The sequence below is a fragment of the Penicillium mononematosum genome, assembly GCF_028829835.1.
Source record: "Penicillium mononematosum strain IBT 11891 chromosome Unknown utg000003l:1.0-8172316.0:1.0-8177699.0, whole genome shotgun sequence".
NCBI lineage: Eukaryota > Fungi > Ascomycota > Eurotiomycetes > Eurotiales > Aspergillaceae > Penicillium > Penicillium mononematosum.
The window spans coordinates 3,923,662-4,987,712 of NW_026643273.1; the positions used below are offsets into that span (position 1 = coordinate 3,923,662).

The following is a 1,064,051-nucleotide window of genomic DNA, read 5'->3' on the forward strand; positions in this document are numbered from 1 at the left end:
CCTTAACTAATACTCTAAAGGGTGTATTTTTAACCTAGTAAGGACACTAAGAAGCGAAGCCGGAAGTGAAGTAAGAGAAGCTCCTATTTAAGAAGAGACGTTATCTATATAGTAGTATATACCTAAGGTATAAGGTTGCTACTTACTATATTATAAATAAAGTAATTCGACCGGAGGGATATACCTTTAATAAGTATATACTAGAGAAAGCGAAGAAGAAGTTAGTAAAGGACCTTATTTAGAAGTAATAGGTTAATAAGGTAGTTGCTAAAGCTTAGCTAAAGGCTAAATATACTAACTAGGTTAGCTTTACTACTATCTATTAAAAATATAAAGCCGTATAGATTAGTAAGTATATACTATCTATAGTAAAAAGTGATAAGCCCTCCCTATATAATCGATAGATCCTTAATACTAGATCGAGTGCGTATATTTGTAATAATAGGAGCTTATTTATTAACTTTATCTCGGATGATATAGAAGTCTTAACTAGAGATAGTACTATAAAGATGCTTAGTAGGGGTATAGCTCGCTTAGTAGGAAGATATCTAGTAAAAGGAAGGATAGAGATTATATTAAGTGATACTCTATATTTACCTAGATTCTATATAAATCTAGTATTATACGCGATACTAAAGAAGAAAGGTAGCCTCTAGTGTTAAAAGACGAATTATATATAGGATCCTAATAATAGGCCTATTATTAGTATATATTTCTAGGATCACTTTAACCTCTAGCTTTTTAATAAGCCTAGTAAAACTCCTCTATAATAGGTATATACTACCTAGGTAGGCGTATGGAACTCGGTAAAGCTATAGGAATTAAAGGCTTCTTCCGAACTATAGTATCGGCGCTTAGTTTATATTAAATTACGTACTATAGCGAAGCTTTCTAGTATAGTAGAGGGCGTCGTTTTTAAAGATAAGAAGTCGACGGAGGAGTAATCTCTATATTAAATCTATAAAATAGGAAGTGCTCCGAGGTAGATATTATAACGGCTAGTCGGAAGATCCTTTAGACGATTTAGAAGGGTATACTTTAATCTAATTTAACTACTACCGGCGTATAATAGATATTATTAGATATCTTATTTCTATCTAGAAGGACCGAGGTTCTATTAGATTATAATATATAAAGTTAAACCGGAATATTAGCTTACGATAAAGGAGTTTATATAGCTAGTAAGGAATTAGTAGAAGCTACCGATTAAGGCTTTCTACTATAATAATAAAGTTGTAGTAGGTAGAGTAGCGGAGTATAGCCTAACGGCTAATAGTATTTTAGTATATTATACTCTATCTAGATATTTAGAAATAAATAGGTATACCGAGAGATCTAGTAGGATAATTATTACCTATATATATATACTTACTTTTAAAGGGAAGCTCTCTAAAGATCTATAGCCGGAATTCGTAAACGCTACTATATAATTATTAAATTATATACTATTATATATCGCTACCGAGAACTGTTAGGTGGTTCTATAGGAAGAAGTTAGGAAGGAATTCTTACCGGTAATACTAAAGACTAATCTATTAAATATTAGGCTATATAGAAGTATAGTATACTATAGAATTGAGAATTAAGTATAGTCTAATAAGATATATCTTTAAGTAGAGATTAGCTTTTTAGTAGGATACTATACCTCGAATATCTAGAAGATCTAGTTTCTATATAGTGGAAAGGTAAAGTATATTAGGGATATAGTTATTAATAAAACCTAGAAATATATACCTAAGTACGATTAGTATCGGCCGATTCTATTACCTTTAGTAAGATAACTATAAGAATTTACTACTAAAGAGATCGCTTAGGTGATTAATTATAAAATCACTAGTTAATAGACTAGTACGATAGAGGAAAGTTAGGGTATATAGGATTGGGATAATCTTTAGTAGTATAATCCCTAGTACTATAATCTTTAGTAGGAAAGTCCTTAGTAAGTATAGGAGAATCCTTAATAAGCGTAAGATATTTCTTAGGAAGTGATTTAAAAAGTAACTAGTAAAGTAAGTGTTTAATAAGAAACTACCCTAAGTTAGGGGGGTAAGAGAAGAAGTATACTAGCTAATATCTAGCTATCTACTAGCGCGTATAGCACTACTAGGTATATTTCCGGAGGATTAGGATCTACTACCACTACTAATCACTCCGCTATAGGAAGAAGAAGCGAGTACTAGCTTTAGTTAGGGGGTAGATATATAGGCTAATTAAGAAGATCTAGCGTATTAAGACTAGACCTAATATAAAGACTAGGCTTAGTATAAAGATTAGACTTAGTACGAACCTACTCCTAATTCTATAGAAGACGAGCTAGAAAGGTAGCTATAGTCTAAGCTACTAGCACTAAGTAGAGAGATAGTTAGTAATATTAATACCGGTAATATACTAAGTGGAAGACGAATATATAGAGTAAGAAGAGATAATAATTTTATATATATAATAACTACTATAGTATAGGATAAAGAGCCCCCGGCTCTACTCTATACCTTTACCGCTAGTTTATATATAGAGAAACCGGATAGTTATTATTATCGAGATAATCTTCCTCTACCGCCGAAGTATTAGAAAGATATTATAAATTACCTATACTAGGAAGGCTTCCTTATAGTAATAAGGAAAGAGATTAATTCGCTATCTAAAAAGGAGACATTTAAAATCATTAATAGACTAAGGGATAGAGGGGAAGTAGATCCTCCCTCTACTATAGGTTTTCTTATATAAATTTAACTAAAACAGTTACCTATTAAAACTAAAGGCTCATATCTACGTACGAGGAGATCTTAAAACTATTTCTTATAAAGAGAAAAGGGCTACTATACTAGTAGTAAGGATAGTAAAGATAATCTTTATATTAGTAGCTACTTTTAATATAGATCTACAATAGCGGGATACTATCACTATATTCTTAAATAGTAAGCTAGATAAAAAGGAGACGTATACCTATATACTAGAAGGGTTCTAGATCCCGGGTAAGTGCTAGAAGCTACACTATACTTTATATAGACTACGTATCTTACTAAGATTATAGTAACGAGAAGTAGTAAGTGTACTATATAAGCTAGGGTTATAATAAATACCGGAAGACCCTTATATCTTTATAGGATAGGGCTTACTAGTCTTCTTCTATATAGACGATATCCTAATCGCTAGCTATAGTACTACTAAAGTATAAATATAGTAGCTAGAGCGAGATTTAGAAGTATATTAGGAGCTAATAGATTATAGAGAAGCGGTATAGTTTCTTAATATCCGGATCGTCCGAGATAGATAGTAGAAAAAGCTTTAGCTCTATTAGGATAGTTATATAATAAGTATTACTACTCAGTATAAGCTAATAGACCGTCTACCTATCTATATACTACTACTAGTTAACGAATTAATACCCTACTAGGGTACGGCTACACTAAAAGAGATCTATTTATACTAGTAGAAGGTTAGATCTATAGGATATACTACTATAATTACTAGACCGGACGCTATAAAAGCTACCGCTCGGCTTACGTAGTTCCTTATAAATCTAGGTCCCTAGTACTAGTAGGTAGCTAATCGAGTTATTACCTATCTCTATACTACCTAAAACCTAACTATTAAATATAGTGCCGGAGTAGTTAGTATAGGAATAGACTCGGTATAATTTATAAGCGATACCTTATATAGGGACTACCCCGATAGAAAGAGCTTAGCTAGATATATCTACTAGGTATATAGCGGTCTAGTTAATTAGAAAGCTAATAAGTAGCTTATAGTAATAACCTTAACTATAGAGGTAGAGCTACTAAGCCTATTAGAAATAGGAAAGTAGCTCTAATAGTGGTAGCGATTATTTAATAACCTTATATTTACCCTATTTTACTACCTAACCATTAACTATAATAATAAACGGACGATCAGCCTTTTAATAGGCGAGGATATAGCCTTCGAAACGAAGCTACGGTATATAGATATATATCACCACTAGCTAAGGTAGGAAGTTAGAGTAGGACATATTATAGTACGCTAGGTAGCGATAGCGAGTATAGTTGCCGATAGCCTTACAAAGCTACTATCTAGATAGAAGTATAAGAACTTTATACGACTACTTCGGATGGTTAATATAGGCTACCTTATAGCCTAGGAATTGAGGAAGAGAATGGATCATATAGCATGCTAATATATGAAGTGCAGCGATCTCAGTATACATACTGTGACCGCTAAGGGGGTGTGTCGGAATAGATGTATTAGCATACCGGCATACCGGAGGATCCATTGATCCTATGCATTTTGTAATTTTAGATTAGTAATCGACGGCCCATATAAATTGTTAGGAAAGTCGATACAGCAATACAGAGAGTTGAACACCATTGATTGGACCCTACATTTTTACAATACGGCCCACGCCGACAATATCTAAATTCCAGGCTTCACTATCGTAACACGTCTGTCTGTCTCTCCCTCCCTCTCTCTCTCTCTCTCTTTGTCTCCGTCTCTTCCTCTTTCCCTCTTCATCCCCACAATTCATTCTCCTTTCCCATCTTCACTTCAACCATGGATTGAAGCCCATGAAATGATTAATAATCAAGTGGATTTTCGTGGGAGGATTTGGCCGAAACAGGCAGCTGATAACTAAAATCCCCCCCCACATATTCAGATGCAACGTCTCATTTGCTTTCAATTTGGCCTTCGGACTTTTCGGCTTTAACTTTATACCATCGGGATTGGGATCGCCTCTTCATGGGAAAATACCTCCAAGATCGACAGGGTTCGACTGGTCCGAAGTACTTTTTCCCACAGTTGAAATGAAAAACCGAATATCTCACATTGTTAATTGATCCACAACCTTGGAAACCAGGGTTTGTCGAGTCAGTACTCCGTACAACATACGGAGATTCCCGGTACAATGGGGAAAATAATTATGTCCCTGTGAAAGATCTATGTAGCCACTGGCTTAAAGGGGCTCTCTTTCTACCCGGGTGCCTGAACCACGCCCGGTGAGACCCCTCAGCAAATGAAAATTTGGACTCGAATAACTTCAACGCTAATTTCGTTCCTAATTTCTTTCGAAGCTTGTTGAACGCCTTGCACGTCCTTTTTTAACGTTGCGACAAAACACGGACTTATACCGATTTATGCCAATTCTCCCGGTTTGGATGGAGACCATCCCCTTTTCCAGTTTCATGTTATTGGTTGACATCCCCATCCGAGCCAGAAGCCTACCCTTAAAATATACCTCCTTTTACGCCGTACATTGCAAAAGATAATTGAAGATGGAGTATGTCAAAATAGGAAAAAGGAGGTCTCGGCCATGACAGCAATAAACTCACTTGGCGCACATTTCGGCCAAGTCGCATGCCGAGAACCCGATACAAACCGGAATCGGAACACCCATGGACGTGACATGCCCCCAAGATCTTTTTGGTTCGGTAAACGATCAGAACCTTTCGATCAAACTTAGTCTGATACGTGGGGGAGCCGCCCACCCAACCAGAACCAGCAGAGGTCTGCCTAGACTCTGGCACGGTGGAAATTGTTGGACCTTTTTCCACCTGGCGTGAGGAGCTAGGGCACTGAACGTTTTCCAATTCGGGTTATCCTTATGAGATTTGAGCCAATTTCCAGTACATTTGAAACCCGCTATTTCAACATTTCAACCACTGTTAGCTCGGCTCTTCTCAAACTAAACTCCAACTAAACCCACGTACGGAGGTAGCCGCTGAAAATACCCCAAAAAAGAATACGCAATTCATTAGTGATCTGCCAATTATTCTGTACCCACCCTATCTCGACTTCTGTACGTTGATCCAATGGACATTGTCATGAATGAGTTTGATAGTCGGACTGGGCGACTTACCCTATTTACTTATCTCAATACCCTCGGGCCTGGCATTCCGGATATGATTTCTGGAAGGTTTCCTTGTTTGTGATTGTACTTTTTGACTGCGTAATGAGGGGATGGTCAGTTCTTTTTTGATTCGCTACACATATTCGACCTCGACTAACCCGCCTTTGTCAGCCTCACATGTCGTCTGCGCCATCTCAAATGTATGTCGAGGCTTCTACAATCTCTTCCTTCGGCGACTAACAGAAATAGGTGACAAATCCGGTTCGAAATGTCTCCGCTGTCAACGCTCTGGCCGCGAATGTGTCCCGGCCCCCGGCAAATCTGAAGAGGTCTCTTTCCGACACGGCCAGAATCCTTCCCTGCGAGGAAAGGGGCCTCCAAGATATGGCGAGAGCGATCTTGCTTTCCCGGACGACCAGGTCTGGGTAGATACGTCTTCCGACTGTACGTGGAATAGTCTTCGGGGTTATTGTCGGTATACTGATTTCATGCAGTCGACTTCAAGGATGAAACAGATCAGACGGCAGCTGAATACTATGTTGTACCTGTGACAGTGCAGGCATCATCTTCAAGGTCGTCGTCTGAACATTCGACACCACCATCTACAATGGATTCTGCTTTGGCAACTCCGAACCTCGTCATCCCTCCTTACGCCGCAGGATCTCAATTGGGCTCCAGATCGAATTCAGTGAATTCCCCTCGTGCGCCTACCACGCCCACGCCCATTGGTCAGCCGAGGCTATCCAATCTCACTGAGGCCTTTCTGTTACGGCATTTCCAAAAGTACCTAGCGCCGTGGGTAAGTCAGCCCTTTGATCTAATTCCCCACCGTTAAACTAACAACCCAGCTCGACGCATTCAACCCCGAACGACACTTCTCAACAGATGTCATCGAGCGCGCGACTCAATCCCCATTACTACTGTACGCATGTCTAGCAGTGTCAGCATGTCACCTATCCCGAACAACAAACTCCATCGCCGGCGAGGTCGCACACGCATACCATGAGCGCTGTATCTCAATCATGTTACCAGTCCTCGACAAGCCCGAGTTCATGATCGGCATCGATATCCTCCTCTCATCAACAGTCATTCTACGATTTTTCGAATCAATCTCCTGTGCGTGGACAACATCTTCAACGCAAAATAGTTACCCGGCTAATGCATCACACCCAACAGCCCACAGTCCCCCAAACGACCAACAACACCATCTCCTGGCCGGTTCAGTGTATGTTAGTTCCCACGTGGACTCGGCTATCTCCGGCGGACTCGCATCGGCTTCCTTCTGGGCGTATGTGATTCAAGACATCCAATTCGCGCTCACGTACCAGAAATGCCTTCGGCTCACATTCGCCCCGTTCGATGACCGCCTGCGACGATGGTGGGCCGCTAAACCGGCCCTCAGCGACGGGGACTGGACAAATCGCGCCATATGGCTATTGGCTGAGACCATCGATTTTTGTTATAATATTCCGGGTCGGAGCCATGAGGGTAGAATCGGCAGTGTGGGGGAGACTGCGCTCAAACATCGCATTCTTGAGTGGGAGCTCGGTCGACCTGATACGTTTGTGCCGTTGCATGTTTCGCCGCCGGATCCTGGGAGTGGGAAGCCTTTTCCTGTTGCTTGGTATACGAGCTTGTGGCATGGTATGCGATATACCCCCAATTTGTGCGCGCGATATGCTAATTTCTGTCTAGCTACTGCGATTCAACACATCTGTCTCACTAAATCGCTGATGCTCATTCGCGAACTGGAGTTTTATGATCGGAGCATGTTGCATTTAGACCAACCGGTCAAATTAAGGGTTCGTTTCCTCTTTCGAGTTACTCGGTTCTATGCTCACCTTCACAGAATGACCTGGCTGAAACGCTTAATTTCATGTTTGGCATCGCCGTATCTGCCGACGACGATCCTACACTGCGTATTACAGCTTGCCACGCTCTTTTTGTTTGTAGGTCTTGTTCGAACCTGATTGAGAACAGTACTAATATGATCCCAGGCACCTCATGGGTTGAAGACCCTGTTGTCCAGAATTTGCTGATTGATCTTCTTCGCCGATCAGAACGGGAAGACGGCTGGCCGTGGGGATATATGCACAATCAAGTTGTGCAAGCGTGGAGGCCGATATAGTTATATACCCCTGTTTGTTTGCATATACCATGATATAGACCAATTAGAATTTCCCTTGGGCGTCGATCGTGCGAGGCTCAGGCACCTCCACACATCACCTAATGACCATTTGGGGGAGCCGACAGCCCTCTTGGGAAACTTGAAATCGAGCTTGGTCCCCTTTCTGCGGGTCGTGTCTTGTGTCTTTTCATGAATACCTTTTGCTCCTGGGGCATTTTGCCGTTGGCGTCAGCAGCATCTTGGTTGCATGTGTCGACGTCCACGGCCATCTTTCCCAGGCACCAAGCAACAACCTTCTTTCGTTCTTTGTTTTGTACGTGTGCCCCGTCATCTGCTGTGTCCAGTGGGACATCAGAAATATTGGGCTAAACCTTTGTACCCGGAGATACTCCTCTTCAAATTCTGCCTGTTCTGCCAGTGTAAAACTCATAATATAGTTAGCGTGTAGGTACGTGATTCAGCACTAACGGTGAGTAGTCAAAGGTATGTACCTGAGGAGACTACCAAAAAAGACCACTAAAAAGACATTTAGAAAGACTGCCGGAGAAGACTACATGAGAAAGTTCTCGAAATGGGCCCTTTGGGTACACTGCATGATTTTTGCTGAATGTTCCCTGGTATTTGGCCCGGGCCGCGGATTGTCCACTACAGACCAAACCTCCACGTCCACCGTCCAAATTGGCTTATGGCGGGCATGGATTAGGACAACAAGCTTAGTCCCTCCGCCTGTGTTTGAGTGCCACCACCTGGCGTCTTCCTGGAGCTGTCCGGACGGCTCAGACAAGCCCACTTCGAGGACCAGGGAGGCGTCGCCATCCCCACCGCCATCGATTAGGATGTTGTTGCCTGGGGGGTGTTAGCAAAGTAAATGTTACTGCTTAGATAGATATGATGCAGAGCCATCGACTCACTAACCCTATTTAGGGCACTGTAGCTGTCCTTGTGATGTGATTGGTGCCCAGAGAAAATCGGTAGTCCTAAATAGGACTAGACGCCTACCCAGGTGTTGCATCGTGAGCACCTGAGCAAACCTTGGAAGTTCTCAGTGGGCGGATCAGGGTGCTCAGGGGCGTGTGCTCAGTTCAACTCAATGAGTAAAAAGCGGCAAGGCCTGGGCACGGTAACAGAAGGGGAACGCCCAGAAGTGGCAGAGGAAATCCGATACGTAGATAATCATATATGTAAAGAAAATGCAAATGACTTCTCGCGAATAAAGAGCAAAGAATGCAAAGCAAACTAGCAAATGATTTAGCATGTGATCTGGCATGCGATCACTCGATTGTGGCGGATATCCCTCATCATCACCCATCAAATTCTCTGATTCTCCAACTTGTCTCAACACCTGTCAACCCCACGAAATATGCATAATTTTACTTCTCGTGCGCCGCAGGTCGCCGCAGCTCATCAGGAACGTCGCAATAACGCAGTCTCTGGCCTCAACGAAGTATCGAGGCGCATTGAAAGCCACCCGTTCGTGCAAATCCAGACCAGAGAACATGAAGCAATAGGCATCAGATGCGAGCAGCTCCATCTAGACGATGATGGGAATCATCTCCAAGCAGATTCAGACTCGCCTGATGCCACATATTTCCGCCCAAGAGGCCGGCCGCACATGGATTCCGAACGTTTATTGCCCGGACCGCAAATCGCAAGTAGAGCTCAACTACACCAAATTGCGCTGGGACGATTATAAGAACGGTCCACAATCCGACGATCCTGTTGGACAGGTTCACGAATTGCGGTATTGTTTGGAATCAGCGTCTGCATCGTAGTCTCAACAAAGGCTTACAGACACTTTGTGAAGCGAGGTGCCTCGACACCTCGTGGGACCAAGACGCATGGCGGGACCGGAAGTTGGTAGATGATAAGTAGGAGATGCGGGAGTGAAGCAAGATGACGGATAGAGGCTAGGTCGATGTCACTAGGCCGGGTAAAGAGGAATGGCCGATTCCACCATTCCTGGGGAGTATCAAAGAGGTTAGCATCGGTGACGTGGAGGCTATCAGTTATAGGCGGGTCGGCATCCGTTAGGACGGCAGGTCCTCGCCCTTTTCAAGCTCCACGGAATCTCCCGTGCAAGCAGCACCGTTCCGAGGGATATTTAAGACTTGGCGCTGGCCTAACATGGGAGGGGCAGGGACATTCTCTAGGAAGCTGTTACTCCATAACGTCTTTGCATGATTTTCTTATAGAGGATAGCAATCCTACATTCGACTGCGTATATTCTGAAACAGCCAATCCCTCCACCCCTGATCATTCAAGATTGATCTTACACGGGCCTCGAGCCACTCTGTATTTCCCCAAAAGCCCCACGAAGCCTGGAATCTACACCAGTCAACCAAAGCCGTCTCCCAGTGTCGTTTAAACGCTTCCCATTCGTAGAGCTCTGATTCCTCCGATTCCTCATCCTGGAGGAGACTCATACGATACCGCTCTAACAGTACCTTCTCACCATCACACATCGACAGCTGCTCGGGCAAACCCCCATTGTCATCAACCAGCATGTGCAGTGGAACCGAGCAGGTCAACAATTTGGCAAGATCACAGACTCCGAGACCGAGACCGACATACTGGAAATCAAAGAATGCCACCCTGTCGCCGGACGTTGTCGTGAAGAGATTATCTGACTTGACATCGCCGTGAATATACGACTCAATCGCCCTTCCACAGGGCGTTAAGAACAACGCAACCATCTCCGCAACGGATAGCGAGCACCCTTCCGAAGCCGTACACAGGGCATCTGACCACTCTGAGCCTGTGTCCTGCGCAAGAGATGCGTACTCTTTACGCCGGGTCGCGAGGTACGTATATCCCCCATTCAGCCAAAGCCCCTTGCCAACGCCCTTGTCTGAACTCTCTCTTCTACTGCATTCTTCAATTGGCGGCAGAACATATTCATCAAGACTAGCCAGCAGCAGACCCCGTGAGCGGCTGTGGAAACCGGCAAGCCAGTCCAGCGCGGCGCGCACCTGTGTGCGATTGAGCGCACCTCTCTTCCCGCCCGCAACGGGGAATTCGGGACGCAGATCGACCATAATCGTAGCCATAAGACCTTTGAGTTCGGACGAGTCCGCCGCGTCCATGTCGCGCGTCGAGGCAACGCATTTGGCTATGCCTATGTCGGAGCCTAGTCGCGGAACGACCTCGCTATAGAAGTACTGCTCTACCTCGTAGCTCAGCATTTTTCGTAGGTGGCCTTCATCGGCAGTGCTGCCGCTTTTTCGGGGCGGTGAGATCAGCTTCAGGATGAGCGGGTATGTCGTTCCCGCGTCGCCTGGTTCTACCCCGCACAGCTGGCTGAGATGTTCGGCTGCTTTGGAGGTTTTGGCTCGCGCTGTGATGGCGCATATTTGTCCGTACCCGGCCCATAGGGTCTGGAGGTTGGTGCATGAGACGAGGTCGAGTGAGTGCCATGAGAGCATTATGCTCGCGACGCGGTTTGGGTCATGAGGGGTCATTTTGAGTGGAGGCAGGTCAACTTAATGACTGCGGCCAGTAGATGGTATATTGCGAGTATTATTGGTTTTGGAGGTGAGATGTATAGTAGATCTGCATCGAGAAGTTGTGCGAGTGTAGCTACGGAGCTACGGAGAATAGAATTCTCCGAGATGATATGGATGTCAAGATGTTGAGAGTGTCAAAAGTATTGTATCTGCCATTCACTTTTTCAAAAGGAAAACCCCGGGGGGTCCACGGGTGCCCAGGTGGTGTTGATATAGGGAAAGTGCAAGGATGTCCATTTTAGGAAGGCCCGGATTGGGATATAAAAGGCTTCCCACCCCTCCCTCCTCTTCCTATTCTCTTCTTCCTCTCCCCAACCCTCTGCACTACCATCTCCCGTAGCCCACGAGACAGTGTAGGGAGAGATTACCGTAGCAAATTGGTGCTTGACCTGCGCAAAGATATCAACAGTGTCGAGGTCTAGCAGGTTCGCAACCAAATCAAACGGGGCTTTCTCGTGTGAGTTCCTGAAGTTGCCTGAGCCACTTGGCAATCGATCCACGGAATACATTGGGGGTGTTCAATCACGTCCTCTTTTCACCTCCCTAGTTCACAACAGGAAAATAATTGATTGCATTATAACGTTAACTAAACTACCCCCAAACATCCTCCTGCCACTTATTCTTCTTCTTAATCGTCTTACTCCAACCATTCACCTCGTCATCACTCCAACCCTTCGCCTCCTTCATCGTCCGTCCAACAACCTTCTCCACTTCACGGGCCATACCAGCCCTTCCACAAACATAGATATTCCCACCCTCCTCAACAACTTCAATCACATCCTTCCCGAACTCATCAACCCGGTCCTGCACATACTGACGAGGCGTCCCCTCCAATCGCGAAAAGGCAGTGACAATACGCAACCGATCACCCAGCACAGCTTGCATTTCTTCCAATTCCTCGCGGTAGATGTAATCTTCATTCGGGTTCCGACATCCAAAGAAGAGAATCATCGGTCCAACTTCCTTACCGATCTTGAGCAATTGACAGCGCTCAGATAAGAATGCCCGGAAGGGCGCGATACCCGTTCCTGCTGCGACCATAACCAACGGCGTCTTGCCCAGAGCCGGGAGTTTGAATTTGCTTCGGCGGATATGGGCAAAGACTTTCCCGCCTTGGAGTGCGTCACCGGGGCCGTTGAGGTGGTAGGTGATTCCACTGGGGTGGGACTGGGAGCGCGCTTGTTGGGAGATGGCGAGGAGGTAATTGGATGTCACACCGTGGATGAGCTCGTTGGGGTTGTCGGGGAGAGGGGTTGTTGATACGATTGCTGTGATGGATGGTTTGCGAGGCGAGACTATGCTGCTTGATGAGATGGAATAGAACCGTGGTCGGATGTGGGGTAGTGTTTCAACGAGGTATGAGAGTGGGAGGTTATTCCAAGGCCGGTCAGGGCATGCTAGCTGCAACAGCCGGCCGAGGTTGATGTGTGTGCGACCGATAAAGCTGGCGTATGCGTCCTTGTCTTTGCCCAGCGCGAGAAGATAGGACTTTGCTTCTGGGGTGGGTGCGAATTGTGCCAGGTCGCGAACGTTATCGCGGTTGACGGGTGCACAGATCTCGAGGTAGTAACGGAAAATGGCGATGGAGCTGGTCGGGGTTGGGATCGGGACTTTGGTTGCTGAGTCGAGTGCCGTGATACTAAGTGGAATATCGCGGCGTGAGGAGATTCCGAGGACATCGAGTAAACGTTCGACTTCAACATCGGGGTTTCCGGGCCAGATCGCAAGGTGGTCTCCGGTCTTGTAGCTCAGCTCTGGCTGACTGGTCAGGTCCACGTCCATGTGAAGGCAGTGGCGGGTAGAGGAGGTGAAAAGCTCCCTGGAGTCTGAAATGCTCAAAGTACGGACAGCGGAGGATTGAGCCGCTGCCTTTGGGGCTTCAGCCCGGTTGTTGGGTTCACCATGATGCAGGTCGATTGGCTCAAGGGATTCGTCTTCTTCAACCTTCAGGCTCGGGATATATCTGGCTTCGGCCTCTTGGAATCCCAAATTGTCTTTAAAGACCGCGAAAAGATCCTCTTTCCATGCCATGAAGTCTTCCTCGGTTGCCCCCTCTGCATCATTTGCCTTTCCAACAGGCATAAGAGCCTGGGCACCGAACTTGTCCAGCCCTTCAACAATAACATCGACAACTCGGTTGTAGAACTTGTAGTTGGTGTTTCCCAAACCGAAGGCAGCATATCGCAAGTTGGAGAGCGACACATCACTGGCTTTGGAGATCCAGCTCCAAAATTCCGCTGTATTATCGCTGGGGTCTCCTTCACCGTAGGTGGAAACAACGAAGATAGCCAACTTGGCGTTAGGGATTTCACTAATTGTGATCGGGTCATAGTCCGAGAGATCGGCAGTCATGGCTTCCTGACCCCAGCGGATGGAGATCTCCCTAGCAAGACGGTGGGCGAAACCCTCTGCCGTGCCGGACTGCGATCCCCAGAACACCACGATATTCTTGCCCGTCTCTTCCAGCTTTTGCGCGATGCTGCGTGTTTCCTTGTTGGCTGAGCCAGCCTGTCCACCATTCTTTAACTGGGGCCGTTCGAACCAGAGATGGTGCAATGGGTCTGGTTTGTCCCAAAGTCGTCCTCTGGAAAGGAGTGTGCCGCCGATACCTCCTATCAGGGCTAGGGCGGCATAATCGGCCACTCCTGTTGGTGTGGTGTATTTTGAGAGCTCTTGCAATAGTTCTGGTGGGATATTGAGTGGGAAGGTCGCCATGGTTGAAAAGGAAAAGCTTTTGAATATTGTGAAATCACAAGTACCACAATCGATGCAGGGAACACCCGGATTTTATATACATCCAGGGTATAGGAGAGGTAGTAAGCAAGTTGAGTAGCACTCGGGGAATCATGGCCATGAAATAAGTTTCTGTTTGAGATCCACGACTACATTGTATTGAGTGGCAATGATAGTGTCCATGCGGAACTATCGTGAAGATCTATTGAATGAATCGGGCTATATTCACCGCTGCTGATACGGTCCACGTGGATAGGTCAGAACAAATAAGAAATAAGAATCCACCAGATAAAGAGTCCCCGCATATCGCGGGGTATACTCCGTAGTTATCCATGGATTCCCCGGTGCTAACGTTAAAACATATAAATTGCGGGGTACGAACATCACCCTAATAATGACTGTCTGAAAGTGGAAGTGTTCCCCGTCTTCGCTTGGCGGAGCGGAGGTTGGGGGGAACAACTCCACTTTATTTCTAACTTGAACCCTTCCAACCACATTCTTAGCTTTCCCTTTTCAATTTAGTCCTTTAGTGCTTGCCGAAAGCGCTTATGCCGATGTCACTGCCTGACCTCTCCACATCTATTTTGCTCCAGCGACGGGACTATGATGCTCAGACGAAGCATTGGCTCATTTCCGATACCGGCATTTGTTAGCGCTAGATATGCATGTTATTATAGTTTCTCCTAGCTTTTATAGTCCATTGATAGAAACCCTAATAGATGACAATTGCTCCAATTTACACAGCCAGTCACTGCACACCATACACCTATAAATATGGCCCGAAAGCAAATTGTGGCTCATTGTAGCCATTTGTCCGTAAAATACCCCGTCACAAAAGCATATACTCCTTTATGCAGAATATCGATGATCTGCTCATTGACTGGCCATGACCTTTACGGTATCTAAGTCAGCCTGATCCCGCTGGCCATTGATGTAGGATAACCACTTACCAGGGTGGTGCGCCGACCTGGGTCCAGTTTTCCAATGATTGATCTATCAAGAGGCGCACAGAAATGAACATGAAATCGGCGAACGGGCCTCTTATGCCATTTGCGCTCATCATCGCCCGGATGATGCCCGCCACAGCACCTTGTCCATAATGCATGGCCATGTTCAGCCCGAACCTCTCCTCGTCAGGTCGTGTAGGGAAAGACAGTAGCCTCTCTAAAGTATGGGCTGGTACGTATGAATTGGGCCGTGAAGTAAAGAACTGTTCGATCTTCTCGCCCACGGTCATTCTAATAGAGTAGTCAGTATTGATGAACGGGTCTTGATTGGTAGTAGATACTCAAACAGAAACTTACGCTGCAACCCCCAACAACCCGGCGCCGCATCCATACAAAACACAAGTGCCCAAGGAAAAGGGCCGGTCGGGCCGATCATACGCAGTGGTCCGACGTGACATACTGCAGAATTGGACGTGTCTCAAGGATCCTTGGCACAATTCAATCTGTACACAGGATATTGGAGCAACTTTAGCTCGGATGCGGAGAATTTCAGTAAATTATGCCACAGCAGTAGATAAGACGCCGTTAGCATGGGTCGAGAGTGCTACGGGCTGTTCGGTGGAGAGCTATATAACATATCTCGCCCTGACATCACAATGATGCGAAATTCAAAGTCGAACACATGCATTGATGTTCCAAGGTTGATAATACAGAATCGTCAAGCAACGGATTTTAATTTTGCCACTATACTCAATTGTAAAGGGTAAGAACCTAAATCAAACAAGTGGGCTATTGCGCATTATCAACTCTGAATACTCGATTTAGAAAAGAAGATTGCCAGCTTTAACCTTCGAATGCCAAGAATGCCAACACAGTCCTTCTGTCCCGGCCCGTAGGATGTTCCCCACTTTGTCATCCTTCTCTTTCACCTTATGGAGGAATTTAAGACACAGTTACCATCCCCCAAATCCCCCAAATCCTTTGAACCTTTGAACCTTCGAACCTTCAGGTTCAGTCTTCCATTCAAGTCGATATCTGTGATTTTTCTACCCCGAGTGTTGCGCTTCCAATACTGGCGTTGGGAGGTGTGTCAAGATGACGACGCAAACGTACAAGACCGTTGCTGGCCACGAAGTCACGGATACTATGTTGGAAGCAGCTGCGAAACTCTTCAGCGAGAATTACGGAATCTGGGAAATCATTCAGGTAAAGCAGGTAAGTAGAGATGATTCCTCTTGTTTTCAGCTTGTAACATGTAGTAGGAGAGCCCGTTAAGCTTAGTGCACGCCGACTACGACAGCAGTACCTTCCTAGTGCCTCTGATACTGTCATGAGCTATTATGTTATGGTTACCGTCGACGGATATATTGCTGGAAATGCGATGGCATGACGGTCTGCTGGGTCACCCAATTGGTAGTGGACAAAGACTACCGTGATAACGGACTAGCAGCTGGCCTCCTGAGGTCACTTAGGAAGACCACGGACGACATTTACGGTATCATGAGTTCTCACCCGGCTGCATGCTTGGCCGCTGCGAAATCCCTTGGGAGTAAGTACAATCCTAACCTGTAAAACTTGTTCAATGTTCTCATTTTAAGCAGCGACTATCGAAAAAATATCCCTTGGACTTTATTAGGAGAAAGGCCTACGGAATCATGAGGTCCTCCCAATTCCTTATATACAGGACGCAAAGCTACGGGGTACCATATTCCAGCCTGAAGACACAAGCGCAATGGTTTCGGGAGTGAACACCGGTTTCTTTGTTGATCATGAGGAGCCACAGAAAGTGTTGCAAGCGGTCCGGGAAAATTGGCAGTGGCCACTTGGAGATTTACCCGATGGCCACGAATATCTCCTTGTGATGCCGGCTAAACACCGTCGACCTACATCTAGATCTCTACCACCAGGCGAGGTTGGCCGACCGGATTGAATTATGTTGAGATCAAATCCCTAGACCTGAGCCTCGTGTTCATCTGCGTGAGGAAGCAAGCAAAGCGACCCTATTTGCCTAGGTGAATGACTCAGTTAATTGTTACATTCACGTACGAGTCCATATCAACTGCCATGGGCCTCGGGCTTAGCTCTACCCGTTTCCAGCGGAGATAGTATCTATCGACCGCGCTCTGCGTTGGACACGGAGTTAGCTAAAGCCCGAAGCGAGACGGAGACAACCATCTCACCTCCCGCTTATAAAAGCAGCCAACGTCCAAAGTAAAATAACATCATTCATTTCACCAAGGAGATTGGCATTTAATTGTGAATCTACAATATGTCGACCGTGATTGTATTTGGGCCGACCGGCAACATCGGTTCCGTCGCAGCGCGCACTGCCCAAGAGCATGGAGCTAAGGTTGTCCTAGCCATGCGCGATCCGAAGAAGCCCATTCCGGGTCTGAGCTCGGAGCAAGAGCAAGCCGGGGGTTTCAAAAGGATCCAAGCCGACCTCACAGACCCCGATTCCGTCGCTGCGGCCGTCAAGGAATCCGGAGCCAAACGCGCCTTCATCTATCTCGCCTTCGGCTCTCCAGACCACATGAAGACCACTCTTGAAGCTTTGAAATCCGCTGGCATCGAGTTTGTCGTATTCCTGAGCAGCTACACCGTCTCGGGCGAGGCCAGAGATGTTGAACCGAGTGACATCATCCCTTACATCCACGCACAGGTGGAAATCAACCTTGACGAAATCTTCGGGCCTGAGAACTACGTCGCCGTGCGTCCTGGTGGCTTCGCCACAAACATGTTGCGTAACAAGAGTGAGATTGCGGCTGGGGAGGTCAAGCTTTATACCCCGAACTTCACGCTCGATTGCGTCACACCTATTGACATGGGTCGTGTCAGCGGAACCATCCTTGCCCAGGGACCGAAGAATGGACAACAAAAGGTCTATGTCTACGGTCCTCAGGTCATCTCGATGTCAGATGCCATTTGTACAATTGCGAAGGTTCTGGGCAAGAATGTTAAGATTTCTATTATTAACGCGGAAGAGGCTTTGGAGCAGCATCTCAGCTATGGTCTGCCTAAGCCGATGGCGGAGTATATGATTCGGAGATTCGGAAGCGATGATAATGGGAATGTCCCGCGTGCTCATTATGAAGAGGGTGTTCAGAATGTGCAGCTATACACTGGAGGACCTTCTACTGGCTTTGAGAAGTGGGTGGCTACGAACAAGGATCTGTTCACTGCGTGATGATAATCGAGGTGTCACCTAGAGCTCTTAGGAACGAGAATATTGGGTAATTATTTGTTTACCTAGAACAACAATTAAAAGTGATCTGAAGAATGAGTAACGTATTCAATTACCGAACCGTAGTAAATGGGATATATATTCTACACCTGTATCCTAACAAGCACATTTTGTTGAAAATCCCAATTAATTCTCATTAATACTGGCCTTTTTCATGATGCAACGCTAACCCTAACTCGGCATCAATGATGCAGATCCCATACACGAAGGATCTGCACTCAGGCTCCTGCCAGAAGAAGCCTGGCTCCCTTAGCTATATGCAGTTTGATCATGACATTGCTGTCCTCAGTATACAGGTCGTTACCTACTGCATCGGCGCTTCGGTATTTCAATTGAGCCTGCTTTCAGTCAGTCTTTGCTTCTTCTTGTTGTTGTTGTTTCTCACCGAGTCCTGTTTTCTCACCGAGTCTTTTCTATTCTACCATAATGGGGGTATACGAAAAAGGAGCATAAATAGATGCTCCTTTCCATGTATGAAGAAGATAGACAAATCAATTATTACTTTTCACAGTATATTGGAATTTTCATATTCATAGTGTTTTTCATACATTATCTTTGATCTCAATTACATACATGCTATACAGATTGTGTTTCTGTATTCCACAACATTGTTACTCGATTTTCATAGTCATCGATAGCTATCGATCAAGCATTTAGCACTATCAGTATCCCATCGCATTAGGGCCCAATACAAGAAGTGAAACAGCACATAGCCATATGTTGGCTTTGCCAAGGCTCAACACTTATACAACTGTAGTTCATTCCGAGAGATTCCCACTTAAGCATATTTGGAGTTCAGCCAAATCCACCCACATACAAGGAGTTAGGGCGTCTTGGCATGTAAGCAGGTTGCATTAGCCGCATATCGTTTAATTTCAAGTGGAGAAGATGTAAATGACTGGAACGGCGACTCATCGGAACATGTACATGTCGATAGTCCAGTGGCTATACATGCTTCTGATATTACTATTTCGATTAAACTGTAGACCATGATACATGCGTATTCACCTGAATCAATACATAATGTGATGTATAGGTAGTAAAAGATACATTCAAAGCCCTTCACGCAGGAATGTGGTGAGTAGACCCACAGTATAAGCAGGATGCATACATCCATAAATATGTATGCTAAGATCGGCCAACACAGCCCTGGAGAGGCATTCTATGTACTTATAAGGGAAAATACAGCTTCGAAGGAATCCATCTAGATTCAGAGCACTGCCTGTCCTTGCAATGTCCGTCCTCACAATGCCCGGCCATTTCTTGATCTTCGTCCTCATTTTCTTGTTCGCAGCTACCGGCAACGCCTCCCGTCACAACCCTCTTTTGCGCCTGGTCTACCAATTTCCGAATGCAACTTGGGTTGAAAATATTGCCGTTCGACCGAACGGCAATTTGCTCGTGACTCTGGTGAACACACCTGAGCTCTGGGAGATCAAACCTTCCCGGTCACTTGAAGATCCTGAGCCTCAGGCACGGATGATCCACCACTTCAGTGATGCTGAGATGGCGACTGGGATTACCGAGCTCACACCTGACGTTTACGCTGTCATAGCCTCCAACCACGTTTGGAAAGTTCAACTGGATAATACAGACGGGGAGGCTATGGTAACACCGATAAACACCATTCCAATTGGAAGCTTGAACGGTATCGCAGTCCTGAACCGAGCGGCGGGGTTGGTCGCGATCGCCGACTCCCAACTTGGGCTTGTGTGGCGTCTTGACACCAATTCGGGCAATTACTCCGCCATATTGAAGGATGAGACCATGGCGCCGAATACCGATATTGGGCCATTGCTAGGAGTCAATGGGGTGAAGGTGCTGGGTGATTATGTTTACTATGTTAATACACCCCGTCGGCTTTACGGCCGTGTTCGTGTCAATACGATTACTGGTCAGGCCGTTGGCCCATATGAAGTGATCAGTAAAGGAGTTCCCGCAGATGACTTTGCGATTACTCCACGCGGTGTGGCATATCTTGCTGGTCTTACGGACAATGTTGTCGTCAGGGCTTTTCTCAATGGCACACAGGAAGTCGTTGCCGGGAGCCTGAATTCATCTGCGGTCAAGACGGCTACCTCGGCGGCGCTGGGGCGAAACCAACATGCAAATATTCTTTACATCACGACCGGGGGGGAGACAGGAGATGTGACCACTTATAGTGGAAAGGGAAAAGTCATGGCACTTACTCTCGATGCATGAGGTGGAGAATGGAATCTTGCCGCTGTATGTAAAAGGACGAATTATTTCTCGAATTTCTTCAATTATCATACGGCCCCATATGCGTGATACAATGTTGGAAATACACCACCATGAGAGACTCCCTGTGTGCAAATAAATGGCTGCCGGGCCAAGATCATCCGCTAGGGGGAAATGCGGGCTCATCACCGGACCATTATTCGTCCGGCTTAGTATTCTCCATAGTATGCAGAGGACATCACACAGTAAGCATCTTGCAGGACCTCGGGAGACAGCGGCAGGAAGCCCACAGTAAGCATCTTGCAGAAGATAGGAGTGATCAACCAGGGGGTGAATGAGTGGAGATCTCTGGAACTGATAAAGGAATCTTCTCGCACACCTTGAACTCCATAATCATTCCTTTTATCAACCTCAGCTCAGCAATGAAACCAATTATTACAGCCTTGTTCTTCCTATTGCCAGTCTTCTCCCGGTCGAAGCACAGCAAGAAGAAGTGCCCTCGTCGGGATGTATGGAAGCAGTATGTCGAATGTTTTCCAGAATTTTCCGTCTTACTAACATTTAGCTAGTGTTCGCAGCTGGCCAGTGGCTTCGGCTCCTTTGCATACTTTCCAGGCAACAGTAACCTCACTGTCTGGGACGAAAAACAACAGGAAGCTCAATCTGCTTGTCGAGTCCAGCCGACAACGACTGAGGATGTGTCAAATATTCTTCATATACTCCTAGACGCATCGTGTCGCTTTGCGGTCAGAGGAGGTGGCCATGCTCGGGACCCTGATGATTCTGTCTCTGTCGGTGGTGTGACTATCGATATGCAAAAGATGAGGTCTCTCGAGGTTTCCGCAGACCGATCGACCGTGAAATTGGGTAGCGGCCATGTCTTGCATAGTATGTATGTCAGCCTTGAGAATTACAACCTTACTACGCTGGGGGGAAGAGTCGCAGACGTGGGCCTGGGTGGGTTTGCTCTTGGAGGAGGATTCTCCGCACTATCTCCCATGTACGGATTGGCGATGGATAACATCTTTGAATATGAGGTACGTATAATTTCCCAGATTCTCAGCCTGGACAAGGAGTGTGCTAACACTTTCACGAAAGCTTGTCCTACCTAACGCTACCGTCAGAACAATCAATGACCAAACACACCCGGATCTTTACTTCGCCCTACGAGGGGGCATGAACAATTTCGGTATTGTCACTCATTTCACGATGAGGGCTGTTCCTCAAGGCCAAATGCATGGAGGAAGTCGAATTTATTCTGTGGATAAGAGGGAGGATATCCTAGAGCAGGCATACCAACTGACGACAACATGGAAGAATGATACAGCAATGGCATTTTACTACCGATTTGAATATGACCAAAAGGCAGACGATTTCATCCTCGGGATGAACCAAGAATACGCACATCCGATATCCAGCCCTCCGCCATTTCGAGAGGTGAATGAGATTCCGTTCGAATCAAGTACTCTCCGGATAGATTGGCCCAGCAACTTCAGCGTCGAGGGTATCTTGCCATCTGGTGGCCGGTATGCCCTATGTATATTACTTTAAATCCAATTAACAAGACTAACCAGTATTAGAAACCTGTATGCGACAGTGACCTACTATCCGTCCGCAGATCTCGACCGAAAGATGCAGGATATATTGATGGAAGAAATACAACCCATCAAGAACATCCCTGGTTTTACACCGGGCCTTGTCATTCAACCTTTGTACGGGGCCGCTATCCGCGCTAATAGCGAAAGAGGAGGGAGTGCTGCCGGTATAGAAGCTGATGGACCACTCACCGGTACGTTGATTCCCACTGTCTATTAAGATAGTCATGGTGGATATTAAAATGGAAGAAAGAAAGGGACAAGATTTAGAGATAGTTACTGACGATTTTAGTTGTTCTGTTCAACACACGATGGAATAACGGCGCGGATGACAGCGCCATCAATGCGCTCGCAGGCAGATGGGTGCAAAGGGCAATTGATGCGACCCAAAAAGCCGGAAAGCATCATCCTTGGCTATATATAAACTACGCAAGCAAAGATCAGGAGCCGTTTTCCGGTTATGGCGAAGCGAATCTTCGGAGATTGAGGGACATTCAGAAAAGTATAGATCCTCAGGGCATATTTACGTCAACAGGGCTATGCAGAGGGTATTTCAAGCTGATCTGAACAATGTATGCAGTATGGGGTCTCTGAGGACACTTGTGTGAAAAGCGAGTATTCTTATAGAAATTGAGATATTGTAGAAATTGACCATGTAGAAGTTGATATTGTAGGAATTAATTACTACTGTTGTAGATTGTGCATGGAGTAAGGAGACAATAGTAAATTGGAAGGCGGTCAATGTTGTAATATGACGGCTATACCGTAGATCGGGCCGATGTCAATCGCCACCATTCTCACCGCCTGCCCCACGATAGCAGCCGTATCTGGGCCAAACATACACTACTCTTCACCACTTCCTCTCTTTTCTCTGTGAGTCAAGTGTTACTCTACTTGTTTTGTTCTTTTCATCATTTCCATCTGCTGCTGGCATCGCTAATCTATGCTAGCATTTGAGAGCATAGTCACGCGACTCTCAGCCTCATCCATCTCCTAAATCCGATCCAATCAGCCTTGGCTCCATGATAAGCATCATCCTCTCTCTCCTTGATGCAATCTTCGGCAAAAAGCGTCAACGTCATTGAGGCTGAGCCCAGGATTGCACAAAAGGACTCTCCATCCTCTACATCGATATTTTCGACTTCCCTGCCATCCATTTCCCTCACCATCGCCACCTAGTTCATGAAGACTGTCACCCCAACGGCCGAGATCGATCTCGTTGCCTGAGTTGAACAGTGTTTTCCAGAGGGCCCATATCCGTCTACCTAGCTATAATAATGCCTGGATCAAGCACGGCGTCGTCCAGCCCGATTCAGTCCAGCCCCCCATCGAGGATGCGAGCAAGTGCAAGGCCAGTGGAAAGACCAGAGGGACATGGCACAATTCAATCTGGAAGCTACAACGGCTACGAAGGAGGCAGCTCCAGGGTGAGAGCCTTTCCTATTCGCCCCGGGTCAGACCGTAAGAGACGATTGACCAGTACCGGTGAGGATGCGAGGTCTCAATGGGGACGATCTGGAGGCACGGCTGGACCGGCCCGAGACAATGGGGGTTCCTCCAGGAGTATCTTGCCACATAGATCTGTTTCAATGGTACTGCCTTCGTCCCGCACTAGAACTTCTATTTCTGCGGCACCTGGGTCGTCATTTGCAACAGCAATTGATATCTCTTCCCTCCCCCAAGAGCGTCTCATTCTCCTACTTCTGGCGAACAACCACCGGGTCTTTCTCAACGGGAGAATCAAAGACACTGGCTTAACCAAGCTCACTCCAATACATCTGTTCACAATGATCCACACTCACCATTTATGGATATCGCTCTCCCCAAATGGCAGGCAGATTCGGATGTGTCAGAATGTCCGATCTGTGGGATAGTCTTCAGCTTCTGGCACAGAAAGCACCACTGTCGCAAGTGCGGAAGAGTCGTATGTGCATCGTGTTCCCCACATCGGATCACAATTCCCAGACAGTATATTGTCCGTCCTCCTGAGTTTGTTGACCTTGTCCCCGATTCTCCGCAAATGCCCTCCTGCCACCCTCCACCGGTCGTCGATCTCACGGACGATGACCCTGTTCTATCATCATCAACGTCGACAGCAGCAGCAACGACACGAACAACGGCACTCAATCCTGCTCTTGGCGGAGGTGAAGAAGTACGACTTTGCAATCCATGTGTGCCCGATCCAAACCCGAATCCCCTTGGCTACAATACCGTGCGGGCACACGGACATCGACCCGCCCATTCTCTTTCATCCACTATAGCTAACGCATACCACGCGTTACCAGTTAGTTCTCCCCTATCACTTTGCCTAATAAAATATGGACTGACATGAAAACGCGCAGGGGCCGAGTCATAACCACGAAGCTCGCCAAGAACGACGAACCGTGGGTGCAAATGACCGACCACAGTTCTTGAACGAACTGAACTCGCAACCCCGCCAAGTTCCCTCGGCCACTGGCATAGCCCGACCACGTCGTTCATTTTCTAGTCGCGACGGTAACCCGCGCCGCGGGCCTCCATTGGATGAGGGTGATTTCTGCCCCGTATGCAGACGTCAATTCCTCCCACTGAGTCCCGAGCAGCCTCTCGAGGCGCGCCAAGCTCACACCCGGGCATGCATTGAGGGCTATTTGAGCCCGGCTGCCCCACCCCGGACATCATCCGCGCAGCAGAGTCCTCCGCTGCCCCGTCCTCCGCCGGCAGTCCGCATGCTTCCATTTGTGGCCACGGAGAAGGACTGCCTCGGTGAGGATGGCCAGGCAGCGGAGTGCACGATATGTATGGAGGACTACGAGGTTGGGCAGACCCTGGCCCGTCTTGAGTGCCTGTGCAAGTTCCACAAGCACTGCATTGTGGATTGGTTTGAGAGGAAGATGGAGTGCCCAGTCCACAAGCTTTCGGAATAAGTTGCACATCCATCTAGTGTGAATTTGAAATCTTTTTGCTAGCTTAGCTTTTTGCTTTTCCTACTTTTTGGTTCATGGCGTTTGGGGATTTTTGTTCTGATATCCCTGCTCGGCGTATAGGTCTCAGTTGAGATCTAATGATCAATGAAATCTCATCTCAATCCGAAAAAGTAAGTCAGATGTAGACGCAGATACCGAGGTGTATGTCACGTGCCCCTAAGATGTTAGTTGAAACTCAAAAATCAAAAGCACTCTCACATCACTTTCACAAAGTGACGAGAGTGTCAAACAGGACTAAGTGGTATTATAAGAGAAAGGTAAGCTTTGTTTGATGGATTCCCCTTGCTTGACAGAACCCACTCTGCTGAGGCGTTGATCCTCCACATCGGTGGTCGGTGCTTGTGATCACCGTTCTCCGTGCATTTCTACCCAAAACCACAGCTGTCATCGATAACGACACTGGCAAACCCAACAATTACCTCCCCTAATGGGGAATTTGAATTGATGTTAATGTGTAACAGTGATCTGGTCTTCGAACCGGTATTATAACCTCGCACTGCATGGAAATCGATCCGCAGCTGGAACACGGCCGACACGGGAACCCTCAACGGTCTTTTTACACGCCGACCCGACCGACAATGAGCACAGGCCCGGATTACCCTGAGCCTCCCTCCCACGCACCCCTAAACCCCTACCAAAGCCGGGATACACATGGTGATGGACACGGGCACGGGCATGGCCATGGACACGGGGAGACGCACCCATCTTTCTCGATCGGTCCAGACAGCAATCAATCTCCAGATCCGCACGACACAGCAGGCGACACCAAACGATCGCGGGCATGCGAGCCCTGCCGACAGCTGAAAGTGCGCTGTGACCCAGATCCGACGCACCCGGATGGGTCATGCAAGCGCTGCGCGAAAGCGCGGCGGACGTGCGTTGTGACTGCGCCGACGCGCAAGCGACAGAAAAAGACAGACAGCCGGGTAGCGGAGCTGGAGAGGAAGATTGATGCGCTCACAGCGACGCTGCAGGCATCGCATTCGACGGGTGCGCTATTCTCTGGTGGAGCGGGGCAATCACCGTCTGGGCGGGATGAGCAGCTGGCTGGTCGGAGGTGGATGGGTGGAGAGCCGAAGATGGCTGGAATGAAACGGCAGCATACCGGCGAAGTCAAGGATTCGTCTGGTGGGCTGCTGGCGCCACGATACTCGCGACCGGGTAGTCCGTCTGCGGAGCAGATTCCCAGCCATGCGTCCACGCATTGGCGCAGACCTGTTGGTGGTGATCCTGCGCCGTCGCTACCGAAGCATGAGGCTGCGAATGAGTTTGCTGATATGATCGACCGCGGGATTATAGATTACAAGACTGCCAACGCGGCATTTGACCGGTATATCCATCAAATGGCACCGGAGCTGCCTTTCGTTGTTTTCCCTTCGGGGACTACGATGGGCGAGGTTCGGCGCAATAAACCCTACTTGTTCCTTGCCATTATCGCCGCTGCCGTTGCCGTCTTCAATTCCGATGCACAGCCGATCCTCGTGAATGAGTTTTATCGTCTGATCGCCGAGCATGTTGTGGTCAAAGGCCAAAAGTCGCTTGAGCTGGTCCAGGCTATACTGGTCTGTTCTATCTGGTACCTGCCACCGGATAACTTCGACGAGATCAAGTTCTTTACTTTGACGCACATGGCTGCGGTCATGGCAATGGAACTTGGATTGAACCGTCGCATCTCCGATAATAGACGGAGCTTCAATATGATCCGCGAGCTAATCATTAAAAAGCCATCGGGTCCGGCGTTTGATCCAGATGGACCGGAGGCAAGGCGGACTTGGGTTGGCTGTTATTTCTTATCTGTCCAGTGAGTTTCAAACCGGGTTGTTCTGCTGTGGGAATCACCCGCTAACATTTCGCAGGATGTCGGCGGCTATGAGGAGAGTACACCTGATCACCTGGCAGCCGTACATGGACCAGTGCCTTGAGATTCTAGAAACTCACCCGGATGCCCTGCCCTCCGATCGGAATTTGAAATGGTGGATAAAGCTGGGATCCATCATGGAGGATTCTTCACATCACTTTTCTGACGAGGATCCTGGGTCCATCACCTCCTTCGCGGACAGTAAGGTGTGGTATAATATAAAAGTATTTGAGGATAGATTGGCACAGTGGAGAGAAGGGGTTCCGCGGGATGTTTACACTGGTATGCGCTGGTCTTGATAATGGCTTTTAATCTTCTGCTGACAATCTTCTAGAGCCAATGATTCACATAGAACATGTTCTGAATCTCTTCATCCATGGATCTGCAATGTGCGTGGACTACAATACCGGCATCAACTCTCCATCTCAGGATGAGTTGCACAACCCATCAATTGCGGCAGCCGTCAGTACGTTGACCACGGCTATACGCTGCATCCACGAGAGTCTGGACATCATTTGCGCCGTTGAGATCGACCGACTTATATGTTTGCCCACCACGTCAATAGCGCGGACAACGTATCCCGTGGTCAGTTTGATAAAAATATACTCACTGTTCATATCCCCGGACAGTCGAATCAGGCAGATTCTCGACGTGCAAAGTCTCAAACTCGATTATTATCTGGATAAAGTGATCGCTCATTACCGTGCCGCCGCGGCGCGTGATGGTGGCCGTGTAGCAGCGAAATTTGGAAACATAATGGTCTTGTTGCGCAATTGGTTTATCAAAAAGCGCGACCAGGGAGATCATGGCCGGGAATTGAAAGAGGTCTTTTCCAATGATCAGAAACCCTCGGATCGCCGACAGACACAGAACCGTGATACCCCGAACGCTGCATCTGCCAATCCAAGAACGCAGATGGCAGCGGGAATGACACCCCTCCATTTCCTGAGCGAAGTAGCCATGGGCGACCCAGCGCACCGGGCGAACGATCCCAACTCCCAACGCCCAATAGCTGCACAATCCTATTCCTCTAACCAGAGTCCAAGCTCAACAGTGCCGGGCTCGTCCAGTTTTGGGCCAGAACCGCCCCAAACCGCCTGGTCACCTGGCACATCATACCCAACCACACTCCCGACCCCAGACTCGACCCAGATGGAGACGAGGGGTTACTACCAACCCTATCCATCCACCGAACTCACACCGAATTACCCAGATCTACCGTCGAGTGCGCAGAGTCAGGGATACCCGGATATGTCCACCGTTGCTGGGATGCAGCTTGCTCCTCCGATGGGAATGGCCCCCGAGGTCGGCATGGACCCGAATTTCGGAGACCCTTGGTTTATGTTAGGGAATATTATGGATGAGGGTCTGTCTACATTGCCGCTTACTTTTGATGGGAATTTCGGATTGTTTTAGTATTGTGGTTTACGAAGGTGTTATGGATTCTCCTCTATTGCTCTATTATACCCGTTGCTGTTTCGAATGTATATCAATTTCATTTACGACGCATCATGCAAAATGTATTATCGAAAAGAGCCTCCAAATGAAGCCAAGTCTTTTCGAATTTAGCCACTCTTATAGGAGATGCTAAACCTAAGTAGGATGGATAAGGAACAAGGCCACTTCGCGGAGTATCAGCCTGGAGAGGCCATGAATTATGTCAAGCTTTCAATAACAATAACCATCTGTATCTTGCCAGATGTTGTATCATCGTTGATCATCTTCGATCATTGACGTTACCCCACCTCCCTACGGGGGAATGTTCCCCGGTTTCGAGATATTCCAAGAGGGAAACATTCCCCGTCCCCGCATCCGCTGCACGGGCAACTCATCTGGCACCAACCCACAAGACAGAAATGGTTATTGGATGCTTGGATTTGCCGATCTGCACTTTGAACCTTGTGGCCAATATGGGGAACCAGATGAAGATATCCATTGTGCTGAATGATGGCACGAAGACATGTGGGAGAATGATACTTAAACCAGCGCCATCCTGCCCTACCAACAGCCCAAGCATTCTTACTTTCCCAAATCTCTTTCACTCAAGACGAACCGACTTGGAGAAGGACTTGTTGCTTCTAGACGTGGCGTTTCACTGCCTTGCACAGTCTATAATTCCAGTTCAACCTATTACCTTCCACACAACATGATCACTGTATTATCAGCCTTGTCGGCTGCGCCCTATGCAGCTGGGCTAGGCCTGTTCCTTCTGGGTTATTTCCTCGTGATTCCATACATTGAATATCTTCGGGATCCAAAAGGTATTTCCTAACAAACCAGTTCGATCCTCTGGTTGAACATCATTAGGGCAACTGCTGACCCGTTCATTCAGGCTTAAGGAGATACCCAAATCTCACACCCTTCTCCGGATTTTCAGCAGTTCCATTCATGATCATGGCTTCGCGGGGCTTCCGTTCAATGGAATTGACCGAATTACACAAAAAGAACCCCGTCATTCGAACAGGCCCCAACCAGCTGTCTTATGGCGATGTCAGGGCTATCAAGGACATCTATGGCCACAACACCAAGTGTATCAAGGATCCCTCATATGTGGTCACCTCTGGAACCCACTACAATCTGGCCGATGTTGTAGATAAGCCTGACCATGCCCGAAAGCGCAAGATCCTCTCTGCCGCCTATGCGCTCAAGAACCTGGAGACGTGGGAATACAAAGTGACCGACAAGGTCCAAAGAATGTTCAAGCATTTTGACAAAGTCTGCACCGCGCCCGCCTCTGCGGAAGTGGCGTCTGGGAAAACCGCACCCGACCAGAAAGACCTCACGCTTGACCTCCGAGCCTGGACCAACTTCTTCACCCTTGATGCAATCGCCGACATTGGTCTCTCAGAGAAGCTGGGCTTCTTGGATTCCGGGACTGATCTTTGCATTGCCGAAAGGAAAGATGGCTCTACCTATGAGACCAACTTGCGCGAGGCCCTCTACCCGACTGCTCGGAAGCAGTCCCTCATCGTTTGGAACTATGAGTGGTATCCAATTGTCAACAAGCTAGTCAACGTTATTCCATTTTTCGGTCGAATGCAAACATCTGCCGACAACTGGGAGAACATTATGTGGCGACGGGGCAGTGAAAGGCTACGACGTTATGAAGCCGGTGAGAAACTCGAGGACTTCTTCCAGGCCCTCATGGAAGATAAGAATGGAAACGCCAAGAACCTCGAATGGGGTGAGGTCGTTGCCGAGTGCAACATCATGATGAACGCTGGTAGTGTGACTACGGCTGTTGCCATCGCCAACGTCATGTACCAACTCATCCGCAACCCCCAAACCTTAGCCAAGCTCCGCGAGGAGCTTGACGCGGTTCTGGACGAAGACGAGGTTGTGGCTGATTACGATAAAGTTAAGCATCTTCCCTACCTCCGAGCATGCTTGGATGAGTCCCTACGAATCTTCCCGCCGACTTCCCACGGTCTTCCGCGTGAGACTCCAGCCGAAGGCACGAACATTCTCGGGGAATGGGTTGCTGGTAATACCACCGTGAGCATGTCTGCTCTCGTAGCACACCGCGACGAGAGTGTGTTCCCCAACGCAGACCAGTATATTCCTGAGAGATGGCTTGGGGAAGAAGGCAAGGCGTTGCAGCCGTACTTGATTGCCTTCTCTGCTGGTGCTCGGTCTTGTATTGGTCGGAATATCTCATACCTGGAGCAGACTAAGGCAGTTGCTTCTATGGTACATCGTTATGACTTTGCTCTGCCTTACCCGGGTTGGGAATTGAAGCGGTTGGAGACGATGAATTTGATTTTGGGTGAAATGCCGGTGAAAATTTGGCGTCGTGATTTGGGTGCCGTTGAAGCTTAGAGATATCAATTAGACGATGATTTATGTTAATGCCCTTCCGCATCCTTTAAGTAGCCCTTCTGAGGTTGGCTCTTCCACAATTGTAGTCTTATCTTTCACATTGGTCTCACTCACCCCCTGGTACATCGCATTATATGACTGCCTTCCACCTGGTTTAAGCAGCCCTTCTGCCGTCTCTCCAATATCTATAGCCTTCTCATCCTTTATATTACTCTCACCCTACTCTCACCCTACTCTCGCCCTACTCTCACCCTACTCTCACCCGTCCCTCACTTTACTCCGACTTTGCTCCCATTCACCTATACCCTAGTACGTCGACCCCTTTAAATTCCAACATCCCCCCCTACTTTGAGCAACTCTACTGACAACTACTCTTCGACAACCCTAGTCTGCTTATCTTTCACGCTGCTCTCAGTTCGCTGGCTACCACTATTCCTGGTACGGAGAATGGCACATTAACGCATGTTGTCTCCAACCCACTCACTGGGAAAGCATCAATGGATGAACTGAACGGCCTCGAGGGTGCTAAATGCTAGCACACGAAGAAGTCCAAGACCTAGTGGAGAAAATCCTAGGTATGCTGCTAGCGATGTCTCTTGTGCTCCAAGGAGAGCCACGTCGAAGGGGGTCGGGAAAGGCAACTTGTCGAGCCTCGTGCAGATTCTTCTGCAGGCTATCTGGTATGGTTTGAAGCCTCAGTGTTCTGACCTGGGTCTCCATGATATTAGCACTAGTTAGACGGCGAGCCATGCGTGGTGATGCAACGAGACATATTTTGCTCATCTAAGTGAACTATTTACTTTTACTGATCTTTCTAGACAAATAGACACTACTATCGCGGCTAAGAAACTGCAATGAACAACCCTTATTAATTATGATCTTGGTACTAGTGTGTCCTAAGATTGATACAAGAAGATCGAAGAGAGACAGGTACAGAAAAAAGCAGAACCTCCAAAAAGAAAACAGCATGTGGCCTGGGTTCAGCGACAGCCAGAAAGATAACAAGAAGCCAATGAGATCATTCCCCATTAGATGTACCTCGGGATCAGAGATAAAACGCCGTCGCAGCGATTTTGGGTAAGCACACAAAGCAAGAGATAGACAGAAATCAAGGAAATTCGTGATAGTGGCATCAATTCGCCAGTATTTCCGGGAGGAGAGGTGGTACGATATCAATAGAGGTAAATGGGAAATAAGTTGGGGGGAGATCCATCGATGGGAACAGAGACAGAGATAAGAGGTAGATATCGAAGAAGAAGAGGAATATACTGGTTCAAAATACATGTGGCTGCCTTTTGTCATGTTTTTAGCGTTCGTGCCCGCCCAGCGCAGATTCGTCGACAAGTTCTGCTGAGCTGCCTGTGAATGACGGCTCATCCGGGCTCGCCTCGTGGATGTGGTCGTGTGCGCGATGTTGTGGTACATAGCCCATACTCGAGGGCCTTTCCGCTCGAGGGCCCGTCTGCTGGCTCGAGGCGTTGGACCTTGACCTTGAAGTAGAGGTCATAGACAGACCTCGTTCGCGAGATGGTGAGCTACTCCCGCTAAAGGGCAGGCGGGCAGTGGCGGAGCCTTCTGGTTGGAGATGGTGCTCAGAGTGCACATAGTGCTGGCCTGCCTCAGAGTTGCGCGACAAGGTCTCGGTCACAACTGGAAGGCCAGCGGCTGTTTCACCCGCACCTTGTTCGCCAGGCGCCTGTGTGTGACGAGAGCCCGTTCGACTGGGCAACTCAATGCCACCGCCAACTGTCGTATTAAGTTGTGGCAGCACTGGTGGCCGGGAATCACTTGGCCGTTCCGGGTCGTGGTCGTTATCTGAATCCCGATAAGGAACATTGCTAGTAGACACATTTCGAGAATGGCTCGCGGATGGCGTGCCTGTATCATCCTGATAATTATCATTATAGTCACCTCCACGCGGGAATAGACCAGGAGGAGGAGCACGAGCACTTCGGACCACCTCAAATCCTTTGGCGTTGTCTTTGGTCTTCCCTTGGAGCAAGCTTCGGAACCACCCTGTCGCAGACGAGACTGGGCCTGTGGGATCTGCTGGGCCAGTTTTCAACTTACGGGTGCCGCTGTGGGAGAGCGGTGGGCCTCGGACACCGTAGTAGAAATCAACCTCGCGAACAGCATAATCCTTCGGCTTGCGTGGGGCATCGAGCTCCATGTCATCCTTCGGCGCTGCTAGATATGCCGGAACGGGTGTGGCCCGGCCAGACATGGTACCATCTGCCAGGTCGTCTTCGGTATTCACTGCCCGGCGGCTTGGTTTTGACCTCAAGAAGCCGCGTGACGGGCTCTTCCCTTTCTCGAGAGCAGCACTCCCCGGTGGTGTTCTTCGCCCGGGACGGGGTGGTCGATAATAGGGATCACGAGGGTTCATTCCCATCATCGTACCACTGGTGGGCGAGCTAGGGAAGCCGGCTCCTTGATAGGCGGTTGAGGTAGGTGTGGGGAATCCTCCACTAGCGGCACGACTGTGCGTGCCACCTTGCGAACTAGGATAGTCATAGACAGCACTGGCCCTGCCATCACTAGCCGCAGCACGATTGAGAAGCAGACCAGAGCTCCCAGAGAGGCTGCGGGGACGCGATCCATCAAACTGAGAAGACATACGGTCGTCAACATGGCCGAGCATAGCAGCCTCCGAGCCCATACTCTGGCGAGTAAGATCACGCCGCGGAGTGCGCCTAGAGAGCTGGCGCATACCAAGCACCTTGGTCAAGCCACCACGAGTGGCACCGCCCGCACCAGCCAGTCTTGCCAGGACCTCGATCAATGTTTGCATCGCATTGAGGAAGAACCCGAAGACGAAAACCATGGCGTGTAACACGAGGATCAGATATCCGATCCAGCCTCGTGCCGCGTCCGAAACTGTCAATGACGGCACAAAGATTACGCTCAAGATAACTGTCAAGAAGCGCACGATAGAGAAGATGCAATGGTACAAGTTCATGTGAGTCGGTCCCGAGAAAGGTCGGAAAGCCAGCAGGGTTAGTACGGAGACAACTTCGCAAATGGCCAGCATTACCACCTGAGCGATGCCAGATGGCTGCAAAGCACCAATAGCTATCCCGCGAGCGATGTTCAAGACAATTGGAACGATACCGAAGGCCGCTGCATCGTCACAGTATGTATTATATAGCGGCCCATACAATAGCACCGTAGGAAGATCATCGAAAAAGGTGAGCCTTGGGTCTAGTGGTAAGAATCACTCGGATGACCCATATGGAAAAGCAAGCGATAAGAACAAGCACCACAGCTGCCAAAGCGACACAGTAAGCGGTTGATTGGCGAGCAAGAACCAGCTGAAAGAAGGAAAGGGAAACGATTGGCAGGAGAAGGAAATTGAAGACAATGCGAATGAGGTTGCCCATGGTAAACGGCATGTTTCTGGCACGCAGATCCTGGTCGGTGTTGTTTGCCAACTCACGATATAGCCATCGAAGCGCGAATGCGACCTGGAACAGCACCGTCACACAGGCCAGGATCACGAGCACCCATATCATCATACCGGGCCAGATATCCTGGGACGAGGACATGCCAACCAATTGGTTCAATCGGTCGAGGCCATAAGTTCCATTGACGGCGTATATACCATCGACAACGGGATCACGGCCCTTTTCAGTGCTCACGAAACTCTGGTTGAACATGAGAGTTGACCATGCACCTTGGCTCACTGCAGGCTGGAAGAACCCTGGGTAATCCAAAGAAAGCGAACCCGTCAAGACCACGAATTGAAGGTATTGCAGGCAATCTGCAAATCCAGGAGTGACCAGCCGGAGAACATCCTCATCGCGGCCGTAGTTGCTTGTCCACCGAAACAGATCAGTTGTGCCCCAAGGGCTATACATGGCGGCAGCGATGGTCGCAATCCCCACGAGAACCAAAATGACAAGAGGCACGTAGGCGATAGCATTTTTAAGTGATGTTCCGAAGTCCGGTGTGGCCCTCACTGAAACACAGGCAAGCTGAACTGCGGATGCATCTCCAGAGCGGAGCGTCAATAACGGTGTGATCGTTCCGAAACGGTAGGTTGAAAGCATATCATGTTGAATAGAGAACGCTCGTAATGTCGCCAAATCACTCCTGCATAAAAGAAAAGGATCAGTTAAAATCAGAGAGAGCTTTCAATTCGGGGAATAGCTCACAGGTTGTAATCAAAGACCGGACCCAACGGGAGGGTACCTTGCGTGAGTGCGTCACGAAAACGAGAGGCATTGTGGAAAGGCGTGAAGCTGAGCACATTGAGATCCGTCAACAGCGTGCTGTACAGGTTGTTGGTACTGCTCACATCCTCAATCTTCCCATCGGTCCAATTGGGATTTGTCCAGACGGAGGAATCCGGTGTCGGGTAGTCAGCAGTCCGTGACACGGTTCCCGACACATTTCCGTATACCGTGACGGCGAGCGGGTGTAGAGGGTTGGTAAGGTTGAATTTGACGGACACGTTGGTGGGAACGAATTGAAGTTGTAGAGGATCGGACTCGAGGATGGTTTTCGATAGACAATTTTCAAAGTCCAGTAGAACAGCAGCGGCTGGCGATGCAAAGCTCACTAAGCAAAGTAGTGCAATCCACCACACGGGGCTCCATGGTTGTGCTCGGCGTTTCGAAGTGTCACGCCATGGCCGACATTGTAAAATATGTAATCCACTGCGTCGCGACCACCTGGTTTCTTTCCGTCGAGAGGATGAATATTCATCCAGCTCGATCTCCCCCGAGTCGTACATGTCCGCTTCGGGCATCCGGGATGACCTCCTCGGGGAGGTCAACCCCCGGCGTAGATGATCGAATCCACGTTGTGTTGACAATGGGTCGGTGTTGGGGTCTCGTCCACCGCGCGCACCCCTTCCCAGAATTGATAGTCACTTGAGATTGATTAAAAAAAGGCTCGCAGGGAATAGATCAGGAATGAAATCTCGCGTGATGGGGTTGGGGGGGGGTTTCGACGTTAGGCCGGTGCCTGGAGGTACGTAAATCTGCGTGTGCTGTAAGTTGCTAAGTCGCTAAGTTGTCAAACGCGGCATATCCCGGGAGGAGGATCGGGAGGTCGAAGTCAGAGCAGAACACGAAGAAGAGTTAATTTTTGCAGTGGGCTGGTCTGTTGTTGTTGCTGCGCCTTGTTTGGTCTGGCCCTGCCACAGGTGGAGTTTGACGGCTGACTACTCGACTATGCCTGCCAGGTGGGCAGGTGCTAATAATAGGCTAACTACCTAACTACCTAGGTAACTAGTTATACGCAGAACTATTTTCTTCTTTTCAAGTCACATCAAATACATATCATAAAATAAAAATTTCCTCTTCTTTTTTTCTAACTATTTCCAATCCCACCGTAATTGCATCCACTCTGTCGGCTGGAGCCGAACCTCCCCGGAAATAAATAGACACAGTTGACACCAATATACTGTTGTGTTATCATATTGATAAACAGAATATCGTCTTCAGTTAGGAGGAAAAGGACCTGTCTTTATGTCTTTATCTTATAAATCGTTATTTTGTATGTGTTTCCGAGCCATTCACCATCTCATGTGTTCACCGACTACCGACTCTAAATAGTCGCTCAAGGTGGATTATTGTCTCACTTGATGCTCGGTGACCCCGTCATGCCCGAAGCTCAACGCTTTATTGCCGATCAGATTCCCGCAAGACCTTGCGTCGGCTATGCCGTGGAACTTTGGCTTTGGAAGCTTCCTTGTGATATTGTCTCGGGTGGTGAGGAGGTTGGGATGTGCCGCATTACCACAAAACCGGGTGAACCTTCAGGGCTGGCCGATATCTCATCTAACCAATCGGGGGATCAGTTGGGTGACAACAAAGGTGCGGATAATGCCCAAACTTTCAGGATCCAGTACCCTGCATGAGTTGTCTAACTCCACTGGGGGTTCAGAAATGGAGGTTTTCTGGTGAGACAAGTACGGTGGCGTCAGGCTCTGCTCGTATATAGGTCCCCGGGATGGATACTTCTTGTTCAAATCCCGGGTGTCTCCGTAGTTGTGTGTATCACCTTATTCACCTCGGGGTTGTTAAGACATACATACTCTTCTAGAAACTTGGAATTTAAGTCGTGGAATACCATATGTATTCGGTAGGGCTATCTTGGATAGCCCAATGTCTCACTTTCTTAGCGACGTAAACATACTAACGAAAAGGTTAACGCCACATTGAGTTCCTTGTTTAACTCTCATTTCATCCAAGTCTAATCCTGAACCAACCTAGCTCCATCAAGCAAAAGCCGCAAAGTCATCGCCGAATCCCGTACACTCAACTGCCTCTCTGTCCTCAACGAATTGTTCTGGTTCAAAACGAGATTCCCTCATTGCTGTCTTAGATCTTCAACAGTGCTGCCGTTTAACATATCAGCATCATGTCCAATTATCAGGTCCGAATCTAACGTTGTTCCTAGCTAGTAAATGCTAGTAGTTGTTTGTTTCAGCGTCTAATCAGGCTGCTGTGCGCCTGCCCATGGCTTTCCAGGATGTAACTTTTCCTGTCGCTGTGGGTCTTTGGCTGTAACAACTCAGCAGGTCTTACCGCTACTGCAAGATGAGAATGCTGCTGCTATTAGAGCTCACAGGATAGACGAAGAATCGAATTTTCTTCCAGGCACTACCTAAGTAAATAGTAGGCTTAGTATAGACAGGCCTACGGCGAATCTGAACTAGATAGCTCTAAACGATCTACTACCCTTCCTGATGTTTGAATACATCTATGGATTTCTCCAAGGTCACCTGATGTCTCACTATAATAGGACTTACAGTTTTCCTTTTCTCCTCCTTTCCATAGTTCTCGTGCAATTCTACAATACTGTATTATATCATGCTCCATGATATTAATTAATACTACCTGGTAGCACTCAGACACCCGAGTTGAAAATTTTTGGAAGACCCAGTTGATGTTATGATAATATATCGCTGCATAGATTGTCAAACGGGGATGTTCCGTGTTTACTATCGGCTCGTCACAAAAGTTATATGTAGAAAGGTTGTGTAGAAGTAATTTATTCCCCCAAAATTGTATCGACCAATGTAGACCTAAGTGCGGTGCATGGCTGGGACTTGATGCCTTCTGTGGTTTACTGCAAGGGCCCCTTCTATGAGCTCAACATTATAGACCTTTTTGGAATGCCAAGCCACTACCTACAGCAGTGTATAGCCGCCAGTGCGCCATATCGTATTCTGCTAGAAGAACCTTTCATAAAACTAGTATTCGCGTGTGTTATTGACTATAGAAATAAAAAATGATAAAAATGGCACTATAGGAGTTTGAGATATTGTAGAAGTTGAGATATCCAAGGTCATATATAGGGAAGGACTCTTTATAAATTAAGCCTTTTTTAGCCCTTTTCTGCTATCTACCTAATAAATTGAGAAGGGTGGGAATTATCTATATCACTAGAAACTAAAAAGTCTACCTAAGAAGTCTACTAAAAAGGACCACTAAAACGACATGTAAAAAGACCACCTAAGAAGATCATAAAGACTAGGGCTGTATAAGCGGCCGGCTATTCTTGTTATAGGGACTGAGATATTATAGAAATTCACCCTATAGAAGTTGCTATTGTATGTTGTAGGAATTAATCGCTAAAATTTGTAGGTAATAGTAAATTGGCGGTATGACGGTCGAAATCTAATATAGAAAAACACGATATGGCGCACTGGCAGCTATACACTGCCGTATACTACCTGTTCATTAAATTTTAATACGTTTGTACAACGTAGAAATGAGATTTTGACGTACTTTATGCCTTGGGAGCTCCACTAACCTACCAAGGGTTACCTAGGTAAGATTGCACACTCCGTACGGGGTAGTAAGCAGTTATGTGACCTCCCGAGGTCCCAGCGGGATGATCTACTTCAGGGTGTATGTACGGAGCACTTAGGTAGCTACTCCGTACGAACGCTGGGTCTCACGGATATGAATTATCTAGATGCGGGGTGGTTCGCGCTACTGTTCTTGGATTTCTTTTGTTCTTTGTTCTATGTATATGTGGGCTTCTGTTGAATGATGTCCAGAGTCAGCATAAGCGCTCTGAAGATTTAGTCAAGGAAGGGGATACTATTCGATAAAGCAAGACATATAGCGGTAACAAGCAAAGGAATACCCGCAGGTTGTAGGGATTTGCAGCCATTTGAAGATCATATGTATAGATATATGTAGGGAGTAGTAAATTAGAGACTCGAGAAAAAGAGGGACCTTGCATGCCACAACGGGATGACGAAACGGGCAAGCCGATAACGGGCATTTGATCAAATGCCAAATTGAGGAAGACACATTTCAGCCACGCCTCCAACCTGGAGAGAAGCCACGAGGGTTAGGCAATATTAACGAACCAATAAATCCAGGGTTTCATTAACTAGATTAGTCTCAAATTTGCGCTAAGAGGCCCCTAGACGAAATTATGTGAGATGGGTTAGGAATGACTTTTTACTAGCAATATTTACTATGTTGTAGAAGTACAAGACAGTAGATCATACATGCCCAATATCAAATCATATAGAAATATCTGTAACAATGGTGTGATTTACCCCGTAGGAATATCTTTGATCTTCTCGATACTCGTCAGCGGCGGGGTCCTTCATTCCGATTGGGCTTAGTGGAGTTTCAGTTTGAGACGAGCGGGTTGTCAATGCTGATTGGATATATATAGCCCTTGGTGGCTTGAAAAGGCGTTGGGTGTTTGAGGTATGTGGGATGGGTATAAGACTTATAGATATGGAATTGTAGCACATGTCCTTATTAAATACTTGGTAAATGTCTCTTAATAGACCTATTTATACACCTATTAACGTCCCTATTAATATTCACTATATACAAAAAGCTCCACAGAACAAGCCCCCCCCACTGCGGCAATTGGTACCTGCGGAGTATCTCCAGGGTTTCCCCCCCTGATAATGTCTGTGTTCTTTCACTTCTTCCCATCTGTCTCAGGCTGCTGGTCCAGCTACTTTACCAATTTAATCTCTGTACTCCCGTACGGAGTACTCCGTAAGTATTTGCTTTTTATTTGCTTTTTATTTGGATTTTTGAAGGCGCTAATCTTGGGATAGTTGGAGCACGGGCGCTTCGATTCCACCCCTCCTTCCTCTCCGACACTTGACACTTGACACTTGGGACTATTTTGAGACAATCCGACACTTGACCTTAAACACTTCACTTCCACTTCTCTTATACCCTTATACCCCTCTTGATCTCCCTTCTCCCCTTCCCCCCGCTATTCGATCCCAATTCTTATCAGGCCTAAAGCCCCTGTCGATCCTTAAACACCTAGGGGGAGGGGATATTTCACTGCTATTCTTGGTGTGTGCGATTTGAGTGCGATGTGGACTGCGTCTACTCGCAACCCTTTCCTGTCATGTCTACCGATGACCCGTTCTCCTTTCTGCCCGAGCAGGCCAAACCCGCGAAAAAACCCCACTGGAAAAGTAAACTATTCTCCAAGGATAAGAACAAATCTGCGTCGCATCAACATCAAGAAATCGCGGACTTCTTGAGCTCTCGTGCCCCAGAGTCAGCTCCAACTCCCCCGGCTATCGATTCAAGACACATTCCTCCGCAAACCGTTGCTGCCCACCGCTTTCCTTCCTCACAAGACATCTCCGGATACACTCCCTCCAAGCCAGAATCAGCGCCAGCGCCAGTCTTGCCTAACGAGGACTATGTCCCTTTCAACTTCTCAGACCAATCTCATACCGCACCTGCCCCTCCTGCCTCTGCCAAGCCTAGTGGGCGCAAAGGCAAAGGGCTGCGGGTGGGTTTCAGCCCTCGAACCCCGGAAGTGATTGGCGAAGGAGGTGATGAGACGGAATCGCCAACAATTGAGATTTCGCGGGCTCGTGAAAGGTCGGGCAGCAGGGGAACCGAGTCTGCCAATATCCCTACGCCTCTCTCGGACCCTTCGCGATCGCATCTGCCAAATCTCCGACTGGACACATCGCTGGGCGATGGCGATGCGCGATCGGGACAGGCGGCTTATTCGCCTCTGCGTGATAGATCGGACTGGAAACCCCCGCTGATGCAAAATCCACAGGACGTGGACTTCCTGAGCGCGTTGCCTTCGAGTGACAGCGGTTCTCGATTGTCATTCCGTGGCGATACCGAGGCGAATTCATTCGCACAACGCGTCCGCGACAAGATGGAAGCGGAAGAAGGGCGCGCATTGCATCATCGTTATGAGGAAGATGCCTTGTCTCCTGGCGCTGAAGACGATGATGCCTCAACTCCCCCCAGCCCTCCCAGCCCGGAATCGCCCATAAAAGCTTACAATCCTGGATTGGTTAAAGAAACAGGCTCAACGGCGGGACTTCCGCATGCGCCGTCAATTTCTCTGTCAATGCGGTCGATTGTCGATTCGATTCGGAACCCCCCCAAGCCCTTCAACGCAACGCGCACCTGCGAATCTCAGTCCTATTGACCCACGAATGCCCACAAATCTCATCCCAGGTAGCCCCGGCAAGGCTTCACCAACACAGGCGAAACCGCCACCCCAGGACCTGCCTGCATCAAACTTGGCGTCACCTCGAAGTCGCGAAGGTCAAGAGCCACCACGCGGCACCCAACCCCCCTAAATTCTCTCTTCGAAATATTGCCAACCAAGTTGGCGATACCGCATTTTCTGAATTCAAAGATTACAATGCACGATATGAGAGTTCTATTAAACTCGCAGCAGAGGATGTTAAGCCATTGGTAGAAACATCACTAGCAGAATGGATTCGGGCTGCGGTCTGGTGGTTTTTGCGAGGGAAGACGCGATTAGAAGCATATGCTCGTTCCCGTTCGACACTGCCACCTGCCTACGCCAAGCAAGCTGTGATCGATCTTGGAAAGGCATTATGGATAATTGAAAATATTGTGCCCAGTCATCATGAACTCTCTCGATACGGCGCCATGGGCGTTGACGCCCTACTGGCCGTTGCGAGTACTACCGGCGACAGGGAGTTGGCTGAGCTTCTGGGAATACATCAAACTCTCATCAATCACCTCCGGTCGCTGTCCATGTCCATGAAACGTAACAACATCCTCGCCGTGGTTGTCTCGGACGAAGGCTCTCCCACCCAGCTGGATACTAGCATCTGGCTGCGTTACCCTTTCTATGCGCCCGACGTCTCAGCAGTCTTATCTGGCGCGGCAACGAGATCAATGTTGGCAGATAACGCGGGCAAGACACCAAGTTTGGTGCACATGATGCCTTTGGGTGACACAAATCGATATTTCAGCTATGGTAGCATGTTCGTGCAGGTCTGCGTCAGCTCCAGTGATGATGATGGGCAGCAGCAATATGCCATGCCCTGTGCATTGACCATCGTCCGCGAACGGGCAGATTGGTATGTCTTTGCGGCAATCACTAGCCAAAGTCAACTTGTCAACATCTTGATTCAGTCCGATCGCAAGCAGGGTCCGACTTGGGAGGATGTGGATTGGCAAGTCCGGTCCCATTCTATGCGAGTCAAGCTCCCCCGAGGATTCGAGTTGGACGTCATGTTCAAGGAAGAGGATTTCAAGACCCTTTGGAATATCGTGAAATATACTCAGAAGTCGGAGAACAGTCTCCATCCGGAGGCAGGCGAGACTGTGGTATTTGAGAATACTCTCAAGGTTTTCCAATATATGGATCCGGGCACACCCAAGGCATTCCCTCCAGACCCTACAGAAAGATGTCGTATTCGTTTGTTCGAGCGATCTGTCACCGTGACAGAAGGCACTGGTACTCGCAATTCGCATCGGGGATTCCGACTAGCTGTTCTGACCAGCCCGAAGGTCAAGACTTTGAGCAGCATTCGCCATACTTTGGGCAACGGCTCGCCGATAGTGTTCGGTCTCTTGCGAGGAGAGGACGGTGCTCCCGCTCTTCTCCTCAAGGTGACCGAGGACGGCCGTACAAGATCCATGTTGATGACTTTCCATGAGGTGGCCGAGCGTACGAAAATGCACTCCGTGCTGCTAGGCATGATTCCACGGGAAGGAGAGGTCAAGTCGCCCGAATTCGCCATCCAGTCTTATTGCATTGAACAGCCCGAAGATCCATTTACCGGCCAGCCGGCAGTCAAACACCTCCAGTTCCCCGCCGGAAGCGTGTCCGTTATTGACCAAAAGCATGCTTACGTTGACCATGGTTATGGACCGACTATTCTATCGGAGCATTTGAGGGCCTTTATCGCCACTGAATGGGGCTCTGTCACGGATCGCATCAACTTAGGTGGGTTTCTCTATCGTCTTCTCGCCTCGAAATGAGTTGCTAATTTTTGTTCAGGGCCTGGTGAATTGAAAATCGGCTTGGACGTCCAGAGCAAGACGAGCATGAGCTTGTTCCGCTCCGCGCAGCAAGATCTGACCCTTTCGCTTGCGGATAACCTCGTCCGCCCTGAACTGCCTGGACAGTTAACCGGCTTCCTTGAGAAGATTACGACGAAGCCTATGATCCGCCGGCTGGATTTCCCCACCATGGAGGGTATGTCGTCTTCTGACATTTTGTTTTCTTCGCTAATTGCATCCTAGATCTTCATGCCTTCGAAGCAGCTGTTACTGGCTTCCAGGTGCTTTACGATGGGTGAGTCTATCATATCCATCTAGCCTTTTGGTCAAGACCTTGCTAACCGAACTAGTATGGCTACATCGTTCACTATCTCCCGCCGACGGAGTATGGTTCCCATTTACAAGAAATGGGAAGCTGCAGTGGCACGGGTTCAGATCGTACGACAAGAGAAAGTTGTTCAAATGCTTGCTTTCTTCGGAGACTTCCAGCATGGGACATGTATGAACTTTGTTCTTAAGGGTACTGATATCATGGAATCCTTTGGGCGGTCCGGCAAGTTCGGCATTCGTATGGTAGATGCCAAGTTCGCACTGCCTAAGAAGGACGATAATCCAGCTTCCAACTTTGTGTGTCTCGACATGCCCGAGTATCCCATTGAACACGACGATCTCACCATTACGTTCGATACAGAGGCTTGTGAGTTATATATCTGCCTTGTATTTTCGTTTGCTAACTTTTGTTCGATAGCACGCGCAAGCTTCAAGGCAGCTCTTCCTGGGTCAGTGCGAGAGCCATCTCGCATGGGCTCCATCCGTCGATAATGCGGATGTTCTCCCTCTTCCCCGTGATGTCCCCACACGTGATCCATTACGTGATTTCCCCTCCTTCCCCCCTCCCCGAGATCGGATCCCGCATTCTCTGGTGTATTATAACTTTTGCTTGACGGGCCCCTTTTCTGTGCATACAATTCAAGAACCAAACATAGCATCTTTTATCATGTCGCATTCTAGCGAAGCCATTGGCGCATCCACGCGCTCCCTGCATGCCGATGATGCCCTGAACCTTGTTACTGATGTTGCTCCTCCTATGCATGTCTCTACTACGTTTCGTTATTCCAAGGATCCAACCCAGCTAGTACCGGCTGCCGATGCCACCCCTGTATGCATCTTGACCCGCAGTTCTATGCCTCATAGCCTAACATATGTACCAATTGTAGTCCGACTTTGATCCAACCTCCCACATCTACTCGCGCATGTCCGCACCCAATCCTACCCGCTTCGAAGCAATCCTCTCCTCCCTCCTCCACGGCCAAGTTATAAGCTACTCCTCCGGGCTATCAGCGTTGCATGGCGCCCTGACCCTCCTCAACCCCCGCCGCATCTCCGTCGGCGATGGCTACCACGGCTGTCACGGCGTCATCGCCCTCTTCACCCGCCTAACAGGCCTCCAAAAGCTGCCCCTCGACTGCCCACCGGACCAACTTGAAAAAGGCGACGTAATCCTCCTCGAAACACCCGTCAACCCCCAAGGCACCGCCTTCGACATTGCGTCCTACGCCGCTAAAGCCCACGCTCGCGGCGCATACCTCATCGTCGACAGCACCTTCGCCCCACCAGGCCTCCAAGAGCCATTCCAGTTCGGCGCAGATATCGTCATGCACTCAGGCACCAAGTACTTCGGTGGCCACAGCGATATGCTGTGTGGTGTCCTCGCCACGAACCGCGACGACTGGGCCGCACAGCTCAAATCCGACCGTCTCTTTATCGGAACCGTCATGGGTAGCATGGAGGGTTGGCTGGGCGTCCGCAGTCTGCGCACATTGGAGATTCGTGTCCAGCGTCAGAGCGAGAATGCCGCCCGTCTCATCTCCTGGCTTGATGCTGCTCTCCATGCGCCTAACCCCACGCCTGACAGCGATGAGGCGGCTGTGCAGGCTGTTCTCGGGGAGGTCCTCCATGCTAGTCTGCAGAAGGTCGAGGGTGACTGGTTGAAGAAGCAGATGCCTAATGGGTTCGGACCTGTTTTCTCTATTGTTATGAAGGAGATGCGGTTCGCTCGGGAGTTGCCGAGTAAATTGCATTTCTTCCAGCATGCTACTAGTCTGGGGGGGTGTTGAGACGCTTATTGAATGGAGGACTATGACGGATGCGACAGTTGATCGGAGGTTGTTGAGGATTAGTATTGGGTTGGAGAATTGGGAGGATTTGAAGGCTGATATGGCGAGGGCATTCCGTGAGCTTGCCAAGTAGATTTGGAGATTATGAGCTACATAGAATGCATACCTTTTTATTATAGCGAAGTATACAATTCATACAATTCATACGATTCATACAATTCATTATACTAACCGTGAACAACTTGGACTCCAGGTCTTATTTACCCCGCATTGAACAATTCTATTGGTCATCTAATCTGCTATCTTCCTACGGAGGACTCCGTATACTCCTTCACCTTTCAATCATCTCTTCCACTGTCATTTCAGACATTCAATCATTCAATCATTCAGTCAATTCTCTCCCTTGATTACACCCAATACCCATCATGCCGGAAACCTTCACAATCCACTACTTCGCCACAGCATCCCAATACACCTCCAAAAACACAGAATCACTCCCCGCGCCACTCAAACTATCCACTCTGTTTGGCGAACTCGAGCAGCGATACCCTGGCATTGTTCAAAAAGTCCTGTCCACTTGTGGTGTTAGTCTGAATGGGGAGTATGTTGATGTCGAGGAGGATGGGGAGCTCGTTATCCAGGCTGGGGGTGAGGTCGCTGTTATTCCGCCTGTGAGTTCGGGGTAGAGATAAGAGGTTTTCCATTTGACTTCTGTGTTGGAAGTACTTTATACGTCTTTATCTTGATTTATTCTCTTGGATTATCGATTACTTCACTTGATTCGATTTCGTCTGAAATGGGTTATTAATGCACGCATTATAAGAATAATCATAAAGACAGAAACAATCCAACTCGTCCAAACTCATAACCTTCCCAGATCCCTATATATCCCATATAATCCCATCAACCTGGTCCATTACTCCATACTCTTCACAGCAAGAGCCTTCTTCTTCTGCAGCCACAAACAGACATTGCAAATAACAGAGAAGAAAAGAGAATACTACCAAATCGAAGTTAGTAAAATCCCAAGAAAAGAAGGCAAATGCAAAACCCAAGGAAAAGAAAAAAACTCACCAAAGTCCAATACTCAACCCCCAAATAGCCTTCGTCTCGACACAAATCGCCTTGGAAGCCCCAATCCACGAAACATAATCAATCTTCCCACTAACGCTGGCGATGTAACTCGAAAGTCGAGACGCAAACGCATACGACGTCGCGTCCTTATCTCCCAGCTCGGCCAGCGCCGTGCACTTCAAGTACGAGAGCGGCTTGCCGACGATGACGGCGACGACGATCAGTGCGATTAGAAGTAGTGTGTCGAGGACTGCGCAGGCGAGGAATGGGAGAATGTCGTCTATGTAGAGGATTGCGGTGATTATGCAGTAGATTGCTGCGATGCAAGTCTGTGGGATTGTTAGTGGGTTTGATTAGGTAGGAGGCGGCTTGGACTTACCACGCTGATTGTTCCGATTAGGATGTTTGGGGGCGTGGCGTTGTTGTTTATTATTACGCTGATGAATTTGGCTGTCATGCCGATTATGGCGATTAGGGAGCAGGCTTGGAAGAGGCGGGATAGTTGGAAGGTTGCGCCGAGGGCGCCGTAGCGGGGAGACATTTTGGGGATCGAATTGGTTTGAATGACTGAATTGAAGTAATGGTCTTGGAGGGTCAAGTGGTCAGGCTGGTCGTGTATATGCCGATGGATCGAGAGTGGATTGGGTGAGTCGAGGATAGTATTCAAGCAACGATGGGATAGATATATGTCGAATGAAAGGCTTTGAAAGACTAGAAGAAAGACTAGAAGACAACAGAAAAGACCCAAGAACAAAGGGAGTGTCTGAAAGAAAGTGAAAAGTGAAGCTGATTGTTAGGTTGAAGACCTGGTTCCGGCTCTTTATATAGACATCAATAAAGACTCTCAAAGACATCAATTGTCCGAAGTCTAGACAGTCTAGACCAGATTAAATTAGCATCAAATCTAGACTCTCCAGACTTCCCCCGGGCTATGTCTTTGTGTGTTACAGGTTGGAGCGCCGTACTCATTGGATCGGCTTTCATTGAGCTCGATACAGCGATCGGCATGAATGGTAGCTTAAGATAGTATGCGATCTCATAGCTCCTTACTAAAGAGAATATACTATTGGAAGAATACTACAATAACATAATAATATATAAAATATAGGTCCGATTGACGAATCCACCCTGGCGCTTGGAAGAAAACCCTAACTCGCCGCGGGTCGCTCTCAGCCACTCGTTCCTTGAGCGTATGCGAATCTGAAGCAGGCGCCTATTTTTGATCTAATTATTGACTAGGATGGGAAATGCCGAGTAGATCAAGTTTCAGGATATTGCATCTAGCCTCAATTTCAGCAAGGGTCTTTATTTATTGATTTTATATTTTTTTGAGCCGCGTGGCAGGGATCTGAGCAAGAGGAAGTCATACTACACAATATATATCATGGGCGGATCGCCGACGCACCTACTCCCAACACTTTTCTCTCGAGCCATATAATTAAAACCAATTGATTAAGTCTTGGTAAGTCCAATTATAGACGAGATAAATATATCCAATGCATCTAGACCGGGCCCTTTAGTCCTTCAGCCTCCATCCTCCACTGGTCCGCGTCTGGAAGAACCCTTCGGGATCATACGCCTTTCTCGTCTTCAGAGCAAGCGCCTTGGACTCAGGGCTAATACGGCCCCAGTAATCCTGACGGTAGTACGCGTCGTTCATAAACAATGGTCGATACACGTCGGGAAGAAGACCCTTGTCGATGTTCTTCTGGACTAGGTTGCCCATTCCCTGGTAGAGTTCGACGGTCGCAGCGTCAACCTTGCTGTCGTCGACTGATAGGCCGTAGGAGAAGTCCAGCTCAATGACAATGTATGGTTGATCGGAGGGAATGTCGAGGAGATCCTGGGGGTTCGTTAGTAATATGATCTCCGGTTTTCTTTCATTCGGAATGGAATTCTTACTCCACCACGGTCCTTGGCCTTCTGAGAGAACGTCTTGGGCAAAGGCTGGAAGGCAATCGAGCCTAGTATCCCGGCCACTTCTAGTACCGACCCGGTCACGTCGCGGAAATGCTCATAGTACTCCTCGAGCGGGGCGGTTCCCACGGTTTTGTTGGGAAGCGGCGTAGTCTCGGTGGCGATGTTGTAACGTTGTCCCCTAGTAGCCAGTTAGCAAGTGGTCCAGGACTAGGAATTGCTCGTCTTACTTAAGAATGAAGAAGTTGTTATGGTTGAGCAGGTCGTAGTATGTGTCCCAGGTCTTGGTGGTAGAGGTGTGTTCAATAGCAGTGAACTCGTCAAAGACTCCGGAGGGGGGCTCGGGGCCATCGTAGAAGAGGAACAAGATACAGAGGTCAAGCACGAGACTGCGCTCGAATGTCACGATGATTGCCGCCTTGTCGTCGGGATACTCGTCGGTGAAGTTGCGCACTGCCGTGAGAATCTCGGGGGCCTTGTCGGCTGTGTAAACGTAGTTGCCACCCCAGACCTTGTGATCTTGAGGATGAGTCTGCATGGTGTATGCAGTAACAACTCCAAAATTGTTGCCACCTCCCTTCAAGCTCATGAAGAGGTCTGTCGAGTGTTAGTTTCGACAACTCGAAGGTTGGTATAGTATCACTCACCTGGGTTTTCGGTTTCGGTTGCGTGGACAATACTGCCATTGGCCAGGACAACTTCGAAGTCCTTGATATTGTTCGCAGCCCAGCCGTACTGCGTGCTAAGGAAACTCATACCACCTATAAATTGTTAGAGATAAACTCGGTGTTGATATCTGAACCACATACCTCCGAGCATATATCCACCGACTCCAACACCTCCCATTCGACCTCCAACAATAGTCCGACCAGTTCCTGCAAGGCCCTGTTGGGCCTCTTCCCATGAAAGTCCAGGACCGATAACAGCAGTATGATCCTCGGGGTTATAGTCAACCTGGTCCAGGTTCTTAGTCGAAACCAGCAATCCGTCCTGGATACTAGCAAATCCATTATTGGGGTTATGTCCTCCGCTCTTGATGGCACTGTTGAGGGTTAGCCGACGTCATTGATGCTGGTGTAACAAAAGAACGAACAAGAGAGTCTCCACGTCGTGCAGGTTCTTGATAACCTGCGCCATCTCTGCTGCACTAGATGGAGCTGCAATGCATGTTGGCTTGAGATCACCGCATGCCGTGGACCAGTACTCAGTCAGATCGCTCTGGTAGGCTAATGAAATACGGTTCTCGATTTCAATGCCGCCGGCTTCGAGTGTTGCGCAGATATCTGCCATTGTCTGGGGGACAAGAGTCAGGGACAGCGCCAGAGCGCGCCATCCGTTGCTTGAGAGCATGTTGTCAAAGGAAAGTAGACAATATAATAGATATAATATTGCAAAAATATACAAAAGAAAGGAATAGGTGATGATCCAGGGTCAGAATAAATACTCCCGACAGATATACGCATTCGAAACAGTTCCACGGTGCGGCCCTTGGCTTTAGTTTATATAACCCTTCCATAGCCTCGGCTTGGAAGAACTCCATAGTGGAAGGACATTCTTCAAGACACTCAGGGTACTCCTTTTGAATGGTGGGCCCAAAAGGAAAAGGAACGGGGACCAAGCCACAGGAGCAAAGAGAAGAATCTGCAGAAGCACTGTTCAGCGACTCCATTCCATCCAGGCCGGGGCCAACCATGCGGTTCTCCACTGGGTAAGACCTGCTTATCCACTCCGGAGAAATTCAGGGTCTGAACATTAATTCGTGACGAGTTCGTCACCGTGCTCGGTGGATGAATTTGGTAAGGAGTTTGCTGCTGCACACTCCACACCCCATAGACGTAGCGGAGACATATGGCAGCGTGGAATGGCCAAACACAAAACCTCGGATGCTCTGTACTTGTGAGTGTTGGACAGGTCGTCCGAGTCAATTGTTCTGAGCTCAGATCGAACTTGGCAGAGCCGAATGCCTATCTTGTGCCGATCTCGACATATATAGACATCGGATATTTGGTCACATTATTCCTATGGCCAGATAGGGCCAGGACGTTCAGCAGCGGGTCCCAATCGAGAAATCTCCTTGTTAATCGGCTAAACTTGTGCAATATACTCCGTATATGGAGTACATAGTACGAATTGAGTGGGGCAATAACCTTTTCCAATTATCAGCCCCAGTGATCGACAGGTCAACTCTGAGAGACGTTGACGTGCCACTACTCTGTACTCCGTAGAGTCGTTTCTGGACAGCGAAGAAGGATTCGCTATTTGAAAGTTAGTGGCACTAAATCAGTTGGTCACAATAATAGGGGCAAAATACAAAGTACCTGATTGGTGTTATTCCAATCGAGAAAACAAGTCAGGTTGGAATCCTCAAATCAAGTGAGACAAAAAAGATCGGCAAGTAGAACTTCCCTAAAACTCCACAAAGTACCTCGGTCCGTTTTTATATAGATAGCCATGGGTTATCACGACCAAAGAAGCGGAAAACGGCAAATTATCGGGGTAATTTACATGTAAACGTACAATATAGGTTCTAGAAAGTCCGAAGATGAAAGAATGTTTCATATTAATATAGAATATTTAAAACATATAGATACGTAGGTTATTTAAACTATTGTTCTCCTTATTATCTCTTAATATAACTTTCTTCCATTCTTTCCCCACTATTTCTTTCTTCTATATTTGTTTTCTTTTCGTCTCTATGCTCGCCCTATACCCTTCAAAGCTTTAACGGCCAAATTTTGCGGGGGATTGCCCCTGACATGCTGAAGATCCGTCAGGCCTCGCTTAAACCAATTAGGAAATGATACTCGTGACATGTCAAGTTTTGTGGACTTTCCCTAGATCGACAAGCCTCTCAATAGTCCTAGATTCATATGAAGTATGCCTTCGCTTTGAACCGGGGTCCGAGGTGAGCCCATTACATTCTATGTACTCCGTAAACGATAACGAATACGTTTTTCCCCGCCAATTCGCAGTGATCTTCGCCAATCATTTCGGTTAGAGAAAAATTTACTGGAGATCGCGGGGAATTTGGATCAACGCTGTCATGTTGAAAGTCGTCTGTTCACGAGGTTGGAGAGGTCGTGCGTTGGTACTTTCGGAGAAAGAGAGCAAGGTGCGGAGATATAGCGCAATAATTATGGATATATGCATGAATCATGCGCAGAACAACCAGCCCAATAGGCTAAAGAGCATAGGTCATCACACGAGTCAAATCACCGACGTCTTCCCACACCCCTGTCTTGAAGAGTGCCGACGCAGCTTTGGGAGTTCACCGGGATTCGAATAGCTCAGAGCTTGGGTGCCGGGGACTAGTGGATCTTGGCAGTCTGCACACAATGTTGTTTCTACAACATGCAATACGGGGGAAATAAGACCGTTGATCCCTCGGCTATCGGATTAAATTAGTCTGGATGTTGGATTTTATGCTGTTATGCGGAGAATCACATCCTACACACGTAAGTACGCAGATCGAGACCGCGATTATGAACGCTTTTTATAGAAACGCTTAATGACGACACATCCCTTATACAAACTCTGAGTCGCCTTTTTGCTGATCTGATAGGTGGCGGCTTCTCACGGAAAATGACCACGAGAATCAACAGGGTCTCCAACAGGTGTTCCAGTGCTATGTGTCTCAACCGCAACGCATAGTTGCCAATTATCTTGGTCTGGCGTATCCCTTCCTTGAAAAGGCCCGACAGGGACGGCGAGTTCGCACGAATAAGGGGTGCCGGCCGAGTCCTGCTAGACGGGAATGCTAGCGATGGTGGCGAGAACGAGGCTACTTCCCCCACTAAATCCGACGGCTCCTTAACGAACAACAAAGCAGAGACTTCAGCACGCCGATATTTGTTTACACTGTAGTTAGCTGGCTTACACCAGCCATACGCAGGCCGGCACAAAGTGGTGCCATACTCGACCGTGGTGAAGCTTTGACGGCCCCCATCGCCGCCTTAGGGTCGTGACAAGTGATGCTACTGTGGTTGGGGTCGCTGCACATACTTGTATGGACGTGGGTCTGTTCTTAACACGTCTATCTGGCCTGCAAGCAGTGATGCTTTCTGCAAAGTCGCCCGACTGCTCGATGGTGTGGCATGTTGTCTGGAGAACAGTACGGTTCTAGAGACTCATAGCGGCCGACTCGCGATGACCATGCTTGAAGAACGTGTGGTGAAGGACGTCTTCGTCTAGGAAGAAGCTGCAGTGCAGCTTGTACTCGTGGTTGCTGCTAGCAACCTCACAGGAATAGCATGACGTGCGCGACCATCTGGTCGCAGCTGAGGCTGCCAGAAATGATCTCTATGATCCCAAGTCTCCGCATAATAGTGGGACAACATACAGCAAATCTTTTGGGAATTCGATATCATTTTGATAAAATGAGAAATGAGGCCTTTGACCCAGATGGAGTTGCATCCGACCCGGGGACCGGAATCTGTCCCTACAGAGTTTGCGGGGTTAACTAGAGACCCTAGCCTAACCAGAACAGACAGATGAGGCAGATAAAACTAGGATTTAGGAAACAGAATCCGTTCTGCTATACAGGAATAAATGTGGTCAGAGCCAGATTATAAGCGGGATTTCTAAGGATGGCCTATTCGGACTTCGGGGTCAGACTCCGTCCTACTTTATACTCCGAGTATAAATGCAGGATGTTCGCTATTATATATCTTCCAATGATATTATGGTCAGGTAGTCAACGAAGCATTATATTACAAGCACCACACACCCTTTAGCGACAGCATATTGGGCAACTTTTACATCTTGCAATGGCCCACAGCTTGGACATGCCTCCTACAAACTCATTTGATTCTAAGCGGGACCACTCGGTGGAGAAGCAAGATGGCTCTGAGAAAAGTGCCTCTAGTGATGATGAACCCAAATACAACTACCCTACGGGGCTTCCACTCACCCTTATCCTTACATCGGTTACCCTGTCCTATTTCCTATTCTTCCTTGACCTTGCCGTCATATCCACGGCCACCCCAGCCATTACCTCCCAGTTCGACTCGCTGATAGACGTCGGTTGGTAAGTCTACATGGGCTCATCTCCAGCCCCGGTATCGTTTCCTTATACTGATCCATCCTTCCCAGGTATGGCGGTGCCTACCAACTTGGAAGTGCAGCGTTCCAACCTTTGAGCGGCAAAATCTACAGCCAGTTCTCTATAAAGGTACACCACGTTTCCCAGGCCTACGCAGAAAATAAACTCTGATGAAACGCAGTGGAGCTTCCTTGTCTTCTTTTTTATCTTCGAGGTTGGTTCTGCTATTTGCGGAGCGGCCCAGTCGTCGCCCATGTTCATCATAGGCCGTGTGATCGCCGGCGCAGGGTCTGCTGGAGTCGCCAACGGTGCTGTGACTACAATTTCCGCAGTCCTCCCAACGAAGAAACAGGCGCTTTTCATGGGGCTCAATATGGGCATGGGGCAGCTGGGCCTTGCGACAGGGCCCATAATCGGAGGGGCTTTTACCACGAAAGTCTCCTGGCGGTGGTGTGCGTTTTTCCATCTGTTATTTTATAAAATCCCGTGATGCTGACTTGTCACTCGTGTCAGGCTTTTACATCAATCTACCTCTAGGCGTTATTGTCGGCGGGTTCCTTCTCTTCAACACTATCCCCGAAAAGAAACCCAAGACTCCACCCCTAGAGATTCTCGGCACCGCTATCAAATCTCTGGATCTTGTAGGATTCATGCTCATTTGCCCTGCAGTCGTCATGTTCCTCCTAGGGCTCCAGTTTGGCGGAAATCAACACCCCTGGGACAGTTCAGCTGTGATCGGTTTGTTGGTTGGCTCCGCCGTTGTCTTTAGCCTCTTTCTAGCTTGGGAGTATCGCCAGGGAGACGAGGCCATGGTGCCGTTTGCTATGCTCAAACACCGAGTCATCTGGTCAGCTGCAATGACGATGTTTTTCAGCCTGTCTAGTGTTCTCGTGGCTGATTTCTACATTGCAATTTACTTCCAATCGATACTTAACGACTCACCTTTGATGAGCGGCGTGCACATGCTGCCAATCACGCTTGGCTTGGTCATATTTACTATAGTCTCGGGAGTTCTGAGTAAGTGACTACGGTGGTTATTTTTAATCTTTGTCCATCTTATGGTCCCTTTTAACTGACCGTCATCGATGCTACCTAGTCTCCCTTTTGGGTTACTATCTTCCATTCCTTCTTGCAGGAGGTGCGATATCAGCTATTGGTTACGGACTCCTGTCGACACTAAGTTCTACAACCTCGGCACCACGTTGGATCGGATACCAGATTCTCTACGGTGTCGCAAGTGGTTGCACGGGCGCAGCTGTAAGTTCAATCGTTAGCAAAAAGAGGATCCCATCCGCTAATCTGTGGCTCTACCTTAGCCTTACATCGCTATACAAAACCTCGTGCCTTCCGAGCAGATCCCTCTCGCCATGGCTATTATTATATTTTGGCAAAACATAGGAGCTTCAACCTCGCTGATCGCCGCAAACGCCATTTTCAGCAACACCCTTCGTCACGAGCTTCAGAAGCGTGCTACACAAATTGGTCACACTCCCGAAGCCATCGTCGCTGCAGGAGTCCGCTCTATCCGTGACCTCGTATCGGGACCTCAGCTAACTGCTGTGCTCGCAGCCTACGCTAACAGCATCGACAGCGTGATGTACCTTGGTATCGCTGTCAGTGTCGCCATCTTGGTATTCTCTCCCGGACTTGGATGGAAAGATATTCGCAAGGTCAAGGATCTTCAGGCCATCACCAGCTATTCCCCCAACGGCGGTGACAAATCGGCAAGAGACGAAGTAGTGACGGGTGGCGAGTAGGTCACTCGTTAATACTGGACTGGAGATCGCTGTAGTCTTCTTCGCATTGATATCCTACCGATATGGTAGTCCTTTCGGATATCATCGACTCTTTCCAACACACAAGAGAGTTGTCTAACTTGTCTTCATTCAAGAATTGCTCTGTTCCGGATAGACTCGTGTGTATAGTCTTATAGACCATTTAACATTACACTGCTCGTTTACTGCCTTGTCTAGTTATTGTCACCCATCGTAAGTTAGGTGCGAAAACAATGAGTAGTTTCCCCAGTGCTCTCCTATAATCGTCTCACGGGGCAAGTCTTGATGTACTCGTATATAGGACGTAGTAGACCTGGTTAAGGACACCGCGAAAACTGTGAAACACGGGGTAAGTATTTGATATTGCGGATTCAACAACCAAGAACACGACCGTTTTGAGAATTCCTTAATAAGTCCTTTACTATACGGAGTCCTTTACTATACGGAGTACAAGATCAAAAGTACAGGTGCGGACTTAGGGGCCAAATCCGTCTGAGACGGACATAACTCCGGAGTTACCGGCGGAGTTCCCTTCGAACAACAACGTATCTTGGAAGCTCGTCCACTACCTCTCTTTTAGAATAGTTTATCCAGGCAATATGGAGAGATCAAAGCCAGCCGGCCAGTCTAGCACCTATGGCCAAGCTTGCACGCATTGCTACAAGGCAAAGAGCCGATGTGTGCGTACCCCAAATTGTGATAAGTGTGAAAGGTCAAAATGACCACCAGCCTTTTAATCAGATGACATTCGGCTGATTATTTTTTCAGATGTCTCCGTCTCAAGAAAAGATGTCAGCCATCAGAGTCGGTTCGCAAGCGCAATACTCAGATGGCCGAGGAGTCCAATACGCGCATCGCTCGGCTGGAAGACAAGATGGAGATCTTACTATCTGAAATGCAGTCATTTGTTTCCCAAAGGGCATCCGAGGCTTCCGCCAATGTTCTTCAGCCGCTTCAACCAGTTCATATCCTCGATGGAAACAGCATTTCATCATCCACGTCTTACTCGAGTGGCACCCTGGTTAACACCAACTCAGGGCTGGGTATCAGTGGGGAGCCGACATTTGCGATGGACTCAATTGCCACATCATCGCCGAATCCAGGCCAAGCAGACGAACGGCTCGATTTCTTCCGGTCCCGAATGCTGCCGTACTTCCCTTTCATCGATCTTACTCCAGACATGACAAGCTCGTATCTGCGCCAAAACAGGCCTTTCCTATTTCAAGCCATCCAAACTATTGCCATATTTTCGACGCAGGAAAGAGTGACTCAAGTCGAGGAGCTAAAGCGTGTACTATTCACGTCTGCTTTGCTCGAAGTCCAGTCAAATATCGACTTGCTGCTCGGCTTATTAACTTATCTTGCATGGAGTACCGACGCTTTCCTTGGCAGAGCAGACCTTATCTCTCGTCTGATGATGCTCGCCGTTTCACTAGTATATGATCTGCGGCTGTTTAAACCTACCACACCAGATGTGCAGGCCATGATGTCTATTACCCAGGGGCAGGCCGACGAAACTACTGAGAGCCCTAACGATCAAATGCCGGACGGCTTTTTGGAAAGGCAGAGGGCTCTACTAGCTTGTTTTATTTTGAGCTCCAAGTGTGCATAACCTTGGTTATTCTCCTACGACCGGTACATACTAACACACTATGACTATTCCTAGTGTTTCGTCACACCTTGGACGTCAAGACGCTATACGATGGACACCCCAGATGGAAGAGGCGCTTCGAGTCATCACACTAAGCAAGTCATGCCCTACGGACGAGGTATTTGTCTTTCAAGTACGCTTGCAGCTGTTAAAGCAAAGAGCGGATTATGTTCGACAACAGGACGAGATAGATTGTGCTCGTACAGGAACAGCTCATGTGGCGGCCTCAACTCCTCGCTTCTTGTATCTCAAGTCTTTGCGAACGCAGCTGCATGAACTAAGATCTTCATTTTTCCCAAATCTCCACCAGATAGGTAAGTGATTTCTTGGGTGAACAACTTGGCAGATTATCTCGGCTGCGGTTGCTGACATCTTCACCTGGGAGAAAACCCAGGGTTATCATACAGACATACTCAATACACAAGCTCAATACGTCGGCTTATACATAAATCAGCTCGGTTATTCTATAAGTCGAGACTGTCTTGCCCTCGATCAATCTGGACGAATTGGTGACGGTGGGATGGTACTGGATTTTCAACGCCTGGAGTGTTTGTGGCAGTCGGTTGAGAATATCAAGTCGTGGCTGGGCGAGTTCTACAGAATCCCCTGCCCGAAACTCGTTGGACAGCCCTTTCACTTTTGGTCACAGATGATTCTGAGTATCACACTTTTGAAATATCTATCAACACTCAAAGACCCAGAATGGGATTGCCAGGCGGTGCGGAACACAGTCGACCTAACATCGGCAATGGACTGTATGCTTCAGAAGCTCGATCTAAGCAGCAAGGAACTGCAATGCGATGACCATCTGCTCAAGCTTTTATCTAAGCTTTTGACCAAATGTCGGCGGTGGGCTGAAGCTCGATTGACCATGGTTTCTGAGTTACAAGACATGGGTACTACGCCGTGCCAGAGTGGTAACCCTGACGCAACCGGTCACGACCATCATATTCCAAATCTAGATCAGATCGCCTGGATGCAGTCAATGGATTTGGGGAATGACCAGTGGTTTGAAGATGTACTGGGTATACCCACAACATTTTACTAGTTGGCATTGTGTTCGGGAATATTGTACTGTGATAGGAAGCAAGCACGGCTTTTTGCCACACAATCGAATGCCGTTGATTGTCCTCGGAGGATATGGGCTATGCTATGGGTGGATCTATACGTTTGTATTTTATGACCTAAATGGACTGCGTGACACCCGTGGACCGATTAATATGGATTTGTTATTACTTCATGACCTCTGATGACGGATATTGCAATAGAGAAATACCAACTAAGATTCAATCTAAATCTGGTGACTACTCTTCTAGTATTCGCAAAATAAATGAGGTTCTCACCCAGTAAACCGGATTATATACTTCTGTTCTGTGATATGATTGGTCAAAACAGGCTCCAAAATCACGGGACAATTTTTATACCGCCAAGGGCGGTATGGGTACTGCTGGCAGAATATACTTGGTTTTCGAGCCACCGGCGCATTTATTCTGCGCAAGCTCTGACAATGGCACTTATAAGAATAAGGGCTTTGCAGAAGCTATCTGGTGCAAATTTGTCACCTGTGCTCTGCACATGGCGACAGAACCGAGCAGAATGTACGTCGACCGCGTCTGCCACTCGCCTTCCAGTGTTATCTGGGGGGCGACGCTTTTTGTCTTCTACGAGGACATTGGGAGCTGAAGCCGTTCCAGCCGATAGTGAGGTATGTCACTAAGGAAGAGGCTGATATCCACCGCTAACTTTTGTTCTACCCCAACCAGAAAACAGCTGAGCTCGACGAGCCGCCAAGAATTCCCATCGATAGCAATATTTTCCTTCGGTCCCAATTGGAATTGCATGGAGACATTCGAGAGTACCTAAAGAAATGGCAGGATACCAACCCCAATGATTTGGACCCGGTGCGCCGATCTGACTCCAAGCATCGACCATTGGAATTACCGGGTAAATCGATTGGCACAATGCCTAACGGCCGCGACTCAATCGATTCTTGGGGTGACCCGAACAGGCTGAACCAGGAGGCTATGGATAAAGATGAATTCGAAGGTGAACACCTCGAGCAGGGCGACTTAATCGCCCGCTTAAACGCTGACGGAGTGTTTAATTATGGAATCTACGTGCGGTCTGTTCACAAACAAAAACAGTTCTATAATGGCAACGGGAACTGGCGCATTTGCTCCAACTCGGAGCTCGACTATGTTATCAAGGGATTTGCGCCTACTGAACTTGTCGAGCCTCTCACTCCATGGTTCCCCGATGGCGAGGCTATCGCAAGCCAAGATATTCAGCTGGCCCCCGAGGGAGGTCTTCCGAGGCCACTGGGCGCTCCTCTTCTGAGAATGATGGGCAACTTCACGACTCACGTCTTGAAATTCTATAGAGAAAACTCCCAGATATTGGATAATCTCCATAATAAGGTGGCAGACGATACCGAAGTTCGCTGCATGAGCCTTGAAGAATTGACAACAACTGCTCTTGGCATTGAGGAATCTGAGCTGACTAGCGTCAACATGTTTGCTGTTCATCAAGCTGTTCGCCGGCATCCTTTCCTCATCAAAAAAGATGGCAGCTCCTTGTTCAGCCGGATGTATATCGTGCAGCCGAAACGGATCGCCATGGTTGTTAAACAGGTCGTGGACTGGACTCATGAACACCAAGAACACTGTGTTCGTGCCACAATGCGCAAAGACACCCCAGGGTCCAAAGATCACCCTATGCACCGATTTATCAGCAAAGCACAGCGGTTGATCCGCTCTAGCAGAAGACTCCGCTCTCCAACTATTATGTCCAGCGTGGGACCATCCTCTAACAGGTATTCGCCTGGTCAGGATGGAAACCCGCTAGTGTTCCGCGAGCTCCCCACCGAACAATTCACTGCAGAGGACCAAATGATCATTGAATATCTACAGCTGTACTCGGTCCCTGCCATTGTCATGCCGTCGGGTACTTTAAGATCAACAGCAACACATATCATGCGTGCCACGGGGATGTACAATACTCTTGGTCTTAGTGAGGCTTCAACACGTCTTTTGTTGCAGGAGATTGGCATCATAGCGCCTTGGGAGAACCTTCTACCCCTTGACCAGTATCTAATGCTTCCTGGGCATGGGATCTCTCTCGCAAAGGACATGGAATTGGAAGAGATTGAGGACTCTTGCAGTAAGCTCACTGCCGATCAGTTGCAGGACTCCATGCAACACCTGAGGAAGGACTGGGGAGATATGCCAGTCTACTGTGTGGATGATGTGACGGCGCAAGAAATTGATGACGGTATATCGCTGGAGCCCATCCCAGGATCTCACAATACATTCTGGGTTCATGTCCACGTTGCCAATCCAACAGCCTTTATTAAGCATGACAACCCTATCATCCAGTATGCAGCCTCACGACTCTTCACCACCTATATTCCGGAACGCACTTATCCTATGCTCCCCAAATCTCTCACTGAGCCCCATTTCAGTCTGGCGGCTGGTCGGCCGGTACTGACATTCAGTGCGAAGATGAATCTTCGAGGAGAGATATTGGATAGTGAGATCAAGAACGGGACTATTCACAATGTCATCAATCTCACCCACAAAACACTACGCGACTTCTTCGACCCAGATTCCGAAGACCAGTTGGAACCCCTCACCTTAGGGGGCAAGTTCACCGAGCCACAAGTCCCACAGGGTAAAACAATTCAAGAAGACCTGCGGCCCGAGGACAAAGATAGATTCCACATCATGCGTCAACTCATGCTTGCATTCCGCCAGACACGCAGAAAGAACGGCGCCATGGACCTCACTCCTCTTAGCCCAAATCTTTCTGTCTCAGTGCAGTCAGGCGACGCCCCGATGCCAGCGTACGATTTACAATCCACAACCGGACGTCACTATCTCGGTGATCCAGTTATCCGGCTGAACATGCAGTCCTATGATCCATACGACGTTCGTGACCAATCCCGGGACAATTTGGTCTCCCTGATCATGAATCTGGCCGGGCACGTCTCCGGCCAATTTTGCGCCGCACGCAATATACCTGTTGTCTACGACGGCACCTGGTATGACCCGGAGTACGGACGCGTCACCAACAAAAACTTGGCCAATTTCGGCGGTGAGGGTTTCTATGAGCTCAGCGTGCCGCTGGCCTACTCTTCCACGGTTCCAACTAAGCACCACACCCTGGGCTTGGATACGTACGTCAAGAGCACCAGTCCGCTGCGCCGATACACGGACGTTATTGCGCATTACCAGATCGAGGCAGCATTGCGTTTCGAGCATGAACACGGCCGTCAGTTTGATGCTCTTGTTGATAGTCCGGATCCTGCAGAGATCGATCTGGTGGAGACAGATCCAGCAGAGACAGATCCAGCAGAGACAGCTACTGAACTCACCAATGACACAAACACCACACCCACCTCCCTCCTCCCCTTCTCCAAATCCGAAATCGACGCCCACCTCATCTACTCCCAGCCCCTGCGCACACGTCTCAGAAATCTCGACAGATATTCATCACAGCATTGGGCTTGTATGCTCCTCTTCCGCGCATTCTACTTCTCCGAATGCAATCTCCCCGTCACATTCCCATGTCTGCTACGCACGCCGCGCACCAAGCCTAGACATCTGGACGAGGAATATTCCGGCGTCATCACCAATCTTGGCGTGAACTGCTCGGTCACCATCCCACAGGATTTCCCAGATAAAGATAAGCTGGATATCTTCTGCATGGTCGAAGCTCATATCACTGCCATTGATATGGCGACTCTACAGGTTACTATGGAGGCCACTGGATTTGTAAAGCCATTTGAGAGGAAGGGCGAATGGGCTTGAGTTTTGGTGACTACTTGTACAATACTGTATTATATGCATCTCCAATAGGCATTGCCAATCGTTATATAATTGGAGGATTTTACGCCTTGGAGGACGTTCTACGAAGTATTTGCAGGCAATTTCTTTTCAAGGGGTCATCACCCCAGCACCTCGGAGATTATGCTCTAAGCTCGAAACCCCGTTTTCCTTCTCCTGCATTGAGGTATCTTTCATCGGCACGTAAGTATACAAAACTTCGAATCCCATGGCCCCGACTGTAGTAAAGCTGTCATGCAGTCAGCTGATGGATCCTCGTATTCAAAAGGATGTCACTCACAATGCAATGAAGCTGAATGACTCAACCGCATACTTCCGGCTACACACCGTCTCATTGTTCCAGAGGTGGACGGTGCAGCTGACCTGGTTGAAATTCAGAGCCAGGAAGATGAATGCAGTGAGCCAGCTAGATGGGAAGTGAGCATTCACTATTATAAACATGAGGATGCTTCACATTGTCTTGCTTACAGGTAAGAAATTACTGCGTCGGTCAGAAGCAGAGGGAGAACATGCCATCTATGGCCTCTGGAAATGCAGCTGGTGCTTAGTGTTATGGCGTAGACAATTGGGGTGAGGACCGCCTGTAAGGATTTTAGGAATTTCTACAGATTAAGATATTAAGATCTGGGAAGATGTACCACCACCAAGGGGAAGATCACTGTAAGGGTCTTGGTGTCGCGGACTGCCCAGGCTGTGATCCCGAGAACGATCAATGAACTGACGCATTGAATGATATGGGCGATGGTTGACATTGTGCCACAGGGATGTTTGAAGAAACCCATGTTGATCATCAGGGATTTATTGATTTGCTTGAAATTAGTGAAATTGTTCAATGTTCTTTTCCGAAGGTTCGGGGTTTTCTTCCTTTTTCCCCAGAATGGATGATATCACCACATGTGGCCAATGTCCAAGACGGGTCTCTTATTGGCAAATATCTATGCTAACCTCCACGGGTATCTACCTATAAATACGAATTAATTGCATAAATCAAACTGTACTCTGGACCTAAAAGTCAACTGGAACATCCTCCACACGTGGCCGAGTATACTTTTCACCCTGAGGAACGTGTCGCTTCGTACGGACGGATGGCAGGAGATCAATGATAAAGGAAAAGACAAAGAATGCGAATATGAGAGCGGCAACTGCTCAAGTTAGCTTCTTTCTGCACAATCAATAATCAGGGTTGAAACTTACCCCACTCCAGAACAGCCGATGCGTTCTTCTTATTTCCGACTTTCATGCATACGCCAAATGCAATCGCAACGGCGAGTTCACAGACGACGAAAAGCGCTTTGATGCCGAAGCTGACGAGTAAGATCCGGGCTTGTGGGTGGTAGAATCGGCCGATTTGGATGTATTCCAGACACACCAGGATGGCGCAGACGACATAGCTCGCGATGAACATAGCCAAGAACCCGTGGTGGAGGCTGTGGTGGTTTTTCGTGTCGAAGATGGACAGAAGAATGAGACCTAAAGCCCCGGCAATCGAGAAAAAGATCGATCCAACAGCACAGGTCTTGTCGAACCTTCCTTTGTTTCGGGCAAGTTGGCCGGCATGGCGAAGCCAACGCTCGGAGAGGAGACCGAGATCCATGAATACGACTGTTACGACACTGCCTGCAATGAAGAGCGGTTTGAGGCCTTCGGCTCCGATGTGGGAAATATAACTGGTTGTTCAATTTGACTCAGTCTATGTTGGCGGAGAGCAGGTTCATTGGTTTTACTTACGGAATGGTGGCCTCAACGCTCATAGTGGTGTAATGTGGCTTTCCATCCACCGCCCATCTTGACAGCAAGGCTACTAGTGTAGCTACAAGGCTGTTAGTAAGGCAAGCTCAATTCTTCGTGTGTTTCCATCCTTACCTATCCACATACACCCGGATATCACGGGGAAAATCCAGAACGAGAGAATCCACATGGTTCGTATATGACCTGTGGGGTGCCGGAATCTTCAGATCGAAAAAGAGTGTGGTGGCTGGGAAGAGCCTGTATTTTATGATTGGATGCAAGGGAGATGCCTTTCAACAATTTCAACTGTACGGAGTAAATGTCGCGCCAAACCATGAATGAGAACAGTCAGTGTTCTCAAGCAAGGGGAGAAATGCCGGGTCCACCAAGCCTGGCAGCAGAGTTCCCTCAGAGCCTAGGAATGCAACCCCACAAGATCTGAATTACCGAATTCAGACTGTCCATGTAACTTCAAAGGGCATCTCTTTTGGACGCGTGCACTCGAACCGGATCGAGCGGATGCTGACATCAGCAAGTTTTGGTGCCTGGGCAGGTGGAGTCTTTTTCAACCTCATCTTCGCTCGATCGGGATAGGATCAGGAACAACTTACAAAACCTGTACTTGTCCAGATCATTTCCAACTGGGAAGCCTTGGATATATTTGGTGGATGTTCATCATCGTCCCTCATAGCTGGTCTAGGAAATTCCAAGGCGAAGGAGGCGATCTCATTCATATTGAGTGCAAGTGCACCCTTGAATTGGAGGGTGGTACGATGGTTTGGATGGTTTGGTCGGGAAACAGGACTCTTGAGAGAATATGGATCTGGAGGTTTCCATCAAGTCTAGGATATTTAAGCAAGCATCGTAAAGAGATGTGACTGGATGAGATCTTCGAGCTTGGCATCGGAATATGGTGCTTCCCCAAAGACTCTGTAGAGGGAAAATCGGAGAATGCATCCAATCAAGGAATACCACTGTGAACTAATTCTATCTGAGTTAGCAAGAGATATTTGGGCGGGGTTAGGTGGCAGATATCGAAACCATTCTCGATCAATATAGACTTCAGTGGTGGTGTGGCCTGAGAGGTGATCCCGCCAAGCAAGGCCTCGTATATCTTAGCTTTGCGCTTCAACGACTGGAGCTTCCTGTGCTAATGGTTTCTTTCAGGGAGCTCATGAGTCGTAGGCCTGCTTTTGCTCTCACTAGATAGGGCTCCATGATTTAGCTGTTGCACCTGGCATTAAGGCATCAAGAGATTCAAGAGACTCCTGCCACATGCTCCATGTCAAATGTCTGTCACAGATGAAGGAAATATGGACTTTCATATTTTCCAGGTATCATGGTCAATGTCAGTTGGATGGAGAAGAGAGTAAACCATATAACCTAGCCATGTCATGTGACTGGGAACTATATAGATTTCGATGACGTAGCCACGCAACTACAACACAGCACATTGTATGAGATGATTATTTGAGAAAGGAGTAGGATGTACCTAGGTATGTTCTTATATCTCTCGAGCTATTGGTTACTAACTCCACTAATAAACATATAAAGTAACCAGTCTTCTTTCCATTCGCCCTGTCACAAGTCTTGAGGACAGGGTAACGTACAACAAGGCTGAGAGTATAGGGCTACCTACAGTGTAAGAACAAGTTGGAAACATTAGTCACAGTGATCTCATTTCAGTTTATGCTGGTTGGCTATGAAATTGACTAGGATGTTAATAGGTACAACCTCATATAGTAGTTGGCATATATTTCTTGGCAGGGAACCATGACGCAATTGTTTTGAATCTTGATATAGACATAATATACATCCTCCAAGGTTGATCTGATCAAGGATGACGGCCAAGTTTAGCCTTTTTTATGACAATACTCTGATTTAAGTGGCTGACTATTGTAGCTAACAGGAAAGCCAGCCACCTGGATATGTACATCATTATAGCAGATCCGTGGCACCTGAAGGCGTTTGTGTCTGTACACCATCACATTCAAAACACGAACGTCATGGGTTAGAATGTTTGCCTGAGTCTGTCGATTTACAAAGGGGGTATAAATACTCTCTTCTTCCCTCAGGGGCAATCAACTCTACTTCTCCATCAACCATCTCCTACATCCACTTAGTATCAACTTTCATCAACATCAACCAACTTCCATCAATATCAATACCATCATGGATTTTGTACGCAAGGCCGAAGAGGCTATTACTGGCAAGAAGGGCGAGTCGCACGAGTCCACCAAGTCCTCCAACCATGGACCTCACAAGTCCAACTTGGCCAACAAGCTTGACCCCCGCGTCGACAGTGACAAAGGTTTGTCATTTCACCTCACTTCACATCGCACGTCCCTCTGGATATTAAATGATACTGACCCTGTCGCCTTAGACAACCGCGCTGCTCACACCGATGTGACTGCCGCTGGCCCTGGAACAACCCACGGCACAACCTCCGCTACAGGCACGGGCAGCTCTACTCTGGGCTATGGCGCCACCCACGGTCCCTCAGGTGCTACAGGCACTGGCACCGGCACCGGTCTCGGGTCTACCCACGGCACCACTGCTGGCCCCCACAGCTCCAACATTGCCAACAAGGCTGATCCCCGTGTCGACTCTGACCGAGACAACCGTGCTCGCCATGAAGCAGGTATCGCTGGTGCTGGAACTGGTACCGGTCTTGGATCTACCCCACCTACCACCGCTACAGGTCCGAGCTATGGCACTGCCCAGGGCACCACTGGCAGCACCACTGCTGGCCCCCACAGCTCCAACGTCGCCAACAAGCTCGACCCCCGTGTCGACTCTGACCGTGACAACCGCGCTCGCCATGAAGCAGGTATCGCTGGCGCTGGAACTAGTACCGGTGTCGGATCTACTCACCCCACCACCGCTACAGGCACTCATGGCTCGGCCCTGAGCTCTGGAACTACCCACGGCACCAGCAGCACTGCCGGTCCCCACGGCTCCAACATCGCGAACAAGGCCGATCCCCGCGTTGACTCTGACCGCGACAACCGCGCTCGCCACGGAGGTCTCACTGGTTCTGGCACTGCTGCCGGCACCGCTGCCGGTGTTGGATCTACTCTCCCCACCACCGCTCCAGGAACTCACGGCTCGACTCTGAGCTCTGGAACTGGCGCTACCCATGGCACTACCCACGGCGCTCCTATTGCTACCCCTGGTAGCAGCAGCACAAGTGCTGGACCTCACAGCTCTAACATCGCGAACAAGCTCGACCCCCGCGTTGACTCGGACCGCGATAACCGTGCTCGCCACGAGGCTCTCGCTGGTACTGGCACTGCTGCCGGTGCTGGATCTACCCACGGCACTACCCATGGTACCTCACGTGTGACTGACAGTGCTGGCATTGGATCTACCCATGGCACCACTGCTACAGGCACTCGCGGCTCAACCCTGGGCTCTGGCACTACCCACGACACCAGCAGCACTGCCGGTCCCCACGGCTCCAACATCGCCAACAAGCTCGACCCCCGCGTTGACTCGGACCGTGACAACCGTGCTCAGCACCAGTCCACTGTCGCTGGTACGGCCCCTGGTACTGCTACCCACGGTACACACACTCGTGGTGCTACTGCTCCCACTGGCTTGGCGATTGGTGACCCCAGTCTTGATACTGGTGCTCTGGCTGGTAGTAGCTACAATACTCCTGCCAATACTCCCGCCGCTGGAACTACTACTGGTGCTACTGGTACTGCCGGTCCTCATGGTTCGAGCATCGCCAATAAGCTTGATCCCCGTGTCGACTCGGATGCTACCCGTGCTCAGAATGAGGGTCTGCAGCGTAAGATCTAGGTGGACGTTTGGGACTAGGCTTTGGTTTCCGTCGAGAATCAGAAAGGCCTTGACATGATGCTACGAATTTGAACTTAAGAGCCAGCAATTTCGCTTTTTCGATACAAATGATTTAATTTTTCAATCTTCTTTGCTGTACAGTTTTGTACATTTATTCTGAGTAGAGAGTAATTAGTCCACATATCTCCACTCCCTCACTCTAGGTCTAGGTATATTTGCAATATTGTACAGTGTGGTTATTTCGATCTTCAAACTCCAAAGACTTCCTTCGCCAGTGCCTTCTTATTAACCTTCCCCATCGCATTCCTAGGAATAGCCTCCAAAACCTTCATCTCCTGCGGAATCTTAAAAGAAGCAAGGGAACCCTTCAACGCGCGCCGCATATCCATCGGACCCCAAGACTGCCCATTACGACCCGAAGCAGCCGCATCAGGGGCGAGAACGACCACAGCAGCGATCTTCTGACCCCATTGTTCAGACGGCAGACCAACGACCGCAGCTTCGGTAATTTGGGGACTAAGATCCATAGTCAGTATAGATAGTTCAAGTGAATATCCGAAAGAAAAGAAACAACATACAGAGAAAGTAACTCCCTCTCCACCTCCAACGCGCTAACCTTCTCGCCCCCAGTCTTGATGATATCAACGCTCTTCCGACCCTGTATGAAATACATCGGTCCCTGAGCCCATGCTCCGCTCGCTCCACTACCGGCTCCATCAACTACCCGACGGGTAGCGACATCACCTGTGCAGAACCACGGTCTGCCTCCATCATCGCTCTGCACGAAGCTCTCGTGCGTGGCTTTCTCGTTGCCCCAGTAATGGTCGAAGATTGTTTCGCCGCGGAGCTGGATCTCGCCTTGGCGTTCTCGGCCACTGGGGTCCTTTTCTTCAACTGAGATAACAGCACCTGTCTCGATATCGGCGAGTCGGGCTTCGACGCCTGGGAGAGGCCAGCCGACGCTGCCGTCCACCCGGTCTGCGGCGTCGAGACCGCAGCTAATCGCCATGCCGACTTCGGTCATGCCGAAGCGCTCGAGGAGGACGTTGCCGTTGCTGAGGTTTGTCCAGGCGGTTTTTGTTGGGGTCGGGAGGGCGGCGGAGCCGGAGATGTTCAAGCGGAGGTTTTGCGGGGAAATTCCTTCTTTTGCGGCGTTTTGGAGCTCTGGGGTTAGTTTGGGGAAGGTGGCCATGAGGCGGTTGTAGATTGTTGGGACGGCAGTGAGGAATGTAATGGCTGGTTTTGAGGCGTTGGATGGGAGGAAGGGTGCTGCTAGTCGTTTCCAGACTTTGTCCGGGTTGAAGGGGTACATGAACTCGACTGAGGAGCCGGCTACTATTGGTGCGACGATTGCGTTTACCACGCCGTGGATGTGGTGGAGGGGGAGCAGGTGAAGAAGTCGATCATCTGGTGAGTACTTCCATGCTTCTAGTAGTGAAGATGCTTGCGCGGCCAGTGCCGATTGGGGGATGAGAACGCCTTTCTGCTTGTAGTTAGTAATAGTTCCTTCGGTGCAGGGAGGGAACTAAGCCTACTGGTCGATTCGTGGTCCCAGATGTATACAACATCATCCCACCGGACGAAGGCTGCTTCAGATCGTGCAGGGTTACGCTCTCGCCGCTCGATGCGCCTTCCATGGGCTTATTGCGGATAGCAAATAGAGGCTCATGCTCCAATCCCTCTCGCAATAGTTCCATGCCTTTATCGGCATATTTCTCAGTCGTCAGCAGCATCTTGGCCTGTGAATTATCCAGAATATACTTCAGCTCCCCAGTCGGGAATGACGGCGAGAGCGGGAGCGCAATGGCATCACTAGCAAATATCGCCAGCAGTGTCACTATAAATCTATTAGTATTCTAGATATATTCTCCAATGGGGTCCAAGACAACAGTACCTACGTAGTCATAGCTGTTCTCCGCGAGGAAGGCAACCCGCTCGCCAGCCAATTGGCCCTGCGCTTTCGCAGCCTTTTGTTCCAGGTCATCCTTAGCGCGGACGATGTCGGCAATTAAACTACCGTAGGTGAATGATCGAGAAGAGACGCTATGCACAACAGCCACTCTTTCAGGGTCATGGTTCTGGAGTGCGCGAAAGATAGGCGTGTTCGGGAGAGTCGACAACAGTCTTGCGCTGAGGGGCGTTCGCCGCGGAGTAAAGCAGACGCGCGCATTCGAACGCGAAAGCAGGGAGAGTAAACTGCTAGACATTTTGAATTTCGGATGTTTAATATTAGGGATTCATCTCACGACATACACCCCATTGAAAAAGAGGAGCAATTGAGATGCCGAGCGAAAGACAAGTTGATGTCATGAGAGTGAAGTTCCGAAATTCAAAACATCCGATTGGCTTCGATTGCGGACGTTTCTCTCCTCCTCCTCCCTTTGATCGCTTCTTTTCTTTTCTTCTAAATGCTTCCTCGCAGCCTTCCGGGTCTGCTCCCTCGCCGTCTCTTCTCTGTTTCTGCTAGGATGGCCTCCAATACGCCGTTGGAGGATGTCATGCGCGACAAGGTGAGCCACGGCTCTGCGTTGTTGGCTGCATTGCTAACATCTCCTCTCTTTTTATAGATCGTCCATGCATTCACACCTTCGAGACTCGAGATCCGGAATGACTCTCATCTCCATGCGCACCACGCTGCAATGGAAGGGTCAACGTCGAAGGAGACGCATTTCCAGTCCGTTCCCCCACATCCGAACTGCACGAGTGAATTTCTAATCTCTCGTAGTGTGACAATTGTCTCCGATTCCTTTGAGTCGAAGATGCAGCCCGCTCGGCACCGTATGGTTTACGCATTGTTCAAGGAAGAGATGGCTCGCGAAGGCGGACTGCATGCACTGCAGTTGAAGACCAAGACACCGGCTGAGGAGCAGCGCGAGAAGGAAAGGAAGGAAAAGGCATAGATAGCCGATTGATTGGGCGTTCAGCTGCTCGTTATTATGGAAGATTCTTGTCGAGTCGCATACCCCCAGACGATGACTCGAAATGCATAACATTATACTGCACAAATCACCTACGACTCCAGGACTCAGCTACGGCGGTATATAACAAAATACACAAAGGAATCGATTATTAGACGGTATTACATAAGTTCTAGCGCCAAACAGGGGGCCGAAGAAAGCAACAATCTAGTATATACATCCATGCGCCGCGACATCACGAGCCCCGAAGCAGTGACAATCATCAAGGGCTATCGCGTGTTAGGCGCGGAGCGCTGTACACGAACATGCAAGTACAGCTAGGAGGCAAAGAAACAAAGAAGAGAGGGATTGGAGGGCATTGCTTTTACACAAGGAAATGCGAAGGGGTGGTATAACGAGGGGACAAAGACAAATGGGAAGATGCGGGGCTACGTCGATCCCCGGGAAAGGTCGTACATGGAGGTAAAGGGAGGTAGTGGAAGAGAAAGGTCACTACTTTGCCTTGTTGGCGTTGCTGACACCGACGGCCACACCGACGACGATACCAATAATAATGACTAGAAAGTAGGTTAGCGGGTCGGCCAGATCTGCGCAGACAAGTAAATACTCACGGATAATGATCAGCGCGTACCACTTCCAGCGCCGAGCGTTCTTTGCGCTCTGAATAGCGGTGTCAAGCTTGCCAACTCCCTGCTTGACGTTGCTGTGCGTGTCCGCGGCTGTTGTTGCAATCTGCTGAACTGCAGGCTCCTGCTGGTGCACCAGCTCTGCAACCTCATTGTACAGGTGGCTAAGCTCGATCAAATCCTGCTCGATCTTGCGGATGGCGGCGGAACGCTGCAGAGTGGCTTGACGGGCATCGTTGGCCTGGCGAGTGCGAGTACCGGGAACCTATTCCTCGAATATTAGTAACTGGCCCCTAAAGAGACAACTGGGGCAAAACATACAACAAAGCTCTGCTCCTGTCCCATCAAGACATTCTGCACACCCTGCTCCAACTCCTCGGGGGTAGCCTCGGGGTTGGCAATCTCGTATCGGCGGCGCACTTGCTCCTCTAGACGCTTCTGGAAGTCACTCTGTGTGCGCTGGTACTGCTCAATCTCACGGCGCAGGTTGCGGCTGACGTTCTCGACCTGGCCCTGCACGCGCGGGTCGCCGGATCCCGGCGTCTCCTTGATGCGCTTGAACTGATCGCGCAGGTAGCGCAGCGCAGTGTTGATCTCATCCTCAATGTAGTCGAGTGTTTGGCGCGAGGCCTGGTCTTCCTTGCCGGTGCTCGAATCCAAAAGGGACTTTTGGGCAGCGACCAATTGGTTCTCGCGCTTCTTGGTCAACTCGTTGATGCCCTCGTTCAAATCCTTGCACTTGTTGAGAATCGCAGTTGGGCCTCCAGATGAGGATTGGTTGATGTTGGACATCTCTGTCGAGGAATTAGAGTCGTCGCAATGTGCTCGATTATAGGTCAGCATACCATAGCCACCATTTCCTTGCTCTGCGGCACCAGCCTGGTTGTAACCAGCACCATATCCATAGCTCTGCTGTTGTTCCTGGCCCGCATAGGGATTGCTCTGCTGCTGACTTCCGTACGGGTTGTACTGGCCGTAGCCGCCTGTGTTGTTATCCCCTAAGCTCTGGTACTAGGGAAAGTCACGTCAGAAAACAAACTCAGGTAATCAAGGAGGTTCACATTGGTTCACTCACACTCATGATGTGCAGATACTCAGGTTCTGAAATGCGTGAAACAAGACAATAATAGTAGGGGGGGAGATGAAGGAGGGAAGGGTGAGACGGGAGAAGTGGAGGTGACGGCAGAAGCGCTGGCGGTGTCAGGACAACGAAGCCAATAAGGTCCGGGTGTTAGTCGCGCTGAATAGAATTAAGTATTAATTTGGGAGATTAAATGGGATTGATGAGTTTTAATGTTGTTTCATAAGTTTCATAGGAGTCGAATTTAATCGAATTTACGATGATTTTTTTTTTTTTCAAGGGTCCCCTATTTTTAACAATTATTTCCTACGCAGTGGACAGTGCACCGTTGTTCCTACATTAATAGGGATACGGCTTATTTTGGAGTGGAGTTTGTGAGATTGGCCATTCACCCTGTGTGGCTGAGCTTCTATTTAAGACAGTCAGATCGGCGTTGATTCGACAACCAAGAAGGGATCGGCGGGATATATTTTCCAAGGTACTAAATACTTGGCTTTGCCAGTCGTACCCACTATAGTGACAAGTACCCTATACCTGTCTAACGGTCCGCTGTGGCAACGTGAGTCTGCACGTCATGATTATGATGTATGAATTTGATGAAAGACATATGTATGTAACTGTGGACTATTCCAATAGGAATGCAATCCAGTCAGATCATCAAATGCTGCTACCTGTCAGGCAACGAGTCGGAAATAGCATGCGTATGGTCTCCGTAGGGAACCTGACATAAGAAATGGAGGTGAAACTGGTGAAACCTGGCCAATCAGGGCATTTGGAAGGTTCCATGAGCCTCATCTCAGGCATCGACATTGTAGATATCTGTTTAGTAGGATGTATATAACTACATACATGCATGTCTGTAGGACGTCAGATCTATAATATTGATGCCTTGTCTTTAAGAATGTCAAAACGGCTGCCTGATCTAGTCAAATGATGCAATACTACAAAGAATAGTATAGCATTGCCAACTGCCTTGTCAAGTTCAATAGAGGATAATCCTAGGGAGGCCTATGCGCTAACCTACCTTGGTATGTAGCTTAAAGTTAATGTGGCCCAAAGCGGTTACGTTCGTTCCTTCCAAATTCCTTCCCATTCCTGCCTCAGAAAGTGTTCACATAAATATCCCTCCAATGTCCACGGGTTTTCTTGGACTTCCGATTCGGGTAAGCTACTCTGTTGGTATGCCACCAGAGGTTCAACTTAGAATTCCTCGGCCAATTTCGTGCCATTGCACCATCGATTCTATTTTTGCCTTATATAACATGGAACGAGTTCGGCGTACCGTAGCTGTGTAGTATATATAAACCCTCGCTCCGTTTATACCCTATTTCCGCTTTGGGCCGTATATGTATTTACTGGATGTCTCTGTTGTAGAATCCCCAGACATGGGGAAAATCTTGTCTTTCCCTTTCTAAAGAAGGGACAGCGTTCATACCACCTAGTCCATTCAATTCGCACCATTTCTTGATACATGTATCTTTGGAGTCCCTGATACCGTATTGTACTGTACATGGTCTTCATAGACGCTAATCTCAACATTTGAACCTACAGGGGTTGTTGCCGCGTTGTCACCTTACGCAGTCTCAACTTCAAACTTCTATCACGACCTTGACAGCTCGGCTGGATTAGAGTTTCAAAAAGGCTCCAAGTAACCTCCCAGGTGTGATTTTGTCCCTTACAATGAGCACCCAAGACAGCTATCTTCCTCCAGCCCTAAGCCCCGACACTATACACTATCAGTCAACTTATCGTGTCCCCGGATCTCCCCACTCCTACCTCACTTGAACCTTTCCAAGTCACAGCGGCATTTCATTCTATCTACTTGATCCATTTGGCACCCACTAGGCCGATTCATACATCGGATGGCTCAGTGCTTCCAGTGAACGCAGACGGCTCAGTATCTCTGATCCTACGCGTCTCAGGCCGTCAGCTGCCCACCATCAAGACTCGAAATGAAGTCGGAGTCATGACATGGGTCCGTCAGAATACCACCATTCCCATCCCCGCCATCATTCGCTACGATTCAACCGACGATAATATCATCGGTCATAAATTCACTCTCCTTAACAAGGTTCCCGGGAAGAGTATCGATCAGATTTACCATACTCTGTCAATCGAACTCCGGTCCAAGATCGTCCACCAACTGACCGACTATCTGATCGAGCTTCATGCGCACCCCTGGGACGGTTATGTCGGGGGATTGACTCTCACCAATGGAGAAATCACACCGGGTCCTCCAATTGATGAGAATTTCTGGCAAGTGCCCGATCTAGAGAACTATTGGGCGGGGTCTGAGTCCCTGGAATCGTTGAATCCGATTCCTTCACAAGGTTTTTCTAGTTTTGCGGCCTTTACCGTCGCCTGTCTCAATCCCTACATCTACGCTATTGAAAAACATCCGTCGCTGGAATCCTATAGAGATCTAATTCCGAGGATTCACGCCTTCGCTACTGCTATTCAGGACAATGTCGAACAGCTTAATCAGGTCGTCTATGTCCTCGCACATAAGGATCTCCATTTTGCAAATATAATGTGTGACCCCGACCATCCCGACTATCCCATTACCGCTATTCTGGACTGGGAGTTCAGCGGTGTATTGCCCGCACCTCGCTGGAACCCACCTCGAGCCTTTTTATGGAATATGAAATGGTCCCCCGAGGATAAAGAGGAGCAGACCCGGATGGAAGAGCTCTTTGAATCCATCTGTCGTGAAAATGGGACAGGGAAGACCCTACAAGATATGGAGTTGAATCCACTTCAAAACTCCATGCAAACTGCTGTGAATCATATTCGTGCTATTGAGGAAGTCTGTCCCCGCGGCCAGGCCCAAGACCGAGTTTCCCACTGGCGTGGGGTGGCTGAGGCCGCGATGGAGGTGTTTGGAGTTTAGCAGCACATCACAAGGAAATGGAATGGTGATAATACATATAGTAGTGGATATAGTACATTGAAATAAGATGTGGACTAGATTTCTTTCATATATTGATTATTTTCATTTAAATTTATAAGTTATATACTAGATTAAAGCATCATATCATACCACGTCTCACGATCTGCACAGCAGTTATAGAACACACAGAGGGTCCCGCTCCGATGATGCAAAGATGAAAAAGCACGATCCCAGCGTAAGAGATAAGATACTTGCAATGCAAATGCCAATGCCAAAAGAACAGGAGAAACAAATTATTACAAAAACACCAGCGTAATGCTTACTCCTTGGACTGGCGTCGTGACGCGTCAACCGGAGCCTCGGGCATCTCGTCGTCGGCATCGAGGGCGTTCATGTCATCTTCCTGCGCGTTCAGGTGACGGAAGATCAGGTAGAAGATGATACCGCAGAGGAAGGATGCACAGGCAAGACCGGTAAACATCCACATGATGGCGGGATCAAAGGCGGCGGGAGTGAGGGCTTCGGCGATGGCGGATCCAAACGCGTTGGTGAGCAGGTACATCGACTGCACGAAGGACTTCATGCTGGGCGGCGCCTTGGTGTAGGCGTACTCGAGACCAGAGACGGAGGCGAAAATCTCAGACAAACCGATGAAGACGTAGGCCGGGGTTTGGATGGCGATGTGCACGTTGTTGCCGTAGGCAGTGCCGTCGACCTTCGAGGCATCGCACAGAGGATTGCCGTAGCAAGGTCCGGCGGAGTAGATCAGGTGCTGAACAATAGCGGCGTACATCATGGCGAGCGAGGCGACGGCGAAACCAAGGGAGATACGGGTGATTGGGCGGAATTGGATCTTCATGCGGCGCATCACGGGGTAGATGCAGGTCTCGAGAATGGGAATGAAAACGATGATGGAGATGGGGTCAAAGTTCTGCATCAGATCGTTGGGGATACCGTGGCCATTCATTTGGCCGGCTTGGGTGACGAAGTTGCTGGAGAACTGTCCGTAGACCACCCAGTAGATCGGGTAGAAGGCAAACACGCGGCAGGCGACCAGAGCGCGCTTCAGCTCGTCGATGAAGTGGTCGTCCCAGGTGACAGCGGACGCGCCATTGTGCTCGTTCTGCCATGAGGGCTTGGGGGCATCCATGTTGCGGTTCTTGATCATGATCCAGAGGGCGCGGAAAGCATCCGTGATAATGGAACCCTGAGGAGGGCGGACGACGTAGTACTTGCGGCCGAGAATGATCACCAAAGTACCGACCATGAACATGCAGAGACAGAGAAGGAAGGCGGGCCAGAAGTCGATGTACAGCTCCATGTAGGGAGTGGCGAGAAGGGACAGCGAACCGATGTTGATGCATCCGTAGAAGATCATGTAGATACGCTGAATGGTCAGGGAGGGGTCGATGACGACGCGCTCGCCCTTCTTGGTGGTGGAAATGGCCATCTTCTTGCGCTTGTACTGATCGGCAATCAGAGGAGCCACGTTACTCTTGATACCACCGGTACCCAGACCGATGATCAAGATGGCGACAATGAAACCACCAAGACCTGAGCCGTGTTCCAAGGCAGTAGGAATGGAGGTACAGACCAGGACGAGCAAACCGACCATATAGACCATACAGAACACCACAATGGTCTTGTACTTTCCGAGATACTGATCGGCGATAATGGCACCGATGATGGGGGTAACATAACACCAGAACTGGAAGAAGGTAGTGAGACCGGTGGCACCCTGGTGATCCATACCGAGCGCACCACGTCCCTGGCTACCATCGCGAGGTCGCTGGATGTAGTTCTGGAACAGACCGGACATGCCGTAGTAGGTGAAACGCTCACACAGCTCAACGACGGCCACCAACCAGGCGGAGATGGGGAGGTTCTCTGCGACATGGCGCAAGGAAGTCTTCTCCGCGAGAGTAGGTTCGCCGCCATCCGGGGTGACCTGGTTCTCCTTGTCGAATTCGGCGTCCATAGCCTTTTCGTTTAGGACGGCATGCTGAGTGGCCTCCTCGTTATCGTAGGACGGAGCTCTGCAGATAGGGTTAATTCCACTCATGGACTTCCCAGACAGAAAGATACATACGCAGCAGGAGTCTCCATCTCACGGTCTGTGGACGACATAGCTACGAGACCAGATGGTGCCTTCTTTTTCAAGCCTGGGAAAAATCAAAACCACAATCGGAGTAGGGAAAAAGACCAGAAAAAGGACGTGATTAATATTATATATGCGATTTTTCATTTACCCAACAACCGAGGTGAAGTGGGACCGGAGTAGTTTCTTATCTTGAGTGAAAAAAGAATAATAAAAAAAAAGAATAAAAGAGGGAAATTGCCATGCGCCATATCCCCATGCCGCTAAGACTCATCTGAGAAGGTCGGATATCCATTGTTCGCAGCTCGACCGTGGGTGCGATCGGCAGTGTTTATCGTCCAACGGCGAATGGCTGAACTCGAGAAAGTTGGCCCAATGTAACCACACACACGGAAGCGAACAGTCAAGCAATAAAGCATTGAGTGTACTGAGTGGACTGACTCAGGTTTTGGGTCAATCAGAGCGACGAATAAGCTGGTCTTGCATTTTGGCATCTGGGGATTTCTGGAAAGGCCCGAGTCCACTTCCTGGTTTTTTTCATCGAATCACGTCGAGATTGCCAATCGGAGATTGCCGGTGAGGTGGGAAAATTTCCCAGTTGAGAACGTTCCCGGAATTCGCCACGAGGGCAAATTATCGTGCTTTTTTTTTTCCCCTTCCAAAATGTCGGAGTCAAGTCCATGCTCCGCGACTTTGTAACCGTCGGGATATATTCGGCAAAGTGATCAATTATCGTATAGTAATGTATATTGGCGAGGCGTCGACAACCTTTGGACTTGGCTTTCGGCTGAGGCGGCATTGGGGGAAACATATCCGTTTTCGGATATTCGCATATTCGCATATTCACAATCCCTGCGTCGATAATCATTATACTCCGGACTCCGTAATCGCCATATGATTGATCTTCCTTCCGAATGCAACGTTGGGGCCATTTCCCCCTCCTTATCCGTTGAGTCGCATGTCTCAGAAGCTTCATACCCGCTTACCCCGGCAATTTGCCCCGTAATAAGACGGGAATAGCCAATGCTATCCAATGCCGTCCAATGCCATCTGATGACCTGGGAGAAACCATTTCCATTCCTATCATGGTCTGGTCTCTCTGGGTTCCGGGGTAATTATTCTCTCGTAACAGAGAAATCGAAGCGACAGTGGATCTGATTTGTGCGGCCAAGCCCGAAGATAAGAGGGTTTCTGTTAGTGTTGGTCATTCGTATGTGTAGCTCTGGACATCAAAAGTCAACTCATAATAATAAGTTTCGGTTTTTTAGTGTGTGAAAGGGGAAGAGAGAAAAGAAAAGAGAGAGAAGATCAAAGATTGAAGATCACAGGGACACCGCCCATAATATAATCCCAACCAAGAGAACACCAAGGCTCCAAGACTCCTGGCACACGCCCTTTGGGCTCCGACTTCGCTTGTGGAGGTTGAACTTCAGGTCCACCAACAGGAGAGCTTATCACCAACATTCACTGTCAAATAGCGTAAGCTCCCAAGCCTTGGGGCCTCTATCTGTCAGCCGCCAAGTGACCAATTCCTTAAGAGAGTTTGACCAAGACTTCTCCAAGACATTGGCAATCCCGACACCGGCACTTGAAAGATATCAGATCCACGTTCAAGTCATTGGCTTCCTGGGTGAGTCTATAGAGTCTGTTAACGCCAACCTGAGAAGACCCTATGGGGTTGCTTGGGTTTATATCGTATTAGCACGGCCACTCAACCGTGTCGACTTGCGTGCCCTCCCCATTGGCTCAGGCTCACTTGCCAAGTCGATTCATTAGAGATTCATCAGAGTGGCCTCTTCATCCCAATCATCCAAGTCCTGTGTGATAGCGTTGCAACTTGACTTTTGAACTAGCTACTGCTGCCTATGGAGGCCAATATGAGAACCTCGTTCCTGCGATGTCGGCCCCCAACCAAAATTATGGAGGGCTCTACTCCGCCCTACAGAGTAGGGACTTGTATATTGCGACACCAGCAGCCACTCAGATTAGCTCGGTGGATCTCCATGGGTGACTCATTGCGTGGGTTGTATCCATACAGTGCTGATCACGATCGATGCTGTCGATATTTAGGTTGAGAATGTATACATGAACCGTCTCGAAATACGATTGTCATATCTCGCACCTTGAGGTGTTGTTCTGGGTGTTCTTACTATGGGACTCCAACTGAGACTCGGAAGGAAAGGCATCAATAAAGAATACCGTGCTGATCAGGATTCTTTGGAAGTAGCTTACTTACCTCTATAAAGGGCTACATCCTATTGGCTAGTCTATGATATCGCCTTCTACTGTAAGGCAATTGGACGCCTTTGCCCTATTAGTGTTCGACTACACTCTGAGTTCGGGTGAGTAGTTCATTTGGAGAGAACCAGGCAACCTACAAGCATGTTTATGACTTCTTTGTTATATGAAAAGTAAAGCAACCTAGTTGGATTCCCATATGTGTTATCACAATAAAAGGGTTCAGGGGCAAGTCTTGCATGTGTATTGGACAGGATCATTTCACGGCTGTTAAATTCGGAAATTTGGGAGGATGGAATTCACTGCTGTCCCTAAAAGGCGGATAATACGAGTCATAGTGTTAGTGAACAGATCATCGTGGGCATGAGGTCAACACCTTATATTTTGATTAGCTGGATCTACAGCCGTAAACATGATTATATATACAAGCATAACCTAAGAATGATTGTTCTACTCCCTTCCAATCTTGGTGGCTTTGAAACATTTTCTCTCTCTCTTCTTTAGCCCCGAGGTCTTTAAGATACTGAGCCAGGACAGGCACGTTCAAAGGAGTCCAGCTGCTCCGGTGTTTCATGTTGTCATTTCCCATACTCCAGAATCAACCGTCGGGCCATTCTATTTGTAATCTCCACTATTTATTGTCTTTGCAGAGGCACCGGTACTAGTCAAGCCTATTAGTATGTATGGTAATTCATCTACTCCACACACCTCGTATAGCTCTATTCGCTCGGTTACCATCTCAAGAAGGCCCTCAATCGTCTATCTGGTTCCGTCTTCTCTTTATCACTGTTGTGACTCCTTTAAAACTATAGTTTCATAAGGAATTAGCGTGGAGAGGATCCTTGGTCAATGCTCGTCTAAAAAGTCGGGCGTGTGCTTCTTTTCAGAAACATGTATTTCATTTTATTCCTTAATAACATCTTATCTTCACATATTTCCATCCGTTTTGACAGATTACTAGAGGATTTTAGCCATTGGGTATCTTCTCGGGCAAATTAAATTGCGCTGAGCTTCCCAGCATTGAATATATATCCGAGACCTCGTAACATATATATACCCAAAAAATCCCTTTGAACCAACAATTAGCCCTGGTAAGACCCGTCAATATCAAAGGGTTTAGTAGTTGTGGGTTCTGAGTCAAAATATCAGAATATATTGGCAAGTACATAGGCAAGGATTTCCTCTACTATCTGCGATCTCCGAGGCATGCCAAAAAGGGTTGGATCCGAATGCGACCCTCTAGCCATAATATGATAAGGGAGTGACACCTGGTCTAAACCGACCGAGCTTTTGAAGTTCAGAGAGCAGGGTTGTAGAGTAATCTGCGAGCGATAGACAGGGCGAGAGAGGAATATATCTAACAAAGAATATCACATCCTCTTTCGGAGCTGTAGAGTCTAGTAAGAGCCCGTCATCACCGAGTGTGATTGCACAGACTTCCAACCAGATCTAATCAGCGATTTTCGTATGTAAAGGCTTTCAACTTCGATGAATCGTAGCGGATCCCGGTCTCAGATGTTGTAGCGAGCTTCAGTTCTAGGGGGTCTCCTGGTCTAAAACAGCCCTAACGTACTTACTAGGCCCTCTCTTGATCACGAAAATATTACCAGACTGATTTGATAGTTGCGTGCTGGTGATACAATCCCTGTCCCGCGAAGGGGTTTTAAATCTCCAAGAGTTCATGTGAACGCAGTGTGTAAGCGCCACATCCCTGAGTGCTTACTTTTATCCTGCTAAAGTGGGTGTGGCTACATTCCAGGAAGTGCCATTAGAAGTCTTAAAAACAACTCGTGACCCTGATCAGATGAGACAAGACAAAGACCTATGAAACAGGGCTTAGGCATTTAGGCTGCTGAGCTACACCTACTGATATACTGAGACTCGCACCATAAGCGCCATACAAAACCAGCAGCTCCGAGCATAACACCAAAAAATTGAAGCATCCATGAACAGGTCATATTTGTATAGAATAATGTAAGGAAAATACCCTCATACCGGCAAGACCTCGACCCCAACCACGGCATAAGCCTCGTAAAAAATGTGTTTGGTAGAGTAAGATACAAGTCGCAAGCAATCAAGTCGTCCCTGCAGAACTATGCAGCGGGGCGGGCATAAAGGGAGGACCTCGGTCCCTATGTGAATCACCCCCAGTTTCCAGCACTGCACGTCGAGTCGAGTCAATTCCCCTCGATTCGTGTCGTCCGTAATCGTGAAATCTGCGCATCGCCACCCGTCCCCTGTTTTTCAATCTTCATCCTCATGTGCATATCACCGTCTCAGCCAATCCCCTTAAACGGTGTACTTGGCCTTCGCGCGCGTGCTGCCGCTGTGTGCACTATCGGTGTGGCCGGAGAACTCCACCACATCCGCCAGGTTGAGCCGCAGCACGTCCTTGAAGCGCTGGCCAATTGCCTCGAGGATCTCCTTGCCCTGAGCCTGTGTGCGGGTCTGCTTATCGCCTTGGATGCTCTTGCCGACTGTGCGTGTCCATAGACCAACACGGTAGAAGCCCTTGCGCACATTCACAACCACTCCCATCACTTCGTTGTCGTCGTCGTTCTCGAGGGTCTCGCCGATCGCGGCCAGCTGCGCGTGCAGCCAAAGTTCGTCGATAGGAACGGAGCGCTTGTCCTTGAATTGGTATGACCACTTTCCACCGTGCTTGTTTTGGGGGTCCTCCCACTCGGGCCGTACGCCCTTCTTGAAGAGGTGGTAGTCGGCCTTGAGGCCAAGTTCGGAGGTCGGCGTGATGTTGTTCTAATAGCGATCGGGGTTAGTCTGATCGTTGATCGGGGGAGACTTCGGATTGCACATACATAGATGCCCCAGAATTCTTCAACAGAGCTGAAGGTAACCACCTCCTTGAGCAGATCATTCCAGTTGTCGCCCTAAGTTTCCTTGGTAAGCATGATATCGACCTATCTAACCGGGTGTCTCCTACCTTGCCACTGGGGGGGCTTGGTGAACCACAGAGTCCATTCGTGCATAAGAGGGTGCTTCACGTTGAAGTCATCGGGGTTGTGGAAGACAGTAACGGCATCACCAGTCTGAGTCTCGGTGACAGGAGCGGAGTTCTCGTCGGCCACAGCCGGGGTACCATTTTCTGCGACGGCAGCCATAGTGAATGGATGTGGAGGGGAAGACGATCGAGTTCGGAAAGTCGGAGTGGCGAGAATTTCAGGAAAGCGCAAATCGGGGCTTTTCACACAAAGAAGGTAAGAGAAATCCGAGCCTGAATTCGAGTTTAGCAGTAATAGTCTGCTCCAGGCAGTGTGAGATGAGAGTGGAGGTGGGCGACAATTGACTGCAAAGAGTGGAAGTTTTGAAGTTCGAGCCACAAAAACTTGCCTTGCCTCTTTGGGTTCTTCCGTAACATAATCAATATCACATCCGATCTTCGCTTTACTCTTATTTCTACTTCATATATCATTTGATTTATTGATTTATCTGTTATTCAGTTTGAAATATTTTGATTCAGATATATACTACAATTCTATATGACCGAAAAATGCAGAATAAAAATCTTTCCGAACCTGATGCCTGAGGACCAAATAACACAACAACCCAAAAAAAATCTATATACTGGAGCGCCAATGTGAAAAACTATAGAACAGCTGAAAATGAAAGTCTTAAGGGTATCTCAAACCATGACTCGGAATTATAATTCCTCGCCGCTGTTCATCAAGCTGAGGAAGCAGTTCCACCCTACTTGATTGTTAGTGACTGAACGAGTATAGCCAGCAACACTCGGAAGCAAAGTACTCACCCAAACTGACAACGTTGACGAATAGCAAGCGCAGGTCTAGGGGGGACAAATGTAAAGTTCACACCCTGTACAAACGGCCAGACCATCAGGTTGGCCTTATAGGCGGGAACAAAGGCAGTCTTCCACCTTTCCACAGGATCAACGCCTTCCATGATAGCCATCGAGGATAGGAAACAGGTGAGCTGGACTGGGGCAAAGAAGACTTGATCGGCGGCAACACGAGCGGCGGTGGTGGACGCGGTGCCCTTGAGAACGACATGGCGCTGGAGTATGCCAAACCAGGTAGTGGCAGCTGGACCGAAGACAGCTGAAAGGAGACGATATAGATCAGCAATGTGCAAGAGAATTGAGACTTATAAACATACCTCCGCCGTATAGAGCCATTCGCCCAGTGCGGGCAAAGTCGTGCTTTTGGAGACCTTTCCGGTCGACAGCTTGTTGTGCTAGAACATCACCGCTGCCAAATAGGAACTGTTGTAACAAGGATCAGAAGCTGGTCCATGAGAAGGGAAAATGAGGGGATCGTACGGCACTGGTGATGCTTGCGGTGAGGATGGGCCTCTTTGCCAACTTGGACTGGTACCTGGTTGACTGTTTTGAGCTTCGATTCAAAGATGAGTAATAACAAGAGAGACTTACCAGCGCAACATAACTGCAATTGGGTAAGTATGAACGATCAAACAAGTAGAGAAGAATGCAAAGAATGAATAAAAAGATAGAGGAGAGACGCTGAAATACTATTGAACTGGGGGCAACTCGGGGAACAATCTTGAAATTGCGGAGTCGAGATTGCCCTGTCGGATTGCCCAAATAGGAATTGCATCCGCCTTCCATTAAATTTTTGAAGTGACGTAGGAGGGGAAATAACAACATCACAAAAACTTGACTTCGTATAAAAACATGGTATATTGCTAGAACAGCTATAGCAAGTGACCTCAGCATCACCATAAAATAAATTTAACCCCTTCTTCCACAGCGCCAATACCCCTCTAAACAACGACGATCAATCGATATACTTCTGGACCCCGTCAGGTGACACCGCCCCTGGAAACCTTAAGTGCACGTGCCATCATCCCAATCAGGAATTTAGGGCATAGGGTCTCCACTAGGGCTGCCCGCTCGCTTAGCCCACCCGCGCAAATTTCGGGCAAACAGTGCTCAGTGCAGTGAATCTCGACGACCAACTCAATCCCGACAACCCTCCCCGTCGCTTCCCATAACAACATCAAGATGGCTGACGCTGCTCCCCGTGGACGTGGTGGTTTCGGTTCGCGCGGCGACCGTGGTGGTGAGCGTGGACGTGGCCGTGGTGGCCGTCGCGGCCGTCGTGGCCCCAAGCAGGAGGAGAAGGAGTGGCAGCCCGTCACCAAGCTCGGCCGTCTCGTCAAGGCCGGCAAGATCACTTCCATGGAGCAGATCTACCTTCACTCTCTGCCCGTCAAGGAGTACCAGATCGTTGACTTCTTCCTGCCCAAGCTCAAGGATGAGGTTATGAAGGTACGGATCGACACACTTTTTTGAAATTGGAGGATTGAGCGGGACTCGACTGGAATGCGACAATTGCACGCAATTGCGCAGTGGAAGCTCAGGCGGAAAACGAATACATCGAAATCAGACCAGGAACTAACGGCAATTTCAACCTACAGATCAAGCCCGTCCAGAAGCAGACCCGTGCCGGTCAGCGTACCCGTTTCAAGGCCATTGTCCTCATCGGTGACTCCGAGGGCCACATCGGTCTCGGAATCAAGACCTCCAAGGAAGTCGCCACCGCCATCCGTGCCGCTATCACCATCGCCAAGCTCGCTGTCCTCCCCGTCCGTCGCGGTTACTGGGGTACCAACCTTGGTGAGCCTCACTCTCTGCCCGTCAAGCAGAGTGGAAAGTGTGGTTCCGTCTCCGTCCGTGTAAGTTTTATGCAGTGGTTCATATCTGATCTTGGCCCTTTTTCTGGGGACCAGTGATCTGAAAAGATGGTTTCTAATTGACTATAGCTCATTCCCGCTCCCCGCGGTACCGGCCTTGTCGCTTCCCCCGCTGTCAAGCGTCTGCTTCAGCTCGCCGGTGTCCAGGACGCTTACACCTCCTCTTCCGGCTCCACCAAGACCCTTGAGAACACCCTCAAGGCCACCTTCGTCGCTGTCGTCAACACCTACGGTTTCCTTACCCCCAACCTGTGGGCCGAGAACAAGCTCATCCGCAGCCCTCTGGAGGAGTTCGGTGATGTCCTCCGCCAGGGCAAGAAGTACTAGGTTATGGATGATGCATGATTTTTGTTCGACAATTCCAATGGGTTTCTTTTAAAACTTTTCCCTCTGTGCTTGGCGATTAAAAGATGGTTCGTGTGCGAGAGACATCTCCGCACCGCTCTGGATGTATTTATCACGGGGAGGGACACAAAATAGCGAAGTCCACCGGCCATTTGCCAGCCAGATTGTTCTTTGAGCAGTAGATGTATGCAGTAGTGCAGTAGGCTTTTCCACTTGATACACATTGGGTTTGGAATGTGCCAGTCTGTGGTTCAAGCTTGCATCTTCGACATGCAGCCCAGCAACATTGCTATGGCAAACACCTCTGGGTAGGTCGGCCAGGCAGCTTAAAGTGGAATAAGCACTAGTCCGGATCTACCTAGGTAGGCTGTCATGTCTGACACCAGGCTAAGGGAGACCATCATACTTGTCCCTGATGAACCCTTCGTACACATACACCGTAGACAGGCTCTTAGCCCAGATATATCGGGAGTCCAATATGGGTGTTTGATGTATTCACACAGGACCACAGGAACCATCAAAGTCATGTACTAATAATATGTAGTATGTTGTCCACGTGTAACCGGCCCTTACATTCTTTACAAAAATTACAGACCCTCCTAACGGAGGGTCCGCCACCCATATGAAAGGGATCACGCATATGCAATTGTACCTTTTACTAGGCGGACCATACAAAAGGTACATATAGAAATGCTCGTTTTCCTCGACTAAATTATATGATAACCTTTTATTTTAAGGGTAGCACTAATATTCTAATACTCTCCTAGTACTTCTATTAAATTTTAAGAGCAAGTTTCCGGGACGTCTTAGAAGTCTAATATCTTATGTTAGGCGCGATAGTAGGTCAAATTTCAAATTGTAATACTTTAAGAGGCATCCCTAAAACCTAGGCTAAAACCTGACTATAGTATTTAAATAAAGTAGATCTTTAAATACGATATGTTATAATAAGTTTTTAAAGACTTTTGTAGTACTAAAAATCAGCATTTATGTATGTACCTTTTGTATGGCCCGTCTAGTAAAAGGTACAATTGCAGATGGGTGATCCCTTTCATATGGGTGGCGGACCTTGCGAGGGTCCGTATTTTTTGAAAAAGAATTACAGGGGCCGGTTATATCTTACTGAACGTCTCCATATCTTGAGCTGAATATCCACACCAATAGTGTCGACATAATCCTACATCTAAAAAGACATCCCGGAAGACATCTCGGAAGACGTTTAGAAAGACGTTTAGAAAGACGTATCGAAAGACGTATCGAAAGACATATAAGAAGAGATTAGGAGAAGATCATAGTATCTCATATATATATCTCTGTTCTCTCTTATATATCTCTCCCTCCCCTCGATATACTCCCCAGATGAGCGTGGCACTGAATTGGTTTAGCTCCTTATGCGACTTCCTTCACCTTCATCTCAACTCATTTCCATTTCACCTCAGGAGTTCAGTCATATCATCCTGACCTTATTTCCAAATCTCGATTGCAAGGGCAGCATTCCAACGTGCACCTGAGCAACCCCCCACCCATTCTGCTCTGGAGTGCTTGACCACCTCCATGATCTCCAGTGACTTTTGCGTGAGGGAATTCCCAGCAAGGTTGCCACGGATGAAGAATTTCTCACACGGCTAGAAGCTCCGAACGCGAGCTTCCCCAGAAAAAAAAAGAAGACCGAGCCAAATTATCACCTATAAAAATGCACGAAGCGGGACATGCTACGCCCGCTATACAGAAGTTCTCAACGACCCAAGCTGGCACCCGAGGCAAAAAACCTGAGAATGGATGGGCCCGAGGAGGCCGCGTGGTTATCCATGGATGACCGCAGGGTGACCGTTGTTCTTGAAGTTGAGTCGGAATCGCGGTACGAGAGCGGCAAGCAATAATCGCGAGGATGGCCATATCCTTATCATCACGAATATTGGGGCTACCAATCCAACTCAGTGAAAGGCTATGAGAGTTCAGGCCTTTGAAATTTGATGGTGGTTCAACCGAAACATCATCTTATTTCCATCGAACCAAACAATTCATACAGCAGGCAAGCCTGACCCAGAAGATTTCCCAAAGTATCTCTCTTTCCATGTGCTAATGTCATATAGAAACAAAATTCCTCATCACCCCCTACGACCGTATCAGCGATGCAAAAGAATCTGCACGAGGCTCAACAAGTTAGTCTTTCCCGGAAAGAGACAACCCTAGCAGCATACCTAGGACTTTCTCGTCCTAGGGAGCTACGGAAAGCTCTGATCCAATTTCCAACATTGCCCGCATGGCGGGACTTCCAAGCCCCGGCAAAGAACCTGTCAAAGCGCAACGCGTTCGCGCTATTAGACAACAATAGCGAACGGGGCCGAATCGCTGATACTGAGGACCCGTCCCAGGCCTGCCCTGTCGGTGGAGACAACGGGACCAACCTGACGCTCTCAGGCCAGAGTAAGGATCTCCCGGAAGCGAATAAGCTCTAGGATGAATTCCTCGCTGTGAGAGCTGTACCTTCTCCATGCAAGAAGTGGCAAAATCATATCATTAATCTTTGATTTGAACGGCGGGAGGAAATCAAACGTGAGGTTCCGCGGCTTCTTGATCAGTCCCCTAGGACTGCAGTGGGAAACTTATAGCTGCTGGAAGGAGATAATCACATATCAGATGCTCGACGAGAAGCGCCCTAAGGGATATTCCTTGTTACTTTCCCCCATGCAGCAGGTGTGATCTGCTGTTCGTCATTAGCCCGACACGGCTACTATCAAAGTGGAGGAAGAGCCGTTGCAAGAAAGGTGGATGCACCTGCCCAAAAGAGAGGGTTCATTCGCAAGCAGGCCTCGGCTGCTGTAAATGTTCTTAGAGATGTGGAATGGTTTGGACTGACATTGGTACACACAATACTGTGTACAATGAGGGTGACAACGAGCCTTTGGTGTCTGCGGTGACTTCGAATGCATCGAATTACGCAACGGGGAAGAATTGACACACCAACCCGAGATGACGGTCATCTTTGGCCGTCGAATTGGCAACTCCTTTATCCGTTCAACGTTGGCCATGGGTATGCATTCGTCTTCTTAAAGATAAACAACGATTCCAAGGTGAGCCTGTTCGGCACATTTAACCCAAGTAACTTGGTTTGACCTCTACTAGTGGTGTGACTATTCAATGATCACGCGAGAAGGAAACTACGACGAGGTCCCGCACACACCTGGGGACAATCAGAGGTTATGACCCTGCGAGACCTGCAAGCCAATTCGCACGGGTGACGTCTTTGGACTCACCACCCATGACCCGGTGACCCCCTTCCGTCATTTGAACTTCTCTAGCTCCGCTAGAACCTCTGCGTATCATGGCTATACATGGTGGAGCAGAGGATAGAGATGACAGCGACGACACCGACGACGAGTCTGTCTGGCTGCTTTTGCTTTTGTTGAACCGTCAACGAAATCATATTGGGTTCGAATCGGTGCTGAGACCGGACATCAGGTCTCGTCCCACATGTCCCCTGCCCTTGCTAAAATTGAATTCCTACTGGCGGCAGATCTTGCTGTCTCATGCAGGGACCGAACCAATGTATGGGGGATCTTGAGATGGGCCATTCAAATCGGGATTCGCGGAGAAGAAACCGGGGACATTAGTGACTTATATAATCTTGTATCTTAGTAGCTAACCTATTGTTGCCCTACTCTCTGTTTCCTGCACGATTAACTTCACTTAAAGGATAGAATGGTGCTGTGCTCCGAGACTTGGAAAACCTCCAAGAGACTCTTTTACCTTTCTAATTGTAAATCTACGTTTCTGGAATTACCTTTTTTCCCTAGTTATATACAGTCTTCCACACGGCAAGCCGAAACTCCCATTGTATGCTCTGCTGCCCCTGTCTCCATCCCATTGCCTCTTCGGGTTTGGCGTCCTCACCCGAGCTCCGTGCCGCCTCTAGCCACTTTTACCCTCACCTTTGCCGATAGAACTGAAGAATTTAAAAGGACATGGATACTATAAATCGGGAAATAGTCGGATAAACTGACAATCCAGACTTTGAAGAGATCAAGTGTAATCGAACGTGCCTTTAAGAGTTTTGAGCACACATACCATTCACTGATGGATTACCTTCGACAACGCTGGACCTTATCTTTGCACGACTTAAAGAGCTACTTGCTCAACGATTATAACCCCCGGTGATGAAGAGCTGAGATCATGAAACTATTGAAGACATCCAAACATTCAAACGAAGCGTGGGGGGGTACCCCGTGAGGCCCCACAATTACGGACATTTGCCGGAGGACCAGAAAGTGTGTCTCTGCAGTGGAGTTGACCGCATCATTTCTCGGGCTTTTACCGGAGCAGTCGGCAAATGCGAAGGACGGAAGATCGCATCATTTGAACGAACCTACACCGGACCACTCGGCAGATGGGACGGGCGATCATCGCCGGCTTGTAGCTTGAGCGGGGTTTATTCTCTTTTGTTTTGATCGGCGGGTGAAACCCATGTATATACTGCATACTGCGAATGCCGGGCAAATTAATCCTACGAAGATCTCGATGAAAACGATGGCACATTGACTTCAAGAATGACAGAAACAATGAAGGTCTTCGACTTTAGAGCTGGATGGTTGAAATACCAGATCGTATTCCGGTGTGGGGATGGCGGCGTTGGGGAATGCTAAAGTCCCCGCACTGACAACAGGGTCCATCTTGGCAAATCTTGGAAGGGGACCGAGGGAATCCGGAGAAGTATATAAGGGCCGTATGCGTACGTGAAATTGCTCGCTATCCAAGGCCTCAGCATGTATTTCAAGAAGCTGCTCACTTCGGCTGCAGCCCTGAGTGGCTGTGCCTGGGCCCAGAGTCAGGCTGGTATCGAGGATCTCGATGGCCCCGGCAATGACCTCTACGAAAAGGACCTGTCCGAATGCCCAGGATACAAGGCGACAAAGCAGTGGGAGACTCGGTCAGGCTTTTACGCGGAACTCTCTCTCGCAGGGCCGGCATGCAATGTTTTTGGGACTGACCTTCCAGACTTGAAGCTGGAGGTGGAGTACCAGACTAGCGATCGACTCCACGTCAAGATCTTGGACACCAACAACACCGTATACCAGGTTCCAGACAGTGTCTTCCCACGCCCCGGTTTCGGCCAATGGTGTTCCCCAAAGGATTCCAAGCTCAAGTTCGAATTCAACGCCGACCCTTTCTCGTTCACCGTATCTCGGACTGATACCGGTGAGGTGCTCTTCGATACCACGGGCAACAAGCTGGTGTTCGAGAGTCAATATGTCTATCTCAAGACACACCTGCCACAGAACCCGCACCTGTACGGACTGGGCGAGCACAGTGACTCGTTCATGCTGAACACGACCAACTACACTCGGACGATTTACACCCGCGATGCCTACGGGACGCCTCAGGGCGAGAACCTATACGGCGCTCACCCAATCTACTTTGACCACAGAAAGGATGGCACCCACGGAGTCTTCCTACTCAACTCCAACGGCATGGATATCTTCATCGACAACAAGGGTGGTCAGTACCTCGAGTACAACATCATCGGCGGTGTTCTTGATTTCTACTTCATTGCTGGCCCGTCCCCGCGTGATGTGGCCATTCAGTACGCGGAGATTGCTCAGCTTCCATTGATGACTCCTTATTGGGGACTTGGTTTCCACCAGTGCAAATACGGCTACCAAGATGTCTACGAGGTCGCCGCCGTCACCGCCAACTACTCTTCCAGCAACATTCCTCTGGAAACCATCTGGACGGATATCGATTATATGGACCGTCGGCGCGTCTTCACCATTGATCCAGAAAGGTTCCCGGCCAATTTGTACAAAGACCTGGTGGACACAATCCATTCGAGGGATCAACATTACATTGTCATGGTCGATCCCGCCGTATTCTACAAGGAGCCCAACCCGGCGCTCGATGCAGGTCTCAAATATGATACTTTCATGAAGGGAAAGAATGGCTCCGAATACCAGGGAGTCGTCTGGGCCGGACCGAGCTACTTCCCTGACTGGTTCCACCCCGACTCGCAGCAGTACTGGACTGAGCAGTTTTTGGAGTTCTTCGACGGAACGAATGGACCGGACATTGACGCGCTGTGGATCGACATGAACGAGCCCGCAAACTTCTACAACCGCCCCTACCCCGGCAACAACACCACCCCAGAGGATTTCGCGGAGGTGGATGGTGATCCTCCGGCGCCGCCACCAGTCCGAGATGGACCGGATGCTCCTATCCCTGGGTTCCCGGACAGTCTCCAGCCAAACTTTGCTTCCGGCAACACAAACGAGAAGCGTGCAACTGCTGTTGTCGAACCCCGTCAACTTCGATCTCGTTCCCGCCGCAACCTCGGTGCTGGTCACTGGCGCTCCGCCAGAGCCCACTGGGCTCCCTCGACTGACAGCTGGCAGCACGGCAGAAAGACTGGCTCTGGTTGCGGACCTGACGAGTGCAAGGGCCTTCCGAATCGCGAGTTGATCAGACCGCCGTTCATGATCCAGAACGGTGCAGGACCCACGCTTGCTGACAGCACTGCCGACACCGATCTGGTGCAGAGTGGCGGATACGTTCAATATGATACGCACAACCTTTATGGCGCTATGATGTCTTCGCATTCCCACAATGCTATGCGTGCCCGTCGCCCGGATGACCGCGCTCTGGTAATTACGAGAAGCACATTTGCTGGCTCCGGCAAGGATGTGTCCCACTGGCTTGGTGGTATGAATGCTCCATTCACTATTAACAACGGTCCCATGCTAAATACTCTGCAGATAATGTTTCCGGGTGGAACTGGTACCGCCTCTCCATCAGCCAGATCCTGCAGTTCGCATCGTTGTACCAAGTTCCCGTCGTGGGTCCCGATGTTTGCGGCTTCGGTGGTAATGTAACGGAGACGCTTTGTGCTAGGTAAGGGCTGAATCTTCCTTCATATACGCGGCTCTAGCTAATATGGATCGAACAGATGGGCAGCTCTTGGCTCCTTCTACACCTTCTTCCGCAACCACGCCGAAATCTTCGCCAATCCCCAGGAGTTCTACCGCTGGCCGACCGTCGCTGAGGCCGCGCGCAAGGGAATCTCCATCAGATACCAGCTCCGTAAGTGAAACACGCAGTCTCTCCGAGACCGAACCTTAGGACTAATAGTGATTCAGTCGACTACATGTACACCGCCATCTACAAACAGAACCAGACCGGCACCCCGGCCCTCAATCCTCTGTTCTTCAACTACCCGAACGACCCCAACACCTACCCCATCGACCTGCAGTTCTTCTACGGCGACGGCATCCTCGTCAGCCCCGTCACAGAGGAGAACAGCACAAGCGTCAACTACTACCTCCCCGACGACGTCTTCTACGAATGGGGCACCGGCAAGCCCGTCCGCGGACGCGGTGAGTACGTCTCCGCCGAGGTCGACTTCACGGACATCACCGTTCACTACAAGGGCGGCATTGTCTACCCACAGCGCATCGAGAGCGCGAACACCACCACCGCGCTGCGCAAGAAGGGCTTCAACATTGTCATTGCGCCCGGTCTCGATGGCTCCGCTGAGGGATCGCTGTACCTCGACGATGGCGAGTCGGTTGTGCAGGACGCCGTGTCGGAGATTGACTTCGAGTACGCGCATGGCAAGCTCAGCATGACGGGCTCGTTTGAGTACGATGCTGGTGTCACTATTGAGGCTATCACTCTTCTTGGCGTGGAGCGCGAGCCGAAGGGACACCGTGATGCCGAGTACGATGCCGAGAATAAGAAGCTGGTGCTTCATGTTGATGTGCCTTTGACGGGTCGGTCTCATATCAAGGTTTTGTGAATGTGATCCTGCTGGGATGGATATTTATTACCTATAATGGTTCTTATATTGGGAGTAACCTGCTAGATATTCCTCTTGACTAGTAGCTTCAATATACCGCAATCAGCATCACCAATCTACCTTAGACTTCCCCAACTCGTACGCGTCGTCTGGATCGGCGGTTGGCGCTGGCAAAGCAGCCAAGGTTAAATCCACATCCTTTCCATTCCGGGCGAGTTCATCCAGAGCCCGAACTAGGTTTAGAGTGTTTGGGATGGGCCCATCTTTTAGATTGACAAGTAACGAAAGGGGTCTCAGGAGTGGTCACAGACCGTTCTTCTTCCAAGCACAGGCGCGACTGGGGTAAGATGAGACGGTCCGAGGATTCAGAAACTCCATTGCCATAACCGCCAACTGAAGTGTCGATGACTCTATAAACCACCCTCATTCTGAGACCGAAAGGCAACTCCTCTTGGCAGACAGCTTCGTCAGTTGCGGCAGTTATGATTGCTTTTCCCTTTGTGGCAGACCCAATGCCAATGTTAAAAATCGTGGAGGTGGGGCTGGCGCTTTCATCCACTTTCGTCACCAGGGGCCAAAAGAGGTGTGCGAGCGCGGTGTGGTTATGCATGAATGAGAGGATGTCCACCTGAGAGAGCACATCCGGGAGAGGGTAATAAGGTTTCTTGGCTGTCTGGGTCGAGTAAAGGACTGTCTTGTTGCTAGCCACACTAAATTGGGCGATCTGCTCCTAAGCAGGCAAAGATTTGAGAGGGAATATGCAGGGTTGGATCTAACAGGAAGTCATACCGACATCAAACTTGCCGAACTGGAGACGGTGGAACGTGGCTTGAAGATATTGCTGCGTGCTATACAATGGTAGAGGGATGGTTTCGGAGGTTTTGCGATCATTAGCAGAGTTAGCGAACAGAGGAAGATGTGACCCAGTTAATTTGGGTATTTGAGAGAAGTCCGACAAGCATGAATAACAACCCGCTTAAATAATAATAGCGAGTGTGTTAAATCTACAATCCGTGGCAACCCGTGCCTCAAATGGCGTGTTGGAGGGAGTTATTTCACTGTTTTGTAGAATATTCTGCATCTCTGGTGAAAGCCATTCCCACATGAAACCACCGGTTCCGCTAACATCGATGAGGACGGCGTCTTTATTGACATCCAAAACAATATTCGACGGCTTGATGTCAAGATGAGTTCGCCCTCTCTTGTGCAATGATTCTATTGCTGTCCCAATCTGCAAGGCCCATTGTATTGGCAAAGCATCAAATTGAAACCCGTCCTTCAAAATTTGCTCAAGCGAGCCTCCGGGATAGTACTCAAGAAGGAACCCTGTGATCACTGTTGCCATATCGGTTGACGGACAAGTCTTATACGGGTTCTCCGATACAACTAGGCCAACTAGTTGCGCTATGTTCGGAAGACCGCGGAGTTGTGTAAGAACTTCGATTTCGTTTAGAATATGTTCCGTGTCTCCTGGCTCATAGATAGGGCGGTCAATTTTTTTGTAAACAAACTTCTGTTGCTTGAACAAAGCCGTGGAGACTGTCGGAGGAATAACCTCGATATTCTGCAAACAATGTGCCTCAAACGTTGGTAGACAACGTTCTCGCTCTAGAGTCGGATATACGACTCTCTGCGGATCTTCTGCGATCTCGTAGCACATTTGATGGGCAACGGCAATATAGGAGTTCGCTAGGTCTTGGTACCCATCCCGTATTGTGATCGAGTTGTGGCTTTGCTCGGTCAAGCTTAAAGTAATATTGGTCACAGTATCGTCCAACAGTTGGAATTGACCGAAATCAATCGCTTCAACGAATTTTTGAAAGATGGACCGATGCTGGAGATAGCCCAGCGGTACTGCTTGTGGAACTGAGCCATACAAGGCAAATTTAATCCACCATGAAGAGCCATTGTTGTGGAGTATCAAGACCTGTGATGGACGTTCACCGTTCCAGTCTCGGTACGATTTGAATTCCAGCCTGTATGAGAGGAGGTCCTTTCCCGGCATGGCGATTGACTGAAGTAAACGTGCTCTCCTTTCGTCAAAGAAAAACAGAGAAAGGAGAACCTCTCAAGGTAAACGATTGGAAACGGGGGAAAGGGAGGAAAGGGGGCAAGTTATTCTTGGATCACATGTTGTTCACGATTCTGAACCGACCAGTTTCAACAAGGCAATGGGGGCAATGGAGGCAATGAATGCATTAAGGATGAAACTCGAACCCAGAGACAGGCCCACCGCACAGCTCTTGGACGAAGGGTTTCATCTAAACTGACCCCAATTCCGTCGGAATTTAGTCTACGGCTATTTCATCTCCGCGTAATAAGATATACTACTTGATTTTTCTTTTCCCGTAGTATTGACGAGGTGATGTGAAAGATCCGACTGATAGAAAGCGGGTAATACAGTTAAGCAAAAAGATCGAGAGAACACACTGTGATCTAAGGGGGTCTGATTCTGAAAACGTCTATCCAGAATGTTGGTAGGGATGGAACTATACTGTGTGTATGTTCTGGACTAGGATCTCTTGCAAAGTTGATACTCTAAGGCAGTGAATTGTAAATCTGCTAATCTCTCAGTTACCGGGACATGAGCCTATATTTATGAACCTCGTTCCCATACAGAATAAGCTTAATTTGTTGTTTACTGAGCACTGAGACTTAACTGGGACTTCAACAGAGAAATGCCGTATTTACTATTTATACCTAGGTAGTGAACATTGTGGCATAAATAGGTACTTTTTATATCAAACTTCATCTTAGGGTAGAGAAACACAAAAGCAATTTCTCGTATAGCTACAATGGCTAGCTACCATACTAGTATAGCAATGCATTCAGTTTATAAGCATTCAATGTCATATCTGACAACTATAAAGGTGTCTGTATGTCTCGCAAAGCACTCGGCTTCGAGTCCGCATTATGGAACTATAAGACCAAGGCCGATCTTCAACACCCTCTTGCCCCTTTGAAATCCATAGACAAGACCATCACACAATTTGCACTATTGGGGTTTAAATCAAGTATGTATTAGACTTGGGGATCATGGTATTCTCCTATCGAAGGCGCAATTGATGATATTCCCGTCTGCCTTGGTGAGGGGCTGGCATCGAAAGACAGGACCAGTAAAGCTGAGGGCTATATTGCTTCTGTTTATCATGATCTGCTTCACCCGGGGATTGGAGATATTAAACGGTAGTAAAGCATGACACGCCAGTCCGTTTAGTGTACGATCTTATAATTCTACGGCGCCGGGAAAAGAAATTGTAAGAGCCAGCGCGCAGATTGAACCGGAACCCTCGACGTTGGTCTCGGCGGATCTTTTACTTGCGTGGATAGTACCTACCTGAGATATCATTAAGGCGACGAACACACGCTTGAAGTGTTCCTCTTCGTTGTACCTGATCCTCTTCTTCTTGCTTCTCGTCTCTCTCATCCTCCATCCCTCCCCATCCTTCCGATACTTACTTTCATCTATTTTCTATTGCTTCCGATCTGAAATCAACATGGATAACGTGAACGAGCGTCAAATGCGCGAACACTGGGACACCAGCCTCCTGGGGGCCCAGTTCTGGCAAGATGCGACGAGACACGCTGATGAGCTTGCGAGAAATGAGACACAAGGTATGTTCTTTACTATGCTGCATTATTGATAATTGCTCTATTGAGTGCCCTAAAGCCCTGTCAGCAGGCGTGCCCGTTGTATACTTCGTGCTAATGCTCTTATCACCTAGCCCTAACTGCCCCGAGCCACACTCAGTCGCCTTCTAGGGAACCTGTTCAGACTGCAGTCACAAGCTCTCCTGAACAGAGTCCAAACAAGAAGAAAAGCCGCTTTCAACTGTCTCGGCTTGCTTCTTTGAATAATCTGCGACTCCGGAATACCGCTCAACCCTCCCCCACAGGGACTGAGACCACGAACTCTCCCGGAAAGAGTCCCGGGAAGAGTGAGAAGAGCTCAAAGAAAAGCAGTCTACGCCTTCCAAAGCTGCCATCATTCAAATCTCTCAGTCTCAAGCGCCGAGGCGCTATCCTTGCATCAACTGAAGGGATTGTTGAGGTCCAAAAGCCCACCCGTCCTTCAATCCTGTCTCCGTCCACTTTCCTTCCCCCCGATTCCCCTCTTCCTCCCATCCCCCCCACCTCCCCGTCCTGCCTTTCGCTCTCTCTACAAAGGACCTTCTGCTCCCAACTTTGACATTGCTCCCCCGACACCTCGGAGGACTCTCGCCCCTTTCCCAGAGCTCCTAACCAGCTCAGCGTTATCAGTTTCCAAGAGTGGCTTGAGCAGGAAAGTGAACGTCGCCCTGAAACTGTGCCCACTCCTCACCCAGATCGTAGTTCTCGGATCAGCTTATTGGTCCACCTCAATAATGGCGGCAATTGGGATGATATCCCCCGCACCAAGTCGGTCCTGGAACTGAACATGTTTTTCGATGTTCGCAAGGTCTCCCCCGAGAGCCTTGTTGATCCCAATGATGACCAGAATATCGAGAAAAGTGCCGTGACTGAAGGGGTCATGGTCGACAAAGCTATGATGACTGGCTGCAACCTCAAGTCCTCCGTCAAAAACAAAATTGCCATGGTCGACAAGGCCACCATGACTGACTTCGACATTGAGAGCTCTGCTACCAACAAAGCCACCACGGCTGAACTTGACATCGAGGGTTCTGCCACCTACAATCTGCCCACCGACAAGGGCACTGCTGAGACTGACGTTAACATGGAGAGTGCCACCAAGGAGCTGACCATCAGCGGCCATCTGGCGACTGCGAAGGCCACCGCTAAGAATGATGGTATTACCAAGTCTGTTGAAGCCACCATGGCTGAGCTTGATATCAAGGGTTCTGCCACCGACAACCTGCCCACCGACAAGGGCACTACTAAGACCGACGTTAACATGGAGAGTGCTACCAAGGAGCTGACCATCGGCGGCCATCTGGCGACTGACAAGACCACCGCCAAGAATGATGATACTACCAAGTCTGTTGGTACCGATAAAACCATCTCGAAGAAATCTGCTGCCGAGCAAGCCACCATTGAGCAGGCTGGCATCAACACCAAGTGTGCTACCGAGAATGAGACATCCAACGACAACCCTGCGACTGACGGATTCATGATGGATCTCGACAGCGAGGGCTCTGTCACCATAAGTTTGGGCACCGACACCAAGAACGCGAAAGGCAAGGCCGCTGTCCACGACTGGGACCTGGATGGTCCCAGTGCGGTCAGCGAGGAAGATGCCGCGGAGCTAGAGGATGAGATCCAAATCACCCTTCTTACCCTGGAACAGATGCGGCCCTTGACCCAGTTCCGCAACCTGCGCGTGCTAAAGCTGGTTGGCATGATGAAGTCCTACCAGCCTGTGATCTGGCAGGTGGTGTGGTTGAACCCCCGGCTCGTCACTCTCGAGCTGGAAATGGCCGTGGGTCTTGACATTGAGAATCCTGTGGGACCAAGTGGCTGGAAACCCATCACGAACGGATGGGTGATGAACGTTAAGTCATGGGCCCCGCCCGTTTACTAGTAAGTTGCACCGAACTGAGAGTAATCTGAAAAAAAGAGATGTGACATATGCTAACCTGACTCACCTGTAGTGGCCAAGGCGACGGAGAGATCAGCACCAAGATCGGGTACGGCGAGTACCTCGACAAGTACTGCATCGAGAAGGCAAAGGTGCTTGCCCGCAGCACCGGGTTCCCCGTTCCCCCCTACCTGCCGGTCAAGCATCTCACCTTGACCGGCTTCGCCGTGGACGGGGATGCCTTCGCGATGTGGTTCCGGAACCTCGAGGGGGTTCACTTCAAGAAGGACTGCGTCGACTGCGGTTTCTGGCTGTCTCGCGCCCAGCGAGACGTCCGAGTTCGTCACTCGGACCAGTTCGGAGTGGCCCGCGGCGAGGCCGGGCCCTCCGGGGCCACCTCCATCGAGCTCGGCGAGGAGACACTTGCCGAGCTCACCGCGGCGGTGGAAGGCCTGCGGGCCTAGAGGGATGTGAACGGACGGGGTCCGTGTCCATCGGCGGCGGCACGCTCATCAGAGCCTTCCCCAGGGGCTCTGGTGAGCGTGTCGCCAGGGAAATATCATTCGGTTTTGTATGATTAGGAAAAAAAAAAAGGAAAAACACCAATTGTTCAAGTCATTCTTGCTTCTTATGTAGAGTACGGAATAAATAAAATGTAAAATAGTTGGGCCAAGTCAAAGTCTCAATATCACCATGCTCCCCTCATATCTCACATCAAACCAAACCTCAAATGAAACTGAGAACTGAGAGAAAGATGAAGAAAATCAGATAGTCAACTGAAAGAAAAGAGAGAAGATATATCCCATCGCCTCAATTCCAATCTGAATGTAAGCGAAAAGTCACTTACGCACCCTCTTCATCGGAGATACGGATAGCTCCCTCATTGCCGACACCGTGGGACCAGAATCCCTCCATATATAGCGCACTACAGCAATTAGCATGACATCCATACAGAGGTTAGATTGAAACTCACATTTCAGGAGTGTTCTCATGAGCGAACAGAAGCCAATATCCAAGGATACCTTGCGTAAAGATATCCTGGATAGCGAAGAGGATAGTTTCCGTATCAACGCTCAATCTAAGCGCAAGAGCTCCAGCCGCGAGAGAACTACTCAACATTAGCATCCGCAAACCGACTCAGCAATGCCGTTCTGGATATAACTCACATAGGGAATAGCGCTAGCATAGCAATCCCAGACCCAGAGATAGACCCGAAGAGCCGTCTTGCCTGGACATCCTTGCTCTTCGCCGCTCGCTGGGCGTGGAATCCTACATGGTGGATCACGACCAGGTAGGAGATACACGTGAGGGTTAGCCAGACCCAGCGCACGCGCCCGTGGCCTGAAAATATGCCTAATAGAGCTGTTGCAAGCATGATGAAGTGGGCGACAATCGCGATGAGTAAGTTTGCGCCTGGGAGGCCCGACAGAAGAGCGAAGTTGATGAAAAGAAGGGGTGTTGTAAGTGCCCAGTTTACAAAGCGCAGCCATAGGACCTGGCGGATGTACTCTGTGTCGGTGTCTGGGACATGCTTGTGGCGTTCGTGTATTGTGGCATGTTTGGTTGTTATGCCCTGACCTGTTGACAGGGCTAGATAAATTATGAAGGAGATGGTGGTTATCAGGGAAGTTAGAATGTGGAAGATCCGCTTAGGCTGGGTAGATGTTAGATATATGCAAAGTATAGAAGAGATGATGTATCAACTCACTAGAGGAGCTCGAGCGGCCAGAGTATAGAACACCAGCGAGGAGACGCCCATCAACACAGTGACAACCCTATAAAAGTTAGAATAATTAGGCAGTTTTAAATATATATTATACACATATACACATACCATAGAGTCCGTTTTCCCACATCATGAAGTTCCTGGTAGACCTCAGATCCCGGAATAACAGTGGGAATAGGCGCCACTGAGGATGTGGTGGCGGGCGCCGTTGGAGTAGTAAACTTATCAAAAGGATCAATCATGATGAATTGAAGTTGTTGTAGAAGAAGAAGAGCAAAACAGCAAAAGAGCAAAAGAGAAAAAGCAATATATGAATGGTATGACGATGCAATGCATCAAAGCAGGATTTTGGGGATGATCGGGGACGACCGTCATTGACTGGGTACTGTCGTCATAGCCAACTATACCACTACATACATGTACATGGGAGTTAATACATGTAGATTTAGTAAATTAGTAGATTTATTGGATTAATTGTATTACAGGATTATTCCTTTTCAGCTTGGTATTTAATTTGTTTGATATGTTGTACATTATTGGTTGTACTGCAGTTGTTAAATTGGCTGCTATGTCCAATCACTGCTCTGGAGATGATCGATATAATACATAAAAATAAGTATACAGACTTGTACAGCGCTCTAGGCGTTTGCCTCATGCATCACTGTCTCACACCGGTCGCAGATCGTATTTTCGATCGCCACCGGTTCCGGAATGGCGTACCGCCAGCACCGTGGGCACTTGGAGGCCTGTGGCGCGTACACATGCACTTTGCCTGGTTGGCCACCCAGCTCAAATGTCTCCTCATATTGCCATTCAGCATCCTTGATCTCGGTCGGGAGAGCTTCACCATGGGATGAGAGGGTGATGGATGACACCACAAAGAGATCAGGGAGCTCTGACAAATACTGCTGGAATAATCCAGTGCTAGGGAGCACAATGTGTACAAAGGATTGCAAGGAGGAGCCAAGCTGCTTTTTACTACGGGCCTGCTCCTGCAAGTTCTTGATGGCGGAGTGGACCACAGTCAGCTCCTGGTAGCTGGTATCCAGGGCTGAATCCTGCCACTCCGGAGCCGGGGCAGAAATAACACGCTGCAGGGGATGCCGAGATTGGGTGCGGATAGACCCGGGAGTATATTCCCATGTCTCTTCCACAAGCACTGGTGTGATAGGAGCCAGCGCCTCTTGAAGATGGTTGTAGATGTAGAATAAGGTCGTTTGTGCAGCCCGCCGACTAGTACTGTCCTCACCAAGGGTGTAAAGTCGGTCCTTGATCGCTTCCATGTAGAATGCAGAAAACTCAAGGTTGGCCCACCGGTTCATCGTACTCACGCCCTTGTAGAACTCGAAGTTGTCACATGCCTTCTGCGATGTGAGTACCATGTCCGAAAGGTGCTTGAGTGCAATGCGATCGACCAGCTGCAGCTGCCCGTATGGGACAACGTTTTCCGGATGGAAATCGGCAAGGGCACCCAGCAGCAACTTGAAGGTGACACGGAACTTGTGCAGACTGGTGTTGACGGTCTGGAGCACCTGTTTTCCAATCACCACGTCGCGCGTGTAGTCGCTGCTCGCCGCCCACATGCGAAGTGCATCTGGGCCAAGAGCGTCGTACACAGGTTCCGGGTTCTCAGGTCGCTTCTTTCCTTTGCCTTTGCGGGGTTTGAGAGGAGGCAGCAGAGTTCCATCCATGATCGTCTGTGGGTGGATCACATTGCCAATGGACTTGCTCATTTTCCGTCCATATTCATCCAGGGTGAAACCGTGGGTGATAAGATTCTTGAATGGCGCACGAGGGGTGGATTGACCCGACCCGAGCTGGTGTGAGATATACGTGAGAAGACCGGACTGGAACCAACCACGGTGCTGATCGGTACCTTCAAGATACACGTCGGCTGGATGACTCCGTCCCTCCATGGGAACATCGATCTCGGCCCAGCTGGTACCACTGTCAAACCAAACGTCCATTGTGTCCGTTCCACGTCGATACCCCGCTCCAGGTTCGTTCCTCAAGAACGGAGGAATCCATGCAGCATCATCCGCACTGTCGGTCCACCAAGCATCGACCCCCCGCTCTTCAATTGTGGCCATGATATGTGAAACACTATCCTTGGTCAAGACAGCCTCTCCAGTGGTCCGGTGATAGATTGCAGGAATTGGAACACCCCACGCGCGCTGTCGCGAGATACACCATTCACTCCGGTTTTTGACAAAGTTCTCGAGCCGTTGCTTTCCAGTCTCGGGAACGAACCGGACATCTTCCAACGCTCGAAGAGCACTGCTGCGGATATCGGCCACGTCGGCAAACCACTGTTCGGTTGCCCGAACAATGACCGGAAGCTTGGAACGCCAGTCGTAAGGGTATTTGTGCTCGTACTTGTGTTGGGCAAGCAACTGATCACACGATTCCACCCATTCCAACACTGCAGTGTTACCTTCTCCCAAGACAGGCTTTCCGGTTAAACGCGTAGGATCGAGGGGCATAGCTTTATCTGTAAATTTGCCCTCATCGTTGACGGGAGCGAACACAGGAATGCCACGGGCAAGACATGCTTCGTAATCGTCCATTCCGTGACCAGGCGCGCAGTGAACCATACCAGAGCCAGAATCAGCAGTAACAAAGTCCGCGGCGAATATGGGCTGCGGCTGAGCTTCCGGTCGTTTGAATAGAGGTCGATATGTAGTTTTCTCCGCCAGCTCGGACCCCAGGATAGACGGCACAATGACAGAGAGATCTTCTTTCAGCATATTCTGGAGGTACTCGAACCGCGATTGGGCGATAAGAAGATGACCATGTTTTTCCGATAAGACAATAGTGTATTCCAAAGACTCGCTGACTGCAATAGCAGCATTGGCAGGCAGCGTCCAGGGTGTAGTGGTCCAAATCACTGCACTCAGGTCCTTTCCACGGAGAAGAGGGTTTTCCATGAGATACTTGGGGATATCGACAAGAGGGAACTTGACGAGGGCGGCGGTCGAGATATGATCCTCCTTGTATTCCAATTCTGCTTCCGCAAGAGCGGTACCCGATGAAGGCGACCAGTACACCGGCTTGAACTTTCGGTAGATGAGGCCTCGGTCCACCATTTCACGGAAGATACTCAATTGTCGCATCTCGAATTGTTTGTCCATGGTCTTCCAGTGGTTCTCCCAGTCGGCCATGACTGCGAATCCACGGAATCCTTTCATCTGCTCCTTCACAGTTTGTCTTGCCAATTTTCTTGCGGATGCGCGAATAACGGCGGGACTGACCGATTCGCTTGAGATGTCCGCGTCACGCAGGCCTTGGAGGGCTTTGAGCTCGATCGGCAGTCCATGGCAGTCCCAGCCTGGTACGTACCGCACCCTCTTCCCGCGAGCCAATTGTACGCGACAGATGATATCCTTCAAGATCTTGTTAAGCGCATGTCCGACATGGAGGTCGCCGTTCGCATATGGTGGACCATCGTGCAGGACGAATGGTTGGTCGGCGGGCCTTTCGCAGCGTTGCCAGGCATAAAGATCATCGGTGCATCGTTTTAGGTATTTCGTCCGATCGACAGGTGATACGCGGGGAGGGAATGAGGATTTAGGAAGTTTCAATGTCGAGGTCCATGAGCGGGGGATTGACCGCGCCAGTTCCGGCATTGTCCAGCATATCCCTAGAAAGTGATAAGGTGGAAGGTCAGGAAGAGAAGAGTCTTGGCATTTTACAAAACATGGCTTTCCAGAAAGGGTTTAGACTCCGCTGATATTTTTAATATGCTAATAACACTAGTGCTATTTCATTAATCCATCATTCCTCCCGTGCAAATGCGCTAAAGAAAAGAGTGCACTTCATTACATATGTAAATATACTAAGTAAAGAAAGGGGAATGGGAAGAAGAAGAGAGGATTGGACAAGAGGAGAGCCTTTGTCTCCTCCGATACATGCGAATAGTGCAAACAATGCAAACAGTCGGTGTGGAATGACAGAACCCTTGTCTTTGAGCCTGCCATTACCCTTATGTCGATGCGTCTGATGTGTCTGCGCCTGCTTTTTCAGCGTCCGGAATATCCCCCTTCTTTGCCTCGTCCTTTTCCACCATTCCATAATCTGTATCAAGCTCCTTACGCAAAGGTACCTCTTTTTCAAAGAACACCAATATACAAGCAAGACCACAGAAAGCAATCGATACCAACCAGACAAGTTTAAGGGAGTCAGAAAATACCCCGATAACCTCGCTCTTCACAGGATCATCCAGGCTGTCAATAAACGTATCGGACGCGTGCTGGTAGGCGTGGCCATTCGAGAGTAGTTGTCGCACGCTAGCATCTGAAATGCGACAGGCATACTTGTTGAACTGATTGTTGAAGATGCTAGCGGGAATAGCCACCCCCCATATATTGCCGAAGCTCCGCATGAATGCCCAGCTTGCCGTGGCTGCCGCCTGATCCGATTCTGCAAGCGGGGCTTGGAAGGCCGGGAGCAAGGTGTTCAGGACCATACCAGATCCAAGCGCGGCAATGATTTGGAAAATGATCCACTCCGCAGCGGAGGAGTAGCGGTCGAGGTAGGCAAACAGGCCCATACCCAATGTGAGGATGACAAACCCTACCATGTGAAGGGCTTTGTACTTTCCAAACTTTGAGAGGATGATAACTGCAATCACAGCGCCAGGGATCGCAACGAGTGTAATAGGCAGCATTTGAACACCCGCTCGGGCTGGCGAAGACCCCAAGATGGCCTGGAAGTAAACCGGGATGAAGAACAGCACCCAGTAGAGGAGAACCGTGAACAAGTATGTGTTGATGAAGACCACGAGGGAGGTTCGGTTTTTGAATAGGCGCGGTGGCACCACAGGCTCCCGACAGAACCGGGATTGTTCAAAGATCATAAATATAACCAGCCCAACAAGTCCTAGTACCAACGGCACGATAATCCGCCACGAGCTCCATGCATAGCGTGAGCCCCCGTATGTCAATGCGCAGAGCACCGCTGCGGTAGCTCCCATGATGAGAATATTGCCGATGTAGTCGATACGCTTGACCTTTTCGGAAAATGTTGTATCGCGCTGATAGTTAGTGTGCAGAAATAGGAACAAAAGCACAAGCGAAAACCCGCCAACAGGTAGGTTGATATAGAAGACCCATCTCCAAGTTGTTCGCTGGACAATGATTCCACCTACGAACGGGCCCATCGAGCTGCCAATCGAGTACACGGTGAGCACGATGGCGATGAAATTCCCGCGCTCACGCAATGGAACGAGATCCGAAACGATCACGTCGACGATCATATTGATACCACCACTTCCAATTCCTTGAACGGCGCGTCCAATGATGAGCATGTTCGCGCCATTTGCGCCACCACAGATGCCGCTTCCCAGGGTGAAGACAGCGACGATAAATATCGTCAACCATCGACGACCGAAGACATTCGCTAGCTGCCCAAATAGGGGCTGAACCGCTGCACTAGAGGATTTCAAGAAACTGTCAGTTTCAAACTCACCTCACTAGGGCTGACGGTAAAGGATAAAGTACCTAGTGAGGAAGAAGGCATTCGTGATCCAGATATAGTTATCGCCAATATTCAGGTCCTCCACAATTGTTGGCATTGAAGTCGAAACCACCGTATTCTCGAGTGCCCCTAGGAGACCGGTCACACAGAGTGTAAAGATTATAGTCCAGAACTGGAACCCTCTTTTCATTGGCACAGATTTGGCAATCACTTCCTCGCTGCCCTCCTCCCCTCGCAGCCCATTTTCCTCTCGCGGCTCGGACTCTGATTCCACTACCATGGTTGTGAAAAGTTGGCAAATCACGGGGATGCTATCTGTAAAGAGAAGGAAGGGGACAAAAGCATTAGCACTAGTATCTCTGCATAGAGCTTGAGCTACTCACCACTTCATCCGGCTGCTTGTGTACCTCGGACGATTTCGGTACCTTTCTGTCAGCTCATACGAGGCTCGTATGCAGAATGCCGGACAAGAGTGGAGGGTGAAGTGACAAACATTTCTATGAAAATTGATCCTTCCGGCGACGGAGAGACAGTCTGGCCGACATTTTCGGAGCTTTATAGTCCTCCTTTGTTTGGCCCCGACTCGGATTTTTCCATATCCCGGATCCGATTAACGACTCCCATGGACGGCATTTCGTTACCGGATAGTGTACTCTGCTGATTGCATTAGTCCGCGCCTATGAGTTAATGCTTCTGGTAGTAAATCTGGTAGTAAAATCAGGTAGGTCAAATACGGTCCACCTTGGATCTTAAGGTTCGGAAAGTTCCGAAAGTCAATCGGGAAGTTTATTGGCCCGAGACCCGTTTTGGAACCTCTTCAATGGCCTTACCTAGGTAGACATATACCATTGGGGTTTTGAGGATTTATAGAAGAGTAATATAATAATTGTATTTTCCTTCCAGCATTCAAACTTCTATATCCTATTTAAACAGTCTAGCGTCTCATCTCTCTGGCTTATATGTTTATATGTATACTCTCGTATTGCCACATCTGAGATTATACCAAAATAGGAAATCGGGGACAGGCAAGCCACATCCTCGTGTCTGTTTCCCCTCCTTTCACAGACTGACACCTACATGCAACCTTGGGAGTGTTAGTTCGATTGAAATAAATCCACAACATGTTCTTTACAAGGTAAGAAACAGTTCTAATATTTCAGGTGCTCCATTTCGTAAATATCCTGCTTCAACGTTTAGCAGAGAAAGGCGACAATTGAGCCGATTGAAGCTAGCCGCATCTCTAATACACCTTTCCCCAAGTGACAGCTACATGGACTGAACCGTTCGAATCTGTTGACCAAAAGTGAAGAAAGCTGAGGAGCGCTAGGGTAGTTTCCCGTATTACATGCAGCCTTAGTCTATTTAAAGAGCCAATCAGACCGCCTTTGCTTGACGCTCGGTGCCATCCTACAATGGTGGGGGGCGCCGGCCCCCTCAAGAACCGCAATCCATCTCCAAGTGGCAACATCTAGGTGCTAGACGTGTCGTAGTAACGTGGTACCCACCCGTGGACCAGATATCTAATGCAGCTGATATTTTGGCTTCAAATCTGTCTCTCTAACCTTTTCACGGTCCATGTCACCCTAGCCACCCCGCACAATGTCCATGCTATCACAAGAAGCTCACGCGCAATCCCCCCAAAAGATTCGCCTGTGATAGATGCAGAGAACACAAGCTGCGATGTCCCCGTGAGGACCAGACAGGCCAGACTTGTGCGCGGTGCCTGCGCGCCGGTGCCCCGTGTGTTACAAGCAATTTGCGGCCTCTCGGGCGGCCTGCACGGAAAATTACCCCGGGAAACAGCCATGGACGGAAAAGACGCCCACAAAAGGCTGTGAGAGGCCAAAGCGGTGCCGCTGACGATGAAACCGATATGCTATATGATATAGATCCAGCCCGAACTCCTATCAATCCATTCGAGACCGAGAAACATCCTAGGGCCGGGAGCCATAATGTCCCTTCAGATGGGCCAGGATCCTTCGATGCAAATAGCCCCGGCCTTTTTGGCCTTGATCCGGCCATCCTGTTGGGTCTATCAGGTTTGAGCGATAATTTCCCGGGGTTCGAGATGTCGGATGGCCAGAGCCCCTTCGGGATTCCCTCGCTAAATGGCACGCATTCCCCAAGCCCAGGCGATGCGGAGAGCGCGTATGCCGATGTCAGCCATAGATCTAGTAGCCAAAGCCAGTATTCTAGGGACAAATTCAGCCGACTGGATTCTGACTCCTTGAGAGCTGTGGATCCTTCCGAGCAGCTGGGGAAGACAATGAGCAGCGCTGATGCCGTTCAGAAGCTGTCTGTCCTGATTACATCGCTGAGCAAACAACTGGACCGGCTCCAGACCACACCTTGGAGTGTCACCCTGGTCAATATTGTGTGTGCCAAGCAAGAACAGGAGGCAGGAAAGAACCCCCTCGGGGAGGTCCTTCAAAGCACCGCCGAGTTTGTGCATGTCCTCCAAACCATCGCTCTGAAGCCCCCGTCTACACACCAGCCGGACTCCGGGTTCCAGTCGCTAAATTCGGATCCCAACACTCTATCGTCACCGGCGGCTGGCATGTACTGCTCTGGCATAGCATCAAACCTGAACAATGTCCTGCAGCCACTTCGGATCAACTCATGGCCCCTTGGCCCAATCCACACACCTGAATCAATGACCCCTCCGCCCTCGGATCATTTCAAACCGGATATCTCTGACGCTCTGGTGATCTTGACCTGCTACATTCACATTATCCGGATCTATAATATTCTCTGTTCGCGTGTTTGTGAGTCTCTGTCTGAAATGTCGCACCAGTCCATTTCATCGCTCCAAGCCATACCAGGCCTCGAGGTCGGGGGATTTCCCGTGCAGTACGGGAATCTGCAGATCAAGATTCTCATCCAGGTGATTATGCATCTTCTAGCTCACATGGAGCACTTGCTGGGAACATCTGCGGAGTTCCGTCTTGACCCGGCAAGGGGCTCCAATGATGGTCTTCTCAGTAGTTCGGAGCTTACCGCGCTGTTGCGGATGGTCATGAATCAGAAGGATGACAAGGAGGGTGATGGGATGGATGTTGGGTGTATTTCGTCCCTCAGAGAGAATATGACAAAGATCCAGCAGATGTTAGAACAGAATCCTTTTTTATAGATCTGCAGAGCTATTGCCATGTTGTTGATGATATTTCGCCGTGTTTGGCTTTGACTGAGCCACGAGTTGCGAATGACTGTTATGGATGAAACGCTATATGAACAGACTTTGATATTTTGTGATATTTAGGGCAGCATAACATTTGAAATGAAATTCAAAGATTTTGGGTATCAACCCCGATTTTATTATACCCGCTCGGGCACTCTTCCGATACAAACGTCCTCACGGCCAGCCACGTAACATACCTAAGACATATGTACGTAGATAACAGGGTCATGCAACAGGCTACGTAATGTAATATATCTATGGATGGGTAAATTCTATGGGTAAATCCTGGAGCCTGTTGCATGAGTCGCGTGGTCTATAGTACGTTGGTCTATTGGCATGGACACCTGGTGATCGGAGTGGAATATCTACAGGGCCAATTATTACCAAAATAGCATCAGTCACTTGTTAAGCTTCAGGCTTCCTTTGTTTCCATCAGTACACCGTGTCCATCCGCCGGGTAAAAGTGTCACAGAATTCGCCGTCGGTTCAACAAACTATCCGACACCCGCCGAACCGGGAAGCTCGTACTAAATACGTGAATATATAGCACCATAACTCGGTTTATTTATTTTTGTTGTTTGATGTTTTGCATTGCACCAATCAAAATAGCTATCCCAGACCTCGTGTATTTGGCAATGACCTACGTCTTCCCATTCGCAGGACTGACCCGGACAAAAAGATCCGGCCGAATCCAGATCGCAAACATCTTGATGTCCTTCTCCCAATCAATCACATCTTTATTGGTCAGTTCCAGGTCGAAGGACCATAGTAGCTTAGCCAGGATAATTCGGCCCTGGAGGTACCCAGCGTTCAAGCCAGGGCATCCCCGAGGTCCCTGTGCGAAGGGAGTAAATGCTCGTCTGTCATCGGACTCATATCTCGCATTGTAGAGCGGATGCGAAGATGGCAGCCATCGCTCGGGGTGGAAGGAGCGGGCATCTTTGAAATACCGTTCAGAATGTGTGGTCGCGAAGAAACAAGTCTGGACCGTCACCTGCTTTCTCGTCAGATCCAGTATTCAAGCCCAAGGCAGAAGCAATTATTGGAAATACATACCCCAGGAGGGACATAATGGCCATCCACTTCGTACCCGGGACTCACACGGGGGAGTCCGAATGCTGCGTTGGTGTGGATGCGCAGAGACTCGTCGATGACTGCTTGAAGGTACTTCATTGTCTGGAGGCGCTCGCCAGTGATGTCACCATACTCGGAAAATTCATCTCTGATCTCCTTCCGAGCATGACCATACTTATCTGTATCTGCTAGAAGGTAGTACAGTGCGGATGAGATCAAATTCGTCATGGGGTCAAATCCAGCCACGATAAATACATTGGCCTGGGCGAGGATCCAGTCCTCTGTAGGGTCTGGCTTGCCATCCTTGGGAAGCAGCTGCTCAACGTAATCGGGATGTTTTATTTCGTCTCGCTGCGACATCCGGCGGCGGATCTCTTGTCTGTTCAGGCGGAGGAGTGTGGGTACAGTGAGGACGACAGAAGGGGGAATCAGCATCCAAATGAAGGGTCGAAGCATGCGAAACCGTCGAGTGACTTGGTTGGTGGTGCCCCAAAGCCCAACCTTTCCAAACGTGGATAGGAAAGTCGATGATTTTCCTAAAGGGAATGAGTTAATAAGAGACTGCATATTCGCATGATTTCTGGGGTTCAATTTTGGCATACTGGTTTTGACCTGCTCAAACTGTCGACCATACGCCATATCACCCGCGATATCAAAGATGAGCCAGTCGAGCCACTGGGAATGTGTCAGTCCTTGTCCAGTATTGCACGAACCTAGGGAGTCACACCTGCTTCATCTCAATTTCACCAGTCATTCCGTATTTGCGAAGCTGAGCCACAAAACCATCGATATGTTGATGAATCACATCTTCTTGTTTTCTCAGGGCTTTGGTGCTAAATGCAGGAACAAGTTTCTTGGCGATCTGTCGGTGAACTTCTGGGTCTTTCTCAGCAGTAATACCTGGTTCATTTTCACCAATCTCCTGGAAATCGCTCTTTCGAAAAATCTCCCGGTTCTTGATAGCGCTTCCGTATATGGCTACACGCGGAGACCCTATCAGCCAACCCTGAATGTAAGAATTGGGGAATATTTACCCTTTGCTGCATTTGGGGTCATAAAAGCCAGTTCGTTTGGGGCTACTCGCACAACATCTCCTATTTGAAATCAGATAATCTCCTTGGCCTATTGGTGGTCTTCTATTCACCGTATTTCTCAAACGCGGCCTCAAGGGCCCACGGGTATCTGCCGGTAAACCTGGTATATTCTGTCAATACCCTAGACTCTTCTTATCTCGATTTCTCTGTGTATTTTGAGTCCGCTATGGCTATTTTGACCTGGGCTCCAATTTAAATTGGTGAACATACCAATGATACGCATACCACACATTTGAAACGGCGGCAAGCTTTGGCCCGGGGAATCTAGCCAAGGGGTGCAAGAATGACAGATAAATGCCTCGTCCGATGGCATAGATAAATATCTGGGATACCCGAACATTAGCGCATGGCTTGTGAAGACTCAATGTTTGATTCTAAGATGAATATCACCAACAAGTGCCAAGATATATCTGAGGAGCAAGCTAGCATCAATAACGGATAAGATCCGGTTCGTGGCGATCGACTGGAACCTGGAATCCGCAAATTTCTCCATGGTTGGAATCGTTCGAACTATACACCTTTAGGGGCTTTATATTAAAATTCCAGCAAAGCAGTAAGCTGTGTTCAATGGCAGGCATGAAGGATATAACGGGAATGGGGTTCATGCACACTACCTAACTCCGCTAAGATGATACGTAGCAAGTCAAATCCAACGTTTATCCAATCACTTGATAGGCGAATACGGGGATTCCTTAGGTGGTTTTAGTAATTCTCCGAAACATTTCAAGGTTAGAAGTAGGCTGTGATTATGCCGAATGCTTATGGTGCGAGCTACGCCGAACAATGTTCCGATGTATATATCACCGAAGCAAGCTCTCTAACTACTTCGGGGCACTATGACATTCTTGGGGACCCTTTAGATAGAATGGCCCCGGGGCTCGATTAGAACAAAATGTAAATCTGGACGATCATAGGCTCGTCCACAGGAACCGCCCCGCAGGCGAGCCCATGCACGTCGCATACATCTCAAAAAGGGCAATCTCTCTCGACAGGCCCGCAAATGATCGCATTTGGTAATTGAACCAGTAACACTGACACAAATACGTGGATGATGATGTTATTCTCTGCAGCCTTCGTAAAAGCCTTGTATACAGGATGGGCAGTCCCTTTGGAAATCAGGCCCCAAACGCAGCACGTACAGTAACCTAATGCATGTATGCGGCCCTTTATACAACATAATCCGAACCTCATGTCTACCTGTTCGTCAATCTTTGATGTAGTAGCTTCAACTCTGGTGCCAATTGTCTTGGGAATCTGATTTCGAGGACATAATAGGAGAACGAAGAAGCAAAGTCCCTAATTGATAGTGTAACTGCTGAATAACTATTCAAATACAATCTTGGAATATGGAATTACATCCAAGCCCACCTAAGCTACTGACCGAGTGGTGCAACCAATTTCCGGGCGTTCACCTGTCCACTCTTCAAAAGAGTGAACCCTTCCAAAATCCCCTTCCATCCATTAGGAAGGACATATACAGGATGTGCTCTAATTTTGTTTTCCTCCAGTAGCTTCTCCGCAACCCGAAAGAATTGTACACCGAGGTCTTTAGCAGCCTGAGAGCCAGGTCTCCCATATTCAAGGCCCAGAGCAATTTCTTTCCCATGAAGTTCGTGAGCCATGACGAATTCTGCACTCACTGCCTTGCGTGTGAGAAGCTCCTGCTGTGGAAGCTCCAGACAGGCATACTTCCCCCCGGCCCGACCAATCGCAGCGTGGCAGATTTGAGTCGAGTCAGCATCTGTAATACAATCCAGTGCATACTTCAATGAATTATTTGTAAATGACTTTATGTCGGCCGCGCAGGTAGGTGAGGCATAGTCGAATACTTGCTTTGCCCCGAAAGACTTGACCAGGTCGAAGTTCTTGGGTGAGCTGGTCGCAATTGGAGTGAGGCCGCTCCTGCAAAACACTGTTAATCTCTGGAATAAACAATGGGCCCAAAATATAAAGCTTACAACTTCAAGATCTGCACCGCCATAGTACCCATTGCAGTTGAACCTCCGTACACCAAGACAGGGTAAGGGGTTGCAGCAGGCTCATTTGGTGATGCTGACAATCCAAGCGCTTTCCAGAATGAGATGCAAGTGGTACCTAGAGCAACACCCAGCGTCGCCGCATCTTCCCAAGCCATAGATGCAGGAACCTTCATTACAAGGCTTGCGTCAGCTTTGACATACTGAGCAAATGCACCGCTGTGAGGGTCGGCCGGGTTACAGCCGTGGACGGCACCACAGACAGGATCACCTATCGCTAGCGGGCGCGAGAGCTGCGCTACCCCCGAGCCAATCTTCACAACAGTTCCAGCAAAGTCTGAGCCAATGATTGCCCCTGCTGAGGGAAACTTTTGCGACATCTTATGATCTGATGGGTTGATCGCAACAGCCTTCGTTTCAACCAAGACCTCGTTTGGGCCGAGCGTTGGAATAGGAACATCGTGAGAGAGGATAGGCTCTCCTCCTGTCCCTTCAACTATGGCTGTCTGCAAGGAAGTTCCAGTGACGGTCATTTTCTAGGCCTGGATGGTTCAGTTGAGATTGGGGTTCGATGAATGACAAATCTTTCTCCGCCAGCACAACGATATATTCCAGTCCCTCCTTATTCTCTGAAGAGTAAATCATCATTTATGGATCGGTGTCGTATTGTCGGACTCGGAGCATTCATGCAGCTAGGATATCTCGTATTCGTCAGATCCTGCATGTTCTTCGTTTAGCGGGTTCTGGCTCTCTTAGTCTGTGAAGTCAGCTCGTATCTCCTCCCACCTCCGAGAAGATTACCGACCCCCTCCTGCTCCCTCCTTACCCTCTCCCATAAATTGATCGGAAACTTCCGATTAATACTGTCTTGAAACTTGATTCAAAGTGGCATCAAGTCGGAATTCCCCGGTGATAAGGCCGATGGCGGATGGGGTTAATGAAAGGTCCCGGTGGGTATGCTGCAATGAGACCAGAAAGACCCTCTGTATGTGCAAATAAACCTCGAAAATCCTCCGACACTAGTTGCGAGACCACCAGCATGATAGGCCAGAAAGTCCACGCAGCCGACAATTCGGGGGACCGGGGGCCGTTTGTACAATGGATTGTTTGAAACCATCGGGATGAGGAAAATCGCAGGCGTTCGGCCTTTTGCCTCTCTCTGGTCGTAAAATTAGAAGCAGGCGTAATTGGACCCATTTCGTCGGTAAGCAATGCCAGGGGCTATTGCACCATATAATAACACTGTGCAGACATACAAAGCGGACGTAGCCTGGCTAATAACTGTGATCAAATCTTGACTTTCTTTTTCTTTTTCCAATCGCCGATTATTGCTTCATTAGTAGCTCCCGAGATGCCAAGTTTCACGCCCTCCGAGCCCATTGCAGTTGTTGGCAGTGGGTGTCGCTTTCCAGGAGGAGTCAATGGAGCTTCAAAGCTCTGGGAGTTACTTGTCGAACCCCAAGACCTGCTACAGGAAGTGCCCAAAGAGCGCTTTGATAGCGGAAACTTCTACCACCCCGACGGATCACATCATGGGAGCAGCAGTACCCAAAGTTCCTACTTCTTGTCCGAAGATATTACCAAGTTCGATGCTCGGTTCTTTAGCATCAAGCCCATCGAAGCAGACGCCATGGATCCGCAGCAGCGGCTCCTCCTCGAAACCGTGTATGAGTCCCTGGAACATGCAGGCATCTCCATCAGCCACCTGCGAGGTTCCAACACCGCTGTCTATGTTGGACTGATGTGCGGGGACTACGAAACGCTTCTTTTGCGAGATCTGGACCAAATTCCGCAATACCATGCTACGGGTATTGCTCGCAGTCTGATCTCTAACCGGATCTCATACTTTTTCGACTGGCACGGACCATCCATGACCATCGACACGGCGTGCTCGTCAAGCCTTGTGGCTGTTCATCAGGCGGTGCAGGTATTGCGAAGCGGTTCTTCTCGTGTGGCCGTTGCAGCAGGTTCGAACTTGATTTTGGGCCCGGAGAATTATATCAGCGAGAGCAAACTGAATATGCTGTCACCTGATGGACGATCCCGGATGTGGGATGCAAAGGCAAATGGCTACGCGCGCGGAGAAGGTATCGCATCTGTTGTGTTAAAAACCCTCAGCGCAGCGTTAGAGGATGGCGACGAGATCGAATGTATCATTCGCGAAACTGGCGTGAACCAGGATGGCCAGACCAACGGTATCACTCTGCCCAGTGCCACGGCGCAGGTCGACCTCATTCGTGACACTTACGAGAGGGCTGGGCTGGATCCGTTGGACCCCGCAGGCCGCTGTCAATTCTTCGAAGCTCACGGCACAGGGACTCCGGCTGGTGATCCCCTTGAGGCCCGGGCGATCAGTACCGCTTTCTTCCCAAAGACACAAACTGGAGAGAATGAGCAGGAACTTCTTGTTGGATCCATCAAAACAGTGATCGGTCACACCGAAGGCACAGCGGGCCTTGCTGGATTGTTGAAGGCGTCCTTGGCAGTCCAGCACGGGATTGTCCCTGCCAATTTGCTCTTTGACGAACTCAGCTCCACCGTGGAACCGTTTTATGAAAATCTGCGCATTCCAACTCAGGGAACTCCCTGGCCTACCCTGCCAAAGAATGTACCTCGTCGAGTTAGTGTCAACAGCTTCGGGTTTGGCGGTACCAATGCCCATGCAATCATCGAGAATCATGTACCTGCCCATTCAGTCAAGAAAGCCGATCCCGCCTCCACTGTTATTCCATTTGTTTTCTCTGGAAGTTCCAATGCGTCTCTCGTGTCTCTTTTGAATTTGTACGCATCGTTTCTTCAGAATACTCCAACCATCAACCCGCAAGACTTGGCCTGGTCTCTCCACGCGCGAAGAACCCAGCTTCCCTTCAAGCTTGCAATTTCAGCCAGAGACACCGACAGTCTGCAAAGAAAGCTCCAAGAAACGATCAAGGCTAGTGGTACAAGTTCGGAAGCGACGGTCGGCGTTCGCACAGCTGGATTATCCTCTCATGGGCGGCGTATTTTGGGAGTATTCACAGGCCAGGGCGCTCAATGGCCCGGTATGGGTAAACATCTCATCGAACTGTCAGGCTTCTGCAGAGATTTTCTTTCCACACTGGAGGGAAGTCTGAATGATCTCCCTGAATTTGAACGGCCTAGTTGGTCGCTGGTTGGCGAAATGTTGGCCCCCGATGAAACTAGCCGAGTCCGCGAAGCATCTATCTCACAGCCCTTATGCACGGCAGTGCAGCTACTTTTGGTAGAACTGCTCCGCAGCGCTGGCATTTGGTTCACAGCTGTTGTCGGACACTCATCTGGTGAGATCACCGCAGCCTATGCTGCAGGATTCATCTCAGCGACAGACGCCATTCGTATTGCCTATTTCCGTGGGTTTCATGCGTCCAAGGCGCAAGGTGAAAACGGGGAGAAAGGTGGCATGCTCGCCGTCGGTACCTCGATGGAAGACGCTTATGAGCTATGTGACCTCCCGGACTTCCAAGGCCTGATCAAGATCGCTGCTTGCAACTCCTCCTCGAGTGTCACACTGTCCGGTAACGAAGAGACGCTGGCTCAGGTGCAAGTAGTGCTAGAGGATGAGCAGAAATTTGTCCGGCGTCTGTTGGTAGACAAGGCCTACCACTCGCACCACATGGTCCCTTGTTCGGCAGGGTATCTTGAATCTATTGAACGCTGCAAGATCACTGTTCACGATCAAGTGGACAATTCTTGCTCATGGTATTCCAGTGTGTATTCTGGCCAATTAATGCAGCCTAGCCATGAGCTGGGTAGCCGTTACTGGGTTGAGAATATGGTACGACCTGTTCTATTTTCGCAGGCCATCGAATCCGCCGTCTCAGCCATGGAAACATTCGACATCGCAGTGGAGGTAGGACCTCATCCTGCTCTTAAAGGACCTGCATCCCAGACTCTTGTAGAGTCCGGGTTGCAGATTCCCTACACCGGGACACTGCGCCGTGGGCAAAACGACATCGAGGGCATGGCAGATGCACTCGGTCAATTGTGGATCTCTGTCCCTGGGGCTACAGCGCTACAATCTTACGAAGAGTGCCTACAAGGCAAATTAACTCATCAGTTCGTCAAAGGATTGCCAAGTTACCCTTGGATGCATGATCGTTCTTACTGGCACGAGTCCCGGATCTCCAGGGCTCTACGAACACGGAAGCGGGTCGAACACGAACTACTTGGCCGCCAGAGTGTCCATGGAACCACACGCCAAGTCCAATGGTGCAATATATTGCGGGCCCTGGATATTCCGTGGGTCAGTGAACATCAGCTTCAGGGCCAATCCGTCTTTCCTGCGGCTGGATACATTGTCCTTGCAGTTGAGGCGGCTCGAACCATCACCGAGGGAAAACCCATACGGTTGATCGAAGTGCAGGATTTCATAATTCGGCAAGCCCTGACCTTTGCCACTGATAGCACCGAAGTCGAGACTATGTTCTCCTTGGCCGACGTTCAACGGAATGAACACCAAATCGACGCCTCGTGGGAATATCACGCCGCCTGGGGTAATAATCGCGAGGATATGGTGCTGTTGGCTGAGGGTCGGGTTACCGTCACTCTTGGAGAGAGCCAAGATGCAATACTTCCTACAAAGCCAGGTGATGTTCCCAACCTCAACTCTCTCGATTCGGACCGTTTCTACTCCACCATGGCGGATATTGGATATGGCTACTCTGGACCTTTCCGAGCTCTGTCCTCGCTGCGACGCAGTTTAGGAGCTGCTCGTGGACATGTAGCAAATGCCCAGACCGGGGAGCACAAGGGCCCGTACTTGGTGCATCCCGCTTCCCTTGACGCTGCGTTCCAATCTATCATCCTGGCCTTCTGTCTCCCCGATGATGGGCGCCTTTGGTCCCTTCATGTGCCCCTTCGCATGAAAAGAATGCGGATTAATCCGCATCTGTTTGCCACACAATCGCCAAATAACACACAAATGGAGTTCGCCTCAGCTCTCACCGATAACGAGGATTCTACCATTATCGGTGATGTTGATCTCTCGTTTCCTGGGATTGAAAACGTTGCGCTCCAGGTTGAAGGACTGCAGTGTGTGCCATTTTTCCCCGTCACCCCAGCAGACGACACTCCGATGTTTACTACCGTTGAGTGGGTAGAGGCGGCTCCTAATGCAGAAATTGTTACCTTTGACGGACAGCATACAGAGGAGGAACTAGACATCGCCATCATTGCGGAGCGGCTGTCTCTCTACTATATCCGTCTCTGGAATAAGGAGATCCCTGCCAGCCACCTCGCTCGAACAGAGGGCCCATACAAGGGTATGTTCAATTTTGGAGACACTGTTTTGTCTCGCGTCCGCGCAGGAGAGCACCCTTACGCAAAGAAGGAGTGGCTGAATGACACACCGGAAATCATCTCGAAAGTCAGTGCAAAATATCCAGACAGTCTGGATCTACAGATGATTCATGCTACTGGGCAAAACTTTGCCGCAGCGATTCGTTCTGAAACCACGATCCTTAACCATTTGAAGAAAGACAATTTATTGGATCGATACTACGAGGACGGGCTTGCCTTTCCAACTTACACCAAGTACCTCGCTCGAGTCGTGTCTCAGGTAGCCCATGCGTATCCACACTTGGATATTCTTGAGATTGGTGAGCCGCTTTTTCCCTTTCAATGATTCCAATGATGGCGGCAACTGACCTACTCCCAGGTGCTGGTACTGGCGGTGCAACCAAAGGCATCCTCAAGCAGATCTCTGGTAAATTCGATTCATATACCTTCACCGACATTTCCTCTGGATTCTTCGATACGGCTAAAGAACGATTCACTAGCCATGCGGATAAGATGGTCTTCAAGGTCCTGGATATCGCAAACGACCCAATTCAGCAGGGATACAAGCCGCAAACTTATGACTTGGTTATTGCATCCTTTGTCCTTCATGCGACAGTCAACCTCGAAAAGACAATGAACAATGCTCGTCGTCTGCTGAAACCCGGAGGATATCTGCTGCTTCTGGAAATGACCAATAATGACCCCATCCGCACCGGTGCCATTTTTGGTACCCTTCCTGGTTGGTGGCTTGGGATGGACGACGGTCGTGTTCTGTCTCCTTGCATTACTGCTGCTGAATGGGATTCGCTGTTGTGGCAAACAGGATTTGCTGGAATCGACACTTTAACACCTGACCTTAATCCTCTCCCATTCCCTTGTTCGCTCATTGCCGCCCAGGCCGTCGACGATCGGGTGAGCTTCCTTCGTCAACCACTGGCTACGCCAGCCGCTCTGCTCCCTACTGGTCTCCCAATGGCAGAGCTTGTTATTGTCGGTGGCCAGTCGACCAAGGCATCTCGTCTTGTTGGCGAGCTTCGGATGCTACTACGTTACTACTGTGACAAAGTGACATGGGTTAAGGATGTCTCAAAAATCAACAATAATACTATCTCGTCTTCCAGCGTGGTCCTGTCTCTGACCGACTTTGACGGCCCGGTGTTTAAGTCACTCACACCAGACGGGTTCGAAGGTCTAAAGACGCTGTTTGGTGAGGCTGGCAGGGTGCTTTGGATTACACACAACTCACGACTTGAGCCGTGGACGAATATGCTTGTTGGGTTTGGACGGACCCAGCTCTGGGAGAATCCGCGGCTGACGCTGCAGTTGATTGATATCCCCACCCTAAATGAGTGCAATGGTCAATTCCTAGTTGAGAATCTCCTTCGGTTTGCTGTCGTCAGTCTCTGGTCTGAGAATGAAAGCAACACCGATGTCTTCTGGCCCTTGGAGCCTGAATTGGTCTTTGAGAGTGGGAAGAGACTAGTACCGCGCATGGTCTTGGACCAGAGCCGCAATGACCGGTATAATGCATCCAGAAGAGATATTCATAATATTGTTGACTTGCAGGAGCAGCCAGTTGTCATTGGGAAATCAGGAATTGACTCCTCGAACGTTCTTCGAGAAGCACACCTGCCCACCGTCCGTGGGACAAGCCAGGGGATCACGGTCAGCGTTACGCATTCAACATTACTTCCCTTCAGGATTAACTACATGACTTATTACCTCGTACTGGGTAGCATCTATGGCACTGCTCGCTCGGTTGTCGGGCTGGCGATGGCGAACGGTTCCGCGTCAAGAGTTGACGAAGGCCTTTACCTTCCTTGTGATGTCCCTAGAGGAAACGAAAGCTCCCTGCTCTCAGTTTTGGAAAGCCACCTAATCGCTATAAGTATCTTGTCAAGCCACGATCCAGGGGAAAATCTCGTGGTGCATGAGCCAACCCCGATGCTGGCAGCAGTGCTCTCTCGCTACGCAACCGCTGGTGGAAAGTCGGTGGTATACACATCACGGAGTCGACAGGAAGATACATCCATCCGATACATCCACAATCTTTTGTCTACCCGCGAAATCACGGAGCGCCTTCCAAAGGGCCCTTCCCTTTTGATCAACTTGACAGAAAATTCCTCAGTATTCCCTTCCATTCCACATGATTACCGGCACGAGGGCCTTTACTCGATTCTCCAGAAGGGCATATTGTTGCCAAACCCACTACTAAGCCAGGTGTCTAGCGTACCGGATATACTGTCTGCTGCCGTAACGGAATCAAAAGACGGGGCATACACTACAGAGGGACTGGAAGTCATTTCCCCTGCGGACGTGTGGTCGCGCGACCCTAACCGCCTTCGGGCGGTCGTTGACTGGACTTGCACAAACATCGTATCCGTGACTGTCGATCCTATAGACACCCTCATAAAGTTTGATACCGACAAGACCTATTGGCTTTGCGGACTTTCTGGATCTCTCGGTGTCTCTCTGTGCCAGTGGATGATCCGACGCGGCGCAAGGTACATCGTCCTGTCGAGCAGACGGCCCCAGGTTAGCGATGAGTGGCTTCGGAGTATGAAAGAACTGGGAGCAACAGTCAGAGTGATTCCTTGGTAAGTTATACTTTTCGCGACCTGATCCCTACAAATGCACTCCACTGGGGCCAGTGACATAATTAACAATCGGTCAGTGATGTTACGAGCCGGATTGACGTTGAAGAGGTTTACAATACGGTTAAGAACAGCCTCCCTTCAATTGCTGGGGTGGCTCAAGGAGCCATGGTTTTGGAAGATACGACCACCAGGGAGATGACCTTTGAAACATTCATGAAGGTCGTTCGACCAAAAGTGGAGGGCGCGATCAACCTGCAGGCTGTGCTCTCAAACGTGGACCTCGATTTCTTTGTCTTCTTCTCTTCAACTACTGGAGTCATCGGCAACTTTGGTCAATCCAATTATACCGCAGCCAACGAATTCCTGGCTAGTCTGGCTGCTCAGCGCCACTCAGCTGGCCTGGCCGCCTCCGTTATTAACATTGGTCCAGTTCTGGGCGTGGGATACGTCGCCCGGGAGGCAAGCCAGGCCGTACAGGATGATCTCCGTCGCAGCGGTTTTATGTTTGTCTCAGAGAGAGATGTCCATCAGCAATTTGCAGAGGGTATTTTGTCTGGTCGCCCCGGCTGGGGCAATGCATCGAGGTTACTACAGGACTTCGGCCGGTCAACGGAGAAGCAACACATAAGCCTATTTGGTTTGAGAATCCCAAGTTCGGTCATCTAGTGAACCGAGAGTCCTCGTCAACCGTAGCCACGGATGGTGCTAAGTCCGAATTGTCTGTCAAAGGACGCCTGGCGAAGGCTAGCGGAACTGAAGAGGCACGGTCGATTATTCTGGGTACGTACTGAGAAATTCGTTACTTGCAAATATTGCCACTGACAACATGCAGAAAGCTTGGTCCAGAAACTTGAGACTTTGCTCCAGCTGGAAGTGACCGAGTCTGGGGGTCTCGAAGCAGTTGCTTCACTGCGCACCGATGAAATCGGTGTTGATTCTCTCGTTGCCGTCGAAATTCGCTCATGGCTGCTAAAGAACCTACAAGTCAATGTGCCAGTTTTACAGATCCTCAGTGGAATCACCATTGGAGATATCGTGAGCCATACACTTCAAGATCTCCCCGAGGAGCTGATCGCGAACGTGTCGAACCCCTCCCCGGCAGAAGGCACGCCCAGTGAAACTTCTGAAGGACAAAGCCATTCCATGCCAGAGTCCATTCCCGCGCTGGAGACTGCGTCTGCACATGCTGAGTCCTCGTCCGGTGCCTCCGCTATAACATCCCCCGAGCCAGAACCGGCGGCAATAATGATCAAGAAGCGTCAAATCGTAAGGGAAGAACCTCTTTCCTTTTCCCAGTCCATGTTTTGGTTCGTGAAAAATTATATCCATGATCCGACCACTTTGAACCATACCGGGGTCTTTCATCTGACCGGCGACTTACGAGTTCATGATGTAGAACGAGCCGTTGCGATAGTCACTCAACGCCATGAATCTCTGAGATCGGGCTTTTACATGAATTCGAGCCAGGATATTGTCCAGGGAGTCATGGAGACCTCAATCATTGGGCTGGAGAAGAAGAGCATTAATCAGGTCTCCGACTTGTGGGAGGAGTTTAAACGCCTGAAGGCACACGTCTATCGAATTGAGGACGGCGAAACCATGCGTGTCCTGTTGCTTTTTAATATCTTGACCAGGGAAAACTACTTGATGATTGGATGTCATCATATCAGTTTCGATGGTGTCAGCCAACAAGTCTTGATGTGTGATTTAGAGAAAGCATACAATGGTCAGCAACTTGGGCCAGAGCCTCTTCAATTCCCAGACTATGCAAAGAGTCAACGACACGACCAAATGTCCAACAAATGGGCTGCCCAGATTACATTCTGGAAGCAGATATTCCCGGAAAGCCCTCCGGCTCTGCCATTACTTCCCCTGACTGAGCTCACAACGAGACCGCCAATAGACAATTACAACGTCCATGCAGTCTCGGTACGTCTCGAGCTCCCCTTTTGTAAGACCATCCGATCTGTGTGCCGCAAATATAGCTCGACTCCATTCCAATTTTACATGGCTGCATTCACGGCCCTTCTCCATCGCTACACGGGGTCGGACACCATTTGCCTTGGGATTGCAGATGCAAATAGAAACGATGATGGTGCGATGGAGAGCATCGGTCCGTTCCTCAATTTGCTTCCATTGATTTTCCACATCAGTCCTCAGCAGAAATTCTATGAGCTACTGAGAGAGACACGCAGCAAAGCATACTTGGCATTGGCTAACGGAGCTGTGCCATTCGAGGTCCTACTTCAAGAACTTGGTGTTTCAAGAGATGCAACTTACAGCCCACTATTCCAAGCTTTCATTGACTATCGCCAGGGGGCCCGTGAAAGACAGGCCTTCGGAAATTGTCAGATGGAGTTGTTGCGCTTTGAGCCCGGGAAAGCTGCATACGATATAAGCTTGGATATAATTGACAATCCCGGCGGCGACTGCCTGATAACGCTCTACGTCCGAGAGAGTCTGTACAGCCGTCACGCGGCCGAGGTCTTGACTAACAGCTATGTCGAGATTCTTACGGCCTTTTCCAGCCAGCCAGATAGCACTTTAAACCAGCCCAGGCTCTTCAAGAAAGTGGACATTGAAAGAGCCATTGGAATTGGAACTGGTGAGTGTATTTGACTATCTCCTAACGATTGTTCTGTCCGTGCAGCCTAATTATCTTGACTCTAGGGCCGATTATCCCTTCCAGTTGGAGCTCAACCCTGGCGCATCGTGTATGGGAGATTGTTGGGAAATTTTCCGGGGACCTTGCTGTGAAGGATGGCAGAGGCACAGTTCTTACATATGACGATATGGGACAACGTGTGATGTCGATCGTTTCTGCACTTCTGGATGCTGGAATTGACAAAGGACAGCGGGTCGCTGTATATCACGAGCCCACTGCTGATATTGTGTGTTGCTTGCTCGCCGTGCTACACATCGGAACTATTTATGTTCCCCTCGATCGCAGTATGCCCACGTCTCGACTGGCTGCCATCGTCTCTAATCTGGATCTGAAAGCCATTTTGGTAGACAAGGAATCTGTCGAAGATGTCTCCAGTTTTAATACTCGTGATGTACCACTGGTCATCGACACATCGCAGATTACTTCAACCAACAACACTTGGCATCCCATTGCTGCATCTCGCGATTGCGTGGCGGCGATTCTACATACGAGTGGCTCAACAGGAGTACCCAAGGGGATCATGCTGACGCATCGCAATCTTTTGAATGAAGTCGAGTGCTCCTCACGGGTGTATGAATTTGAACGAGAGACCGTTTTACTACACAGCGCACTAGGATTCGACATGTCGCTGACGCAAGTTTTCACGGCCGTTGCCTACGGGGGTACGTTAGTTATAGCGCCACGCCAGTACCGAGGTGACGCGCTCGCTTTAACGCAGCTTGTTATCGACGAGAATATTTCTTTCACTGGCGCCACACCCTCTGAATATCTGAATTGGCTCACCCACGGAGACATCTCTCGCCTGCGAACTTGTAAGTGGAACATCGCCCTCGCGGGTGGCGAACAAGTTACGGAATCCCTGTTGAAGCGCTTTAATTTCCTGAATCGACCGAGCCTGCGATTATTTAATGCCTACGGGCCAACTGAAGTTACTTGTTCATCCAACAAGACGCAAGTGTCGTATTCACCATCCGATATCATGGCGCTGAGTGGAAATCGAATTGCCGCTGGTCCGCCTAAGCCGAACACCACAGTGTATATTCTTGACGATAATCTTCAGCCACTTCCCGTGGGGATGTCAGGCCAAATTGCAGTCAGCGGAGCCGGCGTCTCGGCCGGATACATCAATGACGATAAATTGACACGCGAGAAGTTTGTAGTCGATCCAATCAATTCAGACGGCAACTCCCCAACTCGCATGTATCTTACTGGCGATGTCGGAAGATGGCGACAGGACGGAACTCTGGTTGTTGAAGGCCGGATTGCTGGGGACACCCAAATCAAACTGCGAGGTCTCCGGATTGATCTCCAGGATATCGAACGAGCAATTATGGATGTGTCAAGCGATGCTTTGACGAATGCGGCCGTTTCTTTGCGCAGCGCCAATGACTCCGAGGTGGACTTTCTGGTTGCCTATGTCGTATTCTCAAATTCATACCCAGACGAGAAACGTGACGAATATTTGAGTAAGGTCCCGTCAATGCTTCCACTGCCCCAATATATGTGGCCGGCAGCGGTGGTCGCTATTGAGGAGCTACCCATGAATTTGTCGATGAAGATGGACAGGGGATATCTCAATGCTCTCCCCTTGTCCGCGGGCAACTGGCCCCATCATCCAGTGGGCCAAGGAAATCTTACTGCAACAGAGCAGAAGTTGCACAACACCTGGAAAAAGGTGATCCCAAGAGATATTGCTCGGCAGAGTATCTCAAGTGACACAGATTTCTTTCTAGTTGGAGGCTCTTCCCTACTGCTCTTGCACCTGCAGGCAAGAATTCGCGATGATTTTGGGACTACTCTGCCATTGATCCAATTGTTCCAAGCCAGCACATTGCGCCTTATGGCGGGAAAAATTGAATTCAATCACTCTTCCACGGTACTTGAGCATATCGACTGGGAGCGTGAATCTTACCCAAGTCCGGATATCCAGATTCAAGCCTCTTCTGTGGCTCGCTCAGTGACATATCCCGCTAGAGTAGTGGTGCTAACCGGCGCCACTGGGTACGTTGGAACCGGCTTGCTGCGGGCCTTGCAAGATGACACTAACATCACCACCATCCATTGCATCGCTGTCAGAGGCGGCAAAGACCGGGATCTGCCCAAGGGCTCTTCCAGCAAGGTCCTCATTTTCGACGGAGATCTCACTCAGCCGAAGTTGGGACTTTCCGACGCGGAAGCTGATAGAATTTTCAACACAGCAGACGCAATCATACACAATGGGGCCGATGTTTCTCATCTCAAGTCCTACCGCAGTCTGAAGGCTGCAAATTTTGAGGCTACTTCAGAGCTCATCCATTTGGCCCTGGGCCGTCACATACCCTTCCACTTTGTCTCCACTGCGGGCGTGACCTTCTTTACCCAGCGAGCCGTCTTTGGAGAGGAGTCCGTGTCGTCTTACCCGCCGCCTGCAGATGGGCTTGACGGGTACACATCTTCCAAATGGGCGAGTGAACGTTATCTTGAGAAGATTCATGACCGGTTCGGACTCCCAATTACGATTTATCGGCCAAGCAGTATCTCCCATGAGGATGACACGGAAACTCTCGAGCTGATGCCGAACCTTCTCCGCCTCTCCCGAACACTGAAGGCAGTACCGGTCTCACCTCAACTCTGCGGTAGTTTGAACGTCGTTGCACTAGAAACAGTTGTTGGCGGGATCATGAATGAACTTCGCTTGTCCCCGTCGGGTTCGAACCCAAAATTCAAATATGCCAATCTGATTGGGAGTTCTGACATTCCTTTCTCGGAGTTAAAGGAATATATTGAGAGGGAGACGGGAGTTGAAGCCCAGGTTCTCCCCCCTGCCGAATGGGCGAAGAGAGCAGAGAGACTGGGTCTTCCAGCTGTGGTCGCGGCGTTTTTTGCAAATCTTGAGAAAAGCGACGCCGTGGTTTTTCCTAGGCTTACACATGGGCTCTGACTTGCGCATGTATCTAGTTGAGGAATGGACCTAGAGCATGCGAGATGAGTTGCTCGTTTAGAAATCCATGTTATAATATTCCAAGAACTACCTATAGGGGAAATTTTTGACCCTAATCGGTCTATTCTGGCTACAGGTAATAATTCTAATAATCCATATTTATCGTACAAATAAGGAATACTAATTTCTAGCCCGTCATTCCCTCGCGTATTATCCGACGTTACGACTCACTACAACTACTGGGTATGTTGATGGAATAAAATACGCCAAAATTCCACTAAAATTCCACTAGGCCACAAAAACCATGGTTCTTGTTGAGGGCCTACAATACAGGGAAGCCCGTATCCCAGTTTGACATATGTAAATACGTTAGGGATCGGACCCCGCGGACCCCGAGAGGATTTTCAGCCTGGCCAAGACACCAAAACCATCAGCAGTGCAGCCCGCGGACCCCGGGGTAGCCGCATGACCACCCGTGGACTCCAACTCTAAAACAGCCGCATATCTCGATGGTTAGGAATTATCTTCGTTCCCTCCCCAACACAGTGTATGGATCGTACACAATCAAATTAGAGCAAAGTTGACTCTATGCTCGCCTAAGGGGGTTCGCCTGAATATCTACAATGGAGAAAGAATCCGTGAAAGATAGATCAGATGAACAGGGAGTTGAGGAACAAACAAATGCATTTGGTGGTTACCTGGTAGGAGCACCCCCTCCCATCGCAGGCTCAAAGGCTAACACCAAGAAGAGGATCTTTCAGTATGGCTCGTCCAAGGTGTATACCATGCAGGGCATTGCCACTGCCTGCGCACTGGGGTCCGGGGTCGGCATGGCTCTTGTCAATCTAGTGTTTGGCCAGTTCATCACACTCATCACTGACTACACGTCGGGTCGTTCAGATCCTGCGAGGTTCCGAAGCGAAGCAGGGAGACTCAGGTATGTGCCCTGCGTTCAATCCAGATCAGCAGAAGAAACTAACATAAAGATAGTCTCTACTTTTTTGTCATTGGCCTTTGCCGATTCTTTCTCACTTATGGATACAGCTCACTGTTTACATTTGCCGCATACCGGATCACGCGAAATATTCGCCGCCTGTACCTGAAAGCAGGTCTGAGCCAGGAAATTGCCTTCTTTGATTCTGGCACTAGTGGATCGATTGCCGTGCAAGCTACCTCTAACGGACGATTGATTCAGAGTGGAATATCGGAAAAGCTGGGCCTTGTTGTCCAGGGCCTGTCCACTTTTATATCCGCCTTCGTGCTGGCATTTGTCACTCAATGGAAGTTGACTCTCATTTGCTGTTGTATTGCCCCAGCAATGCTTCTCGCCCTAGGAATCAGCTCCGCCATTGAAGCTTCTATTGAAACAAAAGTTCTCAAAGTTCACGCGCAGGCTGGAGCTTTCGCAGAGAGTATTTTGTCAAGCTCTCGGACGGTACAGGCGTTCGGACTTCGGAAACAACTGCTACGCGACTTTGACAAATTCTTGCAAGCTTCGAGGAACCTCGGAAACAAGAAAAGCCCTCTTTTTGGCTGTCTATTTGCCACGGAGTACAGCATCATCTTTGCAGGGTTTGGCTTGTGCTTTTGGCAGGGTATAAAAATGGTATCGACTGGGGAAGTGGCGCAATCCGGAGATATTTTCATGTTTGTTCAATCTTAATCATTTCACAGCTGATAATGCTAATCATGGTAATTTCAGTGTGCTCATGTCTGTCATTGTGGCAGCTACAAGCTTGACAGCTATATTGCCTTATGTGATTGATTTTGTCCGCGCTGCCTCTGCAGCGACAGAGCTATTCCAGCTCATGGACCGGACGTCGAGAATTGATCCGTTCGACGAGTCCGGAGAAAGACCGACAGATGTTACGGGATATCTCGATTTTGATGGCATTTCGTTTGCTTACCCTACGCGCCCTGACGTCAAGGTGTTGAATGATTTCTCATTGCATATCCCTGCCGGAAAGACAACCGCGCTCGTCGGAGCAAGCGGGTCTGGTAAAAGCACCATCGTCGGGCTGATCGAACGTTGGTACGATCCTTTGTCGGGAACGATCAAGCTTGACGGCCAGACTATCGAGACGTTCAACCTCAAATGGCTACGCCAGCAGGTTAGACTTGTTCAACAGGAGCCCGTTTTGTTCGCTGGAACAGTTGCCGAAAATATCGCCAATGGCCTTGTGGGCACACCGTGGGAGAATGAATCCGCAGCCGAGAAGCTGGCCCGGATACAGGACGCTGCTAAAATTGCTTTCGCCCATGATTTCATCACGGAGCTTCCCAATGGGTATGATACTGTCATTGGGGAGAGAGGTGGGCTATTATCCGGTGGTCAAAAACAGCGGGTTGCAATTGCTCGCAGTATTGTTTCCCAGCCACGAATTCTTCTTCTGGATGAAGCAACGAGCGCACTTGATCCTCATGCCGAGGAAGTCGTGCAACGGGCACTAAACAACGTTTCGAAGGGACGCACAACGATTACCATTGCACACAAACTAGCCACCATAAGAGATGCTGATAATATTGTCGTCATGGAAAATGGCCGTATTCTCGAACAGGGCACGCATAAATCGCTTTTGGAATTGAATGGCGCCTACGCACGCCTAGTGCAAGCCCAGGATTTGTCTGTGGCCGCGCAGGACCCCGAAGATGTGTTGAATAGCTCGGATGAAACAGACAAAGAAGACCATGTTGCACTGACTGGTGAATTGACCCGGTACTCGACTAAGACGAGATCCGCTTTGGAGAAGCAGTTGAGTCGGGATGATTTTGACAATTGGAAAAGATTGGGGCTTCTTCACACAGTCTGGAGATTGGTGAAATCGGCCCCTGAGCTGAATTGGACTTTCGCGATTCTGATTCTGTCTTGTCTCGCTGGAGGTGAGGCTAGCATTTTTAAGCCCAATTCCCGCGAACTGAGACTGACCGAATTGTAGCTGCGTCTTTCCCTGGCCAGGCTATTTTGATGTCGAGGTTTATCGAAGTATTTCAGTTCACAGGTGCAGCTATGCGGACGAAAGGGAACTTTTTCGCTCTCATGTTCTTGGTTCTGGGACTTGGAGCTTTCGTCGTCTACTTCGTTGTTGGGTGGACATCAAATGTTGTGGCACAGGTAAATCTCTTCCAGTGGTATATGAGTATATCTTGGCTTGACTAACTCATCCAGACAATGAACCACAAATACCGGAAGCAAGTCGTTAACGACATGATGAGGCAAGACCTGCAATTCTTTGATCGAGCCGAGAACACCACAGGGGCACTGACCAGCCGTGCCGACTCTTATCCACAGGCGGTGTTTGAGCTTATGGGGTTTAATGTCGCTCTGATACTGGTTGCAACGGTCGGTGTATTGTCATGCTCCATCCTAGCACTGGCATACGCATGGAAGCTCGGTCTTGTTATTATCTTAGCAGGACTTCCACCCATGCTCCTTTCTGGTTACGCTCGCATCAGAATGGAGGGTGCAATGGACCACAAAATTTCAAAGATGTTTTCCGGAAGTGCATCCATTGCCTCAGAAGCCGTGACGGCTATCCGGACGGTATCTTCCCTGGCGATTGAGACGTCAGTTTTGGAGCGATACACCAAGGAGCTTGACCGGGCGAATGTGACATCTACGAAGCCAGTGCTTCTCATCATGCTCCCCTTCGCATTCACTCAGACTGTTGAATACTCTTTCCTGGCTCTCGGTTTCTGGTATGTTTGACGTATATGTCCCATATGCTCGAAGTGGCTTGTTCTCTGTTTGATGACAGGATGCTAACCACCGGATCGTCCCTAGGTATGGATGCCGTCTTGTCTCATTTGGAGATGTGAGCATGGTGAACTTTTTTATCAGTTTCCTAAGTGTGTTCTTTTCTGGCCAGCAAGCTACAATCCTTTTTGGCTTTTCGAGCAGTAAGATGCATTCCAAACCTGTGTGGGAGGCGAAAGTGAGTTGCTCACAGAGATACAGGCATGACAAAGGCAACAAATGCTGCCAATTACATATTTTGGCTGGAGGAGCTCCATCCTACCATTCGAGAGACCGACGAAAACCGTGACGTTGGCCCTGGCGACCTCAAGTCTCTGCATTTAGAAAACCTGCAATTCTCTTACCCAATGAGACCTCACGCTCGAGTACTGCGTGGCATTGACCTTCACGTATGTCAGCCCAACTTGTCCTCTTTTTAATCCTGTCCTCTGCTCTACCAACTTGACGTCATATAACTGTCCTTGTTCGCTGCTAATATATTGTATAGATCGAAAAAGGTCAATTTGTCGCATTCGTCGGCGCATCTGGCTGTGGAAAAAGTACGATGATTAGCATGCTTGAACGCTTTTACGATCCAGTAGCCGGTCACATCAAAATCGACGCCCTTACATTGGATAGCTTGAATCCGTGGCTGTACCGAGGTCAAGTGGCACTTGTGCAGCAGGAGCCCACCCTCTATCCCGGCACCATTCGGGAAAACGTCGCCATGGGGACCCCGACTGATGACGGATCAACGGTTCCTGACAGCGATATTGAAGCTGCGTGTCGGGCTGCCAACGCGTGGGAATTTATCTCTTCTCTGCCTGACGGCCTTATGACTCTCTGTGGGGCGAATGGGACACAGCTGTCTGGTGGACAACGTCAGCGCATCGCCATTGCCAGGGCACTACTCAGAAATCCACGTTTACTCCTACTTGATGAAGCAACAAGTGCTTTGGATACTCAGTCGGAGAGAATTGTCCAAGATGCGCTGAATGAGGCCGCTTCCCATGGGGATAGAATTACGATCGCGGTTGCCCATCGCTTGTCTACTATTCGCCATGCCGATATGATATGCGTTTTTGATGGGGGCAGGATCGCTGAGTCTGGAACTCATGAGGAATTACTGATGAAGGGCCGACTTTATCCGAAAATGTGCGAGGCTCAGAACCTCGGCACTTGATGAAGCATCCCATCTTCTGCTCCTTCTAAAGCCACGAGTTTGAATTTGCTATATATGTAAGTACTTGGAATAATCGAAGGCGATGATGGGCTGATTAGTGGACAAGCGCAGATAGATAATGTAATTTAATTGAAGCGAATATATACTCAAAGCCGTTCGAATATTTGCCCATATACGTACAATGTCCAAAAGCCCCATATATCTTAGTCTCAGCGACCTGTGCCCTGGCCATGAGCATCCTTTCTATTCTCTCCAAGGTTGTAGATTCTTCACATGTCGTACAATTCACTCTCCGAAGAACCAATGCTTCTTATTCCGTTGAGATTGATGTCCTCACATTCCCGCTGAGGGGAACGTGGGCAGACATGACATTACTCCAAGATAAAGGGCCCGAGTCAAACTCACCAAGGCTAGCTAATTCGAGTTTCTCGATATAAAATGACGTCCTCCCCCCGCGTTCGCTGCCGTCTTTCGGGTCAGCGAGCCACCTCAGCGGCAATTGCATACAACCATTGCAGGGGCAAATCCTTGATCTGATAAAGCTCGGGATGGATTCCGTTTCTTGTCCAACTATCAATTGTATGAGCCAGTCTGATTAGACACATCAGGTATGGGGGGGCCTCGGACAACCCCAAGATTCCGCGTCAGATCGGGTGGTAGCTACAAAACGTCGCCGAACGAAATGCCAGAGATTAAAAAGCTACGAGGGCATCTACAAGCCGTCAGGTGGCCTTAATATAGTAATCGATAAGGTTGTTGAAGGATATAGTAAGTATATGAGGGTAGGGTAGTAAGTCTGGACAAAAGCCCTCGAAACCTTCATCTCGCCTGTTGTCGTTTCCCAAAAAGCCGATAATTTGATTTTGTTGAGACAAGCTATCTTCCGATTCCTGGATTGTGAGGTTTAGCAGCCAGCAGATCACTTCTAGAGTGTAGTTCGGTTGCTTCTGCTGGTACTCAGATTGCTATGTAGCAACTTCCTTTACTGGGGTCAGGCACTGTGTAGGGCCCAAAATATTGTCTCTTTTCCTCATTGACCGACTTCAGTATAGGTGGGACGGGTGTTGAAGGTCGATTTGGATCTCTAATATCTCTGGATTTGCTCATCAGGTAGGCAGCATCGCCCAAGTTACCACAGTTATCGAAAGCAGATTCCTCCGGTTTCCATGAAAAGGAAACGTCTTCGAGATCCAAGATCACCACACTCCCGTTGTCGCAAATCATAAAATTATCCGGTCTTAGGTCTGAATACTCCGCCCCGTATTGATTCAAAACAGAGAGAGCTTCTTTAAGATGACTTTGCAACATGTCCTCTCGGACTTCGACCCCGTTGCGAGGAAGCTCAGATACTGTGGATCCAGCAACCTCTGACAAAATAAGCGCAGGAATTCCGTTGAGCGAGCCTTCACCAAAAAGTTGGGGAATGACTGTTCCTTGAAGGTACTCCAGTGTCCTGTAGGCTTCTTTCTCGCGCTGAAATTCGGCGGCCCATCCGTCCTTCTGTCGCTTAACAATGATCGACTTGACATTGTGAGGTAGAGCATTGTGACATGAGGATGGCTCAGTCTCAAGGCGGAGTACAGTGGGACGTCGTTGGTCTAGAGCCTTGAGCGTTCGCGCGGCGATGATGTAAATAAACAATCTAATCCCTACGTAAGCTTGATAACTTGTCAGGTCTAGAAGACCTAGCTTACATTCGAAATATATGATTCAGGCATAGGCGCGTTGAGGATGGAAGCTAGGAGAAGAGAAACAAACAAGGGGAGGACATAAGAAACCTGAGGAGTTCCCAGACCTCCAAGGCTCCGTCTCCCCGTGGACTGCCTAGGGGGGTAGGCGGCTGATTACTAAGACAGGAATAGTCAGGTGCTGGCCAGCTGGGCAGCCCTGGAGGATTATCATGATTCATAATGCATTGAAATATGGTTAAAAAGTGCTGGCAATAGTCTCAAATCAGTACACTGTCAAACAACTCACGGCGCCATTCTTGAGAACTTCAAATAAAAGCCCCGGGAACCCAAAGAGCTCGGTGTTGCCCAACCCCCCCATCCTGCCCATCTGGACCACCCCGAGGACCTTTGGCCGTGGTCTCCTCCCAGCCACCGAGAAACTCAACGCTACTCTCAGGGCTTTCTCCCCAGCCACGGTTCAGCACCATTGGCCGTTGCAGAGCACGCTCCTCGGCGGGGCTGGCATAAGATCCTTTCCAAGTAGTACGCAGCCGTTCTGAGATTTCATCATAGGGCGATTCCGAAGTCAGACAGTCGCCAGATTCATCCAAGGAAATTAGCCAGCGACTTCGCCGGTGACGATTAAATGGATAAGAACCCGGCACGTTCCCATGGAGAATAATCTTGGTCACTGTCAGCTGGGAAGACGGTGGCTGGGGCGATGGATCTGGACGGCCTGAGTCGGGGAAGGCAGGTCCAGGTGTTGTTGGATACGAGATGAAGGCATCGAACCCATGGTGGAAGTAGTTGAAAAAGCATTCTGCGGGCAGTGAGGTGGGGTCTCCGATATTCAAGGTAGTCATCTCTTCGTCAGAATCATCAGTTACGCTGTTAGTGGACGAGTGGTCGCCGTCCGGAATCTCGATTCCTCTGCCTGGAGAGGGACTCAAGTGCAGGTCCCCACCCCCAGCTGCACGATGAATCGAGATTCGGCGGTCATTCTTACGGTAGATTGCGTCGGGTGGGCCAAAGTCTGCAATCAAGTCCTGCGGAGTCGTCTCTCCCAGTGTTATGTACAATGGAGAGCCCGTCCTGCGAACCACTTCAAGTTTCCCAGCACCAAGGACATGCCACTCCTCGATTTCATCCGCCAGCGATTCTCGGGATTTACCAATCAAAGCCGACGAGCGTGGGTACTGTGCTTGTTGCGTGAACAACTTGGCTCGGACCTCGGGCCATGACGACCCTTGGAAGATTGACATGGATGTGGCCGGAAGGGCGGCCGAGGAGGATAGCAACGCTACAAAATCACACTGGTCGGACCAGGCGGAGTGCTGAAGGGGAAACGAGAATGCAACCCCGGGATACGAGAGTACGTAGGTGCCATATGGCGACTGTGGATCTGCTGGTGGTACATATTCCCCTGGGTATGATGGACCAAACAAGCGATTGTAGACGTGCCGGAAGCTAGGCCCATGCGAAGACAAGGGTTGTTCTGCTGACTTCCCACCTTTGAGCACCTCCTGGTTTTTGTATACCAAGTTTACTCGAGAGAAGTCAAGAACTTCGATCAAACGGAGCCTCTGGTCAGGACCGTCAAATCGAAAGCGCAGGCCATTTGACGGTAACTGCAATACCACCGGTTTGCGAAGGGGATCTGCGGGGGAGTAGGCTAGGTCGATAGCGGGATAGGTTTGGGGATAGGACTTGACGCGGGTGAGGACATTATGGAGCGAAGCTCCCAGGGCTTCCAGAGTATTAGCGAGAGTCGCCGAAAAGGCCGTAAGGCTTGACAAAGAGACATACTGATAAACCCGAGTCCTTTCCCAGGGAAGATTTGCGCCTGCGTTGGGGAAGTAGAAGTAGTCATAGTGAGCTGTCCGTTTTCATGGCCGGGTGACTATGGGTGGACGAAAGTCCATGAGAAAGTCGAGCTATGCTTGTTAGCTAACAAAAGGAGGCTCCGGAGGTGTAAGGAAGTCAACATGATATGAGGGGGGATAGCGATAAGATGATGACGATAGCGCAGCCGACCGAGTCATGTGAGAGGGGGAAATGACGATATTATGTAAGCTTTGTTTATGTTTTCCCGTTTGAGACAAAGCTCCACTGATATACACAACGCTGAAAGACTCCGACACAGCTGGTGAAAAGATCAAATCAACTTTCAAAATAACCCTGAGATATTACTGCTAAAGAATACTACGATCACGCTCCGATTGTCGCGTTGTCAACATGGCTGGCCCACCACGGCCACCATCCACCCTCCCCACCACGAGGAGATCGGGTTTGCGCCAACCAGTTCGACGAGCGGGTTCGGCAGCCCCAGAACGCCATGCAACGCCTGGAGTATCTACGCCGTCAGTGAGGCCATCTGCGATTAGCGCAGCGCGTGCGCCGAGGAGCCCTGAAAAAACGGGCGCTGCGAGTAGGAGGAAGGAGAAAGATTTTGACCGAGAAGTCAGCGAGGACACAAGCATTCATGTGGTGGTCCGCTGTCGCGGCCGCAGCGATCGGGAAGTGAAAGAGAACAATGGCGTAGTCTTGTCGACACCAGAAGGCGTGAAGGGCAAGACCCTCGATCTATCGATGGGACCGAACGCGGTTTCAAACAAGACATATGCTTTCGACAAGGTCTTCTCCCCGGCCGCCGATCAAACCACTGTCTACGAGGATGTGGTTGTGCCGGTCCTCGACGAGGTTAGTATAATCGCTGCATACGAAATCAAAGGCCCGCGCTAATTCCTTGCAGATGTTGGCCGGTTACAATTGCACAATCTTCGCATACGGACAGACTGGGACGGGAAAGACATACACCATGTCAGGAGACATGACCGACACATTGGGCATACTTTCTGATGATGCTGGAATTATTCCACGTACCCTTTACGCCCTGTTTCACAAACTCGAGGACACGGAAAGCACAGTGAAATGCTCTTTCATCGAACTTTATAACGAGGAACTCCGTGACCTTCTATCATACGACGATAGCACCAAGCTCAAGATTTTCGAAAATGAGAAGAAGGGAGGACACAGCACAATGGTTCAGGGCATGGAGGAGACTTACATTGACTCTGCGTCCACCGGAATCAGATTACTTCAAGCGGGCAGCCACAAACGTCAAGTGGCAGCGACGAAATGCAATGACCTGAGTTCCCGAAGTCATACAGTCTTCACCATCACCGTTCTCACGAATCGCAAGACCGAATCTGGCGAGGATTATGTTAGCTCGGGAAAGTTGAACTTGGTTGATCTCGCGGGTAGCGAAAACATTGGACGGAGCGGAGCGGAAAATAAACGGGCAGCAGAGGCAGGCCTCATCAACAAGAGTCTACTGACTCTTGGGAGAGTGATCAACGCTCTGGTGGATAAGAGCTCGCACATTCCTTACCGAGAGTCGAAACTCACAAGACTGCTACAAGATTCACTTGGAGGACGAACAAAAACATGTATCATCGCCACTGTTTCGCCTGCCCGAAATAACCTAGAGGAGACCATTTCTACCCTTGACTATGCCTTCCGAGCCAAGAACATCCGCAACAAACCACAGATTAATTCCACCATCTCCAAAAGCAAGCTTCTGCAAGATATCGGCATGGAAATTCAGAAGCTCAAGAGCGAGCTCATTGCCACCCGGCATCGCAATGGTGTCTATATGACGCCTGATGCGTTCGAAGAGATGACGATGGAAAGTGAGTCACGACGAATTGTCAACGAAGAACAGCGTGCCAAGATTGAGTCGATGGAGGCAAGCCTCCGCCACAAGGTCCAAGAGCTACTTGCAATCACGGGCAACTTCAACTCATTAAAGCACGACAATGAGGAGACTCAGTCCAAACTCAAAGAAACGCGCGACGTTCTCAACGAAACAGAAAAGTTTTGGAAGGATACCCAGGAGAAACTGGACGAGGAGAAGATTGTGCGGAAGGCCCATCAAAATACGGAAAAGCAACTTCGTCACATTGGGGCTGGCCTAGTGACCACTTTAAATGGCACCATTCAAGACGTGAATGGACTGCACGCGAAATTGGATCGCAAAGATAACTTGGAGATGGATAACCGGCAAACTTGGCAGACCTCAACCGGTGAGGTATCGCATGTCACAGAGCGCGTCGAGGCTCGCATGCAGATTTTCCAGACGCAGCACGCGAAGCTGCTAGAGGAGATGTCTGGCAAAATCCACCAATTTGTGGGCCATGAATTGGACACCGTGCAGTCCACCCGCTCCCACCTTAAGGATCTTGATGCCTCATTTGACAAGGCCGAGGCCGAGGCTAAGAATAACACATCCACTGCCCGCAACGAGATGAATGAAGTTCTCGAGGAGATTAAGGTCCTTCGAGAAGAAGTTAAATCCAAAGTTGGCGAAGGCCTGAATGGCTTGTCAGCTGCTGCTGCTCGGATCTCCGAAGAGGTTATTGGGGAGTTCTCGGAGTTCCACTCCCAACTTCACTCATCATACAGCACACTCGGCAAAGATTTCAAGACCATGTTTGATGGCATGGCAAAGCACCTTGATGAACAGAAATCCGAGGTTCACAAACTACGTCTCGAGCTGCAGGCAGCTAATCGCCAGACGGTAGAGGCCAATAGAAAGGCTTCATCCAATCTAGCACAGGTTCTAGAAGAGGAACACGCGAGTGCACAAGCCGAGCGCGAAACTCTTATGTCTCACATCCGGGGACTCCTCGAGGACTCAAGTCATAGACAAAACAACCGCCTTAAGGGCAAATTTGATACCCTCCGCACCGACATCTCAGCATCAGGCGACTCTCTTGAGCAAGCGACTGCGCGGCACGACAGACACATTGATGAATGGATTTTCAAGGAGGAACAGTTTGCCAAGGACATCACTGCATCCAAGGATGAAATCAAGACCAGGATGCAGAATGATTGGGAGGTAAGACCAGCTGATATTTTGGAGTTGCGAAACGGAACTAACGATAGTAGACTTTTGACCAGCGCAATGCCTCAATTCATCGGGCAACGGAGGCTGTGCACCAAGAGACTGTGCGGATTGTTGATGCTCAAATGAGCGATATGGGGACCCAAATGGAGGCTTTGGATGACTTCGTTGCCAAAGCACGGTCTCAGAATGGCCGCTTCCATGAATCACATCTAGGCAGCTTGGATTCCATGGCTAAGAATGTCCGAGAGTCCCGCTCAAACGTCTATGGGCAACTTGACGGGTTCACTGGGCGTGTCGAGCAACTCCAGGAGGATGTCGACATACATACCGAGAACCTGCAACAAACTACTGCACCTCTACATGCTGAAGTCCGCCAACCACTGTTAGAAATGCGGTCCAACATCCAGAGCCACCCCTTGAAAGAGTATGTCCCAACAGGTATAACCCCTCAGAAACGACGATACGAATACCCTTCGGAAATGCCCCAAACGGAAGCTCACGACGGTCTTCGCACTCGACACCGGACATCCAAACAGTTTACTGCTCTGCCATTCAGTGAGGTGGAACAACAGGATTCCCCTGCTCCCACTTCACCACAAAATTCACCGTCCAAGAAATTCGTGTATAATGATACCCCGGAAGAGGTAGGCCACTCTCTTCCATCATCCGCAGCCCCACCTTCCAACACTGGCCTTAGAGAAGTCGACATAAACGTCGCCAGACCGGTCGTGTCTGATGGTGACGGCGAACTACCTCCCACTAAGCCGGAAACCCCCCTTTGCCCACGTCCATGGAGCTGGACGAGACGCCAGAAAAGGAAGAGCCAGAACCTTCCCGCAAACGGCGTCGCTCGAACTCAAACAACAATCCCGAGACTAAACTCCCCAAGACCATGCTCTCAAAAAGGATGGTGGGCATGAAGGAGGGTCGGGAAAACATGCCCCCCACAGCCATCGCCGGTGGTCGAAGGTTCAGAAACCGCACCTCTGATTAGGTGGATTCCATGTTATTTGCTTGCATTTTGCATTTCTTTTTTTCTGGAAATTTTCGATACCCGATAGTCGCTGGGCTTTTTACTCTGGGTTGGAGTTTTTGGCTGAGAAAACAGTGTTGGGTTGGACATTCTCTTGTATCTCTTCTTTTGTCTGAGTGTTAGAAAGGCGATTGTACTTGGCGTTTCTGGTTTGGCTACATTGACGTTCCTATGGGAACGTCAGATCCGATCTTAATACCATACTTGATCTCCCAGTTTGTCCTGGTTTGTCTTCTAAAGTATGTTCATGGGGCTCGGCACTAGCCTATTAGTAGACTAGATAGACTAAATACAAACGCCGATGCTTCCCCGCGATGCGCCAAACAGCAATAACAAATCATCAAGAATGTTCCCCTTCAGCATATGCCGCACTATCCCTCTTGGTCTGAGTGGTCTCTTCGGCTATGTCGGGGGAGAAGGGATGCTGCACGAGTTTCTCCTCATCATGTTCTCCCTTGGAGTCCGCTGCCTCTGCTGCGTCGATAACAACCTGCAACTCGCTCATCCGCTTCGCAAACTGGTCCATCATCTCCTCAAGTGTGCCCTCCTTATCTTTTCCACCCACCTTAATCGGCAGTCCACCTGTGCCACGGATCTTCAACATCAAGCCATGTCCTGGTGACTCGCCAGGATTACCGTTCTCAAAAGTTGGCGCCGGCACCACTTCTGTGTTGAGAACCTGCCATGTTGATGAGAAACTCTGCGCCTCTGTAACGCGATATTGCGGGTGTAGCTGTCCGTGGTCCTGTGCCAACGCGGAAGGGTTCGCCGGTGACGAAGATATGGACCTGGTGCCACCTCCTTTGCCTGGCCCTACTTGTTCGGTTACCGGGCTGGTTTGTGCTGCCTCAGGTGTGTGTGGTGAGGGCTCTATGTCAAGGATGACATAATTTTCTCGAACGCCTGGAACGGGTGGTGGGAGTAGGGTGCTCTTGGCTAGGTCAGGGTTGGAGGAGTCTTTGGTCTCGTCCTGGAGATTCGATGCTTGGATTTGCGCGATCCGGTCTTTCTTAGAATCGGAAAGAGCTTCTTGCTGCGCGGCCAAGCTACGTATGGCTGCCTCTGTCACGATGTCGGTATCATCGTCAGAGAATATGTAGTGAACCGTTGGGTGATAGTAGTCTGAGGTATGGGCGTCTTCGATCAAGGTGAAGAACGGCTGGAATGCGGGGTGAGATAGAGGTTGCTTTTGGCCCTCCTCGGGGTGGTCTTTGGTTTCATCCATAACTCCATCTTGGCAGGCCGATGTAACTGTTCCTGGGGGTTGGTGAGTTTCGTCTGTTGATGGGCGGCCCTCAGGCAGTTGCCCTCTCGAGTGATCATGCGGGCGCGAAGAGGCGGTGCCTGGCCGAGAGGGTGTTTCTTTGTGCAGGGACTGCCGAGATGAGGATGAGGATAGAGGGGGGTGATAGGGAGAGTTGTTCAGAGACATCTCCATAAGCTGAAGCTACATCATTCCGGAGAAGCGCTTGGGATAGGATGAGGTTCTGTATCGCGTGCGGAGAGCTTCTTATCGATATCGCCACGTGATCAGATGAAACGTGATAGCTAGGGAGCGGTGTTGTTGATCTTGTATCGAATGACTTTGATATTGGTACATATATGAATTAATATTTTAGACGGCGTTGTCATTCCTTGTGTTTTAAGATGACAGGATTCTAGTTGGTAGGTTGCTTCCAAGGTTATGATATAATGATAACCAATCTATGGCTCGATCTGGAATATATACATTGACATGCCGAAGATCGAACACTATAAATGATATGCACTGGCAGTTTTAACCACTAAAGCGTACGTCGAGAAAATCCAAATACGCATGAATAACAGTCGTCCCAATAGAAATAGCCTCGATTTGTAAAATGAAGTATAAACTGGGATCCGATCTTGTGTCGATTGATCAAAATCGCTCCAACCACGGCATTAGTTTGATGAGTTGAGACTGGCGTCCCACCAACTCTTCCAATCCAAGTTTGTATGCCCAGTAAAAACACAAAGGGGTATCTAGTATTCGTCCGACAACGCCTTGATAATCATTGATGAGAAGAAAAAAAACACAAATTAGACCGTTATTCCTTGTCCTTCCATTCGAATTCTGGAGACAGTTAGCTCGATACCCCACAGAGAATGCAGAGAATGCATACTTTGTCGGCACATTGGACATAGTCCCTTGGAAGATTCCAGGTCAATCCAGGTCATTAAGCAATGCTGTTCCAAAAAAGAAGTTGATCAGTCCAGTCCTAGCTTAAGACGCTCAATCCGCAGTCTTACCATATGAAACGCGTGGTTACATCTTCCTTGCACTGTGATATACCCAACAGTCAGTATTTAGCATCTAGTCGGGAGTAGAAAGGCCACTCACCAAGGGCGCAGTCGTCGCCGGGGAATTTGCAGGTTGGACAAGTGCCGTCGAACTGAACACGACAGATGCCACACACTTCATCCTCAGGAATATCCCAATGCCAAGTAGCAACGGCATTCCATTCTTTAATGGTGACCTTCATTGTGGAGTGGGATAGTGGAGAGCCAAGCTGAAGAGGTGAAGAGAAGGGAAAATCAACACCCGACGCTTATCTCTTATCGATATCACATGTCCACAGGTTCTCCGCACCTCCACATATGCCGCCATAACACGCAATAGTGCTTCTCGTATTGCTCTTGCTCTTCCGCTTCGTCTTACTCGTTGGCTCTGCCTTGCATTTTGATAAGGCTTCGCTACCTCGTTATGTAAATTGGTCTTTAAAAAGGCTCCCTTTCCTCTCCACCATGGCTTTTGCAGCCAGATCCTTTTCTCCTGCTCGTCTCTTCCGCCCCAACATGTCCATCTCTACAGGGCTCCATAGTCAGCGCAATGTCTCTTTTTCTTCGTATCTAGTGACACCAAAGCAGCTGAATGAAGCACTCAAGAAGAACCCCCCCAACAAAAATCTCAACTTCCCCGCGCGTGATTCCCCTCTGTGCAGCATGGTTCATGCCGAACGACCCAGAGGGTCGCAAGGGAATTGACTCGTTCCGCAACTCGCGCATCCCCCAGGCCCGGTTCTTTGACCTTGACGCTGTCAAGGATCAGGATTCACCTTATCCACACATGCTTCCCACTTGCGAGACCTTTGCCGAGGCTATGAGCGAGTTGGGGATCCGTCGCGACGACTCGGTGGTGGTCTACGATACTGCCGACCTGGGCATATTCAGCGCGCCCCGTGTAGGCTGGACGCTGCGCGTCTTCGGTCATTCCAATGTGCACATCCTCAACAACTATCGTCTCTGGATCAAAGAAGGTTTTCCGACCGAGAGCGGTGAGGCAGCGGTGATGGAGAAGTCCAAGTACCCTGTTCCGACATACGACTCGCGACTAGTGATCTCTTTCCGGGAGATGAAGGAGTTGGCATTGGACTATGGCAAAGAAGGTGCGGAGGAAATAGAGATCCTCGATGCACGTTCTTATGGTCGCTGGGCTGGAACCGACCCGGAGCCGCGCCCTGGCCTGTCATCGGGCCATATTCCTGGCTCCAAGAGCATGCCCTTCCAAGAACTGTTGGACCCTGAAACCAAAACCTATCTCCCTGCTGAAGACCTGCGAAAGGTCTTCGAGGACCACAAGGTGGATCCAAACCAAACAATTATCAGCTCGTGCGGCACTGGCGTGACTGCCTCCATCATTGAGACAGCCCTGAATGAGGCGGAATATGGCGACCCAAACCTGCGCCGCGTATATGACGGCAGCTGGACGTAAGTATACAAAGTTTCCCCTGTAATTCAGATGTCGCTACTAGTACTAATATGGACATGGAAACCAGTGAGTGGGCGCAACGAGTCAAGGAATCGGATGGTCTCATCAAGAAGGTGAAGTCATAAGCCGGCATGAAGGCTTTGGAACACTTTTTTTTCTTCATGAACATGATCTTTCTTTTTTCTACTTCTCTCTACTCTTAGACTGTATCCCTTTCTCGATATATAGAAACCTTCACTTCTCTCTTTAAATTCGGGCTTGTTCCTGAAGCCAGCTTAGTCAGCATATTTCCAACTCTGCCCATCGCATCATTTCTCAAGGTGCGTTCCTTTGGCCCCTAGCAGACTGTATTGTTACAAAGATGCTGCAGATGGAAATATCCTGTCAACTGGATTCTCATCGTGAGTAAAAATCCGGCTCCCATCAACCAACATCCCACTACTCCCTCCCACCCCCCACATTCCCGGGTCCTTCCATCATCAAACCTCCTTCCTCAGCTCTAGGCCCGTGCTGACCGGCCCCGATTTAGTCGCGGTTGTCTACAATTCTAGTCTTCCGATATAGGGTGGTCTTTACCCTGTATCTCTCACTCACTACGATCGCAGCGAGCACACTCGTTCAATATTCGCCATGTCGACCGGACGCAAGGTCTTCCGCTGTGCCGTGGACGAGACGGCCCTGTCCACCAATATTAGCGAAATCAAGAAATGGACAACAAATGGCGCTATTGATCTTGTGGTTCCTCTTTACAGTGAGTATCCGCATACTGAAGAGACTTTGATTGCCTCACTGTAGCGCTTGCCGGTCTAACCATTATCCTCCGATTAGCACTTGAACGACTCCATGCGCTGAAGCGAGCAGGATCGCAGGTCGCCATCAACGCCCGCGAAGCTGTCCGCTTTCTTGATCGGGTCACTTCCGGCAAAGATCACATCGCCGCCGACCGAGTTGTCCTCCAAGGTCCCATGGAGCAATACGAGCGCTGGGAGGATGCCGAGAAATTCTTCCTGCCGGAATTCGAAGAGGAGCCCGAGGTAATCGACGAGGCAGTTACCAATGACGAGCCTGCGATCCAACCCACCGCCGATGACACTGTGATCAAGAATGAGTCGGACGATCTGTCGCAGATGCTTTTGTCCAAGCTGAACTTCAAGAAGGACCCGGAGGCTGTGTCGATCACCTCCGTCGGCACCCCCAGTGGACCTGGATCGCGCACGTCCTCTCGCAGCTCCCGTACCAGCCCTGAGTGTGCCCAACACGAGTCTAGCAATGGAACAAAGAATCAGAAGACCAAGAGCAAGTCTACCAGCCATCAGCGCACCATCTCCGGATCCGTTATCCCGACCGCGCCGCCCGCTCTGCGCCCATTGCTGAGCGCCCTGCTCTGGCGGTTGCATGCTGGCCCCGATGCCGAGAATTCTGCGAAGACCTGTATTCTGATCTCCAATGACCGTGCGACCCAGGTGTGGGCTCAGAAATTTGGTATTGGTGTTAAGAACATTCTGCAGCTACGTACCGCTATCCAGTATGAGGAGCGCGAGTACAAAAACCGCTGCAAATACGTCGAGAAGACTCAGACGCAACCCGAGCCGAAGAGCTTATTGTCCTACGAAGAAGAGAGCGACGAGGATGAGCTAGTGTTCGTCCCTCGCGGCCGTGGAAAAGGAACTCCCCGAGGTGCTTCGCGTGGTGGTCAGCGCAAGGCTGCCCCCAAGGCCGCGCCACTCCTGCCGAGCCTACTGCTACCATGGAAGTTCCTACGAAGCCCATCGACCCGGATTCTTTCAGTCGGTCTCTGGGCGGTGCAACCAAGGCGGCCACTGTGGACTTGAGCACCCAGCAGGGTGCCGCCGGTGCCACCCGCGGTAATGCTGGAGCCTCTCGCCGCTCATCCAATGGTCGCCGTGGTGGATCTTCGCGCGGTGCACGAGGCAATGGTCGTGGCCGTGGTAAGCTCTGGGTTCCTTGATTAGCACGAGCAGAACGGTCTACTCCAAATCATCTCTTGATGATTGTAGACTGGAGTGTTTTGTGAACCAATGCATCCAGAACCGGACAGGGGTGCCTCTTTTTCTCTTTGCTGGACTGCAATAATCCTTCCCAATGCGGGGATCTGGATCTGGATCTGTCTTGCTGTGATTGCCTGCAGAGTGTGCTTTTCCCTCTTCCCCCGGCATAAACGATCCCAGAATCCCGGCATGATTCGGATCTCAGACACGAAAGGACATGAATCCCATGGTGGATTCGACCCGCGGCTGTGATGCGCTGCTTGGATATGTCTACTTCGGAAAACCTGTGCCCCACCTTTTTTTCCCCTTTCACCCTTTCCTTAGGAGACGGAGATGGGAGATCGTCAAATTGCGGAGACGTTGAGACGGTTGCTCTTTTTTTTTTCGCTTTTTTATTGCGCTGGGAGATGGTATGATAATGGATTGTATTTTTTTTGTCTTATGATCTACTAGCATCCCAATTATCCTAGATTATCCCAAAAAATTCCATGATGTTTTCTATTGTATAGTATGAGGTGTATAGACCGCCGCTTCCCCGCGTGATTGTGCCACGGGACAATCACTTGACTTTCGCCTTCTCCAGGGCTTCCAGGGCTTTTTGACTACTTCATTCTTCTACTGCTTACACCTAACACACTTTTGAGTATCATTACTTACTACAATGTCCTCCATCGAACAGTCCCTTCCCCGACCAGCGAGCGTCGCAACTCGCTGGAGAAACACCTCCAAACCCGCCCGGATATGCAGGACCTCAAGAACCGCCACATCCTGCTAGACACCAATGTAGCTCCGTGAGTGTTCCCGGGGATATTCCCCAGCTTTTCTTTTCCTCATGAGATATGGTAGTTAACAACGAATAGAGCCCTTCAATCTGCCCGCCAGGAGCTCGACCGCCAGCGTGCTACAGATAGTCTGAAGAAGAACCTGGAGAAGAGGCCTGACAAGGACGAGTTGGTTGAGCGTTCGTTTCCCTTTCTTTTCCCTTTTCGTTCTGCTTTTATATGCATTTCTTATTGCCTACTTTCGTTTTGTAGAGATTGGTACCTGGGATTCTTCTCGATATACTAACAACCCGCCAAGGTAATATCCTCCCGCAACTTCCGCCGCCCCAGCGTTGCAGGCCCACGCTCAAGAACTCAAGCGACACATGCTGGCCGATAACCTCGAGCATAAGATTCAGAACCGGCCACAGCCTGAAGAGTTGATTTCCCAGGGTATTCTCTCCGAGGATGAGAACCCACGCTCGCCCGTTTAATATTGGCCCTATCGATGCAACATTGCCACAGCTTTGGTGCAATGAGATATGGGTGATACGATCGTTTTATGAGGGCGTTTTTCTTCTTTTTTCTTCTTATTTTGATTTTTACAATTGGAAATGCTCTTTTTCCTTATGCCTTTCGACTGTTTCTGTAGTTTTCTCCTGTCTCTACCGTTTCGAACTTGTGATGTCACCATGACGCACGCGTTGTATAGCATCAAATACGGAAGATGCGCATTTCTATAAAAATACACGTATATATGTACATATGTAGAAATAAGGCACTAATGGGGGGATATTGGGCCATAAATATGAAAAGAGACATTAATTGTGAAATTAGGTATAATTCTGGCATACATGTATGGAAATGTAGGCCCGAACTATAACAGACTACATCGATGTACAGCTGGTCATTCAAAACTATGCCATTGATCATTCCTGGATACCTCATGATAAGTAGTTTTTCTTCTAGTTGTTTTTAGTAGGATCCCACCTCCACCGCAGCTGATAGATCAGGTGTCCAGCCACTCGGCCTCTCACTCCCACGAACGACAATCCCATATGCCGCCCGCTCGACCTTCTCCACACTGTTCTGCATCACATCCAGCTTCTTTGCCATATCCCGGAACATATAATGCCGCTGTGGTACACTGAGGGCCTCAAATCCTGCACGTATAGCACGTAGATCACCCACAATGCCACCCTGCGAGGACGCGACCGTCGATTTCTCCCTTTCGCTGGCTGTGTTCTCGGTCAACTGGGCAGCACTTGCGTTCCCGGAGCTCAGTGATAAAACCGCGAAGCGCATCATCTCTCCTGTGAGATCGTACAGGCCCATTAGGTAGTCTTCTTCTGAAACGAGGATCTGTGGTGGGACCCGGGCGGAGCACTCGGCGTGGGTGATGAGCGTTTGCGTGCGTAGGTAGTGGTCGAAGGAGAGGGCTTCGATGAATTCTTGGATTCCTCCACTGATTTGGCGCTGGTATCGCCAGCCATTGATGCCGAGCTGTTCGGGGACGACTTCTTCGAACAGCGCGTGGATTTGGTCGAAGCGGGTTTGGTTTTCTTGGGCGATTTTAGGTGGGAGGGGTTGGTTTGTTGCGCGGACTCGTTGGAGAGCGAAGATACTAGAGGGATCTCAGTTAGTGATGCTCTTCTTTACAGTAGGAGGTGCAGGCATACATCTTTTTGCTCAGGGCGGTAATGTCGCGGCTTTTCTTGATGATACGCTCGCGGCGGTCATGGTGCTCGTCCAGCTCGTCGCGGAAGTTCTCGAAGATTGACAGGATCGGACGAGCTGGCTCTATTTCTGCTTCTGCCATGATTGTGTCTTTAGAATTGAGGTCGAGGGGCTGGCCTTCCCAGTCGCGTTTAGTACCCATTGGCAAAAAGTTGGAGGTTGTTAAGTTCAGATCACCCCGATAAGATGTGAGATAATCTTCTCTTACATCTTACAACTAGTAGGAATGGAAACCAACGCCATGAAACAGCTATAAATTCCTCACAACTTCTTTTTATTCCTTTATTTGCTATCGCTAGCCACCAAACCCTAGGAATACGCATATCCTTTCCCCTTGAATTTCTAGGATTCTTAGGAATACACATGCTATTACGCCACAGCATGATCCCACCAAAGTCAATCGCCCGATAAGATTGCCCATAGATGGTAGAAAGCAGATACATAGACAAGAGACCACGCTAGCCAAGCTTGCTATACCAACATCGGACCATATTTGAACTTGACAATTGGCCAAGAGGCTACCCGGCAATAAAGTTAGCCTTTTAATGTTATTATAGTTGAAGGGAGGGAGAGGGGAAGCCAACGTACAAACATATCGCTGAAAATAATGCCGCGAATTTGACTCCGAGAGATGTTGATATTGTCCGATGACCTGCAGAACTGTCTGGCTGTGTATCGACAATCGAAATTATGCTATGACAGGCACAAGCATAAAAAAAAGACAAAGGCGCCGTTAATATCACCAGTCTGGTGTTGCAAAGCTTTATCGCCCCTAGGACAATACCCACTTGCCCAGAAAAGCCAGAGAATTGCTCCATTAGACATTGAGTCTATAATTGGTATCTCCTTAAGCCGTAGCGGTGGTGAGGAGTATGCCCAGGTGAGAAAAAGAAATGACAAAGTGCAAAGTAATAACCGAGGACTTTCAACTGATGCAGGTATGGAGCATAAGGCAATGAAAGCTGTAGCAGCTTTGGCAGCGAGTAGCACAAATTCATGATTTTCTCGAGATAATACTCCACCCTCTGACAAGTAGTTTGTCTTTCGAGGATTCTGTATATCGGAATCATAGTCGTAAGCATCGTTAACACCGAAAGTCACTTTGCCCAAGTTCGTTAAAATCAGGATCATTATAATTTTGTTTTTATATCACCTACCTAAGCATAAAGGGAAAGATAGAGCAAGGGCATATAGTATTGCTGGCTTTGTCGACGGAAAATCGTCGGTATGAATGATACCCAAAAAATAGAGAGAAGGGGCAACCAGCCACCAAAGTGGGCGGCTGACCATGAATAATATTCGCATCTTCTTTAATGACGTCGATGTCTTAAACATTTCCGAAGAATGATCAAGGAGTCTTAGGCTGTATGCTGTTAAGAAAAAGTTCTGCTATACAAAAATCATATTGCGGATAGAGCCAGCTCTTATAGATTCCAATTTCAGTTGCCAAACTCTGTGTGACAGTTTGTCGGGTTGTACATTAATACATATGTATCCATGGATGTAGTCTGGGTGTCTCATTGATGATACATACAACACGCCCTACTTAACATCTTTGGTTTATTTCACATGATTTGCTCCTACTATGTTGCTATGAATATGCTAGTCGCCAATTGATGGCGACCCGCAGTTACACCAATGGGCCATCGAGAGCCAACCAAATCAGGAGATGGGTTTTCAGTGGTGCCCAGTGAGCGAGTTTGGTGACTATGTACCACTCAGGGGCGTGCTCAGTCTTACTTGGTGAGCAAAAAGCGACAAGGGGTGAGCACTAATTCGGGAAGGGAAAGCCAGCGCGGACTAAAATCCGGTGTATATGCAAATCAATTGGTGGGAAAGACGAATTCGACCCTACGGACGGCCGAGAATATGGTATATAGATCATCGTAGCGGAAGTACATATATGTTCTTACGACTCCTACAGGGTTGAAGTTTGGCTCGCCTTCTTGATCTAAGAATTCAGGGAGGTCTAGATCAATGCCAGATAATATCTGATCCCAGATTCCATGCCCCCAGTCACGCTATTAATTGCTCCCAGAAGTAGTAACCAACGCTCCCAGGGTATCACCTCTCATTCCCCGGAGCTATACAGTCCACCCCGGGAGCTATATAGGATCAAATATGACCCCAGAAATGTGAGGGTCTCACTCGCGAGAGAAAAAAAAAGCGGGATCTGTTCTAGGTAATTAACATATGGTATGCAAATTGCTGTAAAATGCGGGCAAAGCGCAAAGACACTGTTTGAAGAGACATGACGTTGATGAATTATAACATGCAACCAACAGTTATTTGGGAGCTGACCGAAAGCACAATCAATATCAACGATATTTTCCACGACAATCAATAGAATAAACGAGAATAGACACATAGTCTGTAAGACATCGTCGACGAGTAGTACAAGGCCCATAGTGGTGAAAGATGAGGGATCGACGGCAAGCAAACTTGCAGTTGTTTAAACAATTGGTTGTCTGAGAAATGCGAGGGTTTAGAAAAATTATAATTATAATTAATTTGTGTCTTTAAAAAAGCAGGGTGTTTACATTGTATTGAATAATAATAATTATTGAGTAGACAGCAGTCTCCACTCCAAAATCACGCGCATTTTCCTAGACAACCCCCAAGCCTCCAGCTATACAACATCATTTATTTTCACCCGTGCCAAGCTTATTTAATGCCATATTTTGCAGAGGAGCAGCGAAGACGGGTCTTTTATGTCGGCGGCATTGAAGGTAGGTTACTAAAAAGGGCAAAACTAACCGCATATCTTACATATCCGGGGACATACTCCTTGGTTACTACATCATCTATGCATTGATATTTAAAACAAAGAGTCTTGGCTTGTATTTAACTGCTTCTGCTCATTGAAATCATATTGTCCACGGCTATATGGTAGTAGCTACTCATTCAACAACTTGGCACGATGCTTGTCCCAGGTACCGGTATCTCAGACGCTCACTTCCAAGGCCAGTAACTGTGACTGTCTGCTCATCACCAGGGACAATGTCAATAGCGTTGTCCTCAAGCTGTACACCCTCTTGCTCCTCAAAGACAAGACACTTGACTGGCTTGCGCGCATTGATCACCAACACCGTCTCACCAGACTTCCCTGTCTGCCTCTTAACCTCTACCTGTCGTTCGGACAGATTGAGATACTTCAACGGCTGTGGCCAGTCGACATCCCGTGCTACAACCTTGTTGTCCACCCACAATCGGGCGGCGAGGACATGCGGTTCTGGTTCGGCGATGTGGTCCAGAACACCATCAGCGATGATATCCGTGGTGCCATTGGCAGCAATGGTGATGTTTTCGCGCACGATCGGTGCCCGGATATCGCGGCCCGTGTTGACAGAGAGGAACCGCAGCTCGACACTGCCTTGGACGGTCTTTGGTTGATTGCTGGCGATCCAAAGTTCGTACTTGCTGGTCTTGGGTGGCTGGGCGTGTGCCACGCTCCAGTCGTGGTGCTCACGTCGGACCCCGACGGCGATCGGGTTCATGACCCGCTTGACGGCGTAGTATGCTGGCTTGGGTTTGAGGAAGTAGTCCACGATGGCCCAGGAGATTGTCGGCCAGCAGTCGTTCAGCTGCCAGAGCAGTGCGCCACCGCAGTGTCGCTCGTCACCCCATTGCCGGCGCCAGCCTCGGTAGCCAAACATCATGGTCTCTGCTTGTACAACTTTGAGTGAGATAGATATAGGTCTGGTCATGTTAGCCTGCATCGATGGCCATCGTGATGGTAGTCATACCTCAAGGTCTGTGGCGGTCCGTAGATTCTCTACAAGGTACGTCGCCAGTCTTCGTTCGTGACCGTCGGCCTTGTTGTGGAAGTCGATCACATGGGATTGAGGGAATTTGTCCTCCGGGTTCTCAACAAAGTAGTCAATGGTAGAGAGGTGGGGGAATGCCTCCATTCCGAACTCGCTGTTGAACCGGCCGCCCAGAGTATCGAAGATTTGGTACTTCTCCTGCGTTCCATGCCACACTATTCTGATGATTAGCGTAAGAACTCGAAGTTTGCTGGGGAAAGCTAACCGTTCCACTGGTGCATATCACCAACAGTGGGGTCTGACGATATCTTGCCATCTCCCCATGGACTGCCAGGGTGGTAGAATGTGCCAGGTGAGTATTCAGCCACCACATCTGGGAGCAACTTTTCATAAATGTATCGTGCGGGGAAATCCGTCTTCAACCAGTTCTCCGGGTCTTTGTCCTCGTAGTTATAGGTCAAGCCTTCTGACTCTGCAACTTGATAATCCTCATTGTTGCCCGCGTAGAGCACAATTGAAGGATGGTGGCGCATACGCTCCAAATTATAGATGGTCTCTTGACGGACAGACTCGAGCATCTCGGGCCATGTGGGATAATTACCGCATCCGAACATAAAGTCTTGCCAGACTAGCACTCCCAATTCGTCACAGGCCTCATAGAAGGAGTCATCTTCATATATACCACCACCCCAGACACTTACTCAAAGTTAGCTAAGCGCGTATAAGTTATAGACCATAGAGGAATCAAAACGTACCGAATCATCACTTGTCTGCCAGCGACCATAAGTTCAATCCACTTGCGGTATCGCTCAGCACTAATAGCAGGGAGCAGACTGTCTGCCGGAATCCAACACGAACCGCCGCAGAAAATGTCCATACCATTAATTCGGAAGAAAAAGGATTTGCCATGCTTGTCCGCTTGTTGAACGACCTCGGCGGTCCGGATACCAAACTTCTTGGATGTCTGGTCAACCTGTTCACCATTGCGAAGCAGCGACACCGATACGTCGTATAGAGTCTGCTCGCCATATCCATGGGGCCACCACAGAGCCGGCTTGTCGACTGAGAATGTTACTTGAGCGGCCTTTCCGGACACTGGGATAGCCTGGCTTGAAATCTCCTCCCCTTTCAAGCCTAAGCTAACCTGGGCCGTGTAATCGCCATCACCGAAACTCTCCACATCAATAGCGGCCGTCACCTCAGCCGTCTGGTAGTCTGCAGATAGCTTGGTTTTGGGCCACACATTGGCTACGCGGGCCTGATACACCTCGAACCGTACGGCACGCCAGATGCCCGCGGTCATCAACACTGGACCCCAGTCCCAGCCCCAGTGGTACTGGGCTTTCCGCACAGCCATGCGCGATGGATCGCCGTTGAATCCGACCCATTTGTGCGTGGTGTCTTTGACTCGGAGCTCGCGGGCCTTGATGAGTGCACAGTCGAACTCAATCTCGAGTGTGTGTTCGCCCTCTGCTTCTAATGCTTTGGTTACATCCACCCGGTGGCCCAGGAACATGTTGTCACTCTCCAGGATCACTTGTCCGTCCAGCTTGACCTTGGCAAAGGTATCAAGACCATCGAAGACCAGCACAATTGAAGAGCCAGCGGGGGCGGAGGGCTTCTGTACGACATTTCGGTAGACCCATGACTTCTCGTTGACCCAGCGGGCATCCAATTCTTTGAATCCGACATAGGGATCATCAAGCCTATTAGAAGCATACTGTTAGATCTTGAAACGTTTGGTTTGAGAAAACCAGCTCACTTCTTGTTGGCGATGAGATCCTGTTGTACCACAGATGGGACCGAAGCTACTGGCAGCCATTCGTCGGTGTCCCGGTCCTTGAAGGACCAGCCAGAAGACAGAGAGTGCACAATCTTAGCCATTTTGAAAAGCAATTGGCAATATGAAGGAGGTAGCTTTGTCTGCCCCGGATTTATACATAGTTGGAGACGACTGATGCTTATCGATAAGCCCCGAGACTCCCTTTCCCCTTTGGGAGAACTAAAACGTGCCGTGTTAAAAGGGGACTAGTGTGACCACATGACCTGTATATTTGCAGTTTGTGCTCTTCAAATACAGTGAAACAATGGGAATTTGCAAATCCCCAGAATTTCACCCGTGTCTCCCCACATGCGCACCAACTTGGGAATTCATTCGAACCCTCTGGGGTTGTTATATCCACCCAAGAGCTTTGTTGGCCACGGAATTGGTCCCGTCAAGCTCAAAATGTCATTGTTGATGTTCGGGTTTCTTTTCATGAGTCTCTGCTATCATAAACCGGGAGACTCCCTGGACTGATGAACCTGTATATCATCCGCTTCCCCCTCGTGTACAGGCAGCTTCCAAGGTTCTTTCAGTCCCGAGGTCGGCCTCTACAATTAATATATTATTATCCCACCAATTACCTTTAGCATGTATGATGGTTCGTCACAAGTCTGCAACCGAACCAATCACCGTTGAATATCGCCAGGCAGCGGGCATCTTTTATCCTTCGGCTCCCTTTTCATCCCACAGGCTTGGCATGCCCGAGAACTTCCCTGGAGGTCAATGATCAGACCGTGGAGTTTTGCAGATTGCTGGCTTCGAATTTACTTCGAATTTAGTGGAGTCTGACTCTCTTCGTCTCTTTTGTCTCCTTGAGGAGAAGAGGCAATACGGCGAAGACTCTTAGCTAAAGAGACATGGCGCGAAGGTATCTCGGCACCAGACCCCAAGTGGCAAAGCGCCCCGAAGCGCGCCATAGGCACATTGCCCCTCCTGATACACGGGGTAAGCATAAGTGGGGATGAGCACCAGCCCCTTGATTTGTGAAAATCCCTCATTCAAGGTGTCAGGGGGTCGAGCTCCAAGCCATTATGGTATACTCCGTACGGAGCACACGGAGTAAAGCGCCAAGACTTGCGATGAAATGGAGATGAAACGAGAAGGTTTGACACATCCACATTCATTGGCAAAACATGTTGAAATTTCCGGCGAAAGGGAAATTTGCTGGTACTGGACCATCGGACCTAGTATCCCCATGCAAGAACGGACATGCACTGCTAGTGCTCTTCCCCATACGATCCAGTCCCATCTTGCAGGGCTCACAAGGCGAGTCTGGGGAAATTGCCCCTCACTTTGAGGAATCTATGCCACACTATGTAGTACCGAGCACCATGCAATGCAGGTTCTGTGGCGTGTGAGCACTGGAAGCGAGATTGGATATTTCCCGTGAATGGCACATCTGCCACCCCTGTCCATGCTGGCGTGGCAATTCCCGGCTGGAATATTAGGCAGCTCGGGACTTGAACCCCCAGTGACCGCATGAAGTCCCCTGTTGGTCTTATATATGCCGGGAGTTGATGATACGGACATGTCCACGTCAAACCGAAGGTTAAAGGGCCTTTTCCCCTCTGTTTCCCTAACAAGATCCGTGAGAGAGAGAGTTCGTCTTGCCACGCCTTGCAAGAAATAGTCCGGAGTCACGGACGTCACTAGCCTATAGTCGTCCAATATGCCCGACCAATCACTCTGACCCGAGTGAGACCGGCCAGGGAAAAAAGACTTGCATAGTTCAAATCCATCACGAAAATGCGGGGAGATTAAGCGGATCAGCCTATTTTCTTCGTTCTGCTTAGGTCTTTTCGGCTTTAGTCTGCTTTTCCCCTTTTTATCTTCTTTTTCTTCTATCTCCTTTAGACCTATGACTTTCCACCTTTGCGCGATGTGAAGAATCAACTGTCACAACCCAACAGAAACATTATATGACACTATTATTCTACCCATCCATGACGCCACCTCAGTGACCACACGGTGGTCGTGAACTTATAACTATCATCAAGAATGTTCCATACCTTCGAGGGGTTTGAGAACCCCACGGCTGCAACTCCTGCCCGCAACCGGTCTACCAGTGAAAGACGTGAATCTATTAGTCGCCGCGTGACAACCTTGCGCGCTTGTACATCTTGTCGCCATCGCAAGATCAAGTGTGATGGCGAGAAGCCATGTGAGGCATGTCGGTGGTATAAGAAGTCGGACCAGTGTCACTATTCAGACCCGCGGCCCTCGCGGAGGTGAGCCACTCGCCCATTTCCCCTACCCCCAACCATCTAACCAGTTTGATATATATATAGGCACGTGGAAAAACTATCTACAACTCTGGAAGAGTATCGAAGTATCTTGGGAAAGTTATTCCCAAACTTCTCTCCAGAGTCTTTGGTAAATTTGCCACGTGAGAAACTCCTCGAGCTCACAACCGCCCCGTCGGGCTGTCACATGCAAACACAGTCACATCATGCTGATTCACCATCGACGTCGGTTTCCATGGAAGCCCACGTCTCGCCTTTGTCAAATGAGGATGACAACCTCGAGGCTCTGCAAACCATGCCCGAGGAACTACCGGATAGCCGTAATACTAGCTCCTCGGATCTAGTAGAGGGCGTCTCGGATGATGTTAATGGCTTGTCGCTGTCGGCTCGCCAGCCTTCATCTTACCTGGGTGTATCATCTATCCAGGCTGTGATCAAGGTCATTGTCTGGTTGGATCCAGGCTGTGCCTCGTACTTTTCGCGAACTCCCGTCAACGAACAGGAGGATGCGATCGGATGGCCGCATCGTGCGCCTGTCACACCCCCACAACCCCTTATTCCACCCTCAGAGATGCAAATGCTCGATGCATATTTCCTCTATTTCCAAGCCTTTGCCCCCATGATCGATGAGCGCTCCTTCCGCGAGGCTTACTGCGCTGGTCGTCGGAGAGATGATCATTGGCTTGCTCTACTGAACATTGTTCTTGCTCTCGGTTGCATTGCGGCTACAGGACCCGATGATACGACACACCAGACATACTTCCTGCGATGCAAGAGTCACCTAACTCTGACTTCCTTGGGAAGCTCCCATATCGAGACTATCCAGGCGCTGGGGCTGATGGGCGGCTGGTACTGCCACTATATCAGCCAGCCGAATCTGGCATACTCCGTTTTGGGTGCTGCGTTGCGTATGTCTGTTGCTCTGGGACTGCATAAGGAGTTTGCAGAGACCCGCCAAATACCGAGTCCAGCGAAGCTAGCGTCTATGGATCTTAAGCGCCGCGTCTGGTGGTCTTTGTTCTGCATGGATACCTGGGCCGGCATGACACTAGGCCGGCCTAGTATGGGTCGGATAGGTTCAAACATTACAGTTAAACCTCCCCTCTGCCGAGACAAGGTAAGTCTTATTCTCTTATTCCCTTCCAGAGAACAATAATCGTTTGACTAATGCAATCCTAATAGGGAAACGTTCTCGAAATCCTCCCTTTAGTGGAAAACATCCGCTTCGCCAAGATCGCTACCCAAGTCCAAGAGTCCCTCGCCGCAGCACCGCTAGTCAAGCACCAAGAAATGGCCCACGCAGATGCGCAGCTTCTAGAGTGGTGGGACAACCTCCCCTCCGTTCTGAAAGACCACGAGCCCTGCTCAGAGTCAATAAACACTGTCCGGACAGTCATGCGTTGGCGCTACTACAACCAACGGATCCTCCTGTACCGACCAACACTACTCAGCTACGCCATGCGCCGCGTGCCTTATATCGCACTGCGATCGGAAGAGCGCACCGCGATTGAAAAATGTCGCGAGGTCGCAGATGAATCTATTCGGAATATTGCTGCTACGGCGCAGCTTAACCAGCTCTGCGGATGGAATGCTGTCTGGTGGACTTTCCAGGCTTCTCTGGTTCCCTTGGTGGGATTGTTCCTCAACGATCCAACGGCAAATGACCCCCGCGCTTCTATTGAGTCCTGTCAGGCGCAGGTGGAAATGGCCATGATGACCCTGGCCCGTATGCAGTCCTTTGGCCATACTGCGAAGCGGTCGCTGGATGCTATCTCGCGTATCTACGAGGCTAGCAAGCGGGGACAGGATCTTGGCGATCCTGATTCTTCCGCTAGTGTTCTTAGTAGCACTAACTCTTATCCCGCTGGTCGGGATATGTCAGTCATGTTTTCGGCACCTGAACAGGGTCGTGGTAACGTGGCTATGGGCGAGAATGGGTTCCTTGACCCCCTCGCTACTACCCCGTTCGCGGACGATTCAGGAGGCCAGTATCTCTGGGAGTATCTGAGTTGGAGTGACAACAACTTGTGGCCGGGAATTGTCACCGATGTCGATGGGAGGAACGACATGATGACTTTGTTGACTCCGGATCATGAGAAAGGCCCAAAATTCGGAGAACAACCTGCATATTTTGATCCCATGCCGGATCCTGGGTACTTTGCGAACGGCGGATTTTATTACTGAACAGTCGTTCTCTTCTCTGTTATTCTCCTTTCTATTCTATTCTACTATTTTTTGTTCCTTGATTCTTCGATTCAGCATGTTAGCATAGGGCATATGTGGGAAACGAATGTATGATTGACTTAACTTTTCTTTTCAAAGCTTCGAATATATCATGTACTGTAGGGTTTCTCATATTTATATATTCTCATGATACGATTGACACAGAAATGGGGGTTTACTCCCGACCAGAAGTCAATATTCAATTCAAGTCAAATCATACATTCATAGGGAGGCATAATATCGAGCCAGCGCATCTATCATTACGTCTCGTCGTTCCGGATCTTCATCCTCAAAGATCTTTTGAACGTGTCCATTGTGTTTCAGACCTGCGATCTGATTATACGCGTCACCGTATCCAACTGGGCCGTCCAACTGCACCGGGCCTCTCTTGCGTTTGTCATCGGAGTCCGACAATAGTCCACTCGAGCCTATGTGAGCGAGGGAGTTTCTGAGAATATCCCCAATGCTCACGTTTGCCACCAGGGGGAGAGACCCGAGGACCTTTGTATAGTACGGGATTAGAGTGCCGTTGGATACAATTGACCTGGTCACGGCTGTCAGGCTCAGTGAGCCTCTCCTAATGGCGGAGCCCTGTGAGCTGACAACTTCGGCGAGGTTACTGACTATCGTGCGGATGTCAACCACACCTCTCAACGGGAATGTGTTGTTGCCCGGTTTCAGAGTGACGTCTTTAACTGTTGCGTTGCCGATGACTAGGTCTGTGTTGCCACTTTTGAGGTCAAGTGTGATAGTGCCGACTTCGAAGCTGAGTGCCGAGGGGTTTGGAAGTGTAAGGTTGGCAACGAGGTTGGACCCGTCATCCTCTGCTGGTAAGAGCAATGTGCTATCAGCGATGGAGAAGCCTTCGAACTTGTTTAAAGCTATTTCGGAGATTAGCAATGGAAGACCACTATAGTGAAGTACTCACTTGGGATCACCACATCTTTATCCAATACAATGTGGTTTTTCAGGACCCCAAGATATCCAGTGGTCACTCCATATAGGGATAGTGCTGTTTCCTTTTGGAAGACAGTCTGGCTCACAAAGGTTTCCCAGGAAGTCATATTGAGGATTGGTGTCAACTGGTCGGTGACTCCGAGTGAATAATTGCCCTTGATAGTCTGCCCGGGGATCTCAATTCCTGCATACGCATTCTCATGGCCAGCGGAGCGCACAAATGTGTAGAAGACGACCGGATCGAGTCGAACACCGAGTGCAAGCTTCAAGTTTACTTTGGCTTCTAGTGTCATTCGTACTGTATCTGTTGTTGGGTGCATCACTTCGGCATTGACGATTCGTAGGTCCGATTTATTGACAACAAGTTGGGCGATGGCAGGAATTGCGACCAGAAAACTTTGTTTGGCGTTAGTATCAAATTTGATAATAAACATGAGACGAAGCAAAAGTGCATTGTGACTTACAAAACGGGTAGGAAAATAGCCAAGAAGATCACATTGGCGATAAGGTAGATGCACCAGAATCGCCTGCAATGCCGGCGGAATTTATCCTTCTTCGAGGTCGAGCTCAGTGAGGATCCGACCTTTTCGAGTTTGCCAGACTCATCGGATTCTGGGTCGAGAAGCCCTCGATTGCCCCCGATGATATACTTTCCCATGCCCAGCGCCATGATAAAGTGCCTTTGGAGAGAATATACAGTCTATTTATATGAACACCAAACCCTCATGGAATTATCATATGTCTATAGAAAGATACCGAGGACTGGGGAGATTAAGTTTGTAATATACATCTTCCAGGGCTTGTTTCTTTTGCGGGGATCGCCATCTTCTGCTATTACGCGGTATATAGAGTACACAGATAACGTGGACAAATCTGCGGCACGTCTCTGCCTAAAGAACTGGGTTTATCTCTGTCAATACTAGCCAGGTGTGAAGTACATTCATAACTAGTCTGTCATATTGCTTGTATTATGGAAGTAGACCACATACTCTTACGGCATCTTACCTATCAGACCGAATTGTCCCGATTTGGCCGGCCAGATTCCAAAAGCAGACTATGGTTTCTTACACAAGCGGTTTAAGTGATACAGGTCCGAGCTGTAATAATGTATGTGCCTTGGTGTGGAGTGTGCTGAACCTCTTGATTGCGCTGCACATGCCCTTCGTTGATGATCTTATTCCGAGTGCCTTGGTGTGGGTTCACGGTCAGCTTACATGTAACCGAACTTGATCCTGAACTATTTTAGAATTTAGAAGCTCCGATCTACCCTCCCCTATCACAAATGCGGGGATATCAACACAACCAGTGGCCCAAAGTATCATCAACTTGAGCGTTTATATCTTTATATCCAGATTTTCTCAGACTTCTCATTTCTGCCGTTAAAAATGGCAAGATGAATAGTTACCATTAGGAAGTGTCAATTTGAGACCTTTAGACGATGTCTGATAGTTGAAACATCAAGACATGGACATAGGTATAAACGTATAACTCCGTACTAGAAGCATGAAAATCCCTCGGGCTCTCTACTTTTCACATGTACCCTTTTGTCGGCATTTCTGTCAACCATTTTAAAGGAGCTGGGACCTGAAGATGTCTCCGGGGTTTGCTGATTATCCAGTAACCCCTCTTAGTGGCGTACCAGCTACATGTACATGAGCCAAGACATCAGAACATCCGATATGACTGGCCAGGATTATTCTTAAGTCCCTGAATGGTCATACAGTGTGACATCACAGTATTTCGTGTTGGACGTATATCGTATAGAGTGCGAAGTAGTGCCGGGACGTTGGAATCCCCGCAATGCCATGGCCACTTTCCCCGCATTCTGCAGTTCCAATGTGGATCTGTGGATATTCCTTGTTCTTGTGGGGTGAAGACCTCGGGCAGAGTAGTGATTTTGTTTGACTACATAGTATATATACGATACATATACGCCCTATACCTGCCTGAATACCTGCTTTCAACTATGTAGGGATATAAGGCCCGGTGTATAACTGTGGGATACACTATAAATCCAACAAGAGATGGACTTTACTTAACCTCCAAGCCCGGAAAAAAAATAATATGAATAACCAGTTTATATCGGCCTTTCAGTGTTAACGATGCTTCAATACCTAGTGGAGGTATACTGGTACACTTCTCGTCCCAACTAGGCAATCTGGGGTCCACAGGACACGGACCATGCTGAGTCAGCGAGGCATCAGGTCCTGGGCTGGGCAGGCCTGGAGGTGGCATCAACATCCAAACATCCACCAATTTACGAAATTTACCACCAATTTCATGGAATGGAATTGGAGTGAATTATAGTTCACATTTACAGTGACTACAGACCTTGAGGCTAAAAAGTTGGATGTCCAGCTCCTTACTTCCCCCACAACATCCGCCAAGGGGTTCATCAAGCCGCCCAATTATGCGAGCTAGCCGCAACAGACAATCTAGCAACCATTAACCTCTTCAATTGGTTGTTATCGGAAAGACAAATAAGAAAAGAAAAAAAGTGTCCGAGAGTCGGAGATAAGAGAATGGCTCTCTTTGACTCTCCAGCGCGAGTCTTCCTCGCCGCAACAACCCTCCGCCTCGTCCTGCTCGTCTATGGAGGCTGGCAGGACGCGCATTCCGCCGTGAAATACACCGACATTGACTACATGGTGTTCACTGATGCTGCTCGTTACGTTGCAAAGGGGGAGTCACCCTATGCTCGCGATACTTACCGCTACACGCCGCTCTTGGCATGGATACTTGTCCCGACTGCGTGGGAGGGTGCCGCGCCTTGGTCAACACTGAGTTTCGCCTTTGGAAAGGTGCTTTTTGCATTGTCTGATGTTCTTGCCGGATGGCTCGTTGTCCAGCTGCTTGTCCGATGCTATCGCTTTCCTGTCGAGCGCGCGCTGCGGTATGTTGCTGCTGTTTGGCTGTGGAATCCCATGGTTGCCAATATCAGTACCCGTGGTAGTTCAGAAGGACTACTGGGCGTGCTTGTTGCGGCGCTTTTGTGGGCAACTTTGACGAAGAAGCCTATCCTTGCTGGGCTTATCCTGGGTCTTGCTGTGCATTTCAAGATTTATCCGTTCATCTATGGTGTCTCCATCCTCTGGTGGTGGGATGCTGAGCGCGATGGGTCTGCAACGGCCGGCTCTGGGCTGCTGTCACAAGCTTTGGGATTTATTACCCCATCCCGAGTGAAGTTTACTGTCGCCGCACTGGCCAGTTTCGTGGCCCTGAATCTCGTCATGTACCTGCAGTACGGCCAGCCATTCCTCCATCACACATTCTTCCACCATCTTACTCGCATTGATCACCGTCACAATTTTTCTCCGTATAGTACACTGCTATATCTGTCTGCTGCCGGTGGGGCTGAAACTCGCTTCGAGGCGCTGGCCTTCCTTCCGCAGCTAATCCTTGTGGTTGTTGCTTTGCCTCTAGTTCTGGCAAAGAAGAGCTTGACTACCGCGATGCTCGCGCAGACTTTTACTTTTGTCACTTTCAACAAAGTTTGTACCAGCCAGGTATGTGATTTCACCCGAGAATGGTCATACGTACAGCTAACAAGTCTAGTATTTCCTCTGGTATCTCATCCTGCTTCCGTTTTACCTACCATCTTCCTCGCTCATCCGCAAACCGACTCTGGGAATATCAGCAGCTATACTATGGATTGCTGGACAGGTATGTATTGTCTACTGATCCTCCGCTGCCACAGCTTTCACTTGGGACTTCATCTCTGACAAACTATATAGGCCCTCTGGCTGCACCAAGGTTACAACCTCGAGTTCCTGGGCCGGTCATCCTTCTTACCTGGACTGTTCCTCGCAGGGCTCTTCTTCTTCGCTGTGAACGTCTGGATTCTAGGTATCATCGTTCGGGATGGAGGGGACGGTGGCGAGATCACGGTTGCAGAAAAATGATAGGGGAAATACCTGTATTTAATAGAGATGTATACAGAGTTACGGGTCTTAGAGAAAAGTAACAATAATTGGTCAGGATGACATTGAAATACATACAATACATACGAGCAAACCCATCAGACATGTCCGATGGGCTGATATGGCCATGATTCTCTGATTTCGCTTGTACCCAGATATCGACTTGCCCTCTTAGAGACAGTAAGCCGAAAAACAGAGAAGCAGGGTGACAAGATGTGGACACTGAGGATAGTTTCTGTTTCACTCTGCTCAGGCGATGGCGTACTCCGACACCTTAACAGAAAAAAATAAAGAAAAAGAGACAAAGAAGCATTAACGTGATCATGCCCGAACACCACATAGCAGCCCAGATATGTCCTAAAATGGCATCCACGGTGTGATATCACAAAGAAAAGGACAAGATTTGAATAGCGAACAAGAAATTCGCTGGGAAGACGGAATCGACGACGGGGTATTATGCTGAACGACAAGAGGAAAAGGCAAAAATTAGGTGGAAACGCTCATAAAATATCAAGGCAAACAGCCTAGTAAGGGTTGGAGCTGTCGGCAAGAAGACTGTAAGTGTTCACTTGGATACCCAGGGGGCGAACTCGAGGTACCAAAGCGCCCACAATCTGCTGGTCATTGTACTCCGCGGTTATTCCATCTGCAAGTGAGATGAATGAGGCAGATGGTCGGTTAACGCGCAAAGCTTCCAGGATGTCTTCACTCCATAGGCCTGTGCACTCGTTATTGACAAGTTGGAAATAAGGGTTCAGAGGCGGACAGGTCGAGTCAAGATCGATGAAACGGATCCGCAAGTACTCCAGGGTAGGGAGCACGGATAGACACTCGATTGCCTTGACCACCATTGCCTCGAAGGCACGAATGAACGCAATGCTGGTAATTCCTCCTACCCCTGCACCCATCTGGGACCAGTGATGCGGTTTGTCTACCTGCTTATTGTGACAGCACGCCTTGACTACAAGATCTAGTGACCTGAGCCGAGAATGAGAACGCATTGCTGTTGCTCCTTGCTTTAATGTCTCGAAAAAGAACCAACACACACGACCAGTGTAGGTAAATGACTCTAAACGCGGGACTGCCTCGCCGAGCAGACTGCACATTGGGGGAAGCGAGTTTCGAGGCCCAGAAGGGCCAACTAGCAAACTACCACTCTTGTTGTAGAATCCCTCCAGGCTAAGGTTTATATGGCGGATTGTCAATGGAGGGTGGATCAAGATGTGTATCATGATGAAGTAGGCATTCAGATGGGGTTGCGCCCAGGCACAATGCCACTCGCTCAAGGATGGCAACGCCTGTGAAATGTTGTGCCAGTCTTCAAGTTGTCGCATCAGATTCCAGGCACCACGCATGATAAATGTCTGTATGCGTTCAAGAACAGGTAGGCGCCGCTGGATGAGAGCCTGCAGACTGTACATGACATGACTATGGCGGAAATGCTGAATCATAGGCGAGTTCTTGCTGTGGCCACCCTCCAGTGTGAGAACTCGGCAACGGGGAAAAAGCACTGAACAAGACCGAAGATTTCCTCCAATGAAGCGTTGTTGGATGGACGTTGATAATGGAAAACATTATCTCCATGATTATGGTGCCGGTAAGGACGATTCCCCTGCGTGTGTCCTGCACGTCGTGCGGCTGGCTGAGCGGCATGCAGCTCCACATTCGACCGGGAAATGTTAGGCGAAAGAGCCCTATCTCCCCAGATAGGCATCCAAATCTCAACGTGACAGACGTAAGGAGTCAAATGGGGGTTTCTCGTGAACCACCGGGCACAGTTGGCCAGTTCATCTCTGCTGCCCTTGATTCTGACTATGTAAAAATTCAGTTGTCAGTACAATTTGTAATTGGGACTACACAGTTAGATGAAACTCACTATGGCGGTAAATTCGGCATTGAACAAGTCCAGTCCACACGCGGCAAGTCAAGGCCAGGTTGGCGAGGGCCTTCCGCCGCGGATGATGAAGAGCCTTGCTCCAGTTCTGAGCAGAAGATTCACCATATGCTGTATGGTTACCAGCCGACGCTCTTCTGCCAAAGATATAATCTAGAATAATCTCATGGATCTCAACCGGAAGGCTGACGAATTGGATTCCCGACTGGACCGGGGCTGAGATAGTCGATGCGGGGACTTGTGCGGGGAGATGAGATTGGTCCTCACCGGCAGGGATAGTGCTGGATACGCGGTTTTCACAGGTATCACGGCAAATAATGTTTGAAGTGATGCTGTAGTTTGATTTTCCTGCGCTTGCAGGACCTGGGATGGGTGCACTGGCTATCGAATTGACCAACTCCGACGGGGCAGGAGGAATTGCGGAGATCATGAGGGATGGTAGGGATGACGATGAGAGAGGATTGGGAGCGTTAGAGGCCATTTTGTGCGACTTGCCCTTGTTTAGAAGACAACCTGTAGGCTGATAGCTTGAATTCGGCGTACGTCAGACAGCAAACAGGTCATGCCGGGGCGATGCATATACCACCTCACAGCTATGACCACTGTCGCACCGGCCCGATGTTCACTCCTGCTACAGACAGGAGATCTCAGTGGAGGAAAGAAATAAATTACAGGAAGAGAGGGGTTCGCCGATCAGGCTGTTGGGCAGCCTGAAGAGGCGGATTGTAACGGGATTGGTGGAGGGAAAGATGAGCCCGGTCAAAAGTAAGAGATGAGAAGAAGATAAAAAGAACAGAGAACTTACGAAGCAAAGGAATGCAAAGCACATAGGTAGAAGAAGAAAGTGACGATATATGGAGGAGGTTAGAAAGCAAAGAGGAGAGACGTTGCGCGACACAGGCTTTGACTGTCGGAATACTTGATATTGGGACTTGAAAGAACAAAAATGATCACTGTGGTTAGTAAAATAACATGGACGTAATCAGATTAGATGGGAGCTTACATTAGAGCTTACATTAAAGATCCATGGATGTTTTTATTGATTTACTATATCAATCACCCGAGCAGTTATAGATCGTGTACGTCAGCCGTGATAATCTCCAGGGCTCCTTAGCCCCATTAACTATGTAGGGATACAGTCTTCCAGGCAATGGGGAATATAGAGATGATCTGTAGCTATTGTGATTCAACTCGGGCATTATTTGCTTACAGACATACATAACACACAGAACAGCAGAAGAATGGGTATCGATGCAGAATAGACGCTACAAAACCATTGCAAAGAAAAAAGGAAAAAAAAAGGCTAACGCTTACGCCTGAAACGGAAACGAAGTCCATCATCGCTATCCGAATCGCGCTCCTCGCGAGCCCTCTTCGGGCGCCGAGCTGGAGTTGGGTCTGGAGTCGGTTCAGGCGAGGTGCGGGCAGTCGCTGATAGCTCGGGCCGTGATGGGGCAACTTCATCACGATGATCCTCAGAATCCGGACCTTCAGGTTCGATTCGAGAGTCCGTCTCAGCGGAATTGCTGCCCCAATAGTGATCGCCGATACCATAGTCTTTGCGGGTCACTTCTTCTAGAGGAACGATTACCGTCTGAATACGAGCTCGAGTACGCGACTCGCCTTTACGCCGAAATTTCTTGAAGTTCTTGCGCCCATTCCATTGATCGTTCCAACGCCCCGAGCTTTCCTCCTCGCGCGCTGGTGCATTCCGGACGGGAATCTCCATTTCTTCCACGATGGCCAGGTTCTTCAATTGGTCCACATCCACATCACCAAAGTCGGCTGGATGTGAGTCTTCCTCGGCCTTGCGTTGCTGCTCTTCATCTTCTCGGTGCTTCCGGGCGGCTTCGAGCACGTCGAGTTTAGGTCGCTTGCGTTTGGGGGCCTCGGGTTCAGGGGCTATGGCCTCTCCCTCTGTTTGATGGCGAGCCATCTCTGCACGACGGCGCTTCATTGCACGGGCGCCCGGAAGAAGATCAGTGACGGGATCCTCTAGCTCCTCCTTTACTGTATCCAGGGGCTGGGTTGCTTGGGACGGCGCTTGAGTTTCGACATCCACGGTCTGAGTGGAGTTGATTATGGTGGTGTCCTCTTCTTCTTCAGGCGCATACACTGGGACAGATTCCATGTCGAATCCGTCATCGAAGGTTTTCATTTTACTGACGTATGCACGCACACGGTGTGTCTTCGCCCGAGCTGTCGAGGGCTGGCTAGGCTCAGGATCAGGGGGCGCTACCGATACCGGTCCGGACACGACGGAGATTCCTGGTTGGCTGGTTTGTGCAGGCTCGATCGCTGGTGTAGATGCGGAGATCTGACTAGAGCCCTCCTCCGTGGGCAAGGGACGGCAGAGGGGTGACGCATCATTTCCAAGGATAGCGTCAAGGAACTCTCGTTGCTCTATCACGCGCTGGTCGGTCATCAGAGCAACTTCATTACCGACGTCAATGGACCATTGTTCGAGGTCTCCTTTTGATCGAAAGCGAACAAGAACGACACCACCGGAAGCATGCCGCTCGCTGCCCACGCCTTTCCGTCCTGCGGCTTTTTTCATGAACCGAACGATATCTGCGGCAGTTGTGACCCCATCTTCAATTTCGTATAAAAGCGCTTTTCCTTGGCCATTGTTGATTGGACCTTGCAGATTTTCAAACTGGGCTGGATCACCGAAGATGAACGTATATCCCTCGAAGACATTAAGACGTGCAGAATTTGGAGCGAAAGCAGCGGGGGGGACGCTGAGTTGGCTCTTTCCCGGGAGGCGGGAGGTGTTGATTTGGATCGGGCCAGGCCGATTCGAAGTCGGTTTCGAGAGGACAGAGTGATTCATCATTCTCAAGATCACCGGGGGTAGCCGCGTAGACGAGTGCATCGATATATGAATCATCTACTATGTACTTCCCGTTGACGAGTGCCTGAAGACCCTTGGCTGTATTCCGTTTGCGCTGTACCACATGTGTTGTGTGATCGACAATATAATCCATGACGGTCTTAATGTCGAGGTCTTCTAGACGCGAGCGAACATGGGCTAGAGGATCTTCACCTCGCACCTGCTTGGAGGAGGCTGACAAGGTTAGAACCACAGGCTCCCATTTGATCCTATCAAGATCATCAGCTGGGATTCAAGCCTATCATAAGCGGACATACGCACCGGAGCGCATGCTGGTATTTCGCGAGCTGGATGACATGCTCATCGCCCTTCTCCAATTTGTATTCTCCCTGGATTCTCTTTTCATCAACGACTGTTCCTTTCTTCGAGTCTAAATCGGTTATAGTGATGTTGGATCGCGCTAGTGGTGATAACTAGACTGGAATTAGCCAGAGAATGCATATCATCGCGGGGTCAACCGTACCCCATCTTTCGGAGTGACCGGTGAGATTTCAATGGTCATATGCTTGCGGGATATCGAGTTGTGGTTGACAGCATGGCGGACTATTCAATAAGTGGTCAGTCGAATTGTGTGGTCCTCTCCGACTGAAGGAGGCCATACCTCCGTCTCGATAGAATCGACCGAATAGATACTTCTTTCCAGGCCGCAGCCACACGCGCTTCCCTATGAGGTTTTAGCAACTGATCGATCCTTTTCAATCAGATGTCCCACCTTCCAGAAAATCACCGGTCGAATCAAGAATCCACATGACGACGAATCCGCCGAGGATTTGCTCAACGTCAGGCTACGTAGTTGAGGCTCGCGCAAATTGAAACGCGTGTCCACGTGACTCCGCGTCAAATCGGCTCCGCGCTCTCACCTCTTCATCATCTCATCAGCCATCGATGGGACGCTGGAAATCATGGAGTGCTCAGGTGAGAATCCTGCCAGTGATCCACAGCCTGATGCAACTCCTGGTGAAGAATTTGGCACTCTGAAATATCAGCTACTCGGTCCCTCTTTAACCAAAGCGGGCCAAGACTCAGTCGATCAGCAAAAGGTGCGCTTGATGATTGTATCTATATTGAGCTATAGCTGAACTCGAGTTCTCAGGTATCCGAGATTATCTACAATGCCTCCAAGGGCTCTAAGTTCTTTAATCACGAACAACAGCGGGATCGAAACCTCACGTTAAAAATCGAGCGAATCGTAAAAGAAAAGGCACGGCTAGAACGTCTAGACTTGAACAGTGAGCTACGACGTGCCGATGAATACCTCGCTGAACTAGAATTGAGCCGTGATATTTCTCAGCATGTCGTCCATGTGGATTGTGACGCGTTCTTTGCCGCTGTCGAGGAGCTTGACCGGCCCGAGTTGAAGAAAGTGCCTATGGCGGTCGGTAAAGGAGTCTTGACAACCTGCAACTATCTGGCAAGGAAGTTTGGCGTTAGAAGTGGTATGGCTTCGTTTGTCGCGAAAAAGCTTTGCCCGCAGCTGGTCCTTTTGCCGCAGAACTACGAGAAATACACCGCAAAGGCCAAAGAAATCCGCGCTATCATGGCCGAATATGACCCTCTTTTCGAGAGTGCGAGTATAGACGAAGCCTATTTGAATATCACAGCATATTGCAACGAAAACCACTTGGAGCCTGACGAAGTTGTTCGGCGGATGCGTGCTGAGATATTGGAAACGACCAAGGTGTCTGTTTCAGCCGGAATTGCTGCTAATGCGAAGATCGCAAAGATTGCCTCCAACATCAACAAGCCCAATGGGCAATTTCAAGTCCCCAATGACCGTGATGCAATCATGGAATTCATGCACGACCTCTCGGTCCGCAAAGTCAATGGAATTGGCCGAGTATTCGAGCGAGAGCTGGAATCAATAGGCGTCAAGAAGTGTGGTGATATCTTCCCACATCGTGCATTGTTGACCAATCTATTTGGGGAGAAGGCTTTCCAATTCCTGGCCCAGTGCTACCTCGGTCTTGGGAGGACCAAAATTGAGCCTGTCGAGACCCATGAGCGTAAAAGTGTCAGTACAGAGACTACGTTTCATGAGATTGGAGACAAGGAGGAACTGCGAGCGAAGCTCTGGTGGGCTGCGCAGGAGCTTGAAAAGGATCTGGCACGGACTCAATTCAAAGGCCGCACGCTTGTTCTGAAAGTCAAACTGCATACCTTCGAAGTGCTCACGCGCCAGACGGCTCCATCTCGTGCCGTCTCCCTGGCAAAAGATTTGTATTCCTTTGCTCTGCCCATGCTCGCCAAGCTTGAGAAGGATATCCCGGGCATGAAGCTCCGGCTTCTCGGTCTTCGCTGCTCGAATCTGGTCAGCACTCAGAAAGTTGGGATTAACTTTTTTGGCGTAGCAGCACAACCAAAACCTGCCACTGAGCCCACTCCTGTGCCGGCCTCTGGTGTGGATACACATCACGAGATTTGTGCCGAGGAGGCTTTCGAGGCGGCGGCTCGGCAGGAAATCCAGGACGAGATGAATGATCTAGAGCAGCTGAGTCAAGAAACGCCTGATGTTTCTGTCACTCGCAGGTCAGAGGCCTCTGCAGTCCAAGAGGTGGTTGAAGAACCCCCGATGTGGGATTGCCCGATATGTACACGACCACAGGTCGCGGATGATCGCACTTTTAACGAGCATGTGGACTTCTGTCTCTCTAGACAGACGATCCGAGAAGTGGTGCAGGACACATCAGAAGAAACAACCTTGATACCCAACAATTCTAGGAAAAGGAAGATGCCGTCACAGACTGATATTCCTGAAACGGACCCAAAACAGAAGCGGCTTTTTTTCCAATGACTTTTTTTCCCCCGTGGAAGCGTCTTCGTCGGGCCTGCGTGAAGCTTGAATGGCATGCAATGCCAGTCATCCAGACGAAACAGCACCGAGCTCCTGCTCTCCACAGCCCCAGGCTTAATGCGGAATGCAGCAATTATCGTTTTATTGCAGGCTCACCGTTCTTCAGTCCCCACTTGACAACCGCCAGATTCGGGAGAGAAGCGGGATATCTAGGGGCAAGAAGGATAAAGGGGGCTTTTTCTCTCTGGTCGTATTGGCAATGACATGCCAATTTAGGGCGTTGTACGGAGTAGAGCCAATTCCCACAGACAATAGAGGTCTCACAAGTACCCCCAAGATCACCAAATATCAATAGTTCGACCTTCGAAGTAAGGAATTCCACGTTGCGGTGAAGCGCCGCCCTAAACCCAATCGGGTGGCATTGTTTTCGTCACTCGACTTTCTCTTCGACTTTCTTGATTCTCCCTTCCGTCAGGCCACAAATTCCCTGTTAAGACGGAAAAAAACAGCTGATTCTTTGTATTGGCCGGTGCCATCATGCTCATGTCCTGTGGCACCTGGCAATGCCATAACCTGCACCCCCCGCAACTATGACCTACGATAAACAAAACAATGGCAGTCTCGCCAAACCATTTACGCCCACCCTCAGCGCTGCATTTCATAGGAGTAACAAGTCTCCCCTGACACCAAAACTTGCAAGCCCAAGTCCAGGTGCAGGTCCAGGATTTCCACGCCGCCTTGCACAACCCGACCACCCCTATTCCACCCCCTCCAAGGACGACTCCCCCGCGGTCCCGACCTTTCTAAGCGCCAACGTCACTCCACGATCTGGTCCTCGAACCACCCGGCGAGATGGCGCTCTCTACTCCCCCACAAACACATCACCTGCCCCCTCTCCCTCTCCACATACACCTTACTCCCAGTCAACAATCGGCTATGGCCGTCGAGACCGCAGCCCGGCTCGCGGGGTCAAGCCGGAACAATCACGAAGTTTGAGGGCAAAGACCTTGACGGCAGAGAATCAGCCTACGTCACGTCCGAATTCTTTCTCAGATATGACATCGGGAACTCCGCTGTTCTTTCATGCGTCCGATGCACGATCGTCACATTCTGCTGAGCCGCCAGATGCCCCTCGCCCGAGGCCACAGGGGAAGACATCTCCAGCCTCGAGTTTCATATATGCGAACGGAGACCAAGAGCGCAAATCGCCGGGGGAACAACCGAATGTTGCGTCCACTTCTGCCAAACGCCGATCGGGTGGTCTCCCCCGCCCCCTGCCCGCCAGCAAACCAACACCTGCCTCCTCGCGTTTGAGTTCTCCCGGTCTTCCAGATGTGGCTCCAAACCCCCCGGAAGATGCGAGGCTACCGTACATCGCCAGCGCTGAGAATGGACTAGGGCTTATTCCGCGTCTTGGCTCGCCGTCGTCCAGTACAAACGGCGAGAAACCACGACCGCAACAGATCCGACATACCAAGTCCTCAAGTGTCGACTCGGGCCGCCATGATAACCATGCACAAGATGGCTTGCGCGAAAGCCCAGTCATCGTATCCGGGAGCTATTTTGGTGAAGGGACAGCGCCCGTGATGTCGGAACAGATACCCACCCTCCGCCCTCGCATCTTCAGCAATGGATCCACTGCCTCAACTGATACATACCCTCCTGCACCGCTCAGCCCCGGGAAATCCGACGGTCCGAGCGAAGCAGCTCTCAATGCGCGTACCGAGCGCAAGATCATGGATCTGGAAATTAGCAACTCTTCACTACTAGCCATCAACCGTACCCTAGAGCGCGAAATGCGGCAACAGAAGGCGGAGCTTCGGCGATTCCGGCGACTGAGCCGCTCGGGGCGGATATCAATGGCACCGTCCACTCGCTCATTCTCCGGAGCGGCACTCTCAGTAACTGGTGAGCTGGATGAAGGCGAAAGTGAGATTTCCAACCGGTCACAAGATGATATGTCCGACATCAGCGACGAGGATTCAATCGCTGATGAAAGCGTCCTGAGTCCGGGCTCGCTGGCTGAGCATGATGCCAAGCACCGTGTCAATGATGAGAAACGCGTCATGCTTGACTTGGCGCGACATCAGGAGGTGCTCGTGGACAGCCAGAGGATGAATCAAAGCCTCAAGCGCTGCCTAGGATGGACCGAAGAACTCATCAAAGAAGGACAGCGGGCCCTTGAGTACAATGTCCACGTTCAAGACGTTGAGCTGGGTGGCCGAGTCCTAGCACCTGAAGAGTTGGGGGAAATCGGTGAGAGCGGCCGTGGTCTTTTGAGCCCTTCAACTGAATATAACGCCATCTTTTCTCCTGTGGATGCCTCCGAGTCGTCATTTGCTGAATCGCCATCTATTGGAACACTATCTCCTAGGCCATCTATTTCTGCTGATCCGAGTACATGATGCTATTTCTTGCCCTCGTCTCCTGGCGGGACGATTCGTTTTTTTTTTTTTTTTTTTCCCCTCTCTTTCTTGCTCATACATTTGCACAATACCCTTTTTCGATGCCTTTCATTCTGATTCATCCCTTCATTTCTTCGATTGATACAGGCCATTATTTCACTCTTTGGGGCTTAACGATTTGTACTATGAGATTCTCAGCTTCATGCCTTTCTTCCATTGCGTTCACAATTTCCATCAGACAGGATGGTCAGTGATAGACCTTTCTATACCGGATCATTTCATCCATCTCGAACGCTTTTTCTTGGCTATTTTGAAAGATACCCGATGTGCAACTATTGTCTTGTGTTTATTTGTTTCCACACTAATTGACATGAACGCTTGAGAATGCTAGACTGTCGATTATGTTGTTTTAATGTTGTGTTCTGTCATTATCTCATGTCTTGATTGTTCTAGAAACGAAAGGCCAGAATTCACTATGGTTACTCTCTGCAACTTGCAAAACACAAATATCATTATATTCATGGTCGACATCATCAACAGGGTTCACTTCAGTCCCACATCATGGAAATGGACACCGTCCCATCCGCTGGTGACGAAGAGTCTCCTTGAAATCCTCCAATTCCTTATACCCCTTACCCTCGAAATACTTCGGTCCGAGATCATGGGTGTGATAGCCCTGTGGGTAATATTTGTCGCCGTCATCACCAGGCAAAGGTTGCCCAAGCGCCCACTTAAACCACGCCATCGGCCCCCAGCGGTTCCAGAGCGTGGGCTGCACATAGAACGGAGCTCCTTCGTATATCAACACCCAGTTGCGGCCGTGTTCGTTCGGTTTCTCAGTGAACACATCCAAACGCATGAAGTTCGGGCGTGGGAGTGATAGATATCGCAGGTATAGTTGGCGAAGCTTGAATGTCGAGGCGAGTACGCCGCTGAAGAATGCAGGTGGTTCTTCCATCCTAGAAACCCCATTAGATACTTTGTGCGTGGTGCTCGATGAGTTAGGATACATACATCATTGCGGTCCGCAGTCTATCGCCCATCAGATATGACACGAAGTACCCACCGAACGGCTTCAAGAAGGTTGGCACGTTATATAGCAGCACGTCAATGGTCTTTTCCGCAATCTCTTTATTGCGAGGGTGTGGCTTCATGTGCTGGACTTCGTACTCCTCGCTCCATGCACCAATCTCCTCCAACCAATGAATCCCATCTTGGAAGCCAGTCTTTCCAGAGGGCAAAGTGTCGTAGCTGATCCCTAACGCATCGCCAAGACTCTTCCAGTATGTCCCGATAGCGCAACGTTCCATTTCAGTCATCTCGCGCCATTCGAATACTTTCACAAACCGGATTGGCTCGAGGGCGAACAGGCTTAAGGTGTATAACATGTCAGCTTCGAGGATCTTTCCGGTAGCTCGGTAGCCCTTGTGCAGGAACTTGGTTCGGGCTATTGCTGTGTGCGCTCGCTCGGAGCGTGGTTCGAAGGCCATGAATTCGCCGATCAGCGTGCCTGTGTCGGCATATCGTTTGAATGATGTCGTGGAGTCTGATAACTGCGATGTCTTCAGAAGTAGGGTGGATATCGTTGGAATGCCATATGTCTGCCTCTATTAACTTCGAGTCATGTACTGGGATGGGATTCACATACACGGAAGAGGGCAAACTGCAGTGACTTGAGCACAATAAAGGGAAACTCGGTCTGCATGATTGTCTTTTGAATTGCCCAGGCATCTTGATCGGTCATGCTGCGCATGGATTGCCTCGTTCCATAGTCGCTATATTTCTTGTGAAGTATCTGCCGTCGTTGGAAACGCAATGAAGATACCAACGCTAGATATGTTGCTAGCCCTAGCAGCACACATAGTATCTGCTGATGCGGTGAGGCTTGTAACAAGGAGTTCAATAGCGGAACATCCTTAATACTGGACATGGAGAATGATGCCATCTCTATAATCAAGGGATTAGAATAACTCTTTAAATGTATATTTGGAGGATCTTGAGATGTGATCCTCTCTACCAAGACCAAGTCACTGCACTTTTTATATACATTCATTCTTCTATCAAAATATATTGCCTATGACGATGAATGTCTGTCAAGTCGTGAAGTACAATATTGTAGATCTCATGCTAAAACGAACGGACCGAGGAATATAGCCTCGCGCGGGGAAACTTCACCTTGCCAATGCACAACACAAGTCTGTGTATATGTGTGTATACACATATGAGATATTACGCTAAATAAAACACTTATGAAATGTCTTCAACCGTCCAAGAGAGTCGTGTGGCCCAGTCTACCGAGGTTTGCAATCAACTCCGAATCATTCGACCAAGCCCTGTGCCAACTTTCAATGAAATTTATCCAATTAGATCTTCATGAATCAGCCTGATCGACAAAGTACTCGGTATCTCGGTCGGAGGGATTAGAACCGACATCGTACGATATATACAATTCCTTGCTGCCTCCCCTCTACCGAATCCCACTCACCATCCTCCCCTCTACCGAATCCCACTCACCATCCTCGCCCATCCTAGAGAAACCGGGGAGCGCGGCGTCCACAGTACATCCTTCGATGAGATCGTAACCGTTATCAATGAGGTCCTCCGGCTCACACTCCTCTAATACTTCTGGGTCGTAGTATTCCAAGTGACCCTGGTCTCTACCACCCGTTTAGCATATTGAAACACATTTTTGTTATTGTATTCGTCAACGAGAGCTCGAATAACGCTTGCACCGACTATTATTAACAAAAGGACAGAGTCGGTAACACGCCGCTTCAACGTTGGAGAACCTGAGCACATGAGGCGAAACGTCTTAGCCTGAATGGCAGTCGTTGCCCATTGCTGGAAATGTTCCCGGATTGTAGTTGTGCTCGAACCTTCGAATAGTGCTTGCTTCCCAATGACAGTGGCCTTAAAACTGTCAAGGATATCTACAACATAGACCGTTCCAAGGATGCTGTACTGCAGCAAGTCAGCGATATGCCATCGGTAGCGACGCAAGAATTCCGTCCAGTCAGAATCACTCTGATATGTAAATCAACACATAGGAAAGCCCCAAGTTGGGAAAAAGAGCCTCGTTTAGAGCTTTCTTTGCCCCTGGACAAGATTAATGACCCCCAAAATGTCAATAGCCAAGGCCGTGTGGGGAAATGCTTGGCCTGGTCAAGTTCATCAACAGCCCTGTAAGCCAGGTCAGTGCACGGGCACAACACGAAAGTCGAAGAAATACGAGATGTCCAAAGTCAACTGGGAGGGACAAATCCAGCAGGCTGTGAGTATCAAATAGGCTTTCTCTGCATTCGTATAAACCTGGTGATGCATCAAAGGAAAAGCGAAAGAAGGCTTGGAGGGACACATCACATCTCGGCACATGACATCTCTCAGCCCTCTGCCAACACCCCCGTTTTGAGATCACGGAACTTCAACTCCACATGATACCCCTGAAGCACCCATTCGCTTACCTTATACCAATTAGGATCAGCATGGACGCCATCTCTATGCGGCTGCTCGTATCGGACACGAGTCACTGGAGTCAACACTGCTTGGTGGCGTTAAGCTCCTAAAATAAGGCTCATCCTGAGCTGTTTCCGATTACGAGCTCCATTGCGTGCCCGTGGGAGAAACCATAAAGCCCAAAGGATCCTGCCCTTTGGTGCCTTTTCGAGCAGTCCTGTTTCTTTGATACTCTTGCGCTTGCAGCGCCCTCCAAAGTAGCTATACCCTAGCTATACATTGACTTCACTATGCTGGCTCTCAGTATTATCTTGTGTGTCCTATTGGGCACGTCCTTGGCCTTTGCCATAGTCGAGCTGGGCCTCTCAGCTTTCGTTGCCGCCGCATATTCTGGCACACAAAGAGTCACCACCTGGAGCGCATATTCGGGCTATTCCTATCGTCAAGTCGACGTGGATCCTCCGGCTATCCTGGTCTTCCTTGTTTTCTCTTCAGTTTGGACTATCCTTGTGACAGTCGCCGCCCTAGTACTGCCCTGGTACTATAATCGCAAGGGTTTCGTGAGCGCAAAACTCAACACTGTCCTCGCCGCTATCTTCGTGGCCACTTATTTCGTCACTATGGTATTTTGGTTGGCATGCTTCGCTGACCTCGCCAGTCTGCTTGGTGGTGCTACTAGTGTAAACCCCTACTACAATGCCGTGCTTGCTTTTGGCGTGCTCCTTTGGTAGGTTCCCTAGACAGTTTCTAGTCAATACACATGCAGCACAAGGAACTGACCTGACGCTCAACTCATATCTAGGCTGATTTTTCTTGCCCTTGTCGTATTCACCATTCTTGCCATGTGTGGCGTTTTGGTGTCTGACTGGGCTGGATACCAGTCTGTCAAGAAGGAGAACGGGGGTGGTGTGTCCCAGACTAGCGCTGACCCTGCCCACCCAGTGCCGATGAGTGCGAATCCTATAGTCCCACTGAAGCTGTGATATTGCGATGCTAATGGTCTTCTTCATGAACAGCGGAGCAGTCGACGGTTTAGCCATTACTCGCCCGCCGAGCACCACATAATCCAGAATGATCGCCTCACCATGGTGTCGTGGCCGCTGCAAGGAATAGTAATTGGTTTCATGGGGACTGGTTACATGTTCTGCGTATTTTCAACATTCGTATACCACCTACAGTACCAATAATAACTAATGTCATGCCAATGGTTTTCCAATGTTATTATTAAGAGCATCTATGTCCATACAATCATCAAACCGTTGCCGTGCTGTTGCGACTAGTTAGAGAAAGGGAGGTATATAGTCCAATCTATCGCTTGAACAAACTGGCCGTCGCAACCGGTAAGCGTCCAGTCGCTGTAAAAAGCAGAATCGTCCTGGGAAACAGGCGAGAAGGTAAAAAGCAAACCCAACATGTATGTCCAGGATATAATGAACCGGCTATCAAGAAAGAACAGGTACGAGATGAAACTCAACCAGAAACAAAAAAATGAGATGGATAATGAAGCAATCAGACAGTGGTCTCTTCCACAGGCTCTTTCCCGTGGGTCTCCTCATGGTCGTGCTTGGACTTCTTCTTCTTTTTGTCCTTCTCCTTCTCATCCTTGCCCTTTTTGCTCATGGCCTCGGCCATAAGCTGCTCGAAGGCCATGTAATCGCCTTCTTCCTCGGGGTCGCGTGCGGCCTAAAAGTGATTAGCGTGGTACTCCTGCAGAGAACGGACGTCAATATACCTTCGCGTAGATATTGCCGGCAATCACCAGCGCATGCGCACGCTCAACACGTTTCTCAAGCCGGGTCCGCTTGTCGCTCAGAATCTGGTCACAGACATCACGCAGGACACTCTGGATTTCGAACTTGCTGCCACGCCACGCCGCAGCGAGGATCTTGCCAGTAACTTTCTTCTCGTATTCGGCCTTCTTCTCGTCAGTCCAATCTTCACCGCCGCGTTCCTCCATCTTGGCCATCTCCTCCATAGTCATCTGTGCATCGATGGCTGTGGAGATGGTGGTCCAGGTCTCCTTCGCGAGGGTGCCCTTGTCCTTCAACCGGGAGAAGAAGCCAGAGATACCCAGGAACTTCTGTGACTTGAGGAAGGAAGTACCCTTCTGAACATAGGTTTGGCCGACAGCGTGGAGAATTTCCAGGCCGAAAGATTCCATCTTCAAGTTCTCGACCTCGAGTCGGATCTTCTCCTCGAAAGCATGGGACACATCCTTGCCCTTGTCCGTCTCAGTCCAAACGCTCAAACGATCAATCAGCTTATTCGCTAGTGTGTTGACACGATCCTCTCGAGCCTTTCTGCGCTCATCCTCAAAGGCAGTAAGGCGTTCTTGCTGCTCCTTGGACAGACCCTTCTTCTTCTCCTTTTTGCGCAGCTCCTTCTCCTCCTGGGACAGACCGGCTGCCTCCATGCGAGCTTCTTCTTCGGATTTGTCCATGAGGGCCTGTTGGCCGAAGTTGCGCCGGGGGGGTGCTGGTGCCAGAGCTCTGGTCGGTGGTTGGCTTCTCGGATGGGCCGGCAGCTGCAGCTGCAGCTGCAGGTGCGGCCCCTGCCGCCGTATCGTGGGTTTCGTAAGCAGGGGTCGGGGCTCCAGCTGCAGCCTTCACCTCCTCGTCGTGGATGTTCAGCTTCTCTTCCGCGGACTGGGCCAGCTCTTCCTCCTCCATTTCCTGCATCGTGATGTCCATAGTTGCGGTGAGGTCCTTCATGAGGGAAATCTCGCCGATAAGATCAACAAATGCCTCACCACCGAAGATCATGCTGAAAAATTCGGACGGGTCCTCTGTACACGACAAATCAGAAACGTTGCCCTGGTCATTAGTACGCATGTAATGGACATACCGAAGCCACCACCAGGCACCGACTCCTCCTTGCCAAATTTATCATATCGCTTTCGGAGATCTTCATTGCTCAGGACTTGGTACGCCTCACCGATCTATAGTAGCAGGATATCAGCCTCGTGTAAATGCATCATTGTTGTTGCGCAATCATACCGCCTGGAAGCGTTCGTGTGCGGTTTCATCTCCCGGGTTCTTATCTGCAACAATGGATTAGAAAAATTGGCAAGGTAATTCAAAGACAGGCATACCTGGGTGAGTGACAATAGCAAGTTTCCGGTAGGCCTTCTTAATTTCCAGCTCGGTGGCCGTAGGTGGCACACCTAGGGCATCATAGTAGGCAGTATCGGCAACCATCGCAGCGACCGAGCCTAATTTGAGAACAGGCAGGTTGGGGAAAAATAAAATTCAAAGGTCTGAAGAAAGGAAAATCAGTAGACCTGTTGTTGTTTAGGCAGAACCTCAAGATATTTTTCGGGAGTTGGCGCTGATATCATGTGGGGTTGTATGCATGGTTTGCTCCAGTCACGTGTAAGCTAACTCTGCTTTTAATCTGTCTGGCCTTTTCCCCTTTTCCCTCCCCATCCGCCGTTCCCCCAGGTTCTGTTGTTTGTTTGTGTTTTTGATTAATTCTCGGCTTCAATTCCCTTCTTTTTCCTGGATCCGGTTTACACTATTAGGCTACTTCGCCTTCTAACAATTCCTTGAACTTCCAGCTTACGCGCCTCTCCCCCGCCCATCATGGGTCTCATCGGCAATGCTCTCTACTACTCCTTTCACCCCATGGAGCTGAGGTCAATTATCCAGTGGTATGTTCTGGAAATTCGTTGGAGATGACGTGCCAAGCTAATCATCCCCGCCGCATAGGAAAGTCTGGCACAACCCGCCCCATGAGCGTAACGAGCAGAACGAGACCGAGAATCAGAAGATCTGTTTCAAGTTTTTGGACAAAACCAGCCGCAGCTTCAGCGCTGTTATCAAGGAGTTACACCCCGAACTGTTGATTCCTATCTGCATTTTCTACTTGGTCCTCCGTGGGCTGGATACCATCGAGGATGACACTTCCATTCCCTTGGCCACGAAGGAACCTCTCCTCCGAGACTTTAAGGATATCCTGACACAGGATGGCTGGACTTTCACTGGGAATAGGCCGGAGGAGAAGGACCGTGAGCTGCTGGTTCAGTTCAACCACGTCATCACCGAGTTCATGAACATGAAGCCCGAGTATCAGGCTATCATCAAGGACATCACCGAAAAGATGGGCAATGGCATGGCTGACTATGCCATCAAGGCAGAGAATGACGATGCCAGTGTCAAGACCAAGGAGGAGTACGATCTGTACTGTTTCTATGTCGCTGGACTGGTTGGCGAGGGCCTTACTCGCCTCTTTGTCGAGGCCGGGTTTGGTAACCCAGCTTTGTTGAAACGCCCCAACTTGCATAAGTCAATGGGTCTTTTCCTCCAGAAGACCAATATCATCCGTGACGTCCGGGAGGATTTCGACGATAACCGACGATTCTGGCCTCAGGAAATTTGGTCCAAGCATGTCGACAACTTTGAGGATCTCTTCAAGCCCGAGCACCTCGACGCAGCCCTTAACTGCAGTTCGGAGATGGTTCTGAACGCGCTGGAGCATGCCGAGGAGTGTCTGTTCTACCTGGCCGGTATGCGAGAGCAGAGTGTTTTCAACTTCTGTGCGATCCCGCAGTCCATGGCCATCGCCACCATGGAGTTGTGTTTCCGCAATCCCGATATTTTCAAGCGCAACATCAAGATCACCAAGGGAGATGCATGTGACCTCATGCACAAGTCCACGCAGAACTTGTCGGTTCTATGCGACACCTTCCGCCAGTACACGCGCAAGATCCACAAGAAGAATACCCCCAAGGACCCCAACTTCCTGAAGATCAGCATTGTCTGCGGACAGATTGAGAAGTTTATCGAGACCATCTTCCCAACGCAATCCGCCGAGACCGCCAACCGCAAGGTCACTGGTGAAGCCACTGCGGCTGAGCTGAAGAGGAAGCAAGAAGAGGACGAGAACAAGAAAGATGTGTACTTCATGATGGCTCTCATGGGAGTTATCGTTGTCGTTATCGCTAGTATCATGATCTTCGCTGCCTGGATGATGGGCGCCCGGTTCGACCTTGCCTTCAAGGAAATCACGTCCGGCCACTTCCGGCCTCCGGTGAAGAACCAGCTTGAACACCCCGAGCTTTGAAACCCCTAAGAAATTATTCTCACACGGCGTTACGACCTTTTACTGTCTAATATTTTCGATTCCCCCTCCTGGCGGCATATTGTGTTACTATTTTCTCGTCCCCGGTGGCCCCAACGTGTATTGATAATATCATAACCTTTTCTTTTCTTTCGTGCACCCACGCATACTAACCTTCCCATTTCCAACCCAAATTCCTAGCACGGATGTCAAATTGCGATCCGGCCCTTTTATAGCCGAGATTGTGCCGAAGAAGTGCTTATATCGAAATGGAGATTTATCTCGCCAGTGAGTACTAGATTTTTGTCCTACGGTTGGCAAACATCCATTGAAGATCTGGAATATCCCGTATATGTAAATTTGTATATGTCTATTGGAAATGGAATCAATCTTTTGGAAGTTGAACTCTTCTATAACTAAAAAATAGATCTGGGGAATTCCTAATCAAAAGCCTCGGCTTTCAAATCAACCCCAGATTGTTTATCGTTCTATATCTCTCAACAAATTACTTCCCGTCCACTTATGCATTTTCGCTTTCCATTTCTCTTGTCTTCTATCCCTCGGCAAGGTTTTCATCGAAGCCTCAATCCAATGGGTTCCAAAAAGATGACCTCTTCTGGTGACTCAAGCGACTCTCCATTGTCCGCGAGTGATTTCCGGGCGTATAATCGCATGGCAGAGCGAATGGAAGGATTTGTAAGCTTATCACCTTGCCCAGGTGGCACATTTTTCACGACTTGAGTATTTTCATTTTACAATCCACTAACTCTCATTCAGCATGGCCATTTCCGTTTAATATGGAACCAGCTTTGGGAGGCATGTGAAAGCTCTGGGAAACGGGCACTCTCAGCCCGTCAGATGATTACGCTGGGCCTTCAATTCTGCTCGCAATTGGATTTCCATCACTCCATCGAGGAGCAACACATATTCCCCGTATTGGCGAAAAGGATGCCTGAGTTTCGAAAGGAGCTCGAGTTATTGAGTCAGCACAGACAAATCCATGCGGGACTTGAGAAACTTGAGAAGTATTTTGAGCAGTGTCGGTCCGGCGAGGAAGATATGCGCCGCGAAGAGGTGAAACGGTTGATGGAAGGGTTTGGCGAAGTTCTGTGGACACACTTGGACCAAGAGGTTCAAACTCTTGGAGCTGCCAATATGCGCAAGTTCTGGTCTCTTGCCGAGATGCGTCAGCTCCCTATGTGATATTAAAGTATGGAGTGAAGGCAAGTTTTGACGATTTTACTTCAGAAACATATCATCCCTTTTCCCTGAACACTATAAATATATGTTTGTCTTAATTCGAACCTTCTTATTTCTTATTTCTTCTTTGCTCCTGAGGAGACAATCGCGTTTGCCATTTCGAGGGATCTGATTCTGCCTCATCAATATCCATCCCACGCGAGGCACTGCACGAAGATAGTTGCTTCAAGTCAAGCGACCAGTGCTAACGGTACTGTTCCCGGAGGCTCGACCATGGCGGACTCAGGAATGTGAACACGTTGTCATCCCTTGCTTGGTATGTGCACTCACCGCACCCAGGTGACATTGCAAGCACGCTCGCACGAGCTTTTCTGTTTCGAAGACCTTTCTATCACTCGGCCTAGTTTTGGTGATTTCTCGTTCTATTGGTGGTGTCTCCCCAAGCAACCACTCTCAGTTTCGCCGATGTATCAGTCGATGTAGTAAGAATGCAGGGTCAACGGTACGAAGCAGTCACATAAAAATGAAAAGTGTGGAACAGCCGCAAGCCCGGGAATATCGATACTGCATACAATATGCATAATATGCATTGTTAATCTTCATTGAAATGCGTGTCACTTCAAGTTGTGTGAATCTCATGGCAGATCGCGGGATCGCCGATCTTCGTCTGATCCGTCGGGGCTCCGCTGTCAGATGTTTCTGTCTCCAGGAATGTGCCTATTACAGAGACGCGCAAGCTCGGCTGAGCTGCTCATATGCTCTAGGTCTCACATCGTGACGATAACGGAAAGGCAGCCTTGGCCTTCACCATGGGCAATCAGCAGGAAAGAGAGAAGATCAGCACAACTGCAGCAATTGCAGGTCATGAACCTGTTAATCGATGCTACTCAGATGTCCGGGAAGATCGTGCATTTCTTTTCTCCTCTTTCCAAATCTCCACTCTAGCGGGTCCATCAATGTCTCTCATCTTGTGCCCGGGGTCATCAGTACCACGCCACGAGCTCCGTTTCCCCATGCGGATTGGGCACGATGTGGTGCCGCATGCAACTTCCATGAGTTGCAGGATATAAGTACCATGAGACTAAACCTAAGAGGTATTAGGCTAGTCAAATCATAGCTTCATGTCCTTGCTATCTATACATGTACACATCCCAGTGCTCAAACTCCCGTCGCTGCCAATATGAAGTTCACATCCACCACGATCCTAGCCACCGCTATACTAGCAGGCACATCTTTCGCTGCCCCTCGCAGCGGCCTGATTGACCGACTGCAGTCCCGTGGCACTCTGTCACGTCAGTCACTACCCGCCGAGAAGAAGGGCGTTCTGCTCAAAGAAGCAGCCGCGGGAGCCAATGTTCAATACAGCAAAAACTGGGCTGGGGTGGTACGCGAGCAGCCACCCGCCAGCGGTACCTACAGCGCTGTGTCTGCAACGTTCACTGTCCCCGAGCCAACGGCCACCAACGACTCCGGGGAGATGCAGGCCGTGTCCGCCTGGGTCGGTATTGATGGTGACACTTACACCAAGGCCATTCTGCAAACTGGCATCGATACCTATATCCAGGATGGCAAGAAGACATTTGATGCCTGGTACGAGTGGTATCCATTGAGTGCGGAGAACTTTGACCTTGCATTGTCGGCGGGCGACGTTATCGTCGCGAAGGTCGAGACATATTCGCCCAGCAAGGGTGCTGCCATCATCGAGAATAAGTCCAGCGGCCAGACTGTTACCAAGACTCTGTCTGCACCCTCGGCCGACGCCACCCTTGCTGGCCAAAACGCCGAATGGATAGTTGAGGACTTCAACACCGGTAACAGCATGGTTCCCTTGGTCAACTTCAACAGAGTAGACTTTACCGGTGCGCAGGCCGAGGCCGGTGGTGCGAAACATGGTGTCAACAATGCTGCCGTTCTGGATATCCAGCAGAATGGTGATGTGAAGGCTCATGTGGAAATCCAGAGTGACACCGAGTTCTTTGTTACCTACCAGTAACTTGATATGCATATCCATGGGAGGCTGTTTGGTGTTAGGAGTTGATGAGTTTGGCGTTTTGTACAATGGGTGATATTCATATATTTCGTTCAATTTCGTGAAATCTATCAAAAGAAAGCAATGGTTGAATACAGTGTATAACTCTGAGGTGTAGTGTCTCGCTTTATGGGTAGTTGAATGTTGAAGCGAACACGAGAGACGCACTTCTTCTCAAAGTATGAGTCATCGCAGTTTACTGTCAACCTTGGAAAGATCAACATCTTTGGCTTTTGACTTTTGAACGTCTCAACTTCATCTTCCTCCGCCATGAAAATTCAAATAGAACCAGCGCAATTCCCCGAAGACGCTGATTCTATCCTCTCGCTGTTTTCTGGTTACGCCACATCCCTCGGCATCGACCTCACCTTTCAATCGTTTCAAGAGGAACTTGATTCTCTCCCTGGGAAATATGCTCCATCTCAAGGGGGAGCTCTTTTGATCGCACGGGTAGACACGGGTGTTCAAGAACATAATACAGATGGACTAGTCGACCCAATCATACCCCCGCAGTTCCCTTCTGCTCTCGGATGTGTGGCACTCCGGCGCAGCTCAGATGGCTGGTGCGAAATGAAGCGTCTATATGTTCTCGAGGAAGCTCGCGGAGAACGTCTGGGTGAAAAACTCGTCCAGGCGATCCTCGCCCAAGCCAGAGCTCTGGGATACCGCGGAATGCGCCTGGACACTCTACCTGAAATGACAGCGGCACAACGATTATATCGGAAATATGGATTTGTGGATATTGCACCGTATTATGATACTCCGATACAAAGGACTGTTTTCATGGGTTGTGAACTTTTGTGATCATGGTACCTTGGTCTATAGTTTTCGACCTGGCCAGGATATATTCGAAAGGAACACGGAAATTATGCCATCAGTGCAGTGTCGATCACTTCAACCCAACAATATTCAACACTTTTGTGCATCCGGTGGCTTCCGTTTCAGCCCAAAAGTACCGCAATTCAAGACTTGCAGAGACGATCTAGCAGCATTTAAGCATCCACTTCCCCTTGGCGACTCGGAGATAGGTGTCGGGGATTTCCAAATTAGGAACCCGGATGAGAGAGCATACCGCTATAAATACTGCGTCGGAGATTCGTGACAGGAAGCCAATATATCTAAAACCGCACGAGGCTCTTTACCATGACAGCCTCAGATCAGCTTGACGTTCTCGTCATCGGCGCCGGGATTGCTGGTCTCTCGGCAGCCATTGCCCTCGGGAAACAAGGGCATCGCGTTGTGGTATGCCCCTAGAAGGAACCACCAAGGTTGTTATAAAGCCAGTCTCTCACCCAGCTTAGATTCTGGAAAAGTCGGCTTTTTTAAGGGAGACAGGTGCCGCAATTCATCTGCCGCCGAATTGCACTGCCTTGCTACGCTGGATGGGCATTAATCCGGTTGATTTCGGGGGTACATTGCTTCATGAGGTCAGATTTCTGATTTGCCTCTTGGCGAGAGTGGCTTAAATTGATGTTTTGCTTTCTCCAGATGCACCGATATGGATTCGACGGGGAGTTGACGTACAAGAGAGAGTTCGCCGACACTCGTCATCATTGGCAAGCAGTAGGTGAATGAAAGAGGACCCAGCCAGGACGATGTTCTAATTTTAGCACAGGAGTGGTACCTCGTGCATCGAGTTGAACTGCACAATCACCTCAAGGAACGTGCCCTTGAAACCGCAACGCTGCACACACGGTGTAGAATCACCCAGGTCAATCTGGAAGGGACTTGCCCATCCGTCACTCTCGATGATGGTCGCACTTTCAGAGCGGATTTGCTCCTTGGTGCAGATGGACTGCATGTACGAATATCAGATGATACGGCGTAGCCCCGTTCTGACTTTTTTATAGTCCCAGATCCGCCAGAGTATCGCCCCGGGATCTCCCTCTCCATACCCCGTCGGCAAGTCATGCTTTCGTTGGCTTCTCCCCACAGATCAATTAAGACAACATACAAGCACGGTGGGTTTCGTGCGAGACACGGGCGTGTTTATTGAGTGGGCATCTGATGACCGGCGTCTCGTGGCTTACCCTTGCTCTGATGGCAAAATCCTCAACCTTTGTGCTTTTGTCCCTTCGAGTGAAATTCAGGCAGATAACCAAAGTGACTGTAAGAGCTTTCCTTGTTTGATATAGGAAGGCACTGACAACTTGGCATTAATAGGCTGGCAGGCAGCTGGAGACAAGACCACAATGGTCAAGGCCTTTTCTGAGTTTTCACCCGGTGTTCAGCAAATCATCGCAAGCGCGGACAAGAACCCCAAAGTATGGGACTTGTACGATATGGAGTCACTGCCTACCTGGACTCGAGGCCGCGCTGCTCTTCTGGGAGACGCAGCACATCCGTTCCAGCCATGTAAGGAACTGAACAGCTTCAACCCGACAGACTGAATGAGTGACATACACTGATAACTCGTTAGACATGGGACAGGGAGCAGCTATGGCAATTGAAGATGCCGTCAGCATTGCCACCTTGCTTCCTTGTGGTAGCACACCGCACGACATCCCCATGCGACTTGAACTGTATCAAACAGGTCGTCGGCCACGGGTCGACCTTGTCCTCCATTACACTCGAATGAATGGACGGGATGAAAATGATGCAGCCGGCGATAGAATATCAGGTAGGTTTGTTTCCACAGCCTTGGAATATACTCGGGCTGACAGTGGTAGGTGCGGAAATGGCGAAAATCATGAATATTTGTTTCGAGCACAATGAGATCGAGCACTCTAAAAACTTGCTGCACGGTACATCAGCAAATCAATAATGGAGGCAATTGCGAGTAAACTGTGGACAATCGGGAGATAGTCAAAGATAGGGCAGTGTTGACATTGAAACGGTCAAATGGGGGATTTTAATTGCCCATTGAAATCTGTCATTATGAGGGTATATATAAAAAACCCTGAAGGGTTGCAATAAATATTATACATAGGATGTTTTACATATTAGAGTCCGTTATGCATCTGCAAAAGACATACGAGCTTATTGACAAGGCTTAGCGGACAATGTAAAACCCATTTACGGCAACTTGGCTCTCTCTGAGCTCATCGGTGACCGAGCGAACTCCAACCAGGTGTAATGGAACTTGCTCTACCAACTTCTGCCCACGGCTGATGATATTGGTATACCCCTCAACCGTGCGGTCAATCCAATTCGAGCTTTGCTGAAGGTCTGACATAGCCGGGTGTTCTGCGGCCCACGCGGGGTGAGTCAGAGTATCCTGTACAACAGATGCGTCGTATACATCAGCAAGCAGAGCTGCTTCTGCAGCTGCCACTTGCGCCTCAGCGAGTTCTTTGTCCGTGGTGCCGGTGGGTGGTGGGATATCAGCGCGTAGGTATCCCAAAACACGAATCTCGATTTTGCTTGTTCGGAGAGGAACATCCTCGAGGAGTCGAATTGCGACCACGCGTTTCGATATTTGAGCCAGATTAACTCTGGTTGCTTGGAGAGGATCCAATGCCCGCACAGACAAGATAGCTGGACACCATTCATTAGTCGAGGGACCTTTGCTCGACCCGGTTTCGAATCGAGCCCAGCCGAAGAAGTAACCCCTTAACTGCTCCGTCACCCAGTCGGGCATTCTAATTAAGCTTAACTTCGGTATATCTTCAGGGTTGTCGGAGTACGGGATTTGATCAGTCTGGCAGCGAGCTTTGAATGTCATAGGAAACGGTGGCTGAGGGCCGACATCGATAGGAACAGGATCGCTCCCAGCTATTTCTGGCGCTGCTCGATTTATCTGAGGCCGCCCAATAGGGCCTTTAGGGCCATTAATAATACCGCCCACGCGGTTCTCGATACCACTAGTCGTGTAAGCCTTTTGGACGGCAGACTTTGTCACCCATGATGGACGAAACGGAGCCGCTTTAGCCTGAAACGGAGCAGCTTTGGCTTGAATAGCTATGGCAGCCGGACCTGCTGCGGTTCGCGCTGCAGTTTGCGCATAAAGGCTCACAACCATAGCCCCAACCTCCAAAGGCAGCGTGCTCAAGCTCGCGCCGCGGATAGAGCTAGGGGCGGTGGACGTAGAGAGCACCCGGAACACGGGACTATTGCCAAGCACCTTCTTCTTGACACCTTGGCAAAGGACTAGCTGGAAGTAGCCATCGCCTGCTTCGGCTGGAATCCGCACAACGGCAGTTTCACGTAGCTGATGTGTGTCGCGCGGACGGGCTGGAGCCTTCTTTCGAAATTTCTTGATGTCGCGTTGCCAAGCTCGTTCATCATCCGGAGTCACCTGGTCGGCCCTCAACGGCATACCCGGGGTCACATCCAGCCAGCTATCTCGGAGACGGAGGAACGACTTGAATTGCATCCCGGTCTTCCCGCTCCAACCTTTGCTCTGCAGCCACAAGGTGTGTTCAGGTGGTAAGGGGGAATCAGCGAAGATTGATATAGCGACCGATGTAGTGGGTCCACGGTAAAAGACCAATCCATGGGAATGTCGCAAAATGGTGACATGCTTGTTTGATTCCGTTGGCCGACTGATTAGACCAGTGAGGAAATGCCGAGCTTCACTGTATGCCTTTTGAACAGGCGTCGGCGGCGGAGCCGGAGATGAAGTTGGTCCTGCTGTCCTTGGTCGCGGCAATGAGCCTGGACTTACAGGCCTAGGAGGTGGCGGTCCATAAAGGTCTGTATATGATGGGGGCTGTGATGGGGCCACAAGAGACGGGGTACTGGCAGCATAAGCTGTTGCTTCCCGTTGATCGGCATGCGCCGTAGCTCGTAAGTTCGGGTTCGACACGGGCTTCCGCCTGATATGAAATGAACCTGGTGGATGACCTGGGTTTAAATATCCAGATGACATTTTCTACATGATCCTCGAGAAGCACCCAACTCAACTGTTTTGTTTTCAGGGGCACAGCCAAGAATGTTGATTGGTCCAAGCTTGGTTGTAGCCTGAGGCAGAAAATGGATGCCTGAGACTGCGTACATCAACCACCTGAGTACTCCGTAGTTCTCAAGAATATGGAGAATACGCAGTAATCTAAGCTGTTTCGACATACCTTCCTTAGATTTATTAACTATGTAGGAAGAAATGCAAGAAGAAGGTATGTAAACAAGCCGGCTCAAGGAAGGACATCCTGGAACTACCTACCCACCTAGGCACCTACTAGTAGGCAGGTAATACGATGAATCAGGTAATCCATGGATACCTCCAGGGCTAGTTAACACCTGGGCATCCTTGGCTCACAGTCTAACAGTTCTAGAGCAGCTGATTGGCGGATGTTGAAGGTTGGTGAATGCGATGAACAATGAAAACAATGAAAAAGGAGCCTTGGGAGGTAACTATAACTAGGTATACATATGACTTAGGCGTTAGGGAAGGACTTTGAAGTCTAGAAAAGCTTAAATATACATAGTCGGTGGCCCCTTTAAATTGAGTCTATTTCTATACTTGCGGCCTGTCGAAACATAATCTTCGAAGCAAAATCAAAAGCACTCACGCTCCAACCGGGGGCTCCGAAGCCGCCAAGTTACATTGACGGAACAATCGCACCTCGTCGGGTTTGAAAGCACCAACCACAGAATGCAGCACACCGCGGTTGTTGAATAACACCAAGTCGTTATCCTCCCAGTCATGCGGATACACATACTGAGGGCTGATGGCCGGCCGCTGCAACTTATAGACAATATCCCGCACACGGGCCAAGTCGTCGATCGTGGTTCTATCGGCACAGTGGATACGGCGCACGGCTGAGGGATGGATCTGCAGAGCCAATTTGCCCGTCACTGGGTTTTTCCAGGTCATCGGGAAGACCATGATCTTACCAGGATCGATAGGTGGCAGTTCTGAGTCGGGCAACTCAAGGCCTTCTGAATGCATACCAAGTCCCGTGGATCGGGAATGTGCTTGGCTCATCCAAATGTACCTGTCGTGGCGGTTAGTTGGGTTGGTCATACGTATGAGCATATCATAGGAGGTCTTACGGATGGGGGGGCATATTCGATTTTGCTCGTCTTCACAAATTCTTTATCCTCGGACGAAAGAAGCTCAAACATCCGCTCGCCACTGACAAAAGCCGTTGTTCCAAGCGGTACATCCATTGTTTCTCCGGTTCCATCATCATATAATAATGTCTGTCGACGGCCTTTAGGCACACTCACAGCCATAAGCGTGGTCACCTGGGGCGGGTATAGGTCATAAAGCGCAGCATCGATATGCCAACGATAAAACCTAGTGAACTCATAATCCTTCTCCTCTGGGAGGTGATCTTGATGGAATGTCCGGTGGTGAGGGTGGCGTAGGGTGATATCTTTAAGACCCTCGTATGAATCAATGTGCCCGTTTCCAATCACCTGCACTTGTGGCTGGTGAGGCACAGTCTTCAGATCAGGGTGGAGGATGCTTCGCTTTGCATCAATGGTCTTGCCATGTCCATAGTTGTCGGATACTGGGTCGAAGCGCTTGGTCAGCTCATACTGGGCTTTAGGTGATAGCCCTTTCTGGTGTTTGAACACCACGACGTGGTGCTCGTAGAGGGCCTTCCGAATCGTCCCAAACTGCTCCTCTGTATGACCATTAGTTTGTGCTCTTGCAGTTGATAGGAATCCACGAACCAGTTAAGTTTTCCAAGTCAACACCTTGAATCTCAGCACCAAAGTCAATGCTTGAGCCCGGAGGAGGTTGGAGGGGACGGACGGTAAGTGGCAGCACGGCCATAGTTTCGCTTTCTTCAAATCTCCAAGTTCACAGATCGAAATATGATGTTCATATGGTGTTTTAACACGGCATTCTTTATAGTTCTTGGCCTATACTAAGGGATTCAGTTCTCAAGACCAGGTTGTTAACGGTCAACGGCGTATACCGAATCTCTACCGAATGTGAGAGGGATGATGGGGCTGATAAAGAGGTTGGCGCTGGATATTTCACTAAGGGAGTCTTTTGATAAGCTAAACTCGGAATTACGGGGCAATATTGAGCTATTAGTTGTTACTGGATGTTACAGGATATCAGTATGGCGATAAGGTGGAAGGTGGGTGAGTGGTGGCAACACACCCGCTCGGATATTTGATGTCATAAAATTGCCAAGCAGCGCAAACAGATCAAATTACAAACATTTATAGGCCAACAAACATGACAAACATGACAAACAAAAAGTTCTCCAGTGCGACGAGTGGGAAGGACCTCGGGAAATCAAGAGTCCGCTACTCACGAGGCCTCCTCACGTTACTATGTATATCACCAAAACTTCCACCAAGGGCCCCGCGGTTTTGGCGGTTGCTCAGCAGCAATAATCTCATCCAAACCAGTGTGCATATCAACTTCCTCCGGGCGCCACGCCCATGGATCACTCCAATACAGTGCCCGGTGTCCAAAGTACAAAATCAAGAAAGCGGGAATGCCGATATATGCGGTGAAAAAGTTACTCACAGACCATTCCGACGGGAAGAAGACTGTGAACCCATTTATGAGTACCATGAGTGTAGCACCTGCGAGGCCAAAATAAACCCCATACGGCTGCAGCTTTGATTTGTACGGTTGCTCAATACCCTGTGCTTTGACGGCTTTGCGGAAACGGAAGAACACCACAGAACAGCAGATCCATGAAATGAAGCCAGAAGTGTTTGTGAAGTTGATGAACCAGTTGAACACAATCGAACTGGAGTTGCCAACAGCAAGATAAGCCAATGCCGAGAAGCATGCTGAAGCCGACACAGCCCAGTATGGGACACCCCATCGATTACATGTCTTGAACACATGCGGCGCGTTGCCTGACATAGCCAAAGAATAGAGCGACCGAGAAGACATGTACAGGAAGGAATTTCCTGCGGACCAGGCGGACGTCAAGACGGCAGCATTCACGATGTGGTCCAAAACGGGAATGCCGGCGTTCTGGATGCCGATCACGAATGGAGATGAGCTTACCGTGCCATCGCCCTTGGTCAGACGACTAGCATCGGATGGGCAAATAACACCAATGGCTAGCACACCAAAGATGTAAAAGAAGACCAACCGGTAAATGTATCTCCGGGCTGCCCGGGGTACATTGCGCCGAGGGGACTCCATTTCACCACCACTGATCACAATCAGCTCTGGGGCGAAGATGAACGCAATGGCGCTGGATACTGTGCATTTCAACAAGGCCACGAAGCGGCCCGAATCTCCCGCCGTGAGATACGCATTGAATGGGCGCGGGTTATTCCAATAATGAAAGCCCAGTCGCTGACGATTAGGTCCACCGCCCCAGAAGAGGATGAAGGACACCATCAACAAGCCGATCAGAGTGACGATCTTTATCCCGGCGAACCAGAACTCCGACTCGCCGTATATTCGTACGGGCATAAAGTTAAGCGCGATAATGACGACCATCATGATTGTGATCCACACAGCGATGTTGATCGATCCACTCTGGTCCCAGTATCCAATAACCAGTCCAGCAGCTGTGATCTCGTACGGCACTAAGATTCCGAGAGAGTACCAGTATAGATATCCCATGGCAAAACCCATACTCCGCGACACATAGCGGAATCCATGATAACTCATCGTTCCACCGTGTACTGGAAGGTAGGCGCCAACCTCAGCGATGGCTGTGACCAAGCCGTAAACCATGGCCGAGATGAAGATATAACCTAAAAGAAGCGATGCGGGGCCTCCAATGGCCAGGGCTTGGCCGGAACCCACGAAAAGTCCTGGCTTGCGTGAGTAATCTTGGTTTTCTCAGGTCGTAAACCTGCAGACCTACCAGTTCCGATGGTACCTTCCAGGGCCATTAGCTGAACATGGCGGTTCTTCAAACCACGTTTGGTAGTGGTTGCATAGCGATCGTCGAGCAGATCGGCTTCGACCAAATTTCTAAGTGCTTTGCCCTTCTCGCTGATCGGATGTTGATCACTCCCAAAGTTTTGGGGTTCATTCTCTATTGTCGCCATCTTGTACGACAACGAAAGGGGAAAATGCTGGATAAAAATGAAAACGATCGGCAGGAATATGTGCTATATTTAAATGGTTTTTCCACAGGGCAATTTCATCCCGTCGTACAGACACTCTCAGCCACGCGATATTAAACCGCTATATCTCTGATCAATGACTGGTCAGTAGAGGGGTCCGTGGCCACCTAGTCATAGTTACACCCGGACAAAGGTACAATCCTGGGGTAAGCCACTAGGCTTCCAGCTGAAGATAAGACTGCAAAATTATGCGACCATGTAGGCGCTGATTCTGGTGATATCCATCATCGCGGCGCCTTATATTCCGAACTTTTTCGAGTCCATACCTAGCACATAACCAACATGGAAGACAGTTCAGAGTGTAGATGAATCAGATAAAAGCAAAGCTTGCAAACCTACGATTATTTTGTTCATCAAATTGCATGATAGGTGGCACTTGGGTGCATGACAAGTACCACAGTAGAATGGGAAAATACCCTCCCAAATAGGTTGATAGAGAATCTAAAAGATGGCCACTACACGACAACAGCACCGGTCCGGTGACCGGTCCGGGAGACATTATCTGCACCAAACCAGAGGACAGAGAAGAGAAAACGCTGGGCAGAGAGACTGGGCAAGGAGACTACCTAGGTAGATAAAGTGAGATAAAGAGGAATAATGGAACTCGTATCAGAAATGGATGGGGAAACCTTCGGATGTTGATACTAAACTAGAATAGGAAATATAGTTAAGATTCAACCAATGAATAGCCAGCGTGTGGGGTTAAAGGATTGTACTAAGCTCAAACAAGCTTGGAACCCCACGGGAAGACATTTGGATCACATGCCACCTTCCAAGGTTTGGTATATTGTATTTTTGACACAGCTCAACCTTGAACAATGCAATTATCATAGGTGCACAAGAAAGAAGAAAAAAAGAAAACCTCGAGAATCCAAGCACCAGAACTCCCAAATTATGCAGGCAAGAGAATCCCCCCTACCCGTCCCTGTAAGCCACACCCCGCAAGGGAAAAAGGCCCTCTTATACGCTTGTTGACCAACCGCCCATTTAGGTTATCTGTTGGGCTTTTTATTGACTACCAAAATTGAGGAATAGTACCCGCGGTGGCGGGTGCAACATCCACAACTTCCTGTGCAGTGCATATATCGAACCTTGCCAGAAGGGTGCCGAATGGTCTGCCAAGGTCGTTCGCAGCAACCACACTCACGAGAGCAGCAGCCCCCACGAAGTTGGCAGTAGGTCCGTTCGATATTCCAGAGCTGTTTGGGTTTGTGCCGCAGGCTTTTTGTATACCGATGTACGAGGCGCCCTAGTGGCTTGCGTTCCATGAGTTCTGCCATCCGTTCCAGGTGCTGGAAGTATTCAATATTAAGTAGCCTTAGCTCGAGATTGCACTCCTGAAGCTTCTTCAGAGTGGAAGGTTCTGGCGGGCTTTCATGCTGAACTTGGATTTCATAGTGGCGAGATATCGCACCGACATGCATTTCTCTTTGGATGATATTGTTAACCCGTCTTGTCTCCTGGCGATGATCAGATATCCAGTCGAGTTGGATCCTCGTATGTTCTGCTTCTTGGAGCTCTCGTAAGAGCAGTTTGAACCCGTTAGCTTGGACACGGGCTTGATACTTGGCTTTGAGCTGTTTGGCAGTAATTGTGATAGAGGAAAATATGTTATCAATTGCCAAGGTGAGGTATGCAAGTATATGTTGATGAAACAATTTTGGTGGTTGAATAGCCATCCTGTATGAGGGTGTGATGGAAGAGAACAAGCAGAGGGATCACTTTGAATACCCCCTGGCGTACTGGTACTTGTGCTCGTACGACCTTTAATGATTCAACTTGTGAGCTTTTAAGGCCGACGCTCAATTAGGCAACCGACGTCATTTTGATATATAGGAATATAGCAGGTGTGGTTGATGTTATAGCTAGACAGTCATACAAGGTTCTTTTAACCTACATTTTGTAAATCTCAATATTAGACTCCAGATGTAGAAAGTCAACATATAGTGACCTATAGAGGATAACATGGCATCTTCCTTTAGGAGACGACACAAGCTCATCTACATATTGTACATCAGCTTCTGACTTGCTCGTAGTTTGGTTGGAATTCAGGTTGTAAAGGTAAATGAAATAAACGTTCTATATTCTATAAACGCAATAGGTATATGGTTGATCCTCTATATGTACAAAGAAAATGTGCACAATAATGCAACTCAGTACTCCAGGCCCAAGATGATATCGTGCAAGTTCATGCATCATGACAAATGCGAATCCAGAACGCAACACCAGTAAAAAAGAAGAAATTGTTGTGTATTCCGAAGAGCCCTTTGCACTCACGCGGTCTCCGCGTGGATGGTTCCCTGGGACTTGCGACCGTACGGGTTCTCATCCGCAATCCAGTCCTGGTGGCGTTCAGGAATCTCGAAGTTGCTGCTCTTCCAGGGGACAACCTTGTTGACATACATCCAGTCAAGCTCCTCGAGCGTGCGACCCTTTCCTTCAATGACGAAGAAGTAGACAACGCCGATAGCTACGAAAAGGCAACCAGCAAAGACGTATCCGTAGGCAAAGTCGATCTCCTTGGTGATGAAAGTCGTGAAGAAGCTGATGAGGAAGTTCCACAGCCAGTTGGTTGCGGTAGCCAGCGCCATACCCTTGGCACGGTACTTTGAGGGGAAGAGCTCGGCGACAATAGCCCAGACCATGGGACCCCAGGTCATAGCATATGCCGCAATAAACAGGCAGGCGACGACAATCATACCCTTACCGGCATTAGGGGTGTTGGTAGGTGTCTCCACATCCAGAACGAAATGGCCGATGGAGGCGAAAATCATGAACATGACGAACATCCAGATTGCTCCAAATATCAGGGACTTGCGACGACCGTAGTTTTCTACGACATACAAGCCTCCAAAGGTGGTGGCGAAGTTCACAGCGCCGAGGATGCACTGGGTGACGAAGCTGTCCGAGAGACCAGCGCCTGCAAAGATAGTGGTGCCCTATATTTCAGTTAGCACCAAGAAAATAAAGAAGAAAAAGAAGAAGAAGACTTACATAGTAGAAGAAGTAGTTGGCACCGCTGAGCTGTTGCAGTGACTGCAGGACCATGCCAAGGGCAATACGGTAGAACATGCAAGGGGCTGTAAGGAATTCATGCCACTTCTGGCCATCAGACTCCGCTTCGAACTGCTCGCGAATCTCGCCCATTTCTTCCAAGATGCGGACATGGTTCTCCGGGATGCCGTAGAGCTTGGCCAGTGTGCGTTGGGCACTCTCGGCCTTTCCATGGCGGAACTCATAACGTGGGCTTTCCGGGAAGAACACCATACCGCCGCCGAGGACTAGAGCGAAGAGGAAGGTGAGACCAAGAGTGATACGCCACTGAGCAGTGCCATCCATAGTGTGAGTACCCAGGTTGATACAGTAAGCCAAGAAGATACCGAGGGTGACGAACAACTGGTAGCAACTGATCATGGCACCACGGATGTGACGGGGGGCACTTTCACCCTGATACATAGGCACGAGCAGCGAGCAGCCACCAACACCGAGACCAGTGACCCAACGGCCAATGACCACCTGGTACCAGTGACCATCGGGGGCGGCAATTTGGACAATCAACCCGACGTTGAGGATCATACACCAGAGGGATATGGACCACTTCCGGCCCAACATGTCAGCAACGGGGGCTCCGACCAGGGCACCAATCATAGTACCGACGGACAGCAAGCCGACAATAAGACCGGAGCGCACGGTGCTGAATTTGTAGGAACCATCTGCGTCGAGCTCACCGTACCGCTCCAAGTAGTTGCTCATCTCTTGGAAGCCAGAAATCTGACCCGTGTCATATCCGAACAGCAGACCACCCATCGAAACAAAGAGGGCCATCACCAAGGACCGCATGGTTATCCGAGGGATTGGGGTATCGATACCCGAGGGTCGCATGGTTTTCTCAGTGGGACTGTTTTGGAAGGACGACTCGACCGGCTGTTGGGGAGTGATGGACTCCCCATGATGGGAAGACGCTTCAATACCCATGATGTAGGTTGAGTAAATATATTTCTGTCTGATATTTTTATTTTAGGGTTTAAGGGAGTAGAGGACCAGCTCAGGAGAAAGATGAAAATAAAAGAAGAATGGAGGGAAATAAGCCCATGGGGAAGAGGAAACCTCGGGGAAGATGGGGGAATAGGGGGCTTTTTGTAATCTAGCAACGAAACAGGAAAAAATAATAAAAACTCATAGAAGTGGAGAGAGAATTGTGGAGAGGCGAGTTGGGCGAGATGACGATGCTCATGGCTATTGTACAAAGTAGGATGACAACAGCCAACAACCCGGTGGCAGCCGGCTTACACAGCCACCCCACCAGGGGGAAAGACCATACAGGGCAGGTACCAAGTGATCATTGGCTCTGGTTCGCCGTTTTCAAGTGGATAGCCGATTCGTTCGGCGTAAGGGTCGGAATGTGGCGAATACAAGCTCATAGGCCAAGCCCGTGCCGAACTAATTCGGGATCAGATGTTTTCGCCGGAGCCGAGAAAAGAGATTTCACTTGTTCTGTTTTCACCATGTTGATTTTATGTGGGATATCAAGGGATACGGGGATAGATTCTGAATCCGGAGAAAGCGTGGGAAAAAGGAAACCCCCGGAATTCCCCAGGCCTTTCGGATTGTCTCCGGGTTGTCTCCGGATCTAAGAGAAATTCATTTCCCGATCGGTATCCCGGTGAAAACATCCCCGAGAATTATCATCTCCAGACATGGAAGGAGGGTTCTGGAGGGGAAATGCGGAGTCTGGGGGGATATGCTAAGAACTACTCCGTACTAACTCGGGATATCACTACTATTTCCCTGAACATTGCTTTTACAAATGACTATCTACTCCATGTAAGATTTATATGAATCTTAATCTTAATATGAATCCCGTAAAATATCGGCATCCTGTTGATATAATATCCCGATCCCGGCTTCCGAGGTCGTCGGTCCTGAGGCGCCACACCCGCCGCCCTACGTCATTGAAGAATTTTCAATTTGTTTTGTTTTTTATGTGTAATTTGCTATCCCATGTAATTTTAATTTTTAATTTGCAGTTACAAATTCACAGTTCTCCAGATCTATCACATGATTCCAACCTTTTTAGAAGATCCCATGGTCCATTTATACAACTTGGAGTTTTACTATATTGTATCAATCCTGAAAATTTGAACAATGTTCCCTTTTAGCCAGCACCCAAACATTGATGTAGGCAACAGTGGGTACATACGTAATCTCGCGTAGTCTGTTAAATGCGTAATTCTCCCCGTAGTTCCCCGTAGTTTCCCCGATCACAGAAACCCGCGACTCCATCCGGAGGATGCCGGTTGATCCGCCAAAATCCGGCATGCCTTCTGAGATACTCACCGTGCCAAGTCGGGGCCATTCTCGGCCAACATTCCAAGCCCTTCGTTCCGCTGAGTCATTCAACAGCCCTGGAGAGATATCGTGACGATACGTAGGTAGATATGGATACAGAAGGTCGCAGGTCTGTCGACTTGAGACATCCCTCACACTGCGATCCTTCGGAAAAGCCCGTGAGAAACGAAATAGAAGGGCCCATATAAAATGGATATATAAGTTGCGACTTGGAGCAGTAATTATTATTATCGGCCCTGCTAGCCGCTTCTCCATGTTTCATCGCTGATTGTCAATGACTTTTCTTCATCTCCCAAGCACAGCGGCTGAAACGCCTTGACTAATTCAGACAAGCGTGCCAAATCCTTTTCTCCGCATTCCATTTTCGCAGCTTCCCCCGCAATTACAGTGGAATTTCTTATATACCCCGCGTACTAATGCAAGTGGTTTGGCTAATAGACTTCAGTCCATCAAAAGCCGAATCATTCTAGTATTGTGAGCGGACTGCCGCCTCGATTGTTCCATAAACAACACGGGAGGCTTGCGATATAAGCACAATGGACACATTCCATGGCCTAATATATCCTTTGGTTGATGGAATAATTTGGATTTCCTAATTCAGGGCGGAAGTTGTTCCCGTCTGTATTCCCCTCTCGCGAGAGAGAGAGATATATATATATATGTGTGTGTGTACATCCACGCATCTGGAGCCAAATAAGTGCATTACGAAATCTAACATTATGAAAACGCTAGCAATCTTGACTCTGACCGGTCTGGTCTCTGCCCAAGCTGCTCCGTACGCTCAGTGTGGTGGAAGCGGTTATTCTGGCCCTACAACGTGTGGCTCGGGCTGGACTTGTCAATATCAGAATGACTGGTTTAGCCAGTGTCTCGAATGTACGTGTTCTCAGATACTATGCTGCAAAGCTATGAACTCAACTAACACGGAAAACCCTAGCGACTAATGGCGGTACCACCCTATCGACAAAGGTCTTGACAACCACAAGTAAAACGACCACTACAGCAAAGGCAACAGCCAGTGCGACAGGGTTCCCCACTACAAATGGACTGGAATTTGTAATCGACGGGAAGACAAACTACTTTGCCGGTTCCAATTCCTACTGGATTGGGTTCCTCACTAACAATGACGACGTGGATCTTGTGTTCGACCACATGGCGGAATCTGGGCTCCGAATCCTCCGAGTTTGGGGATTCAACGATGTCAACACCGTTCCATCTTCGGGGACCGTTTATTACCAACTACTCAAAGATGGAACTGCCACTATCAACACCGGTGCAGATGGCCTACAGCGCCTGGACTATGTGGTTGCGTCCGCCGAGGCACGGAATGTGAAACTTATCATTAACTTTGTCAACAACTGGTCGGATTATGGGGGTATGGCGGCCTATGTCACTGCTTTTGGTGGCAGCCAGACAAGCTGGTACACAAATACCGCAGCTCAAACGGCCTACCGGGCTTACGTCAAAGCTGTTGTCTCCCGTTATATTGACTCGCCTGCTGTGTTTGCATGGGAGTTGGCCAATGAGCCCCGCTGCAAAGGCTGCGACACCTCGGTTCTTTACAACTGGATCAAGTCCACCAGTGCCTATATCAAGTCTCTAGACTCAAAGCATATGGTGGCCATTGGCGATGGTACTTGTGCCCTTCTGATCTCTCCCACGTGGTTAATCGTCTAACTCATCTTCTAGAGGGCTTTGGACTGGACACTGGGTCTGATGGCAGCTATCCCTATGGCTACAGCGAGGGTCTGAACTTCACGATGAATCTAGGGATTGATACCATCGACTTTGCTACGTTCCATCTCTACCCCACGAGTTGTATGTATACCCTTTCACTTTTAGTCTGGACATTGCTAATACATTCACGCAAGGGGGGACCAGCTTTGATTGGGGCAACGGATGGGTCAAGTCCCACGGAGCCGCCTGTGTAGCAGCTGGCAAGCCCTGTCTCTTCGAAGAGTACGGTGCCACTTCTGATCACTGTAACATCGAGGCGCCATGGCAGAAGACGGCGCTGGACACCACTGGCGTTGCAGCTGATCTCTACTGGCAGTATGGAGACACGCTGAGCTCGGGAAAATCGGCCGATGATGGAAACACTATCTACTATGGAACTAGCGAATTCACCTGTCTGGTGACGGACCATGTCGCAGCCATTGATTCATAGTCATCAGGACTGGTGGGGTTGGATGGCAGCAAAGGTACAGGTCCATGTCATCAGGAAATGAATAGGATGCGACTGTATCCAAGCAAGTGAGCATGAATTGTATGCTCTTCGTCATGACCTTTGAATCAGGTACGCAGGTTATGATATGCAAGTCACGAAAAAATAACTATTTTGATGGGGTATTCATACTATGTACATGCAACTCGGTGCTCTCTAGACTAGAATTACTTAGATCGGGCTAGCCTCAAAAGGGCATAAAGGGTCCGGTGTCGCGATGGCAGGGGAAGTTGTTGCAATGGCGAGAGAAGTTGTTGCAATGGCGAGAGAAATTGTTGCGATGGCGAGAGGAGTTATTACCACGGCGAGAGGAGTTATTGCGATGGCGAGAGAAGTTATCACAATGGCGAGGAGTGGTCGCGATGGCGAGTGAAGTGGGCGCGATGGTGAGGGAAGTTGTCGCAATGGTGAGGGAAGCTGTCGCAATGGTGAGAAAGGTTGTCGCAATGGGAAGAAAAGTTCAAAGTTCAGTGGCTCGGTGTCTTCTTAGGGACTTCAGCGTAGGCTGAAGGCTCAGAGGAGGTTTCATCCCGCTCCACGGCGTCGGTTGGCGGTCCGCGGTAATTGTTGTAGCCCCAGACACCATACCAGACGGCGGCGATAACAATAAAGCCAGCGAACACCACAGACGCATAGTTCATGCTCTCCCTGGTGACAGACTTAAGTGTCGGCATGCAGAACAGGGGAATCGCAAGAAGACTCCAGCCTGGAATGGTTAGAACGGTTAGATGAAACCCAAGCATGCAATAAAGTTTCGAGAGGCGACTCACAAAGAGCAATAACGTTAGCGATCAGACCCAAGACTCCAAAGTTGAAGCTGCCGTTCTTGATATCCTCCCGACCACGGAAGATCAGGGAAACAGCGATCGGGCAGGCATAGCTCGTGGTCAAGAAAATGACACCAACGCCCGAGAAGGCATTGTACGCAGCAGTAGATCCGAAGTAGATCACACCAAGAATGATTTCCACAGCCATACCCAATAGCAAAGAGTTGAAAGGAATGTTGAGGGTCTTGTTGACGGTGCTCCACCAGCCCGAGCCGGGAATGCCGCCGTCACGGGCAAAGGCCCAAGTACAACGAGAGGTGGCGGTAACACAACCGACTCCACAAATGATACCAAGCACGAGCAAAGGAATCAGCAGACAGAATGCACCCGCCGAGTTGCCGATGGCGGCCTTGAAGATGGCAGGGGTGGGCTGACCCGAAGCCAGATTGACCAGGTATGTGAGATCGGGAAGCACGAAACAGACGGGGACCAAGAAGAGGAGACCGGCAACACAGTTGATAATGACGGTTCCGACCATGGCCTTTGGGACCATGATCGCGGGTTCGCGGACCTCCTCGCAGAGTCTAATTTATATGTTAGCAAATGAGGGACGGCTTGATAGTGATCAGACTCACGAGATAATCATGCCGGTCGCCGATGTGGCGTAGGCAGCCTGCAAGAGACCAATGAAGAACGACCACCCCGCGGGCCACCCAGCCTGAGTTTCAAAGTGGCCAAAGACCCAGGCGGCATCGTGACGACCTTGCTTGGCGATAGCCAGCAGGCAGACGACAATGGCGAGGAGACCGGCCATGGTCCAGAAGATTGCGAATGTCTAAAATGATCAGTTCTATTTTAGGCAAAGGGGCACGTGCGACACTTACCTCCAACCACGGCAACCATTTGTTGCCAAACGCCGAGATGGAGTGTGTCAGCAGGGTGATAGCCAAGAAGATAAGGAAGGTATGGTAGGCCTGGAAATCATCGGTGATTCCCACCCCGGCGATTTTTCGAAAATATTGAGACAAGCTACGAAGAGCAAGGCCGTTCCGAAATTGACAGCGAGGGTAATGGTGATGTTTCCTGCGACGTAGGACCAGCCACAGATCCATGATGCAACGCGGCGACACCACAAGGGCGACAAGACGAATGTTTGATAGTAGACACCACCTGCGGTCGGGTAGACCGAAGTAATCTCCGCCAATGAGATAGCCACACAGAGAATCAGGAAAGAGATGATCACCCAACCCCAGACGACATTGGCTGGCCCACCGGCGGCGAGTGGGTAGTACAGAGTGGTCGACAAGCCGTAGGGAACTGAAGAGAGAATGAAGCACATGAAAGTGACTTGCCAGATCGATCGGTTGCGAGACAATTCAGGCTTGTATCCCATATCCTCCAGGGTGCGATCCGCATTCGAGGTGCTCACGCCCTGTTCGACCGTCAGCCCGGAGGGGCGACGGAATCCATCATCAGCAGCCATAAGGAATGAAGCTATTGCGTGATGATTCTGATCTGCATACGGTGCAAATTGTTATATGCACCAGGAATAGTAGAGAGTGTGAAAAAGATAGAAAAAAGAAATACAAAAACAAAAGATAGCATAGGGAAAAAGAAAAAGAAAAAAAGAAAAAGAAAAACGCCACTTCTCGGAAAAAACGATGGGAAAAATGACCAGCAGATTAAAATGCTGGCGAATGAGATCCACAAAAACCCACTAGGGCCCACCCGGACCCACCCCATCCACAGAACACGAGTGCAACTAACTTTAAGCCAATCAAAGTACGTGGAGAAACAGGGAGTTTGTTGGGACAGCCAATGATAACTTTCCTACTGTCCGAAACCTGACTAGTGTGGTTCTTGTTTCGAAGCTTTCGAGAAGAAACAATTTGTTATCTTTGAGCTTTAAGGTACAACATACATACATACTTGTAGGGAGTAAATATACGGACTACGCTGGGGTTAAATGTTTATCAGAGTATTCTGTAAACCTGACAATACTTAACCTTAAGGTACAACATATTGTCGGTTTACCTTTTAACTCTATACCTATGCTGCACGAATGCATACTATGGAACCACCGTTTGAGATGATGTCGGAGGCGTTGGGGGCGCCAGTCTTGGGACTCCTGCCGAGGCCGAAATCCAACTCTCAGGAAATGGTCCCCGGGCAAATGAACACCTTACGATTTAGACATTACATGTTTCGTATTCTACAATTCACATTATAGAACCAAGTAGCAACCAAAAATGACGTCCTCAATACCAACGCAGTTAAGAGATCCCCCTGACTCTGCTAGGCTCCGACATTAACCGTGTTTCGATAGGCCATCCCGCAAGTATACAACATAGGAATAGCCTCAATTTAAAGGGGGCTCGGCGCAAATGTTTCATTGGTCACAACTAGCTTGACTCCAATTTTTTTTAGTCAATTCTCTACTCCGTGCGTTGAATGTTGGACTCCGTACAGAGTACGGAGTACGGAGTACATAGAACATACGTAGTAGTCAATTTTCAAATGCCAAAAATCAAAAATCAGATGGCCACTTTGAGTCTCTTGTGCTGAGAGATTACCTCAGAGTCTAGGTGGAAATGAAAGTGGGCGTTCTCTAACCCCTACGCATGCATAGTTCCAACAAGCGGGAGCCACACGTGATGCCTGAGGTGTCGGGCCTTGTTCGGGCGGCAGTACTCCGTATACCCGTGGAGCTGTGTGTATCAACACAATATTCGCGATCCAAAATTTCCAAAATTTCCCCACCACCTTACGACACAACGTGAATGTCTCTGCAATTCCATCCACTCCAATGATCGAGTTAAACTCTCGGTGCCAGTTAGGCCCATAGGTTGCTTCTCAAGGTAACGTGCACCCCAAGCTTACTTCTGCTAGGTGTGTCTGATCTACGTCCACCATCACGATCAAAGCGAGGGTGTATAGGCGCGCCATAAGAGAGCCTGCGGGTTGGACACATGCACGGATGAACAAAGCACATGAGGCGTGGTAGTTAAAGGTTTGCCCAGATTTATAGTAGAGTCCAAGTCCTCGACGACTCCCACTCCTTCCTAATTGGGACTCTCGCTAAAAACAGGCAAACGACCATGTCAAGCTATCCGGACGGTCGGCTTTAGGCGGCTTTGTGCGCTCCAAGTCTCGGGTCTACAACATAGTGAGATGAGTGTGTCCATTCTCGTGACCTTAGATAGGCGATCAAGTGCAGATAGAAGACATATATGACATAGACTAGGCTGCGAATTCCGGATAGGACCTTCATATACAACAATAGTGAATCCGGATTATTATTGGAAATAGGATATCCACGGAATGCCGAAGGTTTCTTCTCGGTCCGCCGTGGGGCGTGGGGTTTTCGGGAGCGCGAGGAGCCTTTCCGGGATTGGAGATAGATCTCAAGTTTGCAAGTATGCCATATGATATATTATCTACTTGGCCGAAGGGAAATATCTACCATCTCTAGTTGCCGAGTACTTGTCGCCAGATGCAATAAGTATCGAAGTGAGCACCCAACACATGTGCGATAGGAAGTCGAGGCTCAGAACTTATGCGCGTGTGAGACATGAGCAGATCTAAAGAGTAGTGAAGTTGGAGACTTGTCACGAAAAGCGCCAATCACCTACATTGAGCAACGCCCGGAAAGAACCTTTGACTCATTGAGCAAGTTTTTCATGGTTCATATACATTCTCATTGGCACTACAAAGGTAGGGACCAAAGTGTAGGACGGAAAGGGTTGTATAATTGTATTAAGAAGAGGCAAACTGCCGAACTCTTTAACTCTGGGGTTTTTCGTCTGAGGCATTCAACTGATGGACCGCTCCAATATCTTGCAAGAACCCTAGTGCCTCCATCACTTCCTTGACTATTCTTTTAGCCAACATCTGCTCCGAGGGATCCACACTATGGATGAAAGCATCACATTTCTTTTTCACCGCAGCTCGACGATCGTCTATGCTCTGATCGATATCTGAAATATCTCTCAACAGTTCCTGCATCTTCTCGAAAACTCGCATTGGAGGAAGCAGTCCCATTTTGACCCAATCCAGGTCCCTGAGACGGCATTCCGTGGAAATTTCCAATGTTGCGCGGATAATTGCTTTGGTTCGGGTGTCGTTATTCAAGACTTTGGCCGCATAAATACGGCCATGAGCTTTGGTTTGCAGTTGACGCGCAATTCTGGTTGCAACGATCTCAGCCAGTGATGAGTATACCAAAACCCCCAAAAACGCCAATTGTAGAGTGCCCTTCATGTTTACCATACATGCAACCGAAGATATACCAGAGAATGTCCCTGACAGGGTCCAGAACCAGTGTAGAAGATCCTTTCCCCAATTCCGGTCATATTCCCAAGTGGAACGGGCCCACTCCTCAAGCTCCCTTTGTGGTCCCTTGAATATCACAGTCCCTCCCTCATCGCGTTCATAGACCGCATATCTATCCCGCATGTCGTTTTTGATGTGACCTGGTTTGTGGATCTTGACCATAGAAGTGAACGAAATCAGCACCGACGCAAGCCAATGACTGCTGTATAGAAGAAACAAGGTGAATGCCCAAAGGTCGGCTGACAAAATCCCGCACACCATACCGGTCATCAGCATGGCTCCGTTGACCAGACAAATTGAGTCCAGTGTCCATTTCCTGAGAAGCCATCCTAAGGTTCCTATTGCTGACGGCTGACGCAGATTTTTCCGGCGTTCGTCGCTTGATGGGTACATGGAACCCACACAAACGACAGCGAAGTCGTTTCCAGGTTGTCCGGATGTTTGAAAGGATATTATGCCAGTCAGCCATGCGTTGCTCAAGTTGAGTGGCAGTTGGCGAAATACATTCCCCGACACGTCGGATCGTACGGGGAGCATAGTCGTATCTTGTGCGCATAATTTGATAGATGGATGGATCCACTTCATCGTGGCATTGAGGCGTTCAACAAGCATTTGCATGGGTGGTAGAGTCCCTCCGATCATTGTCAGGTGTGGCCATATGAATAACCCTCGATCAAACTGAGTATAAAGTCTTGCTGCACTTTTGTCCACGCGAGGGTTGTAGAGGACGGCCGCAACACCAAGCGGGTCAAATGTAACTCCGCCATCACTCTTCAGCTGAGCGCGCAAGTCTGTTAGTGATTGTGGAAATTTTTCGGCTTGTGCTAGCCCAACTATAGAGAGCAGACTTGAAAAATACAACGATAATGATGGCATTTTAAGGCACAACGGGGGAGGGCCAAGGCTCGCGACCCATGGTTCCTTAGGAAAAAGGTCATATAGGTCAGGTAAACAGGAAATAAGCCACTCAAAACCTCACTGGAAATTCGCTAATCCTCCTTTATTGGGGTTAGTGCTTACTAGCTGAAGTCACTCTGCACCCGACGATCTTCAGCGATCCACCTAGACCAATAACACCCAGCAAAAGCAAAACTGCGCAAGCAGCTGACAGGTCGCAAAGCGGGAAAACACAATTCGAGTTGTGGAACTTTCCCGTAGAGAATGGAGCACGAATTTGCAATTAGTTCTCAAAATGCAGTAGCTATTCATATCTCTAATTCGTATATTATTGAAAATATATATAGCAACCAAGGGGAAGACAGGCAAGAGGAAGAGGGGAAGACCTACTACTTCTATTCGTGAAGGAAGTCTTGAGTCGAGGTAATTCTAGGGAGAACTCTCTTATAACACGTGACCCACCACATAGGATACCCCCGTGGACTCATCCAACGCCACACACTCCTACCCCGAGCATGTACGTGGCAGCATCTTCGGTGTGAGGACTTCCCACACTTCCGAGGAATTTATGGATGAGGCTGCGAATTACGACCCGAAAGGTCTCTCTCAACTTTGTGCTTCATTCGACGAAGGTGGAGGGGTTGCACTAGGAGACGCGTTCGCTATCTACTCGATTGTCGCGTCTCCTCCAGATTGGAACACCACAGAGTTAAAATCTGGACTTCGGGCGGAACTCATATCAGCCGCTTCTGCTGTTAGGAATGTGATCCCCGTGCTAGTCACTACAGAAAATGTATTCGCGGTGAACGTTGTCTCGCTGCCATGCCCAAAGGACCCACCTATCAATTCTGTGCGTGATATCTCACCTCGCGATAGCCTTCCTTGGTTCCTTATCAATGCTTCAAAATTTTCTAAGCATCAGATTGTCGGGCGCAGGGACATTGTTGAGTCCTTACTTATGATCCTCCAGCGACCGTGGTGTGTCCTTGAACTATGTTGCTGTGACAATCCGGCCATATCGGCGATACACCGGTTCGCCATCGTTGCGTCTAAGCTCAACCCTGAACTGTACAATTATGCTTTAATATTGTTACATCAAGAACTGAAGAGAAGAACAATACCCTGTTTTGGTGGTATAAAACGCACCGGGTTATCCTTTACTAAACTCTGGATACCCTTTGCCGAACTTGACACAACATGGTTTGCTATCAAGGAAGTGTATGCCGACTTGTCTTCTAGTCGACTTCGCTCGCACAACTCCTTCTGGCTACGATTGATTTCTACCTGCGCCCCATACCTTGGTATAAGCTGTTCAACCTTGGTCCGCGTTTTATCGGACATGGCTCCTAGGGGCTTTGATTACTTGGGGCAAAAGAATGCAATGAATCATGAATATTATTCGAGTATTGAACGGATGTCGCTTCACCCTCACAGTTCAGTAGCAATATCCACATGCAAATCGGTGCTGCCAAACAGGAGGAGTACTTTGAGTCTCAAGCATCATGGCAAATATTTGGCCCTACGTGATTTGGAGATTCTGAACAGCGATGTGCAATTCCTACTTGTAATATATCGACAGGTTTTGCGAATTATTTCTGAATCCTTGCCTTGACACCGAGCTAGGGATGATCGGAGTATCGAGTGTACATTTGTTTCTTTCGCATTTTCCTTTCATTGCCCCTTAAACGAAAAGAGTAGTCTGGCATTACGCGAAAACTTCAACCTACACAAAAAGTATCCATCCTCAAAGATCTACTTCTTTGCCATATAATCACCCTAGATGCATGTCACTATACTCAGAAGTGCAAAGGTCTGCATACTACTGTCATCCAAAATGTACTCCTACTCCATACTACATGTGTCGCTCCATTATCATGTTTTCTAACTAGGACTTGTGCGACCTCTCTTACGGCTCTTGCACGTTCCAATTGTGTCTCGATATGGCCTACGATTCAACTATGGATAAAGAACGATAGTGTGATGAATCACTCAATTGTTTCTATTGGTATCTCCTATTTTCTTTCCTTTTTTTTCCATCTGCATAACTGCCAGGTAAGAGAATCTTTTAGATTATCCGGCGGATCTGATGCACATGAGAAGTGTGACCTGATAGGAGGCTACCCCTGGCTTACTATAAAACATTCAGCACCCTGCCGCCAGATTTTGCTTTGATACGCCTGTTTTGGATCCAGAATATTGAGATTTGCAGGGAAACAAGAACCAGTCCCAAAATCACCAACCCGATCATGATCAACACCCCTCTCGGATAACTACCGGGTTGATAGATTTATCATTAGTGGTGTGACGTGGTAAGATCCGCTTATATAGGACTTACAACATAGCTGACTCGTCCGCCCGAAATATCTGGGTTCCTGCCATAAGCCCCCCCTGTAGCTGCCATGACGACTTAATTTAGTTAGTAAAAAAGCACTGTCCGCTATAAGGCTAATAGTCTTACACATTCTTCGAAGCAAGATTATTAGCTCAGCTCATCTGTTCAAAGAACGACACGCAGGAAAGATTTTACTCACGCAACGCTTATATTCCTCTCTTCAGAGCTCTGGCAGTTGATCTGGATCCAAGAATTGTGGATTGGATGATAGCCCACAGCGACAGCATTAACTGCTGTCCAGAGGCCCAGCTTGCCCCATTTATCCACACGGTGCATCATGATTCTTAGAATTACCAACGCGATCAAGTACACGAAGATAGCACCCATGACGGTAAGGCCCCTTTTGCTCGATCTGTCGCTTATCCACGCAAAAACCAAAATCACAGGGAGAGTGAGCAAACTTCCAATTGCGCAAAATGCATTTGCCTGACTTCGAGCAAACCCCAGTTCCACAAAAATGCTCGGGGTGTAGGTTGTGAGAGGGCTCCACGTAGCGAAGACGCAGCCTGTGGCAATGAAATGTGGCCATTTCCGTATGTCTGTCAATGTATTCCAAACCAATCTGAACGGGATATGCGTTTTGCCAGGGTGAGACAATGGCTCCTTCATTGAGCGAGTCCCCCCAGAGTCCGAAATATCCACTTGATTTGATGTCACGGGGACTTCCCTGTGTTCAGGAAGGAAGCAAAAGAGCAAAATAGAGACCGTAATGGAGAATAGACCTTCGACTACAAATTTATTAGCATAGTTTAACAGTTGAGGGACCAGCCTCAATCGTACTGAGGAAGATCCATTGCCAGCCGAAGAGACCGCATTTTCCGTCTAGTTTCAACAGAGCAGCTCCAAGCAGTGGAGAGATGGCCGTTCCACCAAACATGCCGAAGAAAAATATGGCAATTCGTTTTGTCAACTCTTGCTTCGTATACCAGGTAGACAGTGTGTACATAGCACCGGGAATATACCCTGCTTCCGCAAGTCCCAAAAACGTTCTGGTGAGCAGGAAGCCTAACTTATTGCGCACGAATACTTGTAGACATGCTACTACTCCGAATACGCATACTTGTGCACTGATCCATTGGCGAGGGCCAACCTGATTCGACTTGTTAATACGCGTATCATCCGGGAATGGATGTGACATACCTTATGTAAAATAACATTTGATGGTATCTCAAGTAAAATGACACCTAGGAACATCAGTTGATTCCCGAGATTGATAATGTTCTGATCGACGGATATGACAGCGGCAAAATTCCCCGTGAGTGCGCTAGCAATGTTGGTCCTGTCCAGCTGATATGTAGCAAATCCGAACACTAGCAGGGGTAAAACTCGAAAGTCCGCTCTGTTGACTTGTCAACTAAATCATCCACCGGGACCTTGTAGCGAGCAGATTAAGCAGGGGTGAGGACATACATTCTCCGGCTGCAGCCGGAATACTCAGTGTCAACCATAGCATGGAGCTGAGAACCCCCACTTTGCAGATTCTATAAACATCAACTTTCGGGGCACACTTCTTGATTTTCAGACCCAGAAGATGTCTAAAAAATCAGAGAGGTATATTTTCATCTTTGGGGGACCTTGCGAGCCATTGTAGATGTTGAAAACCTTGGGGGTGATAAGATAATGTTATTGGGGAGATAACCAAAACAAGAAGAATTACAAAACTAGTAGGGCAGTAGCATTTATCAAAAGCGAGGACCGTGGAGTTAATGAAAGCGAGCAACTATAGGTGCTACAATGTGTTACCTAGCACCAAGACGTGTCAAGATATATCAGAAGTCCCATGTCCAACAACTTGAATACCTAAGTATTTATCGACAGGTACTGACCACAACAAGACATTTGCACACAAATAACACAGACACAATGAACCACAATCTCATAATCGATCTCAGTCCAGCTTCAGCACATCCTGTCACTCAACAGATCAGAGTTGTGCCATCTGCGAGGAGCCAGGTATTCAAGCACGGCAGCGAATCTCAGCATTGTCCAGGTTGATTGGAATTGCGGTGTGGGGGCTTCCGTCAAGATCCAGGTAAGTCTTCTGGGCAGTGAGGGTACCAATGTTTGCGTCGTTGTTCTTGATGACACAATTGATAGATTGCGCAAAGTTGGTGAGCTGGGCAGCGGTTGCCTTGACAGTACCACCTGCACCAACAGAGGTACCACTGAAGAGGGAGAAGATGCTCTTATCAGTGTCGTCGGCTTGGAATGTCGCGCTAGCATATGCTCCAGATTGGTCATTCGATAGAGCAAAGGTGACTTGGTTGGACTGGCGGACCTCAAGAGGCGTGGCAGAGACAGTGACTGCCATAAGAGGGATGATAGCAGCAATGGTAAACTTCATCTTGAAATATTTGGAGGAAGTGATGAGTGCTTGGACTGTTTGAAAATGCGGTTGAAGTCTGATGTTGTTCGGAGTTAGAGGCATCACATCTCGCAGGAAGGAGGTGGGCTTTATACCTTTCTCTCTGAAACGCTGAGCCTTAACCTGGAGCTGAAGTCATCATAATCTTGCCATCCATACTATTCTTAGATTTTCGAATAGTAGACATCTAGCGGATGACACGTCCTGCCGCAACCGATCTGGGTGGCCTGAGGGCAGAAGATGGTAGCTGGTCTGCACAGCCCTTCGTATACCAATTAGGCGAGCCTCCCGAGTAAGGCCACCCGTTTCCATTTCATATATATCTACGTACATTAGTGGAATAGCTTTCTTACCCAAATGAAGCCGTCCGTGCTTTCTACCTTGGACGATGCGTTTTACCAATCAAGATTGCATTTCAGAGATTCAAGTAATAAAGAGAAGCTACAAGTCTCCCTGTTTAAAGTGGAAATGCCATGATAGATAGAGATGGTATTCGCACGCACGACAAACATAGCTTCCCCGCAGAAGTGTGCCTAAAAACTCGAGTGACGTATTTATGGATATAGTCTCTGAGACATTAGGCAATCCATGGCTTCCATTCAACTATCGTCTTGGGTATCAGCGATTGCGCCGAGGCTTAGCTCGTGTCTCTTGCCGAGAATTACAAATAAGCTCGAACCCTCGATCATGTTCAATGACATTCTAGCCACGGGGGCAATGTCTCATTCTTCAACGCCAACCCCAGAGAAGAGAGAAATCATACATATTTATTACTGGAGCCTTTCGGCGTGATGAGCTGTCTCGTGTCCGCAAATACGAAGAGGCGCGATTCTAGGTTATATGTCTAACAATTCAATTACGCATAGCTGATATCCAACCTCGTATTTCACCCCGCCGTGTCTTACCACCCCAAAGATATGCGGGTTCATCCGAAACGAGGAGCCGGGTTTCACCAAGCCATTTTCATGCTTGAACGTTCGCGTGGCGTGTTATACCCCGCTATGTAACTTTAGACCTAGTTTCATTTTTCGTATTTTGGACGTGCTTCAAACGTGGGACGTGATACCAAATACGCGCATGTGAGGCTAGAAAGGTAAGGTCAGAGAATGACAGAAGATGGAAATCGTCAATTCTATGTGTTGAGACCATGCCATCCTCCATGGATGCCTGTTTTTGGTGGCCCACTAGGCACTTGTTTGTCATACGGCCTCTATAGAAAGAGAATGTAAATCGTCGTAGGGTCGTAGGGTAAAATATATCTAGGAGGGATAAGATTAATAGTAATAATAAATAAGCTTATTAAAATCTAGAAGTTCTAGCATCGTGTTTTTTAGATACCGTTTATTTACCTATTAAATTTACCCTATAAGCTCCCTACTAATGATATCTCTTACTTACCTAATCCTACTATTATATGTAGGTATACTATATTAGCTATGATTCTTAACTAGTATAGCTAGTTATCACTAGAGGCTAGTATATAATAAACTAGTATATCTAGGGATCCCTAAAGAAACCTAGTTGTAACCGATAAGACTAGAAGTGACTATAATATAAAGTAAAATATATTAAGAAGGGATAAGTACCTTGCAAAAGACTAAAGATATATTTATCGCGATTATCAAGTCATACATATTTTCCAAACTCCTTAGAGAGGCTGGATATCACCCAAAAAGCATTTATCGTAGAAGCAAAAGCCCCATTAGGCCACCGTTGTTGAGATACCAAGTTGTAATTTACCGCATTTACTATGTGTTCCGGACTGCCCAGCTAGCCCGGGAAATACGTTACAGAGCTTTATCTTCTTTAGTATAACTAGTACTTTTAGAGTGAAGTGAGAGCTCGCCAGATTCTCAAGGCGCTCTCCAGCTCTGGTGCTGTGTTTGATTCGTTTGCATTCCCATGGAAAATTCTAATACAGTTCTGAGACTTGGACCTACAGTGACAGCGCATAAGTTTGAGCACATTAAAAGTAAACCGTGGTACTGAGTTTGTTACAGGAAAATTGGTATGCTGAGACTATCTCTAACATGATCTAGCGTATCTTGGCAGTAGGACTAGAGAGTCACTCGTAGCGTGTGTCGATACACTGTGGAAGGGTGGCGGCGAGACCTGCCAAGCCACTAGTATTAGCTTGAGGTTTGAAGCCGAAAACCTGTAAATATTACCGCTAATTACCTTAGAATATTACATGGTCCTCAATTATGTTGTACTTGGCCGCGGCTACATAATATGGTATGTTGTACGGAGTACATTCCCCTTAGTCATCAAAATCATGTCATTTACACAACTTCCCCTAGAGATACTCATTCAAATTGCGTCTGCGATTGACAGCGAACCCGATCTTGCTTCTTTCGTCTAAGTTAATCGTGGTGTATACCAAACACTCATTTCACAACTCTACGTACGTAATGCAAAGGATTCTGGCGGATCAGCTATCCACAGTGTAGTATATTCGGGAAATTGTTTTACCTTAAGAGCCCTCTAAGCTTGGACAGATACTAAGAGCCCCGCCGAATTACTACCTAAATCGGGCCGCTACTCGCCTTTGCTTATAGTAGCGATCAAAGACAACTTAGCTATAGTAAAGATGCTCTTAGACTATGGAGTCGATCCGAATGCTCGGGACCTGTCAAAGTACACGCCTGCTTACTAGGCCCGTAAACATGGACATACAGCGGTGGTTGCGACACTCCTCGCACATCCGAAAGTCAAAGTGAACGCCTAGTCCATAGGCCGAATAACTCTAATAAACGCCGCTGCACGAAACGGCTATGCTGAAATTGTGAATATGTTACTATCCTCTGGTGCCCATGTAGGCTTTGCGCGAAAAGGTGGACTGGTGGGTCTGCTTACTAGACACGGCTAGTGCTTACAACATACCTGGAAACAAAGTTCGAGTGGTCGTCCCATGGAGGCCCCTATACTAGCTATTTGGGTCTCGCCACATCAACACGGCGCAAGAGAGATCGATCAAATAGACTACGTATTCCACGGTATATATAGTGTGCAATCTCCTGTCTAGCCCCGGACTATTCACCGCGTTCACCATATACCTCCTTGCCAATGCCGGAGCGCAAGCCCTCCTCGCAGAATCAGGAGCGGATGATCCGCCGACGCCTTCGCAAGTGTCTCGCCTGCGACTCTTGTTTCAGGAAGAAGGTGAGGATACTCTCTGTTTGGTATGGGATTCCTTAACATCAAGGATCCTCATACTCCGTCTAAAATCTGACATGTGAAGATTCAATGTGACCGAGCAACGCCAAAGTGTAACTGGTGCTATCACCACAATCTTCCTTGCGAATACACACGCAATCAAGATCAGCACAAGGACCGAAAACCCAGCACTGCGACGTGAGTCAATTGGTGGTGAAAATGATTGAAGCCTATCTTAACATAGTTACCAGCCCTGTCCCCTCACCACTGCCTCCACCAGCAGAAAGCTCGGATGAAAAGCTTCACTTGCCCGGACTGGCACTGGGCAATATCTGCGTGTTCAATGGACTGCCATTCTTCTCTCCGGGCGGTAGAGAGTGGATCAGAAAGCAAACGGGCGAGGATGTGAGCTTGAATCAGTATAATCCTCCTCGGTCAAGCTGGTGGCTCCGCCCAGCGACTGCCCCCGCTGTCGCCTTGCCCAGCGAAGAACATCTTAAGGAGCTTCTAGAAGCATATGAATCATCCCCCCTTGCCCACATTTTCCCTTTCATATACCCGCCTCTGTTTCGTGATACTGTTCGCAAGGCGTACCGTGAACAACGCTCTGGGAATTACAGTAATGCTGATGCGATGGCCTGCATTTTTGCGTTCATTGCGGTCTCTTCTATATGCTTTTTCGCAAGGGATCCAAGTGATAATATGATCAACTACGCATCCGCAAGTTACGACATGCTACCAAGCCTCTGCAGGGGCTCGATAACAGTGGACGGACTGCAAGCATTGCTATTACTGGTAAGTCTTCGCTTGCCCAAAAGACGATGAGGATGCCTGATCGGTTCAAAATAGAGCTTTTATTCCCAAGCTGTGGTTGGGGATATACTGAGCACGGAGCTACTGGTATCGACTGCACAACGATTCGTATTTCACCTTGGTGGCCACATATCTCCCGGAAGCCGCGATAACGCATCTAAGGGACCTCCAGGTGTGCGCTTGCACGTCAGAAATCTTTTCTGGATCTGCTACGTTTTCAATCAAGAGCTCAGCCTTCGTACCGGCCTGCCTCCTAACTTGACCGATGTGAATTGTGACTTGACCCTTCCCGAAGCGCCTAGGTCGGAGCCTCAGGGTCTGACCTCGTCTGAAAATTCTGGGTGTTCACCAATACTCTTCCAATTTGCCCAATTAGCGACCATTCAATCACAGATATATCGCAGACTCTATTCTGTCACAGCGCTCAGTCAAACCGATGCTGAACTTCTCTGCACTATCCGTGATCTTGATGAGCTTCTAGACGACTGGAAGCATTCCATTCCTTCTCAGAGCAGGCCGTCCTTCAAACACCGACGGCCCGAAGTGGAAGATATTACATCATCGATACTACAAGTACAGTATCATTATTGTATGGTGACAATCCATCAAGCAAGCGGGCGATGCATTTCGTGGACCCAGAATACACGCGGCCCCGGATCCAGCTTGGCTATCAATGTACAGGCGAGTCGGTCTCTGTTGCAGAAGTTCTCGCATTTCGAACTAAGAATCAATCGCTATAACCTTTTGTGAGTTCTGTTGAAATTACGTGGCTACTTTCTCGTTTACCCATACTTATTCTCCTCTGCCAGATTCTGTCTTCCGTATCTAGCCGCTGCAATGATCCACTTGTTCTGTGACATTCTGCTCCATCCACTTGACCCGGTCTGTCACAGTGACTTGGCACTCATGGATACCGTTCGGGATCATATGATGGCGCAGCTATGGTCACAGGCCCCCACTGCCTTCCGCATGCAAGTTCACTTCGTGAAAGATCTAAGCTGTGAGATACAACGACTTGCACGGAGTGCAATCTACAGGGCTGGAGGATAAGCTGGACTACACTTTTGGACTCTGGCATTGTCGCTGGGCGACTACAGAGTTATACTACACAGCAACTACGCCAGGCGTCCATATATTCTCTGACTATTTGCAACATTCCAATACTATAAACATCAATATATCCTCAGTCTACTCAACACCATTTACATACACATGATCAATTATCATACATCTACCACCTTGAAGAATAGCCCATCTCGAAATATTTCGAACGACTATAACATCTCAATGTACAACGGTCATTCAGTCTTTCTTCACCCGATCTGAATCGGCCAAGGAATCCGCAGCGTTTGCGATGACGTCCTCCCGCCAGGTCCACAGCGCAGCCCACGTCGCACCTGGGCCGACGAGAAACTGGCCAGCCAGGACGGAAAGGGCAGCTTTGACCGCACTTCTTGTTTTGATGTACCCGTGACGACGGAGCTCCCATATGGAGTACAAATTTCCTCCTAGATACGCCGGGAAGGCTGTGGCGGCATCCCACCGGATGAACGTGGCCGCATGCTCCGTGACAGTTCTGAGATTCCAATCTTCCCTGAAGGGATTTGGCAAGCCGAAGAACATCTTGGTTACAGATATACCGGGATGGGACCATGCGTATGCCAGAGATGCGATGTGGACGGCCGACTGCACTGCAAACGCATACATGTAGACGCTCTTCAAAATTGGGACATCGTCTTGTTCATATCGTTCAAATGAGTCGTCTTCTACTTGGCAGGGTTGGTGGCTGCGTTGCAAGCGTCTGATACCTGCCGAAAAGACTATTGTCAGGGCGTTGAAGAGCGGTGGTGCGATTTGCCAGACGGCAGACCAGTGCTGCCAGGCTGCTGTGTTTGGCGTCGGCAAGAACATCATAACTGTTGGAATGACAAAGCCCATGGTGATGGCTGGGACCAGGGACATAGCCACTGCTTTGGGAACGGCGCGGCCGGGTGTCTCTTCGTGCGTGTAAAGTGCACTCAGTATAGCATGGAGGGGCGCAATGCGGCCGATACCCTGGACCTGCATGCCGGCCGTGAAGAGGGTCGGGAGAGCGAGAGGAGAACCTTGGTTCCCTAGACGGTATCCCTCAATGGTGTAGATCAGGAGAGGCGAAATGAGCTGGGGGAGGAATCCGAGGAGATGCACCCGTGAAGTTGGCTCTTTGTCGAGGATAAGGTACGATGTCACGGATACCAACATGTTCATGAACTTGGAGGCAGACGTTTCCCCAAACCATCGGATTACGATGGGTCCTGACTCTCCCCAGTTCCCGACGAGACTCAAAAAGTCCATTCGGAATGCTTTGAAGGTGACTAAGATAATGACACCCATGCCTCCTACGAAGGCACGCCGGACGTACTTCGAGACGGTCTTGCTAAGGGGCCTGGCTGGTCGCTCATCGCTGAAGGGTATGGCTCGCAGTCGATAGGGGATGGGGAGCTTCTCGACAGCGGAGGAGCCGATGAACACATCACCTATGCGTCCATAGACGAACTCGTCTCCTATCAACGGCTGGACAAGACTGTTCACTATGGTGGAGATGACTCGGTTCTCATAGGCATTTAGTGCCTGCGTCTCATGCGCGATACGAATAATGTCTTCGGCACGGCCATGTCTAGCAGCTTGTGTTTCGGTGAAGATATCCTCGATATCTTGGTCGGTCAGGTTCGCCAGGCTGCCATTACGACTTTCTCTCTTCCGGAGGATGGCATTGACAAGCTCGGCGCATGATTCCATGGCGCCGTTGGCACCTTGGCCACCGATGGGGTTTGGCTGTGAGCGTCTCATCAGCTGGATGAACAGGAGAGCAACAAATTTACAGACTAAACACGACTCTCACCTTATGAGCCGAATCACCAAGCGTGATAATCCGCCCGAAGAACCATATCTTAAACACGACTTCGTGTAGAGGCGTCAAAGTCGAGGAAAGCCGCTTGTCGAAGACCTGGCCGAAGGTCACCTCTTTTGTGATGGGCAGGTTATAATTCTGCCTCACAAACTCCGCCTCTTCCTCTTTGCTATATTTCGGGATATCTTTTCCGTATTTGATCTCGGGCAGGCGATCAAACAGGAACCAATACACGCGCTCTTCGGGTCCCGACACGACAAGCTGGGACTGGCCGTTTCCATTCACGATGTTTTGGTCTCCTGACACCCATCCGGGGACATGCTGGGCGATTCCAAAGCTGCATCGGTAGTAGCAGGGAACGCGGACTTCCTCGTTGGGAGGGAAGTACCCTGGTTGGAGCTTATTTCCAAGGGATTTCATCACAGCGCGGGTTCTGCTGTGGATGCCATCTGCGCCGACGACTAGGGTGCCGATATACGTCGAGCCATCCGCAGTCGTAACAGTGACACCTCCATCAATGGGTTCGACACCGGCAACTTTCTTGTTAAGCAGGACCTTGTCTTTGTGCTTGATATGATCATACAGAATTTGCAACAACTTCTGCCGATCGAAGAACAGCAGGCCGTATCCATGACTGAATAGCCTTCCGCGTTAGAGATCCGTACACCATTTTAGGCGGGGGTTGACTTACCGCCGCTCCAGGTGCTGGAAGAACGAAGGCAACGCGGCAATGACATTCGCATCCTTGTCTCGTGTATATGCCATCTTAGTGCGGTGCATAGACTGGTGCATGACATCCTCGTACACGCCCAGCTGATCCAGAATGCGAAGGCCATTGGGGAAGAGACCAATACTCGCGCCGACGGGGGGTGCAATATCCGAGTGGCCTTCGAGAATGACATAGTCGATATCAAATTGCTGCAACACATTCGCCAGTGTGAGGCCGGCGATGCCTCCACCGGCGATGATTATTTTGAAGTCGCCGGATGCCATTGGTGACGCGTAGGATTTCGGTTGGAAGAAGTAGGTAAGTGCACTTCAGCAGCCATGGCTGTGTATTCGTTTATATACGTTGTCTAGCTGGTAGATAAAACAACCGCCGGTACAATTCACTGATCTAAGCGGTCTTAAGCACCTTGGCCAGGTCATTGCTTCGTTTGTCTGCAGCCAATGAAGCGATCTGGACGCCTTATATCCGCTGAGTAATCGGTGTTGATCACGTTTGTTCTCCAGCCCTGATTCGGATCTACGAGTTAGCATTCCACTTTGCTTCATCTTGTTTAGCTTTACACTTGAGAAAAAGACTCATTTCGCATCCTGCGACAAATAAGACCCACTGCCATAACCGGAGATCCGAGATTGGAACTTCCGAGGAGCTATTATGCCTCCTTTACGTCTATTTTGGGTAACATTATACAATAGTGGGTATAGTGGGCGATAGGTACGGAGTATGCCTGTGGGCGGTAGGCGGTATAGATGGGCACTCGAAAATCCAAATTGCCCCCGGCCGTGGACGGGCGATGGGCACCTCCTAGGTGCCGATGGACGGGTAATGGCAATGTAATGGTAAACTAATGGTAATCCGAAAACCAACAGTAAATGACTAATATTCGACCAATATTAGATTAAACTAATAGTAAAACCCTGGTTAAATAACTACATTTTAAATAAAATAATTATATAAATATGTTTATATACAGATACATCTATATGATATTACAATTCTACGTATACTTTTTAGAAATAATTGTAGAGTTGAAAAAGTATTGGAATCTGCTAGTATCTGGAATTTACTAGATATGTTGAATTTACAATAGTCAACGCACTATGTGCAGCATTTGTCCACTGTTGGAAGAAATCAATGGCCATATAGGAGCAAAGATTGAAACCATAAAACTCCCCTACTGTAGTTAGTACGTACGGTTGACGAACACCTCGAGACAAACAAAGTACACCAAGAACCTACTCACCCAATTCCGCGTCTAGGCCTCGGCTCGCCTCGTAAATGATGACAACCGCCCTCTTCCTATTACTAAACCTTCAAGAAATCTCTGTAAAATCCTTGGTTTTCAATCTCAAATATGACGACTACAATGCGCGAATTGATACATACACCCCTTCATGATCCGCTAGGTAGTATCATTCCAAGTGTGTGGCTCCTCCCCACCTGTTTACTGCACGCCTTTATAGATGATATCTCCGCAAGCTAAAACACTATGTAATTGTATGCAAATATGGGTCATTTCTACTAAGAGAAGCCAATAATATTTAACAGAAGGTTGCTTGATTCTAAGAAAGGTCTAGAACGTGAATAAAGAGCAGGCATGTTGAATACCTAGCTGTCCTTTCCGATGGCCTGGTAAAAAGAGCCCGATTGTGCTGAAATACCGGGAGTAAACTGGTCCCAGTTGCTGCACAAGCCCAACTTTATATACAACGACATAGGAAAATAAGCGGCGAGGGAACAACCAACAAGAGGAGGCTGCAAATAATCCAGTGATTGGAATTCCCGCCAGAGAATTCATTTCACAGGCCTTCCACCAGTCGTGGGATAACAGAGTCCGAAAAAGCCCATGTGGGAGTGTGTAACTGCGCGCACCAAGCTGCACCCGTATACCACGTGGATAGATGACCTTGCAGAGAATACAGTTCCTGAATAAAGCCAGCTTTCAAGTCCTCGACGGAGGCCCGGATGTTAACAGATCCATGGTAATCAAAGTGGAGCCATTCAAGGCCCTTGCCACTTGCTTCCGGCAGACTGCCTGCACCGACCAACTGGCGGTAACTCTGCTCGACCAGCGCCTTTGAACCATCGCTATCCAAGGTCTCATTTCCAAACATCATGACCTTATGATAGCGGTCAGGTGAATCCACGTTTTTATACCATTGCAAGAGCGACAGATCCGGGAAATCCAGCCAGTTTCCAGAATTGGTGTTAATGATGGTCGTGTTCAATGGCAGGTTCGAAGAAACAACACCACCAGCATAAGCTTGCGTGTATGTTGTCTTGGACAAGACACCAAGTTCCTTTCTGTCGAGCTTGAACGGCGTGAGGTTGGGTATAGTTGGTGGGATAGCGATGAGCAAGCGCTTTGCGCGAATCTCAGTTTGATGCCCGTCCGCGCCTTTGGCAATAATGCTAACACCATCGGGTGTTCTTGTTGCATTGACGACAGTGCTTGAATAGAGGACATCATCACCCAGAGTATCCGACACCCTATCGTATATCTCCTGGTTCCTGTGGGACGCCACATATAGAGTTCGGGCCTTGCCAATGTAGACTCGCGCAAGCGGCGCTGGGAACGACTGCATAACATAAAAGGTCGGCTGAGTCTCCAGCTGCCCTAAGCCAACAGCCGATATGTCCCAGATCGTAGGCACAGCAGCCTCAATGTGGTATTTCCTCGCGAAATCACCAAAGTTTAAAAGCAGATCTTCGGGTATATTGTCGGCGGTGGGGAAGTTCCACAATCCAGGCAACATCATGTCCTCGTATTTCTCGCACAGTTCCACATACTTTTGAAATGCAGCAAGTTGTTCAGCTGCTGTGGGTGACGTGTAGTTCACGAAATTTCCAGTGCTGAAATCTGCATACCTGGTGTTCACTAATTCTTGCTCAGACGCATGTACCGATACGTTGAACCGCGCAAAGAATTGTGTCGCATTGCCATAATCCAGGAAGGCCTCAACACCCAACTCATGAGGCATGCCGGTTTTCGGATCAATCCAGGTATCAACCGCACCACCCTTTCGAACGAGCACATCAGTTAGGCCTTGATCGAAGGAATTATTTCCGGGTTACTCACCAAACGTGCCCTTCTCTCAACCAATGCAATGCTCTTCCCATAATCCTCACGGAGCCTAACAGCAGCATAGGCGCCAGCAGCACCACCGCCAACAACTACCACATCTTTCGAGATGGTCTGGGCAATAGGGCTTGCAGAAGACATAGCAAGAATGCTTGCTGCTGTCAGCAAGCTAGCTGCGTTTGGTAACATGATATGCAAAAATGTCAAACAAATGTAAACGTAAAATCGACGAAAGATGATTTTGAACTATTAACAAGAGAGGGCATGCCATTATTTATATACAATACAACGGCCGCTAGCTGTTGTTAAAGCACAAGCCCGGCTCTCATGGCTTCCGTTGACTAATAGCGGGAATTTCCCGTAGCATCCTTCGGACCATACAACAAAATGAAGATGTCAGTTTATTGCCGCGTGTGTGGGCTTGGATTCGGGATCGGAGCTAAAAAGAGGTTCTACTCTCCACACATGGAGATAGGGTCTGTGAAATTATCTCCGTCGGAACGAAATGTAGCCAGTATTACACCATCAGTTTCATTGACTGGGTCCGCTGGAAGCCGACGACTGTGTTTTCACTAATTTATGAGACGAACTCGCGATGTTATACTACGAGTAACCTTCCGCTGAGTAAGCAAGAGGGTTTGCCAGAGAGCGGAAAGTGATCCTCGTATTCCATACGCTAAGGTTCGTGGGGGGCAAGGCACCGTCTGCAAGAGTACTGGCATACTAAATCCCAGTGCTTGATATTCTTCCGATTCTTATCGGAGCGGTGGGTGTCAAATAATACATTGCATTGAGGAGGGGGTCTTTGTTGTATGTCTAGGAAATCATATCGGAAAGTTACGAAGACGGAAAATCGAATGTGTAACATTGGTCGATGAGTTGGATATATCTCATCGTCACATGATTTAGATCTCCATAGGTAGAAGCCATCTAGCCTTCTTCCATCACATACAATACACACTACTGTAACACTACTGTACACCATGATCTCATTTATCATCTGGATTCTAACAGCATTCAGAGAGAAGCCCATGGAGAGGGGGAAGTAAGAACATGGAATGAAGGGGAGAGATCACTGTAACTACAGTGACGCAGCATATGCTTTAACACCCTTTGACAGACCGCTTTCAAGACCGCCTATTGGAAACTGAAGAGCAAGTTTTATGGTATCTTGCTTTTTCAACATTCTTGTTTTTATTAGGAATTTTGATAGAAGATATGTATGTTTCAATTCAATATATAAAATGAAACTCAAAATTTTGGCTGGCAGAACCTCAAAAAAAAAAAAATCCGGAAGGGTGTTGAAACATTTGCTGCTTGACAGTCAGTAGTTATGACTGATTAGTTCAAAGCAATGAGCACCTGGACACCAGGGCACCCTATGTGGGTTAGTCAGCGGAACCATCCACCTGCCGCCCTAATCCTTGGCGCGACGATCCAAGGCGGGTATCCTGCAGTGGGTCCGGATGAGCCTCAAATTCTCCGCATTTCCATTCCAAGGTTATTCCTTGGGCTTAATACAGCGGACTTACACCTACCAACTTACTAGCCCTCGGTCTACGCTCTTAACTCCGTTCTTAAACAAACTTTGGAAGCGGTGTGGCTGGGGCTGCCCGCGTGGGCGCTAACATCACATAGCTTATGAAGTGGAGAAATGCGCGTTGCAAATATCTATATGTTGTAGTAAAGCCTATTTATAACGGAGTTTGTCTCAGAGAAAATTTTAAATAAATAAAATCCATAGTAAGGGCGTATTACCGAATATCGCGTGGCGGTTGAAGTCAAGCGCCGGTTTCCGTTATATCCGAGATGGTTTTGGTGTATATAACTACGACAGCCTGAAATCCTCTCCTGCGAAGGCCAGTCACACTAATATTCATCATGAGCGCGATTTATTCCCAAGTATTTGTTACACCAGCATACCCAACAAAAACTTATGATGGCAAAACTGTGATCGTCACCGGTTCGAATGTCGGAATCGGATTTGAAGCAGCGAAACATTTTGTCCGACTTAATGCTGCTAGAGTGATACTTGCAGTGCGAAATCTGTCGGCAGGGGAAACAGCAAAGCGGTCAATCGAGGAATCAACAAACAGAGCTGATGTGTGCGAGGTCTGGGAGCTTGACCTCGCATCTTTTGACTCTGTCAAAGCTTTTGCAGATCGTGCATCGAAACTCCCTCGACTGGATATCCTCGTTGAGAATGCTGGAATTGCGACGTACACATTTGATACATCCGAAGGTCATGAACGTACTATTACGGTCAACGTTATTAGCACCTTTCTGCTGGGCCTTCTACTACTCCCTAAGTTGAAAGCAACTGCCAAAGCATTCCCGACATCCAGCCCGCATCTCTCCATCGTGACAAGCGACGTTCACGCCTGGACAAGTTTCCCGGAGCAAACTGCAGATAACACGTTTGTCGCGCTGGACAGGATGGAAACGGCAGATATGCAAGAGCGCTATTCTACCTCGAAGCTCCTGGAAGTGCTAGTGGTGAGGGAGCTTGCCACTAGACTTGGAGATTCTGGAGTCATTCTCAACATGTTGACTCCGGGACTTTGCAAATCGCAGCTGTCACGCGAGGCAGGTTTTGCGCTCCGACTGATGATCTTTTTCTTCGGACGTCAGACAGAAGTTGGTAGTCGGACCATACTCGCGGCTGCAGAGGCAGGCTGGGATAGCCATGGTGCCTACATGCTAGATGGAAAGGTCAACAATGGAGTACTGTCAACATTCGTCCAAAGCGAAGCTGGATTGAAGGCACAACAAAAAGTGTGGAAGGAATTGGCAGAAATCTTGGAGGAGATTCAGCCAGGAATTACAAAGTCCATCTAATATGTGGATTGGCCCGCTCCTTCTCTTCTCCATACTTTTGTACCTGTTTGTGGCCTGTCAAATTGAATTTACGCCAAGCTTCTATTGTATTGCCTATATGCCTGAAGGCACCACATGTCGAGATATTACCTAGATTAGTAGTTAGCTCTCTCCCTCTCCTCTCCCTATCCAGCTTTGATTTATTGATCTCAATTTATAAGTTTTCCTCACTGATTTAACTATGTTGTATTATGATCCTAAGCGCTTCCTATTCGAAGCCAGATACAGCCACAAACAAACTATATCCAATGATCACGGGCGATATAGATGTTACTACACGTAAGACAGGAAGAAAACCACGTGTGGAGACGGTAATGGCTGCGCTAAACCTGCAAGGCACTTGAGTAACTAACTGGCCCCTGCAATTTTTTTTTTTTCAAAAAATACGGACCCTCGCTTGCGAGGGTCCGCCACCCATATAACGGCCTCATTAAGCACTTTAAAGAATCAATCGTATAACTCACTCTAAAAACTGTGCTTTAAAAGAAGGCTATACTATAAGCGTTTAATACTAGGATAGTAAAGGTTATATCTTATTATATAAAGATTAAAGAGATTTCTAGTAGTCTCTACGCGATTAGAACAATTCTAGTGTTACGCACTACTAACTGGTCACAGTTAGGTTAGAAGGGTCCCGGGTATACTTGTCTTCTACTCCTTAGGGCTCTAGCATGAACGATCTGCGCTCTTAACCGTACTGTTACCTAACAAACCTTACTATAGACTAGGTCCTCTTAAGATATCGAGGAACGGTGCTAGGTAGAGCGCCGAATAGATATCTATTTATAAGTGTTATTAAGTTATAATCAAGTAAGAGAGTCAGTATAATACTAGTGTATACTAGTAGAGGACTATACCTAATCTAGTAAAGACGGGTAAGCATAGGTCAGAAAAAGGTATCGTTACTAGAGAGCTTACAGGGTCTACCTCGACGAGCGGGAGATCGACGGGTACAGTGCGCACTACACGCCCTTCCACCCAACAGTTGATGTCTCAGGAGCCAGCGACTCGACCGGGTCCTTTCCAATCATCTGCATGGTCTACATCGGCCAGCCGACTAACCCGCAGTTCCTGCGTGACGCAGCTCATCGCGAGCCGCAGCATGTGGCGCAGGTTATTAGTGCTGGGCATGGGTTGACTGGGAAGGGTTCTGAGTATTTGTTCATGCTGGAGAAAGGTCTTGAGGGTCTTGGGCTTGGGACGGCGGATGTTCATGCCACGGACTTGGTTAAGAGGGTTAAGGCTAAATTTAATAGGTAAATAAACGGTATCTAAAAAACACGGTACTAGAAGTTCTAGATTTTATTAAAGCCTACCTATTATTACTAGTAATACTATCCCTCCTAGATATATTTTACCCTATAACTTATAAGGTTGTAGGGGCTCGAAAACTAGTAAGAAGTAAATCTATAACAACTGGTAATATACTAGTAATTACGGCTTAAACTCTAGTAAATATTAGAACCAAAAACCCTACGAGCTTTACCCTGCCACCCTACGAGCGCGGCCACCATAGAAAGGGAATGGCCCTCATTTTCTAGTGTGATAACAGCAGTTTGTCCCTTCTTGATCTTCCAGTCCCTGTAAGGTCGTAGCCTCCAATAGTATGGCAAAAGCAAAATAACGAAGTGGAGTTTATCTGATATTCTATATGGAAGATGGGAAATTGAAAAGGACACGAATCATGGGAAACAGCTAAGTCAAGGGGATTGTAGGTTATGGTAGTCCGGCGAGGTCTCTGCTAGTTCACGATGGTCTGCATGGGCCAGCTTTTCAAACGGTTCTCATTGTTTTCTGTGGGGTCCAACAGTATAGTACAGCTCAGCACTCCATTGTCTGGTTCTCAATACAGAATTACACGACGTAGCGCGAGGTCAAGTGGTACTAGCAAAGAACCATACAACAAGGTAACATTGTCGTAGCGATATCATATCAAGCCACGCCTCCTTGGGTGCGCATAAACAGGTTGGGTGGTTTCGGGCGAGAACCAAATTCGTCGTCCACAACATATTCGATTTCAGATCCGTCGGCTTGGAATCCCATCTGTCCATATACATGTCGACCCATACTGGACGCCTCGGTTATGGCTTCCAGGTTCCCACGTCGATGTGCTTCATCGATGCCCCACTGTACAAGTTCTCGTGCGATGCCTTTGAGTTGGTGCGCTGGATCGACAGCGCACATGTCTAGGATCAGAACGGCTGGTGGCACTGCAGTGGCTTTCTGTTTGATTACCTCGGTGCGTCTTCTATGCAGAGAGGAAACAACTTGACAGAGGTAACGTCGTTCACGCTCGTTGTCGGGGTACAGTGCATTGAGGTCCATCGAATTGGCTAGATCTTCCACTGGAGGATCACCATGGCCCTCTACGCTCGAGGCTTGCACCCAAATACCAAAGCCCACGATAATACGCCTGTCTTCAAACCGCGGACACGGTAGGGTAGCCTTGAGAAATATGGTGTTTGGGAGACCGTCTTTGTCGTTGGTCCTGTGGCGCCAGCGGGCTACCATTCTCTCGGCTCCATATGACCTTCCCTGAGGTGTGTCCCATCCCGGATTCATGGCTATCCAGATCCCATCTTGCACTTGACGACCAAAGGCCTCGCACACGCAGTCAAAAGCCTGGATGATATCCTCGGGTTGATGTATGATATCGACACGTAATCCAATATCTGGTCTCTGCCTTTGAGAAGCCATAATTTCCAGCTTTGACTGCTCCCGTCGGCGTGTGATAGGAGCCAAACGGTATTTGAAGTTGGATACGTGTGAAGAAAGAAAAGAATGTCACCACGCCAAGGCTCTAATGGAGTGGGTAAGTCGTTGATTGGCTCTATGTACTCATGTTGACTGGATGACACCATACACTGACAAATATCGATGGGCGACGCTTTACCTGGACATGTTTAAGTATGATAGAGAGGCTAGTATGGAATGTAGGATACTCTGGAAAAATGCGATAGATGCGGGGAGGAGGGAACTATCTACATGGGAGACTACCTAGGTAGCTAATGTGTGTAGGAGCAAACGAGGTCACATGACCACTAACAAAGTACCTTTTGTATGGAGTTGCTATACAAAAGATACCTAATTTGCAATTCTGGGGGTCCTGGGGAAAGTTTTCCACAGATGGGGCGGGGCCTTCCAAGGTTCCAAGGTTGCCACGTGGCGATAACTTTGCTAAAAATAAAACCTTCCAACCTTTACGAGGTTGGAAAAGCGTTCATGTTTCGATATCCTTGTTCTTATGTCTGCCGTAGTCCAATCGCTCCCGTCTCATCAACAACCCGCAGACGAGACAGATCACACCACCGGCCACCACTAAATAAAACTCCTGCCCAATCACCGTGGCCACAGCATTAACCCCACGAGAACGAACATCGGGATTGCCGGACTGCCACACTGCCGATGATACTCCGGCCAGCGCCTCACGCAGGTCTTCTTCCGAGTACCCACTATCCCCAATGGCGTCCGTCAGCATGTTGTACCCCGCATTTTGAAAAATCGAGCCTGCAACCGCCAGAGCAATTGCAATGCCGCCCATCTGTGCCATGTTGAACATAACCGCGCTGTCGACGCGGTCGCGTGGGTTCTTGTTTATTACACTCGAGACACCGACCCCGTGTTGGAACGAACAGCCAAGGCCAACGCCAATGAGTGCTTCCAGACCTAACACCTGGGATTCGGAGACACCCGGACTCAGTGTGCCGGCCATAGCGCCGGCTCCCGCGGCGGTTGCAATGCCCGCAACGATGTAGATCAGGTTGTAGCGGCCAAAGACCGGGAGCAACCCGCCGACGAGGATGACCACGGCGATGAAGACCATAACAAACGGAAGAAGACGGACAGTTTGCTCCATGGCGCTATGTCCGCCAGCGAACGCGAAGAAGAGCGGCGTGTAGTAGAGTGTGATGGCATACGATGCGCCCGCACAGCCAGACGCGATCCAAAGTGGAAGCAGGTCAACCCGGCTAAGCAAGTGAAGGGGAACGGCGCGTTGCTCAGAAGTCGTGCCAATACACCAGTATTGTTGGACGATCCATCCAATCAGGACCACACCGAAAGCCACCCAGGCTGCGATAGACGCCCCGGAGCCCCAGTTCCACACAGGACCGGAGAACTCCAATGCGAGGGCAAATAGTACTGGGGCCGCCATGTTGAACGCAACGCCGATAGGGTCGATCATCATCAATCGGGAGACCAACGGACGGTCTGGCCCTAGGTATTTGCGAGGAAGGCACAGAATGGCGACCGCAAGACTGACACTCACCCAGGGTAGGTTGATGTAGAAAGCCCACCGCCAAGTGGTGTGCCTGTTCGAGGCGAAAGCGGACCCGATAGGACCACCAATGACGAGACCCACGGCCCATATTGCGCTCAGAAGACCGAATAGGCGAGGTGTCTCCTCGGGTGTGGCGAACACGGCGACAAATGTCAAGTTGCTATGTCACTGTGAGCTCGATTATCCCAACGACATCAGAGATACATCGCAACATACCTTTGGTAAACAACAGCACCACCGACACCCATAACGACCCGTCCAACAATGACCACAGGGAGATTGGGAGCAGCACCGGCCACAGCAGCACCGGCCATAAAGATCACAACATTAGCGATATAGATCCATTTCATGTCGACGCAATACAAGATCTTCCGGGACAAGGATAGGACTGCAAACACGGCAAGGCTGAAGGACAGGCTGATCCATGGCAGAAGCGTAATGTTGCCGAAGGCCTCGTAAAGGGCGGGCTGGATATTGGCCACGTTGCTTACATCATAGCCTTAAACAATGACTTTGTCAGAATGATGATTTGGGATAGTGTTATGATACATGGCATTAACCAACCATTGATGAGGGTTGTCAAGATCAGAACTGCAAGTGTTCCCTTCCATTTCCAGTCGGGGATGTGGCTACGCGGATGAGTAGTTGGCGACAATGAGCTCTCGTCTCTCCCTGAAGATGGCATGTTGAGGTTGATGCTGAAAGGTGGGTCTTGACGACTAAGGAGTCAATAGACGCCAGCAAAGGACATTGGGTTTATCTGTAGGGAGATTCTTTGAGATACGTATGACCTTTATGGTGCCCAAGAGATGTGGGACATGAACCATGGAAGTGAAGTACCCTATGCTCGTTTAAGGAAGAGTCGCCCAATATATCCCATGTATGACCTCCCGGTGGCAGTGCTAATGCAAGACAGACCAGCATACTGAATATCTTCGGTATCTATTCTACATCTGAACCCACTCATTGCCATTCCAACATGCTCGGACCCGCTCATAAAGACATCTAAGCCAGTCGTAAAAGAAATACGATTCCTATAACATCAGCGCAATTGCCTATCCATCAAGTGTATCCTGTCTGCCAAGCGAAGGACACCTGGCACCGTAGAGGCACTGTTCAGCCTCAAGCAATCATAATCAGCTTTCTGGGAGAAAAGTTGGATATGCTAATTAGGAAGCAAGATGGCTAGCAAATACCAGCTTAGGCAAAATGCAGCGCTCAGGTGTACGTGGGGACATAAGAGTGGCTGTGGCAAGGCATTTAGGCGTTCCATCATCTTATCTTACATCATGGGGCCGTTGCATGCATCTACGCTAAATATAGAGTCAGATATAGTTGATTCACTATGGAAATATATTGTCTTAGCATTTCTGAATAAACCCAAGGGTTAGGTGATATGTCAATATTGCGATAGCATCTCATGCTGAATTCATTGACCAGGGGCCTTTCCACTTTTGCCAGCCTTCTTGGGTCCTTCATATGCTCGAGAATCTCCATATAAGACAATAACCATCCTTTACTCCTTCTACTTGATCTCTATCCCTATTCTCCTTAACCTCCCACGCCATGTCCGAGTCACAAGCGTATCTCAACGCCTCGCCTACTGGTATCACAACGCTTGACAACCTCATCATGAAAAGCTGCTTAGTCCCAACCCTTGTGGTACTCGCCATTGTAGGGTGCCTGGTTCCCTCTGTCTATTCCACCTGGCGACATGCCCAGAAAGCTCGAAAGATAAGTTGTGGAGAACCCCCTCTCTACCCCAGCCAGCACCCTTTCGGTATTTCCACCCTCTTCGAAACACTTGACGCAGCGAGAGAGAAGAGACTCCCACAGCTTGCAGAGAGGCGGATTTCTTTCCTATCCCGTCGGCATAACAGATACGTCTCTACCTTTCGTATGTATCAGGCTGGTCGGGAGAACCTGTTCACGGCAGATCCCAAGAATATCCAGTCTATGCTGGCGACTCAGTTCAAGGATTTCGGCTTGGGTGAGATGCGTCGTAATGTAGCTGAACCTCTTATTGGACATGGAATTGTGAGTCTTTTTCCCCACGTCGGAAGTATAATTCTTTCTTTTCTCTTGCGGGGGGGGAAGGTCGGCTGACTGGACCTAGTTTACTAGTGATGGCGAGAGTTGGTCGCGTTCCCGATCACTGCTACGGCCTCAGTTTACGCGAGATCGGATGAACAATCTTGACAGGGAAGAACGTCATGTTCACAACGCGTTGCGTGCCATTCCGATGCGATCTGACGGCTGGTCCTCTGCAGTGGATATTCAAGCCATCTTCTTTCGTCTTACCCTCGACTCGGCCACAGAGTTCCTCTTCGGTAAAAGCTGTGATAGTCAGATTTCTGCTATGCAAAAGGAAGCAAGCCAGGCCTCCGATGACACTTTTCTGTATGGGTTTGACCGGTGCATGTGGTATCTCGCGGAGCGACTCCGGTTCGAGCGGCTCTACTGGGTTATCTACAACCAGGAGTTTCGGAAGTGTATCGACATTGTGCACGCCTTCGTGGACCAGTATGTTCACTCTGCTTTGATGCAGGCGAAGCAGAAGGAAGAGAAAGCCCAGGGCATCGAGAAGGTGTCATCGCAGTATATCTTCCTGGAAGCCCTGACTAGTACTATAAAAGACCCCGTCAGGTTGCGCGATGAATCTCTCAACGTCCTCCTAGCAGGCCGTGACACAACGGCTTCTCTACTGAGCTGGACGATCCTCCTTCTTGCGCGGCACCCACACATCTTCGCAAGGATCCGAAGCGATATCCTCGATCAATTCGGCACTTACGATCAGCCACGCAGCATGGACTTTGCGTCTTTGAAATCATGCCAGTACCTCCAGCATTTCCTCAACGAAACCCTTCGTCTCTACCCGGTCGTACCCTTCAACCGCCGTTGCGCGACGAAGGACACTACCCTCCCCCGCGGCGGCGGGAAAGACGGTACCTCGCCGATCTACATCCGCAAGGGCCGTACAGTCATGTACAGCACCTACGTCTTGCACCGTCGAAAGGATATCTGGGGCGAGGATGCTGAAATCTTTAATCCGGACCGGTGGGTCGGCCGAAAGGTCACCTGGGAGTATATTCCGTTCAATGGGGGACCCAGGACATGCATTGGTCAACAGTTTGCTTTGATGAGGTCCAGTTATGTGCTAGTAAGATTATTGCAGAGGTTTGATAAGATTGAGGATGTGCACTCTGAGAGGGAGATTCGTTACGGTGTTTCACTTACTTCTTGTCCGGCTGATCCCGTGACTGTGAGATTGCATCAGGCGGAGACCGGGGTTTAAACGGGTTGGGCGGGATTTACTCTTTTCATGATTGGGATATTGTTTGGATGGATTATTTGGCGACAATGTTGTCATTTCGGGGATTCCCGAGGTCGCTTGGCGTATTTAAGTAACCGGAGTAATGATAACCTGGAAATGATTATCTTGGTTATATGTCTCGGTTTCCCTTCCTACATATCAGTTTCAGGGGGGAGATAGAACAGATATGGTTGTTTTGCGGGCCGAGACAGGCGAGGAAGTCGCCAGGACGGAGCTGGAGAGTGTTAGGGAGGGAACCGTGATCGCCCTGCATCCCGATCGGAGGGATATCCTACTGAGTATGGGTGAAGGCCAGGACGGTGGAAATTGTACCGAGCGCCAACGACATCGACTTACACTCTTACCGGTGGGAGAGAGGGGAATCGCGCACCCGATGGGCGGTGGTTCATGACAGGCGACCTCGACTTCGCGTTTCATGGCTTTCCCGGTGGCGAGGTGTACTGCGGACCCGTTGAGGCTTTCGGCTATGAGTATGGGCGAGGCGAGTATGAGGATGATGATGATGCATGTACCCACTGGAACAGCAGTTTCCTTAATGCGGACATCGCGGTCGTTACGATCGCGGGCGAGAACAGCGATAAGGAATGGTGCCGCTATAGCATCGATCTGCGTACAGGTACACCGCTCGCGCATTTCGAGGGACATTCCTGTGGTAGAGACGATTTCGAGCCCCTAGGGGACGACACCTGGATTGTCTCTGGCACTGATGGCAGCACCATCCGTCGGTGTCCATGACTGTTCGATGGTCACAACTCAACTGTGGACCGTGAAAGTGTTGCACAAACAAGGCACCTGAGACAGTGCAAACCTTCCAAGGTTGGAACATCCTCTGGTTCCATGGATTTCTCCCGTGGGCTACCCGTGGACGGGCATATCACCTACCTACTTCATCGAAACTGTCCGTGCCAACCAATATACAAAGTACCCTGGCAATAATATTGCAATTTCCACGCAATCATTGTCTCACAGTCCCGTCAATAGACAAATTTTATCAAGCATTGTGCTGTCGGCGAATTTCGTGATTGGCCAATGTTCGAATCCTTCTAAAAGTGGGTTCGCAAGTGGGGTATGTCTCTTGTTTGGCTTCCGTGCTGGCGCGCGCACTTCTCCAGCTACAACGTACATACTCCGTGAACATGTACCTATCTGTAAGTAATCCGTGACACGTGGGACAACTGTAGGCGTCCATAGTGTGGGCTAGCCAAGGGACCATTGACGCTAATTGCTAGGCCTTGTATGACGGACGTACACCCAATCGGCATGCTGAAGCCGTAAATTCTAAGCTTCCCTATCATCATTATAAAGAACAAAAACGGCCACATTATCCCCGTTGTAGTATGAAAACACACTCTTATCTAAGATTAACATGATGAAGAGCTCGGTATTGTGTACCTTGGTAGGTATAGCCACGTTAGGTATTTGCCAGCCACTGGCCCCGCCAAACGACATCGTGTTCCCATCATCAAAGACCTCTTCAACACCTCTTCAATATTCAGGGGCTAATACCCCATATTTTGCAGGCATGAGTCTCGTTATCATGGTTCCACATGTCTCCTAGTACTGATATACGACATAGGTCCAAATGCGAATGGCATTGACAGCAGGATCCCAGACCAATGCACTGTTCGCCAGGCTGCTTATGTTGTTAGGCATGGGAGTAGGTATGTAGGCTATCACAATATATCATGGGCGCAATCATGTTAACTTGAAACCGTTAGATTCCCCGATACTGGCTCATATGAGGCCTGGGTTGCAATTTACCACAAGGTGCTTTATATACCCTTTGTATTTGTTCTTCCAAATGCTTACTGTTCATCTTTTGGGGTCAGATCCAAGCTGCCGCGCAACAAGATGGGTTTGAGGCTCGAGGATCGCTCAGCTTTATTCCTCAATGGAAGCCAGTATTGACAAACCCTGCCTTGCAATTAGGACAAGAGTCGATGACAGGCTGGAAAGAGGTACGTACCCAAGCACCCAAAACGACAATTAATTTGCTGACAAACTCCACTTGGGCAGGCAAGTGACCTTGGCTACCAACTGCGGTCTAGATGTGAGGCATTGCTCGTTTTGCAAGTCGGAAGTCCTTGAACTAATAAGTCTCAACAGATCCCGGGTTTTATCAGGATGGCAACCCATTCTATGTGTGGGCCAATCAATACAAGTCTCCAATCAATGAATCACGAGTGGTTCAAACCGCCAGAGCATTCCTCAATGGCTACCTCTATGAGTATGCCGACAGCTACGGTACCGTAGTAAGCGTGAACTCTACGGGTTCTCCTGCTGCTATTGGTAACTCACTCGGGCCGTCGGATTCCTGTCCTGCATTTGAATCTATCTCTAGTGGAGGCGACAACGTGACAAATTGTAAGTGCCACCAAGCAAATAATGCCTTCTATTCTTAACATAAAGAGCCCCCTTCCCTGGTTTCCATTACCGTGCCCCTAAGAACACCAGCTTACATATCTATAGGGGATGCTACGTGGCTACCCGAAGTTGTACATCGTATCAACTCCGAAATCAAAGGGAATCTTACTTTTGACGAAACTGAAGTACTATTTTTTCCTTACATGTGTGCATACGAGAGTCAGATTGAAGGCCGTCTTAGCCCATGGTGTGATGTTTTTACAGAGGAGGAGCTGCGTAACTACGCCTACTCGCAGGACCTGAGCTATTTTTACGGCGTGGGGCCCGGTTCAATTGGCCCTGCTAAGGTACTTTTCCTTCCATTCCTGAAAAGTCTCCTCTCTCTTCTAGAGACAGGTCCTGGGCAGGTCGGCGTTGGACCCAACGGCACGAGCTTCGAAATTCCGAGCCTTATCATGGCTTTTCTGAACGACAAGCAAATTGTGGAGATGACCGCTGCCATGGGAATTTTCGATTTCGAGGGACTTCTTCCCGATGATCACATACCGGTCGACCATTTGTATAACGTGGCGCACTTCATCACTATGCGAGGCACTGTTGCTTTCGAAGTGATGGATTGCAATTTCGATAACGCCACGAATGGGCCTTACATCCGTGTACTGTTCAATGACGCTGTTTATCCTATAGTCAGCTGTCAAAATGGCCCTGGGAGGAGCTGCCCTTTGTCGGATTACCTTGCTTTGATTGACAAGAGAATTGATGAGGCGGGTGACTTTTTCGATTACTGCAACGTCACAGAGACAGCCCGTCCCGAAGCCGCTACTGGAGCTACTTTCTTCCAGGATCTTTCCTTGGACTTCTTAACTTTTGTCAAGCCCTGATTTTTGGAACTTGCGGTGATCACTTAAGGCATCAGGCACGCATTGTTAGATCCTGCTTCACCTCTCTTTTCATTTCTCCTCTTGTCCATCCAATACTGTACATGGGAATGTGAATAGTTCCTTCTTCCGCCCATTATGTAGTCATGCGCAAATAGTAACGGGTCTCCAAACTTACTCCTTTTACCTACTAAATACTCTTACATCTCAAATATGAGGTCAAAGTTCCAGCCAGGCGAAACTGATTCAACGACTAATGTACAACTAGTAATTATTTGGCTAGAAATTGATTGACAAGGTTAACTACCCTATCGAACAGCAAGCTTGTAGACATGATGATATGTTCGTTCCATTTTGTAGTGAGCCCATTCGTCCGCCCGAGCCTCATCGAAGCGGCGATTCAAATAGGAAATTCCCTGGAAAAATATATGTGCAGTTTGTTGCCGGATCTTCAGAAAGAAGAAAAAGAGAAAGACAAGATTGGCGGAGACAGGATTCTTTGTGGGGTGCTAGATGCAAACACTGTAAATACTGCAAATACTGCAAACATCGGAGCTTTCACAAACAGTTTGCACTCTCCCTCACCGCCCTCGGCAGGATTCCTGACCGCCCAGTCCAAGTCATCAGCCGCCCAATGCGAAAGTCACCCCCGCCGTAGCTCCAGCTTTGGAATTCGCCAATCTCCTCCGTCTGTTATCGTTGCTCAAGTAGTTCTCTAACTTCTTTTCGTACCGGGCATAGTCTCGCTGGTACTTCTCCTCGTCTTTGTATTTTTCTCGACGAGGTGGATTCGGCTTTATCCCATCAAAGAAGCCAGAGCCGAAACACATTTTGATTCAGGTGTGTTTGTGGAAGGGTTGGTGATAGTGGGTTTGATCTTTGCGCGGTACGGACGGAAGGAGATAAAGGAAATGATATTTGTGTATATCTTTAATTGTACTGGGGTGACTGATTTATATGAAATTGACTAGCATAGCCTGCTTTTGCCTGAGACTTCGCTTCGTCATAGGGGGCCAAAAAAGGTGGCTGTGAGACTTCAGGGTCTATCGGGCACCGTCATGACGTGGGCGATGATCGTTCAGCCCTGCAGGGAGATCTCAGGGCTGAGATCTCCTATAGTCGCCTGACTTTCCTGTATTAGAAGACTCTTACAGTCTTACTCCGTTTCCCGTCTTCACAGCTTTCACGCTGTCCACATCACGCTGTCCACAATACAACGTATTGTGTCTCTTCTCCTTGATGATCTCGTCTTGCTTGTAGATCTTAACAAGTTTTCCTAATCAAGAGAAATAAATGAAATTAGAACCTAGCTCGGAACACTTTCCTCCAATTCCTAATATATAAGCATTACAAAAAAAGTTCTTTTTCTACTCCTACGTACATTCTTTGACACCTGTGCCAGCAGTAGCCTACATAGTCAAGAGTCGGAAAGTCTGTTATGACCGTGAACTTGTAGTTACCTAGCTACTTATAAACCATCTCCGCAAACTTAAAATGAGAGTATGCGAAGCCAGATAATCAAACAAGCGTTAAATATGCACAAACATGGCTTAGTACCAAAGCTCGCCCAAGAACATATACATAGGCTACTCACGGCGCCATACCGTAATCATCCGCCACACGATGAGGACATTCATTAGGCGTTGATACCGTTAAACAGAAGCTTGCTAGTAGTGCCGGACGGAGCGCTGGAGATAGACGAGATAGCAAGCTCGACAATACGGGCGCAAGCTTTATCAGAGGCCACGCCCTCGAGAGCCATCAGGTAGGCGGCAGCCCCAGCAACATGTGGAGCAGCCATAGAGGTTCCAGACAGGGACTTTGAGCCACCACCAGGGTATGCGGCCGTGATGTCCTCCCCAGGAGCATAAAGGTCGACTGTAGTAATACCGTTAGTACGCTTCCCGGACCACCAAGCACACTTCGCACTATGGGAAGGGGGAGTTCTCACCAACGGAACCGAAGTTGGTGAAGGAAGCACTTCCATCTGAGCTGGTAGAAGCGGCGATAGTGCATACATTCGGGGCGGAAGCAGGCGAGCTGTTCTTCGCATCCTCGCCTTCATTGCCGGCAGCAACAGAGAGGAAGACACCGGACTTAACGACATTGGCAGCGGCGTCATTCATAGCCTGAGAAAAGGTACCACCCAGAGACATGTTCATAACAGACTTGCCAGTGACGCCGCGGGACTTTGCGTCTTTAACGGCCCAATCCATGCCGGAGATGACTTGCGAATTGGTTCCAGAACCATCGGCACCAAGGACCTTAACAGCAACGACAGTGGCCTTCTTTGCAACACCGAACTTGCTGCCCACCGCAGTAGATGCAGTGTGGGTGCCATGGCCATTGCCGTCAGTGTCATCACTATCAGCAGTGTTGGTGCCCCACTCAGCGCGGCCGTCAAAGTCGGCATGCTTAATGTCAATGCCGGTGTCGACGCCATAGACCACGATGCCCTCACCAGCAGTAGAGTCATACACATAGTCGGTAGCACCGGGCTTCTTGCTAGAGATGCGAGGAAGGCCCCATGAAGGAGCATTGGGCTGAACCACGTTGTCGGTCGCGTTCACAACCATGTCCGGTTCAATGTACTTGACCTATATTTCCACTGTTAGATTGCAACGCGCTCTTGAGGAATCAACGTGCGTAATGGAACGCCATACTGCTGGGTCACTGGCAATGTTTTTGACGGTACTATCATCGAATGTAGCGCTGTAGCCTTTCATGCCATTGATGTCGAAATGCTTCCCTGGTCCAGACTCGCCAATCTTGAGACTCGTGCTACGAGCATGGATATTTGCAGCCCAGCCACGGTGCTTTTCGAACTCCGCGTTGCTAACGCCATCATTCATGACAACAATGTAGGAGCTAGGAATGACCGCGTCGGCGTCACTGGCGGTAAGGAGCTTACCGGCATTGACGACTGCCAGAGTCGCAAGGGACGTAGAGAGGAGCTTGAGGAAACCCATGTTTGTGGTTAGAAATGTTATAAAGCCGAAGAAGATGATGATGAAACTCAGGAAGATGCTAATGAGAATCCTCAACTTGGGAGCAAAGAGTCCCTTTTATAACATACTGAGAGATGGAGAAGAGGCCCATCGCCGCCGGTCTTCCGGGCTCAACTACATCTCCATCTTCAGATCCTGGTGATGGGACATGCCGGACCTGGACGGAGAATGAGTATGTTAAACGGAGCAAACCATCGCTTTAGGCAACGATCTTTCTTCGCTTAGTTTACCAGACACAATGCCAAGATACCCGGCAATCTACGATTGTAACACTCTGATAACCAGGGGTGGACGGATGACGAAACAAACCTATGGTTCACATAGCAGGCCCAGCCCCAGGTGATCAACACATGGGGTAAGTCCGGGGGGTTGCATTGCTTTAGGTTCATCTAGCCGTTTAGAGACTCTTAATATGCGCACAGGGAAATTTAATGGAGAAGCTGTGAGTGTGAAACTTGATAACCAACTTTTAGATTAATTGCGACTCTTTGCCCGTCGGGAGTCCGATGGATGGTTTAGGCCTATCTCGGAAGACTCTGCAAGAAGTTAAGTGTTCCATGCAGGATATTCGGTAATTCGGGGCTTTGAGAACATAGTAGGCGTGGCAAAGGATGGGGAAGTATCTAGTCCCTTGTAGTGGCAGATCTTTGCGAAAACAACAACGGAGCAGGTCTCGGAGACCGAGAGACAGGGTTGGGTTTTTGGACGTTGCAGCTAACGATGATAACCACGACTGTTTAAGTCTCTTCTTGGCTGCGTAGGTTCTCCATGATGTGTTCCAATGGTGGAAATTGACTCGATGAAAGGGATATGACCCGTTTGCATTTTCAGGCTGATTCGATCACGCGACACGCGCCCTGAATATGAGCCCAAAATTGTTGATTTTGGGTTGGCGACGCGGCTCAAGAGTAATACAGAAGCAAAAGAGGGGACGACAGGAAGTAGAATTCATCCCATACAGTCGGATCACTATCGTGGTCCGGAGGTCATTGTTGGTGGTTAGGGTTTTAGCGCTGATATATGGTATTTGATAATGAATTCATTTGCCCGCTTTAGCTCGCTCTAAATATATGCTGCTATACGGGAGTGCTATCCTGCCGACAGCTTTAGAGTGGGCTGACGAAAATCTGTTGGTACGACAATGTATGGTCTACCTCAGAGGTATTGAACTCTCAAAGATAAAACATAAAACATACATGAGGCCCAGAAAAACCATCCTCCGGAAGGAATTCACGTAAATCGACCGCATACCTAGGTAGCCAGTCATACGTGACATGTGCCTGACATGTGCCTGCACGGTTTTCCCCCCAATGCGTCAGCTGAACATTCCCTGAACCTTCCTGAACCTTCCAAGGTTTGTACTGGCTCAGATCTTTTATTGCTGCATGGTTCGTCACGTCGTCACGTCAATGATTTATTTTCATCTCCTCTCTAGGGGAAATCGAAGCTACTTGGGACATTTGGGGCAGTTGGCTGTCTCGCTAATAGACTCAGTTAAAGACGGTTGTGGCTTTTCGGTCTCCGACACCACGGGAATAGAACGAATGAATTTGGAGGCCAAAATTATCTCGGCGCTTGGCTAAAAACGGGACATCGCGTTGTCCCCTCGGTAGCCCACAATCTTAAGGGTCGCGCGACCGCACTGATCCCCTCAGCTGACACGGAGGGAGATATCATTAGATTGGAAGTTGAACTTTACAAGGTTAGTTCACCAAGTGAGATGTATATTGACAAGAATCAGCGTCGCTACATTATCACCTCCGTGTTATTCCCCGTTTTGCCGGATCCTAGGCCGCGGTCGTACGGATTGAAATTCTGGCAGTTTTTGATGCCTCTACTACCTCTACACTGAAATCTACTTAAAGCACTCGGTCTCTCGACATCTGCACACGGCCATGTGATACCCCATGCGGGAGATTCGGGTAGTCCAAATACGGTCGAAAAAATGGATCCCCGCTTTTCATTTGCCTTCGGGTTATGCAGGAAATCTGTGCAAATTTGGGCAGCTTTCGACAGTTTTATAAATTTTCAGTAGTCCATCTATTATGGACAATGCCTTCGAATGATATATACATTGTATATATCTAGAGTGACAGAAGAGAGCAACCCCTCAGTCACTGTCAGTGGGTAAGCCAGGAATGCGGCCATTGCGGAACAGATCGATGAAGATCTGGTGGTCTCGGCGAGTCTGCGCGCTGTACTCATGGGCAAACTTGATGAGGAAGTCTGCAAAGCGGGACTCATCAGCTGAGATACAAGCATCAATGGCTTGCTCGGGTGAGAAAGGCACGAGCCCCGAGTGAAGTTCATCATCATCCCCAGCGGCGTGCATCATAGCGGTGGCCCGCCCAAGATCAGCAGCCACTGCGGCCATCTTCTCCACGTCGTTGATTTCGGACCAGTCCAGGTCCACGGCGTAAGGAGAGACCTCCGCAACCAGGTGGCCCACACCATCGATCTCGGTCCAGCCGAGCCGAGAGTCGGCGTGCGCCTGCAGAGCACGCTGCGAGATGACAGTCCGGTGGCCCTCATGGTGGAAATAGGCGGCGGCGGCGGCATTTTCGACGTGTCGCGAGACCGCGGCCGCAGCGGACTGTTTCATGTAGATCACCACGTCGTTCTCGAGCGCCTGGCTCGTGCCTTCAAGCAGAAGGTTGTAGGACGGGAGACCTGCAGAGCCAATACCTACACCACGACGGCCCACGATATCCTTGATGCGGTACTGGCCAGGACAGATGTGCCACGACTTGGGAAGTGTCTCGAGATAGCGGTGGTACGCCTTCACGACCTTGTCGCGTGTGGCAGAGTCCAGCTGGATTGCGCCACCACCGGGAGTGAACCGCCGCTCCGAATCGTGGATTTCCGTCATCCCGTTAAGCAATCCAATCCGTGTTTGTGCGCGAGCAGTGTGCAGGACCTCTAGCAATGGGCCTTGAGCGGTATCCAGGGTGAAGCGCGGTGCCGCATCGTCTTGGCCTTTGTGGGCAGCTAGGGTATGGATGCGTTCACGGTACGCTTCGGCGTATGCCGTCACGAGCTTCGTAATCTGCTGGTCGCTGAGAGCTTTGGCGTATCCAATAAGAGCGATAGAGGCGGAGAAGCGCATTATGTCCCAGGTGAAGGGGCCAACATAGGCCTCGTCGAAATCATTGACGTTAAAGATTAAACTGCCCTGGGAGTCCATATAGCTGCCGAAGTTCTCTGCATGTAAATCACCGTGAATCCAAATTTTCTTGGTTTTGTCGTCCAAGAAAGGTCCATTCTGCTCCCCGAGCTCGACATCGTGGTAGAAGAGACAAGCAGATCCACGATAGAAAGCAAAGGCTGAGGCTGCCATCTTGCGGAACTTGCCCTGGAAAGCAGCAGGGTCGTTGGCGAGGAGGTCTCCAAAGGCCGTGTTGAAGATGTTGAGGATTTCCTCGCCACGCTTCTCGATGCTTGTCTGATTGACGGTCATTGTGAGGTAGGTATGTAGTAATAGTTGATAGTTTCCTTTGCTTTTACAAAAGAAGAGGGGGGGTATTTGACCTTTGGGGTTCAGGAGCCAAGAGAATGTTTTGAGGCAGTGCAAATCTCCGAGATTGTCTCGTTTCGCTAGTTAACCGTGCCAAGCATCTCCTGTCCGGTGTTTCTGGGCTTGGCTCAGAGTATACGTAGGTCCAAATCCGAGCCTGTCTGTCTCTCCCGTCGCCAAGAGTGCTTGAATGAATGTTTGTATGAGAAATTACATTGTAGTTCTTATCGATATTTACTATCGCTGCTCACTGAAGCTAAAGAATCCAAATCCTATTCCTATGCTTTGTGAGGTCATCCTTGGCATTGGGATCCTATAGTGGATCACTCGAATGCTATGGGTGTGGATTTTTCGTTGCTTTTGGAGCTCATTATCATGAATATTATACATATATAAATATAAACAAAGCTAGAAACCCGCTGAAAATGTCAGACTATGAAATAAATAACTATAAAGTTTCTAGGGTCAAGGATTATTGGCACTTACTATGTTAAAGGATACTTGAGCATTGTATGTACAGATGTCTGTTGTACGGAGTACCCAGGTCGGTACCTGTCAAATTGTGGGCCCGACCCACATAAATCCCCACACGCCAACTGTATTTTGCAGGGGTAAACGTTATTGCCACACAGAGCTAACCCCTTTACCCTTGGCGTTCCCGAAGAGTCTCCAAGGTCTCTACCTACTACCCCGTAGTATCACTGAGGAAAAAGCACAGCCCTTGAATGCCCCGACTATGGTATTTCCATGGTCGACACTTATAAGGAGCCCTGGAGACACCTGACTCGCTACTACTAGTTAGAACGCTATCCAACAATTGACAGATCAGGCGATTTTTGAAGTAATCGATGGTGGAAGTATCATGTGGCTGAGGTGGATCGAAGGCTGTGTCATTTATTGTGGGAATACCATAGAAAATCGCAGCTCCAGGGTCGCATTGAAGACTGACTGCCAAGAGACCTTACCTAACTGGGCTAGCCGTCCAGTCTGTGCCAACAGCGAATCCGGCTGTGCTAACCGGGTTTACTTTTGCAGGTGCATAAAAATACTTAAGACACCAGTCCATGAATAATAGGTACAACTATAACTAGGTAGTCTATGTGGCTAGAAACAAATATTTGAACTCGGTACCATGTGCGACCCTATTCATGGTCAAAGGAGATGTTCCCCAGGCTTGTAGTGCTGGAACTGTTTCTACCTTGGAAGAATATGTGCTCTGCGCCCGGGCGGGGTCATTTTCTGACATAAGCTCAGAATCCCGGGCGAGCCGCCTGATCATATCTCACCCATCAAGCAGCCCTGGAGAAATGGAGTTGTGACATCCTTGTCTCCTTCCAACGGAAGGTTGGTAGGCTCCTTTGTTGAGATCTCCCATAGTCACCTGACCTTACTGTATTAGAAGACTCTTACAGTCTTACTTCCTTTCTCCTCTTCACAGCTTTCACGCTGTCCACAATACAACGTATTGTGTCTCTCTCCTCTATGACCTCATCTTGCATATAGATCTTAACAGGTTATAAGCCCGGGGACTCAGTATTGATCTGGTCTAACAGTCAGTCAATATCCTCGGATTTATACTCACGCACAGTGTGAATTTTCAACGAATAGGGGGTAGTGCTAAGCCCAGCACCCCTCTACATCAAAAAGCTATTTCGGGACCTTAGTCCAGCGAAGCTTACAAGTCACCTCCGCCTAGCCCGGACAATTACCTGTTTAGGCAGTGGGAATAGCTTCAGATCTAGCTAGTTGCTAGATCTGTAAGGGGCGACAGGCGGCCTCTGTATTGCAGAGATTTCTACCGGGTGATTGTCATCTCAGCGTGGCCAAGAAAGATCAGACCGCCATAGTCTGAACCTTGATGGCTTGTTTGCCTTCCGCCTTACTTGTTTGTTGTCTGCCCCTCCAGCAGAGCTTTTCATCATACAACTCTCTCATCTCTCTGCATGCGCAAATTTCTACAGATCCTCTACATCTAGATATCTCATCTAGCTTGCATCTTTACACCTTCGAATTCATCGTTTTTATCGCTGTTTTCATCATCTTCACCGTCTCGTCTTTACGAGACAGCCTTTCCTTCCGACCTTTGGGATGTGGGAACCACGGTCCCATTAAGATCCGCTTCTCATAGAGATCAACGTCTTCTTACGACCAATATTTCATCTTCTAAGACTTCCAACGTCTCATCGAACCCTACGTTCATCCCGAGATCCGCACTTTATCGGTCAGCATCTCATCGAGACTATCAACGTCTTATCGAACCCCGCGTTCATCGGAGACCAGCATTGTCTCTATCCTTATAATTAGTCTGAGGACTACCTCCGTCGATATTAACTTGATCAAATTCCTCGACCTCTTATATATACCGTCGACGTCCTCGATATTTCACTTTCTCGGGAGGAATATAAGGTTTATAGGTGGTATTTGTTATTACAATCATAGTGCCTATGATCGTAGGGGTGTTGAGATCTCCCATAGCCATCTAACCTTCCTATATTAGAAGACTCTTACAGTCTTACTTCTTTTCTCCTCTTCACAGCTTTCACGCTGTCCACAATACAACGTATTATGTCTCTCTCCTCTATTATCTCATCTTGCATGTAGATCTGAACATTCTTTGCGCTTCTGCGGAGAACATCTATTCTGTTGGCATAACATCCTCTATCTAGGAGGAGATGCGACACATTCTGGACCGCCACGAATACAGTTAGTGTAAAGTCTTGGGCGACCACGTCTTACTTTGTGCGATTGACAAACGCCACCACCACGGATGCGTAAGGGTGGCTGTCTGATGACATTTTGAACATGTTACGCCTGCTCCGCCTAAGCAGGATGAAGAACCTTGGAAGTGTGGCTAACGGATGCGATGCAAGGCAAAGGAGAACCTTTGGTGGTTTGGTAAGGGATGCCCACACAGATTGCCGTCGTAAGATAAACTTGCACCATAGTTCTAGCTGCACACTATGCTATCCCTTTAAACCGAGCGTTAGCTGTCAGCTTTACAGGGGTTTTATCTATGTACAAATGCAACCTATGTAAGTAGGGTAAGTTCTGTTATGGGAATTACCACACGGACAGACTTACGAAAAGAAAATGTCATATTATAACCATCAATGTGACTATTGCTTCAGTACGGAGTAAGGACCAATGACTTTACCTTCATAAACAACACAGCCACGATGGGTCGTCCAATTGACCCATATCTAGTGGATCGCAAGAAACGCTCCATATCCACATAATGGTAAAAGTCTCCAATGAGGAGTCCTCGGGCGTGAGGTGAAGTCAATGCCTACTTCGCAAGATTAGCAGATTGTTACCTCAAAACGAACGAAGCACAGAATCCGCTACACCTGGAAAGTAGCATGCGGGCAATAGAAATATGAAGGAAGCTAGGCAATATTACATGGATGAATTGTTGTTCTTACTATGATTGTCGTTAAATTGTGCAGACCTTTCTTGGGCGGGTGCGGCTTTGTGAGAGTGATATACAGATAGTGAAGTCGAATGCGGGCCTTCAGAATCCAGATCTTCTACGAAGTTGCCGCATGATCTAATTAGTATCATACCTGTTGAAAGACGATCGATAGGAAGGCCAACAAGTTACGAACAAATTGAACAAGAAGACGGCCTGGACAAGCATGTTTTTAATATAGTGGTGAAGTCATAGACCGTCAATAAATACCGGGTCCCATCGCTGTGTTCGTTCCAACGTCGTTAATTCCCACCAGCCCACCTATCCGAAAGTGCACCAATAAATTGAGGGTTTCCCCACAAGTCGATAATCGCACTGTTTTTCATCAACTGGTGTTCTTATCTTTTTATATGTCGTTATATATCCTGCACAAGAACTTCAAGTCGTTGTATTTACAACATGTATATTCCCGCCTGCCTGGATATTTGCCTTATAGAAAGCCAAGCCTTGTCTACTGGGCCAAAAGAAAATGCCGCCACTCTTTCCTAGCACAGCCCGGCGAGTGCTATTGTCTGAACTATTCATCGTATCTTGGCATTTATAGAGTCTACGTAAGTCGAGTCTATTATCAAGGCAGCAAGATTTAAGAGATCGGTGTCGATGCAAGTTGCTGACAGGCCAAGAGACCCACCCGTTGACCGTGGGCTATTCCCATCACATTATCGAGTCAGAATCACCTTGATGCTTTTTCATCGGAGCGGCCATCAAGTATTTTGGCCCATGGATCCGTTTAATGGTTGGTGGATTGATGGTTAAGTTCCTATGTCGCCGGCGTTTTCTAGTGTACTCGTATGCATACACTTGGCAACGTCTTATCTCCGGTGGCTTAGCCATTGTCGCTGACAATTATTGTTCTCGATCGTGGTTGTATGTCGCCTATTTTTATTAATGTTCATAATTTGGGCGCAGCGAGACGATGAGCCGGACTTGAGGTTTGGCACATATATGTAGAATAATTACACATATAAGACTGCAGTAACGCGCTCATGTCTTACAGTAACCGTCAACACGTGAAGAGAAGATATACCGCCTGGAATGAAGAAATCAACTCTGTTCACCATCTTCACTGTGTTAATCATACCACTAATCCCTGCGTTAGCTACACCATGTGAGCATGGAATAGGGTTCCGAACATTGCTATGTGGATGGTATACTAACTGTTTCGTTCAGTTGAAGCAAGCATATTTCGCTTCGTCAATCCTTCCATTCTCCCTCGACTAGATGGCGGCCTCCGGCCATCTACCTTTGATATCACCACAGATATTGACAAATCTGAGCTGGCATTAAGATTTGTTCTCGAAACCAACGACGACCTCATACCAGAACACGCTTATATCCACAATTTAGATGCCAATGGACAAAGCGCGGGTGAGGGAGCCATCAGCTCTGGGCTATATTTGACCAAAGGATCAGTATGGATGCAAGAAGCACCTGGCCGACAATGGGAAAATGTTGGATGGGCCAGGCTTGCTGTAACTCAAGAGAAAGAGGCTCTTTCATTGGACGGTACGTTCACAGTTTTGTCCTCGCAGTATGGGATTCGGCAGGAGCCACAGGAGAATGGACCCGCGGAAATTATAGCCCGCAAACGCGAGTCAGATTTTCCAACTGGAAACCGGATGGCACCGAATTGGACCTGTGCAACCGCACCGGGAGATGTTCTGAACAAGCGGCAGTTCGAATGGAATGCATGGGGCGACAACCTAGCAGATAACATCGGGAATACCTATGGATGTCCACAAACGAGACGAACTGCGTACATCGGTATTGCGACTGATTGCACTTACACCGCAAGCTTCAATTCTTCAGACTCTGCCCAACGATATATCCTGAATATGGTCAATACCGCATCCGTTGTCTTTGAGAATAGCTTCAATGTCTCACTCAGCATCCAGAATTTGACCATGAGCAATGCTGAGTGCCCGACCAGCGTCTCGGCTTTGACAGACTGGAATACCCCGTGTTCGGTGGGAGATTTGAACACCCGCCTTGAAACCTTCTCTTCGTGGAGGAGCTCAATCAATGACAACAATGCATATTGGACTCTTTTGACTGGATGCTCGGTGGAAGCAGGGCAGGTTGGCGTTTCCTGGATCGGGGCACTATGCAATTCTGGCTCTAGCTATAGCGCATCGAGTGCCAATGTGGTAGCTCGAACACAATCCGAATGGCAGGTATTTGCGTACGTTTTCCACCCTACGAATTCCACGCCCTATATCACACACGAGGCTGACACACAAAGTCATGAGTCAGCTCATACATTCGGCGCCGTCCACGATTGTAACTCCCAGTCATGTGGAACAGAGTCATCGTCATCTCAGTGTTGCCCAATGTCTTCTAACACATGTGATGCTGGCGAACAGTATATTATGAACCCAGTATCCGGGCCGGGCATGACCCGTTTCTCTCCCTGCACTATCGGAAATGTCTGCTCACGGATAGGTTCTGGCCAAGTTGACGCGCGCTGCTTGGTGGAGTCTCGCAATGGAAATGGCACAGGTCGTGTTGGCCAGTGTGGCAATGGTATTCTCGAGACTGGGGAGGCATGTGACTGTGGGAATGGGTCTTGTGACGAGCAGGATACGGAATGTTGCGACTCTGTGACGTGTCAATGGAGGGGAGGAGACGGGTGCAGTAGGTCGGATACCGGAACAGGCACTGGACGAGGGCGAGGAAGCAATGGAAATAGCCGATCAGACGGTGAATCGGCGGCAGCATGGATAGATGATCATTTGCCACTGGTTATTGGACTTGCTGCTGGGATTGGGGGAGGTTTGCTACTGTTGGTGTTTGGGTGCATAATCTGTTCTTGCAGACGTCATCGTCCAACGAAAATTGCAGCTTCCAAGTCAATAGTAGCCAATTAAAGGAAATCTACACTGCTTATGATTATGTTTCTTCTAAGCTACCTAGGTAGCAGTTGTATTGGGAGAGAAAGAAGAAAGCTCCCAACAACTACTGAGGTGTTATGCCTAAGGCACCAGGGCATCCAGAACAATTACTGATCCATCTACAACATACCTACCTAGGTAGGTATGAAGAACTTCTGCGATGGCAAATGTCACTCTTCCATTTATTCAGCAATGTTAGGCTTTACATCATATGCTTAGCGCAGTACGGGCTGTTTTCAAACCGATGAATATCAGCCCAGGTAAACTACTTCTTCAAACAGAAGTAAACTGTTTGACACAAGCGCGTGCGGTTGGTACACCTCTTGGCGTTGCCACAGCGCAGACTTCCGCCCTCGCCCGGGAGGGCACTGGCTGTTGTCGGGGATCACGGAATCCATCCCGAAATCCATCCCGAATGCGGGTTCCAATCCGAACCTCGGTCCCGGAACGTAGAATCGGCAGTCTCACTAGCGTGCTTTATCTAAACCGTATAAATGCCAAGTGTGGGTAGTGTGTGTGGATAGAGATATGGGATCAATATTTCTGGATAGAGTAAGAGATTGCTGGTGTTTGCAGCTTGGCACGGAATTATTCCCGTCGTAAACTATTCCCCATGGGGCCCCGCAAGCCTTAGAAAGGGCCACTTTCAAAGGGCCTCTTCCATGTGCTTTTCGAGGTATCGAACATATTTGCGCAATTCGTCTTGATCCTTCGTATAAGGTCAATTGGGTTTGGTTCTTCAATCATCACTTCTGCGTCACTAGGGCCCCATTTACCCTGAATTATCAAGCAATCATCCGTTTCGTTTGCAGCTTCTGTGCCACAGATTCTCAATTTCCTGCAAAGGATGAGCGAGGACCTTTCCCCGGCAGTTGCTGTTCGATCGGACAGTATGGCCCATGATAGCATAAGGAAGGATCAATTGGAAGCCTCAGCACACCAGGAGGACGTTTCCATTGCAACTTCGGACACGCAAGCACCGGAGGCACCAATTAACTGGCCCGCATGGAAACGAAATGCCCAAATCCTAATGGTAGCCATCCACTCGATGGTATGCGTGTTCATGGCCGCCGGGATCATTCCTGGATATGAATCAATGGCTGAGGAGTACAAAATCACGGTTCCTCAGGCCAGCTATTTAACGTCTGTCCAGGTACGTATTTTTCTATCACTTGACCCGGCCATAAGCTAACAAGGCATCTTTATCCTTCTTAGATCCTCATCTTGGGAATTGCCCCATTCTTTTGGATTCCCATTACGATGCGCTATGGCCGTTACCACATCTTCATGTTCTCGGTGCTCGGCACCATGGTGTGTAACATCGGAGGCGTGTTCTGCAAGACATTTGGCACGCAGATGGCTACTCGTGCTATTGCAGCCTGGCTCATCTCTCCTCCCCTCGGCATTGGCAGCGGTGTAGTGACGGAACTGTGTTACCCAGAAGAGCGTGCCCGGAAGCTGGGATGGTGGACCTTGCTGATCACTATCGGAATCCCGGGTGGTGCATTCATAAATGGCTTTGTGGTGCAACACCTAGGAGTAGCCTGGATATTTGGGATATTTGCAATTATGAACGGCGTTCAATTCATTGCATACGTCCTTTTCGGTGATGAGACCCTATACGTGAAGGATGCTTCCGTCTCTCCAAAACCCAGCAATGGCTGGAGTCGATTCATTCCCTGTCGGCTCGACCCTCGCCCCTTCGAACTGCAAAACTTTATCGCTCCTCTGTTCCTCGGGCGTTTCCCTCGCATTCTGATTCCAGGAATTGCGTATGGCGTCGAATTCGCCTACGCCAACATCGCTATCATCGTGGAGACGCCACTAATCTTCGGCGAGAAATTCCACTTCAATGCCCAGCAAGTGGGCTACCAGTTCGTCTCCATCATCATCGGCTCGGTTATTGGCGAACAAGTTAGTGGACCAATGTCAGATTGGTTCCTGAGGTTCCTACAGCGCCGAAATGGCCATACTATCCCTGCGGATCGTTTGTGGCTTTCATATATTGGGTATGGCACTGTCTTCACCGGCTTGCTAGTCTGGGGCTTCCAGTTAGAAAAGGCAACCACTTGGAACGTTACACCTTGTATCGGCATGGCTATCGCTGCTTTTGGGAACCAGGTGCTCACTACCATCCTCATATCCTTCGCAGTCGATAGCCACAAGGAACATTCCGCCAGCATCGGTGTTTTCATCAACCTCTGTCGCCAGATCTATGGATTTGTGAGTATCCGACAAAAGTTCCAACTTTGGTTCAAGGTGCATGCTGACTGGGATACCTCTTTAGTGCGGTCCATTTTACTTCCCTGATATGTATGCCAACCTCGGGCTAAGCGGGGCTGCTGGTGTTATGTGCGGTATCATTGCAGTGGTGTCTCTGACTCCAGTTCTTTTGATTCAGCTAATCGACACAAAGAGACAGCCCCAGCAGGATTGATCAAACCCGACTTCCGTGCATCATGGATTGGATGAACTATATTGTCATTTATCGCCAGATTTCCAGATTGTCCGGAGTGCATACGCTGTCACACTTGGTCTTTGCCGAGGGACCCTCCACGGTTTGCAACGCCTTTTGAGCGAGGTTGTACTTTAGGCCAGTGTAGAATAGCCCGATCGGTTCGGCTGCGAAAACCGACCGAGCCGTCCCATCAAAATGCAGACGCGCACCGAAGACTTCCTTCCTAAACCATCTTCAGTGCTGAAGTGGCAGCGCCCAGATGATGCCTCATTACTCAACCTTGATCTTTCCTTTTCAGTTCGCGGACAGCTGTAATCTCTAGCGATGCTTTGCTTTTGTTCAAAATACTTGCCGTCGTATTTAACTTTTAGTAATGACAGCAACTGTGCGATTGTGGGCTTAGCAAAGGCGGTTAATTGTCAAATCTAGCGAATGCACGTTGTTTACAACTTTGAAGGTGCTTATATTGCGACCTATTCTCCAATCTTCCACCTATTCATTCCACTACATGTACTTGACTTTCAGCAAGTATCAAGCATCTCAACAAGAGCAGCCTTCTCATCCGAAGTGATGGTAAGATCGTAGACCGATTTCACCTTCACCCACATTTTGGCATAGGTGCAGTAATATGAAGCTAGTTGGATGTCAGCAATCTGTAGACTAGACAATACACACACTTTATGACGTACCCAGGGGAGGCTTCCAGTCTTCTGGGCCTTTGTCGCCCTTTGAGGCGTTCACATTGTCGGTGACTGCGAGAAGTTGGGGATTCTCGAGGTCATTGGCGAACGCTTGCCGCTCTGCTTTGGTCCAACTGGACGCGCCGGACTGCCAATATTTGTTAATAACTCCAGCCGTCAATCCTGCCAGATGATGCAAGCTCACCTTCCATGCATTTGATAACGGGACGAGGTGATCAATGTCGACATCACTTGCATCTGTCCAAGTCTCGCCATCATACGGAGAAAGCCAGGATCCACTAGTAGCACTGCAGCTAGAGCTTTGCTCCACGTCGGTTCCATCCCGCTTGAGGACTGTTTCGCGTGTGTTGCAATCTCTGTCACAATGTGAGCCGCCAATACTTCAGAGTCATGAACACATCTACTCACCCGCTGACTGTAATCCAGTGCGGAAATTCCTCACGGCTATATCCATCCTGCGATCCTTGTGCAGCGACGGTCAAACGTTCTAGCTCACTCGTTGCAGTAGGGGCCGACGGGACCCCAGGTGGTGCTGGGGCAGGCAACGCTCCACCTAGGAAAGGCTGGATGGCGAAGGCCAGAAGCAAGGCCGCGCGAGAGATGCCCATTGTAGTTCTCTTTTGGTAAATGTCGAAATTTTTCCGATTGACCTGTGAATTCCAGCTGGAATGCGTTGAGTAATCAAGGCTCCAGTGAGGAATGTAGTTATCCTCATCTCCGGGTTGGAACTGTAGATTTTATATTTCAGCCTTATCCGACTCGAGCCAAAAAGTCCCGGCATAAACAATGCTGGACAATGCTCAGCACTAATTCATCTCCAAATGCATTGTAACGTCGGCTCCCGAGTCTTGGCCCGGTGCTTGGCGTTGCACGTTGATGAATTATTGGCTTGTAAACTGGACGGCGCGGGGAGGGCGGGAGTCGTGGTTGATAACAAGTTCACCATTCGCCCATTGCGTATACGACAAGTCACCTGGGCGAACAAGGCTCGGACGATGGCCCTCGTTTAGAAGGTTGAAACGCAAGTCTGCATGAAAGCTGACAGGAAATTCCAGTATGGAAATGATCTTCGAAGATCTTCCCCTTTTCTCAGTCTTGGGCGTCTATACCTAGGTAGCTACGTTGTACAGAGTACTACAGTCGGCACTGATACTCGGATAAATTCAAGGAGGTTGCAATCATGCAAGGAACATTAATTTATGAATGATTTGTGTGTCCACTTTACAGTAAACCCCGAGTAAACTGCCACGGGAGAGATACCTTCACATCCAGTTTCTTGGCCGCCGCTAGCACCCATTCCGGCTCACGCAGAAATTGACGGGCCATTAATACAGCATCAGCCCGAGGCTTTGGACCGGACAGAATTGCTTCGGTCGCCCGTGCCTCTTCTTCTGCGCCCTGAACAATATCGCGCGCGGAGTGGGCCTCGGTAATAAAGCCAACAGCTCCAACCAGTGTCGTGTGGTTGGCGGCATGAATTTCTTGACGGATTTGGCCAGCGAGGTCAATCTGATAGTTCGTATGAGGCTCAATACGTTGGCCTTTGTGATTACCGCCTGAGCTAACATCCAGAAAGTCAATCCCCAGGTCTGGTAACAATTTGGCAAGTTGAATTGAGGATGACACGTCCCAGCTTCCGGTTTCTGCTGCGACCGTTTGATTCTCGAGCCAGTCCGTTGCGCTGATACGAAGAAACAAGGGCATTCCACTGGGCACGACGGCACGAATTGCAGCAGCCACCTCGCACAAGAACCGAGTGCGGTTCTCAAAGCTGCCCCCATATTTGTCGGTTCGTCGATTGGTAACGGGGCTGAGGAATTGATGAAGCAAGTATCCGTGGGCACCATGGATCTCAATTACATCCACTCCAGCCTGTGCAGCAAGCGCTGCGCTTCGTGCAAATGCCCGAACAATTTCTTCAACCTCGCCCGTTTCGAGCTCGCGCGGCGGCCAGAATTGATCACCAGGTGCCCAGATTTGCTCTTCCCCACCAGAGGGGCCAACCACATCCGATGGCCAGCCACCAACACTTTCATCAGCTTTGATGCCGCGTTGCTTTGCTTGGGATGCGAGCCAGGGTGCCACTGTGCTAGCCTTCCGGCCGGCGTGAGCAAGCTGAATGCCGATTTTGGCCCCTTGACTATGAGCGAAATTCACCACGCGGCGGAGTCCTTTGAACTGTTCGGAGTCGGTTCCGTCCTGCCAAAGGCCGGAATCATTGGGCGAAATGCGTCCATTGGGCAGAACTGCTGTGGCTTCGATGAAAACCAGACCGACACCCTTTGTGGCCAAATGACCGAGGTGCGCGATGTGAAAATCTGTGAGCGCACCTACGGCCGGAGAGGTTGGGTCTGATTCGGTGGAGTACGTACACATAGGTGCCACGATTACCCGATTCTTGAGTGTGACATCTCGAATTCGTAAAGGCCGGAACAGTGTCGGGGTGCTGGGATCCTGTGGGTTTACAGCTGCTCCGGCATTGTTGGCGGGGGTAAAATAGGGCAGACCCTCGGCCTGGTGAATTGGCGGGGAACGAAACGAAGTAGATCTCATTGTCTATTGTCTAAAGATTAATGATAGATCTATTCCGAAATTCATAGATTCAGAGACACAGAAATGCATTTATATATATATTGGGGGGGTCCACGAGTAATCCACCGGCTGACAAATTGACGTATCCAACCTTGGAACGCCATCGGAGACAATGCCGAACGCCGACCTCGGGAATTCCTATAACTGGGGAGGTTTAACAATGACAACACCAGCCTAATCCACTAGTATATTTCTACTATACGAGAGATGAGCGTATATTGGTTCAATAAGGACCTTGCCAACCACTGTTTCCATCTTGACATCCTTTGCAAGGACCTGGAATCCTAGCATACCCTGGTCGAAAGTAATTGACATATTTCCGCCATTCTTTGGAATGAGGAGTAATGCTTTTCTTCAATGGATGAATGCAACCAGAAAATTCTCCGAGACTCTGAGCAGTGAAACATCTGTTGAGGTCAAGAATCCAAAAATGGCCACAGCCATAGGGACCTGTATGATCAAGGACTTCTAATAGACACATTTATATACCACCAGAAAATATGAGTATATCTTGTCAGGAAGAATTGATGGAATCTGTAATAGAAAGTATACAGATCTACAGTAGAAGAAATATAATGTGTGATCTGAATAAGTGTAATTGATGATGGTAAAACTATCTAACTGCCATGAAGCTGCGTCTATATAGCTTCATAGGACAAAGAGAACAAAGGCATAAAGGCTAGTAAGGAAGGCTCCATGGTCAAAGGAATATCTGTCAAAAGAAACAAAGGCATACACTGAATAAAAGCACTGCTATTAATGCATCAAGAATTTCAGTTACCTTCAAGCTTTTTTTCCTTTCGTTGTTGAGTCCATGAACACCTCCTAATTTAGACAGGGGATACTCTAATACCAGGACCTGGCTGTCATAACGGTATTATTGCGCGAATAGATGTACTACTTGTTCGACATTCGTGCTAGAAAGCGAAGTTTCAGGATGAATATGGAGATTTGTATATATAGTGGCTTCATTTACCGGGTTTTGGACCTCTTCCTCGAAGGTAGGCATTTGTGTAGTTCGTGTGCGGAAATATTTATATCTTTTAGGGTATTTTCTTTCTGGGATACCTTGTCTAAAATAAGTCAGTTCAATAATTCAGGCAAATATGCGAAATCAGGCATTCGCAGGTTATACATCTTCGCGGCTGATCTCATGTACGTTTGCCCACATCAGCTGCCCCTCTGGTGCAACTTCAACTTTTAACACCTCACCTCCAAGAAGCCCTTACCTTTCCTTCACTCCCCACAATCATACCATGGTTACAACAATCTTTACTAATGGCCGCATTCTCTATCCCGGTCTATGGGGTGCCTTTGCCTCTACGCTGGTAGTTGAGGATGACCATATCGCGCATGTCGGCTGGGACAATGACAAAAGCGTTATTCAGATAAAAGCCACAGCATCGACAGTGGACTTGCAGAATCGAATTGTCCTCCCAGGGTTCATTGATGGCCATGTGCACATCCTCAATTTCGGTATGTCCCTGCAGAAACTCGACCTTCTGTCTTGTAAGAATCTCGCAGATATCCGAAATTCCATCACTTCCTATGCAGCAATTCATCCATCGGATCCACGCATTCTATGTCGAGGCTGGGTCCAGTCGGTTACGGATGGCAACGCTTTTGCTACTGTCTTAGACGACCTAGATCCGCGACCTATCTACATCGAGGCATTGGACCTCCACTCAACGTGGTGCAACAACGCAGCTCTCCAAGAGCTAGAGGCTGACTCGAAACCCGATCCTCCTGGCGGAAAGATTCATCGCTACGACAGTGGTACCCCGTCTGGTCTACTTGAAGAGGCAGCGCAGTTCGACATCGTCTGGCCATTTTTGGACCGGGTCACCCCGATGGAGAAGAAGGTGGCCGCAATTGATGCTGCAATCCGTGCGCATCAACGTGCTGGGTATACTGGAATCGTTGACATGGCCATGGGAGAGAGTGAGTGGGCGGCGTTGAATATCTACAGAAGCCAACGTGGGAAGCTTCCGATGCATGTTGCAGCACACTGGTTAGTGCCCTACTCAAAATGCGATGCCGATATCTGCCGTCATATTGATCGCGCCATCGAGATTCATCAAACTTTCAACCGCAACACCTCCCCGGAGTTTTGTATCAATGGCATCAAGTTACTCTGTGACGGTACAGTGGATGGGTGTACAGCGGGACTACACCAACCATATGGCGGACTTCCCAACCTCGTCGATCCCATCTGGCCTGATGATGCCCTTGCAGCAGCTATTCGCCGTGCTACTGATGCCGGCCTGCAGTGCGCCATTCACGCAATTGGGGATCGAACAGTGCAGCAGGCTATAGACTGTTTATCCCAAATCAAGCACCTGCCATCCTGTCGTCACCGCATTGAACATTTAGAGATAACGACCCCCGAAGACGCGAGAAGGCTGGGCCAGCTCGGAATAGTGGCCTCGGTCCAGCCTGTTCATCTAGACCCAGCAACCTTTGGGGCGTGGCCAGACATGCTTGGCCTTCAGCGTTGCAAGCGGGCTTTCGCTTACCAAGATTTTGTTGATGCCGGTGTCCATTTGGCCTTTGGCACCGACGCCCCGACTGCCGAACATCAGGCACTGCTCAATCTTTATGTTGCTACTACTCGCCGATCAGCTATCCATCCCTCTATGCAAGAGACTGTCAACCCCGAATTCGCTGTCTCCCTCGCGACCGCTGTCTCAGCAGCTACTGCGGGGGCTGCATATGCATCCTTCTCAGATTCGTGGACCGGGAGACTGCGTCCAGGATTGAGCGCCAATTTCGTTGTCCTGGATATGATCTGGGCCCCAGAATCCCTGTTAGAGGCTCGGGTGTGCCAAACCTGGTACAAGGGAAAGAAGGTGTTTGATGAAGAGACGGGTGATCTGTGATTTGAGGGCTCTCCTTTCGAACCATACTATAGCAGCGCTGAGAAAACATGAAACACGTTCCATTCACCCAATCCGAGCAATTCCTGTGCACTCAAACAATCCTGGAAAAAGAAAAATGCCATCACTCAACATGGCTGTTGCCCACAGCCGATTAGCCCGGGATTTCCTCGTAGGGTCACAGGAGAATAGACCTGAGAAGTACGATCAGGTTGATAATCTCAGAATGTGCATTCATGTTGACTTCCTTTTCTGCTAAATGATTCCAGGCTTGAGTTTCTGCAAATCTTCTGCTGTCCAATCTGTGACTAGCATGTGGCCGGGCTCATGGGCAAAGACCAGGCCTTCAATTTTATTACTCGCTGCTTCGACGGCAATTTGAGGTGTGACTCCACAGGCCTGGGATGAAGTCAGATCAAAGCATCGCGATTACCTACGTGTGTAGAACTGACCCAAAACACAGGAACTTCGCCCTCCTCGAATATTTGCGCTTCTCCAAAGTCCGGCTTTGCCACATCAAGAATTCCCAGTTGTTTTGCTCCATCCCAGCCCCAAGCGACAGGCTCTCCATGCGTCGACAGATAGGCCCGAGTGATCTCTCCTCACTCTCTCGATATGCTCCGGACGATACGGTCGCATGGATACAATACAGTGGCCACCAGTGAATATCCCAGCGGGTAGTAATGGAATGTTCGATCGGTACATTGCAACTACCGTGCCAGTCTTTTGGTGACGCGGGGGCAACCCTGCCGCCGTTAAGGCATCCTCAAATGAGAACGAGCATCCGATCAAAAAGCCCACATGATCCTTATTCCATACATCGGACAAGTCACGACGACTTTCAATACACTTCCCGGCTGAATATACTCGATACGTGGGGAAGTCCGTCCGAATATCAAAATCTTCGGAGCGAATACACTCTGCCGGTCGAACGGCACTTGGGTCCCCAGGGACGGTAATTCCTAGTAGAGGACAAGGAACTGGATTGCGCAAACACAAATCATGGAAATCTGCAGCATATTTTGAAGGAAGTACCAAAAGATTCGCTTGTAAATATCCCGGTGCAATCCCCGCGGTATTGGTGAGTTGATTATAGCGACAACGGAGTCGGGCCTCCTGAGCGATGATATTGTCCATGTTTGACCTTACTTTTAGAATACCAGATGACCTTGATATTGATATATCATATTGATACAACATATCTCCAATGAGAATACCCTCGGTTATCAACTTTCGGGATCCACATACCGATGGTCTGGGGAAAAAGCTTGGGGAAACCCCCAGAGATCAGCTAATAGGCCATAAACATGGTCTATCGACTTGCCTGTTCGAGTTAGGATCTGTTTGAATCGTCGGATTGGCTTGTAGTGGTGGATATCTCCTTTATTCCCCCATATTATTGGCCCATGTTGACCCTTTCCCCCCTCTTCAACTTCTCGCCTTTGTCTCTCTTATCACCGTCATCGGCCCGATAGACCCCCACACACCACTTGGCTTGTATCGTGTGGAAGATAGGAGACCATAGGAATCGATTTCACGATGATCTGTGTTATCGTCGCATTCATTTAAAATAAATCAATTGGTCCCCTTCAATCCAATCTCCATTTTGCTGCAACCGCATAGCAGCCATGTCGCACGATGCCGTTCACAATAACCCCTTGGAGCTCAAGGATTCCCTGAAAAAAGAGGATACCGAAGAAGCAAACTATGCCATGGCCGGCGAGTCTTTGGATGTGGTGTTGGATCCGAAGAAAGAGGCAAAACTACTCGTCAAGCTGGATGCTGCCTTTGTGCCCATCATCATGTTGACCTATCTTACATGTTTCCTGGACAGATCGAGTATCGGTGAGTTCTGTTGAATCTCCTTCGAAAGAGCATAAGCTCACAAAATATCAGGCAATGTCAAGGTTGCAAACATGCCTGAAGATATCAACGCTTCACCAGATGAGTTTTCGACCGCTGTCTCCATCTTCTATGTCACATATGTTCTTTTCGAAGCACCGTGGGCGGTCATGATGAAGAAGTTGACCCCTCGCAACATCCTGACGGGGCTCTGTATCATTTGGTCCCTGACCACCATCTTCACTGGATTTATCGAGTCGGTAGGCTCTCTCTACGCGACTCGTCTTATCTTGGGTGCTTGCGAAGCTGGCTTGTTCCCTTGTCTCAATCTCTACCTGACCATGGTCTATCGACGAGAGGAGCAAGCAAAGCGTGTCTCCTACTTGATGAGTTGCGCTGCCATCTCAGGTGCTGTGGGTGGTCTTTTGGCCTACGGGCTCTTGCAGATGGACGGGATTGGTGGCAAAGCCGGATGGAGGTACGCATGTCTCTATCCCACTGAAGTAAATTCATCGTTACTTACAACGTTTCAGATGGGTCTACATCATCGAAGGCCTGTTCAGCATCCTCTGTGCCGTTCTCATCTGGTTCGGGTTGCCAAACAACCCGGCCGAGGCCTACTTCCTCACTGAAGAGGAGAAATGGATGATGCGGGTACGCAACGAGCAGCGTCGCAAGTACATGGGAAGTGAAGAGTTCAGCTGGGACGAAATGCTCATTGCAATCAGAGATCCCAAGTTGATGTTCAGCAGTGTCATCCAGTTCTGTCAGGACATTCTCTTGTATGGGTTCAGCACTTTCTTGCCCACTATCTTGGGTGGAATGGGCTATGACTCTCTGATGAGCAACGTCTTGACTGTCCCCGTCTATGTCTGGGCTGCCACGGTCTTCATCGCAATTGCGTGGTGCTCAGACCGATACTCCAAATTTGCATCGGTGGGTTTAGCCCTTACAGTCTCCCATCCTTCCACGCTAACCTTTCACAGTACATCTTCACAGCCAATATCTTCGGTATTGTCGGTTACATCATACTGCTCACAGTCGAGAATACCGCTGTCCTCTACTTTGCCACTTTCCTCATCGGTATCACTACCTATACGTCTGTTGGTCTCAACGTCGCCTGGTTGAACGTGAATATCGCCCCACAATACCGCCGTGCTCTCGCAATTGGCCTCCAGCAGACAATCGGCAACTGTGCTGGTATTGTTGCCGGCCAGGTCTATCGCACATCGCCTTATGTGTTGGGTAACTCCTTCTCCTTAGGGTCCCTTGCGGTGGCGCAGATCACGGTAACTGCATATGGTCTCTACTTGCGCCGGGAGAACAAGGTGAAGGAGCAAATTATCAGCGGTGAAAAGGAAGAGACTCGACGAGTCCAGACGGGTGATGGAGAACTGGAATTCAAATATATCTACTAGATCAATGTCGACGTTGGCAAGGTATAAAACACAGGAATAAATTCACACCTTGTATAATCCATCTTTCTTGTTTTTCCTCTCAGAAGACTGGCACATCCTCAATATACCAACACAATTCACGTGGCATCGTGATACCGGAAACAGAACATCACCGGAGACAGCCGCAGGTGGTGTCATACTGTACATAATCAGAAGAAGTCCTTCATCACACTGGACAATTCTTCACCGTAATCAAATACAAAGCCCCTGTCGGGCATCTGCTGATAAGGTCCCTCATCTGGTGCAGGGCCCGTTCCCATTCCCATGATTTGATCCTCCAGATTTCCCACGGCTTCGAACCATTCCATCAACTCCTGTGTCATTTGTTCCCCGTCTTGTGGTGTTTGACTGTCGACGGTGGCAGGTTGGGGCAACGCGGGAGAATCGTGGACATTCAAATGCTCACTTTCAGCGACACATTTTTTCTGAACCCCCAGGCCCAATTGAGGACCCAGCTTACGGAGACTTCGAATAGACTTCCATAGTCGACGGGAGATATAAGACTGGGCTGAGACTCCTTTGACCAATTCCAAGGCCCAGTAAAATTCCTCCTTACACGACCCGCTGAACTGTGATGGAGCCTGTGCTACTGCCAGGAATAAAGCTGCAAGGGCCGAGACAAGGAACCAATTGAATGCCACCTGCTGCAATTGGTAGATATCGGATGTATCGTTCAAGCGGGTAATGAAGCGAATTGTATCTTTCGCAATTTCCACCGCTGTCTCTGACTCGGCCGGATACCGCATAACATTTGCTGAAGTATGAAGGACGGGACGGTGAATGAGCATGCGTAACTGATTAGCACGAAGATAAAGTAGGGCACGCAGTCTGCGCAGGCTCCGTGAGCCTTCGGTGGCATTCTCAGACTCCGCAGAACTCGGATGATCGAGCCGCAACGGGTCTGGAATAGCATGCGCCCAACGCAACACCTGCCAATCCAAATAGTTCATTTCCTCTTTCTTGATTTCGTTCGTGTTGTTAAATGCTGATATAAACTTCCATACCTTCGCTGCGATTCGGCTGTACCGGATCATTACACGTAGATATGGCGTTTTCTCGGCGGGCTCAGGCAGCCAAGGGTCAATATCTGTATCTTCCAGGGCAAACGGCATGCCAGTCCCAAAGCTCCACCGCATATCCAAAATATAAATAGACCAGAAGAGCCGCAGAACGCGATCCTTACCCGCGGCGATGATGGCCGGTTGATTCAGAGTTTCCCGTCGATGAAGACCTTTCTCGAGGCACATGCGCTCCACAATACCAACGGTGCGCCACGCCAGAATTTCCTCGTCCATTTGAAAATAGAATATTGACTACCGGTACAATTAGCATGTGCGAGCGTCCATGGTTGATTGGGGCATGACAAACCACGAGAGTCAAAAATATGATGTTCTTGATTTCAGGCGGACCCCAGACACAATTGTCTTGAACTTCTCGTACGCTGTCAAAGAGCGCAATGGCCTGTTCACTCCGGCCACTGGCTTCGGCGGTCAACGCACAGGCAAACACTACACGTAGAATATGGACATCTTCGCGAGACAGTCCATTGTGTCCATCGGGCTGACCAGTCGGTTCAATCACGCGGTCATTCTGGCCGTAGAGAAGGTCAACCTGGTCCAAAAGCTCCGAAAGCTCCAGAACCGGGTACATGACGCCCATTTCCTCCTCGTAGACTTGGCAAAGGCGAAGCGCCTCGGCTTTGGGGAGAATCCAAAGGGGATCGAGGGTCTGACGGGTCTCAAGTCCCTCATTTGCAGCCGATGGCGATGCCAGCGGTGATGGTTCTTGAGTCATATCGCCCTCGTCGCCAGCCTCGGCACGTTCCACGATCCCGCGCTGCTGCAGGCTGGACTTCGCAAGGTCGAAACTAAAGGCCGATGTCGTCGGACCTTGGAATGACGTCTCTCTAGCTGTTGACAGGCGCCTGATTGGACGTTGGGTAGGAAACTGCCCGTAGGTGCCGGTGGCGGAAACCCCTCCAGGAGAATGTTCGCTGCTGGCTATTGACCGGATACTAGCAGACAACTGAGTAATCTGGTCCTGCATGGCCCTCATTTGGTCAAAAAGCAGCTTGAAGTTGCTTTAAATAGTAAGGTTAGTCGTGTTCAAACGTACCGAGCTGGGGTGGGCATTACTCTTGCTCGTGGGGACTGTCTCGAGAATCCTCAACGTAAATGCACTCAATATGCTGGCGTCCGCAACGCTGACAAGGTGACTGGCCATTGCATTTTATTTTGCGACGTTTACATCCATTGCTTCATGATTTCGTTAGCCCTCAATCTCGAATAAAATATGAACTTTCCAAACTGACCAGGCTTTGGCGATGTATTTGCGGCGTTTCTTTCGGGGGCGATCATTCGTATTGTCCACCGAGGGTGGGTTATCCCATGTCTCGAGAACAGGGTACATCTGTGGATTATTCATCATCCAAAATGACTTCGGGATGCAATTGATTGCGATCAAAGGTTCATTTCAAGTGGATGGGGAGAGGGTGAAGAGGAAGAAAAGGGTGAGGTCGAGGAAAATGCGGGGAGATTCCGTCGGTGTGACAAGGCCGGGAGTCATAGAGGAGAGAGACAACTGGGGAAATTGGCAATAATTCAGGGAAAGGAGTCTAAGAATTAGCAGATCTTAGTAGATCTATGTTCTCTGCAATATTCTCTTATCACTCATCACTCAAATTTCTATTCGGTTCCTAAAGATGTGCCGGGAGACGTCGATTACATACATGTAGGTCTCAGGTCTATATCTATACTTCATTGCCTTTATTTCACATATATTCAAGTAGATACATAAATGGCCTCGGAAACATAGGGGAATCGTATCAGATAAAGCTTCCTCTTATAGATCTTTGGTGCGTTCATCGCTCTCAGCAATCCACTGCTCAAGCTTCTTAGGGTCGCGTGCACTAAAGCCAACCTTGAATGGCTTCGGCTCGGTTGTCAAGGCTGTCGGAATCAAATTGCACTCAATTGCATTCAGAATTGGTCGGTCGGCCGTCTCCTTCGCCGTGTGCATGTTGAAAGCAGTGATGAGGCGGATAAAAGCAGTGAACAGCTCGCGATTGGCGAGATGTGAGCCTGCACACATACGTGATCCCGCTCCATATGCATAGTGTGGAGTGCCTGCACCCTCACTGGCCTCCAAATAACGCTCCGGGATGAATTTATCGGCATCCTTAAAGTGATCTTCATCGTAATCGGCAGCCCAAGCATTCTATCAGACCCTGTTAGCAAAGTCCCGAAAGGGACAGAAGCAAGGCGCAACATACCATGAAGAAGGTCGTCCCGGCAGGGATTGTAGCTCCATTCCACTGGATATCCTTGGTGCTCTCGCGTGGCAGACAAATAGGAATGACCGTCCAGAACCGCAAGACCTCCTTGACCAATGCCGTCACATAAGGGACCTTCTCCTCCACCAAACATTTCTCCCAAGCATCGCCATCCGGGTATACCTCCATGATTGCATCATAGGCCTTTTTCTGAATTCTTTGGCCGTCTTCGGATGCCAGGTAGGCAATTCCCATAATCAAGTTCCCCGGAACGGTGTCAAGACCAGCCGACACCATAGTCAAACAGATCGATTTCACCTCGGCTAGACGATAGATGAGTACTCAACACCGACATTCACAAAGATTTTTAACAAGATTTTGTAACTCACCATCATTCAGCTTAGCCTCGGGATCCTTCAAGATATTACCAGTGATGCAAGGCTTATCGGTTCCCTTGGCGATTCGATCCTTGAGCATATCGAGCAAGTAGGTCAGATATTTATCACGGCGACCCCGGAAGTCGGCGGCCTCGTTGTTCATCTTTGGGGAAAATGCGTAATAGGGGAATGTAGTCCTGCCAGTTGTTCGAAGTACTGCGGAAGTTGGACACACCACGCTCCACATCCACAATCTCATGCAGCAGCGTATCATCCACATTGCCCTCGATGCGGAATCCATAGTTCAGAGTCAAACTGGTGTTGAGAGCGTATCGCTGGAAGTATGCAGTGGGATTCACGTCACGTTTGCCGTTCTGGCTGTCCCGGTACAGTTCTTTGATGCTGGAATTGGATTCAAGATCGATGATGGGCATATACGATTGCACGGCCGGTCGATTCAGCGCAGTGGCAGCTGCCTTGCGGCGTTTCTTACAGGAATCATCCCACGGGGAAGTTCCGATCGTGAAGCCCTGTGAACTGGAGACGACGCTGTGGAAAGTGTGGAAAGTTGGGCGGGAGATCAAAGCCGACGAGTCCTTAATCCACAATTGACGGACGGCGTCAAAGCTGTTGGCGAACACGATGCGCTAAAAGGGCATTAGATTATCAATGTCCGATTCAAAAGATATTTACCTAGTTAATTATTTACCTTGTTTCCCATGCGCACTTGGAAAACTGGGCCAAATTTCTTTGCCCATTTCCCCGTGACTGTGGCATGTTGATCTCCCAGCTGCAATAGATTGCCAATATGGGTATACCAGGAATCTCCGGGAGGCCTTTAATCTTAGGGATATCAGTGCGATTGAAGTATCGAATGATGAAATAAACCACCGTGATCACGGCGACTGCGAGTGTTTGGATGGCCATGATATAGGGTAAAACAAGGAATTGCAGACATTCGGTGGGAGAATGCATCTCTTATAGCCTTGCATCACCTGCATTTCGGCTACGGCATATTTCCGAGTTTAGAGACTCGCATAAAGAAAGCTGTTACATCCATGACATGTTCATTGGCCACCGGTCCCAGAATCAGTAAAGGCAGCTCTCTCATAGGTCCCAAGTCCACAAGTCCCCAGTTCGAAGATCTTTCTCCACCGCGCATAAGCGGAATGTTCATTCCGCACTTTCTCTTGTTCCCCGCGGAATGAAACTTCAATTCTTCCGCTGTATATCCATTTTTCATTTTTCATATTATATACTTCGCAACATCTTATGGACTCGTGTCAACAGACCCTGTCGAGCGGGAGTTGTCATACATCGATTGATCGTCTCCTCTCCGATAATCTCATCCTCTGCGATTCCCCGACGTCGCTTCCAATTGCGCTCCGTATTCGTGACATATCCGTCGCGCCACATGTCGCCATAAAATGCCTTTGCCTCCTTCTTTGTACGTACCCGTAGAATATCGTACGTACTGGCACTGGTTAGAGCCGCGTCTCGATCACGACTCATTTGGCCTTCCACCACCTGCACGTTGACTCCGAACGAGCGGAAGTGCGCCCCCCATATCCCGTTCTCGGTTTGGGTCATAAAGATGGTGACTCGGCTAGGTGACACGGGATATGCCAAGAGATAGGTGAGCGCATCTGCGTCCACGCCAGTTGGGATCGGACCAATAACAAAGCGGTGATTGTGCTCGATTGCATGGTTGATTCGGGATACATAGTGAGTGTGAAAATAGGATTCATCAGGTCCAGTATCGATCGGACCTGAAATGAAGGCAATTTCGTTTCTACTGGTAGGTTCCATGAGATCTTGAAGTTATTCGCGAGGGAGAATCAGAGAAAGATGAAGAAGAGGAAGAGAGATGAAGGCTCAGCCTTGGGCTCAGCCCCCGGGGCCATGCTACTTTAGGCAAGTCCGACTTGAGCCTCATATGCCTTGAACACGCACTTAGGTATCTGATGAGGGCTAGTTTTCACTTAACATTGTAGATACTAAGTTAATACTACAAACTTGTACAGATTCATTACATGTACGGTTTGACACATAAAATCATTCATCTAGTTATACATATAAACCATGATTAAATGAATATCCTCACTGGCAAAGGCGCCAGGACGCTAAACAAGAGAAAAAGAAAAAGAAAGACACATTAATGTACAACCAAACCCAGTACGGTCTTACACTCCACATGAAGTTCATTTAAATCAAACGTGCGACCCTAGCGAGGAGGTTGCGAAGGCGGCGGTAGCCCGCCTTGAGCCGACCCATGGCTGTAGACACGGTGATGTGTCGGGGTGGAGACACTGTCACCAAGCGATCCTGGAGGTCGTTGGTGAAGCGGCGGTATCGATCCAGGCGCGGATGACTGAGGGGGACCATAGCTTCCCATGGTGCCTCCGCTCATAGAGGGATGTAGAGCCGACGGGGGGGGTGTATGAACGACCGAGGCTCGCCAGCGATGCCATTGACCGGCCAGCCTGGGACTGGGGAGGAGGGGTGTTATGCCCGTACTGCGAAGAACCACCGGCCAAGTTGACAGGTGTCGAGCGGTGGGATTGCGGCTGATGCGACCCACTGACCATGGTTTGCACATGTTGTTGATAGCTGTGTGGCTGGACTGGATTCGGGGTTGCTGACTGGCGCGAATGCATGCCATACAGGCTGGCCGAAGACTGCGCTGGCGTTGGTGGATCCTGTCGCGATGCATACGGCATACCAGACCGTGGGCCAGGTGACCCGGGTCGATAGGAAGCCGGTTGCGAGGCCATATCTCGGGAGCCAGAGGCCATGGGCGGTTGAGCAGAGGAACCCTGGGAGAAAACGTTGGGATAAGCCGATCGTTGAGAGGCATTTGTTGGCGGGGGAGTCGGCGCTGGGGATGGCGCAGGAAGATTCGTCAAGGAAGATTGGCTCGGGGGCGCCGCGTAAGATGAATAGGAACCCTGACGGCCGCTTTGCTGCTGCTGTGGTGGCAGCGATTGGGCTGGAGGCTGTGGTGGAGTTTGTTGCGCCCGTGGATCGAACCGTGCCATCCAGTCATTATTCGCCGATGTGGCCGAGCCACTATAGCCAGGATACTCCGAGTAGCCGCGCGACGGTGGCTGATATTGGCTTTGCTGGGTGTAACCAGAAGGCTTTTGCGGCATACCTGACATAATACTGTCTTCATGGCGAGAGGGCCCGCTGGCCTGGTATGCGGGCCTTGGGTTTATGCCTGGGGTTACACCAGGGGCAGATGAAGCCTGCTCGCTGGCGAATCGTTTGCGCGGCTGAGGCTCTTCAGGTTCATCATTGAGGATGCTCATGATGTTAGACCGTTTGGCAGGCACCTGGCGAGTTGCATCGGGAGCCGGAGTAGCACTCGGACGAGGAACATCCTTCACTGGCGACAACCCAGGGCGAGGTGACTGGGCTAGACCCATGGGTTGACCTGCGAGCGAGTAATAGGGTCTTTGAGCAAAGGGATCGCGGTGAACAGACGAGATGTCCAGTTCTGGTCTAAGCTGCTGGATTGGCGAGCCGGGGGGTTGTGTCAAGCTGGCGTGACGCGAATGGGTCGATGAAAGGAGAGAAGTTGGCTGCTGAGCAGGCATATAGGCCTGTGCAGATAAAGGTTCCATCCGTGCCATATCCAGCGGCATAGAGCCAGGATGGCGCGAGGATATCGGGAGTTCTTGCGCACGAGAAGTGGCATGGGGCAATACCGAAGAGTCTCGTCTATCCTCTGTAAAATACCCAAGGCGTGGGCCCTGAATGCGGTGGGATGGTCCTCCTTGCGCGCGAATTGCCCGAGTCGACTCTTCAATTAGAGTTGCGGTAGAAGGCACTGGTGAAGCAGCAGAAGCTTGTGCGAGTGGCTGGTAGCGACCGACATTCCGGTCCTTGTCGGACGGAGGTCGTCCATGTAGGGACATGGGCTGCGGGGAGAGGCCAACAGGCTTGCCTTTAGGGAATCGTATTTCATCAGCCTCGACCATAGGATCCCCATGAGGGGCAAGTGGGCGAGGGATAATAGAAGACGGAGTTGCCTCGTATCGTCTCTTTGGCGCAGCACTTGGAATAGGAAGCGGCCCTGTGGCCTCACCGCGAGCCTTCTTCTCCTCGGCATCTGTTAGAATCAACTCAAAGTCTTTCTGGCCCGAGTCAAGGCGGCGTTGATAGAAGTTTTTGACCTGCACCATACACGTTAGCCGGCTAGTTGACAAACAGAAACATAGGAAACTGAGAAAGAAAAAACGAAAAGGAAACTTGGGATGAAAGGACTCAATACGAAAAGGAAAGTTGGGATGAAAGGACCCAATACGTACCATCACCGTTGTCTTGGTCTTCATCCAGGCCGAGATACCCTCGAAATCACGACCAAAGTGTCCCAGCAGGGCCGGGAAATCGCGCTGCTCCGGTACAGACCAGTAACTCGTTGGCTGCAAGGAGCCATACCCCGTCTCAAGCTGTTTGGTTGCCAGAGGCTGTTCAACCTCAGTAGACTCGAAGACATAAACTCCTTCTTTCGGCCGCCCTCGTCCCACCCTGCCTCGCGGAATTGGTGGCACGGATTCTTTTTCGGAACGCTCTCGTTCCCGGGCCTCATACCCTTCCAAGACGTGATCTGAGACCAACTCCATCTCGCTTCCAGGATGAAGTGGTGCTGGCGGTACAATCGGAGGCAGATTTTCCTGTGGAACTGTCGCCTGTGCCTTTGAATCCGGTTGAGTAGTGGTCTTCACGCGCCGTCCACCGCGAGTACCTCCGCCCCGTCCGCCACGCCGAGTCGACGATCTTTCCACCGGCTCGCCGTCCTTGCCAAGTTGGCCCCGACGGCCAACTGGCGCGCTCTCTGCCTCGGTGGAATCGCCAAAGGTGGGTGCCGCCGCACGCCGTGGACGACCGGTGTCTGTGACAGCGGGTGGCTCGTCCTCGCCAACAAAGTCAGGTTTCACGACACCCAAGTCTGCGATGAGGGCGTTGGACTTCGGTCGTGGACCCTTTCGAGTTCCCTTGCCCCGCTTACTCCAGCGTTTGTTGAGCTTGGCCTTGTACTTAATCTCTTCCTTGGTGAGATAGTAGTGTACGATACACTGCTGGAAATTCCGACCGGGCAAATATTCGGCAATCTTGCCCCACCGTTTCGGATGGGCCATGAAGGCGTCTGTAAAGATTACATGCTCCTCCGGGGTGAAGTCATTAGGGGGCGGAACGAAGCCGAAAACGTCCAGAGCCCTATTGCACTCAATGGTGTTGTTCACATCTTTGTAGATGCGAGCCTTTACCTCCCGCGGTTCGAGCATATTGGGAATGACCGCTTCACGGCCCAAATCTGGCCGAGCAGTAGCCATCTTGATTCGTCGACGTTCAAGCTCTTCTTGGGCGGAGATTTCGGAGGCTTTCAAAGCATTGAGAAAATCGAGCTCGCTATTTCCTTTGTACCGACGGCCTTCGCGGCCTTCCGGCATGGGCGCCGGGGTAGTTGCAACCGTTGACACTGGGGGAGAGGCTGGACCAGGGGTCACGGACTTCTTCTCCTTCATACGATCAAGCTCCCAAATGGCCATGCGCCAGAGCTTGTAGTGAGACACATACTCATCCCTAAGGACTGCGTTCTTCCTGAAATCTTCTGCTTGCACCTTTGAAAGTTCTGTGCTGAACGTGTCTCTGAGACGATTTTGGGTCGCAATGTTCTCGTGATATACATCCATTTCTGAAATGGGGGTTGGAGGGCCTGAGCGCAAGAATGGAAGGTTTTGGACAGTAACCTCACCAGGAGGTACCAACGGGGGATGATGGTTTCTGAAATCGGCTCTGGCTCGCGCTCGGGTAGTGTCGAAGCAAAGGAGACCACTCGTTCAGTGCTGGGATGATCGGCTGGCTCTTCATCCTCTACTGAAGGCAAAGGATCCACTGGTCGTTCTAACACTCGTTCGGCGAGTGGTTCGGGGGGGTGTTCAAGAGTCTGTTCGTTGGCTACCATTCCAAGTAACTGAATTTTAATCAAAAGAGCGACAATGGCGGGATCTTCCAAAGGCGACGGTGGCAGTTCTGCTCGGAGGGACTCCATATCCTTTTCAAAGATTCGCTTTCTTTCATCAAGATACTCCTGGGTGAAAACAATGTTTTCCCCGTCTTCCTCGTCACTTGAACCTTCAAAGTCTGGTATCAAGGCGGGTTTATCCGTGCCGCCCTGCTCAGAGGGTTCATTGACATCGCTCGTTTGAACGTCGACGGCCGATAAACTACGACGGGGTAGGAGGTGCAATGACGGGGAAACTGGCGAGGGTTCTCTCGCAGGTTCATGGGGGAGAATCTCGCCACTCTCAGGCTCGTCTGTCTCATGGTGTAAGAGGGGCTGCGTGGTTTCATTGGCAGGGGAAACACCTTCGCCCTCATCAACAGGCTCTTGTTTCGGCAGTGCATTAGGAATTGAAGGTGTTCGGCCGTAGCCAGGTCGCACCCATTGCTTGCTGCCTTTGCGGCCACGCGGGGAGGAAGCCTTCCATTGCAAAGCTCGAGGGCCGGTTGGAATGCCGGACGGTTGCATTCGAGGCGATATAGAGGGCTCACGGGATAATGCGCGCGGGGCAGGCGGCGGAACCCGTGCAAAAGTGGGGGAAGAGGTGAGTGAGTTCGACCTCCCGCCCCCAAATCCTTCGTTGGGCCCTACTCCCGAATCTGGCCGGGTCATGGCAGCTGGAGCGGTGGGCGGTGATACATCAGGGAAATGGATAGATGGTTTAGAGAGCCGATGAGGCGCAACTTGCTGCTTGCCAGCCTCCCGGGGTCCATCGGGACGGCTGCGAGGCTCAAAAGGTTGCGTGATCTCGGTCCTTTCTGCCTTGGGCCCTGTAGGAGGTTGGGCCGGTTGTCGTTGTAGGACTTCATAGCGGTCTCCCTCTGCGGGGAAAGTAGAATTTCGCGCCGTGCGTTGGTCTGAAGTATCTTTACTTGTGGAGACGTTCGTAATTGGGGCAGTCACCGAGCCAAAGGCGGGCACCTGGGGGGCCGCTGGAGGTGGTGAGTTCCGAATAATAGGTCCAGCGTTCTTCATAGCATCAGGGCGAACAGCATCTAGTCGAGGAGCATCCGGTCGAGCATCGGGGCGAACAGCATCGGGGCGAACAGCATCGGGGCGAACAGCATCGGGGCGAACAGCATCGGGGCGAACAGCATCGGGGCGAACAGCATCGGGGCGAACAGCATCGGGGCGAACAGCATCGGGGCGAACAGCATCGGGGCGAACAGCATCGGGGCGAACAGCATCAGGACGAGCAGCATCAGGGCGAGCAGCATCAGGGCGAGCAGCATCAGGGCGAGCAGCATCAGGGCGAGCAGCATCAGGCCGGGCAGCATCAGGCCGGGCAGCATCAGGGCGAGCAGCATCCGGCCGGGCAGCATCATGCCGGGGAGCACCCAGTCGGGGAGCATCCGGCCGAGCAGCATCAGGGCGCACGACATCGGGGCGAACAGAATCAGGTCGAGTACCGCTAGGTCGAACAGCAACAGGGTCGCTTCGCTCGGAATCTCGCGTAGGTTCCTGAACCGCAGTGCTGGGGATAATTGAAGGTTTCCGACCATGATCCACTTGGGGATGATCAGACAGGCGATCTGCTAGGGCTGGTCCAGCTCCAGGGCCGGGTGCTGTAGGAGGATGTGAGGAAGTGGTTGAGCCACTGGCTGCGCGGCTATCTGCACGGCTTGGGGGGCGGTCCCGTTTCCAAAAGTCCACTGGGCGATCACGGTCCTCGCGATCAGGTCGTCGGTTATCCCAATCATCGCGACGGTCAAAGCGATCTCGACGATCCAAGTCGCGATCTAATTCTCGATCTCGATCTCTCGGACGTGGAAGGTCACGGTCACGATCTCGATCCATCATCCGATCGCGATCTAATGCACGATCCCGGTCCATGTCTCGATCTCTATCGCGATCCACCATCCGGTCACGTCCACGCCACGGTTCGCGGGAGCGACTGCGGCGACGGAAAAGATCGCGATCATCGAGGAAAGGTGGACGACCACGACCGCGGCCTCCTTCCCAATCTCCGCGACCACGCCCTCGCATGCCTCCTCGGTGCATATGGCCACCATTTGGAGGTGGACCTTCCGGGCCGCCCGAAGATGCGGATATGATACTATCTCTCGAGTTGCGCCGCATCCGAACCAGGTCAAAATCGCGGCCCGGGGGCTCCCTTATGTCTCGAAAGTCGCGCGTCGGTGATCTTGAGCGGCCTCGGCCAAAGCCAATCCGGTTGTCTCGGGGGTCAAAATCGCGGTCGCGGCGAACCCAGTCCCTGTCCATATCGCGGCGAAACGGCGGGCCATCGCGGTTATCTCGAAAGTCGCGATCTCGATCACGGTCTCGTGGGTCACGGTCACGGTCACGGAAGTCGCCACGGCCATAACCCCTACCACGACCACCAAAATGGCCACCACGAGGGGAATCAACAAGGGCCCGAGGACCACGCGGTGGATCTCTCCCAAATGGTGCAGGTCCGTCGTCAGGACCACGAGGACCGACCGGGGGCGACGGTCTCCAAATCGATGCGGAGAACGGTCACGGGAATTGAACCCGGACGATGGGGGAAATCGGGAGGACATTATCGCGTCATGCTATCACGAAGCTACAGACTGGTTAGCGCTCCAGCACGTTCAATGTACAGTGCAATTCAGCCCAAGGCGGTTGGAATGCAGAATCCGTCACATACCCAAAGATGGAGAACGGGCACTCGGGAGGGTCTGCACGTGACAAGCAATGCACGGACCGAAGAATTGAAGAGCACGGATACCCGATCGGGTAAGGCGCAGTCTGTTTCAAGTTGGGAGGGAAAGATCCAAGATCCAAGATCACCTGAGTATGTTCGTTTCCTTTTTCTGCTCTGCGATTGCTAGATTTGATCTGGTTAGACCATAGCAAATGGACAGTTCAGGTTGACAAGACTGACAGATTCGTCGAGATAAAAGGATTTAACGTGGAAAACAAGAAACACTAGCACGTTACAAGATCGGCGAAATCATGCGAGCTCCTTGCGCCGGATGTTATGCAACACAAGAGTACCAAAGAGGAACGAATAAAGGAAGAGGAATATATCGGGAATACTGGAATATGTTAGGAATTTGTTCAGAATATGAGTTCGTGAGACTTCAAGGGGCTCGGCACTAACCCGGTTGAATGCTAGTGTGGTGGGGATGTGCCTCCTAAACTCTATTCACATTGAATGTTCTTGGTATAGAAGGACCTGGGCAAGTACTATAGTACCTTATTGCAGTATAGACAAAATCAGTAGAGTTATAGAAACGGTAGATATAAAATATAAATGTTATAAGAGATTCTTCATTCAAACATATCTTGGAGAGTCTCCAAGTGTGAAATGGTAGCACTATGAAGGGATTTATGCCTGAGGCAATATGGTGTCAAGGCACTCAGGCATTCAGGCATCAAGGCCCAGACTGATGCAGTTCCCCCGCCAAAAAGAAAATAAAAAAAATAAAAAAAAGATCAACTTGCCCCTCCCGAGGTCTCTTCTACTCCAAACTGACCTTCTTTTTTGGCTCGACTTGTTTCTTGTCTCAGCTCTATAAATCACTTTGTACGGATTTATTTACTCTCTCTACAACTATCTACCTTTTTCTCTTTTCTTTTCTTTCCTTAATCTCATCACAAATATGAGCGCTCAGCAGCCTTCAGTAATCCCCTCCTCGGTGACCGAGTCCGTCCTCCAGAGCTCGCAACCGGTCCCAGAGGGATCTCACGTGGTGAGCGGAGTGGATTTCGATAAGTTTCAAGGACGAGATATCACTGTCGCAGAGATGGTGGACAACTTGGCCCATACCGGTTTTCAAGGCAGTGCAGTCGCTGAGGCTGCTCAAATCATCAATGAAATGGTACGTCTGAACATTATTGCAATCTATGAATCCTTCGAGTCTGACAATTTCTTAGCGTGCCTTCCGTGATCCCGAGACAGGGAACAAAACCACCATCTTCCTCGGCTATACATCGAACTTGATTTCATCCGGTCTTCGGGACACCCTACGTTATTTGGTGAAACACAAGCATGTTTCCGCCATCGTGACCACTGCTGGAGGTGTGGAGGAGGATTTGATCAAATGCTTGGCCCCTACATATCTTGGATCGTTCTCGACTCCCGGTGCTGGACTTCGTGCAAAGGGTCTCAACCGCATTGGCAACCTTCTGGTGCCCAACAATAACTACTGTTCTTTCGAGGACTGGGTGGTGCCCATTTTGGACAAGATGCTGGAGGAGCAGGAGGCTGCAAAAATTAAGGCTCGGGAGACTGGAAACGAGGAAGATGAGCTTCACTGGACGCCAAGCCGCATCACCGAACGATTGGGTCGTGAGATCGACCACGAGGATTCAGTTCTGTACTGGGCGGCCCGGAATGGAATCCCCGTATTCTGTCCCGCCCTGACGGATGGATCACTGGGTGATATGCTTTACTTCCATACCTTCAAGTCTTCTCCGCAACGGCTCCGGGTGGATATTGTGGATGATGTGCGCCGTATCAACACCATGGCTGTTCGGGCGACACGCGCCGGTATGATCATCTTGGGAGGTGGGGTGGTCAAGCACCACATCGCTAATGCATGTCTGATGCGGAACGGAGCCGAGCACGCCGTGTATGTGAATACCGCGCAGGAGTTCGATGGCAGTGATGCGGGTGCGCGGCCGGATGAAGCGGTGAGCTGGGGAAAGATCAAGGCGGATGCCAAGTCTGTCAAGGTGAGTTTGATCTATTGTTCTATTTCTTTAGGGCCGAGCTAACTTTCATATTTCTGCTTTTAGGTCTATGCTGAGGCCACGGCAGTATTCCCTATGATTGTGGCTGCTTCATTTGCCCGTGCCCAACCAAAAAATTGATTTCACTTTTTCTCTCTCGAGTCTGCGGGACTTATTGCCAAGCAATGCGGGAACCCGCGGTCTAGAAATGGTTTCTTTTTCAAAGAGCCAATCAGTGTCACTCCCCGTTAAAAGTGGTCCGTTCTGGGCAACCAAGGGTCTTTGATCTGGAATTGTTTCAACATTGATTAGGATTGGCCTACATTTTACAATCCGGTGTACTTCTGTGCAGGTATAGCCCTGGAGGTACGTTGATCCGATATGGCTATATGCCCCTGAGGACAAAAGAGTTTTCCGAGGTGGCGTGCCCCAACCCATTGGGAGGCCCAGTGGCGAAAGGGGGGAAATTCGATGGAAATTCGATAAGAGTCGCCACCGAATGTTCCAAAAATCGGCCTTTTAAGGATATTCTCCCCTGAGTGGGGATCGGCACACCGACTTTGTCATGTATAATATAGGAATATGTACAATATGGACCTCTGTATATGTTGAGACTACATAAGTAGGTATATATGCATACATATATACTAATCTATACCATACCTACCTACATTAGGTATGTAGGTATATAAATACATAATACACCTGGGCATAATGTAAAGGCCGAGTCTATACAAAATGGACCCACTCGGCAACTTCCCCCGGACTCTTCCTTTTTTTTTTTATCTTCTTTTTTGGGTTTTCCTTTCTTTTTCTGTTTTCCTCTTTTCCTTTTTACTTTCGGACTTTTTCTTCTGTTCTTCTTCCCTTCTTTTCCTCCTTTCTTCCCTTGTTCTCTATTTTCTAATCTGTTCATTCGTTTCTCTCGTTCCTCTATCGCTTCTCCCCACAGGGTATCTCCACAACCTTCTTATCCGATAAGCTCTTATCAGTCTTTATACAGTATACGCTTTATATATTTGCTCAAACACATTCGTTGGAACTATTCGTTTTCGAAGGCAATGGACCCTTTACCCAATTTGTCAGTCCCAGAGACTGAAGTGGAGGATACGGTGAGAACGAATACAGAGACCGAGTCAGCAACCCAATCCCCCGAATCATCACGTTCAACTCCTCAAGCTGCGCCAACACCGCCCTCGGAAGAGCTGGAACATGCCTATTGGGCAGAGTACGAGGAGGACACAACCGTCCCAGATGAGGACGAGATAAAAGAGATTGTCAGCGGTGATTCGGATTATAGTGCCAGTGATCGTGCGTGCCCACCTTGCAAGACCATACAGTGTTTACTGACCCCGTGACAGACAAATATTGGGAATCCAACTTCTTTCGGGATTTGGGAGATCCAGAATACATCCCTACCGAAAAGGCCCGCCTCACGTGGACGTTCAAAGGTGTTCGGGGCACTCCCGAAAACCCGAACCGTGATAAAATCATTCGCTCTCCACCGGCATTTGTTGGGGGTTATTGGTGGCGAATCAAGTTCTATCCTCGGGGGAACAATGTCAATGCATTGAGCGTCTACCTCGAGTGCTCTACCACAATGCCCGCTCCAGAGGGGAAGCTCCCTGAAACGGAATTTACGGTCCGTCGAGGCCCAGCCGATGCCTCACTGGATGATAGCGCCCCGGAGATTCAAATAAAGACTACAGCCATGGACGACGCGTCGGCCTGGTTTGAGAACTACAAGTCTCAATATGCTGCGGCCACGGACACCCAATCTGATAATGGAACCTCGGACTCTTGGCGTGTGTCTGCACAGGTTGGTGTCATTGTATACAACCCACAAGAGCCACGCACTGGGTGGATGCAGTCTTCGTGCCATCAATTTAACGCTCACAACCTGGACTGGGGGTGGACATATTTCCACGGCCCATGGGACCAAATTCATTCGCGCCGGCGGGGTCAACATCGTGCTCTCCTGAATGACGATACGCTCTCGTTTGACGCGTACATTCGTGTAGTGAACGACCCCACCAAGTCCCTCTGGTGGCATCCCAGTGATTCCGAGCCGACTTGGGACAGCATGGCGCTGACCGGTTACCGACCTCTGGGCGACTCGATCATCAATCATAGCCCAGAGGTAGCCGGGCTTGCCTCGTGGCTGCACATTGCTCCGTTTTGCAAGATCATCCAAAGTGTTGACGTACTTGAACATCTCACCAATGCCGATGCTAGGCCGAAGCCTCTATGTGATGCTCTTCAAAGGCTTCTGTGGCAGCTTCGCCGCCAGACACTCTCCGCGAGCTTTGTCGATACGGACGGCGTGACCAGTACTTTGCGCAATCTCCACGAGTTTTCGAGCGATGTTTCCGAATTTTGGGAGCGCCTACGTCGCAGTTTGGAGCTAGAGCTGAAGGGAACGGAGGCTGGCAAACAATTCGCTCAGCTATTTGACAGTCCGGTTGTAAATCGTCCATCTTCTGATGGCGAAGTCGCCGTGAACATGCTGCCGACTGACTTCAACTCGCATATCTACGTGCCAGTTGATCAAGCCAAGTCTACCTACGAAGCCGTTAGTGGATATTTGAGTGCTAAGCCCGGTCGATGGTCGCTTCCACCGCTTCTGCATTTGGAGTTTGGCCGCCATACTCTGGATAAAGGCAAACGTTGGCAGCTGCGGTATGATAAAGTGGAGTTGGATGAGGAATTAGACCTAGCTCCGTGGGTGGTTGATGGCCAGGGTAACAAGTATGTCCTTTATGGTTATATTGTCCATCGTGGCCGCCGCACCTCGGGCAAGTTCTTTAGCATCCTTCGCCCTGCGGGTCCGGGCACCACCTGGCTAGCTTTTGACGATGGCAGCGACAACCGCGTGGAGTGCTTGACCCAGAAAACAGCCCTGGGGCCACACCTCGGTCTTGATCCTTCCCAGACTGTGGATCATAAGAAGGGTCATGACGTACCTGTTGTGGCAATGTATATCCGTGGAGACATGATATCGGAGCTTTTGCCTGGTCCCCAAGGGCCTTGGGAAGTTCCCGAGGCCTTGAAACAATATTATGAAACAGGCGTATATCACTCTGGTGATAAGCCTACGCATCATGTCCAAGTTGAGGTTTATGCGCTTCCACAATATGACCAGTTGACCAGCCTGTTTGACTCCTATGATCTCATGGCACAGGCCAAAGCAGCAAACAGTGTCATGTACATGACTTTGCCCCGCTCATCACGCTTAGCAGAACTACGCAAAAGAATTGCTATGTGGAAGTCCTCAGGCTCTGACCACATTGCTCCCGAGCGGGTTCGTTTCTGGCAGATTGGTGACTCCTTTGCTCAATCTGGATCATCGCTGGCGTTTGATCGCACTACGGATTTGAATGTTCCCCTGGATCCATCATTGAGTGTCATTCGGTTCTGGATGGAAATCATATCGGAAGGTACGTGATTTCATTCGCTTTTGTTTTTACCACCACCCCGCTAATCCCTAGCAGAAGATGCTCAATTCTTCGCTATCCCTGATCCTCCTGCGATGACCACTTCAGAGGATAAGCCGGATGACATGGTCGTCGAGAACTTGATACACGAAGCTTCTGAAAATGTGTCATTTGTGGCCGAAGGAGATGCCGTGGCTAGCTCATCGGGGAGTGCTCCCCATGAGGGTCCTGCTGCGTCAGATGCAGATACCGTGAACTCTGTAGTCGATGATGGATCACTACCTCCATTAGCCACATTGTCTCCAGAGAATGGTTCTTTTGCTACTGAAAGGGCAGAAGAGGAAGTGGTGTTAGCTGCTGCTGCCCGTGATCAACAATCCGCGGTTCCTGTTACGGCAGATCCGTCAACAGAAGCCACAAGTTCCGCTCCTGTATCACCTCCCGAAGTTGTGTCTTCTGTGTCAGAAGTCGCGCCTCAAGCACGGACCCAATCAGAGGTCAAGTTACCTGTTGGTCATACTTACTACTTCATTCAAATGTTCGACGCAGACAATCAAGTACTTCGTACCGTGGGGTCATTCTTCTCCAAGCTTGATTCCAACGTCAAAGCGTCCATCAGGCGCCACTTACAGCGGCCTCTTCGCCAAGACTTCCTCGTGTGGAAACGAGTCGATGGTGCTGCCGTTACCACAGTGTCGCCTGCTGACAGCTTCGATGATGTGGTTGCTCCGCACGGGGCTTGTTTCATTGTGGGGGATAAGCTGACCAAGGATAAGTAAGTACACATATATCCGGTTTCCGAGGTTATCTTTGCTTCTAACACAGACACAGGCGTACTCAACTTGCTTTATCGGGATTGTTCACCAGTCCTGACCGTCTGGTTCAGTACCTGTGGGCCGAGTCTCGCGGTCATCCAATCCAAGGTTTCACCGGCGTTAAGACCATCGAAGCCAACTTCACCAGCGACTACTACAGCGGTCACTTCCTCAAGGGGTATCACCATGGAAGAGGCAAGCACATCTCTAGCACAGGCATGACATACGAAGGCGACTTCGTATTTGGCCGACGTCACGGCCAGGGCAAGCTAAATTACCCCACTGGCGACTCATACGACGGTGATTGGGTCGAAGATGTATGCCATGGACAAGGTACTTACATTGAGAAGTCGACAGGCAACAAGTATATCGGCGGCTTCAAAGATGGCAAACGCCATGGCAAGGGCATCAGCTACTGGGAAGTGGCTGACGCAGAGTTGGATCTGTGCCAAATCTGTTACACCGAGGAAATGGATGCCGTCTTTGCTGAGTGTGGTCACCTTTGTTCCTGTGTGACTTGCGCGAACCTCGTGAACCTGTGTCCGATGTGCCGCAAAGAGGTTAAGAAGGTGATCAAGATTTATCGAGCATAGAGTGGTACCTGGTATCTCTGCTGGAGTATATAGACGGGATGTTCCCGACCGGTTTTTTGAATTTCTGGGCACTTACATTCATTGATTTTTAGCGAACGGTGATTTAGGATGGGAGTGATTCGATTGGTTTTATATCCTCCTGATTTTGGTTATATACACATACCACCACTGGTAGATTTAGATTGTTGGATACACAGCAGTTCTTATACCCTCTATATCTGATGCCTTGGACTTGCATAATTTGATTTAGCATTTTACATTGGATTTTCTATACACTTTTTTATTCATTTTATTTTCCTTTTTTTTTTTTGAAACACAGTTTGATCTTGATTGAACAAAAGGTATATCCAGTGCGCCGGGTCCCGGACCTAATACATGATGCTTTTGACTTGCCCGAAGAATGAAAAACGAAGAATTATACACAAAAAGATGAATGATCAGGTCATTGATCATTTGCTGGCCTTCTTGGCTGACTTCTTATCCTTCTTCTCGGCCTTGCCCTTGGCCGCAGCCTTCTTCTCTTCCTTTTCCGTAGTCACCGGCTTCTTATCTTCCTTGACCACGGTCTTCTTCTCGCTCTTTGGCTCATTGGTAGTCTTTTTCGAGGCAACGGCATTGGTCTCTTCTTCCTGGCTTGGTGCGGCCGTTTCGTTTGTCTTCTCTGACACCTCGACCTTGCTCTTCTTGGGCTTGTTCAGAACACCCTTAGGGTTGAGACCCTTGCGACGGAGACGGTTGCGCTCAGCGCGAGCAATGCGCTCAGCGTCCTCTGGGTCCTCGAATGAGCTGAAGGCACCACCCTCGAAATCAGCGGCGTGTCCATTCTCATCAACAATGGGAGTCTTATCAATGGACTCATCGTCCGTGGAGGCGGCCGAGGAAGTACTGCGAGCCTTCTTGGGACCCTTGGAGCGGGGTTCGGTGTCGTCCGATTTGACCACGGGGGTCACGGCCGTCTTCTTGAGCTTGCAGACATAGAAGCCGTCGACGTTCTCGCGGTGAGGGAAGTAACGGCGGGTGAGCGCCATCTTAGGATCGAAAGTCTTGCCCATATAGCTGAGGAACCCAGGGCTACCGAAACCACCGAGACCGGTGTCCACGATCTTGACATTGGGACGCTTGCGAAGAACGTACTGCACGACGGCCTCGTTCTCTTCGACTGTCACACTGCAAGTAGAGTAGACAATGTATCCACCGGTCTTGGAGGAGTGATCGACGGAATCAATCGCGGCCAGAAGAAGCTGGCGCTGCATGTGGGGAATGGCGAGGAAATCACGCTCGTTCTTGGACGTCTTGACACCGGGATCCTTCGAGATAACACCGGTACCGGTGCAGGGAGCATCGAGCAAGACACGGTCGAAGCCACCCATGGCCTTGGGGAAAGCAGTGCGGGCATCCATATTCGTCACAATGGTGTTCTTGCAGCCAAGACGGTGAATGTTACCAATCAAACCTTTAGCACGGGGTTTGCTGGCATCGTTTGCGACGACACAGCCAGTGTTGCGCATCAGAGCGGACATGTATGTTGTCTTACCACCGGGGGCAGAGGCCATATCGAGAACACGCTCGTTAGGCTGGGGAGCGAGAGCCATGACGGGAAGGAAAGAAGAGGCAGCCTGGAGAATATAGTGACCGGCCAGGTACTCGGGGGTGGCACCCAAGGGGACCGGAGACTCGAAAACTTGAAGGCCAACCTTGGACCATTTGCCAACGGGCTCGAGGACAACACCACGGTTGATGAGGGCCTGGGCGAGTGATCGGCGGTTGGTTCGCAGAGTGTTGGTACGAATAACGACAGGGCGAGGAGTCTCGTTAGCTTCGAAGAAGGCAAAGGCCTCTCTGGGGGTGAACAGGTTGAATAGCTTCTCGGCCAGGAATCGAGTGTAGCCGTAGTATGTGCAGATATCGTCGAGCAGGAGATCGATGTAGTCGGTACGCGACTTACCGGGCAGGCCGAGGGTCTTCAGGTCACCCAGGATTCGGATGGTGTCTGTGATGCGCTGGCGAAGCAGCTGCAGATCGGGGGCGAGTCCCTGCTGGGTTTGGTCGGCGAACACATCGGGTGCAGCGATGTTGGTCTGCAGGGCGGCTTCTTGCATTTCCTGCTCGGCGGCCTCTTCCTCCTCTTGTTGTTCAGCATCCAACTTCCGCGACAGACCCTCGATGTTTGCGGCGGTCAATCTCTCTTCGGCATCGGAGTCCTCGTCGTCAGAGAACATGGCTCCACGGGTGTGGCCCTCCTCGTCAGAATCGACAACCGAGTCATCATCCTCTAGGTCCGACAGTCCTTCAACCTCGTCGTCGCTATCCATTGAGCCTTCACTAATCCCATCGAGATCACCGAACTCATCATCATCCTCCATATCCTCATCATCATCAGACATAGGCACCGGCACGGCCTTCTTTGTGACCGACGGCTGCTTCTTAGGTTCCTTGGACTCGGCCTTGGAGGCAGCACCATTGACCTTCTTTTTCTTGGGGGCTTCCTTCTTCGAGACAGCCTCATCTGCATCAGATCTGCGACGCTTTGCTGGTGCAGGCTTCGGAGGCGCCTCAGCCCCGCCAGCCTTGCGTTTCTTGAGCATTGTGATTTTCGACTCGTCGAGCGGGGCCGGAGGGCCCTGCTTCTTCATACGGCGACCGACACCCATTGTGAAAAATTGGTGTGTATGGGGACGTTAATGGGTGTTTGCTTTCTGGGGGAGCTTGTAATTTCTTTCCATCTTTTTTTTTCTTCGGGCGGTGACTGCCAGCAGTACGGAAGGAATGAAAGGCGGTGTGCTTGTTTATATTAATGCCTTATAGTTAAGGTGTCTCTTGTCCCATCGGCATCAAGTGAACTTCCCCCAAGTCCAGACTTCTTCTACTCCAACTTCTATCGCCTTTGATTTGCTTTCTCGCTCTCTTTGTCTTGAGAAAATCTACCAATTTAAATTGCTCACCATGTCAGAGCTTACTTTTACCAAATCATTCCTGTCCACGCTGGACTCGCGGCCTATCAAGCTTCGCGCTGATCATGTCTTCGACCCAGAGCAGATTGGACTACGAGTTCCCGTGAGTCTTGATGCGAAAATTCCCTAACTTGGCTCACTGAGGAAGATCATTCTGACATGCTTTCCGATAAACGACAGTACACCCTCCCCCGCCTTTCAGCCCCGCACCCTCCGATGCCCAAAAAGGTGAAGTCAACACAGGCACCAGGCTCATCCAAATCAATCACTGTCCGCGTCAAGTCTGCTCGCAACCCTGCTCTGGAATTCTTGATCTCCAATGCCCCTCTCTCGACCACTTCTGTCCAGGACATCCGGGATGCTGTGCAAGTGCGTGTCACCGATGCGCAGGGAGGCCAAGTTCCGCTAGACAAGATCAAGATCTTATACAAGCGCAAGCCAGTAACTGGAACTGGGAAGACATTGGCCGAGGTATTGGCAGATGAACCCGCTATTATGGCGGGAGGCAAAGAAGTCGAGATCGGGGTGATGATCATTGGGGGTGCCCAGGTGGTTGAATCTGCTGTGGCTCAACCGGAGATTACCGAGAAGCGGGATGAATCACCGCCCAAGGCTGCTATAGGTCCGAGTGGTGAGGAAGTGTTGCATACAGAGGCCTTCTGGGATGACCTGCAAGGCTATCTCGAGCAGCGATTGAAGGACGAGGAAGAAGCAAAACGGTTGAGATTGGTGTTCAAAAAGGCGTGGAGCTCAGCCAAGTAGAATTATTCCCACGACCTCAACAGCGCAGCGAAATAATGTCAATATCGAATGATACCTGTATTTGTTCCAGTCGTTTCACATATGCCTCGTGTCCATGATAGTCTGACAAGGCCGAGTTTGCTCGATGAACGGTATGGATTCAAATATTATACACACAATGAGCTATTAATGTCTAAGGCACGCTACATGGGCGCATCGAGGAGAAAAAGGGGGAAATTTCCCCCGTCCACCTGTGGACACCAAGCAACTAATACGTCAAATATCAAGATATCAGGATCATTGAACCCAATCAAGACCCTATCACAAGAGCAAATGGAACAGTATTCGAACAAGGCATGTTCTAGTTCCCATAGAAAGTAGAGCATGTACCGAAACAGTTGAAAGAAAATATCCACGCACGCCAGGGAATCTTTGTCGAACATGTTATCAGCGAAGTAAAAAGTACACAAGTTGAAAAGAAAAAAATGAAATAGAAAAAAAGCGCAAAATCACGTATGAAAGTATCATAAACCACACAGCGTCGGTGAACACCATTGCAAATGCTCGAAAGAAAACTGGTCCGGCTAATCGCTCATCCAGTTCATGGGATCATACAGAAAACGAGCAGACGCGAAGAGATACACACACAGGTATAACGCAAGAAGAATCATACACGGGTTTTCATTCCGTCGTTTCAATCATCGGGAGCAGACCTTGACCAGGCCATCTCCACCACCGCCAACGACCCAGTGGCCATCACGGCTCCATACTACAGCACAGACTCCTTCGCCACGCATCAGCCGGTGACCGGTCAGCTCCTGAGTACAGCTGCGCTTCTCGAGGTTCCAGAATCGCAAGCTTGCATCGTGGCCAGCTGAAACGAGCTCACGTCCATCTGGAGACAATGACAGTGAGGCTATCGCAGCAGGATGAGCAAGCATTGTGTATGTACATTGACCTGTATCAAATGTTAGCGTATTGTCGGAAATAGCAAGGTCATTTAAATGCTGCTTACCACTATTGGCATCAAAGAAGCGGATGTATCGGTCCTCATAACCACTGATGATTACACCCTCAACGTTGCTTGATCCAGTGGCTCCGTGGACCACTTCTTCTTCTTCGGCCATCGCGCGGTTGGGATCAAGATTAACGGTTCCATCAAAGCCGACAGTGGTGGCGACGACGGAGTTCACCCCAGTAGCTGGCGTGCCGTCATATGTCTCGAGACTAGCCATACCCGCAATTTCTTCGCCGGTCCGCGTGTCGTAAACAATAATAGAGGCATCCGAGTAGGAGACGACAAAGTTGACGCCTGCAAGAGACAATGGGCTGATGCATGTTCGGGGAAGGAGAATTGAGGCGGGGGATGCGATGAACAATGGTGTAATTGAAAGCTGGAGTGGTAGCAACACTGGGCGGAGGCAAGGTTGGGAAGTTGGAACCGGAGGGCATTGAGTTTGAGTTCGCCCGTTGGCTTCTAACTTGACGGCGATTTCCAGGCGGGGATGCGGCGCTGATAGCCCAAATCAAGACGTAGCCATCTGCTGCGCCAGAGGCCAGAAGGATGCGATCCGAGCCACCATATTGGCTGCTTGAGTCGCCAAAGACAGAACCCATGGTCCCGGGAAGAACGCAAAGTCCCCAGACTGCATCTTTGTGCTCGTTGAAGGTGGCCTTGGGATCAATCCGCCCACGTTCCCATAAACGCACGCTAGCATCTTGGCCGCCTGAAAACACCAACCCATCAACCAAAACACGGCCGCCATTGGAGATGTTCTGAGACGGTGAACAGGCGGCAAGAGAAGTCACGGCGCCTTCATGGCCGCGATGAGTGAAGTAGCTCGTAATGTCCGAGTCATGGCTGGAACCAGCCCCAGAGCCACCAGAAGTACCTGGGATGATCCATCTCTTGATCGTTCCATCATCACTGCAAGTGCAGATCTCGGGCTCTTCTGGACTACCACCACCGGTGAAGATGACAGATCGAATCACATCCAAGTGGCCACGCAGCACAAACCGGACTTGGAAGATAGAATCTTGCTTTTGTCCGAAGGTCGCACCCGCCTCCCGGGCATCAATTGCACCATCGCTCTTGCGCATTGATCCCGAACTCGTCCTTCGATGGGGAGAGACCCGTCCTTGCTCGGCTCAGAGGTCATAAAGTTGGCATTTGGGAAAGCATCGGTATCCGGGCGATGAGGCGGAATGGGTCCGGTGACCACGAGTTCCTGCTCTGCCGGTTCGTCAAAGTTCCACCCATCCACATCCTCTGTTCTTTTCTCGGTCAAGTTTTTCAGATTCACATCCTCCTTGACGACCACTCGAGGGCCCTGGGCCTCGTATGCCTGGTTTGGGCGTTCGCCCACTGTGCCCTGTTCGTATACTTGGGTTCGATTTTCAAGTGCTGCGACGGGGGCTTGTTGCGGGTCCAGTGACCGTCGATCCATGGCATCCCGAGGGAGATACTGGTTTTGACCACAAGCCATGGCATTGTCAGAGTAGTGATTGGACATCGGTTGGTGGTTTTGCAGTGCCATTTCACGTGCCATGACGTGATTCGCTTTCTGACGTTGCTGCTGAAGATAGGCCTCCTCCAGGTTCTGTTGCGACAGCTGTGAATTGCCATAAAGCTGGCCTGACATGTCGGAGTCATTGATGTCGGGTGGCGGGTGGGAAGCGGGTATAACATGGTACGCAATCTCGTTGGAAGCTTTGGACAGGTATCCTCGGACTTTGTCTATGTCCTCACTTTGACCCTCATGCTGGTTTTCGTTGTCGGCTGCTTCGTCATTCTCATGGTCCGTGCTCGGCTTGGGGCGATGCGCTGGAGAATAACTCAGTCAATATTCCCACGTCGCGTGCTAGCATACAATTGTGAGGCACATACCTTTCAGGAAGCTGACACTCTCACGTGCAGCATCTTTAGGATCCTTAGAGTCTTCGGGCTTTTCGTTGTTTGATAGCTTCTTGACCTTCTCCCTCTCCCTCTTTAGAGCGGTCTCCATCAGGCGAACATGTTTCCCAAGGGACTCATGCAAGCGCTTGCTTGTGCGCAGATCGCCTTCCAATCGACCAATGCGAGATTTCATCTCTGCCCGTTCAATCTCCCATGCATTGCGGTCGCGCTCGTGTCGGTGCCATTCTGTCTGTAGGAAGCGCATTACACCTGGACACGGATATCAGTCAATGGAATTCAAGCAACCAGGTAGATTCATGCTCACCCTGTAATGTGTATTCCGTCCCCTGTGGGCCATTCGAACCATCCATGGCGCCAGCCATTCCTCCGATCCCAGCCATGGCTGATGGAGATTGCCAGGACATGAACAAATGAACAAACACAGGACGGGTCGAGGCTCTGAAGGGTCAAAGCACTGCAGGAGGTACCGGGAACGGAATCAGGCCGGTAGTAAATCAAGTGACGTGTAAGGTGCGAGCTTCGGTTTCTCCTGACCCCGGTAAATCGTATCCGCGGTAAGCGACTCAAGTCCTAATGGCGACGGCAAGGAACCACTTCCACGCCGAGTCAGCCTGTGGATGAGGTATCCTAAGGAGGAAGATCCAAAGGAGAGGAGCAAGGTCGGACAATGATAGGAAAGTTATGAGGATGAGAGTGTGCCTTTACTGACCTTTTGTTATGGTGAAGATGGCTTGGCCTCGGGGGGTGTCTGACCGCCTTCTAAATGCAGAAGACTGGCCTGCCCTTTACTATGCAGGTAGGTAGCCCTGGGGGTATATGATAGTTGGGTAAGTATTGGATGAGTTGTAGGGATTTTGAATGTAAATGAGAGAAATTCTGTATGTGATAGTAAATTCAACAGGTTAGGAACGATCACAGGCCGAGTTCTTCAGATTCTTCAGATAACTACCTAGGTACAAGCAGCTAGGGCCGACCCTCCGGGCCGGCCTCGCAAGAATGACAGCCAGGCACTCATTTAGAGCACCTACGAGAAGTTATTATCTCATACAAAAATATTAAAAATGAATATATAGTACCGGTACACCCCCTCTACTAAGTATAGTAATAATACTAATATAGTAATAACTCTCTTAAGTAGGGTTAGAGATAGGATAATACGATTAAACCGCGTTGTTTAAAATGCCAATAATAGCTATATAGAAATACGAAATACATAACACCTTCGACACGTCATTATCGTTATATTGATTAACATCGTGGCAACCAAGACACTATAACAATACGGTATCTAACCACACGCTTAGTCGTAAGCCCGTGAGACATCCTAAAGGTGTCGATCCAGAGAGTAGCTTAGATAAACGACGCCGGCCGATAGCCTTTCCGAACGGTTTTCTCGGTACCATAATACCGTAAAATCCTGATCGCCAGGCCCCTTCCTAACTATTTTCGTTGCGATGTTAACGTCAAGCGCACTGAAGAAGTCCAGAACTGTTGTGATATGAGGCTGGTGCGGATCAGGAACCTAGCCGAACCATCGGAATTAATCCCGAGGTATCTATACAAAGAACCAAGTTGATTTCAAATCAACTTGTTCTTCTTGTTATTTATATAGTCTCATGTTTCCCTTGAATGAATAACTTAATTCGTATCTCTGAACTACAATAAGAACCCCTTCTTACTTTGTGATGTTCCTGCCTTTGGCGGTGGTACCGATTTTGTTCTGGCAGATCACAGCTTCAAGTATAGACAGAGAAGGGATTTCTCTTTTGTACTTCACACCATTATTTCTGGGTTCTTATATTTAACCCAATAAATACAATACATTACTGCGCCTGCAAGCATATGTCAATAGCCTATATGTCTATCTCTTTCGGCGTCACATTCCAACAATAAACTCATAGGCCAAGACGGGTACTACGGTTGGCAGTTGTGACCAAGTTGGCACAAATTTCCTCCAGGGTTAAAAAGGAAACCCTGCTGGGGGCTAAGATTGACTTTTGTTTTTAAATGGGCATCAATTGTCTACCAACATACAGTATATTTTTCTTCTCATCCTGCTTATCACGTCATGAATCCACATAAAAATATACCACTACCATCCATATTCCCACCATCCATACCCCAACAGTCAACTGGGCTGCAGCGACAACCTCAGCCAGCAGGAATATTCGCCCTTGATGAGGATTGGACGGGTATAACAGATCCCAAAAAACGGAGAAAGCTGCAGAACCGACTTAGTCAACGATCTTTACGTAAGAAGCAGATTTCCTTCCCTTACCTTCCTTTTTCTGTTGTATGGAAGAATAATTTGGTATAAACTAACATAGAGAGAATTCATACAGGTGTGAAAAAGAAGATCGCAGAGGACAGAACGCGCGGCATTGCTCAAAATGTCTCCAAGTCCGAAGCCAATGCATTTGGTGGTCAGAGATATATCTCAATCTTGCCCAAGCAGGAAAATCAAATTATTAAATCAACATGCTCAAAGCAAGCCGTCCAAAACGCACTCACCATGCTAAGAGAATTTGAATATGTTGCCTATGAGAGCTATTCGGCTGGAACCCCGTGCTTAGGACACTTACTAAGCCTCTCGAAGTTTAACGTAATTCGAGCATTTGCGGCCAATTTAGAGATGATTGGGGTTTCAGTTCAATCTCTCAACCAAGATACTCCGTCACCATTTTGTGCATGCCCACCCTTCCGAGATCTATCACAGGGCAGCATGTCTGTTCATTACTCTCCTACCATGACTCAATGCTCTATACCTCATCATCCATGGCTCGATTGTTTCCCCTTTCCTCAAGTGCGAGATAACGTCATTAATGCACAGCAGTCTTTCGATGTATGCAAGCTTGCTGTTGTTATTATGGAACCAGCCAATGTGAATCTCAGTTTACTTGTCTGGGGTGAGCCATGGGACCCCTGGAACTGGGAAGTTTCAGAATGGTTTTTGCAAAATTTGGGGTGGGTGATTCGTGGTTGTCCGGAGATTTTGAGGTCCAGCAACTACTGGAGATCTAAGCGTGGTTTAAAACCACTGGCCACTTGAAACATTTTCTTGTTATCATAGACTCGTTGTTAGATTTAGAAGCTACTCTCTAGTGATAGAGATGCGATACAGAGAGAGAATCGATGGAGAAAACACTGTGTGTATTGACTGTCTCGCACGGGGAGAGAAGGAAGAGAAGGAAGGAGAGAGAGAGCTATCAACCTATGTAGGTTCCATCACATTGCGATGCCTCAGGCATCCAACATCTAGTAATTGAACTCTTGACCGACAAGTCTCTCACTTAAAGTCCACAGTCTCTCTGCATCAATCTCGCTTGTTGCCCAAGAGTAAACTTCTTCCTGGTCCTGATTCGCAATGTGGCAGTCACTCAAGAAAGCACCGTTATGTTCTTTGATGCTGGTATCGAATGCAGCAAAGACATGTGTCGCGGCTCCTTGATCAATATCCTTGATGTGCATCTCATCCATGCCCCACAGCCACTTATTCCCATACATATTGTCCATTTCCGTAAGATCCGCAGCGAAAGAGGCCTGATCATTCATCCCATGTGCTGCGAGGTTTGTATAACTCACACCTGGGCAGATTGAGAAGGCAAGTACACCCTGCGAACCAAGTCTCTTCGCGAGGGAAAGTGCCATCAAGGCATTGGCCGTTTTTGACTGGCCGTAAGCCAGCCACCTCTGGTAGTGTTTACCCTCGTTGAAGTTGTAGTCCGACCAGCGAATGTGGCCAATGCGGTGCACGCCGCTAGAGACGATCACAACCCGTGGGGATTTTGAAGCCAAGACCTTCCTCATGAGAAGATTGGTAAAGAGAAAGTGGCTGAGATGGTTCGTCTGGAGCTGACTTTCGAGGCCATCCTCAGTCAATTTGTATGGCACGGCCATAATACCGGCATTGTTGACCAAGATGTCAATACGAGGCACATCGGCCCACGAATTGACTGTTTCTGCGGCCTTGCGTACGTCGGCAAAAGAGAGAAGATTCAGGGCAAGCGGCCTGACCACAATTTCCGGATATGTGGTGTGAAGTTGGTCGATAAGACCCTGCATCTTCGGAATCGACCGACCCGCCAGAATAAAGACAGCAGGCTTTGCAACAGCCACTTGCTTGACAAAGCTTTCGCCTAGGCTACCTGGCGAAGCGCCGGTAATGAGGATAATCTTTCCAGTGATTTGAGCGGCATGGAACGAAACAAGCTCACTAGCTCGAGTATCGCGATTGTAGGTTGGTGCCATGGCTGGAATAATGTGGACTTGATATTTGCAGTTATGGTAGTATTAGAATGACTTGCAAATCAACCTATAGTAGGATATTTTATTTCTTTATGTACTCGGGTCTTCGGGAATTTATTTATGAGTACATACCATGGTGCACGCAATGAAATTACTTCGAAGGACGGGAAGAGCTGCATCCGAACGTTGAATCGCCGGATAAGGAACGACGCTAAAGCCGCTAATTTCTGATTGGATATAGTTTTCGACTACCAGCGGGCGGTCGATGCATTAATCTAATTTGGGTATAGTTAGTAGGAGCTAATGCACATAGCTGACATGCTGGAGCCAATCAACGTTGGCGACTAATTAGCTTGAGATCATGAGGTCATCATTGGTCTAGGATATCATTCGCGACAAATCCCATTTGTTACGTGGACTTCGAGCAGTATCTCTCCGACCATCCGAGCTGTATACACACTCACAAAACTCTGCTCACTTACCGCAAGATGGTACATTTACAGGCTGTGCGAGTTAATAACGCTAGGCTCAAAGATTACGGCTCGAACTTGGTGGGGGTTTTTGGTAATTCATTCCTCGTACTTTCCCCCTCATAAGGGTACCAACTGACGTCGATGCATCTATCCAGTTGGTGGAACCAGTGGAATCGGAGAAGCAACTGCCCGGGCGTTCGCGTCTAACACACTCGCATCTCGAATTTATCTAATCGGTCGCAACGAGGCCCAGGCGTCCAAGATTATTGAGGAGCTGCGCCAAGTCAACCCTGATGGGCAAGTGAACTTCATCAAATGCGATGCATCTCGTCTACGTAATGTAGACGAAGCATGTAGGACCATCCAAGAGAAGGAGGAAAAGGTGAATTTGCTATTCTTGAGCTCTGGTATCCTCACCACAAAGGGTCGAGATGGTACGTGCAATTCTATTGTATTTTTCGAATATGTGCAGTGCAGAGAAGACGTGCTCACTGCCACCAGAAACGGAGGAAGGGCTAGACATGAAACTCAGCCTACATTACTACTCCCGTATGCGATTCATAAATGACTTGCTTCCACTATTAACCCGAGCTGGAAATGATACGGACAATTTGAGTCCCCCACAGCCGGGCCTTCGTCGCAACCTATCAAGCGTTGTCTCTGTTCTACATGGCGGTGCGGAAGGGCCACTGATCTTGGATGACCTATCTTTAAAGACGCATTTTTCGATGAGCAACTGTGCCAGACATGCCATCACTATGACCAGCCTGTCTATGCAGGAACTCGCCTTTTCACATCCGGAAACGTCATTCGTTCATGCTTTCCCTGGAATTGTGAAGACGGGCGCGACTCGTGATTTTGGGATTGTTACTCGAACAGTGATAAACGCAGTCTCCTTTCTAGCGAGACCTTGGATGGTACCATTGAATGAAAGTGGCGATAGACATCTCTATGCCGCAACGAGCCCGCGGTTCATACCACGAGCATCTAAGGACATTGGCGATACTGCTCCTGGCGTCGATGGGTCTATCGGCAGCGGTGCATATTTATTGCACTGGGATGGATCAACTGCTGGAGACCAGAAGGTTCTGCAGGATTTTTGCCAAAATGAGACTGGCAAATCTGTGTGGGAGCACACGATGAGTATATTCGAGTCAATATGTGGCAAGAGAAGTACCTAGAGAACCAGGATCTTATAACTGTAACTTAAGGTTAGATCTGAAGATAGACTTCAAAACCATGAATTGTTTCCGATTTCCACCACATCCCAATCTCCTTTTGACAATACCCGCTACGTTGATTCCCATCTATGGTTGATCCATGGATATATAGTTAGTTACATGTATATACTCCAACAGCACAAGAATAATGAAATAATCATTATTCAAATATTTCTCACTAAGATTCAATCCCAGAGCCTAATGTCTAACAGGTCCAAATACTAAATTTGCTCGTGGTCTCATACAATAATCGATCATGCTATGGTACATTATGGTCGTCTAGAACTCGAGCTCTTCCACCTCCATCCCACATTCTACACACGTCTTGACACCAATTCCAGTTTCTGGATTCTCAATGGATCGCCCCCATTGATGAACATGCTTCCGCCCAGAACCGAGATCGTCGCCAAACTCTCCGCCTGAAGGACCTTGACGATTGCGTCGGTAGGCCTCCACACGTGTGCGTTTCTTCAGGTCCTGCAGCTTCGTTTTGAATTTGGCCTCCCGTCGCCGTTTCTTCTCACCTTCTCGTCGTTCAAACTCAGCATCCAGCGCCTCTGCCGAGCCCCATTTCTTCTCGGAAAATGCATATTCTTCCACTTGGTATCGTAAATACAACATCATGCTGTTCCATGTAGATTTGTGTGGATTCGGACGCTCGAGGCGTGGAAGAAGCTCTTCGTCTCGGAGTTCAGCTATAAGTAGGCTGATTAGCACGTCTCTCTTTTCATAGGCGACAATTAGGTACTCACGATCTGTCAAGAGATAATCTTCTTTGGCTTCCGTCTTGGTCAACAAACTGTATTTCTCTGGGTGCTTCTCCTTGCAAGCATGACAGATGCAGCACTTAAGTTCCTCTTCCCATTTCCAGTCAAGTTCGAGACTGCCACATTCACGGCATGTCTTCTGCTTGCTTTTATCATCTAGGACACTTAGACCTGGTTCAAAGGGTCCCTCCCGGTTTCGCTTTAGTGATTGGAGTAGCTGATGGCGTTCCCATTCCTTCTGCGTCATATGTGCCGGTTTTTGTACTTCTTTCCCATCCGGCACGTGGAGTTGCTTATTGAACGGGTCATCTTCCTGTGTCAAAAATCCACCCTTCGTGTCGGTCATCTTGCTAAAGTCATAGTCGACATAGCTCGTGAAGTTTCGGGCTGGCCTGATGGAGTCCAATGGGCGATTTGAAGAAGATGCATCACGCATATTAGCAGGCTGATTGGATGTCGCCATCGAAGTGAACGAGCGCTTGACGCCTGTTGCGGGCTGAGAGGTATTTGGAGCGGCTTGAGATAGTTCGGCTTCACGCTTCTCCCGAAGAGCTTTAGCTTTCATGCGACTAATTTCCTATCAGAGAGACTAGTTAGTTTTGGCTGACCATGTCGCAAGCTTGGAAGGAACTTACCATCCTCCGTTGTTGTTCAGGAGTGATGGGGGCGCGGGGAAGCTGTCCTGTCCCCGACTCCTTGGGCTGTGAAGGCGGGGTTGAAGGTCGTTCTGCTGACATTGTGAGATTATTCCCTCGACAGTAATGGCCGTTTTTGTTGTCGATAGTTTGGGATGATATGAGCAACAAGGCGGAAGGCGGAAGGCGGCCAGACCGATCTGCCAACCACGTGATGTTCGGGGTTATACTCGCGACGTCATTGGCCCGTCCCCGGAGTAAACAGGAACACTGAAATCAATATTTTGGAGAATATTAGTTTGAATTGACGAGGAAATCGACTTAATCGAGAAGCTATGAGTCTGCAGCCAGATAATCGAAGTCTTCCTCTCGGTCCTGGCCATACAAAACCTCACACACGCCCCCTACCGGTACATCCATGACGGCGTCGGTTCCCTCACTCCAAATTTCGCGCCAATTGACTTTGCGGTTTTGGGGGCCCATGATCTGATATGAGGTGGCACCGGGCTTCATCTTGGTAGCACCACCGGGACGTCTCCGCGCCTTTCCATCAATCACCGATACGTTCGCAACCTCATCGACAATGTTCTCGATGCTGTGCATGGGCAAAGTAAGGTAGCCTGTATTATATGTGGCGAGTGCAGCGTAAATGTAGATGAGTAGCATCACCAACCATGCGGGGATCGCCAGCGACCACCAACGGTTGGGATAATAGTAGATACCAAGCTGATGGAGGAACGGTGATGGGAGATATGACCATAGGAGATAAAACACTGGGTTGGCCCGGTTAGTATGCGGGAGACTATGAGAGACTGCGCCGGAAATTCCCCATGAGACTTACAAAAAGCCAATGATGAAGCTAGGTATAACACGAAGCCATAATATTCATACGTAGGAACCTTGGGACTGGCGCGCGGAACAGTGGTTGCGCGACGAGCTGACTTGGCGACTGCCGCCTCGGTATCGTTGGGAGTTTCTACATCGGAACTGTCCGGAGTAGTTGGACGTGACGTAGTAGTCGAAAAGGGTGGTCGAAGAAGAGAAGTAAGTGAGGGAGAGGGCGGTAGAGGGGTGGGTGGACGATTGTAGAACGGAGGCGCAAATGCATTGGGGCCATGGAGAGAGCTGGAGGACTGGCGAAATGGATGATTCCGGTCGATATTAGAAGAATCATCAGAGTCTGTATCGGAGAACGATTGATGCTCTAGCGAGTAGTGCGACTGGAAATCCGCATCGTCCTCCACCTCAATCTCCTCATAGCCGGGAGAGGTGACACTCTCGGCTTCGTAGCTCTCTTGCTGTTCTTCCGGGGATATAGGGTCTTCGGCCAACAGGGGCGGAAAGGGCTGCTTGGCCTCTAAGGACGAATTGAACGTCCTTGCCGAGTTCTCCATTTTGCGAAATAACGAAGAGTTGGTGTTGTTGGTAGCTCCCCTTTTTCTGCAATCATCACCAGCTTCACCGCCCATATCCACCTTATCTACCGTAACCCTTTGTACCCAGCCAGATATACCGCCCTGTATACCGCCTCCATTTGGAACATACTGTCACAAGAATACATAGTCGCTTATATGTACGGCCGTAGTCTTCTAGGTAATGATCTTCTCAGATAGCTTTTGCGATAGTCTTTTCATATGTCCTTTTAGTAGCCTTTTGTGGCAGTCTATGAGTTACCTGAAATATAATTGGTTTTTTATATAGGCGATTATGTAGGAGTCCACAGATCGATGTCTTGACTCTTCTAGTTAATCACACACACTGAAGGTCAAAACAATATAACTACACCAGGATGTATAGCAAGATACCTAGGTACATATGTATGTTTAGATATACATCCCCGACTTATGTTCCCCAGTGCCCTTTCAGATCGACTCCGCTGCAGAGGCGGCACATCCCGCTCTCGGCCTCTCCGACTCGGACTTCAACGAGAAAATTCCAAATCCCTCTTCCCCTGCATTTTCAATGCGCTATTCTCCATATCCTCATTCTCCCAACTTTCTTTCCCTAAAGTGATCACCCACTATGAATATCACCGAATTGGAGCATGTGCGCGGGGTTTGGGAGCGAACCAAAAATGACAGCCCTATCTATCGCCTTCTTCTACCCGATGTCGATATCATTAGTGCAACACGCGGCCACATGCAAGCCCGACTTAAGCTCACGGCGGAACATGTCAATTCCAGGGGCACCATTCACGGGGCTGTCTCTGCAGCTATCATTGATTGGGCCGGGGGCATGTCGATAGCCACACATGGATATGAGAGAACAGGCGCAAGCATTGATATCCACGTTTCATACCTGTCAACTGCCACTATCGGAGATACCCTGGATATCTCTGCGGTTGCTGATCGGGTGGGGAAGTCAATGGCCTTCACGACTGTCAAAATTTCCCGAGTCATCGACGATCAAGTGGGCCCCTTGGTTTCGAAGGGTTCACACACAAAGTTCCTACCTGTCTCCAAGGAGAATCGTGAACCTAAGAGTTAAGACCTTATTCCAAGGATGTTGTACATAGATATAAATATTCTTTCAATTCTTCAACATCCGCGCCATCCTACCAGTTCCACCCAGAAACCTTTGAGTTCAAATCATGTCCTCCCCGTCGAAGATGTTATGCCACCATCCACGATCAATTCCTGTCCAGTGATATACCGCGCCTCGTCACTAACCAGGAAGAGCGTAGCATTGGCAACATCCCAAGCGTCGCCCATTTTCCCCATCGGAACTTGCGCATGGCGCATTTCCATGTATCTTTCCGCTTGATCATCCGCATATCTGGATACCATACATTTTGTGTACGGAGTGTCCATGAGCCCAGGAACAACTGTGTTCAGACGCACACCTTTGGGTGCATAGATGACAGCCGTTGTTTTCATCAATTGAATGATGGCAGCCTTCGTCGCGGAATACCCAACCTGAGGCTTTCCAATGTACCTCAAGCCGGCAATGCTGGCTACACTCACCACTGCGCCACCGCCTTGCTGCTCCATTATCGGTAGAACGTGTTGACACATCAAAAACACGCTCTTGAGATTGAGGTCCACCTGGGAATCCCAAACTTCCTCCAACATTGTAGCCGGGCAACCGGGCTCTGACCTCCCAACGTTGTTTATCAGAATGTCAATCCGTCCGTGTTTAGCCATACAGGCTTCCACAAGGGTTTTTGTTGATGTAGCTGACGTCACGTCTGTTTCCACGACGTCGCAAACTCCACCCTCAGTCTCAATGGCCTCTTTAGTGGAAACAGTGGAAGCGAGCGTGCGATTGCCACCGAAGATCTTTGCACCTTGTCGGGCTAGGAGAACAGCGATGGCAGCACCAATTCCCCAACCTTCAGATTGGCTTTGACCGAGGCCAGTGATGAGGGCAACTTTCCCGTGGAGAGACAACATAAGGGAAACAATGTATAGTCAAGAAGATAGAAGAATATTGTCAGAAATTGATCCATAGATACAGACCTTAAATATATTCACTTATGTAAGAAACCAGAAACGGGATTGTCCCGACGACGGGGGTTTCCCGCTCCCCAGCGGCATAGCTCCCGATACAAGATCCATACACTAACTAGTTATGCGCCATTACCTATCTTTGCCGACGGCGTTAGCTAGCATTCCCCCTTCATGGTTATCCAGAGCACAAGGTGTTTTAAAGTCACATGGGTTGACAGTTGCGAATACAGGATGTAGTGCAACGTCTCCAGTCTCAAGTAAGGGCTTTAAAGAGCGAAAAACTCGAAAGGACAGGTGAGAAGTAGTCGGTAGAGGGGGTTATTACATATACATTCCTATCTAGGTAGTACATGCATATGTGTGCCAAGACCTGCACGTTCACATTTCTATACATTTGGTTGTATGCTGTACTCCCTACAGTCTGTAGTCTATATAGTACAACATACACGTATGTACGTAATAGTCTACATGTACTACACGTAAGTCTCACCTGCTGGTCGACTCTTCAAATGTTGTCATCTAGCATCCGTCTATCATCTACTCCGTGCTATCTACTCCATACCATCAATCCATTTACTATCTAAAACACAATTTCCACCAGATGAGACACGTCAGATATTCTCGAACGATTCCACGTGTGCACGGATATTAGTTCCTCATGATATGTCTTGACATTTCAAGCTCCCGTGTCAACATTCTCCATAGGTGTAACCGCAAGTTTCCACCGCCAGACCCCCTTACATTCCTGAAAATCATTGGGGGAAAAAGTATCCATTTACTACCTAGGTACCTAATCCATGGATCCCTTCCAAGGTTCTATAAAATCCATGGATGAGATCCTTACTGAGTAGATGGGTTGACATTACATTGATATTATTGGTCCTTTCAAATGAAAGTTCTCACATTTCAGGGGGTTGATCGATTAGCGCCAAATCTTCCCAAGGTTTGTTTTTCCTCTAAGGTTCCTCGGTTCCTTTGGGAGACCCGCATTGGCCAATGAGATTCTTTTCCCTCTCTCTATCTGTATTTTTCGATTCATTTTCATTTTACACAGCAATTGAGATGAATTTTCAATGAATTTTCAATGTGTTTTTTCTGATTTTCAATTTTAATTTTTTTTCCCTACCCCCACAGGTTCTGCATGTTTTGGACTTTCCTCTGGACATATTGATAGTACACATAGATACTGCCAAGGCAAAGACCCGCAAACTATCGGATCGGCAAGAGAGCACTTTGGATTAATCTTCAAGCCGGGCCTATCAGCTCTTCCATGCACGAACTTGTCAATCTCCATTGTGGGTGACAGGTCGTAAGCGGGGACCATGCAAAGAGTATTGCTTTTTTCTTTGCTTCTTTTTTAACCCGGGGAACTTGCTCCGTACAGCCCCCTCTTTCCTGTCATTTCCTTGGCTTTTATATCTCCTTGTTTCCAAGACTATACTCACCATGGAGAGTATAACGGTATATTCAACTCCCCATTAACTATGTAGAAATATTGCTAATCTGATCAAGGGTAACGACGCAAATATTGGATCGGCACGAGGCGACGCGTCGACCACCTCCGGTGATGTCGCCAGCAGTCTTACCGGGGGAGGGGGCTCATCCGGCTCCGCCCTGGTGATGACTCTATTGCCTGCACTTGTCTACGCCGCGTTTTGGATTGGCCTTTTTCTGATATTTCGGCGCACACAGCGCAGATGGTACGCTCCGAGATCCTACTTGCCCGACATACATGAGCATCAACGGAGTCCCGAGTTGCCTTCTGGCTGGGTTAACTGGCTCGGCACATTTCTAAGGATTGAAGACAATCATGTGCTCCACCACTCATCGCTAGACGGTTATCTTTTTCTGCGATTTTTGCGCGTCCTGGCTGCGACATGTCTGACAGGCTGTGTGATTACATGGCCAATTCTGCTGCCACTTCATGCCACTGGGGGCAACGGCAATACAGAGCTCGACAAGCTAAGTTTCAGTAACGTCAAGAACCCCAGCAGATACTATGCCAATGTTATAGTGGCATGTGTCTACTTCAGTGAGTTCTCAGTTGTTCACTTGCAAAACAGCCCTACTGACCATGTATAGCGTTCGTATTTTATGTCGTGGTCAGAGAAAGCCTGTATTATGCAAACCTCCGTCAGGCCTACCTCAACTCGCCAGCCTATGCATCTCGAATGTCGTCCCGTACAGTCCTCTTTATGTCAGTTCCGGATGCCTACAAGAACGAGAAGAAACTACGACAAGTATTTGGAGACTCGATCTGCCGAACGTGGATTACCTCCGACTGCTCCAAGTTGGAAAAGATGGTCACTCAACGGGATCGACTAGCTGAGAAGTTAGAAACCGCAGAGACGAAGCTCATTCGGCGAGCAAATAAAGTCCGCACTCAAGCAATCAAAACGGGTGAATGGAATATCGATATGTGCCTGGATTGCGAGTCAAGCAACCCGGCATGGTCTCACAAGGTCAAACGTCCCATGCATCGACTGAAATTCTTTGGCGAAAAAGTCGACTCTATCCACTGGTATCGGGCTGAGCTCGCAAAGAAAATCGAAAAGGTCTCGAATCTACAAGCCAAACACCAAAATGGCGAAGCAAAACAGCTCAGTGCAATCTTTGTCGAATTCAACAGCCAGGCCGATGCACAAGTCGCCCTACAAACGCTGTCGCATCACCAGCCGTTTCACATGACGCCTCGCTTTATTGGAGTTTCGCCTAGTGAGGTTGTATGGTCGGCACTGAATCTTAGCTGGTGGCAAAGAATTGTTAGGAGATTCGCAATCCAGGGATTCCTGGCGGCGATGGTCATTTTCTGGTCGTTTCCTGCGGCAATCGTGGGTGCAATTTCGAACATCACATACATCTGCACGCTGATTCCCTTCCTCGGCTTCATTCTTGACTTGCCCGATTTCATCAAAGGAGCAATTGAGGGTCTTCTTCCTGCCGCGGCCCTAGCGGCGTTGATGTCATTAGTGCCGATCATATGTCGCAGTATGTTCCCCTGGTCTGCTTTGTTCGTTGAACCCTTGCTGACTTCTAAATAGTATGCGCTAGGCGAGCTGGAGTTCCATCCAAGGCACGAGTTGAGTTGTTCACACAAAGCGCTCACTTTGTCTTTCAAGTGGTACAAGTGTTCTTGGTCACGACCTTGACATCGGCTGCGTCGGCTGCTACTGCACAAATCGTCAAGGATCCTCTCTCGGTCAAAGATCTGCTGGCGCAGAACCTGCCCAAGGCGACCAATTTCTATATTTCGTACTTCATTCTGCAGGGATTGAGCATGAGTTCTCTGGCCCTTGTTCAAATTGTCAGTGCCTTGGTGTTCAAATTTGTCACCACATTCTTTGCCTATTCCCCTCGTCGTCTGTTTCAAGGATGGGCCGAACTTGCCTCTCTCAGTTGGGGCAATGTCTTCCCCGTCTTCACCAACATGGCTGTAATTGGTAAGCGGTACCCTACTGGATTTTAACGAGGATTAACTGACTCAATCCGTTAGCGTTGACCTATTCATGCATTGCACCTCTGATTCTGGGATTTGCCTTCCTCGGGCTTTATCTTGTATACCAAGCCTACCGATACAACTTCCTCTTCGTATATGATATCGAAGTCGACACAAAGGGACTAGTCTACCCACGAGCCCTGCAACACTTGCTAACCGGTCTCTACCTGGCTGAGATTTGCATGATAGGACTTTGCGCCATCAGGGGCGCTATCGGCCCAGTCATCATCATGGTTCTATTCCTGATCGGCAACATCCTGGCACACATGTCGCTCAACGATGCACTCGCCCCTCTGAATACTTTCCTACCACGATCCCTTGACGCGGAAGAGGAAATGCTTCAAGAGAGAGAAGATGCGGTGGCAGCGATCAACGAAGAGCGCCGCCCACGCGCGATGGCCTTCTGGAGATGGTTCCACCCGAACGTATACAAAGATTATGCTGCTTTGCGTCAAAAGGTTCGACGCAATGTGGAGGGGGTTACCTACACGCCCGAAGAGATGCGTACAGCATATTTCGAGCCATGTGTAGCATCACCACCACCGACTTTGTGGATCCCACGCGACAAGTGGGGTTTCAGTAACCATGAGGTTATGGAGACAGATTCGATAATCAGCATCACGGATGAGGGTGCGCACCTGGATGACAAGAACAAGATCGTGTGGGATAAATATGACCCTCATCTTCCTTTACGGGAATTGAAAACCCTGTATTGATCATGGCTATCCGCCATGGAATTTAATGACTTGATGACCGATTGGGAGGATGCTTTTGTACATAAATTCTGTTTATTAGATACCGAGGCTGCTAAGCGAAGCCCGATCAAGCGCACTCAAATAATGTTAATGATATAATTGGTCCATTTCCTTGGTAAATCCCATTGAGATAGAATTCCCATCAGACAGTCAAGGTAAAGTTGACAGCATTCGCAACACCATTATCCCGCGGGAAAAACTCGAAGGTGAATACAGTCGATTGGCCAGCAGAGATGACAGAGCTAATAGCAGATGAAGTGAGGATTACATGGGAGTCGTCCCACTTATACTGGCTACTATAGGTCTATATCGATGGATTAGTATTGGCCAAAAGGCACACGAGGAGTAGGGCTCAGCTTACAGCTCTGGCTTGTTGGATAGGACCCAGCGATACTGTCCAGTCATCGACCAGGTATTTTCCACTCTTGGTCAAAGCCTTTACTGCAGCGACAGTTGGTAGTCCACCCCAGGTGATTGGGATCGATAGGTCAGAGCCGGAGACAGACGAGGCCACTGCCGACGTAGATGACAGAGTTGGAGCCTTCCATTGCACAATTTGGATAACAGGGGACGAGTCACCCCCCGAGAACTTCAGAGTTAGAGTGGCGACGACACCCGGTGCTGTCGTGGACGAAAGATGCTTGGATAAATACGAGGCTGTGAAGATTATATTCGCACCCGAAACAGAATAGTCTGTTTCGGACAAGGTAGAGCCAGTAGAGTCACTGATTGACGAGAGCTTGTTACCGTTGAAGATAAATGGAAGAGTCTGTTCAGTCACGTCTGTTCCATACTGATGGAAAATATAAGCCGACGATGACTGAGTGGTCGCAGAAGCGTCCTCTGTACTGTCTGGCAGACTATTTGCAGTGGACTCGGTGGATTTTGTGATGATCGAGAGTGAGTTAGTGTCACGCCAGACCCCGGTGGTTCGATCCAAGTGGTCTAGTCCATTATCCCACAGCACGCAGGAGATGTCAAGACTGGCTGCAGTCTTGGTCAAGAAGTCAACGTACTTCCATCGAGCAGCGGGCTCGGTGTTGGTGGGTGAAGCATCATATTCACCCAAAAGGAGAGGTACATCAGGGAAAGTGTTGCGCAGCCGCTGGAAGTCAGACTGTAAAGCAGACTTGTCACTGTCAGAGCCCCAAATGGTCTTTCCCCTGTTTGGAGAGTCAGTAAAATAATAGCTAATATGCTGGGCCTATACTCTTACCAAGCGCTGAAAATGAAGTCGTCTAGAAATCAGGCAGTTCAGTCAGCTCAACTCAGTTCAACTCAACACATAATACCGGTAGGTATAAATTGATATATAACTCACAGGGACTGTAGTAGTGGAACTGAATAGCATATGGGTTTGAAAACCCAGAAGGTGCAACAAACCAGTCTGCAGTCTTGATGCTATCCTGACCACCTCCAACTAGAGTAACGACTCTTTGCGAGTTGAACCCACCGGCATCGTTAATCGCCTGGAGGAAGATCTTGTTCAGCTTGTTGATCTCGGTACCGTCGGCCGCAGTATTGCACGGAGGCTCATTGATGGGTTCAAAGGCAACGAGGTTCGATTTACAGGCCAACTTGGTCCCAATTTGATACCAGAGACTGTAGAATTTCTCTTCAATCATGGTAAGATTGGCTCCGGATTGGGTAACATCAGCCCAAACCCATGAATCTGTTTGCTGTCAGTCAAAGTCAACTTGGTTTATACAAGGTATATCATACCATGATGCACATCAACGATAGCGTACAGTCCACGGGCCACAATCATATCGACCACATCGGAGACTCGTTCCAACCATGTTGGGTCAACAGTCCAATCAGGTGAACTTCCGGTAAAGTGATCAGCCCAGGTAACTGGGAGTCGAACACTCTTGAAGCCGGCATCCTTCACGGTATCGAATGTCGATGCCACAACGGGTACATTATTCCAAGATCCCTCGTCGGGAATAGCGTCAAGTGTATTTCCTAGATTCCAACCGGGATGTAGATTAGACACAAAATCGGCGGCTGAGATTGCGCTAAATGTTCCAGTGCACACAGCCCCTGTTGGGGCAGCAGTAGCTGTCTGGGCTATCCCGAGGGTCACGATGGCAGAAAGGAGAATCTGCATGGCAAGATCTATTGTTGGAGGATATCTACAGATGATGATTTCGCAAAGGACAAAAGCAACGGTACCTCAAGGACATTTATAGGTAACCAATTTTTATATTAAGCCCTAATCCTTGCGGCCCGGCGGACCCGGATATTCTTCAGGAAGACGCATTAGAGTGTGCCAAAACGCCCTTTGGCTTTGAAGAGTAGATGAGTTGCATGTACATAGTAGACTTGGCATAGCTTCCAAGGTTGCATCTATGCACTTTTGAGTCTTTCTACGGGGAAAAGACTGTCTGGGGAAAAGGCGCCATAATAACTCCTCCAATGAGAAGCCTTTTCCCCCACAGATACAATGCGAGAATCCTTTAATTTCCCCAAACTGAGGACAAATTAGTTGTAATTCATGCGGACAAGTCCCGAAAAAGGTAGCCATTTCCTATGTCACCTGGTTAGATGTCTTTAATACCCCCGCTCCTGTAGAAGGCGCGGACAAGGTCCGTGTTGGTTTTATAGATCCGTGGAGAATTGGGAGAATGAGGAGGAAAATGAGAAACTGATTTGTTTCATATGGAACCATAGTAATCAAAGACATTCGTTTCTCTACAATATATATCGTTCGTAGGCGTCATATTCATTCCAGTGCATTGGCGTAAAGTATCAGGGCCACTCATCATTTCCAGGTCTAGCATTGGTCACATCACTATGCATTCTCTGTTCCGTTCTGTCTCCGCTACGTTATGATCCCCTGTACGTACAGATGGGCGTTGTCGGTGAGAATACTGTGACGTTCGATTCCGCGAATTCCGGTTGCCGGGGTAATGATTTCCTGCGGCACCGTATGGCCTTCTATCAGGGGGAGAATAGCGCGGCCCGCTAGCAGCTTGTTCATAGGGAGGAGGAGGTGCGTTTGGGTCCTCAGGGTCGGGCCCATGTTGTGACTGAGGTCTAGGCTGAGAAGTAATCACATTGGCAACGCTCGAAGATCGATTAGGTACATTGCTCAACCGAGGCGAAGGCGATGGTCGATTGGAAGAATTATTCGGAGCAGGCGTGCGACGATCACGAGCCTGTTCGTTCCTAGCATTCTCGCGTCGCTCCTCTTCTTGGAACTGAAGTGAGAGCGCATATGCATAGTCTGCATCACTCTGTTCTTGTGTCGGCTCAGGGGATTTCGATGCTTCGTCTGCATTTGGAGAATGCGTGTCTGGCTCATTCGATGTTTGGGGGCCCGCGAGACCACCAGATGGGGCCGAAGGACCAGCGCCCACGGGGCGAAAGTCGCCAGAGTAATATTCTGTGTTGAACCCTGTCACATCGACTAGAGATTCCCAAACTACCTCGGCATGGCCCGCATATCCAGCATCGGTGACCAAAGTATACAGTTGGTGGGATTGCGGGTGTTTATATAGAGTCGAGAAATGGTCGTTGCGGAAAAGAATGGAGACGGATCCGGGCGCAAGTTTAGTCGAGAGCTGTGTCAAACCAAATGGGCTTAATTGTGTCGCATTCTCAATTTCCACAAACCGCTGGATCGTTTGGATATCCGCCATGGTATTCTCTTCCTCAGGCTCAAGTGCCTCACCTCGAGTCACCCGTTCCTCGAATTCTTGTCTGCGAAAAGGCAGCATTTGAATATCCTCGTAATACTGAGCAGTGCGTGACATTGCATCATGAGTAGGACTGGACCAAGAGGCTAGCCAGCCATGGATCAATGGTATATCAAACGTGCTGTACAGTCGAAGATCACTGGTTTCGAGGAAAGTGCCAAATCCTTCAGGAGAATCCTAACTGTAGGTTAGTATAGGTGACCCTTGAGAGACACATCGCATGTACTCACCATTGTCAAACGTGGATTGACATTCATGCCCGTATGCAGCATTGTCAGGAATTGGGTGAGGGCCTCGATGTCTGGGAACTCCTCATCAGGACCCAGACATGTTGTCAACTCTTCAAACATCGCCTCGATTAGCAGACCCAGAGAAATGTGCTCGCGGGGCGCCAGAGCTCTAACGATTGGGGGGGTGAGCGTTGGGGTTCGCGCGCAGCACCAATGCATTTATAAGCGCCAGCAGTGGACAGGGTCCGTTTTGATTTTGGACCAAAATCGGGGACTCCAGCAGTTGACCACTTTGATCGGTCCATCGGATTTGTCGAATGGTATAGGTTTCTGACCTTTGTTCATTTTGTCGTGCAGCTTCTGTCGCAGATAGTATGGGGCTTGCTTTAGGTTGTTGTAGGTGTCCAATCACGGAAGGTGTAAGCTCCTGTTTTTCTGACAATGGTTTTGCTCCGTTCGCGGCTGGCTCTGAGTACACTGAAGACGCAGCATGAGACCCAGCCTCGGCCCTTGAATTGCCAGCGACGCCCAATGGATCCAAATCGATTAGTTCGTGAGACGTGGCAGAGGTTCGACTCGAGAGAGTAACAGATGGAGTGTTGATGTCAACATCTGATCCAAGTCTCCCTGGATTGGATGAATGTTTATATTGTGCATAGGCATGGTTTTCTCCATCAGAGGGCTCAGACGGCTGCACAGAAACCGCAGGGGCATATGGATTAGACTGCACTCCTTGCAGGTAGACCTCTTGGGGGGCCGAGACCTTAATTGACTGTTGAGACCCCCACGGTGAGTTATCATCAATGTGGTGGCCGCCCAACACGGGGCGTTGCTCGGAACGAGAATGAGGACGACGATCCTCGGCCCATGGGGATTCTTGTTCCGGTCCGTCTAAAAGAGAAAGCCGTGCAGTCATCGGAATATATCCCTCGGCTGTAAATTGTTAGCAACCAATATTAGTTTGAGAGAGCTTTCAGAAGCAAATAATGTCATACACTGGCTCAATGCGTCACTGTTTGAAGTCGCATGTGAATCACGCCCCCACTCATTGCGATCCAAGAGATCTTGAGTACGCTCTGCCGGCCTGGGCTTTAAGAATGGATTATTCGACTGCAACTGTACCGGGAGCTCTCCACGCGAGCCCTGATCGGCGTCGGATGCTGGCCGCCACACATTTTCAGCTGCTCCTGGTGGTGGACCTACCATAAATGTAGGCGAATCCCATTGCCGGTCGGTATTTGCATGTTCCTTGTATGATCCCTCATATTGATCATATGGACGGGAGTGGCCATCATCCAGCCTTCTGGTATTGTCTGGCCAGGAGTTCGGCGGCTGGCTGGTGGGAGACCCCACCGGCGACCGCTGTGCTTCTTCAAGCGGCATCAGGTCAAACGCAGGTGATGTGTTGAGGTCGGGGGAATAGATCGAGTCCTCAGAAGGAAATCGGTTCAAACGAGTCGGGCGGGAGAATGCAGAGTTGGGTGATTTGGGCGAACGAGCGTCCGGTCGAGCATTTGACTTGTTAATATTCTCCAGACGTGGTGGGGGCTGTTTGCGCAGGCCCATGAAGACGTCCGTTGACCTTTTGGGTGGCGGAGGGAAGGTTTGAGTTCGTGTATAGTTTCTAGGCGAAGGCTAACAAAGCACTTAACGTCAAGAATACCCTCAATAAGAGTTTGTATTTCCGATCAAAGAGTGGATTCAGGATGTAAGCTCAAAGATTGAAATAATAACAATAAGCCATTAGATACTCCGTATAGGAAAAACGCCTTGCGCTGGGGCGGCAGGGGCTGAAATGCCCGTATACGTAATTGATGGGCAACACCTGCGACACCTGGGCAGCCTAACGTTTAGCTTGAGGAAAAATCATGCTCCAAATGAAGAGAAAGCGATGTTCAAAGCAATGACGAAGGTGGATGATGATCTCAGGAGTCTCCGAGGTCTCTCTCTCTCTCCCTCTCTCGCAAGGCACCCGGATTCCGCAGATCCACCATTTGCTGGCTAACCTGGGGGAAGCTTCCACGCCAGTATTTGTATTTACCGTATTATTCACATGGAAGTGAGGTCCCAGGTAGCGTGGCGGTGCAAGTATGGTATGGGGCGGTATGCAGCAGACTTATGACGAAATGGACGAGAGCCAGTAATTTAAGGCATTAAATGCAGGCATCAACAAACTTTAACGTATTTCACAAGCGAGCTGCGCACACAAGCGAGCTGCGCACCCCACCCAAAACGCGTCCGTAAATTAGCACTTAGTTAATTCAACCACCCACTATGCCACCAATTCGCTCTCAATCCTCTAAAGATTCAATAGAGAGGGAGGGTAGGATCTTATTAGCTATCCAGGCTTTTAAGAATAAAGAAATCAGCGCTATTCGCGAAGCAGCGCGCCGTTTTAAAGTGCCCGAATCAACCCTCCGGACACGTCTTTATGGGACCACTTCTCGCGCGAATTCTCGCGCCAATTCACATAAACTGACAGAAATTGAAGAGGAATCTCTTAAAAAATGGATTCTCTCTATGGATTCTCGAGGATCAGCTCCCCGGCCGTCTATGGTACGAGAAATAGCGAATCTTCTTCTTAAAAAGCGCGGAACTACCCCGGTTCTTTCGGTCGGCGAAAATTGGGTGACGAACTATATGAAACGACATCCTCTTCTATCCTCTCGGTTTTCGAAACGGTATAACTATGAGCGTACGAAATACGAAGACCCGAAGGTTATTACAGAGTGGTTTAATCTTATTTAAAAAACCATCTTACAATTCGGGATCGACCCGGACGACGTTTATAACTTTAATAAGACCGGTTTTGCGATAGGATTAACGGCGACTACGAGGGTGATTACGAGAAGTGAATACTACGGTCGGCGAGCACTTTTATAACCTGGAAATTGTGAATAGGTAACTGTTATCGAGTGTACGAATGCTACTAGCTAGGCTCTTCCGCTATATGTGATTTTTAAAGGCAAAGTCTTTATTAAATCCTGGTTCGATAGCCTTCCTTCTGACTAGCGTTTTAAAGTTAGTCCTAACGGCTAGACTACTAATGAAATTGGGATTCGTTAGCTTGAAAAGCTCTTTATTCCTACTACTTCTTTATATACGAAGGGGATATATCAGCTTTTAATACTTAACGGCTATAGAAGTCATTTAACCCCGAGATTTAATAAAATTTGTGAAGAGAATAAGATTATACCAATCTATATACCTCCGCATTCCTCTTACCTTTTACAGCCTCTAGATATAGGCTATTTTACAGTGTTAAAACGAGCCTATAGCCGGCTAGTTAAATTTCGAATACGGTGCGGATCGAATCATATTAACAAACTGGATTTTCTTAAAGCATACCCTACTACACGAATGGAAGCCTTTAAATCTAAGACTATTAAAAATAGCTTTCAATCTACTAGTTTAATCCCTTTTACACCAGAGAGAGTGATTTCGAAGCTTAATATCCGGCTTACTACCCCTCCCCCCCTTTTAGCCGGAGTAGTGATTGGGATCCGAAAACGCCCTCGAACTATATACAATTGCAAAAACAAGCTTTGTCAATCAAAGCATTACTTCGTACAAGATCAAGAAGCCCCCCGAGCCCGCTCAATTCCGCTATAAACCAGGTTTTGAAAGCCTACCAGATCACGATGCAATCCGCCGCACTACTGGAGAGAGAAGTGAGCGATTTACGCGCTGAAAATGAGAAGAAGAAGCAAAAGCGTACTAGATCCAGAAGGCAGATACCGGCGGAAGAAGGCCTCTCAGTTCAAGAAGCATCTGCATTAATTATACAGCCGGTGGAAGCAATAGAAGCACCTATACCCCCGCCACGAAGAAGGCCTTCGCCACCTTTACAGCCAAGAACTAGGGCTTTACCAACATGCGGGCTATGTAAAAATCGGGGTCATAGGAGAGATGCATGTCCAGATAGATGATGTTTTTTTTTAAATTTAATTTAATGGCGTTTTGGTTGAGATAAATGCATTTGAAATTAGTAGGTTGGGTGGGGTGCGCAGCTCGCTTGTGTGCGCAGCTCGCTTGTGAAATACGTTAACTAAGGCATCAAGACTTAAGGCATCAATATCCCGGACTATCTATCCACCCGGCTGGGAGTATCCTCGTCCTCTGATTGGCTGTTATTCTATCGGCCATAAAAGTCCCCAGAATAATTTTGTGGAAAGAGCTCGAGGCAAGGCTGTTCCATCGCCATCATGCATTCCTATATTCGCCCGGGCCAGTACGTGGCTATCCGGCTCCAGTCAGATCAGTTAAGGCTCATCCAGATCGTTCCCGATACGTAAGTACTTTTTCGCTCTGTGCGGGGGAAGATTCCATCGCAAGAACTAACGTTGGATCAGAATCGTCAATTTGGGTAGATTTGGTAGCTTTACCGCGAATCAGATTATTGGACGACCGTTCTATTTTACCTTCGAAATCCTTGATGCGAGCGACGAGGCTGGCCACCAGCTCCGGGTCGTGTCAGCAACGGAGTTGCATGCGGAGACCCTCCTCGCGGGGAGGGAGATGGGGAGGGCGACGACGTGGAAACTGGCGAAAATGGAGTCCCGATGCGAACAAATCGTGAAATTGTTGACGAAAACTCTTCTCAGAAATTGACTTTGCAGGAAATTGAGGAATTGAAGAGAGAGGCCGGTGGCGCGGGGAAAGACATTGTCGCAAAGCTCTTGGAATCGCACAGCGCAATCGACCAGAAGACTGCATTTTCTCTTGCCAAATACACACTGCGGAAACGCAAGAAGTATCTGAAGCGGTTTACCGTCCTGCCACTGGACGTTGGCCTTCTCGCCAATTACTTGATCGAAGAACGGGATGCGCAAAGGTCCATGGAGCTACGGGATGAACATATCGGTCTCATCGGGTGCTGGGGCAATGTACATCACAGCGGAAACATTGAAGTGGGTGAAGGGATGAAGCCACATGGACGCTACGCCATCGTCGACGAGACTGGCGGACTTGTTGTTGCCGCGATGGCTGAGCGCATGGGAATTTTATATCCGCACGATGCCGATGAAGAGCCCACAGAAGAGCAAGATGCTCCAGCCCACGATGTCGCAGAATCCCAACATACCAATGGCGCCCCAAAGCCCCGGCGCATACGTCCCCAGCCAATGTCCGCTACTACCAACACCATCACCGTTATCCACCCATACTCACAACCGAACTTGTCACTCCTGAAATTCTTTGGCTATGACACCAATAACCCCGATGAATCCCACCCTCTCCACACCCGTCTCAAATCAATCTCCTGGATGCAGTTGGCTGACCCCAATTCCGATCCGCTCTACGCCAACGAACCACCCATCATACCTGCAGAGGAATTGGCTGAACTTAAACAAAGCAAGCGCACTGCGTATTACCACAAGCGCAATCGATGGGCGCGAGTTAAAGCAGTTGTGGATGAGGGACGGGCCGGTAACTTTGATGGTCTGATCGTGTCCACCTTGCTAGAGCCGGCAAGCGTTCTAAAGACAATGGTCCCGCTCCTTGCGGGGTCTGCTCCGGTTGTCGTATATTCTCCGACAGTCGAATCTCTGGTTGAATTGGCAGACATGTACTCCACTGCTCGGAGGACCGCATTTATCAACAAAAAGCGAGAATTGGAGTTGCAGAGTTCCGAAGGAGAGGCTGTCGATTTGACCTCACTCCATGAAGAATTCGTCGTCGATCCGACCATTCTCCTTCCACCGACCTTGCAAACGTCGCGGGTGCGTCCTTGGCAAGTTCTGCCTGGTCGAACCCACCCCCTCATGACTGGACGTGGTGGCGCAGAGGGATATCTCTTCCATGGCATTCGCGTGCTCCCCACCACACAGAATATCCAGGCTGCTGGCAACGTTCGCAAGAGACGGAAGTTGGAAACGACATCTACCCCGATCAGTGATCGAGATGTGGAGATGACGTCCTAGGTTTCACGAATGAATGCCCTAAATGCCCTCAAAATAGATCGAATAGCATTTCAATGTATAACTACTACAACTTCTTAGCTTTGATGTTCTGACTTACCCTCGCTGGCACCCCTTATTTGGGCATACTGGACATCGATTTAGGGCTAGTCTGGGGACGGGTTTAACTCCCAGGTATGCGAGTAGACACACCCAAGCCTCTCTGGTAGTTACGCAAAGCGCTCGATGTGGTGTTGAATCAAGTATCAAATTCATTCGTGCGCTGAATTTCATCAAACAATATACAGCAACGCTCGTCATCTAGAGACTCTTTCCCATGAACTTTCTCTTCGTGAAACTCAGCCAAAACTAGAATTGGTCAGTATTTTGGGTATATTGAGAGTATATTCTTTGCTCCCTCTTACCTTTGATGGCCCGACTCCACCGGGGTATAATCTAGCGTGTAGGCGGATGGCGATCTCCTGTCGCACCTGCGAAATGTACCTAGAATCGCAAGAACCAGTTAGCCAAAAATGCAGTGCAACTTATAGAAGCGAAAATCTCACTGGCGAAGAGTCTCGGCATCCTGGCGGTCACGCGGGGGCTCAAAGGCCTGGTTAAGCGGGAACGACACGTCACCGGGAATAGCAAAGTTGTCGAGGGCGGCGTTGGTCAGGGCCTGGAAATACAATTGTCAATGATATAGTTCTGCTATACCGGGGCTTTGACAAGGAGCATCAAAATTTACCTTCTCCGCATCACGGGCAGTCATAGTTGGCTTGACCTTTCCTAGGCAGTCGCTAATAAACAGAGTTCCATAAATGAGCATGCGATCCGCGGGGCCGTTGATCTCAAAGTTGCGGAACAAGACATTGGCACGGAAGAGCGATAGGATTTCATCGACGCAATCATATGATTCACTTTCTGGCGACACATCGAGGTCGTCGGTGTTGGGAAGCGGGGGCAATGTGTATGCGGGGCCGCGAGTACGGGTTCGGAGGGGAAGAATAGGGAAATTTCCTAGTTGGAGACGTTCTATGGTCAATTTGGGTCCTTGACATGTTCGATACATAGCTCAGGAACTCCTGCGCTAGGCTTGATAGGAGTTGTACCTATCACGGGGACATCGCGGTCCTCCAGGAAGATGGAGTGGTATGCCTGCATTGAGGGTTAATAACAGACTTCGCACACATATGAAGGGATCAAAAACATACAGGCATCTTGAATGCGTCAAATAATCAAATTGGGAGGAAGTTCAATCTAAGAGACCGGGGGGATAAGTTGACCCGTTGGAGGTTAGGCAGTTGAGGGATGTCATCTGTGGAGTCCCCCAAAGCTCCATGATTTTCCGCCCCGAGCCTCTTTACGCGCTCTACGCGTCAAACCATTTGGACACACTTTTTTCACGATTTACCTACTTTTCGTGACTTGGGCTGTTGGTATTGACTATTTACCTCAACTCAGGAGTCATTCACTATGTCGGACTACGATGAAATGGACGTGGATGCGCCCAAGGACCTGCAATTTAGCTCCGACAACGCCAGTGGGAAAAAGAGGACTGTCGCTGATCTGCCTGTCGAAGCTCAAGATAATTTGCCGTGGTGAGTTTGAGAACGGTGTCAATTCGTGTGCTACAACTAACAAACTTGTCAGGGTTGAGAAATATCGACCAAGCAGCCTAGACGATGTCTCTGGCCATCAAGACATTCTCGCGACTATCAACCGGTTCGTGGAGACAAATGTAACGAATGCCTATGACAGTGGATGTCACGACAGCCTTGGGTTAACATTCTCATACAGCGACTACCCCATCTCCTCCTCTACGGACCTCCGGGAACCGGAAAGACCTCTACCATCCTGGCCCTGGCGCGGCGGATCTACGGTAACAAAAACATGCGGCAAATGGTGTTAGAGCTGAATGCAAGTGATGATCGTGGTATTGATGTTGTTCGAGAACAAATCAAGACCTTTGCAAGTTCGTGCCCTAGGAGCCTCGAGTTGAACCACCGGCTTACCGTGAACACCAACAGGCACCAAACAAATCTTCAACATGGCCCCCCAAGGCACTGCCGGCTCCCCTCTGGCAGGTTTCAAACTTATTATTCTGGACGAAGCCGATGCGATGACTTCGACCGCACAAATGGCGCTCCGTCGTATCATGGAGCGCTACACGGCCAATACCCGATTCTGCGTCATTGCCAACTACACACATAAGCTGTCCCCGGCACTCCTGTCCCGGTGTACCCGGTTCCGGTTTAGTCCATTGAAGGAGGTTGATATTCGGACCTTGGTCGACCAAGTGATTGAGAAGGAGGGTGTCAAAATACAGCCCGATGCCGTGGATAGTCTAGTGACCCTGAGCAAAGGTGATATGCGACGAGCCCTAAACGTGCTTCAGGCATGCTTTGCCAGCAGTAAGTTCTTATCCTTCTCTCTGCTCGCATCCAGCCCCATTGACCAATGTTATCTTTGTTTTAGGTATCCCGCTGCCGATGAGAGATGCTCCTAAAGCCCCTCGTCCTGAGCCCGAGACTGTTACCAATGCGACGATTTACGACTGCATTGCCGCCCCGCACCCGTCCGATATTCAAGAAATCATGACTACCATCCTATCCACCAGCGATGTCACTTCCTGTCTGAACACCGTGCAAACCCTCAAGACCACCAAAGGTCTAGCTTTGGCCGACATCCTCTCCGCACTAGCAGACCAACTCCAACAGCTTGAAGTCCCCGCCCAAACACGTATCACCTGGCTCGAAGGACTGGCTGAGATTGAATGGCGACTTGCAGGGGGCGGTTCAGAAGCTATTCAGACTGGAGGGCTCGTTGGCGTAGTGCGAAATGGATGTGAGTTAATGGGTGACAAGGGTGTTACGGTGGCATAAATGACAAGCGACACGATCCAAATATTCTCTGGGTTTTTTTTCTTCTCTGGTTTTTCATGTCATATAAAATGTAGCAATCTGGGTAGGCTGGAGTCTGGAGGCGAGAATTTCTCATATTTTCGAAGACCTAACGACAAGTATACATATGTAGTAGACAGTTCTATTACTTTTTATTATTTGTTATCGTCAATTCATCCTACATGCATGTATGCAGGTATGTAGTAGTATGTATGTAACTCCGCTATCCTCCGCTATCGCAGGTCTCCGGCTGACCGCGGAGATGGTTTTCAATTAGCTAATTTGTGGACTTCGGACTTGCTGCAATTTGTCGTTGGGCCAATTGACTTGATCGTATTCTCGACACTAAACTATTCTCAGAACTTATACTTATCAGTTTTTCCCCCGCTCTCAAGCCTAGAAGCTTAAAGGTTTGATCGGAAGAGTCAATGGGTCTTGCCCGCAACAATCTTGACGTTGACTTAAAACTACATAAGGGTTGTACTTCCGGTGATTTTATTGCTTGAATTTCTTTTCTCTGTTTCCTTATTTCACCATGCGGTACTCTATCCAATCTGGCATTTTGCTGGCTGCAACTTTGTCTCCTGTTGTGGATGCCGAGCGTGTGTTGGGTGCGTATATCTTCGCCCGCCATGGAGATCGCACCGCAAAAGTGTTCGGTAACACCCAATTGACCGACCTGGGTTACCGGGAGGTCTTTGATTCGGGATCTTTTTACAACCAGCGATACATCTCGTCGGACTCTTCCAAGCAGATTGAGGGCATTAGTGCCGATGTTGTCAACCCAAAGCAGATCAGTGCCTCTGCTCCCTCGGATGCCGTACTGCAGAACTCCGCCACTGGCTTCCTGCAGGGCGTATACCCTCCGTGGGGAAAGTAGCTTCCCAGACCCTGGGCAATGGAAGCTCGGTCGAAGCACCATTGAACGGCTACCAGCTCATTCAGCTGGCACCTGCCACTACAAGCAAGAACGCCGAGGATTCCACCTGGCTGCAGGGTTCCAGTGGATGCCAGAAGGCAACCCTAAGCAGTAACAACTACTTTTCTTCCGAAATGTACACCTCGCTGCTGTCCTCGACAAAGGACTTCTACCAATCTCTTTCCCCTATGCTAGATGGCACATTTGCCTCGTCTGACATGACCTTCAAGAACGCCTATACCATCTTCGACTACTTGAACGTCGGCAAAATCCATAACTCTACCAGTCAATTCCCTCACAAGTCAGACCTGACCGATGAGGTATACCACCAGCTGCTTGCTCTAGCTGGTACCCATCAATTCAACCTGGCTTATAACGCCTCCGATAAAGTGCGCGCCATCGACGGTGCTGTCCTGGCAGGCGAAATCTTGGCCGGACTCAACGAGACCATCGCTACCAAGGGCGAGACCAAGCTGAACATCGGATTCGGCTCTTATGGCACCATGTTCTCTCTCTTCGGTCTTTTGCAGATGCCTGCTGCATCGATCGACTTCACTGGAATCCCGGACTACGCCTCGTCAATGGTCTTTGAACTGGTGACAAACGCCAGCGGCACCGACTTCCCAACTGACAAGTCCGACATCAGCGTGCGCTTCATGTTCCACAATGGTACTATCACGGGCTCATCTGAGCCTACTGTATACGCCCTGTACGGCCAGCCAAGCAAGCTTCTCTCCTGGGACGAGTTTTCCTCGAAGACCAAAGAGATTGCTGTTACTTCCGATGACGAGTGGTGTGCCGTGTGCGGCAACACAGACGGCAAGTGCGCTAGTTCGGACAGTACCAGCGGCGACTCCAGCTCTGCTAGCACCTCTAGCACTAATGGCTCGGGAATGTCACTCGCCGTGGCAGGTGTCATTGGTGCCATGGTTACCCTCGCAGTGATTCTTGGTCTGCAGGCTATATTCTTCCTGCTTGGTGGATTCCGCATCGCAAAGCGGAACAAGGCTCTCTCTGAAATGAGCTCGTCTGATGTTATGGAGGATAAAAAGGTTTAGATTATTTGGTTTTTCCAATCGGATCAGAGAAATGGGGGGATCCTGAGTCTGTGACTTGCTCTTGGTAGGATTTACAATGCGTAATGAATTTACAAAAAATGGAAATGCCATAATAATTTGAATCTGATTTTGAACTATACAACCTTCCAAGGTTGAATTCAATATGACAACTGGGAGGCTTAATTAGTATGCATGCTTCGATCCAATTTGTCTCAATTTTCAGGCTAGGTCCCTGTCCAAGCCAAAGAGCATAATAATAGCTTCAATAACATCTCTTCATCCAACTTGAAAACATCACATCTATGCTCCAAGCTTGTATATCAAAAGTGACCATCCCGCAGATTCACCGCCCTGAGTCAACAACTCGAAACTCCACCAACTTCTCTTCTTCTCTCTTCTCTTCTCAACAGAATGCCTCGCCAACAAATCAATTTGGAACCTTACCGGGATGAAATCATTGCTCTGTACCACCATGGCATCAGTAGCGACTCTATCAGCCGCACCCTCGAAAGCGGTCATAATATCCAAGTCAAGGAGCGAACCATTCAGTCCCGCCTTCGCAAGTGGGGTATCCGCAAGCGACACCAGACGACAACAGGCGATGAGGCATTGCATGCGCGCATTAAGATCCTTTTCATACAGGATAGGCTGACCGATAAGGCCATGCTCAACATGTTGCAGAAAGAAGGTTACGGTATCTCCGAACGCACTTTGCGTCGTCTGCGGTTTAAGTTAGGACTTCATGCCAGGGCTTCGGATCAGGAGCAGCACCAGGACCAAGGCCATATGGAGAAACAGATGATTGCTCCGCAGCCCCTGGCAGAGGGACAACCGGTGTGAATTTGACTTGGCACTGAAGCTTGAGCTTGCGCTGGGTTCCCCATCAAGCAAAACCCCATGCACGACAAATCATGGTGATTATCAGTAATCACTCCCTACGCGACAACACTGGACTACTCCCCATGCGACTCATCTGCGGCTTTTCATACCTCGATCTTTATCAACACTGCGACAGTGATGATCTCAAGACTCCATTTGGTTGGGCCGTTTCCAGCCGACATGCGCTTCCAAGATGTCCTGTCGATTGCTTAACCAAGTCTCGATTTTGCACCCGACAAATCTTTCTTCAATGCCAAATATCCCCTCTCAAAACGAGATCTCGCACTGATGATCTGGTGAGTCGGGGAGTAAATCTTCCTTGGATCATTCCACCACCTACCACCATCCACTGCCACCAAATGTCAAGACTGATAAAAGTCTTCAGCATGTGCCCGAGATACCCACCGGAAAGCCTCTTAGTCCCCGCTGCTATTGACCACTCCCAAATGCGACAAGTCTCAATCTCATGTTGCCTGGCTAGGTAGTCATAGGTGCTTTGGGTCTCATTCCGACACTGCGGGAAATATGCAAAATATGTCATGTAGTGTTGAATTGAAACGAAATAATGTCCACTCCTTTCTCAGTTAATTTTATCCTGAACAAAATGTCCTTGGTCAAGTAAATAAGGGCTAGGTCGGCGTCACGTGCCATGACGTTCGTTCGAGCTTTTGATCGGAGAAACCAACCCATTGAATCGCAACACTCAAGAGGGGTGTCCATATCCCCGAGTAAAACTTCAAATCCTCTTCCCACCCCACTTGTGGCACGCACCGTAAGCCGGTAGCTTACTTGCCCATCATGTCCACCCAATACGCCAGCGAGCCCAATCCCACTGCGTCGGCGACGCTCAACACGACGGTTGGCCCTATCCAAATCGCGCTCTTCGCAAACCAGGCCCCTCTCACCTGCAAAAATTTCCTCCAGCACTGCAAGGACAACTACTATGTCGACACAATCTTCCATCGGGTGGCCCCCGATTTTGTGGTCCAGGGCGGTGATCCCACCGGCACTGGCTCCGGCGGAACTTCTATCTATGAATATCCGGAATTCGAATTTGACCCTGAAGCTCGGGACCCGAACGAGCGAGTCGTTTTACGTGATGAGCTCCACAGTCGGTTACGTTTCAATCGACGCGGCTTGCTGGGAATGGCCAAGAGTGAGGACGGGACATACGGCAGTCAATTTTTCATCACACTAGCGAACACGGAGCGTGAGTTGAATGGACAATGTACAATTTTCGGAAGACTGGAAGGGGACAGCATCTACAATGTGTTGAAGATCGCAGACGCAGAGCGCATCCCGGGTACTGAGCGTCCTGTTTATCCGATCAAGGTGACATCCTGCGAGGTTGGGGAACTGGGGCCATTGGAGGGCAAATTAAAGGACCGAAAGACGGTCACAACAGCCGGGAAGGCAGAGAAGGGCGCGCCCAAGAAAAAGAAGAAGGCGCCTAAAGGTGGGAAGACGCTTCTGAGCTTTGGAGATGAGGCAGACGAAGAAATGCCCATGCGCCCAGCGAAGCCGAAATTCAACACCAATTTGGTCGTGGATGCGCCAGGTGCAAAGGCCGAAGTATCAAAACCCAAACCCGGAGCAGAAGCCCCGTCACAGCCGCGCAAGCGGCCCCGGTCGCCATCTCTAGAACGATCGCCGTCTACAGAGCGTAAAAAGCGCCCGAAGACACCAGAGCCAGAAGCACAACTCCCACTTCCTCACCCTGAGTCGCCTACTCGGTCTCCGACTCCGGACGCCCCGCCCGCAAAGGAGTCCAAGCTGTCGCGGACAAATGCTCAGATTGCCGCTCTGATGGCATCAATGCGCCGCGACGTCGACGTCGGTCCTAAGGACACAGGTCGAAAGAAATCTGCCCTGGAAGCCATGATCCCCGAGACCTCCATCCGAGGACGGAAACGGCCACCTCCAGGAACTGCAAATGGCTCCAGTCGCAACGGGACAGGGCCTAGTAGCGCGGCTGAGCGAGAAGCATTACAGCTCTTCAACGCCTTCAAAGCCAAACTCGAAGGAGCTAAACCCGAACCGACTGCCACATCATCACATAGCAAGAGTCATAAAGACACCGAAAACCAAAAGGAAGACGAAGAAGACGAAGAGGCCCAACTCTGCGATCTGCACTTCATTGCAAACTGCCAATCCTGCCAGGCATGGGACGATCCCAAGACAGAGGCGGACGACACCGAAGAGCAAGATGGAGGTTGGCTCTCGCATGAACTCCGCTTTGGGGAAGATACCCTAGGCAAGGACTTGAACTGGAAACGCGAGCACGGAGGTGATGCAGACTCACTTATGGTGATTGATCCTCGTGAACGAGAGAAGGAGGTGGTCGGCCGAAAGCGGGGATTACAGCGTGATAGAGAGCGCGAGCGTAAACGGGAACGAGTGGGTGACTTGGAATGGGATAAGGGGCGCTAAATGTTCTTATTATAAAATGGCAATTCTTTCCATCCTAGCCTATCGATTTTCCCGTCCAGTATATACGCGATCCTAACTTGTCCGATGTTTTTAGCCAGACGCTACTTCATACATACATGTATGTACCTGTAGAGATAAAGCGCCGGTATCTTACAAATGTCATTTCCAGAGGCTGCTAGGATTGGGGGTCAACTATCACACCTTCAATGTGATCAAGTATACCTGAACAACATCTGTTGAACTGCTGAGATTATATGAGGATGAGATTACAGTTTCCCCAGGCTTTAGCATTTTCAGTCGATTTGCCCACCTTTGTCTCTATAGCTAATATAACTCCCAGGTAGATTTCGGATCTCGGGTGATCTACGAGTAACCGTGGACTCTGGTATCCACTTGACCTGAGACAGTTGCGTCAGTTTGATACACAGATATACTCCTGATCTGCAGTAGACGGTAGAGTAATACCAAGGAACTGTAGTTACTGTATTATGTCCTCAAAGATCAGTAGGTTAATGCGTCGACAATGGATTCAAAATCATGCTACAAGAAAAGAAGGTAAAGCAAAGGTATCTCATTAAAGCTCCAGGAATTGGATCATTCATGGATCATCATAGGTTTTTACAGCCTGGTCACATTTTTCCCAGGCACATGAATAAACCCCCATATCAACAGGGAAAACGCCTAATTGTACGCCGAAAATTTTTGTCTCCAAGCACTAACCCGTGCTCGAGAATCTGCTCCATCTGGTATTCCTTGCCCCATTCACGCCTTTCGGCGCCGTTTCGTCGCGCTGCCACCATCATTTACAGCTTCGCCTGCATTCTCCGTGGCTGCAGGACTGGTGGTTTCGCTATCCGTCAGTTGCTCGATCACACGCCCTGATTCATCGTAGCCGGCACCGTCAAAGCCGTAGTTGTAGGTCGAATCGCCCTGCCCATTATTGGGGGTTTCGAAGAGCTCAGGCTCCGCGGGGATGTGATCGAAATCGAACAAGTCGTTGGTGTCTCCGTCATCGCCTTGGGTGGCCCCCACAGGATCTTGCGTGTTCTGGCCTGTCCCCAAGTGGCTCAGTGGATTCTCGGCCTGTTTCTTCATATCGGAACCTGCGTCTCCAATGTCGGTGAAGTAGTCGTTGTTAAAGATTTGGTCGAGGTCAAGCGGCGGAGGAGGTACATTGCCCTCACTGTCGATACCGGGGATGGTGCCATTCGGGCTCAACGGCTGGAGAAGACTAGTCAAGTTCTGGACGGAACGATCCTGCTCGGCTTGCATCTTGACTAGGTTGTCGATTTCTTGTCGTGTGCTAGCTAGCCTGCCCGAGTAGTTGTGCGGCATGGGCGGTGGATTCGGCGAGATGAGCGCATTGTTAGGGGACACGCCAGCGTTGGGTTCTGATGAGTTTGTTTCGTTGGCCATGAGTCGAAGCATATCGGCGCGTTGGTTTGCCGTGAGGGGAACATTACCACCATGATTTTCGAGGAGGAGAGCACATTGGGGAACTCGGAAAAGTTCGTTGAGAGCCCGTTGCGTGCATTGGAGTTTTGGATTACAGACATAATGTCCCGTTGAGGAGAGTTCTCGTCTGTCGGCTGTCCCGAAGTAACGTTCGGAGCACTTGGTCGGGGACTGTGGTCAAAGACCTCCTCCACATGGCCGTGCTGATTGGCGCTGGGTTGCCGAGTATGGCCCCGAGACCGCGTGTCATAGGAGCCACTGGCTGACGGTGAAATTGTGGAGGACCGGGCATACGCATCCGCTGCGGGCGGAGCCTTCAAAAGCAGCGGCGGCTTCTTCATTGTTCTTTGGGAACTGGGGCTAGTCATTGATCCTAGAGCATTGGTAAGATAGTCATCATCAACATCCACAATGTTTCCTTGGTCCTGCGAAATGGCTCCTGCGAAAGAATTTGCGAGGTTTTGTGGCCCACCCTCTCCCTGCAAACTTCGGTTATATACGGTTGCAAGGAATGTTAGAATGGCATTGATGGAGTTCTCATGGCGGGTGTGTTGCTCCTGGAAATTGGCTGCCTGCGCATAGAGTTGCTCGTGTTCTTTCCGCAGCCTGGTGATTGTGGTTGAGATGATTGACTGCTGTTGACGAATCGCCTGGAGTTCGCGATATACCCCAGCAAGTTGATCGTTGGGTACAGAGCTGTCCGTGACTAATGACAATTGCTGTGGCCGGGGAGCACGGTTATCGCGAGCAGCCGGTGCACCCTCTTCAGCATAATCGTCCATGTCATTATCATCAATATCCTCCGTCTTCACGCGCGCGGCGCCCTTGCTAGGTTTGCTCGCATGTCCACCGCCTCCGGTGTTCTTTGGCTTCTGAATGAGCCATAGCAAATCCGGGTGGCCTCGTTTGAAATAAGGGTTGGCGTATTCGCTAGGACTCTTGTTTTTCCGTTCGCTGGCGCGCATTGAATTATCGGAAAGTCCGACTTTCTTGTGGAAGCCGTACATGTTCAGCTGTCGGACGAATGAGGCGTAGTTATTGTGTTTGAAGAGCTCGGGAATCAAGGTTCTCGCAAACTCATCCTCGTCTAGGACGACGAAGGAATTGCCATCGTCCGACCATCGAATCAATTCCGTATTCTTGGATTCGTCCAAGAAGCTGCGGTTCCCAGTTAGACCTACAATTGATCACAAATCGATAGATGTATCATACCTGCTCAATTTCTGTACAAATGGCGGGATTTGCTTTCGTTTTGCCTGTGAATCTCTTTTCGCAGTCAAGGCTCGCCGGTAGAGCTCCTCGAGAGACTCCCCCCCATGCCCCGCTCTCTCCACTTCCATTGTTTCCTCCGTTTTCCACATATGAAGCAGGAGGTTGGTCGTAGCCACGGTTCCGGCTGACCACCTGGTTCGCTTGTCGGCGGGCGAGTTGGTTAGATGCTGTCGCAGCCGGTGCGGACACATCTTGGGGTGGCGCAAAGCCCACAGGGTTGTAGGATGAATCGGAGAAGGCGGAGGTATTGATGGCATTGACGGGGGGGGGTTCTGGCCCCATTGTAAGAATTGATCGTTCGAGAGCTGAGATCCGGGGTTTGCAGTGGGCGGAAAGTTCGGTACAGGGTTCATCTGAGGATGAACGGGGGGTACTGTTCCCGGTGCAGGTCTCTTGCGAGTTATTCCTTGCGAGCTCATCGTGAATAGATTGACGTAAAGACGTCGAGTTTGAATCCTATCGCGGTGGGGTTCGATGTAGAATTGTATCCCGATTTTCTCTGGTCCCTGGATAGGAGACTGAGTTGACCGCAGGAATTTTGCCTAGGAGACAAAGGAACCGGATGCGAACTCAGTATGCAGGAAGTTGTTCATCCAAGTCGCTGTCCAATTTTGAGTCGAGAAGGCTTTGATCACAGAATCGAGAGAAGAAAAAAGTGGAAGACACTGGTCAGGGTTGCGGAATCTGTATCGACGCTGAAGTAGACACAATATCACAGGAATCGATAACAGGCAAATCAAGGACCAGCAGTGGTCAATACTAGGCAGATGACGCTCAATGGGCGCGTGAATTGTCCAACATCCAGGTCAAGGCGGGAGGGTCCAGCAGAAAGCGCCCACTGGGCGGTGAATGAATCAAATATGCCAACCTTGGAGGTATTATGTCTAGAGGCACCAATATTGGAAAAACCTGGGGACAATCAAACGAATATACTAAACTGTCAATAAGATGAATATGAACATGCTACTCGGCGGCGAGACCAAGTTGCCCCATTCCGGGGGAGGCGTTGACTGAGTCAGCAAGATGTTGGCCCCGGAGGTGGTGACGAGTACAAGTACCTCATATTACCATGTGATCACGCGTGTCTATCAAGTATCAGTACTTACAGATGAACTGGTCGTTATATCTCGTTATATCGACTGTTTCAGCTTTGATCGTATAATTTACAATGGCAATGTCAATACACCGTTTTCATTGTTTATATCCTCTCGATTAACTAGCTGAATTTTTGCCCACTACCATTAAGCAGCACAACAAGACTGTCCCCACAGCTTGCTCGAGATTCTACATAGAACTAGACTCGCCTATCAAACCCCGAAACTCCGTCAGAATCTGTTGCCATAAGTCAGGTTGCTTCTGCGTGAAATCCTCGACCTGCTTAGGAGCAGCCAAGTCTTCTTTCATGCGCGACTCGTTCTTGGTTCCATTCAGCACCGCCACATCCTTCAAGCCCATCACTAGAGTATAAAAAGCAGCAGCCGGGGTTATTTTCACATGGCGAGCAAGCTGTTGCACTGGTTGAGATCGTACGAGGTCTGGATTCGCTGTCAAAGTCCAAAAGCTTTGGTATATGATCTGATTCTCGCGGCAGAACGCGCGCAGGGGTACATCAAACAAAGTATCCTCGTAGAATCTGTTCTGTACCACTGATGGCTTCACGGTTGTATGGGACGACGTGCACAGTTCTCTGAGTATAGGCAATGTACAATTGGAGATACCTAAATTCCGGATGCGGTGGGGAACATAAGTCTCAAGGGCGTGCCAGGCCTCCAGGGTCTGGGCTAAAGTCGACAGTGGCGAATGGATGATCACGGTGTCAATGTAGGCATCATCCACGGAGTCGGGGTCAACTTTGGAGCGAAGATTGTGCAATGATGATTTGATAGAGGCATGGACCTGATCCGTCACCGTTGCTGACGGATCATAGGGCATATTGGCCGGGTCCTGTGCCGAGACGGGACTATACTTGGTTTGCACCTAATCATTGTTAGCTGCCGGATCCCCTAAAAAATAATACATCTCAATTAAAAATAGTAACTGCCCACTCACATATAGGTCTGCTCGGCCAACGATTCCATCGGCAATTGCTCTGCGGATGCCATCACCAACGAGGTTCTCTTGGTAGTGGCGGGGTTGGGCCGCTGTGTCCACAGCCCGGAAACCAGCTTTGATTGCAGTGTAGACTAGATCAGCGCTGCGGTCTTTCTTCCAGGCTGTGCCGTAGACGAAAACGGGGATAGAGGTGGAGATAGTGCCCTGAGTTGGACGTAGGCAGTACTTTTCCCACATCTTGCAGTCCGATTCATCTATGTTTAGAGACGGAGAAGAGGGTTTGTAATTGAATTTGATTGGAATCAGAGCAGAAGTAACTGGTACGTTCAGATGACGTTATGCGGGGGGTCACTTCGATGCTTTCTTACTAAGTGGAAGCCCTGCCCGCGGGCACCTGATCTGCGTTGAATATGGGCTTGCAACATAATATTTCGACAATATACTAAGACTATAATAGCTCCATTAGTCCGTAGTTTTACTAAAAATATCGTAAAAATATCGGTAGTCGCGTGTAGTCGCGTTAGTCTGGACTACAACATAGCCGTTTACCAGGTCACTTTGGATGTAAACAATATAAAATCATGATCATCGAATGATATTCGGATAGAGTATCGACAAGCATTGATTGAAAAACTTTAACAATCCTGAAGCCTGGAGATTAGACCATTTACATAACATTTATGGCTATATACCCCAGGGCTATCTATATATAGCAGAATGGTGGACCGGTTGAGCTCGGCTATCGGCAACCCGCATGGGCTTCCGTCACTTGTGTCAACATAATTTTCATTCTCGAGCTCAGAGTTGTGGATGGAGTACTCCAACTACAAAGAATGTTAGCCTATGGTCAAGGCTGCAGAATTTCCCTGAATGTTATGCACCGATTGGCCCCACAGCGTGGCTTAGACATTGGGACTTGGAAAAAGGATCTCCGGGGTAGAAAAAGACCCTTGCTTGGCAAAGAGGGATATGGAGTGCTACGGAGTAAAGAATAATCACAGGTCAAGCTCTGTTCAGGGATATAGCATAGCCACGGTGCCTGCATATTGATAGAGAAATATACAACATACAATATGCAGAACACAACAGCCCAAATGCACGATATTAATAGCACTATCTCGTTGGTATTGCCATTTAGTCTCTTGGCACAAGTCTTGGCTGATGGAATAAACCAGGCAGCTGCTTTTGCACAATCAACATTGGTGGTATTCCGCTGATCAGTGCATCTGAGTTGTATTATTTGATGTGGTTGACAAGGGTGGACACTTTGAGGGTCCATGTTCTATTTCGGAAGACTATGCGCGGGGAATGCCGACAAAGAAGATCATCTCTTCCGTATAGAGCGAAAAAGCAACTACCTAGTTGGAATGGGCTAAGCGAAGGGAGAGGTATACCAACTTCAACATAAATATGTCTTGAATCCCCATTTGATTTCGATCAGAAACAAGAACACTATCAATTTCCTCTACACTCTACAATCATCAACATCAACATCAACAATCAGCAATCATGCGTACTCAGCAGCTCCTCCCTCTTTGTGGCCTCCTGCTTGCCAGCATTGCTATCGCATCCAAATTGGACCATGACGATGTCCCCAATCGCTGCTGGCCTGCCTGCGGCCCAGTCGTTGGAATCGCCAATAGTTGCGATGCCCAACACGAACGGGATTCGGCTGAGATCCAATGCATTTGCGATTGGGACGCTGCCAAAACTCAGATCCCGCTCTGCGCCGCCTGCATCACCCAGTATCAGACCGACAGGCGCAACCACAACATTACCCATCACGACCATGACGACGACGATGATGATCATGATCATGATTATGACAATGACAATGACAACGACATTGACGACGATGATAACGGTATGTATAACGTGAATACATCAAGATGCAAAATAAATCTAATGCATTGACCAGAGGCGCTGGACCTTGTCCGCTACTGCACGCTCAGCACAACTACCTACAACTCTGCCGCTGCCACTACTGTGAGCACAACTACTAGCACTGCTGGTGCGAACACCGCCACCACCACGGACTCTTCGAACGCAGCCACCGGAACGGACTCTGCTGGCACCGGCGGAACTAACAGCCAGGACTCAACTGATTCTGCTGGTGCCTCGGCGGGATCTGCGTCCTCCCCACCCCTACTCCTGATGCCGCAGCTGGTATTTTGGCCCCTGGTGCTGCATCCATGGCAGGTGTCATGGGGCTGGTGGCTTTGGCTTGGCTGTGAGATTCAACAGGGTCGGATCTCTAGATCTCTACCAGAGATAGAGCGAGTGAATATATACGATGGTTTTATGAGTATGTCCAATGTTTGCCATTAGGTCTGCAGATGATATCGACGAGTTATGTCCATTTTGAGATAGTCTATAGTGTATGCAATTGACAATATCGTTCTTTTGGAAAAGACTCGAGCGAGAGGAAGGATAGTTATGGTCGACCTTGGGAGTATTCTCGAAGGTTTACTAAAGCAGAAAGTGAAATAATATACACAGAAGTAAGATGCAATCACATTGAACATTAACGCATGTCTAGGTATTAGTACATCCCAAAGGTTCTATATAATTCAGATAAATACAGTCATACCTCATCCACAGCCGTTTCATGCGCATGTGTCACACGAACAGGTGTTTCCTTCACAGGTGTTTCATATACAGGCGTTTCGTCCACAGGCGTACCGTCCACAGGTGTTTCATCATACCAATTGTCCCAAAGGTCATCAAAGAAATCCATAGGTGGCTCCTCATAATCCATAGCGTATACATCCTTGTAACACTGTGCCTTTGTAGGACAACTATTCGCACTCGAGGGTTAGCATCGACTCCTTAGACTTTCTTTTCTTCTTGGCGTTATAACTTACGACACGGGATCCTGTCCGAAAATAATGTGCCATATGTATTCAAAGACACGACCACTCGTCTCGTCATCCAATTCGGTTGTCATAAGCCAATGATGATATGACTCGTAGTCACTCCGCGGGCGTTGGAGAACCTGCTGCCTGGTTACAGCGAACTGCGCACAGCAAGGCGTAGCAACAATCTCAGGCACATCGGTGTTGTTAAAAATACGAATCCAAGCACCTGCAAAGGCAAGCTCCGTAGTGCGACCAGCCATTTGCCGGAATGGCTGGACTTCATCGGGACATCCGGGATCCCAGTCGCAGCGGAGATTGAGATATCCAACTTGTCGGAGGTAGTCGAGCTGCAGTCTCTGGACGGTCAATACATTGTCCTGCTCCCAGAATTCGACATGCCCGCTATATTGATGGGCGTGGAGGAAGACCATGTATTCGGGCAATTTGTCATAGTTGTCTAGAATGTATTGCAAGTAGGCACTGCTTTCTTTGCCTTTGTTTTGTTCCACTTGCAAGGATGCCCTGGGGTCATCGACCATGTAGACTGCGTGTTGCCATCTAGAATTCGAGTTCTGGGGTTAGCATTGGCACAGCTTGAGAATGATTAGTGGTCGGTTTATAAGGACATACTCTGGCAGATGATCCTCAAGCCAATTAGTGTCTTCGTACGACATTTTCCCCACAATAATTGCGCGATCCGATTTGGGCGTGACCTTTGGACGAGAAGGAGCAGTGGACGAAGGTGCCGCCACATCACCCTGCTCTACTGGAGCGAGTAGTTGCACATTGTCAACTAAGCCCCTCATTGAATCATGAAAATTGGGCGCTTCTCTAGCATTGAAAAATAGTTCTCCCGCCCATTCAGCGCCGGGGACATCGACGGGGATGCGCTCCGGTTCAGGATTGGCTATCACTTGGGCGGTTGGTCGGGCCGTGGGGTACCATTTCCTCCGGGTTTGGGTGTGTGAAGCTGGGGTCGCAGACGTCGCAGCATGGGCCGAGACCAGCTCGATATATGCATCGCCTAGGATAATTTCATCACCTCGCCATCGCAAGATGGAATCGAGGTGATGTTTGACCAAAAACAAGGTTATAATTAGCGCAATGGCTATGGCCGCTCGTAATGGAGTCCGCATTGTCCAGCATGCGGAGAGTTGAAGATCAAAAACCAAATCGAAATCGAAATCGAAGATCCCAGGTTGAAGCGAAAAAGCCCGCACTTTTTATGTACGTGATAGTAGTCTCCACTCAAACGCCTTGGCCTCAGCCCGTCAGCTTGGCCGCGCGGTTACAGGGAAAATATCTACATACCTTGAACAGTATACTATCTGCCGTTTTTTCCCCTGGAAAACACGTTCATACTTGATATGTTACTGGTTCCCGAGCACTTCTTATCTGCTTGGAGTGCAAGAATCATGACTGTCGGGGTGTTAATCCGAGTGCAACCTCTTTTCCATGTGGGTCTGGCACTCGTCAGCCATTCGTGTCCAATATCGAATCTTGCGTGAAACCGTTGATCTCTTGAGGGTTTAAATTATTTTCAGGAGTAATATATGTAGTTTGTAGTATCTGCAATATATATGATATCCATAACTACCTTGTACAATATAACAATATAGTATAGGTAGCAAACTATATATATTGGCTTGAAGCGGATTTGAGGACTACAGAATGCTGCATGCAGTTTAGAATGCAACCTTGGAAACGTTTCAGACGCGTCAAGACGTTGGACATCACATAGTACATCGATTTGTATGGGTCTATATACAGTTGACTCTGTCCAGGCCTGTTCCTTAGAATCATAGATCTTATTATTGGACCTTGGTCTCTTGAAACTGACAGCCTGTCTTGACTGTTAACTCTGGCTTATCTCAGCTAATTCCTGATTCAGAATAATGGCTACGCCCAGGTGGACACAAATTAGACTCAGTCCAAATATCAAAAATGGGGGTCTATTGATGGGAAGATGAGATGTCTCATTTTCCAAGGGGAGCCTGAATCTCGTCATCACATCTACACCCAGGGGTCATACTTTCCCTTTTTTTGTCCTGGCGTAGGTATCTCGTTGCGGGTAGATCCTAGTATCTCGGAGACTTTCTTTTGGCTTCCTTTTTATCTTTTTTGTTTCTTTTTCTTCTTTGCGAAGGTGATCTTCCAGAGCGCTATACGAGTTGCAATTCAATATTGTTACAGAGTACCTCGGTAGTTAATCCCTACCTACTCTTACTTATATACCCTTCCATTCTTAACCTTTCTAATGATCAAGTTCAATGTCCAAGTGGTGTAGATAAGAAGTTTCCAACCTTGGAAGGTTGTTCCCTTCCAAGGTTCACCTCAGGGGCTGATTAGCCTTCCCCGGAACCTTCCAAGGTTCCAAGGTTACTTAGGTAGACCTCGGGAACTTCCAAGGTTGATAGGATTACTTAAACCTTGGGCACTCGGACATACCTAGGTAGCAGACAGGTCACGCGCCCTCTGTCATTTCTCCTGAAACACGTGGATGTCCTTGCGACCCGACCCGATCCTCTGTAGATCAACCATAATTTCTTCCCTTGGTATGGATCAACTCTCAACAGGTTACGGAGTACTCCGTAAATAGAGAGCAAATCAAAAGTGCAACTGGGTAGTGTGTATAATACATAATCTCTCTCTGGTCCCCTTTTGCGAGATCTCTCAACAAGATAGGACACCCAATTATTGGAGTACCTATCATGGGAATGGCAAGCGGATCACACTCCAGAGCAGAATGTTCCGTCCTTTCTAGCGTCTGAATCCGTTACTCCATCCGGAGACCGGAGGAGCCAATTCCGAGTGCGATTGTTGTACGGAGTAAGTACAATATAGGACTCCGTAACCACGAGCCGGAGAGCTCCAGAGCTCCACCCGGGATTTGACACTGCCACTAGATGTTCTAACTTGCGTCTAGCGGGTTCTAGTTGGGCCCCATGAGCCTCTGAGGAGCTTCGGTGCATACGCTAGAAACGGAGGATGCGCGGATCGTGGAGACCAAGGGAAAGTTCCAATTTCGTGGAGTGGGACTGGCACAATATTTATACTCTGGGCTCCGTAGTCTGTACGGAGTATTAGCTTTCATATACCGTCAATCAACGGCTACAACAGCCGGGGGAACAAGGTGACCTTTCCGACTGGGTCGAACTATTTAGGACAAGAGTTGTTAAAATAACTTGGTGGCTGATAAAGGTGGCGAGTCACGATTTCGGAGTGGGAAGGATGGGGCGAAATGAGATTAGGGGGGGGAACTAACTTCAGTAAATAAATAATAATAAGAGTAATAATAGTACTCCGTAATAATAGTCATAAGAAGTAATTATAGAAAATCCCCCTGAAGCAGATGGAATACAATATATGATAAATAAGGAGCGGTAAATTAAAGTGGTAAAATGCTCTGTTCAACCCGTGTCAAATATAGAGAATCACATACAGTGACAGTGCAGGAACCCCTTGCAAAGCACGAGGCAGGGCGCGAACCCCGACTTGTATACGTCAGGCAACCCGTGGGATTATGCAAATGATAATTTCAGGAGTATTACTCCGTACAGAGCACGGAGTATTGAAATATCTCCCGACTGTTCAGGGATGAGCTCGAAGTGTCCACCACGGCGGGGTCCTCTAAATTACCTAGTGACGAGCCTAACAAGGCATGGCGTCTTGGTAAAAGGCTAAGGAGTATTAGAAAGTGGGATAGGAGCCGAATTGACTGGGACTGTTGACCTTTTCTCGATGATTTGCTCTTTCTATACGGAGTACAACATAGGGGGATATACAAAAGGAAGATGAATATACGACAGTATGAGATAGTAAATGATCAAGGGGATATAATACAGAATTAAAGAAGCAACGTACTTCAAAAGATTAAATACAATATAGAATAATCTCATTGGTATATCCACATAGAAGATCCAGGGGAATTCTAATATAAAACCTAAGTACTCCGTACTAACAGTACTAACAATACTATAAGTACTATAAGTACTATAAGGATGGCATCTCCTTTTGAATCCTCTTTTCTTACTGGTTTAATATAACCTTGGAAATTCTAGATTCCCTTCTCTAGGCTCTTATTGCTTGCATATCTAACTGATCACCTGCTTTTTTAAGGACTCGATCTCATTCTCTCTCTCATCTTTCTTTCCCCTAATCACCTCCTTACTCCCTTTCTTGGCGGATTTATGGACTTTGCCTGAATTTATTTCTCCCCCTCGATCCTTTTTATTTTGAGTGTCAACTTTCAGGTTTCATCTCTTTATATTGGGAAGTCCACGGTTCCAAAGGGAAATCCCCCCAACCCACCATCCACATCCAAAAACTTCGGATAAAAGGGAAAAAAAGAAAAGGAAAAGAAAAGCAAAAGAACCCCCCCCTTGAATGAAAATCGAAGCATTTTAAATTTCGTGATATTTTGGCGACATTTTGCTTGGATTTCTGTCCTTTTTTTCCTTTTATTTTTTCTTCTCCGCCCAGAATCTCCCTCCGATCGGCTTTTAGTCCAAACTTTTCCCTTCTCTCCCCCCCCAACATCCGCACAATCCCGTCCCTCGACGGTTTTCTTTTACTTCCCTTGCGTCGCTCTCATGGTGGAGTAGTGACAATTATTCCTTAATCTGGTTTTGGTGGATTTTCACATTCCTCGTGGAATTCTCGATGAGTTATCAAGACATGTATCACGATCATTCTGCGCGTTCCCCTGGGTCTCAGAGGCATCAACAACCTTTACACCGTCAGCCTTCTCGACAGTTCGACGCATATGGACCCATGCCCACCAACATGTACGAGCAAGATCAGATGCGTTACGAGTCCGCTCGCCTCGAACGCTTGAACCCGTCCCTGCAGAACAACTACGGATATGATATCTCCGGCTCGCAGACTTGGAACCCCAACGGTTTTGCCAATGCACAAACTCTCGGCGGAATTCGCTCTGCTTCCGCCAGTTTGAAGCCCAATGCCCGTGGACGTGCTGGCCTTCCTACGGTATGTTTGGTCTTATCCGGTCGATTCTCCAAAGGTGAAAAAAAGAGAGAGAAAAAGAAAAAAATTACTAACAAACACCTCAAGACATGGTTGGATCAGCAACCAAACATGCCCCAAGCATTCTCAAACCTGGGCCCTGGCCCCATTCAGAGTAGCGCTATGCGACCGGAAGCCTCCGCTTCATCTGCCGACGACGACGAATTGATCCCAACTGCGATTGTCATCAAGAATATCCCCTTTGCCGTGAAGAAGGAGCAGTTGGTGCAGTTGATGACAGAACTCAACCTTCCCCTGCCCTATGCATTCAACTATCACTTCGACAATGGTGTCTTCCGTGGTCTGGCCTTCGCCAACTTCACCTCCGCCGAGGAGACAGCAACCGTGATCGAGGTGCTCAACCACTTTGAGTTACAGGGTCGGAAACTGCGAGTCGAGTACAAGAAGATGCTTCCCCTACAGGAACGGGAACGGATCGAGCGCGAGAAGCGGGAACGCCGTGGCCAGCTGGAAGAACAGCACCGCCCGATGGGAGGAGGTCCTCAGCTCCAGACGCAGAGCTCCATGTCTTCACTCACCTCGCACATCCCGGCCACCTCCCCTTCGCCCGTATCTCAGCGTGGCCAAAAGATTGGTGGGTTACACTCGGGTTTAAAAGTTGAAAATTTGTCCTGTCGCTAACCAAACTCTTTTCCTATGTACAGATGTGGACTTGAACGACACCCAGACGCTTTCTTACTACTCCCAACTACTCCTCTTCAAGGAAGATACTGTGCGCGATTCCGTGATCTTCCCCCACAATCTCACCCCCTCCCAGCGTCGCACGGTTCACACTCTGGCCCACAACATGGGCTTGGGCCATGCTTCACGTGGCAGCGGCGAACAGCGCCAGGTGCAAGTCTTCAAGATCGCCGCAGGTGCCAATGTCAGCCCCCCCGACATCTTCGATCCCGTCCTCTGGCCAGTCGGACAGTGGTCGTCGCGGCCTTAACCGGGCGGCGACCATCGACTTCAGCGAGGCTCGCCAAGAGGCTGGCCCGGGCGCTTTCAACACGTTGCGTGGACAAAACTCGGGCTTTTTGGGCGTGATGGATTCTCCTGGCAACTTTGCCAACGGTCAGAACCTACGGGCTGCCAAGTCCTTTGCCGACCTGCGATCTTACACTCCTTCGCCCGTGCCTTCCTCCGCTAGCTTCCCCGCCGCCTTGCAGTCCAATGGCACCCGCCTCCAGTATGAGGGTGCCCCCACTGCTACTTCCAACACCCCGACCCTCACCCCTGCCCAGTCTGGTTCTTCCCTTGGCATGCGGGATGACAACCTCCTGGTCAACAGCCTGGGTGGTCTTTCCCTCGGCACCGGTATTGGTGGCCCCAACTCGAGCCCCCGTCGCCTGAGAGGCATGTTCTCTTGGGAGCAGGACAACCAATCTAACGCCGGCGCCATTGGAAGCAACCGTGGCATGGGTATGGGATATGACGGCCAGCAGGAGCGCATGCCCGTCCGCCAACCCCGTGGCCCAACCCCCGACAAGGGCACCGGATTTCGCCGTCAGAACGGCCACCAAGCCCGCGGAAGCGATGAACTCCGCACCAACTCCGGAGTAGAGATCATTGTGGAGTAGAACATTGGACGAATTTATTGAAGATGGCGACTCCCCTTTTTATTGCCAGCATCCGACTGATTTGCCGCGAGACGAATACGACTTGTACAACGAGTCCCTGTTCTGCGAAATTACCGGCTTACGATTCGATGAGGGATGACGAGATGACAACACAAAAAAAAAAAAGACCAGAAAATCCTTTGTTTCGCTGATCTAGTCAAGTTTTTAGACGTTTCTTTTTTTGGGGGCAGCCCAACAGACACGCGGTTTGGATGAATGCTCTTTGAAATTTCCCCGACTCACAGATTCAAGAAGAATTCTGGACTTCTCTGATTATTATTTTTTTCCCCAACACTTTCTGATATTGCGGGCGCCTTGCATGCAAATCCATGGATTTCTTATGCTGTGTCGAACGAACTCCACGACCCCGAAAACGCCTCCTGGTGATATGGGACGCATACGAAGAATGACACCAAAACACCTTTTGCCGACGGCAGAAGAAACGACAATACCAGCATTTTGCATATTCTTGTCTGTTTTAGTTTGTACATGGGGTGACTCGCATCCGTTTTAATGTTTCTGGTCTTGTCCCAACCGATTTCCCCTGGGAAATTCATGTTCGGTCTGGGTAAGACGGTTGTGACATGTTTCTTCATTTTCTTTCTGCTTTCTTTTCCGCGTGCTTTGACTGCTTCTTGGACCGGACGTCGTTGATCTGAAATGGTGATCAGGGTGAATCCACAACTCTGGTTTTCTTCTAAAATCGAAACAGCTATATTGTGATTCTGCTGCCTTCGACTGTGCCGATTCTACAGATCTACCTTGCGCAGTGTGGATGCATTTGCATTCCTGTGTCAGTGATGTTGATATATTTCCCAACTCCCATTCTGGAGGGTATTGTTCTTCATGTTTGGTGTCTTGCAGTCCAGGGATCTTTTTTTTTCTCTTCCATTGCCTTTGCCTTTGTACTCAGATTCTCAGTTCAATCCATGTACCTTCTACTTTACTTCTGTCCTACTAGTAGGTGAGTCAAGACCATAGTGTGTAAATATTGACAATAGAAATCTCTACTCCGTACATATATATGTACTTCTAACCTGATTCATCCTATACAGCTGGTATCAAAGGATATATATGTATATATTTAAGCCTTTTTTGACCTTCTGCTATCTACCTAGCAATCTGAGAAGGGAGAGAAACTACATGTATCTAAATAACCAGGTATCTAAAGACTATCTGAGAAGTCCACCAGACTACTGTTATAAGGGATAAAACCCAAAATCCACATGCCAAGAATGACGCGGTCCTTGTTTTTCTCTCAGAGTTATGTATGTTCGTCCCTGTCGATCCCCCGTGGAGCCAAGAAAGTTCCTGATCTAATATGCAAGGTCTTTCATATAAACATTTGACCCGAGGAATGTGACGTGATAATCGGAAGCATCGCCGGACTCTGGGACTTCTACTGTACACTGAAAATCTATAGATAATCGTACAATTACTACATAAATGAATGGTGAAGCACATCGAATCAGTAAAATTCCCACTACCAGGATATCCCCATTTTCCCATTACAGCGCCCTATGAACTCGAAAAAAAAAAACGATTGAAAGCAAAGACCGGGGAATATCAGAAAAAAAAATACATCAAAGTAGAGCGCCGTGAAGAATAAAGACGAGAGGACTAAAAAAAAAGGGCAGCCACGATCGGTAGGTTTAGGGGGGCCAAGGCATTGACGTCTCGACGGTACGTCTCGCGGTGCCAGCCCATCTTTTCGGAACTTTTCAGATGTTGATTTAAAGCTCGATCTTGCCACCCTTCTTCTTTTGCTCGACCTTCAGGAGCAGTGCACGGTTGATGCGGGGCAAGACACCACCGAAGGCGATGGTTGCGCGGATGAGAGTGTCCAATTCTTCATCACCACGGATGGCAAGCTGGAGGTGGCGTGGCGTGATACGCTTGACCTTGAGATCCTTGGCGGCATTACCTGCCAGTTCCAGAACTTCGGCAGTCAGGTACTCAAGAACAGCGGTCACGTAGACGGCAGCTAGAGGCGAGAAGTGTTAGAGACGGGTTGTTTAGGAGATCAGTTCAAGGGGCATAATACCTTTGGCACCGACACGCATCTTGTTCTGAGTGTTGTTCTTCAAAAAACGCTTGACACGACCACAGGGGAACTGGAGAGTGAATTTGTGTTAGCAGTCGCGTCATCTTAGAGAGCTGGCGATTAGAGGAAAACATGGGTCAAGAGAGAGGGCATGCGATGGCATGGGATGAGTTCCATAGATATCGAGGGAGAAAAAAAAAACCGCCCCTTATCGAGCAGCAACGAGGGACCGAGTCGACGCGTCTTCGAGGGGCAGTTTCATCGAGTAACTCATCGCCCGTACCGCATTTCCACTCTCAGATGAGATGATCCCTAACCCAGCAACGAGACAAGACACGATCCCACTAACCTGCAGACCAGCCTTTGCGCTGTGAGACTTCTGGGCCTTCCCCGCAGCATCGCCCTTTCCGCCCTTTCCACCGATAGACTTTCCCTTTCCGCCAGGCATTGCGAAATAAATGTGCGAAAACGGTCGCAGAGGTAGGTATAGCAGATAGAAATAGAAATCAAGACGATTTGGCAGTGGTGTGGATGTGAAGGCGATTCAGAGTGCGGAAGATACGCGCGTTGTTGATGGATGGAGAAGTCAGAATGTGCCAGGCGCCGGCTGTGCCAAAAAGACACTTGGCGCTAGTCCCAAAATGGAAACATCCTTTCTCACAGCGTTCAGTTTCTTGCCGGTATATATGGCCATCTGTAGGGTCAATGTGGATGATCTAGAAATCAGTTGCTGTAAGGGTTATCATATCCTTTCTCTTTCCCAAAAATAGATAGAAGCCATGATAATTTTTGGCATGTGAAGGGACCATGGAAGCCAAGTGCGCCTTCAGCCATCTGGTTGCAATGGATGTCTTCAGCATCTATGGCCAGGATTCACATATGAAACTCCTGTGGTTGTAATAATACACACCATTGTGTGACTTCAAGCTAAATGGAAGTCCACTGATGTGGTGGTTGCTGACGTTTTGCAAAATAAGCTGGTCTGGTTTGAAGCTGGACCACCACAGTTACCAGCTATGACCAGCAGTGGGGGTGATCATGTGATCTATTCGCCTCATATGTCAGGCGACAAAGAATTTTTGATGCCTCAGGCGATCACAAGATGGCGGATAGATAGCGTCGGAAAATCTATTCATCCGGCTCCCTGGCCTTCCAGAAATGCCAGGTGGCCCACGGCTTTGAAGTTTTGTTCGCGTTGTACTCCCCCATACTCAACGATTTCCCCATATCGAAAAAGCACCCGGCAAAATGGTGTCTCCTCAAATGTATGCTTGACAATTTCTTGATTTCGATTATATATCTCTACAGAGACTGACAATGATCGGACAGTACCAACCTCGCCATCATCTTGGTGATGATGCAGCTGGCCAAGAAGGTTCCCTTTGAGGATCCTCAGGTCCTGATGATGGTGCGCGGATGCTACATCCTGTCCAATCTCCTCATCCTGGCCATCCACCTATACACCCAGTTCAAGATCAACCAAAAGAAGGGTATGCCCGATCGCGTGCTCTCCCCACAATCGAAAAACCAAAAGCTAACTGATATTCGTAGACATGACGACCCTCAAGTACGTTGAGCCCGCCCCGATGGGTAGCACCGAGGAGCCCAAGCCCGTGACCACCACCAACATGGACTACGACAAGGCTCAGCTGCGCCAGCTGCTCCGTAGCCAGCTTATGGGTGTCGGCATGATGGGTGTGATGCACCTGTACTTCCAGTACACAAACCCCCTCCTCATCCAGTCGATCATCCCCCTCAAGGGCGCCTTCGAGTCCAACCTCGCCAAGATCCACGTCTTCGGCAAGCCCGCTACTGGTGATCTCGCCCGTCCCTTCAAGGCCGCCGGTGGCTTTATGTCCCAGGCCGGACCCAAGACCGACAAGGCCTCCATTGAGGCTGCCGAGAAGAACTGGCGCGGTGGTGTCAAGGAGGAATAAGTACAAACGCTGGGTTGATTTAGGTCATCAATTGATTCCCCCTAAGGGTGTTCGATGGCCGATCTGAATCATAGCACAGTTCACATCTCCCCATTGTACTATAATCCATAATCCTATCAAGTCCGGACCCTCCTTTCTGGCTAGGGTCTGGGCTATATTCTTAATTTCGATTCCTCTGGTCGCGCCATGCCCCCTATGTTGTACGATCTAAGTCCTGTACGAAAGGACGTTCAGTCATGGCACCTGTCGGGGGGGTTGCGCCACTGGTGTATCGGCTTCGTGTTCCATGCTGATATGGGCTGATGAGGTCTGAGGTTTCATAGTTAACATGGGTCCGTGATTATTAGTGAGGACTCCGTGTTGTAGGGTCTCATTCCCTGCGCAGGTGTTGAGGCAAAAGGGATTTATAATCCAGTTTCTTGGGACATTGGAGTATTGGGGACCCCAATAGTTAAAGCCCCTCCATAGCTCAAATATTAGAGTAATCCAAAACAAAAACATTAAAAAAAAAATCTGCCAGATCCCGTGGCCCCATGTGTTGAGATACCGGTGACTCCTTTCAGGGCGGAGGGAGCCACCAAGCTATATCACCATACTCGATCCGTCCACCGCAGGAGTTTGAGCAACACGGTTGGCCCGCAGAAGTGGAGGAACACAGCATTTTATGTATACAAGTAGTTAGGAAATAATATAATATTTAATTCTATTTAACTGGATCAGTTGTACTATACCTATCTATATGCAGTACATACAACTATGTACATACCTCATGTTCTGCCCCTCCCATCAATTTGCCCCTCCAACAGCGTCATAGCTTGCCCTTTAGTCAACCTCGGGAATCTCTTTCAATCTTGTACATAACATTATCGTGATCTTCTCCGTTGTAACCGAATAGACACCGAATAAGGCAAAATATTCAAGAGAAAGCTCCGAGGAATAGTAAAGAACCCGAACAGCAGTTGAGATTGCCATATTCCTATTGGTAGACGGGAGCTACCGAGGGGCAGAGGAGGGCCCCAATATCGTGACTCTTCCTGCTTTCCCCGGTGTATGAAACCGGAAATGCTGTTGCTGGGCAGGCAAAGCGGCAACAGTCGGGAAATCTAGTTCATTCTGATCTGGAGGGGTGTGGCCATCCAAAGTCCCCGTCCGTCTCTTCGGTGAGGGGTGATCTGTCCATTGCGTCAGTCATCCATTCATTAATCTTCCCCCCCTCCCCCAGATCTTTTTTTTTCCTTTTCTTCTCTTCCTCCATCCCAATTCTCCTCTTCTCTTCAATTACTTCACTATTACAGTGAGTTCATCATCCTCTTATCATCTATCCCTCTATACATGAGCTAACGGCTTCTGCTTCCAGTAAACCGCAATCATGGTTGTCCAAGTCGGTATCAACGGTTTCGGTCGTATTGGCCGCATTGTAAGCTCTCTTCATCACCATTCCAGTTCCCAATACTAACAACTTCTCAGGTCTTCCGCAATGCGTAAGTTGCACACTTGAAGAGAAAGAAAAAAGAAAAAGAACCCGAGCAGCATCCTAACCAATACCTATAGTATCAACAACCCCGATGTCGAGGTCGTCGCTGTTAACGACCCCTTCATTGAGACTCACTACGCTGTATGTTTCTTGAAACCAACCGCTTCTATAATATCCTGGTATTAACCTTCCATTTATGGGATAGGCCTACATGCTCAAGTATGACTCCACCCACGGTCAGTTCAAGGGCGAGATCCAGCACGTTGAGGACGGTCTCATCGTCAACGGCAAGAAGGTTACCTTCTTCGCTGAGCGTGACCCCGCTGCCATCCCTGGGGCAAGGCCGGTGCCGCCTACATTGTCGAGTCCACCGGTGTCTTCACCACTCAGGAGAAGGCCTCCGCCCACTTGAAGGGTGGTGCCAAGAAGGTCATCATCTCCGCTCCCTCCGCCGATGCCCCCATGTTCGTCATGGGTGTCAACAACAAGGACTACACCAAGGATGTCAACGTCCTCTCCAACGCCTCTTGCACCACCAACTGCTTGGCTCCTCTCGCCAAGGTCATCAACGACAACTTCGGTATCGTTGAGGGTCTCATGACCACCGTCCACTCCTACACCGCCACCCAGAAGACCGTCGATGCTCCTTCCAACAAGGACTGGCGTGGTGGCCGCACTGCGGCCCAGAACATTATCCCCTCCTCCACCGGTGCCGCCAAGGCTGTCGGTAAGGTTATTCCCCAGCTTAACGGCAAGCTCACCGGTATGGCCATGCGTGTCCCCACCGCCAACGTCTCCGTTGTCGACCTTACCTGCCGCATCGAGAAGGGTGCCTCCTACGACGAGATCAAGGCCGTCGTCAAGGCCGCTTCCGAGAACGGCGAGCTCAAGGGTGAGTTACCTTTCCAGTCATTTCCTTTTTTGAACCCACAAATATTGACAAACTATTTTAGGCATCCTTGGCTACACTGAGGACCAGATCGTCTCCACCGATCTCAACGGTGACGATCGCTCCTCCATCTTCGATGCCGCCGCCGGTATCGCCCTTAACGCCAACTTCATCAAGCTTGTCTCCTGGTACGACAACGAGTGGGGTTACTCCCGCCGTGTTGTTGACCTCATCTCCTACATTGCCGGTGTCGATGGCCAGTAGGAATCAGGACAGCGTCCTGGGGTCAGAAGTGTTCTTTAAGGTGCTAGGTTCCTTGTTGCACAGGCTACGAATATGGGTGCATGAGGGCTTCGCCTTGTAGAAAAAAACAAGATGATAACGTCATTTAATGAAACAAACCATTTCCAGTTCATTCTTATCGAAAATTGTTGTAGGCCGTACTATTATACTCGTTTAGAATACGTACAGTCAATCATTTTCACACATGAGGTTTTCATATGCGTTGGTTGAAAGACCAATGAAGGTGGCCGGTATATGTCTTCCAAAAGAACTGCATATTCACCTGCATTATGTACATTTAGGTATCCATGGATATATATCTCATGTTGTACTTGGAAAAGTCCGTTTTGCAGGAATTGTGCTCTTCACTGGCTTATACATTCTGCGGTCACCAATTATCTTCCTGGATACACACTGAGAGAAGAGGAAATGCCTAAAAATATACAAAGCATCATACGGAAATGTTCATTTTCATATTATTTCTATTCATGAATGTAAACACCCAGTTGAGTACAGAGGCACAAGCGGCCGACTGTCCCGAGGACCTTTCAGATATTACAAAGGCAACCAAAGACTAAAGTCAGTAGCATTTTATCCATAAGTTATTTGAGGTTGAAAATCAAACAGTTCATCTTCATCGTCACCTGCATGTACTTTTGTACTTCCTTTGATAACCTTGGAGGCCCTCTAAACCGTGGAGGCTGATAAGTCAGCACATACTAAAAGCTCACCGCCAATTATAATGCACCACGCCAATCCTTTCCTGGCAGCGGTCAGTTTGGCGGTGAGTATTAAAATGTCTGGCAATAAGAAAGACTGGCCCAAAAGGGATCCAACATGCACATTGATCCATTCCCATTGTCACTCAGTGGACTTGGCTATTCTGTTCTTCATTTCTACCCACTACGTGAAGGTCTGCAATTGAATTTCTTTTTGGAAATTATTCATCTGGAGATCACTCTTTCTTCATCATACTGCAGCTGAATCGCAGTGTCAGTCCAATTACGGCAGGAGACGATTGTATACCACTGTATGCTTGCACAAGTCACACCTTCAGATATTCCTGCCATTTTCGGTAAATATCAAAGAATTGTTCAACAACGGGGACATTTGACCGATTGATCTATTCTGCAGTCTGCTGCGCAAGGTGCATTCGACATCGTGGACCAGAAGCATCAACCGAATCACCATTAGTCCGATATTAAGCTTTAAGATTGCCACGCAAGCAAAACACCCTCTATTGTGGTATAGCCTGGTAATGATCTAACAAGAGCCAAGCTTGAATTAAATCAAAGGGCTTCCCGTGGCTTTCCCTTGCACGATGGGCGAGGACGAGGATACAGTTATGGGGGATTCCCATAACCTCTCCACCTCGACTGCAAACCCATCTTTCACTGGAGTCCCTCTTCCCACTCATCTCAGCAATTATACCACCCCCAATCTTGCTCCTTCTTCCATCCCCCAAGCGGTTCCCGCATCCCTATCACCCGGTTCTGAGCAGTCTCAACCTCAGGAGACCATCGCCTCCACCGGAATGGCCCCTCCTGAGCGGTTGGCCAAGACGAGTGATGGTGATAGTTCTGCTGCCGAGCAGTTAAAACGCGATAGCCTAGTTGAACCTGACTCTGACTGGTCTGACGAGGAAGTCATGGCTAAATCGGGTCTGCCACTGGCATCGCTTGCCACGGGACTTTGCTATGATCATCGCATGCGTTACCACTGTGAGGTTCGCCCACAAAGTGATGTCCATCCAGAGGATCCCAGACGCATCTATTACATCTACAAGGAGCTATGTCGCGCCGGTCTTGTTGACGACCCAGAATCGTCTCGACCATTGGCACCCAAAACCCTGCAAAGGATCCACGCCCGAAATGCAACCGAGGAGGAAGTTACCCTCATTCATAATGATGCCCACTACGCATTCGTTCAAAGCACGACAGGTATGTGTTTGCCACCACCGGAAAACCTGGCCTTGATGGATCCCCTGACCCGATCAATAGGAATGCCCAACGACGTACTTATTCAGCTGGAGAAAGATCGCGACTCTATCTATTTCAACAATCTGACCTTTGGATCTGCCATTTTGTCTACTGGAGGCGCAATCGAGACGTGCTTAGCTGTCGCCCAGCGGCAAGTGAGAAATGCCATAGCCGTCATCCGCCCACCCGGTCACCATGCTGAGGATGATGCTGCGATGGGATTCTGTCTATTTAACAATGTGTGCGTTGCAGCACGCGTTTGTCAAAATAGACTAGGAGACGCGTGCCGGAAGATCATGATTCTTGACTGGTCAGTACCCCACATGACTGTTTGGCCACTCCAGCAATACTGACTTTGCACTAGGGATGTTCACCATGGTACGATTAACCCTAAGCACGGTCTTTGAAAACAATCCAAGCTCACATATCATAGGCAACGGCATCCAGAAAGCATTTTACGATGACCCTAATGTTCTTTACATTTCCATACATGTCTACCAGGACGGTCGCTTCTACCCTGGAGGTCCTGCAGGAGACTGGGATCATTGTGGTTCAGGCGCCGGAGTCGGAAAGTGAGTTTCTCTCTAAGCACATGAAATGACCAACGTCTCATGCTTCTTAGAAATGTCAATATTCCATGGCCCGACCAGGGTATGGGCGATGGCGACTACATGTTCGCCTTCCAGGAAGTGGTGATGCCCATTGCCCAAGAATTCGATCCCGACTTGGTGATTGGTGAGAATACCCCCTCTTTTGATCTAGTGTAGAGTTATTGACTATGACAGTCGCTGCTGGGTTTGATGCTGCTGCTGGTGATGTACTGGGTGGCTGCTTTGTCTCACCAGCTTGCTATGCCCAAATGACCCACATGCTCATGACTTTGGCCAATGGAAAGGTCGCGGTCTGCTTGGAGGTGCGTGGTTTGCCTCTCTAGATTATTGCTTGCTTGATCTGACCGCGAAACAGGGTGGATACAACTTCAAGTCTATCTCTAAGTCGGCTCTAGCTGTGACCAAGACTCTTATGGGAGAGCCCCCGGACCGTTTGCTTAGCAGTTCTCCGACTGACTCTGCAGTCGCAGCGGTTCGCCGGGTGAGGAGCATCCAATCCCAGTATTGGAGTCGCCTGTACCCCAAGACATCTTCTCACCCTGTCTACGCGAATCGTCTTCACGGTGAGAGTTACACATAGTACTTCCGACTCAACAGAGCTGATGAGTCCTCCAGATGTCCTTCGCGTTTACCAGTCGAACCAGCTGTATGAAAGCTGCAAGCTCACCCCGCTATACATTTATCGCACCGCCATTTCCAAGTCATTTGATAAACAAGTTCTGGCAAGGTAAGTTGCAACCATTCAATCTCAATATTCTAATATGGAACTCACAATCTGGCAGTCCAAATTATCACCAACGTGTGCCGCTTATTGTCATTTTCCACGATCCGTAAGTGTTCCGATAATAAGCCGCAGATCGTATAACTGACCGTATCTAGGCCCGAGATTGTGGGACAGGCTCATCCCGTGAATAATAAGTTGGAAGCGCACAACGTTTGGATGGTACGTGATCCACGATGATTGATTGAGATTATCTGCTAACATAACAAAAAGGCTGATTCACTCACCGAGTATGTTAAATGGACCGTGCGTAAGGGCTACGCGGTGATCGATGTCAACGTTCCCAAGCATGTAACTCAGGAAGCGGTAAGTCTGGATGCGCAATCCTTTGTAAGGGCCATCGACTAATTTGAATGATTTTAGGCCGGTGGATACAAGGGAGAGGACCAGAACCGCCCGTCTGCCACTGAAGAGCTTGCCGGATACTTGTGGGACAACTATATTGAGTGAGCTATGGCCAACCAAGTACATTGGTTATTGAGCTGACAAGTTATCAAAGTGCGAACCAGGCAACCGAAATTTTCCTGCTCGGCGTCGGCAACGCTTTCTTCGGCGTGTCTAACATGCTGATCCACAGGGGTACGTTCAGGTCGGGTATCAGGTGTAACTTTGCTAATAACCTAGTAGAAAACCTTTACAAGCGTGTCAGCGGCGTGATCTCCTTCGTATCTGTGAACCCAGTCCGTGCCATCGCATCTACCACGCAGACCTGGCTATCGAAGTGGTACCGCGAGGTAAGCCACAAATTGTTTGTCAACGATATCTTCTATATCTTCTACTAACGCGATTCTTTTCCCTTCAGAACTCCCTTGTTATTGTTTCAAACACCCACGGTATTTGGGGTCAAGGACGGCCTTCTAAGCGCTACGGACAGCTAGTTCATTCCCCTAAAACGGATCTGAACGAGATGCTTGATGAGCATAAGGAGGAAGTGTTCGAGTGGATCTCCGAGCGTGCGGACCGGGAGGAGGACTCGGATGAAGATTCTTGATTTCTTGATTTCTTAATTCCTGATTCGAGCGTGAACCCGTAGAATATCCAAGGTTGTGCATGGAGTTATGCGGTCTATTATCGAAGGATTCTCTTTTTCATACCCTAGTAATGACAATTACCTTGCCACTTAGTACGTACATCCATGGATGTATCTGTGTCATATTTGCCTAATGAGGGACCTTGGGGAATTCCCCGCAGATAAAAATAGGTCAGGGAAAACTATACTAACATGTCTTTGATCTTGGCTCTAATACATTCTCGTCCATCGCCAAAGAAGGAAGATGTCAAGAAGATGTCAGGTGCGAGCCCCTATGGCCCTCTGGAAGAGTGATATCAGCACGGCTTTTGGATTTGAGATTTGAGACATTGGTGACTTCACTACTGTGACACATCACCAACCATAGCTCGAGGTTTTTTTTAGCGGTCTACATGACAAAGAAGCGAGCATGAGCTGGTTACCACTGATTTTAGATACATATATCGTATAAGTAGTATGTACTTACTTTCCTAGTGTGGCGTTGATCTGCATGTCGTCCCTGGGATGTAACGATGTCTCACTTTTTACCCCAGAAACCCCGGCGTGGCAAAATACGGACCTAATCACTTCCATAGTTATGCAAGAAAATCCCTTGGGTCTTCTCTTTCTCACCACTTGGCATGCATGGTCGGAAAGATCATGTCATTCCAAATGGTTGCTCTCGCCTAGGGCTGGATACATCCAATGATCGGGTCGGAGCGTTCTGAGACATCGTATTCTTTTCGCTACACCCATGGTCTCTTTTCTGTCTCTTTTCTGTCTCTTTTTCTCCACTGACATCGATCTTGGAAAACTCTTTGACCATGCGATGCGGGGATTTTGTAAGATTTTACGAACCATTGCTACTTCCGGTCCTGTGACAGATGGCCTGACCGCTGCCCAAGTGGTTATGGCTTCAATGGGTTAGTTTGGGATGGGATGTCTTGGATTTGGTGAGCAAACCATCATACTTTCCAGTAGCAACTCTGCTTTGGAAATCGAGTTTATCCTCGGGTCAAAAGGGCGACCAGGTATAGGCTGGAAACCCATTGCTCAATCCACCAGCAGGGAAACTATATAAGGGCACTCGTATCCTATCCAAGAGAGATATTCTCGTCACTTCCAACAGACTTCATCGCTTTATCTCAAACCAACTCAATCTTCCTATCAAAATGCACTTTTCTACTGCAGTTATTGCCTCCGTTGCCGCTCTGGCACCGCTTGCTAGCGCTGTTGGCAACGCTGTCGTGACCAACCACTGCGCATTCCCAGTCTCACCTATGGTCCGTTGGTGGTAGCGTTGGCCCCAAGCAAACCATCCCAGCAGGCGGCAGCTACAGCGAAGCACTGCACCACGACAGTGCCTCCGGTGGCATCTCGCTGAAGATCACCACCGTTGACAACGGTCTGTACAACGGCAGTCCGCAGACCAACTTTGCCTACACTCTGGACCCAGGCACAGTTTGGTATGACCTGTCAGATGTCTTCGGCGACCCATTCTCCGGCAAGACGATTGTTGTGCGGCCCACAGACACGACTTGCTCGAGCATCTGTTGGCCACAGGGTGTTAACCCCGGCGGCAGTCAGACTAAGAACTGTAACTCGGACAGTAGTATCAACCTGAACCTCTGTGCGGCCAAGTGCTAAGCGCCGTTGGATATAATGGTGGGGGCAGTGTCCACTAGCACGTGTGAATTGACCAACGGAGCTGCGGGGAAGGAAGAGCTTCGACGTGGAACCAGTTAGGACATGACATGTATGTAGCTAATATGATAATGGGAAAGAGTGACTTATTTTTAAAGTCCAATCCTGGTAGGCACGAGTCTGCCTTGTCCCGGAATACGCCACTGGTAGGTGATAGAGCGCTTATTAGGGCTACGCAGTCTCTAACCGCCAGTGCGCCATATTGTATTTTGCGAGCAGAACGTTTCATAACTAAATTAGTATATGTTATATGTGTACGTATTTTATTGACTACGGGAATTGATAGAATAGATATTAGTACTGTAGAAATTGGCACTATAGAATTTGAGATATCAAAGGTTCCCTTTCTACTATCTACCTAACAGCTAAGGAGGAAATACATGTATCTATATACCCAGGTATCTACAAAGACCACTAAGAAAGACCACTAAGACCACTAAAATACATGGGAAGACTAACGAATATTATAGGAATTGAGATATTGTAGGAAAATTAATTACTAGAACTTCCAAGGTTGTAATATGGAAGATACCATAAGGCGCACTCGCCATGGCGGTTAGAGACTATCACCGCCTCGAGCATCTGGGGCAGTATTTCCACCAGGCCCGGGTTGATCAACATCGCCTTGTCCCTCAGTTGATTTTACAACTTCCTTTCCCCCCTCTGGTATATAATCCCACATATATACCGAAACGTATATAAACCCGTCTCATTTTCGGCCTGGAATTCCCAAGTGCATTGACCTTATCAGTCACGTCATTGGCCTCTCCCCTTGGCAACTGAATGCCTCCAAGGTCCTCTGCTGCAAACCTGTGTCACAAAGGTCTCATTCGCAGCTCAACCCGCCCTTATCCCGATTTGCTGTCACGCATCAGTGTGACCAGTCCTCGTTCAGTACGGCCCGTACCTTTACCGATTCTTTCTTCCGTGCATTGGACCCGCCGTTCATCCTCCCATTCAACCCCTAACTTCACCGCCACACCCCCGATCATGACTCAAATCGAGCGTATTACAGAGAACTTGGAGAAACCGGAGCTAGACGATCGTTCTTATCGGGTGATCCGGTTGCCAAACAAGCTTGAGGCCCTCCTAGTTCATGACCCGGACACCGATAAGGCCAGTGCCGCCGTGAATGTCAATGTTGGCAATTTCTCCGACGAAGATGATATGCCAGGAATGGCTCATGCAGTAGAGCATTTGCTGTTTATGGGCACAAAAAAGGTAAATGAACAACTTACAACCTACCGCCACCACCTTACAAAGCCGAGGTAAATGCTAACTGGATCTCTGTTGTTTTAGTACCCGAAGGAAAATGCATACAACCAGTACCTAGCATCCCACTCCGGTTCGTCCAATGCCTACACAGCTGCCACTGAAACGAACTACTTCTTCGAAGTGTCCGCCACAGGTGACTCCAGTGCCCCGAAATCAAGCGGAGATAGCACCCCTGCCGAGACAAATGATAGCAATGGCGTCTTGTCAAATGGGAATGGCTTAGATGGGAAATCGCCCCTCTATGGAGCATTGGATCGGTTTGCCCAGTTCTTTGTCGCTCCGCTTTTCCTAGAGTCAACGCTGGAACGGGAGCTGCAGGCGGTGGATTCGGAAAATAAAAAGAACCTCCAAAGTGACCTGTGGCGTCTGATGCAACTGAATAAGTCGCTTTCAAACCCTAAACATCCCTACAGCCACTTCTCGACTGGTAACCTGCAGACCTTGAAAGAAGATCCACAGAAACGTGGTCTTGAAGTCCGCAGTGAGTTCATCCGGTTCTACGAGAAGCACTACTCAGCCAACCGGGCGAAGTTGGTTGTCCTGGGGCGGGAGTCTTTGGACACTCTGGAGCAATGGGTCTCCGAGCTCTTTTCCGATGTCGAGAACAAGAACCTTGCTCAGAATCGCTGGGACGATGTTCAGCCTTTCACCGAGAAGGATATGTGCACCCAGGTGTTTGTGAAGCCCGTCATGGATACTCGATCTATGGATATGTACTTCCCGTTCCTCGACGAGGAGGATTTGCATGACACCCAGCCTAGCCGTTATATCAGCCATCTGATTGGCCACGAAGGCCCTGGCAGTGTTCTTTCTTACCTCAAGGCCAAGGGATGGGCCAATGGCCTGTCTGCAGGTGCCATGCCTGTCTGTGCTGGGTCAGCGTTTTTCACTATCTCGGTGCGTCTGACCCCCGAAGGTCTGAAGCAATACCAGGAAGTTGCAAATGTCGTCTTCGAGTATATCGCTATGATCAAGCAACGCGAGCCCGAGCAATGGATCTTCGACGAGATGAAGAACCTTGCCGAGGTCGATTTCCGGTTCAAGCAGAAGACCCCGGCTAGTCGATTCACTAGCCGTCTGAGCAGCGTTATGCAAAAGTCACTGCCTAGTGAATGGCTGCTGAGCGGGTCTTTGCTCCGACGATTCGACCCTGACCTGATCAAGAAGGCGTTGAGTTATCTGCGGGCCGACAACTTCCGCCTAGTCGTTGTATCCCAGGAGTTCCCGGGTACATGGGATCAGAAGGAGAAGTGGTATGGTACCGAATACAAGGTCGAGAAGATCCCACAGGAATTCTTGGGCGGTCTTCAGAAGGCTTTAGAGTCGACTGAGGCCACCCGCACTTCTAACGTGCACATGCCTCACAAGAACGAATTCGTGCCGACCAGACTCTCGGTGGAAAAGAAGGAGGTGGCCGAGCCAGCGAAGACGCCTAAACTGATTCGCCACGATGATCGGGTGCGCCTGTGGTTCAAGAAAGATGACCGTTTCTGGGTGCCCAAGGCCACTGTCGAGGTAACGCTCCGCAATCCTTTGGTGTGGGCTACACCTGCCAATCTCATCAAAACGAAGCTGTATAGCGAGTTGGTACGAGATTCGCTAGACGAATACTCCTACGACGCTGAGCTTGCTGGCTTGGACTACCATCTGTCGGCGAACATTTTGGGCTTGGACATTTCCGTGAGCGGGTACAACGACAAGATGTCCGCTCTATTGGAGAAAGTACTCAATACCATGCGTGGGCTAGTTATCAACCAGGATCGGTTCGACATTATCAAAGAGCGCTTGACGCGGGCATTCCGCAATGCCGAGTACCAACAGCCTTACTACCAGGTCGGAGATTACACTCGCTATCTTCTTGCCGAGCGCAGCTGGGTCAACGAGCAGTATCTTGAAGAGCTGGAGCATGTTGAGAGTGATGACGTGGTCAACTTCTTCCCCCAGTTGCTTGAGCAGACCCACATCGAAGTCCTGGCCCATGGAAACCTGTACAAGGAGGATGCCCTGCGTATGACGGACTCTGTTGAGAAGATCTTGGGGGGGCCGTCCTCTGCCTCCGTCGCAGTGGTACTTGCGCCGCAATATGACCTTGCCGCCCGGTGCCAACTACGTGTACCCCCGGTCGCTTAAGGATCCGGCTAACGTCAATCACTGTATTGAGTACTACCTCTATATCGGCCTCTTCTCTGATGATGTTCTGCGGTCGAAGCTTCAGCTGTTCGCGCAGCTGACTGACGAACCTGCATTCGACCAGCTCCGCAGCAAGGAACAGCTCGGATATGTGGTGTGGAGCGGCGCACGCTACAACGCCACCACCCTGGGCTACCGGGTCATTATCCAAAGTGAGCGCACGGCACAGTATCTCGAATCGCGCATTGAGGCTTTCCTCCGCGAGTTCGGCCCCATCCTGGAGAAGATGCCAGAAGAAGAATTCGAGGGTCACAAGCGCAGTGTCGTGAACAAGCGCCTGGAGAAACTCAAGAACCTGAGCTCTGAGACTGGCCGGTACTGGTCACATGTCGGATCTGAGTACTTTGATTTCCTGCAGCATGAGACCGACGCGGCCAATGTGCGCACCTTGACCAAGGCGGATCTCGTTGCATTCTACCGGCAATACATCGACCCGTCCTCGGCAACACGCGCCAAGCTTGCCATCCACATGAACGCCAAGTCAGGCGCGCAGGTTGAGGCACCGAAACTAGCTGAACAGAAAACACGACTTGTCGAAGTAGTCGCTAAGCACCTTGAAGCCTCTGACTTGGTAGTGGATTCCGCCCGCTTGGCTACGGCATTTGATGAGGTTGACGCGACAGCGGACAAGTCCCAGGTCATCTTTGCTGTGAAGGGTTTCCTGGCCACCGAGACAGGCCTGTCACAGCAGAAGATCGAGCCTGTGCTTGAGACACTGGACGAGAAGCTCAGTTCACAGTTGAAGGAGCTGGGTCTTGGCTCTAGCAGTGATATTCAGGGTGTGGCTAATGGCAATGGCGAGACTCAAAAGGCTGTTGTTATTACCGACGTGCCTACCTTCAAGGCCAGTTTGCCTGTCAGCACTGGCCCTGTTCCTGTCACGGATCTGAGCGAGTATGAGGATTTTGATGCCAAGCTATGAATAGTATACATGCGGAGTAGGTTGGGTGTTGGGCTGGATGGTTGCATGAATCCGAGAGTTGGGGTGTTTGTCAATTGAAGATATAGTGCAGTTCCAGAGATGGACAATAATCCAACTACTTTCAGACAGGTTTTTGTTATACATGTAGTGTGAGCTAGATCGTAGATGTGTAGAGTAATCCAGAGATATCGAATTTGCCCGGAAGGCGGTCAAGCCGATAAGCGATAAGGGACGATGGATCGGAGCTTTGGGGCCCCGGGGAGCTCTCGCCGTTCTTGATCTCAATAACAACGAGGGCCGTGTCAAAATGGCTACGACTACGCAGGACGTCCCTGTCAGTGGACATCCGTAAGTATTTCCGATAAGATTACGATAACGTTATCGATGCTGCACTTTCCGAATCAATCTGACACGATAGATTCTAGGCCCATTGTCCCCAAGGACTTCACCGCGCAGCAGCCCGAGACTGTCCGCCTTTACCCCCTGTCGAACTATACCTTCGGCACAAAGGAGACCCAACCCGAAGAGGACCCTTCGGTCCTGGCAAGGCTGAAGCGCCTTGAAGAACAGTATCGCCTGCATGGAATGCGACGAACCTGTGAGGGAATCCTGGTGTGTCACGAGCACAACCACCCTCATGTGCTGATGTTGCAGATTGCCAATGCATTCTTTAAGCTGTAAGTTATCACTATGGTTTGCGCATATTCTCAATCCACTGCTAATAGTCCTTAGCCCAGGTGATTATCTGCACCACGAGGACGATGAAATTGAAGGTTTCAAGAAGCGACTGAATGAGCGCCTTGCACCTGTTGGATCTCAGTTCTCCGGCGAAGGTGTTAATGATGACTGGGAAATCAGCGACACTCTTGCGCAATGGTGGCGACCCAACTTTGAGACCTTCATGTACCCATTCCTTCCTGCACATGTCACCCGTCCCAAGGAGTGCAAGAAGTTGTACTTCATCCGCCTCCCAAAGAAGAGTAAGCTCCAACACACCATGATGTATTCCCAGTAAATATTGCTAACACATAACTTATCATAGAGGTTCTCTCGGTCCCAAAGAACATGAAGCTTCTCGCTGTGCCACTGTTCGAGCTGTATGATAACACTGCTCGCTATGGTCCCCAACTTTCCGCCATTCCCCATCTCCTATCGCGATACAACTTCGAGATGGTCGATGAGAACGACAACATTGTTGCCGTGACTCCTGGCACCCCGTTGCCTCCTGGCTACACTATCCCTCCCCGAGTCCTCCTCAGTGGTGATGGTGCAGACGATGGACAGGACACTGGCATGACTGGCGTTGAGGAGGGAATGAAGATCGAATCTCACCAGTAGTGGGGAGTCCTTCCAAGACGAATGAGACGCTAGCCAAGACTACTTTGGGCCTGAGCACCGAGTGTCCCGGCCAAGGTTCTTTGCTGGCAGCAATGATGAACGAGATACGGGTTTGACTGGCATTGAGATCGGGATTTCTTTTCGACACTTCGAGAGAAAAAAAAAAAAGAGGGGAAAATACCAAAAAAAAAAAACCTTCCATTGAAAATGGAATGCAATATGGCCAGTCAAATCAATTTTACGCTTCTAATGATCACACATGTTTAATAATGTCGTAGTTGGATATTACCTCTGCAGCATCTATATATATAGATACGATCACGGGTGAAAGTGAGTGGCTGGAATCTCTTCTACAACGCAACACCTGGGCGCAATGCCAAGCAGAAACCAACCCTACTTCTACCCGACATGCAAAGAGCCCAAAATGTTCATCTTCACGGCACTTGTATCGCATGGGGAAATAACCACTGAAATAAGCCCATCCAATACGAGGCACAGGTAAGCGCTCCACAGCCCTAATCTCCTGCATGGGATACTCCGCTATCTTACTATACAGACCATCCTCCACTCGTCCGGCATTTCTCCGTGGTTACATTCCCGGTGACGAACTCTACAGCTGCATGAATTCCATGTCGATCCCACCGGAATTCCATCGGTCACGCGCGAAATATGCGCCATGAACCGGAGATAGAGCCAAGTCCGGAAACAATTTATCTACGAGAGAATAGGTGCTGTACCCCGCTCGAAGATGTCCCGATTCGTGAAGGGATTTGGGATCTATACGAGTCTGTTTGGATTTACCGAGCATACATAAGGAACCCGCATGGCTACCTCCACGTGTGTGCATACTCGTTGAGAAAGCCTTACTCCGGATATCTTCGTAATGGTTGTTCTTGGCCGGCTTTGTGGTCTCGCTGCTCTTGCAGTGGTGACGGTTGCTGCTCCTTCTCGTCTTGTTCCTCGGGGTATGGATATGCATTTTTTTGTCCATGCCCTCCGGTAACCAACTAACAAGCAATAGATGTGTCGACCGATGTGCTTAATCAATTGACCCGATTCTCTCAATGGGCTGCGGCGTCATACTGCACGAACAATCATGACTCAACCGGGGATGCGTTATCTTGCGAGGAAGACAACTGTCCATTGGTGGAGTCCGCTGACACAATTACTCTATACGAGTTTGATAAGTATGAAATCAACTTGCAAAGTCAGTCACAAACTGTCGACTAATATAGTGACACCTATTAGGACCTGCAGCTATGGCAACGTTGCCGGCTTCCTCGCGGTCGACAAAACAAACAAGCTACTCGTCGTCTCTTTCCGGGGTAGCCGCTCAGTAAGCACTTGGATTGCGAACATCAACTTCGGCTTGACCGATGCCAGCAGTATCTGCAGCGACTGCGAAGCCCACAGCGGGTTCTTGGAGTCCTGGGAGACTGTCGCAGATGATCTGACAGCCAAGATCAAGGCCGCACAGACAACATACCCGGGCTACACTCTTGTCCTGACCGGCCACAGCTTCGGCGCAGCTCTTGCCACGTTGGGAGGTAGTGTGCTTCGGAATGCGGGATATGAACCAAATGTGGTGAGTACCATGTTTCGAAACAAGCCCTTGATGATGGAGTATACTCACGAAACTATAGTATTCCTATGGCCAACCACGTGTGGGCAATGAGGCTCTGGCTAAATACATCACGGAGCAAGGCAGTCTCTGGCGAGTGACGCATCAAGATGACTTGGTGCCTAAGTTGCCACCTGCAAGTGTTGGCTTTAGTCACGCAAGTCCCGAGTACTGGATTACTAGTGACGACGATACAACGGTGACCTCGTCTGATATTGATGTCATTGAGGGCGTGGGCTCGAAGTCTGGAAATGCGGGGACGTTGAACCCGGATGTTGGGGCACATAGCTGGTACTTGGGACCTATTACTGCATGTCAATAGGAGGAATATGATGAATATGATGTATAGGTAGTATGTCCAGGTGGGACAGACGAGATCTACTGGTTAGATGTACATATTTTGGTCACACCAATTCGATATATATAAAACACATCAATATATGTATTAAAATAGTAACATATCTACTCCTAACTACTCTGTAAATAACTTTGATTTTATATATTTTGGCTGTTTTACAACTGTTATAGCTCTGTTCCGTCGTAATTGTGAGCTCGGAGCTCAGCCAAACCACCAGAGCTTGGCTGTGGAGAACTTGAACTTGCGACACGTCGACCTCATGTCTCTGACAATTGCATTCATTACAGCATACTACATGAATTAGTATCTGATTAGTATCCCCCAAGTATATTCGACTCTCGGATTTCTTGAGCTCCCCCCGGGGCCTTGATTTCCCGTTAAGACGGTCTCCACCCCTCAATGACTTGACCACTCGGGCAGTGCCCTCCAGCCCTTCAGCCCTCCATCCAACATGTTGTTCGCTCCCAGCGGGCCTCAGGGCCCCCGACGTCGCAGTCGGATGAAGGCCATCTTCATTACCATCTTCATAGTCCTCGCCCTGTACCTTTTATTCTTTACGAAGTCCTCCGTGAAGACCGAAACAGGCAGCTATGCGCAGACACATGAACAGGGATCGACAAAACAACCAGACGAGCTGGCTCGTCCGGCTGTACGGAGACGCAAGGATATGGTAGTCGCCAGCATGAAAAGCGATGACACGTCATGGCTGTCAGAATACTTTCCCGACTGGACGAAAAGTATCTACGTGGTGGACGACAAGCACGCGCCGTTGACGGTGTCGCGCAACAAAGGCCGGGAATCCATGGTGTATTTGACGTGAGTCCGACATGCGATGTGTGCGTTACATCCTTCTCCTACCCCATACTGACTCGAGCTGTTGAACCAGATACATCATCGACAATTACGATAATCTACCAGACTCAATGCTCTTCATCCACTCCCAACGCTACCAATGGCACAACGACGACCCATACTACGACGGTATCCCGCCGCTCCGAAACTTCCAGATCCCATACCTGCAAGAGCAAGGATATGTCAACCTACGATGTGTTTGGACCCTCGGATGCCCGGTAGAGATCCGTCCTCTCACCGATACGCATCGCAGCAACGTGCACGCCGGCGAATACTTCAAGAATGGATTTATGGAGCTATTCCCTGGGGTTCCTGTCCCGGAAGAGGTAGGCGTGTCATGCTGCGCGCAGTTTGGTGTATCCCGCGCCAAGGTGCTGGAACGGCCGCGCAGCGACTACGAGCGCTTCCGCAAATGGCTGGTGGAAACACCGCTAGAGGATGATTTGAGTGGACGAATTATGGAATATTCATGGCATAGTATGTGGTTTCCCTGCGAACCGCTCAGTTCCGATCGAAAGCTGACATTTTCTCCAGTGATATTTGGAAAGGATCCCGTGCATTGCCCCAATGCGGAGGAATGCTACTGCAAAGTGTTCGGTCTGTGCGATCTGAACTGTCCATGGGAAGGTGGCTGTGATGATCGCTATTCCCTACCACCATTCTCCTCGTTGCCTAAGGGGTGGCCGAATATTGGATGGAAGGGCCAAGCACAAGACCCTTCACATGGATTGCCGGAAACTTGAGTTGCCATCGGGATTGAAAGAAATCAGCCACATAAGCTCCCCTTTCACTACCTCGGGTTAGGCGTCTTGTTCTGCGTATATGCGCACTCAGGTTGCAGTCCTCTAGGCTCTATAAGTGCACGAGGATATCCGTCGCAATTGCGACAGGATTTCCTAAAGATCGATACAATCAAATATATAGCAAATTAGTTACTGGAAGCCGCTTGGAATTTAGAGAATCCAGAATCTCCTGCATAGCTGCATCGCTGCATGACGTACATGAAGAAACACCCAATGCGGAGCCGAGGCTAATTTTATCTCCCCGCATTCAACTTCGACTTCTACAACTTCTCTTTGTCTCCTGTCCTCTTTCTAAAGCCAAAATGCTGATCATCGGGCTCACCGGCTCAATAGCAACGGGCAAGTCAACTGTCTCATCCATCCTCTCTACACCACCCTACTCCCTCCCAATAATCGACGCCGATCTCCTCGCCCGCAAAGTAGTCGAACCCGGCACCGCAGGCTACAAAGCGATCGTCAACTACTTCGGTTCTAGCACACCCGACCTGTTACTGGAAGATGCGCCCACAAACCCGAATGGGAAACCACTGAACCGACCGGCGCTGGGACGGCGCGTCTTTGGTAGCACGGAAGAGCGCAAACGCGACCGACAAGTCCTCAACGGCATCGTCCACCCCGCCGTCCGGTGGGAAGTCTACAAAGCCTTAATCTACCATTACCTGCGTGGCCAATGGGCGGTTGTCCTAGATGTACCGCTCCTCTTCGAGAGCGGAATGGATCTCATCTGCGGAACGGTGATTGTGGTCGGTGTTCACGATCCTGAAATCCAAACTGCGCGGTTGCGCGCCCGCGATGCGCATCTTACAGCTGAGGATGCAGAGAACCGGGTCCGGAGTCAGGGGGATGTGCGGACGAAAGCGACGCAGGCGGAGTTCCGGGGGACGACGACGGGGCGTGGGGTGGTGATTTGGAATGATGCTGATAAGGCGGAGCTGGAGGTTGCGGTTAAGGGGGCCATGGCTAGTATTGCGGCGTCAAGTCCGAGATGGTGGGCATGGGCGTTGTTGGTTGTGCCGCCGGTTGGGGTTGGGGTTGCTGCTTGGAATTTGATTGTGAATTTCGCGACGCAGAAGGGGTGGGAGAAGAAGAAGCAGGAGGAGAAGGCGAAGCTGTGAGGTTTTCGTTTTTGCTTCTTTTCTAGAACTGCCAGACGCTACTTAGGTATCTCTACGTGGTGCCTTTTGCCATGCTCTACGCTTTTATCAGGGCAGAGTCAAGTTTAGACCCAGTGAGGTCCTTAGCAGAGCCTAGGGCCTAGTATATACAATGTACATTGATTATTATTGTTTCGTGTAGAATAACATCCAATTTTCACGTCAGACCCTCGAAATTTACCAAGTCCTTCAGCAAAGGAGAGACAATGTTATCAAAGACACGCTCCACGAATCTTTGCTCATTGCACAGTGAGGTTATGCCAGACCAGTAGAGGCAGCTATGAACGGCTTCTGCATAGTGCGTACCACTTTCCTGGTGCACATTGTCGACAAGCCTTGAGGCAACTCGGAATTTAGTGACCAATGGTTCCTGGTGCTCATCCTCCGGAGTAAAGAATACACTGAGGGATTTCCCAAGTGAAAGTTCCACTAGTGCAAGCCCTAAAGGCAACAGAATATTGTTTTGCACGTTAGGATAGGGCGTCGAGTTGCGAGACTCTCTTCCAGCACTGGGAGGGAGAAGAGGCCACGAGAGATATAGATTGTCCAGCAATACGCTGTAACCGTCGTCCGCAGCAGCCAGATGGACATCGGAACTATCCCATGAGGATTTTAGCCAATTGCCACAGAATTGAACCACACCACATGCTAGGCCGGTAGCGATATGAAGTCGATCACGCCGACCAATTTTTGAAAGGACTTCCTCAAGAGTTTTCTGTGGAACTCCCTTTGGAAGTTTCACTGCTTCCATTGTGTACCGGAAAGAGGTATTCATCTCGTTGGCAATGAAACCAATGGTCTTTTGCTGCCCACTGCGTATTTCGGCAAAATGTAGAGATGAACAAAAATCCTGAATGGGTGGAATAGACGGGGGGTCAAGAGTCATTTCTGATGCTTCCTCTATGAGAGTGGAACCGTTGCACTGGACCCTAGATCTTCCCTGTACTTGATAGAACGTGGGGTTGTCGTAAAGGGAGAGAGTGGCAAGTCCCATAGCCTCTTTGACCTGCATCGGCTTGAAGACCATCTCCGTCCAGGTCAATAGATGATCTGAATTTGTATTGCTCGGGGCCTTGTTGGAGAAGAGCATCCGGAACTGAGACTGGCAGTTTCTGAGAGGATGATCCTCAGCACTCCCTAGAGGATTTGTTTGTAGTTGAAGCTGGACACAGTGTTGCCCTTTACAACTACAACGCCAGTAATTCCCGTCAATGATAGTTTGAAATAGCCCATCAGCATGCTTGCGTGCCTTTTTATATTGTTGTAGAAGGGGACTCCAGGACTGGCGCCTCTTCTTGCTCGCTTCCCGGTGATCGGATTGGTCAATGAGAAGCTTCAGTATTGTGTTTGCCGCGTTGATCTTTGCGAGGAGATCGTCGTAAACCGCTTTGCTAAGGATCTTACGGAATTTCCATAGATCCCAGGTTTCGGGGGCGGACTGAGATGATCCAAGGTGAGTACAACCCGGAATATAGTATAAGAGTAGATGAATAGCCCACTCACGTTCGTCCAATCTCCACCAATATGTAGCTTTCGAGAGAGATATTCCAGTAGGTCCGAGAGAGAAGTCATATTTTGGAAGAACACATCGTAATTTCGGTTCAGCTTTCTGCGGAGACGACTTTGTAGAGCTGCGTTTGCCCATTCTTCGCCTTGTGGGTTGTTGATGAGTTGGTGTATCTCATCTTCGTCGTCGACGACACCTTCGAGGGCTTGTTCTAGTGTATTCAGCAAGATGGTGCGCTGTGTTTTCAGTCCCATCGAATAATCTTTCAAGTCCCGTCGGTATCGCCTTAGAAGCCTGATCTTCTCAATGCCGAGAGCGTAGGCATCGATCTGGTTTATAAGAAGAGGAAGAATAGCGAGGGCGAGACCTGCCGCCTCGATGCCAGTCACCATCCTTTCGTTGTGTTTTCTGTAAGCTGACTTGTCAACCCCTCCATGTACAATGCCCCGCACTATACGGGCCAACCTTCATACTCCAACCACAAAGAGTCAAAAAGGATGGTAACTGTGCCAGACATCGTTCAGAGTTGTATCGTCCAGTTCAGCTCCTTAATTGCTTCGGATGGTCTCACTAAACATGTCCTCGAAGTTCCCCTGCAAGCTTGGAGGGACGAACTCGGTCGATTACGAGTATGGGCAGGCAATGTCGCTCAAGGGACCGGACAATCTTCTTTGGATTATCGCCTGAGGGATGCATCTCACATAAAAGTCCAGATCCTGTCGCTCCTGGGGAGGGTCAAAGAGCTGCTCTTAGACCTCACAGAGGTCCTAGAGGAAGATGCCGATGCTGAGAATCAATATCCATACGCAGGGGCTGAAGGTCCTGGAGACTACCCAGAGAATGACGATAGCATAACGGAGGTTCAGCAGATCCATCAAGGCATCCTCGAAACAATCACCCAGCTCTACCAGATGTCCATGATGATTCGCCAGCCAGTTCGTCACGACCGGCTGTTTGGAACACGCAGAGTGGACGCCGAGCCATTTGTATTCTGGGCTGGGCAGCATGTCTCCAATAAATATCCCCACGCAGATGAGGTAATGATCAATCGACTCAGTTTCATGATGGCGCGACAAAAAGCCATCTTGAAATATCGCGAAAGACACCATGCGAAACGGAGCCAGGGCGTTGATCCAGAAAGTATGGAATCGACTATGCCGCCCGGAACGATTGTTAACGATGCATATAAAGAGACCAATCAACCAGACGATACGGGCTCTGACCTTGGTACATCCGAAACCTCATTCAGTGGCACCTTATTCGAGGGAGTAATCGGAGAGACGAGAACACCACCGATACCCGAAAAAGGGCGCGGGAAAAGCCCGTTCGGATGTCCGTATTGCTTCTACACCATAACTGTTCGGGATGAGCAAGCATGGCTACAGCATGTTCTGTCTGACTTGATGCCTTATGTGTGCGTCTTCCCCGAGTGTTCGACGCCAAATAGGCTATACGGAAGTTGTCAGCAGTGGTACGCTCACATTCAGGAAACGCATCCAATCGCTGATACTTCCTACCAATGCGCCATTTGCAAGCATACACACCTCCCTTCTGTCGGGTTTCAGCAGCATGTCGCTGGGCATTTACAGGAGCTTGCCCTCTTTTACCTGCCACAGGTAACAATGTTTGAGAATGAATACCCAAAACGAGACAAGAAGAGGGAGCGCAGAGTGCGAATTCAGAACAACGCTGGAGGCTGAAGGCCAAGTTAACAAAGGGAAAATTAACGGGAGAGACGGAGGATGAGGAGAAGTTAACGAAGAAAATGTCTGGGGAGGATCCTCGAAAGCCGTGCGGGGTCTCGGAGACGTCCCAGCAGATTGCCCTCAAGGAAGCTGCGGTTGAAGAATGGAAGCTCGAGCAAGAACACATGGAGAAGAAGGAAGAGGAGAATGAGCGTATCCTTAAGAAAAAGAGAGAAGAGAGGGGGGAAACAGAAAAAGAAAAAGAAAAGACTACGTGGACTAAGGTAAGTGACCTCGGGAACTACATCCATCATCGCATGGAGATACTGGAGATACTGGAGACACCAATGTTGACCGTCTTTAGGTCCGTCGTAAACATCTGATGCCAGACACATTGATTGCATATAATTTGCCTTGGGATTGGGATGAGGTTAGTACCATATGAAAAGACATATGGTATATTGTCTAGAGACTAATCTCTGATATAGCACAACACCAACTACATTATCATCAAACAGTGCATAACCGAGGAGTTGCAGGAAGAGCTCTTCGCCCACACTCGACGTATACGCGAGGCAAAACTTGCTCAAACATCCGACCCCATGGCCCTGGCCGGGTTGAAGGTCAATGACCGCAGTAAGGAAAAGATGATGCTGGCCCGGAAGAAGAGCCCTAGTCGTCGATCTTGGATATTTGAATAGAGATGTATTTACTTCGCGTGTAGGGACAAGGGGAAGAGCCAGGTCAAAGGACTATAGTGATTGCAGAGCATTTACCACCACCTGGACAGGTGATGCTGAGAAGGAATTGATTGATAGAACCCCCAGACGCCATACATGCTATGCTAAAACGCCATCAAAACATCCGAGTTGAATATCTCATGAAAAACCACCCGTTTAGCAGCTCTTGCGCTTCTTCTTCTTCTTGTCAGAGGATGGGGCTCCCAACAAAGACCCCCGGCCAGACCCAGATATACTGGTGAGTTCAGACAGCTTCGTCTGTCGTGAGCTTCCTCTTGCTTTGGCTTCTGCCTTGAGTCTGGCCTTTTCCATCATTTTGGTGACCTCTTGGGGATTGGACGGGTTGATTATGCTGTCTTCATCTTCATCCTCATCATCCTCATCGCCCTCCTTCCGTGATGTGGTTTGTGCCTAAGGAAAATGAGTACAAAACATCAAGTGCGAGATAACAGAAAAAATACTGACCTTGCGCTCTTTTCGCTTGAAATTGCCATATGCACGCCGTCCACCGGAGTAGGTATCATCGTCTGCATCCAACGAGTCTGCCGCCAATACCACAGGCTGCTGAGTGGACTGGGGCATCGCAGGGACATCTAGGACCCAGTGTGTCTCACCCGCCTCTGCAGCTGCTCGTGCGACAGCTTGCTGTCGTTTTTCTTCTTCGGCAGCAAGTGCAGCTGCAATCGCATCCATATCTGAGGTACGAGGGCTCTCAGCCTCGGTAGAGAGACGGGGACGCTTGGAATTGTGTGGGCTGTCATCAGATGATGGGCTTTGAGTTTCCTTTGCAGCCGCAGCGCGTCGCATAAACTGGGGTATATTGTTAGTTGCATGGCGGTTAATCAGGAAACTGCATTCATACCTTCATGGTCAATAGGTTTGAAGACATGGTCTTCTCAGGCTTTCCAGCCGGGGAGGAAGAGCCAGACATGATGGGCTGAAAGTGAAATCTCAATGGAAATAAACCCCAAAATTTAAGACAAGAGAAAGAGATGTCAAACGACTTTGACTTGGGCGCAAAATAAAATGACGCGGCAGAAAATCCCAAGTGTAGGGTGGAGCTATCTCGAATCAGCAAGCGGTGACCACCCACCAAACCACACCTCACGGATTATTCAGTGCCGACTTGCACTTGGTCCCTTGCCAACGCTCTTTTTGTCCTCCGTTATAACCAACAACCCCGGGGAAATTTGCCCAGTATGATGTCCTGTGGCCGCAGACTTGTGACCTCTGCGTCGGTCCGCCCGCGCTTCGTTGTCCGCGCATACTCCTCGACCGTGCCCCGTCTGAACGAGAGCCGTCTCCAAGCCAACGACCCGACCCCGCGGAAGCCCACGGCGAATGTCTCTGCAACCAATGCTGAGCCTACCGACACTACTATTGCGGAGGCACCCGAGGTTGGCGAGCGCATCCGGGGCATGCAGGCCCCGAACCGCGCTACCACCTGGGCCTCCAACCAGCAGCCGCGCGAGCAAGCCATGGTTGGTCCTCGCTTCGAGCAGACCATTATGGAGACTCAGGTGCGAATCAATTGAAAACAATAGTGCTTATGCAATTGCCTGTGCAATTGCTGTTGGCACTGCGTACTAAGTGCCTGAGACTGACTTACTCTTTAGCCGCGTCCATATGCCGCTATCGAGCTCATTCACAGACAGCCCGTCCGCTGGACAAAGTCCAAGGTTGTCAGCTGTGACGGTGGTGGTGGTCCTCTCGGCCACCCCAAGGTCTTCATCAACACCGACAAGCCCGAGATCGCTCCCTGCGGATACTGCGGTCTTCCCTTCGTATGTCCATTTATATCCGGCTTCCTACCGGTTCCGGTTGGATATTCGCTAACACCTCTCTAGGCCCATGAACAGCACCGCGCTTACTTGAAGTCCCTGCCCGCCACCAGCTACCCCCTCGAGCCCACCGGTGACGCCGCTGAGGTGAACGAGTCTCAGCGTGTGACAGAGGGTGGCTTTGAGCAGCGATAGACGGCTAGCATGAGATTTCCTTTTATCGGCGTTGCACAATTTGCGTTTTTTTCAATTGGTTTTGGGCCCGAGGCCGTGTACAGAATATCGATGAATGGATCCGCTGCTCTTCGATCGTGTGTGATGATGGTATTGTCCTCAAAATGTGTGTACTACTTCGACTACCTGCATATGATGGTCTCATATAATCTGGGTCATATGTCCGCACTGTCGCCAACCCAAATATGTTTTATCTTGCATCATTTGTAGCCGGGGCATCCTAGATAAATCACAATTGCCCGCGCTCCCTATCCAGTCAAGCCTTCTGTCCCTGGATCGTCGCGACAACCTTGCGACTGTGTCGACTCGTCCGGAACTCCAGGTACCAAATGCCCTGCCATGTTCCCGTTGCCAAGCGACCGTTCGTGATCGGGATATTGACCGATGCGCCAATAAGGGCAGATTTGATGTGAGCCTGTTGGGAAATTAGTCTTTGATTTCGAAGAGAGAGTAAGAAGGGCTGCGGTGCTAGAATATTAAGGCGAACAGAGCAATCTAACCAAGATTCCGAATTCCCCGCTATCTCCAAACACGTACCGGCATATCATCCTCACCCTCGGCAGAGTGACGATACAAATTCCCCTTCTTATCCATAGGCGCAATACGGTCCAGCGCATCGCTCATATCGGCCCGAACATCATCATCCCAGTTTTCGTTCAGTGAAAGTGCACAGCTGGTGTGCTGCACGAACAGATTCAGCATGCCGACTTTGTAGTCGCGGATCTCGGGAACCTCCTGGAGGACATGGTCGGTGATAAGGTAGGAGCCGCGGCTGCGAGGGGGGAGACTGAAAATCTTCTGGGACCAAGACATGGTGTATAGAATATAGAATTGGACGATGTGTTGAGGGAGAATATGAGAATATCGAGGGGCAGAAGAAAATAAGAGAGTTGTGATTGGGTGGGTTCTCTGATGTCATTGGATCTACTTACCTATAGAGTACTCGAGCATCTATAAGGCATCTTGGGCAGGAATTGTAACTGGAAGATATTCTGTTTACCATAAATTTACATATATGTACTATTACCTCGCAAGCTCTAGTATGTAGTAAGTTCGTGCAATATCAACTTCGTCAATTTCCACATCTTTATTCCTAGAAGAATAGTTGTAGCCTTCCCAGCAGTCTCTTTAGATATCTTCGTGTTATATAGTTTGTTAGGTATATAGATAGTAGAGAAGTGTCAAAAAGGCCTATTTCATGAAAGGGAAGTTTCCTATTGAAGCGCAGTAGCGTGCATAACTAATATCTTTCTCAGGTAAAAAATTGGGCTATATATACTTCACCATTGGACAACTTGTGTCGAGATTTGTCTTTCAATGGTGTTCAATTACAACCCGAAATATCTTGCATTCAAATGGCAACTCACATCCCTTTGGCAATCTACCAAAATACTAAGCATCTGCATCATAAGGTAGCAGATACTGCTCATCCTCAAATAACTCCACGAGATGGTATCGACGATGCGCCGTGAAGAGCATAGTCATTCCCTGGATGAAATCCTTCACTACAGCGAGGAGCAATGGACTATTACGAAGCTGTTTATAAGCGGACTTTAGGACCTACAGTCAATATTTAGTAACCTGATCAATTGCAACCCGTCCACGGGTGGACATATTAACAGCTGAAACTTACACCAGGCGTATAGTTCGTCAGATACTGCAAGATATCCAAATGCTGGACATGATGCGTGTCGGCCAAATTCGCGATGAAAAGGCCCTGTTCATCACCGACACAGAATTCCTTGTAATAAGACAGGATATCATTGGTGAAATCAATGGCAAGCACCAGTTCTAGGGCGACGGGGAAATATTGCATCACGTATTCCTCCTCAGGAAAGACGGAATTGGGAAAGAGCAAATGGAGCAAAATCTCTGCGCCCCCGATCTTAGTTCGCAAGTACATCGGCATAAGGCGTGAATCCGATGAAGGCTTGAAATTGGACTGGCTGGCCTTGTACATCTTGAACTCGACGACTGTGCCATTGGTATAATCAAGCATGCTTTTAGTTATCACCGAGTGACAATATGGACCGTAATAATGAGATAGGTTGCGAAGGTGAGAGTCCAACCCAGTGAAGAGAGGATGTCGATGGGGTTGATTCAGGATAAACCTAAGGTATATCAGCATATAGTTAGATACTTATAATGAGGTTAAGCTGGAGACTCGCTTTTGACCAAATGCTTCAAGATCCTCTAGAAATTCCACCGCCACGTCATCCAGTAGAAACATATACATGAATTGGATGGCAGCGAGCACCCTCACCTGGAAGGGAAGACTCCTGTACCCGTGATATGCAGTATCCACAGAAGGGTCGAGAGTTTTTTGGATAGATTTCTCAATCTTCTCTCCGAGGTCCAGACTTTTGAAGTGCTGCCAAACAGCGACTTTCATCTCATGGTCTTTGTTGATGCGAATGCTGCGATCAAAGCCGATATCCTCAAGAAAGGTCCTGATCAAAGACTTGATTCGATCAGCTTCAACCTTGTCATCTTGAGCGTTTCCCGAATCAACATGTGTTTCGGTACCAGTGGATTTTGCCTGGAATCCATGATAGACGAATTGGGTTTCTGCCCGAAGAGTGTCCATATTGAATAACAAAAGAGAAAGAAGCAAGGGAAACTGAGTCGAATATACTATTGCGACAAGATAGTATGCAGACAAGTTTGGGAAAGTCTTTTATATAGCTTTGGTTAGCATCCTATTCGGCCCTATTCGGCCCTACAATTGTAATTGCAGTGAGAATCTCGTATTTCTCATAGATAAACTTCGTGCGGTAACACAAAGATCTGTGTCGCGCAACGTAGCGTACAGGTTCCTTTGATCTGATTTGATACTATATGGAAGGTATATATGTACTTACCTACCTAGGTAGGTATGTACGGATATATATACGGTAAGAAATGCATACCATGGAGATTATTGCAATACATCTGAACTTTGGATGATAAATGGAACAGTAAAATGTCCGGTGCTCGATCCAAAAATATCGTACACTCCAATCCTTGTGACTGATCAACAAGCCCCTACTATTTTTGGTAGTTTCCCCGTTCTCCTGTCGGTTGCTACTTTTGTCGAACGAGATCTTTAGATCTTTCGAATGACTATGTTGTATAACCCCAACAGATCGGAGATCCCTGCGTATGTTAGATAACCCCTCTTTATTGTAAATGTCTAGGTACTACTTCCGTACTTTCTGTCACAATTGCATTAGATTATTCTCCGCTACTATGGCGGGAATATTTCCCAGCGATGACTTCATCGGCTCTTCCCGAACTTCCCTTACTGACGACAATCGCTTTCTCAGATCATTTCCCACTTGGAGTTTGTTTTTACCTCATAAAATATGAGTTCCTCCGTTGATCCCACCTCTCTGCTAGTGTCTGCAGCAGTCCCGGCATTCAAATGTCCGGCCGGGACAAAGATGCACATTCTGAACTTGGGCACCCTCCAAGAAGATGAATCATGGTTGGTTCGCCGATCGGAGGTCAAGTCGTGATTTTTTGATAACCTTGCATAGGATCCTCCGAGGTTGCAATGCAAGCTCCTTGAACAACCTTAATCCAGTGAACAGACGTCGAGATTTAGTGGTCCTTTCCGCTCTCATCGAGTACCCCGGAGTTGGTCTCATTCTGTACGAGACGGGCTGTGCTGAGAATGTAGACGTGGGTTGTCAGATCGTATCACAATATTCCTTGTGTATAACTAAACTAAATACAGAATTGGCCAGCGCCCATCACGGAGGCCTCTCCGCGAGTTGAGTACTCGGACAACCATAAGCTTCCGAACGCTATCAAGGCTACTGGGAACGACATTAAGGACATAAAAGCAGTCATCATTGGCCATCTGCACTTTGACCATGCGGGGGGGACTTGAGCATTTTGTGAACACAGATGTCCCAATCTATGTCCACGAAGAAGAGCTCAAGCACGCATGCTGGGCGGTAGCAACCGGGGCAGACTTTGGCGTCTATCTAGGACAATATATGCTACTGGAAGAGCTGAAGTGGAACACGTTCACCGGGTCACAACTTGACCTGTTCCAAGGCATAACCTTTCACCATTCACCTGGCCACACACCTGGACTATGCATTATGCAAATCAATCTTTCGAATGATGGACCATTCATTTGGACCTCGGACCAGTTTCACGTTGCAGAAAACTATGAGCTGGGTCATCCCCACGGAGGATTAGCTAGGGATCACAGTGCGTGGTATCGCAGTCTCAACATGATCCGCAGACTTCAAAGACTGTACAATGCCACGTTGATTTTCGGTCATGACACCGAGGTGGCCTACAAGCTCATAAATGCAAAGCCATTTTATGATTGAAGGTCTACATTCCAAGCTTATTGTCAGCCTGCTGCTTAATCAAATGAAGACGTGTTTCCTTTTCGAGCCGATCTTGTTGGATGCCAGCTTGTAGCTTTAGTTTGACCCAGAATGCAAAATAATCAAAAGTAGAGGAAGAAATAAGCTTGATAGTGCTAGAACAGGTATGTCATTGAGTTTCCCTGGAGAAGAAGTCGAATATTGAACGCCTTCCCGAATAGGAAGGTGGGCCCAGTTAACAGCGTCGACCAACCACAAGCATTGTTTTGAACTTTTTTGTATAGAAGTTGGAAAAGAGAAATAGAGACAAAAGATATACTATGCCTAGTATCTAGACTAATAGCTAATTCTGGTTTCTTATCCTTCCCTTGCCTAGTGCGATGAACTCATCTCGGTGATCTGAAGCCTGACATCCTGGGTCGCCCCGTCAGTCGAGACAAGCTGCGCTTCGGTTGCGCTTTCCTCTGGGAATATCTGAGCCGTCAAAGAAACTTCTCCTTGACCACCCAAGACCTCAACGCTAGACCAATCCACAAAGACCTGCAAGTTGATACGTTTATCCGCGCCCGCTGACAATGGTGCGTGATACAAGCTTGCAAATGTCTTGTCGAAAGATACATCTCCTGAGTTTTGCCGATCCACAAACATCTCTTTGCTGGTAAAGTTGTACCCGATGAGTGTTTCTTGCTTGAAGTCAGAGCTGGCACGGATAGCAATCGCAAACGTAGATGCCAGAGTATCATCGGAGTCATGATCAGCAAAGCTCAAGTCGATCTTGAAGGCCTTGCCTGGGGAGTCAAGGCTGGTTGTTCCTTCCGATACAGATTTCCAGGAATGTTTCGACGCGTTGCGGTCGGCAACAGTTCGCCAGCTCTGCTGCGGTTGTTGAAGGAGGGTCACCTTCTCATTAACTGTCTTCAAAGACAACTGACGGGGAACAGACATGGCACTTCGCCAAGGGCTTGTCGGGATCAGTGCACCATACTGCCAGTTGTTCATCCACGCGATCTGGATTACCTCCCCATCAGGAAGTCCGTTATAACTGGCGGCAGCATAAAAGTCCGGACCGAAATCCATCCAGTTGGCAGACTTGTTGTCGGGATAGATGTTATCGGGATCGGCCTTGAAAGTCGTGCCGTCGAAGTCGCCAATAAAGTATTGCGTGCCTGATCCGACTGTGCCAGGTGGGCCACCAGGGTTGAGTCCCAAAACCAATACCCACTTCTTGGTCGATGGGTCTCCTTTGATGGGCATTTGGAACAGATTGGCACATTCCCATACGCCGCCGACAGCATTGTAAGGTCCGAATTCGCTGATGAAAGACCACTCTTTGAGGTTGTCGGAACTGAAGATGAGAATTTTGTGAATTGCTGCCACAACAGTGACGGAGATCCATTTCTGTGTATCATCATGCCAGAACACGAAGGGATCGCGGAAGTTTATGAATTCATCTTCGTACGGAGAAGGCGGGTTGTGAATTACGGGATTCTCGGCGTCATATGTTGTCCAGGTTTCGCCCTCGTCGAGGCTGTAGGCGATTGACTGAGATTGCTGCTCTGCGCGAACATGTTTTCCACTTGGCAGATCTTGAGCAACGGGATACTTTATAAAGAACGGCTGTCAGTCTCTATGAGAGATCCGGTGAAATGGTCAAGCGTACCATAGAAGTATACATCGCGACCAAAGGAACCTTTCCGTCAACTCCGAAGCCACTCGTGTTGTTCACATCTGCTACCGCACTTCCGGTGAAGTACATCTCGGTGACAGTATCGGGATATCCCCGAGCAAGTAGAGCAACAGGGCGCTCGTCCCAATGGATCAGATCTCTACTCGTTGCATGACCCCATGACATATTGCCCCATTCGATACCACCAGGGTTATATTGGAAGAAAAGATGGTAGGTGCCGTTGTGATACAACAGTCCACTAGGATCGTTCATCCAGTTTTCCTTAGGGGAGAAATGGTATTGAGGACGATAGGGCTCGGTATAGCCCAGGCCGGATGCCGTCCCGGCGAGAAGGCCGAGGGCCATTGTGAGGAACATGACCATATTGGAATTCGATGAAAGTCTCTATGCAAAGAAAACCTATTCTATTCCATCAGGAGATTTTTACAAGAAGATTTATATCTGACAAAATTGCCTAGTCTCGGTACTTACCCCCCATCCCCCATTTTATACTTCTTGGCATTGCCCCATGGGGTTTCCACGTTCTGCAAATCTTCGGGGAAATACAAACTCTCGTCTCCCATATTCTTGCTAGGGCAGCTAAATAATCGGCACGCCCCCGGAGCCAAGTCGCTGAAACTCGGAAGTAATCTCGGAACTCAAGACACTCTATGCCTTATTCGGGCCGTAATCTTCACACCCCGCCCATATCGCGGGGTATGTGCGAGTGAACTATGATGTGATTCACGGGACTACAAAAGTATTTGCTCCACTTCAATGAAGTATAATGAGGGATTTCTGTCATCTACCAGGCCTCTCCGAGTCGGCGACTCCTCGATATTAGAAATCACAACTTGACCGAGGTCACTTGGTGCAATGCGATTGACAGGCACGGAAGTATCCTGCCCCACAGTATTCTTGCAGACCGGTGATGTAATATTTCTCGCAGTGGCATTGGGATATTCCAAGGTTATCCCGGTGTGTCCTTCAGGTCTGAAATGTAGGGCACGGATGCTGGTGTGGGTGTCCGAAGGTTGAGGGCAGAAAGCTAGTGGCATGGACCGGACTGGTGTCGTCCGCACTATCCTTCTGCGGCAACAGCTTGAGCCTGCCATAGCTCTGCTTAATGTTTCCAAATATTGAGCCCATGATCGAGAATAAGTCTCCATTCTCCAATATAGCGTCATCACCAAGTGATATACTATTGAAGCGATTGCAGAATGCATCTAGAACGCAATCAAAGTCAACGGTCGTTCGCGCAACTCGAACATCCCAGTCATGAAGCTGGGGAATCCCCACTGTCAGTCTATAAATGATGAAGATAGCATATGTGATGCCAGACCATTCTGTGTAAGAAAGACTGCCGTATTCAGATGTTGGAATGGAGAGGAAATTTTGAGCAAGCTGTCCCGCTGATTTCAAACAGAGAAAGAGCACTTCCAATTGACTTCGAGATGTAAAAGATGAGGTTGTTGGATCTTTCAAAGAATCCGCCTTTTGTCGCATTTTCGTTGCGGAGACATTGACAAGATCCATCTCGTAGACATGCATTACAGCAACCTCACAAGCCAGGCTCATCCCGTCTAAGGCACATTAGCATCGGTTGCATTGGTTCTTTGATCAAGAAAGCTTACTTGGTTGCTGCCATACGAGAGGAAGTGAGTGCTCCCACTGCTTAAATTCGGCTTGGAAGGATTGGACTTTCATTTCAAGATCTAGGCCATCCATGTGGTCACGTATAGTGTTACCAACAGTTGAAAGACTGTGGTGATTCACCTCGGCCATGTTTTGAAGCTGGACGAGGGGTAAAAGCAATGCGTCCGTTGGATACTCCAATTCTTGACCCAATGATCTCGCACATTCAAGCATATAGCTTTGAAATGGGATACTATTTGGCTTCCTTGTGACCCAGCCGATGCTAATAACGGCTTTAATTAGTACGCTCTCCGTGGGCAATCAAGAAAATAGGATCCAAAGTCGAAGAGCTTTGTTTAGGGAACTACTTACGTCCTCGAGAGATAGAAGCATCCCAAGTATGCTCGGCGGGCTTCTCGGCTAAAGAATTCATCGTGGTTCGCTGAAGGTGTAGAGACTTTGTGATAATGTGTCAATCGAAGTCCTATCTTCCTATTCATTGCCTCGGCAGGTCTCAGGTTCAAACCCATGTCACCAACCATGCCAATTGCGATATGAAGCAGTTGGTTGAACTGTTCTTTCTTGGGGATATAATAAAAGTGATACCTAAAGTATTGGTTAGCAGAGCTGAACCAAGAGTGTTAAATGGGTATAGCTTACTTACCAGGCCAAATACACCAGAATCCCATTCAGGAGATCTAGGCTCCTTTCATTGTGAACCATAATGGCGTGAAGAGCACAGGTTCTAAATTTGTCACCAAGCGACTTTTGTAATTTCTTGTCTGAAGAGGTCGCTGCCGCCAATGCTGCCACTAGAACGAAAGGTCGTTCTTTACACATTGTCAACACAGTGGCGTGACTGGGAACCATGAAAAATGGAAAATATGAGGTCATGGTGCGAAACCGACTGAGGAATCCATCAGCAGCATCAAGAGACAGACCACATTCAAGCAGTAGCTCAGGGCACGATACGCCACTGATTTTAGGATAGCCATCCCACTTATAGGGAGGCCAATCGAGCGGGTTTAAATTTGTGCTGTTATCATGGCTGCTACTGGGCGTGGAATCTTGTACCCCATGGCCAGAAGACGAACTATAGGTAGACAAGCCATTTTCCAAAAACTCCACCTCGCGCTGCGAAGGCCCTTGCCCGTGGGTCAGTTGAGTCTGGCTAGCGAAAGCAACCAGGCTATCGACCTTCGACTCCAGCGCACGAATTCGGGCCTTTGAGCTGTGCTTTTGTTTTTGTTGCTGCGGTTGCCGCGGTTGTCGCTCCAGAAATACGCAAGTTCTTTTGGAGTTCGCACACTTTAGACACGTGTCAGGTTGGGAGCTGGGGAGACAGCGGACTTTAAGCGAGCGGCATGTTTCACACGCTTGGGAGGCCTTGCTCTTGACCTTCCGACCCATTAAGTCTATTTCCTAATAGGCAAGAAAAGCAGGGGATGCCAAGGTTGTGGGAGTCCTGAGCTCAGCTCGGAGGAAAACGGCACTGAAAACAACAAAATGAGTCAAAAAGACCCCATACTCATCTGTTGGAGGCTGTTGGGAGGTGAAGTACGGAACGGAACGTGCAGTTTGTACCTCCGATCCGCGATTTGACTAAGCCGCAATTAAGGTGTCCGGGTCTGACCTGTCGACCCGTGGACCAGTGAGCGGATCCATGGATCGGAAGAAGTACAATTCTACTTCCGTTCCGCGATATATCAAAGAGTTGGAGATGGTGAAGAATCATTGGGGTGGATGTTGTTTCAATGCATTTAAAGAGTCGGTCTCATGGCCACTTTTTTTTCTCTAGATTTTCCTCATCTCTCATCTCTACTACCATCTTCTGTCAAGCAATCCACCCACCATGGCACCCATCCAGTTTGGTATCATCATGATACCATTTCAACTCACGGACGTTGCAGGACCCATGGATGTCCTATCCAGCTCCTCTATCCCTTATCTTAGGGGATTTGGCAATCCCGGCATAGCTGAACGCGGTGTCGATATCGAATTCCACTATATCGGCGAGGAAATGGAACCTGTAGTTCATGACGCAGGTTTCAGATCCCTGCCTACAACCACCATATCTACGTGTCAGAGGCTTGACTATCTCCTAATTGGAGGACCTTCGCCAAACTATCTCAGAGCGATCCCGCCGGCGATAGCAAGCTTTGTACGCGAACGAGCCGATGAAGTCAAAATCGTATTCACCACTTGCACTGGTGGAATCTTTGCATCCGCACTGGGTCTCCTGGATGGCCGGAACGCCACGACAAACCACGAAGCCATGGCACTTGCGAGGGAACTTGGACCAAATGTCAAGTGGACGGCAGAAAAGAATTGGGTCGTTGACGGCAAATTCTGGACTGCCGGTGGTGCATGCGCCGGCATGGACATGATGGCTCATTGGGTCATGGAGAATTACGGCAGGGACATAGCCGAAGCCGGGTTTGCAGCTCTTGCTTATGAGCCGCGTGATGTGGATGGAAAGCAGGTTATCTTGAGCAGACATGTTACAAAGTGATCGAGTCGCAGTTATCTGGAGAGCAAGCGAATCGGAATGTCAGAGTTGTGGCGAACACGTTGGAAGATCTGGAATGCCAAAGCTATAGTTAGTGTGCTGTTCTTTCTTTCCCGCATTCTTCCAAGGTTAATGCATAAATTGACTAGAAGCGAGCCAAGCCTGGCAATCTATCCCTAGCTACATAAATTGCAGTAATGGTGATTTTAAGGTTGGGCCATAAATTACTCCCAGCCCTGGGATAAAATAACCCAAATGGCTCCTATTCAGCTTGGCGACTGGGATAATCTACAGCACACACGTGCGGGATATCTCGGGGTTCCGAGGCTAGCGTAAGACCCGCATGCCACGATGTGACCCTTAGCAGCTCATTGCCTCATTTAGAAATAAGTCCCTAGGACTCCTTAGTCTTGTGATATCCTCAGCTATGCGGTTGTCTCCAACTATGTATTTAATGAGATATTAGCACCACCTCAAAATGTCGAATCACTGCCGCAATCCTATTACATTCAAGCAAGTCCAACCATGCACTTAAAGCTGGGAGCTAGCTTGGCAGTCCTGATCGCCAGCCATGTGTCAGCTCTCTCACAGATAACAGATGATGAGATGGGTTCACTGCTCGATGCAGGCGGCGTAGATCTAGCAGACCGCTACGCGCCCATGTGGTTCTTTGGCCAAGCCCTAAATCAGCCACCCTGCTATCCAACCTGGGCATATGGCGGTTCACCAAACACAGAAGATGTCTATGATGACGCCCACAAGACACCGGGTGCGCCGCAGTGTGACTACCCAGACGTCGGGTGCAGTTGCCGCAATCCTGGTGTTGATGCTGGAAATCCAGGACCTACATTTCCCGTTTATTATACATACCAAAAATGCAGTGATACCGAGGTGCGCGTCGTGTATAATCTCTTCTACGAGAAAGACGGCGCAGAGTTTGTTGGAATCGACACTGGACATGACTAGTAGGTGGTCCTTTCTTCGGCGTACTGAATACCGCTCTTTCAACCTATTTCTAACATCCGTTCCAGCGACTGGGAGCGAGTAGTAATCATCCACTCTCGGGATGACAGCAACATGTGGGCGCCATCCCGCGCCCTGCTGTCTGCGCATAGCGGGTACCACAGCCTAGCCTGGGGGGATATCCAAGACACCCTAACGACTGAGGAAGTCAACGCCGGAAACGCCAAAGAGCCGAACGGAGTACAGAATAACGACCATCCCAAGGTGTATGTGTCGTGGTCGAAGCATGCTCACTTCGATACTCGCAATACCGCGTGGAACGACCCGGCGAGTCAGTCACTGGACAATGCATTCCGGAGCGATGATTGGTGGTACTTTGTCGAGCCACAGTACTATGTAAGTTTATTCGTTTGCAAGCGGAGCAAATACTCATGTTTGGTCAGATCCGAGCCGATGATAGTACAGAGGCCGGTAAAGCTATTGGGGCTGCTGATTGGGGTAGCGCGAGTAGTGACCCTGTGTCGGTGCACTCTGGTGTGTGCGAGGCCTCATAGCGGAATACAAGGTTGAATGGAAGATCATGCATATTCATGTCCAATTACCTATTATACAATCATCAAGTCTTTCAGGTCCCTTTGACCACTCCCTCTTTGACCCCATAATGATACATACCCGTGAAGCTCTGGCTCGAGCGTATCTCGTAATCATTGTTCGACTTCAATTGGAATACCCTCGTCGTTCATCGGGACACTGGAATTCTCCATCCCACTCCACTTGGGGAGACCATCATGGCAATCTGTCATGCGTGAGTTGTAAAAGATATGACATCTAGCAGGATCATTAGTCTGAATTCATGGAGTAGGAGCACACCGCACACATACCTCGGCTTAAAAACCGCCCTCTTCTCTCTTTGCTCCTGGCTAGATCCCTCGACCTCAATCAGTTGAGGGAAGATCAAACACATATTCCGGCCTTCGTCCATGATAGGTGTCCGACAATTGGCACAGGACACCTTGGTAGGCAACATATGTGTCTGATTTCCATGTGTAGTAGAATAAAATGCCAGACCGCTCGCACCATTGGTGAATAACATCTCGTGCTTGTGGAAAATAGCCGACCACTGAACCGGAGCTCCGTGGGTGACCCGGCACACACGACAATGGCAGTATTTGGCATTGAGTGGTTCCTCTCGCTTCAAGAGGTAGGTGATCTTTCCACAGAAACACTTTCCACGCCATTGGATTGGACCGAACTGTTCCCCGGATTTCACCCCATATGGCGGGAGGTGCTTCCAGTGTTCTTCAGGGGTGGACTCTGGGAGAGTGTTCGTTTGTGCCGGGCAGGGAAGAGGATCGCTAAATTTGCGACTTATTTCAGTCATGATGTTTACTTTTGGGAGTATGTGGATTGATGTGAGGTGGTTGAAGTGAGTGTTTTGCTTCTGTCTCTGCCCTTGGAATATATGAGGACCACGATGATGTCAGTCCATGACCAATCATGTATAGATCCAATTCAGGATGAACTGGATGTCCATGACTACCTAGGTAAGTATCTACCTACCTAGGTAGATAATAAATTATCCAATGAATGTCAGGAATTCCAAAATGACGCTGTTGACTTGGTGATGTCATGTGAATTCCCCTTTGAATGTCACCTTGAATTGTCTTTCTCTATAATATTTGACCTGTAAAATGCCATTTAATGTCTCTCAAGTTCTTTCAGAAGATCTTCGCGATATACCTGAATGTGATGGAACCCACTGGACTGAAACGCCCGGGGATGTTTCATATTAGGGGCTGGGGCTGAAGGGGGGCCACGAGACCCTGCATTAACGTGCTTTGTCCCCCGTCATCTCCCCTCTTTTGACATTCACATTCCTTCACCTCCAAGTCAGAAAATGGGTCTTTTTGACAAGCTGCGACGAAGCTCACGGCGAAGCTCACGGCGAAGTAACCGGGAAACCACCGACCCGCCATCGCCCCGCGTTAACGTGTCTGGCCGAGATTACACCCAACAGCTACCTCGGCCAGTATTGACACGCATTTTCTCCTTTGTTTGTCCTCACACCGTCGACAACACATATGGTACCTCCGAGGAATCCGCCAGCGATGGCTGTATGCTGTGCGACATGCGCGACCTGGCGCACTGCACCCTCGTGAACAAGCGGTGGTTTTTGAATGCGCGGGCGCTTCTGTGGGAGACACCCCCGGTCTTTTGCCAAGTGAGAGACTAACACACCTCTGTTTAGTTACACCAACGTCCGAATCGACCCTGTCCATTACTGCGAACTCGAAATCGAATTAGCCGCCAAGCGAAAACGCCGCTCGTTCTTTGACCGCAATGGCGATCCCATCGATGCCCCGCAGGTCCGTCTGGAAATGTTTATGCGAACGGTGCGAGACTCACAGGGGCTAGGAAATATGGTGTTATCGCTCCGAATGCCATACATGACCCGTGAGGCCAACAAAGCCAACGTGGCCCGCACTATCTCCGTTCTTCCTAATCTCCGGTTTGTTGACCTGCCGGTCGGTTTGTACAGCGACGAGCCGTCATGTCTACCCTTGAAACAGGAGTTGATGGCCCGATGCCCTGAGCTGCGTCGCATGGCCTATCGCCAAGGCGCCGAAGGCAGTTTCGCACGTCTACCGGGATCCCAACTATGGATGAATTTGGAGGTGCTGGAGCTATCTGGGGTTCAAATGGAGGCTAGTACTCTGCGCAACGGACTCGCTTCATTCCCCGTCTTCGTGAGCTCACGCTTGAAGACCTTGATTGGCTTGACGATTCTGCATTTGCAGTGAACGTGCCTCTTCCGCCATTCCCGTCCGTTCAGTCTCTTACCCTTCGCAACACCCCTAATGTCACGGCAAGCGGGCTTGCCGTGTTCCTTTCCATACCAGCGAACAAGGCGACTTTGGGAGCTTTGATTTTATCTTCTACTGGCGTTGCCCCGTCGCAACTACATTATATTCTTTCCGCCGCTCCGCGGCTTGAGAGCCTTTCTGTCGTTCAGGAGGTGACTCGCTCGTTCCCCGTGGAGCAGGTACCTCCCATGGCGTCGAAGTCGCTGCATCTCCTACACTATGAACTCACATCTCAACCCGATAATCATGGAATGCCACCAGTGGTATCCTCATACTATACCTACCTTATTTCGTCATTGGTGTCGCGAACCTTACCAGCCCTTCGGGATTTATATGTCCGTGATTCCTCATTCCCTGATACACTGTTGCTCATGCCCCCACCCCGACTCTTCGGCGGTGGTGAAAGTGGGCCCCAGATGCGGGGAGGTCTTTCGCAGCCCCTGAATGTGTACAGCAAGGGTTTGGATGAGTTTGAGTGGAATTTCACCCCGTACGACCCCAGCCCGATGGCCGGACGTCGCGACTCAAGGACGCGCCCCGTGAGCTTCCACGAGGCCCAGCTCAACCGGTCTTGGGGCGGTGATGCTCGCAAGAGCGTGCTTGTCGGGAACGGGTTCGGAGGGTTCCTGGCTGTTCCGGCTGATGAAGAGCGGCCTATGAGTAGTCACGGACACCAAAGGCGGTCGAGTAGACAGGATATATGGCGGTGAGGCTTTTATATATGGAAGGATTCCACTGTGTGGAATGGGCAGTGTCTTGAGATATTTTGCTTTGGGTCAAAAGTGCGTCTAGCGGGAGGACTGCGCTTCATGAAATGATGATTGAGTACATAAGTTCAGGTCTCTAAGGGGAATGTTCAGTTCATTCAAGCGTAATCGGATGTACATGCGTGGCTAATCCGCGGTTTCGCTCTGTTCTGGCCATCCTTCTGGCAGCTGTAAACCGCGCCATACCCACTGCTTCTGGATGTCGCTGTCGGTCATATTACAATAACCGTATGTCCGGCAATAACATTCACGTTGGTCGAGACAATACTGCGCCGGTTTTCCAAAGATCACTGTAAACGGCCGTTAGCAAGAGATCAAGAGCTCAGCGCAAACGAGAGACGCACTATGCCATGAATACTCCAAAATACGCCCACTGATGCCCGCGTCCAAATTCGTATCCATCAGCCACCGCTGCAAACGAACGTAATGCTCAAGACTCTGCTCGTGAATCTTCTTCTTGGATAAAGCAAACTGGCTACAACACGGCGTCCCGACGACCTCCGGGACTTCGGCGCGAGGAAACAACTCCATAAATCGATCGGGATACTCGACCGCGGTGGGATGTCCGCTGTCTTCTGGTCTCTCGCGGAGATAGCGAGCGGGCTCGAGTTCCCTGGGACAGCCTACACTCCATGCGCAGCGCAGATTGACGTAACCGGCCTCTTGGATGAAGTCTAGATTGAGATGGGAGATAGAGATCACGGAGTCGTACAGCGGGTTATCGACATGCCATTGGTAGCGGCCGCCATGCAGGAAGACTGATACTTCAGGAAGGGACCAGTAACGATCAATAATATAGCTGGTTCAGAGAGCAATTAGTATGGCAACAAGTTTGGGATTGAAATAATCCAAAACGTACGTCAGATATACCATAGCCTCATTGCCCTTATTTACCGGGACAGTCAAGCCAACGTCTTTGTGTTTTGCATCAGCGCGATAGATATTCGTCTTCCAGTCTGACAGATGCTCCTCGACCCAGGACATATTGCTAGCCTCCATCGCGGCGAAAACCAACTCCTTCTCAGCGGGTATAAGATCCGGAACGAAGCGATCGTCATCGTCGGCCACAATGATACCCTGAATGGATGTCCAGCCTGTGCGTATATTCGGCGCTCGGTCGAGAATCAGCTGATATGATAGAAGCAGGAATGTCACTGCTAGACCGAGGAAATGAAGACCCGCGACCGTGGTGGGACACTGGCATCGCGGGGGTACACGCAAGCCCGGAGCGGGGAATATAACGACCTCATTGCATTGTATGTATATAAAGGGACAAGGAGGTACAGATATGGACAATAGACAGTAGACAGGTAATGTTCAGGTCCGATGGTAAGAATATATCAGGGCAGGCACTGACGTAGTGGACTGCATTTCCATGGTTACATGAGATATCAACAGTCACTAAATACATGTACAAAGGTACATAAAACCCTTGGAAGGTACGAATAGCACGAATGACAATGATTCAATTGTGTATCCACAGTTATTTCAAGATCTGCAACTTAGGGCTGACGGGACTAATACTGCAAGCGGATATCCCGAGTCGAATGGTTTCAGTATATCGATGTATGCTACCACATAGTACTACATACTCTTGCAGTATGTACTGACATTACCTCACTGATTCTGGGATAATCGAATATTGGAAACAAGTCAATTGGATAAACCAACGCTTTATAAATGACCTCCAGTGCTAGTTGAGGGCAAATCGCCAAGAATGGCTGCCTTCCGCTCCAAGGCTCTATCAAAATCTTAGTCATCCGTCACATGTTACATGTGCCCTGGAATGCACCTTGGATCCACTTTGAGTGGATCATCCATGGATCAATGAACTCAATCTGGTAATTTTTCATGTCCTTACAGTCACTTTAATTGCATACGTATAGAACTACCTAGGTACCTAGGTATCTACATATATCTACTGCATACTATCTATAAGCTATTATAGTACGACGATAGACAATTTATATCTCTTTTTCAGTTTTCAGGATAATTTCATTGCAAACTAACACACGAAAAGACAATTCTATATGCGTAGAAACACAGTAGACAAAAGAAAAAGGAAGAAAGAACGGATACTGCTCAATAGCAATGGTAGCAATGTTAGTAAATAACTCACCTGAGTACATCATATTTAGAGTTCCTCAGTCAAATCAACCACGCTGGCGCGATTCCTCAAATTGTACCGGGTTTGAGTGGAATCTTGCCTCTGACGTGAAGCCGATGTACGGGGCTTGCCTCCTGTAGAAAGGGGCGTGGACTGGGCTGTCTGCCGTTGAGCTGGCATCTGTGCGGAAAGGACCGCTGGCTGGATTGTCTGTTGGACCCTAAGGTTGGAAGCAATAGAGCCTGTATACATCCCCGAGTTCAATGGCTCTGGAAGGAAGTTAATCTCCTGAGGCATATTTACATAGTTATCCATACCCGCGAAAATCGGGTCAATGTACTGGGGTTGAGTCAAGAATGCACTGTCGATAGAATCCTGCAAAGTAAGTCCGGAGGAATTCATATCAGGTAGACCGGCTAGATCAAAGGGGTTTAGGTCTCGTTGGTCTATATCCATATCCATGGGCCCTTCTAGACAGGACGGATCTAAAGACTGTAGGTCCATTGTGTGATCATTAAAGAATTGGGTGAAGTCCATATTATTCAGGTCCTCTCCGGTCCAGTTCATGTCCTGTGTCAATGCAGTCGCATCGGGTTCACCCATAGCATCATCATCCAGCAACACGCTGAAGTCAATACCCGGTTCATCCGTCGCGCTAAATTCCATCATGTGCTCCCAGTCAATAGTATCGAAATCGGCTGGGCCTGTGGAATATTCTTGTGAGAATTGCGCGTTGAGTTGATCCATAGTACATAGAGGGTCGTTAAGGAAACTCAGGTCCTCTGTCTGCTCTGAGGGTGAAATCAGGAAGGTCTGGAGTCTGCTGCACCAAAGCCTGGCTGCTCTGGTTGGATGAGGAGCGTGTCTGCGTGCTGTTCGACGAGGTCTGCGGCGTAACAATAGACCCGGAGAAGGTAGGTACTGGGGAAGGGGTCCATGTAGGTGTGTTAGAAGGTCGCTGGTCATTGAAATCCTTAAACGGCAACGGCTGCAAGTAAGTAACATACTGGTAGTTTGACCGTTTGGGGTCTACTACCTGTGGGGGAAGTGGAGTGTCCATATAGGGATGAAGGGACCTAATGGGCTCTGAGTTGCCCGGGAACCGAATCGTCGGAACTGTGATATCAATAGTATCCAGCCACAGTCCCAGAGCCAGGTCTCTGTCAAACTTAGCACTCTTGCGGCGGAGCTCAGCAAACTCCGACTCGCCAAAAATTCTGACTCTCTTCCCATGCCTGGTGATCTGCTGAGGATTCAGTCGGTAATACCCACAATACCTAAGGACTGCAGGAAGTACCAACTCAGGGCGATAGTCCTTAACGGACTTTAATCCAGTGATCTGAAAGTTGTTGCTTCCGTCAGGGATAGGCTTCCTACTATACACTGCGTGAACAGCATACTGCAAAACGAAAGCAGGAGCAGTATCCAAGAGATCACGGAATCTGCGGAAAGCAATAGCCTGGAGGTCAGTAATTCTAAGAAGAAGAGCAGTTTGAAACATGGACAAGTGAATGCGCAAGAGCTGACAGATCTGGGGACAAGTCACGCAGCCACCAGGGCAGGCCTTAATCGAGTAATAGCTCAAGTCGGCTTCGTCAACCGAATAGTCACCAGTATAAAAGAAATTAAGAAGGCTGTCAACCTGTTCAACACGTACCAAATCAGGAAGAACAAGTTTCTGCTTGTCACCAGTCTTGTGGATTCGCCAGTCAATCCAACGGGTCGACCTGCGAATGACATCCAAGTGCACATCCCAGCCACGTCGGCGGCTGTCTGGGTGTCGCACCTTGAAATCGGGGGTATGGGTCTCGAAGTAACTAAGAAAATGTTAGTATATATCCTTTTTATTGGGGGGGTTTTTCTTTGTCACTTACTCGTCCTGCTCAGCCTGGAGTTGAGCCTTGCGGTTGCCCAGCTCACCCCAACCAAGCCAAACGCGGGGCAGGCCGGCATGAGCGTTGCAGTGATGATGGGCAGGCATGATTGCTGTAAGATAGTCTATGAATGAAATAAGTCAGTTGGTCTGAATGAGTCTGATAGCAGTAGATACTGAGAATGTGATTGTAGAAGTGAAGTGTGATGAAGAATGAGGATTGTGCCGGGACATCGAAGCTCTTAAATACTCGAGAGTGTTATATTTCGACAAAGACATTGATTCTTTGCGATTTTGACAATGCCAATAGAGTCAACAAAGTCAACAAAGTCAACAAAGCCAATAAAGATTCTATAAATACTCGGAATATCAAATGCCAACATATCTTTGTTCTTTGGCTATTCTGCGACACGCAACCCTTGGACTCGAATCAAGCAACGAGTTCTGATTGACTGGATAATATTCCTATTCTTGTTATAGATTGTCCAAACATGGCCATTGTGTTCCTATGTCTCCATTGTCACCAATATCCCGCTGAGTTCTTTGAGTCCTCGTCGGAACATGAACAATACCCTTTGTGCCTTCTATTCTGAGTGTGTCTATCGCAATAACTGCAATACTGTCCACACAGAACCGAGACAATGCTCTTTGACCTATGTTTAACATTTTCCCTTGACCACCAACACTGCCGCATCATGACTCTTCAAGGAGGCCTTGTACTTGTTCTTCACACAGCCCAGATCCTTGCCAGTCCAGGCATCAACAACCTTGTATGCATCATGACTCTTAAGCTCCGGGATCTCGCGCCATGTCGCAGTGCGGGCAGAAGTGACATTCTCGGAGTTCAGCATAAGCACCACAGTGCCCTCCAAAGTGGATGATGCACCGGACCAATATTCAGCAGGGTGAACGGGGTCGAAAGTCCTGTCGGGGTTGTATCCCCACTTATAAGGACGGGCAGGAGTTCCAATAACAGGGTCTTGATTGAAGTCAAGAAGATACTTGTTCTTCAGGATGGCCAAGTGGGCATCGTCGATAGAATCGAGCTATTCATTTGTCAGTATGTCTTGCTATTAGGATAGGATATTCGAAGATATCACATACCGCCGTGCCAATGATCAGAGGGGACTTCATGACGGCCCAGAGTGCAAAGTGCGCCCTGTTCTCCTCGATGGTAAGATCACCATTACCAACCTCCAACATGTCCGGGTCAGCACGACCCCAGAAGTTGACGTGGTCCATGTAGAAGCTGTTCTCATTGGCAATTTGCGCAATACGGGCCCAATCCACTGGATGCAGAGTCAGTAACTAAATCTCCCCACTCCGGTACCAGTCAATCAACTTACCGGTAATATCGCCGGACATGCGCCATGAGTTTCCGACTTCCATGCCCCAGGAATTCACGTTAGCCTGGCCCCAGCCACAGAGTGAATAGAAGATGGTCCGGTCAACGTCGAGCAGTGCATCGCGCATTGCAGCATACCGCTTGTATGTGTTGGACGTTTTCCAGTCATATCCTTCTGGGGCGGCGTTGGTGAGATCAGGACAGGTGCCATCCGGGTAAGGGCCATCGCCGTCGGGGACACAGTAAGTATATTCATCTGTCCAGTTACTGGGAACACCACAATTGTCATATTTGAGGTCTGCAGGTGTCAGTGTTTGGCAGAGACAGATTAACAGGAATAGAATAGAACGTACAGTCAATACCCCACTCAGCAAAGGACTGCGCATCGACTGCCTCGTATCCCAGACTAGCAGGATAGTGAGCGCAGGTCTCCTCGCCAGCACCTAGCAGATATATCAGATATGAGTTTTAATCAGAACGGAGAGGGAGGAGGTTACTAACTGCTGTAGATTCCGATTTTCAGTCCCAAATCATGGACTTCCTTTGCAACACCAGAAATACCATCGGGGAACTTGGCTGGATCAGGAATCATGCGATTGGTACTCTTGTCGCGGGTGTTCTTGACGCTCCAGCAGTCATCGACTAGGAAGGGTTAACAATTCGAACCATTGCTTTATCCAGGTTCAGTCCATACTATTGATATACTCATATCCTAGATCCTTCAGTCCACGATTGATGACCTCATTGGCCGCGGTGATGATCTTGGTAGAGTCGATATCACATCCGAATGCATTCCAGGTATTCCATCCTAGAGCAGGCAATTTGCCCTATTTTGGGTCAGTATCCCTGTGATGACTTGTTCGGGAGTGGCTAGGAAGAAAAGAACATACAACATCATTCTCCCTAACCAGAGCATTTGCTGCTGGTAGGAAGGGCAAGGCAACGGCGAAAGTCAATGGTCCTAGCATGTCTTCGAATTGGACTTTGCTTCTTTTCTGTGTCGAGTGAGTAGATCCTGCAATCCTGCGGACCTTTATATAACCCCATACCCCAGACTTGCGGGGAATAATTACTAGATTAGAAATAAACTAGCAATATGGACCGTCCCGGTGAGACGGTAGTTATTACTTGCAGAAACAGGTAGGATTGGTAGATGTTTTCTGTACGGGGTACTCCGGACACTGTGCATAAACATACCTTTAGGTATTTTCCGGCAATGAGGTCTCAGTATCACCTCCCAATATTCCCAATTAGGCTTGACGGGGACGGAGACGGAGAAGAGGACGGAGGCGGGGGGACGGGGAAAGGGAGAAGAACCAGTGGGGAAGCAGAATAAACACCTGCATAGGTAGAACCTGTCAAATAGCAGAAAAGGCGCATTTGGACGCAGATCAGGCTGGGAAAAGGGAATCATGAGAGAATACTACATCATACATGAAAGGAAGAAAGGAAACTCTTTAACTCTAACAACCATCATGATACATATCTATCGTAAAATCATTAGTCGTACAATATACACCATGCTTCCACCCAAATGCATATTAAAAAGAAGTACGCTTCACTTCGAAAAGAGAGAGACGATTATGCAGGCTATTGCTTTCCCAATATCAAGGCACGGGCCTGACGGGGATCTGTGCCGAGAACAGTAATGAGATACTCGATGCTAGCTTCGGAAGCCAAGCGGCGCTTCTCATCATTGAACTCCTTGTTGCACGCCTCCCACGCTGCGTTCCGTTCTTGATTTAGGATGGTCTTAGCACGGATCTTAAATGCCGCACTGACCGGCCGGTGGTCGGAGGCGCGGACCTCATGTCGCCGATAATCGAGTTGCTTGACGCGGCCCAGGCCACGGTAGAGGATGCGGTCGCACCAGGCGGGAGAGCGTTTCTTGTCACTAGAGTCGTAATCGTCCGTGCCGACATCGTACTTGTAGGTCGGGGCGAAGGTAATGGGTGACTCGGTGAAAGCACGCAGGCGGAAGCCGGGGTTCTTCCGCCGGGAAGCGAGTAGCTGGTCTCGATCCAGGAGTTTCGGTAGGTTGCTCTGGCGAACTGCGTCGATGATCACATTACGAGGAATTGCATCGATTCGGTAGTTCAGGTCTCCGTTCAGAATGCACACTTCATGGTCCATGATCATTGAGCCATCGCCACCACTGGTGAACTGATCTGTCCGCAGGGTCATGCTATTTTCCACAGGCAGGGATTCGGCCTCTAAGATAGCAGCAATATCGTTGTTTCGGTTTGCCGTCTGAGTCTGGCCGGCCGCCAAATGGCAGTTTACAAAGCATATCGAGCTGTCGTCCAGGACGAAGCGCAAGACAAGGGCACCCTACTGCAATTAGAGAAAAGCCATAGCAAAGACCGTGGGCATCACAAACCTTGTTCCCATGTAAACCGCCCATCCCGCGCTTAATCTCCGAAGCATTGACGTTTTTGATATTATGGCGTTCCTTGTGTTTGACGAAAACGCAAGTAAACAGTCCGACCATGTTCGCAGTATGCAAAAGAACGTAGGATTCCTCGAGAGGCATGCATTCGTGAAGAGAACGGGAAAGATGATCGATCCACACTCGATACTGACGACTCATGTGTTCCTTCTCACCGTTCTCTTTCTTTTTACTGCCAAGCAGCAAGCTCTCTGTGGCGACATCAGCGAAAATTCTCGTTCAAAAGAAAAAGAATGTGTGTCTTACTAGCTGTGATCTTCTTATTCTCGAGATCAACCAACTCCTGGAACCCAAATACCACGATCTCCGGTGGGTCTTCGGGGTGACTGCATTTCGGATGAAATCCGACGTTCGAACACTGCCAGGGGTAGCAGCTCCAGCATTCCAAGTCAAGACAACAGCCTTGATTTCTCGGAAGTTGCAGAACTCCACGTCTCTGGCCTGCATCCGCGCATCTACTATATATTAGTGGAATTCACCAACGGACGAAACCAATATTTGACTTACCTAACCAGTCATCCTCGAGCATTCCGTCCCAGAGGCGAATGCAATTATCAGTGCCGAGCGAGGTCACCTGCAGGCGGTTCATGGTCCATACGCTGCTCATGTCTAACACGAAGCTAGATACAGGACTATCATGGGCACGCCAGTCTTTCTTCACGGTCCAGGGGTTGGTGGACACATCGTAGACGTAGATCATTCCGGTTTTATACGCAGCCCAAAGATAGTCTCCGACAAATCCAAGGCAGTTGATTTTATACACACTGACGTTGACCACCGCCAAGCAAGTAAAATCGGCTGACGAGTACACAGTAACCTTGCCGTCTGCGTGTCCCAGATATACCCGGCCTCCATCCCGCGTGGTATAGGAACCTGAAGTCACGTCGCCCGAGTGTTGAAGACCGAGAGGTCGTTTGAAGACCTTGAACGGGACATCATCCTTTGCGCTGGGGCGATACACATGGACATCTTTTCCTGCTGCGAGCCACAACTTGTCATCAACTACCATGGAGAATGTATGGCCTCGGGCTACACGTTCGGAGGGGCTGTGGTAGCTGTATTGCAAGTTGGGTGTGCCTGTCTCGTCTGGTAACCAAACAAGTAGTCGGCCTTCGTCATCAAGTGTCCACATCTCTTTCTTGTGTCGTAAAATTTGAATGATTTCTCGGCGAGAGGGGTATGCGCGGGTGGCCACGATGGATTGGCTCGGGATATCAACTTCGTGGAGATCTCCAGCGCTGGTACCAAGCCAGATACGCTCGCCCTCATCTTCAAGACCTTTCCCTGGTTTGAAAGCAAGAGACAAACTCTTCACGGTCTCGCCATGACTGAGACTCATCACTTGGTCACCAGTTGTAAGATCCCACACCCGAGTCAAATACCCAGTCGTGCACACATACTTGCCACACACGGCCAGTAAGCGGGTATCATACTTCGTTAGAATATCTTTCGGTCCAGTTTTGAAGCGTGGGGGGTCGACGGTTAGCTTTCGAGGCGTCGGGATAGTCAGTCCGTGAGATAGTTGGCTCTTCAGCCTGCTCGTCTTCCTCCGTGTCGGTACGCACGACGCGCCGCTCAGGGAGAGAAGAAGACAGGTGAGATTCACGAGGTAGAGAGGGTTGGCGCTGGATCGGTTTGGGCGCTGAGGATTCGCTAACACGCGGGAAAGAAGGCGCGGATCTGGCAAGAGGCGTCAGCTGCGCAGGGCTGCTTATATGCCTGGGAGACTCTCGCGCGGGAGAGACTCCGCTACGGCGAGAAGCCCCCAAAGGTCGAGGGGGAAGCCCTGGGCGGTCGTAGGGAATATCACTGGCTCGAGATCTCTGCGCCGAAAGAGGGGTAGCACTGGCAGAAGAGATAGGAGCATCTACGGGAGCAGATGGAATCTGCACCATCAAGGGCTTGGAGGCCCGTGAGGGCTCTGGACCAGGAGGGATCCTCGAGAATCCCATCTCTCTAGCGTCACGCCTGGCGTTCGCAGACGGAACAGGTGATCGCTCGTCGAATGAACGTCGAGTCGGTGGCTCTGTCGTTGGCCGAGCTGGTGCTGGCTTAGCAATGCTCTTCCCAGTAGATGGGGGCTTAGCGATATTCTTCTCCGGGCTACCAGGAGGGGTGCTAAAAGGTGAAACACTTCGATCGGGTGATGCTCGTCCTGGTGGAGGATTCAACGAGCTGCTATCCGGGTGAGAGAACATAGCCGGTTTCGCCGGGATTTTGGGCTTTGGTGCGCGGTTAGCTGGGGGTGGCAACGAGGCGCTTTTTAATTTCCGGTCCGTCGAGCTCCCAGTGTGATTGACGCGGAGAGATCCAGGCGACACCCGAGGCATCGTATCCTCTGCATTAACGGACGGTCCGAACTTTGGTATCGGGGAGAGCGGGCGAGGCGGTGCCGGCGACACAGACATCGATTCTCGTGGGCGATGGCCTGGACTCCGAGTCTTGCGGCTGTCACCATACGGAGTCGAAACTTCATCACGGTCTTGTACGCGGGGCGGCGATTGGGGCGACTGTACTGTCAAGGTTGGCGGTAGCTGTGGCGATGATCGATGGAAGTTCATAGAGATAGGCCGGCCATATCGTCTACCGGAGAACCCACGATCCCGGGAGTTCTCAGGGTTTGGTCTATCCTCAGCCGGGGTCCATGGGGAATGTGGTCGGGGCAAATCGAGTGAGGCACGGCTGGAGGATCGGAGCTCATCGCTAGGCTCCGGAGTTGCCAGTAAATGGGTTGTAGAAGTGCGCGGGCTAGCAGCTACAGCAGAGGGAGCTCTGCGGTGAGAAAGATTCTCAAAATGAGACAGTAAGGAAGACACCGGTCTCTGTGGCTGCATTCATGTTAGTTCGTTGTGTGCAACAAAACAGTTACGTATGCATACAGTGGGAGGAGCGTCGTCATTGTTGTCCGGCTGTTTCCCCGTGCCCGCCATGGCCATTATCACCGATCCGTCGCCGAGACCAGCTGGATGAATGGATCATAGACTTGGAGATATCTCCCGAGGATCGAACCGTAGCGCGGAGGCAGTAGAGTAGGTGTTGGTGGGTACGGAACTGAGGCTACAGGGATATCGTGGGGCTCGGAGTATGGAGAGATGAGACGACGTAAGCGGCGCAAAGGCCCAGTAACAGAAGACAAAGCTTAGCCGTCAAGAGTTCGAGGGATTCCGAGGGACATCCAGGGGTATAAAAGGGGGTGAAAGGCGAAAGTCGATGAAATGGAGTGGCGGGGAGGAAAGTGGAGGGAATCACGGGAGTTGGCGATCACTTTGTGTCTGCATTTCTTCGGACTTGAGCATCAACATCTCGCACTTGGCCGTCACTTTTCTTTCGCATTTCATAGCCATGTGGTAAGTCCGCTTCTTGCGATATTCTGGAGAATGTTCCTGCTCGAGATCCCTTCAATTCCCCTGGTCCAAAATTCTGATTGCTAATACAATCTCCCCGCTTCGCAGTAAACACATTCTGAACGCCCAAGTGGCCATCCGCTCGCACTGCTGTACGCTCGAATCGACTTCGCAATTGATCACAGGGGATTGACCGAAGGAATCTAGGCCGAAAATGGTTTGACTGCGCCGAATGCCACCAAGAGAGCGAGTCACACATGCTCCAAAAGAGCGCCGAGATGGTACGCCCCTATTCTCCGGTTAGCGCAAGTCCAACAGTCTGACATTCCATGGGGTAGATCTTTGCATGCAAGAAGTGCAAGAAGTGTTTCCGCAAGGACGCTGCTGAGTTCGATGAGACGTATGCAAGGAACGATTCAAAAACCAAGTGGCAGCGAGCTAATTTTGCTTTTAGTGACGAGTACTGCCCACACTGCGATAATCACTTTGTCATTGACGCAATCGAGCCCGAGGCACGACTACATGTAGAGGGTGAAGATGCTCGTATGGACAACCGGTATGTCGAGCAGCCAGGGCCTTCTGATTGACCGGATGCTGACCATATCAAGTATGCTCAAGGACGAGCGTGTTGCGCGCGACAAGGAGCGATCCCTCTTCAATATTAGGGATGTGTCGGACCGCATGGGCTAAACTGTGCACCAGGGGGAAAACGACAATTGGCAGGCGCAATTTCATGATGTTGACGATTTGATGGTTACTGTTTCTTGCGATAGTTCAAGGCAGATGGAAATTCCCTTGCCATCAATACCCTTTTCTGCGTTGGTGTACAATATACGATACGATAGAAACCGGGAGATATGTTTTGAACTTCATGATTTTGGATTCTCGTCCAGGAAAGAGACCCAACGCTACTGTAAATTGAAACAAATCAACGATCCAGTCACCTCTCAGGCTCTGAATCCTTCCAAGTCTATCACTTAATCGGTCGACTCGCCGCCACCCGGCCGGGTGAGGATAGCCGCCGTGGTGGTCCCTGCCCGGGTCTTCTTCTTGGCCGCTTCCTCCTGCTTCTCGGTCTCGATGGTCTTCACGTACGACTCGATCTGGTCATCTGGGAGCATCTCAAGGGTCTTACCGGGCGCCATGATGGCGACCTCGATGTTCTTGGCACCCGTCTGCACAACCTCAAGCAGAGACTTGATGGTCAGTTGGATTGTCTGCTCACGGTCCATGTCATCCTGGTGGTTGCGCTCAAGGAATTCGCGGACTGTCTTGCTGGAACGACCGATGGCGTTCGCTTTCCTGTAACGAGAGAAAAGAGATTAGTTTTCATCCATTAGAAACCCTAGGCTCGAAAAACACCTACCAAGCTGAGTAGATTCCAGACGGCTCGGTCTGATACAGTCGCGGGGTGGAGTCGTTCTTGTCAAATCCAACCACCAGCGTACTGATACCAAATGGACGCACACCACCACTCTGTGTGTATCTCTGCTGCACACCAGCAATATATTTCGTAATATACTCGATGCTGGCGGGGTCTTCGACTGTCAGGCGGTGGGACTGAGCTTCTAAGCGGGCCTTGTCGATAAGGATGCGGGCATCGGCGTTCAGTCCAGCAAAGGCGAGACAGGCGTGCTCATCCACCAGGGCGATCTTGGAGGGGGTAATGCGGGTATCTTGGAGCTTGAGGGCGGAACGCTTTTCACAGCCGAGGACGACGATGTCCTTGCCTTTCACACCAACAGCGCAAGTTCCTAGAATCACCGGTCATCAGCATATCGTGTCTTCCGATGAAGAAATGGGAGCGACGGCAGAAAATGGAGCAGAGAAAGCTGCTAGGGAAACAAATCACGGCGATCTTACCTCGCTTCACAGCCTCCATGGCATATTCAACCTGGAAGACGTGTCCATCGGGACTTGGGATAGGGTTAGAAAACAAAGTCCAGAGCTGAAGTATAGCTTGAAGTCTTCATACCTGAATACTGCGATAGGTTAGCATGTTACAGCTTTCGTCCTGGTCAGGAGCAAAGGGAGCTGGACGTGGGGAGCTAGCTTACCTGAAAGAGCTCGGTCGTACCCGGACATTGTGAATCAAGGGGAAGTGGATGAGTGGTGATTAAAGGTGGCTGTAAATAACTCGTTTAAAGGAAGTAATGAGGTAGAATAAGGGCAATGCAGAGTGTCAAGTAGCTGAGGTCAATTGGGTTGGAGCAATGACGGGTTCCGGGCGGTGGACGCGAAAGCCTACGGCTGCCTCCAAGCGCTTCCACGGTACTTCCGTTAAATATGGTCACACCATAGTAATTCCATGTACCTAGCAGCTGATCTATTTTTCCAGTTTTGCAATAGAAGTGAAGCATACTGTATTGAATTGTTTCTTTGAAGTAGAAAGACTTAAAACAGACTTGAATTCATTTACAAACTACATAGGTTGTTAAGTACACCTATAAGAGGAAAAGTACATATAAAAACACCGATTCTACTAAAATTTTATATAGTCCTAACATGAGACAATGAGAATACATATGAAATATATAGACACAATATGATTCTTTTGCATTCACAGTGCTTCGACCCCGAAGAGATGCTCGATTCGATGCCCAAGCTTCAAAGTAAATCCCCAACACCCCAAACGGAGTCCCAGTATATCCCCACCCAGATCAAGACCGTGAATTCTCCGACGCTTCCCATGAAAGAGTGCAGAAAGGGAGCCAAATATCTAAAATGCAATGCCAAAAGCAGGGCAAACCCAACGCAAATGTGTCCATGCCTGCAGACAATAAACCAGAGATGGGAACATTCAAAAAATACATGCACCACACACCCCTAAAGGGGCTTAATCCCCTTAAAAAACAACCATATAGCGCAAGATGGAAATCACAAATATGGAGGAAAAAAAAAAAAAAAAACAGACCAAAACCCAACGATAAAAAAGCATCACGCAAAAAAGCACAGGGCGGCGAAGGCGAGAGAAAGAAATCCGAAATCTTCGACAACGCTAACCCGCCTGCTCCTTCCAACCCGATGCACCAAAACCGCAGAATCCCTTATACAAATGCGTATCAACGAATATCAACCAACGCAGAAACCCGCCACAATGCAGGGTTGCAATATGGACAACATAAGCGTGAGCGCCCAGTTCGTGAGTGGGGCGTGAAGTAGGTACAACTGAGACCCATATTTAAGCGGGCGACTTGTTGGCACCGGAGCCGTTGCGACGAGAGTGGGCGTCATCGGACACCGTCAGACCACCGAGACCACTCGACAAGAAGGCGAAGGGGTCACTGGGACCATCGGTACCGTAGAAGGCACCGTTCGAAGCGCTGGTGGAGGGAACACCATGGTCCGCACCAGTGAAAGCAGCCTGAGTGGCCGGGTTGGCGAAGGAAGCGGCGGAGTGCGAGGTGCTGGAAGTGCCATAACCCGAGTTCATCTGACCCATGGGAGGGTACGCACCGGGGGTGTTGTTACCGAGACCACCGGAGGGTAGAGCGTAGTTGTTGGGCGGGCCGCCGAACTGCTGGCTGAAACCACCGAATCCGCCGGCGGTGGAGGGGAAAGGAGCAGGGGCAGGAGTGCTGGCCATTGAGTTGGGCCCCATATTGAACTGCGACGGTGGATCCATCGGGGACGGGAATGCCGAATCTGCCACGACGGCAGCGCCCGAGCGAGGGGCACCGCAACGTAGACAGTTGATGTTCTTCGCAAAGTTATGGTAGCCACAACCCTCAGAACCACACTTCCAGTCACCAGCGCGGAAGGGGACAACGCCACCGTTACCACCCATACCACGCGAGTGACCACCACCCATACCGTGACCACCGTGGCCCATGTGAGGAGGCATCATTGATGGCGGGCCGTAGCCGTAGTTTCCGTAATTCATTGGGTCCGGTGCGGCCGCCATGGCGGGGAACGAGCAGCGGAAGCATGCTGTGCGGCGCTGGAAGTTAGAGAAGCCACAAGACGGGCAAGTCCAGTCACCAGGACGGGGGCGGTTCTTGGAGGGCGGGAAAGGAGTGAGGATCTCGGCGGCACGGTCCAGAACCCGGCTGGAAGAGGGAGAGACCTCAATCGCCTTTTCGTTGAGCGCACGGCCGTTCATGCACAGGCTTTCAGCAGCCTAGTAAACAGTTAGCAGGCAGAACATAAGGATAGAAAATGGGAAGTTCTGTATCATAAAACAGCTCAAAACCCAGGATAAAAACTCACCTCCTCGTGGGAAGAGAAGACGGCAAAGCCAGTGCCAGTGGGCTTGTGCTGGTCTGGTGTCCGCAGAGTCCAGAAGGCGATGGGACGACCACCGAACTGGGTGAACCAGCTCTCCAACTCAGACTGAGTGGTATCGTGGGGCAGGCCACTAAGGTGCAGGACCTTGCTCCGTTCCGCCAAAAAGGCCCGAACATCAGCATGAGCATCCATCGGACGAGTGAGGATCTCCGGGTGTTCCTGGGGCGGCTGCGACTTGCGGATCAAGCCACGAAGCACACGGGCGAGAGTGACAGATTCCTCCATGGCCCGGCGGGGCGAAGCGGGGGCCAAAGCTTGCAAGTGGAAAGGAAGGTTGTGCTTAATCGGGGCGGACGACTGAACGGGCTCGACCTCAAGGGCAGCGCAGATGTTGGAGAGGGAGCTGGGACCGAAAGGCAGCGACTCGGGATGATGGGTCTGCCAGCGTTGATATTCAGTTCGCAGGTCGAAAGTGCGGGAATGCTGCAGGTATGCGGGCAGCACGACGGCCTTGTCGCGGGCCTCGCGGGGCAGCTGCACCCGCAGATCCCACGAGTCCAACGTCACAAAAGCAAACTCGAGATGTTTGCTAGTGAGGTGTTCCTGGGCGAAGGCATCGAATCGAGAGATGGCATCCCGGAAGGTCCCTGCGGAGCGAACGTGTTCCCATGTCAAAGTGGTCAAGCTCGCTTCAGAGAATTGTCAGCCAAAAATTGGATTCCTCGCAAAACCGAATGGAATCTAAGGTTGTTTCAAGGCGATCTTACTGCAAAGCGGGGTGATTGGAGTATTGACAGGCTTGACGAGAACACTTTCACGGTGCAGCTAAACAATTGGGAAAAAAAAAAGGTGTCAGCTTTTGGGTTGACCTCGGGAGTGAATTCAATGTTGGGTAGAGAAGATGTTTGGGGGGGGAACGGACTTCCTCGCAGGTCTTAGTGTCCAACAAAATCCATCCTAACTCAATGACCTCAGCCGAGTCCTTAGTGACATATACGCCATGTTCGTCACAGGTGGTTGCAACGTGGATGACGATGTATCGATCCAGCTTGGGGGTTGGTGCTGAAACGGCCGCCATCGCTGACTTGTCCGGTGCCAACGGAGCGGCAAGGGAATCCCGGGGGAAGATGGGGGAGGAAATGTCTCTGCGGGAAAAGCAGAAGACAAAGACAAGGCCGGAGAAGAGAGCGGTAAGAATAGAAGAGAAAGCCCGGGGGAGGAGAGAAGGGAAAGGGGGGGGGGGAAGAAGAAGAAAAGAGCCAACTCGGTGGAGTTTTGAGCGAAAATGAAAAGTTTCGCTCACGGGGGGAGACGGAGATTATACAATTACAAAAATGAATTAGATAGAAGATTTTCTTAAGAAATTAAGAAATATCAATCTTTCTATTCTCTCACAATTTCATGGAATCTTCTATCCTTCAAATTCCCCTGGAAATTGTGTGTTCGGACTGGTCTTGACCGTGCAACCCCAACCGGGCCCAGATCCCTGTCGGAGTACGCCTCGGAATTAGACGAGTAGGATGAGCAGGTATAGTAGATATCCATGGATGTATATATGTATAGATTAAGGTCTCTATCTCCCTAGGTAATGGCTAATACTGAGGGAGACTTCCAGAACTATTAGTATCAGATACATCAAATCAGTAATACGAGGCAGAAGCCATTACCAGGGAGGACAGATGTACTCCGGACATATGTAGCTATGTAGGTATGTAGATATACAGTGCAACATACATATGTACATATGTAGCTAGAATAGCTAGAATGAGATAAATATAGACAAGATGGATAAAATGACATTCCAAATGTCAAGGGGAGTCTCTCCGCTGTCAAAAATATATCATCACGTGGCACATCACGTGAATGTATCTTGAGTGTATAGAAGGAAATCGTAGAATGGCATTCATGCAAAAGGTATTCGAAGAAAAATCAGACACTGAAAATATGTACAGAACCCTAACCCCAAACCCCTAACTTCAACCAACGCCAGACCTAGGAAATATCATCACTCATCACCCGTCTCTTCCTTGATTATTGTCCCCCGACTAGTATCATGGTCATCTTCGTCTTCTTCCATAATACTGGGTTCAATAGAGAGAATGGGGCGATTGGCTGTAGCAGACGTAAGACGGCTGTCACCCTCACCCTCGTCTTCCTCCATGATACTTGGCTCAACAGAGACATGACGACGGCTGTAACCACCAGTAGGGTCCACAGAGCGACGAACACTACCAGAGCGTACACTAGCTCCATCATTGTCAGGGTCCTCGGTGCCTTCGCGAGGACGAGCACTAGCAGCACGACCATCCTGCGCAACGGCAAGGATCTTGAGGACAGCGTTCTTGGCCTTGACGAGAGCATTTCGGCTGGAGGCTTCAGCGGCGAGACCTTCTTCAATGGTTTGGTCCAATAGCTCCTTGACCTCGGTCGCGAGGGCATTGTTTTCAGGATCGATTTCAACACCCGTGGCACTGCGAATGCTAGATCGGAACTGATCGTCGCCTTCGGGGGCACGGGAGCTAGCTCGTGCAGGTACTGTAGGAGCAGCAAAGTAAAGCTTGCTGAGGAGGGAGAAGAGAAGCTTGCGTTCCTCGCGTGAGCAGCGATTGGGGGAAGCGCTGACACCGAGCACACGCTCAAGGATCTCCTTGACCAGGGCGAGGTGAACCCATCCGCAAACATTGGAGCTTGCAGCACCGCCAGCCAGGATTCGTTCACCGCCGAGGCCAACGACCCGGCGCTCATCAGTCCACTCGGAAAGCATACCAACAACACCTGCCATGAGAGCCTTGACCTCGCGCTCGCCGACGCTTGGATCGATTTCCCCATCACTGTCCTCCTCGGCCTCAAGTGAGTAGTACTCCTCCGCGGCATTCATCACAGCACGGATCACTGGGACGGCCACTCGGCGCATGTGATGTGTGTTTTCCACACGAGAATGGCAATATACAGGGAAGAAATAAGCCAATGACTGTCGTAGTGCTGGATTTTCACGAGTGCGTGGGTGGTAGAAGGAGACCACGAGGGATAGCAATAGGGTTTCAACGGCATTCTGATTGTGTTCCTGTATTGCGGGTGGGACATTCGATCCGGAGGGAGCGAAGGCGTTGGTGAGTAGCAGCTTGCAGAGAGCGGCAGCTGCTCCAGACTGCACGCTGTTGGGCGAGTTGGCACGCAGAGCTCGGGCGAAAACCTTGAGCAAAGGCTTCTGCATGGCGGGTGGCGTGACGGTCTCGCCATCAGGCTGGGTAACAGGGGCGAGTAGGGATGGGTGCGTCGTGATCATATCGCAGAGGATTTGTAAAGCTGTGACCTGCAATGCCTCGTGACCTTTGCTGTAACAGTGAATGAAGAGAGTCATGTTTTCTTCGGCCAAATTCTGTGAAAATCAATCGTTAGCGCACATCGTCTTCGATCAAGAGAGAAGATATCAACCTTGTCAAGCAGACAACAAAGGCCCAAGCACAAGAGACCACGCTCTCTAATTGGAGCTTCGTGACTGCGAACAGCGGGCACCACAAGGTTATTGAGCATAGTAACCAGGTTCATGTTCTGCTGCAGATGGCCCTGAACATTCTGCAACATGCACTGAGCAATATACAGACACTTCATATTAACAACAATCTCGCGGACGACCTTGGCCTTGGCCTCTTCCTTATTGAAGGGAGTGACCTCCTCATCCCCGGGAGTTTCGGAGCGCCTGCTAGTGTCGTCACTGATCTCAGACCTAGCAGAAACAAAGCTATCCTCGGTAGTGATGGTGTCGTGAACTTCGGCAATGGCTTCTAGAACAACACTGCAGAATTCGGCCTCTGCAGCAGCATCAGGCCCACAGACACAGCGGAGTGTTTCAACAACGAGTTTCGTGCTCTCTTCCGGCAGTTCTGGCACGGCCAAAGTCTCTCGCAGGAGCGAGAACATCTTTCGTCGACCGACCTCATCGCTGTAATCTAGAGTGATGGCGATGTGGAGCAATTGTTCGACAACAAATTCGTGCTCGACTGCGTCATCATCGTTCGCCTCACCAGACTCCTTGGAAATTTTCTTCCGCTCCAAGAGATTGGTGATGTATTTGCCTAGGAAATGGGCCATCGCGGTGACCTCTGGCATCTTGTCATCTGCTAGGCTGTCGTACTTGCCTTCGTTCTCCACGCGGCAGAAGTCGTTGAAGGACCGGAGCAAGAACGCGGATTCACCGGTTAAACTTTCCCAGAAAGGCTCGTCAAAGACAACAGCTTCACGGTAATCGGCACGGCCTTCCCAGAACCCACGCATTGCCTCATGTGCAATTCCGCTTTCCATTCCAGAGTTAACAACGTCAATTCTCTCCAAAAGCTCAAGTAACGCATTGATGTCGGGTGCAGAGCGCTGGCCCGTCGGGCCCTGATTCGGGTCATTGTTGGTGCCAGCGCAATCTTCGACCCATCTGTCGTAGAACAATTTGGCCGTAGCCTTGCGAACACTTTCATCACGATCACGTAGACCCCATCGGAGGAGCTTTTCTCTCATTGATAGAGACAGATGGCGGAAGTCGCCCAAGGTAGGCAGAAGGCGTGAGTACAATGCGCGCCTGGTAGCGGCATCCAGATCACGGGCACGCTCAAGAAGATAAGGAAGCGTCATTGGGGCGAGAGGGAGGTTTGTCAGAAGCGTTTTGCGAACGTCAGCGCTTGTATCGTTTTGCATGATTTCGATCAGCTTCTCAAGAAGGGCAGAGTTGTCGTCGTTGCCATCCTCCTCTCCATCGTCTCCCGCCAGACGTCCCAGCCCCAGAACTGCCTGTACCCGAACAGAGGCCTCTTTATCACGGAGACGCCTCAAAAGGTTCTGTCTTATCGCAAGGTATAGCTCGTCGTCGATCGATTCCAGCGAGTTCACAATGTGGGCGGTAATTTGTGTTGCGCGGAAGCGTACCACCTTATCCTTGGCTCCCATGATGGGTCCAATAAGCGCGACGAGACTAGATGTGAGGCGGGCGGTTGGCGTCTCGGGACTGTGGTCCTCGTCTTCACCCGACGCGAAAATCTCATTATCCTTCTCCGCAGCATGACTGAGGAAAGTACCCAAGAAGCGCAAAATTCGGTCTCCAGCAGGCTCGCTCTTCTTGATTGTGAGAATCCGAAGCATGCAGCGGCCAACTTCCACGTTAAATCCCTTCTCGGCCTCCGTTTCCTCACCAGGAATCAATGCCTCCTCAGGCTCTTGATCGTTTCCTTTGTTATTCCTCTTTTGTGAGATACCACAGCAAAACTCTTGGAGCTTGCGCAGGCGCACAACGAGCTTTCGGTGACCGGTAGTCGAGCGCTGAGCATCCGCAAAGAGCAAGCACACATCGCGACGCAAAGTGGGGGCAGATGCTGGCTCTGTTGGTTCTTCGGGTATCGCAAATGATGGAGTAACGGAGCCAGCACGCCCAGACGCAGAGGGCTGTGCTGACGACCTGCGTGTCGTTGCAGACGTCGAACGGGCGGCGACTCTGCCAGGCATTGTTGTGTTGTTGCTAAGCGTTGATTATTCGAAGGCGAAAAGCATCGCAGACTGCGGGACCGATCAAAGGAGTGGAGGCCTTGGCGGTAAACAAACAGCCCAAAACGGGAGGCCGATAGCCGATAAGGGTAGTCGGCGCACGTGATCTGACTAATGCCGATCATCGGAGGTCCGCGAGCTCGTCATTTCCCCGAAGGTCGATGGGAGCATTTGTTCCTGCGTTGCAAGTCAAGTCAGGATGTTTCGTCAAAGTGTCCGGCGGTTCGCCACTACGGCGGCTCGTGCTGCCGAGGGGTCCACTGCCTACTGCACCCGGGTGTCAACAGCCCAGGGCGTTGTCAATGGACTGACCGAGGGTATGTCTAGCTTGGAGGGCGCCCTTGCATACAAGTTTAAGCTGACTTTGATACTGCAGCGATTGGCAACACCCCACTTATCCGATTGAAGAAGCTCTCCGAGCAAACCGGTTGCAATGTTCTCGGAAAGGCAGAGTTCCAAAACCCGGGAGGTAGCGTGAAAGACCGAGCAGCGCTCTTCGTGGTCAAAAACGCCGAGGAGAAGGGACTCCTGAAGCCCGGTGGCACCGTGGTTGAAGGAACGGCTGGAAACACTGGTATTGGACTGGCGCATGTGTGTCGGTCAAAGGGATACAAGCTCGTGATCTATATGCCCAACACCCAGTCCCAGGGCAAGATCGACTTGCTCCGTCTGTTGGGAGCGGAAGTATACCCGGTCCCCGCAGTGGCCTTCGACAACCCCCAGAACTACAACCACCAGGCGCGCCGGCACGCCGAGTCACTAGACAACGCAGTCTGGACCAACCAGTTCGACAACGTTGCCAACCGCCAAGCACACATCGAAACTACCGGGCCCGAGATCTGGGCACAGACCCAGGGCAAGATTGACGCCTTTACCTGCGCTACCGGAACCGGAGGTACCCTGGCTGGTACTACGCGGTATCTGAAGACTGTCAGTGATGGACGTGTAAAGAGCTTCCTCGCCGATCCTCCGGGCAGTGTTCTCCACAGCTACATCCAAAGTGGTGGCACACTGATCGATCGCTCTGGCAGCAGTATCACTGAGGGTATCGGCCAGGGCCGTGTGACAGATAACCTCCAGCCCGATATCGACGTGCTAGATGGCTCTGTGAACATCAGTGACGAGAAGACTATCGAGATGGTTTACCGCTGTCTGGATGAGGAGGGTCTGTACCTTGGTGCCAGTTCCGCGATGAACGTCGTGGCCGCCAAGGAGGTTGCCGAGAAGTTGGGCAAGGGTAACACTGTTGTGACCATTCTCTGTGACGGCGCTTATCGGTATGCGGATCGCTTGTTCTCTAGCAAATGGCTCGAGAGCAAGAACCTGCTTGGTTCCATTCCCAAGCACCTGCAGAAGTACATTGTGTTGCCTTAGAGGACTATATAAATTGAATAAACTGTATTCTCGAGTGGGCATCGGAACTCCGAATGAGTAAATTGGGACGTGCCTATAGTGATTGGGATCTGACACTGTTCAAGTTCGCATTTGGGACGGACATAGTATACGGTCTGCTCGAGGACAGGGTGCGGGTTTGATGGAAGATGTTCAAAATTATTCAATAAGATGACCGTATATGTAATAATTTGGTATCAATTGTGAGAGGTGAGTCTCGAAAGGCCAGTGTATATATATCCACGCTTGGTATTGTACAAAAGAGTAAAGAGTCAGACCCAGAAAGATCTAATATGGAGTAAACCACCATGCCGAGGCCATGCAATGCAGGCGTCAAACAAGACATGCAACACGAGGGAGACAGGGCAGAAGAACCATGCTCAGCAAAATAGACAAGAACAACCGAAACGCCCGCAATGCTTCCGTTCTATTCCAGAACGCCAGATGCCGTAGAAATGTACAGGTTGAAAAGCGCAGTGCAGCCCGCCTGGCAAAGAAAGAGCCAAATGACGGAACAAGGTCGCGCTTTCAAGTCGGATCCGAATGGAACATTTACTCTTCACCGGGCATTCTCATGTAGGCATCGATAGCCGCACTGAAAGCCGCGAAACCAGCGCAACCGAAGGCAGCAGCCTGGGGGCCCGCCTTTGCGCCGAGAATACCACCAGTGACACAACCAGCGGCAACGCTGTTGGTAAGATCGTTCTTTGCGCGGAGGCCTTCGATGCAGCATTCGGTACCGGAGTAAAGCGCACCGACAATACCGAAGTTTTTGGCAGAGGACCAAGAGCGAGCGCCCATATCCTTGAAACCGCGGCGGACTTGTTCGCGCCAGGGGAGGTCGGCGATGGCGCGGCCCTGGGGTGTGAAGGTCGAGTCGTAGGACATCTAGAGCGCGGAAATGTTAGATACAGGACTTGCACATCAATGATTCAATTGCCAACTTACACTGGCCATAAAGAGACCGAAAGCACCACCAAGACCGAAACCCATGGTACCCGAAATGACTGTCTTGATAGGGCAAGACTCCATACCACGTTGCATCTATACATTCTTGATTAGAATTGGACGGAATCCATGTCATAATCGACGACGAACCATCTTGACCATAGCCTGCTCTTGCTCGTTCATTCCCTGGGTGTCCGGATTACCTCCCAGGGAGGTCATCGGGATTGCGGTGCCTGTTGTGCCTGGAAACGCCATGTTGATAGTTGGCGTGGGTAAGGTTTGGATTGAATATGGTCGTATATCGTACTCGCTGGATTTGATCCAAGCTGGCCTGAATGATCAATCCACTGGACCTCGGCGAGAAAAGAAATCGCGTGAGCAAGTAAAATCGAGAACGCGGAGATCTTGCGGAGGCGACTAACTGAACCGCAAATTTATTTTACGGTTAACCAGAAAATCCTGAAGCGCAATTCCACACGTGATATCCCGGCTCCGCAAAATCATCGTGCCGTTATCGGTATGTATAGTTATCGGTATAACGCATGGAAACAACCAACCGTAGAAGAGCTGTGATTTACGCTGAATGTTCAAGATAAAATACAGATCAAATAAAAAGACAGAATGGACACTCGTTGTATTCATAAAGCTAAAGAACCCAAAATAACGTTTGTGACCAAATCAACTGGTATTTCAACAAATCCTGAAAGCAAATCGAAGCCTGCATAAGTACTTCAAAGGTAGTAAGGAAAGAAAATGCATCGACAAGAGAAGAAGCAACGCTCTCGTATGGTATAATTCGAAGGTCGTAGCCCTACATAATTCTGTAGGGCCGAAGAAGAGGTAGCAAGTATATACATGGAAGGAAAGCAAGAACCGTATTAGTCCTTCTTGCTGTCCTTGCGACTAAGCGAAGGAGAGGCAGTTCGCTCTGGAGAAGGCGACAGCGAGCGCTCCCATTCTGCCATCAGATTGGATGCAGTACGTTGAAGTTTCGAGGGAGCCAGCTTGGTAATTGCAGGCCAGGGAATGCCTTCAGAGGCACTAGGTTCAAGCGCAGAGGAAGCCGGGTTCAAATCGCCAAAGCTAGGAGCGGTGGTCAGCGCATAACGAGGTTGTCATAGATGAAATCAGAAAAGGTCGAACGGTACCTAGCGCTGGTTCGAGGGCTACTACCCTGTGTAGTGGGCGATTGATCATGTTTGGATGCGACTGTTGATCGGCTGGATGAGGGCGTGTGCATCTTCTGCGCTGATATGGGCGTGTCCCAATTGTCCCAGTCGTCGAGGTCTTCATTCTGCGCATCGATAGAATTACTGGAGGGGTGGTCGCGCTGTTCGGTTTCGGTCGCCTCGTTTCGGTTGGCGGCTTTGTTGCCGGAGGGGGTGCGCGGAGCGTTCGGAGACTTCTGAGCGGGTGTATCAATGCCGAATTCGTTCCAGAAAGATGTGGAAATTTCCGCCGGCTTGGTGTCTTTACCAGTTTTTGTCTCGGCCGCTGGCCCCCTCCCCCGCGAAGACGATGACGACGATGACCGTGATAGCTTGCCGTCCGCTAGCAACCGTTCTCGACTCCGGGATTTCGCCAAAGAATCCCGCTTGCGACCATTTGGCGGTGCCAATGAGGTGGATGATGTGTTTCGCGTTTGCGTGCCGTTGATTCCTTCCTCGCCCACAGTCGCTTGTCGGATATCTTCCAAAAATGTCCACAGACCTTCGCGCAGATCGGATGCCATTTGCTTGCCGGTGCGCACCAAGGCCTCCCGGGAAGGAGGAGGAAGCGTCTTTTGCCACTGTGCCAGTAGATGTTCCGGTACCTGGCTCTCGTCTAACTGTGCACTCATCAAAGCTGCATTACTGCGGTCGACAGATGGTAGTGTCGCAGAGCGTGGGGTGCGACCCACACGTTCAGCATCTGAGAGACCTGGTTCTCCGCGGGAAGAAATGCTGGGACCTGAGACTGGCGACAAAAGAGACAAAGTCCGTGTATGTGTGCCGTGAAACACTCGCCGACCATTGCTCCCAATCTTAGTCCCTGGGGCGGGGCAGCACGCATGCTAGACCGACGGTCTAGATCCCGGCTCATCCGTTCCTGTGACACTGTGCTCGTAACAGAGCTCATGCTCTGTTCCCGGCCATGTGAGCTCGGAACCTCGGGTGTTGGGAAATCAGGCGACCGCAGGGGCATTAGTGGTTCCGCGTGGTTGATCTCCGCGCGCTTCCTCGACTTCTCAGACAGTGCCCATTGCTTCTTAATTGTCGCTAGGTCTGCTTCGGCGCGAGTAAGTTCCTCGCGAAGCTCCATGACCTTCCGCTCCTGCGAGGCAATGGCCCGCAGGAAGTCATAGCCATCATCCGGGACATCAAATGCCATAGGTGTTCCCGGAGGCTGAGCGGGGGAGGGACGAGTTGAGGGCTGTGTGGCTGGTGTTATGGAGCCGGGTGAGGTGACGTTGGAATCGGGTGTCTCAGGTTCGTTCAGATTGATGGGGAAGTTCAAAGTCAGGCGTTTAGCATGGCGGGACGTCTGCGCACGGGGTAGTGAAGATATTCTCTTCTGAGCAAGTGACGATGAGCGTGAGAGAGTATGGGTGAACTGCTCGGAACCAGAGTCCGGCTGTGGCACAGCTGAATTCTGGTTATCCGGAAATGGACCATGGAGGAGATTCTCCGCTCCCGGAAGACTCTCCATTGTGGACCAGCCAGTAGGAGAGATCAGGATATTTCAAAAAGTCATAAGAGAAACAAAACACAAAGAACAGTAAGAACAGTAAGAACAATAACAGAGGAGAGTTGACAAGGGGAGAAAATAATAGCTCCGAGTCTCCTGAGTCCAGCCCACAGCGGGTCCCGCACGAGTCGTGTTTCAGGGGGCAATTAATTATCTTATTAAGCCCGTTTCGTGGAGGTCTTGGCGTTGAGGTATTAGGGTATAGATCGACATACATCGTGTGAACTTATATACCATTCTAAACAGATGAAGGATATATCGTGGCTCAAGAGTCCCGTGGTTCAAGCATGGAGTATCTCAGCTGTTACATATGTAATGTACCTAGGTATACCCGGCCATTTCTAGTCCGTTCAATACTGCAGCATTCCCGCCATGTCAACAACCCTAGTTTTGCTAGTATGCAATATAGAGAAGGCTAGGGAAGTAAGTCTGGAAAGAACAACAGAGGGCTGTTTTGTTTAAGGCAGGTGCGATTGAGTCACGAGACAGATTAGGAAAGTACACACTCCCGAGGTCATTCGAGGAAGATACGTGTTGTTTGGGGTATAAAAGGGCCCAACTCTTCTTCCTTTTCTCTTCTTCTTCCTTCTTCCTCTCTCCAGCCCTCTCGACCACGGTCTCTCTGTAGCCCATGAGATCGTGTAGGCGAAGGGCCGTGCATCACCTATACATAAAGACGTCAACATTACCAAGGTTGTTGAGTTCCATATAGGTCTACACCAAAAACAAACCAGTCTTTCTCGTGAAAGTTCTTTGACAAAGTCGTGGCTGAGCCTTTGGGTTCCATAGCCACTTGACAGGTCCCACGGAATACATGGGGGGGAGTTTAATCACATCCTCTTCCAAGGTTTCATTGTACAGTTACCTACATACGTACATATGGTAGTCACCCAAATACATTCCAACTTCCTGTTCACCAGATGCCTAGACTACATATGTGGGGTACAAATTGGAAGAGAGAACTCCCTGATGGATTGACGTGACAGGTTGAGCCTGCGTTCAGTCTATGGGGGCACGTTACTGCGAGACTTCAAGTGTTGTGGGGTCTCCCGGTAGAAGGCGAGAGCTTGATGGCCAATGTTGTTTAAGCTTATTTCTTAGCGGCTGCACACTAAGAATTGGCTTCCCAACTGTTTTTTGGTGCGATTACAGTGAAAATAGTCCTCTTATCATAAAAAAAACCAAGTTAATGCCCTTCTAATGATGAGAAAGTGAGAAAAGAAAAAGGTCGAGATAAAAATAGACCTCGGGAAGATGCAGGGGTTGACCCGTCATCCACAATTCAACCGCACTCCGGAGCCAAGCGCGCATTCGCCAACAACCGCGTCTTCGTCATGAACTGGAGAGCGGGTGCTCTCCGTATTCGGTCCAGTTCCAGGCTTATTCACAGATCGGGGATTTCTGCCCAACTTCCCATTTCCGCGTACCGACTGATCTCCCCCTTTGAGCGAAAAACTGCCTGGTCGCGTCGATGCTCATCACAATGGACGTCCAACCCGAGAGTCTTCCCAGTCTTTGATCTCGGCTTATTGGATTCATCCGTCAAAACTGAGGAAGAGCTTGCGATGGGATATGAGCCCAACGAGATATACACGTATCCCGCTGAGCACGAAGAAATTCTGAACGACAGGTACCAGATTCTGCAGAAAATCGGCTATGGGCCCACGGCAACTATTTGGTATGCTGTTGATTTCATGTGAGTGTCTCATCCGAGCCGGAACGATACTGCTCCAGTTCTCAGTCAACAACAGGGAACCGAGAATGGTTGTTTTGAAGATCTATGTGGTGGACCATATGCTCAAGACTTATGGACGGATCCACCCACCAAAATTATATCAGGAGAGCAAGTGCCCTCTTCACGAAGTTCGCGATCGCTTCGGCATTAAGGGTCCTCGTGGCCCTCATATTTGTGTTGTTCACGAGGCACCCTCGCTAGACCCAGAACAGGTGCATGCGGGGGACAAGCTGGATCTCGATTCGGTGAGGTCTACGATGAAACAAATGCTGATCATGGTGGATTTCCTTCACACCGATTGTTATCTGACTGCCCGTAACTTCCCTCGCCATTATTTTTAAGGGATGGATGACTGATTCCCAGAGTAGGCATAATGCCAAACAAAACACTCAACGTTGATTCCGGCGACAGACGAGTTGCTGGACCCAGCAATGACGAGCTTATCACCCCAATGATACTCCCAGGCGACGGCGTTCCCCTCCGTCTGGACTTCCCGGACGATGATATGTCCGGTATCGAGGAAAAACATTGCAGGCCCCCTGAAGAGGTCTTGAAATCGAAATCGGATCACAAGGCAGACATTTGGGCTGCTGCTATTGCTGTGGGTACTTAATTTGAGGCAAAAGAAAGATACTTACATAGTTTATCCAGGCATGGAATTACACCAAATCCCAAGGGCTCATCGACGGACGAAACTCAGACGGAGCCTTTGATGACCGGGTCCACATCGCAGAGCTGGTTTCTCTACTGGGACATCCTTCACCAGAGTTCCGCGAGAAGACGCGACTAGGCTCCATGTTCTGGGACGAACAAGGGAATTGGACGGGCCAAGCTCCCATACCAGAGCGAAGCCTCGAGAGCCTGGTAGCTGGCAATGACGGCGAGGATGTAGAGGGTTTCTTGCAGTGGATGCGAAAAGCGCTACAATGGGATCCTGAAGATCGGCCAACGGCTCTGGGGCTCTTGCGTCACGAGTGGATGTCCAGGAAGACGAAGCCTGTGGAGGGAGAGGGGGTGGATGTATCCGTCGAGAGCACCCAAATCTAGTCTTTCCATTTTGTATGTCATCTGTGGCGACTGTATAAGTATATGTACATAGAATATAAGCTCCACTCAGTCAAACTCCGCTCAATCAGAGGCCTGTTGGACTACAAGTTGAAACGAATCCGAAAATGAATAGAATTCACCAGAATTAGCTTGCTCAAAAATTCAATTGCTCTCAACACATGCACTTCGACATCCAGCCATACATTTCAAATTGTTACTTGTTTGCTCCGTAGTCTCGCTTTTCTAGCTTGCAAACAAGGTAAACTCCACAAGCATCTTCCGTTGGTATGTTTTTCTCATACTTCCATCTGTAGCAATGAGATCGTCATGGTTCTACGAATGTACCCTTCTTGACTCATAGTTCATAATGTGGACTCTCCACATATCACCAACGAATCAGCTCCCAGATTCGCCTGGTCCTCCAGCATCATTGGTCTAGTGGTAGAATTCGTCGTTGCCATCGACGAGGCCCGTGTTCGATTCACGGATGATGCACAAGAATTTCTTTTTTTTTCTTTCTTGTTTTTGTTCAATTCAGCCCTTGATTAAATTGCAGACTGAAAAGGGAATAGCTTTTCATCATCCTGAGAGGAAAATTTCATGTTCGGATGTGAGAAGCGGAGAAAGTGCGAGTATTTGGTAGAGATTGACATCAATGTACCGGATCTTGTCCTTATAACGAGCAATGTCCTCGGGTCCAAGGAAGATACCATTTCTGGTAATACTCTGACATACATATAGAACCCTTTGACCACGATCCAAGTCAATAACGTGCTGCTCTTCCCAGATCGCAAATCCGTATCGAATAATACCATTCAAGCGGCACATACATTCTAGGTCCCCCGTCGGGGTTTTCAGCCATATCAAGCCAAAATTGTAGCCCTAAGACTCCAGGTCGAGATCCAAATACTCATTCACCCCAATAGAAATAGAAACATCGCTTTCCACATAGCATAGTCTGCAATAGGGTCGCCCGGGTGCATTTGAGGAAGAGTCTGAGTCTGAACTGAACTAGATTCCTCCTCCTCCTCCTCCTCCTCCTCCTCCTCCTCCTCTTCTTCTTCCGGTAGAGAATCGTCTCCAGGGCCATACTCGGATTCTGAGTGAGTGACTGTTTTTAACGTGAGATAATTACCTGTGAGCAGTTTGACCTGATAATCTTCTAGACTTGATATCGACTGGGAGTACCCAGGTGCTCCTGATCGAGGGGGAAAGACTGAAGACACCAAGAATTATGTTGCTTTGATGAAAACCCTTCGTTCCACGTTTGACAAGTCGACAAGGGATCTCGGGTTGTCTTTCACAATTCCCTCCTCGTATTGGTACCCCGGTGGTTTGATTATGCCCGGTATGATGAAGTATGCCGACTGGACAAACATGATGAGCTACGATCTCCACGGTACCTGGTAAGCGTCTCTCGTACGCTTGACTAGGCGCGATGCTGATCAATCTCATAGGGACCGCAAAAACGCAATCGGCAGCATTGTCCAAGGCCATACGAATATGACCGAGATCAAGCAAGCCGCTGAGCTTTTATGGCGAGTCGGAATCAAGCCTGAACAAGTGGTGGTGGGCTTCGGCTTCTATGGGCGCTCATTCAAGCTTGGGGATCCATCTTGCGCGACTCCTGGCTGCAGTTTCAAGGGAGACGCAGCGCCCGGTAGTTGCTCATCAACCAGCGGGATTCTGATGTACTATGAGATTCAGGCTTTGTTGGACCAAGATAAAAGTTTGAAGCCTGTTCACGATAAAGAGGCGGCTGTGAACTATTTCGTATACGACAACAACCAGTAGGTCTCATACGACAATGGAACAACCTTCCAGCAGAAGCTCGCTTGGGCCAATGAGACTGGTATTGGTGGCTCGCTCATCTGGGCATCCGATACAGATGACGACAAGTACAATGCCATGCGGGGGCTTCTTGATAAATCGGTCTCTCATCCGGAAATCAGCAAGATCCCGGACATGCGGTATGCATTCGAGGATAAAAACTGAGGGTGATGGAGCTGTGTGTATGTACATTTACCAGAGAGCAATGCTAGGCGGACGCTGGTAATAGAGGCCACACGTCCTCTACAAACCCACTTGTGTAGTGGTAGAAATCGACACTCATATCAAGTCTATGTAGCATCGTCCAGCCGGTATTTTTCCTCCACGCAGCCCTCGATTGACTGATAACCGTGCGCTACTTGCTCATCAATCTCTTCTTTAAGGTCTGGATCTTGGCTCGTTGCATACTGCTCCCTCAATGATTCCACCAGCCATCCACAAAATTCACATAGCCATTACTTTGTAGACCCTTCAACCGAGGACCACTTTCGGTGTCATGAAGAAGGCTTTGCAGAGACTTTTCGTCAATCTGGATAAAGTACCGGTATCTAGGTGCGGTCGCTAGGTCGGGGTTGAATTCTTCAAACGGTCGCGCGTTTTCAGCATAGTACGCACGCTGAGCCCACTCCTGAAAGTGCGCGCGAAGCTGATCCTTTGATACATTCTCAAAGTTGGGCCGGTCCTCAAGGAATGTCAAACTCAGACTTTGATTCAGAGAGTGATCGAGACCTAGAGTCTTATGGTACTCGATGGATTTGCGCATTGCCTCCGTAATCACCCCCTTGAAGTAGTTCCAGTCTTCGTCGTTTTGATACGTGGAGCGATAGATCACCCAACCCCATTTTTGGTAACCCCCTTCCCTAAGGTGTTCGTCAAGTAGACGTGTTGCGGGACTCATTGCGTCGAGCATAGCTTGAGTTTGATGGCCCCGGATGTGAAGGACCGAGATAGGGGTAGTTGAAAGAGCGTAAATTTTCCCAAGGGAGCAAAGAATGAGCAAGAGAGATTGGATGATTGACGGAAAGGAAACTGGCGTCCAAATGGACGTGTTAGAATAGGGTATCTCATTAAAGAGGACAGTGAAAGACAAAATATTAATGGATGGTTTAGATTGGAAGTTGGAAATTGGAATCAAAGGAGGAATGGTATGAGCCATTTAGTAATGGTCTAATGGGCACCTGGGCACCCGTGGAACCTGCCCAGACGTAGAGCTATCATTCACCGAGATTCGATAGCGGAGTAATGGAAGATCAAGAATATAAATCCGGCTCCGAGACACACTAGACAAGATTGGTAGAAATGTTGATGGCAGGCTAAATCTAAGCAAGAATCACTCCAGGGCTGAAGTAGTAGATGTCAGTCGGAATTACACTTTCCCCGTCCCGTCATTTATGTATTTACGGTAACTATATAGTTATATAGTACGGAGTAGCTATCATGCATTTTGTTGGCCTTAGGAAGCCGCTTGTTAAGCTTAGCACTACTTTATTAGCCCCTAATATATTAAATAGTCGAGCACCCAGCTACTCTCCCCAAAACACACTTATTTCACTATTTAATCTTCTACTTCCTAGAGTTATAATGTTAGTTTATCTTAATCTACATTATCTGTTAAACGAATCCGCAGAGCCGGGGCAAGGTGCGGGAGAGGGCCTGGCATATATATATATATATAAAATAATATAGCCATTCCATCTATTTTATTTCTTATCAATAAGCATGTTATATTATCCAAGGTAAGACTAAAAGTAGTACTCCCAGGGCATATTCGCAAACTGTCAGAGTATGCGATATTACGACTCGCACTATTGTATCCCGAATGCCCAGCCACTGCTCGTGTGTCAAAGTCAAAAAAATCCGTATATACAGGGAGTGCACTGACTTGATCATTTTCCCTTTTCATTGCCGTTTTGCGATTTCGCTCGCGTTTGCTTCTAGCGAAAATGGCAGTGTCAACCATTAGGCCAACCCTGGCGGTACCCGTGCTAATCATAGTGCTATAGAAGGCCTTGATAGCTTTGTGGCTCTCATCATTTGCGCTAGACATAGTGGTTGTGTGGGGTGAAGAAACTTGATGAAGAGATATTGTAAGTTGTAAAAATTTAGCTGTACTTGTTGTCCAGATCCTCCACTTAAATAATAAATAGTGGCCACAATTGTTAGACTTCGCATCATGAGCGAGAAACAGTTTTTCTCTGATAGCTTTGAAGGTTACTGATGTTCTTTGTTGATTATAACTAGCGGGTTTAAATCCGGCCTGGTATGTCCCCTTCACTCATCCAAGCATGGGAGGAGGTGGTTAGTTGCAGCATTAATGCGATAACACAACTTTGCGCCCCAGCTCATTACTACATACGTATGTAGGTATCAGAGGAGAGACATCGTAGACAAGGTAAACAAGGTGACCCGCCTATATTTGCGACCTATTTCTACTCCGGCTCTAAGTCAGAGATCCTACGGTCAATATTAATGTAAGTCCCAACGCCGGGACATTAATGGTGAAGTGTTCATTCCTACCTACCTAAACTAACTCGAGCCAACTGACGTACCTGCATCCTGCATAACCCAATCCTCAATTCCAAGCAAATATCCTTCGCTCACCGCCATCTCTCGTCTATCGCCTTACACTTCTTCATTGTCACTATTGCGATGTAAAAGACACCCACAGAGGTCCACCAGCCGCTAAACATGGCCGACCCACAGCACAACCGACCACAGCCAGAGGAAAAACGACAAGGTCGTCCGCCTCATGAATCCACAACTTGGCATCCCCATAATGCGAGGAAATGGACGGTCCTCCAAACCTCTACCGGTGGACGAACTGTCAGGAAATCTGCAAGTCTGGGCTCAAAATACGAAAGGGGGATCGTCTGCGAGGTTAGCCAACTCTCACCTCAGTCTATCACCCATGCTAATTAATCCCTGCTAACCTTCTTCTAGTTCCATCCTGACAGCTTTGCCGCGCTGCGTCGCGAATACTCTGTCCTGTCCATCATTTCCCATATTCCCTCCCCAATCGGCCACCCTCGCATTATAAGCGCAGATTTCAAGTCTGGTGTCCTTGTACTGGGCTCGCCGAAGGTCCGCTGGACAACACTTTGGCAGCGTGTCAACGAGCCAGTTCTTGATCTCGATTCATTACTTCAGATGAAGCGCGAATTGCTTGACTATGTCCGATCATTGTATGTCAAAGTGTTGAATATAAGGTCAAACCGGACAATCTCTTTCCTATCAGAAAATTGGCTGGCGGCTGGCTACTATATTTGGGTGGATGGATGGAGACAGATTTCTGCTCGATACCGGATCGAATCCAATCAGCCGAGTGGAAGGCACAAGAGAATGAACAGTTGAGTGAGGTAGAGCGGATGTTTACTGACCTCTGTGCTTGTGTGAATGAAAGGGATAAAGCGATATGCAATGATCTGGTCAAACACGACGACCAAGGATGAGGAAATAGGTTGAATAATTGACGAATTGAATGTCCAGTTGATTAGTCTTCTATTTGAGCTAATCGGATTGGTATAGAAATGACCCATGGATCCATAAAATGTCAAGCTTCAAAGTGGAGACTGTCCTCGGGAAGGACCCACCTTATTTGGTCGATCACTATAGAACCCATAGAGCTGCTTTGCCTGGTATAACAAGAGAGTCATGAATTCCTCCAAGTCGATATCACTTGCAGAAGAAACTTCTCTAGGTTGTCTGCTTGCTGGCTGGTTGTTTCCACGGTAGGATTTTGTTTTCCGAATTGTTCAGGGCAAGGAGTCATTTTGGCAGCGCGGGGCCCGGGTGCGCGAGGCAGGACTCACTGTGGTTAAGAAGGAGACTTCTGTTCAAAAAGGCCATGTAATAGCCCTTGGCTAATATGAAGGGCGGTGGTGTTAGCTGGGACGGTACTGTGGGTGAAAAGTCTGAGGCCATTGAACTGGCTCAACCTGATCCTTGTAAGCAGGCTTGCCGGGCCCAACTGGAGAAAGTGAGAATATGGGGAAAGACACCTCGCAGCAGGGTTGAGGACGCTGATGGCTTCAAATGTTAGACCAGTGGCGTATCAAGACGATGCAGTGGAAGACTCAGGCATGAGCCGAGGGAAGAGAAGAGACTCTCATAATAAAGGGTCTATATAGGAAGGAGGGGGGGAAAAAAAACAAAAAAAGAATCCGTACCCCAACTACTCCTGGTACGAGGATCGAAACCCTGACCAGTTTCACCATTGACTGAGCTTCCCAATGCGGTGTCACCCGGGCTCATTGTTCCACCCAGCAATCAGATGACCTCGTGTCTCTCACCCACTCAACCACCCAGGGAGGATTTTGGCAGATTACCTTGGACTATAGTCAAATAGTCCATCTCGGAATCCTTGAACCAAGCTATCCATTACAATTGCCACTCAGTCATAGGGAGATGGTTGTATTTCATATATTAGATGTGTATGTAGCTGGTTTATCCAGGAGATATGCTTATTTGAATTTAGATCCATGCATATGCAAGCCTGGAAAATACAGCACACCGCTAGTTGCAGTTATTACTTGATACGTCGCCCTAAATATTTCAGAATGCTTAGACCGTTTCCATCTCTCAAGATATCGTCTGAGCACACTTCCTGTCTCACTACTGACCTCGAGAATGGACTCTCTCAATTGGAAAACAGACATTGGAAATGATGAGGAGGTACCCAAGATCAACTGGACCGCTCTCCAGGAATTTGCCATCAACTTGAGGAACAGCAAAAGCGAGAAACCAACAACCAAAAACTGTCACATCCACGAAAAGTACAACCTGGGTGGCCTCCATCTAGCCAGAATCCTCGAATTCGACGATGGTATGAAATGGATAGCCCGAATCCAACTGCACAAACTCACCAGCGAACTCGAGAAACGACTCTTCCACGAGATCTCCACGCTCTCTATCCTCCACGAGCAAACAGATGTCCCCGTACCAGAAGTCTACGGCTACGAGACAAATCCAGACCTCATCAGCCGTGCATTCATGATAATGCAATTCATTCCCGGAAACACAGGAACAGACTTTACGGGTTTCCGTAGTCCGGATATACCTCCTCAATTCCAAGCCAAGTTCTACCACGAAATGGCACGCATCCATGCAAGCCTCACAAACTTCAGAGCCTTCGATGTTCTCCACATCCATCTAACAAGCAAACCAGGCAGCGATATCAACAATCAGGTTCCCGCAAATCGGCATGATAGCCAAGCGAGATGACGGCACGTACGAAATCGAAGCGATACCAGACCTGGGAGGACCGTTCAACACGGCAACAGAGTATTTCGCAGCATGGGGCGAGCACACCAGGTTCCCGAGATCAGAGGAAAGCATGAGAGCTATGCTACCGGAGGAATATAAGGACGATGTCATCCAATCGACTGGCGACTACCCACGACGGATCAAGGAACAGCGGTTCGATATCACAGTTCGAAATGAGGGTCCTTTCCCGCTTAAACATGCCGACTTCTTCCATAGCAATGTCATTGTGGATGCTGAGTTCAATGTACTGTCGATCATTGACTGGGAACATGCCGGTACGGTTCCCTGGGAGAGGGTTGAATTCCCGATGTTTCTGTCCACGCTTCCTCCTGCCTTGGATTTTCCGTGGAGATATGATGATGGTGGAAAGCCGTTGGCTGATGATACAAGGAAGGTCTGGGGGGGACGAGAGGAGTATGTGCGAAGCGTTGCGGAGGCTGAGAAGGAGATGGGGTCTGACGATGGACTTTCTTCAATATTGGGGTCGATATATTATCAGAATCTGTCGTCGTGTTACACGAGGTATGAAGAAGGGAAGCTGGGTATTTATTGTAGAGCATTGGACGATTTTACACCGGATAGATCTGTGGGATTACCCGCAAAGAAAGGTAGTGAGGATTGAATTGGCGTTTCCTTCGTCTTGTTTCTGGGTACAGATATATTGGAAATACGAAGCGATGCAAAAATCAAGACATTTATCACATTCCAGACGTAGTATGTTCTAGTACTCCTCGAAATACCTAGAGAAAAAAAAATCACACAAGACCAAGGGCCAATAGACAAAGACAGAAGCACAGACAGCATTCTATCAGGGAAAAAGAGAGTACAGAAGAAAGCGCAAAAAGATTACACCAGATCATTAGAAACTCCGGGACCAGTCCCTCCAGAGTAAGTGACAGTAAACAGGACGAACGAACGGACACCAATGATGCAGCCAATGGCAAAGAGTTGTACAAGTGTCAGAACGCCAAATGGGGTCTATACAGCGAATGGAAGAAAGAGTAGTTAGGGGTGTTGAGGGGGATGTAGGTTGATGTCGGAAGCGTGAAGATGAGTGAGGGAGAGACTAGAAGCCGCCCCAGCGGTTGCGGAGGCCCTCTGACCATCGCTGGTAGAGGACGTCGGAGAGTTGTTTAGTGTGTTCCATACCGGGTGCAGCTTGAGCGGGGACGGATGGGGGTGACTGGGGTTGAGGTTCGGGAACGTAGGATTGGCGAGGACGGTGGCTTTTGAGGTGTGGGTTGTTTTGGGCCAGCACGAGGCGTGGTCGCGAGGGAGAATCCGGTTGCGTGGATGGAAGAAGAGTGGACAGGCGGGAGTCTGCTTGGAGCTTCTCGTTCATGATCCTGACGATGTGGTAGAGGCCTTCGGGGTCGACCATTTCCAGGTCGCTCCAGGCTTCGGCGAGTCTAGAGATTGCCTCGCGCTTATCACCATCTCCTGTTGTTGACAGGACTTCCTGACAGGACATTCCCACTGCCTTGCTATATGCCCGTCGTCCAATCTGAGCCTCCTTGCTTGAAGTGTCGGTGGACACTGTCTTTGGGCTCTGATTTTCATCAAATCCATGCTTGGCCGGGTTCAGATCGGTGGGCACTTTGTCCGATACCCGGCGGAACTGTCTGACGGTTGACGGGCTGTTGCCGTAGCTTAAGTCCAGACCAAGGGGTTGTTTGACCCCACTTGAGCGCCGCTTGGTATTAGCCCGTCTGACAGACGGAGATCGGTCTGTAGGAACTCGGCGGACGGTGGAGTTTGCCTGGTGCTTAGGCGGTGGTGGCGGTGCGCTTATATGCATGTCTTCCAGCATCTGAGCTGGATCAGGCGCGTTTTCCTCCTCCTCGTCAAATGTCATCCAGTCCGTGCCCTTGGGCTTGAACATTGGAGGAGGCTTGACTGTATCAAAGACCCAATCGTCATCATCGAGATCCTCGGGCCTGGTCATGGTGTTGAGAGACTCGGCATAGTATTTGACGTCTTTCGTCTCACCACGGCCACCATCCCAGTCCTGCTTGCGATGTATCAATTCTTGGAGTGCTTCAGGCTTGCCCGCATTCCGGACGAATTTGTGCCTCAGGAGCTCCTTTGCGCTCGGCCGCAAATCCGGGTCCTTTGTCAGACATTGTGCAATAAAGTCCTTGAATGTGTTGCTGTACTCGTTGCCTTCAAGGCGAGGGGCGGGGTTCTTCGGAATCAGGAACAGCACTTTCATCGGGTGTGTGCTAGCATGCGGGGGCTCGCCATTGATCATCTCGATTGCCGTAATACCTAAAGACCAGATGTCTGCCTTGAAGTCATATCCAGCCTGCTGGATTACTTCCGGTGCCATCCAGAATGGAGTTCCGACGAATGTATTGCGCTGCGACTTGATGTTGACCAGCTGCGCGGCGACACCAAAGTCTGCCAGCTTCACCTTTCCGGTCTGAGAAAGGAGAACATTGGCAGCCTTAACGTCACGGTGGATCTTGCCTTCGCTGTGCAAGTAATCCAAGCCCAGGAGGAGTTCTCTGCAGACGATGGCCACATGGGCTTCGTTAAAACATCCAGGTTTTAACTGGGACGGTTAGTGTACCTCACAGTAAAAGCAACAGCGAGAAACGTACCAAATCCAGACAGGAACCACCTCCGAGGTATTCCATAACAATCCATAGTTTGTGCCCCTTGAGGAAACTGGCTTTGTATTGTGTAACGTAGGGGCTAGCGCAGGTAGCCAAAACAGAAATTTCCTGTTGGATCTCCTGGATATCGTCCTCGCTGGACTCGAGATCGATCTGAAAAGGGAGTCAACAATCGAACGAAAAGGCGAGAATTGCAATTCGAAGATCGAATATGAAAAGCGTACGTGTTTAATGGCAACGATCTCGCCGTCCGTCTTATCAATGGCCTTGTAAACAACTCCGAAACTACCACCTGCAAACGGAGAATACGGTTAGCCGACGGAAATGCGAAAAAAAAGTAAAATAAACAGAGCTTTGGTCAACTCACTTCCCAGCTCCTCCATCACCTGGTAATGACTCGACATGTCGTCCATTGCGCAATAATTTAGCCCAGCTAGCTACTCCAGTCAGACAGGGAATGTCGACAGGGCTCATCCAAGTAGTGAATGAATAGCTTGGGACTTTTGATGGTCAAGACGAGAGTAAAGAGGCGATGACAAGGGGTGGAGCATAAATCCCCAAACAAGCTCCGTCTCACATGGCAACCGGAGGCCTCAGGCAGCAACTGGGGTATATCAGCAAGGGGTCCACTCAGATGATCGGATTTAGCTACAACATGGCTAATATAGTCTTGGAAGGATGATCATTTACTTATTTTATTTTTACTTGGAGATTCTGCGTACATGCTTGTGAATTCTTGAGCATAATTATTACTTGCTCTCGGTCAACGGCTTTTGTTATGCTCCAACAATCCCTATACAACATTCTGTAAACGTTCGCGACTAGCTCTAAATATATTTGTATGGGTTCATGATCCCATTCTAAGATAAATGAGTTAGCAATTGTTCACACATAGCAGTGATACTCCACTTACCGGGTCATAGAGGTTCTTAAGCTGCTTCATCAGCTTCACCATCGTCTCGTTCTGGCTGTAACCAATGAACTCCCGCTTAGCAACGCCAAGTCCATGCTCAGCACTGATGCTGCCCTGGCGCTTCTGGATCCACTCATACACCCACGGCTCGATCGCCTTCTCCACCTCCTTGCTGTACTGTCGCACGGCAACGTTCAAGTGCAGGTTGGAGTCACCCATGTGACCATAACCAACAACGGCACGAACAGGGAAAGAATCATCATCACCGACTAGACCCTTCTCTGTGAGGCGGGCCTTGCAGTCCTCCACCAGCAGGTACAGATCCGACAATGGGATCGACACATCGTACTTGTAGGTGCCGCCCAAGTGGCTCAGGGACTCGGTGATACCCTCACGCCAGCGCCACAGGGCCTGGAACTGGGTCTCATCCTGGGCCAGTACTCCGTCAGCGACAATGCCGTCGCCCATCACGCTCTCCAAGAACGACTCCAGCTTGGCCATGTCGTGCTCGGCGTTGGAACCGCTGGTCTCCACCAGACAGTAGAAAGGATACTCACCCTCGAGAGGGTGCTTGTTACCCGTAGATTCAATGACCAATTTCTGGCTGCGACCGTCCATCAGCTCGAACGCGGAGAGAATCTCCGAGAGCTGACCCTTGGCAGCGAGGTAGGCCTGCTGGACCTGCTCGAAGCTCTCCAGACCAAAGTAAGCCACGTTAACCGCCTTGGGCCGCGGGGGACACTGAATAGAGACAGCAGTCACGAGGCCAATGGTACCCTCAGAGCCAATGAACAGCTGCTTGAGATCGTAGCCAGTGTTGTTTTTGCGTAGAGTCGACAGCGCATCCACGATGGTCCCGTCCGGCAGGACCGCCTCGAGGCCGAGCACGCTGCCGTGCAGACTGCCGTAGCGGAGGAGACGCAGGCCACCGGCATTGGTGGAAACATTTCCACCGATGTGGCAGGATCCCTTGGCACCCAGGTCCAGAGGGAAGAGGTGCTCTCGCTCGGCGAGATACTGGTCGGCAGTCTCAAGGATAACACCGGCATCAGCGACCAGCACACCGGAGGCAGCATCGAAGGAGCGGATCTGGTTCATGCGCGAAGTGTTGATGACGATCTCATCGAAGACTGGCACCGAGCCACCGACGAGGCCAGTGTTTCCACCCTGCGGCACAACAGCCAATTTGCGCTCGTTGCAGTATTTCAGCACCTTGCTGACTTCCTGTGCATCCTTGGGCTTCAGAACAAGCCGGGTGTGGCCACGGTACTTGCGCATCCAGTCGCTGTTGAAAGGTTCGATATCGTCCGTCGCGTCGGTGGTCACGCCATCGATCACGGCAGATTGGGAGCCCAGAAGCTCCTTGAAGTGTGCAACATCGTCGGCGGAGATCTCGGCGAAATTGGGGTTGCGCTTGAGGTTGGGGTAGGCGTCGCTGGTGAACTTGATCTGGCGGGAATCGGAGGTGCGAGTGGAGCTGGCGCTGAAGGTGCGCGCAGTCAAGGGTGTGATGGATTTGACAGTGCGAATGGCAAGACTGGGACGAGGCACTCGGGCCCGCCGCAAAGCAGCTGTGATGTTCCTGGCACCAGACATGGCTGAGGAATTACAACATACAGGAGGAACAATTTTTGGAATGTCCAAGTGGAGATGCTCCGATGCTCCGATCTGCCTCCGAGAGCTCCTCAGGTCCCCATCGATTTTGATTCGATCTCGGAGATTTTCGGCATTTTATCTTCAACGCTTACATGGTCTTTAAAAACAGGTTATATTGTTTAGTGTAGTAGTTTAAATGGATATTGCTATATAAATGTACTGAATATAGCACATAAATAGTGTAGGGTTCAAATTTATACATATATATCCTACCTATACCTTGTCACTCTATCCAAATACACAATGATGATCATTATATCATTAGAAGTATGCTTAACCCTATGCTTAAAATACCAAATGGAATTGATTGAATTGATCGAATTCCTACATATGTAGGGGTTAATTGCCTATGTTGTATATCGGTGGGTTAACTGTGTCTTGCTATATCCACCTGGGCACATCTGCCAGAAGTCAGTTACGTCACTGTTGGCCCCGCGGAAAGAAAAAAGAAGAACCTCCTCCATCTTCCTCACTTAATCTCATAACGACATTGAAATATGACATCTACTGTTCTCGTTACTGGAGCCAGTGGCTTCCTTGGCCGTGCCGTTTTCAACACTTTCCAGCACTCGGGCGTGTTGGTTGTTGGCCAGGGTTTCTCCCGTCCTGCCCCGCCTACTATCTTGAAAGCCGACCTGGAGAAGGAGGAAGATATTCGGATGCTCTTCGATGAAATCAAGTATGTATTTTCTTCATTTAGGCCTTGAGTATAGATATTAATCAGCTTTGGACCACAGGCCCCAGATTGTCATCCATTGTAAGCTAATGAGCTGGCCGATCACCCCTCCTCATAGACTAACAGCTCATAGGCGCCGCAAACAAGTCCCCGGACCTCTGTGAGAAGAACCCAGATCAAGCCCGCAGGGTCAATGTCGAGGCCACTCGCACTCTTGCCAAAGAATGCCAAGCTCGTGGCGCCTTCCTCATCTACATCTCGACCGACTACGTCTTCCCTGGCACCGAAGGCGAGGCACCCTACGAATCCGAATCCGAGACCAAGCCACCGAACCTGTACGGGCAATTGAAGCGTGATGGTGAGGTAGCCGTACTAGAAGCAACCAAGGACTCGGGCATGGGCGTGGTGCTGCGCGTGCCGGTGCTGTACGGCAGCGCCAAGGAGAACTCGGAGAGCGCGGTCAACACCCTCGTCGACGCAGTCAAGAAGGCCACAGATGAAAATGCCGGCGTGAAGATGGATGACTGGGCCATGCGGTACCCAACCAACACCGAGGACGTTGCGCGCGTGTGTCGGGACATTGTCATCAAGTACCTGCGTGAGAAGGAGAAGCGCAAGGACTTCCCTCGTATCCTGCAATTCTCGTCCGAAGACCGTATGACCAAGTATGAGATTTGCCAGAAGTTGGCCCAGGTGCTGGGTGTCGCCATTCCCGGGATGATCGCCAATAAGCAGGGCAATGACCCCAATGCGGGTGTGGTACGGCCTTATGATACACATCTTTCCACCAAGGCGCTCACTGAGCTTGGGATCGATGTGCGGACAGTGGACTTCATTGCGTGGTGGTAAGTTCTCTTCATGGGGTGTCCTGTATACCTGTACACCTGTACACCTGTACAGCTGTAGGACTTATGCTAACAACTTGCAGGCGTTGGGAATTGGGTGCTTATCGGAAATAGGGCAGACCTAAACCCGTTATTTATTATTCACGTAAGAATGATTCAAATATAGAAGGATAAAGGTCCAATTGAAAATCAGAAAGGAGATTTAAGCCCATCAAGGAGATGCGAGTCAGTAACGACCTTGGGACTATCCACCTCACGGAACTTTTATATGCTGTGAACAGCATCGGAACTGTACCATTCAAGGCTATCTTCATGATATCGTGAAGAATAGTACTAAGACACTTCGATCCGATCGTCCTGTGGACCCATGGAGATCATCCAATTATAGCCTCATATTCAGCATTGATCTAAACAATCTACAATATAATGCAAATAATGCCAATAGTACCTGTCGATCGTCTATGTTGTATCGCATACTCCATCAGGTCTGTTATATATCACGTTGAAACCGGCGCGTTGGCCGATCCGGAAATGTTAGCCCCCACGAAACCGGGACCTGGGCAAAGCTGGGCAAATGGTATTTTTCTCTTCTCTCACACTTGATGGCCCTATGCCAAGTACTTCGGTGAGTCCAATTCATATACCACATACATATATGATCTATCCAAGCCACCCTATGCACCAGCCTAGGCCGGCCCAATTGGCGATCAGTGCGGGTCGCTTTTTGCCCCCCAACGAGGCGCGAATGGTCGATTGAGAACAGGCCGGTTTGATCGTGAGGGATTCTGTTTATTCCAATCCCACTGTGCCTTTTTCCCACATTTGTTTTAATTGTGTCTTCCACGTCGTGTGTTGTTACGAGCCTGAGTCGCGGACTCGCACAGTCGCAGAGTCGCAACACTGCCCGTTCGATCTCCGATCTGAAGGAAATTACGGGAAATTGCTGTTTGGTGTCAATGTGACGCTAACCTGATACTGGCAATAGAAACTGAGACAGGTCCCGGAACTCTTTGCGCCCTCCCCGGGGGCAAATCTCAAGTGAGAAGTCTCCATGAGTGAGAACAGTGCGACAGCGGCGCAGTCCGTGCCTCAAAAGTTCTCTCGATACCGTGGCATGCGAGGTGTGACAACCGACGAAATGGCCGCACCTGCGCCTGTGAATAGCGTCGGCGAGCAGAATCCCTCGATTGCCAGGAGCAGGTCTCGATATCGTCGCAATCGGCCATTGTCAAATGGAAATATCGCACCTCCTACTCCCGCGATCCCGGGCTACGCGCGACCCCTACCAGAAAAGCAGCGGAATGAACGAGAAAATGAACGGGAAGAATTGCGCAGACGTGAGGCGCACCGACAAGGTGCGATGGAACAATTGACTGGGGATAACTCGCAACACATTCGGCCTCAGGTGTCCGCCCCGCCAAAACAGATCGCGCAAACCCGATCGCAACCTGCCCCGGCGCCCCCGTGCAGTTCCCACTCGGGAAACGATGGGAATCGCAAGTCTTTCTTTCAGAAGGTCAAGCTTTCGAGATCCAAGGACCATGGCAAGAAAGCCGAGTCCCCCCCAAAATACATCGGGGTGGGCGGAACAGGAGTGGTCCCAGGAGTTGATGCTCCCGTCAGCGCCGTCAACGCCGGAGAGCGACATGCCCTTGTCAAATATGGAGATGCCACGGCTGATCTCAAAGTCACCCCGTCAACTCAAGTCCAGGATATCTTGCTAGATGCCACCAAGCACTTATCTCGGGACATTGATGCAGAGAAATTCATTCTCATGGAGTCTTTCTCTCAAGTTGGCCTAGAGCGTCCTCTTCGCCGCTACGAGCATGTCCGGGAAGTCATGAACTCCTGGTCTCACGATGCTGATAACCAGTTCATCGTTATTCCCCCCTCCAGCGCGGAAGCCTTATCCCAGCTCGATGCTGGACATGCCCCCAGCGGGCCTCCATGTCCAGTGACTGTCCATATTTACCATTCCCAGCGTCGTCGCAAGTGGGATAAGCGATATGTCACCTTGCGCGCCGACGGACAAGTGACAATATCAAAAAAAGAGAATGCCGAGGACCAGACCAATATCTGCCATATATCCGACTATGACATCTACTTTCCCAGCGCGCGGGCGCTAAACAAGGATATCAAGCCGCCTAAGAAGTTATGCTTCGCAATTAAGAGCCAGCAGAAGTCATCCATGTTTCTGTCCACCGAAAATTTCTTGCACTTTTTCTCCACCAGCGACAAGTCTATTGCGGATACATGGTATCGGGCAGTGCAGAAGTGGAGAAGCTGGTACCTTGTCAATAAGAAGGGAGCAGGCCAGAAATCAGAGACCGAAACACTCCCGAAGCGAGCTGGGACTCAGAAATCGACTCATCAGCCGAGAAATATGCACGAGGTCCCACTCCTGCAGAGGGAGATTTCAACTGAATCCCCGAGGCGTGAAAGCTCTGACCAGCGGAGGCCGACAACCTCCAGAGACATCTATGCCCGGAAGAAGACCCTTCGTGAACACGTGCCCCCTCCAACTTCATATCCCCAGCTGACGCTCGACACCGACATGGAAGGGCCTTTCGCCGACAACCAGGCCTTAGTCTCAGCTGTGTCACCCGAAGATGTAGATGCTTCTACTTTTGCACCATCCGGACTCTTAGGCCGAACTTACACACAGCGACAAAATGCTATGCGGGAACGGGATGATCGCGATAAGAGAGCTAAGCAGGATGCCTTTTCAGGCGGTGGCTTGATAAGCGGAGGATCCATACACAGCCACGACTCAAATCCCAACAGCCGGACCAACACAATGACCCGTGCTCCGGATTCATCCGCTTTTACTCGAACCCCATCTCTGAAACAGAAGCCTTTGGTTGATCTCACCCCAGTCTATGCCGAGCCACCGCAGCATAGCCGCAAGGGCAAGGGTCGCGGCGTCAAAGTCCAGCCAGGCATGCAGCTTATTGACGGTGCCACTGGCCCAGATCAAACCCCGGGAGGAATCGCCATCCCACCTGCGACTTCGTGGCGACGGCCAGCCGCAGAGACCACACCCCAGCGACGAAACACCACCCGCAGCGTGCGCCATCACTCAAACAAACACGCGGCCCCGATTTCTGCTGAAGGAAGCCCGGCACTTCCTGCCTCCCAGTTCACCGCGAACAGCCTGCTGGCACATTCGGCCAGCACGGCTAGTCATCGGAATCCGCGCAGCGGACATGGTGTCGCAACGGGTGACCGTAATGCCACACGGCCACTGCTGGATATGTCGCCGGAGAACCCCTTTGCAGATGGTAGTCTGCTTCGGCAGCTATAGTTTTGTTCTGTTTTTCTTATGTTTATTGTTACGATTATCATGACTTTCATTTCGTGGATTTTGTTCTGGTATACCTAGGGTTGCTTTACTTGAGCCACTGGCTCTCCACATTGCCACCCTGCGACACTTCGAGGTTGAGTTCGATCTCGTCAGTGTTGATGCATTCTGCGTCTTTTGATCCGGAGATGAATTATTGATGGCCGAATGTGCTTGACGGACGATTTATCTTTGTTAGAGATACCCATTCTATGTTGATTTAGCAAAGAAGTAAAACTGAATATCTATCTCTCACATTTATTTTGATATTATTTCTCAAGTCGTTTCCCACTATGCGCCAGCGCTCTTCGAATATCTTCTCAGTCTCCAGTCAAGGCCTCAAGCAGCGGTCACCACCCCATCCGACTTGCTGTGACATCTCCCCGAGAACTGTCCATCCAATTGACCCGCTCCGTCCAACGTATAAAACCATTGGACTGATCACCTTCGAACACCATTCTGACTTTACTCATTACCACACAATTTTCCAAGATGAATCAAGGGTCTTCTAGCCAACCGCACGAGCAGCATAAATCCCCAGGCAGTCTCACCTGCAACAAGGGGAGGATACGTGCCTTGATTCAGACAAGCGATGGAGAGAGACACTATTTCACCGGCACTGTGAGCACCGATTTACGTCTCGTAGTCAACGATGCTCAAGTGCAGTACTTCGATCTCGCCGAAGATAAGCCATACTGCCAAGAGATCAAGGCATTGATTGGCCCCCTGGAAGCTAACTTCTGGTGGCAAGGAGGGGCTATACAGCTCTCTGGAAAATTGTCGCACCGCATTGATGACACTATAGAAATAACCGGAGAAGGGTGGTGGGGTGACATTGACAACAAGGAGTACGAGGAGAATGGTGAGGAGCGTTATAGTGATGAGAGTGACGATCCGAGAGCTTGAGCTTAGGGTGAGCTATAGTCAAGATATCGTTGGCTTCTTGCTAATAAAAAGCCCCGCAGGTGTCTGTCAATACATGGGAGCGAGGATATGGCCTCTGTGTCTAATGAGATGGGTATGAATGCCGGGGAGTTTATTGAGGGTGCGAATGGCTAGGATGTGACATGCATGACTGACTTAGGTATCTGGCTTATATGGACTGCTATTTGCATCCGGATAGTCATGGATTACAGATGTATCTGATATTCAGCCACGCCTGCCCTATTGTCCAGCTCTAGGACTCGATTGTCCCTGGCTTTGCCCCGATCTCCTATACAATAACGCTTCGCTACTCAGACTGAAAATACAACAGCATGAAAGAAAGAATGTCTTAATTTGTCTGTTCGTGCACCACTATGGATAACCAATCCTATAGCATGAGCAAAGCCTACATCGACTTCCTCTGAGCACATCCCGATTCCGGACTCCCTTAGCAAGACCCATCAAGCAACCAAAAAGGACACATGCTGCAATGTGAAACATTCCTTTTACTCCAAATCATCCAATCATGTCACCCAGCAAATAGCAATAGACGCACAAAAGAAATACCTAGCCTTCAAACCTTTCTGCAAGCTCAATAAGCACGATAAACCTTGAAGCTCTTAAACTCCCAATAAGCATCAACAAAACTGCCGGGATTGCTAGCGACAAAGCCCGAACAAGTCGCCGGACAGTGATACAAAGTATCATAATACTGTTTCTGACCAGCAAGTTCACCACAGAGGTCAATATTAACAATGATACTCAGATTCTTGAAATGCGACGCAATATCACACTTCGTACTCGGGAAATCCGCCAACGCAACGCCCCAGCTACTCGGATCAGGATTCTCCGCCGTGATATCAGCAGGGACAGTTCCACTCGGGAAGAACCAAGCTCGAATACCAGCATCACGGAGTTCAAGGGCATAAACACCCCCACCACGGTTATTCATCGCCTCACCATAACTATTCTCATCACCGATGACACCACAGCCAGAATTTCCACCTGTGGCACTATCGCAGTTCTTAAAGATCGCCTGACCGGTATGCTTGCGCTTGACATCCATACTGCACCCCTTGGTAGTATGAATGGAGACTTCATTCCCATGGCTTCCAACATTCGTAGTTTCAAGAACATCGATCTCGCCATTCATCGGCCAGTTATACCCATCCGTTAACCACAAAGCAGGCCATGTCGCACAGCCGAAGGGTGTATGAATAATATCAAAGATGAAGAGGCCGGAATCATACGTATTCCTCGACTCGACGCGGACGGAGTTCCGGCCTGAGCGGGCGTTTGGTGTTGATGCGTCGACGCGCAGGACGGCCGAGGACTCGGATGCATAGGTGAGGTTTAAGTCTCTGGCGGTTGATTTGTTGACGTAGACGACGAAGCCCTTTGTTGGGTCATCGTCTGTGAAATAGGTGAATTGGTCGAAGAAGGTTGGGCCTGAGTAGGTGTCTGCGAGGGTGTAATTCAAGGGTATGTAGTTTGGGTAGCGGTTTTGGATTATTTCGACGGGGATCAGGATTGCTGCCAGTATTATGACTATGGTTGTTGTGCTGGCGATGAGTTTCTTGCGTAGGGACCAGCCTCGTGGATTATACCAGGGAGGAGGTTCTGTGGCTCTATCTCCTTCTGGTTGGCTGGAAGTCGCAACTGGGGATTTGATTTCGAGAGTGTATGGTAGTTGTCGGATATCCATGGTGATGGTTGGTATAGTTGGGATGAAGGATTCTAGTATATTTGGATTTCGAGACGACTTTTATTCTATGTTCTATGTAGATTACACCCTTATGATGTTCAAAAGCTATCGAGTTTGTCGTCATGGACCTCACATCTACTCTGTCCTAGAATGGAAAAGCGCCGATCTTTCCGCTTGTGGATCCATGGATCACCTCGCTATAAATAGCCTAGTCTATTTCGTGCCATGCACCTTCCTACCTAGGTAAGTACCTACCCTAGGTATGTACCGGATTTCCTAGGTCAAAACAGTTGGCTTTGGTGTGTACTTGGACTGGTTACCTGCGTCCGCGCCCTCCACGCTGTGTTCCTCGAGTCACCGAGGAGCAGGCGTTTGGTCGGATCCACCGGGTTGGCAAGATGAATAACTGTGTCTACCACCTGGGCAGGTCCGGCTGCTGACCAAAGACTCCGATGTGGAGGGGCAGTTCATTCAAACGTCCATGGATACTTAATTAGATATATTAATTAGGTACTAGTTCATAATAAGTATAGCACTTGCTTTATTCAGAATACAGAATATCGTGCGGCTTCTTTTAAGGGTCGAAGGTCCAGATAGACTGAAGGATGAGGTTGAACCTTGGACCCTTACGAGGGTCATGATTACAATTTTCAATCGAAGCACGATTATCCAGAGCGACGGCCAAAAGACGGAGTTTTGTCCCCATAGTTAAGGAATGCGGCAAAAGAACCATTATGTACTATTCCGGTGGGAGGACAATATTTTCATTAACTATGTATACAAAGAATTAAAATCGAACCGCCAGGGCACGTATGTAGAACGCCAAGCCTCTCTATGTATGAGCAAGAAAACCAGGCTCCGCCTTTTCTACCGATTGGATCGGAGAGTCGACGCACGACGTATGAGCGAGTCTCCAGTAGGAGCAGACTGAGGCTGCCAGTCGCGGGATTCCATACCCGAAGACAGAGCAGCCTCATTCCTAGTCTGAGATTGACTAGCATCGTTCCTCGCCTGAGACAAGGTACGCGATTGCGATGGCGCGAAAGACCCACCACCACTCAGGTTGGATGCGCGGCGGCGCATGCGGCGCTCTCCCTCTGCAGCCTCATGTCGGTTGAGAGCATCGGAGGGGAGAAGGACGGCGCGGTCAAGTGCATAAGGCAGGCCACGGTGGCGACCACGAACTTGCATAGCAATGATCACCAACTTGGAGATCACATTGAACTGCCCCGAGAAGGAGGTGTTGACATTTGTGTATCCAAACGACAGACCCACAGTACCGTATGCCGAGACAACCTCAAACAAAACATTAAACACCTGGAAGGCGTTGTCGTTTTGCTGCAATTTTGATCCTTCCGCTATGGTAATGATAAATAGACCCAAAAAGACATACCATAAATCGAAACTCAGCTGGCGTCGCAAGTGAGCTCCGATATAGGTGGGGGCATTTGTTTCTTCGTCGTCATCCTCCTCTGCGGCATCGTAAATTCCCAAACTCTTCTCTTCGTAGACGTTGGTCCGACGCATAGAGATGGCAATGGGAAATACTGAGATATACATCATGATCATATAGGACACTTGGACAGCGGGGTGAAGTTCTGAAAGACTGATGATTCCAAAGCCGGCTGTTCGTGTCGCAGAGGCTTGGAAGAAGCCGTCCACAACTCGAATGGCGGGTGGCAGTGAAGTGACGGCAGAATCGTTGAGCTACCAAATCATGGTCAGTAAAAAATCGCGAAAAAGTGAGAGATATCCAAAACTCACATCCAGGATGACGAAGAAGATCACATCAATGCAGTTTAATGCGACTAGAATCGCAAACAGCCACCAGGTGGCATTGCGAGGGAACAGTAGAGTGAAGCATCGACGGGGATGATCCAGAAGAAACTTCAGCTCTTCCCATAGCGCAGTGCCCTGGCGGGTGAATTTCGAAAGGATCCAGATGATCAAACGAAGCATGCATGGGAAGGCGGTATTGCCAATGATAATTAAGAACGACATCATCAGCAGAGGGAAAACAGCCCTTTGGAAGGAGGTCATCGAGTCGGGTGTCAAGGTGAAACCCAAGTCGTTGAAGGCGGACGCAGCGGTAAAGATTCCCCACCACGGCCGCCCAACTCCATCAGCCCGGACAATGTCGCCCCATTTGTTCGCTCTCATGATCCAACCGACCAGGCTAACCATGCCAATGAGATGAAAACCGACGTAGTAGGTGATAAGAACAACGGCCAAGGTCTTGAGCGCACGGTATTCGATACCGCCCAACTCGTCACGCTGCTCCTCGGTCAGATCAACGAAATTGGAGTTACGAGCCACTGTCGCATTCCAACTGAGGTATGGCTGAGTCGAAAGGTCACGCTCTTGCGTCAGAGATCGGAACACCCCCTGAAGGTGTTCCTAGTGTTAGTAGGGGCAAGAGTAGTAGTCTCATTCCCATCTTTAGTCTCTCGGAAAGTGGGGCGAGTCTCCAGACGAGGGAACGTGTTACCGCGTGGGCGGGTTCGTGAAATATCTGGCTCGTTGATGGTGATGTGTGGTCCTTCAAGTGGACCAAGCTGATCGAGCTCCTCGGGGTGTGCAACGGGGCTCTGTTCGTCTTGGTCGTCATGGTCGCTGGGTTGCTGGGCCTGCTCACCCTCCTGGTCGGCATCTTCTTCCAACGCCTCTGGCGCACCACCACGGTCGTACTCCCGAGGACTCGGAATGCGCAGAGCTCCTTTGTCCTTCCGCTGCTTTTCCAAGAAGGCAATGTGGTGTTCAGGGCTCAAATGGGTTGGCACCTTCAAGCTACCGAGGCCGAAACGAGGTTCACGTTCACTGCCCGTGTCTGTTCCTTCGGAGCTGGAGTCAACACTACTCGCCCGGGGTTCCGGTGTGTTGATGCCCGAATTAACGTTCTTGCTAGATGGATCCGTCATTCGCCCGTCCCGGGCATCCCTGAATCGTCCCGTATCACCACAATGGGTCGACCGCTGACTCCAAGCTCCGCACGGTTGATATTCTCGCTGTTACCATCATCGGTTACCGTTTCCATGCGGGATCGGGTCCGTCGCATCGCCCGAGCGTCTCGGACCACATGTTGGAAGCGCTTCTCGAACCAGTATAACCGAATAAATACCAGGGCGCCGTGGATGAAGATCGGTGTGCACAGGCATGTGATCAGGTAAAGGACAATTTGTTGATATAGCCGGAGGAGATTCAGATCGACGGTGTTCAGCCCGCTCTGGGTGGCGGCACCAGCGGCTTGGAAGAGGGCATCGACATAGGCAACGTTCCCACCGGCGTAAACGATGAGGGAACCTATGATAGCCCAAGAAATGATGTAGGCGTAATGGAGGAGAATAAAGTTGAGGTGTAGGTCTTTTAGAAACGGGATCTTTTCCTTGTAGGATTTCACCCGGCGAAAAAAGGCCGAGAACATATTGAACGGACTGCGGCCAGACCGTTGCCGAGCGGAGACCACTGGCACTGGCCGCGGAGGGGAGGATGTCGAGATAGGATGCTCTCGCAAGGAGGGGAATTTTTCGAACCTGCAATTATTAGCTCTGGGATCTTGACTTTGTTTTTTTCGGTGCGGCATACATGTGGTCCCGTCGATCGCTACCGAGCGGAGAGCTTTGACTCGTGCAGGAATCGACCACGAGGAGCTGCTCTTAGCCGCGTGGCATTGAGCCACAATTGTACGTAGAGATGATCGAGGGCATAACGGAAGGGTAAGAAGAGGAGGAATGGAAAGAAGGCAACTAGAAAATCTCAGGCAAAAAAAAAAAAGAATGAAAATCCTAAATAGCTGCGATAGGAAAAATCACGCATGCGGGAAGATTACATTACGGTATGGTATTGTCACCTGCCACATAAAACGTGGTCTGCCGATCACTTTGGTCCCGTCTCGTCGGGTTTTGTGGCGCAGCAAACTGTATTTCATTTAGGTTTGGATGGAAATACGCTTGGAAGTGCTCCAGGGCTATATTGAAGTAATAATGTAATAACCTGATCAAACAGGAGAAGAAAACATTCAATGTATATATATACAAGTACAACATATAGCTTCAGTGGGTTCTCCCCTTCTCGATAAGCATTTACTCGGAAGGATTCGAGTCGGGATTCACTCCTCCGTACTCGGCATTGCCGTATGTACTAGATGGGCACATCCCTGCATAGTGAGTTGCAGAGTCTAGGCGCATGGACATGTGATGAAGTACTTTTATCTTGGCATCTCACATCCCGAAAAACCTGAAACTGGTTACTCCGTACCCATCTTCAAATCTATATCGCTGCCTAATACTGAAGGGGCCATGTTCTAGATTGGCCCACTTTTCATTCCGGCTATGTCGTGGCCCGTTCCTAGCAGAATTACCCCTTATGCTGTTAGGGCTGCCGAAATACATATCACTATTTACCCCCTTCCAATTGGTCGGTGTGACCTTGTGCATTCTCCATCTTGGAGAGGACTGCTGCCCTATACTTGGCAGTGGAAGGGGATTGCGTCTTCTCCAATCATTTGTCGGCGTGTTCCACGCCTTCGTATTAGCATTCTTACCGGAGCCTGCCGATGAGAGATTCATGAGATCTAAGAGATTTAAGGAAACCCCTTGAAATGGGAGAAACTAGACGGCACGGGCGGCCCGACATTCCTTACCCGAAGGGATGATCCTTTCTAGATACTGAAGCATACCCCGATTATCTTTAGGCCATTCCTACTTACATGTAGGTAACCCCATAGTGAAAGGTAACACGGTTGGCTGCCAAGATAGCAGCGGAACGTTCTCTTTCGCACAGATCGGAACTTCTAATCTCCTATAGCATTCTTGCCCGGCTATTCTAGAATTCCGCGAAGATCCATGGATATAAGCGAAAGCCTTGACAAAACAGCAGCGCAGATAAGCAGTATGCAAGATCTAGTCGGGTTTCAAACTGAACTTCAACGTTGGTTTACCTCGGGACTGCAGTTGTTTGACTCATCCCAGCTTCAAGGTTCACTCCAGGGCTATGACAAACTTATTTCGTTCTTCAAATTTTGATTTGCGAAAGGTATTTACTTCCCGCCTAGCAATTACGGTGTCTACGGCTACACCCAGTTAGGTATGTACTACAGAAACGCCACACTATATATATCCTGTACTCACCGATATTGCCCCACTTTACAAAGTTGATTTTCCCCGGCATCTACGTATCCATGGATGTAGAAGATTTTGTTTTACATAAAAAGATGTAAAAAGATCATTCAAAAAGACACATCAGAATGTTATCCTACATATAGTCTCCCTGGTATCATTTTGAGCCACTTGGGATCAGATTCCTAAAGTCTTGGGTCACAAGAGCAGAGGCATACGCGACCGACTACTCTTGTAGAATCCGCTTAGCAATGACTATCATAGGCTACAGCTGCAGTCCTTCATATTAACAAATCCAGGGAGGAGTTGAGGAGAGCTTGACTAATTCGATCTATCGCCGAGAGATCCTCCCGGAAGGAATGCATGTACATCACCATTCTCTTTATGATATAGTCGCAGATACAAGCAAATAGAAGGGCATTCCACCCTTGCCCTAAGTTCAATCCACCATATACTGCGACTTGCTTTCCGGTACCATAGATAGAGCAACAATAGCGCTACAGGGTCCTTCTTCCGGAGTAAACTTTCGAAAGGGCCATGGATACTCCGCGTAAAGAGTTGAGTCGGACCGGTTGTGACCTCGTTATCCGGGAGGTCCAGGAGTTGGGATACCGCGTGGGCGGCGTGGAAATACGGATTAGTTTCCGCAGTAGATGAGTCTTTGAGGTTACACACGGAAGCTAATGCCCTTGGTATACCATCTATGCCTCCCTCTGGCAATGGTGAATGCATTTGGGCAAAGGTCGCTGCCATGACACGGAAAAGGCTGTCCGGTCGCAGCGGGTTAACAATGTGCCACAATGACATTTTACCCTTGCTCATGCGCAACCAGTTCAAGTCGGAGGAGTCGGAGGATTTCAGAGGCCACGCTTGTTCCGGTGTGTATGCATCGGGGCACGAGAAGATCAGGATAACGAGAGCAGCCGCAGTACCCCAGATAGGATCCTTATCTTTGTCTTCAATCGGTCCCCTTAGCCGCTTGTTCAAGAGAACTGTGCTTTGAGACCAGTGATAACACTCTTCTACAGTGCGACGGCAGCCTAAGGAGCCATTCAGATGGCGGTCATATGTAAGCGCCACAGCTAGAGAGGCGTGCATTAAGAAAGGGTACTGTAAACCATATGTTAGCTGAGCTCAAGCCCATGATGAATATTCGGGCTTTCGTTGTGTCTAATGGGACAGGACTGATATCAAAAAACTCACAGTGAAGGCAAGTTCCAGGAGCTTGCGATTAACTTGTATCATATTAGGGTCGTCAGGGGTAATGAGACTTCGTCCAAGATACCGGGTTATAAAATCTTGACACTTTGCGTTCAATTGATAGGATACCGATGTGTCAGATGTCCAGACAGCATTTGTGAGAGGGGGTTGAAGCTGTGCTTTTCCTCGAGCCACCAATGGTCGCCCTGTATCAGCAGCGAGGGGATGGAGGTCGGGGATGTTAGACATGAAGTTGCATAATACCCCGAATGAACTACATCTCTTGCATTGTGGCTTGCTTTCGTCGCACTAGTAGGCCAATGAAGTTCGGTCAGCCAAGGACCAGTATTGGAAGCCTAGGAGCGCGCACCTTAAGTTTTCGAAGCTTGCAATTCCGGCAACCAAATCTCGACCTCCGCAGAGGCCTACTCTCCCGCACCTCTCTTGGACAAGTCGAAGCCATGCCTTGCGTAGCTTGGGTGTGAGGGATTTCCCGAGTTGGATGGGAATTCAATGCCGGAGGGGTCCTGGTTCCTCTGACGACACTAAAATAGACCCCAATAAGCTAATCCTCTTTCGGATATTCCACCTTTCACGCTAGCCGTTGCTCGGATATAGACATTTCTAATTGGCTGCAAGTTCTGCCCTTAAACTGTCAATCTATAATCAACACGAGATCGCCTTGGACGGAGACGTCACTGCAAGAATGATTAATTTGAAATGATAGCTTAATGTATAAAAAGAAGGTTATCCCTCGATCCTGCGAGGAAAAATTGAGTACAAGACTCGATCTCATATAATTCTACACCTCAGAATCCCATATTTACCCAGAATGGCCACCCACCTCGCCGCCGTCTCCCTCGCAAAAGGCGAGCGTTTCGAGGTCCAACCCCGTCCCACACCAAAGCCAGGCCCAGATGAGCTCCTTATCGAGGTCAAATCCGTAGCTCTCAACCCAGCAGACTGCTACATGCGTGATCAAGGCCTCTTCATACCCACCTACCCCACGGTCACTGGCTTCGACATCTCGGGGCTAGTCCTCGAGATTGGCGACAACGTCCCCGTCGGTGCTAACGATGAAAGCGCGGGGCCATTTTTCCGACCAGGGATCACCCGCGTGGCCGCCTATGCCGCTTCCGTGTGGAAGTCCTGCGACCCTGACTACGGCGCCTTTCAGGAGCGGTGCCTCGTCCCTGGCAGCACGCCATGCCTCTTCCGGATGAGAGTATTTCTTGGAACCAAGCGGCAACCTTGCCCGTCGCCGTTGAAGTACCCCTTAACGCGTGGGATGTTATGGGGATTCCACGGGTGGGAGAAGCCACTGCTTCGTCTTCGGTTTCTGCTGCCCCAGTCGGCACCGATACCAGTGGAGGGACTCAGAGAAATAACAAACAAAAGAAAGACATCCTGTTGATCTGGGGCGCTTCGTCTAGCGTGGGCACGATGGGCGTGCAAAGCGCCCGGCTGCTGCGTGAAGATCTCAACTCTTCTTTCGCCGCTGTTTACGCCACGGCCGGTGCGGCAAATCAGAAGTATGTAGCATCCCTAGGCGCGGATCGCGTCTTCGATTACAACGAGCCGCAGGTTGTGGATGCAATTGTTTCGGCGGCCAGGGACGATGGCCTAGTGATTCGGCACTGTTTTCTTGCCACGGGGCAGCTGACGCCGTGTCAGGCCGTGCTGAAGGCTTTCTTAAGGGATGATGAAGGAGAAAACCAGAAGGCGAAGATCGCGTCGGCGCCAGTTATTCCTCCGGATGCGGACGAGGTGAACGGAGTGGAAACCATCTTTGTGCTGCCATCAGCGGACGAAGGAGAGAGGTTGGCTCAATTCCAATATTGGGTGGGGACGTGGCCGAGGGAGAAGCTGGCGAATGGGACCATTAGGCCGAGTCCGGAGCCCAGGGTTGTGGGAAAGGGTTTGGGGGCTATCAATGCCGGGCTGGATGTGCTACTCCGCAGGGTGAGTTGCACTAAGCTGGTTGTTGAGGTTGCGGAGTGAGAGTTGAGAGGTTGGCACCAGGTGCTTGATGCAAAGGATTGGTTAGAATGGCATAAAGTCCCCAATACCGTCTTTACTCAAACAAATTCGATTATGGGACTTCGTGGAGGACAGAGGCCACTTAATCGGCTGAATATTCCTATACTGGATATGTTGACTGTTCGGAGAGACGATGTGATCGGCGTGGGGTTGGGGTTGCGTTCTTGAGGTCATTGACCCCAATTTCTCCAACTTCATGTTTGGGGTAACCGGTGGATATGTTCATAGTCATTAATTCCTAGTGTTTCTTTCTTCTCCTCGTTACAATCAGTTTGTCGTATATGCAAGTCTGACATATCATGGACTCTACGTGTCGCATTGCCGTTATTCAATGGCACATCAAGGTGGGTACATTTAGTTGGGTCGTAGACTCGTGTCAAACCATTGAAGAGGTGCAGTTTCAAAGGTTGTAATCAGATTTGCTTACATTAGCCCAGGAGCTTGACATTGAGTACAATCATAGGACAGCATGCGGCTACATCAGTGAGGCCGCTGCCCAAGGTGCTGAGCTAGCCGTTCTTCCAGAGTAAGAAATGTGTTATTAGACCTCCTGTCCAACACGATAGTCCCTAAAACAAAGGAACACTTGCTGATTCAAGACAACCAGGTACCATCTCAGTGGTATGGTCCCCACAGACCCCCGTTGGGTAGTGCAAGCTGGTGAATCTGCCCAGTACCTAGAAAAGTACCAAAGCCTGGCCAAAGAACTGCAAATCTGCATCGTACCGGGTACAATTATCGAGAAACACACAGGATCCGACCAATCGACCATTTTTTACAACACAGCCTACTTCATCTCAAATGATGGCACTGTGCTTGGCTCCTATCGCAAAAAGAACATCTGGCACCCGGAACGACCCCACCTCACCTCCTCAGGCCCAGAGCCCCATGTGGCAATCGACACCCCGATCGGTCGCGTGGGAATGCTGATCTGCTGGGATCTGGCATTCCCCGAGGCATTCCGGGAACTGATCGTCGACGGGGCGCAGATTGTGATTGTGCCTACATACTGTATGCTGAATTCCTTCTGGTCTGTACCTGTATGTGATACCTGATCTAACTGAAACTTGTTCCAGGGACCCCCCACGACGCCTCCCCCGAAGCCCGCGCATACAATCCAGATTGTGAAGGCCTGTTCCTCGAGTCGACCATTACATCCCGCTGCTTTGAGAATACCTGTGGTATTATCTTCGTCAACGCTGCCGGACCGTCGGAGGATTTCTTGGGTCTGTCGCAGATTACACTCCCTATTGCGGGACCGATTGCTAAGATGGGGACTGAGGATGGATTCATGATTGCTGATATAGATATGGGGGTTATTGAGACTGCGGAAAGGAATTACAAGGTGCGACAGGATCTGAAGAAGGAGAATTGGCACTATGTTTATCGGCATACTGGGAGAAAGTAGACATAGGTCAATTCCAATGATTTTTTCTTTTTGTGCGACCATGATAACTATGCGTTCTCAAGCCAGCCTAGTTTCGATGAAATTTTCGTTTCGCAAATTCGACACCCGCCTTGTGGCTGGCATCCGCGCCCTATCGGCTAGAAAATGAAAGCGGATAAAGAGAGTATCATCGATTATTATGCTAGAATCCACTACACAAGGTACCTTGCATTGCCAACACCAAGGATATCAAGTATGATGCTCGTGAGACCTTGGGAGGCTAGCCGCATGGCGGGCGGATACGCCATTCCGAACACAGTCTAGCGTCGAAAGCTTATCTCCAACTCCATAGCTGCTTTATAGATCCCAGAATAAATCAACTTTACACATAGTATGCCCTTTTTCCGAGGACCACATAGGTTTATCTTGACTTAATCACCTTATATTTGGCCCGTAGACAAGGTGGTGTCTCTAGACATTCGTCGGTGGCGTCTGCACTTTGGGGATCCCGCAAGTCTCGATGTTTATGTGGATGATATTATGGGGGATTGAGCTCTCGGAGATGTGAGAAGCATTAGTCTGGGGCATTAAATCCATGTATATAGCTATATACAACAGCTGCAATGACCGATAAAGGTGACAGCTTCAATTCTGGCCCAGGGATCGGCTCTTTTTTATCTCGAACGCTAGTTGCAAGCTACAGCTCTTCATACCGTCTACAAGAATGCCCACTAGGTGACAGCATCACATGTAACTGGCCAGGTCAAATTAAGGTGGCTGGGGATGTGTATCGCTTCATGTGACAATGAACAATAGGGTGAGTCTCATTGTCTCCCATCGTCACTTCCCAAATAGGCACGGTACCTTCCTCACAGTAAATCTCCAACCTATATAAACCCCCTCCTCCCCCCCAGCTTGTCTTTTTTTTCTTCCTCCTTTATCTCCCCATCTTTCTCATCCTCCATTTTATCAACCCCCCCCCCCAATCTTCCATCTGGGGTTTCATCACTCCCAAGTACATTCCATCATCAGCTTGGGTCTCATCAATACCTTGTCCATTGCATCACATCTTCTATCATATATTGCATCAAGATTCATTGTAAATGGAGCTTGTCACCATCTCTCACTACCAGGAACGCGTCGTTGCGACGTGTCAAGTCTGTCACGCCAACACCCACAACCACGTGGCCCACCATGTCCACACTCTGGTAAGTCTCACCTGTCACCACCTGTCACATGTCACCACCCTTCACTAACATGCACTTGTCTCATAGACCTCACACCACATGGTCTTTAACACTCTGGCTTTTCATCTTGCATTCTCTGTTGTGTATTGTGAGTATCTTCTCTCATCTTTATCCTTCCCATCCACCACCTCTTCAACATGCTGTCACCCCCTTGGCCTTTCATCAACCTTCACTATCCTCCTTCACTATCCTTCACTATTCTTCACCATAATCTTTCCTTCACATCATCGTTCAACTTGTCTCATTTGGCATTGGATCAGCGTTGTTCCAGTTTCACATCACCTATATCATACCCCCAACCCTTCATGGTATGGAGCTGACTGCATCAGACATGTGAAAACGTCACTCATCTGTTCCATCTTTTGGACAGTCTTCCTACTCATACCTTGTCCAATGCACAATGATTGGGTCGAACCACTTGTTCCATGTTCTGTGAGTCCCTACTCCCTCCCATCTTTACTCGGTACTAACCGTAACAGATGTTGAACAACAAACAACATCCTGCTGCTTTCCTCTTTGCACCAATGGTCTCTCATTTGGATATTCCTCCTTCCAGTCGACCACTATGAACAGCATCCAGGATTGCAACATGCAGCTATCCAGGTAAGAACTCCAGCACCAGAACCCTCCCACCTCTCTGTTCCTTCTGCTCTGCGATGACGAGTGGAAGATCTTACCAACCGAGCCCGTGGCTGACGCAGGTTCATCTTGGTGTTTTCCGTCACAGGAATTACATTTCTCACCTGGCTGTCTCACATCATTCTGAATGTGCTGCTTTTACATTTCCATCACGAACTTTGACCCAGATTGCAACTTGCAGCTATCCAGGTAAGAACTCCAGCACCAGAACCCTCCCACCTCTCTGTTCCTTCTGCTCTGCGATGACGAGTGGAAGATCTTACCAACCGAGCCCGTGGCTGACGCAGGTTCATCTTGGTGATTTCTGTCACAGGAATTACATTTCCCATCGTTTTCAATCTGCCTGCTTTGCATCTTGCATGTGCCTGCCACCACCTCGAGTTTCTGTTCACGACTGCCACATTCCACATTTAATCCACACACATCTGCAGTTCTGAACCGCCACAACATGTCGACCTTGGGCAAACTTCCCAAGATGCGACATTGCGAGGACACCTCCCGTGGATGTGACATACGACAATTGTATGTCCTTTCCACCCCATTTCGTGATCTGTTGCTAAGAGAAATCCCATCATCAGTCATCCACGCCACGTTCCAAATTTCGCTTCCACTGTGATGTCCACACCTATGCCTCCTGGATGCCACCGCAGTCCAAGGGCTGACGCAGGGAAACCTTTTTCTCCTCTGCCTTTAGTCAACCATTCAGTCAAACCATCCATTCAACCATCCAGTCAATCCATCCAGTCAATTATCCAGTCAACCAACCATCACGTCAATCCATCCAGTCAATTACCCAGTCAACCAACCATGAAGTCAACCATCAAGTCAATCCATCAAGTCAATCCATCCAGTCAACCAACCATCCAGTCAATCCACCCAGTCAACCCGTCCAGCCAACCAACCAACCATCCAGTCAATCCAACCAGTCAATCCATCCAGTCAAACAATCCAGTCAATTCGATCTCTATACCAGGTGAGAACTCTAGCGTTATCAACCCTAACGGTTCTTTTGGCTCGCATCAACGAGTGGAAGACCTCACCAGTCCAGTGGCTGACGCAGGGAAACTGTTTTTCCTCTGCTTTTTAGGGATCCATCAAGCCAACCATCCATCCAGTCAAACAAACCATCCAGTCAAACAAACCATCCAGTCAATCACCCAGTCAATCCATTCAGTCAAACAATCCAATCAATTCGATCTCTATACCAGGTGAGAACTCTAGCGTTATCAACCCCAACGGTTCTTTTGGCTCGCATCAACGAGTGGAAGACCTCACCAGTCCAGTGGCTGACGCAGGGAAACTGTTTTTCCCCTGCTTTTTAGGGATCCATCCAGTCAACCATCTATCCAGTCAATCATCCAGTCAACCATCCGCTTCGATCAATCACATCGGTCAACACTTTAACAAAACACTCCCAGTCTGACCGTGGCGGGCTTCGGCTTCAGGACAATCGGCAGGCTGGTCTGGTCAATCAATCTACTTCAATCAACCTCGATCAACACCTCGATCAACTACAACAAACCACTCCCAGTCTGACCGTGGCGGGCTTCGGCTTCAGGACAATCGGCAGGCTTGGCAATCAACCCAATTCAATCAAGCCACCTCGATCAACCACCTCGACCAACTAACTCGATCAACCACTTCCAGCCTGACCGTGGCGGGCCTTTTGGCTTCAGGACAATCGGCAGGCTGGTCTGGTCAATCACTACTTCAACAAAACACTCCCAGTCTGACCGTGGCGGGCCACTCGGCTTCAGGACAATCGGCAGACTGGTCAAGCAAGTACTAAAGTCATCCCACTTCCACCAACCACCTTGATCAACCACTTCCAACATCTCCGGCTCCAGGCCACCTATGTCTCGGCCCGATTGATAGAATACCTCTACACAACACACCCCTATATTTGCCTTCGAATGGAAGCCCCGGTGGCAATTGCCCAATTGCCCCAACACTTGATTCAGACGACAAAAACCACAGCCACATCTGGCTTGGAAGGAAGGATATGGGAGAAGGATGGACATGGACATGTATGAAGGAACTTTGTTTTGATCTTGTTGGGAGGACTGGGGACGGGGACTGGGGACTTTGTTTGCATTATCAAACGCTTTCACCTTATCGACTCTGCTGAGTCTCCAAATCTCAGCTTGAACACTGTTTTCCATGGACATCATCAACGCCCATGACACTGTTGACGTTCGCTTGAGGGCTTGGCTTGACTTGCTTTTTGTATCTACTGGAATTTGCTTCCAGCTTTATGTATTTAGAGCACTTCTGCGGCATCAACATGCAGAAGTACAAAATTGAAGACCGTCATCATCTTCATAATCACGTTCTTGTATCCCATAATAAATAGAAAAGTAGTGTCTATTTTGCTCACCGAAGTTTTGAATATTTCAATCATTAATCCTACATTGTGAAGGGGAAACTGACACTTACCCATTCTTGTGCTGTCCCTAGGTGTTGCGGCCACCATACGGTCTACATCCGAAATCACTTTGCACATTGGAAAATCGAAATCTGAATTCTAAGTTAAGTCATAAAGCAGAGACAGAATCATTAATTGATACAATCATCCGGGCGTCCATGGCAGGAAGTCCGCGAACACAGACAACAGACCAAGCAATGAGAAAAGAAAACGGTATAGAGCTCTCAAATTGGGCAAAAAGACGAAAAGAAAACACATAGCAGGACGAAGCAAAGAACTCCCCCCCTTATCGAAACCAAAGACGATGATCACCGAGGACGCAGATCCGATATCTGAACCCCGAATCCGAACCTCCCAGCTCAACATCTAAATAAGGACCAACGGAACAAGTCGCTAACCAAGGGATGGTAGGAACAGCAAAGCAAGTACGGAGTATAGTCAAGATATTCGGAGCGGTGTTGTAAAAATCACAAAGAGATGCGAGGAGCCCAACTCCGCCAACGCAACGGTCCAATGGGATGACTTTTTCCTCTGGATAGATCGTCCGGTGACCAAGTCCACTATTTCATCACTGGACTTGGCTAACGATTTCGCTGGCGCGACCCAGGCTCTCGACCATCTGTTGGCATTCCTTTCGTCGGCGGGTCGTGTAATCGCTCTCCTTGAGGAGTTCGTCGAGTTCGTTGGTGCGGTACATGTTCTCCAAGAGTTCGCGTTGCATCTCATCCTTGGTGAATCTAGAGAAAACCTTGTTAGTATAGACGAATATGGGGTTAGGCCTGGTTAGGCCTTTGGAAGGATGGGACATACTGGACCAGAGTGTACATGACCGCCTTGGGGACCATGTCGATCATTGTGCGCTTGACAATGTTGAAGTAGGAGGTAATCAGAAGTTCTGCATGAGTGTTAATGGAGTGCCACAAGGCCTTTGTATTAGCTGGTTCACTTACTGATAACCTCAACCTCGGTGGCTTCGCGCTCAGACAAGCTAGCTGAAGCCTTGAGAGTTGGGGGAGGAGCCTCCATGAGGGCCATCTTCTTCTTGTTCTTGGAAGCCCAGAAGCTGCCGAAGAACCCACTGTTGTTGTTTGCCTCACCAGTGGTGTCGAGTGAGGGGCTCTGGGCACGGGCTGGTAGGAGAGGCTTGCCAGTCTTAGGGTCGACCTGTGTAGGCTTGGCGGCTGCCTGACGCTCGTTGACGAGCGCCATGGCGCGGTGTCCATTCAGGAAATCGGGGTGACCGGTGTTCACGTAGGTGGATTCCATGTTGATCAAGTCCTTGACCAGCTTGTTGGTGGGCTCAAGGCACTTCTTGAAGAAGGAAATGACGACAGCGTGGAACTTCTCCTTCAACATGGGATACCGGCGGAACAGCTGCTTGGTCAGAAGCTGGCTCAGGATGCGCACCAACTCGTCGTAAACCAGCGAGATACATTTCAAGCTGGGTTCTTCCAGTCGTTTGATCTGTTGCTTGACGATCAACTCGAAGGCGGTGGTACCAACAAATAGTGCAGGCGAGGAACCGGACGAGTTGTAAAGGATGGTTCGAATGTCAATGTCCTTCACGATATCGAAGGGATCGACAGCCTTGACACCGTTCGAGTAGAGTTCGTGGAATACAAAGGAAATACGAGCACCTCCGGACAACTCGATGCTAGATAACTCCTGGTTATTTCCCTCCAAGACTGTACGGTATTCGTTGCTGAATTCAGTGATGATGTTCAGGATAATGTTGGCGCTGTTGCCGAGCATAGAATCACCCAGTTGCGCTAGCTCTGCGGTGTACTTCTGGAGGGAGGCGGAAATGCGGGCCTTGATATCGGGAAGGGTTTGCTTGATGTGCATCATAAGGATCTAAAAAGAGGAAGACCGTTAGTTCAAAGGTCTCCAAGACGATAGGGAGTCAACTCGTACCAAGTTCAGTTTCCGCGCCAGATACGGCGTACCGCAGTAGGAAGCCTTATTCCGGTATGCCTTGTGGTTTTCGAAGAAGTTCTTCTCGTTCTCCAAGGCATAAGCAATGAGTTTCTTGTTCTCAATATCACGCTGGCCACGGTTGACCACCGGTACATAACCCAGGCGCAAGGGGATAATTCGTCCAGCGAGAATATCCACCACATCGGTTCCCTCGTCCATCAGATCGACCTTACTCAACACACCAATGGTGCGTTGACCCTCGGGGTCCACCTCACGGGCCAGCTTCAGACCATCGGAGTTGGCAAGATCCTGGTTGGCTGAAGTGACTGCTAGGATAATTGCGTTGGGCTTGCTGATATACTTGAGGACCATATCACGGATCTGCCTCTCAATATCCTTCGGTTGGTCTCCGACAGGCACCTTGGTCAAACCAGGTAGATCGACGAGGGTCAAGGTCAGGACGTTAGGGGAGTAGATGCGCAGGTTGATCGGGGAGGGCGAGATACCGGCGTTCTTGCCGACCTTGGTTTCCGTTTCGCGTACGATCTCATCGCGAATCTTGTTGAAATCGAAGAACTTCTCCCCGGGGAGGTGGAGGAATTCACCATACTCGTTCACGTTGGACTCGCTGTCCGTCGTCTCCAGCTTGGTCTCACCGTTCGTGGTGGGGGTTTTGTTGATGAGTTGCAGGATAAGAGGTCTCCGAGTGACGATTCCAGAGCCACGAGGCAAGCTGCAAGGCAAAAACTTGGTTAGCAATTATTGTTGACATTGTGTCGCATGCCCCGCCACCAAAGGTGTGGATGGGGGGCCGCGCAAGCTCCCAAAAGAACAACCAACGTACAAATCTCGGCCGACGATATTCTCTAGCACCGAACTCTTTCCACTGGACTGCGATCCGACAACGGCGATTTGGGGCAGATCGATCGGATTTTGTACCTGAAGCGAGCGGCGGTGTTAGCACACATGGTACCCCTGGAGTCACAATTGACTTGTGACTTCTGAGTAGGTATACTTACACCGACTGTGGAAAAGACATCTTGAAGCTTGTTAACCAGCGAAATCAAGCTGGGATCGTTGACATTTATGCTGCACGGAGATTAGCCAGACCGCATCGGAAAGGGACAGGGGTTTTGCGCACGAGTAGCCGGTCGTGGGGCTTGCCATGACTGGCGATTTGGGATATTTAAACTGTTTCTAGGATAAAAAAATTGAAAAAGCAATAAAAACGAGGCAACAGAGAAGGTTGAACAAAGTAGAACCCGGGGAGGTGGACGATGCGAGTGGAGGGATTGTTTGGGTTGACCTCGAAGGCGGTGATGTAGTGGCGTCCAGAGCGGTCTCTCCGGCTCTCTGCCTACACGTAGGCTGCACTCAAAAGGATTGATGATTCCACGATATAGTATTATAGGTTGGATATTCTGAAGAAACACTCTAATCGTACAAGTCAAATAACCTAATAGCTCTGATCTCGGGTCATGTGCGCAAGTCTTGTGCTGCCTGACGCGTACGGGCCACTTGTACATCTGGAAGTTATACGTGAAGGATACCAAAATAGAAAAAGAAAAAAGCAACTTGAGTTGGACACAATAACTACAGGGGAATGCTCGAACAAACATCTAAAGGAAAATACATGCTAAGGTTAAGATGTCACTTTCACTCGTCCGAGACCGAGGCAAATCGCTCAGTCATAGACTGGAGGATCTTCTCGTACTTGGCCGAAATCTCTGCCTCGTCCTCCGGAACCTCGAACTTCATGCTGCGCAGAGCATTCTGGAGATCAGCAGTAGCCTCACGGACCTTGTTCCAGTTCTGACCCTGAGCAATGGCCTTTTGGGCCTCGTTGTGGTAGCCCATAAACGCCTTCATCATGTACTCGGTCTTCCACAAGGGGCAGAACTGATCATAGTCACTGTATCCGTTCTGCTGGAGGAAGTCATCCTTGAGCAAGCTAGCCACGTCCAGCGTGATCTTATCCGAATCACCCAGCGCCGCCTTACCGACCAGCTGGACGACCTGGTCCAGTTCCTCGGACTTGGACAAAAGCTCACGAATCTGGTCGCGCAGGCGAGGGAACTCAGGGTGCTCCTTCTCGTAGTACTTGTCCAAAATTGCGTTGTACTTGCTGTAGGAGATAGAGGTGTTGACCGAAGGGAAGTGCTTGCGCTGCGCCAGCTTCTTGTCAAGACCCCAGAATACCTGGACAATACCCAGGGTACTGCTGGTAACGGGATCAGAGAAATCACCACCGGGCGGGCTGACGGCACCGACGATGCTGACACTGCCCACACGCTCGGGGCTGCCCAGAGCACTGCTCTTACCAGCACGCTCGTAGAAAGAGGCCAGCTTGGCTCCCAGGTACGCGGGGAAACCCTGGTCAGCAGGCATCTCACCCAGACGACCCGAGATTTCACGCAGAGCCTCAGCCCAACGGGAACTCGAGTCCGCCATCATAGCCACGTTCTTGCCTTGGTCACGGAAGTATTCGGCGATAGTGATACCCGTATAAATAGAGGCCTCACGGGCGGCGACAGGCATGTTGGAGGTGTTGGCGATCAGGCAGGTACGCTTCATGATAGGCTCCTTGCGGCCTTCGACATTAATAGAGAGCTGCGAAGAGAAGGCAGTCAGTAAAACATTATCGGAGTAAGTTTGGGGAGGGCATGTACTTCGGGGAAATCCATCAAAACTTCGGCCATCTCGTTACCACGCTCACCGCAGCCAACGTAGACGATAATATCACTGTTCGAGAACTTGGACACACTCTGGGAAATGACAGTCTTTCCACATCCGAAGGCACCAGGAATGCAGACGGTACCACCCTGCACACTGGGGAAGAGAGCATCCAACACTCTCTGGCCGACAATGAAGGGCGCATCGGCGGACAGCCTGTCGGTAACCGGGCGGGGAACACGGACAGGCCAGGTCTGCATCATACCGTACTCCGTCTTCTTACCATCGAACTCCACCTCGAGCAGCTTCTCTTCGACGGTATAGCTGCCAGCAGGAGCAATCCGAGTAATGGTACCCCGTGCACGAGGAGGCAGCAGGATCTTGTGGTCGTTCACCAGACTGTTCTCGAACACGGTACCCCAGATGTCACCACCAGTGATGTGGTCGCCGACCTTGAAGCTAGTAGGCTTGTATTCCCACTTGCGCTCGCGGTCCAAAGCATTCACCGAAATACCACGGGGGGATATAGATACTCTTCGATTGGTCCGAGATGGCTTTGAGGGGTCGCTGAATACCGTCGTAGATTGTCTCCATTAGACCGGGGCCTAGCTCGACTGAAAGAGGCTTTCCTGTCCTTGTCACCGGGTCTCCGACAGTCAAACCAGCTGTTTTGCAAAGGTAACATCGGTCAGCATAGCTCTTTGGGGGAGATGATGCAATCATGCGGGATTGGGGGGGCTAAGGAGCTCTACCTGTTTCCTCGTAGACCTGAATCGTCGCCTTGTCCTGGTCAATCCGAATAACCTCGCCGACAAGTGCGTCATGACCGACACGACACTATGCGGTCAGTACCTGGGGTTCTCCACGATGTCGGAGCTTGGGCTGCCTACCAATTCGTACATAGCACAACCGATCATATGCTCGGCCACGACGACAGGGCCGGACACCGAAAAGATCGAGCCATGGTTCTCAGATTTGTCCGAAGTCATAATGGAAGAAGCCTGTGTGGAATGGGAAGACACGGAGGGGGTGAAGGTAGTTGAGGAGGGCGAGTCTGGAAGCGGTGGCAGCTCGGGCGGTGGTGGCGGTGATGGCTGTGTTGGGTGTGTCAACGTATGCTTTGCGGTTACCAGGTCCAACAACGATGCCCGCGCTTTCAATCGAGGACGTCCCAAGCCTAGCATTCGCTTAGGTGTTGGAAATTGAATCTCGATTATTGTCAGACCGTGGAGTGGCCCCTGATATATTCGTCCAATCTCGGCGTCTTCCCCGCGGACCGAATTGTGGCCATGTAAGCCGATCGTTCAGCTTGGCTTGTACTACTGGTGGCTTTTTATTTATTTATTATCATACAGTCTTACAAATGGTGGGAGTTCTTCTCTTCGACTTGGTTTCCCCCTATCTTCGTCATTTGAGAACTACTGAAATCACTGAACATCTGGTTCATCTCACAAGTTCGATAAGCTGTACTGCATCTACTCTACTCCGCAGTGACCTTGCAACAGCCATGAAAATCAATCCAATAATGTTCGCATTGCAGAAAAAATACATGAAAACCAAAGCTGACTGTCTAGAATAACCCATGATATCTCGTACCCAGGGCCAGCGATGATGATGATGTCTATCCCCGGTCGCAAAAAGTGTCAATAGCTGTCTTCAAGTTCCTCGAGGGCCCCATGCATCATTTGAACGAGATTCCGGAACTCGACCGCAAGATGCTCAGAATGTTGACTGATCAATGACCAGGGTGAAGCAGAGGGGAAAAACGTCCGCAGCTTGATCTTGCAACCATCCGCGGTATCCATGAATTCGTTCAAGATATAGAAGAACTTGTTCCCGCTGTCAAGTTTCGCGACCAAGTACTCCACCATTTCATACTCATCCTCCCGCTGCCGCGCCATCCACTTGGGAAATCTCTCCGCTGCCCATGAGATCAACAAATCGAACCTTGGCCATGTGTCCCCCGATGAGCTCCACCCCGCAGTCTGGCCCACTTCGGGTGGGAGCTCCTGGCGAATGCATAACCACATAGTTCTCTGGGTGCGTGGGGAATATAAACATTCGTGCCATCTCATCGAGGGGCTTGGAGAGCTGCCAGCGCTTGCAGATTGTTCTCAGCTCTGTCGCCGAGACCCCGCTCACTTTCATGAACGTTCTGCATTCTCGGAATTCCCCTCGAGATTCTCGAATCAGCGATTCAAAATAGCGGTTTCCTTCTTCGATTTGGCCCTTGAGAAGGTCCAGCATCGGTGCTTGGAACAATAAGCTTCGCAGGTTGTCGAGAGCGCGGTAGCAAGCTTGGAGCTCGAAATTATCGACATCGGCCCCGGATTTGGATACCCCATTCAGTTTGAACTTGATGGTTGGTCCTGGCTCCATGATTGTTGGTATTCTCTGGCGAACTGGTTTGGACCTTGTGTGGAAACCATTGTCTACGGGCGAAAACCGCAGCCTTTATAGTTTAGCCTAAACACTAACCCTGTCCCTGAGTAAGTCATAAGTCATTTGGAGTGCCAATAGAACATGAAAGAAACAAAAGGTGTTCAGCATACAACCAGAAAGGAGGTTGGGGGTGGGGGGATCAAAGGCAGCGTACAAAGCCATTAGCACAAGTCTTAACAAAGGGTGGCAAAGTTTCGATTCAAACTGAAAACAGTATCACCTAAGTGTTAAGTGCATCCATGAATATGTGAGAAGTTGAACCCATGTGGCACATCCTAGCCCCTGTAGAGTAGGCCAAAGAATAGCAGGATAGGGCTGTATATGATGGGTTAGAGAATGTCTCAAACATTGGAGTGTCAAAGAGGTGCCAAAGATGCAAAGATGCAACAGATGAACACTTCTGAATAATTTCCAATCAACATTTTACACCTAAATTGACGAAAGTGACCGCTTTCGAGCCCAGAAACGCCTTCCATCTATAACTTCGGACGTCGAGCAACCGCGGCGCCAACGTGATCAATCGGTATTTGGTTGGCTAAGGAGGAGGATATAGTCTTGTCTGTTTCTTGTCTCAGTATAACCTGTACTGTGTCTTACCTTAGCGTCTGTTCCCTTCAACTTCATATCAACTGGAGCTAGTCTAGCACAGTTACACTGTCACTCGTTTCACTAGATGTTTCATGGTTTTTCTCTGCTGTTAGCGTGCTCCAGTAGAGTATTTTGAAGCACTCTATATCACAGATATCCACTTCCTCAGAATCCATCAATTTCCTCAGTATCCTGCAACTTTTGCATTCCCGCGAGACGGAAACGAGTTGTGACCTTCCTCAAGATGCCCTTAGACACAGAAACGAGCGCGCTCAACATTCCCGTTGAAACGAAGTCAGGGAAAGGCGATGCTGTTGACTGGAATGGGCCTGACGACCCGGCAAACACCCAGAACTGGAAGAAGGGACTCAAGCTGCGGCATGTGCTCCTTGTTAGCGCCTTCACTCTGTACTCGTAAGAGTTCCTCCCATATCACAGCATCTTTTATCTTTTTATCTACTGGCCTACTATGTGTTAATGATGTCTGACTGAATGATATAGAAATCTTGCCGCAGTCATGTTCGCCCCCGGGGCTGCAGAGCTCGTCGAGGACTTCCACGTCACCAGCCCTATCGTCGCCTCGTTCTCTGTATCCATATACCTTCTGGGCTACGTGTTTGGCCCTTTTCTCCTTCCCTCCATGTCCGAAATATACGGCCGTTTGATCATCTACCATCTCAGCAACGTGGGCTATCTCGCATTCACAATTGGCTGCGCATTAAGCAAAGATACGGCCATGTTTCTGGTATTTTGCTTCATATGTGGCTGTGCCGCCTCCGCTCCGATGGTGGTTGGGGGAGGGACCATTGCAGATCTTTATCCAGCCAGCTTCCGTGGTAAAGCGATGGCTTTATTCGGTCTCGGTCCGCTTCTTGGTCCAGTCATTGGTCCAGTGATAGGCGGCTTCGTTACTGAGTACCTCGGATGGCGGTGGACATTTTGGTTGATCTTAATCCTGGTAAAATGGAAAACGCTCCTGTCATTTGATAATGGCTTAATACGAGCAATATTTAGGCAGGAGTCATCTCCATATTTGCCCTTGTCTTCATGCGGGAGACTTTCGAACCCACTCTCCTCGAGCGCAAGGCGTGTGCTATGCGCAAATCCACGGGCAACAGTCATCTGCGGGCTCGAACCTACACCAAAGACTGTACACCATCCCAGATCCTAGCACGCGCCGCAGTACGACCCCTCAAGATGCTCCTGTCACCCATCGTCCTTCCGCTCTCTCTCTACTGCGCCTTTATGTTCGGCCTTATCTACCTCCTGTTCACTACTTTCCCTGCCGTGTTCAAAACAACGTACCATTTCGCCACCGATATCTCTGGCCTTGCATATCTAGGTCTCGGTGTGGGCATGATCATCAGCATTGGGTTATTTGCCGTTCTCAGCGACAAGCTACTCAAGCAGCCGCGCGAGGGAACTATTGAGCGGCCAGAGCTACGTCTTATCCTTATGATTTGGTCATCGCCCATTGTTCCCATCGGCTTTTTCTGGTACGGATGGAGCGCCGACAAAGTTACCTATTGGATTGTCCCAATCCTGGGCACCATGTTCATTGGCCTCGGTGCCTTTCTGGTCCTCATGCCTGCCCAGCTGTACCTTGTTGATGCATTTGGCTCCGAGGCGGCCGCATCTGCCCTAGCCACGAATACTGTTTTGCGCAGTCTGTTTGGTGCTTTGCTGCCACTTGCAGGACCGCCCATGTATGGCTGTCTGGGTCTTGGTTGGGGAAACAGCCTCTTGGCTTTTATCGGCTTAGCATTTGCTCCTCTTCCGTTCCTCTTTTACAAATACGGCGAGACCCTGAGATCCAAATTTCCTATCACTTTCTGAGCATATGCGAGTTCCCAAAGGGATCTGCCACTTGTGGTCTTTCTCCTCTGTGCGCTTTTGAGGTAATTAGTTTCTGGGCGACGTGCGTGGGGTATACTTCAGGTCAGTGGAAGCGATGTCTGTTGTTGATACGAAGAAGACTTCAGCTGCCTAGAACAACAAGCATAAACATGGTAAGTGCGAATTTCCCAAGCCAACTGCATCTTTTTAGAATAAGTGATTGGAGGCTTTTGCCCAGTAAGAAAGTTGAGCAGGACACGAGAGAATAATATACCACCAGCTAATGTACTTCCACTGTCTGTCTATTTTGCTTCTGATTTTGCGCCGGATATTAGGAATCAGGCTCCCTTTGTTTGGCAGACTGAGCACTTGTTTGCTAGACGCCTCTACAAGGCCCGTTCTCGCGTGATTGAATTGATATAGTTTTTTTGTTCTCTCCCCAGTGCATGGTAGGTAACCTCTAGTAAGATCAAATGTTTTGACTGGCTAGTGTGTGAGACCTTGAAATAGGCCTTGTAGTAACACTCTTAGTTCTCCTGTCCCCTAAAATGACAGTATATTTTGGCGTTGATAGATAACTTCGAGCGAAATGGATGTCTCCCCATAAGCTGAATGCTTCAGTATCCACCTGGACAGGAACTTTGAACCTTATCCATGGATTGAGGGAAAGAGCGTTTTGGGACACTAAACCCCAAAAGGCAAAACTAACCCAAAGTAGTAATCATCGTCCATGGATACAACCTTTAATCCTTGGAAATCCGGGGTCAACGATATTAGTGGCTGAAGTGGTTTCACATGTCATGATGCCCTAACCCCTCCCCGCCGGACCGTGGGCCACGGCAGAATACACATGTCACCTGGATGACTTGAATATATAGAACCATGGGGCTTTTTCTCTTGGATAGGAATACACAAACAGTATTCGATCTACTTGTACTCTGACTTACCACCATGGCGTTGAAGAGCCCCAAGAGCGGAAATAGTACCGAGTGCCACTACTGGGGCTACTCCTTTCATTGGACCGACCTCCACTCCTCTGCCGATGACCTCAAGTCGTTGATATATACCTGTGATTCCCTGGCCGACGAATGTGTGGAGCGCTTGAACAAGATTCCATCCGATGACGGCGCCGATAAACGGCCTTTCAAGAAGGATCTTTATGGTTTATTGAGGGACCATGCGGAGGAGGATCCAAAGCTCAACGAGCTCTGGACTGAGATCAACACAGTTCCAGAGTGGGTTGACTGGAATCAAATCCAACGGGGCCAGGATGTTTTCTTCCGATATGGCCTTCCGATCCTCAACGTCGTGAGTACTTGATGCATAAAGTATGATTTGGGATGTGGACTGACCCTTCCACAGCTCAGCTTTGAAAGTTTACTTGGTGGGATGTAAGAGCATCTTTACCTTTTCTGAAAATGAGTGTCGAACAGGAACTGACCGTTACTTAGGGGAGCAATCCGAGTCGTCGAAACCCTTTCACGAACAGGCGGTTTCGGAGCCAAGGTAGTCCGCCGACGATTACTGGAGACACTTCAGCATATACTTCAGGTCAACAGTTCAGCGGAAGCCATGAAACCAGGCGGAGATGGCCACATCTCATCTGTTCGCGTCCGACTGCTTCATTCATCTGTCCGCAAGAGGATCCTGAGTCTGGTAGACCAGAACCCTGAATACTACGATGTCAACAAGTACGGAACACCGGTAAATGACCTGGACTGCATTGGCACAATCAACACATTTTGCAGCTCGGTGGTATGGCTCGGTCTACCGCGACAAGGCATCTACCCCAGCCAACAAGAGACCGATGACTACATCGCACTGTGGAGGTTAGTTGCATACTATATGGGCACACCGACGGATCCCTTCGAGAACACGGCTAAGGCCCGTGCTATGATGGAGTCGCTTCTTATTTCTGAGATCGATCCCACTGAGACCGGAAAGGTCCTGGCGAAGAATATCATTATTGGTTTGGAGAATACAGCGCCGGCCTTCGCATCCAAGGAATTCATGGAGGCGATGAGTCGACTACTGAATGGAGATCAACTAGCCGATGAGCTTGATATCCCTCGGTCGAATCTATACTATCGGATGTTGATCTGGGGATATTGTTTCTGGGTTATGGCTATTTCATATATCGTACCAAGGATACATTTCTTCGACAGGATTATGATTTCGGTATGTCAAACTGTCCATATTTTGAGGATACTTTCTGACAAAGAATTCTACCAGCTCCGTCGAAAGTACTTCTACAGGCTAATCCTCGATGAGAAGATGGGTCTTGGGGAGGAGTCGCGCTTCGAGTTCAAATATGTGCCTACTCTCACTCGCACCACTCGCCTAGGCCAGCGAAGAAGTACCAAATTTGAAAGACCTGGTATTGAATCTCTGGCGCGTCTGGGTCTCCTCGCGGCTGTTACTGCGGTAGCCACTTTGGGTATGGGATTTGTCTTTGCGGCGAGGATGATCCCTTCGCAGCTCTTCATGGTTTGAGCATGATGTTATGCGTAATTTAGTTCGATAGTTGTTGTACCATTTTGGAAATCAATATGTATAGGGAAGTTCTACGATACCTCAGAGGAGACTCCTATAACAGCAAGTGGTCCCATTGGTCTCAGTCCGGTGATGCAATCAACAAAGAAGATATTGTGAATGACAGCAATAAGAAATCATACCTAGGCAGGTAGATCGGATACCTGACTACATCCATTCACGGAAGTTCTTTATTTCTTCTTTCTTCTCACCTTCACTTCACCTTCACTTCACCTCACTTCCGTAATTCATTCTCCTCTCTGAGCCCCGACCCCAAGGCCAACATATACGGCAAAGTACAGCGACCCAGCATATATAACCGAACTGCGATCGCGCGATATCCCGAATCCCACGCCTGCCACAGTCCTAGATGATTGGTTGGCCATCCTTGACAAGCAGTATAGGGATTGGGCCGAACAGTCCTCCCAACGCGCTGCCGCCCGTTGATTGGGATGATCTATCTACCCAACTCCGAGAGCGCAGGGATACCAAGAAGCCCGTCTTGGTCCAGCATCCGAATGACATGGTTTTGACACTTGGTGATAGGCACGCCATTCTGACCCCCGTGCACAACTTTGTTGGTTTCCATCTGGCTATTGGTCCTTCCAAGTCACCCTTAGCCACTCACCCAACCGGCGCCAACGGTATTTCGATGAAGAAATGGCAAGTTAGATTGAACTCAAACTACGCGAAATGATCTGATGTGCGTCCAGAATGCGTGTCTCTCGTCAAGTCCATTGCGTTTGCTAGCTGCGATTGCCGGCGTACTGCGGGAAGGTCCGATCTGGTGACAGCGAAAGTGCCACTGATGAAAGTGACAGAAAATTGAGCTCTGTGGACCACGCATCCCCCTCTGTCACACCAAAGGCTGGGGACAAGCGCAAGAGCATGGTTGAAAGCGCACCTATGCTGTCAAGCGTATCCGACGTCACTGCTAACATCCGATGTGCCCTCGAAGACTATGACAACACTGCCTTGGCAGTCTGTGACGAGACTGACAGACTGTCCAGCAATCACCTGACTATTTAATCAACTAGGGAGGTTCTGAACACTGAAGCCGCCCGCAGAGTGCTCCAGTTAGTTGATGAAGTGCCAAGTGTTACCAGGGAATATGTGGCGGACTATGCTGAGATCCAAAACTGCATCAGCAACTGTCGGGAACGGGCCGGGTCATTATCACTTGCACTGCTTTTGATTACTACCAAGCTATCACAGTGCTCTCTTCTACTTCTACTGCTTCTTCTTCTGCTTACGGCAAAAGGACTCGTCCTTCTCGCCTCCTCCTGTCTAAACACCGCCCTCCTCCTTCAAAGTCATACCTCGCCGCTTCAATCTCTGGCCGGGATCCCACCACGCCTAGAGAGCCTTGCGTCCGGAAGACTGTACACTACCCCGACGACAAGCCCTCCCTCGAGCGGGTCAATATCATCCCGGCTCGGCCAGATCGGAACCTAAAGGCCTCCTTCAAGAAAGGCCAGGTCGCGGAGACGAAGTCGTTCATCATGTACACTTCGAATCCCTCGGGCTCCAATAGCGGTTTCTCTCCAAGCTCTGAACAGAGAACTGCAAAAAGAGAACTGCAAAATGCAAGCCTGCCCGATAATGACGAGCTTCATTCAGGCCCCAGTGAGGTGATCCGTTCTGACGACCTTCTGCCCGATGAAGATATTAACAGTTCCGAGGACTCCACCAGTTAATACGGGGTTGGAAGAGAATTGTTCCAGGGAGGGACAAGGGAAGATCACCGAGAAATGCCTGTTGATCATAAAGATTACTGACAAATACATGAAGCTTAACGAAGTATGGAGGATAGCTTGTTCAGTCCCAATTGACAGTCCACTATCTTTGTCCTCACGTCAATAAAGCGTCGCGACTATCCAGGTGGTATTTGCTGGCTTAAGCTCGACAAAAGGTGTGTAGTACATGAAAGCGAGCTTCTCGAGCTCGACCGCCGTGAGTTTGCCTCCTGGCCCGATTCGTCCGAGCACTGCCGGGCCTACCACAGCCACCCAATGATCGTTACGGCCGGGAGGTTGAGGACAACCCGGAGGACCTGTTCGAGGATTTGGCCCCCGAGGACGAGGAGTACGAGCCGCCTCGCTCCTAGCAGGAATTGGCACGGCGCGCTCCAAACTGTGACCTGCCACGCATATCCAGGACCTGATAACCTCCGAGAACCTGATCTGGACCGCGAGTACGACTAGGCCCCTCACATGCACCGCAATATGGACCTACATATCCCCCCAGACTACTGAAAGGAGGTTATCTCCGCATACACCGCGCTACTTGAAGCCCGATCTAACGCTTCCCCCAGCACCTTGCAGTCCAAGCAGCGCCAAGTGTTCGACATGATTGCCAAACACTTTTGTCCGTCCCTCTCCACAAGGCCGGGTCCCCTGCTTATCAATATCGATGGCAAGGCTGGGACTGGCAAGTCCCACCTGATCATGCTGCAGTACTAGCTGGTTTGTAGACATTCGTATAGGCCTGTGGCTATGGATTGGTGTGTTTGCGGCAATGCAGCATATAATATAGGATTTATTTCCTGGCTTCTATGTACATAATCAATATAATACCGAGACATTTCAATAACCGTCCCTCTTTCCTTGGACCTTAGAACTACCCTTAGCCTTCTCTAATTCGTTGAGCATTCCATCACCGAACACAGCAACATCAGTGGTGATGGAAACCATATCAAAGCCCTGTTGTATGCGGCGAAGAGCGTCATCACCATCGGAGCCTATAGATAATGAGGTTAGACACAAGCGCAAGGAAGGCCATAGAAGACAACACATACAGAAGATAGCAGCCTTCTTTCCTGCCGATCTCGCAGCATTCAGGACACGCTGGATAGCAGCCTCGTGCTCCTCGCCACCACGGGTGACACGCATCTGCTTAGCAAGGTCGAAGGGTCCTAGAAAGGGAAAAGGTTAGCCAGTCCCATCAAAACAGAAATATCCAATCTCACCAATAAACAAAACATCCAGTCCCTCGACCTTAGCAATCTCCTCTACATTCTCCACACCAGGGCGGGACTCAATCTGCACAATCACCATGACTTCGTTGTGCGTCTTCTCATCATACTCGGCGGGTTTCACACCGGGGAATGAATGCGGCGTGAACATCGGCCCGTATCCACGGACTCCTACAGGTGGGTACTTGCAGTAGCTGACGACCTTGGCAGCATCCTCCTGTTGGGCAGAAAGGTAGAGGTTAGCATTCTAGACATAGTTCCGAGGGAATCAAGAAACTGGCGCAAGCCCGTGGGCTCGGGTGGTACGTACTGCAGAGTGACACATAGGAGTCATGACTCCGTGGGCACCGGCATCAAGGGCACGCTTGATCATCCATTCTTCGGGCCAGGGCACACGGATAATAGGGCTAGCACCCTCGTGACCAACGGCGTTAGTGAGCTGAATATAGGTGTTAATATTCGATCCTCGAGTTCAATTGACTGGGACAAACCTCGTAATAGTGGCTGTCGTTAATCAATCCATGTTCGGCGTCCACTAGGACCCAGCTGAATCCACCTTCGGAGAACTCTGGGCTCCGGCGGAGGATGGTCTTTGCGATGGGGCACTGGGGAGGCTGTAGTAGATATGTTAATTCATTTTCTTCCCTTGTTGGATAGACTTGCTGAATCGAAGAGGGGGAGCTGGTGCTGTCTCCAAATGCGGGGGATAAACATACGTCAACCAGAAGCCGTATGCCACCGGTGTGGTTTCCAGAGCTGAGCGGAGTGAGATGGAAGACATTATTTAAGGCCAGATAAGGCGAGAAGAAGATGTGTAATAGATGAAGAGCAGACGGAGTGTCTTTTTCTTTTTAACGATGTTATTGTTGCGCTGAGGGGACAACTCGGCCTTCCTCCGACCGATTACCCGAGGCCCCCCACATCGATTGAACGGGGAATTTAGTTGAGGTTGTTGGTGTTATATTTGTGGGAAGAGTATTTATAGTATATAGGCTGTAACGCACTGCGTTATCGAGATCTACATGGAATAAACGTGAAGTAGTTGAACCCCCAGATTGGGGAAATAAAGCCAATTAGGGCTATTGTCCCCCTTCATAGAACCCCACGGGGAATTCCCGTGCTCGGTGGTGGACTCCCCCGAAAGCCGAATGTTTTCAAATGAGAATAATATATAATAACTACATATATATATATATATATATAACAGAGGCTTGGATAGCTCGGCTTACACGCAGTGGCATGTTTTCGTATAGCGAAAGAATGTACAACATAGACTTTGCCCAGTCTCTTTGTCACCATGACGTCATGGCTATTAGAATTAAAAGCTCTCTTTTTTTTTTAGACAAGGCATGGCAGCTGAAAGCCTCAGCTACTTGAAGCGAAATGCGCAACGGGGGCTTAGTGACACCCTTCCTGGGTGCGCTACAAGCCTGTGTTTCCGTGCTGTTGACAATGTGCTATGGGTTTGCTGCGCGTCGGCTCCAGTTGATCCACGAGACTACAATCAACGACATGTTGGGATTGGGTGTGAAACTCCTCCTACCAGCACTACTCATTGTGCATCTGGGGGAGCAGCTTCATCTCGGGACAGCGATGAACTATATTCCAGTTATAGGTATACCATGGCGCCCCCTAGTGAACCCAGCATAACTAACTTATCGCGTCTATCTCCCGTAACTAGTCTGGTCAGTCCTTTACACATCTGCATCGATTGCCCTTGGGCATCTCCTATCGCATCTGCTTGGCCTACCTCAATGGGTCACGCCTGCTTTCTCGTTCAACAATACTACATCTCTACCTTTGTTACTTCTTCACTCCCTAGGGAGCGTAGGAAGTCTAAAATTGATCCTGCGCAATGGAGAAACCACATCCTCAGCAATTGACCGTGCTCAGGGTTACTTCCTTGTCTGCGGTGTGATCAGCAAGACCATCGCATACATCGTCGGACCGAAGATGTTACAAGATCGTGGAGACAGTATTAGTACTTTAGAGGAGCGACACCGTACCGCAAGCATGGCGGAGGACGAGCAACTCACCGAAGAAACCTCCCTACTCCCGGAGCGCGCCCAACAAGCCCGAACATCAGCCAGGAACCTGATCCGGCAGTCGACGCACTGGCTGGGCTCATTATTCCCCCGCAGAGTCAAGCAGGAACTCCTCGCACCTTTCGAGTCCCCATTCGCGGACGTGGCAATAATCTGCGCTATTCTCGGCACGGTGCTGGGACTAGTCCCCTCATTGCACCGAGCATTCTTCTTTGACGAGGAAGATGGCGGGATATTCAATGCGTGGCTGACTGCCAGTGTCAGTAACCTCGGCGCGCTCTTTACAACGCTGCAGATCTTCATGGTTGGGTGTAAACTTGGAATCACGTTCGAGCGGATGGTTGCAGAAGGGCATTCTGGTCGGATCCCTGTCAACGCTATCACAACTATCTTTCTTGTTCGTTTGGTGCTCTGGCCGGCGCTGAGTATTTCATTGATTTACGGACTGGCTAAGCGGACTCGTCTTCTTGGTGATGATCCCATGCTCTGGTTCAGTATGATGCTCATGCCTGCGGGTCCACCGGCGTTGGTGATTTCCGGGTTGGCGGAATTGGCGCAGGCGTCTGAGGAGGAAAAGATGGTTATTGCGAAGACATTGACGGTATGTAGTGGTGGTATCGCGAACAGAAAAATACGTTTTGCTAACTACGTCTAGATTATGTATGCATTGTCGCCATTTGTATGTTTCAGTATCACGGGAGCGCTTAAAGCTTCCGAGGCAGTGTTAAAAGAGAAAGGATAAGGTCTACATGTCACGGAAAAGACTTTAAATTGTTGATTCGAGAGATCAATTATATCCCTAGAAGCTTTGATCCATTTTGTTTTTGATGATCCAAAAACAAAATCGATTTCATCAAATCATCACCATATCATCATCCACCTTGCAAAGAGAGTGTAGTATTCGAATTCGGGAGTCGAGGAGAGAGATCATTTACTTCTAAAATTAGATAAGCTGGGTTAGCCTTTGCACCTGGAACATCCTACAGGTATCACATACTCCGCAGCCCTTGCAGTCACACTTGTCGCCACAAGAGCAGCTCTGGGCACCGCCGTCACAGTTGCAATCAGATCCGCAGCCACAACCCATGATGAAAGATGTAGAATAAGTGGAGTAATATAGTAGTAGGCTTTGTAGGAATGTTCGTATGATTGGTGAAACTGAAGAGGACCTTGGAGACTGAAGATTGTAGAAGAAGCGGTTTATATATCCATCCGACTGACATCATCATAATGGCGTCACTGGAGGAATCATGAGGACAAGATGGAAGTCAGGTGATTTCCTTGAAACGGTGAATTTCCATTAATTAATATTAATTAAAACGCTAACCCTAATCCGGGATCGTTTCGTTAGTATGAAGACGGACACTCCTGCCAAATGAACCTTGGAGGAGATCCGAGAAGGCTGAGGTGCTTTTCCCACATCTTTCACCTTTACTCCAACCTGCCTCAAATCACTTCCATAACCTGCCCGACTGGTGCCCACTCTACAGTATGGCAGACCCACATCCCGAGTTCAGTCATGCGCGTCCGATACCGTACATTATCCAACCCTCAGAATGGCTGGCGCAACTCAAAACCTTTCTGCAAACCGAATTCGGATAAGCACTACTTATAAACGTGGAAGCCCTTATTTGACTCTACGAGAATGGAGACCTAAAACCACGTCAGGAAGGAGAAACCCCAATCGGGTGTTAGTACAGCTATCATTTTATATATATTGAAAAGTTTCTAACATTTATCTTAGATCCTTCTCACTTTCCTCTCACTTTCCTCTTATATCGGGAGCTTTCAAATGGCCCAGTCTGTGGCAGAAAGCTTCCCTTATTCGAATATTGTCAGGATGCACCAGGTATATCACAATCTGAGCTATATCAATAAGGGCTTAGGGTTATTAACTAACAAAAACTAGTTACATGCGCGCATTAGGCTACCACGAGAGTTTGACACAAGGGAAGAACAACCAACTCACCAGTTCCTCGTCTGTAACGACGCCGGAAGTTCCCTTCTTACCTTATTTCGCCATGATCTTAACGCCCTCGGGTTCAATCTTGCCTAACACGGTGGAGCCTTGGGAGGCCCAGCGACAGTCCGTACCGCTAATGGCGACGTTGTCCTCTATACATTTGATGTCGACATGCAAATTCTTACTTCGACCCTTGTGCCACTCACCCCTTGGTTTCGCGAAACTGCTGTCCTGAAACCAGATACTCCTGGGGAATACCGCCTCCCAGGGGCCGCTATACGCAACCATTTATTTTTTTGCAACAGCTCCCGGTAACGCCAATCTTTATGTCGCGCAGAAGGTCGGGATCATTCGAAACTTGCCTGCTAGGCCTACCTGAGTTCTTTTCCTTTTTGTTTAATTATTTTGTATGTAATAGTGCTAGAAGTGACACTTTTACTCTCTTTTACTCCGATCTTGTAGCTCTTTGTTTAATATTATAACTCCACGTTTGTAGTATCTATAGGTATAAGGTGTAGCGTTAATACTATATACCGCTAATAGTCTTATTATCTTACCTCTGATTATTATAGATATATAGATTCTCACTTCTACCTTTATAGCACTTACCCCTTAGTTTTGAGAAACTGCTATTGTGAAACAAGATAGAATCCCACCTCTTAGGGGCCCGTTATGTGTAACCAATTTCTTTTTTCTTTTTCTCTTTTTTTTTGCAACAGCTCCGGGCAATGCCCATCTTTATATCTTGTACAAGAAGGCTGAAATTATTCGCAATTTTCCTGCTGGGCCTAGCAGAGTCCTTTTGTTTTATTTGTTTTATGCCATCGTAGGGCGGATGTTGCTTATTGTATTCTCGCCCCTATATGGAAACAAAGCTTTTCATCCAATATCCACACATCACCACTTTTATAGATGGTTTGACATGAAGCTTGCTATCCTATAAAAACTTGGCAACGCATGGAGTTATATGAGACGAAAAGCTTCATGTTGGGGCGAACAATTTACATTACACTATGGAGCGGTGCAACGAGTCAAGAACCAATCATTAAAGCATCAGCCTAAGCCTAAATGGGGGGTTTGGCAGCTGGCGTCCATACCGCCGCTGCGTAGACATAGCTCTTTCTCATACGCTTGTTGCGCCAGTACCAGCGCCGGCTGGGAATCTAGTCGATGAGGGTGATCCTTAGCTAGAGATATTTTTTGCACTGCAACCACATGCTCGTATATCTTGGTTGCCTCGCCGACATGGTCATCATTTTCGATATGCGACGGCAAGGGCTTGTAGCGCCATTAGTCGCTGAAGGTGCTCCTCAGCTAGAGACTTCTCTTGTGGGGTAACGGCATGCTTAAGCAGCTTGATTGCCTTGCCGACCTGCCCACTGCCTCGATATGCAACGGCGAGGAAATGCTGTAATGATAGTCGGCGGGGGTCCTCTTTAGCTAGAGATCCTTCTAGCAAATCGTTCAATTCACTTAGCCAAAAGGATGCTTCTCTAGCCCGACCGTCAGCCAAAAGGCACCTTGAGGCTTTGTAGACCGGGTTCGGACCTTGCTTGGAGCGCTGGAGATCGACTCTCTTAATGAGATCTAGGGCGTGGGGCATATACGTGTTCCACAAACCGCGATTTGTATAGTCATGGTCAGGGAAGCTACGTTCCATTCTCTCGAGTGTCCGGTTTGTCCAGTCTAATAATATGCCTTTGCTTTCTAGCCAGTTCCACATCACAAGATGGACGAGCCGATGATCCGTTGCCCTACTAATTCCCTATCCATAATACATTCAGTCTAGACCTAGTACTATACAGTGCGGACAACGATATGGAAGCGCTGGTGCCTGACCAAGAACGTGCCCTAGTGATAGTCAATCGAGTGTGACTCTGTAAGATCGATAGCCAGTTGGATTTCGAGCCTTGAGTAGAGCTTCGCCTCTCCGATAATGTCCTAGCAACAACGTTCTTACTAGTAGAATATAATGCGGTAAATAACTATAATTATTAATATTCGAGGATAGAACACTCCATGCTTATACTTGCACGCCTCCTAAAGCTCGCCACCGATGTCTATACGAGATATAAACCTCCCGTGCTATATATAGCCCCGGAGCCTTTTAATTTCGCCAGACTGGAAGACTTCTCTGCTGGTCTATGGCATTTTACATCTCCAGCATCTACAGGATATACCTGCTCCAACGTAACGGCAACTTCATCTAGAGGTAACCAAGATCTCCAAATGTGTTGTAGGTTACCTTCTATGGATAATTTTTCGGTAGAACAAACGGAGGGGAATATATAACCAAGTTGGTCGCACCTTTTTTTCCGTAGTTATAGGCAGGTTTTATACAAGTCGTATAAAGATCATTGATATAAATAGCGAAATTCTCCTAGGCAGTGTAAGTACATAGTAGCTCTGGAGAGGTCCACGGTGTTACGCTGTAGATGGGGTGCTTTTCCGCTGGGCTACCCAACAACCCAATCTTGTTTTTTTGTTCTTTTTGTTCTTTTGTTCTTTTTTTCTTTTTATGTACCATTTGAACCATTTGACATTTGACATTTGTCTGATATTTAACATTCCATATTTTGATATTCGGACTCTCGTTGCTGTCTGGAGGTGGTCGGTTCTCCATCTCTTTATCTCTCTCCTCTCCTCTCTCCCCGATAAGCCCCAACCAGTTCCCAACTCAGAGAGATCATTACAACCGCCTGATTTCTTAAGATCTACAGCTCTTTGATCATTTGTTACATCTGTGACTATTAGCTCAAGCTAGTGATCATCCATTTGACCTTGTGACATCTGCATCGCCCCTCTCCAACGGAGCTCCCGGCGATTACTTATCGGACACCCGCCACCGCTTGAGGTCTGCTCACCTGGTTCTTCCAAAGAGCCAGGGGATTGGGCAGATCTAAAGATATTGTCGAACTGGCTCACCATTCACCACACCCCTTTATCACCTCCGACCACCCTGATCCTCCTTTACCCAATACAGCTCCTGCCTCGGTAGGCAATCCCGGCTCCCAAACGTCAGAGTTCCTGTCCGCATCCCAACCATCCAGTTCATCTACCCCTCGGCCCAACCGCCGCCGCCGCCTTTCGAGCAGCCCGGATAACCTTGGTCCCTCATCGGCAGGGACCGGACACCTTCCACAGATAGCACGTGAGACTACATCTCAGAACTACCCCAGCCATCTTCCTGGCCGACCGGACGGCCGACCTCCTTCCCCCAAGCGCAGGCGCCTGGTAATCATGCGTCCCGACGGAATATCAACAGAAAATGGCTTCGTAGACGCCTCGGACGAATCACGTGCTTCGACATCGAGGAAGACTGGCTTGAACGGGCAAGCGGCAACCAACGGGAGCTCTCAGACAAATGGCTCTAAAACGCCATCCCTATCTTCTACCTACTACGGCCACAACCGGGAGGAGGTGACGCGGATTTTGATACAGAGTTTATATGAGCTGGGTTATAATGGGTCGGCATCACTGTTAAGCTCGGAGAGCGGCTATGAACTGGAAACATCAGGGGTCGCAACGTTCCGGAGTGCGGTGTTAGGTGGACGATGGCTAGAAGCCGAGAGAATCCTGATTCAATCGTTTCGAAATGCCGGGTCACAACAGGTCGACAGGAAATCCCCACAAGAAGAGACCCTGGTATTATCAGAGGAGGCCGATAGGAACGAGATGCTATTCTATCTCCGGCAGCAGAAATTCCTCGAGTTGCTAGAAGCGCGTGACCTAGCTGCAGCTCTCAACGTCCTTCGCCAGGAACTGACGCCCTTGAATTTTGATGTTGAGCGTCTACACGCCCTATCAAGGTATTGCCCATCAATAGGTATCTATAGAACAAGATTTGCTTACCAGTTATTTTTGTTAGTCTCCTTATGTGCCCAACGGAGGTCTTACATGCCCAAACGGGATGGAATGGCTCCGTTAGCTCGTCTCGTGAACGACTTCTTGGCGAGCTGTCAAGTGAGCTTGATCGAATCTCCAATGTCTGTGGTGTAACCGGGTTGCTAATTCAGCCGCAGAATCCATTTCTCCTTCTGTGATGATCCCGCAACATCGCCTGGCCATCTTACTAGACCACGTCAAGCAGTCTCAGATCAACAACTGCGTTTATCATAATACCGCCGACCCTCCGTCGCTCTACTCGGACCACATGTGTGATCGAAACGACTTCCCATTAGACGTCATTGTGGACTTGACTCAGCACTCGGATGAAGTATGGTACTGCGAGTTCTCTCACGATGGCTCCAAGCTTGTTACTGCAGGAAAGGACCATAACGTGCTCATCTATAACACAATCGATTTCAGCGTTATTCACAGGCTTACAGAACACGAGGACGGAGTTGCGTTCGCCAGTTGGAGTCCAGATGACTCCAAACTAATTACTTGTTCGCAAGATAAAAAGGCACGCGTATGGAGCGTTGAGGTAATAATTTCTCCGGTCCCATGTAAATCCATAATAATATGCTAACTCGAGCTGTGCATGGTTTAGAGCGGTCGTTGTCTGCTTACCATCAACCACCACCGTCAACCGGTGACTGCAGCTGCCTGGGCAGCAGATGGTGAATCTTTTGTGACAGCCTCTCTCGACTCTGAATCCCAACTCCGTCACTGGAGCATGCGTGGTCAGCCTCTATACACATGGAAAGGCGGATTCCGTGTACAGGACTGTGCCATTAGCGCCGACGGACGACGTCTTGTTGCTGCCGACACAGAAGCGAAGGTTCATGTGTACAACATGCTTACATACGAAGAAGACTACTGCCTTCCAGTGCCGAGCAAACCGACCTCGGTTTCTATCAGCAAAGACTCGCGGCACGTTCTTATAAACCTGGCTGAGCACGATATCCAACTAGTTGACATGGAAACCACTGCTGTTGTCCGTCAGTTCAAGGGACAGAAACAAGGCGAGTTCGTCATTCGCAGCACGTTCGGGGGAGCAGCTGAGAACTTTGTCGTCAGCGGAAGTGAAGGTGAATATCCCAACATATCATTTCTGGTATCGTTACTAACTATTTCCAGACTCGAAAGTCTACATCTGGCACAAGGAAAATGGCAACATCGTAGAGACTCTGGATGGGCATATCTCTGGATGCGTGAACTCCATATCATGGAACCCGGCCGACCCGGGAATGTTCGCATCGGCAGGCGACGACAGTGCAGTAAGGATGTAAGAATCACTTTTGTCCTCGTCTCGCATTCAACAACACCGCTAACTTAGATTTCTAGCTGGTCTCGAGAGGGCAATCGATCCCGTCCAGTAGGACCAGTTCAACGCAACGGGATACCCTCAAATGGCTTTACACGGACTAGCGCATTGAGGACAACATCCGCTTTCTGATATCCATGTACTGCACATCGACGATGACTACCCCAACGTCGCCTGTGCAGTTTTGATCCTGCTTGTTGGCTGTCTCTATTTAGTTTCCCCACGATACCGTATTTGATCGAGGGAACATACTCGGAGCTTTGGATTGAAAGACGATAAACCTGCTGTCTTGCAAAGTTTTCTTGTTCTTCTCGGATTCTCTTCTGTGTTCTCGCCTCAACTGCCCGGCATATCCACATCATGCTGCCTTGCGCATATACATCACTCGAGTCCCCCTTTCACTCCTTATGCTGATTACTCTCTGCAACTAGCATCTATTTCTTTCAATACAGGAAGCTGGCGTTGGTCCGTATCTTTCTGGGTTTTTAGGAGTACATATCTTCTGTCCTTGGTCCAGTCCTTCGGTTTTGCTTTTGGGGGGGCTTTCTTAGTCATCTCTTATTCAATCGTTTTGTTGCAAGTCTCTGATTGAATCAAATCTACTATTTATATTCTCGTTCCTATGTAAACTCCGATCTGGTAGTAACTAGCGCAGGAATAGAGTAACAAACTTGTTGACGTGCCTCAATTGTTTCTTTTTCCTCAACTACTGATTCAATTTATGTCGCCAGACTAGAAGGAAGACTTACGGCCAAGAAGCAGGGCTAAATTGTACAAAAGTAAAAGTGATTCCATCATTCATGATTCCTAGGGTCAAAAAGTAAAAAGAAGAAACTCCAAACATAAAGAAAAAGTCCCTGCTACTTAGGCCGGAGGCCCGAAATTTTTGGAAATAAGCAAAATCGTAAACACCTGGGGTGCGTAAATCGGCTGGCATTTTGGCAAACTATCCCGGATTGTCAGCACTGGATGGTAAGTGAGTGGCAGTCATTTACTTACTGAAATATGTTATTATCCCTTTCCTCCACGCTAGAGCTGGCCTTGGATTTCCTTCGAACCCATTGTGCCGGATTCCGAGTCGTATTCAATCAGCAATGCGAGCAAAATCCACTTGCAGAAGACCAGAAGGAACGAAGCCAAGTCGCTTTTGGCGTAAGGAAAGATGTTACAGTCACAAGCCACCCGAGGACCTTAACAGGCAATGGGGATTATGAAAGCAAGTCCGCAACTGGAATAACATCATTAGCATAGCAATAGAAAAGTCGTAGCTGAGAGGCTTACCGTTCATTGGCATTTCATCAATTTGGGTCGAGTAGTACAACTCGATGTCGCGAAGGATGCGGACATCATCGCTGGTAACAAAGTTGATGGCCACACCCTTGCGGCCGAATCGTCCAGATCGACCAATACGGTGAATGTAGTTCTCACGGTTGGTAGGCAGATCGTAGTTGATAACAAGAGAGACTTGCTGAACATCGATACCACGGGCCCAGACATCAGTAGAAATAAGAACACGAGAATTGCCCTGACGGAAGTCTTGCATAATACTATCACGCTCCTTCTGAGGCATCTCGCCGTGCATACTGGAGACAGTAAAGTTGGCTTCACGCATCTTGTCGGCAAGCCAGTCGACCTTTCGGCGGGTGTTGCAGAAGATAACAGCCTGGGTGATAGTCAAGGTATCGTACAGATCGCAAAGTGTGTCGAACTTCCATTCCTCCTTCTCAACGGCAATGAAGTATTGCTTGATACCTTCCAGTGTCAACTCGTCACGCTTGACCAGGACACGGACGGGGTCAGTCATGAACTTTGTGGTCATGTCCAAGACATCGTATGGGAGGGTGGCAGAGACCACAACGACCTGCGTCGCGGGAGGCAGGTAACGGTAAACGTCGTAAATCTGCTCACGGAAACCGCGGTTAAGGAGCTCATCGGCTTCATCGAGAACCAGCATCTTGATATGACGTGTGCGTAGGTTTCGGCGCCGGATCATATCGGCCACACGACCAGGAGTTCCCGAGACAACGTGTTGGCCGTAGTCGAGTTTGCGGATATCTTCACCAACGTTGGTTCCTCCAATGCAAGCGTGGCACTGGACGTTCATGTAATCACCGAGAGCCATAACGACGGATTGAATTTGGGTTGCGAGTTCACGGGTCGGGGAGAGAACCAGAGCTGTTACAAACCAGATCGTGGTTAGGATAGGATAGGATCAGATTGAACCGGGGAAAAGGCATACCTTGGGTCTCGCGCACAACAGTATCGATAATCTGCAAGGTACTGATCGCGAATGTGGCAGTTTTACCAGTACCGGACTGGGCCTGGGCAATAGTGTCGCGACCTTTGCAGATTTGTACAATCGCACGAGATTGCACAGCCGAAGGCGATTCGTATCCGTAAGCGTAGACTCCGCGAAGCAGACTTTCCTTCAGGTGCATGTCCTCGAAGGTCGGCGCGACCGTCACCTCCTTGGAGGTGTTGAACTCCATGCGCTCTAGTTGCTGTTAGCATGGTTCATCTTGCGCCAAGTTTTGGAACCACATACCCTCCGCGCGTCTGTCGATTCCGTCCGCCATGATGTAAATGTTTGTATTTCAATGTCAGACAATAAATGATATCGGGATTCACGAAGAGTGAAGCCTAAAGTAAGTGAGGTCGACCGGCCCAACTTTTCGCGGTGGAAAGGTTCGGGTCACATGACCTTCCCGCAAGTTGGAGCTGCCAATTGCCAACGTCTTTTGCGATCACCACGAAACTTTGTCAACACTCTTTGCGCGCCGATAAAAATCAGTTCTTGCGCAGCAGACATATTGAAAATATGTTGCTCGAAGACCAACGGTTCATCCACGAGGATCTAGAGCGCCTGGAGCAGGCTATCGCTGATCGCGTGGCGGAGGAGCCCCGAAATGTGAGTATGCCGCCGAACAATGTCAAAGTCACGTTTTCTAACTTTACTATTTGTCAGGCTCGAGGCCGTTTGGCTCGCGACCATGAAATCTCTCAGTTTCTAGACAGAATTGAGAGCCAGTCCCAGCGACTCCTGGAGATCTACCAGGATGCCGATGGATTGCGAGAGAAAGAAGTGCAGTCTATTTCAACAGGCGACCAATTCGAAGAGTTCTACAAACAGCTGGGTGAAATCAAAGATTACCACAAGCGCTACCCCAACGAACCGATCGAGAACCTCGAGCAAGCATACAACCGCGTTCAGCCCGGCGAAGGAGAGGCTCCCCGCACCGCAATCGACAATATGTTCACTGGCGAAGAAGGGTTTGGACAGTATCTGGATCTCACCATGCTTCATGAAGATTACCTGAATCTTCCCGGCGTCAAGCGCTTGTCCTACGTTCAATATCTCGACATCTTCGACTCCTTCACACCGCCCGCCTTGCCAATCAAGCGCAAAGACAAGCTTTCCGATCGCTACTTCAACTATGTTGGCGACCTTTCTAGCTATCTGGAAAGTTTCATCAAGAGAGTTCAGCCATTGCAACCCCTGAACGATCTTTTCGCCAGCTTCGAACAGGAATTCGAAAAGCAATGGGCTGCGAAGGAGGTCCCGGGCTGGACAGAAGAAAAGACTGAGAATGGTACATCCGGCCCAGCAACCGAAGGGACCGGCGAGGGCATTTGGTGCGCGGATTGCGAGAAGGAATTCAAGAACGAGAACGTGTACCGGAGCCACTTGACCGGCAAGAAACACATCCGAGCGGCAGAAGCCCGCAAAGCAGCAGGCACATCCGATGAGAAACCATCTGCATCCCAAGGCACGTCTTTGGCCCATAGCCTCAAGGAGCGCGCAGTTGCACGACGCGAACACCAAATTCGATCCCTGACGAATGTCCTGCGCGAGGAGCGACAAGCGACAAGAATCAATGTCGAGCGCCGACAGGGTATGACTGAACGTGAACGCCAACTGGAATGGGAGGCTGTGCAGGCTGGGCTCGACCACACAGGTCCCGAGCCTCGTGCCGGCGAAGAATCGGAGGAAGAGGACGAAGAGATCGTTTACAACCCGTTGAAGTTGCCACTGGCATGGGATGGAAAGCCTATTCCCTTCTGGCTCTACAAGCTCCATGGCCTCGGTGTCGAATACCCATGCCAGATTTGCGGAAACTACACCTACATGGGTCGACGAGCATTCGACAAACATTTCTCTGAAAACCTCCACATCCACGGATTGAAGTGCCTCGGTGTTACCTCCAACTTCAACCTCTTCCGTGAGATCACCAATATCGATGAGGCCCAGTCGCTTTGGGCGCAACTGGAGAAGGATAAGAAGAAGGAGAGAGAGTCACGCGATAATGTCGTTCAGATGGAGGATGCAGAGGGTAACGTTATGCCCGAAAGGATCTACTTGGATTTGCAAAAGCAGGGCATTCTCTAGAGGGGGAGGACTTTTTATTTTTTTTCTCTTTTTTTCTTTTTTATCTCCGGCGTCCTTGATTCATACAAATGGCTCGGTGTTCGGCGAATGCATAGTTTTTCAACCTCGTTCTGGGGTTTGAAGTGGCTTATGGGCACAGATTTGTTATTTTCCACAACCCTACTGTAACGAATAAAACAAAACACCCGTCAAAATTTACAACGGGAGTTCGTATCATACATATGTATTCTTTTCGGCACGAGTCCGTGACAAGTATGGCTACATTCCAGTCTCAAGCCTGTAGTTTCGCTTGGCACGGTTATATGTGTAGAATTAATCAGTACTCCACATGGAGTACGGGTTATACCTACATATGTAGATATGTAGGTACCTAATAGGGCAAGTAGGACCTCGTATAAAGATCCGATTCCGTCAGATCTAGTTTGGCCTTCCCGACGACCTAAATTCTACCTTGGTCATGTGTCTATTTTTACTGTTCGAAGGCATGTTTTTGTCACATTTTCTCCCCCGAAATTAAAATATCCTTATGTTCATATCCATCCTCTGATGATCTATGATCTACGCGAGGATTGGGCGTAAAATCATGAAAGGAACACGCTAAAAATCCTCCACCCGTATTAGTGCAGATACGAGGTCGCCAAGGACAGCCTCGAAAGTCAAAGCGAGTACTATGTCCCGCGAGTCTGCATGCCACGGATATAAGAAAATGCATCATCCAGCTACATACTCTGCATTACCATTCCCCGTACTACCTCGGCTCTAAAGATATCTGCAATGGATCCCCTTTCTATTGCCGCTTCTTTGGCTGGTCTCATCACCATATCAACCCAGATCGTCAATATCATCCACACAGTAAACACAAAGAACAATAAAGAGCTAGACTCGCTGTCCAGAGAGGTCCACGCTGTGAGGGGAATCCTATCGCAGATTCAACAGATTGTTCAGTTCCAGTCCGCCAAAGCCGCCAAGAACTCAGAATGGCTTAATGCACTCAACACTACTTTGGATGACTGTGGTGATACGTATCTACAGCTGGAGAAGTCCTTGAAAGGACTGGTATCAAGCTCAAAACTCGAAGCACTCAAGAAGAAAGTCAAGTGGACGCTCAAAGAGAAGGAGATTCAGGACTCATTGAGAAAGGTCGAGAGCTATAAGCTTTCGCTGGATTTGTTATTGTCTGTTCAAACGAGGTATGTAAACCCAATGCTCGATACGGGAGTTACTAACAAAAGTCAAAAGTACTACAACGACGAAGATTGAAGATGTGGTGGTTCAACTTCAGAAGAAGTTACTTCTCACATCGCCCGCCGCCCCCGCGACTCGGACACCTCTGTCGTGGAGAAAGAAGCTAGCGGGTTTCGAGGCAGACCCTGCAGACCCTGCAGACCCTGCGCCCTCGCAACTAAGCGATTCCGAAGACGCACCGTCAGATGCAGAGAGCTCCAGTGCCGGTGTTTCATACATCATCCCAGGGCCAAATACCACCGACTGGACTAATCCCGGCATTTTCGGTATAAACCAGGACGAAGGCAAAGATGCCCCCGATCTCAACAGTCCAGGGCTTGTTCGCATATGTGAAATGTGAGATATCCACCGCATTCCTACATGTATCCATCCGCATCGAACTTATCACTGTTCAGATCTGTCGGAGAGAAGAAAATCAGCCTCTTCTGTAGCTGGGAGAGAAGTCCAGCGAACGAGATGATGACGCCTATTCGGGCACATATTTTATTCAAAGGCCCTACACCCGGAGATTTATATTTCATGCAGCTGGAAGAATGTAAGTCTTTGTCCATCTATTCTATCTACTTGTCTAATACTGACATTATGCAGCATCGACCGAGCGCTTTGTTGTCCCAGTAGGGAAATCCAGTCTTATTATTGCGCAATGCAACTTCAAGGGTGGCGTGTGTCCCCTGAGCGAGCTTGACAGACGCGATGATAATGACCAGTTCCATCTCGCACTTGAAGAATTTGCATTGAAATCCAAACCAGATTCTCAACAAGTGCTCGTAAATTTCGACAGTGTCCAAGGTAGGTGGAATGGGTAAGTTAGAATGTCTGGAAGACTTACTCATGTCGGTTAGATCGAGAGAAATTCTTGGGCCATCTCTATGGTATCCGATATCTTCAGCGCATGGATCTTCCATTTGCCCTTTCCAACGAGTTCTACCATCATTCATCCTATATGAAAAGGTATACCTGAAACACCCCGTTGATATATAAGACCTGCTAACTCCGGTAGGGTTTCAAACGTGCAAATAGGGTACTCGGATGGGACTGAAAAGTCATACATCTATCCCTATCTATACCTCGATTATCCTATAGAGGGTGAATCTCTCATGCTCGTGTGTGGAACCAAACCACATGACGAGAAGGCGGTGGTATTCAAGGAAAACAGTAAGCGACTTCCAAAGATCAAGCGTGAGATGACCGAAGCTGACAATTACAGTCCTTGAACTCGATATTCAGATAGTGGGGTCCGAAGCGGTTGTGTTTACTAACCAGGATGGGAAATCCATACATACCATATCAGCAACTCTCGGCTCTCTGGACGGTGAGATAATGATATACCACTAGTTAAGTACATACTTATTACTTCGCTAACTGGATGATAGCGCTTGTTAATTTGTATTACCGCCTGCAAGACGCCATAAGAGAATGGAAATCAATGGGAGCGAAAGGCATGGATGATTTCGAGACTAAAGCCGAATGGTAAGTTGCGCTCCTTGGCAACAGCTCTTTGGCGAATATTGATCTTTTTTTTTAATAATGCAGGCGCGTTGGGAATCTCGAGTTCCTTAAGGATTCTATGGATATTACATGTTCCTTTGACAAAGTTCTCGTTGTCGTTAAATTGGACCGTTTCTTAAGACGAATGAAGATGGAAATCTCGAAGAAGGATTCACAGAAGATATTGGCCTCCTGTCACGGTATGATCATTACATCCGCACTAATTATCTTCTGTTCAATATGCTGACCTCCCATCTATCCAGTCATGACTTCATCTATCCTGTTCTACAAAGAGCACCTGAAAAAAGCGTCACCAGACTTCTTTATTGATCCTGTCATGCAAGCTGGTTTCTGGGACTTGACACGTGGGACTGCTACTGCCGACAATTTCCAAGCAGGACAGGTGAGGATTCATGGTGCCAGGTCAGCGCAAATATGTTATGAGCTGGAAGAAATTGTTGAAAATTGCAAAAGGGATACCGAAGATGCACAGAAGAAATTCTTGAAAACGCTTGGGAGTACATAGTCACTTCTCTTCATGTCTTGCCTTTTGCTCAGTCCTGTTCATATATCCCAATATATTCATGTTGATCTCTTTCTGGCACACCAAATGCGCCTGATCGTTTATGGTCTTACTGCTGTACAATGGATCGAGTAAGAGGGTTTACAGTTCGCTATTTGAGATCAATCATACTAGTCATATGTTTTATCCTTGGAAATTTTAGTCTAAAAATCCTCAAGATGACAAGGATTCAGCTGTCTTTACATCGTCACCCCGATCTACTTCGTATAGTTCTCCATATGGGGCTAAAGTGGTCACGTGCACACGTGTCATCGCTCTTTCCTCTTTTCGCGTTCGGACGGGTCCTCTCGGGAGTCTCGAGTTTTGGCCGACTTGGCTGTACCTCAAAAATTATCCCACAATTTCATGCAGAGTCACTAGGTGACTCACGTGGATATGGGCCATGGGCTTCAAATTCACCTTCTTGTGTGATCTGTTGACCAGCCTAGATGACAGCAGAACGGCCAAGGCATCCACGGTGGCCAAGAATGATAATCCTGATATTAGAACAGTCGCGCAGTGGTTCTCTCGACATGAACGGACCATTCATAACGCCAGCACAGACCGTGTGGCGTTGCTCTCGTGCATGTTCCCCGAAAAACGCACGGACCGAGTATACTGGCTGCAAGCTACGCAGCTATCGAGAGTTATTGGCCGCTGCTTGGGCTTGGGATCGTGCCGACTTTCCGAACTCAATAGATGGCAAAGACCTGGTGGTTCTGATCTCGGAAGGTGTGTCGAAATTGTCATGCGGCAAGCCGAGAATTACATTCCAGCCGGCCAGGAGTTGTCGGTAGAAGAAGTCGATCGCGCCATGGCTATGATTGCATCACGCTGCCGCTTCTCTGGCCCTCATGCCCGCCGGAATCGTACAGCTGTGGATGTTGAAGAGACCTTATCAAAGCTGTACCGTCGATCGAGTAGCCGCGATGCCAAATGGCTCACTCGCATGATTCTCAAAAGCTACTCCCCCGTCGTTTTCCCAGAAAAGTACACCCTGAAGAAATTTCACTTTCTTCTGCCGCAACTGCTCCAGCTTCAGAACTCCTTTGAAGGGGCGTTGGAGATGCTCGCTTCAGACCCAATAAACCACTTCCCTCCGAACCCGGATCCCCAAACAGCCAAGAGTCTTAGCACCATTGCTCTACAACATATGCGTCCTCGTCCTGGTATCAAGGTGGGACGACCTGACTATTACAAAGCTCGGAGTATCAAACATTGTCACCAAATGGCCAATGGTCGTCGAATGAGCATTGAACGGAAATACGATGGTGAATACTGTCAGATTCACGTCGATCTCTCTAACAAGTATACCCCCATCCAGATCTTCTCCAAAAGTGGCAAGGACTCGACCGCCGATAAAGATAAAATCATACCTGTGATAGAAGAAACGCTCCGCACTGGATTGCCTGACTGCAAATTTGCGCACCGATGTATCGTGGAGGGAGAGCTGCTTGTATGGAATGACCAGAATTGTGACCTGATGGACTTTAGCAAAATTCGAAGGTTTATTCCACGATCTGGCATTATGATTGGGGTTGATAATGATTCTCCGTAAATCACGACTCCTTTAAATAATAGGACTCTATGCTGATTGATACAGGCCGCAACCGTACGAGCACTTGATGATCATGTTCTTTGACATTCTCCTCCTCGATAACGACGTATGCCTTGCCAAGCCGCATCGGGAAAGACGACTACTCTTACAACAAGTAGTAAAGACCATCCCAGGCCGGGCGGACCTTGCCTATCAGGAAGTTCTGGACTTCAACCGACCTGATAGTTACCATCGGCTCGAACGGAGTTTCGAGAAAGCAATTACTAAACGTTGGGAGGGATATGTCTTGAAGGCTTCTGATGAGCCTTATTTTCCGACATACTCTACTGATACGGATCATGTGTGTGGCCGGTGGATCAAACTCAAGAAAGATTATATACCCGGTCTTGGAGACACATTAGATCTTGCATTGGTCGGAGCTAGCTACAACACGCGGGACGCTCCTGATCTGGGAAAAATACAAGGGCTGAAATGGACTCACTTTTTTGTTGCCTGTCTTCTGAACCCAGACCATGTCAAAGAGCGCGGTGATTTGCCGCGTTTCCGAATCATTGATGTGATTAACCGGCATTGCATGAGCATTCAGAACATGCAAACCCTCAATCAAATCGGCGAGTTTCATGCACGTCAACCTGAGAATTTCGAATGGTTTCTCATTGAGTACGGGCACCAGGCCCTTCCCCTTGCAACAACCTTGTTCAAGCAGCCCTTCATCGTCGAAATGCTGGGCAGTGGATTTGAAAAGCCGTCTGGTGCGAGATACTCCACACTTCGATTTCCTCGGATTTTGAAAATCCACTCGGACCGAACACTGGAAGAGTGTACGTCATTCCATGAACTGCTGCTTTCGGCAGAACATGCCCGGGCTGTGCCTGCGGATGAACTTGAAGAACGCGAGAAATGGGCAAGACGCCTCGAGGCTTGCAGTGGACTTAATCAGTATATTGTGCGATCTCCAAGCCCAGAAGCGACTTGTTCAGACACCGACGAGGAAACCCATTCCCCGTCATCCCAGGTTCCCCAAGCCACCACTACTTCTGAAGAAAGTTTTATGGACGCACGTCCATTGATGGAAGGGCTGCGTGAAGATTCGATACGAAAAGGGAGCCATGGTAATTCATACAATGACTATCCTCTGCCCCTACTAGTCTACGTCGATGAGACAATGCCTCCCACGCAAAATGATGAAAACCCTGTTGTTGAGAATAGTGTACTCGTCGACAATGAGAACCTGTCGTCTCGTCAACATTCCAGCCAGAAGGAAGGAAAGATCGCGTCGCAGAAATCTTCGGACTTTTTACATCCCGTGCGGACAACCAGTTTCATATCCGCACACGAGCACTTTCAACAGTCACACGAGTCGCAGGAATGGCTTCCGGATAAGCCATTGGTGCCAACATCATCCAAGCACAAACGCAAGATGTCACCCCAATCTCCTTTGACGACTATCCCCATATGGACGCCTGAAACATCACTGGGAAGTTTTACACTCCCCAAAATTGATGAAGAATCCAACGACGATCACGAATATTGTGATTTGGATGAATTTGTTGAGTGTCTCTGCTCTGATGAATCTGCTTCTTCCCTCCGACAGTCCAACCCTTATGCTGCATCACAGGGGACAGGATATGGCATTGCCCTGTTTGATCCCAAAGCAACTCAACTAGGGAAAGAAATGCATCGTCTCGCCAAAACCCTTTCCAGTTTCGTCGATACTGGAACAGGTCCACTGCCCTCCATAGGAAGCATATTCTTTTTGGGATCAAGCATGCTGGAACATGATCTATGCCCCGGTGACCTTCGTTTCTGTTTGCGTGATACATGGACAAGTATCGGACGTGATCATTTCTATGGCTGTCTTTCATGGAGTCTCAGCAAGCGATCTGATGGCATATCCATGGGAAGAGAGCAACTACGCTCTGATTCGGATCGCCGTCGTTGTGACACGCCAAAGGAGCCACCAGAGCACGGAGGCTCTGGACCAAGGAGCCCATGGATTGAGATGACCTTTGATGAAACTGCCATTGCTGTGTTGGGCGAGTATAGCTCGATCGAACCTCTAGCTCATGTTTTATATAGTTGATACCCATTTGCTTTTTATGAATGACAATCATACTAGACGTGAACACTTCATATAGAAGCCGCTACTTCACCGCTTGCATTGCCTCTGCGAGGGTCTAAAATCGTAGCTATTATATAAAGACCAGTAAAAGCCACGGATGTTTCGCTGTCATGATAATCCATACATATCTCATTCAATCGATGTAATTAGGTTGCACCCTCCCTTCTCGCCCTAACGTCCCTCATCAACGCCTTGGCCTCCTCCACTTCAATTCCATCCTGACACAACTCGCTTGCTAACTGGTCGGCACGATCAAGATCACCGTTCCGCGACGCATATTGAGCCAACCACAACCGTGCCTTGGATGTAGTCGCTGTAACACCGGTACCGTTCCATGTCTCACTAACAATGGAGTCATCATTCTGCATAGCAAATGACTCAGCCTTTGCGCGAGGCTTGCGATTACGGCGACGTCGTTGCGGCAGATCAAGCTCTTCGTCTCCTGAATGCTCAATCTCAGCATCGCTTTGAAGGCCATTCTCCGAAGTAGAGGACTCGTCGTCATCTGGGTTTTCATTGGCAGGAGCACCAGACTCCTGTTGGAGAGTGAGTTCCATGTATGCAGCGGCCTCCTCTTCGTCGCCGAGACGTTCGTACAGCGTCGCAATTTGGTGCAGTGTTTCTGGGTCAAGGATCTTCCGACTGCCAGGGCCAGGGCTTGCGCCGGTTCCCGGTTGTCCGCCGTCATCTGGTTGTAATGATCCAGCCACCAATGCACGCTTTAAAGCTTGAATACTCTGTTCTACTCGGCCCATCTTTGCGTAGCACGATCCGACTGCCTGCCACATCTTTGGATCGTATGGACGTAGCGCTGCGGCGCGCTGGTAGTAAAACAGGGCGTAAAAAGACATATCCAAGACTTCGTAGGCTTGTCCGAGACCGTACCAGGCGCGGTAGTCCTTACGATTGACGTCGACAGCTCGACGGTACGACTCGATGGCGGTGTGGGTATTCTTCATCTCGATGTATTCATGGCCCATGAGGGTCCATGCAGATAAGAAGTTCCGGTCAAGGGTGAGGGCACGTCGGAAGTACATTACTGCCTTCTCATGCTCGGATTTCAATGAGTAGTAGTTACCCACGACACAGCAGGTTTCTGGGCGGAATTTGTCGGTGGCCGTTGCGACCTGAGCAATGAATGCGAGTTGAGGTCGCTGGTCCATCACGTAAAGGATGTTCGAATAATGATCCAGACTGTCTAAGCGGTGAGGTGATGTGGCCAGAATGCCTTCGAAAATATGGGATGCCTCTTCGAAGTCTGCATGATATTAGTTCATGAATCAACCACGGGTTGAGTCGGAGCCAGGGCATTTCACCTTTTGAGTGATATAACAATAACGCGTGTTGTGTTTTGAGGAATGCGCTTTCTGGGAACATTGACTGCAGCTCTGAGAGTGACCTGTAGGTGTCTTCCGTGGCCTGGTACAGTTCCTGGCTGCAGTAGACGTAGAATATTAAGCTCATGACGTTTTGTGGCAGAAGTTCGAGGATTTGTTTCAACTGGTAAAATTAGTATCGACTGAAGGAAGTTCTGATGGGAATAACTTACATCTTCTGTGCTGCCCAAGAGGTCGTTTAGCTCCTGCCAGGCACCCCAGTGGTATGGGTTTAGATGCACACAGCGGATCAGCCATTTCTTCGCCAGCTCCTCATTCCGTCCTTTTAACAAGACCACAGCATACAGATACTCCAACCATCCCTGTCCCCTATCATCCAACCCCTGCGCGGTTCGTTCAGATAACCACCCATCTAAACCTCTGGCGAGACCCGGCAACTCTCGATTGACCGCCATCCCACCATCTGCTGGACCTAACACCATCTCCGTTTCCTCTTCCTTGCGCTTTTCACCGGCTAAATATTTTGCGTACAGGGCGAGGAAGAGCGATTTCTGACTGAGTTTTGGATATGGATTTTGCTTTATTTGGGTCTTTTGTGCCTTTGAGCTTTGAAACGGTGAAGCTTTATCCTTGCCCTTGTGTGGAGTCAGCGATGACCTCGGCTTAGAGTTCGGCGAGGTAATTGACAAAGGAACGGGCGGTGTTGTCGGAGGGAGGAATACGGCCGCGCATCGGTCATATTCACGGGTATCGAAGTAAGATTTGGCCAGCAGGTATTTGTAGGACTCTTGCGATTCAAGGGCGGCTTCTACTGGGTCGCGCACTTGGAGGTAAGGGTTTGTTGGTGGTGCAGGAGGTTCTGAAATCTCCATGGGAGACTCGAGATCGGTGTCTTCATGATCTAAAGGCCGGAGGGAGTCAAGCATTTCAGCGGCCCTGAGTTCGTCAGCATCATTAGCACTCCAGGACTATCCAAATCAAGCTCGTAAGTCGTACCATTTTGCCGATTGATAGAGACATCGCTCAGAGCACTTAATTGCAGCATTTTCCAGCTGGTACATAAGCTCCCGGATCCCATCATCCATAGGTTCTTCCATGACGAGAGTCTTTGCCGCAAATAGGCAGTGGAATGTTCAAACACAGCTTTGTGGCGCCGATGGAGCTTTCAGTATATCAAGACGTTGTGCGACAATTCGATTTCATGCTTCTCCTAGTTGAAAGAAGCTCACCGAGCAGAGGTTCAATTGCGACTCGACTTGCGAAGGTCCGGTGGTGTAAATAAATGGTCTTGGCCCTCGCGTTGTTGATACGGATGAGACAGCAACCCGCGTACTGGGAAAGAACGAGAAGAAGAATAGTAGAGATCTGGAGCAAGCTATAGCTTCTCACAAATTCGAAAATAAGGTGAAGATCGTTCAATGGCCTTGAGGAATCCACGTCGTCCTCGGGTTGCGCCTGGAGAAACCACAACACAACAAACTGGGCAAACAAGACAAACAGGACAAACGGTCCCTCCGCGGGGAAATGGTCCTTTTATGTTGGGAATGTTTTCGTCCTTCCTGTCAGCTCATTGATACTGTACCACTTGTCATCATGGCTTCTACTACCAAGCGCGCCGACTTCGAGGCTATTTTCCCTAAGTTGGCTCAGGATATCCTTGACCATGCAAAGCGCTACAACCTCCCTGACAATGCGCTTGAGTGGTTCGAGAAGGTAAGCAACCCCTCTTGACTGACTGTTCTTGAGGAAAAGGTCATGACTGACACCATTATCTGGCTCTGTAGTCCCTCAATGTCAATGTTCCCGGCGGTAAGCTCAACCGTGGCCTCTCGGTCCCTGATACCGGCCTTGCTCTCCTGAAGCAGCCCCTGACCGACGAGCAATTCGAGCACCTCAGCATCCTGGGTTGGATGACTGAGTTGCTCCAGGCTTTCTTCCTGGTCAGCGACGACATGATGGACTCCTCTATCACCCGCCGTGGCCAGCCCTGCTGGTACCGCCACGAGGGTGTCGGCCTGATCGCTATCAACGACGCCTTCATGCTGGAGGCGGGTATCTACCTCATCCTCAAGCAGCGCTTCCGCTCGCACCCCGCCTACATTGACATGGTCGAGCTCTTCCACGAGACCACCTGGCAGACCGAGTTGGGTCAACTTTGTGACCTCATCACCGCCCCCGAGGACAACGTCAACCTCGACAACTTCTCCATGGAGAAGTACATGTTCATCGTCACCTACAAGACAGCATACTACAGCTTCTACCTGCCTGTCGCTCTGGCCCTTATGTACCTGCAGCTGGCCACCGAGGAAAACCTCAAGCAGGCCCATGACATCCTCATTCCTCTTGGCCAATACTTCCAGATCCAGGATGACTACCTCGACAACTTCGGCGACCCAGCCTTCATTGGCAAGATCGGTACCGATATTCAGGACAACAAGTGCTCTTGGCTCGTTAACCAGGCCATCCAGCGCTGCACTCCCGAGCAGCGCCAGCTCCTGGATGCTTCCTACGGCCGCAAGGACGCCGCTGAGGAGGCCAAGGTGAAGGCTCTTTTCAACGAGCTTCAGCTGGAGAAGGTGTACAAGGAGTACGAGGAGAAGGTTGTTGGCGAGCTGCGCGAGAAGATTGCAGCCGTCGATGAGTCCAAGGGCCTGAAGAAGGAAGTCTTTGAGGCTTTCCTTGGCAAGATTTACAAGCGCACCAAATAGATGATCATACTCAGTTATTTGTTTAGAAAGATACCCGTCGTTCGACTGGATCGTCACGATTAAAGGTTATACAACGTCTATGCACAAACGCGAACATGTACGGCGATAATCTTTTCTTTCTCGTATTTACTAATTTACCTTTTGCTTTTCGGGTATAGTTATCAAATATAATAATATGTGAAATTATGATCAAATAGTCATCTATTACAACACGTTCTGTTCGTGGCCAAGCAAGGCCAACAATGCCAGGAACCAATAAACTTATCTACAGGTGAGGAGCATTCAATGCCATCACACAAAGGAGACCCGAGATCAATCCAGCACAAGGCAAAGTCAGAACCCAACCACCGAAAATGAAGCCAAGCTGCTTCCAGTTGACGGCTCCAAGGTCGTAGTTCATGAGAGCGACACCCATAGATGATCCAGTCAAGCACTGAGTAGTTGAGACTGGGAGGCCTAGCCTCGAGGCCAACATCACCGTGATAGCAGCCCCCAATTCTACACTGAATCCTCTCGTGGGAGACATCTGGGTGATCTTGTTTCCAAGGGCACGAACAATGTGGTATCCGTAGAACCAGAAACCAATACCGAGCAGCAGACCGGCAACAACCAGGAACCAGACGGGAGTGGGAGCTTTGGTGTTGACAAATCCAGAGTTGAAGGTACTGTAGACAGCAGCCCAAGGACCAACAGCGTTGGCCACATCGTTAGAACCGTGGGCAATGGACATCATGATAGCGGAGACAACTTGGCAGTAGGTCCAGAGATGTTCGACGCGGTCGTCGTAGCGGTTGGCACGTGCGTGGATGGCGCGCAACTCAGCGGAGTCGTGTGTAATCACATCACGTGTAACACCCTGAAGGAGCACATACTTGATGTAGCCCCAGGCCTTGCGGGGGTTGAGCCAGGAGAGTTCGCGGACGGGGTCGATGAAACGTTCGACGGGTTCGGGGCGCTTCTTGCGAGGCTCGGCGCGGGGGGGTGATCTTCTCCTCGTCCTCACCGACGTGCGACGAGTTGGACATCGCTGTAATCTCGGGGGTGGGCACGATAGAGTCTGCATTTGAGGTGACCTTCTCCTTGTCTTCGTTTTTGTGGCCGGCCTGCACTTCACCATATGCATCTTCGTAGTAGTTGGCAACGACCTGATCGCCCTTTCCGGGGAAGTAGAGGGGAGGGTTTTCCGATAGCAGCAAGGGGCCGAGGGGGAGGTGCCAGAATCTGACGCGGGCGTCGTTCTTGATGAGACGGCGTTTGAAGTAAGGAATGAAGAAAACATAGCCAATGATGAGACAGCCGGCGAAGACGCCAATAATAATACCGACCGCCTTGCCGGCACCAAACTCTTCCAGAGAGGGGGCTGTAGGGGCTTCGATGACGATGAAGAGGGCGAGGATGGCTCCGGTAAAGGCAAGGTAGACTGGAATCATACGCATGCCACACTTGAAGGAATCCGCACGTTCGAGGACACTGTACTTGAGAGTACCGAAGATGATAGCCGAGAACGCAGCTGCGATGAGAGGGGCAATACCCCAAGAAGCAGCGATCTGGGAGACACTGCCGTCGGTCCATTCCCAGGTGATGGGAGCCTGGGAGGCGAAACCAACACCAATGAGGGCACCGACGATAGTCTGTGTTGTCGAGACGGGCCATCCCATGGAGGTGGCGAACATCAACCACGAAGCGCTACCAATTTCGGCACAGCCCATGGCCAACATGAGCGCACCAGGCTTACCATCGAAGCGGTCGATTCCGATGATTCCGTTCTTGATTGTATCGCTGACTCGCTTACCCAGGGCTACTGCACCAATGAACTCGGTGAAGATAGCCAGGACACCGGCCGTGGCCATGTTGAGGGTCTGGGCCGCGACCGAGGTGGCGTAGGAGTTGGCGACATCGTTGGCACCGTTTCCGAAGGCACTGAAGACGAAAGCGATGGTGGTGATGGCCAAGATCCAGTTATACTTCGCTGTTGCTGCGGGTGCCATGGCGAAGAATGGGATGGCTGTGTTGACCACACAACAAGGTAAATGTGAAGGATGAGAAAGAAAGGAATGGATAGTCGTAAGTCAAGCAAATGCAGATTTTATGGTATCCTTATACGAACTGCAAACTTGCCACGACCCTTGCCAAGTGCGGCTTGTGATACAACCTTTTCTTGAACCTAGCCCGATCCATACTGAGTTCGCCCTGCTCATTTCACCCGTAGCCCATAATACAGATATCATTGACAGCGTGCACCTGATACGCAACTGTCATTGGCTCATCGAAAGACGAAGTTCGCTCATGACCAAAGACGGGCGCGAGGTGACGCCAAGATCTGCGAGCGGACGCCAAGATCGGGCCAACCACGTTTCCTGAGGATGATATGTTCTCGATGGATTATATGGACCAATCATAATCCGTAGATTTGCACGTTCTCGGGACCTGAGCTACCATTGCACGCTTAATAGAGCTTGACGTGGGTTCAACCTTGGCGCCGAGAGACTTGGAAGTCAATGTCTCTCGGCGGACGACGCACAGCCTAGTCTTGGCAGCATGTCACTCTGGCGAATTTGTGGGCAGTTGTGTGATCGTATGGTTTCCAGGTAGAATTTTTCACTAGAGGAAATTGGCCATGCGAATCGGAATCTAGAAGCGTCCAACAGGAAACCCAGATGTCAACATGCGAGAATCCCACGTGGGAGACGTTTGGTTGTTTACATACTGACTCGCATACGGAGTACACCGAAGGCTTCTTTACATTCGCGATCTTCGGCTAATTAAAACTCATTTACATCTTGGCTCAATGGTCCACTGCCTACTTTGGGCAGAGGCACCCGTACGACATGCATACGCCCGGGTCTCGCTTCTAGAAACGGTTGTAACAAGCTTGGCGGTTTGAGACTCGGAGATCAGGGGGAATCGCACCTCTTCACCTCTTTCGGAAAGAAGATCAGTCCCCGATGGAGAAGATATGCGTTCGGGCTCAAGCTGTACAACATAGATTGTTTCATCAATTATATGATTTGACATTCCAAAAATTGCCGACACCTATGATGCAATGCAAATGAAAGCAGGAAAGATGGCATGTCGCTAGAAAACAAGCAATCGAATACACTTTTGCATGATCAACACTGCTACACGGCAGCGGGGCCCTCAATGCTGCTTATAAGGGTCTTCGCGAACCCTTCGAATCGAGGATAAGACCAGGTATCCCGGTATCGTTCAACGAGCGGCCGGTCATCAGGCTCGGCTGGAGTATCTTGTGGTTGAGTCTTGGGGCTCTCCTCGTCCTCATCATCCTCATCACTATCCCCTGCCTCCATCTTCCCTTCTATCAATTCTCCGAATTTCACATCAATAGGCACGCTGCCCATAAATGGAAGACTTAATTCCTGGGCCATCACCTGTCCTCCCCACTGGAGAACAGATTACTAACCTCCCCACAGCAGGGGCAAGCATACCCAGACATATTCTCGATAACCCCAAGCACAGGAATATTAGTCTTAACGCAGAAGTTCGCCTCTTTACGCACGTCCGAGGTCGCCACAGCCTGCGGCGTCGTAACAAGAACCGCACCAGCAAGTCGAGGCAAGCCTGTTTGCGCAGCCGCCGCTGCGTCTGTAGTGGAGAGCGTGAGCAGCTGCTCAGCCAGTGCAATGTGCTCGTCACTCGTTCCGGGAGGGGTATCGATGAGCAGGTAATCAGTCGGGCCCCAGAACACATCTGAGAGGAATTGTCGGATCATGGCCGTTTTCTTTGGTCCACGCCAGATGACTGCATCGCCGCGATCGCGGAGGAGGAAACCCAGGGACATACAGCGGAGTGAACCGCGCTGGGGTTGTGTTGAGGGCGCTGAGCCATCGGCTTCAGCTGCGGATTCAGTCCCGTGAACAGGTACTGGCATCCACCCGCCTGGCGCTTGTGTGATCTTTGCATCTTCAAGTCCGACTAGTCGTGGCATTGAAGGTCCTGTCAGGTCGATGTCGAGGATTCCGACCGATTTGCCTTGGAGCGAGAGCGCGAGGGCCAGTTGCAGTGTGACGGAGGATTTGCCTACACCTCCTTTGCCGGAAAGGACCTAATGTTCAAGAATCTCTTGTTAGTCGTATCCAAGAAATTGCGCTTGTAAGTTCAAGCTCATGGCTTCTAGCAGTGCCCCGTTATCGATAAGCTATGAGGGGCATGGATTTCTTTTTTCATGCCGAAGACTTCGCAAGGGTCTGAAGGCGCACATACCAAAACAACATTCTTTACCCCGGTAAGAGGCATATTCGTATCGTGTATATCTAATTTGGAGAAAGGAAAAGTTGCAACTGAAAGCGCGATGAATGATTTCAAGAGTGGGGAGGCCGACCTCGGGATATGCGGGCGGCTTATCAATCGCCCTCTGACTAACCTTCTACAACAACGCCGGGATGGCAACTTGGAATACGATAGGTCTGATTGGCCACTTATTTTGAATTTGGAGCTTGTTAGGCGAATGCCATTGCTCTACGTAGCAAATATGAAGGTTCTCCTTCGGTATCAGATATGTCATGTAACGTTCACCCATACCAACCCATTGTCCTGCTGGTATTCGCTTTTGGAACTACTCTAAAGAGGAAAATGTCAAGAGAGTATTAGTAGCGCACTTTACTGCCACTTCTGCACAATGACACCTCCACGTTTGAAATCGGGCATGTCGCCGAGAACAACATCCCAGTCCTTGAGCTCCGTGCTGGGGAAAGTCGTCATCAAGACCCATGCGCGGTTTGCACCATCCGGAGTAGCAGCAGCAACGAATGCATAGACATCGCCAATGGTGGCAGTGGTGTTAAACCGAGACGTTAACCGCGTACCGTCTCCTAGGCGGATCTGTAGGGTAACCGTAGGTTGCGACTCGTCCACATTGGGCTTCGCTGGCTCCTGGGCAGATGTTCCAGACGTGGAGGACGAAGGCGTCGGGGGCGCCGGACTCCGTACGCCGGGCGTCGGGCTACCGAGGCGCTGTCCAGAACCAGAGAAAGGCTTGTACTTCGGCTTGGGCTTGGTGTACTTCTCCTCATGTTGCTTGAGTTCCACATCGACCTCCTGCCCGGGTTGAACATTCATGATGGAAAGAGGAGCGCGGCCTTGGCGGATACCGTCCAGAATCTCTGCGTTGCGGGGATCGTCTGATCGAAACAGTTCGCCGTCATCAACGGAGAATCCATCGGCCCAGAAATGAAGAGTCCGTTGAACACGCTGGGCACGCTGTTGAGAAGGCGCCGAGGGGCTTTCAATCACCTGGCTTGGCGCATCATCACCACCGAGCGTGCGGGCAGTGCCGGTGAAATGTGATGCCCGTGGCTGAGGGGCGTCGGAAGGAGGAGGCTGCGCCCTATTGACGTTTGAAGGTTAATCGGGTTCAGTATCTCAGGCAATCTGTAAAGAACGTACCTGTGGGCCTTTTCGAGGATCTTCTTTTTCAAATCATCCGGGTTCTGCACAGCTAGTCCAGACTTTTCACCACCTGCAAAGAAATCATGTTCGTCGGTGTCATCGCCATCGGATGAATCACCACCGCCACCACCCCCTCCCGAAGCAAAGTCTCCCAGTGTCGCAAACTTCTTCTTGGGCGCAGCGCGTCGGGCAGATGATGAGGACTCAGCGGCAGATGAAGCGGGTACGGCACTTCCCCCCAGAGTTCTACCCCCCGTGGGAGCTCCAGGGCTACCCTCTGTGCCTAGTTGTCGCTCGCCACCAGCACTGGTATCTTGCAGGGCTTCGTCCTGCTCTGCAAAGAACTCTGTAACGGCAGCTTCGATGTCCCAACCATTGGCAGCGAGATATTCCTGAGCCTAGACATCACGCAGTCAAAGTCAGCGGCCGTATTAGCGTGTAGGTCCAGCAAGAATCTTACATCTGAAGCTTGAGTTCCAGTCATAGCACAGAATTGAGACACAGCCTCATCGTGCTCGGCGGGGTTACCCTCCATGGTTGAGGTTGGTTGGCGGGTTTCGGAGACCCAAGTCGGAAGGCGAGAGCGAGCGAAGAATTAAAGAGAGGTTCGATAGCAAAAACTGGTGTTTGTCTGAGATACAGGGAAGGAAAACAATGTGAATGCCAACCTTGGAATAGAGCTGTGTTGGAGGACAGACCTAAACACAGCTGTCCAGGTACGTCACTCTCGATTATTGGTCAGCCGGCGCTAAGAATATTCCGTCCCGCCCAGGGCCCCACTTATTTTGACCTTGGGGTCGAGATATATATTGTTCCCTTCTGGAACATATTACGAAGACATCAACCATCGAGTTCAATATTAATCGTGAATTACCCATTCACCCGTCAGTGCAAAAAGTTATTCATTGACCTTGATCCCCAACAACTCGCCCATTGGCCTGGATAAGGACAAGAACGGCGCAGGTCCTGCCACCTGAGCCCTGACTAGCTTCAACTCTCGATCATGATGCTCCCTTCCCCTACGGCTCAAGGAAACGCCAGAAAATGGCTGTTCCCCTGAGTTTCCATACTTACCATCTATCAAATCCCCAGTATCGTACGCAGACTACTCACTTGTTTTTATTGGCGAAATAATCATAGAACACACCCGCAGAGCAAGACAAGAAATGAGTGTTGATTGAAGACAAAGGAATGCTTCGATCAATAAACTCAATGCCAAGCCAACAAAAATAATAACAAAAGGATCAGATCGTTCAAACAAGCCCTGTTTCCATGTCAGAACGTTTCTCACAAAGAGATTCCCTGGGATTCAAAGCGAAGAACCAGAGGCATCGGGCTGCTGGAGCAAGGATCATTTTCCTTCCTTTCATGCTACGAAAGCCATATTTTTATGAACTTCGAATATTCCTTTGATGTGCCCCAACTGAGCAAGTTCCATTGAAGGCGAACCCGGAAATGCCAGTAACCACTGCTTTGATGTGAATACGTGCTTCTATTTCTCTTTGTATAGCCCCTCGGCCCCTGACGCGAAAGATTGTCGAAGTCTGTCTTTGTTCCTACGTGTCCGCCGTTTTGCATTCGAGCTATAAGAAAAACGCACCGTTCTCTCAATCTTCGCTTTTTCTAAAACATTGAATCATTTCTCATATTATTGCTAAGCATTGCCCATAACCTGGCTGCAGCAAGCTCTCCGTATTCAAAATGGGAACTACAACTACGGCATTGACTAGATCAAAGAGAAAGGGTCATGTGGTTGAGGAAAAGCCCACCAGAGTCATGCCCGCAAGGAAGGCAAAATCACAATCAAAATCACCGGTGGAATTCAATCCACAGAAGGGAAGGAAACGCCGAAAGGTATCGGAGGAGACAAAGGCAAAGAAACGCCAAGCCGCGCAAGGACAGCCCGGCGAAGTACAAGCCGAGTATGTGCCATCCGCGAACGATCTGATCAGTGACGTCCCAAGGGACGAAAATTTTACAATTGATACGCTGCTTCCGGATCTTGCTACGTCGTACGTCGGTCGATTCAAATCGCCAGCCGCACCAGCACGGGCGAAAAGGAAGCCATGGCCACGACAATCCAGTCCCCTGATAGATCCTGAGAAATTGCCTCCAGGCTGGAGCATGACTGAACCGGATCTTGACCGAGAGTAAGTTGGCGGTGTCATCTGTGTCTATCCACCACTCATTTGACCCCATACTAATGGGTATGGCGCAGTGATATCGATGCACAAATTGAAAGATGCCACGTGAGAATCAAAGAGAATATCATGCCTCACATATTTGAACACCGGCTGAAGGGATTGAAAATCTCTCAGGCCAAGCGAAAGTAAGAGAAATTACTGCCCTTAACAGATGAGTTGCTGATCGAATGTCCCACAGTGCATTGGTCGCATCAGAACCTGGGAACCATAGTTTGGCTGTCCTCAAGCGCTTGGAAGTCTTGAGAAACATTGAAGTTGAGCTACAAAGCTCGGACAACTTCAATCAGCTCCCTAATGTGCGGGCGTTGCTGCAGGCTTACCGCGAAGGAAGGCTTCATTGGAACATAGGATTGGTCACTTATTGGTTTGAAGGTGTGCAATTGTGTGAGCCAAGACCGTTCAGTTGGGATGAATTCGAGGTCCTCAATGCGCATCATTCTGGTAAAACCGGATTTTGGATGGAAGGAGTGAGTTGCCCTTGAAGTCCGTTTCTTTTTTTCTTCTTCTAGACAGTCATAATAATACAAAAGGTTCGCAAATAGCTGGTTGGGCTGGGACCTGGACACTCACTAGTGGCGATTTCATTAGCCGGACTACTCCCGCCCAATGGAAAATTTGTTCGCAGTGTATGCCCCCGAAAGACTCCAGATGTCCCCATTTGACCCATTCTGATTTGTTCTTAGTACGAGATTGCCATTCGCGTCCCCGGTACAAGGTGGTACGCAGAGCTTGAATTTGTTTATGACACCGGGGCATCCATGATGACACTATATGAGGGTGATATTCAAAATATTATGGGAACATCGAATGTTGAACCCCCGATCATGGGGCTAAACACTTCAGTTATAGCCGATGGCAGCACTATGACTAGTCCGGTGGTCGAAGTTGAAGTTACCATACTGGATACTGAAAGAAGGCGGCTGACGAGATGGGTCAGAATCCAATGTGAGGTATCACGAGGTTGGTGTGGCACAGGTGATTACAGATTGGACGGCCCACTACGGCAACTGCTATACACAGCGTCAGCCCCGCGCAACAATGACAAGATGTATATTGCGTCCAACCACCCTGACATTATCCGCGTTATACCTGATACAGGAAGTTCTCGAAGCGGTCCAGCTCACAATATCGGCAAAATGCCCCTAGGGCCAGGCGGCGGAACCTCCGTGCTGCCTAGTGGAGCTCCTGGAGATGATGCAGAGCCTGCACCTGTGTTACATCTAAAGATGCCCCGGAGAGCACCATAGGACAAAAGGTCATGTCGTCATCTGATATTCTTGAAATACTCTCTTGTTTTTATTTTCAAGCAGCTACGAGAAGGTGAATGGCGTCTTATTACTTCTATAAACATCGGGATAATCCGCTTTTGACATCATAATCTCCCCAGATATCTCCAACATCAATTCCGAGTTTATGTGCGATTTGATGAAACAAGCCATTGAGTGTGTAATAATGTCAAAGACATATGCGGTTTTATTTGAAAAAGATGATCAACACAGTAAAAGTACAGTGACACCTCCTAAGTTTCAACACCCCTTATTCTGCCAATCTTAATCTACCAATCAAAAGGACGAAGAGATGGGCGGTATAACTATTTAAGTAGGCGGTACGTTACTTTAGGAAGGCGGTAGCTGACGGGGTGCTGAAATTTAAGAGGTGTCACTGTATGCTGAGCGCTTGGCACAGTTAGCCAAGCATTTCAGAACGCCCGTGGACCTAACAAACCAATAATGCATCGCGGAATCAGCACCTGGTATGGTCGAAATACTCAAGATCACTTACCGGGTTCTCCTTAAGCTATAGTTGTATTAATAGGGGCTTGGAAATCCCCTGGAAAGGGCTACATAATACCGGGTACACCGCACAACAAATCGATTTATAGCTGCAAATCAACTGCAACATAGCCCGTAGAGCTCTGTCGTGTCCTGGCTAGATGCGGTAGGACTTGCCGAGATCATACCAGACTATTTACAATAGACCAATCATTTATGGAAAAAGTCCCCTCACGTTCATCTACAGGACCCATAATAGACGCCTACCTAGGTTTAGTCTGCCAATTACATTAAAGACAAGTTCAATATAATATGTTAGGCGGGACAATGTGCCGTTCGTTCCGCACGGTGGAAAAATGATGCCTCTTGGACGCCTCTTTGGATGACCCTTTAGACGCCTATAAATGGAGCGAAAAGTACAATGATCCCTATAAACCGCACTTTCAATTGACCAATTTACACGTAACGGGACTTAAGCTGGCAACAGCAATCTTAGAAGTCAACAGTACTAGTGGGCATGGAGTACATAGATATATGTGGTGCTGGGATCGGATCCTCCCTCATCGATTGTTACTTAGCCCATCAAGATAAATCACAAAGGGCGAAGAAGCGATTGGTTTTTGTCAACAGTAGGAGTCAGCTTTAGACTATAACAACTCTAGTAACTATAATATGGAGTTGTGTGGCGTAAAAAGCGCAAAAGTAGGTAGATAGTTGTGGGAAAAAGAGGCGTCAAGAGTGTAAGGTGAAGTGAAAGGAGAAGTGGAAGATATAAACAGACTGATAGTTAGGTGAAGACCAGGTGTACATTAATAATAGCAGAACAATGATCATTGTACAAATTAGACTGTCTGCTCGAAGGTGTTATTCTTCTCTTGGTCATTTCTTATGCTGCCTTGCTACAAATATATATACCGTCATCTATGGATGCTCGAACAGGGCGTACTAATACCCTGGGTACTGTCTGTACTGCCAATTTAGTTATATAGTATTTCGAGGCAGTCCTTGATTGCCCTAGGCTTGCCGATAATTGATGTTGTTCCATTTTATCATCTCGATCGACACATACGGATACTTAGGCCACTCACGATGTTACGCGATAAGTGACAGTGCTTGAATTTGACTGTATATATCCACTACGTGGCGAGAAGGCAGGAAGAATCCAAATTCTTACAAGCTATATAGAATATCTTCTACTAAATATCCCATGTCGAAATTATACCGAGTCGATTCCCATAGACAATACTGACGTAGGGCTTTATTCCGCATTTGGACGCCCCACATCACGTGCCCCTGTAGTATTGTGCCGGCGCTTAATCCCAGCTTCTTTGAACAAATCGCGTGCAATTTCAAAGCTTTCATAGCCTAACGTGCTGCTCTGGTTTAACTAATGAATTTATGGAGCTATACCTGTCGCCAATGTGTTGAAATCACTCATTCCCAAACCGCTTCCGCTCCTTCACCTCCATGCTGCCAATGACCGAATGAAACACTGCTGTATAGGCCGACATCCGACAACTTCAAGACCGACTTAGGATATATTGTGCTGGAGACAATTTTTTTTCCTTCGAGTCAGAATGACATCGCCTTACCCACCATCAACTTCATTCTCGCCCTCTGTAGCCTCCGACATGGCTGCAGCGCCCAACAGACCAGTCTCCGATTTGCCGCAGTCTCAGGTAGACGCGATCATCCGCACGAAGCGCAAGGCTCGTGAGCCCAAAGCCTGCTATCCATGCCATGCGCGCAAGGTTAAATGCGATCGCAATCTGCCGTGTGACGGATGCGTTAAGCGCGACCATGCAGATCTTTGCTCCTACGAACGCCCTTCCAAAAAACGATCGCAAGCTTTTCAAGAGAGCGCTGGCTCCAGTGCATCAGCGGCGCCCGTGCCTGAATATTCAACCACATATGCATACGACGAAGCCCCAGCGGAAGTGAAACATGAGCCAACCTTGAGCCGACGGAGCGTGCCTGCCACAGGTGGTGGTCGTGTTTCAATCGCTCGCGAGGAATGGGATAATGTGCGCAATAGATTGCAGGAAATGGAGTCTACTATTTCCTCCCTTCGAGTTGGGCTGGAGAGGGCGGAAGACGGTCTCCCAACCTCCATGGACACCCGAAGCGTGCAGAGTGTCGATGCGGGTTCCCGTTCCAAGGGTGCCTCACCGGAACGCGAGGGCATCCACGCTGCTAATACTCTAGGCAAAGGCACTGTGCATCTGGGATCGCGATCTGTTCTGGCTTATATTCTGAACAATCAGTCCGGGTCTGATCAGCTTCAAGCCCTTTTGGAAGGAGGGATACTACCCAAGCTTGGTTTGGACAATGAGTCTGCGACATATCCATTTGTTGATCTATGGTCATCCGATATGTCAACGTTTGATGTAACTGCTGTCTGTAGTGCTCTTCCCAGTGATCAACAGTGTAGAGAGTGGGTAGTCCTTTAAGTCGAACTTCCGATTGGGATTGTTTGTGCTAACTTTGCTTTCTCGCTATAGGTTATTCTACTACTACAGGGACATCTCGGGAGCCATATATCCTGTTTTAGAGGACATCTTTGAGTTTGAGAACACTCTCGAGCTTCTACTGGGGACAAGAGCCTCTATCGGTGGCGAGTACCTGGCTGATGCAGATCAAGCACAAAAGCCTTTCGGCGTGAGCATTGCGTACTTGGGACTACTGTTCGCTATCCTTGCCTCAGGATGCCAGTCATCCGATTATGGGAGCAAGGAAAGGGAATTGACCTCGCAAGTCTATGGTATGTGATCCACACCAGGGATTCTACGAGTCGTTGGCTAACACTCAAAATAGTGTGCTGCTCCTACCAGTGCCTCCGCATGACAAATTTCCTCTCCCAACCGACCATTGAGGCAATTCAAACTCTCCTTGTGATCGGAAACGTCTTGTCATACAACATGAATCCTGGAATTTCTTATGTCTTGCTTGGCATGACACTTCGCATGGGCTTGGCGCTTGGCCTCCATGTGGAGTCCAGTCGATTTTCGGCACCTGAACGATACCGCCGACGACACGTTTGGTAGGAAACTTTTCCCCATCATAACCAGAAAGTATGTGTGCTAACATGAATAGGTGGTCCATGGCATGGCAAGACAGCCATTTTTCGCTCTCCTACGATCGGCCTTCCACCACTGCAGTGAGCCAGCCAGATATCGCTTATAGGGATGGCGCCCAACCTGGTGATCTATCCTATTTTGAGACTCTCTCTCGTGTCATTTCTCTTGCGTTAGAGGTTGTCCGCATTCGCATGCTGAGTCCACACGCACAGATAAGTGTGGAAAGCATACAAACATACAAGGACCGCATTCAGAAGATCATGGTAGAGGCAAAGCCATACCTGCGAGACGCAATGAGTTGTTCCACACCCACGCAACATCTGGAGCGAGTTGTATTAAAATTGCATTCTTCTTATTTCGCCTCTGAGCTCTGCCGGCCAGCGCTCAAACCCATGGCTGATTTGAGTGATGCCAACGCAGCCAGCATGCGCGAAAATTGCGTGATGAATCTGATGACGACTGTTGAAGCATATATTGAAATGCACAACATCAGCTCCCACGCAGCTCGTTCTTGGATCTTATTGCAGCGGGCGATCAGCTCCGCATTCTTGCTTGCTGTCATTGATGAGGCGAAAGCGGACCCGAATGTGTGGAATCTTCTCCATTCACTCGAAGGCATCATCGCCCAGAAGGCAAGCACGGAACGTGCATATGATTCCAATGAGGGCCCCACAGTGGCCAGTATGACCTCGCCACCCCAACCCCTCGGCACTTACGACCCAATCACGGGCACCACGAATGCCCCAGGTCCCATCGCTCCTGCGGTGGATCCAACTTCTCCGGCTGGGATACCCCCTGATACACAAACGCAATGGGCCAAGTCGCTAGCGAAGACACATCGTGCTTTGCAAAAGCTCCTTGCTGCAGTTGGGAATCCGCGTGGATCCACGCGTCCTCGGATGGGACGGAATGATACACCCGCGTACTCCAGCTCTAATCCTAACCTCAACCCGGCCTCCGCGTCTATGGGAACACTTGTTCCTGGGCAGGCAAACATGACCCCCAGTGCTGGTTCTCTCCCGCCCCCTACGCCAGAAAGCTCTCATAGCGGCGAATGGACGATGCCGAATATAATGGATCGTGCAGCAGAGTATATTCATCCACCCCTGTGGGGCTAGGGATCGGAGGCGTTCTGTCCCCCGAAAAGCGTTTAGTTCTCCCATTGTTTTTCTTCAGCGCGGCGCCGGAGTTTATGGCCCACCCATGATTGTCTTTAATTTTTGCAACTTTATTTCCTTAAATTTGCCGGGAGGGAGGCGGTTTTTACGAACTGAATGGGTTCTCCAGTGTGATATGCGCTGTTGGACATTATCATGTGTATAATCTCTTTTACAGAATCTTAGATCGCGATACCTCGGGTCTAATATGCTTACCGTAGCCCAATACTCACGCAAAAACGCCATCGCCCTACGAGGCTTGGAGTAGAATTGCTTCATTCTTTAGTCAACTCATGTCATTTCCCCCTTATACACCGGGATTCGCATTTAGCTCCGTGGTCTCCTCACCGTCTGAATAGCGGGGAGCCAGAGTGAGCCCATATGCCCAGAGACCTGACCGGTGGACGCCCCCTGGGGTAACTATATCATGACTAATATTAGCCCTAACCTCAAGGTTCTACTTAGGTAGGAAGTTGACAAGGTCGGGACTTCGATTATGAACTACAAAGGAGACCATCGATGGATCTGACACGTCCTAATAGCTTCAGTTTATTCTTGCTAAACCATGGTAGTTGAAGTGCACCATTCCTATCTTAGTTGTCTCTTCTGTGACTTGTATCACTCGAGTATATCCCCATCTCACCAGACAAAGACATCAGGGAGCTTTCTTGAGCGCCACTCTCCATAGCCATAAATCGAGGTAAAGTAGGACGATGAAGTATCGAGTTGACCCAGGGGGATGCTGGCGTTCTGGGATCTAGGTATATATTAAGACCGGTTGAAGATATGGCCAGATGCCTAGGATCTATTAATTGAAACTGAGGAGGGACATCGAAGAAAGTACCATGCCTAAGGCAACTTTTTATATTTCTCTCCATCTTTCTCATTGTATTGGATTCTTGAAAGTTCTATCGCTTTAATCTTTATCTCCCTAGGTAGCTCATGAGATCAATGTGAGATCATTACACATCGGGCTTCACTAACATCCTAGACAGCTTAATTCCCAACACCAACTGTCGATATTATTGGACTTACACCCTCCAACCGTCGAATCGGGGAATGCGGAGATCAGCGTAGTACAAAGGCACCTGGGCAGTTATTTTCGGAGTCAGCAGAGTCAGAAACGCCCCGAGGTAAAATGCACCTCAGCCTGATTTCTTTCAAGCAAAACCCAGAATCAGCTCGAGGAATCTCACTGCTATTATTTATCTCTCTCACTTTTCCACCATAAAGACATCTATGACATCTACCTCTGTACCCCTCGCAAGACCAGATCGCAATCTATCATCGCAATTATGTCTCCCGAATCTTCCAACAAGTACTACAAAGTCGGGGTCCTCCTATTTCCCGGCGTAGACATCCTCGACTTCGCGGGGCCGATCGAGGTACTATCCCATGTCTCGCACAACCGAAACCCAGAAAGACCCGACAGAATGTTCGAAATCAAAACCGTCGCTTGCAGCCCTGCGATTCGTGCTGCGAATTCGCTTACAGTTCACGGAGACCTGCTTTTGCCAGACGCAATCGATCAAATTTCAGACTTTCATCTCCTAGTCATCCCAGGTGGCCCCCCCGTCAGTTGTGCAGCCATTAATCGAAACCAACACACCGGAGCTTGGCTTGATTCGCAAGTTTGCAGCGCTTCCTGCAGATGCGTCATCAGGCACCCGGGTTTTGCTGTCGGTTTGCACCGGCGCTTTTCTGCTAGGGGCCGCAGGTGTACTCGGCGGAATGACTGTGACGACCCACCACCATGCGCTTGACAGACTTCGAGATGTTTGTGCTCGTTTTAATGCTCCGGGTGAGCCTACGACGACTGTAATGCACAAGCGATATCTTGATGGGGGTCTGTTGAAGGGTGGCGGTGTTCAACTCCTCACGGCGGGAGGAGTAAGCTCAGGCTTGGACGCCACATGCTACCTTGTTAGTCAATTGACAACACCTGACATGGCGGCATTTATCACTCGGGTCATGGAGTATGATTGGCATGAGATCAAAGAGTGAGCTGCATGCCAAGCGGTCATGCTATATTGCTGATCAAGCACAGCCGTGGAATCGGAACACAACAGAAGAGGTATCACAACACGTGCGCTTGGCAATTAGACAATATATACTTCTCTAGTTGTACTATTATTTGATCGTGTAGACCCAATGTACATCTCACGGTAGAAATCCTGCAAATAAACATGCCTTAATCGCCTCAGCTTCGGAGTGTCTCACTGTTGGGCTCATTATCTTACATCTCACGGTTAATCAACGGCCAAGATACCATAGAGTCACTTCCCTTCTGCCTTGTGGATCGGACCAAAGTTACCGCTCAGATTCCAGCGGACTAAGTCACAATGGGTTACATGTGTCTTGAATCTGCATAGGATGACCCAGTTAGGTTTTGTTCGCTTCCCAGCATTGGCGGGTTGCCAGGGATCCCGAGATCAGCCTTCTACTCTCGTTGATATATAGGCACAACTCTTTCACTTGTCCAATGGAATCTGAAACATGGATGCATACCTAGTCATCAGATACGAATGAATAACCGAGGGGTTTTCACATTTACTCTGGGAATATCCCTCAAGCCACCTCATTCGGTTCTGTTCTACGCGAGCTGTGCTGACACTACCGAAAGGATAAGTGAAGCTTTCTGGGTTTTAACTTCCCAGATTCAGGATTCAACCTGCTCAGGATTCAACCTCAAGCCTTTTACTAAGTTGACCAAGGCTCTCTAACAAATCTCCTCCACCATGACCTCATTCATAAGGTGAAGTATAGTAGGAAGACATACCCCCAAGTTGTACAGGGTGATGGCCATTCGAGCCTGGGATGCCCTAGGTTGAACCTAAGACTCGACTTCTTAGTCCGCATCAGGAGTTACAGTCATCGGAACGGAGGGTTGAACTTTCCAGATTTCCTGTCCCGACGTCAGTGTTCTGGCTGATGCTGGTTATATAGCACCATCTGGTTCTGGATAAAACACATCTCTATTTCCTCAGGACTAAAGTGAGACCAATCCGGTTACTTCTCATTCAGGCTTCTTCCTTATACAGTCTCTGGGTAGAACAGTGCCTGTCTCCGAGTATCTCCGTTGGCAGCATACATTTCCCTTCGAGTCACAATGGTTGCCTTGGCACCGGGTGCTGAAATTGTTCCCACTACATTCCACCCCAAGCTCGGGAATGGAATTTCCTCCTTCGATAATGGAATGGCCAATCAGAAAGTCAGTATCGAGACTGTGGAGGTTAAGCCTGGATATGACAGTGCCGATCCGGCTATTACCTCAAACGGCAATGGCATCAAACAACAAAATGGGCTCAACGGATCCCTCGTCTCTGAGGGCTCGCATACTCTATCTGAGGATGATTCGAAGACCATGGAGGTATTGAAGATTATCGAAAGTTACGGTGTTGACTATGAGAAGGCGGGTATTTCCTGGAAGGGCTTCGAGTCTTTTGTTCCAGTTGTCCTGGAGCAGATCGTCAGACAAGAGCCAATCCGGATGATCTTGCCCGCATTTCCTTTCAAGTCACCTAATGCGCGCAATAAAGTGCTGGGCAACATGCCCGACTTTGGCGAAGAGTTGGCCTTGGCCCATTTGAACGGACTTTGCCAAAACATCGGCGAAGTATACGCTCCTGGTGCCGATGTCTACATCAGTTCGGATGGACTTGTATACAATGGTAAGAAAAATGAAATCGATCTTCATAACTATTCAATACTGACATTGACCAGACATTCTGGGCGTCCCCGATGAAACCGTTTGGGACTATGGAGAGACCCTGCGAAAAATGGCCATCGAGAAAGAGCTCCATCATGTCAAATTCATTCGTCTTTTCGAACTTCTCGAGCATCCATGGTTCCCATCTACAACTCCAGAGGCTGCAAAGGCAAAATATCTGGCTCACGCTAGTTGCCTCCGTCGAGAACTGATGTACACCTTCGCTGACCCGAGCTTCGACGCGACGGAGGCTATCAAAACCGACAATGATACGTGCCTGACATATCGCGGTTACATCAAGTTTTTGACCAAGGATCTAGCGCATCTGGAAGACAAGGACAAAACCATGTCAAAACGCGCTCGGCAAGCCCAGATCGCCGACACGGCACGGCAGATGATCATTCGGGGCAAGATGTTCGCGGCAGCCATTAGAGCCAACCGCAAAGACTACGTCCGACTGTCTATCCACGAGTCCGCAGGCGAGAAGAAACTTTCCGTCTCGCTTATTCCACAAATCCGAGGCGCACTGGGTTTCACACCTTGGCACTCATCTGTGGCAGTCGGACTGGACGGTTCGTATCGCACCGTGCACGCCGAAGACGTACGCGACACGCACGACCTAATCTATAAGAACGGACAACCGTATTTCTTCCGCGAGAAAACAAGTCTGTTCGACTGGACCGAGGACGGCCTGTCCGTCAAGTTCGAGCATCTCTATCCCTGCGGACTCATCATCCGCCCCGCCGATATCGACAATGTCAATCCACCACCGTCCATCCGCTCCATCCCCATGAAAAAGGTCCGCCAACTATCGAACGGCATGTCACCAATTGTCCTGCGTGGATTTTCCGAGACGCTAGAAGAAGGACTCTACGTCAAGAAGGGAGAAGAGCTCGGCAATATTCTTCCATGGAGCTTCGGCATAATCCAAAAAGTCCGGGACAACGGCCGCTCGGATAAGATGGGCAACAACGTGACCTCGAACGAGGCCATGCCGATGCATTTCGACGGGATGTTCAAATTCGACGAGATCACCGAGCCAGAAACGGGCGAGAAGAAGAAAGTCCAACACCCGCCGGGCTATCAGTTCTTCACTTGTCCCGCCACTGCGCCGAAGGGAAATGGGTACACCTTGTTTGCGAGCTCGAGACTGTTCTTCCGGTACCTGCCTCTCCCGTGGACCGCAGAGCGTCTTGAAAAGGTTACCTGGGCTATGGATAACGATGGGTTCTGGGACGCGAAGCTCAAGAACCTGCGCTTGATCGTGAGACATCCTGTCTCTGGACTGCCGTGTCTACGCTGGCATCAGCCGTGGGACTCGACCAAGACCAAGTTCTCGACTTGTGATGTTACAATTGAGAATGATGATAATGAGCTGGTTAAGGTTGTCGATCGCATCATATATGACTATAGAGTTTGTCTTCGCTTTGCTTGGGAGAAGGGTGATCTGCTGATTAGTGATAACACGGCCATGCTGCATACTCGCACTGGATACATCAGTGACTGTGATCGGGAGCTGTGGCGAATTCACTGTGACTGAGATGTTCAGGTCTCTTGGCTTTTGATTTTTGACCTTGTCTTCTGTGTTTTCTGTCCTTCGTTTCTGTCCTTCGTTTCTGTCAGACCTCGGTCACTCGTTTTCTTTCTCATATATTTGGCTTATCTGGTGTGAAATTGCTCAGTATTTTGATGCAAGTACACAAGTCTTCAATGCCATATTCAATAGATTTGTCTGGTATCTTTGAATATCTTCCGTGCTTGGTTAGTCGTACATCAACCCAACCCTGATTATTTCCTTTTTGCTCCTTTAGTCTGCCCAATTGTGTGGACATGGAGTAAAGATTGTATTTACTAATCTCATTTTCTACCTTATTCGGTTATTTTCTTTACGAGGCCCAATTCAATCTAGTTAAGGTCATTAGTATACATCAAAGCATCCTCGTTTATATGGTCAACCTAATACCTTATCTCTTCCAGGCCGCTATTGAGACCCTGGCTATCAATATCCAAAGTCGAAACGGCTAGAAACAGTGTTTTCTAGACAGTAGAGATCGTGATATATGCACAATTTATCCATGCCCTTGTGTATATCCCACTGTAGACCCCTACTCTACCACCTCTATCTTTATATACAGCAACACCAGACTCACACCATCCTAACAGGAAAAGCTCCCCTCGGGTGGACTGAATTGGCCGTCTTGTGTAAAGGACAAATTTGCCCATATGACCCTGCACCCATCCATGGCCGTGAACCGCAGTGCGCAGGAGCACCAGAGTGAATATTCTGAGGATAACAAAGGCAAGCCAGATTTTGTGAGGTAGGCTGCTGTGCTGCAACACCATGATCCGACCCGTTATGGCCAGCGCCGTAGGGAGAGGTCGGTGAAGGGAACGAAGCCATAGAAGCCGATGCAGGGGACTCGGGAGGAACCAGAACAATGACTTTGTATTGGGGAGACATGGTGTTGATGACTTGGATGATCTGCGGCAATGCCTCTTCTACTTCTTGTCAGTTGGTTCACGTGATACCTATACCAGGTAGTTAGAGTACTGACCGGTTGCAACGTAGTACAGCGGCTGATTGGGCGCTGATGTAGACAGGGAGTCTGGCATCAAGGAGTCTGGGGTACCTATCATTTCCTGATATGTATCCCCACCAAGACCGGAGGTAGGTGGTGACATGCCGTTGTGTGCTGGTGCCGTCGTTGCAGGAGATATTGGACTTGCTTCGGTGACTCCAGTGAATTGGGATAGATCGCCTGGATATCCGTGTGGGAATGTGTTCAAGTCGTTTGGCCATGGTTGCGAGAATGGAGGATATGGCGGCATGAATGAAGTACATTGGTCTGGGATGAAAGGGGAGACATCTCGCGAGGCTAACCCGAGCTCATTCTCCGAAGATGAGTGAGGCCTTGGGAACAGTGAGGGGTTATATGGTTGATCCCATCCATTGAGAGCAGCTGCGGCTCTCAGTTCGTTGGCGATAACGCGCTCTTGAAGCTTTGCAATGCGTTCCCTGATCTTGCGGCCTGGTTCTGTCAGTTTCGGGGTTGTCTTCTCTGTTTGGGAAATGTCTTACGGTGGTTTCTTTGAGAAAGGCGATTCTGCAATCTCCTTCTTTCCAACGGATCTTGCGTTTGGCTGAGGATATCCTCGTCCTTGGGGCTCGTAGATTGATCTTCTATCTTCATCTTGAGGGAGATTGTCGTGCTATAGTCTTGGGGGATATTTTCAAGGCCGAGGATGTTGCATATCTTATGCAAATTCCATCAGCAGAGATTTCAAGTTTCCAAGAGTTAAGGGCGGAAACTCAAGAGCAAAAGATCCATTGTCAGCCTCTCTTTCCTTTATACCGGCCGTGCGCCCACGAGGGAAAATTTCGCCTGACCTCACTGTGTGACGCAGTCTGTACAACGGATCTTCGGTGATCAGTGATTCGGTCTGAAAGCCACTGGTTCACTCTCTGCCTTTTCAGCCGCGTGATGATGTTGGGTCTGGCCATGTCAAACTACCTACCTTTCTCAGCTTCTCGACTCCATGGGGACAAGGCTCTTGTGCAGAATTGGGCATTCTGGGCGAAGGTTTCAGGATGGTCGTACGAGGGGTGTAATCAGAGGCTATCCCCGGCTTGGACATGTGCATGGACATGGCGACGCCCTGAAGACTCTCATTCCTTTCCAACCGTCTGGGATTCAGGACAGCCCATGAAACCCTCAGCTCTGATCCAGCTCGAGGGCTTAAAGACTGTGTCGGAGCCCAGCAACTTTGTTTTAGGCCCCTTGACGTGGCAAGACCGTCCTACCTTTTCCCTCAGCGGTAACATACTTTGCCCCGGTACTTTGGACGATTATCTCCGCCTACTTATACTTCATATCAAATGTTTGCATGAAAGTACCGTCTTGTAGATTCGGACATCTCCGTATTCAGCCTGTATCCTACCTGATTACACGGGATCCACGTGGCAAGGGCAATTGCCATGATCTTGTGTTCAAGCTGAGGACCAACCAGACAGATGAGCTCCCATTGGGCTTTATCTGTCGCCAGGCCAGACTCATCAACAGCTCATAGAAAGACAGGGAGGCCAGGGCTATGGTAACAGACTACCAGCTGTGAGGCTAGTACACTAGCACAAGGTCCAATCTGAAGTCTAAAAATAAGACATGGCGGGCCATGACCCCCTCGATCCTGCAAGAAGAATGAACTCACGCTGGATATACTCCGGGCTTGACCCAAACCGCTAGTTATCTTATACCATCTCGTATTCTGGGTTTAAGGAAGGTCACATTACAATTCCAATTTTGAATTACCTTCTCAATTGTTCTCAATCCGTTCAAGCGTCCAATTCTATGGTACTGGGAGCCTCCTAGAGAAGCCACTTATGCCGTGGCGTCATAGATGGGCTGATTTTCTATCCTCCGTTTAACAGCTTATAGTGTCCATGAACTTCTTTCATGAACCTAGGACACTTCTATGTTCCACTGTGACCGGTCTTCCATCCTCCCGGGATATATGCATGGGAGATCCAGCCGTAGGGACGGAAGATCCGGTTTGGTTTGTCGCTGGATTGTATTCTGGAACGCAAATCTCTTTGTGTAACTGCATGCAGTGGTGTTTTTCCAAGTGATTCGTGTTTTCTATCTGCATGGAGACCGTCTTGCAATAGAAAGCAGATTGTGCAGCAATCCAGCGTATAGTCTCGCGTTATAGTAGATTATATGGAAAATAAGCCAATATCAGTATGAATGCGACCACAGCCAATCAATGTACATTCTGAGCAACCATCTAAGCAAAGAGAATCAAAACCAACGTCCTTCAGCCTTGACAGCGTTGCTCGACATCTCAGCCAGTAAGCAGCCAAGGATTCCGTTGACAGCCGAGCCACCCCCAAATAGTACCACAACTCTCTCCAACTCTCCAACTCTACCATCTTCTCCTCTCCCACTTACATCAAGACTCATTCTACCATCAGACTAGCTTGACAGGATGGAGTCTTTTCTCAACACAGTGGGGAATCTCCTCCCATATCATCTTCTCTCCTACGGGGCTCTCCTCGGAACAGAGCTCTATCAGGTACGGCTTCTGTCCCCGAAGAGACAAGCAACGCTAACCATCTCCAGAGCTTTATCAACACAAAAATATGTTACCAAGCCTTACCAATGAAGGAGTTCATCATCCTCCAAAAGCGCCTTTTCCCCGTCTACTTCGGGACGCAAGTCGGACTCACAGCCCTGACGGCCGCAACACACCCACCGTACAGTATCTTATCACTGGTACAAGACCCATGGAGTGTGGCCCCTCTTGCTGTCGCCGGTTTGACCGGATGTCTGAATTGGTTCATCTATGGGCCTCGGACGACGACTGCGACGTTGGTCAGGAGGGCACTACAGGGTGGGTTTACCTTGATCCGTCTCATTTGACTATACGGCTAACATTCATTTTACCCACAGAGAGCGAGAACACAGATGCTGACTCAGATGGGTCAAAGGTGCACCGTGCTAACCGAACCTTTTCGCGAAATCACGCAATGGCCATCCATTTGAATGCTATCGCCATGATAGCTACTGTATTTTACGGATTCTCCCTGTCTGCTACTCTTTCAGCAGGACTCTAGACAACGCCTATCGTCTACCTCGCATAACTCTGGTACATATGTGACTGTAGTCACAGGTTCGAGAATGATGTGTTCATGTCATATTTCCTTTTGACTCTTGATATCATTTTGCTTTCAATATACATCTCAACTCTCTTTTTCTGAAAATAACCTGATCCCCGTATCTAAGACGGGAAATATCTTTCTCCGTTGAATGATATCAGACTACCTAAAGATTGAGTTCTATATTGTAGATGACCCGAATACTATTCGATCTAGTGTTGCTCCCATGCCGAATGAGGACATGATTTCTAATAGGGAAGCACTCAGACAAAGCGACTATTAGCCCACGCCTTGTGCCCAAGTCGTCTCCAAAAGTCACATAACTATAACCTTGGTCTGTGGGCGGACATCACCACTGTATATGGGACTACAACTTACACGCTTGGTCATTTGGAGACCACTAAGATCTCCTTGACCTCGATGACAAAATCAAGGAACAAGTTTGAGCACTTTTTTAAGTTCGGCACCCTTCAATGTATACCTCTCACTACCCAGAAACATTGCGCGAACAACCACCACATTTCAAACCCAGTATACCAAGTCATACCTCAGAACCGAAGCCACCTAATAGTAACATACAGCATAACTTTGAGCAAGAAAGTCACGGTGGACAGTGTGACATCAGCGGAGCCATGTTGACTTCCGCTGACACCAGATGCATTAAGGCACAGAGCGCCAGGTAGACACCCAACTCGCTATATAGTACCAGCAAGAGAGTAACAGATTCCTTTCCTAACCTCCTCAATTCCGGTTTCCACCAAATCCATCAAACCTACAACATGACCTTACCCTCCATATTCCTCTCCACGCTCCTAACCCTCCTCCTCGCACCCCTCTTCTTCCTAATCTGGTACCTCCACGTCCCACGATCACTCCCAAACCTCCCTAGAATTCCGATCTACGTCTCAATCCTTAGTCTCTGGTCCTCTATGGGCCAAGACGAGATCTACAAACGATGGTTTAGGGCTCCACTAGAGAAACACGGCGCCGTGCTAGTCTGGTTCGCTGGACGATGGAGTGTACTCGTCTCACGACCAGATTGGTTGACCGATATGTTCCGCAATGAACAGATATATTCGAAAGCCGGAAGCCAGAAGAAGATCCCACACGCTGTGATTGCGACGCTAGTCGGCGATAACATCATCAATGCGCATGGCGAGAATTGGAAGCTTTATACTGGGATTATGAAGGCCGGGTTGCAGAAGAAGGTTTTCGAGACGACGTCTTTACTGAAGCAGTCGAGGAAGTTGGTGGACATTCTGATCGAACTGCAGAAGGTGACTGGATCGGATAAAGGTATTCTGGTCATGGCAGATGTACAGAAATGGGCTGTGGATGTGATGGGCGAGAACTTCCTGGACTTGGATTTCAAGGTATCGAGTATCAACCTCGTCCTGGTCTTAGCCTCTCAGCAACGACCATCAATCCCCCAATGCCGCAGCTGAAAACCTAACAAACACTAGAGTCTGGGCCAACCAAACGGCGCCGTCCGAATCGAAGCCCTCCAATCCATCATCAAAGCAACCCTCTTCAAACCAATGTACTTCAGCTTCCCGGATCTCGACCACTTCCCCTGGCTCCTCCCATCCCGCAAACGGGCCTACAACATAATGCACGAATTTGACAACCGACTCTACACAATGATAATGGCAATGCTGCACAAACGCATACAGGACAAACCAACCCAATCAGAAGAAATGGTCTCACACATGCTAGGCGAAGCATACACATCGGGCCGAATAACCGAGAAACAATTCCGCGATAATCTAAAGATAACCTTCCTAACAGCCCACGAAAACGCCCAGCAACTGGTAACATCCATGTTCTGGCAACTGGGCACACGAGTCGACATCCAAGATCGACTACGGGAGGAGATCCTCGCTACAGCCAAGACACACCCGAATCCATCCCAGGAAATCATCAACAGCCTCCCCTACCTGACGGCCGTGGTGCTGGAGCTACTTCGTCTCTTCCCGCCTGTCTGTCAGCTCATTAACCGGGTTGCGTTGCAGCCTGCGCTGCTGGGTGGTGAACTTCCCATTTCGAAGGGGACGTTTGTGGGGTGGAATGCATGGGCCGTGCATAGTAACCCGGATGTATGGGGTGAGAATGCGCGCGAGTTCCGGGCTGAGAGGTGGGGGGAGACGGTGGAGGAGATGCAGGGACGGTTTCGGCGGGAGACGGTTCGTGGAACGTATATCCCGTTTAATGCGCATAAGCGGAAGTGTCTTGGGCAGGGATTTGCGTTGTTGCAGGTGAAGATTTTGCTGTTTGTTTTGCTGGGGAGGGTGAGGTGGGTTGTTGATCCGGAATATCGGTTGAAGATGACACCGGTATGTTGTTCTTTCTTTTCCTGGGCTTTGACGATGGATGCTGATCTGTACAGGGTGGGATTCTAGCGCCGCTGGGCTGTCGGGTTATCTTGACCGAGTTGGGGTCTTCGTGAATAGACTGAGTGCCGGTTGATGGATGCTCGATGCTTGGTTTCAGATGGGCTGGTTGACATGGAACAAAGCGCTAGAATGAGCAACTAGAATGAGAGGAAGCACTTGATATGATCAGAGAAATCTGGACATCATCAAATTACTAGATTGTCCAATTTGTCCAAGGTAACTCTCGTATCATATCCGTAGATGTTTCGAAGATTTAGACGAACGAGTTTATATATAAGGCTTGACTATGTAGATGATAAAGAAACAAGTCAGTACTAAAGTAAGGACATATTTAGAAACGAAATCCCAGAGCCGTCACGATAGAAACGAGCCAATAACAACGCCTTTCCAGTGGTTCCAGTGGTCAAATTATGGTGTTGACACCAAGGCAAGTAGAATTACGGGCTTACGTTCCTGGTAGAACAAGATAAGGGGGCTACTGCTAGTACAGCTGGTAGAAAAGATCAATTAGAGAGAAAAAAGAAATATCGTATCCTCAGTATCATTTGCAAGAAAAAAAGAACGCCTACGCTGGGCCCGGATATCGTCGCGCTGATGGGATTCCCCTCGGGTTCCCAACAGGAAAAGAAGAAAAACATCGGATCATGGCTTGGGGTAGATGCGCTGCTGTCGCTGCAGCTTTTTGGCTTTCAGCGCGGCGCGTCGCTCCGCGGCGGCCTTCAGCCAGGACGACGTATCGGGCGGGGCGTTGCGACGACGTTCGAATTCTGCAATCTCTTCATCCAGCTTGGCCTGCTTGGCGGCATGCTGCTTGGCCCTGAACTGACGAAGAGCCTCCGCGTCCTCGGCAGCCTCCCTCTCGGCTCGAAGGGTGTCCTCGTCGATCTTCTCCTGAACAGTAGCGATGGCGGCGTCGTCGGCACGGGCCTCGTTGCGCTCGATGCGCGCATTGCGGGTCCGGATTTCGTCAAGGGCGTCGGCAATTTGCATCTCGCGCTTGGAGTCGAGCATCTTGTCTTCGAGTTCAGCCATCTTGTCGCGTTCCAGCTGCTCTTCCTTTGCGCCGTGCTCCCTCTCGAGTCGGTCGAGGGTCTGCTCCTCAGTCTCGTCGTTGTACTTCTCATCCGTCTCGTCGCGCCAAACTTCGAAGTTGCGCTTTGCGCCGCGCTCGCACTGGTAGTCATTGTCTAATAATGGAATTAGTTTCTTTTATACAGCGAGGTGGTAGCGGCATTATTTTCAAACTTACTCTTGGGATCAGTGCGGAAGGTGATCTCGCCGCTGCATCGAGTGCAACGGATATGGAACCGGTAGATTGGAATGGACAGGTACCGCTCGTCCAGGGTCTGCTTGCGGGCGTTGAACTTGCGACCCTTAGGGATGAACTCGCCGCAGTGAGTACACTTCATCGAGAAGGGTGTCATGAGACGGCTCGCGGAGAGCTTCGACTCAGCTTTGCCATCCTTACGAGAGCGCTTGGACGAGCTCGCGATTGCCGAGGGATCGAAATCCGGCGGGTAATACTTGGATAAAACCTTTCGCTCAGCCATATTGCCTGTGTTTTGGGTGGCGAAAGGAGATGTGGTTGTAGAGGAAAAGAGGAAGAGAGGTAGATGAGATCTCACCTTGTCCTTATCTTTTGGTCTCATTTCGACCATCACGTGACCCTCGATAAGGCCGATAAGCGGGATTGTCGAGGTTGCCGATAACGCGATAAGTTCGATAACGGGATATCGGTTCGCGATAAAGCGTCGTCATTTTCCGGTGTACCTAGGTAGGCCCCCTACAACAGCCCTGGATCCTATCTGACGGAATTGGAAGGCGCATGCCCACATCATACAAGGAAGGTGCGAGCCCAGACAATACAAAAGGTAGTATATCTACCTAGGTATGAACTATCCATTTCCTCCTAGTAGAAACATTTGAACCAAGACTACGTTTAAATATGTGATCCTACAGTGATTCTATATAATTAGAATAGAACTATGCAAAGTATACCTAATGACTTGGATGCTTTAGGGCTTGGGATGACATCAAAGTACGTAGTCACGTGACGTCGAGATAGAATCGGCCTATATACTGGTAACTTGAGCTACGTGTTTCGTGATTGCATAGTACCTACATATGTAGGTATATTCGAATAGCCTTTGATTATAGATGGCATATTTTCTTAACCCACTATAATCCCCCTACTGCGTACATTCGTACATCAATTCACAAGTACGCACGGGCCGCTGTTTGGTTCAAAATAGCCCTGGAGGGCAAGGACCCGCTCATGCGAAAGTTGCGACTTGCATTGCTTGGATATCTCCGGATTCTAAACGGGAATATCCATGTTCTCTTTTTAAATCCCCTTCCTTGATTTTCACCCGTCGATATGGAAAGATTTCTACGCTCCTGGCGGCAGGACGCGTTAAACCGTGGCCAGCATGATTCCGCAATCTACATTGGGGACAAAGTCCTGGCGCTTACCAGTAAGGACTGCAAGCATGATGCACATTCAACAGTACAAGGGATACTGACTTGCTGGTAAAGACAGTGACTCCGACGCGTTTTGGCTGGCTCAAGTACATTTTTCAAATAACAACTTCACGCGCGCCCTAGCTCTTCTCTCCCGCAAGGATCTCGTCTCTCGAAGCACAGCCTGCCGCTATCTTGCTGCACACTGCTACATCAAACAGAACCAATTCGAACAAGCTCTCTCTATTCTTGGTGAACACAACCCCACGGACCTCATCCGAAATAACCACACCCGGCGCAAGATCCAGCACCAAAGCCATGTGACACTGCGCAATGGGAAGAGCGCGACTCCCCGCAGCGACCGAGCCGAGGAGCGAGAACGTGAGGATGCGAACAATGTACGATTCGAAGCCGCCATGTGCTATTTACGGGGGCTTTGCTTCGCCAAGCAGAATGCATTTGATCGTGCCCGAGACTGTTACAAGGATGCCGTGCGGATTGACGTGCAGTGTTTTGAAGCATTCGACCAGCTCATGAAGAACTCTCTAATGTCCCCGACGGAGGAATTGGAATTCCTGGAATCATTAGACTTTGATTCCGTCTCATCCCCAGATCCCATGATGGCACAAGAAGCCGCCCACTTTACGAAGATGCTTTACACGACCCGCCTATCCAAATACTCCTCCCCTACCATACTCTCCGACGCCACTGAAACCCTATCCACCCATTATAATCTTGCAGAGAATCCCGATATCCTTTTATCCCGCGCCGAAGCTTTGTATACGCAATGTCGGTTTGCAGAAGCTCTGGAATTGACTTCCTCTATTCTCTCCACCTCGCAATCAACCGACCTGCCGTCTACAAATCCCAGCATCCCGGCACAGAACAACCTTGGCCATGCCCCAGCCATTTATCCACTCCACTTGGCTTGTCTTTACGAGACCGGTGCCACGAATGCCCTATTCCTACTCTCCCACATGCTCGCGGATCATTCTCCGGAGGAGCCTTACACATACCTGGCAATTGGAGTCTACTATCTGTCAGTATCGAAGGTGGCTGAGGCGCGGCGCTTCTTCTCGAAGGCGTCACTGCTAGATCCACATTCGGCCCCGGCTTGGATTGGGTTTGCGCATACCTTTGCCGCAGAGGGCGAACATGACCAAGCTATCGCGGCGTATAGCACGGCTGCTCGACTTTTCCAGGGCAGCCATCTTCCCCAACTCTTCCTAGGAATGCAACATCTCGCCCTCAACAACATGTCTCTGGCGCACGAATATCTATGTGCCGCTCACGCTATGTCAACTGGAGCTGCCCCCGGCTCTGTGCCTTCCCTCCCAGCTAATCCTTCAGGGATTGTCTCCGCCGTTGGCGGGGACCCACTGGTCCTTAACGAGCTTGGGGTTGTCTTTTACCACCAGAATAATCTTAGCGACGCCATCGGGTTGTTTGGGCAAGCACTGGCTTTAGCTACTTCTCTCCACTGCGAACCCAGTGCCTGGGTGGCTACACGTGCGAACCTAGGTCATGCCTACCGTCGCATGGGCCGCCTGTCGGAGTCGCTTCGTGAATTTGATGAATGTCTCCGTGTGGGGGGCAGGAGGGAGCAGCATGGGCTACTCACCATTTCTGGGTGGTGGGACGGGCGGTTCAGCGGCGATCGCTACCGCATCTGGGGTCGGGGGCTACGAAGATCGGGGGCTGATCGGTTCTCTTCATACATCTCGTGGCCTTGTATTACTGGAGCTGGGAAGAACCACGGACGCGGTGACTGCCCTGCATGAGGCTGTACGTGTACTGGGAGCGAGTGGCGGCGGCGATGCAGCCGGAGGTGCGGGTGTGGCCGGTACATTACTTTCTCGTGCACTCGAGCTCTGGGCCATGGAGGGGCGACAAAAGGACCGCACGACTTTCGAGGAGAGTATGCGAGAAGCTAGCGCAGCCTCCTCCAAGCGCCGGGGATCTACTCGATCTCGTGAACACAAGGGCAAAGAGCGAGTCCCCCCAGAAGAGATGTCTCGACGACGTGGGCGTCAGGAGCCCTTTGTGGAAGGCTGGACGGAGGAGATGGCCCAGGTCGCCACGCCCGCGGCCGAAGATGAAAAGGTTGAAATGGATCTTGACGACGAAGCTGACGGGCTATTACGCCGAGCTCTCGGCCGTGTGCGACACAGCCGACAACGTCGACCAGCAATACCTGCTACCCCGGATATGGATGCCAATCAGACGCCTGCTCCATCTAATGGTCGCCGAGGGATACGACATGGGCGAAGTCATTCTGGACAATGATGGGGCTTTTGAATCCTCCCAAGTTGAAATTTTGCGTTATCTTCCATGCATTCCAGTGGGCGTTTCTGTTGCCAGGGAAAATTGGCTGTTGGGCAATTGGTTAATGGCATACTAGACGATCAAGCAGACATTGTTAGAGACAGTGCTTATAGTATCTAGCCTGATGGACTGGAAATGATCATCAAAGTCCTCTGACTTTCTAGCCTTTAAGACTATTTCTTTTAGTGTTTCTCGTCTATTAGATATTAGATATTCAGGGCAAGTGGTGTCGATCCAAACCTTAGGACATATGATGTGTATATTGTATGCCGTCTAAACCACCCACATGGCCCCCAAAATATGATCAACAAGCTTCCCCAGAACGGAAAAAAAAAGGGTCCACCGTGACTTTGTGTGGCATTTTCCGTCTTGTCTCTTTATCTTAGTGTTCTCTTTTCTTACATCTCGGAGGATTGTTCCTATCCAACCAATCTAATTATATTAAACCAATCAGAAAACCCCAATAACGCTGTTTCAAAGAAACCAAAAAACAAAAAAAAAGAGAATGACAACACCCCACTGTTGAGGCTTACAGGGATTTTGGGGGCGTTTTAGGGGCGATCGTCCAAACTTGCGCGTCCATAGTTGCTCATCACTACCATTTTTGGGGGGGCTTGTTTCAGGGTTGATCGGCCCCCCTTGCCTTTCTCTTCTTGACTCTTTTAAGACTCTTTATTCTTTCAAGACAACTCTATAGAGACCTCCAACTCCCAGACCATGCCGTGCCAGTCTGGATCTTCATCATGACAGCCTCCTTTCCGATTCGCCCGCGACGCGGCTTGTCGCTTCTGTGCGTCATAACCGCCGTTAGCTTCAGCGCCATCATCGTCATTTGGTTTGGCATGAACTCCGATCGAGAATACATTCACCCCATTCTCACTCAGTTAATCCCCGCCGGGCACTGCGCCTGTGAATCCTCCACTACCTTCCAATGCTCGACCTGCCTTACCTGCCCGGAACCCGGTCTACAAACAAACAGCTCCCCCGCTTGGACCTTCGAATATACTCGTGACGGTCGCAATGAGACCCTCAACAAGAGCCAGTGTAAAGCTGCCTTCCCCGGGTTATTTGAGGATGTCGCGCGCGGTGGCAAATTTTGGTCTTCGCACGGTCGCTTATCATCGGTAGAACTGGACGCCATTCCGATCCAACATGGTATGGCGCGCGCATTTATCTCCGGTGGCCAATTATACGTGGTCACGACCCGGCCCAAGGGCGAGGATCACCGACGGAAAATCCTGGGGACATTGAGCTCAATCCACCGTGCGCTGGCCGCCGACCCGGAACGAGCTTCGAGACCCGACTTTGAATTTGTTTTCTCGGTGGAAGATAAGGTCAACGATGTGACCAACTCAGAATGGCCGGTCTGGGTCTTTTCGCGCACGCCCTCCGAAGAAGGGGTCTGGCTTATGCCGGATTTCAGTTTCTGGGCCTGGGACAACAAGGACAATTATATAGGGCCATACGACCAGGTTGTGGAACGAATCAAACACATGGATATTCCTTGGTCAGAGAAGAGGCCACAGTTGGTCTGGCGGGGCAAGCCCAGTTTTGCGCCGAAATTGCGACGCGCGTTGATGGAGGCCGCTAGAGGCAAATCGTGGGGTGATGTCAAGCAGGTCGATTGGAACACGGGCTCTAATGTGCTGAAGATGGAAGATCATTGCCGTTATATGTTTATTGCGCATGTTGAAGGTGAGTCTGCCTTTTTTTTTTTGCTTTTCATTACAACTTGGGAACACCCAACTGACAACTACCTAGGTCGCTCTTACTCGGCTTCATTAAAATACCGACAGGCCTGCAATTCGGTCGTCGTCGCACACAAACTCCAGTTCATCCAACATCACCACTATCTGTTAATATCAGATGGTCCCAACCAAAACTACGTCGAAGTCGAGCGTGATTTCAGCGACTTATCTGAAAAGATGGAGCCCCTAGTCAGCAATACGGAAGCCGCGAAGCGCATCGCCAACAACAGCGTGACGACCTTCCGTGAGCGGTATCTGACCCCTGCCGCTGAAGCTTGCTACTGGCGATCACTGTTCGATGGCTACGCCGATGTGTGGAATGGAACCGTCGAGCAGTGGTCCGAACGTAAGGGCCGCGAACGAGGGCTTCGATACGAATCATTTGTGCTTCTGGAGAGCGTGAAGATGTACGAATTCGAAGCTGCTATCACTGAACAATGGCAGGCTATATTGTAAAGGATACGCAACGAGGATACGGCAGACTATATACAATAATGTGTTAATACCTAACATCTTGTGAAGTCAGGATAGATCTGATTTCTTTTTATAGAAGGCGTTTTTCACCACGTGACTTCTGGTGGGTCACTTGTTTCCTTGGCATCGCATCAGTTGTCTCGGCTTTATGGACTTTACGCAACAGTGCAATTCATTCGGCTTCGAACTTTTCCAACATTGATAACTCGGTAGCTGCGTATGATGAAGATGAGTTATATAGAGTCAAGTCAGGACTGAACTAGGTCTCTTTGGCGGATCCGTCAACCTACCCGTTGATGAAAGCATTCAAGCCACTCCCAAACATGTCTGCCGTGAGATTCGCAGATATTCAAGCTATAAATCATCCGGGTGACATCGTCTTGGATGTTCTTTTACGCCTTTCTACGCATAGGAGGTCATAGAGGCACAACACAACAATAATAATCCTACTTCTCCCCTACTTCTCTCCTCTCTCTCTTCCCTCACTAGGTACTACCTCTCTTCTACTCTATATCTCTCCTACCTCTGCCTCTCTCCTACTTCCTACTTGTCTACTACCTCTCACTTCTCTCTTATTTCAGAAACTCAGCTGGCTCTTATCTCGATTCACTACTGGGCGAACTCGTCAAGCAAATGTGAATCGCTTCGCTTCAATATGGCGACTTGGGCCGGAATCGTCAAAAGGCTACCATACAGCGCCTACAAACACAGGAACTGTTACAACATAACTATCGATGTCTTCGTATCCTACACTGACAAACAAACGAGACATCGTCTACCTCACTTCTCACTCTTACCCACCACTATTTAATCCTCGTTCAACCCAACTTCCTTTTGCCCTTTTCATCTCACATGAGATACGTATCTGCCCTTTAACCTGACTCCTGCCCACCTACATCCCTTTTCACTTTGATGCCAAGGAGATACTCGTTTGCTGGAAGATCCTCGTTTACTTTGCCCGCCAAATCGCCAAAGCCAAGAGTCTCCCCGCGTATCCTTCCGCAGTTCTTCTTCAAAGGACCGCCGACTCTTGCTTCACTTGCTTTCTGCTTTTGCAGCCCATCAAACACGTTGCCCTACGAGCTTCGCACTTTTGGCTGCGATATCTGGCATACACTCAACGAACTCGAACGGGCATATGTCAAGTGCCATCATCAATTTGCCGCGGGTGACAGACCCCTACAACTTATTAGAGGCCGTGACATTTTGAGAGACTACCAATCAGCCAAAAGATGCTGGTGTAGACACAAGTCACCAAAGCCGAGACGTCGACTTTGGAATCAAACATCAACTTTCATCTTTTCACCTAGAAGCTTGGTGGGAAGCAATGAGCAAGTTGCGTCCTTCATGAAGTGCGAAGATACTCGAGCGCAAGCAGAAATGCTCGCCAAGAAATCAGCAGCGTTTTCCCAGATTTCTGTCGGAACGGACCTTGAGGGTAATTCTACCCGGTCCCCGAGGACTGATGTTGTGATATCCGGCCGCTGAGCCAGGCGTTTCAAATATCGAGATGATTTTTCTATTTTAACTTGTGCCTTGTACTGGCTGCAGCAGCCCCCGTATCTTACCAGAAACGCCGTAGTTCTACATATGTACGTGTCTTACGGAATCAACATTTAAACCCACTGAGAAGGCGTTATCAGGTTACATGGAAATCGACAGAGCAATCAAATCGAACAATTGTTAACTAGTACCAGAGCTAATATTCCGATGTATCAAAGACATTGTAGAAGGTATTAAAACAGGAAGGAAATCGGTATCACAATCATAGTAACGTCAAAGCTGCGCACGCACCTCGCCGAAGCGCCCACGCTCAGAAAAAAAAAACAAACCCAGAGACGAAACCACCACTTCAGAAAGCACAATAGCCATGCAGGAAGCTCCCATCGCCAATTGGCAGGACAGAAACACGCAAACCGACAACAAGAATTGCTCACAGATACGGCATCCACAATGCATCGCACGACGCCAGATGCTGGGGGTTGACTGCCTTCGAGATCAGATCGATAGTGGTCTGATTGGCAGGCAAGTTACCCTCCGGCGGGCTGGCAAGACTGACAGCACGGTTGACGATGATTTCGCTGTTGTTGTAGACCAGGTCGCGGAGTTGTCCGGGGGGCAGGACACCGCGATGATGCGCCGTAGCCCAGAACATCATCTCGTCGCGCACGAAGACGCTGAGCTGTTGCTCCAGCTCGTGTCGCGGCTCCGTCAGGCAGCGGGCGATTGCCATCATAGCACAGGCGAACACACCCTCGGTCGCAATGGGACCCAGCAAGGTCTGAATGTTCGGTGTGAACCGGAAGGGGACTTGTTCGGGGTTGTAAAAGAACGCCTTGGCTGGGTTGATGGTGGGGATCAATTCGGCACCCCAGATATCGCCCGTTGAACGAGATATCATGATTTTGTTCGGGTATCGGTTGCCAATGTGCATGACGTAGGTCATGAAGGCGATCGCTGCGTACTGGTATGCAAATTGACGACGGAAGAGCCAGAAGTCCGAGAAGTTGGGGTATGTCTGCTGGCAGTATTCCAACACCACGGTGCTCGGGACCCATTTGTCTTGAATCGCGGTCAGAATTTCCGTGCGAAGGACCTGTTGTTGATCGGGCGTGCGCTGGGAATTGTTAGCGTTTGTCATGTGGAAGGTGTATGGCACACTTACGTTCTGCTTCGTCTCTGCCAACGATCGCATCTTGTCCATAGTGAAGAGCACTGGGTCATCCTTGTTGATGCCCTTGCGGCGGCAGTAATCCTCATAGATTCCCTGCATGGAGATATACGAGGAATCATCGCGCACCAAGCGAATGTGCGGTGCTAGAGGAACCATTAAAGGCAGGTGGAAGTACAAGTTGCGGCGGCGACTCTCCTTGCGCTTCGCAAGCAACCCATTGAAAATCCTAAACAGTTGAAGAATACGTTCTTCACGCCTGCAGTGGCGGGCAGCGGGATGCTGAACAGCAAAGGCCTGCATACTGCCGTCGTGTCCGCGAATCTTCAAGCGGCGATGACAGACACCAATGCCTCGGATGAGGTCCACATCTGGAAGGAAGCGGTCGATGCGGACAAAGTCTTGGTTCTTATCCTTGTGGAGTAGGTACTGGCCGGGAACCTCGACCTCATCAAACTTGAGGAAGCGGAACTCGCTCAAATGAGGTGAAGAGTTCTCAAGGAATGTGTGCTGTGATCTCCGGTCGAGCTTTTCCTCGAACTTGTCACGCCAGCGCCGCAACTTGTGGATGTACTCGTTCATGGTTGGCTTCTTGGTCACAAAGTCCGCCTCGAACGACTTGCGAATGTGAGCTGGCAGGATTGTCTCCGCGAATCGAGTGATGTTGGCTTCTGTTGCGGCGGGCAACTTGAAGTCTTGGGCATAAGATCCAGGCATGCGACCCACGTAGGCCAGTCCATCGTTCAAGAGAGCAACAATGAGTCGGTAAGCATCCTCGTCAGGGGGGCACTTGAAGTTCTTGTGGATCTGGTCAACCATTGTCTCCATAGACAGAGCAAGCAAGGGGAAGGCAGTCTTAAGTCCAGACATGATTTCGTCCGAGTACTCCCAGGGTTTCTTGAGAGGTTCCTTTTCGCCCTCCACAGGTGCAGCCTGGTTCTGCTGCGGTGTTCCAGTCTGACCTGGCACTTGCAAATGAGTTTGCTGCGCTTGGCCCGGAGTTTGGCCAGCCTGTGGGGATGCCTGCATAGGGTTTTGTGGCTGTGCGGGAGACTGGCTTTGTGCCTGAGCGGGATTCTGTGTAGCGGGAGAGTTCGCAGGCGGAACTGATGGGGAGGCATTGGTCGATGCAGCTGCAGCCTGGGCTTTCTGGGCAGGAGAACTATCAGCACCAGCAACGGGATTTGGCTTTGCGTTTGGCGAGGATCCCTGTTGTTGTTGCTGCTGCTGCCTGGCCCGATTCAGCTTCTCCTGCTTCTGGTCATGCTGTTTCTTGATGCTCAGCATGTCTTCTCTGTTGGTGCGAAGCAAGAAGAATAGAGCCTGTGGGTACAACTTGGCAATTTTGACCAGAACAGCCTTGCAGAGGCGAGCCTCCCGGTGGGACAAGCTGGTGAGAAGTTGAGGAATGAAAGTGATCCAGTACCACACCGGGGTGTCTCCCTTGAAGTTTTCGAACGCACTCGCGATCTTTCCTTCGTCGTTGTCCAGGCTGAGAAGCCAGAGAATTCTGCTGAGCAGTTTACGGGACTTCGCACTCTTGTAAAGACCAGCCGCCTCCAGGTAGCAACTAACAGCGTTGCTAGCCAGCTCGTAGTCAGTTGGATCAGCCTTGAAACGCTGGTCACTGTACTGTCCCCATTCAGACCAGGCCTTAGCAAGGCGGAGATCATAGTAAAGAGCAACTCCAAACGCCTCATTGGCCTCATTGACATGATCAAGTTTGGCGAGGAACATGCCCTTGAGTGTGTAGAATTCAGCCTTTTGCTGCGGCCCGAAGTAGTTGAGGTTGGTATTGTTGATCACATCCAACCCACTGTTCAGCTCCTTCGGATTCTGGTAGTGGCACTTCGCTTGCTCCCGAAGCTTCAGGAAGGCCTCTTGAATTTCAATGTTCGGAAGGGTATAGATACGGCTGAGTTGGTTGATGCAGACCTCTGGCATCTGGTGCTTTCGAGCTACATGGGCGAATCGGTTGATGATCCAGGCTGTTTCATGGTATCCGCGGTAGGCGTAAGAGTTGCTGGCCACATTATTCGTCTGCGGAGGCAAAAGACTGAGGTAGGTGCCGTTGATGAGCTGGAAGATGTGCTGACGCCAGGTGACGAGATCTTGCCACGTGTTGATGTCATCCCAGAGATTGGGCAAACGGTCTCTCCAAGTTCCGAGAAGCAGCTTGAGCTCGGCGGACTTGGTATCCAAGTTTCGTTCATTTGTCTGAGCCAAGCTGCTACAGATGTGGCTGGCATCGTGCAGCTCAACCAAGAGTTGGAAATGCTGCAGGATGGGAATATGGGCGTTGGTGATACGCTTGGGCAACTGAAGCCATTTGCGAATGGAGAGCTGGATGGACTCGTCGCAGACGCTGTTGAAGTCCTGGATATTGTCCTTCTTCGTGTGGTATTGGAGAAGGGCCATGAAGGCCTGGAAGAAGGTGCGTCTGGGTGTTGGAGCATCGGACACAGACTTGATCAATGACTCGAGCTGCTCACGGTTACCCTCGCTCTGCCAGTTCTCGATGTTCCTCCAAGCGGCCTCCAATAAGAGATCGTTCAGGTTCTCATGCTTGGCGAAGTCGCTCAGGATCTCCCACTGCTGGAGCTTCTGGGCGCAGATCAGCCAATGATCCTCCCACACAAAGTATTCTCCCTGCGAGAACGGCATGGCGCCAGAACGGGCCTTGATCTGGGCGTTCTCGTAGAGTTGTTGAGACTTGTCCCACATTCCTTGTTGCTCGTAGGAAAGCGCGGCATTGGTTTCAACGAACTTGCAACGACGGCGCCAGGTTCCGTAAAAGAAGTCGTCCTCTTGGAGGCCTGCGTAGACCTCAACGAGGGCGTCAAGGTTGCTCTCACGTACAGTAGGCGTGTCAATGATGGGATTAATGGCGGTTTGTTCAAGGTAGGTCGCAGCAGTGTACCAGGCGTCGTACGTTCGGCTGAGGTATTTGACAACATGGGGAGGAACTTTGAACCGAGGACTAGCACGCACAGTACCCTCCAGAAGGGCTTGGACGACATTGGGCCGCTTGTCCAGTTGTCTATGATGGTATTCACGAGTGAGCAATGTGACCATATCTTTTTCTAGATCAATGCAGTCTTTACTAGACAGCGTGGACCAGAACAGAGGGAAGATGGTAGTCCACAGCTTGTAGGCAACATTCGAATCGGTGTGTTGAAGCTGACACAAAGGCTCAATCAGATCACGAACTCTGACATCACCGACATCCGACATGAATCGTCTACGCTCTGCGACGAAAGTCTCCAGCTGGTTGTCAACCATGATATCGGCCTTTCTCGGATCTTTATCGCCGCTGCCGAAGAGGAATGACACAGGGAACAGGGTGAAGTCTTCGGGGTGCAAGCGGGCAGTAGTGGTCATATCCACACATCCAAGAACCAAATGCGATGCTTGGGCCAGCCAGAAGGAGTCCGCAAGAGTATCCCAATTCTGGCACGTGAGAACGTAGCTGAGACGCGAGCTCGCAAGGCGAGTCAAACTGCGATCGAAGATTTGCATGAAGCGGTTGCGCATTTCAACATCTTGGGCTCTTGCACCAATCAGGAAAGCGTGCTCCAAGCGGACTGTCAATTCAGTCCGAGTGATCTTTGAGTCCTCATAAATTCGAATGACAAGATCCAGGAACTTCTTCAACATTGTCTGATCAGGCCGAGATTCGAAAAGTAGCATCTTATGGAGAACAGCCGTCTTCTCCTTGAGGGTGGGCCAAGACTCGGTGGAATGGAAGATCCAAGACTCGGCCATGCCCAAAATCTTGCTGCACAGCTCGATATTTTGTGAACGCTCCACAATCTGTGCTAGAACGCTCAAGAATGGACGACGTTGGTCGCCAAGATGAGACATTCTAACAGAGATAAGCTCAATAGTCTTGAGGATGAGGTCAACTCCAATCTCAAACTCTTGTTGATCGGTAGTTGGAGCCCCTTCAGCGGGCTTAGTACCGTTCGTCAGCTGCGCGCCATTCTGGGTTGAGGCAGCAACATGTTCCTTGGCAAGCTTTGTAGAGAATGCCTTCATCACCGCGGGAATGTGTGCATCAATCTCGGCGGGCTTTATCTTGGAGAGCGTCCACAAGATGTTCAGACTGGAGACGTAATTGCTAGCAGAAAGTGTTTCAGTGGCGATGGCAGACAAATACGAGCCGAACTCCGAAGGCGTCCCCTCGGTGTCCATCGCATCCTCGTCATCAGGCTGTTCATCTGGAATGGCCTCGAGAACGCGACGAACAGGAGGCGGCAGCTTGTGCAAAACATCCATGTCGTCTTCTAGTCCATGTAGACAATCTTGAATCTCTGGGTTGTCTGACTTCAAGGGCTTCTCGAGGAGTTTCTGGATAGTAGGAAGACGAGCAGCAATCCACTCATTGGGTTTGACCGCAATAAGCACCCTGACGACCTGCAGCGTGTTGACCATGTAGGTGATTTTGTCCTCAACTTTATCACCCTTCTCGCCCACTAGGATTGGCTCAGTTACCTTTTGGTAGAGGTCAATGTCTAGATCGCCCCAGTACTCGGGAGAAAGGAGGCTGCGAAGCAGGTTAATAGCCTTGTTGATCATTTCACCAGTGGCCACAGGGTTCTGCTGTTTTGTGGTCGGCATTTGGCGAAGCTGGGCAGCTGGAACCAGGAAGCGTTCGGGGATTGTGGTGATGAACGTAATGAGGTACTTGATCAAGGACGCACGCAAATCATTTGGCACAGTATAATCCGATCGTTCGCGGCTACTGGGAGGACCAAGAGCGGGGGATGGCGATGGCTCTTGGGCTTCGTCCAGCTTGCGTTTCCTGGCAATTGGAGATTCAGATGTCCCATTGGCCAAGTGGCTCGCCTCGGCATTCTGGGCCCGTTTTTCTTCCCAGTGCCAAATCAAGCTAATCAAGTTCAGTGCGAGCTTCTTGCTGTCATTGGAAGTATTCGGTGGACCAGTGATCTTGACTAGGGATGGGACAATGAGAGGCACAAAGTGCTCCCTTGACTCGTAGAAAAGATCAGGCTGGCGAACCAAGAACTGGAAGATGCTCATAACCTGCTGGAGGTTGGCAGTTTCCTCGGCCAGGATACGACGGGGCCATTTAGCCCACAAGGGGTACCGTGCCTCTGCTCCAGAGCTGCTGGTTGTTCGTGTAGGGAGAACAGGAGCCAGGACATCAAGAGCCTGCGTAACAAGCGCTCTGCCTTCATTCTGATGAGCCCGGAGCAGTGCTACATAGACCTGAATCACAATCTTGAATGGGGTCTCATAGTGCGCAATGAAGTAACTGATCAAAACATAGGCACCATATTTGTTGATGATATCCTCAAGTCGGATGTAGTTCCAGGCAAACTTAATGATGTCTTTGCGGGAATCCTGCACCGTTTGTGAATGATATTTGATCAATAAAGCAGACAGTTGTAGCAACTCCATGCGTGAGTGGTCGACGCCAGCTTGGTTAGACTCCTCGCTCAAATCAGCCAACTGCGGCTTCCACAAACGACTCTGGATAGACTCAGTCATGCTCTTATCCATCAATTTGGGCGTGTTTGGAGGGTTATTCCAAGTAGCCTGGACGTCCATGGCAAAGATCGGGTTGACCAGGTGACGGAAGGCATAAGTCTTGGTCTTCTGCGGGCAGCTCTTCTGACCATAGAGGTCGAGGCAGCGCATAATAACAGAGCGCCGGTAATCAATGGACTCATTGGAGATGATGCTCTTGTAGATGAACTTGGGAAGCGCAAGCGTGCGTTTCAACTCGTCGGCAGAGAGTCCATCGATCACTTCAAACAGGAAGTCAAGATCGTGGGTGGCCTCCGTCAAGTACATGGTGAAGATATCCATCAGTTGGTCTTCAGCTTGCTCCACTCGGAGTCGCTCATCAGCCGGCAAACTGTCACCACGGAGCTTCCTCTCCAGGTCTCTGCCGGAATTGAGGAGCTTGTTTCTCATCTCTGCATGCGAGACCAACCAGCGCTTGGTTGAACTGTAGGAACAGAGGGAGTGCGCGACATAGACTCCGTTGATAGCAGCAGTGTTCTTGCCGTCACCAGCGTCTTGACCAAAGGCGGCAGTGGAGAACCCATCCGTGTCTGCGACGATCGCGTTCCGTAGTGCTTCACTTTCGGGGTCTGCCAGGATCTGTCCGAAGAATCGTCCAAATCGCTCATCCTTGAAGCGCGCAAAGAAGAATGCGAGACTCTCTTTGGGGTAGCGATTGAGATACTTCACGAGTGGCTTTCGGAATGGACTGTGTGAGGTTCTACGAAGCTTCAGTTCAAGATCCAAGACCTTGTTGACGAGGTGCTCCATAAAAGAAGTGGCCGCCGGTGGAAGGAGGTGGAAGATATTGAAAATGGCAGCCACAATCTTCATGGCCGGGTTTTGTTCAACGAGGCTGAAAGACACCTTCTGCAGTACCGCATCATCCGCAATGACCTTCATATGATCAAGCAGACGGGCGCCGATTTCGACTTTGAAATAGTTCGTCAGCAGTGTCAAAAGACGAGCAAGACCATCCAAACCAGCAACACTGAGGCGCTTGGGATCCTGAAGGTTCATGAGAATAGGGCGTAGTCCATTCTGCAACAGATCCTTGGGAAGCTTGTTCGTTTGGGTGAGGACATCACGCAGACCCGCATTCGCGGCTTCAATTACCTCCTGTGACTTTGAGTAGAGTGACTTGAAGAAGACAGAAATTATGCGAGCCCTGCTCGTGTTCTGTGGTGTGTTTGCAAATTCGGAGAAGCTCATTGCCATAGATAGGAGGCGAAGACAAGCAACACGGAGATTCACGATCATATCTGCAGTCTTAAACTCGTTTGGTTTGGACGCTAGAGATTCGTCATCGGCGTCAGCGAGAGCAAGAGATTCCAGCATCAAACGGTTCAGCGGTTCATTGAATGTGACAATATCGTTGTGCAGGCCGAGGCAGTACGTGATGGCATCGATGAAACCGATCTGTGTTGGGAAAGGCAGAGCACGCAGAGGTTTGTTGAAGATCGACTGCAAGAGACGATCTCTAACAGGAAGAATAAGCTCATGCACCTCACAGCCAAGGACGTCCTTCAGGGTTGTGAAGCAACGACGAGCAGTCTCCCGGACATGTTTATTCATGTGCGCAAGCTCAAATACGAAGAAGCCAGACAGCGCATTCAAGCGGCTCTTCTCGTTCTTCAGATCGTCTTTGGGGATGAGTTTGCCGCATCGTCGCAGCATCAAGGTCATTGTCTCTTGCGACTGAAGCCTCGTGGCAGCAGGGAGATCCGCAGGCGTGTCCTTTATAACATACATTAAAGCCCGACAAAACTCGACATGTCGCTCATAGAGCCATGTATCTCCCAAGTCCAGCTTGGTAGAGAGCAGGCTGATTCCTAGGCTGCCACCGGCTTTGGTGAACCATTCTTCACTGTAGCAGCTGTGGCAGAAGATACGACCCAGATGCACGAAGAACGGCAGTTTGGCTGCCTTCTCAGGTGATCCGAAGATCACACCCGCGGCATCCTTCACGACCAACATTGCCTGCTCAGCTGCTTCTCGGACGCGCACATTATCGGATGACAGACACTCGACTAAAGCCTCGGCGAGAATTCGAGAATCGAGGTACACAGGACCTTCCCCGTTTGCAACGTCAAAAGCTTTGCGACCATGGCGGACTTGAGCCAGGGCACGACCAACCTCTACAAGCGCAAAGTGCTTGCAAACATCCGCCACAAACGCGGTGGCGGTTTGCTCGAGCTCAGGGATAGTGGAGGCAAAGATACAAGCCTTGATCAGTTTCTTCACTGTTGCTTCCTGCGCAATCTTCTTTGGAATAGAGGCCGACCTTTCTGACTTGTCAAGAATATCTGCCATAGCACCCGGCTTATTTTCGAAGAGATCATTGGCATGGAGTCTGATCGAGGTTGCCAAGTCTTCGGGGATGTTGTCGTAACCGATTTGGAGCTTTAGGTGCGAGCTGAGCATGCGGTAGGCTTGCTGCTTGTAGTATATGTCCGAAGCCTTTCCGGAGTCCGTCTTGGGTACCTCCATGAGTTTACCCGCAGCGAGATCGATACCGATATCGACAGGGAAAGGCCGCTTCTCGTTCGGGCCAATCAACCTGATATCGAAGCTTGGGTTATCATCAGAAAACTGCTTGAACGACAATTCTGGCGGGTGGTTCAGGAACTTCCGATTCCGTCCGCCAAGTTTTCCCAGGATGCGCATGGTAGTGTGGGCGTGGAAGTGGTTGTAAGGAGATGGGCGCAGGTGATCCCAGAGTGCAGTCATCAGCTCGTCCATTATTGGGCCCATGATTGGATCGAGGTAGTCCGCCGTGAGGTTGTCCACGCAGAGTTCGAGAGTGCGCAAACCCTGACCGACAAGATCAGAGTCGGCACGCAAGGCGACCACGATTGGGCGCATTAAATAGCTGAGATGAGGAAGGAGATGGCTAAGCCTAGCAGGAACGGTGAGGGTGAGTTCGACGTAGAGATCCCGTTCTTGCGGCTTGCGGGCTGCAAGTAATAGGTTGTTGAACGTTTCCAGGAGCATCTCTAGAAGCGGGAGGATCTCTTTGTACAGGAGCTCGAATCGGCCCCCACCAATGCTTCGGAAGAGAGACCTCAGAAGAAGGAAGTAGTTCATAGGCTCCTCGGCTGTGACTGAAAGCTCAATGCACTTGGTTACAATCTTCGTCACATGCGGGTGAAGTACCTGCTCGTTTTGCACAGAGAACAGGGTCACGGCCATGAAGGAAAGCTTAAACATCCTCAGGAGTATCTTTGCCTTCGTCATGTCTGAGGTCCCGACCTCATCAATGCGCTCCATGAGGTACTGCAAGACCATACCAGAGAACGCGGGAGAAGTAGCCTCGCTAGCCAGGAAGAACTGAGGCAGGTGAAGGAGAGCCCCATGTTCAAACATGAGCTCATGTAGGTACGGGATTTCAGAATGGAAGACTTCATGGAAGGTTGCGGTATCAATGCAGTGGAAAACAGTACCGAAACTTTCCAGAAGCTCCTTTTCTTCACGGGACATTGGGGCAGTGTATTGGCTTGCAAGGAAGTCAAACGGAGACGCGTAGTTCATCTCAGGGGGAGACTGGTCTACCCCGTAGTAGCGGAATACACGAGCTCCCTCGTGGAAGAGCTTCTTGATCACACCGACTTCCTCTGCATTGTAACCGTACGAAACTTCCGACCAGTTGATGGGAACGCTGTTCGGGTCGATTTGAATGTCATCTGGGTTGCAGTTCTTCAATTGGCGGAAGATGTTCTTTAACCCATTGATCAAGTTCCGGAAGAGGAAGATGTTATCCGAGACAGGGTCACCTCCACGATCACGCGGACTGGATGTCTTGATGGGAGAAGCCGAGAAAATGTCAATCTCATCCCAGTCCGGTGGTTGGTTCTTTTCAGCAAGGTAGTTCTCGGCGCATGGCTCGGTGTCCTGTCGGAAAACTTTGTACGCCCTGGAGACCTTGACAGCGTTCTTGAACTGGTGGTTCATCGATGCGAACTTGTCGCCGATAGCATCCAAGATCATGATTAAGAAATACCGCGCCTCACGCTTGTCTTCTAGTTTGGAGATATTCTCTGCCATGTTCAAAAGAAGCTTTGCACTCATTGTCTGGAAGCTCGTGCCAGGGAAATCGTCGTGAAGGTTCTTAGTGTAGACTTCAACCGTTCGGCGTATCTGGTCGCGACTTAGATGGTCACGAACATGGTGTATTAAATCAGCTAACATGCTGTAAGCCAATGGTCTCATAGTCTCATAGACAGTAAGGCCATCCCCGATGAGAGTCCGCTCGTCTAAAAGCTCGTCGATTTTCTCAAGGAAGATCTTCCGATAGTTGAAGTTGATTATGTGTCGAATGGCTACCAGCAACTCCTTCCTTGCACCTGACTTCTCTCGCGGACAATCTTGAAGGAGACGCACAACGACGGAAGGAAGCGTAGGAAGGAAGTCTTGTAGTTGGTGGGCATAGAGACGCAACAGATATGCCAAGAAGCTCATCGTCTTCACCTGGGCCGTGATGAACTCTCCAAATGCAGCGCGATTTTTGATTTCCTTGCACACACCCGTAAATATTGTGCCTTGAGCCGCTGCTTCTGCGTGTGCCTTTTCTTGCGGCTTCGCCTGAAGCAGCAAAATGGTCTTGATGAGAGGTACGAACAGCTTGACGTTGGCTGGGACCGATGCCCGGTGTGTCTGGAAGATTGAAACAACGATAATCGGGCACTCTGCGAGGACCTTGAACGATTGCATGCCCTTGAGGAGAACATTGCTCGACTGCTGATCAGGTCCTAGATCTGACACTGAGGTGGCAGGCGAACTCGGTCGGGGAGATTGGAAGTTTTGTGCTGTTGCATTGGGCGTCGATGGCATTCCTGAGGGTGTGGCCTGATTGGGGGTGTCAAAGGTATCCCGAACCACTTGCTCCATGGTCTGAAACATTTCCTGGATAAGCTCCAAGAAAGCCTGCACCTTGTGCGCGGTGGCCTTGGCTTGGTTCCTCTCCAAATCCATGATTGTCTTCATACATAGCACCGCATTGTCTTCGTTCTCGATGCGCGCGAGTTCCATCAACAGGTCGACCATGTCGACGGCGTATGGCTCCACGTCAGGCGAGCCCATCGGTAATCGGTGCAGTGTTTCGAGGATGCAGTTCCGTAATTTCTAATGGATGGCCAGAGTGGTTAGCCCATTATGCGCAACATTCACCTAGGGCAAGCTTGTGCCAAAATTTCTCACCTGGTCGTAAGACATGCTGAAGAAGACCGGGTCTCCCTTCAAGATAGTTTTGAATACCGGCCATAGCTTCGCTAGGAATATGGGATAGCTTGCGCCCGAGCACAGAGGCTCAATATTGTCTCGTAATTCGGTAGCGACATTGGCTCGGTGTTTGACATCTATTCAGATCGCAAGGTAGTTAGTGCAGGAACTGGCCAACGATTCTAGTGGGTGCAGATCTCGTCCACATACCCAGCTTCTCGTCGCCGAGCTTGTTGGCGTAGATATCTATGTTTCGCTCCATCACTTTGATCTGACCCTTCTCAAGGGTTGGCGACTAAATGGAAAGAAACAGCAGGGACGGCCGGGCCAAGAGGCCGGCTGATGAGAGCGTAGTGTGCGCAGTCTTCCGGGGGGGAATGGGGGTCTCATATGTTGTGTTGTGGTGTCACGGAAGCTCTGTGGACTCGGTCGATATGCGAAAAGATCGGAGACGGTAGAATTTAAAACGAAGGAAATCATCAAGTCATTTGCTCTTCCGGGAAAACAAACTGTCTAGTCCATTGAAATAAATCTAGTCCGGACAGCAAATGAGTGAATCGAATTACCCCGCGGGGAGGAGAAGCTGAGGGAGATGGGGAGAAAGTTGGGGACTGTATGCGGCGCGATATTCACGAGAGCAGAACAGAAGACGCGGGCTATCGCAAAGACCCCGAAAGAAACACTAGTCCGCATTTGGTAATTTCTCGGTGATGGTTGTTCCGTTCCGAGTCCCCTTCCAGCCCGCAGAGAACAATACAACATATGGTATCATCTTTTTCAATTGAGTGTGTTTTCGTCGTCTTTTTCTTTCCCTTGGCTGTTTAGATATCTCTTGATATATCCACTGACCCTCATATAAATAGGACCAAATATACATAGGAATCTCTCTAAAGGGACGAACTTAGTGTACTTTGGGGTCGATAAGCACAGGGTGCAGAAGGAATATTGCGCCGACTAGCTGTATAATCTGTCTTCATATAGTCTAGGTAGCATGGTGGACCTCATCTGCCAGTAGATCGGTTTGTATAAGCCATGACGAGCTTATCAAACAGAGTAGGTACCTACATATGTAGGTACATCTGTACATATACGAGACCCGAACCTTGGAAGTTACATATGGATCATTTGACGTCGTTACTCGTGCATAATCAGCTAGTTAGCTGCTTGTGAGAGTTGCTTCACGTACCTAGAGCACTTTATCAAAATTTTGATTGCTTCGACAACCGAGAGATTGCCCCTATCGTCTCCAAATATATATACCTGTGCCCAGGTCTCGGCATAACAACAGCCCGTACAATTGAGCAATCTTTATCACCTTAGATCTATGAAGCCGTTGTATGTACAATGAAAGATTGTTAATATTGTGTACTCAGTGAAGTATACGGAAAGACCACCAAAACGCTCTCAACAACGGTAATTGACTTTCCTCCTATTTTCACTCTCCTCTAGATAGTAACGCTAATACCTCCAACCAATACCTTGGAGTGTTCCGATAACGCTCGTATAGCATCATGAAATGCAGGAATAGACTAAGCCTTTGCCTGGGAAACGACCAGGTTATGTTGATGCTGACGGCCCCCAACAACCCTGGTGACCCTAGTATCCACCTGGGCACCTGTGACAGACATCAACCCCGCATTCAGGCAAACATGACTATTATCTCACCTTACACGATACTCTATCAAGATTCCAGTGATTCAATTCAACATGGTGGACCCCATTTCAATTATTTCGGCGGTAGATCTCTGCTTCAAGTGAGTTATGCACCACAACCCGACTGTTCGGACTGACTGTATGCCAGATATGGCACGAAGCTGGTTCACCTATGCAGCGCACTTGCACACGCCAAAGATGATATTGCAGAGAGATCCCTCCGTGTCAACAATTATTGGATGAGGGCGGAGGTCCAGTTGAATGTGGTGCGGGATATTGCTCACGAGCTCAGTGAGAAGCATCGGATGATTCAACATGCGACGATTGCAATGCTCGCCACGAAGTTGGAGATTGCTATTAACAAGATTGAGTCTGCCATCAAGACTCACCCTATCGGAGACCAAGAACTGGAAGTATACCGGTGGAAGTATGCGCTCACGAAAGAAAAGATCGACGGGACCATTGAGGATCTCAAGGAATGGCAGTCACTATTCGACCCATCGTGGTACTTGATTATGAGAATGACAAGCGATCGAGTCAATCTTGGCCTAACGACAAACCGAAAATCTTCTGCTATGGATTTTCAAGACCCGATACCTGCCGCGCAGTTCCTCAGGACAGCCTTGAATCCGGCAGACATGAACGCTCAATCGGTTCGCCTGGCAGCGGACTCCCTCATTTTCATTGACCCACAAGAAATACCATTTTGCTCAGCGCAGGTGAGCAGGAGGCCAGAGAATGGTCAATCGCTTATTGTGGAACGAATTGAACCTCTTCCAGGGGCCAATGTCGGGGACATCAAGAAAGATATACGTGACCTCGCTAGACGGTTGAGCGGCTCCGATGCCATGGAATTCGGTCTCCTTAGCTGCAAAGGATATATCCACCACCGCACGACCGACTCTTCTCAATCCACGCCAGATGCATTTACCATTATCTTCCGAATGCCAGCACAACATCTTGAACCTCGCTCTCTCCGAGCTTGCTTTCAGGATATGAAGCATAGCCACTCACTCTCCGACCGGTTCAAGTTAGCGAATGAGCTTGCGAAAGCAGTGTACTCCATTCACTTGTTTGGATTTGTCCACAAGAACATCCGACCAGAAACAATCTTACTTTTGGGGAGTAATCAATCCTCGATTGGATCTGCCTTCCTGATTGGGTTTGGAAGCTTTCGCATAGCCTCTGGTAAAACTCTGCGGAAAGGCGAAGCGTCCTGGGAACGAGGCCTTTACCAACATCCTGACCGCATAGGACCCATTTCCTCCAGTGATTATATCATGCAGCATGATATCTACAGTCTTGGTGTATGCCTGTTAGAGCTGGGGCTGTGGGAGTCTTTTCTGTCGTACGATAAGTTGTCCCCGGCAAGCCATGGCATTGCTTCAACCCCTACTCGCGCTCCTATTCTGGGATCAGGGGGAGGGTTATATTTTCAAGAACATCTCCTCTCCTTGGCGAAGGGTGAACTACGGAAGCGAATGGGAACCAGATACTCCGACGTTGTTGTCACTTGTTTGACTTGCTTAGACGCTAATAATGTCGATTTCGGAGATGAGGTGGATTTTGAAGATGCTGATGGCATTGAAGTAGGTGTGAGGTATATTGAGAAGGTATGTTTTCTCTAACCCAAATGTTCTGGAAGGTCGACCTCTAACATATTAGCAAAGGTAACGATGCGACTAAATAGTATGTGCGTCTGAGTCAATCGTACCAACTAGATAAAACGTTCTAGTATAAAAGGGGATAGAATACATGAGTCCGCGACAACTAAAACAAGAAACGTGTCCCGGTTGGGGGTAAATATACTTCCACTCACTGGCCCTTGTATCGCCGCACTAATAATTTGGCAATTCTTTTCCTGTATCAGCTTTCCAGACCCTTACCATACTATCGCTGCTGGAAAAGCATCCATGGATGCCAACAAGTTTCCGTCGGGGGAAAACACCAAGTGTCGATCATCTGTTGAAGTGTAACCATCGAACTCGCCAATTCTGCGAAATTCCTGGAGTTTGAAAGCCCCGCCTTCAGTTTCAATAACATCCCAGAGAACAATTGTCCAGACCAACGGCTTCTCCTCGGGGTGCACAGAGGTCGCTAGAACCTTTCCATTCGGAGAAAAAGCCAGTTCTTTGGTAAGTAGCTGAAACACAATTTGACCAAGTGCCCAGATATCTGAGGCAAAAGGGGTGCCGCGCTCAATTAAACCGTGTAGCTCGGGGGGCTATATATCTCCATGTTCCACGTAGGGCTGTAGAAGGGCCAGAAGCTTCTTCTATACGCTTGCTGATACCGAAGTCGCAGATCTTGACCCACCATTCATCGTGTGGTTGTGATTGTATGAGGATGTTCTGCAACAAGGATATTAAATTGTGAGTATTGTCATCTGACATAAGTACACTGACGTTTGGTTTAAAGTCTCGATGTGCGAAGTTATTGTCGTGCATCATATTAAAACGTGAAAATGACGCCAGAAATGGCCGCCTTGCCAGCACTCTTTCTTTGCAATTCCACCAGTGACCAAACCACGCCGAAAAAGCTTCCAAGGTTTTCGGAGGCTATTGACCGATCTACGATCCGCCGCAACTAAACACAAAATCCAGGAAGATATAGGAGTGAGAGTATTGATTCTGCTACCTAGTATTGGAGCAACTCCAAGTCTCTGCATCGAAAAGTGCACATGTCACATGTGGATAGTGTCTACCAAATCCCTCACCACAGCTGATATAGAACACCCTCTAGCGACTCAAAAGAGCCCACTACTTGCAGTACTGATATCGGGAACGTCAGCGTTATAGTTTGAAATATCGGAGGATACAAAGGACATACCCAGTTTTCACTTCCGGATTGCCGGACGCATTTTTTGCCTTCGCAGCACTTGCCCTGGCCGTCACCGGGGACATAATCGCCGATTCTGCAGAGGTCCCCGGGACAATGGCAGGAAGGGAAATCAGGACAGTTACCAGCGGCCAAGGCCAGGCCGAGGAAAGAGGCGATCAAGAACATATATTTCATTTTGCTGGACTGAGGGAGTTAGTGAAAGTGTTTTCCAAGGTTGAAGAGAAGAATAGTATATACCGGACGGTTGTAGTGGAAATAATCCTAGTGAAAGATAGTAATCTTGAGAGATAATTGTTGATGAGGAATTGAGATCCTGGGAAGAATATCAAGCTATACTTATAGTTTTGAGTGCTGTACCGCGAGTTAGTATTAATATTGAATTGTTATACTATTCTGTTTGTAGAGAATGAAGATCATCTTGGCAAGGCAAGGCAGCCAGACGGCTTGCTGAATAACTTGGGAGGCCTAATGCTGTACTTGGTAACATGAAGCGCTTGATGCACTGTCCAAGACCTCTGGACGTGATGCCGGAAGTAAGCATACTTGAAGGATCATGCAGGATCCAGCAGGGACAGCTCACGATTGAGAGAGCAAGGTGGGGGAGTGGAACAGGGTCGTAACCAACATTCAGATGGTGGTCCTAATTGGCACATCTCCCAAGGCTCATCACAAGTTGACGATTTACAGGCCACCCGCTACCTGGGCACGGTGGCCTGCATAGTAATCATTATATAAGGAAGTTGATCTGCGCCAATGCCTTGACAATGTAACCATGATAGATCCCCACAGTAAGCATTAGTCAAACCGATTTCGAAAATGACTATACAATGTAGATAAATTGGTTATTTACTGGATGAAAATTTATCTTTGTCTAGATCCATATCACTTCAAGGGTGAGGATGTTTTGCTTAAGAAAACCGATGAAGTAAGTAGGTCTGTATAGGGTGTAGACCAAACATCATACTATCACTATGCATATCTGATTCAGAGTCTCGATGCGATTCGATATTAAAAAGGCACGGTCATGTCAAAATGAGACTAGCAATTCATGTGAAGAAACTGGTCGAACTGATGTCCACCCTTTATCTGCCATCCTCAAGTTGTACAGAAGCCGACAACCTTGGAAAATGGCTAAGCTTTAGGCGTCCCACAAAGGCGGGGAGAAGATCATTTCCATTTCCATTACCCTGTCTTTTTTCGGTCACAGAACTAATTCGCCTCTCCCTTCAGACCATGCATATACATTGTAACCTCGGCCATTCAACTCTGTGATGTGGCCAATAACACCTCACTTCAAGGAATGCATCGCAATTTCAGGATCTTGCCAACAACTGGGCTGGGCTGCAGCCACCATTTACGGTCTGCAGGACAATATTTTGCTCGCCCCTTTTCTCTGTCTGGAATGCCAAAAAAATAAACAAAATGTTAATAAAGGATGGATATGCTCCATCTTCCAATCTCGTGTCGAGCATCGATTTCGTCTAGCCTACATCAATGGAGAAGGAGGTAGTAACTGATCCTCTACCGCAGGAGATCCCAAGCGACGCACCCGATGAAGGGGGGGTCGCTATCTCGCCCCGCGGCGAATACTTGGATGGTCGTCTCTCTCACCATTGCCCTTTGCCTAGGTGTCTTTTGCATGTCATTGGTAAGTGGAACCCTGTGATTCCAAACTCCAGAAACTCCTGGATTCCCAAGACTCGGTTCGAGGGGAAGATCGTCTCGTCCAGTTTCAGCACCTCGACTACCAGCTGGATATGGTTCGATCTCAGTTGAATTTGCTGAAATCGGATTCTATCGAGGAAATCTATCCCTGCTCTGATGCTCACAGTGGAGTGTTGGAGCTCTATACGTCTAATTACACAGTGCAGTTTTCGAAATTTGTGCTACGGGATCAGTCACTCCGATGCAGGTGAGCAACGCTTGGAGTCAACTAGTGCACCGTCATGTGGCCTTGTCGGACGACTCTCATGAAAGAGCCAAAGGTTCACACAGATTACCTTCATGTGGTCCTCGACAAGGGACTAGCTCTAATTCTTGCTCTTTCCTCGCAGCAAGAATGCCCTTTCGGAACTGAAAAGCCTTGAATCAGTCAAATCCTGGGGCCTGTCGCCACCACACCGGCTAATCATCGGTCAGGGCCATTCCGGGGCGATCTTCATAAGGCTGGAAACCGGCTGCGCCCTGATTGACGCCTTTTCCATGACCATCCTACTAGAGGAGCTTTCTCTCCTGCTCCAAGGTGAGCCTTTGCCAGAGCAAGGGATCTCGTATCGTGAATATCTGTCTCATCTGCGCAGCCAGTCATCTTCAGAAACATTGAAATACTGGACACAGGCGCTTTACGGAGTTTACCCTTCCCACCTTCCCAGAGTCCCTGCCACGCAGTCACCTCTGCCTCAATCTCGCTCACAGAGCCGCTGTCTGCCATTTGCACAATTAAAGCGTCTAGATTCCTTCTGGCGCTTCAATAATCTCACCATCACCAACGTTTTCCAGCTAGCATGGGCCTTAACCCTCGCTCACTATACCAATTCCCGCGATGTGTGCTTCGGAACCATCACATCGGGCCGTGATCCCCCTACCTTGAAGTGTGCAATATTGTCGGATCATTTTTCAACGTTCTTCCGTGTCGAATTGCGATTGATCCCACGCGCACGGTGATAGACGCCCTGCAACAGAACCAGGAGGATATTCAGCGTCGAAATGACCACCAATACTGTTCCATACCAGGCACGATCCGCAAATCTGGAATAAGGAGCATGGACAACGACCAGCAGCTGTTTAATACAATCTTGGCAGTTCAGAACCCATTCTCAACACAATCATCCACTGCAAAAGATGGGAGCAACGAGATCGATATCGAACTCATCGATTTGGAGGATGCAACTGAGGTAAGCGCCTTTGGAACTTGAACCACGATAGGACCGACTAATCATAATTCTTTTAGTATGACCTCTGCGTTGCTATTCTTCCCGCCGCTTCCCACCTCAAGGTGGAACTGCGCTATTGGTCGACGACCGTATCTGAGGAATATGCTTCGGATATTCTGGATCGCCTTTTCAGCCAGCTGGAACAAATTGTGCATCATGCGACCAAGCCATTGAGTGTCATTACTGGCATTGGATGACAACCATGTATCTCTTTCGACTATGCCCCTTTCATGATTGCTCCTTTGATGAGAATACGAAGTTCGAGGTCAATTATAACGTGCTCTTTTGGTGTCTAATAATTTTCAACTGTTTACTTGATATTTCCACGTTATGTGCTCGCAGATACTCCCGGGTCCAATTGACAATAATATAAAGCATTGAATACTGGAAGAAGTTGATTTAAAGGACTTTGTCCAAGTCTACGAGTGCACCAAGCATCAGATTCCAAGGCAATATCATATCCTAGAACTGGTCTAAAATAATAAAAGAGAAACAAGACAACAACACATAGACAGCCACCGACATCGTGGTCAATGGATGAAACGCCATTCGCACCCGTTTTCCATACCCGAACACGGTTCTAAGACTGGTTCCAACTCAAATTTTGAGGGAGTTCGTCGCGGAAGGGAAAATATCGAAAAAGGAAAATCCATGTACACAAAAGAAAAGGGGAAGGGGAAAAAGACAAATAAAAAGGCAGACAGGTTGAGGGCATCAGTCCGGGCGAGTACCGCCGAAAATCAAAAGACAAAAATATCGTTGCCCCATAGTCGCTATGCCATCGCAGGAGAAAATAAACGGAAATCACATGTCCATCAGCAGTCCATCTCCTCCGAGACGTTATTTTGTGGAATTGCTTCGATGCAAGATCTGTACATTGGTTGCACTTGTACCACTGCCGACCGATCGTCGTCGCGGGCGAATCTCACTGCCGCTTCCGCTCCGTCGCCGCCGGCCAGTGTTTCGAATCGAGCCTCGGCGTCGTGTCTGGAGCAAACGGACGTTTTCACGTTAGAATCACGCTGGCTGTACATGGGCGGACGTGGTCTCTTAGCAAAAGACAAGAACGAGGGCGATAGGGCCAGATAAAAGAAGTATTTCGCATAGGAATGCACGTATCTGGGCAATGCAGCACAGATCAGAGATGCACTGGACTTACCGAATTAGGGGTGCCTTCCCGGCTGGGCCGTTCCTTGGAATCGGGATCCTCTTGCAATTTCAGGGAGTTCAACCGCTTTTGACTCTCATGAGTCATGGCCTCTACCTCATCGATCGGCTCCGGCACGTCAAGAGCGGGGGTGGTGGTGGGGGAATGCCATTCTTCCGATCTTTGGCCTGTTGTTCAATCACCTCCCACCGGTCCGCGCGAGTCTTTTCGCGTTGGTCTGCGTTGTTCTGGTGCTCGGTGTAATCGTGAGAGCATTCATCGAAGAGTTGCGGGTTGATCTCCATGAACATCTTCATGGCATTGTAGACCATGCTGTGAATTGTTCTGATTGAAGGGTTAGCTTAGCTCATATCCAAGTCAGTAGCACTATGCAGATCGAACTCACCGGTTCCAGTGTCCCTTCGAGTTCTCGTAAAGCGGAGCAAACATAAGCGGGAGAATTGTCTCCACATTGTCGCTTACGAGATTACAGAAGTATTCATTGTTCCAGAAGTACAAAGCACGTTCAGCAACCTGGAAATGGGGACTGGCAACAGACTTGGCCAACTGATTGAACAGAGGCTCCTGGACTTTGGCGAACTCGCCCGGATCCATCACCTCGAAGATGTCTTCCACCTCATTCAGGTACATGACTTCCTTAGTGCTATTAGTCTTAGGCCAGAAGCGCAGTAAGCCGAGAACAACCTAGACGTGTTAGTTAGTACTCGAGGTATGATGGAGAAAGATAAATGGGAGCTTACATCTTCAGTCAATGAGGAGTCCTTCTCCAAAAATTGCACGATGCAGTAGGCCAATTGCGGGTGGTACATGCTGAGGCTCTTCACCTTGTGCATGGGCAGGAGCACTCTGGTCAAGAAGAGCTTGTGTTCCTCCTTCAGCGGCAAAGCGAATCCGTTGATAATGGAGCCCAGAATTTCGAGCAGTTCAGCGATTCCGTTGTGGCGTTCTGTTTCGTACATGAACTGGAAGAAGACGTTGTTGATGGATCGGCGGATGTATGACCGCAAGTTCAAGAACTTTCCATAGATGCGATGCAGAGTTGTCTTGAGGAAGTCACGTTCCCGGGGATCTTCTGAGTCAAATAGGTCCAACAACTATAAGTAGCATTAGCTTGCATCCAACATTAAAACTAAGAAACAGGAGACATACCGAAAGCACAAACTGATGGTCGATATAACCCTTCGCGATGTTCGTGTTGAAATCCTGGCTTTCGATGAATCTCAAGAAGAATTCATACACGACTTGGATATGAGGCCAAGCCACTTCCAACACCGGCTCATCCTCCTCCGGGTCAAATGCCTCGCCTTGGGGCGTCATAGGCGGAGGAATAGGACGGAACAGGTTCTTGGCGAACATCTCTACCACACGAGGGTACATGGGCTCTGTAATGACCGACCGATTGTTGGCGACATAATCTAAAAGTTCATGTAGCGCCAGCCTCTTGATCTCCTTGGACTTCATATCGGCTGTCGGGTCATTGAAATCAAAGATGATGTTGCACTGGTCGATCTTTTGCATGAACAAATCTTGGCGCCGGTTGGGAGGTACTTCGTGGAAGCCCGGCAACTTCTCCAGTTCTCTCTGGCGCTGATCAGAGATGTCGAATCGCGACGAGTGTTGGCGTTTGGGAGTCCGGATACCTTCCGACATGTCCTTAGGAGTTGTCTGTAGGCGGTCGAAGACATGAGACTTCCTAGGAGGTGCGAGATCTCCGGGCATCGTTTCGGCGGCACCAGGAGGGGGGACATGCTACAGAATCCAATCATTAGCAGATGCGAATAGTGACCAAAGTGTGAAACGGCTGTACTTACGGGTGCGCTTGGGCTAATTATGACACTAGGAGCCGCCGGCTGACCTTGCCTACTCGGAGTTCCTGGTCCATTGCCTGGCTGTCCTGCAGCGCCCGGTTGGGGTATATAGTGTTGAACCGGGGTGCCGGGGTGAGGTGCGCCCGCAGAAGGGGTTCCGGCGGGGGAAGCGTTGTCCGGCGATTTGTTTCGCGAGTCATTGAGGGAGGTTGTGGAGGATGTGGGTGTCCCTTGGTTAGGGGAAGAAGACTGCTGCGCGTTTGAGATTCCGAGGGATTGATTCTGTGAGGCGGAGCTGGAGTCTTTCTTTTTCGAGGACTTGTTGTCTTTTGCCCGCGACAACTGGTCATGCTAAAAGCAAGGCATAGAAGGTTAGACGAGTTGCGAAATGACACCGCCTGCATGGCGAAGAAGGGGATAGATCGGCAGAAGTGATCATGTGGTGAGGTGCGCTTAGGCAGGATACGCGGACAACTAACCACTCTCTGTCTGAAACCCTTCATTTTGATGATTATGTAGATGGCCACATGTACTCGGCTAGGTTTCTTGGTGCCAGTGCAGCCAGGCGGCGCACTCTAGCCGGAGTGAATCGAGGGGAACCAACAGAAATAGCCGCTCAGGATAGCCACGAGGGGGGGAGTGTTTGGATCGACCTAATAGGAGATTCTCATAAGCGGTCCGGGTCACACAGCATGTAAGACGGTTATTGAGAAGAGAAATGGATCTGAAATGCCAATATCAAGCCCTGGAAATACGTAGAGGGGTTCAATGGCAACAGCATCAAACGCTCCAAACAATGTGCAGTCGCAGCACGCGCACGGAGCACGACGATGCTAAGAAGAAAGGGCCAATACAGGCAATGGAAGACTAGTGTCCGATCAAACGTACCTCCGTAGTTATGAGTTGGACAATTGACGGATCGAGTGGGAGTGCTCGGTGAGGGTAGGTGTTATAGGACAAGCTTGGTCGGCGCTGGAGGATCTCCGTGTCGCTTAGTGGCAGGCTGGGAGCGGGGGATTTGGGAGCACTAGAGGGATGGGCACTCAGGTCGCAGCCCACTGCGAAAGCACGAGAATCTTGATCTGACTAGCAAGAGGTAAAGTCGATGATGTACACAAGACCAAATAAAGATGATGGCGTTGGGTTGTGGAGAGGAGGAAGGGAAGTGGATTGTTGTTGAGGTGTAAGGAAATGCGGGTTGCTTCTCCTGGCTGCGATGGTGATGAGAGGGGGACCACGCCCAAGTATTTTGCGGAGGGCTCTACGGTTTTTATTTAATTGAACTGGATCTCTTCGTGCTTCAATTTCAGAAAATGAATTTACTCGACTATATTCTTCTACCCTCCTCTTCTCCTGCCACCACTGTCGTATGCTTTTTCCCGCCTGTTTCAAATTATGCTTATGTCATTGTGTCCACGTGACCTACAGGTGGGACTCGAATTTCAGGCACAGGCACAACGTCACTAATCTGAGACATCCAGCCCTTGAGGTATGGAAGGTGTTTAACCAATTCTAAACACGTATCCAGGTAGTATATACAAGTTCTCAAGGTGATATATCCCTTCAAGTCAAGCCAAGCAGGTCCTGGAGATGGAAATTCATATAGAGGCCTGTGCTTTTGCCCCACACGACCACCACATCACCTGTGAGGCACACGAGTTGGTCTAAATAGGAAATTCATCCTTCATTCTTGAAAGGTAGATATGTCAATCAATGTTATGACATTCAATTGTTAGGTATAGTACTCCTGGGACTATACCGAGGTTCCAGTCTCAACATTTTTGTAGATGTGGAAATATATATCATGACAAAGGACTACAGTAACTCACCTGTTCTTAGCCTAGTGCGTATTTCTTCTTTTCATGTCATGAAGATATCGCGCTAGATTCTAAATATCTGCTATGCATGTAGTTAGAAAGCAACCAGAGCTGGGACTCTCATTATAACTTCACTAGGAGATCATGTGGAAATAAATACGGCTTTATTCCACTAGACCACCATGTTTAGGGCCTAGGGAGGGCCATATCCCAGGTTGACAGATCACTTAGACCACAATAGGGTAAGAGCAACTATATTGTGTGTATAAATGGATAATTTGAACAGTGACAGTAGTTCTCTGCTCTTCTCTTCTTCACACCACGACAACAGCAGATACAGAGTTCCAAAGAAATCTGCTCCACAACAAGCCTAGTCAGTCATCCTTACTCGCAATCCTCACCATATTTCTCAATCCGTCAAGTTTCTTGACCAGCTAACTCTTACTTAGAACTTTGACCATTACTTACCTACTGACCGTCACTTGATCAGCGGCTCTTACTTTCCTCCTTCATGCCCACCACTCTCTGACATTTACTTCTCGCAGTCACAACTTTCACAATGGCGGACTTCATTATGCCTCGGACCAATTGTCAGGATCCCGACGTGCTATCTTCGGACAAAAAGGCCAAGACCCGACCCAAGTTATCCAAAGCACACATTAACATGGCTACCCTTTGGTGTCTGCAGTGTTTTCGCTATGCAGTCCGCCAATTGGATGATGAGCCCCCCGTCTTTGACGTGCCGTGCAGAATCAACATTGCTTGCCCCCAAAGCTGTGTTATATGTGCAGTAGAGGGAAAAAATGTGATTGGGTAAGTCTTGACCGTTGCTGAGCCCTTCTGATAAGATATGCTTACATGGATTGGGACCTTCTGCAGATTCCCCAGGGTATCCGGGGCCACGTTTTCGAACTGATGGCCTTGATCAAATTCGTGGAGAAATACTGGACCGACGACATTGAATACATGGATGGTGACAAGTCACGGGAAAAGGCCCTCGCGGAACTTGCCACCACAGTAAATGATCTCTGTACTGCCTTCGATGACCTGGTCGAGACACATAGAAAGGACCATATGCTGACAGGCAATGTCTCTGACGTGAGTTTGCTTGTGTTCTACATCTGTGAGTATCTGTTAATCTGTGCACAGGAAGCTAAGGCTGGCTATTTCGCTTGGTGCAAAGCTAGACAGCATATGGTCCGTCCCAACACCCAGTACATCAAGGGGCTCCATTTCCAGTACGCCCGCCGAGCTACGGAGCATCTCCGCCTTCGAATGGGTGAAGAAGCATCAATCAGCTGGGCCGCCGCGATTTGTGCCTTCTATCTAGCTGTCACTGCCACAGTTACAAAGTATGTCACAAGCGGGAGCGATGTTGATTACATTGATGACCAGTTTCCTCTGGAGATGCCTGAGCTTTGAGTCAATTGACTTGCTTTGCCCGATTCATTGCGGTGTGCCTTCATGACCGCATTAGCTATATTGCGATTCGCTTTTCGTTTGCTTTTCATTTTCTTTGCGAGGTTTCCTGTTAATGGCGTGGTGAGGCGTCTATTGACCAGGACCTCTTTGATGTTTTCCCGCATGGTTCTGCGGTTGTTTCAGAGCCATTGCATAGCATATTAAATGCATTATTTTCTAGCGGGGTTCCCTACTTTCTGATCGTTTAGCGCTCTCTACTCTCCAATTATTAAGCGAGCACATGCATATGTAGTATTTACCATAAAACAAGTTTTACAATGTACTAGGCAGCGTCGCTAGAAATGGCCAGCGGGACCACAGAATAGCCTTTATGTGATGCCATTCGGAGAGACCAACGACAACAAGGTCGCCAACGAGAATGTGGAGGTCAAAGAGAGGAGACATCAGACTTAAAGCCAAGCAGGAAACCCACAAGAGGGTAGTGACATACGGCAATCGCATGGATAGAGAGAGATAGAGCTGATAGAATAGCATACGTTCCAATGTTAATCAACCTGCTAGCCTCTACCGATGGATATCTGGGTGACTTCGTACACTTCTTCAGTGCATACATAGTTTCTGATGTAAGATGATCACTGCATTCTCGCTATTTCAAACTTCCCATCTCATTATCGGATTCGATAACCATCCCTAAAGGTATAGTTGTCACTAGCGACTTAAGAAATACAGAAGCACGTCGAGCAAACAAAATACAGAGATGATATCCATTGGAGATAGTATCTATCCTATTATATCGATTTCGATTAATATGTTCTTCAACAAAGTCCCTCAACGATTGTCACAAGACATCGTTATGGGAGTTAGGTACACCATAGCTGGTAAACTGTTTGAGACACCTATAGTTACATTGTTATTCGCCGAGTCTCGTCCAAACCCATACAACCTCACTGAGAGAGCATTAGAACCAGTGGTAGTGCGGCCAGTAAGGCTCTCCTTAAGCTCAGACACGTGGTTGCTGCAGCACTGCTTTTGTCACCCGTGCTACTACCACCAGTAGCTGCAGCGTAGGTGTAGTAAAGACTAGCAGCTGTCTGCGTGCCTAAACTATTAACAGCAGTGGTACTAGGCAAACTGGATGCCGAGGTCATTGAGTATTCATTTGCGAAAGAATAGAATCCTGTCGTTTGAGGACTGGCGCTACAGTAGGCGCTAGACACCCCCATCACGTAACTCTGCGGGAACCAGTGGTAGCCTTTGTGGAAGTTAGCCTTTTGATCGAACCAAGAGAATAGCAGAATGGAAGGACAAGCTGTGGAAAAGACATACCCTCGATGCCTCCATGTTGCCTGTAACATTCCTGACAACCGGCCGCCGAGTCAAAGAAGGGATATATGTCACAATAGCATTGCTGCTGGACGTCCCAGTCGCCCGAATAAGGCTGAAGGCCCGTAAAACTGCCGTTCGTGTTTTGGAAGTAGCAATTAGAATTAATCGCCGCTTGTCGTTTACACGGAGCCTCGTCGATCAGATAGGTAGGCTTGGGAGAGATGGCTTCAGACGCGTCATCCCGGCGGTAATTGTGGTGTGACAACGGATTATGCGGCAGGAAGCATGCGTTGTAGAGATCAATGTCCAGGTCGGTCAGACCAGAGTCCTGGGACGAGACAACATAGAACCTGGAGATATAGGCACCGTTTGGGAATACGGGGTACTCGTTGGAGCTGGTGCCTGAAGCGGTCGTGCTAGAGGACGTGCTGGTACCAAAGATGGTGTCGTACCCGTAGGACGAAGTATTTTCCAGGGAGGTGGTTGTAGAGGTTGAGGCAGTCATAGGCATAGTGGACGAAAGGGGTGATCTGTTGAAATGACTTCCATCCTTGGAAAGACGATCTCGGGGGGGAATGCTTGGCAATACCCGACCAATCACACCTCTTGGTCTCTGGAGTCCCTCCCAGAATGGCAGTCGGTATTATATTTGGCGACAAGAGAAGATAAACTGTTGGCTTTGTATGGACAATAAACACATGGTATTGCTAATATTCGAGGCTGGTAGTGAAGATCATTTCATGACTGGCTGTAATCGGATGACTGCTCTGACCGTCGCTTACTTGACCGCTGTATGTTTGAAGCTACCGCTGGATAAGTATAGGACAGGCGGCAGGAAAAGCCTGGCATCGTTTATTCTATACTCCGTACTTGTCGTCAGGTTTTAGAATTTGAGCGATGTGGTAACTGGGCGGGATTTACTGAGACCAAGGGAACACACGTCATTGACCACTTTGATAGCTACTGTAAAAGTAAAAAGGAAACAGCTGATCGCATTGTTTCACATCTTCAAATGTCAATTCAACCAATTTCCTCGAGATGTCTCTTCGACGCAAAGCTCTGTCTTCCAAGGTTGTCAGTTGTAGTCGGCCCCGGGAGGTCTTCGATGCGATGAGTCAGCAAAATCCCGCGATCCCTGTGGGTGCACTAACCGCTTGTGGAATGTAGCCTCGATTCTTTCCCTAACCCTGAGAGATATTGCTGGGACCCTTTAATCGTGGCGAAGGTGAAGAAAAACACAGAACCCCATATAAACAGCTGTATTCAACTGAAAGCACCGACGGGAAGTGGAAGCGTTGCCTTTGATCTCATTTGCGCAATCCTACCCGTGAGCAAATCAGAGACAACGACAACCAACATCAGTTAAGACTCGAAGCCGGCGCAAATGATTTAGCAACCACATCATTCACAAGTCTGATAAAGACCAATGAGCATGGATGATGAGCGGGGGTCCAGAACTGCCCCCTTCTACGCAGTGCCATCCCGTCGCCTTGTCAGCGTCGAGCACCCTGCCGTGGTGCGCAATGTCGACAAGGCGATCGAGACCTTACAAGGCGACCCGGGAATAAAAACAGTGAGAACACTTGTCTGTTTGAGAGAATGTTGAATATGTACTGATATAACACAGATTCTGAACCCGGCAGATGGCATACTAGCTAATCTAGTGTTGCGACCAGAGGATGCCATGGCTCGATCAGTCCAGTCAACGAGCATCCAGTCAAACAATGTCCTTCTAAAGATCACTGTTCCCAAGCGGACAGGACGGAAGCGCAAGAGAGGCTCAAACGAGCCTTTCCCTAGACGCACCAGAATCGGAAGCATCCGAGCCACCACCGCGACGGACTGCTAAGGATCTATTGCGCAGTCTGCGTGATAACCCTTCCAAGTACCAGATTGAGCCAGTCGGGAGGGTTGAACGCACACATGTGTTCCGAGGTAAGTTCACTACTTTGATGCTCCATTGCCAGCTTGCTAACGTCTGATGTCAGGAATCCCTGATTTTGTTTACTCAACTACGGCGAGTTCATTTACGAACCGGTTCCGAGACCAAATTCTTCCGTTTGACTGTGAGTATACTTGACATGCACTCCTGTAGAAACGTACTAACAAGGGACAGTCGACAAAATGAAGCAATTTGACATCGACATGGCAAAAGGCGCCACCGCAAATGCAGATCTCATCCCACCGCCATCATTCAGCCACGGAGATGTCCCGTTCCACTACATGTAAGAGCCACCACGCCGAAAACAGCAAGGCAAGACCACCAGACCACTAACCTCTCCCTCCCAGCTACCGGCAAAACCCAACAGTGAAACAAGCAATTGGCCGCTCTGGCCAACTGGAAACAGTGAACACACAAACCGCCAACAAAATCCGAACCTACCTAGTGCCCTACGATATACCACAGGTCCCAACAGAGCCACGCCCGGACATGCTCCCAATAAGCGCACTGGACGCTGGCATGCTGCGAACAATCGCCACTCTAAACGCCCTATACGAAAAACAACCCGCCTGGACACGTCGCGGCCTACGCAACAACCTAACAACGGACGAAGAGCGTCTGAACCTGCGGCACGCAATTCCATACGTGGGATACATCTTCCGATCCGGGCCCTGGCGCGACGCAATCATCAAGTTCGGTCTCGACCCACGCACCTCACCCGAGTACCGAAATTATCAAACCTTCATGTTCCGACTCCTGGCACGAGAAGCGGAGCTCGCGCGCGACGGAGGCGGCGGCCGACGACACAATGTCCCACGACCGAGCGACATGCGCGTAGCCGAAGACGAAGGCGCCAGCGGGCCGTCAACGGGCCATAGATTCACCGGCAAGCAACCGTTTGCGCAAGACGGACGGATCTGGATGGTTGGCGAGATCGAGGACGCGCAGCTGCGGGCTTGTTTGTATCCACCTGATGCGGGGCCTGAGTTCCTGCGCAGCGAGTGCGATATTATTACTGATGGGTGGTTTCGGAATGGCACGCTTGCGAAGGCGAAGACGATTATGCGGAATAAGATTCAGGCATTGATGGAGGGGCGGGAGCCCGTTGATGAGGATTATACGAAGATTATGCGGCTTCCTGACCATGCGCGGTCTGAGGCCGATTTCCCGTTGTTCACGCTTGATCCTCAGACTGCGTCGCCGAAGGAGATTAGTCTGGCTACGGAGGTTCGGGCGATTATTCGGAGTTCGCCGGTTTGGAGGAATTTGACGGCTAATGCTGGGTTGGTTAGGAGGGAGGCTGGGGAGGGTAGGGGGAGGGTAAAGGGGAAGCAGGCTTTGAAGGGGAAGAGTGTTGAGCCGGAACCAGAGCCTGAGCCTGAGCCTGAGAAACTCGATGAGGAGAGTGAAGGTGAAGAGGCAGAGATTCAGCGGAGGGAGATGCTGGCTGATCAGGTTGCGGATGCCGCTGCGGCGAGGGATGCTGATGAAGCTGATGATGACGATGAGGCCGACGGTGATGGTGACGGGGACGGGGATGATAGTGATGACATGGATGATGACGAGGACGAGTAACGGGACTCCCATCTTAGTTTAGGATTGGCTACGTCTAGAAAAATGATAATTTGTGCTCAATGTAGTTATCAAAATAATCATTTTAATCCTCGGTAAAGATAGTCAGACTCGGAATACATCGTGAAGCATCAGACATAACACAGACAATAACTCATCAATTAGACAGGATAAAGAAAAGTCAACCTGAGTGGTCACAATAGTGAAGCAAAGAGATACATAATTCGTAGCAAGCGTTATACCAAAGCACCGTATAGACTGAACCCCAGTGTCAAAAAAGAGACCAACACCAAGCAGAAAGACAAACGCCAAAGAACCAAGCAAATAGGTATAGGTATCGGGGCCAACCAGGCCAAAGAACAGCGCCACTGAGCCAGATGCAGATGCAGATGCGAAGGATGACGAGAAGACAGATCAAAGAGCAGACTTCATGCTATCAGTTGAGTCCTCGTGATTTTGATTCTGGGTTTTGGCAGGAGTAACATCCAAAACAGGAGCAATGGAAGTAGTGGCAAGGGTCTGCTGACTCTGCGCAAGAGGCGAAGAAGGCTTCTTAAACTCGGGCGAGTGCTCTTCATCATAAATGATTGCGTACGAGAAGGCATTGCAATCTTCGGCATAGTATTCGGCAGCGTTGAGCTCACCGAGAGGAGCACGGGTCTCCTCCATCTTTGCTGACTTGCGAGCGGCAGCAGGGTTGGTGGCAGTAGACTGACGAGCGCGGGGGAGTTCGATGCCCAGTTCATGAGGGGGAATATTCTCCTTTCCACGAGGGCAGGGGTCGGATTTCCCCTCGTCGTCGCTGATATCCAGGACAGTGGTTGAGTGTTGCATCAGGTTGGTGTTTTCCTCCTGCTCGGTGTCGACATGGATATCGAAGCACCACGAGGCCGGGGCCTTGGGGGCAGGAGCAGGGTTGGGAGTTGTAGATTTGGCAAGAGCGGAGGCAAGAGAGAAGGGACGAGCGACGCCGCGCTTGCTATATTGCTCTGAACGGGGCTTGGCGATGAGCGAACGGCGAGTGGCTGACTTGCTTGACTTGGGAGGTGGGGAGCGACCAGCGGGCTTAAGGATGGGAGCTGATTTGGGAGTTGTAATTGAGATCTTCGAGGGAGTCGAGCGAACGGGGGAGATGTTGATACGGGTGGAAAGAGCCATGCGGGATGTTTTGACCGGCTTGGACGCGCTCTTGTCCTCGTCGTCCTCCAAGGTACGTTTGCGTTTTGTGGAAAAGCTGGCTGGATTGATATTCTCGGAATCGGCGTCAATGAAGATTGAGCTCTTCATACTCTTCATTGGAGTCTTCACAGACATGGCACCTGGTTGCAATTGTGAGCTAGACCATATTTGGAACATCAAAACATGGGTCATCACGTACCATTTTGCTGGTTCTGACGATTAAGTTTCGAGCGCATCAACGGCATCGTGTCCAAACAGCCCAAAGGCTGACGAGTAGGAGTCATAGTGAGGGTGGCCATGGTGGAGGAAGAAGGGATGTTTTGTTTTGGTCTTTTGGTCAGCGCCAAGTGGGGGAGGATTGGCGGTCTACAATAGGCACTAGACAGGCCGATCGCACGATTTGAAGAGAGGGTAATTGTGTAAGACAAGAGGAATCAAAAGAAATAAAATGACTGAATGATAGGAATTGGTCGGATGAAATTTAGATAAATGAAGGAATGGGTAGGATGTGGTCGACTACACAGTTGAGAGGGAGAGAAAGAGAGAGAACGAGGGATGATTTGGGGTAAAAGACGTGCAACGATGAGGTAGATATAGTAAGTTGGAACGTTAAGAGCTTCGAATTAACTAGAGAGTCTCGAGGCAAGGAGCAATGGACATGAGGAGTCACAAATGGAGGGCGAAGGGAACTATTTCAAGGCCTGCATACTCGAGCGCGTCGCGTTTTGTGGAGGCTGCCAATTCGAAAAGTGGCGTTTATGCAATTCCCAGCACAATCCAATTGACGGGTTTCATTCTTCGATGTCTCGTGCGGGAACAATGGTAATATGCAGATCACTACGCGCTTTTCCGTATACTATGGATCCTCTACTTCATACAGACCTCGGGAGTATTGTGGTATTCATATCACAGTGCCTCTGTCCTACAATCTTGTACACAATTAATTCTTCTTAATTTCCCTAGAATTGCCTGTACAAGTAAATCATTACCAAAATCACCGGGGGCAAAGGTCAAAAGTTCAATTCCCCCCCCGCTGAACACTGCATGTCGCGTATCCCTTGGACGCGTCGGTCAGCAGCCAAAGTACCCGGTACCCGGCATCCCGCCACTAGCGCATACATCGCGTAAGTACCAAATACCTCCACGTCCACGTCTTGTACGTTCCTTCGCGCGCGTCTTCGCGTTCACGTCTCTTCCTTGCGCATTGTGCGCTCATTCGTGCCGAACAGCGTCTCCAATTCCGCTAATAGTATGTTGCATGAAATGTCTAATGAAACTCTGCCAACGCATCTGTCTCCATTGGATGTCCCCCGTCCGGACTGAGGTTACCGGATGAAACCATGCATGCAGAGGCCGATCGGGGGCTGCGAGGGTTTGAGGTGAATGTGGAACATTCTACGAAGTTCGGTTTCAGGGTGAGGTTTGGAGGTGTCTGGGGGTGTCGCGCACTCAAGGCTGGGGAATTTACTCTGGGCTGGCTATCCAGGTGGTTCAAAGTAGGAATCGCCCCTGAAGGCTGTCCCAAGGCGTAGAATGATGAAGGGTTATTAATAGGGATATTACATGGACAGGGTTTCCAAGGTTTGATGGCATCTGCGCCCCTGTTCCTCGTGGGCTCGGATTATTTCCTTCGGTGGATTGATCCTTGTTGCATTCCTCGCGAAAGCCGAGAGCCTATCCTTTATGCCATCGACGTACTATCGTACTATCGCATCGGCATTCCATTATTACAGGCAGGAAATGCCGACCAGAATAGTCCACATAGTCCGTATTATCTCGTGATATAATAATGTACTTGACCACAGACTTGCTGTGCCAATTCCCTTAGATCTCATCCTCAAAGGGAATGCTATCCATGGCACCCTGACGTTCCACAGTCCGAGCCGAGGCGCGTGCAGCCAAACGCATCGCCTCGTCTATGACAGTCTTGTACCTGTATGTCTTCTCATCATCCGCAATGTCCTGCCCAGCCTTGCCCTCCGCACGACGCTTCTCACGCCACCGCGCCACCCTGACGGCATAGGCCCCAACAAATGTATCGCCCGCGGCAGTAGTATCCAGGACCCGAGAGACAGGGGCGGCTGGGATATCATTGGTGAAGCGGTGTACTCCATCACTGGGTCCAGACGAGCCGCTATCCGCGGCACTGTACCAAACGCCCTTCGCCCCAAACGTGATAAGGATGTAAGTGACACCCAATTTGTGGAAGTATCGAGCGACCTTTTCATTGCTATCCAAGCCCTCTGCGTCCGGAACCGTGCGAAGCAGTTGCTCCACAGGCGGAGTCATCAGCTCAGCCTCCGTCTCATTGAGGATCAAATGGTCGACAGCAGCGTATACATCCTCGGGCAACCCACCAGGCGGCGCAGGTGCCGGGTTAAGCATAACATCCGGGCCGCACTCAATGCCGCATTTTCCAGCAGCGCGAGCCTTGGCCTTGTAAGAAGCAATCTCACGTAGTATCCCGATAACCGTGTCGACCGGGATTTCGCCCTGCATGACGATAACATCGGGAACGGGCGCCGCTAGCGCCATGCCTAGCACCTCCGGGGTAGGCTGCATGCCGTCGTAATTTGCACCTGGCGAGAACAGAATGCGGTTCTCGCCACCGGCTGACGAGTCCACAATTATCACCGCCACACCCGTGTATGCATTCCCGATGACTTTGACTCGCGACGGGTCGACTCCAGATCTCTCAAGGGTCGGTTTAAGCAAGGCGGAGAAGTGACCGTCCAGAGCCCCTACTGCGCCCATCATCTCGACATTGACGTCGCTTGTGGAGTTCGTGGTGCCGGTTGGCTTGGCTCGGGACATGCGTCCGCATGCGACAGCTTGGTTTGCGCCCTTGCCGCCCGCGCTGGTGAAGTAGGATGAAGAGGTGATTGTCTCGCCTGGGTTTGGAAATCGGGGCGTGACTGAGACCATGTCCGCATTGAGCGATCCAATGACTCGGATAAGAGGTGGCATGATGGACAAGGTGTTTCAGTTCGGTTCGGGGATTGTAGGTCCGGGGGCTGGTTGTGTCTTTGGGTCGGGCTGGGGATGCGGAAAGTTTGGAGGGGTGTAAGTGGGAGAAGACACCAATACTGTAGATTTCAGAGATGCAGGTACACCACGCAGGGGAGGAAGACAGTCCAAAAATTCGGTCGGGTCATTGAGAGACAATCTTGGAAGGGTTGAGGTGGGAAAAGAATTAGAATGACGTCTGGGCGGGGCATCTCAGGAGTGGAATATGTGGGGCGGAAAGCCACATTTCTGTGGATCCGATCTACGTTATACAGCCACGTCTATTTTGACAACATTACTCCGTACATATCTAGAAAATTGAATAATGGCATCCTATCATCCTACTTTGCAAATAAAAATACCTTGATATTAATTGCACAATTGATAGTACCGGTAGGTATCTATTACTTGTGTTGCGAGTGAAAAAAGAAGACGAAGGAGTAACTTGGCGACGAACCTAGCAAGGGAAACGTATACGACCTAGGTCTTCCCACTTACCTTCACGGGTATCACCTCCAGCCAAAGAGAGAGGAAAAAAAAAAAAGGCCAGTAAACTAGGGAGATGTGGGAATTAAAAGAAGTTAAAAAAAATTGTATTGAGCGGAAGTTGAAACCCCCCTGGTTTGTGTACTCCTGGGGTCGAACCAGGTAGTTCACTCACCTGCCATTCTCCCTGTCACGACCTGAAAGGTAAATGCCCAGGGTCCGGTCCATCCACTTCCGAAGGAGGAGTAAGCCACTGAGCTATAAGAGGGTTTCAAGTGACAGTTTTACATTTTAGTTAAATTTAACAAACATCTGGCCAAGCTACCCACACATTACTTATATCATCTTCATCTTTTACCAGATTCTCTCAACCTTACTACATACACTACAACAGAATTGAAAATACACCAGGAGGGTTGTAAAGTGAAATAAGAACTAAGGACTAGAAAAGATTGAAACCAAACCTGCCCCTTCTTATCCATACTCACACATATTGTGTCACATTACATGTAAACCTTGACTTGGATCCTCAAGCTCCAACATTGAAGGTACACACGTCCTACCAATAGAGATAGGAGACTTTCGTATACTGGAAGTGACTACAATATTGTTGTGCTTTACTTTATCTTTTCAATCAACGCTTTGCCATATTAATCACACAACAAACTAATTTACCCGGCTAGTCAGAAATTTATCACTTGCGAGTCCATTACTCGCACAGTCGAACCATGCCTGTTACATGCTTCAGGAGATGATGGGAGGGGGCACAGGCAAGGGGGGTAGACCCAGTCGGGATCTACGAGAAGTAGACACCCGGACTGGAGCAGGCTGTGTAGGCATGCTTGTAGCGGATTTAGCAGTTGACCAGGAGCTGTTCGTTGCCGCAAAAAGCTCGTACATTGTCTTTTTCGCCAGTGTATCAGCAGCTTCGTTGCCGGGGACCCCAGAATGCCCCGGGCTCAAGTGGAGCTCGACATGGACACCGAGCCTATGCAGTGCCTTTGAGTGCTGACTAATTCTTTCCAACAGGTTGGCGACATCGTTCGTAGGGTCGTAAGCCAGGTCTCCACGAATGCGCTTCAGCGCCTCAACGTCATCGGTAAAGACAAAAACCTCCTTTGACATTGCGTGAGGCTTTGAGGTGGTATGCGGGAGGGTTTTAGCGACAGTTGCCCTTTCCTTTCCCATATCGTGAATTGCTATTTCAAGGCTGCACGCAATCCCAAACAGTTCCAGAATAGAACTGTCATCAGTGCTTGTCGGATAATACACGCCCTTTCCCTCCCAATCGGAGGTTGTTAGACACACTGGCCAGACAATACCGACTGCACCGCATAGTGCACGCTGAGACGCATCACTGAAGTACACAAGCCGTTTCTCTACCGTGTCGGGCACGGGGTGTTCAAGTATGTTCTTGGCAAAATTTAAAGCGATGGGGCCCTTGACGTCGGAGATAAAGCCAGAAAACTCGTGGCCGAGTTGCCAGCAGAACCGCTTGCTTGCCTTACTAGTGTTGTTCCTCTTCGCTGGCCTGGACGAACCTGTAGGTGGATCTGGGGATAAGGCGCGCTTTCTTTTCCGGCTGGCCTTTCCGTCAGCCCCGACTGCCACTTGGTGGCTTAACGTTTTGGCTTGTTGTTCAGGGCTGGGAATGCTTAGAGCCGACCCTGGCTGCCCTAGGCCGGGTCTAGGAGACGGATTGGTTGGTACGATGTGCCGATCCGGGTATCGTCGGGATTTGCGGCGGGGGTGTTTTGCTGGCAGGGTAGGACGGTGAGCTTTTGGTGCCGCTGAGGGGATCTCCCCAGGCTCAAGCCCCGCTGGCGTGGCCTGTGCATTGGCCTCGGCGGCGGTGTCAACGTTGTCTTTCACGGAAGGGTCAGCATTAGCTTCGACAACAGGTTTGATAGTGGGTTCGACAGCAGGCTTACCATTACCTTCGACTGCGGGATCCACGTTGCCTTTCACAGAAAGCTCTGCATAAACTTTAGTAGCAGTGTTACCATTAGCCTTGACAACAGGCTCGGTAATAGGATCGGCAGTAGGATTACCATTATCCACAGTAGGCTCAACGTTAGCTTCCACGGCAGGTTTAGCATTAGCATTGACAGCGGTGTCAGTAATGGGGTCGATAGCAGGCTCGCTATTGCCTTCGCCAGTGGGCTCAACGTTGGATCCGCCAGTAGGGTCAGTGCTTAGGTCCCTGGGTAGCAAATTGAGATCTCGATAAACTGGGCTGGAATGGCATGAAATCATTTTTTCTGTGGGAAAAGGAAGAAAAAAAAGAGGAGAATAGGAAGAAGGAGTAGGAGGAAACGGAGGACTGCTGGCAAACGTATCATTTCGACACCTAACGTGTCTAAGCTATAGCATTTTGCTACAGTAGGAACCACCAGATAACACTATATTACAGTTCCTTCATCTAGTCTCGGTACTGTTTCTATTCGATCATATGGTCTCTCCCTCTTTACCACAGCACCTACTACTACAATGCTAAGTTATAACGCCTTACTGGCCCGTGATTCTGTCTGTAGGGGTGTAGAGTAAGAAATCAATGGGAAGAAAACAGAAAGAGACAGGCAAGTTTATTTGCGCTCCATCCTATTTTGTCCGTCTCGCCAGTTTGTCTGCCTCATGATTTCCTGGGATTCTCCTATGGCCGGGGCTCAGATGAAGTTCGATGTGTACCCCAAGCTCATCAAGCGTTTTTGAGTGCCGACTGATTACTTCCAACTGACTCGAAATATCTCCGTTAGGGGGAATAAGGCAAATCCCCACTAATACGCTTGAAGGCGAAGATATCATCAGTGAAGATGAATAGTTCCTTACTCTTGGTATGCAGATGTGATCTGGTCTGTAGCAAGTGATCCTGGAAGAATTCCTTGTCCTGGGGAAGGCTTTGATTGACCATTGTGTGGGGCTTGTCGATATCCTTGATAGCCAATTCTAGGGTGCGTGCGATTCCGAATAAGTCAAGGACCGCGGTGCTATCAATCCCGGAGCGGTATGGTATCCCCTTTCCTTCCCACTCGGGGGATATAAAGCTCTTTGTCCAGACGATTCCGACTGCCACCGTAGAACGACCGTATCAAAGCGTCTGAGAAGTAGACCAGTCGCTTGCATACGTTGTCTGGAATGGGAAGCCGCAGAATATTTTTGGCAATGCCGATGGCCACATAGCCTTCCAGAAAAGAGACGAATCCAGAAACCTCCTGACCAAGCTCCCAGGAGAAACGTTTAACTTCCTTTCTGGTCGCCTTTGATAGTCTGGGAGACTCGACTAGAGAATCTGTGGAGGGCTGCTTCCTTTTCCGGCTGCCCGGTTCAGGAGACGTGTTTCTTGAACGAGTGGGCCCTTCGCTTGGGCCGGACAATTTCCCCAGTCTAGTGACAGACTGGTTCGATCCAGTAGGCGATTTGGTAAGGATTGATTCCTTCAAGCTGGAGATGGAGTTACCCAGGTCCGTGACTGACTCGGTCAGGTGGGCGATGGTTCTTTTCATGTTCGCGACTGATTCCGTCACAACCGAGATTGCTGTATTCGGACCGGTGGGAGGGTCGCTTGGACCGGGGGTTGGTTCGTTCGGGCTTGCTGGAGACTCATTGAGGTTGGAAGATGCTTTCTTCAGGACGGTAGTGGATTCGTCGAGACCTAGTACATAACAGCATTATGCTCCTTTCTCAGCCTAGAACTACTTGACAGCCTACTATAGCAAATGGGCTGTGGTGGTAGGAGGCAAAGCCGCTGCCACTGGTGGGGCTACGAAACTGCATTTCTAGCTTTGCTAGTGCGAGGCAGACCAAGTTCTGCCTCGGCCCGTTTTGACATGTCATAGGCAGTCTCGTTGGCCGGGATACCCCCATAACCTGGACTCAAATGCAGCTCCAGGTGGAGGTCCCTTTGGACAATGAGCTGAGACAGGTCACAAATCGTCTTCACCAGGGAGGCATGAGCTCCCCCCACCTTGTTGGAAAGTGTGCCAGCTAACCGCTGTAGTGCATACCAGCCATCGGTAAACACTATTACCTCCCTCATGTCGTGGGTGTGCGACATGGTTCGTGTTGAACCAGGAGGGAAAAAGGTTGACGGGGCGGGATATTGGCCAGACACGGAATAGGCTGCATTTCCGATGAAGTCGAGAGCAAATTCCATGTCCTTTTCACAAGCTGCTTCATTGCCGTGTCGGGAATAGGGTATTCGAGTATGTTGTTAGCTAAATCTAAACCCATAGAGCCCTTGACGTTGGAAAAAAATCCAGAAAACCCGTGGTCGAGTTCCCAGCAGAACCGTTTGGTTATCTTACTAGTGTTGTTCCTTTTCGACGGTCAGGGCGAATATATAAGTGGATCTGTAGATGAGGTGGGCTTTCTTTTTCCGGCTGGCCTTCTCGTCTGCCTGGGCTGCCACTTGGTGGCTTAGCGTTTTAGGTTGTCGTTTAGGGCGGGGAATGCTGGGAACTAACGCTGGCTACCCTGGGCCCGGTTGCGCAGATGGAATGATTGATCGGGCGTGCCGATCCTGGTCCACGATTGATTCCGTTAACACAGAGACTGATGTATTCAAACCAGTAGGCAAATTGTTTGGACCAGCAGTTGGTTGGTTCAGGCTTGTGGGAGATTTGCGGCCGGGCTCGTCCCGTTCTAGCTCTTCGATTCTGGCCCGGAGTTGACTTATCCCAGAATCATCCTCCGGTTGTTGAGGAGCACGGGTCGAGGGCATTATTGAACTGGTTGGTGATTCTCCGGGATGGGGTTTTCGGGCTGACCCGCCTGATAGAGCCTGATAAACCTGATAGAGCCTGATAAACTGTAGGTGCCCCCTTCATCATTTCAGTCAGGTCTGAGAGAGCGGCAGCAACCTTTTCTGACTCCGTACGCGGAGGGGCAGCGTACTCTGAGGCCTGGTTTCCTAACGCTTGCCTGACGAAAGCGACCGTTTTCGGGATTTTTACTTTATCCCAGGACAGCATACTGGTTCGGACTGCAGCACTGATGACCTGGTTGTTGAGACCGGCAACCCAGGCCTGTGCGAGCTCGGACTGGTCCTCCGCCCCCACTTGAGAACTAAGAAGCCGGACTGATTCGGTGTACTCTTCGAAAGGACGAGCAGGCTTGCATGCACACGTCGAATTTGTTCACAACCTTCCCTTCAAAGGGGAACTGATTGATCAATTGTTGAGAGAACAGCTCAAAGCTGTCCTGAGTTTCCTGTGGGAGAGTGTGTGCGAACTCTAATGCGGGCCCCCGAAGACCCGACATCAATGTCATGGCTTGTGCTTCCTGGAGCCTTGCCGGAAGGGTAGCACGGTGAGTTCTCTGGGGCGCTCAGGGGGATCTCCTTAGGCTCAAGCCCCGCTGGTATGACCTGTGCAATGCCTTCCACAAAAGTGTCAGCATAGCTTCGACAGCAGGCTCACCATTGGGCTTAGCGCTTAGGCCCTCGGGTAGTAAATCGATGCCGGGTAAACGGGGCCGGAGTGGCATGAAATCATTTTTGCTGAATGCGAAGATCTGGGAAGAGGAAGAGGAGAAGAAGAAAAAGAAGGAGAAGGAGGGTAAAAAGAAGAAGGAGCAGAAGGGAACCCAGTACTAGTCCCGAAGGTACCGCTGTGACATGTCCCCGTACAACCCACAAACTCGGTCCATCGAGACATCCCAAACACTGCCCTTCCTGTCGAACATCCCATATGCTTGGGCTCGAAGAGAAGTATAGTAAGGCAGAAGTAATGGTCTAGAGACAAAGAACTGAAATCTCAGTGAGGCAGAATTGAGAGCTGACTTGGATATGTTGGCAGATCATATGTCGGTTGCTGCTCAGCTGCGTCCGGAGCAAAAGCGATACCAGGTATTGCCACCTACTGAGTGTGCTGTTGAAGCCAATGTTGAGTATTGTCGGAGCCCTTGTCGAGGCTGTGGTTTGGGGCTACACGAGGCAGGCACACTGGTATATTCTTTTCTTCTGCAACCTCGAGGTCAAAGATCTTGTTTCACCTCGTGCTTATTGTCTCCTTTCAATCTCAAACTATGAGAGCGTCCTCTACCCAAATTTTCAAATTCATCCCAGTCATATTATTGTCATCATCCACCAAATCTGAATCATGGCTTCTATAGCCACATCAGTTGCCATTGGTGATAAGTTCAAAATTCCATAATCTGACCCCAATATTTGCTGTTGACCCATTCGAACCACCTGTTAACCATGTTATTGATGTCAACGCAGCGGCTGTCCTTCAGGCTCTCGCGCGTGCTGTTCTCGAATACCTCGGGGAGCCTGTGGTAGAGACTTACCCTTCGCCTAAACCTCCCCTAGCCAATGTCGAGCCCAACCTGCAGCCGAAGCCTGCCTCGACTGATTACCGACCTGTCCGGCCCACTCGCAGCAGAACCGCACCTCAACCGGTGGCCAATCTGTCGAGCCCCCTGAACTCAAGAAAAATGCATGCGCCAAAATGAAAGTGTCAAGGATTAGAGAGGATTGATGGAAAGGTTCTCTTGGGAGCTTGGCCAAGAGTTCATTGGGTTTGTCTTTCACGTCAATGGCGCAATTGCCAAGGATATTGCGAAAGGAATCGTCAACCGCCCCATTTAACCAAAAGTACATAAGCGTCTCATATGATTTTGTGATGCTCCTATCGCCGAGGGGAAGGTCGCCGCCGTTGTCTGGCAGGAAAGCTTGGTCTTTTCGGAATCGCACGGTATGGGAATCAGTGATACGGTGGAAGTATTTACCAACAAATTCGCATCTCCACAACAAAGACAAGGAGGTTTTGATCTTTACAGATGATTGTAATACGCACAGACGCATTCATGGACACCTTTCCTATTACCCCGATGAAGATATGGCTCTTCAAATAGATGCCATCACTCAGCATTCGAAGACATATTTGCCCGGAATCTCGACACAGATCATATCCAACCAGCCTATCATGAACAAGGAAGCCTTCTTTTTCACTTGTGACATTAATGTGCTGAGTCACATGGGTGGGGACATGCCCTACCTCCCCGAAGAAGACTTTCCTCATCAATTGGAAAAAGATCAGTGAGCGTTCAGATATACTACCGTGGCGTGCACCTCGAGCTACACCTCAGCCCCGGCCATTCCAGAGTGGCGGGGAATGTGTCGACCGATACAATGACCAACGAAACCCAAAATCAGCTCATCGACGAAACAGCAGTTGCTTGACCGGTGATGGAGTAGGTCAAGGGCCAATCAAGCAAAGACTACCCCCTAACCTAAGTTCTGCCAGCGCTCCCTCCGGCACCAGCGCCTGGTACCTAGGATACGAATGACGAATAAGGGCAAAGTGAGCAACATAGGAAGGATGTTGTAATACTAACACCTTAATAGTGTACTGTGTGTCAGTTATGGGATTAATATGGCCAAATTCTGATTTAAAAAACTAGTAAATAATTAAACTTACCTCTAGTGTACATTAAAGTGAAAGGAAACATAAGTACGGACTCAAAAGCCAAACCTGCGAGGAAAACGCATGCTAGTTATTAAATTCAATGCTCTAGCTTTCTTAGTACTTGATATTAGGTGCACAAATCATAGAAGTATCCATTGCAGAAATTACTTGAATCCAATCAACATAAAGCGTATCCCAAGTTAGGCATCGACCTCGTCAGAAGTAGCAGCGTATTACAAGTCCAAATTTATTCGAAGCAACACAAAAGTCGATCGTTGCACTGTTGCCTTTCAGATTAATTGCTTTACTCTGATGTATATGTCTCAAAATGTCAATCGAGAAGGGGAAAGAATCATACTGCAGAAATCACCCATGGCCTTGTGTCCAGACCGATTTATGACGTCCTAATATAAGCGCAAATGATAAAGAGAAGTACATTTGACATAAACTTAAAGCATCGTGCGGCTGTGACAGAGCCTGGACAAAGATTGAGCTTAGAAAAAGGACCCTTCTCCTCGATTTGCACACTCCTGGGGTCAAACTAGGCAGCCAACAAATTTGAACAATAACAACTTGAAAGCCGATGGAATGGCCCGAGTCACTCTTTTGTTTCCCCCTTGTCTGTTATACTTTCTGCGGCAGAGAAATTGTGAATACACGCATCGCCGTAGATGATCAAAGAAGAACAAGAGCAGATTTCCTAAGGCAGGTGGTTTCCTTTATATATTGGGTGGGTAATTAGTCACGTGTCGTGGCCCTAGGCCAGGCACAGACTAGCGCTTAACCTTATCTCTGCTGTGGGTCTCACTTTGTCTTCTTCGTCTACCCATCTACCCGCCAGCTAGTTTTGTAGATCGGTGACTTGGAATAAATGGGAGTCTGTTAGTATCGACTATTTGGAAGTGGTAATAGAGTAAGAGACAGGGCCTGTTTGTAAGCCTGTATATTATTATGCTTTGATTACCCAAATATGAAGCTACCTAGGTAACAAGATATAAAGAAACTATAAACCAGAGATATGAAGTAATTCAGGTGTTAAGTTAGCACTCCAAAGACAAAGTGATTATAATGATAAAGTGAATTACATATGAAGTGAATATGAAATAAGTTTCAGATTAGACATAAAGCGACAAGAAAAAAACAAAAAAGTGCCCCGCCTCTCTCCGCCCCCCCCGGTTTCGTCAACTCCTGGAGTCGACCACCGGAACTAACTAGGCTATTTGAGGTGCCCAGCTCGGATTTACCCCTTTTTCCGGGTTGAGGCGGTTTTCAGGGGCAGAATCCAGGGATATAAAAACCTGGCCCTTCCCCGTTGTTACCAAGCCCAGTTAGTTACAATTTAATCCATTCCTTTTACCCAATTTGTGTGTGTTTGTGGGCTTGCGAGCCCGTTTTAGTCTGTACTCCATCTGAGCCTTGTCTACAAGTTCGTGAATAGCCTGCCACAGCTACAAGGGGATTTCTTAGAATTTTTGTCTTTTTTTTTAAATTTATGGGACCCTTTGGGCGCAAAATAGGAAGGAACCAACCCCCACCCAACTACATCATCTTTACCTGACAAGAAGAAATCTGCCTGCATGCTATCGTCATGGTGGGTCTATCAAGGTTGTGAAATGGTGGATGAGATAGATTCGTGTACTCGCCCTACACACAGTATTGTTTGCCAAGGAATTCTCATCCACATCTCAATTGTCATTCGCATGTCATTCATACATCCTATCCACATTGATAATACTCTTATAAATCTCACTAATTCATGCCATCCATAAGACTACTTTGGCCGGATGGCCAATGAAAGGTATCCTGGGAAGTTGAGAGGGCCTGCAGTGGCCCTAGTGACTTTAGGTCCAGCGAAGGACAAAATATATCCCGGCACGGGCCTGTTCTTACGTTGCTCGGCTATTAGGCTTTCATTTCGAGATTTTATAGGGACAGACAGATGGAGTTCTGTCTGAGCCCGCCTCGACATATCATGGGCCGCTTCATTGCTAGGGATACTAGGTAACTATATCCCGGACTCAAATGGAGCTCTAGGTGGATATCCCTAGCGGCAAGAAGATGTGAGAGGTCCGAGATTGTCCTAATCAGGGGGCTACAATACAATGTGTGGAACTGTGCCCTTCAAGGGCTGGAGTGCCCGCACGTAGTCCGTGAATACTATCACCTCCATCTTTCTGTCGTGCGTATAGGACATGGTTCGTGTCGAATCCGGAGGGAAAAAGGGCGATGCGGCGGACTCTTGGTCGGACACGGAACACGCTTCGTCGTCGATGAAGTCGAGGGCAAACTTCATCCCGCAGGCAATGGCGTACAGTTCGACGACGCCTGAATCGGTAGTTTTAGAAGGGTACCCAACACCCAACCCATCCCATTCTGGTTCTGACGTTGGGGCTTTCCAGACTGTTCCCACAGCAGCAGTGGATGAACCCCAAATTTTTGCACGCGTTGCCGTACAAAATTATTCTGTGAGCAAGCCTTCGCGGTATAGGGTGTGTCCCCGGCGACGACTACTAGTGGCAGACCATGTGCGCGGACCATAGGTGCAGGTCCTGAAGAGTCCGCGAGGCCTGAATCGTCCCGTACCCGTCAAAATCGAGGTGATATCTTCCCTTGAGAACATTGTTGGATATGTTGCTTTTGACCGCAATGTAGAGGCGCTCGTCGGACAATCGCACGCCGGGCTCCAGTGGTTCCCATCCTCATCCCATTAACTGCTGTATCCAGGTCACCCACCCCGGACCCCGACATCATCTCGTTTGTCCCCTTGTGGTCTGGAATTATGGTAGAACAGACAAATTCTGGCCAAGTTCCACACAGGACTTCGGATATGCTTTTGCTTTTTGGAAGTTGGAAATAGATGCGGCGGATTCAACTCTAGTCATTTGTATTTCAGACTGGTGCTGGCTTGTAGGTCTCTTAGCCGGTTATAATGAGGCGCAGTTGTTGCATTTTGCCTGGGGTGCCAAGCTCGTCTCGGTATTGGAGCCTCAGATGGGAGCTGAAATGGAATGGGGTAAATGATGAACGTCAAGAGAGACACAGGGAAGGTGACAGGCCCACGGCACTTGAATACGATCGCTTGTGCTTTGGACTGGTGGTGGGTTGTAGACTTGGAGCCAGTTGAAAGATTGAAATGACATCTCTTCCATTTTCGGATATAGGTAGGTGGGGCAGGACTGGTTAGGATCAGGCCTCAATTTCCCTAGGTCAGACGTTAGTTCCCTTGACACATTCGTGGTGTGGCTTGGCGCGCAGACAACTGCCCTTGTGGACACACGTCCGTTTGTGACTTCCTCCCATGTATGGCCTCAGTTCTCGGATCCCCAAATTGCCGCAGGTGTGATGCGTCTCAGCTATATTTTGGGGCGACATCGCAAAAACATCGCAGATTGTGTATTGTTGGGTGCAAGGGTGAGCTGTACCCAATGTTGTGAACTGTGTTCAGGTGGTCCGTAAATGGTAGTATCTGGCCTGTTCGAGAGACAAAACAGTATTCAAGGAATATGTTTGAGAGCATTAGTATTGCTCGTGCACATGAAGACGCCCCTGGTGACGATGTGACGGTGTGAATTGGTCTGTGATGCGGTTACTCCATGAAGGGGAGAGATTGACATGTGCCCCAACCTATGCAGTCGAAGATAAGCATGCGCTGGCTGTAGACCTCTGGCGTAAATCCCCCAGTGTGGGCTATGCTTACCAGTACCGGTGTACCTTTCAGGGCAGAAGCGGATGATATATTAGGTGGCTCCAGCTTTCGCTGGCCTTTGCACCTTTGTTGCGACAATTGGTCAGCTTGGGGGATGGAAGCGAGGTTTGGGTGAAATAATTCACGGTCAAAATAACAGTGAGCAAAAACAGGGTGAGTAGGGAGGAGAACGAGTGCGGATTTTCCAAGGTAGGTGGTTTCGTTTATATATAGGGTCTGTCTTAGTCACGTGCCAGATCCCTAGGCCAGGTATAGACTAGTGCTCAACCTTATCTCTACTGTGGGTCTCACTTTGTCTTCGCCTAGCCGGCAGATTTATAAATCCGTGACGTGGAATAAATGGGAGTCTGGTTAGAATTGACCATTGGAAGTGGTACTAGAGTGAAAGCTAGGGTTTCTTTGTGGCCTAATGAGGTTGTATATATTATGCTTTGATTAACCAAATATGAAGCCAACCAGATATATAGATGTACTAGATGTGATATAATAGAGATGTTTAAGCTAATAATCCAAAGTCAAAGTGAACATGATGATAGAGGTAATTAGATATGAAGTGAATATGAAGTTAGTTTAAGATTAGACCTAAAGCGACAAAAAAAAAAAGAAAAGGAAAAGGAAAAAGAAACCCCCCCTGGGTTTGCACAATCCTGGGATCGAACCAGGGGCATGTGCAAACCTAACCACACTCCCTGTCACGACCTGTGGGCAACGGCCAATTAGGTTCTCCGGAACCAACTAGGCTATAAGGGGGTATCTTGACAATACTTGCCTTTTTTCTAAATTTATAGGAATCTGCGCGCCCCAAATAGGAAGGAACCACCGATATCATCTTTCCTGGCGAGACGAAATTTAATATTATGCTGCGTCCTATCACCAGAATGGGTTTGTCAAGGTTGTGGCTGGATAGAAAATGGGAAATAGCACTCGTGTACTCGACTTTCAACACGTTATTATGTATGTTTTGCCAACGAACTCTCAGTCACATCTTAATCATCATTCACATGTCAATCATACATACTATTTTACTATTTACATTGACAACACTGACAAATTTCGTAGGTCCATATGACCTAGTAAGTCGCAACATGAACCAACCCCCCCCCCCCCCCTTCTTCTTCTTTTCTTCTTTTCCCAACCTAAAACCACTCCGTAGTCAACAGCGGCAAGCGAGCCGCAGTGGTGGGAGAGGCAAGACAGCTATTACTGTGGTGGGGATAGCCAAGAGACTATTTTGGCCGAATGGCCAAGGAAAGGTGGCTGGGGAAGTTGAGGGGGGATGTAGTGGCCCCGGTGACTTCGGGTCCAGCAAAGGACACAGTCCATCCCAACACAGGCCTGTTACCCTGCTTCTCGGCCAGTAACATTGCCTCTCTCTCCTTGATAGTGCGAGACAGATTAGTCTCTACCTCGGCTCGTCTTGACATATCGTGGGCAGCCTCGTTGCCCGGGATGTCTCCGTGACCTGGACTCCAATGCAGCTCCAGGTGCACGTCCTTTTGCACTAGAAGCTGGGATAGGTCACAAATTGTCTTCAGGAGGGGGTCATGGGGTCCTCCCACCTTATTGGCAAGTGTGCCAGTTAACCGCTGCAGTGCATACCAGTCATCGGTAAACACTATTAACTCCCTCTTCATGTCGTGGGTGTGCGACATGGTTCGCGCAGTTCCCGGCGGAAAACAGCTTGACTGGGCGGAATCCTCGCTGGAGACAGCAAATGCAGTATGGCTAATATAATCGAGCGCGAATTTCATTGCACAGGCAATCGCGTAGAGCTCTACGACGCCTGAATTCCTAGTCTTGGAAGGATACCCAACGCCCAATCCATCCCATTCGGGTAGAGACGTTGGGGACCTCCAAACTATCCCCACAGCGGCAGAGGAGTCACGGAGACATGCATCACCATAGAGAACTAGCCTGCGAGTAACCTGTTGGGGAACAGGGAGGTCATGAATGTAGCGAGCGACCTCATCGGCGTCCTTGCGGTTGGATATGATGATCGAACCACAGAACTTGTATCCAAGCCCAACACAGGTTTTTCGAATTATCTTTTGCTTCTTCGCTGTGGGTCCCAGATCCGGTGGGTTCGACTGGGATTGCTTGCGCTTTAGACTCGCCGTGGGTCGTGGCTGATGTGGCTGCTTGGACTGTGGCTCCGGCGACTGGGATCGCCTCTGTTCTAAGCTCGCGGTGGGTTGCGGATCTTGCAGCTCGTCGAACTGTGGCTCCGGGGACGGGTTTGCAGATCGGACCCGTCGATCCGGGCCTCGTCTACCTGTGGGCTGATGGAGGGTTGGTGGATGTCGGGCGCGCTGGTGACTCGCTGGGGATTGTGGTATTTCGCCCTCCTCCAGGGATGGTGATCTTGGCGGGGAGGGAACGGGATCTGCAAGAGGTGGATTTTTATGTTCGGGGTGGGTGGCGGATTCAGAGACAGAGCCAGAAGGAGGCTCAAGGACGGAGCCAACTGATGGCTCGTCAACAGAGGCAGGAGTCTCGACGACAGGTTCAACGGTTGGATCAGTGGCAGTTGATTCTGCCATAATGGGCTTCGAGGTGGGTAGAGTAGTTGTATGAAATGGGACGATTAATGGATCAAGTGAGGGACAGACAAAAGAATTGATGAGAGGGGAGACGATAGAGAGGAGGGGGGGGGAAGAGAAAAAGAAAACAAATGAAGGAACTCCTGCTGGTTGTGACCTACACGTAAGGCGAGACGACAGGAGACAAGCCTAGCACGCGTTTGCGAAGGAATCCTCGAGCAGTTCGTCCCCAACCTCGGTCCTTTAAACATTTACTTATGCGATGCTCCAATACGTTCACGATATAGCGATACAGGGATCAACTGACCAGAAAGCCTCAGTTCATCGAAGTGGGAAGGGAAAGGAATTTATTATTCGGCGGCAGTTACCAGCCCCGCGGAAGTTGAGTTCTTTACAATTGCGAGTGAAAATAGAAATTCGTGATATACGCAAGGAACGAGCTTGTGTCCCGACTAGTATCTGCGTGTAGGTCCATGGAATCCATCACTGGGCCATTCGAAGAAGCGAATCTGCAACAAAAGCGATAGATATAGAGTGGCCTGCCGAATAGGCAAGGGAATGTGTAGAGTAAAGTGTATTGGGCATGCAGGAAAATCCTTGATTTGGGATCCGAGAAAGGATACCGCTAATAGGGAGACAACCCTTTTTCCTTTTGGCCAAGCTCTTCAAGGTCTGTATGACCGGATTCTGAGCTTTTGGCAGGGCTGCACGCAGCGGGTTGTGATTGTATACTCTTCGACATATTATGGGGCTTTTAATTCTATAGCATATCTCTCATCGGCCCTTAGATGGAGCTCCAGGTAAATGCCTTGTTGGACCACAAGTTCCAGAAGGTCGAAGGTCGTCCCGAAGCCCGCAGAATCAATCTCCTTTCTGTATATTTCAGGCACATGGAGCAAGCTCTCATTGAGACTAGCTTTAAAGGAATGGGTATGCCCGGCCATTGCAAATTGGTGTCCCTGCTAGCTTCAGTCGAATCCAAGGAACCAGCCAAATTCCCGTGTGAATGGAGGTTGCTTTGTCCCTTTCTAGAGATGTCATGTGTGGTCCCATTTCCTGCAATCCTACAATTGCCCAGGTTGCAATGCGGTCCATTCGAGCGCTCAGTCTCGGCAATACCGGGGAAAGATGGGAGACCATCAAGGCCGAGGGCGTCTCATTCGTGTACCAAGATTTTGAAGCGTCATCGGGCGGTGGCTGATTTGATTCATCTGGTTAGTAAAATCTTCGTTCAAGAACTTCTGAAAAATATGTGCGATCCGTAAGGATATCCGAGCAGGCAATCACAAGTGTTCATGAGTGTATTGAAGGTGGCCTGGGGCATGGAGGTAATTGTGAAAAGCTCCAGTGTAGCGGTCCTGTTGATGCACTTTGTTTGAATAGGTTCCCTAGCACGTGGAAGATAGAACTCCTCGATACCCTCCCAAATCCATCCCTATTTGCAGAAGGGAAGCATGCAAGTATTTCCACAGCACTGTCTCCGACGGTTCTTTCTCCTCTTGTCGGCTGAGTCTGGCTGGCAAGGTATATAGGGCTGTCAATGGCTTTTGTTCCTGTTAGGATTCATAGTAGCGCCAAGCAAATGCGGTATGATTTGGGCGCGAGGCGACAAAGTGTTGACGTGTGCTGTTGGCCAGCGATTCGGGGGATCAGGTCACAGCTTCGGATACTGGGCGACCTACGTGGGCTGGGTGAGGGCCCGTTAATCATTTATTGTCAGTTTGCGACACTCTCTGGTGAGTGTTGCAACAAGATGAGGACACAGAGAATTGCGATGAAAGAACAAAATCAAAACAATACAGGTTGCCTGGAGTATGGTTGAAGGACTTCAACTCATTTTGGACTTTAGACACTCTCCCTTCAATCTGTCCATCTAATGTATTCATGTACTACAATATGACCTGCATACATACCTATATATATTTGTACATACGTTATAGGATTTAGTTTATCGTATGGGGGCAGTGGAAATAGGGTTCTAGGCTAGTTCGTAGGAGGGCTAGTGTATTCCACACGTGACCGGCCCGACCCGCGGACCCAACAAAGTCTAACCAAGTATAGAGTCTGATGGGTTGATATCCGGAAATCTTCGTTATTTGAAGATACGCTGGTTACCTGGCGAATGGAAGGCGCATGAATATGACACAGGTATTCTCAAATATCAAAGTATGTAGTTTACTGGACTAACAACACTCGAACTTAGTCGATTTTCAAGGTGGAGCCACATCTCGACAATATCACTCTGCAACATGACCCACCCCTCAACTACACGTAGGGACTGCAAAAGCAAAGAGTGATTAATAAAAGATCCTTTAAATATAACCCTGTGGATTAAAATAATAATTGTTTTGAGTTATATTTGGCGCTAATGAGATCCTATAAATTGTAGAAAAAAGGCAAGTATTTCCAAGATACCCCCTTATAGCCTAGTTGGTTCCGGAGAACCTAATTGGCAAGTTGCCCACAGGTCGTGACAGGGAGTGAGGTTAGGTTTGTCAAGCCACCTGGTTCGACCCCAGGGGTTGACAAACCCAGGGGGGGTTTCTTTTTTTTTCCCTGGCTACTTTTTGATTCATATGCAGTATGAATGATGAAATATAATATAATTAAATTATAAGTATCTGAATGAGACAGAAAAAGGTAGTATTAGTTATATTTGGCGCTAGTGAGATCCTATATATTAAAAAAAAAAGATAAATATTTTCAAGATACCCCCTTATAGCCTAGTTGGTAATGGCCGACCCCTCGGGGTCAAAGGGAAACCTCCCCGGGTTTGTCAAGCTACCTGGTTCAACCCCAGGAGTTGACAAACCCAGGGGATTTCTTTTTCCTATTTTCCTGTTTTCCTTTCTTTCTTTCTTTTTGCTCCCTTTCGATTCATGATGTTGCAATTATTCGACCACAAGTCAAGAATCATTATCTCTACCTTACTCCGCCTATATAGGCACGACATGAGAAATTCTCTGACATGAGACTTGTACGTGATCTCTGTGGTACGATTGTTACTCTCGTCTCTCCCTCGCCCCGTCCATCCCTCTCCTCTTCAAATTCTACATCAGTACACCAAGTTTTCACGATGCAAAATCATCCGAATCCAAATGCGTGCAACAATGGTCACATAGCGCGGTACAGAATTACCCCGTCAAGCCTTCTCCTGCTTTTGACTACCCTATGCCTTGATCCATCATCACTCGACAGGACAGCGACGATGGCAACTATCTATGTCAATCACTGACTCCGACTACCGATGACTGTAGGATATTGTCCTCGCGCGCAAATACATCAGAACCTCGGTAGCGGTTATGACTATAGGCCGTCAGTAGCTTTTAAACCAATGGATGAGATCCTGGGCGTACCTTTGGGAATCTTACTGATCCAGCGGTAGAAATGTGTGCGAATATCCTAAGGTCGATTAAAGAATGCTTAGCGAGGAGGACTGGTATTGGGGATGCAGAACTGAAATGATAGAGGGATGCTGATGAAAATGATGACCCACAATCACTCGAGAGAGCTGCTCTGATCTGACAAGAAATTTAACAACTTCGCAAATATTATATCATTCTCATTCTCAATTCTATCAATTACGATGCTAGCAATTAAGGCGAGAATAATTTAAAACAGATATAAAATAATATAATGTACAAGAGCTTAAAAAAAGAAAAAGAATGAAGGTGTCGGAAACCACCCTTAGGTTTGAGCAATCCTGGGGTTGAACCAGGCACTTCAAAAACCTTTGAACCTCCTTACCACGACACGGACATCACTCCAAAGCAGCCTATCTGAGGTCTAGAACTGGGCTACAAGGGGTTCTTCCATGTAAATCCTTACCTTTTAAAAGTTACACTTAACACCCATCTGGCACAGGTCCTCATACATTATTTTCATCATTTGATGCTACCAAATGTAAACCTTCCATCAAAATGTCCTACACCCATAAAAGTAAAATACAATCCGAGCAGATCTACCAAAGAAACAAAAAAAAAGAGGAGGTTGGAAGCCCGAGACCCTCTTGGTTTGTGGACTCCTGGGATCGAACCAGGCAGCGTTACATCCCTCTCCTTTCTCCCTGTCACGACCTGAAAGGTAATTTGCTCAGGCTCTCGTTCCTCCGCTTCCAAGAGGAATATGCCACTGAGCTATAAGAAGGTCTCAGATGATAGTTTTACATTTTGGCTAAATTTAACAAACACCTGGTCAAGGCACACAACAGTTATCCCAACCTCCACCATTCTATTACAATTACTATTACCTGTTCCAAATAAAAATTACAATGCAGTAAGACAGACCCAAAATAATTTGAACAAAAGAATGAAGCAACGGAAACCCCCCTTAGGTTTGTGCAAACTCCCAGGGTCGAACCAGGTAGCTTCTGCCACACAGACCCCACTGACCTCCCTACTACGACTCGATCAGCTACTACTGCAGGACTTATTCCAATGAATAAAACTGAGCAATGAATCATTACGTTTTGGTTAGATTCGAGGGATTTGTTCTTGGCTTTTACAAGGGCACCATCCACCCTTTTGCCATCTAAATTTTACCCTAGCTGTGCCCACTCCCTACACCTAGGGAAATATTAACCTTAGATCTACCTGACATGGGTCGCATATTTCTTTAAATTTTTCGCTACATGGTGGTTCCGCTTCACACCTGACAGCCATTATCTCCTGGCCTCCTATACTTTTTTTTTCTGTCCCTGCCAACACCGCCCCGTCAAGCTCATCATCTCCAGACATTTATGATGCTTTAAACAAGCTCTGTTTTGTCGTCGGGAGCTGCCGTCGAACCTTGTTTGAGGCCCACCAATACCCACGTGGGATCCATGGAACGGAATTATCAGCCCCACATCCGCGTGTGCCTTTAGCGCAACGACATTCGGTCGACTCTATCCTCCCCAGCGAACATTTCGCCCGAAAAATAAAACCAATGGGGGCGGTTGACAAAAATGTGCCAATCCATCATATCTCTAAGAGCCTTGCTAATATATGCTCCTCGCCGCTGATTCTCATAACAAGGGAAATAGGACATGCACTGCGAGTAGACAGGAGGAGGGAGATCGATCGTGCTATTGGGGCTTAGTATGTTGTAGGCGTGTGCGTGGAACTGGGAACAAATTGTCTCGAAAGAAACTTATCGTTGACTCGATCCTGTATGGATGCGGGTTGCCTGTGCTTTTTTTTAGATCTGGGACTCGCAGAAGGGGCTGTGGTAGTAGTGGGTTAAGGTGACAAGTTCTAGAATCGAGCATCAATGGATGTCCGAGATCTTAAGAATACGTTTCTTTGAGTCAATTAAAGTACCAGATTTAAACGTCTCTACTAGATCCAGCCAGTACTCATTGCCAATGAAATCGAGGGCAAATTTCATTCCGCAGGCAATGGACGAGTCCGGTGTCCGAAGTCTCAGAAGGGTAAGCAACACTTATACTATCTCATTTAGGGAGAGATGACAGAGCTTTCCATACTATCCTACGGCGGCACGAAAACCGTTAATACACGAACTTCCCATTCAAGCGCTGTCGCGCAGAGATATCGTCCGTGAACATAATAACTTCCCGCTTCCTATCGTGTGTGTGCGACATGATGCAGAGTAGGGTGGAAGAAAGGTTGGTCGCCTTGCCTTTTTATGCGATGTGTAGTACATCGCGTTGTCAATAAACAGCAGTGCGAATCTCATTGCGCAAGCAATGGCGTACAGTTCAACCAGCCCGGTGTCCTGGGTGGGTGCCGGGTAGTCAATGCCTATGCTGTCCCATTTAGGGGGAGATGGCACGGCTTGCCACACTACGCCGGGGCAGCTCTAGGGACCCCGAATGCACGCATTGCCGTACAGAACTACTCTGTGAGTCATACTTTCCGCCACAGGGAGTGTCACTGGCGACGACTACTAGTGGCAGTCCATGTGCGCGGACTAGAGTCGTAGGGCTCTGCTTATGGGTTAGTTTGATGTTCATCAGTGTAGAGGCATGGGTGTTTACCTATACAGCGTCTTGAACTTCGAAGGAATACCCGAGACTTGTCTGGGATCCGCCACAACTTCTTGATGCTCATGCCCTCTCCTGGCACCTTCTCCCACACTAGGTGATCGATATATCGCCCTGGGGCAATACCGGTGTCACTTTGTTTGTCTTGGTAGGAGTTAGGCGCTGTGGTAGAGGTCAGCGGCGGAAGTTGTTTGAGACCGTTCATCTCTGCATGGCCTGGTGAGGCAACAGATCAGGCGTTGCGACCTCCGTATGCAACTGTGGGACTTCAAGGTGAATATGCATGAAACCTCTCTGTAGAGTAGAGAGATGTTGCAACTGGCAGATTCGATGAGTGAATCCGTGGATGAGGAGCGCTTCCTTTTCCGGCTGGCCTTGTCGTTGACCTCGACTGCCACTTAGTGGCTTTGATTTGAGGGTGCGAAGTGTCCAGAACTGGCGCTGCTGCTCCGGGCCGGGTCCAGGAGATGGGTCGTATGATCGGATGTGCCGATCATGGTACTGTGGGGACTTGCAGCGGGGGCGCGTTGCCGGAAGGGTAGCATGGGAATTTCTCCGAGGCGCTGAGGGGGATCTCCCCAGGCTCAAGCCCGGCTGGCGTTGAGTGTGGGGTGTCGCTTGAAGGAACAATGCCCTCCACATCCTCTTCCAGAGGCTCCCCGAGATACTCGAGGATAGTCCATGCGAGAACCTGAAGAGCAGCCGTTGTATCGACATCAAGGACTCGGCTTCAAATGGGTTGCCAACAAATTTTGGGTCAGATTCTGGGATGTAGAACTTACCATCAACGGCATTTGTCTATGGCTAGAGCCGTCATGATTAGAACGTGGTGGATTAAAAAAGGAATGAGGTTGTCGTCTTTGCGGCGGCATTCAAACCCGCCCACTGCATACGATGGGCCGAGTCCGTGAGCCACATCAGTTTTTGGAGCTGGCTTCAGGCTTCTTGCCAAAGAAATCCGGTCTCTGGGATTTGCTACCTTCGACAGAAGCCTTAGTTGCCTCAGTACAGTTCACCGGGGCCAACTGCCACTTCTCAAAGGAGACAGTGATGTCGCCTACATGGATGAGAACGACGATTCTAACATTGCCGGGAGTCTGCAAAGGGCTTCCACGCATCTTGGTGTTCGGCGAAGCCATTGCGACACGCCTAATTTGACAGAAGGTGTTGGACCAAGTTCGTGAAGAGGTTTGAGCTGTTCAAAAGCTGTTCTGTACTCAAACCATTCTCTGCAGATTCTTTGCGGAAATCAGGGGAGGGGCATTAGCTCTGGAACCAACTGAAATTTCCAAGGTTGAAAGGATTCTCTCCAGCTCTCAAGTATTGTTAATGGAGACGCCAATCGATCGCGATCGCACATCATCCAATCCCCACCATTCGGAGCTCTCTTCTGGAGGACATTGTACGCTCCTGATCATCCTTCAATGTAGTCTCGGTAACGTCGTATTTGTGGGTCTGGGGCACGCCGACTGAGCAATACAGTTCATAGGGCTAAACCCGGTATCCGGTCGCCTTGGATGTGGATAGGAATGAGCAGGGAGAGACGACGTTGTGATGTCGCGGGCAAGCAAGAAGTTGTTGATTGTCCAGCACATATTCGCCTCACTCAGTGTGGCATGGCCGAAGGAACGATAAAGGAGAGTGAATGGCCTGACCGTTGGTAAGCCAACGGAACTGGAAGTCATGAACGAGGTTGAAAGTCAGAGATATACTGCTCAGATTGCCGAAATGCGAAGGGTCAAACATCGAGAAACAAAGGTCAAGTCAAGCATCAAGTAGGGACGGACCTATAAGTGACAATTTCGGAAGCCCTGGAGTCAGAGATGAGTGATCGAATGGAAGAGAAAGATGAAGAAGTAGAGCATGTAGTAGTAGGTGGTGAGAGATTCGTGTATTAGAGAAGACCAGCAACTGATTGGTGAAGCTATACATAACTCTATAAGCATCTAGAACTGACACCTAAACTGAATCTGAAATTGATCTGAAGTGGATCTGAAATGACATTTAGAAAGACGTTAAAAAGACATTGTCACAAAATGTTAAACTACCTAGATATATATATATGTACGTAGCTAAACCATTCAATCAAACTACAGCGTGAACATGTACGGGATGGATAGAGAGTACAAGGATCGAAATGAAAATGCAATTGAGGCCACAGAAACCAATCATCACAGGTCATCATACCAACAACAACAGTAAGAGCTTGTTGGATGTTCGCCATGTTTATCTATTTGTACCAGCCAACAGCAACAACGACAAGGGTGGTCCCCATGGCTCACATCCATCTAAGCCCACTAGTTGAAGACCAAGTTTCCATTATCATTCCCAATGCGCTCGGCCAGGTTGATATCCGCATCTTGCAACTCGCCCTCGACATTATGCAAACGAGCCCTTAGAACAGGGATCTCGTCATCCCCTTCGCGGTCGAAGCTGACATCCTCCGCAGTGGAGTGGAAGTCCCCGCCGTCCCAGTGGAAATGTCCTACCGAATGAGTCAGATCGACTAGTGCTACAAAGTCGATGCAGATATGTATGTGCGATGCAAAGACAAAGGCCAGATTGGACGTGAAACATACCATTGTCGTTTCCAATGTGATCATTGAGATCGAGGGTGGACTCCTGTTCATCACCCTCCTCGTTGCGAAGAACAGCCTTGAGGATGTGACCATCCTCAAGCTCGATGTGGGAAGCGGATTCGTGGAAGCTCATGGTGTCGATTTGGGAGAGAAGAATGCAGAGTAGAGTGTAGAGAGTATGGATCATAAACTTGCTGGAGGGCGGAAGTAGACGAGGGGAAGAGGGGCTCTCCTTATATACCCCATCTGGCGAGGCCGATATACCCCGAATCGCGATCTGGACTTACACAAGGAATCGTGCGGCAGCCTCCAGGTCTTGTCTGACACTTGTCCCGGACTAATTCGTCGCACTGCGTCTCGATTGCGCCATGGCAGTGGCACAGGTGGGGTATTCATTGGAAGGACCGACATTGGCAAAGCGGGGAGAGTGTACAAGATACTCCGTATCAACGGGGATGTCTTCCAAGGCAAAGAAACCTAGCGAGTCAGTTGTAGAGGTGTGGAGAGGGCAGAACGGGAATATCCACTACGCCCGTACACGTCAGTGGGTGGATCAAAGCAGTGTCAACATCCGAGGCAGTCATCTTGGCTGGATATTCCGGTTCAAAGGAGTACAGAGCACATCTGGTTCATGTCCAGTTATCGTGGCGCATGGCGATATCTCGCACAGTCCCTAGCCACAGGATCCGGAGCGACATGTCCTGATGTTGCACTGTGCATGCACGCCAAGGCTGCAAGATTCCGTGACAGCCTTAGAGAACAGCCACAGGACGTGGGCCACACATGGCCAATGGGTATCGAGCCGACCGAGGAGAAACGCTGGTGCCTAATGAGGACAATGCAGTCAACCGGGGCTGATGCTGTGCCAAGCCAGTTTGGGGATGCAGCCTCATGCTGTCAGTCCTTGGCAGTTAGTATTGAGTAGGGGTAATTCACCAACAGTGGCGTTGAGTGGAGCTGTGGCTGGATAAGGCTAGCCCTGTGACTTGGTGGCATTTTTGGAGGGGTAAGAATCAAGTGGAGGGGTGGATCATCGTCAAAGACAGCACATCAATGTCTGAAATATTGGTCTCTGCTTTTGGAGAAGAGAATTCGGGGAGAATTAAACTAGGGTCACCATGATACATATTCTAAGTGTTTACAATTGAGGGATCAGGTTCACAAGCTCTTTATTGTTCATTCTATACATAGAAGGTCGAGACAAAAAAGTGCAGACAAGCAAAGACAGCATCAAGTATCGTAAAGCCCACAAGGTTGGCACATACCAGGACTAGGAGGAATGGGGATCATTAAAGGAACCTTCCGTTTAAATAAAAAAAAAAGTCTTCAGAAAATAATTCAGACAACATAGAGCTATCTCTGTGGATAGGTTCCAAAAATTGGTTCAAAGGAGATGAAAGCAGAGCCCCTTCTGAGGTTTCAAATCTCGTGATGGACAATGGAGAGCCCGGAAAAGTACGGTCTGTATCCGCAGAGTTCCTATATGCTGAGCATGCTGAGCACCTAAGGTACCCGAAGATTCCGTTCGATGTCCCGGCGGAACATGCTTCGTGCCATTAGACTAGGTCCAGGGACCCCAGCCTAACCAGACTTAACTGAGCCGCACCAAAGACCATCAGTTCCCTAAAGGTATCTCTTCCTTCACTGGACAACAGGAGACATATGTTGAAGTATGGACGTGGAGCTGAAGGGTCAAAAAATTGAAGACTCTATATTTTCCCAGTGAAGGCAGGAAGGAACTGGGGTGGGGGATGAGTTTTCGTCCAAAAAGGGAAGCTGCGACAGAGGGAAGGTGCCACCCACGTCTTGGATGAATTAGAGAAAATTAAGAAAAATCGAGAAAAGAATATGTATGCATTGATCTCAGAAATATCCTCAGACCCCCAATATCAAACACCCCTAACACCACTTGCAAACTCCCATACAAGTTCGACAGATGCACAGAATCAACCTATCCCATAGCACATAGGTGTATCAACAGAAACACATTAGAATCATAATAAGTCACAGATTAAACTCCATTCCGGTAGATTTGAGATCCACCGGAACGGATCTGGATAGTGTCACGTCGCTGCAAGACCACCAGCGCACGATTAAGTGCTTGCTCGGTATAGTTCTTGCCATCAACAAAGTCACGGCGAAGAGTGGCCAAGCTTGTGCTCCAACCAATAGGAAGGCGACGCTTCAGCTCGTCTTCAATTTTGCTACTTTGCTCCATAAGTTCCTTGCTGCCTTGCCCCTCACCCTGGGTAATGGCGTCCATGGTGGATGCCAGGAACAGGCGGATGGCCTCGTCCACGTGGGCCTCTGTGGCGATGGGGGAGAGAGAAAGTTTGGCAAGGGACTCGGAAATACGGACAATGGCCTCGAGTTGACGGACGGTGATGGGGATCGATGACCGAGTGTTGGATTCCATCTCGGCACGGTGGACTTGCTTGCGGATGGAGACGAAGTGTGACGAAAGTTTTTCCGCAGCTTCGGGCGAGAGGCGGGGCGCACAACGACTACACGGGATGTTAGTATGAATATAGCAGTTCAAATCAGCCATAACTGTAAACGTACCTGCGACAATAGCTGATGTACCGCTTCATCTGCTCAACGGGAATCTCGGCCTCCACCTGCTCTTCCACACCACGACCACCCATGTGCACACCCATGACGTGACGTGCAATCTTCTCGTCACGCCCGCGCTCGTGTTCATCGCGGACGACGAAGATCATATCGAAACGGGACAGGATAGTGGTTTGGAAATCGATGTTCTCGCCGGGGGTCTTGAGATCATCGTAACGACCAAAGATAGGGTTGGCTGCGGCTAGTACGGACGTTCTCGAGTTGAGAATGGTGGTAATGCCGGCCTTGGCAATAGAGATGGTCTGCTGTTCCATGGCTTCATGAATGGCAACTCGGTCCTCGTCGCGCATCTTGTCAAACTCATCAATACACACAACACCACCATCAGCAAGCACCATGGCACCACCTTCGAGGTAGAACTCGCGAGTGGTCTGGTCTCGCTGCACGGAGGCTGTCAAACCAGCAGCGGAAGAACCTTTTCCAGAGGTGTAGATAGCGATAGGAGCAGCCTTCTCGACGAACTTCAAAAGCTGAGACTTGGCAGTACCGGGATCACCCAGCATCAGCACGTTTATATCACCACGAAGCTTCATTCCGTCAGGGAGGATCTTCTTTGAGCCACCCATCAGCAGACACACGATGGCTTTCTTCATATCCGCGTTTCCATAGATAGACGGGGCAATGCTTCGAGCGAGTGCGTCATACAAGTCAGGCCTCCGGCTGAGCTCCAGGAATTCTTGTTCTTCCTCCTCAGAGAAAACTGAGTTGCCCTTTGCTGTCTGGTCAAGGTCGGAGGTGATTCCCACTGCGCGGAGATAGGGGTTGCGGATAGCCACGGCAGCCTCCTTCTTGACACCCTTCGCTTGGTAGATAGAGAAGATGCCCATGACGGTGCAACGAGAGCCAGGAACAACTCGGTTGGCAAGGTAACGATCGGCCGAAATAAGAACGTGTCGCGGCATCTCACCCACTGGCACCTGGTCGGGGGCTTCTTGAAGCTTGAGGACTTGCTGGTCCACAAATTGACATTTCTCGTGGTGAACGACGTAAGGATCCAATGGACATTGCTCGTTGGGTTGATCATTCTCGTTCCTGGGTCGACCGCAGCGGCGCGGCAGCGTGAGGCCAGAGAAGCCACCATCGACGTGGATGTTCTCGCTGTGATCGCAGCCCTTGCAACGGACATGAATGATTGTTGATTTTGAAGAGATTGTTGAAGCTCCAATCACAATTCCGGGGATGCGAACGAGGTGAGAGATGTTGGTGGCATTGAGATCACGGATTGAGATGTGCGATGCCGAGGAGTGTAGGAGCAGCTGGTGGGAGGGTAGTGTGATATCGCGCTGCCCGGGGTAGATAATCCGTGCAGTACATTGCTTCAGGGCCAACTCAAACTACTTCGGGTTAGCGAGGACGAAAGATCACCAGGGTTGTTGAAAAAAGACCTACAAGAGGAATAATATCGCCGGGCTCCGTGGTGAGTTTGTGGGCCAATTCTTCGTTGTAAGAAATGAGATGGGCAATGTCAATATCACAGTAGTATTGTTTCACAAGGGCATTTTGCCGTAATTGATCACTGTTGTATCATAAATTAGCCCCCATTGGACCCTCACAGCGGTGGGATGCGTACCGGTAGACGAATGCATTATCCAGCTGGAATTCTAGCACGAAATCCCGAAGGCGGTTTTGAATAGTCGTGCGATCTTCATCAGCGCCATTTGTGCTGGGCGCAAGTACGCTCAAAGTATAGGGGGTGCGTCTATCCATAGTGTAGAGGACCGCAAATGTGGCAGGTTGGGGGGTTGATGATTTGGCGGAAGGGAGGCTTCAAGAACTTTTGGTTAGTGTGGCACCAACGCGACGCGTCGAGGGTTCACGCGTTAAGTGGTTTCTGAGTCATCTGCCGCCTGAGGCATAAATCCATTAGCAGAGTTGTGGCCTGAGGAAAGAAAGATCTGAGTCAGCACGGGGAACCGCGGGCCCGGCGTTAGCGCATTGGCGGATTGGGGAGCCATGGCCAGCTTGATGGAAACAAAGCCACATCACAGCCATTCTGCACCCAGGAGCCGAGTGATCTCGGACCAAAGTCGCGAATCGCAGAGGCTGATTTGACCAGTTTTAGATCCAATACCTGAGCCTGTCAGAGCTCTACAGTCAGGACTTTATCCACTGTCATGATCAGATAACACGGAACATCTCAACGATCGACCCTCCCCCGGTGGCTGTCCGATCCGGCTCGTGACAGCCATGTCGTCAACCAGTCCACGAAAATCAATTGATAGCTTGGCGTCCGGGGTCTCGTCGCCTTCAATTTCTTATTCAGCGAGTCAGCTGGAGTCTCCGCGTGTGGCCCCTCAGCGGTTCCCCCTGAGGAGGGGATCAACCGCGAGCTCGATCGTGAGCATTGGAGGTGTCTTGGACTCTTCTCACTACCATGGCTCAATCTCAGAATCTGTTGCAGAGTCTGGGCAGAATGGTTTGTGACCTCGGAATTCCCAATTACTCGATGACTAACATGTCCATATAGCCATTTCGACCCTCCTCCAGCCCCCAATCATCCGCACCGGTCTTACAACCGGCAGTGCCACGTCCTCCGCCGGTTTCAAGGCCCCTACGTCTCGTGATATCCCGCCGGTGACTCTGACGAATATCAAACATGTGGATGCAAAGGTCTTCCAGCCATATCTGTCCCAAGTTGGCACTTTGTACGATGTGTTTCAACAACCGAAAGAAGGCACGGGGGACGATACACTACCGGCGCAGGCTGCCAAATCTCCTAAGCCAGACTCCGAAAAAGATCGCGATTCATTAATGCCATGGTCCCCCGAGCGGAGGTCTTCGGTTATGTCGACCGGTTCAAGATCATCCTCGCCATATCGCGGCCGACGCCCCTCCACTGGCCGTGGTCGCGCCCCCGCAGTTACTCCTCTATCCACCATCCCTCCGGTTTATTTCGAAGAGGGCTTTCATCTAGAAAATCCCCGTACGTTCGATGTTATATCAGAGAAATCAGATGTGGTGAGGCCGCCGAGGCCGCCGACCAAGGACGACAACGCCAATGGATTAGTTGCGGAGCCAGTACAAACGGGAAGAAAAGCACTAGCAACTAATGCTATTCTGCAAGAAAAGCTATCATGGTACATGGATACTGTGGAGATTCATCTTATTTCATCTATCTCAACGGCATCGAAATCCTTCTTCACGGCCCTGGGATCTCTCCGAGAGTTGCACGCGGAAGCTGCCGATTCGGTCAACCGGATACAGGTACTGAGAAGAGACTTGCAGAAAATCGATAAAGAAATGGCTCTAGGCGGTCTAAAAATTGTCAATTTGAGACGGCGAAGGGAAAACGTACGAATGCTGGCAGCTGCCGTGGCTCAGCTTCGCGATGTGGTCGAATCTGTCTCTCGGTGTGAAGGATTGGTAGAGCAGGGCGACATTGAGGAAGCCGCCGATGGACTCGAGGAAGTCGAAAAACTGATGGCCGGTGAAAAACTCCCCGACCGTGCAGCTTCGGAGGACGAGGAGGGTGCCCCTAGACGCATTATCGACCTGCGAGGCATCAAGGCCCTCGCGGGAGCTTCAGATGACCTCGCACAGCTCCGCCAACGGATTGGTATAGGCTATGAGAGTCGGTTCTTAAATGACCTGTTGGGAGACTTACGACAGCATGTCCAGACTGTACCATCGAATGTGACAATGCAGCGCTGGGGAAACTCATTCCAACGGCAGCGAGGTGGTCAACGGTCTGGCCTGTCGTTATCGCCTGCCTATATGGATTTTGATAACGAGTTGCGATCCCAATTGAACACCCAGCTCAACGGACTCGCGCGTGCTCACTATACGATGTCTGCGGCAACTTCTTTCAAAACCGCTGTCTTACGAGAAATGAAGGGCCTTATTCGCAAACACCTTCCCAGTTCTAGTGATGATGACAATGAATCTATGGTGTCATTATCAACACATGGCGGTCATCAGCTAAGCCAGCAGGAGAAGTCATCAATCCTTGCTCGTAATTTGCGTGCTCTCGACTCGGATGATGCTTATGCAATGTTGATGAATGTCTACACCGGGATTAGCGAATCGCTAAGGCGACTCAGCGTCCAAGTCAAAGTCCTTCTGGATATTGCTAGTGGCTTAGGAAATTCGCCTACTGTCAGGTCACCACCACGAAGCCCCAACCCGCAAAGTATCGATCAGGCTATGAAGTCTCCACAGATCGGGCCGACAGCCTCTGACCTGGCCCAGGATGAGATTCTGCAGGTTTTGGATATGTCGAGTCTGCTTGGTCAGGCAGTTGACATCGCCCAATCCCAGATAACAAAGGTGTTGAAGGTACGGTCTGAACAAACCGCCCAGCTTTCCAAGGAGGAATTCCTTAGGTACTTCACTCTTAATCGCCTGTTTGCCGATGAATGCGAGGCCATCTCGGGACGTAGCGGTACTGCTCTCAAGACCATCGTCGGAAATCAAATTCGCGATTTCATTACCCGTTTCGGTGATAGTCAGCGCCATCAAATTGTCAGTGTCATGGATGCTGATCGATGGGATGCACGCGATTTCGGGGATGCTGAGAACACCGTTCTTACTAGGATTCTCGATGCAAGCACCAAAGACGTCGACGCCTGGCTTGAAATTTCCAAGATCTGGATTCGGCCTGATGGAAACGAGCAAGCCAAGCTAGGTGATACTGCTGCTGAAAATGGGACTGATAAGTCCAAGGTTCGCAGCGCCGTCATCGACGAGCAGAAATACATCCTGCCTGACTCTGCGGTTGCCGTGATGCGCAGCATTGAGGAGTTCGATTTCCTCATGTCGAATATCCCTAGCATGATCCAGGACATTGCGCCGCACCTACTAGATATTCTGAAACTGTTCAACTCGCGGTCATCGCAGTTGATTCTTGGGGCCGGCGCTACGCGTAGTGCAGGCCTGAAGAACATCACAACCAAGCATCTCGCGCTGTCATCACAAGCATTAAGCTTCGTTATTGCTTTGGTGCCGTATGTACGGGAGTTTGTCCGTCGTCACGGACAGGCGAACCCCTTGATGGCGGAGTTCGACAAAGTCAAACGGCTATGCCAGGAGCATCAGAGCGGTATCCACGAGAAGCTGGTGGATATCATGAGCTCGCGCTCTTCGGTCCACGTGAACGCGATGAAGAAGATCGACTGGGATGCCAAGGGAGCACCTGCTGTGAATCCTTTCATGGAGACTTTGGCCAAGGAGACGGGTACTCTGCACCGGGTCTTGAGCAAGCATCTTCCAGACATGACAGTTAGCATGATCATGGTGCCTGTATTCAACAGCTACCGTGATCAATGGACGAAGGCTTTCCAGGAGGCCGACGTGCAGACCGAGGCTGGAAAGAAGAGGTCAGTTTGGGCTACTTGAACCCCGCTCACGGGTAATACTAACCGCACAAACAGGATGCAAGCCGACGTCGAGCATTTCCGAACCAAACTGAGCAAAATCGAAGGCGCCAGTGAGATTGGCGACAAGCTCCTCGAAGTTGTGCAGGCCAAGACCATTGCCAATACCAATACCAACGAACCTGAGAAGTCCGAGACACTAATCGAGAAGCAACAAGATCAGGACGATGGCTCTGATTCTACCAAATCCTGACTTCCATTCCCATCGCCCTTTATCATTATACGTATAATTTTGTTTCTGCATGTTCCTTTCTTGCCTGCGCGCTCATTCCCGAGCTGTACACTTCTCGTCACTGCCGGTACCACATATCTGTCTACCAGTTGCATTCATAGAGCTAGCCCGGCGTTTGTGGATATGAATAAGAGCAGATGTGATTTTCATTCTAATATCTCCAGCACATTCCATATTACGCATTAGACAGTTATTACGCATTAAGACAGTTACTAAACCTGAGATTGTCTCACGTTCGTGTACCTTACTTCACTCATCCTGCTAATCACAAGAAGCACCATTGAAATTTCATAACTTGAGGATATCGTGTATCATTCATGATGTATGCACTTCAAAAACACCAAAGACCATCGTAATCATAGAGAATCACCACCCCCCGCGCAAATCATGTATCATCATAGCAGACTTGCATCAATCACTTATTTTCCAGTGCCAGCAGTGTTCTTCTCATCGAGGGTAATAGGCTTCGCAGTACCACCCTGAGGGTGAGCTTCACCAGCGGTAGGCAAGCCAGGGTGAACATCGCGGCCGGAGCTAGTCTGCTCTGGCATGGGGGCGACCTTGTGGGGATGGGTCATGTCTGCGGGCTGTGAGATGCATTAGCTGTTGTCACAGATAACAGTCCATTGAGTTGGAATTGCAAACGTACCTCATCACCGACTCCGTGGGCCTTGTTGGGGCCGTTCTCGATAGGGTTATCGCTCTGGGGGACACCGTTGTCGTATTCAGCGCCGCGGACCATTTTGACGATTTGAAGTTGGGGTAGAGTTGGGAAGGTTGAGAAGGTCGAGAAGGTTGGATGTGGTGTTTGTGTAGGAGTGAGGTTTTCTGTGTGGGAATAGAAGAGTGTTTGATGGTTCTACTTATAGTTGGTTTATGGTTGAGATCGGGAGTTGTGACAGCATGCTGAAATCATAGTGGGGAGTATGACTTCATGCCCGTTGGATCAAGATCTTTATTCGATTGCTTTGGAACTCTAGAAAATGGAATTGCAGACCTTGGGAGATCAACAGACTAATTAGTACCTAATTTCTATTAGACAGTTAATGTTGTGGTCGGTAGGAAATGTTCAACTTGTACGTTGCATGGGATATAGAACTGCACGGAGATTATACTCCCCTATCTTCCACCGTCTACATGTACGAATGCAGTGCATTCCTTTAGAACACATTAATATCCGGAATACCATTTGCATCGTAAATATTATACTAAAATAGCCTGTCTAGTGGGAATATGGCGGAAGGAGATGGATTCACTATGCTCTGGTTACAGGAGCCAAACTTGGTCGTACCAGTTGTTGTTCCAGCATTATATTAAGCCACATCGTGCGAGGCGGAGAATCGAAGTTTCTGGCACTTCCATGCCTTGAATAGTTACGTACCTACTGGGACATGTTCGATATATTCGGTAGCCAGAAGAGGTCCACGGGTGGATATATATACAATCTGATGACGTCAGTCTATTAGCCATTCCAAGGTTGTCAGACAGCAACATCAAACCTTGGAAGGAGGATATAAGTGAATGAGTAATATTCAGGAACAGGATTGACATGGAAAAGGTGATCTATTTTTTATGATTCATGATATTCCTTGGGAAATTTCAACCATAACTCCAAGATGAATCTGACAAAACATTAACAAGCAGCCATGAGAAGTAAAACAAAGCCAAGTCGGGAAACATCACAAAGGATAAGAAAGGGTATTCGCAAATTAAATCTGACTGAAAGTTGGCACCAAATTCTTCGTCAACGGTACCTGCGTTTTTGTGCAGCCGATCCAGCAATTAGACACATCTCCAAGCCAGATGAACCCACACTCTCGTAGATGCGATCAGTGTCGATAACCAAGGTCAAGTCCCCTGCAGAGGTAGCATAGAGGCTGTTGTCGCCTACAGGACCAGCCAAAGGCGAGCCAGGTGCGGTATCTGAGAAGGAGGAGGAGACACGATTCAACGCCCGAGGACCAACCAACACTGGGGGAGAGATGAGCCCAGACCGACGGGTCGAGCAGTGCCTGCACTGAGGACCAGCCCTAAGGGAAGTTGGAAACCCGTCAACGTCAATCTCAAGACGGGATAGTTCTCGGGGGCTAAGTGGGTATGGGAGCGGGGGATTTCCAAATTGGGCGCTGTTGTCACCACGATAGTAGGGATGACTGTGGAGAGCACGGTGTCGTCCTGCTAGACAGCCACCGCACATCGACGTTGGTCGGTCAGGATACTGTGGAAGATCATCGATTGCTGGACTAGGCGAAGAGCGGGGAGTGGATGAGGTAGTGGCTTGGTTGGAGCAGGATGTCGAAGAAGATAGAGGAGGTAAGGGGCCATTTAGGATTTTACGGCGGAGACTGTATGGGGGGGTGTTGCACTGGCGCTGCCACATCATGGGATGTGTCTAAGGGAATAGGCGACAGGGCATCGTTCCGCTTGATGGCGATGACATTGCACTTTTTCCGAGTGATGAGTGGTTGGCGTAAGGGAGCAAACGGCGAGATATACCGGTTGTTCACGATGGCATCTCCCTTTCTCTGTGTCTGCCGGATGAGGAATTCCGTGGCGGTCATTCGGGGCTGGGCCCTTTTGATGGATGATCGTGGCATATCTGATGAGGGTATATGTTGAATCACTGGTTCAATACCGTGTGAGGAGTGTGCATAGGAGCAGATACCGTTCTCGAAAAGAACTGGTGAACTGCAGTCTCGAAGAGCTGCTGTGATAAGACAGCATAACGGTGGATCGGGTTGATGTATGAAATACAAAGCAGGGAGTAGAGGAGCCAGCTCTTCAACCGAAAGATTGACCATCCCAACATCGGACTCGGCCAAAACGGAATGCGACTGCCCACGTTGCTTTTCTTCACCACTTAACTCAGCAGGTAAGTCTGGACTCATTGCCTCAAGTGCAGAGAGTTCGTACACATTCCTATCAACTTGAAATACAGAAATAGGGCCTAATTCCCCAGACTTCCCATCTTCACTACTCGAAACAGACATGTCCGGATTCATGATCCTCAGCACACAATGTTCATCCCCTCGCCAACTTCCACCGGGATTATGGGGATAATCCGTCTCGGGCGAAACGCTCTTTCCTGGGCTCGATGCCTGGCGATCATTGCGGCCCCGAAAGAAGCGACACGGATATCGATCAGTGAGAGCCCCAGAAACGATCCGTTTGAAATCCCAGTCCGGAATGCTTCGACGCTTCCGCTCTACCTTGTTGATCAGCTTGATCTTCACGTTGCCCAGCGGAGTGAAGACCCAGCTTCTCAGCCAACGCTTGATCTTGGACCGCTTGCGTCCCTTCTTCTTTTCAGCCATGCTTGATGCGACGGGTAATCGAAGCTCAGAACTTGGATTGAATAGAAGGGAGAGGTGCTGGAGGCCGGGAGACTGCAGAGGGTCTCTTTCTTCAGGTCTCATCTCGCTCAGCTTTTATATATTTCTGGAATGGTATACTGGTACCTCCGAGATCGACATCAATGAGTCTTTCAGTTGATGCATTTCGAACAAGTGACACAACACTGTCTACGCGCATGAGGACTGGACTCCATCTCACTTACAATGAGGATGGGAGCAAACACAGATTTGAGACTTTTGACATTCTTTGTTGATGAATTTGTCAACGATGGATCCTTTGTTTACCAAGTGCCCAGGTGTCTCTACTTTTATGAGTCAACTGCTGTGCTACTACCTACCCATGTAGGTAGCTAGTGGCTAGCAGTGCAGGGTAAAAGACATGTGGTCTTATCATCCTGGAGTCCTTCTGCTGAATCTATCCGTGGGCGATTTTGATATAGATAGTATCAGGTGCACAGGTGGCTTGAGTTCGGTCAGACATCGCAGGATATCGGAGATATTTCTCTCCAGAAAAAAGGGATGGGTAGAAGACAAGGAACACAATGTTGTACAAAAGAAAAGGTAGTTTGCATCTTCAACGTTGCACGGTATAGGCATATTTCAACCCCAATGAGGAAATGGATTGCCAAGACGATCATCCCCTCCAACGTGGTCCGTCCTTCCCCTTTCCAATAAATGGAAGTGGTTAAGCCATTTCCAGCCATTAACCATGTTGGTGGTCATATTGGTGTGATATCGGCCATTCAGCATGGCCATTAGGACGATCAGAGCTCTTGCGGGTCCTTTCCGTTCGGTGGAGAAGGCCAGATGACATCATGGCTCCAGCTTTCCCCAGATCCGACTGCAATTGGATTGGTCCTGCACTTTGTAGACTGGGATTGGAGGCAAATCAATGCAGATCAGATGTTCAATGATCGGAGAAACCGGAGAAACATAGTAAAAGAGAGAATATGAGAATATTGGGAGTAGAGAGAGAGGGAGGAAGAGAGAGTAGATTACGTGGGCGATGCCACTTTGTTACTCCTGCTACTACTGTTACATATCCAGGCACAGAGTACCATAGTTCTTAAGTGAATCACCAAGAAAAGATTAAATAAAATCTCTTCAACAATAATATCGATGATGGTACTTTTCTCAACAGTCTCGGGTGGAATTTCCCTGGCAGTTTTGAGCCCAAGCGCACTAGAAAAAGGCCTTGGTCACACCCGCCAGTCCAGAGAAAAACTCTTGACCGGAACAAGAAACGGGAATTCTTGTATTCTTTTTCTTTTTCTCTCTTGAAATATCTCTTGGACCTCAATTTCATCTTCAATTCCATCCATACCCCTCCCTGACTCCTCCAGCCACCCCAGAAGCTCAAAGTTGAAGCTCCACTTCTCTCCCCGCACAGACCGGGACAGCTCTTCCAAGGTTGTTGCGCGCCCCCCCCCCCTCCTCGCATTTCATTTCTCTTTCGCTTTTACTTTTTGTGATTTCTCTGGTCTTTGAGCACAATGGAGGAAACCAGCGAACCTATCAAGCGTGATGTGCGCAACCACATGCTCTTCGAGGTGGCCACTGAAGTGGCCAACCGAGTAGGTGGGATCTACTCGGTCCTCAAGTCCAAAGCACCCGTGACCACCGCCGAATATGGTGAACGGTACACTCTGATCGGACCACTCAACAGGGCTTCAGCTGCAGTGGAGGTTGAGGAGCTATCGCCGTCCAACCCAGCCATGCGGGAGACGATCCAGTCTATGAAGGAGCGCGGGATTGACATGGTCTACGGTCGCTGGCTCATTGAGGGTGCCCCTCGAGTTTTACTCATTGACACGGGGACTGGCTATCGGTGGTTGGATGAGTGGAAGGGCGATCTTTGGACTACTTCGGCCATCCCATCCCCCGCTGGTGATAATGAGACCAACGAGGCCATCGTTTTTGGATACTTGGTTGCTTGGTTCTTGGGAGAGGTACGTTCCAATTGTTATCCACATTGCAGCTGGCAACAGAACATGACTGACTCAGATTTCCACTGTAGTACATTGCTCACGACCGTCGCCGCGCGGTCATCGCCCATTTCCATGAGTGGTTGGCTGGTGTCGCTCTGCCATTGACCAAGAAGCGACACATGGACCTCACAACCGTCTTCACCACCCACGCGACATTATTGGGTCGTTACCTCTGTGCTGGCTCGGTTGACTTCTATAACAACCTCCAGTACTTTGACGTGGATGCGGAGGCCGGGAAGCGAGGAATCTACCACCGCTACTGTATTGAGCGGGCAGCTGCTCATTCCTGTGATGTCTTTACCACTGTATCGCACATCACTGCGTTTGAGAGCGAGCACCTGCTGAAGCGCAAACCCGATGGGGTGCTGCCAAATGGTCTGAATGTCAAGAAGTTCTCTGCTATGCACGAGTTCCAGAACTTGCACTCCCAGGCCAAGGAGAAGATCAATGATTTCGTTCGTGGCCATTTCTACGGCCACAACGACTTTGACCTGGATAATACTCTATATCTCTTTACCGCGGGTCGTTACGAATACCGCAATAAGGGTGTCGATATGTTCATTGAGGGGCTGGCCCGCCTCAATCATCGTCTGAAGTCTGCTGGGTCGACCATGACCGTGGTCGCTTTTATAATTATGCCAGCCCAAACCTCTTCGTTGACGGTGGAATCGCTCAAGGGACAGGCCGTTGTCAAGTCTCTGCGCGATACCATCGAGAATATCGAGAAGGGAATCGGCAAGCGCATGTATGAGCGCTGTCTTTCCTGGAAGGAAGGTGACAACATGCCCGATGAGAAAGATCTCATCACCAGTCAAGATCGTGTGATGCTTCGCCGTCGCCTGTTCGGCATGAAGCGCCACGGTCTTCCTCCAATTGTCACCCACAACATGCACAATGACCACGAGGACCCCATCCTGAACCAGTTGCGTCGTGTGCAGCTGTTCAACCACTCCTCTGACCGGGTGAAGGTCATCTTTCACCCGGAATTTCCTCAACTCCGCCAACCCTGTATTGCCGCTTGACTACGACGACTTCGTTCGTGGAACCCATCTGGGTGTCTTCCCCTCCTACTATGAGCCATGGGGATATACGCCAGCCGAGTGTACAGTGATGGGTGTGCCTAGCATCACTACCAACCTGTCTGGATTCGGTTGCTATATGGAGGAATTGATTGAAAACTCCTCGGATTATGGAATATACATCGTGGACCGTCGCGCCAAGGGCGTTGACGACTCGGTCAACCAACTGGCCGACTTTATGTTCCACTTCACAGAGAAGAGTCGTCGCCAGCGCATTAACCAACGTAACCGTACGGAGCGCCTGAGCGATCTGCTTGACTGGAAAAGAATGGGCTTGGAATATGTCAAGGCTCGGCAGCTGGCATTGAGAAGAGGTATGTTACAATTCCATTGTCTTTTGTTAGGTGATGATGATTAATTCTTTGTACAGCTTACCCATCCTCCTTCGAGGGTCAAGAGGACTACTTCGATATCATTGGAGGAACGGAGCAGAAGCTCTCCCGCCCGCTTTCCGTTCCTGGATCCCCGCGGGATCGCTCCGGAATGATGACACCCGGTGACTTTGCCTCTCTGCAGGAAGGCCACGAGGGATTGAGCACCGAGGATTATATCGCCTGGAAACTGCCGTGAGTTTTACCTATCATTAGTATTTGTCAAATACTAAGCCATTGTACAGTGAAGAGGAAGAACCTGAGGAGCACTTCCCCCTCACACTGCGAACTCGCAGGATGACTGAACGGGCTGCATCCCCACTGGACAGTATATCGATCAATGGCCGTGAAGAGTCCGAAGTAGGAGCTCGGACTGCATAGCCGAGGGTATTGGAATGCTCTCTCATCTTCACCCTAAATCCTGTTGGAGTGGGCTCCCATTGACGTCATGTGTACTTGTTTAATCAGTCTGCTTTTTTACGATCTTTTTCCTAGCAGTGCATCTGAAGCCCATGTTTTTGTTTTTAATTAAATGAAATCGAAAGTTATTGCCAGAATATTCAACGGATATTTAATGTAACACGCCGGAGGGATGAGCTCCGACTCTATCCACTCGACTTTCTCGGAGAGAATATAGAGTTACGCACTGGAGCACAGCGGATTTTCTCGCCCCGGTGAACCTTTAGCGAAAGTATGATTCATCGTACTTCTGCTATTTCTACCCCTCCTGCCCCTCCATCCTTTCCCCTCTCACCATCATTCTTACACATCCCTCGACTTCGACTCACGTCTACCATCGGTACGACTCTCCAATGGAGCCGCGCACGTCCAGGACCCTACTGGGTCGCAGGACAAGGTCCTCGCTACGATGAAGAGATGGATCAAGGTATTTGTTCGTATAACAGTCGTTGCCCTCGCATGACAGGTGTTCGGTCTAGCCAGTTGATTGGGGAGAACTATAAACCTATTTCCAGCTCTCCTGGAGTCTTGGATTGGTTTCTTTTTCTCATATCAAGTGGCTGGCCGTTCTGAGATTATACTGTCAAAACTTGATCTAGACAATACTAGCGAAAGGACATGCGTGACTTTGATTGTTCCCCTGTTTTGTGTTTTGTGTCTGGCTCTGCTCACACTGTGCTGGTTGACGTTCAATTGAATACATAGGTTGAATGGAAAACAGCATAGGTAGAGTAGAGCTGGATGCTTTCTCTCTTGGCATGCTGACCCAATTGAAGTATTTCAATAGCTTGATCTTTCTGCCATCATGTCTACCGACAAGATCACTTTCTTGACCAACTGGTATGCTGACATTGTTCCAGAATCCGAGCTCCCGGGGTGCCCAGGTGCCCTTCGTGCTCGATCTTTAGTTCCATTTGGCTAAGTTATTTTCTTCTAAAGGCACGCGACCCCGTACCACGCCCCCCTCTACCTCGCCCAGTCCAGAGGCTACTTCAAGGATGAAGGTCTCAAGGTGGCTCTGCTCGAGCCCAACGACCCCTCCGATGTCACCGAGATCATCGGAAGCGGCAAGGTCGACATGGGCTTCAAGGCCATGATCCACACCCTGGCGGTGCGTACACATTCCCCAAACACAAGCACACCAACCATACTAATACCACATCTAGGCCAAGGCCCGCGACTTCCCCGTGACCTCCATCGGCTCCCTCCTCGACGAGCCCTTCACCGGAGTGGTGTACCTGAAGTCCAGTGGAATCACCGAGGACTTCCGCTCGCTGAAGGGCAAGCGAATCGGCTACGTCGGCGAGTTCGGCAAGGTATGAATTCCATCCTCACCAGTCCAATCCCACCAAACAAACCCTAACCCAATCCCAGATCCAAATCGACGAACTCACCAAGTACTACGGCATGACCGCCGATGACTACACAGCCGTCCGCTGCGGAATGAATATCACAAAAGCCATAATCCAAGGCAACATCGACGCCGGCATCGGTCTCGAGAACGTGCAGATGGTCGAGCTGGAAGAGTGGCTCGCCAGCCAGAACCGACCGCGCACAGACGTGCAGATGCTCCGAATCGACCAGCTCGCCGAGCTAGGCTGCTGCTGCTTCTGCTCGATCCTGTACATCGCGAACGACGCCTTCATCGCCGCGAACAAGGACAAGGTCTCTGCGTTCATGCGTGCCGTCAAGCGCGCCACAGACGACGTCCTCGCGGACCCTGCTGCCGCGTATGCCGAGTACATTGACGTCAAGCCTATCATGGGCACCGATGTTAACCGCAAGATCTTTGAGCGGTCGTTTGCTTACTTCTCGCGCGATCTGAAGAATGTTCAGCGCGACTGGAACAAGGTTACCAACTATGGAAAGAGACTTGGTATCTTGAAGGAGGACTTCGTTGCTAACTATACCAATGAGTTCCTCTCCTGGGGTCTTGATGCTGATTCCACTGATCCTATCGGTGACCAGAAGCGCATGGCTGCCTTGCAGCAGGAGGTTGCTGCTGATGGTGGTTTCAAGCGTCTTGAGGTTAAGGCTTCGGCTTAGGTTGGGCTTAGGTTGGGCTTTGGCTTTTATTGCTTGATGACACTGCTTGAGAATGTTTGTCCTAGGCTTCACTCTTTAGCCTCATTATATTGAGTCAAATTGGAAATTGCCATATTGGTATCACTTGTGCTTAGACGATCTGGTAAAAATCTTGTAATACTGTGGACATGGGTAATAACAACCTAGCAAGAATCACCCATTCCTTTGACTACGTAGGAAAAGTCTACAGCCTAACATTTCCAGTATGATGTAGTGTAAAGGGAATCATTCATAAAAACTAAATGCGTTCGTAGCATGATGGATATTGTAGTAATGGTTTATTTCCAAAATCGTTAACATCAAAGTCATTATCATGTCTCATAATAGGACACCGTGTTACAGGCTCCAGTCGTCAAGGCACAGATGAGGGCGCACCCTCACTCCCTGAACGATCAAGCATGGCTCGTAGCCGACTCTCCGCGGACTGCAAAGCAGGGCTAGATTCTGGCCCAGCGATACTGGCAGTCCACTTGAGCCACCCAAGAAGGGAATGGATAATTTCCCGACCCGAGCTTCCTACCGCGGGTGAAGCATCACCAGCCAGACCAATTTGCGGGATAATATTGGATTCCGCGAAGGACCCATCATTTGCAATCGCCTCTAGATGGACCTCTGAGACGACAGCGGGAGTGGCCATTTGAGACGACTGCTGTTGGTCACTGCCAGCAGCATTCTTTGCCAGCAGATCACATCCGCTATGCTTCGGTTTCGATGCGAATTCGCGCGTGAAAGGGCTCGAGGGTATAGTCTCCGGGGCAATAGCCAAGACAGTTCCAGCCTCAGACTCCATACCCGGAGATAGCGGAGGTTGTCCCTGAGTGATTTGGCCGGATGTGCCATTCTGTCCCTGCATAGACGCAGTCTGCCGCAGGTTTTCCAGATACCGATGAAACGAGAACGGATGCATATCCCGAGCCGGATCAATCGCACTGGCCTCATCGTCGACGACCACCGCGTTACTGTCATCCACACGCCGTTCCTCATTAGGCCCGTCCTCCTCAACAGGTCCCAGCGCGCCCGACGGAGCACAAATCTCACCTAAAGGCGCGATGTGACTCCCATACTCATTGGAAAGACTCAGCTTGCTCCGCCCGCAGATCTCAGCGATCGAGTCTAACGTGCCACGGATATCAGGCTCGATAGCCTGCAGTATACTCTCGATGCTGAAGTCCTTATCCGTCGGGAAGATGACATCGGACTGAGAGGGACGGGGCGGAGCCGAGGTCCTCGAGCCGGAGAACGAGAGGAACCGACGCGCGGACATAGGAGGTTGTGTTGTAGGTCTATCCTGCGCATCGCCTGAATACGCCCTGACAAGCACTGGGCGCGTAGGTGACGAGGAGTGCCGGGAGGGATTATCAACTGGGACGGGTCGGGATGCAGGCCTTGGGGAACTGTTCGGCTGGCGCAGAGCCGTGGTACGATATGCGGTGGGGTCTTCGGCGGAGTCGTATCGTTGGTTTGTCTGGTGCGAGGGGCTGGTAGCGGGCGCTACTGGAGACGCGTTTGATGGGGATAGTAGTCGGGACCATCCTTGTCGAAGTAAGGAAGACGATGGCGGCCTTGTACCGGGCAATGTAGCCGACTCCATCTCCGTGCCGGTTGAGGTAGCGCGCAGCTATGTGTAATGCAGAATGCAGGAGACAGCGCAGACACTTACCCCGCTCTAGAGGTACAGGGCTTCGACTGGGTTAGGTTTGGCTCACGAGGGGTGTATCCGCGTCGCATGCACAATGCATATTCTCCGACCTGTGTTGAGGATTTGTGATTTAATGTACGGAGTACGGTCCCGTGCCTTCTCAAGTTAGTTTTGCTCTTTCCGGTTTAGCCCTTCAATACGCCGTCACGTATGTACCTACATGTAGGTAGCTCTTGGGAACGAGAAGTGGGTTCCCTGAGCTATGGCGTCCACGGGCAAAAGATCCCCGGGGCCGTGCCGGTGGATTAGTGGGGTCATCGGACAATATTTCAACCGATAGCATCACCTTAGGCCTTTGACCACGAATCCCGTGAGCACGAGGGCTCGAATTACCAAATCACTAGGGGGTATGAGGGATCTAGGAATACCAGTCGGAGTAACAACAAGGCCATTCTAGGAACTCGCAAAGAGAAGCTGACTTGCTATGATTGTGGGTGTATGACCGAGTCCCCGTAGGACTGAGGTAGGCCCTCGGGAAGCCCACGCTTTTGCCTCCAGTGGACTGGAACATGGCAAGATCCCCCTGTTTCCAATATGAATGAAGTCGGGTTTCCATTGGTTGCACTAGTACTTTCACGAGTCGGTTAAGTCGGCCGCAGTCAGCCCGACTTCCACCTGGGGATGAGTCGGCCGCTGACTGGCCGAGTACATCGGCCTCCGAGCCCGCGGGCCGGAAGCCGCTCTTTGATATTCCGTACGGATCTGTAACTAGCGCCGCCTTTGTTTCCAATTTCCTATGTTGTAGCCTTGAAATGAGCCTTCTTGACCGCCCCCGGATATGCCGGCGAATTCATCAATTCATCGAGACTCCGTAAACACGCCATATGTGCATAAACGCGGATTTGTATACTCCGTATTTCTATCACTGTCCTTCACTTCAGTCGACTCCAGAATGAACGCAACAGACTCTGCAGATTATTTGTGGGGACCTCCAACTTCGAAGGCAAAGTCAGTATGCCATCATGCTCATTTCTCCATTTGCTGATCTCGACAAAGCTACTGCGAGACGGACTATGCCGTGAGCAGATACATCGCTGAGTTTATCAACAGCTTGACAAATGTCGCCTATAGTAAGATACCGGAAGCAATGTAACCTTATGATCTAATTTATCTTCATCAGTAATCTGCGATCTACGGGTTACGCCAGCTGCAACGGAAAGACAAACATGGTGATTCTTTACGTGCCCTTCCATACTGGGGCTTAATAGCGGTCGGTTTGTGCTCGTTCGCATTCCATCTCAGCCTGAAGTACCACACCCAAATGAGTATGTGCCGCGTCTTTCTTATATTAGCTACCAACGTTATTAGCCTCGTGATTCCTTCTACTAGTGGAGGACCTCTCGATGCATGTTGCCACAACCCCGGTCCTGCATCGTGTCTTAACAGCCAATTCAAATCGCCGAGACTCTATCGTTATAGGTATAGTACTAGGCTCTATATTGCTATTTCTAATAACATTTCATGTGATAACCGATGAGCTGGTCCTGCATTCCGTGTCATTTGTCGGCACGGTGACCCTCATTGGGGTACATACTATACGGCTCGTCAATAGTCGGACGCTGCCGGGCTCAGCTACCCGACAACAGATCTGGGGAATCGTCAGGTTTGGAGCAGGTCGGTAATCTAATCCTACGATATCTAAACCACTAACTTATCCCAATAGCAATTTTTAATCTTGGGTATTGGCTTTGGGTACTTGACCAGTGGGCCTGCGGATTCTTGACAAAGGCGCGAGAAGCAATAGGTCTTCCCTGGGCTTTTGTATAGAACTTCATGGATGGCGAGTTTCAGAATTCTTGCCCCATGACATCTAAGCACTAAACCCATCGAAATAGGTGGCATATCTGTACTGGAATCTTCATCGCCGTTGTAGACCACCTCGTCTCTGGTGAGGATCTAAGCCAGCAGCCGTTCGCCTGGCCTGCTTCCTGGGCGTCGACATCAATTTTCGCAGGACGAGGACCCGTGGTCAAGGTTAGCGTGAAACAAAAGTGAAACCACAACCATGAATGTTTCTCGAGACAGGAGGGGGTGAAGTCATAGGCTGTCAGAGAGTCTATTATTTGATTCGAATGTACACTTCCCCGATCCGCCGGGGCATTGAAACAGTCAACGTGTTTCAAGTATCTCAGGTCACTAAAAGAATCACCTTGCTTAGCAAGGTATGTGAAAAGCTATGTACATTCTAGGACCAAAAGTGGAGGGAAAAGTGGAATAGCTGTAGTCTGCGAAGGGGAGATTCTTGTGTGGAGAGAAACTTCATCGGGTAAAGAGGGAGACAGTCATTTCAATCTCAATCAAAATCCGCATAAAGCCATGGATCCTGTAGTAATTCCTTTGCGGTACTTCGTTCTTCTGGGCGCCATTTTATCATCCTTTGTACGAACTCGATGAACATCCTCTTATCCTCATCGTGTATGTTGCATATTGAACATTCGAAGTTGAAGTCCAATGGTGCGACAGTCCTACCTTTGAATTGCCCTATCGAATTGAGTTAATATTCGCTGAAACAGAAGAGACAATAATATACCTAGGTACTTACCATCAGATGTGTAAGAACGATCAGTTCTTGTTCCTTTGTCTAGAAGTTCCTTTGGAGGAGGGCCTACCAATGCAGCGATATGGCCAAGGTGGTTAAGCTCATCATATTCTTGAACTTCGAGAGGATCCACCTCCTTGAATAGCTTTTTGCCTTCAAGGACATCCCACAACTACCGAAAGACCGTTAGTTTTAATATAGTAATGATATAGTGCAAGACTTACCATGACACCTAAGCTCCAGATATCGGCACTGTACGAATAGCCTGCTTCCAGAATAACCTCTGGGGCTCGGTATATTTCTGCTTGGATACATCCACTGTTTGGCCTATCTCCGCGGACAGATAAATCAAAGTCAGTGATTTGGATTATGCCGGTGATCTTGTCGGAGATGCCGAAGTCATTCCGAGAGAGGTGCGGCCATCTGAGCAACTTTTCTGTGGTAGAGGATGTTCGTATTCATCTCTGACACAGTTGTCCAAGATAGATGGATCCTCAACTTTGATCATTATATTGTCGGGTTTCAAATCTGGGATCGATTAGTTCTAACTTTTCAGTTATCCAACCCGAACTAAAAGACAAACCGGTATGAATAACATGACACTCAGAGTGGAGATAGTCAAGTCCATGAAGCATCATCTGAAGTAAAACCTTCAGCACATCTGACGGTATCACATCACCGGTGAACCTTTGGCGGTATATCCAGAGGGGTTCTCGCAAAGGTTCAAAGACAAGGCTGAGATGTCTCGCCAACCCACGCTCTATAGTGAACAAATCGAGAGGACGTGTGACGAATCCCCAACCCTTATGCAGGGGATTTGCTTCAGAGATGTGTCGTAGGATGTCTAGTTCAGCTTGAGCAGCGTTCTGCCGAGAGTGATGAGCACTTGAATTTACCTTGAGAGCAACGTATTTCTCTTTTAACCAGCGCCATCTGTACCGAGTATTAGCAGATGTACAACATACCCTGGATGTGGAGTACGTGGGGAACAAACTGGTTCAGATCCCAAGCGAGCCAGACCGTTGAGTTACTACCATAACCGAGTTTCGTTGCGAGTTGATACCGGCCATTCAAGATGTCACCCAACCGTGCTGGATAGAATCGTGCGGGATCATAGTACGGCGTACATTCCTCTTCAATGGCTTCCTTCACTGGAAGTTTGGGAATGGCCGCCCATGACAGTGGCCAGGGGCGGCGTTTAAGTGCTCGGACAGGGGACATTCGGGAGATGAAAGCTGCCATAAGACTCCGTCGGACGTGGAGCGCAAGCAGATGTCAGGGACAGGGTCATAGTGCGAGCATGAATGGAGAAGAGGGACGTGATCGATTTCGTTGTTCCGGTCCTTGCAAACATGTATACACCAACGTCGGAAAACCACAAGAAAGCTGTCAAATAAAGCTGCAAATGTAGTTCAGACTCCTTGCGTACAAACGTCAAAACGTTGAGTAAATAAGCCCAGAGCTCTAGTGTTCTCGTGCAGACAAAAAAAGAAGAGACCAAAAAAATGGCTCCGCCGCGATTTGAACGCGGGACCCCCCCCATTAGCACCATGAAGATACGAGTGGGATGCCATAACCACTAGGCCACGAAGCCAGTTATCGTTTGAGTTCTGCGATTTTAGTCCTCTTGATTAATTAGCGTTCATCCCATATCGAGGCATATCCTACATCCCCACGTTTCCCCCAGTGTTTCCTTATACATTGCCCAAGCTTTGCCCGGACGCACCATGAATCGGTTCCAAGTATGCATCCATGTCACCCAAAATCGGTACATCATCTAATCTCCTATAGTTCAGCGACTCCGACGGGTCATCCGATTTCGATGAAGACCAATCCGGGCTTCCCTTCCCAGAACCGCTATCCCGCACCTCATTCCTCGCCCCTGACTTCGATCCAGCGAATTTCCTATCGTCATTAACAAACCGACATCAGAGCCTCGAGGATCTTCGACAGGAACTGCGGGGACTAGAGCAATTATTGAACAAAGAGCTGTTGGATCTTGTCAATGAGAACTACCAGGACTTTCTCTCATTAGGCAGCTCACTTCGCGGGGGAGAGGAGAAAGTCGAAGGTGTGAAGGTTGGGGTTCTTTCTTTCCAGCGCGATGTCAAATCTATCCGGGACAAGGTCGAGGCGCGGCGGCAGGAAGTGGAAGAGCTGTTGAATGAGAAGCGGCGGTTACGAACGAACGCCGACATCGGCAAAGATCTGTTGGACTATGCGGATCGGGTGGAGGAATTGGAACACCGGTTGATGATAGTGGACAAGTCATCGCAAAAAGAGGCCACACAGGACGAATCCGATACCGAGTCCGATCTGTACAGCGGCGAAAGTGCAGACAGCGATGACGACGAGCTACCGGATGGCACTCCCGCGATTTCATTGAAGAGGATGGAACGCCATGCCCAGAAGTTTGTCTACTTGACCTCGATAGCTGCCCGGGTCGGCGAAAAACATCCCTTCCTGCTTGCCCAGCAACCACGAGTCGCGAAGATCAAGTCCACAGTGCTCCTGGATCTCAAAACTGCCCTGGAGCAGACCACCGCTGGTGGTAAACAGGGCAAAAGCGACGCTAGGACAATGGCAATTCTGCGTCTCTACGAGCTTATGGGTGAGGATGTCAGTGCCGTCGCCGCGCTGAAGAACCTCAAGCTGTAAAAATAACGTGCTTCGTCCTGAAAATTGGCGACGTGCACTGATTTGCATACATAGCGTCGGCGTTTGGTCTTATAAAGTTCTAATTCAACAATGATACCATGATACACCATGTCCTTTCCTAATAAAACAATAAATTTGTACACGCCAAAGGATATAAGAAAATTGAGTATGTTACACGCCAGTCAAGGCGGAGGTTGGGGGTGAGGCATCGGAGCGGAACTCGCCGTTGAGTGAGAACCCGGGTCCGTTCGTTGAGCTCAGTACCTGACGGTGTTGTTAGAGGCTGGTTTCCACAAAAAGGATCAATTCATGTACTCACCACCTCGTAGATCTCCTTGTTGACACGGTCGGTCAGCGCGGAGGCATCCTTCTTAATCTGGTCAAGGGTCACGCGCATGTTGTCGCGCAATTGCTCCGGAGAGAAGCCCAATTGTCCGACGGGCAGACGGATAACGGCATCACGCTCACGGTAGACAGTACCACCACGGAGATCCTGTACTCGCGAAGCCACATCTTCCACAACGGTACCGGTCTTCGCACTGGGCATCAAACCACGAGGACCGAGAATACGACCCAGGGCGGCCTTGTTCAACGCCGGCAAACTGTCCGGGTGGGCCAGGCAGCGATCGAACTCAATAGTGCCTGCCTTGACAGCGTCGAAGACTTCATCTTCACCAACAAGAACGGCACCGGCGGCAAGCGCTTCCTTGGCTGCTTTCGAACCGGGGGGGGCAGATGACACAGATGCGGGATTCGGTCTGGACGGCGTGAGGAAATCGGAGCATGTTACGGATGACGGGACCGTCGCGCTTTGTCCGCAGTCGGATGTGCAGTTCGTATTTTCGAACGGTGGGTTCGCGACCGACTTCGATGGCCCGGATATATCTGCAGAAAAGAGGGTGTCAATTCGTGGCCCGGCCATTGACTGACGTCTCACTATGAGATGCTCAGTACATACCGCATAGCATCACACAGAGAATACTGCGGCATGTCCTTCAAATTCTTTTGTCGGAACTCCTGGGGTCCTTTGCGGCTCTTGGTAGGCTGCTCTTTCCCCTTCTTTGGTTTGTTCTTGAGACCTCGGACCTGCTGGAAAGGGGAGAGAATGGGAGCGATTGGGGTGTTCCGCAGTGGATTCCGGCATGATGAGAGGATTCCGCGTGCCGCGGTGGGCAGCATCGAGCCGGCGGACGACATGTTGGCAGGCGTTAAATTGAGCTGATCGACTGGATGAAGCAATTGTTTTCTGCCGGAAAGCTGTCGGCCTCGGAGAAACGTGGGTCCGGACGGGGACTGTAAATGATGACTGCCCCTCCAAAATTTCCCATTGCTTCCCACACTTCTGCGCAATGTCTCAATACGAATTGAAAGTGGCCACTCGTGGTAACCACGCGGCGCTCCTGCCTGTGGTTCTCATCGTCACCTCTATCAACGAGGCCCGCCCCGCCCCCGTCGTCAATATCACCTTTGAGGACACTGCTCTTCTCCAGGATAACGATAAGGCCATTGTCCAGCTCACTAGTGGCTCCAACTCTGTTTTTGGCACTGCCGATGTTATCCAGGAGCTTACTACCCACTTCCCTTACCTGGTTGGCAAGGATCCCAAGGTGGTGAGTTACTAGTTACTGCCCCGCGGCCGAGACTTCTATTTAAAACGATATGTCACTAACACTAATTTTCCCATAGGAGACCGAATGGATCTCTCAGTTGGAGTCCTTGACTACCCTGGACTTCAAGGCCCTCGATCCCTTGCTCCAGCGCCTCGATGCTCACCTCCTTATGCGCTCGTTTATCGTCGGATACTCTCTGTCTACCCCCGATATTGCCCTTTGGGGTGCTCTCCGCGGAAACCGTGTCGCCGTTGCGGCTCTGAAGAAAGGATCCCTTGTGAATCTCACCCGCTGGTATCGCTTCTTGGAAGAGCTTTGCCCCTGGGCTACCGCCGCTGTGGAATCTATGAACGCAGTTGCTAAGGAGAAGAAGGTGGCCAAGTCTAAGGAGGGTGCCAGTTACGACATTGCCCTTAAGAACACCGAGAACGGTGTCGTTACCCGATTCCCCCCTGAGCCTTCTGGATACCTCCACATTGGTCACGCTAAGGCCGCTCTTCTTAACGACTACTTTGCACATGAGAAATACAACGGAACTTTGCTTCTCAGATTTGACGACACCAACCCTTCCAACGAGAAGCAAGAGTTCGAGGATGCGATCGTGGAGGACCTTGCGCTTATGGGTATTAAGCCTAACAAGATGACCTACACTAGTGACTACTTCGATGAGTTGTACGAGCACTGCGTTAAGATCATCGAGCAGGGCGACGCCTATGCGGATGATACCGAAAAGGAAACTATGGCTGCCCAGCGATGGGACGGCTTGCCTAGCCAGCGTCGCGACCTTTCCCCCGAGGAGAGCTTGTCTCACCTAGAGGAGATGAAGAAGGGCACCCCCGAGGGCCTTCGTTGGTGCATTCGTGCTAAGATCTCTGTCGACTGCCCTAACAAGGCTATGCGTGACCCAGTCATCTACCGCTGTAACCCAGCGACACACCACCGCACCGGCGATAAGTGGAAGATCTACCCCACTTATGACTTTGCCTGCCCTATTGTTGACTCGATGGAGGGTGTGACCCACGCTCTGCGTACCATCGAGTACCGTGACCGTAACCCCCAGTACCAGTGGATGCTGGACACTATGAAGATGCGTAACGTGCAGGTGTGGGATTTCGCCCGCATGAACTTCGTTCGCACTCTCCTCTCTAAGCGCAAACTCACTAAGCTGGTCGAGACTGGTCTCGTCTGGGGCTGGGATGATCCTCGCTTCCCCACCATCCGTGGTATTCGTCGCCGCGGTATGACCATTCCTGCTCTCCGGGAGTTCATCCTGAAGCAGGGCCCCTCCAAGGCTGTCACCAACTTCGACTGGGGTCTTATCTGGGCCACTAACAAGAAGTATATTGATCCCATTGCCCCGCGCCACACCACCATTTTCAACAAGAACGTTGTTAAGACCACTGTCACCGGTGGGCCTGCTGCTCCCTACAGCGAGGAAAAGCCTAGGCACGTCAAGAACGCCGCCGTGGGCATGAAGAAGGTCGTCTATAGCAGCTCCATCATCCTCGAGCAGGAAGATGTCAAGCTGTTCAAGCCTGACGAAGAGATCACCCTTATGAACTGGGGTAACGCTATCGTGCGCAAGGTCACCACCAACGAGACCGGTCTCATCACCGATCTTGAACTCGAGCTGCACATGGCCGGCGATGTCAAGAAGACTGAGAAGAAGGTCACGTGGCTTGCCACCGAGGGACAGGACCTGGTTCCCGTCGAATTGGTCGATTTTGATCACCTGTTGACCAAGGACTCTCTCCAGGAGGACGACGTCCTGGAGGACTACCTCAACAAGCACACCGAGTTCCGCGAGGAAGGTATGGCTGACTGCAACGTCGCTGATCTCAAGGAGAGCGACATCATCCAGTTCGACCGCAAGGGCTACTACCGCCTTGACCGTGCGTACGCTCCTGGCAAGCCTGCGGTCTTCTTCAACATCCCTTCCGGCAAGACTAAATAGATCATGTGCAAATAGATCATGTGTCAGTTGATGTGAGTCATGTTTTATGAGTGATCTATGAAAATGGAAGGTTGTTTATATGATCATATGCACCTCGTGCTCAGTAAAACAATTGTAGAGAGATCCGCATGCTGAGCAGAATCACATGGTATTTGGGAATAGCCTCGTTTGATGGAATCGTGTCTGATTGATGGCAGTCCAATAGGAATTGATTGAATTGATAAGGGGCCAGGGGGCAGGGGGCAGTGGGCAGGAAGCAAGCAGGCATGTTGAAGAAGAGTGAGGAGAGAAGAATAGAAAGTCTAAATGAGAAAAATCTGGGTGTATCTAGCCTCTTTCCTTCATCCCGACTTCGTTGTTTGCTCCTGCGGTCTTCGGATGATTTCTGCCTACTGCAGGCCTTTCCTTATGCACCACCTGGGCAGACCATCTCATCGACCTCGGAAGATCCATGGCTGGATATTTATAACTTTGCCATGCGCACTGCACCCCACCTGGGCAGGTCCCTACATATTTATGTACCTACCCATGTTACAATCCTGTATGCATCTACAAAGGGCTGCATTGGACGACGCAAGGGCAAATTGTGGCATTATCTCCCATGGCGCGTAGGGGATTTCACGGGCCATTCGCGCGGTATTTGGCTACAGGTAGGCATATTATACTATGATGTCGCTCTGGGAGGGCTGCTGCTGTCTGGGAATGGTCCTAACGGCGCGTGTAGGGCTGAAAGCGTCACGTGTGCGACGCCGGACCCTCTTTCATGACTCTACTACAGCAATCTTCCTGGGTAAGTTGTTCACCATGCTTCTTATACTTTTCACATCCCGGATTTCCTGGCTCACTTTCCCACCGTTCGCCCTCTCTCTCGGCGAAACATGAAACTGGCGTGGGAATGGATATAAATTCCGCCGACCGGCTGCCAGCGGAACGGGCGCGCATGACGTCGAAGACTACCTGCATGCATTCGATTGACATCCGGACAGCCGCTCGTCCGCCTATGCTTGAATGGCTTCCCCAGTTCCTTGGGGCTCAGGGATTTCGACTGGTATTACAACTACGACATTCAACGCCCAATGATTGTCCTGGAACAGATCATCACCATATGAATTATATATGCGATGGTTTCTAACAACATCATATTCTGCAGCCACAGAAAAATGGCCTGGACCCTTCCCTACTGGCGTTTCTCCTGGCCTTGCCGAGACATCTTCCGTGATCCGTGAATGAATACTCTCTTGGCTCGAACCCTATTGGCTCGAAGTCAATTCGGGTACCTGCTTGCGCCACCAGCTTCTTTTGACCTTAGCGCCAACCAAATGGTCTTGTCTCTGCCCGGGATTGGTCGAACCGATATTCGATGCATCAAAACCCAGCGGGAGTTCTTCGGGTTGTCCGCGGCACGTCCCTTTCGAGACCTGGTTCCTTGGCTTCTAGTTCCCCGGTTTCATCATCCTTCAAGTACCGAGTACAGAGACCAAAATAATGAGCATACATGGAGACGTGTCTCTCCCGAAGGCTTCCTAGCTCGACGTCAGCATGATTTTCCAAGGGAAGGGAACATTCCTACCTTAACAGCCTTTTCTCTTTCCTACTCCAGATACAATCGCAGTGATCTTCGATTCTTGTCATCCCGAAGGTGCTGAGGCACAAATAGAACATTTGCAAAGCTCATTTTCTTCATTACATTGTTTGCTCATTTCTATATCCCCATTTGCTCCGTGCATTCGTTCTTATTATCATTAATAATCTTGTCTCATTTGACAGGTGTGTGTCAATCGGGCTTCTCTGTGTCGGGGAACTTATATCTGACTTAGGAAGTCAGACATGTCGGCGAGGGCAAAGCCGAGCGTGCCGACAATCGCCGCCGTAGCTCACGTATCTCCCGGGCATCTCTGAGCGGGGACTGGAACACTCTGGATGAGTATGGCAAGCTTGTCAAGTATGTGTCGACTTTCCGTGATCCCAATGCAGCGGAAGAAGAGAGGGGGGAACTGGTTGAGAAACGAGTCTGGTACGCCCCATGGATGAAGCGAAAGGTCCGCGTTCGAAGGGTCGAAGGAGAAACCGGCAAATTTCCCGATGAGTGGACCATGACGGACGTCCGAGAGGGACTTTCTAGCGATGAAGTTCCGCTGCGTCGTCGTCGAGCTGGGTGGAATGAGTTGGTATCCGAGAAGGAGAATCCCATTGCTAAGATTCTTTCTTACTTCCAGGGTCCAATTCTCTACGGTGAGTTCCTATCGCTCCTCCTTTGACTATCACGCTGACTTGAGCATAGTCATGGAGTTGGCTGTTTTGCTTGCTGCTGGTCTAGAGGACTGGGTTGATTTTGGTGTCATCATTGGTATCCTGTGTCTGAACGCGTCCGTGGGCTGGTATCAGGAGAAGCAGGCTGCCGATGTGGTTGCAAGTCTCAAGGGTGACATTGCCCTGCGCGCGCAGGTTATTCGTGACAACACTCAACAAGAATGTCTTGCTCGAGAGTTGGTTCCAGGCGATGTAGTAAGTCTATCTTGGATGGGGCCGAACATGGTATACAGCAGACTCTGATCAATCATCTAGGTCATTGTTGGTGAAGGTCAAGTCGTGCCTGCAGACTGCAGGGTTATCTGTGATGTCAAGGACGAACATGGCTGGGAAGAGTTCAACCAGCTTCAAGAGCAGGGTATGCTCGGTGGAGGGTCCGAGTCTGAAGAAGAGGATGAACCAACCAAGACCGATAAGGGTGAAGGCGATGGCAAGGCCAAGGAGGAGGACGAACACCAGGCGAAGAAGGCCCGCAGACGTGGTTATCCTATTTTGGCTTGTGATCACTCTGCCATCACGGGAGAGTCGCTAGCCGTGGATCGTTATATGGGAGATATGATCTTCTATACGACTGGTTGCAAGCGTGGCAAGGCCTATGCGGTCGTACAAACGAGTGCGAGAACATCCTTCGTTGGCCGCACTGCGACTATGGTGCAATCTGCTAAAGGCGCTGGTCACTTCGAACTTGTCATGGACAATATCGGAACGTCTCTCTTGATTCTTGTTATGGCCTGGATCCTCGCTGCTTGGATTGGCGGATTCTTCCGTCATATTCCCATCGCTTCGCCCGATCAGCAGACTTTGCTTCACTACACTCTGTCTTTGCTGATCATTGGGGTACCTGTCGGTCTACCTGTTGTGACCACTACCACAATGGCTGTTGGCGCTGCCTATCTGGCGAAAAAGAAAGCTATTGTGCAGAAACTGACAGCGATTGAATCCCTGGCCGTAAGTGCGTATCAACTCGGACTCGCCGTCAAATGCTAATCGCAAAATAGGGTGTTGACATTCTGTGCTCTGATAAGACCGGTACTCTCACGGCAAACAAACTCAGTATTCGGGATCCTTATGTAGCTGAAGGCGTCGATGTCGATTGGATGTTTGCCGTTGCTGCTCTTGCATCCTCGCACAATATTGAATCTCTTGATCCGATCGATAAGGTGACAATCTTGACACTAAGGCAATACCCAAGAGCACGAGAAATTTTGCGCCGAGGTTGGACAACTGAAACTTTCACGCCCTTTGATCCAGTTTCAAAACGCATTGTGACTATTGCCACCTGTGACGGCATCCGGTATACCTGCACCAAAGGCGCTCCGAAAGCTGTGCTTCAATTGACAAGCTGCTCCAAGGAGACTGCCGACTTATACAAGGCTAAAGCCCAAGAATTTGCGCATCGAGGCTTCCGCTCTCTGGGTGTTGCTGTGCAAAAGGAAGGCGAAGATTGGGCTTTGCTTGGAATGCTGCCTATGTTTGATCCACCTCGAGAAGACACAGCCCATACTATTAGCGAAGCACAGAATCTCGGTATCAGCGTCAAGATGCTCACCGGTGATGCCATTGCCATTGCGAAAGAAACCTGCAAAATGTTGGCTTTGGGAACTAAGGTGTATAACTCAGACAAGCTAATTCACGGCGGTTTGAGTGGTGCTATGGCCAGTGATCTTGTTGAAAAGGCGGACGGCTTTGCCGAGGTGTTCCCAGAACACAAATACCAAGTCGTACAAATGCTGCAAGAACGAGGCCACTTGACTGCTATGACTGGCGATGGTGTAAATGACGCACCGTCTCTCAAAAAAGCGGATTGTGGCATTGCTGTTGAAGGCGCCTCTGAAGCCGCGCAGTCTGCATCAGACATCGTGTTCCTCGAGCCTGGGCTGTCAACCATCATTGATTCAATCAAGGTCGCACGTCAAATCTTCCATCGCATGAAGTCGTATATCCAGTACCGCATTGCACTATGCTTACATCTTGAGATCTACCTCGTGACTTCAATGATCATTCTCAATGAAAGCATCCGTGTCGAGCTCATCGTCTTCTTGGCATTGTTTGCCGATCTTGCGACTGTTGCAGTAGCCTATGACCATGCATCCTTCGAGTTGCGGCCTGTTGAATGGCAACTTCCGAAAATCTGGTTCATTTCCGTACTTCTCGGTGTGCTTCTCGCCTTGGGTACGTGGGTTATACGGGGAAGCATGTTCCTTAAATCGGGAGGCATTATCCAGAACTGGGGCTCTATTCAAGAAGTTCTCTTTTTGGAAGTGGCACTCACGGAGAATTGGCTCATTTTTGTCACTCGCGGCATCGCTACCTGGCCATCTATCCACCTGGTGACTGCGATTTTCGGCGTAGACGTTTTGGCTACTATCTTCTGTCTGTTTGGTTGGTTTACCAACAAAAACATGAGGACCAGCCCACAAAGTCAATTTGTCGAGACCACGAATGGCTGGACCGATATTGTCACTGTTGTGCGGATCTGGGGTTACTCGCTTGGTGTGTCGATCGTTATCGCTCTGGTGTACTTCATCATGAACAAGATCAAGTGGCTCGATAATCTGGGTCGTGTCCAGCGTGACAGGGGGGAGGTCAAAATGGAGAATCTGCTTGCTCACTTGTCTCGTCTTACGGTTGAGTACGAGGAAGGGGGTGCGCCGAAGGGACGGTTCTGCTTGGCTACAACCAAGGAGGAGGAGGAGGCTGAGTAAAGGGGTGGGATATCAAGTGGGTGGTATGATGTCCGGAGTTAATGATCATTTGCTGTTGAAAGATTTCTCTTTTGTTTTGTTCCTGGCCTAATTAGATATTGTCGATGGTGGACGTTATCATTATTGTGTTTTCTCGGGGCCAACGTATACCAGCACGAGGGTGTGTCTGTTAATCTCTAATGTGTTGAATCTGCTTGGAAGTATCCTAATGGCGCCAAATACTTCTAGCTCTGTCTTTCGAATTTAATCATTAATTAGTATAGTGTTGATGGAAGCCACAAGATACCCATGTCAATTTGTAGATAGATTGAACGAGCTCCATCCCGAGTCGAACGGTATATTCATCATATGATTAATTAAATTACAGAGTTACCAAGTATAGAGAAGGCACAAAGGAATGCAATTGGTATGATTTTCCAAGGTTCTAAAGGGGAAGATTAAATAATGGGTATCATATGGGCAGACGGGTTGAAGGGGATAAAATCGAAGGGTATAAAAGGATGACAAAAGATTCGAAAGACAAATTAAAAGCGAGCCGGGTCTGGAATAATGTCGAGTTCATCGTAGATCTTCTTATATATGCTCAACAGCCCATTGATGTGCGTCCACATCGCAGAGACACAAACTCCTAAAAGGGGTCGGTAACGATGTCTGTTCTGTTTTGGCCACAATATCAAACGCTCAGGTACGGTTACGCTGAGCATGTCTGAGGTTGTTAGTTAGACCATGGGTGGCGCGACTAGCAACCTCGTTCGCCTTACGGAGGCCGCCCAGTAACCCAAGAAGGTCGTTGCCCAAGACAGAGGTGAGAATATTATTTTCCAACTCATCGTTCGATTCATCCTCACTCGAGTGATCCTCATTCGGCGGGTTAGCGTTCGAGGTGGGAGCCGCAGTAGCCTCAACAGATGGAGTTGTAGAGTCAACTGGCTTTGTTGTCGCGGTGGCCACAGTAGTCGGGTTGGGCGTTGCAGCGGGAGCAACGGGCTTTTGTTCCTTGGAGGTGGTTTCTTCAGGTGCCTTGTGCGAAGCAGAAGCAGATGAGGAGGAGGAAGACGAGTGTGAAGAGTCTGGTGCACTGGAAGATGACGACGTCGTCGATGTCTTTGTTGTAGTCGTTGAGTCAGTGGACGTAGATGTAGATGCCGAGGTTGACACCGGATCGGGCGACGACGAACCGGAATCATTCGCAGGGCCCAGAGCCTTTCGCACGTCCTTAATAAAGCCATCATTGGCGTATGCCTGCGTGGCATCCCACATCATAACACCCCCGAAACTCTCAAACTTCTTCGTGTATTCAATCACCTCGGCCAACTTGGACGCCGGAATATACCCCGTGCTAGCGGCAGAAGTGAATGCCGGTACGCCAACAATGACCTTGACATCTTTGTTCTTTGACACGGTCTTGGCCCAGTTGTCCCACTCTTCGAAGTTATATTTGCTGCTTGAGGCGTCGGTGTTGAAATTGTTGACGCCGCAAAAGTTGTTATAGAACTGTACCCAGATAGCGTCGATGTAGACAGGACCGTTGAGGATATCTTTGTCGGCCTGGTCGGGTAGGGGCATTGCGGTGCTGCTGTCAAGTAAAACTTCTGCTTGCTCTTATCTGCCTCCATCAGTGAGCGCAGCTCGTTGGCGAAGGGGGCCATGTGTTGGACATTGGCCTCGAAGTCGAAGTCGAACCCATCCAAGGCGGCGTCACCGAAGGGACGAAGGGTTTTGGAACCCTCCTGCTTGGGGCCGAAAGTCTCCCACATCAGCTTCGCACCGTCCTTGGCAGCTTCTTCCGACTTGAAGCCACCCTCGCTGTAGGTGGCTCCACCGATAGAAAGAAGAATCGTCTTGCCCTTCTCTTGACACGTCTTGATATCCTTGCTGGATGTTGTCAGCTATCTAGCAAATCGTCAGCGAACGGGATGTAGCAATGCTTACGCAATTGAAGGACAATTCTTCAGGTTAGTGCCCTCAAAGACTTCGCAGTCTTTGCTGGTAACGGAGAAATCAATCGCCGGGGCGCCTCCTGGGCCATTGACCATCATATTGAAGGCCATTGGTATCACCTATGCCAGTTTGTTAGCCCATAACTTTGGAAGTTTTTTTTGGTTATCCTGTTCGTACATCAATGTCATCATCTAGAGTCTCGTGTTAGCTGTAACGACCACATCGGAAATATAGGGCTCACTCACTATCGCAGTAGTGTGCCAGGGGCTGTTGTTCCTTATCCCCCTTTCCATTGAAAGAATTTTGGCCTTCAGTACATCGAATGTAAGTATTAATAGGCCTAAACAATGAAGGAACACATACCCCAATAAACAACGATGTTGCTGGTCGAGTTCAAGTCCAGCTTCGCCTGTGCTCCTCCAAGTGAAGCCAACAAAATAGACCAAGGAAGGAGACCCTGATACCGACGCATAATGACAACTGCGGTACAGAATGTGCTTGGGTTAAATACTTGTATTGAAGAAGAAACTAATATATGGGATTAGAGGATATATAGGGACGGAAATGACAAGGACGCGTCAGAACACCGAGCCTCAGCATGAATGAGCATAGCGCATCATTAAATAGGATACAGTGGACTTTTGCCCTTGTCATTCTCCAAGAAGCATTGGCCGCGTTTCCCATCCAAGTGCCTCACCTGGTGCCCGGAGCGCATGGTATGATCCACATGTCCACGCCAGCGATCGCAAAAGAGTTTCGGGGTCATTCTTTGGTCTCAAATGAATAAAATGTGTAAGTAATATTGCTAGATGACTATGTTGATTGGACTGTGGAGTGTTTTGGGCGCCCTGGTCTGCATTCCAGTGCCGTTGTCAGGGGGCCGAGAGCAGATCTAAGAATGCACCGAGGGATGAGCATATGTGAATGTAAGATCTAGGTCTAGGCAATTAGAATTTGACTACATATTGTATGCCCGGCTATCGTGGTCAGAAGCCATATCCCTTGTCATCTGGGTGGTCATCTCGGTGATCGGTGATTATTTCGGTGATCATCTGGGCGTGGCACCCCTTCAAACTATACTCTACTCGCCCTTAGAAGATGAACTAACTTGACACAAATGGGCCATAGCTTTTTAGTTCGCTACTTCTCAAGGCTAATTTCCAAAAGAAAAGATAAAAGAAAAGAAAAGAAAAAGAACATTGAATATTGAAAACTACATTGAACGTAAACTTGCTGGCGCTCCGAAATATATATTAACAAACCTAATTCCCCGAATCACTGCCTACGGAGGGATATAGGATACTCCACGCAATGCAGCAACGTCAGCTCTTGTATTGGCGTTGCTGGAGATGAGGAAAGGGAAAGAAGTCACAATGCCATTCATCTCCAATAATCGTACGTGGTTCTCCGGACGATTGACCCTGGGGCTATTCGGGGAAAGGGGGATTGTTGGAAATTAAGAGAACATGCATGAGCCGAGTAACTCTGTGTAGGTGTTAATATATGTAATCGTTATTGAGAATACGGCTTATTTAAGTTACTTCGAACTTGATATTGCTATACGGAGTAGTGAGCCGATCATATTGCCAAGTCCTATAATCTAGGGCCCTATACTTTGTCGTACAGCGCCTAAAGATAGAGCGTAGAGATGTAATAGGTGATTCTGCTCTATATACACTCTCTCCTAGGATAACTTGTCAAGATTCATCAACGTCAGATATTCATCTATATCATCGGCTAAACGAGTCGTTATTGCGGAGTAGGGTTTGCAATAGTGATAAAGACAGGAACGCTAAGTATCAACGATTGCCTGTGACCTCTTCGAGAGATTAGCAGGCAATTTGTAAACAATTCAAAGTTGTACTTGTAGCATACTAGCCTATATTGGGGTGGTTAATTCCCATCATGAGTTAGGTACATCGAACGTTCCAGTTTCCATGGATCATTCCAGGATCATTCCATGGATTAATTCCGCTATTACCACGGGTCAACATACTGCTTATGGGAATAACGAAAAGTGGTTGTCGTCATACTTCAACTTTTTCTATCCTTCAAGCTTTCTTATCAAGTTTCATGTTCAAGCTATCTGGGAAATACTACTCAGTTTCGGTCCGGTCCCGGAATTGGATACCCGGAAAAAGGGGACACTGAGTACAATCCTGGACAATGAGAACAACGTCATCTAAGCCTATATACACGTTCACATGGTAATTGCATTCAACTCACGAATATACGGAGATGGATATCCACTGGACAAAACACCCACACTTTTTGCCATTTTGATACCAAATGTCGGATGAAAGAGCGATACCCCATACTATGTAATATGAATTTTCTGAGTATAAATTGAAATCTAACGTCATCGGATAACGAGACGGTTACTAAATCCGTTGCAATTATGGGTGGTTCGTCCATTGACATCATGTGCTCTACTCGTCACCGTATCTGACTAGCCCAGTGTGGGCTGATCACATAAGAGATGCTAAGAGTTTTGAAATCAGTAGATTTCGCTGCAACAGGTTCCATTGTCAGTCATCTAATAATATCGTCATGGCACACCAACAATCCAAGAGACGCGATCCAAACGATCTTGATGCCTGGATCCTGGGAAGTGGGATTGGCTCTCTGACAACGGCAGTACATCTCATCCAAGAGGCTAATGTTCCGCCATCACGAATTCACATCCTCGAGGCATTGGAGTTTGCTGGAGGGGGGACTGCAACCTGCGGTGATCCGGTCAATGGTTATCACTATCGCGCTGGTGTCATGCCTATATTCATTGACGCTTGGATGGAGCGGCTCTTTTCACTCGTACCATTAAAGGCGGACCGGACGAAGACCGTCATGGACATGATGGAAACCAACCGCTCAAAACCGCCTACCGAAAAGCTCCATACTAGGTTCCTCGCACGGAAGTCTTGGGGCGTAGAACGGATCAACACTAAAGACATCAGGCTAGGGCTTAGAGACCACATGGATCTGCTCAGGTTGGGTTTCAAATCGGAGAGGAGTCTAGGGCGATCTCGCATTAGTGATTACTTCCACCAAAGCTTCTTCCAGAGCGATTACTGGCTGTTACTAGCTACAACGTATGTGTCACTGACAGATGGTTTTACTCGTGACTATACTGATGATAATAGGTTCGGCTTCCAGCCGTGGCACAGCCTTGTGGAATTCCGTCGATATACACAGCACTTCAGGAACGGCACCCACGGACTGGATCGTGCGTGCCAACTTGATGTCAGCCGCTACAACGCCCACGAATCCGTTATCGCCCCACTAGCTGATTTCCTACTGTCTCGCGGCGTTGACTTTCGCTTCCGCACGACTGTGACTGATATCATTTTTGAGCCGTCGCACCAACAGGTATCCACCATCTGTGCGGTCCCAGAAAACGAACCAGCGACAACAATCGAAGTCAGGCCGCAGGACATTGTTATCGTATCAGTAGGCTCAGTGATATCCGGCGCGACGACCGGGACGAACGAATCTCCGCCATCGCTGGAGCTGATGGAGTGCGATAAGAACCTGGATGACAACTGGCTCCTGTGGCTGGAGCTATCGTCAAAAGATTCGAAATTTGGCAACCCATATAACTTCTGCACTCGGGTAGGTGAATCCCGGCAGGAATCATTCACCGTGACGCTCAAGAACAACACACAATTCTTCGAGCGCTTCGTTCAGCTGACAGGCGATGAGCCGGGCACCGGGACCTTCGTCACCCTCAAGCACAGCAGCTGGCTCCTAACCCTCAGCCTGCCGCGACAGCCTATGTTCCCGACCAGCCCGTCGACGTGCAGGTTTTCTGGGGCTACGCGGCCTTCCCAGAGAAGGAAGGCGACTATGTCAAGAAGCCGATGCTCAAGTGCTCCGGCGAGGAAATAATGACTGAGATTCTGCACCAGCTACAATTTCCTATCGAGGGGATCCTCCAGGGATCGATCACCATCCCCTGTTTGATGCCTCGGAAGTCGGCACCCTTGTTGCGGCGGGACGGTTGTGACCGGCCCCTGGTCGTTCCAGACGGGATGAGGAACATGGCCATGATCGGGCACTTCGTCGAGATTCCGAATGAGATACCTGTTAGTATGGACTATTGCGTACGCGGGGCACAGATGGCGATAAATCATCTGATGGGATTGGGCTAGAGATTTAGCTTAATATGCCCTCGGGGACCTAGGTGTTGTTAGCACGAATCCCCACCGAAACGCGGAACGGACAATCCCGACAACATACCGTCTCGCAGTGGGGTCCCCGAGGGCATTGAGGGTGACCGGTATAAACTCCTCGCTTGCCTCTCATGGGCGGGACAGTTCTGGACGAACTCGGACGGTGACGGATTTGGCATGGACATCGACGGAGGTGTGGACGAGGACGGTCATGAGATTGTTTCATCGTCACCAGAAAGATTGGTATCATTAGCCATGGGGTGTAGGATACCCGTAAACAAATGATTCCTACAAAATCAATTTTCCATATACGACAAGCTGTAAAGAGAAGTTGGTAATAGGGCTTGGCTGGGTGTGTACGGGTTTCTCGGGGCCAAAATAAATATCTCTACGCAATAACAGCCTTGACCTGCTCTCATGTGTATAGAATCGGGGCTTTTCTCTCCATTTCCTTTCCCACATACCAAGCGCCAAAATGGTACATTTTCTGAGGTCTCCATGTTCAAGCAGTAAGGGAGCTATCTCTTGATCCCAATGACCCGCTGAATAGCTTCACCATTACTCATAGCGGAATCAATAACACCAGCCACCTTGAGCACATCAACAACACCCCCAATAATCTTATCATCAACACCACGTGTGGCATTAGTAAACTTAACATCCTTAAGCCACTCCGTCGCATCCTCCTCAATATAATTGCAACCAAGCTCGCCAGTACCCAAAAGCTTCACAACGCGCGCAGTATCGGCCTCGAAATCCTTGATTCCCTGATCCAGCGCCTGGAAGAGACTCTCCAATCGCTGGTCTTTCTCGGGGTTAGGGAACAGCGCCGTAGAAGCGACAATCATCCACGAAGGCCACGGCGTGAAGATCTCGCCAATCTTCTTAAGCGGCGGGTTCGGGTTCTCAGAGGTAGCATGGAAGTACGGCTTCGTGGTGAATTCCTCCCACATGAAGAACTCAGCCGAGGGGTTCGCGGTCTGCTCGGGCTTTGAGCTGTCGAGACCGGATACGCCATCCCGCAAGGGCCCGAAGGGTCCCAGAGGAACGGTGGTCAAAGAATCGGCTTTCCAGCCTTGCCGCTGGGCAAGGACGAAAGACATGATATGGGAACCGCTGTAGGTAAGTGTTAGTTCCAAGCTATACTGTGCTCGGTAGGACTCAATGTTGATGGCACCTTCCCAGCCGGCTGACTCCAACCCTCTTGTCCTTCAGATCAGACACACCCGTAATCTCGTCCCGATTCCGGCCCGTTACAATAGCCCAGCGCAGAGGGTTGTCCACCCAGTGGCCGACAACCTTGTATCCCCCATCTGCGGAGCTCTGGCTTGCTTGCTGCTTCCCGGCCAAACCTGCGACCCACCCCTCCGTCAAACCGATAGCGATGTCGATTTCACTTCCGCGAAGCGATGTGATCATATGTCCTGTCCCGGATGGGAAGGGAGTTGTGGTGATTTTGAATGGGAGGGAAGCAACGGCCGGGGAACGGAGTGCGAGATGGAGTGGGGTTAGGTAGTGTTCTAGTGCGCGGTAAAAGCTTGTCGTTAGCTATATTGTGTCTAATGGAAAGTAGAAATGACCGGAGCTGGCAGATTGGACACGGGAGTACTGCAGTAATGTTTCCATCTGATGCCGAAGATGTGGGAGGGGCTGACGTACCGGGCACATAGCCAATGCGGATTGTGGGCAGGTCAGCCATTGTGCAAGACCTATTTCCGTTGCGGATGCGGCGAATAAACAGAATAAACGGGGACAGTAGAGCTAGGGTTTCGTGGGGAAGAAGTCGGCGCAAAAGTTGGAGCAGCGCAGCATTCCGAGTGACGCGGGGCAAGCCCCTCACCAGACGCGCGGAATCGGAGGACTAGGAAATAATCTTTTTTGTTTTTATAAAACACCACGGTATTGACATTATCTCATTCAAATTACAGTTCTATAATGCTGTTTGCCAATGCTACCTATCTACATAAATATTGAGTCTAGTCCAAGTTCATCATCCGGCTTTTCAGTTCATGCGGATATCCTTCTCGTGATGACCCCAGCGCCCATTCTGCTCCATAGACTCGCCTGCGGTCTGAGAGTTGGAACGGGAGTGGGAAGCGGAGAGAGGGAAAGCGTGGGAGAGTGAGTTGGAATGTGAGTGTGGGTTGGAGAACGCGTTAGAGAGCGAGTTGGAGTGGGAGTGGGACGGAGTTTTAGAGTGGGTGTTTCGGGTGAAAAAATAGAACTGGAAACCCAGGTAGAAGTCGCACACGCACTGGAAGATACCGCAGAGCTTGAACGCCCATGGGATGGTCTCTGTGCTGTTGAAGAAGTAGCTCATCTTCATGGTGTCACCAAGAATCCATGCCGCAATAACGGAGACTCGGAAGCCCTTGCACGAGCCGGATCGGTGGTTGGCAAGGATTTGAGGGATAGGGAGGGTAGCTTCGACGGCGAGTCCGATGTAGCCAAGGAGGCTGATATAGAATTGCGACTGAGCGATCGGGGTCAGGTGGACGACGGTCAGCATTCCGACAAAGTAACCCAGAGACATCCAGTATCTTTGCGAAAATCGGTAATTAGTGTCAAGTGCTGCGGTTGGAGGCGCGCAAACTTACGGCTTGGCGGCTTTCCACTGCCAAAACTCATAGGGCCTTAAGGATGAACCATCGGAGTTACCGCCACTGAAGGGTGTGTGCTCAATTCCATTTCTCACCCCGGCAGAGGGCCGATTATTGAGTGCAACCTTGAGCATCGTCATCTGCACCACGATCATGACAATTGCTTGCGTCAACAAAGTGCCTGAGTAGTGCTCGCCAAACCAATAGAAAATCCTAATGATACCACATTAGCCCGCTGCCTCAAGTTTAAACGCACTATTGATTCGGAATCCTACTTCAGGATCGACGAAATCAGCATGATCAAAGGAATGTCCAAAGAGAAGCCTGCTGAGCTTCTTGTGCGATGAATGCTGAAGATCTGGTCGGCATAGGAGGTGACGGGAGAGGTTATAAGGCTGTATATGAGATTAGCACGGAAACCTGCGGATCAATGGGGGGAGCTCGTTCATGTCCACGTACAAGACAGGTGCGGCATAGTCAAATGCCATCTGGAAAAAAGACATGACGGGCGATGGGGGTATGCGTGGTCGCTATAATTGAATAAAAAAACGGCAGCTGGGTCGACGCAATTGCGTGAGGAGTCGCGTCTCACAGGTATTCGCGACAAAGGAAACGCTGTCGACAATCCAGACAAGAATCTGTCAAAGAAGGGAAAAGAAAAGGTACAAGCTTTGGGACACACGACTGGATGCGGCTTGGCTTTTTCGGGGGCCCTGGATTATGTCAGCGGGTCTCCACCTCCAGGGCTGCGGCAGGCGGGTGGGGATGACTTGGCGCAGTTGGAGCCAATGAGATCAAGGGGCTTTTATTTACTCGTCATTTGCCTCCAGGGCTGTCTTGGATAGAACCTTGAAAGGTATTGCCCGATTGGGATACGGAGTTGTATCACAATGAGTCGTCGATATAATCAAAAACAAAATTATGACTTGACATTCTCCTACCAAATCCAACTTCGTGTCTTTCCCATCTGATCCCGCTATTGGTCTTACAAACATCCAAAATGAGCAACCCTAGTAGGCAAACCATGACGGAAGCCGAGTTCCAAGACCGTGAACGTGAGCTTCGAAACCGCGAATTGGAGCTTGAACGCGAAAAGCGTGAGCTTAAACTTCAACAGAGCAAAGTCGAGCTCGAAAAACAGGAGCTTAGATTCAAAGACGACAAAGCAGAACTCGAAAAGAAGGAAACTGAACTCAAGGAAAAGATCGCCAAGCTCGAAGAACTTGAAACCGAGTTCCAGAAACATGGACCCGATATAATCAGGCTGGCGATATCCAAGAAGTTTAGGCGTGGCATGATAGGCACGAAGGAACACGAACTCAGACAGAGCGGAGATATAAATGCTCTTCAGCGATGGCGATATGAACGCCACGTGTACGAACAAGACCTCGATGAGGCAGAGGATCAGTTAGCAGAGTTCCTCGACGTGGAGACCGGACTCCGAGAGATTGCTCAACGGGAAATCTGTTTAGGAGAGCGATTTAAGCAAGATCCCGCAAGACTCGATCAAGAGATCGAGATCGCAGACAGGGAATATAAGCGACTTGAGCACGAGTGGTGGATGATCCGGGATTCTTTCTCTGATGGACCGTTAGTGCGAGGGTTTGAGCTCTGGCGGGGGAATCCTAAGTGGTACATGCATCGTGTCCTTCGGGAAGACTGTGCCGGTAGAGGAGGCTGCTGTGGGCGTGATTGTGGATGTTGTCTTAATCGCAAACTTTTCCTGGATCGCGAGCATGCAGCTGGGCACTGCACTGTCGAATGTGGTTGTTGTCAGAAGGCTCGGGGATTTGAGCTTTCTGAGGATGAAAAGAAGAAGTTTGCGATTCGATATGCGGTCTCCCAGGATGGTAAGAAGGGCCTCGACCTGAAGGACCTCCATCTGAAAAACCTCGAACTGCAAAACCTCAACCTGCAACATGTGCTTTCTGAAGAAGCAATGAAGGACACTGTGATGAAGTACACGTTCTCCGACGGTGAAGTTGCTGAATATGAGCAATATACAAACGAAGCCGACTTCACCGACTATGAATCCGACGATGATGAGTGTCCCCGGAAGAGGTGGAGGATCCGTACTATCGTCGAATCTCCCAAGCTTCGATCTGGGGATTAGTAGATGGGAACTTTCAGAACCCGTTTGACTTGATCGACGAAGAACCGGCCCGTGATCTAACATGGCAGCTTGTGGCCGGCCAGGAGGAAAATGACTCAACGATGACAGAAGCGAGTTGGTAGTTTCCAAACGACAATTCTGTAACTACTTGGCTACAGTTTCTTTGGGGTATTGGTAGGTTTATGAGCTAACGTTTATGAATGGCTGGGAGTAATGAAGAAATTGGGAACTTGTTAGCTTGCCCCGAACAATGCTTATTTTACTACATACACCTCGGTGGTAATCAGTAAAAGTGGTCCTAGAGTATGCGACATACTAAGTAGTGGTATTACTGGACAGAGCGTTAAATAACCACGAATATATTCGCATACAACATAGTCATTAGAGAGATCTTTATAGCACTGGATACCAAAAGGAGTTGAAAATGACAATATATATATATTGTCTACCCTCCATGCAAAGAAATTAATTCACCCCGTCAACTGTCGATCTAGCAAAGATACATGAGACAATCCCCGAGGATTGCGCGTTAAAATTCTGGTGGAGTCAAAGGTGATCGACATCCTATATCTCAAACGGAGGCAGGGGTTTCCTATTGACTCGGAGGGGGCCAGGGGGCCAAAATGTCAGAGCGGCCATTAGACTGGCTTCTCAACAAGAAGGGCAAAGCTCCCTGCCTTGTTAACGTCAATGTAGCAATGGATATTGTATACAGCCGGTCTACTAGTTCTGATAGCCTCTCTAGCACGCAGCGCGTCTGCTTTCACAGCCTCGACAGTAGCACTGATTGACACGTGGCCATCAGCAGCTGACTAGTAACAACCCTGCTTTAGTTTTTTTTTTCGGGAGGCAGCATAAGGGATTTCGTAGTTAACAAAATATGTCCTGATCTGAGGAGGGAATCAGGGACGAGTTTCTGCTGAAATTGTCCAACTTTTTTCCTCAGGGAAGCAGAAAAGGGGAGCGAGAGAGGAAAAGTAAAAGTAAATCCTGTTCTGATTGAAGTTCTGTTTTGTGTAAAAAATGCTCTTCATGGCATGGGGAATATCAAGTTGAGATTCAATAGTCTGGGATACGTATGTAACCCACCGAACCCGATCACGATCACCATCATGGCTTACTAGAAGGATCGAGGATGTTAGAAACAGGCAGTTGCAGCTAAACATGGTTGACTCACGACACACGGGGCTTCGTCACTCTTCCCGGGGTGACAGTGAGCCCAAGGAAATCCTGCGGCTTTCTCTTCTAATGGACATCAGTACCTATGCCGCAAGTCGTCCAAGAGAATAGATCTCACCAAATGGTCACGTTTGATATGAGCGCGGAGCTTCACCACCTGAGGGTCCTTGCACATGAGGTCGTCAAACTTCGGGCAGTAGGGACACTTGTAGGCGCAGGGAGGAATCGTCTAAGGGTAACGAGTATTAGCCTCAGCTTGGAATAGACGGTTTGGGTGTTTTCACTCACGATGACTGCGTGTTCCATCGGCCATTGACATGCCTGATGGTCATCACAAGCGCAGAGCTTCTTGTTCTCCTGACTAATAGAATCGGTTAGCCATATTCAACATACCTTTAAAAAGCAATCCATGGATGCTTACAGCCATTTGGTGGGAGGCACGTCCCTGCTTGACCTCCAGTAATGACCGTACATCCCGTAGTAAGGGTTTGCGGGGACAGGCTCAGCCGGCTGAGGCTCGGATGGGATCGTTGACGATTCGTTCGTCATGATGGCGATGGTTTGGGGATGTGCTTCTGATGGTACCTTTGAGTGAGTTGATTGACAAAGGGCAAAGTGCTGGAAGGATGGCTTACTAGAAGATGAGGTGCGAGATGAGGAAGTAGAACAAAAATGGAAGGAACCCAAATAGGAAAGCGAAGTCGACACAAAACCGTCTGATATGGGTTGGCACGTGCCCAGTTCAGGCTGGCTTGGATTGTACATTTACTTGAGGAGTAAGAAATCTCGTAATACCAGAAGAAAAATCATCATAAATCCATTTCGATCCACAGAGTATTTACAGCACATACTTGAACAGCGGCGACTTGTCTCCCATATCGAACAGCTCATCCTCAGTGTAGTTAACCCTCGCATCATCCGCAATCCGTGCCTTCCTTGCATTGCCCACCTTGTATGTCCATTCGAGGAACAAAGCAACAAAGAATCCAACCCCACCGAGTGCCAAACTGAGGCCAAATCCAGTCGTGTACTTCGGGCTCTCTTTCTCCATATACATGAAGCTGCCCAATATGCCACCGATATTGCCAACACAGTTCACCAGTGCAATGCCCATAGCCCGTCGCGACGCCGGGGCAATGTTGTTTGCATTCCAAGACGCAGCTCCGGGCTGGATGGGGTAAATACCGATGACAGACAAGACGACTGCAAAGTAGGCCACTCCTTTCCTTGCTTCAAGCTCTCCGTTCAGGGAGATGATAATAGAATAGGCTACCACAACGATTATCATGGGAATGCAGACAAATGGCATTCGCCAATAGAAGCGATCGGAAAGCCGTGCAAACAAGATAGCAGATATCGCACCGGCAATATATGGAGGTGCAGAGGTGAGCTGGGCGTTCGTTGAGCTGAAGCCCATGGATTTGGTGATAGTCGGGAGGGTGAACTTGGTACCTGGTTGCGCAATCAAATTAGTTCAGTGTAGTGTCTCGTACAGACTTGAAGGACTGTTACCATAAGACAAGGCCGACTGGCAAAACAAAAAGTAGCTCAGCACGTATATCCTCCAGTTCAGCAGGACAATCTTGAGGTCTCTCCATTTGAAGCCTGTTTCTCCGGTACTAGTTCCTCCTTGCTTGATGAACATCGAAAGTTCCAGATAGCGAATTTCATCGGGAGATAACCAGCGCTTGGATAGAGCCGGGGTGTCGATGAGAAGAAAGAAACAGGCAACACCTAGTACCACACTAGCAATGCCTTCCAGAATGAAGATCCACCGCCAGCCCTCAAGCCCGGCAATACCGTCCATCTCAGCAATAGCGGCAGCCAACAGGCCGGAGAATGCACCAGACAGCGCACTGGCACAATAGAAGTATGAGATACGAAGCGCCAATGCCCTAGGCATGTACCAGTATGAGCAAAGGTAGATAGCACCAGGGAAGAAACCGGCCCTATGTAAGGTTTCAGCGTGCGAATCAAAAAGGGCTTGTTCATTTGCACTGACTCGAAAATACCAAGTAGAACTCGAGTGGCCATAAGACCAGCAAAGTTTTGCACCAGACCTGTGCATGTCATGACAACACCCCATGTTGAGACAAGGAGGCCAAGGTACACTGAAGGGCGCTTGAACCTTTTGAGAACAATGTTACTGGGAACTTCAAACAGGACGTAGGGAATGAAGACTATATTGGACCAAGGTCAGTACAGTACATATCAGTCCCGAGGCATCACGCCGGCTGAGTGTGGGCTGTAGGAAATAAACTCACATATAGAGAGAACAGTATTATACTGCAACCCTGTCATTTTGAGATCTTCGACCATGCCTTCAATTTTAGCATTGCCGATATTTGCACGATCAATATGGCAAATCAGGTACAGAACTGCGAGCATGGGAATTAAACGCCTGTCAACCTGGTAGAGCGTTAGCCGGATATTACGTGGATGAGCTAGGTCAAGTATGCTCACTTTGCGGAAGACCTTTTTCCGTTTGTCCTCGGGATAGTTGTTATAGAAATCTGCATCGTCGGGTGTCAAACCGACAACACGAAAGTCTCCGACCTGAGTGACGAGAGAAGGCTTCGGAATGTTTTCGACATGAGAAGTTTCATCGACAACCTCGACGTCGTTCTTCCCAATAGAACCGCGATTCATAGCTGCGGATTACAAGTAGTATACAACCTTTGGCTACTTCAAATGGGCCAAGGTCGAGATAAGCTCATCTGGATATGGGGTATCAGAAAAGCGATACGGGAAATCGACCAGAGAAGAGGGCATATACGCTATATAAATAGTAGACATCGTGGGTTGCCCTAAACAGCATGGAATGATTTCAGATCATTGTTTACCCCAGTCTTGGCTATGAGCCAATTAGCCAAGAAATGCGGGGAAGCTTGAGCATTGAAGGGCTGTGGCCCAGCTGATTCTCACCTGGGCAGAATTATGCCGGACGATGTATTGACCCGACCAGTAGTCGTCTCTGCCAAGGTGAGCTTGTTGATAGACATCCAGTCAGAGCCCAACCCACTGTGGAAAGCACAGACAACTGCGGGCATGCGGGGTGTATCTTTTCTCCAATAGAGCAATGATGCGTCTTTCTCCGGGCCTTCCTCGGGGCCTTTCAAGGTTCTCCGGGCCTTTCTCCAGGTCGTTCTCCGGACCTTTATCCGGTACTGTCTGCTCCGACCCGACCTTATTTGGACGTATGGAAAACTGCTATTTCACGTTTCTGGCCGGAAAGCAGGTCGTTTGATACCCATTTGGATGTTTCTGCCTGGAAGACGAAGGCTAACGTAGCATGATATTCTCAGTGCGTTTTCTGTTCGAGAATCACGTCTCAAGCCGCAATAAAAGAGATCAAGAACAAGCTGGTGGAGTTTGATGACATTCCATTGGTGGGAAATGTGGTTATGCACGAGCCGCAGTAGGATCAAGATCATCACGGATTCCGCGACTCGGGCTGGTCATTTGTTGACCTGACACGCCTAGCTTACTTGGGAAAAGCCGGGAAGATCAAAGCCTCTTTCCGTACGATAGAAACGCACCAAACTCTAAATTAACTCGATGGCAGTTGACGACAAAGCGGGAGAAGAGATACTTTTTAATCTTTCTTCCCTTGAGGCTGCATGTCTTAATTGCGAGGCAAGCTGGTCCGCGGGTGGGTCTCTTGGTGAGCCGTGTTGACCTTCTATAGTGACCACGTAGTATAGATGAAGCTCAGAGCCAATACATTCTTAGATCAAAAATGTGATCTTCAATATGACGGCGTTAGATTGCATGAAGGGGCTGTCACGTTTACCTAGTAAAACAGTTGTATACAACGAACAAATAAAACAGCTGCCCACGACATGCACGTTTATCGACTGCCAATGATGCGAATATTGCATACATGTACTGCGCAAGAAATGAAAAACATTGCTCAGAACTCAATCCGCCAATTCTTTCCAATGCCAACATTTGGCTTCTTCACCACAGCATAGGACGCCTTCCCGCCCTCTTGCTCGTAGAACTCCAATGAGGCCGTAGAGGCCGACTTGGCTCCATCTTCGATGACAACCACGTTGTCCTTGGCCTTCCATTCGACGGGAGGGTCAACGATCACCACCCGCTCCACTGTCACACCAGCCATGGTCTTGAGGTACTCAGTAGTCTTAGGTCCCTTGGTACCAATGTCCTCCGACGACAACACCGACTCGCGGTAGTTGAAGTGGCGGTGAATGTAAGCGCCACGCTCGTAGTCGAACGTCTCACCATCATCCACGTACAGACTGCCCTGCGCCTCGCTATTCTTGTCCAGCGTAATGACCAGTGTATATGGGTCCCACCGCATAAGACCAGTACTGCGACGAGGACGGTCCTTGCGGGGTATGATGTGACCACCCTGGATCAACACAGGCACCTTGTCCTCTGGCGCAGGGACAATGTGTTTCTTGCCCGCACCCTGGTAGACGGTGAAATCGAAGTAGTCATAGTACTTTTCGTCGTCAGAGATATACACGTCTGCACTGTGGGTGTTCTCCTGCACAACAGGCTTCACAAGAAGACCCGTGGAAGCAAGGTACAGCTGATCATCAATGGCAAAGCCTTGCTCGTCCTCAGGGAACATGTAGTACTGAGGCCGCACGATTGGCGTGCCGTTAACTGAGGCTTCATGGAAGGCAGTGTACCAAGCAGGCATAAGTTGGTACCTCAGGCGGATTGCCTGGGCGATGTAGGACCGGTGCGGTTCGCTGATCAGATATGGCTCACGACGACGAGTATCAATGTGAGCATGCGCGCGGAAGAAGGGATACCAGATACCTGCCTGGTACCACCGGGTCAAAAGGTCCTTATCAGGGTTATGGAAGAATCCTCCGACATCTGCGCCGGCAAAGGGGAAGCCTGCAATACCGTTGGTCAGGACCATGGGGATAGAGGCCCCTAGGTGGTCCCAGGTGGCCTGGTTGTCTCCAGTCCACATAGCAGACACCCGCTGTGCCCCAGCGTAGTATGAGCGCGTCAAGATGAATGGCCGGCGCACCTCGCCCTTCTTGCGCTCCAGCATTGCTTTGTAGGTGGCGTTCAAAAGAGTGAGACCATTGACATTGTGAACATCGCGATGTTCCCAGTTCCCATAGTGCAAATTGTCCTTCGGCATGGTCATGTCAGGCCCGTTGAAAACAGAAGGCTCATTCATATCATTCCAGATGAAAAGATTCTGAAGCGATCCTTTGAATTTGTCGAACTTGTGCAGGGTGGCCCACCAGGCGTGGGCGGCGGGGTTAAAGCAGTCGACCCAATTAGAGGAACCTGGCCAGCACCACCCATCGTAAATCTCGCCATCCTTGTTCAGCACAGCGAGATTTTTACTTCTAAGTTCCTCGGAAACAAAATACTTGTCCGCGTTCTTAATGTGAGGATCGATCAAAACCACAAGCTTTCGTTCGGTTTCATCCAGCTTTTGCTGCATGCCCTTAGGATCAGGGAAGGTGAGAGGGTCCCAGGTGAAGTATTTCCGGTCATCGGTATACTCGAGATCAAGCCAGATCACGTCGTACGGAATCTGGTACTTATCGAACTTCGTGTTGACTTCTTTGACATCCTCGTCTGTAACATAGTTCCAACGGCATTGGTGATATCCAATGGCAAACTGCTGGGGCAATTGTGTATATCCTGTGAGTTCACCATATGTTTTACTGATATCATTCGGCGAGGGCCCGAGGAAGACGAACAGGTCAATCTGACCGGATTCCGACATCCAGTGAGTTTGTGTGTCTGTCTTGGAGCCGGCGCCCAAGGCAAGAGGGTTGGAGGAGGCAGTTGATTTGACAATATCGATCCACGTTTCCGCTGCATTGAGCCAGAAGACCCCGACAGTGGAGTTCTTGCGGTGGGCTTGCATGAGCGGGATGGCTCCGTACAAGGTCATAGGGCTTTCGAGTTCATACTCGAAGACATCCGAGTTGTACAGACGGTAAGGGTTCTCATGATTGCCAGGCCCACCTCTAGTCTCCTTGAGCGAGAGCGAATCTGCGTGCTCTGGAATACCAAACACATGACTATAACCGGGGAAGGTAATATCAAGAGCGATACTCTCGGGACCACGGGGCTTCGAGTCTGTATTGCCCCCAAAGGTCTCTTCCCACCAGGTGCTCTCATCCTCGCCGGACTCGCCGTCTTTGCCGTCTACCTTTGGTCGCCAGTGCTCCATGTTCAAGAAGCCTTGGTGATTCAATTGAACATGGGTCTGTCCGTCTCGCTGAAATTCGACTCCAAATGGCGCGTGGCGAACGATAGCCTGGAATTTGTCGTCCGGTCCGTATAGAATGTTGGTGAATCCAGTTTCGCTCTGAGCATTCAACGTGGCCGACTTGCTGACTTCCAAACCACCCACGATAGTCCATTTTTCAGTTTCATCATATCGCTTCTTGTTCGCTTGGCTGCCATGTCGCATTTCAATGTCGCCCTTCATCCGCTTCTCTTCATCGACCACAATGCGGGCGGCTCCCGATTTCAAGAAAGACACCGTGAGAGGTAGCCGGACCTTCTCATTGGCAGTGGTTGTTTTGGAAATGACTCCAGTGAGCACACCATCTTTGAAATGTACGGTGGCAGGGTCGAGCTCGTAGGGTGAGCTCCACGAAGCGCCTTGGGAGGAGGCGTTATCGGCGTAGGCGCGGTTTCGTTTGCAGAACCCGGACTGCTCACAAGTCTTGAAATCCTTGTGTTTGACCGCAACTGCTCATATCATGAGAATTAGCTTTCTGTAAACTTGCAATTTCGCGGAAGGCAGCCTTACAACCGGGGACGACAATGCATCCGAGGAGGATAACTATGGAGAGCAACATTGCCCAACGGGGCGCAGGTAGGCTCCTGGCCATGGTGAAATAAATAAGATGATCGATCAGAGGCCCTCAATCCCCGACAGAATGGCGTTGGTTATCAATGATTGACCTGCATTTAGAGGTGGAGATGCCGTCAACAGAAGCTACAAGCTGGCCTGAGCTGGGGTAAGACACCTAAGGCAACAAGGCAACCACGATAGCTTCTGAACAGCCAATCAGCTTTGCTTTCCTTTGAGCCAATCAGCCCCCGACTGCTCAGTACATATGTTGTATGCACCTTTCCACACTGTACATCTACAAGTCCACGCATTAGGATCTTTTGTCAACAATGCAGCTAAGTCTTCGTCTGGATCTCCACTCAGCCTCTGCCCTAACAACCAGCTGTTTTCGGAGTACCCGAAGGTCGAAAACAGCGATCTCTTAGCAGCCGCTATTCATTCATAAGCTTATAAGAGGTTGGTCTCCCCTCGGGGTTGCATTTTGGTGTCTTCCGTAAGAACTGACAGAAGCGTTGCAAGATTTCTTATTGATTTCAGCTCCTAGATCTACTTATACCTACATATGTAGGTATGAATAGGATAGTACCTCCTAGTAGTATAGTGAACAATCAATCTTCTTCCCTAACCTACTGCGAAGAACCGAGTATCTTAAAACTATAAATTAGGAGCTGCCTATGTAGGTATTCTTAGAGATTAGGACTAGGATAATGTGAGTGTATAATAGGCTACGCTCATCTCATCCTAGTGACTAGGCTAGGTGCGGATTGTTATCCCATTTGATGAACCATGACATAAATATAGGTATCATTATTTGAAATGAGCTGTTTTTCAAGTCGATAGATATTTCTACCTTTGCGCTTGAATGTTCAAGAAAAAGTGTGAAGCCAAAGAGCCTATACAACTTTTCCAACGGCAAGGTCCACCATTGATGGCCTTAGCATTCTGGCATCAACACCCCTCCTTGCCGGCCACCAATCATCGGCCCAAGTGGGAAGGCCTGAATTTTTTAAAAGGCCTCTATTTAATCTTCCCCTCTTCCCTCTCTTTTCCTACTTCATACCTTTGAATATTATTCTCATACATTCAAAATGTCCGCCAACGAGGAACAGACGTATGTGCTTCAAAATCAATTTTCCCATCACCCTTCTTCTTCGATTGCCATTACCCCTCGTTGTCGGTCAAGCTAATCAATTGCTCTAGTTTCATTGCCATCAAGCCCGATGGTGTCCAGGTACGAGCTCAGCATCATTCGACCCAAATCCATAACGGAACCGGAAGGGTCTACTCAATTGAACTCCATTTGCTGACAATGTAAACCAGCGTGGCCTCATTGGACCCATCATCTCTCGCTTCGAGAACCGTGGCTTCAAGCTCGTTGCCATGAAGCTCACCTCCCCAGCCAGGAGCACCTCGAGAAGCACTACGCTGATCTCGCCACCAAGCCCTTCTTCAAGGGTCTCGTCGCCTGTTAGTTGCCCCGTCCGAATCGTTCCGCAAATCGCAACACCACTAACACGGCTCTAGACATGCTGAGCGGCCCCATCTGCGCCATGGTCTGGGAGGGCAAGGACGCCGTCAAGACCGGCCGCGTTCTCCTCGGTGCCACCAACCCCCTGGCTTCCGCCCCCGGTACCATCCGTGGTGACTACGCCATCGTAAGAAAACCCCCAATGCTCCAATGTCGCATCATATCATACTGACAATTCCACTAGGATGTCGGCCGCAACGTCTGCCACGGTTCCGACTCCGTCGAGAACGCCAAGAAGGAGATTGCTCTCTGGTTCGGTGCCTCCGAGATCCTCAAGTACACCTCCGCCCAGGCCGCTTGGGTTTACGAGTAAATTCCTCGTCTCTAAGTAGACTGGTCGGGCGGACTTCTTGTTCGGATACTTCTAGTATAGAATAAAGCAGTGGTTCTGAGGAAGAAGTCCAATCGCTTGGAGAATACACAATATACAAATTCATATGATATATGAATATAGTTCTCTCTACTATCATAGTAATGCTCGACTAGCTCATCCTCTGCTGAAGAGCCGTCTGGCTAGGTTTGCTGTCGGTGTAAAGATCGACTTTGCAAACCATGGTGTCGCCCAAACACTCGCTGCCAACCGGACTGGCAACAAAGCTTTCGTGATCGCATAGGCCGTAGCAAATTCCAGCACCAATCGAACACCTGCTCGGTCCACTGTATTCTCCCCGGTGATTTCATGCTCTGCAACAGTATTCACGTCGGACTCATCCACCCAACCTTTCTTTTTTAACCAGCGGCCGAAACGCGCAGCTCCTTCATCGAAGGCATTGGTCTCGCCTGTCTGAGATGCAAGATCCGGCATCCAGGTACCATAGTGAAATGCACCAACCAGCCCAAATAGTGGAAGGATAGCGGTCATTTCGTGAAGTATTAGGAATGATGTGATATGGGTGACCGGCGCTCCAAATAAGGGTGTAGTATATGTGCGGAGAAAGCGAGGAAGGCGGTCGTTGAACCGGCGCAGGCGAGAGCGAGTGTCATTAGGGCTGATCTGTGATGGCTTCGGTGGTTGCGTAGGAGAGGGAGTGGAAATAGTTCGTCGCGACCCGTGCGGCCTAGTGTTTCGAGCTGTTTGGAGACGGAGGTAGCGGAGAAAGGTGGGTGGTCGAGGAGCCATGTTTTGGTGAAGGAATTGACGGACTTGTAGAGTTCAGAAGAAAGATTGTATATGTTCAAAAGTGAATTGTCCCCCTAACGCCCAATATACACAAATGTAAAACAGTTAGGTGCTCACGTTAAGCATCGTCGATCCCGATATGAGAAATGACGATTATCGCGCTGAGTCATCTATAGCGCTGCCACTTTTTTTTTCTCGAGCTCTTCTGGATCAAGATAAAGTCACTCCTTGCATAGAAACAGTATTAAAGCCTTTAGATCCATGTAGTATCTTTGCAGTAGACCTTTAATGCGCGATGGCCAAGTCGGCAGCTGTAGACATCATCGTTCCCGATGCGACTGGAGCAGATCGTGACATGGTCCACTTTTGCCCGAATCCTCTCTTCTTCATCCAACCACTCCCATTGCCGACTCATACACCTAAAGGACGCAATGGAGAAGAAGATTACCGAGAAGATCGCGGCTCTGCCGCCAGATGCCAACTACTTTTCCTTGGAGTTCTTCCCTCCAAAGACCCGGATGGTGGGGTTACCCCGCGTGCTGAACGCATCGTGGATATTTTGCTAATATGGCCTACTGTAGGGTTTCGCCAACCTGTCTGCGCGTCTGGAGCGTATGGCTCAAGCACTCCGTCCTCTGTTCGTTACGGTCACTTGGGGTGCCGGTGGCAGCACTGCGGCACGATCGCTCGAGCTGGCGGAAGTATGCCAGCGCCAACTGCAGTTGACGACCGTCCTGCATCTGACATGCACGAACATGAGCCGCAAGCTGGTGGATATGGCTCTAGATGAGGCCAAGGTTCTTGGAATTCGCAATATCCTGGCTCTGCGAGGAGACCCGCCTCGCAGTGAGGAGTATAACATGCACGGAGAGGATGATAGCAACAAGGATTTCACTTTTGCCGTTGATCTAGTGCGATATATTCGCCAGACACATGGCGATTACTTCTGTGTTGGTGTTGCCGCATACCCGGAGGGCCATCCTGCCGACAATTTCCAAGACGTCCAGGATCCGGCCAGAGATATTCCTTCCTCGTCGAGAAGACACAGGCTGGAGCAGATTTCATCATGACCCAACTTACCTACGACATCGAAGCTTACCAGAAGTTTGAGGAGATGCTTCGCAACCATGATTCCGGTGCTTTTAAGACTATCCCCATCATTCCTGGCTTGATGCCTATCCACAGCTATAAAATTCTGACTCGGGTGACTAAGCTCAGCCATGTCACAATCCCGCCTCCCATTGCCAAGCGCATGGAAGAATTGAAGCACGACGACGATGCGGTCAAGCGCGCGGGTGTGGATATTGTTAGTGAGATAGTGGGTGGTGTGAGAGACATTCCCTCCCCCGGGGCCGCGAGGATTCCACTTCTACACTTTGAACTTGGAGAAGACAGTATCATTTATCCTGGAACAATGCGACTTGATTCCGTCTTACTCGGATGCTGGAGACACTGCTATTGCGGATGACCCTGCGTCGATTCCACTGGATTTCCCTGGACGTGCGTTGCGGAGACGCCGTGCATCCTCTATCAACTCGCAACCCCACAACCGGGTCATTGTGGACAAGCTATCTGTCCACGAGTCGTCGCAGGACTCGGTCCATGAGGCACTCGCAGACAGTGCAGGTGTGCCCGCACCCCCGCCAAACCGCAGCACTACTCTTCTCATCTCTGAGGGTCTTGGTGCGCTCGGCAGAGAAGCAACATGGGATGACTTCCCCAACGGACGATGGGGTGATGCTCGCTCGCCTGCCTTCGGTGAGATTGACGGCTATGGTCCCTCGCTTCATGTGACTGCCAACACTGCACGTAGGCTATGGGGCCACCCGGTGGACTCCAAGGATATGAGCACAATTTTCCGGCGCCACGTCTCGGGCGAGCTACACATGGTGCCGTGGTCCGAGGGTGGCGCGGAAGAGGACGGCGAGGGTTTGAATGCAGAGACTGAACTGATTCGACCGGAATTGTTGAAGCTCATTGATGGCCGCGGCTGGTGGACTCTGGCCTCGCAGCCCGCAGTGAACGGTGTGCACAATGACCACCCCATCTTCGGTTGGGGTCCCCAACGGGAAGGTTTTGTCTTCCAGAAGCCATTTGTGGAGTTCTTCTGCTCGAGCAACGATTACACCAATATCCTGAAGCCATTGTTTGCTAAGCACGGCCACGACAAGCTCACCTGGTTCGCGACAAACATCAAAGGTGATTTCGAATCTTCGCTCCCAACCCAGCCTGCCGATATGGAGCTCGATGACCTTGGCTCCAACCCCGAAAGTGTCAACGCCGTTACCTGGGGTGTGTTCCGCGGCAAGGAGATCGTCACCCCTACGATCATCGAGGAAGTGAGTTTCCGCGCGTGGGGTGAGGAGGCTTTCCGAATCTGGGACGAGTGGCGTCGCATCTACCCGCGCGGTTCACCCACGGAAACATACTTGGACACAACCAAGAACGACTCTTGGCTTGTGTGTGTTGTCGGTCAGCAATTCGGCGCCGGTACCAAGCAGGGCTCCAAGGAGGAGGAAGACGAGGTCAAGTGGATGTGGCGGGTCTTGGCGGGCGAGGAGGCTTAAGAATGCGTCTGTCTACAAATCAGGATAAAGATATACCCTGTATCAATGAGGGTTCTTACGGTTGACGGTTTAATGAGGGCAAGCCTGGACATATGAACCATGAATGGCACAAAATCTGGATTTCTGTATACTAGTCTTGACCCCATCCCATGGAGATGAATATTACGATTACGCGTGCACTGCTTTTGTATATTCTTTGGTTGATTGATAGATTCCATACGCCAATTGCTAAGCAAATGCTTCTATAAATACGTATCGTTTCTCATGCAAGCGTTTGCCAGAGGTGATCGTCCCTGCTGCAGGCTTGATCACAACTTCTCGGCAAACCCGTGTTCCTCGAGCCCGCTCGCACCTGTATCTGGGGTCGCGATTTCAGACTGGGCCTCGGCGTATTTCTGTATAGCATCGTCAAGAACGCCATACACCTTGGGCATACGGCGGGGCTGGTTAGGCCCATTTGCCGGTAGTTGATACCCACGTAATCTGGGAAGCTTGTTAGCAATTTGAAACAAAATATAACATTCGGGATTGACATACCTAGGACCTTCTCCGCTACTCTCCGGCATTGAAGAGGCATAAACACGAGAAAATGTCTGAATGTCCTGCTCGAAGGACCCACGTTGGATACTCTCCCGCACTCCTGCGAAGAAGGTATCCATGACGTGGAAATTATGGACTTGAAGGAGAGCCCAAGCGGTCATCTCCTTAGCAAGTAGGAGATGGTGGATGTAAGCACGATGGTAATTCTTGCAAGTATAGCATTCACATCCCTCGCCCAGCGGAGATGTATCTGTAGTGTGATCTCCCGTCCACAGATCGATTCCCAAAGGCAGACGCTCAGACTTGCCCTCTGGCACGGGAGCTGGGGCGGGGAACACGAATCCCATGGCGATACCTCCGTCTGACGATGCGCCTGAGGAGAGGGTGGTGAGAAGGTCTGCTCCGAGGGATATGTCACGCAGGATAGCCTGTGGAGTCTCAGGCTCGCTAAAGAGCAATCGAGGAAGGTTCGCCAGGGATTCTGGAACGAATCCCAATGACGCAGACTGATATAGCGCTAGGCCGGATATATCCCACCGGAATTCACTCTCCAAATCTTCCAGGTAGAGGGACTGCTGCGCATTATCAAGAGGCAACACCGGCGCAAAATATGCGCTCTTTGACTTGTCTTTCTCTGCCACAGCGTCCCCATAGAGCTGCTCCAATGCATCCCGAGTCCAGGCATGTGTCCGGTCGACCATCTTCCCCCGCCTCTTGGATCCGGGCTGCTTATTAGCCAGGTCCACCATCCCAACCGCAATATCTGGCCTCAGCTTTTGAACAGCCTTCACATAATCATGCGCAGATAACTGGGTGAACCCGACTGATGTGAGCAGCGCGATGGAAGCCGATGTGTTCGCGGGAGGGCATGGGATCGGAGGGAATCGACGTGGACCTAGAATCAAAGGCATGTCCTCGGCCACACATATGAATTTCTTCAATGGCGACTCATGATCTGCGGCGGGTGTCTTATAAACGGGTGGTTGCTTTTTCGCGATAACTTTATATGCCCGGGGACATGCGCTGTCAGTTATGCCCAGGAACAGATTGTAGTAATCATGCAGTATTCCGCTTACAATCTTCCAATCCAGCATACAAGCTGTTTATTTCAGTGTGATCACGCATCACATCATGCGCAACATGCGGGACTGTGCCCGCGAAGTGAGCGGGACATGGTGCGGCGTCGCGATGGTCTTGCGGCCTGGAATAGCCAATTTGCCTACTCGGGGTGCAAGAACTGGAGCAGTGGATGCCAGGACACTGAAGGTCATCGCTGGGGAAGCGGACGTCGCTTGGTCCATGGCGTTCCTGATTATTGGAAGACCATGTTGGGGGCGGCCTGGATCTTGTCCTTATCGGCTAGGAGAAATTGAATTTCCCGATAAACATCGCCCTCACTATCCTCCTCCGGAAACATTCTGGACTATTTTGCATATATTGCGCAGGAACTGAGCATATTGATCTGCAATTTTGAAATATTTTATGCCTAATTACACCACTGCGCCCCACTCGATCATGACAGGACAATCAACGTCGCCGACGCGACGCGGAGCTCTCATCGTTGTCGAAGGACTCGACCGCGCGGGCAAATCGAGCCAATGTGAGATGCTACGGGATTCCCTCTCGCGGCAAGGACACATGGTCAAATACATTCGATTCCCAGGTACTTAGTTACTGGTTTCTTATGGCTGGCATTGATCTAATAATGTTTTCTAGACAGAACGACGCCGATCGGGAAGTTGATTGATAGCTATCTACGCGGCTCATCGCACCAAGACGACCATTCCATTCACCTCCTTTTCTCGGCGAACCGGTGGGAGATTTCAAAGAGCATTGAAGAAGATATCGCGAACGGAATAACAGTCATTGTAGACCGCTACTCATATTCCGGCGTCGTCTACTCCGCCGCAAAAGCGAACCCCACATTATCACTGGAGTGGGCATGGCGGCCAGAAATCGGTCTACCGCGCCCAGATATCTGCCTATTCCTTAGCATTTCACCTGAGGAAGCAGCGAAGCGCGGTGGGTTCGGTGCCGAGCGATACGAAAACGGGGAAATGCAAACCCGTGTGCGAGAGCTCTTCCAAACGATCTTCGAGAAGCAGCAGGATGTATCCATTATCGATGCGGGGAAATCCATCGAGGAGGTGTCACGGGAGATACGGGGTGCCGTAGGTGATTGCATTGCGCGTCTGGACGTGGCGGGCGCGTTGAGGAAATTGGGGCCTCTTGCGAATTAGAGAATTAGAATTTAAGACTGGGCGCTTGGCTCTCATTCAATGAGTTCTGCGTCATCCCAGTCGCTGTCTTCAATCACGATCTCGAGCTTTGATGGAGGTTGAGTCGAGCGGTTCTTCTGTCGGCCCTCGAAGTCAGAGTCGGATTCTATATCGACTTCCTCGAACCAATTTGGCCCTAAGTCGTCTTGGGTCGGTTCTTCTAGCAGCGACCTTGGTTCAGTTGAAGATGAACGAGGTACTGAAGATCCCTCCATGGCGGCAGACTCTTTGCGAACACGCTTCTCTTTCTTTCTGAGAATTGCGCGCGCTTCTTTCTCTGCTCTGTTGCGGAGGCTTAGCTCATGCATCATTGTCACCCATTGTACGGTGTTTCCACACGGTGGACAGGTCCCTTGGGTAGGCACTAGGAGGTCCGGTTCATTGATCGCGTCAAGGAATCTGGTAGATAGACATAATAAATGACTCGTGCCGCGGCAATTCGGATGCGGACACACTACTATTTGTTCCTCGTTCGGAGAGATCGAGTCTTTACAAACCGTGCACTGCAGATCATCCGGGTCGTCCAGCATGAACATTGACTTTTCGAGGTGATCTTCAAGCCTGGTGTAGTCAATTGATAGGTTGTTAATGTTCCCAACGGGTGCATGCTCATCCCGTTGATTGGCGTCGGGGGCTGTTGCAAGGTTGTCTCCATCTAGAATAACCTTGATCATGTCGGGCAAGCGACTATCAACACGATCATTCCAGGCTCGCCATACACGATACACATCGGCACAAAAGAAACGGACTCGTAATGGCCAAGGGAGAAATAAGTCGAGCGAAGCAGGGAATGCAAATCCTCCAAATGCGCCATTAGGGATCTCCTGGTTCGCGCTCTAGGTTTCGATTTCGGCTTGCCCATCTTCGCTTTGGCAGTGGCATTGGCATTAGCCTTAGCTTGAGGCTTGGAGTCTAAGTCATCATCGGAATCAAGGTGGCGCGACCTTTCCGGGTGTTGCCAAGCCCACCTACGCGAAATGATAAATTGAGATGCGATGTATACAAACAATTCACATGCGACTTACTCGAATTGCAAAGCGCCGACTCTGCTCGTGAAACCCTCTACGACAAGGGTCATTTCCCAGGGGCGTAATTTATCTCTAGCGGTTCGCTTGGCCCCACCTTTGGCGACACCGTTGTGCTGAGGGAGTCGTCTGATCGGGTTTGGCGTCGAGCCAATGTAGAGTGAGGCGTGTCGAACGGTCGACCGGAGGAGATAACAACAGTAATATGCCGGGATTGGTTTGGGCTTTTCAAACTCATCCATGATGCTTGATTGGAGGATATGTTATATCTATTTTCACATTGGGATGTTCAATTCAACATGGTAGGCTTGTCAAGTCCTTGAAATTAGCTTTGTCTATCAAATACGTGCGGGTCCTAAACGGTACCTTGATATACACCGGATCACATGATAATGTATTTTTCCCTCTCAAGGGGAAATGGAACTGCCAGTGGAGTGTAGGGAGGGGTATTAGAACATGAATAGGAGTTACTTTGTTAAGGGATGCAAAGTATGATAACGGAAGGTGTTCATAAATATATTAAAATGCCATCGAATAGCATTTTCCCATAGTAGAAGGGCAAAATTAACAAAATACATACATACCTAGGTAGGCCATTGAAACCTAACAAATTGTAGAACCAGTGTCTATACATACCTAGGTACTCAGGTAATATCATATAGAATATCCGAGGCTCGATGTGTCACAAGATACTATCACATTGGAATATCCACCACATAAAACATAGACGGGCTCGTAATATTGGGCTCCCAAATACAGATAATCATTTATGGACACCGTATGATGTTCCCCCGTTTGCAGCATTACAGTATAATTACCAAGCTTACAGGTGAAACTTCACTCATAAGCGGTACCTGAGCTCCGATTAACTCATTCTTACAGTAAATCCTATACCGTACTGATCGGTACCATCGCGGCTGGCTGGAGGTTCCCACGGGGTCACTCATTGGTTCCTTTCTTACTGGCTGGCCACACAAAAGGGACCTGGCAGTACTTCTGGAGTACCACCCCAGTCGATCTTTACTGCACATAATCTCATTCCTCCACTCTTAAGGTTTCTATCCCATCTATCCTTCTTTCCACTCTGCGACTTGGGCCTCTCTTTTCTCGTTCTATCGCCTTTTACCCCGAGCCAACCTTTCCTTTCGTTTTCACTCAAAGTCCATTCTCTCATATTCTTTGGTTCGTCACCGATCCTTTACCCTTCGGTCACATTGGCAGGAACCCGGCAGCCGTCTTTCCTGATATCCATCACCACGCCCTGCCTTTGCAGGTTACAGTCATTGTTAATCGAATTCCCCCAAACAGACGCGCTCAATCCTACATATCCTTAATCGCCTGTCCTATTTCGAACAATGGGAGCTCCGGCCTCTGCCGGGGCGACCTCGACGGCCGCGGCAGGCCAGCCGACTCGGTCGTCGAGTACCCATCCGTCGCACTCTCACAACGTACCCCTAAGCGCTCGCAGGTCTGCACCCCTTGATTTGTCCACCGTGGAACGGCGTGGACAACCCAACAACCCTAGAGAGCCATCAAAGCGCATTCGCCCTCATGGCATCCCAGATGCCCCGACTTTCCGTCCAACCGAGGAAGAATTCAAAGACCCGGTGGCCTATATTCAGAAGATTGCTCCCGAAGGGAAAAAGTATGGAATTTGCCGAGTGGTCCCACCAGAGGGCTGGCAACCGACTTTCGCAATCGATACAGAGGTAGGATCCCTCCTCCCACGGATGCTGTCAGCATTGCTTCCCGCGCATGACCACGCCTGACAATGGATACAGCGATTTCACTTCAAGACCCGTAGACAAGAGCTCAATTCGGTTGAAGGAGGTAAGGGCTCGCATTCAGCATAACCAGACTGCCCCAGCTGGTAAGATCACACAGTGCGATTCTGACCCTCATCTAAACATAGGGAACCGCGCGAACATGAATTACGTCGATGGGCTTGCCATGTTTCACAAACAGCATGGCACTAACTACAGCCGGCTACCTAGCGTCGACAAGCGACCGCTAGATCTCTACAAACTCAAAAAGGCAGTGGAGAGTCGCGGTGGGTTTGAATCAGTGTGCAAGACGAAAAAATGGGCAGAAATCGGTCGTGATCTTGGATACAGTGGCAAGATAATGTCCTCTTTGTCCACTTCGCTCAAGAATTCCTACCAGCGCTACTTGCAGCCGTACGAGGAATACTTGGCCCGGGCCAAGCCTGGTGTCCAACAACAGCTTGAGCTTGAGCACGGTGGTCCATATACCCCTTCGCCTCTACAATCCCCCATGACTCAGAAGCCCATGTTGGATGAAAATGGTACACCTTCTAAAATCCGTGATGAAACTCCTAGCTTGCCTCGAATGGCCGCTTCACATACCCCAATGGCGTATACTCCAGCGGCACATACTCCAGTGGCACATACCCCAATGGAGAAGTCCCCGGAGAAGCCCACACCCCCTATCGAACCAACTCCTCCCCCTTCTTCGCGCCCCGCAGCCGCGGGCTTCACTCCTGTCAACTCCGGCCTCGGTGGCTTTACCGCAGTCAACCACTCTCCTTTTACCCCTGTGAACAACGGCCCGCCAATCAAGCGCGAGGGAGAGAACGGCGCCTCGACACCCAAAGTCGTTTCCGAGCATACTTCCGTCTCGACACCTGTAAACGGTCGAGATGAGGAATCTCTGAAGCGTGCTATCAGCCGCGAAGACAGTTCTCAGTGCGAGAATGGCGATGATGACGATGGAAGCGGTCGACGCAGCAAGCGTCTCAAGAAAGGTACACTTTTTCTTGGCTCTTAATACCCAAAGTGATTCTTATCTAATTGTTGCCCTTCCAGATTCCCTCCCAACAGTTGCAGGTTCTCATATGTCGCTTCTTCGCCCAGCATCGGTTAAATCGCGCAAGGATGGCTCGCAGCCAGCCGGAGAGGTAGGCGGAGGTTCGTGTCAGCATTTTAATGATATACTGATTCATGAACAGAAATGTGAGACTTGTGGCAAAACGGATGATCAAGGGTTGATCCTTGTATGCGACAGTTGCGAGCTTGGATATCACAAAACGTGCCTCGATCCGTCTACTACCACAGCATCCGATCACGAGTGGCACTGTCCTAAGTGTTTAGTCGGCACAGGAGAATTCGGATTTGAAGACGGCGGTGTGTACTCACTGAAGCAGTTTCAAGAGAAGGCCAACGAATTCAAGAAGAAGTACTTTGCTTCCAAGATGCCCTTCGACCCAGTTCTCAACACGCATCGACGTGAAACCGAGGACGACGTGGAGGCTGAATTCTGGAAACTTGTCGTTGACCTACATGAGACTGTTGAAGTGGAGTACGGCGCGGACATCCATTCCACCACGCATGGAAGTGGATTCCCAACTATCGAACGGAATCCTCTTGACCCATTCTCATCAGATCCTTGGAACCTGAATGTACTTCCATTCTATGGAGATTCGCTGTTCCGTTACATCAAGTCCGATATCTCTGGTATGACCGTTCCCTGGGTTTATGTGGGAATGTGTTTCTCCACTTTCTGCTGGCATAATGAGGACCACTACGCTTATTCGGCCAATTACCAACACTTCGGTGCTACCAAGACCTGGTATGGAATTCCAGGTGCTGATGCAGAGGCCTTTGAGGCGGCCATGCGGGATGCAGTTCCCGAGCTTTTCGAAGGCCAGCCCGATCTTCTTTTCCAGCTTGTCACGTTAATGCCACCAGACAAGCTTCGCAAGGCCGGCGTCAACGTTTATGCGGTGGATCAACGAGCCGGTCAATTTGTGCTCACGTTCCCTCAGGCATACCATGCGGGCTTCAATCACGGCTTTAATTTCAATGAAGCAGTCAACTTTGCGCCTGCGGACTGGGAGCCATACGGTGCAGCAGGTGTTGAACGTCTTCAGAACTTCCGCAGGCACCCGTGTTTCTCCCACGATGAATTGCTTCTTACCGCTGCTGCGCGTGATACCTCTATTGCCACTGCCAAGTGGCTTGCGCCTGCACTAGCAAGAACTTGCGCTCGTGAACTGGGTGATCGGGCTGCTTTCCTATACCGGCAAAAGGAAGTGTCTGCTCGCACCCCGGGCTTTGGTCCTGACTCCATGGCAGAGGATGCACAGCCGAGATTCGTAGTTGAGAATGAAGATCTCCCCGAGGATGATTACCAATGCCAACATTGCAAGGCCTACACTTACCTCACTCAGTTCCGTTGTCACAAATCAGGCAAGACAATCTGTTTGTCCCACATTGACATATATGACTGCTGTGGCGAAACTTTGGCTCAGAAGCTGTGCGGCTCAGGCCATACCCTCCGTTATCGCATGAGTGATGATGAATTGCAGGGGCTTGTGCAGAAAGTCCAAGAACGGGCCAGAATTCCTGAAGCATGGTCTGAAAAGCTCGACAAGACCCTGGAGGATGAACCGAAGCCTCAGCTTAAGGCCCTTCATAACTTGCTCAATGAAGGTGAGAAAATCCCATACCACTTGCCAGGCCTTCAAGATCTTGCGGCCTTCGTCCAGCGTTGCGATAAATGGGTTGAGGAAGCCAACAACTACATTACCCGGAAGCAGCAGAACCGGAGAAAAAACGAGAAGGCTTGGCGCAGAGGCAGTACCAAGGCGGCGCAGCTGGACGATCGCGATCGCGAAGTCCGCAGAATTGAACATATCTACGCCCTTCAGGCAGAGGCTGATAAACTTTCGTTCGACTGTCCACAGATGGCGGCGTTGGAAGAGAAAACCCGCGAGATCGAGAAATTCCAACAGGATATTAATACTGCTCTGATGCACCCGCACACCCGGCCTCTCCAGGAGATTGAAGAACTGATCGAACGCGGCAAAAATTTCAACGTGGAAGTCCCGGAACTGGAACACCTAGAGCAAGTTTCCCGACAAATCAAATGGATTGAACAAGCTGTGCGCAAGCGAGACCAGTACATGACCCTTACCGATTGCCGGGAACTTGTCGCCGGTGCGGAGCAGCTCGGCCTCCCCGATACCAATGAACACTTAATCCATTTCAAGGAACTTGCCCGTCATGGCGATGCGTGGGAAATGAAGGCCAAGGAATTAATGTCTGTTGAAGCCGTTCACTATCAGCAATTAGAAGCTCTCTCTGCGCAGGCGTCTCGTTTTCCGGTTTCACCTGATACTCTCGCGGCCGTCGATGCTATATTGACCAAGCAGCGTGAGGCGCAGAAAAGGATCCAGACTTTGTATGAAAAGAGCAAGGACCCGGAGATGAAGAATCGGCCCAAGTACAAGGACATCCGTGACCTCATGGAATCTCTCGAGCATTTGACAAGTCGACCCATCGGGGCGATCGATTTGGAACGTGAGCAAAAGCGTCATGAAGACTGGATGCGAAAAGGGAAAAAGCTATTTGGCAAGGCGAATGCTCCTCTACATATCCTGAAATCCCATATGGAATACGTCGAGAAGCGGAATTCATACTGTTTCGACCTAGAGGACAGTTACCGACCGCCTGTGGAGCCTTCATCTCGAGACAATTCGCCGGAAGGTTTGCTTGAGAATTCTGGCAATCCCAACAACATGTGGGGCCCAAAGTCGCGGAAGCGAGATGTGTTCTGTATTTGCAGGCACTCTGAGGCAGGAATGATGATTGAATGTGAAGTCTGCCACGAATGGTAAGCCAACAAACCTTCCATTTGTGATTTAGTTTACTGACAAATGTAGGTACCATGGCAAATGTTTGAAGATTGCTCGGGGTAAAGTGAAGGAATTTGACAAGTATACCTGCCCAATCTGCGATTGGCGTCAAAAGATTCCGCGCGATGCTGCTCGTCCCAAGCTCGAGGATCTGCAGGATTGGCACGCGGAGATCGCAACTTTGCCTTTCCAGCCCGAGGAAGAGGAAGTTCTTGAGAGTATCATTAACCAAGCGACAGCCTTCCGTGATTTCCTGCAAGGCTTCACTAATGCCGCGTGCACAACGACCGAGGAAGTCCCGACTTTGATATTCTATCTCCGCAAAATCGAGGGCGCTGAGGTTCTTCTCACCTTTGAGACAAATTTCTTCCGGCAGGAGATCCATAAGTGGGCACCTGTCGCACCGGAACCCCCTCCAATTCTGGAGCAATCTTTGTCAACACGAAAGCCGCGACCGACCAAGCAGCAGAAAATGATGGCCCAGCTTGGGGTGAATCGTCCAGAGGATCTCCCGGAGCATCTTCGACCCAAGCACATTGGCGCAACCAAACGGAAGTCTGTCGATGCTCAACCACAGTCGGCTCCTAGTCAACCTGCATCCATGCAACCGGCACCACCGACTTCTAGTAGCGGGCAACCACCTAGCACAGGTCCAACTTTGGCTCAGATGCCAGATCCAAACGCTGCACCATATCCATTCTCTGCGAACTATTCTTTGCCTGCAAGCGATTCCACACCCGCGTTTGCACCTACTTCCTCCTCGGCTTTCCTTCCCCACGCAGCCGCTTCACAGTCCCCCTCATTCCTTCCACGCTCTCCCCAGCCAGACCTAGAAACCTCACTTTTCAGTCCTCCACGATTTGGTCATGAGCCTCAGTTCGCGAGCAGCAGCCCTCGTCAGAACCTGGATGACGTATTTGCGGACTTGACCAATCAAGAAATTGACCACGAAGCTGAGACCCAACCTATGGAGAATACTCATGCTAATGAGGCTCTGGAGGCGCTCGTGGTTAGCAACGGCAGTAGCCGTGCTGCCTCTGTTCAGGAGGAATCGGCTCCAAATGGTGAACCTGGTGAACCGCAAGGTGAGCCCAAATTCGACGGCACCAATGGAGACCTTGAGGACGAGGAACTTTGACTCTTCTTGCTTTTTTCTCAATGAATGTTTTTGTTTCTTATTCAAACTTGACCGCCTCTCGACCGCCTCTTGTTCGGTCTTTGTTTACTGTATTCTGATTGCTTTCCTGCGTTGCTTTGTTGTTTACTCGCCTCTCTTATACTTTCATCGTGCTCGGATCAATTCTCAAAAAAGGGTGTACAAGAGACGGGACTGGCGAGTCCGGGGGTGTTTTCCAGCGATTCCACGCTTTTCTGCTTTTCCATACCACAAGACGATGTCTGTCATGACTGCTTTCCTTTGCTGCCGACACCATGTAATACTAGTTGAATCCAGCCATTCTTATTCATGTTCCTGACTATAAGCTACTTATTGACATGCTTTATATGACATCGGCATAAGCCCCTAAAGCAGCCTGTCCGCCTGTGTGAATGAACAATACATTGACCTGGTCCAAAGGTTTAGCGGAGTCCGCAACTTCTCCCTCGCTCACCCAATGCATCATGCCTCTCGCAACCTTGGCTGTATAAACTGGATCCAGCACCATACCCTCTATCCGTGCCATAGTCTCTAGAGCCTCTTTACTCTCATCGTCAAGCACACCGTATGCAGTCCCAACAAACCGATCATCAAGCCGCACGTCGTCCATCCCAATATCCCGCTCCCCATCGAGCCCAATCAACTCGCCCGCCCTCCGCGCAAAGGTAAGCACCCGCTTTTCATGATACGCCCGCGGTCTAGTCGGCGAATTAAGAATCCCAACAACCTTCCTCGGCTCCCCAATTGTCTTTGAGGCATCGAATCCGCTAATCTTCTCCAGAAGCTTAAACCCAGCAATCAACCCGCCAACCGTACTCCCACTCCCACACGCAACAAAGACATAATCAAACCGCCCCGAACCCCCAAGCACCATCTCCTCCTCCTGCGCAGCAATCTCAAACGCCGCACGCGCATACCCCAGCCCACCAAGCGGATGTAAGCTTGCGCCACCAGGGATCCAATACGGATTCTGTCCCAACGCTCTCAACTCATCAAGGAGAGGTGTCGCATCCAGCGCTAGCGGATCGCCTTCTTCGCAGACACGAACCCCCGCGCCGAGAAGGTGATTGATTTGCACGTTTCCGCTGCGTTGGAAGGCCTCCTTGTCGCTTGCTGCTGCGAGTCCGCCGCCTGTGCCGCGGTGTAAAAGGACTAGGGCTTTCAGGCCGAGTTTCCGTGCGAGAGCGACGACTTGCACGGTATGGTTGCTCTGGATTGCGCCCTCTGTAACGAGGGTTGTTACTGCGCCGTGCAGCGGGCCTTGGAGTGTTGGGTTGTTCTCATGGCTATGGTAGAGTGGTGTTTGAGATAGAATGTCTGGTACTATGTATTCTAGTTTGCGATATTTGTTGCCTGCGCAGGCTAGTGGGGAGCAGTGGTCTTCTCGTTTGGCGTGGATGGAGATGAGGGGGTGGTGCGGGGAGACTCTTGGGGGTGCAATTGAGGGTAAGGGGTGGATGGGGGAAGGATGGGAGTATAGAATATTATAGCGCGGGATTTGGGCGAATGTTTCTGGCAGCTGTAGCGGAACAGACATCGTTCTATGCATGGCTTTTGGTGCAATCAAGTTGGGATATCCCACCGGGATATTTATATATTGTGGCCTCATGTTCAAGGCATCAATCTGATACACGATGTGTCAGCAATTGAATGACGTCGCGCATCTGCCCGTGGGCATCTGGAGCTTGGCTGAGATCAATCGATTCAACAACCATGACTCTCCTCCAATTTCTACGACATGCCCGCCAAGTACACCTCCATTTCCTCTCGGGTGCCCTATCCGAGCCTCCAGTCTATGTAATTGGCAATCCCTCCGCCGACCTTGACTCCATCGTCTCGGCGATCATCTATTCCTACTGCGCGAACAACCGGCTCCCGATCAAAAGCCCACGACCCCATATCCCACTCCTAAACCTCCCCAATTTCCCCGCTGGGACAGAGCTATATCGACTGAGACCGGAATTTTCGGCTGCATTGTGGTCATCAACCAATTTTCCCGCCCTGAAGACTGAAGAGAAATTCGAGAATACCCTGCAGTCTGCGGGGAATTTCCTACGCGAGCATGTTATGACCGTCGCAGACTTTGCGCAATCTCTCGAAGACCAGCACGTATGGAAACAGATACTCGCCGATGCAACACTGGTAGACTGGAACGCGTTCCCACGCCCCTCCAAGACCGATAAGGGCTCGGGATCCTTAACCGGGTTGTCGGGTGTCACCTTCCGGACTGTTGCATGTATCGACCACCATGTCAATGAGGACTCGATGCCAAGCATCGACGCATTACCAGAACGCCAGCCGATGATTATCCAGCCTGGACCTGGGTCCTGTGCATCGCTCATAACGCGCGAGTTGCGACAGCGGAAACTCTGGGATGCGAACCCGGAGATGGTCCAGGTCGCAAAGCTTGCTCTTTCTGCGGTGTTAATTGATACCTCGAATCTCACTGCCGAAGGCAAAGTGACCGATGTAGACCGTATGGCTGTTGAATTCCTGCAATCTCAAATCGAGGAGCAATCACAGGCTGCTGCGGAGGCAAAAGGCGATTGGGACTTGGAGGCATTCTACAAGAGTATCCTTCATGCTAAGCAGAGTAGTCTCGATCTTCTTACGATGGGTGAAGTGTTGGACCGCGATTACAAAGACTGGACTGAGACGTCACAGTCGTCGGGCAAGACCGTGAAAATGGGCTTTTGCTCTGCTGTCAAGCCCATGCGATGGATTGTACAGAAGGCGGATGGCCCGGAGAAGTTCCTCGATTCCGTGCGTTCGTTCGCGGCTTCCACTGGGAAAGACTTGGATGTGCTTGTTATTATGACAGCATTTACAGGCACTAATGACAAGTTTTGCCGCGAGCTGTTCGTCAGCGTGATGGGCGATAATGAAGCGGCTGTTAAGGGTGTCAAGAGTTTTGTTGAGCACTCCTCTCACCATCTTGGGCTCATAGAATGGTCTCCGCTCGATGGGGAGGATATCCCTGAGTTGACAGGAGATTGTCTTTCTATATTGAACGAGGACTCAACCCTTTGGAGGAAACTGTGGGTGCAAACCAACGCGGCCGGGAGTAGAAAGCAGGTTGCGCCATTGCTGCGGGCAGCAGTAGCTAAATTATAAATGATTTGTAGAAGAATTGTACTGAAATGCTAGATTACTGTTGGCTGGCCTGTTTACTCTTCCTCGTGTAAGGCACATAAAGGCAGTCTCCGCCCTTTCACATCGCACTCCCACGGGTCATTCTTCTTGGCCTTCAAATCAAGAACATACTTTTGCGTTTCAAGAAGAACAGAATCAGTTAGGGCTTGGATTGGATTCCCTGTGTATCATTCTATTGCTACACATAGGCTTTCGGGTTACTCTATATGATGATTGATGCGAACTTGGATATCTCAAACTCCAATTAATTCAGACTCTAACACCGAAATCATCTCTGGAATAGAACATGGACGGATAAAATGCAATATATGCAATGCCCCAAGCGAACCTCATGCAAATGCTAGTATGCCAGGAGGACAATATGACAATGATATGCAACCCGCAAAAGGACAAGTAAAATAAGAAAGACAGACAGCCACCTTTTCCCGAGTCTGGTCTGTCAGAAGGCTGCAAGATAAACGCCCATAATATGTAAAAGAAAAGAGATCAAACACATTCCCACTCGCAAAATACACACCAGCGCGCAGCTCGGTCAGCTAGCACAAGTCCGCGCCACATACCACGTTCACCGATCTTAATGACAGTCTCCCAGACACTTCCCTCAGCGACGGCATCGGTAACAGATTCGGTGCCAGTATCACTGCTGATCATATGGTCAGCTTTGCGGGTGAGGCGAAGTATCTTGCCGGACGGGGACTGAATCGCTAATTTCGCAGCCTTGTCCCGCCCAGAAGCAGATTTGGTCGATGAAATGGCCGATGTCGATGCTGAGAATTCGTTTGAGGCACCCGATACAGTGGAGCCTCCCGCTGTACTGGACACCATGCTCAACGCACTAGATGGACGAGTGAAGACGGACGAGGGCGAACCGCGGCCATTGGAGGTGGTATCGTCCTTGCCGGACGCGGGAGCAGAAGCGTGTTGCCGGACAGCGAACACAAAGGTATTGTTCACTGCCAGGCGCGAGCATTGCGGCTGCATGATGTACAAGTCGTGTCGCTGGGCGTGGGGTGTAGGATGGCGTAGCACGAAATCGTAAGATGGATTCTCGCCGGTGTGGATCATTGGTAGAGCCAAGGCTAGGGGATGGGGAATGTCACGGCTTGAGTGCATCAGCCCTTTCTTGCCTGCATAAATCTTGAGGACACCCTGGCCTTCGTCGCCGGGCAGTACAGCCTTGATTGTGATGCGTTTTTGACCGCGGATCCAATCCGGCTGGACCAAGGCGCGCTTGCGCACAATGTCTCCGCTTTCGAAGCAGTCGCCGTCTGCGTCGCGGGCGAATCCTGGGGCTTCGACTTCCGCGGCACATTCAACATCGGGAGGGACTAGCATGCGGAGTTGCATGACTTCCAATCCGTCGATACGAAGGAAACTTGTGTCATAATCCGGCATTTGGACGTTAAGTTTAAAGAATGGGGGGCACACGGTGGGAAGGGAGAGGAGAACATCTGGTGAAATTGGTGGACAGATGTGCTGTTCTTCCGGATAGAGCGGGACATGAGTGTAGCAGAGATCAAGGGGGCGTGTGAGGAAGTACCAGCTCTCCGCTACAGAAGAATTGTTGGTAACAAATTTACTGCGGTGAGGGTTCGTGGGGTTTGCAAGCGCACAATCCATAAAGCGCCATTCCCCGTCGACCAAAACGGAGTTCCACCAGTGATTAGGACGGGAGAGGCTTTCCAGATCAAGGGCGTCGCCGGGGCTCTTAAGGAAGCCTCTGATGATTTCTGTATGCAGGCCAACGGCTGCGCACATCTCGTGCACCAATAGTGCGATTTCCTCTGGGGTACCTCGTTTGGCCTGCAGAAGTCTCTTCATGTCAACTTCGAGGCCGTCGACAGGTTCCTCCCACGATATTTTCTCGCTGACCCAGGTAAATATGGCCCGGAGACGCTGGACGTCACTCTTGTAGGGTCGACAAATATAAGCTTGGGCGAGGCTCATGGGGTTCGTCATTGGAGGTAGACTGCTGATGAAGCGTGCACTCTTATCAACGAGGTTAAGATTGGCTGCGTGGAAGTTCGTTGGCTCGGTGATTGGTTGCCCATCGATGCTTTCATCCCCCTCTGCAGTATCGTATAGCTCTTCCACGGAGTAGATAACAGGATGGTCCATCATCTGGCATCGCTCTGCTCTATCGATCCTCTCATTTCGACTAGGGGACGACGCTCGGTTAACATCTCGGCGCACCTGAACCCAGTCAATGGTGCCATTCCCGAGTCCCGTATCACGACCACTATCGCGATTTGAGTGAGAAGCAAGAGCCGGTGAGACGACATCTATTCCTCTGTTGCTCTTGGTTGGAGAATTCGATCTCTCGCCATGACCGACCGAAATGCTACTCCTTGCGCTAGCTGCGCCAGTCTTGGCCGTCTCAAATATCTTTTTGAAAAACCCTTGCTTTTTGCTCTTTGGCGTAGAAAGACCCCCGAACACTCCACTATGATCCGTCGAGTCGAGACCGGTGGATGACCACGGAATAGCCGACGATGCACCCTGACGAGAAGAGTTATGACTGGAGTGATACGAAACGCCCGTGAAAGGCGTCTCTGGGCGTACGTCACTGAACCCTCGAGAGCGGATAGTGTCCATAGCAGTATTGGGCCTCTCATTCCCGCCCCGCCTGGCAAAGCTCCCTGCACTCGTCGCACTAAATCCCCCCCGCAGAGAAGCCACTCATAACACTTTGACTCGTCTTGTCTGTGCTCGTCGTCATGGATGTGCCGTTGCTTTGCACCCCACTGGATGAATTGGTGGCACTAGACTTATTGGTAAATGACCGATTCAGAATATCACCCCGGAGATCATGGCCGGAACGCCTGGCCCTGAGGGGAGCATATTGTCCTGGTATAGAGTTATTCCGCGGGTGGTAGGTGGCATGTTTTGGAGGAGGGGGCGGAGGTCCGTTGTCATCGTCCTGACCGGCTCTTCGGTCCTCAGGCGGTCGATTCTGATCTTCCAACTGACGTAGGCGGCTCTCCATCCTTTGGACATAATTGTTCAGTTGAGGCGGACCATCCATGTGATCATGGCTATAAACGCTGTTGCGGTGGACGAGTCCGCCTTGTGGTTGTTCTTTGTCTCCATCAAAGCCCATTGACGTCAAAGGCCGGCGTCTGTTGCCTTGGGGTGTCCTTTCCTGCGAAGTATCAAATTCTTCGGGGGCCCAGGGATTGTTGAACATTGGCGACGGAGAGGGCGACTGGGCTTGGCGAGGGAGACCCATGTCTTCCAATGAGGTCATAACATCTTCCATGGCATCACGGAGCGGAGACGGCGTATTCCCATGAATATCTGACTGTGCCGAGGTCGCAGAAACAGCGGAGTGCATTGAGGCGGCAGACGGGGATGGGGTTCGATTGAATACCGTGTAGCGGTCATTCATAACTAATGGAGTGGGTGATCGTGATGGGGGTGGATAGTGTGATGGCGGGTTAGGAGAGTGTGGGCGATACTGGGATGAGTGCGTGGGTGGTAGTGGCGAGTGACTTCGTGTCTGAGAATGCATAGGCGGCTGCGGAGAGTGAGAGTCTGTACGACCGATGGCGACTCGGTGCGGCGGCGGTGGAGGGGGAGGGGGAGAGTCTTCCCGCTCCTCGTGCATTTGCACCGGAGAGGGTTCACGAGACGGAACCCGGTAAGATGACATACTGCCATGAGAGACGAGCGCAGACTGATGTTCTTGAATGGGCAATGGCGATGGAGCCCGGTAAGAAGACATACTTCCATGTGGCATGGGTGCAGGTGGATGATCCTCCATGTACAATGGAGATGGCCCGCGCGATGGGGCCTGGTACATATTACCATGTGAAGCCATCGTAGAATGCTCCTGAATTGGTAGCGGAGATGGCCCACGCGATGGAGCTCGGTAGGATGGGATACGCCCGTGGGGGACCATCGTAGACGCATGGTCATGAATTAAGGGGGATGGAGCCCGGTAAGATGACATACTCCCATGTGGCATCGTTGCGGGTGGATGATCCTCCATATACATTGGAGATGGCTCACGTGATTGTGTCTGATATGAGGAGATACTCCCAGCGGGGATGGTAGAGGGTGGATATTCTTGCATATGTAACGGAGACGGCTCACGAGACGAGCCCCGGTAGGATGAGACACTGCCATGTGGCATGGCCGGGGGTGGATAATCCTGCATTTGCAACGGAGACGGCTCACGAGATGAAGCCCGATAAGATGGGATACTGCCTGGTGCAACAATGCCATTCGAATGCTCATGTATTGGCAAGGGAGATGGATTACGGGAGAGGGACGGGTAGATGAGAGGCTGGCCTTCGGCGTCATCGCATATGAACGTTCCTGTGTTTGTAATGGGGATTGCTCCCGGGATGAAGGCCGAGAGGTTGAGACACTTGCCCTCGGCAGCATTGATGGTGACCGTTCAGGCTCCGCAGATGAACGAGGAGAGACACCACGTGAGGAAGACCGTGATGCGGATGACGTGGGTCGGGATAAGGAGCCTTGGTTCTTGACCGCTGTCGCATGCGTGCGCAACGGCTTCGTACTTCGTGGAACGCTGCCATCCCGAGGTGGTGTTTGGGGAATCGCAGGTGCAGATTGGCCGGCTTCGGTTGCGCGCCGAGCGACGGAAGCTGGTGATACGGCTTCCTTGTGCGCCTGGAAGGGTTTCCGCCAAACGGTCTTCTGTTTCTTGGGGGCTGATGTGGGATTGTTGATCGGAGAAGATCCCGCTAGCACCATTGGGCTAGTAGTATCACGGCTGACGGGCACAAAGTCTTCACTCAGAAGCTCGACAAAGTTTGACGGGAACAGTCCAACCGCGCGCCTGTCACGGCGTAACCGACCCATCCACCATTGTCCGTCGCCTGCATTCAAGCATTCGATTAAGTCACCCTCCACAAATCCCAGATCTCGTGTGGTCTCTCCACCCCAGGAATATACTGCTCGGCACCAGCATGGAAAACGCACTGGTAGCTGAGTCATGGTCGTCACCTAAACACGGTTTCGTCGAGCGCAACACACGGGATCGACCTAACAAGCTGCTTCAACACCTGGCGCACTTCTGATAAGTTGATGTCCAGGGAAGGTAGGAAAGTGATGTATCAATCCGACAATGTTGTGTTGTTGATTCCAACTCAATAATCTCAATACCACACAGCTTGGTCAGATGGGCGACAAGGTCCGCACGGCCGCAGGGATAGCAACGAACGATCGCTCAATCAATCAGCATTGTCGAGAGAATTAGGAGGTTTCAATTGGGTGTTGAAAATAAAAATGATTGGCGAATAGAGACTGAATTGCACTGAACGGGGCCAAGAAACTGTTTGCAAAGACGTGGGGGGAAGGCAGAGCGATTCAGATCGGTGAGGCCTAAGACGACACTTTGGGGCGTAAACCGGGACTGGGGTTGTTTGTTTGTGGCCCAATCGGGACTAGCGGCGGAGGGCTGCCTTATCGATAAGCTTAATGCATATTATGTAATATCTCCTGTTTCCTCCGGGGCCGAGTCCTTGTAAAGAAGCGCGATCGTTCCAAACTTATTTTTCTTAAAGGTCATCTGCCTGTATATATGTATGTGAATGTCTCCAAGTCAAGCCTTGTAGTGTAGTACTCAACCCCTCCAGGCATGTTTCCCCTTTCGTTGCAACTTCTATGAAAAAGCTGGAGCCGTAACCGATCCATGGTTCGGTGTCGAAAAACCCTGGTACTCTCGATAACAGAGGGTCCCGAGGTCTCTGGCGAAATAGTTTATTTTCGCTTGTTTAATTTATATTATAATGAATATTTAGCTTGAGGTCTGCCTCGGGTGAGATATTCGGGAAGTGTTGGATCTAGATATCCCGGAGAACCTTGAAACAGAACTACTGATTGACCCCTACCTTTCTAGATATCTGCAATTGGTTCGATTCAGATGCCAAGAAGTCCAATTTTACTACGCAGCAGAGAGATCTTGCCTAGGATTCAAGTATAACTGAATGGCCGATCACTTGTTGACTCGTTAGATGTGCAGAATTTCGGACAGCGGATGGTATATATTTAGGCACTGCAGTAGTGACATATTTTCCCTTTTTTCATTGATTGTTCTTCCGAGCTTCCTTTCGGCCGTGGGAGTCCGCAAACCATATATTACCACATACGTCTCGTCTTCAATAACTACACTTTAATCTGTCCAAAGGGGACCTTGCATAAACTCTCCATCCATCCACGCTCTGGCGACGACTCTAGAAAGCCCCTCAGACCCGCAAAGGCAACCAGCTAGCGTTCCCTAGCCAAGCAACGCTTGAATTTCCCCACCCCGGCTAGATTCCAAGCACCCCTGAGCTTTCCTTGATACTTTGAAATCAGTGCTACTAGTATGTCACATGCCGCATACCTTCGTGAACCCTGTCTTACTCGATGAAACATTCTAGATAGGCAATATTTGATTGGCCAAAGTTCTATATTGACACTTTTTGTTGTACCTCTTACTCGACATGGAACATGTATAAGAAATATTCATCCTCGATTTAGTCCGTAAACCCATGGAGGTGCGCTCTCGGGACCCGATGTCGCTATCTATAGACACTCACCTCTGATGGCATCACTTCAAAAACCAAACAAAAGAGAGAAGTAATTTGCAAGCGATGCGAGCTATTAGACTATTTGCTCTATACATTGTTCAACTCGAAAATCTGAAAAATTGGATAGCCAATGCCATTTTATGGTAATTTGCCACATTCTGCCGCGGCCACGAAATTCCAGCCACGCACAAACAGTTTACTGTTTCCGAACTGCACATAGACCAGGATGATAATGTTGAGGCAGGTTTTACAAGAGAGGATATTGTCGATAAAAAGAGAAAGCGTCCAACTACCCATAGTTTGTTTTACACAACAACATGCCTTTCAATACCGCCATTCATTTCCATGGGATTGAACAGCGGAATACTCCATGGTCTGACGGTGTACCAGGTCTTACCCAAAGCATATCCAACCAGGACATAGCTGGACACATCGTTGGACCGCCACCTAGTACGGTACTTGCTGGTATCATGCCATGCTACAAAGCCGCAGGTCACCGTCCAAACCAAGAATGGGGCCTAGGCCGAACTGCTGCTCCAGTTGGGAGAAATGCCACACAGCCCTGCCATCCAAGCTCCGCATGTCATGCCAAGCATTCCAACAAGGGTTTCATTTTTGGTGTTGGTCCTGGTATCTTCAATTGGTCCAGTACAGAAGAAGCCTACGCTGAGCACCCTGAGTTCTCCCTGGAGAGCCCCCTAATGAGAGATAGAGATACTTTCTTTACTAATGGCCCCAATGGATCGGGACCAACATGGATGATTGTGCGATACCGGGTTGTCAACCCTGGCCCCTTCCTCTTCCACTACCATATCCATACCAATATGGCCAATGGAGTGGCTGTTGCTCTACTTGATGGTATAGATGCCTGTCCTCAGGCCCCTGAGAGTGAGCACCGGAGCCCCCGACCTTGGTCTCATAGCTAGGGTCAATGCCAGACTGGACTGGTTGTCAACGCGTTGCTCTGGCAACGAAAGCTTCCATTTCTGACATCATACCGACCTGGTAATCCATGGGGACAAGGATATATAGTCCATAACTTCAGAAGAATTGTCTAAGCTCGTTTCCCGCTCGGTCGCATGAGCTCCATCGTGAGGATGCGGCTGTCATTGAGTTGCTGGGTTATCTCCTCCCATGTCTGCCGGAGATAAGAAAGGTCGCACTCTCATTTTTGGTTGGGTTTGATACATGACTTTTGTGTTCTGTCGTCGTTCTTGTGCTAATGCCTTGTACTTTCTTTTCTGCGGTAATACGCAGAAACAGCGGCCATGATAGCTAGGATACCACTCAGTCTGTTTTATTTGTTCATATCTTCTTTTTTCGTAAAATATAGTCTGTTTGCGGTCATTCATGGCGGGAGCTCGGCCCGCTCGATATATGGCTTGAGAACATCTGGGTCGCCATGGGGCGATCGATGGGGCGATCGATCGATGACCCACGTGCACATGTGACAGCGCATTCCAGATTACCCAATTAAGGGACTGATATCAAAGACATCGAACAGTTTTTATTTGAAGATCTTATTGATGGCCCAAATGTCACCTAAAATGATAGTGGAATAGTGGAATCTTCCAGTCTGCTACGACCATCTAAAACAAGACTCGATGTCTCAGAAAAAGATGTCTCGAAGCTGAAGTCATGACGTATGGAAAACATTACGATGATACCTTTAGATTGATCTACATTTCCTTACTCCACTAGTAAGATATGTGTAGATACTATTGATAATCGGTTTCTATACTCGAATCATGGATTCACATCCCTCGACGATTTTATGTTGTGTAACGGGGTCGTTCCATACTTAGCGTGCTGTCGCTATGGCTTGTGAAATTTAAGACAAATAACCCTCTTTAAGGCGTTCTAATGTACATTGATGCATTGAAATTTCTGGTCTAAAAAAACTGGGAGGTTGCTTTACGTAGGGCAAACAAAGTCACGTGTCACATAGCAACGGCGCTGTAACCTTCCGAACGCAGCGACATCGTTTCTTTCATTGCAACTTCATTGTAATTTTTCTTCAGAACAGGTCTCTTGTCTATGATCCCACTATCTCATGACAGGCTCTCCACGGATAGCTCGGCTCACTACCCATCTTAATACTTGATTTCAGCAGTCATTGCTTGTTTTATCCGCAAACAGCACACGCGCATCCTGGAACTATCATCGGTTTGCCGGCAGCTTTAGTAACTCGAAGCCATAATCCAGGGTCCAATCGGGTTATCCAAGGAACTAAGCTTTTAGTTCGGTCCAGCCCATCTCCACTTAGGCTCTGTAAGGCAGACATACTGAACTCTGGGAGTTATTATGGAATCTACTGCAGTAACGGTACCATTGGTCAATTTTGGGGTACATATCAGTATGAGAAATACGAGATCTATGGAATTTCACCGATTACTGGAGAATAAGTCGCATGAACATACATTTCCCAAAGGTTTCAGCTGGGTTACCATACCATATAACCCTGATTCCAAAGAAAAAGAACCTGGAACTAAAACTCTTCCATTTCCTGCTTAGATACTACTAAGACAATTGGAAGGAAGCCATTACACTTGCTACCGACCCACTTCAGGGAAAATACTCCCGTCACATCTTCTATAAAGTAAGATATCCGTCAATTTCCGCCGGGCGTAAACTTTCCTTCTTTCTCCATATACACCTGAGACCATTAATTTGCTACTGGGGAGATTATGGAAGGCCCCAGTCATGTGTATCTCTTCGGAGATCAGACTGCGGAGTTCGACTCGGGCCTTCGTCGTCTGCTGCATGCTAAGAATGACTCGCTGCTAGCAGCATTCTTCCAAAAGTCTTACTATGCGTTGCGCAAGGAAATTACATCGCTTCCGCCATCTGAACGTCAGAGCTTCCCTCGTTTTACCAGTATCGTTGATCTCCTCGCGAGGTTCAAAGAGTCAGGGCCAAACCCAGCTCTAGAGAGCGCATTGACGACAATTTACCAATTGGGATGTTTCATCCAGTAAGCATATTACCGAACCTTTGATAAAGAGGCTATATTTGGGACCAGATTTACTGACAATCTTTATAGCTACTATGGTGATTTGGGCCATGCCTATCCGTCAGGTGATGAGAGCTGCATCATTGGTCTTTGCACAGGTCAGCTCGCATCTGCAGCTGTGAGCTCTTCGAAAACTATCGGCGAGCTCATCCCGGCTGGAGTTGAGACCGTTGTTGTTGCCTTGAGACTCGGCATGTGCGTTTTGAAAGTGCAAGAGCTCATAGAACCTAGCAAATCGGCAACACCAAGCTGGTCTGTGCTAATTTCTGGCATGCGCGAGCCCGAGGCTCTGGATTTGATTCAGCAATACGCGGAGAAGAATGTAAGTCTCTTCCCCCAAACAGGCTTTAAATAAAATAGGGTTATTGTTAATATTCTAAAGGCTTTGCCCCGGGTTTCTCAGCCTTATATCAGCGCAGTCAGCCCTAGTGGACTCACGATCAGCGGTCCTCCGACCTTCCTAGGCCGTTTCATTGAGGCCAGTCTCTCGAAGGAGCACAAGCCTACAAGAGTTCCAATCCACGGCCCTTACCATGCTTCGCATTTGTATGATGAGAGGGATATTAACCGAATTTTGGAATCTTGGCCTACCGAACAGTTCATCAACCACGTGCCTCAGATCCCTGTTCTGTCGAGCGAGACAGGCAAGGAATTCCAAGCTGAGAGTCTTGACCAGCTCTTGAGATTTTCTCTCCAGGAGATTCTGCAACGACAGCTCTGTTGGGACAAGGTCATCGAATCTTGCCAGTCCGCCTTGGAATCCGCTACAACATGCACTCTGTTCCCAATTTCCAGCACTGCAACCCAGAGTCTATTCAACTCACTGAAGAAGGCTGGAGTCTCCAATATCGAGGTTGACAGCACAATTGGTGATGTCCAGAAGGACTCTGAAGAAGATAACCGTACTGGCCGTTCTGAGAAGCTCTAAGATTGCAATCATTGGTCTTTCAGGAAGATTCCCAGAGTCACCTGACACCGAAGCATTCTGGGATCTTTTGAAAAAGGGGCTGGACGTTCACCGCGAGGTCCCCCCAGAGCGATGGGATGTCAAGGCTCACGTCGACATGGAAGGAAAGACAAGAAACACCAGCCAAGTTCAATATGGATGCTGGTATAACGACGCCGGAATGTTTGACCCTCGATTCTTCAATATGTCTCCCCGTGAAGCGCTTCAAGCAGACCCTGCTCAACGTCTGGCACTTCTTACGGCTTATGAGGCGTTGGAAATGGCAGGCTTTATCCCGGATAGCACGCCCTCTACGCAGAAGAACCGTGTGGGTGTCTTCTATGGAATGACCAGTGATGACTACCGTGAGATCAACAGTGGTCAGGACATTGATACCTACTTTATCCCGGGTGGTAACCGTGCTTTCACTCCTGGTCGCATCAACTACTATTTCAAGTTCAGCGGCCCTAGTGTCAGTGTGGATACAGCTTGTTCCTCGAGTCTTGCGGCGATTCACGTCGCCTGTAATTCCCTGTGGAGGAATGAATGTGACTCTGCCATCGCCGGTGGCGTCAATATCCTGACAAATCCTGACAACCATGCTGGTCTTGACCGTGGACATTTCCTCTCAAGGACCGGAAACTGTACCACCTTTGATGATGGGGCTGATGGCTATTGCAGAGCAGATGGAATTGGCTCCATTGTCATTAAGAGACTCGAAGATGCCCAGGCAGATAACGATCCTATCTACGGTGTCATTGGAGGAGCTTACACCAATCACTCCGCAGAGGCTGTATCGATTACTCGGCCTCATGTAGGAGCACAGTCCTTCATCTTTGACAAGCTTCTCAACGAGTCCAACAGCGATCCAAAGGAGATCAGCTATATCGAAATGCACGGAACTGGCACCCAGGCAGGTGATGCAGTGGAGATGCAGTCGGTTCTCGATATCTTCGCTCCTGATTACCGTCGTGGACCAACTCAATCTCTTCACCTCGGTTCCGCAAAATCAAACGTTGGCCACGGAGAGTCCGCCTCTGGTGTCACAGCCCTGATCAAGGTCTTGATGATGATGCGGAAGAACATGATCCCACCTCACTGTGGCATTAAAACCAAGATCAACCACAACTTCCCGACAGACTTCCCGCAGCGCAATGTGCACATTGCGTCGGAGCCTACCCCTGGAACAGGCCAAATGGCGGCAAGCGAAAGACTTTCGTCAACAACTTCTCGGCTGCCGGTGGTAATACTGCTCTGATGGTCGAGGACGGCCCTCTTAATGAGGAGAATGTGGAAGACCCCCGGTCTGCCCATCCTGTGCTTGTCTCTGCTCGGTCTCAGGCTGCGCTGAAGAACAACATCTCTGCTCTCGTGCAGTACATAGACACAAACAAGAACTCGTTCAATACCAACGAGGCTAGTCTTCTTGCCAATCTGTCTTATACAACTACGGCCAGGCGCATTCATCATCCCTTCAGAGTCGCTGTCACTGGGTCGACTCTGGATGAAGTCAGGAGCGGATTGGCTCCTATCGTCAACCGAGACAGCATCAGCCCGGCTCCCGTCAACCCACCTGGCATCGGCTTTGTCTTTACCGGACAGGGTGCTCAATATGCAGGCATGGGACGCCAATTGTTTGAGAGTTGCTCCCAATTCCGCGCCCACATTGAGCACTTGAATTGTATTTGTCAGAGCCAGGGTTTCCCATCTATTTTGTCCTTGGTCGATGGAAGTGTGCCAATTGAAGAGCATAGCCCGGTCGTTACCCAGCTTGGAACAACCTGCGTGCAGATGGCATTGACTAAGTACTGGATGTCTTTGGGTGTTTCCCCTGACTTTGTCATGGGCCATAGCCTCGGCGAGTTTGCAGCACTGAATGCTTCCGGTGTCTTGACGACCAGTGACACAATCTACCTTGCCGGGCGGCGAGCCCAGCTTCTCACCGAGCAAATCAAGGTTGGAACGCATGCTATGCTTGCTATCAAGTCTTCAGTAGCACAGGTCAAGCAGTTCCTTGACGAGGCTACCGAGGTGGCTTGTATTAATGCGCCCAGCGAGACGGTCATCAGTGGCACATGCGAGAAAATCGACGAGCTTGCCCAAACTCTACCAACGAAGGTTTCAAGGCTACCAAGTTAAACGTGCCTTTCGCTTTCCATTCAGCCCAGGTTGAGCCTATTCTCGAGAGTCTTGCTGAAATTGGAAAGGGTGTCACTTTCAATACGCCTTCTATTCCATTCGTTTCTGCCCTTCTTGGAGATGTCATCAATGAGACCAACAGCGAGGTGCTTGGTCCCAACTACCTCACCCGCCACTGTCGGGAGACCGTTAATTTCCTGGGTGCTCTGGAAGCTACCCGGCACTCTAACCTGATTAACGACAAGACAATCTGGGTTGAGATTGGCTCTCACCCCGTCTGCTCTGGGATGGTTAAGTCTACTTTCGGTCCTCAGGCAACTACTGTGGCATCTCTCCGTCGCCAGGACGATACTTGGAAGGTTCTCTCGAATAGTACTTCGGCTCTTTATTTGGCTGGGATTGAACTTCGATGGAAGGAGTATCACCAGGACTTCACTGCCGGACACAAAGTCCTTCCACTGCCTTCGTACAAGTGGGATCTCAAGAACTACTGGATTCCCTACACTAATAACTTCTGTCTGCTCAAGGGCGCACCGGCGGCAGCAGCGGCTGAGGCTGCGCCAGTCGCTGTGTTCTTGTCATCGGCAGCTCAGAAAGTTTTGGAGACGAGTGGTGACAATTCGTCGGCATCTATCGTCATCGAGAATGACATTGCTGATCCCGACCTCAATCGCGTCATTGCAGGTCACAAGGTGAACGGTGCCTGTCTTACTCCATCGGTATGTCTATTCCCAACTTTTTCGCTTAACAGTTCTGTTTGTTAATTAAGCCTTAGTCCTTGTACGCCGATATTGCACAAACACTCGGTGAATATCTAGTTCAGAACTACAAGCCCGAGTGGAAAGACCGCGGATTTGATGTTTGCAACGTGGTGGTCCCCAAGCCGCTTATCGCAAAGGGAGGCAAGCAACTATTCCGCGTCTCAGCCACCGCAAACTGGGCCGAAGAAAGTGCCAAGGTGCAGGTGTGGTCTGTGACACCAGAAGGGAAGAAGATTCTTGACCACGCCACTTGCGACGTCAAGTTCTTTGACCCCAGTGCTTACGAGATCGAGTGGAAGCGCAGCTCTTATCTCATCAAGCGAAGCATTGAGCATCTCCAAGAGAGCACGATATCCGGCCAGGCTCACCGCATGAAGCGGGGAATGGTCTACAAGCTCTTTGCCTCTCTGGTCGATTATGACGACAACTACAAATCCATTCGGGAAGTCATCCTCGACAGTGAACAACACGAAGCTACCGCTCTTGTCAAGTTCGAGGCTCCGCCGGGTAACTTCCACCGTAATCCATTCTGGATTGACAGCATCGGTCACCTGTCCGGCTTCATTATGAACGCTAGTGATAACACTGATTCGAAGAATCAAGTGTTCGTCAATCATGGATGGGACTCGATGCGGTGCTTGAAGAAGTTCGATCCCAGTATCACATACCGTACCTACGTGAGGATGCAGCCCTGGAAAGACTCTATCTGGGCTGGTGATGTCTATATGTTCGAAGGGGATGACATCGTTGCTGTGTATGGTGGCGTTAAGGTATGTTGAAATCCCGTCGGACGACTCTCAAATGAATCACTAACAGAATGCAATGTAGTTCCAAGCTCTGGCACGGAAGATCCTCGACATGGCTCTTCCTCCCGCTGGAGCCCCGGCACCCAAGCCGGCCGCCAAGCGTGTTCCTGCTCCCGTCGATATCCAGAAGGCAAAGACAGGCCCTGCCAAAAAGGCGTCCCCTTCACCAAAGTCCGGATTGCCAAGTTTGGCTACACGCGCTCTTGCAATCCTGGCCGAAGAGGTCGGACTTTCGACGTCTGAGATGACTGATGATCTCAACTTCGCTGATTACGGAGTTGACTCGCTGCTCTCGCTGACTATCACTGGGCGATACCGTGAGGACATGGGACTCGATCTTGACTCCAGTGTCTTTGTGGATAATCCAACTGTCAAAGCCTTCAAAGGTCTCCTAGCTCAAATGGGCCCTAGTGAGAGCAGCGATGGATCAAGCAGCGAAGGTGACATGTCATCGGCCGCATCCACGACCGACATGTCGTCTCCAAACACCAGTGGTCTGCCAACTCCTGCAAATGAGAAGTCTATGACACACGGATTGCAGGAGAAGAATGACAGCATGAGGCAGATTGCCTCAATCTTGGCGAGGAGATTGGCGTTGAGCCTGAGGAGCTCAGTGGCGATGCGAACCTTGGTGAGATGGGTCTGGACTCATTGATGTCGCTCACAGTTCTCGGTAAGATCCGTGAAGATATCGACCTCGATCTTCCTGGAGAGTTCTTCATTGAGAATCAGACACTCGATGATATCGAGACTACCCTGGACCTGAAGCCTAAGCTCGCTCCCGCGGAGCCAATCAGACTCCCCGAACAAATCCCAGTTCAAGCCCCGGTAGTCGCTCCCAGAACTGCCGTCCAGCACCCGCCGGCCACTTCGATCCTCCTGCAAGGAAACCCCAAGACAGCGACTCAGAAGTTGTTCTTGTTCCCTGATGGCTCTGGCTCCGCTACCTCCTACGCTACAATCCCTGGAATTTCCCCAGATGTGTGCGTCTACGGACTGAACTGCCCATACATGCGCACTCCCGAGAAGCTCAAGTTCAGCCTGGACGAGCTCACAGCTCCTTACGTTGCTGAGATCCGGCGCCGCCAGCCCACTGGCCCTTACAACTTCGGTGGCTGGTCCGCCGGTGGTATTTGTGCCTACGATGCCGCGCGCCAGTTGATCTTCGAGGAAGGCGAGCGAGTTGAGCGCCTGCTCCTCCTAGACTCACCCTTCCCCATCGGACTGGAGAAGCTGCCTCCTCGTCTGTACAGCTTCTTCGACACGATCGGACTGTTTGGGGAGGGCAAGGCACCTCCTCCCAAATGGCTTCTGCCTCACTTCCTGGCTTTTATCGACTCCTTGGATGCTTATAAGGCTGTTCCATTCCCTCACACAGACCCCAAGATGGCCGACAAACTTCCTAAGACCTTCATGGTCTGGGCCAAGGATGGTGTCTGCTCTAAGCCAGGTGATGCCCGCCCTGCACCAGCTGAGGATGGTAGCGCAGACCCTCGTGAGATGCTCTGGTTGTTGAACAACCGCACTGACCTCGGCCCGAATGGTTGGGATACCCTTGTCGGGCCGAAGAACGTCGGAGGCATTACCGTTATGGAGGATGCGAACCACTTCACTATGACCCGTGGCGAGAAGGCCAAGGAGTTGGCTGCATTCATTGCTAACTCTATGGCTTCTGTGTAAAAGCATTGCATTTTGGGACTGCGCATGTCTGTTTCCAGGAGATTTGTATATGGGCCCTTTTCTCTTCTACTTATTTGTCCATTTTGTATGTTGCTGTCCAGGTCCTTTCTTTCCTCCCTGTCTTAGTATCTTTGTCTATACATAATCCATAATTCTGTGGCTTGCTACTTTTGGGTTATATTTTAATTACCGAATATGAAACCAGATTGATATTTCACATTTGGATGGGTTATTTTTATTTTAAAAGTATCAAACGAATGGCTTAGAGTAAATCCAACACTAAAGGGGAACAGGTGCAGCGTAATCGAACAAACTAAGATGTCTGTCATTGGAGCTATGATGAAAAGAATTGCTATGAAAATCGAACGAAACAGCAGCACTTGGAGAAAACACACAAGAGTCAGATACTGATGCATCCGAGACCCGCTTTATTCTCGCGAAACGAAAATCGCTCATGGGTAAATGGGAAAGTCGCAATGGATGAAGGATGAAACGCCAGGAAGATGCAATGTCGTAACGAGCGGATGAAAGGAATAAAAAGATCTGGCTAAGGTGATTGTGAAATGCTTCGCAAAGAGCAAATACCCCCGTCTATGTATCGTGTCTAGACATCATAGATTGGCCGGGGTGAGAAAAGCACACGCCAAGAACATGATGAGGCGTGGGAAACCCGGGAGAAATCGAGTGATGTCTTAGAAAGGCATCTCTGAGCTGTATCGCAGCGCACTGCCCCTACCCCCAATACCGCCATTACCGTTGCCATTATTACCAACTCCGGGGCTGGTAGGACGGCTGCCGGCCCACTTGGGACTTCGTGGTTGAGTGCTAGTTGAGCGAGTCGATGGACGATTCTTCCGGATTTCACGAAGCTCGTCTTCCTTCCTGCGTAGGAATTCGTCGCGCATAGCCAGAGTTAATTCTAGCTCTTCGATTCGAGCTATATGACGAACTGACTCGTCCTTCATATGTAGCTCGCTAAGTTGGACGGCATTACTGTCGGCCTTGCGCTTTAATCTCTCATTCTCGGCGGCCAAATGGCGGCTTTCTGTGCCAGACTGAGCGGCCGCTGTAGACGCAGTTTGATATTGCTCTCGCATGTACTCGGATTGATTTTTCTCGAACTCAGCCTTGCGCTCAAGGTTCGAATTTTCTTTTGCCAGACGGCGGATTTCCTCGCGTGCTGTCTCCAGTTCAGCAGGACTGCCACCTCCATCTTTGAGTGCTTGTCTGGCTTCGTCGAGCTCCCGCTTCAGCTCTGCCCGTTCTTCTTTCAAACTAGAGATAGTCTCCTTTTGTTTCTCGATGCGCTGTTCCAGAGACGGCTTATTTTCAGACAGGCGATCACGCTCTTGGCGAGTTTCATGGAGTTCATTCATCCGGCTCTCGTAACGGTGTTGTAGAATACCAAGAGCCTTCTCCATTTCTTCGAATCGAGAGTTTGCCCAAGCAAGCTCAGCCTGCAACTGGGCTTTTTCACTTGCGTGGATGTGTTTCATCTGGATAATGTTTTTCTCTAGTGATTGCAAATCACGGTCCAATGTCTGACTGGGAGGCTTAGTTGACTCGGTCAGCTGGCTGTTCTCTTGGGTACCGACCCGTGCGCGCTTCGATGAGGGCTCCTCGGGTTCCTCGTCCTGCCCCCAAGCGTTAGTCGAACCCAGGTACATTTAACATGTGGTCTACTCACCAGTGTGCGTTTCTGGGCCGGCGGCATCGCCTCGTCAGATGAAGAGCTGTAGCACTCCAACTCCTCCAGGGATACAAGGCTCAAAGGCTCAATGGTAGGCAACGGCCAACCAGCAACAGGATCCAAGAGGTATCCGAGGATCTCTTCGGCGTCTTCATGCACGCCGAGGGCATCATCCTGGAGATCACCGACCTCGTCATGGAGCCGGGCAATGTAGTGCACAAGTAAACGCAATCGATCGGGCTCCGACGAGTCAGGCAAGCAACGCTCGATATGTTCACTTGTGTTGGCGACAAGAAACCAGATGACAGGAAGCAAGTTCCCGTTTCGGGCATAAGTCGTTCGGAGGTGCTGCATGGACGGACTTTTGGGTCGAAAATACGAATCCAAGGCAAAAATAGCAGAGGGCGACTTGTAGAGTTCACGGGCGGTCTCACTGGAATGAATTCCAAAACTGAGCGACCCCTTGGCTAGGGAAACTTCCAAGGTGCTGCCCATCTCTGCACGGGGTCGGGTGTATGCAAAACCTTTCCCTTGAAGATAACGCTCAAGAACTGCCTGTTTCTTCTCGTCTTGAACAGCGAGAATCAGATGAAGCTCGTGCGTACCTACGATCTCCATGAGATGACCGAGGAAGAGGAACTTTGCACTAGAGTATTCGGCCCAGGATGCCTCTTTCGCAAGGTCGGGGTCGGCGTCTTTCAAATGGTCGGAGATGTTCAAGTCTGGATGGGTTGCAACATTGCTCAATCGCGCGATGACCTCCCGCATATTCGAGTGCAAACCGTCTCGCTGTGCATACGATGTAAGCAATACGATTTATATTCAAGATTGATTCTCCACCCACCTCAGGCTCAGAAATTTGAGTATTCGACTGAAAGCTGTCGAAAAATTGGCGGATGCTTGTAGCTGCATCTGATAGCACTCGCTCGTAGTCATCCTTCACGCGAGAATCCATCGGAAGGGTGACGGCAAACTCAGATGGCCCGAGGTGGACTGATCCGGGCACAACCTCATCATCCATGCCGGTGACGGTCAACGCGCTGGGGTGGATAGTTTGGAGTGAAGGTTGACTCAAATGGCCTCCGTGGGCTAGTTCTGAAGGTGGTAGTAAAGGTTCAGAATGACGATGGTGGACTGCTGTGTGTGAATGAGAAAAGGAATCCGTGTCAGGTCTGACACTAAGCGGTGCGGTTGTTTCAGGGACAGACACAGGGATCGAAGCCTCAATATCCCCCACGGAAGATGGAGTCTCAACTGCGTTACCTGTTTGCGATAGCTCAGATTGATTCTCTTCGCCGAGCCGGGCCCAGGCATTCCGTATCTTTTCCGTGGGTGTGGACCCTGGCAATTGACTGTATCGATCCAAAGGGGCATCGGAGAGAGAAGGATCCGATGGCTTAGGCTCTTTGTCTTCCATGGTTTTGGTAGAGGGTTCTTCTTCCGCAAGATTAGAAAATGAAAGCACAGGTCGAGTCAAACCAGAACTGAGCTCTTCTGGATGCTGTGACATGTACTGAAAGACCGTCTCTGGAATCGAGCTCAGATATGTTGACTGGACGAACTCACAATCTGTGAAAATGTGAGCAAAAATGTAAAACTTGGTGTGGCATGTGACACTACCTCTGCCGATGGATCCACACGAGCCAAAAGGCTGAGAAATCAGATTGGTTTGAGATGTGATATTATCAAGAGGGAAAGAACCCAGGCACGAGAAATCAGGTCCTGAACCCGGTGGCTGAACGGGCGTCTCAGCTATTTCGGGGACCTTGGGACTCAGTCCAAAACCCGGCGTGTTCGGGTGTGATAATTCAATAACGTTTTTGATTCCCGCAGAGTACTGTTGATGCGATGAGCAGCTATTAATCGAATTGGCCTTTGGGTCACAAGTCGGACCAGGCTGCTGCGTGTTGACGTCGTCCCACTCACCTGGTTGCAGGTATTCAGGTGGACTAGATGACTCGGGGATATGTTCAGAAAACGCGGCGTCAGCCTGCGAGCGAGAGCTTGTGGATACAGCCGCTAGTGGCGAAGAGCAATCGGAGAGTGATCTGGATGGAGAGACGGTCCCGTAGAAGCAGCCCGAAGCTTCAATGTACTGAGATTGAAGAGAGTCTACTATCTCCGAAAGGCCCTCTTGTTGCACAAATAGCGTTGAGGAAGCTCTTGGATGATTATCAGAATCAGAGTCGCTCTCGTCGGTCTTGTCGTCAAAGGGCGTGCAGGAGCGATCCCCTGGGCCTATATTTGCTTCTGAAGATGAGGAAGAGAGTTCGATGACGCTAGGCGATTGAGCGATCCTCCCACGAGTCGATTTCCGATATAGTTCGCTTGACCGCCGAGCTTTCCGCTTGTTCCAGACTTGTATAGCAAGCTCACTCGCGTTCTCTTTGGGTTCCTAAGCAAGCCCGGCAAGCGCATTTGTTAGCCCAAGCTCGGCAACCATTTCTTCAGTGCCTTTATGTCCATTCATGCCACGGAGACTCACCCAAGTTGGCTCGTAAGGACCTTCCCAATCAATAAGATACTCGGTGTCTGTTTCACGGAGGATACACTTTATAGGCCACTCCTGGTCGTCCGAATCACTACCGTCGCTGCATTCACTGCTATCACTAATAACAACAGTTGCAGCTGAAGGCCGGTCAGCATTCTTTCTGCGGTGACTATCGAGTATTGGCGAGTGAGACTGCTCTCGAAACATCATGTGCGGGCGATTGGTGTCGGGGAGATGTTGGATAACATGACGGGGATAAAATGAGAATGTAGGTTCAATACTCAAGATAAGCTCGTATGAGCTGCATTGATCCGAAGCACATACAATTTTCAATTCCGGGCAACATCTAACACTTTCCCAAAACACTGCGAGGGTATATGAAAGAGAGTAAACCCGCGGCGCGATGGACGGACGGATAAGTGAACCCGCTTCACGTGATAACGCTTATCGGTAGATCTATAACATCTGGGAATAGTGACGTGCTGGTGTACGGTTATAGATTTATGTCTACTGTAATAATTCAAATATGCAAAATGTATCGTATTTCTAATCAATTTAGATCAGCGTTTATCACCGTTGACATTGCACGTACGGGTTAAGATGTGACCTTGTACCATAATCATCAGTGATCATCTTGTTGCTTCTTCCACTCTTCAAAGTCGAAACCAAGCTCTGATAGATCCTTGATCTCGCTTCGCTCGTTACCTCGTTGTACAAAAGCACGTCTGATATCTGGGAAACGGGCCCGCATCCATCGTTCCCGCTCACCCCATCGGGTACCAAGTTTGCCTTGTCCGTTGTTAGACAGCCCAGGTCGTGGGTTGGCCTTTTCCGCCCAGTCGTAGAGAAAATTGAGGTAGTCAGCATCCATGGGAAATGGAAGCAGGTGGAACTCTTTTCCGTCTCCTTTGGCATCAATTTCAGCATCCTCCCATGCCTTCATCTCATCTTTTGGTGGAAGTGTAAGCCGTGCGGACCACACACGAGAGAAAACAGCAGCGTGGTTCTCGGCCATAGGGAATGGAATAACCCGCTGCGAAAGCACCGGGAAGACGAGAGTGGGATGGTCTATATAGAACAACTGTTGGTAGATATTCATTGTTCGCCATCCATGGGTCACAGCCGGTGGGTTGAGTGAAGATAAGAAAGGATATGAATAGAAGTAGCCGGTGCAGAAAACAATGGCATCCACATGTTCCTCAATGCGACCATCCGCAAATTTTATACCTCTGTCATAGGCTGTCGGAGGAAGGAACTCGACTATCTCCGGACAGATGATTTTATCGCCATTTGGGGGTGGAGCCAAGTAGGATTCAGATCGTTGGGAGACCAACAGTTTGCCTTGGCTTACTTCGTTGATCTGGACACCAATGTCAAGCCCCGAAGCAGAACTTCCTACCACAACCACTTTCTTTCCTTGGAAAGGTTCTGGGGAGTCGTAAAACTTGGAATGAGAAATAGCACCTGGGTGTGATGCGTCCCAGGCTTGTATTCCTGGGATGTCAGGTATATAAGGGACCGTGAAATGACCACTTGCAACCACCACAGCATCATAAGTGTGGGTTGTGTCGATGCCCGTTGAAAGACTCTTTGCCGTTAGACTCCAGGTACTTAGAGTTTCATCTTCAAGTTTCACTTCTAAGACTTGTGTCTCAAATTGAATGAGGTTTTTGACACCTTCGGCATATTCTTCGAGGTATTGTTTCACTGTCCGGTGTTTGGGGAACAGCTGGGCTTCCAATGGGAACGCCTTATCCGAATAACGCATTAACTCCTTAGGGATGTTGGTTTCCAATCGATCGTATAGTGGAGACACGAATGTTGCCTCACGCCCCTCAGCACGATCGATCCATACTGGCTTCTCGGCTGGCTCATGAGGGGTTAAATGAGGGACAGTTGTTGACATCCCTTTTTTAGAGGAACTCGGACTGTAGTTCCAAACTCCTCCAACGGAGCTTCTTTGCTCAAAGACCTCAATTTTGTCAAAATATTTCTCGGCGAGCAGGTATCTGAGTCCGGTCAGCATTGCCATGTTGGGGGCGAGTATAGTATAACAACCCCACTTACTTTACTGCAGCAAGGCCAGAGGGCCCCGCGCCAATGACAGCTACTCGACGAATCGGATTTGTGATTGCCATGCTTTCAACGGGCACTTGAGAGACGGTTTACTTATGTAGTTATGTAGAAATGCGAGTTGAGTTGCGAGGTAGAAGTGGCCTCGGCGGATTGCCTAGCGCTTTCGCCATAGTGGAGCTGGGTTAGATAGCTGGTCTTGTACGGACTACCTTAGGGGCCATGAAGATGCGAATCATATACAATATAGAGATGTTCCAATATATTGACATTCGAAAGCTGTAAATAATATGTCGTTTTACAATGAAATCGACCAATCAGCAAGTCTCGTTGGACATGGACAATCCATTGAAGGAGATAATTTTAGTTTTTGCAATACGCCTATTACGCCCTTCTCCTCCTGTTATTACCGTAAGATTACCTCGATGGAGCTGCAGCTTATTACCTCTTTGTTGCACGAAATATTCCTCCGCATTTCCTTTCAACCACTCGGTTTTCTTTACTCGCATCTCTTACCTCTTTATTTTATCTCAACTATTATTCCTGTTTGATATGTGGACAGCTTGACAAAACATCAGTCGGGCGTGGGAAAACCGGCGCAATGAATGCGATCGAGCAGTCCCCCGAGCAGTCTCCCGCGCCGAATGCGCTGGCGCATTTGACCAAGGTTCCGATAGCTCAGCTGTCACCCGACCTTGAACAATTGGCTGCAAAGTCTTTTCTTGCAGCTATAGCACTTGTGTGGCCATACTCCTCTTCGACCAAGTCTGTGAGCCTTCTGTTAGTGGAGCCGGATTTCCGCCTGAGGGGTGCCAAAGGACAAATCAAGGTCACCTTCCATGGACACGTCGCAGAAAAGGTCGCAGAATCGCATGTGGGAATCGGGGATACGGTTTGCCTGGCCTTGAAGCACACCAAGTTTGTCAGCAACGAGGGCGCCCAGCAAACCCCGGGAAGGTCTGTCGCGTGGGATGCGCACTTTGAGAATAGCGCGTCTCTCGAGGTATGTTGCTCCCAAGTTCGATATGTATCTTACAGAGACTGACTGCTGCTCATCTCAGATCTACCGATCTGCCCCACCCCCGTTGATCATATCGGTTGAGCCGCAGGCGACAGCACCGCATGAAAACGAACCCGCACTGCCTACAACTCCTATTGGGAAATCAATCAATTCCGACCTCGACCTGCCTTATAGTGCACGCGCCTGGGGATCACCGGCATTCCTCAAGAGTACTCGAGTCTCGTCCGGAGGAACAATCCGTTCCGCTTTTGATCCTTTTGCGGAAGAAGATGGTTTTGTGCCAGGGAAAGGAAGGAAAAAGCCGAGGTACAGCTTCCACAGGGAAGATTGGCGTGTTATCAACGAACCAGAAAGCCCCCATGACCAAGAAGCCCCTGTGGATTGGGAACAGGCTTTGGATCAATCTATTGACCAAGAGCTCGACGAGGCAGATTCGGCGAGTGGGCCTTCAGACGAACCAATGACAGATGCTGCCCAAGCTCCAAAACACACAGAGGATGCACCACAAGAGCCACTTGCGGTGTTTGCGAAGCCTTCCCTTGAATTGACTGGGAGTATCCTTGAAAGAAATGCCGGCGAGGCAAATGTCGTGTCTAAACAAGGTGATACATATGGAACACCTTCTCATCTGCCAACGGACACACCGCAGATTCGACCCATCCCTTCCCCGGGGCTCCCGATCCCTTCGCCCATTGTCTCTAATCCCCCTGGCTCGGCTGGCTATTTCCTGCCATCAACCGCGCCTCCGCAGCCCCAAGAGGTTCGATCTCTTGCAGAAAAGGACACCATAGCGACGCCCGCAGCATCTTCCATGGAGACACATGATATAGAAGCCGTCGATTCCATTCACACAGAGACAGTGGAACTAGTCAATCCGGATGTTGAGGCCTTCCAGCAGGAACATGTCTTGGATGCCGGTTTTGTCTTCCGGGATGATTTGGCATCAGATCCAGGCTCAGGCGGCTTGTCAGAAGAACAGGAAGTGGAGACGATCGACTCCTCCAAAGTTATCGAGGAATCAGATGTCGCTGAAGTTGACGTAGTCATGAATACTGCCGGTGACGAAGCTCGAATGTCAAATGAAGCAGAGCAAAAGCATGCTTTGGATGATATTAACCAGCCCCACGGTCATCCAGCATCACTTACGGGCTCGGAGGGTGAATCGGACCTTGAATCGGCTGCCGCCCAAGCTGCTACTGGTACCGAAAATGCCGTCGTCGACGATCAAACATCAACTAAAACAGATGACGAACGTCTCATTGATGTCAGTTACCTATGGCGCGATGAGTCAGCATCATCTTCGCGCTCGAGGGAGGGCTTGGAAGATGGATCGCTCGAATCCTCCGAAGGGATTGATGGATCAGATATTGTTCAAACTGAGCTCGGCATCGAAACTGCCAGTGATAATGTGGAATCTTCTCAATATCCGACTGGGTCTCATGGCGAGGAACATGCTGGGCCAGAGACTCAGTCAGTCAACTATCCACAACCTGCCTCCACATTTGATCAGGATGCGATCGATGTACTCGAAAAAATGATAGCCGCTCGAGAGGAGGAAAACGAAAGGAAGGAAGACATGGAAGAGGAAAAGGAAATCGAAGATGATATCGAGCGTTCACCCAGTCATGAATACAGTGAAGGAAAGGATGAAGAAGTGTACTATGAGGAGTCAGTGGAAAACTACGATTCCCAATGTGAATATGAAGAGGACGAGGAGGATTTCCATTCTGATCCTCGTTTGGAATCACGGTCACGGTCGGACCAAGATGACTTCAGTGTCATTGAATCCAGTGATGAAAAGTTTGAGCAGGAACAGAACCTCCCTTCGCAGCCGGGAAGTCACGACGTAATCGTGCTGGACAGTGACAGTGATGATGAGGCTGCCTCCAACGGTCCGGTAGCCTCAGTTTCTCGGTCAGCAGAACGAGATGATCACTCAGACCGCTTTGAATCTGGACATCCAGCTGTCCCTCCAGCTACAGCCGATTTTGCAACTGGTGTACAAGAATATCCAGAACCGTGGTCAGTCGATCCAGAGGATGGCCATCACGAAGATGTGGAAAAAGATTCCGATATCGATGAGCGCCAGGAGAGCGAAGCGAGCGAAGAGAGCGAAGAGAGCGAAGAGAGCGAAGAGAGCGAAGAGAGCGAAGAGAGCGAAGATGGCGATGAGTGCGAAGACGATCAACAGGACGATCGAGTTCACGACAGTGACATGGATGACGACCAGTCGTCCCGAGACTACGATGAAACGGACCATCCATCTGTAGTGGCATCACCAAGTCCTGAGGAGGACGAAGATGAAGATGTGGAAGATGTGGAGCTCATAGAAGAAGCTGACAATGACGAATATCATGCTGCGGCCGAACTCGACACACAGATTGAAGTGTCAATTGGTCGGGGCTCTGACGAAGAGCAATCAGCCAATGCTGATCCAAACCTGCTTGATATGCCTGGATCTCATCATCAAGGCCCATCCTCGGAAGTCGAAAGTCATGCTAAGCAGTATCTCACTGGAGACGGACAATCTGATCTGCATATTCCTTCATCTACTGGAAATATTATGGCCTATTTTCCGTTGAGCCATGAGCCGGCTGTCGAAGGACCCGAGCCCGTTGGCGGTCGAGTCTCGCCCTCCATTAGGCCTCCATTGGAGCAACAACTCTTAACCCCCGACCCCGCCCAAGAAAATGCATCCGCGCGTGAACTAGTAACTTCATTCACGGTCGATGAAAATGAAGCTCCTACTGGTCTGGATAAAACTGTGCATCCTGTTGGCTCCCCGGGGTCAGACCAAGACGAAGGTATCGGGGCAGAACCCATAAAAAGTATCCAACAAGAGACACACGTTGACGGAACTGATGATGCCATGGCTCCTTCGGAACTCGCTGAAGCCGTGGAACGCCCAACAACGCCTGAACAGGGCCGCTCTGTGGAGGTTGTGATCAACACTGAATCTCCAAAAGCACCAGCAGCTCCCGTTTCACAGCCCCCAGTCCCCGACCGTAATGCATCCGGCCTACGGAGCAAGCTTTCTTACTTCGCCCCGCTTGCTACACTCATCGATCATTACAATGCGTTAGTCGATACCATCTCAATCGTGCAGGAGGCTTCGCCGATAACCCGAGCCAAATCCGGTTCGAAAGACTGGTTCATGACTATTCAACTTACCGATCCCTCCATGGCTGGCACGACTCTGCGTGCTCAGATTTTCCGGCGCTACAAGGCCTCGATGCCGTCATTGGTGGAAGGTAACGCCATTCTCTTACGCGACTTTAAAGTCCGGAGCCTCGATCACACCGTTATGCTTGTCAGTGTCGATTCCAGCGCGTGGGCAGTATTCGACGGTTCGGGTCCCGATGCCGAGACGACCGGACCCCCCGTCGAATATGACTCGCAGGAACGTGCCTACGCGTCTGGCTTACGTCGATGGTACGATGAAGTTGGCTCGGATAGTGTCGCAGACCATATGCTCCAGGCCGCTATCGAGAGAGACAGCCAGGAGCGCGATATGACACCAAGCAGCCAAGTGGCAAGCGAGTCAGGCAGCCCGGATTCCAGGCGTGGCTCTCAGCGCAAGCGCAAAAGCAACCAAAGAGTCACTATCCATGAGCTGCGGGATGGCACTCGTTACACCGAGGTCGGTTCCCCGAACAGTCGAAGCAGCAGTGTTCACGAGTTACGTGATGGCACTTTGTATGCCAATATTTGAAATGGTCATCTTGATATCTTGATACTAGGCGTGACATCTCTGCCACAACTCACATGTACCTACGTGTAAAACAAAACCAACATCAAAGGAATTGCAATATTCCATGTCTGCTCTCTATCTCCCATAGAACTACCCACTCAGCACCACTTTTCCCTCACTTTGGTATAACCCTCACCTAGGCTTAGAAAAAAGCTGGTTCCCAACAATAAACGTAGTGGCAACAGCAGTATCTCTGGTAAGCCAAAAAATAATGATATTCCGTAACACATGAGCATTGCCAGGCCGGTCACACCAGGCAAATTCATTAAATTGTTAAGGAGACAATTACAATTAAGCCCAGTTCGTCCATCATACTTCTAGAGATTCCGGTGGAACATACCTCTTCTATTGCGGCTCATGATACACAGTCTTTTCCCAGATATAATGTGATGGTGATTTTGTGGTATATTCTACAATAAGGACCTACCAGTTATTCGTATCTAGCTGTTCTTTTAGGAGATAGGTGTTGTATATAGATCCATTACTACGGGCTTTGGGACATAGTGGATGTCTAAATCTATCAAGAATATGTAGTGACTTGGCACAGGTATCATCAGAAGCATGATTTTATATCTTGGAATGCTTCTCTGCCGCAAAATAGTCTGCACTCACAGCAGCCTGGATCAACTGATTGGCAATGGCCGTAGGAGGGGGCAATCGCAAGCCGCCCTTATATTCCGGACCAGCCTCAGAACTCAAGTCACTGGTACCAATGCGCAGCGCCTCCTCCACCTCCTCCACCTCAAACCACCGTGCATCCTCCAACTCAGGGTCATGTTGCAAAGAGATCGTCTCGTGAGCGGGGTCACTGACCTGGGCAATAGCACCAATCATCAGATTGGCCGGGTACGGCCAAGGCTGCGAGGAGTGGATAACAACACGGGACAAAGTGACACCCGACTCCTCCCACACCTCTCTCCGCACAGCATCCTCAATCGACTCTGCTGGCTCAATGAACCCAGCTAAGGTGGAATACCACCCTGGTGGGAAGCGCTTAGAGCGGCCTAGCAGGATTCGCTTGCCGTCGGCAGAGACTACCGCCACGATGATAGTCGGATCGGTACGGGGGAAAGAAAGGTTAGAGAGCGTAGTACGGGTATTGCACTCCGGCCGCTCTTCTGCCTTGCCCTCGGTTGTTCGTGCAACATCCGTGGGCGGACAGGCACGCTTAGTGCCTGCATTCACGGCCAAAGTACGGTGGCCGCATGTGCCACAGAAGGTGTTGCGAGTGTTCCAGTCCATCAGCGCACGTGCCTGTGCGTAAATAGCAGCTATCCCGAACTGATTAGTTCCCTCTTATCAACGTATAAATTATTATCGCATTTTCATACCTTCATCTGCGGAGAAGGACATGACAACTCGTGTTTGGAAGAAAGACAGTCCCTTGGCCTCCATGGCACTGATCACATCCTTTGCTGCAGTCTGTTGCTCTTCAGGGCCCTTAGGGGTTACGTCGACTGCAAAATACGGTGTGCCAGAGTATATCTTCCACGTCAGTCCTCCTTCCTTGCGATTCTCGTCCAGTCCGAGGAAGATAAGGGTCGGGTGTGTCTTGCGTGAATCATAGTTCTTGATCATCTCTTCCTCGGAAGTGTCAAAGATATCCTGGGGCACCAGCTTGCGAACCTCGTCATACTTGGCATAGTGTAGCTGCGCTGGAGACGGAGTCAAGGGCGCTAGGTTGTTCAACAGTACGAACCGGGCCGAAGGGTGCTTCAGAGCCGTAGACAGGAACGGGTGGTCGGAGCGCAAGAAAGATAAACGATTGATTGGAGAGCCTGAAGATACTTTAGTTTTACTGCGCCTCATATATGAGAGTTCAAGACATCCTTACTGGAGAAGTAATTGACCGTCTCTTTGCCAAAGTGTCGAGACAACATGGAATCCGCGAGCATATGAGCCGGGGTGGGGATCTGAGGGGTCGTGCTCATTCTGTAAGAGCCAGATTGCCAGCAATAAATGCCTAATATGGTAAGTATATCAACAAGAAGAATCTAACTCTATAATGAGGCTATATGCAAAATATCAGCAGCGTGGAATTCGGGACAGCCCCGGAGAGTGGCTCCGGGGAGGAATCGCATTAATCAGCGACCTCGGGACGCCTATACAGACGGATTACACGTTTTCTTGGTCGGAGTTGTGCCGACAACGCCAAGAAAATAATATCTTACAGTAATTTACAGTCATCCCGTTACCAGTGAAGCGGGGGAACTTGAGCTCCCCACACACGTGACCGCATTCTTTTGACTCTTATCGCCGACGAGCCTCTGTGCGAAGCACAACATACAGACGTCTCAGTCATATTAGGCATAATGGGGCACCTGGTCACTCTAGCAACATGGTAAGGCTAACATATTTACCATCTAGATACTAGAAAACCCCGCGCTAACTCCGTCTAGCTCTTTGAATCAGTGGGCTCTCGACTTTGAGGGCAACGCGGAGCGCATCATTGAAAGCATTAGGCAAGCTAAGGCTGCTGGTGCCACTTTACGCGTTGGGCCTGAGCTCGAGATTACCGGCTATGGAGTCCTGGATGGTTTCCTTGAGGGTGACACCTTCTTACACTCGTGGGAAATGCTCGCCCGCATCATCGACCATCCAGATTGCCAGGATATTGTGGTTGACGTGGGATTGCCGGTTCGCCATCGCAATGTACGCTACAACTGTCGGTGAGTGTTTCCGATGTACCCGGTATCGCATCAGCTGATATATCCTCTCTAGTGTCATTTTCTACAACCGGAAGATCATCCTGATCAGGCCGAAGATGTGGCTTGCCAACGGTTCGTTTAATTGCTCTCTATACTTCGGAAAATGGTTCCTGATGTTTTCTTCATACCTTAGATGGTAACTACCGCGAGCACCGACACTTTACGCCATGGCAGCGTCCACAGGAGGTGGAAGACTACTACCTGGAATCAATCGTTGGAAAGATTACTGGCCAGTACAAGGTTCCCTTTGGTGATGCTGTTATTAGCACGAGAGACACATGTCTGGGTCTTGAGACGTGTGAGGAGCTGTTTACCCCTAATGGGTAGGTGTTGAACTCGCTATATGGTTTTGGATGCTGACAATCGATTTTAGCCCTCATGTTCCATATGGCCTAGCTGGTGAGTTTCGATGTCCAGATGACAGTGCCCATAGTCTAATTCAAATTAGGTGTCGAGATCATCTCCAACTCTTCGGGTAGTCACCACGAGCTGAAGAAGCTTGACACTAGGGTCAATTTGATCACCCAGGCTACCAAGCTGGTGAGTGAAAAACAACGCCACAATAGGCTAGCATTTTTCTTACACCTTATAGAGCGGTGGAATCTACCTTTATGCCAATCAACAAGGCTGCGACGGTGATCGTCTGTACTATGACGGATGTGCCATGATTGTCATCAACGGGGAAATCGTGGCCCAAGGTTCACAGTTCTCTCTGAACGATGTGGAAGTCGTCACTGCAACGGTCGACATCGAAGAAGTCCGCACCTACCGGTGCATCGCAAGTCGTGGAATGCAAGCGAGCAAGCAATCGCCCTACGTCCGCCTTGATCTTGATATCAGACTTTCTCGCCGGGATGAAGATGCCGAGCCTAGCCTTACGACTTCTCTGCCTATCAAGCCGCGGTACCATGCTCCCGAGGAGGAGATTGCCCTTGGGCCTGCCTGCTGGCTATGGGATTATCTTCGGAGATGTGGCGCCGCCGGTTTCTTCCTTCCGCTGAGCGGTGGTATTGACAGCTGCGCCACAGCAACCATTGTGCACTCCATGTGTCGTGAAGTGCTCAAGGCAGTGCGAGAAGGGAATGAGCAGGTCATCAAGGATGTCCGCCGGTTGTGTGCGAAGCCAGCAGACTCAGAGTGGCTTCCTACCACCACCCAGGAAATCTGCAAGTAAGTATTCGAAGTGTTGAGCTTCTGTCCGGCTAAATTTCTTTGTCGTCATATTCCGGGACAACGTTGACCAATTTATCTAGATCCATCTTCCATACCAGCTACATGGGCACACAGAACTCAGGCCAGGAGACACGAGACAGAGCGGCTCGACTTGCGGCGGATATTGGATCTTACCACATTGACTTCAATTTCGATACTGTGGTCACTTCTATCATGAACCTCTTTACCGTTCTCACTAACTTCCAGCCTCGTTTCAAAGTACACGGTGGATCTTCCGCGGAGAATGCCGCGCTCCAGAATGTGCAGGCTCGGCTCAGAATGGTTCTGTCATATCTGTTTGCCTCGTTATTGCCAACTGTGCGTCAACGCCCTGGTGGTGGCGGCTTGCTCGTTCTCGCATCATCTAATGTTGATGGTAAGTCTCTCAAACACGAGCATCGAACCTTGTTGGGAATCTTTACTAACCGTTGTCACAGAATGGTACGCCATATGAAATCCAATTTTTCTTCCTATGACTGACTCGACCCATTTAGTTTGCGAGGCTATCTCACCAAGTACGATGCCAGCTCCGCCGACGTAAGCATCAATTCCCGCAAGAAACACCACATCCATTACTAACCAAAACAACCAGCTCAACCCCATCGGCTCAGTGAGCAAAGTCGACCTTAAGAAATTCATTTCCTGGTCAGGACACAGCTTCGACCTCCCAATCCTCGAAGAATTCATCCACGCAACACCCACAGCGGAGCTGGAAACCCATCACGCACGACTACGTGCAATCCGACGAAGCCGACATGGGCGTTACGTACGCCCAGCTGGGTGTTTTCGGGTACTTGAGGAAGGTCTCCAAGCTTGGCCCGTACTCTATGTACGAAAAGCTGCTCCACATGTGGGGCAATGAGTACAGCCCGCGCGAGATCTACGAGAAGACCCGCCATTTCTTCTACTACTACTCCATCAACAGGCATAAGATGACTGTTCTTACGCCTAGCTACCATGCTGAGCAGTACTCCCCCGAGGATAATCGTCATGATCTGAGGCAGTTCCTTTGTATGTTTTCTCATTCTTGGGTTTGTAGGTGGGTGCTAACTTTGGTTGTGTAGACCCGCCGTTTACTTGGGCGTACAAGAAGATGGAAGATAACGTTAAGTACTGGGAATCTAAGGGGTGGACTACTGGCAAGGGAGGGAAGAAGAGTGTCAAGGCTGATTAGAGGTAGATTGTGTGGGTTTTAAATTTTCGCGATGTTTTGTGTATGTAGCTTTGGTCTTGCTTGATATTAAAGTCTATGGCAATTAAGATTGGGTAATATGTTGACGCTTGGATTATTTCCTATGAGATATCAAACTAGCTGGGATTGACTTTTCCATGTAGCATGAGGGGAGAAAGGCAATTTGAATGTACACAGAGCCCGGTGCCTGGAACACAGGCTGGGAAATTGCAAAGAGATAAAGGGGACGCCATCCGGAAAGGCTCAGGGACATGCAAATCATAAATTGAGAAAACGCTGAAAAGTCAGGTATAAAAGAAAGAAATGTTTAACGGCCATAGCGAGGGGAAACTGTCGTTCATCGAAGATATTGCCCGAACAGAGTCCTAGTCTTTCCAGAACCAACCGCTCTTCGATGAATTAGGCTCCGGCTTGGAACCATCCTGGGGATGAGACACTTCAACAGACTCGTCACTTTCTTCTCGGCCATCTGCAAAACGCTTCGTATTAACGACCTTGCTCTGAACCGAGCCATCGGCCAGCCGCACGCGTTCCGTTCGAGTCATAGTGGAGATAACACGCTGCCCTGGTTCAGAGACAGCTTCAGTTGCCTTGGTGTCAATCTCGGTCGGCACGTCCTTGGGTGTTTCAGGAACAGATTTTTTGTTTCCGCCAGACACAAGATCGATCCAATTCTCATTATCATCACGGCTGTGTTCATCCTTCGCATTTGGAAGGCCGCGTCTGTATTTGTCAAGTTCTTCCTGTTGCTGCCGTCGGTCCTCGAGGAGGAGACGCAGCAGAGGGCTTTCGGAGACACCGCGGAAGAACTCACGTTCGCGGCTCTCGATGTCATGCAAGAATCGCTCATACAGGTCGAGCTCGCTGTCAGCCTCCGTATCTGCAGGTTCTTTCTCTTTCTCGGGTAGAGACCGAGACTGGTCCTGCCCTGGACCTACACGGCCAGAGAACGTAATTCCTGACCAAGGGTGGCCGTCTCTACCAGACACATACTTCCACTTATCTCCCAAGCTTCCTCGTTTAACAAGCCCTTGTAGCCAATCCTTTCCGGACTCGGATTTCGTGACGGAGGCATTATGATCGAGCATCGGCTTATCGTTCTCGAGTCGAAGTAAATCCTCGAAGGCTTCTCGCCACTGCGGTTCAGAAGGGTCACGGTCGGAGTTGAGATGCAAAGATGACATGATGGATGAGAAAACGCCCTTTTCACGGTGCGCTTGGTATTGTGCTTGACGTTCTAGATTGAGGGGCGAGTACGGGCTGAACAAGATATACCCGATCGGCCAGGTTGGGGAGTCAGTGTCCTCAAACATATCCCGGAAAAGAAGGTTCTGGCCGGAGTGTAGGAGGTGCGATGCAAAAGGGAAGAAGCGGTCCTCGAAGAACCGGTCGAAGAAGGAATCGAGGCCAAAGAAGTCGGATGGTCCATTATACCACTTCCTCCACGAATCATCATTCTCAGGCCAGCGTGGTCTTGGATGGTTTCCATAGTTGCGTTGATCATCTCCATCTCTGTTGCCTGAATAACCACTTCCACTGTCTCGGTCTGTTGGATAGCTGCTGCTGTCCGTGTTATTTTCACTGGTTCTTTGACGGGCCATCCGACTCTGGTAGCCGTTATAATCTGCGAATATATCCCAGTGGCCGTTGTGAGGCTGCGTCACCATCGAAGGGAGGCCCGTGATAGATTGAAGCATGGTGGAGACCTGCTCATCGGCGTAGCGCCGGAAGGCGACGAACGGGTTGCTCTCATCATCAGCCCAGTCCTTCTGGGTGGAAATGTCCTTGCGATTGATGTCTTCGTTGCCCATGATGGCAAGATCCGAGAATAACAATAGATACTACCTTGGTATGCTGATGGAAAGAAAAGTGAAGAGATGCAAAGGTGAATACATGTTGGGGAGCCCCACTCGAAACCACGTGATCCCCAATGTATTTTTGTCTTTGCCATGTTTTTTTCAATGTTCTGTTTTCCTCCCTATTCCTCTATATGACTTTACTATATACAATACTCTGTGTTCTTCTTCCTAATTTAATTTACCTTGAAAACTGTTCTACTAACATACTACATATATACTCTATACAAAAGAACATTTGTGTTGAGCCGCTGGCGTCATTCCAAGCTTAGCGCCCCACAGCCAAAGCCGAGAACCGTAGTTCAACCTCTCAAAGTAGATGTTCATATATTTTTATATTGGCCAGAGTGTATGAATTGCGAGATACCCATAGGCAAGGAGAAGTGAGGGCAATACAACCGCATTAGACTAATCGACCATGCTAAGGAAATTTAATGCGGAACCATTCTTGACTTCAAATGCATAATGGTGTACTCATGTTTCACCTGGTGACTGGTGACTTCCCAGCCTAGCCTTTTTTTTCTTCTTCATTTTGTGTGGAGATGGTCTTTCTGATATGAGAGTCTCAGATGTCTGTCTCCGGCAGGGTCTGCAGTTGCCATGCCTTCTTGGTGCCTTTTTTTTGGTCCTTGTTCTCATATTTTTCCGTCTATAGGCCTTGGATAGCCATTACGGTTGGGCAATTAGCCAGGATGTGACCACGCTGATAGCAGTAGTGGCAAGTTCGGGGCTCCTTCTATTATTATATCATCAATTAGCACGCGAATATGGACTTGGCTAAAGCTTCTAGGGTCAAGGAGCCAAGGGGCTCCAAGGGCTCCTAGCGCCTTAAGAATGGAATAAGATATAGCAAGTAAGCACCTGGACCTGTCCATGGCCACCCTGGCCGCGGGCGGCGTTAGCTGCACCGGCACGTGCCATATTGTAGAAGTAAAAGAAAGAAAGAAAGAAAAACAAGTGAAGAAGAAGAGGATAAATCAATATGTGGTATTGAATGCTTTTTAATCTGGAGAAAGAAAGAAAAGAGGAAAGGAAAAGAAGAAAAGATAAGGACGGGCTGCATGTGATTGTGTAGCTGCCCTGTATATAGATGAATTAGTACGATATCAGTTCGTAGAAACACTTACATCTGGGTTGTTTGTCAAACCCTTGTTAAGTCCAGTATTTCCCCTTTGCTAAAGGAAATACATGGCAGGGATCGGTGTAGGCCACTTCGAGGTCTCTTCTCCCTAGTGCGAGTGGGTTTGGAGATGGTTTCCATCTCAAAAGCATTCATTGGTAGTTGTTTGCGGTTTCCAGTTGCCTTTGTGGGTCGTTCTTTCTATGGGGTAGTGACTATTCCTATTAATGGGGGCTTGTTCCCTAAATTGTATGTATATAGATCCATAGATAGGTAGTTGCAGATGATTTTGTTTTTATACCAATCTGTTATTAGATGATAACTTTCTGAGACATTGAAAGAAGAATGAAATATCCTCACGAAGGCGGCGTGTTGTCCTTCTCAGATATGCGCCTGTTCCCAAGCTTCATCGAATCCAGTAGAACGAACCCACATTGGCTTATCTCCCTCATGGACAGTAGAGTCAACAGCTATCGAGCAGTTAGTGATTTGAATATATAACGTCAAGCCCTGCTGCTTACCTATATTCCCAATCCTGAGCCACATATCTCCTTTGATCGGCATCTCAGGGTTTTTGCTCTCGTATGCCTGGCAGACTTTTTGACCATGCGCCAAAGCCCGTGCTAGCTTGGCTAGATGACCATCGTCACCAGGATGGGCGATGCTTCGCGCAAATATCTGTGACCAGTCCTCCTTCATAGGATAATTGGCCACTTCATCCAGCAGAAGGTCCGGCGTTCCACGTGAAGTATACATCAGGAGATCGACGCGTCCCTTCCACTCCAGCATGCGCAGCTTGGATCGCTGGTTCAAGGACGGGAGATTGATAATCTTAGAGAAGAAGATAGACGAATTGACGCAATGGATCAAGAAGAAATCAAGCTTCATCTCTCTGGTCGGACGCTGGGCGGCACCGGTATAGTAGGCTGAGATACCATCAGCAATAGCTCCTCGCTCACACCACTCAAACAGTATCGTCAAGTACTTCCAAGGCTAGACTTACCGACTGTATTGATCATATCCGCCAACCGCTCCTCCATCTGATCCTCAGACACAGTAAATTGAGAAGCATACTTCAGCATCTGCTCCGGTGCTCTATGGAGCACTCCATCCTTGATCTTATTAGAGTCGGACCATTGAACGCTCTGAACAAGAGCCTTGTCAGCCCGCATCTCATTTATGAGCTGGAGCAGCGACTTCTGTCCCGGCTTTCCGACGCCACCTGCCATCTTCTCCGCAGGTAGGAAGAACGCACGACCCAGCCAGTCGTCGTGAACTGCTGTTTGAGCAAGGCCTTGGGCTACAATGGCAGGCTGGTTGAATTCAATCCCGAAACCGAGGTGGATGAGTGGATGAACGAGACCTGAATTGATTAGCCCGAGGAACATAGAACAGCAATATAACCGAGAGATACTTACCAGCAAACAACCGACACATCATATTCTCAGCTCGCTCGTCCCCGGCGAATAAATACTCCCCCAGAACCCCACCGACGCCCTTTGCATCGATCTCATGCTGGAAGAAAGCGAGGTAATTAGGGTAATTTTCTTCCTTTCCAAGGTGTTCCTGGAATTTAGCGACATCATGCATAGATTGAATGACATCTTGGCTGGCTGGAAGAACGGGTCTCTGGTAACTTTTATTCCGTTCATAGCAAGCCTTGATATCCTCTGGCCCTGCGCCAAGAGCATAGATACTAAGGAGCTGATGCGGTATGTGATCTGTCTCTGCATTAGACATGGTTCTTGGTGGGATTTAGCGTGAAAGCACATACTATGGAAATGTTGGTCATTGAAGAAGACATGGTGGGTGGCCATGTCTTCCTGCAAGATCTCGCTCGCTGTCTGCGCGGTGTCCTCCCTCACATTCGAGCTGTAGATGCCCGAGTCTGTCACGGGCGACAGATCGATTTTAGTAGCGGTGGCCATTCCGGATGAAGTAATGCGGGATGTATTCCCGGTGGTAGGACTATACGAGCTGTACTGGGTGACTAGTTGCGGAAGGGGTAGAGCGCGTGGATATGTCGAAGCAGAAGAGACGGATGTTTGAAACGGTGGACGAAGACTGGAATAGCAGCGAGTACTATTCAGCAAGAGAAACCGAGTCTTGTCTGTAGCTGTAGGCTTTGATTTGAACAAATGATGTTTGTGACACTGAAGAACGCGGGGAAGCATGTCCTTTATATAGCCCACGCCATCCGGTGTATGATAACTGGAGCTGTACAACTGGCAGGGATAGCTAGACAGTTCTCCAGGAAAACCAATTCAACCAATGGAACCTATCAGAGTCATACAATTACTCAAGTGGAACTAATGATGGAGCTCCAAATACGAAAAGCGGAGAATTCGGCCTTTCGGCTCTCCGTTGCCACGATCAACGTCATGGGAGTCAGCTGGGCCCGTGATTTCCAGACCGGTCTTGCTGACTTATTTACCGACTTATTTGCTGACTTATTTGATGCTTACGAAGGTTCGAGGTCTAGGTTCCAAGGTTCCTCTATAGTACAAATGGTCTTCTTATTTTTAACTGTTCGTTTTATAACACACGGTGGTTATTCGGGGTATCTGTCATTCTGGGGTGCACGCAAGAGAAAGGTCAAAGACTACGCGCCCAAAAAAGGAAAGCAAAAACAGTAACGCATTTCAGCTTTTAGCCTTCCATCTCCCTTTCCTTCTTGCGGCGCTGTCGGTCTCGTTCCATCTTCTTGAACAGCGGATGGTGCCCAGCCTTATCCTTGAGCTGCTTGTTCCTGCTCTTGTTGTATTCGATATAGGCCATATCATCACCACCAGCCAGACCACTAAGAGTAGCAGCACTGCGTTTAGGACCGGCTTTCTTGGCTGTCACTCGCTTGCCGGAGCGCATCGAGAACAGATCATCATTGACCTGTTCGACGTCGGCGGATGACTCATTCTGCAACATGACCTCTTGTAGAAGCTCACGGCGTTCCGCTGGCGTTGCGTATGAAAGTCCTTCATAATTGTCTATGCCTTGGAGATGGGTGATGACCTTGAAGGCATAACCCTGATCGATCAGGAATGCCTGACGTTTGGCCGAGTAGACCATCTCATTAGTGTCCTTGGACACGAGCGAGTAGAAGAAAGCATTGAAGCCCTCGTCATTTCTGCGCTTGGCTCGCAAAATTCGTCCCAGACGCTGGGCCTCCTGACGACGCGAACCGTAGTGAGACGAAATCTGGATCAGACAAGTGGCCTCAGGCAGATCGAGCGAGGTGTCACCAATCTTGGACAGGAAGATAGTGTTGACCTGCTCGTTATGTTGGAAATTTTCCAGAATACGCATGCGCTCATTTTGAGGAGTGCCACCGTAGATATAAGCCTTGTTCAGCTTGAGCGCATATCGCTCGAGAGCGTAGACATTATCAGAGAAGACGATGATCTTATCGCCGCGCTTCTCATGGAAATCGATCAGGAACTGACAAGCTTGGAACTTGCGAGGGTTCATGATGTATAGCAGAGCTTGTTTCCTGGAGCTTTCCCGTAGATACTCAGAATAGAACTCGGTCGTCATCGGGCACCACACCTCGGCACATTGGACCTTGGCGATGTGGCCCTGTGCAGCCAGTTCCATCCAGTTCGCTTCGTAGAGTTTCGGCCCGATCAAGAAGTTCAAATCTTTGATCTTGTCGTCCTCACGTAGCAATGTTGCGGTGAGACCAAGCTTGCTCTGTGCGGCGATTGCAGATGTGACCTTTCGGAACATCGATGCCGGCACGACGTGCACCTCGTCAAGAATCATCATACCCCATTCTCTCGATTGAAGCCAGTCCATCATCTTCTGGGCATCATAAGACCGGGCGCGGGTCTGTGACACCATTGAGTATGTGGACACAATAATACCAGTAGACCGCTTGAATTTTTCTTTGTGGTCCGATGTGAAAATGGCGATATCGCCCGGGTCGATGGTTGTCCATCGCAAGAACTCGTTTCGCCACTGAACCACGGACATGGAACTGGTGCAGAGGACGATAGTGCCTTTCTTGATGGTCGCCGCGGCAGTGATACCCACAAGGGTTTTGCCGGCACCACAAGGAAGCACAATAATACCACTCTTCGCTCGTCCGTTACCGAACATTTTACTTAAGCTCTTCTCCTGGTAGGACCGAATCCTCGCTGCGGGTTTCAAATCCATATCCAGATTTGGATTGACCGTGTCTCCTTGGAAGTCGTATTCTTCCAGGGCAGGGCATCCGATCGATTGGCATCGGGCCTTGACCACTTCGACACCAGCGGCGGGGATTTCGAAACTGTAAGTGATTGCTTCTTCAGTTTCATCCTCGCCAATGTCGTCGATTCCATAGTTCACAGCCCCTCCTTCTTCCGCCTCATCTCTAGCTACGGCAGCCGCAGCCTCCTGTTGAGTGGTCTCTCGTACACCAGCTGCATCTTTCGTTCCAGGGATGACAAGACCACCCATTTTCGGAGCAGCCCGTTCAATAATTCCTTCGGTGCTATCCATCCTCTGGGGCCCAATCACTTCATCTTTCAGCAACCGCTGAAGCATTTCAGGATCTGTCGTTTCCACGTAGTATCGATTATGCCTCAACACCATCTTGATTTTTCCATAGGACTTCGTGAACTCGATGATGAACGTCCGAATGCTTTCGGGCAGCGGCGTTTTCGACAAACGGTCCAAGAACTCAACAATATCCTGCGGTTTGAGACCGACCGAGACCGCGGCATATAAACTGTGTCCCGTCAAGCGATATTCGTGGAGATGGGTCGGACGAGAAAGCGGTTCCGCAATAGTTGTCAGGAAATCTTGGGCCTGAGGTGCCAGCGGGGAGAAACTCTCGAGGGTGATTGTGCCTTTCAGAGGCTCGATCCATAACGGCCGGTTGTAGTGGTCGCGCTTCAGCGGGAGCGAGGAAAGATCTTTGTACCCAAATCTAGGGTCCGTCTTCTCCACTTGGTTCTTCTTGCTGAATGCCTCGAGGGAGAACTTATTGACGACCGCTTTATGCTCCAATTTTAGTCTCTAGTTCACTTTAGGTGAGCAGACCGCCACACTGTACCTTTCAAGTTGGTTTCCTCTGGCAACTCTTCGTGGTCCGAGTAGTCATCGTCGCTGGAGATGTCGATATCGGGGACTGGTGTAGCCCGCTTCGAAGCACCGCTAGACCGACCAGCTGCATATAATCAGTCACCTGTCGTTTGGAGATATGCACCAGAAACTTACTGTCAGCCGCTTTCCGTTTGGGGGGGCATGTTTGGAGTCTGTGCAGCAAGACAGACAGAACAGCGTGGAAATTCTGATCAAATAGCTTGTATCTCAGTGAGTGAGTCACCGGTGAGGCGGAGCAACGCCCCCGTTAAAAGTATCTCACGGCAGCATGGAACCAAGATGCTGCGCCGGATGAACAGGCGGCGAAAAGAGATATGCGGTTTATTGCGAGACGACGGGAAAGGGCCGATGAACAGGAAATAAAATATTCAGTGGGAGAGGAGTGAGAGCAGCGTTGCTCTAGCGATGATATAAATACGATGGAGAAAAAGATCGAGGCAAAAGTCGTCCTTAATTCCAAAGTCCCAAAGGCGATGCGATTGATAATCATTGGCCTGAGGCACCAATTAAAGTCATCGGTCCGTGCGTAGCGGAACTCGGGACTGACGTAGAGCATCCGAGTCCTTTTCCTATTGCTTCACACACATCACTACCAGACTGTTCACCATGAATACGGTAATTTCCTCTGTCCAATGCCTCTTTATTGTTGCTAATTGTGTCATGTTCTAGATTCGATCTACCTGGTGAGCGAAGATGTCTCTATCTGAAAGATGAAATACAAACAAACTGGAACATAATTACTGATGTGACTCTTGCTTGAACAGGATGGGCTGGGGCACCCTTTGCCTTGGTATGTGACCTATAGATTGATTGCTGGCCAAGGACTATTGGCAAATCCAGCTATCCACGAGTGAAGAAGCAACTAACCAACTCCCCTGTAGCCGGCGGCGGAGCGTACTATTTCGCAAAACAATCGATCAACGCCGACCGACAAGCCCGATTCGAAGCCGAAGTCAAGCGCAAGGCCCAAATGAAGCAAATGGAGGATGAGCACAAGCGCAAAGCGCAATTGGCGTCGGCACCAACCCCGGGCAACGACACTAGCTCGAAACGAGCGAGCATGGCACGATTCCAGAACGCCTCCGACGATGCCGCCTCACCAAGTGCCGAAGCTTCTCATGATCCGGCGCCAACTCGGCACGAACCCTTGACCGATGCCGACCGTGTGTTGGAGAAGGGGAAATATGAAACGTCACAGCCGTACCGGCCTCCGAGCGGGAACCGGTTTAGCTGATCGGCTGACTGCATTGTATACTATTTGATATGGAATACTTGGAATACTCCGTACACAAACTGAAAAATAGAGGATTGTGAAAGATGGTGAATAATATCGAGGTGAAGAGCCCCTCAGACTCGATCTACTTTGTACTACATTTGCTTCATTGCTCAATGGAATCTTACTCGAGCTCAGAATCAGTACAGCAATGGACCAATTCGTGTAAAATCAGCTATCTAACGACCGCTGTCATTCATAGTGATGGTGGAAAGGGGCCTGACCATCTCCACGCTCAATAGTAATAAAGTATGGTAATAGCACCATCTCATAGTGCTCGTCAAAAGGAGAACCAGAACGCCGAATTCCAAACTCCTTGGGCATAATGCATCACGTCGCAAACTAGGTCCTGTGCCGGCGCCTGCACCGACAATCCCAGCCAAGACGGCGAGTCGTCAAGAGTGTGGCGACTAGCGCGCATGGAAGCAAAGTGGGGGGGTTCCTGTAAATCGTTAGTTTCCCCACACCAGCTCGCATTGACTGCAAAATTTCGTAGATATTCAACCTTACTTGGCGCTAGTAGCTATTCCTGAGCTCCGTTGTCGGGAGCTTTCCAGAGCAGGTGGGACAAATGGCAGTACCACACCGGATACAATGCAACCCATGGCGACGGCGCGCGCAGCGCGAGAGTCGGGACGAGGACGGTGGGCTGAGAAGTGACGGATGGAGGGACGGATGACTTGGGAGGCGAGGATGGAAGCCATAGTGGTATAATACTCTGTTGAGGGGTATGGTCTTGATCTTGGTTTTGGATTGATTTGATTTTGATTTGAGAGTAGACTTGTAAATCAGGATAGAGCAGTGTAGAAGAGAAAATAGAATTAAAGACAGGCAAGACTTTATATAAAACAGATTAACTTAGCAGATTAGCAGTCAGGCCATGCAACCGCAAGTGATCCGGACATTGCGGGGCAGATATATGGCCTGATCCTTAATGGGAATGCTCATCCGTGATCAGATGGTTTAGGCATGGCTGATCGGCACTTTTACATCGAATAGAATCAGTTTATGTTTCATTTCGGGATTGTCGGCAAGCCCTGACGCCATCGCGGGGTTTCAAGTCGCAAAGTGTGTGGGGGATCTTTTGAGGCTTTAGACCTCGCTAACTGCGGGGAATATACAGACCGGGGATAGACCGGGAACTGAGTCCCGATCTCTTCACTTCTCAATGATATTTGAATAATAGACTGATAAACTGGTAACTCTGATATATCTTGAGACTGTGAGCAATTGTGAAGCAGAATTCATTTGAATAATACATTAGGGGAGCCTCAACAACAATTGAACCATACGGAGTACGGGGGTACAACATACATACATCATTTATGTATGTTGTATGTTGTACATACCTAAGTACCTAAGTAGGTAGCCGGGTTAAACAAAAGTATACAAATCACGTGCCGATAAGAGCTTCGATAACGGGATCGGGGTCATGACAATAATGTGGGTAATGGGATTCTTTCTCTCCTTCAAAAGATCGTGAGATCGGCAAAGATGACAACTCACGGTGTTGTTATTCTCAAGGCTGCGTTTGCAGCTTGCCTATTGCGTCCTGATCCTACTTCTGTTCCTCGCGATGAGATAAGCGTGTTTCACAGTTCCCTCGAGCGCGCGTTGTCGCATTGCTCCCCAGCCAACATTCAGGTCTGAGCCGTTGTCACCTCCGTTAACTCTCACGTCTCAGTTTACTAAACACTCTTTCCCCACACAGACCTGTAAAGCCTGGTTGCTTCGCTTTGTCGCATTTTCATCTAATCAGGGTAGGGGGTCTGGTCAAATACCTCGAAGCTCTCGCTGCATCCTTCCCACCATCCAAGCCCACCGGGTCCAAACCTTCTACGAAGCGCCATGGCCTCCACATACTGTATTTGCTCAATGATCTGTTGCATCATTGCAAGTACCACCTAGATACCCCGGCAACCTTCTCCACAGTGAGCGGGTCCCTGCAGCTGCATCTCGTGAACTTGGTCGGCTACGCAGCCAGCTGTGATCGCCAAAAGAACCCACGGTATCATCGACGGCTGGACAATCTACTAGATCTCTGGTCTGAGCACGGTTACTTTCATCCCGAGCTAGTCAACAAACTTCGGGAAGTCGTGACTATGGGGATTCCCCTGCCTTCGACCGATGCGGCGAACGGGTTAAACCCAGCAAAGAAGTCCGGCAAGAATGTGCCCTTTGTCATGCCATCTACACACGGGGATCCATCGACACCTTGGCACGAAGTTCGTGCGGGCAACATTTATCCTCACATTATTCCCAACTCGGCTATTCCCATCCGACCTGATGCCACGAAACCGATACAGTTACTAGCAGGTCCCGCCGACGAGAAGTTGATAGCATCCCTTAAAGACTTCCTCAACGATGTGAACAAGCTCTTCGACCCGGAGATCGCTGCGGATGATAGAGATGCAGACTTCGATCCGCTGGGCCAGACAGTCATCCGGGGTGAGAACACAGGCGACATCCTCGATGGCGAGCACTACCACGGATGGTCCCTTGAATTCTGTCAACCCGGAGATACAGACACCGAGGACTCGCGCGGCCGAACCCGCAGCAGTAGTGGATCACGAACCAATAACAAGCGCCGACGCTACAGCGACAGCTCCACCAGCCAGTCCAAGTCACGATCTCCAAGTGGATCACGATCATACAGACGTGGTTTCCGTCGCCATGACGCACGATCGCGAGGCCGCTCTCCACGCTCACGAAGCCGCGAAAGCTCCTACACTCCTCAGGAACCGTCCACTTCACACTTCCCTCCCCCTCACCAACCTCAACATCCCTCCGCACCCATCAACTCCTACTCCACTGCTCATCCCCCCAGTGGACAGTATGCTCATCCTCCTATGGGTCCTGGCACCGGCTATCCACAAGTACCTGCACCCAACTATGGTTCTTGGCCTCCGCCTCCTCCATACATGCCGGCAATGCCATTCCCCCCACCCGGACCCGGGTCTTCAGCATCAGCCTTCCCTCCTCCATACCATCCTCCTCCCATGCAGCAAGGACAGAACCAGGGACAGCAACAGGGGTACGGTATGCCCCCGGGTCAATATCACTTCCCTCCTCCTTATTCTGGTCAGCAGGGTGGGCCATGGGGACCTGCTCCCCAGGGCGGGCGCGGCTGGCAATAAACATGTGCACATGTGCACGTGAAACAATGTACGAGTTATGCTTGAAATGCAGTCGACTCGAATTGAGTCGAGGGGAAGACAGGCCTTCCAAGGCCACGGTTTGTATGATTACGGCCCCGCTGCGGCGGGTTATTCATGTTCATTTAAAACAATATGAAAGAGTACATTAATCTCTTGCATTTCAAGTAAGTTACCGTTATATTGGCGCTTTGCTCCAAAGTAGTTTCAAACATCCAAGCCATGTGCATGTCAGATGGAGAATGCTCCAGGAATATCAACAGCTGGTATGGAGTAACATAGTAAACTGCGATAACCTCTTCAAACGTTATTGATGGAGTAACAGAGTAAGAAATCTACAAATATGTATAGCAGAGCCTGCGAGGATGAAAAGAAATAGAAAGTAACCACCTATAGAAGTGTGCCATGCAATTACACACCGTAACCTGCATAAACCAAACTACCACAGGCAAGGTGTCCATATAATATCAAGTAGGATGGCAAAATAAACCAAACGTCAACCAGCACTCTCCCCCCCGAATCACCAGTTCAACTCCAACAGTACATCCGCACTCATCCCATGTCACAGATCCATTCCGCCAGGTGATCAACATCAGGTGAGAACATCCATGATCACATCAACATTCGACTCTGGTTTATTCTTCATCTGACTCGCATAGTAATTCTTCTTTTCCTCCGCGAAAGGCTTGCACGTGTTGAATCCGCTATCCTAGAAGAGAAGAACAGTCAGCTACATTCATGGATTCTTTTCCTCGGAGACGTAGAAAAAGAATACATACCTCAATCTTGTTACTGCAGCACATGGGAGAAAACCCTTTTCCGTTGCAGGTATCAGGGGCGTCTCTTTCGGCCATGTGCTTGCCTACCAATGTAGGTTTGATTAGTATGAAATTATCGAACTTGCAAGATTATACAAAAGAAAGGGCAGGATGCAACATACATTCGAATGATAGAGCCGAGCTAATCTCCAGCCCACTCACGATTGGCACCAACTCGCCGAGCGGCTTGATAAGGTCGTTGCTTGTCTGCTCCACAGACTTGCAGCAGGACTTGTACTTCCCCTTGGGACATGTGTAGGCCTCGTAGGGATTGGGCGAGGGAGTAGCCGAGGCTGAAACCGAGGCTGAGCTCGAGGGCGAGATGAGAGATTTGGACACGGATGTAGGAGTTGGTTTGTCGCTTGCCATTGGGATGGCGGTGGTGACGGATAGGAGGGATACGAGGCCCGTGAGGAGAGTTGTGAGGTGCATTTTGGTGATTCTGTGCTGTTGTATAGGTGTGAAAAGTATAGAGTGAGTCGATGTAGATATTGTAGGCCCTAGCTGCCACGCCGCGATGGCTATGAGAGTCGAATATCCGAAATGAAGGGCAATGTTAGGGCAGTGGGTTAAAAGAGTGTGTGGTGGTCTCAGAATGAGACCAAAATGAATGGCTGGAGCTGGGCCGGGTTGGTTGTCGCAAGGTTGTCGATGGGTGTGTTAGAGGGGAAGAAACAAGAACACGATGTTGACCTTCAATGCATGCAATGCTCGGTTTCCCGGAGGTCCTGCCCTCAGCAAGCCCACTGGATTTTCTTCTGCCTTCCTCCCTTGGGCGGTTTTGGTTGGCTCATGGTCGAATCCCGGATTCCAGGGGTTTCATCCCTCTGTTTAGATAGACACGGTATGGCCTGGATTCGCTCCTCAGTTGAGCCATACTCGTTCTCTGGTATGTGGGCTCTGGTTTTGGTGTTGTTCATATCTGCGAATGGAACATGTCTATACTTTGACTGCAATGTAAAGCAGAGTCAATTGGAACATAAAAAGATGCAATTTAGTCACAGCAATAATTTCATAGTGTCTTTGCCCATTTCATGTTCAATGACACAACTCTTGCGAGGACAAGGTCCTTGCGAGGGTATTGGATTCTCCTTCGGGAGGTATGCAAGGGGTGCGTTAGGCACGCAGCTCTTCAGCACGACGCGACATGACCCTTCTGTTTAGACTGGAGCGTTCTTTGAAGTGAAGTGCAGCGAGTTGAGAGGGAATTCACTAGAGAGCTTGATCTATCACCCACGTCAATAAAATAGGAAATCGCACATATATGTCAAAGATGTTCGGAACAAAATGGAGGCCTTACCCTTAATTGATGTGACTAGGAATATGTCCTAGTTCCAACATGAAATAAAATATTAATGAACTCGAATATGATCATCAAGCTGCGCCTGAACCCTATATACTAGAGTATCTAACAAACCTCATATTGTTCGCATCTCTAATCTGCAAACACCCACGTGAGTGAGAGAAACGCTTAGTGCATACCCTTTTTTTTAGTCTCTCCAAAAAATATTCTGAAATAGCTAAACCGGGCTTTCTAGCTCTGTCTAGTCGATACTCGAGGACCTCTATACCTCACTACTTCAGAGAAAGGAATCAACAGTTTCGTTCTGCATTAATCTACAATTTATATCACTTCTATGAAGTGATAATACAATTTCAGTTTCCTAGCAGAAGGGAGTATAGGCGTTTTCTATCGGACGAATTATGTGCCTCTAACTGGGTTATGTGTTTCCGTGTGGCTGAAACTGTGCCCAACTGATTGTTCCCAACTTCAGCCCCTGATGATTCTCGCTTCTTTCTAAGAACATCCAAGTCAATTACTTGGTCTCACGTACTATATGTACTTCTGCTATCACCATAAATACGGAATTTACCAAGATCTTTCATCCATATATCTCTCCCTGACTCGCCATGTGGGACGAGACAAAAGCGGACCGAGTGTTCGTATACCAGGTGTACTGCCCCCCCAACAGTGAAGCAGGTCATCGCCTCAGGAGGCAGTGCCTTCGTTGGAGAAGTAGACGAGTCAACAGTCATGAAATATCCCCTCGCCCCAGGAGGAGACATGAGTCGGCTCGAAATCGAGAAAAAGCTTCTCGAAATTGTCGGGCCCCATGAACGCATCATAGGGCTCAAGAGTTTCTCGTCCGACGGGCTCTACTACCTCGAGCGAGCTGTAAATGGAACCTTAGCTTACTATCTCTCGAATCAGACAACGACCCCCACTCCAGCAGCGGATATCCTGGTGTCGAGAGGCTGCGGAGGCAGTTGCATGGATCCATTCTCGGGGCGTCCTTCACTGCGATATCCAGCCTACAAATCTTCTCCTTGATGACGAGCTTCATATCAAGCTGTCGGATTTTCAGATCAGCGGATGGAACAGTACTGCGTGATGGTTTAAGCAGCGAGCCTACCAGGTTCTATTGTCCTCGAGACGATCCTTTTGATGCAGATATCAAGAGCAGATCTCTTCGCGCTGGGTTGTACTATCTACTTGATCATGATGGGTCATGCCGTCTTTCCTGAAATTGTCGATGAGGAAGAGGGGTGGTATGATAAGGTCCGAGAGAAGTTTGAAAAGCAGCAGTTCCCACAAGATTCGCATGCATGCAGTGCCATTACTTCGAAGTGCTGGCTGAAGGAATACGAATCTGCCGAGGAACTGCTCCGAGATATAGAGGTCGTCGAGAAGGGTCTCAGAACTGGGGAAGCTACACAACTGGAGTGATGGCTAAAGGTCTAATAAGATCTCCCTCGAGAGATATTTCGACTCTTCATATCAGACGCCGTGCCTTCTCCAGTAACTCTATCTGTAGGCATCGCTTGTCCTGGTACTACGGTATTTCTATTCCCGAAGCGTCGGGTCTTTTATGCCAGGAGCATCATGAGTGAGGTTTGTGACTGCGTGAGTGCTAAACCCAGAAAGGCAAACCTAACCAGAACAGGCAATTCAGAGGTTTACAGTCTCTGTCCAGCCAAAAAAAGGAAAGAAAGAGGAAAAACACAAATCGAAAAGACAACACTGAAGTCTGCTGCGGTTTGACTGCACATAGTTGTACAGTTCGTCAATGGCCAACATTGATATGTTGTAGGTAGTATTCGTAACAGGGTATAGTTCTCCCGGGGGACAGTCCAGTGTCCTCACTGGAGGACAATTGATCATCATGAAATAAAAACAAAGAACAAATTCGCTGGCAAGAAGTACAAATACAGATAATGCACAGGCCGATATCCCTTTCCAGAAGGAATACCAAGCAAAAGGGATGGTTTGACCACCTACCCAGACCGCAGACCGCATACCGCAGGAGAATAGACAGTGTTCGAGAAATGTTCGAAATGGACGTAAAATATCGTTTGTAGATTGCCCTCCAATTCCATGAGCAACTCCAAAGCAGACACAGACAATAATGTCAAGGAAATGACAAGGTAGGGAGGCAAAACATCTTGGGTGCTGAGGATCAATCAATATCCTGAAGACGCTATGCAAAGTAAAAAGTGGGTAGAAAGGGATCGACCCCGACGAGTCGAGGCCATGTGGAAATCAAACTCAAAGAACATTCAATATATCGCTTGAAAGCAAGCACACTGTCCCCGCGAATCTCATAGAATCATAGAACTCCGCAGGAAATTCTGCGTCTGGGTGGGCATTGGCGGAAAGTATATGGGGCTGTTGATAACAGCTCGCCAATGATATGTGTCGTTATGATGCTAGATCACGGCGTTTGTAGAATAGGACCACTGTAAAGACTTTCGTTAGCTTTCTTGTACACTGAAGCTATCAATATGAGAGCACATGCATACCTTTACACAAAGCACATCTCTAATATCCAGCCGACTTGGCCGCAGTCATGTCGCGGCCACTGAGCTTAGTCTCGACAGGGTGCGCGGCACTGCTGACGGATGTGAAAGATGGATTCGCCTGTTGAGACATACTGCTGCCTCTAGAGGCGCTGCTGCGACCGCTCTGGCCGCTGCTCTGGCTATTGCGACGAGTGTCATCCGTGTCGACGAAGGAAGACATTTGGCGCTGGGTGTACTGCAGCATGGAACGGTTGTAGTCTTCCAGCAGGGCGCGAGCGGGGTCTAGCGACTGGTAAGATTCGACCAGAGTCTCACCAGCCATGTTTTCCATAGCACCGGAGTCTGGGAACATGGAGTGGATGTCTTCGGTTGCTTGTTCCATTTGAGCGGAATGAGTCATGGTGAAAAATGTCTAGGGTTGAAACGGTCAGCTCATGTTTCAGGACTAGGCATGGAGCAGCGACAGGAGAGCTGGTGAAAAGCATCATTAAGGGTGGTAGTCTGGGTATAATATATGACGGCATAGGGATGAGGCTGAGGTACAGGACGATCACCGTGAAGTGGAGGTTGGGTTGCGGGTGCCGTGGGGAATCCAGATGGTACCGGTATCCCAGTCAATTTAAGATTGCTCACCTGTGATGGAATATTTTTCAAGGTCTAACCAGTTTCGGTTGTATTGGATAGTAGTGATACTGAGGGTCGTAGGGAGGCAAGATAATATGTGCTAAATGGAGGCCCAACGGCATATATGTTCGGGCCAAGGATATAAAATGGTAGGGGAAAGTGCTATCGGCAGATATAGGAGTTCGACCTGCGAAGGATCGAATTTGCGGGACAAGGTTTATATATAAGACACGCATGGATCCGCAACAGTATGGGATCATACCGGTGGATGGTCGAAGAAGGCAAACGCGCCCAGCTTTGCAGTCTCTGATAGGCCAACAAGGAATCTAATTTCTTTCGCTTTCTTTCGCCCATGGTAAACAAGAGATCTCTACCGATTACACCGGAGTACTGTGACATAATTGGCCAAAAGGGGGAAGGGGGTATTTTATCCTGGGCGACATCATAAGCATCATAAACCCCAGCCCTCAATATTTCCAACCTTGGAAAGTTGTAGGTAAGCGACCACGTCGACCTATTAGGTACGTCCAAGAACACGATGTGGGGTCGAATCATCATCAGCAGACGTTGTGAACGAACTAATGTCCACATGCGCACAAAGACTGGTGAACTCCAGGAGGGATATCATGAGTTGTTCCACTTTCATGAATTGGTTTGATCCGATGAGGTCACTGGGGAATGTGAATGACCATTGAGAGCCGATGGCGTTTTAGATCGGCACAACTACAGTCCGGTCCCCTGCAGATCTTTACCTGACGTTTACAGGACGAATCATAATTGAAATATCATGGGCTCTCTTGAGGGGGCCTTTTGAAGGGCGAGGCCCATCTCGCATTCTGCATCGCCACAGGATAGTCCTTGTGGAGGAAAATGTGGACATTGCTGGTGGAGACTCCAGTGGGAAAACACGCTGTTGCAAGGCCGCGGGGGGTGGTAGCCTTGAATATATTGATCAGCTCGACATGCATACCTAGGTACTCAAATCAAGTACGGAGTGATCCGTGTGGCTTAAAGCAGTAAATGCGTACGGCATACGGCGTACTGCAAAAGACAAAGGCTTGCAGTAACGTAGCTGAGGCTTAGCTATGTCGTCATACCCCTTATCGACCCGAGCAATTTGGGTTTGTCTTTCGGCCGGAAGTGACCGAGATTTGCCGATGGAAATGGCAAAGGGAAAATCAAAGTTACGCGAACCCTGGAACCTTGGAAAACTAATTTGAGTATCAAAAGTGGGACGTTTCATGGGTCTTCAAATGTGAGCTTGAAACGGTTTGTACATCGTACATAGGTATCAAAAGCATGGAGGCTACCGAGGTAGCAGCCACAGCGGAGATTCAGTTTACGCAGGTTTAATTGATTTTCTGTTTTCATTACTCCGTACCGAGTATGGAGATGAGCTAGCGATTTCTTCGGGAATGGACAGTCTTGGCGTTTATGCCTGAGGCAGAATATGGCAGCTGACGTCAGGGAGCCCTCGTCTTCAAATGACACTATATAGTGCCTGAATACTGTATATTGACCACACCCCTACTCTGTAATATAGATAGTCAAATCTGTCTAGTCCCAACATATAGATTACAGGTAATGTACCGGGATCAGGGATCCCAGACTCTGACTCAAGTCAATGCTCGCGACCAAACTGCGTTCCAATATCAAAAACTAGTTCCACCATTTGGAGTGCAACTTGTTCCTACACGGAAAGAGATTGACATAAATGATCACTACGAAACATGGGAGCCAGTGGCAGGGATATCTTCTCAGAAGAACGGTAGTGGGGACTCCTAGGTAAGTATTTGCCATCCATGAACCCTGGACGGAAGTTGATGCTAGCGGGGCAAGACAAATTGTTATAACATAGACATGAAACCGAAGATATCAAAGCTATTCATCTATACTTTGTCCCTACAGTAGTTGTACATTTTGCTCAAGATGAAGATGCCGCACTACACTACAACCTTAGTGACATATTAGCGCAGGCCGGAGCTAATATCCAGCGTATAGGGTCACTTTGCCACGAGGAATGTTTCGTGTAGGAGCAACACGGCGATGTAAGACAAGCGTTTGGAATACAACGTATATGGCCATTTACAGTCATGATCGGCCACCTGACTTTCCAAACCAGACCTGGTTTCATGGAGGAAGCAGTCTAATCCAGCTGGAACCAGTCTATGACAAAGTAAGTAACATAGTGGGTTTATCATACTACAAGTATGTAGACTAGAGAGACATCTTCTGGTAAAGTGGGTGCAGAGACTACAATACTAATGTGATATCAGAGTTGACTCAAGTTTTATGCCATCTCGCAAACAAAACTTGTGGAGTACGTGTGTTTTTGCCCAATTCACAATACTGATGGTGTTTGAACCATAACACCCTCCTCCACCGCAAGGGTCTGATCTCAGATATGACAGAATTCGATAATGTATGTATGTATGTATGTATCAACAGCGGAGCGTGTCAAAAACAAGTGCGAGACATAGACGTTACCTCAACATTGAATGTGCACTTGCGGGTCTTCCTCTGCCTATAAAATGTCATTGAACGAGCCTTCGTGATCCACTCTCTTCATTATTCCATTCCATTCCCTACCTGGTTTCAATCTTTCAATCCCTGAATAATGTACGAACCCACAAGGCGACATGTATTATGACAAGACTCGGTCTGCCCCAAACCAAATACGCACTAACATTGTATGTCTCCGTACTGCATGTCGACCAGTCCAAACGGCACTTGAGCCTTCCGAGATTGACAGTACCCAGCGCATTTCAAATGATATCACACCGCAGCCTCGGACGGCGATCCTTATGATGCATCATTGTAGGCTAAAGGAGCACTAAGGGCGTACTATGTATGTTGTACATCGTAGCGAGCATATGATACCACTGGAAGCGATCTAATTGCACGGAGCCGATTCTTACCTGCGTTGCCTCACGTCATAGGCTCTTCCCCTGCTGTCCCTGAGCGTCCATCGACAACCCTATCTCCACACATGTATTATTGATAGTCTCTGGATTTGGCTGCATGCCCACCGTATATTGCGGACTAGAGATATGCCAAAAACCTGTTTTGGATCCGATGTCAGTCTTGGTAGTACTACGCACACAACATTGCCCCTTAGCTGGACAGCACTCAACATGCTAGCGTTTATCAATGCACCGGGACCTATGTTTACCATCTTTTCTGTCCTCATATATTTGGAAGGCAACGTCTAACTGACGTGAAAGCGGTTCGATCAGTATAGGACTCTGCTCTGCGTTCTAGTCGCAAAGATTGGTGGAAGCCATTCCACGTACCACCTAATACCACATACTAACGGGAGACTTCCACTCAGAAACAGGTGCGGTCTCTGAGAGCATCGAATACCCGCTTCCCAGGCTGCGCGGTTATCCTGACATAGTTTGTCTCCGGAGAGACACAGAGCGCGAGAACAGATCCAGCACACCGTCGACACGACTTTTCATCGGTCTCGACTCAGCCAAAGACCATCTAGGTTCCTGACGGAAATCTTCGTTCGAACAGAAACCGGTTACATAACTGCGAATATGCAGCGAGAATGTAGTATTACGGCAATGATCACCCTCACCTCCCCGGCTGCGCTATGGTTCAGTGCTTACTGGTGTTGTTCAGCGACAGACGACCTGGCCTCCTATTTGGAGACTTTCCTTCGACGGAAACCGGTTATATCACTCCGAGCATGGAGCATGGAGCTTCGGGCGTACAACGTATACCATCGGGACGATCGAGAATGTGCTTCCCCGGTGTCTTTTGATCTTGCCGATGTAACAATCCATCTTCCCTTGGTGGGTTGCGACCTCCCCCCCTACCTAGCACAACATGACAGACCTTCATAAATCCAAGCTACTTCAGAAACCAAACATGCACCTCAATTGCTTTCTTTTGGCATGCCCTACGACCAACGGGCTACCATACCGAGTATATTTCCCATTTTGGTTCTAGACAGACAGGAACATCATAGATTTTGGAACAGAAATAACTAGGCCAACACGCCAGACAAAGAAGGTAGTAAAATGCATCATATTATTGTTCATGCTCATGCTCACATCACACGTAACCTGTTCCAAAAGAATGTTATTACGAATCAACCAAATAGGACAGACAGCAGCGGCAAAGCAGTCCGGACACGACCATGACCTGCGTCCATATCCAACCCTCAAATACGGGGAACAAGTGAACATACCTTTCCGAGCGCCCTGGAAGAAGAAGCGCACAACAAAGACCTGCAACGCAGCCATGGAAACCATCATCAAAGACTCGATCACACTGAAGTTGAAAATCCGACGCTCGGTACTGCGCACGGTGCTGAAGTTACGGTTCTCGCGTGTGCGGAAGTACTTCTGGTTGCGGGAGAACGGTTGAGAGCTGTGCGGATAGCTTATAGATGGACTCCTCCAGACTGCTGGTTTGCTCAGGGCTAGCACCCTGGCGGGAGGGCAGTTGAGCGCGCTGTTCGTTCTCGACCTGTAGATCCAATCGCTCAATTAGTATTTGTGGACTGGTTCCTTAAGTGTATATGGAACGTACGGCAATCTCGAAGTCGACCATCTTCTCGGCAAAGGTGGACATCTCATTGTTGAAACAGAAGGTGTACTCGCCCACGCTCTGGGCAGTAAAGACAAAGTCACCCTGGCGCTCCTTTGTGCCGTCTAGAACGATCTTGCCGCCCGGTGCGCTGACGGAGTAGTCGACATCGAAGGAACCGCCGGATTGGACCTGCATCGTACAATATCAGCATTCGGTGCCACCACATGTATCCATAGCCCCGCGACTAAAACAAAATATCACGAGGAAACGTATTATAGCTGGATAATCAATTGGACTTACCGCGAAGTAGAAGGCCACTTTGGCGTTGCTCTGCTCAACGTTCGTGAAGAAGCATGCTTTCTCGTTCGCATCGAGTTTGTAGGTGAGGGCGGTTGCGGTGACGGATGAAACCAGGGAGGCCAGGCCGGCGAAAAGAGCGAACCGCATTGTGAGAAAGATATACCAAGAGGGGACCGTTAGACTTGGGGATGATATCCGCGTCAGGAGATGGCGTTCTGGCCAACTTTGTCTTCCGCTGTTTGTTTTGTTTGCATCCAAACAAACTTCCGCATGTATCGACTTCGGACTATTCCACAAGTCTATTTTGTAGATGAGATGCACGACACATGGGAAAATGAACAATCTTCACTCATCATATAGACGGGGTTGTCTTCTACTTCAGCTGGTTACATAAGATAATACGCAAAAATAAGAAAAAGGCATGATCATCGCATCAGGGCGTCGCTGCTAATGTACCGGATTGCAGCATACAGCCCTCCTTCAACTCGTAACCCCCAAGCGCCATGACTTTAACCCTTGTTTAACGAATGGAGAATCCATCACTCTTGCCCCAGAAGCTCCGGCTCTTGTTGGGATGATCAAGACCCAGGAAGTCGTCGGCACCAGCCGCTACATCTGACAAGATATCGCCTAAGAGGAGTTAGTTAGTCCCAATGAAGTTTTTCCAATGAAATCGACAAGGCACTCACCATCTTCGAGATACTTGGCGTTAGAGAAAGATGTCCGGGGGACCACAGCGAACTTGATCTTCTCGAAGTTCTTGCCCTTGATCTGTGTGCGGGCAGACAGCCGTTTCTTTGTCTCGGCGAAAAGTTCTCCGGGCTTCACAACGAACTTGAAGGGAATTCCGTGAGTCCTGTTGGGCTCGCGATCGAAGCTGAACACGCTAATGACGCGATCCTCGGTGTCCAAATTCAATTCTTCGGATGGGATCTTTTCGGCGTAGAGTGTGGCGTAGTCGTTAATGGCAGCCACGTTTTGGTCTTCCCGGAGCTCTTTATAGACCTTCCCACTGTGTGTTTCGGCAACCCGGATCGGCTCTTCGCCAAGTTCCAGCTTCTGCTGCAACGCAGCCAGAAGATCTGCCACGGTGCCGCTACGGGAAACCAAGACCTCAACAATTTCCTACTTGAATGTTAGCCGAATCCAAATGACATGGATAGGGGATGCTTAACACGAACCTCTTTGGTGATACCATCGGGCAGCCATGTGACTTTAAAGCACTTCTTACTCTCATAGTCACTCAAACTCATGTCCAGTATCTCGTAGTACAATGCGTCTGCCCGGTGCATGGTGTACCCGTAGGCACCATATTGGCCGTTAAGGATTTGTGAGAGGTTCTGATTGACGTTTCGCTTCAGGAAAGGCTTGGCCTTGCCAGTACTGGCCATCACGGGCGCGAATCGAAGATGAGTCTCATCCACCTGGAGATGCTCACCAACCTTCTTGGCGAACTGGTCATAGGTCATCTTGCGGCTGAGAGTCAGGTAGAAAGTCTCCCCTCATTGGTCTTGATCGGGGCGAATTGAACTTCCATGCGGTTCAAAAGATAATCGTAGAATTGCCGAGCGTCCGTGTAAAGTGCCGATGCTGGCAGTTCGGACTCTTTGATTGCGCGCTGGAAAGTAATGATGTCGCCGTCTTGAATTTCAGATTGTTGGAAAGTCTGCTTAGGTTTCATGACGTCGATCATGGTATGTTTGATCTCTTCAAAGAGCATGAACTCTGTACCGGCCGGCCAATCCATCTTGGAAAGAATTGTCGGGGCCAGCTCGCTCACCTTCTGGGTCTTCTGAACGTAGACAGAGCAGACACCAGTCAAGGTCTGGGCGGCAATGTCGAAGTTTTTGAGGAAAACGAGAATCGAGTCATTATCGGGCCACGGAGTAGGTTGTCCGTCTGCGCCGGTCGGTGCCACTTCCACCCACAAGCGGAACAGCTGGCCTTTAGTGCCACATTTGTTGTAAGCCTCCTCAAGAGTCATTTCCTGATCGCGGATCACCTGATCGGGTCGGGTTGTCTTGTTCTGACGGTTGACCATGGCCCAGAATCGAATGGCTTCTGGTTTGAGACCTCGTTCTTCGGCGATTTCCTGTGCAAATTCACCGACCTTCTTTGCCCGAAGAACCTTGTATTGCGTGGGAAGGGCTGGATCATCCGCGGGTAGGTCATTGCTAGTCAGATCGAAGCCGTGGTGGCTTCGGAATGAATCTTCGTTAAGCATGCCGATATTCATGTAAAGGTGAGCTTCTTCTCTCTCTTTCTTCCGACGCAGCATCTCCGCCCGGTCCTCAGTCATACGCTTCTCTATTCCATAATTAGCCAAGCGTTCAATTCTCCAAAGAATAGTAGTCTCTAGACATACCAATGTGAGAGGGCACGTCATCCTTTGCGACCGGTAATAATACATTATCCTGTCTCGTCTTCCGGATGTAAACCAACATGTAGGCGTTGTTAGTGCGCATAGCGGATCGTCCTCCAGTGCCGTTCGTGCGCTGCTGGGAGTCTCCGTAGTTCTCGTCCAGGACTTCCTTGTCAGTAGCTCGGTTGACTCGGTCATCATCAAAGCGGTACCAGTGTCCATCCTTGGTGGGCTTGAGGAAGGCATAGTAATGCCCGGCATCGAGGTTACCGCTGTGGACGAGAACGCCGTGCAATTGGTAAATCCAGGACTCCGACTTGTCGGCACTCTCAGAAAGATAAGGGGCCGCATCGAACTCCATAGGGAATGAGTGATAATCATTGACCTTGGCCATCATGTCGAGGTTGAGGTCGTACTCGAAACGTTTGAGATGAAGATGCAGAACGGGAGGGAAGCTCTCGAAGATGACGCCCTTCTTAGCGTCTTGCAGACCGTATGGCTGCCCGGCTTCGTACTTGTTCTCCCCTCCAACGTCTCAACCTGAATGTAATCCCTGAAGCTGTCATCTAAGCTCTTGTTGCCTCGAACATTGAGTTGAATATCCCAGAAGTCTTCCACGCGAGAAGACTCGTAATCGACATTGATGCAAGAAATATACGTTTTTGTTTTTCCGACGAACAGATCAGGCAGGACTTTTTCTGCAACTGTACCTTTCATCTTGTGCTCCAATCTTTCCATGAGCTTTCGTGAGAGCTCCTGTACATCTTGCTGTTCAAAGATCTGGCTGGATTGCCAGCCAAAGGATGCGGTGAGCTCGGTTGTGGAAACAGCAACGTCGTTGGTCTGCAGGTTGTAGAATAGTCTCTGGAGGGCCCACGCGCTGTTCTCACGCGTAGCTTCCTGGTCAGTCGGTATTTGGTACACGGCCTAAAGATTTTCATTAGTCTCAATGGTTAGGGGGACTGAAGTTGTCTTGCCGTACCTTGCGGAAAGCGTTTGTGAAATAAAGCGACTGCAAAAGCGAGTTCAAGTAGCATGTAGCTCCTTGGTTCCTCAATCCCACCATTCCAGTCTCTTTTTTGGAGTCGTAACTGAAAAAGAGAGAATGTTAGCTTCACTCGGTCAAATCTCCCGGAGGGAACACACTTTTGGAAACTGTGCCACAAGACTCCCGTGGGATCTTTCACCACACGAACATAGGCCGTGATAATTGCCTCATCATCCTGCACCAACGGAACTGATTTCCCTTCCCACGCATGGCTAAACAGACCTTTGAGGTCGGCAAATCGAGTGAAACCCCAGTCCCCTTCCTCGGCGGTGAAACGGTGTGTCGCAACTAAAATCCATCTTAGCATTCTGATCGAGCAATTCCTCCAGACTTGAAGGTCTTACCGTGGTGTGTATAAATAGAAGGATCGTTCACATTTGACAACACCAGCCCGAACTGCACACAAGCGTACCAGTTCTCCGGAGGTCCGTCCTCCCACGCATGTTCAAGGTAAAACGAGGCGTATTCGGTTTGATTGCCATAGGGGAAAAAGAGGATGCGCCTATTCTCGAGTCAGATCCAATGCCGGCACAGAGCCATAGAGCCAATCCAGGAAAGAGATTTCAGGCACTCACCAGGGGGAACCACCGCATCGGAAGATGGGTCCGTGTGACTTGCGATCCATTTTCCGCCATTCTGACAAGTGCCATGAGTTGTAGACCTCGTCTAGGGTTTCGAGGTCCGGGTTCTGGGGAGGACCTTTGCCATCATCGCCGCGTCTATATGCATCGGGGCTCTCGATTAGCGACCATTCAGTATAAACAAGTAAATAGGCAGTGTATTTCTCGAGGGCGATCTCATTCAGTTGCCACGCTTTGTGTTAACCTGTCAAACCGCCCTGTTTGTGGTGTAGTGAAGGAGAAGCAACAAAGAACATACGGTCATCTGCGGTCGGTGCGGACTCAGGCTCGTCGGATCCCGACCGGGAAACGACGACGACATCGGTCTTTTCGGCAGGGTATTGGTCATAATCATCGACAAGCATGTCGTTCTCCGCGAGCTGGTATAACAGGGTTAGGTCCAATGACGACACTAGCGAGGGGCACGGTCGGGGGATCACTCACGTTTTCCATCGCGGAAAGCGCCTTCCCGTCCCGGAAGGCGTCAGAGTTTGTATTTTAGGAAAGTTTTGTGAATAAAAACACGGAATGTTGGAAAGAAATACACTGTAGAGCTGGTGGTGGAGGAAATTCGTCTGAACCCGCAAAATAATAAGGGCCGGAGCTAGCGGTGGCGGAGCCTCGAGGGCTCGGCAGTGATATTGTTGGAGGGTTTTTGTGAGATCTGTCTTTGATATGCTTATTTTTAGTTAATTGCTTTCTCATTGAGTTTTGACTTCTCTTTCTCTCCCAAACTGAAGTTAAATGGGAGTTTGCTTAATTGGCAGTGCGTATGATATATGAATATATGCAGGAGTACCTAGGTGCGGAGTATACGGTGAAGAAAGCCCTATTTTTTATACCAACCCCAATTTTTATCCATGATGTAGATAGCTACAATACCTAGGTATGTATCATGATGTTTTAGTTCTGCAGGCTAATCTATATATCTCTTTGCATGCTCTCAAACATCCAAATATGCCCAGGTGACCTTCAGATCATTCAACCCAGCTGGTGCGTTAGCCCCAAGTCCGTGCGAGTTGCCTCAGATCCGAGGCAACTTTGGAGACTCCAAATCGTATGACATTGGCATTTGCAACCTTCCAAGGTTAGAACAATACATATATATCAAAGATATATACCGGTATACAACAGAGACCAAAACAAATCTTGTCCATAGCCCTTGGTGTCACATGCTTGGCTCACCGCCCGGCAACCCCAAACTCTCTCCGGTCCCAACTACGCGCGTGCACAAGATAGTGACTTATATGGTCTCGGTACTTATTGAATGAGTGCATGGAGCACAATGAGGTTGTCCTATCCAGCTAGAAGCTGGCAGCTCTTCCGGTCTCCCTCGAAACGTTTCTATTCTGGAGCTCACAGTCCGCCGCCATGGCGGCCAGTTTCTGCAGTAGATGAGTATGAATGACTCACGTGCCTAAAGATTGAAATGGTGATACTAACCCAGCATACCCTGGTAGATGGGTGGAGCGCCCTATTCGACCTATCAGCCTTCGGCAGTTGACCTTCTTTGGTCGTACCTTGACCGAACCACGACTCATCAGTTCCGCGAACTACGTGCGGACCGAGCTACCTACTCGGTAAGTGGAGAGACAACCTTTGCAGAATTAAAGGGAAAAAGCAAACAAATCTGATCATGGTCATTGGATAGCCTTGCGCATCGTCTGCGAGACATCCAGCAGCTGCCATATGTGGTGGTTGCTAACCCCCATCTCACCCTCGTATACGAGCTGTACTACAAAGCGTTTGAGCGGGCTCGGGTGGTGCCTGAGATCCGGACCCTTGAAGATAATGATCGCTTCTGTGACATTCTGAGGGAAATGCTACGAGAGCACCTGGTTGCGATTCCCAATCTGGCGATGGGAGTGCTGGAATGCCGTAATCTCGCTCCAGCGGACGAAATGGACCGGTTAATGAACACACTTCTGCGCGCGGTATGTAAGGCCGACCTCTGGTCTGCCTCCTAGCTGACATGTATCTCCTCGGCAGCGAATCTCTCGCCGAGTCATCGCAGAGCAACACCTAGCTCTGACCGAAACCTTCAACTCGCCATGGCATTTCCCCGATTCCCACGACCGAACCGACATGAATGCAGACTTTGTGGGCGAAGTGTTCCTAAAGTGCAAAGCAAAGGAGGTAATCGAACGGTGTGGGAAAGTCGCACAAGATCTGATGAAGGATATATCGGACTCGACCCAGATCCCCGAGATCACCGTCAAGGGTCATGCCGACGCGACCTTCCCGTATATCTTGAGCCACCTGGAATATATCATCGGAGAACTTCTCCGCAACTCAGTGCAGGCAGTGATGGAGAGATATCAGCATTCAACCGAACCTCCACCACCTATTGAAGTGCTCGTGTGCGAGACCCCGCAACATGTGATAATGCGCATATCTGATCAAGGAGGAGGAATCCCTCGAGAGATTCTACCGTACCTGTGGTCCTTTAGCAAGGGCCCTCGCACGCAAACCCGACTCGAAAATCTCGGACAAGTCCCTGCAATGGCAGCGACGATGCAAGAGCTGCAAGTGTCACACGACCGTAAACATACCGACCGGGATTCATACCATGAAGGATCCCTGGACACATTGACGTCACGACCGCCAAATCTCCGTCTGGGGATGGGTCTCCCCATGAGCCGAGTCTATGCTGAATATTGGGCAGGCAGTTTAGAACTGCACAGTCTAGAAGGGTACGGAGTGGATGCATTTCTGCAGATCTCGAAGCTTGGCAACAAGAACGAGCAAGTTACAACTCGGGCGGCGATTGATGCGGTGTAGGACTTGATGCTGGGAATATTACAGGAAATATATTCCCAGTACCTTCTACATCTTCTCCAAGTCCGTCCAACGTACCTGCCCGGTCAACTGTACCTAGGTACTTGCCTATATTCCCAAGGACACATGCACCAGCCACACCTTGTGGAATGTGGCGTCAGTTCGGGATGACGGGATGACGTCATGGGTTGTCCGTCCAGCAAATCAGCTTCGCGGCTGCCTCAGCCCTACCACCCCCTTTCCGTCCAAGTCGTGACGTCGCGGCCAACATCAAGATGAAACGCCTTAACTCTCCTGCAGACGACAACATTCCTATTTATATCTTCATCCTCCTATTTACAATCCTCCTCCTCAGTTTTCTGGCCACGACCGAGTTCAAACCTCAATCTGCCAAACCCGAACAATAAGACCGCATACATTAAACACCGCAATCATGGCCGGCACCTGCTCGATGCTTTGCTTGATCATCATCACCTTATTTGGTAAGTAAATGCCTTCCTAAATTACACGGAAAACCCACACAAGTGATCCCCAGGTCATCTATCTACCTATCCCCAGAATGATCTGCTAACAAACCAAACAGTTCCCCCTCTTGGTGTCTTTATGATTGCCGGCTGCGGAGTTGACTTCTGGATCAACGTCCTCCTCACAATTCTTGGGTGAGTGCTGTACTAGATAGCCAGACCTCCGTCAAATTCAAAAACTAACCAGCGACACTTCCCAGTTACTTCCCTGGACACATCCATGCCTTCTATTTGGAATACGTCTATTACGATCGTCGCGATCGCGATCCACTGACTCGTGCCTCTCAACGGCCCGCACCCGGCGTCTACTCCGATCGCATCCAGAATGGAGGCCATCGTCATGTACCCGCACACCCTAGTTACGGTACCATGTGATTTTCTTTCGATGACCCCGAACCTCTGTTCGACATGCATGGCCCAGTCTGTGGACAATCGGCATTCTCTACGACTTTGAACCTAAGCGAGTCTCCACCTCTGCTGTATCTATAGCGTCCATCCTTGTTCTCCTGTCTGGTATAACTGGACACTGAACTTACAAATAAAATGAGAAAGATGGGTTTCCACTCTCCAATGACAATGCGATTCATATGTATCATTCTCAAATGCAAAAAATGCAACTGTAGGAGGTGAGCATTCTAGCCAAAGCTCCCAAAAGTAAACAAAAAAGGTAGATCCCAACTCCCAATCTCAACAGACCCAAAGCCTATACACTCGTCTTCTCCACCTTCTCCGCCTCCTTAGCCCTCTTCTCAGCAGCAGCCTTCTTGGTATCCTTCACCTCAGGGAAATCGAAAGGCTCACTGCTAACAATCGTCCCCCCAGTCCTCGGCACCGCACCCGTACCAGGCGCCCACATCAAAGCACCAACCCAAGGCTGGACATTCCACCCAACATGAAGGGTAACATTCTGACGCTGCGCCAGACGACCAGTAATATCACTGATCTGGTACTTACCCTTCTGACCACGCAGTCTTAGGACACCGGGCGCAAGAGCCTCCTTCTTACTCTTCGTCGACTTAGCCGACTTCGACTTAGCATGGCGCTTAGCATTCCTTTTCGCAGCAGCCACAGCATCAGACGAAACGGACACAGGAAGAAGCGCAATGATCTTGTCTTTCAGGATCTCCCATGAATACGGCGACGGAGTCGCGGGGATAATAGTGTCCCAGATGATAGACTCTGAGGCGCGGACCTGCGAGCCGGGGACATCGGAGGAAGAGTAGGTAGCGTAGACATAGACGAAGAGCTGTTTCGTGTTCCAGTTGAAGAGCGGGCTCAGGTCGGCGTCTAGGTCGAAGCGGAGCTGGGCGTATTCTTCGCGTTTGGTTGAGTAGTAGTGCGGCCGGCCTTTGACGCTATTGTACCAGACAACGAGTCGCAGTTAGTAAACGGGGTTGTTTTTTTTAAACTTTCTTTTTCGATCTTGGTAGAGTGTAGTGTTGGAGGGGAGTGGAAATCGATTTCACTTACACCTGCACGTTCTTCAGTTGCACGGAGGCATTGGCCTCGTCTGCTGGGAAGAAGAGGACAGAGACGGCTGCCAGAGCGCTGACGACCAGCGCGACTGTAGTGAAGAAGCCGAATACGGACTGGATGCGGTTCAAGGAGGAATGCATGGTGTGTTGGAAATGGGAAGATGAAGCCAGCTGGGCCTGTTTGGATGGGTCTTATCGATAAGCATCTATAAATCGGGGGCCGTCTCCGCAAAGACCTTGGAACCCGTATGGCTTCGTTCGTCACTCTTGTTTTGATGTTCTTGATACCCTAAGCTTCTCGTGAAAGACACATCTCTATATTACACCAATTCAATTTCATATAATTCATTATCTCAGCCTCAACCCTCACACAACCAAACCCAGTCCAACCCCACACCAAACACAATGGGCGACCACGTCCTCTTCTTCTACGGTAAGTCCTTCTTGGATCAAGACAAACAAAAAACTAAAAACCATTCAGGAACCCTAATGGTCCCTCAAATCCTCCACAGAGTAATCCACGGCCAGGCTGACCCAGAACCCTGGCAAAAAGCCATGCTCCGCTTCCAACCTGCCATTCTACCTGGGTACCGACGGCATCGCGTGCAGAACGCCGATTACCCAGGGATCGTGGCAGTGCCAGAGACACAAACTGAGACGGAGAACTCTGCACCGAAACCCAGCGCTGGGACATCAGTTATAGGAACCCTCGTGTCGGGACTAACGGACGGCGATGTTTACCGATTGGACAGGTTTGAGGGCTCTGAGTATGAGAAGAGACGGGTTACTGTGCGTGCGCTGCGGGAAAAGAAGGGTGGTGAGCACAGTCATGCTGGGGAGGGTAGTACTGCTGAGAGCCAGCTGCGCGAAATGCTCGATGCGGGTGCTGAGAGTGCTGGTGAGGAGGAGGAGGTTTCGGCTGTGACTTATGTGTATACTGCTGGGAAGGATATGCTTGAGGATGCGGAGTGGGACTTTGAATCGTTTAAGAGGGATAGGCTGGCGTGGTGGGTTGGGGCAGATGAGAGTGAGTGGTAGCTTCATGTGTGTCTAGGTAGGTATATGTAGTATTACTGGTACTTTGCTGGGAAAACGATTAAATTTGCATTGCGATGCGGATGATGGTATATGATGCTATGACCGAAAAGACAAGAAGAATAAAACACCATCCTTCTCTTATCGAACGCCGATGCAAAGCTATGTGTACGCTGGACATGCCATGACGCACACGGGTTAAAACGCTAAGAACAACAATGAAGATGTTTATCCATGATGTAGATGGTCAGTTCCGGTCCAGCCGGTACTGTGTTCGGATATCGTGATCTCAGACAATAGGTTGTGGCACATGGATGAACAGACTCATCTCTTTCGCCAAGGGCCTCGTGGGCTTTGTTTCCTTCGTTCTTTTCTTGCAGGGGCGGTGTGTGTGGCACTTCGGGCTCTTCCTGACTACAGGGTACTTGGATGACAGGTTCCTGCTTTGGTGGACGAACATGGTCGTGGTGTGACCTTGCGTCTGCAGGTGGGTTGGAGGATGCTTTGTGTGGTTTGGAGGGGTGTGGTTTCGGGGGGTGTTCAGTAGGTAATAGATGCATCTGGTCCGCGGTTGAATCTTCACTCGAGTATTCAGTCTTCGAATTTGAAGTCTTCGTAGCGTCTTTTGAAGGATCTGTATCATGCTGGGACTCAGGTACCACATCAAAATCTGCAATTTCCTCCTGACAGGGAAGGCGCGGACCAAGAAGGAATGAAACGGGTCGTTTGGTTGCCATGACAGGCTCATCAGCTTGCCGCTGTTCCTCGTACAGTTCGTCGAGGAACTTGCCAAAACGGTATCGCAGGAGACCAGAGCCTAGTGGGGGCCAGTCATCGTTACAATCCATAGTCCGCTGTAGCACCTTCGTGACGAACCAATCAGGACTTTGAACAAACTTCTCCAAGTACGCCAGCAGATAAAGACCGCAGTCCCAGGAATTGGGCTGAAAGGGAATATCACGAGCTCGCATGCCCTTGACGTCGTTCGGGTTGAGCTCCACGCCACGCTTAGACTCCGCTTCGCAGCAGACATACTCGCGTAGTGATTTGATGGTCGGGGAGCGAGGTATATCGAGTGGGTCCAATGTGATGATGGTTGTTTGGTTGGGATCCAACTTCAAACCAGTTCTTTTCTTCTTGGACTTGCGTGTCGGTTGCGAGGCAGCGGCCTGGTCTTGGGCGAGTTTTTGGGCTGCGAATTTGGAGAGATTTGGGAGTGGAAGTGAGTTCTCACCCGCGCCATCAAGCTGCAGGTAAGCAATGTGCCCCCCGGCCTCAGATTCCTTTCGAATCTCACGAGGTTTACCGGCCTTGTTAGAAGCATTGGTCTCTGACTTTGACTTCGGTTCCGGCTCAGGGGTCTCTTCAATTGCCTGGACCTCACTCTCAGACGCGTTGGATGATTCTTTCTGTAGAGCCGGTGTGTGAACCTGCTCTACGGCGTCGGCAGCACCAAGAGACAAACTTGGCAAGTTGCAAATGATTGCAAGGTACCAATGGACACTCTCATTGATAGGAACGACGATATAATCGTAACTGAAGAGATCGACGTTCCTAGTCCACTTCTCCACCCCACCGTAATTGATACCACGGACACCCCGTGGGGTGTTCGTGAGAGTCGCAAAGAAGTAGGTGTTGAAGAAGTAGATTCGCTTGGCAGCCTCTTTGTTGGTGCGTTCGAGATGATCCTGAAGGAAACGCATGTACAGAGCGATCAGGTTATCGTTCAAGAAGTCATCCCTAAGTAATCGTTCACGATCGCAAAGGGTGACCTCAGCCTTCTTCTTTCCATTTCGCGGAAACACCAACGGTTTCTTCCAAGTCTGCCTGAAAGAATCATCCCCGAGAAGTGGGTTCGGGTTTGCTTCATATGTAATGCCTCCACTCGACACGTCGGGCTTGCTAGCGACACGGCGGGTAGAAGACCGGGTCTCGCGTTCTGGGTTGACGGTAGGTCGAACACCAACTCCAGTGTCGGTATCATGAGGTCGGAGATTCTGTTGCTCTTTGGTAGGAGTTCGAGAATCGACGTTGCCGTTTCCATGTCGTCCGTTTTCTTGGGCAGTAGATTTGATCTCAAGTGAATCAACATTGTTGACTTCACCATGGTCATCTCTCAAGGATTTTGAAAGTTTGGGCCGTCGCGGGGGAGGAGAGTGCGCAGGATCTGGATCTTCCACCGAGTCATCGAGAACCCGCTTCGCCGGCAGCTTGTTCTCCAGTGGGAATTGCTTTGCATATTTCAAAAATGCCTTGTCCATCCATTTCCTGTCCCAACGTTAGTGAACTGCGAACTCATCTGAAAGATGGTCACAAAACTTACATGTCTTTGGAAATACGCAGCTCGCGTAGATCCAACAATCCCAGGAAGTTCATCTTGGCCTCAGTGGTCCAGAATTCAATGTCGAGCAGGTCGCCTGCTTGGACGGAATCTTGCAACGTTTTGATTCTCACTTTCCGGCTGGGTTTCTCGCCGACGACAATCTGATGGATGTTTCGAAAAAGTATCGAGATCGTGTTACCTTGCCCAAGGGCATCCTCACGAAGTACAAGACCTTCCTTGTTTACGTAAATTGGGACGAATTCCCTCAATTGGCAAGATTTGCCGAAGATGCCGATTCGGAAATAGCACAATAGCTGTTTCTTTTCAGAGATCTTTTGAGAGACCTTGGTCTTTTTCGTGATTGGTGGTGGTGGCGAAAGGCCTGGACTTCTGGTATCGGACGGGGAGCGTTTTCTGGTCGATGTCTCTGTGTGCATTCCAGGTTTGGGTGGGCGAGTGGTCTGAGAATGTTTTTCTGATAAGGATTTTGGAACTGGGTGTGTGGTGATGTCGCCCTGGAGCTCATCTGGGCTTTCCCTGCCGCTGATAGGACGATGGTAGTTCGTGGAAGGAGCTGCGGTGCGATTCCGACCAGCTCTCTTTGGTCCAACGTCAATGCTCCCAATAACAACGGCGTCAGTAGTGTGGTTTGATCTGCCATTGACATGAGACAACTGGGGATCCGTAGTTCTCGCCTGGTTTCGCCGTTGCTGAGCTGCTGTTTCGGTAAACCTTTCATCCCGATAGTCAGTAGAAGAGAATTGGCCATGCCGAGGACGAATAGAGCTTTGCGCTACTTGGACGCCATCTTCTGCATCCCTGAAGCTTTCCCGTCGATTGCGATGAGTTGCGTTTGGGTAGTAGACGGAAGGCGTGCGTCCCCGCTCCAATCGATCCATGGATGGGGCCGTAAGGTCGATGGTCTCGCTGGTTTCGCTCTGGCGCCGCATCTTGGTAGGCCGACCCGACTCTTCAAACTCATCTTCGAATTGGGACGACCTTCTTCGTGAACTTTGTTGATTTGGTTCTCCATAAGAACGGACCGGCCCGCTGGTTCGGGCATTCTGGTTCTGTGAGATTTTGTCCCGGGGGGAGAACGCGAAGCTGGACTGTGACCGATTGTCAGATAAGAGGCCATAGTCATGGAGGTAAAGGTTGGCATTTACCCCTGGCTTCTTGTTCCTAGAATGGAGGGATGCTCCGGGCCTTATCCTGACAGCATTGGAATCACTACCAAGCAAAAACCAGCTGGTTAGCAACAATATCTCCAACTCAAAACACACTGGTAGAACATACTGATATCTGGCTCCGAACAAACGAGCCTCATCTTGGCGATTCTGGGAATCCTTTTGTTGGTCCTTGTTCAACATCTGCGACGAATCACCCGGCCTGGGAATGGGTGAGGGCATCAGCATTGGCCTGCCGGCAGGGAAAGGATGCGGGTTCCGATGGGACATGTCTAACCGGGTATTGGGACTCAGAAAAGGGTGGGAGTAACTTGTGCGCAATGGTTCGTCTGCGGTTGAAGATCCAGTTGGGGACGAAAAAGTATCGACATAACTGTGAGCAACCTGATAAGAGCTATTAGTCCCAAGTCGAATATCTGAGAATAGCTTGCGGCAAGAAAAAAAAGAAACAGGCGGAGCTGAGAGACAAGCGCACAAGGCGAGGGAATTGTGCAGGGTCAAGTTATCGAAACGGAATATGGACCGCCAAAAGCAAATATCGGCGGGACGCGCATAGAGAGATACGGGCAGATACATACCTTTGGAAGAGGAGTGATCCCAGCGTTTTGGGGAGAAGTGGTTTCGGTCAGGTCAGTTTCCTCAGGTACCGGGGTAAAAGGATTGCGACCAGATCCAGCTGGTCGAGAACGAGGAGGGGTTGAGGGCGGTGGTCGAGTCCGTTGAGCAGATCGTTGATTTTCTGTCTCGCGTTGGCGTCGTGGTGACAGATTAGAGAAGAGCTCGACTAGGTTTTTAAACACAGGCATGAAGGCAGCCACGAGGTCATGACAATATGCATTGCATAAATCCCATTCCAATCGATTGTTTGTCTATTGTCTTTCTTTTTTCTTCATTCATGGGAACTCCGCCGCATCGTCATCTGGGCCTTAACTAACTTAAGGGCGGTCAGCATTGATGGGCGCCTGAAGATTTAGGCATTACAGACTTTCACTTTGATATCTTGGAATAGTGAATAGTGAATAGATGGATAGATAAATAGATACAACAGTTGGCTGCATTATTTGAACGGTGCACTTTGTTCATACCTTTTTGTTTCACAAACGCTATTCACAACAATAGCTAAATGCCCCAATACCCTAATAGCATGAACAATACAACAACCCTACATACTTATCAGGGTTACTGGTTCGCACATAGGTCAAGTACCAATATCTCCGGGGCCATGCAATAATACCTCTGGTTACCTTGGTATACGTAGTTCTCGTGGGAATATCTGCCAGCGCCATAACGTTGAACAGACCTAAGTCTTTAGTGAAAGGCCTCTACTTCACATGAAGACAAACCAATTCACCACGCAAAGGACAGACAATACTCCCAGGCGAGGTCCAATAGCAGCTCGTGCTGCATTCATGTTGCGTACATAAAGGGAAAACATCACGCATGAGCTGGGTAGACACAAAAAAAAAAAGAAAAACACATGGCATAGATGAGTTCACTCAAGACATAAATCAAATCAAACCGCTTAGTTCGCCTCGATGCCCCACCGCCCTAAGACCCAAACGCGTCCCAATGATTCGTGATGAAGTTTTTTTTTCGGGTTTACTATACAGGGCCCAAGGCCAGGCTGGGATCTTGGATCCATTCATAGGGCCACAGGCGCTTTGGCCTTGTCCGAGTCATCTTGGCCTGTACGTCGCCGTTCTTGATGACCTGCGCCAGTGGCGGTCTTCTCATGGCGAGCCTGGTCGATGGCAGACCGCTGTGCAATACTGTCATCGTGGCTCTTCCAGATGATGTTGGTGTCTGCCGGGAAATTAAGCAGGCGCTTGATCGTTTCTCTGCAACCAAGTTAGATATATATATTGCAGGTGAAATATAACAGGTTTTTTCACGTACCTGATCTTGATGTTGCGCCCCCCGTCAATCCTCGTCCACACGCTCAAAACATCTTCGCCGCCTCGGACACTCAGTACAGCGCCGCAGACTTCATCTCCGGCCTCTGCAAACTGGTCTCCAACCATAGCCAAGAGGAGATCCTCCCAGTATCTATCGGAAACACCCTTTTTGAAACGTACGATCCACTTACCTCCCCGCTTGTTCGCCTCATCTTCCCAGACGGGGCGAATCCCCTTCTTGAAGATGTGGTAATCGGAAACCGTGGGAAGAAGAGAAGGACGTTTAAGATGAGAGTACACCGCCCAGAAGCTCTCTACCGAAGATATCGAAGCGAGCGGGACGGTAGACTTTTCATAGTCGGAGTATTTGGGTGTGGGAGGGCGATACCAAACGATCCACGTCGACTTCAGCGGGTGCTCACCAGGAGCAGCGACGTGCTGGTTCTCAAAGGCCTTGCGGGTAGCCTCATCGTGTTCCAAAGGGACCTCCCGTCCGGGTGTTTTCAACTCGGAGCCACCGGGAGTCTTCGGCGCACCGAATGAGGCGAATGCGCCGGACCCCAGGCCGAAAGCGGAGGAGGCGTTGGTGGATGGCGAGGAAACACCGCCGGATAATGGGGATATTGCGTTAAATGGATTCGAGCGGCCATGCGAGCTGTCAGGTCCGAACCGCTTGGATGGGCGGGGCAGCTCGACACGGGCACCGTCTTTCGCGTCTCCGGACGTAGACAGGGACAACTTGGACGAGCTAATAAAAAGAAGAAACCACCATATAAGTTACAATGATCACCTTGAGGAGGGGCACACGACTAACTTTGTCCGGCGGGTCCACAGGTTTGCATTATCCATCGCGGCGGGTGAGAAGACTGCCCGAGACACGAGCGGTCATCAGGGGGAAAGAAAAGGATCCGTAAGAAGCGTTACACAGAGAGATGAGACGCCGGCGCTATTATCTCAGTGACGTAGTATAGTGGCAGATGGGAAATTCTGGCTAAGAAATTCGGAGTAAGGATCAAGGGGAAAGGAAGTAAGTAAGGAAAGGTAAGAATAGAGGATATCCGGAGTAAATGAGGCTGTTAAGAAGAAGCAATAAAGAAATAGAGCAAATGTATAGAGGGGGAATCAGGTGAAGGGGAAAAGTGTCGATATGAATCGGAGACTCGACTGCAGTTTGGAGGAGCAGCTGTCCTGACCAATCACAGTCTCGATAGCCCCATTTTCGCCTGCAGCCCGCACCGTCTTTTTTCCAGTTTTCCCTTTTTCTTTCGCCTTTTTTTTTTTGTTCTTCTCTTCTTCTTTTTTTATATCAAGACCACCAACTCAAATCAACGCTGGCGACTCATTCTTTTTACAGCACTGGCGTCTCCGATGTGTGTGTCGAGATAAAATTTGATCGCATCTAAAACCATCATCACGAGGGCTTACGAGCATCCCATGAAACGTTGATGACCTGATTGACGACACATACTTTCCAAAGTTCTTTGTTTATTTGTAGTTATAGGGTACGTCTATTTAATAGCAATCCATTTCAGTTTCCGTTTCCGTTTCCGTTTCCATTTCTATTCTTTCCATATTTCAACGCAATGAAGAAACTCTTTTGAGCTCTCTGGTAATCCAAGGTCTCAACCGCCCTACTACGGGATGGTTGAGCATGCGGTCAACAGGCAAAGTCTGAGCCTTGAAATATATTTTTGAATGTACTATAGTTGTCTCTTTTAGTGGTCGACGGTCAACGGACTGACATGCAGTAGCTTGTCTAGGTAATATCCATCTGTTAAATGCTGAACTACTTCCATATATATCAGTCCATTATCCTTCCAGGTTTGACCTCCAAATACAAGTAATAACTTTGATCTAAATTTTTGATCAATGGGCAATATGTGACAAAAAAAGAAAACAAGCCCGGAAGGAACCCCAAATACCTAGGGTAGTGAATCTCGTGAAAAGTAAATGCAAACCCATTCCACCAACCATGTCCGATGCAATAAGACAGCAACAAAAATAAAAAAAATAAAAAATAATTTACCAATCAAGACTCATCACTGAGCAGAGACACGATCACTTGAATCTTGCTTGGTGCGCTTGGAATCCCGATCGCTACTGGGCACCGATGCGTCCGCCTTGCGCTTGTCCTTTTGGTTCTGGTACTCCACACGCCGAGCTTCCTTGCGGAGCGCCTTGGATTCGAACTCGTGCCAGTCCCCTTCAACGTGCTCCAATCTGTAGACAAAAGTTAGCAGGGACAGTATACACAAGGGAGCGGGGGAAACATACTCAATCGGCGGGTGAGGAGCTGGTTCCTCCGAGACGAAGTATGGATGTTTAAGAACATCCTCAGCGCTCGGTCGCTGTGAAGGGTCGTAGCGGAAGATCGACGAGATAAGATCCATCGCACCGGTTGTCAGCACATCACGGTACACATCCTCGAAAACGCGCTTCCTTCGTTCCGTTGGCCGCATCAGGTGGAACCAGGGCATCTCCACAAGGTCCGGCCACTCAGTCTTCGTGGGAGTACCCAAAGCATTGTAGATCTTGTCCATCTGGCTCAATTCTCCACCTTCACCGGGGAAAACAGCCTTTTTGGTGAACATCTCCATGCAAACACATGCAGCGCTCCACACGTCGACAGCAGGACCATATCGGGTTTCACCCAAGAGAAGTTCCGGTGGTCGGTACCAGATGGTGATGACCCGGTTGGTGTAGTCAAGTTGACGACTTTTGGAGAAGAACCGGGCGAGGCCAAAGTCGGCAAACTTTAACAATCCACGATTGCTGATCAATATGTTGGCTGCTTTGATGTCACGATGTAGAACCCCCCGATGATGAAGGTAATTGAGACCTTCAAACATTTGCTTCGCCAGGTCCTTCTTGTGTGAGAGAGTGAGAGAGAAAGTGGGATGGTTGATCAGACCGGTCAGATCGTGAGAGAGGTATTCGAAGACCATGAAACATTCGTTCTTTTCAACCATGACCTCCAGGAGGCTGACGACATTATGGTTTCGGAGATGCTGAAGCAGCTTGATCTCTCGGACAGCCGTGACAGGGAAGCCATCCTTCTCGCCCTCCATTCGGATCTTCTTGAGTGCAACTTTACGCTGGGTATAGACGTGGATTCCTTTAAACACTTTTCCATACGTACCAGCGCCAATCACAGACTCATTGCCCGGCTTTCGGTAGTACACAGAGTCAGCATTAGCGAACTCCTCGGGAAGCGTGGGGCGTGGTTTGGGGCGAGTAAGAATCCGCTTTTGCTTGGGTGCCCCTCTTGGCGGTTCTGGAGAGGGATCACGGCGGCGATCTTGCCAGTCCAAGGGCCTGTCTGGGGGCCGTTCTCCTTGTCGTCGATCATGACGTTGATCGAATCGACGATTATCTCTGCGATCCCGTGGATCACGAAATTCTCGTGGCTCCCGGAAATCCCTGCGGTCTCGATTCCGTCCACGGTCCCGGTCACGGCGATCACCTCTTGGCTCCGGTTTGAATTTAGGCAATGGACCGTTGGTAAACCGATTACGAGGTTGTTGTGGAGGTTCGGGTGCACGGGGGGCCGGCTTGTGGACCTGCATCCTCTGGGCAAGGTCAGGTACTGGCTTTGGAGCGGGAGAAGCTGCAGCTTTTGGCTTGAAAGCAAAGCTGAATTTCCCGCCCTTGTTGGCCGGCGTCGTTTCAGCGTATTCATGGGCAGGGGTGGCATAGACTGGGGATTCCCGCCAGCGGATTGGGGTTGTGTCTGGTTCTGCTCCTCATCCCTATGAGATGGTCGGGAATAACCATCAGTTTCTCCAGCTCGGGGGGACTGCGGGTCATGGTGTGACGGTGGTCGGTTGGGTGTTTGTGAGCCATGACTGTGTACCGGGTGAGGGCTATGTTGTCCCCCACGGCCTCTTGATCCCGATGCAGTCCATTGCAAGTTGTTGAAATGCCCCTTCGCGCCGCGTTGTGAGGGTCCATTGTGATATGGATGAGAACCAGAGCCAGAAAATCGCCGATCGGGACCCTGGTTTGAAAAGTTTCCTCGATGGCCGCCACCAGAGTGTCCACCCCGGTGAGCAGGCCCGCCATACGGAGATTGAGGGTGATGATTGCCAGGGCCGTTAAATTGACCTTTGTTATGATAATAGTTTCCATTTTGCGTTGAATAGTCATCATGTCGGTAAGGAGAGGCATGGCTTGAAGAGAGTGTTAGTTTAATTCAAGATGTAAAGTGAAAGTAATAGAAGACTCACTCGGTTCCAGGATACGGAGGCTGGCCAGACCATCCTCCTCGTGCGGAGTAAGGCGAGGGCGGTTGCGGCGAACCGTGGTATGAGCCTGTCGATGTTGCGTTTTGAGGGTTTGCATAGGGCCGGGTATCAAGGTGTGGTCGAGATGGCCGACGGCGAGGCATTGCATGCATTGGCAACTCATCTCTAGAGTGAGTAGAGTGTTCTCCGAAGTTATCAGAGTCAAAACTCGGAATCGGGCGTGGTGGAGATGGAGACCGAGCAGTATCGTCCACAACAGACTGAATCGGTCGGTTTGTGTTCATCGCTGAATCACGTCTTGACCTGCGAGATGACTCAGAGTATCTTGAGGTTGCAGATCGTACGGAGTGCCGTGAGTTCGATCGATAGTGAGACCCATGGTCGCTGTAATTGTCACCACCAGGGGTACGAGACCGTCGATCGGGCGAAGGAAACCCTCGTTCATGAATCGGTGACTTAGACCTTCCTGGACGGGTGATGTCTGGACGACGACGGTCTTTCCCCCGACGGTCCCGGCCCCGGCGTGGTGATCTTCTTCTCGGAGCACCACGACCTTGGTTGCGGCCACCTCGTTTCTTGAATGAAGGAGGGCTTCGATCCCGGATATCCCAGTTATCAGAGTAATTTGGACGCGGTGGAGGAAGAGGGCCACGGCCACCTCGCGGTGAGGGGCTTCGAGTCCTTTGCCGTTTCTGTGGAGGTCCGGTTGATGCCTCGTCTCTTCGAAAACCGGGGGCTTCTCTGTCGAAAGATCCGGAACTGTGGGCGTTCCAGTCACCGGCTGATGGCATAGGTTGGGTTGAATCTAGTCGACGGCCATTATGGAAGTTTCGAGGTGGAGGAGAACCCCGAGGAGGAGATCGATCCGGAGCGAAATCACCTAGGTCGTGAGAAGAGTCAGGGCCAAAGCGGGACGCGCGTGGTGGCGACCGCCCCGAACGATCGAAATTACGGTTATTGGGCCGATATGGACGGCCTCGGTCGCGACCTCTGTTTCTCCCTCGATCGCGGCCTGACCCTCGACCTCTCCGTCTCTCCCTGTCACGGGGATCACGATCCGGGTCGGCATTCCACTGGTCTCTCAACACCGGACTCGTACGGGACCCAGCCATGTCGGCGTCGCCAACGGCATCTGGTTCAATCAGGGGAAGTGGAGAATGTCAGCAAGGCCAGTCCTTGGAAGAAGCCTTGAACTAGAGAATAATGATGAGAAGCGCAGTGAACGATGGCGTCCAGCGTGTATGCGATCGTAGGCGGAAGTCTTTCGGGTTTGGGGGACCCGGAGCGATGGTTCTTCCAGATTCCGAACTGTGCTGCACACTATCAAGCGCTGCCGAACAACGAGAACATATGTAAGCAAGGGGAAGGTCCACGGGTTGAACGGGCATACGCACCAATTCAGATTTTATCAAATACACCGTCTCACCCTTTCAAGTAAAGAAAGAACACTACTTGGCCGTGGAGGGTGGGCTTTCCAAGGTTGGCGACCTCGGAGTTGCTGACTGATCCGCGTTGCGGCTCTACAACTTGATTCGACGCTGGGATGCTGGAGGGTTGGCGTGCAGCTATCGAAAACAAGTGCAACCTGTACTTCTGCTTTGCTCCCCCGTGTTTCTTTTCGATACCGAATGTATCGAGTCTGTCTGCTCAGCACATCATGATTTGATCAGATGGTGCCCAGTGTTGGAGCAACGGACATGCTAGCCAGGCTTGCTAGCATATTGCCTCCTTTGTGCTCGCACTGCCCTTTTGTACAGCAGTCGCCTGTTTTTGGCAAAGCCACATTGAGACTGCGTTGGCTTGTCCCACGAATGAAACTATCTACGTATTGCACAAGGCCAGATGGGCCAACATTCCCGAGGCACCATTGTGAACAGGACAATCCCCGTTGGATTATCAGGTCACACCATAAAATCAATGGCTGTCGTCTCTTATCATTCTTTCACCAGTATCATGGAGCTGTTGGTCAATTCGGGGAGCCGATTCGACACGCTGTGATTCTTTGTTGTAAACAACATTGATGCTCTGTATCACACCCAGCCAGTCAGTTTTTCGATGTCTGGTAAGTTGTAGATTGGTCAGTTATCGAAGTCCGGGTCGTCATGCACCTGGAAAAAACAGTGTGCTCTGGAATAAAGCTTTGCCGTGATTTACAACAGATAGACTGATGGTTGACTATCTTGGGACAAATACCACCGGGACAGAGATGAAATATGGGCAGAAATCCTGATTGAGAGGTCGTTTTAAGTCGAATTTGCGAGCACCGTGTCTTTATGGTTCTGTCGAACAAGGGTGCGAATCCATGTTGGTGATATCCAGGTGTACAGGTCAGTTGACCAGAATGCTGGCGATAATGGTGGGAAATACCGAATGGGGGGTCAATGTACGAGACGGCCAAGGCAAGAAGAGCCGAAAACCAAAGATGGTTCCTCCCAAATCCAGTACAATCCAGTAGAATGCGCAAGCCCCCAAAGGTGCGACCTGTCGGTGAAATGCTAGAGACTAGTCCCTGCGCTCAGCCAACCCCGCCTCCGATATTAAATAGTGAGGTCAATTCCAGGGCCAGAAATTGACAGTTTGTAATCTAAGAGAAAGCAACGTCTCACGATGTGGATATTGTTGGAGGGGACTCAAGGCCGTGGCCTGAAAGTGAGCCCGAGATTGAGCGGGATGGGGCTGGAACACAAACCCCCGGCCATGCTCGCCCGGCCATTCTCACCCGAAAAGAAAGGAACATTTCCCAGAAAAACAAAGAAGTTAGTTTTAACAAAAGATATTATCACAGTATAATCAGAGGGGCATGCGCAACACCGAATCGGCGAGAAACCGAGAAAGCAAAGAGGTAGGTTGATGTCATGGGCAAGTCGAAGTTGTGCCGGAACTGAGCGTGGGGTCACATGCAAATCACGTGACATCATGTATTTATGAAGTACATAAATCAGCTTTGAGCCGCACTTCGCATCACCTCTTTTATAACCTCAGTAGCTTACAGATTATATTGGGAAGACCTCAAAAAACTATATCAACTTATGCTAGGTCTTTAACACACCTTGTCACCCGACTCATTTTCTTCATCGTTCGGCCTGAGCTCATGAAGCGAAGCATTCTACACGGGCGTGTGCAGTGTTGACCACACCGTTTGAATCTTCTCTATCCGGTTCACCGGTATGGATAGCTGCGATCTGCTGTGATATATTGATCAGGCGACGAAAGTCTGCTAGGCGAGCATGTCAGAATCCAAGATCCCATTCCTAACACAGCAGTGCCAGAACCTATCAGTACATGTGCACAGAATGTATATTTTTACATTCCATAGATTAGTACGTGTGTAGATTTACGGCAGCGAACAGTTGGTACTAATACAGATTCATTCAGTAATACTTTACACTAGAATCCATCTTTTTTTCCTTTTTTTCTCCTTTTTTTCCTTTCAGAGATTGAAACCCCCTAAATTCTCGCAACTATTCCCGAATCACCCCTAAATCACTTCATGCTTACGTGGTAAGCAAAGCTTCCCCCAGAAACTACTCATACAGGTGTTGTTGTATTCTCACATCAATCCTCGTATCTCTCCGGGGCTCTCTGCAGAGAGTACGAAGCATACGAGCACGGACGGCCTCTCCGCTGAACTCGGGTAGAGACAGCATCTCGGCTAGAGAACGCCCGTTTGTGTGAGGCAAACCCTTATTGCCATGCGGAGGCTAGGGAGAAGAAACGTAACCGGCCTCAGATCCTTCACTCGACGAAGGAGAGGGGGTCAAATAATCGCGGCCCTGCGAATGGGCGGGAGACACTTCAAACCCAGAAACTTCCTGGGAGCTGATAGAATCCGCATCGGTATGGTTTTGCACAGATAGGGACAAGCTGGCCTGCGAGTGCGACTGGGGGGGTAACCACAGGAGCTTGGCTGTTCTCACTGGAGCCGGGCTCAGGTCTGCTTGGTCCTGAAACCAGATCTGGCATAGAAACTGAGACTGAATTAGCATGTTCATGCAGCCGAAGATGTTGGAAGAAGGCCACCATACGCGAATCTGAGCTTTCACTTTCTGCAACATCCTCATTCAGATCTTCTGAAATTTGTTCCGGTATGAAAGTTGAGTCCGAAACAATATCGTAATTAGCTGGCAAGGCTGGAGCCGCCATGAGGGTTGCCGCAGCTGGCTGGTTTGAGCCAACCGGCGAGATCGTTACAGCAGCTGGCGGGTTCGAGCCAACCGGCGAGATTGTTACAGCAGTTGGAAGGTATGAACCAACCGGCGAGTTTGTGGCAGCAGTTGGCATGTTTGAGCCAACCGGCAAGTTCAGAATATTTGCCGAGTCTGGAGCAGCCATGATACTTGGACCAGTAGATGGACCCGATCCATTCTGTGTATTCAATGAAGCAGGCGCAGAGTGTGAGTTATTTGGGCGCCGTGGCAGCCAAGGAAGGGCGGGCAGAGGAAGCATGGCACCCTCGAATCTGGCAGGCTCAATTCTTATGATATGGGCACCACTGTCATTCAGCACTATGTAAGGAGGCGTTCTGTGTCGGCTTCCGCTTGATTGCCCCATGGGCTGAATATCTTCCGGACGAACGCCGGCAATAAGTTGCTGCCGGACGAGCCATGCTTGGAGGATGCGTTCCGGGTCATACGGGACGGCATCCTCAGGAAACGGAGCCGGCTCGAATGGGATTCTGTAGGGGTTTCCGTGTTCTGTATATCCCTGTGGCTGAGGCGTGGAAGTAGTTGCCGCGCAGTTTCGAAAGGCAGAAGCAGTTGGCGCGTAGTTCCGAAAGGAATAACGTTGCCCCCGACCCGCTGTAGGGTAGGGAGAAGGAGGCCTATGGTGATGGGAACGATCCCTGGTGTGAACATGACTCGCGGGATTTGCGGTAGGGTAGGGAGAAGGAGGCCTATGGTGATGAGAATGTTCCCTGGTGTGAACATGACTCGCGGGATTTGCGGTAGGGTAGGGAGAAGGAGGCCTATGGTGATGAGAATGTTCCCTGGTGAAAACATGACCCGCGGAATCAGGTGTCTCAAAACGAACATGTGGCGGCATCGGCTGGAATGGTCCGGCTGCAGTGGGATCTTGGGTTTCATACTGCTCAGACATGCCCATTGCCGATGGCTGCAATCCATTTTCAGTGCTGGCATGGTACGAAGGTTGGTTAAATTGATTGACAAATTGCGAACTTTCGCTGTTGGCTTCGGTAGTAATAATCCGAGGAGCTTCATGTTGGTACTGACTGGGCATCAGAGCAGCCTCATACCAGGCTTCAGCTTCCCTGCGGGCATTAACTCGATTGGCTTCATTGACCCTTCGTAGATTCTCAAGATGAACAAAGAAGTCAGGGTGCACGCGCGGTCCAGAAGCTTCAGAAGAGTCAGACTCAGCATCAGCGTCCAGGTGTGCCTGGATAATTTCAAGGGTCGCATGGGAGTGCACATGTCTAGACCCGGTAGTGTTGTTGGTGCCGGTTTGTTCATTGACAAAGATGTCGGTATCGTCCTCAGAAGAAGAGAGACCTGGGGAGGCTGAGCGCCAAGCGTGGTTCTCCATTGTGTTGAAATGGAGTATTGGTTCCTTCAATTGCATATCAGTAAGTCTCCATGCTTGGTATATCAGACATGTTTCGACATACCTGCTGTGCTCAGTGTTGACAGGGCAAAACCCTTCAGGCGCAGGATGCTCGACAGGTCTGAATGCGACAACCCTAACTTTTTGCGAACAGATTAGAGTCATGTCTCGTAGCAACCAAATAAGTATAGACCAAATCAGTATCCAAAAAGGTACACCATACGAACAGGCATCACATCATATTTTCTTTAAAGAAAATCCGTGGTGTGCTCAGAAGGCAGAGGTCGAAGCAAAGCCAGTGTAGGATGTCAATGAAACCCTCCATGGTTCTGAGACACTGGTGTTGTATATAGAGGAGGTAGGATCTTACAGAGACAGACAAGACTGATGTTTGGTGTGTGGAGAAAGAGATATTGAGAGGAGCTTGGACGTGGGTGCTTCTGAACGATGAACACACGCAGCAAGCACAAGCAGAGGCAATCGATAGATCACAGAACTGAGATGAGTACAGGCAGAGCTCCAGGTAATGGAGGAATCAAGAGTCGATAGAGAGATGGGGACAGAGGTGAAAGAGTTGAAGAGAGAAGATAGGTGGTAGAAGAGAGATGAGAGAGGAAAGAAGAAAGTGTCGAGGGATGGGGTTAAAAACAATAAAGCCATCTGTGTACGCGTAGTGTGGCCATCACGCGCGCAACGGTGAAGTTCGTGTTGATTGCCTAGATATCTACGTGTTGATTATCTACGCGCCGACGCGCTGGTGCAAAGGCTGGCAATATAGGGTTACCATCGAGCGGGCAAAGCACTCAGCGGTCAGAGTTACCTATATACATTGTCACCTGGGCAGTTAGCAGGCATCACTCGCTCTTGAATCAGACGAAGACTTGACATATAAAAAGCCCTAAGACAGATCAAATAGCTCTATAGTAATCGGCTCCATGCCTTTAACTCGACACTTGTCTATGTCGGGGGTCGATACACCACTACCAGAGCCTGTCGTTTCTATTGCAGATGAGGAAGCAAGAAATTGGAAAGAAATTGTACATTGGTTCTAATACATATATCGTATCTAAGTGGACAGCTCCCAGAATTGCTATTAGGATGCTTGTAAGCGGCATGAGATCAAGTGTTGAAACAGCCTTGCCAGTGCTATTGAGCGAGATCCCAATAGACTGTGCAGAAAAGGCCTCTTGAGGGGTTGTGTTAGTATAGTAGGGGATAGGAGATAGGGAATGAGAGGATTATTTTCTTCCTCGGGCCTTTGTGGGTCGAGGAAGGGGATGTGGCCCATTTCCAGCAAAGCCATCAGCTCTAGAAGCAGGCTGTGAGGTTCATGGATAAAGGAACATGACGAAACACCAGGGCAAAGATTTGCCCGAGTATGTGCAGAACCGACATAAGAGAAGACAATAAAAACACCAATCCACGCTTAACATGTAAAATAAAAGCCAAGACCACCCAAAACCTGTTGAAAGGTCACCACCATAACTCCAAAAAGAATCCAAAAAAATCAACAACCTGTGTTTAGGTCGGTTGACGAGATGGGGCATTATCTCCGGTTCAACAGAGTCAAGAACTCTTCACGAGTCTTGGCGCTGGAACGCATGCATCCCAGCATACAGCTGGTAGTGGTGGTGCTGCTAACCTTCTGCACGCCGCGCATAACCATGCAAAGGTGGGAAGATTCCATAACGACACCGACACCGCGAGGCTGGAGGACCTCTGAAATTGCTAACGCGACTTGCTTGGTAAGACGCTCCTGTACCTGGAGTCTGCGAGAGAACATCTCTGCCAGGCGAGCCAGTTTTGACAAACCAAGGACGCGGCGGTCAGGGATGTATCCGATATGCATCTATAAGTTGTTAGGATGATCATCACCACCGTATTGATATACCCAACAATCCTTACCTTTCCAGTGAATGGTACCATGTGGTGTTCGCACATCGAGAAGACGTCAATATCCTTGACAATGACCAACTCATCGTGGTCCTCGTGGAAGACAGCATTGTTGACCAAGTCCCGAACATTCTCCTCGTAGCCCTTAGTGAAATAGAGCATGGCTTTAGCATACCTCAAGGGGGTCTCGCGAAGTCCTTCTCTTTCCGGATCCTCGCCAATGCATTCCAAGATTGTGCGGATAGCTCCCGACATCTTCTCAAGCCGTTGTTCTGTCTCCTCGGGTGTCGACTCCTTCCGCTGTCTAGTTCCGGGGCCTAGGTGATAGTGGTTAGAGGAATATACCAATACGGCATTGTCCATTGAGGGGCCCGGTATGACTAACAAGGCCAGCTGAGACCATCAAAGTCGATGGGAGGGTTCAACGTGTAGGGACTTTCAGGTCGGCTGAGAGAGGTCGAAGGCGTCAATGGGGCGGCCTCATCCCGGGGATCGCGGGGAGGGTCATTCAAGCTAGGACTACAGCCCAGAGATTAGCAAAGAAATGTAAAGCGCCAGGGTCACTAATATTGATGCCGCTGTATACATACCGCACTGGCGCCACACTGCGAATTGGCACGGAAGCACTGGATACGGACTGGGTGGGGGTGGCTCCAGTCTCATTATCGCCCTCGGTCTCGGTCTTGGTCTCAGTTTTGGGGGCTTCGAATTCAAGGGGGATGCGGGGCTCAAAAGAGGAACGAATAGACGTATTGAGACTCTCACGCTCACGAGAATCACGGCTGCTTGTTGACCGTTGCAGCGGGGAGCTACCGTTCAGCATGTGGGACGGAATGGCTGAGGCCCTGGGGCTTGTAGGTGAACCGGAACCCATGACGGAGATATTTCAAGAGTGGAATTCAACGTTGATAGGAAACAGAATATATCACCTTCCAAGATGATATATAATAATAAAGATGAACATAGAGTCAGACTCACTTTTTTTTTTTTCAAACGACACTAGCTTTCTTCTGTCCCCCTCATCGCCCCCCACTCAGCACCAATCATAATTCACCGGAGTGATGACATGCTCCCCGCGGCCAACGGACTACGGGGGCCATGTATATGTATTACATGCATTGGTCTATACATGTTGTACTATTGAATTAGACAATTTCAGAGGCATACAAATGTATTATTCGCTCTATTCGTCACATATCTCATATATCTCATATAATACTGCATTAGCATTATATATTGGAACGGGCGGGAACATATTTCTCTACTAAAATGGCGCCACGGGAAATATATTTAGAGCAACTATAGTGTAGGGACGATATCCCGATGTCTCTAATGATAGGTACCGTGTACTAAACTTAGTTGTATCATGACACTGGCCATCTGGTGGCCACGGGAAACGATATACTCTTCTGTACCCAACCCTGAAAATATAGGGTGGACTCTACATGACAACTTGGGCATACCATTAGCAAAAGGGCCGTGACCACCTGCGCATATAAATTTTAGATAAAATGGTGTTTTTGATAATTAACCGCTATGGTCTTAATTCACCTATACCAAAGAAGCACGCATATGGGAAATGACTGGACTGCAAGTCCGGTAAAAATAACATCACGCCTCAATTTCTTCCGTTGGCACATCCTCCAGGTCCTTGCCCACAATAGCATCTGCTACCTTCCATACCTGCAGTAGATTGTCCTCGGCGGCGGAACAGAGAACCCAAGGGTCACTTAAGTTCCAGCTGAAGTCTGAGATACGGTTCGTGTGTCCACCGTGCATAAAGAGACTAGGGAGTAGGGTCAGCAGACAATTCAAACGCAGTACAAAAAGGAAAGAGGAAACCGTGGTCACTTACAGCTCTGGTGGCCCATCTTGAGCATCCTCAGGGGTTTGCTCCTCGCCTGCCCGGCTGAGGTCCCAGAACATAATCTTGCGGTCATAGCTGGAACTTGCCAGGACCGACTCCTCGAATGGATGCCACGAGATGGATTGCACCGAATCGGTGTGGCCCTCCAGCGAGTGGAGCTTCGATTTCAGATTACGGAGGTCCCAAATACCGATGGTCTTGTCGGCAGAACCCGTGGCCAGAATCGTCTCGGATGCCGGGTTGAAGGAAATGGAGTTGATAGCATCGCGGTGCTGGCCTTCAGATGAAGCAGCCGCACGAGTGGAATCATCTTGGCGGGTATCAAGGATTTGAAGCGTGATGTCATCGGAGACGGTTCCGATGAGAGAGGAGTGGAGAGGATGGTGTTGAACGTCGTTGACGATCGATGAGTGGTGCGTGAAGGTGCGGCTTGGTCGGACTGCCTTGTTACCCTTAGTGTATGTAGTGATGTCCCTGTGGGTTTCATTAGCAGCTAGTCACACCAAATCTCTGGGTTTCATGTTGTTCCCGCTTACCAAAGTCGAACAGTCTTATCCTCACTGCCCGTTGCGAGGTGACCGGCCACGTGAGGGTTCCAGCTAAGCCCGAAGCCTTCAGCTTCATGGCCGAGGAGCTCCATTTGAGGGTTCACTGTGCCAGTTGGCAGGCTGGGATGCTTAGAGCGATCCCAGATCATTACCCGACCGTCTGTGCACATTGTCGCAATGATATTCGGGTTCTGTGGCTGATACCGGGCCTTGTTGACCTCACCCTTGTGATCGATCTTTTGCACAATATTGAACTTGATCTCCATCTGTGCCTTCTTTGAACCCCCACCATAGCCTCCAATCTCCCCTCTCTCTTCATCGTAGTCTTCCGGGTTTGGCACATTAGGGTTTGGGAGTTGCACTTGGGCAATCTGAAGGTAATTCTGCGCGTCACCAGTGGTATGTGTGCCAATGAGGAGACGGTGGGTTGAGTAGGGCTTGTCCGGGACTCTGAAGACAGGCTTGGTTAAGTTGATGACTGGACCAGTAGGAGTTTTGGGGCGTACTCTTGCTTATCTGGAAGCCACTGAGTTGTAAGAGTTGGCCATTCTAATGCTGTGCTCAGGATCATATCATAGAGAAAGGGCGCATTCTTCTTCCATGTTTTGTACTCTGTTCGCAATGAATATAATTAGATATAACCGTAATTGGCAGGACTGTAGAGAGGTTGAGCAAAGCTACCTTCATTGATCGCCTTTTCATCGGCATGTTCATGATCCTGATCCTGGTCCTGGTCTTTCTCGTGCTCGTCACCAACACCTGGACCTTGTTAGATTGAGATTTCAAGTAGTGCGCAAGGGTATGAACGCTCACCAGCATCGTCTTCATAGTGATCCATGGCTCTAGGTGGTATAACTTGGCAAAATATTGAGATCACGAGACAATGGAACTCGAGCCACTTAGAAATAGTGCGTGAAGCAGACAGGTAGGCGGAGGAAAGCTACGCGCATCAGCGCGTTAATGAGTGCTGGGAGACGGGTAATGGCACTAGGCCTAATTAGTAAGCGGTGAATGAGCTCCGTTGACTCTTCAATGTTCACAATCGTGGGGACACCTGCTTCTTGCATCATAGACAACTGAAAAGCGTCAGTTTGGCGTTACTACATTTTTCTCTTGCTTGTTTTACATTCTTATCCCTATATCTCTCTTTGGGTACCACTTTGTTGGCGCAGTATCTTGTCCAAGATTTCTTCATTGGATGATTTCGCCTTTCGTCGCAAGTAACACTACTTCAGTCCTTTACGAGTACCCCTCATACGATCTTTCTACTCTTACGATAAATCACCTGCCGATTCGTTTCTTGACGATATTGTCTTCGATCGAACCCAATCTTCACCATGGGTGTCCCGAAATTCTTTCGCTGGCTGAGTGAGCGGTATCCGGCAATCTCGATGCTAATCGCAGACAGCCGGATACCTGAATTCGATAGCCTATACCTTGACATGAACGGCATTATTCACAACTGTACGCATAGTGACAGCGATTCCCCAACGTTTCGCATGACGGAGGATCAAATGTTCATTGCCATCTTCAATTACATTGAACATCTATTTGGCAAAATCAAGCCCAAGAAACTGTTCTATATGGCGGTAGATGGTGTGGCGCCTCGCGCTAAGATGAATCAACAGCGTGCACGTCGATTCCGAACGGCCCTTGATGCAGAGAACGCGAAGGAGAAGGCCATCCAGCAGGGCTTGGAGATGCCAAAGGAAGACCCCTTTGACAGCAACTGCATCACCCCGGGTACCGAGTTCATGCAGAAATTGACGAAACAACTTAAATACTTCATCAACAAGAAAATCTCGGAGGACACAGATTGGCAAGGCGTGGAAATTGTGCTCTCTGGCCATGAGGTGCCAGGAGAAGGCGAGCACAAGATTATGGAATACATTCGCTGCTCGAAAGCGCAGCCTGACTATGAATCCAACGTTCGCCATTGTCTTTACGGTCTGGATGCCGATCTGATCATGCTGGGTCTTCTCAGCCATGACCCTCACTTCTGCCTTCTGCGAGAGGAAGTGACCTTTGGTCGCCAAGTATCCAAGAAGCCCAAGGAGCTGGAACACCAAAACTTTTATTTGTTACATCTGAGCGTGGTTCGGGAGTATTTGGAATTAGAATTCCAAGAGCTAGAACAAGAGGGTGTTCTGGATTTCCCATTCGATATGGAGCGCGTGATTGATGATTTCATTCTCATGGCCTTTTTTGTTGGCAACGATTTCTTGCCGAACCTGCCAAACTTACATATCAACGAGGGAGCCCTTGCCCTTATGTTCAAGCTCTACAAGGAGGTGCTGCCAAAGATGGGCGGCTACATCAACGAGCAGGGTGTTATCAATGTGCAACGGTTGGGCATGCTTGTGACCGCACTTAGCGCCGTGGAATACCGGTTCTTTGAGGCGGAGAACTCCGATGCCCAATGGATCAAATCAAAGAAAGACTCAAACATTGATTATTCGAGCTCGCAACAGAAGAAAGAGCTTACGCTCACTCCTTCCCAGAAGGAGATCCTTAAGACGGTCAAAAAATACGTTCTGAACCGGTCTGAAAAGGCCTCTGAACCTCTTGACCTTCCTCCTACACTTCCAGCTCGTGACCGCACCTTTGTCGAACGGCTTGCGGATGAGCTCCGGTTGTCTTGGTCCTCCCTCGACAATGAAAATGGTGATCGGTTCATGAGGCTCTCATTGCCTCCAACCCAGGCTGATAGTGATGACGATGAAGAGGATGAGGAGGCATCGATGGCCGTACAGCGTATTATTCGGAAGTACGAGAAGGCCAAGGTTCAGGAGATGACGCCCGAGGAAGCTCAGAAGGCCGCGCAGGAGAAATATGATGCCAAGTTCTTACAGTGGAAAGATAATTATTATCGGACCAAGTTCGGCTGGGGCCTCGACAACAAGGAAGAGATGAAGAAGTTGGCACGAAACTATGTGCAAGGATTGCAGTGGGTCTTGTTCTACTATTACCGTGGCATTGCATCGTGGCCTTGGTTCTTCCAGTACCACTATGCCCCTATGATCTCTGGTTAGTAGTCGACCCCCTTTTTTTTCTTTTTTAATTTAATGTTTTGATTGCTGACGTTGAATACAGATGTGAATGATGGCCTTGATGCAGACATGAACTTCAAATTGGGACAGCCTTTCCGGCCGTTTGACCAGCTTATGGGTGTCTTGCCTGACCGTAGCAAGAAGATTGTGCCTACTGCGTATTGGGATCTGATGACCTCGCCTGACTCCCCTATCTACGATTTCTACCCTCGTGATTTCGATCTCGATATGAACGGGAAAAAGATGGAATGGGAAGCCGTTGTCAAGATCCCGTTCATCGACGAAAAGCGGCTGTTGGACGCCCTCAAAACGAAAGAAAACCAACTTTCCGCGGACGAAAAAGCAAGGAACGACTTTGGGGCCTGTCTCAAATTCACCTACTCCCCAGATGTGAACTTCGTTTACCCCTCCTCAATGCCTGGCGTATTCCCGGATCTTCCTAGCTGCCGTTGCATTGAGAACCTGTTCGACCTCCCCGTCATGGATGGTTTGGAGCCCTACGCTGGTTTGATGGACGGCGTGCACCTAGGCATTGCAGCGCTTGCTGGCTTCCCTAGCATCAAGACACTGCCCCACCACGGTCAATTGGGTTTCCATGGTGTTTGCGTGTTCAATCAAGACAGCCGTAACGAGAGCCAGGTTATTACACTCCTTGATCCGGGAAGCCGGTCGAGCATTGAACTGGCTAAGACGAAGCTTGGGAAGCGTGTCCATGTGGGTTATCCATTCTTGCAAGAAGCTCTCGTGGTTCGCGTTTCGGACGAATTGTTTGATTATGTTCTCCCCCCAGGAGAAGAACACCCTTTATCTATTCCCCATACCCCCCAGCAAATTGAGCAGTGGAAGAGGAAGGCCAACAAGATTGAGGGCACCTACAGCAAGCGTCTAGCAATCATCATTGGCGATGTCGAATCTCTGGTCCACATTCAACCCCTGAAGGGCATGAGCAAGACGGAAGATGGAGCCACAATCAAGGAATTCGCTGATATCCCCGGCCAAGAGACGGACTATGCTCTACAGGTTCTTGTTGATGATGTGATCAATCCTGATCAACGTTTCATTGAGCGGGCAGCTCTTTCTGTCCAAGAGGAATTCCCAGAGGGTTCTCGTGCCTTCTTTTTGGGTGACTTCAACTACGGAAGACCTGTGTATGTTAGCGGGCACGAAGACGGAAAGGTGAACGGATTGGTCGCGGCTGTGAAAGGCCGGGAGCCAGAATTTGGTCGAGAGCGTGTTAGGGTATCCGAGCAACTTTGCCCCTACATGCCTTCGTACGCTGTTGCGCGCAGTCTTCGCCTCAATCCTTTAGTATTGGCTAAGATCACATCTTCCTTTACTGTTGACATTGAAGGCCAACGTGCGAACCTTGGTCTTAACCTGAAGTTCCAGGCAAAGCAACAGAAGGTTCTCGGATACTCCCGTCGGGGAGAATCCGGCTGGGAGTTTAGCCACAAGGCAGTGGAACTGATTCAACAGTACATGATCAATTTCCCCGAATTCATTGCTGGCATCCAGCGCAACCCTCAAAGCGACCGTTATTCTCCGACCGATTTCTACCCCGAGGAAATTGCCGCCCTCAAGATGAAGGAGATTAAGGATTGGCTCAAATCTGCAGAAGCTAAGAACTTCGAGAGAGTGCCCCTCGATGCTGAGCAACTTGACTCGGATATTGTGATGTTGATTGAGCAGGATGCCGATAAACTCAATGCGTCCCAGCCAGATATGCAACCGAAGAAGGTTCGAGGTGTACCCCGTAGTGCCCTCCTTCGGCCTGCCGATGTCGAACACCGTCTCGGAAACCAAACCTTTAAGCTAGGCGATCGGGTTGTGTATGCCCAAGATTCGGGTAAAGTGCCAATCGCTACTCGTGGCACTGTTGTCGGTCTTACCAGAACCTCGCGTGCACTCCTCCTTGATGTTGTCTTCGATGTGTCGTTCATGAGTGGAACTACACTAGGTGGCCGGTGCTCACCATTCCGCGGCCAGACTGTTTTGGCATCTTCCCTCCTCAACCTCTCCAACCGACAACTTATCACCAGTTCCCGTGCTACAGCTAGCCAGCAAACCCAGCAGACGCAGACTCCTTTGACAGTTGCCGGGTACGGTGCCCCCCATGGGTCCTCATGGTCAGGGACAACTGAGGAACGCAACTGCCCCTCCACCCCTGAGAGGCTCCTTCCGAGGAGCTGTCGCCGGACATGGCAATGGAGCTAGTCGTGGAGGTCGCGGAGGTCTCAACAACGGACAGCAGACCACTCTCCCCTTCCGTCCCCATACCAATGGTGGCGGTGTTCCCCGTGGCCCCCGAGGTGGTCGGGGAGGCGCCCGAGGCGGATATGTCACAGTGGAAAACGGCGACCCCAGCGAAGGTGTTATCCAAAACAACCCTAACTTCCGTCCGCAGAACTACTCTCACGTTCCGCCGCCGCAAGGATTGGACCGAGGGCGTGGGCGTGGTCGCGGTCGTGGTAATGGGTTCCGTGGCAGAGGTCGTGGGCGAGGTGCGCCCCAGCCTAACCTCCAGTGAATGATGGACGTGATATTCGAGAGAGAAGGTATGATGAAACGATTGGATTTGAACTCTGTATGTATATGGACGCTTTAGATATCTGCTTAGTCTAGACGTTCATGTCTAGGCGGTGCTTATATCTATTGAAGATGAATGTACGATGGTATTGGATTCAATCCTCGTATTTCCCAGTCTGAGATCTCTTAGACATGAAGCAAGCACCGTAACATGTAGATGAATTAAGTATGGCATCGCGCATCGACTTCCGGCAGCCCTGGCAGACAACATCCTCCACAAGCCACCCCCTCTACTCAAAGTCCAATAGGCCTTTTCCGGAACAACATCTCAGTATTCATGCTCGGAAGAATATGCTCCCCAACTACAAGATTACCGGGTCTCTTCCCATCCAGATCTTTAACAAACTTGAACTCATAGTCGAGGATGATGCGACTCAAGATTGCCTTCAAAGTATTCGCCGCGAAGAACCGACCGGGACACGCCTGGAGCCCGAACCCGAAATGCATGTTCGTATTGGTGATAGAAACGAAATGGGCGCCGGACTGCTTCTCGGCGTGCATATCTTCACCAGCACCATTCGACATAGCGGCGGTTTTTGCTAGCTCAGGAGTCAGGACAAAGCGATCCTGGGGGTTATGACACCATCGGAACCCGTCGAAGGTAATTGGGTTCTTGATGAAGGCAGCATCTTTGCTAATCGGACCGGCAGCGAAACAGACGTGTGTTTCTACTGGGAGAACGAGGCCATCATGGAGCGTGATTGGTTCTTTGACGATGCGGTGGAAGTTTACTAAACAAAGTGGTTAGAACACGACATCGAATCATAACCCTGTCTCCGACTGATTATACGACACTGCCATAAACTATTCGCAATACTCACATTCACCAGGCGGAGCGAATCGTTGCGATTCACGCAAGAAGCTGTCCAGCCGGGCCTGGTCCTTAAGCGCCGCCTGAGTCGCCTTATACCAGCCATTAGGCAGAGTCCGGGTGATTTCTTCCCGCAGGGGCTCAATGTATTCGGGTCTGGTAACCAAATCAAAGAGACAGTGACACAAGGCCATGGTGCTGGTGTGAGTGACCGCCAGTGTTACCAAGAGCAGCATGTGATGCGCCAGGGTATCCGAGTCGAGGATCTCATTCTTCTCCTCACTCAGATCCATCATCCACTGCAAGAAGTCGTCTGGCTTGGTATAATTGGGGTCTTTAACCTGTGCTGCCAGTCTGCGCTCGTGGATCATCGGAATAAAGAGGTCTTTCGCGAAGCGTAATTGCTTCTTCATCTTCCGGACGGTGGGGAGGAAGGGCGCTACGATGGGACGGAGGTATTTGGGGACTGGGCGGAGTAGGAGAATGGTGATTCCTACGTTCACGGCGTAGTTGCTCGCCACGTTGAGCCATTCTTCGTTTTCGCGCAGGACGTCGCCGGCCATCATGCGGGATGTTGAGAGGGCGATTAGCCGGGTGAACAGGTCGCAGGGGTTGATTCGAATCCAGGCGTCTGTGTTCAGTATGCCTCTGTCAGTATCTGAGTGTTGGTCTGCATGGTTGGTCCCACAAAGTAGTGTTCGCATATCACACCTTCGCATCCTGGGAGAGCAGTATCGAATGCTGCTCGCAGCTCGTCGATGACCCCGGGGACGACGCGGCCTAATTCGATATATGTGTTAATTTATTTGGTCTTGCAGTTGGAAATATGAAAACCAAACGATGTCAGTACCTAGACTGGGCGTCAACTTTTTCCGCACGGTCATAGAAGGTAAAAGGGTATTGATGATGATGTTGGTGTACTGGCCCAACGCGTTCTGTGAAGTAGTATATTAGCTCCAACCTCTCAACGTAACGTAGTACAGAAAAGCTCATGGGATTACTTCGTATTGGGCATGTAGAGAACTGAGCTTCGAAGGGGGAAGATGTCTCAATTCATCCTGATATTTCACTGGAAGGACAATGACTTCTCCATCGCCGGTGAGCAGGCGAAATGGACTATCCTTGTACTAAAGATTGAAGATGTCAATAGAGCCGGACGACTGATTTCAAGAGTACTGCGCACCTTTTGATACCCTTCACTGATCATGGAGGCAGCTTTGGGGTAGTAGATGAGTCGGTTGATGAAATTTGGTAGATAGGCATTGTACTTGACAGTTGGGATATGCCTCAGACTGGAAGCCGGTGGTCGTTGAAGTAGATAGAGCACTACAAACAACACCCCAATGAGGGGCCAGAATAGGGCCATCTTGTGAAATCTTGCTCAGCAGAAGGGGAAAGGTACTTGGTTAGATAAATGATTCTCCGGAGCCTTGGATTGTCCGGAATATTGGAACCGGGGAGATTAGGGAAGTTGTTCGGTGGTAAGAAGAGTAAGAAAGGTAAAGAGAGGGTGGCACAGGACACATTCGGATAGTATTAAGGAGTCAGAGAGTCAGAGAGTAAGACTTTTTATTTTATTTTAACGGGCGTTTGCTAGAGAAAAGATGGACAAAGGCTCCGTTTGAGGTCTCAGAGGGAACTTGGATATTATTCACAGGCAGAGAGGCCTCTATTTCCCTTTTTGATCTTTGCAATATACAAAACGCCTGGCTCAGATGCAAGTAGACATACATGAAAAATATAGGAAATCATTCAAAGCCAACCCAGTCACCCTCTCCATCGTCAGCATCCACCATCTGATCATCAACCTCGGCGTCCTCGGTTTCCATGGCCAACAAAGCACTGCTAGTCTTCTTGTTTCCGAGAACAGGCTTCGAGAGTAGGTAGTTGAGGTCATAAAGGTTCTTTTCTGTCAACCGCTTCAGATTTTCGCGGATCTCATCGACAGCACGCTGGACGGCACGAAGCTCCGTTGCGAATGTACCTGTGTTATCCTTGAAGTAGCGACCATGGCTGCTGAACAAAGATTCAATCCACATGAGGTTGAACTCAAGATGAGGTGTTTCTTCGGCGGCATGTGCAACAAATCGGAGAAGGCGAGGTAAATAGACTGAGGGCACGGACCGAACCACATGGGGAATATCTGACGGAGGGATCGCTTCATATACGACACGAAGTAGCTTTTGTTCATTCAATCGGAAGGCCATGATAAGAGCTTTGAGGAAGGTGTTATCCTCATCCACAGTGTCGGATATAGCGGCTTCCTTGGCAGCATCTAGTGTGGCAAGGATGCTTGATGGTGTGATCGTGATGTCCAGATCGTAGGGATCAAAGATGAAATCAGTATCCAAGCTGTAAACAAGAAGTCCTTCGGTAGAAGCGGCACAGAATGCTCGTCCAGTCGGTGCGAAATCCACACATGTCACGCGGACTTCTGGGCGTGTGGTGCGCGCACCGGCATCACCACGTCTGGCGCCAGGGAGAGTGGTATCAACACGTTCGTCGTGATCAGAGGCTTCACCGGTCTCGTCAATAAGAGCACGGGGACCGGCCTCAGTCATGTCACGACTGTTCAGGAACTCCTGGGTGCCGTCAATCGAGGTGTTGACGGAGACAGTGAACTTCTTGATCAATGACCCGGTTCCAACATCATACAAGCAGATAAACTTGCTGTTGCCGCCGGCCAAAATGCAGCTACCGTCTGCACTGTATGTGATTCGGTTGAAAGACTTGGTGCCTGCGGCATTGGCAGCAGTACGGCGGTCGGCCACCCGGCGTCCTCCAGAGACGTCACGGCGACCGTCAACTCCTCCTTGCTGCACAGCATCCTCAACAGACCAGAAGGAAAGCTGACCGTCTAGGGTAGAGGCGGCCACTTGTTGCCCATCTGGGCGGAAAGCCACACTGAGGATATCTGACATGAGCTGGAGAGGTTCACTGGTCTGTGACCGGCCGAATATGCTCCAAATGCGAACTGTGTGGTCCCAACTTCCACTGACAAGGTGGTTGCCATCGGCAGCGAAAGCAAGACTGGAAACCGGACCCTCGTGGCCAGAGAGCTGGTCAAGCAATTGACCGGTCTGCACGGACCATACGTGAATGTCGAAGGAGTCTGGTGAACCGGCACAGATAACTTCTCCACTGGGGTCCACGGCCAAAGAGGAGAACGACACTCGGGATGGTGCTGTGAAGGTTCGGAAGTTACGGTAGCGAATAAGATCCCATGCACGGACAGAGCCGTCCAAAGACGCTGTGAACAAGACACTTCCCTTCTTGGCAAACTGACATGCGGTCACTCCACTGGTGTGTTCGGTAAAAGTGACTATGCAGAAGCCTGACTTGACATCCCAAACCTTGATTTTACCGTCATCGGCGGCCGTGACAATTCTCTGACCGTCCGGTGAATATGCGAGGGCGTTCATAGAATCGAGGTGCCCTTGTTGTTTGAGGATATATGACTCGGACTGCCATTCCCACACCAGCAACTGACCGTGCTTGGACGATCCGAATGCTAGCCACTCGCCTGATTTGTTGATTGTCACAACATCGATATTGCTCTGGGAGACACTAGAGGGGGATATGTTAGACGCTGTGGAAGGGAGGGTGTCACAGACTGACGTACCTCAATTGATGGATCATGTTGAATTCTGGCAGGTCACAGAGTCCGAATAGACCGTTGGAAAACCCTACCACCAGAAGATTTGTTGGCGCATGGAACGCAGCACACTTGACCTTGGCGTCGTTCTGCATAAAGAAATCCTTTTTGACGATCCTCCATCGGGCATCGGAGATGTCTTCCATGGTTTCCTCGTCTTTTTTCGTGACATACTCCCAGCGGAAGAGTGCGCCATCTTGGCTGACAGTGTAAATCTATGGATAAAATTAGTATGGGATTCCCAGGTGGACCATTTTCCAGTAAGCACCTACCACTTCTTGTGTCGCATTGAAATAGGCAGCCACCACACCCTGTCTGTGTCCCGCCAAAGTAGTCGGCTCGAAACCTTCTTCCGGGTCCATGCTCCATACTCGCGCCGTCAAATCCTTGGCGGCAGTGAGCAAGAAGCGCGAATCGCTGGACCATTCGACACTCTCGATGTTGTCAAAGTGGGCAGCCAGATCCCGGTGTAGAACGAAGGGGGCAAATTCAATCTCGCCATTGGTCTCAGTGCCGGGAGTAGAGGGTGTCTGCCAGATCTGCAGGCGTCTTCCCACGCCAACGGCGAAATGTCGGCCGGACGGGGAGAACTTGAGTGCGGACACTCGTCCTTTGAAGGAAAAATGGTGAATGGCGATGCGCCGTTGGAAATTGGTCAAAATTGCGCGACCATTTTCATCCACGGTCAATAGAAGATTACCCTTGGGCGAAAGATCGAGACGGTCGATGTTTGTACGGTGCGAAAAAGGCAAGGTATAGGAAGTATTTCTATAGAAGCAATTGTGAGCGGGCCGATTTCCAAATCACCATCACCAAAGCAAGGACTGCCGGGCGACACATACTGTACCAGATCAAAGACCGAGACTCGATTGCCTACTGGCGAAAGCAAGCATGTGCCATCGGGAGTAAAGAGAAGATTTCCTTTGCGATATACCGTCCCCAAAAGGTTGGAGAACTAAAATTTAACTTGTTAGAATCAAACTTCACAATCAAAAATTTCTGTAAATAGCATGCGATCAAGAATTCAAGCGTTGTACTCACCTTGAAGTCTGTCTTCATTTTTGGCTGTCGGCGGATCTCAAAGATCAAAAAATTAGAGATAATTCCACCAGCTATGATAAGAGCCATCGGATCATCCATATCCCGATACCGGTCCTAATCAGGACTAGCCCGTCACGCTAAACCCAGATAGGCAAGGCGAGGTATACTCCAGAAAACGAAAGGAGATTCAGGGGGGAAGCAGCGACGGGCAGTTCGAGAGAGTCCCGACTTCACATTCGTTCCTCCTTTTCCCTTTTTTTGCAGGAGTCGACTTATTTTCTCTCCCCATATTCTGGTCTTACTTTTACACCAGGGGCTTCTTCTTCTTCATCTTTTTTTTGTGTTGATTCCCCCAATTGTTTTTAATCCCCCTATAACCCACCATGTCGACCTCAGAGACCGCCTCGCCCATTGGCATTGCCAACGTAAGCTATTCGGAATGTCACTCCTTTATGATCCTTTGAAACTAACTTGCTATCTTTGATATAGCTTCCCAACCAGCGGTGTGTACCTTTGGAGTGTTTACGATGGATATGAGGAAAGATTCTAATCAAGCTTGTATAGTCACAAGATCGTCGCGAAGCGGGGTGCAGCCTTCACTATTATGGTGTGTTCCACAGGAGGGTAATGCTCCGCGCGTGCAGGTGCTAATGATGCTTCGATCAGGTTGCCGGAGAGTCGGGATTGGGAAAGACGACCTTCATCAACACCCTCTTCTCTACCACCATTAAGAACTATGCCGATCACAAGCGCCGCCACCAGAAGCAGGTCGACCGAACCGTGGAGATTGAGATTACCAAGGCTGAGCTCGAGGAGAAGTTCTTCAAAGGTGCGACCCAGATCCTCTCCTGTCGGGGAGGGGTTTCGACTTCCGCGTTTCGATAGCTGATAAGTTATCGATTTTCTAGTCCGCCTTACTGTCATTGATACCCCTGGATTCGGAGACTACGTGAACAACCGTGATTCGTGGCAACCCATTATCGAGTTCCTGGATGACCAGCATGAGTCGTACATGCTCCAGGAGCAGCAGCCCCGCCGAACCGACAAGATCGACATGCGTGTTCACGCCTGCTTGTACTTCATCCGCCCCACCGGACACACTCTGAAGCCTCTCGATATCGAGGTGATGAAGCGCCTGAGCTCCCGTGTCAACCTGATCCCCGTGGTTGCCAAGGCTGATACCCTGAGCCACGCGGATCTGGTACGCTACAAGGAGAGAGTGAGTAGAACGAGTGCACAAGGAGAGCGGAGAATCCGGACTAACAATTGATTAGATCCGCGCTGTGATCGAGGCCCAAGGCATCAAGATTTACACCCCGCCCGTGGAGGAGGACGACGAGCACGCTGCTTCCCACGCCCGCAGCCTCATGGCCGCCATGCCTTTCGCCGTCATCGGTTCCGAGAAGGACGTCAAGGCCAACGATGGCCGTGTTGTCAAGGGTCGTCAGTACGCCTGGGGTGTCGCCGAGGTGGAGAACGAGGACCACTGCGACTTCAAGAAGCTCCGCTCGATCCTGATCCGCACCCACATGCTCGACCTTATTCACACCACGGAAGAATCGCACTACGAGGCATACCGTGCCCAGCAGATGGAGACCCGCAAGTTTGGCGAGGCCCGGCCACGCAAACTCGACAACCCCAAGTTCAAGGAGGAAGAGGAGACCCTGCGCAAGCGCTTCACCGAACAGGTCAAGGTCGAGGAGCAGCGTTTCCGCCAGTGGGAGCAGAAGCTCATTTCAGAGCGCGACCGCCTCAACAAGGATCTCGAGGCCACCCATGCAGCGTATGTTTTGGACTATTGTTTAGGTGGATCCATTGCTAACCTCCCACAGTATCAAATCGCTCGAGCAGGAGATCGAGGGCCTGCAAGGTTCCAGCACCCGCAGCCACGGACGTCGTTAAGACGCAATTTTACCGGGAATCGACCCGGATCGTTCAAAAGGGGATTCGTCGAACCATGCTCTTGTTTTTTGTTCTCTTTTGAGTACCCTTTGTCTTGCCGTTCGCGCTTGGAAGCACCTTTGTCTGAGGGCTTGGTTCGTTTTGTTTGTTATATCCATTTACCGCTGGTAGCTAGCGATGGTGTGTCTACAACCTTGATAATAACTTCTTCTGTATTCCATATGAAATACAGAATTAATTTTTGTGAACTCATAGGTTCGAAGTAAAGTAGTAATTTCTGGTTTTTTTCTCCCACTCTAAAAGGTTCTCCCAAGTGGGACTTGGAAGTTGAAGCTCCGAGCTCCCGCATTCTCTAAACTCCAGTTCCTTCTCTCCACCAACTCGACGGCCATGCCCCGGACAGTATTCCCAACCAGGCATATCCATACTCTCAAAACACACAATGGTAAGCTTTCAGTATCTAGGCACTGTCCAAACCCCAAGTTCTCTCCAACCCCCTAGCGCTAACATCCTCCTAGGCCCGGTTAATGCGGTAACCTTCTCAAGCTCCGGAGGCACCTACGTCCTCACCGGCTCCTCAGACCGAGCAATCCACCTTTCGCGCGCAGTCCCAAACAACTCCAACAGCCCGACGGTAGTCGAGACCACAACCCCTATCCAAAAATACGAAGCACATGGCTACTCCGTCCTGAGACATCGCCGTCACAGCAGACAACGCGCGCTTCGCTAGCGTCGGAGGCGATCGACAAGTCTTCCTCTGGGATGTAGAGCAAGGCACCACGACTAGACGATGGACCGGCCACAACAGCCGAGTCGAAGCCGTGCAATTTGCCGGCAACGGCGACTCCGTCGTAGTAACCGGTAAGATCGAACCCCAGACTCCACTTCCAGCATCCAAAACTAACCCCCTCCCTCCAGGCAGCGCAGACACAACAATCAATATCTGGGATACCCGCTCCTCGAGCTATAAACCCATCCAAACCCTCACAGAAGCAACCGATACCGTCTCAACACTACACGTGCATATGGGGACCTACTCGATTGCAAGCGGTAGCTACGACGGCCACGCGCGGATCTACGACGTGCGGATGGGGAAGACGACCGTTGATGTCCTCGCGCACCCGGTGACGAGCGTGCGCTGCTCGAGCGATGGGAATGCGCTGCTCGCTTCGACGCTGGACGGGTATATCCGGCTGCTGGACCGGATGGATGGGAAGTTGCTTAATGCATTCGGGGGTGAGAAGGGTGGGAGTTGGAAGGGACATTCGTATCGGAATTCAGAGCTGCGGGTGCGCTCCGTCTTTGCGATGGGGGATGCGGTTGTGCTGAGTGGGAGTGAGGAAGGGCCGGCTGGGGCGGCGGCGTTTGCTTGGGATGTTGTTAAAGGGGAGGTTATTGCTGCTGTGCCTGTTGGGGAGAAGGTCAAGGCTGTGAGTTGTGTGGCGTGGAATGAGGGTGCGGGGGATTGGGCTGCTGGGTGCTCTGATGGTAGGTTGTCAGACTTTGATGTTTTTGGTTTGAATTCTGCTGACTGTTGTCCTAAGGTGCTGTCAGAGTCTACGGATGAAGTTGGGTCTTTTCTGATGTCTTAGACAAGGTCTTGGACAAGGCTATCCTGACAGGGCAACTTCCCTCGTGTCGACGTCCGATATCCGCGGTTCTTGAACTACCACGGGCCACATTGTGCCACTTCTGCCGGAGCAAGGTTGACGGAATCCTGTACCGACTAGCAGGCCTGTGGCAGTCTTGCTGCCCTCTCACAGTTTCCGTTCAACGCTTCAATTGACTTGACGGTGGGCACCTCTCACTTGCAACTCAAAAAATGTGGCTATCTTGAGCAAGACGGAGGGAAGACAGGTACGCCTTGCAGACCGGTAGACATCTACTATGGAGGTCCAGGTTCTCCTGGAGCCAGGAGCATTGGGCCTGTATGTACGCCCAGCACTGTTATGTCAATAATGAGATATGAAATTAATAAGATAATCATCCTGCTTTCTGCTGTTTTGGTTTTTTTATCTTTTCCTTGTAAGTTGTTAGGTTGGATGTATGATGGTGGTGCTGCTCCAAGGATATAGATCGACGGACTTTGCTAACAATCCACGAACAATTTCTATTTCCGTTAATAAAAATCTCAGAGTGACATAGGCAATATATCGTAAAAACAGAAAAGCAACTCATGACCTAGAAAGCAATACTATTCATACAAATATTAAAACAAACTTTTGCATACTCAGACGCCCATGAACACATAAACATAAGTCATACCAGAGCTTGCACCATCAACAAAACCACACTACCGCCGCAGCGGACTATTAAGCGGCGTCTGCGAATCCAAGCTCCCACCCTCAAGTCCAGGCTCCAACCTCCTCTCCTCCTCAAGGGCACCAATAGCCCTCCCCAGCTCATCCTCACCAACAATAATCGTACCGGCACGCGCCGTACTCAAAAAACTAATCTCAACAGCATCAGCAACATCCACACCGGGCTGGAGATGATGCGAAGACAAGGAATGCAATCCATGAGCCGATTTATCGATAGAAAGCGCCGCAAGCCTCGTCCCGAAAGAATCAAACAGATTCGGCACCGAGCCGACAACACTACTGGCACCGCTGTCGATCGCGCTATCGATCGCGCTATCAGGTAGTGCGTGCGGGTGCGGGTGCGGGACGGTAGCCGCGTCCGCGAGACGACCCGCGACGCCGCAGACGATGCCGGAGGCTTCGAGGGGCAGGTCGCGGAGGTCGAGGGTGATTGGGATGAGGTGGTCTTCCTTTGAGCCGAGGAGGAGGCCGGAGCCGTCTTCGTAGGAACGTGTTCCTGTGGAAGAGGTTGATTGGCGGGCGAAGCGGGGCAGGAGACGTTTTTCTAGGAGGAGGGAGGCGGCTGGGTCCAGGGCTGCGAGGGTTAGGGAGAGGAAGCGGGGTTCGTCGACGAGGAGGACTGTTGTTAGGGCGTCGCGGAGGATGGACATGGAGGATTCTTGGGTGTGGTATTCGTGGTGGGCGGCGCATTGGACTAGCCGGAGGGAGTCGTCTACGGATGGGGTGATTTGGTTTTTGCGGAGGTTGTTGAAGGTGCGGGTTTGGAGTTCGCCTAGGGTTGAGGGGGGTGGTGTTCCTGGTGGGATTAGGTCGCTGAGTCTTCTTTCGGTGGTTGGGCTCAGCGGGCTGGTGATGAAGGCGGCTGAGGTGTTGTTGAATTGGAAGCCTCTTTTTTCCAGGGCGGATATCACGCTTGCTTTGCTTTGCTTTGGCACGACGATGTAGTCGGAGAAGTAGGTGGAGATGAAGAAGATGGAGCTTCGGGGAGGTTAGCTTGGTATGTTTTTGTGTATATAGGAAGTGTTTCTTTTTGGGGTTCACATACATGCCTGCCAGGGCAAGTGGACTGGTCAATTCCAAGACTCGTTTGCCGGCCTCGAGGCCTTGGCCGAGGACTTGCATAGCGATATAGTCATTCTCGCTCACGATCAGACGGGATCGGAGTGAGGTGTCCAACTGGTCGAGTTGGTCCATGACCGGGACGAAGTATTTGTCGACCAGGCGTCTAGGACACATGACAGAGACTTCGACAGGAGTGATAGAGATGTTCATGAATGCAGGTGGTTTGTATGCCGAGCCATGCTCCGAGGCGTTGTCGAGATCATCAAATGCAGCATCATCGTCTGTCCTGTCTTCCAGTGGTGGAGTTTCATCCAGAATGAGTCTCAGAACGGACTTCAAGAAGTACGGGTACAGCTCCAATGGGATGTGTACCAGGACAACACATTCCTCCTAGCAGTGGGTTAGTAAGTGTTGTAGGTGTTGTAGGCTGGTGGCATGAATGACTCACTAGGAAGTGCACTTGTGCATCGATGAGAGCCATTGATTGATCCATCACGAGGTATAGCTTATAGCCTTGGAGCAGGAGAGAAGATGTGTCTGGGATGTGCCTTTGAGTGGTTTGGATGTCCAGCTATTACGCCATTGACGATGATGCTATTTGGAGCAAGAAAGCGCCATCAACATATGTCAGTAAATATTCTCAAGCGATGGAGGTATTCTTTCTTTCTTTGGTTTCATCTGGGAAGAAGTTGAAGTGACAAAAGAAAAGAGAATTCCAATGTTCAACCCCTCTCTGTTCCCAACTTCTTCCCCTCTCAATTTTTTTTTCCTTCCTATCTTCAACTAAATTGACTAAATCGACTAAATCGACTAAATCGACTAAACTAAACCGAACTAAAGCCATAAATCTCTTTTTTTAACTCCACAGCTTATCCGACTACTTTAATTAGTCCGCACGGACACTTTGTTCCTTTTGTGGGGGCCACTTGGCTTTGTCTTTCACGCCGACGCTTGCCGAGTCTACGCTTTGTTCTTATTCGCACTCTTATCATATACGAAGATCATTTCTACGGGTCGACTGGGATCGTCTATACGGGAAGTCTAACATTCACAGGGTATCTGATTTGTCTTTGGAACCCTTCTCCAGTAAATCTCCCGCTTTTTCCGGGGGAGAATTGGTCCTATTTCTGTAAGATAATGCATTAGCAGCATTTATTGTCTTTTGCTATTTTCCCCTTTGCCGCTGTAGCAGAGGCGATGGAAGAAATTTCAGCTGCAACGTCACTCGGCCCGTTTGGAAATATCCGTGTCGTCTTATCGGGGGAAATTTTTATGTAAATGATAAAAGTGATGGAAATAGAAAATACTGTTAATCTATACCTTGTTGATCCTGTTGGAGTTATATTTACTACCTAGTCACCTAGGTAGTACTTTATATGCTGTTTGTCTTTATATAAGAAATTATATAAGAAATGCCATCCTTAGGTCGAGCTCCCCTTGTATAGAACGCTAAGGCTATGGTCGCATAAAAACCATCTAAGAGTAGATATACATTATATTATAAAGGTAAAACCTAAGCTTTAGTCTTTTCTTCCCGGAGTTTATGTTGTATATAACTGGAGAATCTTATATCGATGATCATAATACTGCCCAGCTGTACAACCTTGAATCTATTAGGCCTCAAAGATGTCAATGTATAATAATTCTATTAGTAGAACTGAAGTGCATTACTCTGTTCACCCCGAGCTATCCGAGCCTGTCAACTCAAATATGGCTCGAGTATGTCCCCCTTGCATCCCAGTAGGGGAATTATCTACATTCCACCCTTCAGTGCCCACTTAGGGCATTCTTCAGCAAAACAAGGGCAATCCAAATTTCTGAGCTCAATACATGCCCTACTATGTGCTTTACTATCCCAGTTCCGGCCTTTGAAATCCTTGAATGAAGGGACCAATGTCACTTTCGCAAGCGTGGAAATGGGATCCGGCCCGAGTAGCATACTCCAGCCCCTTAGATCGACAGGGTCACCTTTGTTTTTGTATTGACATAGTTAAAGAGGCCCTGCTTCCTGTTTTATTCCCTTCAACCTCCAGTATAGCGCCCGACCTGCGCCAATTCGACGACCGTGGTTTTTTTTTTTTTAAACATTCGTTTTTACTTTTAGTTAATCCAGCCTCGTATACACTCGTTTGGAGGGTTTTACTATCCTTCTGATTTGGGCTGTCGATCGTTTTAGTTCATATACTGCCACAATGGCTAAACTTAGCCTGTTCGCGCTGGCCACTTGGGCTGGCCTCGCCGCAGCCAAGGACGTCTACCTGAACTGGAACCTCACTTGGGTTAATGCCGCCCCGGATGGGTTTGAACGCCCGGTCATTGGTATCAATGGCCAATGGCCCTGCCCACAGATCGACGTGAACTTGGGCGACCAACTTATCGTCGATGTCTACAACGGTCTTGGAAACGAGTCCACGGCTATCCACTGGCACGGCATGCGCCAGCATGGAAGTGGTGTTATGGATGGCGCTGTTGGAGTTACTCAGTGCGCCCTTGCCCCCGGCTCGCAGATGCAATATCACTTCGACGTAGGTAATACCCGCCAGAGAGACGAGCATGTTCTAATTACAGTATAGGTCAACCAAGCTGGAGCATACTGGTATCACTCACACAACATGGGCCAGTTCCCCGATGGATTGCGAGGTGCTCTGATCGTCCATGATCCTAACCCTCCTTTCCACTTTGATGAAGAGTTGACACTCACCCTAAGCGACTGGTATCACCAGCAGATGCCAGGCCTGCTCGATGCAGCCAGTGTGGCGCCCCATGGCCACGAGCCGCTCCCTGACTCGTCGTTGATCAACGACTCATCCAACACCAAGATCAAGGTTCTGCCCAACAAGACGTATCTGGTCCACATCATCTGTCTCGGAAACTGGCCTGGCCACTTCTGGGTGATCGATGGTCACGAAATGACTGTTGTAGCGGTTGACGGTGTCTATACTGAACCTTACCCTGCGGGAGACAAGTTCTTGCGTGTTGCGACTGGCCAGCGTATGAGTGTTTTAATCCACACTAAGCCTGATGCTAGCCAGAACTTCGCTATCTGGGATACTATGGATGTCAACATGATGTTTATCTACGAAAATCGCACCATCCCGCAAAACTTCAACCCCAACGCCACGGCCTGGTTGGTGTACGACGAGGCCAAGCCCCTGCCCGCGCCTCCTGTCTTCCATCACATCGACCCCAACACTGACTTTGTGGATGATGTCCTTTTGGTACCAGCCGACCACGAGCCCTTGCTGCAGCCCGTAAACCGCCAGATCATTCTGAATACCGGTGCCGGGCTTGTGGACGGTCTTCCACGTTTCACTGTCAACGGCAAGACCTATATCTCCCCCAAGGTGCCATCTCTATACACTGCCAACACAGTCGGACCCGAGTTCTCTTCCAACCCCGAAGTATATGGCCAAGTCAACCCCTTCGTGGTGAAGCACAACGAAATCGTCGAGATCGTCATCAACAACCACCACAACAACCTGCACCCATGGCACTTGCACGGCCACCACTTCCAGGTTCTGCAGCGCACCCCAGTTGACGGCGGCTTCTACAGGGGCCTGACAAGCAACGTCTCCACAACCCCAATCAGACGCGACACCATCATGGTCCAGAACAACGGCCACACCGTGATCCGCTTCCGCGCCGATAACCCCGGTGTCTGGATGCTCCACTGCCACGTGGAGTGGCACGTCGAGTCCGGTCTAATGGCCACCATCATCGAGGCCCCCGAGACCTTCGCGCAGACCATCCACCCTCCTCCGAAGAGCCACTACGACGCCTGCGCTGCCTACCCCCAACCCGTCAGCGGCAATGCCGCTGGCAACGCCGGTCTCGACATGACCGGTCTTGACACTAAGGTTAAGGCCGGCAGCCACGGCGCTCTGTACACCAACACGAAGGGTACCCAATCCGCCGCTCCTGCGCAACCGTCTCAGAAGCCGTCCCAAGCACAGGTGTCAAAGCCCTCTTCCAAGCCATCTGCGCCTAACGTCGACGCCTATAACATCAACGATTACTGGCCAGTCCCTCACGTGGACGGGACGAGCTTCTTCGTCGAGAATCCCGATAAACCGCACAATCACCACTTCGCCATTCACGAGGAAGCGACCAAGGGCCCGCTGCCGGGCCAGAATACACACAGTGGCTATGTTATTGATGGACACCACAAGTACCCCATTCAAGACTCTGGGTGAGTACAGTCAAAATAAGCTCAAATGTGCTCATCAGCTAATTCTTTCTAGCCATGATGGTCTCTTCGGCGACTTGAACGATTGGAATTAATACAGGCATCTGTGATATGATATTGCGCTTCTATATGTTTTTTATGTCTGATCTGATTGATACCACAACCATTGGTAATACTAATTAAAATTAATTCAATGCCAGCTTCTTTGGTTACTTTTCCTCGTATATATGAATGACGCATACAGCACAGATGCCCAGGTATCTCTTCAACTTCCTACCATGGATTCTATAGAAGTATCACCCAATATCGAGAACCCAACCTTCGACACAATATCCAAAGAGGCAGTACCTCCTTTCCCGCCAATAGCCGCCCATTAGCCCTGGTAAACGCCGTACCTGGGAATAACAGCTCCGTTTCCTAATCGAGTAAGAGTCTAATTATCACATCCTGACGACCTCACCATATGCCAGATAAACACAAATATCCTTAAAATATAACCCCCGTATAACGACTCTACAAGCCATCTTCTCATACAAAACCCCATTTAAACCAAACCGCCAAAATGTCAAAACCATTCTGCTGCACCACCCTCAAACCAACGAAGCTCCCAACCCCAGACCACGAGCAAACCTTCACCGAATTCACCAAATGGGCCCTGGCAACAGACAACAAACCAGGAACCACCGATCCCTCCGACGCCAGCGTGTGCATCCAGGTCGTGCGTCAAGATAACGGGGCGATAGAGTCAGTCCGGTACTTTATCGCAGTCGACGAGGGAAGATTTGAAGAAGCCTCCGAAGCTGGGATTGTGGATGCGGATTTCGTGAGGGTCGATGAGTGAGTTAATGCATAAACCCACCCGCTGACTTTACACATTCTCGTTCCTCGGTCTTGGTATATCTGTATTATTGACCTTGTTAATAGGTACGAAATTGTCCGGTGCACCGAACACGATCGATCTTTTATTCTTCATCTCTACGAAGCGAGTACGGGGAGTTTGACTCATTGGCGAGCTAGTATTGCGAAACCGCTAAAGCAGCTTGAGAATGCGATCAAGAATAAAATATCGGGGTCTGGATCTGGATCTGGGTCCATGTCAAAATCGGAATCGGAATTACGGGATGTGCTGGGATCGATGGGGCCTGGTGTTGGGTATAGAGCTAGCTCGGGCTATGGATACGGAACGGGGATGGGGTACGGCTCTGCATGGGGATCTAGTTTGGGATCTGGATGTGGACCGAACTGGGGAACTGGGAATTCGATGATTTTTGACAAGAATGTGCCGTCTTCGACTACGGTTGAGACTGGGTCTCGTGATTCTCATAGTGATGGACAAAACGAAGATCAAGACCAAGATCAAGACCAAGACCAAAGCCAAGACCCAAACCAAGATGCTGAGATACCTTCGCCTGATGATGGGACTGGATGTACCTACCGAAATAGTGACAAAGACGAGGCTGTGTCGTCTTCGTCTACGATCGACACTGAGGTAATTCAAGATGAAGACGCAGGGCCATGTTCGCCTCCATGGGGAACCCAAGTTTACCATGATGAAGGCCGCATGAGTCAGAGTTACTTGGATATTGAGGATTACGGGTGTTATTATTCTGGGCGGTCTTCTGATGACTATGGAAGCTATGACTGCGATGGAGGAGATATTGACCTGACGTATGACCAGGACTGTGGGGATTGTGGAGGTTGCGACAATTGAATGGTTGGGTCTTGATCCGCTGATGTTTTGCTATATTGCTTTTCTTTGGCTCTTCATATACGGAACCCTGTTATCTTTGGAGATTAAGGTGAAAGCTGTCATACAATCAATTACTAGAATTGACACAAATAGTTCTTCTTGTTCCAGCATATACCCAGGTACACCCAGAGGAGGATGACAACTCCGAACCAACACGCCTCATAGGCCAATACACCGGTGTAGAAAACAACACATGGGTACTAAGCTTCTATCAGCATCCGGACTACTAGACGCAGAGCACTTTGATCTTGCCTTTTCATGTTTGCTCTATGGCCGCGATGGCTACATGGCTCACAGCAAGGTTACTGATAGTCTACAAGGGAGTCTAAAGAATGGATAGAATGGAAAACACAAATTGATTTCTCTTTCTAGCTAATCCCCAATGACATACGAACGAGACAAAACCATCTTGCTGAGGTTGGACAATAATTTGAGAGACAATGATATGACAAAATCAGAAGGGTCTGATTGTGGATGTAAGGGTGAGTTGACCAGTGGATGAAACTGATCATGAGAGTCGGCCTGCGCTGGACATTTGTTTGGCCAAGAAATTTGTCAAGCCCAGGTTTGTCGCAGGTTTCACCATGAGTCTTGATGTTGACAAGACAGAGGAAGAGTTGATAGAAAGCCGTGGAAAGCTTTGTGCCTTCGTGATAGCTGGCGAAAGAAGGTTGTTGTAGTAGATGAGTCTTATGGCGGATGGCGGCCATAGTGCATGGTCAAGATGCCCAGACCGATTGTGGATGGTGGCCGGAGTTGATATGGTGGCTGTTGTGGATGGTCAAGATATGAAGACCGATTGTGGATGGTGGCCAGAGTTGATATGGTGGCTGTTGTGGATGGTCAAGATGTGAAGACCAATCATGGATGGTTGGCAGGATGATTGTCAACGTGATTGTCAGAAAGTTGTCAAGATGGTTGTCATAGATAATTGTCATTGATAGATAGTGGTTGTCAAGATGGTTGCCAGGACGATTGTCAAGGTGATTGTCAGAAAGTTGTCAAGATGGTTGTCATAATTGTCGTTGATGGATGGTGGTTGTCAAGATGCTCAGAAGGTTGCCAAGATGGCTATCATAGATAATTGTTCGGTAGATGGTGGTTGTCAAGATTTTGTTCAAGGTTGGTTGTTCAAGGTGGTTGTTCAAGGTGGTTGTTCAAGGTGGTTGTTCAAGGTGGTTGTTCAAGGTGGTTGTTCAAGGTGGTTCTCAAGGTTGGTTGTTCAAGGTGATTGTCAAGGTGGTTGTTCAAGGTGGTTGTTCAAGGTGGTTGTTCAAGGTGGTTCTCAAGGTGGTTCTCAAGGTGATTGTCAAGGTTGGTTGTTCAAGGTGGTTCTCAAGGTGATTGTCAAGATTTTGTTCAAGGTTAGTTGTTCAAGGTGGTTGTTCAAGGTGGTTGTTCAAGGTGGTTGTTCAAGGTGGTTGTTCAAGGTGGTTGTTCAAGGTGGTTGTTCAAGGTGGTTGTTCAAGGTGGTTGTTCAAGGTGGTTCTCAAGGTGGTTGTTCAAGGTGGTTGTTCAAGGTGGTTCTCAAGGTGATTGTTCAAGGTGGTTGTTCAGGGTGGTTGTCGATCATTGTCGTGGTAGTTTGTGGCTACCATAGATAGTTGTAAAAACTGAAAATTGATTTTTTTTTTTTCTTTTGCTGGTGAGGGGCCAGATAAGAGGCCAAGATGGTTGTTGTGGTGGACGATTGATGGTGGGCACGGTGGAAGGTTGCCGAGGTCAAAGGCAAGATGAAAGGCCAAGATAGTTTAGTTGAGTGGGCATAGTGGAAGGTCATTCTAGCCGAAGCTCATGATGAATGGTGGTCACAGTGGATGATCAAGCTCATGTTGACAGCAGTCATGAAGGACGAAGACCATAATAGACAATAGCGAAGGCCATGATGCATCGATGATTGTGGATGGCCCATTGACAGCAGTCATGAAGGATGATGACCATGATGGACAGTGGCCATGGTGGATGTTGATGATTGTGGATGTCCAAATGGAAAGGCCCGGAGTAGATATTTATCACCGTGGATTGTCGTCACCGTGGATTGTCCCACCATCAATGTTGTTCCTAGAAACAAGTTAGCGTGTCCATGATTCGGGGGAAAAAGGGATATTATTGTAGATTTGCTCATAGTGGTCATCAGGGCTGTCCCTGGAAGTCACCCAAGATGTTCAACGTCACATTGGAGAATAGGCGGGATGTTGCAAGTGGAGAGTGATAATTGCTGGAAGGCCCCTGATGGATGGTGGTCACGGTAGGTGGTGGTAGTAAAGGTGGTAAATGGTGGTGGTCGTCAAGACAGAAGATTGGTCAAGACTGAAGGTTGGTCAAGACTGAAGATTGGTCAAGACGGTTTGTTGGTCAAGACAGTTTGTTGGTCAAGACGGTTTGTTGGTCAAGACAGTTTGTTGGTCAAGACAGTTTGTTGGTCAAGACAGTTTGTTGGTCAAGACAGTTTGTTGGTCAAGACAGTTTGTTGGTCAAGACAGTTTGTTGGTCAAGACAGTTTGTTGGTCAAGACAGTTTGTTGGTCAAGACAGAAGATTGGTCAAGACGGTTTGTTGGTCAAGACGGTTTGTTGGTCAAGACGGTTTGTTGGTCAAGACAGAAAATTGGTCAAGACTGAAGGTTGGTCAAGACTGAAGATTGGTCAAGACAGAAGTGGTCAAGGGTGGATAAAAGTAAATGCTCATCACCGTGGGTAGATCGTACCACCATCGCATCAGGGCTCCAAGATTGTTTCTAGGAACCAGTTAGCATGTATGGTATTGTAAGGGGGAAAAGGAAGTATGTTATCGTGTTTTCTTGTGATAATGAATAGTCGTCAATATTGTTGGAAGACCCATGACGGATGGTGGTGGTCGATGGTGGTGGTCAAGACAGACGAAGGTTGGTCAAGACATGTTGTTGGTCAAGACATGTTGTTGGTCAAGACATGTTGTTGGTCAAGACATGTTGTTGGTCAAGTCTGAAGGTTTGTTGGTCAAGACAGAAGTGGTCAAGACAGAAGTGGTCAAGTGATATAAATGAATGATCGTCATCGTGGGTAGGTCGTACCACCATCGCGTCAGGGCTCCAAGATTGTTTCTAGAAACCAATTAGCGTGTATAGTGTGTTGGGGAAAAAGGGAAGTATGTTATCGTGGTTTCTCGTGACAATGAACGATGGTCGAAATTGTTGGAAGACCCATGATGGACGGTGGTCACGGTAGGTGATGGTTGTCAATGGTGGTGGTCAAGACAGTTGGTCAAGACAGGTTGGTCAAGACAGAAGGTTGGTCAAAACAGAAGGTTGTTGGTCAAGACAGAAGGTTGGTCGATGTGAAGGCCAAGAGTGGATGAAACTGGATTTTGTCGTCACCGTGGATCGATAGGACCACCATCGCATCAGGGCTCCAAGGTTGTTTCCTAGGGACTAGTCAGCGTGTGTAGTGTTGGGGGGAAGAAGGGATGTATGTTATCGTGGTTTCTTGTGACAATGAATGGTGGCCGAGACGAAAGGCCAAGATGGTTGATTGTTGATAGTTGTTATGGTGATGGTGAGCACGGTGGACCTCGGGAAGCACAGTGGACTGTCATGACAGGTGATTTGTTGAAGTGGATGGTTGACCTGACCAGCCTGCCGATTGTCCTGAAGCCGAAGCCCGCCACGGTCAGACTGGAGGTGGTTGATTGAATTGAGTTGATTGAGGTGGGTGGTTGGTTGACGTGGATAGTTGACGTGAATGGTTGACCCGACCAGCCTGCCGATTGTCCTGAAGCCGAAGCCCGCCACGGTCAGACTGGAGGTGGTTGATTGAATTAAGTTGATTGAGGTGGATGGTCATGGTGGATAGTCATCATGGGTCATGATAGGTCATGGTGGTAGATGGTCGTGATGGGTCATGATGGGTCACGGTGGTGGATGGCCATGGTGGATGGTCATGATGGGTCGATGGTCATGATGGATCGATGGTGGTGGGAGGCCATGGTGGATAGTCATGATGGGTCATGGTGGTTGGTCATGATGGGTCATGATGGGTGGTCATGATGGGTGGTCATGATGGGTGGTCGAGGTGGATGGTCATGATGGGTCATGGTCAATGGCCAACCTTGGAAGGTCACAATGGACAACAGTCAAGGTCATGACAGGTGATCAAGGTCACAATAGATGTTCAAGATGTAAAGGCCCAGGGCAGGGTGCAGAGTCGACGACATGGATGGTCCCACCACCAAGGTCTAGACACAAGTCAGTGTGTCTCCAGTCAAGAAAGGAATAGGGGATACTATGATGAATGATTATTGTAGGTCAAAGAAGGTGGGGTCCTATAAAGAAGTAAGCATGTGTGTATATGTTGAAGGAGGGTAAGGGATATTATGGTAGGTGGGTCATGGTGACTGGGGACCATGTGAAGGCTGAGAAACAGCAGAGAGATGTGTGGGGAAAAAAGAAAAAGAAGAGAGAAATGGCGGGGGGAGGGGGCATTTATAATTTTCCAGTGGCTTAAGGGCAGGAAGGTACTGGGGTAGGGGACGAGTTTTGACAAAAAAGGAAGCTGCGACACATGAGAGGGTAGGGGGTTCCTTCCCAGGTGTGCTCTTGCCTACCTAGGTATTTCCCCATTTCCTGTCTATTGACACCCACGAGGATCTGCACATCACCTATGTTGCTGCTTTTGAGACTCTACACAGGAGGTTTAGAATTTGATATACAGAAGGTTAAGTGTACCTTGGATCCTTCTCCCGCAAACCGAACTTGAATTTTGGGTCTTCCAAAAGCATACACGGAGCAATGAGGACATGACGATCAGCTAAATGGATTAACAGATCAACAACTGCCAGTATCATTCTCCACATTTCCCCAGCTCGTCAGGTCCACCCCCATATCCACTATGGCTCCACAGGTATTTTGTTGCGATAAGGTCAAGCCTACGGCTTTCGATGAAGATTACAGACTCGGAATCTTCATCTACTGGGCAAAATCCAAACACAAGAGACCGCCAACCAAAGAAGACAACCTAGGGCTCAACGTCCCGTTCTGCGTCCAAGTGTTCCAAAGGTCCAATCCCGACTCAGCCCGGCTCTTTGTACCAACCGGCTGGGGTGAATTCGGCGAGATCGGACGGAAATTGCTCCCAGCACCGTGGGCGTCACATGGGTATGTCCCCGGATACTGTGCTGTGGGTTCAAGGCTGACTATACTTAAAGACCATCACATTACAAGTGCAAAATTCATTGCACGGCCTTTCGGGTTACATTATACGAGAAAAATGTCAAATCGCCAACCCTGTCTCCATTCGCGTCTGTGACCTCCCATATAAAACTTCCCGATCAACGCGGCTGTAGAGAGGCTTCCTCGTCGACAACCGGAGAAGAGACAAAGATGGAAGGAATAGACGCTTCAACAAATCCATCAGCAGAAAAAGACCCAAGCCCAGTGGGTGCGGATTCCAAGTATGATGTGGAGAATATTGCTTCGTTGGTGAATACGCCTGTGGGTCAATATGTCTTTGACCTAATTAGAAGGGTGAGAGATACGACAATTAACGAGGGCTTCCTTCCTACCAAAACCGAGTTTTTCAAAATGCATGTGCTTCAAAATGCATGTGCTTCATGATCTACGCAAGTTGACAGAGTCTATCGATCAGAATATCTGGATCTGGATGCTGATGTCCGCTGGAGATACAATTGCTGGGTTCTTGATGGCCTGCAGCCCTTCCAACGCCTATACCGGAGATTACAAAGTCAAGCTAGTCGACGACTGTGCAGCCGCCATTCATGCAGCGTATTGCCCCGATATTGATCAGCATGAGGCCCTAGCTAGAAACGCTTCTGGCTTGGTCGGTGGTCTCCATTGTCAATACCTTCCGGATGATGAATATCTGACTTCAATGGTGAATGATGCTGCTGAGGTACTGGAGGCTATGGAAATAGACTAGAAACAGCAGAATAACTTACCGAGGAAGATGTCAAAGCAGGACAACGTAGTCCATCGTCAAATGCAGTTTGTCATAGTCAGAGCTTGTTATTGTTGGAGGGTAGGTCGCAACTCTGTTTTTGGTTCATCACTATACACATTTCGCGTGATATATTGAACTTCAAGGTGTGGATGTATGGATGAGCGGGCTTTTGGCCAAGCGGTTGTTGTTGGTTACGAATTGGCGCACCGCTTGTTTGGAACCCGCTCATCCTCAGCTCGAGTGCCGCTTGATCTCGAGTTGCCGGATCGCCCCCGGGCGATGACTTTTTTATTTTATTTTTTTTTCCGGGCTATTTACGTTTTCTCTACTTGCTTGCGCGTTGCTTGCGCGTTTCTTGCACGTTGCTTGTCCCAGTGAGCTGTGTTGTTCACCGTGCCTTAAAGTGCCATTCCCAATGCTCCACACAGTTATCCCAGCTCCCTGGTGCTGCTCCGTGTCTCATACGCCCTATGCACATGCTTCTTGGCTGAGAGTAAGGTGTATCCATCAGTCAACGAAGACGATAACTGTGATCACTGAGATTTCACACTGGGAATACAGAGCGATGGTGTTGCTGTTGTTGCTGACACTAAGACCTTGCAGTACCTACAGTCGGTACATACATAGCTATATGTCCCATATTCATTTGCTGGGGGCTTCCATATCTTAGCTGGAGTTAGTTATTCTGAGTTTTTTTTTTTTCCACAACTTCATATATGATATAGAGAACTCCGTGTAGTGCATTAGGTGAAATATCAAATCAGCTGGTGAAGAAATTTACGAGGAACTCCCACAGATGTCTCCACACGAGCGTTGGCCACCTTTGTCAGACACAGGTCGTTCCTTTTCCGGCTGTAAGAGACCGCTGGATCTCAACTCAGTGATGGGTTGCCAAGAGACCCAAAAGTGCCTGGGTGAAAGGGACCTTGTGACACATGAACTACCATTTCATCCACTGAGCTTGATTACGTTTGGCTATTCGTGTTGCCAATCTTGCAGAACTTGCACAGACCATACATCTAATCTACTGGGACAGGAAAAAAAGCTACATTATAGCTGTCGACTACGGCTGGAATTGGATTCGATGACGCCATGGTAAAATCTTTTCAATTTGGTCGCGGTGGTCTCATGACTTGAAACCCCTTTTCCTTTTTCTTCTTCTTAGGACGCTTCAATGTCTCTACAGCCCCGGCTGCCCACTCGCGCAGGGTTTGTCGACTCTCTTGGCTCTCTTCTGGCAGCTCTTGCGAGACTGGTACTGGCGAGGAGGCGGAGCCATTGCCCAATTTCCCGTAGAATAAATCAGACTCTCTCATGGAGTAGTCGACGTTGGGTCTGATAGGCAGTTCCATAAGCTCGTCAAACGAATCCCGAAATGGGTTTGATGGATGAGAATCACTGCTATTTTCAGCAGGCTCTTCATGCGAGTTATTGAGTGTAGAGGATCGATTCGCTGGAGCCTTGTGGTGATGTCGTGGGGGCCTATAGAAGGCAGAGAAATCTGTAATGTATGTTTCCTGGGTTGGTGTTGAAGGGAAAGGGCTCGTTGGATTTTCGGAGGCATCGAACGGCAAACCAGATCTCCTTGAGGATACCGAACTACCGGAATCAGATAGTCTAGCGAAGTCCATTTTCTGTCGATTTGCTCGCATCCTATTCAACACAATTCCCATAGTTCGGTTATCGGGATCAGGCACAGATTGGCCAGAAGATGAAGACTGTCACAGCAAATTAGTTTCTTTATCTTATGGTTGTATGTGATGAATGACTTACCCTTGCGGCGCTGGAATTGTTCCTTAGGACAGTGCCAGCGCTACCCCGCGGAATTTGAGTCAGCCGCCAAAGTGCAAAAGGAAGAAAACCGAAAATTATCATAATGCCATGTAAACATAGCATTATATAGCCGACCCATTGTTTAGTTGTTTCATTTGATGAACATGCGAAAGTGATACTTAGGCAAACAGTCAGAAGGCGGACAATATTGCACCAAGCAGATATAGACAGAAAGAGTTTGCCACGAAGTGACGTGGCCATATGTAGGAGAAGAGTGATTTCAGTCCCCATCAACAGGAGGACTTGCACCAAGCCCCAGTCTTGCAATCCACCAATCACAATTCCTTGTAATAGTGGTATTGCAGCTGGCAGGTACTGCGACAGATACTGCGACAGATGCTGCCAAGGCTGCATTGGAGATTCGGTTGTTCTGCGGTCCTGGGGAAAGTCTGCAGATGAGCTATCGTTGAGCCCCTTTTGACGTTGAACATGGCGAGTGATGAGAAAATTGGAGTAGACAAGGACTGCCATAGACAATCCGACTATAAAGATGCGGTAATTGGGCAGATATCCAATGAGAATTAACTCGTAGGACAAGTAGGATAGGAGGGGAAGACTAGAGAAGGACAGAGCCATGCCGATAATGATACAACCCGCGTTCCACGAGACTGAACTCAGGTGGAACCCCCCATTGAATCGTGACAATACCAGACACAGAATCAAAGAAATGATAATGACAGCAAAGAGGAGTATTGAGAGGTTGATAAATGAATCAATCGTGATATCCGGCATCTGAGGAAAGCCAAGTGTTTGAGACATGTACTCGAGCCCGTAAGACCCATTAGTGACATACATGCCATCTTCCACTCCAGGGTAAGTGAAACCATGATCAATAGGGCCCATCCAATAGAGAAGCGAAGACCAAGCCGCTTGGCTAACTATCGGTTGATAGAATCCGGGGTACTTCAAGGTAAGCGACCCGGCCAGAAAGATGAACTGCAGATACTGTAAATAGCCAGCTATATCGGAAATAATTTCCCACATTGGGCCCAGAATAGACCAGGCGGCTCTGCTTTCAAATAGCGAAGTCCATCCCAGCTCATCATTTGCATGAGTCTTCCATGAAGCGATGCTAACCAGGGCCATCACTGCAGCGGGGAGATATGTGAATATCACAGAAGCTGCTGTGCCGATCTCTGGGGTGATCTTAACTGCCACACAATCAAGCTCGGAGCCATCTCGTGTCCTGAAACTACTCTCTGCAACGACAGTTTGGAGCCGATGGGCATTTCCAATAGAGTACAAAATCTCGTATTTTGAGAAAAGTGTGCCCTCTGGACTATTGGGTCGTGTTAGCTGATGAGAAATGAAAGGTCGATTATTCTTGCCAGATGAATCAGTAACACTTACGGTGTCAGGGTGTTGGTGATCGGTAGAGGGCACTCGCTGTTAAACCCTTCTATATGCCCAACTGGGATACCGAGCACATGGAACTGAAAGGAACTCTCAAGCAACGGTAGGTCGAGATCGCTGCATGTAACTTCTGTTGTGTTGTGGACCGCCAATATTGACAATGACAATATCGGCGAGCTCTCAAGTGAACCATGGAGGCTGTCAATTCGGAATGGCTTTTCCAATGGATCACCTAACTCCGATGAACCGCACTGATACCTGCTAACCCACCCAGCTTCACAGGCTAGGATATTGAGAGTAAAGATGAGGATCAACATCCAAGAGCGTGAAATGCGCTGCATGGCGTACTGATTTCAGCAGCGCACCAGGGGTAGGCATGGCACTTTTTCACACTGTTTTCCTCAGGAGAAGGTTTTCCAGAATTTCCAGAAATCCACTAGCTAGTCGCCACAGGGGCCCCAGTTGAGGTCGCTGCTTGGCGCCGCCAAGAGTGCCAAAAGTGCCGAGAGTCACGTGTTATTGGAAAGGCAGCCAAATATAACCGCCAAGTCTTGCTACGCCATGCGCAACAAATTTCACAGATGGAAAAGTAAGTAAAATGAATTCTGAAACTATATGAAATATATCAATTTCTCTCCACAAAAGCCCATGTCACAAGGATACCTAGTCCAGTCCCTTGAAAACCTCATCGAAACGCAACTCATCAAAGCGCACATTCGGCTTCAACCCAGCAAATTTCCAGACACCATCGATCTTCAGATAGTAGTGCTCATTTGTAGCATGAGAGTGACCACGCAGCTTGACTGTCTTCAATTCTTCAGTCTCGTAGACCTGGTGCGCCGCGCGGAGCTGGTGGTGACCGATAACCTCGGTATCGGAGATCTTCTCCCACCATGTCTGACCAAGCAGATGCTGGGTCTTGATGGTTTTGTCACCCAGGAATCCTGGGTGGGTGATCATGGCCATGTAATCGTCAGCGGACATGTTGTCCCATCTTTTCAGACCGATCTTGGTATAGTCGACCGTCAGAGTTGGGGCAATGATGCTGCGCAAGCGGTCCCAGTCCTGGAGCACTGTCAGTACTAATGTCAAATTGACGTTGAATGGGATGGGAAGTGTACCTTGGCATCATAGCTGTCCGCCCAGTCGAAAACGAGCTTCGACAGGATGAGGTAGTCTGCTGATATTAGCACGAGTAGGTGAATGAGGGTGGATTGAGACAAACCTTGGAAGCTGATGTCCAAGTTGGGCTCGGCGGGGATCTTCCTCACGGCAGGAGACATGGCTATCCAGCAATGTTTGCCTTCTGTAGATAATTCGAGTTTTGATGATAGCTGCGAGGCGCGCCCTGCGAGTATATCCAAAGTTCACTCCCAACAAATTTCCCTGGTACCAACATTCCCCGGATCTGGCCAGCATATTTCCCTTGCATGGGAACACAACAATGCAACCGAGAGCTTCTGATGTGACATACGGTGGATACAACCCCTCGTGGCTTTCCGCATGCGGTACAAGGTATCGCCAAGACAACTTGGGGTCCTTGTTCGCAAGCAGCTACTCTGTTTTAAGAACCTGGTGTTGACTGTGGGCCTCCATGGCTGCCATTGTCATATGTCACCGACAAATTCGGAAACAAAGCCCAGCCTTTGTAATGGAGATGGATGATGGAACCAAGCCATTCAACTGATTCCAGCCGGGATCCCAGTGTTACTGTTCAAAATACCAGATTCAATATTAGACTACGATTCCCATTCCCAGCGCGATTCCACACCCACTCATTTACAATCCGTCACACCTCACCTCCCTAACATCACGCCAACAAAATGGTCGTCGAACACCCCAACACTGCCCACCACGAGCTCGCCGGCAAAGTCGCCCTGGTGACCGGTGGTGGCCGAGGCATCGGAGCCGGCATCGCGCTAGAACTAGCGAAGAAGGGAGCAAGCGTAGCGATCAACTACGCCAGCAGCTCGAAGACCGCCGACGGAGTGGTACAAGAGATCCAAGCGCAGGGAGTGCACGGCGCGGCCTTCCAAGCCGACCTGACAAACGTCGACTCAATCAAAAACCTGTTCCAGCAGGTAGTCTCGCACTTCGGACAGCTGGACATTGTTGTGTCGAACGCTGGAACAGAGAAGTTTGTGCCGCTGTCCGAGACGACGCTGGACGACTTCAACGAAGTCTTCGACCTCAACACACGGGCGCAATTCTTCGTCGCGAAGAACGCCTACGACCACATCCAGCCCGGTGGACGTGTGGTGCTGATGTCGTCCATTGCGGCGGGCGTGGGTGTGCCCGGCCACTCGCTGTATGCGGGCAGCAAGAGTGCTGTGGAGGGTTTTACTCGCTGCTTTGCTGCTGACTTTGGCAAGAAGAGGGCTACTGTCAATGCGATTGCTCCTGCTGGTGTCAAGAGTGATATGTGGTTGAGCAACTCGTGGCGCTATGCGCCTGGCTGTGACCAGAACTCATCCCTTGAGGAGATTGAGAAGGCGCTCGCGAATGGCAGTCCCCTTGGGCGCTGTGGTGTGCCTGCGGATATTGGCCGCATTGTGGCATTCTTGGCCAGTCCTGCTGGAGAATGGATCAACGGTGGGTTCTGGAATGTTGGATTTACCCTGGGAATATTGCTAATTCTTCGCAGGTCAAATTTTGCCTTGCAACGGTGGAGCTAACATCTAAATGACATCTAATTAAGTTACCATGTTGAATTGGAGATGTTGGATGTTTTTTTTTGAGGTTATTGGAGAAGACCCTGCCATGTATACATATGTAGGATCAGGGCCGATTACCATTTGAATCATGCGTCGTCCTAGTTTATTTTTCATAGACAAAGAATGAAAAGCACTTATTGACATTATTCAACCTCTGAGTACAAAAAGTCCATGCCAGACCTGGCTCTTTCAGATACTACATAGGATGACGAAGCGACAGAAACGCCACGAGAAGCCACGAAGAGAAATCGAGAACATGATTGAGTAATGAGACATCGGAGAAACTGATCTGCATCCCCTTTCCTCGCCATCTGGGCTGTCACCCCCCGCATCCGGAAATCATCGAAGCAACCCCATGTGCTGCCAAGATCACCATCGGCCGATCTCTGCCGATCCGGTCCCATCCAGGACTTGCTGTAACATCTACTGTTTGCGTCTCAATGGATATCACTCTGGTTTTCCTCTCGTGATAGATACTACAAGCAAGTACAGGTGATGTCAAGTCAATTAAAAGAGCGCAAAATGCCTCAAAATCGTAGTTCATTAAAGAAAAAGCCCTTGCTAGGAAATATCAAAACCATCAATCTACTTCATCTATATCTCTCAACATGGTTAATTGGATTCTCGGAGACAAGTTCGACACTGTCTACCCTCACCAGGGGTCGATCAAGCTCCTGTGGGAGACAAAGTGGAAATTCTGCGTATGTCCCTTCCCAACAAGGAAAGAAGAAAGCTAACAGAGATAATCAACCAGGCCACGAAGTCCATCTACCCATTCCACGATGGATTCCTGGAAGACTTCGAACCCGTGTTCCAAAAGCTAATCGCCGTAAGCATCCCCAAACACAATACATCCCAACCCAAGACTAACAACAACAGGATGGCATCAACAACGCAGACACAGACGCCTACACCGAAGCCTTCCTCCCAACCGCAACCGCGCTAGAGGAAGCAGCCAGTAAAGCCCTCAACAACGGCAACCTCGAACACGCCGCAGACCTCTACCGCCGCGCAGCAGTCATCCTCCGCATCTCGCGCTTCCCCTACGTAAGCCCCTCAACACGCCCAGAGACATCCATCAAGCGCGCCGCCTTCGAGCGCCAGAAACAAGTGTACCTGAAAGCCGCCTCGCTATGGAAGCCCATAATCACAGAGGAGGTGATTCCGCACACGCACCGCGCCGGCCGCGACGGCGCCGAAATCCCACTGTACATCCGCGTGCCGGAGGAAGCGAGCGCCACCAATCGCGTCCCCGTCGTGCTGCTCATGACCGGGCTTGATGGCTACAGACCCGATAACAGCCAGCGCTCGCATGAGATCATCAACCGTGGCTGGGCGACGGTTATCGTTGAGATCCCCGGGACGGCGGACTCGCCTGCGGATCCGGCGGACCCTGAGTCGCCCGATAGGCTCTGGTCTAGCGTGCTGGATTACATGGAGCGTCGGCCGGAGTTTGATATGTCGCGTGTCGCGGCTTGGGGGCTTAGTGCTGGTGGCTTCTATGCTATTCGGGCTTCTTGTACGCACCGTGAGCGTCTTGTCGGGTCTGTTGCTCATGGACCTGGGTCGCACTTTGTTTTTAGTCCTGAGTGGTTGGCTAAGGCGAATGACCATGAGTATCCGTTTGAGTGAGTTTTGACTGGAGTTCGTCTTGTGTGCTGGAGTATGCTAACCATGATGTAGGCTTACTTCCGCTATGGCGGAGAAGTATGGCTATGACAATGAGCAAGAGTTCGTGAAGAACGCCCAGAAGAAGTTCTCGCTCGTGGAGACTGGTGTTCTTGACCAGGATAACTGCCGGTTGCTTATGCTCAACGTATGTATTCCTCTTCAGAGTGTCGACAAAAGAAAAGAAAGCTGATTGTTTCCAGGGCGTCGATGACGGTGTCGTCCCGATTGAAGACTGCATGGAGCCTCTCAAGCATGGCGGTCCTAAGGAATGTCGGTTCTTCGAGAACCGCGTGCACATGGGATACCCTGACAGTCTGCCTGTGGCTTACAAGTGGCTGGAGAGTGTGCTATCTCCCAATATGAAGGAGGTGAAGAACTGAGTGGGCGCTGAGGTGTTGATGTAGTCTGCTTTAGGCAATCAGTCATTGAAATCGAATGTTAATACTATTTGTGTGAATCATATTCCAGATGGTGTACATGGGACCGAAATGCATTCATTCCCCCAGACGTATATTTTGCATCAGTGTAATTGTGTAGAAGCGTCTCAATCCAGGGCACATTCACTAGAAAGATGACAAACTACTTGTAATTTGAAGACATAGATCAACATGGTTTTTATTTGTAGCTGTGTATGAAATGTGACTACCCATTTCGCGCAAGCCCCATTGACTCGCTTCGATTTCGATTCCCTTTTGTGAACAAGATGGTAGGATAGTAGGAATCACACTGCCAGAAACGCCCGCAATGCATTGAGGATATTTTTCCGATGCCTGTGAAAAAATCACAAGAGAACATAGAGACCCATATGGAAGAAAGATTAACAAAAGCGGATTCATTCATCGTCGACCCTCGGGCGCTTCGACTTGCGGTCATCACCTTCAGCTTCCTGAATTCCATAACGCTTCTGGCCCGAAGTCACATCGGCAATCATGTTGTCAATGCCAAATGGATCAGCAGTGTCCTTCTCGAATTGAACCGGACCTTGGCGCTCCTGTAGAATAACTTATTAGCGACGAAAAAGAAAACATATAATTGACAGAAGCTTACCTCTGCTTCAGCAGCGCCACGGAATCCCTCCTTAGCGCGACCCAGGACCTCGAACCGCTTGGTCTTCTCAAGCTTGCTCATCTCGCCTTCGCCTGCATCTTCGTCATCGACATCAGTTTGGGCACGTGGACGATAGATACTGTTGATGGCGTCCTGCGCGGCGAACAGCGGCTTGTCGTAGGGGTTATCTTCATTGAAACCAGCTTGCATGCCACTGGTCTGATTGAACAAACGCGAATCCCACATGGATTCAGAGCTCTGTGTAGGCTTGGCCAGACCAAGCGCAACTTTCTCGGAAATATCACGGTTCTGTTCTCGGGCCATGGCCTGGATGCGGCGCTCTGTGCCCATACGAGACTGGCGCAGCTGTCGTTCATCTTCGCGGCGTCGCTCGCGGCGCTGCTCCGCGCGCTCTCGGGCGGCTTCTTCATCTTCGCTAGGGGTAGCGGACCTAGACGAGTATGCAGATACACTGCGGCTGACGCTTCGGGAGCGGGACCGAGCCCGCGATGCGCGAGCGCTGGGGCCAGCGCGGTCCTCGCGAGCCTTTTGTGCCAACATCCGAAGATGCTCCTCTTTCTGTGCCTTCTCCTTCTCTGCCAACTTCTGCTGCATTTGAGCTCGGAGCTGCACCTCTTCACGCGCATGTCGATCCGCCGTGAACAAAGCCTCCGCGAACTGGGCGAATTTGTCGTTGATGGAGACGTCTTGCAGCCCGCGACCATCCGCAGCCAAACGCTTGTCCAGGGGCACGGTGTAACCCTTGGGGTTCTTCCAGTTCGACACGGGAGGGGGGATCTTCCAAGCTTCCTGATCCTCCGCAGTAAGCTTCCTAGGCGGCGAGTGCATGACGGGAGGAGGCGGAGAGGGTGGGCCCCGGGGAATCTTCTTGTGCTTAAACTTGGGCGGCTCCATAGGATCCAGCTGTCTCTCGACAATCTTCATAATGCGGTCATTCTGGCGGCCGTTGTTGCCCATCTGGTTGGCCGGGTGTATCGAACAAAAGTCGGCTCTGCTCTTTGTCCGCCCTTGACGTTCTTGGGCTTCTGCGCAGACGAAGCTCCTTCGACCAAGGTTGCAAGCGCGGCCTTGGTCTTCTCCATCTGAGCCTGGACCTCCTCCTCAGACGGCTTGTCCAGGGAAATCTCTCCCATATCCACCCGCTGGCGTAGCGGGATCAAATCCTTGAATGAGGCATGGACAGTGCGGTTGTCGGCATGTCCGCGGCGGGCGATCGCGTCGTACTTGACCTTGCCTTCGGCATCGACCTGAAGAGCAAGCGCATTTGACTTGGACGATTTTCCCTTTCGGCCCATGTCAAGGGGGTACTGTGCAACTAGGATCTCGGGGAACGCGCCGCCGTCCCCGAAATCTTCGGGGGCGCGAGGTCGCCATCCTGCACGGTTTCCGTAGGGCGGAGGTCCGGTCCTCTGCAAGATGGGATAAATTAGTATTCGTAGCAATATTTCGGTAGAACGATCCACAACTTACCCGTAGGACAACCTGTGTTTCATCAATCTGGTCGGCGCCCACCACGCGCGGTCCACGGGGTTGCGCATGCTGTGGCAACTCCTCCTCCTCACCAGTGTATTTCGGTTTGGGAAGGGACTTGAAAAGTCCTGAAGCAATAGAGGTCGACATTCCAAGAGCGAGCAACTCCAGAGCTGTACACTCGTGGTTGATGAAAAAAGATCATGGGGTGACGCTCCATTTGGCTTTTCGGGTCAAACTGCACTGTTGGTCTGTATGGAATGCCGTATGCCTTTATGCCAAGACTCTCTAACGTTGAGCGACAGTTCACTCTCAGATGGGCTGGCTCATTTCACTAGACAATGGAATAATATAAGAAAGATGAAAGATTCAAATTTGAAATGCCTGTATTTGCCGAGAGAAGCCTCCTTTTCAGTTCTAGAAACATTGGAGGGAGTAAAAGCATCAGAATGGAGTTTGAAATAGTAAGTCGCTAATGAACGACTAGATGTTATAATTACATGGGAAAGGTTCTTGCACCTCTTGATGAGTCTAGATGTACTCAAGTGGATATAAAGTGTGTACGCATGGGGCATGCAATGTCCTCTTTATCGCCTGCCTCGACGAAATGATCACGCCCCTGGAATCTATACCAGATCTTCAATCGTTTGGGCAGCAATGGCGCAGGGTCATGGAATCCCAAAATTTGGAACTAGATACATCACAAATTAGTATTCTGCTTCAGAAAAAAAAAGACCAATATGACCAAATTGGGCTATCGCTTGACTTACCTTGATGGTTTTACCGGGAATCACCAATTGACCCCGGTTAACTAGCGCAGCCACAGGGATAGTGACATCAATCACCCGAGGCTCCTCGAACCCATTTTTGGGTTTCTTGTTTACTGGCGGTATATAACCATACTCGGCCTTCAAGATGACGAGACCATCCTGTGCTTCCTCTCGCGCTTGTCGCCTTTGCACTTGATCCGTCATGAGCTCGATGGCCTGGAGACTCTCTTCGCGCTTCTTAGGGATCAACTTCTTGAGCTCACGGTGACGTCGAGCAGCTGCCTGTCGACGACGTTTCCTATCGCGCGGGCGAATATAACCAAATTCAATCGCGCAGTACGCCAGCCAAGGGAATATAGCAGTCAGCGCTGCAGCGCCGCTTGTTGCCTCATTAGCTGGGCAAACATTAATCGGAAGATTGATGTTTTGGCCGAGTCGGCTCCATGAAAATGTCATCATGATACCCTTGTCCGCGATGCCAATACCAAGACCAACACGTGTGTACTCGCCAACCCTTCGAACGCCCTTGATGGTCCAATTCAGAGACATGTCTAACCCAACAACACTTGAGATCTCGAGTCGCACAGCACGAGCCTGGTCCATGCTCGGCATCGGGAAATACCCTTCAGAGCTCCATTCAGTTTTGACCGGATCGTCAGCGGGCTTTCCGGAGAAGAGATTCCGAGAGTAAGTCAAGACAAAAGCGCCTCCGCCGGGAGTAGCCTGGAGATAGGTCTGCCATGACTCGGCAGATTGGTCGATTTGACGTTTCTTCTTGAGAAGGTTGCGGACATCCTCGTCCAATTCTCCACTCTCCTCCTCGTCATCATCGTCGAAATCGATTGCTGCTTGGCCCTGCTTGGGGAGCGAGATTAGACCAATCTGCAGGTTACTGACCTCATTAGCAGATGCAATGGCACTCTGGGCTCCCATTCCAAGTGATGGGAACCAGTTGTGAAGATATTCGGGCCAGTGAACAACGCCACTGGACCACGTAATAACACCGATCTTCTGCTTCGCGATTTCCCTTGAAATTTGGACCTCGAAAGAAGGCGCCGTTTCCTCCAAGGAGCGCTTATGTATACTGGTCACGTTGACTTGGAACGGTCTGGTGCCGGGGATTGGTTGGAAGGCTCGAGCAATATTTGCTTTCAAGGTCGGGACAGGGAGAAGAAGAGCCTCGAAGCTGACTTGGGAATCCCTGAGGAGGGAGAACGGATGTTTGGCCCAGATTCCCTTGGTGCCTACCAGGTTTTTGAAATTGGGAGTCACAGTGGCCCCAAATTGGAAGTTCTGGCCTGCCAGGATCGGTGGCATTTCAAACTGAAAAACGGTTAGCGAGATTTCGACACGCAAACATGTCGTAAATCATACCTTTTCTTCTCCTTCTGTCCCATCCTCGTACTCAACTGTGACTTTCTTGACCGGGCGAGCCAGACCTCCAGTTATACCAGCATTCCAAGTCACCAGCATGTCCTCCGTTTCCTCGTCTTCCACCTCTTCTCCCGAATCGGTTTCCTCCGAGGTTTCTGCGTCTTTCTCAGTCATACCCCAAAGCTGTGGTATTGACAGCGGCGTCTTGAAATTATACGAAACGCCATATGTGGACACTTTCGGCGAAGGTATATGGAACTGCACATCTTCATCCTCATCGACAGAGACCATAGTCGACGCGTTGATTCCGAGGGTAATACCGCCCTATGTGAGACCCAACGAAAGTCAACAGGCCATTCGCGCAACTTCCCATACATGGAAGATCAATCCAGAAAAACATACCCTGCTGGAAACCAGACTCTCAACAGCTTTCCGCTCCCGTTTCTTCATCGTCTTCAAGAACCAGCGGCGGAACTGATCGGGCGACATCGCCTTAACACCAACCTCCTGCCGTTGTGCCTCCCCACCAATCCCCATGGCGCCAAGCTGACCCCATTCCTGTCGCACACCCGCTGCACCCGATATATCATATACAACGCGCTTATTCGGATCGATGAGCGTCTCATACGCCTCCTGGATATGTCTGAACTGACTCTCGGCCGCGTGGCGGAGATGGGGCGGCTGCTTGTCGGGATGGAAGCTGAGGGTCAGGTTGCGGTAGGCGGATCGGATCTCGGCTTCGGTTGGAGGCGGATTGCGCGAAAGGCCCAGCAGGACGTAGTAGTCGGGTTCCTCTGGGTAGTCGCCGACCATGCTATAATCGGCGTCGAGTCCGTCATCTTCCACTGTCGCGCGGAACTCCTGCGTTCCCGGGAACTCCTGCGTCCCGGATTGGTTGAAGGAGGACATGAGAGCTCTTTTTGCGCACTCGTTTCTTCAGATATATATATATCCCCATTTTGGGGTGGTTGGATGAAATGCGACAGGGCGATGAAGCAAGGTAAAGAGGGAAATGGAAATTCCGGAGAAACCTTCCGCACCTCCGTTGGAATCCCCGCTCAGATTGGCTATAGTGGAGCATTTGACATTTGACGATAGAATGGTATACTGTAGAGCTATTCTTGTTTATTATCTAGTTAATCCATCTCAATTTCAAAATATGTCGAGTCTATACATCGAGTATGAAACATTTACCCGTTTGTACACAATGCCTTTGTTCTCGGGTACCCGTGACTCGACTCACATTGGCTTAGCGCAATTGAAGTAATTCGACATATCACTATTAGCATAACTATTAGCATAACTATTAGCATAACTATTAGCATAACTATTAGCATAACTATTAATATGGTATTGCATATTAATGGACGTTGATACATGCAAATATCATCATTTATAGATGAGTGGAAATGACTCTTAATATACGCGAAAATGATGATACATTGATATATGCCAGCAAGGTCTACCTACAACATAGGCACTGCAATAAGAATGGTCTATCTCCACCTAATAAAAGAGAAGTACCCAATGGGGCTGAGCAAGTTATAGAGCATGTTCGTCAACAGCTACCTAGGTATGCAGATCAGCGAACTGTTCCAAGCCAGCTGCAGTGGCGATCATCCGGCTATTCTTATGTAGTATCCAATGAGGTCCAATCCGAGGCATAAGATTTGTATACAGCCTGGTTCCGTAGTCCTGAATCTTAGGATCGTCATCAATTTCTAAAGCATAAGGGCGGTGCAATCAATGGCAGCAGAGCAAAGCCCACTAATACATGCCAAGAGCTCAGTTGGCAATCAAAAAGAAACCTCAAAAAGAAGACATCCGGTAATACTTTGTAGATCAGTTAAAATACCCAACTGAGGCTATATCTAGGGACACTGTGTTGGGTACATGCACCTGGGGTAGACACAGGCGGGATCGACATAGAATCGCTTGGCAAAATGAGCCACGTCGAGCCTCAGACCTCCACTTCAATAGATGTCAGCCTAATAGAGTCATACCAATTTGCCGAACTAGACTAACTAAAGGTAATTGTTGATGTCGATCTATATTAGCGCTACACGCGCACATCCAAAGACAACAGTTCTTTCGGTGAACATCGTGTAACCCATAAGTACGCAGTAAGACCCTCCAGTATACTCCAAAGTTCTACTTCTTATAAAACCTCAGATCAACACATATCGACTTACCAAGCACTTCCACTCCTCACTCAGCCTCACACCTCCCTCCTCTCTCAAACTTCGAATGAAATCAAGCATCAAAACAAACCCTCAACAATGACGATCCGCATAAAAGAACTGAGCTCCCAACAACCCCCAATATTCAGAATAAACCTCTCGCACCCACCCGAAGAGCGATACACAGCCCTAGCCCATCTCTACAAAGACCGAATGCGCTCAGTAACCAGCATATTCGACGACGTGATCCACAACCTAAGCCCCAAAATCCCAACAAAACCAATCCACTGGCTGGCCCGTCTATTCCTCCGCAGACTCTACACAGACGAAGAAACCGCCGAGATCCGCGGCATAAGCCGGGTAACCGGAATCGAGCTATACCTCCTAATCAGTCTGAACGTGGTGCTGGATCTATTAATGGGCTGCACAAGCGGCGGCGTCCGAATGCTCGACGGACTCTGGACTCGAATGGTTCATTTCCGCACCTTGGACTGGGGCATGGACCCACTACGCTCGCTGATCGTCCAACTTGAATTCGTGCGCGACGAGCAGCCAGATACTGTGCTCGCGACGTGCATCACGTACGTCGGGTTCGTGGGGGTGCTCACGGGTGTACGGAAAGACCTGAGCGTTTCGCTTAATTTCCGGGCTGTGCATGACACACGTCGGGATGTGGGGTTTTATTTCAATTATTTGCTTGTTTTGCTTGGTTTACGACAATCTATCACGTCGCTGTTGCGACAGTTTGTTCTTCCCATGCAGGGAGGATCGACGGGACTTTCGAATACGTCGACCTTGGAGGAGATACTGCATGAAGTGCCTTGTTTGCGTACGACGGCTGCGTATCTGATTTTCTGTGATGGGAGTAGTATTGTTGCGATGGAGAAGGATTATGGAACTGCGTTTTGGCGCAGGTCGAGTTCTTTCCTTATCAAGACCAATCACGATGAGGATACGACGCCGGTCATGGATGAGGCTATCGCGAATGATAGAGGGTATACGGGGCTGCGTGTGGCGGATGGTATGCAGAGCATGGCTGAGATTATTGAGGAGAGTAAAGCGCGGCAGGCGTCGATGCAGGGGAAATGGGACCGCAGGGTGCGGGACCATGGGGTTTTCCAACAACAACTTAAGAGGCGGAGAGTTAAGGATGATGCTCTTCCCCGTTCGATGCATTTGAAGTGGAAACGGAATACGAAGATGGGATGGGAAGATCCTGAATCTGAGGTGTCGGTTACCCTTGGGACGGTGCTTGGGTGGCTCTGCTCGGACCCGATTGTTAATGAAGATACTCATTACGCGGTCTTGATGGATCCTGTTGAAGGCAGGTTTATCTATTCAGGGCAGTTTCCAGCCAAAGTGACATAATACCATAGTTCTAGAAGATGTGTAAATAAGACCTCAGTCAATCTTCATTTATCTCATTGTCTTCCCTCGTCTCCCAAGCCTGGTATAAGTACATGAGGAGCAGATAGCAGTAGCAGTAGCAGAGCGCTCAAAGACATGAAAAAAAAAAAAAGCAAAAGATAAATGACAACTATAATATACAGATGTAGAAAACATAGAACTCTGCTGCTCGAAGAGAGGCAAATGAGCCAAGTCATGTAGATCACAGTCCCGTCTATACATGGCAACGATACTTTCGAATCAATCACCCAGCCGCCATCATTATTGAAATGCATCCATCACATCGTAACAGGATAATGGGGCCCAAGTTTCCATCACCACTGCAAGAACATCAACATTGCCAGATCAATAACGTCATCACGCCAATTCCGGAGCTTGATCAAGGAGACCAAAAGGAGGAAATAGAATCAAGAGGACAAAATCGTCTCATGGATCCCTAATCCAAGCAATACCACCCTCCGAGATAAGTGTCTCATCAAGCCGTAGAGCATTCAAAAGCACCTCCCTAGGCATAGAGCCAGTAAAAAGATCCTCACCCACTGTTGCAGGCGGATGAGAATGCAAAGCGCCAGCATGGACCTTCGTCTCAAGCGGCGGGCCATCGAGAGCAAAGCCCTGTTTCTCCGCGAAGACGCTGCGCTCATTCAGACAGTTCATCATCAGACCCAGACGTCTGTGGAGAACGGTGACGATCTGCAAAGAGCTATCCCAGTAGCGGCCGAGTTCGTGAACAGTGTCTAGCGCACCCCTAATATAAGAGATGCACTCGTGTAATTGAGACGCCAGACCAGCGGAGCTGAGGACGTCCGCGGCTGATAGAATCACGTACCCGAGGAATGGGTTCAAGAGGGTGAATTGGGATATAGACGGCTCCGTGCTGTGCCGGGAAGGAATGACCTTCTTGGCGTATTGGTCGAAGGTAAGTGAGATGCGGAGGATTTCCACGGCGTGGTATCGCGCGCGGTGGATGTACTGGCCTAGGATTTCGGGTCGGAGGCTCTGATAGCGGGCGTGTCTGTATAGTTTCATCAAACTGGCGTGGTAGAACAGATGGGTTGAGATGAATGTGTCTGCTTTTCTTTGCCGGATGCTTCGTTCTAGGTTTATGGGTGAGAAGACCAGGAAGTCGGGGAGTTGAGTCATCCATTGGTTGGACTTTTGGACGATGGTGGTGTGGAATTCTTCGGTGAGTCGATTGTATGCTTCGGGGGGGACGTGTGGTAACCGGGTTATATGCAGGGAGATGTCTCCCCAAATAGCCATGATCTCGATCAAAAAGGCCATTGGACTCAGGGTGGAGCGATCATCGCCTGTGGAGGGTGGGATGTGGTTGAGGAATGATTGGAAATAGGGGACTGTCGCGTACTGCTGAGTCTCATAGATTTCTTCTCGGCATGGGAGCCTCAGCAAGGCCGCATCTGACGAGATGAAAGTCGACGAAGCGGAATAGAGGCTCGAGAAACGCTGCTCTTTTGTTAGTCACTAGTATTCCATCTTAATCCGGAGGATTTGCGTATTCTTACATCAAGCACAAAGGCAATCCAAAAGGTTCGCCGCCGGCACTCAATCAAGGCCTGTGGATGTAACCCGTAGTCACACATTTGGCTTTGATCCACGACAACACCGCCAGATTCCACGTTGTAACGAAGCCCAAAGACCGCTCTTCCCGCTGCGCCTATCGAGTCCCAAGACCCGACCAGCGAGCCTGTAGCGTAGTACCAAAGGCTCATTATGATATGGCTTTGAGCAAGTTGCAAAGAGAGTGTATGCTGGCTTCTGTTAATGGCAAATCGTGCTATGCGAGAATATCGTCTCATAGCTGCCATTTTGTCTGGCCTGTCTGAGAACACTGATCCGAGAGCCATCATAGAATAAAGGAGCATCTTGTCGTCTGCAGACTTGGTGGGGTAGGTCTTCAACCACGAGCCGAATCGTTCATGCGGGAACATGTGGTACAAACCGTCATTCACGTGCAGGAAATAACACTCAGTGTAGTGAACAGCGGACTCTGGGTCGTTTTCGTACGGGTCCAGGCGCCAGGATGCCGCGAGTGGGTCGTCCGAGTTGTTGTCCTTGAGTTCCCCCAGAATGTCAGAGTACTCGGGTGTACGAGTAGACTCGATAGGTGCTGACGGTCGTCCAAAAGTGTCATCTGTGCCGTATAATGACGGTGGAAATCGGTAGGATCTGGATCTTAAAGCTTTGTCCGCCTCGGCCATGGTTTCATACGTGGCTTCTTGCGCTGAGGATGTGAGCATCGAGCCCTCTGACATCGGTGAGTGGCCGGTAGTCCCAGGAAGGGAGGTCGCACTGTCCGAGGCTCGAGCCATGTCATAAAGTGACAGAGAAGCGTCCAAAGCACCGTGGCCAGCGGGAGCATAGGGATCGGGTCTGCCAGATGGCCCTGCTGACCCTCTCACCGAACGGTTCCCCCGCGGGCTTTGAGAATATTAGCAATGGTCCAGCAAGGTAGGTCCGTGGACGCATATTCTTCAGAGATCACGATCACACTTACGCACTTTCGAACCTGCATTCACGTCCAGATTTCCGGCACTGATCACACATGGCCTCGGCGGTTGGGTTAGGATTACACTTGATCTTCTTCTCCCGGCAGGTCAGACAGGCAAGTCCAAGACGCTTTCTCGGCCTGCCAGCCTTCGTTACGCCCCAATTTGCGTTGACTGGTGTGCCGTCGATGAATTTAGGACAGAACGATCCGTCTGCATATACGAAGCAGAGCTCACCATCAATGACTCGCTCGTCTATCACATGAGGCCGGAGGGGCAGGTTGTTTGACCGATTTGAAGTTTCGGGTGATGATAGTTCCCCACTTGGTACTTGGCCGTGCGAGGAGGTGGTGTGAAAGGGTAGCTGGCCGTGTGAAAAAGATGCAGAGGATGGATCACTTCTTGTTGGTGTGTGGTTTCTTATACCTCTGTGACCATGCAGAGCCACTTGTGACAACGAAGGCAGGCCGGTATGCAGTTGCGGCAGAGATTCGGAACGACCTCTATCGGGTACAGAGGTTGGCGAAACTTGGAAAGCCGGCTCGTGATAGTGGGCCGGGTATGCAGCTTCACGACGCCCTGTGCTGGGTGTTGAACTTGCAAATGGTTGGGGGTATTGTGATGAATTGGGACCCGGTGATGGAGTGAGTATTTGACTCACGGATGGAAGTTGCTCTGGCTTCTGGTGCTGTGGTCCACTGTCTTTGCCTTGGGGGCTGTTGTTCTGCCGCGGAAAGGGATCTGATCCAAACTGCAAACTAGCCGGTACACGCGGCGGTGGAAGCTGGTATAGGAGGTCCCCGGATTCTTGTAAATTAGCTGGAAGTTCCGGTTGCTGCTCTGAGGATGGGCCGTCCATGGGTAACATACGACCGAAGGGTCCAACATAGTAGTGTGGGCCTATGGCAGGACTGGGCCCAGATCCTTGGGGGGGTTGACATGGCGGTTGGATGATATATGCAGTCCGAGTGGTTCACACGATTTGGCTGTCTGCATAACAGACCCAGACAACAGCCAGTGTGACGAGTGTGTTCCGCGGTTTTATATCCTTGAATGGATATAGTGTCAAGGAAAAGAATTACCTGGACTGATTTGGTGATATTGATCTTTGGTTGATTCTCGGCTTCTGTTGAATTGTTCAGGTCCCAGAAAGATAGTGCACAAAGGGGGTATCTATTGAAAGGAGCCAGGCGACTTAGCAATGAGCTCATTTCTCCAATCTCCTTCTGATAGGCGCTTTCCACATACCAATTTAACTTTTCGATCTTCAAGGAACAGTGATGAAATTGAGTAGAAAGTCGAACAAATTCGGATCAGGCGACAGCAAAGCGAAATGGATCGATGGTGTACGTTCCAAAATCAGAAGCGAATGGCAAGCAAGAATGATGAGGGAAGGGTATTTATACAAAGGTTGCCAGCGGGATTTTGATGAAAATATTGGCGCTCGAAATAGTCAACTCTCAGCAACTTGACAGTGCGCCGGTGAAGTCGAAAGGAAAGGAAATTGAAGCTAGCTTAAAAGGCCACCATCTCGCATTAGTCCCGAGCAGTCACGGTCTCAGGTGCATGGTTTCCGTGCCAGGGTGTCTGCAGTATTCCACTAGTCTGTGCCAACGTCCAGGGATTTTGCCAGGATTGAGACGAGAGCCTATGAAGTTACAGGCTCACGGAGAATCGGGCCGAAGTATTGACAACAGCGAAGCCCACTTGAGACCCAGCAGATCTGAATGCCGAGATGCTCGACGATGCGGCAGAGCGGGGAGATCAGACGACAGCGAGATCTCGGTTACAGATTCCCGACCTCGGGACGAGCTAGGGATTAGTGGCGGCAAGACGTAGGTAGATCAAGGATATTGGAGAGAACGACACTGGAGGCGTTTCCGATATCCAAATGACGAATGGATGTGAGAGCCACAAAAGGAGCCAAAATGACCCCGATAGCGATAATGATAACCGGAACGATCGATGTCTGCCGATGGTGGCACACGGCTTATGGGACAAAATAGCCTCGAAGTGTCGCCTACCACTGGTCAGTGGCACCCTGCAAGGGGAAAATAAACAGAAGAAAAAAAAGGCCACTAGAAGTAGCGCGTTATAGATTCCAGAGACTAAGAATGGAAATGGTTTTGACGTTCTCTCCAAGTGGAAACTTCCCTGGTGAGCATCAGCTTTCCCCCTCTCTGCGCAGGGCAAAGGTTCAAGAGATTATAGCAAGAAGCTCAAGAGAAGAAAGAAGAAAATAGCCTAAAGAAGCCGAGGCTCAAAACAGAAAGAAAGTTCAAAATGGAGGAAGATGAGAAAGGAGGGGAATGGAAAGAAAGGGCCAAAGCAGAGTGTTCTAAGTATTCCCAAGTATTCCCAGTTATTCCCAGTACATTAAAATTATTAAAATTACCAAAAGTACTAACGTCTGCCTCTTGGACTTAATATAAATTAGATTTAGCTACTCGGAATAACCGAATCTACAGCTTTTCTCCACGTCACAAAAAGAAAATTGAAATGAGACAGTTTGAACCCTTTCGGTTTAGGCGGCTCCAAAGACGCCACATTAGGAAGAACTAGGGAGTGCCCGAGGTATCTATAGACGGTTAGTTTAGAAAAGGAAATTAACTGGAATTGTATTAACGAGAGTGGATACATGACATCGGCATTGGGTTTTCAAACTTGGCATATCACATAGAACGTCCGTGATGTCTAACGGCAATTATAGACTTGACTCTCCTAAGTGGGGGGGAAGGACATACATCCGTACTCCCTCCGTACCTTGGGAAAAATATAGGGAAAATATAGGGGAAAATGTGGAAATCTCCCCGAGCATCCCCCGGTTCATCCGCTCTACTACTGCTACTACTACCGCATCCTTATATTAATGGCGAATCCTCCACAGGGATCAAGGATGCTACTATGTACATTGGTACGTATTCGTACTAGCCTTTTAGGCGTAAATGCCTTGAAATACCCACTCTGCAAGTACTTTCTACTTTCTACTCCTTACGGCATGACCAATCTCATGCCCTGGTAGACATTTAATGGCACCAATAGAGACCTTTCGGGGTTTGCGTTCGACGATTCACGAACATGTGCAAGATACATTTACATGGGTACATGTATATACGGAGTAGGGATACGGCATCTACCTAGATATACCTACTCCGCGAATAAGTAAGCATAGAAGTGTACTACATATGTATGCTCTGTTCGGAGTAAGATCTATATAGTCCTGAATCTCAAATTTTGCAGCGCAAGGACCAAACCACAAAGAAAAGCCCAGTGAGCTTGTTTGCACTGACTCAGATAATACCAGGAATATGCCCACGGTGGGTCTTTTAGGCTTCGGCCGGTTGGTGGCGTAGTCGATTCGATGCCTAGACGGGAAAATCCTCCTTGCCAGCGTTGGGGCCGCAGGGCTTATCTATCTTACTTTTGGATAGCCTGGTGTGGATAACCTGGTGAAGGATCGACCTGATGGTCCGCAAGTGGAGTGGGCTACTGGTTTGCACCGGTCTGAGGGCTCCCAAATTCGAACTACTATTACTCTATAAGAGCCAAAGCCGAGACCATTGAGGTTATTTTATGACTCTGCACCTAGGATGCTACTATCCAGTTCTTTCTTTAAAAAGAAAAACCAACAGATTCATGTTCTAGAGGGATTTTCTGGGGTTGTCAGGCTATCAGGTTCACCATATTTCTTTTTTCAAGGTCCACCTTAACATCCTTGTCCAACGGCGATGCAACTCTGGAATTGACCACGTAGGATGTATGTCTCAATTTCTGACGATCCGATCTGCAAGCCTTCGGGATCGTCGTCTGGATTGGACTCAGCCCCTGGAGTGTGCGTTTCCTGTTCTGGGAAAGGCCCGAGATGAAATGACGCGAGTTACCCGGACTTCGGGACTTCGCCGTTAATCATTACTCCAATCTCGGCAGTTTAGAGAAGTCAATTCCTATACTCCGTCTGGAACCTCCTTTTCACGGGATCTAGTTTCTCCGAACAAATACCGGGACTCCAAATTTTTGGGTTGAGCGGAGGAATAATCCGCGTTAAAGTCCAATTAAATCGGTTGTATTGAAAGACATAGTGAGACAATCCGTAGATAATCCGTGTCATGATTCCACATTAATTAACGGAGTTCATTCAACTGTATACAGAAAAAAAAAGAATTAGAAAACTTCCCAATTGTATACGGAGGACGGAGATAAGGTATATCCCATAATGCCACCGTGTTCTATTCCTAATAGACACTAATGTATTGCAACATTACTACTGCAACATGTTTTGCATAGCGCCAATACGCTTTGCACCCCTGAACCGATTCGTGTTAGGTGCTCAAGTGAGACATGGCTATACTTAGACAAGTCGCTCAGTGATCTGCGGTTCAGCACGAGACCCGTTTATTGTCTACTCCGTACGGAGTACGGAGTACAAGGATGTAGATTTTTCTCCTTGCTCGTGCAGCTTATCCGTTCGGTTGATCTTACCGAGGCCGCTCTTTACACTTTTTCTTTTTCTTTTGCCTTTCCTTTGCCTTTTTTTTTTTCTTTGTTTCCCGCGAGATCGGAAATTTTTTCTCCTCCGATCGCACGGTTTGGACCTTTCAGGGTCTTCGGCTAATATGTTCCTGATCGATGTTGCATGACAATTCAAGTGGATTGGGCTAATACATACAACATACACACAATACAGAGTACTCTGTACTCCGTTCATAGAATACATATCCTAACCTTGGAACCCCAGACATTTTTTATGTAATACCTGTATATCCATCCATGGATCCATGGATCCTTCCTCGAAGGTTTATATAGGCTTTCCATATACAACCTTGGAACCTTAGGTGAGACCTCAAACCCAACGTCACTGGAAATGAAATACCCTCTATCAATATACACCCATCAACGCGAAGTGAAAAGAGTTCTCGACTAACGTATCTAGGTAAAAACCCGGGCTCGCAAGTGCCTCCGACTATCAGCCGCAGGCCCTGAAGGAGTTCTTGGCAATCTGCCCTCGACCCTGATCTCCGTGCCCGACGTCCAAAACGGCATTTCACTTGGACGATCATCGGCTTTGACACTTGAATCTCCGAGTCATTGTTTCGTAATCCGTGATAGTACACCGAGTAGCCATGGAGGGTCCGTAGATGCAGCACCACCAACTTCTAAGGGTCGATATGTACACGAGCTCGCGTGCAGGGTGCATAGCATACATAACACATCGGTAAACTCTATTCTCTATACCATTATTCATATTTGACACCATACGGGGTACTCCGTGTCTACAATGATATACTCCGTATGCCTAGAAGCTATGTACTATCTCCGAGGAACCAACGGGGCACAGCAAAAGTCAATTATATTGCAAGCAGTGGCATGTGAAGCTCCCGGGAAGTAAACAAGAGAATGCTTCTTTGCCTAATTTCAATATCCCGTGTTTCAACTTGAGTAATTCTTCAATCGCCGTTTTCTTTTTGGATTTCTATTCCTCTATAAATGCCGAGTCTCAAGAACGAATAATATGGGCTATATCCAGGGCATATCCGTCATGTCGGGAACCGCGCTAGCTCGTACGCCGTGATGTATGTTTCACTCGACTTCACCCGGCTTATCTGAGTTTGTGCAGCTGCTAATTAGAGGGGCTTCCATGTGCTTGGATTGGGTGTATACTCCGTACCTAGGTACTAGCTGGTGGGCTGTGAGGAAGCTTGTAACATGTGATATCTCGGTTGACGCCTTGGCACATATGCTCGACTGTTTTGTTCAGGGTCGATTGAGGTGGTATAGACTGAGCTATCTACATCTCTAGGTTGTATACTCCGTACAGGTTGTATTGTTCTTCAAATCTTGAAGACTCCAGGTTTATTTCTGGTGGAAGAACGGGAGCCGCATATCTATCCAGGGTTTGCTTTGGACGAATTGAGTTTGCACATGCATCTGCCTGAAGAAACTTCAATAGGTCAGTCATCTAGCAACGATATACTCGAATATTCGGAAGAATTCATTTCAAGTTCATTTCAATTATAATAATATGTTAATTAACATATTCTCTAACAACGGTGGGCTCAAAATGTTTACGAGATAGTATGTGGTTGGCCATATCATATCTATCCATGTAGAAATATATATATTTTCAAAAATATATTGTACTTGTTCACGACACCTACCATTCAATGACTACAACTAGCTCTGGTAATGAAGACAGTGTAAGATATATATATGTTAATTGGTTCTATGAGAGGAATGATGAGGCTCTCCCCTGTTGTGTCGTATGGAACCTGACACCCGAATTTGCGGCCAGTACGTCCAGAAAACACGAAGGATAGCTGAGCGAGTTGACGGCAACAGTATAAGGACATCAAGCGAGCGACCGGCCAACTACAAGAGACAAGTAATTGTTCTGCTGGACAGATCCAGAAGTGATTGAAGAGAGGAGCGAAGGCAAGCGTCTTAATGGGAAGATCACTCAACTATACGCCCCAAGTTAGCCTTTAAGCTTAAAGTGACATTGACCATGGAAAAGAACGGGACCCTGTTCTTCATATTGAGCTTTGAAAAATGTAGTCAATATGCTTGACTGGAAACAGTTTGTGATGAGCCGATGCATTGAACCATCCACATCCGTGTAACGATGACCCTGCGAAGACTAGCTTCAGATCTATAAGGAGAACCGGACAGATCAACAGCTATCCACAGGAACAGACACCTCGACCCATCTACATCTACATAACTTACCATGCAAGATACGAAGAATTCGAGGGTCACTTAGAAGAACACGGAAACCGATCACATTACTACTCCAAATAGACCCATGGGTATTGCAAAAAAGGCATTGATTCATTTTTGCTGACTACCATTTTTTCCAGCGAAACACAGCTAACAAAGAAACATCAGGGGGGGCAAAGAACGACCCGCTTAGTTCTCGTAGAGAGTGTTCATGAAAGACTCGGCAGGAGCAGTAGGCTTGCCACCCTCGACGGACTGCTGGCCAAGCTTCTGCTTGGAGTAGGCAGCGGCGTAAGGGTTGAGACGGAGCATGACCTGCTTGTTGCGGGAGGGGGTTCTTCTTCTGGACGTTGACACGCTTGGTGCGAGCCTCACCCTTAGGACCCTGGAGAACGGACTGGATTTCGGAGGAGTTGATGAGGCGGGTCAGGTCAGCGTTGGCCACAACGTTGGAAGGCAGGAGGTAGTCCCGCTTGAGAGCCGAGGGGGTGGTGGTGGTGCCGTAGACCTGGTCGAGAGCCTGGAAGGCGGAGGAGGTCCAGATGACGAAGCGACCGAGGTGACCACCGGGGGCGAGCTGGAGGAGGTTGAGGGAGAAGACGGGCGAGGTCTCGACACCGGGGATGTTGCGGAAGGCCTTGACGAGGTCCTTGCCGTCGGTCTCGGGGTTGTAGACAACCAGGGGTCCGCGGCGCTGGCGGAAGCGGCGGTTACGGAGCTTACCCTTACCGGCGCGCATCTTGCGGGACTTCTGGACCTTGACGAGGTCGGGTCCGGCACCGACGGCCTGGAGGAGGGCGATGGCGGCCTTGGTCTTGTTCAGGGAGTCGACAGCCTTGGAGTCAACGACGAGGGGGACCTCGGGGACGTTGGCGACACGGTGACCGCGGGCGAAGAGCAGAGCGGGGGAGGCAGAAGCAGCCAGAGCGGAGGCGGTAGCGAAACGACTGTAGGCGCCAGATTATTAGTTCCTCCGCATTCTCTAGGTGTTCAATTCGTTCAATCGGATTCCAACATACCGCTGGCCAACGTTGACCTTCTGGTGCCACTTGCGCCAGACCTTGGTAGGGGCGAACATACGACCGGAACGGCACTGGTTACCGAAGGCAGCCTGACCGGCACGGTGAGTACCACCACCGGAGACACGGGGGATACGGGCGACAGCACGACCTATTAAATGGGAAGCAATCTTGTTAGTTATTGGTCTCCATACAGAAGAATTCCATCATCGCAAAATTTTCGCGAATTCAAATCCGATTCTTCCAATCTCGAAAAAGGTGCCAAATCACGTACCGGTACCCCAGGACTCAGCAGAGGTCTGTTCACCAGCCTTCTCGCTCACGGCGTAGGGCTGGCGCTTGTTCTTGGCCATACCAGTGTGAACTGACCTGTAGAGCAACGGTCAGCACTTCCCCTCCATCGATTTGTAGATCCTTCAAGTTTTCGGCGAGCCATACTGAACAATATCCGGGCGGATAGGAGCAGAGAACACAGTGGGAAGAGGGTGGGAGGCCCCGGAGGGCTTGCCCTCAGCCGTGGCGATCGAGACAGTCGGGCGGGAGGCCATTGTTGCTGGTCGGTGTCGAGGTGAGGTTGAAGATCCAATCTCTCTGAGTCGGGGGGGCTTCACAACTGGGTGTGGATTTTTTCGCTTAGTGAGAAACTGCAGTGGGGCGGCGAACCCTAAGCCCTTCTTGCCATATACGGACTAGCGGAAATATGGAGCAATTAGATAATACTGTGAGCTATCACGTGGGGTCCACAAGTGGGTCTACATATCCGGCAGGTGCGATGCTAAACATTGAAGTCATCGAGCAACATCACATTTGTCCCTGGTTTGATTTACCCAACCCCTCGAAGGAATAAAATCACTGGAATGCGGACTGTTAGGAGACAAAGAAAGTCATCAAGTCCCATTGAAGTCTGATGATTAAGTAGTGGTCATTCCTATAGCCGACTCCTCTATTACCACTTTGCAAATGGGCATTGACAAACTAGACTATTGTTTGAGCAGCACCAATGTCTACTGACTACTGACAGTACAATTTCAAGACTACAGATACTTCAACATCGGGCCACGCAGTATACAAGGTTATCTTTATCGAAAACCATGAGATGTCCTATTTTCCTAGTCTCATCTCTAAATATACAGGAAGAAAGGGACATATAATGCACCGAACGTAAAGGACCAGCCCTGCAGAAAAGAAAGATCAATAAGAAGGGAAGAGAAAAAAGAATCAAAAAGACCATCCAATGATGGGAAGAAGTTTACAACATCCGAAGCCAGCGGATCATGTTGTGTATCTAACTAAGCGTGACCGTGGTGACGGTAGGAGCGATTGCGGAAGCGCATGCTCGAGACATGACGCGCCTTCTTACTGGCACTGACAACAAGCTCCTCGCTCTGACCAGCGTTGCACTGCGTGCCAGTCGACATGGGCTGGGCAACGGACCAGGTGCCAGAAGCGCAGCGCTGGAAGGCGGTGCCTGAAATGCAGTTCCACTGGCCCTCGGTGCTGCAGCTACCCGTCAGGCCACCCGAGACGGAGCCGGAGTCAGATCCAGTTTCAGAGCGGGAGGATGAGGAGGTTGTTGCGGGAGCTGGGGCAGGTGCCGTGGAGGACACGGGCTCGGGTGCGCTCGACGGAGTAGACTCTGGGACTGGGGCGATGGATACCGAGACGGCTGCGGAGGCGCCCTCTGCCGGGGCAGAGGAAGAACCGGAGGAAGCGGAGCCGGATGAGCTAGAGCCAGAGTCGGAGCCGGAGCTAGAGGAGCCCGCGGAGACAGTAATACCGGAGCCACCGAAGGTAGGGGTACCGGTGCAAGCCTCGGAACCCTCTGCGGCGAGGTTGCCGGGTTGACCCTTGTGCTCGACGTTGTCACCTGGCTGAGGGAAGCGGATATCGACACTTTCCTTGGTGGTGCAGCCGTTGACGTTTGCGACGAACATGGGCGGGAAGTTAGAAGAGCGTTTCTCGAGGTCCTCGGGGAGCGCTTGGAGGAGCCACCCGAGACAGTGATGGGGGCGCAGTTCATGTACATCTCGCGGTTGCCGATACGGTTGAACCAGGTCCAGGCGAGGGTGTATTTGCCAGCCTCGATTCCCTCAGGGATTTTGAAGTCGAAAGTGTAAGGGTCGGGGGTGTCAGGGCCGCCGGACATGTTGCCCTCGACATTGGCAGGGCAGCCACCCTCGAAGGACTTGATGACCTTCCACTCGGAGGACTTGCTGGGCTTCAGGTCGGTGGTCAGACTGATCTGGCAGGAACCACCGCCGTGGGTGGCGCTGCCGATGAAGGTCAGAGGGTGCGACTCGCCGATGGCGATGATTGTCTCGGTCTCGGGGGCCTCGAAGGCGTTGTCGCGAAGCTTGCAAGGGAAGTCGCTGCCGTCTGCTGCCAGAGGCGAGTTGTTGAGAGTGTCCTTGCTGTACGGGGTGGGGCTGCTCATGATCATGTGGGCGTTGACCATGGAGGCACCCATCAGGGCAGCGATCACTTTGGAGGTGACGAACATCTTGGATGATTGAACTTTTGGGGTTTGAGGTTCGATTTGACTGGTAAAAGGTTGCAAGTGGGATCGATTCGTGCCAGACGAATGGAATCAGATATCAAAAAGGAATGGATCTTGTAGTGGTAATGTTAGCGTGGGATGAGAGACTTGGAAATGCGAGAGACAAGATGATGGGATCAGGAGAATATATATCGACAGTGTCTCATTGATCCATTGCAAGGCATGATCATAGATCTCCCACAATAGATCAGACGTGTATAGATTGGAGGCAACGATAACACAAAGGCAGAAACCACAATACCTTTGTATCAGAGTGAATGAAACTAACTGATTCAAATTTGTCGCGAAGTTATTTCCAATCTCTTTGTTGATGAACAATAGCGACAGCCTCTTTGTCTTATTTTTCGTCCCAAAGGTGATAGGGCTTCAGAAAAAGGAATGTATGATATTTCGCCACAGGCAAAATTCAAGATGCAAAAGGAAAGTGACACAGGTCTAGCCTGACTGTCGAACTGATAGAAGCAAGAATAGAAGAGAAAGGGAATGTTCTAAGGGAAAAAGAAGAAAAGAAAAGCCAACGTTGGCGTCAGGGTCTATATATACCTAGGTACAAACCTGGGATGACTCTCAGGCCTTTCAAACATCTCTAAAAGCCCAAATCTCAGCCTCTGAATGGTCCGATTCTACATGCATGGCAATTAGCCAGACACACTTGGTGTGATCTCCGAAAATACAGAGACAATTGCTTGGTTGATCGGTGTGCTCCGTACTCCATACATCCACAGGGGTGGGGAAGGCCAAGGGACAAGAGGGGATGTTTCAGGACTCCTATTTTCCTATTTTCTTATTTTACCCAGTGATGTTCGAATATTCAGACAGTGAAAAGCTGAAAATCAGTCGAACCCAAAAAGATGACCAGTAGGAAGATCCGAGAGACACTTCGCAGATACCCGCTGGACTGGGGCTATGGGCGGCTGGAGACGAGCCAACCACCGCACAGACTGCAAGGTACAAGACTTTCCCACCCCCTGGATTTGTCGCACCATCAACCGCTGGCAACACACACTTTCTCGCATTTCCTGTGGATTGGCTGTTGTTGTAGCCGCTGGGGTTTTCTTCTCGCTTCCAAGGTTGCCTAACATCCACAGGTGTGTTTCATGTTTCCGTACTACCTATATCGTACACCGTTCTTCACCCTTGCGACTTGTACCCTATGACGCAGTGAAACAAATTTAATGGGCATCTTCTGTTCGGTCTTGCAATCTATCTCACACCGGCACTTGTCTGTGGGGTACAGAAGTCTCCCCTTGCCGAGCCTAAGTTGTACTTGACATCAGTAACCAAAGTGTGTTTATTAGATGCTTCATGTGATATCTCCAAATGGAATGTGTCAATCTTGGCTTTCCGGATGTCTAGAGGTGTCAAGCCATACTAATTTCATAAGCCTGGTCCAGGATCATCTCGGTTACAACACAGCTCCACCAAATGTACTTGGCGGATGTCAACTCCGCTAGAAACTATATGGAAGCCACTAGTACTCCGTACGGAGAATAAAGTCCATTGTCCTGTTACCTAAAAGAAATATCTACATCACAAAGCTTGTAAATGAAAATCACCGGGGTGGCACTCCCTGTAATTTCGAGCCGACGGCAATACTCGGCTGGCCTAGCCTAGAACGATGATAGGGACCCGAATTTGCGATCTAGAAATTAAATTCCGACAGTTCGATCGAGGTTCGTATCTGGCGGTGCTATGACTTGTCCGTTGTCTTGTCATAGCAGTACCACGGTAGCATCTGGTGGGTTCAACTCGCCTTGGTATGTCAAATATATATTGACTTAGTATATTGTAAACCCCCTGAACGCCATTCTTCCAATGTTGCTCCTTGATGGTTGATGATAATTAAACCCCTGTTGTATTGTAGTCACATTATCGATCTACAATATATGCTGTAGGGCTGGGTGAATCCTGCACACTTACGGAGTAGACTCGTACTTTCCGCTCTTTGCCCGTACACGATTTCGATCTAAGCGCTTACAGTGGGTATATACTTAGTACTGCACACGAGACCCTGCATAGAACTTCGCATGTTGATTCATTCGTATGAGAGCGGCCATCTAGCGCACGTGGTTTAGCCTTCTACATACGTCGGTGGCTAGTGAACATCTCATATTCCATACAATGGAGGTAAAATGAGACAAGTCAATAGTCCTAACTTAGCCTAACATGCGAATAAACTTGGCAGGTAATACAGCAAAGAGACATCCAGGCCAAATATCATGTGTAAAGAGAGATCTAAAACATGTTGGCCTATACGAAGAGTGAGTTGGGCCTGCTTGTAGAAAACTACATCCGACGGCAAGTGCCTCATCTGGGCTTGTTGATACAAGCCTTGGATTCCCATAACGTGCACCATCAAGTCTTTGTACATATATATTCAAGATGTTCAATATCCATTTACCAAAGCAACGAATTTCTGTCGCTTGTGGCGGTTGGCAAGTTGCGTACTGAAGAGGGTGTGCTACATGCATGTCACATTGACCAAGTTGTTCGTGAGCGCCAAAGCACATTCAGCAGCCCTGCATGTGAGCTGTCAATCTGCCCGATGATGTTGCTGTGGCTTCCAGCTCGCAGAATCGATTCAAGTGAGTTCTTTGTGTTCGCATGAGGTCCAGGCATTGCCTGTCGACATTCTTGTGGATAGTATCGTATGATGGGCCATGCACGATTTTCCCACTATGGCAACTTGCTGGATAGACATCAACTCTCACTTTCCAAGAAGGAAAGTTGTATCCGCACTTCCAAAGGGATTGATGCCTGCTCGAGGTTGCATCAAAGACCCTGATCATATAGACAAGGGTCCACGGGTGTTTCATGTTATCCTCGCACGGGCCAAAAAATCCCCCAAGATTGGAAGGTTCCATAGATTCCAAGCATCCAGAACCTTGGAATAACAAGGGAGATCAGGAGATTACCGGTCCCTCATTTCTTGCCCTTCTTCTTCCCTTTCTCCACACCCGCCTCCTCCTTCTCCTTAGTAAACCCACCCTTAACCAAAGCATCACGACCAACATCATTAATGAGCCGGAACCGCGCCGGACCAAGTTGAATACCCCCATACCATCGCGTAACAACAACCACAACATTCCACACATCCATCAACTGCATAACATGCAACAACCGGCCCCCAGCAGCAGTCTCCCCATCATCATCATAATCCTGAACAACAGTCTCACCCTCCCCATCCACCTTCTTCTGCCGAATACGCCAAGCACTAATATTATGCGTTGCGGCCGCAACCTTCCGATCCGTAGCCGTAAGATGATCAAGAAAAGCCTGCGCCTGCGCTAGACAAGTAACACGGGCAACACGGCCCACGAATACCGATTTCTTCTCAGAGACCACGTCCGAGAGGATCCATTCGGGCGGGGCATCGATGCCGAATGCGTCGCGCAGGGACAGAGCTTCAAAGGCCTCGGTGGTGGTTGATGCGTCGACAGTTGGTGTTTGAGTAGACGAGTCCCCGACATCGTCCTGGCCGATACTCAATTCCGGGAATACATCGACCGCCTCGCTGATTACATCGAATAGACACACGGCGCCGGCTTGCCAGGTCCGCTGTATGATATCCTCTAATACATCAATGGCGATCTTGCCTTCCCCGCGTGCCGCGGTCGATGCTGTTCCCAGTACCGCGGGTCGGGAGTCTGGGTATGAGGCTTCGAAGCCGAGGATAAAAGACAGGTGTTGTTGTTCTGGGATTTGGAGAGTGACCACTGTTGTATGGATGTTGTTATTGGAGTGCGCGGAACTCCCGAGGTCAAGTGTGTTGTTGGTTGTCGCATTTGCGGGGGTGGTGCGGGTCACGGTTACTGTGTTGGGATCGTAGATGGCGTTTACAGCTTCAATTTCTTCGGCGAGGTCTTGATTCTCGGAGATTAGAGGCATTGTGTTTGGAGAGCTTGCAGCTCGTGCGGGGTGAGGGTTTAATTATTTGTGAGAGTCCACGGTGGACCCCACAGTTTACAGTAGGACCTCTGAAATATTGGGCTAAACCTTCGTACCAAGATATACCGCCCTCGAAATTCTGCCAGTTCTGCCGGTCAAAACCATATAGTTAGCAGTCAAAAGTATGTACCTAAAGAGACTGCCAAAAGATCCCTAGAAAGATCACTAAAAAGACCTCTAAAAGACATATGGAAAGACTATCGGAGAAGACTACCTAAGAAGACCACTAAGAAGACTACGGCTGTATAAGGGACGACTATTATTGTGGCAGTATGTTTAAAAGGCAAGCGGTATACAGGGCGGTATATCCACATGCGTAGGTATGTAGGTACGTAGTTAGCCCAATATTTCGGAGGTCTGTATCAGGCACCCACTGTTATCAGGCATTTAGGTATATTTTGATGTCGACTGAGAATTTTGCTACGGCGTTTATAATGGGAATAAATCTAAACTTTGAAGCAAAGCACCTTTTTCATTTCAGCTGAGATGACAAGAACCAAACCATACTTGTACACTGGGACACACAAAGACAAGCTGACGTCGACATCGACGCATCCCAGCAAAGGCTTCGGCGTGGTGCACAGATGTCAGTTAACATCTCCGGGGGGGAGGACAACGGATTCTGGGTGGGTTAGGCCCGGGGGCTGCCTTATCGGAGTTGAATAGCGAAGTGAGATGCTAGAATGTTGGCCGGAGGCATCAATAGTGGTGGATTGCGTCCGTTACAGGTTAGTTGAGATAGACGGAGGCCGCGATCGGGTTGCCACGCCGGTATCATAGGCCACCACCTCTTCCTATAACTATACCTCGACCGCAAAGCCCCGGGTGTCTTTGATTTTGAAAAGAAGGATAATTTCTTTGGCACCGTCCTAGTTATTCCACCACCATCGGACATCCCTCTAAAGCGATGCATGACCTTGGGAAGACCCAACTTCGACAACAAGGGACAACCAGGGTTCTTCTGCCGGTGGTATCCCGAGAAAGGGCACCCCACACGGGGCGAAGTTTATAGACTGATCGAGATCTAGCCCGTCATCTCCACGTCTTCTTACACACTGCTTGGAGTGAGTGGGAGACATCATTGCGGCCTTAGTGAACATACGCACCAGTACTCCAAGGATCTCATCATAGTTTCCGTCTCGGGTGGTGGTCTTATAGTCAGACCACTAGCAGCGGTTAAAACAAGTCACTTGGGTTAAATGTGCCAAACAGGCTCACCTTGGAATCGTTGTCAATCTTGAGGAAGACAAAGTCATACCCATCTGATGCTATGTCGTAAATAGTGCAGTCCTTCTTCTTCAGCTCCTTACGCAATTCCCATGTGAAGTTCTACCCAATACGGAAGAAGCCGATGAGCTAGTAGAGAAGCCCAGTGTATGTGTCGGAGTTCGTGCGACTGAGGATACCAGAAGATGACAATCGTGGGGTGGGGAGTGTACCGCAAGGGTTTGGCGCCAGTTTCATAGACTGTAAATCTGAAAAGAGCAACAACGAGGGAAAAAGAGTCGACCTCAGATATGATGCTTTTGGCAGGTCACAGGACACGTTGACGAGGTGAAGATTGGTTGATTAACGTGAGACAAGAGGAGTCAGTGTCATCGAAAAGAGAGGGAGCCAACATGGAGCATTGGAGATGGGAAAATGGTGAAAGGGAGAACGAATGCTTTCCAAGGTTGATGGAGTTGGAGGCTCCGAGTCAGAAACCTAACATTATGGGAAGGAGCAAAACAGTAACTGCCCAAGTGACTTGAAACCCTTAGAAGACTCTGCATAGAGTGAAAATAGCCAAATAATGCCCAGGTGACTCTGGCGTTCTATAATTTACGAGTACATAAGAATTAGAAGGCTTGACATGACGATGTCCTTGATTTTGACGTTGGACACTGCAGTACCGCAGGCAATATGTTTAAATACATGAAGCTGGAAATTCCTCCCATAGAAACAGGAACAAAAACAAAAACAAACAAGGCTTTTCAAACAGTGGAAGTGCCGACACATGGATGTTGATGATCTCCATGAAGGTGATGTTGACAATGAGCTGAGATTTGAAGACTCAGCAGGGCTGGCAAGTATCGACTGAGACCACAAGTACATGAAGCTTTGTCCATGCTTTGTCCATGTCGAGCCTGTACTTCCATGCTTTGTCCATGTCGAGCCTGTACTTCATTGGGGATCGGCAAATCCTGGCTGGGTTTCATTTGTTCGTATGGCATACCCACAATGCCAGTGATGTGTGGTTGCCAGCTTTGAAGCTCATACATTGTTCCCAAATTCCTAATTCTTTCAAAAAATCCTCCGTACATTGCAATAACCATTTCTCCTCATCCCATGTTCTCCGCGTATCCACAAGTCTCCCTCTCCCGTGGAAGCCCATCGCACGATGGACCATAGCAAGTTGATTTGTATGTCAAGGTGAGGTCCTTTCATTGAGTGATCCATGACCGTTCAAATATCTTTCAAGGGTGTGTCTGTGGTGTTGGGACATGCGCCTTCTTCTTTGCTTTGTGTCGCTGTCCAGGAGTGTGTTCGAGCGAGGTTGCGGGGAGTTTCTCCTTTTGTCCTCTTTTCTTTCTTGAGGGGTTGTCCAGTGGTGGGGGTATTTTGTATCAAAACGTGGTTTGGATTTTCTGTTGATGTGGTGTGTGCCTGGAGCTGAGAAATTAGAAATGTTAGTTTTGTCATTTGATATGCAAGGAGGACAATGTTCTGAAGACATACCACACTCCGAAAAATGTGATGTAGTAGATTTGCATGCAATGGTTGTCTCTATGAATGAGAACGAATATTGTCGATCATGAGTTGGCCGCCACGGTCAGGCTGGAAGTGGTTTGTTGAAGTGGTTGATCGAGGGGGTTGATTGAATTGGACTGATTGACCAGTCTGCCGATTGTCCTGAAGCCGAAGCCCGCCACGGTCAGACTGGAAAAGTGGGTGATCGATAAAGCGGTTGATTGGAGTGGGTTTGGCGAAGTGGGTTGATTTTAGTAGTTGTTTCACTAGCCTGCCGATTGTCCAGAAGCCGAAAGGCCCGCCACGGTCAGACTGGAAGTGGTTTGTTAAAGTGGTTGTTCGAGGGGTTGACCGAAGTGGATTGATTGACCAGCCTGCCGATTGTCCTGAAGCCGAGAGGCCCGCCACGGTCAGGCTGAATGTGGTTGATTGAGATTGTTGATTCAAGTGGATGGTTCAAGTGGATTGCTTGACCAGTCTGCCGATTGTCCTGAAGCCAAAAGGCCCGCCACGGTCAGACTGGAAGTGGTTGATTGACGTGGTTTGTTGAAGTGGATCGTTGAAGTGGATCGTTGACCAGACCAGCCTGCCGATTGTCCTGAAGCCGAAGCCCGCCACGGTCAGACTGGAGGTGGTTGATCGAGATTGTTGATTGGAGTGGTTGCTTGATTGGACTGATCGAAGTGGTTGATCGAGGTGGTTGGTTGAAATGGATGGTTGACCAGTCTGCCGATTGTCCTGAAGCCGAAGCCCGCCACGGTCAGACTGGAGTTGGTTGAACGAGGTAATTGAACGAGGTTGTTGATCGAGGGGCTTGACCGAAGTGGACTGATTTGCCAGCCTGCCGATTGTCCTGAAGCCGAGAGGCCCGCCACGGCCAGGCTGGATATGGTTGATCGAGGTAGTTGATTGAGGTTGTTGATCGAGGTGGATGATTCACTAGAACAGCCTGCCGATTGTTTCCTGAAGCCGAAAGGCCCGCCACGGTCAGACTGGGAATGGTTAAACGTGGTAGTTGAACGAGGTTGCTGATCGAGGGGGGTTTATCGAGGGGCTTGACCGAAGTGGATTGCTTCACTAGCCTGCCGATTGTCCTGAAGCCGAAGCCCGCCACGGTCAGACTAGGAGTGAATGATTAAAGTGTGTTGATTGACCAATCTCTTGATGAGGTGGATGATTGAGGTGGATGGTTGAATGGATGGTTGACTTGACTGGATGGTTGACTGGATAGTCGACTGGTGCTTGGCTGGATGATTGACTTGACTGGATGATTGACTTGACTTGACTGGACGATTGACTTGACTGGATGGTTGGTTGACTTGACTTGACTGGATGGATGGGTTTGACTGGATGGATTCCTAAAAAGCAGAGGAGAAACAGTTTCCCTGCGTCAGCCATTGGACTGGTGAGGTCTTCCACTCGTTGATGCGAGCCAAAAGAACCATTTTAGTTGATAACGCTAGAGTTCTCACCTGGTATGAGAGATCGAATTGACTGGATGGATGGTTTGACTGGATGGATGGTTTGACTGGATGGATGGTTTGACTGGATGGATGGTTTGACTGGATGGATGGTTTGGCTGGATGAAGGATTGGCTGGATGAAGGATTGGCTGGATGATAGACTGGATGGTTGACTGGATGGTTGACTGTATGGTTGATTGACTTGACTTGACTTGATGATTGACTGGATGGTTGACTGGATGGTTGACTGATGTTTTTTTTTTTTTAAGCTCAGTGAGAAGTGGAACAGGGCCTTGCGATAAGAGTCAAATAGCGGCAGTAGGTCGGCAATGGATGAGGCACTACGTGGATGAAGCTCCAGTTGGCTATTGCGGACATCCAAGCAAGCGTCAGGCTGTTTCAGAAGATTGGTTGGTAGTAGTCTAGAGTGGCTAGTCACGGAGCCACCGTTAGCAGGTTGATTCATAAATGAGGATCGAACATCACCTGCGAGTGGCATTTACCAATCATGAATGTATTCAAGTTGAAGATGGCATTGCAAGATAAAGTAACAGACCGGGCCATGGGAGCCTGAGTCTTGTTTTGGGTATTCAGAGGTGTGGACATGTGGGGTTGGGTGGACAACATGGTCATGTCACAAGCAGAGATGGAAGGAGACTCCATGGAGAAGCTCCAGGTTGGAAAGTTGTCATGGAAGTTTGCAAGGTCCACACATCTGGAAAAGTCAGCTTGATGCAATGGAAAGTGGTGAAGGTCGACGGAAGATGGAAGGTTGATAGGGGTAGTGGGTAAGGGGAGGGTAACATGTGACTAGGAGATACTCACAGTTCTCAGTACGAATGAAAGATGGGAAATTGGAGTAATCAAATTCATGGGCCCTTGGGGCTGTGAGTCAAGTATTGGTCAGTCAAGAGTTGTGGCAGGTAGTGAAAAGTAGACTTGCCAGTGGGGTCGACATCATGGGCCGAGTGATTATAGGAATCCATGCGACATGTCGGTATTATGGTCTGTCATGGATGTATAGATGATGGAGGATGTTATGAGACCCAAGCTGATGATGGAAGACTTGATGGAAGAAGGGTGGTCGATGAAATGGGAGATGAAAGAGATGGGAAGATGAAAGAGGAAGAAAAATTTCCGGAGGGAAAAGGAGGAAGGGGGTATTTATACATGGGAGGGGGACTGGCTGTTGAGGAAGGTGCCCGTTTGGGAAGGGGCGGCTCACACGGTTTCCCTGCACCTGCCATTTGGACTACCCTCCTGGGCCTGGGGTTATTACCCCCGAGGGCTTAGGTGTACATACCCAAGTCTCCAGTCCAGTATCCTATGGACCAAGGATCTGGAAAGGTCACTCGTCTGTTCTATTTGTTCTCTTTTGAACAGGCTTCCCACTCAGACCTTGTACAATGCACAATGATTGAGTGAAACTGCTTGGTCTGCGCTCCGTGAGTTTCTACTTCCTCCTATCGTTGCTCGGTACCAACTGAAATAGATGTGGAATTCTACTAAAGCCTTTGAAAACACCTTCCTTCATCTTGTTTTTAGCCTCTAAGTGGGACAGGTCGACTGGGCACACACGGAGCATCCCTACGCATTCCAGTCTTCGATAATGCATATGAATGACGAGTTAAAGACCAACATACTACAACACCGACAAGCGGTGGGAACGGGTCCGTGATCAACTACCGCAAGACCGCGCTGGTCCTATGACACCTGCACTGCCGTATCGGATATAAGACGGATTTACTCTGTCCAGGTCGAATGCACCGAGTTTGGACTTGAAGGACGAACTCATCTGAGGTTGCATACTCCATACGTTGCCGCGTTGTATTTCTTCTTAAAGGCTAGTCAGATCGCTCAAGCTGCAATGGCGAAAGCTTCCAGCCAGGCAGAGAACATCTTAGACCCAGAGGAGGACAGACTCTCGAACTGGGACGAACAAGACCTACCTAGGTATTGTACGAGGTGCAAAGTCAGAACCAGCACATAACATGGTCAACGACTCGATCTACCCAGCTGACTTGACCAAACCTATGGCCGAGATCCTCTAGTTGGTCTATGCTACCAATAGGGGTAAGCGTCCCCGGGATTAGGATAGTTAGGACGAGGGACCTCGCGAAGGACCGTCCAACCTAAAGATCAGAACGAAAGCTCAGTGTCGTCCTCCCTAAGCTTTGAGTGGGTCTTAGGTGACATGTCAATCAACTGAGGGAGGGACATTCCCACCCGGGTTGCCCATACCTTACCCCATGCGTAACAAAGCCACTCACCGAAAAAAGTGACTTGATATGTATCAATATAAGGAGAATATCTTGACTATTCTAATATGGTTTAGCCCGACTCAAAACAACTCATTCTGAAGGCCCTAGACAAGTTTAATACTGGAATTGGTCAACTTCTCGATGGCCCTAAGATTGATAGCCCATCGAATGCCGTTACCTTGACCCCATACTACCACCGCCTGATCGGCGAGTTCAAGATCTATTTCGAAAAATATAGGCAACTCGCCAATACAGGATTGAATTAGCGACAGCTTTCTCTCGGGTCCCTTTCTTTCCGGTCACGCGCTCAACTCCTACCCAGCCCGAAGCGCCAATTGATCCCCCAACTCCCGTCTGTTCGCAGTACACAATGTTATTGCCCTTATTGTGGGGATGAGCGGCGCATGAGAATATACCGAGAAAATTCTTGGGGACATGGAGGACCATGTGTCCACGTTTATCCCGAGACAACATGTATCTATACAATCATAACAAAGAAGAAGTTATTCGAACCCAAACGAGCTGTTTCAGATGTCATTTCTAATGTTATTTTTAAGTACGATCTAAAGGCCTCTTATTTCACGTTTCCATATCTTGTCACGCCTCATACTTTAGCCGGTGTGGCGAATATTACAGGTATCAAGCCACAATGGCTTGGACGTAACCAGGATTCAACGTTGAAGAATTTCCTTGGCATGACAGTAGTGGCGTAAAAGGCCGCCTTGTCACGATGGTCCCAAAAGACTGTCATGCTTGTCGATGACTGAGATATGGCCAATAACGTGATGTTCTCGGTACAGCCCCGAGCGACTTCCCAAAAGCATTTTTGAATCAATTTGATCAAGAAGCCAGAACTTTCTCTCTTGGCAGTATGCCCATTCAAGAACGCAGAGTCTAGTGAATGGCCGTTAGTTAGTATAGTCATTTGCACAGGTGCCCCGTTTCTGATGGAACCGGGGGGTCTTGAGTACATGTATCTCGGAAAGCCCCTTGGAACGCCACCAATCATGTCGTTTCCGTCGTCATTTGGTATCAGGGCTGTAATCCCTGGCCTTATTGTCACACAGCGTAGGACAAATAGCACCGATGGAACGATATAGTTCGAAAGCTCAGATCACATCCGAAGGATTTACCTGCATTAGTGCAATCTCTGCAAGTTTCTCCGGATTGAAGATCATCCAAGATAGATTGTCGGCGGAGTTGCCACCCTGTGGACACCAATCACACGTGTCGCTCTGATTGGGTGCCTGGCTGCCTTGGCTGCCTGACGGATCCGCCTTCGTCTCTTCCCCAGATCTCATCTCTAGTCTCGTCTGTCTTTCTTCTCATACCTTTCGCTTTTTGTATTTATATCGCGCCTATCTATTCCATCTTTTAGGCCTAGCACGGTTAACCCGCTCTATTCGTTTCAAGGGCCGCGTCGCTGGTGATCTTCCGCTTCGCATATCTATCAACGGAGATCTCCACTGCCTATCACAACGCTAGCGCCCATCAGTCACCGACCACCGTCATACCTTGAACCCCATCGTTCGTTCGTTCATTTTAGCTCCTCCAACTACCCAAGCCTCTCGCTTCTGGCCACCGCTTCGCCATGCTTGGAGAGGGCCGAGAGGAGGCCGCCAGGCTATATGTTCCCCCACTGCTTGAAGATAACGAACGTCTCGACGATCCCGAAGCTTCCGAAGACCTGCCACCGCCCGACGTCGAGACAGGCACTCTTCCTGTCTGGTTGCGGGAATCATCCAAATCGTTTCGCTGGGATGGGTGCCGCTACCGCTCCGAAAAGTTGGTCGCGCCACGGCCAATTGGGTCAAGGGTCCCGATCCGCCGCATATGCTTCTGTTGAAGCCGCTGTTTCCGCGAGTCCAGGAGCTTCCAGTCCAATACCTCGACCGTTTTTTTCCCAAGCGCAAATTTAAGACTGTACTCTTATTGCTGCTCTACACATCTTGGTTCTTGCCTTGGTTCTTGGTTTTATTACACTCACGTTCTTCTGGTTATATCGAAGGGTTCGGTCGGCCTCAGACACTGTCATGTTTAACGAACTTCTGGTATGTGCCGAAATAGCACCCGATCTAGGTATACCGTGCTAATGCGATTGCTTTAGGGAGTTCGGCAATGGATGTGGTATTAACGGAAACGACTGCCGCCCATTTTCTTCGTCGACTATTCCCTTCAGGTGTCCTGCGAATTGCCGTGATGCCAAATTACTGGAGCCTTACGTTGTGGGAAATCATACATACAACTACCAGGGCCTAGTAATCGGAGGTCCTAAGCCGGATTCCTCCGACGCCGCAATTTACCGTGCGGATAGCTTTGTTTGCCAGGCAGCGATCCATGTCGGTGCAATTTCGAACGATGGCGGCTGCGGTGTTGTCAAGTTTGAGGGAGCAGCGCACTCTTTCCCATCGGTAAAGCAACACGGTATTCTCTCTGCCGGGTTCCCGTCGACCTTCCCGAAGGCTTTCAGCTTTCTCCAGCTATCCTCGCCCCAAACTAGCTGCCCGTCAGATCCGCGCTGGACGCTTCTTGGAATCACTGCTGCTGCCGTTGGTATCCTGTGGCTCTTCTGTACATCACCGCCTGTGCTGTTTTTCAGTACATTCTTCATGGTGTTCTGCCATACGGGACTTGTTGGCGATCCGCCCTCGTATCCATTCCTGGCCGACCTTGTCTCCAGTCTTCTGTCACGGCTGCTGCCAGCGTCGTTTGTCGTCTATGTACTTTACAAGTTCTGTGCAGCGCCGCTTTTGCAACCGATCTCCTCGCCTATCTACCAGCTTTCAAAGTTGTTCCTTTTCCTACCCCGCTTTTCATTGGAGCCCTGAACAACTATACCTTTGCGCGGTTGATTCCCTTGCAGCGCCTAACTCCGATGGACATCCAGAAACAACCCGGGGCAAAATTGGCATTGGCTCTTGTCATCCCAATTGTGATTTCGATTATCCTGAGCCAGGCGTGGCAAATTCGTCAGGGAGGTCTGCTCCCACGGTACTTGAAGATATACGGTACCATGGGGATCATTATCTTGATTCTGCTTCCGCTACCTGGTCTTCGCCTTCGAATTCACCATTATATCCTCGCCATTCTCCTCATGCCGGGCACTGCCTTTCCCACTCGGCCTTCACTCATCTACCAAGGTCTGCTGCTGGGTCTTTTCATCAATGGAGTTGCGCGGTGGGGCTTTGCCTCGATCATCGAGACTCCGGCAGCTCTAGGAGAGCAAGCCCCGCTTGGAGATGGAATCCATGGCTGGTGGGGTGCTACCTATCCCAATATCACGACCGCATCTGTGAATGTTTCCCTGCCAGAGGGATCCGACGACACTTATCGCGGCAATGGCAACATCACATTCTCTCTGTGGGAACACGAGCGTATGTCGGATCTATCAGTGGACGGCATTTCGGTTCTTCTCAACGATGTGGAGCGCTGGCGTGGCTATCTCGATGAAGACGAGCGCGGAGAATTCACCTGGCACCGCCATGGCCATGATGGCCTGGAGCTACAGACAAATCCTCGTCTGGTCAGTCGTGATTTGAACCCCGACGTTGACCCCAAATCTGTTGTTTTGGCTGATAGTGATCCCGGCGATAAGCCCGAAGACCTATTTTTCCGATTTGCATTTTTGAGAGGGTCCGAGGCTGGCATTTACAGCCCGACAGGAGTCTGGTTGAGTGATGGCGCGTGGTGGCCCCCTGCGCCTCCCAAGAAATAGATATGCGATCCCTTCGCATTGGAGACTGTGTTTTTTTCTCCCGTTATATCCAAATTTGGCAAGATAGATTGTAAACTTTCGGTTCATGTGTGCTGGACGCGCTGTGCCCACTGGAGTACAAGGCCTTTGCTCGATCACTCTAGTTCATGACTGCTCATGTTGAATGAAGATATCACATATTATGATTGCTCATATACGGCTCATATACATTTAAAATTCAATATATCCCCGTTCATATATATGTCTGCCTGTCCTTAACGGAAAATTCATATTCATACCACGTGATCGTACCGACACGAGCCAAGGCAGCCACAATTTGGAGCTTCTTTCGTACCTGATTCTGGCAATTACTATTACACTATACGTCGTATCTTGAAATCATGGAATCCGGGGGATCCGATCATGAGCGACGCGAGGCGCCAAGCGCACTAGTCCGACGCGCGGTAGGTGTTGGCCCCTAGACAAGTCGCAAGTTTAGAACAAAATGCGTTGGGGTAAAGATACAGCGTTGACCAATCAAATATTAATTATGTATGCATACAGTGTGATCAATGTCGCCTCCGAAAGGTATGCAGCTGCAGCTCCGAGTCACACAATGTCGTGCTTCCATCTCATGTCGTCACAGATCCGATGCGATAAGCGCACGCCATGTTCCAACTGTCGCAGCTCCGGCATTGCATGTCGATCTACCGGCGAAGGCCAGAAGCCCCAAGAGCCCCGGCGGCGGGTCTTAATCTCAAATCAATAGTATGATAATCTTCTCCTGTCATAGGACAATATTGACTCGACCACAGTGAGAAAAAGATCGATTTGATCGAGGAACGCCTAGCAAGCATTGAAAGTACTCTTCAACAGCTAGCAAAAAACACATCTCAACTACAAGGCTTTACAGCGCCTAACCCGCGCGAGACTCGTTTCGCCCCTTCACCTCAGAAGTCAACCCCTTCGCAGCCGTCATCCACTCCAGGAAACACTGGAAAGCCAAAGGGGCCTTGGTATCTAGCTAATCCTACTATCGAACAGCATGATTCCAACTCTGCCTTTGAGGGCAGCTCATCTCTGACTGCTCATGGGGCCTACGCGAGCGCGTTCCTAGAATCTGCCGTATCCAAAAGTTCGCCACAGGTTTTGTCAAGCCCGAAGATCAACGCGGCTCTCGCGTCGCTGAAGCAGCTTGTCGGGATTCAGAGCCAGCGGCGAGAAGCGGACTTGCAAGGGGGCCAGCTCCCCATGAAGAATGCGAGGCTAGGTGTGAGACGCGACATTCGTGATTTAGAGATGCCGCCTCTGTCAGTGGTTCTAGACGTGTTGAGAAAGGTTCAAGGTATGGTTGGTCACAAAGAGATGTATCCAGCTTCTGATTCTTACTCGACTAGAAAAACCACCGGCCTGCTTTGGTGGCTATGTCCCCTTCATGAGTGTGCAATATTTCGCCGAAAAATGCCGAGAAGTCTACTTCTGCATAGAAGATTACTCCGATACGGCATTTGTTGTGACCAACTTTTGCCTGTACAGCGTTCTCTACGAATATGACGCCGAGGAGAAGGACACCAATACCCGAGAAGAGCGCCAGAACTACATTCAGATGTGTCGCGACAATCTGGAGACAGCTCTTGCCAATTTGAATATCTTGATGCCTGCAACCTATGAATCTATCATGGCGTTAATATTGGGAGTCAGTCCCCCATTTCATTTTTGTTCTTTTGTCGGATATACCCCGTCCGGAATCCTTACTTACAAATACAGGCTATGCATGCACTCGAAATTTCTAAACCATCAGTTGCCTGGACGCTAGCATCAACGGCCATGAATCTGTGCCAGACACTGGGGTATCATCGCTTCACCTCAATGGAGCACGACCCCGTACCAGTGCAGCGTCAAAAGCAGCTTCTATTCTGGTCCGTCTACACAGTTTTAAGCATGATGTCCCTACGTTTCAGGACGTGCCCCGTCCATCCATAACTACGATATCAGCCTGCCAGCGCCCGATGAGAGTATAGGTGTCCCCGAGCCATGGGGGCCCGTCTGCGTGTGCTGGACTAGATCGGCAATTATCCAAACTGATATTTACCGATATTTGTATAGCCCAGAGGCACTACAAAAACCAGAAAGCGAACGAGTCACACATGCTCATAGACTAGCCGCTGAGATGCAGTCGAAAGTTATGGAGCCGTTTGAGGTAACCTCTCTACCGTTTCTTGGGATGTAATCGAGTGAATGAATTGCTAACGTGAAACACCTAGAAATTCATGTCGTCCAAACCTAAAGTATCCGAAATGGACCTCATGTACCTCGCAACTGATAAGGTGAATCGGCTGGCCATCATGACCTTGATCTACCGAGCAATTCCAGCATCAACTGACTCGGGCCGCGTCGCCACCTTCATACCCGAATGCGTTGAGACAGCACGGGAGGCCCTGGAAATCCACCGACAGTGCGTCGCTGCGCTCAACGAGACAGACTATATCATGAAAATATCCTACATGCACTGGTAAGCCGTCTGAAACGATCCCAGCAACAGCTCCATTTATGACACAATCATCGCATAACCTCGAAACAACAAATTCTCACATTCGAATTTCAGGGCCATCCTCATGTCTCCCTTCGTCCCCTTCATCGTAATATTCTGCAACATAATAACAACCTCCAACGCCGACGACCTCGCCCGACTGGAAGAGTTCGTCGCCTCCCTCCAGCCACTAAGCACCTTCTCCCAGTCCATCGAGCGACTGTACAACCTGTCCTCTGTTCTCGGCACCGTCGCCCGCCTCTACTTCGAAGCCAACACCCGGACCCAGACAGCCGCAGACCAAAACCAGAATCTCATTGAAGTCGGTCAAGAATTCGATGTTTATCTCAGTGCGCTCGGATTGGCACCTACGAACCCTATGAATCCTCCAAATAGTAGTTCTCAGATGGGAAACTCGCAGGGGTATTTCCCAGATAATCCTGGTATGGATGTTAGTTCGGCGGAATTGCCACAGCAGAACGCGGGTGGTTTCCCCGCGCCGGTCGATTCATATCAAGCACAGGGACAGGATTTGGGGACTGCTGCACAGTTGGGGAATTGGTTCTGGGGGAATCAGTATATGATGGGGCTTTTGGAGGAGGATTTGTCGCAATTCAATCCCGGGTGGCCGTCAAGAGACTAGGGTGGTTTATCTTAGGCTATGTATATCATGTTGTATATTAGTTTTAATTTCTCCCAAATACCAATTTCAACTTCCATACATATCGCCCCTTCACTCCAACAAAACTTTACATCCTTCTGCACTCATGACCACAATTGTCAAAGCTTGCTTCTCCTCACCAGGTGGAACAATAGGTGTTTCAGGTGGTAACCTGAGCTCGGGGAATGTTTGAATGATTCGTATAATTGCATGCGAAGCCTCTGTCAGTGCAAATTCCTCTGTCAATCCAGTTAGTACAAATGCTCTACAGACTACTCCCATAACCTAAATCACTTACTGCCTAGACATATCCTCGGCCCCCCATGGAAAGGCATGAATCCCCAACCAATACCATCTAACTCCGAACCCAGCCATCTCTCCGGACGGAAACTGTTCGCGTCTTCACCGTATACACTCTTTAGTCTGTGCATGTGATATACTGAATACCCAACTCCCGTGTTTTTGGGTATTAGGACCGGGGATTTGCCATTGGGGCCACCTCCGCTCGGGAGAAATGTCGTTTTAGCAGCTACGCGGACGTTCACTGGAAGTTGCGGGTATAGTCGTTGAGCTAGATACAAAGTCAGCATGTATCTAAATTAGAAGACTGGATTGGTAATAGACTCACTTTCATTGATGACACATCGGAGATAAGTCATCTTGCTAATTTTTGCCCGGCTCAGATCACGCGATCCTCCGGTGACAAGTTGTATCTCGTTGCGAAGTTTCGCGAGAGCTTCGGGATGTCGCACGAGAAGGAAAAATGCCCATGACATTAGACATGCCGTCGTGTCCCTTCCAGCAATAAGTACATGGACCAATTGGTCTCTCACGAGAACCGGGTCCTGCATCTCCTTGTAGAGTTCCAGGATGAACGCGTGCCTCTCGGACGCTGCTTCCTCGCCATTTTTCTCCATATCGTCGAGGGCAAGCTGTACGAAGTGAGACGCATATTCTTTCACGACGGCACAAGCTTTCCTGAATTTAGCGGGCTTGTATATCCATTCCAAATCAGCAAGGCGAAGTCTGATCGCACTGATATAGCTGGAATAGTCAAAGGCCTTCTCAAAGGTATCGGTCTCTTCTCCTGGCAAGGCAACGACTGGTTCTCCGAAGATGAGCGCTGTTGTCGTGGCTAGAGTAAAGCGCAGGAGATGAGGTTGTAAATCCACCACGCCATTTGCAGAGCGGAGATTGGAAACCAAGTTTTCCACGTGTTCATCGAAAATCTTGGAATCCTGCCGGTGGATCCGTACGAATTGGCGGCGAAGTAACTCCCTCGAATGTTTCCATGGACGACCATCTTGCGTGAAAATGCCTTCACCTAGCATAGGCATAAGACCAGGTCGCCGGGAGCCAAGACACCAATCTTTCGAGTGTAAGAGAAGATCTTTAAACAGAGTATTTGGGTAAATAAATACCTTCAAAATTCGTTGAGAGTATAGATTCCACGTTCTTCGGGTCCGCAGTGAGATAGCCCTGGTTTCCAAACAGCTTAAATGTCATGTTAGGTCCGATCCTGTCAAAGTACTGGGATTGAAATAACAGTAGTCGCTGGTCTGGCAATGCATCATATTGCCGTTTGAGGATATCAAGCGCTAAAGGCCATTTGTAAGGAATCCATGTCTCCATCGGTAAACAGCCGTGCTTATCACCGAATGATTTGTCGTGCTAACGCTGTTAATTACCTGGATCCGATATCAAAGTAGGCCACTCACGACATATCTGCGCCAGCTTTGTATAACATGATATAGGATGTAATTGAGAATAATGAAGATGAAAGTAACACCCCATAAGTTTATCGTGTTAGTGTTGCTTCCCAGAGGGCTTTGAAACCATTGCAATAGGCTCATGCTGAAGGTGACCGAAGGAATGAATTATGTATGTGAGGAGGAGGATTGAAAGGGCATCTGGAGTCATTAGTTACATGCCCAGTAATTATTTACAGGAGAAGTCAAGGTCTTTGAAGAAAGTCGGAATTTCAACCCGTCACGCTTTATCTCTGGGGCACGGTTCGCTCGGGCCTTCCCATTTTTGGGGGCCACTTTTCTCCACATATTTTGAGAAAGGTGATTGGTCCAAATCCCGAAACAGGAAGAAATACACGGCTCCTACTGGCTGACACATCTCAGGGACTGCCAGATGAGGGTTAAACTTGCAAATAGAAGTAGTCACACCGATTGAATCCAGTACTATATGAGGGTCTATAGGGATATACCCCGTACAGCCATTTCTGGACTGTCAATTGAACATTTTGGACCAGCCACAAGTAGGAACACGTGTGACAAGTCCACGGGTGGGCACAAGCAACCTTTGGAAAGCTCTGCCAACGGGCCGGCCCTTCAAAAGGATCCACCTGGTAATTTGTATTCCGCGTTCTCTTTGTATTTTACCTTGTTGCAGCCTTGCAGTCCATGTGCTAGACTACATACAGTCTAGTACTATATTGTACGATCAATATCTCCAAGCGTTCAAGCCTTACATGTTGGGAGAGAAGCAGAATCTAGATATGAATATCCTGGACTCGCCCCATTTTATTCATATAAGTATGTGTCTTGTGGCGTGCTCGCTTGTGTCGGTTAGACAGTTTTGCACCTTTGCTTTTTCTGGGCTGAAGCGCCACTCTCGTATTTACGTGATCGGCAATCTGTTGTCAAAAATTCGTTTCTGTTTAATTGGTTGTCGTATTGCTGCAGAGTGCCGAGAAACCCGTTCAGCGGCCGGCTTACCTCGAAGTATCAAACAAGACTAGCGTCGCCAATGCATTTTTAGTGCAGATACTCATGGGGAGCCCCCTCGTTTCCATATCCACAGCCCCCAGTAATCTTCGGAGAAGTCGCCTCCATTCTACGGAGTATCTTTTCTATATTTCCTCGACCAGAGTTTCCACTTCCAAATTATGGACCCTTTCTCCATTATAGTGGGAACTGTGGGTTTGGCAGACGTCTCCATCCGTGTCATTACTTATCTCAGCTCTCTCAAAAGTGCAACCTCCAAAATTCAGGATGAAATTACCATCCTGGGACAAGAAATCGAAGCTCTCGTGGCTGTAAATGACTCAGTCGAGGACTTCTGGCATTCAAGGCATGACCTGGATGGCTTTGATGTGTCAGCCAATGATGGATCTCATGCTAGTAATGTTTGGAAGAACTTAGCATCGCTGTTGCAGCAAAGCAAGGGAACTATTGAACAACTCGAGGTATTGCTGAAGGAGGTGGTCGGCAAGAAACATGCGCTCGTAGGGGGCAAGCTCGATGGTCTTAGAAAGACGATCCGACGACAGGATCGAGATGGAGAATATATGCAAATACGCCAGCGCCTCGCCAATAACCAAGCCGGTATCCAGATGTTATTGAGTGCGCTTAATCTGTATGTCCGAGAAATCATTCATGGTATATGTATGTAAAAAAGGCTAACCAAGCGCAGCTCCTACACGCTCAAATCGCATGCAGCAGCGGACCAGACTGTGGACTCGCTACCAGAGAACTTGCAGCACCAAAACAATAAGCTCGCAATAAGAATAAAAAATCTGCGCCGGATTATGCAAGGCTCAACCGACCCAGACAATGTGAGTTAATCAGGATCTCTATGGATGTAGTATAAACGCTAATCTCTGCAAGCTCCATGATTCCCTCGTTTCCGCGGACGCAGTGGCATCTCTCATTAGGTTCAACAAGCATTTCGACATGCCTCAAACAGTCAGCAGTTATTACACGGGTCGACAGAAGCAGTTAGATGTGCTTAAGTCGACACTCGACGTCGTCAATTCTCGCGAACCTCAAGACCACCAAAAGCGCTTCGTCATTTATGGTCTTGGAGGTTCTGGGAAAACACAATTCTGTTGCAAATTTGCGCAAGACAACCGGGAACAGTGAGTTTAGTTTCACATGTACATGGGACAATTTTAACGATCTCTAGTTTCTGGGGTGTCTTCTGGATTGACGGGAGTTCGTACGAAAATGCAAAACATTCCTTCGCGGGAATTGCCAAAATTGGTGGCGTCGAACCCAACGAAAATGCGGCAAAGAACTGGCTTTCTAGTTTACAGCAACCCTGGCTACTTCTCATCGATAATGCGGACGACCCTGAAATCGACGTGATGCGCTACTTTCCAGGAGGGGAAAGAGGCGTGATTCTTATCACCACTCGCAATCCTACGAATAAAGGATATGGGACGGATGGTTCCCGCTTCTTTCACTTCGACAAGTTGGAGAGCGAAGAAGCTAGTGACCTCCTTTTGGCGGCTGCCGCTTCCCCACGTCCTTGGGGGGTACCGACAAGATCCTACGCCAAGCGAGCCGCGCAAATCCTAGGCTTTTTGCCTCTTGCACTCATTCATGCCGGAAAGGCCATCTTGGAGAAACTGTGTTCTTTGAGTGACTATCCAGAGTACTACGAACGAACGTGGAATAAAATCCGCCGTGACCGAACTCGAAGGTCCTCTCATAGTCACGAGGATAACCATGCGTTGAACATGAGTGTGTATTCTTCATACGAGATGATATATCTCGGTCTCGAAAGTAAAAACAATGACCAATCCAGGGATGCCATTGAACTACTGAAGACATTCTCATTCTTCTACTGGGAGAACATCGAGTTTGATCTCCTAACAAATGCAGCATCGAACCCTCGGCGAGAACGAGAAGATGCACGAGCCAAGGAGCGCATGGTAAAACCAGTAGCGGTCCACCCAAGACCCAAAACATGGACGAAAGCATTTCGTGACTGGGCCGCTTCAGTAATAGAACCGCTTACGAGACCAAGTATTATCCTGCCTGCTGTTCTGCGTGACGAGGACGACGACCCATTCGATGAAGACCGGCTACGCAGCGCCCTGTCTCTTCTAGTTCGTCTTGGTATGCTGACACTTCACGATGACAACAATAGTTATTGGATGCATCCACTGGTCCACACCTGGGTGCGACAGAGGCCTGAGACAAGTACGGCAGAGCAAGCCGTTTGGTGTCAAGCAGCAGCCACGATATTGGCACAGTCGATTTTTTTCCAAGCTCCGCGTGCATATACGGCCCAGGATGAGAAGACAAAGAGACAAATATATCCACACGTGGAGAATGTGCGGAAATTACAGGCAGATATCAAGAAACGGTTCGAAGAAAACCAGAGGGCTCCTCACTGGATTTGGCCGTTGAGGTTGCTGGCGCCTCAGCCGGGCTTTGGGAGGCTGCAGGCGACTGAATATGCGAAATTCAGTTTGGTTTACCTTCATTGCGGGTACTGGTCCAAAGCCGAAGAGCTTCAGCTTCAAGTAAAGGACTATTTATTTGCAAAGCTGGGACCCGAGTCCGAGTATAGCATTGCCATTGCGTTCTTACTGTCCAGGAACTATGTTTGGCAGACACGGAACAACGAGGCGAGAGTGCTACAATACCAAGTCCTGGATTCTGCGAAAAAGCTATATGGTCCAAATCATCCTACAACGCTACAGATCATGGATACCCTTGGTGCCACGTGTGTCTTGAGCAGTAGATACCGAGAGGCATATCGGCTACACCAAGAAGTTATCGAAAGTCTGTCGAGGTTGGAAGGGTTCGGTCCAGAGCATGAAGCAACATGGACCGCCCTGGATAATCTTTCCAAAGTCAAGCTTCGCTATTTTGAGCATGAAGAGGCGGTTAATCTACAACTGCAAGCATATGAGGGGATGCAAAAGACGCTGGGTCCTATGCATGAGAAAACCTTAGAGGCTAAAGACAATCTTGCCGCTATATACGGGTTTATTGGCGAGAAGTATCTTCCACTTGCTCTTCAGATGAGTGAGGAGGTTAGATCGATCCGGAAAGAAACACTGGGGCATGAACACCCTCTTACACTCAAATCCACGTTGACCGTCGCGAAGATCAAGACTGCCATGAATCAGTTTCAGGAGGCTGAACAAATCTTCCTAGAAGGGTTGCCCATTGCTAAAAGGAACCTGGGTGAAAATCACCTAGGAACTCTCACAGCTCGAACCTGGCTTGGACACCTCTACTGGCGTCAAGAACGGTATTCGGAAGCGCAGGCCATCTGGGAAGATATAGTTACAAAGCAGACATTTGAACAGACGAAACGGCCAGATGGGGGGCATGGGGATCGAGGTAAGTGGTATTCCTATGATTTGGCAATTAACCGTCAACACAAGAGTGATGCAAAGCGGTCTTTACTGATATATTATTGTCATATCTAGTTCAAGTAATGTGGTTCTTAGTCCACTGCTATGAGGACCAAGGGAAAATCGAAGATGCCCTAAATATGTGTGAGGATGTAATCCAAATCGTCAGCAACTTTGGAGGAGAAGGACTAGGCCAGCAGCACAAACTCTGGCAATCTCTGAAGGAAAAGAAAGAGGAGCTACTGAAGCTCAAGGAGCAGGATCAGAATCATGTCGTTGTTGATAGCGCGGATGTCCCGTCAACATCTGCATCAGCGATACTACTCAAGAAAGTGGTCAAAGACTTTACTTTCTAGTAGATAATAGTAATAATACCCAGTTTTGTATATATACCAGTAATATGCAATGAAGCTCACCGATGGACTTCTGTGGCTTCTCCTTTTCATTCCATACATATACAGGTAACCTTGGAAGACATGGATTATAATGGTTCTGGCAATAGATCCCGCGCCCCCTTGCTAAGCAGCATATTTGCGACTGAGACACCGAGTTGCTCTGCTTCGTCGTCGCACTGGACAGTGGTCACATCCTCAGAAGAGATCTCCGACGTTCCTTCTATGTGAATAATCGTAGCTCGCAGGCGAAGAGTGCCGCTACCAGGGCCTTGTTGCGCATCTAGGGCCTCAAAAGAAGACCAAACGCCAATTGAAGATGAACATCCCCCTTGAAGACTCCGTAGCATCGCCCTCTCTGCCATACCGCGCCATCTCGACGGCTTATGGTCGACAAGTTGGACAAGCTGCAGGATGTCTTGACGGTCTGTGCTGAGCTCGATACCGAGAGCGCCTTGCCCAACCGCATACGGGAATATGGTAGGTTCTAGCCGTTGCGTTATTCGATGGCCGAGTCCTAGACGTACTAGTCCTGCGGTGGCTAAGAGAATGCATGAAAACGGCGAAGAAGGTGCGTCAAGCTTGGCAAGGCGAGTGTCTCTAACATACTTATTAGATCATGCCCATTCTATAGATAGACAGACGTAGTGGGTAGTATCAAAAGAACACCAATCAAAATACTTACAAGTTGCCGCGACATTCTAATACCTCCAAATGAGGCCAATTCCGCCGAACTAGAGCTCTTCTCCTCGAAGAACTCGATCCAACTACGGAGCCGGGCGGTAATTGATCGATAGATTTGATAACCGAGTCGGATCTCATTACGACCGCATCAGAACAGTCCTCACGCTCAGGGATAGCTCCTAGGAGACAGTTCGGTGGCAGTGTTGTCGGCATGTCCTTTAAACAATGGACAAGAAATTGGACCTTACCAGCCGCCAATTCCATTTCAAGGCCATTCGTCCATAGGCTTTTGCCAATGTCTGATCCACCCGTCTGCTTAGAGAGAAGCATGAAGGGCGACTGCTTATCTGCATCGCCAGCGACGCTGCTTGTGGCGATTTCAAAGCTCGGGGAGGGGTCGAGTTTTTGGCTCAGCTCTGATATAATGGACCGAGTTTGAGTGAGTGCAAGCTCCGATTTACGACAGCCAACAACAATTTCAGAAGAGTGAGGAGATGAGATGCCTTCTGTCTCATGCGGCTTAGAGCCGCTCGGTTTGAGGCTCATGTTGGCGAGAGACGAGAAGCTACTTTTTCATCATGTTCGAGGTTGGAAATCGCGACGTTGTGCGATATCGATAACACGTGACTCCAAATATCCCTGCTGTAGTCTCGGAGACTATGCCTGTTATATATATATATATTGCTGCAGCGACAATCGGATGTTTCATTTGTTCCAATCGTCCTAGTTTAGTGGATATCACGTGACTGCTCTCGAAAGGAAAGTTGGTGGTATTGAGGGGGAACTCTAATTATGTATGGCGTTCTTAGATCAATCCGTGTAAGTTCTTCCAAACTGTTCAAGAACAGATAACCTTAGAATTTTAATGAGGGGTGAGTATAGTCCGGAGTACTTCGCCTATACTCCGAGATCGCTAAGAGTGGGGTCGAAGTCTTAAATTCGAATTGGCCAATGAAAATCGCTGTACGTAATTCGATTGGGGGGGTCAATTGGAGTCTCCCACTTCTTCGGCCAAAAGAGTCAATCACCGACGATCGATGGGGTTCGATCGAGTTGAGCGATTTTAACGTTTTAACGTTTTTATTTGATGCGGCTTCCGGCGTTTGAATCGAAATTCTAATATTTCAAGGTCCTTCTCAGACATTTCCCCAAATCTCCCCAACAGCCTACATCATCATCGTGGCTCACCGTGAATGAATTGACGAATTAATGCCTTGAATTCGATATCAGCCGACCTTGGACTTATCGATCATTGAGATTACGACCGCAATCGCAAGTCACGAGCCAAACGATACGAACCACAACAATCGGAAATTGCCATTCACCATGATATCTTCCGGCCTGAACCCTCATCTCAGCACAGGACACACCAAAATGGCCACTCCAGTGCTGGAAGAAGCCAAAGCCGAAGAAACGGCCCAAGAGTCGCGCGTTCTAATCATCATGACAGGCGGCACAATCTGCATGCAGCCCTCACCAGCCGGCTTCATCCCAGCGCGCGGGTTCCAAGAAAAATGCATGGCGCGGGTGCCAAGCTTCAACGACGGCTCGGACAGCGCAACAATGGACGTGGTTGTCAACGCCGCGCGCGAAGTTAAAGAACACCCCAGCCTACGCACACCGATGACAGCCTACGGGCGACAGGTGCGGTATACAGTTTTCGAGTTCGAAGAACTGCTCGACAGCAGCTCGATCGACGCAAAGGGCTGGACTCAGATCGCCGAGGCGATCGAGCGGAATTATACGCTCTTCGACGGATTCGTTGTCCTCCATGGAACCGACAGTCTGGCGTACTCGTGCTCGGCGCTCAGCTTTATGCTGCAGAATCTCGGGAAGCCGGTTGTTCTTACTGGATCGCAGGCGCCTATGCTTGAACTACAGAATGATGCTACGGATAATCTGCTCGGGTCGTTGGTTGTTGCGGGCCATTTCATGATTCCCGAGGTGTGTTTGTATTTTAATAATCGGTTGTTCCGCGGAAATCGGACGACGAAGGTTGCGGCGAGTGATTTTGCTGCGTTCGATGCGCCGAACTGTGCCCCGTTGGCGGTTACGACATCTATGCGGACTAATGTTAATTGGGATATGGTGCATCGTCCTACGAGCTTGGCGCCGTTTAGTATTCAGACAAATCTGGATACTACTCATGTTGCTTGTCTGCGTATTTTCCCCGGTATCAAGCCGGAGATGGTGGATGCGGTGCTGAAGCTGGATGGCTTGCGCGGGTTGATTCTCGAGACGTTTGGCGCGGGCAATGCGCCCTCCGGTCAGGATAATGCCATGATCAACGTCTTGGCCAGCGCTATCCAGCGGGGTATTGTTATCGTGAACATCACGCAATGTGAGTTATGCCCAACGGCTTGGCACCCCGATATAGGGTAAGGGTATCCGACTGACATATCCTCTAGGCCTCACGGGCAGCGTCAGTCCAGTCTATGCCACAGGCATGAGTCTCTCCCGAGCAGGTGTCGTAGCCGGCCTCGACATGACAACCGAGGGAGCATTGACGAAGCTCGCCTATCTCCTCGCCCTACCCGAATCGACACCCGAATCTATCGCCAGACGCATGTCAGTATCTCTCCGAGGCGAGCTGACCGAGTCATCATTACCTATCTTCCGACACCCGGACGGCGCCCTCCCCGAACGCATCCAGACACTCACGTCGATGGGGTATGCGATTGCCCACGGCGACCTGGAGAAGGTCCAAGCCATCACCAAGACCGAACACCACTGGCTCCTGAACGACGCCGACTATTCCGGCAACACGCCCATCGTAAGCATCATCCCATGTCACCCGTTCCCGTCCCAAACCACTCCACTATCTCCCTCGTCCTTATCTTGCACATATTAACCCAACGCAGCACCTGGCAGCAACCTCCCCGTCAATCGAAATCCTCCACTTCCTCCTATCGCAAGGCGGCTCCGTGCACCTCCGCAATCGTGCCGGCCGCACCCCGCTCTTCCTGGCCGCGAACGCGGGTCTTTCCGAGCACACGCTCCTCCTCCGCAAATCTGGCGCTCACCTGCATTCAGATGAGCGACCAGCCGCCGAGCTACTGGCACGTCATCGTCCCTTCGTTTGGGGTATGGCTGGTGTTGGGCCGAAAGAGATCAGCCAGCGGGAGATGGAGGAGGATGTTGGTAAGAACCGGGTGATTCCTGGGTCGGCGCCTTCTTAGGTAGGCGTTTTGTTTTTTTCTTTATTTTTTTCCGTGGGGTTTCGGGTCGAAGGTTAGGCTCAGACGGCCCGGGCTGAGATGGGTTGGGCATTGTGTCGTATGCTTCCTTGCTTTATGTAGGATTGTTTGCTTGCCTACGGAGTATAGTTTGTGGAGATATGAATGTCTCTTTTCTTTTTCGGGGGCATTGGCCTCCGGGTAAGCCTGGGCTTTGCGTCGGTGACATGCAGTATAGAATAATAGACATAGAGTACCCTCGGGTTTATTCTGACGCCATTTTGTTTATGTCGCACATTATCTTCCGAAGACTCCATTCTCCATTTCGATCACGCCAGAATCCCTGTCCTACTTTGCCTTCTTCCACGGTTAGCTGTGGCACCAGGTAATACGGAATTTCATCCGCGGAGATCGGCCCCTGCCGTAGCCGGGATGCTGCCACTAAGTGGGGAAGATAAGGACGCTTTTCTCCTTTTTTTTCCTGCTTTTTATTTTTTTTTACTGGTTTCTGGGGTTCATGTTGTATTTGGACAGGGCTGTAACTACCAAGGTAGAAGGTGATGGATACATATTGTTCTAGATTGTATAGTTCTTAAAGTAAAAAGGGGGGAAATACTCCAACTCTCTTTTATGGTGGGGTCTGCATGTTTTTTTGCTTTTTTCTTCTCTTTGCTTTTTCTTATACCCACATCGTACAACATAATAGGTATAAGAGTACAACATACACTCATATCATTCTCAAGCATATTGCCTCATGGATCTGGAAAATAGTCTCATATGTGGCTGAAATGCAAGGATGATGTGATGGGCTCTGGGAGGATTTGCGGGGTTAACCGCATATGAGACTACCTAGGTATACCTAGGTACATGTAATTTCAGACTAATTTCCTAATTGCTAAAAAGGTACTCCGGTATGTAGGTACCTTGTTTGGAGGTACCTTGTTACCCTGTCCAATGGACGTATCGGGTGAAATGGCAAGTCGGACATGGCCAGTGTAGCACGTCAACTTGTGCCAAGGCCCCAACGCCGCCATTGAAGCACTAGCCCACATCCTGGAGCAGAGATACGATATATACACCACGTGAGGCTGTCCCTGGCAGACAGTTGGTGGAAGAGGAAGTTCTTGACGATGTACGGAGTAGTGGTATGAAGTCACCTGCGCGATTTAGCTGTCCTGGTTTAGGCAGTATTTTCCCTATTTTCCTTGGGGGTTCCGATTTCCGATATTTGATTTAAAGCTTGGCATCGATGTATAGATGTATAGATGTATATAGACGTCTATAGAGGGATAGATACCTACATGTAGGTATATAGATGTGATAGAATAGAATTGAGACAATGTACAATATAACAAGTCCAAACTAAATCCCGAATCAGGATCTTCCCGTGCTGCCGAAAATGTCCCAGGTGTGGTGCCGATTTACGTAAAACCTGTGGACGAGACCGCACTGTGGATTTTTTCTTTTTTTTCTTTTTTTTTCTTTCTCTTCTCGTTCAGGTTTGGTTAATGGATTTGTTCTATCTGGATATATCACACATATTAGAATGGGAATTTCAATATAGGAACATTGAAGTCAAGGAAGTGTATACAATATAGAGTATAGTTGTCTATAAAATGAATTCTTATCTTATCCTTTTTCGTCTCTTTGCGTTTTCGGGAGTGGAATAAGATTTTTTTTTATAGAATTTTTTTTAAAAATACTTAGTATTTTTCATTTTATTTTATTAATTGCAGATCAGAAGGTCAATTTGGAGAACTCCTGACTGTTCCAATCGCATAATTTAGGTCTGATCACGATTCTTGTTACATACAACTTTCCAACCTCTACCCCACCATCGCAAAGCCCTTCTCGCCAAGGCTTACTCCAGATTTCTCTTTTATCTCTCCTCCCCTCTCTGATAAACTTCTTCCCTCTATACTTCCCTCTCTATCCTCTCCCCGATCAACCCGGATGACACAACCGCAGAAGACCATTGCCGTGGTCAACGGGACAGGCCGACAAGCGGCCTCGTTGATCCGTGTCGCGTCCGCCGTGGGGTACTCAGTACGCGCGCAAATCCACTCCCTGAAAGGCGTGATCGCACCAGAACTCCAACAACTTCCCAATGTGACGCTGCTGCAAGGCCCGCTCCTCGGCAACATCGCCCTGATGGACGAGCTCTTCAAAGGCGCCCAGCTCGCCTTCATCAACACCACCTCCCAGTCCGGCGACGAGGTCGCCATCGGCCGCGATCTAGCAGACGCCGCAAAGCGATCCGGCACCATCCAACACTACATCTATAGCAGTATGCCGGATCATTCCGTTCACGGTCCCTGGCCCGCCGTCCCTCAGTGGGCTCCCAAGTTCACAGTCGAGAACTACATCCGTCAGCTCGGAATGCCCGCTACCTTTGTCTACGCCGGTATCTACAATAACAACTTCACGAGCTTGCCATACCCGCTCTTCCAGATGGAGCTCTTGCCAGATGGGAGCTTTGAGTGGCGTGCGCCGTTCGATCCGGAAATCCCGTTGCCGTGGCTGGATGCCGAGCACGACGTTGGTCCGACTCTGCTGCAGATTTTCAAGGATGGCACGAAGAAATGGAATGGTCATCGGTGAGTGCAGGAAACACATCGAAAACCAGAATATCTTCCAGGGCCACGGATTCCTGCCAGGAGTTCGTGGCTTAGAACGATAGAAAGGATTAGCTAACACACCGCTTCTTAGTATTGCTCTCACCTTCGAAACCCTCTCCCCGTTACAGGTGTGCGCTGCGTTCTCGCGTGCCCTGGACCGTCCATGCCAGTACGTCCGCGTGCCCAAGATCGAGATCAAGGTCAACATCCCGCCGGGATATCGAGAACAGCTCGAAGCGCTGGAGGAGCTGTTCGGCAGATGCGATGCCCCCTACTTCCCGCAGCCGGAGTTCTCACAGCCCGCCGCTGGCTCACCAAAGGGTCTTGGACCGGCGGGTGGAAAGGGTGCCGGTGCAGGTATGATGCAAGGACCTGGCGGTGTCATCTCGCTACGGGTGACGGACGAGTCTCGACATCTGTGGCAGGGATGGCGCGATATGGAAGAGTACGCGCGGGAAGTGTTCCCTGTGGAAGAAGAGGCTAATGGCCTTGATTGGATGGTTTGAGAGACTTGTTTTTTTTTTTGTTTTTTTCTTGTTTTTTTTTGGTTTTTGTCCTTGTGGCTCTCGCCCTTTGGCCTATTGATGACACTGCCTTGCTTCTTTTTACTTTCTCTTACGACAGTTCGATCTGGGCAGAGACGTGCATGGTGATGTGTTCTGTGCATGTGAAGCCCTTGCTGTTTCGTTCTGTCTTTCTTTTAATCATTGCATTCTTGGCGAACGGGCATGGGATATATGGACTTTCATGACTTAACCTCGGTTCTTAATCGGAAGATGCTTGGGGTAGCATTGGACGAGGTTCATTTTGCTTTGTGGTTTTGATTTGATATATCTGAATCACCGAAAAAAAGTTGTGTTTTTTTGCTTTCTCTTTGTTTTTCCAATATTGCTGTTTCTTTTTCAATGTTGGTTCAATGAACCCCATCCTCAACCCCAAGCTTCGAAAAGGAAAAACAAAATATGGAATAAGATATCCCGACTCTGGTTACTGGCCATGAGATCTATGCTCAAATCTACGACGAATATGCCCTTCGATTTCCACTTCACTTGACTCCTATTTCCACTACATCCCAGGAATCCGCCCTTAGAAACCCGAGATCAGAACCGGGGACTCATCCCCCGACTCTTTTTCGTCTCTCTAATTGGTATCATCGCACAACGTGCCTCGTGCCCGCCCCAATTGACCAGTCCTGCAGGTCCCGTGCGTTCACGTTGGTTCGCTCGACACGCAGACCGCTCCTCTTATCTAACTGGGCTATGCATGGACGAATCAGATGAGGGGAACGTGACAGACTCGGACTCCGGGAAAAGAATTGAGTTGGCAGAGGGGGGCCTCAGTTATAAAACATACAATCTAGAACCTTGGAATGTAAAAGTGTACGGGTATAATTATGCAGTGTATACCCCCTATGTATGTACCCCTATGTATGAATCGACCTGGAGAATGAATCGCCGTCAAAATAAAGTATTCTCTCTAAGTTTCTTATCTTTAGTTTACTTTATACCTAGGTATGCTTGCTTTTTCCCTTTGAGTCCCCGCTTCTCTTGTCTTATCGGAGGGGTCGAGATGAGCATGTTGAGTCTGATTATGGTGTGGCTATGAGTGGCGGTGCATGTTATGGTATTTGCGGAGATGAGATGTGATATAACAATTTAGGAGTCTACAAAGTGCAAGGTAGGGTTACTATCCTATTAGACATAGAGCCGAATGGATATTTACCTAAAATATACTACTGATTGGTGGAAATGTATGCATTGGGGCTCCAATTGAAAGTTCTTATAGACATACGGTGAGCTTTGCTGTCTCCTGCATATGTCAAATTAGAATCAAAAGTTGAATAGAATGAAGATAGTTGAATATCTCTCAGCAATTAACACCCTATACCATGTATACTACAAACTCCATCTACCACCATGAAGCTATACCCCTCACAACATACCAAAATTCCAGTCCTCACTAGCGCCAACCAGAACTACTGACCAGAACGTTCTATCATCGAATACTAACATTGGACACCTTGAGATCCACAAAGATCAGCGTCAGAGTTTTCTCTGAATTTGTATGATGTAGTACTCGACACCTGAGGCCGAGTATCCCCCCCACCATTGCCCGGACACTTGGGTACACAGAGATACTTGAGTTCTCCGCTGTAGTACCATGGAACAGGAAGTACCAACAAGTATCATCATGTAGCTTCCCTAGCTCCTCTCCATCCAGATGCGCATAGCTTTTTTTTTTTTTGCCCCTCTGCCGTCCCTTAATTGTTTTCCTTTTCCCTCTTGATCTTTTTTTTCTTCCTCCATTCTTCTATTCCTTCTATCTCTATAACACTCCTGTGTATTTGTCTGCTTTATTTTACGACCCATATTTACGAATACCCATTATGTCTAACGATCAGTCGCTCCTTGACCGCGTCGAGATGCCTAGCATCCCCGAGGCTGCTATGAAGAAGATTGCTGTTCTGGAGGAGCAGTTCTCTCGTGCTGAGGTTGAACAGTGTATGTTTCCAAAGGTTTCCTAGTTTCTCTCTCTATTGTTATGGTGGGGCAAGTAAAACAGCTTGCAGAGTCTACTCTACCAGGAACAAGACAATGGCAGTCATTGAGAAGCGTAGTTACCCATGAGCCAATTGCTAACATACACCACACAGTGCGCCACTCTGTCAAGCTCATGACCCCTCTGATCCAGAAGCGCAGCGAGATCATCAACATCCCCGAGGTGCAGGCTGAGTTCTGGATGCGCGTGTTCGCCAGTGCTCCCCCCGAGATCGACGAGTACATTCTATCCAGCGATGCCCAAGTGCTCGGCGAGTGTCTCAAGAACATGAACGTTGAGCGATTCGAGCTCGACGCCCAAGGCAACGGCGAGCCCCGCAGCTTGCGCTTCACCTTTGAGTTCAAGACCGGTGAGGAGAACCCCTTCTTCACCAACGAGAAGCTCGTCAAGGAGTTCTACTGGCGCCAGGAGGTCTCCAAGAACGCCGCTGGCAAGACCCGCACCTGGGAGGGACTGGTTTCCGAGCCCGTCCGCATCAACTGGAAGAAGGATTCGGACCTGACCAAAGGCATGCTCGATGCTGCTTGTGACCTTTTCGAGGCCGAGAAGAAGCACGGCGGTGACCGCAAGAAGTTGCCCGAGTACGCTGCTCTTGTTAAGAAGGTTGAGGAGGCTGAGGATGAGGTTGCCAATGCCCAGGATGATGAGGATGACGAGGACCCCAGCCCTGTTGGCATGAGCTTCTTCGGATTCTTCGGATACCGCGGCCGTGATGTCTCCGCTACTCAGTCCAAGGAGGCTGCTAAGGAGATCGAGTCTCGCTGGGTCAAGGTCCAGAAGGGCGAGGAGATCGAGGATGCTGGTGAATCCGACGACGAGGATGAGGAGGATGACTCCGCGGGACTTGAGGAGATCGACATCTTCCCGATGGAGATGACCTTGCTGTTGCCATTGCCGAGGACCTCTGGCCCGATGCGCTCAGCTACTACGGTATGTAGATCCCAGATGGCGAGTGAGATGTTTGCCCCCCACTAACTTTGACCGCAGTTCAATCCTTCCAGATCGGCGAGGAGCTCGAAGATATGGACCTCGATATGGAGGAAATGGACGGAGACGACTCTGATGAAGAAAGTGAGTCGCGCCCGAGCAAGAAGGCTCGCAAGTAAACCATTTGCACCTGAAACGCCATGATCCCCCCTTTTGATGATTTTTGCTTTTACCTAACACCTTGATTTTGTATTATCACAGTGCAATGAGGAGGATTAATAATAAGACGAGGACGAATATGAGTGCCGCGATACAAAACGAGGACCATGTATCTAGTCGGAAAAGTTAGTTTGAACTTGAGATTCCCATACCAGACCAGACCATCATCGGAGTAGAGACCCGCAGTAGAGATAGAGATCCAGTATAGACGGAGTAAACGGGGCTAAAAAAAAAAGAAGACAATCTCTTACCCTCATTCTTGCGCACAATATGTTTGATACGCGACATCCCATTGGACAACTTCCCCCCAACCCGATCGGCCAGCGTATCAACCTCATTAATCATAACAGCCTGATCCTCCAACTCCCGACCCATATCATCAGCCTGCTGGCGCAGATTACCAACAGTGCGGAAAACCCCATCAAGCTGCTCATCCTGCTCATGCATAAGCTCCGACTGGCGCTGCTGTTCCATCGAAGCATAATAATCCTCCCCGCCACGACCGCGCTCCTCCTCGTCAAGCGCAGCATCAAACTCAGTGGGATTGGGCAGGGTATCAACGGCAGAATTGGAAACAGCCTGCTGCAGCTCCTGGTGCATTTTCTCGACCTCGTCACCGACATCGTCGACGAGCTTGCGCCGCCGCTGCACCTCCTCTAGTTCCAGTCCATAGCGGTAGGGGTCTTGTTCGATTGCGCGTACGCTTTCGACGAGGTCGTTTAGGTCCGCTGTTAGCTCTGTTAAGGTGCTTTCGAGCTCTGAGCGCGCTTGCTTGAGTTCGGGGTTGGATGGGCTTTTGGCTAGAGACCGGATGCGGAGATATGAGGAGAAGAGTGGTCGGCTCGTTTGTAGTGTTGCGACGACGTCGCTGGTTTTTCGGTGGTTAGTTGGCGTTATGTGTCTTGGGGTTTGTAGAGCTTACGCTTGGACTTGTAGGAATGGGTCTGCGTGCTCCATGGCTGCGGCATGGGGTATTGGGTGTGGTGTTGATAGTTCTCGGCCTCGGGTTGGTCCACGGGCGAGGGAGCGGAGGCGGGAGTTGCTGACTGATTTCTAGGGTGGGCGGTTGGGACAACTGCGTAGTTTTGGCCTGGATAAATAGTTATGCCTGAAGTCAACTCACCCTTCACTCAGCACTTCGAAGATCTGTATATCTCCTTGGAGACGATAGTAGTATCATTATCTCTATTTTTAAATGCAACTCTAATTTTTTATCTAAGTGTATTGCTTTAACACTCTTTGTGGCTTTTCATGTCTTTTCACCCCTTCGGATGCTCCCCAGAAGCGATACGCGAAAGATGAACTTCCTTGCCCATATCACGCCTCGTTAGAATCTTCCCCCAAGGCGCGCGGCGTCAATCCCGTCGGTCCTGATTGTTATTGTAGAATCTTCACCTCCTTGCATCTCCTGTGGCAGTTGCATAGCCCTTTGGGCCCCATCCAACGCGGCAGCGTGATAGTGCAATGCTCTATTCCCATCCACATCCTGGGCACATGTATGGACACCGACATGCAACAAGCACATGGAGAGAGCTGCGCTATATATCTTGTTACACGGGAGTCAGCGAAATCGGTAGGGTCTTGTTCTAGCGCTGGAAAGTGGCAGGGAAAGGTACAATACAATGTCTGGGTGATGGTAAACAACTATAAATTGAAGTGGCTAGATTTCTGGTATTGGAGTGGGCAGATATCTTATATGTACTGAGCAGCTTATGATGTATAGCCGGTTGACCAAAGGTGATGGCTTCATGGGCGGGAGAAGTAATTGTTACGGTTCTGTGTCTATCAAGGCTGGCTTTATTAGAAGACCTAATCAAGGACGATCCATCCTCAATCTCTCCACGAATAAAGGGAGATCAGAGATATCCAGGCTTTATACTTTTTAGACAAGTCGACATAAATTGAAGTGGAAACGCCTGATACTCTTGTGAGATATCCTTATAACTTGCTTACCGTGACAGCCAGCGGTTTTATGACACTGTTCGTTTCAAAGAGTTTGCCTGAGATTTTCCCTGCTCAATAGTATGTCGTCGATGAGGAGCCTTTCCAGGTGTCCGATAATCGAATCAAAGGATAAATTGCTGAGAAGGTGCAGTTCCGTGCCCAGGTGGGTCAACTGCCAAAACATCCATGGATAACATTGGAAATGTATCCATCACCCAATCTGTGAAACAGCCAATAGGAGCCATGAGGCCACTGGTTGCCGTAGCAACAGGCAGTTGTCTGTTCATAACAGGACATAACCTTGGAATTAACCTTGAATTAGCTCAGGTCCCACAATTCTACTTACCATCAGCACAAGCTTCCTAGGGATTTCAACGAAAGCATTTCCCCGAGAACATCGGTTTCCTTGATCTCAGGGGTGAAACTGTAACGTAGCGGAAACCAGTATGGCGACAAAGGCACTCGAGGCGCGTTTCAAGCATTTGTCGGTTCATGAGAGTGACGGGCAAGATGGGATCGATTTACACCAGAACACCAAGGTAACTACGACCCATGACTTACATGTCTTGAGGGCACAGTTAACATACAGCAGGTCGCGAACCCAAGCACGTATTCATCGGGCAAAACACGGCCAGCAGAAAGCTCCAAGCCCAATTCGTACAAACAAAAGTGCACAATCGACGATCCCGTTGCTTCTCAAGTGGCTCAAGGAGATGGCGGAAAGACTCTTCGCCGAGCCCGAACACCCCCCTCGGTTCTTTCGACGCGGACGGATGAAATGCCGAAGGTGGATAAGCGCCCCAACACTGGTACTAAGCAACAAACCACACTCGCCTCCCGAGTGCCTGACTCCAAAGACGGAAAAGCGCCTGCCAGGGCTCGGCATCCCCTCTCCGTTGTTGTGTCGCAGACACAAGGTACAGCTTTCGAGACACAAAGACACCATGTTTATGATGTCGAGCAACACGTCACAGCCACAAAGAACGTGTCTTCGCAGGTGGCTAAAGCAAAAGGTCGACCACCTGTTTTTGTTGATCAGCCTAATGCGGCGGCGAAGGCAGAAGAACACTCTGCTCAGCTTATCAAACAGCCTGTCCCCAAAGAACTGCATCTGGGCATGTTCGAAATTGGCCGACCTCTAGGAAAAGGGAAGTTTGGACGAGTATATCTTGCGCGAGAAAGAGAGACTGGTTTCATTTGTGCGCTAAAGGTGCTACATAAGGACGAGATCCGACAAGGAAAAGTCGAAAAAACAGGTGGCTCGTGAGATCGAGATTCAGAGCAATTTACGTCACCCGAACGTCCTACGACTATACGGTCACTTTCACGATCGAAAACGAATATTTCTGATTCTCGAGTATGCCGGCAAAGGGGAATTATACAAGCACCTACAAAGACAAGACCGTTTTCCAGAATGGAAGGCAGCCCGCTACATTGCACAAATGGCTAGCGCGCTAGGATATTTACATCGCAAGCACGTTATTCACCGAGATATAAAACCCGAGAACATTCTCGTTGGTCTACACGGGGAACTGAAGATGTCCGATTTTGGGTGGAGTGTTCATGCACCAAGTGGGCGCAGGCTTACGATGTGTGGAACACTGGACTACTTGCCTCCTGAGATGGTCGACCCGAAGAGAAGCTCGAAGCCTTATAATGAAAAGGTAGACATATGGGCTCTGGGGGTCTTGATGTACGAGTTCCTAGTCGGAAGGGCACCGTTTGAGGACACACCCAATATGACACATAGGCGAATCGCGAAAGGAGATATGTCAATTCCTTCTTTCGTTAGTCCTGAAGCCACAGATCTTATCAAAAAGGTGAAGACATTTCCAAAACAATAGTAACCGACTGCTAACAACAATCAAGCTACTTATCCTTGATTCGGATCAGAGAATTTCCTTGGAGAAAGTCCGACAACACCCCTGGATCATCAAACACTGCGAGAGCGTTGCGGAACAAGATAAATCTTGATAGCATCGGGCGGTCGACAATTCTGTCACCGCCCCCGAATCACTCTTGGCCGGTTCCCCACTTCCCGCTCTCCAACCTTGGGTTACCCGAGAGTACTCGCCGGAGATAACAATAATCAATATGCTGGCCGACCTTCCATTGGAATTGCTGGATATGGTAATTGCGAGGTAAACCAACATGCCCTTCAACCTATTTCCGCAGGCTTATCATTGAAGATCCCCTGCCGTGGGGACCTAAAGCGGCTTTGTGAAGTTTGTAAACATCTCCATGATGTCGCCCTTCCACATCTATATCGCTCACTTGTCCTATCTGGGTTGAATCGGTATAATGATTTCGAATCCGTCAGAAAATGTGTCGAAGTTCATTGCCATCGAATCCAATCACTTACACTTGACCTTTTGACCTGGGTTCGTGCGGAGAAAATCTGGACTGATGGATTCCGCGAAAAGAACCCCCATATCAGAAGGACCCCCGAAAACTTTTTCTCGCAAGGTGTGCTGAATGTCCACCCTCGGGACGAAAAGGTTCTCTTCCTATCTCTCGAGAATCTTCATCTGTCGGCAGTGTCTTTCTATCATACGGGCCTAGCAATGGTCTACGCTTTCAATATCGGGAGCCTAAAGAGTCTAAAATTACGAAACTGCCAAGGGTCTCTTGACTGCTTACGAATAATAGTCAATTCCGGAAAGCCAATGAAATTAAAATCCTTCGAACTTGCTCTCGACCTCAGTAGTATTGAGAGAGAGAGAGATGCATACCTCTATATCACAGAGACTATTTGCAATTTCATTCAACACATGTCCGACTTAGACACTCTCTACCTAACGCTTCCTCAACCTTTTGATTGGACCACCCTCACAGATAGACTATCAAACCATCGTCATCTCAAGCGCTTTGTTATGCACCACCTGGTGCATAGAGGTGGTCAGAACCTCATCGATGGCGATATACCACGGCCCATACATTTGGAACATTTACTACAAGAAAAGCAATTAACTTTCTTTGGGTCTTCCATTTCGCCCGACGTTCTAGTATGCAATTGTCATGAATCTTCGGATTGAACATAATATGATCACTAACAGATGACTAGGCCAGCCACTTCCAAAGGATGCATCCCAAGCCGTCATGCAAATTGATACACTTGAGGACAAGCGGGGTAGTCCTTAAGAGACTGACTAGCTTTAGGCAGCCTTTCTTTAAACAGGCTAGCTATCCTTTTATGGCTCTTTATACTTACGAATATGGCGACGGTAAGCTGATTCCACTTATCGAAGAGTAGAGCCAAGTGGTGCTTGATGGAATCTAAAGTTGAACCAGATTTGCCATACAAACCCAATGAAGTTGAAGATTTTGCGCAGTGGGCATTCAGCGCTGATGGTCTCCCACGCCTTCAAGTACTCGCCTGGGGGGGACTTCTCATATGACGGGCGTTATTCGGAGCTCAATCTTTTCTTTTGCAGATCCGCCAGTGGCTACAAAAACCTAACACCTTCTGATGTAATTCCTTGGAATATTGTTCAGGAGAACATGGATATGTTAGCGGCTTGCCCCTTTGATGATATTCTGGGATAAATGAGGTACTCGTACGGAAATATTAAGCAAATGTTCTTTTACACTCTGCGTAGGGCTGGTACTCAACCTTTCAAATGAAGCTTTACACGGACGACTCCAGGGCTTATTGCGTCACATCGCATCATGGATGTCACATATCTAGACAAGAAGATACCTAGGTAAGGATCTTATGATGCTTTGGTGTAGAGGCAAAAGAACCGCGGTTCAAGCGTTGAGTTGACCGACACCCAAAGAGCAACTTTAGGGCTCTCTTTGATTTATGTTCAACCCAACTTCATTCTTCCTACATATGTGCATTACACATTTTTGCGAAAGTCAATACATACTGGTCTTGCGTTTACTATTTTTGCTAACATCTACTCCGTTGGGGGAATTTTGAGCCCGTCAATGTGGACGCCTCAGGCGGGTATAATTATAAGATCAAATGTCAAACGCTTGAATTACCGCGCGATGTATTCGTTAAGGTCATAGTCGCCGAGATGACTCTGCGAGGACTTGTCCAGCGCTGCGATAGCATCGAAAAAAAACTTGAACAGCCAGTGTCCACTCCGGAGGATAAGACAAAGATGAAGGAATGGGAGGAAGAGATACAGGGCCTCCAAAAAAAATATACATGGAGCAGCATGCACTGTACAGATGCGAAGCATTTCTTTCTCACCGACCTTTGAAACAGATGTATGACGCCCTCAGAGAGAAACCAACGTGGTATTGCCGACCCGAGCTAGTTAAAGACTGTGCTGAAAGAGACGGTTGCTGCGGTCGGAGCTGTAGGTGTTGTCAAAAACGCAACCTGACGACCCAGCGGACAAAGGGCATTGGACATTGTACGATAGATTGCAGCTGTTGTTCGGAAATGCGTGGCGCTGGTCTTACTCCCGAAGAGAGAGCAGCAATCGTTAGGATGCTTAAAGATATGCTCCGTTCCTCCAATCCAGCCTATCTTGTGAAGATGATAGAGGCTTAATTTTCTAAGCCGGCCTACTTCACCGAAGTTGGAAGCCCGGAAAAGGAATGATGATCGTGCTGGAGCTATGGAAACAGGTACGGGATTGCACTATACGTATAAGCGGTTCAAGTGGCGAGCAAGCTTTACGAGGGTTGTGGCTTAGCGCATTTGGTCCTTGTGCAAGATCCTAGCATTAGCACCTTAGCGATTAGCTTGCATAGCAACCAGGACCTATCTCGCCCCTTCACTGTATCTCTGAAGACAAAACTCCTTATGCGAGTGGATCCCTTTCCTTTGTCGGATGTGTGATCAAATGTCTAGAAGCCTTGACTTGGCACTTTATTCAGTCTCCAATGAAACTTGTCAACCTACTCAAATTTCCTGGTTACTTTCAACGTAATTGACTATCTGGAGTAGTCGTGAACTTAGAGAATCGTCAACTCACCCTTGTAACTCCCTGAGTGTGCTCCAATTGTCTTTACGGGTGGTGGCGATGTCGGATGACGGCCATAGTTTTGATGTAAGCTTCAAATGTAGTTATATGTATACAGTTTGAATGATCTGCAAACTCTCTTCCAAACACAGATATTCTTGGCCGACTACGGAGGTTCAGAGCCCCCTGGCATCAATGACTAATTTAGTGCCTGAAGATGTCTGGTCTTCTGCTGGCAGAAAATGAAGATATCTGAGAACAAAGCAGCTTACTGGAGGAGTATCCAGTGAGCTTTGAATACGCGGGAACGTAAATTCGGGAGATCGTTAAGAACTGGATTGATCAAGAAGCAGAACCTTGGAAGACACTAGACTATTACTCGCACCTTCAAAAGAGGGGAGTTTACCTTCGAGGATTTCTCCCCTGTCACCAATAGAAACCTGTATCACCACGCCCATTCATCAAGGTTCTCACAAACGCCGGACGCGGGTGGCTTGATCAAGCGGTAATAAGCCAGAATGCAATCCTCCCACTTTTCGTCAGTTGGATACGAACCGCGAAACCCCGAGATCCATAGATCGGCGGATTCTTTGTCCCATATAATCTTTGTGATATTCTCCCCTCCTGGACCCCAGCCAAAGGACGACATTTCCCTGATTTTGCGTTAGCATGATCTCCAGGACGTAACTCCGCACTTACTCATATGCAGCCCGGAACTTTCGGCGAACGAGATCACGTTTTGGTCGCTCGAATGACCAGAATAGTTCCGGAGTGAGGACCTGTCCGCGGACCTTTTCCCAAACAAGATAGGTTATGTATCCTCCAGGTACAGGTCCGTGTTCCCCTTGCACGGATTGGCCATATCCAAGTAGTGAAGGCACACTTTTGCATCCACCTTGTCTGAACTTCTTCCGAGCTTTAGCTTCCTGCTTTTCAAAATGAGGATTTGCCTGTTGGGCTCGAGCTTCCGGCAGAAGGAATTCTGTTCCCTCATCGGGACCTTGACAGTAGACTCTCATAAACGCTTGATTATATGGGAAATGGTGATTGTGACATAGATACTTAGCCTCCCAACCGGATGGTTGTTCGTCGGGATCAGAAGTAGGCTCACGCACTCCATCGACTCTATTCTCATAAAGCTTCTCGTCGATCACCCATGTACTCGCGTTCAGGGGGAGAGCTGCGGAGCCAGGAAGGGCGATCTGAGTGCCTTTGAAAATCTGAGAGATATCAGTCATCTTGAAGGTTGCGAGGATAAAAAGGGAAGAGAGTTCTGAGAGAACAGAAGAGGAAAAGAAGGGAAAGTTCTGAAAGAAATGAAGGGAGATGGACTTTTGGGCCATCTATGGTGCCTGAGGCAACACCTCACTGTTGAAATACAACTTGTTACTGGCCAATTAGGTGATGTCAAAGACTCTGGCTTTTATGACCCCTATTTCTGGCAATTTATATATAGGCGTAATTACTTGAATAATAAACAAACACAACAAACATAATACCGCGATGCCCAACGTCATATTTACCTTCTTCGCCGCCATGATCTGAAATCAAAAGTTGAAAAAGCTTCCAAGGCTAGAGAAAGGCGTTTCAGACAGTCGGCGAGGTCAAAGATGATGGACTGGTTGCTCCTGATTGCGATGGAGCAAAGTCAACGCTTAAGAATGTGGGGATGTGGATCTTTGTGGGCCGGGAATAGCTTCAATACTTTGTATGTACACCATTCTGGAATGATCAACAATATAGCTTCTCTTAAAGTATACTGCGTAACCCGGTTTTACGGCAAGGTATGAGGTTCTGGAGTGTATGGAGCAGGGTCCCCGGTTGTTGACGAACACGTCTCCCACGAGTCCGTGGGTGCTGGAGCGCAGTTCGCGCCCAACATGCTGGCTGGTCCTCGTCATCTCCGACTAACAAGGCCGGGTGTGTGCTGGGCGATGGCTCCAGTTGGCTTCCTTTCCGTAGTGGCGAAAGAGATTCTTTGCGGTCTGGCTGGGGGAGTGAGGGACTAGACGCGAGGGGGGGATGGTGAAGAAAGGTGTTATGTGTATGGAGGAGTAAAACCTCAGCAATCTGAATCATTTCGGAACTTCCTTCACATTTCCTGTCTTCTCTGCCCCTCCTACTTCCTGGCATCCTTGACCACTTTATCTTCGGCCTTTCATACATTGACCGTTGATTCCGTCTTAATCAACTCCTCATCGTATGATCACCACCACTGCACGACATGGCAAGTTTATTAAAACCGACGCTATTAAAGTCCTGCGAAACGCAGACTCTCGCCACGAGCCCATGCAACGTTCCACGAGCCATAATACAGGTAAAAGATCGGATGAGAGGATCGGCAACAAGATGTCCATCTTCTCTCGGGGAACTTTTCGAACAGAGACAGCAGCTTGCTATCGTGTAAGACTGGTCTAGACGACTAGTCCTTTCATGTCTGCCACATGTGGCTTGCTCGTCTTCTTGCCTTGATTGGAAACGGTATTGTCTAGAGTGCTGCCAAAGGGGTAGTGACCTCACCAGTGCCCCTTACCACCTCCGAGTCCCATCGACTAGTGGGAATGTAGCTCTCAAATCTCCTGACCCATCGATAGACACAATCGTCTATTTTGAGAACCTTCAAGGTGTTTCCTGACCTCCATAATGTAAGCTTTTGGAGGGCGGTATATCTGGGTACAAAGGTTTAGCCCAATATTTTGGAGGTCCCACTGTACACTTTCACTAGTAGAATCTACTTTCATAGACCCGATAAAATCTTTAAACCTCGTCCAGAATTAAGTATGGCTCGCCCATGTTTTCTCCCCTGGTAGGGCTTCACTGCTCCAGGGCTGAGATCCGGGCTTAGGTAATATCCCTAATATGCGCGGTGTTGCCCAGGTGATATCTAAATCCAGCCCCGTCCCCTTCGACCTCGTATCCTCAGTCCATGTTGCAACCCTCCCTTCAAGGTACGTATCATAACCACGAATTCTCGACATGCAAGCCTTAAGGAACGTCTTGAGGCTTCGACCTCCTCATAGAAGCGTATTTCTCGACACGTCCAAAAGATACCTATCTATTACGTCTCGAGGTATTACCTGTGTACAAGTCACATAATTCAGAAGCGCTAATAAAATCATAGGACATCCAATTTCCAAAGAAGAGCTGTTTAAATACACAAATGGCCGATTTCTTTCCGAGGAAGAAAGCCAGCTATCGAAGCGCTATGTTCGTTTCGACATTGACCGGTTATGTGATGTGATCGCAAACATCTCCGGAACTGGGGCACAGCAGGTTTCAAGCATAGACAAGATGGAGGGCGGATTCAGCAAGGCCCTTCTTATGACAACCCTCGATGGCGGCGAATACATCGTCAAGATCCCGTGCTCGAATGCAGGAAGGCCTAGGTACTGCACAGCATCTGAGGTTGCGGTCTTGGACTTCGGTAAGTTTGATCTCTTATATGAATACCGTCAATGCATAAACTTATAGATGCCCTTGACTCAGTCAGGACGCATACCACAATCCCAGTGCCAAAGGTCTTAGCATGGAATGCCGACTTAACCAACCCCGTGGGTGCTGAGTACATTGTGATGGAACGAGTCCCTGGGGCCCAGATCTTCAATAAATGGGATGAAATGAGCGAGATCAACCGCATATCAATTATCAAACGTATCACACAATGGGAGCATGAGCTTGCTGAGATTCCATTTCCAGCTTTTGGCAGCCTATATCACAAAGGTTCCCTGAGTGATCATGAATCGATCCCGTTAGATCCATCTGTGGATCCTGAAGGTTTATTTTGCGTTGGCCCTTCATGTGATTCTCACTGGCTCATGCAGCATAGTCCTAATGTTCACTATGGCCCCTGTAAGTATTGCCTCTTCTCCTAATTAACTACAGCTAATACCTTTACAGGGAAAACCATCGGTGACTTAGGCGAAGCTCTTATCAATCGTTCACTTCTCAAATCCCAACACGGTCTCAAGGCGAAACTACCGGCCTCTTTAAATAGTCCCTTAGGGGAACATTTGATAACCCTTGGTATGGCAAAAGAAATTATGCCAGCAATGGCAACCAATGCTAAGCTGCTAGCGCAATCCCAGCCTACATTATGGCATACTGATCTTCATATGGGAAATATCTTTGTCGCTGAGGATGACCCGGGTAAGGTCACTGGCTTCATTGACTGGCAGCATACTTCTATCAGTCCCTTGTTTATGCAAGTCCGATGGCCCATCTTCCTAACACCACCGGAAGACTACCCAGAGGGCCACGTAATGCCTCAGCTTCCACCTGGCTATGAAGATATGGACGCCGAAGACAAGGAAATTGCTTTAGATATTAAACAAAAGGCTACTTGGGCAAAGGCCTATGAGGTTGCAACATTCCTGAATGATAGGAAAGCCTGGAGAGCGATGCAACTTCCCTTGGCACTAAAGGAACTATTCCGTCGCTGTGGTGATACTTGGGATGAAGGAATTCTTCCGCTCCGGGAAACGTTGATTGAACTTTTTCGCAGTCAGCGGGAGCTCGGATTCGAAGCTGATCTATCGCTCCACTTCAATGACGAACAGATCGCAGCACACGAGAAGGAGTTCCAGGCCTATGAAGAATGGCAGGAAATACGCAGCTTCGTGAAGAAACTCCTTGATACTGATGATGACGGCTGGATTCCCCCAGAGTACGATTTCACCGAGATGAGGTCTCGGAACAAGATGTTGTTCGACTACTATGTTTCCAAGCCAGATCTTAACAAAATCCCAGATGAAGTCCGGAGGTTATGGCCATTCCCTCTAGATGGCCTTTGATACCTTAGGATTCTGCCGTTACTTACGGAAGTACATATTTCGAAAGTGCATATAGTGTACCACAGAACAAGAACTTGCAACGTCAAGGCCTGCCGTGGCCTAATTGCCGTCCGCATTGTGAGGCTAGGCCTGCAACAGTCCAAGAGATATGCCCCCGAAACCCACGTCCTAGGCATCGATGTACAAATGTAGATCATCCCACTATGTACTGAGTCCTCCTGGAACCCACAGAATGCCCAAGCCTCCAAAGCACAAACTCCCAGCCGTATCTAAATGCGACCGAGAACAAAAATGCAACAGGAATCATTTCTTGATCCCAATAATAGCCAGATTGCGCGGGCTCTTACCATACTCAAACACAGGCTCAACCCAACACTCCTTGACAGAGTCATGTTCGCGCAAGAACTGCCAGCGATCAACAACAATAGCAGCCTCAACAACCTGAGCACTGAACGCCATTAAACTCCACACGATACTGAGATTCTTGCGTGTGGGCAAGTACCTTTTTTCATAGCGCTGCAACTCTTCCTCAGACATGGTACAGACGCGCTCCTTGACCAACTCGCCACGTGTGGGATCACGGCTCAATTTGACCGTTGCAGCACGCACATACGCGGTGAAAGACTCGAATGCGGACTTTCGCACGGATCCCACGATCAGCGCTATACCCTCCGAGTTGGGGTTGTCCGCGTCGTCTTTATAGAGATCGTCGGGGATGTCGGGTTTAGGGATGATGTCGCGATCTAGAAGAACGCGTTGCAGCAAAGCGCGGTAGAAATGACGTGTGAAGAAATCTTCGCTGTCGGCGCGGCCCCAGTTGTGGGGTGCCTGTAAGGCCATTGAGCGGGCTGTGATGTTGAGCTTGAGGCCTTTTGTGGTCTTTGCGTGGTAGTTTTCATAAAGCTTGGACATTGGGAATCCGTGCGGGTCCCATGACGATCCGGTTTGTTTGAGGCGGGGGTGCAGGGATCGAAGGATGGGGATTTTGTATGTTGCTGGCCCCAATCGTTCTGTCAGGAGGTTGTAGCAGCAGCCAATCATGGCGATTGCCACAACAGAAGGGTTGAGCACTAGTGATCGGAGTCCGTGGTGGACGAGGTTTCCGCATGAATGTAGAGAGACCACCATCACCCGGGCGTCACTTGGTTTCTTCTCTTCGGGTTGGATGATGACTTCTTCTGTGCTGGTCCGGGTTTCAACTGATGTTTTTGGGTCGACGACGTGCTCAATGATCGGTTCCAGGTAGCCATCTTGGATATTATGTTCTATGTAGCTGACTGTGCCCCTGGTATCGACCTTCGGTTGTGCCTTTGGCACATGTGGCACATGTGGCTTTCTGTACGTCGAGTCGAGCACATCATCGGCTTCTAGAGTCATATCGCCTAGAATATTAGAGACCGTGGTATCTTCATCCTGACCAGCAGGTTCTTCTGGCACTGAATCGCTCGATCCCAGTGGTGCTTCCATCTCCAAGCTAGGAACTTCAGGCTTTTCCGAAAGGCCTAGATCTGGGGCTAGTTCGGGGGTGTCGGTACAGACGCTGCATTGCTTCTTCAATTTGTTTAACTTTGCATTGTGTATCGTCTTTTTTTTTCTTCCGTAGTTAGTCGAGCAACAACATCCATACGGTTGGCACCGCTGATGTATTGGTGCTTTCGCTCGATAGCAATGATATGTTTATGATAGGGCGAGCTTGCCAGCATGCGCCCCAGGTAGCTTTGTCCCGACCCAAAATCGACAATGTGAGATAATGGTTCCCCGCGACGCTCATTTACCGTCTCTGACAAAGACGCGACATAGCGAGAGAATTCCTCAACCTCGTGCTTCTTTTTTTTGTTCATGCCAACAGCAATATGTCTCGGGAGGGGTTCACTCTTCTCAGATGTGGTGTACTCGCGGCGGAAGCTCAGTCGTCGGATGTTGCGAATGTATTCGAGAAGGCTTGTGGGCGGGAACGTGCCTCCGTTCCATGTCCTGCCATTCCCGGTGTCTGCGTTTGTTTCGGCGGTTTCGCACAGCGGGTCAATGTCCTCTCGTAGCAGCAGTTGCAAGATGCTGTGGATGTCGTGATGATCAAAGAATGATCGCCAGTCTTCTGGCAGTAGTGAAGTGTACAGATCGGGATCGCGCGTCAGGAAATCGAGGATATGCACGCCACCGCAAAGGTTCATGAACATGACCGACTCGGTTGCGAAAGAGAGGAGGGCTTTGACATATTCGTCAGGATCCTTCCACTCGTCGGAGAGTGGAAGAGGATTTCGGACTGTCATGCTAGATCAGATGTCATGAAAAGCACAAAACATGTGGTCAATTCGTGAAATGAGGGACATTCTATATACTGTGGGGGAAATGTTATCGCGTCTTTCTTTTTTTTTTATCGCCCCGCTCGGCGCCTCTAAACCCGTTTAGTCATCTTCTGGAGTCCCCGGGCGCATTTCGGAGCCCTAAGACCATCCCAAAATACCAAAAACAGAAAACAGAAAACAGAAAACGGCCGAAGCCGTCCTGTGAGAGCTGGAGCATGTGCCCCAGCAATGGAGGATATCACGGATACCACGGTCGTCTCCCGTCTTGTCCCGCTTGCTCCCGCCCCCGCAAGGGCCTCCCTCGATGCGCTCAATGGCTCCTCCGATACCGACCGGATGTCTGCGATGCGCTTTAACTGCCAATCCTGTGTACGAAAAAAGATTAAGTGTAACCGCACGGTGCCGAAGTGCGCCAGTTGCAGCAAAGCGAAGCTCCAGTGCGTCTATCAGCCGCCGCGCAAGAGGAAGCGCAGCCGGGGCGAAGAAAACGTTCATGACCGTCTAGCACGGTACGAGCGCATCTTACACGACCACAACCTCCTCCCGACGGCCGCTGCCTCGACCCCCAGCGGCAGAGACACGGAACCCTCGGCGATCAGCACTCGGGCCCCGACTCCAGTGTTGCCAGATTCGCAACCCGGCGCTACCACTGGCAAAGTGTTTTCCAGTGAGGGCAGGTCTCGCTACATTGACAATGTTCTGCTCCTGGACGCCGGGGAAGGGGACCTGTGTGAGTTATCAGAGTCCGAGCAAGAAGATTACCACCACGACGAAACCGGCCCCGACGAAGGCTCCCTGACGGGTCTTCTTGGCGCTCTCGTTGCAAATACTATCTCGGGCGGAAGCATGCAAAACCTCACCGACCTACACCCTAGCTACGAGCAAGCGGCCAAGCTCTGGCATGCCTATGTGCAGAACGTCGAGCCTCTTTGCAAGATTCTTCATGTTCCGACAGTCGCCAAGATGTTCGACTCCGTCTCTAAGCATCCGGCAGCCGCCCCGAAGAACGATGAATGCCTGATGTTTGTCATCTACTATTTCGCCGTGTTCTCCATGTCGGATGCCGACTGTTTGTGCGAGTTTAATACTTCGAGGGGACAGTTGATGTCCAGATATCGGACCGCAGTTATCCAGGCACTGGTCAATGCGTCGTGGCTCAAGACGACCGCGATGTCGATTTTGCAGGCTTACACACTCTTCCTTATCGCCTTGCGCACTCAGATCGATTCACACACATTTTGGATTTTGACAGGGATTGCGATTCGCCTAGCGCAGCGCATGGGGCTGCACCGGGACGGCGAAAGCCTCGGATTGCCCCCATTTGAGGTCCAGATGCGTCGGCGGCTCTTTTGGCAACTGCTACCCCTGGATGGATATGCCGGACAAACATCAGGCACGGGTATATCCATTTCGCCCAACAGTTGGGATACCAAGCAACCGCTAAACATTAACGATGACCAGATCTTCCCTGGCATGGCCCAGCCACCATGTGAACAACGAGGTGCCTCAGAGATGATTTTTTGCTTGTCCCGAATGGAGCTGTCCAACTTCTACATTCGAACAAGTGTCAAACTGAAGAAAAATGGGACCACCATCCAGTTTCGGGATGCCGAGGACATTGAGAGGCTGATCGACGAGGTGGAAGACCTCATCGAGACCAAGTTTCTGCGGTACTGCGATATCATTAATCCCTTGCACTTTCTGACCACCGGCATTGTACGCTCGGCCATTGATTCCGTCCGGTTGCGTGCCCGGATGCCGCTACTCAAGCAACAAACCATCACCGACGCCCAACGGAGACACATCCGCGCCCTTGCGGAAAAGGTGCTCGACACCAACAGTGCCATCTTTAGCAACCACAGCACTCAGAATTTCCGCTGGCAGACGCAGGCATTTTTCTTGTGGGATGCTCTGCTCTGTGTTCTCCGAAGCATTGCAGAGGTGGGATTCTACTCGCCCTCCGAGCTCTCCGCTGCATGGAGCAGGGTTGCGGATGTCTACACCAATCACGACGAACTCGTTAAGGCCCGAAGAACCCTGTACGTCACGATCGCTAAGGTCACTCTGAAGGCCTGGTTAGCAAATCCGCCCCGCCAGTCGTCCCCCGAGCCAGCATTCATCACTGCCCTGCGTGCCCAACGCGAACCTAGAGGCACTAACCGGCAGCAAGGCAGCAAGTTGTCGGATGAGACGGCTGCAGATGGTGCTTTTCGCTTCGATGAGCTTTTCGATGACATGGACGGGGCCGACCTGGACTTACATAACGCCTTTAATCTCGACTCTTCTTCGGATTGGCTGTTCTGGGACCAGATGTGGCAAGGAACTAGTCTGAGCGGTGAGCACTGATTGTTCACAATTTACACAGAAGCAAACTGTCTATGGTACCTTAATAAAATACAAAAGGTCACAAGTCATTTCACCCTTCCATGTCATCAGTCCGTCCGGCCGCCCAACCAGGTGCTACCTCCGCATGGCTGATTCAACCCAGCCGGAAATCCTTACACCTTACGACAACCATGGCCTCCAATTTAATTCGTCCTGACACCAACCCCAAATCCCGCCTCTTTAGCCCGCGGCATATCTGGTAATAGCACGGAGCTGGGGACCAAAATGCCAGAAGGCAAACGGCGCCCCCCAACCTATGGCCATGGTGATGAAAGCCAGCACACTGGTGCCCCATCCATATCCCAGGGCATTGTACATGTACGGGGCAAATAGCGGGAATCCGAAGCCGCACAAACTGCGAAGCACGGCACAAGCAGCCACGGCGCTGGCCGCGTAAGTTTGGTAGCTGTCGACAATGTACATCTGCATACCCTGCAGGCAAGAAATCGTGCCCATGGTGAAGATTAGCGCGCCAATGTTGGGCATTATCCAGTGCGTCCTCCCAATACTCCAGCCATACCAGAAGAGCCCAACGGTGCTGATCACCGAGCCGACGGCCAACGACGGCATGCGGAACTCGGGCTTGCCGACCTCGTTGTTTCGCGATTTAAGTCTTTTGTAGATGCGGTCAACAAGTTTGAGGTTGAAGAATAGCCCGGTGAAGGATCCAATGGCAATTGAAAGATAGTTGAGACCGCCGATCCCGGAACTCTCGTGATAGACCTTGGTCCAAATCTCGGGGAAGGTTGCAAGCATCAGATACGTGATTCCGAAGAGGTATGCCATGTAGATGGCCATACAGAAGATGATGGGCTGCGTCGTGAACATCCGCACTGGCCGCTCAAAGGCATGGAGAAGCTTGTAACCCAGTGTCTCAACCCTCTCTGCGGTATGGAGATTCTCGTTTCCTGTTTCCTTGGCAAGACGGTCTCGTCGCTTCCGTAGAAGCGTGTCTGGGTGGCACTCCCGTAACCAGAGGAATCCAACCGCCTGCACTGCGACGGCAGCGGCAGAGGTGGCCCAGAATACCCAGCGCCAGGTTGAATACTCCGCGATAAACCCGCCAGCAATCGGTCCGATCACGGGTCCCAGAAGCGGTCCGAGAGTGTAGACACCCATGGCCTTGCCACGTTCTTCCGCCGTCCACATATCGCTACCAATCCGGTTAGCCTGTGGGTTTTCAAGTGTTGTTACGGACCTTCTCTTACCTGATGGCTCCGGCCCCAATAGTTAGCGGGCGCTGCCACCAATGCCGGCTAGAAAACGAAAAGCAAAAAGCTGAGCCTTGGTCGTGGCGAAACCGCATCCCATATTCCAGGCCAGATACCACGCGTTGCTGACTTGAAGTAATCGTACCCGACCGTAGAGCTCCGACGCCGGACCGAAGAAGACGGGACCAATGGCGTAGGCGAGAATAAATATACTCAAGGACAGGTATATTTCAATATCCGTGTGCATACCCAAGGACTTGGCGAGATCGTCCTTGGCGGGAGCAATCATTGACGACGATACGGGCGAGATGAAGACAAAGAGAGAGACGGTCCAGGTGTTCTTCCATCTCAGACCTTTAGGCCAGTTTTGGGATTTTCTGGGTCCTTTGGCCCATCCCAAGTGACGAGGTTAGGATCGGTATCAACTTCGGCGTCGAGGGATGGCTCGAGGAAGCTGTTCGCTGCATGGCCCGCTTCGAGATCTCCCGCTTCCTTCCCAGGAAAAGGCGACCCCTCGGAAGAAGTTGAATGTTTGTCACTGATCTTGCTCATCTTGCTCATCTTTATATCGAAGCGCTCTTTCAACTAGTTGAGTACGAAGGGGCGTGGTCTGGGATATGTTGGAGTATACTTATACTTCCCATCCATAGTGCCAGCCAACCAATGACAAGGCCTGATTCTGCTTCGGGCCCGGAGTGCCTGCCATGGACCGATGCGTTGTCCAATAGGAGGTGGTCCTGCATCGGGCCCGGGTCTGATCCAGCAGTGCGTTTCACCACCGAGACGGGACCGATTCTCTTGCTTGAAGATTGTTATAAACGGTATGTTGGCCTAGTACAATTGAATCAAGCCTGTTACAGTCTATGAACTGAGGATCAGGTCGTCGGATTGAGAGCTCAAAGGTAAATCTTTCTTGTAATGCATTGGCTATAGCCCTAACTCAGCTTACAGACGAGCAGACGCAATGCCGCCACTTCCACGCCATGTCCTACAAAGTCCTCGCTCTGACTTTCCAAATACAGGGTCATGACTCGGCTTCGGAACCGCCCATACTCTCTCAAAGTCTCCCCCACTTTTGATGAAATCCCAATCACCACCGTTATAAGCTCCCATCATGGTGTATCCAGATAGCTGAATATCTGCCAACGCTTTCTTCGGGTCCTCAGCCTCGATACCATGTCCCCTCCCTGGTGTCAAGAGCTTGAAATCTGCTTCAGGTTTCGTGTCATATGTCTTATGCGCCACACCAGCAGGAATAATAAAAACATCGCCAGCTTCCGCTTCCAGTTCGACCCCACCCTCCTCCCAAGAGGAACCCCGCGTGTTTTGGAATAGATCGTCGGATGTGTCGGCGACGCCGAATCGGATCTTAGCGGTGCCCGAGAGGACGGCCATACACTCGTGGGCCTTGGAGTGGTAGTGCGATAGTTGTGTCTCACTGTATCGGAATATCCAGTTCACTTTCCACCCATTTTGGGTGAACATGTCCCAGACTTCGGCTGGATCGCAATGGGAGCTGCTTGGTTTCCGAGCCAGGACATTCTTGTAGTGTAGTAAAGGCCTCGGCGAGTTTGGGATGAGATCTGTTGGGAACAGGTGGTACTGTCGAACTTCAACCATGTTGGATGTTTGGGTTGTTGAAATAGAGATATGAAAATGTATGAATGGCATTGATCACATAGGCTGCTCACTTTAATATACACAACTTTGCGGGGAACATCGGCAAAAGATCCGAGTTGGAGGGATCGGATAGGGTTCCCGCGATCAACCACCGGAATAGGCATACCGTTCCTACTATCTATACCTACAAGCATACCTACATATGTAGGTACTATGTTAATTCCAACCCTCTTCTTGCTTTCACAAATATCTGGGTAAAATGACACAAATATCTACGACGTCGGGGTAAAAACCTTTTCAGGTTTCTCTCGCATTCCTCTCGCATTCCTCTCACATTTCTCTAACTTCCACCTTATCATGACCCCACTCTGGAATCCAAGAGGTGTCGAACTCCTGTCTCGCTCACCTTTCCGACCTCGTCCATGTCTCCGACATCCCAAATCCCTGTCAGCCTTAACTCGGAAAAGGTAACTATTCCTACCTTGAAAGCTGCCCTGGAAAGGGCAGTTAAGGCTAGAGGAAAGATATACGCCCACAGCTTTTATCACTTTGCGAGACGATAATATCACCCTTTCCGAAGATGACGCTAAAGCCTTTTCGAATATGAACTCATTCATATCTCAATCATACATACTATGTACATCACACACGACGGTGTCCTAGCCTGAACGAGAGCTGCGTATTCCTACAAAGGTTCCTAGGCCTACACCCCTTTCCTCAACCTACGACCACTTGGTAGCCTGCTGTGGCAATGGGCTGTGGCAGGAGGATCTGGAAGCCATAGGGTGCAAAAGGATTAGAAGCAAAAGAACAGGCCCGTTCTGGGATCGACTATGTGCTATGCTGGGTACCAAGTCACTGGTGCCACTACTTCTCCCTCAACTTTCGTAACTACCTTTCCTTGGCCATCAGCCATTCCTCTCCCCGCCATTTCTCTCCCACGGGATGCTTTCATGCCAAGGCTCATCTGGCCTGTTTCCAAGGGTCAGGACTTAATCAGAGGCCAATTCCTTGAATTACTCCTTGTCCTGCTCCCAATCCTCCTCCCAATCCTCCGGGCGGGGGTTCAATGCCACCTACGCTTACTCTTCGCCGAAGGGGCGACAAGACCGTTCAGTGGGCTGAGGGAACGTCGTTCCTTCTCCAGACTACCGGACGTGTCGTGGAGGGCCAACTTCGATCCGATCATTTCGGGACTGGCCGCTGGCCTTTCAAGTCTTGCGTCGTCCCTCTTTATCTTCGCATTTTGCCGAGCATGGTACAAAATTGACTACAGACTCCCAAAGCCGCATAAGTGGCAGACTATTTTGTACCTCCATAAGTAATAGAAAAATCCCAAGACATCCAAGGCCTAGGTGCCGCAGGTCGTTTCAGAATTCTTCTTCTTTGCACTCTTTTTCTGCTAGGTCTAAGGTAGAATATCGGAAGGGATCAAGAGCGGGTGGGGGAGCCCCTCAAATTTCAACGTGCATATTGCGCTTGAAATCCGCGTCTAGTAAGCACAATCTGTTCTATTCCTCGCCTCGCACATCTTCAGCTATGCGCATGCTTACATATCGTCAGGCTGAGCAGTAGCTGCTAAGTCTGACGCAGCGCCACCGAGAACTTCCTTGTAGAATGCCTCAAGGGGTTTGCCTTTAGGGAATTCGGGGAACAATTCCCAGAAATTCAGGTACCCAAGATAGTCTGCATATTCCGGGGTATTGTCGCCACGGACACACCAAGAGATTCGGTACTGGCCCATGTTGAAGTTGGCCGTATCCATGATGTTACTCGAGTCCGAGAAAGACAAGGAGCTTGCCTCGAGTCGGTTCCGACACTCCGCGATGATATTGTGCAGCTGTTCCTCTGACACCTAGACGATAATTATCAGTGAATGATCTGCATGTGTACTTCTTCTTTGTCTAGGTGGACCTACATAGGCTTTAGGAGGTTGTTCTCCGGTAACTCTTGCCATAACGTCCCAGATTTCGTTCATGCTCAAAACCTCGGTATACGCCAGCACTCGTCGGTTGATAGTTCGTGGATCCGCTATGATCTGCGCAACGTACTTGCCAATATCCGACATGTCAGTCAAAGCAAATTTCGCATTGCCGTCGCCCACAACACGATGGTCAATGTAAGGCGAGTGCGCGTGATCGGTCCGACCGGATGGGACTTTGGGAACCCAGACCTGATACCAACAGCCCACGTCAATGATGGTGTATGGTAGGCGGTTACGTTGGATCTCGCCGAGAATTTCAAGTTTCTAATGTTAATTAGTTCATCATTCCTCTTCATTGTCGGGTTAGAACATCTTCCAGCGAAGTTTCACAACCGACCTTGTCTTTGATATCAATGACCCCTCTGGGGGCCGGTCCTACCCATTCAGATGGGACAAAACGCTTCATGTTGGCTATCTTGGCAGCCTTGATCCATGGAATTTGGAGGTGGAGATGTTCCCAGGCAATGCAGGAGATCAGGACATCAACCTCCTTCAGTAGCTCCACAAGTTTTTCTTGGGGACCGTCCAAATCATAGCCGACGATTTGAACATTCTTGTCCTTCAGTTGGCGGTTGGCGGGACTATTGATAGAGGTCTCTCGTGTGAACGATATAACCGCATGTATAATCGGTCAGCATGTCTTATTCGGTTCCCTTTTGCAGAGTAGTTGACTTACGAAATCTGTTGACGAAGATAGTAGGCCTTCAACCACGTTCCCACCTGCTGTGCCGGTCGCACCGATCACACCGACTGTGATTGGCATATTTCGTCTCGGAAGATCTCAAGGTCTATAGTCTGGAGTCGTGAACCTGATCAAAAGAAAGTTCGCTGCTTCACGTGCAAAAAGGGGATGGTTCACTAAAAGTACGGAAATATGGACAACGTTAAAGTGGCGCCAATTTATTCTTATGACGCATTTGGGTCTGAATCCATCACCGTTGTTCGTCCGAAGTGACTATTTGGATATACCCACCTTGGGCAATTAGGTAGTTCTTCGTCCGAAGTTGTTCCCCACAATTTTAGTAGAAACTCGGACGAATGACGTCATGGCATAATAGACCAAACCCTCGTCGCATTCGACTCATTCTGAATCATCACAAGATGGGCTTGAGCCTACTTCGGAATAGGGGACCTAGGCAGTGTTGGGCCTATCCCTGTTTTCCTTTAAAAACTCATATTGATCACTTAAAAAGGGTTTCAGGGAAGACTTAAAACGTACATTTCCTCTGCGTCTACGGGTAGTATCCATGGATGACACACTCGTCATCAACCGAGATGGCACCAATTGACACAGTACACTTTGTTGCCCAATATCCCATACGGTGTGCCAATGAAGGCTCAATGACAGCACTCGAGTCGCCCTTCAAGCTGGGCCCATTGGACGAGCTCGTGCTCCCATTCGTCCCTATCCAGACTCTGTTTGTCTACCGCAACCCAGCTTCAAGTCCCGAAAATAAGTTCCTTGAGATCGAGAGATTGCGACAGGCACTGCCGTACCTGCTCAATTACTATCCGCATTTGACAGGCCGTCTACACATCAACTCTGAGACACATGCCCCTGAGATTACTAGCATAGGGAAAGGCGCTGAGCTGCGTGAAGCTAGTTGCAACCTCCGGTTGGAAGACTTCATTCCATCTGATCGTGCCTCTCACTACCTTCTGGTGACCGACTTGCCAGACTGTGGCACCGCACTGCTGGCCCCGTTCGATCCGTCCATAGATGGTGTGTGTCGGGACCCAATCCTGGCCATCCAGCATACTCGATTCGCCTGTGGAGGAGTGGTGCTTGGAATTCGCTTGCATCACATCGTGTGTGATTCAGGTGGGTTTTTCCAGCTGGTCCGAGACATGGCGGAAATTTATCGGGGCTTAGCAACATCACCACATCCTACTCTGGGGTGTCCGCCTGTGATCCGATCATATCTTTCGGACTTGAGTGTTCTGTCACCACAAGAAAAGCAAGAGGCCCTTGACTACGAATCAAATACGTACACACTGGCTGCATCAAATCAGGACCCAACAGCGTCGAAGGCGGTGGAACATGGAAAGCCGATAGAATCTGTCCCGTCAACGCAGACTGCGAAACCGCCTGTCGCCGGGCGAGTTTTGCGGTTCACTGGAAGTCATCTCCGAGACTTGAAACAACTGGCGACTGACCCCAGTGGAAAGGGTTGGGTGAGCACCTTCGAAGCCCTAAGCGCGTACTTTTATCAGCGAATCTACCGCGCGCGGCATCAGCTACTTGTGTCTCAGGGCGATTCTCCCACTGAAGCGGCGAACAAAATCTGCCGCGGTTTGTTCACCTCCATCAACATGCGTGACGCTAGACGTTTTAACCTGGGCCCAAACTACTTCCCGAACGCCATTTACCCTTGCTGTGCCAACTTCTCGCATGAGCTGCTGGCGGACAGTGAACTTTGGATGGTTGCGAAAGCGCTGCATGATCTGGTCCGTGCTATTGATGTGCAACAGATGGAGCAGGCGACCCGATGGGTTGCCGTCCAGCCAGACAAAAGTCGCATCGGCATCAACTTCACATTTGCGGACGGCAACTTTACAGTCAGCCAGTGGTCAGGGTTCAATATGTACGTCGGTGTCGACTTTGACGTTGACGGAGAGGGCAAACCAGTCCATCCTGCTCTAGTGACGCCCCCAATTACAGAGATATCTCGCGTGGATGGCCTAGCTCTGATTTTGTCAACTGAGGAGGACTTGAACCGGACGGTAGAACCCGCCAGCAAAATGCCAAGCGCCATCGATGTCAACCTCACACTTGCCGCGCCGCTGTGGCCGATTCTTGATGAAGACGAAGAATTTCGGAAATATTATCACTAGACCACATACCCGAGAAACTACAGAATATCCACAGCTTTCTGTTGGTCCAGCACCTGTACTCCGTATTCTATCCCTCTCTACGAGAAATGATCATCCATGTTGCATGACTATTTATAAGATCCATAGATCTGACATTTTTTGCAATTTTTCCCCTCTAGAATTTTTGTATTCGTCGGGCACTCCTTGGAACACTGCCGGGCTATTCTGATTGGGAATGCGTAGTTGGTTACCGTCAAAAGCATCCATTCCCGTCGTGCTTTCCAAGGTTGTCTCTTACTTGGGCAAAATGTAAGTGGTGGAAGGCGGGGTGGAAGGCGGAGTGCAAGGCGGTGGCAACTGGTAGATTTTGCCACGTTTGTTGATTGTGGCAAAATCACACCGCCCTCAGGGTATAAGTAAGTCCTCCAGTCCCCCAAACTTCCTCTTCTTTTCTTTCTTCTCCAGCTCTCTTTGCCTATTGGCTTAGATCAAGTGTAGTATCTGTTCTTTTCAGTTTAATCTCTGAAAGTTTCCGTCCAGGAAACACTTTGATTATTCCTATTTTTGGTCCCCGCGACTTGGCCCCTGTGCTTGCACATGCCTTGTTGCACAGTGTCATTGGGCTTACACTACCCCCAATCGACGCGAACTCCTTTTTCATCAACTGTTCGGCTTGTCCGGGCGCTTGGAGAAGATGTGTGTTCAAAATCTATGTTCCTGTCTAGTGATTTGCTTCGTCGTCGAATGAGTTACCAATGTGAAATTCCACTTTGTTTACCCTTTAAAAGGAAGCGGTGAAAGAAATTAAACGCAGTTCGTATCTCTCTGGTCTATGCTCCCACCGTGCGCGATTGTATTATTTTCCACGGCCAAGCAAACCACAGTCGCTCATCCGTACGTCATAAGATTGGAAGCATGATTTGCTAGCTGGCTAAGGATGCCCAAGCAAATGAGAAAGGGCACACATAGCTGTCTTCCATGTAAGTATCGATTGTAGCCCTGGAGTAGTTGAAGCCTTGAGGAGCCCTGAAACTGGAACTCCACTGACGCTTGACGTTTTAGGCCGTCGTCGGAAGGTACGCTGTTGGGTTTCTTCGGATCATGCAAGTTGCGTCCAGTGTGTCCGACGAAAGACCGCCTGCATTCCGCAGGGTGACGTCCAACATGCTAGTCTCCCGAATCCTCCTTGTCAATTGGGCACAACAAGTGTCGGTGACATGGGCCTTGGGCCCTTTTTCCAGGCCTTGTATCAACTGCGATGCCACGTCGAGGTCTTATTTGGAGCTAATCCTCCGCCCCACGCTGCAAAGGAGCTATCAGAGCCTCTTTTGGACATCGACACAGTGCATAGCAACTGCGCGCCGGTTATGAAATTACTCAACCATCGATTAGTACGAATTGCAGCAGATCTGGCTTTCGCAGGGTGGTAGCTGATCGAGGGCATTGCAGATCAGTCGACGCACGGAGCCGCAGCTCAATCAAGTCAGTGAACGAGACACAGACCCGGGGGGCTCTTCACCCCTTCAGACTCAAGTCGAGTCTCCGCAGTCGACAAAGCACTTCCTTGCACTTTCTGAGATGTGTGCAGCTCTGCCCTCCGAATCTGACATCGCAGAAATTCTCACAACACGAAACCAGTGGTGGGTGACATGGCGCCAGTCATTTGGGCTCGCCTGGGGAGAGATGGAAGACAGCACACTCACACAATTTGCTACGCGCGCCATTTGCTCGGAGAATCCGTCTTTACTTGGCAGCTTGCTCCTATGCTTTGCCTTGAGTACAGGTGATTACAGCCGATATATTGGTCCAGTGGAGCGATGGATGCTCTCTGACAACTCCTGTACGACTCACGAATATGATTTCCAGTGCCTGATGGGGCTAGGTCTCTGTCTGATCAGTGCCCTCCAACCGCGTCGTGCATGGTTGGTCTATCGCAAAGCCAATGCCTTGCTGCAGTTGATGGGGATTCATCGATCGCGCCGGCGGTCAGAATCCCCAGATCTGATTTTTTGGCAGCTCTTTAGCGCCGACCGCTGGGTAAGTCTACTTATCGGACTGCCTGATTCGGTGCCCGATCATATGTGCTATCTATCGATCCCTCCAATAAACCAATCGACCCCTATCACCTTCCATCACCGGCATATGGTTCTCTTAACCGGCCGGGTCATCGACTGCCTGCAGTCCCCAATGGGATATTCTTTTAGTACTGTGGTCAGTGTAGACGAAGAGATCGACAAGATCACAGCCCAGCTTCCACTGGATTATTTGAGCATGCCACATATCGCAGCATGCCCTGACGCAGACGAGAAAAGTGCCCGCCTCTATCGGATCACCGAGATCTCTCAGCTTAAAACCTTCTTATACCTGCCTCTGTTCTTGCAGCAGTGTGATCCGCACAAGCAGGAGCTGGCGCAGAGCCAAAACTCGCTCTATGGGCGAAGCGTTTGCCTGAACAGTGCCCGGCCCCTGCTCAAGGCATATCTTGCTCTGTACGATATGGAACCCACCGCCGCTGTCATGGACAACAGCATGAAATTGACTAGCTTTACTGCACTAGCCGCCGCCGTAATCTTGTTCTTGAACCTTCTTGCCGGTGCCCATCCAACCACTGGGTCCATAGCAGACCCGATGAGTCCTTCCACGCTGGAGTCTGACACAATGCTCATCAGTCGAACTGTCGCAATATTTGAAAAATGCTCGGAAGGGAAACCTCAGTCTCTGTGTGGACAGTGTCATACTGCGTTAGCAGAATTGATCTCTTGCAGCCAGATACTGGGCAGAGGCGAAAGTCGAAAGGTCACGGTTCCATATTTCGGCTTGGTGGAGATCACCCGCGCCGAGCATGTTCCCGTACACTCTCCGGGGATATATGACGACCCATCTGTGCGAACAACTTCCGTGGTCAACCCCCATCCAGCTAGTTTCGTTCTTGGCGAGCCGCATGATGACGTCTTCCCTTCATGGACCGTAGAGGACGATATGTTCTTCGCGTACCATGGCCCCTGGGAGAGTCATCTGCAGGAATCACCTTGGCCCAGTCAATCCCTGGAACATGGCCTCGGTCCTAGCAATCTGGTTTTGGGCCAGTATCCAGATCCGGAATTTCCAGTTTGACGTCAGGGACGTCATCTTTTGGACACTCAGCGTGTTCAGCCTAAAGACACTGTGTAGCTCGGTCAGGGAGAAGACACCTTGATCAAGCTACACCATACTACTTGCTCTGCGGCGTCAAATGGCCAAGCACAAATTGCCTCTGGGCGCGATCGCTCGCAGCCTGACCCTTCTGTTGCAGGATGATTCTATCGTCGGGCAGCCTGTCGCCTCGTTTCCCGAAATGTGTCAGTAGACGTCAGTAGACGCTTTGGGGAACACCAGTTTCTCTCCTATGTGCTTCATCGCATTGTCTATATGAGTTGGTTGTTGCACCTGCTCCTCTTGGATATATATATATTTCAAAACTTGATGCAGGCTATTTCTAGCATTTCCCGCCTGTTTATCAATAAAAGTCTACCCCAAGATCGGAGTTTAAGAAACAACCATCTACTTGGGTATTTACCCCCCATCTTTAATTGAGCTTCTAAGGTATTATGGTTAAATCGTAGAGGTTTTATATAGAATGACGATGTCACTAGATTTGCGAGAAGATTTCTTACAAATACTATATTATCTTTTCTTCACCAATACCTCCGGTCTTCCAGGGCTATGCCGTCGTCTAGGTCATCAAAACATAACACATAACGTATGTATCAAGCAAAGGCAGTCCACTGCGTACCACAAGCTGCCGCAACTTCTCGCGCCTGTCTCCCAATCATCCCCTTCCAGAACGCAGAAGTACCAGAAGGAACGAGCTCTTCAATCTCCAAAGACAGCAAAGCATCAAAAGTCCAATCCTGACACCGTCCAATTGAATCCCTAGGAGCAGGCTCCTTCTCAATAACCCTGATCGCATCGTGTCGTTGTTGAGACGTCAGATCGGCAATCTTGCACATGCCCACGGCTGCCTTGTCGATGATCTTCGTGGCGTACCGAGGCGCAAATCCGTACCACAACCTGTCTGAATCGATGACCTCGACTTGGAGCAGATCGCCGAATTCCAGGTTCCCGGGTTTGTTAATCATAAAGCCCCAGTGCGATCGATGTGTGGGGCTATCGCCGGGTCCGAAGACTTCTATTGAGAGGTTGTAGGCCATCTTTGTTCTATGCGGTCAGTCTTGATTTCATATTAAGGATTATGGGTACGTACCTTTTTTGTGTGTGTATGCAGAACTTCCCCAGGAGTTAATTTCGGAGATGTGGTCTCATAGCTTCTAGGCAATAAGCCTATACTAAAGAGTATTAAGATCAGATGACTTGGATGTGATCGAAATCGACGCGAGAACCCGACCAATTGTGCGTGGTCGATTGGCGCCGTAACCCCTCTTTGATAGATTATGCCACTAGTTGGAACTACACCAGATCCTACAACGTACAGAATGTTGACAGATATCACTAATAATTGATACGTCCATTCCCTATAATCGAGGCCATCAAGCACTCATTTTCCAGGTGTCAGGGCATACCAATTGCGTCTTCCAGCTCACCTCCACCTCATGTCTCACGCAGATATCCAATACAGCAAACGCAGGTCGTTAATATTTCAATTTTATACACAGGTAATATTATATTCAACTAATCTCCACGCTCCCCTCCGGAACACCCTGCCTACTCCGCAACCTGCGTGCAAAGAACTGCATAACAGGCAACATCTCCTCCCGACTCGACGGCATCCCATCCCCCTTCCTAGCATACCGGCTCACCTCAACAAACTCAAACACCTGCTTCGTCCTACGCACCGCCTCATCCGAAACCGCCACCGAATCCCTCCCAGCAACCAGCAGCACCGGCGTACGATTCTTATCCCCGACCCTAGACCCCGACAAAGGATACGGCGCTCCGATAGAGATAACTCCAGAGAGAGCACCAATCTCCCCACTACCGACATTACCATTTCCCTTCAGCCCGATCTCCCGCGCAATAGCCAGCGCAGTCATCCCGCCCTGCCCGAAGCCTAGCACCATAATCTCACGCAGCGCGTACCCGCATTTCTGTACGAGCGTGCCGCGCACGACGTCCGACACGAGGATTTTCGTGCTGCGCGTTAGGCCGGCGTCCATGTCTAGTGCGCCGGTCGCGGAGTCGAAGGAGACATCGTCGCCCCAGTGGAAGCCGCCCAGGTCGAAGGGGAGTGGGGCTGTGCCTTGGACGGTGACGATGGTTGTTTCTGGGAGGCGGATGGCTTCGGCGAATTTTGTGAATGAGGCGGCTGTGTCGCCGAGGCCGTGGAGTAGGAGGAGGATGTTTGGGGCTGGGGATGTGGATTTGGAGGGGGGTGGGGGAAGGTGGTGCGGGTGTGACGGTGACGGTGAGTTCAGATGGGAAGTCGGATGGGGTGGGTGTTTTGGTGGGCATTTTGAATTTGGGTACTCCGTAGAGTTGAGTCCAGTCGAGTTGACGTGGGTTCAGTTAGAGCTTGCGGAGCTTGCGGAGCTTGGAGCTTGGAGCTCAGAGAATGTCTCAAGAGTGTGGCTGTGATTCGTAGATGTGGCGTAGAGCTCAGCTTGTGGTTCCTTCCCCATCAGGGACACGGTACGGAGTACTCCGTATAATGTACAATATATTAATGCATACTGTAGAGTAGGTGTAATGCTGTCCTTACAAAGCAAATATCTCAATTAATTTTAGAGAGTTGACTTGCAGTGTATGGTGATGGTATTGTGGTTGCCTGGTGGTGATCAAGATATTGAGATCTTCAAGCGTTTGATGAGGAGAAAGACTCTTTGGTTATTGCGCTTACGTTATGCATTATGCCCTACCACCTACCTAGGTAGTATAATGATCTGACAAATGTTGTGTTGCATCTAAGCAAGTGGCCAATACATACTCGCAGTAAACAGTCACATGTTAGTTTCGGGAATTGTATGTCTCTATCCTACACTCCCTGGGCAATCTATTGATCATGGGCTGACTGAAATCATAATCATAATGGGTATGTACCTAGGCTGTTGTGCTATTTTAGTCCAAGTGTGGCTTGACGTCCGAGATGTTCCAGTACGTAATTGGTGTGAAGTGCCTAGATAGGTGAGCCGAGCCCACCCGTATTCTATTAGAAGACAAATTTGACTCCGTTTTTCTATTAATACAAAGCATTTCTCAATATACCCTCTATGAAGCCAGTGCTCATTACGTGATTACAAGGGTTAGACCCGACATTCCATCTTCACCGCCACTTTGCTCGTGGCTAGTGTTGCCGAGACTTATAAGGCGACGACAAGCCTTGAAGGGAAGCTTGGCTCGGCTAAACCAGGCTGATCAGTTTTCAACTGCGTAATGAGAACCGTATAATTGACCTCCAATGGGAGCTGGTCTTGTCTGTGCCATCTTCTTATTCGTCCATTCATAGCGGAGTAGGGCTGAAACGACCCATTCGGGTCCATCAGATCGGCGCGCTATTGGATATCAGTGGGACACGTACTCGTAACACCGAGCGCGAGGGTAAGTGTACCCTGTATCCTGTATGTCCAAGGCGTTGGAAACCATCTCGCCGGAAACTAGAATTGGTAGCACAGCATAACAGTGTATGGCGTAGCACGATTCAAGTCGTGCGTTGTCGAGCTGGAAGGTTGGGTAACCCCTGGACTAAACATCGGTACCGCGGACCAAAAATCAGTGCAGGTGAGATTCGGTAAAAGCTAAAACAACTCCTGGCGGGGATTATGATAGAAAGTCCTCCGTGTCCGTCACCGGCGGTCCTCACTGGTGGTCCCCCAATGAAGTCGTAGACTAGCGACGCAGTGATCCGCAGCTCCCAATGAAGTTGCCTCCTCATCGCCCGAGATATCCGACAATAACAACTACAATGTAAGCATCTCCTTCACCAGCCACGGGTCAATACTATGAAAGTGTCCGATTCGTGTGCTGAGGAGCGTTTTGACTCCATCGTCTGACATATCTACATCATACAACATACATATGTTGTAGAGACCGCCCAAGCCACTATTCTCGCAGATTAGATGGTGGGGCAACTCGGAGCTGAGACAGAGGGGAGAAAGCTACTCCTGAATCTTAGTACAACGTAGAGTACGTAGCCCTTCCAGAGTATTCCGTGGTCTCTTGCGTGGGTATAAGATCCCCTCATCGCCCCGCGCTACTACGTCCTTCTTCTTTTCATCCATCACTATACAACCTTTTTCTCACTTCCCTCCTTTTTATCTATATAGACAATGGCTTGGGGCTGGAGTAAGTCCAAATTTCCTTGCTGCTTGCATGCACCAGGGCCCGACCCGACCTGCATAGCCGGCGATATAAGACCACTCCATTGGCCATGCAAGTGAAAGCCATGCTGACGCCAAGCCAGACGAATCCGAGAGGGCGCACCAGGAGGTGTACAACGGTGAAGAGCATCACGAGGGCAAGTTCTCTCACGAGTTCGCTGCCGGTGCCGCTTCCTTTGCCGCTATGAAGGCCTACGAGGACCACGAGCGCAAAGAGGGTACGTGACACAGCGCATGACATTCCCAATTTGATCTATCATTGGCCAATCTTCTGACTTGGATTTGAACAAACAGGCAAGCCCGTCAGCCACGCCTTTGCCAAGGAACTCATCGCCGGCATCGTCGGCGGCGAAATCGACAAGCTCGCCGAGACCAAGGGTATGGACTGGGTTGACCGCGAGAAGGCCCATCACCACGCCAAGAAGAACGCCGAGCACATGTACGAGGAGCGTTACGAGCGGGGCAACTACTAAGCCATTCGTATCGACGATGGCAATGGATGAATGATGAAATTGTTTTATGAACACCTCTGTGGTCGTGTGTAGTAAGAAAGGAAAGGCATATGATCTATCAACAATTTGAATATGTCAAGCTCGTACCTGGAAAGAGCGGTGAAGTAAGGCGTCCAATGTAACCCAAGATCGATATCGATATCCACATCCCGAGGTCGTATGTATGCATGATGCACGAACTTGCATGACATAGTTCCGACGGACATACATAGGGCTATGTATGTCTACCTACCTTGTACCCCGTACTTCTAAGACACCCGGCCGGAATGAAAATATGAAATATGCGCCAAGCTTTCACAGGGATGCCGGGGGGGGTTTATCGAGCCAGTCATCACCATGAGAACCCGCCGACTGCATTCCGGCTGCATTCCACTGCAGTCGTATCTTAGATCGGATACCAGTCGTTAGGCTAATCGCCGATGAATTGCGTCCGCCTTGTGTGTTTGCTTTTTTGTTTTGCATGAAAATTGGATAGATTATTGGAAGGTTGAAGACTGGACAAGCCTTGGAGTATGGAAGAAGTGAGGATATTCCCCAGGTCGTAGATTCCCAAAACTTCAAGAATCCGGCCTTGTGGATCTGAGAGTCCAGTTTCAGCCAATCAAAGTGCAAGGCTGACCAATAGTGGATTTCCTGCCTGATAACCCAGGCGCCCAGCGCCGATGAGCTCATACACGTGCCAAAAGTATAGGTTCTGCTACAGAGTTTGCGGCGTTGCAGATTTTCTGGGGGAGATTCTCGAGGCTTAAGATCTCATCGTGGAATTTTTACTTGTTTTTTTTCTTCGAAAAATTCTTCTTTATATTATTCGTCCTTCGCTTCTCAGGAGTGGCGGCGAGGCTTTGGTTTACTTTCACTCAAGCTTTCGACCCCTCGCACTTGTGTGGGATTTCATGTTCGGATCAGAGCCGTCACTCCCAGGTTCAAACCCGTCTGCAATGACGGTGTCTTGTTGGTCAGGATGAAATTTGCCAAGTTTGTATTTCCTCGAGATTTGTGTGACATTCCAGTGGCTGACCCAATCCGCAGAGAGCTGGAACAGGAACTCGTTCCCGAATGGCGGGCAAAGTATCTCGACTACAAGGTAGGTCATTGTCGCAATGCTTGATGTGTCACAGCCGTGTTTACCTGGATGTACTATTTAGACCGGGAAAAAGAAAGTAAAAGCCATTACTCGGGCTCTCCAGAAGGCGAACCGCAGTCCCCTCGTCCCGTCCCATCGGCAGTTCGCCACCACCCCGCAAAGTCGCGGCGCAGCCCAATCTCTCACGCCCTCCAATACCGATAAACAACTCGATGCGGGAGAATACCATGGTTCATCAACGCCACAGCGAAATGGTGCCAATCCACCATCAACGCGCTCCACGCCAGTGCCGAAAGCTGAGCGACAACCGCTTCGCACTCCAGGATCGCGGTTTTCCGAAAATATTGGTAGCTATGGGAGCATACTGGCAACGCCGCCACAGCAACACCATACCGCAGGTTCGGACGTAGGCTCCTTTGAACTTCCGGACCCGGCACTTGACCCAGACGAGGACTATCTGCCACACGAGGACACTGCAGACAGACCCAGGAATCTGCGGACGCCTTCACCGGTCATGGATCGCCGTGGGATACCGAAGGCCTCACCCTCTCGCCCTTTATCAGAACCATTACCGGCTCAGAGGCCCCAACTGGACGAACGGACGAGCTATCAGAGTCAAATGGGTGACCCCTTAACAAAGGTGCCGTCTGGCAGCCGGACATCACAGCTTCTGCGTCGCGTGTTCACGGCGGAGGGAGAGCCTGGCGGGAGACGACCACAGTTGGATTCTGGCGCTGGCGCCGAGGTTGATAAACGCCAGGACGAGTTCTTCGAGTTCTTGGATAGCGAGTTGCACAAAATCGATACGTTTTACGTGATGAAAGAGCAGGAGGCCACCGAGAAACTGCGGGTCCTTCGCCAGCAGTTACATATTATGCGAGATCAGCGCATGCAAGAGGTCGAGGCTGCTAAGAGAGGCCTCCAATCCGATGACTCGGAAACACAGCAACGGCCAAATGGATTCGCAAAAATTAAGAACGGTCGAATCAAGGGTTCATTTGTGGGAAAAAATCGTTTCGGTAAGAATACGGAAGCACTGGCCCAGATGGCGACTCCTGGCATGCACCCCCAAGATGATTTCATTGCCAACCGGAGGGACTTTATGCGGCGGCAGGATCCACATAGTCAAGAAGTGCCCTATCGCTCCGCCAAGCGCAAGCTCAAGCATGCGTTGCAGGAGTTCTACCGCGGAGTGGAGCTTCTCAAGGGATATGGATATTTAAATCGAACGGCCTTCCGGAAGATTAACAAGAAATACGACAAAGCGGTCAACGCCCGCCCGCCGCTCCGGTACATGTCTGAAAAGGTCAACAAAGCGTCCTTTGTACAGAGTGAAGTGATTGAGAGCTTGATGGTAGCGGTCGAAGATTTGTACTCCCGTTACTTTGAGCGCGGTAATCGCAAAATCGCCGTCTCTAAACTCCGTCACACAATCAACAAATCTGGCGATTACTCACCAAACACTTTCCGCTCCGGTCTCTTGTTGATGGGCGGAACTCTGTTTGCCATCAAGGGCTTGGTTGATGCTACGTCAAAACTCCGCTCCAGCGATGTCGCTGAACATGTTCAGACCAGTTATCTCCTCCAGGTAGGTTTTTGGCTCTTTCCGCCTATTGTGTGACCTCATTGACCAATTGAGCAGATATATGGTGGGTATTTCCTCATCGTGTTCCACGTCTTGCTCTTCTGCTTGGATTGTATGATCTGGACAAAGTCGAAAATCAATCATGCATTTGTTTTCGAATACGATAGTAGACACACCTTGGAGTGGCGTCAGTTGCTGGAGGTATGTCCTATTCTGCGGTAATAGCTTCGATCCATTCTGACAAGCACAGATCCCTGCTTTCTTCCTTTTCTTGATGGGCCTATTCATGTGGCTCAACTTCTCGTGGTACAACGATATGTATATCTACTGGCCTGTCGTCCTTATTGGCTTGACGATCATTATTATTTTCTTGCCGGCCCGTGTTCTTTACCACAGGAGCCGCAAATGGTTTGCTTTTTCGAATGTGAGTTCGTATAGCATCATGTTATTGTTGATTAGCGTATCTGACCGATCTAGTGGCGACTTTTGCTTGCCGGAATCTACCCAGTCGAGTTTCGTGATTTCTTCCTCGGCGACATGTACTGTTCTCAGACATATGCCATGGGAAATATCGAGCTCTTCTTCTGTCTATATGCCTCGTACTGGGACTACCCTCCCAAGTGCAACTCCTCCCACTCTCGACTCTTAGGCTTCTTCCAATGCCTTCCCTCTGTCTGGCGAGCTTTCCAATGTATACGCCGATACCTGGACACGAAGAACGCATTCCCCACCTCCTGAACTTGGGCAAGTACATATTTGGCGTCCTCTTTTATGCCACTCTCAGCATGTACCGCATCGACCTCCAAACGCGGTTCCAAGCCTCCTTCATCACCTTCGCCCTCCTGAACGCCGTCTACACCTCAGTATGGGATCTAATCATGGACTGGAGTTTGGGCAACCCATACGCAAAGAACCCAATGCTCCGCGATGTCCTCGCCTTCCGTCGCGTATGGGTATACTACGCCGCCATGCTGCTCGACGTGGTCGTCCGTTTCAACTGGATCTTCTACGCAGTATTTATTAAAAATATACAGCAGTCCGCCCTGCTTAGCTTCCTAGTCTCCTTTTCAGAAGTCTGCCGCCGCGGCGTCTGGTCCATCTTCCGTGTCGAAAACGAGCACTGCACAAACGTCCTCCTCTTCCGTGCCTCCCGTGATGTCCCCTCCCCTACGACGTCCCCTGTCCAGCTGTACACCCCCTCGACGGCTCAGCAGAAGACGTCCAACTCCAAGAACAGCAGCACGCCTCAACATCAACACCCTTCATGTCGCCCGGCGACATCGAGCAGGGCGCACCCTCTATGTCCAGCCTGCGCAACCGCAACCGCCGCCCCTCGGTTGGTATCGGTCGGGTCGGCACGATCGTGGCCTCAGCCCACGCGCAGGATTTCGAGCGAAGACGTCTGCCAAACTTCATGTCCAGCGCGAGTTTAGGACAGGATATGGACCGAGGTGGTGACGATAGCACGGACGAAGATGACGAGGGTGATATGAGTACGGATGAGGATTCGGGAGCGAGACCGGTCCCGGAGCGCAGGGATACGATGGGTCGGATCATTGAGTAGGTTCCAAGAGGTGTCGATCAGTGCCAATGACCACGGGGATATTTATCGGCCCCGTCGGGACGGGGCCGTCGCCCTGTTTGATGCGAAATTATAGATATCTCCAGTAACTTGCATATACTTCTTATCTTGCTATGCATAAATATTAATATTGGTTTATGTCCATGTGTTCTCTTCCACAATAACACGTAATACAAGATACACCAACAGATACGTGGCCGGAGTCCGGTCTGAGGTGGTTGTTTCCTCGGGATGGGACCCGCCTGGTACGTGCTCCTGCCCCTTCCAGGTATGCGCATCGCCGGGCCACCCGTGGACGGAAAGATTGCCTGATGTGATGACCGGGGGAGTATCCGCAACAATACTGTTGGGATCAGAGATATGGTCAGCTGATCCTCGGCAGGGCTACCTAGTAGCTACATAGGCAGTACATGTATGTTGTAGTTCGCTCTCTTCCTCTTCTTTTCCTCGGCCAGGGCAGCCAATCCAGTCGCATTGCTCTCCCTCTCCTCTCCGAAAACTCTACCGGATAGCAGGAGCAAGGTTTGCACGGTTATGGCGTGAGGAAACTCAAGTCGTCCACATGCGGTCTTGACCGGCTAGTTTCGGACCCCTGGAGATCCCGGTCTGGAATTGCCTCTTAAGTTGTATGTGGTTCTGGGATGAGCCACGAACTTAAATGTCTCGCATGGGCCGGTCTCGGGTGTGCCTAGATCCTGTGTGGCGAGTTTTCTTGTCTTCGGGGCGAACATTGAGACTACCGTTAACCTAGCGGTGTATGTCGCCAGGGCTGCGGTCCTGTAGTATTATTGTATACCCCTTGCCTATAACACTCATGCGAGCAGCACTGCCAAAATCCTACCTTGATGTGAAAGTAGGGTATCGAAGCGACGGGCGTTATTGGTATACCATGAGAGAATAATTATCTTCTGGATATGTGAGGGATGAGATGCGGAAAGGAATCACGGGTTGAGTGCTGTTGCGAGAGAGGGAAAGAGAAGAAGCAAGATTAATCCAGATGGGTTAGAATTTCCCAGTGGCCTGCCTGATTAACCAGCCTCAACCGTGTACCGTATCTTCGCCACTGATAACGTCGTATCTGTCGGGGCCAATCTTACTTGGTTTGTCTTAGCGTAGGACACCCATGCTAGGGCTATCTCGGACAGGATTGTTTCTCGAAGGTAACTGCATGCATGGATTCTGCATCTCAGGGAGTCTTCCAGAACATTTCCGAGAGGAAACTCGCGCAGGAGCAGGAACCAACAAGGGTTGGAAGACGCGATTGGAAGAACGGAGTACAGAGTATAACATACGGAATGATAGCGGTGGGTCATACTAAACTAGCGTTGGGATCCTTTTCTACTCCGTACCGTCTCTCAACGTTTCACCCCATATGCTAATTCGAGCCAAAAAAGGCGAAGCCCTACAACATCGGCAGAGGGTGGATAGGGCTCGTATTGCGAGGTTTGTCTCCGGAGACTCCGTACTCCGTTACTCCGTACAGTGTAAAGATACTCCAGGGCGCACATATGGCTTGATCCATTTCATGTAGATTCACAGCACGGTCTGCAGTTGACATATGCGCAGATTCCTATTTCGGTATTCCGGGGACCGACGATCGCACTCTCGCGTATCGGCCAAAGGGGCGATTATATATATTATTATTCGAACCAATGCTAAAGAAGGTATATATGAATTAAGTGTTACAATAGGAAAGTCATGATATCTGCAATATACAAAGTTCACTCTAGTGGCGACCGGGTACTACTGCCGGTCACGGAAGCAAATGGCAAAGGGACCGGGAAGCGGTTGGGCTTGGCCAAGAGAAACCTTGGAAAAGCCCTCTAAGCCCCCTAAGCCCCCCTGTTCTTTTCCTTTTTTTTGCTTTTTTCTTTTTTCCCCCTTTAAACCCCTCAATGTCGTACGACGCTGACGTAGAAACTGGCCAAAGCTTTTCAGCTTATCTGGTGAATTAGATAATAGCAATTTCAGTATCTGAGCGAAAATGCAAGTTAAACTTTGCAATGGTTGTAGAGATAACGTATCATGATAACTTTGATAACCTTGATAAGCTTGGAAAAGTGTCGAAAAATATAAGATAAAACTGATATTCTCTTATTTTCTATGGATATTCCAAGGTTGCCGGGTGTTCGGAGAAGAGTTTCGGGGGGGCGTTCTGCAACGTAGTTTTAAGGTTGCACTTTTTTTCCAAACTTCTCCGCGTCTCCCCATGGGGTAGCGATGGAGAAAATCCTGGGTGTCCAACCATTTTCTCTACCAAAGGATCTTCTCCACATGGTCTCCACGTACCTGTCGTCATACCAGATAACTGCAATATTTTCAAATAATAATTTTAATTATTTCCCCAGTTTTGAGTGGATCTCTGCAGTCTTAGTCCTGAAACTCGGCGTATGATCCCCATTCTAGTACCCCCATAATGTGCGCGAATATCCCCAGTACCCACAACTGGAGATTGTGGCGAGTCACCGTTTCCTACATTGACTCCAATTGACTAGCCTTTATCTGTCGTTCTGGGCGCCCCATCTATCAGGCAGCCGGTGATATGAGGAGAGAGGTTATAAACGGCGTGTCCCGCAGACTCCGAGACCCAGTTTTTGTCTCCGCCGTACATTCCCCATTCCCTTTTCTCCAATATGATGGATATGAAAAAAGAAAAAGACCTTGAGGGTCTCGATGATATCCATAGTAGTCCCGTTCACAACCACGATGATGTGTTTGGAGAAATCACCGAATCAGGACCCAACTACCGAAATGTATGTTCTTTTTCTCTTTTTCTCTTTTTCTTCTCCATAAAAAGTCCAATTGGGTCAAAACTGACACCCTCTTTAGGTAGGATGGGCAGGAACAGTGATCCTCATGATGAAGAGTCAAATCGGCCTCGGTGTCCTTTCTATCCCAAGCGCTTTTGATACATTAGGCCTCATTCCGGGCATCATCTGCCTCCTGGTTGTCGCCATCATTACAACATGGTCCGACTACATGGTCGGCGTGTTCAAGCTCAACCATCGTTCAGTCTATGGAATCGACGATGCAGGTTTCTTGATGTTTGGTGCGATCGGTCGTGAGGTTTTCGGCTTTGTATTCTGCTTATGTACGTCTTTACAACCCCAGCGATCATAGACTCGTTTCTAACCTGCTCTAGATTGGATTTTCGTCGCCGGCTCAGGAATGCTCGGTCTGTCAATCGCCCTCAATGCCGTCTCAACCCATGCCACATGCACAGCCGCCTATGTTGCTGTTGCAGCCGTCTCGGGAATTGCCTTCGCCAGTATTCGAACACTGGGAAAAATCAGTTGGCTAGCATGGATTGGACTGATTTGTATTCTCATTGCGAGTAAGTCTCCCTGATCTCGCAGGAGACAACATAACCCTAACCGATTTCCACTATAGTCTTCATCGTCACCATTGCTGTCGGCGTTCAGGACCGCCCGGTCTTGGCCCCTCAAGAGGGAATCTGGGTATCCGACTACAAGATCGTTGCCAATCCCACTTTCAGCGAAGCTATTACCGCTGTGGCCTCGATGGTCTTCGCCTACGCCGGTACACCGGCTTTCTTCTCCATCGTATCGGAGATGCGCGACCCGAAATACTATACTCGCTCGTTGGTCATCTGCCAGGGCACTGTGACCGCTGTTTACATCACCATCGGTGTTGTCGTCTACTACTTCTGCGGTTCTTATGTTGCCTCGCCTGCTCTTGGTTCCGCTGGTGTCACTATGAAGAAGATCAGTTATGGCTTTGCCATTCCGGGCCTTCTGGTCACTGTGATGCTATTTGTTCATGTAAGCACTTCCTCTCCGACCTCTCAGTCTCTTTTATCTCGATTATGAACTAACAATACTCATAGTTACCCGCGAAATTCATCTTCGTCCGCGCGCTCAGAGGCTCCAAGCACCTCACCTCCAACAGCATGGTGCACTGGAGCTCATGGATCGGCTGCACCGCCGGAGTCGGTCTTATTTCCTACATCATCGCGAGCGCCATTCCCGTCTTTGACAGTCTCGTCTCGCTTATTGGTGCTTTGCTCGGCACATTCATGTGTTTCCAGCCCATGGGCTGCATGTGGCTGTACGATAACTGGGGCAAGGGGAAGATCAACCGATCCCCGAGGTGGATGGCTATGGTTTGCTGGAGTGTTTTCGTCGTTGTTATTGGTACCTTCATGATGGTCGCGGGAACATATGGGTCTGTCGTGAGCATTATGGAGAGCTATAAGGCGAACGGCGGTTCAGCTGCTTGGTCCTGTGCGGACAATTCAAATTCTGTATAGATCGGTGCCGTCTAGAGGATGGAGTCCTTTCTGCTATGTCTTACACGAGTGCATTAGAAGTACTTACATATATATTTGAGCGTGTTAGAAATGTCATATAATTCAAAGACTTTCCTCATCTCTGGTAATTAAGGTTAAGATTGTCTGAAACCGATATTGATACAGACCTATAAGGTAGATGTTGGGACGTTAGACGTCAGTTTGCTTGGCTCCCTACCTAGGTAGCTATGTGTTATTAGGGGAAGGGTGGCTCTTTCCCTTTTTTTCAGATTTATATTCCTGAGGGAGATATCTGCACTGATATGTTCGAATGCCCTCTATCTTGCCATGCCGTGACCTACAATTTTATCAATTGCCAGGAAGTTACAGCAACATTGCTCGCTATATATCCAGGAGTAGTCGGTCGTGTATGCAGGTACAGCTTCTGTCTTAATACTCTGACCTATCTGACTTGAAATGGTACAAGGCACGTTGTATGTAAGACATTACATTGTTGCTTCCCAGTCTTCTTTAGATATCTTTTCCTTCAGATATTCTTTGTTTTACATTCATATACCTCCATCCACCCCGGCCCACCAAATTGTATACGTAAGCAGTTCGCCCCCATATTTTGGCTTATCACACGTGACCCGTCACATCATAGGGGCTCCACCTCCAGGCTTCACTCATCTCTCTCTTTGTCGGTGATCTATTCCAACGCTCTACACCAGTGCCGAGAGACCAAACGCATCTCAATTTACAGTTATGGCTGCAAACACCAGATATGAGCCCGCTCCTCAGCGGGACTCCTTGGATGAGCCGTACCCCCAAGCCCCTCCCTCCTACCAGGCTACAGCAGCTCCAGCGGAGCCATCGCCTCGCAGTGAGGGTGACAACATGCCCGATGACTTCAAGGTATGTATTATGCCATGTGGAGGACCGACACCGGGTTAGAACGATGGAAACTGACAAAACCGCATAGTTCGGAGGCACCGTCGCCGAAGGCACTATTGACATCCGAATGCAATTCGTGCGCAAAGTGTACTCTATTCTGTAAGTTCAACACGATCTACAAACGCAGACCCAAGCGCATGGGTTTTACAAGAAACCTTCCTGCTAACACACCTAGAACTGCTCAACTCCTCCTCACAACGATCCTCAGCTCAATCTCCTTCTTCAACGACTCCTACCGCACCTGGATCCAGTCCAACTTCTGGTTGATGATAATCTCCGTCTTCGGCGCTCTGGGCTTCATGCTCGCAACCTTCTGGAAGCGAAAGTCCTACCCCGCAAACCTCCTCTTCCTATCCGGCTTCACCATCCTCGAAGCGTACTCCATCAGCGTGGCGACATCTTTCTACGATGCGAGGGTAGTTGTGCAAGCGCTCGCGCTGACACTGGGAATCTTCGTCGCCTTGACGCTCTTCGCTTGCCAGACCAAGTACGACTTCACCGACTGGATGCCGTACCTGTTCGGCGCGTTGTGGTTCATGATCCTGTTCGGATTCGTTGCTATGTTCATCCCGTTCAACAGCACTATTGAGATTATCTATGGTGTGCTTGGTGCGCTTATCTTCTCGGGTTATATCCTCGTTGATACGCAGTTGGTTATGCGGCACTATCATGTCGAGGAGGAGATTGCTGCTTCGATCTCGCTTTATCTTGATGTGCTTAATCTGTTCATGTCCATTTTGCGGATTCTGAACGGGGCTAACAACAACAATTAATTACGCATTGGATTTCGGAGGGTTGGTAGAATACGTACGATCTTGCCTGGATTGCCTGCTTTTAGCAGATCCTGGCGCCGAGGGCAAATGCTGGACAAACAGGCTTGGGTTTTGGTGCTTCTCAGAACTAGTTTCGGATGAGAGTCTTTTTTTGCTTTACATCAGGCCTTGCTTGAATTGCTTTCTACTGTACACTTCTCCTTCATATCTGAATTTTTACCAGTCTGTTCCCTATAAGTTCGTTTTAAATCCCATCTTCCCTTTTCTTTCCTTACTGAAGCAAAGTAATCAGCAGTCAATCAATATAAAATTAAGCAACCGAGTCAAATAGATAGTCAAATAGGTACAATTCTCCAAACGCCCAGCATGGACAACCCAGATCAAATGAAATTTAAACTATGCAAAGAGCAATATCCAATAGGATAGACAACAGCGAACATCTAGAGCAACACGCAAAGGGAAAAGAATATGCAAAGAGAAATGAGCCTGATGAGCAGGCAAAAAAAAAAAAAGGCCAAGGAACAAAGTCCTCGGACGATATATCGCAGGCTCGAAGATCATGACAAGACCAGGCCTAGGCCAACAAGAAGGGGAAGAGAATTTTTATGCAGAAAGGAAAGGGGCATATTAATGCGAGGTTGTAAAGAAGGTGTTCGTAACCAGACACACAATCATAACGAGGAAGCCATAGAGAGCCAATGCCAGGCTGAGTCGGCGAAGCAGTGCCTTGCGCCAGTGGCGAGTGCCACGGAGCAAAAGGCCACTCTCGGTCAATGAGCGAGCAAGGGGAACCCTCGCCTTCGTCGCAGTCATCATCATCCGAGAGACCATCTTCCGCCTCGTCGTCCTCTTTCATTAAGCCCTGGTGGGCAGGCGAGTCGGGTGCGGAGATTTTGTAGTAAAATAAGCCCGGGAGAATGAAACTGATGCTTGTGCTGCCGGTGCTTCCGACGTATGCCAGCACAGATTCAAGGGAGGACACGGTCATGGCAACTAGGTAGCTCAGGATCAAGATGGTGGTTGTGATAATGGAGAAGCGAAGATCGCTCATTGGCTCTGGCGTGCGGTTTCCGCGCGGGCCTAGCAGTGGGTGTCTGTTTGGAGAGCTCTCTGTCCCGATGATTTGTGGCTTGGGGCGCCATTTTAGAACAGCATCGACTGAGGCTCGACATGGGTGGCATTGTAGTGGATAAGAGAAGACTACTAGCATGACGATTGCGGCGCGGCCGATCGTTGCGTACACGCCTGGTGGGTACATGCCGACGATATTGCCGCCTACGCTATTGCCAAAGGATAAATACCCGGTGATGGCAACGAGGATGTAGGTTGCAGCTGCGCTACCGGCGCTCGCAAAAACCACGGCAGTTGTACGGAAATGGCTGTTATTGCCGATTTCGTTGAGGATGGAGAACATCTGGATTGTTTGTTAGAAAAGAACCGACGGGCCATAACTTGGAAACTTACGTTTTGATGGCAAGTGAACGCAAAGACGATAACTGGCAGACTGCTGAGAGTCGGAATTGCACCCTCCCAATGCCCCACGCGAATCGGGCCTCGATCCTCCTTTGTGTCTCCTAGGATAAAATTGTACACAACCAAGATAACCAAATAGGCCATGGACACCAATGCCGCAATACTAGTATACTTCAACGAATCTAAACGGCGCAGGTAGGAAATGGGAATCACGATCAACCTAAAATTGAATGGTCAGCACTTCACCCTCAGCTGGGCACAATACACAAGGCGACGCACATAAAAGCCGTAACCCAAAAATGGCGGTCCACCAGGAAATCATATCCTGGCTCGCTGCCGACGAAGCCCTGTACCACCCCCGGCATGAGATCTCCAATGATGATGAGATAGCTCACGCCGACTCCGAAACATTTGATCGCAATGGCACAGTCAAAGACAACGGCGGCGTTAGGGTATGTTAACTGCGATAACGCAAAGAATGAGGCACTTCCGCGGTCTCAGGTATAGCGCGCATAGCGATTGCAGGTAGAGGCCGAATCCTGCGGTGGTTGCAGACCACAGAACCACGCAGACGCCGAGGACGATTCCCATACGGGAGATGGCGAGGGGCATCGCAAGCACACCGGCACCGATGACTGCAGTGAGAAAATATATCAGAATTCGGAGCACCGTAATGCATTGTGCGCCTCCTCGCACTTACTGGTATTGACCAGGTTGATCACGCTACTGGACCAGCTGGCCTCACCCACGACATCTCCAGGTCTTCCGCGGGCTGCACGCCTAATGGAATCCGAATTAGCTTCCATCAACATCAAGAATTTGTGTTCCAGCCTACCTCCATAGCAAATTCTGGTGTCCCCCAGATGGACTAACCCCGATCGCAGCCTCCTCCATTTTAATATTGGTTATCTGTGGCGGAAATGGTGTTATCGGTCAAAGATAGGCGCGCAAAACATAATTAACGGCCGCTACCAGCGGGGCCGAGATCAAACCAAAAGAGAGGGAGTAAATAGAGGGAGCGTAGTAGTTTTAAAAGAGAAAATCTTGGAAAATGGGAAAAAGCAGGGGAGGAATTAAGGAGGGAAAGATGGCCAGTCGAAAGCTTCCAAATTTCCAAGACTTATCGGGATGACACATGACCGGCGCTTCCTCGGACCCTTGGTTACCTAAAAAGTGAAACACTTTGCATTCCTACATTTACTACGACCCCAATTAACCTTGAGATGTTCGAAACATTATCGGATTATATATCCAATCATCCAGACAATCTGACACTAATTATAGCTTTGGCAATCCCCATCCTTTCTGCGACAGGAGTTGATAACTCTCTTCCTCAACGGCACGGTGATCCGACGCCGTGTTTCCAGGCCGATTACCAGGACCTGGATCATTAAACTGACCGACAGCTCGCACTGTCTTTGAAACCTCCAGGATCGTACCTCCGCTGACCTTGAACTGCGGCCCACGACCCGACCGGTCCCCGATAATCTCGCTCACCTGTTCCTGCTGCACAAGCGCCAACATCACCTCCGCTACTTCTTCGGGCGTTACCCACGCATCAGCACTATCATCGACCATCTTCATCTTCTCCGGATGATCAGTCCAGAGCGGGGTCTTGATAACACCCGGAGCAACGGCCGTGACTCGGATCCCAAACTTCTTATCGAGGTTGGCAAGCGACCGCACGAGGCCATTGATGGCGTGTTTCGTGGCACAGTAAATCGGAGCTGCAAGATTTGCATTCTGACCTGCAATGCTGGAGATATGGACGATATGCTTCGGACGGCCGCTGGTACGGTGGTTCAGGAAATGAGCAATCGCTAGCTGCGTCGTGCGGATCGGGTGGGTGACGTTGATATCAACCAAAGCGTATCTGCCACCAGAGGGCGAGTCCTTGCTTTCAGGTGAGTGAGGTGGGCGCCAGAAATTGCTCCAGTGCTATATGGATTGTAGTTCTAGTTAGCCCTGTAGTTTTGTCGGGATTGCATTTGTCTTACCGGTTCGTAGACTCCCGCGCCCGGGCAAACAATATCAATTTCGCCGAACTCCTTCTCCGCAACCTCGAACATTCGCTCGAGCTGGACCCAGTCAATCACGTTGGTCTCTTGGAAGACCACTCGTGCGGGGCCGGTCTTGTGCTTATCGGCTAGCACTTGCGCCTCGGGACGTAAGGCTAGGTCTGCGATTAGGACATTGCAGCCGTTTTCCACTAGCAATTTGGCGAAACTGAGGTTGATACCTGGTTACAATGTAAGCTAGCCGTGTGATATGCACGATACAAGAGACATACCGGAGCCAGCTCCAGTTACAATGGCAGATCTTCCTTTCACCGAGAGAGCCATGCCTAGAGTATTGACGATTAATGGGTTACAGCTTCCAGTAGGGGGTTCTGCTCTCTTTTATACAGGAAATGGACTCTGTGGAACTTGCTCGGGGTCTTTTGCAGCGCATTCCGTATCCATTTTTAGGCCTTGCGGGGTAGAAGAGTACTTAAACGTCGGGACGAGAGGAAACTGGACCGAGCCCGGCCACGATTCCTGTACGTCGTATGGGCCCAATGGCAGTACATTTCCTATTTTCTTGGCATCAGGTCGTCTGGCACCAGTTCCCCTCTTGTTGGCATTATCCTGCTCTATTTATATATACGATAATACTTATGTACATTGTTCGACATAAAACTGTGCTTGTGTATGCCGGGGTTCCCGTAAGTGGGACATTAGAGTAGGGCTCGGTACGCCTGCCTTCGGCTTTTAGTGAAAAACTGTGGAAACCAGGTGGATTACCCTCGGATAATTGCTTGAAAGGGTATACTTGTCAAGCATAGGAACGCTCTACAAGATATGTATCTTCACATGTAGATCTTCGGTAGACCTGCTCTGTTCAAGCAGTCAAAGAGCAGCACATATAACTTCAATTGGCCATATCATTTGAGTAAGACAGCACAGCTTCAATTCAAGCGTCGCAGTTGGTGTCGTGGTATGGCACGTAGTGTTCCTCTCATAGTACTAGCTACCTATGCTTCGTCACAATGCAGATCTTCTATCCCGGAACCGTGCTTGAAAAACGCCGACTTGCCGTGCCCCGGAATGATCTCGAACTCTGAAAGCTTCGAGAAAACTTCCAAGGTTATCTCTACTATTGCCACCTTTAGCCTTATGAGTGGTTCTTTGCAGACTGATGTCATGGCAAATGGCGGCTGTCGGGTAACCCCCCCCAATATAGTAATTTGTTCGGCACATCGCTCTTTTCGACAGCGGCTTGACTACTATTTATAGTATAATCCCGCCTGGACTAATGTATGCTGTGTTCCCCACGAAACACATATAAAGGTGTGGTGCAGTTCCCCGCAAAGTTGAAATACAAACCTTGAATTCATTCCAGCCATGTCGATGTCAAAATTTATTTCAAAATCCGCTGTCCGAGCGGCCTCTACCTCGGCCCAGACAACCAAGGCCGCTGGTGATATCTCATCAGTCTTCCCCAGCCTAAGGCCCGACTACAAGCCGGAACCTCTCCCCGCACGGTTTCAGGAGCTGAAGGCGAGAATTTTCGAGAAGAACAAAGATGCAATCACAAGGAGCTGGGAGCGATTGCTTCCTAGCTTGGATGAAGAAGTGCAAAAGATCAAGGCAAAGGGTAGCGATGTATGTGCACATGTAACACGCAATACCGAGCAAAAGACTAACATTCAAATATTAGATTATCCCCTCAATTGATTATTCTGATGTGGTCTCTGGAAAGGTGTCTGAAGCCGCATTAAAAGAGATCCGCCACCGAGGCACCGTTGTCGTCCGCAACGTGATGCCGCGGGACCAAGCCCTAAGAGTATAAGCAGCGGATTCGCGACTATGTGGCCGCCAACAAGGAAAGAGTCAAGGCCTTCCCGGCTGACTCCCCAGCTGTCTATGAGCTATACTGGACACCATCGCAGGCCGAAGCCCGCGGTCACGATAACATGCTCAACACCCAGCGCTTCATGCAGCAGCTATGGCATTCATCCGACCCTGACAGCAAGATCTCAACCACACACCCACTCACGTACGGAGACCGTCTCCGCATCCGCGACCCAGGTGACTCAAAATTCACACTCGGTCCACACATTGACGGCGGTTCCCTCGAGCGCTGGGAGGACCTCGAGTACTCTCGAGTCTACACCAAGATCCTAGAAGGGAACTGGGAGAAGTACGACGCTTGGGATGCGCGACACCGTCTGAACGCCAACATGGATTTATACAACGGTGCCGGAGCATGCTCCATGCTGCGGTTCTTCCAGGCCTGGCTTTCCATGTCAGACACCAAGCCTGGCGAGGGCTCGCTCCATGTCTGCCCCATGATCAACCATAGCACAGCATACACCATTCTGCGTCCCTTCTTCGACCCCGAGACCTCAAAACCGGCCTTGGATGCTACATTCCCGGGCTCCGTACCTGGCGCTTGCCAGGAGTATAACCCGGTCACGCACCCGCATCTCGATCTCGAATCGACTATGGTCTCAGTACCGCAAGTTGCTCCTGGCGATTTTGTCGCTTGGCACTGCGATTCTCTTCACTCCGTGGACAAGGAGCACCGCGGTACCCAGGACTCCAGTGTCATGTACATTCCCGCTACCCCGCTGTGCGATATGAATGTCAAATACCTTCTTAAGCAGCGTCAGGCTGCGCAGAACTATTCGCCTCCGTGGGATTTCCCAGGTGCTGGTGGACCCGGTGAGTCGGGATTCAAGGGTGCTATGGATTGGTCGGCGCTGAGCCCGGAGGGTCAGCGTGCGATGGGTCTCAGGCAACACTCCCTGGGAGATCACCGATGCCATGAGCGAGGGTGAGAAGGAAGCTATCCGGTCTGCCAATAAGGCCTGTTTCGGTGTTTAAGATTTGCTTGGTTGGGATGGCATTTTTGGAGTTTCTATTTCAAAGGTCGTTTCAAAGCTGTGTATAACAACTTGTATCTGAAAATAAGTTTTGATTATTACTTTTGACATGAAATTATTTGCAAAGCACGGAATATTAGGGTTCGTTAGTTATCATCGAGGCTAGCCCAACACACCACGATGTACTCCGTACTATCGGGGTAGTTCCGCGGCCAATCGCCACTCGAAAGGTAATCTTGGCAGAAGCGGGGCAGCTTTTGCCTACTCAGATGGATTCCCCGACATAACTTATTTTTTCTTTTTCCTCCCCCTCTCTACCCAGTATATTTCTGTCAAGTTCGCAAATAATTTGAACAATCATCATCACCATGGATTTCGTCAAGAAGGCTGTTTCCAGCGCTACCGGCAAGAAGGAGGAGAAGCCTACCGACAGCAGCGCCCAGCAGAATGACGACTACGTCGACAAGGGTGAGTGCTTTATTGTACTTTCCGCAACGTGGATTTTTGACTGACAAGCCTTTATCTCAGCCTTCGCCGCTGGTGTCAAGAAGTCTGGCTACAACCTCGACCGCAACATGCAGGAGAAGATCACCGACGGTGCCCGCGAGGCCTACGAGAAGGCTACTGGGTAAGTGACAACCCGAATTCCTTGGGCTTGTATATCTGCTAACATTTTGTTCTACAATACAGCAAGCCCGTCAGCGACAAGGTCTCCAACTAAGCGAATCCTTAGGTGCGATCAACAATGATATTTGGGGGGGAATGAGTGAATGAATACCCAGACAGACTACGCAGATAGGATACAACATAGACAGGCCTACCTAATTAAACTTGTCTATACCTCGTTTGATACAAGTTATGTGTAGTCACTCTATGTAATTACTGAACCCACTTCATAAAATGGCAAGATTCAGTACCGAGTCACTGTCAACGCGTCCGGCTGTCTAACAAGGTGTACGGAGGACATTGAAGAGGGGTAGGTGCCAAGGACGGTTTCTGCAACCACAGCCACCTCGCAAAGCCACCTATTCAGCCACCTGGTCAGCTTGATTGAGAAGGGATCTTCGTTTGAACCATGGACTGTTAAAAACAAACCATAGATACGGGCGGAGCTCGGAGACCAATTCGCCATGTTACCATAGAAATCAATAGTGCGGATCTCGGTAGATCTTGCCTAAGTGGGCCCAAAATTGCCAGATCCTGCATTATGATTGGCTCATCTCATTACATTATCGCCTCGCCCGAAAAAAAAAGGAATACCTAGGTAACCTTGGAAGGACCTCCAGGGCTACCAGGGCTACTTTGTACCTGTGTTTACGGAATAGAAACATCCCTCATATTGTCAAATCCTGCAATATGACTCTGGCTGTATAATAGTATAGATGATATAGCGAAATAATGAGGGGAATGAACTCTCCCAGCACTCCGGCTAAGTCCGGCTCCGAAAAAGAACTATATAATTCGACCGGCAAATCAGAGTCCGGTGTGGCTTTCTCCATGGCGTGACCCCCTATTCATAGATTGGATGATATCACAACATCGGGGTCAAATATGGGTCAACTATGGGGTCAATTCTGGATTAGGCGACACAAGCTGAAAAGTGGCTCACAAGGTTCGAGCAATCAATACCAAATAAGCACGGAACTAGTGAGCTCTGGACATGCTAGCTGCGCCGTGCCACGATCATTGGCCCCTGCTTGCCTTGATTGCCCGCATGTTGTCATTGAGGGGTTTAGAGGGGCGATTCTCTTCTATTCGATTCTGGTCCCGTTCCTGGTGAGAGATAAATAAAGCGTTCGCCTTCTGTTGGGATAAACATTGTACCTTCTAAATCATCATTCTATATCCTCTTCCCTCCGAGATCAATTCATCTTCTCCAATCACAAACCTAAACAACCCACCAAAATGTCTTACCGCAACGAGTCCGACAGCTACGGCAGTGGCAACCAGAGCTCCGGCTACGGTAACAACGACTCCTCCAGCTACGGCAACCGGTCTAGCTCTGGTCGTGACCAAGACAGCTACGGCAGCAACAACAACTCTTCCAGCTACGGTGGCAACGACTCTAGCTATGGAAACAAGTCCAGCTCCGGTCGCGACTCGGACAACTACGGCAGCAGCAACAACAACTCCTCCAGCTATGGATCCAAGAAGGACAGCTATGGCGAGAACGACTCTTCTAGCTATGGCAACAAGTCTAGCTCCGGTCGTGACCAAGACAGCTACGGTAGCAACAACAACTCTAGCTACGGTGGCAACGACTCCAGCTATGGATCCAAGAAGGACAGCTACGGCAACAACGACTCTTCTAGCTACGGCAACAAGTCTAGCTCTGGTCGTGACGAAGACAGCTACGGTAGCAACAAGAACTCGTCCAGCTACGGCGACAATGACTCCTCTAGCTACGGAAACAAGTCCAGCTCTGGTCGCGGCTCGGACAGCTATGGCAGCAGCAACAACAACTCCTCCAGCTATGGATCCAAAAAGGACAGCTACGGCGACAACGACTCCTCTAGCTATGGAAACAAGTCTAGCTCTGGTCGCGACCAGGACAGCTACGGCAGCAGCAACAACAACTCCTCCAGCTATGGAAAGTCTAGCTCTGGTCGTGACCAGGATAGCTACGGCAGCAATAACAACTCCTCCAGCTACGGCAATAAGTCTAGCTCTGGACGTGACGAAGACAGCTACGGTAGCAACAAGAACTCGTCCAGCTACGGTGACAATGACTCCTCTAGCTACGGAAACAAGTCCAGCTCTGGTCGCGGCTCGGACACCTATGGCAGCAGCAACAACAACTCCTCTAGCTACGGCAACAAGTCCAGCTACGGTGACAACGATTCCTCCAGCTATGGAAACAAGCCTAGCTCTGGTCGCGACCAGGATAGCTACGGCAGCAGCAACACCAGCTCTGGCCGCAACGAGGATCGCTACGGCGGTAACAATGACTCCTCCAGCGACAGCATTGGTAGCAAGCTGCTGAACACGGCTGAAGGTTCGTGATTCTTATTTTTGCTGGAAGGCTTTGAAAATGCTATGCTAACATAAGTGTGATTTTAGGATTCCTCAAGAACCGCAACTAAAGTCGGTATCCACTGTCAGATAAGGCATCCAGTAGAAATGAGCGATTTTGCTGGGATGTATCGTTTGGGAACTAGTACATACTAAGGCACAATATATGATTTATCTATTACGTTTCGTGGATCAAGAATATCTATCTATTGCTAGAGCTAGATATTGTCTGGTATTTTTTCGTGGAGGATCACAGGTTCAGTCTTAATGATAGGCTGGTCTAGTTCGAAGGGTATATTATGCTAAAAGTAGGTGCCGTAGCCAGCTTAAGTCGAGGGAGGACTATATATTTGTTCTACTACTTACACAGTATAGCTTTATGGCTAATCTATAAGATTGTTAAGCTTTCAGTTTGACGGAGATATAATGACTGTGCTTGGGTAGGATTATACAGCCAACGCGGGCGAAAATATAAAAAGTATAATTAGTTAGGCCTCTCTAACCCGTAGGCAGACCTTATCCTATAAAGCATCCAAGCTCCTAGGTACCGCCACCGATTTATTCCCGAACAGAACACGCAGACTTAGGAAACACCTTGATCGCCGGCTTGGAGCTTATTTATCCTAGTGATACGCCGAATACTGTCCCTGGCTATCGCTTTCCAGGAAACCAAATAATGATTGATTTCCAAGAGAGGCCGCTTAAGGGATTCGAGTTGATGATTGAAAAAGGAGGTGTTCGCGCAATACTTCCGCTTTTCAGTACGAACGATTGGATTGGGAAGCCCTCTGTTGGATTTCATGGTTCCTGCAGTCTCGTGCGAGTTTCAACGAATAACGAGATACTAGCCCTTTCGGCGGATTTCGATGTAAGTCGAGCTAGTCGCCTGCTCAGGTTCTTGTGTCATTCTAATAGTAATGCCTACAGTATTGCAAACTCACTAGCCTAGCAATAGGGACTAGCAAATCCCGTTCCTAGCTAGCTTCAATCCATGTAATTAAGGGCTCTAGCTTTACTAGAAATTGGCTGATATAGTGGGAGAGCTATGTAAGGGAATTCGAGTCTGATCAAGACCTGGATGTTTTTGAATGCAATTAAAGGTTTCTAAAGTCGAATACTCTAGACCTTGATTGTTTCTAAGCTAAACCTGGTTGACTCACAATCACTACATGTACTCTATAAGGTCTCTATTTAATCGCTCGTGCATATGCGATTAATTTACTATAGGATCTATAGTAGTGAATCGAGCAATTTCCCACATATACAAGAATAACCGGCTTATGAGCCTTCTGTTTCTGTTCTTGACGGCATAACATTTAGCTTGAGAGCAGCTCCAGATAGATGATATTAATGGGCGTTATATTCAGGACCTTTTTTTACGATGTCTTCTCAGATGTCTTCTATATATGTCTTTGGGCTGCAGAGATGTGCTAATCTGGCTCGAGTTTCCTTGTTAGACCGGTCTAGTGTCCAGCCTAAGTTAGAGGCAGGTAGGTGCTATAGGGCAAAGTTAGATATAAAGACTAGGGTGCGGAAATTGTATGCGAAGTAATAGTAACATCAAGGCCAAGAGAGTGGACGTTGATGGATGTAGAAGGAATTTATGGAGATCTGGGATCTGGGGGTTATCACCGCCCGGACTCCGCCAAGTTTGTATTGACAACATCCATTCTACATCCCTCCCACCTCCCCTCTTCAATGCTTCAATAAGAGCCATTCGTCAAAATGCGGCTCCAGGCGGCGCTCTTTTCGCTGCGTGCCTATCGCCCGCAGCGGCCATCTACCCTGATGAGGTCAATCACATCGACTTCCACCACGCCCTCCTCGGCACCCCATCCCCGACTCGACCTTCTTCCTCAAGCCATCACCAGCTTCAAATGCCTCCCTTCTCTATACCCTATCCGACAAGCTGCTCCTGGGTGCCGTGAACCCCCGCGACGGCGGGCTGGTATGGCGGCAGAACATCTCGCGGTCGGCAAACTCTCCCGCACATAGTGCGGGTCTTTTTGCGCGGATTAGATGGAAACGATGCCGTTGTAGGTGCAGTGGGTAACTACATCGCGTCTTGGAGTGCACAGGATGGCAAGGTTGGGTGGGAAAATCGGGTCTCTGAGGGTGTTGTTGGCGATCTCGAGCTATTGGAGCTTGAGGATGCTACCGCGACATCCGGAGTGAGAGATACAGTTGCTGTGGTTGCTAGCGAGGGTGCCGGAATTGTGAGACGGCTGAATGGAAACACTGGAAAGACTGTGTGGGAATACAAGGATACAAGGTTGGTTTCGCCTTTGGCCTTTTTTTAACAAGTCCTAAGCTAATGAATTATTCTGTTAGCGGCGACGTTCCGTTCCAGGTGTCGTCCTCTTCCACAGAGGTCTTCTATATTTCTCTCCAGTCGGCTATGTTGAAGGGCTTCAAGATCAAGGTCACTGTTTTGGATCCATTGACTGGACAACAGACCCGTCAACAGATTCTGAACACTGAGGCTGATGTGGTTACCCCGGAGTCCGTCCTCTATGTGGGCGCTAATTCCGCCTCGCCTATCATCGTCTGGACCGACAAATCGCAAAAGTCCCTGAAGGTCAATGTCATCGGTACCAAGGAGATCAACTCTATCACCATTGACAATACCTCCGGCTCCGAAATTCGACAGATCACAGTCCACGCTCCCCGCAAGCTTAACGCTCTGCCTCATTTCTTGGTCCACTTTGAAACTGAGGCCGGAGCCTGGGCTGAGGTTTTCCATGTAGACTTGATGTCTGCTAAGGTCACCAAGGCCTACCAGCTGCCCTATCTGCCTGGGCAGTCGGCGGTCGCAGCCAGTGTCATTGACGCTAATGTCTATTTCACCCGGATCACGGACTTGGAAGCCGTTGTTGTATCGTCCGCCTCTCATGGAATTCTGGGACGATGGGATCTGCAGAAGCCTTCTTCTGACATTGCCCTTCACTCAGTATCCGAGGTCGTTGCCAAAGGAAAATCTGTGGCTGTTAGGTCAGCGCTTTTCCGGAAGCACGGAGATTGGCAACTTATCCGAAATGGCCAGATCGAGTGGACTCGGCATGAGGGTCTCATTGATGCTGTCGCTGCCACCTGGGCGGAAACTGATGCCCAAGAGGATCTAGCTCATGAGCTGGAAGTCGAGGGCCATGAGACTCTATACGGCGCGTACCTACACCGGGTGAAGCGCCATGTTCGGGACTTGGAACATCTACCCGACTGGCTGAAGGATCTTCCTAAGCGCATTCTGAGCAGTATCTTGACTGACGAAGTCTCCAACCTGGACAGCTTTGGAGTTGCCAGGTCAGTTATTGTCGCCACCAAGAACGGCCGTGTGTATGCCTTAGACACTGGTAACCACGGAGCCGTTTCGTGGGGCGTCCAGGCGGTGGAAACATCGCAGTGGAATGTGAAGGCTATTTTGGCTTCGCCAGGAGTCGCGACCATCTACTCCGACGATGGAAGCTCTGTGACTGTGGATGTGTCCACCGGGGAGATCGTTTCACGCATCGAACCATCTAACAGCAAACTCCACTCAATTGCTGTCTTCGAGGCGCAGGATGGAAGTTCGCTGGCCACCGTCGGTGTCCGTGAAGATGGTACTCCAGTCACTGCATTTGCCAACGAAGATGGGTTCTTAGTAACCACCAGCATGGATGGCCGAGTCCTCGGCTGGTTTGCCAAGGATAACAAGACTCCCGTGTGGGAGTTTGTTCCTCCCTCCGGAGAGAAGGTTGTCGACGCGACGGCTCGCCCTGCGCATGATCCTGTTGCATCTATTGGCAAGGTCCTTGGAAACCGCTCGGTCCTTTACAAGTACCTCAACCCCAACCTCGCACTGGTGACGGCAGTGAACGAGCAGACCCACACCGCCAGTTTCTACTTGTTGGACGGAGTCTCAGGCAAGGTCCTTCATGCAACCACCCGTGCGGGTGTGGACTCCACGCAGCCCATCGCATCCGTGATGTCCGAGAACTGGTTCGCCTACTCATTCTGGGGCGACGTTGACGGCAGTGAGTCCTCCGCCAAGGGCTACCAGCTGGTCATCTCGGAACTCTACGAATCCCCCTTCCCCAACGACCGTGGCGTCCTTGACTCCGCCACCAACTACTCCAGCACGGCCGCCCTCCCGTTGCCCCATGTCATCTCCCAGGCTTTCATGATCCCAGAATCGATCTCCCACATGGCCGTCACTCAAACGCGCCAGGGCATCACCACCCGCCAGCTTCTCTGCGCTCTCCCCTCCTCCAACTCCCTCGTCGGCATCCCTCGCCCTGTCCTTGACCCCCGCCGCCCTGTCGACCGTGACCCCACTACGGCTGAGGCCGAAGAAGGCCTGTTCCGCTACGCGCCCTTCCTCGACTTTGATGGCAAGTGGTACCTCTCTCACACGCGTGATGTCGCCGGCATCAAGGCCGTGCTCTCCCGTCCTACCCTTTTGGAAAGTACCAGTCTTATATTCGCTTATGGAAGCGATATTTACGGTACACGAGCCACGCCCAGCCAGGCATTTGATATCCTTGGCAAGAGCTTCTCCAAGCTGCAACTTGTTCTCACTGTGGTGGCACTCGGAGCTGGTGTCACTGTTTTGGCTCCGATGGTAAGTTTTCCGTCTAAATATCTCCAGGTCCATTTGCTAACTATCTTCCGTACAGACTCGGAGAAAGCAAGTTAACGCACTGTGGAGGGCTTAGGCCTCTACGCTCATATACCAGATATCATTTTGTGCTTTAGACTGTAATACATACGTTGCTTGTCAAAATTTCAACACGTAGCATCTTAAGCAAACCTGCTCAAGGAAGACTGTCTCTAATGTAGAGAAAGTCATTGGTCATGGGGGACATTTCATTCATAGACATAATATCTAAAGGATCTATAGCAAAGAATATAGCAAAACAAAACAAGATCCAATATCAACAATCCTCCGCAACCTGTACAGACTTTATATGTACTATTTTCGACGCCAAAAAGAGACCAAATCATCAGCAAGCCAAACCCACGAGATCATGTCACTCAATACAGCGGCATAGGCGACGAATTAGCATAATCAATATTGTGCTCAACAGACTCAATACGATCAGTGCAAGTGCCAAAAATCCGATCCCAAAGCCTCGTCTGCTTCCCATAGTTATAACTCTTCCTCCAACCCTTACGATGATGCAAATCATGATCCTCAATAACAAGCTCCGCATCAAACCAACGCAAAGCAAAGCTCAACGTCGACGGCGGCGTAGCATGAACCCGCAACCCACTATGACCCGCCAACTCCGCAAAAACAACATACTGATGACAAACCCACCACTCATAGAACCCCATTGGCATCCCCATAAACCGCATACTGAAATAAGTCATAAGCGGGATACCAAGGATATCGAAGAACTCCTGCTCGGTGTCCGCATACAGCGTCAACAGCGGGTTGGGGTGCTTAGTGAGGTGGTGGGTGCGGTGGTATTTCCACAACGCGCCGACATCGTGCATGACCCGGTGGTACCAGTAGAACCAGAAGTCGAGGATGATCCCGTACAGCCCTATTTCGAGGGGCAGCCAGGCGAAGTTCATAGTTGAGGGGGCGTGCGTGGCGTGGTAGGCGAAGAAGACGGTGAACATTGGACGGAAGGTCGATGTCGATATGAGCGAGCGGACGACCTTTGCGACGCCGACGTCTGGAACGCCATCGCGGGCGTGCTTATCGCCGTCTAAGAAACCGTGCTGGTGGCCCAGTCGTCGGAGGACGTGGAGTTCGTGGATGGCGATGGCTTTGAAGGCCAGTCCGTATAGGAAGAAGGCGGCCCAGGCGCTGAGGTTGTGGCCGGTGAACTCGACGTAGGCGTGGTGTAGTAGGAGGGGGATGGCGGCGTGCGTGAGCACCCACCGGTGCATGGACCAGTCTGGTACATAGGGCACGGCGTCTTCCTTTAGATGAACGGGGATGTTCTTGTCGAGGTGTTCTGGGTGGATTCCTAGTAGTTCGTAGAACCAGTGGAAGAGAGTCCATTCTGAGCGGGCTTGCTGCCGCCAGGTGGACTTCATGGAGTCCTTTGGATTACCACTCATGGCTGGTTCGTAAACAGTACAATAGTGTCGAAATGCACACTTTAACCCACCCCCGTACCTGAGGGTGGGTTAGTGGGTTTTAAGTGCTTGGGCTTAATGTCGATCCCTCCCCGGTCGTTCGGCCGTTAGCGACATTCGGCACATGTGAAGAAGCCCACTTCTTTCATGCTCCCCGCAAAAATGAGCCTCGGGCGTTTGACTGGATTGGAACATGACGTCGATCATATCTCATCTTGGACCCTTTCCCAACAACAGGGCTGTTTTAGCGCGTTGACTAGCGCTTGGGCTCAACATGGTTGCCTCATGTAGGTGTTCGGGCTCATTCGGGGGGTGATATCATGGTACAGGGGCATTCATAAGAAAAATCTGTTTCTTTTAGTTAATCAGGACAGGATTCTAGATGGCCAACGTATTTGGCCGTATAAAAATACGTTGGCCATATAAATATGATGTGCAGACGTTGCCCTGCATCTGCATCTGCATGGACTTTCCGAGTCATGTGGCCAATCGAAGCCCTTATTCCTAATTGGTCAATGAACATCCGAACGAGGTTTCTGGGTGTTTCAAGATTTTCCGTATGATTCATTATCTGATGCTCGGGGATGATCTATTCTTAATTTTTCTTGTAGATCTTCTCAGGGGCTCGGCTACGGTATAGACATAGACACAATCAAAGGTGCAGGGTTATATATCTGATCGTCTGGGGAATTTACATCCACTATCCTGATACATCTTATAGATTATATAGGAAAGACGTTCTATGAGGTTGAGCTTTCACGGTGTTCCGCACTTATGGCTAATCATTTCTATAGTTGTAGTTATAATACCGAGAACGGAGGAGGACATAGAAAGACAGGGTAGCGTTCCAATATAATGTCTCTAATACCCATCTTATCCTTGGAAGCCAATAAATCATACGAATAATCTAATATATGAAACCCTGAGGTCGCCGGCCGACTATCCTTATTGATTATATATCAATTTAATGGTCTGATACGTATAGATGATCAAACAATCGTGTCTCCAGGCCCATGAACAGTTTGAGGATGAGTCAATTCATATGAACAAGTCAGAGCACACTCACAAACGAGAAAGTGTATAAGAAATGTTGGGAAGATGACATCAGAAACCACGTACCCCTATAGATGCGTGTGAAAGCACATGAAATTTCCCGCTTCAAAGTATAAACCAGGCAGACAGATACCCAAGGACAAAAAACGGATAGAAGAAAAATATGCCTCGGTATTGAGATCTGCGCTATCTTGTGCTATGTCACATCAGTAATGGTATGTCCAAACACAAACCCCAACACGATTATCCCTGCTGCCTTTCTATGTGCTCTATACGGCAACATGACTCCCATCCACACATAACTGGTTAACCTTGACAGCCACGTTGTCAATCATCTTCTCATCGTCGTCTACTTTAGTCTCTTCGCTGCTGGACGCCGCTCTTTCAGCAGAGCCAGGGGTGTTAGCCTCTGACTCAACCGAAGCCTGTGTCTTCGGGACGGGAACGATTTCCCTCCGATTCGTTCCATCCACAGTGCCCAGCACCTGAAGGTGATCGCCGTTGAACAAAATAGGGCCCTTGAGGATGTCCTTTCGTGTTCGTCCTTCGGCGAGTGGCTGCTCGATTCCGCGGAGCAGTTCGCGGCTGGGCTCGTCCAGGTTGGGCATATCGCCCCAAGCCCAGTCCAGCTCGCCGCCGTATTGCTTGGGAATGCTGGATGGTTCCATGAAGGAGGTGAGAGTGGGTTCGACCTCTGCGGCGGAGAGAATGAAGATCTTCGAGGTGGTGCCTGGGTCGAACCAGCGCTTGATCCAGCCCCAGACGGTGGGGAAGAATGAGGGCGCTCCGATAATCTAACAGTGAGTTAGTTCCACGATCTCATCTTCAACGGCAAATATATCCGGACGGATTAGATAGGGGAACAACATACAAAGATTCGATCCAACGTCTCGGGGTAATGCGCCGTGGCCAAAACACTGGCATCCTGCATATGACTCTTCAGGTTCCAGAACTGCTTCAGGCCAACACCGCTGACATCCACGATATTGGTCGATGTGACAATAGGCGTCTCCGGGTTCGGACGTGGCAGCGCGGAAGCGAGCGGCATCACGAACCGGAGGAGGCTCTCATACAAAGCGAACAGGTTCAACAAGCGTGCAGGGACTGTGGATGATTTGTGGGTTTCGGGTGTACCGGTAGTCATGGTGGAGTTGTAAGCGGCGACAGCCTTGTTATCCAAGTGGCGGATCTGGAAGACGTAGATAGGAATTCCGCGGCGATCGCGACGGCCTGTCCATTGGGGATACTGTAGAGACGGTAGACGTCAGCAGGGAGATCCGTTTTCGTTCGCAATATATTATAGGACGAACCATCCGTCGAGCGGCCTCGTATGAGTCGACGCTGATATTCTCATATAGCTTCTCGATGGCATTGTCTTTGCGCCAGTCTTCGGTGTCCTTGAACTGAGCCCACGCGCCCTCGACGTCAAATCTGCGAGCTCGGAGGAATCGCCTGCACAAAGAAATCAGAGTCAGCACTCGATCATCTTATTCAATGCGTCCATTTCTAGCTGCGTTGGGGTCTAGCGGGGACGCGCCACATACAATAAAGTCGCATCATCGTGGCTGGCGGGCTTCGCCTCGACGCCATCTGCTTGTTCCACAGCAGGAGTGTAGTATTCCCGCTCGGCGCACAATTTCTTGAACTCCTGCAGCTTCTCCTCCTGCTCCGGAGTAAGGTGGTGCAAGTGTCCGGCGAGCCATGCGGTGCCCGAAGCTTGTGAGGCGGAAGCGGCGGGATCGTTCTTTGAGGCTGAATCGGTGCGCGCCAGGTCCTGTTCGGAGTCCTGCGGAGTCTTGTTGCCCCAAAACATGGTGAGCTTCTATCTCTTATGTTTTACTATTTTGAAGGAGAGATCGACCTTCTAAAGCAGATCTCGGAGGTGGCGGAGGGAAAGAGGCGGTGAAATAAAACTGACGGTGTTTTGTCCCGAGGTCGGGTGCTTCCTGGGGTTGACTATATTTTGTGATACATCGCGAATTCCTCTCTATCTCACAGTTTGGGTGGGGTTTAGCTCTCTTTGAGAATGTTGAATGTCCTGGGGTCAAAACATCTTTCATCTGCGAAGTACATCGCAGATCGACTCACCAAGCTAATCGGCAGGATTCCAACGTTAAACAAGGTAGCCAGCCCTGAAACTAGACCCTGAAACTAGACCTGCTAGTGTTTTGGAAGATAGCATGAAACAGAAATGCAATAAAATTCCGGCCTAAATTAAACCAAGCACCATATCTCAGTGTACACGGCACAGCCAAATGCTAATCATAGGGCCAATCCCAACCATATCTGTACAGATCGCCCTCATACAGCGCAAAATTCAAATAGATACAAGTTAGTCCTCGGTCAGATCACCATACTCCCACATACCGCGGCGCTCAGCCTTAGCCTCGTCCTCGAGCGCGCGCAGGTTGGAGAGGGTATCGACGGAGGCGCGCTCCCATGCCTTCAGCTTGCGGGGTACCATGGCCAGACCCTCGTGAATGATGTCAGCGTTAATGCTGTTATCCAAGCTCTTGGAAGCAGAGGGGTCGAGTAGAGTGACGTGCAGGGTGCCGTCCTGGTCGACGTGGTCAACGTTTGCGACGAGTTGGCGGTCGAAGGTCTGGTCGCCAACGAAGCCGACGGCGTCCTCGAGGTAATCTTCGGAGGTGGGGAACTGCAGGAGAGAGAGGACTGCATCAACGGCCTGGGGACGGAGGGTCTGACCGGAGAATTGGGGTTGGGTGAGAGGGCGGAGTGATGCCCATGGCAGAGTCTCGGAGTTACCGAAGTCGACGTAGACCACCTCAGCCTGCTCCTTCTCGCGGTCGTTGCGGCGCACCTTGGCGCGGTACCAGTCACCATCTTCGGTGAATTGGGCGGCAACCCAGTCGCCGGCCTTGGGAGGGCCGGGCAGCGGGGTGTCGTTGGCCTTGTTAATGTGGAACTTGCGGAAAGCGCTCATCAGCTCGGTGAGCGCGTTGGTACCGGTGCCGATCTGTTGCAGCTTGAGCTTTGCAGAGGCGGGGTCAATGTAGGTAACCATAACGTCGCGGTAGTCCTTGCGACGCTGTACGGGTGCGGCATCGCTCTCAGTGCCAGTTCCGGCGCCATTGACAGCCTCGGCTTCCTCAGCCTCAGCAGCCTCCTTGGCGGGGTCCCAGTCATGCCAGAGTCCCTTGCGGGCGTCCTTGGCCCGTTGTTCAGCAGCGAAATACTCGTTGGCGTGACCAGACTGCTCAGCCGAGTATGCATGGACGGTGGCGAGACCCTCCTCCAGCAGAACGGTCGTGAAGTTCTCCTTGTTGATGTAAAGGCTGCCGATGAACCCGCCAACCTTGTCAATGGTCTCAACGTCAATCTCAACGTCGCGCTGCATGCAACGGCGGTTGGCAAGGTCGTGGGCCTCCTGGCCGAAAGGCTCGCCGGCGTCGCTGGGTCCGCGGGAAGAGCGAGGGGCGCGGATACCGGAAAGAACGAGAGTCAATTTGGCGTTATCGCGGGGCAGTAGGACAGTGAAGCGAGAGCCAGACTTGACAAAGTCGACAACAGCCGGAACACGCTTTTGACGTTGCAAGATACCAAGCTCCAGCTTGGCCTTTTGTACGCTCTCTGAGTAGTCTACGACCTGCTTCGCCTTGGGAGCCTTGGAAGTCCACATTCCACGGCCCTCCTTCTGGGCATCAGCCTCAGCAGCGAGCAGCGCATCGTAGTCGGGAGAGCGGTCAGCGTCATCCATACGGTGACGAATGACAGAGGAGTAACCAGCCTCCACAAGAGCCACAGCAACGTTGGTGTTGCCCTGCACAACAGTAGCGACTTCGCGCTCCTCGTAGCCCTCACTTGCAGGCTTCTTGCCGTTCACAGTGACCATGACATGCTTGGCGATAACCCGCTTGCGGAGGTACTCCTTCGCCTCAGCAGCAAAGGGAGCCTGTTTGGGGTCGGAAGGCTTTGGCTGACGGATACTAGCGAGACTGATCTTCTTCTCCTGTCCAGCCTTGTTGCGGATGAAGAGGGTATCCGCATTCAAAACACGAGTGACAACGTAGTCCACAGCCGCGGCACCAGCAGTTGTGGGTCCCGTGTGGCTAACCCACAATCCCTTGCGGTCAGCCTTCGCTGTAAGTTCCGCCTGGCGGAGGAGAGCCATGTCCGGACCCAGAAGCGTCGAGTGATGATCCTGGCAACGGGCGAGACCAGCCTCAAGAAGGAATCGAGAGATATTTCCGTTGGGGTGAAGCAGAGTGGCAACAATCTGTCCCTGCGGCGTAACACCAAGCAGAGAAACCTTGACCTTACGCTGCAACAATCTTTCCTCAACAAACTGTTGCGCCTCATCACCAAATGGCTCGGCCGCGGTCTCTTTGCCCTCAGCAGTCGTGCGCTTAGCAGATGGTGCCCGGATACCAGCAATGGCAATGACAGTCTGAATGTGCTCCTGTGGCTGGAGAAGCAAACGCAGCACAACACGGTCACCGTTCAGGACCTTCTCGATAATACCCTCCAACTGGTGGCCCAAGTTACGCTTGACCAGATCCCGAGCGCCAGTCAACTCGTAGGTAGTATCGATCTGGCCATCATTGCCGCCGGCCCATGTTCCCTTTCCTTCATCCTGGGCAAGGGCTTCCAATGCCCGTAGGCGTTCCAGGAGTCCAACAGTCTCCTCAGATTCATCTCCGCGCTTGCCTGCTTCTTCACGGACTCTTGTCCAGCCCTCCTGCACACTGATATCGGGCAATGAGGCGTCAAAACCGGGCAGCTTGATGGTGCCATAGTCACGCTTGGCACCAGTGGGGATGGTGTATATAACGTGGAACTGGACGACTTTGCCGACAAGGAGCTCACGGAGGAATTCGCGGGATTGGAAGGCGTATGCCTAGAATTAGGTTCTTTAAATTAGCCTTGTCTCTTTTTCTCTCTTTTCCTTCAGTCATCCTTGTTTTACCGACTGCTGTCCGTAGCTCAAGTGACCAGAAAGACCAATTGGACATGACAGAAAGGAACAATCTGGTCTTCCAATGGTGCAATCAACGGGCAATCAATCTCAACAATGCACCCACCTCGTCACCCTCTCTCCTTAATCTCGGAGCAGAGACATAAGCCAAACTCAGGACACGTTCTTGTGAAGGGTTGGTGACATTCGACAGCACCACCGTGTCACCGGACAGGACGGACTTGACACGGGCTTCGAAAGGCATACTGAATGAAACAGTCTCCACTACCACATGCACAATTGCAATGAGATTGAAGACAGAACCAGAATAAAATAAACACAAGGAGGAGAAAAAGAAGTTGAGAGCAAGGGGAATGTCCTGAGGGGAAACGTGGCCGGTGTTTAGACTTGTGGGGGAAAGCGGTCAGGCGATCCGAGCTTCTAGTTGTACGGGAAGTCTACGAAGCATCGAAGCTATACAATCGATGACAGATCTCCAAATATACTCATGTCAAATTGGCATTCATTCATGTATCCTAGACGGAGTATCCTGTACTTTTCCTCCACCAATTACGGCAGAGATATCAAAATCCAGGTTTCAAAAAAGGGATAGAGCTGCACATTTATGCGGCAATACCGATGACACCTATAACATTTCATTAGCATTCATCTCCATTTACATCACATCACGCCTTAATGAACTTACCGCAAGCAGGGCGGGGACCAGCGTTACCGGTCTTCTTGGACTCCTCGTTACCACCCTTGCCAAGGTCATCAGTACCGGCGTGGACGACCAGAGTGCGCTAAGCAGATAGGTTAGCAATCTGTTTCGGTAATTCGAGTACCAGTGATAAACTCACGCCCAGAACGGACTCGGCACCAATCAGCTTGATAAGCTGATCCTGCGTGGAGCCGTTGGAGTTACCCTCGGCATCGGTCTTGAAGTTGCCAAGGTCACCAACGTGACGCTCGGAGTCAGTGGGAGCACCGTGGGTCTTGCCGAAGGGGTTGACTAAAAGCGATCAGAACTCGAGCCTTCATCTTCATCTTCGGCTCATTCTGAATCACATACAGTGGGGACCAGCGGAGGTGCAGCCGTTGGTGTTGTCACCGAACTGGTGAACGTGGAAAGCACGCTCAGCGTTGGCGTCGTGGCCGGTAATGTTCCAGGAGATGGTGGTGGGGGGCACTCTCGTTAGCCTGCTCGAAGGTAACGGTGCCGGCGACCTTAGCGTCACCACGGAGGACAGCAACTGCAAGGAAAGGAAAGGGGTCAACAAATTGTTCTAGAAAGCTTATCGAAGGCTGCCCGGCATGCCGGCCTTTGGATCTCCAGGGCCTCTGGAGTCTGGTCTCAGCCTCAGCAACGGCTGGTGCCGCACTGGCCCAGGAAGAATGCCAGGCTTCAGCAAATGAGCAGCGATGATCCCCTGCTTTGTCCCAGGGGCATTGCCAGATTTCCAGACAGCAGTGGAGAGCTAGGGGGGGAGGATGCAAGCCGATAGGCTCGGATTTGGGATCTGGATCACAAGGTGCTCAAATCTGCTCACACCCAAGGTCCCCTTGCCACAGATCGTGGGGAACTTGGAGGCTGAGGGCCTTATGTATGGCCCAGATAGAACCAATAATGGAAATTACTTACCAGCCTTAACCATTTTGATTATCTTAAAATGTTTTAGATTGAAGATTGAAGAAGATGGGTATTTTGAAGGAAGAGGAGTGGAAGTGGGCGGATGAAGATAATAAGGCGGATGATGTTGACGTGACTCTACACTTGTATCATAGAGGTACCTGGTACATGTATTGCAGTATTAAAATGGCTGTGCTCAGCAGTACTTGGTACTTAATACCATAACAAAACATCCCCCACCTTCCCAAGTGGGCAGAGAGAGGGGGAATGACATAATTATTAATCAGATCGTGAACCCGTGAACACTTCAATTTTCAATTGCATACCTCTTCCTCGTAAACAATTGCCACATCACTGCTGCTATATGCTCCAACCACTATATGTATGTACTTCTTGTGCTGGATCGTCTCTACTCTGTGGAGCAGTATTATGTAGTTTGTATTACCGTTGCACAGCTGTCTGACATCCAAAGCTCTAAACCGTCCTATCAGCAATTGACACCAGCTCGGGTAATATATAACCTTGCAGTGTATCAATTGCAATGTCCCGGCATGAAATGACACCATAGCTGGAAAACACTAGTGCGGGGGTTGTGAATAAGCCAACCCGGCCGGATTCCGCGGTTTACCCCTCATGTCTACATACTATGTACATATTAATTTTCTACAGGCTGGGAAATTAATAGCACTTGGGACAAATTCATCAATTCGTATCTACCGATTCCAGTTTTTGGGAGATCGCCAATTTACAATTAAACAATTAAAAGAAAGATCAGAACTCAATCTAAGCCTGGATCTTCTGGGCAAGAAGCTGCTTGAGGGTAACGGCATCAGCAGCGAACTTGGAGATACCCTCACGGAGCTTCTCAACACCCATGGCCTCCTCATTGAAGTCGAAGCGGAAGTCAGCCTCGTTGTTGAGGTACTCGCGCTTCTTGATCTCGAGGCTGGCAGCACCAGCGGGGTTGAGCTTCTGGGGCACGGCATCGGTGGAGTTGAAGAGGTCCTCCAGGAGGTTGGGGGAGATGGTCAGGTAGTCACAACCAGCCAGCTCAGTGATCTCGCCGACGTTACGGAAAGAGGCACCCATGACAATGGTGTTGTAGCCGAACTTCTTGTAGTAGTTGTAGATGTCCTGGACGGACTTGACACCGGGGTCCTCCTGAGGGGTGTAGTCGCGCTTGTGGGCAGCCTTGTACCAGTCAAGAATGCGACCAACGAAGGGAGAGATGAGGTAGGCACCGGCCTCGGCGGCGGCAATGGCCTGAACCAGAGAGAACATAAGGGTCAGGTTGCAGTTGATGCCGTGCTGGGTCTGGAGGATGTGAGCGGCCTTGATGCCCTCGTAGGTGGAGGCAATCTTGATCAGGACACGGTCCTTGGAGATACCGTTGTCGGCGTAAAGCTAGGTAGAAGGGTCAGCTTGGGATTCTCGCAAGTCAGTGCGGGTGCACTTGTAAACGTACCTTGATGATCTCAAGAGCCTTGTTGACGGAACCCTGAGTATCGAAGGACAGCTTGGCGTCAACCTCGGTGGAGACCTTGCCGGGAATGATCTTAAGAATCTCCTTTCCGAACTCAACGAGGAGACGGTCAAGGGTGGCCTCAACCTGCTCATCGAGGGTCTTTCCGTTCTGCTTGCCGTAGGCAACGGCAGTGTCGATGAGAGCGGCATACTCGGGCTTCTTGGAAGCAGCGAGGATCAAAGAGGGGTTGGTGGTGGCATCCTGGGGCTTGTACTTGCCAATAGCTGTGGTTTATGTTAGCTGGCCATCCAATGCTGAGACCGATGTCATGTCAATCTGGAATACATACTGGCAAAGTCACCTAGAAGTTTAGTGTTAGCGTGTTTTTTTCAATGAGTAGCAGATGAGGTTGATAGCTTACCAGAGTCGCAAACGACGGTGGTGCCGGAAGCCTTAAGCTGTTCGAGAGAAGAAGACATTTTTTATGTATTGAAAGTGAGATGGAGAAAGGATGAAGAAGAGAGAAGAAGGGTGGCGGACGAGGTGTTTAAGAAGGAGGGGTGGTGTCATGGACCCGAACCAGAGCAATTGGCAGGTACTTACATTTAGTAGGGAATTACCATAATAAATGGAAGTATCTGGCCTGTGTCCCGTTTCCCAGGTGGGATGGTGGGGCAAATGACGCTGCACGATGAAATCAGAAAGCTGTGCCCTTCGCAGGTACAACTTCTCTTCTTGTTTTTGGTTTTTGCCATTGCGTCTTAGGTTCTTTATTCTTCTGTTTCAATCTTTGTGGTCTTTCTATTATACATCAATTTCAATATAACATCATATCTACTCTGCTTGAGCTGCTTGAGCAGTTGTGCTACAATCCCAAATCCGGCGCAGAGTGCTCCGTCTTCCCCCCTCAACCGGAGGATGGTAGACCGGACAACGGCCCACTACTGCAGCGGTCTTCGCAATGTTCACCGGGGGCCCGGCTAAATATCAACGGCTACTTTGTCGTTATGGAGAAATATGGTTTCCGAAGACCTTGGCTCGGGACTGCAATAATTTCCAAATGGATGTTGCCTGAAAAGGAAATCGCAAACGCCACTGCGTATGTATACATGTACATAGTCTACAGTAACATGCTTTTACAAACCCCGGTACATACGTACATATTCGTCTGTATATATCATTTCCCCTGGGGCTACAGAATGTCTTGTTGGAGCGAGGGCTTTCTCTACAATGTCTTCCGTATCATTCCACCAACATCCTTCAGTTAGTGCGATTGCCAATGTCCTCGCGCGGCATCGTGCTTTAGTCCATGGGCTCGACCGCCGGGTGGCCACTAGTCATACTTATTTGTTCGTTGACACAAGACCCGAGGATTTTCATGGTCGACCCAGGGTTATGCGTTGCACACAACTGTAGCTGGTAGTCCACCCCCAGAAGTATCTTTTGAGGGGAATTCATTGGATTCTACTGCCAGAACGGCAACAGGTAAGAGGCGCATAGTACAATCGAAAAAGGAACGGATTGAGTGCTAGAAATTGTCTAGCGAATATGCTTTTTGGCTATGAACATGATATCAAGGACAAATGGAGGGTGTTTGAATAACACCAAGGAAATTAGCGGCGCTGGATGCAGTTCCATTCATACTACCATCATGTTAGTTTCGTCAATGGAACACGAATCGGTGTAAAACTCACCACTCGGCCGGCCTCATCCCCCGTATAGACCACGTGGGGAAGAGCCAAAATACAACTGATACCGGCACTGATATTGGCACCATTGTCGCGACTGTTGTCGGTATGATGCAACTGTCGGATCAACTCCAGCTCAAAGCGGTCACCGCGAATAGTCTTGCTCCAGATATTGACCACACCACGAGTATGACCTGTCAATACCAATTCACGCTCCAGCCATTCATTCTGCACACCCTCGTAGAAGACGCAGGACAAAACGCGATCGTCGCCCGACTCGCAGATTGGTTGGTCAACCAACAATACGCCATTGAGGGTATATAATGTCAAGCGATTACCGCGACAAACCATAATGTCTCCGGACACATCGTTGATTCGAGCACACTGATTTGTCAGCAAAGGATAGCAGATAGTAGGAAAAAGGGAAACATACATCGACCGCACCGTCGCCGGGAAGGAGTCGCACGAAAGATCGTCGATTGAGATCCCATAGCATAACCTGTCCGTCATTGGAGGCAGACAACAAAGTACTGAAGGAGCGCGAAACGGCGAGGGTAGCCACTGGGGCTCGGTGGCCAAAGAGCGACCCAATGGGCTGCAAATCAACAGACTTTGAGGTTGCAGTGACCGTCCATAACGAGATAGTACAGTCCGTACCGCAGGTGACCAGCGTGCGTGAATCCGCAAAGCTGGCATGAGACAATTGGCCAACATGAAGGTGCTCAAAGTGGCCCAGCAGCTTGCGAGTATCGGCGGCGTAGAATCGAACACTGCCATCGAAGAATCCCCATTCCATGTAGTAATCGTAGGCTGGCGGCACGTTGAGCCTCAGGGCCGCGGTACACAGTAGACGGTCTTGTTTCATTGATAGAGTGACCACTCGTTCTTCAATGTCGAGAAGAGACAAAGGCATTTGTGTCAGGGATTCAGCAAGAGTATCCAACCGGGGTATGCGGTGCCGTTGGTCTTCCCTCTGCGCATGAGGTCGTTGGAAGATTTGGTGAGGAGTTTGCCCAAAGTTGTGAATAATGCCGATGGTGGCTAACCGTTCCATTGGGTCATCAATGGCATCCAAGTCTTTGGCACCTTTGTATGAGAGGTGGTGGAAGACATTGACAGACTCGACAGCTGCCTCGCCCTTTTGCTTACTACCAAAAACAAGATCAATCCAGCGATGGAGGTTCTCGGACACATAGGGACTCTCAAGTGCCTCCCGGTGCTTTGCAATGAAGATCTTGGGATCGCCTTTTGCCCAAGGTGGCAACTCAACCGAGTCGATGGCAGTGGTCATGTTTTGAAGAAGACCAAAGTCATAATGATTCGAGTTCACCAGGAATTCCGGAAGATAGAAGAACTCAGGGGTAAGTTCACGAACATCGGTCATGTTTCCTCGCGATGCTGATTCCCATGCCTTGCGGATTGAATAGAAGAGGCGATCGGCATGATCAAAGGAGCCCCCCCTGGAGTAAAAGATATGACTTGACGAATGGTTGCAGCCGAATGAGGTAGGAGCTGACAATCATGGCGGAAGAGTAATGTGTTCCATAATGGAAAGGGGGAGAATCATCGTCACCCATCTCAGCAAAAGCATTGTATCGCTCACGGAAGCCCATTTCTCGGTCTAGCGTTTGGCAGCCCATAGGCTTTGATAGGTCTCGGAATGTGGCCGGGTTGGTAAGGTCAAGTTCCTCGCTTGTATAGTCTGCCAAAACCCATGGGAAAACGGGGTATTGAGTCAAGTCGTTGAACGTACGCCCAGCAAAGGTGTTGATCAACATCAGATAATGGAAGTTGGAAATTTCACCCTTGACCCATTTTCGGGTTGCTGGATTTGCCGGAAGGTGACCGAAGACACTAGCAAATTTAGACCCGAGGGACTGTGGTGCATCATCTTGACTGCGAAGCGTTTCAAATCGCCAGATGTCTTCTGGTCGTGAGTGTCCGGCGCTTCCCGTGACCTGTGGTGCCTTGGTAGCCAGCTGGTTGCACAGATCGTCTCGAGCTCGTGCCGACAGCAATGTCAGCAGATAGCTGGTGCCATCGGTAAAGAATATCTCAAGAGCAACATCACGGAAGAGGAAGCGACGCTTGGAAACGCTGACCAAATCAGACCATTTCCAGCTCCTTGTCTGATGCTCCTGCGAGCGGATGTCATTTGATTCGCGACCAGAAATCATGCGCACATACGGATCTCGTTCCTCATTGGGGGCTTGCCAGACGTTCACAATCTCACCATCTGCTCTCTGGAAGAAATTGTCGAGGATATAGATGCAGTCCTTGCCGAGGATCGAGATACCTTCCACAGCTTCTAGACCAATGATTCGAGACAGATTACACACGCTTTGTACCTGGTCACCACGTTGGAGAGATCGCATCACCTTCCGGTTTCTATCTTCATAGTCTTCGAGCTCAATTTTAGGATCGTCAATCATCTCGAAGTTATCCTCCATAAGGCTGCGGTTGTCGGCATCACCGTTCGGTGACCCGCTTCTCTCATTCTCAGGTTCCCCTGGGAGAGCATGAGGCGCCGTTAGAGTCTCACCCTCTGAGAGTGCACGTATGCGGGTGTCGATTTTGATTGCTGGAGGCTCGGAGGCTTTACGCTTGGGCTGATAGTCCTGTCGCTCACCTGACTCATCTGGAACCAGACGTAGTCGCATACGGCTGCGACCTTCTGTCTGGTCTAGCCACCATCTCCTCTCTTTTCTTCTGCGAGAAGACCACCTGGTCGTCGCAGGTCAAGCAGCAAGTCGGAAAAAGCTGACCACATAAAAGTAGAACTATCCTGAAGATCTTGCAAGAATCTTTGAGACTTCAAAAATTCGGATGCTGCGATATTCGAGATCCAATGTGGCAAGGTAGCCTCGTGTTTTCGTGTCATGTCTTCATCGAATTTCTCGATCTGAGCCCATTGTCTGAGTTTGTCTTTACGTTTCGATACTCGGGACTTGACGGACTCCTCGATGCTTGTATTCTCCTCGTAGACGAAGGTGTCCCACGATCGAGAAAATACACCGAAGAACAAGGCATCCAGATCGTCGCGCTGTTCATCGATCCATAGCAGGAAAGCTTCGTCGTCCATTCCGGAAAGAGCATCAAATCCGTCAGCCAACCGCCGCTGGAGAGAGACAGAGCCATGGCTGAGAAGTGTTGTTATTCCACCCGGCGCCTGTACCAATATGATTCTCCATAAGCGGGTAGCAGCCAAGCGGACATCGCCATTTGTGCTGATTAGTTTGGTGTACAGCAGGTAGCATAGCAGGTGTAAATGTTTTGATTGGGTTTCAGCCGCCGAGAAAAGGACCACCTGCCAGTAGTTCAATCGGTTTAGCAATGTCACGGTTTCAGTGTCGTCTGCCTCTGACAACTGAATTAAGATAACTTTGTACAGAGTCGAGCGAATCGTTCCGGTAGCCTGGCTACATAAACGAATGCTCTTCAACTGAGATATGTCCGGGCGCTGGAGATACTCCAAAATTGTACCAATGAATTCAAGTGTGGACGATGCCCCATTAATAAACCAGCCTTCGTATACTGCCTCCGTCAAATGTGTTGCGAAGCGGCCGAGGTTCGTAAGTGTCCGGGTTTCATGAAGCAGACCTGGTCGGACCAGAGGAAGATCTTGCAATGCCGAAAGCACACAGCCAAGAACCCAAGAATTGAAATATGCCTGGTGTTCCAGAAAGCCGGGCGGGGTCTTCAGGTAGAGACCAAGGCCCGAAAAGTCTTTGCGCTCTAAAAGCTGATCCTCGAAAACGGCCAGAACAAGCCTGAAGACTGCCTTGACGACGGGATGACCAATGGCAGCTTTGTTCCCAATAAAAGATGGGTTCATAAACCGCCGTATCCGTGCAGAAGAGGCCTGGTGCTTGCATTTATCAGGGGAGACCAGAATAAAGGATGAACCACGTTTCAAAGAACCAGTGCTTTCCTCAGCACTGCCCAAGGAGTCAACCATGGACGTCTGCAAAGCTGTCGACGCATTATTAGTACTCGAGCGCGGTCGTAGTACTAGGTTGCTGTCATCGAAGCTGAGTCCGCTGTGTCGGAAATTCAGTTCTGTGTTTGGGCTGACGGTATCAGCACCAACAACAACAGGATAGACCACAGAGAGTAGTTCCTGCACGTAAGTAGATTGTGCAGTGAAATCCCTGAAGCTTGGTGATCTAGTGCGTGCTTCTTCTAAAAATCGAACAACCGAATTGATAAGAGCAACGCCATGGATGTTTTGGTCTGAGGGAGTAGAATCTAACGGTAGAAAAGGGTGTCAGTCAGAGAAAGACCGGGCCATAAATAGTCGTGTGCTGATGAGAGCATACCAGGAAGCTTGAGAGAGTTCATTCTTGGTTTGTCGCATTTGGTGGCACGCTCTTCCAAAGAGCCTTGAGTGTCTTCTTGGGCATCATTTGCCATGGTCAAATTACGCACCCCGCTTTTCAACATATTCACAATGACGGGCAGCATATCTGGGAAGACGACCTTTACATCGCCTTCAATCAGAAAAGCCCTGAGCAGCTCGGACGGGTCGAGGGGTTTGTCGAGATTCAGCAAAGCATGATCGACACCGAAAAAGATAGAAAGGCAAATAGGCCATAATGCGGGAACATCCCACCATCTCTTCAGACGATGTTCAAGAATGATGTATCCACCACTCTTCTCCGCGAACTTCTTGCTGTATCCACTGCCAATGACCACGACTAAGCGGGCCAAAATCTGTGTTGCAAGTATCACAACCTCCGGCTCATCCTCACACATGAGATAAAGAAGCCACTGCACAGATGGTTAAACAGAACTCTTAGAGTTTCCGAGGCAAATGATCATTCACATACCTTGTTTGTAACGGCCTTGGCAAATTTTCTCAATGGCGTAGGATCATGTGGGTTACACAACACGGAAGAATAGAGCCGTAGCATTTCAATGCCCAAAGTCACGCTGGGAAGATATTTGCTTTCTGATTTCGCCGACGCAGGTCGAGGCGATGTAGCGATGTACCGAAGGCTCTTCTTTTTCTGAAGAGTTGCCGGAGTCTTCGGCTTGTGGAGTGCATATGTGATGGACAAAGCTAGTGATCGGAGAAGGTCTGGAGAGGGACTGCTCTCCATCAATGAGCGGAATGCGGATAAGCAAGGTTGGAGAGACTCTTCGGTCAGCTCTCCACCCTTCAAAGTTTCCAGTAACTTTTTGTTGACACCTGGTTTGGTCAGCCTGAATAACAAGAATGGCAGTGTCACCAGGAAGCACACTTACGCATACGACTAAGACGCCTGGCGTTAAATCGGCGATAGTTGCTATCGGCGGCAAACGTGCGGAATTGAGAGTAATACAACCCAATCACCTGAGATTCTCCGAATCGCCAGACGTCCATGTCCACCAGCAGGACACGGTAGGCGAGCGGGTTTGTGATAATGGAGCGATTGGGCGTTTCGAAGTCGTAGCCAACAAACCCGAGAGTCAAACGCAACAGATCAAGCATTATGGAACCCAGCTCGTGGGGATCAGAAGTGACCACAGGGATTTTGGACGCGGTCGAGGAATTGCCCATCGAGAATCCAAGCTTTTCTCGCAACAAGGCCGCAAGAATACCATAGCCATTCTCTCTTTCCATGGCTTCGCTGTTTCTCCAGTTGTCCTGGACTGCTTCGTAGAGAGCTTCCACGGCCATGCGGGTGCTCTCGGGAGTTCTTGCTGCTTTGATCAAGCTGAGATGGGCGGCGGCGCAGCCACCTAGACACCAACTAGCATCATCCATGGCCCTAGGCACGGCAACGACAGGATCACCTGTCAGGATGCCGACCCCCCTGAGGCTGAGTTAAGCCGTCATTGATAGCCGGGGCGGCACCGTTGACAGCAACTGCATTGCCACCCGACTTTGTTAGCTGATGCAGACTCTTCGCTGCCTGCCGTGAGAGACATTTTATCAACTGTGACTCGTCGACATTATTGCTATCGTCGTCGTCAAGAACGGCGACGGAAGAGACATTGATCAAAATCGAGCTTTCACGGATTAATGTACTCGCCCGTCTACGGATGGCAGTGACAATATCCGAGGCTTCCTCCTTACCCGGATGAAGATGTTCATTCCGCAGGTTTAGAGTCGCAGATGCCTTGTATGTCTGGAAGGAGCCCAAGCAATCCTGGAAGTTCCCATAATACCGAGGCCCAAGGTTGTAGAAAACAGCTACCATGTCGTCGCTATAAGCCTCGTCGAAAAGCATTCCATTGGCAAGTGACCACCGGGAAGTGGACACGCCTTTTCCGAGACGCATTGCCAGGTCTTGAGGGGTGCCAAAGAATGCCTGCACGCGCGATGGCTTGCTTGAATGATGGCTTATAGGAACGGATGGGTATTCGATCTTCAGTTGTTCAACAAACTCGCCGTCTATGAAAAGAGATGCACGGGAAGAAGACATTGGCTTGGGTCTCTTTTGAACAACACAAATATGGTACCAGCGATTCGGCTCGAATTTTTTAGACTTGAACCGAACACTAGGACGGGAACCTCGAATCGAAGTTTGAAGTATAAAGTTTCGAGTGTCCTTTTCGAGGTAGGCAAGAATGAAACATGTTTGGGTTGCATCAAAAGCTCCAAATATAGTAGTATGCGTGTTGGGATCGAACTCGTCAAAACGGGCCCAGGCTGCCAGAGTGTAGCCGGAGGAATTGATAGGAGGGAATGGTCGACCAAGTGTTGCGAACTCGACTGAACAGTATCCATGGCGGGACATATCAAACTGTATTGACGGAGGCTCCTTAGAGGATTTGAGAGCAGACAATAGGACTTTTAGAACTTGCGGGTTATCATGCGCCCCGCGGTATAAGGCGACAGCATCGTCCAAGCTACTCATGCCCTGGACGCTGAGAAATTGGGCGAGATTTTGGTAAATTGCTTTCTCTCTGTCTGACCGTCCACCATCGAATAAGAGGGGTAGGATTGAGGTGAGCATCTCAGTTGCATGCAAGGCTACGACGTTCCTCCGAGACTGCGAGGCCAATTGGCAGAGACATGCGGGCAAGGCCAGGCGTAATATGTCATATCCAGATGACAAAGAGGAGTGCATCAACCACACACGAAGGAACGGTCCAAGTAGTTCCGGCACTTCCACCGTCTCTGCTGACCCAATGCAATGATCCACAGCATCCTGGACGTCTTTCGGAGAAGAAGAGTCCCTATTCTGGGAAAAATTTGTGCTCAGTGTTACGAAAATACCCGACACAGTCTCCTGGCATAGAGCTGCTGCCAAAATGGCGCCGTAAATATGGTGCGCGTCATCTTCAGTTGTGTCTATCTTCTTGACCAGTGCAGTCAGAATTCGTTCCAGCGCAGCAATGCCTCCCCCTGGTATCTTCCGAGCAAAATATCGCTTGTTGCCAAAATGATCCTTCAGGCACTCTGCCAATACACCGAGGATATCTTTGAAGATACCCAATAGGTCTTTTCTTTCCTCCTTGGATTTGTGTACCGGGTCGTAGAGCTCAGCTACCTGGTCCGCTAGCGTCAGCAGAGTTTGAAAGCCCTGGAGATATCGGAATGCATCTTTGGCGGTGCGTGGACGTGCATCATCTATGAAGGTGTGGCGCAGGCGGAGAAGAGATTCGGTCGTCGATAGAGCCTGGGACAGAGTGATCGCGGTGCCTGCACCGGCGTTCTTGAGCTGGTCAATGGTTGGGGCTAGCTCTTCGGCCAATCGTTCGGTCGATCCGGAGGGGGAGGGAGGGAGGGGTGCCGACGGAGCCATAGCTAAATCTTATCCACGTCCGCTCCGATGGCGTATGACCATCAGAGACCGTGAATGTTCAAGGGCGGGTACAACGGTCTGCATTGGTGTGTGACAGTACTAGTGCCAAGATAGGAAATCTGGCGGTTAGGAAAATTTGCAGTACTCGTCATCCGCAGAACCCCATGTCAAATATTCAGCCACCTTTGTAATTCGCTATCGGGGGGGAGGGGAAAGTTGGATATCAGGTGACTCAGGTCTTGAGGGGGCTGGACACATGCACACAGCCCTGTTGTTGTATTGTAAAAACGGTAAAATTGAAAATTACGGGCGATCACTGATAGGGCATGATAAGCGCGATAAGACGCAGCTCTGAGCAATGTGGAGAAGCTTGGAATTGATCCTATGATGTGATGGGCTTCTCCGCAGATTGGCATAGTTTCTATCCAATAATGGCACCCTCATGCAAGACAAGGGGCACTGGACCAACATCTGAGTCACCCGAGCACAAAGCACGCGACTTCGGAGGAAGAGTTGCCTTGGAGGAGCCGGGCCGTGCGAGGGGGTTTGCCTATAGCCTATGGTAAGATTAGACTGCCAGGTACCCGGGGGGAAGGTGACCACATGCACTACCTTGCCATAGGTACTTTGTTTTTATCTATTATCTATGCGCGGTAGATATTCATACAACTTAAATCATACTTCATATGATGATAATTCTAATAATCCCAATATATCCATGACTATACATATCATGGCAAGTCAAGTGGATGCTCTTTATGTGGTTCCCGAGACTAAAATGACCATACCATACGGTATTACCCCATTCTCAAACAGTTCTCCACTAGGATCGGCATCGCCAGGTCATCCGGCGGCGTAACCGTATGTAATGCCCGCTTGCATCATCGATCCCCGTCTTCTCCCTAGATAAGCCTGCCCTTCTCCTCATCTTTCCCCTTCTCCTCTCCATCCAACCTATCCTTCCCCCATCGTTTACAACCTACAATTATCGTTTATCTATCTTCTGTTTCTTCTGCCGTGTTTACTTTTTCATTTCGCCCAGTATGAAAGGCTTCCTTAGCCTAACACTGCTCCCGTTGTTCGTAGCTGCCTCGCCCGTGGCAGTAGGCTCCATCCACAATGACGCTGCTCCTATCCTCTCCTCCATGACCTCAAAAGATATTCCGGATTCCTACATCGTTGTATTCAAGAAGCATGTTGACCCAAGCTCTGCCTCCGCTCACCAGAGCTGGTTGCAGGAGGTGCACACCGCCCATACCGGTCGGATGGAGTTGAAGAAGCGCTCCCTGTTCGATTTCGACTTTGAGGCTTTCATGGGCCTGAAGCACACTTTCCACATTGCTGGATCACTCCTCGGATATGCTGGTCACTTCCACGAGGACGTCATCGAGCAGATCCGCCGTCATCCTGATGTGAGTAATCCCATTCCCTCCTTGCGGGAGTTCCCGAGATCAACGGCTAATGTGACCCAAAACAGGTTGATTACATCGAGAGGGACTCCGAGGTCCGTACTATGTCCGAAGGTAGTGTTGAGAAGAACGCCCCTTGGGGTCTTGCCCGTATCTCTCACCGTGAAAGCCTCTCGTTCGGTAACTTCAACAAGTATTTGTATGCCGAGGAAGGTGGCGAGGGTGTCGATGCCTACGTTATTGATACTGGCACCAACGTCAAGCACGTTGACTTCGAGGGCCGTGCCAACTGGGGCAAGACTATCCCCCAGGGTGATGCCGATGAGGATGGAAACGGTCACGGAACTCACTGCTCTGGTACTATTGCTGGCAAGAAGTTCGGTGTCGCCAAGAAGGCCAACGTCTACGCTGTCAAGGTTCTTCGCTCTAATGGCTCGGGTACCATGTCCGATGTCGTCAAGGGTGTTGAATGGGCGGCCGAGGCTCACATCAAGAAGTCCAAGAAGGGCGATAAGAAGTTCAAGGGTAGCGTTGCCAACATGTCTCTCGGTGGCGGTAGCTCTCGTACCCTGGATCTCGCCGTGAATGCTGCTGTTGATGCTGGTATTCACTTCGCTGTTGCTGCGGGCAATGACAACGCTGACGCATGCAACTACTCCCCCGCTGCTGCCGAGAAGGCCGTCACTGTTGGCGCCTCCACCCTGGCTGACGAGCGTGCTTACTTCTCCAACTATGGAAAGTGCACTGACATCTTCGCCCCCGGTCTGAACATCCTCTCTACCTGGGTTGGTAGCGACCATGCCACCAACACCATTTCTGGCACCTCCATGGCCTCTCCTCACATCGCCGGTTTGCTGGCCTACTACGTCTCCCTGGCGCCCGCCAAGGACTCGGCCTATGCCGTTGCCGATGTCACCCCTAAGCAGCTCAAGGCTGCTCTCATCAGCGTCGCCACCGAGGGAACACTTACTGACATTCCCTCCGACACCCCCAACGTAAGCTTTCCCTCCTATTCAGATAACCATGAATTGTGCTAACCTTTTCATCTTAGCTTCTGGCTTGGAACGGTGGTGGCTCCGCCAATTACACTAAGATCCTTGCCGAGGGTGGTTACAAGGCTCACAATGCTGAGACCACTGTCGAGGATCGCATTGGCGGCATCATCGACAGCGCTGAGAAGGCCTTCCACAAGGAGCTCGGCGCTATCTACAGCGAGATCAAGGATGCTGTCTCTGCATAGATTAGAGGATTGCTAGGGTTCTGTCAGTGACAAACCCAACAACTTGGGCATGAACGGATTCACAGGCGCACATCATTTTTTTTCTTTTGGTTTTATCTCGGTCTTTTGGGTTCTCCAACACGAATCCGCGGGTTCATCCCGCCACTACGCTCCTATACACAGATTGCTTTTGCTATTTCGCTATTTCGTTGCTTCACGTAGCATATCCGTCTACAACTATAAGTTCAGACTGATTTAGAATACGTTTTGATTTATCAAACCAATGATTTCTCCAGCATTGCACACTAAAATAGGGATGTAGATTCAAGTAGGTTTAGCAACAAACTGTTTGCTCACATATCATAGTAGTGCTGTACAAGTGGGTAATGAGTGGCATTCCCATACACCGAACCACCATATGTCAGATAGCCCTGATCAACAGGACCTGATTGTGCCCTGATATCCGCCTCGTCACCGAAAGCAAAAACCGTCTGCATCCCCATCACCATATGCTGAAGAATATGACAATGCATCATCCACACGCCGGCATCCGTAACCCGAATCCGCCAAGCTCTCCATCCTGACGGCGTAAGAGCCTCCGTTTCTCTTCTGTATGCATATAGCACGCTCGTGTCCCGAGTCACCGGATGATTTCCGTTCAAGCGCTTCTCGTTCTCCTCCGGGTTGTATAACCCATCGCCGCCACCAACGTCATAGAAATGTCTCCCGTGTCCATGGAAAGGGTGGGTCTCAACGCTACCGGTATTAACAGCACCTTGGTTCTGCCAGACGATCTCGAGGACTTCTTCCATCTTCGCGGGGAAGAGGCGGGTTTGATTGTCAAACCCGTAGCCACTGGCAATTGCCCGCTCGTACGAGTCGTCGAGGTCCAGTTTACCATTATATACGTCGACCAGGTATGGTGACATGGGGAATGTCTCCATCCAGTCGTACCCGCTCTGGAGCCAGATGACATGCGAACTGACGTTCTGGTGAACGTTGATGATAATACGCCGGGTTACTTCCTCGGCAGTTGGGAAGTCAGGATCCGGGTAGTACGGCTCTAAGGCGTAGTCCATCCAGCCATGAATGATGTCCGCCACCGGGAGGGGAGGAGTGACGGGAACGGTCGTCAAATCAGTCGCGATGGGAGAAGGGTATTCCAAAACGGCAAAAGTTGTCAGGACAGTTGGTCGGCCCAGTGTGGTGAGCTGGAAGTAGAATTGCCGGGATCTCGCTTCTTGCAACTCGGCCTCGGTCTTGGCCTTCAAAAGCACACTATACCGTTGGCCGCTGGAAATCTGCAAGTAGCTCGTCTTCACTGGCTTGGTGTAATGGCCATCTGCTTCAATAATCTCGAATAGGTCGTGGCTTTCGATAGCCAAAGAGACAAAAGACAGGGCTGTTGCCCCAATGAATCGCAGACGATAAGTCTTCCCGGGATCGACGCTAATAGCAGCCAGTTTGCACGACCCAGAAGCATTGGTGGCCAGTCGGCCGTGGCCGTTCACCAAAACGGCGCCAGTCTCTCCACTCCATGTGAAATTGGCTGAGCTGAGGCCGTCCTCGATCTCCTCATCCGTCTTCGCGAAAAAATCCGTCAGAGCAATGATGCGCTCTTCGTCGTACTCGTATGGCGAGGGTTGGGCCGATTCCACAATAAGTGCGCCCCCAGCAGTGACTGCCTGGAAGCCGACGTGTGAATGGTAGAAGTACGTGCCAGCATAACCGACCTCAGGACGGACTTCGTAGTCGAAGAAGTGGCCAGGGGCGATAGGCCATTGGCTGGCCATGGGGGTACCATCGGAGAAGGGTGCGGTAAAAGCAGAAAGACCATGCCAATGCTTTTATCATCGTGAGCGTTATTGTATAGCCTGGGAGGGAAAGACCGCTAGGTACCATTGTGGTATTCAAACCCTCCATGTCGTTGTAAACTCGGATCCAGCTCACTCTCCCTTCCTGGAGACGCAATTCGGGGCCGGGAGAGGACCCGTTAACCAGCACTGAGTATCGCTCCATGCATGCTTGACTATAGCTTTGGGCTGTCACTCGGAGAATATAGTCGGGCTGGAAGGAGTTGTCATGACGAGAGACGAGCCCTTGAGTCGCCGTCGCCAACCCTATAGCCAGGCAGAGGAGGGTAGGCAATATTCTACACATTTTTGGAAAGCATATAATTAGACCAGGAGAGGATAGCTCTGGATCTGGAGGGAAACAAAATACGAGGGAGATCAAATTCCTATTTATAAATCCGTATGCCCTTGATTCAGCTATATCATTACATGACAAATCGATTCTCGAGACCGGGGCGACCGACGCAAGGCACACATGGAAAAGGTACACTACTATACTCTCTATGATAGCACAAATTTGGATAGGGTTTTCAACGACCTAGATACCACGTATGTTACTCTACCTCTTGCTGGGTCTATAGCTGTGGTATTCAAGGAGCAAATGATCTTTCTATCAATGATCTACATGTTTTTTTGTCCACAGCTGCACTCCAAATTCCATAGAATGGAAGTTACCCTATAAATAAATCTTAGAAGCTGAAAGGCTTTTCATGTAAAGGTGCCCAGGCGGCTCTAAACCTTCCAAGATTGCCACCAATAGGGTTGCAATATTGAGTTTTTAGGTTCGATATCATACCGTTTGTCGACATATCATTTCTATTCTTATCAAAGTTTCCTGGCAACATTGAAATCGAGAATGGATTAGGCGTCCAACCCGGAGATTTCCGGAGGTATGCGCTGCAACACGTTCTTGATTCGACCCACGTCGGCCTGTTCCCTAATCCCCAACACCACTGACTCGCCTTGTCGGTCTGCTCTTCTCCTAAAATCCCAACACACCGGTCAACGGGTTTTGCTGGTTTTGCTGTCAACTGTTCATTCATGATGGAGCGCTCCAAGTTACCCATGGCATAATCGATATATTTTCAACACTACCCCCCTAAGATGAGACGAATTGGCCTGCAAAAATCCCGTCAGGAATGGCCTTAAACCGAGCCACAACCCGCCTATGAGGTACAACGTCATCTCTATGCTGAGCTGGCACAGCCTTGCCTAACAACAAACCGCATCACCATGATAGACACTAAACTCACCATCTAGCGCATTCCTCCGTGCCGTCGTGCCTCTCAATTCCAGAACAAGTGGATGCATATCCGCCACGTCTTCAGCATCCACAACATCAACCCTAACCCTCTCCGACTCCCCATGCGCCCAAACACAGCCATAAATAAAAGGATGAACACTAATCACACAAGGAAACCACTAAATGTGTTCCTCATAATCCCCAGATATGTTGTAGAAGCTTCGTGCTACGGCGTGGATTACTTTTCTTCAAGGAGGTCGGGATGGGGCAGAGACTGTCCATGCGGCGATGGCTTGGGTTGTCATCCTGGGATTGGTGGTTGGTTGCTGCTCCAATGCAAGCCTTGTTGATTTGGTAAATATAGTTGTGATGTTGAGATGGATTGGGGGTCGGATATAGCTATGAATACTTCGGGTTTAAAGGTGGGGATAGTGTGGGGGGGGAAGTCCACTTTTGCTCGGCAAGGAGGATTTATCGGCAATGAGGATTTATCGCTGAAGTGAGCTGAATGGTATAGAGAGTGTAGAGAGGTAAGGCAAAGGTGAAAGTCCGATTCAGATTCAAAAAGGAATGTTTGAATTTGATTTCATTTCGTTGAAATATCTGTGTAACATCAGGGTATTGCATGTTTTCATAAACCGTAACCCATAATGCTTGAAAATGATCCCGCTAAACGCCGCTCATATGAAAGACCACAAGGGTACGCCGAGAATGCTAAATATGCTTAGAGAAGCTGACACGAAACGTTTGATCATGCAACAACTCGCTCAAAGACGCTGAAAATCGTCCTTACTCCTTCGTCTCCGCAGAACCATCGTCGGCCGACTCATCCACCTCCTCCATATCACTGCCGCTGGACTGGTCCATATCGAGATCATCATCAGAGTCACTACCACCGAACACATCGCTGTCGGCATCGCTATCAGCCCAGAAGTCAGGGTCTTCCTTCTCGACGGGCTCGCGGACGGGAGTATCGTGGGTGGGCATCTCGAAGTCGGGGGGGAATATCGAGTTTAGACTTCTCAACATCGGCCTTCACAAGCTGCCGGTAGATTTCTGGTTCCTTGCGAAGCAAAACGGCAGCGTCGACATTCGCAGGGGAGGAAGGCTCGGCATCGTCGAGGAGAGAGATTATGGAGATCAGAACCGACTCGACGCGTTGGGCAGGGGACCAGCGCTCCGAGGCAAGCTCGCCGGACATCTCATCTTCGCCGGGCGCGTGAAGGATCGAGATGCATAGTTTGCCGTTGGTGTAGATGTTCGGGTGGTGGAGAGGCTTCAAGAAGCGGAACTCTGAATAAAAAGTATCGTCAGTCATATTGAACCATGAGACGAAGGAGAGAAGATGTCATACTGGGCGGGGAATAGGGGTAGTTGGGCGGGAACGTCATGGAGGCTTTGAAGTAGCCGCCGTAGTACATGGAGTCCGGGTTAATCACGATCAGGGCGACGTCCCAGTTGAAAATGTCGTCATCGTGCAACTATGTAAAGTACATCAGTAATCTGCAAGTGTGGAAATCGAAAGACGATTATAATAAAATGGTGAGCTCACCTGGACGTGAACCCACTTCTCTTTGAGGAGGGCTTTGAATTCGTTCATGAGGATGCGTTCCGCCATGGTGACGATCCGGGAAACTTCAAGACGCTACACCAGGGAAGAAGTCGCTGGCGATTGTGTGGGGGAAATCTATCTTATATAGGTAAGAAGCGGCGAGGCAGCACGGTTGCCTATCCAAATTGAAGCCAAAGCGGCATAAATTAATTTTAAAATCCGGCATTAACAAGGCAATGTCGGGATCATGGGGGGCGCGATCGGCTAGGCCTATTGAGGCGGATGCCTGAGAATTCGGTGGCAACCCTGACTAAGGGGCGTCGATTTCCGAGGAGGCGCCACCTCCGATTTTGCCGATACAATGGAGTAATGGAGTAAATGGAGTAATTCTATCTAGACTTTTGAATACACTTAGTTATATCGTATTCATTCTCGATAGGTCGAATATTAGTATGCTTAATACTTCAAATGTTGCATTCTCAATTGAATTCTTAATGCCAGTACATTAACTTAAAGTTTCCGAACCCTAAATTGACAACTAAATTCAATGTCTCTATGTTGTAGTTCAATCTTCTATAGTTCTATTCTCTACACGAATGAATGGGAGGCACCATCGATGGCTAAAAGTAAATCCTATCAGAACGAAATATTTGGAACGCAGGAAAAAGAATTCGGGATATCTACGTATTCATTATGCCCAAGTCCCATACGTTATATATATACCGCGCCAATTATTTTGCCATCCTTAGGCCAGACCCGGGAAGTGTGGTTAGCTCCAGGGTTCTCCATGGCTGCCCCTAGTGCTTATGAAAGATCCGTGCCAGCATTCCCACTGACTCCAAACGAGGCAAGTTGACCACCAAACAGTGACTCTAGCACGTCTGTACCATGGACACCACTCATAGGGGAGCTATAGTCAGGCCAAATTAGTACTAAATCTTCGACTGATGAACTTCTGTGTATATAAGCGAAGCCTCACTTGCTCCCGTAGATTGTGGAGAAAGGCCCGCAGTCGTTCTTCTTTGCTATTGTCTTCTGAATCCCTGTATTCTATCTCCACGTCGGCAATGGTTTCCCAAGCTTGTTTGCAAAGAACCTGAATATCACCCGGCAGATTCAACGTATCTATCGTTGATAGCTCGTTGATTATATGGAGCATTCCATGCAGTTGGGAGTGCCGGCGAATGTGCCAATGGAATCGTCTGATATTAGGGTCGGCTAATAGGTTTTGATATGAGGAAATCAGGTTTTTGGCATTTTCCATAGCCCTGTTAAGATCAGAATCGAGGGAAAATCGGTTGGATTAGCATTAGGGCATGGGTTTATGACATACCTCTTTCGAGACGGGCTCCAGTAACTATTATTGGTTGTGCCATCACGCCCTTTCAGGAACCAATGATACACAATCAGCCGGAGTTTATACTCACCAAGGCGACCAACCTCCAGCGTGACTTTCTGGATATGATCGCTAGTATGACAGAACTGTAGGTACTGTCTCTCGACTATCTCCACTGTTCTATCGAGACACTCCTGGATCGTGTCAGAGCCAGCTGGGGGAACGGGGTTTGTCACTAGCTGTCTCAGGCCGAGGGAAAGTTGGTAGCGAACGAGAGACATTGTCATATCGGTGAAACCCTCGTTATTGTTATCTTCCCGTGCGCTTCGAACGATATCCTCGTCATTCATGTTCCCCGGTAACGCAGTGGCAAGCGTGGCAGGCCAAGTTTGGATTCCAACGGGTTCAGGATATACGCCACGTGCTTCGCTAGACATGAAGTCGAGACTTTCAGAGTTGTTAGACCGAGTCTCTGCTTAGCGTTCGCACACGATGCTTACTGTACAATGACGTGCCAAAGTCGTCGGCGAACTTCGTTAACGACAGCACTGAGTGAAGCTCGTGCTGGTTTTTGTATTCGCCTCCGGCCTGCCAATGCCTCTGGGTCTACATGGAGAGAGTATGATCGCGCCACACGTAGTAACAGACCAGTTAAGCAATAATGGTATGGGACATCGGTTTCGTCACATGTGACGAACTGAAATACTGCGCGTCAGTACACACCGAGAGGACCTGAGGGGACTTTGGGTATCGATTCTCGTACCAAAAAGAGACAGCAAGCCGAGATTGAGTGGAGGCTAGGCCTTTCATGGAGCTCAGATCGGACCAGACTCTGTTCGATGGCAAACCGAAGGGCTTGTAAGCAGCCCTGCTTGAGCTGCCCAGGGGCAGTGTCCCGACCTGGAGGTGACGGGTCCCAGTGCTCCTGCTCGGATAAGCTGGTGAGAGCGCTGAATAACACTACAAAGAGAAGCGCCTCGAATGCTGCTGTTGATATTTTCTCAACCCCATTATCCTGTCCAACTTGTAGATAGTACTCTTGCATCTCCTCCAAGAATGTCGGCTTATGAATGATGCGCACCACTGGGTCCACCCCGTCGAGGAAGATGTTGTACAATCGCTCGGCGTCAGGTAGCGGTGGAATATAATCATGTGGGCGGAATTCGGGGTCCGGGGCGACAAATAAGTCCAAGTGTCAATTTGGCCGTATTTGTTTGAGTGGTGGCTGTGGATCTTTGATTCGCGTCGAAGAGGGCGTTAAAATCGGGATGCTGTTTGAATGCCATTCTGTCAAAATTATGCTACGCGCCTATGCGTTCAGACATGGGTTACACACCTGTGCACCACGAGTTGATATAGTTGATCATTCCACCGTACTGGGCCAAAATGGGTTCTACAGGTGGAATCGGGACGAAGTAAATAAACAAAGGCTGGAGCTGGGGAAATTACGGAAACTCCTCAGATATATATCGGCAGAGATCATTACTCGCAAATGACCCAACTGTTCGTCCGGTCTTCCCTACCGCGATCATCTCCTCCTTCCACAAGTCAAGTAAACTTCAAATAAAAATTATACAAATTCATGACTCTGCCGTAACTCGCTTGAGACGGATTTCTATACCCTGGGAACCGGGCGGCAGATCGGCCCCGTCATCATTCTGGTCAAAATACAGGCGCCAAATCTCGCGACCATCGCCGATCTCGAGTTCTGCCTCCGCTTGATCCCGCATTTCATCTTCAGGTAACCTGACAGCCAGCCATCCCTCCCACCCGTCAAGCGTTATACACTGTTCGTCTTTCGTCCAGTCAAAGGGCCCACACACGTGGCCCTCACTGTCCGGACGCCCACCCCATCGCATCTGATACGTGTTAACATCTAGGAACACCCAGCGCAAAGTGGGTGGTTGTTCGCCAGTGATAGTCACCATGCCGGATGTATTATCCGGGGGGAAATCCGGGTGTTTGTAGAAGCCGCCATTGAAGAGAGACATGGCGGAGCTGGGTTGTTTGGTGATATAAAGCTGAGAAAGGAATATGATAGGTTAGGTTTTTATTCTTATTTTTATCCCTTTCTCGTTCAGCTGCGTGACGGTACTTACATTCCCGTCTCGCCCCACATATACACGAGCATTGTGAACCTGTTCACGCTGGGTCTGAGTTCCCTTGTTGAGTTCGCACATAGCCACTAGGTGACATCTCTGCTTGCGCGCTGTATCCTTCCGGTTGTTCTCTTGATCACGAGTGCCTTTAGTGGCCTCATTTAGTCCGATAATGGTCGGCACCATGGCCGTCATCATGACTATCCCTAGCACCATCGCCGAAGAATTAGCGTAAGGACCCGTCAAAATCTCGAGACTTGTCGCGCGTGTGTGTATAAGGTTGGAAAGGGACGTAGGCGTATAACAGCTAAATGCAGAGCTTTTCAGGTTTTCAGGTCCCCCCCCAGTATGGAATATGGAGATGGCACTAGGGATAGACCAATCCACTTTGTCTCCATGAACTACGTCATCTTGCAGGCAAGCCAAATAGATAGACCAGATTGGATACCCCGAGCGTGAGCGCAGGGATGGGACCGAGATGTATGTGCAGATCTTTGAGGGAGCTCATTCAACTTTTTTCGTAGCTCAGCTAAGCCCTGGCGTGGAGCTAGAATAGATCTTTGTCGAATCAACAATCTCTCCCACCCCCAGCAGCCTATATATCCTTTTGCTTTTCACCTATGAATCCTAGAAGTACTTAGTTATTCCCTGTTCAGCCTGTGGTTCTCTGCTCAGACCCTTATACCCTCATCTCAACCCTAACCTTCACTAAGCAATACAATGTCCCTCAGGTATACCTAAACCATCTCCTTCAACACCGTATTCCCGTCCTCAATGACCACTTCTTTACTTGGATCACTTTCATAATATCCAATTGCTTCCCATTGGCCCCCATTATCCCCGACAATGACAAAGAAAACCAAGCCCCAAAAAGCCAAATCGAACCCACCCCCAGGCCCGGGACAAAGCCACAGAATGCTACCGGAAAACCCCCACAATGTTCCTCTTCCAAACGATACAACTGAGGGCTTAAGTGAGACTGACTTTCCCCCGCTCCCAAATAGTCCCACCGCCGAAACCGTCCCAACGCTGGGCGGTCGCAAGGGCAACTCACCTGACGACACCGTTGGTGGTGTCGGCGAGACCGCCCAGAGCGCCCTACCGAGCACCGGTGGTCTGTCAGTTCCCGGCGTCACCGATACTGGAAAGAAGAATGGCGAGGATGACAAGGGCAGCCTCCAGATCAAGATTCACCTCAACTTGCACGCAAAGGTCAAGCTCGAGCTGGACGCCCAGATCTACGGGGACATTGTCATTGGACTGCTGTAGTCATATTGGATTTTAGAAGTGGGCTTCATGGTTATGGTATGTATCACGTTGGTTCTGGTGCTTCATACCTTCGTCGCGCTAGTGTCATATGATAATGGTTGCATATGCATCTTACAAATCTGGGTCTGACAGGTTATTTTAGGAATTTGGACGCGGCCGCCGAGAGTCAATGGCTGTTTTACGCTTCGAATGTCATGATTGTATTTGTTGCGAAGATGTGGCTGTCTGAGTCCCCTCCCTCGTTTATCAGGACCTGCTTCTTTGTTAGATAGATCTCTCTTTCTATTCCCTCCATAGTTATCTATATATCTTCTCCCATGAGCTTCGCCATCAGTATTCAATGACCTACCTAGGTATCTACCTAGGTACCTAGGTAGATTGCCATCACAGTTTGATGGTACAACTGCGGCAGTGACTCGTGTAGTGGGCCATATAAGATCCTCCCATTGGTGAAGAATTTGAGTTTTGGAGCGGGGTACCGGGTATCGGGTATCGTGGGCCGCTCGCGCGGTGCAGCTGGTGCCCGAGGAACTCCGGAAGGGGTACGGGGTACCTTGCACATCTTGCACGATCTACTCCGTACATCACAACCCAATAATGATATCAATGCATGATTTGGAATGAAAAAGTGGGTCCTGTGTTTAGATCCAATCAAGATCCCAATTATAATGTTTTTATATTTATATTATTCGGAGTACTTCGGAATATACATGCATTTATTAATGATTTACGGTTCCCCCGCGGTTGTGGATATATCAAATGGTTACTAATTACCTGAAATAGCCCTGGAGTCCTGGAGGCTTGGGTATGACCACCCCTTTTCATTTCCTTTTTCCCCACGGATTTCGCCAGAAGGGATTGGTCGCAGCTGACTCGGTACATCATTTTCACCCACTAAACCAGACCACAGAATTAGAATTAGCATTCCAATGAACACTTGAGGACCCACCGGGAGATGATACTCGTACCAAAGAACTGATATTGAGTTAGTCCTTCTGGCACATCGCGAGTACGGAGTATGATACCCATGATTATGAGATGCTGAACCCAAGTGGACCTCTTGGCGGTACTCTTCAGGACGGCTCGGTTTCCATGCCGATCGACCAACAGTTCGTCTGAATCGCAGGGCCACTTTTCAAACTATGAATTAGTCTCCATTTTGGCTATCTACCCAGGTGGGTACGGCGTGCGTTGTGCCGACACAATGGATTGAGGACCCGTCTAGGGCCCACACCGTCTATTGACAGCGGGAAATTATAGCCGTGCACGGCGTTCAGCCAGCCACATCCACGGAGATGGCCTGATAATCCTACCCTTGGACTAAGTACGGAGTAGTCCGTATAGTGAAACCAATCCTGCAGTCCGAGGTAACTATTGTCTACGCTAGTTGTAGCTCCGAGATCTAGGTATGGATAGCTTCTCTACCAGCTGAGGTGGATTCAGATATATCTGGCGCTGCTGAAAAAAAGGGCCTTTCATGGCAAGAGGAAGGAGCTCATACCCGCCATCCCCATTATCCTGCAGGTTGTTTGATAATGATTTGCGTTCGCATCGACTGAGCTGGCTCCCGGATCACACTCGCAACCTACATATGCCATCCACCCCTGTTGTAGTCCCTGTCATTGGACTATTATGCCTCACAAGTTGAGTGGTCCGGGCCCATTTCATGCGAGGTGGAACTCTGGATCATTCCAAAGAGGGAAGACATGGCAGCAACTAAGGAGTACATCTCTGAGAAACCGTAATTCCTTACCGAATTGGTCACTATAGCGCATGGGAGACTCCAAATTTTTTGACGCGGGTGATATCTTGAGTACTGCTACAAAAGCGTGGCTTTCTCCACGAAGCTGGACGACTTTTCCTTTTCCATCTTAATACTCATGACTTGTGTGTGGTAACAGCACACTCTTTTTATATTCTTCTCTCAAATCAGCTGGCCGGTTTGCGCCAAATATTTTGTTGTTCTAAGAACTACTGCTCCAAAGAAGCTATATCGGACTCCAATCCTCCCCGACATACCCCTATTGCCATCTCTACCTCCAAACAGTGCATTGAAAGTGTTACTGTCCGTACCGCTTTAATTGTCAAGAAAGGATCCTCTCCAAGCTCAACCGAGTCTATCACAAGCACGATGGCTCCTGGTATCATAGCCCCCGTCCCGGGCAATGTCACATCCCCTTTCTACAGCAAGCTGCCCGGTAACTCTAGACATGTCTCTGGTATGTCTAGTAAGTTCGACAATGACAACCACTCTAACAGTGGTATGTCGCGCTCCTTGATGCCCCGGAAGTTCCACTCCGCTGTCAGCGCAAAACTCTCTAGTGTGGTCCAAGGTCTTCGGCACCAGAGCGGCACTGAATTGGGTGTAAATGCGTCTTATACGCTTTTTAATACCAGCCACGCTACCATTTTAGAATGGATCGCCACCGAGCGCATGAGCCATCTGCCTCCCGAAGGAAGCAGCTATGATAAGGTGCTCGCTTGGGCCCAGCTCTTCGTTGAGCGCCTACACTCCTTTGACGAGGCTATTGGCGACTTTGAGGGAAATAGCTGGCTCGCTGCTCAGCTCTCTTACGGATACTGTGCAATGCTCCTCAAGGTATGTGCAGATCTACTAAGTCTCATGGTTCTTGAATACTGATTCCGGTATAGCTTGGCAAAGAAAATGCGCCAGCTCTGATGGCTTCGTTCGGGTTTTTCTACAGCACTTCTTCAGCTCTGGTGAACCTGCTTGAGCGCACTGAGCTCTTCACTGTTTCCCAGACGATCAAGGACCAGCTGGTTGAGGCACTGGCTGACCTTGTTTCTTTGGTCGCCCGTGTTTCCACTCACTTCCACCAGTCCATCTACGCACTTTCTGAGGGCTCAATCTCCATCAACATCTATGACACCTTCACTGATCAGATTGAGTCTTTCCGTGAGCGCTGCGCGAAGATCTCAGACTCCATGTGGAGACACCAGCTCGCGCAGGACAACAAGGACCCCGAGAACGGTAAGAACCTTTGGCATCACTTTAGCATTGGAGGATGAGAACGATACTAATTACTTTCAACTACCCTTTTAGTGGCCGTTGTCAAGTCCGTCCAAACATGGCTGTCCCCGGAGGACCGCATCCTCGCCCGCCTGGCCGAGAACACCTCCCACCTTGCGCACGAGCGGGATGAGATGACCTGCCTCTGGATGAACCCATACCTGACCCACTTCCTCAAGAGTGACAACCACGTTCTCGCCTTTACTGGTGCCCTTGGATCTGGAAAGACTGTCCTCGCCTCCGTTATTGTCGACCGTCTGCAGGACCACATCGGCGGTGTTACATACAAGTCATTGTTTATTCCGATCAATTCCAGAATCCCAGCAGAGACTACCCCCGTCGCCATTGTGAAGACAATTCTATTCCAGCTCTTTGAAAAGCGTATTGGTAACGTCCAGCTACTGCAAATTCTGCACGAGGCCTACGACGCCAGCAAGAAGGCCACCAACGAGACAGAATACGAGAACATTCTCTGGAATGCTCTGGAGAATGCCTTGAGCGCAGCTCTTGCCCGCGCTAAACACCTTGTTATCGTTGTTGATGGCGTTGATGAGGCTTCTTGCGGCGAGGCACCCTTGCTCCAGAAGCTGATTGCTGCCACCTCCAACGGAGTGAATGTCAAGCTGATCACCCTTGGTGCCGAGAAGCCCCAGACTTCTGCCAGCCTGATGCATGTCCCCATTGGCGGTGACCGCATTGCTGATGACATTTCCACCGTCGTCCGAAGCAACTTCACCGCCGCCAAGTTGCCTGGCACCAAGGTCTTCTTGGCTATGGATGAGATGGAGCAGGAGACCCTCGTTGACCAAATTAGCGAGGCCTCTCGCGGTTCCTTCTTATGGGCGAAGCTGTGCACCGAGCGCGCTCGCCTTGGACATACCCCCGATGCCCTCCGCAAGGTCGTCGACACTATTGTCAAGGGCAAGCCCACCATTGCCGATTTTGTTCTCCACAGCATCCAGGCTCCCGAGGTCACCGAAGAGGCCAAGCTTATGTTGCTTTGGCTCGCCACAGCTGACCGTCCTCTGCTGACAAGTGAGCTCACCAGCTTGGCTTCTATCGAGCCGGAGAATCAGGTTGTTACTGATCGCAAGGTCAATATCCGCCAAGTCTTGAAGCCTTTGAACTCCATCATCTTCATGCAGGATGGCCAGGTTTATCTTCGTCACGGTCTGATCAGAACCGCCGTGTTGCATGTCTTCTCCAAGGGCAAACTGATCCCCACGGTCAAGGACCTTCACGCTGACCTTGTCACCCGCCTCTTGGTCTACATCAAGCACACTGTTCCTGAACAACATGAGCCTTCCCTCAACCCCCTTGATGGTCGTGATATCAGCCCTCGTGTGAAAACCCACCCTCTCCTTGACTTTGCCATTCGCTACTGGCCTCGTCACTTGAGACAGACCACGGTCTTCACTACCGGTGGCAATGCTCCCACCGCTAAGGAGTTTGGCGAGGTACTTCCAACCAGCGTTACCCTCTTGCTGCTCCAGAACACGCTCTGGAACAACTTCTCCATGCCGACCCTGCTATCATACCATACCACTGTTACCGACCTGTTCCGCGAGATCTTGGGGATAAATCATCCTGCAACCCTCCAGTCCATGATCTCATTGGCTCTGTTGTACCGTGAGCTCAACCAACCCCAAGAGGCTATCCCTCTTATCTACCAGATTACCACCACCAGTCGCACTTTGCTCGGTACCACCCACACCATCACGATGCAGATGGCTCTCCTGTTCCTTGACCTGACTGTTGATATGGTCACTACTACTAAGTCGGATGTCATGACAAGGCGTGAGGAACTTCTCATCATCATTGTCGAGTGCTATCAGACTCACTACGGCGAGAAGTCCGAGAAAACCATCAACATCATGAAGACTCTGATTGAGCACTACCGCGTGACCAAACAAGAGGAAAAGATCCAGACTTGGACTCTCAAGATCCAGAGTCTTACCACCACCAAGTACGACGGCGATGATATTCGTGATCTCAGTGTTCGTCTGAACGGCCATAAGCAGGACACAGGTGACACAAGTGCTCGCTTCCGCCTGGACGCCGAGTACGACGAGCTCCACGAAAAGTCCGAATCGTTCGAGGGCCAGATCACTATGGCCGAGAGGTACACTGCCCAAGGCCTCCTTGACCTAGCCGAACGCGTGTATGTTGAGCTTTGGCAGCAGGCTAAGACCCAGGAACACAAGCTGCAGTCTATTCTTGCTTACTCGAAGTTCTTGACGGCCCAGAAAAGAGAGCATGAGGTTTCTTCCATCCTATCCAGCGTCTGGGAAGAGCTTAAGAATAGTACTCACACTCTTTCCGAGACGTCGACTTCGCACTTCGAGCAGATTGCCAAAGTGATGATCACCGTTGGTCTCACCGTCACAGCCTTGAATGTCTTCAAGTACTGTGCCTCGTTCTACCAGCGTACCAACCGTACATCATCCTACTCCGAGGTTCAGAAGCACATTGTATCCACCTCGCAACATGTCAAGGAACAAGCCAGCTCTTCGTCGTCGTACTTCTCCGAGACCACCCTAGAGGAGATTGTCTACGAGGCTTCCAGTTCCTCCAAGCTCGACCAAAGCTCGTTCACTGCTACCAGTACTTTGCTGGAGATGTACACCAAGGAGCACCGCTGGAAGGATGCCAGCCGTCTCCTCAAGAAGGTCCTCCATGGTATTTGGCCTTCCCTGTTCGCTCCTTCCATCCAGGATGTTGTTCTCCCACAGGAGCACACTGACAAGGCCGTGGAGCTTGCTGAGCGTTTGAGCCAGTGCTACCACTACCGCCGTCGCTTCGCCCGCGAGGAAGGTATTCGCGGCCGCGTGCATCGCGCGGTCCGTGCCGCCCGGCCAGTGGGTGACAAGCTGAGGGAGACTATCAAGGATCAGCTGATCATCTTCTTCGAGCGGTCTTCCCAGCCCGACAAGGTGATAACCACCTACCAAGAGCTTTTGGACGACTACACCGAGCACTACAGCCCTGAACACCCCACTGTGATCAAGACCCTGTTCACTTTGGCTGAGCTTACTCGTCCTCGCCCCGTGTTCGTGGACTACTACCAACGCATCGTTCGCGCCTTGAACAAGGACTCACCGGTCATCAAGCCCGAGGCATTGGAGCCCATCGTCATCGTTGCAACTGAGCTGTGGGCCCAAACTCGCTACACTGATGCCGTTCCCTACTTCACTCTGCTCTTCACCACTTTCTTGAACCCGTCCAAGCAGAGTCCTAAGTTCCAGGATGCAACGTTTGTGCAGAGTGTCTTCGAACGTTACACTCACTGCTTGCGCAACAATCGCACTGAATTCACCTTCATCCACAAGGTCACCACCGAGTTCTACAACAAGGTCAAAACAGTATTCGGAGCCACTGCCACGATAACCATCCAGACTATCCTGACCCTTGCCAAGGTGAGCCAGGAGAGCAAGACCTACGAGAGTAACGCCATCACTCTCTACGAGGAGCTGCTCAACCTCAAGCCTGCCGGCGTTAACCTTGAAGAGATTGAGGCCACCCTTGACGGTATCTTTGAGGAGCAGATCGCTAGCGCTACCTCCCAGTCTCAGTCCGTTTCTTCCGAGCAGACGAAGCGTGTCACTAAGATCTTGCACAAGCGTATTGAGTCCGCTCGCGAGACATACGGCTGGGCTCACGAGGAGACCCTCACTAGACTTCAGGAGGTAATTTCATTCCACTCCAGCCACAATAACACCCAGATTGTGTCCAAGGAGCTCCACGAGTCAACGAAGCAGATACTGTCCTCTGAGACCTCTTCGGAGCGCCTTGTTGCCGCAGCCACCACCATTGCTGCCGGCTACATCTCTACCAGCCAGGCTCAGAAGGCCGTTGAGCTGTCCCAGGAGCTCTATCGCCAGATCGTCATGAAGGACACCTCCAACTCAAAGGAGCTCCAGATCGATGTCTCATCCAAGGGCCGCCAGAGCCTTGTCTTCTTAGCCCAGCTTGAGCACAGCCTGCGCCAGGGTACCACCAGCGTCACTGAAATTTTCGCCTCTTTGACCACCGAGTATGTCTACTTCGAGGAGTTCCGAAGCCATATCAAGTCCAATAGGAACTCTCTCTACACAGTCTCGGTTTCTGCTACCCGACTCTACAACTTCCTGCTCGCCAACAAGCGCCACGTTGCTGCTAATAGCGTCTTCAACGACTTTGTCACTTATTTCGTCTCCAGCGAAGGAGCACGTATCAAGTTGACTGAGACTGCTCAGGTGACTGTCTTCCTCCAGACCATCATCGGCTACCTCACTCAGCACCAGTCCTCGAACTTCGTCCGCTCGGTCGGTATTGCCTCCAATGCCAAGGTGCTCGAGCTGCTTGAGGCTAAGAACTACGATGGTGCTACTAACCTTGCCCTGGCTTCCTTCCGCTACATTTCAGCTCACGATGTCTACCGCACCCCTGATGTTGTCAAGTTCGTCTTCACCCTGGGTCTGCTGATCTCTGGCCACAGCCTTACGCCCCAGCCGGCAGCGGCTGTCCAGAAGCAGCTGCGTGGCGTGTCCATGATCATCATTCAGGAGGTCATTCGCGTCATCGTTGACCTAAAGATCAACCTGGCCCAGCTCAACTTGGACTACCTCAACACCCTCATCGGCCTCCTCGGTGAGCAGCAAGACTACAAGAACCTCGTCTGGCTGCTCGGCGATCTCTGGAACAGCCGCAACAAGCAAGCGAACTGGACCGCCTCCATCACCCTCGACCTAGCCCGCCGGTATATCCTGGCCCGTTTCCTGGTTGGTGATTCCATTAAGGCCACCCGCCTGGCTGAGGACATCGTGTACAACTGCCGCCGCGTCAACGGCGCTCGCCACACGAGCACCCTCGAGATGTCCACCCTGCTCTCGCAGCTGTACACCGCGATCGCGCAGCGCTACCAGTCCGAAAAGAACGGCCAGCACATGGCCAACAAGTACTACAAGAAGAGTGCCGGTGTGCACGAGAGCCTCCTCCGCGTTTTGGTCGACCCCTCGCTTGCCGAGTTCGAAGGTGCCCTCGACGGCAGCTTCAGCATGGATGGCTCCACCTATGACCTGAACATGCATGAGCAGGGCTCCGACAGCGGATACTCGCTGACTAGCGGCGAGCATGTCCGAGCCCACCTCAACCTGCTCAAGCTCTCCGTTCAGCGACTAGGTGACTGGCCCAAGGAATACAGCGAGTACAAGGCTCTCAATGACAGTCTCTATGTGGAGTTTGGCGATGAGCTGAAGGGTTTCGAGGGTGTTGAGAAGTGGGACCTGAAGACCTTCGGTTCCGGCAAGGCTGCCAGTTCCGATGACATATTGGATCTGAAGGCCTTCACTTGGTCTATTCAGCTCGGCCAGCAGAATGGCGAGATTGAGGAGGAGCTGTAGTATGTTGTCTCCATTATATGTAAATATGCATTCTTGGAGTGTATGCCTGAGGTCATTAATTGGGTGCCTCAGGTAGCTACTTTCTGTAATTAGTCGGGAGCTTTCCCAAGGTTGTCTCCTTTCCAATACAATTCTTTCCCTGCAGTATCAAAGATGTCGCATAACAGATTCATTCAATCATTCACTCAGATTCCCAAAGATATTTTCCGCGTGAACTCGGGTATCTCCATCCGTCTACGGGCTTGGCCAGGTCCTAGGCGACCACACGGCGTGTTCGACCTCCTCACAACTGCAGGAAAAGTACAACCGAAGGCTCTCGACCCAGCTACCTATTACTGTAAATCTACGGTAATCAAAGAAATCACCTCACGTCGCTAATATATCTCAGTCCCCGATGGTGCTTCCATGCGCCCCAACTCAAGGACACAGCAGAATCTCGTCCGCACTGCCAACCCTGGGGTGGTCACGCTATTTACGTATACGCTATTATGGCTGGTTTGTTCCTCTAAGCACTTAAACCCTCCAGGACTCTTTCTCTACTAAGGCTTTACAGGCACCGTTCTCCCTGATGATCTCATCCTTGTCCACGAGTTTCGCGACCATTACTCGCTACAAGCCCGGAAGGAGATGACTGTAGAAGGTATAAGTGATATGCTCTTCCAGTACAAACAAAAATGGGGCAACTGGCTCACAATGGCATATAGAATTGAATGCGAAAATTGAAGCGCTTCTGGCTACGAAGGGGCAGAGATTCACCAGGGATGAATGGCTGCAGCAATACCCTCGGGCGACCGAGTGATCCGTCTGAAAGCTTCCAAGGTTGTGCTCCTTTATTATGAAAGGAGTCACTGACTAACTAGTCTATCCACCTCCTCTCCTCTGTTAGCTGTATACATAATGGGCAATGAATTATAAACTAAAAGAGACTACACTACCTTCTGAGCACCTAAAGCTGTCTTTCGTCAACGCTAACCCTAAGCCTGAAAATACGAACTGTATGATGGCTGTTGGAAGAATCAGTACACTATATATCGATGGATGTATACAGTACCTTATGTGCTAGGTATACCTGGAAGTTGGAGTGATGTGATTGATTCGTCATCGAACTCTCCTTCCAAGGTTCCAACCTCTCTCTTAGCACCAGGTACATACCTAGGTATGTATATCTCCTTTAGAGGGTTTGAGCTTCAATTATATCGTCTGTATAGCGATGTTCCAAAATATCCTTCGTCATGTGCAGGGCCCTGGCCTTAGCATCTCACGTGTCCGAAACCGCCGTTTCTCATATGTATCAAGGCACTCCGATTTTCCAGCAAGCATGTATCAGTTTCAGATACACCGCGACTCAAGGCTCTATGACAGAGCTTATAAACAAGATGACTGGGAATACGAGGATGGAGTAGAAGTCAGTGCGGACGGCTTGGTGCACCCTAATATAACTGCCGATTGTATGCGAATACAAGCTTCATATCATTGGCCTGCTAACGTATCCAGTTTCTAATGGCGCAATATTTATGCCGAATACGCACAACATGCAGGAGGTCACACGGAGGTCGAATGATTATTACTTGGAAGACGTAGAAAGTGGTAAGCCCGCCGCTGAAGCTCATTATTTATGCATACCCAAAGGTGATTTGACGCCCTTGTTGAAAGGTGCAAAACTAATTCTCTATATTATAAGGCACCGTTATCCCAAAATCGTTGATTCTTTACCGTGAGCATACTTCTCGGTTTTCCCTACAACCTGCGCATCCCATGTCACTGGATAGTATGCTCAAGATTTGGAAGTCCCTAAATGTAGGAGAAGAAGAAGCTGACATACAGTAAAGCTCTAAACAAGACTCTGAGTCAGTTTTATCTTGATTTTGGACGCGTTTTCAATCCAGACGCTTGGCTTGATATGAACCCCTACCATGAAGCATTCTCTGATCACGAGGAAGAGTGGATGAACTACTGATATGTATGCTGGATTGTACGTTGTTCATGATTGAATACCTGCTATACTAGAGTATCGAATTAGTCATGTCCGATGCCTACATATGTATACATACAGCATAACCATGGGATGCATGGTAGTTGTAACATATCAAAGACGATAAGACGCTAAGACGGAACGATAAGAAGATTGAGACAGGTCATCTGAACTGAAACATTGCAGGAATTTACCCCTTGGGCTCCTAAAGGAGTTTAAGTCGAGAATATGGTAATACCCGTGGACTGCAGAAAATATTATTAAGGGACTGTTGTATATGGTACCTCGCTCCACCACCAAAATTTGGTGGCGACCGATGTCACCCTCTACCCGGAGTCCGTCCACCGCCGGTTTTGGAACATTTGCCATCTTCTCTCTCTCTCTCTCATTCTTCCCCACCAATCCAATATTCTCAACACTTTGAATATATTCGGTGATTCTTGCTTTGCAGAGTCTGAGTAGCTCCTCCCGCCTACTCTTCTGCCTCAACGGCCCTCGGTCCCGGAACCACTCACCCCAGCGTCACAGCTCATCTCGACTTTGCGATGCTAGGCTTGTCCGGCAAACCAGTGAAATATTGTTGCTAAAGGGGTAGTTCACAATAATCAAACCCGGTCGCATTACCCGTCTATTACTGTCGCCAGCTGCAAAGCTGCGTGATCGAACCGCGAGGTCCGAGAGCTTCGGTTTCTGCGAGCTCCGCGGAACATGCTGCCGCAATGTCAAGGCCCCGTCTGGGCCATTGACGACCTGTCTCGTTGCTTCCAGCGCAAGTGAGTCTACACCAATGGCAATTCCGACCGTTAAAATTTAATGCTGATCATGGGATATTCCAAATAGCATTCTTCAGGTCTTACTTCCCCTCACAGTCTGCGGCGCTTCGCTGCTGCTGATCCTAATTCGCCTCGCTCATCGATATGTCCTCACCCGGCAAGGTGTTGCTTACAAGGTCCTCCCAAACAATGACTCCGAAGATGAGGTCCCCAGTGCGACGCAAGAAAACGACGATACGATGCTATCCCAAGCTGTACAACACGAACAATCCCAAATCGAGGTCAACCGCCCGCGTGGAGAGATCACCGTTGTATTACTCGAAATCACAGCTTTGATTGGACAAATTGCACTATATATTGTCATTTTGTCGACTCATGCCTGGGGCCGACATGGAAGCCTTCCCGCTGTGGCTGGACTTGTATCGTGGGGCTATATCCTTTTCTTGGTGCTGGTCCGGTTCCTCCTATCGACCATGGATCTTTTCTCCGCGCCCAGGCTATGGACCCATACCGCAATCCTATACGGCTTCCAGTGGTTGTTCAACGTCATGGTCTTCCGATCCGCCATTATCCACCCCTTGTCCAAGAATGCCCTGATTATCAGTAGCATTCAGTTCGCCCTCAGTACGGTGCTGCTGCTCATTGCACTCACCACTCGACGAGGCAACAAGCCTGTTCTGGTTGAGCGCGAAGATGGATTGGAGCCTCCGACGCATCCCATGGCCAGTTTGTTGTCTCTCGCAACATTTGCCTGGCTCGACCCATTGGTCCTGAAGGGCTATCGCCAACCCCTGGAGCTTGAGGATGTTTGGAACCTGACCCCGTCCCAGAAGGCTGCGAACGTCCTTACAGACTTCCGCAAGAGACAAATGAAGGGCTCGTTGGCATGGAAATTGCTACGGTTCTTCATGGGAACACTTCTAAAGCAGGGTGCCTGGACGGTTTTCGCCAATTTGTTCGTTTTCATGCCTAGTCTACTGCTCAAGGCTATCCTCGAGTACGTCGAAGATCCTCGGTCGACTACGCCTAATGCGGCTTGGTTGTTCGCCATTCTGCTTTTCTGTTGCGCTGCGGTTCAGGGTGTGGCAGATGGACAAGCCTTATTCATTGGTCGCAAGATGGGTGTGAAAGTCCGTGCCATCATTATTGGTGAAATCTATGCCAAAGCTCTTCGCCGCAAGGCAGGCGCTTCACTGGAGGCTACTAAGAAAGCCGCGGAAGATCCGATCTTGCCCAAGGATAAGAAGAAAAAGCTCTTTTCCTTTGGACGAAAGAAGAAGGCCGCGAATGGAAATGATACCGAGGCTGGCAACAAACCAGATACGCCAGCGGAGGAACCCCTCCAAGCCAATGTTGGCACAATTATCAACTTGATGGCGATCGACTCGTTCAAGGTAAGCGAGGTTGGCGCCTATCTCCACTTCTTGTGGGCTAGTGTGCCAGTGCAGATCATAGTGGCGATCACTCTGCTCTATCACATCATGGGTTTCAGCTCATTTGCTGGCATTGCCCTGATGGCCCTCATGCTGCCTATCAACCTGTTCATCGCCCGTCAGTTCAACAAGGTCCAGAACCAGATCCTGAAGGGTACCGATGCCCGTATTCACGCCACTAACGAAGTCCTCCAAAACATCCGTATCATCAAATACTTTGCCTGGGAGCAGCGATTCCAAGACATCGTTGGCGAAAAGCGCAAGACCGAACTAAAAGCCCTGCGGAGGCGATACATCCTCTGGTCCTCCGCCGCAACTGTCTGGTACGGCACACCTATTCTCATCACGTTCATGTCCTTCTTCCTGTACACTGTGGTCGAGAAAAAACAATTGACCCCTTCGATCGCGTTCCCTGCCTTGTCCATGTTCTCTTTGCTGCGTGTGCCCTTGGACCAGCTCGCGGACATGGTAGCCCACGTTCAGGAATGTAAGGTCTCTCTGGACCGTGTGGACAAGTACCTGAACGAGGAGGAAACGGGCAAATACGATCAACTCCGTGATAGTGCTACCGCAGGAACACCTGCCAAGATTGGTCTTGAAAACGCAACATTATCTTGGAACAGCTCCAATGCTGACCCCAAAGATACCGGATCCAACAATGGCGACCTGGATGCTTTCCGTTTGATCAACGTCGACGTCGAATTCCTTGTTGGCAAGCTTAACATCATTGTTGGTCCCACTGGGTCTGGAAAGACGTCCCTGCTCATGGCTTTGCTTGGAGAAATGAAACTCCTCGAGGGTCGTGTTCATCTCCCTGGTGGCATGTCCAACAGGGCAGACCTCCCAGTGGATCCTGAAACTGGTCTGGTTGACAGCATTGCTTACTGTGCCCAGGAAGCGTGGTTGGTCAACGACACCGTAAAGGAAAATATCATCTTCGCCTCTCCCTATGATGAGCGTCGCTATCGCGCAGTGCTAAAGGCATGTGCTCTGGAACGTGACCTTGCTATCCTTGATGCTGGTGACCAAACTCTTGTTGGTGAGAAGGGCATCAGTTTGTCTGGTGGCCAGAAGCAGCGAATCTCTCTTGCCCGCGCTGTCTACAGCAGTGGCCGCCACTTGCTGCTAGATGACTGTCTCTCTGCTGTTGACTCTCACACCGCTAAACACATCTTCCGCCAGGCTCTTACTGGACCTCTGATGCTGAACCGCACATGCATTTTGGTAACACATAATGTTGCTTTGACTGTTCCCCAATCCGATCACGTTGTGGTACTCGAGAACGGCAGAATTGCCGCCCAGGGTCGCCCCAACGATGTTGCCGCTACTGGTGCATTGGGCGATGAGTTCCTCAAGTCTCGACCTGATTCACGGCCCGGCTCCCGTGGAGTCTCCCGTGCACCATCGGACCATGAATCAGAGGATGAAGATTTGAACGGCTCTCCGAATGGAAAGCCAGAAGACAAGGCCAAGCTCTCTGAATCCAAGGCTACTGGTAGTATCAAGTGGTCGACTGTCAGCATGTACCTCCGTGCCATGGGCCCATGGTACTATTGGATCGGTGCTGTTCTTGTGTTCTGCTTGCAACAATTGGGTTCTGTTTCTACCAACCTCTGGATTAGACAGTGGGCAAACTCTTACCACACCTCCAAGGTTGGGGCCGAAGATGCCGGGCAGTACGCCGCAGTGGCCCACCTCAAGGCCCCCACTTTCAATGTTGGAAGTGTTGGGCGCGTGAGCAGCTGGAGTCTGCCTCAGCTTGGCTCAAGCTCTACCAGCGAGCCGGATGGTCAGGTGAACGTGGCTTATTACCTGGGCGTCTATGCGCTCCTAGGATTCCTCTATATCGCAATCTCTCTGTCTAGGGAAGCTGTTCTGTTCTGGGGTTCGCTCCATGCATCATGGAAGATTCATGATCGCCTTCTCAATGCGGTCATGCACGCCAAGTTCCGATTCTTCGACTCCACGCCTCTTGGACAGCTGATGAACCGGTTTTCCAAGGATGTTGAGTCTGTCGATCAGGAGGTTGCTCCTGTCGCTATCGGCATGCTCCACAGTCTGGCATCTGTGGTTATGATTGTCATTCTGATCTCGTGGATCACGCCAGGATTCTTAATTGCTGGTGTGTTTATCACTCTGGTGTACACTGCCCTCGGTGCCGTCTATTTGAACTCTTCCCGAGACCTCAAGCGTCTGGAATCTGTGCAGCGCAGTCCGCTGTACCAGCAGTTCGGTGAGACCCTGAATGGTATCGTCACCATTCGTGCTTATGGTGATGGCCCTCGCTTCATGGTCGACAACCACCGCCGCATCAATGCCTACAACCGGCCACACATCTACCTCTGGGCTAGCAACCGCTGGCTCGCCCTTCGTGTTGACTGGACCGGTGCTCTGGTATCGTTCTTCTCGGCTACCTTTGTGTTGTTGAACGTTGGAACGATCGATGCAGGTGCCGCTGGTCTTTCACTGACGTACGCCGTTACATTCACAGAGAACGTCCTCTGGCTTGTGCGTCTGTACTCCGAGGTCCAGCAAAACATGAACTCGGTTGAGCGTGTAAGAGAATATCTTGACGTCGACCAGGAAGCAGCCTCTGTTATCGAAGAATCACGACCTGCGCCTGATTGGCCCAGCCAAGGTGCAGTTGAGTTCAAGAAGTACAGTACCCGGTACCGACCCGATCTGGACCCGGTTCTCAAGGAGGTCTCTTTCTCTGTAAAGGCCGGCGAAAAGGTCGGCATTGTGGGTCGTACAGGCGCTGGCAAGAGTTCTCTCGCGCTAGCTCTCTTCCGCGGTCTCGAGGCCGAGAAGGGTCAGATCATCATTGATGGCGTTGACATCGGGTCAATCGGACTGCGGGACCTGCGCGAGGCAATCACCATTGTCCCCCAGGATCCGACTCTGTTCACAGGAACGCTCCGCAGCAACCTCGATCCATTCGGTCTGTTCAGCGACGATCAGATCTTCACAGCTCTCCGTCGCGTACACCTAATCGGATCCAGCACCTCAGGCACCGCAACCCCCACAACCTCAAGCACCGTCACCGCGACTGAAAACAACGCCAACGTCAACGGCAACGCCAATGGTGTGAGCAGCAGCGCAGTGACAGTAGTCGACAATAAAAACGTCTTCCACAACCTCGACAGCCAAGTCTCGGAGTCCGGCTCCAACCTCTCCCAAGGCCAGCGCCAGCTCCTCTGCCTCGCCCGCGCCCTGCTCAAGAACCCCCGGGTCTTGATGATGGATGAAGCAACCGCATCCATCGACTACGCCACCGACGCCAAGATCCAAGAGACCCTCCGCGAACTGGGCAATAGCACAATCATCACGATCGCGCACCGTCTGCAGACCATCATCGACTACGACAAGGTTCTTGTTCTCGACCACGGCCGCGTCATCGAGTACGACCACCCCTGGACCCTCATTAACAAAGAAGACGGCCTCTTCCGCAGCATGTGCGATAACAGCGGGAACATGGATGTTCTCCTGGATGGAGCTCAGCGCGCCTGGACCCAGAAGCGTCTCGTCGATGACTCTTAAACGGCGCTGTTCTTTTCTTTATTTCTCCTATCTTATAGAATCTCCCGCGTACATATCCATTGTTACCTACTTTGTCTATTACCTTTTATTGGTTTCTCCCCCGCTCATTCCTCGGGGCGGGGATGCAAAAAAGAGAGAGCGAGAGAGACTTCAATGTAATCATCATTTTCTGGCCTAGAGGCTTTATCAATATCATCTATTTCAATGCTATCACTGTTCTGCTCATGGCTTATTCCCGACTCTACTGACTTGCATCCCTGTGGCTTCGATTGCTTTGGTATCTTCTTATCTGCTACATTTAACATGCGCCTGCTATCTGTAATCTTACGTCTATTCCATCATTGGCACATTTCTGGATCCAGGTTTCTGATAGAGAATGGGAATGCTTGCGATATTACTTGAGATCGCGTAGATTTCTTGCAAATATACCATTAGCTTGATGCGCTATGTGCTGTCTGCTAGGTAGGCTAGTGGTGCTTCCTTTTAGTGTGGCAGTCAGTGAAGACCAAATAAGCTTACAGTAGCCCTTCGGCACTGGAGAACACTCTCATCGATCACACGTATGCAAAGATATTCCCAGAGAGCAGAATGGAATATCTTCAATTCCGGCGCTCCTTCTTCAACTTCCAAACATGTAACGCGAAGCGCCTAGCATTTCATTCCGCCGTAAATGCGATCTTCGATATGTTCTCCACCCAATTGACATTCTCATTGTTTGTCGCGAGTCGGGGCGGGGTGATTCTCGGGCGATGCTCGGATCACGCATTCGGAGGATTGGCCGAGTCATTCAGGATATACACCCGGGCGATGATCCCGGAGCTCGTATCCCCCCATCGTTCTCGATGTCCACCAAATCGAAGAAATATTGGGGATGGGGTTGATTCGATGAAACGGGGCTGGAGTCCCACAGTAATAAAACAAGCCCCCGACCGAGTGGAGAAAGGGAGCTCCTCAAGGAATGTTCGATGGGAAATTGCAAAGCCCTCGTAGATCCCTGGCTTCTCTTCGTAGAGAAGCGCATAAAAAATTGAGACAAATTTCTCAATATGAAAATTAATCCAACAGCCACATGGCCCATTCTCACTTCTTAGCGCGCATCCCCCGCAGCACGGTAAAGAAACACACGATCGCAGCCGAGACAACAAAGAATCCAAACGGCGGCCAGTAAATCGGGTAAATGTCGGATCCTAACATGACCACGACCGACTCTTCCAGACGGGACTGCGACTGGGACTGGCTCAGCTCGGTGTCTTGGTGTGTGTAGCTATCCGGTTGTGGGATTGCCGGGGCATCCGTGCCGATCGCTGCATGCGGATCCGGAAGTGAAATTCGTAGCTCCGTCTCCGTGTTATGTTCCTTTGATTCCGGCTCTGGTTTTGAAGGTGACCCGATGGACGAGGGTACGAAGCCTGCTTCGCGCATGGCTGTCTCCTTCAACATGGCTGCGACCTCATCTTGATCGGGGATGGTTTCCGGGAAGTAGTAACGCTTACTGTGCGGGTTGGATGACGCAAGGGATTTGGATGCGATTGGGTTTTCCGAGGGCGTAGGAAGGGCGAGGATTTGAGTCGATTGCATTAATATCAAGAGCAGAGCCAATTTGCGGGCCATCTTTTGATATGCCGTGATACGGCGATATGGTGATAACAGACCCGTTGACGGTGGGGATTTGATAAGATCGACACGGTTTTTTCAAAGAGGATATGATATATATAGAATAACAAGAGAGAAGAGAAGGGAAAAGGAAAAGAAAAGAAAAGAAAAGATAAAAGATACCACCTGGGCAGGAACCAAGAAAGAGGAAGTGCACGTGGAGTTTCGGAAACGGAGTAAAGACAGACACTTTACGATTTCTTAGTACGGAGTACGGGGTATATGATTATTTAGCGTTATTTTAGCGTGTTTAGCACTATAGAAGTCCCTTATCTTTCTCTTGGTCTATTCAGCCTGATATAGCCAGGGTGATTGGCCAATGGATAATAATCTGATGCACCCGTGGACTTCCCAAAATTCTGCAACTTTTACCGACCCACCGAGACTTCCTAATCGCCTCCAATCATCCACAATATAAAGTGCACGGAGTTAGTTACCTCCTGGCTAACCTAAGCGCCAGTGGAAAGCAGCTTTCCATTGCCAAGATAACGAAACACGCCAAGCCTGGGCAGGATCCCCGTGCACGATGGCCAAGACCAACCACTCCAGGGCTGGCTATATGTTGTAGTAACCTGCAGGCAGCCTGCAACATACAGCTAATGATGACTAGGGCAGGCCTGGCAGGCCTGGCAGCCTGATGCCGTATGTTGCTTTGTGTCTCACTGCTGACTTGAATTCGTTTATCCTGGGCGCACACCTATACGCGCACTCCCAAGCCAAGCTACATGAGTTAGCTGACATGCAACAATCATGTAGCTGACCACGAACAGAACAGTTATAATCTCTTATCGGCTGGCTTGCTGATGACCTGCACATTGTCTGCTAAGAGTATAAGTGGATGGCTGGATAGTATTTGATTTGGGTATATAGTTGGAGTATGTATAATGTTGTTCCTTGTGTTGGGGTAGACATCTCTGCTAACCTGCTAATGGAGACGTGGAGATAGATCTTCAAATATGTCCAAAATTCAGGCGCGTCTCTTCGCACTGATAACTCCAAGATATTGTGGGTAAGGGTCATCTTGGAGATGGATGAGGATGGTTGCAGTTGACCATAGAAGATATAAATGATTGATGTAGGCAAGTCCCATCCACAAGACAAAGCAAATATATCATCCATGGATAGATAACGAGATAAAATGAAATCCACCCTATTAAGAAGGTACCATAATATACTGTTAACACCCATATCAGATCTGTTCACTTCTCTAACATCGCACCAGCCTTTGCGGGCATTAAAGCCCCAGGCGGAGGAGGGTTCTTATTCCTGAACTCATCGCAAATCTGTTCCATCGTCACAAATTCAACACCCTCGTGCTTTTTGAAGTGTTCAATAAGCCTATTAAACGTCAGTGATACTCCGCACAACGCCATCACTACCTGGGTAGAGCGTACCTTTCATGCATCAGCAGCACATGAGGTCTTCCCGAAACATCCGGGTGGATAGTAATCGGGAAGATAAACTCATCATACTCACGATAGAAATAGTCAAAATGGTCGCGCCAGATATCCTCCACGTCCCGCGGGTTGACAAACCCATGACTGTTAGGCGCGTTCTTAATGAACATCATCGGTGGTAGATCATCAATATACCAGTTAGACGGAATTTCAACAAGTCCTGTTTGGGATCCATGCTGAAGGGGCTTCATCCAAGTCTCAGCCTTTTGCTTGTAATCAATCTTAGTCCAGCTATCGCCTGTGCGGAGGTAGTAAGCCTGGCAGTCCTCATGGCTCATGCTGTGGTCGTATTCTATGCCATAGTCGAGGAGGAGTTGGGCTCCTTCTTTGCTAGTTTCCCACCTATTTTAATTTGATTAGCACAATTGATCAATTCCAAATCTAAGAAAGTCGTACCAGGGTGCCACGCTTCCTCGGGGAGGCTTTCCAGTGAATTCAGTCAACATTCGATATGTTTTGTCGAGGACATCACGCTGCTGCTCTATAGACATGTCTGTCGGGTTCTCGTGGGAATACCCGTGTAGGCCGATCTCGTGGCCCGCATCGCGGACTGCGGCCATGTCTTCCGGGAAGGTCTCGAGAGAGTGGCCGGGAATGAACCATGTTGACTTGATGTCATATTTCTTAAACAACTTCAATAATCGTTGGGTCCCAATTGTCCCTGCCCAGTATCCTATATGATCGTTAGAGAACAAAAACCCAGAGAAAGAACACTGAATCCTACCCCTGCTGATATCGTTTGTGGAATCCTCCCCACCATACGAGCCCAGCCAACCGGCTACAGCGTCAACATCCACGCCATAAGTAATGAGAACTCGCTTTGGTGCCATTGCTGAATGATCAATAAGTGCTGAGTGCTCAAACTTGGGAAATCGCCAGGGGAGGTTTGGCTTTTAAACCGAGTGAATGCGGGGAAGATAAGCCCCTCATCCTCATCCGTCGGGGTCGCACATCTCCCCAGACACATCCAACCTCATTTACTGATTCGCTCACCTATGTGTTTTACCATTTCTTGTCAACTGATAACATTGCGGTTATCTCTGCCCATGTGTGGACTCCATCCACAACGCCGAAATGTCTCCAACAGAATTGGGGTCCGCTGTGTTGGGGTAGGCAGTCATTGTCTCCAGGCAGGAAGTGAGACCCAGTTAAATGAACTCCAAGCTATATACCGTTGGAGAATGCCGATGGAGTCGAAAAAAAAGTACACCAGGAGGGATTCCTCATAAAGCGTGACTTCCCCCAGGAAGATACTATCCAGGACATATCCGAGGGGGGGTCAAACAGTGACTATGTCGGTACTTTTCACAAGTATTTCGGAGTGAGTATTTCAACATTCGGTTATTGCAACATATAATGACAGTTATCTTAGGAGCAACCCAGTCAAACCGGGCGATGCAGAGGCCCTCCTGAAACCGCTCGGTCTAACCATCGACCCAGCCGAGGCCCAAGATTTCCAGCACCCTTCTCGCAGCAGTCCACGACTGCGCCGAAGGTATAGCCGCATTGCCAGACTATCAGCCAGTCCCCGACCAGACCAAGTACCCACGGGAGAATGTGCGCCGACCAAGTGAAAAAGAACAGGCTTTTGGTCAAGCCTGGGCACACCGATTTCTCATCCGGGGTAATTCCCAAGGCGGGGTGCTGGCAGGTAAATCTGTCAGTTTGAAAGATGTCATTGCGGTTGCGGGCGTGCCGCAGCTCCTCGGAAGCGATATCATTCCTTCCTGGACACCGACTACGGACGCGACGATTGTAACCCGGTTGCTCGAGGCGGGCGCTGACATTCACGGGACTTCGACGTGTGAAAATATGTGCAACTCTACTTCTTCATATACCAGTGCTCAGGGTACGGTGGAGAATCCAACTGCGACGGGTTACTCGGCGGGCGGCAGTACCTCTGGCGGTGCAGCGCTGGTCGCTGCTGGTATAGTGGACATTACGATTGGAGGTGACCAGGGCGGTAGTATACGCGTTCCTGCTTCATTTTGCGGATGTAAGATTTCATTCTCCCTTGACGATGTGCGTATGTGCTGTGAACTGACTTGCTTCTAGGCGTCGGCCTCAAACCCACCCATGGGCGCGTTCCCTTCACTGGGATTTCTAGCGGCGACGCCATGACTGACCACGCTGGGCCGCTAGCCCGAACGACACTTGAGGCTGCAACATGTCTGGATATTATCAGCGGATATGATGGCATCGATGATCGCGCTCTCGGTAGCTCGAAGCCAGGCTCTACCAGGTTCGCGGCAGCTCTTCAGCAGGACCAGAACCTACTTGACGGGTTCAAGGTCGGCATTGTTGTTGAAGGATTCGATCACAGCGCCGTAGAGCCATGTGTCAAAGGCGCAGTCATGACTGCTGTCCAGAAATTTAAAGAGCTGGGCGCAACAATCGAGGAAGTATCTCTTCCCGAGCATCTACACGGGCCGGCGATCTGGACTATTCAGCAGCGAATTGCCGGTGCACAGACTCTCCTTGGCCAGAACACTGGCCGAAGAGGGCTTTACATGACTGAGATGGAACATGCCCGACTACCATGGACTGATGATGGCTTCCAGAGAGCGTTCCCGTCTACAAAGAACGTCATAATCAACGGTCTCTATCTAATGCAGCAATTCCCTGGTCTCTACGGCAAGACTGCCAATATCGGACGACTCGTTAGTGACAAGTATGAAGCACTGTTTGAGAAGTATGATATCCTGGTAATGCCTACAACGCCGGTCGTTGCCCCTCGACATGGAAAGCGAGAACTCCCGCTGGATTCGCTTAGGCCTAGCATGGGTCTTACAATCAATACTGCCGTGTTCAATGTGACGGGTCATCCTGCACTATCCATACCTGTCGGGTTTGCTCCAGCAAAGGAAGATAACCAGGTCATGCTGCCAGTTGGGATGCAGATTGTTGGTGGATTATGGCAGGAAGAGAAGATCCTGAGGGCTGGTCATGCCTGGGAGACTCATTTCGACTGGAAAACCATGCATTACTCTACAGATAAGAACTGACTTTGGCCAGAATGGGCCAAATTTGACAATGCTTAGTTATTTTCAACGCTGAAGTAAAATATATACCCCTCTATTAATGTGGCATCAACCTTCCCTACACGTAGGTATGGACATGGCCATATAGTGCTTTTATATAGGGGGCTATGCCTAGGTAGCGCCTTCCCTCGAAATCCCTGGGTCCCCCGGGAAAGTGCAGTAAATGGAAGGTGCAGGAATTACCGAGGTAGGATGACGAGGTAATAAGCGGTACTATTGCGGGTGCTTGGCTTACCATTTCCACCTGCGCCACTACCACAACATCAGGGAATTTGGTTAGGAGACCATTTAAAAAGGATAAAGCAGCCATAAACCGGAAGGATCATATATCAAAGGTCTGAATGTGAAGCCAGTTCAATACGTGAACCATCTCCCGATCTCCAAATGTCCCCACCTTTATCGCTTATCGCGGGCCGAAAGTCCCGAGTTGGGGGAGTTGGGGTCGGATCTCCCACCTCAACATCCACTGGCCTTTTCCTTCTCCAAACCAGTTCTCCATATCCCCCATGTTTCAATGTCCCCATCACCCCAGCCGCACCGGGGTGCCCGTGGAGCAAGGGCACGTATCTGCATACACTGCGGTCGGAGTTTCCGACGGACAGAGCATTTGGAGCGGCACATTCGCACCCGTAAGCCAATTTCCGGGGAGATCCCCGCTAATGCTAACTCGGTAAACTAGACACCAAGGAGAAGCCGTTTATTTGCTTCTGTGGGGCGGCCTTTACTAGAAGAGATCTGTTAAAGCGTCACACGCGCATCTCACATCAAGATGGACTGACCTCGCCGACGCCGCCCGAGCCAACGATCAAGCCGGATTTCCCGCCAACGCATCATCATGCATCCATCCCGCAATATGATACACCAACTAGGTCCGTACCCGTCGAATCCCTTACAGGATCATCGGCTGTGCACCAATGGGCTGGCGCACAGAACACGCATTATTTAGAACCGAATCACAACGCCGGCATGCTTCCTGCTGCTACTGCAGGGGGCCCGAACCCAGCCATTGATCCCCATACGGGTATGGTGCATGATCCGGATATGCTTCAGGCTGCCCAGCTGCTTCTTCCTGGCGATTACCGACCTACAGGTACGTTTGTATTTTATAGTTGCTTGCCTGTTATTATCGGAAACCTACCTAGGTATTGATCTGACACAAAAATAGGACAACGACAACCGATGCCTTGCCCGAAGATCTGAATCATTTCCAGGAATTCACACATTTCTTGGATTCAATTGGCTTGCCGGGGAATGGGTTCCTAGCGAAGGCGAAAAATCTCAGACACAAGATGTCAGCCTGGAAGATGTGAAAGAGACAGGTCGACAGACCCAAGAGCACTATGAGCGGTCACGACGAAGTGGAGAAGGTTCTCGGGGAGACTCACCATTCAGATCCTGGCTTCCATCTGTCCCGAGGGGCGACCAAAGCCTTGGAACCCTGTCTGATTCTGGTATGCAACACTTATATTGCTATAATTCTATAGGTCACTGACAATATTCCAGAACCACCCCAAAATGCGAAGAGGTCGTCCCGATTCAATGTCACCGAGGACCAGCGCTTTCGTCTTGCGGCATCTCTCGAAGAATTTCGCAATGTCATTCCGGATTTCGTCTTGCCGTCGCGCCACACACTGACTCGGTACCTTACTTCCTATTTTGAAGGGTTCCAGCCACATCTTCCGTTTATGCACATCCCGACTTTTCATATCAACGAACGTGCCCCTGAGGTGGTTCTTGCTATCATGACAATCGGAGCCCAGTATAGATTTGAGCACCGCAATGCGGAAAGAATATTCCACGTTTCCAAGGCTGTTCTATTTGAACGGATGTCCAGAGAGCCCCGTTTCCCGGCTAGGCCAACCTACAATTCAGGCTCTCAAGTACCACTGGGAATATCTCCCTATTCCAATTTTGGTGATCAGTCCCTCACGCAACCACAGGTAACAGCGGAAAGAACTGCTGCTTGGAGGCAGATCGAAATCACTCGCTGTCTGCTTATTCTGATGGGCTACGCCACGTGGGAAAACGCCAGACTGGTACAAGAAGCATTCCATCTCCAGGGCTTGTTGGTTCGACATCTCCGCGAGGCTGGCTTGACAGAGGATACGGCGCGTTCTGACCCACGCACACCCCTTGACTGGTACGAATGGGCGGACCAAGAATCCGCGCGGCGCACAAAGTTGATTGCGTTCTGCTTTATCCATGTTCACAGTATCGCATACAATGCTTATCCATCTTTGCGCAGCAATGAGATACACCTGCGTCTTCCATGTTCTACCAGGGAGTGGACCGCTAGCACAGCTGCGGAATGGGAAGTAGCCCAGCGAGAACGAGGTCCCCAGCAGTTGTTCTTCCAAGACGCGTTGACCCTCCTCCTGCAAAAGTCCCGATCAGCCAAACCACTGAGACCCCATCCCGGCTCCATTGGGAAACTATATCCTCTTGCACGGACTCCTGCAACGAATCCATCTCGTGAGCGAGCTATCCTTGCCGAATGGAAACCACTCCACAACCCTCCCAACAGAGGAACTGAATAAACTAGAGTAAGTCCACCACCCAAAAACCTTCCCCGGATCCAATTCCAACTCATTCAAACCATAGACGAGCTCTCCGTTCCTGGACCTCCGTGTGGCAACAAGCTCCGGAATCCAGTCTAGATCCACACAACGCAAACGGACCAATCCCATTCACCTCCAGTGCATTCCTGGGACTCGCTTACGTCCGCCTATCTCTAAATCTCGGACCTCATCGCCGCCTCGAGACCCGCGACCCGACAATAATAGCCACTGCGCTCCGGCGCTCTCCACGCCCAGAACGCAGCTACCGTCTCATCCCGGCACTTATATACGCTGCCCATGCCCTCAGCATCCCCGTGCGTCTGGGCATAGACCACATTGCCCGCAGTCAAGCCTTCTTCTGGAGCGTGCGGCACTCGCTCGCTAGTATTGAATGTGCAGTTTTGCTAAGCAAATGGCTGTTCACCATTGCTGAGGCGGGTCCGGATCAGTCCTTGAGTGGTATGTCTATATTCATGTCTGTTGCGTGGCTTATTGGCTAATAATTCGGATGTAGAGAATGAAACCCGCATTCTACGGTGGACTCGCTGTATTATCGAAGAGGCGTATTCATCTATTGATACGGATGATGGCGAGGCGCCGCCAGATCTTGAACCGGCTTCTTTGGGATTGGCTGTCCTCAAGCTGTGGGCGAGGTTATTTGGGACAAATACTCAGTGGCCCTTTATTAATATTCTTGGACAGAGCTTGCAAGAGTATATTACTATGATTTGATGTCGATATTATGTCTGGCGTTTGTATATATTGGAATTTTTGCACGATAATGTTTTCACGATCGTGGTGGATGACTTTAACTTCTCTACCTACCTACTGTTGAATATGGCTCATCGCCGTCTTTTGTCCTTTTCTATTTCCCTTTCTGGCAATTCAGCTCTCATCCCCGAATGTTCCTTTCTTTCTCCTGTTCACGTTATCTCTTGGTTTCCCGGTCCCACTACTGAGCTTACCCTCATCGGCAAGCCCAGCAAAGGCAAAGGCTGTAGGAAAGTGACATTTGCTGCCGACCTAGGACAGCTCGATCAGCTGCCCCTCCATGGGAGTGCTCCAACCACCGGGCAAATGATCGTAATCGTTGGCTAGTTCAGGAAGCAGATATTCCTTTGGTCTCTCAGCTCCAACTCGGCGCGGACCATGTTCCCCGAGGACCAGAGCTTTAGCCGAACGATCACGAGCCCCATCATATGTAACCATCCACCCTTTGGCTGAGGCAGCAGGCTGGTCGTCGTCTGCCCCCAAAACATCGGCCTGGCCATCATCGTCGTCGAAGTTGATTAGGGTTCCCTGGACCGGACCAACCACGTTCTGTTTAACTGGCGTGGCATCTTTCTGAGGACGTTCCCCTCTGATTACGATCCCAGCTCGACGATAATCATCTAACACGGCGCCACCCTGCGCAAACGCCTGCCACCGGCGCACACCCTCGGCACGCCGCATTGCATCGTCGTCTGCGCCGGAGGTAGGTGTGCGGGTTGGGGCTCGGGGCCGACTGATGGGACCGATTTTTGGCTCGCGATCATCGTCGTCGCCATCAAAATCATCCCAGTCGGATCCAGCGTCGAAGACCTGGGTTTTCTTGTCCTTGCCCATACCGCAGAAGCAATCATGAATGTGTGGTGGAGAGCACACACAAATGCAAGGCGAGTTACAGCACTCGCGAATTTCAGGGCAGCGCTGTTTGCAAGACACCCAGTCATGTTCAGAACTAAAAAGGCAAGATATCAGTATTTGGATGCGTGGAAACTGTGATTATTCTGTAGACTTACCCGTGGCATTTGCGAGGACATGGATGTCCACATGGCAAATCCTTGCCACAAGGCTTGTTGCAACCGTCGGTGATAGTGTTCCAGTCCTTGAGAGCTAGAAGAAGCAATTAGATCTTTCCTTTTCTCATTAGTATTTCCAGAGATCATGGGGACTCACTTTCAATGAGGGTTTCTTGATTGTGCCTTGTGCAATACAGAGGCAGAGCTGGGCCAATACGGGGGTCTCCTGGATTTTCGGACATCACATTGGTAACTGAATACCAGAAATTGCTGTGTTTGCTAACACATTGTGCGTTGCCGAATATGTAAAGACCGTATTTAGCGCGTGACAAGGCAACACACACTCTGTTGTCCTGTGCGAGAAAGCCGATACCTCGATGATCATTGGATCGAACTAGCGAGAGAATGATAATATCATTCTCTTCTCCTTGGTATGAGTCGACGGTCAGTATATTGACGTATGAATTGGAGACATTGTGGTTCTGTGACTTCTTTCGCATGATTAATTTCCGTTGGCCATTGTAGAAAGTCAGTACAGTGATACTGGGTGCCGGGACTTTGTTCATCACAAGGTAGGCAAGGAAGTTAACCACCATGGATGCCTCGAAGTCATTCACCTTGGATAACAGACTGTCGTTGCTTTCATGCGCGGTGTGGTCGAAAAAGAAGGATCTCTTATCCCCCATACCAGGAACCAAAGGGTGGTTTCCGACAGACGGATGGTCTCGAAGAAGATCCCCATAAATGGGCGCCACAAGCTTTCTGATTTCTGGTACCATTCGTCTTTGCTCTTGAAGCATGGCGTATGGCATCTCATTTATCATGAGACGCTCAAACATGGAGACGTCGAGGTAGAAAGGGTGACCGCACAGTTCATAGTCGGCACATTGACCCTTAAGCTGCTGGTGATCACCAACAAGAATCAGATGCTGAAGTGATGGAAGGCAAGCGACTGCAACTGGGGCCTCGAGTACTTCTGCGGCCTCCTCAATCAAGATTACTCGGGGATTCAAACTGGAGACTAGTCCTCTGTATTTGCTCAGACCAGTGGTGGTCATGCCGATAATCTTCGCCTCCTGGAGAATACAGTAGTCCCGTTCAAATCTACCAATCTGAAAATTGGTGGAGCAGTCTTTGTAAGTTTGAGCGATGCGTTGCACCTGTTGCCCCATGATAATGACCAGCTGCTCACGTAGGTAGTCATAGACAGCACCGCGGTACCTCTTGTGAATTTTGTAAAAGTCTTTCTCTTTAAGCAGATGTTCAAGCGTCATCCGAGAGACCTTGGCACTGTTGGAGCTGCAAAGACCAGGAGACAGTGGGAAAAAACGGGTTTTGAAAGCCGACCAGTCATCTTCATATCTTCCGTGTTCGACTTCGATCTCCTTTAGTTGCTCGTACTCCAGGTCGATATCATCATCAGCGAGGCCAAAGTCACCGGCGTATTCGGAGTCGAACTCCCTCACGCAGTCTGAAAGCCAAGCCGCCAAAGGGTCAGCATTTGCGGGGAGATTGGATTGCTGCCATTTATGTGCTGTTTCTTGCAAAGATTCAACCTGCCCTTGGCTCAAAAGACCATGCTCCAGAAATAGAGATGCTGCAAGAGGCTTGTTGTTGTTTGATGGCGCAAGTGGTTGTAGCAGCTTATCGAGCTCGGCCGCGAGCTTGTTCTGTTTCTTCCTCATTGGAGTCATTAAACCTCCCTCAATTGTCAATAGACCTTGGTTCTGTCTGATCTCATAAAGGGTGCGCTTGCGAATTTCAGGATCGGAAGTCCTTCCACCCAGCCGGACATAGTTCTTCTCAAATACGGAGATATGCTTGATCAGTTGATCGAGGGCATGGTTAGTTTGAGCAGCTATAATGATCGGAGGATCCTTTGGCCCTTTGTTTGAGAGCATCATCCTTAGAGCAGCGATGGAGGTAAAGGTCTTTCCTGTTCCAGGAGGGCCCTGAATGATGGCCAGCTTTTTTGTCAACATTCGGTTTAGGGCTGACCATTGGGATGCATCTAGCTTTCCCATTGGCTGAGAGGGCCATCGCTTGAGGATGTCGTATTTTGTGGTGATATCGAGTACAGAGGCTTCAGATAATGGCGTGAAGTCCATGCATGGCTCTGTGTTAATGTATCCCGGTGCATCAATGTCTCCTGCCAAGCTGCAGATTTGTTCGTTCAAGGGAAAACTAGATAAGGTTAGATAATGCTTTCATTAAGAGCCGCACTGACTTGTTCCCTAACCTTTCCTTTGATAACTTTTGCAGTGCTGTCAGGGTATGTCGATTGGCCTCAAAATATCCCGCTCGAGACTCAACCATGATCCATTCTTGCCTAGTAAAACATAATAGTTAGTGTTATTACATCATGTGGAGTTACACGGGCTTAGTATTACTCACTGTGGATCAACCTCGATATCGTTGGGCGAGGCCAAAAAGAGATCGACCTCTGGGGGGGTCTTTCTCAACCGCTTCCAGCAGGCGACAAGCCACGACGGCGACAACACACTTGCTCAAGAATGCATTATGCTTAGGGGTTAGAGCAACAATTGTCCCAGGATTAAGGCGGTTAGAGTATGTCCAGGCAATGTTTTTGCCCGCGCGGCGAGTAGAGAATTGGATGTGCAGCGCCAAACCCGCGCGGGCTAGGGTAACACCGACAACGAAGACCTTCCATGTAAAAGAGTATTAGGATCGAATCTGTAATTTTCCAAAATGATGAAAATAAAATTAGAAAGGAGTACTCACCTTTTCGTAGATAGAAATGTCTGGAGTATCTTTCATAAAAGGATCAGCGCGAACCCTGGCCACGGCATTTCGAAGTGGTGCAATCGAGTCTTCTCGGATCAATGCGTAATGGGCCTCTAGGTATTCCTCCTTGGAACCCCAAGGCTCCGAGATGCAATTCGGGGTAAGGGCAACGAAGTCTCCCGGTATATCTGTCCCGAGGATTTCTTCGGTCGAAGGAAGCTCTGGCTTGGTTTGCCAAAGTTTCCAAGGGCCATAGACTGGTAGGTCGGGATCGAAGTACTGACGGATTTCAGGATTAACGGGCCTGACCTGCTCATTGGGTCGTTGTCCATATCCATAGCGAAAATGGGACATGGTTGTCTAAAGAATGTGTGCGGTTAGCCAATATATATATTCCAGTAGATCTTCGACCTTACCAAGAGATTTTCCCGCAACCAGTGACTCCACCTTTAAGATGGATTTTATCCTTTGAAAAGCCACCAGTCGATATTGTATCCTCTGGAAAGTGAGCCTATGAACTTAGTGAATTTGTTATGGAAGGTGGAAAGTGCGTGGGAGATGACAAGGTAGAAGAAAGAGAAATGGCATAAACCGTCGAAGTCAACTCCAATGTAGAATATATGCCAGGTGTACGAAGATAAGCTAAGACGAAATACGATAAGCTCTGTATGGAATAAAGTGAGAATTAAGTGAGAAGTGACTAATGTTGTCTGGAAGAACTTTGGAAGGACAAAAGTAGATCAAAGCGGTCGAGAAACTGTTTGCTATATCTGACATATTGAAGATATTGTAGATATTCTAATAGTATTATATTCCAAGGAATGGATTCCTCACGTGTACTTAACGATGTTCATCAGATATTCTGTATAAGATGATAGTGGCCATAGATATACATGGAGTAAAACTTCCATGCCACGAATCTTCTATACTACTAATTTGTATAAAATTACTATTACCATATGGTTTACATGTATCAAATGTATAATATCCACGTATCAAGCAAATCTGGAATCTGTCCATGATTTCCTCTCTGAAGTACTTACTAGTAGATGTCTTCAACCTCATCTTCCAAGGTTTACCTAGGTACTCCCCAGGGAGGGCCCGCGCCAAATCTACTTACATAATATAGTAACATAGCCCTAATATCTGTACTGCCCTCCAAGGCTCTATATGAGAGAATTGAGATGTCTATTAGGGCATTAATACATGTAGATATAGTAAATTAATGTGATAGATTGTATATCGTAGTATCCCTGCCTGGTACTCAGAAGGAGCCCTTGACGCTCATTGGTCCGCCAAGCATCGACCGGATCCATCCCCAAGGTGCATTTTAAGCCGCGACTTAACTCGCGACTCTCTCCTTTGTCTTGTTCTCCGGAGGTGGAGCATAATTCCGATCTCACTGTCGTTTACATTATTTCTGTTTGCGCCGGAGGTCTTCGTTTGAAAACCCCCTGCTTCCATTGCTCCGCGCAAACGATAGCTACCCCACAAGTCGGACTGTCGACAGCCGCGGTAATCATGGGTTCACTGGAGGAAGAGGAGGACCGTGACATGGGAGGTACGACAATTCTTTGTTCCAATTATCTGCCGATCGATCCCAACCTTGCTAATTACTGCGATTCCCTAGGCTCCCAGGACGGTAGCTCCGATAACGAGAACGAGAACGATATGGACGACACAATGCGCGACGTCGATGATGGCGAGGGCGATAACGATAACGATCAGGATCAAGACGGCGATGGGGATCAAGATGCTGATAGCCCCTCGAATGCGAGCCAGGCGTCGGAGGGCCCTGGCATGCAACAAAACACCAATGGCACCGGCGACAACTCCGTATTTGAACCGTTCTCCATTTACCACCCAAGTGTGCGTCCCGAATGCCTCACAGCACGAACCTACGACGTGGTCCCAACCACCGCCGCGCCGCATGCCACCTCGATCAATGCCATCACAGCGACAGCGGATATGCGTTGGGTTTTCACCGGTGGATCGGATGGATTCGTGCGCAAGTTCAACTGGGCGGACTCAATAAACAGCAAGCTGATGTTGACCGTGGCACAAAGGCATCCCTTCGTGGATAGTGTGGTCAAAGCCGGAGTTCTGATGACATACTGGGAGAACATGGATGGCAGCCACTTGTCACCTGTGTACTCTTTGGCCAGCCATAGCGAAGGATTATGGCTACTTTCCGGATTAGAATCCGGGGTGATTCGTCTCCAAACACTGCGCCACGATGAGGGCAAAGAAATCGCTCTTCTGCGACAACATACCTCGGCAGTGTCCTCCATGAACCTCACATCAGATGAAGAATCATTGCTCTCCGGGAGCTGGGATAAACGGGTCTTTGACTGGGATCTGCATACCGGTCAAGCTAGACGGGCTTTCGGTGGCAGCAGCGGTCAAATATCTGCTCTGCAGATTCGACCAGAGTCCAGCCTTTCTGTCCCTAAGGACACAATCGAACCGCTGCAGACCAATGGCACATATGCATCAAACTATGCTGCTCCTGGTACAGACAGCTTCAACTTCATGGATGCCTCCCACAATAATGGACAGTCGGGCCAGATCGAGAACCCGCAGGCGGGCTCCCCGGCAGACTCACTCTTTGGCGGAGCGGACTCATTATTCGGTGATGCAGATGGCGGAGCTGCGGATGGTGGTGAGCCATCCGGAGGAGTATTTGGAGTAGACGAGGACGACGAGTTTGGCCGCGCCGTAGCCAATGGTGCTATGCCAGATGCCGATGCACCAGGAGAAGTCGATGATGAAATGCCTGCCCAACCAGATGTGGGACATGAACAAAGCACGCACAATCCATTGTCGAAGCAAACAAATACTGATACAGATGCACCGGTCCAGAAGATCGAAATGAACGATGCGGGCATCCCAACTGGCCCAGTGCAGCCGGTTGTCAATGGAATCCCCAAAGCGGAGGATCTCGAGACACCCTCATCGGCCCCAGACTTCTCGCAGAATACCCAACAAGAACAAGGTGTGACGAGCGATAACACGTTCCTGGCTGCCTCGATAGATGGAACAATCCGAGTTTGGGACCGGCGACAGCCTGATCCTGTTGCTCGCATCACCCCCTACAATTCTCCTCCGTGGTGTATGAATGCTTGTTGGTCCCCTGATGGAAATTACATCTACGCCGGACGCCGCAATGGCACTGTTGAAGAATACAGTCTCCACAAGGGTTTGCGAAATGCCGAACGAACATTCAAATTCCCACAGGGCAGTGGGCCGGTGACAGCACTCAAGGCCATGCCGAACGGGCGTCATCTTGTCTGGTGAGTAACTATTACCACCGAAAGCAGAACTGTTTTTCTAACCTTTGTTAATTACAGTGCGTCTCACGATATCCTCCGTCTCTACGATCTACAAAACGAGCAAGGCGACCAGGCTTCTCGTCATTCGCCAGTTCCGTTCCTGATCATTCCTGGCCATCGGACTGGAACTATCTCTCAGCTGTATATCGACAATGCATGCCGTTACATGATCTCCACCAGCGGTAACCGTGGCTGGGAAGGAAATACCACTGAAGTCCTCCTAGGTTACGAGATCGGTGTGCCGCAGTAGGGAAAGCTATGATTGATGGACATGTAAGAAGCATAATGGAGCATAGTGACACATAATGAACGAATATCATGACTTGAAACCCGAAGGTGCGAGAAATTCATACAATTGGACTGGAACAGACAGGAAACATTTGTTGCCTAAAGCCCAAACTCTGAAATTGAAACAATTGCCATATAAAAATATCATATATGGATGCCACCAACGCCAATTCCCCTCCGTTATTTACAACATGCACAAGACCACGTCACATAAAAAAACCGAAAGATCATTGCTCATCATGAATGATTTCGTCCAAGTCCAACCCCTCACAAACTTCAGCTTGCTGAGATCGCCAAGTCCCAAAGTAGGGATTATCAGCCCACTTAACATGTCCATCACGATCGCTATCGAAATAGACATAGCCAGGCTGGTCGGCCTTTGCTGATTTCGCTGCTTTGGCAGCTCCCCGAGGGCCAACCACAAGACCCCCAAACCCAGGCAACGCAACATTGGGAACATGAGTCCTTGCCTCAATATTCCCATTTTCGATATTATTGACAGTAATGAGATAAACAGGCGGGATACCAGCCTCACGGTTTGCGCGAAGCGGCATGGGAATCCATGCCTCATTATTGTAGGATTCTGGGCGGTTCTTGTCATGTCGGAGGGGCAGCGGCCGATCCAAGAGCATGTCATCCAGTTTGCCTGTGTCTAAAAGTAGACCTGGTGTTTGAACATAGAGGACGCTGTCATACTGCATGAACTGGATCTGGCCCAGGTGGAGCAGCTTGCTGTTTGTTGTTGAGTAGCCTGCCGCTGTGGCTGCCGACATGTCGATGGGAAGGAGCCATATATTGTATTTGGCGCTGGCAGCGCGTAATATTGATAAAGCTTTAGTGGCGGATGAGCCTAGTTTCTGAGCTGACATTCGGTCCCATTGCGCTGGGTACATGAACAGGCGGTCCTGGACGGCTGTTCCGTTTGTGTGGAGTTGTCTGAAAAAGAGAATTGCGGAGCATATGTCTGATGGATCTGGTTCAGATAGCATTTGGAGATAGGCATAGTTTCCAAACGCGTCGTAGTTGGGTTGACTCCCAATAACTGGCGTATCTTCATCAGGCCCAAAGCCGGTATCTGATAGACCTCGTTTAAGTGGCTTCTGGAATGCTGGGGCCGACCTGTGTTTGGCCAGTTGGGCGGCTTCCTGGGGCTTTAAAGCATGCTGAATGTTCTTGACAGATTGTTGCTGTAGGACATATCCGGACAGAAATAACAATGCGGTAAATATGCAGATCACTCCCATCGACACGATCGCCGAAACTGTGGAGGACGTGAGAAGAACCATGGCCACAAGGGAGGCTGCATGGGATGAATAGCGGGAACGTGATAAGGCGAAGTTAAAATTCTAGATATGCATGACACCCGGGATGACACTTAAGATATAACAGCCTTGTACTATTGTTCTCCAAGGATGTCTTATAGGCCTGTTAGGCTTGTTTCATGACATCAAGTTGTTTACGTTGTCCGCGCGACTATCGATAAGGCCAGTCTTGGCGATGTTACTTCGCAGTGGTTGGTTGACCAGGTTGGGTTATTTTTAGCCGGACATGGACCATCCCGAGGTCGCCCATGTTGATGAATTATTAAATAGATATACATGATTCCAAGGTTGATGCTATTAAATGTAAATTAATAGGCGAGAAGACATGCCGTATATGCCACAGGGCTTTTTGTACGGACGTCGAACGATATTAAGGCGGTCATAAAGGCGGTATCCCCCAAATCCGCATTATCTCTATGCTCTCAAAAAAACTGCCGTAGCCCGTTTTCACTTCGATGCCTTGACACCTCCACGTCCGTCATCACTTCCAAAATGGCAGCCCATCGTGCCGATGCCAGCTCGTTCCTCGATAACCGCGGCTACAAGGGCCCCCTGGTCCGTGGCGTCAATCCCGCCACGCTCTTCGAGAAAGCTGTGCGCGACCGCATCACCGACTCATACTACTGGAAGGAACAGTGCTTCGGTTTGAACGCAGCGACTCTGTGTGATCGTGCAGTCGAATTGACATCCATCGGTGGAACATACGGTGTCTCTGAGAAACCAACACCTTTCCTTTGCCTCGCATTCAAGCTCCTCCAGCTCGGGCCCGACCGCGACGTCATCCTCGAACTACTCAATTACACCGACCCCGGCAGTGGCGATGAGGCAGAAGATCCAGATAGTGCTCTCGTCAAGGACCGAGGCGACTTCAAATATCTGCGCGCTCTTGCGGCGTTCTACGTTCGACTCACCTTCGACCCGGTCGATGTCTACAAAACCCTGGAACCACTACTGCTCGATTACCGGAAACTGAAGCGGCGGGTGCGCGACACTTTCACCCTTACATATATGGATCAGTTCGTCGACGATCTTCTTACCAAAGACCGTGTCTGCGGTACTAGTCTCTGGAAGCTGCCACCGCGAACACAACTGGAAGACTTGGATTTGCTGGACGAGCGAATCAGTCCCTGTGAGCCAGAAGACTGATGAGTCTAACATGCTTGTCAGATACAAAAACATAACTCCGAAGAAGGGGTCGAGGTTACCAGAAAGACAAGACTAACACGTCGGGTGATAGTGAGTTTTGTCTAAGTGGCTGGTGCTGTGCACTGTCCACGGGTGCATCCCCCATAATCAAAACAAGTCATCTGCCGCCAAGCCTCGGGACATTTTTACCCTTTTGGGTAATCGAAGGGGTTCCTCTTCGGTATACTTGTTCCCAGTTCTTATCTGTTCTGGTCTGTTTGCAGAATCAATTCACACAAGACATGGCTTCTCGCATTCTATCTATATTGAACAGCTAAACTATCACCTCCGAACAATGGCAAATGATACGTCTCTAGTATGTACTGATAGGTGTCGTAAACTTGACAAATCTGCGTAACTAATTTATATGCATCTTGTGTACCTTCCCTGCCCTATATACATCGGCGCAGAGGTGGGACCATATGATAAGGACATCTAGAAAGAGTAACATGATAACGATATCCCTGCTTTCGTTAAACCGACTGTGACGTCGACACAGCAAAAACCAGCATAGATCACCGGTATTTCCTCTCCCAACAGGGGAAATCGAATCGAGCCATAACAAAAGCGGCTATTTGACGCGTGCCTCTTGTTACTTTCAATGGATGTAAATCTCACCCCCGCTCCGGACATCCATCATCCAAGTGCAACACGATCCGAACATGCTTTGCGCACAGTTATCCCGGAGAGTACTTATTCGCTTGTCCCCTCGTCTGCCCACGGCTAGGTACTTACTTTTGTAAAGTCACCCCGTGCCACTGCGCTGTTATAATCCCTGCATATTGAATCACCATCCACCTACAGCTTGCCCTAACTCGTATGGATTGAGCCGCTATGGACTTCCTTTCAATCCCGGAGAATCTCTGGCGAGTTGGATTTATCCTACTAGCTGCTACTGGAGTTTACGCCTGCGTTAGTCGGGCATTTGGCACATCCATCTTGGCTAGAGTAACGCTGCGTGATCGAAGACCTTCAACTGCCCGAACTCCACCGCGGTCTTTCTCTCCAGACAAGAAAGCAACAACAAGCCCAACTGCCCCATCTAGCTATGACAATGTTCTCCCGCCCCAACGCAGACATACCCTTGCAGATCTTAGTGGTGCTTCACCCGGACCCGACGTGCACGAAGATGTAGTACGTCGGAATATTCTACCCATGAGCGCCGACTATATAACCAGCCCGTGCGACAAGTACACACCGATGGGATTCTCAGTCGCAGAGATCAAAGGACTTGGAGACTTTCCGGACTATGCGACTCTAAGTGGAGTTCCACTACCCAGCCCGTATCCCGAATTCAATATCGAGGAGGCACTACCTCGGCCATATCGTCCATTCCGGTGGGCGTATCACCAAACGATGTGTATGTCTCATAGAAACCGGAACAACCATGAAGTGGCACTAATCTGCTCTGCCCAAAAATAGCCTTGACCAAACTCGAAACAGACTGGTGGATCGAGCTCGAAAGCACGTATAAGAGCCGCATCTCCCAGCGCAAAGAGCTCTATGCCAAAAATGGCAAAGAAGTTCTCGATGTCATGCCAGGCTCCGAACTTGCATGCAAAGAGTTGATGGAGATGGTCTTGCAATTTATATGTGCGCGATATCCGCAGTACTTCACGTTAAGGAACAAGCGCGTACTACAGAACAAGATCCTCGGTACCGAGCAGGACGTCACAGCCAAGCCCCCTCTCGAGATCCTTTTGGACAACGTACCAGAAGACTTTGCAATTATGCTTCGTGACGAGACGACAGGATTCTATTTCCTGCGTGCTGCAGTGATCTGCTCCGCGCTGGGGTGGAATGTGGCGTCGAAGATCGGGAAGCAGCTGCATGAGATCCACGAGCCGATTCCAGATTATAAGGAGAAGATGCAGTTCTCTATGGACCGGTATGTTTGGTGCTGTCCCTAGGAGACACGGGATGTCGAAGTGCTTATACGTCTGGTTTAGATTTTTCACTAAGATGCCGACCGAGAAACCAATTCAGCGAGGCTCGTGGGGCCTGGAAATTGGACAGCCATTGTATATGCCACCCGGGGATCCCCACGAGCTGCACCGGCTATCTCAGCGGGATGATTTGACCATCGACGAGTGTCACCTTCGGGTAGACTGGCAGACTCTCAGGCGTCTGCCCTTGTCTGGTGCGGTGGTTTTCAATTTCAAGGGACTTTTTACTCCAATCACGGAATTCCGTGATGAGCCTGGCGTACCGGGTCTGGTGATGAAGGTTGTTACAGACGGAAAGAAGAACCTCATGGATTACAAGAGTGTTTGGCATGTACAGCATGTGGTACTCCCTAAGCTGAAGGAATGGGCGGAAGAGCAGAAGGAGAATGGGTTAGTTCCTAAAGATTGGGAAGCATCTACTTTGGACGATAGCCCATGGTTCAAGGGTTGGCAAGAGAAGTGGCATCGGCAGCAGGGGTTCTAGGTGGTGGATATGTTCACTGGCATTGTTCTTTTAATTGAATAGCTTCATGATTATCGTTTACCAGTACTGTTTGATTGAGTCGCGTAGTGATATTCATAGGAATAAATGTTGAAAGTCTAATAGTATATGGCATATATACAATGTATCCCTGTCCGCCTTCAACCTAACGTCTTTGGCACCATGTTTATCAATGACGAGTAACTGGTTGGATATCTTACCCTGATCCTAGTCCTGCATGAGGTTGCGTTGAATTATATGAAATCACTCTAGCGATGTGATGTGTTGAACACTATATGGCTCGGTGGTTCAAAAACCACGAAATGGTGACCATGTACATAGAGATACCCTGGAGACATATTACAATGAAACAAAAAGACCGCGTCGTATCGATGTCTCTCCGATACACCATCCTCACTGTGGCTTTGTTCCCCTCCAGCCTGGGCCCCTCGTGGCCAAGTTATATTTCCGAATCAGGGTCTTCCCCTCGAGCTTTAAATGAAGCGCCTGGTATAGCTGGCCCAGTCGTTGATAGACTCGGATAGTAGACGAGTGGTCTGGATACAAGTGCGTCAGGTATCCCTCGAAAGCCTGCTCGAGCCACCGACGTGCAGTCGCATTATCCGGTTTCCGCTGGTACATATCGCCCAGCCACGCTGCAGCATCGAGCCGGGTGACTACGGTTGCCCTTGGCTCCTTCGCCAATTGCTGTAAGCCGTTGTAGGCGCCGTCGGTGTTAGGCCCATGCTCCGACTCCAGTTGCCACAGGTGTAAGGCAGCAACGCATGCGTTTTGGTCATGGAATACTGGCCCGTCAGTGATCAGACCACGAGTCCTGAAGGAATTGTATGCTACCCAAGGAGCCTTCTGGCATCTCCTACGTCTCCCTGTCGCCGCCGTACCTCGCCGAGATAAACCTGCTGCATGGTGGCGAGATGGTCGTCTGCGTGGTCTTGACATATCTTCAAAGCTTTGTCGTAGCTGTCTCTGGCTTTATCCCAATTTTCGCGATCCAGGTAAACATGCCCCAAATCGGATAGGGCATGTGCCTCCGATATCTTGTAGGTCTCGCCCCTATGGTGGAAGTTCACAACGGCGTACCGAAGTTTTCCTTCTGCTTCACTGAGCATCCCCTGCATTCGGAGCGCGTTGCCTAGCGCTTGCTCCAGCTCGAATGTCACGGGATAGTCTGCAGCATGCGTTGTCTCGAATCTGGCCAGTGCCGTTTCAAAATACTCCTGTGCTTTTCCAAAATGCTCCTTCACATCATCAAAACTACGTGGGATTGTAGCGAATCCAGCCAATGCCATGTAGATTTGTCCCAAAGCCATGGCAGGTTTCAGAGTCGGAGTGTGAAACGGACCCAGGACCTTAAAGGAACCCATCATGACTGTCTCCAACTGCTTAATAGCAAGGGTGTGCAGGTCGACGCCAGCTTCTCGATCGGTTTCCACTAAACTTTGCTCCTTGTAGGCAAGCCCGAGGCGATAGGCCGTGGCAAGTGTTCTGATATCGGAGTTACCAACTACTTGCTCAAAGGCATGAAGAGCCTTGCCCAGTATTTCACGAGCCTTGACAAATTCACCTTTGAGGGTGTACATAATCCCAAGGCATAGTTGGCTTTCAGCGATCCCTTCGTGGCTCGTGGGTATATTTTCCCGTTCTGCGGGATTCGCAGAACGTGACTTTTCCCAGCTCTCCTCTTGGTCCTCAAGAACACCCTGGCACAGACTGATGGCTTCTATCCTCTCTTCTTCAGAGCGCGCTAGCCTGAACATTGCCCATGCCTGGGACTGACGAGTTGTGCTCTTCACGATATTGAATACTCCCTTGTCCATGTTGCATCGCTGAAAGCCATCCAACGCAGCGTCAAAAAGAGGAAGTGAATTCTGATACTTCGTCTGGTACAAAAGGCAGATCCCCTTCTGCATCAAAGCAGCAAACCGGAAGCTCTCAGCATCTCTAAGCTCGTCCGGGAAACCAGACAGGACGAGGCTGAACTGGCCCTGCGCCGCCTGTATTCGGTTCTGCGCGACGAGGAATTTCCCGTAGAAATACCGGGCATAGCGGATGAGATTCTTCGGGGCATTCGCGAGAGCTGACAGCCTCCTTATTACCTGTTCGTATCCAAGCTTCACATCAGCCGGCTCTTGTTGGATCCGCGAAGGGATAAGGTTCAGGTTCCAGGCCGTCAGAATCACCAAGGGTGGTGGTCGCCGAGGAGTCGCTTGAATTGCCAGAGTGCACGCTTATACGTCTTTTCATGGCGAGCATACACTCTCTTTCGGCAGGCGAAATTCTTGAGGTACTTGTCTGTCCAGTCCAAGGCAAAGCAAGGCACATGAAAGTCGGAGCCAACCGTTGCGATGGCCTTTTTGAAGACGCTTTCTGCCTCTGTCAGTCTGCCCTGCTCTGCATACAGAACAGTCAGATCCGTGATGGTTTTGAGTTTGATATCGTCATTCCACGAGCTGTTGGTTAAACTGCCGATAAATGGCATAGAATAGTCGATGTGGCTCTCTTCGGCACCGTATATCAGGTCGCCTTCGAGCTCGGGCAGGGCACCCATGAGGACTTCGAGCAAGTCGATGGCATCGCGGTAATAGTTCAGGACCTGCCGGTACAGATCAATGGCCTTGTCCGGCTCTCCGCGGGCCTCTAGAATGCTGGCCAGGGCGCTTTTAGCGATGTGGCTGAAGCTGTGGTATCGGACGTCCTCTTCCTTGAGCTCCTCGAATCGGCCGATGACGACTTGAAGAATATCCTCTGCTTTCTCCCAGACGCTATTCCGTCGGTAGACCTGGCCGAGCACCAGCAAGTTCTCATAGATACTTCTGGTTTTTGTTCCAATCTCCGCCGCCAGATCCACGACCACGCTACTCTCGAGCCGCACGCCGTCTCGGATGAGATATTGCATTGCATTTTCATCTCTTTCCGCAATGGCGACTAGAAGGTGCTGCTCGCGACGGTCTAGGTTCTTTACTCGTTGAAGAATCCATTTGATGCTGAACAAATCCAAAGGTGCCCCCTGGAAGGGGTGATCGGGCCCCGTCGCGCTCACTTTGCCGCCTTCGTCATTGCTTGCAAGCTGACTTGCGACGGCATTTATCAGCCCTCCTACTGTGTATCCAGTTTTCCCTGCATCCCTACCTTGCTCATGCTCAATCGCTTCAATGGCCTCTGAAGCGAGAACCAGCGGCAACTTAGCAGGAGCCACCTGGTCGACGTCAGCGCCAGATCCTTCGTCTGATTCGCCATCTGCATCAGCGACAGTGCCTCCCTCGACATCGCCGTTGGCCTGTTTGCCCTCCCATTTGCGGTTACCCCATTCGACGTTATACCAATCGACGACGTCATCCCAATCGACGTTATTATCCCAATCGACGACGTCATCCCCCAAGGTGACCTGGCCCCAGGTCCAACGGGTTTGCGCCCCTGTGACCCCGGCTTCTGATCGGTCGGTTTTCTTTCGCAGCCGAACCGCTCCGATATAGCGACAGTTCAGCCTGCTCCCCCCGCCCCGACGACCGTCGTTGCCAGAACGGCAGTATCCATGTTCTGCTTGAACCGCAGCAGAATGCATTTATCCCAATCAGTCAGGGACGAATGTACCTTGACTATGGATTCGAGGTTGTCGCCAAGTGGCACAATCCGTTTCGTTTCCATATCCTCCCCATTAACGGCCCGATACCACCAGAACCCCTCGATGGCGCCCTCCTCAGTAATCTTCAACTGGTGTCGGTCTTTGGCAGTGGTATCCACTTGAAGGTCAGCCGAAAGGTCCATGGGCATCTCATCCAGCGTGGCCGGCGCCCAGGAGAAAGCTCCACTGTCACGGATCGTCGAGGCTCCATGGAGCAAACATCCGTATGGGATCCGGCCAACATGCTGGAGGATGCGCTCAGTGATCTCACTTTCCCTGCGAGACAGGTCACAGTCAGGCACGTTGGCCAAGAGAGCAGCAATACCGGTGCGATCACGCGTGTAGGCGGTGCTGCGTGGGCGTAGGATGGCGATCAGGTCCCCGATGTTCTCGATACGCCTACGAACCCGACGAATCAAGACGGATGCCAGCCAATGTGCACGGGAGGATGTGCCCGGCGACTTGGCCAGGATCTCGTCGTCAAGGTCCTTATAGACCCAGCCCCCTTTTCCATCGCCGAACAAAACCTCCACTTTGCGCGAAACGGCCAGCTCCAGCGCCGTCCAGCCCCGGGAGAACCAGGGAGACAGGACGAGCGCCAGGCATGGGCCTCCGTCGTCGGACCAGGGGAAGCTGAGTAGATAATTGTCGTGCACGACAGTGCATTTTGCATCGCGATAGTTGGTATGCATCACTCCAAGGGCTCGATCACGGGCCCTGCGTTCAAAGGGCACACATATCACGTCCCACCAGAACGCCTTGCAGTCGTAGTGTATGGCAAGGTCACGGAAAAAGTTGAAGAGACATTCGTTGACCGTCCCTGGGTTCTTCCCCCCTGCGCCGGTCCCATCCGACCAGACGTGGGAGATGGCAATGTACTCATCATCCGCGCCGCAGAGTTGTTTCCCCGCCGTATCCCATGCCGTGCGATGGCCTAACTCCACAGCGGCTGGAACTCGTTCCGTTGGGATGGTCCGATCTCGGCATCTGGTGCTAGGGCATTTGTGCATTTGACTCGTTCGCGTCGTATTCATATGCGCCTGTTGGCACTTGCTAGAGGTGCAAAGCCCATGGTCCTTTTGTGAGAGCGCCCGTGCGTGCCGCTTTATAGCCACGACGAGGTCCGGAAGATCGCCGTCTCTGCGATCGCTCTGATTGACGATAGCCCAGAGACGCCGCCTGCAAATGTTGAACTGCGAGAGTTGCTGGTGAGCCGTCACAATGGCCGGCAAGGTCGCCGCGGGCGGCACCAGGGACCGATCCCACTGCCCAAAATCTCTCGGTCCAACGCCCAGGTCGGCCTGGATGCTGAGCATCCAATAGATCAGACTACAGACGCCAGCCATATCGATCACCTGTCCGTTCAGGCTCGGCTGTGCAAAGGACCGGACTCCCAAGTTCGTGGCATTGGCCCACGACTTCAGGATCAGGGAACACCCAGACGCGGCTCGTGCCATTTGCATATGTGCAGCAGATATCTTCTGCTTTGGTGTAAAGCTGGCTTGGCAGGACACGACGGTCAACGCCCACTCTCGGAATGCGGTCCAGTTGCAGGGAGGTGCAGCCTTCGTCATGACACCCTTTGCGATGAGACAGTCCGCGTGTTCGCACCGCCGGATATTGCACTCAAGGCTGAACTTTGCCAGCCGCTGCCAGAGAAAGTCCTTGGCTTCGGCCTCGAGGTCAGGGTCGGGCGTGAGGATCCCGTCTCGCCGATGAGCATTGGAGCACAAGTTCCCGCCCAGACTGTCCGTTACCAGCTCCGTGTGCAAGCCGGGTGTTGGCAAAGGCAGTACCTTGTTCCGTTTATGCTCGCCCCTGACCTTGGCTACCATGTGATGGTAGGCGAAAGCTTGCATGACTATCTCGGGCTCCTCGCCAGTCAAAGCACCAGGGGAGAGAGACTCAATGGTCATGGCGAAAATTGGTAACAGAATGTGAGTGTAGGATTTCGAATACAAACTAGGGGTGGTTTAGCAACTCGTGCTCCCAGGTGTATCTGGGGGGGTGGGGTATGTATATGTATCTCGGTATCTCCTCCACGTATATACTGTGGGAAGGGAATGAGTCCCCAGTACGGAGTAGACACAGTGCACATTGCAAATTTCGCAACACTGTAGCACCCTGGTCTAATCTGCAAGAACAAGATGTGTATCCCGCACCTCTGGATGACACGATCCAATGATTCTCGGCAATTGGCCATGATTACGACGCCTGCAAGTCCCAATCGGCCCGTCAGGGGAGTTAAACCATGCTGTCTCCCAGTGAACACGTTCCAAATCGGTTGCATACTTGATACATCAGCGGAGATCTACAACCTTTTTGGGCAGAAAATCGCGCCAAGCCGTGGACAAGGCTAGTGTCGCAGTATTCCTCCTGCCGCCTGTCTTTTTATTTTTTATTTTTCGTTTTGTCTTTGTTGTTTCTTTTTGCTTTTTCCCCCTCCTTCAGATGGTGACATACGTGATCTGATTGGAAGATCAGCTCCTCGAGGGCCCCTGCAAGGTTGACTTTCCGCTTCGCATGTCCAAGCGGACAGTTTGTCGCTCCACTCGCCCATGATTATGGAGGACAGCGGGACAGAGCTGCATCAGCCAGGCTGGCAATGCATGAAAGTATTGATCTCCAGCTGACAAGCTGAGGAGCGCCTCTCCAATCCGCCGCTGATCTTGGCGATGTGTCGTATTTTCTGTTTTAGCGGCTTTTTCTCCTCTTTCCTGCATCGCCTTCGTTCTTTCCTATCTTTCTTTTTGGATTCCTCGAGAAAAGAGGGGCTGTGTAGTCGTTGAGCTCTTAGGATGGTGTGAAGTTCCAACAACACCATGGTTTCGAACGTGATAAACGGGCTTGCGGAGATACTAGCGGCCAATCCATGGGTCTCCGAAGTTGCGAGCATCTTACCTCTCTCTGCGCTGATTGATTTTATTGATATCCCCGTCAAGCTTCACACCCTCCAGCTCACGGGTGGGTGTCCGCTCTGGTCGTGGGCAATCACTCCGCTGGGGAGCCGTCTCCTGCTGTCGGATGCGTCCGCGACCAAGTCCTGCTATCTGGATCAGTATGGGAATAGCATCGCCTTGACGGGATTGGACGGTCGATACGGGGATGAATACCTCCTGCCCAGCCCGGAAACGGTGCGGATTTGCATCAGCTCGCAGGCCCCCAAGATGATTGACAATCAGCACTCGAACATGTGCCCAAATGATCTCCGGCTGCAGAGTTTGGAGCTGATACACGTCCTGCGCCAGTCCGCCGAGACAACCAAATGGCCCCCGGTCGCCTGGTTCAGTCTTCGTCGTGTGGACACCGTGGCTGCGTGGCTCCGCACGTATTCTCCTCGTTATATCGCGACCAGCCTGCTCGGTTGGGTGGCTTTTGCGGGATTGGTCCTTCTCGGAATCATGTCCCACTGTTACCTCGCCGTCGCATCCCTCGGCGTTGTTGTGATATCGGGAGTCGTGGTCTCTCTGATGCATGGCAACGGACCGCGCAAGCTGCTGGTGAGCAAACACTCCGACTACAATCGCCTAATTATCGTGGCGGAGAACATGAATACCAGCAGTTGGATGGCCTTCTACGGGGAAAGTACTGTCCTCAACTCGCTTCTGAACCGGCCCCTCCAACCACGCCAGCACCAAGCACCCTCGCACTGGGCGATGCGCATGATACTCCGGGGGCTCGTCCTGGTGCAGTGGGCTCTTGCAATCGGCATCGCGGCAACGAAGGACTGGAACGCCTACTACTTCTCCTTCTGGATCGTTTTCGGCATCGTAGCGCATGCGTACTTTATCCCATTGAAGTCTGAGATCCGTCAGTGGATGTGGTGTTCCGCGGGGATCCGCATCGAGCGATATCGCACCCAGCTCAGCTCTCGCAGGGCTCTACTGAATACATTCCTGGCGCTGAATCCGGATATCTTTCTCGAACGCAAGGAGTTACAGGAGGACTACTCTCCCCAGTTTTCCCCGGCGGCACTCAAAGCCATCGATCCGATCCTGGAACCCGGGGAGGCCCGGACACGATGGGAGGCTGCCACCCGCGAGGCGATGGTCGAATGTGCATCGGATCTGACAGAGTCGCAGTTAAAGGATAGAACATGCTGGACCGAGGAGGGAACGTTCCTGAGCAGTAAGTGGCGAGCGGAATACCAGCGTCGTGGGGACTATTGGAGGCCATATATCTGCGAAGGGATCTTGATGGCAGCGAAGATTAAAGAAAAGGCAAGGTTACCCGGCCGGTGGGTGCAGCATGAAGTTGCTGCCTAGGTGGGCTCCTTCGTATCCTGTTATATACTCGGGATGAAACATATACCCCCGTCAGTGTCCGTAGAATTGAGAAGGAAAGGCTGCATAAAATGTACTATCCTTATATAACCAGTGTGATAGCAATGAATCGTCCACGATCGTGCATCTCGACACGCATGATGACAGGAAACAAGGGACCGAAATGGAAGCCACAGGATCATAGATGATACATCGTTTCCCCCCGAACTGGAGGCCGCTGCAGCCGTATGTAACGTAAGGCTGAGATCCGAAAAGTTTGATTTCCCGCCTGTCAGGTCTTTGTTCCTCTCACTGAGACATGGGATGATACACCTTGAACTTTCGCATGTTTGAGACCTGCGAGAATGAGGACTGTGTTTACCTTGATTCTTTTTATATTATTCTTACCCTTCGGGGTTGGGATAATCTCGCTACAGATTGATATGTTGCAAGTCCATGGGGATAAAGATCACGGAGCGATCATACCAACCTTGGATGGAAGCACCTGCTGTATCTAGGGTTGTTGACGTGTTTTTATTGGCCGATGTTCTCCGAATCGACTATGTGACGTGTCGAGTACCTCAGTCATTTCTCATGAACTCCATGTTCTTATTGGCACGAGAGACTGGGCCTGTCGAGATGTTGTTCCCGCATGAGTTGAGTAAAATCGAGCATTGGCGGCTTTCTATGCCGATATATTACAGACTAGTTTTAAATTAGCCTTGGTGTGAATGTAAATATTATATATTTTAATTAATAAACCTTTAAATAGGATCATGCTAAAGACAAGTTCGGTCTTGCACCAACAAGGAAATACAGCTTGCTCTCTGGGTCTCATCGAGATCACAGTACATATCATTGGGGCTATAATAGACCCGGCATCACCTAAGTATGGTGAACCTCGAGACACGCAGCACTGAAACTTGGGCCTTACACAAAGGGCTTCCACTGCAGTTCACACCACTCCCAAAACCGTGTTGGATATCCAAGTCCCCCATCCTCGGCCGAAGTCATCGCCGCAACAATATCTCGCCGTGGACAGTCCTTATCCGGTCGAATCCTTCCCCAGGGAATGATATAGGCGCCATTCTTCTCAAGTGTTATCTCGGGTGATAAACCGGCGTATAGCTCGGTATAGGCCCCAAACTTGGCCTCATGGAGCAAGGGGCTAATGAAAAACATCGCAACCGCCGGAGTCCCTGCATAGGAGCCCGCATTTAGATTGCCTGGATTCTGCACCACGCTCACAATGTTCTCCTGGTCGAGATTGGATCGTCGTGCCAACTCCAGTCCCAGCATCCAGGTTCCCACCTTTGAGACAGCATAGTTGCGAGTGCGATCTTTGGTTCCCTTATCTAACACAGTGAAATCAATCCCATTCGCCGGCGAGGCGCCCTCCGCCAAAAAGCTGGATGTCCACACTACCCTAACAGATCCACGAGCTGTCTCGGGCGCTGCTGCGGCCGCCCGTAGCTGCGGTCGCACGAGCTCGGTGAATAGCAAAGTCGCGATACAGTGCATCCCCACCATAGCCTCAAATCCCTGGGCGGTTTTGCCGCCGGCTTCTACCAGGTTCGCTCCAGTTCCCGCATTATTCCAGAGGACATCGAGCCTCGATTCTTGTTGTGCGAAGCTAGCCGCCGCCCCCTTGACTGTTTCCAAGTCGTTGAGGTCAAGATGGAGGAACTTGATCTTGCCGGGCGACTTCGGCGCGGGTTGAACTTTCACGATGGATTGAATCGCGTTCTCGGCACGCTCCTGGGAGAACAGTGTTAGCCCACCGATGAGGTCATGAGTCCAAATTAGTTTGGGGGACTTGCCTTCGATCTTGATGCCATGTAGATGGTGGCACCGGAGCCGTACAGGATCTTGCATAATTCAAAGCCGACGCCGGCATTGCCGCCTGTCACGATGAAAACCCGACCCTTCTGCGAGGGAAGCTCTTTCTCAGTGAATGCCGCTTTGGGCGGGAACCACTGGGTGCGCAGATTCCGGAGGGAGGTAAGCGACATGGTCGGATAGGAGGTTGAATGCTAATTTGATATGGCTCCATAAAAGAAGACTTTGACCTATATGTCCTTCCCAACGGTTTATGTAGCTTCCCATGTGGGGTTTGTTCTTTGTTTCCCCTGCACCCTCAGCCTGCTGACGCTGCATGCGCCCGCAAAATCAGCCTGTGGCTTCCAGGCTTCCACTTCCAGGGATAATTCGGAGGTGAGACCTCCAATCGGGCGACCACCGGACGACCGCCCGACCAGGTACACAGCTGTTTCCACCCTTTTTCCTTTCTCTCTTTTCTCCAAGTCGGGAAATTTTCGAGTCGCTTTTTTGCTTAGCAAAAACGCACTAGTTACCATGAACGTTTGGAAGAAAATATCGCTTTATACCACTATACGTATGGAACCTGACAAAACTTTGATTGTTCTGCATTTGCCCTACGCAATTTCTATCTCTAACGCACTGACTATTGACGAACCCCCATCTCCCCTCCCCTTTCGCTCTATGGAGTGGTCACTTTCGCTACAACCTTCTCGCAAAGAGCGATTAGCGACGAACCGTTCAGAATATCCAATGTAGTTACTAAAGCCCCAAGTTCAACTCGAAGCCAGTTTCGGACTTCCACAGCCGCCAGGGAATCAATGCCGTAAACCGAGAGAGGCCGTCCGGTATCGATGGGCTCCGAGAGCCGAAGGACTCTCACAAAGCACTTATTCACCATCTTCACAGTCGCTGCAAGCTGGGCTGCGTTATCCGGGGATTTGGATCGAAGCAGCAGCAACAATGTCTGAATCTCCTTGGAACCAGCCGAGCTCTGCCCCCCCCACCGCCGGTTGCTGTACGCCCAGTGGTGGTAAAGAGACTGGCAAATCGGGCGTCGTGTAACAACTGCGAGTTCTCAGGCTGAGGTACCGGGATACCGGTGATTATCTGCGTGGCGGAGAGTGTCGATAGCGCATCGGGTCGTTGCTGCAGAATTGAAAAGCAGAGGATGCGACGCAGGAGGCCCTCGTTGATACCCACCCAGATGCTGGTGTCCAGCTTCTGTTGCATGCCATCTCGTTCGTGAATATAACTCACATCTTCAATAACACCGAGATCGACAGCACAGACCGGTCGACCTAGGTGACGACGATAGCAGGCGAAGCGAATTAAGGTGCTGATCAACGATATTAGGAGCCCTCTTGCAGAAGCTGGAGCAGCAAAACGTCGTCATCGTCGCGGCGGCCGGCAACCACGCGAGGGGGCCGGAAGGCGTCCCTATACAAAGATATCCCCCCAAGTTCGCGGACCCTAACGATCAGTTTGGTGGCCTTCCCAATATGATCGTGGTTGCAGCATCCGAAATAAAAGGCAGGAAGTGGGACGATTCCAACTACGCCGGCTTTATCACGACGTTTGCCCCCCGGGGGGGGGGGGATCAACTGCCCCGCGGCCCCGGGCTCTGCCTCCCCCATGAGGGACTGCGGTAGCACATCATTTGGTACGTTCACCCCCAAGATTGTACCCCACCCCACCACTTGTGACTAACTAACATGGGTCTCCTGCAGCCTCCCCTCAAGTCGCTGCCCTGGCCAATTACTTCCGCTCGGTGCCCTCTCCTTGGCAGTCCCAGTTGGACAAGCCCAGCAACGTGAAGAAGCTCATCCAGCTCTTTGCGCGCCGCTTCGTGGTACACAACAGCCCAGTCCTTGCTCCCGCCCGACGGCCGGTCATCTGGAACGGTCAGGTTGGCGAGCACAGCTGTCTCCGCGAGCACGGGTCGACGGAAGACTGGGCCAAGGTGTGCCCGACCATCAAGGACAATCTCGAGAACGAAGCCCCCAACCCGGGAGAGGACGTGAAGCCCTGCTTCCCCACCCAAAAAACCAACCCCCCGACAGCTCGAAGACAACTTGGGCGCCGGCAATCCGGCGGTGGTAGTGATAGTTGCCCCCTTATCCCTGGGGACAATAGTGGGCCCGGACAGAACATCAACTGGAACGAGGGTCCGTCCGGACGCAAATGTACTAGCGAGAATAACTGCGGCGGAGAGCTTTGCAAGGGATACTACTGTGACCCGCACCCGGAGATCAGCCATCCTCCGGACTATTATGACCCCAAGGATCCACAGAACCCTCATGGCCTGCCGCCCCAGAAACCGACGTCGACATCGACAACTACTGGTACATCACCGACGACTACATCATCGCCGCCTGTTGAAACTCTCCCATTGTGCCTTGGTACATCAACAACCCCTTCATCGCAATTTCCGATCTATGCCTATAGCATTTATGCGCCTGGTAAGTGCAATTACTACATAATAACCGAAAGAGTACTGCCCGCTAACAACAACAATCCAGGTTCACACTGCAATGGGATGTTTGCCAGCGACGCCAATATTGGATCGTCTCCGCCAATCTGCGACATCTTTAAGGACGAGTTCTCCTTTGACTTCTGCAAAAAACGGCGATGCCAAATTTGTGAATGAAGGCCCGGAATTCTTTTCCGAATGCGGATTCCAACTCTCCCTCAATGGCAAAAAGTATACGCCTCGACAACTAGACCCTATGGATACTGATAACCCGTGCTCCGGCACCTGTCCTGACGTTGTATCGGTTCAAGGAATATTGTTATTCGAGGGTATGCCTGCATGCAATTAGTTTTTGAGAGGTTTTATATAAAACAATTCACATCTTGTTTCTACAAATACTTAAGACATCTCCACCCTCGCTTTTGAAGACAAACGTCATAGGATAATCACGTGTTGCAAATAGATGGGATTGAAGAGGAGTGAATAATATACCATGTCATTCTTTAGTGTTGAATCTCAAAAGAAGAACTAGAAGCTGAAAAAAGAAGTCAAAGACGCTCTCGCTTGGCCCTATTACTTCCCGCTAGGCCTAGGCTAGCCGTATTTTGTCAGAAGCCTAGATTAGGCTGCTCAGCCTGCTCAGAACCAAATATCAGGCTAATGCACTTTTCTACTTCTCGTTGCCCAGCTTGTTATCTAGACAATTTACTTCTATTAATCGCCCTATCTTGTAAATAATATAATACTCGGATATAAGTGTCTGGATTCCAATAGTCCCCGCTCCTTCCTTTTCTCCGTTTCGGAGCTAGACTGAAGGAGGCGGGTCTTTAAATGGTAAGCTTGAGAGGGTAGTTGTGACGGGATCTTGAGGGATCTATAGCCTAAAGAGAGGGGCTTTTATGGATATATAGGCCTCGATGATAGCTTAGAGATAGGGTAAAATCATAGTAACTGGTCCAGTAAAGTGTGGACCCGGCTCTCAGCCATGACGCGAACGCCGATGCAGCGTTCCCTCTCTCCCTCCACGACCAGTCCCTCCTCAGTGGGAAGATCAGTCTCTGGCGGGGCGTTGTCTGCGCTCTCAGTTGTAGGTGAAGTCAAGCGCCTCAGCACATCGTCAATCGGGTTCACCCCCGGTGACCATTCCATCGATGACGGGGTACTGGGTGGGCTCGGTCTAGTCAACGCTGAAACCAAGTCCATCTCTACCTCCTCGAGCCGTTTCTCCCACGTGGTAATATCAGTTTCTGGTACGGTTTCGCGCAGGAAGTCGGTCAGCCCGCCGACTACCTCAACTGAACTAGAGACGGGGGCCGATCTTTGTTGTTGTTGTTGTTGCTTCGGGGCTGGAGAGCGACGGATTCTGATAAAAGAGTATTGTAAGAAGGCGCGGTCGTCGCTGAATCGATCACGTCGGTCTTGTCTATCTATAAGAACCACCCAGCTCCCAGGGGAGATATCCCTGAGTCGGTCTCGGGACGGGTGGTCGGGGGCTAGCTCATCGAAAAATCCAGCGGGGATTGGCCTGACACCCAATTGATCTGGCCATGACTGGAGCGGCGGTGGGCGCGGCGGTGGCCCCCGGGGCGGCGACGCGGGCTCGTCGTCGTCGTTGTTCTTGTTGTCCTCGTCGATGGAAGCGAGTGACGAGAACGCCCCATGATATGCAAATCGCAAGATGGCCTGGTCGGGATCCGAATCCGGACCTAAGGATCGGAGGTATACCAAGAATCGGACAGCGAAGCTCTCGGCGTTTAACCCAGTATTATCCATGGAGTAGTGGCCACTGTACCCGGGACGAGCAGGGTGGACGACGTGGTGGTCTGCAGCTGCGTCCCGGACATCTTCGCGCTGGGGGCTGACAAATGTGAACAGATGGATCATGGGAACGACTTGAGCGCCCGAGGTGAAGCTAGAACCCAAATTCCTCGGCGAGGATATTGCTCGAACTTCGCGGCCGCGTAAACCGTTTAACAAAGCGGAGGTCGAATGGATGGTTCTCAGCCGGAGCGACTCCGAGTCTTCACTTGATGCCCTCGACCACAGCCAAGACAGCACCGAAAAGGGATGAGCGGAGCCATCGTCGCTGTTCCGGTCCGGCTGCTGCAAGAAGCAGAGCTGTTGAAGGGCCGTGGACTGTGCCAGGGCCGCGGCGAGGTCACCAAGGTCTGATTCTCCATCTTCCTCACCTCCCACCAGCTGGAACGGATTGAGGCAGAGGCTGAGCGCAGACGCACCTTGAAGTTCATCCGATGCAATGGCGGCCGCGATCACGCGAGGCGGCAGGTTTCCAAACACCACCCAGTTGAGGTGACGGCATCCAGCGTATGCCACGCGCAGCACATGACTGGAGATCTGGGAGGAGCCGAGCCTCTCTGGCGCCTCTTCGAGCCGCTGCCGCAGCTGCTCGCGGAACTGAGCAAGTACTTGAAGGTTGGCGAGCGCTTCCTTCTCGAGGGGACCGGAGGCGGGCTCCTGGGTGAGAACAAGCAGATAATCAATGGTGCGGACTATGCCTACGGGGTCATTTTGCGGCGGTTGGTCTACTATGGTGTAACCTTCCATATCAGGCGGGGATTGGGTGGCGATCATTGAATGTCTGAAGTCTGTTGGAGAGATTAGCAAATGTGATCGATATGGGTTAACATGGAATAGCGCCAGAGATCACCTTCTGAAGATGTTCGAGTCGGATCATCCAGCTCTGGTGGCCAGATATCTACCATTATTCCCCCTGTCAGCACCTGCAAAATCATTCGGGTGAACAGACGTACAATCCAAGGCTACCGCATCAGCCAGCGGCCTCTCCTCTAGTTTGAGGATGCAAGACGCCTTCTCCAGGCCCGACCAGTAGTAATGCTTCGATACCCACTGCGAGATTGACAACAGCTCTCGAGGCCGCGGGTCTGCGAGTACAACATCGGGCTCCTTTTCCGGTTCGGGGGTCTTCGACGGGATCCCAGCCGATCATCTCGCCGCCGTATTCAACCTCAGCCATGTAGTTCATGGGGAACGCAACGATGCCGTACTTGACGCCGCTGTCGAGGTCAGAGATGTCGAGAATAACCAGGCCATACTCAATGCAGTCGGCCCGGAACAGCGTCGATAGTGGCTGAAACTGAACGTCGCTGGGGCGGGTGCGGTTGTCGCGAGTATCGCGCAACAACGCCAGCAAAACACACGTCGCAGTGAAGGGAAACTTGCTAGGCGCATCATCCCGCCACGGCAGCGGGGGCTGTTGTTGCCCTGGCTCACGCCGCTTGTACCAGGGCACGAACGGGGGTTGCACGGTGTCGGGTACGCTGGGCCGCTCATGAATCGGAGGCTCCCGGCCCTGAGACCGACGATACCAGTCCTCCGCGAGCGCCCTCTCAGCCTCCAGCGGCGCACGGTTCGTGGGATCCGAGAGGACTTCGGTCAGCGCAAGAGTGTCGGTCACCATACATTGCACTCGATCCCAGGATATCTGTGAGTTATATTCGTCGTGGTGTTGGCGGTAGGCCACGGCCAGGCAGCGGCTGGTGCCGCCGGGACCGACATTGGCCACCACGGCGAAAAGGAAAGAGCGAGGGGTTCTGGAGTAGAGAGTCGTGTATCCCGGCATAGCAATTGTATTCTTCGAGCAGCTGGAGGGGGGGATATAAAAAAGAGAAAAAGCCAGCAAATGAGGGGCTGGCCTTGGCTAAGAGACCTGTTAGTGAGTTCCCGAACAGGATTGGCATATCTTAACTACTTAATCTAATTCCAGAATGTAGAGACCTCATACTTATCTGTGTTGGTTTCAACTGGCAACTTAACTTTGATCAGCCAGAATAGACCATAAGCTAAGCCTCAGAGATCGTCGGTCTCAAAATTGCTGGCCAATCGCTGTTCCCCTTGCAGCAACTGATCACCACGGCAAACATGCAAATGACACCTAGTTATCGAGGATAGACTCTTGCCGTTCTGGCCTTCGTGGCAATGTGCAGAGGATTGACTAGAGGCCGTCGCGTGCGAGATATTTGTCTGGCAGCGGGTCATACGATGACTGTCCAGGACACCAGTGGATCGGATATTGCTTTTGCAGCGATTGTACACTTGGCGCAAACTATCCCCTCTCGTAGCCTACGTTGTATTCTGGAATACCGGGATATGTGTGTCGGGAAAACCGCAGATGGGCCTTTCGATGTAGTGAATGGAGCTCTTAATGCCCCTACCGTGCCCGGCTTGGGTGTCACTCCTCGGATGGCTGTTCTCGGGGATCCTGTGGCTACTTACAACTGATTCAAGCTTCATGCAATAACGAATACAAATCAATGAAGCTACTTTAGTCATAAGAACGGATCAAGGATGCGTCCGTCCAGGTGAACAGCTCTGTGGAACCACGCAGGGTCACTTTCTGCTGACTCGCTCGTAATACCGCGACGAAGGGGTCGATGTGATAGTTCTGCACAAATAACAAAGTTGAAATGGTCAGTTATTCACTCCAATCGGCTATTGTTGTTGTTCCGAGGTTGTTGTTGTTGCCTGCCATCTGAGGCAGCGATTGCCAAGAATTGAGCGATGCAGTCAAGATATCAAGTCTGGATACGATGTCTTGTATCCGCAAATTGTCCCACGTCATCTAAAAGCAGGTTTTACCGATCTCGTGCAGTGCAGAGATGCTGTGAGGGAAGAGCGGAACGCGGCTGAGGCCATCATGCCAAGACCTTGCCAAGCTTTTGGACTTTCCCCCGATTGTGGCCAGAAAATGGATTGCAAGTTTCATGAGCGACCGGCACGCCAACATTGGGTTTGACGACTTCCGCACTGAGACTGCTCCGCTGGTGAACGCTGGGCTAGCTCAAGGATCACCACTTTCCCCCATCTTGTTTGCATTCTTCAACGCCGACCTAGTCGACCAGCCCGTCGACTCCCAGGAAGGTGCATCGGCATTCATTGACGACTACTTCCGATGGAGAGTGGGGAGTTCAGTTGAGGAAAATTTGACCAAGATACAGTCCGAGGATGTCCCTCGTATCGAAGAGTGGGCACGGAGAACTGGATCCTGCTTCGCAGCGGAGAAAACCGAGCTTATCCACCTCACTAGAAAGAAGGGAGAGCATAGAGAAGGACGAATCATCTTCGATGGGACCGACGTCAGGCCATTACCTACAGCCAAATTACTGGGGGTGGTGTTCGACCAGCGACTTCGCTGGAAAGAGCATGTCCAGCAGGCTATCAAGCGCGCCACCAAAACGGCAATCGCCTTAAGTGGACTACGACACTTGCGCCCAGAGCAGATGCGACAGCTCTACCAAGCATGTGTCGCGCCTATAGTGGACTACGCATCGACGGTCTGGCATGACCCGCTTAGGGACAAAGTTCACATCCGACATTTGAACACAGTTTAGAGGAACGTGCTGATCAGAATCCTGTCGGCGTTCAGGACGGTAGCAACCGCGACCCTAGAGGTGGAAGCCTATATACTTCCCACACACCTTCGCCTTCGCCACCGAGCGCAGCGCACGATTGCGAGACTGCACACTCTACCCCGCGACCATCCCATTTGGAGTGCTCTGTCAAGACCCCAGAACCGTAGGAACAATGTCGGATCAAACGCCCGCTTCCCATTAGCAGAAGCGCTGAAGACCATGGACGTTGACAGGCTCAACGAACTGGAGATGATTGACCCACGCCCGCTACCACCGTGGCGAAAGGACGCCTTCACAGAGATTGAGCTTGAACCGGACCGAGAGACAGCGAGAGAAAGGGCGGTGTCCGCAAAGGACACGTCAGACATCGTCTTCTACTCAGACGCCTCCGGGCGTGAGGGTCTTCTAGGAGCCGCCATCGTGGCCCTGAACGACAATGATGAGGCGACGGAATCCCAACAGGTGCAAGTGGGGTCGATGGAACGGTGGTCGGTTCATGGAGCATGTGGACCCTTATCTAATAAGGCCGCAGAGCCCGCTTCGTTTGTATCCTTTACAACCCCCCTGAAAGATTTTGGTACCGATGAAATCCATTGATCGGGGATTTTAACCGAATCCTTTACTCCCCACAAGCCTGCATCCACGATGCTCACAAGTGGGGTGAATACCAGCGACAAAAATGTGGGAGGAGGAGGCGCTGGATTGAGCTGCACTTTCCTAACCAAAGGCTAGTTAGTCATGGTGAGGGAAAAGTAGCAAAAAATTTAATGAAATTCGGCATCTTCAATCAGCCTTTTATGATTGGCCTGATATTACTCCTTTAGGGTCCATGCTCGAGAAACACTGCAGTGTAGGCGGTGACACCGTTCCCGGAAGTACATTATACAGAGATGAGTAAAAGAAAGTGCACTCGAATTGATTATGACCCATCAATCAAAAGGTCGAGATAACTACGATGAAATTCTGTTCCGGTAGCTCTAAATAATCGCGACAAATCTGGTACGCCTTAATGAAATAGTCACCAACCCAACCACGGCGCCAATTGTGGCCAGATAGAGAACAAAGGAATGGCGCAGGGGTCTCCAAGATGGAAAATGTAGTATCTGACGCTCATATTCGAAGACCATGAGTGTCAGAAGCATGCCGCCGCAAGTGCATCTCGTGCAGGACGGACAAGTCGCAAAAATTACATTTTCGGTCCGTCAGATGTGATGTCCTAAAATGCCTTTTCACTCCATTATAGTCGGAGTATGTCTTAGGGCATTGGAAGCATGCGAATGTTAGATAGTCGTAGTCGATACTAATAAGAAATAAATAGATACTTTTTTAATATAATCTAGATGTAGGAGAAATAGAGAGATCTGCGGGATCTCGGGCTTGGCGGACGTAACGCCCGGAAAATAGGGATTCGAGGATTGCTGTGAAATAAGAGCCTCGGAGATAGGCGCTTATAACCTGAGAGAGTTGCTACTATAAAGAAATAGGACACTCTGGAAAATGTGTAGATGCGTGAAGAAGAGAAGAAACTATCTACATACTGAGACTAACTAAATGTGTGTGGGAGCAAACAAGGTCACATGACCTTTAACAATATTCCTTGCGACTGGGAAGGCATTCAACAGTTCCAGTCCCATCTGAGACCATTGTGCTCCCTGGCCTGTGAACAAGAACCCGACCTTCGGTGGGATGGCCTTTTTCTTGCCAAGGATAATGCGTTCGTTCAGTATTTCCTTACTCTGTGTCACGACAAAAGCCCGCTGATAATGCCGGGTGCGCCTTTCGGAAAGAGTATACGATAAATCACCCATATCTAGCGATGCCCCCAGGCTCATCAAATGTGCGGAGAGTGCCTGGATGTTTTCTTTAAGGGATGGCTCATCGTTGGCGGAGAATACCAGAAGCTTCGGGTCGTTACCCTGTTCTGGCGACGCGTCCTCCTGGTCAAAGAAGTCGAGACCAATCTTCTCCAAGTACGACGAAACATGAGGCGAGTGCTCAGCTGACTCCAGGACGACATGAGCATTGCACACCCCCTTCCCCCCCCCAAAATCCAAAGGAGTTGACACTGGCCTTTTCGTGGCCGGCCACTTTATCATGTGTCGAGTTACCCGCACGCGTAGCGCATCAAAATCGATATTAGGATTTGGGTTCACAAAGGTCGGATTGCCTGGAATCATCCCCCGTTCAACTGCGAGGATGGCTTTGATCAGACCAGAGATTCCTGCAGCAGCCTCCGAGTGGCTAAAGCTCAGTCAGAGGATATCAGACCCTTAACTTAAGATTATATTTACATGTTCACAATTCCCCAATAACCGCACTATTACTACTGTACAGCATTTGACACCATCAGGGATTGTCGTGGCCAATGAAGCCATTCTGCCCACTGGGCCCAAAGATACTGACTGATTGAATCAATCAAATACTTGCCACCATCACAAAATACCCACGAGTGTTTGTGTGTATCAACAAGGGCACCAAAATGCGCCAAGATAACCAAAGCCTCACCCTTCCTCTGTGCAACCAGATCAATGTATTCGCCAGGGACAAGTACCGGCCATGCAGTGAGAACATGTACGCCGTTGGCCCCTGGAATTTGATTTTCCGTCGCAGTCATGGCGGATTGCAAAGCCTGGATAGCCTGTTGGTATGTCGTCGTGGTATTTTTGTCGTGACCAAGACCTTTGATACGATCCAAAAGCGTCTGGCAAAGTGGACCCAGACTTGCATCCACCGAGGGCATCCTTTCTCCGAACTCCAAGAGCGGTCTCAATGATGTCTTTTGCAAAAGTTGCCATCTACCTCCGCCTATGACAGTGCGTACCCCGCGGTGCAGCACGGTGTATTGAACGAATTGGTCAAGAAAGTTCTCGAAGTCGTTTTCTCGATAGACCAGTGTCTCGCACAGCATGTGCAACCCCAGAATACCAGCGAATAGAAATATTGAGACGTAATTTTCATCGTTGATTTGTGATGATGAATTGTTGAATGAGTTCAGTGCATAATTCTGCAGTTGAGTAGAATGGTGTCGGTAGAAATCCCGCTGCCCTGGTCTGACAATGCTAAGATGCAAAGCACTTAGAGATAGAACCTCGTTCATAAGATACGGCGCATTAAGGCCGTACCGCAAGATATCCTCGAATGGGATACTAGGGGAATTGTCTGGATAAGTGAATCCGCTCATAAACCCTGAAGAAATATTATGGGCAAGCTCCACGTGGAGCATATTAACGGGAGCATCTTCGGGATTATTGCTGGGTTCTTGGGCGGGTGAAGAGGTCACGGCCGGTGATGCAACGGCGGGTGACCCAGTAGCATTTTCACTTCTAACGCTGCGAGAGGACTGTCCACTAGGAACAGGCTGCAAAAACTCGCAGTGCCGCTGCGAACTAATACAGTTGGAGCATATGGGTCTTTTCTCATCACACTGAACGGAGTCAGCGGCTGCACATAGCTGATCATGGAGTGACAAACCTTCATATGACGGCGCTTACATTCAATGCAGCCATTTCGAGATTTTTTGTGCGTTCTTCGGACCATTTTTGCCACGCTGTGATATAGAAAATATACGGCTAGGGCCGGAACTCTTGGTTTCGATAAGCCAGTAGTATATTTGAGACCCTAGGCGTCAATAGTGCAGCCTAGACAGTCCCAATAAACCCAATCTCTGGGCCCACATATACTAACCGCAAATTCACTTGAAATTTCTTGAATCACTCACGAGGTTGACTGGTGAGGTTGGAAAAATGTGAGGATACGCGTATGCACAGACCATGTCTCCACTTTGGTTAAGGTTAAAAGCCTTGGCGTTCGGCAGATCCGCCCATTTTGGTATCTCGTATCATACAAAATGCATCGGCCTTGCCTATTGAAGGACATCTGGATCTAATTATATAATATCGACTTTCTTTTGTGTGAGCGTATATACACTTAACCCATATAGCGTTCTAGCTTTTTTTGATACCTGTTATATTTAAATCTCACCAAGGCACCCCGTCACGTTCGTTCTTACCACTCTCTTGAGCCCACAACAAATAAAAACCCCAAAGTTCGATTATTCCGCATTTTGTGATAATTTTGCTTTGCTTTACACGATATGGCCCAGCTGAAGCCTTATAAAGGGGGATATTATCTCTGGGAATACGTCCCCTCGCTCCCAGCAGCAATCATCTTCTTGATACTTTTCGTCGCTGCCACAACATTCCACTTTTGGAAGCTCCACCAAACAAGAGCTTGGTTCTGCCTCGCATTCTCTCTAGGGGGCCTCTGTACGTATATTAAAACCCTGATTTATTCGAAAATTGCTGACTTGTTTTCGCATGAAGTCGAAGTGATCGGGTACATCGGTCGAGCTGCTGCATACAACGCGACAGATTCGGTGATAGTTTACGCGATCCAAAATGTCTTCCTCCTCCTCGGCCCTGCCCTTTTCGCGGCCTCCGTATACATGACTCTCGGGCGAATCATCCGCAGCGTCCACGCCGAGAAACACTCGCTTGTTCGGATCAACTGGCTCACCAAGACATTCGTGATGGGTGATGTCGTGTCATTCGTTGTGCAAGGTAGTGCGTCAGGCCTTATGGTCACGGGGGATAACGCGAAGCTGGGCTCAAACATTGTGGTCGCTGGTCTCGTTATCCAGGTTATCATGTTCGGTCTGTTCATTGTCACATCGGCTGTCTTTGAGGTCCGCATGCGTCGATCACCCCCAACGGAGGCTTTCGATAACCGGATTAACTGGATTAGTCGAGTGCGCACGCTTTATGCTGTCAGCGCCCTTATCCTGATTCGGAGTATCTTCAGGGTTGTGGAGTATGCCGCTGGGAATGATGGATATCCAATTACCCACGAGTGGATGCTATATGTGTTTGACTCTGTGTTGATGATAATATGTATGGTAATCTGGGGTATTTGGTATCCAGGGACTCTACCAAGACACATAGTGCCAAATCAGGAGATAGCCACTGAAGAAGTGGCAGGTGTAGAATTGAAGGGACGCTAAGTTGTACAGATATGGGCTTATTTTACTTGAGGGCTCAAGTTCCAAGGTTCATTGCTACTAGTAGCTTCATTGTTTCTAAACTTCCTTTAAATAATGAACATCTCAGTGGTGACATCACATGGCAGTAGGCTCTACCCTCGTCATTATCCTTCTTCCAACTGGACTTTAGCTATACCTAGCAATGACTATTTTGGGAATGCAATCAAAATATTGAAAGCTACATGCTCATCCTATTTATTTGACACACAATATGTGTGGGATAATTACATGAATAGACAATAAGTGAGTGTATAAAATACCTCTAATGCTCAAAACAAAGATACCTTGGGAAAGCGCGAGTGAAAAGGAAGACAAACCTGAGTACTAGGGACCTAACAGCAGGTGGCCTAGTGGTAACATGTCACATGTGTACCACGAGGGAAGTGCCTAAGATCTTCCACTACCTGGACTGTTCCGGTTCGACTCCGGTCGTTCTCGAATTGTCATCTTTTTTTTTTCTAACATATGTATTGTTTACCTATCTCACACTTCCCTAGGGATTCAAAGGTTAAACGAATCTTATCACATCCCCTCATACATACACAGATACTATAATACCTCTAATGCTCAAAACAAAGAAACCTTAGGAAAGTGCGAGTGAAAAGGAAGACAAACCTAAACACTAGGTAGGGACCCAACAGCAGGTGGCCTAGTGGTAACATGCTTCGCCATGTGTACCACGAGGGAAGTGCCGAAGATCTTCCACTACCTGACTGTTCCGGTTCAACTCCGGTTGTTCTCGAATTTGTCTTTTTCCCCCCTTCATTTCCCTCTTCTTTTTATCTCGAGAAGATAAATGTTATGCTTCACTTCATATCAGTGCCTGAGGCATGCAAACGTGAGACAATTTATTCTCTTTTTCCTTTCATTTCCTGCACCTTCCTTGCAGATGCCTTAGAAATGATGAGCAACACAGAAACACCACTATTGATGAAGCTATAGCAAACAAGGCGATGATGTATGCATACATTGTTGACAGCCCTAGGCTTGGCAATGATCTTCATGGTCTCCCATTGGCCAATCATAATCCTTACCGTTGGACCCACCCATCGTCCGTTTGCATGGCAACTAGTGAGCCTCCAGAATTTACCAAATGCAATATATGCAGGGAAGAAAGTGGAAGTGAAGTATTCCTTACTCAAAACACCACAAGTTACGTGACCTTCATCGGTCGAAAAGAAGATGCCGACATAACCTCAAATACACGGATATCGTCGTGGAAACGGGCAAATCATGAATTCTTGGAAGATTCTACGTAAGGATATCATGACGTAATTTGACTAGAAGCAACATTGAACCTTCTTGGAGAAATGTTGTCTCTCATCCATACCTAACTAGCACGGACTACCCGGGTTCGCTTGAAATTACCCCAGAGTCCGTTGCATACCATCTACGATTTCGAAGCTACACACAGCGAGTGTGCTGAGTTCCACCATGGCAGCAACACCACACTACACACGTCCAATGCGGAGCCATGCTGGTGCTTCTGAGGAGGACGTGCTAAATGAACCAGACTGGGTTATAACCCATAACCACCGAATCGGGTTTCGCGATCGCGATAATCGGCATCCAGCTTACACACATGTTGGAGATGACTGGGGTCCGGAGCAGGAGCAAGAATTTCTAGCTCAAGCAAAGAAAGAAGCAGACGAGCTCAACAAAAAGCTGGTGGAACACGATCTGATTACCGTCCGCGATTACATGGACAAGCAAGAGGTGTGCACTAATGTTTCTCAGATGCCGTTTCAATCGCCCTTGTCCCTGACCTTTCTCTTTCTAGGACTATCATTTGAGGTTACCTCAACATCACCCGCGAGGCTGGCGCTACGTCCTTGATACTACGGAAGACTTCATAAAGTACCAGCAGGATTGGCCTGTCAACGTTAGGAGGCGTCAGCAGGAGGAAGAACAGAAGAGGAAGAACGAGAAACTGAAAGAAAATGACAACCAGGAACCACAGAACGAACATGAATGGCGACGGGGTCGCGGTGAGAATGTGACTCACAACGAGGCACATGCCACAAGCCAACAATGCCCTGATTATGACCGCGAGGGGAGGGACAAAGATCAAGGAAAAGGCCCACAGGAAAAGTATTCGCCTCAGGAGCTGTCCTTGCTGCGCCTGCTAGAGGCAGAGAGCAATTACATGAAGACACTGAAACAGAACGATGGTGCAGTCGAGTCACCCGCCAAGTGGGCAAAAGAGAAGGACTTTTCCATTAACGAGGATGACCAATTCACCCCGACAACTGGATCCCCCGATCTCCCCACCTCATCCGCCTAACCGGTAAGCATCCGCTCAACGGCGAGCCAGATCTGGAAGCCCTGTACGGAGCAGGTCTCATCACCCCGAACTCACTACATTATGTTCGCAGCCATGGCGCTGTGCCTCATCTGCTGTGGGAAACCCACCAACTTGAGGTTGAAGGCGGAAAGCTGGTCTTATCGATGGACGATCTCCTCCACAATTACGAATCTATCAACATTGCAGTAGCATTGGCATGCGACGGCAACCGGAGAAAAGAGCTAAATATGATAAGACGGTCCAAAGGTTTCAACTGGGGTGCTGGGGGCATTAGCTGCGCGTTCTGGAAAGGTCCCCTCTGCGGGACATACTTCTCGATGCTGGCATCCAGGTCCCTGATCCACACCATGGGAAGCCTCCACGTTGGGTCCATTTTGAAGGCGCCGATGAGCTTAGTGAGGGCAAATACGCGACATCTATTCCATTGGCATATGTTATGGACTATGAAAACGACGTCATTTTGGCATACGAAATGAACAATGCGCGACTGCCACCAGACCACGGCTATCCCGTCCGCCTAATCGTCCCCGGCTACGTCGGCGGTCGTTGTGTTAAATGGCTCCATAGGGTCTGGGTCTCTGACAAGGAGAATGATAGCCATTATCATATCTGGGACAACAGGGTTCTGCCTAGCTTTATTCTGGATAAAGACTCGGAGTTCTCACACATCATGTTCCGTCACCCAAGCACGGCCTGCAACGAGCAGAACCTGAATTCGATTATCGCGAAACCCGGGCATGGCGAGGCGATTCCTTTGTCTGATGTGAATAAAGATCGGACTTATCGTATAGCAGGCTTTGCATACGATGGTGGTGGTCATGAAGTCGAGAGGGTGGAAGTTAGTCTCGACGGTGGTCAAACTTGGCTGTACTGTATCCGCAAGGTGAGCCTGTCAATTGACCCATTCCAGTATCACGCGAGTTATTAAATTATTGCAATCAGTTCCCTGAGTACCCTATCCGCCATGGAAATAAATTTTGGACGTGGCTCCATTGGTATGTAGATGTCGGATTGCCGCATCTTGTTCGAGCTGAGAGTATTATCGTACGCTGCTTCAATGTTTTCAAGAACACGCAGCCGAAGGACCCCACATGGAACATCATGGGGTAAGCCTCCGCCACTACCGTTTGAGTGGCTGTTTGCTGATTCTGTATAGAATGATGAACAATTGCTGGTACACCGTCCGGATCGAGGTTAACAACAACGACAATGACTCATCTGTGCTGTACTTCCGACATCCCTGCGAGCCTGGCTCGGGGACAGGAGGCTGGATGCAACCCTCATGGGAGAATCGTATCGAGAATATCAAGCATGAGGCGGCATCACCGCAAAAGCAATTCACACGCGAGGAAATTGAAAAGCACAACAAGGAGAATGACTGCTGGATTGTCATCAATGGTAAAGTCTACGATGCAACTAGTGTGCTTGACTGGCATCCTGGCGGCAAAGCACCTATCATGGCGCATGCAGGTCGGGCACATGCCGATACCACAACTGAATTCGAAAGCGTTCATGACGACTACGCGGAGCAGAAGCTGAGTGGTATTATCTAACGATTCTCCAGTTCGTTGAAATATTGACTGACTTGACACAGAATGCGTCCTCGGCGTGGTTACCGAAAAGACACTTGGGTATATCAAGAAGCAGGTCGAAGATGTGGCTAAAGAGAAAGCCAAACCCTCACAGGCTTTTCAGACTGCCTTTGACCGCCACCGGTGGAATGCCGTTCGCTTTGAAGGAAAGGAACAGATTTCCGAGGACACTCGTCGATACACTTTCTCGGTCCCATCCGATACGAAGAAGCTCGGTCTCGGCACCTGTCAGCATCTGCAGCTGGGATTTCATTTCAAGGATCGGCTCGTTATCAGGCCATACACGCCCACGAGGCCAATTTTTGAGAAAGAAGAAGATGGCACGTTCGACCTTGTCGTCAAAACATACCCCCCGGATCAATCCCAACCGGGTGGAACGATGAGCAACATCCTCGACTGTCTGCGTGATGGTGAGGAAATTGAAGTCAAAGGGCCTTCCGGTGAGATTAGGTACATCGGCCAAGGCAAGTTCATGATCGACGACAAAGAATATCATTTCCGCAATGTCAGTCTTGTCCTAGGAGGATCCGGTATCACACCCGGATACCAGCTTATCTCACGTATTCTACGTGCCAAGGAACAAGGTTTGGAAGAAGACAAGACCAATATCAAGGTCGTCGATGCGAATAAGACTGAAGACGATATACTATTGAGGGATGAGTTCGATAGACTTGCAGAGGACCACCCGAATCAGTTCCAGATCACTCATGTGCTTTCACATCCAAATGATAAATGGACAGAAGAGAAAGGCCATGTGACAAAGGAGATTCTGCGGAAATATGCATTTGGACCTGAGAAAGGGAATCTGGCGCTCCTTTGTGGTCCCCCGGCTATGATTAAGAAGGCTGTGCTTCCAGCGCTTCAGGACATTGGATACAAGGAGGATGTAAATTTGTTTGGATTTTAATGTAGCTAGACCTGCAGTCGAATCATCTGGTCGGAACTATCTAGCATATCGATTGGATATATTGTGCCTTGATTGTACTATATCTCTGTCACTCAAATTATGTCAATGTATATTTGTTGTTATATAGACCACTTGAGGTCTGCCACTCAACCTCCATGCATATCTTCACACTGGCACTCAAGCCGTGGTAGACTCAACTGTCTTGTCCTTGGTCTCAGGGGCAAACTTCCATATGAACAGCCCACCCAGAGCACCGAATATGGCGAAGAAGATATAGGTACCATACTTCATTTTGCCCAGCATATCCTTGGTGGTAAGGCCGATAACGAAGTTGAACATCCAGTTGGTTGAGGCGACGATCGAGACACCGCGGGAGCGCTGACTGTTGGGGAAGATTTCCTGAGCCAATACCCAAGAGACGGGTCCTATTCAATAAAGCGGTGGACACATGAGCTGGTGGTATGGTGACGTACCCCAAGAGTAAGCAAAGTTGACAGCGAAGAGCCAGATGAACGCAATGGCAACCCAGCGCTGGGCTCTGGCGAGTCCCTCGTTAAGTCCCACTTGGGCTTGTATGTGCCTTGGACAACAGCGACAACCATATGGCAAAGGAACATGCCCGTAGCGCCGGCGATGAGGAAGGTCTTGCGGCTGAATTTGTCGAGGTAAAGGACGGTGGGAAGGGTGAAGATAATCTGCAGGATGCCAGTCACACCAGTGGCGAGAAGGGTCGTCTTGGTGGATGAGAAGCCCAACTTAAATAAGGAAAATGAAATTAGCAGCCATTCATTGGACAGTAAGAATATGATGTGGGAAAGAGCGAGTCACTTACCGAAGAGAAAATCTGGGGTGCATAGTAGAGAACGGCGTTGATACCGGTGAACTGCTGGAAGATCATCATGCCCCAACCAAGCACCAGGCGCTTGAACATGTTGGGGGCAAACAAAGCTTTCCAGGGAGCCATTACACCTCCGGATCCAACAACCTCACTCTCAGTCTCTTCATCAAACGTAACAGCAGCTTTGATCTCAAGATACTCCGCGCAAACAAGTGGATCGTTCACAGGCAGGCGAGGCAGCTTAGAGATGGCCTCCGTGGCTTCCTCATCGCGGTGCTTCATATCAACTAACGCAGCGAGAAGGGGAAGAAGAAGTGACCGAAGAACAGAATCCAAGCTGGGAGGATCTGCAAAGCTGAAGGAAGTCTCCAAGAGATTGTCTTCTGACCCAAGCAGGTGTGTCCGTTGTTCTGAGCCCCAGGTAAGGGTTCGAGATACCCTCTGGGTTGCAGGTGCTGCCGCCGACGAACTGCATACCATAGTCAGCCAGAAAAAAATGGCGGTACCGATCGTGATGGACAGCTGTTGCAGCTGAAACCGTATCGTGGCATTGTTCCCTCCGTACGGAGTACCCTCCTAACACTGTTTACGTTTTGATCTACACCAGAAAGGTCATCAATGTGACAAAGAAATTTCACTACACCTTAGTATACGTTTCCGATCGTCATCTACGGGCAGGGATCTGTCTTTGTTGCCCCACACCACCAGCGTATTAATGGAGAGATGTATGCTTCTCTACACCCAAAAGAGAACAAAGGTGCCATCCCCATATCCAAATTAAGGATCCAGCTAATACAAAGAACCTCTGTCATTTCAAGTGATCTATGTGCTTTCGAATCCGAGCCACATCTGCGAACAAGGGGACAAAGATCCGTTAACAATGTGCATTGTGCTTGGATGTTTTAATTCTAGTCTTGGGTGAGAGCAAAGACCACTTCCCTTGCTTTCTTTGTCACTCATACAGTCCCAATTTCCAAGAGGGAGTACCTGGTCTGCAAAAGCTATATAATACCCCCATTCCGCTGAAGTAGATATGCATCAAATTCTCCGCCACTCCCTCTCTATTCCAGTCTTCTGGCTCTAGGTTCTGTGACACCTGAGCCCAGTGGTCAAGTAAAGCTTACAATTCTACCTTTCCTCCTCGATACACAGAACGATTTTGAGAATCATGGCGGCTAACTACAATTGGCAGGCTATCCACCCGGTCTACGGAGTACCACTTTCCGTCGTGCAAGCCACCGAGCAGCCTGTAATCCGCTGCGACGTTCGTCAGAGGCACAACCTCCCTTGTAGATCCTGGGCAGTTCGTATTTCTACATGGATCAATACTAACTATTTCTTATGGTCTTTGTGCGCTGGTCTCGCCGACTATCGCTCCGACGAAGAATGGACGAATACCTTCGAGACCCACTATCGGAAGACCTGGGATGAGATCCAGGCTAGAGTCCAGGAGATCGATGGGCCGTATAGGTTCGGTATACCCATTCCGATACCCCCAATCTTGAGGGCTGTGGTCATCCACCACCCCGAGACTGGCCCTGCAGAGACATTCACAGTTTGCCCGGAGGCTCGCCCATCCTATCTTATTCCTAAGGTAACTAGTATGTCTCGCCATGCTGTCTGGGGGCTTCTGCGGTTTGCCACTGAACACCAGTCCTCTTTGCCTGATCAATTTGATGTAGTGCTCGATATGTCGCCGCTAGCGCCGTCGAACTCTGTAGATACACAGATTGACCGTAGGTTGGCTAAACAGAGTGTGGCTCGACACGACTCGAAGGATGAGGTGGTAGACACATACTACCGATTTGGAAATTGAGATCGAATATGAGGTAAGTGCTATTTTCCTGATTTTTCGCTTTTTTATATAAACTTGCTCTGGTTCTCCCGACAAAGGAAAATCGCAATTTATTCTGATCACCTCACCTCTGCAGACATGCTAGTAACGTAGTAGGACCTTAGAATCCACGGAATACCTAGATATACACTTTATGAGAACTTAATACACTTTGCATGATTTATAGATTTTGATATTCATATTATTTTGGTGTCCTATCGATTTCTGACTTCCTATTCCTGAATTATTGATAAGGTAGCGAATATATCTCACCAACCCACCCCCAGCTGTGTCATCGGCCAATGAAGCCAGAACCTGAGTGATGTGTTCAGGTAATCATATATCTTACGGATCAATTTCTCAGGGCAACTATCAATCCAGTACACAGGTTCTCCGCATAGAATTACACAAGCATATGTACAAAATTTATTGCGGGCGGAACAAGACCGTACTGTTGATTTAGAGTGGCGGCATGGGGGCTTTCATATCATCCATATACCACGCCAAATCACCTGCTCCATGCTGATCACGCACACTTTCACCGTTACCTAGAAAGCGGAATCGGTTCTTAGAGCGGTACTCGATATGGAAGTGCTCCCCACCGATGTTTTCAAGACAGTCTTTAAAGTGCAAAATCGAGCCTGGATATCCCCGGTGACATGACCTGTACTTTTCCCATTCTTGTACCAGCTCGGACACTCATCCGACCAGACCATACGCTTGAGGAACTCCTGACAGTAAACATTGTAGTCTTCCATGGCTTCTTTTTTGACATAAATTGACCTGTGGGGTGTATGTTAGTCAAACACTAGGACCGAGAAAGGTCAAAATGACTCACTTGATATCCTCTGCTGCAATTTTGTTAGCCCAGCGGAGAATGTAATCGCATGTCCAAGAGACCTGCGTCAGAAGCGAGCCATGGGAGACGGGGCAATTGGGCCCGTTGAAGATGAAATAGTTCGGCATCGTGTCCACTTGGATGGAAAAGAATGCCTCAGGGTTAACTTTCCATCGCTCTTCCAATGTAGCTCCATGGGGACCAATCATCTTCCAAGATGGAATAAATGACGTGTCAAACCCTGTGGCACAGACTATCACGTCGAATTGTTGCTCATCACCTGTGAGCGTTTTGATACCAAGTTCTGTGATACGCTCAATGGGATCGAAAGTGAGAGTTGCATTGTCATTGGAAAAGGCCTCCAGATACCCATCTCCAGGTGTCAAGCGACGGCATCCAGGACGGAACTTATGAGAAAGCATTTTCGACACAATTTCAGGATCAGATATCCCTTTCATTCGCTCCTTCATCTGTTCCCGGGAAGCCTGCGTCAACCCCAATTGCATCGGGTGATCTCTATACATACCATAAAAGAATGCGTTGACACTTTACTCCAATTTGATTAGTTCCTCTTGGGTGCTAGGAGGGGGCAGCCATGCATGAACTTGGAACTTACCTGCCCTCCAACTCTCTTCGGTACCTAAAATGAGCCTTGGTATCTTCCGCGAAGTGTGCTTTCTCCTCTTCTGTGTAGGAGAAATTACCCCCGTCTCGTGTCTTCTCTGCACAGAAGTTGACAGAGACCCAGGTGGGAGTGCGTACAAAGTTGACGAGCTGGGCGACCTTCGGCTGCATTGCGGCCACGCATTGTATTCCGGAGGAGCCGTTACCGATAACTGCAACACGTTTGTTCGACCAGTCGTAGGTGTTATCCCTATGTATCACTTGTTAATAATCTTTGTTTCGTCAGTTCATGAACAGCATCTACTCACCAGGTCGAAGTGTGAAGCAACTTGCCCTTGAAACTCGATAGGCCCTCGATATCAGGCCAGCTAGTTTTGCTAACCGAAAATCACGTTACTAAAGAGAAACAAATGTAGAGGATAACTGGTTCTCACTTCAAAAAGCCGGACGCATTGACCAGAATATCGGCCTCGTCATGTATGATTGTGCCAGCTTGGTCTACCTCCACTTTCCACTTTCCCAGCTCATCATCCCACACAGTCTCGGTAACACGGGCGTTAAACTGGATGTCTTTGTCCAATTTCCACTTCCTCGTCGTTCGTTTGATGTACTCCTCAATCTCGGGACCGGGTGCATAGAAGTGGGACCAGTTTGGATTAGGCTCGAATAAAAATGTGTATGCATCTAAGTGGATGTTAAATTCCGGTGGCCAAAGAGCCGCTGAAGGAGCTTACGGGCCGGGATGTCACTGGATATGTCAGATAATACGGTCATGTTTATTAGATGTAGACACAAACTACTCACCAAGCGACACCGGGATAGGTATTCTCAAACCACGTTCCGCCGACCTCGGGATTCTTTTCGTAGATTTTCAATTCCACAAAGTCACCGAGCTTCAGTTCATGGTCTATCTTGTGGGCAAGTGTCAAACCCGAGTAACCCGCGCCGATGCAGATTAACCTTAGTTTTCGTCGCGCATAGACAGGTTGCTCGGCGCAAGGGATCCAGTTGGGAGGGGTCTCGCCATTAGCAACTCGAGTAGCAGATGTTGGGGGGAGAGGCGAAACCGTTTTGCAAGCCATTAGAAATGGGGTGGTGAGACATGTCGAGGGATTTGGAAGTGAGGCAGTAAATTGCTGGTGAGTTCCTTTGATAATACTATGATAGATCCCGCAGAAACTATTATAGAAAGAGCAAAAATAAAAATCAGGGGGCATACAAAGTGACAATGTTATTTTATTTTTCATCTTTTAGGGGGAAAGGGCTAAGGTCCTAGGCCGCCGTTGCTCTGTACTTTGTATAGGTTTTTGATTGACACGGGACAGTTTACAACATATAGCGTCAATTGAGGAGTAGTTGGCTGCTAGCAAATCCCCTGGGCAGCTCATCTCCACACCAGCACCCCAGGAAAGGCTAGTCGCGTCGGACCTATTCCGTATGCACACGCATATGTACTTTGTACAGGCTTTCTCCACAATTCTTATCCCTGTCAACTGGTATGACAGGTCGCGACGGCACATAGTGCCGCCTATCAAACCAGGTTTCCAAGCGAAGTGAAAATCAAAATATACGCAAAAAGCAGCAAAACAACATACCTGCGCTAGAAGGATCGTCCGGTCTCGCTACATGAGGTAGATATGAACGGACAATAATAAACCGCCCCCAATGTACTAGTGCCCAGCCGCTGCTCCAATGTACGAGTATTCCGTACCCGTGCTGCGTATACGTTACTACGGCCATGGTTATGCTTCCCTAATTGTTTCCCCTTAAATATTTAATTCTGACTATCTCAATGGCAAATTGCCAGTCTAACGGCATGTTTCATGTCATATCGTATACCAAGAAATGCAAATTTTAATGCATCTCAAACTGCAATACACGATATTCGGAATCAACAAATCTGAGGGAATCTGCGTCTCTTTAGAGCCCTATGTAATAATTGAAAGTCAGATCAGCATTTTTTGCCTGTTTTATACTTGTCCCATGTCACGTCCACATCTTGTCGGACTGTAATAGCACAGCTAGAGTCTCCTCGCTCTACATCATGATGGTCACTCACAGCCTCGTCCCTCAGCGACCGAGTGGCATTTATATCGTTCATTAATTCGACTTCATCTACGCAGCTAAATCCATTGGTGCTGAATAATGAGTCCTTGAGTGGCTTTTTTGCTCGGGATTTCCGGAGCCAGGTCGTTGTAGCAGGTGGATGTTCAGCGCTGGGATTAGTGCTGCGACTGTTTGATGAGCGCCCTGTCCGAGCTTTAGACCACCACCGACGAAAGAAAGGCCCAAACGTAGGGAGGCACGCGCAGATGATACCAACAAAAGGTTCCACGCACGACCAGATAAAGACAGGTGCCATAGTCCACGTAGCATCTGTACCGTGGGTGTTTTTGTGAAGCGCGATGATCCGGCAGATACTCGCCACGCAGACACTGAGGTCAATTAGCTATTAGCCAGAATCAATTTTATAGTAGTCGGAGAGGGGTGAGGAACATACAAACTTCCTAAGAGCAGGATTCCCACGACCGCTACCTTCTGCGACGATCGCATCTGCAACTTGTAAATTGTTGGCATCGGCATACACAGTATTATCACATCAATCAACATAGCAGCAATGCCATTGCCAAAAAAGAATTTGGGCACATCAATGCATACACCAGTGGCTGTTGGATCGGTATAGAGCAGCCAGAAATATGGCAGTGGTCGACAGGCCACTGCCACCGTGACGATGATGGTGACCCAATATCCAATAACCAAAAACATGCAGATGCATAGTGACCAGCGGAAGTTGAATATGCGGCCGTAAAAAAACACGATAGAGGATTTGGTGAAGGTGACAGCTGTGGCGTAAATCATGACATAGGCAAAAAGTATCTAAATGTTTTGTCAAAGTCTGTCCCGAGCATCGCATTCAATATTTCCCTTACTTTCCAGACAGTAATAAACTCTGCCTCGGTCAAGGATTGCAAATGATAACCGTTGCCATACGGAATACCTAGGGAGACTGGTGTAAGTGCTGTGCCCATTCATTGACTATGTCACGTCACGACTCATTTTTGACTCACTTATAAAGCAGGATACTGCTGTGCCCCAAGAGAATAGAAGAGCTGCAATGATCAGGTAGTCATCCATGGCTAATTTTCTGTTCTCCTTGGTCTTCATTGGTGCAACTAATCGCAATATGACTGCAGTGGTCCCCAACACCGCTACAGGAATAACTGATCCCAACAGGTTGCCCGTCTGGTTTTGGACCAGGTCTACGCCAGGCGGCGCTGGGCCAAAGTCACCTGTAGCAGTGACACTGGGCATTTCGGCGGTCCTGCGGTAGATGAAAGGGAATCACAAAGGAACACAACTCCGCAGGTCCAAAGATATATAAATTGGCAGTCCGGAGTCCGGATGGACCACTTGATATGTATTTTGATTATTCAGAAGTTAAGGCAATTATTTATGTTGTAGTGCAGGCTACTTTCAGGGGTTTTGGTACTGATCTATTCAAGATGCCCTCGTAATAATTAAATGGAATTGAGAGGTCAATATACATGTATGTCGGTGTACAGTGTGTGGTGTATGGGGGCGTACTCCGTATCCTTGAAAAAATACATACATCCTGGACTAATCCTGGACTAGACTCGGGCAAGAGTCCTAAATGCGACGACCTAACGATCGAATAACGTCCTGTCAATTGTGCGGGTCACCGGGGCCCCACAACCCGTCCATTTGACAGCGGGTGTGCCGCTTCCTGTACTTTGGAGTTTCAAAAGACACTAGACTACGGAGTACAGGGTTCTTAAATACCCTTGTTTATTTATCAGTGTATTCGGGTCACTACCAGCCGAATATATAGTAAAACATCAGATAATAATAGCGCGCTATACTTCTCCCATGGAAATTCTTTATTTTAGGGCATATGGGTAGAGATGAGAGTTGGCATGATGTGTCGTGGATGGAGTTAACCCCAACTATCTGCCAGTGAAGTATTCAGGTTGAGGGAAATTTTCCCAAGAATAGCTCGGCTTGCTATTCCATAGACTGTGTGACCTCGAGATATATATTCCAGACATCTATAACAATATCAATATAGGAATGTACGAGTGGCTCTGAGGTTACCACACGACTTCGCCTTGGGTTGAAAGATTGACTAGTTCAATCATTGGAAATTACCTGCGTATTTTGACCAGCTCCGAATATTACTCCTGGGCTCTAAATCTAAACCGATGATGCACCCTATTTTTCGTTTTCTTTGGAATTATTCTTAGGTTAGATGGCTGGGCTTTGTCCCCATTGTGAAACAAGCCATGGATGAAAGAGCCAAACGATGCATATATCCGTTGATGCCACGACAAAAGCAATAAAGGGAAGCCCGGATAATTAAAACACAGGTCGTCTTAGGTCTTTGTGGCATCTCTTGGAGCCCATTAAGCCATTATCAGCATGGAGAAGCGTAACATAATTCTGAATCATCTATAAATGGGAACTTCCCTCTTGTTAAAACTATTTCCAAAATATACGGTTCTGTTACTAGATCTAAATCACACTGCCATCATCGCAAATCCCCCTGCTTCTACATTCAAAAGTCAGCGGTTATTGCCACCAAGTCCAACGCCAAATTCCACCATGTCTCAGCAACCAACCTCCGCCCAACCCTTGGGCAGTTTCAAGCTGGGTGATTTGCCTCATGAGTTAGTTTTACTCATTTCGAGTATGGTGACTATCCGGGACCGCTGTAGGCTTCATCAAACCTGCAAGTCTATGTACTTACTCCTCGCGCATGGCATTATGGAGGAGAGGCAGCTGACTGCCCGAGTTCTAGCTCCCAAGCAAAAATACGAGAAGCGTGGCTGGAGATGGAATTCTCCTCATGCAATTGCTGGAATCGACATGCCAGATACTTCTCCTCAAGAAGATGGTTGCAGGTTTTTGAGTAAGCCAGCAAAAGGTGAGGTCTTTGCTTGTGCCATTGAGCGCGGGGATTTCAAGATCGTACTGGAGTACTTGCGTTCGGGCGTCGACCCCAACGTATATAGCCTTACTGGCGGATTCATGCTGCATGTGGCGGTTGCTGCCCGTCAACCTAGTATGATATCATTGCTCCTGGATTACGATGCTGATCCTTCCTGCTTGCACTTCAACTACAGCCACGATCCCGATTCTTGGGCTTTCTCCCTTGGTCCTGAACCCTTTTTCTACACTCTCACCTATGACGGTGATTGGATGGTTAGTACGTTCGCCAGGAGTGGCAAGGTCGACGGATTCGCCAATTTTGTTGTTCGTTATTGTAGCTATGAAACAATACAGGATTGTATAGCCGCAGGCATGGATCTCAATCAACCGTCTTCTGAGGGGAGACTGTGGCACATGCTTTGGCCAAGCGCAATGATCAAGTGTTGTTCCGGGATATGGCACAATATCTTACAAAAGAAACTATGACGATGGTTTTTCAAAGGCACCAGACGCCCCTGCATGTCGCACTGAAGCAACCAACCCCGGATGTCGCCATGGAACTTATTGAGGCTGATGCCTATACTGATTCCCTTGACAAATCGATAGATACTACTCCGTTCATTGCTCTCGCTGTCGAAAACGGCCATTTTGAAGCTGCACGCCTGATGCTTAAGAGGAACACCAACCTTCCCTTGAAGAAATATATAGGGAGTGAGCTTCCGACAGCAGTCTCATCTTGCGCTGTTGGCGTTATCCGTCCGCTCATCGACCGTGGCGTGAGCAAAGAACAAGATGGAAACGACTATACTTCGCCACTTATCTGCGCTGTCAGGACGGGAAGCTTGGACGTGGTGAAGTCAGTCTACGAGGAAGGACCCAAGCATCCCTCCTTGAGATATAACCCCGGAAGACTGTTTTCACCTTCAGCATACGCTACAGCACTCGCCCTAGGGAAACCCGAGATTGTGGATTACCTGGAGGGTTGCATAGAGCGCGACAGCAGCGACCCTCAAATGCCGTGTACACCGGAGAGTGATTCCCATGCCAATATGGCGCGCAAGATCATGGAGATTATGTCATATCTTCATCATTGGGATGAGTGTATGTTTGGTGATGAAGTCCAGCCCAATGCAGTTCAGTCCAAGGCCCACCTCGTCAATCATATCGCGTTACATATTCTTCCCTTGGCAGGGGCAGATTTTGATTCTGGTCGAATTTGTGATCTCGTCCAAAAAGCTCAACATATATGTCCCAGCAAGCAGGTTTCGTACCATTCAATGTACGCTCTTGAGGAGGCTATTAAAGATCTTGAGCTGCCAGGGGAAGAAGCAGGAGAAGGAGAATGTGATGGTCCTGACAATGCAGGCCTATTATGCAAGGCCTTACCACGTCTCTTGGGCGTTATCAGGAAAGAGGTGGGCCCTGAAAGAAGGACCCTTTTCCTGGAGACCTTGGAGGAGGTTTTTATTGATCATATAACGGTACAGGCAAAGAGTCAGATGTGCGCTGATTCGAAACTACTTGGAGCGCTACTACTGCCCCCTGGAATGAATGATAGGGCACGCCAGCTTAAAGAAACCTTGAGACGTCTTTGTGGCGTGGCAAGGGAGAACATTTATAATGATGAGATCGGCCGGCTCATTATGGTCTTCTTGCGTCTTCTTCGATGCTAAGGCTTTTTATATTCGGTGGAGATAAGGTGAACTCCTCACATGGCATTATTCTGTTTAAGGTCCGTATTTTCAAAACTGCTATGTTGATTCTGTTAGATTTTGTTTACTTGTTTGTTCTATATGGTATCATTTCGCTTTCTACAACATCAAGGCGCACAGAGATAAGATTGTCATTAGCAAGGGAATGTGGGAATTAAATCACTGTAACACTTGAAATTCCGCAAGACTGGGAACATATTATAGACTGCCATGCTTGAATCCTGTAGGTATTTCTCCTTGGCCATTGATAGAGAAATGTCTGCCAGTATTATACTGGCAATAAGACCCGGAAGCAACATAGCAATGTACGTACTCTGCTTGCGAAGGAAGCATGTTTTACTGCACGGCCACGACGCACCCCTAAGTCCCACATTAAAGACACAACACGAAGTCAATTTACAAACAGACAAACCCACACAGCAGATGCAAGTGGTCAACAATCTTTATCCCAAGCGTAGAGTAGTTTCATTGAGTCGGTCAGTCTAAGCACAGCGCCGGGGACGTATCCCCCTCAGATCGAAGCCATAGCAAATGCACAAACAATTAAGGCGGGGGCAGCGACAGAACAGGCTGAGTAGTACATGGCAGATGAAGAGAAGACAAGCAAAGCTAATAAGCATATTGGAACAAATAATAGCAAGAAAGATAAAAGGCCAAGAAAGCGACGAGCCCAGAGGCTGGCGATGTCAGACGCACCGAAAGACGGCGATGTATGTATACTTCCAGAACATGTCGGCATGGGCTGGCATCGTCACCGATATGGCGGGTATGTATGCAGGATAATGTATGTGTTGCTCGTGAAGGCGTCTCAAGTGGCCGGGGATGAACCATAGATTTCAATTCAGGGTATTTTCTGTATCAGTCTAGTGTGTTCTGATGGGCCAATACCAATGCATGCACCCTCAGAACTGCTCCAAGGCGGTGGAGTAGGGCCGCCCAGATTCACGTGCTGCTGTTCCGCGTGCTCTCCACAGCTGCACTCATAAGAATAGAAGGGAAGACGGAGAAAGGGATCGAGCGACAACTGGGTATCATAATGGGGCTGTTTTGGAATGGCTCGAGATTAATGGAAGTCGAAAGGCGCCGGACGATGGAAGAGAAAGAAAAGGTGGTTGAGTAAAATTGTCATTCCACATTTAGTCGGGGTTGGTAAGCTAGAAATCACGCAATTAGCAAGAACGTTTGGCCAGGATCTAAAATGCAGTGTTCAACTGACCCGAAGAACAGGACGCGAGTAATCTTCGTTGTCTTGCAGCGAAACACTGCTGTCCCGAGGACCATTCGGGTAGAGGACCGTGTTGGTCTTCATTCGCCGATCGGTGAATGTTGTGCCCGAACGTGCGGGAATAGGTCCACCAGCACCACCTTCTCCATTGCCCCGCGGGAAGAAACCTCCCATGAAACTCGATCCCCTGCTGGTTCTGTCCTCCGTCATGTCCTGGCTTGGAATAGGGCTGGCAGCGCGAGCGCGTTTGCGATAGAAGAAGATCAAGAAGATGAGAGCACCGATCAGGGCGATTCCTCCAAGGACACCAATTACAATGCCTGCGATGGAACCTCCACTCAATTTCGTCCCGACGGCACCAGTAGTTGCCGATGCGGAATCAGCGCCAGCAGTCTCACTCGTAGCAGCAACGGTGACTGTCTTGACTTGGCCACCAGAGTTGGTCTCCAACGAGACAGAAGATGAGGTAGTGGTTGTCTTATCATCCGACGAGGTTGTCTCAGGATCGAAAGTTAGCCAAGTGTCCCATTTGATCAAACCGGTCATGCTGAAGGTACAGTTTGTGAAGTCGAGATGGAAGAGACGGAGGCAGTGACAGTGACAGTTGTAGGCTGGACGCTAGTACTCTCCTATCCCCGATATTAGAGCCACAAGCCAAGAAAGAGTAGGACACCCAATCAAGCTGCATAGCTGGTAGGAAAGTTTATCGGTCCAAAATAGAAAACCAAAGAAAGGGAAAAAGGAACGTTGTCCAAAAGAAAAACAAAAAAGGAGGGGAGGCTTACCGAGGTCGACGTTGATGTTGACGAAGTGGTTGAGGTTGAACCGCCGGCTGTGCTAGTCACGTCATTGCCGACAATGCTCACGTAGGCGAATACACCTTTGGATGCACTTCCACAACTGTCTGAGGGGTAACCCGGGCATGAACTATCACAGTCGGAGGTGTCGGATTGCGATCCCTTGGAGGGAGCAACATTTGAGCACCAGCATTTCTTCCCTTGTATAATACCTAGGGCGTAATTGGCGCAAGTAGTTTGACATGCTCCATTTGATTGAAATGTGTCGGAAACTGTGAAAAGTCAGCGATATAACCAAACCTATATAAGTTTGCGATCACTTGCCTGCTTTGAAGGAAGACCCTGTGTTGTCTGAAGCACAGTATGCGAGGCTGGACTCGGCCGACGCGAATGGCTGAGCCAGGAGAGCAAAAGCTGAGACCACCACCGCGACCTTCATAGTGGGTGTGCTCGATAACTTTTTTATCAGACCCGATCGCCTGTCCTCAATATTTGTAATATTCTTTATTTTCCACCCAGATCCCGCCGTGAGGGTAATGACGGTAAGAAGTTCGTAGGCGCAGAGGGAAGATCGAAATTGGCTGTGGGCCGACCGATGTGAATTGTCGATCACTTATGGACCAGAGTCGGATGTCTGAACGAAGAATCTATTATGGAGTACTCCGTATGTCGATGGCAGTCGATCAAAAAGGTCCCAATTGTTACTTGTTGATCCCCCACTAAACACTGAAAAAGTCGTAGGTTGTCCCGTGTCAAAGACACATTGTCCCGATGGGTGTCTCCGAGGGCTAAAGGGCTAACAAAAAAATAACAAGAAAAGAAAGAAAGGAAAGGAAACCGAACGAAGAACGAAGAACGAAGATCGCAAAAGTCGAGTGTAGGAGAGAGGAAGAGGAAGAGAGAGAAGAGAAGGGGGATCTCCACAGTCACGGGCTATGCCCATAATCCTACTTCCTCACCGGAGTATGTCGAGCCTCCCGACATACCCGGTGGAGACTGAATTTCCTTATTTCCTTATTTCCTTTATCTATGAGATTTGAATTATTAATTGGGATCTCCAGAGATATTAGTAGTTTATTTACAGTTCTCGATCTTGGTTCGTTTTCTTTTCTCTTTTTTTTACTCTGCAGACACGGACCCTTTATATGCTATCTACAATGTTGTTATCTCTGTGAGGTACTTCGTACATATGTACAAAATAAGAGCCTATAAAAAGCCATATAATCTTATAAGACATAACACCCTCGAGGGGATAACCTTGGAAGGTACGGAGTATAACGTACAAGTATAACACAGTATTTTCCAAGGTTATTGACTTTTTTCCTAATGCGCTTTTCTCCACTGGGGTGGCCTGACTGGAAGACCAAAGATCGCTACACCAAGGAAACATTCCGCCCTTCATACCTTTTCTTTTCTTTTTTTCCCTTTTTCGATCTCTATTATTACCTCTACCTAGGTAGACTCTGTACTCTTTAAACAATATGTACGCAGTACGGAGTACGGATAGTGTGCTTCTATTTATGTATCATTTTCTTTATATTTGAAACAGTTGCCCAAGAGATCGCCAGTGCATTCTGACCGGGGTTATAGCGTATGTTATATTTGTGGACATACGTAATTGAGTGGAGAGAAAACTTCCCAGAACAAGAATGTTCCGAATTTGGCCTTTGTATATTAATTTTGAATTATTTATAAGTACGCGGGGATGGATAAAGAAAGCTCCCTAAGAACCTTCCTAAAACCAACTTGGTGACAATAAAGTCCTCCACTCCACTGTTCACCTTAGCCTCAATGCAGTTACATATGTATAGGAACTGGACCAAGTGGTCATTAGAGTCTTCCAAGGTTGTATCATGAAATGGACACCTGTCACCTTCCCAATCCCCTTGTACAGTGTACGCCCTGAGGTAACACAGGGAATTATATCACCCTGAGGATTGTATACTGTACGGAGTACACCGTATGCTCCCTCTCGACCCCCCATGCCCAGGCTCCAGTAACGATCGACTCGAGAGATCGCTGTGATTTGCCGGATCGAAGCGAGTTGGGGATGATGAAACACCGTGATTTACCGGCTATTAGGTGCAACTGCCGCGTTTTTTTTCTCTACAATATAGAACGTATGAACTGATAGCTTGCATATCATAATACGGTCTGGTACCACATATTAACACACAGAGTAGGACAACACTGTACCTAGGTAGGTATACGGAGTACATCGTCATGATTTCCCCTTTTCAAAGGTTATTTCCTTTCTCGACTTATCGAAATCTGAGCTCATCTCCCAAGTGGGGAATTCTCCACTCGTACGTAGGTAAAAACGTAAAAGCGATACGCTAATGGCCTTTGATCTTGAAATTGCACAGATTACGATTTCTCTTATAACAGACTGAAGGATAAAGACTTCGTGTTCCATATGTATAATATAACTGGTTAGTACTCCGTACATAGACATTTTAGTGTTCTCGGAGCCGAGTACAGAACTTTCATAAGCGATACAATCCAATAGCTTTTTAATAATACCGAGGATCATTGGTCTAGTACATTCTGCGATACCAACATCAATACAAATGTGCTGACCGATCCTTACACAATGCCAAGTCTAGTGTCCTGGAGTGATGATGTTGTGGCCGCTATTATGGCTGAGACAAACCCACTGCAAATGCGGTATTAGCCCAGTACGACGTAATCTCCCGCAGGGGGCCTTCAGCTGCGTAGGGTTAGCCGATCGAGGTTTTCCCTCTTTTGTCTTCTTGCAAGGTCTCGACTCACGATGTGGCAAAGTCAAGGGAGCTCCGATTATTTAATTATTGTTATCGTACCTGGTGGCTTGCAGGTGGCGTCCCGACTCTGAAACAAGCCTACAGTGGCGATCACTGTTGCAGCCTGCATGAGACATCCGCGAACCAGATGTCGGAGTTGAAAGTCTATACATTTGTGCTTACTTTTTATTTCTAGAGGTCAAGTCAGTTTCGTGGCCATTCAAGATTCAATGAAAATGGTTTCATATTAAAGGGGTTTCAGGAATACATCTGCGACATAAGAATATGCGCAGGAAGTGAACTAGTCTGTGCTGTTGTACATGACATGTGCTGGACTTGCACCCATCGTTTAACTCTCGCGTACGAAGTCAACGGATAGTCGGCCAGTTCCGGAGATCACATCAACCACCTCTGACTCCTCTGTACTTTCGGAAGCCGCCGAAGCCGCCGAAGCCGCCGACTTCTCGGAGCTCTTGGAAGACTCACTAACAGCGCGCGAACGATTGGTGTCGGACCCTGGCAGAGGGCCAGTCATCGATGCATCAATGTCCTCCACGAAGTCTGACTCGGGCTCATCATCAGATGAAACGGAAGAAGATCTAACCCAAGCCAGAATGTCGTCGTCTGGAGGGTTGGAAGACAGAGGGTGATCCGGTTGGGTAGTCTTGTCTGATCCGGCGTCGTCTTCGTCCTCCTCCTCATCAAAGAAGCTGGTCGCAGCGCATAAGGCGGTCAATCGAGTGAAATGCCACTGCATGTCCAGCAAGTCGAAACTTGGAAGGGGTCGAAGGATCGGGTCGTCGGTTGTCATTCTGAAGCGGTAGCCGGATTCAATGGCACGATGTGTTGCTTCTCCTCGATTTCCTACCGCCAAGATCAGTTGATCCACGCTGTGGACGTTCTTGGTGGAGGGAGGCAGCTTGGCCACATCAACGGTGTTAAAAAGCGTGTGGTCTGGCTTTGGCTGCCAATAGAATTCAATTTCCATTGCGGTCATATCGTCAGAAATCCAGGCGGGACGCAGGGCGAACAAACCACTTGACCATGCAGTCCGAAGGTCTCTCCGAAGGCAGATCAGATTGGAACAATCATTGACGGGACTGTTGGGGCTGGTTGGGTCATTGAAAAAAGCCCTTTTCCATCTTGAAGTCGTGCTCGTTCCCCAGAACACATCCGCGAATGCCCAAATGTTAGGAGTCTTCGGATCGTTTTGCAAGAAGGCGTTGACTGCACTAGCTGGGAAGATTGGAGTAGTTTGGTAGATCTTGCGGGTGCCTGTGATGACACACTTCTGTCCATCTCGTTCTCTGGCGGCATAGATTGCAACGGGTGGAACATGTCGCCGCGGGCTGAAAGTAGGAGACCAGAATGCTGCTCCTCGCTGTTGAGAGGGAGATGGTGTCACCGACCATTTGAATGGAAGAGCACAAATGAGTTCAGCAAAGGGGTCTATGATTCTCAGTGAGAAGCGGGCAAGCTGTACCATGTACTCAAGCTTCTCAAGGTCGCACAACTGGAGAACGGCCCACAATGGGGTAGGTATCTCCTGATCAAGAACAGCTTTCTTGAATTGGCGAATGAGAATCCTACGCTGGGGCGACTGGATATTGAAGCGCTCATCACTCACACGAACCACGGTGGGGGAGCGGCCTAGTTCCGAAGAACTTCCAGAGGGAACTGTACTCGCAGATGCGTTTGACATATTGATCACGTGGGCCAGTTCTAGATCCATCAGAAAAGACGGTGAATGCTGCGGAAATCCGATGATTGCCGCGACAGGCACGTGGTCGGCGTGTGAAGGAAACTGGAAGGTTCGTTTTGATCTGGAGCTCTTTATACGTTCGAACGGGGACCCGCGCGTTTTCGCCCAAGTCGAGGAAGGAACCGACGAGTTCATTCAAATTGAGGATATTCCACCTTGAATATATACACCAGAGCGTCGACGGCACTTTCCAAATTCGGCGTAAAAGGCTATCATAGCATGGGCCATAAACATCACATTCAGTAGGCAGCATCACCGCCGAGGAAACCATTCTCGGTCTCGAATATCTTGCATGCGTTTCTCTATCATCCGTGCCCTTGGAGGCATTGCCACATGAGGTCTATTTCGGGGTTCGAGATCTGGCACAGAGGCCCGCTCCCGCTGAATGTCACGGATGCGTCTACGACGAGCACTTCGAATCTCGTCGGACAATTCGACAAGCTCATCTATGTCATCCTGTGGCCGGAACGAGTCAGAATCCAAGGAAGCAGTCTACCCGGACAATACGTACCGACTTGAGGTACGAGAAGATGTAGTAGCACGTCCTCGTCTCTTCGTACTCGAATCCCATGTGTTCAATAGCTTCCCTCACTACCAATCTCTTCGCTATTTCGGTCCACCGATCGTTTCGTGTCTCCTCCGGGTCCGTGACCTGCTGGGCAATTCGTCCAATTTTTGCTTCAGCCACTGACGAATGTCGAGGTTTGACCTCAACAACGTCCAAAGCTCCGGTCATCTCAATGGGTTCGTCCGGGGATGGAGTATGCACCACAGACCAGTCGTCCGTACCTCTTGGGGCCTTGTTTACAAGCCTGGCGCTCTCAATCATTATATCCTTTTCAACGTCATGCATGGAAGGGGCATCTCTAATTTCGCGGCTGTAAGCTAACTCGCTCTCGTCTTCTAGCGGCTTGGGCCGACGACGAGTTGCGGTTATTGTTTCCCGCTCCCACGGGTCGTTGAAATCAACAGCTGGACCGCTAGTTGGAGATATTGAGTCTTCTGGAGCGAGAGAGTCTTCACTGTCACTGTGATCGAGGACTATGCTTTCATCCGACATTCGTCCACCTCGCATTTTTCTGAGACCAGATGTTAGCGCGAGGCTGAGATGAGGATTGATTTACACACCGATGGTGAATATCGATTTCATCAAAACTACCTCTCCGGGACCGCGGTTCCGGACTGCGCACACGAGGTGTACGGGCGTCTTTATAGTCTGCACTTGGTTAGAAGAATCTTGTTGTTGGGCTATCAAGACCAGTCTTACCATGGTCAATGTTCCTATCGTGGGTAAACACGTCTTCTTGGCGGATTGGGGGTGCATGTATGGAATCCAAAGAAGGCGATGGCTGGCGAGATGGGAGCTTGTCCTTTGTTTTCCGGATACTGGTCTCTTCCTTAACCTCTTCAAGGTCTCGGGAGCGTGACTTGGAGTCCAGCTGCGGGCGCACGCTAGGCTCTTCGTCCAGTGGAATCTGTTCCCTATCCTCTCGCCGAAGACCTCTTAATTCACGTTGGAGATCCTCCGAAGGTACACTGCGTCGTTTTTCACGTCCGCGTATGACTATCTCCTCTTCATCAACACGGTCTGCCGGTCGTGGCCCTTTATCCTTCCGCCGAATGACCACGTCATCCTCTTCAGATTCTGGATCTGGAGAATCGATCGGGCCTCGGTGTCGCCCTGGCGCATCGTCAAGGAGGACCTCTTCCACCTCGACCCTTTGGGGAGGTGGAGGCCGTGGCCGTGGTCGATGGTATGGCTCTTCCTCGAACTCCAATCTCCTATCACGCGATCGAATATCGAGTTCACTATCCCATCCGCGACGTAAAGGAGGCTCTTCTCTTTCTTTCCGTCGGACTACCATTTCCTCTTCCTCGAATTCGCGCCCTGGGCGGTGTCTTCTTCCTCCATGTTTCGCTCGCCCCTCAGCTAATAGGTCCTCATCAGATTCCCGTTCTGGACGTCGCCTGCGGTGACGTTTTTCTCTGTCCTCAAAGAGAAGATCGTCCTCAGATCTTCGTTCTGGGTGACGCCTGCTCCCTCTGTGTAGTTCTCTGTCTTCAATAATGAAAACCTCCTCTTTAAATTCCCGAGGATGGCGTCTACTTCCTCGGCGTCTTTCCCGTTCGAGGATGAGTTCATCGTCCTTCTCGAATTTGGGCTCTAGACGACGCCTCCTGCCGCTGTCTCTTTCCCTTGCTCTTTCCTCAAACAGAAGATCCTCTTGGGATGCTCGCTCCCGGCGATACCTCCTATCTCGATGCCTTTCCCTTTCATCAATGAAAGGATCGTCTTCGTCTTCTCGCTCTCGTTCAGGACGACGCCTCCCATCTTCACGTCTTTCTCTCTCCATGAAAATTAAATCCTCCTCGATGCCTCGCGGACGGCGTCCTGTGCCCCGACGTCTCTCCCGTTCCTCAAAAATAATATCCTCCTCGTCTATTTCACGAGGACGAGGTCTCACGCCGGGACCCGGACGGCCGCCTGTAGGCATCATCGTGGTCTAAAGGCATATATCGCTCAGGCGAGGCCATATCTACCTCCTCCCTTGACCGCATGAGAACCACGTCATCCCGTGTTCGCGGCGGCGCAAAGCTTTCTTCCATAAAGTCTCGCCTGGATCGTTCTCGGATGTGCATACGCTCCATATCCTCGGCTAGGGGCTCTGACCTTCGCCGACGATACTCAACATCATCCTCATAGTCGCGATGTCGTCGGCGCGGCCTATAGTCTCGCTCGCGCTCCCGTTCCATTTCGTAGAATTCATCTTGCTCGTCGTAGTCGCGGGGTGGTGCTCGGCGGGACATTGTGGGACTGTGCTAGCGACCACCGCATTGGATTTTTACGGTCGGAAATATATCTCGACCGCGATGAGAAGACTCTGAGATTCAGAGCTTTAGCGCAGGAATCTGTTAAGGGTTCAGTTCAAGGCAACGGTCAATCTTGGAAGCGAGATAGTTGGTGAATGGTGGGGTTTGCGAGGAAGGTGGACTGTGCTCTAGTCACGATCATCACAGTTGGGCAGCTAATCATAGTACGACAAACAACATAAATAAGCAGATAGTGATTCGACTAAGAGCACTGGCCCATACAAGATATGGAAACGAAAACGCAGCCCGTGTGACCTTGAAGGGCTGGCGAAAAGCAAAGTGATCCGACCCCGCGGCTGATGTCACTGGCTCTCTTAGAACACTGCAGATCTAGGAGCTGAACAACCATTCCGTTCAACATCTTCATGTTTGTTTACTCCCAACGCCTATAGTTCCAATCCATGGATGTTCTACCCCGGAATCTTAGCTAATCTTGCCACTGGACCTCGGGAACCTTGGTTCTCTTTTCAAAAACGGCCGATTTGGGGTTGACAAGTGTGGGGTCTATAGTGCTTGGCGTCAGAGTCCTTGTAGCCAGCCAAAGCCGCATAGTATACAACAACAACATAACTCCTTGAACATTCGAGCCTAATTGTGCATTGTTGGTTGATTCGCCACGTATAGATTAAATCGTATACGGAGTATGAAGCAATTGATATCAGTTCGCCCAATCAGACAATAGCATAGTTTTATTCAAGGCATTGGGTATATAGTAGCTAAAAGCCAAGTGAAAGCAGATCATATATAGGGCTCGTAGGTCACTGGAAAGCAAGTCGCATCTGTCCCTTTTCGGGCTTAGGCTTACCCCGACTCCCTCCACCTCGGCCACCTTTTCCACGAGCAGTTGCACCACGTGCACTGCTTTTCGTAGGCGGTGGCGCCTGTGAAGCCATAGCCTCCTCTCTGTCCTGGCTTGCAAGGTCCTTGGCAAAGTGCCAATCATCATGTTCTTCCTTTTCATACTCGAACATCGATTTAGAGCACCGTGGACATACGAAACGGGGAATTCCGCTCAATCCAGGGTCCTTTTCAACAGGTTCTTCGGGGCCATCGGGCTCATCTGTAGCAGTATCTTCAAGACGTGATGGATTTCCAAAGAAACTTTTTATCCCACCCCCTTCTCCGTCAAGCTTCCGTCTTTTCTCGGTTTGGGCTTGTTCACTGGGGGAACTACCGGCATCTCGAAGTCTTGACGAATGACTCAGAGCTTTCGCTTGATCACCGCGAATCAAGAATCCCTCAATAGCCTTATTGTTGCTCACGCCGTCTTCAAAGCTTGACACGCTCAACGACAAGTTGGAACAGGGCCATGCTTGTCCGTCAGCCACAACTTGACGAAGCAAAGTATTGGCCAGATCGTAGAGAAGGTTCTCGTCAATTGCATTGGAGCCTGGGATTGGAATTTGGCGAGAATGAGATTGCGCCGTTCGATAGTGCATCGTGATCACCTTCGGACGACGTCTATTTTCAAGCACGCCGTCTTCCACAAGCCGGCCATATATATCAGCTGCGAAGATACGGAGCCATTTCTCAGCTTGGTCAAGTGAGTTGATGCTCGGTCTGAAAGACTTCGCGGATAGCATAGATTTAATTTGTGTTCGGGGATTGACCTCGCTGCGGTCATCACCACGGATGATTCCGTAAAGCCAGGATGCCGTATGGTCAGCCAGCTTGGTGCGCAATTGCTCAAGCGGTACATTAAGAAGATCGCTGACTTTCTCTGTCCCAAAGGCGGCAGTTATTTGCTCGCCGAGTTTACCACCCAGCATTCTGATCTGAGTAAATTTATAACCACCTAGGAAATTCTGCACCGCCCGATTCCGCACTACAGTTTGTAGATTGGGCTTATTGCAAGCACTTCCTAGTTTTGCGATCATCTTATTGCGGCCAAGCCCAGCGGAACATGTATAGCCGAGCTTCTCCCAAACTGTGTTCCGCACCGATCGTACAATCTCGGATCCTATCAGCATGACAATGTCGTCCCAGTCTGGATCATCTTCCTCCGTTTCATGTTGATCCAAATCCACCAAGCAGTCGGTGTCCCACCGCAAGGCCGTGGTCGGCGGTGTAGGCAGTTCTGCATCCCGGGTCTCGTCTTGTGTTCCAATCAGAAGTTCTGGGTATCGCTGAAGAAGCGCCCTATATATCAACGGGGACAAATCAATGAATACTTCATCAATACTGGCTTTCTCTAACACAGCCGAAAGCTCTTGCCTCGAATTCTGGTTTTCGACTTCCGTATTATCGGCACCCCATGTAGCCAGAGCCTCCTTCATCGTTTGGAGGATCTTTCGCGATTGTGCTCGGTACGGATCCAACGACACCTTGTCCGTGCTGATGTTCTTGAATGAATCATCCCGATATGCCCACCGTCCTCCTTCCCCCTCTCGAAAAGTCGCGACATGCTGTAAGACGAGGTCTGGACAAAGTTTCCTGGCCTCCGCAACATTGATCAATCTGCTGATTCCGAAGGGTCGCGCAGCGTAATTGATGGCAATCAAAGAGTCCCATTGCCGCACTGCCAATGGTGTCTCCCGCGGAATTCCCAGGCGGACCATCTCACATTGCGCATAGAAGGCATCGAGATCGATATGCGCAATCACACGTAGCGGGGTTGCCGTGGATCCATGTCGCAAGCCTTGCAATTGTCGATAGGTAAAACGGGAGACCTTCAAGGGATCGGACGTCTCGGTAGGTTCGGACATGCTCGTACACGCGTCATGACGGTGAACACCAAACCATTGGGGTCGGTCAGATCAGAGCTTGGAATCTGATGCTCTCAACCTTGGGACGAGAACCCAAAATGGACTAGTGCGGGCACGTGTTAGCTTCAGCCTGAGGTTCGTGTTGTTCCTCATCTAGGTCTTCAATTCAACATTGGAATTTCCATTACACTTTACATATCAAGAATTAATACAATATTATATGTTCTTGTACAATGACTATACAAGTCCAGAGACAGCCACAATTTATTTTTTTCACATATTCCCCAGAGTTATGGACCAGGGATATCCAAATGACCCATCACTTAGTGCCTGCTTATTTTTTCTTCAACCCACCCCTGCACAGTCAGATGTTGTGTTCTCATGCAGGATTTTTCGACATTGTAACTCGCCCACTGCAGAGGTCTCGAACATGAAAAAAAGAAACGAGACAGGGTGATCTCCGATCTGTGCGATCCAGCTGACACAGGCGGGCTATGAGTGGACCAGAGGCTCGGAGGCTTCGCGCAGGTGCCCAAAGCCACGCATTCCTGCCCAACGGTCATCTCGTGTGGACATCGGCTGCCAGCTTTCCAGGTGGCAAGTTCGCAGGTCGCCACCGGTCCTTTCTGTCAACAGATTGGCCCTTGGCTGTCATGCTCGTTTCGCAGATGGTGTGTGAGGGATCAATCACAATGGGTCCTATGATTTGCCCCCTCGACATTGCCCTCTTACACCATACAGATGAACATCTGACGGCTTTTATCTTGTTTCCTCAACAGTTCTTGACCGCTGCTGAAGATCCACCGGTGGAGTCATGTTGAGTTTCGATATTAATCCAGTCCAGGGGCACAGACTAAGGAGCAATCCAAGCTGGTTGAATATGGGGGATCGGCCCTTATTTTTTTTTTTTGTCCCGACTAAAATCTAGTAGGAAACAAAGAGCAACCCTTTTAAGGTCTAGTTTTAGGGTACAAAGTACATCTCGAAGTATCCACTCTGTACGGAGTACAGCTGGCTACAATTGCTTACCATTTACTTTTTCCAACATTGGAAGTGTCAGGAGGGGAGTATATGCATACTCCGTTATATTGACATATGAGTACAATATATGTATGTACACCGTACTGGGCATATAGTCCTCTATAATAATACAAATAGAAAATGAAAAATTCTCAAGCGGCTACAGGCATAGGGTTGCACATCAGTCTAATCCACATTTGAACATGCATGCTTTTGCCTTGATCTCAGTGGGGAGTCGTGGCACCAGCCCAAGACGGCCCAACCGCCCTCTTTGTATGTCCACTTTACCCTTCCCCCCCCTCTTCTTCCTCTTCTTCTCTCTCGTCTTTCTTTCTTTTCCTTTCCATATTCCTCTGGCTTCTCTTGCCAGCACTTCTACTCTTCCTCTTTCCCCCCCAGGCAAATATCTAGTTCATCCCGAACAGATTACAGACAGCCCACAGGACCCCTCACCCGTGTTTCTCTTTCTCCTAATCCTGACAACTCATTCTCTCTTGAGCACCCTGTCAACCTCTTGTCGCTATTCAATCACCATTCTTTGAGGCCTTCTCAATTTCCCCAGGATAATTGCCCCAGTGGACAACCAGCCAGGATTTCTTCCCAGGATTACCCGGACTTTTCCCACTAAGGACATTTTACTATTCGCGACCAGGATCAATTTCTTTCTGGCCACTTCCCAAGGATCGTATCTCGTTTTCTGCTTGCCCTGGAATCGAGGAACCAAATCATTCAAGTCGTTGATTGTCGGCTTTGGAACCTGCTCGTCGCCTGATAGAATCTGTACATCCTACAATAAAAACGGACTCACCACCGTCCATCAACTTTCCCAGGACTCTCAAATCATCTACCATAACTCCGGACTTCTTCATTTCTGGCCATTTGGATCCGAGGACTTTAATTTTTAAACCGGATATTTTCCTCCCTCGGAATACATTATGACAGGCCGCTATGATGCACGCCCGGAGCGTCAGAATGAATATTTCATCCCTGGTGAAGGAATCAGCCGAGAAGTGATTCAAGCAGATATTTGTCGCTACCTTGGAAACGATGCCCTCGTGAGACCTGGCAACCACAATGTGCGTCTTCCGCTCTTGACCCGATGACTCGAAACAGGCCATTTTGACTGACAATGAACAGGGCCGCTCAGGATTCTTTATCCGTGCCTATCGGAATCTCACATCTGTAAGTGACTATGGACAAGCGACAACAAGCGGGATAAGTCAAGATGGCATTCTAACCACACATTGGATACAGGAGATGATTACTGATCTGAAGGCTGACTCCGCTCGTTGGGAGGCGGACGTCTCACGCCGGGCTGACCTAGGCTACCCGCGTGGGAATTATATTCAAGATACGAACGTATCTCATCCACCTAACACCGCTCCAGCGACCTATGCCCCTGCGCCCGTTCATGAGGTTCGCCAGTCACAGGGCCCATCCCCTACGCCATTCACTGCAGCGCCCGCTCAGTCATACATGGATCCCTACTCCCAGGGTTCCTACAGTGGATCCCAGAATGCCCCCTACACAAATCCTTCCTCATACACATCCACCACTCACTCGCCATATGCATCAGGTACAGCTCCGTACCCTCCACCCCAGGTTTCCTACTCTGGTTCCAACCAGCCCATTGTGACGTCTGCGGACATGCACCCACAATCGTACACATATGCCCCCACGGGCTATGGTTACGACACTGGCCGAAGCAATGCTCCCCGATACCCCGGACCTGGATATGATGCCGAACAGGAGTACTCTACTGTAACTTCCGGGATGTCCTATCCTACCACTACTGCCCCGGATCCCCGGATAGGAATGGAACCCAGATACACTCCAGAGTATGAGCGCAGGCCACAAGCAACCAGAGATAACCCCCACCGTCGGCGGTAAACAAGAATGACCGCCTCAAGGGTTTTCCTGCATTTATGATTCCTTTTCTCTCTCTCTCCATCCACATTGCGGTCCACTTGATGCTTTCTTCCTGGAATATCTCCACAATACTCCTAGGAATAATGTTGATGTCTACGAAAGTCTTCCTGGACAATCTTTACGCCTTTCTTTCCTCTTCTCGGCCACAATTCTCAAATTCCCAATTCGTCTCCAGTCCAGGAAATCCAGACCAAGCCAGAGATGTTCAATGTTTTACATCCCACTTCAAATGGCCTAGTCAAGGGAACTTTCCACTTCTCATTGGACATGAATCCCACTTCTATTTTTGCCCATGGACTCCCACTGGAATTGAACCCAATTGCTCTGTAGCAGGAGCTTGGACTTCCCGTGGACATCCGTCTTTATTTTGATTTCTCTCCCATGCTTTTGTGCGACTGGCCAGCCAGGAGTAGGAGTGATTTGCTTGATTGAGTTTACGAAAAGGTGGTCCGGACTTGAGCGTTTTGTTTGTTTTCTGGTCTCAGGATTCCGGGCATACTCACCCCCCACAATAATGTGATCCTTTTCGTTGGTTTAACGGTGTACAGGATTTGTGTGTTCTTAGCAACTTCTTTTTTTTTGGTTTCGTCTTTCCCTTGAAAGGAGGGATTTATTGTTCTACTTTTTTTTTTTTATACTTTGGTTTGCGAGAGCGTTGTGCTTCGATAAACTAAGGCTGGTGACCTACATGTAGATACGAGCATTTGCGGCGTTGGTCCGTCTTCTGTGATTGACGTTTTGATATGCAAGATCGTGGACTCCATGATTCTAATGAATCTCTTACTCTGCATAATTTCTTACCTTGGATGAATCAACATATCATATCATTACTAAATCACTGACTTTTTGTCCAGACCTGAGGCTGCGGCTTCGGAGTGTAATGCAAATTCTATAATGGATCGGATTTTATAGGTAGCACTAAATATGAGGGTAGCCTGTCTCTATTGTAGGAAGGTCATATCGGACCGTTGGTGCGCAAAAATGCAATTATTCCTAACATAGCCAAGACTCGAACATAGAAAAGCGAGCTGATGTCGATTATATTGCGCAAAACGTAGTACATACACTGTAGCGCCGGGCTCGACATTCGGCGTATGCGAAACAAATATTGGTATCAAAGCATGTTGATGGCCAGGAGAAGTTGCCCCGGAACAAGTCTTTTTCGGTTGCCCACACTGATGCGATGAGGCTTGTTCATCAGTCCAGTGGCACAGCCAACTCATCTCCTGCCATCCGCTGAATTTATTCTTCCCAGGCTCGGACAATACACGAGATTCTCTCTAACTTCCGATAACTTGACGTTTTCGTAGTTCTGAACCAATTTATTCGTCATCGTAGCCCTTGGGGATCACCCGCGGACCCTGCGGAACTGTGCGTATTGAAAACATTGGTCAGATTCAAAATTACTTATATATAGTTTTGATGCTCGTGCACCAATTTGTAGGGAATTGAATGGGTTCATACTGGGATATGTCAGAGGAACGGGCTCGGGGTCGACGTCACCGAGGGCGCGGCGGATGGGGGGAATCGTGGCCAGCGAAACGGGACCCATGAAGCCGATGCACAGAGAAGCGAGGATAGCTGGCTTCTCGTGCGCAGCCCAGCGGATGTAGCGGAAGGGGGTCGACCAGAACTGAGGGGTAGACATGTTGTAGCAAGAGGTCGTTGACGACGAGGTTTTTCCGATATAGGTAGGAGGTCAATGCTTGAGTAATAGAATAGTACTGTTCAAGCGCGCACAAATGAACAGATTCACCGGTCCCACTTAGTGGTTGTTGAGTGGCAGGAATCAGAGAAGCAAAATTGAAGCCGGAGGGACGAGGTGAAGTCGAAGTTCGGAGATGCGGACCCAGCGCTCTCAGGTCTTGGCACTCGCCCATTAAACACGTCGCCCTTTCTGGCTATCTATACAACTTGGATCCTCAACCACCTTTCTTTACTTACTTCTTTTTGATCCTTCCGCTCCGCTGTGCGGAATTTGTTCAAAATGAGGTGGTGTCTTGCGTTGCTCATTTGTTGCTTCTTGGCTGTGGTAAATGCGCTGAGTAGCTCCGGCAGTCGCCTGTTGGCCATTCTGGAAGACACAGAACAGAAGGACCTATACTCCACGTTGTGGGCAGACCTAGAGGGTAATTTACTTTTCCTTAGTCTACGGAATTATTTGCTAACTCTCGGATTCCAGCACGGGGATATGATGTCTCAATCGAATCTTCCAAGAGTGAACAGCTTGCCCTGTTCAAGCACGGCGAAAGAGCTTACGATCACCTCCTGATCCTCCCTCCCAAGTCCAAAGGTGGGAACCCCCGATTTAATTGGTTCAATGTTTAGTCAATTGACCCAAGAATACAGGCCTCGGCCCCTCCTTGACCCCAAAACACATCCTCGACTTCATGAACAAGGATGGCAACATCCTCCTCGCCCTTTCTGGCAAGACTGCCACCTCCAGCGCCATCAGCTCCCTTCTCCTTGAACTCGACATTCACCTCTCCACCGATCGCTCACAAGTCGTTGTCGACCACTTCAACTACGACACCCTCTCGGCCGCTGAGAAACATGACGTCCTTGTTCTCCAGCGCCCTGGACCTCTCCGTTCTGACGTCAAGGCCTTCTTTGATGGTGAAGGTGTTCTTGCCCTCCCCCGAGTTGCTCCCCAGACTCTCGGTGACAGCGCCCTCCTCTCTCCGATTCTCAGGGCCCCCGCCACAGCCTACAGCTACAACCCCAAGGAGGGCATGCCCGCGGCGGAGGATATCCTGGCTACCGGTTCGCAGCTGAACATCGTTTCCGCTATGCAGGCCCGCAACTCTGCCCGCTTCACTGTTCTCGGATCAGTGGAGTCGTTGGAGGACAAGTGGTTCTCTGCCTCCGTCAAGACACCCAGCGGCAAGAAGACTTCCACCGTGAACCGCGAGTTCGCTAAGCAGTTGACTGCTTGGGCTTTCAAGGAGACTGGTGTCCTTAAGGTTGACAAGGTCGAGCATCGCCTTGCCACTGAGGGCGCCGAATTGAACCCCTCGATCTACCGGATCAAGAACGAGACTGTGCGTGAAACATCCATATATTGTCCTTGTCTTCCAAACTAACCATCTATCTTTATTTGCCTGCAGATCTACAGCATTGAGATTTCCGAGTACGTCTATGACAAGTGGGTTCCCTTCGAAGTCCCCGGCGACGACGCTCTCCAGCTCGAGTTCACCATGCTCTCGCCCTTCCACCGTCTCACCCTCCAACCCACTCACCGCACCGATACCAGCACTGTGTTCAGCACTCAGTTTGTGACCCCCGATCAGCACGGTATCTTCTCCTTCCGCGTCAACTACAAGCGTCCCTTCTTGACCTCCATCGAGGAGAAGCATGAGGTCACCAACCGCCACTTTGCACACGACGAGTACCCTCGCAGCTGGGCTATTACTGGCGGCTGGGTATGGATTGCCGGTCTTTGGTCGGTGATTGGAGGATTTTTGGCTTTCGTCATTGTCTGGCTCTACTCTGCCCCTGTGACTGATAAGCTTAAGAAGACTCAGTAAATCTATATTCTGTATGCATTGGACTGTCTGTCCATGATTTTCAATTTTGTTGCATGATTCTTGATCTCCAAATGAACACATTAGGTCCAAAGATGACCAATTCTCAATGATATGATATTCTCCTGCTCCTTCTGTTTGCTTTGATTATTGCCAGGAGGGATCTAAAGAATGACTTGGTTCGCTAATACACTTGAGTGACTTGTCCGGGGTTTGATGGACTGAAACCGAAATTAAGGAACGTAGTACCATCCGCATTGGTATTGGCTGTTAATTCCCGATCTATATCTATTGGAATTTGAGTTCGGATTGGCATGTTTCATCCGTAATCGTCAGCCTGCAGCCTGTCTAACTCTGCGTCTACGGTCCAAGGGTATATCAACCCCAGTGATGAGAATGGTACTGAAGCGGCAGATGTTCGCGAAGACGGCACTATATTAAGCGCAATAGCCTTTACACGAAAAGAGGGCAGAAGTCTGATAGGATGTGAATTAAACTAAAAAATCCGCAAAGGATGAAATTGACTGCCGTTGGTCCCAAATATCCACAGCGGGCCATTTAGTTCATCCTAAATTGGTCTAACAATGATTACTAGCACTCACACTTGCCCGAAGCAGCAACTGGACTCGTCGCTTCTGGACGTGGCTTCAATGATAGGTGAGAAAGATTAGCCTCGATTCTAATATGTTCCGTTCTTTCGAACGTTGCCCTCCTGTATATACCCGTTACGCAATTGAATCTTTCGGAAATGGATAAACCGACTTTCGTCTTCTCCCTCGGTGCTTGGCTCACTCCCATCGTCTTCGATGCCGTGCGTGACCGTCTGAATACCCTCGGTTATCCTTCTGAGTGCCCCGCGCACCCCTCTATCGGCGCTGAGCCCCCTTCCCTGACATTGGAAGACGACGTTGCCTCTCTGCGTAGGGGTATTGACGATTCTAGCAGATGAGGGAAAGGACATTGTCCTTGTGGCACACTCCTATGGCGGAGTCGTAGCCTCCACAGCTAGCGAGGGGCTGGTGAAGCATGTTCGTGCGGAGAGTGGAAAATCAGGAGGTGTTGTGAAGGTTATCTATCTTAGCTGCCTTTGCGTTAGACAAAGACCAGAGCTTGCTGGGAATGCTGGGAGGAAATTATTTACCCTGGATGAAGGTCGAGGTTAGTCCATCCAGCATCATATGATCGGTATCATTGTCCAAGATCCAGCTGACCAAGAAAAAGGGCGACTACGCTCGCGCCGACGGCACCGGGGCCGTCGGCTGGCAGGACCTGACCGTCGAGCAGCAAGAAAAATGGAATCGCACGACAATGCACACCTCGCGTGCGGTCTTTTCGGGTGAAACCACATATGAGCCGTGGCGCGATATCCCCTGCTCCTACATCATCTGCGAGCAGGATCTGGCCCTGCCGCCAGCTATCCAGGAGTTCTTTGCCTCAAAAATGGGCGGGCCTGACACTACCCACCGTCTTCCGAGCTCGCATTCGCCGTTCTTGAGTATGCCTGACCGCCTGGTGGGTGTTCTGGAAGAGATAGTGAAGGTATAATATGTATTATCGGACTTGGGTATGAAGAATCTCAGTCGGTCTCGAGAGAAGTGAGTATCAGAGAAGAAATGTATGTTTTTGAGCGTAACCGAACTCCGGGCCATGCCAGCATGTAATCAGCGAATCCAAATACCCTTTTTACAGGCCCCTTGTCTTCTCTGGATCCATCTGTACTTCGTTTCCGTTGATTTCCTTGACCGTCTGGTATGCCGGTTGTCCAGCATATAGCTGCCCTCCAGACGAGTTACCAGATTTCCCGTCCATCTCCTTGGATAGCGAGATGGGTTGGTTGCCACGGAAGCGCTTGCGCATATCGATCATACCACGTCTGTACCGAGAGAAGGCGCAATAATTAGCGGATGTTCCTTTTGTCCATAATAGTCGGCCTAGTCGAGGCTCAGTTTCCGACTCACTTGCACTCGCTGAATCCTTTCCGCAGCTGCTGACATTTCGTGGGTAACTCCTCGGCGAGAGGAGAGCTGAGACATTCACGTGGCGTATGGCGCTGGACCATGATACAGTCCGACTCCTGGAGGCATTGGGCTAAAGCCTCCCCTGAGATAATCGATTTGTGGTCAGTTTCCGTCGGTAGATGGTCCAGCTGGGTCAGGAACATGACCCTCCCTTAGACTGTTGTGCGACTCGGGGGGTGTAACGTACGGATATCATTGCATGAGCTGGGCATGTTGACGCGACCTTGTGGACGAATGCGCAACCACAAGCAGCAAGAGACCAAAAGATCGAGGCCACGGCAAATTCGGGCTGTCAGATATCTCGACGCTGATTGGCGGATGTCGAGAATCCCCCGGATGAGATAAGCATCGCTATCACATGTTGGTAATGACGTCGGGGGATATTCATCGCTTGTTTTGCGCTTTTAAACATTTGCAGCATCTCTGTCGCTTGCATAGAATCTTCAAGAGTACCTGCACATATGCATAGCAATTGTTGTTGATTATGTCGCGAGTTCCGTTCATCGGGAGACTGTTCTGGTAAGAACTCCAAGCTTCCACAAAGAACGCAGCAATTGACATTCACGTCTCTAGGTATGAGTACCTAGCGCTCTTTGGGTCTTTGATCCTTGTTCTGCTGGAGACAATCATTCACTTGATTACTTGGTGCCTACGTTAGTGAAAATCACCGAACAATGGATGATGCCATTATTAACCCCTAACCAGCAAGCCCTATCATCAAGTTTTGCTATGGCCAGTCCAAGGCACTTTTCAATCTTTTAATTCCTAATGAATCCCGCCCCAAGCGCACAAAAGAGGAAACATTTGCATGTTCTGTTGCAGATGCATCCGATTTCACCGAGATATGTGCCCTCTTTGGGTATCAAGCGGAGGAGCACATCGTACAAACAAGCGATGGTTACCTCCTTGGACTTCATCGGCTGGCATATCGAAAAGGGGAAGAAGGCATGCGCGTCAATCAAGGTCCAAATGGGATTCGGAAAAAGGTCGTCTACCTCCACCACGGCCTGCTCATGTCAAGTGAGGTGTGGGTAGCCTTGACAGACGAACAGCGGTGCCTGCCCTTTCAGCTGGTGGAAAGGGGGTACGATGTATGGTTGGGGAACAACCGTGGAAATAAATACTCCAAGAAGTCGATTCGATTCTCGCCTGGTTCCAATGAATTTTGGGATTTCTCTATCGACCAGTTCGCCTTTTATGATGTCCCCAACAGCATCGAGTACATCCTCGAAGTGACAAATCAGCCGTCGTTGTCTTACATTGGATTCTCCCAGGGAACAGCACAGGCATTCGCTACCCTTGCTATTCATCCATTGCTCAACCAGAAGATTGATGTGTTCGTGGCACTTGCACCGGCCATGGCTCCTTCGGGTCTCCGCAACCGCATTGTTGATTCACTAATGAAAGCCTCTCCGGACTTTTTGTTCCTGTTATTTGGTCGACGCAGCATCCTATCCTCGACAACCATGTGGCAAACGATACTGTACCCGCCAATATTTGTGCGTATCATCGACACAGCCCTCCAAGCCCTCTTCAACTGGAAGTGTCGCAACATCAAACAAACCCAAAAGCTTGCCGCCTATTTGCATCTATATTCCTTCACCAGCACTAAATCCGTCGTGCATTGGTTCCAAATCATTCGGAATAAGAACTTCCAGTTCTACGATGATGAAGTCTATGCTCCATTCAGCGTAGCTGCTAGCGAGCGGTTTTACAAGCCGGTCAAATACCCTACTCGCAACATCAAAACTCCCATTGTCCTCCTGTACGGCGACAGCGATAGTCTCGTTGATATTGGAGTGATGCTGAAAGGATTGCCACATGATACTGTCGCCCAGGCGATTCCAACCTACGAGCATCTAGACTTTTTGTGGGCCTCCGACGTTGACCGCCAAGTCTTCGGTTATGTGTTCAATGCGCTTGAGACCTATAGCCGGGGTGGCCCGTTGGCTGCCAGCTGTACGGGGTCTGAGAAACACGGATTTTTAACCGACGGCCCTGTTTCCAATACATCGGTTGCCCGGAAAGCCCATGTCTTCCCCAATGATGTAGCCTACGGGGCTACTCCTGAACATCGTTACTTTTAAATGTACAACATACAAAATTTCCTGTGGACTTTTTGAGCGGGGTCATTGCGTGGCGGGTCGCTCGCCACATCCGTCCACGGGTGTGAGGGGATAATAGGATACATTTGTATGGTACCCATTCATAAACAGATGTGTCTTGTGTGTACGGATTGCCACCTAGCCAGGGCTTGGCACGATAAATGCCGACAGAGTTTTCTAGGAACCCGCTGCCTAAATCCACCGAAGTGGCGTCGAGAAGGGGAAGTCCCGGAGTCTGTGCCTGATTATTCACTCCGTACCTACGTACTACAACTCCGTAGAGTACCTGACTACTCCGTAGAGCATCGTTAATCAAACTTACCTAGGTATGTATGTGACCCAACTCTCGTATCCACAGTCTAGACTTGCTGGGCACGATACGGAGTACAAAATAGGCACTAGGGCAAAAGTGACGATCTATCCTCCTTCCTAACCCGTTGGAACCTAAGAATAAGCTTTGATTAAGTCGATTTCGGTCTGGAGAACTCGAGGAGATCTCTTATATTGATTTTTATATTGTGAACAGGCACAAAAGATGATATTCAGGGGCATGGTTCGGATGTCAGACAGGTGGCGCAATTCCACAAGCCCAATAAGTATAATAATAATAATTAATGACAGAGCATTGAAAACTTTTTGTCCGAGTTCTTTGTGGGTTCTGATTCGATCTAGACCGGGCGCCCATCTCCACCGTAGAAATTAGCGCTGGCGAACAAGTCACAACGAACAAGAGAAATCGAAAAGAAAAACAATGAAAAACTTAATTTCGTGGCTCAGGAACGACACGACCCATGGAAAGTCGTTGACCAGTCCACTCGGGTTGGCCGCACCAGATCTCTGTTCCTGGCCCTGACAATGGTTACCAATGGGATCATTGTAATAAACCCCATCTAATCAGGCACCGACCACATGGATACACATGGTCAATCCAATTTTATGGTTCAATGGGTTCGACGGCCTATCAAACGCCTGCCACCCCAAAATCTGACACACCCAATGCCCTATGCCTACGTACTCCACCCCAAAGAATAAAATGCCGCTTTACCCTCCTCCTTCTCCTCTTTCTTTCTCTCCTTTGACATCACGATCTTTCGAATCACACTCATTTAGATTCTTCCCTTGGGGCTGAGCCTCAGTACAACACTCTCCTTAACAGTCTGTAGATCAGACTACTGTCCCTCCTTCAAAGGATATCACTTGTCTTCAAACACCTTCCTTCAATATCGGATTCATTCAGCCAATATGCGCTTCAACGTTCTCACCCTCTCGGCCCTTCTGGCAGCGACTGCCTCTGCGCGCCCCGTCGCCGTCCCCGATGTCAAGTATGTCGAGGAGACCGTCTGGGAGACCGTCTATGAAACCGTCTACGAGACCGCCACTCCCATCAGTGCGCCCACCAACCTCCCCATCCAGGAGGTCGCCCTTCCTTCCAGCACCTCGTCTGTCATTTCCTCGACTTGGACTCCCGCTGTCCCGACTCTGAGCATTCCCAGCACCAGTGTCCCCACCATTGTCCCAACTACCACCAGCGCTCCCTCAAGCACCACTAGCGCCCCATCCAGCACCAGCAGCAGCCCCGCCGCCACCGGCAGCGGTGTCTCCATCGTCAACAACCTCCCTGACACCGTCTACCTGTGGGTCGTGACCGAGACCGCCGGTGAAATGCAGACCCTGCCCTCCGGCGAGACCTTCCACGACACTTGGCTCACGAACTCCAACGGCGGCGGTATCTCCATCAAGATGTCGACCACCGAGGTCTGCGACAGCGTGCTGCAGTTCGAGTACACCCAGTCCGGTGACGTCCTCTTCTGGGATATGTCTTCCATCAACATGCTCAAGAACTCGCCCTTCGTCAGCGCCGGATTCGCTGTCACCATCAGCGACGAGTCTTGCCCCACTTCGACCTGCGCCCCTGGTGATGCCTACTGCACCCAGTCCTACCAGAAACCCGATGATGTCAATACCCTGGCTTGCGGTATCGATAACGCTTACACTCTGACTCTGGGTTAGAGTGTTACTTGGGTTCTGGTTCTAGGTGTTTAGTTGGATATACCTTTTGGTTATGGGGGGGAGTTTTCATGCTGATCAAATTGCAAAGTACAAATTTACGAAGCACAAATCAGATTTCATTTTAGATATACCGTTGTTTATAGAGTTAAAAACGAAAATTAGAAAATTCTCAAACATGTCGGATGCCCATATCATGGGGATTATAGAAGAGCATTGTAGACTGTAGCCTTACCACATACCTTTCATCGCCTAATTCAATACATTCACCTGTCGTCACATGCGAAAAGTTATTAGGCCTACAATGGATGGGTTTTACAATGACTTGAGGGCCTAATGATTCATCCCAAGTCATTGACCCCCCAATGAGGGGTAATCGCCCAACGGCGACGGACACGCACATACTACATTTGCAAAGTGACCAACGCCACGTCCACCTTGTAAGATAAAGCAGATGATGAAATATCTATTGAGCAGAATATAATTACAGTAGAATCCCAACTTGGTCGCAAAATGAGACCTTTCTAGGGCTAAACTAGGGTTGATCAGCAATCTAATCTCCAGTCTTCAATCCAAAAATAACTCAAGCGAGAGACATCCTTGGCATGCCCAGAGCGCCTGGTACAGGAAATATACAACCTAGTACACAGGCACCTTGAAAGCAGGGAAAGAGTAAGTCCAGCTCTCAATGGAAGCCTTATCATCAACGCACTGGAAGGTGCTGTTACTCTTCCAGAGCGGACGAGTAGGCCACTGGCAAAGCATCTGCGTCTCACCCTTATAAGTACCAGACGAGACAGTCGCATTCAAACGAGAAGGCTTGACATCATTCTCCACCCAGTCGATCATAGTCTGCATGTTATTCTGGGGGAACGGGCCAGGCTGCAGTTTATTTGCGCCGCAGTGCGCAGCACCGGGGACGAGGTAGAACTGGTACCAATCGGCGAGTTCCTTGAGACTCTCCTGGGAAGACAGATGCGGGTACATGATCGAGCGGACGGACTGCCAGTAGTGCACGGAAGACGCAGCGGGAATACCTGGGGTCGGATTCACCGTGGTAGTGCAGGAGTTTTCCGCCAGAGGATTGGAATGGGGTTAGGTCCGGCAGGGTGGTTTGCAGACTGTCCATGTAACGGACCATGCCGGTATTCATCCAGTCAACGAGGGTGTCGTAGGTGACGTTGTCGAGGTCGGAGAGGTTGTCGAGATCAAGGAGCTGGATGAACTTGGTCACGTACTCGCCGCCCGTCGAGGGGATATTCATTTCCCACTTGCTGGTCGCGTTGTTCCAAGTCGTGTCGCCGTCGCTAAGCTCAGAGCCGACTTGCCAGGAGAGGTAGGCGCGCTCGCCCTTCGAGTTGTGTAGGCCGTCGTAGATGGCTTGTGCGACTTGCACACCCTTGGCAGTGACTTTGCCGCTCTGTTCGGGTTTAGTGGAGGTGCTGCTGCCGTCGGCACGCTTGCTGAAGCCGAAACCTAAGGAGGTGCTGGTTTCTGCTGCACAGTGGTATTTCTCGCCGATGATCGAGGTCAGATTGAACTTGAGCTTGCAGAGGTCGGTGCGGGAGATGACGCCGTCGGTTCGGCCATCGAGGGGATCGCAGGCGGCGATAGTGGCGTTGACTATCTTCGCCAGCTCGCAGGGAGGGGGGTAGTAGTCGAGGGTCTGCTCGGCTGCAGCTGAGAAGACGTGGTGGACTTGCTGTTGGGCGAAGCGGAAAGCCGGGGCTCCGGTGATCGCTCCATCGTACTCCTCGCCGTAGCGCTGGATTTGGCTCATACCCTCACGGCCGCCATCAGAGCAGCCTTCGTAGTAGGTATAGACCTTGGCGGAAGAAGCCATGCCATAGAAGCCCTTGGTAAGAACCTTTCCGATCTTGGTCATTTCACCCAGAGCTTGGTAGGCGAACATGTAGGTTGCGTCCCAGTTGATAGTTCCGTTTCCGTAGAGGACCACCTCGTCGTAGCTGTTGTTGAATGCATCATATCCTGCGCTAGTGGCACCGCCAACAGCACCGTACTCGAGACCACCGGTTGCATCGCTAGACAGAGAGAAGCCACCACCACCGGCAACATAGAAGCGCTTCTTAAAGTCAGAGGGCTTGGGGAAGGCATACTTGATGACGACGGAGTCTCCCTTGCCAGTGTGCTCGTAGGTGACGGTCACATTGCAGTAGGTGTAGGTCTCTGTGCTCCCCGTGCCAGTGCTGGCATTGTAGACAGGACTAGCAGTCACAGCAGAGGGGATCATGTTGATACCCAGCAGAGTGCCATTGGAGGGCAGGATAGATTGCACATTCGAGACGGTGCAGACATCAGCAAGCGAAGCAGCACTTGCCGATGCTGCCAGGGCTGCAGCAGACGCGCTCCGGGAGAGACGCATGTTGAAGTATATCAAATGAAGCGATATAAAATGTAACAAATGAGTGTCAAGAAGAAACTGTAACGAGTGTGAAGAACTAAAGGATCGACAGGAACGTTAGAGGCAAGCTATACTTATAAGATTTGCAGTACTCCATATTATTTTGCTTCCAGTTTCTGGCAACCAATGTGTAGATCATGCGTTAACCCGCTGCGTGCGTTGCCTGCAATCAAACTATGAAACCATACCTAGAAGCACGGATCACGCTCTTTCCGCATCGATTCTATACTGAATCGTCATCATCTAACACTTATCCCAAAAACTAGGTTCGGAATAAGTAGAACTTGAAGGGAAACGGATCGGTCTTCATAGCCTAACGCGTATTTAGTTCAATTCAATCTTCGGAATTAAGGGAAGGGGGTCGGTCCTCGTAGCCTAATGTGTATCTAGCTCCGTTTAACCTTCGGAATTAGGGAGTAATTATTTTCCTCAGGGACTTGTTCACCAGTAAATTGCACTAGCTTATTTAAAGTTTGATATGGCCGGGTAAGGTTTCTTCCCTTATATAACTCTAAACCCCATCCATGGTCCATAGTCCCGGCGACCACGTCATTCCCAGAGACGTACTCCGTACGCGTGGCCATTCTCAAAGCCCATAGGTCTGATCTAGGGTGTGGTGTCAGTTTATAGTCCACGGTTAAACTTCGGCCTAGGCAAATCTAATCAATCTCTATAGAAGGAAGCTATAATTGGCTTCAGGATATGAATGTTCAATCGAGAAAGGCTAGACTGTTGGATTATTCGCTTCAATAATTTCCACTAGTCCCTTGGCTTTGGCACTTCTTCGGAAACATTGACGTCCGGCCATTCTATTATTTATATGGCCCACAACCATAGCCTTGCCACTATCTGAGTTAAGGGGTAGGGCTTTGTAGTGACCCGCCATGAATAACACCGAGTCATCGGACATTACTCCGTATCAGATCAAGAATTCTTGAAAGAAGGAAGGTGTCCACTACCAACGCGGTTTAGTCCGGGAATTTGGCAACTCTATGGCTCCATAGCTGGACCTACCTTTAATTAACTTATTTACTTGGTACTCGGGCAGATGAAAGTAGAGCTCTTCAGGACGTTAAAGAAGGACATACCAGACATGCACCTTTCATACCTACAGACACATAGGTATTGTTAGGAATTCGAACACCTCCTCACATCAAAGTTCCCTTTCAGTTTTATAAGGAAGGACATATTCCCCCTACGGGACCGGATCATCTGTAGTGCCGTTATAAGCAATAATAAGACGAGGTCCAAGTAACTTAAATAGGTATGGATGGATACTGGCATTCGTGACTATTGAGAGGCCAGGAAAGAAGTTTAGGCTGATCATGATATCCCGGGCTAGTTTATGTTGTTGAGAGGTTAGAGGTTGGGTCAGTCACATTCTCAATCCCATCTACACCATATAAGCGCCACTAGAGACCTACCAAGAGCCCATTAAGCGACGAGATATTGATTCTTGACATTCACCGCAAAGATAGCATCGATGTCGCTGCCCCTAACCTCGGAGAGAACTCCAAAATGCTCGATACCTGAGTTACTGACTGCGATGTCGAGACGGCCGAATTCGCGGTGCAACGTCTCGAACATGGGTTTCACCTCTTCTTCCTGTGATACGTCGGCTTTGAGGGCGATGGCGCGTGCGCCTAGGGCACGAATCTGCTCAACGACGGACTCGGCTGCCGTGGCATTGGAAACGTAGGTTATGACTATGTCTGCTCCACGTTGGGGAAGTTCGAGGGCTACTGCCGATGCCGCGGTTGGAGCCTGTGACTATTGTTTTCTATTAGTGTGTTGGTTTTGAAAGTTGGGGCGTGGCCCGGGGCCTTGTTTATTGCGACTTTGCCGGCTAGATCTTTGTAGACATGGTCGTGAGGTGACTGTGGGAAAGTGCATCTGCATATCAACAGCATGCGTTTCGGGAGCCCACGCGTACAACCCGATTTCGGATTTTTGAAACCAGATGATATCTTCGAATTGCAAGACTCGGGATAAATAACTTTACAAAGTACATGGTTCAAATCGATCCGAATTGTTCCTAACTTGCAGGTACATACTCATCAAATACAAAGGGTGGTCTTGCACAAAATGAATCTTGTTGATGCAGTCAAGACAACGCACCCGAAATCAATCGCTTAGAATAATACAGCGCCATCCTCCGGAAGTCCATTCCCGATTTCAAAACAAAACATTCATGGAAAAAACGCCTTTCCTAGATGGCACAGAAGCGGGAGGGGGGAAAAGGTATTTTCGGATTACACATAAGAAGAAAGCACAAGCAACATAAAGGGAAGTCGCAGGCTCAATATGAAGCGTGCGGTGATTTAACGACGTTTTCAGGCACCACAATGTCGAACAATTCACTCTCCAAGGCCGTAGTCAGCACCTATTGAAGTGCTGGGGCTATCCCGGTTGGGATTGTTGAAGGTGAGCTTCAACTTCGGCTGGCCTGGGGTGCCAGCAGTAAGCGGTGTGTCAGCGCCCGAGGCATCACCGGCGAACCGATCTTCAAAGTTGGCGAGCTCGGGATGGTCCTCGGTCAGCCGTCGCAATTCCACCAAGCACTTGGTCTGTTGTACCATTAGTATGAGAAATCGTCATCAATAAAAAGTCAAACTTACCTCGATATCATTGGCATCCTGAAATAGCACACTGCCGTCCTCGTTGTAAGTGCGGGCATTCTGGCAAAGCAAGTGGATGTCATTGCGGAATTCCTTCAAACTCTGGTAATCGGCCCGCTTGATCTTCTTCTGTATCGCTTCCATCGCAATGGGATTTTGAATGATCATGTAGTAGTCGGGATAATAAGAACGCGGCGGGGGCTTCATGAATGGCTCGATGATTGAACGAACCATGGGGCCCTCTTCACTATCAGAGCCCTCCGGTTGTACCTCAGCCTCCATGTCCATCAACGACTGGACCACAGTGTCAAGGATGCGAGTCAAGTTGGCACGGTCAGTGGGGTTGAGAGTATCCGGAACCTTAGGCTGGCGACCTCTCTTGCGCTTAGGTTGTGGGGTTTCTTCCACAACTTCCTCAGCCTTGCGCTTGGGAGGAGGACCACGACGGCGCTTCTGTTTTTGAGGGGTCTCGTCATCATCAATAATCGATGGCTCAGGTGAAGACTCATCGTCATCACGTCCAGCCCTGTTAGCCTTGCGACGCTCAACACGAGCTTCCTTGCGTGCAATCGCCGCTTCAATAGAATCATCATCGGCATCAACTGCCATCAACCACTGCTCTTCGGTGAGACCATCATCGTACTTGGTCACCTTGCGCTCACGAGCACCACGGCCAGTGACCTCCATCTCGACTTCTTCGGTGACAGGGTTATCCTCCTGCATATATATGTCGGGCAGCTCTTGTTCGGACATCAGTCGAGGGTAGCGGTGGCCAGGACCATATGCGTCGTGGGCGATTCGCTGCCTGTCGATCTCCTGGAAAACAGGAATTTCTTCTTCGGATCGTGCCATGATTTCATTGAGTTCATCATCATCCATTTCGTCGTGATCACCGATCTGTTCCGCAGCCTCTGCCGAGTCCAGGAGAGTTCGAAGAAGTGCATCTCGCTCTTCATTAGTGGACTTGTTATCGAACTTTCCGGCCTGGATAACCTTGCCATCCATGTCCAACTTGAACTGGGCACGCTCGAGAATCTTCTCTTCGACCGAGTTGGAGCTGATAAGCCGCAAAATACGGACCTCGTTCTTCTGACCAATACGATGAGCACGATCCTGGGCTTGCAAATCCTGGTGAGGGTTCCAATCCGAATCGTAGATAATAACGGTGTCTGCAGTCTGCAGATTGAGACCAAGACCACCTGCACGGGTGGAAAGCAAAAAGCAGAAGTATTCAGAATCAGGAGCGTTGAACTGCCTCAAGAGGTCCGATCGGTCATCGGACTTGGTGGATCCATCCAGACGGAGGTACTTCATTCCACGAAGGCGAAGGAAATCTTCCATGATGTTCATGATCTGAGTCATCTGGAAGAACATCAAGACTCTGTGGCCCGTAGCACGGAACTTGGGAAGAATACGATCAAGCAGCTCAAATTTTCCTGCCGTACGCCAAAGAAGGTCGTTGGACATACGAGTGGGGTTCATCTGGTCTTCAACGGGCTCAAAGACGAAAGGATGGTTGCAGAGCTTTCGCAACTGCATGAGCATGTTGCTGAGACCACGCATTCCGGTCTTGCCGCCCTTACCATCAGTGACAGCCATCTTGTTGTGGGTAACAAGTTGCTTGTACAACTTGGCCTGCAAGGCAGAGAATCGGCACTTGATGACGCGCTCCTGCTTATCAGGCAAGTCTTTCTCGACATCCTTCTTCAAACGCCTGAGAAGGAATGGCCGAAGAACCTTATGCAGACGGCGAATAACGAGGAGTTGTTCTTCTTCGCTCAAATCCATACGGTCCTGGCCGCCAGTATTTGCGAAAGGCGTGTTAAACCATTCGTCAAATGACTTGACAGACTTGAAAATGTTGGGAAGGACGAAATTAAGAAGAGCCCATAGCTCGGGCAAATTGTTTTGCAGGGGGGTACCAGTCAAAATGATACGGTAGCGACTGGTGTAGTAGGTGGAGAGAGTGCTGCTGAGCTTGGACTGTGTGTTCTTCATGCGGTGACCTTCGTCGACAATCATGTGTGTCCACTTGATCTTGCTGAGAATCGGACGATCCTTGATGATGTACTCGTAGGTGGTGAGAAGAACCTGGAAGTTGCCCCAGCGGATCTGCTGCTGTTGCTGCTTTCTCGCATTGGGCGGGCCCTTGTAGACTACCTTGCTCACGGTGGGCGCCCACTTATCGAACTCGTTGTTCCAATTAGTGAGTGTGGACAGGGGAACAATGACCAAGAAGGGCCCATTGTTCTTCTTCTTCTTTTCAATGATGTGGGTAATCAAACTGATCGTCTGGATGGTCTTTCCAAGTCCCATCTCATCAGCCAAAATACCGTTCAGGTTATTGTTGTACAGCGAAATCATCCATTGCAGGCCCTTAATCTGATACTCCTTGAGAGTGCCTCCCACGAGCATTTCAGGCTGCGAGGTGACTTCTTCATTGATGCGATGAGCGACAGCGTAGTAGTCGACCTTCTTCTTTCCGGTGGCTGTACTGTCGTCCTCGTTTTCGCTATCCGCGAGCTCTTGGTCAGACTCCTCGTCGTACTCGTGAGCCTCGCCATAACGATTTGCCAGACTGCGCTGTTGTTCCTTGACGGATGCGGCAAGCTGCTTAAGGAAGTTGTCGGTCTGCTTGAGCAGATGAGAGATGCGTGAATCCTTGGCCTGTCCCAAAAGCTTCAGGTATGTCTCCTCATCGTTAGCCTTCAAGGCCTGCAGACGCTGCTTAGCGGTTCGCTCCACACGCCTCTGCTCTTCGCGTTCCATGTGTTGGTGGTGAGAGATCATCATACGACCCAGCTTCTGCGAGCGCGTACGTTGCTGGACGGAAGCATTAGCAAGATCAGCGCTGTGGTTGAGGATGGCCTGCAACTGGTCGTATTGCTTCTTCTTCTCTCGGGATTCGCGAGCATCACGTTGTTGCTTCTCGAGCTTCTCGGTGATACGAGCCTCACGTAGGGACTGCTTCTTCATGCGGCGGTGACTCGAGCGGTTGGCCGTCATTCCGAGGTTGCTGTAGTGGAACATCTCGCTCTGGAGCTGCTTGCGGTACTGTCGTTGTTTCGGCAAAAGATTAAGCGATTTGTACTCAATCAGGGCCTTCAGCTTGAGGGAGTCATCGTAGGTGGGTGCATCACTCTTGCTGGTATCCCACACACCGAGGTTGGCGGGGAGATGGGCAAGCTCTGCTTTGCGAGCGGTGATTTTATTGTACAGCATGATCTCACGATCCTCGCGCATCTGCTCCAAGTCAATGCCGGGTGGCAAAAGAGCGGGGATGCGCACGCGATTTGCACGGTTGGCGTGGTCAGTGTAGCTAATAGACTTGGAAAGCGAGTCATATGGAGACTGGAAGCTGTCATACCACTCCCTGGTCATGACTTCAGCATCCGAGCTTTCTGGAGGCTGGCTACCAGCGCCGTCAGTGGCAGCTTCAATGACCTTTTCGGCTGCGGCAACATTGTCCGTGGGAGTAGGTGGTTGAGACTTCTTCTGGTTTTGGAAAAGTTGTTCTTGGACACGAGGGGGGATGGCGAGGTTCTTCGACAGCATCTTGAAAGCCAAGATTTGGTTTCGAAGAGTAGCCAGTTGCTCTGGCGAAAAGCTACCGCTGCCAACCGTCGCATTCTTCTGGTTCATAGCAACTGCCGAAGTATTGGTGGCAGTGGGCGCGGCAGTCGAGGAAGCCGAGGGTGTGCGACCTGTGAAAACGTGTCAGCCCTGCAGAAGACTTTGGGCTTGGAGGGGACGAGGAGAGTCAATGGACAAAGCTTACCATGAGAGCCATTGGCAGCTTCAGGAGTAGCGCCGTTCATCTGTTGCTGTTGGCGCTGCTGTTGAGCCTGCTGCTGAGCCATGCGCTGTTGTTTTTGGAAAGCCTGCTGCCGTTGAATGGCGGCAAGTAGGTTGTGCGCCTTGAGGAATTCCGGGTCATCAGGGCGAACACCTTGTTCTTGCATTTGCTTGTATTTCTGCGACGAAGTTAGAGACGACAGCAAGGGCAGACGAGGCATAGGCAGGTGTGTTAAAGGACTGAAGAATTGATATACGCGAATTGTGTTGGTCGTAATGCGACAAACTTACCTGAAGAATCTCCTGGACATTTTGCTGCGTGAGGTTAGGCGGCAAGCTCACGTTGCCAGGCGCCATGTTTGGCGCCGGGTGTAAGGAAGCCATTGTGACGCGTATATTTCTTTTCAATTCATGAGCAAGCGAGGTAGCTTGGGGTGGGCAATGTCAAGGTCGATGCGGAGTTGTGGCAAGTCACGGTCTCCACCTGGTTTCAATTGCCAAGTCGCGATGGCAAGAGAAGGGGCGGTCGCGGTCGAAATAAATAGGCAACAACAGTCTAGGGTGAGCCTGATTATTGTGAATGCGATCGGTGAGCGACTTTATGGGATGCTTGGCGATGAAAAGCGTGATGTTTGGGGACGTGGTCGGAGCTTCCGATGCGAATGGGGGAGCGGGTACTTTCAGAGACAAGGGAGTCAAAGAAAGCGAGTAAAGAGGCGAGTTCCCAGGGTAAGGCAAGGTGGGAGGGGAACTCAAAAGTTGAAGGCGCGTTGGGATGGCGCGTTCAAAAAGTGGATGGATGAAAATGGAGATGGGGAGGGAACGGAGTTGCGCGACAGGCTCGGGGAAATCTGGGTGCTCAGAGCAAAGGACGGACAACAGCCTGGCAAGGAGTTTTTCGCAAAGGCACGTTAGTCAGCAGGCACGTGACTCCGTGCTGAATTGTTGCCTAGGGCAGCGCAGCTCTGGTACCGTACCGATTTGGGATAAGGCTACTATCATGTGTAGGAGTGAGAGAAAAGAGAAGAGTGATTTGATTAAAGGTCTTTGTGACCCGGGGATGTTTGGTCCATTCAACTTCATTGACTCTATTGAATAGTCTTCATACAATACAAATGACAATACATTGTAAAGCTAGACACACCCGGGTCCACCCTTGCTGTTGACGGGTATCTACACGATCGAAGATCATACCCTACATTACATACCTATGTACCTACATATCACACACTCAAATCCCGGAAATCCAAATTAAGTCTTGGGTGGATCTACCTATTCGCTAAGAGACGCATGTAACCACGTTTCTCATCATCCTACTAATTCTGGACTGAGACTAATAGTAGCCAGGGAATCCTCCAGACATCCATGGAATCAACGGACATGGCAAAGCAAACCAGAAAGCACAATTAAGGAAAGGACAGAACAACCCCATGTAAGTCTCAAGGGATTAGTGAATGATAAGAATAGATACCGCCGCCATGATCGATCATAAGCTCCCAAACTCCCAAACCCCATGCTCAAGATCAAGGACAGACGTAAGATGCACTTTCAGAGCAGTCCCTTACGCATTCGGTGCCGCAAGAAGGGACCGCTTCATCGGTGGAGGTGGAGGGGGTTTCTTCGCACGAGATGGCGGAGGTGGAGGAGGAGCTTTCTTCGATCCAATAGTGTTCAAGTTGGTTGCGCTAGGTCTCCGGGATGGCACGCTGCCGTGAGATGTTGCTGGGGATATAGACCTGCCCCCGCTAAACATCCGCTCGGGGCTGGAACGGCCATACGAGCTGACCTCTTCGGAGTCGGCGTAAGGATCAGCAGAGATTCGACCATTCCCAACTTGAGTGCTGCTTCGATGTCCAAATCCGCCTAGATTCTCGCTGGTAGTTCGCTGCTGAATCCACTGTGATGCAACTGGCGACTGTTCGTGTCGCAGCTGAGCCGGGCCTTCGAAGGTAGGAACTCTGTTGAGAACGGGACGTGAGACCCCACTGGTATTCCCATATGTCTCTCGCGGAGGCGACTCGGAGTATGGCGTGATAGATCTGTTTGATCGGATGGGAGGCCGAGTCTCCGTGGCGTTCATCAACTCTTCCTGCAATGGCTCATACCTTTCCTGGTACGAGTGGGCGGTGTTGGAACGAGGACGGGTCGGGCGACGGGGAGGGGCCTGTACTTGGCTGTACCTATTGCAGTGTTAGCATGCTACACGAGATGTTGCCAGAACCAATGCTTACCCAGCCCATTCATTCTTGAGCTGCAGGAGGGCCTCACGGGACCGCTCATGGTATTCAAGCTGGGCATCCAAAAACACCCCCATGTCCATAACATTGTCGGCTTCGGCTTCTTTGATGTCCTGCATGCGACGCAGCACGTCGTCGCTAGCTTCCTCGTACTTCACTTTTTGTGAGCGTAGTTCTTCCTCCACGCGGAAGTCCTCCTTCTTGGCCTTCTCCATCTTAGAGAGAGAAGTATCGTATGCCAACCGGCGGCTGTCAAGCTTCTTGCGAGCATGCTATGAGGCAGGTTAATACAGGACCTTCAGCCTTTGATCCATCGGGAGAGTCGAAGGACATACCTGCAAGTCTTTCATCTGAGTCAGGGATCGTTCCAGGGACTCAAGCCAGCTTGAAGTCGCCTGCGCGATGTAGCTTTCTTGGATGCGTGCAATGCGCTCCTCGGTACGTCCAAACACTGATCGAATTGTTAGCGATGCGATTCCTACCCCACATTGCCGATATCGTCTTTCAGGACTCACTGATCAGGCACTGCCCGTATTCCGAGTTCCCATCGAAGTCTTCGCCGTGGGCCACCATGCTAGTTCCCAAATGGGCAATCGGGAGGGTCTTCTCTTTATCGTCTCCCTCATTGCGTTTCGAGATGGCCTTGACATACGAGGTCATGGATTTATGAATGCGGTCAACGCCTAGAGATTGAGAGAGCTTTGAATCAGTATGGCTAACCTACAGGCGTGTGTGGTCATTTCCTACCTTCATGTCGCACACCCATCTCCGTCTCCATTGCCTTGAAATCATCAGAGAGACAGGTCTTGGCCTCTCCGCCCATGCGTTCTCCAGCCCATTGTTTGAATCTGCCGATCCTCTTGTTCACGTGCATGTTGGAAGTTGGAAGTGGGAAGTTGGGATGATGATGGTATGTGGAAGGATAATCGAAACCAGCGATTGTGTAGAGAGCAATAAGATAAATACAAAAGGAATGATCGACTAGAGTGCTCTAGGATAAGAGTAAAAGGAGAAAAGACGGGAGGAAAGGAGGTTGGGAACGGCTAGATTAAATCATCCTGGGGGGGCACGCAATTATGATAAAATGGGAAATGGGGAAAATAAGAAAATAAGAAAAATAAGGAAATAGGCTACATTTGCATCTCACAAAGTTACAAAAGACAATGCGTTTTTATGCATGCAGTAAATTGCCGATCTTGTCAATCAGTGGGGAAGGCAATTGTATTCTCAGTGTATTATTACCTTGAGCCCAAAAAGAAAAAAAAAAGAGAAAAAAAAAGCTGTATAGACCTCAATGCGACATCTGAAGACAACTGGAGATACAGTGTATTTCGCACTACGGATTAAGTGGTACTTGTCTTACCAGACATACTAAAATAGCCCTGAGACCAGGGACCAGGTTCAAAGCTGTGACACGCGTTAGTGGGCCAGTTGGTGGAGACTAAATCCCATTGGAAGCTTTGATTTTCCAGATTTAATTCGATTAATTACTATAATTATCTCTTTGCCACCCCAGTCTGGTCTGGAATATTAAACAGAATTGTGAGTTCATATATGTAAATTACATATGACATTAACCTATTAGATGACTATATTATAATACTTGCATATGGCTTGGAAAATGAGTTTCAAATCTGTTTCAGTTGATCCATAACCACTCTGGGCTCTCGGCTATGGACTCTGATGTACTCCGCACCGAGTACAATATACGAGTACGGAATAGATTAAGATTCATTGACTCTCAGTGGGTTGTGGGTTGCATCGCCGCAATGCCAATGTCAATCAAATCTAAAGCGGCACAAATCCTGAAATTGGATCCTATTCATCCGGTTCGCATTGGACTATATTATTGGTAGAAATATATACGTTGTTCTCCAGTCCAAATATCCATATCATAAACATTGAAATCATATGGTCTCATCAAAAACATCCAAAATCATTCGAGGGTCAATAGATAAGCCAGGCAACCACGTTTGTTCTGATTCAGAAGCTAGCAGAGCATCGAACTCATTCCAGCCATTCATAAATGGGAGTTCGCTCCTAGCCGCCGACAGACCGGCCCCTTTCTCACTATTCCCGTCCAGATCCAAGGTCTCACCACCCCTATCCCCAGAGGCTGACCGTGGTGTTTCAACTCCAGAAAAAGCATCGGATGGTGATGATTCCGGCGAGTGGAGGTTGCTTTGCACGAGGCTCTCTACATATTGCCCGGGCGTAACGCCCACACGTTTCTTAAACACACGATGGAAATGACTGGGTGTCAAGCCAGCCTCCATCGCCAGATCTCTTAATTTGGGTTTCATTCCCGCCGTCAGAATGTTCCGGATCGTCTCGCAGGCTTTGTCAACCATGGCGGTTTGAGGGTTGCTTTGAGCCGCCGTCTGACCCGAATGCGGCCGGCAGCGCTTGCAGGGTCGGAAGCCTGCTTTCTCTGCTTGCAGTGGGGTGTCGTAGAATTGGACGTTGGCACGGCGGGCTAGCCGTGCTGGACATGAGGGGCGACAGTAGATTTTTGTGGTGAGGACGGCGTAGACAAAGCTGTTGACTGTTATGTCACGGGTTGCGATGGCTTGCCACCGTTCTGTGTTGGTGAAGTTCGGGCTAAGTCGGGGGATCTCTTGGGGCTTGGGTATATCTGTCATATTCACGGGATATTCAAATTGTAGATATCTTCAAGGTATTGTATTCATTCTGGCATCAAACCCCAGGTAGAGGGGAACCTTCGGGAATCCTGATGTTTGATCCCAAATTGACCAATCAGCGTCTAGAGTGGCTCAACCTCAATATACAACAGTGTACATTACATCAGGGCCATCACCTACCTAGGTACAATATACAGTACCTAGGTATATATAGTATGTATATATGTAGGATTAATGGATTTTGTTACAGGATTTTATGGCTGCTTTTCTTTTCTTTCAAGTCTTAGGTTCCTAGGTTGAATATGTATATATAGTACAACCCTGGCCCCTAACTATACATCTCCCGACACCAACAAGTGAGAGCACCATAATTGCTTTTTGAGAAGCTGAGTTTATCACTAAGCTATAATTGTCCAAGTGTCCAAATGAAGAAGTCGGAACATATTGGACACTCCCTTAGACGCTCCCGATCCTTCTGATTCAATGGCTCTGCTGCAATTTCTCGAATCTGCTGATCATCCATGCCAAGTACAGTCTTGCCAGTGAATATATGCCCCAGATGGCAACATTATCAACAAATGCCACCAGCGCAGTCTGCAAATGCGGCCTGCTAGAATTACCCAATATATCATTTCGAATAGCATGCCTAGCTCACCTAAGTAGGCCTGCATTTGATCAACAAGTGCAGCTGCTCTGATCGCTGGATGACTGCAGCTATGATTTTGCTGGCTCCAGATCTCGAACATCGAGAGTTTTTCTAGTATCCTCCCTGTTGAGGGGCAAGAACCAGACAAGCGGAGGTTTCTTTTTAGCGCAGAAACTTGGCGGTTCTTTCTGGAATCCTGGACCTTGGAGAGTATTGATGTCCCACGGGTCTTTAGGTAGTCGATTCGCTGAGCTTTTCTAACGAAGACTCCGTCATCTTCTCCATTTCTAGTCCGATGAGGTGTCGTGTGAGCAAGGGGCGTGTATGATCGTCTGTGAGGCTCTTCAGTACCAGCGATAAAGTAGTCGAGTAAGCCCCAGGTATTCAACTCATGAGACTTAGCAGCTGTTTCCCAGGGCTCGCATTGATCCCGGAACAGGCTCCAAGCAGCTGCTTTGCATTACCTGGTAGCTCGATTCCTCTACTTTGCCGGGCCTGTTCTCTGATCTCGGCCACAAGGGCTCTTGGGAGTTGTACCTAGGTACTGCGGTGTCCAGATACATAAGATGTCCTTACACGATCCCGGAAGTGATGTCGAAACTATTCGTAAGAAAGCACTGGGTCTCGGTAACAGGCCATGATGACAACGATCATACAGCGCAATGTATATATATATGCCGATGAATTATGGCAGACTGTAATATCTACTAGGGTGATGGACAGGAACGAGTAAAAATTTAAAGGTGTATCATTCCACAGCCCGAAGGACTTTTTGATTTCGTTTCTGCCTGTAGAGGCCAACCCCGGACCTCTTTCCATCACCCTTTGATTTGTTCGACAAGAAAAGGGATAGTCACCACAACCTTAATTCGCTAAGGGCGCATGAGACGCTCATCCGCAGGCGCCTAAGTACATTTGTCTCATAGCAGAATTCCATTTTCAACCCGTCACAAGAATAACTCCAAGAAAAAGCACACTTAATCCTTGGTCTTCTGGGTACCGCGGAGCAGACCGGTTCTGCGGGCGGCAATGAGACCGGCCTTTTGACCCTGGGTGGCGTAGCGGGAGATGGTCGAGGCCTTACCGATGTGCTGGTGGTTACCACCACCGTGAGGCTGTAGAGAGATATGTTAGATACTGCGGTCCTGAATGTCGTCGGGTCTGTGTATAGACTGAAACTTACGTGATCGACGGGGTTCATGGCAACACCACGAGTCTTGGGCCAAGAGTTGCGCTTGACGGCGAACTTGTGCTTGGCACGACCAGCCTTGAGCAAAGGCTTGTCGGTACGGCCACCACCGGCAACGATACCAACCATACCGCGGGCAGTGTTCTTGATGACCTTCTTAGCACCGGGGGGGGAGCTTGACACGGGTCTTGCCATCCTCGGGGTTGTGGCCAATGACGGTAACGTAGTTACCGGAGGTACGGCCAAGCGCACCACGGTCACCGGACTTCTCCTCGACGTTGGTAATGACGGTACCCTCGGGCATGGAGGCGAGAGGAAGGACGTTGCCGACGGTCAGGGCAGCGTTCTTACCGGCGTAGATGAACTGGCCGGTGTACATGCCCTCGTTGGCGATGAAGGTCTCGGTGATCATCTTGTAGCGGTAGGGGTGGCGGAACTGGACCTTGGCGAGGGGAGCACCACGGCCGGCATCGTGGATGATCTCCTTGACGACACCACGGGTGTAACCGTGAGCCTCAGCGAAGTCGAGGGTCCGGAATTGGGCAGGGGCCTTGTTCAGGCGGGTGTTGGCCGCTGTAAAGTAGAGAAAAAAAATTCGATATCAGCACTCCAATCTCGTTGCGAATCTGTGTGGTTTCCTAATTGTCCTATTGATTTCCTCCTCGCTGCTCGGGGTGCGCAGCCTCGGAATTTCGTGCTGGAATGGTTTGCGGTCGCACTCACTGAAAATGGAGCCACGGCCCTTCCTCTGGTTGCGGATGACACGACCCATGGCGACTGTCTAGACGAGGATCCTATGTTAGTATGGAAGCCGGACAGAAGTGTCGTAGGAAGGTGGTAAGCGTACCTCGAAGTGAAATAGGCTTGTCGTTGACGAGTTGAGAAATCATCGGACATGGGGACTTGTGTGGGCTTTAGGGTGCGGTCGCTAATCTAACCCAATCGGGTATAGCGCACGGTCGCTTACTTGAATTGGCTTGAACTACAACAACACAGGCATTACCAAAATAGGCCTTTAATCGTTGGATTTATATCATATTTATGGATAATAATTGCTTGAATTGAGTATTTGGAAATACCTTGACTCAAAAATCCCTATAGAATGTCATTATACGCCCGAAAAAGCTCTTTCAGTGCAAGCCCTGTAGTTTCCTGGAGGGCAAGTTATGTCATCAAGCACACGTGATGGCCAAGACTACCTAGGTAGATATTGCCAAGACTTATCATCTTGAAGTGATACTCTCTTACTTGGACCTCGAAACAGCTATGCCTGTATATTCCATGCTTCTGTGTATGACTTTGATATGACGGGACTGTCAATGAAATAATATACAAAGCAGGTCTGGGTCATACTTGGCTCAGACATTATAGACGTCAATATCAAATGGTTGACAAAGCTTGTCGCGTACTTCCAAGTATTAAATCAACTGATAACTATGTGAAGTCGTCTCGACCAGTCGCATTCATTTCTCACGGGCTATTGCAACTCTCTATCTTAATTGATTTTTGAAAAGCCCACATAGAGCTTCATCAGTCCCTCATCAGCTCTTTTGAGCTCTATCTCTATAGTGGAATCCACAAAATCCAAGCTGCAATATCTCATTTGTTTGAATTATCCTCTTCTAGAACCTTGGAAGACTGCAAGAAGCCTTAGTAAAAATAATTTTTAGACAAAGGGAGCAGTTGTGTCTGGAATCCTTTAAATATTCGCCCTTCGGGCGCAAGCTCGGTGCAGACGTGACGCTCGATTGCGCGCAACTTACTTCTTTCCTTCACCACCTACCCCATCACTTCCACCATGCCTTCAGATTCAGAACTTTCATCATTATCATCGGCGCCTCCGACGGATGACGAAGCTACTATGGCGATTGATCGCCCGACTGGCATCGCAAAGTACTTCAAGAAAGAGTCTGAGACGCCGCCACCGAAGCGGGAACCGTCACCTCCGCATGAATACGTCGTGGCAGACAACCCCGATATTGCGGTGAGTTTACTCCATAGGAAGATTTTGCGCATTGCTTAATCTATGGACATGTATATGACGCGTCTGGTCAATAATAGGACACGCTTGCTGAGTTATCGCAATCTTTAGTTCATCGTCGCGTTCCGCGCGCGTTTCCATGAAGTGTTCCCCAAAGGAGTGCCACACTACGGCCCGCAGGATATTGAAAAAGGGATCGAGGAGTCACCCCCTGGAGAATACATCGAACGACTTCTATGCGCATTGCTTGGGCTTGTTCTGAACCGCAAGAAGGAAGTTGAGTATGGTCGCCACCTGTCGCCCGATACCGTGCGGAGTGCACAATAATGCGCGCTTTCTACCCCGACGTTATCGATTGTCAAGTTGAGTGCTAATATAATATGTGAAATATACAGACGAAACCACTTCACACGTCCCCTCGAAGAAGCAATCCATACACACCAGTCGCAGTGGCCAAAAGAATGGGAGGGCAAAAACCCCCTTCATGGGGGTGGCAGCTTTGCAACCATGTCCCCCGTGGAACGTGTATGTTTCTAATACCTGCCACGGCCCCCGATTTGTTATTCTGACATGCGTCGTCTTAGCTGCGTTTATTGAAGGCCTTGATACTGTGGTCACTTTCGTCGTCTGAAGCGGTCCAGGCGAAGATCAAAGAATCCTACAAGCAGGCGCGCCACGATGATGATCTTAATCAACCATTGTCTGTCCAACCCTGGGGCCGGGATAGCCTGAAACGTCGGTATTGGCTTATCGAAGGGCACGATGATACAAATTTCCGCCTCTACCGTGAAAGTAACCCGGCCCTCAAACACAACACTTGGTGGAGCATCGCGGGGAGTATTCCCGAGCTGGAAGCCGTCGTGGAGAAACTTGAGAGCGAAAAGGGCATACACTCTAAGAAGCTAAGCGAGAAAATTCGCGCTTCTATTCCCCGATTTGAGGCATCGGAAGAGGTGATTTTATACCCCGAGAGTAAATTGGACTTTGCTAAAAAAATAACTAGAAACGGAGACGTCGGGAATATCGTCTAGCACGAAAAGCTGCCTTCGTTCGTCCGGATCCTGGGTTATCCATGTATGAGGGTCGTACACGCGGCAAGAAACTGAAATACACGTACTCGGAAGACGAAGACTTTTCTGAGGACGAGCCTTCCGCCCGTCGCTCCACTAGAAATGCGGCTCCCACGGAAGCCTTCACGGAGTCTAGACGTCCTCGATTCACGGCAAGCGGGAGGCAGATTCGATCTCGTGCCGGGGGCCTCTATGGCGAGGCTCTGTTGACTGGTCAGCGTGACGGAGCTGATGATGATGAGTTCGATGAAGATGAGGAAGAAGAAGTAAGCAGACCGCAGAGGGCTCGAACTTCGACCCATCCCAACGGATACTCTGGATACGGCGCCGATGATTTGGAGGATGCTTCTGAAATCCATTCAAGCGGGAATGAAAGTGGCAACGAATGGCGAGGTGTCGAAGATGATTTGGAGGACGACTTCGAAGGCGACGATGAAGAGGAAGAAGCAAGCGCAGATGAGTCAACTGGAAATGAGGAGCCAGAAAGCCTTGTCGTGCAACTTCGATATGGCAAGGGAGATGCATCTAGCAATCCGGAGGTCCAGATTGAAAAGCCACCTCCTGCGGAAGACGTCGAAATGAAGGATGCTGGAGAAGCTGCAGCTTCCTCCGCCCAAGCACCGCCGAGGACCCTCCCCCATCAATCAAACTCCGGTACACAGCAGGCCCCGACCACGACTGCACCTTCACACCCTTCTGCTCCGATACCCCAAGTGCCGGCCCAATCTGCAGCAGCCGTAGCTGCGCCATCGGTTTCTTCAAACGGCGTGGATCAGATTTGAACCATCTGGCTGTTAAGTTTGGATTCACTTCAGCATAGGTATTTCCCCTCCAGTCCGACTAGAAAGAGACCAGGAATGTATATTCTACGAAATGTTGCTAGATAGATCTTTTTGGATTGCAATTGTACTTCTATCAGGCCGTGGGTATTTGGCAAAAACGGCATACGAAGTAATGGAATGGAGAAAGCATCAATTGCTCGATAAATTTAACACATGGTGAAAACACTACATACAACTAGCATGCACTTGAAATCTATAGCCATGTGTGCAAACCGACAACGCAAATGTTGTATTCTGACACGGCAGGGCCATGAGATCTGTCCGTCACGCCAGATATATGGCAAGAAAATAAAATAATCTACTAGATAGTAGTCGAGGATATAAGAAATTCAAATGGGAATCAACAACAGCAGGCGCCTCCAACAGCGCAAACGCCAAAAATGCAAGCAATACAGTGTACACAGAAGCCAGCCCACTAGACCCCCGAATTAAAATGCTAATAGGTCGCATCCAGCGCAGAGATGACCTCAGTCAGAGCCTGCATTGGAGAACTGGGCTGTGTAAAACTGCAGAAACTCCTCGAGCGTCAGCGTCTCCACTTCTGGTCGAGATCAGATGAGAAATCGAAGATTGGGGAAGCAGGTACTCACATCTTCAACCTGCGACGCTACTTTAGGATCCCTGGCTGAGCCCAATTGCGGTAGATGCCAGTTGTTCACTTCGTACCACCATCTGCGAACCCGACTACCGAGGGTGTGCCCGCTGACTGAGGCATTGCGGTTCCAGAAGCGCCAGCCAGAGAGCGCGAGTGTCCAGACTGTTCCTTGGATCAGAGGGAGAAGTACCTAGAAGGGAAAAGATTGATGTTTTAGCCAGATATTACCAATGATACTATCCCTGATACCCCAAAGGGATCAACAGAATCGCGGCACTGCATACCTGATCTCTAATAGTAATCCAGGCCACTCGCCCCCAGGTGTCAGCATCCTTAATGCTGGCCAGATAGCTCTGTTCGAAGCGCAGGTCCGGAAGAGGAGGAAGAGTCTGTCGCCGATGAACCGGCCGAATTACTCGGCTTGGATGAACAATGTCGGAGGCGATGCTGTTTGTTTCGGAGTCTGGGCCTACCGCGACAGGCTGTTTCTCTGAAGCTGCGGTGGCTGGGTTGATGTCATGAGCTGGGTCAGGATTTTGATTGATGCTTGCAGATTGGATAATCTGCGGGATTTCCATAGCATGACCGGCCATTTTGGTATGAAGCAATCAAGTCAGACACAGCTTGGGGTGAATAGAAGCAGCTCCCAAGGTGGTTCGGCTGATACCGGTGGGACCCGGGATACGCAGTCCGCTCTTTTCTGCCAACCCCTCCATATCCTATCCTCTTTCTCTCCCACCTTTTTCGCTTCAATTCCATTCTCATTCTCATTAATCATATCACAATGGCTGCTCCTCAAGGATACCCTCTTCTCTGTCTGGAGAACCCTCTCCTCGGTATGTCAACTAGTATCTGGACATGTTGATAAAATGCTGACATGCTTGTAATAGACATCCAGGCTCGTGGGTATGGTTAAAACTGGAGTAAAATGATGCTGTTCTACGTGCTGATGGTATTCTTTAGCGATGACGCTCTCCTGGAGAAGTATGGTCTGAAGGCAAATGATGCTATCCTCGCTGAGGACAAGCACATGGGTATCTACGAGGAACTGCTTGCCCGTGATGCCAAGCTGATCCCCGGTGGTGCCGCTCAGAACACCGCTCGTGGTGCTCAGGTATGCATCAAGAGGCTCTCATGATCCCCAATGTTGATATTGACAACGTTCCTAGTACATGCTCCCTGAGCAGTCCGTTGTCTACATCGGTTGTATCGGTAAGGACAAGTACGGTGAGGTCCTCAAGAAGACTTGCGAGGAGGCCGGTGTCCACACCGAGTACCGTGTCGATGAGGCCCAGCCCACCGGTAAGTGTGGTGTTGTCATCACTGGCCACCACCGCAGCATGTGCACCCACCTCGCTGCTGCCAACGAGTACAAAATTGAGCACCTCAAGCAGCCCGAGATCTGGTCCCTGGTTGAGAAGGCCCAGGTCTACTACGTCGGTGGTTACCACCTGACTGTCTGCGTGCCCGCCATCATCGCCCTTGGTGAGGAGGCTGCCGCTAAGAACAAGGTATGTCATGTGCATTCTAATACATTGGACCTCTTTGCTAACCTGTTTGTTTTCATCAGACCTTCATGCTCTCTATCTCTGCTCCTTTCATTGCCCAGTTCTTCAAGGACCAGTTGGATAGCGTCCTGCCCTACACCGACTACACCTTCTGTAACGAGACTGAGGCTATTGCCTACTCCGAGGGCCACCAGTGGGGCACCGAGGATATCACCGAGATCGCCAAGAAGCTCGCTCAGCTCCCCAAGAAGAACACCCAACGTCCCCGCGTTGCCATTGTCACCCAGGGCACTCTCCCTACCATTGTCGCCATCGGCTCTGCTACCGGTACCGTCGAGGTGAAGGAGTTCAAGGTCCGCGAGATCTCCAAGGAAGCCATCAACGACACCAACGGTGCTGGGTGAGTGATATTGATCTCAACAACCTCACATTAATCTATACTAACCTCTGTCCCATATAGTGATGCCTTCGCTGGTGGTTTCTGTGCTGGTATCGTCGCGGGCAAGTCCCTCGATGACAGCATCGACATGGGCCAGTGGCTCGCCAGCAAGAGCATCCAGGAGCTTGGACCTTCGTGAGTATTCCCCAAGGCAATGCATTAAGAATACTCGCTAACAATTCTCAACCCACAGCTACCCCTTCCCCAAGCAGACCTACACCCGCTCCTAAACGTTTATAATGTAGGCTACGAAAAAGACATAGACTACCAGGACACCTTCAACACATCTCCCAGCCTAATTTGGGAAGATTTTGTGCAATAATCCAGTTCAACAACCGGATGAGCACCACCTGACTTTGGATGATTCAACCCTCTATACCCAATTTTTTCCTTTTCTTAGAACCTGATGACTTCAACGTACTGTCTGAAAAATCCAACAAAGCGCATGCTTTCTTGAGAATATTGTTCTCAAATCATTATATTCTTATTACAGTGTGACCTCCGAAATATTGGGCTAAACATCCAAATTCTGCCGGTTCTGCCAGTCTAAAACCCCTAATATAGTTAGCGTATAGGCACGTGATCCAGCACGAAGGGTCAGCAGTCAAGGCTACTTACCTAAGGAGACTGCTAAAAAGGCCACTGAAAAGACATATGAAAAGACTATCGGACCACACTACCCGAGAAGATCATTAACGAGACTGCGGCCAAATAAGCGGCCAACTACATATTCTTATAGCAGTATGTTTAAAAGGGAGGCGGTATTTATTGAGTATATAATGGGCAGGCGGTATACAGGGCGGTATATCTAGAGGTTTAGCCCAATATTTCGGAGGCCCCACTATACAACCACTTGATGAATGAACATATTCGAGCGATCTATCTTTCTATTATTCATATAAAGAGCCCGTCCCATAAACTACTATTAAAGGAAGCACGTAAAATGCAAAATTGAATTTCGACTGCCTAACCGGCACGATGGGTGTCGAGAGAGTAATGGGCCCCCAAGCAATCTGCAGGCCCATACTTTTTTTCAAAGATCACCGTATATTCGTGCCGCACGATTCTTTTAACAACGGAAGAAAAGACGACAAGGCTAAGGTTGATGGGATAACGCGGTTCCAGGCCATGTTGCATGAAACGAAGTAAAGGCAGAAAACAGAACGAAACAAAAGTCTTCTCCAATGGCAGATTGCCCATGTTCATATCCTCGTATTGGTCATGTCGCGTGTTGAACGCACGTATCCGTCCAGACAAAATGCGAGAGCGAGGACCGAAGAAGTTCCTGCATTGTGAAAAAAAAGCCATAAACGTCCTCGTCACCAGAGGACTAGTGCGGGACCTGCCACTTGTGAACTGGCTAGTAGTAATACAATCTCGCCTGGTCATTGTAAAGGTGCATACTGTCAGAGCAGGCCTGAACCTGTAGACTCAACGCAACAAGTCGCATCGCAGTGCATAGGCAGTCATGCTCGCAGACAAACACGGTACACGCCAGTATAGTTGGAGGTCGAGTTGCACTGTTGATTCTGACAGTTTGCCCGGCTGGTAGTGTAATATGCATATGCACATAGAAGAACTAAAATTTGAGAGCTTGCATGTTCGAATCAGCCTCCTTGGCCACAGGGAGGAGTTTGACCGACTGCTCCAAGCTGCGTTGCAGGCTTGCGCCCTCCAATTCCCGAGTTGTAGGAGTTGCCCCAGCGAGGCTGCTGGCAATGAAAGCTTCATTGGCCCACGAGGGATGTCCCAGGCTGCTGGACGTTGTCTGGCTCGGCAGTTCAAATGCACCGAAGGTCGTTCGGCCATGATCCCAGCCGCTGACGGTGGGACGGTTGGATGATGTCCACGGCGTGGGCATTGATCCTACATCCAGCGAGTCTGAAAACTGGGTCTGGGCCATTAGGTGCTGTCGGAGCATGAGTTCATTTGCTATCTGATCTTGCGACGGTGAGCGCTCAGATGGCATGGTATTTCCAGCAGCCATGGGGTGAAGCGGAGCCCGTTGGCCAGGTTGTGGACCAAGGCCAGGAGGCGTTCGTGGAGGGGCAGTGTCTCTCAGCGGCGTCCAAATGCTGGGGAGGCTGGGGATGGCAGGCCGTGGGGTATATGATTGAGTCGATGGCACCCTGAGGGGCTCAGCTGTATTCATGGCAGGTGGACCAAGCCCAGGTGGAGGGGCAATTGGGGTGCTGAGTGGTGGAGAGTTTTCGTCACGGAACGGATAAGCATTGATATTGGGTGAGACATGCGTAGGTGTCGATATCTCCCCGGAGCTCATGAAAGCAAATTGGTCATTTGGCGGGGTTTCATACGTGTCCGAGTCAACAAGTCGCTCAACGCCCTCAACGATCTGATGCATGTTGGCGGACATGGATGCCGATGCAGACTGGGAACCGCCAAACAGACTTTGGGCTTCTGCCGCAGAGTATGGATTTTGAACGGCCTGGGGGATATCCTCGCGCTCGATGCTGGCAGCGGAAAGTGCATGCTGGCGGCCATGGGGGCTAGAATAGAATTGCGAAGGCAGATCCTCTTCCTGATAGATAAATGTCTTCTTATCTTCGCTATCCACAAGAGCCACCGGGATTTTCTAAACGAAATTAGCAATCTGCTTGTTTGTTTATGATATCTTGAGAGCTCTTCACGTACTCCTCTCACAACCAAGTCAAGTCCATCAATCACGAATTCACGAATTCGATAGAGCATTTCCATGTTGGGGTGGCTTCTTTCAATCCCAAGATCATGCATCCGGGGCTTTGGCTGATCACCACCTCCAATGTATCGGCGAGAAGTGGCATCCTGATCCAGAGGCGCAAAACCAAGACTTTCCTCATCTTCTTCCAATAGATAATCGATCTCGGGAAGGCTAACCACATCGAAAGAGGATGCGAGCAGGCTCAGCGTACCGGCATAAATTTTCCAGAACTCTTTGATTTGAATCGAGAGCGCCGAATCCTTTTCCTCTTTCTGCTCAACTAGGGACTGGCTATTTGTAAGTAGCCAGGAGCTGTAATGGCGAAGCGCGGGCAAGATTCGGCGAGCAACCACAGACACCTTGTCCGGGATAGGCGTTGCGTCTTTGCTGTTCGGATCTTCAAAAGAAGCAGTCCGCTCAAGTTCGACCAAAAGTATTTGTAGCAAGGTGAAGAATGTCTTCACATTGATGCGCTGGAAAAAGACGCGTGCATCCAAGACCGACTCCTCTGAGGGATGGGTAAGCAAATGTATGAGCAACGATAATGTTTCGAACTCTTACCGATGGACCGGACCTTAGCAAGGTCCTCGGCCGCAATATTGATGAGACAGAACTTTTGAAGTGTCCCTTCTAGTGACCGTTCTCTAATTTCCACTGCTAGTTGACTTAGAACTTCACTCTCTAACTCGTCGTGCTCTGGGAAGTCGGTTCCCTTGTAACATTTGGCATGGAGATATAGGAACCACGGAGTCAAGGCCCTTCCAGGGATACCGGCATCTTCGGGGGCGGATCAGCTCTCGTTTAGCCCAGGCGCTCATTATTTTTCGGAGTTCAATCTCCAAATTGCCCTTTGCAGTAGGATGAGGCTCTTGAGCTGAAAGAGCTCTGTAGAGATGGTATGTAGCACGAAGATGATTTCCATCTGCGAGAGCGATGATTGCCAATTGGTTCTGAGATGCACCCGATGCAGGGTTGATCACCGATGCCAAATCATAATAGCCGATGGCAGGGCCCCAGTTGCGATCTTTGCTGACGAGTTCCGCTTCGCGATAGCGGGAAAGGTCTCCTAGCCGGATAAGGGTTGCGTGGCATGACTGAAGAATGAGCCTGCGCAGATCATTGGAGGGCTTGATGGGAGGTTGGCCGGACAGATCTGGAGATAACATGGGGTCAGCGTGTCTAGAAACCTTGCGCGCAGCTTGTGTCTTTGACCTACTCTCAAAGTTGAATTTGCGCGCAACTCTCTCCAACTCAACAATGCCCCCAAAGCGCGACGACAGATGCTGGATGTATCCTCGGTAAAACCGCTGGCTTGACTTGATGAAGTCGAGGTAATGGCGTTCGAGTTTCCGCCTCTCAACTGGTTTCTTCTTGCCGTGCTCTTCGCGAAACTAATTGACACACGAACACAGTCAGTGAACCCACACTTGCAAAAAAGCTTCGGTGGGGTACTCACGCGAAGCAACTGCTTGCGAAACCGATTGTTCACTTTCAAGTGCGCATCCCAAAGGCGACTCTCCACATCGACCTTGCGGGCAGCGTTGAAGTCAAGAAGGATGGCATTTTGAGAAGAGGTCCGGAACCTATGTGAAAAGAGGTCAGCCTCGAGACGGCGTGCGCGCGGGGCTTATCACTGACTCGGAAAGGAAATGTTCGAATTCATCGAATGTGCGCCGTTCTTGCGAGAAACATTGCAGAAGCTCCTTCTCAGCTTCTATCGCAGTCCTGTATCACACAACTGGTCAATGTTCATAATCCAGCCGAAATCGAGGGGAAAGCACTGACTTCCAGGCATCCGTGAACGAGGGCGCCATCAGGAAGTTAGCCCGGGAATCCCGAGCGTCAACCTCGCCGGTCAGATGGCTATGGCTTGGAATATGAGCGGCGGAGGAGCCATCAGTATGTGAAAGACATGAAAGCGCACGCTGATGGGGATGAGAGCCGGGGTTGAGTATGAAAATGCATAAATGCGGTCCTTAGTATCCGCGATGATTGGTGTTGCCAAGGCGGGAGGTATCGTGGCCGTATGCCGATTACGGCGTTTTATTTCATCTGGTCATCAACACACCAGTTGACGGGGTAAAACAAGTTGGAATGTACTAGTAGTACGGAGTAAAGAAGAAGATAAATACGATTGTGATTCAAAGTACCTGGGTTATAGACCGTCTTTTACAACGCATTACCACATACGGATACGGTCGTAGCATCCATGGGGGAGACTGGGGTATTTTGGCCGATATTTTCAGGTGGTCTACAACAGAAGTATTATTTATAAGGGATTTTACCTACAGCATTGTTGACGTGCTATAAATTTACCCGAACCCTAACGTGACATCCTAAAGTAAGAGACCAGGAAAAGTTATACATAGGTAAGCTGAATGGAAAGTAATGGAAAATCGGCATTAAACACTACATATCTACACGTTACTGCTTTCCAAGGTCGTTCAAACTCCTAGCACAAAAATATTAGAACCTATGTGTTCTATACAGAGAAGGCGGAGAGTGGAAGAAATAAGTCTCGCATGGTCGCTGTAAACCTCCGTATCCTCGCCAAGTTGACCTATCAATCGTGAGACCTCATCAATCATATGCAAGGCGAATTAGATCATGTCTAAACGACCGCGAAGCCGCTCGAGATCCCCATCTCTCGATCAAGACTCAATATCAGTATCCTCAATCACAGTGAATACTACGACTCCCCCTTCTGAGCGCAACAAGCTCATCGACAGTGATACCAACATCCTCCCCGAGGTGATGCATTGCTCCTTACCGCCTCACCGCGAGACGCTCCTCGTTCACATCCTACGAGGATTACGAGGTCCATTATCTTCAATCCCATGTCAACCGCTGTTCCGAGTGCAGCAAGAACTTCCCCACTGGTCATTTTCTCAACATACATATCGAGGAGAACCATGACCCGCTAGCTGCTGCGCGGCGAGCCCGTGGAGACAAGACCGTAAGTCCTAGCTCGCCTCCTATCAGTCGGTTTATGCCCAGTTTACTAAGTGAAAGCACAAGTATGGATGCTTTATCGAAGACTGCGAGCGAAAATGCTCAACCCCTCAGAAACGAAGGCTACATCTTATCGACAAGCACATGTTTCCCAAGGTAGGGTTCCAGACCGAAACAGCGTCCCTATGTCCCTAACACATTCTACAGACTTACAACTTTTACATTGTTAACGATGGTATCGATAAACAAACATCTATGCTGCGACCCATGAATAGTCACAGACGACGCATCTCAACGTCATCTGCTCTGGAGGGCAGGTTGCGGCGCCGAAGCTCGGCGTCTCAGTCGAACCCACCGGAAACAGCAATCCCTGAAACGAAATCATCAAATGATATGGACATTGATGAGCTGGAAAAGTCTATGTCTGCTCTGAAGTTTGTGCCTACAAGCGTTACTAGAAACCGCAACAAGGTGTCTGGCAAATAGTCTTCTTGTCTGTAGACGTTGTGTTCGTGTGGATGTAAATACGCAATCATTCCTACGAGAGATGAAATAATGATCAAAACGGATAAACAGAGACGAATATACATTTCACTGGCCTTCTTTTGTCTATGCAGGGGCCATCCTCATCCATGTTGTACCACTCAAAGTCGAATAGGCAAAGTCTCGAAGAAAAGAAGCTCAAGAATAGAAAACGGACTTACTTTTGAGATCACCACTATATGCAAGTTCTAGAGAAACAAAAGGAGGCCCAAATGAAACAAGACAAGAAGTTGCTATTGTCCACAACAAACACCAGTAGGGTATAGACAACACTAAGCAAGTGACGAAGTCATAATACATATAGATCAAACAGACATTGAACGCAAATCACCGTACGTCCTAGTTCCCCCATATACAAAAACTCCCTGAGACATCATCCAAAAAAGAAAACATAGGATCATTAGTATGGCCATTGCAGGGAGGCCATGAATTTTTCTTTTTCCTTGGTAGAGATGTTAGTTGCATCTTTGCCTCGAAATTTGAATGGACCAAGCATCAGGCCCAATTTCCGTGCATCATGGTGGCACCGATATTCACCACACCTTGAGATTCTCTCCTCAATAGAACGAATACCATTCTCCCGAGGGAGATTCCTCGAAACACCCAAATTAGAATTCCAGAAGATCCGCATATGCATCCAAGCTTGAGCCGACCAAATCAACGATCGCCCAGCTAGTATTGCCCTTGAAAGTCCGCGCCCAGACGCGGACAATCGCAACACTTAGCTGCCGCACTTTGTAAGGATTCGCCATGAAATCCATATCTGGTGCGCCAGGCGGATCAACAGCCATTTCGGTTTCATCCATCATGCTCTTGATCCACAAGAGCAACTTCCGCTCATGCTCCGACAATCTCTGCTCAGACTGTGTTGTGGGAATGGCGAGGAGCCAGCGACTGAGAAGAAAAGCACACTCTAGACTGCAGAGCGAATGCTGAATACTCCAGAAGAACGAATGTGTCCTGGCCACAAAGTCAATTCCCAGTCGTACCGGGATTGAAAGAGCATGAGCTGAGTGAAGCAATGCCATAATCAGCCGTGGGCTACGTGCGATAGCAGGGGACTCAGTCAAAGCGCCTGCAATTTGGGCTGGATCTTGTGTGATGAGGTGGCGACAAGGACCCAAGTCAACATGTAAACGAATGTAGGCGAGTCCCAACAGAGCTGTGGAAGTGAATGCAATGGGACCGGCCGGATTCTGGGGATCGATACTGGACTCGGGTGTGCGCTTCCATAGAGCCTTCCACGCACTCAATGAATTGTCCAATACATTCAAGTCGTCAGGTCTCAAACTAGTGCCCTGCATATGCGGCGCAGAAAGACAGAGCTGTCGAGCAAAGAAGATCTGTTGGATGATGGCGTGGATGAGAATATAGTTTCCCAAGGGGAGATATAGGTGCCGATGGAATTGACATGGATGATTTCAGGAAGAGTCTGGCAAAGGCCTCTTGGAAAGGCACGTCAGATCCCTGCCTGGTGCGATGAACGCGGCGCCATTGTGGCGCATTGCTTGCTTTCCAGAGCTCGTGAGAGCACGGCATGTTCAATTTCAACTCCGCGTTCAAAATCAGAGGAGGGATGTTATACATGATTGAGTGGAGGTTGAAGAAACAGTACACAATAAGCTTTGTACGCCTGTTGCCTTCTCTCCGCACCCACTCCTCCCAGCTGATAGGGTCTGAGGTGGGAGGTAATTCAGACAAGCCATGTTCACGCACAAGCCTGGCCAAAGTACTCTGGAGCGAGAGAATCTCCCGCAGGAGTTCTGGATGTCGCTCCCAGGATGCGAACACAGTCAGCAGCAAAAACGTCCGAATCACTTCCATATGAGCATCTGAGTCATCTGGCGTGTATATCGACGCGTTGACTGGTGCGTTTGGCATTTGTTGATGATGTTGGAAAGGGCTGCTCGCCGTGTTAGAGATCATCGATGAACCACGAGAGTTAGGAAACCCAGATGGTGGGGAGATATAGTTCCATGACGGCTGAGGCACTTGCTTGCTGTCTCGCCGACGGAGTCGCTCCAATAAAATTGCTTTGGCCGCATGGAAAAGGTCGATGCCCCGGCTATTTTCAAACCGATAGTGTGAACCAGCAGCTGCCAGCGCTAGCGTAAGTTCAGGGGAAGTTTTAGCAACCGATAGCGTAGGGACATGTATAAACGGAAGATGTTCGTTCAATCCATTGATATATCCGGCGAAGAACCGAGATAGGGCATGCCGCGATGGCGGAACAAATCCTTTCGGAAGAACATATGAAAACTCTTCAAGCTTTGAAATGAACGCTTGGCGATCTGAATTAGAGATGTCCCATGCTGGTCGCGTACTCTCATCAGCAAGGCCGATACGATCGTCCATTTCGTGAGATTCCGGCTGTAGTGATGGCAGCCTGGATCCAAAATTCGAAAAGGACGGCTGGTCTTCGGCGGGGCCCCGCGGGTCATTCATGATATCCCCGCCAAGTCGTGTTGATATAGCCTCACGGGGCGGTTTCGAATCGATCGACATACCAGGCGGTAGCATGGGCTCCTCGACCGACGAGAACACACCTGAGTCCCAGTCAGACGACAAACCCACACTCTCCAAGAAAACCGTGAAATCCTGCACAGGATCCCCAAGATCAGTGAGATCAAGAATCGAAGGCTCTACACCGTAATTATCGGCAATTGCCCTCTCCTGGACATGAGGAAGTGGTTGTGATGTAGGAGCGGCTGTGTGTGATGGCTTTCTCATGGATTCTAGGCTCTCCTGTTGACCCTCCAAAGCCACATGGCTCGCGGCATGGGATAGAAGATTTAAATCATATCCCCATGAGGGATTAAAATGAGGTGTGTCTATAATCGATGGAGTTTGGACCTGGACTTCAGGTGGGGGCACTTGGGTGTGGACTGGGATGGCATCTGCAAGCTCTAACATGCGCGACTCATGATGGGCGGGTTGGATGAGGTTGGACTGAATTGGTATTTCATTGTTTTCGTGACCATTCTGAACCCGTTGTTCTCGACTGGCTGCACTTTCGGCAGGGTGGACTAATCGCTCATGTCGCACTAGAAGGTCACTGCAAAATTATATTGATAAGCGATTGGCATTCTATTCCGGAAATTAAGCGCAATAGGAGCCTACCTCCGAGCAAACGATTTGGAGCAAATGTCACATGAAAAGGGTTTCTCCTTTGTATCTGTTGTCCTACATTAGACGAATTCCAAGGAGCCGGGAGCAAGAGGGGGTTACTCAACGGGTGCGGAGATGGCGTTGGAGATGCTCTAAGCGAGCAAAAGATCGACTGCAATATTCACACGACAGGGACTTTCGGTGAGTAGCACCTTTCTTTTTAGATTTGGCTGATTTTTTCGTCCTCCATCGTTTTTGGGGTTTTGGGGATGGAATGGGGGAGCGCACTAGAGAGGGGAAGAATTTGAGGCCGCGGGCTGTTTGAGCGGGGAAATTGGCCTAAACCCCCACAGTGAGGGGACGGTCACGTGTTGTATAGAGCTCGACAAGTATACAACATACAATTCTTATTTTTTTTCATTCTACGTATGCAAAATGGTCTGATCTCCATGCTGTATTGCCCATGGCATGTTGGAGGCGAGCCTAGTGCTTGATGCTGATGCCCCAGGCCGGGTATGCATGCGCTCGGGTCTCCACTGGTGCGGAGAGCGTTATTTGATTGAACATTGTCCAGGATAGATAGGGTTGCCTGAAAAGTACGTATGAAGCATTGGCGGGGTAGATATTATGTCCATAGAAACCTGGGTAGTGGAAGACTCCAGGTAAAGGTTATAGGGCTCCCGTCTAAATGCCCTACAGCTTTATCGGTAAGTAGTAGAGAGAAACCACAAATACTTCATAAGGATTCCGCTTCGTGTTCTATCAAGTATAAATTATTATATAGCTAGAAGACAGAAAGATGCAGTAGTTCACAATAACGTGGTAGCTTTTAGTGTGGTATGGGTAGCACCCAGTATGAAGCGGATAGAACAGATATATATACTTCGTACACTGTCTTTCTTTTACTCCGTAAGAGAAGACATCACTCTTAATTGAGTTCAATATATCGTACAACATAGATCCAGCTACAGCATAGCAATTAAATGCATATGAACTAAATTGAACCGCCTAAGACGACCCTGTATATCCTTCGCTTGGGTAGTTTCACCTCATAGAGCCAGTGTTTCACTAGTGGGGGGCTCGCACCTTTTTTTTTTTTTTCGCCTTTCGTTTTAGTGGCTTCTTGCCGGTTTAGGGTTTAAATACCTACCTAGGTAGGTTGGTAGGATTCAAAGGTGGATTCCTGGAACTGATCGAAGAAACAGCCAATGCTAACCTTGGAAGGTTGAGGCAATCTCTACCCGAAACCTTGTCTGACTGGGAAGAGCCGAAAGGATGATGGAAGTATAGTGTTGATACCACTGAACATAAGGATACAAGACACTTCTGGTTTGTGCCGCTGGTTCACTATAGGATGCTAGGTGAACTCTGGCTTAGACAAGCCGGAGAAACTCATTAGACAGCACACTAGCGCTGTTGTGTCAGAATAGGAAACTTGTAGTTTTCCATCTTCGGACCATGAAGATTTAATAAACGTAAAAGCCGTGAGCCGATATTTACCAGTGTATCTTCTGGCTTATTACTGTTCAATTTATTCTAAGGGTTCTTCCATATTCATGGATGTCTTCTCAGCCGCACCATAAAAGCGGGCGAGACGACTACTATATATTGTACATTGTGAGTGGATATCGGCAAAAACAACCTCTAAAGACTGTCAATCCATAGTGTTAGGCAAGGGGGTCGACGAACTATATGTACAATCTATAGCTCATAACCTTATCAAAGTCTCTGAGTACAGACGTATATTTCCTGTAGACTTTGAAAGCAGAGAAAATGCCAGAGGGATGAACTTATAAAAGCAGCTATTATAAGAAAGTCCTTTAAATGCTGACGATAACTCGTACTAGAATAGAACAAAAGTGGATTTTTTTTATAGATGAAACGAGAGAACCTATACTGGTATGAGACAGTTCAACAGAAACGCGTGGAGAAAACATCGGGTTTAGCCTTCCCCCTTGATACGCCCAGGGCTGCCCAGGTGCACCTGGACATGTATCACCTTAGTCAGAGAGAACTCTCCCGATCCATGGATGTTCCAGCCCTGGAGGTTTCATATCTCAAACTCTACCCATCTCTCGAACCTTTGGCCTCCTATTTTTCTGTTCCAATCTCCTTCTCATTCCCAAGTGCGGAGTTGTAATCTCGATAACTCGATCACTAAGTGGCCCCGATCTCGCCCCCAAAAAAGCTCAGACGGTAAGTTGCATCGTTGAGGTCCCTCATTTCGATTTCGCCCGCTCTGCTAGAATTCACCCATTGTTTTACCCTGGTCAGTGTCTTTCAATATTCATTGTGGTTGTCTCTACTGTCTCGTTCCCTCTCCCGACCCCTCTCAGCAAGTCCCCCGCCGGGGCTGAGTGAGAATCAAAACCACTTGGAACATGCGGCTGACTGAATATCAGGGAACCGAGGTTATGTGTTGACCGGCGCCGCATCTTTCTTCGGATCCCCCGTTCAGCTTGACGCGAAGAACCCCCGAGAGTGTGGAGGAAAATAACGCTGTGCCGATCAATCGCAAGCGACCAGCACGTGAACCCGACGAGTCATTCGCTTGACCTGATTTAGCCATGTTGGCTCCTAAACAGTATTCTGCACCTACGAGTGTATCTGCGTCGCAAGCATCGACCGCATACCACACCAATTCGTCCCAAAGACCCGCGACGGCTACAAGAGCCCAGGATGGAATGGGGTTTACCAGCCCAACAAAGTCGGACCTTTCCGAGGGGCAAGATGAGCTTACATCGATCCGGTAAGGCCTTTTGAGAAATGACCCGAGATTCTGCAGTGATCCTGACTGTCCACAGGTCCTGGGATGAGAGACGAGTGGTCGCCTGGCTTCACAGCATCAAATGCGGGCAATATGAGACGATATTCAGAGGTACGCATATGCACGGCCGTCCCGACCTTGCACCCAGGATATCACTAATGGCTTACAGCCAACAATTTCAACGGGGACAATTTGCTTGAGTGCGACCAAAAGATCCTGCAAGAGATGGGCATCAAGAAGGTGGGCGACCGAGTTCGCATCTTCATCGCTATCAAGCAACTCCGAAACAAATCTGGAACAACGTCACGACAGAAAAACATGGTCCGTTGTGGTGACATTGTATTGGTCGTCTCTTCCACTTTATGCTGATCTTCAACACAGAATACCCTAGCTGCGCTCGAAGCCACGGCGCTTTCAAATTCCTCCCGCCATTCTCATTCCCGCCTACCATACCGACGCACATCTCAGCTGGCTGATGATGGTTATCTGAACAGCAAATCTCTGTCTCAGCCTGCGTCGCCACCCGCTGGGGACTCCGAAAGAGGCCCATGGCGGAAGGACTACCTTAATCATCCATCTTCAGGTGGCTCAAGTTCTGGCCGAAATACCGGTACGACGAACGAAGGTCGACCGAGCTCCCATCCTCGAAATCCTAGTCTTGATGGTCTCACAATGGGTCCCCTCCCGTCAAACTCCCCTGTCATCCGTGTTATCCACACCGGTGGACAAACCAAGGTCTTGGATGTTCGGAACTGCAGGACACCGGATGAAGTTATTTTGTGTGTCTTGAAGAAACTACAGCTTCCTGAACACCAATACAGAAATTATTGTTTCTATGTCTTGGACGGATTGGACCCAGAACAGTCAAATTGCCGGAAGCTCACCGAGTCGGAGCTCATGGAGATCTGCGATGGCTTCAACAAGTCCGAGCGAGGTCGTTTGATCCTGCGGAAGATCCATGCTGGGGAACCCGATGAAGATGAGCTTCGTCGTGCATCTCAGCTTGCGTATGATGAGAGTCAGGCCACCCACCAGCACGCTCTGAATAACTCCAACCAGCGCCAGAAACACAAGATCCAGCAACTTACCGGCGAATCTTGGCATAATATTAAGCAGCCGCTTTCTCCGCTGGGCCCTCGACATCGCCCATCCAACTCCAGTGTTGACGAATCGCAAGGTCCGAACAATGAACGCAATCCTGTGGCTAAACTCCGCTCGTTCTTCGGACAGAGACCTCCAAGTGAGATGATTATTCACGAACTACAATCATTCTTCCCCAGTCATGACCGAGAAAACATCGAGAAGACCATGCGCAGGTCTCAACGTTTGAGTCGTGCCGCAAGTCGAATGAGTGTCGTGAGCAACTACAGCGTTGCATCAAGTATGAAAGATGCCCCTCCTCTGCCGCCATTGCCCCAGTTACCTGCGATTCCCACCATTTCCGATGCATGGCTCCATGGCCCTGGAGTAGCACAGGCAGTACGAGCGCCGCGCCCCATTTCAGTTTCCAGGTTCAACCTACCTCAATCTTCATATCGTGATTCTATTGCATCTAGTTCCCTTCAGCCACTTCAGGAAGAATCACCCACTGAGCCTAACCGAAAGTCATATGTCTCCTTTGAGAGTGGCTCCGACGAAGCAAATCAATCGCGCCAGTCGCGCCAAAGCTTTGAGAGTCTCAGTGTCGCAGCCACAGATGGCGGTTCCTTTAACGATCGGATGAGCATGATAGTAGCCGAGGATGGCGAAGAAGAGGATGATGGCCTTGTGGATTTCCTGGCTGGAAATAATTTCGCACCAAAGAACTGGATGAAGGGGTCGCTGATCGGCGAGGGTTCTTTCGGAAGCGTTTACCTGGCTCTTCATGCTATTACTGGAGAGCTTATGGCTGTCAAGCAGGTTGAAATCCCGTCTGCTACTCAGGGCACAGAGTTTGACCAGCGGAAGAACCTCATGGTCAATGCTCTTAAGCATGAGATCGAGCTGTTGCAAGGCATGTCCCACCCGAACATTGTGCAATATCTTGGCACCGTCGCCGACGACCAGTACCTCAACATTTTCCTGGAGTATGTGCCTGGTGGGTCTATTGCTACAATGCTGAAGCAATACAACACCTTCCAAGAACCCCTTGTCAAGAACTTCGTTCGACAAATCTTGGCCGGTTTGTCATACCTCCACGGGCGGGATATCATCCACCGTGATATCAAGGGTGCCAACATTCTAGTTGACAACAAGGGCGGTGTTAAGATCTCCGATTTCGGTATCTCCAAGCGTGTCGAAGCATCCCACCTCCTCGGTGCCCGCGCAAGTGGCGGCGCTGGTGCCCATATCCACCGCACATCCCTTCAGGGAAGCGTGTACTGGATGGCACCCGAAGTCGTGCGACAGACCGCGCACACCAAGAAAGCCGATATATGGAGTTTGGGCTGTCTCGTCGTCGAGATGTTCATTGGTGCCCACCCCTTCCCGGACTGCAGCCAGCTGCAAGCCATTTTCGCTATCGGCAGCAACAAGGCTCGCCCCCCTGCCCCAGACCACGTGAGCCAGGAGGCTGTAGACTTCCTCGACATGACTTTCCACCTGGACTACGAGCAGCGGCCTAGTGCTGATGAACTGCTCCAGTGCGAGTTCCTGTCTGCGCCTATCGCATAATAAGCGGTAGTCACGGTTTCCTTGCCCTTTCTTCTCTTCTGTGTCTCTTTGATGCATGTATGTACTATGATTTTACGTATGATGGTGACTTGCCCGTCCACGGGTCTATTGAACGAGTATATCAGCCTTGGGTTCTTTCTCGGTAGTACTTGATGCAACTGAGCAAAGGCTCCTTTTGTCACTTTCCGATCATCCTGTGTACTGTTGTTCGCTGTAAATGTGTATTGAATTTAAGCCAAAGATAGTACACGATTCCGAATAATCACAACGACCATTATGTAGGTCTTCTCTAAAGTTACATGCTGGATATCACAAGACTATCCAAAAGGAGATATAATGAAAGACCTAGAGTAGTCACCAGGTAGAAACAACTTAGTTCACAATTTTGCCGTAGAAAGGAATACCCATGGCACTCAAGAGAAGTCGTGCATCCTTGTCAGTTTTGGCGGTAGTGTGGAGAGTGATGTGGCAACCGGGGATCATCTTGGGAGGATACCTATGAAGAACGGTTAGCCTTGACACAAACCATAGGAACGCGGAGAAGACTTACATATCGTAGTTGATCTCAAGCTCGGGGAACAGAGCAACATTCTCCGGAATCAGACCGAAAGTGATGTTACCACTGCTGTCACCACTGGACCCCTTGACACCTTCCCAATCCTTGATACGGGCAAGACGACATCAACCAGCTTGCCAAAGAAGTGGTACATATTCTCGCCATACAGCTCAGCCTTAACAGCGACAGAGTCACGGCCCGCCGCAATACCCCAAGGAGCAACGTTAGACTTGGACTTGAAAGTCTCAACGCGAACATTGGAGATAGCCTGGACGGCAATACCAGCGACATGCAGCCAAGACGAGTTCCTCTCAGCCGCGGCGTTCTTGACGTAACTGTGGATTGTGATGCGCTCGATTTCCGGAATGTTGTTGAACTTGATCGGCTTGCGGAGCAGACGCAGGACGTCGCCGCCACGGGGCCCGCGGAGGACACGGTTCTTGTGGTAGGGCGAGCTGTCGTCCCACTCGCGGAGACGGGCCGATTTAGGGGGGGAGGCTTGAAGCCTGGTGGTGTGTGCACGTAGCACAGGGTCATGATGTCGGGTGAGACTGTTGAATCGAAGGTCTGCTCTGCCCGGGGCGCGGAGAAGGGGCCTGGGACGAACAGCCTGGAGGAGGGGTGGGATGGTGGCGGCGGTTGGTGAGGGTGGAGGGGACCACGGTTGTATTTGGGGGAGCGGAATTGGTATCTGTAGTGAAGGGGTCGGGATTAGTTATTGTTCAATTGAATAGGTTCGATGCTGTTTTCCATGTCCGCAGATGCGCATGACTGGAGATGTAGCCGGAGTGCTCTTACCGGCCTCGGGGAAGCTGGTTCTTGCGAGCAGCTGCTCGTGCAAGCGGATCGAATGATGCTGCTGCGCTGTCTGGGACAGTCGTTGACAGAGAAGACGCCGATTCCAGCTCGGTCAGGTGGTCCGACAGACGCCTCGCCGGGGCTTCATCGGAGACATTGCGGCGCGATAAAAAGCCTTGAGGGCGAATTGATGGCACTGAGGTGCGGGGCAATGCCCTTGTTAGGTACCTGGATGGCTCTCTGGCAGCCATTCTGTGAAAAATGGGGTGTGATGGATTGGTGATCATCCCGGGCCCTTACCAAAAATTGTTCGCGCAGACAATCCCGTCACGTGAGCCATCATATAGTATCGCCTTACAAAACAGGCACTATATCCCGAGATCCTCGATAAACTGATCGGTATTGCTCGGCTCAGGCCTTGTTTCTTGATCGATGGTCCATTGCACTCCGTAGTGGTGAAACTGTCTATTTGCAATCCTAGGAAATATGCTACCACTTTGAGGACAGATGCTACCTATAGGTATCCTTGCAGACTTGGCTAAACATGGGGCTCGTTCCCAAGGTCATTTACCATACCTACTAGGGCAGAAAGAGACATTTGATGCGAAATATTACTCGGTGGATGAAGTTACTTGGCTAGAATATCTTATTCAACCTCAAAAATGATCTCGGGCTAGTGGGCAGTCTTTGCCCAATTGGAATAGGCCTCTATATAAGATGATACCTACATGTAGGTAGCCCTACTATGTACCTACCAATGTGTACTTTTCAACATGGATATCCTACCTTCGTGGTAAGCCTTGGACTAGGAGGAACACCACTGAAGTTAATACACAGCTACGATTAAGCCACTTACATAGTTTGGTTCCAGAAGAATCTATAGGATACAATGAGAATCAACCTAGATCTGACGATTGGACGGACATGCTGATCAAGACAATTCATTCTCTGTGATGAAGCGATAGTATATCCTGAATCTGTTATTGTCGTTTCTTATGGTGAATCCTACTACCCATCTATATATTCCAAGGCTCTACCTTGGAAGTGTTCTAGAATTTACCTGTCACCGCCGTCAGGCGGTGGGAATTAGGGCAAATGACAAGGCAGAAGCAAAAGACCGAGCTCTTACCTGAGGTGTCCCCGTGCCCCGCAGATCACCTGGACTTGAGGTTCATCGACTTCAAATCACTTGTCCACGGGTTTCAGTTGCTTACCTCTTTTCGACGCGTGCTCATGTCATAAGAGCTCTACTTATGATGTATCCTACATGCGCTCAAAAATCCTGCAGCCTTGACTAAGCTCTGAACTAGTCTACAGGTCTTATAATCCCCCGCATGTCTCCGATGCCTGGGATTTTTCGGTTCAATCTCGAAAGCCTGCTCTTGAGGGTGTTTTCTCTTTCTACCCGCGATAATGAGTGGAATCCATCGGTTTCTGACGCGTCGCGATCGACACAATAAGTTGAACAAGCAAAGCAAAGAAGAGGTAAGCGCGTATAGGACACCTTGATGGTGCTTAAACACAAGATCTTACATTGGCTAATGCTCCGTACTTCCCAGGCATCTCATATCCTTTCGCGTCCTCTATTCCATGGAATTTTCAAGTCCGATACGACTCTGTCAGATAATTCCGATCATGAGAAGAAGGTATGGCCTAAGCGCCTTGCGGTCAGCTTGCACTTGTCTAATATTCCAAATTCACACATAGGTCAAAGCCCTTGCTCAGCGAATTAAACAACTTGGAATCACTGCGTTGGAGGAAGCGCACATGAGTTATGCATTGCAATCCACGCAAGGCGACACAGAGAAGGCATTCAGCCTGCTGCTTCTGCTGTTAGACTCCATCGAGGGGGTCATTAGGAATTACACACCTAACACCAAGCTCCTAGGCGCAGAGAATCGTCAAGGTGTCACATGCTACCTGGACGCGTTGTTGTTCGCCATGTTTGCCCGTCTCGATTGTTTTGAGGCCATTTTATACAAATCGTTTAATGATGAGCCTCGTCGAAAGCTTGCAATCCTTCTGAGACTATGGGTGAATCTGTTGCGAGCGGGGAAGCTCATCACCACGGATATGGTTAGTTACGATACTTGTGATTGTCCTAATCCTTTATATTCATATTAACTAGTTGGCTTCAGACAAAACACCTGCAGGATGCCCTAGCAGAATGTGGTTGGGAAGATGCGGCTAAACTCCAGCAACAGGATGCTTCAGAAGCATTCACTTTCATTACCGAAAAGTTAGAACTGCCACTTTTGACTTTGAAGATGGACATTTATCATACTGGAAAGGAGGATGAAAGTGACGACCACAAGTTCATCAATGAGAGACTTCTCGAGGTTGCAATACCGCCCGAGCCAACTGATGGACAATCACTCACACTGGAAGACTGCCTGGAAGCTTACTTCAATAACATCATTGAAGTTAAGCGACACATGGAACGACGCAACACCACTAGCTCGATTCGGTCGGTGGATTCACTCTCCATATCTAAGGGATCCACCTCGCATGTTGAAACAGTGGAGATTGAGAGCACGCACACTGTGTCTCCCTCCCAAACCAATACGCCGCGGGCCGAAAAACCAACCCCCTGGTCATCGTTCAGTGAGTTCACCGAATCTCTCGAGGCATCTCGGACACCCGGTCGACGTGGTAGTATTGTGCGACAGCGATTCTTTCCTGATCCAAGTGACGATACGAATACTGGCCATTCGAATCCGGAAAAAGATGCCAGTGCAAATCAAGATACCAGTGGAGATACGCAACCGCGAAAGGGTTCATATAAGAAGGAGGTAATGATGCCTGCATGGCAATTTTTCAGTTTGATACGTATGTCATCTCCCTTTGTTCTATTCTTTGAGCTTTGCATGAACTAAGATGATTTTGCTTAGCGTGGTATACCGATAATACACCAACAAACGACGCGCAAGTTGCAGCACACTTTTCCGCAAAAAGGCCGATTCTTGGGATGTGTCTGAAACGCTATTCCTTTTTGCCAGACGGGAGGGCAGTCAGACTCAATACCCACATTGATATACCAACCGAGATCGGCCTGCCTCACTTCATCCAAGATGACAACTTGGATGCGAATGCTCCCATCTATGGGAGCTTCAAACTCTCTTTGCAGGCTCTGGTTTGCCACAGGGGAAAGTCGGTAGACTCGGGGCATTACATTTCCATTGTTCGAGGCACTAATTGCCACAATGCTGGCACTCCTGTCAGCACCGGCCCGGAAGCCCCGGAGACAACAAAACACTGGATGCGGTTTGACGATCTCGCTGCAGAACGAGTGACACTGGTTGACATTGACCAAGCATTGAAGACTGAATCCCCTTATCTTCTCTTCTACCAAATTCTTCCGATCGGCGAAGATCCATCTGCGCCCAACATTCCGAATGCACCATCCTCTCGGGCGTCAGACGGCAGTACACTAGGCGATCAAACAGATTTCAGCGCCGAAGACTTGTCTTCTGACCGACCAAGTGTTGAGGTCACGGGGCCATGCGAGACTAATGCACAAACACTAGCCAGTGTTGCAAGGCGATCAAGCACGGCAGTCTCAGAAACCAGCAATCCAACTGGTCTTCAGCCGCGCTCTATTCCATCCTCATCCCCTAGGCTGGCTCCGATGGAAGAAGGAAGTACAAAGGGGGCATCGTTTTCGCTCCGTGAGTCTCGATCAGCAAGAAGTAATCCCGGAAGCCGTACTGGCAGCCAAACGGGTGAAAATAGAATTAGTGCCACTTTTTCACGCTTCGCTGAACGGCTTAGCCGAGATAAGATTAGCAACGACGAATTCACTGAGGAAAATGAAGGTGAGTCTGCATTGGAGATTGATGACACTGTGGACGATATGAAACTCGGGCCAGCTGCCCTTGAGAACAAGGAGAAGCGTGGAAGAGGCCGAACGAAAGATCGTGAGAGGAATAAAGGGAAGACAAAGGAGAAATCCAAGGAGAAGAGTAGGAAATTGGATAGGGAATGTGCAGTGATGTGAGCCAAGCCGATGATGCTCCTTTTGTTTTGAGATACCCAGTCCAGCTGTTGCATGTTTCACAAACGATGATACCCATGATACATGAGTGTGACTTTGGTGTTTATAATATATGTTGAGATCAACAATGTGCCTATAGGCAACTATTTTTTCTTGTCTGTCTTGTAGATCTTCCTAGTGAGTACGGAGTACCTAGTACTATGTTGTATGTAGTTCTGATCTGGTGATTCAATGTCTTGGCCTCAGGTGTCAAGGCACCAGGCCTCCGCATTCCTTTGGACCGTGACGACCTCAAGAGTCCATTCTGTCCTGCATCAATTCGCAAGACCTTTGATTTGCCTCAACTATTGTATGAGCGGCATGCCATAGCGCCCCTACAGCTAGCGCACCATGGCGCTGGACGGATCCAGCAGTTATGTTGCTCCAAGCAACTTAATGGAGCCACCGAGCTCTTCCCTCCCCATGTTCGACGTTGAACGGGTGCAGTTGGCCTTCTCCGTTGCCGCGGACTTCGTTGCAGCGCAAGTTGCGAACAACGTGCTTGTGCTAGCCTTATCAACTAATCGCATTCTCCGAATCGATCTTGACTCCCCTGAAGATGTCGAAGGTAGGCTTTCAATCCTTCCCCGCAGCAAATGCCAGCCACAACGAGTTGACCTAACCATGCTCATGAACAACAGACATCGACCTCCCCAAGAAATCCTCGGAAGTTGGAGTGATTCGGCGCATGTTCCTCGACCCATCGGCATCTCATTTGATTATCACCACGACCCTCGGCGAAAACTACTATCTCCACGCCCAGACACCGTCGCGACAACCGAAACCATTGACACGATTGAAAGGCGTGTCAATCGAAAGCGTTGCTTGGAATCCCTCTTTACCCACCGCCTCCACCCGTGAAATCCTCCTTGGTGCCACTGATGGCAATGTCTACGAGACTTATATTGAACCCTCCAGCTACCGACAGGAGAAGTATACCACCCCGGTTTACCAGGTGCCAGGCGCCTCTCCAGTGGTTGGAATCTCGGCGGAGTCGGTACCATCTAAGCCTGACCAAAGAAGGGTGCTTGTGGCAACCTATGGGAAGCTACTGCATTTCATTGGCCGGACAGGAGTATCAAAGCATGGGAGGGAAAGCGGCGTGTACTCGGAGCTTTTCCAGCGCGAGACGCCAGTGATTCACGAGGTTCCAAACCCGTCGAGCTCTGCGCCATCTTCGCTGGTGATTTCGCCCACAATTTCAGAGAGCTACCCGGCCGAGGGGTATACCGAAAAGCAGTTTGCATGGCTCAGTTCCGAGGGGATATATCATGGCCAACTTACGTCGGAGTCTCCATTCAAGACCGCAAATATGCTTGCGCGCTCGGTATTTCCAGCTTCGGAGTCACCGCGAGGAGGGCGGAAGTTGATACAAGACCCCATTTCTGCCATGACTCTGTCACAGTGGCATGTCCTAGCACTTGTTGGGGGCAGAGTGGTTGCAGTCAATCGTCTCAGCCAGGAAGTTGTCCACGATCAACCTGTGTTGGAACCTGGGCAAAGCGCGCTGGGCCTCCTGACTGATCTCACCAAAAGCACATATTGGCTCTTCACTAGCAAGGCTATTTTTGAAGTTGTAGCAGGTGATGAGGACAGAGATGTCTGGAAAATCTTTTTGAAAGAGCAAAAATTCGATGAGGCCCTCCAGTATGCCCGAGGTGCTGCCCAGCGAGATGCTGTTATGACTGCTTCCGGTGATTTTCTGGCAGGCAAGGGTAACTTCATAGAAGCAGCCAAAGTATGGGGCAAGAGCAGCAAAGGGTTCGAGGAGGTTTGTCTTACCATGATTGATCATAAAGAGCATGATGCTCTGCGGAACTACCTCCTCTCCCAGCTGGCAACATACAAGAAGGCCTCGCTTATGCAAAGAATAATGGTCGCGAGCTGGCTTGTGGAACTGTTCATGTCAAAGTTGAATTCTCTCGATGACAATATCGCCACGAAAGCCGAATTGGCAGAAGGCACAAGCACTGGAGAAATCAAGGATCAGCTTGGCAGCATTCGAGCTGATTTTCAAGAGTTTGTGAACAGCCACAAAGCAGACTTGGACAAGAAAACAGTATACGATATTATCAGCAGTCATGGGCGGGAGGAAGAACTGTTATTCTTCGCAACCGCTACGAACGATCACAACTATGTTCTATCCTACTGGATCCAGCGCGAGAAATGGCTGGAAGCCTTGAAGGTTTTGCAGCGGCAAAGCGAAGCCGATGTGTTCTACAAATATAGCAGTGTGCTGATGACACACAAGCCGACAGACCTGGTTGATATTCTTATGCGACAGACGAACCTTGATCCCGAGAGACTGATCCCCGCGTTGTTGAATTACAACAAATCTGCCAGCGTCTCCTCCCTCAGCCAGAACCGAGCAGTCCGGTATCTGAACTTCATCATTGTCAACCACCCGAATCCATCCGCAGCGGTCCACAACACACTTATCTCAATACATGCCTCCAGTCCTTCACCGTCTGAGGCTGGACTGCTGACTTATCTCCAATCGCAACCATCATCACCCCCTCCGTACGATGCAGACTTTGCACTTCGCCTGTGCATTCAACACCAACGAATCCAGTCATGCATCCACATCTACAGTACAATGGGACAGTATCTACAGGCTGTAGAGCTAGCCCTGGAACACAAAGACATAGAACTGGCCGCGATCGTTGCAGACCGCCCGGAGGGCAACGATAAGCTCCGCAAAAAGCTATGGCTCCTCGTCGCTGAGAAAAAGATTCGCCAACCGGGCACGGGCATCAAAGATGCGATTGAATTCCTGCGGCGCTGCGAGCTGCTCCGCATCGAGGATTTGATCCCGTTCTTCCCCGATTTCGTCGTCATCGACGACTTCAAGGATGAGATTTGTACTGCTTTGGAGGACTACTCGCGCCACATCGACTCGCTCCGCCAGGAAATGGATAACTCAGCCCTGACAGCCCGCCAAATCCGCGGTGAAATTTCCGGTCTTGATACTCGCTACGCCATCGTTGAGCCAGGTGAGAGGTGCTGGATCTGCTCGCTACCAGTTCTCAGCCGTCAATTCTTCGTCTTTCCCTGCCAGCATGCTTTCCACAGTGACTGTCTGGGTCAGGGAAGTCTTGGACGGCGCTGGTGGCAAGAAAAAGTATATTCGGGATCTGCAGGCGCAGCTCAGCAGTGGCGATATCTCTGCCTCGCGGCGTGAGGAGATTGTTAAGGAATTAGATGGGCTAATCGCTGAAGCTTGGTATGTGTCTGTCCTATTGACTTAGTAGTATATCTCACTAACTATAATTTCTCGCAGTATCCTCTGTGGTGACCATGCCATCAAACAAATTGACAAACCCTTCATCGCAAGCTCCGAGACGGCCGAGGATTGGGCTCTCTGATATGCTCTCTTATGTCCGCCATGACATGTTGTTGTTTGATTCTCAGGCAATATTCCTGCAGGAACACTTTTTCTAGTTTCCTTTTTGACTTTTCGCAATACCCTTCCTTGTCTTGAGCAGATGCTACATGATAAATGAGGCCTAGCCCTCGTATATAGACATGGCTATGCTGAATGTGATTTGGACCCAAACATTGATTTTGTACACATTTCAAAGAGAAATAACATACCTGAATGCAGCAGATACACTGTGAATATTCTACCCAACTCCATGCGCAAATAAACAAATTCCCAGAAAGGCAGTTGGGAAGGATATAGGAATGAACGACAAATGACTCTGTCTCACAACATAGAATATACCTGTCGCATACGGAATGCCTAGTTCTCAGGCCATAGATACCGCAGCAGTTCCAGATCCTGCGCAACGGCCGGACTATGCGGTGCACAGTCCTCCAAGAATCCTAACATCTCCTCGTTCCAGCGTTCCCAGCCATCCGGCAGTGTCTCGCGAAGACGGGCACTTGGCGAATGGGCTATGCAATAGAAGAGCAGTATTTGGCCAAAGAATCTTTCGGCGAGGAAAAGTTAGTAAACCCCATCCAAAATATCGGTATGTAAAGAGAAATATAGAAGGGGCAAACTCACTGCGAGCAAAAGGCAAACCTAATCGGAATACAGCTCTTCATTTTCCGGAAGATGCCCTGAGTGATCGGCCAGTCCATTGCGTTCTGGAGACCACTTCGCACTTGCACAAAGTCTTCATCTGTTAGAAGATGCGGGATTCGGAGAGCTTTGTATAGATACGGGCGGCCGATGTGGAAGCGCGCGATCATGTGCCGACCTTTGAGCATGGCGTCTGCTACTGCTACTGCCGGTGAGAGAGGATGGTTCGGATCTGTATGTCTTGGTCTTGGTGATGAGATGTGGGCCGGAGATGCTACTGAGGCGGACGGGGAGGGGTGGATCGAGGGCGTTGCTGGGGTTGGATGGGATGAGTAGGGGGCGTTGTTAAATTGGATTGCTGTTGGGAGGTTGGTGCGCCATTGTTCTAGTTGATGGTGCAGCTCGGTGGTTATTGCCGGGAGGGGGAAGGTTCCTGAGTCCGCTAATGGAGGATGGGCGTTAGAGGATGAAGTTTGGCTTTTGTTTCGGTTATCTGGGTGAAATGGCAGGATAGCTCACAATAGAAGTAAAGAGAATGGCGGATCCGAGTGAGGATGATGCGGTGGGCTACTTGGGCCAGGAAATGATATTGGAAGTATGAGTCGTCAACTACGCTTGGTGCGTTGAAACGGTTTGAGGCGTAGCCGGTCGTTTCGAAGCCGATGAATTTGGGGATTGGGACTTTTTCTTCGAGTCGAGAGAGGCCGCTTGATGGGAGGTGCAGCTCTTGTACGAGAATGGTCTCGTTCATTAAACAGTTCCAGTATACGCGGGATTTCATATCGCCTTCCCACTCGTCAAAATTCACATTATGGCTGTATACGAGTCAGTATCATCCTAGGTGTTTGAGATGGATACGGCAGAACTCACTTCGTCAACATTGATAGACAGCAAGTAGCAGCGCGGGAAATCATTGTCCAGGAATCGATCGGACGGGGAATCTGGCTATAATATACACTGTAGAGTATGAGTATCAATCTGGATATAAGAGTAGGCTTGGGGCATGGATACGTACGAGGAAAGAAGGTAGAATTGACAACTTTGAAGATCGTTGTCGCACATCAAGAAGCCGATACGTCGCCGAGCCTCGTTGAAGAACCGCAGTCCAGGTTGCTCTTCGTAAACCACGTTCATCCATTCTGGAGGTTCAAATCGATGGCTCGGAGAGCCTGGCAAAGGGTAGTTTCCTTCTTGGTAGGCGAGAACAGCGAGACAGCCCAATGCTAGTACGTTAAGCACTAGGCAGCTCTCTATATTATATCCAAAACCACTCTCAATGGCTGAGCCAAGAGTGAAGGAAAAGAAGAACCCCTTGTCCATAATCGGCGTGGAGGGGTTGAAAACACTGAAGAATGCATCCGCCAAACCTCTGATCATTGCCAACGGAAGTACTTCTAACCAGTGATCTCCCGCTTGCAACGGATACGCACTGGTAAACATTGGCAGCGGAGGCCGCGCTGATTCCAGCTCAATGACATAGTTTTTCCCGAGCATTTCATAGGCGGCGAGCAATTGCTTCGGGAGGATCTGTCTTGCTCCAGGCCACACGATGACACCATGCTGACTGAAAGAGATAGAGATCCGGCCTGCTGAGTCTGACTTTGGTTGATTCTCCTCAAATTCAAAGTCATCTCCATCCCCAGCTGCCGCGGGTGTGAAGTTATCCCCGCTGGTGGGAAGCATTGGTATGGGCTGGTTGCCATCGCCACCAAAGGCAGGCGATAGCTGGGTCTGCGGTTCATAACTAGGAGGACGAATCTGGCTCTGAAGGGACTGCAGATCACTCAAAATAGACGTTGGTATGTTTTCCAACTTTGTCTCCAGTCGATGGAGAGTGCTCATGATCATCGTAAGAGATTGGTCGCGTCTGCAATTGTATAAGAAATTGAAATAAAACCCACCTAGGGTGACTTACTTTGAAGATTTACGCTCATTATAAACACACTCTAAGCCAAGCGACTTACATAGTCCACACCTCGGCCGCGATTCATCGCATCTCGTCTTTTTCAAGCGACATGTCTCACACGCCTATTACTGGAGGTTAATGGCTTCCGGAGGTCTCGGGCGCGTCGTAGAATATAATAGGCGAGGCAACAAGAGCACTTACAACAGTAGCGATGAAGTTCCTGGGTTTCTTGGAGGGTCCGGATGACTGACCGTGTTCCTCCTCGCCAGGAGAGAGCAGGTCCTGGATAGGCAGCAAGCCATTATTGTCGGCATCGGGTGACATGTGTGCACTTGCCCTGGACTCCTCGAGCGTCCGCTTGCTCATTTTGCATCATCGAGAATGGACTTTCTCTCGCGGCATCCTGGGTGATATTGAGTCGGTCGTTTTTTTTTAAATCGCGGAACGCTGGGGGGTTTTCGGCCAATCAGAGGCCATCCTGCTATGAATCATCGCCTCCGTCGTGACTTCAATAGGTGAAATAGATCAATCTACGATGTATGTGTGTTGGGATGTATAAGCTTTTGATTTATACATATATTTTGGTGGTTCATGGATTCTATAAATATGTTGGAGGGATGAGTTGATTATGAACTAGATATATATATCGTAGTAGATCTTCCAGGTACCAAGGACACATAAAACAACCAAGGGTCCTTCTTTTTCGGTACAATATAGACGTACTAGAAAGAAATAGAATAGAGATTAATTACCTACTACAATGCAAGTAAAATAATAAACGCTATTCTCCTTATATTGTAAGGTTGAAGACAACCTATGTGATCCACCTACGCCATGTACAGATCCACATAATGTCAATAGTGAGCTGGCTACGGAGTACAAGGCACTCCGTATATCCGTTTTCAATGTTAATTACTTACATAGTTATTCACAGTTGGACTAGACCCAACTCTAAGGGACAGATTGTGAATTTGCCGATTCCCAACACGACCGTTATTCCACTCACAGACTCGAAGTACAATATGTATCGCCAAGTAAAAACAGAGTCTAGATGCAAGCGGAGCTCAATGAGTACCAATCCGATTCGAAGTTCTCCATACACTGTAAATAGAAGAAGTGACTCCCAAAGGTCCATTTGGCCATGCCTAGCTGGTCTCCACCCTATTACTCATTTTCCGTTTCAATGGGTCTCTCAACGTCACTCAATTATGAGGACTTCCTTTTTTATTATTACAATCTGTATTTCTGAGTCATTAAAATGTAACAATGATCCACCTTGAGCGAAAAGGGGCATGTCAGGGTCGAATGACGTTGACAGGTCCCGGTGGAATGTGGCATGGGATTAAGAGGCCGAGGACGGTGTTTTGGTTATGGCTGCCTTCAATGTTGTATACCTATCTGTTGCCATCTATAGTAAACAACATTGCTTAACCAGCATAGCCGAAGCAATGATGGCTACAATGTTATAATAGGATCTCCGAACATCACATACAAGATAGAATAAACTCATAGGGTAAATGAACTACAATGGGGCTGCCGAAGGCAAATATGCTGCACATCGTAGTAGCCAATTCATCGACACAATTCCCCCGCTGACAAGGCGACAAACTCGACCTGTAAGGCAAAAAAGGAGAGGAGACATGCCCGTGTTGACTCGGCAACGGGGACGAAGAACTCGACCTGTCGAGCACGAACATATGTTGTACTGACACAGCATGAAATGTCCCTACGCACGATGCGTTTGAAAAAAAAGGCCTCAGGCAAGAAGGACCCTTGCATCGACCTTGAAAATTCCAATCTTTATTTTCTTTTCCTGCAGCAGCGCGGAGTTGCACACGGAGAAAAAGAGACCTACGGGAGGCTGGGATCGCCCTACAATGTACTCCGTACATGAGCGCGATGCAAATGCATGTCGATGTCCTGGAGATGTTTAGTATTCCGTACTCCGTAGTCGTACAGGCTATATGCAGTGTGCCGGTTCAACGTATCCTAGTCTCAAGTCACATTGAGCTCACACAGTCGGACTGAATGAATTTAGAATATATAAAGCTTTGGCTCCAGTTCATGTATATAGTGAAGGCAAAGAATGACACGGCATACAGTACATGTTTAGGTAGTATAACATATTAGATTAATATACGAGGTTAGTCCAATTGAGAAAAACCAGCTGAGACCAAAATCCGGGGAAGTGGCTCCTCAGTCTGCTAGGCTATCTCACCCCCTCTTTTGACTTGGCATGTCCATTCTCCCACACTCGTAGAATAGAGGATAGACATGATCTCATTATCTCAACGGACGTACGTATGCTACTTTGTATGTATACTAGTCCAATGCTATAACTGCCACACCAACTTCCATTATGGGACTTCCATAGCACTTGGACTATCATGACCCTTCAAATACCGTCTGACATGGATTCAAAATTCAGAACTCGTCCGGATATGATCATGGAATGACGATCGTGCGGGGTATGGCATGATAGTCTATGATAGTCCACGGTCTACGTATGATAATGATGATTCGGATTGAACCATGGATATCTTTGATCCATGGATGTTGAGAGATCTGACTGTTATCGTCCCTATCGGAGGATACTTCCTTCTCTCGCCCAGCAACGTCTTCGGGAGTATGCTCCGTTTGATAAGACAACTCGTATCTCATATCTCATATCATATCGAAAATGCCGGATTCGGAAGATAACTCCCGGTATCATGTTTATCACTACATGTTACATTGTAGTCATGTACCTGGCTACGCAGGCAAAACCGCGCAATCGTACCCCCGATGTAAATTCAGAGAAGAGACACGTTTCAACCAATATCTAGGGGGGGTAATAGGACGGTTGTATAATACAACACTTTGTCGTCGGGGTCCTGACACGCTGATCGCTTCCTTCTGATGCATGAGCAACATTAGATGACGAATGCTTTTTGGGGAGGGTTTAATGTAGACTATACTATAGAGTAGGTTTTACATATATGCAGCATATTAGTATATCAGCATATCAGCATATTGTGTACGGACGTTATCATTCATGTTATACGTTGTACTCGAGACTGCATGAAAGGGAACGGGAATGATAATCACAGAGCCAACGGCAATGGCTGATGGCTGATGGAGGGGGAGATCAGGACCAGACACTGAGCCGTGCACATCGCCTTTCTGCAGATCTCACTGCAATACGGAGTGCAAAGTAGAGAGTACTATATTGCGTGCGATGTACAATATGCTAGGCAGGACCCAGGGAACATTGTACCGAAAGGGGGTATGACCATATACAATGCACAGCCCAAGAATTCAATTGGGAGGGTTGCCATTTCCGACAGGAATGGGAATAGAATGGAATAGAATGGGGTGATGATAGACGTAAAATGGATGTGGACATCGCGTGATGCATAGGAGTTGCCGGACACCGAAGTCGTGCCACATATCCACATTAACTCTATCGTTTCAAGAAGTCCGGGTACTATGTACTTTTGAGAATGTTTTGAATGGAAAAACTGTCTGTACATTGTACGGAGTACCTATCAACATGAGACCTGCAAGGTTTGACCTTGCAGGTCGCAGGAGGCGGTCAAACCTGACCCAAGGCCAGACCTGGGCAGCGAGGGCGTTCCCCTTCACCGCTTGACAGGGCTGCGTGGGTGTCTGAAAGGTGGTTGGGACTGACAGTTGAAAGCACGCTCCACTCGAAGTACAACATACAACATACGTGGCTTGTAGTTCTTGGATTGAAATGGTTCTCCAACGTCCTTTTACTTGTACTGGAGACACATCAGTAACTGTGACCACTACGACGTATTCGTGATGATCGCTGATATACTCCGTAGAAGATAGTCGAATTTGCATCGAAAACCCCGCAAACCATGGATAATATCAAACGAATCTTGTCTCATAAATCCCGCGCGGCAAAGAATAACGTTAATAGTGCAGAAAGTGGTGCCACAGAGGATTATCAGAGAATCCGAACCCTTGGAAGCTAGTCCTGGTCTAAAATGGTCCCGAAACGAGTCCCGCTGTGCATGAGTACCTGCGGAAGGGTACCCATACTCCGTACAGCGCATACACCATAACCTTGGAAGAAAACATAAACCGGCTGCAGTAGGTATCCGGGGTGAGCCAATCAGAAGAGATCACGCCATCCCACTCTATCGCGTCATGCAGCCTGTAAATAGTGGCCAGATAATCTATTCTGATTGGTTGGTGGCCCCAGAATTAGCTGCGCAATTATACGCATCGGGAATAGCGCGCCACCTTGATCCGCCCTCGGCCGACGAAAAAAAACCACTCCCAAGGGAAAAGGGCTGCCCCTGCTGATGTCGACCGTCATTGTGACTGGCTTGTCTCTGAACCAGAACCTCGAAAGTTTGGGATGTTCGAAAGTCTGAAATCTGAAAGATCAGACTAGGTAGATGAATAGGGTCCAAACTTGAGAATGAAACGGCAACCAACAATGGAATTTAACGTTATCGCGTTATCGTAGACAATGATTGCATTGAACATTTGACAATAATCGAGATCACGTAGACGTTTGACGTCTTTGACCAAGGATAAGGAATGCCTGGAAGGTTCATGAAACTTGGAGAGACTGGTCGATTGGACCATCGCGTCAATACAGGTATCCATTCCATACGTTACAAGTTTCCCCGGGAGACGGAAACGGGCCAAGGACCTTTGGGTGCCAGTCAAATGCAGTCAAATTTGGTGGGCAATGCAGATCACACGGATGAACCGCCCACGAGGGAAGACTTGTATTTTACGGTATCAAACGGTATGGCCAATCATTTTGCCTCTCCAATTCCCCTCACGCCTTTACAACACCTCTCCTCCCTGGCTCCTTCTCTCTGTCCCCTTATACCATCAACATCCATCTTCCCTCGTTCCTTTATCATCTTCTCTTTCGTCTCTCCTACATCCCACCTCCCCTTCCGCCTTTCTACCCTTCCGAATCCTCTCTCTGCGCATCACTTATCCGTCACCTCTCTATCACTTCGAACGCTTCCAAGGTTACCAAGATTGCCGTGTCTGCTTGTCATTATATCAAGACATTGCCAACCCTTGACGGCCTATACTCTTCCATCGACAACTTCAAGCTTCGAAGGTCTGAACCCGATCTACCTTCAGCAGAAGAGTATTCCTCTCGCCTCTCCGTCCGAAACCCCTTTCCCTCGGTCTTCCGGGTCCACCCTGAGCTCGGGTGACTCACTTTCATCAACTTGATAAAGGAGTCCCAATCCCCGGTCTGTCAGATTGCCATTGTGCTATCAATACCTCCAGCCTTCGTCACTTCAATCCACACGAAGGGGTTCCCTGCGTTGTGGGTAATCCTACGTTTCGTCGGTCGAGCCTTATCGTGAGAGTACTTCTGGAGTTTCATACCTCAGGGGCAACCTGGCATCGAGTATCTCTACTTTTCCAACTTGGATTAGAAGGGTGCTCTACCGGATCCCTCAATTCGCCCAGCCAATTTGTCCCAACAATACCATCTGGCCTCTCATGACTCATTAATCCCAATTATCTTCAACTTGAGTCACGGCCTTCGACCTTGAACCCGGTGTTCATAGGATCTTTTCCGTTTTTTTCTCCTATACATCTTTGACTTTTTCAAATTACGATATTACGCAGCGCTTTGTCTCAACTCTCTTCGATTCATCCGGTATCAGGCCGACTTTCAAACACTTGTCCATCTCTTTTTTGACACATTCGTGTCGTCCACCTGGGACCCCTTCCCGTTAACCAACGAAAAACGACATACAAATGAGCACATAACGGTCTTTACCCATTTCCTTAGCGTCAACAACCCTCCTCGGGTTCATTCAACTACGCCATTGCGTCATCATTCTCTCCTCTTTTCATCTGTCCATCAACTTTCACCAGTACATTTTTTTATATGACAACCTGAGACGGTCCAGGATCACATTCATCACAATCTCCTGACTACACTCGGCTCTTCTTTTCGCCCGTCTTTATTTACCTCGGGATCCCGCGCCTGATACCTTTCTTCCTTGTTCTTTAATCTTCATTAGCCTGGTTGCTTTTTGCTTATCACACTTCGACGCATTCTTGACCCGCGTGAGTGTTCTTTTGAGCGGCTCATAGACTTGTTTTCACTTCATCTCTTTGTTGGAGCATTACATCAGTCCGTTCCCCCATTTCATCTCATCTCTGCATTCGTCCCTTTCTGGGTTCACATGGCCAACATGTCGACCATGGAGTGCTCGAAGGAAGAATTCGTTGAAGGCCAACTTTTGGATGGTCGTTTTCGAACTGTGGCCCCTCTCAACCATGGGTCTTTTGGAATAGTATTTCTTGCCACAGATACCGAGACCGGCCAAGATGTTGCTATCAAACGTCTAATCAAGGCTTCAGCGGGTTCCTCTGACGATCGCTTCGAAGAACTCGAGTGTCACCGCCGGTTTGGTTTTCATCCCAACCTGGTCAACCTGATTCATACGTTCGACACCGAGACTCACACATATCTTGTTTTGGAGTACTGTGCCAATGGAGATCTATACGAGGCGATCCGCCATAACCGTGGCCCACTGGAGACCGAGCACGTTCGGGATTTCATGTTGCAGCTGATTAGTGCCGTCGACTTCATGCATGCCAATGGCTTGTATCACCGTGACATCAAGCCGGAGAATATCTTCCTGACGCAAGATGGCTCCATGAAGCTAGGCGACTTTGGTCTCGCTACGCAAGACTCGTGGTGTCACGAGGCTTGTGTTGGCAGCGACCGCTACATGGCCCCCGAGCAATATGATCCGACAACGACGGGATACTCTCCCGCTAAGGCCGACATATGGTCTGTGGGTATCTGCCTGTTGAACATTCTGTTTGCTCGTAATCCCTTTGTCACCCCCACCGAGTCCGATGTACTCTTTGCGGATTACGTGCGCGATCGCCAGTCGCTCTTCGACATCTTCCCCAACATGTCTCAGGACACTTATGAGATTCTGACCCATGCCTTGACCATTGATCCTTCCAAGAGGTCTTTGTTGGATGTGCGTGATTGCATTCTCCGCGCGGTCTCTTTCACTACCGACGACGAATCTCTCGATGAGTTCTGTACCGAAGACCGTGAGGTGGTTCCTGCTAGCGCTAACCGCGAACCACTTCGCACCCCGTCTCTCCAGAGCCCCCATGTCAACCAGGGAGATTCTTTCCCGTGGGCAAAGGCGCTCCAGTCGAGCCCTCCTCAGGCTATCCGACAACTGTCTGCCATTCCGGACAACGAGAGCTACAGCGAAGATCTGTTCCCGGCCTCCGAAGCTGCGGGAACCTCGTGGTTCTCGTCCCGCATGGAAACCCCATCAGTGGCTTCTGTTTTGGACTCTCAGCTCAGTGAATCCTTCGTCTTGCTCAACCTTCGCAAGCGTGAGGTGCCGTCTCTTCCTCGCTCTGATCCGGTTTCCATCACTGGATCACTGCCGTCTCATGCAACAAAGCCCCTGCCCTCGTTGTCGATGGTCTTTGGAAACAAAAGTGCCGACAAGATCTCAAAGAGCTGGTGCGACATGTGGGACGAAGAGGAGTCTGAGAACGAGGATCTTGCCGTGGCCCAACGACGGGAGCAGAACTCTCGCAGCTGGAGCCAAGAGAGCCAGGGAGCTACCCTCCCAAGATTGCGTGAGCCGGACTCCGCTTCTGTCAACCAGCGCTCTCATGGCCCGGATGTGGATTCGAAGACGGAACCCAATATACTGGGGGATCTTTCTCTTGACGAAGACAGCGACTCGAGTACGTCGAGTAGCACGCCTCGCCCCTTACGGAACTGTCCAGCAGAGCCATCCAGTGCTGATAAGTGGTCGAAGCTTGGTGACGTGCGACGCAAGTACAAACCCGAGGACGAACCGCGCAAGTACAAGCCTCGCAAGTCGCGTGAGGTGTTTGGTCCCAAGAGTGTTGCTGCGAACGCTCGGCGACACGATTGGGGTCGAGGTACTTCCGGATATCAGACCAAATCCAAGCCCGCATCGCCTGTGGACGCTCGTCGCCGCCATTTGCTCGAACGGCAAGATTGGCGCAGCAATATCCCTGAGAAGCTTCCATCCTCCTGACGAAGGAAGCATTGACGACGATCTCGATCTCGTCGGTGGGTGGCATGAAACTCACTTCTAGGGTTCTCGACATTCACTCGCACTTTACTCCACCTTATATTCTCCCCTCATGTTGATGTCTGCTTGCGTGTTTCGATTCAGTTGGGAAAAAAAAGTTCAAAATTACCCACGATAAATTAATGTTGCGCTTTCTTGTCTTGTGTCTCTTTGTTATCGGATTGAGTGTTTCGTCTGTTTCCGTCTGTCCTCAACGAGGCATTGCCACGTGCATTGCATCATCCTCTCTGGTCGTCCAAACTGTTTCTTTCTTCTTCCTGTACAATATCAGACCAAGGGTCACGGACACTGGGCGGAGACGACGAATACGAAAAACCACAAAAAGGTTAGAAGGCTGGCTCGGCATGCGCTGGTGGATATTTGATTATGACGGGAAGCTTTGTTCGCGTACGGACTACAGGGAAAAGGTGGAATGAGTTGCGGTGAAGTCCTGGTAGGATGACTTGGTGGAATAACCGCGGCCGTTTTCTCTTACTTGTGTTATACTGTAGCTAGTTACGACAAGAGGGAAAATTGATCATCATCCGCACAGAATTTTTATCTTCAGTAAATTATAGATTATAGCCTGTACTCACACAGTTGTCTAAATATTATTCCCGTGTCCTGAGGTTGAAAGGCGGTCAGAGCTAACGTGCCGAGATGCCACCGATCCTGCCATTTGTTCCATTTCTGGAGACCGCCATTTGTCGCTAAGCTCGGGTTTGCTTAATCGCAGTTGTCGCAAATATAGTGAAATACGAGAAACTTCCCGAGTCGACTGCTCTTGCCCCCCAGCCACGATGCGCATCGCACGCATATCGAATTCATAGCTTGAACTCACCGAGCTATACAAGTACGACTATCTGATCATCAACTCGACAGCATGTTGACCGCGGGCCGGTCATTGATTTCCCGGATATACCATACCTCGATCCTTTTTGCTCTCTGCCACAACGCCCTCTCCAATGCGACCGCCCAACCACCCCCGAACGGGGCGCAAGGTGCTCTCCCCACGAAACCAGTGACAACATGTCCAGCGAAGAGTACCTGGCAGACGGAGGCAGAGCTCTTCCACCTGCCGCCGTGTCTGGAGACGCGCTGGGGACCGGGTCGCGACATGTACATTACTTCGGCATCACCCGATTCAAGTGTGGCAGTCAACGATCCGGTCATCAATTCATCTGCTGTATCGAGCGGGACGTCAGAAGAGACAGTGAAAACGACCCCAGACCAGAACGCAGAACAAGACCAAGATACAGACTCACTATTGGACGGTGCTAGTTTCCTCTCATTTGAGGACTGGAAGAAGCAGAACCTGGCGAAGGTCGGACAATCAGCCGAGAACATTGGAGGGAACAGACGTGCTGCGGCAGCTGGAAAGGAAGACCGTCGGCAGCCGACAGGAATCAATAATGCTTTGGATTCGCTGGGCGACGATTCCGAGATCGAGTTGGACTTTGGTGGATTTGGCGCTGAGACGCCTGAGGCTAGTCCTACCGCTTGGGGCTCGTATATCCCGTCGCGTGAGGCCGGACAGGCGGGGCACGTGGACGACAGAGGAACTGTGGATGTACATGCGCAGGGTGCATTCCACAGAGATGCGTCGCGCCGTAAGGATGCTGGCACTACTTGCAAGGAACGGTTCAACTATGCTTCCTTTGATTGCGCAGCCACGGTGCTGAAGACGAATCCGGAGTGCAAGGGTTCATCGTCTGTGCTCATTGAGAATAAGGATAGCTATATGCTCAATGAGTGCCGCGCTCAGAACAAATTCCTTATCCTGGAACTGTGCGACGATATTCTGGTTGACACGGTTGTTCTTGCCAACTATGAGTTCTTCAGTTCTATCTTCCACACATTCCGAGTTAGTGTCTCGGATCGGTATCCCGCGAAACCGGACCAGTGGAAAGAACTCGGTGTCTATGAGGCACGCAACACTCGTGAGGTGCAAGCTTTCGCAGTAGAGAACTCGCTTATCTGGGCTCGATACCTTCGAATTGAGTTCCTCACGCACTATGGGCATGAGTTCTTCTGTCCTGTCAGCTTAATTCGAGTGCATGGTACCACCATGATGGAAGAGTACAAGCATGACGAGAGCTCTGACCGCGCTGAGGTGGAGGAGTTGGAGACTAATGAAGCCAATCGGCTTTCTGAAGACCTGGAAAACAAGCCTGTCGAGGTGCCTGTCGAGAAATTCATTCCTGCGGTGGAACCTAGCCTTGCGGTTGGTGAAGTTTGTCCAAACCCTCTATTAGAGGCCGTGTCGCCTTTCGCGAAACACGGAGATGAAGACATATGCGGCATTAGTGATGGGCCGCCTGTTATGACTCCGTCAACGTCAGCCACAACGGACCAGACCAAGCCGGCACCGAAACAGAACTCTACTGCTGTAGTTGGAGGCAGTCCCTCCGCGACCAATGCTGGACCATCCGCACCCCCGAAAGCTGAGGATACTCGAAAGCAGGGTGAGCCTGCCAAAAATGTCGTAACCCCTCCAGATGCCTCAAGCGTATCATCGGAGCCTGCTCAGCAGAACGCCACATCCGAGATCACAGGGAAAGCCACTACCAATTCCAAAGAGGAGCAGAACAGCCCTCCTCCAGAGTCGACGAGACCTACAAACACTCAACCGCCATCTGCAAACCCCACGACCCAAGAATCTTTCTTCAAATCTGTCCACAAGCGGCTCCAGATGCTTGAGTCGAACTCAACCCTGTCTCTTCTCTATATTGAGGAACAGTCTCGCATCTTACGCGATGCGTTTAACAAGGTTGAGAAGCGACAGCTAGCAAAGACATCTACTTTCCTTGAAAACCTCAACGTAACTGTTCTCAACGAATTGAAAGAATTCCGCGAGCAGTACGATCACGTTTGGAAGTCTGTTGCTCTTGAATTCGAGCACCAGCGTATGCAGTACC

At 49.6% G+C, this 1,064,051-nt stretch overlaps 414 protein-coding genes across 414 annotated transcripts in view; 198 read left to right on the top strand and 216 right to left on the bottom strand.

The window, feature by feature from the left end:
• Positions 1-5,923: 5,923 nt before the first annotated feature.
• N7519_006480 (Zn(II)2Cys6 transcription factor domain-containing protein) lies at positions 5,924-7,949 on the top strand (the record flags this gene model as incomplete). Its single annotated transcript, XM_057293256.1, has 8 exons — positions 5,924-5,934; positions 5,993-6,021; positions 6,071-6,265; positions 6,316-6,620; positions 6,670-7,465; positions 7,517-7,623; positions 7,671-7,770; positions 7,819-7,949. The coding sequence occupies 8 exons, from the start codon at positions 5,924-5,926 to the stop codon at positions 7,947-7,949; spliced, it is 1,674 nt and encodes a 557-aa protein (XP_057148067.1).
• A 1,345-nt stretch (positions 7,950-9,294) lies between these two features.
• Positions 9,295-9,480, bottom strand: N7519_006481 (uncharacterized protein; the record flags this gene model as incomplete). The annotated part of the gene is made up of 1 exon (XM_057293257.1): positions 9,295-9,480. One exon carries the CDS (start codon positions 9,478-9,480, stop codon positions 9,295-9,297), a length of 186 nt encoding a protein of 61 aa, XP_057148068.1.
• A 7-nt stretch (positions 9,481-9,487) lies between these two features.
• Positions 9,488-9,721, top strand: N7519_006482 (uncharacterized protein; the record flags this gene model as incomplete). Its single annotated transcript, XM_057293258.1, has 1 exon — positions 9,488-9,721. One exon carries the CDS (start codon positions 9,488-9,490, stop codon positions 9,719-9,721), a length of 234 nt encoding a protein of 77 aa, XP_057148069.1.
• A 255-nt stretch (positions 9,722-9,976) lies between these two features.
• N7519_006483 (uncharacterized protein) lies at positions 9,977-11,407 on the bottom strand (the record flags this gene model as incomplete). Its single annotated transcript, XM_057293259.1, has 2 exons — positions 9,977-10,120; positions 10,223-11,407. 2 exons carry the CDS (start codon positions 11,405-11,407, stop codon positions 9,977-9,979), a joined length of 1,329 nt encoding a protein of 442 aa, XP_057148070.1.
• Positions 11,408-11,616: 209 nt separating this feature from the next.
• N7519_006484 (uncharacterized protein) lies at positions 11,617-11,961 on the bottom strand (the record flags this gene model as incomplete). Its single annotated transcript, XM_057293260.1, has 1 exon — positions 11,617-11,961. The coding sequence occupies one exon, from the start codon at positions 11,959-11,961 to the stop codon at positions 11,617-11,619; it is 345 nt and encodes a 114-aa protein (XP_057148071.1).
• An 82-nt stretch (positions 11,962-12,043) lies between these two features.
• Positions 12,044-14,167, bottom strand: N7519_006485 (NADPH cytochrome P450 oxidoreductase family protein; the record flags this gene model as incomplete). The annotated part of the gene is made up of 1 exon (XM_057293261.1): positions 12,044-14,167. The coding sequence occupies one exon, from the start codon at positions 14,165-14,167 to the stop codon at positions 12,044-12,046; it is 2,124 nt and encodes a 707-aa protein (XP_057148072.1).
• An 815-nt stretch (positions 14,168-14,982) lies between these two features.
• N7519_006486 (uncharacterized protein) lies at positions 14,983-15,590 on the bottom strand (the record flags this gene model as incomplete). Its single annotated transcript, XM_057293262.1, has 3 exons — positions 14,983-15,076; positions 15,136-15,423; positions 15,490-15,590. The coding sequence occupies 3 exons, from the start codon at positions 15,588-15,590 to the stop codon at positions 14,983-14,985; spliced, it is 483 nt and encodes a 160-aa protein (XP_057148073.1).
• A 637-nt stretch (positions 15,591-16,227) lies between these two features.
• N7519_006487 (uncharacterized protein) lies at positions 16,228-16,466 on the top strand (the record flags this gene model as incomplete). Its single annotated transcript, XM_057293263.1, has 2 exons — positions 16,228-16,347; positions 16,395-16,466. The coding sequence occupies 2 exons, from the start codon at positions 16,228-16,230 to the stop codon at positions 16,464-16,466; spliced, it is 192 nt and encodes a 63-aa protein (XP_057148074.1).
• Positions 16,467-16,518: 52 nt separating this feature from the next.
• Positions 16,519-17,062, top strand: N7519_006488 (uncharacterized protein; the record flags this gene model as incomplete). Its single annotated transcript, XM_057293264.1, has 2 exons — positions 16,519-16,681; positions 16,776-17,062. 2 exons carry the CDS (start codon positions 16,519-16,521, stop codon positions 17,060-17,062), a joined length of 450 nt encoding a protein of 149 aa, XP_057148075.1.
• A 339-nt stretch (positions 17,063-17,401) lies between these two features.
• On the top strand, positions 17,402-18,319 carry N7519_006489 (uncharacterized protein; the record flags this gene model as incomplete). Its single annotated transcript, XM_057293265.1, has 1 exon — positions 17,402-18,319. One exon carries the CDS (start codon positions 17,402-17,404, stop codon positions 18,317-18,319), a length of 918 nt encoding a protein of 305 aa, XP_057148076.1.
• A 1,290-nt stretch (positions 18,320-19,609) lies between these two features.
• Positions 19,610-20,578, top strand: N7519_006490 (uncharacterized protein; the record flags this gene model as incomplete). Its single annotated transcript, XM_057293266.1, has 1 exon — positions 19,610-20,578. The coding sequence occupies one exon, from the start codon at positions 19,610-19,612 to the stop codon at positions 20,576-20,578; it is 969 nt and encodes a 322-aa protein (XP_057148077.1).
• A 419-nt stretch (positions 20,579-20,997) lies between these two features.
• N7519_006491 (FAD-binding oxidoreductase) lies at positions 20,998-22,390 on the top strand (the record flags this gene model as incomplete). Its single annotated transcript, XM_057293267.1, has 4 exons — positions 20,998-21,084; positions 21,145-21,612; positions 21,674-22,101; positions 22,156-22,390. 4 exons carry the CDS (start codon positions 20,998-21,000, stop codon positions 22,388-22,390), a joined length of 1,218 nt encoding a protein of 405 aa, XP_057148078.1.
• Positions 22,391-24,190: 1,800 nt separating this feature from the next.
• N7519_006492 (phosphatidylinositol-3-phosphate-binding ubiquitin-protein ligase) lies at positions 24,191-25,076 on the top strand (the record flags this gene model as incomplete). Its single annotated transcript, XM_057293268.1, has 2 exons — positions 24,191-24,454; positions 24,513-25,076. 2 exons carry the CDS (start codon positions 24,191-24,193, stop codon positions 25,074-25,076), a joined length of 828 nt encoding a protein of 275 aa, XP_057148079.1.
• Positions 25,077-25,636: 560 nt separating this feature from the next.
• Positions 25,637-28,410, top strand: N7519_006493 (putative C6 transcription factor (War1); the record flags this gene model as incomplete). Its single annotated transcript, XM_057293269.1, has 3 exons — positions 25,637-26,937; positions 26,993-27,276; positions 27,329-28,410. The coding sequence occupies 3 exons, from the start codon at positions 25,637-25,639 to the stop codon at positions 28,408-28,410; spliced, it is 2,667 nt and encodes an 888-aa protein (XP_057148080.1).
• A 730-nt stretch (positions 28,411-29,140) lies between these two features.
• Positions 29,141-30,813, top strand: N7519_006494 (cytochrome P450; the record flags this gene model as incomplete). The annotated part of the gene is made up of 2 exons (XM_057293270.1): positions 29,141-29,255; positions 29,327-30,813. 2 exons carry the CDS (start codon positions 29,141-29,143, stop codon positions 30,811-30,813), a joined length of 1,602 nt encoding a protein of 533 aa, XP_057148081.1.
• A 1,306-nt stretch (positions 30,814-32,119) lies between these two features.
• Positions 32,120-35,563, bottom strand: N7519_006495 (uncharacterized protein; the record flags this gene model as incomplete). Its single annotated transcript, XM_057293271.1, is given in 4 exon segments — positions 32,120-34,007; positions 34,032-34,078; positions 34,092-34,905; positions 34,968-35,563. The coding sequence occupies 4 exon segments, from the start codon at positions 35,561-35,563 to the stop codon at positions 32,120-32,122; spliced, it is 3,345 nt and encodes a 1,114-aa protein (XP_057148082.1).
• Positions 35,564-36,421: 858 nt separating this feature from the next.
• N7519_006496 (uncharacterized protein) lies at positions 36,422-36,679 on the top strand (the record flags this gene model as incomplete). The annotated part of the gene is made up of 1 exon (XM_057293272.1): positions 36,422-36,679. One exon carries the CDS (start codon positions 36,422-36,424, stop codon positions 36,677-36,679), a length of 258 nt encoding a protein of 85 aa, XP_057148083.1.
• A 3,491-nt stretch (positions 36,680-40,170) lies between these two features.
• N7519_006497 (uncharacterized protein) lies at positions 40,171-43,889 on the top strand (the record flags this gene model as incomplete). The annotated part of the gene is made up of 6 exons (XM_057293273.1): positions 40,171-41,219; positions 41,288-43,011; positions 43,066-43,263; positions 43,311-43,362; positions 43,418-43,764; positions 43,816-43,889. 6 exons carry the CDS (start codon positions 40,171-40,173, stop codon positions 43,887-43,889), a joined length of 3,444 nt encoding a protein of 1,147 aa, XP_057148084.1.
• A 175-nt stretch (positions 43,890-44,064) lies between these two features.
• Positions 44,065-45,184, top strand: N7519_006498 (cystathionine gamma-synthase; the record flags this gene model as incomplete). The annotated part of the gene is made up of 2 exons (XM_057293274.1): positions 44,065-44,226; positions 44,285-45,184. 2 exons carry the CDS (start codon positions 44,065-44,067, stop codon positions 45,182-45,184), a joined length of 1,062 nt encoding a protein of 353 aa, XP_057148085.1.
• A 425-nt stretch (positions 45,185-45,609) lies between these two features.
• N7519_006499 (MoaD/ThiS family protein) lies at positions 45,610-45,870 on the top strand (the record flags this gene model as incomplete). Its single annotated transcript, XM_057293275.1, has 1 exon — positions 45,610-45,870. The coding sequence occupies one exon, from the start codon at positions 45,610-45,612 to the stop codon at positions 45,868-45,870; it is 261 nt and encodes an 86-aa protein (XP_057148086.1).
• Positions 45,871-46,254: 384 nt separating this feature from the next.
• N7519_006500 (uncharacterized protein) lies at positions 46,255-46,799 on the bottom strand (the record flags this gene model as incomplete). Its single annotated transcript, XM_057293276.1, has 2 exons — positions 46,255-46,587; positions 46,638-46,799. The coding sequence occupies 2 exons, from the start codon at positions 46,797-46,799 to the stop codon at positions 46,255-46,257; spliced, it is 495 nt and encodes a 164-aa protein (XP_057148087.1).
• Positions 46,800-47,774: 975 nt separating this feature from the next.
• On the bottom strand, positions 47,775-49,525 carry N7519_006501 (FAD-binding oxidoreductase; the record flags this gene model as incomplete). The annotated part of the gene is made up of 6 exons (XM_057293277.1): positions 47,775-48,101; positions 48,161-48,356; positions 48,406-48,772; positions 48,823-48,936; positions 48,985-49,217; positions 49,269-49,525. The coding sequence occupies 6 exons, from the start codon at positions 49,523-49,525 to the stop codon at positions 47,775-47,777; spliced, it is 1,494 nt and encodes a 497-aa protein (XP_057148088.1).
• Positions 49,526-52,941: 3,416 nt separating this feature from the next.
• Positions 52,942-54,973, top strand: N7519_006502 (MDR family MFS transporter; the record flags this gene model as incomplete). The annotated part of the gene is made up of 6 exons (XM_057293278.1): positions 52,942-53,201; positions 53,267-53,345; positions 53,398-53,668; positions 53,730-54,233; positions 54,313-54,473; positions 54,533-54,973. The coding sequence occupies 6 exons, from the start codon at positions 52,942-52,944 to the stop codon at positions 54,971-54,973; spliced, it is 1,716 nt and encodes a 571-aa protein (XP_057148089.1).
• Positions 54,974-55,820: 847 nt separating this feature from the next.
• N7519_006503 (uncharacterized protein) lies at positions 55,821-56,603 on the top strand (the record flags this gene model as incomplete). The annotated part of the gene is made up of 1 exon (XM_057293279.1): positions 55,821-56,603. The coding sequence occupies one exon, from the start codon at positions 55,821-55,823 to the stop codon at positions 56,601-56,603; it is 783 nt and encodes a 260-aa protein (XP_057148090.1).
• A 1,546-nt stretch (positions 56,604-58,149) lies between these two features.
• On the top strand, positions 58,150-61,450 carry N7519_006504 (exoribonuclease II; the record flags this gene model as incomplete). Its single annotated transcript, XM_057293280.1, has 2 exons — positions 58,150-58,347; positions 58,406-61,450. The coding sequence occupies 2 exons, from the start codon at positions 58,150-58,152 to the stop codon at positions 61,448-61,450; spliced, it is 3,243 nt and encodes a 1,080-aa protein (XP_057148091.1).
• Positions 61,451-61,576: 126 nt separating this feature from the next.
• On the bottom strand, positions 61,577-62,277 carry N7519_006505 (MARVEL domain-containing protein; the record flags this gene model as incomplete). Its single annotated transcript, XM_057293281.1, has 4 exons — positions 61,577-61,715; positions 61,767-61,892; positions 61,955-62,067; positions 62,125-62,277. 4 exons carry the CDS (start codon positions 62,275-62,277, stop codon positions 61,577-61,579), a joined length of 531 nt encoding a protein of 176 aa, XP_057148092.1.
• A 214-nt stretch (positions 62,278-62,491) lies between these two features.
• N7519_006506 (Frag1/DRAM/Sfk1 family protein) lies at positions 62,492-63,404 on the bottom strand (the record flags this gene model as incomplete). The annotated part of the gene is made up of 4 exons (XM_057293282.1): positions 62,492-62,628; positions 62,681-63,153; positions 63,215-63,296; positions 63,362-63,404. The coding sequence occupies 4 exons, from the start codon at positions 63,402-63,404 to the stop codon at positions 62,492-62,494; spliced, it is 735 nt and encodes a 244-aa protein (XP_057148093.1).
• Positions 63,405-65,386: 1,982 nt separating this feature from the next.
• On the top strand, positions 65,387-67,021 carry N7519_006507 (uncharacterized protein; the record flags this gene model as incomplete). The annotated part of the gene is made up of 2 exons (XM_057293283.1): positions 65,387-65,525; positions 65,598-67,021. 2 exons carry the CDS (start codon positions 65,387-65,389, stop codon positions 67,019-67,021), a joined length of 1,563 nt encoding a protein of 520 aa, XP_057148094.1.
• A 248-nt stretch (positions 67,022-67,269) lies between these two features.
• Positions 67,270-69,228, bottom strand: N7519_006508 (acyl-CoA synthetase; the record flags this gene model as incomplete). The annotated part of the gene is made up of 4 exons (XM_057293284.1): positions 67,270-67,537; positions 67,600-68,504; positions 68,557-68,858; positions 68,916-69,228. The coding sequence occupies 4 exons, from the start codon at positions 69,226-69,228 to the stop codon at positions 67,270-67,272; spliced, it is 1,788 nt and encodes a 595-aa protein (XP_057148095.1).
• Positions 69,229-69,429: 201 nt separating this feature from the next.
• N7519_006509 (BolA family protein) lies at positions 69,430-69,921 on the top strand (the record flags this gene model as incomplete). The annotated part of the gene is made up of 2 exons (XM_057293285.1): positions 69,430-69,531; positions 69,589-69,921. 2 exons carry the CDS (start codon positions 69,430-69,432, stop codon positions 69,919-69,921), a joined length of 435 nt encoding a protein of 144 aa, XP_057148096.1.
• A 510-nt stretch (positions 69,922-70,431) lies between these two features.
• N7519_006510 (syntaxin) lies at positions 70,432-71,646 on the bottom strand (the record flags this gene model as incomplete). The annotated part of the gene is made up of 5 exons (XM_057293286.1): positions 70,432-70,496; positions 70,551-70,830; positions 70,887-71,359; positions 71,411-71,576; positions 71,641-71,646. 5 exons carry the CDS (start codon positions 71,644-71,646, stop codon positions 70,432-70,434), a joined length of 990 nt encoding a protein of 329 aa, XP_057148097.1.
• Positions 71,647-73,612: 1,966 nt separating this feature from the next.
• N7519_006511 (phosphotransferase family protein) lies at positions 73,613-74,536 on the top strand (the record flags this gene model as incomplete). The annotated part of the gene is made up of 1 exon (XM_057293287.1): positions 73,613-74,536. The coding sequence occupies one exon, from the start codon at positions 73,613-73,615 to the stop codon at positions 74,534-74,536; it is 924 nt and encodes a 307-aa protein (XP_057148098.1).
• Positions 74,537-74,855: 319 nt separating this feature from the next.
• On the bottom strand, positions 74,856-76,663 carry N7519_006512 (peptide MFS transporter; the record flags this gene model as incomplete). Its single annotated transcript, XM_057293288.1, has 2 exons — positions 74,856-76,572; positions 76,626-76,663. 2 exons carry the CDS (start codon positions 76,661-76,663, stop codon positions 74,856-74,858), a joined length of 1,755 nt encoding a protein of 584 aa, XP_057148099.1.
• Positions 76,664-81,161: 4,498 nt separating this feature from the next.
• On the bottom strand, positions 81,162-83,288 carry N7519_006513 (Cap binding protein; the record flags this gene model as incomplete). The annotated part of the gene is made up of 8 exons (XM_057293289.1): positions 81,162-81,629; positions 81,689-81,760; positions 81,800-82,104; positions 82,519-82,577; positions 82,639-82,945; positions 83,004-83,109; positions 83,167-83,221; positions 83,278-83,288. 8 exons carry the CDS (start codon positions 83,286-83,288, stop codon positions 81,162-81,164), a joined length of 1,383 nt encoding a protein of 460 aa, XP_057148100.1.
• A 500-nt stretch (positions 83,289-83,788) lies between these two features.
• N7519_006514 (40S ribosomal protein uS5) lies at positions 83,789-85,068 on the top strand. The gene is made up of 3 exons (XM_057293290.1): positions 83,789-84,135; positions 84,285-84,542; positions 84,630-85,068. The coding sequence occupies exons 1-3, from the start codon at positions 83,869-83,871 to the stop codon at positions 84,885-84,887; spliced, it is 783 nt and encodes a 260-aa protein (XP_057148101.1). The 5' UTR covers positions 83,789-83,868; the 3' UTR covers positions 84,888-85,068.
• Positions 85,069-87,037: 1,969 nt separating this feature from the next.
• Positions 87,038-87,364, top strand: N7519_006515 (Helicase C-terminal; the record flags this gene model as incomplete). Its single annotated transcript, XM_057293291.1, has 1 exon — positions 87,038-87,364. The coding sequence occupies one exon, from the start codon at positions 87,038-87,040 to the stop codon at positions 87,362-87,364; it is 327 nt and encodes a 108-aa protein (XP_057148102.1).
• A 2,304-nt stretch (positions 87,365-89,668) lies between these two features.
• N7519_006516 (glycoside hydrolase family 31 protein) lies at positions 89,669-92,691 on the top strand (the record flags this gene model as incomplete). Its single annotated transcript, XM_057293292.1, has 4 exons — positions 89,669-91,598; positions 91,652-91,787; positions 91,843-91,976; positions 92,033-92,691. 4 exons carry the CDS (start codon positions 89,669-89,671, stop codon positions 92,689-92,691), a joined length of 2,859 nt encoding a protein of 952 aa, XP_057148103.1.
• Positions 92,692-93,667: 976 nt separating this feature from the next.
• Positions 93,668-94,696, bottom strand: N7519_006517 (uncharacterized protein; the record flags this gene model as incomplete). Its single annotated transcript, XM_057293293.1, has 1 exon — positions 93,668-94,696. The coding sequence occupies one exon, from the start codon at positions 94,694-94,696 to the stop codon at positions 93,668-93,670; it is 1,029 nt and encodes a 342-aa protein (XP_057148104.1).
• Positions 94,697-96,188: 1,492 nt separating this feature from the next.
• N7519_006518 (uncharacterized protein) lies at positions 96,189-98,670 on the top strand (the record flags this gene model as incomplete). The annotated part of the gene is made up of 4 exons (XM_057293294.1): positions 96,189-96,306; positions 96,417-96,831; positions 96,925-98,208; positions 98,280-98,670. The coding sequence occupies 4 exons, from the start codon at positions 96,189-96,191 to the stop codon at positions 98,668-98,670; spliced, it is 2,208 nt and encodes a 735-aa protein (XP_057148105.1).
• A 379-nt stretch (positions 98,671-99,049) lies between these two features.
• N7519_006519 (opsin family protein) lies at positions 99,050-100,174 on the bottom strand (the record flags this gene model as incomplete). The annotated part of the gene is made up of 5 exons (XM_057293295.1): positions 99,050-99,131; positions 99,180-99,314; positions 99,373-99,860; positions 99,915-99,981; positions 100,041-100,174. 5 exons carry the CDS (start codon positions 100,172-100,174, stop codon positions 99,050-99,052), a joined length of 906 nt encoding a protein of 301 aa, XP_057148106.1.
• Positions 100,175-100,570: 396 nt separating this feature from the next.
• On the bottom strand, positions 100,571-103,558 carry N7519_006520 (isoleucine--tRNA ligase ISM1; the record flags this gene model as incomplete). The annotated part of the gene is made up of 1 exon (XM_057293296.1): positions 100,571-103,558. The coding sequence occupies one exon, from the start codon at positions 103,556-103,558 to the stop codon at positions 100,571-100,573; it is 2,988 nt and encodes a 995-aa protein (XP_057148107.1).
• A 356-nt stretch (positions 103,559-103,914) lies between these two features.
• Positions 103,915-105,687, bottom strand: N7519_006521 (MDR family MFS transporter; the record flags this gene model as incomplete). The annotated part of the gene is made up of 2 exons (XM_057293297.1): positions 103,915-105,361; positions 105,431-105,687. The coding sequence occupies 2 exons, from the start codon at positions 105,685-105,687 to the stop codon at positions 103,915-103,917; spliced, it is 1,704 nt and encodes a 567-aa protein (XP_057148108.1).
• Positions 105,688-107,006: 1,319 nt separating this feature from the next.
• On the top strand, positions 107,007-108,537 carry N7519_006522 (uncharacterized protein; the record flags this gene model as incomplete). The annotated part of the gene is given in 2 exon segments (XM_057293298.1): positions 107,007-107,059; positions 107,073-108,537. 2 exon segments carry the CDS (start codon positions 107,007-107,009, stop codon positions 108,535-108,537), a joined length of 1,518 nt encoding a protein of 505 aa, XP_057148109.1.
• Positions 108,538-109,225: 688 nt separating this feature from the next.
• Positions 109,226-110,985, bottom strand: N7519_006523 (cytochrome P450; the record flags this gene model as incomplete). Its single annotated transcript, XM_057293299.1, has 6 exons — positions 109,226-109,579; positions 109,642-110,195; positions 110,262-110,334; positions 110,387-110,637; positions 110,694-110,753; positions 110,964-110,985. The coding sequence occupies 6 exons, from the start codon at positions 110,983-110,985 to the stop codon at positions 109,226-109,228; spliced, it is 1,314 nt and encodes a 437-aa protein (XP_057148110.1).
• A 1,141-nt stretch (positions 110,986-112,126) lies between these two features.
• N7519_006524 (zinc-binding alcohol dehydrogenase family protein) lies at positions 112,127-113,262 on the bottom strand (the record flags this gene model as incomplete). Its single annotated transcript, XM_057293300.1, has 2 exons — positions 112,127-112,655; positions 112,712-113,262. 2 exons carry the CDS (start codon positions 113,260-113,262, stop codon positions 112,127-112,129), a joined length of 1,080 nt encoding a protein of 359 aa, XP_057148111.1.
• Positions 113,263-114,080: 818 nt separating this feature from the next.
• Positions 114,081-126,206, top strand: N7519_006525 (polyketide synthase/peptide synthetase; the record flags this gene model as incomplete). Its single annotated transcript, XM_057293301.1, has 6 exons — positions 114,081-118,344; positions 118,404-120,621; positions 120,699-121,165; positions 121,216-121,401; positions 121,454-123,226; positions 123,292-126,206. 6 exons carry the CDS (start codon positions 114,081-114,083, stop codon positions 126,204-126,206), a joined length of 11,823 nt encoding a protein of 3,940 aa, XP_057148112.1.
• Positions 126,207-126,829: 623 nt separating this feature from the next.
• N7519_006526 (ABC transporter ATP-binding protein) lies at positions 126,830-131,122 on the top strand (the record flags this gene model as incomplete). The annotated part of the gene is made up of 8 exons (XM_057293302.1): positions 126,830-127,143; positions 127,197-127,853; positions 127,909-129,086; positions 129,143-129,318; positions 129,373-129,902; positions 129,988-130,103; positions 130,162-130,349; positions 130,448-131,122. The coding sequence occupies 8 exons, from the start codon at positions 126,830-126,832 to the stop codon at positions 131,120-131,122; spliced, it is 3,834 nt and encodes a 1,277-aa protein (XP_057148113.1).
• A 957-nt stretch (positions 131,123-132,079) lies between these two features.
• N7519_006527 (UPF0183 domain protein) lies at positions 132,080-134,662 on the bottom strand (the record flags this gene model as incomplete). Its single annotated transcript, XM_057293303.1, has 3 exons — positions 132,080-132,798; positions 133,199-134,539; positions 134,599-134,662. The coding sequence occupies 3 exons, from the start codon at positions 134,660-134,662 to the stop codon at positions 132,080-132,082; spliced, it is 2,124 nt and encodes a 707-aa protein (XP_057148114.1).
• A 365-nt stretch (positions 134,663-135,027) lies between these two features.
• N7519_006528 (putative kinesin family protein (BimC)) lies at positions 135,028-138,695 on the top strand (the record flags this gene model as incomplete). The annotated part of the gene is made up of 4 exons (XM_057293304.1): positions 135,028-135,492; positions 135,545-137,692; positions 137,743-138,439; positions 138,466-138,695. 4 exons carry the CDS (start codon positions 135,028-135,030, stop codon positions 138,693-138,695), a joined length of 3,540 nt encoding a protein of 1,179 aa, XP_057148115.1.
• Positions 138,696-139,074: 379 nt separating this feature from the next.
• N7519_006529 (uncharacterized protein) lies at positions 139,075-140,166 on the bottom strand (the record flags this gene model as incomplete). The annotated part of the gene is made up of 1 exon (XM_057293305.1): positions 139,075-140,166. One exon carries the CDS (start codon positions 140,164-140,166, stop codon positions 139,075-139,077), a length of 1,092 nt encoding a protein of 363 aa, XP_057148116.1.
• A 634-nt stretch (positions 140,167-140,800) lies between these two features.
• On the bottom strand, positions 140,801-141,235 carry N7519_006530 (anaphase promoting complex subunit 11; the record flags this gene model as incomplete). The annotated part of the gene is made up of 4 exons (XM_057293306.1): positions 140,801-140,826; positions 140,876-140,939; positions 141,003-141,034; positions 141,094-141,235. The coding sequence occupies 4 exons, from the start codon at positions 141,233-141,235 to the stop codon at positions 140,801-140,803; spliced, it is 264 nt and encodes an 87-aa protein (XP_057148117.1).
• A 262-nt stretch (positions 141,236-141,497) lies between these two features.
• On the top strand, positions 141,498-142,586 carry N7519_006531 (sulfurtransferase; the record flags this gene model as incomplete). The annotated part of the gene is given in 3 exon segments (XM_057293307.1): positions 141,498-141,675; positions 141,695-142,460; positions 142,505-142,586. 3 exon segments carry the CDS (start codon positions 141,498-141,500, stop codon positions 142,584-142,586), a joined length of 1,026 nt encoding a protein of 341 aa, XP_057148118.1.
• A 505-nt stretch (positions 142,587-143,091) lies between these two features.
• Positions 143,092-144,293, top strand: N7519_006532 (uncharacterized protein; the record flags this gene model as incomplete). The annotated part of the gene is made up of 2 exons (XM_057293308.1): positions 143,092-143,212; positions 143,290-144,293. The coding sequence occupies 2 exons, from the start codon at positions 143,092-143,094 to the stop codon at positions 144,291-144,293; spliced, it is 1,125 nt and encodes a 374-aa protein (XP_057148119.1).
• A 36-nt stretch (positions 144,294-144,329) lies between these two features.
• On the top strand, positions 144,330-145,725 carry N7519_006533 (RPEL repeat-containing protein; the record flags this gene model as incomplete). Its single annotated transcript, XM_057293309.1, has 4 exons — positions 144,330-144,410; positions 145,218-145,261; positions 145,331-145,431; positions 145,583-145,725. 4 exons carry the CDS (start codon positions 144,330-144,332, stop codon positions 145,723-145,725), a joined length of 369 nt encoding a protein of 122 aa, XP_057148120.1.
• Positions 145,726-146,206: 481 nt separating this feature from the next.
• Positions 146,207-147,110, bottom strand: N7519_006534 (translin family protein; the record flags this gene model as incomplete). Its single annotated transcript, XM_057293310.1, has 2 exons — positions 146,207-146,855; positions 146,911-147,110. 2 exons carry the CDS (start codon positions 147,108-147,110, stop codon positions 146,207-146,209), a joined length of 849 nt encoding a protein of 282 aa, XP_057148121.1.
• Positions 147,111-149,868: 2,758 nt separating this feature from the next.
• N7519_006535 (glycoside hydrolase family 2 protein) lies at positions 149,869-152,619 on the bottom strand (the record flags this gene model as incomplete). The annotated part of the gene is made up of 5 exons (XM_057293311.1): positions 149,869-150,681; positions 150,715-150,950; positions 151,001-151,431; positions 151,491-152,441; positions 152,498-152,619. The coding sequence occupies 5 exons, from the start codon at positions 152,617-152,619 to the stop codon at positions 149,869-149,871; spliced, it is 2,553 nt and encodes an 850-aa protein (XP_057148122.1).
• A 1,939-nt stretch (positions 152,620-154,558) lies between these two features.
• N7519_006536 (uncharacterized protein) lies at positions 154,559-156,987 on the top strand (the record flags this gene model as incomplete). The annotated part of the gene is made up of 3 exons (XM_057293312.1): positions 154,559-154,788; positions 154,849-155,920; positions 155,986-156,987. 3 exons carry the CDS (start codon positions 154,559-154,561, stop codon positions 156,985-156,987), a joined length of 2,304 nt encoding a protein of 767 aa, XP_057148123.1.
• Positions 156,988-157,248: 261 nt separating this feature from the next.
• On the bottom strand, positions 157,249-158,653 carry N7519_006537 (DUF3712 domain-containing protein; the record flags this gene model as incomplete). Its single annotated transcript, XM_057293313.1, has 3 exons — positions 157,249-157,907; positions 157,955-158,379; positions 158,448-158,653. 3 exons carry the CDS (start codon positions 158,651-158,653, stop codon positions 157,249-157,251), a joined length of 1,290 nt encoding a protein of 429 aa, XP_057148124.1.
• Positions 158,654-160,505: 1,852 nt separating this feature from the next.
• On the top strand, positions 160,506-161,885 carry N7519_006538 (glycosylphosphatidylinositol-alpha 1,4 mannosyltransferase I; the record flags this gene model as incomplete). The annotated part of the gene is made up of 3 exons (XM_057293314.1): positions 160,506-161,489; positions 161,539-161,646; positions 161,718-161,885. The coding sequence occupies 3 exons, from the start codon at positions 160,506-160,508 to the stop codon at positions 161,883-161,885; spliced, it is 1,260 nt and encodes a 419-aa protein (XP_057148125.1).
• A 542-nt stretch (positions 161,886-162,427) lies between these two features.
• N7519_006539 (uncharacterized protein) lies at positions 162,428-164,278 on the bottom strand (the record flags this gene model as incomplete). Its single annotated transcript, XM_057293315.1, has 3 exons — positions 162,428-163,378; positions 163,420-163,715; positions 163,780-164,278. The coding sequence occupies 3 exons, from the start codon at positions 164,276-164,278 to the stop codon at positions 162,428-162,430; spliced, it is 1,746 nt and encodes a 581-aa protein (XP_057148126.1).
• An 822-nt stretch (positions 164,279-165,100) lies between these two features.
• On the bottom strand, positions 165,101-167,439 carry N7519_006540 (DNA damage response protein RcaA; the record flags this gene model as incomplete). Its single annotated transcript, XM_057293316.1, has 6 exons — positions 165,101-166,634; positions 166,699-166,899; positions 166,952-167,103; positions 167,154-167,233; positions 167,292-167,354; positions 167,403-167,439. The coding sequence occupies 6 exons, from the start codon at positions 167,437-167,439 to the stop codon at positions 165,101-165,103; spliced, it is 2,067 nt and encodes a 688-aa protein (XP_057148127.1).
• Positions 167,440-167,592: 153 nt separating this feature from the next.
• N7519_006541 (Y-family DNA polymerase) lies at positions 167,593-169,481 on the top strand (the record flags this gene model as incomplete). Its single annotated transcript, XM_057293317.1, has 2 exons — positions 167,593-167,730; positions 167,784-169,481. The coding sequence occupies 2 exons, from the start codon at positions 167,593-167,595 to the stop codon at positions 169,479-169,481; spliced, it is 1,836 nt and encodes a 611-aa protein (XP_057148128.1).
• Positions 169,482-170,071: 590 nt separating this feature from the next.
• Positions 170,072-171,886, top strand: N7519_006542 (uncharacterized protein; the record flags this gene model as incomplete). Its single annotated transcript, XM_057293318.1, has 1 exon — positions 170,072-171,886. The coding sequence occupies one exon, from the start codon at positions 170,072-170,074 to the stop codon at positions 171,884-171,886; it is 1,815 nt and encodes a 604-aa protein (XP_057148129.1).
• A 559-nt stretch (positions 171,887-172,445) lies between these two features.
• N7519_006543 (uncharacterized protein) lies at positions 172,446-173,639 on the bottom strand (the record flags this gene model as incomplete). Its single annotated transcript, XM_057293319.1, has 3 exons — positions 172,446-172,845; positions 172,901-173,487; positions 173,535-173,639. 3 exons carry the CDS (start codon positions 173,637-173,639, stop codon positions 172,446-172,448), a joined length of 1,092 nt encoding a protein of 363 aa, XP_057148130.1.
• Positions 173,640-175,629: 1,990 nt separating this feature from the next.
• N7519_006544 (uncharacterized protein) lies at positions 175,630-176,322 on the top strand (the record flags this gene model as incomplete). The annotated part of the gene is made up of 2 exons (XM_057293320.1): positions 175,630-176,066; positions 176,142-176,322. 2 exons carry the CDS (start codon positions 175,630-175,632, stop codon positions 176,320-176,322), a joined length of 618 nt encoding a protein of 205 aa, XP_057148131.1.
• Positions 176,323-176,848: 526 nt separating this feature from the next.
• Positions 176,849-178,536, bottom strand: N7519_006545 (DnaJ domain protein; the record flags this gene model as incomplete). The annotated part of the gene is made up of 6 exons (XM_057293321.1): positions 176,849-177,022; positions 177,072-177,890; positions 177,949-178,124; positions 178,184-178,277; positions 178,336-178,379; positions 178,431-178,536. The coding sequence occupies 6 exons, from the start codon at positions 178,534-178,536 to the stop codon at positions 176,849-176,851; spliced, it is 1,413 nt and encodes a 470-aa protein (XP_057148132.1).
• A 384-nt stretch (positions 178,537-178,920) lies between these two features.
• Positions 178,921-180,400, top strand: erg9 (bifunctional farnesyl-diphosphate farnesyltransferase/squalene synthase; the record flags this gene model as incomplete). Its single annotated transcript, XM_057293322.1, has 2 exons — positions 178,921-178,988; positions 179,047-180,400. The coding sequence occupies 2 exons, from the start codon at positions 178,921-178,923 to the stop codon at positions 180,398-180,400; spliced, it is 1,422 nt and encodes a 473-aa protein (XP_057148133.1).
• A 588-nt stretch (positions 180,401-180,988) lies between these two features.
• N7519_006547 (hemerythrin domain-containing protein) lies at positions 180,989-181,600 on the top strand (the record flags this gene model as incomplete). Its single annotated transcript, XM_057293323.1, has 2 exons — positions 180,989-181,093; positions 181,175-181,600. The coding sequence occupies 2 exons, from the start codon at positions 180,989-180,991 to the stop codon at positions 181,598-181,600; spliced, it is 531 nt and encodes a 176-aa protein (XP_057148134.1).
• Positions 181,601-182,777: 1,177 nt separating this feature from the next.
• Positions 182,778-183,590, top strand: N7519_006548 (A4/G1 family peptidase; the record flags this gene model as incomplete). Its single annotated transcript, XM_057293324.1, has 1 exon — positions 182,778-183,590. The coding sequence occupies one exon, from the start codon at positions 182,778-182,780 to the stop codon at positions 183,588-183,590; it is 813 nt and encodes a 270-aa protein (XP_057148135.1).
• Positions 183,591-183,896: 306 nt separating this feature from the next.
• Positions 183,897-184,430, top strand: N7519_006549 (uncharacterized protein; the record flags this gene model as incomplete). Its single annotated transcript, XM_057293325.1, has 1 exon — positions 183,897-184,430. One exon carries the CDS (start codon positions 183,897-183,899, stop codon positions 184,428-184,430), a length of 534 nt encoding a protein of 177 aa, XP_057148136.1.
• Positions 184,431-184,769: 339 nt separating this feature from the next.
• Positions 184,770-186,390, top strand: N7519_006550 (uncharacterized protein; the record flags this gene model as incomplete). Its single annotated transcript, XM_057293326.1, has 8 exons — positions 184,770-184,868; positions 184,928-185,053; positions 185,115-185,189; positions 185,242-185,427; positions 185,477-185,735; positions 185,790-185,981; positions 186,046-186,246; positions 186,290-186,390. The coding sequence occupies 8 exons, from the start codon at positions 184,770-184,772 to the stop codon at positions 186,388-186,390; spliced, it is 1,239 nt and encodes a 412-aa protein (XP_057148137.1).
• Positions 186,391-186,618: 228 nt separating this feature from the next.
• On the bottom strand, positions 186,619-188,436 carry N7519_006551 (LipA and NB-ARC domain protein; the record flags this gene model as incomplete). The annotated part of the gene is made up of 1 exon (XM_057293327.1): positions 186,619-188,436. One exon carries the CDS (start codon positions 188,434-188,436, stop codon positions 186,619-186,621), a length of 1,818 nt encoding a protein of 605 aa, XP_057148138.1.
• Positions 188,437-189,072: 636 nt separating this feature from the next.
• Positions 189,073-190,293, bottom strand: N7519_006552 (TauD/TfdA dioxygenase family protein; the record flags this gene model as incomplete). The annotated part of the gene is made up of 3 exons (XM_057293328.1): positions 189,073-189,435; positions 189,561-190,141; positions 190,191-190,293. 3 exons carry the CDS (start codon positions 190,291-190,293, stop codon positions 189,073-189,075), a joined length of 1,047 nt encoding a protein of 348 aa, XP_057148139.1.
• Positions 190,294-190,812: 519 nt separating this feature from the next.
• Positions 190,813-192,503, bottom strand: N7519_006553 (proline permease PrnB; the record flags this gene model as incomplete). The annotated part of the gene is made up of 2 exons (XM_057293329.1): positions 190,813-192,263; positions 192,317-192,503. The coding sequence occupies 2 exons, from the start codon at positions 192,501-192,503 to the stop codon at positions 190,813-190,815; spliced, it is 1,638 nt and encodes a 545-aa protein (XP_057148140.1).
• A 1,093-nt stretch (positions 192,504-193,596) lies between these two features.
• N7519_006554 (uncharacterized protein) lies at positions 193,597-194,260 on the bottom strand (the record flags this gene model as incomplete). Its single annotated transcript, XM_057293330.1, has 2 exons — positions 193,597-193,780; positions 193,815-194,260. The coding sequence occupies 2 exons, from the start codon at positions 194,258-194,260 to the stop codon at positions 193,597-193,599; spliced, it is 630 nt and encodes a 209-aa protein (XP_057148141.1).
• A 594-nt stretch (positions 194,261-194,854) lies between these two features.
• Positions 194,855-196,556, bottom strand: N7519_006555 (sugar porter family MFS transporter; the record flags this gene model as incomplete). Its single annotated transcript, XM_057293331.1, has 2 exons — positions 194,855-195,520; positions 195,576-196,556. 2 exons carry the CDS (start codon positions 196,554-196,556, stop codon positions 194,855-194,857), a joined length of 1,647 nt encoding a protein of 548 aa, XP_057148142.1.
• A 2,093-nt stretch (positions 196,557-198,649) lies between these two features.
• On the top strand, positions 198,650-200,097 carry N7519_006556 (uncharacterized protein; the record flags this gene model as incomplete). The annotated part of the gene is made up of 4 exons (XM_057293332.1): positions 198,650-198,806; positions 198,868-199,563; positions 199,620-199,748; positions 199,802-200,097. 4 exons carry the CDS (start codon positions 198,650-198,652, stop codon positions 200,095-200,097), a joined length of 1,278 nt encoding a protein of 425 aa, XP_057148143.1.
• A 524-nt stretch (positions 200,098-200,621) lies between these two features.
• On the bottom strand, positions 200,622-202,404 carry N7519_006557 (putative amino acid permease; the record flags this gene model as incomplete). Its single annotated transcript, XM_057293333.1, has 5 exons — positions 200,622-200,860; positions 200,925-201,505; positions 201,557-201,756; positions 201,806-201,895; positions 201,955-202,404. 5 exons carry the CDS (start codon positions 202,402-202,404, stop codon positions 200,622-200,624), a joined length of 1,560 nt encoding a protein of 519 aa, XP_057148144.1.
• A 2,300-nt stretch (positions 202,405-204,704) lies between these two features.
• Positions 204,705-206,129, bottom strand: N7519_006558 (uncharacterized protein; the record flags this gene model as incomplete). The annotated part of the gene is made up of 1 exon (XM_057293334.1): positions 204,705-206,129. One exon carries the CDS (start codon positions 206,127-206,129, stop codon positions 204,705-204,707), a length of 1,425 nt encoding a protein of 474 aa, XP_057148145.1.
• A 2,548-nt stretch (positions 206,130-208,677) lies between these two features.
• Positions 208,678-209,990, bottom strand: N7519_006559 (uncharacterized protein; the record flags this gene model as incomplete). The annotated part of the gene is made up of 4 exons (XM_057293335.1): positions 208,678-209,270; positions 209,323-209,632; positions 209,683-209,881; positions 209,953-209,990. 4 exons carry the CDS (start codon positions 209,988-209,990, stop codon positions 208,678-208,680), a joined length of 1,140 nt encoding a protein of 379 aa, XP_057148146.1.
• A 509-nt stretch (positions 209,991-210,499) lies between these two features.
• N7519_006560 (uncharacterized protein) lies at positions 210,500-210,886 on the bottom strand (the record flags this gene model as incomplete). The annotated part of the gene is made up of 1 exon (XM_057293336.1): positions 210,500-210,886. The coding sequence occupies one exon, from the start codon at positions 210,884-210,886 to the stop codon at positions 210,500-210,502; it is 387 nt and encodes a 128-aa protein (XP_057148147.1).
• Positions 210,887-213,973: 3,087 nt separating this feature from the next.
• N7519_006561 (fungal specific transcription factor domain-containing protein) lies at positions 213,974-215,926 on the top strand (the record flags this gene model as incomplete). The annotated part of the gene is made up of 5 exons (XM_057293337.1): positions 213,974-214,035; positions 214,149-214,261; positions 214,308-214,858; positions 214,913-215,622; positions 215,686-215,926. 5 exons carry the CDS (start codon positions 213,974-213,976, stop codon positions 215,924-215,926), a joined length of 1,677 nt encoding a protein of 558 aa, XP_057148148.1.
• A 252-nt stretch (positions 215,927-216,178) lies between these two features.
• Positions 216,179-218,759, bottom strand: N7519_006562 (FAD-dependent oxidoreductase; the record flags this gene model as incomplete). The annotated part of the gene is made up of 3 exons (XM_057293338.1): positions 216,179-217,690; positions 217,758-218,409; positions 218,458-218,759. The coding sequence occupies 3 exons, from the start codon at positions 218,757-218,759 to the stop codon at positions 216,179-216,181; spliced, it is 2,466 nt and encodes an 821-aa protein (XP_057148149.1).
• Positions 218,760-220,292: 1,533 nt separating this feature from the next.
• Positions 220,293-221,764, bottom strand: N7519_006563 (uncharacterized protein; the record flags this gene model as incomplete). Its single annotated transcript, XM_057293339.1, has 2 exons — positions 220,293-221,513; positions 221,573-221,764. 2 exons carry the CDS (start codon positions 221,762-221,764, stop codon positions 220,293-220,295), a joined length of 1,413 nt encoding a protein of 470 aa, XP_057148150.1.
• A 1,692-nt stretch (positions 221,765-223,456) lies between these two features.
• Positions 223,457-224,413, top strand: N7519_006564 (NAD(P)-binding protein; the record flags this gene model as incomplete). The annotated part of the gene is made up of 1 exon (XM_057293340.1): positions 223,457-224,413. One exon carries the CDS (start codon positions 223,457-223,459, stop codon positions 224,411-224,413), a length of 957 nt encoding a protein of 318 aa, XP_057148151.1.
• Positions 224,414-226,384: 1,971 nt separating this feature from the next.
• On the bottom strand, positions 226,385-227,149 carry N7519_006565 (GNAT family N-acetyltransferase; the record flags this gene model as incomplete). The annotated part of the gene is made up of 1 exon (XM_057293341.1): positions 226,385-227,149. The coding sequence occupies one exon, from the start codon at positions 227,147-227,149 to the stop codon at positions 226,385-226,387; it is 765 nt and encodes a 254-aa protein (XP_057148152.1).
• Positions 227,150-227,672: 523 nt separating this feature from the next.
• On the bottom strand, positions 227,673-229,416 carry N7519_006566 (uncharacterized protein; the record flags this gene model as incomplete). Its single annotated transcript, XM_057293342.1, has 3 exons — positions 227,673-228,891; positions 228,948-229,230; positions 229,296-229,416. 3 exons carry the CDS (start codon positions 229,414-229,416, stop codon positions 227,673-227,675), a joined length of 1,623 nt encoding a protein of 540 aa, XP_057148153.1.
• Positions 229,417-230,297: 881 nt separating this feature from the next.
• On the top strand, positions 230,298-232,026 carry N7519_006567 (cytochrome P450; the record flags this gene model as incomplete). Its single annotated transcript, XM_057293343.1, has 2 exons — positions 230,298-230,768; positions 230,902-232,026. The coding sequence occupies 2 exons, from the start codon at positions 230,298-230,300 to the stop codon at positions 232,024-232,026; spliced, it is 1,596 nt and encodes a 531-aa protein (XP_057148154.1).
• Positions 232,027-232,452: 426 nt separating this feature from the next.
• Positions 232,453-232,800, top strand: N7519_006568 (uncharacterized protein; the record flags this gene model as incomplete). The annotated part of the gene is made up of 1 exon (XM_057293344.1): positions 232,453-232,800. The coding sequence occupies one exon, from the start codon at positions 232,453-232,455 to the stop codon at positions 232,798-232,800; it is 348 nt and encodes a 115-aa protein (XP_057148155.1).
• Positions 232,801-234,632: 1,832 nt separating this feature from the next.
• On the top strand, positions 234,633-235,310 carry N7519_006569 (histidine phosphatase family protein; the record flags this gene model as incomplete). Its single annotated transcript, XM_057293345.1, has 1 exon — positions 234,633-235,310. The coding sequence occupies one exon, from the start codon at positions 234,633-234,635 to the stop codon at positions 235,308-235,310; it is 678 nt and encodes a 225-aa protein (XP_057148156.1).
• Positions 235,311-235,930: 620 nt separating this feature from the next.
• On the bottom strand, positions 235,931-236,137 carry N7519_006570 (uncharacterized protein; the record flags this gene model as incomplete). Its single annotated transcript, XM_057293346.1, has 1 exon — positions 235,931-236,137. One exon carries the CDS (start codon positions 236,135-236,137, stop codon positions 235,931-235,933), a length of 207 nt encoding a protein of 68 aa, XP_057148157.1.
• Positions 236,138-236,943: 806 nt separating this feature from the next.
• On the bottom strand, positions 236,944-238,276 carry N7519_006571 (S8 family peptidase; the record flags this gene model as incomplete). The annotated part of the gene is made up of 3 exons (XM_057293347.1): positions 236,944-237,185; positions 237,259-237,904; positions 237,971-238,276. 3 exons carry the CDS (start codon positions 238,274-238,276, stop codon positions 236,944-236,946), a joined length of 1,194 nt encoding a protein of 397 aa, XP_057148158.1.
• A 2,149-nt stretch (positions 238,277-240,425) lies between these two features.
• Positions 240,426-241,772, bottom strand: N7519_006572 (DUF2252 domain-containing protein; the record flags this gene model as incomplete). Its single annotated transcript, XM_057293348.1, has 1 exon — positions 240,426-241,772. One exon carries the CDS (start codon positions 241,770-241,772, stop codon positions 240,426-240,428), a length of 1,347 nt encoding a protein of 448 aa, XP_057148159.1.
• A 4,561-nt stretch (positions 241,773-246,333) lies between these two features.
• Positions 246,334-248,303, top strand: N7519_006573 (uncharacterized protein; the record flags this gene model as incomplete). Its single annotated transcript, XM_057293349.1, has 3 exons — positions 246,334-246,406; positions 246,469-247,480; positions 248,276-248,303. 3 exons carry the CDS (start codon positions 246,334-246,336, stop codon positions 248,301-248,303), a joined length of 1,113 nt encoding a protein of 370 aa, XP_057148160.1.
• A 733-nt stretch (positions 248,304-249,036) lies between these two features.
• On the top strand, positions 249,037-250,626 carry N7519_006574 (uncharacterized protein; the record flags this gene model as incomplete). Its single annotated transcript, XM_057293350.1, has 3 exons — positions 249,037-249,342; positions 249,405-250,412; positions 250,477-250,626. 3 exons carry the CDS (start codon positions 249,037-249,039, stop codon positions 250,624-250,626), a joined length of 1,464 nt encoding a protein of 487 aa, XP_057148161.1.
• A 542-nt stretch (positions 250,627-251,168) lies between these two features.
• N7519_006575 (HNH endonuclease family protein) lies at positions 251,169-251,956 on the bottom strand (the record flags this gene model as incomplete). Its single annotated transcript, XM_057293351.1, has 4 exons — positions 251,169-251,281; positions 251,337-251,475; positions 251,533-251,704; positions 251,757-251,956. The coding sequence occupies 4 exons, from the start codon at positions 251,954-251,956 to the stop codon at positions 251,169-251,171; spliced, it is 624 nt and encodes a 207-aa protein (XP_057148162.1).
• A 613-nt stretch (positions 251,957-252,569) lies between these two features.
• On the bottom strand, positions 252,570-253,901 carry N7519_006576 (NADH:flavin oxidoreductase/NADH oxidase; the record flags this gene model as incomplete). The annotated part of the gene is made up of 1 exon (XM_057293352.1): positions 252,570-253,901. One exon carries the CDS (start codon positions 253,899-253,901, stop codon positions 252,570-252,572), a length of 1,332 nt encoding a protein of 443 aa, XP_057148163.1.
• A 1,295-nt stretch (positions 253,902-255,196) lies between these two features.
• Positions 255,197-256,819, top strand: N7519_006577 (amidohydrolase; the record flags this gene model as incomplete). The annotated part of the gene is made up of 1 exon (XM_057293353.1): positions 255,197-256,819. The coding sequence occupies one exon, from the start codon at positions 255,197-255,199 to the stop codon at positions 256,817-256,819; it is 1,623 nt and encodes a 540-aa protein (XP_057148164.1).
• Positions 256,820-257,071: 252 nt separating this feature from the next.
• N7519_006578 (DUF1445 domain protein) lies at positions 257,072-257,953 on the bottom strand (the record flags this gene model as incomplete). The annotated part of the gene is made up of 3 exons (XM_057293354.1): positions 257,072-257,215; positions 257,269-257,379; positions 257,423-257,953. 3 exons carry the CDS (start codon positions 257,951-257,953, stop codon positions 257,072-257,074), a joined length of 786 nt encoding a protein of 261 aa, XP_057148165.1.
• Positions 257,954-258,444: 491 nt separating this feature from the next.
• Positions 258,445-260,076, top strand: N7519_006579 (uncharacterized protein; the record flags this gene model as incomplete). The annotated part of the gene is made up of 4 exons (XM_057293355.1): positions 258,445-258,661; positions 258,713-259,136; positions 259,192-259,594; positions 259,645-260,076. The coding sequence occupies 4 exons, from the start codon at positions 258,445-258,447 to the stop codon at positions 260,074-260,076; spliced, it is 1,476 nt and encodes a 491-aa protein (XP_057148166.1).
• A 188-nt stretch (positions 260,077-260,264) lies between these two features.
• On the bottom strand, positions 260,265-262,542 carry N7519_006580 (putative C6 transcription factor; the record flags this gene model as incomplete). The annotated part of the gene is made up of 4 exons (XM_057293356.1): positions 260,265-261,428; positions 261,484-262,195; positions 262,251-262,370; positions 262,427-262,542. The coding sequence occupies 4 exons, from the start codon at positions 262,540-262,542 to the stop codon at positions 260,265-260,267; spliced, it is 2,112 nt and encodes a 703-aa protein (XP_057148167.1).
• A 414-nt stretch (positions 262,543-262,956) lies between these two features.
• N7519_006581 (cytochrome P450) lies at positions 262,957-265,572 on the bottom strand (the record flags this gene model as incomplete). The annotated part of the gene is made up of 7 exons (XM_057293357.1): positions 262,957-263,331; positions 263,387-263,709; positions 263,776-263,926; positions 263,997-264,410; positions 264,473-264,531; positions 264,582-264,668; positions 265,056-265,572. The coding sequence occupies 7 exons, from the start codon at positions 265,570-265,572 to the stop codon at positions 262,957-262,959; spliced, it is 1,926 nt and encodes a 641-aa protein (XP_057148168.1).
• A 503-nt stretch (positions 265,573-266,075) lies between these two features.
• N7519_006582 (MYB DNA-binding domain protein) lies at positions 266,076-272,056 on the bottom strand (the record flags this gene model as incomplete). Its single annotated transcript, XM_057293358.1, has 4 exons — positions 266,076-267,941; positions 268,077-269,485; positions 269,539-271,551; positions 271,708-272,056. 4 exons carry the CDS (start codon positions 272,054-272,056, stop codon positions 266,076-266,078), a joined length of 5,637 nt encoding a protein of 1,878 aa, XP_057148169.1.
• Positions 272,057-273,420: 1,364 nt separating this feature from the next.
• On the top strand, positions 273,421-274,633 carry N7519_006583 (deoxyhypusine synthase; the record flags this gene model as incomplete). The annotated part of the gene is made up of 3 exons (XM_057293359.1): positions 273,421-273,639; positions 273,695-274,495; positions 274,559-274,633. 3 exons carry the CDS (start codon positions 273,421-273,423, stop codon positions 274,631-274,633), a joined length of 1,095 nt encoding a protein of 364 aa, XP_057148170.1.
• A 920-nt stretch (positions 274,634-275,553) lies between these two features.
• On the top strand, positions 275,554-279,334 carry N7519_006584 (putative MATH and UCH domain protein; the record flags this gene model as incomplete). Its single annotated transcript, XM_057293360.1, has 4 exons — positions 275,554-275,803; positions 275,854-277,929; positions 277,984-278,701; positions 278,758-279,334. The coding sequence occupies 4 exons, from the start codon at positions 275,554-275,556 to the stop codon at positions 279,332-279,334; spliced, it is 3,621 nt and encodes a 1,206-aa protein (XP_057148171.1).
• Positions 279,335-279,783: 449 nt separating this feature from the next.
• Positions 279,784-281,985, bottom strand: N7519_006585 (rRNA (cytosine-C5-)-methyltransferase NOP2; the record flags this gene model as incomplete). Its single annotated transcript, XM_057293361.1, has 1 exon — positions 279,784-281,985. The coding sequence occupies one exon, from the start codon at positions 281,983-281,985 to the stop codon at positions 279,784-279,786; it is 2,202 nt and encodes a 733-aa protein (XP_057148172.1).
• A 292-nt stretch (positions 281,986-282,277) lies between these two features.
• Positions 282,278-283,047, top strand: N7519_006586 (uncharacterized protein; the record flags this gene model as incomplete). The annotated part of the gene is made up of 2 exons (XM_057293362.1): positions 282,278-282,388; positions 282,466-283,047. The coding sequence occupies 2 exons, from the start codon at positions 282,278-282,280 to the stop codon at positions 283,045-283,047; spliced, it is 693 nt and encodes a 230-aa protein (XP_057148173.1).
• Positions 283,048-283,724: 677 nt separating this feature from the next.
• N7519_006587 (cell differentiation and development protein Fsr1) lies at positions 283,725-286,323 on the bottom strand (the record flags this gene model as incomplete). The annotated part of the gene is made up of 6 exons (XM_057293363.1): positions 283,725-283,984; positions 284,042-284,338; positions 284,439-285,090; positions 285,138-285,850; positions 285,914-286,192; positions 286,248-286,323. The coding sequence occupies 6 exons, from the start codon at positions 286,321-286,323 to the stop codon at positions 283,725-283,727; spliced, it is 2,277 nt and encodes a 758-aa protein (XP_057148174.1).
• Positions 286,324-289,198: 2,875 nt separating this feature from the next.
• N7519_006588 (oxidoreductase, short-chain dehydrogenase/reductase family) lies at positions 289,199-290,191 on the bottom strand (the record flags this gene model as incomplete). Its single annotated transcript, XM_057293364.1, has 1 exon — positions 289,199-290,191. One exon carries the CDS (start codon positions 290,189-290,191, stop codon positions 289,199-289,201), a length of 993 nt encoding a protein of 330 aa, XP_057148175.1.
• Positions 290,192-290,676: 485 nt separating this feature from the next.
• On the top strand, positions 290,677-291,842 carry N7519_006589 (uncharacterized protein; the record flags this gene model as incomplete). The annotated part of the gene is made up of 3 exons (XM_057293365.1): positions 290,677-290,752; positions 290,817-291,095; positions 291,163-291,842. 3 exons carry the CDS (start codon positions 290,677-290,679, stop codon positions 291,840-291,842), a joined length of 1,035 nt encoding a protein of 344 aa, XP_057148176.1.
• Positions 291,843-292,160: 318 nt separating this feature from the next.
• Positions 292,161-293,385, bottom strand: rad14 (DNA repair protein RAD14; the record flags this gene model as incomplete). The annotated part of the gene is made up of 3 exons (XM_057293366.1): positions 292,161-292,576; positions 292,634-293,225; positions 293,284-293,385. 3 exons carry the CDS (start codon positions 293,383-293,385, stop codon positions 292,161-292,163), a joined length of 1,110 nt encoding a protein of 369 aa, XP_057148177.1.
• A 231-nt stretch (positions 293,386-293,616) lies between these two features.
• N7519_006591 (uncharacterized protein) lies at positions 293,617-294,677 on the bottom strand (the record flags this gene model as incomplete). Its single annotated transcript, XM_057293367.1, has 2 exons — positions 293,617-294,056; positions 294,125-294,677. 2 exons carry the CDS (start codon positions 294,675-294,677, stop codon positions 293,617-293,619), a joined length of 993 nt encoding a protein of 330 aa, XP_057148178.1.
• Positions 294,678-295,305: 628 nt separating this feature from the next.
• N7519_006592 (PaaI family thioesterase) lies at positions 295,306-295,770 on the top strand (the record flags this gene model as incomplete). Its single annotated transcript, XM_057293368.1, has 1 exon — positions 295,306-295,770. One exon carries the CDS (start codon positions 295,306-295,308, stop codon positions 295,768-295,770), a length of 465 nt encoding a protein of 154 aa, XP_057148179.1.
• A 101-nt stretch (positions 295,771-295,871) lies between these two features.
• On the bottom strand, positions 295,872-296,675 carry N7519_006593 (SDR family NAD(P)-dependent oxidoreductase; the record flags this gene model as incomplete). The annotated part of the gene is made up of 1 exon (XM_057293369.1): positions 295,872-296,675. One exon carries the CDS (start codon positions 296,673-296,675, stop codon positions 295,872-295,874), a length of 804 nt encoding a protein of 267 aa, XP_057148180.1.
• Positions 296,676-298,178: 1,503 nt separating this feature from the next.
• Positions 298,179-300,944, top strand: N7519_006594 (uncharacterized protein; the record flags this gene model as incomplete). Its single annotated transcript, XM_057293370.1, has 5 exons — positions 298,179-298,193; positions 298,245-298,764; positions 298,815-299,720; positions 299,774-300,172; positions 300,226-300,944. The coding sequence occupies 5 exons, from the start codon at positions 298,179-298,181 to the stop codon at positions 300,942-300,944; spliced, it is 2,559 nt and encodes an 852-aa protein (XP_057148181.1).
• A 181-nt stretch (positions 300,945-301,125) lies between these two features.
• Positions 301,126-303,093, bottom strand: N7519_006595 (putative extracellular endoglucanase; the record flags this gene model as incomplete). Its single annotated transcript, XM_057293371.1, has 5 exons — positions 301,126-301,287; positions 301,345-302,146; positions 302,200-302,221; positions 302,305-302,655; positions 302,706-303,093. The coding sequence occupies 5 exons, from the start codon at positions 303,091-303,093 to the stop codon at positions 301,126-301,128; spliced, it is 1,725 nt and encodes a 574-aa protein (XP_057148182.1).
• A 6,026-nt stretch (positions 303,094-309,119) lies between these two features.
• Positions 309,120-310,835, top strand: trm6 (tRNA 1-methyladenosine methyltransferase subunit GCD10; the record flags this gene model as incomplete). Its single annotated transcript, XM_057293372.1, has 3 exons — positions 309,120-309,205; positions 309,267-309,489; positions 309,534-310,835. The coding sequence occupies 3 exons, from the start codon at positions 309,120-309,122 to the stop codon at positions 310,833-310,835; spliced, it is 1,611 nt and encodes a 536-aa protein (XP_057148183.1).
• Positions 310,836-311,132: 297 nt separating this feature from the next.
• On the bottom strand, positions 311,133-312,031 carry N7519_006597 (actin-related protein 2/3 complex subunit 3; the record flags this gene model as incomplete). Its single annotated transcript, XM_057293373.1, has 6 exons — positions 311,133-311,180; positions 311,237-311,315; positions 311,378-311,490; positions 311,560-311,831; positions 311,924-311,969; positions 312,026-312,031. The coding sequence occupies 6 exons, from the start codon at positions 312,029-312,031 to the stop codon at positions 311,133-311,135; spliced, it is 564 nt and encodes a 187-aa protein (XP_057148184.1).
• Positions 312,032-312,287: 256 nt separating this feature from the next.
• N7519_006598 (replication factor C subunit 3) lies at positions 312,288-313,696 on the top strand (the record flags this gene model as incomplete). The annotated part of the gene is made up of 5 exons (XM_057293374.1): positions 312,288-312,412; positions 312,465-312,552; positions 312,612-312,786; positions 312,842-313,225; positions 313,290-313,696. The coding sequence occupies 5 exons, from the start codon at positions 312,288-312,290 to the stop codon at positions 313,694-313,696; spliced, it is 1,179 nt and encodes a 392-aa protein (XP_057148185.1).
• Positions 313,697-314,249: 553 nt separating this feature from the next.
• On the top strand, positions 314,250-315,691 carry N7519_006599 (uncharacterized protein; the record flags this gene model as incomplete). The annotated part of the gene is made up of 2 exons (XM_057293375.1): positions 314,250-314,570; positions 314,603-315,691. 2 exons carry the CDS (start codon positions 314,250-314,252, stop codon positions 315,689-315,691), a joined length of 1,410 nt encoding a protein of 469 aa, XP_057148186.1.
• Positions 315,692-316,102: 411 nt separating this feature from the next.
• Positions 316,103-316,531, top strand: N7519_006600 (Clr5 domain-containing protein; the record flags this gene model as incomplete). Its single annotated transcript, XM_057293376.1, has 1 exon — positions 316,103-316,531. One exon carries the CDS (start codon positions 316,103-316,105, stop codon positions 316,529-316,531), a length of 429 nt encoding a protein of 142 aa, XP_057148187.1.
• An 837-nt stretch (positions 316,532-317,368) lies between these two features.
• cwc27 (putative peptidyl-prolyl cis-trans isomerase) lies at positions 317,369-319,000 on the top strand (the record flags this gene model as incomplete). Its single annotated transcript, XM_057293377.1, has 1 exon — positions 317,369-319,000. One exon carries the CDS (start codon positions 317,369-317,371, stop codon positions 318,998-319,000), a length of 1,632 nt encoding a protein of 543 aa, XP_057148188.1.
• A 762-nt stretch (positions 319,001-319,762) lies between these two features.
• On the bottom strand, positions 319,763-322,146 carry N7519_006602 (heat shock factor family protein; the record flags this gene model as incomplete). The annotated part of the gene is made up of 3 exons (XM_057293378.1): positions 319,763-320,577; positions 320,628-321,613; positions 321,668-322,146. 3 exons carry the CDS (start codon positions 322,144-322,146, stop codon positions 319,763-319,765), a joined length of 2,280 nt encoding a protein of 759 aa, XP_057148189.1.
• An 865-nt stretch (positions 322,147-323,011) lies between these two features.
• On the bottom strand, positions 323,012-324,016 carry N7519_006603 (putative aldo-keto reductase (AKR); the record flags this gene model as incomplete). Its single annotated transcript, XM_057293379.1, has 2 exons — positions 323,012-323,704; positions 323,777-324,016. The coding sequence occupies 2 exons, from the start codon at positions 324,014-324,016 to the stop codon at positions 323,012-323,014; spliced, it is 933 nt and encodes a 310-aa protein (XP_057148190.1).
• A 1,272-nt stretch (positions 324,017-325,288) lies between these two features.
• N7519_006604 (putative GPI anchored protein) lies at positions 325,289-326,107 on the top strand (the record flags this gene model as incomplete). The annotated part of the gene is made up of 2 exons (XM_057293380.1): positions 325,289-325,643; positions 325,698-326,107. The coding sequence occupies 2 exons, from the start codon at positions 325,289-325,291 to the stop codon at positions 326,105-326,107; spliced, it is 765 nt and encodes a 254-aa protein (XP_057148191.1).
• A 256-nt stretch (positions 326,108-326,363) lies between these two features.
• N7519_006605 (DUF3431 domain-containing protein) lies at positions 326,364-327,773 on the bottom strand (the record flags this gene model as incomplete). Its single annotated transcript, XM_057293381.1, has 3 exons — positions 326,364-326,577; positions 326,644-327,195; positions 327,268-327,773. 3 exons carry the CDS (start codon positions 327,771-327,773, stop codon positions 326,364-326,366), a joined length of 1,272 nt encoding a protein of 423 aa, XP_057148192.1.
• Positions 327,774-331,314: 3,541 nt separating this feature from the next.
• N7519_006606 (uncharacterized protein) lies at positions 331,315-333,245 on the top strand (the record flags this gene model as incomplete). Its single annotated transcript, XM_057293382.1, is given in 4 exon segments — positions 331,315-331,626; positions 331,711-332,257; positions 332,328-332,575; positions 332,589-333,245. The coding sequence occupies 4 exon segments, from the start codon at positions 331,315-331,317 to the stop codon at positions 333,243-333,245; spliced, it is 1,764 nt and encodes a 587-aa protein (XP_057148193.1).
• A 1,718-nt stretch (positions 333,246-334,963) lies between these two features.
• Positions 334,964-336,027, bottom strand: htz1 (histone H2AZ). The gene is made up of 3 exons (XM_057293383.1): positions 335,678-336,027; positions 335,329-335,398; positions 334,964-335,268 (listed from the first exon to the last, which is right to left on the bottom strand). The coding sequence occupies exons 1-3, from the start codon at positions 335,774-335,776 to the stop codon at positions 335,018-335,020; spliced, it is 420 nt and encodes a 139-aa protein (XP_057148194.1). The 5' UTR covers positions 335,777-336,027; the 3' UTR covers positions 334,964-335,017.
• A 549-nt stretch (positions 336,028-336,576) lies between these two features.
• On the top strand, positions 336,577-337,265 carry N7519_006608 (PHO88 family protein; the record flags this gene model as incomplete). Its single annotated transcript, XM_057293384.1, has 3 exons — positions 336,577-336,593; positions 336,658-336,818; positions 336,880-337,265. 3 exons carry the CDS (start codon positions 336,577-336,579, stop codon positions 337,263-337,265), a joined length of 564 nt encoding a protein of 187 aa, XP_057148195.1.
• A 1,249-nt stretch (positions 337,266-338,514) lies between these two features.
• Positions 338,515-339,892, top strand: gpdA (glyceraldehyde 3-phosphate dehydrogenase GpdA; the record flags this gene model as incomplete). The annotated part of the gene is given in 7 exon segments (XM_057293385.1): positions 338,515-338,559; positions 338,623-338,682; positions 338,733-338,746; positions 338,766-338,880; positions 338,945-339,112; positions 339,130-339,631; positions 339,693-339,892. The coding sequence occupies 6 exon segments, from the start codon at positions 338,635-338,637 to the stop codon at positions 339,890-339,892; spliced, it is 1,047 nt and encodes a 348-aa protein (XP_057148196.1). The 5' UTR covers positions 338,515-338,559; positions 338,623-338,634.
• A 1,339-nt stretch (positions 339,893-341,231) lies between these two features.
• On the top strand, positions 341,232-344,272 carry hdaA (histone deacetylase hdaA; the record flags this gene model as incomplete). Its single annotated transcript, XM_057293386.1, has 15 exons — positions 341,232-341,850; positions 341,911-342,199; positions 342,254-342,267; positions 342,323-342,461; positions 342,512-342,624; positions 342,675-342,802; positions 342,856-343,063; positions 343,116-343,227; positions 343,283-343,330; positions 343,380-343,443; positions 343,495-343,587; positions 343,645-343,727; positions 343,781-343,860; positions 343,909-344,015; positions 344,084-344,272. The coding sequence occupies 15 exons, from the start codon at positions 341,232-341,234 to the stop codon at positions 344,270-344,272; spliced, it is 2,286 nt and encodes a 761-aa protein (XP_057148197.1).
• A 1,190-nt stretch (positions 344,273-345,462) lies between these two features.
• Positions 345,463-345,937, top strand: N7519_006611 (putative BYS1 domain protein; the record flags this gene model as incomplete). Its single annotated transcript, XM_057293387.1, has 2 exons — positions 345,463-345,537; positions 345,563-345,937. 2 exons carry the CDS (start codon positions 345,463-345,465, stop codon positions 345,935-345,937), a joined length of 450 nt encoding a protein of 149 aa, XP_057148198.1.
• Positions 345,938-346,984: 1,047 nt separating this feature from the next.
• N7519_006612 (uncharacterized protein) lies at positions 346,985-350,381 on the top strand (the record flags this gene model as incomplete). The annotated part of the gene is made up of 3 exons (XM_057293388.1): positions 346,985-347,215; positions 347,294-349,336; positions 349,401-350,381. 3 exons carry the CDS (start codon positions 346,985-346,987, stop codon positions 350,379-350,381), a joined length of 3,255 nt encoding a protein of 1,084 aa, XP_057148199.1.
• A 307-nt stretch (positions 350,382-350,688) lies between these two features.
• Positions 350,689-351,719, top strand: N7519_006613 (cleavage and polyadenylation specificity factor subunit 5; the record flags this gene model as incomplete). The annotated part of the gene is made up of 4 exons (XM_057293389.1): positions 350,689-350,729; positions 350,807-351,058; positions 351,114-351,361; positions 351,424-351,719. 4 exons carry the CDS (start codon positions 350,689-350,691, stop codon positions 351,717-351,719), a joined length of 837 nt encoding a protein of 278 aa, XP_057148200.1.
• Positions 351,720-352,602: 883 nt separating this feature from the next.
• On the top strand, positions 352,603-353,662 carry N7519_006614 (lipase family protein; the record flags this gene model as incomplete). Its single annotated transcript, XM_057293390.1, has 4 exons — positions 352,603-352,684; positions 352,741-352,906; positions 352,968-353,304; positions 353,363-353,662. 4 exons carry the CDS (start codon positions 352,603-352,605, stop codon positions 353,660-353,662), a joined length of 885 nt encoding a protein of 294 aa, XP_057148201.1.
• Positions 353,663-354,149: 487 nt separating this feature from the next.
• On the top strand, positions 354,150-355,293 carry N7519_006615 (DUF3431 domain-containing protein; the record flags this gene model as incomplete). Its single annotated transcript, XM_057293391.1, has 2 exons — positions 354,150-354,514; positions 354,585-355,293. The coding sequence occupies 2 exons, from the start codon at positions 354,150-354,152 to the stop codon at positions 355,291-355,293; spliced, it is 1,074 nt and encodes a 357-aa protein (XP_057148202.1).
• A 362-nt stretch (positions 355,294-355,655) lies between these two features.
• Positions 355,656-356,468, top strand: N7519_006616 (putative dephospho-CoA kinase; the record flags this gene model as incomplete). Its single annotated transcript, XM_057293392.1, has 1 exon — positions 355,656-356,468. The coding sequence occupies one exon, from the start codon at positions 355,656-355,658 to the stop codon at positions 356,466-356,468; it is 813 nt and encodes a 270-aa protein (XP_057148203.1).
• A 196-nt stretch (positions 356,469-356,664) lies between these two features.
• On the bottom strand, positions 356,665-358,406 carry N7519_006617 (uncharacterized protein; the record flags this gene model as incomplete). The annotated part of the gene is made up of 2 exons (XM_057293393.1): positions 356,665-357,945; positions 358,011-358,406. The coding sequence occupies 2 exons, from the start codon at positions 358,404-358,406 to the stop codon at positions 356,665-356,667; spliced, it is 1,677 nt and encodes a 558-aa protein (XP_057148204.1).
• A 105-nt stretch (positions 358,407-358,511) lies between these two features.
• N7519_006618 (uncharacterized protein) lies at positions 358,512-360,400 on the top strand (the record flags this gene model as incomplete). Its single annotated transcript, XM_057293394.1, has 4 exons — positions 358,512-359,630; positions 359,717-359,983; positions 360,064-360,129; positions 360,188-360,400. 4 exons carry the CDS (start codon positions 358,512-358,514, stop codon positions 360,398-360,400), a joined length of 1,665 nt encoding a protein of 554 aa, XP_057148205.1.
• Positions 360,401-360,595: 195 nt separating this feature from the next.
• N7519_006619 (uncharacterized protein) lies at positions 360,596-361,370 on the bottom strand (the record flags this gene model as incomplete). Its single annotated transcript, XM_057293395.1, has 3 exons — positions 360,596-360,850; positions 360,905-361,249; positions 361,302-361,370. 3 exons carry the CDS (start codon positions 361,368-361,370, stop codon positions 360,596-360,598), a joined length of 669 nt encoding a protein of 222 aa, XP_057148206.1.
• A 268-nt stretch (positions 361,371-361,638) lies between these two features.
• N7519_006620 (zinc-finger domain-containing protein) lies at positions 361,639-362,415 on the top strand (the record flags this gene model as incomplete). The annotated part of the gene is made up of 3 exons (XM_057293396.1): positions 361,639-361,959; positions 362,056-362,223; positions 362,287-362,415. The coding sequence occupies 3 exons, from the start codon at positions 361,639-361,641 to the stop codon at positions 362,413-362,415; spliced, it is 618 nt and encodes a 205-aa protein (XP_057148207.1).
• A 295-nt stretch (positions 362,416-362,710) lies between these two features.
• N7519_006621 (YjbQ family protein) lies at positions 362,711-363,267 on the bottom strand (the record flags this gene model as incomplete). Its single annotated transcript, XM_057293397.1, has 2 exons — positions 362,711-362,869; positions 362,992-363,267. The coding sequence occupies 2 exons, from the start codon at positions 363,265-363,267 to the stop codon at positions 362,711-362,713; spliced, it is 435 nt and encodes a 144-aa protein (XP_057148208.1).
• Positions 363,268-363,846: 579 nt separating this feature from the next.
• On the bottom strand, positions 363,847-365,041 carry N7519_006622 (uncharacterized protein; the record flags this gene model as incomplete). Its single annotated transcript, XM_057293398.1, has 3 exons — positions 363,847-364,014; positions 364,088-364,565; positions 364,623-365,041. 3 exons carry the CDS (start codon positions 365,039-365,041, stop codon positions 363,847-363,849), a joined length of 1,065 nt encoding a protein of 354 aa, XP_057148209.1.
• A 757-nt stretch (positions 365,042-365,798) lies between these two features.
• N7519_006623 (uncharacterized protein) lies at positions 365,799-366,782 on the top strand (the record flags this gene model as incomplete). The annotated part of the gene is made up of 3 exons (XM_057293399.1): positions 365,799-365,920; positions 365,973-366,117; positions 366,285-366,782. 3 exons carry the CDS (start codon positions 365,799-365,801, stop codon positions 366,780-366,782), a joined length of 765 nt encoding a protein of 254 aa, XP_057148210.1.
• Positions 366,783-367,154: 372 nt separating this feature from the next.
• Positions 367,155-368,832, bottom strand: N7519_006624 (glycoside hydrolase family 32 protein; the record flags this gene model as incomplete). Its single annotated transcript, XM_057293400.1, has 2 exons — positions 367,155-368,384; positions 368,443-368,832. 2 exons carry the CDS (start codon positions 368,830-368,832, stop codon positions 367,155-367,157), a joined length of 1,620 nt encoding a protein of 539 aa, XP_057148211.1.
• A 603-nt stretch (positions 368,833-369,435) lies between these two features.
• Positions 369,436-371,493, bottom strand: N7519_006625 (Zn(II)2Cys6 transcription factor; the record flags this gene model as incomplete). The annotated part of the gene is made up of 4 exons (XM_057293401.1): positions 369,436-370,031; positions 370,083-370,366; positions 370,456-370,689; positions 370,748-371,493. The coding sequence occupies 4 exons, from the start codon at positions 371,491-371,493 to the stop codon at positions 369,436-369,438; spliced, it is 1,860 nt and encodes a 619-aa protein (XP_057148212.1).
• Positions 371,494-371,935: 442 nt separating this feature from the next.
• Positions 371,936-372,595, top strand: N7519_006626 (DJ-1/PfpI family protein; the record flags this gene model as incomplete). Its single annotated transcript, XM_057293402.1, has 1 exon — positions 371,936-372,595. The coding sequence occupies one exon, from the start codon at positions 371,936-371,938 to the stop codon at positions 372,593-372,595; it is 660 nt and encodes a 219-aa protein (XP_057148213.1).
• A 522-nt stretch (positions 372,596-373,117) lies between these two features.
• N7519_006627 (uncharacterized protein) lies at positions 373,118-374,109 on the top strand (the record flags this gene model as incomplete). The annotated part of the gene is made up of 3 exons (XM_057293403.1): positions 373,118-373,557; positions 373,624-373,951; positions 373,999-374,109. 3 exons carry the CDS (start codon positions 373,118-373,120, stop codon positions 374,107-374,109), a joined length of 879 nt encoding a protein of 292 aa, XP_057148214.1.
• Positions 374,110-374,259: 150 nt separating this feature from the next.
• On the bottom strand, positions 374,260-374,936 carry N7519_006628 (GFA family protein; the record flags this gene model as incomplete). Its single annotated transcript, XM_057293404.1, has 2 exons — positions 374,260-374,383; positions 374,437-374,936. 2 exons carry the CDS (start codon positions 374,934-374,936, stop codon positions 374,260-374,262), a joined length of 624 nt encoding a protein of 207 aa, XP_057148215.1.
• A 516-nt stretch (positions 374,937-375,452) lies between these two features.
• On the top strand, positions 375,453-377,129 carry N7519_006629 (F-box domain protein; the record flags this gene model as incomplete). The annotated part of the gene is made up of 3 exons (XM_057293405.1): positions 375,453-375,748; positions 375,804-376,302; positions 376,389-377,129. 3 exons carry the CDS (start codon positions 375,453-375,455, stop codon positions 377,127-377,129), a joined length of 1,536 nt encoding a protein of 511 aa, XP_057148216.1.
• A 183-nt stretch (positions 377,130-377,312) lies between these two features.
• Positions 377,313-378,436, bottom strand: N7519_006630 (DUF3431 domain-containing protein; the record flags this gene model as incomplete). The annotated part of the gene is made up of 4 exons (XM_057293406.1): positions 377,313-377,476; positions 377,531-377,985; positions 378,046-378,314; positions 378,365-378,436. 4 exons carry the CDS (start codon positions 378,434-378,436, stop codon positions 377,313-377,315), a joined length of 960 nt encoding a protein of 319 aa, XP_057148217.1.
• An 884-nt stretch (positions 378,437-379,320) lies between these two features.
• Positions 379,321-381,274, bottom strand: N7519_006631 (uncharacterized protein; the record flags this gene model as incomplete). Its single annotated transcript, XM_057293407.1, has 4 exons — positions 379,321-380,079; positions 380,123-380,539; positions 380,591-381,110; positions 381,168-381,274. The coding sequence occupies 4 exons, from the start codon at positions 381,272-381,274 to the stop codon at positions 379,321-379,323; spliced, it is 1,803 nt and encodes a 600-aa protein (XP_057148218.1).
• Positions 381,275-381,825: 551 nt separating this feature from the next.
• On the bottom strand, positions 381,826-383,479 carry N7519_006632 (glycoside hydrolase family 27 protein; the record flags this gene model as incomplete). Its single annotated transcript, XM_057293408.1, has 7 exons — positions 381,826-382,212; positions 382,271-382,455; positions 382,513-382,809; positions 382,865-382,954; positions 383,013-383,153; positions 383,206-383,338; positions 383,402-383,479. The coding sequence occupies 7 exons, from the start codon at positions 383,477-383,479 to the stop codon at positions 381,826-381,828; spliced, it is 1,311 nt and encodes a 436-aa protein (XP_057148219.1).
• A 622-nt stretch (positions 383,480-384,101) lies between these two features.
• N7519_006633 (putative inositol polyphosphate phosphatase) lies at positions 384,102-387,896 on the bottom strand (the record flags this gene model as incomplete). Its single annotated transcript, XM_057293409.1, has 6 exons — positions 384,102-384,842; positions 384,892-385,151; positions 385,242-385,415; positions 385,468-386,446; positions 386,526-387,788; positions 387,840-387,896. The coding sequence occupies 6 exons, from the start codon at positions 387,894-387,896 to the stop codon at positions 384,102-384,104; spliced, it is 3,474 nt and encodes a 1,157-aa protein (XP_057148220.1).
• Positions 387,897-388,302: 406 nt separating this feature from the next.
• Positions 388,303-388,994, top strand: N7519_006634 (CHY zinc finger protein; the record flags this gene model as incomplete). Its single annotated transcript, XM_057293410.1, has 6 exons — positions 388,303-388,307; positions 388,413-388,456; positions 388,512-388,585; positions 388,643-388,704; positions 388,759-388,860; positions 388,913-388,994. The coding sequence occupies 6 exons, from the start codon at positions 388,303-388,305 to the stop codon at positions 388,992-388,994; spliced, it is 369 nt and encodes a 122-aa protein (XP_057148221.1).
• A 287-nt stretch (positions 388,995-389,281) lies between these two features.
• On the bottom strand, positions 389,282-390,389 carry pre6 (proteasome core particle subunit alpha 4; the record flags this gene model as incomplete). Its single annotated transcript, XM_057293411.1, has 5 exons — positions 389,282-389,606; positions 389,671-390,058; positions 390,168-390,220; positions 390,280-390,286; positions 390,362-390,389. 5 exons carry the CDS (start codon positions 390,387-390,389, stop codon positions 389,282-389,284), a joined length of 801 nt encoding a protein of 266 aa, XP_057148222.1.
• A 128-nt stretch (positions 390,390-390,517) lies between these two features.
• Positions 390,518-391,466, top strand: N7519_006636 (uncharacterized protein; the record flags this gene model as incomplete). The annotated part of the gene is made up of 3 exons (XM_057293412.1): positions 390,518-390,604; positions 390,871-390,972; positions 391,260-391,466. The coding sequence occupies 3 exons, from the start codon at positions 390,518-390,520 to the stop codon at positions 391,464-391,466; spliced, it is 396 nt and encodes a 131-aa protein (XP_057148223.1).
• Positions 391,467-391,485: 19 nt separating this feature from the next.
• N7519_006637 (putative RNA binding protein (Arp)) lies at positions 391,486-393,753 on the bottom strand (the record flags this gene model as incomplete). Its single annotated transcript, XM_057293413.1, has 4 exons — positions 393,454-393,753; positions 393,299-393,356; positions 392,514-393,220; positions 391,486-392,424 (listed from the first exon to the last, which is right to left on the bottom strand). Exons 1-4 carry the CDS (start codon positions 393,607-393,609, stop codon positions 391,486-391,488), a joined length of 1,860 nt encoding a protein of 619 aa, XP_057148224.1. The 5' UTR covers positions 393,610-393,753.
• Positions 393,754-394,536: 783 nt separating this feature from the next.
• N7519_006638 (condensin subunit YCG1) lies at positions 394,537-398,018 on the bottom strand (the record flags this gene model as incomplete). The annotated part of the gene is made up of 2 exons (XM_057293414.1): positions 394,537-395,910; positions 395,967-398,018. 2 exons carry the CDS (start codon positions 398,016-398,018, stop codon positions 394,537-394,539), a joined length of 3,426 nt encoding a protein of 1,141 aa, XP_057148225.1.
• Positions 398,019-398,256: 238 nt separating this feature from the next.
• N7519_006639 (cysteine synthase A) lies at positions 398,257-399,431 on the top strand (the record flags this gene model as incomplete). Its single annotated transcript, XM_057293415.1, has 2 exons — positions 398,257-398,374; positions 398,434-399,431. 2 exons carry the CDS (start codon positions 398,257-398,259, stop codon positions 399,429-399,431), a joined length of 1,116 nt encoding a protein of 371 aa, XP_057148226.1.
• A 570-nt stretch (positions 399,432-400,001) lies between these two features.
• Positions 400,002-400,652, bottom strand: N7519_006640 (translocation channel protein TIM22; the record flags this gene model as incomplete). Its single annotated transcript, XM_057293416.1, has 3 exons — positions 400,002-400,337; positions 400,398-400,493; positions 400,548-400,652. The coding sequence occupies 3 exons, from the start codon at positions 400,650-400,652 to the stop codon at positions 400,002-400,004; spliced, it is 537 nt and encodes a 178-aa protein (XP_057148227.1).
• A 623-nt stretch (positions 400,653-401,275) lies between these two features.
• On the bottom strand, positions 401,276-403,085 carry N7519_006641 (DUF4048 domain-containing protein; the record flags this gene model as incomplete). Its single annotated transcript, XM_057293417.1, has 3 exons — positions 401,276-401,480; positions 401,546-402,428; positions 402,461-403,085. The coding sequence occupies 3 exons, from the start codon at positions 403,083-403,085 to the stop codon at positions 401,276-401,278; spliced, it is 1,713 nt and encodes a 570-aa protein (XP_057148228.1).
• A 1,373-nt stretch (positions 403,086-404,458) lies between these two features.
• Positions 404,459-405,906, top strand: N7519_006642 (uncharacterized protein; the record flags this gene model as incomplete). Its single annotated transcript, XM_057293418.1, has 4 exons — positions 404,459-404,820; positions 404,876-405,174; positions 405,228-405,460; positions 405,511-405,906. The coding sequence occupies 4 exons, from the start codon at positions 404,459-404,461 to the stop codon at positions 405,904-405,906; spliced, it is 1,290 nt and encodes a 429-aa protein (XP_057148229.1).
• A 600-nt stretch (positions 405,907-406,506) lies between these two features.
• On the top strand, positions 406,507-407,901 carry N7519_006643 (uncharacterized protein; the record flags this gene model as incomplete). The annotated part of the gene is made up of 5 exons (XM_057293419.1): positions 406,507-406,624; positions 406,922-407,009; positions 407,073-407,312; positions 407,364-407,679; positions 407,731-407,901. 5 exons carry the CDS (start codon positions 406,507-406,509, stop codon positions 407,899-407,901), a joined length of 933 nt encoding a protein of 310 aa, XP_057148230.1.
• Positions 407,902-408,151: 250 nt separating this feature from the next.
• On the bottom strand, positions 408,152-408,646 carry N7519_006644 (uncharacterized protein; the record flags this gene model as incomplete). Its single annotated transcript, XM_057293420.1, has 1 exon — positions 408,152-408,646. One exon carries the CDS (start codon positions 408,644-408,646, stop codon positions 408,152-408,154), a length of 495 nt encoding a protein of 164 aa, XP_057148231.1.
• A 1,778-nt stretch (positions 408,647-410,424) lies between these two features.
• N7519_006645 (uncharacterized protein) lies at positions 410,425-411,185 on the top strand (the record flags this gene model as incomplete). The annotated part of the gene is made up of 3 exons (XM_057293421.1): positions 410,425-410,613; positions 410,677-410,918; positions 410,972-411,185. 3 exons carry the CDS (start codon positions 410,425-410,427, stop codon positions 411,183-411,185), a joined length of 645 nt encoding a protein of 214 aa, XP_057148232.1.
• A 1,177-nt stretch (positions 411,186-412,362) lies between these two features.
• On the top strand, positions 412,363-413,620 carry N7519_006646 (phosphotransferase family protein; the record flags this gene model as incomplete). Its single annotated transcript, XM_057293422.1, has 2 exons — positions 412,363-412,869; positions 412,901-413,620. 2 exons carry the CDS (start codon positions 412,363-412,365, stop codon positions 413,618-413,620), a joined length of 1,227 nt encoding a protein of 408 aa, XP_057148233.1.
• A 444-nt stretch (positions 413,621-414,064) lies between these two features.
• N7519_006647 (STE20 family serine/threonine-protein kinase) lies at positions 414,065-416,029 on the bottom strand (the record flags this gene model as incomplete). The annotated part of the gene is made up of 4 exons (XM_057293423.1): positions 414,065-415,552; positions 415,602-415,769; positions 415,841-415,908; positions 415,984-416,029. The coding sequence occupies 4 exons, from the start codon at positions 416,027-416,029 to the stop codon at positions 414,065-414,067; spliced, it is 1,770 nt and encodes a 589-aa protein (XP_057148234.1).
• Positions 416,030-416,443: 414 nt separating this feature from the next.
• N7519_006648 (FAD-binding oxidoreductase) lies at positions 416,444-418,125 on the bottom strand (the record flags this gene model as incomplete). Its single annotated transcript, XM_057293424.1, has 2 exons — positions 416,444-416,476; positions 416,530-418,125. The coding sequence occupies 2 exons, from the start codon at positions 418,123-418,125 to the stop codon at positions 416,444-416,446; spliced, it is 1,629 nt and encodes a 542-aa protein (XP_057148235.1).
• Positions 418,126-418,682: 557 nt separating this feature from the next.
• Positions 418,683-419,820, top strand: N7519_006649 (dTDP-4-dehydrorhamnose reductase family protein; the record flags this gene model as incomplete). Its single annotated transcript, XM_057293425.1, has 4 exons — positions 418,683-418,864; positions 418,923-418,942; positions 418,995-419,706; positions 419,790-419,820. The coding sequence occupies 4 exons, from the start codon at positions 418,683-418,685 to the stop codon at positions 419,818-419,820; spliced, it is 945 nt and encodes a 314-aa protein (XP_057148236.1).
• Positions 419,821-420,757: 937 nt separating this feature from the next.
• N7519_006650 (uncharacterized protein) lies at positions 420,758-423,010 on the top strand (the record flags this gene model as incomplete). The annotated part of the gene is made up of 1 exon (XM_057293426.1): positions 420,758-423,010. One exon carries the CDS (start codon positions 420,758-420,760, stop codon positions 423,008-423,010), a length of 2,253 nt encoding a protein of 750 aa, XP_057148237.1.
• A 528-nt stretch (positions 423,011-423,538) lies between these two features.
• Positions 423,539-423,952, top strand: N7519_006651 (uncharacterized protein; the record flags this gene model as incomplete). Its single annotated transcript, XM_057293427.1, has 1 exon — positions 423,539-423,952. One exon carries the CDS (start codon positions 423,539-423,541, stop codon positions 423,950-423,952), a length of 414 nt encoding a protein of 137 aa, XP_057148238.1.
• Positions 423,953-424,562: 610 nt separating this feature from the next.
• Positions 424,563-425,675, bottom strand: N7519_006652 (glycoside hydrolase family 16 protein; the record flags this gene model as incomplete). The annotated part of the gene is made up of 1 exon (XM_057293428.1): positions 424,563-425,675. One exon carries the CDS (start codon positions 425,673-425,675, stop codon positions 424,563-424,565), a length of 1,113 nt encoding a protein of 370 aa, XP_057148239.1.
• Positions 425,676-426,542: 867 nt separating this feature from the next.
• Positions 426,543-429,096, bottom strand: N7519_006653 (potassium ion transporter; the record flags this gene model as incomplete). The annotated part of the gene is made up of 4 exons (XM_057293429.1): positions 426,543-427,382; positions 427,440-428,004; positions 428,058-428,572; positions 428,632-429,096. 4 exons carry the CDS (start codon positions 429,094-429,096, stop codon positions 426,543-426,545), a joined length of 2,385 nt encoding a protein of 794 aa, XP_057148240.1.
• Positions 429,097-431,110: 2,014 nt separating this feature from the next.
• On the bottom strand, positions 431,111-432,034 carry N7519_006654 (uncharacterized protein; the record flags this gene model as incomplete). Its single annotated transcript, XM_057293430.1, has 2 exons — positions 431,111-431,899; positions 431,993-432,034. The coding sequence occupies 2 exons, from the start codon at positions 432,032-432,034 to the stop codon at positions 431,111-431,113; spliced, it is 831 nt and encodes a 276-aa protein (XP_057148241.1).
• Positions 432,035-432,821: 787 nt separating this feature from the next.
• Positions 432,822-433,990, top strand: N7519_006655 (uncharacterized protein; the record flags this gene model as incomplete). The annotated part of the gene is made up of 2 exons (XM_057293431.1): positions 432,822-433,127; positions 433,190-433,990. 2 exons carry the CDS (start codon positions 432,822-432,824, stop codon positions 433,988-433,990), a joined length of 1,107 nt encoding a protein of 368 aa, XP_057148242.1.
• A 338-nt stretch (positions 433,991-434,328) lies between these two features.
• N7519_006656 (carbon-nitrogen hydrolase family protein) lies at positions 434,329-435,437 on the top strand (the record flags this gene model as incomplete). The annotated part of the gene is made up of 4 exons (XM_057293432.1): positions 434,329-434,373; positions 434,467-434,555; positions 434,637-435,040; positions 435,106-435,437. 4 exons carry the CDS (start codon positions 434,329-434,331, stop codon positions 435,435-435,437), a joined length of 870 nt encoding a protein of 289 aa, XP_057148243.1.
• Positions 435,438-436,519: 1,082 nt separating this feature from the next.
• Positions 436,520-437,603, top strand: N7519_006657 (uncharacterized protein; the record flags this gene model as incomplete). Its single annotated transcript, XM_057293433.1, is given in 4 exon segments — positions 436,520-436,624; positions 437,220-437,266; positions 437,470-437,491; positions 437,505-437,603. 4 exon segments carry the CDS (start codon positions 436,520-436,522, stop codon positions 437,601-437,603), a joined length of 273 nt encoding a protein of 90 aa, XP_057148244.1.
• Positions 437,604-440,295: 2,692 nt separating this feature from the next.
• Positions 440,296-442,811, bottom strand: N7519_006658 (dynamin-like GTPase vpsA; the record flags this gene model as incomplete). Its single annotated transcript, XM_057293434.1, has 7 exons — positions 440,296-440,464; positions 440,538-440,622; positions 440,678-441,581; positions 441,642-442,377; positions 442,489-442,583; positions 442,664-442,733; positions 442,786-442,811. The coding sequence occupies 7 exons, from the start codon at positions 442,809-442,811 to the stop codon at positions 440,296-440,298; spliced, it is 2,085 nt and encodes a 694-aa protein (XP_057148245.1).
• A 489-nt stretch (positions 442,812-443,300) lies between these two features.
• On the bottom strand, positions 443,301-445,501 carry N7519_006659 (H(+)-transporting V1 sector ATPase subunit A; the record flags this gene model as incomplete). Its single annotated transcript, XM_057293435.1, has 5 exons — positions 443,301-444,254; positions 444,314-444,849; positions 444,893-444,982; positions 445,070-445,154; positions 445,208-445,501. The coding sequence occupies 5 exons, from the start codon at positions 445,499-445,501 to the stop codon at positions 443,301-443,303; spliced, it is 1,959 nt and encodes a 652-aa protein (XP_057148246.1).
• Positions 445,502-445,960: 459 nt separating this feature from the next.
• On the bottom strand, positions 445,961-446,696 carry N7519_006660 (uncharacterized protein; the record flags this gene model as incomplete). Its single annotated transcript, XM_057293436.1, has 2 exons — positions 445,961-446,238; positions 446,312-446,696. 2 exons carry the CDS (start codon positions 446,694-446,696, stop codon positions 445,961-445,963), a joined length of 663 nt encoding a protein of 220 aa, XP_057148247.1.
• An 895-nt stretch (positions 446,697-447,591) lies between these two features.
• On the top strand, positions 447,592-449,183 carry N7519_006661 (MFS transporter; the record flags this gene model as incomplete). The annotated part of the gene is made up of 3 exons (XM_057293437.1): positions 447,592-447,761; positions 447,849-448,305; positions 448,362-449,183. 3 exons carry the CDS (start codon positions 447,592-447,594, stop codon positions 449,181-449,183), a joined length of 1,449 nt encoding a protein of 482 aa, XP_057148248.1.
• A 951-nt stretch (positions 449,184-450,134) lies between these two features.
• On the top strand, positions 450,135-451,676 carry N7519_006662 (oxygenase MpaB family protein; the record flags this gene model as incomplete). Its single annotated transcript, XM_057293438.1, has 4 exons — positions 450,135-450,491; positions 450,546-450,574; positions 450,635-451,361; positions 451,416-451,676. The coding sequence occupies 4 exons, from the start codon at positions 450,135-450,137 to the stop codon at positions 451,674-451,676; spliced, it is 1,374 nt and encodes a 457-aa protein (XP_057148249.1).
• A 409-nt stretch (positions 451,677-452,085) lies between these two features.
• N7519_006663 (uncharacterized protein) lies at positions 452,086-453,412 on the top strand (the record flags this gene model as incomplete). The annotated part of the gene is made up of 3 exons (XM_057293439.1): positions 452,086-452,382; positions 452,466-452,696; positions 452,864-453,412. 3 exons carry the CDS (start codon positions 452,086-452,088, stop codon positions 453,410-453,412), a joined length of 1,077 nt encoding a protein of 358 aa, XP_057148250.1.
• A 226-nt stretch (positions 453,413-453,638) lies between these two features.
• Positions 453,639-454,177, top strand: N7519_006664 (uncharacterized protein; the record flags this gene model as incomplete). The annotated part of the gene is made up of 3 exons (XM_057293440.1): positions 453,639-453,668; positions 453,721-453,800; positions 454,030-454,177. The coding sequence occupies 3 exons, from the start codon at positions 453,639-453,641 to the stop codon at positions 454,175-454,177; spliced, it is 258 nt and encodes an 85-aa protein (XP_057148251.1).
• A 123-nt stretch (positions 454,178-454,300) lies between these two features.
• N7519_006665 (HpcH/HpaI aldolase family protein) lies at positions 454,301-455,470 on the bottom strand (the record flags this gene model as incomplete). Its single annotated transcript, XM_057293441.1, has 6 exons — positions 454,301-454,455; positions 454,513-454,629; positions 454,684-454,936; positions 455,000-455,128; positions 455,181-455,334; positions 455,406-455,470. The coding sequence occupies 6 exons, from the start codon at positions 455,468-455,470 to the stop codon at positions 454,301-454,303; spliced, it is 873 nt and encodes a 290-aa protein (XP_057148252.1).
• Positions 455,471-456,072: 602 nt separating this feature from the next.
• On the top strand, positions 456,073-457,476 carry N7519_006666 (Auxin Efflux Carrier superfamily; the record flags this gene model as incomplete). The annotated part of the gene is made up of 3 exons (XM_057293442.1): positions 456,073-456,304; positions 456,371-457,335; positions 457,390-457,476. The coding sequence occupies 3 exons, from the start codon at positions 456,073-456,075 to the stop codon at positions 457,474-457,476; spliced, it is 1,284 nt and encodes a 427-aa protein (XP_057148253.1).
• A 1,269-nt stretch (positions 457,477-458,745) lies between these two features.
• Positions 458,746-458,985, bottom strand: N7519_006667 (uncharacterized protein; the record flags this gene model as incomplete). Its single annotated transcript, XM_057293443.1, has 2 exons — positions 458,746-458,849; positions 458,904-458,985. 2 exons carry the CDS (start codon positions 458,983-458,985, stop codon positions 458,746-458,748), a joined length of 186 nt encoding a protein of 61 aa, XP_057148254.1.
• A 964-nt stretch (positions 458,986-459,949) lies between these two features.
• Positions 459,950-460,357, bottom strand: N7519_006668 (purine and uridine phosphorylase; the record flags this gene model as incomplete). The annotated part of the gene is made up of 1 exon (XM_057293444.1): positions 459,950-460,357. The coding sequence occupies one exon, from the start codon at positions 460,355-460,357 to the stop codon at positions 459,950-459,952; it is 408 nt and encodes a 135-aa protein (XP_057148255.1).
• Positions 460,358-460,841: 484 nt separating this feature from the next.
• On the top strand, positions 460,842-464,010 carry N7519_006669 (WD40 repeat domain-containing protein; the record flags this gene model as incomplete). Its single annotated transcript, XM_057293445.1, has 7 exons — positions 460,842-460,887; positions 461,681-462,506; positions 462,566-462,660; positions 462,720-463,123; positions 463,190-463,670; positions 463,720-463,859; positions 463,927-464,010. The coding sequence occupies 7 exons, from the start codon at positions 460,842-460,844 to the stop codon at positions 464,008-464,010; spliced, it is 2,076 nt and encodes a 691-aa protein (XP_057148256.1).
• Positions 464,011-465,102: 1,092 nt separating this feature from the next.
• Positions 465,103-466,491, bottom strand: N7519_006670 (ATP-dependent RNA helicase eIF4A). The gene is made up of 4 exons (XM_057293446.1): positions 466,452-466,491; positions 466,146-466,400; positions 465,188-466,081; positions 465,103-465,134 (listed from the first exon to the last, which is right to left on the bottom strand). Exons 1-4 carry the CDS (start codon positions 466,480-466,482, stop codon positions 465,115-465,117), a joined length of 1,200 nt encoding a protein of 399 aa, XP_057148257.1. The 5' UTR covers positions 466,483-466,491; the 3' UTR covers positions 465,103-465,114.
• A 233-nt stretch (positions 466,492-466,724) lies between these two features.
• On the top strand, positions 466,725-468,293 carry N7519_006671 (SF3a splicing factor complex subunit PRP9; the record flags this gene model as incomplete). Its single annotated transcript, XM_057293447.1, has 2 exons — positions 466,725-466,814; positions 466,872-468,293. 2 exons carry the CDS (start codon positions 466,725-466,727, stop codon positions 468,291-468,293), a joined length of 1,512 nt encoding a protein of 503 aa, XP_057148258.1.
• A 774-nt stretch (positions 468,294-469,067) lies between these two features.
• N7519_006672 (uncharacterized protein) lies at positions 469,068-471,552 on the top strand (the record flags this gene model as incomplete). The annotated part of the gene is made up of 10 exons (XM_057293448.1): positions 469,068-469,483; positions 469,533-469,874; positions 469,934-470,073; positions 470,127-470,327; positions 470,381-470,489; positions 470,539-470,693; positions 470,746-470,850; positions 470,912-471,008; positions 471,072-471,226; positions 471,290-471,552. 10 exons carry the CDS (start codon positions 469,068-469,070, stop codon positions 471,550-471,552), a joined length of 1,983 nt encoding a protein of 660 aa, XP_057148259.1.
• Positions 471,553-471,991: 439 nt separating this feature from the next.
• N7519_006673 (ATP dependent DNA ligase domain protein) lies at positions 471,992-475,229 on the top strand (the record flags this gene model as incomplete). The annotated part of the gene is made up of 2 exons (XM_057293449.1): positions 471,992-473,142; positions 473,192-475,229. The coding sequence occupies 2 exons, from the start codon at positions 471,992-471,994 to the stop codon at positions 475,227-475,229; spliced, it is 3,189 nt and encodes a 1,062-aa protein (XP_057148260.1).
• A 185-nt stretch (positions 475,230-475,414) lies between these two features.
• N7519_006674 (anaphase promoting complex subunit CDC23) lies at positions 475,415-477,702 on the bottom strand (the record flags this gene model as incomplete). Its single annotated transcript, XM_057293450.1, has 4 exons — positions 475,415-476,526; positions 476,585-476,768; positions 476,818-477,541; positions 477,602-477,702. The coding sequence occupies 4 exons, from the start codon at positions 477,700-477,702 to the stop codon at positions 475,415-475,417; spliced, it is 2,121 nt and encodes a 706-aa protein (XP_057148261.1).
• A 496-nt stretch (positions 477,703-478,198) lies between these two features.
• erg20 (bifunctional (2E,6E)-farnesyl diphosphate synthase/dimethylallyltranstransferase) lies at positions 478,199-479,313 on the top strand (the record flags this gene model as incomplete). Its single annotated transcript, XM_057293451.1, has 2 exons — positions 478,199-478,318; positions 478,390-479,313. The coding sequence occupies 2 exons, from the start codon at positions 478,199-478,201 to the stop codon at positions 479,311-479,313; spliced, it is 1,044 nt and encodes a 347-aa protein (XP_057148262.1).
• A 265-nt stretch (positions 479,314-479,578) lies between these two features.
• On the bottom strand, positions 479,579-481,301 carry N7519_006676 (inorganic phosphate transporter; the record flags this gene model as incomplete). Its single annotated transcript, XM_057293452.1, has 2 exons — positions 479,579-480,268; positions 480,321-481,301. The coding sequence occupies 2 exons, from the start codon at positions 481,299-481,301 to the stop codon at positions 479,579-479,581; spliced, it is 1,671 nt and encodes a 556-aa protein (XP_057148263.1).
• Positions 481,302-482,432: 1,131 nt separating this feature from the next.
• N7519_006677 (Mrp/NBP35 family ATP-binding protein) lies at positions 482,433-483,567 on the bottom strand (the record flags this gene model as incomplete). Its single annotated transcript, XM_057293453.1, has 3 exons — positions 482,433-482,714; positions 482,735-483,376; positions 483,535-483,567. The coding sequence occupies 3 exons, from the start codon at positions 483,565-483,567 to the stop codon at positions 482,433-482,435; spliced, it is 957 nt and encodes a 318-aa protein (XP_057148264.1).
• A 363-nt stretch (positions 483,568-483,930) lies between these two features.
• Positions 483,931-485,254, bottom strand: N7519_006678 (protein phosphatase regulator SHP1; the record flags this gene model as incomplete). Its single annotated transcript, XM_057293454.1, has 3 exons — positions 483,931-484,657; positions 484,717-485,117; positions 485,180-485,254. The coding sequence occupies 3 exons, from the start codon at positions 485,252-485,254 to the stop codon at positions 483,931-483,933; spliced, it is 1,203 nt and encodes a 400-aa protein (XP_057148265.1).
• A 1,166-nt stretch (positions 485,255-486,420) lies between these two features.
• Positions 486,421-488,170, top strand: N7519_006679 (uncharacterized protein; the record flags this gene model as incomplete). The annotated part of the gene is made up of 4 exons (XM_057293455.1): positions 486,421-486,869; positions 486,938-487,048; positions 487,102-487,390; positions 487,607-488,170. 4 exons carry the CDS (start codon positions 486,421-486,423, stop codon positions 488,168-488,170), a joined length of 1,413 nt encoding a protein of 470 aa, XP_057148266.1.
• Positions 488,171-490,272: 2,102 nt separating this feature from the next.
• On the top strand, positions 490,273-492,890 carry N7519_006680 (putative C6 transcription factor; the record flags this gene model as incomplete). The annotated part of the gene is made up of 4 exons (XM_057293456.1): positions 490,273-491,129; positions 491,197-491,456; positions 491,510-491,735; positions 491,789-492,890. The coding sequence occupies 4 exons, from the start codon at positions 490,273-490,275 to the stop codon at positions 492,888-492,890; spliced, it is 2,445 nt and encodes an 814-aa protein (XP_057148267.1).
• A 1,334-nt stretch (positions 492,891-494,224) lies between these two features.
• Positions 494,225-494,933, top strand: xanA (isonitrile hydratase-like protein xanA; the record flags this gene model as incomplete). Its single annotated transcript, XM_057293457.1, is given in 2 exon segments — positions 494,225-494,503; positions 494,517-494,933. 2 exon segments carry the CDS (start codon positions 494,225-494,227, stop codon positions 494,931-494,933), a joined length of 696 nt encoding a protein of 231 aa, XP_057148268.1.
• A 1,105-nt stretch (positions 494,934-496,038) lies between these two features.
• Positions 496,039-498,178, top strand: xanB (isocyanide synthase xanB; the record flags this gene model as incomplete). The annotated part of the gene is made up of 2 exons (XM_057293458.1): positions 496,039-496,600; positions 496,653-498,178. The coding sequence occupies 2 exons, from the start codon at positions 496,039-496,041 to the stop codon at positions 498,176-498,178; spliced, it is 2,088 nt and encodes a 695-aa protein (XP_057148269.1).
• A 606-nt stretch (positions 498,179-498,784) lies between these two features.
• On the bottom strand, positions 498,785-499,829 carry xanC (transcription factor xanC; the record flags this gene model as incomplete). Its single annotated transcript, XM_057293459.1, has 3 exons — positions 498,785-499,137; positions 499,194-499,667; positions 499,718-499,829. The coding sequence occupies 3 exons, from the start codon at positions 499,827-499,829 to the stop codon at positions 498,785-498,787; spliced, it is 939 nt and encodes a 312-aa protein (XP_057148270.1).
• Positions 499,830-501,621: 1,792 nt separating this feature from the next.
• Positions 501,622-502,249, top strand: N7519_006684 (DUF4149 domain-containing protein; the record flags this gene model as incomplete). Its single annotated transcript, XM_057293460.1, has 3 exons — positions 501,622-501,708; positions 501,756-502,026; positions 502,086-502,249. The coding sequence occupies 3 exons, from the start codon at positions 501,622-501,624 to the stop codon at positions 502,247-502,249; spliced, it is 522 nt and encodes a 173-aa protein (XP_057148271.1).
• An 821-nt stretch (positions 502,250-503,070) lies between these two features.
• Positions 503,071-504,737, top strand: xanG (cytochrome P450 monooxygenase xanG; the record flags this gene model as incomplete). Its single annotated transcript, XM_057293461.1, has 3 exons — positions 503,071-503,664; positions 503,755-504,624; positions 504,678-504,737. 3 exons carry the CDS (start codon positions 503,071-503,073, stop codon positions 504,735-504,737), a joined length of 1,524 nt encoding a protein of 507 aa, XP_057148272.1.
• Positions 504,738-505,326: 589 nt separating this feature from the next.
• On the bottom strand, positions 505,327-506,234 carry N7519_006686 (Saf4/Yju2 family protein; the record flags this gene model as incomplete). The annotated part of the gene is made up of 2 exons (XM_057293462.1): positions 505,327-505,871; positions 505,934-506,234. 2 exons carry the CDS (start codon positions 506,232-506,234, stop codon positions 505,327-505,329), a joined length of 846 nt encoding a protein of 281 aa, XP_057148273.1.
• An 827-nt stretch (positions 506,235-507,061) lies between these two features.
• Positions 507,062-509,430, top strand: N7519_006687 (anaphase promoting complex subunit CDC16; the record flags this gene model as incomplete). The annotated part of the gene is made up of 3 exons (XM_057293463.1): positions 507,062-507,158; positions 507,220-508,643; positions 508,666-509,430. The coding sequence occupies 3 exons, from the start codon at positions 507,062-507,064 to the stop codon at positions 509,428-509,430; spliced, it is 2,286 nt and encodes a 761-aa protein (XP_057148274.1).
• Positions 509,431-510,212: 782 nt separating this feature from the next.
• Positions 510,213-511,673, top strand: N7519_006688 (uncharacterized protein; the record flags this gene model as incomplete). Its single annotated transcript, XM_057293464.1, has 2 exons — positions 510,213-511,164; positions 511,231-511,673. 2 exons carry the CDS (start codon positions 510,213-510,215, stop codon positions 511,671-511,673), a joined length of 1,395 nt encoding a protein of 464 aa, XP_057148275.1.
• Positions 511,674-513,624: 1,951 nt separating this feature from the next.
• N7519_006689 (histone acetyltransferase TRA1) lies at positions 513,625-525,373 on the bottom strand (the record flags this gene model as incomplete). Its single annotated transcript, XM_057293465.1, has 4 exons — positions 513,625-514,308; positions 514,357-525,015; positions 525,091-525,248; positions 525,322-525,373. 4 exons carry the CDS (start codon positions 525,371-525,373, stop codon positions 513,625-513,627), a joined length of 11,553 nt encoding a protein of 3,850 aa, XP_057148276.1.
• A 1,445-nt stretch (positions 525,374-526,818) lies between these two features.
• On the top strand, positions 526,819-528,438 carry N7519_006690 (uncharacterized protein; the record flags this gene model as incomplete). Its single annotated transcript, XM_057293466.1, has 3 exons — positions 526,819-526,865; positions 526,913-528,377; positions 528,430-528,438. 3 exons carry the CDS (start codon positions 526,819-526,821, stop codon positions 528,436-528,438), a joined length of 1,521 nt encoding a protein of 506 aa, XP_057148277.1.
• Positions 528,439-531,099: 2,661 nt separating this feature from the next.
• N7519_006691 (uncharacterized protein) lies at positions 531,100-532,735 on the top strand (the record flags this gene model as incomplete). Its single annotated transcript, XM_057293467.1, has 5 exons — positions 531,100-531,253; positions 531,304-531,517; positions 531,660-532,198; positions 532,273-532,499; positions 532,556-532,735. The coding sequence occupies 5 exons, from the start codon at positions 531,100-531,102 to the stop codon at positions 532,733-532,735; spliced, it is 1,314 nt and encodes a 437-aa protein (XP_057148278.1).
• Positions 532,736-533,353: 618 nt separating this feature from the next.
• N7519_006692 (protein phosphatase 2A regulatory subunit RTS1) lies at positions 533,354-536,017 on the bottom strand (the record flags this gene model as incomplete). The annotated part of the gene is made up of 8 exons (XM_057293468.1): positions 533,354-533,564; positions 533,698-533,730; positions 533,803-534,030; positions 534,092-534,390; positions 534,447-534,800; positions 534,856-535,455; positions 535,518-535,865; positions 535,994-536,017. The coding sequence occupies 8 exons, from the start codon at positions 536,015-536,017 to the stop codon at positions 533,354-533,356; spliced, it is 2,097 nt and encodes a 698-aa protein (XP_057148279.1).
• A 1,873-nt stretch (positions 536,018-537,890) lies between these two features.
• Positions 537,891-538,753, top strand: N7519_006693 (uncharacterized protein; the record flags this gene model as incomplete). The annotated part of the gene is made up of 3 exons (XM_057293469.1): positions 537,891-538,136; positions 538,211-538,429; positions 538,481-538,753. The coding sequence occupies 3 exons, from the start codon at positions 537,891-537,893 to the stop codon at positions 538,751-538,753; spliced, it is 738 nt and encodes a 245-aa protein (XP_057148280.1).
• Positions 538,754-539,697: 944 nt separating this feature from the next.
• Positions 539,698-540,590, bottom strand: N7519_006694 (uncharacterized protein; the record flags this gene model as incomplete). Its single annotated transcript, XM_057293470.1, has 2 exons — positions 539,698-540,005; positions 540,080-540,590. 2 exons carry the CDS (start codon positions 540,588-540,590, stop codon positions 539,698-539,700), a joined length of 819 nt encoding a protein of 272 aa, XP_057148281.1.
• A 921-nt stretch (positions 540,591-541,511) lies between these two features.
• N7519_006695 (transcription factor TFIIIC subunit TFC1) lies at positions 541,512-543,596 on the top strand (the record flags this gene model as incomplete). Its single annotated transcript, XM_057293471.1, has 6 exons — positions 541,512-541,652; positions 541,707-541,775; positions 541,840-542,014; positions 542,068-542,145; positions 542,196-542,304; positions 542,369-543,596. 6 exons carry the CDS (start codon positions 541,512-541,514, stop codon positions 543,594-543,596), a joined length of 1,800 nt encoding a protein of 599 aa, XP_057148282.1.
• Positions 543,597-544,007: 411 nt separating this feature from the next.
• N7519_006696 (uncharacterized protein) lies at positions 544,008-545,071 on the bottom strand (the record flags this gene model as incomplete). Its single annotated transcript, XM_057293472.1, has 2 exons — positions 544,008-544,912; positions 544,972-545,071. 2 exons carry the CDS (start codon positions 545,069-545,071, stop codon positions 544,008-544,010), a joined length of 1,005 nt encoding a protein of 334 aa, XP_057148283.1.
• A 1,525-nt stretch (positions 545,072-546,596) lies between these two features.
• On the bottom strand, positions 546,597-547,739 carry N7519_006697 (ribokinase; the record flags this gene model as incomplete). The annotated part of the gene is made up of 1 exon (XM_057293473.1): positions 546,597-547,739. One exon carries the CDS (start codon positions 547,737-547,739, stop codon positions 546,597-546,599), a length of 1,143 nt encoding a protein of 380 aa, XP_057148284.1.
• A 1,269-nt stretch (positions 547,740-549,008) lies between these two features.
• On the bottom strand, positions 549,009-550,520 carry N7519_006698 (ribonuclease H family protein; the record flags this gene model as incomplete). Its single annotated transcript, XM_057293474.1, has 1 exon — positions 549,009-550,520. One exon carries the CDS (start codon positions 550,518-550,520, stop codon positions 549,009-549,011), a length of 1,512 nt encoding a protein of 503 aa, XP_057148285.1.
• Positions 550,521-551,016: 496 nt separating this feature from the next.
• N7519_006699 (uncharacterized protein) lies at positions 551,017-552,318 on the bottom strand (the record flags this gene model as incomplete). The annotated part of the gene is made up of 3 exons (XM_057293475.1): positions 551,017-551,310; positions 551,390-551,916; positions 552,066-552,318. 3 exons carry the CDS (start codon positions 552,316-552,318, stop codon positions 551,017-551,019), a joined length of 1,074 nt encoding a protein of 357 aa, XP_057148286.1.
• Positions 552,319-552,946: 628 nt separating this feature from the next.
• Positions 552,947-553,748, bottom strand: N7519_006700 (uncharacterized protein; the record flags this gene model as incomplete). Its single annotated transcript, XM_057293476.1, has 3 exons — positions 552,947-553,375; positions 553,495-553,640; positions 553,682-553,748. The coding sequence occupies 3 exons, from the start codon at positions 553,746-553,748 to the stop codon at positions 552,947-552,949; spliced, it is 642 nt and encodes a 213-aa protein (XP_057148287.1).
• A 614-nt stretch (positions 553,749-554,362) lies between these two features.
• Positions 554,363-554,717, top strand: N7519_006701 (uncharacterized protein; the record flags this gene model as incomplete). The annotated part of the gene is made up of 2 exons (XM_057293477.1): positions 554,363-554,393; positions 554,485-554,717. The coding sequence occupies 2 exons, from the start codon at positions 554,363-554,365 to the stop codon at positions 554,715-554,717; spliced, it is 264 nt and encodes an 87-aa protein (XP_057148288.1).
• A 3,048-nt stretch (positions 554,718-557,765) lies between these two features.
• Positions 557,766-558,293, bottom strand: N7519_006702 (uncharacterized protein; the record flags this gene model as incomplete). Its single annotated transcript, XM_057293478.1, has 2 exons — positions 557,766-558,073; positions 558,257-558,293. 2 exons carry the CDS (start codon positions 558,291-558,293, stop codon positions 557,766-557,768), a joined length of 345 nt encoding a protein of 114 aa, XP_057148289.1.
• Positions 558,294-560,605: 2,312 nt separating this feature from the next.
• On the bottom strand, positions 560,606-561,919 carry N7519_006703 (uncharacterized protein; the record flags this gene model as incomplete). Its single annotated transcript, XM_057293479.1, has 1 exon — positions 560,606-561,919. The coding sequence occupies one exon, from the start codon at positions 561,917-561,919 to the stop codon at positions 560,606-560,608; it is 1,314 nt and encodes a 437-aa protein (XP_057148290.1).
• Positions 561,920-568,103: 6,184 nt separating this feature from the next.
• Positions 568,104-569,041, bottom strand: N7519_006704 (uncharacterized protein; the record flags this gene model as incomplete). Its single annotated transcript, XM_057293480.1, has 2 exons — positions 568,104-568,700; positions 568,919-569,041. The coding sequence occupies 2 exons, from the start codon at positions 569,039-569,041 to the stop codon at positions 568,104-568,106; spliced, it is 720 nt and encodes a 239-aa protein (XP_057148291.1).
• Positions 569,042-570,199: 1,158 nt separating this feature from the next.
• Positions 570,200-570,758, bottom strand: N7519_006705 (CVNH domain-containing protein; the record flags this gene model as incomplete). Its single annotated transcript, XM_057293481.1, has 2 exons — positions 570,200-570,387; positions 570,482-570,758. Coding segments are annotated over 2 exons (465 nt in total), but the record flags the coding sequence as incomplete, so codon positions are not given.
• A 60-nt stretch (positions 570,759-570,818) lies between these two features.
• On the bottom strand, positions 570,819-571,065 carry N7519_006706 (uncharacterized protein; the record flags this gene model as incomplete). The annotated part of the gene is made up of 2 exons (XM_057293482.1): positions 570,819-570,958; positions 571,020-571,065. 2 exons carry the CDS (start codon positions 571,063-571,065, stop codon positions 570,819-570,821), a joined length of 186 nt encoding a protein of 61 aa, XP_057148293.1.
• A 47-nt stretch (positions 571,066-571,112) lies between these two features.
• N7519_006707 (uncharacterized protein) lies at positions 571,113-571,406 on the top strand (the record flags this gene model as incomplete). The annotated part of the gene is made up of 1 exon (XM_057293483.1): positions 571,113-571,406. The coding sequence occupies one exon, from the start codon at positions 571,113-571,115 to the stop codon at positions 571,404-571,406; it is 294 nt and encodes a 97-aa protein (XP_057148294.1).
• A 1,086-nt stretch (positions 571,407-572,492) lies between these two features.
• N7519_006708 (MCM DNA helicase complex subunit MCM5) lies at positions 572,493-574,819 on the bottom strand (the record flags this gene model as incomplete). Its single annotated transcript, XM_057293484.1, has 4 exons — positions 572,493-572,985; positions 573,044-574,446; positions 574,502-574,628; positions 574,683-574,819. The coding sequence occupies 4 exons, from the start codon at positions 574,817-574,819 to the stop codon at positions 572,493-572,495; spliced, it is 2,160 nt and encodes a 719-aa protein (XP_057148295.1).
• Positions 574,820-575,299: 480 nt separating this feature from the next.
• On the top strand, positions 575,300-578,677 carry N7519_006709 (vacuolar protein sorting-associated protein 54; the record flags this gene model as incomplete). Its single annotated transcript, XM_057293485.1, has 3 exons — positions 575,300-575,528; positions 575,580-578,427; positions 578,482-578,677. 3 exons carry the CDS (start codon positions 575,300-575,302, stop codon positions 578,675-578,677), a joined length of 3,273 nt encoding a protein of 1,090 aa, XP_057148296.1.
• Positions 578,678-579,135: 458 nt separating this feature from the next.
• Positions 579,136-579,458, bottom strand: N7519_006710 (uncharacterized protein; the record flags this gene model as incomplete). Its single annotated transcript, XM_057293486.1, has 2 exons — positions 579,136-579,303; positions 579,366-579,458. 2 exons carry the CDS (start codon positions 579,456-579,458, stop codon positions 579,136-579,138), a joined length of 261 nt encoding a protein of 86 aa, XP_057148297.1.
• Positions 579,459-580,460: 1,002 nt separating this feature from the next.
• N7519_006711 (uncharacterized protein) lies at positions 580,461-582,030 on the bottom strand (the record flags this gene model as incomplete). The annotated part of the gene is made up of 2 exons (XM_057293487.1): positions 580,461-581,061; positions 581,126-582,030. 2 exons carry the CDS (start codon positions 582,028-582,030, stop codon positions 580,461-580,463), a joined length of 1,506 nt encoding a protein of 501 aa, XP_057148298.1.
• A 1,532-nt stretch (positions 582,031-583,562) lies between these two features.
• On the top strand, positions 583,563-585,888 carry N7519_006712 (uncharacterized protein; the record flags this gene model as incomplete). Its single annotated transcript, XM_057293488.1, has 5 exons — positions 583,563-584,018; positions 584,087-584,997; positions 585,026-585,450; positions 585,507-585,702; positions 585,753-585,888. 5 exons carry the CDS (start codon positions 583,563-583,565, stop codon positions 585,886-585,888), a joined length of 2,124 nt encoding a protein of 707 aa, XP_057148299.1.
• An 883-nt stretch (positions 585,889-586,771) lies between these two features.
• On the top strand, positions 586,772-588,012 carry N7519_006713 (NMT1/THI5 family protein; the record flags this gene model as incomplete). Its single annotated transcript, XM_057293489.1, has 4 exons — positions 586,772-586,806; positions 586,906-587,077; positions 587,133-587,282; positions 587,341-588,012. 4 exons carry the CDS (start codon positions 586,772-586,774, stop codon positions 588,010-588,012), a joined length of 1,029 nt encoding a protein of 342 aa, XP_057148300.1.
• A 391-nt stretch (positions 588,013-588,403) lies between these two features.
• N7519_006714 (uncharacterized protein) lies at positions 588,404-589,642 on the bottom strand (the record flags this gene model as incomplete). Its single annotated transcript, XM_057293490.1, has 1 exon — positions 588,404-589,642. One exon carries the CDS (start codon positions 589,640-589,642, stop codon positions 588,404-588,406), a length of 1,239 nt encoding a protein of 412 aa, XP_057148301.1.
• Positions 589,643-592,043: 2,401 nt separating this feature from the next.
• N7519_006715 (uncharacterized protein) lies at positions 592,044-593,510 on the bottom strand (the record flags this gene model as incomplete). Its single annotated transcript, XM_057293491.1, has 6 exons — positions 592,044-592,231; positions 592,293-592,461; positions 592,514-592,720; positions 592,759-592,817; positions 592,873-593,222; positions 593,284-593,510. The coding sequence occupies 6 exons, from the start codon at positions 593,508-593,510 to the stop codon at positions 592,044-592,046; spliced, it is 1,200 nt and encodes a 399-aa protein (XP_057148302.1).
• A 419-nt stretch (positions 593,511-593,929) lies between these two features.
• On the top strand, positions 593,930-594,947 carry N7519_006716 (COG2 family protein; the record flags this gene model as incomplete). The annotated part of the gene is made up of 2 exons (XM_057293492.1): positions 593,930-594,031; positions 594,081-594,947. Coding segments are annotated over 2 exons (969 nt in total), but the record flags the coding sequence as incomplete, so codon positions are not given.
• Positions 594,948-595,118: 171 nt separating this feature from the next.
• N7519_006717 (mitochondrial 54S ribosomal protein uL1m) lies at positions 595,119-596,144 on the bottom strand (the record flags this gene model as incomplete). The annotated part of the gene is made up of 4 exons (XM_057293493.1): positions 595,119-595,211; positions 595,267-595,658; positions 595,738-595,832; positions 595,906-596,144. 4 exons carry the CDS (start codon positions 596,142-596,144, stop codon positions 595,119-595,121), a joined length of 819 nt encoding a protein of 272 aa, XP_057148304.1.
• A 152-nt stretch (positions 596,145-596,296) lies between these two features.
• Positions 596,297-598,511, top strand: N7519_006718 (glutamate--tRNA ligase GUS1; the record flags this gene model as incomplete). The annotated part of the gene is made up of 2 exons (XM_057293494.1): positions 596,297-596,557; positions 596,634-598,511. 2 exons carry the CDS (start codon positions 596,297-596,299, stop codon positions 598,509-598,511), a joined length of 2,139 nt encoding a protein of 712 aa, XP_057148305.1.
• A 1,485-nt stretch (positions 598,512-599,996) lies between these two features.
• On the top strand, positions 599,997-603,526 carry N7519_006719 (putative plasma membrane H(+)ATPase; the record flags this gene model as incomplete). Its single annotated transcript, XM_057293495.1, has 5 exons — positions 599,997-600,014; positions 600,329-600,743; positions 600,793-601,016; positions 601,077-601,769; positions 601,820-603,526. 5 exons carry the CDS (start codon positions 599,997-599,999, stop codon positions 603,524-603,526), a joined length of 3,057 nt encoding a protein of 1,018 aa, XP_057148306.1.
• A 681-nt stretch (positions 603,527-604,207) lies between these two features.
• On the bottom strand, positions 604,208-605,939 carry N7519_006720 (glycoside hydrolase family 18 protein; the record flags this gene model as incomplete). The annotated part of the gene is given in 6 exon segments (XM_057293496.1): positions 604,208-605,102; positions 605,117-605,401; positions 605,459-605,586; positions 605,645-605,658; positions 605,713-605,775; positions 605,831-605,939. The coding sequence occupies 6 exon segments, from the start codon at positions 605,937-605,939 to the stop codon at positions 604,208-604,210; spliced, it is 1,494 nt and encodes a 497-aa protein (XP_057148307.1).
• Positions 605,940-608,017: 2,078 nt separating this feature from the next.
• On the top strand, positions 608,018-609,615 carry N7519_006721 (oleate hydratase; the record flags this gene model as incomplete). Its single annotated transcript, XM_057293497.1, has 3 exons — positions 608,018-608,556; positions 608,608-609,145; positions 609,223-609,615. The coding sequence occupies 3 exons, from the start codon at positions 608,018-608,020 to the stop codon at positions 609,613-609,615; spliced, it is 1,470 nt and encodes a 489-aa protein (XP_057148308.1).
• A 539-nt stretch (positions 609,616-610,154) lies between these two features.
• N7519_006722 (uncharacterized protein) lies at positions 610,155-611,335 on the bottom strand (the record flags this gene model as incomplete). Its single annotated transcript, XM_057293498.1, has 3 exons — positions 610,155-610,752; positions 610,814-611,156; positions 611,296-611,335. 3 exons carry the CDS (start codon positions 611,333-611,335, stop codon positions 610,155-610,157), a joined length of 981 nt encoding a protein of 326 aa, XP_057148309.1.
• Positions 611,336-611,638: 303 nt separating this feature from the next.
• Positions 611,639-612,739, bottom strand: N7519_006723 (PQ-loop repeat-containing protein; the record flags this gene model as incomplete). The annotated part of the gene is made up of 4 exons (XM_057293499.1): positions 611,639-612,176; positions 612,234-612,449; positions 612,512-612,631; positions 612,696-612,739. 4 exons carry the CDS (start codon positions 612,737-612,739, stop codon positions 611,639-611,641), a joined length of 918 nt encoding a protein of 305 aa, XP_057148310.1.
• Positions 612,740-613,236: 497 nt separating this feature from the next.
• N7519_006724 (uncharacterized protein) lies at positions 613,237-614,349 on the top strand (the record flags this gene model as incomplete). The annotated part of the gene is made up of 1 exon (XM_057293500.1): positions 613,237-614,349. The coding sequence occupies one exon, from the start codon at positions 613,237-613,239 to the stop codon at positions 614,347-614,349; it is 1,113 nt and encodes a 370-aa protein (XP_057148311.1).
• Positions 614,350-615,522: 1,173 nt separating this feature from the next.
• On the bottom strand, positions 615,523-616,077 carry N7519_006725 (Major facilitator superfamily domain general substrate transporter; the record flags this gene model as incomplete). Its single annotated transcript, XM_057293501.1, has 4 exons — positions 615,523-615,594; positions 615,647-615,757; positions 615,817-615,889; positions 616,001-616,077. 4 exons carry the CDS (start codon positions 616,075-616,077, stop codon positions 615,523-615,525), a joined length of 333 nt encoding a protein of 110 aa, XP_057148312.1.
• A 289-nt stretch (positions 616,078-616,366) lies between these two features.
• On the bottom strand, positions 616,367-618,177 carry N7519_006726 (uncharacterized protein; the record flags this gene model as incomplete). Its single annotated transcript, XM_057293502.1, has 4 exons — positions 616,367-616,980; positions 617,041-617,477; positions 617,531-617,708; positions 617,793-618,177. 4 exons carry the CDS (start codon positions 618,175-618,177, stop codon positions 616,367-616,369), a joined length of 1,614 nt encoding a protein of 537 aa, XP_057148313.1.
• Positions 618,178-619,441: 1,264 nt separating this feature from the next.
• On the bottom strand, positions 619,442-622,382 carry N7519_006727 (glucan 1,3-alpha-glucosidase ROT2; the record flags this gene model as incomplete). Its single annotated transcript, XM_057293503.1, has 2 exons — positions 619,442-622,239; positions 622,301-622,382. The coding sequence occupies 2 exons, from the start codon at positions 622,380-622,382 to the stop codon at positions 619,442-619,444; spliced, it is 2,880 nt and encodes a 959-aa protein (XP_057148314.1).
• A 1,051-nt stretch (positions 622,383-623,433) lies between these two features.
• Positions 623,434-624,186, top strand: N7519_006728 (uncharacterized protein; the record flags this gene model as incomplete). Its single annotated transcript, XM_057293504.1, has 5 exons — positions 623,434-623,456; positions 623,546-623,576; positions 623,666-623,816; positions 623,870-624,000; positions 624,058-624,186. The coding sequence occupies 5 exons, from the start codon at positions 623,434-623,436 to the stop codon at positions 624,184-624,186; spliced, it is 465 nt and encodes a 154-aa protein (XP_057148315.1).
• A 174-nt stretch (positions 624,187-624,360) lies between these two features.
• Positions 624,361-624,993, bottom strand: N7519_006729 (uncharacterized protein; the record flags this gene model as incomplete). Its single annotated transcript, XM_057293505.1, has 1 exon — positions 624,361-624,993. One exon carries the CDS (start codon positions 624,991-624,993, stop codon positions 624,361-624,363), a length of 633 nt encoding a protein of 210 aa, XP_057148316.1.
• Positions 624,994-625,424: 431 nt separating this feature from the next.
• N7519_006730 (methylenetetrahydrofolate reductase (NAD(P)H) MET12) lies at positions 625,425-627,560 on the top strand (the record flags this gene model as incomplete). The annotated part of the gene is given in 4 exon segments (XM_057293506.1): positions 625,425-625,514; positions 625,575-625,994; positions 626,012-626,299; positions 626,385-627,560. The coding sequence occupies 4 exon segments, from the start codon at positions 625,425-625,427 to the stop codon at positions 627,558-627,560; spliced, it is 1,974 nt and encodes a 657-aa protein (XP_057148317.1).
• Positions 627,561-627,868: 308 nt separating this feature from the next.
• N7519_006731 (tRNA-ribosyltransferase family protein) lies at positions 627,869-629,401 on the bottom strand (the record flags this gene model as incomplete). Its single annotated transcript, XM_057293507.1, has 4 exons — positions 627,869-628,043; positions 628,098-629,100; positions 629,177-629,199; positions 629,250-629,401. The coding sequence occupies 4 exons, from the start codon at positions 629,399-629,401 to the stop codon at positions 627,869-627,871; spliced, it is 1,353 nt and encodes a 450-aa protein (XP_057148318.1).
• Positions 629,402-629,615: 214 nt separating this feature from the next.
• On the top strand, positions 629,616-630,340 carry N7519_006732 (bifunctional thymidylate/uridylate kinase; the record flags this gene model as incomplete). Its single annotated transcript, XM_057293508.1, has 2 exons — positions 629,616-629,763; positions 629,817-630,340. 2 exons carry the CDS (start codon positions 629,616-629,618, stop codon positions 630,338-630,340), a joined length of 672 nt encoding a protein of 223 aa, XP_057148319.1.
• A 32-nt stretch (positions 630,341-630,372) lies between these two features.
• N7519_006733 (structure-specific endonuclease subunit SLX1) lies at positions 630,373-631,646 on the bottom strand (the record flags this gene model as incomplete). The annotated part of the gene is made up of 3 exons (XM_057293509.1): positions 630,373-631,066; positions 631,129-631,347; positions 631,405-631,646. The coding sequence occupies 3 exons, from the start codon at positions 631,644-631,646 to the stop codon at positions 630,373-630,375; spliced, it is 1,155 nt and encodes a 384-aa protein (XP_057148320.1).
• Positions 631,647-632,759: 1,113 nt separating this feature from the next.
• On the top strand, positions 632,760-638,198 carry N7519_006734 (uncharacterized protein; the record flags this gene model as incomplete). The annotated part of the gene is made up of 6 exons (XM_057293510.1): positions 632,760-633,113; positions 633,186-633,234; positions 633,317-634,168; positions 634,230-634,321; positions 634,373-637,038; positions 637,088-638,198. 6 exons carry the CDS (start codon positions 632,760-632,762, stop codon positions 638,196-638,198), a joined length of 5,124 nt encoding a protein of 1,707 aa, XP_057148321.1.
• A 361-nt stretch (positions 638,199-638,559) lies between these two features.
• On the bottom strand, positions 638,560-639,753 carry N7519_006735 (1-aminocyclopropane-1-carboxylate deaminase/D-cysteine desulfhydrase; the record flags this gene model as incomplete). The annotated part of the gene is made up of 1 exon (XM_057293511.1): positions 638,560-639,753. One exon carries the CDS (start codon positions 639,751-639,753, stop codon positions 638,560-638,562), a length of 1,194 nt encoding a protein of 397 aa, XP_057148322.1.
• A 176-nt stretch (positions 639,754-639,929) lies between these two features.
• N7519_006736 (putative exopolyphosphatase) lies at positions 639,930-641,330 on the top strand (the record flags this gene model as incomplete). Its single annotated transcript, XM_057293512.1, has 1 exon — positions 639,930-641,330. One exon carries the CDS (start codon positions 639,930-639,932, stop codon positions 641,328-641,330), a length of 1,401 nt encoding a protein of 466 aa, XP_057148323.1.
• Positions 641,331-641,855: 525 nt separating this feature from the next.
• N7519_006737 (putative SH3 domain protein (Cyk3)) lies at positions 641,856-646,334 on the bottom strand (the record flags this gene model as incomplete). The annotated part of the gene is made up of 3 exons (XM_057293513.1): positions 641,856-644,008; positions 644,064-645,741; positions 645,801-646,334. The coding sequence occupies 3 exons, from the start codon at positions 646,332-646,334 to the stop codon at positions 641,856-641,858; spliced, it is 4,365 nt and encodes a 1,454-aa protein (XP_057148324.1).
• Positions 646,335-648,228: 1,894 nt separating this feature from the next.
• Positions 648,229-648,837, top strand: N7519_006738 (Multicopper oxidase type 2; the record flags this gene model as incomplete). Its single annotated transcript, XM_057293514.1, has 1 exon — positions 648,229-648,837. One exon carries the CDS (start codon positions 648,229-648,231, stop codon positions 648,835-648,837), a length of 609 nt encoding a protein of 202 aa, XP_057148325.1.
• Positions 648,838-650,598: 1,761 nt separating this feature from the next.
• pksP (polyketide synthase alb1) lies at positions 650,599-657,256 on the top strand (the record flags this gene model as incomplete). Its single annotated transcript, XM_057293515.1, has 9 exons — positions 650,599-650,885; positions 650,955-651,246; positions 651,307-651,798; positions 651,854-653,037; positions 653,061-653,988; positions 654,039-654,728; positions 654,785-655,540; positions 655,599-656,070; positions 656,142-657,256. The coding sequence occupies 9 exons, from the start codon at positions 650,599-650,601 to the stop codon at positions 657,254-657,256; spliced, it is 6,216 nt and encodes a 2,071-aa protein (XP_057148326.1).
• A 692-nt stretch (positions 657,257-657,948) lies between these two features.
• On the bottom strand, positions 657,949-661,647 carry N7519_006740 (uncharacterized protein; the record flags this gene model as incomplete). Its single annotated transcript, XM_057293516.1, has 4 exons — positions 657,949-658,890; positions 658,944-659,735; positions 659,791-661,341; positions 661,432-661,647. 4 exons carry the CDS (start codon positions 661,645-661,647, stop codon positions 657,949-657,951), a joined length of 3,501 nt encoding a protein of 1,166 aa, XP_057148327.1.
• A 412-nt stretch (positions 661,648-662,059) lies between these two features.
• Positions 662,060-663,575, bottom strand: N7519_006741 (putative flavin dependent monooxygenase; the record flags this gene model as incomplete). Its single annotated transcript, XM_057293517.1, has 2 exons — positions 662,060-663,446; positions 663,505-663,575. 2 exons carry the CDS (start codon positions 663,573-663,575, stop codon positions 662,060-662,062), a joined length of 1,458 nt encoding a protein of 485 aa, XP_057148328.1.
• A 536-nt stretch (positions 663,576-664,111) lies between these two features.
• On the top strand, positions 664,112-668,243 carry N7519_006742 (uncharacterized protein; the record flags this gene model as incomplete). The annotated part of the gene is made up of 2 exons (XM_057293518.1): positions 664,112-664,513; positions 664,572-668,243. 2 exons carry the CDS (start codon positions 664,112-664,114, stop codon positions 668,241-668,243), a joined length of 4,074 nt encoding a protein of 1,357 aa, XP_057148329.1.
• Positions 668,244-668,849: 606 nt separating this feature from the next.
• On the bottom strand, positions 668,850-670,213 carry N7519_006743 (NAD(+) diphosphatase; the record flags this gene model as incomplete). Its single annotated transcript, XM_057293519.1, has 3 exons — positions 668,850-669,553; positions 669,614-670,060; positions 670,117-670,213. 3 exons carry the CDS (start codon positions 670,211-670,213, stop codon positions 668,850-668,852), a joined length of 1,248 nt encoding a protein of 415 aa, XP_057148330.1.
• A 381-nt stretch (positions 670,214-670,594) lies between these two features.
• Positions 670,595-673,376, top strand: N7519_006744 (glutamine-dependent NAD(+) synthetase; the record flags this gene model as incomplete). Its single annotated transcript, XM_057293520.1, has 13 exons — positions 670,595-670,623; positions 670,682-670,951; positions 671,004-671,062; positions 671,124-671,313; positions 671,364-671,389; positions 671,439-671,530; positions 671,583-672,160; positions 672,244-672,578; positions 672,640-672,643; positions 672,697-672,739; positions 672,795-672,812; positions 672,853-673,213; positions 673,267-673,376. The coding sequence occupies 13 exons, from the start codon at positions 670,595-670,597 to the stop codon at positions 673,374-673,376; spliced, it is 2,115 nt and encodes a 704-aa protein (XP_057148331.1).
• Positions 673,377-673,759: 383 nt separating this feature from the next.
• Positions 673,760-675,205, bottom strand: N7519_006745 (uncharacterized protein; the record flags this gene model as incomplete). The annotated part of the gene is made up of 1 exon (XM_057293521.1): positions 673,760-675,205. One exon carries the CDS (start codon positions 675,203-675,205, stop codon positions 673,760-673,762), a length of 1,446 nt encoding a protein of 481 aa, XP_057148332.1.
• A 1,546-nt stretch (positions 675,206-676,751) lies between these two features.
• On the bottom strand, positions 676,752-678,544 carry N7519_006746 (questin oxidase family protein; the record flags this gene model as incomplete). The annotated part of the gene is made up of 5 exons (XM_057293522.1): positions 676,752-676,840; positions 676,892-677,296; positions 677,374-677,733; positions 677,789-678,091; positions 678,145-678,544. 5 exons carry the CDS (start codon positions 678,542-678,544, stop codon positions 676,752-676,754), a joined length of 1,557 nt encoding a protein of 518 aa, XP_057148333.1.
• A 475-nt stretch (positions 678,545-679,019) lies between these two features.
• On the bottom strand, positions 679,020-681,725 carry N7519_006747 (TFIIH/NER complex ATPase/helicase subunit SSL2; the record flags this gene model as incomplete). Its single annotated transcript, XM_057293523.1, has 4 exons — positions 679,020-681,346; positions 681,406-681,519; positions 681,570-681,607; positions 681,718-681,725. 4 exons carry the CDS (start codon positions 681,723-681,725, stop codon positions 679,020-679,022), a joined length of 2,487 nt encoding a protein of 828 aa, XP_057148334.1.
• A 336-nt stretch (positions 681,726-682,061) lies between these two features.
• N7519_006748 (uncharacterized protein) lies at positions 682,062-682,689 on the top strand (the record flags this gene model as incomplete). The annotated part of the gene is made up of 4 exons (XM_057293524.1): positions 682,062-682,070; positions 682,125-682,138; positions 682,220-682,245; positions 682,337-682,689. The coding sequence occupies 4 exons, from the start codon at positions 682,062-682,064 to the stop codon at positions 682,687-682,689; spliced, it is 402 nt and encodes a 133-aa protein (XP_057148335.1).
• A 545-nt stretch (positions 682,690-683,234) lies between these two features.
• Positions 683,235-683,432, bottom strand: N7519_006749 (uncharacterized protein; the record flags this gene model as incomplete). The annotated part of the gene is made up of 1 exon (XM_057293525.1): positions 683,235-683,432. The coding sequence occupies one exon, from the start codon at positions 683,430-683,432 to the stop codon at positions 683,235-683,237; it is 198 nt and encodes a 65-aa protein (XP_057148336.1).
• A 790-nt stretch (positions 683,433-684,222) lies between these two features.
• Positions 684,223-685,865, top strand: N7519_006750 (RNA polymerase II-binding domain-containing protein; the record flags this gene model as incomplete). The annotated part of the gene is made up of 2 exons (XM_057293526.1): positions 684,223-684,344; positions 684,488-685,865. The coding sequence occupies 2 exons, from the start codon at positions 684,223-684,225 to the stop codon at positions 685,863-685,865; spliced, it is 1,500 nt and encodes a 499-aa protein (XP_057148337.1).
• Positions 685,866-686,475: 610 nt separating this feature from the next.
• On the bottom strand, positions 686,476-687,133 carry N7519_006751 (uncharacterized protein; the record flags this gene model as incomplete). The annotated part of the gene is made up of 3 exons (XM_057293527.1): positions 686,476-686,592; positions 686,663-686,745; positions 686,824-687,133. 3 exons carry the CDS (start codon positions 687,131-687,133, stop codon positions 686,476-686,478), a joined length of 510 nt encoding a protein of 169 aa, XP_057148338.1.
• Positions 687,134-687,547: 414 nt separating this feature from the next.
• On the top strand, positions 687,548-689,429 carry N7519_006752 (uncharacterized protein; the record flags this gene model as incomplete). The annotated part of the gene is made up of 4 exons (XM_057293528.1): positions 687,548-687,590; positions 688,675-688,877; positions 688,933-689,083; positions 689,167-689,429. The coding sequence occupies 4 exons, from the start codon at positions 687,548-687,550 to the stop codon at positions 689,427-689,429; spliced, it is 660 nt and encodes a 219-aa protein (XP_057148339.1).
• Positions 689,430-690,521: 1,092 nt separating this feature from the next.
• On the bottom strand, positions 690,522-690,902 carry N7519_006753 (uncharacterized protein; the record flags this gene model as incomplete). The annotated part of the gene is made up of 1 exon (XM_057293529.1): positions 690,522-690,902. One exon carries the CDS (start codon positions 690,900-690,902, stop codon positions 690,522-690,524), a length of 381 nt encoding a protein of 126 aa, XP_057148340.1.
• A 4,286-nt stretch (positions 690,903-695,188) lies between these two features.
• On the bottom strand, positions 695,189-696,115 carry N7519_006754 (p24 family protein; the record flags this gene model as incomplete). Its single annotated transcript, XM_057293530.1, has 4 exons — positions 695,189-695,199; positions 695,325-695,481; positions 695,669-695,857; positions 695,969-696,115. The coding sequence occupies 4 exons, from the start codon at positions 696,113-696,115 to the stop codon at positions 695,189-695,191; spliced, it is 504 nt and encodes a 167-aa protein (XP_057148341.1).
• Positions 696,116-696,330: 215 nt separating this feature from the next.
• Positions 696,331-700,624, bottom strand: N7519_006755 (ubiquitin-specific protease UBP15). Its single transcript, XM_057293531.1, has 12 exons — positions 700,443-700,624; positions 700,258-700,378; positions 699,954-700,191; positions 699,723-699,880; positions 699,477-699,666; positions 699,313-699,421; positions 698,871-699,257; positions 698,334-698,829; positions 697,500-698,275; positions 697,150-697,437; positions 696,658-697,093; positions 696,331-696,598 (listed from the first exon to the last, which is right to left on the bottom strand). The coding sequence occupies exons 1-12, from the start codon at positions 700,449-700,451 to the stop codon at positions 696,489-696,491; spliced, it is 3,318 nt and encodes a 1,105-aa protein (XP_057148342.1). The 5' UTR covers positions 700,452-700,624; the 3' UTR covers positions 696,331-696,488.
• A 745-nt stretch (positions 700,625-701,369) lies between these two features.
• On the top strand, positions 701,370-702,779 carry N7519_006756 (protein kinase PKP2; the record flags this gene model as incomplete). The annotated part of the gene is made up of 4 exons (XM_057293532.1): positions 701,370-701,388; positions 701,446-701,578; positions 701,650-701,932; positions 701,988-702,779. The coding sequence occupies 4 exons, from the start codon at positions 701,370-701,372 to the stop codon at positions 702,777-702,779; spliced, it is 1,227 nt and encodes a 408-aa protein (XP_057148343.1).
• Positions 702,780-703,209: 430 nt separating this feature from the next.
• N7519_006757 (YqaE/Pmp3 family membrane protein) lies at positions 703,210-703,675 on the top strand (the record flags this gene model as incomplete). Its single annotated transcript, XM_057293533.1, has 3 exons — positions 703,210-703,258; positions 703,360-703,435; positions 703,501-703,675. 3 exons carry the CDS (start codon positions 703,210-703,212, stop codon positions 703,673-703,675), a joined length of 300 nt encoding a protein of 99 aa, XP_057148344.1.
• A 328-nt stretch (positions 703,676-704,003) lies between these two features.
• On the bottom strand, positions 704,004-704,916 carry N7519_006758 (signal peptidase complex subunit SPC3; the record flags this gene model as incomplete). The annotated part of the gene is made up of 2 exons (XM_057293534.1): positions 704,004-704,655; positions 704,771-704,916. 2 exons carry the CDS (start codon positions 704,914-704,916, stop codon positions 704,004-704,006), a joined length of 798 nt encoding a protein of 265 aa, XP_057148345.1.
• Positions 704,917-705,180: 264 nt separating this feature from the next.
• N7519_006759 (gamma-glutamylcyclotransferase family protein) lies at positions 705,181-705,813 on the top strand (the record flags this gene model as incomplete). Its single annotated transcript, XM_057293535.1, has 2 exons — positions 705,181-705,208; positions 705,257-705,813. 2 exons carry the CDS (start codon positions 705,181-705,183, stop codon positions 705,811-705,813), a joined length of 585 nt encoding a protein of 194 aa, XP_057148346.1.
• Positions 705,814-706,136: 323 nt separating this feature from the next.
• N7519_006760 (uncharacterized protein) lies at positions 706,137-710,126 on the bottom strand (the record flags this gene model as incomplete). Its single annotated transcript, XM_057293536.1, has 4 exons — positions 706,137-708,078; positions 708,134-709,363; positions 709,430-709,704; positions 709,899-710,126. Coding segments are annotated over 4 exons (3,675 nt in total), but the record flags the coding sequence as incomplete, so codon positions are not given.
• Positions 710,127-710,962: 836 nt separating this feature from the next.
• N7519_006761 (eukaryotic translation initiation factor 4E) lies at positions 710,963-712,064 on the bottom strand (the record flags this gene model as incomplete). The annotated part of the gene is made up of 3 exons (XM_057293537.1): positions 710,963-711,158; positions 711,217-711,963; positions 712,030-712,064. 3 exons carry the CDS (start codon positions 712,062-712,064, stop codon positions 710,963-710,965), a joined length of 978 nt encoding a protein of 325 aa, XP_057148348.1.
• A 1,190-nt stretch (positions 712,065-713,254) lies between these two features.
• Positions 713,255-715,382, bottom strand: N7519_006762 (putative protein kinase; the record flags this gene model as incomplete). Its single annotated transcript, XM_057293538.1, has 3 exons — positions 713,255-713,435; positions 713,490-714,951; positions 715,013-715,382. The coding sequence occupies 3 exons, from the start codon at positions 715,380-715,382 to the stop codon at positions 713,255-713,257; spliced, it is 2,013 nt and encodes a 670-aa protein (XP_057148349.1).
• Positions 715,383-715,437: 55 nt separating this feature from the next.
• N7519_006763 (uncharacterized protein) lies at positions 715,438-716,571 on the bottom strand (the record flags this gene model as incomplete). The annotated part of the gene is made up of 1 exon (XM_057293539.1): positions 715,438-716,571. The coding sequence occupies one exon, from the start codon at positions 716,569-716,571 to the stop codon at positions 715,438-715,440; it is 1,134 nt and encodes a 377-aa protein (XP_057148350.1).
• A 2,683-nt stretch (positions 716,572-719,254) lies between these two features.
• On the bottom strand, positions 719,255-721,003 carry N7519_006764 (uncharacterized protein; the record flags this gene model as incomplete). Its single annotated transcript, XM_057293540.1, has 1 exon — positions 719,255-721,003. The coding sequence occupies one exon, from the start codon at positions 721,001-721,003 to the stop codon at positions 719,255-719,257; it is 1,749 nt and encodes a 582-aa protein (XP_057148351.1).
• A 1,564-nt stretch (positions 721,004-722,567) lies between these two features.
• Positions 722,568-723,788, bottom strand: N7519_006765 (GTP cyclohydrolase I; the record flags this gene model as incomplete). Its single annotated transcript, XM_057293541.1, has 4 exons — positions 722,568-722,870; positions 722,927-723,231; positions 723,300-723,433; positions 723,505-723,788. The coding sequence occupies 4 exons, from the start codon at positions 723,786-723,788 to the stop codon at positions 722,568-722,570; spliced, it is 1,026 nt and encodes a 341-aa protein (XP_057148352.1).
• A 737-nt stretch (positions 723,789-724,525) lies between these two features.
• On the bottom strand, positions 724,526-726,167 carry N7519_006766 (WD repeat RBAP46/RBAP48/MSI1 family protein; the record flags this gene model as incomplete). Its single annotated transcript, XM_057293542.1, has 6 exons — positions 724,526-724,700; positions 724,770-725,255; positions 725,318-725,779; positions 725,836-725,941; positions 726,011-726,088; positions 726,143-726,167. The coding sequence occupies 6 exons, from the start codon at positions 726,165-726,167 to the stop codon at positions 724,526-724,528; spliced, it is 1,332 nt and encodes a 443-aa protein (XP_057148353.1).
• A 499-nt stretch (positions 726,168-726,666) lies between these two features.
• N7519_006767 (chromatin-binding exonuclease XRN1) lies at positions 726,667-730,906 on the top strand (the record flags this gene model as incomplete). The annotated part of the gene is made up of 3 exons (XM_057293543.1): positions 726,667-728,356; positions 728,423-730,505; positions 730,594-730,906. The coding sequence occupies 3 exons, from the start codon at positions 726,667-726,669 to the stop codon at positions 730,904-730,906; spliced, it is 4,086 nt and encodes a 1,361-aa protein (XP_057148354.1).
• A 293-nt stretch (positions 730,907-731,199) lies between these two features.
• Positions 731,200-733,142, bottom strand: N7519_006768 (cytochrome P450; the record flags this gene model as incomplete). The annotated part of the gene is made up of 6 exons (XM_057293544.1): positions 731,200-731,696; positions 731,787-732,434; positions 732,488-732,556; positions 732,627-732,711; positions 732,778-732,903; positions 732,960-733,142. 6 exons carry the CDS (start codon positions 733,140-733,142, stop codon positions 731,200-731,202), a joined length of 1,608 nt encoding a protein of 535 aa, XP_057148355.1.
• Positions 733,143-733,524: 382 nt separating this feature from the next.
• N7519_006769 (snoRNA-binding rRNA-processing protein PWP2) lies at positions 733,525-736,490 on the bottom strand (the record flags this gene model as incomplete). Its single annotated transcript, XM_057293545.1, has 5 exons — positions 733,525-735,343; positions 735,399-735,646; positions 735,704-736,199; positions 736,274-736,386; positions 736,473-736,490. 5 exons carry the CDS (start codon positions 736,488-736,490, stop codon positions 733,525-733,527), a joined length of 2,694 nt encoding a protein of 897 aa, XP_057148356.1.
• Positions 736,491-736,855: 365 nt separating this feature from the next.
• On the top strand, positions 736,856-738,374 carry aspC (septin CDC12; the record flags this gene model as incomplete). Its single annotated transcript, XM_057293546.1, has 7 exons — positions 736,856-736,897; positions 736,962-736,975; positions 737,037-737,079; positions 737,139-737,301; positions 737,381-737,691; positions 737,747-738,255; positions 738,305-738,374. The coding sequence occupies 7 exons, from the start codon at positions 736,856-736,858 to the stop codon at positions 738,372-738,374; spliced, it is 1,152 nt and encodes a 383-aa protein (XP_057148357.1).
• A 442-nt stretch (positions 738,375-738,816) lies between these two features.
• On the top strand, positions 738,817-739,941 carry N7519_006771 (uncharacterized protein; the record flags this gene model as incomplete). Its single annotated transcript, XM_057293547.1, has 4 exons — positions 738,817-739,075; positions 739,143-739,235; positions 739,293-739,862; positions 739,919-739,941. The coding sequence occupies 4 exons, from the start codon at positions 738,817-738,819 to the stop codon at positions 739,939-739,941; spliced, it is 945 nt and encodes a 314-aa protein (XP_057148358.1).
• A 726-nt stretch (positions 739,942-740,667) lies between these two features.
• On the bottom strand, positions 740,668-742,238 carry N7519_006772 (ACT domain-containing protein; the record flags this gene model as incomplete). Its single annotated transcript, XM_057293548.1, has 3 exons — positions 740,668-741,673; positions 741,741-742,147; positions 742,206-742,238. The coding sequence occupies 3 exons, from the start codon at positions 742,236-742,238 to the stop codon at positions 740,668-740,670; spliced, it is 1,446 nt and encodes a 481-aa protein (XP_057148359.1).
• Positions 742,239-743,949: 1,711 nt separating this feature from the next.
• Positions 743,950-746,038, top strand: abr1 (multicopper oxidase abr1; the record flags this gene model as incomplete). The annotated part of the gene is made up of 3 exons (XM_057293549.1): positions 743,950-744,282; positions 744,331-745,946; positions 745,999-746,038. 3 exons carry the CDS (start codon positions 743,950-743,952, stop codon positions 746,036-746,038), a joined length of 1,989 nt encoding a protein of 662 aa, XP_057148360.1.
• Positions 746,039-746,505: 467 nt separating this feature from the next.
• Positions 746,506-747,654, top strand: N7519_006774 (uncharacterized protein; the record flags this gene model as incomplete). The annotated part of the gene is made up of 2 exons (XM_057293550.1): positions 746,506-746,780; positions 746,868-747,654. The coding sequence occupies 2 exons, from the start codon at positions 746,506-746,508 to the stop codon at positions 747,652-747,654; spliced, it is 1,062 nt and encodes a 353-aa protein (XP_057148361.1).
• Positions 747,655-751,164: 3,510 nt separating this feature from the next.
• Positions 751,165-751,362, top strand: N7519_006775 (uncharacterized protein; the record flags this gene model as incomplete). The annotated part of the gene is made up of 1 exon (XM_057293551.1): positions 751,165-751,362. The coding sequence occupies one exon, from the start codon at positions 751,165-751,167 to the stop codon at positions 751,360-751,362; it is 198 nt and encodes a 65-aa protein (XP_057148362.1).
• A 1,195-nt stretch (positions 751,363-752,557) lies between these two features.
• On the top strand, positions 752,558-753,604 carry N7519_006776 (uncharacterized protein; the record flags this gene model as incomplete). Its single annotated transcript, XM_057293552.1, has 3 exons — positions 752,558-752,823; positions 752,874-753,255; positions 753,314-753,604. 3 exons carry the CDS (start codon positions 752,558-752,560, stop codon positions 753,602-753,604), a joined length of 939 nt encoding a protein of 312 aa, XP_057148363.1.
• Positions 753,605-754,731: 1,127 nt separating this feature from the next.
• Positions 754,732-757,152, bottom strand: N7519_006777 (uncharacterized protein; the record flags this gene model as incomplete). Its single annotated transcript, XM_057293553.1, has 4 exons — positions 754,732-755,343; positions 755,399-755,438; positions 755,652-756,737; positions 756,809-757,152. 4 exons carry the CDS (start codon positions 757,150-757,152, stop codon positions 754,732-754,734), a joined length of 2,082 nt encoding a protein of 693 aa, XP_057148364.1.
• Positions 757,153-757,474: 322 nt separating this feature from the next.
• Positions 757,475-758,094, bottom strand: arp1 (scytalone dehydratase arp1; the record flags this gene model as incomplete). Its single annotated transcript, XM_057293554.1, has 2 exons — positions 757,475-757,876; positions 757,933-758,094. The coding sequence occupies 2 exons, from the start codon at positions 758,092-758,094 to the stop codon at positions 757,475-757,477; spliced, it is 564 nt and encodes a 187-aa protein (XP_057148365.1).
• A 540-nt stretch (positions 758,095-758,634) lies between these two features.
• Positions 758,635-759,493, top strand: arp2 (hydroxynaphthalene reductase arp2; the record flags this gene model as incomplete). Its single annotated transcript, XM_057293555.1, has 2 exons — positions 758,635-759,403; positions 759,456-759,493. 2 exons carry the CDS (start codon positions 758,635-758,637, stop codon positions 759,491-759,493), a joined length of 807 nt encoding a protein of 268 aa, XP_057148366.1.
• A 640-nt stretch (positions 759,494-760,133) lies between these two features.
• Positions 760,134-761,576, top strand: ayg1 (heptaketide hydrolyase ayg1; the record flags this gene model as incomplete). Its single annotated transcript, XM_057293556.1, has 5 exons — positions 760,134-760,226; positions 760,280-760,354; positions 760,405-761,153; positions 761,209-761,341; positions 761,397-761,576. 5 exons carry the CDS (start codon positions 760,134-760,136, stop codon positions 761,574-761,576), a joined length of 1,230 nt encoding a protein of 409 aa, XP_057148367.1.
• Positions 761,577-762,028: 452 nt separating this feature from the next.
• N7519_006781 (SKIP/SNW domain-containing protein) lies at positions 762,029-763,884 on the bottom strand (the record flags this gene model as incomplete). Its single annotated transcript, XM_057293557.1, has 4 exons — positions 762,029-762,187; positions 762,244-763,221; positions 763,278-763,673; positions 763,735-763,884. 4 exons carry the CDS (start codon positions 763,882-763,884, stop codon positions 762,029-762,031), a joined length of 1,683 nt encoding a protein of 560 aa, XP_057148368.1.
• A 391-nt stretch (positions 763,885-764,275) lies between these two features.
• N7519_006782 (J domain-containing protein) lies at positions 764,276-766,787 on the bottom strand (the record flags this gene model as incomplete). Its single annotated transcript, XM_057293558.1, has 4 exons — positions 764,276-764,425; positions 764,505-765,827; positions 765,879-766,202; positions 766,281-766,787. The coding sequence occupies 4 exons, from the start codon at positions 766,785-766,787 to the stop codon at positions 764,276-764,278; spliced, it is 2,304 nt and encodes a 767-aa protein (XP_057148369.1).
• A 1,370-nt stretch (positions 766,788-768,157) lies between these two features.
• On the top strand, positions 768,158-769,426 carry N7519_006783 (uncharacterized protein; the record flags this gene model as incomplete). The annotated part of the gene is made up of 1 exon (XM_057293559.1): positions 768,158-769,426. One exon carries the CDS (start codon positions 768,158-768,160, stop codon positions 769,424-769,426), a length of 1,269 nt encoding a protein of 422 aa, XP_057148370.1.
• A 465-nt stretch (positions 769,427-769,891) lies between these two features.
• Positions 769,892-772,831, bottom strand: N7519_006784 (Zn(II)2Cys6 transcription factor; the record flags this gene model as incomplete). Its single annotated transcript, XM_057293560.1, has 3 exons — positions 769,892-770,929; positions 770,989-771,904; positions 771,981-772,831. The coding sequence occupies 3 exons, from the start codon at positions 772,829-772,831 to the stop codon at positions 769,892-769,894; spliced, it is 2,805 nt and encodes a 934-aa protein (XP_057148371.1).
• A 6,044-nt stretch (positions 772,832-778,875) lies between these two features.
• N7519_006785 (60S ribosomal protein uL4) lies at positions 778,876-780,337 on the bottom strand (the record flags this gene model as incomplete). Its single annotated transcript, XM_057293561.1, has 5 exons — positions 780,144-780,337; positions 779,980-780,074; positions 779,706-779,856; positions 779,036-779,633; positions 778,876-779,001 (listed from the first exon to the last, which is right to left on the bottom strand). Exons 1-5 carry the CDS (start codon positions 780,251-780,253, stop codon positions 778,876-778,878), a joined length of 1,080 nt encoding a protein of 359 aa, XP_057148372.1. The 5' UTR covers positions 780,254-780,337.
• Positions 780,338-780,994: 657 nt separating this feature from the next.
• N7519_006786 (lytic polysaccharide monooxygenase AA11 family protein) lies at positions 780,995-782,205 on the bottom strand (the record flags this gene model as incomplete). The annotated part of the gene is given in 2 exon segments (XM_057293562.1): positions 780,995-781,683; positions 781,698-782,205. 2 exon segments carry the CDS (start codon positions 782,203-782,205, stop codon positions 780,995-780,997), a joined length of 1,197 nt encoding a protein of 398 aa, XP_057148373.1.
• Positions 782,206-785,184: 2,979 nt separating this feature from the next.
• On the bottom strand, positions 785,185-786,150 carry N7519_006787 (IMPACT family protein; the record flags this gene model as incomplete). Its single annotated transcript, XM_057293563.1, has 1 exon — positions 785,185-786,150. The coding sequence occupies one exon, from the start codon at positions 786,148-786,150 to the stop codon at positions 785,185-785,187; it is 966 nt and encodes a 321-aa protein (XP_057148374.1).
• Positions 786,151-787,262: 1,112 nt separating this feature from the next.
• N7519_006788 (uncharacterized protein) lies at positions 787,263-787,674 on the bottom strand (the record flags this gene model as incomplete). The annotated part of the gene is made up of 3 exons (XM_057293564.1): positions 787,263-787,376; positions 787,429-787,478; positions 787,650-787,674. Coding segments are annotated over 3 exons (189 nt in total), but the record flags the coding sequence as incomplete, so codon positions are not given.
• Positions 787,675-794,254: 6,580 nt separating this feature from the next.
• On the top strand, positions 794,255-796,378 carry N7519_006789 (LCCL domain-containing protein; the record flags this gene model as incomplete). The annotated part of the gene is made up of 4 exons (XM_057293565.1): positions 794,255-794,452; positions 794,479-794,714; positions 794,771-795,370; positions 795,406-796,378. The coding sequence occupies 4 exons, from the start codon at positions 794,255-794,257 to the stop codon at positions 796,376-796,378; spliced, it is 2,007 nt and encodes a 668-aa protein (XP_057148376.1).
• A 595-nt stretch (positions 796,379-796,973) lies between these two features.
• N7519_006790 (uncharacterized protein) lies at positions 796,974-799,530 on the top strand (the record flags this gene model as incomplete). The annotated part of the gene is made up of 7 exons (XM_057293566.1): positions 796,974-797,125; positions 797,173-797,702; positions 797,755-798,053; positions 798,125-798,276; positions 798,464-798,557; positions 798,622-798,869; positions 798,963-799,530. 7 exons carry the CDS (start codon positions 796,974-796,976, stop codon positions 799,528-799,530), a joined length of 2,043 nt encoding a protein of 680 aa, XP_057148377.1.
• Positions 799,531-799,620: 90 nt separating this feature from the next.
• N7519_006791 (cytochrome P450) lies at positions 799,621-801,180 on the bottom strand (the record flags this gene model as incomplete). The annotated part of the gene is made up of 4 exons (XM_057293567.1): positions 799,621-799,787; positions 799,847-800,119; positions 800,177-800,917; positions 800,970-801,180. 4 exons carry the CDS (start codon positions 801,178-801,180, stop codon positions 799,621-799,623), a joined length of 1,392 nt encoding a protein of 463 aa, XP_057148378.1.
• Positions 801,181-802,447: 1,267 nt separating this feature from the next.
• N7519_006792 (tetratricopeptide repeat protein) lies at positions 802,448-806,013 on the top strand (the record flags this gene model as incomplete). Its single annotated transcript, XM_057293568.1, has 5 exons — positions 802,448-802,917; positions 802,975-803,116; positions 803,169-803,419; positions 803,467-805,643; positions 805,733-806,013. 5 exons carry the CDS (start codon positions 802,448-802,450, stop codon positions 806,011-806,013), a joined length of 3,321 nt encoding a protein of 1,106 aa, XP_057148379.1.
• A 125-nt stretch (positions 806,014-806,138) lies between these two features.
• Positions 806,139-807,279, bottom strand: N7519_006793 (Porphobilinogen deaminase N-terminal; the record flags this gene model as incomplete). Its single annotated transcript, XM_057293569.1, has 2 exons — positions 806,139-806,649; positions 806,735-807,279. 2 exons carry the CDS (start codon positions 807,277-807,279, stop codon positions 806,139-806,141), a joined length of 1,056 nt encoding a protein of 351 aa, XP_057148380.1.
• A 780-nt stretch (positions 807,280-808,059) lies between these two features.
• On the top strand, positions 808,060-809,912 carry N7519_006794 (putative lysophospholipase; the record flags this gene model as incomplete). The annotated part of the gene is made up of 3 exons (XM_057293570.1): positions 808,060-809,074; positions 809,142-809,506; positions 809,595-809,912. The coding sequence occupies 3 exons, from the start codon at positions 808,060-808,062 to the stop codon at positions 809,910-809,912; spliced, it is 1,698 nt and encodes a 565-aa protein (XP_057148381.1).
• A 1,950-nt stretch (positions 809,913-811,862) lies between these two features.
• N7519_006795 (NmrA family NAD(P)-binding protein) lies at positions 811,863-813,033 on the top strand (the record flags this gene model as incomplete). Its single annotated transcript, XM_057293571.1, has 2 exons — positions 811,863-812,506; positions 812,619-813,033. The coding sequence occupies 2 exons, from the start codon at positions 811,863-811,865 to the stop codon at positions 813,031-813,033; spliced, it is 1,059 nt and encodes a 352-aa protein (XP_057148382.1).
• A 1,880-nt stretch (positions 813,034-814,913) lies between these two features.
• N7519_006796 (histone chaperone napB) lies at positions 814,914-816,192 on the top strand (the record flags this gene model as incomplete). Its single annotated transcript, XM_057293572.1, has 3 exons — positions 814,914-815,028; positions 815,181-816,016; positions 816,088-816,192. The coding sequence occupies 3 exons, from the start codon at positions 814,914-814,916 to the stop codon at positions 816,190-816,192; spliced, it is 1,056 nt and encodes a 351-aa protein (XP_057148383.1).
• Positions 816,193-816,268: 76 nt separating this feature from the next.
• On the bottom strand, positions 816,269-817,189 carry N7519_006797 (SNARE domain protein; the record flags this gene model as incomplete). The annotated part of the gene is made up of 3 exons (XM_057293573.1): positions 816,269-816,345; positions 816,484-817,100; positions 817,155-817,189. 3 exons carry the CDS (start codon positions 817,187-817,189, stop codon positions 816,269-816,271), a joined length of 729 nt encoding a protein of 242 aa, XP_057148384.1.
• A 1,433-nt stretch (positions 817,190-818,622) lies between these two features.
• On the top strand, positions 818,623-820,150 carry N7519_006798 (aurora family serine/threonine-protein kinase; the record flags this gene model as incomplete). The annotated part of the gene is given in 4 exon segments (XM_057293574.1): positions 818,623-818,715; positions 818,769-819,419; positions 819,433-819,996; positions 820,046-820,150. The coding sequence occupies 4 exon segments, from the start codon at positions 818,623-818,625 to the stop codon at positions 820,148-820,150; spliced, it is 1,413 nt and encodes a 470-aa protein (XP_057148385.1).
• A 3,646-nt stretch (positions 820,151-823,796) lies between these two features.
• Positions 823,797-824,339, bottom strand: N7519_006799 (uncharacterized protein; the record flags this gene model as incomplete). Its single annotated transcript, XM_057293575.1, has 1 exon — positions 823,797-824,339. One exon carries the CDS (start codon positions 824,337-824,339, stop codon positions 823,797-823,799), a length of 543 nt encoding a protein of 180 aa, XP_057148386.1.
• A 1,738-nt stretch (positions 824,340-826,077) lies between these two features.
• Positions 826,078-827,891, top strand: N7519_006800 (phosphotransferase family protein; the record flags this gene model as incomplete). The annotated part of the gene is made up of 4 exons (XM_057293576.1): positions 826,078-826,171; positions 826,223-826,525; positions 826,588-826,950; positions 826,999-827,891. 4 exons carry the CDS (start codon positions 826,078-826,080, stop codon positions 827,889-827,891), a joined length of 1,653 nt encoding a protein of 550 aa, XP_057148387.1.
• A 303-nt stretch (positions 827,892-828,194) lies between these two features.
• Positions 828,195-830,161, bottom strand: N7519_006801 (uncharacterized protein; the record flags this gene model as incomplete). The annotated part of the gene is made up of 2 exons (XM_057293577.1): positions 828,195-829,405; positions 829,519-830,161. The coding sequence occupies 2 exons, from the start codon at positions 830,159-830,161 to the stop codon at positions 828,195-828,197; spliced, it is 1,854 nt and encodes a 617-aa protein (XP_057148388.1).
• A 264-nt stretch (positions 830,162-830,425) lies between these two features.
• N7519_006802 (putative C6 transcription factor) lies at positions 830,426-832,543 on the top strand (the record flags this gene model as incomplete). Its single annotated transcript, XM_057293578.1, has 1 exon — positions 830,426-832,543. One exon carries the CDS (start codon positions 830,426-830,428, stop codon positions 832,541-832,543), a length of 2,118 nt encoding a protein of 705 aa, XP_057148389.1.
• Positions 832,544-832,762: 219 nt separating this feature from the next.
• N7519_006803 (MFS transporter) lies at positions 832,763-834,354 on the bottom strand (the record flags this gene model as incomplete). The annotated part of the gene is given in 4 exon segments (XM_057293579.1): positions 832,763-833,735; positions 833,791-833,918; positions 833,939-834,133; positions 834,148-834,354. 4 exon segments carry the CDS (start codon positions 834,352-834,354, stop codon positions 832,763-832,765), a joined length of 1,503 nt encoding a protein of 500 aa, XP_057148390.1.
• A 384-nt stretch (positions 834,355-834,738) lies between these two features.
• N7519_006804 (cupin domain-containing protein) lies at positions 834,739-835,413 on the bottom strand (the record flags this gene model as incomplete). The annotated part of the gene is made up of 1 exon (XM_057293580.1): positions 834,739-835,413. One exon carries the CDS (start codon positions 835,411-835,413, stop codon positions 834,739-834,741), a length of 675 nt encoding a protein of 224 aa, XP_057148391.1.
• Positions 835,414-836,962: 1,549 nt separating this feature from the next.
• Positions 836,963-838,160, bottom strand: N7519_006805 (isoflavone reductase family protein; the record flags this gene model as incomplete). The annotated part of the gene is made up of 4 exons (XM_057293581.1): positions 836,963-837,268; positions 837,332-837,661; positions 837,735-837,992; positions 838,074-838,160. The coding sequence occupies 4 exons, from the start codon at positions 838,158-838,160 to the stop codon at positions 836,963-836,965; spliced, it is 981 nt and encodes a 326-aa protein (XP_057148392.1).
• Positions 838,161-838,672: 512 nt separating this feature from the next.
• Positions 838,673-840,232, top strand: helD1 (acyltransferase helD1; the record flags this gene model as incomplete). Its single annotated transcript, XM_057293582.1, has 1 exon — positions 838,673-840,232. One exon carries the CDS (start codon positions 838,673-838,675, stop codon positions 840,230-840,232), a length of 1,560 nt encoding a protein of 519 aa, XP_057148393.1.
• A 1,043-nt stretch (positions 840,233-841,275) lies between these two features.
• Positions 841,276-843,325, top strand: N7519_006807 (fungal specific transcription factor domain-containing protein; the record flags this gene model as incomplete). Its single annotated transcript, XM_057293583.1, has 3 exons — positions 841,276-841,287; positions 841,330-841,602; positions 841,661-843,325. Coding segments are annotated over 3 exons (1,950 nt in total), but the record flags the coding sequence as incomplete, so codon positions are not given.
• A 632-nt stretch (positions 843,326-843,957) lies between these two features.
• Positions 843,958-844,401, bottom strand: N7519_006808 (uncharacterized protein; the record flags this gene model as incomplete). The annotated part of the gene is made up of 1 exon (XM_057293584.1): positions 843,958-844,401. The coding sequence occupies one exon, from the start codon at positions 844,399-844,401 to the stop codon at positions 843,958-843,960; it is 444 nt and encodes a 147-aa protein (XP_057148395.1).
• Positions 844,402-844,875: 474 nt separating this feature from the next.
• Positions 844,876-846,053, bottom strand: N7519_006809 (alpha/beta hydrolase; the record flags this gene model as incomplete). The annotated part of the gene is made up of 2 exons (XM_057293585.1): positions 844,876-845,673; positions 846,045-846,053. The coding sequence occupies 2 exons, from the start codon at positions 846,051-846,053 to the stop codon at positions 844,876-844,878; spliced, it is 807 nt and encodes a 268-aa protein (XP_057148396.1).
• Positions 846,054-847,470: 1,417 nt separating this feature from the next.
• Positions 847,471-847,994, top strand: N7519_006810 (DUF3759 domain-containing protein; the record flags this gene model as incomplete). The annotated part of the gene is made up of 3 exons (XM_057293586.1): positions 847,471-847,486; positions 847,605-847,739; positions 847,816-847,994. The coding sequence occupies 3 exons, from the start codon at positions 847,471-847,473 to the stop codon at positions 847,992-847,994; spliced, it is 330 nt and encodes a 109-aa protein (XP_057148397.1).
• A 977-nt stretch (positions 847,995-848,971) lies between these two features.
• Positions 848,972-852,266, top strand: N7519_006811 (SPX and EXS domain-containing protein; the record flags this gene model as incomplete). The annotated part of the gene is made up of 8 exons (XM_057293587.1): positions 848,972-848,984; positions 849,044-849,117; positions 849,179-850,705; positions 850,760-850,903; positions 850,953-851,126; positions 851,180-851,301; positions 851,352-851,845; positions 851,890-852,266. 8 exons carry the CDS (start codon positions 848,972-848,974, stop codon positions 852,264-852,266), a joined length of 2,925 nt encoding a protein of 974 aa, XP_057148398.1.
• A 2,651-nt stretch (positions 852,267-854,917) lies between these two features.
• On the top strand, positions 854,918-856,554 carry N7519_006812 (uncharacterized protein; the record flags this gene model as incomplete). Its single annotated transcript, XM_057293588.1, has 5 exons — positions 854,918-855,037; positions 855,114-855,375; positions 855,427-855,618; positions 855,675-856,066; positions 856,132-856,554. 5 exons carry the CDS (start codon positions 854,918-854,920, stop codon positions 856,552-856,554), a joined length of 1,389 nt encoding a protein of 462 aa, XP_057148399.1.
• Positions 856,555-857,298: 744 nt separating this feature from the next.
• N7519_006813 (Bax inhibitor-1 family protein) lies at positions 857,299-858,260 on the top strand (the record flags this gene model as incomplete). The annotated part of the gene is made up of 3 exons (XM_057293589.1): positions 857,299-857,448; positions 857,516-857,586; positions 857,663-858,260. The coding sequence occupies 3 exons, from the start codon at positions 857,299-857,301 to the stop codon at positions 858,258-858,260; spliced, it is 819 nt and encodes a 272-aa protein (XP_057148400.1).
• A 574-nt stretch (positions 858,261-858,834) lies between these two features.
• Positions 858,835-860,627, bottom strand: N7519_006814 (uncharacterized protein; the record flags this gene model as incomplete). The annotated part of the gene is given in 6 exon segments (XM_057293590.1): positions 858,835-859,674; positions 859,725-859,953; positions 860,013-860,194; positions 860,205-860,368; positions 860,434-860,513; positions 860,569-860,627. The coding sequence occupies 6 exon segments, from the start codon at positions 860,625-860,627 to the stop codon at positions 858,835-858,837; spliced, it is 1,554 nt and encodes a 517-aa protein (XP_057148401.1).
• Positions 860,628-861,011: 384 nt separating this feature from the next.
• On the bottom strand, positions 861,012-862,075 carry N7519_006815 (uncharacterized protein; the record flags this gene model as incomplete). The annotated part of the gene is made up of 3 exons (XM_057293591.1): positions 861,012-861,671; positions 861,731-861,972; positions 862,024-862,075. The coding sequence occupies 3 exons, from the start codon at positions 862,073-862,075 to the stop codon at positions 861,012-861,014; spliced, it is 954 nt and encodes a 317-aa protein (XP_057148402.1).
• Positions 862,076-863,116: 1,041 nt separating this feature from the next.
• N7519_006816 (DUF1479 domain-containing protein) lies at positions 863,117-864,555 on the top strand (the record flags this gene model as incomplete). Its single annotated transcript, XM_057293592.1, has 3 exons — positions 863,117-863,377; positions 863,433-863,519; positions 863,569-864,555. The coding sequence occupies 3 exons, from the start codon at positions 863,117-863,119 to the stop codon at positions 864,553-864,555; spliced, it is 1,335 nt and encodes a 444-aa protein (XP_057148403.1).
• A 413-nt stretch (positions 864,556-864,968) lies between these two features.
• N7519_006817 (uncharacterized protein) lies at positions 864,969-865,321 on the top strand (the record flags this gene model as incomplete). The annotated part of the gene is made up of 3 exons (XM_057293593.1): positions 864,969-865,068; positions 865,129-865,228; positions 865,291-865,321. 3 exons carry the CDS (start codon positions 864,969-864,971, stop codon positions 865,319-865,321), a joined length of 231 nt encoding a protein of 76 aa, XP_057148404.1.
• Positions 865,322-866,505: 1,184 nt separating this feature from the next.
• Positions 866,506-867,683, top strand: N7519_006818 (uncharacterized protein; the record flags this gene model as incomplete). Its single annotated transcript, XM_057293594.1, has 2 exons — positions 866,506-867,595; positions 867,661-867,683. 2 exons carry the CDS (start codon positions 866,506-866,508, stop codon positions 867,681-867,683), a joined length of 1,113 nt encoding a protein of 370 aa, XP_057148405.1.
• A 1,654-nt stretch (positions 867,684-869,337) lies between these two features.
• Positions 869,338-872,303, top strand: N7519_006819 (uncharacterized protein; the record flags this gene model as incomplete). Its single annotated transcript, XM_057293595.1, has 4 exons — positions 869,338-869,560; positions 869,608-869,884; positions 869,944-872,209; positions 872,265-872,303. 4 exons carry the CDS (start codon positions 869,338-869,340, stop codon positions 872,301-872,303), a joined length of 2,805 nt encoding a protein of 934 aa, XP_057148406.1.
• A 319-nt stretch (positions 872,304-872,622) lies between these two features.
• On the bottom strand, positions 872,623-873,663 carry N7519_006820 (sterol desaturase family protein; the record flags this gene model as incomplete). Its single annotated transcript, XM_057293596.1, has 1 exon — positions 872,623-873,663. One exon carries the CDS (start codon positions 873,661-873,663, stop codon positions 872,623-872,625), a length of 1,041 nt encoding a protein of 346 aa, XP_057148407.1.
• A 1,340-nt stretch (positions 873,664-875,003) lies between these two features.
• N7519_006821 (SEC14 family lipid-binding protein) lies at positions 875,004-876,547 on the bottom strand (the record flags this gene model as incomplete). The annotated part of the gene is made up of 4 exons (XM_057293597.1): positions 875,004-875,528; positions 875,606-875,980; positions 876,045-876,186; positions 876,279-876,547. 4 exons carry the CDS (start codon positions 876,545-876,547, stop codon positions 875,004-875,006), a joined length of 1,311 nt encoding a protein of 436 aa, XP_057148408.1.
• A 519-nt stretch (positions 876,548-877,066) lies between these two features.
• N7519_006822 (putative transcription factor (Snd1/p100)) lies at positions 877,067-879,914 on the bottom strand (the record flags this gene model as incomplete). Its single annotated transcript, XM_057293598.1, has 2 exons — positions 877,067-879,592; positions 879,777-879,914. The coding sequence occupies 2 exons, from the start codon at positions 879,912-879,914 to the stop codon at positions 877,067-877,069; spliced, it is 2,664 nt and encodes an 887-aa protein (XP_057148409.1).
• Positions 879,915-880,272: 358 nt separating this feature from the next.
• Positions 880,273-881,304, bottom strand: sod1 (superoxide dismutase SOD1; the record flags this gene model as incomplete). The annotated part of the gene is made up of 6 exons (XM_057293599.1): positions 880,273-880,295; positions 880,356-880,452; positions 880,510-880,661; positions 880,722-880,764; positions 880,865-880,902; positions 881,292-881,304. 6 exons carry the CDS (start codon positions 881,302-881,304, stop codon positions 880,273-880,275), a joined length of 366 nt encoding a protein of 121 aa, XP_057148410.1.
• Positions 881,305-882,062: 758 nt separating this feature from the next.
• Positions 882,063-883,223, bottom strand: N7519_006824 (sedoheptulose-7-phosphate:D-glyceraldehyde-3-phosphate transaldolase TAL1; the record flags this gene model as incomplete). The annotated part of the gene is made up of 4 exons (XM_057293600.1): positions 882,063-882,683; positions 882,745-883,028; positions 883,094-883,105; positions 883,166-883,223. 4 exons carry the CDS (start codon positions 883,221-883,223, stop codon positions 882,063-882,065), a joined length of 975 nt encoding a protein of 324 aa, XP_057148411.1.
• Positions 883,224-884,357: 1,134 nt separating this feature from the next.
• N7519_006825 (uncharacterized protein) lies at positions 884,358-885,816 on the bottom strand (the record flags this gene model as incomplete). Its single annotated transcript, XM_057293601.1, has 3 exons — positions 884,358-884,387; positions 884,439-884,816; positions 884,866-885,816. The coding sequence occupies 3 exons, from the start codon at positions 885,814-885,816 to the stop codon at positions 884,358-884,360; spliced, it is 1,359 nt and encodes a 452-aa protein (XP_057148412.1).
• Positions 885,817-885,877: 61 nt separating this feature from the next.
• Positions 885,878-892,168, bottom strand: N7519_006826 (Beige/BEACH domain protein; the record flags this gene model as incomplete). Its single annotated transcript, XM_057293602.1, has 6 exons — positions 885,878-887,070; positions 887,124-888,680; positions 888,752-889,202; positions 889,262-889,623; positions 889,680-890,156; positions 890,227-892,168. The coding sequence occupies 6 exons, from the start codon at positions 892,166-892,168 to the stop codon at positions 885,878-885,880; spliced, it is 5,982 nt and encodes a 1,993-aa protein (XP_057148413.1).
• Positions 892,169-893,211: 1,043 nt separating this feature from the next.
• On the top strand, positions 893,212-894,817 carry N7519_006827 (S8 family peptidase; the record flags this gene model as incomplete). The annotated part of the gene is made up of 3 exons (XM_057293603.1): positions 893,212-893,580; positions 893,646-894,572; positions 894,629-894,817. 3 exons carry the CDS (start codon positions 893,212-893,214, stop codon positions 894,815-894,817), a joined length of 1,485 nt encoding a protein of 494 aa, XP_057148414.1.
• Positions 894,818-895,149: 332 nt separating this feature from the next.
• On the bottom strand, positions 895,150-896,956 carry N7519_006828 (uncharacterized protein; the record flags this gene model as incomplete). Its single annotated transcript, XM_057293604.1, has 2 exons — positions 895,150-896,640; positions 896,696-896,956. 2 exons carry the CDS (start codon positions 896,954-896,956, stop codon positions 895,150-895,152), a joined length of 1,752 nt encoding a protein of 583 aa, XP_057148415.1.
• A 1,725-nt stretch (positions 896,957-898,681) lies between these two features.
• Positions 898,682-899,510, bottom strand: N7519_006829 (uncharacterized protein; the record flags this gene model as incomplete). Its single annotated transcript, XM_057293605.1, has 4 exons — positions 898,682-898,879; positions 898,920-899,185; positions 899,247-899,373; positions 899,445-899,510. The coding sequence occupies 4 exons, from the start codon at positions 899,508-899,510 to the stop codon at positions 898,682-898,684; spliced, it is 657 nt and encodes a 218-aa protein (XP_057148416.1).
• A 738-nt stretch (positions 899,511-900,248) lies between these two features.
• Positions 900,249-902,066, bottom strand: N7519_006830 (fungal specific transcription factor domain-containing protein; the record flags this gene model as incomplete). Its single annotated transcript, XM_057293606.1, is given in 6 exon segments — positions 900,249-900,376; positions 900,390-900,712; positions 900,778-901,227; positions 901,281-901,477; positions 901,544-901,863; positions 901,961-902,066. The coding sequence occupies 6 exon segments, from the start codon at positions 902,064-902,066 to the stop codon at positions 900,249-900,251; spliced, it is 1,524 nt and encodes a 507-aa protein (XP_057148417.1).
• A 294-nt stretch (positions 902,067-902,360) lies between these two features.
• Positions 902,361-903,095, bottom strand: N7519_006831 (uncharacterized protein; the record flags this gene model as incomplete). Its single annotated transcript, XM_057293607.1, has 2 exons — positions 902,361-902,801; positions 902,880-903,095. 2 exons carry the CDS (start codon positions 903,093-903,095, stop codon positions 902,361-902,363), a joined length of 657 nt encoding a protein of 218 aa, XP_057148418.1.
• Positions 903,096-903,725: 630 nt separating this feature from the next.
• Positions 903,726-904,148, top strand: N7519_006832 (uncharacterized protein; the record flags this gene model as incomplete). Its single annotated transcript, XM_057293608.1, has 1 exon — positions 903,726-904,148. One exon carries the CDS (start codon positions 903,726-903,728, stop codon positions 904,146-904,148), a length of 423 nt encoding a protein of 140 aa, XP_057148419.1.
• A 2,131-nt stretch (positions 904,149-906,279) lies between these two features.
• Positions 906,280-912,560, top strand: N7519_006833 (NACHT domain protein; the record flags this gene model as incomplete). The annotated part of the gene is made up of 3 exons (XM_057293609.1): positions 906,280-906,747; positions 906,801-907,140; positions 907,213-912,560. 3 exons carry the CDS (start codon positions 906,280-906,282, stop codon positions 912,558-912,560), a joined length of 6,156 nt encoding a protein of 2,051 aa, XP_057148420.1.
• Positions 912,561-913,770: 1,210 nt separating this feature from the next.
• Positions 913,771-914,517, top strand: N7519_006834 (uncharacterized protein; the record flags this gene model as incomplete). Its single annotated transcript, XM_057293610.1, has 4 exons — positions 913,771-914,008; positions 914,055-914,213; positions 914,242-914,328; positions 914,390-914,517. 4 exons carry the CDS (start codon positions 913,771-913,773, stop codon positions 914,515-914,517), a joined length of 612 nt encoding a protein of 203 aa, XP_057148421.1.
• A 723-nt stretch (positions 914,518-915,240) lies between these two features.
• On the top strand, positions 915,241-920,278 carry N7519_006835 (uncharacterized protein; the record flags this gene model as incomplete). Its single annotated transcript, XM_057293611.1, has 2 exons — positions 915,241-915,305; positions 915,373-920,278. 2 exons carry the CDS (start codon positions 915,241-915,243, stop codon positions 920,276-920,278), a joined length of 4,971 nt encoding a protein of 1,656 aa, XP_057148422.1.
• Positions 920,279-921,358: 1,080 nt separating this feature from the next.
• Positions 921,359-921,889, bottom strand: N7519_006836 (uncharacterized protein; the record flags this gene model as incomplete). Its single annotated transcript, XM_057293612.1, has 1 exon — positions 921,359-921,889. The coding sequence occupies one exon, from the start codon at positions 921,887-921,889 to the stop codon at positions 921,359-921,361; it is 531 nt and encodes a 176-aa protein (XP_057148423.1).
• Positions 921,890-923,130: 1,241 nt separating this feature from the next.
• On the bottom strand, positions 923,131-924,218 carry N7519_006837 (polysaccharide deacetylase family protein; the record flags this gene model as incomplete). The annotated part of the gene is made up of 4 exons (XM_057293613.1): positions 923,131-923,269; positions 923,326-923,730; positions 923,785-924,061; positions 924,113-924,218. The coding sequence occupies 4 exons, from the start codon at positions 924,216-924,218 to the stop codon at positions 923,131-923,133; spliced, it is 927 nt and encodes a 308-aa protein (XP_057148424.1).
• A 462-nt stretch (positions 924,219-924,680) lies between these two features.
• Positions 924,681-926,393, top strand: N7519_006838 (putative amidase; the record flags this gene model as incomplete). The annotated part of the gene is made up of 4 exons (XM_057293614.1): positions 924,681-924,709; positions 924,761-924,864; positions 924,914-925,384; positions 925,444-926,393. 4 exons carry the CDS (start codon positions 924,681-924,683, stop codon positions 926,391-926,393), a joined length of 1,554 nt encoding a protein of 517 aa, XP_057148425.1.
• A 550-nt stretch (positions 926,394-926,943) lies between these two features.
• Positions 926,944-929,719, top strand: N7519_006839 (C2H2-type zinc finger protein; the record flags this gene model as incomplete). Its single annotated transcript, XM_057293615.1, has 7 exons — positions 926,944-927,058; positions 927,109-927,527; positions 927,595-927,880; positions 927,933-928,901; positions 928,954-928,972; positions 929,031-929,446; positions 929,502-929,719. 7 exons carry the CDS (start codon positions 926,944-926,946, stop codon positions 929,717-929,719), a joined length of 2,442 nt encoding a protein of 813 aa, XP_057148426.1.
• A 291-nt stretch (positions 929,720-930,010) lies between these two features.
• On the bottom strand, positions 930,011-933,867 carry N7519_006840 (uncharacterized protein; the record flags this gene model as incomplete). Its single annotated transcript, XM_057293616.1, has 7 exons — positions 930,011-930,707; positions 930,769-930,862; positions 930,926-932,952; positions 933,008-933,097; positions 933,163-933,209; positions 933,232-933,432; positions 933,511-933,867. 7 exons carry the CDS (start codon positions 933,865-933,867, stop codon positions 930,011-930,013), a joined length of 3,513 nt encoding a protein of 1,170 aa, XP_057148427.1.
• A 1,167-nt stretch (positions 933,868-935,034) lies between these two features.
• N7519_006841 (WD40 repeat domain-containing protein) lies at positions 935,035-937,095 on the top strand (the record flags this gene model as incomplete). The annotated part of the gene is made up of 3 exons (XM_057293617.1): positions 935,035-935,074; positions 935,144-936,806; positions 936,864-937,095. The coding sequence occupies 3 exons, from the start codon at positions 935,035-935,037 to the stop codon at positions 937,093-937,095; spliced, it is 1,935 nt and encodes a 644-aa protein (XP_057148428.1).
• A 265-nt stretch (positions 937,096-937,360) lies between these two features.
• N7519_006842 (uncharacterized protein) lies at positions 937,361-938,419 on the bottom strand (the record flags this gene model as incomplete). The annotated part of the gene is made up of 1 exon (XM_057293618.1): positions 937,361-938,419. The coding sequence occupies one exon, from the start codon at positions 938,417-938,419 to the stop codon at positions 937,361-937,363; it is 1,059 nt and encodes a 352-aa protein (XP_057148429.1).
• A 528-nt stretch (positions 938,420-938,947) lies between these two features.
• On the top strand, positions 938,948-939,601 carry N7519_006843 (PRP38 family protein; the record flags this gene model as incomplete). Its single annotated transcript, XM_057293619.1, has 1 exon — positions 938,948-939,601. The coding sequence occupies one exon, from the start codon at positions 938,948-938,950 to the stop codon at positions 939,599-939,601; it is 654 nt and encodes a 217-aa protein (XP_057148430.1).
• Positions 939,602-940,474: 873 nt separating this feature from the next.
• On the top strand, positions 940,475-942,070 carry N7519_006844 (heme-dependent oxidative N-demethylase family protein; the record flags this gene model as incomplete). Its single annotated transcript, XM_057293620.1, has 3 exons — positions 940,475-941,000; positions 941,063-941,528; positions 941,590-942,070. The coding sequence occupies 3 exons, from the start codon at positions 940,475-940,477 to the stop codon at positions 942,068-942,070; spliced, it is 1,473 nt and encodes a 490-aa protein (XP_057148431.1).
• Positions 942,071-942,481: 411 nt separating this feature from the next.
• N7519_006845 (tetratricopeptide repeat protein) lies at positions 942,482-947,626 on the bottom strand (the record flags this gene model as incomplete). The annotated part of the gene is made up of 4 exons (XM_057293621.1): positions 942,482-942,820; positions 942,970-944,176; positions 944,269-945,533; positions 945,593-947,626. 4 exons carry the CDS (start codon positions 947,624-947,626, stop codon positions 942,482-942,484), a joined length of 4,845 nt encoding a protein of 1,614 aa, XP_057148432.1.
• Positions 947,627-948,607: 981 nt separating this feature from the next.
• On the bottom strand, positions 948,608-949,489 carry N7519_006846 (uncharacterized protein; the record flags this gene model as incomplete). Its single annotated transcript, XM_057293622.1, has 2 exons — positions 948,608-949,227; positions 949,300-949,489. 2 exons carry the CDS (start codon positions 949,487-949,489, stop codon positions 948,608-948,610), a joined length of 810 nt encoding a protein of 269 aa, XP_057148433.1.
• A 1,413-nt stretch (positions 949,490-950,902) lies between these two features.
• Positions 950,903-951,984, bottom strand: N7519_006847 (uncharacterized protein; the record flags this gene model as incomplete). The annotated part of the gene is made up of 2 exons (XM_057293623.1): positions 950,903-951,730; positions 951,862-951,984. 2 exons carry the CDS (start codon positions 951,982-951,984, stop codon positions 950,903-950,905), a joined length of 951 nt encoding a protein of 316 aa, XP_057148434.1.
• A 488-nt stretch (positions 951,985-952,472) lies between these two features.
• On the bottom strand, positions 952,473-953,023 carry N7519_006848 (acyl carrier protein; the record flags this gene model as incomplete). Its single annotated transcript, XM_057293624.1, has 2 exons — positions 952,473-952,832; positions 952,883-953,023. The coding sequence occupies 2 exons, from the start codon at positions 953,021-953,023 to the stop codon at positions 952,473-952,475; spliced, it is 501 nt and encodes a 166-aa protein (XP_057148435.1).
• Positions 953,024-953,142: 119 nt separating this feature from the next.
• On the bottom strand, positions 953,143-954,050 carry N7519_006849 (uncharacterized protein; the record flags this gene model as incomplete). Its single annotated transcript, XM_057293625.1, has 2 exons — positions 953,143-953,433; positions 953,502-954,050. 2 exons carry the CDS (start codon positions 954,048-954,050, stop codon positions 953,143-953,145), a joined length of 840 nt encoding a protein of 279 aa, XP_057148436.1.
• A 1,155-nt stretch (positions 954,051-955,205) lies between these two features.
• On the bottom strand, positions 955,206-956,855 carry N7519_006850 (uncharacterized protein; the record flags this gene model as incomplete). Its single annotated transcript, XM_057293626.1, has 1 exon — positions 955,206-956,855. One exon carries the CDS (start codon positions 956,853-956,855, stop codon positions 955,206-955,208), a length of 1,650 nt encoding a protein of 549 aa, XP_057148437.1.
• Positions 956,856-957,051: 196 nt separating this feature from the next.
• On the bottom strand, positions 957,052-957,864 carry N7519_006851 (uncharacterized protein; the record flags this gene model as incomplete). The annotated part of the gene is made up of 1 exon (XM_057293627.1): positions 957,052-957,864. One exon carries the CDS (start codon positions 957,862-957,864, stop codon positions 957,052-957,054), a length of 813 nt encoding a protein of 270 aa, XP_057148438.1.
• A 1,141-nt stretch (positions 957,865-959,005) lies between these two features.
• Positions 959,006-960,250, top strand: N7519_006852 (reverse transcriptase; the record flags this gene model as incomplete). The annotated part of the gene is made up of 2 exons (XM_057293628.1): positions 959,006-959,575; positions 959,633-960,250. 2 exons carry the CDS (start codon positions 959,006-959,008, stop codon positions 960,248-960,250), a joined length of 1,188 nt encoding a protein of 395 aa, XP_057148439.1.
• A 950-nt stretch (positions 960,251-961,200) lies between these two features.
• On the bottom strand, positions 961,201-963,190 carry N7519_006853 (Zn(II)2Cys6 transcription factor domain-containing protein; the record flags this gene model as incomplete). The annotated part of the gene is made up of 3 exons (XM_057293629.1): positions 961,201-961,894; positions 962,053-963,077; positions 963,125-963,190. The coding sequence occupies 3 exons, from the start codon at positions 963,188-963,190 to the stop codon at positions 961,201-961,203; spliced, it is 1,785 nt and encodes a 594-aa protein (XP_057148440.1).
• Positions 963,191-963,746: 556 nt separating this feature from the next.
• N7519_006854 (RTA1 domain-containing protein) lies at positions 963,747-964,652 on the top strand (the record flags this gene model as incomplete). Its single annotated transcript, XM_057293630.1, has 2 exons — positions 963,747-963,918; positions 963,976-964,652. 2 exons carry the CDS (start codon positions 963,747-963,749, stop codon positions 964,650-964,652), a joined length of 849 nt encoding a protein of 282 aa, XP_057148441.1.
• A 1,473-nt stretch (positions 964,653-966,125) lies between these two features.
• Positions 966,126-966,975, top strand: N7519_006855 (uncharacterized protein; the record flags this gene model as incomplete). The annotated part of the gene is made up of 2 exons (XM_057293631.1): positions 966,126-966,407; positions 966,472-966,975. The coding sequence occupies 2 exons, from the start codon at positions 966,126-966,128 to the stop codon at positions 966,973-966,975; spliced, it is 786 nt and encodes a 261-aa protein (XP_057148442.1).
• A 164-nt stretch (positions 966,976-967,139) lies between these two features.
• N7519_006856 (uncharacterized protein) lies at positions 967,140-969,495 on the top strand (the record flags this gene model as incomplete). The annotated part of the gene is made up of 5 exons (XM_057293632.1): positions 967,140-967,181; positions 967,271-967,879; positions 967,939-968,102; positions 968,153-968,538; positions 968,591-969,495. 5 exons carry the CDS (start codon positions 967,140-967,142, stop codon positions 969,493-969,495), a joined length of 2,106 nt encoding a protein of 701 aa, XP_057148443.1.
• A 177-nt stretch (positions 969,496-969,672) lies between these two features.
• Positions 969,673-970,813, bottom strand: N7519_006857 (Major facilitator superfamily domain general substrate transporter; the record flags this gene model as incomplete). The annotated part of the gene is made up of 3 exons (XM_057293633.1): positions 969,673-969,894; positions 969,969-970,250; positions 970,328-970,813. 3 exons carry the CDS (start codon positions 970,811-970,813, stop codon positions 969,673-969,675), a joined length of 990 nt encoding a protein of 329 aa, XP_057148444.1.
• Positions 970,814-971,501: 688 nt separating this feature from the next.
• On the top strand, positions 971,502-972,149 carry N7519_006858 (uncharacterized protein; the record flags this gene model as incomplete). Its single annotated transcript, XM_057293634.1, has 1 exon — positions 971,502-972,149. The coding sequence occupies one exon, from the start codon at positions 971,502-971,504 to the stop codon at positions 972,147-972,149; it is 648 nt and encodes a 215-aa protein (XP_057148445.1).
• A 477-nt stretch (positions 972,150-972,626) lies between these two features.
• N7519_006859 (flavin-containing monooxygenase) lies at positions 972,627-974,711 on the bottom strand (the record flags this gene model as incomplete). Its single annotated transcript, XM_057293635.1, has 8 exons — positions 972,627-972,787; positions 972,838-972,950; positions 973,006-973,551; positions 973,622-973,879; positions 973,938-974,006; positions 974,064-974,313; positions 974,364-974,377; positions 974,434-974,711. 8 exons carry the CDS (start codon positions 974,709-974,711, stop codon positions 972,627-972,629), a joined length of 1,689 nt encoding a protein of 562 aa, XP_057148446.1.
• An 869-nt stretch (positions 974,712-975,580) lies between these two features.
• N7519_006860 (uncharacterized protein) lies at positions 975,581-976,941 on the bottom strand (the record flags this gene model as incomplete). The annotated part of the gene is made up of 4 exons (XM_057293636.1): positions 975,581-976,064; positions 976,130-976,506; positions 976,560-976,627; positions 976,698-976,941. 4 exons carry the CDS (start codon positions 976,939-976,941, stop codon positions 975,581-975,583), a joined length of 1,173 nt encoding a protein of 390 aa, XP_057148447.1.
• A 1,308-nt stretch (positions 976,942-978,249) lies between these two features.
• On the top strand, positions 978,250-980,249 carry N7519_006861 (F-box domain and ankyrin repeat protein; the record flags this gene model as incomplete). The annotated part of the gene is made up of 2 exons (XM_057293637.1): positions 978,250-978,910; positions 978,976-980,249. The coding sequence occupies 2 exons, from the start codon at positions 978,250-978,252 to the stop codon at positions 980,247-980,249; spliced, it is 1,935 nt and encodes a 644-aa protein (XP_057148448.1).
• A 1,175-nt stretch (positions 980,250-981,424) lies between these two features.
• Positions 981,425-982,749, bottom strand: N7519_006862 (uncharacterized protein; the record flags this gene model as incomplete). The annotated part of the gene is made up of 5 exons (XM_057293638.1): positions 981,425-981,442; positions 981,505-982,011; positions 982,071-982,142; positions 982,299-982,582; positions 982,635-982,749. The coding sequence occupies 5 exons, from the start codon at positions 982,747-982,749 to the stop codon at positions 981,425-981,427; spliced, it is 996 nt and encodes a 331-aa protein (XP_057148449.1).
• Positions 982,750-985,421: 2,672 nt separating this feature from the next.
• On the bottom strand, positions 985,422-986,774 carry N7519_006863 (HNH endonuclease signature motif containing protein; the record flags this gene model as incomplete). The annotated part of the gene is made up of 1 exon (XM_057293639.1): positions 985,422-986,774. The coding sequence occupies one exon, from the start codon at positions 986,772-986,774 to the stop codon at positions 985,422-985,424; it is 1,353 nt and encodes a 450-aa protein (XP_057148450.1).
• A 312-nt stretch (positions 986,775-987,086) lies between these two features.
• On the bottom strand, positions 987,087-989,642 carry N7519_006864 (uncharacterized protein; the record flags this gene model as incomplete). Its single annotated transcript, XM_057293640.1, has 5 exons — positions 987,087-987,290; positions 987,346-987,913; positions 987,963-988,050; positions 988,102-989,274; positions 989,300-989,642. 5 exons carry the CDS (start codon positions 989,640-989,642, stop codon positions 987,087-987,089), a joined length of 2,376 nt encoding a protein of 791 aa, XP_057148451.1.
• An 821-nt stretch (positions 989,643-990,463) lies between these two features.
• On the bottom strand, positions 990,464-992,410 carry N7519_006865 (DNA-directed DNA polymerase eta; the record flags this gene model as incomplete). Its single annotated transcript, XM_057293641.1, has 1 exon — positions 990,464-992,410. One exon carries the CDS (start codon positions 992,408-992,410, stop codon positions 990,464-990,466), a length of 1,947 nt encoding a protein of 648 aa, XP_057148452.1.
• Positions 992,411-994,365: 1,955 nt separating this feature from the next.
• Positions 994,366-995,320, top strand: N7519_006866 (putative transcription factor RfeG; the record flags this gene model as incomplete). The annotated part of the gene is made up of 3 exons (XM_057293642.1): positions 994,366-994,506; positions 994,568-994,612; positions 994,685-995,320. The coding sequence occupies 3 exons, from the start codon at positions 994,366-994,368 to the stop codon at positions 995,318-995,320; spliced, it is 822 nt and encodes a 273-aa protein (XP_057148453.1).
• A 1,361-nt stretch (positions 995,321-996,681) lies between these two features.
• Positions 996,682-997,007, bottom strand: N7519_006867 (NADH:ubiquinone oxidoreductase subunit NDUFA3; the record flags this gene model as incomplete). The annotated part of the gene is made up of 2 exons (XM_057293643.1): positions 996,682-996,728; positions 996,824-997,007. 2 exons carry the CDS (start codon positions 997,005-997,007, stop codon positions 996,682-996,684), a joined length of 231 nt encoding a protein of 76 aa, XP_057148454.1.
• A 339-nt stretch (positions 997,008-997,346) lies between these two features.
• On the top strand, positions 997,347-998,886 carry N7519_006868 (dolichyl-diphosphooligosaccharide-protein glycotransferase; the record flags this gene model as incomplete). Its single annotated transcript, XM_057293644.1, has 4 exons — positions 997,347-997,488; positions 997,542-997,652; positions 997,709-998,400; positions 998,467-998,886. 4 exons carry the CDS (start codon positions 997,347-997,349, stop codon positions 998,884-998,886), a joined length of 1,365 nt encoding a protein of 454 aa, XP_057148455.1.
• Positions 998,887-999,631: 745 nt separating this feature from the next.
• N7519_006869 (alpha/beta hydrolase) lies at positions 999,632-1,000,428 on the top strand (the record flags this gene model as incomplete). The annotated part of the gene is made up of 3 exons (XM_057293645.1): positions 999,632-999,809; positions 999,980-1,000,041; positions 1,000,090-1,000,428. 3 exons carry the CDS (start codon positions 999,632-999,634, stop codon positions 1,000,426-1,000,428), a joined length of 579 nt encoding a protein of 192 aa, XP_057148456.1.
• Positions 1,000,429-1,000,566: 138 nt separating this feature from the next.
• On the bottom strand, positions 1,000,567-1,001,113 carry N7519_006870 (PET191 family protein; the record flags this gene model as incomplete). Its single annotated transcript, XM_057293646.1, has 3 exons — positions 1,000,567-1,000,756; positions 1,000,842-1,000,983; positions 1,001,089-1,001,113. 3 exons carry the CDS (start codon positions 1,001,111-1,001,113, stop codon positions 1,000,567-1,000,569), a joined length of 357 nt encoding a protein of 118 aa, XP_057148457.1.
• Positions 1,001,114-1,001,385: 272 nt separating this feature from the next.
• N7519_006871 (sterol esterase) lies at positions 1,001,386-1,002,988 on the top strand (the record flags this gene model as incomplete). Its single annotated transcript, XM_057293647.1, has 3 exons — positions 1,001,386-1,001,420; positions 1,001,475-1,001,554; positions 1,001,607-1,002,988. 3 exons carry the CDS (start codon positions 1,001,386-1,001,388, stop codon positions 1,002,986-1,002,988), a joined length of 1,497 nt encoding a protein of 498 aa, XP_057148458.1.
• A 1,260-nt stretch (positions 1,002,989-1,004,248) lies between these two features.
• Positions 1,004,249-1,005,016, top strand: N7519_006872 (uncharacterized protein; the record flags this gene model as incomplete). The annotated part of the gene is made up of 1 exon (XM_057293648.1): positions 1,004,249-1,005,016. The coding sequence occupies one exon, from the start codon at positions 1,004,249-1,004,251 to the stop codon at positions 1,005,014-1,005,016; it is 768 nt and encodes a 255-aa protein (XP_057148459.1).
• A 636-nt stretch (positions 1,005,017-1,005,652) lies between these two features.
• Positions 1,005,653-1,007,396, bottom strand: N7519_006873 (putative tannase; the record flags this gene model as incomplete). Its single annotated transcript, XM_057293649.1, is given in 2 exon segments — positions 1,005,653-1,006,050; positions 1,006,067-1,007,396. The coding sequence occupies 2 exon segments, from the start codon at positions 1,007,394-1,007,396 to the stop codon at positions 1,005,653-1,005,655; spliced, it is 1,728 nt and encodes a 575-aa protein (XP_057148460.1).
• Positions 1,007,397-1,008,869: 1,473 nt separating this feature from the next.
• N7519_006874 (Short-chain dehydrogenase/reductase SDR) lies at positions 1,008,870-1,009,446 on the bottom strand (the record flags this gene model as incomplete). The annotated part of the gene is made up of 2 exons (XM_057293650.1): positions 1,008,870-1,009,199; positions 1,009,438-1,009,446. 2 exons carry the CDS (start codon positions 1,009,444-1,009,446, stop codon positions 1,008,870-1,008,872), a joined length of 339 nt encoding a protein of 112 aa, XP_057148461.1.
• A 346-nt stretch (positions 1,009,447-1,009,792) lies between these two features.
• On the bottom strand, positions 1,009,793-1,014,232 carry N7519_006875 (putative RSC complex subunit (Sth1); the record flags this gene model as incomplete). Its single annotated transcript, XM_057293651.1, has 4 exons — positions 1,009,793-1,010,002; positions 1,010,054-1,013,757; positions 1,013,832-1,014,027; positions 1,014,140-1,014,232. 4 exons carry the CDS (start codon positions 1,014,230-1,014,232, stop codon positions 1,009,793-1,009,795), a joined length of 4,203 nt encoding a protein of 1,400 aa, XP_057148462.1.
• A 123-nt stretch (positions 1,014,233-1,014,355) lies between these two features.
• On the top strand, positions 1,014,356-1,014,763 carry N7519_006876 (uncharacterized protein; the record flags this gene model as incomplete). Its single annotated transcript, XM_057293652.1, has 1 exon — positions 1,014,356-1,014,763. The coding sequence occupies one exon, from the start codon at positions 1,014,356-1,014,358 to the stop codon at positions 1,014,761-1,014,763; it is 408 nt and encodes a 135-aa protein (XP_057148463.1).
• Positions 1,014,764-1,015,409: 646 nt separating this feature from the next.
• Positions 1,015,410-1,016,959, bottom strand: N7519_006877 (uncharacterized protein; the record flags this gene model as incomplete). The annotated part of the gene is made up of 5 exons (XM_057293653.1): positions 1,015,410-1,016,028; positions 1,016,080-1,016,357; positions 1,016,421-1,016,536; positions 1,016,601-1,016,768; positions 1,016,833-1,016,959. The coding sequence occupies 5 exons, from the start codon at positions 1,016,957-1,016,959 to the stop codon at positions 1,015,410-1,015,412; spliced, it is 1,308 nt and encodes a 435-aa protein (XP_057148464.1).
• A 1,033-nt stretch (positions 1,016,960-1,017,992) lies between these two features.
• On the bottom strand, positions 1,017,993-1,018,727 carry mpt (putative DNA repair and transcription factor Ada; the record flags this gene model as incomplete). Its single annotated transcript, XM_057293654.1, has 1 exon — positions 1,017,993-1,018,727. One exon carries the CDS (start codon positions 1,018,725-1,018,727, stop codon positions 1,017,993-1,017,995), a length of 735 nt encoding a protein of 244 aa, XP_057148465.1.
• A 1,623-nt stretch (positions 1,018,728-1,020,350) lies between these two features.
• Positions 1,020,351-1,020,691, bottom strand: N7519_006879 (60S ribosomal protein uL2; the record flags this gene model as incomplete). Its single annotated transcript, XM_057293655.1, has 2 exons — positions 1,020,351-1,020,488; positions 1,020,557-1,020,691. The coding sequence occupies 2 exons, from the start codon at positions 1,020,689-1,020,691 to the stop codon at positions 1,020,351-1,020,353; spliced, it is 273 nt and encodes a 90-aa protein (XP_057148466.1).
• A 28-nt stretch (positions 1,020,692-1,020,719) lies between these two features.
• N7519_006880 (60S ribosomal protein uL2) lies at positions 1,020,720-1,021,562 on the bottom strand (the record flags this gene model as incomplete). The annotated part of the gene is made up of 4 exons (XM_057293656.1): positions 1,020,720-1,021,135; positions 1,021,286-1,021,343; positions 1,021,410-1,021,425; positions 1,021,552-1,021,562. The coding sequence occupies 4 exons, from the start codon at positions 1,021,560-1,021,562 to the stop codon at positions 1,020,720-1,020,722; spliced, it is 501 nt and encodes a 166-aa protein (XP_057148467.1).
• A 798-nt stretch (positions 1,021,563-1,022,360) lies between these two features.
• Positions 1,022,361-1,024,395, top strand: N7519_006881 (uncharacterized protein; the record flags this gene model as incomplete). Its single annotated transcript, XM_057293657.1, has 5 exons — positions 1,022,361-1,022,546; positions 1,022,655-1,022,824; positions 1,022,939-1,023,068; positions 1,023,128-1,023,496; positions 1,023,547-1,024,395. The coding sequence occupies 5 exons, from the start codon at positions 1,022,361-1,022,363 to the stop codon at positions 1,024,393-1,024,395; spliced, it is 1,704 nt and encodes a 567-aa protein (XP_057148468.1).
• A 527-nt stretch (positions 1,024,396-1,024,922) lies between these two features.
• Positions 1,024,923-1,025,643, bottom strand: N7519_006882 (DUF1770 domain-containing protein; the record flags this gene model as incomplete). Its single annotated transcript, XM_057293658.1, has 3 exons — positions 1,024,923-1,024,996; positions 1,025,042-1,025,240; positions 1,025,335-1,025,643. The coding sequence occupies 3 exons, from the start codon at positions 1,025,641-1,025,643 to the stop codon at positions 1,024,923-1,024,925; spliced, it is 582 nt and encodes a 193-aa protein (XP_057148469.1).
• A 171-nt stretch (positions 1,025,644-1,025,814) lies between these two features.
• On the top strand, positions 1,025,815-1,027,227 carry N7519_006883 (adenosine kinase; the record flags this gene model as incomplete). Its single annotated transcript, XM_057293659.1, has 7 exons — positions 1,025,815-1,025,886; positions 1,025,941-1,025,956; positions 1,026,014-1,026,164; positions 1,026,220-1,026,561; positions 1,026,621-1,026,958; positions 1,027,019-1,027,132; positions 1,027,191-1,027,227. The coding sequence occupies exons 1-7, from the start codon at positions 1,025,835-1,025,837 to the stop codon at positions 1,027,225-1,027,227; spliced, it is 1,050 nt and encodes a 349-aa protein (XP_057148470.1). The 5' UTR covers positions 1,025,815-1,025,834.
• A 1,349-nt stretch (positions 1,027,228-1,028,576) lies between these two features.
• N7519_006884 (uncharacterized protein) lies at positions 1,028,577-1,031,509 on the bottom strand (the record flags this gene model as incomplete). The annotated part of the gene is made up of 7 exons (XM_057293660.1): positions 1,028,577-1,029,590; positions 1,029,650-1,030,203; positions 1,030,257-1,030,339; positions 1,030,467-1,031,086; positions 1,031,152-1,031,278; positions 1,031,334-1,031,420; positions 1,031,481-1,031,509. 7 exons carry the CDS (start codon positions 1,031,507-1,031,509, stop codon positions 1,028,577-1,028,579), a joined length of 2,514 nt encoding a protein of 837 aa, XP_057148471.1.
• A 793-nt stretch (positions 1,031,510-1,032,302) lies between these two features.
• N7519_006885 (uncharacterized protein) lies at positions 1,032,303-1,033,133 on the top strand (the record flags this gene model as incomplete). Its single annotated transcript, XM_057293661.1, has 4 exons — positions 1,032,303-1,032,446; positions 1,032,505-1,032,651; positions 1,032,714-1,032,803; positions 1,032,855-1,033,133. 4 exons carry the CDS (start codon positions 1,032,303-1,032,305, stop codon positions 1,033,131-1,033,133), a joined length of 660 nt encoding a protein of 219 aa, XP_057148472.1.
• A 665-nt stretch (positions 1,033,134-1,033,798) lies between these two features.
• Positions 1,033,799-1,036,103, bottom strand: N7519_006886 (uncharacterized protein; the record flags this gene model as incomplete). Its single annotated transcript, XM_057293662.1, has 2 exons — positions 1,033,799-1,034,533; positions 1,034,589-1,036,103. The coding sequence occupies 2 exons, from the start codon at positions 1,036,101-1,036,103 to the stop codon at positions 1,033,799-1,033,801; spliced, it is 2,250 nt and encodes a 749-aa protein (XP_057148473.1).
• A 2,762-nt stretch (positions 1,036,104-1,038,865) lies between these two features.
• Positions 1,038,866-1,041,717, top strand: N7519_006887 (STE11 family mitogen-activated protein kinase kinase kinase; the record flags this gene model as incomplete). Its single annotated transcript, XM_057293663.1, has 4 exons — positions 1,038,866-1,039,047; positions 1,039,103-1,039,176; positions 1,039,235-1,039,386; positions 1,039,447-1,041,717. 4 exons carry the CDS (start codon positions 1,038,866-1,038,868, stop codon positions 1,041,715-1,041,717), a joined length of 2,679 nt encoding a protein of 892 aa, XP_057148474.1.
• A 372-nt stretch (positions 1,041,718-1,042,089) lies between these two features.
• N7519_006888 (mitochondrial 54S ribosomal protein uL5m) lies at positions 1,042,090-1,043,322 on the bottom strand (the record flags this gene model as incomplete). The annotated part of the gene is made up of 5 exons (XM_057293664.1): positions 1,042,090-1,042,213; positions 1,042,268-1,042,351; positions 1,042,441-1,042,824; positions 1,042,881-1,042,964; positions 1,043,072-1,043,322. 5 exons carry the CDS (start codon positions 1,043,320-1,043,322, stop codon positions 1,042,090-1,042,092), a joined length of 927 nt encoding a protein of 308 aa, XP_057148475.1.
• A 1,162-nt stretch (positions 1,043,323-1,044,484) lies between these two features.
• Positions 1,044,485-1,047,068, top strand: N7519_006889 (ubiquitin C-terminal hydrolase family protein; the record flags this gene model as incomplete). Its single annotated transcript, XM_057293665.1, has 5 exons — positions 1,044,485-1,044,556; positions 1,044,631-1,044,717; positions 1,044,779-1,045,147; positions 1,045,210-1,045,900; positions 1,045,963-1,047,068. The coding sequence occupies 5 exons, from the start codon at positions 1,044,485-1,044,487 to the stop codon at positions 1,047,066-1,047,068; spliced, it is 2,325 nt and encodes a 774-aa protein (XP_057148476.1).
• Positions 1,047,069-1,047,455: 387 nt separating this feature from the next.
• N7519_006890 (vacuolar protein sorting protein DigA) lies at positions 1,047,456-1,050,469 on the top strand (the record flags this gene model as incomplete). The annotated part of the gene is made up of 4 exons (XM_057293666.1): positions 1,047,456-1,047,672; positions 1,047,746-1,050,104; positions 1,050,163-1,050,327; positions 1,050,385-1,050,469. The coding sequence occupies 4 exons, from the start codon at positions 1,047,456-1,047,458 to the stop codon at positions 1,050,467-1,050,469; spliced, it is 2,826 nt and encodes a 941-aa protein (XP_057148477.1).
• A 377-nt stretch (positions 1,050,470-1,050,846) lies between these two features.
• N7519_006891 (uncharacterized protein) lies at positions 1,050,847-1,053,403 on the bottom strand (the record flags this gene model as incomplete). Its single annotated transcript, XM_057293667.1, has 7 exons — positions 1,050,847-1,051,036; positions 1,051,114-1,051,573; positions 1,051,651-1,051,946; positions 1,052,002-1,052,088; positions 1,052,147-1,052,998; positions 1,053,047-1,053,159; positions 1,053,239-1,053,403. The coding sequence occupies 7 exons, from the start codon at positions 1,053,401-1,053,403 to the stop codon at positions 1,050,847-1,050,849; spliced, it is 2,163 nt and encodes a 720-aa protein (XP_057148478.1).
• Positions 1,053,404-1,059,237: 5,834 nt separating this feature from the next.
• On the top strand, positions 1,059,238-1,061,097 carry N7519_006892 (putative serine/threonine protein kinase; the record flags this gene model as incomplete). The annotated part of the gene is made up of 1 exon (XM_057293668.1): positions 1,059,238-1,061,097. One exon carries the CDS (start codon positions 1,059,238-1,059,240, stop codon positions 1,061,095-1,061,097), a length of 1,860 nt encoding a protein of 619 aa, XP_057148479.1.
• A 919-nt stretch (positions 1,061,098-1,062,016) lies between these two features.
• N7519_006893 (Sad1/UNC domain protein) overlaps positions 1,062,017-1,064,051 on the top strand; it is a gene marked incomplete at both ends in the record, with an annotated part of 2,613 nt that continues 578 nt past the window's right edge. The window contains one exon of the mRNA XM_057293669.1: positions 1,062,017-1,064,051. This exon is cut by the window's right edge and continues 578 nt beyond it. Coding sequence (XP_057148480.1) covers positions 1,062,017-1,064,051 — 2,035 coding nt within the window.

Bases quoted from the DNA above. Each gene is read 5' to 3' on its own strand.
- N7519_006514 (XM_057293290.1), top strand. From the start codon at position 83,869: ATGGCTGACGCTGCTCCCCGTGGACGTGGTGGTTTCGGTTCGCGCGGC. The intron at 84,136-84,284 runs GTACGGATCGAC...TTCAACCTACAG, and splicing joins TCAAGGATGAGGTTATGAAG to ATCAAGCCCGTCCAGAAGCA. The intron at 84,543-84,629 runs GTAAGTTTTATG...AATTGACTATAG, and splicing joins GTGGTTCCGTCTCCGTCCGT to CTCATTCCCGCTCCCCGCGG.
- htz1 (XM_057293383.1), bottom strand. From the start codon at position 335,776: ATGCCTGGCGGAAAGGGAAAGTCTATCGGTGGAAAGGGCGGAAAGGGC. The intron at 335,399-335,677 runs GTTAGTGGGATC...TTCACTCTCCAG, and splicing joins GCGCAAAGGCTGGTCTGCAG to TTCCCCTGTGGTCGTGTCAA. The intron at 335,269-335,328 runs GTATTATGCCCC...TCTCGCCTCTAG, and splicing joins GATGCGTGTCGGTGCCAAAG to CTGCCGTCTACGTGACCGCT.
- N7519_006670 (XM_057293446.1), bottom strand. From the start codon at position 466,482: ATGGCGGACGGAATCGACAGACGCGCGGAGG. The intron at 466,082-466,145 runs GTATGCCTTTTC...GGTTTGTAACAG, and splicing joins TGTTGTGCGCGAGACCCAAG to CTCTGGTTCTCTCCCCGACC. The intron at 465,135-465,187 runs GTAAGCCTCTCA...ATGTTATTCCAG, and splicing joins TGATGAAATGCCAATGAACG to TTGCGGACTTGCTTTCATAA.
- N7519_006755 (XM_057293531.1), bottom strand. The intron at 699,422-699,476 runs GTGTGTTCCCTC...TCTCTTTTTCAG, and splicing joins TTGTGGCACAGTTTCCAAAA to TTACGACTCCAAAAAAGAGA. The intron at 696,599-696,657 runs GTGAGTGCCTTG...AACTCCTCTTAG, and splicing joins CGCCAAGTATCTCGAAGATG to GCGATATCTTGTCAGATGTA.